The sequence below is a fragment of the Bufo gargarizans genome, chromosome 5, assembly GCF_014858855.1.
Source record: "Bufo gargarizans isolate SCDJY-AF-19 chromosome 5, ASM1485885v1, whole genome shotgun sequence".
NCBI classification, from domain to species: Eukaryota; Metazoa; Chordata; class Amphibia; order Anura; family Bufonidae; genus Bufo; species Bufo gargarizans.
The window spans coordinates 188,843,415-189,996,847 of NC_058084.1; the positions used below are offsets into that span (position 1 = coordinate 188,843,415).

Consider the following 1,153,433-nt stretch of genomic DNA (forward strand, 5'->3'; position numbering starts at 1 on the left):
ATTGATCACCCCCCCCCCCCCCTGTAAGGCTCCATTCAGACATTTTTTTGGCCCAAGTTAGCGGAAATATATATATTTTTTTTGTTTGTTTTTTCTTACAAAGTCTCATATTCCACTAACTTGTGTCAAAAAATAAAATCTCACATGAACTCGCCATACCCCTCACGGAATCCAAATGCGTAAACATTTTTAGACATTTATATTCCAGACTTCTTCTCACGCTTTAGGGCCCCTAAAAAGCCAGGGCAGTATAAATACCCCACATGTGACCCCATTTCGGAAAGAAGATACCCCAAGGTATTCCGTGAGGGGCATATTGAGTCCATGAAAGATTGAAATTTTTGTCCTAAGTTAGCGGAAAGTGAGACTTTGTGAGAAAAAAACAAAAAAAAACAATTTCCGCTAACTTATGCCAAAAAAATAAAAAATTTCTATGAACTCGCCATGCCCCTCATTGAATACCTTGGGGTGTCTTCTTTCAAAAGTGGGGTCACATGTGGGGTATTTATACTGCCCTGGCTTTTTAGGGGCCCGAAAGTGTGAGAAGAAGTCTGGGATCCAAATGTCTAAAAATGCCCTCCTAAAAGGAATTTGGGCACCTTTGCGCATCTAGGCTGCAAAAAAGTGTCACACATCTGGTATCGCCGTACTCAGGAGAAGTTGGGCAATGTGTTTTGGGGTGTCATTTTACATATACCCATGCTGGGTGAGAAAAATATCTTGGTCAAATGCCAACTTTGTATAAAAAAATTTGAAAAGTTGTCTTTTGCCAAGATATTTCTCTCACCCAGCATGGTTATATGTGAAATGACACCCCAAAACACATTGCCTAACTTCTCCTGAGTACGGCGATACCACATGTGTGACACTTTTTTGCAGCCAAGGTGGGCAAAGGGGCACATATTCCAAAGAGCACCTTTCGGATTTCACAGGCCATTTTTTTACAGATTTTGATTGCAAGGTACTTCTCACACATTTGGGCCCCTAAATTGCCAGGGCAGTATAACTACGCCACAAGTGACCCCATTTTGGAAAGAAGACACCCCAAGGTATTCCGTGAGGGGCACGGCGAGTTCCTAGAATTTTTTATTTTTTGTCACAAGTTAGCGGAAAATGATGATTTTTCTTTTTTTTTCTTTTTTCCTTACAAAGTCTCATATTCCACTAACTTGCGACAAAAAAAAAAAAATTCTAGGAACTCGCCATGCCCCTCACGGAATACATTGGGGTGTCTTCTTTCCAAAATGGGGTCACTTGTGGCGTAGTTTTACTGCCCTGGCAATTTAGGGGCCCAAATGTGTGAGAAGAACTTTGCAATCAAAATGTGTAAAAAATGGCCTGCGAAATCCGAAAGGTGCACTTTGGAATATGTGCCCCTTTGCCCACCTTGGCTGCAAAAAAGTGTCACACATCTGGTATCGCCGTACTCAGGAGAAGTTGGGGAATGTGTTTTGGGGTGTCATTTTACATATACCCATGCTGGGTGAGAAAAATATCTTGGTCAAATGCCAACTTTGTATAAAAAAAATGGAAAAGTTGTCTTTTGCCAAGATATTTCTCTCACCCAGCATGGGTATATGTAAAATGACACCCCAAAACACATTCCCCAACTTCTCCTGAGTACGGCGATACCAGATGTTTGACACTTTTTTGCAGCCAAGGTGGGCAAAGGGGCACATATTCCAAAGTGCACCTTTCGGATTTCGCAGGCCATTTTTTACACATTTTGATTGCAAAGTACTTCTCACACATTTGGGCCCCTAAATTGCCAGGGCAGTATAACTACGCCACAAGTGACCCCATTTCGGAAAGTAGACACCCTAAGGTATTCCGTGAGGGGCATGGCGAGTTCCTAGAATTTTTTATTTTTTGTCGCAAGTTAGTGGAATATGAGACTTTGTAAGAAAAATTTTATTTTTTTATAAAATCATCATTTTCCGCTAACTTGTGACAAAAAATAAAAAGTTCTATGAACTGACTATGCCCATCAGCGAATACCTTAGGGTGTCTACTTTCCGAAATGGGGTCATTTGTGGGGTTTTTCTACTGTCTGGGCATTGTAGAACCACAGGAAACATGACAGGTGCTCAGAAAGTCAGAGCTGTTTCAAAAAGCGGAAATTCACATTTTTGTACCATAGTTTGTAAACGCTATAACTTTTACCCAAACCATTTTTTTTTTTTTGCCCAAACATATTTTTTTTATCAAAGACATGTAGATTTTAATTTAACACGTATTCAGTCTATATTTTAATTCAACACGTTATTTAGTGTATATTTGACTTTCTTATGCTATCTCTTCTCTTAAAATACTGATAATACATAGCACAAATAGTACGCTAGTTTTATTGGTATTAACTTGGGTGTTAATTATTCACCCTGAGGCTCGTTCATGGGCCACTAATATTACCTATTTTTTGCAGAGAGTGGCGCTATTATTTGTTTGTTTGTCTTTTGTTTGTTTTTAGATGATGGCAGGGCCGTCTTGAGACGTCCTCCTTGACGTTTCAGCGTTAACGGCCCAACCTTTATCTTTTATCTTTCACCTGTCCATCAGGAGAAGCAAGCTTTGACTGCAGATGGTCTATCTATTACTTGGATGGGAAAACTGGTATATGTATTCCCTCAGTTTCCTCTAAATACTCAAGGTCCTGAGGAAAATATTGGAAGAAAAGACAATAGCAATGCAGAGCGTGGTTTTGTCTAACATTGATTATGTCGAGAGGGATCTTCTGGAAGCTTCCACTGCGGCCCAATATTCTATCCCAGAGAGCAATCCTTCATCCAAATCTGAAGATGCTCCACCTAACTGCCTGGAGACTCAGCGGCAAACCTTATTAGAGTTCTGCCTCTCCTCTGAGGTTGTCGGCACAATTCTAGCCTCCAGAAGAACTGATACTATTAAAATTTATAATAGAGTCTGGAAAATCTTCAAGTCATGGTGTACCAGGCAATCTTGGGTTCCTAAAGCTATAACCAGCATTCTTCAGTTCTTGCAAGAGGGTGTCAGTAAAGATCTTAACACTCTGAAATTACAGATTACAGCCATAAACACTCAGCTTCAGGGATTATTATCCGATAACTGCCTGGTAAAGTCGTTCTTCAGAGCCCTGAAGATTGCTAATCCAGCGGTTCATCCTCTGCTTCCTTCCAAGGTCCTTTCTCTTGTTTTGTTGCTGCTTTCCAACTCACCATTTGAGCCTTTACAGCAAGCATCTCTGCACTTGATCTTAAAGACATTCTTTCTTATGGCAATAACAGCCAGAAGAATAAGTGAGCTCCAAGCTCTGTCTATCCGGGACCCATATGTCAGAGGCCTGGGTCACTGTCTGGTTCTTCAAACAATGCCTGGATCCCTTCCAAAGGTGGCTTCCAGCAATAATATTATAAATCAAGAAATCACCTTACCTGTGCTATGTCCAGATCCTGTTGGAGAAGTACAGGCATCACTTCATCTGTTAGATATAAGAAGAGCTATCTTGTGTTATCTAGAGAAGTCAGAAAAGTTTAGATCAGCAGAGAATCTGTTCATACAGCATCATGGTCCAAATAAGGGTAACAGAGCGAGCAAGGCCACTTTTGCCAGATGGATACACAGTACAATAAAAAGATGCTATTCTCTGAAGGAAGTTCAGTATTGCCTTAACGTCAAGGCGCACTCAACCAGATCAACGGGATTTTTATGAATCGAGCTAGCTCAGGTGTCCCTTCACCACTTCTGCTCGGCAGCAACCTGGTCCTCGAATTCCACCTTCATGAAACATTATCAACTGGAGCTGATTCAGGCAGAGGGCTCTAATTTTGGCAAAATAGTATTGAAGTTAGCATATTCTACACCCCCTCCCCCATTAATTTTTGCTTTTCAAATCCCATATGTAGTTGTGCTGCCGTAGGACGTCCAGGAAAAGTGAAACTTTACCCACCTGAAATTTTCGTTTCCTGTAGTCCTTAGGCAGCACAACTCTCCCTCCCTTAATAAATGTAAATTTTTTGCTTGTTTATAATCCAAGGAGGCTTCTCTGGTGTCAGGGTTTTATGGGTGGACCTGGCGTGTGAATGGTTGATTAATTTAGTTTTTAATTAAGCTTGTTATCCTGTCTCTCCTGGTTGTACCCAGGGGAATAAAACCCATATGTATTTGTGCTGCCTAAGGACTACAGGAAACAAAAATTTCAGGAGGGTAAATTTTCACTTATCACCGCGTTCGTACTCTAAAAAAATACCACTTGACCTAACCCCTCAGATGAACACCGTAAAAAAGATAAAATCGGTGTAAAAAAAGCCATTTTTTTTGTTACCTTACATCACAAAAAGTGTAATAGAAAGCGATCAAAAAGTCATACGCACCCTAAAGTAGTATCAATCAAACCATCATCTCATCCTGCAGAAAATGAGCCCCTACCTAAGACAGTCGCCCACAAAAAAAAAAAACTATGGCTCTCAGAATGTGGAGACACTAAAACATGATTTATTTTTATTCAAAAATGCTGTTATTGTGTAAAACATAAATAAATAAAGTATACATATTAGGTATCGCTGCATCCGTAAGAACCTGCTGTATAAAAAATATCACATGACCTAATCCCTCAAGTGAACACCGTAAAAAAAAAAAGTGTGTAAAAAAAAAAGCCATTTTTTGGTCACCTTACATCACAAAAAGTGTAATAGCAGCGATCAAAAAGTCATACGCACCCTAAACTTTTACCAGTCAAACCGTCATCTCATACAGAAAAAAAGAGCCCCTACATAAGACATTCGCCCACAAAATAAAAAAAACTATGGCTTTCAGAATAGTAAGACACTAAAAAATAATTGTTTTCAAAAATGCTTTATTATGTAAAACTGAAACAAACATATTTGGTCTTGTCGCGTCCGTAACAACCTGCTCTATAAAAATACCACATGATCTAACCTGTCAGATGAACATTGTAAATAACAAAAAATAAAACTGTGCCAAAACAGCTATTTTTTTGGTTACCCAAAAAAACCAAAGATTATATCTACCCTAAAATAGTACCAACAAAACTGCCACCTTATCCCATAGTTTCCAAAATGGGGTCTTTTTTTTTTTAGTTTCTACTCCAGGGGTGCATCCCCCTGGTCGTAAACTGCTGTACGGGCACACGGCATTGCACAGAAGGAAAGGAACGCCATATAATTTTTGGAAAGCAGATTTCACTGGGATAATTTTAAGCTGCCATGTCACATTTAAAGACCCCCTGGCAATTCCTTCTGCGCAATGCCGTGTGCCCGTACAGCAGTTTACGACCACATATTGGGTGTTTCTGTAAACTACAGAATCAGGGCAATAAATATTGAGTTTTGTTTGGCTGTTAACCCTTGCTTTGTTACTGGAAAAAATTGATTAAAATGGAAAATCTGCCAAAAAAGTGAAATTCAGAATTATTTATCTAAATTTTCCTTTAATTCTTGTGGAACATCTAAAGGGTTAACAAAGTTTTTAAAATCAGTTTTGAATACCTTGAGGGGTGTTGTTTCTAAAATGGAGTCATTTTTGGATGGTTTCTATTTTGTAAGCCTCACAAAGTGACTTCAGACCTGAACTGGTCCTTAAAAAGTGGGTTTTGGAAATCTTCTGACAAATTTCTAACGTCCCCAAAAAATAAAATGGCATTCACAAAATGATCCAAACATAAAATAGTCATATGGGAAATGTAAAGTAATAACTATTTTTGGAGTTGTTACTATCTATTATAAAAGTAGAGATTTTGAATTTTGGAAATTTGCTAATTTTTCTAACAATTTTGGTACATTTGGTATAATTTTTATAAATTTTTTTTATAAATAAAAATGAAATATTTTGAATAAATTTTACCACTGTCATGAAGTACAATATGTGACGAGAAAATAATCTCAGAATGGCCTGGATAATTAAAAGTGTTTTAAAGTTATTACCACATAAAGTGACACATGCCAGATTTGCTAAAAATGGCCTGGGCAGAAAGGTGAAAAAAATGGCTTGGCCCTGAAAGGGTTAAAGGGGTTTTGCAGGACTTGGATATTGATGACCGGTCCTCAGGATAGAGAAATTACTTCAGACAGCACTCCAGTTGAAATTAATCATTTATTACTCCAGCCAAACATCGTGCATTACAGTGGCAACGTTTCGGCAATAACGTGATCCAACCCTTTCTTTTTCATACAGTACATAATCTTAAAAGCAGGATATTATGAACAGTTACAGCGTGATTGTGAATTGGAGGTTATAAACAGACAGCGTTTGGTTATGATTGGTTCAAATCAATACACAACAGCTGGAATATGAAAAATCGTGTCTATAACAACTTGATAGTGAATATATACAATAAATACAGATGCCTGATAATATCTATGACTGGCTATTGCACATAATCATAGTGAGAGACTATAAAGGAAATGGGTTAAGTAACCGGATTATATGGAGGTAAGCAAGGACTAGATAAAGGGTATGAAAATTAGTATTAGGCCTCTTGCACACGAATGTTGTGCATCCTTTCCATACATTGAGGACCGCAACTTGCAGTCCCCAATGCACGGGCAACGTCCGTGCGGTGGCCGGAACGGATCGAGACCCATTCAACTTGAATGGGTCCGTGATCCGTTCACACCGCAAAAAAAATAGAACAAGTTCTATTTTTTGGCAGTGCAGAGGCACGGACAGAAACACCACGGAAGCACTCCGTAGTGCTTCCGTGGGGTTCCGATCCATGCTTCCGTTACGCATCTCTGTGAATTCAAGTGAATGGGTCTGCAACTCTGCATCTGTGATGCAGAGTGCACAGAGCTAGAAGAGGTCTCACAGTGAAACGGTCTGCATGTACAGCGCTAGTAGAGGTCTCACAGTGAAGCAGTCTGCATGTACAGAGCTAGTAGAGGTCTCACAGTGAAACAGTCTGCATGTACAGCGCTAGTAGAGGTCTCACAGTGAAACAGTCTGCATGTACAGTGCTAGTAGAGGTCTCACAGTGAAACAGTCTGCATTACAGCGCTAGTAGAGGTCTCACAGTGAAATAGTCTGCATGTACAGAGCTAGTAGAGGTCTCACAGTGAAACGGTCTGCATGTACAGCGCTAGTAGAGGTCTCACAGTGAAACGGTCTGCTTGTACAGAGCTAGTAGAGGTCTCACAGTGAAACGGTCTGCATGTACAGCGCTGGTAGAGGTCTCACAGTGAAACAGTCTGCATGTACAGAGCTAGTAGAGGTCTCACAGTGAAACAGTCTGCATGTACAGAGCTAGTAGAGGTCTCACAGTGAAATAGTCTGCATGTACAGCGCTAGTAGAGGTCTCACAGTGAAACAGTCTGCATGTACAGCGCTAGTAGAGGTCTCACAGTGAAACAGTCTGCATGTACAGTGCTAGTAGAGGTCTCAGTGAAACAGTCTGCATGTACAGAGCTAGTAGAGGTCTCACAGTGAAACGGTCTGCATGTACAGAGCTAGTAGAGGTCTCACAGTGAAACAGTCTGCATGTACAGGGCTAGTAGAGGTCTGACAGTAAAACGGTCTGCATGTACAGCGCTAGTAGAGGTCTCACAGTGAAACAGTCTGCATGTACAGGGCTAGTAGAGGTCTGACAGTAAAACGGTCTGCATGTACAGAGCTAGTAGAGGTCTCACAGTGAAACAGTCTGCATGTACAGAGCTACTAGAGGTCTCACAGTGAAACGGTCTGCATGTACAGAGCTAGTAGAGGTCTCACAGTGAAACGGTCTGCATGTACAGAGCTAGTAGAGGTCTCACAGTGAAACAGTCTGCATGTACAGAGCTAGTAGAGGTCTCACAGTGAAACGGTCTGCTTGTACAGAGCTAGTAGAGGTCTCACAGTGAAACGGTCTGCATGTACAGCGCTAGTAGAGGTCTCACAGTGAAACAGTCTGCATGTACAGAGCTAGTAGAGGTCTCTCACAGTGAAACGGTCTGCTTGTACAGAGCTAGTAGAGGTCTCACAGTGAAACGGTCTGCTTGTACAGAGCTAGTAGAGGTCTCACAGTGAAACAGTCTGCTTGTACAGAGCTAGTATAGGTCTCACAGTGAAACGGTCTGCATGTACAGAGCTAGTAGAGGTCTCACAGTGAAACGGTCTGCATGTACAGGGCTAGTAGAGGTCTGACAGTGAAACGGTCTGCCGATACAGAGCTAGTAGAGGTCTGACAGTGAAACGGTCTGCATGTACAAAGCTAGTAGAGGTCTGACAGTGAAACGGTCTGCATGTACAGAGCTAGTAGAGGTCTCACAGTGAAACGATGTGCATGTACAGAGCTAGTAGAGGTCTCACAGTGAAACGGTCTGCATGTACAGAGCTAGTAGAGGTCTCACAGTGAAACGGTCTGCCGATACAGAGCTAGTAGAGGTCTGAAAGTGAAACGGTCTGCTTGTACAAAGCTAGTAGAGGTCTGACAGTGAAACGGTCTGCATGTACAGCGCTAGTAGAGGTCTCACAGTGAAACGGTCTGCATGTACAGCGCTAGTAGAGGTCTCACAGTGAAACGGTCTGCTTGTACAGAGCTAGTAGAGGTCTCACAGTGAAACGGTCTGCATGTACAGCGCTGGTAGAGGTCTCACAGTGAAACAGTCTGCATGTACAGAGCTAGTAGAGGTCTCACAGTGAAACAGTCTGCATGTACAGAGCTAGTAGAGGTCTCACAGTGAAATAGTCTGCATGTACAGCGCTAGTAGAGGTCTCACAGTGAAACAGTCTGCATGTACAGCGCTAGTAGAGGTCTCACAGTGAAACAGTCTGCATGTACAGTGCTAGTAGAGGTCTCAGTGAAACAGTCTGCATGTACAGGGCTAGTAGAGGTCTCACAGTGAAACGGTCTGCATGTACAGAGCTAGTAGAGGTCTCACAGTGAAACGGTCTGCATGTACAGAGCTAGTAGAGGTCTCACAGTGAAACAGTCTGCATGTACAGGGCTAGTAGAGGTCTGACAGTAAAACGGTCTGCATGTACAGCGCTAGTAGAGGTCTCACAGTGAAACAGTCTGCATGTACAGGGCTAGTAGAGGTCTGACAGTAAAACGGTCTGCATGTACAGAGCTAGTAGAGGTCTCACAGTGAAACAGTCTGCATGTACAGAGCTACTAGAGGTCTCACAGTGAAACGGTCTGCATGTACAGAGCTAGTAGAGGTCTCACAGTGAAACAGTCTGCATGTACAGAGCTAGTAGAGGTCTCACAGTGAAACGGTCTGCTTGTACAGAGCTAGTAGAGGTCTCACAGTGAAACGGTCTGCATGTACAGCGCTAGTAGAGGTCTCACAGTGAAACAGTCTGCATGTACAGTGCTAGTAGAGGTCTCAGTGAAACAGTCTGCATGTACAGGGCTAGTAGAGGTCTCACAGTGAAACGGTCTGCATGTACAGAGCTAGTAGAGGTCTGACAGTGAAACGGTCTGCATGTACAGAGCTAGTAGAGGTCTGACAGTGAAACGGTCTGCATGTACAGCGCTAATAGAGGTCTCACAGTGAAACGGTCTGCATGTACAGGGCTAGTAGAGGTCTGACAGTAAAACGGTCTGCATGTACAGAGCTAGTAGAGGTCTCACAGTGAAACAGTCTGCATGTACAGAGCTACTAGAGGTCTCACAGTGAAACGGTCTGCATGTACAGAGCTACTAGAGGTCTCACAGTGAAACGGTCTGCATGTACAGAGCTAGTAGAGGTCTCACAGTGAAACAGTCTGCATGTACAGAGCTAGTAGAGGTCTCACAGTGAAACGGTCTGCTTGTACAGAGCTAGTAGAGGTCTCACAGTGAAACGGTCTGCATGTACAGCGCTAGTAGAGGTCTCACAGTGAAACAGTCTGCATGTACAGAGCTAGTAGAGGTCTCACACAGGGCCGGTGCAAGGATTTTTGCCAACACAAGCAAAGCTACATTTTGGCGCCCCCCCCCCCCCCCCCCCACGCGTCTCCTCTCTGTGGTCCTGGTATCTTCTCTCTGCTTTAGACAATGGCTGGTTTAAGGACCATATTTTTCGCCCTCTAAGACACACCTAGGTTTTAGAGGAGGATAATAAGAAAAAAATATTTTCCATTACACCTCAGGTCAGACCAGCAATCAGACCCCAATGTTAATCAGACCTCAGATCAGACCCCCATGTCAGACATCATCCCCCAGCCATCAGCCCCCAATGTCAGCCATCAGACCACCAAGTCACAAATCACCCCCTCCATGTCACATTTTTCCACCCTCCCCCAGGGTGCGCCCTAAGGCGGCCGCTTGGTCGGCCTTATGGTAGCACCGGCCCTGGTCTCACAGTGAAACGGTCTGCTTGTACAGAGCTAGTAGAGGTCTCTCACAGTGAAACGGTCTGCTTGTACAGAGCTAGTAGAGGTCTCACAGTGAAACGGTCTGCTTGTACAGAGCTAGTAGAGGTCTCACAGTGAAACAGTCTGCTTGTACAGAGCTAGTATAGGTCTCACAGTGAAACGGTCTGCATGTACAGAGCTAGTAGAGGTCTCACAGTGAAACGGTCTGCATGTACAGGGCTAGTAGAGGTCTGACAGTGAAACGGTCTGCCGATACAGAGCTAGTAGAGGTCTGACAGTGAAACGGTCTGCATGTACAAAGCTAGTAGAGGTCTGACAGTGAAACGGTCTGCATGTACAGAGCTAGTAGAGGTCTCACAGTGAAACGATGTGCATGTACAGAGCTAGTAGAGGTCTCACAGTGAAACGGTCTGCATGTACAGAGCTAGTAGAGGTCTCACAGTGAAACGGTCTGCCGATACAGAGCTAGTAGAGGTCTGAAAGTGAAACGGTCTGCTTGTACAAAGCTAGTAGAGGTCTGACAGTGAAACGGTCTGCATGTACAGCGCTAGTAGAGGTCTCACAGTGAAACGGTCTGCATGTACAGCGCTAGTAGAGGTCTCACAGTGAAACGGTCTGCTTGTACAGAGCTAGTAGAGGTCTCACAGTGAAACGGTCTGCATGTACAGCGCTGGTAGAGGTCTCACAGTGAAACAGTCTGCATGTACAGAGCTAGTAGAGGTCTCACAGTGAAACAGTCTGCATGTACAGAGCTAGTAGAGGTCTCACAGTGAAATAGTCTGCATGTACAGCGCTAGTAGAGGTCTCACAGTGAAACAGTCTGCATGTACAGCGCTAGTAGAGGTCTCACAGTGAAACAGTCTGCATGTACAGTGCTAGTAGAGGTCTCAGTGAAACAGTCTGCATGTACAGGGCTAGTAGAGGTCTCACAGTGAAACGGTCTGCATGTACAGAGCTAGTAGAGGTCTCACAGTGAAACGGTCTGCATGTACAGAGCTAGTAGAGGTCTCACAGTGAAACAGTCTGCATGTACAGGGCTAGTAGAGGTCTGACAGTAAAACGGTCTGCATGTACAGCGCTAGTAGAGGTCTCACAGTGAAACAGTCTGCATGTACAGGGCTAGTAGAGGTCTGACAGTAAAACGGTCTGCATGTACAGAGCTAGTAGAGGTCTCACAGTGAAACAGTCTGCATGTACAGAGCTACTAGAGGTCTCACAGTGAAACGGTCTGCATGTACAGAGCTAGTAGAGGTCTCACAGTGAAACAGTCTGCATGTACAGAGCTAGTAGAGGTCTCACAGTGAAACGGTCTGCTTGTACAGAGCTAGTAGAGGTCTCACAGTGAAACGGTCTGCATGTACAGCGCTAGTAGAGGTCTCACAGTGAAACAGTCTGCATGTACAGTGCTAGTAGAGGTCTCAGTGAAACAGTCTGCATGTACAGGGCTAGTAGAGGTCTCACAGTGAAACGGTCTGCATGTACAGAGCTAGTAGAGGTCTGACAGTGAAACGGTCTGCATGTACAGAGCTAGTAGAGGTCTGACAGTGAAACGGTCTGCATGTACAGCGCTAGTAGAGGTCTCACAGTGAAACGGTCTGCATGTACAGGGCTAGTAGAGGTCTGACAGTAAAACGGTCTGCATGTACAGAGCTAGTAGAGGTCTCACAGTGAAACAGTCTGCATGTACAGAGCTACTAGAGGTCTCACAGTGAAACGGTCTGCATGTACAGAGCTAGTAGAGGTCTCACAGTGAAACGGTCTGCATGTACAGAGCTAGTAGAGGTCTCACAGTGAAACAGTCTGCATGTACAGAGCTAGTAGAGGTCTCACAGTGAAACGGTCTGCTTGTACAGAGCTAGTAGAGGTCTCACAGTGAAACGGTCTGCATGTACAGCGCTAGTAGAGGTCTCACAGTGAAACAGTCTGCATGTACAGAGCTAGTAGAGGTCTCACACAGGGCCGGTGCAAGGATTTTTGCCAACACAAGCAAAGCTACATTTTGGCGCCCCCCCCCCCCCCCCCCCCCCCCACGCGTCTCCTCTCTGTGGTCCTGGTATCTTCTCTCTGCTTTAGACAATGGCTGGTTTAAGGACCATATTTTTCGCCCTCTAAGACACACCTAGGTTTTAGAGGAGGATAATAAGAAAAAAATATTTTCCATTACACCTCAGGTCAGACCAGCAATCAGACCCCAATGTTAATCAGACCTCAGATCAGACCCCCATGTCAGACATCATCCCCCAGCCATCAGCCCCCAATGTCAGCCATCAGACCCCCATGTCACATTTCTCCCCCTCCATGTCACATTTTTCCACCCTCCCCCAGGGTGCGCCCTAAGGCGGCCGCTTGGTCGGCCTTATGGTAGCACCGGCCCTGGTCTCACAGTGAAACGGTCTGCTTGTACAGAGCTAGTAGAGGTCTCACAGTGAAACGGTCTGCTTGTACAGAGCTAGTAGAGGTCTCACAGTGAAACAGTCTGCTTGTACAGAGCTAGTATAGGTCTCACAGTGAAACGGTCTGCATGTACAGAGCTAGTAGAGGTCTCACAGTGAAACGGTCTGCATGTACAGGGCTAGTAGAGGTCTGACAGTGAAACGGTCTGCCGATACAGAGCTAGTAGAGGTCTGACAGTGAAACGGTCTGCATGTACAAAGCTAGTAGAGGTCTGACAGTGAAACGGTCTGCATGTACAGAGCTAGTAGAGGTCTCACAGTGAAACGATGTGCATGTACAGAGCTAGTAGAGGTCTCACAGTGAAACGGTCTGCATGTACAGAGCTAGTAGAGGTCTCACAGTGAAACGGTCTGCATGTACAGTGCTAGTAGAGGTCTCACAGTGAAACGGTCTGCCGATACAGAGCTAGTAGAGGTCTGAAAGTGAAACGGTCTGCTTGTACAAAGCTAGTAGAGGTCTGACAGTGAAACGGTCTGCATGTACAGCGCTAGTAGAGGTCTGACAGTGAAACGGTCTGCATGTACAGAGATAGTAGAGGTCTCACAGTGAAACGATGTGCATGTACAGAGCTAGTAGAGGTCTCACAGTGAAACGATGTGCATGTACAGAGCTAGTAGAGGTCTCACAGTGAAACGGTCTGCATGTACAGAGCTAGTAGAGGTCTGACAGTGAAACGGTCTGCATGTACAGAGCTAGTAGAGGTCTGACAGTGAAACGGTCTGCATGTACAGAGCTAGTAGAGGTCTCACAGTGAAACGGTCTGCATGTACAGAGCTAGTAGAGGTCTCACAGTGAAACGGTCTGCATGTACAGAGCTAGTAGAGGTCTCACAGTGAAACGATGTGCATGTACAGAGCTAGTAGAGGTCTGACAGTGAAACGGTCTGCATGTACAGAGCTAGTAGAGGTCTGACAGTGAAACGGTCTGCATGTACAGAGCTAGTAGAGGTCTCACAGTGAAACGGTCTGCATGTACAGAGCTAGTAGAGGTCTCACAGTGAAACGGTCTGCATGTACAGTACAGAACTGTCCTCAGGGTAGGCCATCTATATCAGATCAGTTGGAATCCAACACATGGCACTCCCTCTATACAATGGACGGAGCCAGAGGCAAAAGGCTGCATACATTGTGTAGGTTTCTGTGCTCACTTGAATGGCAGCTGAGCTGCAGTACCTCGCTATGGCCACTACTTCTGGCTCCGTCCAGTGTACAGTTTATGGTGCTGGTGGCTGCCCAAAACAGTTGATTGGTGAGATTGTCAGGGGTCAGACCCCCACCGATCTGATATTGATGACTTATCTTAAGGATAGACCCGGAAAACCCCTTTAAATTTCTGCCATTGGAACAGCTCAAGATGCCTCAAATATATTATTTATTTAAGAAATAAATGCATAATAAATAATATACATTTCATAAATGTGCCATATTTTACTCTAAAACATTTCAGTTTAAGGTCTGGTATATGAAGCGCCCATCTTAATAAATCCCACTCTTTGTCCGTAGCTTTGAAGAGCATTTGCCATCAGACTTTCTTTCAAGTAGGGTATGTGTTTATGTATTAAACATTTCTTCCCTCTATTCTTTATTTTTCATCCATTCTTTTTTTGTTTCTAAGCCTCTGTGTTTTCATAAGAAAATAATTCACATAAAATGAGATAAATTAGAGCATTTGCCACCTGGTGACATTTAATGTGCCGCTAAGCTGCCAGCTGAGAAATGTGGATGGCACAAGAGTCAGTTACAAGCACTGACTCCGTCACAGCGAGTCTATGGCAAGACCACTGTTGTAGATCAGCAAATGCCACAATAACATGAGCTATGCTGACGGTAGGTGATCTCCGATGACCAGCTATAACAGTCTTCTGCCTATATGGCAGTCACCTATGTGGAGCTCTGTAACACCAAGCTTAGAAAACCGTAGAAATCACTTTGGGGACTTCTCAGAAGTATGTGAGATGTATGGTCTGGCAGAATTGCCATTGGGAGTTGCCATTAGTGAATTTAAAGATTTTTCCTTTCCAAACCATTGCTTTCCCAGAAGATAAGTGTACCAGACATATCTGGCAGCTTCTCATCTCCACTCCATTGAAATACCAGACATGTTCAGCTAGGCAGAATGTACATCTTATTGGAGACAACTAGCCATACGTATTACAATAAAGAGGACCTGCGCCACAAAATGCAGTGCAGTCTTCAGGAGGAGCAGATTGAGATCTAGTTTATGGGAAATGATTTAGTAATTTATACATTTAAACCTCTGCTCCGCTCCCCCCCCCCCCCAGAACAGCTATCAGTGACTGTATACACACAATCTGCAAAAAAAGGGGGTTAGTCAGCACCTCCCAGTGCGCAGGTGCACGCCGCCATGGCAAAGACCTAGAGGGAAAAAAGACAATGCAATCAGATAAAGTACAATAATGCCAAAAATTATAGTGCTAATGCTACGCTTATTTATAAAGTAGGATGCTTGGCAAATGCATTTTGTACAAAACCATCTGAGCCCGTCTGCCGAACGTCAAGGCGATCTCTGTAAGACGGGTCCTAACACTAAATATTACCCTGTTATGCGCCATAATGGCCGCCATAAAGTTCAGAGAGTGTTGGATCCTCATGCATGCTGGGTCCACTCTGCCTTTTACCATTTTTGGTGCCAAAATGGCCTCCATTACAAGGCCATTATGGCACCAAAAATGGTAAAAAGCAGAGTAGATCCAGCATGCATGAGGATCCAACACTCCCTGAACTTTATGGTCCCTATCAGTATGTCTTTGGAGTGTGGGAGGTAACCGGAGCGTCCGGAGGAAACCCACGCAAATACGCGGAGAACATACAAACTCCATGCAGATGTTGTCCTTGGTCAGATTCAAACCTAGGACCCCAGCGCTGCAAGGCGCCAGTGGTAACCTCTGAGCCACCGTACTGCCCCACTTCAATCTTTTTTGATAAAACTAGATATCAATCTGCTCAGCTCCTCCTGCTTTCTAACCTGCAGACTGCACTGCATTTTGTGGTGACAAGTTCTCACACTAATTCTGCCAGGTGTGTACAGGGAGGGTCTGGAGGCATATCAGTCAGTCAGTTATCTGACTATCTAAAGTGTATGGACCATAAGTACTGTGATCATCTTTTATAATATGTATCTATACTTGCCATATCAAAACTAGCTATGTTAAGGGGGTTTCCAACTCTTTCCAACACCCAGGATTCCCGCCAATGAGCTGTTCAAGAAGGCATTGGTGATCGATAACCATTACTTTGACCTGACTTGGCCTAGCCAATGGTCAGGACTGAGAAATGGCCCTCGCAACCCCGCCATTCTAGACCATCAGCTGAGAGGGTCACTAAGCGGAGCTGCTTGGGCTTGCGGATGTACTGAGGAAGAAAAGTTAGAAGTCTTTTTTTTGTCTTTGACAGACTGTACATAGTGAAATCTTTTTTTCTCTCCCTATAAATATATTTTCAAGAAGGCATTGGCGCTCCTGTGAGCACAGCAGCCTCCTCACAGCTTATCAAGCACAGCTCCTGTATAGTGGTTGAATGGGACGGAGCTGCACCTAGGCCATGTGATGGATGAATGGGACATAACTGGCCTAGGTGAGAAGGCCACGGTGCTCAAGTGAAAAATGCAAAAAGAAAAGAAGCTTTCTGAAACATTAGTGACCCTTTAATAAATACATCTAGCCTCACAAACAAAAATGAAACCTGTTGCTTTTCTTACAAAGCACTGTGTAGGGGGGCTACATTTATCAAACTGGTGTAAAGGAAAACTGGCTTAGTTGCCCATAGCAATCGGATCCCACCAGTGGCGTACCGCCCATAGAGGCAGACCACGCCACTGCTATGGGGCCCGCGGCACTGGGGGGCCCGTAGCGCAGATAAGGCCCCGCCCACTCATGACCTGCAGCCGGCTATGCGGCTGCTTTTCTCCCCAGGGCCCCCCCCATGTTTAGCTGAATCGCCTCCCAGAGGCGCGGCTAAGGCCCTAGACACCCGCCCCCCTCCTCAGCGCCGCGCTCTGACTGCAAATACCCGATCTTCCTCTCGTCGGCGTCCCAAATCCCGCGCAGGCGCAGTGCCGGCGATTGCCTGCGCCTGCGCTCTGATAATACGGCTGAGGGCAACAGCTTCAACATCGTCACTGGGCATGCGCCGAGCCCAGTGACGATGTTGAAGCTGTTGCCCTCAGCCGTATTATCAGAGCGCAGGCGCAGGCAATCGCCGGCACTGCGCCTGCGCGGGATTTGGGACGCCGACGAGAGGAGGATCGGGTGTTTGCAGAGCGCAGCGCTGAGGAGGGGGGCGGGTGTTGAGGACTTAGCCGCGCCTCTGGGAGGCGATTCAGCTAAACATGGAGATGTTAGAGTTTTCATATTTAGGCGGGCACGGCACTTCAGAGGGGCACCGTTCCTGCATTTGCATATCCTAAGAATCGATTTTTAGAAGAAAGGACAAGACTGACATGGAAAAGAAGAACACAGATGGAAAAAAGGTACTTTATTAAACATGGATCCATGAGTACCTTTTTTCCATCTGTCTTGTTCTTTTGATTGTGAGTCTTGTCATTTCTTCAAAAAATCGATTGTTATGATATGTAAATGACGCTGTAAGGAGCCCAGAGGGGCGTTATTCTTTCTCCACGGTGCCCAGGAACGCCCCTCTGAAGTGCCGTGCCCGGCTAAATTTGAAAACTAATAACGCCTCCAAGTTCATCTAAATCGCCTCCCAAATCCGATCCTCCTCTCGCTGGCATCCCAAATCCCGCGCAGGCGCAGTGCCGGCGATTGCCTGCGCTATGATAAGATGACTGACGGCACTGCGCCTGCGTGGGATTTGGGATGCCGGCGAGAGGAGGATCGGATTTGGGAGGCGATTTAGATGAACTTGGAGGCGTTATTAGTTTTCAAATTTAGCCGGGCACGGCACTTCAGAGGGGCGTTCCTGGGCACCGTGGAGAAAGAATAACGCCCCTCTGGGCTCCTTACAGCTTCATTTACATATCATAAGAATCGATTTTTTGAAGAAATGACAAGACTCACAATCAAAAGAACAAGACAGATGGAAAACAGGTTCTCTGTTAAACATGGATTCATGAAAAAAAAATTGGGGGTAAATTGCTAGTGACAGATTCCCTTTAAGGCAACTTTCACACTTGCGTTCAGAACGGATCCGTTTGCATTAACATGAACAAAAAAAACTAACATTTTTTTTTTTGTTCATGATAGTGCAAACGGATCCGTTTTGACTTTACATTGAAAGTCAATGGGGGACGGATCCGTTTGAAAATTGAGCCTTACTGTGTCAACTTCAAACTGATCCGCCCCCATTGACGTCCATTGTAACTCTGGACGGATCCGTTTGCCTCCGCACGGCCAGGCGGACACCCGAACGCTGCAAGCAGCGTTCAAGTGTCCGCCTGCTGAGCGGAGGACAGACGGAGCCATACTGATGCATTCTGAGCGGATCCGCATCCACTCAGAATGCATTAGGGCTGGACGGATCCGTTCGGTGCCGCTTGTGAGAGCCTTCAAACGGAACTCACAAGCGGAGACCCGAACGCAAGTGTGAAGGTAGCCTAACATGGCACCCCAAATAAGGAGACCTGCAGGCTGCAGCAGATATCCCATGTGACAGGTCACCCCCAGGAAACCCCTAACAGTTTCTGTAGGTCATGTATAAATGTATTTAATGGGGGTGTGGCATGGGAGGAGCAAAGTCAGGAAGTGGGAGGGGCCATGGTGGGTAGTGGGCGGGGTTAAGGGGCCCAATTCAGATTTTTGCTATGGGGCCCAGTGATTCCTATGTACGCCTCTGGATCCCACCTTACATTTTATGAGGAATGAATGGTGGAATCTGAGCAACACCAGTGTGTGTAACCGCCCTAAACAGCATGGCAAGAGCTGCAGTCAGTGAATGGGCATTTCTTGCCCGGTGGGGGTTGTCTCACATACAGTAGGAGATGCTTTTACTACTTCTGTAGTGGTGAGATGATAGCCATATACTAGCCCCCATGTCAGTGATTGTACAGTCAGGCGCTCTGCTTCGTGGCAGCAGAGGTTTGTTTCTGCAGCCTCCATCACTGAACACAGTTGCCTGGATCCTGATGTGTTTCTTTAAACTAATCCTGGAATCAGCTACTGTAGAGAAAGAAGCCGGCAGTCCTGGCGAGGATCACTGCCCTGTGTGCCATTAATATGTGGAACAGAGAGCGAAACGAGTCTCTTCTTCCTGTGTACAGTAATATAGCAGGAAGTGACTGCAGCCAGATGTCCTGCGTGAAACACTGCTGGCATAGGAGAAGAAAGCCTCTCTGGCATGTTGAGAACATATGGACCAGCTCAACGCTGTCCTCAAAATTCATTTCTGTCCTTTCATCCAAACCTGAATGACTGTTATACAATATAGTCCTTTACTACTAAAACTGACGGGTGAGTAAGACCTTCATCTGTTAGAGCAGGGGTCAGCAACCTTTGGAACGCCAGCTCTTGTGAAACTACAATTCCCAGCATTCTTCATTCACTTCTGTGGGAGTTCCGAGAAGAGCAGGGCCAATGTGCGTGCTGGGCAGGGGCATAACTACCATAGCGGCAGACCATGCGACTGCTATGGGGCCCAGGGCAAGAGGGGGCCCAGTTGGGATCATCTCCTCTTCTACTGTGGGTGAAAACTTGGTCAGATCTCTACCCTCTAAAGAAACAACAAGGCAGCGGAAAAAATGGCCTAAGGATAATTTAAAGGGGTTTGGTTGTGGCTGGTTTGATCCTTGCTATGGGGCCCTTACTTCTCTATGTACGCCACTGGTGCTGGGAGTTGTAGTTTCACACCAGCTGGAGTGCCAAAGGTTGGCTACCACAGTATAGCAAACAACCATGTAATATGTGTATGGCCAGCCTTAAAGTGGTTCTCCAGGGATGATTTAAAATGGCCGCCAACAACCTTAACTAGAATATGGGCAGGAGTGGTTGCCTCCACTTGCAGAGCTGCTTGAGGGGCTAATGGGTACAGATACTACATATTGGTGAGTGTTCCTGTCAGGCTGTTCGCCCATGATGGCATATCATAGGCAGGACCGCATCATTACCATCTATTGTAGAACAGTGTAGTGAGGCCATGCCCCCCACATGGTAATACAGGTTGCTAGCAACTGAAGAACCTACTTTAAGGTAGCTATACACCTTTAATAGCTGTCGGCCAAACAATCATTTGGCTGATGGCTATCTCTCCTGACTCCTCCATACACATACAGTACATACAGTATTTGCTCAGCTTGGCCAAGCATGTATGTGTTACCAATGGGGGGAGAGGAGAAAGTCTCTGCCAGACACCTTTGGTGGTGGCTTATCTCCTGGGAGAATAACTGGAATAATGACATTTGCCTGATCCTCCTTTCCCCTGACATTAACTGGTGGGATACAGTCGGAGCCGCTCCGCACATACATCACTACATTAAGGCCTCTTTCACACCAGCAAGCTTTCTGTCAGGTTGCTATGGGTGTAGTGAATGAATCCTGACCCATTCATTCCAATGGGTCTGTGCACACACATCATTTCTGTGTTCAGGAAAAATCGCAGCATGTTCTATATTCTGCGTGTTCCACGCAGCTCTGGGTCTATAGAAGTGAATGGGGCTTCAATGAAAAACGGAAGGCGTCTGGATGCGATGCATTTTTCACTGATGGTTGCTAGGAGATGTAGATTGTTGTTCTTCAGGTTTTTTTCATGCACATGAAAAACGTATCAAAAACTGATTGCAGTTTAAAACTCCTCTTAGACTACATGCACAAGAACGTTAGGGCTCCATGCCCATGCTGCAGACCACAAAGCACGGGCACAGACCGTGGGGCAGCCGCATTCGGGTCGCGGACCCATTCACTTAAATGGGGTACGTGATCTGCACTGCAAAAAAGTGCATGCGCTACTTTTTTGCGGTGTGCAGGCACGGCCAGAAACTCCACGGAAGCACTCCGTAGTGCTTCCGTGGGGTTCCGATCCGTGCCACCGTTCTGCATCTCCGTGATTGCGGACCCATTCAAGTTAATGGGTCCGCGATCCCTGATGCGGGATGCACACGGCCGGTGCCCGTGTATTGCGGACCCGCTGTATGCGGGCCGCAATACAGCCACGGGGGGCAAACGGTTGTGTGCATGTAGCCTTAGCCAGGTCTCCTTTTCTACACACTGGGGGACAGTTATCAAATCTGCTACGTCAGTTTTGTGGAGTAAACGTGACAATTTGCGGCAAAAGGCTTTTTGTGAGCTGCGCCTTCCCACGCCACTTTCAGAAATGGAGTGAGAAGTTGGTCAGGTTTTGACAGTAGATCATGTACACGACCGTATGTATTTTGTGGTCCGCAAAAAATACAGATAATGTCCATGTACATTCCGTATTTTGCGGAACGGAACAGCTGGCCCCTAATAGAACAGTACTATCCTTGTCCGTAATACGGACAATAATAGGACACGTTCTATTTTTTGGCAGAATGGACATACGGAAATGGAATGCACACAGAATGACTTCCGTTTTTTTTTTTTTTTTTTTTGCAGACCTATTGAAATTAATGGTTCTGCATACAGTCGGCAAAAAACAAAACGGAACAGACATGGAAAGAAAATACGTTCGTGTGCATGGGCCCTTAGATTCACATTTATGCCGTGCAACTTTTTAAAATGTCACAAAAAAAGCTGCAGCCAGTGGCAAATCCACGGCAGGCGACCCCCAGGCGTAATTTCTCTGAAATAGGCGTGACAAAATTACACTTGGGCAGAATTTATTAAAAAACTATGCGCCACGTTGATAAATTTGCATAGCAACTGACTTTAAATACACCTACAATGATAAAATCCCCCCACTGTCTGGTGAGGCACAAAAAGCGTTTACCCCGGATCTCCTTAACGGAGGTGTGAACTTGGCCTTATTAAATCTCCGCCTTTTTTTTCAATTTCATTTGCAAAATCTCTGCTTACTGAGAGTGAAGGGAAACATTCAGAGACGGAAAAACTGTGCTTACCACACAGCTGAGGGTTTGCTTTAATGAATTCAGTCTAGACAGTCCTCTAAGTTGAACAGCTTGGGTTCCACTGATACACTGTAACAAACCATCTACACCAAAATTGTTTTTGTGCTGCAGTTTTGTTCAGTTGCTAAAAGAGAGTTGCCTACACCTGATACATTGTAGCAAACACTCAGCTTTAGGGCTTATGCACACGACCGTTGTTGTTTTGCGGTCTGATTTTCACTGATCCGTTGTTCCGTATCTGAGTTTTTTTTTCTCTGATTTAAGTTCTCTTCTGTTCCGTTATTGCACAAAATATATCCATATGGTTTCCGTATTTGATCCGTTTTTTGCAGATCATATACAGAAACAGTAACTTATCAATCACCAAACACATGAGCAATATGGTCTGGGCATAGCATTTCTACAATATGGATCCGCGAAATACGGATGTGTTTTGTGTGCGTTCCGTATTTTTTGCGGACCCATTGACTTCAATGGGGCCCCGGACTGTAATTTGCGGCCAATAATAGGACGTGCACTACTTTCTGTAATACGTTTGTGTGCATGAGCCCTTATCTGGATACAAACTGGAAGACTTTTATTCCCTTACAGTAGGGAAGCTCAAGCTGCGGCCCTCCAGCTGTTGTAAAACTACAACTCCCACCATGCCCTCATGTAGGCTGTCCGGTAATGCTGGGAGTTGCAGTTTTGCAACAGCTGGAGGGTTGAGCATGCAGACTGTGAAAATGGGGAGGAACTGAAACACATCTCAAATTCCTCTTTTCCCACGCTGTTTCAGATAAATTTCTCATTAAAATTCACCTAAACGAGGAACAGTCAGTCACTGGTTAAGGCTACATTCACACCGCATTTTGTGGACCGCACATGGGCAGCGCTATATAGAAAATGGCTATTGTCTGCGATTGCGGACAAGAATAGGACCTGCTCTATATTTTTGCAGGGCTGCGGAACGTAACTATAGATGCGGACAGCACACGGTGAATTGCGAAACGGATGTGGACCCAGAATTACGGTCATGTGGATGCTTCCTAAAGGGGTTTTCCAGGATTTTAATATTGAGGACCTGTTGTTAGGATCGGCCCTCAATATGACTTCCGGCACCCCCATCGATCAGGTGTTTGGAGGGGCCATGGCGCTTGGGTGAGTGATAGCGCCTCCTTATTACCAGGCACGGCGCAAGTAGCTGTGTGTGGTACTCCATTCTCTATATATTTGCGGGCCCGAGCGTTGGGTATCCTAGCGATATGCCCCCATTGTCCATGATGAGACAACCCCTTTAAACAATTGATCAGTGGGGGGTGCCGGAGTGACCCTCCCCCCAATCTAATAATAATGCCTTATCCTAAGGACTTTGCAAATTTTAGACCTCCTCCTGTGTCTAGAAACATGCCAGTGCGTGTTCACATAGTACACAGGAGCGTCAGCCTGTTAAAGGGGTTGTCCTCCTGTCAGCAGCCCCCACTGGGAGTACAGAGATTGGGCAGGTTAAATTTCAGCCTGTCCCGTGGTATTCTTTCCCCTAAGATAAGAGGAGATGAGGTGGTCGTAGACATGATCTAGATGGACATGTAATCCACACCTCTGGCACGGATAACCAGCGTGCTGAGTGCATACCCACGAGTCACTGGCAGTGTGTGGCACCGTGCTGCCAGCCTGGAATGTTACTGCTGGACATCTATTTATGGCATTTTGGTCTGACAAATGTGCAGAGCGGAAAAACAGAGATTGTGAAACTGTAAACCCCAATGTGAGCGCCTGCACAAGTGGACAGCACCGCGCTGCACTGTATTATACCGCTCTATGGCTGACATTTCAGAGACAGTGAGCTGGGACCCTGTGATCACTAGGGTTGCGTTCACTTTTAGCACCATGCGATGTTGACAGCGCTTCGTCTGGACTTGATGAATCATGCCCAGTAGTGCCCCGTTAATTCCACAGGAGGTACAACAATCGGATGACCTAGCTGTAGGCGGACACCCATGCTATGAGGTCATGAATATGGTAATTATGGTACCCCGAGGGCATCTGCACACAATGCGGATTGAGTGGCGGCATGCACTGTGGACTCCAGCAGTCTGTTTCGCCGGATCCCACCTTGCACTGCTGGATCCCTATTCACTATAATGGGATCCAGCAGTAATCCGGCAGCTCTCCAGCATATATGGCAACTTTCGGCCAGACAAAAAATGTTGTGTGTAGCATTCATTTGTCCGTCTGAAAGCCAGCATGTATGGCGGATACAGCGAGCGGATTACCGTGCCAATGTAACAGCAAAGTCAATAACATTTGCTAAATCTCATGTACCGTTTGTGCGGAATTTGACCTGGTGTGTGGATTTGAAAAATCCGCAGAATGTTGATTGTTTGTGCAATTCCGCACCTTATATAGAGGGATTTTCCTCATAGACTTTAACGGGGTTGTTAATATCAAAAGAAAATCCGCAAAAAAGACATACTAAAAACACACCAACACTGCAATAAATAGTGCAGATTAAGGCCCGTATTTTTGCTCCTCGTCCGATCTGCATTTTTTGCGGATTGCACACTGACTCATTCATTTCTGTGGGTCACCCAAAACACCCAGATAGCATACAGATGCCATCCGTGTACCATCCGCATCCATTATAGAACCTGTCCATTTTGCAGACAAGAATAGGCTTTTTTTTAGGCCTCATGCACACAGTTTGTTTTTTTTGCGGTCCGCAAAAAGGGGTACCGTTGTTCTGTGATCCGTTTCTGTTTCCATGTGTCTTCCTTTATTTTTGGAGGATCACCAGACATGAAGAAAAGTAAAAAAAAGTCTAAGTCAAGTTTGCCATGCAAATGATAGGATGACAATCATGTGTGCCTCCGTGTTTTTTCACGGACCCATTGACTTGAATAAGTCCGCGAACCGTTTTCCGTGAAAAAATAGGACAGGTTATATTTTTTTGACGAAATAGAATCACGGACGCGGATGACAAACGGTACATTAGCCGAATTTTCAACAGACCCATTGAAAGTCAATGGGTCCGCAGAAAATCACGAGAAACGGAACAACGGACACGGAATGAAACAACGGTCATGTGCATGAGGCCTTACAGTGGGAAAATTGCAGGATGCATACGTATCGCATCCGTATTTTGGATGCATGAATTGCGGACCACAATATGGATACCGTCATATGTAGGAGGCCTTATATGTGTTGTTTATGCTGTTATGTGAGGATTTCACGCAGATTTTCTGCATACAATTATGTGTGTGCAGGTACCACACGTCAGACGCGCGCTGTCCATATTCTCCACAGAAAGCACACGGATCCATTGCTTTAATGCGTTTATTCACTCGTCTGTAGTTTTCCATTGACTGTGGGTCAGCAGACATGCACGAACTTCATCCGTGATGTGGACCAAACACCCATTGAAGTCTATGGGTCCATGAAAACCACCGACGCGGATGGCAGTGGTGTTGGCTGACCATTGATAGGAGATGCTCTAGAAATCTCTTTGTCAGCCTAGCAGTGTACAGATGGAGGGCAAAAACAGACACGCTGATCCTTCACAGACATCTTCGTGGATGAAGGGCTATCTTGCCGCAGACATGTGAAAGAAACCTCAGTCAGCTGTATTCAATATCTTCCATGTAGTGGCCACAGCACACGTACGATTATCAGTATATAGCGCGGTTTATACGCCTGTGTAGGATACGGACAGGGAGACAACTGTCTCCGTGAGTGGAACACAGACCAAAGTAGCGCATGTCCTGAGGGTCCTTGTGGGAAAAGTATGAACCAGGCCTTAGTCTATGAGGCGTATTGTATACGTGCACGGTAAGGTCACTTCATTTCAGCTTTGTTATCACCTTAAAGGGGTTGTCTCACCTCAGGAAATGGCACTTACCGTGTACAGACAGGTAATACGAGGCACTTACTAATGTATTGATTCATTAAACGCTGCTCGTGTCTGGGGGTTATGGCCACCACTGCAGGACAGGCGGCTGGGACAGGAGCCACCACAGATGCCTGAGCCTTTTCCTGTACCAGGCAAGCACGACCACCACTACTGGGTTGCATGGTGGTCGTAACTCCTCGATACGAGCAGTGTATAATGTGATGGAAAAATGAATCTAGCCAGCACAGGAAGCAATATGGATAATAACATTACAATAGTAAGTGCCTTGTATTAACTTTCTCTACATGATAAACGCTGAAGTGAGACAAGCCCTTTAAGCATGGCCTCTATAGGTGAACTGAAAGCTATAGAAATGCACATAGCTGCCAATTGTGTCTCACATTTGCATTATAAAGGGTCTTGCAGTAAAGATAACTTTACTGTAAGTCACTGAGAAAAGTTACTCCTGACGAGGGAATGGTTAACACTCCCCACCCCCTCCCCCTTTGTTTCTGGCTCTGCCTTCCTCCAGCTTCACATTCCAACCCGGGGGAAAAGGTGCGTGGGCCCTATCACCAGTCTAGGATCACTCCGCCAGCCAGCTTCTCCAATCCACACAATGAGCAGCAGCGGAAAAAGCCTCCCCCTCCCTCCACCTGGGAACTTGGCTCATGTTGGAGGTGTCCCCGAAATAAAGCAGCTCTAGCTGTGCCGTATGTCAATGGCATTGCAGTCTGCTGGTACGGAACACGATTTTGTGGCTTTACCTCACTAATAAGATATTCATTTTCCTCATGAAAATAGAAAAATGTTCTGCTCTGGTTTTATAATCGTGTGTAGTAACTGTAACCGAATCCCTGAGGGGCGGCGTGTGACTACGGTAGGACAACAATAAACGTGGCACCGCCTGTGGTCTCGTGATAAACCTACCAGCCCTGGCAGAACCCGAGAGTAGGCGGGACTATTTTTCGTATCGCTCGGCCCCTCCCTTCCCTCGCTCCCTCCCGCTGCGTGCCGAGCAGGCGGAAGGATACCTTCACAGCCGGCGAAGTGCCCTGGTATAAAAGTAGACTGTGCGGCGCCATTTTAAGCCTCTGTGTCGCGTTGTGAGGAGAGAGGGGTCGGAGAGGTACAAAACTGACCTGGAAGGCAAGGGGAAAATTAATAGAACGGGGATTCGCATAACTATTACCGTGTGACTTAAGTACCTGCCTGGTACCGAACCGTATGTAACGTTACTCCTGAAGTGGGACGTGGAATAAGGAGAAGGGGGGCTGCTGGAGGAGGAGGAGGAGGCGGCCGATACCGGGAGACATTGTTAGAGCAGCCGGAACCTGGAGCCAAGGACTGAGCGGTAGGTACCGAGCGCAGTGCATGGCACGTGTGGCGGGGGTGACATCGGACGTGCCCCGCTATGTAGGGTGTGGAGCGCCTTGTTGTGATGGCAGCCACCCTGTGTGACTGCTCCAGGATGGTCTCCTCACTTAGGCCTGGGCTGGCGTGAAGTGAGGGCCGTAAGTGAAGCACCTTGATTATCTGGCAGTGCATAGTGCTGATCCCTGCAGCCCCCGTAGACTGTAAGGTGGGTGATCCTTGGTGCAGGGCCATAGACTATTCTGTGCTAACTACTCTTTGTCTCTGCAATTGTTTACTTTAGTCTGGGCTTCAGCTGAAACCTGAGATCTCTCTGTGACTGGAGTTTTCTTTGAAAATGGCTTGTGTAGGGCGGAGGTGCAGTCCCTGCCTCCCTCCCCTTCCCTTATACAGAGTTCCTGCTTGCTGATGTCTGCAGCTCCCTGCTTTTAGTGGGAATCATCCCTTACCTAATGATTGAGATGGACTAGGTCATTACGTGCCTGACCCCTTTCTTCTATGGCCATCTGATCTTGTGGAGTTTTTGGTGGCTGGATTTGTGGATACTTAAGCTTCATGACTCGAGAACCTGTGCTGTTATAGGATCTTGTGGCTTACAAGTTCCAGTAACAGCACAGGTTCTTGAGAATGGCCCTGTTGGCTGGACTCATCTCCCAGTGTTTGGAGAAGATGGAGGGGTAGCAGAAGTAGTGTCCTTTACTCTCCGCTCATGTGAGAAGTGGGTGCTTGGTGCTGCCCAATCTTTACCACTTCTACGTGCCTGACGCTGACCTAGTAGAAGCCCACCAGTGGCTTAACTGACCAAATGATGCCCAGATCTCCCTGTGTGCCATAATGAACAGTAAAATTATGCCCGGTAATGGGCAGCAGTGATGCCAGGCTTTGCTTGTCCCAGCACGGATGTTTTCCATGGTAATGGCCAGCACGGATGTTTGCCATGGTAATGGGCAGCAGTGATGCAGGGCTTATGTTCTATGGTAATGGGCAGCAGTGATGCCCGGGTCTCCCTGTGTGCCCTGGTAACGGGCAGCAGAATGATGCCCGGGTCTCCCTGTGTGCCCTGGTAACGGGCAGCAGAATGATGCCCGGGTCTCCCTGTGTGCCCTGGTAACGGGCAGCAGAATGATGCCCGGGTCTCCCTGTGTGCCCTGGTAACGGGCAGCAGAATGATGCCCGGGTCTCCCTGTGTGCCCTGGTAACGGGCAGCAGAATGATGCCCGGGTCTCCCTGTGTGCCCTGGTAACGGGCAGCAGAATGATGCCCGGGTCTCCCTGTGTGCCCTGGTAACGGGCAGCAGAATGATGCCCGGGTCTCCCTGTGTGCCCTGGTAACGGGCAGCAGAATGATGCCCGGGTCTCCCTGTGTGCCCTGGTAACGGGCAGCAGAATGATGCCCGGGTCTCCCTGTGTGCCCTGGTAACGGGCAGCAGAATGATGCCCGGGTCTCCCTGTGTGCCCTGGTAACGGGCAGCAGAATGATGCCCGGGTCTCCCTGTAGGATAGGGATCAGGGTCTCCGTGGCCAGTATCGGTGCAGTGAGGCACACCCGCCTCTACTTGTGCCAGGCGGCATGGTGTCGGCTTCTGTTGTGTAGTCTAGAATCTGACTTTCCTGGCAGGGAGAATACGCTCTGAACTGTGTTGTCCCAGTAGCTCACTGCTCCTCACGTTCATGCTGGGGTAAGTAGGCGTCCAGCCAGGTGTGGGTATTATTGCCATCAAAGCTTTTGCTCCCCATGGCTGGTGCGTTGTCTTTTTTGAGCACTAGTACTTAGGTTTCTTGTGTTCAGGTGGTTACATGGGCAGGGTTGTTGCTGCTTGTTAGGACAGTAACATGGGTGATTTGTGGCAGAATTGGGGTGCGAGGCTGTAATCTCACCATTGGAGTCGGTATGTCCTCCCTGGGTTCTGCTGCATTTTCTCCAGTTTCCACCCACAAGATGAAACTACAGATCCCTGAGGGACACTTGAGCCCATAGGTGCTGAGGACTGGCACTTTCTACATCCATGGCAAATTGGTGCCATATAAGAAACATGAATGTTTTAGAGCTGGTGGAAAGGGCAGCAGAATAAATGATCTGTGCCCGCTTGTTTGCCTGTACCCAATCTCTGGGCAGCTGGCGGTGAGGAGCCTTTGTAATGTGTTTTCCCTTGGATTTAGTGGATGTTCCTCTTTCCTGGGGTTTTCTAAATGGACATTTTTTGCACATTTTGGGAGACTGGTCTCTTCGTCTGGAAGTTGGTAGACAAGCGGGTACACCATGCCCTGGATGACGAGGATGGCAGTTGCTTAGTAATTAGTCGGTATGTAGTGCTGGTAAGGGACAGTAGGCACGAACCAAATGTAAGCAACTGGCACATGTGTTGCCAAGGATATGCTGGGAGGTCTGTCGGGGACTGCTTTATATGGAACCTGTCACCAGGATTTTGTGTATAGAGCTGAGGACATGGGTTGCTAGATGCCCGCTAGCACATCCGCAATATCCAGTCCCCATAGCTCTGTGTGCTTTTATTGTGAAAAAAGAACGATTTGATACATATGCAAATTAACCTGAGATGAGTCCTGTCCCTGACTCATCTCACATACAGGACTCATCTCCGGTTAATTTGCATATGTATCAAATCGGTTTTTTAAAAGCAATAAAAGCGCACAGAGCTATGGGGACTGGGTATTGCGGATGTGCTAGTGGCCATCTAGCAACCTATGTCCTCAACTCTATACACAAAATCCCGGTGACAGGTTCCATATAAGCTGGTTATCTGGAGACATGGCCTGAAGTGCAGCTCTGACATATGGAGGCTGGACAGTTTAAAGAGGAGCTCTCACCTCCAGACAAGTCTGCGTACTTATAAATATTCCCCATGTAGTAATTCTGGAGATCTCTTCATATTACTGTTCTATTCTACTGAATGTTACTAGATGGGGGAGGGGCAGGCCCACACCCAGGTGTACCTTTATTCATAAACGTCTAGCAGGAGTAACAGAGGAATGACACAACATGTGGCATAAGCTTACTAAGACGTGGTCGCTTCATTGCAGGTTTTTCTTTATTGCCAGAAATGGATAGGGATGAATTGTGGGGGCAGTGTGACCAGAGAAGTGGTTACCGATCACCAGTCTAGTGAAGGCAGCCATTGTCTCGCTGTAGGTGATATGTGAAGAATGACGTGTGCCCTTCTCTGCATGTATGTGGAAGACTTATCTACCACCCATCGGCTGGTTACCAGAGCGCGGCATTGGGAGTAGTTGGGCGTAGATGGCGTCCCCTGCCTTGTGGCACATACTGTACCGCCACGGGTCTAATACTGCATGTTTCTTCCTGTGCTCTGTATGTGCGGCATTACATTAGACTACTACCTGTATCTAAGGGGGGGAGCAGTTTAAGAATTGTTCCTGGGTTCTTTGGAAACTTCCATGCAGTAAATGTTACTTCTGTCCTCAGTGGTCGCTGACTACAGCTGTGAGGAATGAAAACTGAACTTCAGGTCTCTAGAGTCTCATGTCCACAGCAGTATCTCTGGGCCCCCTCCCTCAGTAGAATAGGTGAGGCGAGGACCTGCAGGGAGACTCTCGGGTCAATGTGCTGTCAGGGTTAGACAGTGCCCTAAATTGTGGCTTTGTAGATTCAGCAAGTGGCCAAGTTAAAATATATTTAGATTTATAAAATATTTGGTACCAAAGACTGAACCGTAACTTTATGCTGGCCGTTCAAATGAGATGTATTCAGCCATATACTGGTTCAGTAAGTCCAGCCTTCTAAATCCTCACACTACAGATGAGGCCAGTCCACAAAAAATATGGATGACGTCTGTGTGCATTCCATATTTTGCAGAATGGAAAAGCCCCTAATAGAACAGTCCTATCCTTGTCTGTAATGTGGACAATAATGGGACATGTTTTTGTTTTTTGACCCATTGAAATGAACGGTTGTGTGCATGAGGCCTGAGGGTACTTTCACACTTGCAGCAGAGGAATCCGTATAACGTATGTCAACTGATTGCGTTTTAAGGATGATCAGGATCCTGCTCAGTCTTATAAATGCATTGCAAGAATGGATCCATTTTTTTTTTTTTTAATTGTCTGCGCATGCGCAGACTGGAAGGACGGATCCGGCAGTGTTCAGTTTTTTTTTGGCAGAGATAAAACCGTAACATGCTGCGGTATTATCTCCATCCTGAACAGTCAAAAAGACTGAACTGAAGACATCCTGAATGGATTACTTTCCTTTCAGAATGCACGGGGATATACCTGATCAGTTCTTTTCTGGTATTGAGCCCCTAGGACAGAACTCTATGCCGGAAAAGAAAAACACAAGTGTGGAAGTACCCTGAGGGAGATGAGGATCCTCTGCCATTCATGTGTATGTGCATCCACTGACCTTCTGAATGCCACAGTAACTGAGCCCAGCCTCTCAGACCAGTTTCATGTTGGGAACTACTTGCTCATGGATCTCTCGCTGCTGTCCCTCTGCCCCAGTTCTGACCGGCGGAGCCATGTTCCATCCTCAGTCTCCATGGTTCAGAATGCCTGTGGAGAACATGTTCACTTGGTTTCTTTAGCGCCTCCTGCTTTTACCTGTGGTTCCTTTTCCTTCCCTGGAGTTCCTGTCTCATCATTGAATCGCTGTAGTGACCTGTAAGAAACTAGGCGGAGGTCATGGGGTCGGCTGATGGTTGTCATTAGGTGGATAGGGAGGCATTTCATAGGAGTGCTGTGGATGTTGGGGTATATTCTCTATTGCAGGGATGCCCAACCTTCGGCCTTCTAGCTGTTGCAAAACTAAAACTCCCAGCATGCCTGGACAGACTACAGATATTTAGGCATCCTGGGAGTTGTGGTTTTGCAACAGCTGGAGGGATGCAGGTTGAGCATCCCTGCACTAGTGACTGCGCTCCACTGTACAAGATACCTGCTGCACTTTATTGTACAGGTGAACACTGGTTATGGATTGTTTGACACACCTGAATAGCAGCAGATAAAATGTCACTGCCCGTCTTCGTGGTTTGCCATAAAGTGTAGTAAAACAGAATTTTAGTACTACACTTGATGGGTCCATTGGATCCGGGTTAGCTGACCCAGCTACTTGTATTGTCTTCAGCCCTGAGCTCATGTCACACCTTCCCTGTGCAATAGACCCAGATAGTCTGTTATCTGCTCAGCCATGGAGCAGAAAACTGCCATTACTTGCACAATCTCTACCGTAACACTAAGTGTCCAGTTGCAGTAAAGTTTAGATTGACACTTGGCATCTTCTAGACCAGGGATCAGCAACCTTTGGCACTCCAGCTGTGGTGAAACTACGACTCCCAGCATGCACACTTTCTTGGTTGTTCTCAGAACTCCCAGAGAAGTGAATGGAGCATGCTGGGAGTCTTAGTTTCACCACAGCTGGAGTGCCAGAGGTTGCTGATCCCTGTTCTAGACTGTGCAGCCGTATGACAAACTTGTGCTGATCTTTATTCCCTCATGTAAACTGAAGTGTGTGTGCCATTACCTGTGACACGGACTATCGGCAGTGCCACCTAGAAGATGGTGTCCTTGTCCAGGACTGGTTCTCGGCTCCACCAGGAATATTGGCCTTCTTTGCCCTGAAAAGTTGTCTTTCATTTTGGCTTGTAGTCTGAAGTCTTGCTGTATTTCCTAGAAATGTGTATAAATTCTTGCTGGCCGGTTTTCTGTAGTAATATTGAGGTTTAGGCCACATGCACACAGTTTTTTGACGATCGGATGCAGACCCATTTATTTCAATGGGGCAGCAGAAGATGTGGCCAATAGAGCGCTATCTGTATGTCCACTCCATGTCCTATTGTCCATATTGTAGACAAGAATAGGCATTTCTACAATGGTGTGCATGAGCCCTTTTGCTATAAGTGGAAGGGTTTTCTCCATAGTAAGCTGTATGTTCTTTATTTTTAGGCTTCTACAGCACAGCAGTCTTCTTCTCGGACTGAAACATGGCGACTCAAGGTGACTCTATGTGGTGTATGTGAATGTATTCTTGTATCACAGGGATATCGGTCCTAGTTTGCTGTAATAAAACGTCGGAAAATGGCCTAGTTTAAATGAAGTTTTTGTTTCACATATTTTTTAATGTTTATTTTCCATCAGATCACTTTACTGCAGTTACCTGCTTATCTGTATGCAGAGGTGATATAATTACAGGCAGGATTAAAATGATGGATAAGACAGGATCCACCATTCACAATAGGTGATATCACAGCTTATCTACTCCATCCTTAGCTCTGCACAGGTCACGGCATGCCTAGAAAACTCTCCCATAGAAGTCAGTGAGGTTTTCTACTGTCCATTGTGTCTATGGACCATGGAGCTGCCATTTTCTTAATGCTGTTGAGAGCAGCTCGGGTGAGACGGGAGCCCCCATAATGTTCAGGGAATAGAATTAATAAGCTACCATCAGCAAATAGATTTGAGAGAAAATGTTACGCTATGGTGAGATTTCCTTTTAAGGTCTTTTGCCAGCAGTTTTCATTTTGGGGTATGTATTGTCTACCTTTCAGCTGACCTAATGGAGCTTGACATGGCAATGGAGCCGGATCGGAAAGCGGCCGTCAGTCACTGGCAGCAGCAGTCTTATCTGGATTCTGGAATTCATTCTGGAGCTACTACAACTGCTCCATCTCTTAGTGGGAAGGGAAATCCTGATGAAGATGATGTGGATCCATCCCAAGTGCTGTATGAATGGGAACAGGGCTTCTCTCAGCCTTTCACTCAAGATCAAGTGGCAGGTAAGAAGACAAATTATTTCTAGCACTTTCCTGTTTTGAGATTTCCATATTAATTTTTTTTTTTTTTTTTTTACTTTTGAAGATATTGATGGGCAGTTTGCAATGACCAGAGCCCAGAGGGTGCGAGCCGCCATGTTTCCTGAAACGTTAGACGAAGGCATGCAAATTCCCTCCACACAGTTTGACTCTGCTCATCCTACAAATGTGCAACGCTTGGCCGAACCTTCACAGATGCTGAAACATGCTGTGGTCAACTTGATAAACTACCAAGATGATGCTGAACTGGCTACTCGGGCTATTCCTGAGCTAACGAAACTGCTTAATGATGAGGACCAGGTAAGCTCATCCTCTGGAGCCTCCTTGGCTTGGGAATAATTAACTATGTCCTGCAATGTAAAATTGATCTGAATGATAAGTGCTATTAAAATATATATATAATAAAAACTTTTTTTTTTTTTTCTCCAGGTTGTGGTTAACAAAGCTGCGGTTATGGTTCATCAGTTGTCGAAGAAGGAAGCTTCCCGCCATGCTATTATGCGTTCTCCACAGATGGTCTCTGCTATTGTTCGTACCATGCAGAACACAAATGATGTTGAAACAGCCCGGTGTACTGCTGGTACTCTCCACAACCTTTCTCACCATCGTGAAGGCTTGCTGGCCATCTTCAAGTCTGGAGGCATTCCTGCTTTAGTCAAAATGCTAGGGTATGTCTGTCTTATTGTGATGAACCTGAATGGTGGCTGCTTTGGTGTCTCAGTTACTTGCTGAGCTAATTCAGATGGTGTAATGTCCTAAGATTAAGTTTGTCAATTTATCAAATTTTTGGCACTCGCCACATTCTTGTAATCTTTTCTTAGATCTCCTGTGGACTCCGTGCTCTTCTACGCAATCACAACACTGCACAATCTCCTCTTGCATCAAGAAGGCGCTAAAATGGCTGTTCGTTTAGCTGGCGGATTGCAGAAAATGGTTGCATTGCTGAACAAAACAAATGTCAAGTTTTTGGCCATAACGACAGATTGTCTCCAAATATTAGCCTATGGGAACCAAGAGAGCAAGGTATGTCAAGCTGATAGCCTGGCTGTGCCAGGTGTCTTGTGGGCATGTAAGAATACTGGATTATTGAGCTGCATGTGTAGCAGTCCAGCTGTGGGATTTAAGTAGCCCTCCATGTTTAACAACCTGAGCAAAAAAAGCAGTGAGCTGGTAGGTCTAACTCTTGGTAAATTGTTTTTGTCCCATCTAGTTAATAATTCTTGCCAGTGGGGGCCCTCAGGCTCTGGTGACAATAATGAGGACTTACAGTTATGAGAAGCTTCTGTGGACCACAAGTCGTGTGCTGAAGGTTTTATCAGTTTGCTCCAGTAATAAGCCTGCTATTGTTGAAGCTGGTAAGTTCAGAGGAGATGGTCTTGTTCTTTGTGGTGAATGTACCTTTTTGTTTAAAATTGAAGTTGTGCCCTAGTTAGACCAATAGGCCTTCTAATGTGACATGCTTACAATGTCCTGTTGTCCTCCCAGGTGGCATGCAAGCTCTAGGGTTGCATCTCACTGACCCAAGCCAGCGTCTGGTACAGAATTGTCTCTGGACTTTAAGAAATCTCTCAGATGCAGCAACAAAACAGGTAATCATTTTGTTACATATTGTCTGTATCTTGGCTTTTTTGCTTCTGTGCCTTCTCCTTCCACCTCTGACTGTACTTGCTGTTTTTTACAGGAGGGAATGGAAGGTCTTCTAGGAACCCTTGTTCAGCTGCTTGGTTCAGATGATATCAACGTTGTAACTTGTGCGGCTGGTATCCTGTCCAATCTTACGTGCAACAACTACAAGAATAAGATGATGGTCTGTCAAGTTGGAGGTATTGAGGCACTTGTGCGCACTGTCCTCCGTGCTGGTGACAGAGAAGACATCACAGAACCAGCTATATGTGCACTTCGTCACCTTACCAGCAGACACCAGGAAGCAGAGATGGCTCAAAATGCAGTGCGACTCCACTATGGACTTCCAGTGGTGGTGAAATTGTTGCACCCACCTTCTCACTGGCCCCTAATTAAGGTAGGTTTAAGACCAAACCTATAAATAAACTATATCGTAAAAGGGAGACAGTAGTTGGTCCATTAATGCCACAGTTGGGGTCACTTTACACAAGTCAATCAGCAGTGTTCAGTAATTTAGAAGTTGAACTCTGCTCAGTTAAAGGGCCTTTCACACAGACTGATAATGAATGGTGGACAAACTGGATTGAGTATTGTTGGCAGCACATCCTGTTTACGTAGACCAGGGATCGGCAACCCTTGGCACGTCAGCTGCTGTGAAACTACAACTCCCAGCATGCAAACGTGCTTGGCTGTTCTCAACTCCCACAGAAGCGAATGGAGGATTCTAGTAGTTGTCGTTTCGGAACATCCGGAGTGCCAGAGGTTGCTGATACCTGACGTAGATCAATGTTCTGCCTACAAACAACTGTTTAATGTGAACAATGCAAATGCCTGACAAACGAGTTGTCTCCTTTTGGCAGCTGATCAGCACCACCTTGGCTCAGGCCAGTTATGGAGGATGAGTGTCGGTACCAACGTATGTGTCCTGATCAGGCCCTTACACTGGGTTCACACCTGAGCGTTTTACAGCACGTTTGAACGCGATGAAAAACGCCCTACGTTTTTCTTGACCACCTTTGGGGCGTTTTGTCGCGCGTTCCTGTACATAGACTTTCGGGAACGCGCTTGTCTCTGTATGCGCGATTGTAAACGCCCATACAATCGCGCATACAGGGCGCTCCTTTCAGAACGCTCAGGTGTGAACCCAGTGTTAGTCTCCTGTTCACTTGTTGGTTGTGAAGTGGTTGATCTTATTCTACACATAGGGCAGAGGAGGGTCCTACCTCAGCCAGTAGATCTTAGGGGTAGGGTCTCAAGCAGTGTCCTGCAGTATTTCGGGCACAGCTGAAAACATGAAAGCTGTTGCGGTGTTCTAACAAAATTAATGAATAGAATTTGAATATTTACCAGTGAAATCGGGAAATGCTGATTCACCATAAACAATAAAAATTCTACTGATCTGTTAGGAAACCACTGCCACTTGTATTGCAGTGCCATGACTGGCCATCACATCTTGCTCTACACTTAATCACTGCCCTGTGTCTGGTTTATGTGGTAAGAGGCAGTTATAGGAAGAATAGCATGGGTAGGTAGATATTTGTTTTCCTTTCACTAGGGTGTCTATTAAATCAATTCACCATCTGTTACTAATTCCTGGCTTCTTTTTAGGCAACTGTTGGCTTGATTCGTAACCTTGCGTTGTGTCCAGCTAACCATGCACCATTGCGTGAACAAGGTGCTATTCCAAGGCTGGTTCAGCTTCTGGTTCGTGCCCACCAGGACACCCAACGTCGCACATCCATGGGGGGAACACAGCAGCAGTTTGTGGTATGTTAGTAATGTCTAACTTGTGATTCGCACCTTTTTTTTTTTTTTATATTTATTGAAGGGGTTCAGGGACCTAAATGTTCAGCAGTCTAAACCTAAAGGAAATGTCTTAATTCAAACTTAATAGACATTTTGGTAACCATTCAGGTTCTACTGGCCATAGGTTACTTTTTTTTTTTCTTCTCTACCTTTTTACTGTATTGGGTCATAAAACATGCAATAAGCATTTTATCAGTGGACTTACAACTGGTAGGAACTTGACAATTGCTAAAGCTAGCACTTGCTAACTAGTAACATGGAATATCCTCAAATTTGTGTGGGGAGAAACTCGTCCACTTTGCATGATACAATTTTAGGTGGTAGGTTTTTAATTTTTTATTTTTATTTTCCCTAGGAAGGTGTACGTATGGAAGAAATTGTTGAAGGATGCACAGGGGCCCTTCATATTCTTGCTCGTGATGTACACAACAGAATTGTTATCAGGGGGCTCAATACCATTCCACTTTTTGTACAGGTAAGTGTTTTTTGTGTGTAATATATATTTTAGTGGTCCCTCAAGTTAAAATATTGGTTCCACGATGACCATTGTATATTGAAACCATTAAGTTGAGTAATCTGTTCCAAAGCCCCAAGATGAGAGAAAATGAAGATTTAAGAAAAATAAGCAGATAACTAAGACGGATAAAACAAGTCCTTCCATATAACAGTCAGGAATAGCTGCTAAGTAGTAACTAAGGCTACTTTCACACTGGCGTTTCTGGGTCCGCTTGATCTGTTTCAGTGCTCTCACAAATTTCCCAAAACAGATCAGTTTAGCCCCAATGCATTCTGAATGGATAAGGATACGCTCAAAATGCATCAGTTTGCCTCCGTTCCGCCTCCATTCCTCTCTGGAGGCGGACACCAAAAACGCGTTTTGATGTCCGCCTGACGATGCAGAGCCAAACGTAATGTAAGTCAATTGGGACGGATCTGTTTTTACTGACACAACATGGTGCAATTGAAAACATATCCACCTCCCATTGACTTTCAATGTAGGTCAAAATGGATCAGTTTGCATTATAGGTGCAGATACCAGACGGATCCGCACCTAATGCAGCAATTTACCAGAGAAGTGGTCTTGCTTCATTGGATCTGAGACCTTGTATGTGGAGTCTGGTTTCAACTTGTGATTGGTCAGAAAAGACCATTAGATACTGAAAATATTGTATCCTGAGGGATCACTGTGTGTATAGAGATATATATTTAATATATATATTTTTTTTATTACTGCAGCTTCCAGCAAAGATTCAACAAGAAATGTACTTGCCAGTGCTAAAACAAGATTGATTAATTATGGCAGAAAACATCAGAATTGTGTGACTGTCTGGAAATCTAACTTCTCCCCTTTCTTTGTAGCTGTTATACTCTCCCATTGAAAACATCCAAAGGGTAGCAGCTGGTGTGCTGTGCGAACTGGCTCAAGACAAGGAAGCCGCTGAAGCCATTGAGGCTGAAGGTGCTACTGCTCCACTGACAGAACTGCTTCACTCAAGGAATGAAGGAGTCGGTGAGTATATTGAAGGAATGTTACTTCAGAATAGAAAATATCAGAACTTGATTCAGATTTATGGCTCAGCTAAAACTCAATTAGCATTCATCAAGCTGTGAATTTTTTTTTTTTCCTCCTGCACTAAGCTGAAGTTAAAATTTGATTTTTCATTTCCTCCCCAGCAACATACGCAGCCGCTGTACTATTCCGTATGTCTGAAGACAAGCCTCAGGACTACAAGAAGCGTCTATCAGTCGAACTCACAAGCTCTCTTTTCAGGACTGAGCCAATGCCTTGGAATGAGGTAAACTTGGCAAAGCTTAAACTTCCCTTAGTTAACAGGAAGCATGATGTTCTTAGAGCTCCTGTCCAGTGCCAAGAACAAGATGGAACTGGTTTTGCACAGCACCTTTTTCCACCCCACAAAAAAAAACAGCCGAGCACCAAAAAAAGTTGTAGCTTGTAAAGGAGTTGACCTGGTTTCCTTGTAGCTAAATGAAGCAAAAAAAATGCCAGGTGACCTAAACTGCCCTGCCACATTTGTGATTTTTTTTTTTTTTTTTTTTTTTTTTATAGCTCCTTCAGAAATGCCCTAACGCCCTCTTACACCGGACAGCCATTGGTCAGATAATTGCTAACAAGCGCTCGTACGAACGCTTGTTAGTAGGTATCTGCAGGTGTAAATGCTGCTTGTTACCCAATGAATGAAGAACTCTCGCAGTTTATGCGGTTACCAAAATCATTATTTGCTGGTAGCAGATATGCAGTCTTAACACACTCTCTTCTGCCAGCAAGCAATGATTCTGTATGGGGACGAGCAATTGAATGGGCGATCGCTCCTCATACTGTGGAGTGCTACATGGAAGTGCAATGATTTTATTATTGACAAGCAGACGATTGTTGGGAACGCTTCCAATTGTCTACTAAATCTGTGTAAATGAACCTTTTAATTGTGCCATGGTTAGAGAATGTAATGCTCATCTGACAATGTTATATTCCCCTCAGACTGGTGACTTGGGTGACATCTGTGCCCCTGGAGAACCACTTGCATACAGACAGGACGGTGAGTTTGAATTCTTATGCAAGACTTATTCTCAGCTGAAGCTGTTCTGGGTATTGTAGTGTTCTAATAACTTGAATGTGACCAAACCTTGGCTTGCAGGTGTATGATACGGTGTACATAGTTTAGTGCATTGCCTGCCCAAGTGCTATGGCACCCAGTGCAGTAGATAAACAATTGGTACAGTTTCTCTAAACTTCTAGTATGTTGTGTGGAAATAATGACAGCTCCTAACTGTAGGCCTACAGCTGTGAGTGTATTCTGACAGGATTTTTTTAGTAGTTAAAAAAATTCCAGTTACATTAATGACTTCATGTAAAAGCGCCCTAAAAAGTAAGGCTGTGTTTTGACTGGATTGTTTGCCACTAACACTTAGCACATAACTTTTTTGTTTTCAGATCCCAGCTACCGATCTTTCCATGCTGGTGGATATGGGCAAGATGCAATGGGAATGGACCCAATGATGGACCATGATATGGGAGGACATCATCCTGGTGCAGAATATCCAGTTGATGGCTTGCCAGACTTAGGCCATGCTCAGGATCTTATGGACGGGCTGCCTCCAGGCGACAGCAATCAGTTGGCCTGGTTCGACACTGACCTGTAAATATATCTATATTCGGTAAGTAAACCACAAATCCTTTCAGAAAAGGCCTCTGTTAAAAATTAGGGGTTTGATCTAGTGCTGGGTTACTATTAAATTTTATTTATATTTTTTTTTTTTCCCCCTCTCCCCACAGTTATTGTCAGAATGAATTTGCATTGTGATTGGCCTGTAGAGTTGCTGAGAGGGCTCGAGGGGTGGACTGGTTATCTCAGAAAGTGCCTGACACACTAACCAAGCTGAGTTTCCTATGGGAACAATGGAAGCTAACTTTATGTTCTGGTCCTTTTTTGGTCGGAGGAACAATACCAATGGATTTTGGAAGTGACTCGTACATCAAGAATGCACAAGAATTGTTCGCAAGCTGGAACTTCTCAAACACTAGCCTTGCTTGTTTAAATAACTTTTTTTATTTTTATTTTTTTTTATCTCTGTAATGGTACTGACCTAGCTTGCTTTTCTTAGTATTTAGATTTCTTTTCCTTTCCGCGGTAACATTTTAAGTCTCTGTAGTGTTCAGTTAGTGCATATTGCTAAAGCGGTTTCTAATTTTTAAGGATCAAGTAAGTGTAGAACACTAATTCATAATCACTCTAATTGTATCCTGAATAAAGTGGAACATTGTGTAGCCTTTTTGTATAAAACATAGACAAATAGAGATGGTCCAAATAGTTTACTTTTAATATGCTTAAAATAAGCAGGTGGATCGATTTTTGATCAAAGCTTTTATCTGGGATATGTCTGGGTAGGGGCCAGTAAGAACTTATTTGGAACCTGTAATGGACAATTTACCAGTTGCCTTTTATCCCAAAGTTATGTAATCTGAGGCCACAGATGCTTAATGAATACAGATCATGAAATGGCTCAGAAGAATTAAAGTGGACTTTTAATGCATTCTGCTGTGTCAAGTTATTTTAAGCAAGTCCATGTGGAATGGGTTTCTGTGGTCTTAAGGAACGAACCTATATGTTTGTAAATGGAATGAACAAAGTAAAGTTATTTTTAAATTCAGATGTCTAGTCTGGACAGAAGTATCTTTTTTTTTTTTTTTCCCTCTGGAGCGTTCATTGCACTAATGTCTTCTAGATGGCCTGGGTTGTGGCACATTTGTGAACGTAAAGGCAGCAAACATTATAAATGTGCCTGTATACACACTAGATACATGCCAGCCAAACTCTTGACTGGGATGCCTGGGTGACAAATTTGGATAAGGGGGAGATGTGTTGGGTATACAGTATTTTAACATGCACATTGATTTTATCACAGGAAATGTGCTGCGGCCAGGTGTGTCTGGCGGATGCTTTTAGCACATCTCCATTTATGCTAAATCAGCAATCTATAGGTCGTCTGACTTAAAACGTGTGTTTTTTTTTTTTTTTTTTTTTTTGTCTCCTAGTCAGCAGGTTAGTGGAGAAATCTATACTCCTGCTCCTACCTTTCCAGCTATCAGTGGACTTCCAGTCACCATTTGTCAGCTTCTGCACACATGAGATTACATGTGCTGCTTAGGCCAGTCAGTGGTTGGGAGGGGCACATGTGACCATTTGAAAGTTGACAGGTGGGCACTTGAAGGCCAGGGAGCTGCAACAGTGATGGAGAGCAGGTGGAAAATGTAAAGAATGTTTATCAGAAGATCAAGCAGATATTTACAGGTCTAACTATGCATGGATTTCTTCAAAATGCTATGATTTCTGAAGGATTTTGATGTCTTGGGATGGTTTACAACATGCAGACAAATGGTGCCTAGAGACCCTCAATAGCTGTTGATAAAGTGCTCTGCCGTTGTTCGTGTGTGTACACATGCATACTCTTAAAAAGGGTGCAAGTGTCGTCAGTGGGAAGGACTGGGTAATCTACCGCCACCCTGTAGGTGGGTTCTCCTTACAACAAAAGGATTGTGTTCAGATTCAGCATGCCTGATCCTCCTACTTTAGAGAAGAATGTCTAACCTCCATCCCATTCAAGTGAATGGGATGAAGGAACTGTAACAACACTGCTGCGCCAACGGTAAAGAGAAGGCAACTCTCACTTTGTGCTGCATTGTCAAACGGCTGATCTGATATTAACGACGAGCGACTCTACTGCGGATGAAACATCCAAAGTTGATTTGCATAAAACTGTTTCAATGCTGTACAGAGCAAGCACTCCATACAGTATTAGAATGTATCAGCAACAATGAGCTGAAGTTACTTAACGAAGTCTTGAGACTTTGCATAGTTTAAGAAATTTATACTGTAAACAATTTCCTGAACTCTGGTTCGGGTCCAAAGTACGTCTTGGAACCGAACCAGTTACAGAAATAGACTAAAAAACTATCAATCTCTGACGTTATAATGTGACTTCTCATGAGACTTTGAAGTAATAACTTCAGCTCATCGGAGCCAATACATTCTAATATTGTACAAAGCGCTTGCTCTGTACAGTATGAAAACCAAGTTTTATGCAAATTGGATGGATGTTTCATCCAATGTCTATTTGCTCATCCCTATTGATAATCTATTCGGAGGATAGATCATCTATATAGGAAACTTAACAACCCCTTTAACTAGTGGGGCTATAGCACTGGTCATTTGAATGGCAGGCACAGAACAGGAAGAGCCCTTCAAATATAAACACTGTATATAAACTGTCAAAAAGGGCCAGGTGACTAACCCTATAGACTACCATTGTTCTTAATCATGTGATTTCCTTTTACACGCCAGTTTTCACTTGTGTGAATGTAGCCTTAGGCTTCTTTCACACTGGCTTTGTTAGTGAGATCCGGTCAGGACTCTCGCAAGCAGTCTAAAATAGAGAAGTTTGCAGTCTGAATTGAAAAGGATCAGTTCTGTCTCCATTCCACTTTGGAGGCGAACACCATAACACTAAGTCAATTGGGATGGATCGGTTTTCTATGGCACAATAGAAAACTGATTCATTCTCAATTGACTTTCAATGGTATTCAAGACGGATCTGTCTTGGCTGTGTTACAGAACTCCAACATTAAACAAATCTCGGCCAATAATGTGTGATAATGCAACAACAAACACCAATTTGAGAGCACACATATTCAAAATATCTACTTATATTATATACCATGATTACACTAGACAAAATAAAACCCATAATGGACAGATTGTGCAGGAGAGAATATGGGAACAATGTGTCCCCTGATTACACTTAACTGGTAAGGACACAGGCAATGACATCAAATATATAAAGCATTTGCTTTATATACCCGACATAGCCATCATGGCTAAGTAACAAACACTGCCCAAATCCTACACCCACCCAGCATCCATCAATAACACACCATCTCAGAGGGCACAAGAGGAAGTGATGGCAAAACGTACATTGGGTGGTGTCTCCTGAGCGCTGGCTGGTATCCCCACAGTTGTGTCCATTCATGTGTATGTTATTAGGCTGCTCAAGAGTAATATTGTGTTTGACTTGTTAGCACTTGTCTCTATTTCACAGTTTGGCATTGTACCCTCTGAGATGGTGTCCTTGATGGATGCTGGGTGGGTGTAGGACTTGGGCAGTGTTTGTTACTTAAGGCTACTTTCACACTAGCGTTCTGCTGTCCGCTCGTGAGCTCTGTTTGAAGGAGCTCATGAGCGGAGCAGAACGCCTCCGTCCAGCCCTGATGCAGTCTGAATGGATGCGGATCCGCTCAGACTGCATCAGTCTGGCGGCGTTCAGCCTCCGCTCGGCCAGGCGGACAGCTGAACGCTGCTTGCAGCGTTCAGCTGTCTGCCTGGCCGTGCGGATCCGTCCAGACTTACAATGTAAGTCAATGGGAACGGATCCGCTTGAAGATGACACCATATGGCTCAATCTTCAAGCGGATCCGTCCCCCATTGACTTTACATTGAAAGTTTGAACGGATCCGCTCAGGCTACTTTCGCACTTAGAAATGTTTCTAAGTTATTAATGCAGACAGATCCGTACTGAACGGAGCCTCCGTCTGCATTAATATGATCGGATCCGTTCAGAACGGATCCGATCAAACGCAAGTGTGAAAGTAGCCTAACTGTGGTGGTTCTAATTTAATATTGCCTTTGTGTCCTTACCAGTTCAGTGTAATCAGGAGGACATACATTGTTTCCATATTCTCTCCTGCATAATCTGTCCCTTATGGGTAATCATGGGATATAATAAAATTAGATATTTTGAATGTGTGTTCTCAAATAGGTGTGTTATGTTAAAGATAATACAAACAGATCCGTTCTGAATGGATGCAGACGGTTGTATTATCTGAACGGATCTGTCTGTGTAGATACATGATGGATCCGTACAAAACACGTGTGAATGTAGCCTCAGATGTGCCTTACAGCAGCTACACGGGCTGTGATTGACGTCTACGGAGGTGGTTTCTGGACATGCTCTGTGATATGTGCAGAGTTAAAGGGGTTCTGCACTTTGTTTTAACTGATTATCCTCTGGATAGAGCATCAGCTTCTGATCAGCGGGGGACCGACACCCGGGACCCCCACCGATCAGCTGTTTGAGAAGGACGAGGCCTGCTCACTGTTTACTGCTGGCCCAGTGACATCTCAACTAGCAAGGGTGGGGGCTAAGCTCCATTCAAGTGAACAGAGCTTAGCTGTGTCCAGGCCAGTTGATACTAGTCGTGATGTCAGTGGGCTGGCGGTAAACAGTGGGAAGGCTGGAGCGCCGCTGCCTTCTCAAACAGTTGATCGGCGGGGGTCCTTGATGTCGTACCCCTGCCGATCAGAAGCTGATGATCCAAAGTGCAGAACTTGAAAAGTGATGTTTACAGAAGTGGCTCCTATTAGGCTTAGTGGACAATGTCAAAATAAAATGACCAAACTTTAAAAATGTCTAACATACAAATGTGATTTTTAACATTAGACCTCATGCACAAGACCATATTTTTGGTCCATATTTTTTTCTGGATCAGATGGGGACCCAATGGAGTTGTAAAATGCACATAGCACACTGTGCAAAAAGCTAAAGCTGGTCCTATTCCTGTCTGTTTTGCAGACAGTAGGCATTTTTACTATAGTGTGGCGTACACACGGTAGGTATCTAGATTGTGTGCAGGGCCTATTTTCTGATGGCATGTTGCCTTTATGCTTAGAGATATAGGTTTGGAAAGGCCTTTTTACACTTCTGACAGGTTAGTAAATTGTTTTGGTATGGCAGATTCATCGATCTGTTGGGTCACAAGCCATTAGTATGCATCCTCTTGTGTAAGGAAAGTAATATCTTCCTTGATTATCTCAGTGTAGAAATGGTCCAAACTGCACACCCTCCTATCATTATTGGACTTTTCATGGGGGGGTAGCGGAATGGCAGGATCTTTCAGAGGGCTCTTGGATGTCGGGTGGTCTGTAAGCAGCAGCATGTAACATGCAAGTCACATAATTAAATGTATTGTCCACTTGGAGCAATATGGTTTAATGCTCTGGCAACTGTAAGGGTACGACCACATGTGGTTTACATACTGTGTATTTCCCATTGTGGAATTGCATGACAATGGAAATTGGCCCTTAAAAAAATATCCTCACATAACCTGCAGTGTGAATTTGAAATCCACACCTTGTCATTTTATACTGTGGATTTCATTTTTTGCAGAGGGTGAAAACCAGAAGCAACTCATGCAGCATTTGCTGTGGATCCATGGCAATATCTAAAGCAGATTACTGCAGGAAAGTAGCCCACGTGACATGTTTAGATGAGGTGTAGGACAAAATGTCTAATTTTCTGGATGTCCTATGGCAGCACAGTCACAAATGGCTTACTGCCGGTTTACCAACTGTCTTCCCCCTTTAGTTTGAGTTTGCAGCAGGGGGCACTACCCTTGAGGTTTAATACATCATGCTTGTTGCAGCCTATTTTCCACCCCATTTACAGACACTTTCTCAAAGCTTCTCTGGGCTCCCTGTCTGTATACTGCCTACTTTCTTTTTGACTTAGGTGCAGTGTTTCGCTGGTCTATGTGGTTTTCCTGAGCATGTGTCATTAGGTAGAGGGGAGCTGATGATACAGTGCACGCACGGTGTTACCGAAATGTAATTATGTCTAACATCTGGTTCTTTATGAACCAATGGTGCCCTAAGCTTCTAAAGGTGACTGACAGACCATAACAGTGCATTTATCACAGCTGTATGCTACCTGGTGTTTGTGACATGGCTTCCAGTTCACTATGATGATGTATACACCCAACAAATTGGGTCCTCTACTTACCTAAGTAAGACAGATATTGTCAGTGCACTTATCACAGTTGTGTTTATTCTGCTATCTGTGGTCTATGTTGTGGTCACTAGGGATGAGCAAATGGACTTCGGATGAAACATCCAAAGTTATTGCTTTGCAAAGTCTCGCAAGACTTTGGGTAATAACGTCATAAATTCATTTGTACTGTAAAATAACATTTCCCGAACCTGAGTTTGGAAAATGTTTTTCTCGCCCAATTTCCTTGGGGGACACAGAAGACCTTGGGTATAGCTCATCTCCCTAGGAGGCGTGACACTAAGTAAGAACTGTTAAGCCCCTCCTCCACAGCTATACCCTCAGCCTGGAGAGAGAGACTGCCAGTTTTTGCTTAGTGTCCAAGGAGGCAAGACACTCCCTGCTACTGCAGGGCTGTTTTTCTCCTGTTTGGTTTTTAGTTTTGATTTTTGCTTTTTGCTTTTGTCTTTTTCTTCAGATCATCAGGGACAACAGAGTCGCACTAGACCTCTCTGTTTCTCCCGGGGTCGAGCTGTGCCAGTGCCGGTCATCCGCACTGCTGCCTCCCCCACAGAAGGCAAGGTGGACCAGGGCAGCCCAGCTCCCCTGCATCCCGCCAGCGCAAGGGTCGCCCGCACGCCAAGTCCCTCTTCCAGCGTCCTGCCACTACGGTGCCAGTAGCTGAAGGGGCGACCCTGCTGGAACGGACCGAGGGTGAAGACGGCTGTGGTAAGAGAGAGGCTTCTCCAGCCCTACGTTCCCCTCATTCCCTCCCCGGTCTCCTGCGTGCTGGACCCCCATACTGGTCCCTGCTGGACCCTGAGGTGTCGTTGGGAACAGCCATTTTCTGGCTCCAGGGCTGTCTCTCATATCCAGCTGTTGCCCAATAATCATATAGCCCCACACCACCACCATACTGGTGACCGCGGGGCGACTATACACTGCCCCTTCATAGGGCATTGCACAGGGGTGAGCAATGGATGGCTGTGGAGGAATTCTGCTTTAGGACCGGAGACCCGCTCCTAGCTGCCTCTGACACAGGGGTTATGCCGGCGTCCCCCTTACCGGTCGCAGATTCAGTACAGGGGGCCCTCGCTGACTGCCCTGTCCCTCCTCCACGGGCGCCGTTAGGGCAGGGGGTGCAGTGCTGGACTTCAGGGTCCCCCCGCCCTCCTTACCGGTGTCTAGGGCCAAGGGCCCGCTCCAGAAGCTGCCGGCTCCAGAAGCTGCCGGACGCAAGGCCCTCACTGCCTGCATGTACTGAGCGCGATGCTCCAGCAGGCCCCGGCTGACTGTTGAGGCTTTTGGTCGGCCAGGAGCCGCAAACTTTTGACCCAGGCTTCGGCCTGCTCGGCCGCAATCCGGCCCTTTGTCTCGGCCGGCCCGCGGGGTGGGCACCCGCGGCCGTTAGTGCATGCGTCTGCCGGCTCCCGGCCGGGTGCCGCAAACCTTTGACCCAGGCTTCGGCCTGCACGGCCGCAATCCGGCCCTTTGTCTCTGTCGGCCCGCGGGGTGGGCACCCGCGGGCCGTTAGTGCATGTGTCAGCCGGCTCCCTCCCGGTCCCGGCCGACCGCCGGTACTCCCGGTCGGCCGGGCGCCGCGAAAATCTAGGCCCCGGCTTCTCGGCCTACTAGGCCACAAACTTCCAGCCTCAGTTGGAGGGGGCGGGAACTTCTCGCGGCGCGAATTCTTCCCGCCTGGGGGTCCCCCGCCCCCAGGGGATCGCAGCGCCGCCCCCTAGGCCGGATGTTTTGTTAACCTGTTGGGTACCGGCCACCAGGGGCCGGCTCCCATCTAGAGGACACCCTCTATGTTCTGGGCTTCCTGGTGGGCCTGTGTGAGATTGTGCCCCTGTATGGTGGCCCCTTTTTTGCCTCAGAGTGGCTGTGTTTTTAAGAAAAAAAAAAAAAAAAAAAAAAGTTAATAAATAACGGAATGGTTGCGCAGGACGCTGCAGCCTGATGCAGTAGTGCTGGCCGCACGCTATGCCCCCCTTCCGTAGGCGGCATGTTGCGCTCCTCTGCTGCGGTTCTGGCCAGCTACATGTTCCCCTTCTAGGCGGACCCTTGCCATCTCCCGGGATGCGGCGCTGACCAAAGGCAGGCGCCCCGTCTATAGGCAGAACGTCGCCTCTCCAGTTACAGGTTGGCCATGTGCATCACTCTCACTGGATTTAATGCCGGACAGGTGCATGACCCCCTTCTGGGGCAGAAGAATTGCACTCTCACCAGATACGGTGCTGGCCATGTACATGACCCCTCAAGGAGCACGGCACTCTCACTGGATTCCTGCCGGCCATGTGTGTATCCCCCTTCTATGGCGGTACGCTGCACTCTCACTGGGTTCGCTGTCGGCCATGGGTATAAAACATGTGCACGTCCCCCTTCCATATGCGGAACACTGCACTCATTGGGTTCACTGCCGGCCATGTGCACGTCCCCCTTCCATAAGCGGAACGCTGCACTCTCAATGGATTCGCTGCCGGCCTTGTGCATGACTCCCTTCCATAAGCGGTAGGCTGCACTCTCATTGGTTTCGCTGCCAGCCTGGAGCATGCCTCCTTCTCTCGGGCGGCATACATACTCTTCCTGGCTGGGGTTGTTCTCTCGCGGTAGGTTGCTGGCCACGTGCTTGACCCCCTTCCATGGCGGGGTGCTTGCACTCTCACCGGATCCGCTGCCAGTCATAGGCATGGCCCCCCCCCCCCCTTCCTTGGGCGGTGTACCGCACTCTCGCTGGCTTTGCTGCCGGCATGGGCATGCCTCCTCTCCTCAGGCGACATACATGCACCTTCACTGACGGTGTTTGTTCTTGCGCCAGTACGTTGCTGGCCATGTGCATGGCCCCGTCCGTGGCGGGGTGCTCGCGCTCTCCTGGGATGCGATGCTGCCGTGTGCGGTTCATTGCACCCTCACCGAATACGTTGCTGGCCAGGAGCATGGCCCTCTAAACATGGGTGCGCTGCTTGCACTCCCTTTAGAAACGGTGCTGGCCTTGTGCATGACCACTTCTCGTTCCGTGGGCGGTAATTTGCGCGCTCATGAGATTCACGGCTGTCCTTCTATATGCTGTACTGGACGTTCCCCTTTCATTGGCGAACTACTCGTTGCACTCTCACAAAATTCGGTGTTGGGTGGATTATTGCACAATAATTTAATGCCCGGATAATCCTGTGCATGCCCTTCCCCCTTCACTAGGTCCTTTGGTGCGGGCCTTTGCACTCTTGCCGTCTGCAGAGTTTGCCAGGTGCTTTTCTCCCCCCTTTTCTGGGCGGACTGCTTGCGTTCCATAGCATGCCCCCTGTACTAGCCTTGTGCATAACTCCCTTTCGGGTTGCACTTGTACTTCCATGGATACTGTGGGATGCTTGGCTGTGCGCTCTGTGCGTTGTTTGGGCCGTGTTTGCCTTCTCCTCCCGTGGGTGGGTTGGCCTTCTCGCTGCCTGCGGTTTGCTAGTACGTATGCCTCCCTTCCTCCTGCGACATACTTTTTTCTCTTGGGGTGAGGCTGCTTGTCGCTAGCTTTGCACTCTTTTCTGAAGAGGTCATTCTGTCCACCTGTATGAGCCTAAGGTGTTGTCCAACACACAACAAATGAATGCCCAATGTATTCACCGCTGTATAACTTGTATATATGTAGACGGGCTCTGCTGGCTCGCTACTGCACCGAGCTGGGTGGCACTCATTCTCTGGTGTGGTCCCGTTGTGACTGCACCAGCCATGTTCATTGGCCCTTCCACCTGGGGGGTGTTCGGGGTACCTTGATGCGTACCCGTTCGTCCTCCCGTGACATTGCTTCCCCGCGCAAGCCGTCGGGTCAAGAGCGTTGTCTTGGCGCCTTCTGCACTTCAGTCTGATCTGCTACCAGGAACAGACCGCTCCTCTCGGGTAGGGTCACCCAACTTCTCTTGGGTGCTCGTCTATCCAGGTCTGAGGGACCTCCACTTTTGGGTTCTTCAGGGTTTTCGCCTTCTGCGAGGCGATCTGCAGGTCGTCTCACAGAGTAGCAGGTATTCGGCTTTTGAACTGTCCTGTGGCTTCCCTGTTTGCCATTCCTCCTTTCGGTTTGGAGGGTGTTATGCCGGCCTCTGTCTCGACTGCTTTTCCTCGCTGGCTCGGTTGTTTTGGCTTCCTCTCTGAGTTTGTCACTCCGAGGTGGCTTCTGCACCGGCCAGGCCTCAGAGGCTGTTTTCGTCATTGCCCCCTCCCCTTCGGGGGTGAGCATGGTTGTTCATTTGGATGGTTCCGGGGGTTACTTGTGGTCTCGTACCGTCTCCCTCGTTTTCGCTGGCAGTACTAGCTGTGTGCCTGTTTGCCAGGCCTATTGCGTTCTGTCCTCCCGCTGGGTGCAGATTGCCTTTCCATTCTGGGCATATGGTCCTGCTGGACTTACCTTTTCGGTAACTTGGGAGGACTACCCTTCGGTCACGGTTGTCCTTGACTTTCCCTCACCAGGACTGTAGAACTCCTTCCTGTGGTGGCTACGTCGACTTGGACTTTGGCCTGTCTTGTCCTGGCATCTGTCGGCTGCTGGGCGGACCCTTCCGGTTTCTTCCGTCTGTCCTTCTGCTCACCCACTCCGGTTGGATACGGGACTATGTTGTTCGGGGGCCGACGGGAGTTTTCTTCCGACCCTTGGGCCGTGTTACTGGTCTGCGCCTGATCACATTGGGTTTTTTTCCCGCTTGCCAGGCGATTCCTGCGAGCGCGCTGGTGTTCGCTCCCGACTGTGCTTCGTCCGGGTTCGGTTGTCGGACTTGGGGTTCTTGACTAGGTTTTGTGGTAAGTGGGGCATTCCCCCACTCTGCTTTCTCTCCCTTGGTTCTGTCTTTCTCTAGTCCGGCCTGACCCTAGGACTGGGACTCTGTTACTGAAGTGTCAAGTGTCGGCGCTGTCCTTTCCCTTGCAGCGTTTTCTGGCCCTCCTGGGCCTGTCATGACCTTCTTCCACAGAGTGGCTCTTGGTTCCTCTGTACCGTTCCCTGGTACCGCCCTGGGAACTACACACTGAGCTCTTGGCGCTCCACTCTTTCCCTTGGTGCCGTTGTAGACGTTCTCCCTACTCCTGCTGTCCTGTACAGTTGTGTTTTCTGTTGCCATCATGTCTGATGGGTGGCCCTTCGTGTTCTGTGCCCTCTGTCCTTTTCCAGGACGGGGCTGTTTCCCCGTCCCTTCCTTCTGAGGGTGGTATCTGCCTTCTTATCTACGAGGCTTTGGTCATCCCCTTCCCGTCTCCGGGAACGGGCGCTTCACCGCTTGGAGATTGTTTGGTTTTGCAGTTGTTACTTGGAGATCTCCGGCTCTTGTCTGCGTTCGGTCTCTTGTGTTTCCAGGATGTCCGCGCAAAGAGTTGACGGCCTCCAGGGTGGCTTTCCTTCGCTCTCTGTGTCTATTGCTGTGGTTACCGCACCAAGGGCAGGGTTCTGCTTTTGGTGTCACCGTTCATTTCAGCCGGAGCGGTCGGTGCCTCCTGGGCCGGAGGCATAAGGCTTCGGCCATGCTTTTGTGCAAGGCGGTCGCTGGTCTTCCTTGCACACCTTACTGGGTTCTACAGGGTGCGCACTGGGGCTTCGGCGTCTGCTGCCTTGGGCCGCCTGGTCTGCAGGCGGCGGTTTCTTGATGCCTTCGGGTGCTTTGCCCTGGTGCTGTGGTCCCTCCCCTCTTGGACTGCTATTGAACGTCCCAAGGTCTTCTGTGTCCCCCAAGGAAATTGGGCGAGAAAACGAGATTTTTGTATAACTTACCAGTAAAATCTCTTTCTCGCTCTTTCCTTGGGGGACACAGCACCCACCCATTCTTTGTTTCCGAGTTTGTTTTACCCGTTGGGTAGTTGGCTTGTTGGTTCCACTTTTGGACTTTGCCTTTTCTCACTACTTGGACACGCAACTGGCAGTCTCTCTCTCCAGGCTGAGGGTATAGCTGTGGAGGAGGGGCTTAACAGTTCTTACTTAGTGTCACGCCTCCTAGGGAGATGAGCTATACCCAAGGTCTTCTGTGTCCCCCAAGGAAAGAGCGAGAAAGAGATTTTACTGGTAAGTTATACAAAAATCTCGTTTTTTTACAGTACAAATTAATTTGACGTTATTACCTGAAGTCTCGCGAGACTTTGCAAAGCAATAACTTTGGCTCATCAAAGCCAATACATTCTAATACTGTACAGTATTGGAACAAAGTTTTATGCGAATCAAATTCAGAGGTTTCATCCAAAGTCGATTCGCTCATCCCTAGTGGTCAACTCCGGAGTGGTCATACTACATATTTTCTTATTAGATGCCTGGTCTATTATGGAGACTCCAAGAAGAAGTTAAGGAAATCCAGACACGGCAGGGAATGCTAGCAGCCTTTACCAGAAGAGGTAGCTGCTGATCATGGCCCTACCTGTTCATTACATAGACCTTATTCTCTGCAAAATGAAACCAGGCAATGCTTTGACTTGGTTTTAAGAGTTTTTCCCTCTGTGCCTGCAGCCTCCCAGTCGTGGACAGGTCCAGCGCTGCATGAGGTGGGGGTCTGGTCTGGATGGGAGACCCACGCTTCCATTCAGCATGTGCAGTCCTTAATAAAGTAAAATTGTCCTAGGGGTATCTGCTGCAGATGTATGTGCAGAAAATCTGCACAGTTTATTGTGGATTTCCTGCAGATGTCACCTTTCATTGAAAGGGTGAAATCAGTGCAAGAAAAATGCAACAAATACTGCAAATTTTTAAATCTGCACAGCAGGTCAATTTCTGCACCTAAGTAAAAAAAAAATTGCTATTTGTCCAATCATGTTGTTGCTACTGTATCCATGCTGCTGTTTTTCTGCACAAAATCCGGACAGAAAAATGGTGTAATCTGCACCGTGGACAGGCACCCCAATAGTTCTAATAGGATATCGGGAGACCTGATTTATATGTGGAATATATATGCCACATATTTCCTATTGCCCATTAAAAAGGCATGGTGTGGATTCAGCAACACAAAAAGGGTTAACTCTGCACTGAGACTCCCACTGATTGTGTTAGTGATGGGATTCAGATAGCTGACTCTAGGAGCAGCCGACTCCTAGATGAGTAGATCACCCTATGATACACTCAGGAGATAATCCCATCACGTGTCTCCTCTCTCCCTATTCATTCATTATGGAGGGGGTGAAGATGTCTGTTCATGGTTGATTGCATTATGTTGTTAGACTTCTTGAACTGTATATATACTGAGTTGATCTTCAATAAAGGGAGTTCCTGTTTTACCCTCAACATAGAGTGTCATCACATGTGTGGGGGAACAGCTATATTTACTCTGGGGATTGCTATCGGTATTATACTCCCCTGGGATTACAACACGGTTCTACCCACTGGAAGTTGGATCCTGGTCTTGGGCCCAGGGTGGGTGGAAGGCAGCGAGACCTCAACAAAGCTGCGGCGGTTCGTGTGGTCGGCAGCAATTACAGTGTCAAGTGGAGTGCTTGGAGCCCTCAGGAAGCACTAGGAGCATCCATCAACGGAGGTACCCAGTCCGGGTGCCAGGAGATCTGTTACAGAAGGTTTGTACACAAACATAGAAAGGGATTATTTACGGTAAGAGCAGTGAGACTATGGAACTCTCTGCCTGAGGAGGTGGTGATGGTGAGTACAATAAAGGAATTCAAGAGGGGCCTGGATGTATTTCTGGAGCGTAATAATATTACAAGCTATAGCTACTAGAGAGGGGTCGTTGATCCAGGGAGTTAGTCTGATTGGAGTCGGGAAGGAATTTTGTATTCCCCTAAAGTGGGGAAAATTGGTTTCTACCGCACAGGGTTTTTTTTTTTTTTTTGGCCTTCCTCTGGATCAACTTTCAGGATAACAGGCCGAACTGGATGGACAAATGTCTTTTTTTCGGCCTTATGTACTATGTTACTAATTCTGCTTTTACCCCCAAATGAAGCGCAAATGAATTTCAAAATATGAAATTCGCTCATCTCTAAAAGGCGGTATTAAAAGGAAATATCCCTTGTAAACTGAAAATTTCAAATGAACATTTTTCGATCAGCCATGGTGCTTTGGAGGAAAATGATTTCTGACCGCAATAGACTTCACAAATGTCAACTTGCACATTCCCAGCAAAAGGAAATTTTCCATGGTCATAGTACACACAAACTCAGACATTCTTCATCTACAATTCACTTGCCTGTGTTTGGCCAAGATCATAGTGAGTCTAACAGGGTCCCTACGGATGCAAGGTGTGACTGACATCCCATCTCTTAACAATTGGCAGGTAAAGTCTGCCTTCAACCAACAGTTTCTGATGGATCTGCACGCAAGCGTGCAGCTGTTACAAGATAATGGCTCCCTGATCAATTACAAGAAGTCATAGCTAGTCCCAACTCAGGAGCTGAAACACCTGGTTTCATCATAAACACTCATCATTTAACCATAAATATTTCTGCAGAGGGGAGAGATAATCTTGAAGTAAGTGAGTCACCACTTTCCTCACCCCAAATTGTCCTTTTGGTATGACATTTAGCTGTCAAATCTTCATCATAGATATGATACTATGGGCCATATCTCATGTCCACTTCCCAGAAGACAATATACACGCCTTGGAACAGGTGTCACGTGAGCCTAGATAAGGGGCTTTTTGAATGTATCATCAATTAGCCAAGACCTGACGTGGTGGCTTAAACCCCAGAATCTGCTATTTGGCAAATTTGTGATTCCCCAGCCTCAGAAAAGTACTCAGTATGGATGACTCCATGTGTGTCTCGGGTACACATGTAGTCAGATTCTGGGTCCAGAAAATATGGCACAAGAAGAAGGGGTTGTCATCCAACCTGAAAGGTATGAGGTCTGTCAGACTGGCCTTAGATCACTTCCAACCTTACCCTCGCAACCACCAAATGCTTGTTCAGTCAAACTAATTTACCAAATGGTTTATATAAATGAACAGGCCGCAAGGAGCTCTATTCAGGGGAGTGAAGCCCCAACTTTACAATCTTCTCTGATAGTTAAGACGTGATAAAAACCAGCTATGTATACAAAAAACACTCATGGTGCAATTCTACACCATCAAGGCACAGCTGCAAAGCAAGATTTCTAACCACCATCTTGTCAGGTTTTTCTTTCAGAGCCTTAAAGAATCTCAGTCCAGGATTTCATTGCCCTGCACCTTCTTGGGATTGTCTATAGTGCCAGCTGCACTAACTACACATCAGATTAAAACATCGGAGGATTTTTCTCTCAGGTTCATATTTTTCAATATATTCTTGATAGTTGGCATCACCTCTACAAGGTGTATTAGTGAAGTGCAGAATTTGTCATACAAGGCACCTTGTCTCAGAAATCTAAGAGCATGAGAAATGGCACTCCCTTGATGTCAGAAGGACTATCTTAATATATAACCAAAAGACTGATATTTTCTGAAAATCTAAACCGGATTTCGATCAGCAGCAAGGACCCAATTCATTGTTATGCACCTTCTTGGGGTTATCTATAGCGCTGGCTGCACAGACTAAACATCAGAGTAAAACATTGGTGGAGTCTGATCTCAGATTCATAATTTTCAAGATATTCTTGATAGTTGTCATCAACTCTACATGTCATATCAGTAGATGAATCTCCATACAGTATTATTCCAAAGTTTTAAACATACCATCCAAAGCTCTCTTCACTCAACATTACTCGTGAACATGGCCTAATAGTGCTGTATATGGTAGCCCAAAATATCAGATTGGTGCGGGTGACAGGTGTTCTGAGGATAGGTCATCAATGTCTGTAGCTCAGAGAACACTTTTAAGAAGCCAGAAAGTCTGAGTAGTATACATAGTAAGAAAACACCATATTTAGGAAAAGATACAACACAAAATGGATTATGAATTTACTACAAAGGCTGGTTAATTCTATTACACTGAGAAATATTATTACTTAACCACATGTAAATGTCATGCATTCCACTCCAGCAAGTATGAGAGCCAAAATAAATACCTATAAAAGACTACCAGACTGCATGAAGTCAATAGTATACTTTATTTACAAAATTCATAAGAGAATTCATGTATTAAAAACAAGTGCAGGGAAATGGCGGCATCAACCGAAAGGGGGCAAAAATGGTAACAGTTCATACTAATCCAACAAAATGAAATCCAAGTTAAAGTGCAAAGAATAATAATACAAGTATGTAAAGGACAGGGGTTAGTGCCATCCCGGAGGAGACACATTATGGGTAATTGATTCTGTCCTTTACATACTTGTATACTTCAAACAGGTTGTCCCATTACAACAATGTATGTCCTATCAGAGGGGGTCCAAACTCCAATAACTAAAGCAGAAGCTCATGTTCCCCTATTTGAATGGTGCGGCGGAAACACAGGCATGTTGCTGCATTGTACACATCTGTGGGGCTACTGGAGATAGGCAAGTGCTTGAACCCTGCGATCTCTAGCATTCCCATAGAGTTGAATGGAACTGCAGCAAACATGCATGTCGATCGCTCCATTCAAACTGATGAACACAAACCCTCATTCTAGTGATCAGCAGGGACCCCGTGCAGTTTTTTTTCTGAGGACCCAGACACGGTTGCCTACTGTTTTCAGCCTTATTTATCATAGCCATTGAGCACCTAGCTGCCACTATTCGGGCTTTTAACTACAACTCAATTTTGAAATTGCAACACCAAGAAAGACAAGCCGTAAGGTTGTGCAAATCCAGAAAGTAGCAAGTGTCACTAAGATCTGCAAATGATCACATTTTCAAGCACCTCGCTCCAATCTGGCATGTAGGAGGGGCATAAAACCCAGGTTGAAAGCAAAGTTTTTTAGCTGAATGAAACCTCAAAAAATGGATCAAATTGTGTTGGTTGATCGTGTGAAGCCTCCTGTTTGGCAACGTGCCCGTTATCACCACTTGTCACAAACTGAGAAGGACAGAATCCTTGCACTGAGAGCCCTTGGTTTATCACTCCGGCAGAGGTTGAGATGTAAATCCTGTTCAACTTTGTGTCTCTGATGCGTCTCCAGTGGGAAAACAACAACAGCAAGAAACACACAGAGGCAAACCTCTGCACAGACAGTCTGATTAGAAGAATGGTGCATAATCATCCTTTCTGTAGTGCAAGTAAAATTGCACACCCCAAGCCTAGGGCAGCAAACAATGTCTACAAAAACCATCAGAAGCCGTTTGTATTGACTACGAGCCAGGCACCCATCTACAGATGTTCCATTGACCTTATGCCGCTACTCTCAAAGGCTACCATGGCGCACAGCAAGATGGCAATGGCGGCTGGAAAGGACGTTTCTCCTCTTCAGAAATTAGTCCCACTTTTGCCTTTTACAAAATGATAGCCGAAGATTGGTATGGAGATGACATAGGCAGCGCCATGAAAAGGCCTTTGCAAAGAAACATCACACCGATCCTACTCCCGACTTTGTGGCGTGGCATAATGTATGATAGCCGGACCCCTCTAGTTTTCATTTCAGATACAGCTTTGTGTTATATTGTTTTGCTTGTGGAACCAGTGGTACAGCCATTAGCCTAAACATGCTACCATGGCCTGCAGCGTCTCTGGACTTTTGTTCTATTGAGCACATCTTTGTTTGCAACTGCAAAGGGAGCTGCCAGTAGCGAATTTTGATGGTTTGCATGTCGAAGTGCATTCATGGTGGCAGAAAATTCCTCACACAACCATTAATAACCTCATTGACAGCATGCCAAGGCATGCAAGTGTGTGTATTTCTGTGGTTTGAGCTCATACTTGATACTGTTCTTTTATTTTGTTTCCATTTGCATATCATTAACATGTCTTATCGATCCGGTGATAATTCCACATCTTTTAATTCTTGGTGCTGCAATTTCAAAGTTGGAGTGTATTATTTACTGTATTTTTCAGTTTATAAGACATACTGGATTATAAGATGCACCTAGGAGAAAAATCTGAAAAAAATATTTTTCATCAGACCTCAGATCAAATAACTAAATGAACTTACCTCTAATGCTCCAGACGGTGCCGAAACTCTACTCCAGCCGCTCTTTCAGCACTCACACCTCCCTGTTCTTCTCCTGGCCCATTGCTGCACTGTGGCCTGACACTGCACAGCATCAAGTCACAGTGCATGCACTACGTCCTACCTATGAAACTGAATGACCTGTTGCATGTGCACTTGGCAGCTGAAGGCAACTGTGTTGGTCCTATGTTCATATGTGTCTGCATTGCTGAGAAAAAATATGTTTTAATATATGTAAATGAGCCTCTAGAAGCAATTGGTGCATTGCCGTTACTCCTAGAGGCTCAGCTCTCTGCAGCTGCTGCACCCTGTGCATTTTGACTGTCAAGGCCAGGCAGTGAAAACCTTATCACACCTGCCCTGTCAGTGCAGAGGATGCGGTAGTTGCAGAGAAAGTTCAGAGGATGCGGTAGTTGCAGAGAAAGTGGAGCTTCTAGGTGTAACCGCAATGCCCCCATTGCTCCTAGAGCTTCATTTGCATATATTAAAACTTCATTTTTCTCAGCAATGCGGGCACATATGTACATGGCATCAACACAGATGACGTCAGCTGCCAAGCACACATGTAACAGGTCAGCCAGTTTCATAGATCTGACAGATGTACATTAAGAAAAACCTTCAAGTCATCACTACATAAAATTTGAAAAAAGCATTATGTGAAAAAATGCCATTAAACAAAGCCCTTATAAATGACATTCTGTTTATTGAAAGGTATATAAAACAAGAAAAACTGCATTTCATAAGAAAATAGACAATTGTTCCAGGCACCTGTGTGTTTTCAAGCCAATTAGCATAGCTATTCTGTTGGTCAGAAGACCACAGACCCTAATACATGTACATACAAAAGATATACATTTACATTCAACAATACAGTAACATTAAGGCAACGGTTTTCTAATAAGAAAATAACAATTTGCACCTTCAAGAATGTGGATGAATTTTTGTACAATATGAAGTTTCCTTTTCCAGTCCTTGTGAGCATGTAACGATAACATTCTCCTGGATTCTATTGACGTCCTACTGTGCTGAGGATCTCTGATGCCAGAGAAGTAACCGCAATATCTTTATTCAAGCTGAAATAAAAATCACTGTATTTTAGATGTGAATCACACTAGTAACAGAAAATATTCCTGACACATGAAAGCATTTCTGTCACGTTCAGTGTGGGGGAAAAACTCCACACTGAACACCGGAGGGAAGGGTAACAGTAACTGGACCTGGAAACTAGGGAAGAAAAAGGTCACCTCCTAACCAACCCTAATCCGGGCCCTCAACTACCTATCAATATGAATAGACCCTGAAGGTAGGAATATTCATATGCAGGATACCTAGGCCCTTATTTCCCTATAAGGCCCTTGAAAAGGGTTAGGTCCAGAGACAACCCATTCCTCCCCAGATGGACGAATGGAAGTCTCTGTCTCAGGTCCAGATACAAACAACAGGGAATATAACAAACACAAACAAACGCAAAACTTAACTTCTGTAGAGGCGGACAAACAGGAACACCAAAGACGAACTCACACCAGCTCAGCCAAACCCGACAAAGGTAGGGTCAGACTATAAAGGGTAGAAGTGATGACCACTGCGCAACAGCAGAGAAAAGGGAAGTGGTCATTAACCCTATCAACGCTGAATCAAGAAAAATTTGGGAGGTTGTTAGATTCCTCCACGCTCAGCCAGTCTCCTTGATTTTCTGACATCAGTCATCTGAGGGACCGTGACAATTTTCTCCAGCAGTTAAAGATTTACACATCACAGTCTACATGACTCTGCGGCAGGCTAAATTGCCAACAGTGCCAACATATTAACAGTGAATCTATCAAAATGGCTCCATACTTGGAGGTTGTATGGAACTGTAATATATGTGCGTGCATAAACCCTAAGGCCACTTTCACACATCAGTGTTTGGTCAGTGATTTCCATCAGGGATGTGAGCCAAAACTAGTTACGGTTCAAAAACACAGAACAGTTGCAGATCTTTCCATTATACCATATCTTTCTCTAGGCTTAACTCCTGGTGTTGTCTCACAATCACTGATCAAACACAGACTGTGTGAACGCATCTAAGGGCTCATGCACACGAACCTGTGCTGCCCATTCCGTGCATTGAATTGCAGTCCCCAGTGCACAGGCACCATCTGTGTGGCTGGCGCAGACAGATGCAGACCCATTCAACAAGTTCAGTTTTTTTTGTGGTGCAGAGGCACGGACAGAAGACCCACAGAATCGCTCCATAGTGCTTCAGTGGGGTTCTGTACTTCACCTTCCAGATTGCGGACACATTCACGTGAATGGGTCCACATCATTGATGCGGTGCACAAATGGTCGATGCCTGTATATTCCAGACCCGCTGTTTGTGGGCCCGGCTGGCACATATTTGTGTACATGAGCCCTAAGGTGCATAAATCCAGAGTGAATACGTTCCTTCACTGACCCCAGGTTCCAATTCCCATTAAACAAACCCCCAAGACACTTCGACACCTAAAGTGCCGGACTAGAAAAACCTCTAAGCCATGAATGTTTACATTCATGCTGGCTCAATCTGAGGTTTTTCTAGTCATTTAAAGGCGTTTTCTGGGGCTTTCTAGCTTTCATACAATCAGTGGACAGAAGATCATTTCACAACTAAGCTACCATTCCATTGCGCCACTGATTCCGCAATCGGGCTGGGCTCATATGACCATCTAACTGGCTGTGGGCTGTTCAGATACATAAGAGTGACTGGTCCCTCAGTCTGGTCGCATCTGGTTTTCTTTTCTGCTGCACACTTTTGGTCTGGTAATACACGTGAGAACTAGTGCACTGGTCCTGTATTTTCTGACGTTTGCACACTTTGCGTGATCCTTTTACAGAAAGGATGATGAAGGGTAGGGATGTTTGGATCTGCTCACCAGCATTATGTTGGTACACCATTCATTTAAAAAAAAAAGTTCGGAAGCCGGACAGAATGTTAAATTCCTGTGTGCAGAGAGGGTCAGGATGTGTGCTGGCATTCTGAAGCTTCCTGCCAATGTAGTGGTCACACCCTGCAGCAAACCTGCTAATGTTCTCCAAAGTGAAAAAGATTTTATGCATAGACTATGAATGTCATAAATAATAAATCCAGTCTATGGCGAGTGGAGATCACATAATATATGTTTTTAATATACTTTGCTTATTTTCAAAAAATGTCCAGAGCCTAAACCCAGTGTAATAGCAATCATTTATTTATTGGTTTCATATTCTCAGCATTGCAGCCTAGATTTCTGCTGACCACATGGTTTCCGTAATATGAAGAGGTAAATTTTTTTTTTTTTTTTTTTTTACTGGTATTTGAAATATTTACTGATTCCCCATGCTCACAAGTCTTCACAAATCAATAATGCTGCACAAGCCAAAGAAATTGAAGCTTGGTGCTCTGTACACCTTTCTTGCCATTTGCTGCTGATGCTTCCATTATGTAAATGTCCTCTCAATCTGTATGTGCTTTATATATGGTGCTCCCCAGAATTATAGGACAAGGTGAAGTATCTAGTACTTGTTACCTCATTAAAAGGGCAAGTTCACCTTTTTACAAGATATATTGAATACATTTATTTCAGTGACTGAAAAAAGCTACAGGAGTTGCTGGCCTTGTTTCTCATGCTGTAGATTCGCTCCATATTTTACCCTGTGCATTGTGCAAACAGGTATCTCCCAAGGAAAGAGAACCATCTCACTACCAACACCTTGTGGAAGTGGCTCCCTAGAAGTCAAAATCAGACTTTTTAACAAGCTTTGAGATATGACAAGGGAAAATAGCGAAGTCAAATATCCATCAGCTCTCCAGCTGCTGCAAAACTACAACTCCCAGCATGCCTAGACTGCCTACAGCTATCAGCCTACAACAGGGCACGGTGGGAATCGTAGTTTTACAACAGCTGGAGAGCCGCAGGTTGGCCATCCCTGCTATACAGCAATGGTCAGGAACCTTTGGCACTCCAGATGTGATGAAACTACAACTTCCAGCATGCTCCATTTACTTACATGGGAGTTCTGAAAACAACTAAGCAAGTGTGCATGCTTGGAGTCGTAGTTTCACCACAGCTGGACTGACAAACGTTGCTGATCCTTGGTATAGAGAGTTACTGGCAATGCTTCATGGGAAAACAATGTGCAATGGTGTTTATTTCACAAGGAAAGAGAACCGTGTCAAAATCTGACTCCATATCAGAGCCTTGAGAGCCACTTTCACAAGGTGGCACTAGAGAGATGGTTCTCTTTCCTTGGGAGATACCTCTTTGCATATTGTTTTCCCATGAAGCGTTGCCAATAAGTCTCCATACCATGGATAACTTCCAGTAAGTCTCCACACAGGGCTGGTCTCTTTAACCAACTAATCTGCATCCAAAGCATCGCACTCAGCCAGCCAGAATCAAATTCTGTACTCATGAAGGGCAAACACCCCAAAACAGCTGTCTATGGATGGATATTTGGCTAGGCCGTTTTCCTTTGCCGTATCTCAAGGCTTTTTAACAATTCAGATTTTGAATCATAGGAATCCATTCGAACAAGGTGGCCCTAGCGAGATGGTTCTCTTTCCTTGGGAGCTACCTCTTTGCATATTGTTTTCCTACGAAGCATTGCCAATAAGTCTCCATGCAGGGTTGGTTATTTGAATGACAGCCAGCACCCTATGCATTACTAAAGGTGAAGTCCAAGGAGGAAATTCATAGTGGAAATTCACAGCATAAATAGCCCCGAAGGTCAAGTTCCCCATTTTATTTCTACAGCATGCGGATGCAGTTTGGTAAATTCCCTGCACCTTTTTGCAGATTTGCATCTGAACTTTTTATCAGCAAGTACATCACTTGTAGATGTAACCTTATGCTGGATTCTGAGCTAAAATCTTGCATGTTACCTGGACAGAGGTGCGTATTTTGAAACAGAATTTCCTTATGGATTTCCATGTAGGTTTCTCTGCATTTCCACATTATATCCTCATTTGTCACTTGTGGATTTTGATGCAATTTTGGAAAAAAATGCACGACATTTGACAAATCTCATTCATTTTTCGGATACTGTATTATGCTGTAGGAGGCTTCATTTCATACTGTACCCCGAAAAAGTATTTGCCCTTCACCCGACTTCTATCTTAGATAACTTTAATATACGAAAAAGATAACATGAACACAAAATGCAAGTCTTTAATGATATTTCCATTTACTGAAGGTAAATATTTAATCAAAATCTATATCATCTGTGTGAAAAACGAAAATGCCCCCCTAAACCTAAAAACTGGTTGTGCCACCCTTGTAACAAATGCAATCAAACATTTGCAATATTTTGTGATGAGTCTTATACATCGCAGTGGAGGAATTCTGGCCCGCTCTTCTGTGCAGAATTGTCTTAGTTCAGCTACATTGGAGGGTTTCTGAGCATGAACTGCCTGTGTAGGAGCCACCTAGGAACGCTTGTTCCCGATAATTGCCCTGTGTAAAGGTCCTGCCGATCATCAGGTCAAAGCACTTCAATAGCGATCCCTTGTCCCCATACCGTGAAGGTTACTGCTAAATGTTAATGCGCTCTTACCTCCTCTGACGAGTAAGGGTACTTTCACACTTGCGGCAGAGGATTCTGGCAGGCAATCCGGACGCAAACGGATGCATTTGTGAGACGGATCCGGATGCGGATCTGTCTCACAAAAGCATTGCAATATCATCTCCGTCTCTCTGGTGTCATCCATAAAAACGGATCCGGTATAATAATTTTTTTGCATTTTTAAAGGTCTGTGCATGCTGGATTCGGCATTCCGGCAAATGATCAGTATTTTTGGCCGTAGAGAAAACTGCTGTATTTTTTCCGTCCAAAAAACATAAGAGGGACTGAACTGATGCATCCTGAACGTAATGCTCTCCATTCAGAATGCATTAGGATAAAACTGATCCGTTTTTTTCTGGTATTGAGCCCCGAGGATGGAACTCAATACCGGAAAACTTTAACGCAAGTGTGAAAGTACCCTAAGCAGTTTTCGGGAACTAACAGTTCATTCCCGATAATTGCCTGCTGTGTCAACCTATGTAAAAAGATCTATAGGTAGTCAATAAACCAAAACATGATTTTGGAGTGTGGTCCATATCAAAGCATATGTGGTGCAAACCGCAATAGATTTCTTTCTCAAGAAAAAAGAAAAACCTGCATGAATCAGAAATGTGAAAGCTTGCACTTTTCCTAACAGTGGGAACAATTAGCACGTCTTCAGTTTTCTCTAAACATAATTGGAACATGCTGATTTTAGCAAACTGGAAACATGCTATTCTCATCCTATTTTTACCTGCGCCTCTCCCTCTGTTCTCCAATTTTAGCTTGTTCTATTTTTACCAGTATACTGCCCCAAATTCCTGTACTTCCTGTGGTTTATTTTTGTTGCAACCTATATATTTCCTATTCCTCAAGTACCAGCCTTGCCTGTTTCCTCTCATCGAGGAAGCTTCCTTTTTTCCCTTAGGATTTCTCTCTCAAAAGTGGTCTCACAGGTCCCACTTCACTCTTCAACCCATTCACATCTTTACATTATAATATTCTACAAGCATAAAATGAAGACAAGTGGGGAAAAGGGTACTTGTTGTGTGCTGCTTGCCATGGGGTAAATTTTGATATGTCATAAAAGTTTTGATCGGTGGGTTTCTGAGTGCTGAGACCCCTACTGATTACTAGAACAAGGACAGAGAAGCATTCCCGCTCTCTCCTCACTACAGAGGATGTAATTGAGATGGGCCCATAGACTTTCTATCGCATCTCCTGCACAGAGGAGAGAGAACACAATATATGAGCTCTTTCCTTGTTCTAGACCGCGGGATCATATCATGTGGCCCCTGGCCAGAACATATAGTGAAAATGCTACTGCTTCCATTATGGAAGCGGTCATTAACATGTGGGAGCCACAGGAAGATGACAACAGCGCTGCACTGGCTGTCCTCACCTTCCCTGGTCTTCTTCCGGCCCCGCGCTGTGTCCTGACACGTTCAGAGCCAGGATGCAGTACACGTAGACGTGCACTATGACCTTACGCTGTGCGCTGTCAGGTCACAGTACAGTGCGGATGGAAGAAGATCAGGGAGGGTAAGTGAATCTGCGCTGTCCGGACCTGGAGAGGTACGTTTATTTATTTTAAATGTCTGATCTGAGGTCTGATTGGGGCTGATCTGAGGCTAATGGAGGATGGGGAGGGTCTGATCTGAGGCTGGGGGGCTGATCTGAGGCTGGGGGGTTTGATCTGAGGCTGGGGGGGTCTGGTCCAAGGCTGACGTAGGCTGGGGGGTCTGATAGGAGGCTGATTTGAGGCTGATGGAGGTGGGGAGCAGATCTGAGGCTGCGAAAGGGACAAAGGCAGTGACAGTTGCGAAGAAAGAGACAGGGACAGTGGCAGGGAGAGTGAAAGCTGGGTGAACCCCTCTCTGGACCCTCCTGGGATGAGCTTGGCTGCCATTAATGCCAAATAAAGAACTAAATACCGTACATAACATTCTCAACTTAAAAATTAGACTGTTATATGTGGTCAAAATAGTGCCTGTACTATTTGTAATATATAGTACAGGCTCCATTTTGTGCTGTAAAAATACTGCGCTCTGCATTTTTTTTAGTTGAAGCGCAATTTCTGTAACTTACACCTAAGTCAGTTATATGTTTGACCAAATATAGCAGTCACATTTTTAAGTTGAGAATTTTGTATGGCCCACAAACGATGTTACAAATATCCAAATGGCCCTCGGCAGCAAAAAGGTTCCCCACCCCTGTTCTAGACGATCGGTGGGGGTCAAGTGCTCCCCAAACTTTTGATAAATCTCTATGACATAGGCTAGTTTCACACTAGCAGTAAATTCTTCCAGCAGGCTGTTCTGGCAGGTGAACAGCCTGCCAGAAGACATTGCATCCAAAATAGCCAGATACTGTACTACCTGACCCCATGGGAGCCCATTGACTATAATGGGACTTGGCAGGGATCCGGCCTGTTTCTGGCATTAGTTCCAGGATTCAGCTGGACAAAAGCCGCAGCGGTTTTTGTCCAGCCGAACCCTGGCACTAATGCTGGAAACAGGACGGATCCCCACGAGTCCCATTATAGTCAATGAGGCCTGGCAGTGTTCCGGCCTTTTCCGGCTATGCTGCAAGAATTTACCGCTAGTGTGAAACTAGCTTTCAAAGTTTTTGAAGTCTCAGTGACCCCCTTAAGCATGTCTCATAAAGAAAAACTGCCCGTTACCCCCTCGAGTCCCCATGTCACTATTTTATTAGTCACAGAAATAAAATCACGTGTAACCAACAGCTCTCCATGGTGAGCCTACTGCCCAAAGAATCCAACCAACCACATCAGTTTTCTGGACACCTGTAACTATAATGTCAGGGTATTGAGGTAACTGTAGTCACTCTTGTATTTCAGATAGCTCTTTAAAAATGTTCAATCTATCATTAGTCATCTCTAATTAAGCTTGCAGTGGGTTAAATATACCCAGGTTCTTGTACAATACATCTCAGTGCACGTATCTCTTAGACAAGTACAGTAGGTTCAGTAATTGGCTGAGAGATGGTGTCAGGTTGAATTTTGGCACCTTGGTCAGTTCCTCTTACGCAAAATCCAGTTCGGTCGGTGAACAGCAAGTAGATTAACGTGACATACTGCCATTTTTGCTTCCTGAGATTTTCATATAGACAAGGTGAAGGCAAGTGGCGAGAGGGTAGAGAAATGTATGGCAGTACATGTTTCGTATTGTGAATATGATTTGATTATCGAGCCTAGCTTATACTCTATAACTTAATTTAAAAATGCAAATAACTCTTGATAGAATAATTCAGTGTAATATCGGCCCTTTTCTCATTAAATGCACAGGCTACTTAAGACATGGAAAAGCAATTATAACTAAGTCAAGGAAATGAAAAAAAAAAAAAACCTTGAGAAAAGAATAGCAAATGTAACTGGACTGAACTCATAATGAGATTCAGGGAGGCATCTTGTTCTACAAAAACTTATTATTTTCTGACAATGCTCAGCAGAACTTGGTGATTAACCCTGCCACTGCTGGAGGGCTGCTTAGAGCCACGTGTCTTGCCAACCTATGTCTGGAAAATGGATGTCCATATCCTAATACATAATGAACAATGTATATTTTAGAATTCTAGTGGGAGATGTAAAATATTCTAAGGCCTCTTGACCTCTATAGCTTTAAGATACAAGCCACAATTTTAATTGAAAAAATATCTCTAAAAATAGATAGCTAGAGCTCCTTCTCTACATATACCTACACTTGTATGTACTACGAGTGTATATGTATAGGAGAGTTAGCACTGATAATAAGTGTACATTAGTATTAAAGGGGTTGTCTCATCTGAGACAATGGAGGCATATCGCCTGGATATGCCCCCATTGTCTGATAGTCACTGAGACCCACACCTATATCGAGGCCAAAGTGGTGGCTGGAGGACTCTGGTCCGGCCACCACCAAGTACTCTCCCCATAGAAGTGAATGGGAGCGTACAGCGCATGACCACCACTACTATTCACTTCTATGGGCCTGAAAGAAATAGCCGATCCAGCACTCGGCTATTTTAGGCTGCCCCATAGAAATGAATGGAGGGCGGCTGTGCTTGCACAGTGCACCCTCCACCAATTTCCGGGCTCTGTTTAGGAGATAGGTGTGGGTCCAAACCAATCAGACAATGGGGCATATGCTAGCGATAAGCCCCCATTGTCTCAGATAAGAAAACCCCTTTAAAGGTATTGTCCAGTGGGATTATTATATATTTTTTTTAGGTTAGGGCAGAATGGTGGAAATAAAAAGATGTCTGATCAGTGCCTCAATGTCAGATAGGTGCAGGTCCCCCAAAGTGAAGGAGATAGCACGGCCACTCTCCATGCAACACAATGGGAGTTCCAAAAATAGCTGAGCCCTAGTCTGGCTATTTCCAGCAGTTCTATAATGGTGATTGGCAAAGTGGCCAACATGTGCAGTGCGCTTTCCATTTACCGCTATGGGGCTTCTGAAAATAACAGAGCATTCCCATAACGGTAAATGGAGAGCACACTGCGCATGCGGGCTGTACTCTCCTTCACTTTGGGGGCCCTGTTCTGGAAATAGGAGCAGGTCATACCTATGTGACATTGATGGCATATCCTAGTGATATGCCATTAATGTCTGAGATGGGCAAACCCCTTTAAAGCTGGTCAGACACATTAGTTAATTCTTTCAGAAGTATAAGTGGCACCCCATCTACTGCTGTCCAGGATCAGATGTTAAACATGCCTTGTATAGTGTTCCCTTGGGAGATCAGCAGTGCCTGGCTGTATAGCAACAGTTTACCCTTTCTACTTACGCCATGAAAAGATATGCCCTGCAAAGTATTTGATGTTTACGAAGGAAGAGGAGGGAATATCAAAATTCTCATCGAATGTTGGTATAACATGTACACTTCCTCACACTCACTCCAAAGTCCTACCAAATGAAGGAGCATTTGATCTGGTTGTAGGACCAAAAGGCTTTTACTTGCAACCCTTTTCTCTTTTTGGAAGTTGAAACTAACCATACAAGGCCCAATTGTATCCAATTTTCACACAAATTACATTTTCATATATGACCCTCTATATATGGATTCTTTCCTTTTCTTGAACCAGAGGATCTAAACAATGAGGTGGGACATCTAACCTCATTTACGTCTATGTGTATGGATTATCTATAACTCCTAAAAAAAATTGGCAAAATGGTATCAGTATTATATTATTTTAGAATATGTCTAATTGTCTTCTCTCTCTGTACGTACAGTATATGTATGTACTTATATTTACAATATATAGTATATGAGTTATAGTTAAAAGTTTGGGTTAAAGTTATTATGGTGATAAAGTACAATTCATGTAAAGTCATCCTGAGGAATTCTATTACTACAGGGATAAATGAGTGGGTAGAAGTCTGTACACATTCTATGGATGATAAATTGTCTAAGGAGACACAACCTGCTACAGTTTCACTGAGGTCTTTTGTCTTAGAGTGAAAAATAACTAGAAGCTAGTACCAGGTCAGATGGGAGCCCTGCTAGATTATAATTAGGTCAGATGTGGCGGCAGCCTTAGGCCCATCCAAATTACTGTAATCTGCTGCAGACTTCTGCAAGATAAATCAACAAGGTTTAAACTAAATGTCTCTGTAAAGACAAGAACTTTAAGAAGATGTTGTAACCAGCCTGGCACCACACTTATACTCATTATACATAACTAAATCTAAAGGCCCCTCTATACTGCTCAATTGAGCAGACGATTGTTGAGAAGGAGGCATTCCTCTACATGCAGCGATCTCCTCCACAGTATGACCCCATACAGAATCATTGTCGGCAGCAGAGTGCTGTTTAGATGGCACTATCTGCTGCCGGCAAATAAAGATTTAAGTGTCTGCACAAACTATCTTATTAGGCTAGTTTCACACTAGCGTTAATATTTTTTGGTATTGAGATCCGTCAGAGGGTCTCAATACCGCTTAAAAAAACACTTCTGTTTTGTCCCCATTCATTGTCAATAGGGACAAAACGTAACTGAACAGAACGGAATGCTCCAAAATGCATTCCGTTCTCATACCGGAGAGCAAACCGCAGCATGCTGTAGTTTGCTTTCTGTCCTGGGATCCAGAGCAAGATGGATCCGTCATGACGCACAATGCAAGTCAATGGGGACGGATCTGTTTTCTCTGACAAAATCTGAAACAATAGAAAACGGATCCATCTTAGCAATGTTAAAGATAATACAACCGGATCCAACAGATGCAGATGGTTGTATTATCAGTAATGGAAGCGTTTTTGCTAAACCCTGCCGGATCCAGCAAAAACACTAGTGTGAAAGTGGCCTTACCTGATGAATGAGCATTTCATCGGGTAATCAGCGGCACTTTTACACCAGCAGATCATCACTAACAAGTGTTTTTCCTATCAGTGATGATTAGCCCAATGCTCAGGCTGTGTAAAGGGGCCATAATATTCAGAAAGAAATAAAGTCTTGTCTGGGGCAATAGCAGTGCCATACGAAGAAAACAGGTCAAACTGCTTATTATGAAGTGTTGTCATCCAGGAGAAAGGGGCTTGATGTTTGTTCCTCTCTTCCGCCATCTTTTCATGACCCTTTAAAGGAAATCTGTTGCCAGTTTTATGCTGCCATGTCTGTCAGTTACTTTATTGAAATTAGTATTGAGATGGGAGCTCATGAAACTGAGGACTTCCAGGCCCTCCTTCACTTTGCCAGCTGCGTTTACAAGATAGGTGTGGGACCTGCACCTATTAGACCAGTGTTTCCCACCGATCAGCTATTTGAAGAGGCTGCAGGGTTTGGGTGAGAACTGCGGCTCCCTCACAGCATACCAAGCACTTGGCCGTACATTGTATAGTGGCTGTGCTCTCAGGCCCATTCACTTAAATTGAACTGCAATGCAAGTTGCAAGTAAGGCCATGTTACCAGTGAACGTCACCTGCCTAGAAAAAGGCCATGGTGCTCACTGGAGTGCTGAGGCCTCTTCAAACAGCTGATTGGCGGGGTGCTAGGAGTAGGACCTCACCAATCAGATATGGATGACCTATCTTGAGGGTAGGCCATCAATAATCAACTCCTGGAATACCTCTTCAAGATATGGAAAGGGTAGTCCCCCATAGGTGCTTCTTGGGATAGGACCAACCAGGTCTAGGCTCTCTTTCTCCAGGGGCCCCAATAGTGTAGCATAGGTTTGTTGTATGTTCTCATGCGATAGCAAGCACTTTTGATGATAGGCCACATTTTGGATCTCCATGCATAATCCACTGGACATGAACAGCTTATGCATTATGTGGCTTTGCTAGTGCAAACAGGTAGGAAGATAGGCATGAACTGAACAATACATGACATAAGATATTTAAAATATGGGCATTCTTTTTTAAGAAGAAATCAAATGCTAAGCAGTATCTCTTCCCCTACCCTATGAAGGTTTTCAAAAGGGATCTGTCAACACTGAGCATAATTCATGCTCTTGAAGGGATACTGCCTTTAGAAAGGTCTGGTGCAAGAGAAAGATGTTATGTGAGAGTATAATAGTAGATGTAGAATTTAGGATGACAGTGTGACAGCCCCATTGTTCTCTAGATAAAGATGTCCACTTATCTATCAGTGTAATTACTACAGGGAGCTCTCTCTGACCACAGTCAATGGTCTGAGTAAAAAAGTCAGGCGAGGCGAGGCGAGGCTGTTTGCTGCGCAAAAAATCCAAAGGACTGGAAGTAGAATATATGGAGTGACTTCAAAAATTATATCTAGAAAACCATCCACCTATTTAAAAAAAAAGAAAAAAAAAGAATACATACAATTTTCACATATAGGCAGTTAATAGGTAATCAAACATTTTTGATGGTAGTGTCCCTTTAGAAGTTACTTTCAATCTCATTTAGGCTTCTTTCTAATCTGCCATATGTCTCCAGCACGCAACATTTTTTGTCCGGCCAAATCCCGGCATATTTGCCAGGTAGTGGTTGGATCTCTGCTGGAACCCGTTATAGTCAATGGTGTCGGCGGGAACTGCGGTAACATCCAGCTATGCCAGATTCAGAGAGCTCCAGCAGGCTATTCTCTGCCAGATGTTAACGGTAGTCTGAAATTAGCCTTACCTGTTGTGAAATATATGTGCTACATTACTACTAAGGCCTCATGCACACGACCGTTCCATTTCTTGCGGTCCGCAAACTACCGATCCACAAAAAAAAAAAACGGAAGCCACCCATTGTAGAAATGCCTATTCTTGTCCATAAAACGGACAAGAATAGGACATGTTATATTTTTTTTTGCAGGGCTACGGAACGAAGCAACGGATGCGGACAGCACACGGAGTGCTGTCCGAATCTTTTGCGGCCCCATTGAAGTGATTGGGTCCGCATCCAAGCCGCAAAAACTGCGGGCTTGGATGTGGACCAAAACAATGGTCGTCGGCATGAGGCCTAAATAGGATATTGCCCTCTATGGACTAGAAATGTCATGCCTGAGTTTAGCCGTTTATCCAGATAAATGTGGTGCAAGAAAACATTATAGACAAATTCCTTTGTAAATGGAGTCGTTTTTAGCAGATTGAGAGAGGGGCCCCTCCTTCCATAGAAAATGTCAGATTTAGGGTACAGCAATTTAACAACCCAAGTCCCAGATGTTCCTAAGTGGACTTTCAATTTGTGAAATTTCATTCAGCATCAAAGGGACTAAGCGGTGGTAAAAGATACAAAATCACTCTCATGTAGATGAGATATTGATTACACGGTGCTGTAAAGGGCAGAAAGTCCGTTTCAAATTGAACCCGACATATTAGAGGCCACCAGTACAGTCTACAAAGCACTCTGTTAATAAGTAGGCTGCTACATTCTGAACCCTCTGCAATGGGTCAGCCTCTCTGTTAAATTCCTTGGTACAGAAGAGAGTTTAGCGTTATAGGTCATTTTTGTCATACTTTAATGTACACAAAAAAGTATACGTTACCGGAAGCCTCAGACAGATGCCATACTGTGGCATCTGTCACTATAGAGCTCCATTGTAAAAAAATAAATAAAAAAATAATAATAATTATACGTTAATGTATCAGTTGTTTTTTTTTGCTGGATTTTGCAGGATGGAAAACCGTAGTACACCACGCTTTACATCCTGTGACTCCTGCAAAAAAAAAATATATACATTAACATATAACTTTTTTTTTAGGCTTCCGTTAACGTATATGACATTTTTTTGTGTACGTTAGAATGGGTTCATATAAATTTGTAGGCCTCCGTCTGAAGTATACATTAGAAAAAAAAAAGGATACAAAAAACACAGCACACCACGTTCTTGTATCCTGCACAGTCTGGTAAAAAAATGTTTTTGTTTTTTTAAGGGATGCCACTGTATGGCATCAGTCTGAGGCATTCATTTAACAAATAATTTTTTGTATACGTTAAACAGATGGGAAAAAACGTGATGTGAACCAAGCCTTAAACGTATGACAAAAGTGTGATGGGTACCCAGCCTAAGTGAAGGCGGAGTGATTACTATATCGTAAAGGGGTTTTACAGGATTAGAAAAATATGGTAACTTTTTTTTCTAAAACATGTCCACGAGTCACATCTGGCATTGTAACTATTGGAAAAGCCCCATACACATTAGACTGTTGTCAGCCAAACCTGCCATTTTTGTCAGGACTGGCTTACAATCTAAGGCCTCATGCACACAACAGTGTTTTTTCACTGTCAGTGATTTGGCTTCAGTGGTCCGTGTCTGATTTTGTTTCAGTTGTGTTTCCTTGTGTCTTCCTTTTTTTTTGTCTGACAGGGGAAAAAAAGGAAGGTTAATGAAAAGTGCAATTTTATTGCACCAAGGTCTTGTAGAAAAAAAACGGACACGGATGACATACCAGTTGTGCATCCGTTTTTTTTTGACGGACCCATTGACTTGTGAGGTGACAGGAAGAAGGGGGAGCAGGGTCACCAGTGGGGTGACAGGAGGAGGGGGAAGCAGGGTCACTAGTTGGGTGACAGGAGTAAGGGGGAGCAGGGTCACCGGGGACCAGTCACATGAGTCCACGGCTCCTTACCTCTCCAGTGGCCCTGTCATGTTTCCCAAGGTCCTTGGGCAGCGCGCCCCGCTCTCCTTACACCAATCACCCCTGGAACCGGCCCCTCCTCCTTCCAGCTCTCCCCGGCTTCCCCTGCTGCAGGACCTCCCGCGCCTATACCAACCAATAACAAAGCTCCTTGCTGTAAGAAGCTTTTCTATTGGTTATTTTTGGCACAGGCAGCATCGTTGCGCTGCCTGTCCCGTTCACAGCGCTCACTGCGCTGATGAATGTGGGGGAAAAGTCTAAGGCATATCGGTACGCCATAAGACTTTTTTTTTTCCATTTTTCCAGGGAGTCGCACGAGCCACATGACACAGCTTTGTGGGCCGGATTTGGCCCGCGGGCCGTAGGTTGGGCATCACTGCCCTAGAACATTTTCCCTGTTTTGCTACTTTTTAAATGCCTTCGCGACAATATTTTGTTGCATGGACGTTTTTTTGCCATGCTCACCACTTAGAAGTAGCAGGAGCAAGGCTGGGACTTTGGCCGTGGCAAATTTATCATCCTTTATGTCTGGAAACAGGCGTAAAAGGGGAGGAAAAACTACTCCAGTTAGGGGGTGAAGTGGTTTTCATTCCAGGCACACAGACTGCCAGAGATGTGACTAATTTATGATGGGGTGCATGCATGCAGGTCTTTGTAATGAATAACTGATGGTTTTGCATGCAATTTTAATCCGTTTTGTCTAGGATTGCGTTGTGTTTCTCCATAAACGTGAAAGGAGTTTCCGTGAAAAACCGAAGGCATCTGGATGCAATGCGTTTTTTCACTGATGGTAGAAAAACGCATCAAAAACTGATTTCATCCAACCACAAAACTAAAACAATCGCAGATTGATTCAACTTGCATGCAAAACCATCAGTTTTTCCCTGAACGGACCCCTGACTCATTCCATATCACTGTGTGAAATAAGCCTAAAGGTACCTTTAGTACTAATATTTAAAGATAAGGTCACATGATTAAGTGTCGCGCACCATGCCGTGGCAAATATTGGTCGTGTCAGGTCATGTGTAACTTTGCATTGAAAGTTCTCCCGAAAAGAAATTTCATAACGCTACCTCAAATGGAAGGCAATTTCGAATATAAGGGCTCATTCAGTTGACCGTATATTTGTGCCCACATCCGTTCCACAATTTTGCAGAACGGATGCGGACCCATTCATTTCAATGGGGCCGCTAAAGATGCTGACAGCACACCGTGTGCTGTCTACATCCGTAACATGGCCGATAACTGTGTTTTGTGGACTGCAAAAACGGATACGGACGTCTGAACGAGCACTTAGAGTGAATGTGTCATAAGAAAATAATTTATTGTTGAATTTTTGGTGACTATTTTAAACTTTTCCATGTCAATCCGGCATTTTTCGTACAGGCCACTAAGCCTAATAATAAGTGCCACTTCTTCGTCTTTACAGATTACTGCAGTTATGTGCTTATTACAGGCAGATTACAATGACCAATACTTATAAATAAATAAATAAATATATATATATGTATACGCTGAGCAAAAATATAAACGCAACACTTTCGGTTTTGCTCCCATGCTGCATGAGCTGAATTCAAAGATCTGAAACATTTTCTACATACACAAAAGACCCATTACTCTCAAATATTGTTCACAAATCTGTCTAAATTTGTGTTAGTGAGCACTTCTCCTTTGCCGAGATAATCCATCCCACCTCACAAGTGTGGCATATCAAGGTGCTGATTAGACAGCATGAATATTGCACAGGGGTGCCTTAGACTGCCCACAATAAAAGACCACTCTGAAGTGTGCACAGTATTGCCTTACTGGGGAGGGGTCAGAAAACCAGTCAGTATCTGGTGTGGCCACCATTTGCCTCATGCAGTGCAACACATCTCCGTTGCATAGAGTTGACCAGGTTGTTGATTGTGGCCTGTGGACTGTTGGTCCACTCCTCTTCAATAGCTGTGCGAAGTTGCAGAATATTGGCAGGAATTGGAACACTCTCTCATATACGCATCCCAAACATGGTCAATGGGTGATATGTCCGGTGAGTATGCTGGCCGTGCAAGATCTGGGATGTTTTCAGCTTCCAGGAATAATGTTCAGATCCTTGCAATGTGAGGCCGTGCATTATCAAGCTGCAACATGAGGTGATGGTCGTGGATGAATGGCACAACAATGGGCCTCAGGATCTCGTCACAGTATCTCTGTGCATTCAAAATGCCATCAATAAAATGCACCTGTGTTCGTTGTCCATAATATACGCCTGCCCATACCATAATCCCACCGCCACCATGGGCCACTCAATCCACAACGTTGACGTCAGCAAACCACTCACCCACACGACACCACACACGCTGTCTGCCATCTGAACAGTGAAAACCGGGACTCATCCGCGAACAGAACGCCTCTCCAACGTGCCAGACACCATAGAATGTGAGCATTTGCCCACTCAAGTCGGTTATGACGACGAACTGCAGTCAGGTCCAGACCCCGATGAGGACGAAGAGCATGCAGATGAGCTTCCCTGAGACGGTTTCTGACAGTTTGTGCAGAAATTCTTTGGTCATGGAAAACGATTGTTGCTGCAGCTTTCCGGGTGGCTAGTCTCAGATGATCATGGAGGTGAACATGCTGGATGTGGAGGTCCTGGGCTGGTGTGGTTACACGTGGTCTGCGGTTGTGAGGCCGGTTGTACTGCCAAATTCTCCGAAACGCTTTTGGAGACGGCTTATGGTAGAGAATTGAACATTCATTGCACGGGCAACAACTCTGGTAGACATTCCTGCAGTCAGGATGCCATTTGCACGCTCCCTCAAACATTGCGACATCTGTGGCATTGTGCTGTGTGATCAAACTGCACATTTCAGAGTGGCCTTTTATTGTGGGCAGTCTAAGGCACACCTGTGCGATATTCATACTGTCTAATCAGCACCTTGATATGCCACACCTGTGAGGTGGGATGGATTATCTCGGCAAAGGAGAAGTGCTCACTAACGCAAATGTAGACAGATTTGTGAACAATATATGAGAGTAATGGGTCTTTTGTGCATATAGAAAATGTTTCAGATCTTTGAGTTCAGCTCATGCAAAATGGCAGCAAAACCAAAAGTGTTGTGTTTATATTTTTGCTCAGTGCATATATATATATATTTTATATATTATATATAGCACGCAGGATCCACCATTCACAATAGGTGTTTTTCAAAGCTTATCTACTCCCTTCTGACCTCTCCCACCTGTCCATTGTGGCCCATGGCTGCTGTAAAGCATATTTCTAAATGTTGTTAACAACAGCTCAGGCAAGATGGCAGCCCACATAATCATGTTCAGGAAACAGAATAAAAAATCTACAATCAGAAAATAAAAACAGAATAGAAAAAAATGAAATGTCACTATCTGGTTTTAACTAGCAGAAAAAAAATTGGTTCCTTTAAAGCCCCTTTACATGGGCCTACGGAGCGGGCAATTATCACTACTGCCATCACTCATCCTCATACAGATCATGGTTTATACAGGATATTGTGCTGCCCAGAAACAATGATTTTGGTTTCCACATCAGCAATGCTTTCACCTGATGAACAAGAGTTTGCTTGTTCAACGAGTGATTGGCAGACCTTTTTGGTCTCATGCACCTGACTGTATTTTCGGGCAGCATCCGATCTAAATTTTTTGCAGATTGAATGCGGACCTATTCATTTCTATCGGGCTGCAATAAATGTGGACAGCACATTTATAGAACATGTCCTATTCTTGTCCATTTTGCGGACAAGAATAGGCATTTCTAAGATGGAGCCCGCCAAAAGTGCAGGATGCACACAGACCGCATCGGATGTGCGGTTTGTGGACAGCAAAACGGATACGGTCGTGTGCAGGAGGCATTACACAGTGCAAGTACTGGGAACGAGCATTCCTAGGAACGCTTCTTCCCGATAACTGCCCTGAGCATTGGCAGCTTTTTATTTCTAGACTGTATATTTATGTAAAGTGGATAAATAAAATAAAAAAATGGACAAATATTTGATTCTTTTTTGAACCACTGGATGAAAATTCTCTGTGCACATCTAGCCTTCCTTTATGGTCTTCCGTACTATCTCTTTGGGGAATCATTATGCTTGAGCAAAGTCATGTTTGCATAATGGCTATTCATGTCTCCACTTCTATTCACCTTAATACGGCACAGTTCTCTGTTCTCCGGTGTTTCAAGCAATATGAATAAAAAATAAAGTTAATGCACTTGCTCCTAAAGTCAAATATATGTATATCTATAATCTCAAGAGACGCAATCTTTCAACCCCAACTGTAACGTTGAGCATCACCAGCAAGGACTAGTTATGGCCAGTTGTGGATTGGACTGGTGCTCCTGGGTATCTGTGTGTCCCAGTACTGGCAGACAGGCAGCGGCTGCAGAAGGTCACCTGACAGGTGACAAACAGAGCTAAGTTGTAGAAGCGAGGTGTGGGCAGAGACTTTAAGCTCATACAGGCAGGATAGGGGCTTTCCAAGACTTTAATAATAATGACTAGGGATGAGTGAATCGACTTCGGAGGAAACATCCAAAGTCGATTCGCATATAACTTCATTCTAATACTGTACAGACCTCCATACAGTATTAGAATGTATTGGCTCCAAGGAGCCGAAGTTATTGCTTTGCCAAGTCTCGCGAGACTTTGAGCAATAACTTCATAAATTATTTTGTACTGTAAAAAAACATTTCCCGAATTGGGGTTCGGTTCCAAGGTACCACTTGGAACCAAACCCGAGTTCGGGAAATGTTTTTTTATAGAACAAATTAATTTATGATGTTATTAAGCAAAGTCTTGTAGAACTTCACAAAGCAATAACTTCTGTTCATCGGAGCCAATACATTCTAATACTGTACGGAACTCCTGTTCCATAGAGTATTAGAACTAATTCTATGCGAATCGACTTCGGATGTTTCATCTGAAGTCTATTTGCTCATCCCTAATGATGACCTATAGGTCAGGATAGGTCATCAGTATCTGATCAGCATGGGTCCAACACCCCGAACCCCTGCAGATCAGCTGTTTGGGAAGGAACAGGTGCTTGCAGTAGCAATGCTGTCTTCTCACTGCTTTTCCTAGGCTAGTGATGACAAGTTCATGGGTCACATGGCCTAGGCTCAGTTTAGCCCTATTCAAGTAAAAGGTGCTGAACGAAATACCAAGCACAGCCACTATACAATGGACGGCGCTGTGCTTGGTAAGCAGGGAGAAGGCTGCAGCTGCCACAGGAGCACAGGTTCCTTCTCAAACATGTGATTGCCAGACCCCCCCCCATTGATCAGATACTGATGACGTATCTAGAGGATAGGTCATCAATATAAAAGTCTTGGAAAATCCTTTTAAGTTAGCTTTGATGGATGACTCTGTTCCCATGTAAAGCAGTATGATATGACATATCATGTAGGACCAGGAGGTAATACAGGGGCACAATATGCTACAGATGAGAGCAGAGCAGTGCCATGGAGGCTAAGGAGAAGCATCAAATCTAGGTCATACTTGCCATATCTGGCAAATCTTTAAAGCGTCTCCTTCTGCTCCCGGGTGCCTGTGTGTCCCAAGGATGGTTGAGCCTCACATCAACTACCTGCTCCAAATAGTGGACACGCAGCAGCTGCAGAAGGCCATCTGATGAGCGTGATTGGAGGTGAGGTATTGGTGGAGACTCAGAAGTGACCTAGAAGTGAATGAACTAGAAGTTAAAGGAGATGTCCCATTATAAACACTTATCCCATATTCACAGGACAGGAGATGAGTGTCCGATAGCTAGGGTTCCAACCAGTGGGCTCCTTGCCGATTCACAAAAATTGGGATCCTGTGTCCCCTGGTTTGAACGGAATGACATGCACACTATCACTCCATTCTACTCTATGGCACTGCCAGAGATACCCAAGAACAAGCAGTCCCATAGAGTAGAATGAAGCATTGGTGCATATGTGTGACCGCCATTCCACTCAAACGAAGGAACACAAGGCCCCTGTTCTCTTGATTGGTGGGGGTCCCAGTAGTTTGACCCCTGCTATTCAGACACTCATCCCCTATCCTGTGGACAGTGAATAAGTGTTTGTGATGGAACAACCGCTTTTACTTCGATGGAAGCTTCTGTGTCTTCATGAAGAAGTAGGACATATGACAGAATAGACCATCTGGGACCAGGAGTTAATATAGCGGTACACTAGGCTGTTGTACAGGGGGGTAGACTAAGCAGCACTATATACACTAATTTCTCATACACCCACCCCCCAATCCATATAGACCCCAACCAATCATCTCTCTATGACATGTCAAAAGTTAAGAAAACTCAGTGTCCCTTTAAACCTAGCACACACATGTTCTTAGCACAGCACATTTGTTATCCATGTAATGACTCCATTGAACTTGGTAAGAATTTGAAATAAACCTGAGGTTTTGGCATTGGAAATGATCTGACTCTCATCTATATCAAACCAGATACATTATTTTCTATAGAGAATCGTACATCTGTGGGCTAGCAGTGAACAAAAGGCCACTATGCGAGTCAAAGTGAAGAGAAAATAAATACCGTAGGTTGTGTAACTCTGCACCCACCCACACCACAGTAAGGATCAAAGCAAAGCGGCGAGGTGGGGGAGGGGGGAGCCGAGCCATACAGGCAAAGGGTGGACAGGGGAGGAGGGGAGGCAACATGAGAAGCTTGTGTATGGATTGGAGGGGGATACACAAGTCAAGGCAGAAGACAAAGAGATGATTTGAAGTTGTAATAAGAGTTGTGAGGACTTCTGGCTGGTATACCATATGTCTGGCACAGACCACACCGACAGGATTACATTCAGTAATGGCTGTGAGATCTGACCATAGGACTGCATACTTCTGCACACTTAGGCCAGGCTCAAACAGTGTGCTTGTGCTTTGCAGCTGCTGTATTTGCAGCTCTGACAATCCCATTATGTGAATGGGATTGTCAGAAATTCCAGTTCATTATTCACTTTTTCCTGTAACATCAAAAAATAGTTTTTTTTTTTTTTTTTTTTTTTTTTTTTAATGTGTTGGGCCCCCACGCACAATGCGGACCTACTCATTTCAATGGGACTGTCAAACATGCAGACAGCACACCAGGTGCTGCCCATATCTATATGTTCGTTCCACCATCCTGAAAAAATGGATAGAACATTTCCTATTCTTGTGCATTTTGCAGACAAGAACAGGCATTTTTAACTGGACATGCAAAATCGGAAAATGCAGGACGTACATGGCCAGTATCTGTGTTTTGTAGATCCACAATTTGCGGACCACAAACCGGATACGGTCATGTGCATGAGGACTTAGGGTCCATTCACACGTCCGTGGTGTTTAGCGGATCCGCAATACACCCGGCCGGCACCCCCATAGAACTGCCTATTCTTGTCCGCAATTGCGGACAAGAATAGGACATTCTTTCACTCAGTTGCACTTGGAGGGTTAAATAAATCAATATATTTATTCAAGTATGTTGTTAAAGTACATATCAATCAATATACCTAAAATTATACAGCTAAAATTGATAATAAAAAGACATAAAACATAAAAAGCATATTATAGATGGCTACTATGTTTCTCTGTATTTGGCCAGTGTATCAGAGTCTGTATGAAATAGATACTGTTGTTTCTCCGATAGGTTAAATAACCTAGCTGATATCCCGGTCAGCAGTATTTAAATAGCACAGAGCAGTGCACTAATTTCAGAAGATTGGGTGAATCTTCTCAGTAGGTGCACCCATACCTTTCCTGATCAGTAGGTGAGCCCTCTCTAACACTTATATAAGAATAGGACATGTTCTATTTTTTTCCAGAGCTGCGGACTGGAAGATCGGGGGCGCGCTCCGGAAATGCGAATGCGGAGAGCACACTGTGTGCTCTCTGCATCCATTCCTGCCCCATAGAGAATGAATGGGTCCGCACCCGTTCCCGATATTGCGGAACGGATGCGGACCCATTTCATGGACGTGTGAATGGAGGTGCTATCAAGGTGCTCATACACATTAGATATAGGTCAACATACCTGACAGATCTTGCCACAGTCTTCTCGTCCCATTTATTTAAAGAGGTTGTCCAGGATTTTACTATCGACGGCCTATGCTCAGGATTGCCAATCAGCTGTTCAGCAGTAGCATCGCCACTCCTTCCATTGTGTAGTGGACGGAGCTGGTTACTGCAGTGCTGTGCCCATTGAAGTGAATGGGAGCTGTGTATTTCCAGTGCTAGAGCTACTCTGATACAACTGATCAGTGAGGGTGCTGGGTGTCGGATCCCACTGATCAGATATTGATGGCCTATCCTGAGGATAGGCCATCAAAAATATAATTGTGGACAACCTCTGTAAGCTACTGCTCCCAATTTCCCCATAAATATGCCCATTTGGCTCAGTTGATCATGCATGTATTTCAGTGAAGAGAGGGTACCAAGCTGCTGGCAGACCTTTCTGACAGAGGTTCATCTCGTGTGGAATCAAAGGTTTGGTTGATTCCTGATGCTTTTGCCCCCCAACATTGCTATCTGGGGAGAGTCTGGTCACCTATTCACCCTGTTTGGTGACGTGTAAAAGTCCCAACAAACGTATAGACACACATACGCAACTGTATCCTATATCATTTCTAGACCCTTTTCAAAACTGGCATAAAAAGTGTCTAAAACACTAAGTCTGATGCGCGTCAGAATTCTGGTGCACTTTGCTTAGTGATTCTCTCCCATTGTTGCAATGTTGGCTAGATTAGGAGTATTTAAAGGTACACTTTGGTCTCCTGGCTGATATATTAAAGCCATAGTGTAAAAACTTTTTGGAAATGTTCTTAAAGGGACACTTCCATTAAAAAAATGGTTTTATAAAAAAAAAAGGGGAGGGTGAATGGTTTTCTTGAAATACATTTTTTTGAAGTCACTCCATGTATTCTTCTTTCTGTCCTGGCCCTTTACTTTCCTCTTTGTTTGGACTTCACTGCAGCCAGAGAGGACAGAAGGGGGATGTGTGACACATCACGCATTCCACTAATTAATGCAATGCTCTTCTGTGGACATCTTTATCTAGGTTTATCAAGAGAATAATAGATCTGTCATACTTTTATCCCAATTCTATACCTACTATAATGAGGATCAACTTGGGGTAACATCTTCCCCTGAATGAAGCAGTAAAATGACAACAAATTACTTCTCTATATAGGAGGTGTTACAATATCATTTGTGTTGACTGCTTCAGGAAGACAATATTTTCAATGGCATAGTACTGCCAAAATAAAATAAAAAAACAAAAATTCTTAAATTTGAGTTAAAAAAATATACCTTTCTGTAGGAAAATATCCTACTGTTTTGAGCCTACAGCTCCTATGCAGAATCATGTCAATGACTGCCAATGTACATTTGGTAGATTAGCAAGAAGTAACGGACAAATTGAACAGAGTATAACAGTAGGATCAGACTACATAGGATCTGTTTGTAGTCTGTTACCATGGGAACACATGGGTCTGTAAACACACAATGGTAATTGAAATGAATGTACAATGTGTCTTCTTTGTTTTATTCAGATTGCTTTAAAAGAATAAATAATGGTTGTAAATGAAGGTCCCTGAAATGTGACATGACAGAGAGAAAGCTAATTGGTTTAATATGGATTGCAAGATGTCTGAATGATGGCGTTACATTTATGAAAATGAAACTCTGCCCATGAAATCTTAGCTTACTTACCACAAATATTTTTTTTGGTCTGGCCAGCTGTGCTGAGGGGTGGGATATTTAAACTACTTATTATATTTGATTAAGAGCTCATGCATATGAACATATTTTTGGACCCCTTCCCTTCAATGGGGCTGCAAAAGATGCTGACAGCAAACTCATGGGCTGTCTCCATCCCTATGTCCATTTCAGGGCCACGCAAAAAAATAGAACATGTTCTATTCTTGTCCATTTTATGGGGCCGGTGATTCCGTTCCGCAAAAATCGGAATGCACACGGCCGGAATCCGTGTTTTGTGGATCTGAAATTTGCAGACTGCAAAACAGCCAACGGTCGTGTGCATAAGCCCTAAAAAAGATTGACTGATCCCTCCATTTCTATACAACAGAAGTCAAAATGATTTTCTACTACTGAAAAAAAACCAACTAGAATTGTAGTACTACAGGGTAATAAATGATTGTGTGTAGATTATCACTAACAGCATTTGTTTGGTGGAAACATACTAAGCTAGGTTCTATTAGTGACTTCTTACTCAACTCTAAACTCGTGTCCAGAGCATACTTCCTTTCCACTTTTTCACCCCCAACTTCTGAACTCTTTAGAGTTACTCAAGTCTTCCATTTTCTATCTTCCCAGGTCTCAACAAACAGCACAATAGACTTCACAATGTTTGAAAGGCTCTGCAAATGTAGAGCTTTAGAGAAGGGTATTCTCTCCCTTCTTTATTCTACCCTGAATTCACCAAATTCTGAAACCAAGTTGGCCTTTATGCATGGCTGGGAGATAGATCTGAGGGAGGCCCTCACATTGGAGCAGTGGCATGGGTGTTGTACGATGATCAGTAAGGGAAGTTGGCAGGTCACCTTAGTGTAGACTTCTTTAACCACCTCCGGACCGCCTTACGCACATGTGCGTTCCGGAGGTGGCAGCGCTGCGCACAGTCACGCATATACGCGTCATCTCGCGAGACGCGAGATGACGCGAATATGCGCGCGCGCATGCGCAGTTCGCGCCGGCATTTCACACAGCAGTATTTCGTCAGCAACCTGCCAGCCAATGATCGTGGCTGGCAGGTTGCTGATTTTTTAAAAATCCAATCAAAGTGCCAGATAGCAGATCATATTAGTAAATATGATCTGTTATATGGCTGCCTGCTCCTCTGCTGGTTCTTTTTGTCGGTTGGATCCAGCAGAGGAGCAGGCTTCACAGTGAGTACACCAAACACTACACTATAGCCCCTGATCACCCCCCTGAACCCCAATTAACCCTTTGATCACCCCTGTCAATCACAAGTGAAAAGAAAAAAGTGATCAGTGCAAACTGTCACTTTTTTTTTTCACTGTTATTGACCGTTAGGTTTTAGGTATAGTTTAGGTCCCTTGGTTAGGTAGTTAGCGATCAGTTAGCGCCCAGCCCACCGCACCGCAGTCCGTTATTCGCTGATTAGCGTATCGCTAATCAGCATTTGTACTTTTATAGTATCTGGAAGTGATCAAAACTGATCACGGTCAGATCTATAATTGTATTAGTGTCAGTTTAGTTCGCCCTCCACCCAAAACGCAGTGTTTGCCCGATCAGGCCTGATCGGTCGCCCACACGTGCGTTCGCCCACACCCGCCCCACCGCAGTGACAAAAAAAATATTTTTTTTTGATCACTGCACATTCACTTTACACGCACTGCGGCGATAAAAAAATCAGTTTTGATATTTTTTATCAACCGCAGCAGCCTCCGGTACTTCGCTAGCCTCCCCTTTGTAAGACAGGCTTGCTTTTTTTTTCTTGGGTAGTCTCAGGGAATACCCCTAAATTTAGTTGCCCACATGTCTAACAGGGGGTATTCCTCTGAAGAGGCCTACAGGCTTCTGACCCAGTCGGATGAGGAATGGGAACCCTCATCTGATGAATCCAGCGGGTCAGAATACGAACCTGTAGAAAGCAGTGGCTCTCTGACCCAAAGTTCGGACGAGGAGGCTGAGGTCCCTGATACCACCAGGCTTACCCGGCCCCGTGTCGCTAGACCGCAGGTTGCGCAGGATCCGCTTCAAGAGCAGCAGAGTGGGGCTGGTGCTGTCGGATTACGTGGTGAGGCATACACCAGCAGCCCAGCCCTCCCTGGACCTAGTACCAGCACTGCCGTACAACCTGGTGAAGTAGCGAGCACCAGAAGGGAAGTTGAAGCTGGTACGGTGGCACGTGCAGTAGTGACCCCGTCGCAGCCACCGCAAAGACGTGCCCGTAGAGCCCCTAGAATCCCAGAGGTGCTGGCAAACCCTGATTGGCAGTCCCCAACTTCAGCCGCACCTGTAGTTTTCCCTTTCACTGCCCAGTCTGGAGTTCGGGTTGAGACGGCTCAGATCGGTTCGGCCCTGGGATTTTTTGAGCTGTTCTTGACTGCGGAGCTTTTAGACATAGTTGTGGCCGAAACAAACAGGTATGCCACACAATTTATCACCGCTAACCCGGGAAGCTTTTATGCCCAGCCTTTCCGGTGGAAACCAGTCCAAGTTTCCGAACTTAAAACTTTTCTGGGCCTCCTCCTCAACATGGGCCTGATAAAAAAGCATGAATTGCGGTCATATTGGTCCACGAACCCGATTCATCACATGCTGCCATGTCCAGGGCACGTTTTGAGGCCATCCTGCGGTTCCTGCACTTTAGTGACAACACCGCCTCCCGTCCCAGGGGCCACCCTGCTTTTGACCGGCTCCACAAAATTCGGCCCCTCATAGACCATTTCAACCAGAAATTTGCAGATATTTATACCCCAGAGCAAAACATCTGCATAGACGAGTCCCTGATACATTTTACCGGGCGCCTTGGCTTCAAACAATACATCCCAAGCAAGCGCGCCCGGTATGGGTCAAATTGTATAAGCTCTGTGAAAGGGCCACAGGCTATACCCACAAATTTCGGGTCTATGAGGGAAAAGATCAGACCCTGGAGCCGGTCGGTTGCCCTGACTACCTGGGGAGCAGTGGGAAGACAGTTTGGGACTTGGTGTCACCCTTATTCGGCAAAGGGTACCATCTTTATGTGGACAATTTTTACACAAGTGTGGCCCTCTTTAGGCATTTGTTTCTAGAACGGATTGGCGCCTGTGGTACCGCGCGAACTAGTCGCGCGGGCTTCCCCCAACGGCTCGTTACCACCCGTCTTGCAAGGGGGCAGAGGGCCGCACTGTGTAACGAAGAACTGCTCGCGGTGAAATGGAGAGACAAGCGTGACGTTTACATGCTCTCCTCCATTCACGCAGACACGACAATACAAATTGAGCGAGCAACCCGTGTCATTGAAAAGCCCCTCTCAGTCCACGACTATAACCTCCACATGGGAGGGGTCGACTTCAATGACCAGATGTTGTCTCCGTATTTAGTTTCCCGACGCACCAGACGCTGGTATAAGAAGGTGTCTGTATATTTAATTCAATTGGCTCTGTACAATAGTTTTGTTCTCTACAGTAAGGCTGGGAGAACTGGATCCTTCCTCAAATTTCAGGACGAGATCATCGAGAACCTCCTGTATCCAGGAGGTTCCGTGGCCCCAACCACCAGTGTAGTTAACCACTCGTGTATTTTTTATTTTTTGTCACGTTAGTGGAATATGAGACTTTGTAAGGGAAAAAAAAGAAAAAAATCATCATTTTCCGCTAACTTGTGACAAAAAATAAAAAATTCTAGGAACTCGCCATGCCCCTCACGGAATACCTTGGGGTGTCTTCTTTCCAAAATGGGGTCACTTGTGGCGTAGTTATACTGCCCTGGCAATTTAGGGGCCCAAATGTGTGAGAAGTACCTTGCAATCAAAATGTGTAAAAAATGGCCTGCAAAATCTGAAAGGTGCACTTTGGAATATGTGCCCCTTTGCCCACCTTGGCAGCAAAAAAGTGTGACACATCTGGTATCGCCGTACTCAGGAGAAGTTGGGGAATGTGTTTTGGGGTGTCATTTTACATATACCCATGCTGGATGAGAGAAATATCTTGGCAAAAGACAACTTTTCCCATTTTTTTATACAAAGTTGGCATTTGACCAAGATATTTTTCTCACCCAGCATGGGTATATGTAAAATGACACCCCAAAACACATTCCCCAACTTCTCCTGAGTACGGCGATACCAGATGTGTCACACTTTTTTGCTGCCAAGGTGGGCAAAGGGGCACATATTCCAAAGTGCACCTTTTGGATTTCACCGGTCATTTTTTACACATTTTGATTGCAAAGTTCTTCTCACACATTTGGGCCCCTAAATTGCCAGGGCAGTATAACTACCCCACAAGTGACCCCATTTTGGAAAGAAGACACCCTAAGGTATTCCGTGAGGGGCATGGCGAGTTCCTAAAATTTTTTATTTTTTGTCGCAAGTTAGTGGAATATGAGACTTTGTAAGAAAAAATAAAAAAAATAAAATCATCATCATTTTCCGCTAACTTGTGACAAAAAATAAAAAGTTCTATGAACTCACTATGCCCATCAGCGAATACCTTAGGGTGTCTACTTTCCGAAATGGGGTCATTTGTGGGGGTTTTCTACTGTTTGGGCATTGTAGAACCTCAGGAATCATGACAGGTGCTCAGAAAGTCAGAGCTGTTTCAAAAAGCGGAAATTCACATTTTTGTACCATAGTTTGTAAATGCTATAACTTTTACCCAAACCATTTTTTTTTTTTGCCCAAACATTTTTTTTTTATCAAAGACATGTAGAACAATAAATTTGGCGAAAAATTTATATATGGATGTCGTTTTTTTTGCAAAATTTTACAGCTGAAAGTGAAAAATGTCGTTTTTTTGCAAAAAAATCGTTACATTTTGATTAATAACAAAAAAAGTAAAAATGCCAGCAGCAATGAAATACCACCAAATGAAAGCTCTATTAGTGAGAAGAAAAGGAGGTAAAATTCATTTGTATGGTAAGTTGCATGACCGAGCGATAAACTGTGAAAGTAGTGTAGTGCCGAAGTGTAAAAAGTGCTCTGGTCATGAAGGGGGTTTCACCTAGCGGGGCTGAAGTGGTTAAAGATACCTCATAGAGTCTATATGGTGCCCTCTAGATTGCACCTCATTTGTCAAATGGTCTCTCCTTTATGCTTTATGTTTGGTGGACTTGTCCCATAGTGAGACGGATTTGGACCAACATCAAAAGAGGACTATTTGAGGTGTTCGGGAAGGACCTCCCCTTGTCGGCACCTGTATATCTGCTAGGCCTTAAACCGCTAACATTCAACAAAACTGCCTATATGCTTCTCCAATACATTCTGATGTCTGCAAGGATTCATGTCGCGTCCAAGTGGCGGTCTCCCTCTCTTTCAGTATCAGCGGTGACCCTCAGAGTCAACTAAATTGCCTTATACGAAAAATTAAAGGCCACTTTCAATGATACTAGGGAACGTTGCTCGCAAATATGAAACCCCTGGTTAAACTGTACCAATTCTCCTAACTTACAGTATTTCTTATCCCTCTAAATAATTGCTTTAGTGCCTGGAAGACTTACCTGCTGGTCCCCACCACCCTTATTCTTTCTATTTCTTCTTACTGGAAGAGTCTCAAGAGCTGAACCCTTTTTACTCTGTACTGTTTTATTCATGTAACTCATGACGTTGGAAGAGTTCCTACTGTCCTACATATGTTATGTTTTATAACTTTGTACTTCTTTAAACTATGTTTGATAATTATTCAATATTACTGGAGAACTCTGATCACCCATTCTGTACTCTTATATACCATGTACATGATCTCCATCTTTGCCATCAAACCAATAAATATGTTTTGAAACTAAATGATTGTGTGCCCTCAGGATCGAGCAATGAGCTGATCATGGGGTATCCTACAGATATGAGACAGAGCAATCAGCTGTAATAATTTTCCTGCAGCACCATCACAGGAAAAATTATAGAGGACCACTCCTGGCATGTCTGTTTTAGTAAGTACTTGAATTCCCCATGCAATAATGATTCTGGAACCTATTTTCATATAACTCTATGTTGCTCTGTACCTCTGTTATTGCAACTAGAAGTTTATAAATTAATCTGCACTATTACCAGTTGGGGGGTGTCCTTACACAGCCCGATACTGGCTGCACTGATTGTACAGTGTCAGACTATGCCGGGATCACACCCTTAACTAAAAATACCCAGATGCAGATCCATTAATAAAATTCTAGTAGCAATAACTGTGGAACAGAACATAGAGTTATATGAAAAGATGCTTCAGAATCATTATTGCATGGGGAATAAAATTATTTAGTAGTGTAACACAGTCATGTCAGATAGGTGACAGGTCATCTTTAGGCATTAGACAGTTCTCACGGAAATATATATGGGATGTTTGTCCAATCTCCAAACTTGCCGGGTCCTCAAAAGTAGGACATCCTTTGAAGCCCCTCTAATAGATAAGGGCAGAATTCCCTTACAGGACACTAGAAAATGAGTTTTTCAAACAAGATTCCAATCCAAACCATGTTCAAAACCTTTATGTTTCCACCCAAAAAAAAAAATAATAATTGTAGAATTGTCTGAATAGAATTCAAAGTAAGAGAAGAATAGGACAGCTCAAGAACTTGTATTTAGTTATATTTTGATTTATTTTTGTCGCCTTCCAGCAAATCCCTTCTAGATGTCAATCATGACTGAAAAGTGATAATGTCCTGTCAAACATGAAAAACTTTAATTTTCAAAACACAATTCCTAAATTTTATCAGTGAAGTCTGTTGCAGGTACAATGAAACCCATTATAAACCTATTTGGTGTGTAGCACTGAGCGATTTCTCTAAGGTGTGGAAATTCCTGTTTGCCTCAGGGAACTCACCTGGAATCCTGTGTGAGTCTCTCAAGAGTGTGGATAAGAAGATCCCCATCATTCTTCATACTGTGTAAATGCTTCTCGTTTGATGTTATCTAGGATGGAAAGAAAGCAGTATTAATGAGCAAGAACATGACTGTGAAGACTAGGATGGATATTTGATAGGAGCAATAAACCATACATTAGACTTAAAGGAGTATTCCGATCATAGACAATGGGGGCATATCGCTAGGATATGCCCCCATTGTCTGATAGTTGCGGGTCCCACCTCTGGGACCCACGCCGAGAACAGAGTGGGGAGAGTGGTGGCTGGCGCTCTCCCCATACAAGTGAATGGGAGTGTACCGCGCTTGCGCGGCCACCGTTCCTATTCATTTCTATGGGGCCGACAGAAATAGCTGAGCACGGTCCCATAGAAATTAATGGAGGGTGGCTGCGCATGCGTGTGCCACCATCACCTTCCATGCTTCGTTCTCGGTGTAGGTGTGGGTCCCAGAGGAGGGACTCGCACCTATCAGACAATGGGGGCATAGCCTAGCGCCATGCTCTCATTGTCTGTGATTGGAATACCTCTTTAAGCCTGTATTACACTGCCCAGTTTTTGGGCAGAAAATCGCTAACAAGCATTCACATGAATGCTCGTTAGTGATCATATTGTCTTATATTTACAACCCCAACTTTTAGTCTGCGTGTACTTTTTTGTACTCTTTTACATAAGGATAAACCTTTATGGCAGCAAGAATGACCCTGTTAGAGTTTGTTGGTTACAAAATGTACTATATGTAAGGCATAGGACAAGATTACAGACAGACAAATTGCTTAAGCTTAGAACTACACAGTTGTTTATGAAGAGCAAACTGACCTCTGCCTCTGGGAATGTGAAGAAAAAAAGCTTCTTAGTGAGCTGCTATCAATAGAAACTATTTTCTCGGTTATCTTAAGTCACTGTCACCTAGTCTTACCAAGAATTTTACAGCAGAAAGATAGTGTCGCTTATCACAGAAATGCTTCTGGAACTTAGTGGGACCACGATGTTAAAGGAAATGTGTACTCCGACAAACTAAAATATGTAAACTATAAAAATGAAGCGGCTTTGTGGAAAAAAACACTTTATTAAATAGATTTTAATGTTCTGTGAAAGCAGCTCTTATACAGACTTACTGTATGTGCCTCAATGATTATAGACTCCACTCCCCCTTCTAATATCTGTAGGTGAACAAGGGGAGAGTTCAGAGGGACTGCAGGATCTGACTACACACGGGTTTGTAGTCTGTTACCATGGAATCAAATAGGTCTATGTAAGAGCCTGTAGCAAATGTACCTTAGTTAGAAGGATGACAGCGAAAGAGGTTCTTTCTCCATGATGATTTTTATAGCATTCAGTTATTAGCATGTAACCATGACTCCAATAGTGTTGAGCGTGAATATTCTAATCGCAAATTTTTATCGCGAATCAGCACTTCGAGAATTCACGAAGATCTAGAATATATTGCTATATCTTCGTAATAGCAAATATTCTAGATTTTTTTTTTAGCACTAGATATGCAATTCCCATATGCCCAAGTTTATGCAATTGAATTTACATGACAAAACAGTATATAATGTTAGGACAATTAGAAAAAAAATGCAGCCCTCTTAAGCAGTTAGAGAAGAGTTAACTGGCATCCAAAAATGTTTACCATTTTTGTCACCCTAATGATAATGATCTAGGGGCGCAGGTCCCCCAAGCCATCCAACTCAAATCAAGCAACTTTGATGCTTGCTGGCTTTCTCCTTTTGGATAGAGAGCTGGTCTTGTATGTCTCATAGTACACAAAGCTGCCACTGTAAGGTATTCTGACTGTACCTGTCTCATGGATAGGTTGTTGGCTTGCACATACCCAGCTTTTGGCATATAGCCTTTGTGTGATTGATTGTTATATGTTATAGGTAATGAAATTGCATGCGCAATACGTGCATATTACATTGCCATATTTATACTACTGTATGATTAAAAGGGTATTCCTATTTGGGACATTGATGGCATATCTCTGAAGTGAACAGAGAGCAGCTGTGCATGTATGGCCACCCTCATTTCCCAGCTATGGGATCTCTGAAAATAGCTAAGCAATAGTAGTGAATGGCGAGGTGGCTATGCTTGCATGGTGCCAGGGGCATAGCTATAGGGGGTGCAGAGGTAGCAGTCACTACCGCGCCCAGGAACCTGAGGGGGCCCAAAGACCCTTGTGCTGCATAAGAAGACACTAGTATTATAGAAAGTGTATGCTGATCAAGTTACACCTCTGGCTGGAGGAAAGGGTTAGGTCAAAAATTTGGCATGGGGGGTTCCATTTAAATTTTTGCTTCAGGCTATGTGCACCCCTGCCCCTGGCCACAAAGCATTGAGGGAAGGGGGGCCTAAGCCTGAATTCTTGCACCAGGGCCCATGAGCCTCATTCAACGCTATGAGATTTCCAAAAATGGCAAGCGTGATTGGTCAGCTATTTTCAGAACTCCCATAGCAATGAGTGGAGAGCATGCTGCGCATGCACTGTGTGTTTTTCACTTAAGGGGCCTCTTTCTCTAGATAGCAGTGGCTCCCAGGAGTGAGACCCACACCTATCTGACATTAAAGGCAGAACCTAACGATGAGCCAACCTCTTTAATGTATACACGTTCCATATGATCAGTGGTAATAGAAAGTAGGGTAAAGTTGGGCTATAGGTGCTCAGTTCCAATGGACAACACTGATAATATAAGCTCCCCTCTACTCCATTGACTTACTCAGTATGGTATATCAAGAACAACGTAGGTGATAATTGCAAAGAAAAGCGCAAACAATATAAACAAATTCACAACAAGCAAGTCATCAATTTATTCTAGAGCCCCGTAAAAATGTCAAGTGAGCCATTCTGGCATTCAGCAATACAATAATAAATCCAGGATAATACTTTTCACACACAGTGCGCATAATATCTTGGCAATATCTTCCAGCGGTATGGGAAATCCATGGGCCATCTAGCTAAAGGTTGCACAGGAGAGATGTGTGGGAAACATTGACGGAATGTGGTTTCTCTTTGCTCTGAGGGACTTGCTGGCCTTTGTTTGGATGGAAATGATGCACTGATGGCTGATTAATGCTGTGTCTGATATAGGATAATACACTGAATCATCAGGTTTATTCAGAGGTAAATGCCAAATGGCACATTTCATCTTCCTTAATGTCTATTACTGCCACCCGACCTTTAACGAAAGATAGGAGATGCTTTTTCTCAGGTTCCAGGAAGGGTAGACAATTTCACAATATTGATTTTTTTTCCGCAATAATCATTGTATACTCCACATTTTGTTGTATAGTGTTGTTTATTTTAACTGATATATAGTATGTACAGTAGCAGTATCCAACGCCTAGTATAAAGTGAAAAGAAGATAAGCATCAGAACTGCTGCATAATGATGGTGACGTTTTCATCATATAAGGCTAGGTTGACATCTGCAGCAAAATTTAGCTTTTTTGTTCCAGTATAGGAACAGAAAAGCAGAAGTGCCGGATATGGCATGTGCTGAACACCAACAGCGGCTGACGGATCCTATTTATTATAATGGGGTCCATTATGTTTCTGTTATAGATTACCACATCATGCCCAACAAAGTACTGCTGAATGCAGTAATATTATGTTCTTTTTTTGGTCATAATCTGCGACAAAGGCCCTTACCAGGACCTCTGCTGCAGATGTGAACATAGCCTTAAAAGGGTTATTCGGGTAAAGATAATGATGACCTATTCTGAGCTGTTTCAGGGGGCCGCTACGCTCACCGGAGCTCTGCCCGGCCTCTTCTAACAGCTGATTGGTGGGGGTCCCAGGAGTCGGACCCTTGCCGATCTGATATTAGTTAATATTAATGCACTATTGGCATCACTGCTTCTCCTGCTTTCCCTGCCTGCCCCACCTCTCATTCTTGATTGACAAGGTCAAGTGAGATGACTTTGCAAGAATATGGCTCTGTCAATCAAGGAGAGGGAGGAGGTGGCAGAGGAAGCAGGGGGAGGAATGGTGCACAGAGTGGCTTGCCCTTGGTGCACTTAACTTCCCATTTCCATATGGATTAAAAGTACTTATTTTCAAGAACGAAGCAACAAATCTCTAAATGAAAAGCATCATTATATTCAGCTGAGCTAGCTCTACAAGGCATTGCACTCAGCTTAACGGTGAATTTCCTGGTGACAGACTCCCTTTAAGGATTTGTGAACAACTTTACATCTATGGTTGGTCTGTGAAGGTTGCCATCTTGGGCGGCAATTCCATAAACTAACAATACTGACAATATGACTGCTTGATCTGTGGCCTTGGCTTCCACTGATGAGATGCAGATCTGTTGTTTGGCATGAACAACTTTTGAGCTACAGAACCTGAAAAAAAAATACACAGCAGATCTACTTTTCCACACATATCTGCCTTCAGTCAGCATCTGTGACACTAGTTCATATTATGAACATACAATGACAGTTGCTAGTAAATGGTCATTCAAAATATCTACTATATGGCCAGCATTATGACTCTCTTACACAGGCTGATGATCAGGAATGAACGTTCATACGAACATTTGTTCACTCAATCACCACCCATATAAACATGCACTCATTTATAGGATGATTCTATCTTTTATGAAGCATTAACAAAAATGCTCGTTTGTCAGCAGCACACCACCACATATGACAGGGAATGTGCTAAAAATTGTATGGGGAATGAACAACCGCATTGCTAATCATTCTTCTCCATATTAACAATTTCTGCATGGAAGTGCAAGTAACTAGTGCTAAGCCATTTCTGGGCAAAATATCTGCCTGTGTAAAAGGACTCTTTGTTTCTCAAACATCAGATTTATGAACAAAGCCCTCAATTCCCAGAGTACCAATCACCTGAGCAAAATATATGCAGGACTGCCTTTGCGATGAGGACTTGTATTATGAGTTAGGTAGTAGGTCTTCTCCATCTTCTTTCCAATGCTTCCATTTCACATGCATTTATAATAATGGTCTCCTCATACGGGACAGAGTGCCCTTTCGGGTCTCCTCAGGCTGTAGGGCCTGGGTATGACCGCAATCTCTATAGTTATGTCCCAGATGAGTACATATATTCTGCTGTGGAGAACATTGTATCAACTAGACCGCATTCTCACCCACTTGAAAAACAGGGAGATCTTCTACAAGCAGAAGATGAAGAAACATGAAGAACGAGAGCCTTACAGTGCTAAATCCTGAGGTCCCTCATAAATGACCACACCAAGAAGATGTTCATCATTTGATATTAAATAGTTACCAGTCCCACTGAGGTTTTCATCAAGGGTGAAAGCTGAAAAGAATCAGTTCCTTGTGACATAATAGGCTGCATTCTCATGATTGTTGGATGAGCCACAATATGACATGCTTCTCTGTGTGTGGGCCAGGCACTCTTCAGACACTTGTCAATTTCCTGTATTTTATGGATGGATTGAATAATTTAAAAACGGCAGCTGCCTTGTAGACCCCATGTCCCTGTCATTTCAGTAAAACAACAGCTGCTTATATGCTTGCTAGATGTCTCCAAGCTTGTATGTAAAGAGACAAGGAATGAGGGTGCATGAAGGGTGAATGCAGTGGTTATATCCATCTAAACGAAAATGTTGTCATTGTTCTGGTATCATTCTCAACCCATCAACTGGAACTATTGAGTTCCTACTAAAACCAACACTAGGACGCTGAGGGCAACCACTCACTGATTTTCCACATTACAATCCAGAACCATAGCCCTGGGGATGTAGAAACTCAAACTGACCACTTTAGGCTATGCGCATTTGGGGATGATGCTTGGAACATTTATACTAGGAGATTCTGCAAATGAGCTTCATATAGTCATTTCTCCCTGCAGATTATATAAAAAAAAAACTCAAGAGATTATCCCACAATAAATATTTTACACCTTTCCACAGCATAGGTGATAAATATGGCATTGCATGGCGTCTGGATACTTAGTTCCCCAGTGGTCCCAAGAATGAGGCGTCCCTGTGTCCCCTCTCTGAATAGAGCAGTAGTGCACATATAAGCAGAATTACAAAGGTACCCAGGACAAGATGAATGGTGCCAGCATGTGGATTTTGATTTTTACACCTAATGCAACTCAACAGTGTGGGTTTTAAAAAATGCAAGTGGAATACCCCTTTAAAGAATCTCTATATATGAGATTGCAAAATGTGTTTACCTTTTGTCAGGCTATCATTAAGACTAGGACTTGGTTTTAGGTTTGTAAGACAGCACAGTACAATGAATAATAATAATAAAACAACAAGTAAAACATTTCAGGTACAATTCTCCATCCTGGTACACAGTAACAATAACAATACACAACAAAGCCAAACTCCAGTATACACGGGTAATTATGATTGTGGTATTGGCATTATCATCAAATTGAATGTCCCCAGAGTTATCACTGCAACTACTCTAATCAAGAAAATAATTGTGAAGAAAGCCCATATCCTAAGTGTTGAAGTACAGATTGCATCTCAATCATACCACTTACAAGGCCCTTTCATTCTGAACCATTGGTTGCCAAAGAAACCCACGTTAATAACAGTCTCGACTGAGCAAAACTGCACAGATTTCCATGATAACCAATCCTAGTAGAATTTAATACAGTGTGTATATATATATATATATATATATATATATATATTTCTACTGTGCAAACATTTAGGCAGGTGTGCAATACATTCTGTGGAATGCTTTCACAAATAGAAGTGTTAATAGTTTATTTTTATCAATTGACAAAATGCAAAGTGAAGGAACAGAAGAGAATTCTAAATACAATCAACATCTGGTGTGACCACCCTTTGCCTTCAAAACAGCATCAGTTTTTCTAGGTACACTAGATACATACTGTATAGACAAAAGCATTGGGGCACCTACACATTACACCTACAAGTACATTTGCATATATACAGCTGAAATACAGTCCCTGATAAAAGTCTTGTCGCTTGTGTACAAATTAACCTGAAGTGCCGCTAAAATATATTTCTAATCAAGATTTTGTTACAAGAAATGGGTCATTTTAATCCCAACAGCTTTTGCAATAATGTTTCAGTGCAAAACGAAACTGACAAAAAGTATTCTAATATTCACAGCTTGGTAAAGCCCATTGAGTCAATTTTTGCCAAGACATAAGTGTTGTCACCTTGTCATATGAGCTTCACCTGTGACTAATAATGTATCAATTAGGTCTCAGGTGTGTACAAAAAGAACCCCAGTACACTAGACCTTCACATCAACTGCAACTAGACCTCTGCAAACATGCCTAAGAGTCACCCGGAGACTAAAGTGTTTATTATCAAGAGGCTGAAGACCAGATCCACTGCTGATGTGGCAGACACCTTCAATGTGTCTCAGTTCAGAGGATAAAAAAAAAGATTTAAAGAGACTGGAGACGTTTTGGACAAGGCCAGGTCAGGCCGACCCCGCAAGACAACTGCTCGAGAGGACCGTTTGTTGGCTCGAAAATCCAAGGTCAGACCATTTTCCACTGCAGCAGAGCTCCACGAGACCTGGTCACCTGAAGTCCCTGTGTCAACCAGAACAGTTTGTCGGATTCTGTCTCAAAATGGCCTCCATGGTTGAATCAGTGCCCATAAGCCAGCACTAAACAAAAGACAATTGAAAAAATGTGTGGCATTTGCCAAGGGCCACAGCCTGCTAAAAGGATGGACGCTGGAAAAGGGGCAGAAGGTGGATTTTTCAGATGAATCTTCTGTTTAATTACACCACAGTCGCTACAAATATTGCAGGAGACCTACTGGAACCTGCATGGAGCCGAGATTTACCCAGAAAACAGTGAAGTTTGGTGGAGGCAAAATCATTATCTGGGGTTACATCCAGTATGGGGGTGTGCGAGGGATCTGCAGGGTGGAAGGCAACATCAATAGTCTAAAATACCAAGAAATCTTAGCTACCTCTTATATTCCCAACCATAAAAAAGGCCACATTCTGCAGCAGGATGGTGCCTTATCGCATACTTCCATCTCCACATCAAAGTTCCTTAAGGCGAAGAAGATCAAGATGCTCGTGGATTGGCCAGCCCAGTCACCAGACATGAACATCATTGAGCATATGTGGTGTAGGATGAAAGAGGAAGCATGGCAGACGAAACCAAAGAATATTGATGAACTCTGGGAGGCATGCAAGACTGTTTTCTTTGATTTTCCTGATGACTTCATCAATAAATTGTATGAATCCTTGCCAAACCGCATGGATGCTGTCCTTCAAGCTCATGGAAGTCATACAAGATATTAAATTTGGATCTCACAGCACCACTACTTAATTTGGTGACATATTTTAGGACTTGCAGTAAAGTTGTTCAATTTCTGTATAGGCGACAAAACTTTTGTCTTGCCAAAATTTGACCTTTCTGTCTTGATTAAATGATAAATCTTTTTTCAGTGAAACTAATTTATTTCAGTGCATTAAACATCATTTGGGAGGGTTTTAGCTTTTCATATGAGCTATTTCTAACACCAATTGATTAATTAAAAGTTAGGTTAATAGCAGGAGTTTCTACAAAATAGAGAAGCAACAAGACTTTTGTCAGGGACTGTAGAACTCAAAAGGAGCTTTATAAATATCTATACTCTATGCTCAACATGCGGCCCTACAGCTGTTGCAAAACTACAACACTATTGTGTGAGTGACATGTATTCGGCTATAAAACTTTCCATGAAAATAGAATACATAATAAAAAAAAAACGATAACTAACTGTATGAACTGTGAGGCGACAAAGATGTAACTTAGTGGTTCCATCAGCCCATTCGCCTTGGTTCAACACTAAATTACTCTTTCAGGTGATTTAATAAATGTGTATAGGTTATCTGTTTAAGAGAAAAGAAAACTTGTAAAATTAAGTAGATGTGCTACTAGTCTCCACTAATGCGTTTTAGGGAATATATAGTGGTTGCCTTTGTTAAAACATACAATTATATCTCAGCCTAATTGCTAGTTTGTTTCATTTTAATAGGAATTACTTGTCTTTATGAAGCTAATAAAGAACTAGGCATCCTCCTTTTATGCAGTCCTAATAGAAAAGATGAGACATAAAGAATAGTATAATTGATATGTAAATGCAGTTAATTTCCAAAATACAAAATATCTGCCCAGGTAATAAAGATGCAGTAAAATGTCCTCATTGTGTAGGAGAGAAATTAAACTTGTCTGAATGGAAGTGGCTGCTAAATAGAGAAGGGGAAGCATAAAATATAAAGAGGTGAGAAGCTGCATATAGAGAGCGGGGACATAACAGGATGTGATTAAATACAACAAACAGTTCATTATTGTCAGATCAAAAAATGTACATTTTGTTAATGAATCATACATCGTGCACCAACTACTTGAGAACACTAAACACTTCTTTTTATGAATCTACCAATAAAACTTGGCAGCTTGGACTTCTCAGAGAAGGATACTGAAAAACACAGTTTTCTTTTTTGACCCAATTGTTTAAAGGGGTATTCCAGTAATTAGTTATCCTCTGTCTTCTGAATAGGGGATAATGGATAGTTTGTTAGGAGTCCCAGCAATCAGACCACCACCAATCTCAAGAATAGTGGCTCTGTGTCCCTGTTTAAATGGTCGTAAATGTGCACTGCTGCTCCATTCAAACTCTATGCACTGTACTCCGCTATCTTTGACAGCCCCATAGATTTTGAAAGGGGCAGTGGATGAGAAATGAAGCATATGTGTAATCTATCTCACCAAAGACGTGGATTCTGTAAGCCACAATCAGTTTGGCACACTAGACTTTGGTGCAGAGTCTAAGGAATCTTCCAATTTTTCACCCTTAATCCCTGAAGAAGGTATGCAGTTTCCCAGTCAAATTCTCAGTTCACAATGGAGCTAAGAGTAGGTACAAGGCCAGAATAAATGGTGCAACATACAAGCAGGGTACTCAACATAAATTGCTATACTAAATGCCAGCAGTGTAGAAGAGAACAAATTAATCTTACCAGTCCTACTGACATGTGGATACAGTCAACACTCAAAGTTCTGGGTTGAATGGTGATCAATTCCACGATATGGTCACGTAATGGGGGTGCACTGGCGGGTAGAACTGCAGAGGTTGAAGGCAGGTGTTGACAATCTCATTATTATACACTAAATGGTTGATGTGTGAAGGGTCTAGATACACCTTGCCTAACAAACACAGAGCACGTGCCCTGATAGGGGCAACCCCATCTGGAACCTGACCCTAGAATTGACAAATCCCTAAATTGTCCCTAATAACACCACTCCCAACAGACAATTTTTCATCCCATTAGTTGAGAATCATCAGGGCTTTCTGCAACCACTATTATCACCATCATCGGTGAGAGGGTAACAGGATTATCTCGCCCATCACCAGTCCTGCCCACTAGCTATAGGTCATTCAGGTGAGAGGCGGATTATGCCCTGCAGTCTTGTTTGTCTCCTGACCAGCCTTGCCCACTGGCTTTAGGCTAATTAACCCTCCCCCTATTTCTTAGGGAGGGTTCTAGTGGCCTCTCTGCATATTTAACAAGAGTACCACTGTCCCTGTTTATTGAGTAGTTGTAGGTTATACACCTTTTTCCCCTGATGATTTTCAAAGAGTCAATGGGATGAAACATTGTGTGTTGGGAGTGGTGTTATTAGGGACAATTAAGGGACTTGGCCGTTCTAGGGTCAGGTTCCAGACGGGTTTGCCCCTATCTAGGCAGATGCTCTGTGTTTGTTAGGCAGGGCGTATCTAGAACCTTCACCCATCATCCATTTAGGATATAATAGTGAGATTGTCTACACCTACCTTCAACCTTTGCAGCTCTATCCGCCAATGCGCCCCCATTACATGACCATATTGTGGAATTGATCACCATTCGACCCAGAACTTTGAACATTGACTGTATCCACATGTTAGCCCTACTGGACTGGTAAGATTAATTCGATCTCTTCTACACTGCTGGCATTTATTATAGCAATTTATGCTGAGTACCCTGCCTGTATGTTGCAACGTTTATTCTAATCTTATTAAAAGTTACAGTTTAATTTTGCCATATACCACCTTTAATTATTGTTGGAATATACACATTGGTGTAAAGGTTTAGTCACCTCATATTATTTAAAAGGTGATTCTTTGTTTGATAGGTACCAGGTCAACAATCCCTGAGCCAAGGCAGAAGTATCATCTAGGAACAAGGTCGAGATCAAGGTCAGGATCAATCAGGAAGGAACAGTAGCCAAGAGAGGTAAGCAAGGGTATGATTCTCAATTTTCAGGCAAAGCATGGCATGCCAATTTCTCTATAAATAAGCCGCCAGGCCTGACATAAGCAGTGGGTGAAGGTTGATCTGACAGCCCAGAGCTGTTGTACATGATGAAGAGGAGAGCAGTGTCTGGATCTAGCAGGGCTGTGGCTGAAGACAGGATTGCAGATGGAAGTGTCCAGATGCTGTTGGCATGAGTCATGGCGGTTCTCCAGGACTTGTCACAGGAGCCAGGTGAGGTGAGTAATGTGTTGTGTTAACTAAAGTTAGACGGACAAAACAGATATAGATAGATAAGTGATATACACTATATGGACAAATGTAATTGGAGACACCTCTTAATCACTGAATTCAGGGGTTTTGTTCAGTCTCATTACTACAGGTGTATAAAATCCAGTACCAAGCCATTCAGTCTGCCTTTACTAACATTTGTGAAAGAATGGGTCATTCTAAGGAGCTCACTGAATTCCAGTGTGCTATTGTAATAGGATACCACCATTATAACAAGTCTGATCATGAAACTGCATCCCTCCCTAGATAGTTCATGATAATCTGTGAGTAGTATTATTGTAAAGTGCAAGCATTTAGGAAACACATCAACATATCTGGGAAGAGACAGGCCACATAAAGTGACAGAGAAGGGTCACCGAATGCTGAGGTGCATAGTGCATACAACTTAATAACTGCAGCATTCAACACCATCTCTGGCATTAACATCAGCAGAAAAATGTTGGGTGACTTTGGTGTCAAAGGACTTGACTGGCCCGCACAGAGTCCTGACCTCAAACCCATTGAACACCTTTTGGAATGAATCTGAATGGAAATTATTAGCTATGCCATGTCCTCCAAAATTAAAGTCTGTCCTCACAAATGCTGGATGAATGGACAAAAATTCCCACATACACACTCCAAAATCTTGTAGAAAGTCTTCCTAGAAGAGAGGAAGCTGTTTTAGGTGCACAGTGGGGAACAACTTCATATTAATGGGGTTGTCCAGTTTCAGGAAAGACTGGCCAACACACCACCTGAAAAAAAAAAAGAATATAGACTATTACTTACCTAGCAGATCCTGCGCTGCCGCTCTGGTTCTTCCAGCCAGGTTCTCTTGACCTGGATGCAGTGGTGATGTCATGCACCACTGAGGCCAGTGCTTGGCTACAGAAGTTGTGTACTATCAATGTGACATCACCGCGACACACAGCACTTGGCCGAGAGAACTGAATTGGCGATGGGGGATCTTCTAGGTACATAATTATCTATTTTTTATTTTAGGCATGCCCCAAGTGTTATTCACTTTCTTCCTGAAACCACACAACCCCTTTAACACGCATGGATTTAGAATGGGATGTCATAAAAAGTCCGGTAGGTGTAATGTGTAGGTGTCCCAATACTTTTGTCCATATATTGTATGTATTATAAATAAATAGATTAGACAGATGTAATTGATAAATGAGTAAATAGATTTGATGTATGTATAATAAATACAGTACATGAGATAGATGCAATGGAAATGAAATGGATCGATAATACCAGTACTTTACTATTTAGATAATTAGGAATCAAGTGAATATTCAACAGTTTTAATAATGTGATTTATTTTTTTCCTGGTCATAACGGGCTTTTTATGAACATACAGAAAAGTAGCTCCCAGTTGGTGCTGAGTAAATATATCAGCTAATTCTGGGCTTGCGTGTGTGCGATAGGACAAAAACAATCTTTAGCTGGTTCCTGTGACAGGCCCAGACAAAGCCTGCAGACTGTGAAAACCAGCTCAAAGCCACAATAGTCTGTGTCCCAGGTGTTTCTTGGCACATTTCCTTATGCACAGTGACTTTATCATCAAGGATTAGAAAAGCTTTATGATGCTAAGATCTCATAAACTCATGTATGAACAAGCAGATATCTATGGCAACAAATGGACTTCAAAGTTTGCAATCAGACGGTTTCTCATGTTATGTTACCACCTTCCATTACTGCATTGTTGACTCCCATAAGTCAAGGTTTTAGGGGGCTTTACTTCAAGCTTTTGTGAAGTAGTAACCATAACAATAGATATAGTATAGCTAAGAAAACGGAGCTATTGTAACAAAAAACAGATCAGAAGATTGTACTGTGCAAATATTAAGGCATTGGGCACTCTCTTAAAAAAGAAAATCACACATACCAAAAAGAAAGAAAAAAATAAAAAAAGACAAGGAGGGGTATATCACACTGAGGGCATCCAGATGCAATAAGAGTAACATACCCTTACCAATATCCTTGTTCTATCCCATATGTATAAGATATTTATTATTACTAATTTATTATTTATTATTACTAAAATATTTATTTATTACTAACAGTAATAAGTGGCAGGGCCATGAAATTTTGGGTCATCAGAGTTTGGAAAAAGGCATCAGAGTCTTAAAGGGGTTGTCTCATCTCAGACAATGGGGGCATATCGCTAGGATATGCCACCATTGTCTTATAGGTGCGGGTCCCAACGCTGGGACCCGCACCTATATCGAGAATGGAGCCCCGAAAGTGAAGGAGAGCACCAAAAATAGCCGAGCGCTGGATCGGCTATTGCCGTCTGCCCCATAGAAATGAATAGGAGCATGGGCCACGCATGCACGGCACGCTCAAATTCACTTCTATGGGGGAGGCGGGGATTAGCGCTTGGTGGTGAACGGACCCCGGGAAATCTGGGGTCCTCCAGCCACAGCGCTCCCCGCTCTGTTCTTGATATAGGTGCGGGTCCCAGCGGTGGGACCCGCACATATCAGACAATGGGGGCATATCCTAGCGATATGCCCCCATTGTCTAAGATGGGAATACCCATTAAGTGTATTTTTGGCCAAATCTGCCAAGAACAATAGGTTTCAGCTGACAGTCCAGTGTGCGGGGAACTCCCGACTCTCCCCCAACAGATGATGTAGAGGGAGAAGAGGATCGGCCAAAGTGAATATTTTCACCCAATCCTTTTGCTCTCCTGGGAAATAATCCACTGCCAAAGGTGTCTGTCAGCGGCTTCCTCCCTTAACCCCATTCAATACACATACACATTCAGCTGAGTCAAACGTGTATGCGGGAGTCGGGAGATATAGCTATCAGTTGGCTGACAGCTATTGAATGTGTATGGCTGCCTTTAGTCGAAGGTTTGTATACTCATCATTTACCTGGAGGGATAGTATGCTGATCTCCATTACTTATTCACTTAATGTTTCTGTACTTCTATAAAGTAACTTACAAGGTTCTCTTGTTAATTGACTTATAGGTGGCATATTCCATATTTATCAAAAAAATTAAACCTTTTTGAGACTGCTAATGACAGATGCTAATACAGATTTGTCCACTCTAATTTCTGCACATTTTGTAAAGAATTCTAACTTCTCACAATACAAAATTGCAACAGGCTGGCAAAACCCTTAGCAGGCTGCAATTCACATCACAACCACTGGGTGGCCACACATAGACAAATGTAGCATATACATCTCACAACCAAGTATCAGTGAAACATGTCATAGCTGGTTATCTCACATCAAACATCTCAGGATATGGTATCTCGAGACAAGAGGAAAGGTAAAAAGGGCACATCAGCATAAGATACCTTTGAGTTTTGCTTTTCAAAAGGCATGTGTTGTGGCTTTTCATAGTGTAGTAGCTTAATGCCTGTACTTGTTGTATTAGAGACAGCTATAATAATGAATAGGTTTCAGACATCACACACATTAATGACACTTTTCACACAGTAAAAATATTGTCCTATTTATTTTATTGACAAACCCCACAATTTTTTTAAATATTTCAACAAATATTGCAAGTCTTTAACAACTCTAACATGTTTTACGATTAATAAGGGCTCATTCACAGGACATTATGGCTGTTGTGTCCGTAATGCAGACAGCTCCTATCTTTTGCGAAGTGGAAGCTTTCCGTGCGCTTTTGGGTTCATGCTTCTGCACTGCAAAAGACAGGACACGTCCTATCTTTTGCCGTATTTTGCGGATCGCAGCATGGGCACAGTGACTAGAGATGAGCGAATTTTTCCAAAAATTAGATTCGCCAATTTTTTGGGTTCAATCTGAATATATTCGCAGCAAATTTTGCTAAAAAAAGGCTATTTCCTGGCTGCAGAGAGCCATTATAGTGGTGTAGAACACTGTGCCTTGCAGTAACACACATAGGGAGTATGCTGTGGAAGTGAAATTATACTGTGAGTCCCTATGACATGCAGATGACAGACGTCGCTCTTAGAATCACTGCACACTTCACTTATTTGGGCAGTCACTGGCCAAAACTGTAAGTAAGAACTCAGCCTTACAGGTTGATGTTAGCGCCAAGAAAAAGCGCACTCCTTTTACACCGTTGTCAGCTGATTCCACATAGATGTCTACAGAACCTGTTCTATTAAACGCTTATAAAAATAGAGCCCCCCGACAGAGTGTAGAAGGTGTCAGAAGTATAATTATTTTGCCCTTCCTCTGATACGTCAGAACAATAACCCACAACAGATGGATCCTGTGTGTGTGGCATCCCCCTTCACTCGGTCAGCATTTGGTCAGTAATACATCAGTATTGTCAATGCCAAAAAAAACAGGAGTGGATCCAAAACAGAGATGACACGTGAACGGAATATTTGCTCAAGGAGGGTGCGCTTTGGGGTGTACGAGTGGGTGAAGTGCATGCACAGTTTCCTGGCCATTTTTAGGATGTCTTGCAGATGGGTGCAAGACTTCAAAATCTTGACAACCAGATTGAACACATGTGTCATGCAGGGCGCATGGCTCAGCCCTCTTTGACGCAGCACCGACACCATGTTCTTCCCGTTGTCGGTCACCATGGTTCCCATTTTGAGTTGTCGTGGAGAAAGCCAGGATTTGATTTCTTGATGAAGGACACAGAGCAGTTCCTCCCCTGTGCGACCCAGTTCGCCCAGGCAAACCAGATGCAGAACAGCTTGAGAGTGATGAGAGGGGTCGCACATGGCTTGCATACACTACATGCCTCCAACATAATTCTTTGATCTCTACATGAAAATAATGTATTTGCTGTAAATTGCATGAGGGGCATAGTTGGAGACATTGACTTCACAAGAGATACACAGCAGCGGAGTTCAGCCACCTCTATTTGCTTCCCGCTGTTTACTGCTCCTGAATTAAAATTGGGGCAACCAGCTTCAGCTTACTCTGATGTGTATGCCTACGGAGTCCCTTTGTTATGGCTTTGCACACGGAGCAAGAATGTTATGCACAATTCTGATTGAACTGCTGATCTTAAGAAACTGGACTTGGACTCCAAAGCATGCAGACGGAGCAGATAAAAACACATGAATATTTTCAACTTATTGAAGCTGCTTGATTTACTTGTAAATAGATGGTAAAGGCAAAGTCTGCTGCTGTGTTGTCATCAGTGTCCTCATTATGTTTACTGCAGGACCCACGATGACGTAATTCGGTCCATACAGCAAAAGGAGGTGTACAATTACCCATCACTTTTCCCAAAAAAAGCCTGTTTCACATAATAAATTTCACAACTACGTATTTCGGTCCATACAGCAAAAGGAGGTAAAAATCCAAAAGAGAGAAAATCCAGCTTCTAAAAATCAGATCTTCATGAGTAAGGACCGTAATATGAGTGTCCGAAACATGTAGACCATGTATACTTTTATCCTGTGTCTGGAAACCGTCTTTAATTACATGGAATAAAGGATCTGTTTTTTTTTTAAGCTGGATTTTCTCTCTTTTGGATTTTTACCTGTAGCTGGGTCCAGGCAACGTCCGTGCATCTGAAAATCGGAAAAATAGGTGAGCACTGCAAGACTATCCTTTTACAGCAAAAGGAGGTGTACAATCACCCATCAATTTGCCCAAAAAAGCCTGATTCACATAAAAAAATGTCACCACTATGTAAATCGGTCCATACAGCAAAAGGAGGTGTACAATCACCCATCAATATTTCCAAAGAAAAACATGTTTGAAATAAAAAATGTCACCACTACGTAATTCGGTCCATATAGCAAAAGGAGGTGTAAAATCAACCATCAATTTCCCCCCAAATAAAACATATTTGAAATAAAAAATTTCAACAATGAAAGGATAATGGAATTCGGTTCAAACAGAACAAAGTCTACAATCACCCATCAATTTTCCCTAAAAAAGCCTATTTCTTATTACAAATTTTACCACTTCGTAAATCGGTCCATACAGCAAAAGGAGGTGTACAGTCACCCATCAATTTTCCCCCAAAAAAGCCTGTTTCACATACAAAATGTTACCACTACGAAATTCGGTCAATATAGCAAAAGGAGGTGTACAATCACCCATCAATTTTCCCCCAAAAAGCCTGTTTCATATAAAAAAAATTCACCACTACGTATTTCGGTCCATACCGCAAAAAGGGCTTTACCACATATAACTGCATCGCTGAAGGGAAATAGGCTCTTATTTTTTTTTTTTTCACTTTTCCACTACACAAGGCTTTTCAACATATAAGAGCAATGCTGAACAGGCAAATATATTTTTCTTTTGCCACTAATACATGGCAGACAAGGCTTTAGAATATATAACTGCACCGCTGAACGGCAATTAGGCCCTAATTTTTTTCCACTTTTCCACTACACAAGGCTTTTCAACTATAAGTGCAAAAAGGGCTTTAGAACATATAACTGCACTGCTGAACGGCAAATATATATTTTCTTTTTCCACTAATACACGCCACAAAAGGCTTTAAGAACAGATAACTGCACCGCTGATCTGCAAATATATTTTTTCTTTTTCTATTGATACACACCACAAAAGGCTTTAGAACAGATAACTCAACCTCTGAACGGCAAATATATTTTTTCTTTCTCTACTAATACACGCCACAAAAGGCTTTAAAACATATAACTGAAACGCTGACCGGCAAATATATTTTTTCTTTCTCTACTAATACACGCCACAAAAGGCTTTCAAACATATAACTGCACTAGGGATCGACCGATATTGATTTTTTAGGTCCGATACCGATAATTTGTGAACTTTTAGGCCGATAGCCGATAATTTATACAGATATTATGTGAATTTTCATTTTTGAAAAAAAATAAAAGAAATTCCTGCTGAAAATGAATGTTTATTGTTAATGTGTATTTTTTTTTTTTTAAACCTTTCTTTTTCATTTATACTTAATATTTTGGTGTTTTTTTTAGTTTTTTTTTACTAACTTTTAGCCCCCTTAGGGACTAGAACCCTTGTCCTATTCACCCTGATAGAGCTCTATCAGGGTGAATAGGACTTCACACTGTCCCTGCTGCTCTGTGCTTTGTGCACACAGCAGCATGGAGCTTACTATGCCAGGGCTTCAGTAGCGTCCTGGCTACCATGGTAACCGATCGGAGGAGGAGGGGATCCTGTGGCCACTGCCAACAATGATTAATACTGGGGGGAGGTCTTGGGGGGGCGCACTGCACCACCAATGTTGTTAGTTAATACTGGGATGGGGGGGCCGAGGGCGCACTGCGCCACCAATGTTGTTAATACTGGGGTGGGGGGGCCGCGGGCGCACTGCGCCACCAATGTTGTTAATACTGGGGTGGGGGGCCGCGGGCACACTGCGCCACCAATGTTGTTAATACTGGGGAGGGGGTGGGGGGCCGCGGGCACACTGCGCCACCAATGAAAATAAATCTAATTCATTCATATACAGGAGGCGGGAGCTTGCTGCAGAATCACATAGCTGGCTCCCGACCTCTATGAGCGGTAGCTGCGATCCGCGGCACCTGAGGGGTTAACTACCGTAGATCGCAGCTACAGCTCATAGAGGTCGGGAGCCGGCTATGTGACTCTGCAGCTCCCGCCTCCTGTATATGAATGAATGAGACTTATCTTCATTGGTGCGCAGTGGCCATAGCTCCTCCCCTCCTCTTGTTCCCTGTCCTCCCATTGGCTACAGCGGCAGCAGCAGCACAGGGGGAGGGAGACACTGCTTCCTTCTCCCCTGTGCTGCAGAGGGAACACGGAGAGCGCTGACAGCAGCGCGATCTGTGTTCCCGATTTGTTATCGGAATATCTGCAAAATAAATGCCGATACCGATAACTGTTAAAATCCCCAATATCGGCCGATAATATCGGTAAAACCGATAATCGGTTGATCCCTAAACTGCACCGCTGACCGGCAAATATATTTTTTCTTTTTCAACTAATACACGACAAAAAGGGCTGTAATTTTAGCACTTGACCACACAACGGCTAATAAGCCCTTTTTCCCACTAATACAAGTCAAAAAATGCTTTAGAACATATAACTGTACCGTACAAGGGCAAATAAGACATAGAAATATTTTAATCATCATTTTAATCATCAGGATCAAATCTACCAGGTAGTACGTCTGGTTTAATAGGACTGATCCTGCTGACAGGTGCCTTTTAATGGCCCAGTAATCATATACTCTTTGCGCCCTGTACTGTATCCCCTCATTTCCAGCACGTAATGTTGATGTAGATGATCACAATATAATTACAACCTTTGCAAAGATGACATCATAGATTTGGAATTACATTATGGAAATGCCACTAGGGTCACACTGAAGTCAGAACAAAATTGGCATTGTGTGCACTTGGCATATCTATTAATATCTTCTCAGAGCTCAGCTATAGACTTATGCTAATGTACCAAGCCATGCCTTTTCAACACTCCAGTAATGAATGGGTTATCAGAAAATGACCTATTGTTTAAAAAGGTTATAATGTTTTTGTGTTAACCATTTTTATTTATAATTTTTGATGATTCTTTCCATACATTATGAATATTTGAAAAAAAATCTCAGTAATCCTGCGATTTTCACATTGGCCACTAGGCCCAATGATAGATAGAATGTGGTACTCGTGTCCTATTACTCGGGTGCTCTAGTCGTGGGGCCCCAACCACATAGAGGACAATCAAATGAAATAAACGTAGGCACTCCTATTTGAAGTATTGTGTTGATTTTTATTTTGGTTTTCATATGCAAGTCAACTTTTTCATGTACATGTGATGTTTCGGTCCTATTAGGACCATTTTCAAACACTATATGACAAAATACAAGAATTCATATAAGGCCGAATGCACACGGCCGTGTTTCACGGCCGTGAGCGGCCCGTGGAACCACAGGCTGGATTCCTGCTGATAGCAGGAGCGCACGGCGTTATTGGTTGCTATGACGCCGTGCGATTCCTGCTGCCGCCGCAATACAGCGATACACTGGTATGATCTATACCAGTGTATTACTGTACTGCGGCGGCAGCAGGAAGCGCACGGCGTCATAGCAACCAATGATGCCGTGCGCTCCTGATCTCATCAGGAATCCAGCCCGTGGTTCCACGGACCGCTCACGGCCTAAGTATAAGAAGATTACAAAATGAGAAAAGAAGATTATACAACATCCATCTATGATAGATATGTATGAGATGGCCTAGTAGGGTCAAATGAAGACATACATAACATATGGTATTCAGTAGCATATTGAGTACAAGAGAGCACTACTTAGGTAGAGTATAAGGAGTAGATGTTGAAATATTCTCGTGGCTGTTGTATTGTCTCATATAATAGATGGGTATACATGGGAAATTTATTTTGCAAGGACAGTAATAGACAAAATAGGCAAAATAAAGGTAAAAAACATAAACTGGAGCAGAACATATAAGTATAACCCAGACACATGTTATGGGCTGATATACTAATATACTAATACATGATGGAGTATTAGTCAGAGCAGGGTGAAAACAGACATTAAATGAATCACTGTAGATAGAAGTTAAAGATGACACAATTGTGATTTAATGTAAAATACATTCGCATATACCAGATAACAGATCGAGACCTATTGGATAGACTATAGTCTGCCAGGTCCCCTTGATGATAGAAAGGAAGGATAAAGCTGATCTAGTTGCCATGGGAAGAAGAAAAGAGAGGATAGTGGTTTAAAGAAGGTGAATTCTCACTATGTGGTCTCCTGAGGTCAATTTGTAATGAGCCAGGTATGTGTTCTGTGTGGACAGGAAGTGTTGTCATTAACAGGAAGTGGGTGCAATATCTGGTGGAAAAGTAGGTCTGGATTGTGAAAAAAAATGAGCCAGATGCCGGTGGAAAATAGGGAGATTATTATATGTCTCCTATAATTAGTAATAGGTCTCTCAACGAGTTAGAGAGACCCTATGTGTAGATGGGATACGTATAAAAATGGCGGTGCATTCCAGTGTGGAACAAATGCACGCCCATAGAGGAGATTTAATGGAAACTAAGATGGCGATGTGTTCCACACTGGAATGCATCGCTAAAAACAAGTGAGGAAACTATCCTCCTTGTTCATATAGAACAGGCATGTCCAAACTGCGGCCCTCCAGCTGTTCCAAAACTACAACTCCTAGCATGCCTGGATAGCTTACAGCTATTAGAGCATGCTGGGAGTTGTAGTTTTAAAACAGCTGGAGGGCTGCAGTTTGGACATGCCTGAAATAGAATAATTGAGGCGGACGTAAATGAAACACGGTGGGAGAGAGAAGGTAATGTTGGTGGTATAGTGAAAGTGGCGGTTCGCTCCGCCGAGAGGCATCCTTGGCCTAGAAGAGAAAAGCGCCGATGCGTTCCACAGTGGAACACATCGGTACTAAGAAGGAAGTAAGTGCCAATGCGGTCCACAGTGGAATGCATAGGAACTAAGAGGGGAGTAATGGTTGTGCGTTCCATATAGAACATTTGGTACAATTGAAATTACAATATGGTGTACGGGGGAGGTTTGTGGTGTGGGAGGAGGGGAGGAAGAAAGGAAGAAAAGGAGACAAAAGGAAAAAATGAGGCAAAAAAGGGCAAAAAATAGTGGGTAATTATTGAAAGAAATTAGTTAAGAAAAAAAGGATATCAGGAGATGGCAATAGTGATCCAGGATTGCTATTAGCTATATATGATTTAATAAGATAAGGAGGTTTTTGTAGGTTATTTATGATCTGTATATCTTTTCAGAAAATATCTCATATATGGATTTCAGGAGAGGAGATAAGAATTGGTTAACACAATTGGGATCAGTATTTGGAGAGAAATTGACACCTGATACAGAGAAACGTGATATTAAGGATTTGAAGCAAAAAATTTGGGATTCTCTTAGGAGATGGACCAAATCGTGGTGGAACAAAGCCGCATTGGAAAACTATCTACAAAAAAATATTGTACCACGAGGATTTAGACTTTTCCCACATTAGAAGTGGATGATCCCTCCTTTGTAAGTAAGTGAGAGGAGACACTTACGAAGTGTTCACAAACTCAGACTGAACTGTTAATCGGAGCAGATGGTAAAGCCTTGGAGACTGTGGAGAAGGAGATTGATAATTTAAAAATAGAAGATCCAACAATTGTTGACAAAGGAAGAAATTGAGATCTTTAATAGAATGTTGGAAGAAGATCTCATTAAGTGGGAAAAAGAAATACAGGCAATCAAGTCCAAAAAATTCCATAGAGATCAGCAGGAGTGATTATCAACAACACAAAATATTTAAGTGGCAAAGAAACAATAGAAGGTCACGTTCTCAATCAATTACATCCCTTACATCAGAAGAAGAATGTGGCGGGCCTTTTTTAGGCGGACGTCCAATACCTGGACGAGGACCAGGTTTAGACAGAGAAAATTACAACCTCCGTACTCCCGCTCAAAAAAGAAAGAACAGGAATATGAACGACAGGGAGAAGAGGGTCAAGAACTAAAGGTAATTCATTTATCACAAATTAAATTAACCACTCCCCAATTACAGGTTCTCAAGAAATGGCCGTCTTTTTCCCCTACGGGTAGATTCGATTTATTTGAGGTTATTAAAGATCTAGAATTGTTTTCATGGCAACTGATATTGAAAAAATATTTTAATAGGGGACATGCTTTCGGCTCTCCCCAAACTGGTTGGTATTTATTATTACAGGTATTCTGCCTCTTGTGTTTATGCTAAGGGTGTGGTTGGTTGTTGGCTGTGTTGGGTATTGGCCATGCCACCACATATACCCTGCTATACCCAGATTTTCACACAGTGAATTTTGCTGTTCACATCGAGTTGCAGAGGGAAATTTTTCCTGGGATAAGGGACGATCCATTTATGGGGTAGATGATTTCTGCTCATTGTCACCCCGCTATCAATACCTGATATTCCCACGCTACTGCTACTGTTTTTTGATCAGTACTTTCTGTGTTGGATTAACTGGTGATATAATATGTCTCAAGTTATGGTTATATACCTATAAAGTATTTATTACCACATATTACCTCTGTTTTGGGGTTTGCCTGTTTTTTCCACTTTTCAACACATTTGTTTATTGTTGTATTGATAAATAAAGATGTTATTTTTGTATTTGGCTATGTGTGGCTTTGATTACTTTTAGGCCATCTCAAACATATCTATAATATAATAGAAGGATGTTGTATAATCTTGTTTACTCATTTTGTAATCTTCTTATACTTACGTGAATTCTTGTATTTTATCATGTAGTGTTTGGAAAAAGTCCTAGTAGGACCGAAACGTCACATGTACAGTCGTAGCCAAAAGTTTTGAGGATTACATAAATATTGGAAATTGGAAAAGTTGCTGCTTAAGTTTTTATAATATAATTTGCATATACTCCATAATGTTATGAAGAGTGATCAGATGAATTGCATAGTCCTTCTTTGCCATGAAAATTAACTTAATCCCCCAAAAAACCTTTCCACTGCATTTCATTGCTGTCATTAAAGGACCTGCTCTAATAATTTCAGTAATCGTCTTGTTAACTCAGGTGAGAATGTTGACGAGCACAAGGCTGGAGATCATTATGTCAGGCTGATTGGGTTAAAATGGCAGACTTGACTTGTTAAAAGGAGGGTGATTTGTTAACCATGGTGACCTGCAAAGAAACGCGTGCAGCCATCATTGCCTTGCATAAAAATGGCTTCACAGGCAAGGATATTGTGGCTACTAAGATTGTACCTCAATCAACAATTTATAGGATCATCAAGAACTTCAAGGAAAGAGGTTAAATTCTTGTTAAGAAGGCTTCAGGGCATGCAAGAAAGTCCAGCAAGCGCCAGGATCGTCTCCTAAAGAGGATTCAGCTGCGGGATCGGAGTGCCACCAGTGCAGAGCTTACTCAGGAATGGCAGCAGGCAGGTGTGAGCGCATCTGCAAGCACAGTGAGGCAAAGACTTTTGGAACATGGCCTGGTGTCAAAAAGGGCAGCAAAGATTGCCACTTCTCTCCAAAAAAAACATCAGGGACAGATTGATCTTCTGCAGAAAATATGGTGAATGGACTGCTGAGTACTGGGGCGAAGTCATATTCTCCGATGAAGCCTCTTTCCGATTGTTTGGGGCATCAGGAAAAAGGCTTGTCCGGAGAAGAAAAGGTGAGCGCTACCATCAGTCCTGTGTCATGCCAACAGTAAAGCATCCTGAGACCATTCATGTGTGGGGTTGCTTCTCATCCAAGGGAGTGGGCTCACTCACAATTTTGCCCAAAAACACAGCCATGAATAAAGAATAGTACCAAAACACCCTCCAACAGCAACTACTTCCAACAATCCAACAACAGTTTGGTGAAGAACAATGTATTTTCCAGCACGATGGAGCACCGAGCCATAAGGCAAAAGTGATAACTAAGTGGCTCGGGGACCAAAACGTTGAAATTTTGGGTACATGGCCTGGAAACTCCACAGATCTTAATCCCATTGAGAACTTGTGGTCAATCCTCAAGAGGCAGGTGGACAAACAAAAACCCACTAATTCTGACAAACTCCAAGAAGTGATTATGAAAGAATGGGTTGCTATCAGTCAGGAATTGGCCCAGAAGTTGACTGAGAGCATGCCCAGTCGAATTGCAGAGGTCCTGAAAAAGAAGGGCCAACACTGCAAATACTGACTCTTTGCATAAATGTCATGTAATTGTCGATAAAAGCCTTTGAAACGTATGAAGTGCGTGTAATTATATTTCACTACATCACAGAAACAACTGAAACAAAGACCTAAAAGCAGTTTAGCAGCAAACTTTGTGAAAACTAATATTTGTGTCATTCTCAAAAGTTTTGGCCACGACTGTACACAAAAAAGTTGCATTGTATATGAAAACTAAATAAATATCAACACAATACTTCAAATAAATCTGAAGGAGTGCCTAAGTTTATTTTATTTGATAGTCCCAATGATAGGTTATTATTTCCTGTTCCATACAGGTAAGTTTTCAGTAGCTATTATCATTATCAATCCATCCACAGAGGAAGACCAGCACCATGTCAAAACTAAAATAAAAATGTTTTTTCCTCATTTCCCTGGTTCTCTTCTGGCCCTTTGTTTACTTGCAATAAAAACAATCTCTGCCCCTCCCCTTGCTCATGGAGTGAATACAAGTGCTGCCCTGAGTGACATGTCTGACTGCTGGGAGACTCAGCAGCATGTTGTTTGTGTAGAACTACAAGTCTCAGCTGTATAATGACACTGCTAAGGGAGTGAATACAAGTGCTGCCCTGAGTGACATGTCTGCCTGCTGGGAGAATCAGCAGCATGTTTTATGTGTAGTACTACAAGTCCCAGCTGTATAATGACACTACTAAGGGAGTGGATTCAAGAGCTGCCCTGAGTGCTGGGGGAACGCCTTTACTTATCCAAGTCATTCTGATATTGTTTTCTCATGACGCATTGTACTTCATGATTTTTAAGAAAATTGCCAAAACCCACTTTTTAAGGACCAGTTCAGGTCTGAAGTCACTTTGTGGGGCCTACATAGTGGATACCCCCATAAATGACCCCATTGTAGAAACTACACCCCTCAAGTTACTTAAAACCGATTTTTTTGGCAGATTTTCCATTTTAATCCAATTTTTTCTTTAACACAACGATGGTTAACAGCCAAATAAAACTCAATATTTATTACCCAGATTCTGCGGTTTATAGAAACACCCCACATGTGGTCATAAACTGCTGTATGGGCACAAGGCAGGGCGCAGAAGAAAAGGAACTACACATGGTTTTTAGATGCCATGTTCCATTTGAAGCCCCCCTAATGCACCCTTACAGAAGAAAACCCAAGAAGTGACCCCATTTTGGAAACTAGGGGATAAGGTGCCAGTTTTATTGGTACTATTTTTGGGTACATATGATTTTTGATCATTCAGTATAACACTTTATGGGGCAAGGTGACCAAAAAATTGGTTGTTTTAGCAAAGTTTTTATTTATTTATTTTTACAGCGTTCGCCTGAGGGGTTCGGTCAAGTGACATTTTCATAGAGCAGATCGTTACGGATGTTGCGATACCTAATATGTATACTTTTTCTTATATATTTAAGTTTTACACAATAATAGCATTTTTGAAAAAAAAAATTATGTTTTAATGTGTCCATGTTCTGAGAGCAATATTTTTTTTAATTTTTTATTTTATTTTCTTATGTAGGGGCTAATTTTTTGCGAGATGAGGTGTTTTATTGGTACCATTTCGTGGGACATATGCCTTTTTGATCACTTGGTGTTGCACTTTTTGTGATGTAAGGTGACAAAAATTGCTTTTTTTGACAGTTGTTTATTTTTTATTTTCTATGGTGTTTATCGGACTGGGTCGATAATGTGATATATTTGTAGAGCCGACCATCACGGACGCGGCAATACCAAATATGTCTAGTTTATTTTATTTTTAACATTTTTTTTAATTCCTTACTTAAATTGATTTCTCCTTTAACTGGGGCTGACATACTGTAGTAGCCCCAGGTACCGGAGAAATGCACCCCCCCAGAGAGGCTGTACAGCGCAATACAGCACTGTACAGCCTCAGTGCAGGGCTGATCGAGGTCTCTAAAAGACCTCACACAGCTCCTGCACTCTCCGGTCCCGGCGATCACATGACCGCCGGGCCGGAACAGGAAGTGCATAGCGCTGTGTATACAGCGACCTAGAAGGCAGGGACACCTGGGCACTGTCCCTGCCTTTTCTAAGGGTTGCCCTGCTGTCACTGACAGCAGGCAACCCGATCAGCTGCTGCACAATTAGCGTGCAGCTGCAGTTTCTGAATGGACGTTCAGGAACGTCCATTCAGAAAAATAGAACCACCTCCCAGACGTTTATAGTCTACGAGAGGTGGTTAATGAGTGTACACGGCAATGGGAATATTAAAACATCATTTCCATGGGGGTTACCTAGATAAGGTAATCCTGAATAAAGACAGTGAACACTGGCTTGCAGTGAAGCACTCACGACTTTACTATACCACAATATACTAAATCGCTCGCCACATGCTGGCTTGGAATTAAAGAGTGCATGCACACAGTGCACATTACGTGCATTTTTTCTGAGCAGAGTTTTGTGCGAAGATACCACAGGATAATACAGTGCTGGCAAAGTGAATGAAATTTGCCAAATCTTATACACTTTGTGTATCTTTTATGTGTATTTTAAAATCCTCAGCATGTCAATTGATTGTGGGATTCCATACCTTCTGTAGAGTGGTTTTCCCATAGACTTCAATGGGGTTGTTATATACAGAAAATCCACATCAAAATGCACAACAAAAACCACATAAAAATTGCACCACAAATGCATTAAATAGAGTGGATTTATGATTTTTATAATGTGGATTTTCTGCATACAAATCTGCACAGTGTGTAAGGTAGTCTGAAGTGTGCATTCCCCTTTGAAAATCACAGCCATTTACATATAGAATCAATCTACTAAGAAAAGTAAGTTTTTAATACATTATCACTTATTTTGTACTGTACAGCCTATATCCTGGAACAAAATTGTCATCAGACATATTTTAATACACATTAGATGAAAGCCATCGATGGCTATCTAATACTGTATTTACAGAGATCGGACAACTCTCCCCCAACAGCAAATGTTGGGGAAACAAGGATTGGGCATGCTGGACTTCAACATGTTGGATCAGTGATTTCCGTTACTGACTGTGAGTCAAAACCAGGAGCAATATTAGTTTTTCAAGAAAAAAAGGAATAAAGTTCAATTTTTTAAAACAGCATTCGTATTTTCCCCTTAGTGGATACTGCATCACTGGTAAGGCGGACTCTGTTAGCGGTTCAGCTATATATCACACTAATTAAAAACAACCCGTTGGATGATGGGTCAGCATACATCCGGATGTATGGCGGCCTCCATGTTAGTACAACCATGGATCCACGCCTCCAGATATATGCTGCAAAATCAAAAGACAAAACCAAAATGAATCAGTACATCCTGCAAGATAAGGTAAATCCGCAGGTGTGTAGGTCTTCTGGTATAGGGCAAGGTAACACGTCATAGCATGCTGACATAGACATGTAACAATTGTAGCAGAGACAGTATATATATATATAAAGTTAGGTCCATATATATTTGGACAGAGAACATTTTTCTAATGTCTGTTCTGTACATTACCACAATGAATTTTGAACAAAACAATTCAGATGCAGTTGAAGTTCAGACTTTCAGCTTTAATTCAGTGGGTTAAACAAAATGATTGCATAAAAATGTGAGGAACTAAAGCATTTTTTTAACTCAATCCCTTCATTTCAGGGGCTCAAAAGTAATTGGACAAATTAAATAATTGTGAATAAAATGTACATTTTTAATACTTGGTTGAAAACCCTTTGTTGGCAATGACCGCCTGAAGTCCTGAGCTCATGGACATCACCAGACGCTGTGTTTCCTCCTTTTTAATGCTCTGCCGGCCTTCACTGCAGCGGTTTTCAGTTGCTGTTTGTTTGTGGGTCTTTCTGTCTGAAGTTTAGTCTTTAACAATTGAAATGCTTTATTGGGTTCAGATCCGGTGACTGATTCGGCCATTCAAGAATATTCCACTTCTTTAATTAACTCCTGGGTTGCTTTGGCTTTATGTTTTGGGAATTCATCCGGCTGCTTCTGTCCTGTGTCACATCATCAGTAAACACTAGGGACCCAGTGCCACTGGCAGCTATGCATGCCCAAGCCATCACACTGCCTCCGCCGTGTTTTACAGAAGATGTGGTATGCTTTGGATCATGAGCTGTACCATGCCGTCGTCATACTTATTTCTTTCCATCATTCTGGTAGAGGTTGATCTTGGTTTTATCTGTCTAAAGAGGACCTTTCATTACAATAAAAAATCTAAACTAAGTATGTTGACATGGAGAGCGGCGTCCAGGGATCTCCCTGCACTTACTATTATCCCTGGGCACCGCTCCATTCTCCCGGTATAGGCTCTGGTATCTTCAGATTTTTGGCTCAACTGGGAGGAGCCTGCTTTTGTTCTCCTGGGCCTGCTCTTGTTATTATGGTAATGAAAGGTCCTCTTTAAAGGGTTTCTACCACTTCGTTTTCACATAATTAGCTTTCAGACACTAGCGATCCACTAGTGATCCACTAGTGTCTGCTCTGCCAAACAATCCTAATATAATAGCTTTTGGGGCAGCCGTTTCGCTAAAAAAAGAACTTATATTGATATGCTAATGACTCTCTAGGTGCTATGGGGGCGTCATTAGCACCTAGAGGATCGGTCTACCTTCACAAGATGCCGCCGCCCAGCGCATCCCTCCAGCCCGCCCATCTCCTCCGGAATGCGATCAAGCGGACGACTTCTTGCGCATGCGCCGTGTGCATCTGTATTCGGCGCATGCGCAGTGAATGTCCGACTGCTTCCCTGCTCAGACATCTCCACTGCGCCTGCACCGATGTAGCACTATGACGTATTGCAATTTCTCTGATTTTTTTTTCTGTTTTCGCAGATGATGGATGGCTTGTTTTACCTGCATGGAGAGCTACTTTGACCGCATGTTTACTTCTCAGCAAAATCTTCAAAATGCAAGCACCACACCTCAAATCAACTCCAGACCTTTTATGTGCCTAATTGAGAATAAAATAATGAAGGATTTGCCCACACCTGCCCATGAAACCTGCCTTTGAGTCAATTGTCCAATTACTTTTTGTCCCTTTAAAGACAGGGTGCCATATGTAAAGGAGCTTGTGGATACCCTCAAATGAAAGCTAAAAGTCTGGACTTTATGTCCATGTCCATTATATAACTACAACTTGAATATGTTTTAGTAAACAGGTAACAAAAACTAAATTTGTGTCAGTGTCCAAATATATATGGACCTAGGCTCAGGATTTTGAGCCGAAACGTCGCCTCTTGTGCCACTGTGGCTGAATAAAATTTTTTGAATATATTTTTCTACTGGATGTGCTGTCCATTTCTACATACAAATGTTGGGTAAGCAGTGATAACCCTGGACATAGCACCCGCTACACTGTTATGTTTTGGTGCTGCCACATTTTTCCACTTTTTTTTTTTTTTTTTTTTTATATATATATATATATATATATATATAAATAACAAAGAAAGTCTGCAGCACTCCTTGAAATATAGAAAATGTGTTCTTTATTCACACATGTTGAATTTTGACAATGTTTCGGTTCTCTCACAGAACCTTTCTCTTGAGAAAGGTTCTGTGAGAGAACCAAAACTTCTCAAGAGAAAGGTTCTGTGAGAGAACCGAAAAGTTGTCAAAATTCGACATGTGTGAATAAAGAACACATTTTCTATATTCGAGTGCTGCGGACTTTCTTTGTTGTCTTCCGTCCTGAATCGAGGGACCACCGCGGGCACCTTACATCTGCGTTTGAAGGGAGTGCTGCCAGATTTTTTCTATGGATATATATATATATATATGTGTGTGGGCAACACTCCAAAAATAAAAATGGAATAACTTTTATTCACCCATGTGGTACAGCGATGTTTCAGCTCAACAATAGAGCCTTTCTCAAGCAAAATTCAAGGACAAAGTGCTCAGTTTATATATCATAGTCAATCACATACTTGTTTATTAATTAATTGTTCAATAAATAAGAAGAAAATTCATACTCAGTGAAATTAAATTTATACAGTGAAATAAAAAAAGTGGACATAATAAAGCAAACGTGATTGCAGATCCTCATAAAAAGTGAAATAGCCAGAATGCCAAATAGGATAAAAAGAGCAATATTTCATATGTTATAAATTGGTTTTAATCTATGTGAAAATAAAGTGACGTGTGCAATAATCATGATATGTTAAATTAAATCGGGGAAGGATCAGAGATACACCAACCATATGTACAGTGCACATACCGCGCCAAACTCGGCGTGTGGAGATCACCACAGCGCATGCCCAGGTTCCGCCCTTAGTTGCAGTGGCGCCGCTACGTGATGCGGCCATTGGAGCATGCGCACAAGTGCTCCAAAGTTACAGTGGCCATATTGGAAGAGGCAAAACAGCAAAAGTAGACTGGTGACTCGAATTTCATTACCTACGTACTTTTATGTACCTGAAAACTGATGTATGTAAGTGAGACTTCCACCGTCTTAACAATCATTGTTATACGATACGCAAAAGACGCCTTGATTTGCCAGTTTCCAAACACTTTTGTAACTTTAAACACACTGAAGGAGACTTAAGACGTTGCATTATTGATCATGTTCCTATGCCCAGGAGAAGTGGTAATCGAGTCAATATGTTAAAGAAAAAATAATTATTGTGGATTTAGAAGCTGAATACACTTAAACCTTCTGGTCTTAATGTTGACTATAAAATTGGGAAAATATATAGTGAGTGGTTTGTTTGCCCTTTGGGAACCTTGCCTCTACTCCTGTGTAGTGGGTGGTTTATTTAGGACAAATATTTATAATATTCATGGTGAACTTATCGTTTTTTCTTTCTCTTTTATAGATGATATGAATTATGAATACTCTTGCCAGATGTTTTTGCTACTACAGTGCAAACTATTTGCTTTATGATCTGCTGCAGTTCCCGGGTTGTGCTATTAATATATGTTATAACATTTCTTTTATCACCTGTTTTCTTTACAATACACAGAGGAGACCCCTCATGGGCTATTTTTTGGCAGATTCATGAGGTGGACCTATGGCAGTTGCCCCATGAATATGGGAACATCTGTATGGTCTGTTCCTCAGTTTGGGAGGAGTGTGTGTCCCAGATGGTATGCACTCCCGTGTCCCTTTGGATCCCTTTCGCCATAGACCCTTATTTAGACTCTAGGAGTCTATGTATCTGTACAGGTGTTAGTTTATTTAACCAGTGATCAAAATGGCGTAGCACGCTACTGTTAGTCATATTGCGCTTGCGCCAGTATACTTTTGCTTTTTGCCTCTTCCAATATGGCCACCGTAACTTCGGAGCGCATGTTTCGATAGCCGTATCACGTAGCGGCGCCACGGCAACTAAAGGCGGGAACCGGGTATGCGCAGTGGTGATCTCCACATGCTGAGTTTGGCACGGTATGCGCACTGAGTCACTGTACATATGGTTGGTGTATCTCTAATCTTCCCCCGCCTTAAAGGGGTTGTCCGGTTTCAGAGCTGAACCCGGACATACCCTTATTTTCACCCAGGCAGCACCCCTGAGGTTGGCATCGGAGCATCTCATGCTCTGATGCGCTCCTTTGCCCTGCGCAGGGTAAGGGCTCTTTTGTTTACAATTATACACTGCCGAGTGGAAGCTTCCGCCCGGCAGTGTGTTCGGTGATGTCACCGGTGCTGATGGGCGTGCATTAGCTCTGTCCTAACCGTTTTACTAGCTAAGACAGCGCTAAAGCCCGCCCCTCAGTGCCAGTGACATCACCAGGCTTCCTGGCAGCCCCAAGGAGAGCCTGGTACGTCACTGGAACTCTTGAAAACGCCTTTGCCCTGCGTGATTTAGCGCAGGGCAAAGGAGAGCATCGGAGCATGAACTGCTACGATGCTCAAGTCAGGGGGGCTGCCTGGGTGAAAATGGAGGCATGTCCGGGTTCAGCTCTGAACCTGGACAACCCCTTTAATTTAACATATGATGATTATTGCACACGTCACTTTATTTTCACATATGTTATGAATTGGTTTTAATCTTCAATTATATGAAATATTGCTCTTTTTTATCCTATTTGGCATTCTGGCTATTTCACTTTTTTTATGAGGATCTGCAATCACATTTGCTTCTATTATGTCCACTGTTTTCATTTCACTGTATACATTTAATATCACTGGGTATGAATTTTCTTTTTATTTAATAAACATTTAATTAATAATCACATAGGATATTGACTATGATATATAAACTAAGCACTTTGTCCTTGAATTTTGCTTGAGAAAGGCTCTATTGTTGAGCTGAAACGTCGCTGTACCACATGGGTGAATAAAAGTTATTCCAATTTAATTTTTGAAGTGCTGCCCTTTTTTCTATTTATACTTTGGGTAATTGCTTATTCCCCTTGGGCTTGGCACCCGTTACTACCTTTGTCAGTGCTGCCTGTTTTCCATTATATATATATATTTATATAAATAAAAAAAAACACAAATAGTGCAGCAGCACAGTCAGAGCCAATGGACTGGGTGCAAATCCCCACAGAGGCAGGCCGCTCCTCCACGGTATATAGTAGACGAAAAAACGAGGCAGCACTTCCAGCTTCTAGTGTACGGGTGAAGACCCCAAACTTTAATCCAAGCGACGTTTCGGCCTACTCAATGAGGCCTTTATCAAGCTACATAACAGTGCAAATAACTGGGTATATATACCCACACTACATAGACAAGTGAGTGACAATCAGTGATTACACCTGTTAACAATCAAGTCACATGACCTGGGACTGCATAGTCACATGGTGTTCAGATATAATAAACATAATACTTATACACATTTACGTGCATCAAAGGTGTACATCTTGTTCATAAAAAAATAAGTGATGTGCACAGCAATTATAGTGCATATACAATACGTAATGTATAGAGGATCCAAGCCCCTTTTATACAGTGACCATTATACAGTGCAGTACACACAGAGTTAAAATCATATGCTGCAGTTGCAGCTGAACCATATTAAAAATTGGAGGGAGCTCACCATCTACGCACATTATGCTTGTCAACATCGCCATGCCTTCAGCGTTAGCGTCCCCCAGTCGGCAGTGCGCATGCGCCGGACCCGACAGCTCTGGCCGCGCCCCCGACGGCGCCACGCCCCCACGTCACGCTCCAATGGACCGCAGCGTCATCCACCGGAACGCACGCAGGAGCCGCAGCTGCTGAGGGAGGGAGGCCAGACCATGTGGTTCAGCGCACGTCACGTCGCAGGCGGGACCCCGCCGTCACCATGGCGACGCAAACAAGCCTAGACCAGCGGACGAGCCCAGCGCGGCCAGGGCAAATACATGCGCACAAATCCAGAATAACAGTATGATTGGAAATGGCCAAGGGGGAGGAAAATCAAGCCCAGCCATTAGCTCAGGCGATTATGTCGTCTCCCTTTGCCATCACCAATAACTTCATGTAGTGTGGCTGTCATGGGACACACTCATCCCATCAGCATACACAAATTCAAGATAGCGTGTATGTCAAGTCACTGACCCTCAAATGTGTGGTCAGAGACGCGCATACATCAGCAGTCTATAAGTACAATATAAAACAGTGTTGGACAAATAGTGCAATCATGTACTGATCCCAGGCCGTCTGACGTCGTCCCATATGCGTCCACATGTAATTTCAAAATCAGATCCTTATCCAAGGACTAGGGTGGCTCCATCCAATACCAAGATAAAAGTTCATCAAGTTAATCAAAACATCCTGGAATAGAAAAAATACAGTGTCAGTATATCATATTAGTATGTTCAAAAAGGCGTGCACTGTTATGTTTCTCCTACACCAGACTGAACGAACAAGAAACCCCCACGTTGATGAGCTATACACATATTTCCTTTATCCATATAGTTCCCATCTACACTCCGCATTGAGGCCATCTGGCTTCAGTGTGTGTAGTCTGTGTATCCACAGGATCTCACGTTGTTTCAACAATTTCTCCCTATTGCCTCCCCTTTTAAGTGGGGGGATGTGGTCTATGACCCTGAATTTAAGATCCTTTTCTTTGTGTCCTGCTTCAACAAAGTGTTTGGGCACCGGAAGGTCTCTCCTCTTCTGTCGGATCGAATACCTGTGATAGTTCATTCTGGTCTTGACCTCGCAAATTGTCTCCCCCACATAAAGTAGATTGCAGGGGCAAGACAGGAGGTATACCACGAATGAACTATCACAGGTCAGAAAATGTCTGATTTCAAACCGGGTGTTCAGTACCGGATGTACGAATTTATCCCCTTTCAACATATAGTTGCAGTTAACACAGTTTAGACATGGGTAGCACCCATTTTTCTTGCGGCCTATGTAGGTTTGAACTGGGGCCTTACCCCCGGTAACATCAGCCCTCACCAATTTGTCCCTCAGACTGTCCGCTCTCCTGTACGACATCAAGGGGGGCACAGCAAACTCCTTCACCTTTTTGAAGCTATTGTTCAATATCGGCCAATGTTTCTTAATGGCTCCCGCTATCTGGTAGCTGCCCTCATTATATGTGGAAATGAAAGGCACCCTACTCTGTTTGGTAACCTCACTAGTCCTCCTAGTTCCGATCCCATCCAACTGTCTGCATACCAAACTCCTCGGATATCCTCTCTGGGTAAATTTGTCTGCCATCTGCAACAACCTAGTCTTACACAATGCTGGATCTTTCACTATGCGTTGCACACGGAGAAACTGACTCCGTGGCAAAGTCTTAACCATAGATCTCGGATGGCAGCTCTCAAACCTCAATAGCTTGTTACGGTCAGTTGGCTTTGTGTATAGGTCAGTGACCAGTGAGGTACCCTGTTTTCTTACCATGGTATCCAAAAATTGGACCTGCTCGGTGGAGTATACAAGCGTGAACTGGATCTCAGGATCCATATTGTTCAGAAACGTGTGGAACTCTGCCAACTCATCCTCAGTGCCCTCCCAGATGACAAAAACATCATCTATGTATCTCCACCACCCCCGCACTCGGCTGTAGTGGTGGGATACATAGACGTGTTCAGCCTCTAGGGCAGACATGAACATGTTGGCATAAGTAGGCGCCATATTTGAACCCATTGCGGTTCCCCGCTGTTGTAGGTAATACCCATCCTGAAATGCAAAATAGTTGTATCTTAAGACTACACCGAGCAGGTCCAATATGAACTCCCTACATTCATCAGTGTATGGGGATTGAGCCAGAAACCTTCTGACTGCCTCCACACCTCTATCATGGTTGATAGAGGTGTAGAGGCTCACCACATCAAAAGAAACCAGCAGCGTATGTGTTGTCACTTGTACATTAGCAATCTTATTCAGAAAATCACCAGTGTCTCGTACATATGATTTTGCCCCAACAGCATAACATCTCAGTATCTTATCTAAGAAGATGGCCAAATTTGAGAACACTGACTCCCTCCCGGACACTATGGGTCTCCCAGGGGGATTCTGTAAGCTTTTATGAACTTTAGGTAACACATATATCAATGGTGTCTTGGGCTGTGTGATCAATAGATATTTGTAAAGGGCTTCATCAATCAGACCCCTTGATAGGGCTCCATCCAATAATCCTGTGATGACCTTAATAACCTCAAACTTGGGGTCATGATTGAGTTTCCTATATACCAGGGAGTCTCCTAATTGTCTCAATATCTCGGAGATGTACCATTGGGTGTCCATCACAACCACGGCTCCCCCCTTGTCGGCCGGTTTGACCGTGAGGGAGCCGCTGCTGCAAAGTTCACCCAACGCACACATCTCCGCAGACGTCATGTTAGGATGTCTGAGGCCTCCCACAGTTATGGACTCCTTCAGTGCCTCAATGTCAGCCCTCACTGCATTGATATATGTGTCAATAGCTGGATTCTTAATCTGTGGTGTGAAGTCCCCCTTGGCGTATAAGCCTACACCGCGAAGGGAGAGTTCACACCCACGCTGGGTATCGACATTATTCATTTGTCTATCGGTTTCAGAAAACCACACCTTTAACTTAAGACTTCTAAAGAATTTTTGCAGGTCTACTTCCAGTTGAAACCAGTCCACTCCCACCGCGGGACAAAAAGATAGACCTTTAGATAGAAGATCGGTCTGTGCACTGGTCAGTTCATGGGAAGATATATTTACCACTATGGATTCTTTTTCCTTGCTGGCCGATTCCTTACACTCCGTTGTTCTTTTTCTCCATTTGAATTGTCTCCGCCCACCACGTCTGGTCCTTTTGGATCCATAGCAGTCTTAAGATACAACTATTTTGCATTTCAGGATGGGTATTACCTACAACAGCGGGGAACCGCAATGGGTTCAAATATGGCGCCTACTTATGCCAACATGTTCATGTCTGCCCTAGAGGCTGAACACGTCTATGTATCCCACCACTACAGCCGAGTGCGGGGGTGGTGGAGATACATAGATGATGTTTTTGTCATCTGGGAGGGCACTGAGGATGAGTTGGCAGAGTTCCACACGTTTCTGAACAATATGGATCCTGAGATCCAGTTCACGCTTGTATACTCCACCGAGCAGGTCCAATTTTTGGATACCATGGTAAGAAAACAGGGTACCTCACTGGTCACTGACCTATACACAAAGCCAACTGACCGTAACAAGCTATTGAGGTTTGAGAGCTGCCATCCGAGATCTATGGTTAAGACTTTGCCACGGAGTCAGTTTCTCCGTGTGCAACGCATAGTGAAAGATCCAGCATTGTGTAAGACTAGGTTGTTGCAGATGGCAGACAAATTTACCCAGAGAGGATATCCGAGGAGTTTGGTATGCAGACAGTTGGATGGGATCGGAACTAGGAGGACTAGTGAGGTTACCAAACAGAGTAGGGTGCCTTTCATTTCCACATATAATGAGGGCAGCTACCAGATAGCGGGAGCCATTAAGAAACATTGGCCGATATTGAACAATAGCTTCAAAAAGGTGAAGGAGTTTGCTGTGCCCCCCTTGATGTCGTACAGGAGAGCGGACAGTCTGAGGGACAAATTGGTGAGGGCTGATGTTACCGGGGGTAAGGCCCCAGTTCAAACCTACATAGGCCGCAAGAAAAATGGGTGCTACCCATGTCTAAACTGTGTTAACTGCAACTATATGTTGAAAGGGGATAAATTCGTACATCCGGTACTGAACACCCGGTTTGAAATCAGACATTTTCTGACCTGTGATAGTTCATTCGTGGTATACCTCCTGTCTTGCCCCTGCAATCTACTTTATGTGGGGGAGACAATTTGCGAGGTCAAGACCAGAATGAACTATCACAGGTATTCGATCCGACAGAAGAGGAGAGACCTTCCGGTGCCCAAACACTTTGTTGAAGCAGGACACAAAGAAAAGGATCTTAAATTCAGGGTCATAGACCACATCCCCCCACTTAAAAGGGGAGGCAATAGGGAGAAATTGTTGAAACAACGTGAGATCCTGTGGATACACAGACTACACACACTGAAGCCAGATGGCCTCAATGCGGAGTGTAGATGGGAACTATATGGATAAAGGAAATATGTGTATAGCTCATCAACGTGGGGGTTTCTTGTTCGTTCAGTCTGGTGTAGGAGAAACATAACAGTGCACGCCTTTTTGAACATACTAATATGATATACTGACACTGTATTTTTTCTATTCCAGGATGTTTTGATTAACTTGATGAACTTTTATCTTGGTATTGGATGGAGCCACCCTAGTCCTTGGATAAGGATCTGATTTTGAAATTACATGTGGACGCATATGGGACGACGTCAGACGGCCTGGGATCAGTACATGATTGCACTATTTGTCCAACACTGTTTTATATTGTACTTATAGACTGCTGATGTATGCGCGTCTCTGACCACACATTTGAGGGTCAGTGACTTGACATACACGCTATCTTGAATTTGTGTATGCTGATGGGATGAGTGTGTCCCATGACAGCCACACTACATGAAGTTATTGGTGATGGCAAAGGGAGACGACATAATCGCCTGAGCTAATGGCTGGGCTTGATTTTCCTCCCCCTTGGCCATTTCCAATCATACTGTTATTCTGGATTTGTGCGCATGTATTTGCCCTGGCCGCGCTGGGCTCGTCCGCTGGTCTAGGCTTGTTTGCGTCGCCATGGTGACGGCGGGGTCCCGCCTGCGACGTGACGTGCGCTGAACCACATGGTCTGGCCTCCCTCCCTCAGCAGCTGCGGCTCCTGCGTGCGTTCCGGTGGATGACGCTGCGGTCCATTGGAGCGTGACGTGGGGGCGTGGCGCCGTCGGGGGCGCGGCCAGAGCTGTCGGGTCCGGCGCATGCGCACTGCCGACTGGGGGGCGCTAACGCTGAAGGCATGGCGATGTTGACAAGCATAATGTGCGTAGATGGTGAGCTCCCTCCAATTTTTAATATGGTTCAGCTGCAACTGCAGCATATGATTTTAACTCTGTGTGTACTGCACTGTATAATGGTCACTGTATAAAAGGGGCTTGGATCCTCTATACATTACGTATTGTATATGCACTATAATTGCTGTGCACATCACTTATTTTTTTATGAACAAGATGTACACCTTTGATGCACGTAAATGTGTATAAGTATTATGTTTATTATATCTGAACACCATGTGACTATGCAGTCCCAGGTCATGTGACTTGATTGTTAACAGGTGTAATCACTGATTGTCACTCACTTGTCTATGTAGTGTGGGTATATATACCCAGTTATTTGCACTGTTATGTAGCTTGATAAAGGCCTCATTGAGTAGGCCGAAACGTCGCTTGGATTAAAGTTTGGGGTCTTCACCCGTACACTAGAAGCTGGAAGTGCTGCCTCGTTTTTTCGTCTACTTTATATAAATAAATATATAAAAGATAAAAACGGACAGCACTCCAATAGTAAAAAAGTAAAAAAACTTTTATTCACCCATGTGGAAAGAAAGCGACGTTTCGGCTCAACATCAGAGCCTTTCTCAAGCTTGAGAAAGGCTCTATTGTTGAGCCGAAACGTTGCTTTCTTTCCACATGGGTAAATAAAAGTTTTTTACTTTTTCACTATTTGAGTGCTGCCCGTTTTTATCTTTTGTATTGTGGGGCTGTGCTGGTCCCCTGTTTGGGCATTGCACCCGCATTTTGGTGGGACGGTGCTGCCGCTTTTTTAATATATATATATATATATAGTAGTTTCCCATCCAGGCTGAGGTCACCTTGCCGTGGTGGATGGGCACAGATATTTTTGCTCAAAATATATTTGCTAAGCACCTCATGTTTATTTGTATAGTAAATGTGGTACTGATAGATATATAATATTCTTTACATTTATAGAGCGCTGCTATATGCTATATTATTTTTTCTTTTTTAATTAAGGCCATGTGCACCTGTGTATTTACTTTATCTTGCAGGATGAGCTGATTAATTCTGTTTCAATTTTTAAGCTATCCTTTATGACAGATTGCAATACTGATAAGTGTTATAATTTATCCCTATTGGTCCTTATCCCCTAATGCATTATCATGTACATGTATGTGATAATGTGTGAGGGAATGTTTGGATCGAGCTGCTGCAGCGGTGGGTGCCAGCACCCGGCCGCAACGATGGGGAACAGCGATCGTGCCTAACCCAGTCATTTAACTCCTCAAATGCCATGTTCAAAAGCTATCGCGGCATCTGTGAGGTAAGGCAGAGGGATGCTGCACCTTCTGCCTTCCGATCAAAACCACCGCAGGGAAATCGCAGGGTTCCGATCGGTTACCATGACAGCTTGGGGCCTGCTGAGACTTCTCAGGGCTGTCATAGCAACCTCCTTGCTAAGGTGTGTACGAGGCACAGCTCCATAATGGGGTTAAATGTTTGTATGTAAAAATTAAAAAGTTAAAACAAAATAAAATATAAAGTTTAAATACCTCTTTTTTTAATTTTACATATAAAATAAACAATAAAAAAAACATAACAGGTATTGCCACGTCCGAAAATGTCAGAACTATTAAAATATAAAAATAATTTTCATGTGTTGTGTACGATGTAACCGAAAAATATGAAAAACACATGATTTGCCATTTTTAGTCACCTTGTCCACCCCAAAAAAATTATATCAGTGATCAAACAGTGATCAAGTCATATGTACCACAAAAATGGTACCAATAAAAACCACAGTTCGTTCCACGAAATTTTTAAAAAGTTATGGCTGTCAGAAAAAGGCAAAGCATAAAAAAATTGTAGTAAAAGTAGTAAATTATACAAGTCTGGTATCACCATAATCATATTGACTTGCAGGATAAGAACATCATGTCATTTTTAGTGCACAGTTAACACTATAATGCCAATGCCAAAACCTAAAAACCTTAGAAGATTTTTTTTTTTTCCGTTTCACCCCACAAAAAATTTTGTTCCCGTTTTCCAATTCAAGACCTGATAAATTAAATGGTGGAATTAAAAATACAACTTGTCCCACAAAAAATAAGCCCTCATATGGCCATGTGAACTAAAAATGTTAAACGTTATGGCTCTTGGAACGTGGGGATAAAAAACGAGAATGCAAAAATGGTCTTGGTTTTGAAGGGGTTAAAGGGTTCTATATCAACTAAATATTAATTTGCTCTATTAGATAAGGCACAAAATAATACATTTTCAGTTGTAATCATTTCTGAGAGGTGGGCATTCTGAGACAAAATAAAAAAAACAACACTAGGGGGCACCATAGCAAGTAACAGCAGTACCCACACCCAGGAGCTTTTTTTCTTAACTTATTCCACTTGAAAATTGTAATACTTTGCAGGATCTAGGCGAATAGGAGTATAGCCCTTTTAAGAAGGGAATCATTTTAAACATAACTTTATGTACAGAAAGAATTATAATTAAGCTTGTACTCACATATAAAGGGCATGTCCCATCACTTCCCCTTCTTTGCACAGCCTTCAAATATAATGCTGAGAGTCTCCATGGCACATGTACATGCATGAAATCTACATATGACTGCACTCGTGCACAAGTGGTTGTTCGCCTTTTTTCCCTTTATACCTCTGTTCTGTTCCAGGTTTTGCACAAATATAACACTACATCCATACTATGGGATAAAAACTGCATAAAGGCAACTGGACCAGCAATTCTGACCTGACCGGCTACAAGTTGCTGGCTAAGGCTGCAGTGCTGAAAGTGTTAAATCAGTCATATTCACGTTATAGTGGTGTCAGAGGATTACCCCTGCATCCCTGCTGTATATATAGCCATACTGTAAATTTCATTACAAGGCTTCAGCTCCAGAAATAAATATTACCTTGACTATCCTGCATGAGCACGCAGCTGGTAAACTCTCACAGCCAGCTTCCTCTGGATTAATTTCTACTACTTTATGAAGGGAAAATTCTGCTTGCTCCAGGCCAAACATGTCAATCTGCCCCGATGGGAGCCGTATATTGTGCTCCTGTGCTCTGCAAGACGATTACTGAACTGTAGCCACATTAAAACATAACTTTTAATAAATACTCAGCAAAAACCACAAAAATATGATTTAAAAGAAAACAATGATTACATAATACTAACTAGTCCTGATACTAATAGGCCTGACAGAACAACAGACGTGCAGGTTGGGGGACACCTGGGAAATAGTGACCATAAAGTAATAACCTTCCAATTATCATTCAAAAGAGCGTTTCTAGAGGAACAAAAATGCCAAACTTCAAAAAAGCTAAATTTAGCCAACTAAGAGAGGCCATAGGCCTAACTAACTGGGACAAAGTCCTCAAAAATAAAAAATACAGCCACAAAATGGGATATCTTTAAAAGCATCCTAAAATCTCATTGTGAGAGGTACATACCGTATGGGAATAAAAGGTTAAGGAACAAAAAGAAACCAATGTGGATAAACAGAACTGTAAATAAAGCAATAAATGACAAAAAGATGGGGACGCTTCAAATTAGAATATACTAAGAACTGTTTACATAACTGCCCCTGCCGGGCACCACCCGATCTCTTAAAGGGGGCTGTGATCCGCACAATTAACCCCTCAGGTGCCGCATTAAAAGCATTGATGGCCAGTGCGCCCCCCTCGTAGTAAAAGCATTGGTGGCAGTGGCCACAGACTAACAACACCCCCCATCATTGGTAGTAGCGGAGCGGCATTTCCGATCAGAGTCCCAGTTTAATCGCTGGGGCTCCGATCGGTTACCATGGCAGCCAGGACGCTACTGCAGTCCTGGCTGCCATGGTTACTTAGCTTATCCTTACCTGCGCTGTCTGTGGCTGGCCGGCGCTCCTCCTACTGGTAAGTGACAGGACTGTGCGATGCGATTAAACTGGGACTCCGATCGGAAATGCCGCTCCGCTGCCACCAATGATGGTGGGGAGGGGGGTTGTTAGCCTGTGGCCACTGCCACCAATGCTTTTAATACTGGGGAGGGAGGAGGGGCCGCACTGGCCACCAATGCTTTTAATACTGAGGAGGGAGGGAGGGGGGTCCGCACTGGCCACCAATGCTTTTAATACGAGGGAGGGAGGGGGGGCGCACTGGCCACCAATGCTTTTAATACTGGGGGGAAGGGGGGGGCCGCACTGGCCACCAATGCTTTTAATACTGAGGAGGGAGGGAGGGGGGTCCGCACTGGCCACCAATGCTTTTAATACGTGGGAGGGAGGGGGGCGCACTGGCCACCAATGCTTTTAATACGAGGGAGGGGGAGGGCGCACTGGCCACCAATGCTTTTAATACTGGAGAGGGAGGGGGGGGGGGTCTGGCACCTGCTGCCTGGCAGCAGCCGATCAGGGGGCTGAGATCCGCACAATTAACTCCTCAGGTGCTGCACCTGAGGGGTTAATTGTGCGGATCACGGCCCCCTGTAAAAGATCAGGTGGTGCCAGGCAGCAGGGGGCAGTTATGTACACAGTTCTTAGTATATTCTAACTTGAAGCATCCCCATCACTATGGGAACGCCTCTGTGTTAGAATATACTGTCGGATCTGAGTTTTAACACTCTAACTCAAATGTGATGGTATATTCTAACATAGAGGCGTTCCCATGGTGATGGGGATGCTTCAAGTTAAAATATACCATCGGATTAGAGAAAACTCCGATCCAATGGTATATTAATAGGGACTCCTGACTTTACATTGAAAGTCAATGAGGGACGGATCCGTTTGCAATTGCACCATATTGTGTCAACGTCAAATGGATCCGTCCTGACTTACAATGTAGGTCAATGGGGATGGATCCGTTTGGCTCCGCATGGCCAGGCGGACACCAAAACGCTGCAAGCTGCGTTTGGGTGTCCGCCTCCTGAGCGGAATGGAGGCAGAACGGAGCCAAACTGATGCATTCTGAACGGATCCTTATCCATTCAGAATGCATTGGGGATGAACGGATCCGTCTGTGGAGACCTGAAGCTGAGGGGTTCTTCAGCCATGGTTTGCTGGAGACATCCTCCTGGTTATTCACCATCTCTCCAGTGAGGGCCACCCTTGTGGTCATAACTCTTGTTTGATGTTATGAAGACGTGTCTGTGGTATGCTTGTTTATTGCACCTTATGGTCCTGGGTTCCTGTGTGATGTGTGTTGTGTGCTGTGTCCTTTTGCAATGGATAGCAGCCCTCAAACGGATCTCACAAGCGGAACCCCAAACGCAAGTGTGAAAGTAGCCTTAAAAATATTAAAATAGACAAATTGCCAGGACCGGATGGCATCCCCCCCCTGTATCCTAAGGGAATTAAGTAATGTCATAGCCAGACCCTTATTTCTGATATTTGCAGACTCTATACTGACAGGGAATGTCCCACAGGATTGGCGCATAGCAAATGTGGTGCCAATATTCAAAAAGGGTCCAAAAACAGAGCCTGGAAACTATAGGCCGGTAAGTTTAACATCTGTTATGGGTAAACTGTTTGAAGGTTTTCTGAGGGATGCTATGTTAGAGCATCTCAACGGAAATAAGCAAATAACGCCATATCAGCATGGCTTCAGGAGGGATCGGTCATGCCAAACTAATTTAATCAGTTTCTATGAGGAGGTAAGTTCTAGACTTGACAGCGGCGAATCAATGGATGTCGTATATATGGGCTCCTCCAAAGCATTTGACACTGTACCACATAAAAGGTTAGCATATAAAATCAGAATGCTCGGACTGGGAGAAAACGTCTGTAGTTGGGTAAGTAACTGGCTCAATGATAGAAAACAGAGGGTGGTTATTAACGGTACACACTCAGATTGGGTCACTGTCACTAGTGGGGTACCTCAGGGGTCAGTATTGGGCCCAATTCTCTTCAATATATTTATTAATGATCTTGTAGAAGGCTTGCATAGTAAAATATCAATTTTCGCAGATGACACTAGTGTCACGCCCATGGTTATGGTCGTGACTCCTTGGGAGCCGCATGCAATTGCCCACGGTCTGGGTGTTGTGTCAACCGCAGCTGGGGGCACTTAGTCGTTTGCCTCAAGTGCGGTTGCCGCGGACAACAGGTATGCGTGCGGTTGCCTCTGGCTTTGTGTGTGTGTTTGTGTGCACTTTCCTTGTTTGATGTGCACTGTGTCATTTCCCTTCACTGGTGGCTGTCCGTGGCAACGTGTTGTATTGTTTACATGTGTTAGCAGTGTCTCGGCCTTCTGGCCGGCTCCCAGGACACGGTTGCCATGCATGTCGTTGTCGCCGGTAACAGCTGCAGTATGATAGTTGTTTGTGCACTTCCCCTTTTAGTGGCTTCACTACCCTGTTTGGTGATGGAAGGGTTAACTCCCTTTCCACAGTGTGGGTGTGGCCACTTTGGGCTATAAAGCCTCTGTGGAGACCTAAAGCTGAGGGGTTCTTCAGCCATGGTTTGCTGGAGACATCCTCCTGGTTATTCACCATCTCTCCAGTGAGGGCCACCCTTGTGGTCATAACTCTTGTTTGATGTTATGAAGATGTGTCTGTGGTATGCTTGTTTATTGCACCTTATGGTCCTGGGTTCCTGTGTGATGTGTGTTGTGTGCTGTGTCCTTTTGTAATGGATAGCAGCACTTGCACATGGGTTCCAGGCTTAGTGTATTTGGCAGGTGAGTGTTGTGTTTGTGGCATTTACCTGCCATTGCCATAAGTTGTATATGTTCCCCCTCCTTTTGCAGCTTGGCCACTTTAGACTCCGCTTTCTCTGCGTCCAGGAGGAGCAGGTAGTCTACCCAGCTCCTAGCTCAGGGACCTGCGGAGGGTTAGTAGGGATCCGAGGTTTCGGAGCATGAGCCCTCCTACCATCAAGGTCGGCTCATGCAGCTAGGAGTCAGGGTCAGATTAGGGAAGCTCTAGGAGGTGACCTGCTCCCTAATTCTGTCTCCCTGGTCGAGCAGCGACTAACATCTTCTGGCATCGCACGGCTGAGGGTTTTCCCCATCCTCAGCCGTGACAACTAAACTGTGTAAAGTAATTAACACTGAAGAGGACAGTATACTACTACAGATCAATCTGGATAGACTGGAGGCTCGGGCAGATAAGTGGCAGATGAGGTTTAACACTGACAAATGTAAAGTTATGCACATGGAAAGGAATAATGCAAGTCACCCGTACATACTAAATGGTAAAACACTCGGTAACACTGACATGGAAAAGGATCTAGGAATTTTAATAAACAACAAACTAAGCTGCAAAAACCAGTGTCAGGCAGCTGCTGCCAAGGCCAATAAGATAATGGGTTGCATCAAAAGGGGCATAGATGCCCGTGATGAGAACATAGTCTTACCACTTTACAAATCATTAGTCAGACCACACATGGAGTACTGTGTACAGTTCTGGGCTCCTGTGAACAAGGCAGACATAGCAGAGCTGGAGAGGGTCCAGAGGAGGGCAACTAAAGTAATACATGGAATGGGGCAGCTACAGTACCCTGAAAGATTATGAAAATTAGGGTTATTCACTTTAGAAAAAAGATGACTGAGGGGAGATCTAATTACTATGTATAAAATCAGGGGTCAGTACAGAGATCTATCCCATCATCTATTTATCCCCAGGACTGTGACTGTGACGAGGGGACATCCTCTGCGTTTGGAGGAAAGAAGGTTTGTACACAAACATAGAAGAGATTCTTTACAGTAACAGCAGTGAGACTATGGAACTCTCTTACTGAGAAGGTGGTGATGGTGAGTACAATAAAGGGATTCAAGAGGGGCCTGGATGTATTTCTGGAGCGTAATAATATTACAGGCTATAGCTACTAGAGAGGGGTCGTTGATCCAGGGAGTTATTCTGATTGCCTGATTGGAGTCGGGAAGGAATTTTTTATTCCCCTAAAGTGGGAAAAATTGGCTTCTACCTCAGAGTTTTTTTTTGCCTTCCTCTGGATCAACTTGCAGGAAGACAGGCCGAACTGGATGGATAAATGTCTTTTTTCGGCCTTATGTACTATGTTACTAGTATAATAGAGCACAGCAAATGAGTGTTGCGCTACAACCTCATAAGTAAAGGGGCTGAAAATATAATAATATGGGTATTGGTACTGACATAGTCCCTTACTCTATGCCCTGATAGTGCTATATCCAGGAGTCCCATAGAGCTGAATGGAGCAGTGGACATGCATCCGTGTCTGCCGCTCCATTTAAACAGCGAGCATAAGCCCCGATTCTGGTGCTCAGCATAGGCCCCAGCAGTTGGACCCCAGCCAATCAGATACATCCTGTGGATAAGAGATACGCTGTGTTAATGGAACAATACTTTTAAAACAGCAAGAACCACCTATAAAGGATGAAAATACACACAGGCAATAGAAGTTTGGTACACAATGGAGCCATTCAGTCTGACCACACAACAACAATTCTGGTGTGGGATCCACCAGAAGCACATGTAAAGAAGTCTCTGCTTATGGACCAAGATCAACCTTGCACATGTACTATATCAATACATCTGCTGGTGTGTCAGACAACTGGTTCATGTGTTATATTATCAGCAGAATCCCACATTGCTGTACATACTCTACAAGAGAAGCTACCAGAATGCCTACAATAAACACTCCCTTCTCATACCATGCTGCGCTGACAGTGTTAAAGGGGGGGGGGGCTTGGCAAAACCACCAACCCTAAAGCCTTCTTCGCAGTCAGTGTTTTGGTCAGTGATTTCCATCATTGATTGTGAGCCAAAGCCAGGATTGGAGCCTTCGCAGACATAAGGTATAAGGGTAAGGTTTGCACATGCTCTGTGTTTTGAGCCGCACCTGGTTTTGGTTCAAAATCGCTAATGGAAATCACTGACCGAAAACTGATTGTGTGAATAAGGCATAAGGTAAGAAGATGAAGCGCTAAGTGGCAGATGTTGCAATAACTGATTGAGGTGAGGGAAGGCGCTACGTGAAAATCAAGATATTGCGCTACAACTCTAGACTTATTTTACATCTGCATGGGGTGAAATCTGCAGAAAACCCACTGTTGCACTGGTGGCCTCTGGCCCCCGCTGCCCCACTCTGCTTTGCTGCCATGGGTGCTGCATTACTAACCCAGCTGGCTTCTCTACTGTGCTGGTGGTCCGGATCCTTAACAGCTATTAGTATTGAGTGAATCAAAATGAAACAAATTGACTTCAATCCGAATTTCAAGAAAAATTCTATTTGCAACGAATCCAAATTGCCTCGCGCTTCGTGGTGACAAATCAGATTTTTCCTAAAATGGTGGCTACACGACTTACAATGTAAGAAGCCCGGGGATATAACTCATAATGCTGTGCAGCTAGCCAATCAGCAGATCATGGCCTTACAAAAGCCTCATTCTAAGCGGTTGTTGCCATTTTACTGTAAACTGACCATAGGGAGAGACATGGCAAGCGCTAGAGACAATGTTTTAGCAAGCCTTTAATTGTGGAATATTGGATAGGGACAGTGTAGGGATATCATAGGGAGAGTTTTTAGACACAGTAGGGAGATCATAGGGAGATGGCACGGACAGTGCAGGCTCAGTGTCAGCACCCTGTGCATTTTGTTCACCTGGTACACCATTCATTCTTAATCTATTCTGTTATACATAGACTTACTGTGCATCAGACTCACTGTCAACAGGTAGTCTAATATATAGGCGCATTTACCTAGTTCATCTGCTGCACCATTTATACTTAATCCTGTAGATTGTAAACCCTCATGGGCAGGGCCCTCTCTCCTACTGTACCAGTTTGTAACTCATCTTGTTCATGCTTATTGCAATTGCCTGTATTATGTATGTATATCCCTTTTCACATGTACAATGCCATGGAACGAATGGCGATTTAATAGTAATAATCTGTTCTGTTATACATAGACTTAATGTGGATCAGACTTAGTCTGAACAGGCAGTCTAATATATAGGTGCATTTACTTAGTGCACCTACTGCATCATTAATTAATCTGTTCAGTTATACATAGACTTACTGAGCATCAGACTCCTTGTCAACAGGCGGTCTAATATATAGGCGCGTTTATTTAGTTCATCTTCTGTGCCATTTATACTTAATCTGTTCTGTTATACATACACTTACTGCGTATTATATTTAGTCTCAATAGGCGGTCTAATTATTAGGCATGTTTACCTAGTTCACCTACTGCACCATTAATAGTTGATCTGTTCTGTTAAACATACACTTACTGTGCGTCAGACTCATTGTCAACAGGCGGTCTAAAATATAGCCGCATTTATCTAGTTCACCTGCTGCGCCATTCAAACTTAGTTATATATTTACTGGCCATATTCAGTTACTGTACAATATGGCCAACAGACTGTTGCCTAGGCCATCAAAAGGAACAGACAGCGGCAAAAATATTGCTGTAGCCGGAACAAGTAGCAGCAGTAGAAGGGGTGGCGGTGGTAGCAGCAGCCGCAGCAACAGGCCAAAGCTGCTGTCATCCAGCAGTTGTGTTTTGACCAACAATCCAGCTGTACTGGAATGGTTGTCTCGCTCTTCAACAGTATCTCAGGTGACAACAGATACACACAGCCAGTAATTGGTGGGTTCTGACACCGCACTTAGTTGGCATGGCCCAGGAACAACCTTGGTGCCCTCACTTGTCCTGCAACTGGCTCTTTCTTCAGCTTCTCCTTCTGCTCGTGCAGTAACGTATGCTGCTGGCTCTTCTCTGCTTTTCAGCAAGGACAAGCTTAGTGAGGACAGTCAGCAGCCATAGGCAGTCGGGTGGGAGTAATTGTTGAGAGCGGTCAGGGATGAGACCATGAGACTGGTGAGGGTGACATAAGTGACAGACAGTAGTGGATGATGATGAAGCCGATCGCATGTGGGAGCAGGGTGAAGAGGGGGCATCATCATCATCAGGGGCTGAGGGTGGAAGCAGGCCTGTGATCTCCCAGCAGTGGGAGATCTGGAGCCAAATGCATTCCCTTCAGCTACTCTTCTCATGCATAACACACCCTCCTTGAGCTGAAAAAGGTAGAATGGTGTTCCCCAACATCACCTCATATATAACATTTTCACATGTTGGTACGACTGTATGAGCAGAGGAAACCCATCACCGATTTATTGATGATGCAGACGGACAGAACTACTCCCCAATGTAACTTTGACAGTGGCAGCTCATGCATGACGTCTGCCGTTTGCTCAGGCCCTTTGAGGAGGCCACTTTATTTGTCAGTCGCCAGGACTATGGGATGAATGATGTTCCACTCCTTCATGTCCTGGAGGGGATTCTGATAAATCTTACTGGTGGGGGGAAAAGAGACATAGCTCCTACATATCACAGCCACCTGAACCCTGTGAAGGCTGAACTGGTTCAGGAGGAGGAGGACAAATGCCCAGGAATTATATACAGAAATAAGTGGTTTATCTGCCCCTGGAAGTATGAAGTCGAAATGGAAGCAGGGAGTCCCTCCGAGTCTCTTGCCCAAATGGCCAGATGCATGCTGAGTTGCTTGCGTAGTGATAGCCATATTATTACCATTTGGCAGAGGGATGACTACTGGTTTTCAACAATGTTAGACCCTCGCTACCGGCTCAAAATGGGGGCCTTTTTACACCTAAAGCGCTTCGATCGGATTGAGTTCCTCTAGAGCGCTATACAAGGACTTAGTAACATAACATAACATAAAAGGATAATAATCTCAACTACAATAGAGACATCCGATGTAGTTGGTCATTGCCTACGCGCCCCATCGCCCATCCTCATAAAGGTCTAACCAGGGGGACCCTCTGAGATCACACTCCACTACCATGACTGCTGGAGGAGTGTGGGAGGGCAGGAGCAGCACCAGCTCCATCATCAGCAACTTGAGTCTCGAGTTTCTCTTGAGCACGTTTTCTTTACCCGCTGTAAGAAGGTACAAGGAATCATCTTGGATGATAGGTACGTGTCACCGAGGTTCCTGCTCTAGGTGGAGTAAGAGCCGGTTTTTATGTGTCAGCAGCAGCTGCTGTTTGACACCTTAGTATGGCTGTATAGCTGATCTGGGACGGCTCTTACTGGGAGTAGTCAAAAGTGCTGGGTGGGTGACTACTCCCCATGTTCTGCCAGGTGAGGAGGATTAACTTAGTCTGACAGTGGGGCTCGGGAGCTGTGTGTGCTGGGATCTCAGGATTGTGCCATGCTGGAGGCCTGAAACCTGTATGTAAGGGTACGGGCCCCCTAAAAGCCTGCTACGGACTGCTGGAGGCAGAACTGCCAACAAGGTGATTTTTGCTATGTGGACTTTCAATTGTGTGTGAACTAACACCAAGACTGCAAAGTGATGTTTTGTTTTTGCTTTATGTGTGAATAAACACGGAAGTTTGATTTAAGAACTGGTAATTTGCCTCTGTACTGCGTCCGCACACCCTGTCTGCCAGAGCGAATCCCCACAATTGGTGGAGGATGCAGGCAAGAGCAGTGAGGCTGGTGTAAATGCCGATATTTTTGGGTTCTGCATTTTTCCAGACACGGTTGTATGTCGTACATTAAACCAGCTGTATTACAACCAGTGCTCCACGACAAAATGGAGGCTGTTGTGAAGGCCCTCATGGAGGCTAATCTGCAGCAACAAGAGACAAACCTGCATCAACACAAGGCTAATAAGCAGCAGCAGGAGACCAACCAGTTGCTGCTACAACATGTGATGGCTTTGTAGACAGCAGGAGCAACCCCAAACATCCACGATGCACAGAAAGCAGTCCGTGCTGCGATTCCTAAGATGACCCCCGCAGACAACATCAAAACCTACCTGGCGATGTATGAGAAAGTGTCCATCAGGGAGAAGCTACCCCGCGACCAGTGGGCTGAGGTGGTCGCTCCGTTCCTGGCATACGATTCCCAGCGAGTGTATTTCGACTTGCCGGACAATCAAGCTGCCAACCACCAAAAAGTAAAGGGTGAGATTCTGGCAAGACTGGGGGTGAATGTGTTGGTCAGGGCCCAGCAGGTACATCAGTGGGGGTTTAAGCCAGCAGAGCCGGCGAGACCCCAGTATTATGACTTATTACACCTCTTGCAAAAGTGGCTACAGTCTGATGTGCCAAGTCCCACGGCTATGCTGGATAGACTATTGGCTGATATGTTCTGGAGGGCTCTGCCACTCGATCTCCAGCACTGGATTGGCCAGGTGTCTCCTGGAAATGGTGGACCTGGTGGAGCGCTATGAGGCTACTAAGAATCTTACGGGGGGTTCTTTTGGGAGGGGGGCAGTCAAACCCTGTAAATCTCCATTCCAGACCCGGCGACTTGTACCATCCAAGCCCCCTACAAACCTGGCTATGATAGTCTGCTGGTGGTGTCAGGAGCCTGGCCATGTAAGAGCTGACTTTCCATATCAGGTGGAACCCATGGATACTAGCTATGGCTACCGTCAGTCGTTATATGCCAGGAAGCTGTGTGCAGAAGGTACCCCAGAAACTCTAAATCACTTGTGCTGGGTGGAAGTGGGAGACACTCCAGCGGAGGCTCTGCTGGACACAGGGAGTCTGGTGTCCCTAGTAAGGGCTCCCCTGGTACGGTCCACAGAGTATACTGGCCTTAAAAGACTATCCCACCGCTCTCTAACCACAGGGGTCGGCAGGTGGACTCATGAAGTGGCAGTTGCCACAAATTTACACTATGAACTTATAATAGGGAGAAACTTCCCGGCACTGTGGCCTGCTACAAGAGTGACTGATACCTATGAGACACGAGTAACCCCAGCAGAGTGGCCTGATTTCAGGGGGAGTCCAGAACCCTGGGAACCTGAGGCCAAAGGGCCAGCAGTAGGGGTGACTGCCACTTCGGTGGAAGAGGGGGGACAACCCCACTAAATGTAATGGTGGGAGATGTAGAGGACTTGCCGCGAGGGCCTGAGCTAGCCAACCTTAATGTCTCTGGGGATAATTTTGGTACTGCACAACACAGAGACCCAACCCTATCCCGAGCTTGGGGAAATATATTAATAGTAGATGGTGAACCACAACAACCAGGGGCAGAGTCGGTGTTTCCCCGTTTTGTGATTCATCAGGATATGTTATATTGGGTAAATCAACTGCGGGGTGAACTTTTTTAACAGTTAGTGGTGCCCCAGGCTTATCGCAAACTCGTGTTAGAGTTAGCCTACCAATATGTTCTCTAGGGGCATCTGGGACTGCAGAAAACACAGGACCGGATACTACAACGGTTTTACTGGCCCATTGTGTTTAGAGAAGTGGACGAATTCTGTAAGTCTTGCCCGAACTGCCAGGCAACTAGCCCCCAGCACCTTTTCTGCAGTCTCTTGGTACCCCTCCCGATCATCGAGGTACCGTTTAGGCGAATCGCGATGGACCTCGTAGGCCCAGTACCGAAGTCCACTAGAGGACACAAACACATCCTGATCGTCCTAGGTGGCAGTCCCACTGCGACATTTATCGGCTAAACTGATAGCTAAGGAGCTAATGGAAATGTTCTCTCAAGTGGGGCTACCTAAAGTGGTTCTGACTGACCAGGGGACCCCTTTTATGTCTAAGGTCATGAGGGAGCTCTGTAAGTTGCTGCATATCAAACAGTTACGGATGTCCGTTTACCATCCGCAAATGGACGGTCTGGTTGAAAGGTTTAATAAAACATTGAAAACCATGTTAAAAAGGGTGGTGTCTAAAGATAGGAAGGATTGGGACTTTCTTCTGCCCTATCTCGTGTTTGCTGTGCGAGATGTGCCTCAGGCCTCTACTGGGTTATCCCCCTTCAAATGGCTATATGGCAGAGATCCTCATGGTTTGTTGGACGTAGCCAAAGAGGCGTGGGAACCGCAACCCACTCCGCATAGAAGTGTCCTTGAGTATGTTACCAAGATGCAACCCCGGATAGAGACCGTTTTGCCTCTTGTCGGGGAGCATATGGAGGCCAGAGTCGGTAGGCTTGGGTCCGGATCTTTAATCCGGGTGATCGGGTTTTGGTTCTGGTGCCGACCGTGGACAATAAGGTAAATTACAAGGTACACCAGCCAGGGAGGCAAAAGCTGGAGCAGGTTTACCATGTGAATCTACTCAAACCGTGGAAAGATAGGGAAACCTGTACTGAAGACAGCCCGCGGCAAGGTTTTCCAGGGGAAGCGGTTTTGGCCCCTCTGTCTGAGGCAAGGGAAGCTGCTGCCACAGTAAGAATTGCTGACAACCTCTCCTCTAAGCAGGCTCAGGAGGCCAGGAAGTTTATTAGCCGGAACACGGATGTGTTTTCGGATCTCCTTGGATGCAATTCCACAATTCAGCATGATATTGTCACTGAGCCTCAGGCGAAAGTTCGGCTAAAACCATACTGGGTACTCGAGTCTCGGTGACAAGCCATCTCAGAGGAAGTGCAGATGATGCTGAGGCTAGACGTCATTGAGGAGTCTAAAAGTGAGTGGGCTAGTCCTATAGTGCTTATACCCAAGCCACCTGGGGACAGTTGGATGCTAATGTCTGTAAAGCGCTGTGGAATATAGTAGCACTATATAAGTGCATAAAATAAAATAAATACCTAAAGTGCAGGCTGTAGTGGACTCCCTTTGGAAGGCGAGACTAACCGCTAACCTCAAAAAATGTGCGATAGAGAAGACTAAATACCTGGGGTATGTCATTGGGAGCGGAGTGATCAAACCCCAAGTAAACAAAATAGAGGCGATAAGAAATTGGCCCCGACCTTTTACCACTAAACAAGAAAAGTCATTCCTAGGTATGATAGGCTATTACATGAGATTTATTCCCCACTTTGCCACTGTAGCCGCGCCATTGACAGGGTTATTGAAGGGACGCAAGTCAGTGATGGTTCACTGGAATGACTGGGCGGAAGAGGCTTTCTTTGCTTTGAAGTTGGCCCTGTGTGGGTCCCCGGTTTTGGTGACGCCCAACTTCAGGCGGGAATTTATAGTGCAGACAGATGCCTCCGAAGTAGGCCTCGGTGCTGTACTGTCTCAGGAAGTCAACGGGGAGGAGCATCCCATTGTCTTCCTAAGCTGCAAGAGAGTGCCTGGCTATCAAGTGGGCACTCTAGTCTCTATTTGTTGTGGAGAACATTCCGCCTGGTGACTGACCACTCCCCTCTCAAGTGAATGAGCAGGCCAAAGAGAGAAATGCCTGAGTCACCAGGTGGTTTCAGTCCTTACAAAACTTTAAATTCTCAATAGAACACAGGGCAGGCCGGTTGCAGGGAAACGCGGATGCCCTGTCCTGAGTATACTGTACGGCATGTGTTCACCCCCTCAGGGTTGAACAAAGGAGAGAGGTATGTAAGAAGGTACAAGGAATCATCATGGAAGATAGGTACATGTCACTGAGGTTCCTGGCCTCGGTGGAGTAAGAGACAGTTTTTATGTGCCAGCAGAGGTTGCTGTTTGACACCTTATACTTAGTATGGCTGTATAGCTGATCTGGGATGGCTCTCACTGGGAGTAGTCAATTTGCTGGGTGGGTGACTACTCCCCATGTTCTAGGCCGGGGTTTGCTAGGCCTAAAAACCAGCAAGCACTGCCAGGTGAGGAGGATTACCTCAGTCTGACAGTGGAACTCAGGAGGTGTGTGTGCTGGGATCTGAGGCTTGTGCCGTGCTGGAGGGCTGAGACCCATCTGTAAGGGAAATGGGCCCCCTAAAAGCCTGCTATGGACCGCTGGAGGCAGAACTGCCAACAAGGTGATTTTTGCTATGTGGACTCTCCATTGTGTGTGAACTAACACCAAGACTGCAAAGTGACGTTTTGTTTTTGCTTTATGTGTGAATAAACACAGAAGTTTGATTTAAGAACAGCGTCCGCACACCCTGTCTACCAGAGCGAATCCCCACACCGCCTACTGAAGAAACCAGCCAGCAGCAGCAGGACATAGAGCAGAACCTCAACCAGCTGAGTTTGCCCTGTGCAAAATTTCCTACCCAGCCAGTAGTGTGGCATCAAAGCAGGTGTTTAGTGCAGGGGGTTGCATAGTTACCCCAAAGAGAACTCGCCTTTCAACACAAAATATTGAGAGACTAACCTTTATAAAGAATTATTCAGGCGTGGATCAACCAGGATTTCCAGACACCGATGCCTAAAGCAACAGACTAGATCATTCTGGCAGTAATGATCTGACTGTAGTGTGCTGCCACACCTGAACACTATGACAAATGGCCTGTTACTTTTGCCCACATGCTGCTGCCACCCCCCTGCTGCCTCTACTGCCATCTGCTCGTACTGCTATCTGCCACCATCTTGTGCTGTTACTGCCATTGCTGTTACTCCACCCCTCCCTACTCGGTTCCGGGGCCACTATTCTGACTCTTCATGCTGTTGCCACCCTCACCACTCTGTTCCAGGGCCACTACTGTGACTCTTCATGCTGTCTCTACCCTCACCACTGTGTCACTATAGTCACTATTGTGACTCTTCATGCTATTGCCACAATCACCACCCTGTCACTGGGCCACTATTGTGACTCTTCATGTTGTTGCCACCCTAACCAGTCTGTTACGGGGATCATTACCACTGTTAATGGGCCACTATTGTAACTCTTCATGCTGCTGCCACCCTAACCAGTCTGTTACGGGGACACTAGTCTCCCTGTTTTACTGTGTTGACATCACTGTTTATTTTTCGATTCTTCTGTTCCATCAGAAGAACAGAATCTAACAAATAAATAGGTCCTGTTGTTTGAGCATCCATAAGGCCTCTATCAGTATTTTGCATCAAGATTTGATCATGATTTGGAAGCCAAACACAGGAGTGGGTACAAAACACAGAAGACATGCAAATATTTCCATCACATATTATCTGTTTTGGACCCACTGTTGTTTTGACCTTACTAATAGAGATCAAATACTGATGCAAAAAAACAACAACCAAATACTGACCATGTGATAGGGGCCATTAAAGCTCTGCATGCAGGACTTCTTTTCCATCTTAAAAAAATAAAAATAAAATATCAGATGCAAATGGCCAAAACTCGCGCAAACTGAGCCTCTATCACATGGTCAGTATTCTGCATCAGGATTTGATCATGATTTGGAAGCCAAAAGCAGGACTGGATCCAAAACACAGAAAACATGCAAATATTTCCATCACATTTTATCTCTGTTTTGGACCCACTCCTGGTTTTGCCTTACAAATACTAAAATACTGACGGATTAAAGGCGGATGTTCAAAATACAGGATCTGCTTTTTTGGCCTGTTCTTCAGACAGATCAGTAGAGTGGAAAAATAATTAGTGATGTGAACACAGCCTTACTGCTGACACCCTCCCCACTGCCTGTCATTCTGACGCACAGTAACTTTTTCAACTACCAGAAAGGCCTAGCTATGCATGTGACGTACATACTCCCCCTTAAGTTTAACTGCAGGCCGGCAAAGACCTGATTTAATGTGACAAATAAACTCTTAATAAAGCAAATTTTTGGAGAAATTCGGCAAAGTGAGCAAATCACATTTTTTAAAATTTTGCTCACATCTAACAGCTATTATCAGATGACTTTGGCTTATAATTTATGTAAGTCCCTATTGAAAAAATATTCAGTGTCTCCAAAGGTCCATGAGAGAAGGGAGACAAGCTGAAAATTAGCTCACATCCCTTTCCTATAGGGAGTGTAAACATGCACAGGGCTCTCCCTGTCTACAATCACAGTAAGTGAGGTGGAAGCAGCCAGAAATACAAACCACTCTATTCTCCTTCAAGAGAACGGCATAGGATGACGGTGCAACAAGCTTTGAGCCCTACTGTCCTGGAGCAGTGTGATGGCACGTGTCAGCAGCAGTCAAGGGGCCCATTATGGTTTTTAGTTTAGATATGTATTCCCTTGTATTCCTTTTTAGGGTAATTTTCCAAAAATGCCTCAACAGAACCTCAACAAAACCATATTGGCATGTATTATTGTCTTCTCCCAGCAAAGCCTTAGACTCTTTTGTGCTCTTGTAGTATTAATATCTCTCTAACATCTTTTTTTAAAGGGTTTGACTTTTTCCCCAAAAAACAGGGTTTAAAGGGCTTGTCTGGTCTCATGATGTTGATGGCCTATCCTCACGATGTAATAGGTTAATGGGGAACATCTACACCACGATAAGAATATTACTTTTCATATACTAGCTACCATATAAATGACCTTAATTTTTGGCAGTGTGTTGATGAGAAGCCTCACCAATATGAAACTTGAAGAACAAATTTAAAAAAATGCATGGCAAACAGTCACATGTGAAAAGAGTCAGCTTATCACAATCCTTTCGATTGGACCTTGTGCTCCTGTAACAAATTAAAGGGCATGACTGGGATAATACCGGTTACTGCTTTATATTTATATGCTTGCAACCTGAAAATGCCATATGATTTCTGGTATTCTACAGATATCTCTATCTATATCCCATCTATCTCTCTGTTATGCACCTCTCTCAACTCCAATGCTGCTCCTCTGTGTCCCAAAGGTGAGTATGGCATGTTGCCACGGCAACAGAAAACAAATCAATTTCTAGTGGCTTATTTAAACAGGCAAGGGTCAAGGTTATCAATTGCAACCCTAGGACACTGCCTATAGCCTTTAATTATATTCTTCAGTCTGCATGTGTTTGACCTGTAAATGTTGTCTCGACTCTGCCGCTTGTTAAGATTCCTGACTCTGACTCTGCTTCACCCATGGATTTATCATCCTTCATTGCATACCCAGGTTCTGAACATCTACCACTGCCTGATTATCTCTCTGTCCTTGATTGCTGAGGTGTATTGCTACCAACTGATTCTAAGGGCTGCAACTTGGGAAATCTATATCAAAGTTCGAACCTCCTTGCGGTGGTCCCTGGTGAAGAACAAGAGGATCCCTTAGACTTCACACCTTACTTTACGCATTACCAAGTCAATTGCAGTGCAAGGTTCCACCTTTTAAATTATGTTGTCCTAACACTCTGATATCTTTCTCAATCTCTCATAGGGTGCTGAAGCTGCCATCCCAGCTGGTCCCATAAATGCTCGATTTTCTATAAATATGGTTGAAAGGCAGGCCAATGAAGCATTGCAATCTGGCTGAGTCATTCCTGGTAAACTCTAGCTGTGTGTTGGTGAGTATAAGGGTCCATTCACACACTTGTAAGTGTTTTGCGGATCCGCAAAACACTGTCACAGGCTATGTGCACATGGCTGGCACTATAATAGAAAATGCCAATTCTTGTCCGCTATTGCGGAACGGAAGAGCGGATGCGGACAACTGTGTGCTGTCCGCATCTTTTCCGGCCCCATTGAAATGAATGGGTCCGCACCATTCCGCATAATTGCGGAACGGATCTGGACCATTCATACGGACGTCTGAATGGAGCCTTATCCTGATGAAAAATCTCAGTTGGAAGCCCTGCCATGAGAGGCAACATATGTGGCCGGAGGATGTTCTGCACATATCAGTGAGCTGTTAGTGTCCCTCATATCACTACTAAAGGTGACTGACTGTCATATGCGATGGCTCACCAGATCATAACACCAGAGGTTGAGGCAGTCTGTCAAGTGGGCACAATGTCTTCAAGTGTGTCGTAGAGGCATGTTTAGCAATCAACAATCTCTTACAAAGAGGTACACTACCCAAAAGTCACCTCTGAGAGCCTTTTTAAAGGGCAGCAGGGAAAACTATTTTATGCCCTCTTGTGGCAAGACCCAGTGTCTAATCATAACTGCATACAGAGTTTTGTAGCAATCCAAAATGTCTATGTTAACGTGTTTTTCGGTATTGTTGTCCGTGAGTATCTATCTATAATTCCATTATCACACTCCTAATGTTGTTACACACAACTCAGAAAATGTTGCCTAGAAAAAGATAGAAAGCATGGAGCAAATAAGATACTTCACTGTACAAGACACAATGTACCTGAACAAAATGATGTGTTTCTACAACAACATAACTGGATGACATTTCAAAGCACACATAACTCTAGCCCTCAGACTATCATGTTATCACCAAAACTGACCTAAATACTAAAAGCATTTTATAATTTACTGAAAATCATAAGTTACTTTGTACAGAGGTTATATAAGACAACAGCCCTGCCTACTAAATCATCCCACCAATGTAAGTCACTGCACTCTGTTGGAGATTGCTTTACAGGGCCTTATGTATTTGTAGGATCCAGAGTCTTTTCAATTATGTTGTGCTGTGTATTTGTCATAAACCCTCTTCATGTTAACCCTTTCAGTTCACCCGATCATGCAGCAGAGGACAGAGAGTGCAATGTCACAAAAAGGTGACTTACTGGAACACTGCACTCATGGGGACAGTGCCATTCCGTGTACATATTTCAAAGTATCCCTTGTGCATAATTTGTACTAAAATTGTGGACAACTATGCTTTTCAGTCAGTTAAGGTAAAAAAAAATAAAAAATACATTTCTTTCAATACCCTTATTTAATAAAGTGTTGCCTGATTAGGCATTGGGTCTCAGAAACTACTTTTGGGTGGTGTACCTCTTGGTGAGAGATCATTGACTGCTAGACACGCCTCTACAATGCATGTCATTGGACTGAGAGAACCAGGAGGTTGTTTTTACGAATTGCCTACCATCTAGGCTGTTCTGACCTAGCAGTTAAGAGGTGTTGGGAGCAGTGGTTACATGAAGGTATGCATGCATGGAAAACATGGTCCAGACATCTCAGACAGACCACCAGTAAAGAGAATCATTTGATCTGCCAACAAGCACAAGCAGCTCCCACAGTTTCCTTGTCCACCATCAAAACACGGGTGGAATCTTCATTAAGCATCCCTGTCTCTACCTGGACCATTTCAGGCCCCTAGCAGAAGGTAATTTGGTGTCACAGTGCCCATTATGTGTCTTACCACATCGCCTTTGTTTGCAGTAGTGTCGTGAACGAGAGTCCTGGACTGCTATGGACTGGTACCATATTGTCTTTAGTGATGAAACCAGGTTCTGTTTGGAATCCCACAATGGTTGGGTTCAAGCATGGAGGCCTCATAGTAAGCGTTTCAACACTGCCTTTGCTGTGGAGTGACACAATGTCTCAATTGCTGGTGTGATGATTTGGGGAGCCATAAGATAGTTGGTCACCCCTAATAGTGAAACGAAGGAAACTAACAACTCAGCAATATGTGCCGAACATCCTGTGGCCACATATGTGGCCTCTCATGGCAGAGCTTCTGAAAGGCATTTTAGGATTAGGATAATGCTCGCCCACACAGCAAGGTTTTCCCAGGAATGTCTCCGCCAGATTGCTACGCTTCTTTGGCCTGCCCAGTTGCCAAATTTATCATCAACCGGGCAGCTAGTAAACCAGATCGGATGTCAGCTTCAGCAAAGTACAAGTGTGCAGGATCTACAGGCCCAACTGAAACATTTGTGGGCAAATATACTGTAGGGCACCATACGGAACCTGTATGCCTCCATGCCTAACCATACTACTTCTTGTATGCAGGCTAGAGGCGGCCCAACCTGTTCTGGATCTCTGGAGGCTCCGGGTTCTGGAGCCTCCTTTTAATTGTATAGTTTTTCCCAATATATTTCCTTTCGCTCTAATATTGTAATCACACATTCATTTTCATTAGATTCCACCAACTCCCTCTTGGAGCATTACTTTTTTGTCAGCGAGTGTATTTTACAATACAGTTACATCCATGCACCTATGTAAACTAAGAGATTGTAAGGTAAGCTTCCCATCAAGCATTGAAACAATGGTGCTACTGGTCCTTTTCCAGTCTCTTCCATTTGCTTCACTCTCAGATGTCTGCGAAGAAAGCCAATGGACTATATATTGCCTTTGCTTGTAACAGAAGTGTAGTTAGCGCAGAATAATAGATCGGAAAGCAGAGTCCAGCGGATAACTGGGAAGCGTCAGAATGGAAGTGTCATAGGATCGGTAAGGTATCACTAATTTTACATTGTCAATCGGCCAGCCAATAGCCAATAGCTTTAATAAGTGGCAGACCATGAAATTAGGCTTTACTAACTAATATGTTTCTAATTTCATTTTACTACTTATATGGCTATCAAGAAGAAATTCTATAGTTAATTATGAATATTTATTGTCCCAAGGTGAGGGTAAAGGTTGGACAAAGGGCAGTGTATATTAAAATCCAAAATGTTAAATCTTGTTTCCACCAATAGCCAACAGTAGTGGACAATGAGGCTTCCTTAATACATGTTACATTTTCATTAGATTCTGTGAACATCGCCAACCTGCTGATCTTATGCATACATCACATGGTTACCCCTAACACAATTTTGCCTACGGGCCTCCACCAACATTCCACCATTCATATAGGTATTTGGTGTGAATTTACTATAAGCTCCTTGGTGTTAGAGGGAAACCCTATGAATACCGTCTATGCGTATGCATACAACAGATACATATAGCAAATGTCTATTCTGTAAATTCAGCAATATTCTATATCAGCTCAAAGATACATTTTATGGCAAATCTGACGGTCTTTTAAAATACAGAGTGTATGTTAATTACTGTGGATTTTCAGAAGAACTATAGCAGTGCTGGATTAGAAATTACTTTCACTAACATTATTAGGCAACAGAGCACATAGAAGAAGAAAAAAAGTATTTATTGGACATCAATATATTATTGTCCCTTCTGGAGGAAATGGAGCAATCATGCCTGATTTAAGTGAGAAAATGACCTCCATTTTACAAATGTCAGCTTCCGCACACCAGAAAACCACTGCATCAGAAATAATGAGACAGCCAGTGAACTGAAACTGGAAGAAGTAGATACTGAGATGAAAAGTCCTGTAGTTCTGTACCAATAAATTACTTATATCTAGGGTGGCATTCTAAAGTCCTATAGAAAGTGTATGCACAGTGCCAACAATCTGCTAACAGTGGAGGGAAACATATGATGTTAATTTAACCCTTAGAAGACCGGGCAATTTTCTGTTTTAGCCTTCTCTCCCTGCCTTCCTAGAGCCATAACGTTTTTATTTTTCTGTTTTCTGTTCACATAGCCGTATGAGGGCTTGTTTATTGTGTGATAAGTTGTACTTTCTAAAGGCACCATTTTTTGATGCATACAATGTAGTAGGGAGCTGGATTTTTTTTAAAAATAGGATGGAATTGGAAAAAAAAACCTAAAAATCCTGACTCATGGGTTTTGTTTTAACGGCAATGCCTAGGGGATACAAAACTGACCTGTTACCTTCATTCTCCAGGTCAGTATGATTACAATGATACCAATTTGGATAGTTTTTATTGTGTTTTAATACTTTTTATTGCTATATTCTGACCCCTATGACTTTCAATATTTTTGTCTATGGAGCTGTGTGGGCTCATTTTTTTGCAGGGCAATCTATTAATTTTGTTGATTTTGGGGTGTGTATGACTTTTTGATCACTTTTTATTCAATTTACTTGGTGAAGTGATAAAAGAATGGTGAATTGGCCATTTTGAATTTGTTTTCCATTACGCTGTTTACCATATGGGATAAATATTTTTATATTGTAATAGTATATGCATTTTTGGACGTGGCAATGCCTCTGTTTTTGTAACCGTTTATTTTTATTGTCATTTCGGGGAAATGAGCGATTTAAACTTTTATATTTAAAAAAAAAAAACTAAAAAACTTGACTATAGCAAGCAGTCATTAGATTTCCATTAGTATTCTGCAATGGAATTTGATTCATTAATCCATTACAGAACACACAATTCAGTATATTCCAATGCAGTGCTGCCACCTGCAGGCCGTTGGAATGGAATATACCAGTTGTCACGGCACACTATGCCAAACACCAATTTTCACCACTCATACCTTGGCTAAGTATATGGGCTTGCTTCCCTGTGGGTTGTGTAGGAAGGCGCAAGGGGCCGTCATTGACGGAAGGTATGTGTCACCAAGGTTCCTGGCCTAGGTGATGTAAGAGTCAGTAATTTCAAGGGTCAGAGGCAGCTAGTGCTCATTGACACTGTTTGCTGTTAGTATGGCTGTAAAGCCGATCCGGGCCGGCTCTTACTGGGAGTAGCCAAAGTGCTGGGTGGTTGGCTGCTCCCCACGTCCAGGCCGGTTTTTATTGGCCTGTATCAAACCCGGCCAGCTGGGTGTGGATCACTCCTCTCTGACAGCGGAGCGCTGTCAGTCTCTGTGTGTTTGGGAACTGAGAACTTGTGCCGTGCTAAAGGGCTGAAAGACGCCTGCTGGGAAACAGGCCCTAAAGCTTGCTGTGGACTATGGGTGGAAAAACTGCTGACCAGGTGAAGGCTTTTGTTCTGTGGACTTTTTATGGTGTGAACAAACACCAAGACTGCAAACCAATACTTTTTGTTTCCCCTTATGTGTGAATAAAACACTGAACTGTTTAAGTTAAAGACTTTGTGGTTGCCTCTGTACTGCGTCCGCTAGCCTGTCTACCAGAGCAAATCCCCACAGTTGATATAGAAGGCTGTCCCCAGAATACCCCAGGCTATACAAAGCCAGATACAGTACTCTATCCTATGTGACCCCATCCTTACCTGCTTGGACTTCTACCTATGCTAGGACTACCCACCCACTGCGCAGCAACTGCAGCCAGGCCAATACACTGCTGTACACACAGTAGATTACAATACTACATATAACCAGATTCCTTCAACAGGACAACACGGCAGCTATTAAACTTAGAGGTTGTCTCACTTCAGCAAGTGGCATTTATCATGTAGAGAAAGTTAATACAGACCACTTACTACTGTAGTGTTATAATCCATATTGCTTCCTGTGCTGGCTTCATTCACATTTCAATCTCATTATACAGTATACTGCTCTTCTCCATGGTTACGACTACCCCGTAACCCAGCAGTGGTGGCCATGCTTGCACACTATAGGAAAAAGCTCAGCCTATGTGCACTCCCACGGTCCCTAAAGATGCGGTTCATGAATTCTTGGCAGTCAAGTTTGACATTTTTTTTTAATAGTCCTTTCATCCAGGGAGCTGAATCCTGATGTAATCTCATCAGCCCCCCCCCCCCCCCCCACACACACACACACAAACTCTGTCCACATGACTAGGCGGTTTTTTTAAGACTCTGGCTAGGCAAACACACCCTATGTTTCCTTTGCCCAATCATATGGTTGATGTGTCCTGCCCTTGAGCCAATCCATTGGGTGACTGGAGCTAAATGGGTTTGAGGGTAGAAGGAAAGAATGTGAGGTCGTAAACCACATCTCAGCCAATAACCCTTTGGAACATTAAGCATAAATATAGGAAATACAAAGAGTCACGTACAAATATCTTAGTTCGTCACACCAGGAGGCTCCTATCATTACAAGGTAACAGCTTCCCCAATCTCAGCCGTTACATTTTCATTCGATTCTGTGATCATCAACAACCTGCCGATCGTAATCATATATCACATGGTTACCTCCATCGCATTTTTAGCCTAAGGTCCTCCACCAATTTTATACCATTCAGGTAGGTATTTGGTGTGAACTTACTATAAGCCCATTGGTGCTAGAGGAAAACCATATGAATACTTTCTATGAGATAGACATAGCAAATGTATATTCTGTAAATTCATCTAAATTTTTAACCCTTCGGATGCCATGGTCACATTTAACCAGGGGTTAAATGTTAACCCCTGGACCTCTGCTGTTTGAAGCAGCAGAAACCCGGCGGCTATGGCGCCCACAATAGGGTGCCATATTTAAAGTGACTACTTCCACCATGCATGTACAGCGCTGGCCGTCAAGGAGTTAAATATATACACATGCGGAGCAAACGTTTATTAAAGGAACATTCCAGTGAACTGTCTTTGCCAAGATCTACATATATACTTTACCTTCAGATAATAAAGGTATTATTTGTAATAATTGTATTTTTCATACACTGTAGAATCAAGTGGCTGTTATGTCCATGACAGTTTTTTCAGGTCAGCTTTGTGTCAGCCGTATGCTAATTATTTCTCCCTTTACAAATGTCAGTTGTCATTTCCTCCATGTGGCAAACAGTGACAGTTGGAGAGATGAGTCATGGCTGACCTAAAAATGGGGTTTCTTACAGAACTAATATTCACAGTATACCAGCTGTGACAAGTCCTTAAAGGATGCAATTCCAACGATACCGATATGAAGCGTTTCATAAAGCAGTTTACTGGTATAGCAGCTCATTTCCTCGATTTTATTATAAAAAAAAGTGCTGTTGGACCCAGGATACCATCAACAAGCTGCTGTTCATAAATCGTACTATTGATTGTGTGCACAGTACTGAATAGACGGTCGGCTTGACTGATTCATCAGCAGCTCAACACCTTCATTCCAGCTCATAATCATATTAAAACCCCAGCAAAGTCATAAAAAATGGATATCCTTAGCTGCTAGGCACATAAACACACAAACACTCAGTTCATCCATGCTTAGGCATAGCAGCCACACTCGTAAGAACATGAATACCTATGTGAACACAGTAACGTCTATATACCTAAATAGCCTAAAGGCCAATATACCTTCAAGTGCTGTTGGCCAAACGCTGGATCGGCCAACAACTATCTCTCCCGACTTCCTCATACACATAGACACTTCATTTAGCTGGGCGTGTATGTGTTTTTCTTGGGGAGAGAGAAGAAAGCTACTGCCAGACACCTTAGGTGGCAGCTTAGCTCCAAGGAGAACAAAAGAATCTGGTGAAAAAAATTAAAATTTGCCTGAGGTTTCTCTCCCCCGACCAGGGGCGGATTGGCCATAGATTTTACAGGAAAATTTCCCGGTGGGCCAATGCCCATGGAGCCACCCAAGTCTTCCTCTCTGCCACTGGCCAGGTACATAGTGAGCTCTCAGGGGTATTTAAAACTGTAAGAACCATGTACTCATGTACCCAACCAGCGACCGCACATGCCCTCCTGAATTCAACTGCTGGACAGAAAACGGTATCTATTGATGGCCACCACAGGACAGCTTTTCGTGCAATATATTGTGCTGCACTGTGGTATATGGTTCTGAAGGGACAGTATTTTGTTCAATGGTATTGCTGAACCCGTGTGTTGCCCCACCTTCTGTCAATTTGGACCCATCTACAACATGGACCACTTAAAAAAAAAATTCCAGGCCCACTTTAAGTTCCCAGTCCGCCACTGCCCCTGACATCATCTGCCTGGGGGGAAACTGTAACTCGCCATACATATTAGGTTCACAAATGCACTGTGAACTCCAGTAGTCTGTTTTGGTAGAGGAACAGAGTACTGGAGTTCACCTTATCCAGCATAGCTGGTTACTTCCACGCATTACCGGATCCCATTGACTGTAATGAGATCTGAACAGGGATCTGCCGCTTTCCGGCAAAAATGCTGGCTAATGGTTGGTCAAATAATACTACATGCAGTATTTTCTGACAGGCCGAAAGCTGTTATTTATGCCAGAAAGTGGCAGGATCTCCGTTCAGATCCCATTATAGTCAATGGCAGAATCTGGCTATGCCAGATACGATGAACTCTGGTAGTTCCTCTACTGGAGCAGACTAATGGAGTTTGTGATATAGCATATGTGAACCGAGCCTCAGATTGTTGGCAAGTCATGCCAAAAATGGCTGGCAACAGTCTAATAGGGGCCTTAAAACATAAAAGTGTTGGGGGTCATTTATCAAACTGGTGTTAAGTAGACCTGGCTTAGTTGCTTATAGCAACCAATCAGATCCCTCTTTTAATTTTCCAAAGGAGCTGTCTAAAATGAAAGGTGGAATCTCGATGCTGTGGGCAACTAAGCCAGTTCTACTTTACACCAGATTAATAAATGACCCCCTTTATATCTATGTCTGAGTGGACCAGCACTGTAGTGAATAGGAGCTACGCAAACAACCTAGGGCCAATGTGTACCGAGATGGCACAACCCCTTTAAGATCTGTCAACTGCTTACTTTATTGCTTTTTATTTTCTTACAATCGCAAGGTCAGGGGCGGACATACCACATGTGCAGCCAGTTTAGCTGCACAGGGGCCAAGTGTGGGAGGGGGGCTCTTTCTGACTGGCGGCAGGGCAGCACAAGTGATGATGAGCGCTTCCTATGTGGAAGCGCTCATCCCTATATTTCATCTGTATAACCATTCTCAGGACAGCGATACAGATGGATGCTGCGGCGGGGCAGGGGAGAGGCGTTTCCCTTACCTGTTCCTCTGAGGCCGGTGCAGGCGGCGCAATGACGTCATGTGTGGGACACAGGCCAGAAGAAGCCTGCACCGCTTCACTGAGAGTGTCATGGAGGTAAGTATGTGAGCTTACAGTATTTTTTTTTTAATTAACACTATGCTGTTGCCCAGAATGGGGAGGGGGGGGGGGGAGGAGCCCTATGGGGACATCTACTAGGGGGCATTATACTGGAACACATGGGGGGGAAGAGGTGCACTATGGGGGCATCTACTAGGGAGCATTATACTGGCACACTTGAGGGGAGAGGAGCACTATGGGGGCATCTACTAGGGGCATTATACTAGCACACATGGGGGAGAGGAGAACTATAAAGGCATCTACTAGGGGGCATTATACTGGCACACATGGGGAAAAAAAGCACTACGGGGGCATCAACTAGAGGGCATTATACTGGCACACATGGGGAAGAGGAGCACTATGGGGGCATTATACTGGTACACATGGGGGGAGAGGAGCACTATGGAGGCATCTACTAGGGGGCATTATTTACTAGCACAGATGGGGGAGCACTATGGGAGCATCTACTAGGGGGCATTATTTACTGGCACACATGGAGAGAGGAGCACTATGGAGACATCTACGGGGGGCATTATTTACTGGCACACATGGGGAGAGAGGAGCACTATGGAGGCATCTACTAGGGGGCATTATTTACTGGCACACATGGGGGTGACAGAAGCACTATGGAAGCACCTACTAGAGGGCATGAATTACTGGCACAAATGGGGGGGAGCACTATGGGGGCATCTACTAGGGTGCATTATTTACTGGCTCACATGGGGAGATGAGCACTATGGGGGCACAAACTGGCAGCCCTATATATTTGAATTATACTGACACTATGGGGGAGAGGAGCCATATAAGGGCATCTACTGGAGGCCATATATATATTGCCATTATATAATGTCAAACATGGGGGGCAGTATAGAGAAGTGGGGGAGAGGAGCACTATGACGGAATCTGCTGGGGGGCATTATATAGGGGCATTTTATACCGGCACAGACTATATGTGCAATATGGGGTGGGGATGAGTACTGTAGTGGCATTGTATACTGGCATACATTATGGGGGCACTATGGGGAAGGGGGAGAGGAGCATTATCGGGGCATCTACTTGGGGCACTCTATACTGGCACATTATGTCAGGCACTACGGGGGCATCTACTGGGCGCACTATATAGGAGTATTTTATACTGGTGCAAATTATGGGGCACTAACCTTAGCTCAACTGGGGTCACTAAGAGGGTTTTTTTGGGCACACAATAGGGGGAATTGGCACACATTATGAGTGCACTATAGGGACATTGGCTCTACCGGGGGCACTAAGAGGAGGTATTTTTTGTTTTACTGCCACACAACAGGGCATGTTCTTGTATCATTATTTTTGAAGGACATTATGTTTACACTACTAGTGTCAGGGACACTGTTTCCTGGGTGCAGTTATTTTTTAGGGCACTGTGTGCCAATAAATATTGAAGGGGCACTATCTGATACTAGTATTTTCAGGGGGTTTATCTGTTTCTGCAGTATAGTATTGGGTAGCATAGCGGGCACAGAATTAGAGATGGCAGGATGGTATGTTCAGAACGTTGGAAGATGTTGGAAAAGTAGGAAACTAAGATGTCTGTCAAACTCTGCAGAGGGAAGAGATAGCTAAAAGAAATCATCATGGTGGTCTGGTCTGAAAGAAGAAGACGAGGAAAGAGAAGGTCTACATCTAAGAAGACGTCACTGGATGTACAAGGTATGTGGCGCTGTATTAGGCTACTTTCACATCAGTTAGTGATTCCTGCAGGTTGTTCCAGCAGAGAACAACCTGCCGGGACTCACTGGATCCAGCACTGTTGGATGCAGACAGAATGCCCGTCGGCCCCATTAACCCTAATAGGGTACAGCAGAGATCCAACCACAATCTGGCAAAAATGCTGAGAATTAGCGGGACACACACTACTGCATGCTGTAGTTTGTGTCCGGACAGATCGTAGTGCTGCAGGTATGAAATTGGCCTTACCCTGTATGTTTTGTATTGCTGTATGTAATGTTAGCACAGAATAGCTTAGGTTGAGAATTTGCCATGGGGAGTGGAGGGGCCCAGCCACATTCTTTGCACAGGGGCCCTTTGCTGTCTGTGTCCGCCCCTGCGCAAGGGTAAAACAAAGTTGTAAGTGGGGGCAGTAGCAGAAGAAGCATTTTAATTATGTCAATGAAAGGCTTAACCAACAGCTGGGGCAAAATATATATTAATTTAGTCAAGAGCTAGAGGATTTATTTTGTTATGCAACAGGTTGTACCAGAATTATGAGAAAATAAAAAATTCTACTGATGCCCTTTTACAAAAGAAGTCAAAATATTGGTTTTAGGATTTCTTTAAAAAAACAGAGCCAGAGGGGTTATCTATCTATAGAAGTATAGTTAGTCACTCTAAAGATATTCCTGAGCTTTTCATACCTAGGACTATGCAGGTTAATAGAGGACATCTGCAAATTAATTCTACCATCTGCATATAATAGATATTCATAACTCACATCTGTAAACTTATTTGATAACTTTCTTCCTCAGGATAGGTCATCAGTATCTGATCGGTGGGGGTCGAACACCAGGGACCTCCCCGATCAGCTGTTTTGAAAAGGTACTGGCGCTCCTGTAAATGCTGCAGCCTTCTTGCAGCTTACCAAGCACAGCACCGTTTATTTGATAGCGTCTGTGCTTGGTATCGCGCTCAGCCCCATATACAAGAGGTGGGGCAGAGTTCAGGGAAGGAGAAGGCATGGTTTACTTGTGAAATACATTCACAAATCAACTTTTCAAGAAACTTACGAGGAATGCAAGTAGGTTTTACAAAATAAATACATATTGTAATAATGCCAGTTGTTTGCAAACCTGCAGAACTTGACTATAGTAGTCACCTTTCCCAAGTCCTAACTATGGCTCTTGTTACTCACATACCCCGACAACTTAAAGGAGAACCTATCACCGGGATTTTGAGTATAGAGCTGAGGACATGGGCTGCTAGATCACCGCTAGCACATCCACAATATCCAGTCCCCATAGCTCTGTGTGCTTTTATTGTGTCAAAAAAGATTTTATAGATATGTCTCCTCCATGCTTGAGAGATGAGTCCAGCGTTCTCTGACTCTGAGCCCAGCCACGCCTACTGTGAGGGAGCCCAGCACCACCCCACATCCTCCGAATCTCCTCCTTGCTCCCCGACATCACAAAGCTAGAACGCCGTAATCTCGCGATGCGCGAGCTAGCACATGCGCAGTTCGTTCCCTGAGGCTGTGGCGCAAAAGGTTATTTGCACCGCAATCTGCGACTTTTCCCCACTCAAACCAGGTCTAAAAGAGGGTGTGTGGCATGGGTGGGGAAGGGGCCGGGCCGGCAGGTCCGTCTCTTCATAACTTCAGCAGATACACTGCCTGCTATAGGGGTTATTAAGACTTGTGTCTTAAATGCTGATCTTAATAAACAGTGTTTCTCAGAGCTTTCTACACCTTTGAGTTTATTGGCTTTGCTCAGCTTTTTCAGCATGTGGACTATGGATGAGCGGAAAGTATATGAGATCTTTCTCATGAGCAGATAAAACCTGACGGGCAGAGTGCTCTGAGAAGCGCTACTGAATTATCATAGTTTCACCAAAGATTTTGGTCCCCTTTAAAGGCATAACATAAGAAAAACCATCACAGCAAACACCCAACTATACAAGTTGATAACAGAACCCGATTCTGGTGCAAGTCAGTTACAGTTAGTGAGAAAAAGGCAAGAGATTCCTGTGACTCGTAGAAAATATTTAGAATCAGTGTCCGTCACATGGCATTACTTGTGACATGGGGTTACAGGTGATGACAGACACCCTTTAACGTTTTATATTAGAGCGAAACCTCTTTATGATGACTACCCAAAACTAGATTGAAAAGTAGTCTTCTGAGAGGTGGTCTTCTCAAAGAAGATGGCCAGCATGCATAATATATGATGAAACTAAAATCTGTCCCAAGAAATCTGGTCTGGATAAGGGGTGGTCTTCTTAAAGAGATGTTTGAGGAAGTTTCACTGTATTTGTAATTAAGAGGATTTTTCAATCACTGAGATGACGTTTCTGTGAAAATCACCTCACTGCAATTTAAAGGGTTTCTGTCATCAGAAAAATCGTTATGTAGCTGGCTGACATTAGCGATGTGCTAATGTCAACAGAACAGTAGGACTTATAACTCCCTGCTTGCCGCCGTTCGCACTAAATAATGACTTTTATAATATGCAAATGAGCCTCTAGGTGCTAGTGGGGCGTTACTGCAGCACCTAGAGGCTCCATCCTCTCACCGTTTGGCACGCCCTTGTAAAGGTGATTGACATCCTCGGTCTCCTCCATGCCCCGCAAATCCTGCACCGTCCATTTTAGTATTAGGCGCAGGTGAAGTGAGTGAAGGACGCTCGCCTGCTGCTGTCCTTAAATCACTGCGCATGCGCCTAATACTAAGATGGCACTGTATTTGCGGGGCACGGAGGAGACCGAGGATGTCAATCACCTTTACAAGGGCGTGCCAAACGGTGAGAGGACGAATACTCTAGGTGCTGCAGTAACGCCCCACTAGCACCTAGAGGCTCATTCGCATATTATAAAAGTCATTATTTAGCGCGAACGGCGGCAGGCAGGGAGATATAAGTGATACAGTTATGTTCTGTTTAAATTAGCACATCACTAATGTCAGCCAGGTACATAACAAATTTTCTGATGACAGAAACCCTTTAAGTTATGAAATAGATGCTTTCAGTAAACTGGATTTCCATCTAAGACAAACATAATGGGCATATATCAGTAAAACGTGCATTGGAGTGACAGCATTAGCTCAGAAACCGAGGACAAACTGTCATATTGAAGGTATGTTCAGTCAATAATGTATTGACATCAGTTCTCAGCAAGATCATTTAAAACCAATATTGGCAAAATAATTGATGTCACTTTTGTAGAATGGCCACAGCAACAAAACTGAAAAATGGCAATATCTCTGTAAGTAAAAAAAAAAAAAAAAGCAATTGCCTCAAATTGATTTAAAGGGGTTATGCCATGATAGTACATGACAATCTCTTTCTACGGCAGAAGGGACCCACCGGGATCCAGGGATCTCCCCATTCATTGCTCCAGCTGTTTTCCCTTAAGGCTGACAGCTCAGGGTGTGTCCTTTCTGCCGTAGCTCTTTCCCTGTAAGTGACACAGCTTCTAACAGACAATATGGCTGGTGGCAGTTGAAGGTTTAAACTGAACATGTGCAACCAGTGGGATGGAAAAGAAATAAGGAAAAGAACAAACAGCAGGTGGCGCTATCCAGATACATTTTATTGAATTGCTCAGTGGCTATACTACATTTTAAATTAGATGCAAATACAAAAGTATTCAGATTCACGTGCTGGTTTGAAAAATGTTGAATATTTCTCATGGCAGGACCCCTTTAACTTCTGATTAAACGATATATGGCTACTTAACAGAAATAAAACCTATGTATTGCCTCTAGCAAAGGGAGGGCTGGGTACATGGAAGCACTAAGATGCCATTCTGCCTTGGCAAGGAAGGAAAGTGAACTGAATCTGTGCCCTAGGGTAGAAAAAAAACCTAGCTATAACTCTATGTTGGGATTCTGCATCTTTTTCACACATTTTCTGGAAATACACAGTATCTTCAGTCCATGTATTGGAAAGGGAATATGCTACACAGTGCTGTCAATCAAAGCTGTAAATGATCTGTGAGAAATAAGGCAACCAACTCATTTCAAGATGGACTCCCATGATAGACTGATTAAGTCCAATAAAAGAGAGCATATGGATTCAGTGTGCATGGACCCCGAGACGCAATTAACCAGTCTCCAATCAGTCCTTTATACAGGGTGTATTTATGTCAAAGACTCCTGTCCTACGTTGCCCATGACAGTAAAATAATTTTCAGTGAATCTACCTGCGAAGAAGATAAGCCTAGTCTCACATGTGCGGCGGCTATTCTGGATGAGAATTCTCCGGATCCGGCACTGCCAGATGCAACCAGAATGCCCGCTGGCCCCATTAACTATAATGGGGTCCGGCGGAGATCCGGCTGCAAAAATGCCAGGAAATGCACATGACAGAAACCACTGCACGGTCTGGCTTGTGTCCGGACGGTTCCCGGCATTCTCTGCTGGAAGTGGCAGTCGGATTACAATGCCACAGATAGCCTTGGACAAAGGCAAATAACGAGCACAGAAAGAAGCCACAATATCCAATTCTGATAAAATGGTAATAAGAAAGCAGACTATAAGCATAAAGAATGAGCTTGTTAGAAAGCACAGCAGCATCCCCTGTATATGGACGGGATTAACGCTAGACTACCATCAAAGTAAATCAAATATAATAAAACTAATTATAGTACATATATCTACTAGAAAATACATATACAGGGAGTGCAGAATTATTAGGCAAATGAGTATTTTGACCACATCATCCTCTTTATGCATGTTGTCTTACTCCAAGCTGTATAGGCTCGAAAGCCTACTACCAATTAAGCATATTAGGTGATGTGCATCTCTGTAATGAGAAGGGGTGTGGTCTAATGACATCAACACCCTATATCAGGTGTGCATAATTATTAGGCAACTTCCTTTCCTTTGGCAAAATGGGTCAAAAGAAGGACTTGACAGGCTCAGAAAAGTCAAAAATAGTGAGATATCGTGCAGAGGGATGCAGCACTCTTAAAATTGCAAAGCTTCTGAAGCATGATCATCGAACAATCAAGCGTTTCATTCAAAATAGTCAACAGGGTCGCAAGAAGCGTGTGGAAAAACCAAGGCGCAAAATAACTGCCCATGAACTGAGAAAAGCCAAGATGCCACTTGCCACCAGTTTGGCCATATTTCAGAGCTGCAACATCACTGGAGTGCCCAAAAGCACAAGGTGTGCAATACTCAGAGACATGGCCAAGGTAAGAAAGGCTGAAAGACGACCACCACTGAACAAGACACACAAGCTGAAACGTCAAGACTGGGCCAAGAAATATCTCAAGACTGATTTTTCTAAGGTTTTATGGACTGATGAAATGAGAGTGAGTCTTGATGGGCCAGATGGATGGGCCCGTGGCTGGATTGGTAAAGGGCAGAGAGCTCCAGTCCGACTCAGACGCCAGCAAGTTGGAGGTGGAGTACTGGTATCATCAAAGATGAGCTTGTGGGGCCTTTTCGGGTTGAGGATGGAGTCAAGCTCAACTCCCAGTCCTACTGCCAGTTTCTGGAAGACACCTTCTTCAAGCAGTGGTACAGGAAGAAGTCTGCATCCTTCAAGAAAAACATGATTTTCATGCAGGACAATGCTCCATCACACGCGTCCAAGTACTCCACAGCGTGGCTGGCAAGAAAGGGTATAAAAGAAGAAAATCTAATGACATGGCCTTCTTGTTCACCTGATCTGAACCCCATTGAGAACCTGTGGTCCATCATCAAATGTGAGATTTACAAGGAGGGAAAACAGTACACCTCTCTGAACAGTGTCTGGGAGGCTGTGGTTGTTGCTGCACACAATGTTGATGGTGAACAGATCAAAACACTGACAGAATCCATGAATGGCAGGCTTTTGAGTGTCCTTGCAAAGAAAGGTGGCTATATTGGTCACTGATTTGTTTTTGATTTGTTTTTGACTGTCAGAAATGTATATTTGTGAATGTTGAGATGTTATATTGGTTTCACTGGTAAAAAGAAATAATTGAAATGGGTATATATTTGTTTTTTGTTAAGTTGCCTAATAATTATGCACAGTAATAGTCACCTGCACACACAGATATCCCCCCTAAAATAGCTAAAACTAAAAACAAACTAAAAACTACTTCCAAAAATATTCAGCTTTGATATTAATGAGTTTTTTGGGTTCATTGAGAACATGGTTGTTGTTCAATAATAAAATTAATCCTCAAAAATACAACTTGCCTAATAATTCTGCACTCCCTGTAAAGAACAGGAGCAACAGACCAGAAGCAATACACAATGTAAGGCTGGGTTCATATCACGTTTTTTTTCTCATACGTTTAACATGTACAAAAAAACGTATATATTAAATGGATGCCTCAGACAGATGCTGCGTTTTTGCATCCTTTTTTTTTCTAAGGTATTAAACGGAGGCATAAAACGTGAAGTGAACCCACCGTAAAATATATCTAAACAATTGTAACAAACCAATCATTCCAACTTGGAAAAGTGGCAGAAAACAGCTAGGCACAGTTTTTTTTACCTACAATCTTCCCACAAAGCACCAGTATGAAAAAAATCACTGTCTATATGGGGAAGTAAAAGCATATTTGTAGACATTAGCATAATATGTTGTATTTTTACGGTTCTGCTTTTATTGCAAGAATTCATCTCAAACCACAGACAAGGTTCAATGAAGCCAAGGCTACTGAGTAATGCAAAAGACTTTCAGCGGGGTCTATTGTATCATTATGACGTAGATTCTGCATTGTGCTTATCTTTTTTCATGTTTATTAAATGCCAGACGGACTTCCCGTGCATGTTCTTTCTAGCCACAGACTAAAATGGCAATTTACAGAATGATCTCTCACTCTATTTTCCACAATCCATTCTGTAAAAATGTTTTCAGTTCTCTTGAACATGGTTGCTTAAAATAACAATCTAAAGAAAGGAAAATAGTAGATATGTCTTGCATAAGATTAAAAGCATGTTGGGAAACCAAGGATAAGTGATAAAGGCTTGGTATATAATCCCTCAAATACTTCTTGGCATTGCTGCCCTTGATCTGAAGGCCGGATAAAGCTGGAATAAGCTAGTTGCTATGTATGTCTTGCCTGACAACTCAACTAAGAACTAAGTAGTTATTAGCCGTCAGTACTTAGCAACCAGGCTGTCAGAAATTACTCTGGTGTTCATCTCACTAAGTTGACATTGGGGAATGGGAGACGCAGCTTGGCAAAGGCTAAAGAGGTTACCTCAAGAAGATAACTCTTGCCAATTAGGGTATGGGCAAGTCAAAGACTGTAGTCCCTCTCCCGGGACTCCCCAATGAGTAAGAACAGCCTCACTTCAAGAGTTAAAGCTCATTTAGACAAGTAGATAATCACTACGATTCCAAGGCTAGCGATGGAAGGTTATATACTGTATATATATTCAAGGACTATGCTCCTAAGGGTAAAAGTTAGGGAAGTGGATAGCAAAACAAAGGTGGTGCTTCAGAGTATAGAGAACCTGTAGTTATGTCATGTTATGAACTGGTCTAAAGGATGATCTGTGTTAAAGAAGACCTTTCACAGCTCCTGACATGCCCGTTTTAACCCCTTCAACCCCAAACCAGTTTTCGCTCTTCTGCCCAGGCCATTTTTTGCAAATCTGACATGTGTTACTTTATGTGGTAATAGCTTTGGAACACTTTTACTTATCCAGGCTATTCTGAGATTGTTTTCTCGTGACACATTGTACTTCATGATAGTCATACATTTCAGTCAATATATTTCATCTTTATTTGTGAAAAATTCCCAAATTTACCAAAAAGTTTGAAAAATTCCCAAATTTTCTTATTTCTATTTCTCTACTCTTACAATAGATAGTGACACCTCATATAATAGTTATTACTTTACATTTACCATATGTCTACTTCATGTTTGGATAATTTTGAAAATTACATTTAATTTTTTTATGTTAGAAGGCTTAGAAGTTTAGAAACAAATCTTGAAATTTCTCAGAAAATTTCCAAAACCCACCAGTTCAGGTCTGAAGTCACTTTGTGGGGCTTACATAATAGAAACCACCCAAAAATGACCATTTTAGAAACTACACCCCTCAAGGTATTCAAAACTGATTTTACTAACTGTTAGTTCATGGAAAATGGAGATGAAATTTCAGAATTTCACTTTTTGGGCAGATTTTATATTTTAATCAATTTTTTTCCAGTAGCAAAGCATGGGTTAGAAGCCAAACAAAACTCAATATTTATTACCCCGATTCTGTGGTTTACACAAACACCCCACATGTGGTCGCAAACTGCTATATGGCCACACGGCAGGGCACAGAAGGAAAGGAACGCCATATGGTTTTTGGAAGTTAGATTTAGCTGAACTGGTTTTTAGATGCCATGTCCCATTTGAAGCCCCCCTGATGCACCCGTACAGTAGAAACTCAAAAAAGGGACCACATTTTGGAAACTAGGGTAATAAGGTGCCAGTTTTATTGGTACTATTTTGGGGTACATATGATTTTTAATTGCTCTATATAACTTTTTTGTGAGGCAAGGTAACCCAAAAATGTATCTTTTGGCAAAGTTTTTATTTTTTATTTTTAACAACATTCATCTGACAGGTTAGATCATGTACTATTTTTATAGAGCAGGTTGTTACGGATGCAATGATATCAAATATGTCTAATTGTTATGTTGTTTGTTTCAGTTTTACATAACAACACATTTTTGAAAAAAAAAAATGTTTTTGTATCTCCATTTTCTGAACGCCCTATTTTATTTTTTCTGCCGATCGGCTTGTGCAGGGAAGGGGCTTGTTTATTTCTGGAAGAGTTGACATTTTCATTGGTACCATTTTTGGGTACATATGATTTTTTGATCATTCACTTATTACATTTTATGGGGCAAGGTGACCAAAAAATTGGTTGTTTTGGCGTTTTTTATTTATTTATTTTTACAGCGTTTACTTGAGGGATTAGGTCATGTGATTTTTTTATAGAGCAGATCGTAACGGATGTGGCGATACCTAAGGCTACTTTCACACCTGCGTTCAGGTGTCCGCTCGTGAGCTCCGTTTGAAGGGGCTCACAAGCGGCCCTGAACGCAGCCGTCTGGCCCTAATGCATTCTCAGTGGAGGCGGATCCACTGAGAATGCATCCGCCTGCCAGCGCTCAGCCTTCACTCCGCTCAGTGAGCGGACACCTGAACGCTGCAAGCAGCGTTCGGGTGTCCGCCTGGCCGTGCGGAGGCGAGCGGATCCGTTCCGACTTACAATGTAAGTCAATGGGGACGGATCCGCTTGAAGATGACACCATATGGCTCAATCTTCAAGCGAATCCGTCCCCCATTGACTTTCAATGTAAAGTCTGAACGGATCCGCTCAGGCTACTTTCACACTTAGAAAATTTTTCTAAGTTATAATGCAGACGGATCCGTTCTGAACGGAGCCACCGTCTGCATTAATATGAGCGGATCCGTTCAGAACGGATCCGATCGAACGCTAGTGTGAAAGTAGCCTAATATGTATACTTTTTAATTTTATTTTACTTTTACACAATAATAGCAGTTTTGAAGCAAAATAAAATATATTTTACACCATTTTTATTTTTATTATTTTATGGTGTTTATCAGACAGGGTGGATCATGTGATATATTTATAGAGCCGGTCATAAAGACGGGACGCGGCGATACGTAATATGTGTGTTTTTTCTTCCCTTTTTTATATTATAAATAAGGGGAAAGGAGCTTTTTTTTTCTTTTTCTTACTTAAAAACTTTATTAATTTTATTTAAAAAAATCATTTTTTACTTTATTTTCTTTACTTTATTTCTGACGTTAACTTTTGGGGGTCTGATCCCCTCTGCAATGCATTGCAATACATCTGTATTGTAATGCATTGCCTGTTTGTGTACTAGAGTTAGTAATACACTAACAGGTTGCCTAGGAGACCCAGCCTGAGGCTGGATCTCCTAGGCACCCGTAGAAGGCAGCTCCCGATGTCGTGCAAGTCATTGGGCAGCCTCTGCATGGCATCGGGCTGCCTTCTGACACATCAAGTCCCCGCCACAGCAGCACGGGGACTCGATGCGCTCCCTCACCCGACAGAAACCCCTTCTATATTCGTGGCTTTTACAGCGATGCCAGGCGGATACAGCAGGGGCCCGGCTACCAGGGACTGCCAGACCCCTGCAGTGATCGAGCGCGCACCGCTCCAGTGCCCTCCCCATCACCATGATGTACTATTACGTCAAATTACGGGAACGCAGTGACTTTCATGACGTAATAGTACGTCATGTGTCGGGAAGGGGTTTATAAGTTCATGCATTCCTCATGTAATAACAATTCTGGAGCATCTATTCTTATGGCTCTATGTTGTGTTATTCCTTTAGTAACCAATTGAGGGGGTGTACCTGCACAGACTCACTCTAACCAATCAGTGCTGCCATTTCCAGTCTGTGCAGGTACACGCCCCTCCAACTGGTTACCACCCCTCTGTACCCTTACTGCAGACTGCTAGCAATTCATTCATAACTTCTAGTAGGAATAATAAAGGAATGGCACAACATAGAGCCATAAGAATAGATGATCCAGAATAGTTAATACATGGGGAATGCATGAAGCTATTAAAACAGGCATGTCAGGAGTGGTGAAAGGTCCTCTTTAAGGCCTGGGCTACACTGTGACTTTTTGTAGCGCGACTGATTGATTTTAACTATTTAACTACAGCTGTAGTCCAAATGAATGCACTCAGTTGAATGCCTGTGGACTGCAGCTGTCATTAAATAGTTAAAATAAATCAGTTGTGCTATAAAAAGTCCCATTGTAGCCCAGGTCTAAGACAGGAATCCATTGGCTTATACGTGAGGGTTTGGTTGGAGTCTATTGGAAACAATAATTGGATGCTGTTTTCCCTGCCACATGCTTCACATGGCTCATATACTACAGTAACATTTGCCAGCTGCTACTGTGGCCGCAGTTCCACGAAGCTAATTGTGTCAAACGGCCAACGTGGTTAGAGAAGGATCAGACTGCCATGTCACCGTGGCATTTAAAGTTTCACGTGAGAATATGAACATGTGCTGTATAATTCCATCTACCATTGCTAGTCAGTGAAATGCATACAGTTTTAATTAGCATTGCAAAAGCACATAAAGCCATCACCTCCACTGAGGAGCTTGTTGATCTTGCCATTAATTAAAACCCATTATTCCTCAGAGAAGTGCACGAGTCGCTGGTCAAGATGTCCGTATAGAGCACATTGTTCAACTAAGTCACTTAGCGCTCTTCAGTACAGTGACAAGCGAAAGCAGACTCTATATTTAAATTCTCATTAGCACAATTCACCTTCACAGAGAATATCAATGACTTGTACAGGAGTCAACAAATTACCAAAGAATAACACACCATCCGTGTGACATATATTTTATCCACATGGAGATGATGCATAATTGAATTTCCATTTCTGCATTCCATTCCATAAGGGGCCTTCTTCTCTTTCTAATCATAAAACAGCCTTATTTTGCTTTGGAATCTGAACAGAATGGAAGGAAATAGGCTAAAATCCTCCTTTCCTCTTCCTTTCCAGAAGAACATTGTAATTGTCACTCTGCCCTGTTCGTTTACTCTGTGCATGAATTATTCATTGTGTGCCAGTCCTCTCCGGTGACTTTGGCTACTGGAGGACATCAGATTTAGAACACATTTGACAAGTACAAACAGACAAGCAATCTTTATCTGCAATGTAAAAGATGCTGGAATAATAAATAAAAATTTTAAAGTAAATTGAATGAAAATGATATAATATTTTGTCTTCTGCTAAACCTGTAGATGCACCTTCAAAAATATATATTCATAGAAAATGTTCCAATACATTACACAACCACTATTGCTGACAAATATCTAAATTTGGGAAATGTGGAAATTTACTTGGGTAAAGAAAAAAATGTTTGTAGAGGTGCCCAATAGCTGTACAGATGCCCAATAGACTGGCCCAACAGAGTACCAGAGGATCCTCCGGTGGGCCCAAGTTCTGACAATAATGGACCCCTAATAAAAAAGGGCCCTTAAAGTCACATATACACGAAGGGTTGGCCCTCAGAATTATTTCCTTTGGTGGGCCGAGTGAATTCAGTTTCATGCTGGCATAAATCAATTACTTCTGACTTCCCAATACACATGAATGCATGGTTCGAAAATTGTCTATCTTCACTGGTGAATAAAATAGCCAATGCTTTAATTCACGCAAAATTTAAAACAATCCACATCATGGCAAACACACTTATGGTGGTGACCCATCTCGTGTGAGAATAAAGGATTGGGTATTTAGAAAACCATATTGAGAACAGATGATGTTGGCAGAGAGTTGGCACACCCCCATGAGCATAGTCGGCCCGTTTCGCTGGTATCAGGACTGTGAAACTGGAGTTATACCTTTAATTTTTTAGAGCTCCTTTGGAAAATTAAATGTGGAATCTGTTTGCTATGAACAACTAAGCCAGTTTTACTTTACACCAGTGATGATAACTCTCCCCCATAGTGTTGGAGTAAGTTTTGAATGATTGAAGTATGGAAAAATCGAGGATTTGGATTCAGAGTCAGAAGTTTGGCTAACCAACTCCACAGCTCTGCTATTACGTGTCTAGACATGGAGTGGGCAGGGAAAGGGCTTTTTTTATGGAGTAGAAACTGGTCTATGTCTATGCCAGCGAGGGAGATAGCGTAGATATAGAAGAGGTAGTGGATCTGCCAAAGTTATGTAGAGGCCGATAAGAAGACACCAGTATTTTAGAAAGTGCATGCTGGTCAAGTTATACCTCCGGCTGGAGGGAAGGGGGTTAGGTCAAGAATTTGGCATGGGGGGGGGGGGGTTAAATTTTTGCCTCAGGCAGCACAAAGGCTATGTGCTTCCCGGTCCGTGGCCAGAAAGCATTGAGGGAAGGAGGGGCCCAAGCTGAAGTTTTGCACCAGGGCCCATAGCTTTTAGCTACGCCCCTGCCACAGTACACAATCTTGCAAGGGAGTACAAAGAAAAAACTTGCAAAAAGATTATATAAAAAAAAAATGAAAATTAAACAGAGAAAAAATGGAGAGTGTTGATATGAAAACAGAGCCATACCGGACTACATGCTGTGTGGTATTGGAACTCCAGTCTATTCACTTCAGTAGAGCTGAGCTGCAATACCAAACACAACCCATAGACACCTACGGCACTGAAAGAAAGCAGCTTACTGGTTCTATTCCTATGCAACCCCTTGAAGAATCCAGTGGTCCTCAGAGCCCAACACAGCATGTCCAAACAATGGTGCCGAGAAATTAGCTTATTCACATAGTAACATATACAATCGGGTCCATAAATATTGTGGGAGGCACATATACAAACTGTTGTAATTCCTACACCGTTCTCCTGATTTGGATGTAAATACCCTGAAATTAAAGTTGACAGTCTGCAGTTAAAGCACATCTTATTTGTTTCATTTCAAATCCATTGTGGTGGTGTATAGAGCCAAGAATGTTAGAATTGTGTCGATGTCCCAATATTTTTGGACCTGACTGTATATCTGGTGAAATGCATATCATTTAGGTGCAGCAGACGTAGAAGTTGCTGCTAGGCACCTCTCGCAGTTTCTCAGGCATCAAACATTTGAAGGGACATCAGAGAAAAATCTAGTGTAAAGCACATGTACATGCTTCATAACTTGTTAGGGTGATATGTCTACAATGCACCTATTAATATCAAATATTAACCCAGTTGATCAAAGTGCTATCCACAATTTCAGTACATAAATTCTACAGGGAAACTTTTTTTATGGAAAGGAGAGCAATTTGACAGCATTGTTCTCGACTCCAAAGCTTCCTTCAATCTGAAAAAAGATCTTCACTTTTATATTGAAGGATAGGATGACAATTACCCCCAGAAAATCATGGGCCATACTATGGCCTGTTTCTGCAGTACATGGTTTTAATGTCTCTTCAGACAAATTATGACAAGCTGACAAGATGGAAGCTGACAAGGACATGTCTGTTTTTCTTGAGAATATAGTAAATCCTGAAATATCAGTAGTATCAGAATTAAAGGAAGACAAGTAAGAAAAGGAGCATAAATAAACTATATATAAAGCCAACCTATGCAGTTGATTATTCAATTTGTGGAGCTATTGGGAACCAGTAACCACATACAACCTGAATTAACTCTACCAGAATAAGGCTTCATGCACATGGCAGGATTATGGCTGTGTCTTGTAATGATCCTTAGCATTCCACCCAAATTCTGTAGGTCCATATTGTACATCTGTGTACCTCCAATTTTGTGAAAAGGCTTGTTTTATACGGATACAGTGACATGCCATATTATGGAGGTCTTATCTCCTAGAGGGATTGCTTCTAGGAAAGAATATGATACCTCAAGGAGGCACCATGGCATTGCCACACTAAGTGCCTACAGGATCAAAATATGGAACTGTAGGTCCATAATTCTGTTTGCGCTTTGCTATGACCGTCTAGTCCACACATGCTCAACCTGCGGCCCTCCAGCTGTTGTAAAACTACATCTCCCACAATGCCCTGTTGTAGGCTGATAGCTGTAGGCTGTTGGGGCATGCTGGGAGTTGTAGTTTTGCAACAGCTGGAGGGCCGAGGGTTGAGTATGCCTGGTCTAGTCAATCCTTCATTTGATGAATTAAAATCCATCAGGGGCACATTTTGTCTAAAGGGCCCCTGTGCAGGTGTACAGGCTGCCCCAATGGTATGTCTGCCCCTGTTTTATCCCGCTAATAAACATGAATCATTGTACTGTGAAATACAGACCACTGATATCAGTAGATATCAGTGCTGAGACGCAGATTGAATCTAAAATAAAAATATATTGGTGATAACAGGCCAAGGTACAGATGATTTCCCACAATTACCTGGCCTACAATCTCACCTCAGTATATCTAGGAGAAATCTACTACATCTATTTGATTTTATTACAGCATTAGAACGGTATAGGCTTTACGAAATTGAAGAGAAATACAAGCGCCATACCTCATCAAATCTGAATATTTTCGCCTGTAGCGTGGGAGTGATTCATATTTCTCTATCAACGGCGCATTGGGGTTATTTTTCTTTATATTTAGAATCACACAAATCCTATTGCTTTTCTTTCTTTCTTTTCAGTAAATTACTCTGATGACATTTAAAATTAGGAACCCATAAAGAAAAGTTGCTATTTTTTAAGAAAACATAGGCTGATAAAGCTTCTATTGCTTCCATACAGTCTTCTCAATATACTTGTAGGAGAAATAAACAAGATTAAGGCTAGGTCTACACAACGACAATAAGTTGCGCGACACATAGGGCACAACTACACTGCAAAATGTGTTGCGTGACTTTTTGTCGCACCAATGTCGCGCAACAATTTTTATAATGATAGTCTATGGTGTTGCACTGTAACAGTCGCAGAAAAATCTATTTAGAATGTCGTGTCGCAGTCGCAGCATGTTGCATGTGCAACACCATAGACTATCATTATAAATATTGTTGCGCAACATTGGTGCGACAAATGTCATCGTGTAGACCTAGCCTACGGGTATATTCCCATGCGACAGACTAGCTGCCACAATTTCTGTGACTGACCCCTTCATTAGAATAATTTAGATTTTGACCACAAAAATTTGTGCATCCAATCTATATGAACAAATACTCTGAAAGACAGTTCACCAATATTCCAGATTAGGGAAATTAAAGAGGATTGTCGGTTTTAGATGAAAAGTTTTTTTTCAAGAGTCCTATATTAGGCTACTTTCACACTCGCGTTTTGGCTTTCCGTTTGTGAGATCCGTTCAGGGCTCTCACAAGCGGTCAGAAATGGATCCGTTTTTGCCCTAATGCATTCTGAATGGAAAAGGATCCGTTCAGAATGCATCAGTTTGCCTCCGATCAGTCTCCATTCCGCTCTGGAGACGGACACCAAAATGCTGCTTGCAGAGTTTTGGTGTCAGTCTGCTGAAACTAAGACAAACAGGATCCGTCCTGGCACACAATGTAAGTCAATAGGGACGGTTTTCACTGACACAATCTGGCACAATAGAAAACGGATCCGTCCTCCATTTCAATGGTGTTCAAGACGTATCCGTCTTGGCTATGTAAAAGATAATACAAACGGATCCATTCTGAACGGATGCAGTCGGTTGTATTATCTGAACGGATCCGTCCATGATGGATCCGCACAAAACGTGAGTGTGAAAGTAGACTTAATTACCTATCCTCAGGAGAGGTCATCAATATCCTATAGAGAGGGTCCAACTCATGGCAGCCCCAACTGATCAGCTGTTTGAAGATGCTATTGCACTCTAGTCTCTAACTAGGCCAGCAACGTCACATTCATCAGTCACATGGCCTTAGCGCAGGTCAGACCCATTCAAATAAATGTGCCTATGCTGAAATACCAAACACAGCCGCTATACAATGTAAAGGTAAGCTGTAAGCTATTACAGTCCAGGGCCATTCAATAGGACTAAGCTGGACATAGGCCATGTGACCAAAGACATCACTAGTCTAGGAAGAGGCTATAAGACTCAACAGAGCACTACAGCCTCTTCAAACAGCTGGATGGCAGGGTGCCAGGATTTGGACCTTCAACTATCAGATATCGATGACAAAAATTCGATTCGGCCAGTTAGCAAAATTGCGATAAAAAAAAAACGTCTATTTCCAGGCTGCATAGAGCCTTTATAGTGGTGTAGAACACTGTGCCTTGCAGTAACACGCATAGGGAGTCTGCTGTGGTAGGGAAATTATACTGTGAGTCCGTATGACATGCAGATGACAGGTGTCACTCTTAGAATCACTGCACACTTCACTAATTTGGCAGTCACGGGGCCAAAACTGACCAAATAACTCATGTATGAACTCAGCCTTACAGGTCGATGTTAGCGCCAAGAAGAAGCGCGCTCCTTTTACACCGTCGTCAGCAGATTCCACATAGACGTCTACAGAACCTGTTCTATTAAACGTCAGCAGTAAGTTTGTGTTGACGTCACTGATTAATTTGCCCTTTCTCTGATCCGTCAGAACAATAACCCACAAAAAACGGATCCTGTCTGTGGAGCATACGCCTTCACTTGGTCAGCATTTGCTCAGTAAACCATGAGTATTGGTAATGCCCAAAAAAACAGGAGTGGATCTAAAACAGAGATGACACGTGAATGGAATATTTGCATGTGTGTTTTGTACCCACTCCTGCTTTTGGCTACCAAATCATAAGCCAATTCTGATGCGACCGTACAGGCAGGGCTGGTGCAAGGATTTTTGCCACCCTAGGCAAAAGCAAATTTTGCCGCCCCCTTGACTCCGCCCATTGACCACACCCTTTACGCGCCCCTTTTTCAGCCACCTATTGCATGCAACTTTTAACTATGGTCGTCGACCCTGTGCCAGTCTATGGTCATGTACCCTGTGCCAGTCTGACTATGGTCATGTATATATAATATCCAGCCATTGTCTGCCACCTAGTACCATTCCCAGTGATGCCAATCACTCTGCGATGTTCAGCAGGTTGGCACACCAAACACGAGCAGTGCCACCTATTCACTGCCAGGCGCCATTCAGCCACTCTCTGAAATCCTGTGCCACCAGGGCAACATAAAACAGTATGCTGCCTTCTGCCCTCTGCCAGTCTGGCACTGTCCTGCACCCTGTACAATTCAGAGCCCTTTAGACAGTCTGTGCCACCTATTAGGCTCCATGTGCCATTGCTCGGCACCCTGTGCCAGTCAGAATCTATGGCCCCTAGTCAAGCAGCAGGTGTGCCCTGACCCCTGTACACAAGTGGGTGCCACCCTGTTGCCAGTCACTGTCCTGCAGCCTCTGACACCCTAGTGCAGGTTGCCAGGGGTGCTCACCAGGTTCTGCTTCTCGCTGAGCTCCAGGTCCACATTGCCTTGGCTCTTGCCAAGATCATGTGTCATCGGCACGTGATCCCGCAAGACCCACCTCTGGGATCAAGTGCCTCTCTCCTCCCCCCTCCATGTGCCAGTATCATGGCGCCAATAGCCCCCCCCCCCCCCGTGGCAGTAAAGTAACAGTCCGGTATTTAAAAAAAACCAAAACTTTTATACCTACCTCCATGTCAGCGATGCAATGCAGGCCTCTTCCTCTTCCTGTGTTCCCACCAGCATCTTGTGTTGAAGATTTGGTGCTCATGTTCTTATTTAGCCTGTCTTTCAGAAAAGTTTGTGATGGGATTTTTTAAAGTAACTGGCTGTACAGCTCTCATAGCTGTGTGAGTAAATGCCTTGCCTCTGATGTGAAAGGTAGTGAGTTCGAATCCCAGGAGAAACTTTTCTGAAAGACAGACTAAATGAGATTTAAACACACCAGGGTCTCGTAGCTGCGTGCCGCTCGCTTTGCCCAAAGTGACTGAACAAACTCATGCTCGCATTCGCAGAGCATCCAGCCGCCAAGTACAGGAACAGAAGGAGTCAAGGAGATGATGTCAGATGATTCACAAGTAGTGGGCGGGGGCGCAGGCGGCGGCCGGGTGCTACTGCTTGGGATTCGGCGACATAGTGTGGAGATGGATGATCTAATCTGATGCATCAGGAATTGGTGGGTGGAAATCCTGGCTGATCCACGCCTGATTCATCTTGACAAAAGTAAGTCTCTACACATTTTGGGTGGACAGGCGAGTTCTTCTTGAGGTAACTATGGCCCCCGCCGCACTAAACACCAGCTGTGATGCCACACTACTGGCCGGGCAGGACAGCTTTTCCAGGGCAAACTCGTCCAGTTGCGGCCACAAATCCAGTTTGGCTGCCCAGTAGTCCAGCCGATCTTCTATGACAGCTGGCAGGGTGCTGTCAAAGTAGGCCACCACCTGCTGGTTCAGGTCCTGCTCCAGGTCTACCTGCTGCTGCTGGTGAGTAGTTTCTTCACTATGCGGGTGAAGAAAGCTGCTCATCAGCGACTCTAGACTCAGGCTGCTGGTGCTGCTGTCACTTGTTGAAGATCCAGTCAACCAATCAAGAACCTCTGGGTTGCTGGTCAAGACACAACCGCTAGCTTACATGTGGACCTGAGGCCTCGAGAAGAAAGCCAGGCTGCCATGTCCCCTTACTTAGCTGCGACCTGTGCCTGCACCAGAATCATTTACGCCTCTGACACTCCCCTGTGCAGGGCCTGGCACTTCTCTGTCTGACATACTTTTAGCTGAACTAAATGAATTAAACGCAAATTAAAACACCCATAAAAGCCCCAAATATATATTTCTTTTTTACTGAGATAGGCAACTAAAGGATTTGAAATTGGCAACAAAATGATTTCAGCGTAAATAACAGCAAAAGTGAACTGCGTATATATTTCTCATATTGGAAAAAAATAGGCCACTAAACGATTTCTAAGTAAACAAAAAAAGTGAACTGTGAATATTTTTCTCTTTTTCTCTAGAAATATGACAATAAACGCTTTTAGCGCAAATAACACCAAATGTGAACTGTGTTTATTTTTCTCCTATTGTAGTGAAATATAACAATAAACGCTTTTAGGGCATATAACAGAAAATATTAACTTAGTCTATTTTTCTCTAGAAATATGGCAATAAACGCTTTTAGTGCAAATAACACGAAATGTGAACTGCGTCTATTTTTCTCATATTGTAGTGAAATATGACAAGAAACGCTTTCAGCGCAAATAACACCAAATGCGAATTGTGTCTATTTTTCTCGTATTGTAGTGAAATATAACAAGAAACGCTTTTAGCGCAAATAACACCAAATATGAACTAAGTCTATTTTTCTCTAGAAATATGGCAATAAATGCTTTTAGCGCAATTTTAGCCGCCATTGTAGCCGGCTAGCTGCCATGTTAGGAAAAATTGAGATTCATTCAGAATCAAATTTTTCCTGAAATTTGGAACAAATTCAACTTTATCAGCTTCGATTCGCTCATCTCTATCGATGACGTATCCTGAGTATAGGTCATCAGTATTAATCTCCTGGAAAACCCTTCTAACAGTGCTTGATTTCTATATCAACTAAAAGCTATCCAACTTTTTAAAAGACCTTAACCCACATTTATGAAAAATTATATTTTAACCAATTTGACAGTTGAATTTCATAAATATGGCTAAGCTAAGTTCACATCTGTGTCAGACATCTAAGAGTGGCCGAACCCACGTTGGTGATCATACTTACCTGGTCCTTACTTTCCTGGGTCCTGGGCTCCTTCATTCCCCAACCTCTTCTGCTTCTCTCAGCTCCCTGGATGTAAACTTCCTATTTGACACTGCTACAGCCAGTCGCTGACCGCAGAGGTGAACTGCTCTCCTTGTGTCACAAGTAGGTCACCGATGCGGCCAGCGATTGACTGCAGTGGTGTCACACAGGAAGTTTATATCCAGGGAGATAAGGGAAGAAGAAGAGGCAGAAAAGCAAACGAGCCAGGACCCAGCACCCGGGTTAGCCATGTCTGGCCACTTGAAGAGGTCTGAAAATTGGTGAAAGAGGTGTGTTCCTGTAAATAATTCTGGCACATCTGAAGCCAGCGGGGATAGATTTAAGATAATATATCACCAGTGACCTTCCTATCCAACTGTTTGCATAATCACGTAGCTGTAGTTTACCTGATAAAAATGCTATTTTTCTTTTGTTGATTTGAGGCTCTGTTCTCGGGTTATGATTAATTTTCTTAATATGTAATTTAGGCCATTGTCGCGATGAGGGCAATGCATTGCTGTTTTTGCACCCAAGTTCCACTACTTTCTGTAGTCAGCCCCTCTGTCACATCAGCCAGATGCCGGAAGTCAGACCTCCACCCATCAGCCGATTCAAGAGGTGCAGATGCTCCGTTTAGGTGCTTTCTAGGCCAGTGACGTCACTTTTATCAGTCACATGGTATAGACACAGCTCAGTCCCATTCCAGCGAATGGAGCTGAGCTGCAATACCAAGCACAGCCACTGTCTAATGGACGATGTGGTGTTTGGTACGCTGTGAGGCCACAGTATTCACTTGAGCACAGCAGCCTCCTCAAACAGCTGATCAACGGTGGGCCGGTTGTTGGACCCCTGCATATTTGATATTGATGACCTATCCTGAAGATCAAGGAACACTCCTTTAAACTATTTTGCGTTTTTGTGGCTTTTTTGCACATATTTTTGGTGTGGCTTTTGAAAAAATACCAGCTCCAGATGTAAGCTAAAAGCCTATGGGAAATATGAAAAGCAAGACATTTTCAATTTGATAGTTTTTTTTTTTCATATGTCTGGTGGTTTTTAAAAACACAGCATGTTCCAATGTCATTTTTGTCCAGTTTTTCCATCTCCTGTGTAAGAAAAAAAACATTAAAAAACATTATCTACATAAGAAAAGGCACAAAAAAACACTAGAAAAGAGCATGCTGTTTTTGTGGTGTATTTTAGTGGTAAAACCACCTTCTCTGGACTGAGAGCACAACACTCTGCAAGTATCATGTTGAAAGGTTTTTCAGATCCGTTTCCTGTGATGAGACAAGACACAGTATCTTGATGGATTGTTCCAGTTGCCCATGAAAGGCCCTCATTATATTTTCAAAGCTCCGCTGCTAAAACACACTTTCCAATATTCACATTGTAAAGGTGAAGAGAGGCAGTTTCCTGGGTCAGTCTTTGGATCAAAGAACCTTGACACAGTTATAAGCCATGAAACAATGTTCGTTTAGATGTTAATCAGATCATGGTCCATGGCTTTGTAACCCTGACATAACTTTTTCCCTAGAATTGGCACAGATCTCAAACTTGAGAAACCACTTCCTTTTTCAATAAATATCACAATTAACCTTTTCTAAAATCAAGTGATTGTTTCCATGATGTGTTTCATCAAGATATCACTTCCTTTTCAGTGAAGAGCTATATTTTGCCCAGTTGCCTGCAATTGATAATTCCTAGAGGCAGATTCTAAAGCAAGGATCAGCAACCTCCGGTACTCCAGCCGTTCTGAAACTACAACTCCCAGAATCCTCCCTTCTCTTCTATGGGAGTTACAAATACAGCAAATTAAGTGTGCATGTTGGGGGGTTGTAGTTTAAAAGCAGCTGAAGGTTGCTGATCCGTGTTCTAAAGTAATAAGGTTGCAGACACATGTAGCAGCTCCAGTCCAGCTAAGAGGTGGCCGGGATGTGGGAGAGAACTATGCCAACAAGTGGTTATACCAGAATTCAACACTATTTTTTAAATTAATGTTTTTGAAATGACACTTTTCAAATGACTAGTGTGTATCTGCAAAAGCCACATAGATATTAACAACTATTTGAATGAGAAACCCCAAAAATGACTGAAATCTGGCATTTGAGCTATGTTTAACCCTTTAACAGCTGCTACACTTCTTATGGACTAGCAGCTTTGCATATGAGAAAAGCAGCTGCCCATATAGAAGACATCATATCAACACATTAGAGAGAGGGCCACAGGTTATGTCCACTGCCATTTAGAATTAGCATTCATGCCATTGACATGTAGTCAGAAGACAGCCTGTCTATTCAGCACCGCTAATTAACAGTATCAGCCACAACCAGTGTCAATGACAGTCCGCGATAAAAAGTAACAACCTTCCATAATTGCAATCCTCCAGTTATAACCCAGATTTGTGATAGACACACACCACATTCACTTCGCTTACAGGCTACATAATAACAAATTTAAATCTCCCCAGAATTCAGCTCAGTTCCTTGTTTGTAGGAAGCAGTCAACAGGAGATTAGCCGGCAGTGTTTCATCTATACAGAGAAAGATGCAACTAAGGGGAGCTAGCTGCATATGTATTTATACTGCTTCCATTCACTTTTGTATAAATATGTATATAGTGAGTTCCCCCTAGTGACGGCTGCAGGCAGCCACAATTTTCTCATTAAATTCTGAGGCTGCATGCAGGACACTATGATGACACTGTGTGAGAGGGAGCACCCTGCTAGCATTATTGTTTCCTCAGCGTACTCTGCTGACAACATACACTTTATGGACAAACATATTGGGACACACCTCATATTCACTGAATTCAGGTGTATCAATAAAAAATTGGGCTTGCAATGGCCTAATTGTATTCCAGTGTGGTACTGTAATAGGATGGCACACCACTGCAACAAATCAGTTCATGAAATTTCTGCCCTCCTGCCCTCACAATTAACGGAGAGTGGTATTACTGTAAAGAGGAAGTTATTAGGAACCACAACCAATCGACCATGAAGTAGGTTACAGAATAAGGTTGCTTTGTCAATTCAATAACTGCGGAGTGCAAAATCACTTCCAGCATTAACATCAGCACAAAATCTGTGCACCAGGAGCTTCATGGCATGGGTTTTCATGGTCGAGCAGCTACATGAAAGCCTTTTATTATCCAACATGAAATGTGTTCTTTGACGTGATGAATAATGGTTCTCTATCTGGCAGTCCGATTGACGAGTCTGGGTTGGGAGGATGTCAGGACAATGTAACTTGCCTTACTGCTTTGTGCCAACTGTTAAGTTTGAAGAAAAAAGGCTAATGATATGGTGTTGTTATTCAGGGGTTGGCCTAAGCCCATTAGTTATAGTGAGGGGAAATACTAATACTTCAACATACTAAAACATTTTGGACAATTGTATGGACCCATCTTTGTGGGAACTGTTTGGAGAAGGCCTTTTTCTGATCCAGCATGACATGCACAAAGCAAGGTCCATAAAGGCATGGTTGGGGAGTTTGGTGTGGAAAAACTTGATGGGTCTTCACAAAGCCCTGAATTCAACCGCAACAAACACCTTTGGGATGAACCAGAATGGACACTGAGAGCCAAAATCCCATCCAATAGTGAGTCCAACCAGTGTCTGACCTCACAAATGCTCTTCTCGATGAATGGGAAATGAGTCAACAGACACACTCCCAAAACTTGTAGAGGTCCTTCCTAGAAGATTGGAAACTGTTTTAGAAAGGGATTTCATAAAATTTTCTGTAGGTGTAATGTGTAGGTGTCCCAATACTTTTGTCCATATAGTATAAATGAAGTACACACTGCTGGCACTGGTTTTTGGGGACGTTCTGCAGACACAGTTTTTGTGCCGGACACTGCTCTAGCATTAACTATTGGGGAATTATTTGGCATAGATTACATGGGACCATCTACTGGTTACTCGGGGGCAATGGCACTGTTAATGATGTCACTGTTAAAAGTGGAGTTAAGGAAGACAATTTGGATATTGTTATATGGCTTATGGGCTGTAGTTGTTACAGACAGTGGTTGGGGCCCACTGTGCAAATTAACCAGTTTGGCTTTGGAGTAAACCTAAGGGCGTTGTCCAGGCAGCTCCCTGGCATTCACCCTTTAACCAATGTACAGGGATCTGGACTTCGCCGCAAGGAACCAACCAGGCCGCTACCTCCTGGAGTAGACCTGGTGTAGCTGGCTGGTGATCCACGGGGGTCAGAGACACCAGTGTGAAGCACCAAGAACAGAGGCAAAAGCATAGACTGAACACAGTTCAATAGTCAGGGCAGGCTGAGTACTTGCGTATTCCAAATAGCAATTCCGAGGTTAGGGCAGGATGAGTACACACGTAATCTAGGTCACAGTTCCAAGGTCGGGACAGGCAGCACGGAGCAAAATTGGAAGACAAACAAGGTTTAGTACACAGATATCCAGATGAGATCACCTTCACTGGTTACTAGCAAGAATAACCTCAAAGCTCAGGTGATGAGGTGGAACCACAACCCAGCTAAATAGGGAGACTGATCAGCAACTTAATCAGCACATGGACAGCGGGAAAGCATTAACTTTCTCAGTGCTGAAGAAAAGTTCACAGAGCTCTAATCCCAATTCACACAGGGAGAGCAAAGAAACGTCCGCACCTGCCAGGGACAACAACACCGTGGCGGGCACGGACCACCATTGTGACAGAAGTTATGAGTGTGGTTTGCATACAAAAAAAATTCTAGGGCTTGTGTTGAGACACCTCAAGTCTAACCATGAAAATCTTTACTAAAAGATGACCTCTATGCTATTAGCTCTGTCTATTCCTTTCATGTTGGGACAAATTTATCTAAACCACTCTATGGAAAGCAACAAGTATATTTGCCGAAGCTTATAATTCACTAATCTAGATTTCTCATCAAGAATACAAGTCAAAATTTTAATCAGAAAAGTCAATTGCATTCTCCAAGTGATAATGAATGTGATGGCAGAAATGGGATTAATCAGTGGGACATAAATTAGCATATGATGTCATCCTGCTAAAATAATACCACCTTAATTTCTATAGCAGACAATAAATTGTCTATTTAGAGCATCTGTTCTTTAATAACTGAGGACATGGAATATTTATGGACTTTCAATACCCCAAGGAGTTCTGAAGATACAAGTGTTAATTAAGTGCTAAGTGGCATCTTTTAAGAGTCTCACAAAAGAAGTAACACAATCAACAATAGTCGACATCTTGATACAACATTCAAATCTAATGACAGTAAAAGAAAAAGAAAACTCGACCACAAAGAAAACCCCACGATAGTAATAATTTGACATAACTATTTATTTAACTTTATTCACATACTACTGTATTTACCGGTACATAATGGACAATATTTTGTGAACAATGAGAAAGATTTACTAATCCTATAGATAGCGTAAACTTAAAACGGCTGTCTAGACCTGCATGAGATACAGTATGTCACAAGGGCTCTGGCTGGCTGATAAGTGTCGTAGACACTTTTGTCTAAATTTATACCATTTAAGTTTATAGATTAGTTTTGACGTGATTGTGACAAAATTTTGGTGCAAATGTGGTCTCTTTCCTGTCAAGCCACAAGCCTTTTTTCCCATACCATATGGGGGCTCGGCAGAGATAATTTCTCTCAACCTAGATGTGCCAAATTGTGCCAAACTGGACCACATTTTGGCACAATTACGACAAACTCTAAGTGCACTTGCATTGGTAAACGTTGGCTAATATTTATTTTATGTTGCTTTTTATACTACTGCAATTTATGTGCATAAAATTCACAACTACAGGTTGTCCAAAAGCTCAGCAACTGGGGGTCGGTTATCATCTCATGCATGTATTATTGGAACTAGCCATCTGCTGGCTCACGGAACTATTTTATGCAAGCAATTCTCATATATGTGTTGGCGTACCCTTTCTCTCACACAACAAATGTAAAATATTGTTCCTAGTATCTGTGTGTGAGAGTGGAAAATTTGTTTGCAAGCTCTAGCGTATGTTATGTGCAGCGGGTGAGAACCTGCCCCACGTGACCAACTCCCTCTGAGGGCAATGTCTAAGCAGACCCCTCATTCTCAGGGCCGGCGTCAGCCCCCGGCAAACCCAGGGGACCACTCAGGTCTATTCTGAAGATCGCTGAATGGGGAATCCCCCAGTGTTACTGAACAGTCAGGACTCTAGTTCCCGGCTTAGGAGTCCCTGCTCTGATTCTATATATGGCTATGTCCATATAATATGGAGTCAGTGCTATGAACATGAAGGGGGTATCCCCAAGAATTAACATTATGCTTGGGGACACCCAGTGTATTTAAGTCTAATTTAGCCTCCATTTCTAAAATGTTTTTGTCAGGATTTGAACTCACAACCTTCTACATTAGAGGCAAGAATCTAAACCACTGAGCTATGAAGCTCAATGCTAAACTGTGCAAGAAAAACCTCATAGTAGTTTTTCATGCATTAGGTATTCCTGCATAGCAGAAGTATAATTTTATATATTTTTTTTAGTAATTGTAAAAAAAATTATGGCACAAATAAATGTGTAATTACTAATATATATATATATATATATATATATATATATATACAGTCATGTGAAAAAATTAGGACACCCTTTGAAAGCATGTGGTTTTTTGTAACATTTTTAATAAAAGGTTATTTCATCTCCGTTTCAACAATACAGAGAGATTAAAGTAATCCAACTAAACAAAGAAAACTGAAGAAAAGTCTTTTCAAGATCTTCTGTAAATGTCATTCTACAAAAATGCCTATTCTAACTGAGGAAAAAGATAGGACACCCTCACATGTATTCCCTCTTAAATTGGCTCAGATCTCACACAGGTATATCACACCAGGTGCACATAATTAGTAGATCGTTACTCTGCATGTTGAATGAGGCTTGCCCTATTTAAACCTCAGACATTTAGTTTGGTGTGCTCCTGACTGTTGAAGTGAGAGTGAGCACCATGGTGAGAGCAAAAGAGCTGTCAGAGGACTTCAGAAAAAAGATTGTAGCAGCCTATGAGTCTGGGAAGGGATTTAAAAAGATCTCAAAAGATTTTGAAATCAGCCATTCCACTGTCCGGAAGATAGTCTACAAGTGGAGGGCTTTCAAAACAACTGCCAACATGCCCAGGACTGGTCGCCCCAGCAAGTTCACCCCAAGAGCAGACCGCAAGATGCTAAAAGAGGTCTCCAAAAACCCTAAAGTGTCATCTCGAGAACTACAGCAGGCTCTGGCTACTGTTGATGTAGAAGTACATGCCTCTACAATCAGAAAGAGACTGTACAAGTTTAACTTGCATGGGAGGTGTGCAAGGAGGAAACCTTTGCTTTCCAAGAGAAACATCGAGGCCAGACTGACATTTGCCAGAGATAAAGTTGACAAAGACCAGGACTTCTGGAATAATGTTCTTTGGACAGATGAGTCCAAAATTGAATTATTTGGACACAACAGCAGAGGACATGTTTGGCGTAAACCAAACACAGCATTCCAAGAAAAGAACCTCATACCAACTGTGAAGCATGGAGGTGGAAGTGTCATGGTTTGGGGCTGCTTTGCTGCAGCAGGACCTGGTCAGCTCACCATCATAGAATCCACGATGAATTCTACTGTGTATCAGAAGGTGCTTGAAGAACATGTGAGACCATCAGTTAGAAAATTAAAGCTGAAGCGGAACTGGACCATGCAACATGACAATGACCCAAAACATACTAGTAAATCAACCAAAGATTGGCTGAAAAAGAAGAAATGGAGAGTCCTGGAATGGCCAAGTCAAAGTCCAGATTTGAATCCCATTGAGATGCTGTGGGGTGACTTGAAAAGGGCTGTACGTGCAAGAAACCCCTCAAACATCTCACAGCTGAAAAAGTTCTGCATTGAGGAGTGGGGTAAAATTTCCTCAGACCGATGTCGAAGACTGGTAGATGGCTACAAGAACCGTCTCACTGCAGTTATTTCAGCCAAAGGAGGTAACACTCGCTATTAGGGGCAAGGGTGTCCTATCTTTTTCCTCAGTTAGAATAGGCATTTTTGTAGAATGACATTTACAGAAGATCTTGAAAAGACTTTTCTTCAGTTTTCTTTGTTTAGTCGGATTACTTTAATCTCTCTGTATTGTTGAAACGGAGATGAAATAACCTTTTATTAAAAATGTTACAAAAAACCACATGCTTTCAAAGGGTGTCCTAATTTTTTCACATGACTGTATATATTTATACTGATATATATGAATGCATAATATGTGGGAAAATACTACTAAGATTTTTAGCCATAATATATGTACAGCAGGTTAACATGAAGCTCTATAGCCCAGTAGTTAAGGTTCTTGACTTTAATGCAGTATCCTGTGAGTTTGAATCATTTGAAAAATAGAGGCTAAATGAAACTTAAATAGACACACCAACCCTTTTAATTTGTGCAACTATTATTTGTTGTTAGGAAAGGCGGCAACCCTAACAGAACCCTGGTTCCCTGGTGACCCCCATAACTTTTTTTTATAGTTATGTTTACAGAGATGTGTGGGGGTTTTGAGGTAAACTGTCACGGATGTAGTAGGGGAGAACACCAAAAGACAACAAGAAGGAAGGGAAAAGACACTAGGCCTCACCGCTAGGGAAGGAAAAGGGTCACCACCTATAAAACCCTGCTCCTGGCCCTAACTCCTATCCGTATGGGCACCTCTCGATGGTAGAGATGCCCATACACAGGAACCTAGAAAACCCTGGTGGCCCTCGGATGCCCTAATGTTAATGACAGGGCAGAGACAACCCGCTCCTTCCCTGGTGAAGGAACCAGCGTCTCGCTGAGGCCTAGTAAACAACAAAGGTGGGGGGAATACAAAATACAACAAGCAGAACACTTAACTTCTGGAGCTGATGGATGATGGATGAACAAGACTTCAACTAGAACCACACTCCATCTCCTCCAAAAACCAAATTAAGCTATCCAGAACAAGGAGTGATGGGTAAAGTCAGACTAAATAGGGGGAGGTAAAGGTCACATGATCCACACCTGAACAGGAGGTGTGGACATACAAGCAACACACAGACAAAGTGAAACCAAAACCAAAAGAGTCTGTCAGCTCACTAATGTGCAGATAATCTTTCAGACCTTCTAAAACCTGTACCCGGGGGACCTCCAGGCACCCAGGACCGACCTTATCAGGATGAGCTCTGTGGAATGCTCTCACCAGACGACTCGCATTAACATCAGTCGTTGGAACCCACATCCTCTCCTCTGGTCCGTACCCTCTCCAATGAACGACATACTGGAGGGATCTCCGGAGAACTCGGGAGTACACAATCCTGCTGATCTGAAATTCTAAATTGCCGTCCACCGTGACAGGAGCGGGAGGCAAGGAGGACGGCTCAACAGGTTTGACACATTTCTCTAACAACGATTTATGAAAAACGTTATGGATTTTCAATGCCTGAGGAAGTTCAAGACGGAAGGCTACAGGGTTAACAATGGCAGTGATCTTATATGGACCAATAAATCTTGGTCTCAACTTCCAAGAAGGTACCTTAAGTTTAATGTTTCTTGTAGACAGCCACACAGAATCACCCACTCTCAGGTCCGGACCACTCATACATTTCCTGTCAGCGGCACGCTTCTACCTGTTGCCCGTCTTTTCCAGGTTATTTTGGCTTTTCCAACAAATAGAAGACAAAAAAGAGGAAAATCGTTCCTACTCTGAAATGCCAGAATTATGAGCACCAGAAAATGTACCAAACTGTGGATGGAACCCATATGCCCCCAAAAAATGGTTTCTTATCAGAGGATTCCTGTCTACGGTTATTTATAGCAAACTCAGCTAACGGAAAAAATGAAGACCACTCTTCCTGATTCTCTGAAACAAAACATCTCAAGTAAGTCTCCAGATTCTGATTAGTGCGCGCCATCTGTCCATTCGACTGAGGATGAAAAGCCGAAGAGTAGGACAATTGTACACCCAGACGAGTACAGAACGCTCTCCAGAATCTGGAAACAAACTGAGTCCCTCTATCGGACACCACATCAGAGGGAATGCCATATAGTTTCACAATGTTGTCGACAAACACCTGCGCAAGTTTTAGCATTGGGTAGACTAGGTAATGCAATAAAGTGTGCCATTTGACTAAAACGATCGACAACCACCATAATCACGGACTTTCCCGAAGAATTCAGTAAATCTGTAAATTCAGTAAAAATGCCATATAGTTTCACGATGTTGTCGACAAACACCTGCACAAGTTTTAGGCCTCTTTCACACTTGCGTTGTCCGGATCCGGCGTGTACTCCACTTGCCGGAATTACACGCCGGATCCGGAAAAACGCAAGTGTACTGAAAGCATTTGAAGACGGATCCGTCTTCAAAATGCTTTCAGTGTTACTATGGCACCCAGGACGCTATTAAAGTCCTGGGTGCCATAGTAGTAGTGGGGAGCGGGGGAGCAGCATACTTACCATCCGTGCGGCTCCCGGGGCGCTCCAGAATGACGTCAGAGCGCCCCATGGGCATGGATCATGTGATCCATGCGATCACGTCATCCATGCGCCTGGGGCGCCCTGACGTCACTCTGGAGCGCCCCGGGAGCCGCACGGACGGTAAGTATGCTGCTCCCCGCTCCCCACTACAGTTTACCATGGCTGCCAGGACTTTAGCGTCCCGGCAGCCATGGTAACCATTGAGAAAAAGCTAAACGTCGCATCCGGCAATGCGCCGAAACGACGTTTAGCTTAAGGCCGGATCCGGATCAATGCCTTTCAATGGGCATTCATTCCGGATCCGGCCTTGCGGCAAGTGTTCCGGATTTTTGGCCGGAGCAAAAAGCGCAGCATGCTGCGCTATTTGCTGCGGCCAAAAAACGTTCCGTTCCGGAACTGAAGACATCCTGATGCATCCTGAAGGACGGACTGTCCATTCAGAATGCATTAGGAAAATCCTGATCAGTATTCTTCCGGCATAGAGCCCCGACGACGGAACTCTATGCCGGAAGACTATAACGCAGGTGTGAAAGGGCCCTTAGCATTGGGTAGACTAGGTAATGCAATAAAGTGTGCCATTTGATTAAAACGATCGACAACCACCATAATCACGGTCTTTCCCGAAGAATTCAGTAAATCTGTGATAAAATCCATGGACAAATGGGTCCAAGGTCTGGATGGGATGAGCAATGGAAGCAGAGATACGGAAGGCCGAGTGTGTGTCACCTTAGCATGTGCACAGATACCACAGGCTCTGGATAATGCCACGGATGTAGTAGGGGAGAACACCAAAAGACAACAAGAAGGAAGGGAAAAGACACTAGGCCTCACCGCTAGGGAAGGAAAAGGGTCACCACCTATAAAACCCTGCTCCTGGCCCTAACTCCTATCCGTATGGGCACCTCTCAATGGTAGAGATGTCCATACACAGGAACCTAGAAAACCCTGGTGGCCCTCGGATGCCCTAATGGTAATGACAGGGCAGAGACAACCCGCTCCTTGCTGATGGAGCAGTACCAGCTCCATCAGCAGCAGCCTAAGTATAGAGTCGCTGATGAGCAGCTTTATTCACCCACATAGTGAAGAAACTACTCACCAGCAGCTAGAAATAGAGCAGAACCTGAACCAACGGGTGGCAGCATACTTGGAGTGTACCCTGCCAGCCGACATTGAAGATCCGCTGGACTACTGGGCAGCCAAAATGGATTTGTGGCCGCAACTGGACGAGTTTGCCCTGGAAAAGCTGTCCTGCCCGGCCAGTAGTGTGGCATCAGAGCATGTTTAATGCAATGGGGACCATAGTTACCCCACGGAGAACTCGCCTGTCCACCCAAAATGTGGAGAGACTGACCTTTGTCAAGATGAATCAGGCGTGGATCATCCTGAATTTACTCCCACCAATGCCTGAAACATCAGATTAGATCATCCATGCTGCCTCACCCAAACCTTGACAAAGGAGACCAGTTTCTTCTGGCTACCTGCCTCAGCTACTATTCTGATGCTGCCACCCGCCTGATGCCACATATCTGATGCCAAGTGCTCCTTCTTAAACCCACTGTCAGCGGGTACTGTTAGTGCCACCCACCTCCCCACTCTCGACACCGGGTCACTCTGTGGTCTCCTGATGCTGCTGCCACCTCCACACTATGTCACCTTGCCACTCTGCGGTCCCCTGATGCTGCTGTCACCTCCACACTATGTCACCTTGCCACTCTGTGGTCTCCTGATGCCACCTCCACACTGTCACCTTGCCACTCTGTGGTCTTCTGATGCTGCTGCTACCGCAACAGTATGCCACCTTGCCACTCTGTGGCCTCATGCTGCTGCTGCCACCTCCACACTATGTCATTGTGCCACTCTGTGGTCTCCTGATGCAGCTTCTACCTCTATACTATGTCACCTTGCCACTCTGTGGTCTCCTGATGCTGCTGCCACCCCCACACTATGTCACCTTGCCACTCTGTGCTCTCCTGATGCTGCTGCTACCTCAACACTATGTCACCTTGCCACCCTGTGGCCTCCTCATGCTGCTGTCACCTCCACACTATGTTATTGGGCCACTCTGTGTACTTCTCATGCTGTTCCCACCCTCCACACTTCATGACTGGGCCACTATTTGCCTTTTGGACTGGTTGACATCATCATTTATTTGACCCTTCTACTGATTTGTCAGAAGGAAGGAAACATGAGAGACACACACAGGATCTGTTGTAGCTGTAAGGCCTGTATGGTCCCATCAGAATTGGCTTATGATTTGGTAGCCAAAAGCAGAAGTGGGTACAAAACACAGAAGACATACAAATATTCCATTCACGTGTCATCTCTGTTTTGGATCCACTTCTGTTCTTTTTTTTTTTTTTTTTTTTTTTTGCATTAGCAATATGGATAGATTACTGGCCAAATGTGGAAAGAATGACCTTTGTCAAGATGAATCAGGCGTGGGTCAGCCAGGATTTCCACCCATCAATGCCTGATGCATCAGATATCATCCATGCTGCCTCACCCAAACCTTGAGGAGACCAGTTTCTTCTGGCTATCTGCCTCAGCTACTATTCTAATGCTGCCACCAGCCTGATGCAACACATCTGATGCTACATGCTCCTTCTTACACTCACCATCGTCAGCGGGTACTTTAAGTGCCACCCATCTATCTCCCCACTCTTGTTACTGGGTCAATCTGTGGTCTCCAGATGCTGCTGCTACCCCCACACTACGTCACCTTGCCACTCTGTGGTATCCTGATGTTGCTGCCACCTCCACGCTATGTCACTTTGCCACTCTGTGGTCTCCTGATGCCGCTGCCACCTCCACACTATGTCATCTTGCCACTCTGCAGTCCCCTGATGCTTCTGCCACCTCTACACTATGTCACCTTGACACTCTGTGGCCCCCTGATGTCACTTCCCCACTATGTCACCTTGCCACTCTGTGGCCTCCTTATCCTGCTGCTACCTCCACACTAGGTCACCTTGCCACTCTGTGGTCTCCTGATGCTGCTGCTACCTCAACACTATGTCACCTTGCCACTCTGTGGCCTCTTCATGCTGCTGCTGCCACCTCCACACTATGTCATTGTGCACTGTGGTCTCCGGATGCTGCTGCTACCTCCACACTATGCCAACTTGCCACTCTGTGGTCTCCTGATGCTGCTGCCACCTCCACACTATGTCACCTTGCCACTCTGTGGCCTTCTCATGCTGCTGCCACCTCCACACTGTGTTATTGGGCCAATCTGTGGACTTCTCATGCTGTTCCCACCATGCGCACTTCATGACTGGGCCACTATTTGCCTTTTTGGACTGGTTGACATCATCATTTATTTGACCCTTCTACTGATTTGTCAGAAGGAAGGAAAAGAGACACACAACGTATCCTGTGTGTGTAGCAGCTGTAAGGCCTGTATGTTGCAATAAAAATTAGCTTATGAATTGGTAGCCAAAAGCAGGAGTGGGTACAAAACACAGAAGATGTTCCATTCACGTGTCATCTCTGTTTTGGATCCACTCCTGTTTTCTTTTGGCATTAGCAATACTGATGGATTACTGACCAAATGGTGACTGAGTGAAGGTGGATGCTCAACAGACAGGATCAGTTTTTTCAGGGGTTATTGTTCTGATGGATCAGAGGAAGGGCAAAATGTGGAGTCCACACAAACTTACTGCTGACCTCCTCTCCACTCTGTTAGGTGGGCTCTACTTGTATAAGCGTTTAATAGAACAGGTTCTGAAGACATCTATGTGAAATCAGCTGACGACATTGTAAAAGAAATGCGCTCTTTCACGCTATAGTAGGATCTTTGGCCTCTGCATGGTTCTTTATACCTGACACTAACATCGACCTGTAAGGTTGAGTTCACACTTGAGTTATTTGGTCAGTTTTGGCCCGTAACTGCCCAAATAAGTGAATTGTGGAGTGATTCTAAGAGCGACGCCTGTCATCTACATGTCATACTGACTCACAGTATTGTTTCACTACCACAGCAGACTCACTATGCATGTTGCTGCAAGGCACAGTGTTCTACACCACTATAAAGGCTCTCTGCAGCTAGGAAATAGCTGTTTTTTAACATGACTCACCACAAATTAATTTGGATTGAATCTTTTCTGCAAATTCGGCAAACCGACCAATTTATTTAGAAATTCGCTCATCTCTAATGATTATTATTTTTGTAGATAGTGGCATAAACACAAATCCATGCACAATTTTCCAAGATATGTGAATGGGGCTATTGGAAACCCATTCATGTGCACGATAGGTGAAAATTTGTATGAAATTATGTGGGAATTTAGACTTGAAGGAGTTGTTCACCTTTTTCCCTCCCCTAAAAGGTGAACTACCCATTTCTGTAACATAAAACTTGGCACATACTGCCTCCAACTTAACATAAAGCTTAGACATTCCCAGTCTACTGTTTAGATTACCCACCTACTGATAGCTCACATCCCTCCATACAGCCTTCCTACACTGATGTAAAATACCTCCATACATACAGAGCCCATGCAGCATGCCACAATTTTTTTTACATAAGAATCCTTCAAAAATAAATTCAGTATGTCTACATATGAAATTGAAGGCAGATGGAAGATAGAAGTCCCACATATCCTTATGGAAGCCCTACTACACCTTCTTCCAACAGAACCATAAAACGGCTATGTGCATGAGCTCTTATATGTACTCTTACACCATGCTTGTCTGCAACTGTACTTGAATGGTACTATGAATCTTGCTTTGTACATTTAGACATTAAACATTAAATAGGTAGAATTTCAAATACCTCAAGGGATACATTTCAGGGGTAAAGGTAGAAATTTATATCTGTTGTAATTCCCATGGTTGGAAAAGAGAACATGCAATAACAGTGTAAGAAGCTGTAATAAAGAGAATAGTATCTTAACAGCAGTAGGAGAAATCATTTGAAACCTGACAATATTTAAAGGGTAATCGTCATTTAAAGGGTTTCTGTCATGAGAAATAACGTTATGTACACAAGCAACAGTATGCTTTATAACTCCCTGCCTGCCGCCGTTCTTTTAAAATAAAGACTTTTATAATATGCTAATAAGCCTCTAGGTGCTATTAGGGCGTTGCTTCAGCACCTATAGGCTCGGTCTACGCATCCTTTGGCACACCCAGGACCATTTGATTGACTTTTGAGTTCTCCTCAGTGTCCCGTAAATCCCGCGCCTGCGCCATCCAGTTTAGTCTTCGCCGCAGGCGCAGTGAGTGAAGGATGCGCTCCTACTGCCGGCAGCAGGAGCGCAGTATGCTTCGGGTCATTGTCCATTTGAATGACCCATTTCTGCCCAAGCTTTAACTTCCTGGCTGATGTCTTGAGATGTTGCTTCAGTATTTCCACATAATCTTCTTTCCTCATGATGCCATCTATTTTGTGAAGACCACCAGTCCCTCCTGCAGCAAAACAACCACACAACATGATGCTACCACCCCCGTGTTTCACAGTTGGGATGGTGTTCTTAGACTTCCAAGCTTCTCCCTTTTCCCTCCAAATGTAACGATGGTCATTATGGCCAAAAAGTTCAATTTTAGTTTTGTTAGACCACAGGACAGGTCTTCAAAAATGTAGGTCCTTGTTCCTGTGTGCATTTGCAAACATTATTCTGGCTTTTTTATGCTTTTTTTGGAGTAATGGCTTCTTCCTGGCAGAGTGGCCTTTCAGTCCATGGTGATACAGTACTCGTTTCACTGTGGATATTGACACAATCTTACCAGCTCCCGCCATCATCTTCCCAAGGTCTTTTTCTTTTGTTCTTGGGTTGATATGCACATGTCAGAACAAACCACCTTCATCTCTGGGACACAGAACCCGTCTCCTTCCTGAGCGGTATGATGGCTGGACATTCCCATCTTGTTTGTACTTGCGTATAATTGTTTGTACAGATAACTGAGGCACCTTCAGGTATCTTGAAATTGCACCCAAGGTTGAGCCAGACTTGTGCAAGTCCACAATTCTCTTCCTGATATCTTGGCTGATTTCTTTAGACATTCCTATGATACTACACAAAGAAGCAGTGTGTTTCAGGTGTGCATTTACATACATCCACAGGTGTGTCTCGAACTCAGATGTTGCCAACAAACCTAACAGAAGCTTCCAAGCACATGACATCATATGGGCAGTCCAGAATTGTTTAAAGGCATAGTAATCTTAGTGTATGTAAACTTTTGACATAGCAGAAAGTAATAAAAATGCCTTAAAGCATTATCTCTCTCATTATTCTGGCATTTAGCAAATAATAATAATTATGGTCATCCTAATTGACCAAAAACACAAAAAGGTTTATTCCGATTTCATGTCAGATATTGAGAAAGGCATGCATATGTGTCTTGTTATATAGTGTATGTAAACTTCTGGTTTCAACTGTATGTACCCTTACTGTCTCTGCTGTGTCCCTAATGGACCTGTTGCCATTGCTAACCACTGGCAGCTCTATTAGTTTAGCTATTTTCCCCACACTTCTCTCTTAGTAAGTACAGGGAAGAAAGCAGGGATCGGGACTACTAGTGCTTAGTGCTGATGGTAAGTAAACAGTAAAACAGCACACTTTGTCAGCGCAGAATGTTGGAGCTCCGCTCAGTGTGTCTCTTAATGCTGGGATGATAGGGAGAGGAGCCAGGTTGCAGTGTTCGGGACTGACAGTGTGCCTGATACAAGTCATATAATGGTCAGATATAGTACTATAACTCATGTATACACACATGGCAGCTTATTCTGAAAGGTAATTAGGTGTATTCTAAATAGGTGTACACTTCTGGGACATTCCTGAGGAACTAGATCATCCGCAATGGGAGAAAACCACTTAAAAGACATTCAATAGAACATTCATATGTGACCAATAATTAAAAGGCACTGTATCATCAATGTATGTCCTCTTTACAATGTATAAAGCACTTAAAAATATCTCACGTCATTGAGAATTTTCAAAAGATAGAATCAATGCTTGAGCTAGGACCCCCCACTGACTGCCAGAATCGAATGTTTTCAATAGAGTGGATCTCTATATACCTTAGAAATATGGACATAGAGACATCAAAGCCAAAGTCATGCAGAGTTTGGCCTTCATTGGTTAGTGCTATTTCTAGGGATTTGTACATATATATATATATACACACACACACACGGTATAGAACCATCTATATATGCTGAAATTGCCAAAAATCTAAATGACTGCAAATGTCATAAGATCACCACAGCACATTCTGGATGTTTTTGTTATGCTTCACACACACACACATATATATATATATATTTATTAATACATATAAGTGATACTCTTAAAGGGATTCTGTCACCTCCCCTAAGGCAAAAATCGATTTAAAAGCAGCCATGCAGCACAGCTTACCTGGATTAGGCTGTGCTGTTCTATCTTGAAATCCGTCCAGCAGTTACTTCAAAAAACGACTTTGATCAATCAGGAAATGCGTCCTGAAGGTGCCCAGAGGGGCGTTTTTTTCTTCTGAGAGAGCCCAGTACCTCCCCTTTTTCAGTGCCCAGCCCGCCTTCCTTTTACTTCCTAACCGCCGCCCCCAGCCTGCCACAGCCTCCCCTCCCTCTCCTCCCCCTCCCTCACGCCGAACGAAGTCTCGCACAGGCGCAGTACCCACTGAGGGCTGCGCCTGTGCGATCATCAGGAGACTGAGGGCGGCAGCTTCATCTTCGTCACTGGGCATGCGCCGAGCCCAGTGACGTCCGATGCTCGCTCTTTCCCTCAGTCAGCCTGGTAGGAAGCGCAGAGGATTGCCGATCGGCTGCTGCACCCTGCGCTTTCTCCAGTCTGCCTGCCACAGTGAGGACGGCCAGCGATTTCTTTCCCCACCCTCCCTTCAGGAAAGAAATAACTATTTGTTGGGGCGAATTAGGTCTTATTATATTAAGTAAAGGCAGGCAGACTGGAGAAAGCGCAGGGTGCAGCAGCCGATCGGCAATCCTCTGCGCTTCCTACCAGGCTGACTGAGGGAAAGAGCGAGCATCGGACGTCACTGGGCTCGGCGCATGCCCAGTGACGAAGATGAAGCTGCCGCCCTCAGTCTCCTGATGATCGCACAGGCGCAGCCCTCAGTGGGTACTGCGCCTGTGCGAGACTTCGTTCGGCGTGAGGGAGGGGGAGGAGAGGGAGGGGAGGCTGTGGCAGGCTGGGGGCGGCGGTTAGGAAGTAAAAGGAAGGCGGGCTGGGCACTGAAAAAGGGGAGGTACTGGGCTCTCTCAGAAGAAAAAAACGCCCCTCTGGGCACCTTCAGGACGCATTTCCTGATTGATCAAAGTCGTTTTTTGAAGTAACTGCTGGACGGATTTCAAGATAGAACAGCACAGCCTAATCCAGGTAAGCTGTGCTGCATGGCTGCTTTTAAATCGATTTTTGCCTTAGGGGAGGTGACAGAATCCCTTTAAAGCACCCACTATGTATATTGATATCCATCTAACCATATGCAAAATATGAACATTTAAATATCCTAAAATAGTGTCCCAGTATCACAGCAAGTGTGGCACTGATTGTGATCACTGATTTTATACATATGATACTATCATTTTATATTCTATATTTTCACTCCACCTGATTCTTGAATGGTTTAAATGTTGAAAAACAATGCTGGCAGGAGATAAAAACCTGGCATGTTCTCCGCTAATTTGGCAGAAAATTAAATGTAGCAGAAAGAATAAAATGCAAACATTTTCTACACATTATTTACCTCCCCGCTCTGCAAACTATGTGGCCATGATTTGTACAAAGGCAAGTAATAGAAAATGTAGCTGCTGTTGAGAAATACTTTTATGTCTCGCTGCATATCATGACAGGTTCTGACACACTCTGGCACCACACTGGGAAATGATAGGCCTCACTCCACATTTTCCTGAAAGCATCTTCATTTTCCTGTGACACTAAAAACCTCAAGTGCATTATGGAGAGAGTGGGAAGATTAAATTAGTGTATTCTGTTGGTAGGGCAGTATAACAGGCTATCTGCAACTGGAGAATAAACAGCGAGAAGGCTGGAAAATAAAACCTACAGCTACGGCATTGTGTGCTTTTATTCCTGCACACCTCTGTTTATAGCGGAGATGTCATCAGATGCCTGGCTACATTTCTTTGCTTTACTATAGAGTACATTATGCGTATGCACTGGGTAGAAGGCAAAACAGTGCTTCACGGGAGCTATTCAGCCAGTATTCTGCACTCCCCAGCTGCTTCACAATTCAGGGGTATGCAGAGGCAATGTCGGGGGGGGGGGGGGGGGGGCTTTCTGGGAGTACAATATTGTATGACCTACCAGCAGAAAAATTCAACATCAGAATAGTGGTGGTCCGACTCCTGGCACCCCCGCTGATCAACTCTTTTAAAGGGTCACAGAGCTCATAGCATACTAAGCACAGCAACGTACATTGCATAGTGGCTATGCTTTTTATTACAGTCCAGGCCCATTTAATGGGACTGAGCTGCAAATAGGCCATGTGACCAACAAACATGACGTCACTGGGCTAGGAAGAGGTCGCAGTGCTCAACAAAGCACCTCATACTCTTCAAAAAGTTTTTACAGAAAAAAAGGAGGAGATCCGCACACCTCTGTTCTTTCAGGGTAGGTGCACCAACCAAAATTTGAGACACCCCTCAAAATTGGATATAAATGGAAGAAAATATGGATGGGCACTCGTATGTGGAAATATAGGACACGATTTATTGATAAAACATATAATATAATAAAATCACAAGGCTGATAACTCAAAAAATCTCTCTCTGGTTTCCCCAGCGTAGGTCCAATAGGTCCTGGAGGTTTGGTTTAATTTGGAGAGAAGATAGATGACGTGACCAGCCTCCGCTTACTTGGGTGGTATTTCTCCTACAAACTTCATATATAATGTTTACACACACCATGTTTACACACAGAAATTGGATACAGTTTATAAAGAGTGTTGAGTGCGGAAGAAATATCACACACGTGGAGCGCTCTTTGTATATTTATCCTTGGATACACCTTGCATTGATATAGGATATTTAGCGGTATATCGCAATTTTTTTTAATCAAATATAGGACTGATTTGTGCCATCATTCTCACAATTGGTGCGTTTTTAAGGATTGGTGTGTGTAAACATTATATATGAAGATTGTAGGAGAAATACCACCCAAGTAAGCAGAGGCTGGTCACGTCATCTAGCTTCTCTCCAAATTATACCAAACCTCCAGGACCTATTGGACCTACGCTGGGGAAACCAGAGAGAGATTTTTTGAGTTATCAGCCTCTGCCCAAACAGTGTTTATACCAATTTCTCCAATTGTGTTTTATTATATTGTGATTTTATTATATTATATGTTTTATGAATAAATTGTGTCCTATATTTCCACATACGAGTGCCCATCCATATTTTCTACCATTTATCTTCAAATAGTTGATTAGTTGATTGGTGAGAGTGCTAGGTGTTAAACCTTTATCAATCTGATTGATGACCTATTCTGAGGAATTGTACTCCTGGGAATCGCCTATATGCAACAAGCACTCGAAGGAACCCCACTATCTTAGTTTTCCTAGTCTTCCTCTATGTCGAAACGCATAGACTGCTTTGCTCTCCGGTCGGCTAATGGATTTTCAGATGATGCAATAAATGCTGGGATTTTAACAGTGGCCTGATTGCTGGAATTTTAGGATCAGTATAATTTAAGCAAAGTTACACGGGGGCTCATCCAGTTAAAGAGTCTGTTTAAATACTCCAAAAAACCTAGTTATGGAACTTATGAATATATGCCAATTATCCATGTTACCCTGATCTTCAGACAACCACTCTGGTCCTGGGACCAGGAGCCTCCACTTTCTGATTGTCCATGACACAGGACAGAATTTCCTGTATCAGCACAAGACCTGTGCTGTGAATGAAGGGGACCCGATTGGCTCATTTCAATAGCTAAGCCAGCCATCTACGTATTGGTCGTGCAAGAAAAGGGAGCGAGTTTAGCTATTGAAATGAGTCGGTCAGCCAGCCCCCCTTCATATACATCCATGGTCACATGCATATACAGGAAACACTGTTCTGTGTCAAGCACATGCAGGAAGTGGAGGCTCCTAGACCAAGGACCAGGGCACCATGAAAAATTAAATTACATTAGTAAGTTATATACTTGATTTTCTGGGGATACTTAAGAAGATTTTTATTTATTTTTTTACTAGAAATTCTTTTTAAAGAGGACCTGTCACCACAAAACACAATGCAATCTGAAAGAACCATGTTATAGAGCCAGAGAAACATAGTATATATATATATATATATATATATATATATTTTATATAGAGAATAAATAAATACACTGCAGCACATCCAGTGGTGAAAAGAGCCTTTTCACCATTGTATGTGCTGCGGTGTATTTATTTATTCTGCATCATACACCTTGGTAAGGTGTCATCATCGCTGGCACCCAATTACTTGCTACAAGGTGTGCTGCTCTGAACTTCCGTTACTATATATATATATATATATATATATATATATATATATACACTGTATATGTAAAGAGGAAAAGATTCAGTAAAACCTGTCATTTTTACATTTATATCTTTGCTTTTTCACTTCCTGTGAATACCTATCAGTACAGGAAGGAGGTGTTATCAGTGACTTTTCTGTGAATACCTATCGGTACAAGAGGGAGGTGTTATCAGTGACTTTTCTGTGAATACCTATCGGTACAAGAGGGAGGTGTTATCAGTGACTTTTCTGTGAATATCTATCGGTACAGGAGGGAGGTGGTATACGTGACTTTCCTGTAAATACCTATCGGTACAGGAGGGGGGGGGGTGTTATCAGTGACTTTCCTGTGAATACCTATCGGTACAAGAGGGAGGTGTTATCAGTGACTTTTCTGTGAATATCTATCGGTACAGGAGGGAGGTGGTATACGTGACTTTCCTGTAAATACCTATCGGTACAGGAGGGGGGGGGTGTTATCAGTGACTTTCCTGTGAATACCTATCGGTACAGGAGGGGGGTGTTATCAGTGACTTTCCTGTGAATATCTATCGGTACAGGAGGAAGGTGTTATCAGTGACTTTCCTGTGAATACATAACGGTTCAGGAGGGGGGTGTTATCAGTGACTTTCCTGTGAATATCTATCGGTACAGGAGGAAGGTGTTATCAGTGACTTTCCTGTGAATACATAACGGTTCAGGAGGGAGGTGTTATCAGTGACTTTCCTGTGAATACCTATCGGTACAGGAGGGGGGTGTTATCGGTGACTTTCCTGTGACTATCGGTACAGGAGGAAGGTGTTATCAGTGACTTTCCTGTGAATACATAACGGTACAGGAGGGAGGTGTTATCAGTGACTTTCCTGTGAATACATATCGGTACAGGAGGGGGGTGTTATAAGTGACTTTCCTGTGACTATCTATCGGTACAGGAGGGAGGTGTTATCAGTAACTTTCCTGTGAACACATATTGGTACAGGAGGTAGGCGTTATCAGCGAGTTTCCTGTGAATATCTATCAGTACAGGAGGGAGGTGTTATCAGTGACTTTCCTGTGAATACATATCGGTTCAGGAGGTAGGTGTTATCAGCGAGTTTCCTGTGAATATCTATCAGTACAGGATGGAGATGTTATCAGTGACTTTCCTGTGAATATCTATCAGTACAGGAGGTGTTATCAGTGACTTTCCTGTGAATATCTATCGGTACAGGACAGAGGTGTTATCAATGACTTTCCTGTGAATACATATCGGTACAGTAGGGAGGTGTTATCAGTGACTTTCCTGTGACTATCTATCGGTACAGGAGGGAGGTGTTATCAGTGACTTTCCTGTGAATACATATCGGTACAGGAGGTAGGTGTTATCAGCGAGTTTCCTGTGAATATCTATCAGTACAGGATAGAGATGTTATCAGTGACTTTCCTGTGAATATCTATCAGTACAGGAGGTGTTATCGGTGACTTTCCTGTGACTATCTATCGGTACAGGAGATAGGTGTTATCAGTGACTTTCCTGTGAATACATAACGGTACAGGAGGGAGGTGTTATCAGTGACTTTCCTGTGAATACCTATCGGTACAGGAGGGGGGTATTATCGGTGACTTTCCTGTGAATATCTATCGGTACAGGAGGGAGGTGTTATCAGTGACTTTCCTGTGAATACATAACGGTACAGGAGGGAGGTGTTATCAGTGACTTTCCTGTGAATATCATCGGTACAGGAGGAAGGTGTTATCAGTGAGTTTCCTGTAAATATCTATCGGTACAGGAGGGGGTGTTATCAGTGACTTTCCTGTGAATACATATCGGTACAGGAGGGAGGTGTTATCAGTGACTTTCCTGTGAATACATATCGGTACAGGAGGGGGGTGTTATCAGTGACTTTCCTGTGACTATCTATCGGTACAGGAGGGAGGTGTTATCAGTGACTTTCCTGTGAATACATATCGGTACAGGAGGTAGGTGTTATCAGCGAGTTTCCTGTGAATATCAATCAGTACAGGATGGAGATGTTATCAGTGACTTTCCTGTGAATATCTATCAGTACAGGAGGTGTTATCAGTGACTTTCCTGTGAATATCTATCGGTACAGGACAGAGGTGTTATCAATGACTTTCCTGTGAATACATATCGGTACAGTAGGGAGGTGTTATCAGTGACTTTCCTGTGACTATCTATCGGTACAGGAGGGAGGTGTTATCAGTGACTTTCCTGTGAATACATATCGGTACAGGAGGTAGGTGTTATCAGCGAGTTTCCTGTGAATATCTATCAGTACAGGATAGAGATGTTATCAGTGACTTTCCTGTGAATATCTATCAGTACAGGAGGTGTTATCAGTGACTTTCCTGTGAATATCTATCGGTACAGGACAGAGGTGTTATCAGTGACTTTCCTGTGAATACATATCGGTACAGGAGGTAGGTGTTATCAGTGAGTTTCCTGTGAATATCTATCAGTACAGGATGGAGATGTTATCTGTGAATATCTATCAGTACAGGAGGTGTTATCAGTGACTTTCCTGTGAATATCTATCGGTACAGGACAGAGGTGTTATCAGTGACTTTCCTGTGAATACATATCGATACAGTAGGAAGGTGTTATCAGTAACTTTCCTGTGAATATCATCGGTACGGGGGGGAGGTGTTATCAGTGACTTTCCTGTGGCTATCTCTCTAAGCACACATACACAAAATGCTATCAATCTCTGGTAACACCTCCCTCCTGTACCTATAGGTATTTACAGGAAGTTAAAAAAGCAAAGATATAAATTATAGGTTTTACCGAATCTTTCCCCACAAAAATATATATCAATCTGCTCAGCTTCTCCTGCTCTATAACATGGTGCTGTCAGATTGCTTTACATATTGTGAAGACAGGTACGCTTTAACTTCTATGAAATTGTGTAAAGTGCATGTCCAACCAATTTGACAGAATATCAATTTACCGACAGATAATGCTTGTGTGGCAATCCAGTTCTTAAGTGCCATTCAGATTCATGTTCAACCTATAGCCACAATTTTTCTTTGTAGATCTAGAATTAGTGCCCGCAGTGTAAAGGGGTTGTCCTGGATTAGAAAAACATGGCTGCTTTCAACCCTTAGGGTACGAGATTCGTACATGTATGGCGCTGTTGCGATGTGTAAACATGACGCCAGCTCGCACTTGCAGCGGGCGTCATGGCCGGCAGATCTCTGCTGTTTCATACAGCGGAAACCTGCAGCTAATTACTGCTTTAGATGCCGTGATCAAGTGAGATCAAGACACCTAAATGCGCAAAAACCCTTAAGGTTTCCTACCTATGCCCCGTGTGTCCAATTCGGGCATAGGTAGTTGCGCTGAATACTGGTAAGCTAACAGTATTCAAACTTCAATTCTTATTTTGGCCACCACATGGCAGGCCAGGATAAGAAATGAGCAAAAGTGAGCAAAATAAGCTAATAATAAATTCCCGATAAACAAAAATTATAGGGCATATAAATTATGAGGCATATAATGATCACAAAAATAAAAAAAGTAAAAAAATATATAAAAGTTTAAATCAGCCCCCTTTCCGTATAATTAAAAAATAAATACCTAACTAACAATAAATATCAACATCATGGGTATCACTGCGACCAAAAATACCCATACTATTAAAATAGAAAAAAAAATTCAATACAGCGAATGGCGTAACGTCAAAAAAGGTTAAAAAGGCCGATTTGCCATTTTTTCATTGCTTCTCTTACCCCCAAAAATGTAATAAAGGATGATCAAAAAGTCACGCATACTCCAAAATGGTATCAATTAAAAGTACAGATTTTTTCGCAAAAAAGGAGCTCCTAAACAGCTCAGTAGACATAAGTATGAAAAAGTTTTATGGGGTTCAGAATATGGGGATATAAAAAAAAAAAAATTCTCAAAGTTTACATTTATTTTTACACTATTTAGACATAAAAAACCTATACATATGGGGTATCGTTGTAATCGTACTGACCCAGAGAATGAAGGGCATGGGTCAGTTTTGCTGTAAACAAAACGCCGTGGGAACAAAACCCGTAAAACTGGGGAGGGATTGCGTTTTTTTTTTTCAATTCCACCCCATTTGGAATTTTTTTTACAGCTTCCCACAACATTTTATGCCATAATGATAGGTGGAATTATAAAGTACAACTTGTCCCGCAAAAAATAAGCCCTCATACAGCTATATGACCGGAAAAATAAAAAAGTTATGGCTCACGGAAAATAGTGAAGTAAAATTAAAACGCAAAAACTAAAAAACCTCTAGTATCCAAAGGGTGAATGTTTTTGTGCTTTTTGTCTGCTATTACAACTCCACTCCATTAAAGTGATTAGGGATGAGCTGCAATACCACATACACTCTGTGGAGAGGTGTGGTGCTGTTTTCTTTATATTTTTTTTAAAGAAAGCAGCCATCTCTTTCTGATCCTGGACAACAACCCCTTAAAGCCACAGGATAATCATTCAAGAATTGTGCTCAGTAATATGGTAGAGTATGCTGCAAAAACAGGTTGTCTTCTGGCACTCATTAAAATCCAATCTTTTATTTAATTCCTTTAAGTTTAAGAACGATGCTTACACGTTTCGGACAAAACATATCATCTTTAGTACGTTAGCGCATGCAACAACTCTTGCAATCTTACATAATCCCTAAGAGAACGCCCAGGCATAATATGGGCCAACAGATAGCTATGAGGTCGTATTAGAGATCCTTTTGACCCAGATCCTTAAAGTGGCCACATGTACTGAACTTAGACAATATATTCCTACATCCTTATCATATAGGAGCAGTAATTAATAAAATATGTTTAGTGGGTTCTTTTTTTGAAAATTTGTAGCTTCATGCGGCTATAACTAATCACTACAAAATCTTACCTGGCTAGACCATCCAAGACCTGCTAAGTATCATGGATAATCACACCACACAAATTATAGCTTCTGATCCGAAACATAGCCCGAAATTGCAATTTACAGATTGTGCATGAAAGCTCTGGAGATAATAATTTTAGACTGATTGGCACCAGCACCAGTAGTTATGTCCTCCAAGTCACAGTCTGTCACAGCTCCTCCATAAGTAGACTTGCTCTTTATTCCAGGGCCTCTTCTGTTTAATGCGCTTCGGTCAGTAGATATTATAAAGTCTCAGACTAACAAGGCTGTAATTACTTTAAGTATAAAGTGATGGAAATGCATTAAAATCATTAGTGTGAGAGACCTACATCTGTGTGACTGTACAAAAATACCCACATGCTCTGACCCTGTGCCAACCAATTAACTGTATGCCCGAAAAACCAAAGTACAGGGCGCACTGTAACAAAGCAAGAAATTAGATGCCACCGCCAACAGCAAACCGTCACTTTTCCTTTATTTCACATGTATTTCATTTTATACATTTTGGATTTTGTTTGGATCTACTGAGTAGATATACATTGAGGCCCGGTTTGTGTTCTTATGGAAGTTTATTCGAATTTCCAAGTCCTGTTCTGTACACTGAAGCAGAAGATTTTAGCAGTAAATAATCACTAACAGTAAATTAAATATCCTTTTTTTCTGATTAAAATTCAACCTTTGAAAACATTCTACAAGCCCCAAGAAGGCCTATTACTATGCAACAAATTTGTATAGTATACTTTATCTTCATCAATATGATGGATTTGGAAAATAGGGTGCAGCCAATAGCAGGCCATGGCGGTGACCTGCCCCCTTGCGTCACGTGCGCCGCCTCTTCTTCAAACAGCTGATCGGCAGGGGTGTCAGACCCTAGCCGATCAGATATTGATGACCGATCCTGAACCAACTACTTTTCCATACCTAATAGGGAATGTGTAACAACACCAATAAAACATTTATTGAGAAGGAACCTGCTTTTGTGCTTGGATGCACTGCACCTATCCTATAACCTATCAATGTTTTCTGTCCCATATGACTAAATGCCTTTGTTTAGTGACATGGCACCACCCATAGAAAACCAAAGCCAGCATGCAGTAATCTCCAAAATAACAACTACTTCAAAGCTGAAGCTCCTCACCTGGCTTTTGTGTTTAGGCTCAGTTAATGTCACATTTTCCTCCTCGTCCTACAGGTACAGGCTTCCATTTCAATTTTGTCACATAATTCTTTTGATGAGGATATCAATTTCACCTTGCTGTCTGAAAGATAGAGAGATGCCATCCTCTCTAGGAAATTGGATATTTCATGAAGGATTTATGTGAGCTAGAACTCTGCAGGGCTTGTAGGTTACCATTATTATCTTGCGGAACACTTGACCTCAAGAGGTTGCTGCACAAGCGCCTCTTTTTTTGGCTTTAGGCAGAACAGCAGAGGCTGGGGACAGACAAGCCCTCCAAACATATTCTTTTCTGTAGACCGTGCAGGGATTTAAAAATAAAACATATCCATACTTTGTTTTCAGAGACACAAAGGAGCACTGCATGTACAAAAATAAATTCAGAGCATGACCACTCACTCTTGTTTTGATACTAGACGTCTCTGCAATGAAGGATCATCAGCTGCAGAAGCACACAGTGCTGGGTTTTTAATGAGGTCTAACATTTTCTTTTTGTGGAAAAGCTTTCAGATGGCACTTAAGCCCCCCTTCCCCAGCAGATGCAGGCTGTAGGGACACACAGCACATTTACTGAGACACAGTAACAAGGGGTGCAATTAGTTTTCCTTTTTTGTGGCTCACACGGGGATCCATTAATTTCTTCAGGGCTGCAACAAATGTGGACTGCACATAGATGTCATACGTGTGCTGTCTGCATCCGTGCGGCCGTTCCACAACTTATAGAACATGTCCTATTCTTGTCCATTTTGCTGACAAGAATAGGCAGTTCTATCATACAGAATGAGTCTGGTATGCATATTTTGTGGATCTAGAATTTACAGACCACAAAACAGCAACCATGTGCATGAGGCCTAATCCTAAATTGTTTACCATATATCCATGACGCCACTTGGGCTAAGTAAAACACATTTTTTCCCCCCAAAGTGAATGCATGTAAAGCAAGGACTATGGTAAACCTATGGTACTTACCATATGTCTGTGCTGCCACTTGGGCCGAAATGACAATACCATTTTTTTTTACCAGTCCTGGACCACCAGTATTGGAAAATGGCCAATAATTGTAGAGGAAGAAAAAAAAAATGCCCATCACATCGGAACGCCAGCTGTGAAAGTATAGGCATTTTGCTGGTGGTGCGTCACTGCTTCAGCTATACTCATTCAGTTCCCGATGGAATTGGTCATGGCAGATGTTCCACTGGGGAGGGTTTTCTGATGACCTATTCTCTGGACAGCAATAAACAAATGTAGAAGCAGCACCACACGGTCCTTTCTGATGTATTCTTATAGAGGGAGAGTGTAGGAGCTGTGAGGTCTGTACAGCCTCTCTGGGGGGGTGTATTTCTCCTGTAACTGGGGCTACTATGTCAGCCACAGTTACAGGAGAAATCAACAGTGAAAAAAAAAATAAAAAAAATAAAAGTGAAGTAAAATGTCCCCCAGTGGTCTTGTATGACCTTATGGGGGACAAAAAGTGTAAAATAAAAAAAATTAAGTGTTAAAAAAAAAAAAAAGGTTTCACAAGGAATACAATTTTTTTAAAAAAAAATAGAAAAAATAAAATTAAATAGACATATTTGGTATTGCCACGTCCGTGACGGTCGGCTCTATACTCTATAAATATATCACATGATCGACCGAGTCCGATAAACACCATAAAAAATTTATAGTAAAATAACTGTCAAAAAAAGCCATTTTTGTCACCTTACATCACAAAAAGTGCAACACCAAGTGATCAAAGAGGTGTATGTCCCACAAAATGGTACCAATAAAACAGTCACCTCATCCCGCAAAAAATTAGCCCTTACATAAGAAAATCTCTCTCTCACGAAAAAAACTATAGCTCTCAGAACATGGACACATTAAAACATAATTTTTTTGTTTCAAAAATGCTATTATTGTGTAAAACTTAAATAAATAATAAAAAGTATACATATTAGGTATCGCCACGTCCATAACAATCTTCTCTATAAAAATGTCACTTGACTAAAAAAATAAACTATTTTTTTGGTCATCTTGCCCCATAAAGTGTTATAATGAATGATCAAAAAATCATATGTACCCAAAAATAGTACCAATAAAACTGGCACCTTTTCCCCTAGTTTGCAAAATGGGGTCACTTCTTGGGAGTTTCTACTGTAAGGGTGCATCAGGGGGGCTTCAAATGGGACATGGCATCTAAAAACCATGTGGAGTTCCTTTTCTCCTGCGCCCTGCCGTGTGCCCATACAGAAGTTTATGACCACATGTGGGGTGTTTCTGTAAACCGCTGAATCTGGGAAATAAATATTGAGTTTTGTTTGGCTGTTAACCATCGATGTGTTAAAGACAAAATTGGATTAAAATGGAAAATCTGCCAAAAAAGTTCATTTTCCTTTAATTCTTGTGGAACACCTAAAGGGTTAACAAAGTTTGTAAAATCGGTTTTAGGTAACTTGAGGTGTGTAGCTTCTACAATGAGATCATTTATGGGGGTATCCACCACAGCCCTCCCTAGATCCCCCTTCAGTGTCGTCCACAGATATCCCCCCCTTCAGTGTCGTCCACAGATATCCCCTCTTCATTGCCGTCCACAGATATCCCCCCCTTCAGTGTCCTCCACAGATATCCCCCCCACCCAGAGCCGCTTCCTAGCTAATTTATTCACTGCACTTGCCTCTGAAATTGAAGAAAAGCGCCGTAATCTCGCACAGGCGCACTGGCAGTGGCCAGGAAGACAGTGCATGCGCGCTTCGGTGCCTCTGCCAGTGCGCCTGTGCGAGATTACGGCGCTTCTCTTGAATTTCAGAGGCAAGTGCAGTGAATAAATTAGCTAGGAGGCGGGGCTGGGTGGGGAGATTATTGCAGGCACAGGCAGCATCGCTTTGCTGCCTGTGCAGTTTGCAGCGCGGGCCGCATGACATGGCTTCGCGGGCCGTAGGTTGGGCATCACTGATCTACGTCATGGTCCATGTTAGCTCTGATGCGCCTGTGGGTCCGCCTCTCAGAGTCATCTCGCTCCGTCCTCTGCTACCGTCGACGTCATTGGGCCGTGACAGGCGCACCCGGTTACATCATCACAACGCCGACACGCACAGAGGGCGGTCCGAGGTTACTATGGCAACCATCAGAGGCATCCAGGTATCCACAGATGCCCCAATAACATAAACTCCAATCAGCCACCTGTATATATATATACCCCAATGTTGTAGCGATCCACACTGCATTATATAGATGAGGGACATAGATGCCAAACTACCCAAATAATTATTCTGCATAATTCAACAATGTCAGACCCCCAAGTGCGATCAGGTCACGCTATATTTATGTCACAATATCCCCAATCGGGAGACACTATATATATATTCATTTGTGTATAACCTAACATATGTCATAATTCTGTTCCGCCAAAAATACGTGCAAGCATATTCATCTGTTCCACCGTCCCAGCAAGACACAATTGCCATACTTTCCCCCTCAGACAATTATGAATGGGGAAAAAAGGCTACTGTATGTAAAAACAATATACAAAATTGTACACCCACAAAGACATTGTACAACAACATTTCAATCAATGGTGGAGACATTGAACTCAATGTTTAATCCATAAGGCTGAAGTGACTTCAAAGTATGTATCAATTTGAGTTATTTTCTCCTCAGAATCTTATTTTTGTCACCCCCCCTTCTTAAATATCCTACACTATCTATTGCACGAAAACATAAAACTGCAGCTCACTGCTAGATGCAGTCACAGTGAACTGAAGTCCCCGGACATCTGTGTTCAAATGTTGATGGAACTCTTCTAATTCAAGCATGGTGCCCTCAAAATCATAACAATATCATCGATGTAGCGCCACCAGCACAGGACTCTCTCACAATATTTGGAACGATATACCAGACGATCCTCAACCTCCGCCATGAAGATGTTAGCGTAGGTGGGGGTCACATTTGACCCCATGGCCACCCCACGCTTCTGCTGGTAGAAGGTGTCACCAAAGAGGAAATAATTCCTCCTTAGGACCACCTCCAGGAGGTTGAGGATCAGCCGGTATGCCCCAGGATAGAGACCCGTGCTGGCCAGGGTCACATCGATGACATTAAGCCCATATGTATGGTCAATGGATGTATATAGTGATACAACATCAAAGCTAACTAACAAAAACTCATTGGGCAGTGTAATCTCCCTCAATTTTGTCAGGAAGTGTCCCGTGTCCCTAATGTAGGATGGGGCCGAGGTCGCATGGACACGTAAGATTTTATCCAAAAAGATGGAGACAATGATAAAGATGGAACCCCTGCCCGACACAATAGGTCGGCCAAGGGGATCCACCAGACTTTTGTGGATCTTTGGCAGCACATATATCACGGGAGTGATGTGATGGCTAACACGTAAATAATTACTTAAATCATCATCAATGATACCATCCTCTAAAGCCTTATCAAACATCATTCCCAAGATACCTGCTATATCCCATTTGGGATCCTTCATGAGGAACTCCTACACTTCACCGTCATCCAACTATCTGGCTATCTCACCCAAATATTTATCCGTGTCCATCACAACCATGGCTCCCCCCTTGTCTGCCGGTTTCACAGTCAATTTCCTATTATTCTCTAACTCCTGTATAGCCTGTCTTTCAATCCTTGATAGATTGTGCCTTGATGCTCTAACTCCTTCAGTTTTCAATTCCTCAATGTTTTTTTTTCTCTACGTATGCCTCAACAACATGGTTATTCTGGGGTGGAACAAATTGACTCTTATTCTTTAACCCCAATTTATGACATGATAGTACAGTCCCAGAATCCCCAGAGATCGTATTGTTATTGGCATTCTCTTTAACAGAAAAAAATGCTTTTAACCTTAAACGTCTGTAGAACCTTTGAAGGTCCAATTCAAATTCAAACCAGTCCCGAGGGATAGTAGGACAAAAAGTCAGTCCACGGCTTAATACTTGAATCTGTGCTTCACTTAACTGTATGGAGGAGATATTGACAACCAGGACCACGTCTCTTGGCTCGGCCCTGTTGATGTTTTGGGGGACCCGACTGTATCGGTGGTAGATTTTTTATGGGGTCGGTGAGGTTTCCTACCGCCCCTTTGATATCCACCTCTCCTCCTCCTCTGTTGATTTCTAAAAAATTAAATGTACCTGACTCATCAGTTGAGTCAGAGTCCCCTGTAGTAAAGCCAAATTTGCCTTGTTCAAAGCATTTTCCTCTCCCTCGTTGATTATTCCTCTGGGATTGAGTAGACGGCCAATTATACACTTTGCTGAACTGATAATCACCCAGCTCTCTATGCCACTTGTTCCTTTTCACATGTTCAACCTCCGCTCTATGTCGTGACACATGCTGGGACATTTTATCTTTATATACTGCATAATCCTCCACACTCAACAGGCCTTGAATTTGGGCATCCAGATCACACAGCACCTTCTTGAGGTTTTCCACCTCTTTCTGAAGGAATTCTATATTTAACAACATCAGTTCAAAAGAGTATTTATTGTTCACCGCCTCAAAGGCTTTACAAAAGTCCCCATTATTCGGGAACAAATTAGGGCGCAAATGCGACCTCAAACCCCTTGGTATTATCTGTTCTTTATAATACTCTCTTAAAGTGATATGGTGCAATTCCATAGTGCTTAATCAAATGCGGTCACCGGGAGCAGGTAGTTCCGAGAACAGCTGCCGGAGGCCTTCATCGGCCTGCTTCCGGTGACCGCATTTGATTTCAGACTGGCTCCTGGCACAGGTAGGGGCTTACCTGTGCATCGCCGGACGGGTGAGTCAAGATGGCAGCCCGCATGTGTTCGTTGGCAAACACTGCGAACTGACTAGCACTGGTCCTGGGTGTCAGAACCCAACTGATCAGATACTGATGACTTATCCAGAGTATAGGTCATCAGTAGTAAAGTCTCGGAAAACCCCTTTAAAGTACCCTAAACTAAACTAAAAGTGGCTCCTACCGTATATTGAAGGCAAATACAAACTGACAGAAGGTGGGGCAACACAAGTAGGCAGGGCCAACACAAGTAAGCAGGGACAACAGAAGTAGGCAGGGTGAGCAATACCGTAGTGCAGCACAAAATACCACCCCAGCAGAACCAAATACCACAATGCAGAAAAAAATACTGCCACCCCTACCACAGTATTCAATTGTATAACTGTCCTGAGGATGTCTACAGTTAAAACCGGACAGGCGCGTAAGTAGCTGAGGCTCCTGAGAGCATCAGATAGTTTTGTACTCAGTCTATGGCTGTGAGCAGGGCTTGGGTATGGGCCCACTCGGATATTTCCCTGTAGTATCTATGGCCAATCCGCCCCTGCATGGCAGTAACAAAGGAGCTTTTTACAGTTGTGCCATCAATGTGTCACATGGTAATAATTAAGTGTCAAAAAAGGGGGGAAGATCTGATGCAACCCCTTTGATCAAAGCTACTTTTAATGCCTGGAAATGGTTCCAATCTACCTCCCTTCATACCCCTTTCCCATCGCCACTTCTCCGAGTGGGTGATATTTTACATACTGCTCCTAAAGCCTTACAAGACAGTCTTCCCGCACACCTAAGGAACTCGGATATTAGACTCAGGGAGTTGTACACAGATGATACTCCTCCTTCATTAAGTAAACTGAGAACGTTGTTGGCAATCTCTCCTCTCCATACGCTCAATAACCCAATATATTATATCAAAACGTACCTCTCCCTTTACATCTCTCTAGGGGACCTGATAAGACCACTGACATGGTTTGAAAGCCTGTTAGAAAACCCGCAAAACCCCCAAAAAATGATATTGAAATTTTACAGCAGATTCAGATCCAACACATCGAATGTCCTGCCTTCCTACTTGGGCCAATGGGAGAAAGACCTAAAACGTACTTTCACAACTAAGGAGATTGATATTATTCTACAATCTCCACATAAATCTTCTAGATGCGTTTGTATTCAAGAGAACGGTTATAAGATTTTGTCTAGATGGTACAAGACACCAGATATCGTTTCTAGATATTCAAGCTCTGGATGCGATAAATGTTGGAGATGCCTATCAGATAGAGGCTCCTTCATACATGTTTGGTGGACTTGTCCCACTCTTTACGCTTGGTGGGAAAGAGTATTTCAAATAACCAATCACATATGCGGAACAGATCTAGTTCCTTCACCAGAAATTGCACTCCTGAACCTATTTCTACCTGATCAGAGGATCTCTAACCGGGAACTTCTAAAACACTTACTTGCTGCAGCAAGATTCTTAATTCCGAAGCTATGGCTTTCTACAGAAGTCCCGTCGGTTAGCCAATGGTTAGTGAAGGTTGACCAAGTTCACAGGTTCGAGGAGATCTCATCCTGGGAATCGAGAAACTTCCAAAATTTTAAGAAGGTGTGGAAAAATTGGAAGACGTTTAGGGCCCTCAACGATTAACCCCGAATCCATGATTCGAGCCAGGATTTATAAAACCAGTAGGTTGGGTTCCTGACTCTTCCTACGATGATCATTCGAATTTGTCTGAGGCCTTCCATCTTTAATATTTGCACCCTTCCACCTTCTGCACCCATACCAACTCATCTTTACGTACGATGATACCTCATTTCGGACAAAAGTTAAATTAACATGATTTGTGTAGTAAAATATGCCACTTTATGCGCCGTTAAGAAATGATTAGTGACGTTATTGTTACCATTGTGACCATTCTGAGTTTCTATTTACTCTTTATATGTATAATGATGCACTTATATGACTTTGTGTATGGTACCGATTTACACCACTGTTGGTGTACTGTTATACTGTATATTTTCTTGAGAGGAAAATAAAAACTTTTAAAACTCAAAAAAAAAAAAAAAAAGGGGGAAGATCAACAGACACAGGGCTACATGGTGGTAATGAAGGGTCAGTTATGGTTGCTCAAACTGTGTCTGGATCACATGGCAGGCCTGGGTAGGGGGCATTTATTTCTGTAGGAACTTGCAGGGATACCTGTGGGTACAGTTACCTGTAACGGACAGTGGATGTGGCTCCACTGTACCAAGTAACCGGTTTGGCTTTGGGATAGACCTAAGGGCAACATCCTAGCAGTCCCCTGGTTTTCACCATTTAATCCCTGTACAGGGAGCCTTTGCTGCAGGAAAGCCACCAGGCTGCTACATTTTGGAATAGTCATGGTGTATTTGGCAGGTGACCCACAGGGGTCAGAGACATCGGTGCATAGCACCTAGGGATCAGGCAATACTGGTAGTCATGAAATAGTTTAAGGTCAGGGCAGGCAGAGTTTGTGTGAATCCATAAAACAAGTCTGTGGTGTCAGGGCAAGGAGCTGAGGGTCGATACTGTAAACAGGCAGAATTCAGGGCCAGAGTTGATAAACAGACAGAGTTCAGTACACAGGCTGACAGACTCAAAAGCACAACTTCACAAGGACTATCAAGCTAGAATACCTATTGTTCAGGCAAATCTCCCTTGGGAAAGGTGCGTTAAATATCCACATGTGCCTAGCCAATGGCTGAAGAAGATTGTGTTCTTTAAGGTGCACTTTAAGGCCCTTTAAGGGGAGAGCATGCACAGGCCCTATGGGAAAGAGGAAGAGGCATGGCAGCCAAACTGTGGCCCTCAACACCAGACATGCAATCCCGGCAGATTCAAGGCAACAACATGGTCACAGATGCGGCACCCGTGTCTGCTCAGATGGCAAAAAGACAGCGGGCATGTAAAGTTGTCATGACATTACCGATCTTGTTTCTCTTTGTATATGATCTACATCCCCATTCCTGTGGCAGCAGCTCCTTGGAGATCTCCTCCTACTCTGCATTCTTTCATACACGGTCACGTTTGAAGTCCAACCACAAGTCTCAAATCTCTGGGTGATCTTGTACCAAGATGATAAGCCTTTTGGCATCAATATGGAGTGGCATGATGTCTGAATCCAGTGAAAACACACTGGTCAGCATGAACATCCTGGGTTCTCTCTGCACTCTGGGTAGATCTCTGAATCAAGATACTGGGGAATCACCACTATTGCCTGCCAACAGATCCACAAAAAACGACTATCCACAGATGTCTTCCATTTGCTTTCTGTTGACTTCACAGTCCCATAGACCTGCAAATACAACCAAGGATAGCATTTCCTCCCTGGGAACACGGAGGTGTCAAAACAACGGATATATGCAGAGCCCCACAGAAATGGATGGCAGAGGAACATCAAAAAGATGCAAGCTGAGATGTGCAGGATACCACAGAGTAGCTTATCCTGCTCTCCTCAGCCTGCTTCTTTTAGACACGTTTCTGCTAGCTTCGGGGATCCCTCTGGATTACCAGTGGTCGGTGCTGAGGTTATCTTCATTCCTTACTTTGGAGGGTCCATGTGTTGTGCCTGCATCTGTACAACTCTATCCAGTGAGCCTCATTACCTACCTATCATTCTAGGTCTCTAGTACATGCGTACTTCACCATGGTGTGCCATTTTATTTTTATTTCTTCCTTACAGAAATGGATGGGTTAGTGTGCTAGCCACTGAAAAAACTGATTGCACACTGGATAAATAAAATGGTTGTTGCATGAGTAGTTAAAGATGTTGTCCAGCCTTTTTTAATTGTCCCCAGCATATTCACCTGCTCCCAGCTGCTCCATTCTGGCTCCCTGGTGCCACTCTTCCTGCAAACTTCCGGTGGCTAGCCTATAACATGCTGGACGGGGTGATGTGTGTCGCTGCAGCAAATAACGGGCCTCAGTGGTGATGCGCAATAGAAATTAACACATTTCCCCTAATAAAATGTACTACAAAAACATTTTAAATGCAAAACATCTGAATCCAAAAAAGTAGTATGGACTAATATTCTAAGGTTAAACTCATTCTAGCCTAGTCATTTGGTAGTACACACAAGCTGCATCTATGCAAACATTACCTTAGGGAAGTAGAATAAATAGATAATTGGGAGAATAAAATCAGGACATAGCCTTTATCTGCTATGGTATAACCGATTTAAATAAATTACTCACTGTGCCTCATAAAAAAGAAATTGTGTCTTGCAAATGCACATTCTGTCTTCTGGAAGGAACACAGTGCTTACGCTGTTATGGTGTTGCTTTGTGGAACATTAACACCCTATACTCCAGCCATATGTTACTGCACGTCTGTGATCATCAGTTTGCAATTAGACTGCTTGATGACATGATTGTATAGGGTAATGTTCCTCTATATGATTCCCTCTTGAATATTAGTTATGACTAGTAATGGAAAATGCTCTTCTTTATATTCAGCGGATATACATTTTCAAACTGCTGAGGACTGAGTTTCCCAGCATGGGATATGGAACATAAAATATGAATGATAATGATGGGGGTCATCTGCTAGGAGCAACCCGAAGAGAAGAGAGACTTATAATGCTACTTGTGTTTGGGAGTGAATCTGCGTGAATCTGCCATGTTAACATAAAAACACAAACCACGGGCTGTAGAACTGAACATTAACACACTGATTACATTTGTTATAAACTTATGATGTAGTTTACTGGACACATTACAATGTAATAGCTTCTTTTAAAACCATTATAAAATGTAATATACCGACATCTTGCTAGCAGAGTTTCTGTTCTTCCCAAACTCCAAGATGGCTTAAAATCTTTCTTATTACATTTGCCTGTCTGCTGCGAGATTTAACCTAGCTATGCGGTACACAATAATACCTATTTACAAAACATTTTAAGATACCTACTTCCACTCGCTCCCTTATCACAAGGACATTTAAAAAAAAAGTCAATAAAATTATTCATTGGAAAAAAAGGATGTGTGTACTGACCTAAAGCAACAAATGTGAACAGAAGAGACACTATGGGGCTGAAGGAAATGGGAGAGCAGCAGGTATGTAGATACAAGGGCAAGCTATAGGTATCTGGAATAACTAAGTTAGGGTACTTTCACACTAGCGTTTTTCTATTCCAGCACTGAGTTCCGTCCTAGGGGCTCAATACCGGAAAAGAACTGGTTTTATCCTAATGCATTCTGAATGGAAAGTAATCCGTTCAGGATGCATCAGGATGTCTTCAGTTCAGTCTTTTTTACTTTTCAGGACGGATTTAAAAGCCTCCGGACCGCCTAGCGCAGGCTCGCGGTCCGGAGGCGGCAGTCTGAGGCACAGTCACGCAGGGATGCGTCATCTCGCAATTCGCATGCACATCGCGGGCCGGCAAAAGTTCGAGGGGGGTTGCATCATCAGCCTGCCAGCCAATGATTGTCGCTGGCAGGCTGATGATTTAAAAAAAAACGAATCACAGGCCAGTTAACACTTTATATTTATAAATATAAAGTGTTAAATGGCTACTGTGCTCCTCTGCTGATTCTTTTCGTCGGTGGGTCTCAGCAGAGGAGCACAGTTCACAGTGAGTACACAAGACACAACACTTAGCCCCCAGATCACCCCCCATCACCCCAATTAACCCTTTGATCGCCTCTGTCAATCACCAAGTGAAAGGGAAAAAAGTGATCAGTGTAAACTGTCACTTTATTTTTTCACTGGTATTGACTGATAGGTTTTAGGATAGTTTAGGCCCCTTGGTTAGTTAGTTAGCAATCGGTTAGTGCCCAGCCCACCGCACCGCAGTCACTGATTCGCTGATTAGCGTATCGCTAATCAGCATTTGTACTTTTATAGTATCTGTAAGTGATCAAAACTGATCACAGTCAGATCTATAATAGTATTAGTGTCACCTTAGTTCGCCCTCCACCCAAAACGCAGTGTTTGCCCGATCAGGCCTGATCGGTCGCCCACACATGCGTTCGCCCACGCCCGCCCCGCCGCAGTGACAAAAAATTATAATTTTTTTGATCACTGCACAATCACTTTCCAAGCGCTGCGGCGATAAAAAAAAAAATCAGTTTTGATATTTTTTTATCAATCACAGCGGCCTCCAGTACTTCGCTAGCCTCCCATTTGTAAGACAGGCTTGCTTTTTTTCTTGGGTAGTCTCAGGGAATACCCCCTAAATTTAGTAGTCCAAATGTCAAACAAGGGGTATTCTTCTGAAGAGGCCTACAGGATTCTGACCCAGTCGGACGAGGAATGGGAACCCTCATCTGACGAATCTAGCGGTACAGAATATGAACCTGTAGAAAGCAGTGGCAGTCTGACACAAAGTTCGGACGAGGAGGTTGAGGTCCCTGATAGCACCAGGCGTACCCGACCCTGTGTTGCTAGACCACAGGTTGCGCAGGATCCGCTTCAAGGGCAGCAGAGTGGGGCTGGCGCTGTCGGATTACGTGGTGAGGCATACACCAGCAGCGCAGCCCACCCTGGACCTAGTACCAGCACTGCCGTACAACATGGTGAAGTGGCGAGCACCAGAAGGGCAGTTGAAGCTGGTACGGTGGCACGTGCAATAGTTACCCCGTCGCAGCCACCGCACAGACAGGCCCGTAGACCCCCTAGAGTCCCTGAGGTGCTGGCAAACCCTGATTGGCATTCCCAACTTCAGCCGCACCATTAGTTTCCCCTTTCACAGCCCAGTCTGGAGTTCGGGTTGAGACAGCTCAGATCGGTTCGGCCCTGGGATTTTTTGAGCTGTTCTTGACTGCGGAGCTCTTGGACATAGTCGTGGCAGAAACAAACCGGTATGCCACTCAATTTATATCCTCCAACCCGGGAAGCTTTTATGCCCAGCCTTTCCGGTGGAAACCCGTCCAAGTTTCCAAATTAAACATTTTTATGGGCCTTCTCCAAAAAAGGGTCTAACAAAAAAGCATGAATTGCGGTCATATTGGTCTACGAACCCACTTCATCACATGCCCATGTTCTCTGCTGCCATGTCCAGGGCACGATTTGAGGCCATCCTGCGTTTCCTGCACTTTAGCGATAACACCACCTCCCGTCCCAGAGGCCACCCAGCTTTTGACCGACTCCACAAAATTCAGCCCCTCATAGACCATTTCAACCAGAAATTTGCAGATTTGTATACCCCTGAGCAAAACATGTTGGCTCCGTATTTAGTTTCCCGACGCACCAGACGCTGGTATAAGAAAGTGTCTGTATATTTAATTCAATTGGCTGCATATAATAGTTTTATTCTCTACAGTAAGGCTGGGAGAACAGGATCCTTCCTCAAATTTCAGGAAGAGATCATCAAGAACCTCCTGTATCCAGGAGGTTCCATGGCCCCATCCACCAGTGTAGTGAGCCGTCTACACGAGCGACATTTCCCCAATGTCGTTGCTGGTACCTCAACCCAACCGTCACCCCAAAAAAGATGTTGTGTCTGTAGCAGGAGTGCAATAAGGCGTGACACCCGCTATTTCTGTCCTGACCACCCTGCCCTATGCTTAGGGGAGTGTTTACGGAAGTACCACACACAGGTACACTTAGCATAGGGATCACATCTCACAGGACAGGTACACAGGGCTATTAGGGCCCATTCACACAGAGCTGCTGCAAACCTCTCCTTTCACCTGGGACAAAGTACATAATGTACTTCGCCACATCTTTGGGCGATTTGCGCTTTGCACATTGTCCCATGGGGAGGGAGAGGTTTGTCCTATAAAGGTAAAAAAATAAATAAAAAATCACCAGTAAGCAAAAAAGTTAACGTTATGTTCAAAAAGTTAAATAAAGTTTATATGTTCTGTTTAAAAGTTATTATAAAGTTAATAAATTTATTGCGTTGCGGCCTGTTTTTTTTCTTTTTTGTTTTGTTTTTTTTACCTTCCAGGTGGACCAACCGATCGACTAGCTGCAGCACTGATGTGCATTCTGACAGAAGCATTGCGCTGCTGTCAGATTACACAAAAGTCGGTGTATGCGGCGCTGCAAGACGAGATTTCTCCTCTGCAGTAAAAGATACGTTTGCCGAGGCATATGAGCTGAGGAGGCGGCAGTGTTCATACACTTTGTATATATAAAAATAAAAAAATAAAAAAATCCCGGCAATGATTTATTCATCCACATTGATTGATGTGAATGGAGAAATCGGGTTTGCCAGGGCATACGAGCTAAGCGGGTATGGATGTTGGGCGGAGCTCCTATGTCCTGGCAGATACCTTTCCCCTCCTTTTTTTGGGGGGGGCAGAGATTATTTCATCCACATTGATCGATGCGAATGAAGAAATCTGTGAGGTTCATTTTTTCTTTCAGCCCAGAGGCTGAACGGAAAAAATAAAATCTCATTACCCGTATGCTCAATATAAGGAGAATAGCAGAAACTCCTAATGCTGGCCATACATGTAATGATTGCGGAGGCCCTCAAATGCCAGGGCAGTACAAACACCCCACAAATGACCCCATTTTGGAAAGAAGACATCCCAAGGTATTCGCTGAGGGGCATATTGAGTCCATGAAAGATTTACATTTTTGTCTCAAGTTAGCGGAAAGGGAGACTTTGTGAGAAAAAATCTAAACAATTTCCGCTAACTTGTGCCAATTATTTTTTTTTTCTATGGACTCGGCATGTCCCTCATTGAATACCTTGGGGTGTTTTCTTTCCAAAATGGGGCATTTATACTGCCCTGGCATTTTAGGGGCCCTAAAGCGTGAGAAGAAGTCTGGGATCCAAATGTCTAAAAATGCCCTCCTAAAAGGAATTTGGGCCCCTTTGCGCATCTAGGCTGCAAAAAAGTGTCACACATGTGGTATCGCCGTTCTCAGGAGAAGTTTGGGAATGTGTTTTGGGGTGTCATTTTACATATACCCATGCTGGGTGAGATAAATATCTTGGTCAAATGCCAACTTTGTATAAAAAAATGGGAAAAGTTGTCTTTTGCCGAAATATTTATCTCACCCAGCATGGGTATATGTAAAAAGACACCCCAAAACACATTGCCCTACTTCTTCTGAGTACGGCGATACCACACTTGTGACACTTTTTTGCAGCCTAGGTGGGCAAATGGGCCCACATTCCAAAGAGCACCTTTCGGATTTCACAGGGCATTTTTTTTACAGATTTTGATTTCAAACTACTTCTCACGCATTTGGGCCCCTAAAATGCCAGGGCAGCATAACTACCCCACAAGTGACCCCATTTTGGAAAGAAGACACCCCAAGGTATTCCGTGAGGGGCATGGCGAGTTCATAAATTTTTTTAATTTTTGTCACAAGTTAGCGGAAAATGATGATTTATTTATTTTTTTCCTTACAAAGTCTCATATTCTACTAACTTGTGACAAAAAATAAAAAACTTCCATAAACTCACTATGCCCATCACGAAATACCTTGGGGTGTCTTATTTCCAAAATAGGGTCACTTGTGGGGTAGTTATACTGCGCTGGCATTTTAGGGGCCCAAATGCGTGCAAAGTAGTTTGAAATCAAAATCTGTAAAAAATGGCCTGTGAAATCTGAAAGGTGCTCTTTGGAATGTGGGCCCCTTTGCCCATCTAGGCTGCAAAAAAGTGTCACACATGTGGTATCACCGTACTCAGGAGAAGTTGGGGAATGTGTTTTGGAGTGTCATTTTACATATACCCATGCTGGGAGAGATAAATATCTTGGTCAAATGCCAACTTTGTATAAAAAATTGGAAAAGTTTGTCTTTTGCCGAGATAATTATCTCACCCAGCATGGGTATATGTAAAATGACACCCCAAAACACATTCCCCAACTTCTCCTGAGTACGGCGATACCACATGTGTGACACTTTTTTGCAGCCTAGGTGGGCAAATGGGCCCACATTCCAAAGAGCACCTTTCAGATTTCACAGGCCATTTTTTACAGATTTTGATTTCAAACTACTTCACACGCATTTGGGCCCCTAAAATGCCAGGGCAGTATAACTACCCCACAAGTGAGTCCATTTTGGAAAGAAGACACCCCAAGGTATTGCATGATGGGCATAGTAGTTCATGGAAGTTTTTATTTTTTGTCACAAGTTAGTGGAATTTGAGACTTTGTAAGAGAAAAAAAAATAAAAAATCATCATTTTCCGCTAACTTGTGACAAAAAAATTAAAAGCTCTATGAACTCACTATGTCCATCAGCGAATACCTTAGGGTGTCTACTTCCGAAATGGGGTAATTTGTAGGTTTTTTCTACTGTCTGGGCATTGTAGAACCTCAGGAAACTTGACAGGTGCTCAGAAAGTCAGAGCTGCTTCAAAAAGCGGAAATTCACATTTTTGTACCATAGTTTGTAAACGCTATAACCATTTATTTTTTACCCAAACATTTTTTTTATCAAAGACATGTAGAACAATAAATTTAGCGAAAAATTTATATATGGATGTCGTTTTTTTTTTAAAAAAATTTACAACTGAAAGTGAAAAATGTCATTTTACAAAATTTGTCAAAATTTTGTTTAATAACAAAAAAGTCAAAATGTCAGCAGCAATGAAATACCACCAAATGAAAGCTCTATTAGTGAGAAGAAAAGGAGGTAAAATTCATTTGGGTGGTAAGTTGCATGACCGAGCAATAAACGGTGAAAGTAGTGTAGTGCAGAATTGTAAAAAGTGGTCTGGTCATTAAGGGTGTTTAACCACTTCAGCCCCGCTAGGTGAAACCCCCTTCATGACCAGAGCACTTTTTACACTTCGGCACTACACTACTTTCACCGTTTATCGCTCGGTCATGCAACTTACCACCCAAATGAATTTTACCTCCTTTTCTTCTCACTAATGGAGCTTTCATTTGGTGGTATTTCATTGCTGCTGGCATTTTTACTTTTTTTGTTATTAATCAAAATGTAACGATTTTTTTGCAAAAAAACGACATTTTTCACTTTCAGCTGTAAAATTTTGCAAAAAAAACGACATCCATATATAAATTTTTCACCAAATTTATTGTTCTACATGTCTTTGATAAAAAAAAAATGTTTGGGCAAAAAAAAAATGGTTTGGGTAAAAGTTATAGCATTTACAAACTATGGTACAAAAATGTGAATTTCCACTTTTTGAAACAGCTCTGACTTTCTGAGCACCTGTCATGTTTCCTGAGGTTCTACAATGCCCAAACAGTATAACTACCCCACAAATGACCCCATTTCGGAAAGTAGACACCCTAAGGTATTCGCTGATGGGCATAGTGAGTTCATAGAACTTTTTATTTTTTGTCACAAGTTAGCGGAAAATGATGATTATTTTTTATTTTTATTTTTTTCTTACAAAGTCTCATATTCCACTAACTTGCGACAAAAAATAAAATTTTTTAGGAACTCACCATGCCCCTCACAGAATACCTTGGGGTGTCTTCTTTCCAAAATGGGGTCACTTGTGGGGTAGTTATACTGCCCTGGCAATTTAGGGGCCCAAATGTGTGAGAAGAACTTTGCAATCAAAATGTGTAAAAAATGCCCTGCAAAATCCGAAAGGTGCACTTTGGAATATGTGCCCCTTTGCCCACCTTGGCATCAAAAAAGTGTCACACATCTGGTATCGCCGTACTCAGGAGAAGTTGGGGAATGTGTTTTGGGGGGTCATTTTACATATACCCATGCTGGATGAGAGAAATATCTTGGCAAAAGACAACTTTTCCCATTTTTTTATACAAAGTTGGAATTTGACCAAGATATTTTTCTCACCCAGCATGGGTATATGTAAAATGACACCCCAAAACACATTGCCCAACTTCTCCTGAGTACGGCGATACCAGATGTGTCACACTTTTTTGCTGCCAAGGTGGGCAAAGGGGCACATATTCCAAAGTGCACCTTTCGGATTTCACCGGTTATTTTTTACAGATTTTGATTGCAAAGTACTTCTCACACATATGGGCCCCTAAATTGCCAGGGCAGTATAACTATGCCACAAGTGACCCCATTTTGGAAAGAAGACACCCCAAGGTATTCCGTGAGGGGCATGGCGAGTTCCTAGAATTTTTTATTTTTTGTCACAAGTTAGCGGAAAATGATGATTTTTTTTTTTTCTCTTTTTTCCTTACAGAGTCTCATATTCCACTAACTTGCGACAAAAAATAAAAAATTCTAGGAACTCGCCATGCCCCTCACGGAATACCTTGGGGTGTCTTCTTTCCAAAATGGGGTCACTTGTGGCATAGTTATACTGCCCTGGCAATTTAGGGGCCCATATGTGTGAGAAGTACTTTGCAATCAAAATCTGTAAAAAATAACCGGTGAAATCCGAAAGGTGCACTTTGGAATATGTGCCCCTTTGCCCACCTTGGCATCAAAAAAGTGTCACACATCTGGTATCGCCGTACTCAGGAGAAGTTGGGGAATGTGTTTTGGGCTGTCATTTTACATATACCCATGCTGGGTGAGAGAAATATCTTGGCAAAAGACAACTTTTCCCATTTTTTTATACAAAGTTGGCATTTGACCAAGATATTTTTCTCACCCAGCATGGGTATATGTAAAATGACACCCCAAAACACATTGCCCAACTTCTCCTGAGTACGGCGATACCAGATGTGTCACACTTTTTTGCTGCCAAGGTGGGCAAAGGGGCACATATTCCAAAGTGCACCTTTCGGATTTTGCAGGGCATTTTTTACACATTTTGATTGCAAAGTTCTTCTCACACATTTGGGCCCCTAAATTGCCAGGGCAGTATAACTACCCCACAAGTGACCCCATTTTGGAAAGAAGACACCCCAAGGTATTCCGTGAGGGCCATGGCGAGTTCCTAGAATTTTTAATTTTTTGTCGCAAGTTAGTGGAATATGAGACTTTGTAAGGAAAAAAGAAAAAAAAAGAAAAATCATCATTTTCCGCTAAATTGTGACAAAAAATAAAAAATTCTAGGAACTAGTTATACTGCCCTGGCAATTTAGGGGCCCAAATGTGTAAGAAGTACCTTGCAATCAAAATGTGTAAAAAATGGCCTGCGAAATCCGAAAGGTGCCCCTTTGCCCACCTTGGCTGCAAAAAAGTGTCACACATGTGGTATCGCCGTACTCAGGAGAAGTTGGGGAATGTGATTTGGGGTGCCATTTTACATATAACCATGCTGGGTGAGAGAAATATCTTGGCAAAAGACAACTTTTCCCATTTTTTTATACAAAGTTGGCATTTGACCAAGATATTTTTCTCACCCAGCATGGGTATATGTAAAATGACACCCCAAAACACATTCCCCAACTTCTCCTGAGTACGGCGATACCACATGTGTGACACTTTTTTGCAGCCTAGATGCGCAAAGGGGCCCAAATTCCTTTTAGGAGGGCATTTTTAGACATTTGGATCCCAGACTTCTTCTCATGCTTTAGGGCCCCTAAAAATCCAGGGCAGTATAAATACCCCACATGTGACCCCACTTTGGAAAGAAGACACCCAAGGTATTCAATGAGGGGCCTGGCGAGTTCCTAGAATTTTTTTTTTTTTTTGCATAAGTTAGCGGATATTGATTTTATTTTGTTTTTTTTCTCACAAAGTCTCACTTTCCGCTAACTTAAGACAAAAATTTCAATCTTTCATGGACTCAATATGCCCCTCACGGAATACCTTGGGGTGTCTTCTTTCCGAAATGGGGTCACATGTGGGGTATTTATACTGCCCTGGCTTTTTAGGGGCCCTAAAGCGTGAGAAGAAGTCTGGAATATAAATGTCTAAAAATGTTTACGCATTTGGATTCCGTGAGGGGTATGGTGCGTCCATGTGAGATTTTATTTTTTGACACAAGTTAGTGGAATATGAGACTTTGTAAGAAAAAACAAAAACAAAAACAAACAAAAAATTTCCGCTAACTTGTGCCAAAAAAAATGGCTGAATGGAGTCTTACCAGGGGGGGAGTGATCAATGACAGGGGGGTGATCAATGACAGGGGGGTGATCACCCATATAGACTCCCTGATCACCCCCCTGTCATTGATCACCCCCCCTGTAAGGCTCCATTCAGACATCCGCATGATTTTTTACGGATCCATGGATACATGGATCGGATCCACAGAACGCATGCGGACGTCTGAATGGAGCCTTACAGGGGGGTTATCAATGACAGGGGGTGATCAGGGTAATCAGGGTGATCACCCCCCTGTCACTGACCACCCCCCCTGTAAGGCTCCATTCAGACATCCGCATGATTTTTTACGGATCCATGGATACATGGATCGGATCCACAAAATGCATGCGGACGTCTGAATGGAGCCTTACAGGGGGGTTATCAATGACAGGGGGTGATCAGGGTGATCACCCCCCTGTCACTGATCACCCCCCTGTAAGGCTCCATTCAGACATCCGCATGATTTTTTACGGATCCATGGATACATGGATCGGATCCACAAAACGCATGCGGACGTCTGAATGGAGCCTTACAGGGGGGTTATCAATGACAGGGGGTGATCAGGGTAATCAGGGTGATCACCCCCCTGTCACTGACCACCCCCCCTGTAAGGCTCCATTCAGACATCCGCATGATTTTTTACGGATCCATGGATACATGGATCGGATCCACAAAATGCATGCGGACGTCTGAATGGAGCCTTACAGGGGGGTTATCAATGACAGGGGGTGATCAGGGTAATCAGGGTGATCACCCCCCTGTCACTGATCACCCCCCCTGTAAGGCTCCATTCAGACATCCGCATGATTTTTTACGGATCCATAAAACGCATGCGGACGTCTGAATGGAGCCTTACAGGGGGGTTATCAATGACAGGGGGGTGATCAGGGAGTGTATATGGGTGATCACCCGCCTGTCATTGATCACCCCCTGTAAGGCTCCATTTAGACGTCCGCATGTGTTTTGCGGATCCGATCCATGTATCCATGGATCCGTAAAAATCATGCGGACGTCTGAATGGTGCCTTACAGGGGGGTGATCAATGACGGGGGTGATCAATGACAGGGGGTGATCAGGGAGTGTATATGGGTGATCACCCGCCTGTCATTGATCACCCCCCTGTAAGGCTCCATTCAGACGTCCGTATGCTTTTTGCGGATCCGATCCATGTATCCGTGGATCCGTAAAAATCATACGGACGTCTGAACGGAGCCTGACAGGGCGGTGATCAATGACAGGGCGGTGATCAATGACAGGGGGGTGATCAGGGAGTTTATATGGGGTGATCAGGGGTTTATAAGGGGTTAATAAGTGACCGGGGGGGGGGGGGGGGGTGTAGTGTAGTGTGGTGTTTGGTGCGACTGTACTGACCTACCTGAGTCCTCTGGTGGTCGATCCTAACAAAAGGGACCACCAGAGGACCAGGTAGGAGGTATATTAGACGCTGTTATGAAAACAGCGTCTAATATACCTGTTAGGGGTTAAAAAATTCGGATCTCCAGCCTGCCAGCGAGCGATCGCCGCTGGCAGGCTGGAGATCCACTCGCTTACCTTCCGTTCCTGTGAGCGCGCGCGCCTGTGTGCGCGCGTTCACAGGAAATCCCGGCCCTCGCGAGATGACGCGTATATGCGTCGTCGTGCGCAGGGCTGCCACCTCCGGACCGCACATCTGCGTTAGGCGGTCCGGAGGTGGTTAAGCTAGAGGGACTGAGGTGGTTAATACCGTAGCATGCTGCGGTTTTATCTCAGACCAAAAAACCTGAACACTTGCCTGAATGCTGGATCTGGCATTTTTTTCCATAGTAATGTATTAGTGCCGGGTCCGGCATTCAATTTGCCGCATTGACGGGTTTGGTATTCCGGTCTACAGAGTCTGAAAAATGCCTGATCAGTGAGAAAAAATGACATGCGTTTGCATACAGTTTGCCTGATCAGGCAGGCAGTTCAGGCAACGGAACTGCCTGCTGGAATCAAACAACGCAAGTGTGAAAGTACCCTTAGGCCACTTTAACACCTGCCGGATACGACAAAACGCATGCAAATTGATTGCATTTTAAGACTGATCAGGATCCTGATCTGTCTTAAAAATGCATTGCAAGAATGGCTCCGTCTGTCCGTTTGTCATACGGACAAACGGATGCGTTTAGATTTTTTTTCACATTCCGGTATTTTGAATACATTCCTATGGAAAAAAAATGCCGGCTTCAGGCAAGTGTTCGGTTTATTTGGGCGGAGATAATACCGCAGCATGCTAAGATTTTATCTCCATCCTGAACAGTCAAAAAGACTGAACTGAAGACATCCTGATGCATTCTGAACGGATTACTTTCCTTTCAGAATGCATGGGGATATAACTGATCAGTTATTTTCCGGTATAGAGCCCCTAGGACGGAACTCAGTGCCGGAAAATAAAAACCCTAGTGTGAAAGTACCCTTATGAAATAGGACTCCTGTAAGAACACTTGCAGATGATGGTGAAGGACAGTAACTATTCACTCACAGAGAAGTGAATACTAAGTCACTCCCTCAATGTCTTCCAAAAAAAGGGGGCAAGCTGCCTGTCCACCCTTACAGCCAGCAATTGTTCTGCAGAGCGACAGAGTAGTGGACGGAGCTGACAACTACAGTGATGCTCTCATTTACACAATGGACAAAGCTTCGTAGTTCCGGTGACAACTTCCACTGGCTGATAAGATATTATGGCCTCTCCTGAGGATAAGTCATCTATATTAAAATCTGGGAATACCCCTTTAAATGTAAGACTCAGAATATAAGGCAGTGGAAGGGTTAATACTGCATTGGAAATAATAACTTTGTCCAGCACTCTTCTCCATAAAACCAGTATATGCTTTATTTGATGCAATGAAAAACTTCCACAGCCGAATAAGTGTGATAAAAAAAACAAATCTACGCGTTTCAGATGACTACAGATGCATCCTTAATCACGGTACCAAATATGGAAATGGATGCATTTGTAGTCATCTGAAACGCGTAAGATATTTATCATACTTATACGGCTGTGGAAGTTTTTAATTTGTAACAAATAAAGAATATACTAGTTTTACGGAGAAGAGTGCAGGACAAAAAAAATATTTCCAGTTTTGAAACCCGATGCAGATGCGGAGAAACCGTACACCACCCCAGGGGAACAAGAGGAACATGGAATTGATTTCAGGCTTGGGAGGCTTGGGGAGCTGAAACAACTTTTGATCATTTTCCTGGTTCCTTCCTGCCCCCATCATAGAGATACATGCAGAGAGAGAAAAGAACAGCTGTAACTGAACGCCTGCACATTTCTCTCTATGACCAGGCAGAGAAATTCACAATTACTTACTTAGTTCAGGGAGTGTCTCAGACTACATAAGACCAGTGTCGGTAGGATAGTCTGAGAGGTTAGCACTGCAGTCATTGTATACGAACGCAGAGAGGATGAGGAATTAGTGGACCCGCAGAAAGAGGACTTAAAAGGAAATCACCTGGTACTTTAGCTCAACGTTTCCCTATGTTATGTTACGTATTTAAGGAGAACTAAAGGGGTTGTGAAAGAAATAGGGGGGGGGGGGGGAGTTGACAAATCCCCCTCACCATTTAGCTGGTCCTGTAAAGGATTACTGACCTGATTCCTGGCACCATCTACCCACTCTTTCTCCTCCAGGCCAGCGATGCTCTGCTGGGCTCCCTCAATGTTAACATCCAGGAGACCAGATCCCTTTGAATCATGTGACCATATGTCAAGACGTAGGGGGAGCCAGTCACTGCCGTGGCCAGTGATTGGGTACGGTGATGTCAAACAAGATGTTGACATAGAGGAAGCCCAGCGGAGCATCTAAGGCCTGGAGGAAAAGGGGCGGGGAGACGGCGCAAGGAAGCAGGTAAGTAATCTTTCCTTTACAGGTCTGGCCAAATGGGGGAAGGGTTTGTCGAAAACCTTTTCACTCTTTCACAACCACTTTAAATGTTTCATCATTAAACATCAGCACAACAAACAACAAAATCTCATCACAATAACCACATGTAGGCAAGTTAAGAGCAGAAAAATTGTCAAATAAAGAGCACAAGAAATACAATAACAAAGTACCCTATAAACAGTAATCATGCAGCACAACACACAGACCTAGTTTACACCCATCCCTACTCCTGAGCAATGGCCCTTTACTAAAAACAAGTACTTGTCCTTGTATACTGTATCACTGTGTACATCAGAAGAGTTGTCTAGCCAAGGAGACCATCATTTTTCAGATTTCACTGGACATTGAAAAAAAAGTCTACTATATGTGCCACATGCCAAGGTTTTCTGACCATCCACAGATAACTACCATCTATAGGGCTTGATGAACTGAAGTAGACATACAGTGGATATAAAAAGTGTACACACCCCTGTTAAAATGTCAGGTTTCTGTGATGTAAAAAAATGAGACAAAGATAAATCATTTCAGAACTTTTCAATTGAAAAACAAACTGAAATCTTTAATGTAGAGGGAAGAAAAAATATAAAAATAAAATCGTATGGTTGCATAAGAGTGCACACCCTTAAACTTATACTTTGTTGAAGCACCTTTTGATTTTATTACAGCACTCAGTCTTTTGGGGTATGAGTCTATCAGCATGGCACTCTGATTCAGGTCTGGGCTCTCTCTGGGCCATTCCAAAACTTTAATCTTCTTCTAGTGAAGCCATTACTTTGTTGATTTGGATGTATGCTTTGGGTCGTTGTCATGCTGAAAGATGAAGTTCCTCTTCATGTTCAGCTTTCTAGCAGAAGCCTGAAGGTTTTGTGCCAATATTGACTGGTATTTGGAACTGATCATAATTCTCTCTAGCTTAACTAAGGCCCCAGTTCCGCTGAAGAAAAACAGCCCCAAAGCATAAAGCTGCCACCACCATGCTTCACTGTGGGTATGGTGTTCTTTTGATGATGTGCAGTGTTATTTTTGCACCGAACATATCTTTTGGAATAATGGCCAAAAAGTTCCTCCTTGGTTTCAACAGACAATAACTCCTTTTCCCACATGCTTTTGGGAGACTTCAGATGTGTTTTTGCAAAATGTAGCCTGGCTTGGATGTTTTCCTTCGTAAGAAAAGGCTTTCGTCTTGCCACTCTACCCCATAGCCCAGACATATGCAGAATATGGGAGATTGTTGTCACATGTACCACACAGTCAGTACTTGCCAGATTTTCCTGCTGCTCCTTTAGTGTTGCTGTAGGCCTCTTGGTAGCCTCCCAAATCAGTTTTCTTCTAGTCTTTTCATCAATTTTGGAAGGACATCCAGTTCTTGGTAATGACACTTTTGTGCCATATTTTCTCCACTTGATGATGACTGTCTTCACTGTGTTCCATGGTATATCTAATGCCTTGGAAATTCTTTTGTGCCCTTCTCCTGACTGATACCTTTTAACATTGAGATCCCTCTGATGCTTTGGAAGCTCTCTGTGGACCAAGGCATTTGCTGTGGGATGGGACTAAGAAAGTTTCAGGAAAGACCAACTAGAGCAGCTGAACTTTATTTGGGGTTAATCAGAGGCACTTTAAATGATGGCAGGTGTATGCTGACTCCTATTTAACATGATTTTGAATGTCATTGCTTAATTCTGAACACAGCTACATCCCCAGTTATACGAGGGTGTGCACACTTATGAACCCACATAGTAGACTTTTTATATCCACTGTATATACATGGTAGCCACCTCCTTCCTGTCTTGCAACCTTCTTGATACATACTTGGGGGTTAGTATAGAAGAAAGAAGACACATCAGTGTATACTGTTACCAAATAATGATTATTCTGTCTATAGATTGAGAGAGTTCCCAATTTTTTACCTTTTGATTGCAGAATAATGAGTTTCATTTTAATTGCTTCAGTTAAAATATAACTATTTATAGGAAGACCACCCAGAAAGTGATTCTAACACAGGTGCATCCGTGACATACTATGCATACTAATATTGAGTCCTTTCTGCAGAACTGAACGTGTTATATGCTGTTGGTAATATTTTACATGAAGAGTAAGCAAAGTAAATTTTCACAGACTCACCAGCCGCTTAATTACTCTCAGCAGTAGTTTTTGCTGCTTGGGTTCTCTCTTGGACATCAGAACTTGAGCAAAGCTTTCCATGTTATCTGGGGTCATACTATCTTGGTTGTCTCCGCCATAAAGCTGGACCATCAGTGACAGACATTGTGAGGAGTTTTCATAGATTTCTGGATCTTCTGATGGCAGCTAAAACAAAAAGCTCAAGTATTAACCTCAACAAGTTCTTTATTTTCTCATTATAATCTACTAATGTAGGAGAATATTATTACATGTCTATCAAAAAAATTCACATATGATTTTCTGCTGGTAATTAACAATTAGGGAAAAATTATATATATATATATATATATATATATATATATATATATACACACAGTTGCAAGAAAAAGTATGTGAACCCTTTGGAATGATATGGATTTCTGCACAAATTGGTCATAAAATGTGATCTGATTTTCATCTAAATCACAACAATAGACAGTCACAGTCTGCTTAAACTAATAACACACAAAGAATTGAATGTTGCCATGTTTTTATTGAACACACCATGTAAACATTCACAGTGCAGGTGGAAAAAGTATGTGAACCCCTAGACTAATGACAGCAGAAGAAGCCACTGCTGTCCAAAAAAACATTGCTGCACGTTTACAGTTTGCACAAGAGCACCTGGATTTTCCACAGCAGTACTGGCAAAATATTCTGTGGACAGATTAAACCACAGTTGAGTTGTTTGGAAGAAACACACAACACTATGTGTGGAGAAAAAGAGGCACAGCACACCAACATCAAACCTCATCCCAACTCAGAAAAATACCGGGCTTCTCCTAACCTCTCGATGAGCTCATCCACCCAGGGCATGGGATACGTACGCAACCTCATTAAGTTTTCGAAAGTCGTTACAAAACCGCAACGTCCCGTCCAGTTTGGGTATCAATACTATAGGACTGGCCCACTCACTTATTAACTCCTCAATAATGTCTATCTGCAACATTAGCTGCACCTCCTCCTATATGGCTTGTCGCCGAGCTTCGGGTACCCAGTATGGTTTCAATTCAGACTTTTGCCTGAGGCTCAGTGAATGTCATATTGAAGTGAGTCCAGGGGGGGTCCAAGAACACATCCGTGTTCCGACTAATAAACCCTGGCCTCCTGAGTCTGTTTAGAGGAGAGGCTGTCATCAATTTTTAATGTGGCAGCCGCCTCTCTTACATCAGACAGAGGGGCCGGTACCTCTCCTTCTAGAAAACCTGGCTGCAGGCTGTCTTCTGTACAGTTTCCCTATCTTTCCATGGTTTGAGTAAATTCACATGGTAAACTTGCGCTGGGTTTCGCTGCCCTGGCTGGTGCACCTTCTAGTTTACATCTCCAATTTTCTCGAGTACGTCATAGGGCCCCTGCCACCTAGCCAGGAACTTACTGTCCACGGTCGGCACCAGAACCAAAACCCGATCACACGGGTTAAAGATCCGGACCAGAGCCTGCCGATGATATGCCCGACTCTGGGCTCGCTGAGCTGCCTCCATATGCTCCCTAACAAGATACAACACTGTCTCTATCCGATCTTGCATCTGGGTAACGTACTCAATGACACTTTTATGTGGAGTAGGTTGTTGTTCCCACACCTCTTTGGCCACGTCCAAGAGACCGCGAGGGTGTCTGCCATATAGCAGTTTGAACGGCGAGAACCCAGTAGAGACCTGGGTTACCTCTCCCACTGTGAACATGAGATAGGGCAGAAGGAGGTCCCAGTCCTTCCCATCTTTAGCCACCACCCTTTTCAATATATTTTTTAATGTTTGGTTAAATATTTCTACCAGACCGTCCGTTTGCGGATGGTAAATGGACATCCGTAGCTGTTTTCTATGCAGCAACTTACAGAGTTCCCGCATCACCTTGGACATAAAAGGGGTCCCTTGGTCGGTCAAAACCACTTTAGGTAGTCCTACTAGGGAACACATCTCCATTAATTCCTCAGCTATGAGTTTAACTGAGGTATGTCGTAGTGGAACCGCCTCTGGGTACCGAGTTGCGTTGTCTAGAATGACTAAAATGTGTTGATACCCTCTGGCGGACTTCGGTACTGGGCCTATGAGGTCCATAGCTATTCGGTCAAACGGTACTCCGATAATCGGGAGCGGTACTAGGGGACTGTACCAATATAAGGTCTTACCCTTTGGTCTGCATGGCACCCCCGCCACTTTTTAGCATCTAATGGACATTGTGCTTTGTCCACATCGTCAGTACGCTTCGGCTTACCTGGACGGTATTGTCATCCACAGTACCGACTGGGAAAGTCACCTACCCAAAGTGCAAGCTGTAGTGGACTCCTTTTGGAAAGCTGGCCTAACCGCTAACCCCAAAAAAATGTGCAATAGGGTTAGAAGAGACTAAGTACCTGGGTTATGTCATTGGGCGCGGAGTCCTCAAACCCCAAGTGAACCAAATAGAGTCGATACAGAATTGGCCCCGACCTGTCACCACTAGGCAAATAAAGTCATTCCTGGGAATGGTGGGCTATTACATGAGGTTTGTTTACCACTTTGCTACTCTAGCCGCACCCTTGACAGGACACTTGAAGGGACACAAGTCAATGATGGTTCACTGGGATAATTGGGCGGAACAGGCTTTCTCCGCTTTGAAGTCGGCCCTGTGCGGGTTCCCAGTTTTAGTGACACCGGACTACAAAAGGGAGTTTATAGTACAGACCGATGCCTCCAAAGTAGGCCTCTGTGCTGTACTATCTCAGGAAGTCAACTGGGAGGAGCATTCCGTTGTCTTCCTCAGCCGTAAGCTCACCCCAGCCAAGACCCGGTATAGTATAGTGGAGAGAGAGTGCCTGGCTATCAAGTGGGCACTAGAATCTCTCCTCTATTATTAATTGGGGAGAAAATTCCGCCTGGTGACTGACAACTCCCCTCTCAAGTGGATGAGCCAGGCCAAAGACAGAAATGCCCGGGTCACCTGATGGTTTCTCTCCTTACAAAACTTTAAGTTTTCGGTGGAACACAGGGAAGGCCGGTTACAGGGAAACGTGGATGCCCTGTCCTGGGTACACTGTCTGTCGTGTGTTCACCTCCTCAGGGTTGAATAAAGAGGGGGGATATGTGACACAGTAAGAGGTTTTGTCTGTGAAAACAGGTATTTTCCTCCCAGCATTTGCTTCTGGGCTGATTTTCTTGCCATAATACAAATTCTAACAGTCTATTCAGTAGGACTATCAGCTGTGTATCCACCTGACTTCTCCACAACGCAACTGATGGTCCCAACCCCATTTATAAGGCAAGAAATCCCACTTATTAAACCTGACAGGGAACACCTGTGAAGTGAAAACCATTTCAGGTGACTACCTCTTGAAGCTCATCAAGAGAATGCCAAGAGTGTGCAAAGAAGTAATCAAAGCAAAAGGTGGCTACTTTGAAGAACCTACAATATGACATATTTTCAATTGTTTCACACTTTTTTGTTATGTATATAATTCCACATGTGTTAATTCATAGTTTTGATGCCTTCAGTGTGAATCTACAATTTTCATAGTCATGAAAATAAAGAAAACTCTTTGAATGAGAAGGTGTGTCCAAACTTTTGGTCTGTACTGTGTATATATATATATATATATATATATTATATATATATATATATATATATATATATATAGTGGATATAGAAAGTCTACACAACCCTGTTAAAATGTCAGGTTTCTGTGATGTAAAAATATTAGACAAAGATAAATCATTTCAGAACTTTTTCCACCTTTAATGTGACCTATAAACTGTATAAATCTTTTAGGTAGAGGGAAGAAAAAATATAAAAATAAAATCATATGGTTGCATAAGTGTGCACACCCTTAAACTTATACTTTGTTGAAGAACCTTTTGATTTTATTACAGCACTCAGTCTTTTTGGGTATGAGTCTATCAGCATGGGACATTTTGACTTGGCAAGATTTGCCCACTCTTCTTTGCAAAAACACTCCAAATCTGTCAGATTGCGAGGACATCTCCTGTGCACAGCCCTCTTCAGATCGCCCCACAGATTTTCAATTGGATTCAGGTCTGGGCTCTGGCTGGGCCATTGCAAAACTTTAATCTTCTTCTGGTGAAGCCATTCCTTTGTTGATTTGGATGTATGCTTTGGGTCTTTTTCATGCTGAAAGATGAAGTTCCTTTTCATGTTCAGCTTTCTAGCAGAAGTCTGAAGGTTTTGTGCCAATATTGACTGGTATTTGGAACTGTTCATAATTCCCTCTAGCTTAACTAAGGCCCCAGTTCCAGCTGAAGAAAAACAGCCCCAAAGCATGATGCTGCCATCGCCATGCTTCACTGTGGGTATGGTGTTCTTTTGGTGATGTGCAGTGTTGTTTTTGTGCCAAAAATATCTTTTGGAATTATGGCCAAAAAGTTTAACCTTGGTTTCATCAGACCATAACACTTTTCCCCACATGCTTTTGGGAGAATTCAGATGTGTTTTTGCAAAATGTAGCCTGGCTTGGATGTTTTTCTTCGTAAGAAAAGGCTTGCATCTTGCCACTCTACCCCATAGCCCAGACATACGGTATGAAGAATATGGGAGATTGTTGTCACATATACCACACAACCAGTACTTGCCAGATATTCCTGCAGCTCCTTTAATATTGCTGTAGGCCTCTTGGTAGCCTCCCAGACCAGTTTTCTTCTCGTCTTTTCATCAATTTTGGAGGGACGTCCAGTTCTTGGTAATGTCACTGTTGTGCCATATTTTCTCCACTTGATGATGACTGTCTTCACTGTGTTCTATGGTATCTCTAATGCCTTGGAAATTCTTTTGTACCCTTCTCCTGGCTGATACCTTTTAACAATGAGATCCCTCTGATGCTTTGGAAGCTCTCTGGGGACCATGGCTTTTGCTGTGGGATGCGACTAAGAAAATTTCAGGAAAGTCCAACTAGAGCAGCTGAACTTTATTTGGGGTTAATCAGAGGCACTTTAAATGATGGCAGGTGTATGCTGACTCCTATTTAACATGATTTTGAATGTGATTGTTTAATTCTGAACACAGCTACATCCCCAGTTATAAGAGGTTGTGCCTACGTATGCAACCACATTATTTTAGTTTTGTTTTAGTTTTCTTCCCTCCACCTAAAAGATTTCAGTTTGTTTTTCAATTGAGTTGTACAGTTTATAGGTCACATTAAAAGGTAGAAAAAGTTCTGAAATGATTTATGTCAAATTTTTTTACATCACAGAAACCTGACATTTTAACAGGGGTGTGTAGACTTTTTATATCCACTGTGTGTGTGTGTGTATATATATATATATATATATATATATATATATACAAACCGGATTTCCAAAAAGTTGGGACACTATACAAATCGTGAATAAAAACTGAATGCAATGATGTGGAGGTGCCAACTTTTAATATTTTATTCAGAATAGAACATAAATCACGGAATAAAAGTTTAAACTGAGAAAATGTACCATTTTAAGGGAAAAATATGCCGAATCAGAATTTCATGGTGTCAACAAATCCCAAAAAAGTTGGGACAAGGCCATTTTCACCACTGTGTGGCATCTCCCCTTCTTCTTACAACACTCAACAGACGTCTGGGGACCGAGGAGACCAGTTTCTCAAGTTTAGAAATAGGTATGATCTCCCATTCTTGTCTAATACAGGCCTCTAACTGTTCAATCGTCTTGGGCCTTCTTTGTTGCACCTTCCTCTTTATGATGCGCCAAATGTTCTCTATAGGTGAAAGATCTGGACTGCAGACTGGCCATTTCAGTACCCGGATCCTTCTCCTACGCAGCCATGATGTTGTGATTGAAGCAGAATGTGATAAGGTATTATCTTGTTGAAAAATGCAGGGTCTTCCATGAAAGAGATGACGTCTGGATGGGAGCATATGTTGTTCTAGAACCTAAATATATTTTTCTGCATTGATGGTGCCTTTCCAGACAGGCAAGCTGCCCATGCCACACGCTCTCATGCAACCCCATACCATCAGAGATGCAGGCTTCTGAACTGAGCATTAATAACAACTTGGGTTGTCCTTGTCCTTTTTGGTCCGGGTGACATGGCGTCCCAGATTTCCAAAAATAACTTCGAATCGTGACTCATCTGACCACAGAACAGTCTTCCATTTTGCCACACTCCATTTTAAATGATCCCTGGCCCAGTGAAAACGCCTGAGCTTGTGGATCTTGCTTAGAAATGGCTTCTTCTTTGCACTGTAGAGTCTCAGCTGGCAATGGCAGATGGCACGGTGGATTGTGTTCACTGACAATGGTTTTTGGAAGTATTCCTGAGCCCATTCTGTGATTTCCTTTACAGTAGCATTCCTGTTTGTGGTGCAGTGTCGTTTAAGGGCCCAGAGATCACGGGCATCCAGTATGGTTTTACGGCCTTGACCCTTACGCACAGAGATTGTTCCAGATTCTCTGAATCTTCGGATGATGTTATACACAGTTGATGATGATAGATGCAAAGTCTTTGCAATTTTTCGCTGGGTAACACCTTTCTGATATTGCTCCACTATCTTTCTGCGCAACATTGTGGGAATTGGTGATCCTCTACCCATCTTGGCTTCTGAGAGACACTGCCACTCTGAGAAGCTCTTTTTATACCCAATCATGTTGCCAATTGACCTAATTAGTGTTAATTGGTCTTCCAGCTCTTCGTTATGCTCAAATTTACTTTTTCCAGCCTCTTATTGCTACTTGTCCCAACTTTTTGGGGATTGGTTGACACCGTGAAAATTTGAATCAACGTATTTTTCCTTTAAAATGATACATTTACTCGGATTAAACGTTTTATCTGTCATCTACGTTCTATTACAAATAAAATATTGACATTTGCCATCTCCACATCATTGCATTCAGTTTTTATTCACAATTTGTTTAGTGTCCCAACTTTTTGTGAATCCGGTTTGTATATATGGATAGATAAAGATATATATTTATTTATATATTGAAAGAGTATAAAGTTAAGAGGTGATTAGGTAAAATATATAGTAAACTACAAGTCATTTAACATGTAAAATTTGTAATTTGCAAATACATGGTTGAAGACCATCCATTCAATGGAAGCCTGTACCACAAAAATAAAATGTTTATTCTTTTAATAAAAAAAGAAAAGAAAATATTTTTCAATTTTTACAAACTTGCCTGGGGATGGCCATATTGAAAACATACACTTACTTTGATGGGCCCAATGGGGGAGATTTATCAAACTAGTGTAAAGTAGAACTAGCTTAGTTGCCCAAAACAACCAAACAGATTCCACATGTACTGTTTCACAGCTCCTTTGGAAAATGAAAGGTTGAATCTGATTGGTTGCTATGGGCAACTAAGCCAGTTCTACATTACACCAGTTTCAAACACTAAAAACTGCCAGTCCGGATAGAAAATAATAAATATCTTTATTCATACATATTACATAAAACACAATTAAAATTATGTTGGTGGTGCGACTACACATGGGGCAAATAAATTGCCAAACAGGAGATAGCAAACAATATCAGTAAGTATAAAACAAAAATGTGTAGTCGCACCACCAACATAATTTTAATTGTGTTTTATGTAATATGTATGAATAAAGATATTTATTATTTCCTATCCGGACTGGCCGTTTCTGGTGTTTGTAATTGGGGTAATATCCGGATGATATTGAGTTTTCCCCCCACATATATTGGTGTTTATAACACCAGTTTGTTAAATCTCCCCTAATATATCTTCATAACATTCTGATTCAAACAGTGCAATTTTCTGATGATACATACCCTTTAAATGGTGACAGTTACAGGATTTAAGAGATTATGATTAGAGGGCTTTTCCCATCACATATTTTTTTATTGCACTTCAATTGGATATGTCTTATCCTTAGAGATTCAAATGCTGCAACCACTAAGAAGATGGATTGTCATCATACTTGGAAGTGAAGTGGACGTGCATGCATGGCCAGGACATACTGCCAAGCTTTTCATATCTCCCGATAACTGGAAAATGACTAATTATGTGGAAACTTCTGACGCACAGTATGGGGGTTAAGGCAGTTAAGCCCCACCTTTCAGAGTTTTAGAGCATATCCCTTTAAACAGGTAGTGTCAAATTGTAAACTTTTTCCATAACCACAGGTTAAGGGATAATTTTCTGAATGGGGTCTGATTTCAGGGACACCAATGATTACACATACGAGGGGGTCCCCTGCTTGAATGGATGCATGTGCCTATCCTGTGGATACGGAACATATTTAAGACTTGGAACAGTCTTTTAAAACCTGGCCTGTCAAATCCTCTTGAAGGCCTGGCTAGGGATTTGGGTCTTCTCACTGAACTATTTTCGACAATTGTAGACGGTTATTGGACATGTTCACAAAGCTGATCTTCAATGTAAAAAGTTGTGGTCAAACCAGGTGTATTATGCTCCCTATTGTTTCCAGAGGGAATCTATGGCATAGTTTATATGCTGTGGATTTGAAAGTGACATGTACATTTTTGAAGTGCTTTATGCTCGGAAACCATGATGGGTAGCCACATGTGGTTTAGCCCCACTGAATTTGCTAGTAAGCATGTGGATCCACAGAAGTGCACAAATCAGTGGTAGGTATCCAAGGCTCAGCCTCAGATTTCATACATGGGTTTTCATAAGCCATCTGAACATGCCCTTTAAGAGGCCGGAAAAAAGCTATCAGCAACCATTAATGGCTACTAATTTCTTGTTTCTACTATAATATAATTGGATTAAAATCAATGTAGAAAATGTAAAGTTCTGCAACCCAGTACAGAGGATATGATTAATAAATGCATGAATGGCGCAGTGATACACGGTTTTGTGTGACACATGGGGGCCGCATACATAAAACAAGGCAATATATTGTAGTGAATGATATCTGCAGGATCATACTACATGCACCTAAGAGAGTAAAGCCGGTAATACTGCGTCGACAGACTAGTGTATGACTGATGGCTGCACTTTCCAGAGCTGTCAATTTGTCATTTCTCGCAAGCTATAATTCCACATTGAAGAAACAAGAGAAAAAAATAGAAAAATACAATCTATTTTCAGAATGACTGCATCAAGCAGCTACTCAAAGCAACATGAAATAGCTTTTCTTTTCTGTGGATGTGAAAGCTAGGCTTTCACCCCACAAATCATAGCACATAAGTAAATTGCATTGATTTACTTCCTCCACAAGGAACCTTTCTCTCCGAGGTATTCACTTAGGTAGCAACAACCTTGAAATACCAATCAGAAGATGCTAATAAAAAACAGATTTATGAGGTGTTTAGGGGTAACACACAAATTATAGAGCTCTGCAGCACAAGATACTCTGGCCATACAGATCTACAGAATACAGGAGACTGCCCGCAAGGTGACTTAACAGATTTCTCAAAACTCAAGTAAAAAAAAAGTGCAAAAACAAACAAAAACCACCTGAAAGTAGTTCTAAAACGCATTAAGGCCAGGGGGAAAAAGTTATTAACGATGGTGTTTAAAATATCCTAGGTAAGGCTACTAATATTGATCATATCTAATTCAGTTAGTCTATGTAAGGCCTCATCATATCTACTATAATTTGGGTCCACAAAAAAAACATATTGTGGTCCATGTGGCGTTTCTATTTTTCTATAGTAGAATGTGGTCTATAAGCTAGTATATGATACAACATTGGACGCCATGAGAAATAACCTCAGTGTGCCTCCATAGGATCACACAAAGCTTCGGCAATAGGTCCACAGGACACTATGGGCAGTGTATTCAGTATAGGAACATTATGGATCTCAAATATTCTAGTTTGCATGAACCCATGTCTAGTGTGGAAGCAATATGTGTGGGAACTGCATCCATGGTGCTATGGGTTCTTGCTGAGACCACACATATTATCTTGTTTTATTGGGAACCTGTCATCAATTTTATGCTGAACTCACTGTGGTGAGTAGTGACAGACGCGCTGATTTCAGCGGTGGTTGCCAAGAACCAGCATCATAATCATTGCAACATAGGCCTTGAAAAGAGTCAAATCTACCTGAGAAGAGTCAGTTATTCATAAGCTGCTGCTCTTCCTGCCCATCTACCGATGATTGGCAGTTCTCTTCTAGGGAGAAAAGTAAGGAGAAATGGGCGGGGAGAGCAGGAGCTCTTCACAGGAAGATTTGACTCTTTTTAAGTCCCATGCTGCAATGACTATGATGCCAATTCTCGGCAACGACTTACTTTTAGCTCATGACTGACACATTGTAGAACTCAGCATTTATGTAACTTTTTTATGCTGCTCTAAGTGAAAGCAGTATAAGGTTGATGACAGGTTCCCTTTAAGCTCCCACTAAAGGTTACATAATGCCTGATCTTGCTTTACATCACATATGTCTTCCTATTTTTGTACCCCTGAAAGTCGCATTATTATTTATTGAGGACGTCACTACATTTTTTCTTTCTTCTGTTGATCTGGGCAACTATTATTAAATATTTCTTTGACCTTATTTATTGTGCACATTGCCAGTTGATACTACAGTCTCATTTTCTTGTGTAGACACTTCATAGGGTGAGCATATATATTTTTCTTGATGTTGTTGGTCTTGTACCTAATATATAGCAGCCCTGACAAGGACAGTACCATGTGGTATTGGAAAGGTTCTATAATTGTAGATCATATTTTTGATAGATAGGGGTTGTGCACCTTTTTGCATGTATGTTTGTGTACTAGCAAATTCAATGGTTGCATGCACAAGTGCACCCAAAATTCAGGCATTTAAGGTGGTGCCAATCTCTTTCTTTTATATTAAACAAATTTTTATGGATTAAAGGACAGAGTTAACGATTCAGAAAAATAATTGAAGATAGTAATCACAGCACAAAATTCACTATAAAAAATGCTATAAAAATCACTTTGTGAGAAAAACAGCTCTATGTAGGACATGCTACTCATTATCTGACATCTTACAGAGGCAGTACTATGCAACCACAAGAAGGGCAAAAATTTCATAACTGTGTGTGGATAGGCTGCTTAGTGCTGGAGGTAAGATCAATCCATTGAGATAATGTCATGCTTCACCGAACGTAGGAAGGAAAGGGGTGAGGGGAAAAGGCCTGGAAATTAGGGAAACAAGCAGGTCACCTCCAAGAGAAACCCTAATAAAAATCCTGACTGACTGCCAGTATGAACTGACCCCAATGGTAGGTGAGTTCCTACACAGGAACCTAAAGTCCTAACTCACCCTGTAGTACCCTGGCACTAAAGTTAGGACAAGAGACAACCTGTTCCTCCAAACAGTAGGACGAACAGGAGTCTACCTCAGGCCTAAACACAAATTACAGGGAAAGAGCAACACAAGAAAACCCAAACAATAAACAAAAGGGGAAGAAGACACTTAACTTCAAAAGGCTATGGAAGCACAGGAACTCCGCCAAGATCCAAGCACCAGCAATCCACAACAAGACTGAAACTGAAGCTATAAACCGCACAACATGGTGGAAGAAGCCACAATAAATAGGGAAGGTTAAATGACCACATAAGCAACATCTGAGGCAAGGGGTGTGGCCATTACCAGAAACAACACAGACACAAATTGATTCACAAGAACATGTCAGATCAAACCATGTGTTGCCAGTCTCACTGATCTCTTGGCACCTGTCACAGGAACGTCCATGACAGATAAGTGGGCTGCCGTGTATTTGGTGTATAAGTCTGTGAATGCAAAGCATCCCTTTTTTTCATTTGAATTAAAAACAAGAAAAAATGTCTAGGACATACGTCTCGCTAGAGAAAAGTGCTGAATACACCCTGCACCTGCATGAAAAAGGTCTTTGGAAAATCAACTGGGACAGCTGCAGAATGTATGGGAGGCAAAATGTATGCTTTTAAAATATTGTCGCTGTAAAACTGGCAGTCCGGACCTGCAAGCATCCCCCAGCATCTAGTGGGCATGGCTGCCCGATCACTTGCCTGCCCTCCTGCTCAGTTTTTCCAGTTTTCTGTCCCCACTAGTGTCCCTCTGCTCTTTCCCGGAAACCACGGTTGGTGGAGTAGTTTTTAGCCTGTCCACACAATGTTAGGGCTACGGCCTCACTGTCACCTGCAGTCCTCTCTGCCTGTAGAGTGCATACCCTCTGGCTCTCAAACGGTCAGCAACTGTGTCGTAATCTGGCCCAGCCTATGGTAAGCCTTGCCAGGGTACTTAAGACAACTTCCTCTGTGGGAAGGTACCTGAGCAATAGGTTCTTTATATTGCCAGTGCTGCAAAAGTATCATGTCATTCCTTTCCGATTTTCCATGCTCTACCTTTCTGTTTACCTGATTTGACACTCTGCTGCTTGACCCAACCACTGCTTGACTCCTGTATTCATCCTGAGCAGCTTGCACTGACTTATTTCCTGTTTACCATACTGAACAAACTCTGCCTATCCTCACCTCAACCTACCACCCCTTTATGCAACATAATGTTGCCTCTTGACATGCCTGCATCAGCTGGCGATTGCTTCAAGAGGTATTGGCCTGGTGGCTCTTTTGCAGCGGTGTCCAGATATCTGTACATGCGCTAAACGCTGAACACATTAGGAAGTCACTTAGATAACACCCTTAGAAGTAAACCCAAGTGAAATCCATTCAGTGACACAGTGTCTTTGTGACATTTCCTCCCCATCCAAGAGGTGTAAACAAAAAGCGGTCCAATTACAAATGGAGACATAAGGAATCCTCCAATGTTGAACAATAGTGAGATAAGGTGAACCAGATTTTGAGATTTGAGGAAGCTAAAGGTTGGGAAACTAAAGGCCAATTTAAATGGGCCAACTGAGCAGGGAATTATGGGGAACTAACCCAACTAACCAGAGGCGTACATAGAGAAGTAAGGGTCCCATAGCAAAGATCAAACCTGGCCCCCCACACAGGAAACAAGGGTTTCCACCTAAACCATTTTCAATGACCCATGGGCCATTTTCTACTACTTCATTTGCTAAAATTGTTCCTTTAGATGGTCCTGACCAAGTTTTCACCTCCAGTAGAAGAGGAGATAATCCCAACTAAGACTGGCCCCCTACTCTAGCCCTGGGCCCCATAGAAGTCACATGGTCTTTACAAGGGAAAATAATCATGACTGAGTGTTCACACAAATATTTGTTCTCCATAATTGTCCTGATAATCGTCCTGTGTAAAGGGACCTTAACTCAAGATATAGTTTTCTTAAAACATGTAGCCCTTCAATTGCTCACAATAAAAAGTAAGAGCAAACCCATTTCCCCCACCAGTCTATCCTCATCCATGCTCGTTCTACCTTTATCTGGACATTGTAATCCAACATCAATACAATTGCATTTTATTTCACTCTTTGAATCGAATATCTTTAACAATACAACATTTCTTATGCTCATTTCTCCATTTTGATTCTATAACGTTGAACTCTATTTTTACCTATGATCATTTCCTGTCTTTTTATGAGTTGCTGTACAGATCTGACAATCGTGCTGTCACAAGTATTTCTTTGTTCTGATAGTTTGTATATATGTGTCCTGCAAGGCAACTCTGTGCAAATGCAATTGGCAAAGACTTAGAACTTCACATTTTTATCTTTATTTGTTGTTTATAAAAAAAAAAATTTAAACATTCAATAAAGATTTATTGGGAAAAAAAAATAAAATAATAATAATAATAATAATTTGGGCTATGTCTAGTGATACTGTAGCATCCAAGTCACCAGTCAGATCAAAGTCCACCTGTGCTCACCTATCTGCCACTATTCTGGACATTTAGCATGTGGATACCAAGGTAAATGGCAATTTGGGTCCACACAATGGGGTATATTTATCAAAAGTAATGCAAAGGAAATATAGCAACCATTATATTACCATTTCAATTTTATAAAAGGTCTCTGAAAATGAAAATTAAAGCTGCAATCTAATTTGTTGTTGGTGGCAATTCCTCCACTTTTGTACTAGTTTTGCTACATTTCCCCCAAATGTCCCTGTGACAAGTCTAAGGGTACTTTTACACTAGCATTATTTGAATCCGGCGGGCAATTCTATCACCGGACTGCCCGCCGAATCCAGAAAAATGTGTGAAAACGGATTACATTTGAATCCTGAAAAAATGCATTGGAAAAAACGGATCCGCCATTTATGGACTTTAACTTTTTTTGCACATTTTTCGGGTTTAAAATGCAAAAGCCGGATCCGGTTTGACGGAACACACGGCGCCGGATCCGGCATTAATGCAAGTCAATGGGAAAAATGTCGAATCCGGCGTTCAAAGTGTTCCGGAATTTTGGCTGGAGGTAAAAATACAACATGCTACGGTTTTCTGAAAAGCCTGATCATTAAAAAGACTGAACTGGATGCATCCTGAACGGATTGCTCTCCATTCAGAATGCATGGGGATAAAACTAATCAGTTATTTTCCGGATTTGAGCCCCTAGGACGGAACTCAGCGCCGGAAAAGAAAAACGCTAGAGTGAAAGTACCCTAAACTTGTGTTTTCATGAGATCATTACTACAGCTGCCGCAGACTATTAGTACTGATAACTTGCCTTAGACGCAATTAAAAGGGGTTATGTCATGATCAGGGGCTTAACTAGAAAAGGTTGGGCCCCATGGAAAATTTTTGAATGGGCCTCCTGGGGCAACTTCCCTGCAACCTCCCCTCCCATGGCTAGTCAAGACGCTCACCATACAACCCTCCACCCACTCAGTCATGTAAAATATCAAATGCTTACTAGTGCTGGACATGAGGAGTCAACAGTTTACTTTAGAGAAGGCCCTATACGCCCCCTGAGTGTCTCACACAGTGGTTATTGCCACTTAGTGCCTCCCTACAGAAAAATGTCCCCTTTGTGCCCCCTTCACAGTAGCTGTACCCCCACAAAGTAGTAATGCCCCATTGGTGGTAGTATATCCCTTTAGTGGCCCCACAAAATAGATCATCCTCCTTAGTACCCCCTCTACAGTAGAATGACCTAACCTTCACATGAGTTATATGCCCACTTTGTGCCGCCTAACAGTAATCATGCCCTATTAGTGCCCCCACACAGTAGACTGCCTTTTTAGTACCCAAACACAATAGCATGCCTCCTTTGTGCCCCGACACAGTAGTTTTTCCACCTTAGTGCCTACTTATCATAATGCTGACCCCCTTAAAGTAGTGAAGTCCTTATAGTGTTAAAGAGGATGTGTCACCACAAAATTCATTGTAATCTGAAAGCACCATGTTATAGAGGAAGGGAAGCTAAGAGCTAACATGCAGGACTCTTAGCTTAGCAAAGCAGTCAGAAGCAGGAGTCCACTCTGTTCTGCTAATCCTGGCAAATCACATGGTTACAGGGTATCCATGTGCTATGCCAGCATTTAGTAAACATACAGGGGGCACAGGCAGGAGCAGCAATATGCGCTACTGCCCATACTCCCTGCTCTGTGGCCCCATTGATAAAATTGTCAACTCAGCAGTGTACAGAGAAGTGGATTTTAAGCGCACAGCGAAATGTGCGCTTTAGGGAGGGAAAAGTGTAATAAAAATACAAAAAACATGAATAAACTATAATATAAAAAGTTTTATTAGGGCATTAGGGACACGTTAACAAACATTTATACAAAAAAGTAGTTACTCTTTAATAATTGGCACAACCAGTTTAAGGGGGGGAAAAAAATCCCACTTTTTTCTATAGTAAATGGACTCTAATATAACACTTTGTGCAGTTGATTTAAGATGCACATAAAAACAGAGATCTCTTCTACATTCAGCAGTACCAGAAATACCCCACTGCCATATAATGACCTTGACAATGCAGTATTTGCCATCAAAAATATATTTTATATTAGCCATTATTACTTCACCACATGTATATCTTTTTACTGTGACTAATATAAACTCTTACTTTGTGACCTCCTTGGTGACCTTTCCTTCCAACACAAACCATAGGGGAATATCCATAGGGGTAATTTATTAAAGGGTAACTGTCATGTTTTAATCAAAAAATTATTATTTTTTGCATACGTTACTGCTGCAGTAACATTATGTATAAAGCAATCTTTAGTTTCTTCACATACCACTGTTTTCCTTGAGTTTTTTTCCTTAGTTACTGCTGTTTAAACATTTACAATATGAGGACTTTCTCAAGATGGCAAGATGACTCTTCTGCCAGTTCTCTGAGGCCAAAACAGCTTTCCCTCACTTTCCATACACACTTGCTGTAGTCAGCAACTCCCTGACAGCCAGTCAAATTGAATTACTGAGAGACAAACCTCCTCACTCTGAAGCCTAATGCAGGCATGCAGAGTGGAAGACCGCCCCTCTGTCTTCTGTCTATACTAAAAGAAAGACAGACAAGCCATAGCAGCTGTCTTTTAAGGGAGCAGTGGAAAGGGATAGAGGACATTAATGAAAGCTGTTATTATAAGGTAATTACAGATCTTTTGACAATCATTGACAGACTAACTTAGGTATACATGCCTTGCTCTAATAAACTAACTTATAAAATAAAAATATGATAGATACCCTTTAAGATTGAATTTCGGATGTCAATTTTAAAAAGGAAATACACTGGTATATGAAGAGCTAAAATTATTATTTATGTAATGTGCGCCAGTTTTCTGGAGCATACATTTATAAATGTAAGCTCTGTGGCAAAGGTCTCAGAAAAGGGAGAAAAGTTGCAAATTTTGTTGTAAAATGGGACTTGCGCCAAAAGGGGCAACTATTCTACACCAGAAAATGGAGTAGAAGTTTAATAATTTCCCCTTTGTGTTTTTCCAACACATTTTCTCAATATAGATTTTTTTTTGTTGTTGCTTTTATGGTTTTTTCTTCTGCATTTCCCTATTTCCCTTGATTTTGTTATGGACAGTGGATGTGGGCCCACTGTGCCAACCAACCAGTTTTACTTTAGGCTAAACCTTAGAGCATTATCCTGGTGGTCCCTTGGTATACACCCTTTAACCCCTATACAGGGATCTGGACTTCACTGCAGGGGAGTCACCAGGCCTCTACCTCTTGGAATAGCCTGTGTGTTTGGCTGCTGATCCACAGGGATCAGACACATTGGTGAGTGGCACCGAGGGAACAGGCAATACACATAGTAAGGAAACAGGCAGAAGTCAGGGCTGGCAGAGTTCATGCAAGTCTGTGAAATAATCCAAAAGTCAGGGCAGGTGGCACAGGATCAAGTATGGTGACCAGGCACAGGTCAAGAACTAGGAATCAGACAGACAAACAGATTATAGCTCTTAAACAGGCTATAGGTAGCTAGAGAGACCTAGCTTGGTCTGTAGAGACCAAGTGCAATGGTAAGGGCTGATGGAAACAGCCCGGTATGTATAAGAGCAGCTGACTGCTGCATGGCTGTGTCCAATTGCTACTAACGTTGCAGGAGAATATTAACCCTAGCAGTGTTGAAGACAGAGGTACAATGAATAGAAACCCTAATTCACACACAGGAAGCCGGTGCGTACAGGAGAACGGCAACCATGAACCACCATTGTAACAGATGTATTTGGCAGCTTACACTGCACCCCAGCTTAATAATTTTTTAAGCACCATCCTCTGCTGTGACCTCTGTGGACCACCTCCTCTGTGATCTCTCTGGTGAAGGTATCAGAAAAGGGAGAAAAGTCAAAAATTTTGTTGCAAAACTGAACTTGCAAAAAAGTTGCAAATATTCTATGCTAGAGAACTGCATATGCTCCTCTTCTCAATATAGGAATTTTGCTATTCTTTGAATTTTTATTTTCTCATTTCCTTTATTTGGCTCTTTTTATGCACCCTACTTTATAAGCCCCATAATTCTGTAAAAATAGTTAAACTAGAAGCTGTAAAACTTCCAACTTACAGGCTGCAGTACAAGTATCAGTATAAATACAGTTAAAAAATACGGTATATACTAGAAATAATGCAGTCAATATGATTTGTGAAAAATAAAACCGCCAGATTGAGAGGAAAAGCAATGAGAAGTGTTAATTTAGTATGTGAACATTCATAATGGATGTGCTTTTATAATTGCTCCCATAGAAAGTTTTCTACCCAGATGCAGGAGCTCCAGAATTGTCAAATAGTAGACTAGTGAAGAACTAGTGAACACATCTTTCATGTTTCAGGACCATTTTTCCTGTCTCCTTACTATCAAGATGGATTGATTGAGGTTAATAGTAGGTGTAGGTATTACATCATTTTCCATTCTTGCTCAGTGCTAACATGTCCACAGATTAATGAATAGAAAATGAATATATTTTAGGATATAATGAGCTCATTTGCATTTCATTAATACTAACTGCAGATACAATAAAGGCCACCATTTTTCATGAGTTAATGCAATAAAGGAAATTACCACAATTCCTTCATTGCATAATACATTGTGATCAGTGTCAGATATTTTAAATTAACCAGGGTCTTAGCATTTGCTCTTGGTTTTTTGTTTGATGAGATGTTATAGAAAATGCTTATAGCGGATATGAATACTATTAATGAGAGATTCTAAGCAGGCTGTTTTCGAGCAGTAAAACAAATCCTGTCTGTTGTGATATCCAGAAATGGACACAGATGGTCCTGTGTTAGATCAACATGTAGACATTTTGTTCTAGGAGCCAATGTATAGAAAGCAAAGAAATTTTGGATGAGGTCCTTAGCATTGGGTTTTGTTGTCTAACTACGTCCACGAAAGGTGATAGAAAGTACATCATAAACATCTGATTTCACATAAACAGTTTCTTTACTGAAAGCAAAATACTATTCAACTGGTGACAACTAACAATTTGATTTATTTAATAAACATTTAAAGTGAATCTCCACATTTTATAATCATGCCAGGATTTGTCAAGCCAATTCTATGTTGATTAACATATAATTGGCTTAATATTGCATTCAGAGTAAAAAAAAAAGCAGTCTGGTTTGAGAACTGCACTTATACAAGCAGACAAACAACGCAAGTTTGTGAGCGTTTGCGTGTTTGATTTCAAGTGTGTGTGTTTGTATTAAGTGTGTGACTTCAGATTACGTGAGGGGGCATCTGTTAGTGCTAAATTAATTGTGTGCATTGCTGAGTGTCTGTGCCTGACTTTATTGTACTGTAAACCAAGTCAGAGCAGTTTAGTCTGGTTTATACACTGTGAATTACTTTTGCTGCAGGTTTATTTCATAGCAGCTGAGAGTATACTGTGATTACATTTTTTTAGATTTTTTTTCTCTTCCTTCTCCAGGGTGTTGCACAGGTGAGTAATTAGGGTGTGGGTATCTAATTAGAAGAAGTTGAATAGCCAGTCTTGAGGGCAGGTCAGTCCTTTGAATACAGAGGAAAAAAAGCAGGCTGGTTTGAGAGCTGCACTTATACAAGCAGACAAACAACGCGAGTTTGTGAGCGTTTGCGTGTTTGAGTTTAAGTGTGTGTTTGTATTAAGTGTGTGACTTTAGATTACGTGACTTCAGATTCAGGGACTTTTGGAGGGGACTACAGTAAGTTAGATTCTTATCACTGCATTATATTGTATTTTTTCTTTTTTCTCACGTAATCCCAATTTAGTTTGTGTTCCATTATTGACAGCGCAGTCCAGTGCACATCTTGCAATCATAAAACAGCCGTTTGAGGGTGCATATCTTTGTTAAAAATGTGAGCAAATTGCCCATTTTCAATCGCACATTGTGTATCTAACCGGGTGAGTTTCAACACAGAGAAGCATTGACAATTTGGAAAAGAGTTTGCTGCTCACTGAGCAAGTACACTATGGGGTAGATGTAGGGGAGGGTGGTAGCGAAGAGGATCAAGATAACAGTTAGAAAGCGGGGTAGAGGAAAGAGTGCCAGGGAGGCTAGCCCTGATCTGACACACCCCAACAAGTTTGTAAGGTTGGCAGATGAGGGGGATGTCAATTCAGGGAGAGCACTGCTGCAGCCACACCCTTCCTCTGCCAGTCAGGGGAATGTCAGCTCCAGTAAGCTGGGGACCAGAGCAGGGCAGGCCAGACAGGTGCTGGTAGTGGGAGACTCAATTATTAGGGGTGCAGATAGGGCGATCTGTCACAAAGACCGGGATTGTCAAATAGTGTGTTGTCTTCCTGTCGCTCGAGTTCGACACATCGTGGATCGGGTTGACAGATTACTGGGAGGGGCTAGAGAAGATCCAGCAGTCATGGTCCATATCGGGACCAATGACAAAGTTAGAGGTAGGTGGAGTGTACTTAAAAATGATTTTAGGGATGTAGATCACAAGCTTAGGGCAAGGAACAAGGTAGTGTTTTGCAAAATATTATATGTACCACGAGCCACACAAGAAAGGCAGCGGGAGATTAGGGGGGTTAACAAGTGGCTCAAGAACTGGTGTAGGAAGGAGGGGTTTGGGTTCCTGGAGAACTGGGACGACTTCTTTGTCGGCTACAGGCTCTATCGTAGAGATGGGTTGCACCTCAATGGGGAAAGGGTAGCTGTGTTGTGGGGGGAGGTGGCTAGAAGGTTGGAGGACTGATTGAACTAGGGACTGGCGGGTAGGGTAATTATGTTATAGGATGGGAAGATAGTACAGATAGAGACCGGGGGCAAGGTAATGGGACTGGGGGAGGAATGCAAGGAGGGACTAGAACAGTTCAGAAGGAAAGGTGTAGGGTAAAAAATATACATAACCCTCTTAATTGTATGTATACTAATTCCAGAAGCGTGACTAATAAAACTGGTGAACTTGAATTAGTGATGTGTGAGAAGGACTATGACATAGTGGGAATAACTGAGACATGGCTGGATGATAGCTATGACCAGGCAGTTAATGTACAGGGTTTCAGTCTGTTTAGAAAGGATCGCCAAAACCAGAGAGCGGGAGAGGTCTGCCTTTATGTAAAGTCCTGTCTAAAGCCCACAGTCCGAGAAGATATAAGTGATGGACATGAACATGTGGAGTGTCACCGTGGGTAGAAATACATGGAGGCAAAAACAATTATAAAATACTAATAGGAGTTTATAATACAGTGTAAATCACCTAATATACCAGAGTCCACAGAAAATCTGCTACTAAACGAAATAGACGAGGCGGCAAATCATAATGAGGTTGTTATTATGAGGGACTTCAACTACCCAGCTATAGACTGGGAAACTGAAACCTGGATAATCTCATAAAGGAAACAGGTTCTTGGCAATAACCAAATTACCTTTCCCAACTGGTATAGGACCCGACTAGAGGGACAGCCATACTGGACTTAGTATTAACCAACAGTGATGGTCAGTTCGCATTGTTCGCCAGAGAACACATGCGGGCTGCCATCTTGACTCACTCGTCCAGCGATGCACAGGTAACCCCTTACCTGTGCAGGGAGCCGGTCTGAAATCAAATGAGGTCACCGGGAGCAGGCTATTCCGAGAACAGCCCGATAAAGGCCCCCGGTGGCTGTTCTCGGAACTGCCTGTTCCCGGTGACCGCATTTGATTTCAGACCGGCCCCCGGCACAGGTAAAGGCTTACCTGTGCATCACCGGACTTGTGAGTCAAGATGGCAGCCGATGGCAGCCCGCATGTGTTCGCTGGCGAACAATGCGAACTGACCATCACTGTTAACCAATAGACCTGAAAGAACAACAGATGTGCAGTTTGGGGAACACCTGGGAAATAGTGACCATAAAGTAATAACATTCCAATTGTCATTCAAAAGAGTGTTTCTTCAGGGAGGAACAAAAATACCAAACTTCAAAAAAGCTAAATTAGCCAACTAAGAGCTAACTAACTAGGACAAAGTCCTCAAAAATAAAAATACAGCCACAAAATGGGTTATTTTTTAAAGCAATCCTAAAATCTTATTATGAGAGGTACATACCTTATGGGGAAAAAAAGGTTAATGAACAAGAAAAAAAACTATGTGGATAAATAGAACTGTAAAGAAAGCAATAAATGACAAAAGGAAAGCATTTAAATTACTAAAACAGGAGGGTAGCGAGGAAGCACTGAAAACTATAAGGAAAAAAAATAGAATATTTAAAAAACAAATAAAAGCAGCCAAACTCATGACCGAGAGATTAATTGCCAAAGAGAACAAAAACTAAACATAAAATTTTCTTCAATTATATAAATGGTATAAGTTGCAGAGAGTGATGAGGAGAAAGCAAAGCCAATACATTTTCCTTTCTACACTGTATTCACTGAGGAATATAAACTGATGAAATGCAGAATGTAAAAGTAAATTCCCTATTAAAAGTGTCCTGTCTGACCCAAGAAGAAGTACAGTGGCGTCTTATAAAGATTCAAATAGACTAATCGCCAGGACTGGATGGCATACACCCCCGTATCCTAAGAGAATTAAGTAATGTCATAGCCAGACCCTTATTTCTGATATTTAAGGACTCTATACTGACAGGGAGTGTTCCACAGGATTAGTGTATAGCAAATGTGGTGCCAATATTCAAAAAGGGTCCAAAAACAGAGCCCGGAAACTATAGGCCGGTAAGTTTCACATCTGTTGTGGGTAAACTGTGTGAAGGTTTTCTAAGAGATGCTATCTTGGAGTACCTCAATTAAAATATTAAGCAAATAACGCCATATCAGCATGGCTTCATGAGGTATCGGTCATGTCAAACTAATTTAATCAGTTTCTATGAGGAGGCAAGTTCTAGACTTGACAGCGGCAAATCAATGAATGTCGTATATCTGGACTTCTCCAAAACATTTGACACTGTACAGCATAAAAGGTTAGTATATAAAATGAGAATGCTTGGACTGGGAGAAAACAGAGGGTGGTTATTAATGGTACACACTCCGATTGGGTCACTGTCACTAGTGGAGTACCTCAGGGGTCAGTATTGGGCCCTATTCTCTACAATATATTTATTAATGATCATGTAGAAGGCTTGCAGAGTAAAATATACATTTTTGCAGACTAAACTGTGTATAGTAATTAACATTGAAGAGGACAGTATACTGCTACAGAGGGATCTGGATAGATTGGAGGCTTGGGCAGATAAGTGGCAGATGATCTTTAACACTGACAAATGTAAGGTTATGCACATGGGAAGAAATAATGCAAGTCACCCGTACATACTAAATGGTAAAACACTGGGTAACACTGACATGGAAAAGGACCTAGGAATTTTAGTGAACAGCAAACTAAGCTGTGGAAACCAGTGTCAGGCAGCTGGTGCCAAGTCCAATAAGATAATGGGTTGCATCAAAAGGGGCATAGATGCCAGTGATGAGAATATAGTCCTGCCACTTTACAAATCGCTAGTCAGACCACACATGGAGTACTGTGTACAGTTCTGGGCTCCTGTGAACAAGGCAGACATAGCAGAGCTGGAGAGGGTCCAGAGGAGGGCAACTAAAGTAATAACTGGAATGGGGGGGGGGGGGACGACGACTACAGTACCCTGAAAGATTATCAAAATTAGGGTTATTCACTTTAGAAAAAAGACGACTGAGGGGAGATCTAATAACTATGTATAAATATATCAGCGGTCAGTACAGAGATCTCTTAGGCCTTATAAACTATGTGACTATGTTACTAATTTCATATTATATAATAAAACACTTGGAGCACTGTTTTTGTCTAAATTTGTTTATAGACTTAAAATATACCATGCTGATGTCCATCACTAGAGGGAGCTTAGAACCTTACTCCATACTGTTTTATTACTACGTTCAATGTTTAAGAGTATGCAGTAAGCTTTCATGCTTCCTCTAGTGGTGGCTTTAGAATGTCAGAATGTTATGTTTTAATGGCTTCTTAAGTACCATAACAATTTTTTTCTCTCCCCATAGTACCCCAAACACTATATATTTTTGCCCCATATACCAGTTTTTCAAGCCAGCACTTTCCTTCCCCTGTTCTCACCATCGCTATATTCTAGCAGGATGTTTACATGGGGCTTCCTTCCTGTTTTCATCAGCTTCCTGTCATCAGCTTCCTTGACTAACCAGGCGCAGCACGATTTGCTCTGTAATATTTCTCAGAGCTTTGAATTTTATCAGAAAAATTTGTAAAGGTTGTGTTTCTTTATATTTTAAGAATATTAACTTTTTTTTACTATCAGTATGTCCCCTTAGAGGACTTAAACCTGTGAGAGCCTGGTCGCTTGTATAATACATTGTAATTCTTCTGTATTGCAGTATACTGTGATGACAAAAGTAGAGGTCCCAGAATCCCCCATCAGAATGCAACAGTGGTGCACACATGTGACCATAGCTCTATTCACTTCTATGGGATGCAAAGTATAGTCTCCATGAGTCAGCAGTCCTACCCCAGTGATAAGACACAACCCCTAGCCAGTGTTATTAGTGGGAAAACACCTTCAAATTAAAATGTATTTTTTTATGGGACAACCCCTTTAACTGCACTGATCCCAATGAAGGGGTTTTGCCTTCCAAAGAACATTTCCTGCGTGCACATTACTCTCATATTTGGGGTAAGCTACACAACCAAGGATCCCTAAAAGTTCTACTTGAAAACAGTTGTCAGGAGAATAATTTAATGTCCCAGTGTATGTACCCATTTCTCACCAATCTCTAGCATTCGAACGTATAATAGTTACTCCCTATTTCCATCCCCTAGATACTCCCTGTCACCATCACCCTCCTTTCTTATATATATATATATATATATATTTGGAAAAATGAGCGGCACTCCAAAAGTAAAAGCAGTGAACCCTTTATTCACACCGGTGGTGCAACGTTTCGGCTCTAATCGCGAGCCTTCCTCAAGCTTGAGGAAGGCTCGCGATTAGAGCCGAAACGTTGCACCACCGGTGTGAATAAAGGGTCCACTGCTTTTACTTTTGGAGTGCCGCTCATTTTTCCTAGAATATTCATCAGGGAAACCAGTCCATTCCCTTTGGGACGTGCACCCGCCTTCTCATTTGGGAGCCAGTGCCGCCATTTTTCTTTTTATATATATATATATATATATATATATATATATATATGTACTGCTGCCCAGTGCTCACTCTCCTATGTAATATATGCAGTTTCCTCATCAATGTACTGTATAAATAGGAAATATCTGTCATACCCCATCACCTACAGCAACAGACCTCTTTCACATGTCTGTGTCCATGATGACATCCATGACAAGATTGTCGGTGGTTTATAAGTAAAGATGTCTGTCAAGGATCCATGTTCGGTCTGTTTGTCCGTTTTTGCCCTCGGTGTGTCATTGGTATTCCAAATCCACTACTAGGCTGAAAATTAGTTTCCAGAGCATCTCCTACCAATGATCTGTGAAAATCACTGATAAGACACAGATGACATCCGTGTTGTGTCAGTGGCTTTCACAAACCCATAGACACATGGAAAGGACATATTTGGGCCAAATCACGGACCAAAGTAGGTCAATGTCTCGTGTTTTTTTTTCACTGACCCATAATAAATGGAAAACTACTGATTTGTAAAAAAACACATTAAAGGGGTTATCCGGGTTCAGAGCTGAACCCGAACATATCCAGAATTACACCCAGGCAGCCCCCCTGACTGGAGCACCGGAGCAGTTCATGCTAATGTTCTTCTTTGCCCTGCGCTGAATCGCACAGGGCAAAGGCATTTTGTGGCGTTCGGGTGACAAACCGGGCTCTCCTTTAGGCTGCCAAGCAGAGTCTTCTGCCTAGCAGTGAGCCCGGTGACGTCACCGGCTTTGATGGGCAGGCTTTAGCGCTGAACTAGGTTGTAAAACGGCTAGGACAGCGCTAAAGCCCGCCCAATAGAGCCGGTGACGTCACCGAACACACTGCCGGGCGGAGGCCTCTGCCCAGCAGTGTGTTATAGTAAATAAAAAGCCCTTGCCCTGCGCGATCCAGCGCAGGGCAAGGGAGAGCATCGGAGCATAAACTGCTTCGGTGCTAAAGTCAGGGGGGCTGCCTGGGTGAAATTCTGGGTATGTCCGGGTTCAGCTCTGAACAACCCCTTTAAGGTCAATGGCTGCATCCATGATTCACTGACTGTGAAAGAGGCCTTATGAACCCACTCTGACACATTTAGATGTACAAAGCAATTTGAAGACAGAGCGTTGCAATTTTAACCCATGAATTGCACATCAATTGCACATATTTGTAAGCAGGAAAGACCAGGATCTGTTACAATGTAGCAATAGACGCTACACATAAAACAACTAAACAGAGGAAGTAAACAATAGAAAGATAACATTCCATTTGAACAGGTGTTTCTATTTAGAGGGTTGCTCCATGCAACATATCAAACCCAGAAGACATGAAGTATATCCCAGAGATTAGGTGAACAATACAATCCCCTTTGACTCGGTGCTCATGTAATAAAATCCAGCGCTAGAGCTGTATGTGATCTTTGAAGCAGAAGTGACATTTTTATCCGGCTGTAGTTTTTAGGGCATTCTAATTTTAGTACAACAATGAAACTGTCAGAAATTATCCCCAGGGCACACTTGCTTCAGCACATTAATGAGGCTATGGGAAACCACATTTAATAGAAAATGACATATATGTTGGGGAGGTCTGCAACATCCATAGGACAGAATATCATCTGAAAGCATTGTAGTTGTGAGAAAGACACTTATTATTATTTATGTGTTTGGTATAGAAAGCCGTGATGGAAATGTCATATGTACAGCCAGACTGTGGGAATACTCGAAAAGGTTACTAGAAGGCAGATTGCTAGTAATGCCGCAATTACAGGAAGAATTTCCTGAAAAGTAACTCAGGGCACTGAATGTCATCCATGTTACAGCTTGTACGCCTGTTTTATGTAGGGGACATGGATAACATATGAACCAGATGAAGGCTATTGATATGATGCTTTAAGGGAATGTGTTATTATTCGAAAATATGGCGGCTCAAAGGTTAGGGGACGGGTCGGCAGGCCCTTCTCATTTATCATTTTCTACACCTATTTTTGGCGTAGAAAATTGTCTAAATGTAAGACGGCTCGGAAGCTATCTTACATTTAGAACTGGCGCTGGATGCACCGAAGTTATGGAGAGGCCTGCGCCTCTTCATAACTTGGGCAGATGCTCCGCCAGCTATGGGCCTTTATTAAGACCAGCGTCCAAAAATGCCACTCTTAATAAATGTCCGCCAAGTTTTTTATGTCATGTTTTTTTAAAAATATTTCTATGTCCCTATTTATATAATAAAAAATGCAGTTTTCACTCTGGCCACTGGGTCAGAAATATATCAAGACGTCCTGCTCTTTGAGAGCAGCCACATGGACCATAGATGATTTTCACATCTGCTTTTTTTTTATTCAGGTTTTGAGATACGGCAGATAATCTCAAAAACCTGATTTAGGCTACTTTCACACTAGCGTTTTTGCTGGATCCGGCGAAGTTCATCATAAACGCTTCCGTTACTGATAATACAACCATCTGCATCCATTATGAACGGATTCGGTTGCATTATCTTTAACATAGCCAAGACAGATCCGTCATGAACTACAATGAAAATCAATGGGGTACAGATCCGGAAACGTATCCGTCCCCATTGACTTGCATTGTGGGTCATGACAGATCCATCTTGCTCCACATCCCAGGACAGAAAGGAAACCGCAGCATGGTGTGGTTTGCTCTCTGGTATGAGAACGGAACAGAATGCATTTTGGAGCATTCCGTTCTGTTCAGTTCCGTTTTGTCCCCATTGACAATGAATGGGGACAAAACTGAAGAGTTTTTCCCCCCTATATTTAGACCCTATGACTGATCTCAAAAGCGTAAAATATTAACGCTAGTGTGAAAGTAGCCTAAACTGATTAGTTTTGTCGCCATTCATTGTCAATGGGGACAAAATTGATCAGTATGCATCAGTTATGTATCAGTTCAGAACAGTTGCGTTTTGGTGCCGGACACAAAACCACTGCAAGCAGCGTTTTTGTGTCCGGTTTGAGAACCTGAACAAACCTGATTAGGCATTAAAATCAATTTAAGTCAATGGAGCCTGATCCGTTTAGTTTGAAATAAACGGATAAGGTGCCCATTGACTAAGGGTACTTTCACACTTGCAATAAAATTTTCCATTATTGAGTTCCGTCCTAGGGGCTCAATACCGGAAAAAAACGTTTCCGTTTTATCCTAATGCATTCTGAATGGAAAGCATTCCGTTCAATATGCATCAGGGTGTCTTCAGTTCAGCCACTTTTACGGTATTGGCCGGAGAAAATACCGCAGCAAGTGTTACAAAATTCTGGAACACTTGCCATTTAAATGTACTAATGCCGAATCCGGTACCAAGTGTTCCCAGATGACACCGGAGAGACGGATGCAGGTATTTCAATGCATTTGTCAGATGGATCCACATCCGGAAACAAATGCTATCCGTTTGCACACAGATCTCCGGATCCGACAGGCAGTTCCGGCGACAGAACTGACTGCCGGAATCCTCTAATGCTACTGTGAAAGTACCCTTAGGCTACTTTCACACTAGCGTTTTTACTGGATCTGGCAGGGTTCAGCAAAAAGCTTCCATTACTAAATAATACAACCATCTGCATCCGTTATGAACAGCACTGAAAGTCAATGGGGGACAAATCCGTTTTCTATTGTGGCAGATTTTGTCAGAGAAAAAGGATCCGTCCCCATTGACTTGCATTGGGGGTCATGACGGACCCGTCTTGCTCCACATTCCAGGATGGAAATCAAAATACAACATGTTGCGGTTTGCTCTCCGGTATTGGAACACAACTAAACGGAACAGTATACATTTTGATGCATTCTTCAGTTTTGTCCCCATTGACAATGAATGGGGACAAAACGGAATAGTTTTTTTTCCGGTATTGAGTTGAGTCATAGGGGCCAAAACTAAAACACTAGTGTGAAAGCAGCCTTACAATGATTTTTATGCCTGATCAGGTTTGTTCAGTTTTGATTTACTACAACCGGATCTGGGTGAAACTGAGCCATCAGGATGTATTAAATGCAATAGATCCTTTTAATTCAGGGTTTGAGTTCCTCTGCCGGATCTCAAAACCTGAATTAAAAACACAGATGTGAAAGTAGCCATAGATTGGAGGGAACCTTGTTGACTTCTTTGGGATATTTTCTAGGCATGCCCTGTGACCTTTGCAGAGGTCAGGAGGGAGCAGATAAGTTGTGATAGCATCTATTGTGAATGGTGGATTTGTGTTATCTATATAGAGGTGATATCTGTCATCGTAATTCTGCCTGTGATAACGAGATGGCTACTGAGAACTTACCTATACAGAACAGGAAGTCTTCGCATACTATTAGGCCTAGTAGCCAGTGTGAAAACTGCAGGATTTTAATCGATAAAAATAAAAATAAATGTTTGGGATAAAAACCTGATTTAAGAAATAAGTAATTTTTTGATGACACATTGCCTTTAAAGGGGTTCTACAGTTTGTTTTAACTGATGATCTATCCTCTGGATAGATCATCAGCTACTGATCAGCAGGGGTCCGACACCTGGGACCCCTGGCGATCAGCTGTTTGAGAAGGCAGCGGTGCTCCAGCAGCGCCGCGGCCTTCTCACTGTTTACCGCTGGCCCAGTGACGTCGCGACTTGTATCAACTGGCCTGGGCTGCGGCTAAGCTCCATTCAAGGGAACAGCAATCAGAAGCTGATGATCTATCCAGAGGATAGATCATCAGTTAAAACAAACTGTAGAACCCCTTTAAGAGAGGCGTGCCTGTTGTATCAGATGGTACTCGCTAGCTATACTCAAAAAAGTGGTAGTGGGTAGACCAAGAAGTGGGAACTTTAAGTTACTGGGCTTCAATACAAAATCTATAACAGTTCCCCCAACTACCATGTAATTTATACCGCTGCTGCTCTATTCTGTGGCAGGGGAAACATTGAGGATAGGGTCCAGGGTGTGACTGCAACGTATGCACCCCCTGTACTTATACCTCTGGAGAATTACTGAACATATAAAGATATACCACCTTTACCAATTCAATATACCACATATTTTCTATTAAAATTGGATGAAATTAAATAGCTGGCTAGTTGTAAGACAATTGCCGTTTTTGAGTTCAAAACTGGGTTGGTTGGTTTACTGCCTCTACAAGTGAGACGACGCAAAGATAATATTGATGACCTATCCCGAGGACCCCTGGCGAGCTTTAAAATAGGATCACAATAACACCTCTATTATAAGGTGGAAATCAGATAACACAGCATCACACCTTTGACAGTTGGTGATGGGACACAATAACTTTTCAGCAAACCACTTTCCAGACACCAGTTTTATAGGACCAATGTGGCAGCTGTATGCTGTTAAAAGAGCATAGCTGGAGCTCCGTAAAGACAAGAGCTCCAATAATCATGAAAAGTAAAAACATTAACAAACAGAAAATAAAAACAGATTAGAAGAAGACAATATATTTCAGAATCTAGTTTTAATATGTAAAAGAAATCTAGGAGATTTATTCCCTTTAAGTGATCTTTTATGCATTGAGACTTACTTTTGCTTCTCTGACCTTTGTCATAATATGTCAAATATAGATTTTTTTAATTTACTGAATAAAGTGTATAAGAAAAATGTATGGTATTTAATTTCACTTATATATTCCCAGTTTCTTCTTAGGTAAAATGGTTGTACCATAAAAAATATTGTCTATGATTTAATCCAGCCGCTAATTCTAAAGATTTTTTGCATTTATACTTAATAAAAATAATACTCATATATTCAGATATTCCTGGGATAACGTTAGTATAGCATCACCTGCTGTTTCTACTAAATAGCTTTTCTGTGTCCACATTAGTATATGTGTCGAGGTGGACATATGCTCAGTCTTGTCTTCCTCTCTGCTCCTTTGGGTATGTGGAGGGATTCCTTGTGTAGTGAGTCTGCTACCTCTGAGGCAGCAGTGTCTTCTCTGCTTCTTAGCAAGTGACGAGACAGTGTTACTGCAATTGTACTTGCTCCCCATCTCCTCTGAAAAGCAAAGAAGATGCTACAGCTTCACAAGGAGTGAGCTGACCAGACCAGTGATGCCTGCACATAGCCAAATGAAAGGAGAGAGAAGTAAGACTGATTGAGCATGTTTGCCCACCTCAGCAGATATACTGAGGTGGCCACAGAAAGGCTGTTCAATAAAAACAGGAGGTGGCGCTATACTAACATTATTCCTGTACTATCATGTGATAGGAGAATTGTTTTATTAAGTTGTGGTGATGTTTATGGTAAAGTGCTGGAGCGAGTGAATATCTCACCCGTTTCCTCATCCAGAGGGATGCATTTGCTTCAGCACAGCATAGTCTGCTGGAGATCTTTGTTTATGTTTATATGGGCTGGATTTCTTTGGACTGGGAGATAGATTTGGTGGAGGGATTTCCCAGTCCACACCCCTCCATTACAGGTTTTTCCCCTAGCCCGAGGAGGTCCCAGGTGATGCCCGTAGGAAGCCTGAGAAGCTCTGTTTGTTGACAGCCAGGAGGGCTGTTAGACTGAAAGGAGGATTGAAGCCTGGAGAGATGAATCTTATGGTCACAGTCAGGAGGACTGTTGAACCGTGATCCCCCCCCAAGGTGTCATGTTGGTCATAGCCAGAAGGCTGCTGAATGGCTGTGTGAAGCCGGATCTCCCCTGCTGTGAACAGGACTCTATAGGTGAGACTGGAATCGCCTGTGTATTAGGTAGAGCTCAGACGGGCAGGTATTTATTTTTGTTTTATGTTATGTTATGCTGGTGCTACAACTTCACCAAGTGACGCTATAACTTGGATGTTACGCTGTCATGCTGAAATGAGCAAATAAAGCAGAGTTTGGGCCTTGAAACCCGCCGCCTCCATGAAAATCTGTCATTGCCAACCCCTACTCAGAGTACTGATCCCTACAAAGTGTAATGCAAAAAAGTTTTGAATGATCGACTGGATTTAAATGTAAACAATATTTTTGTTGGCATAACCCCTTTTATATAAAACTAAGAGGAGAAGGAAGGACCTTATAATAATCTGTATTTAGCTCCAGGGAAGAAGAATCATGTACAACGGGCACAAATAAGCCTGTCTCAGCACTCGGCTGGACATAATAGATTTAAGGACATACACCAGTAAACGAGTTGACTCCTGTCGGATTTTTAATATAATCGATATTTGTCAGTGGTCCTTTGCTCAATAATAAATGCTGCTGGGCTTGTCATTCATGCACGCATTTCATCATTTGAATGTCCTTTGTTTGGTGACATTTCCCAGCACTATGTGTGAAAAGCAGTAATAAACACTCACTAGATGCAATAAGATATCAATTTCAAAGCTATGTAAAAGGATCTCTGAAATTTGTAGATCAAAGTATTGCACTTTTCAATGTACTACAAGTCACTCGATTTAACAGGCACTAATATATATATATATATATATATATATATATATATATCGTATTAAGTAACCTATGCCTAAATCATAATACTATATACAGCATACCAACACCACAAGAATTTTGTGCAAGGCAACCGACAACCCTGTATCTACTGTATGAGCAATGACCTCTGCTTATTAACCAATGAATTAATAACAAACTTTCAATTCATCAGCTATTTAATATCGACTAGTCGATCGAGTTGAAAATGAAAACTGAGCTTCCAGTCAGTTCAGTGACTTAGACACAATGGGGCAGATTTACCAATATCCTAGCCTAAGGCTACATTCACACAATCGTTTTGGGTTTTACGGTCCCCAAACAGCAGATCTGCAAAATGTGGATCTCGATGATCGGTATCCACATTTTGCAGATCTGCTGTTTGGGGACCGTAAAACCCAAAACGATTTTGTGAATGTAGCCTTTTCAAAGGGGCCCCATAGTCAAAATACCTATTTTTTGTCAGCAAAATTGGCAAGAATTGGATGTTTTATAATTTGTAGTACGGCCACCATAGAAATAAGTGGGTCTGTGTGTGATCCGCAAAAAATGCGGATCAGATGCAGACTGAAAATATGGTCGTGTAAATGAGGCCTAAAAGTAAAAAAAATTAAAGTTAAACTGCCCCAGATTTGTCACAGTGGCTGATGATGGTTGATAAATCTAGTGCATTTTTAGTCTCAGTTTACACCACTTATTTGTTCTCTTAGTTTTACGCCAAAATTTTGGCACATTTTTTGGCGCATGGTGTCCGATTTAAGCCATGCCCCCTTTCAGAAAAACCACTGCCTTGCCGGACTGAGGCACAAAAAGGTAAGAAAAGTGATACAACACTTGATAAATGTTGTGCAAAGCATGTATGCTAGTTTTTTGTGCCTTTAGTAAATACATACAGTAGTAAATACATTTTACGACTGGCGAATGCAAGTCGGTACTAAAACAGACTTGTCAGGAGAGTTTACAGGTCCTGTTTAAGCTCGCTGTGTTACACCGTTTACATAACCCTTTTTTTTTTCCCATGGAAGTTACCGAAACATCATGGCACAGAGTTTGGCTGTTTCTATAATCCCGACCACCTCTGCTTTCTGCCAGCCCCTGGATAGGGTTGTGGGATGAAAATACCTCTTTAAGCATTACATAGCACTGACTAGTACAATGGCTGTTCACCGAATTCTGAAGCTTCTCCAGAACTGATAGCCATGGCTGCCACAAATGTCAGTTCTAGCTAAAGAGGGATGTCTAGAGAAGGGCATCTCCCTGTTGAATCAGTATGTCTTAAAAAGATATATATATATATATATATATATATATATATATAAAAAAAGGTTTCCTCAAGAACAGGTACAAAACATTTGGTGTGTTTTATACAGCGGTTGCCAACACAACATTGTCTCATAGACATAAGTACATGATGTACGGAAAAGAACTGCCATCAGGAGAGCTCCCATAAACTAATTAATGACCACACAGTCTTTACACCAGAAATCAATTCAAAGACAAATGAGGCGTGCTGAAATATTAAATCACTTTGATTAGGCACCAAAAACCCTATACTGATATGATTCAACCTAAGTGTTTCTTATAACAAAAAGAATAGAAAAGTAGGCCTTGTCCAGTTAAATGTTAGAGCCCCCGTAGTCATTAAACTTTGTCTAGACTTTAAGCTGAAAATATAAGCTTCAACACGGAAAGCTTTTATGTGACTTTTGTGCTAATAATATAAGTCAGATGAAAGGAGATCAGTGGTAATAGCTTTCATTAACTAATAACACTAAAGTTCAGAGCTGTCAAGTTTCATGGTCTAATGAGTGACACTTCAAGCCAACGTTGAAACTTTCATTTCTTCAACAAAGTACGTGGAGATACACTGCTGTTTTAATTATTGATAAATGGCTTGGGGAAAGCAATCACCAAATGGATAACTACCAGGTGGGGTGCACCAACTACTTCTGGTCCTTTCAGAAGATTTCAGTTTGGGATTTGAAGAAAACCAGCTCTACGACTGTCATTCTAGCCTAAGAGATGGCATTTAGTTGGATTATAAAGGCTTGAATTAGCAGGTATGTGTTATCAACTGGGAGAGGGGAATAAGCCACTGTCAGATACCTCTAGTGGTGGCTTATCCTTTGAGAACAAAACATTAGGCATGTTGAAGTTCATCATCTGAAGAAAGTAAGGACATCCCCATACATTGTTGATGGTCTCGCTGAAATGAGCATATTTGGCGGATGTTCGTCTAATGTGTATGGCCATCTTAACCAATTGCAGAATTCTGAGTGGTTGTCATGGCAGCTTGTTAGGACTCCTATTACACTGTGCTTCTGGAGGTAGTCTAGTACAGGATAATACAGGTTCAAGGCAGACAAAAAAAAAGGTTTAAAATATATATAAAAAAAATAATAGAAGTAAAAAAAAATCATTTTCCCGTAAAAAAACTATAAAAAGTAACATAATTGTTTTTGTCGCTTCAAAACATGTCCAAATATCATGTTATTTATCACGCGCAGTGAATTCCGAAAGACAAAAACAAAAAATCCCACTGCCAAAACATCAATTTCTTGGTCAACCCGCTTCTAAAAAAAAATCAAATAAAAATATTATCAAAAACCGCAAAATGACACCAATAAAGTCCAACAAAAAACAAGGCTTCATACAGCTTCATTAATGAAAAAGAATTTTTTTTTTTTTACTTATAGGTGTCACAATATGATCATTTTTTTTAAAGGTTTACGTTTTTTATTTTTTAAATATAATAAAAACTTCATAAATTTGCCACAGCTATAATCATACTGACCCACAGAATATATTATCATGTCACTTTTACAACATAATGAAGACCATAACAATGAAAAAAATAATAAACAATGCAAAAATTGATGGTTTTTTTCCCATTCCATCTGAAAAATTTTTTTTTTTCCAGTTTCTCAATTCTAGCTTTTTGATACTGATGACCTAATTCTTCAGATAGGTTATCAATATGAGATCGGTGGCAGTCACCCAGCACACCCAATGACCATCTCCTGGAGCTGAGCTACAGATTGCTCACATGGCCACAACTAAGTGTAAGGAGCCATCTGCTTCTGGCTCAGTCCACTGTTTTGTTTCTGGCACTAGCAGCTGATCAAAACAGCGGATTGTGGGGGTGCCAGGTGTTGGACCTTCACCAATCTGATAGATGATGGAGGACAGATCACCAATATCAAGAAGCTTGAATACCCCTTTGAATGGTGCTATTAAAAATACAACTAATTAAAAAAAAATAAAAAAACCCTAATACAGCTGTCAACATAAGAATAAAAAAGTTATGGTTCTTGAGAACCCCCCCTAAAAAGTCACTGTTAAATTTGCTATGTCCTGTAAGGGTTAACTATCTCCATGTAATAAGCATTGGCATGTCAAAGTAACAGTGCAGAGCAGAGCATGCAGTCTGTTTGCCACACATGCATTCAGCCCAAAAATATCTCAAATATATAGCCCGCTGTAGGCTGAATCCACACATGCCATTTTTTTTGGGGGGGGGGGGGGGGGTTATGTAAACAAAAGAGCAGAGTGGATAGAAAAGAGCAGAGAAGTCTTTCTTTTATCACTTTTCATACTTCTGGAACGGTCTTAAAAAGGAAACAAAAAAAACTGCATTAAAAATTTAATATGTGAAGCCAGCTTTGTGAGAACCCCTCAATTATCAATATTTATAAGGGCATTTTTCACAAACTAACTGCATTCTTGTAAAGTAGACCTCTACACATAGATAATGGAGGGAATCTCCATTCTCCAGAACTCTAAGGAACAGTTGATGATGTCTTATACCAGATGATTTTTCTGCTTTAGAGAATAAACCTGAGCAAAAACCGTACATACTGTGTATGACTAAAGCACCCTGTATTCCCAAAAAAACACACAAAAAAAACAACTATCTTTTATGTTGCCCCACATTAGCTTGCAAACCTTGTGTGATTCTAAACGGCACAACTTGAAGCTTCTTAGGTTCAGTACAAAATTACACAGGACCCACCTAACAACCACCTGCCATATTTATAATCCTGGTGACTTGATATCTGCTGGAACAGTCTTTGGTCCTCCTCAAAGGCCCGGATTATCACTAATTGCCAGGCTGCACCTGTACCTATACATCATAGCGTAGCTCAGCTGCAGGACTGCATGCAGAGTAAAATAATGGCAAGTACGGGCCGCACCTGTAGTTGCCAGTATTTCAGTGGCATCAGGCTCACTGATGTGAGTGGGGAGTGAAGGTTAACCTATCTGGCCTGATCCCATGGAAGGGCTACTGTAGTAAAAATGTTTTAATTATGTAATGCTGTCTACAATATAAAGGTGTCAAAACATACACAACTGCACTTGTTGTGTAAGTGGCTACATAGTCACAGACTGGTTAGACTGTCCATACTGACCCTTGTGCACTTAATAAATAACGTATTACTCCTATTCTTTTATTTGAGGATGGTCAAGTGCATATGCATCGTTTATCTGGGGAAGAGATGGCACCAGGATGCACTATGAGAAGAAGGCAAACTGTCAGAGCTAGTGCAATGCTCTAGGCCAGAGATGCCCAACCTGCGGCCCTCCAGCTGTTGCAAAACTACAACTCCCAGCATGCCCGGAAAGCCTACGGCTAACAGCCTACAGCCAAGCATGATGGGAGTTGCAGTTGTACAACAGCTGAAGTGCTGCAGGTTGAGCATCCCTGCTCTAGGCAATGTTCTACTGGGAAACCCTGGGTCTTGGCGTTACTAAACATTGTTGCAGGCCAAGTATACCTCTTCATGACAATGGTATTCCCTAATGGCAGTGGCCTCCTCCTGCTGGATAATTCACCCAGCCACACTGCCAAAATTGGGAATGGTTTGAAGAACATGACAAAAAGTCCAAGGTGTTGGCTTGGCCTCCAAATTCTCCAGACCTGAATCCATTTGAATATAAAATATTTGAGATGTGCTGGAAAAACAAGCCCAATCTACGAAGATCTCACCTCACAAAAACTCACAGATCTTGTGGAGATCATGCCACAATGAGTCAGATCTGTTTGGGCAGAACAAGGGGAACCTAAACAATATTAGGCAGATGGTTTTAAAGTTATGGCTGATACTTGGGTTACATTTTCTTTTAAAGCAAGACTTCAATTTCACTTTGCTAGTATTTTGTTATGCGAGGCACTACGTATCACCTTAAATCTTCTCTATGTCCAATTCATTTGTCATTGCATTGGACCTTTGATTAATTTAAACCAGTGATGGGAAGAGCTAAAGGCTAACAAATCCTGTGAGCTCTAATCTATTTGTTATAGCACTGTCTGCACTAGTCCTGTGCCAAGTGATGATTTGTCTGATAAACAAGACTACTGGCTGACTTCAGACCATAAATTGTATATATATGTCAAGTTTTTCTGTCCTCTGTATCCTGGCTACAAGAAGTAAATCCAGGTCATAGAAGTTACAGTCTTTTAGAAGAAAGTCACAGAGGAACTGTCACCACCAGGGCTTTCCCAGCACCATGTGACAAATAATGTGTAGTAGAGAAATACTAGAGCATTATATACACCATATCAGAAAATGTGTCCCTGTCACAGTCGACAGCTTAAAAAAGGCTTAGATCATTTTTCATAACTATATAAGATCAATATTTTAATAATCACTGTACTTTAATACAACTTTGCATAAATTAATAGTACAGGTGAATGCAAGAAACTTTGTAATATATCAAAGAAAAATGTCTCTTTCTTCCTGTCCTAAACTGACATTCTTGGCTGAATCCATCTTGAGAACTGAAACGAGAGGGACTGCCACCTCACTGAAGGATCACATTAATCTCATAGAAGTCTAAGAAGAGGGAAATGTGAGAGAGACACTGATACATGCCACCCATAGAAGTCTATAGAGAGGGAAGGGGTGTGAAAGACTGAGTTGCAGTAAGAGAGACACAGGCGCATGTTGTTCATAAAAGTCTACAGAGAGGGGAGGGTGAGGAAGAGTAAGCTGCAGTGAGAGAGACACAGATACATGCAGCCCATAGAAGACTATAGAGAGGGGAGGAGTAAGAAAGAGTGAACGGCAATGACGCAATGACCGAGACAAAGACACATGCTACCCATAGAAGTCTACAGAGAGAGGAGGGGTGAGGAGAAGTCAGCTGCTAGAGGGGGGGGGGGGAATTCTCTGATCAGATATATTACAATGTTTCTTATATTCACCTACAATACTGATTTATTTAGAGTTTGTTTAAAGTACAGTGACCATATAAATATATAGCATTCTTGTTTGAATGCTGATCCAGTCAGACTGACATTTTGGATTCTTTCTTTTAGAGCAAACTAGCCTTAGGTCTTATGTTTTTAAACCTTCCTCTGGATCAATGTAATACAAAAATTTGCCCCTAACACCTTCTAGTCATTCATGTCCACTCCCATTTTTTCCAACTATGCTATATAATTAAAGCTAGTAAATGGTTCCACAGAGGGAGTGAAACATAAAACATTGCTGAAACTTGGGTGAATAAGCCCCTTTTGTTTAAAGTTCTGAACAGCAGTGCTGTTCTCGCTATATATGGTTTGTAATTCCGTACAGGAAGTAAACGGCAGCAGAATGCCCTGTATCTACACATGCGTCATAGACATGTGCAGAATTACAGATACCCAGTAACAGCCTAAGGAAATGGTGCCGCCATCTTGCAGCCCAGGACATGTTGGATGATAGGCATGTTTATTCCACTGAATTTGTTTTCTAGGACCTTACCTTGAAATGCAAAAATGGACAATCTGAGTTGCAAAATGGAAGCTTGTTTAACCCCTTCCTGGCACAGCGATTTTCCATTTTTGTGTTTTCGTTTTTCACTCCCTGCCATAACTTTTTTATTTTTCTGTTCACATAGGGCTTGTTTTTTGCAGGACAAGTTGTACTTTCTAATGCAACCATTTAATAAGGACTGACTTGTGCTCTTCATTCTCCAGGTTAGTACGATTAAGGTGATACCAAATTTGTATAGTTTTTCTTGCGTTTTAATGCTGAAAACAAATTACTTTTTTTTTTAGTCATCGCAATATTGACCTCCATAACTTTTTAATAGTTAAGTCAACAGAGATGTGTGAGGACAAATTTTTTGCGGGAAAATTTGTAGTATTTGCTAATATCTTTTTGGGGTGTGTATGACTTTTTTATTGCTTTTTATTCAAAGGAAAGTGATAAAAAGACAGCAAATCAACCGTTTTTTTTCTACGCCATTCACCGTATTGGAAACTTTATATATTTTAATAGTATTGTCCTTATCACACATGGTGATTCCCACTATGTTATTTTTTTTATTGTTTATTTATTTTTAGTTTGGGGAAAGGTGGGGTTATAATACTTTAAAACTTTTTTACATTTTTTATGTCCCCAAGTGGACTCCAATCATCAGACTGCAATTTGTATAGAATAATGGAATTTGCGCCATTAGGCGTTAAATGTCCGTGGTTCGTATTACCGCCAATCGCGGAAATTAGCTGTGGGTGTCTGCTGTATGAAACAGCAGGCATCCGGCGGCTATGGCACTCACTCCGTTCCGGAGAAGGCATCTGTAAAGACCCCACATCCGCTGTACATTTATGGCAGATATCGAGAAGGGGGTAATAAAGAAAACAAATTAGAAACTGCTACCTAATTCAAAATGGCTGAACTTCCTGTTGTCACCTGAACTTCCTGTTGAAATTAACCCCTTGTCGATATGGGATGTACATGTATACATGTCGAATGTGTAAGTATGACGCTTGAGAGGGCACCATAGTCAGATCACATGGTCAAATACCCTAGTGGGACTTTTTCCCCAATAAAAAAAATGTTTTATGTAAAAAATATATATATACTCTTATATAGAGAATATATGGAATAGACGGCTCTGTCTTACTGATGAAGGGAGAGTCTCCCGAAACGCGTTTAAGGAGTAGAGGATTGTTGGAATACCTATCACTTGTAACGGAGCTAGAGAATTACCCAGAACAAGCCGGTACCATTCAACACAAAGCCGCGACCATGTGACAACCTACGTCACTACACAGACGAGCTACACCGCCGAGGGAGAACACGAGCTACACCGCCGATCCAGGACAGCCCCCGAGGGAGAACAAATTACCGCTAGAGGATCGCTAAAGGACCGAACACTACGCTGGGTGAAGGGTAAGTGAACTCTGCAGCCAGAGAAAGTGCGGGACGCCGCACCCAGGCACAGAGCACCCCTTAATCCCACAACACCGCATAATAACTATTATAGCATCCTAGGATACAATATACATATGCACATGTCTGCGGCTGTATGAATCACAATTGACTTATATAATTGAGTCACACCACGTACCCTCTATGGAATAACACGGATCCAAAGGCGTATTATCCAATCTTTTATTCATCTAGAGAATAATATTATAAAACAACAAGACTACCTTAGATCAAGGAGCTATACAGACTATTCCATAACTACGGAATATTCCTTTCATTTATTTATTTTATTTTTTATGGATAATCATCTCTACCTATAAGGACATTATTACTACCATCATTATTTTGTTATACCATTTTGTTTTCCTAGCGCACACAATTTTATTCATAAAACTTTATCCATATAATTACATCTCCCAGCGCATCATCTTCATAGCGCATAGTTCAAATCCATACCTATAAATTCCCATACCTTCCTCCCTACCAGCTGGCAACCATTGAAGGATAACCCACCCATCTCCATATTTTATTGAATATTTTAAATACACCTTACAACCATTTTTATATAAATAAATTAATTTATTGACCCAAATTAGAGTGTGCCTGCTTACTCTCTTTCTTTCCTATACTATTATATGGTTATATCAACCGAAAATTAAAAAATGTTATGGTTCTCGGAAGGCGGGGGTGAAAAAAAACTAAAATAGTTACCAGTTAAGGGGTTATTTTATCTGGTAAGATAAGTTATTCTGCAGCATATTTACTAAAATACACCACTGAGGAATTATTCTTGTACATTATTGATGTTCATGTTACAAAACAGAGGCTCAAAGAGAGGAATCACCTTTGTCCCAATGTGGGCTAAAGTAGATTAAGCTGAAAGCACGTACATTCAAATCATCCCAAATGGGCAAAAAACACTTTAAATCAGAAATAAAGTTAAAGAGGACCTTTCACCTCTCCTGACATGTGTGTGTTTAATAGCTTCATGCATTCCCCATGTAATAACAATTCTGGAACATCTATTCTTATGGCTCTATCTTGTGCCATTCCTTTATTATTTGCACTATAAGTTATGAATGGGCTGCTATTAGCCTTCAGTAAGGGTACAGAGGGGAGGTAACCAATTGGGTAGGGGCCCCTGCACAGTCTGAAAATGGCAGCACTGATTGGTTAGAGTGAGCCTGTGCAGGCACACGCCCCCAACTTGTTACCTCCCCTCTGTACCCTTACTGAAGGCTAATAGTAATGTATTCATAACTTCTAGTAGAAATAATACAAGAATAGCACAACATAGAGCCATAAGAATAGATGCTCCAGAACTGTTATTACATGGGGAATGCTATTAAAACAGACAGTGGTGGAGTGGTGAATGGTCCTCTTTAAATCACCAAAATCACAACAAAGCAATGTGATTAAGAGTGACATTTTAAAAAGGTCACTTACACTAGATTTAAACCATTCATTTTAAAAAAAATAAACATTAACTAAAAGCAAGAAAATGAATATTTTAATGAGAGGTGACTTGACATGTGGGAGAAATGAGTAATACAAATAATTAAGAAAGGATATTTTTGTATAATCACTTTGTTTTGGGAAACCTTTGGAGGAGCTACAAGCAAAACAAATTCGAATAAAAGCAGGCACTAGTAGAGTAACAAAACTAAGTAATCTAAGCCCACCCAAAATATAAAAAGTCATCCATTTAAAGGTAATGTGTCACCTATAATTTTTTTCTGCCAGTTAAAACCAGATAGTGACATATATTCTTTATTTCTAAGCTGTTTTTATTTTCTGATTGTACATTGTTTAATTATATTTCCTGAACATGATTATGGGGCAGCCATCTTGCCAGAGCTGTTGTAACAGCATATGGAGATATGCTTTACAGCAGCCACCATGGGCCATAGACAAAATATACTGGAGGGGACTCATTAACTTTTATGAGACAGTTTTCTAAGCATGTGAATATAGTCTTACAGAGAGTTCAATGGTAACATTCTGGATGCTTGCAGCCACCACTAGTAGGAGTTTAGGAGTTTACTGCATAGCATGTGCACATTAAACACAATGATAAAACAGTAGCAGTAGAATCCCCCTAGTGGTGGCTTCCAGCAGACAGACTTTTATCAATTAACTGTATCCAAAAAACAAAACTCAGACTAAAATACAAAATGTACTATGAAATTAATAAGCACGGACTCCATGACCTAAAATGAGATGATAATAAAGGGTTTAGATTTACCTTTAATTAATTATTTTATTTTAAACTTTATCTAATTGTCAACAGCTGAGTTTGAGTTAGTGGCTTCAATAGGTAACAAATTTGAAGGGATGGGTCATCAAATTCAGATCGGTGGGGGTCTAACTGCCGACACTACTGCCAAACAACTGCTTGAAGAGGGCACGATGCTTGCCTCTTCCTATGATCATATGACCAAGCACAGTGCCATACATTGTATTGCGGTTTTGCTTGGCATTGCAGCCCTATCTGTGAAAAACTCTTTAAATTAGACATTAGCGCAATAACCAAAGATCGATCATGATGTATTTTCTATCACCCACTCTGGACAAGCAGCATGTGTTCAGCACTTCTAAGTGGGTATTAGGATAGCCCTGTTAAAGCATGTGGATGGCTCTGTTTGGTACATATTCCACAATGAAATCCACATGAACTCCAATCAAAACAATGTCTCCCATGGTTGTCAATGGAAAATCTGCACCATAGCATAAACAATGTGCATATAAAATGAATGTGGGTTCGTATAGACCTACTCTGCTCCACTACTCTGCTCGACAAAATCCCAAGTATGACCCTGGATCTGTGATCCTATTCCATGCCACCTTTTACGCTATTGAGCTCTTCTATAAGAGCAAGGTTGGCACTTTTTAACAATATTAAAACTTATTTTTATTTTACCGTTGGCTTTAGTTAAAAAATCAGACACCAACCTCAATCTTCCACCTAAGCTCCTAAAGCTCATATGCTAAGAAATATTGCAGTGAAAATTGCAGCAAAAACCATGATTGAACTGCAAAGTGTAAAAATACCCTAACACAAAAACTTTTAATGCAAGTCATTAAAAATGCAGCTAAAAAACGTGTAGGGGAACATCCATAGATTTATGTTAAGATGATGAGATGAAAACAACTTACCAACTGAACAAGCAAACTGATTAAATCTGTCAAAGGTTTATTCACAATCAGAAGTTCCTCAGCTATGTGCGTGTCTCCACCTTGTCCAGTCTTCTGAGCCTAGAAATGTAAATAGATTTTCAAAGTCTTGATAAATTCACACTGAATGTTTAGGATCATAGATGTGGAAGGTAGAATGTGTCATAACTAATTTTCACCTGTATAGCACAGATAATAAAAAATAGGACAAAGGATACCTAAAGCATGCAAAGTAATACAAAGTAATACAAATTCAATTCACTGTCATATGGGAGACGCTCACATTGAAAACAAAAAAACTTAATTTGCAATTACTAAGTAAAAAACTTGGGAGAGATTAAACATACAATACCAATCACCATCAGTGGTGGTAATGCTAACTTCGGGTGGTAAAGCAAGGTAAGCCCCTGCAGGACACCAAACAGCAAAAGCGCATCAAGTTTCAAGATGCGCAATTGCCAACACTGATAAAATTGTAGCACACTTTAGGGTATAATTCATTCACGTTAATAGTGGAAATGAAATTTTAGTACAGGTCGGCTCACCCCTGATTCCAGCTGGCAAGGTGCTCCACCCTGATGTCGTACCCCGATCACCAGAAGTATTGCAATAGTAATTGATAGGGTGGGCACTCTAATATCTGGGTCACAGAGTAGGCAATGCGGCAGTGTTTAATTAACAGTATTTTATTTTAGTAACACCAAAACAGAACAGATCAATGTCTGCTAAAACATAATGTATCAATAAAATTAATAAAAGTAAATATACTTGATAAATATATTGTGGTATGTCCACTGGTAATACTATGATATGGCCTGAATTTAAATATAATAGCCGTAGATTCTGATTTGTGCGGGCTATATTAGCAAGTATATTTATTCTCTGGAACAACAAACTGCAGTCTCCTTTATCTCCACATAATCAAATAAATATGGAATATAAAAATAAGTGAAGTGCATAAAATATAAAGAAACCAAAATTGGGTGATGACCATATAAATATTATTATTATAAATATTATATTAAGGTGCAATAAACTATAAGTGTTCAAAATAGTTGCAATAGTGTGCAAACGTGCAAAGTATCTGTGGAGATTTGTCCTCAAGCTCAATCTTCCTAGATGTAACAGAAAAATTGTAACAGAAAAGTTCCTGAGAATCGGCTTGTTATTCCAGCATCTAATCCAACATATATACTCTGTTGTACAATATGTCAGTCCGGCGAATCTCTAGTTAATGCCGCTATAGAGCACAGCAGCAATAGTTAATACAATGTATCAGTCCGGCAAATCTCTAGTTAATACCGCTATAAAGCACAGCAGCGATAGTTAGTACAATGTATCAGTCCGGCAAATCTCTAGTTAATGCCGCTATAGAGCACAGCAGCGATAGTACAATGTATCAGTCCGGCAAATCTCTAGTTAATACCGCTATAGAGCACAGCAGCGATAGTTAGTACAATGTATCAGTCTGGCAAATCTCTAGTTAGTTTCGCTATAAAGCGCAGCAGCGATAGTAAGTTATTTCAGCAGTGGAGCTATTGAGCGATGTTGTATGCACACATAATCAATGATTTTGTTACTCACATGCGGGCTTTCTGCCGTCTTCACCGTGGCGTCCCACGTAATAGAGATTCTGGGTAAAGTGTGTCGCTAAACCCCAGATAGCATACGGCCTGGCTGTTTAAATGCAGGTTCCTCCGGTATATTACCGTGTTTTTACCAGGTCTGGCTGTGAGTAACAGTGCTGGTGGTATTCGTTCAGCTCCGCTGCAGGTTCACCTAGGTGTCCTTAATTAGGATACGTGCTCCACCTTTCTTTTAGTGCGGTCACGTACATAGGTGTCTATTCAGTGTCCATAAAACTTTTAAAATCCTGGAAAGCGCTTTCTTCTGTCCAATATCAGGTGGCAAACTGTTGCGGTTTCTAGTCAGGTCCAATTGGTCCACGCCAGACGCGTTTCGAAGGGTATCCACCTTCTTCCTCAGTGGCTCTGTTGGATCTGACTAGTTTGCCTTCTTTTTATTCGTTGTAGTTGACAAGGAGTGTTCTATAGAAAACCTGGAAAGGATCGGGGAAATCTGAATATCTCAAATACAGGTTATCATTAGATGCGGTATTAGTGCGGTTTGTATGCGTTTTTATGTATGTTCCTGCGTTTTCTTGTCCAATAAGGCCAAAGTTCTTCTCAGTCATTATCCATACTTAATGTTATGCATAATTAGTTGCATTGTCCTTTTATATTAACAAAAGAGCATAATTTGCTGCAGTATGAATTTGCATAAAAAAGAACTGTAAAATCCTTTTGTCACTTATTCTTATTATAATTCTAATCAGTATATATTCATACACTGTCTTATAGATAAATGAAGTAAAAATATTAATAGAAATATAAATAAAACATTTATATATAAATATATATAATAAAAAAAAGTATATGTAAAAAATGTATAAGATTTTTATTAAATCATGTCCTATCTAATGGACTTCTGTTTTGGATCAGGTTATTAAAATTTGTATTTTTTATATATCGTATGATTTAGGATGTTTGATTCATATCCAGCAAGATCCATCCAAGAGGTGACTCGTTGGGTAACCCCAGAAATTCTTTGGACAGAGGAGGGAACTGGAGATGGATGGCAACCAGATTGAGTGGTGTCAGAGGCCTGAGGTGACTAGATGGTATAGGAGTGGAGACCTGCAGCTCAGGAGGGGTCATAGTGCTGATAGACAGTCCGACTAGTACCCCTCGTGGGCCGAAGGCGTCCAAACCCTCACAGGAATCCGAATATTTCCAATTCGGCATTGAGCCCAGCCGGAGCAAGGCTGCCGAATTCAAAAATTCTTCTAGATTCAGCCCTAGACATTCGGGCAATGTGGCTGCCTCCCCTCCAATTACGTTCTATCTGTTCAAAGGCTGCAAAGGTCAGAGTTTTGGGGTCTTGATTGTGTACCATTTTAAAATGTTTAGATAGTACATGTTTTTCATAGCCCTTTTTAATGTTGTTTATATGTTCCGCTATCCTGATTCTTAAAGGTCTTTTCGTCCTGCCTATATATTGTTTCGCACATGCACATTCTATGATGTAGATGACGTTTGAACTGTTACATGTAAGAAGAGTCTTTATCTCAACTTCAAAGGCATTTTGTGTTGATTTTACCCGTTGGGTCTTCTTTGTAAAAGACGTGTTTCTACAGTTCACACAGCGTCCACATCTATAGAACACACTTCTATTTATCATTTATTAATGGAACCGGTTTCTCTTGTTGGTTGTTTTATTGATGGTGCTACCTTCAGACCTAAATTAGGGGCCTTCGTGTACACTATCTCCGGTGTTGGTGGGATCAGTGGACCTATAATTTTGTATTTTCGTATTAGGTGCCAATGGTTTTTAATGCTTTGCTCAATTTTCTTATGCTGTGCATTATAGGGCAGTATAATGCGGAATTTATCGTCTTCTTTGGGCTTATCAATCTTCTCTTTGTTAATTTCAAAGAATTTTCTCCTATCCATCGATCTGACCTTTTTTAGAGCATTCTCTACTACTGTCTCAGGGTAGTCTTTTGACTTCCTCAAACTCTGACTGATTGGTACAGTTCCTCTTAATTCTTCGGAATTGGCCAGTTGGTATATTTAATAGCCAAGAGGGTAAATGACAGCTTGAGAAGAGAATGAAGCTGTTCTTAGCCACCTTCTTCTGAAATGTGGTACATACATAGTGGTCCATCTGAGTAATGATCCGTAAGTCAAGGAATTCAATAGATTTCTGATTGATGTTGTGAGAGAAATTCAGATTGTATGTATTTATGTTAATTTCTTCTAGGAAGGTGTGGAGGCCGGCTACATCTCCCTGCCAAATAAAAATGATATCATCGATGTAGCGCTGCCAGAGCACCAGATCCGACCCCAGCCTGGGTAAGATGGTCTCCTGTTCCCATTGTGCCATGAAGAGGTTGGCATAGCTGGGGGCGAATCTGGTGCCCATGGCAGTGCCCCGAATCTGGAGATAATAGTCCCCCTCAAAGAAAAAATAATAGTGTGTTAATATATGTCTAACACCTTCCACCAAGAAATCAATCTGTTTCTCTTTAAGGCTACCATGATTTCTCAATTGTAGACTCATGCTATTGGTGCCCTGTCCGTGCTCAATCACGGTGTAGAGGGATTGGACATCCAAAGTCCCTATCAGCCAGTGTGGCTCCACCTTCAGATTCTCCAAAATCTGGACAATCAAAAGGTCAGATCGATGGATAGGAGAAAATTCTTTGTAATTAACAAAGAGAAGATTGATAAGCCCAAAGAAGACGATAAATTCTGCATTATACTGCCCTATAATGCACAGCATAAGAAAATTGAGCAAAGCATTAAAAACCATTGGCACCTAATACAAAAAGACAAAATTATAGGTCCACTGATCCCACCAACACCGGAGATAGTGTACACGAAGGCCCCTAATTTAGGTCTGAAGGTAGCACCATCAATAAAACAACCAACAAGAGAAACCGGTTCCATTAATAAATGGTTAAATAGAAGTGGGTTCTATAGATGTGGACGCTGTGTGAACTGTAGAAACACGTCTTTTACAAAGAAGACCCAACGGGTAAAATCAACACTAAATGCCTTTGAAGTTGAGATAAAGACTCTTCTTACATGTAACAGTTCAAACGTCATCTACATCATAGAATGTGCATGTGCGAAACAATATATAGGCAGGACGAAAAGACCTTTAAGAATCAGGATAGCGGAACATATAAACAACATTAAAAAGGGCTATGAAAAACATCTATCTAAACATTTACTATCTAAACATTTTAAAATGGTACACAATCAAGACCCCAAAACTCTGACCTTTGCAGCCTTTGAACAGATAGAACGTAATTGGAGGGCAGGCAGCCACATTGCCCGAATGTCTAGGGCTGAATCTAGAAGAATTTTTGAATTCGGCAGCCTGGCTCCGGCTGGGCTCAATGCCGAATTGGAAATATTCGGATTCCTGTGAGGGTTTGGACGCCTTCGGCCCACGAGGGGTACTAGTCGGACTGTCTATCAGCACTATGACCCCTCCTGAGCTGCAGGTCTCCACTCCTATACCATCTAGTCACCTCAGGCCTCTGACACCACTCAATCTGGTTGCCATCCATCTCCAGTTCCCTCCTCTGTCCAAAGAATTTCTGGGGTTACCCAACGAGTCACCTCTTGGATGGATCTTGCTGGATATGAATCAAACATCCTAAATCATACGATATATAAAAAATACAAATTTTAATAACCTGATCCAAAACAGAAGTCCATTAGATAGGACATGATTTAATAAAAATCTTATAAATTTTTTACATATACTTTTTTTTTTATATATATATTTATATATAAATGTTTTATTTATATTTCTATTAATATTTTTACTTCATTTATCTATAAGACAGTGTATGAATATATACTGATTAGAATTATAATAAGAATAAGTGACAAAAGGATTTTACAGTTCTTTTTTATGCAAATTCATACTGCAGCAAATTATGCTCTTTTGTTAATATAAAAGGACAATGCAACTAATTATGCATAACATTAAGTATGGATAATGACTGAGAAGAATTTTGGCCTTATTGGACAAGAAAACGCAGGAACATACATAAAAACGCATACAAACCGCACTAATACCGCATCTAATGATAACCTGTATTTGAGATATTCAGATTTCCCCGATCCTTTCCAGGTTTTCTATAGAACACTCCTTGTCAACTACAACGAATAAAAAGAAGGCAAACTAGTCAGATCCAACAGAGCCACTGAGGAAGAAGGTGGATACCCTTCGAAACGCGTCTGGCGTGGACCAATTGGACCTGACTATAAACCGCAACAGTTTGCCACCTGATATTGGACAGAAGAAAGCGCTTTCCAGGTTTTATGGACACTGAATAGACACCTATGTACGTGACCGCACTAAAAGAAAGGTGGAGCACGTATCCTAATTAAGGACACCTAGGTGAACCTGCAGCGGAGCTGAACGAATACCACCAGCACTGTTACTCACAGCCAGACCTGGTAAAAACACGGTAATATACCGGAGGAACCTGCATTTAAACAGCCAGGCCGTATGCTATCTGGGGTTTAGCGACACACTTTACCCAGAATCTCTATTACGTGGGACGCCACGGTGAAGACGGCAGAAAGCCCGCATGTGAGTAACAAAACCATTGATTATGTGTGCATACAACATCGCTCAATAGCTCCACTGCTGAAATAACTTACTATCGCTGCTGCGCTTTATAGCGAAACTAACTAGAGATTTGCCAGACTGATACATTGTACTAACTATCGCTGCTGTGCTCTATAGCGGTATTAACTAGAGATTTGCCGGACTGATACATTGTACTATCGCTGCTGTGCTCTATAGCGGCATTAACTAGAGATTTGCCAGACTGATACATTGTACTAACTATTGCTGCTGTGCTCTATAGCGGTATTAACTAGAGATTCGCCGGACTGACATATTGTACAACAGAGTATATATGTTGGATTAGATGCTGGAATAACAAGCCGATTCTCAGGAACTTTTCTGTTACAATTTTTCTGTTACATCTAGGAAGATTGAGCTTGAGGACAAATCTCCACAGATACTTTGCACGTTTGCACACTATTGCAACTATTTTGAACACTTATAGTTTATTGCACCTTAAAATAATATTTATAATAATAATATTTATATGGTCATCATCCAATTTTGGTTTCTTTATATTTTATGCACTTCACTTATTTTTATATTCCATATTTATTTGATTATGTGGAGATAAAGGAGACTGCAGTTTGTTGTTCCAGAGAATAAATATACTTGCTAATATAGCCCGCACAAATCAGAATCTACGGCTATTATATTTACATTCAGGCCATATCATAGTATTACCAGTGGACATACCACAATATATTTTATCAAGTATATTTACTTTTATAAATTTTATTAATTTTATTAATTTTATTGATACATTATGTTTTAGCAGACATTGATCTGTTCTGTTTTGGTGTTACTAAAATAAAATACTGTTAATTAAACACTGCCGCATTGCCTACTCTGTGACCCAGATATTAGAGTGCCCACCCTATCAATTACTATTGCTATAAATCATTCACACCCATTTGCCTATTGTAACCCAAATGGTCTGACTTTGTCATCTTCAAACAGCAGTGTGACATCTACACAGCAAAAACTCAACTCTTGCTGTGTGGTAATACAGCTGGAGTTGAGTTAAAGCACACTGGACGTCAGGCAAGGGTTAATCAGACTCTCCTTGCCGCTAAATGCTCGTTACAGTTGGTTACTACCTATGCTAATCATTCATTATGCACTGGCTCGGCGCGTTTCTTTTCGCATAACCCCCCCCCCCCCCCCCAAAAACGCCAACAAGGCCTCCTCGCTCACGTGATCGGAGACTGATGGAAAGCTCCGAGGCGATTCTACTGTACACGAACGCTGGTAACAATAGGGATCAAAAGGCGGATATGCAGACATCGCCTAGGAGGACCATTGTGTGTTAACAGAGGGGACAAAACGAGCGCCAGATTGGAATTAATATTGATCAAAGATCAAAGAAGGGGGTCTGAGGAATTATACAGAATAAGCACATAGGATACAATGCCATACTCCCAATTGAATAGAGCCTCACATATACCTTGATTATTGCCTATCCAACATTAATATATTGGATAAACCCCACAGGAATATATTAACATGGCATATGCCCACCCACTGTGTTCCCTAAGGAGGAGGCATACATCACCACCTGTGAGGATTATTTTTATCCAAATAAAGGGAGGAATATATAAAAAATCTGTTGGAGACAGCATACCTCCCTACATACAGTCACTATCGGACTGGTCCATTCACTTTTTGACTCTCGATGACACCTACCTGTAACATCAGCTGCACTTCTTCCGAGATGGCTTGTCGCTGCAGCTCAGGTACCCGGTATGGTTTCAACCAGATTCTGGCCTGAGGCTCAGTGACAATGTCATTTCGGATGATAGAAGTGCATCCAGGGAGGTCCGAAAATACACGTGTTTCTGCTGACGAACTCCCTGGCCTCCTGAGTCTGTTTAGAGGAAAGGTTGTCAGCAATCTTTACAGTGGCAACTGCTTCCCTCGTATCAGACCGTGGGACTGGAAATTCTACCCCAAGAAAACCCGGCTGGGGGCTGTTGTCCATACTGGTCTCCCTATCTTTCCACGGTTTCAACAAGTTTACAGGGTACACCTGCTCCCGCTTTCTCCGCCCGGGCTGGAGTACCTTGTAGGTTACCTCCCCAACTTTTTCGAGCACTTCGTAGGGCCCCTGCCACCTAGCCAGGAACATACTGTCCACCGTCGGCACGAGAACCAAAACCCGATCTCCCGGGATAAAATTCCGAACCTGAGCCTGGCGATTATAGACCCTACCTCTGGGCTCACTGGGCTGCCTCCATATGTTCCCTAACCAGTGGCAACATTGTCTCCATCCGCTCTTGCATTTAAGTGACATACTCAATTACACTTTTATGCAGTGTGGGTTGTTGTTCCCACGCCTCTTTAACTATATCCAACAACCCACGCGGATGTCGGCCATACAGCAGTTCAAAGGGCGCTTCTCGCACTGCGAACATGAGATGGCAGTAGCAGAACCCAATCCCTTCCATCTTTAGACACCACCCGCTTTAACATGTTTTTCAAGGTTTGATTAAACCGTTCTACCAGGCCGTCCATTTGCGGGTGATAGACGGACGTCCGCAACTGTTTGGTCTGTAGTAGTTTACAGAGTTCCCTCGTGACTTTTGACATAATAGGGGTCCCCTGGTCGGTCAGAATTTCTTTAGTTAGGCCCACTCGGGAAAACATCTCCACTAACTCTTTGGCTATGAGTTTGGCCGAGGTATGTCGCAGCAGCACAGGAGAGGGACCAGGGAACTACAGAAATGTGGTTGGGGGATGGTTATCTGGCAGGTTGGGCAATACTTGCAATACTCTTCCACCTCTCTGAACACACTGAGACAGTAGAACCACTGTAGACTGTGCAAAATGGAAGCTGTTGATGCACTGGTGGATCGCACGCAGGAATTATCTTGGGAGGTAGCTGACCTCCGTAATTCTGTTGTACTGTGTCAGAGATTCCTGCCGTCTGGCTCCACTGGTGGGAAACAGGCCAGCCTTTAACCTAAGTTCGCTCTCCCACTTCTGGGGGAAGTGATAACTTTGTTAGGTTCAGGGAATCTTGTAGATTGTATTTTCGTCTACGTCCAATCATATCTGGAGACGAAAGTGAGTGGGGATTATCATTTCTCTGCTAAAAGGTGATGCTCAGTCTTGGGCCTTTTCTCTGCCGATTGGTTCTCGGTCACTTCGATCAGTGGATGAATTTTTAAGAGCCCTGGGCCTGATTTATGATGATCCAGACTGGGTCTCTCTGGATGAATCTAAGCTGCGTAGCTTAAGTCAGGGAGAACGTTCTGCTGAGTCATATTGTGCTGAATTTAGAAGATAGGCGAGTGACTCGGAGTGGAATGATCCAGCTCTCCACAGTCAGTTCTGTCAGGGGCTGTCTGAGAGACTAAAAGACACCCTTGCATTTCATGATGTCCCTAGCCGTACGGATTGATAGACGCCTGAGGGAAAGATGCAAGGTTCCCCTCAACCAGAATGCACTATCATGTGGGGAAATTGTTCCTCCTGTCCCTCGGAGGACAGTGACACTTGAACCAGTGCCTGGGAATGAATCTACAGTGCTGCCCATAATTATTTATACCCCTGGCAAATTTTGACTTAGAGTTACTCTTATTCAACAAGCAAGTAATTTTTTGACAGGAAATGACATAGGTGTCTCCCAAATGATAATAAGACTATGTACAAGAGGCATTATTGTGGGGGAAAAAAACATTTATCGGATTTTTACATTTGAGCAAAAAGTGTCCAGTTCAAAATTATTCATACCCTTCTCAATAGAAAAGCCTTTATTGGCTATTACAGCAATCAAATGCTTCCTATAATTGCAGACCAGCTTTTTGCATGTCTCCACAGGTATTTTGCCCATTCATCTTTAGCAATGAGCTCCAAATCTTTCAGGTTGGAGGGTCTTCTTGCAATCACTCTGATCTTTAGCTCCCTCCACAGATTCTCAATTGGATTCAAGTCTGGACTCTGGCTGGGCCACTCCAAAACGTTAATGTTGTCGTCTGCTAACCATTTCTTCACCACTTTTGCTGTGTGTTTTGGGTCATTCTCATGCTGAAATATCCACTGGTGCCCAAGGCCAAGTTTCTCTGCAGACTGCCTGATGCTGTCGTTGAGAATCCTCATGTATTGCTCGTTTTTCATGGTGCCGTTTACTGTGATTAGGTTCCCTGGTCCATTGGCTGAAAAACACCCCCAAAGCATTAGGTTTCCAGTCCACCACCATGTTTGACAGTGGGGATGGTGTTCTTTGGGTTGAAGGCTTCTCCTTTTTTACGCCAAATGAAGGAAACATCATTGTGACCAAGCAATTCAATTTTTGCTTCATCTGACCATAACACAGAAGACCAGAAGTCGTCTTCTTTGTCCAGATGAGCTTTTGCAAAGGCCGAGCGAGTTTTTGTGTGCCTTATCTGGAGAAGTGGCGTCCTCCTTGGTCTGCATCCGTGGATCCCAGCAGTGTGCAGTGTCCGTTGGATTGTCTGCCTTGAGACATTGCCATCAGCAGAGCCCAGATTCACCAGGATGGCCTTGGTGGTGATCCTTGGATTCCTTTTCACCTCTCTAACTATCCTCCTGGCAAGCACAGGTGTCACTTTTGGCTTCCGGCCATATCCTCTGAGATTTTCCACAGTGCGGAACATCTTGCATTTTTTGCTCAAATGTAAATAAAAGCTGGGAAATGTTTTTTTTTTTCCCCCCACAATAATGCCTCTTGTACATCATCTTATTATCTTTTGGGAGACACCCATGTAATTTCCCGTCAAAAAATTACTTGCTGGTTGAATGAAAGTAATTTTAAGTCAAAATTTGCCAGGGGTATGAATAATTATGGGCAGCACTGTATGCAGTTAGGTCAGGTTTCTTCTTGCTCTGGTAATGAGAACTCTAGAGATCAGAGAAGATTCGGTTTCTTTTGTGGTAAAGAAGGACATTTCATTAATGTGTCCTTTTAGGAAGCTTCAAAGTGGAAAAGAAAAAAAGGGGGGTTCTTTCCAATAAAACGAGTTTCATTAGCCTTGGTAGCGTGAATGGGGAGTCAGAAAAGGTATATGTGTATTCTACCTGCAGTACCTGATTTCTCCTGTCTGCCATGGTGGCGCTAGACTCTGAAAATATTGAGTTAGAAGTATTTGTGGACAGTGGTGCAGGGGTTAACCTTGTTGATTATCAATTTGCTCAGGGGCATGGTTTTATAACAAGCGCATTAAACAAAGGGATATCAGTATTTGCTATTGATTCCACTCCTCTCTCGCAAAAGTATCTAACTCATATTGTGCAGGATATTCATTTGAGGGTGGGTGATTCTCATGTTGAGTCCATTTCTTGTTTTGTTCTGAAAGGGTTGCTTGCTCCTCTAGTACTGGGTTTACCATGGTTGATTTAACATAAACATACCATTGATTGGCAAACTAGACAAATCAGTAATTGGAGTGACTTTTGTATGGACAACTGTCATGGCGCATCTATTTCTGTGATTTCCACTCAGGTGTTACCTTAGTTTCTTTCTGATTTTGCTGACGTTTTCTTTGGAGATCAGGAGTTACCCCCTCACCGAGAGTATGATTGTCCAATCAATCTTGTTCCCGAAGCTAAATTGCCAAAATCTCAGCTATATAATCTTTCCCAACCAGAAAGAGTAGCTATAGGGGAGTATATTGCCGAGAGTTTGTCAAAAGTGCATATTAGGCCAGCTAAGTCACCTATGGCAGCTGGCTTCTTTTTTGTTAAAAAAATAATAAAAAAAAGACGGGATCCTTAGACCATGTCTAGATTTCTGGGAGCTGAATCTCATTACTGTCCGTGATCCTTATCCTGTTCCCTTGATCCCGGATTTATTTGATCAGATTGTCAGAGCGAAGGTGTTTTCTAAGTTGGATTTAAGAGGGGCTTATAATCTGATAAGAATCAGGGAAGGGGATGAATGGAAGACGGCCTTCAATACACCTGAGGGCCACTTCGAGAACCTGGTCATGCCCTTTGGCTTGACTAATGCCCCGGCAGTCTTCCAGCACTTTATCAATAAAAATTTTCATCATTTGGTCGGGAGGGTTGTTGTTATTTACCTCGATGAGATATTCATTCACTCACCCGATATGGAGACTCATCAAGATCATTTAAGACAAGTTTTATCGATCCTTCGGAAGAATAAATTGTATGCTAAGTTGGAGAAATGTGTGTATGCTGTCCAGGAGCTGCAGTTTCTGGGTTACTTACTTTCTGCCTCAGGTTTTTGCATGGATCCTGAAAAGGTCCGTGCGGTACTGGAATGCGATTGGCCGGCGTTTTTTGGGTTTGACTAATTACTACAGAAAATGTATCCTGAATTCTTCCACTATTGTCAAGACTTTGACTGATATGACTGTGGAAGGCTTTTTCTGCTATAAAGGAATGTTTTGCTTCCGCTCCCATTCTGATGCAACCCGAGGTGTCTCAGCCCTCCATTGTGGAGGTTGACGCGTCAGAAGTGGGAGTCGGAGCAGTTTTGTTGCAGGGTCCCTCTCCTAGCAAATGGCACCCGTGTGATTTTTTTACAAATAAACTTTCTGCTGCCGAAAGAAATTATGATGTTGGGAATAGAGACTTGCTGGCCATTAAATTGGCCTTTGAGGAGTAGCGTCATTGGCTAGAAGGAGTGATTCATCCGATTACGGTAATTACTGACCAAAAGAATCTGGCTTACCTGCAATCAGCAAAGTGTCTGAACCCTAGGCAGGCCAGATGGTCATTGTTTTTTTTACCAGATTAAATTTTGTGGTCACCTATCCCCATGGGGTCAAAAACTTCAAAGCGGATGCTTTGTTACATAGCTTTCCTGGGTGGGGGGGGGGGGGAAATCGGAGGATCCTGCTCCAATTTTGGCTGATGGGGTGGTTGTATCCACTCTTTATCCCGAACTGTAGGCAGAAGTGTTGGGGGCTCAAGGTGAGGCACCTGATACCTGTCCTTCAGGGAAGTTGTTTGTTCCTTCTGAACTTCAAGAAGAGGACTAAGCGGTCTTATAAAAAATCTTATAAGAAGATGTTAATCGCATAGTCTCGGTTTAACCCTTTAGGAGCCAATGTCTGTAGCCGATGGATCCAAAATGCTTCGCGTCTAAGCAACATTTCTATATGGTTCCCAACCCGTCTAGGTAAAATGACTTCTTCAATGATCTGAAAACGGAGTTGTGAGGCATTGTGTCCCTGCTGATGAAAGTGTTGAGGAATGGGGAGTAGTAAATTCTCATTTCGTATGGTAGATTTGTGTTTACCAAAGCGCTCCTTCATGCGCATGCTGGTCTCACCCACATAACACAGGCCACAGGGGCACTTCAGCAGGTAGACAACAAACGAGCTGTCTTATGTGAAGTGTCCCTTCACTGGGATCTGCTCACCTGTATGGGGATGTGAGATACATGCCCCTTTGATGACACTTGAGCAGTGGACGCAATTGAGACATGGGAAGGTGCCCTTTCTGACAGTGGCAAGTGTCCTTTGTCTAATGTTTAATTTGTTGCTGCCTATGTCGGCCCTAATCAACATGTCCCTGATGTTTCTTGACCTTTTGTAACAGATCATAGGAGGATTCTGGAGTTCTGCAACTGCAGGGTAAGAGGACTTGACTATATTCCAATGTTTATACATGACAGATATAATGCGATTAATCCGCGGATGATATTTGACCACACATGGAATTCTATGGGAGTTGGATTTTTTGTGGATTGTTTCAGTGTTGTTAATTTTGGCCCTTTGTTGTGATAAAACAGTGGTGGGATATCCTCTTTGTTTGAATTTGTCAGTCATCTCACTTAATCGTGTATCACCTGTGAGTGCCGAAACGCGCGTCACCATAATATGAGTGACCAATAAATCCATCACCAGCAAAGATTATTAGGAGTGCCGGTTTTCTTTCATTCCCCCTCTGATGTTGTGTCTGATAGGGGGACGCAATTTGTTTCCAGGTTTTGGAAGGCGTTTTGTACTCATCTGGGTATTCAGTTGTCTTTCTCTTCGGCTTTCCATCCTCAGTCGAATGGACAAACTGAGCGCACTAACCAGAACCTGGAGCATTGAGGTGTTTTGTCGTCGAGAATCAGGAAGATTAATCGTAGACAGGAGTCCACTGATAAGTCACCATTTTTTGGCGCATATGGCTTGGTAATTTTTCTGGGACTGAATCTTCTGGTATACCTGAAGAAGAGAGATTATTTTCTTCGGTGTCTTTTATTTGGCGGAAGATTCAAACTAATTTGAAAAAAATGGGTGAAAGATATAAATGGATGGCTGACAACAGACTTGTGACTGGTGTGGTTGTCCACTAAGAACATTAAGTTGAAAGTGCCATCTTAGAAGTTAGGCCCAAGATTTATTGGTCCTTACAAAATCTCGGCCATTGTTAACCTGGTTGCATTTCGTCTGGAACTTCCGCAGGCCTGGAAGATCCATAATGTGTTTCACAGGTCTTTGTTGAAGAATTATGTGGAAGCTGCTGAACCATCTCCTTTGCCACCTCCTCCTGTCTTGGTAGATGGTAATCTGGAGTTTTAGATCTCCAGAATACTTAACTTGCGTGTTCTTCGTGGGTCCCTTCAGTACCTTGTGCATTGGAGGGGATACGGCCCTGAGGAGAGAATGTGGGTTCCGGCGACTGATGTCAATGCTAGTCGCCTTGTGAAGGCCTTTCACAGGGCACACTCAGATAAGGTTGGTCCTGGGTGCCCGGAGGTCACCCGTAGAAGTGGGGGTACTGTCACGCCAAGCACTGTGAGAGGCCTGAGAAGATCTAACATACTTGCTACACGTGAGTCTATCTGACATATTGTTCTGTTTATCTTTGTTGTGGTTTTGGGCAGGATCCCACCTCCCCACAGGTTCTGCTCATTAGCTATTTAGTGGTACTATTTATACCAGCCTCCCACTATAGCCCTTGCGGTTTATATTTCCTTCTGGAGTTCTCAGCTGGTGTTTGGTGGATCTCCTGCTCCCCGTCCATCTTAAGCCAAGTCCTACTCCTTCCTTTTTGTTGTGTGTTCTGGCTAGGCCTCAGGAAGACGCTGGTTCCTGCATCTTGCGCTAGGAACCGGTTGTCTTATCTCCAGCTCCCTAGCTGAGCGTTTGCTTCGATTTCAGCTAGGCTTAGGTTCCAGCGCATGAGCACTTCCACCCCAAGAATTTGCTCATGTTGTCAGCAGTCAGGGAAAGGCTCAGGGATTGTTAGGTGGTGACCTTTCCCTGTTCCCTAGCTTTGGGGCCTAGACTGGTGTTTTGTTGCTTTTGTTGTATTTGGTTTGCTTTCTTTCCCTCACCTACCGTGACACAGGCTCCCTGAGTCCAGAAGTGCCACCGCCAGGGTATCTCCCACTTGTACCTAGCATAGGTGACTATTGTCTATTGTCTCGGGGGTTCCCACTGATGCACGCGAACCAACACATTCACTTCCAGTCTTGCCAGAATCTCACCTTTTACGGTCAGGTAGTCGGCCCATTGCACATCTGGTAAGTCAAAAAACACCTGCTGGGTTCCAGATGCCAGGAACAGAGCGACGACCTGAGCCCATTGGTCTCGGGATAGCTTCTCCCTTATGGCCACCTTTTTGAACACCGCCAGATAGGTATCGACGTCATCTGCAGGGATTATCTTGGGGATCGCTGCACGGACAGCTTTCCGGGCATCGTAGATGTTCTGAGATGCTCCTGCTGCTCGTAACGCCATCACATGCTGTAATAGCAGCTGGTTGGTTTCCTGCTGCTGCTTGTTAGCCTCTCGCTGCTGCAAGTTAGCCTTATGAGGGCTTTCACTACCGCCTCCATTTTGTCAGGGGACACGGGTCGTAACCTTGCTGGCTTAATATAGGACATACACCCGTGACCGGGAAAAAACTATTTTCGGCCTTAGGGGCTAGCCTCACTGCGTTTGCCCGCATCCGACACCAATTGTGGGGATTCGCTCTGGTAGGCAGGTTAGCAGACACAGTATAGAGGCAACCACAAAGTCTTTAACTTTAACAGTTCAATGTTTATTCACACAGAAGGCAAAACAAAATGACAGTTCGCAGTCTTGGTGTTCGTTCCCACCATGGAAAGTCAACAGAACAAAACATTCACCTTGTTAGCAGCTTTTCATCAGCGGTCCCCAGCAGGCTTTAGGGGCCTGTTTTCCAGCATGCAGCTCTCAGCCCTTTAGCACGGCACACATATTCAGATCCCAAAACACAGAGACTCCACAGCTTCAATGTGAGATTGAGGATAATCCACCCCACCTGACAGTGCGGACTGCTTTTTATAAGCCTCCCAAGACCCGGCCTGGCACGTGGGGAGTAGCCACCCACCCAGCACTTTGGCTACTCCTAGTAAGAGCTGTCCCAGATCAAATTTACAGCCATTCTAACCAGCTGAAGTGTCAGACTGCAATTATGACATTTCAGGGGAAAAAACGGCTCTTACCTCACCGAGGCCAGGAACCTCGGTGACACATACTGACCTTCAATGACTACCCCTTGTTCACACACACACAAATTTAGTAAAAATGCACAAAAGAACTCACTCTAAGGGTACATTCATACAACTGTATGTGTTTTGTGGTCCGCAAAACATCTATCTGCAAAATATGGATACTGTCCTTGTGATGTTTGTCAGCTTTGCTGTGTAGACTGGTATAGACTAAGCAGCAGATGAGGGATCTAATGACTGCTTCATTGTACTGCTCGAGGCCTAAATAAAGCAGGAGAGCAAAACAATACAGTATAACCTCAGATATGACTCTTGCCGTGCCATCATCTCTGGAGGGCCAGGGTTGTACTTCAGCAGTCTATTTGAACATTTATTTCAGCTGCTATAAAGCACACATGAAATTCTGCACTCTATTTAATGAAGCTAACATTAAAGACATGCCACATTCCCTTTAAGGAAAACTCTCTTATGATAAGTCCTCTGGAACATCTAAAAGAAACTCTGCTCTCTCTGTAACTCTCAAGCATTTTACTCCATTTTCATATGATGTCGGAGACTAAAAATCATATGGAAATGTGTAACTATGGATGACATTGTTTGTCATTTTTGAGATCTTGATAGAACGGACATTCCTTTACAGGCATAGCACTTTTGTTATAAAATATAGAATAGTCAATGTGAAGGCCGGTGGAAAGCTGAAGGAGAACTAATGTCACCTGTCATCTTTTTTCCGCCTTTCCGCTGCCTCACTGAATTTACACAGTTTGGTAAAGTGTACTGTGTATACAGAATATTTTAATGGAATACTAATGGAATAGTATATTTATCATCTTTATGCATAGAAACAACTTTTTCCCCGTACCTGAATGACCACTCGCACTACACCAGATGTGTATTTCAGAATACAATGCAGCACATCAAGCAGTGAAAGAAGCTGGGCATTGGCAGCTTTAAGCCGGCTTTTGTCATCGTCCAGATATAAAGCTGCTGTTTCCACAATTAAGTTTGAAACATGATGGACCAACCCTGCATTTATAAAACAGAATTGAACATGTTGATCAAAAAGGGAATATGCAAAGTAATGTTATAAAAAGCAACGTTAATCCAACATTCACATTCTTTAGCACATTTGGCTATTCTGGACAAACATTTAAAGGCTATGAAAACCTTTAGGGCCGCATTTCTTTTTTTATTATTGCATTTTACTCATTTTGGGCTAAAATAATATTTTCAGGTGTCTTTGTTCTACAGGGTTAAAGGGGTATAGGGGATAACTATCAGATCGGTGAGGGTCCTATCTCCTATAGAAATGAATGGAGCGGTCAATGATATGGTCATTTTAGGGGAGCAGCAAGGGGCCTGCAGGGGGGTATGGGGCCCCTGTTCTCCTACAGCTGGGACCCCCACCAATCTGATAGGGGATAACTTGTACCTACCAGAATACCCCTTTCATTTCAGTCTGTATGCAGAATGTCTTGTATTTAGCTTCACACCTAATCCTCAGGTTGTTGCTCTGACAGCTACTTATCTGTGAACTCCTGATAGTTCATTGTGCAAATTGTTAAAAACAGAATCTGTGCAAACTGTTACGGATAATTATGCTAACCTACCGGTTTGACGCTCAGCTAGTCCTAAGAGTGTTATCCTGGCCATCCCATGGTTTTCACCCTTTAACCCTTATACAGGGATCTGGTCTTCACTACATGGGAGCCATGAGGCCTCTATCTACTGGAATAATCCCAGTGTAGTTGGCAGCTGATACACGGAGGTCAGAAACACCAGTGCAAAGCACCAGAGAAAAAGGAAGCGCACAAAGAAAGAACAAGGCAGAGGTCAGACAGGCAGAGTACATGCAATTCCTAAGCTAAGAAAGAATACAGGCATGAAGGAGAACTAGGAGCACTGGCAGATGAACACACCTCAGGAACCCAGGCATACAGGCTTCAGGAATCCAGACATATGGACAGAAGCCAGCACAGATAGAAAAACAGAACCTGGACAATAGAACAGAAGCCAGCGCACACAGACAGATGCAGTAAAGCTCTTTACTGACACTAGCAAGCTAGAGGACACAGCAGGCTCTATGAAGACAGCATTTGTAATGTATTTTTCTCACAGGGACTCAAAGCACAGAGATAGTTGTGTGGTGGCAGTGACTCCCTGGGAAGTCAGTAGCTGCCATATAAGTGCTCATATCCACCACATAACACCAGGATCAATTTAGTAGGAAGCCAATTTGCCTATTCAAAGGAAGAGCAAGATCTCAATTGCACAGGCAAAGAGGCGGAACAGGAACACAGAATATATAGCAGTCTGATCATTCTACCAGGTGCACACACACAGAGCAGATTCACCCATACTGCAGCTGAGGAGAGACACAAACACAATGGCCCAAATCATACCACTTATTAAAGCTAAATCCTTATGCAACTGATAACGATATGGCTTTAAAAAGTGTTCATGAGCTGTCAGGAGTTCAGATATAAGGGTTATACATTTGGCCGTCAGAGCAGCAACATGATGGGTGCAATGTGAAACTCTGCATACAGCCATGGACTGAACTTAGTAGAACAATAACTGCAGAAAAATGTAATAAAGACCAAGTTAAAAAAAATATTTTATCCCAAAAACTAAAATAAAAAAATGCTGCCCCCAAAGGTGATTATAGCCTTTAAAGTGGAATACCAGATGAGGTCTACAAAAAGTATTTGAAGTCAATTTTTTTTATCAGACACCAAAAACTGCCTCAAAGTGGCTGAAGTACTGGAAATATTATTTATTAATTTTTTTTATATTATAAACAGCGATCTCATATATCTAATAAAAATACATAAACAATACATGAAACAAATAATTGCAAATATATGTATGCAGTCCTGGTCCCTAAAGATAGTCGTATATGGACCCTCACTGTTATGGCTTCTGTAATATAATAAAAAAAAAATATATATATATATATATATATTATAATAATGTCTATTCTCCAACTGTGCATCATTTTGTAGATAAATGCAGTATTATGTCCTTAGTCACAGTAAAATTAATGACAAGTTAATCAGTGTACTGCATGTGATGATTTGTATCCACTTGATTAAGGTCATTTATTCAATTTTTCAAATGATGAAACAATGTTACTACAATATTAATAATTAGAAGCCAGCATCAGAACTGCTAAGTGCATATCATCCTCCTTGCTAGTTTTCATATGCTGCATATCAGAGCGGATGCTCTTAGAGCTGCAGGGCGGTGCTGGCCTCTCAGGCACAGTGTGCTTGTGGCTGTATCCATCTTCCTATGGTGGAGCGCTGCTCCTAAAGCAGACCACTTCTAGCGCATGTGCTGTATGTTCTTGGGAATGCCGCACTCAGGCTGCCACAAGGTCATTAATTGTGCAAAACCACTCCATAACACCAGAGATTCTTTCAAGGCACTATTTTATGGATGATTCTCGCCTGCCTTTTTTTTTTTTTTTTTTAAGGTAGTGACTTCAGCTTAGAGACATCTTCCATTGGAGCCTGAGGTGGTCCAAAACACACCTCTTGTCTCATCAGTCTTCTAGGCTTCTGCTTTAGAAGCCATTAACTATTAAAGTGTCCTGATTAGGTTCTGTTCACATATGCATTCGAGTTGGCCACCTTAATTATAGTAATGGGCCTCCTTCCCTTCTACACACACCATTGCAGTGTTTTAAATCGGAATCATTTCCCATAAGTAAGTGGCATCACAAGGAAAATATACTCGTCTATGTCAAGGAATGAAGAGGTATTTTTTTTTTGTTACAATGAAATCCCTGGTACCTTCTGAAACATCAACAGATAAACTGTGTTGCACATAATGAGGCACTCAAATGCCATATAAAATAAATTACTTAATGCACAGAAAAGAAGTAACATTGTTTTTAGAAAAGTCTAAATTGTCATTTGTTTAAAATACATTTTATACTAGTTCCCTGATGATCATCAAATTGCTTTTATCTTCTTTAGTAAGTAAAAAGAAATGCTAAATAGCCAAAAGCCTCTTTTATAGCATACGTAAGATAATCTATTGTTTATTAATCTGGATCTTCCTGGCAAATCATACTTAACTCACTGGGGGCCTCTAAATTCAATTTACATATGTTATTTCCATGTTTTCTTCATATTGTTTTCCATTATGTCTTCTCTTGTAGAATACAATTACTATATGTAGTATTAGAATCCCTAGAAAACTGGACTCTAGAGACTCAGGAGCACCAATGATGCACTCATCACCTGGGATTCCCCAGCACTACAGTACACCAGGTAAAGAGGTCAACAGGACAGTGGACAGCAGGGACTGGGCCAACAAAGCATGGAATACCAGGAACTGGAAGGAACCAAACCAGTGGATTCCAGGTACTATGGGGGATTCTGAATCACTAGACATCACACAGGTCTTCATTTATCACACATAATGAATCAGGAACTAGAAGGAACCAAACCACTGGACTCCAGGTGCTATGGAGAATTCAGAATCACTAGACATCACAAATGTCTTCATTTATCACATATAATGTAAAAATTTATTCACAAGGCAAACAAGGGCAGCAAAAATGCCATGCATCTGCAATTAAACAGTAACTGCATGCTCAGCACTTCCAAAGGGGAAATTCCTGACATGATAAAATCTTGTCTATACATTGAGTGCAACCATGATCAAAACCTGACGGGAGGACACGGTGTACAGGTATAGTGATAGGGAAAGATGACAAATCGTAAGCTGCTAAAATCTACTTAGCTCATGCTCTGCATAATAAGAGGCAGATTGTTAATAATTAATGGCAGCATATATTAACTATAATTCACAGACATTCACATAAAACCTGGCTTGGTTGCAGTAGATATTTTAGAGGTGAACATAGAGTAGAATGATTATGGGTATCTCATATAATGCACTCAGGTAAAAATTACATTTTACTTTGCAGAATGAAATATTTATATAGCAAGAACAGATTTATATATGTTCTTTTATGTGCCGGGACAAACAAGGGTTACTTTCCCCATAACACTTTTCCAAAACAAGCATCACTTTGGACAACAATTCATTTCTTCTATCACAGCTATATACAGGAGAGGTGTAGGCGCATGCACATTGTTCTCTTCTCATGGGAGTTATGAAGGTAACCAAGCCAGTGCCCTATTACATTGCACGATGTTCGGGTATTGCGAGTATCAATGGATGATAACACATCCACTGGTACTTCTTTGCATTGGCTTGATTACACAATCCAATGTAAACTAAATTTGGGTAAACTACAGGTGGCGTCAGATCCACTGTGGATCCCCTCTTGCAGGCGGGCACTAATTTACACACTCAAGTTTTGAACAAAATGCATGGTAACCTTACTATTGGAGAATTGCGTGCCTTAACTTGGCTTAGTTCCCAAAAGAACGTTGTTGTTAAGCCAGCTGACAAGAGGAACAACAGGGTTCTGATGACCAGGGAATATTATGAGAGCGAGGCTTATAGATAATTGTTAGACAGCTCTACTGTCAAGGATGTACCGAGACATACGAACATTATTGTGACAGGTGGCAGGAGATCTGTGAGACAAGCAACACGTGGTTTGAGCTGACATGTTGGATCAAATGACGTTTGTGTTATTTCTGGTGCTTGCCACACCATCTTTCCCCAGGTGTGGCTATTGTGGTCATTTTACCTTCTCTATTTATTGTTGTTTCTCCCACTATGCTATGCGGTTTATAGCTTCTGTTGGACTTGTGGTTAGCTTGTGTTTGGTTCCCGGCTGAGGTCCTGGTGCTACCTAAGCTTCATTGAAGATAAGTGTTTCCTTTCCCTTTTGTATTTTGTTTATACAGACCAAAAGTTTGGACACACCTTCTCATTCAAAGAGTTGACTATGAAAATTGTAGATTCACACTGAAGGCATCAAAACTATGAATTAACACATGTGGAATTATATACATAACAAAAAAGTGTGAAACAACTAAAAATATGTCATATTCTAGGTTCTTCAAAGTAGCCACCTTTTGCTTTGATTAATGCTTTGCACACTCTTGGCATTCTCTTGATGAGCTTCAAGAGGTAGTCACCTGAAATGGTTTTCACTTCACAGGTGTGCCCTGTCAGGTTTAATAAGTGGGATTTCTTGCCTTATAAATGGGGTTGGGACCATCAGTTGCGTTGTGGAGAAGTCAGGTGGATACACAGCTGATAGTACTACTGAATAGACTGTTAGAATTTGTATTATGGCAAGCAAAAAAGCAGCTAAGTAAAGAAAAACGAGTGGCCATCATTACTTTAAGAAATGAAGGTCAGTCAGTCCGAAAAATTGGGAAAACGTTGAAAGTGTCCCCAAGTGCAGTCACAAAAACCATCAAGCGCTACAAAGAAACTGGCTCACATGCGGACCGCCCCAGGAAAGGAAGACCAAGAGTCACCTCTGCTGCGGAGGATAAGTTCATCCAAGTCACCAGCCTCAGAAATCGCAGGTTAACAGCAGCTCAGATTAGAGACCAGGTCAATGCCATACAGAGTTCTAGCAGCAGACACATCTCTAGAACAACTGTTAAGAGGAGACTGTGTGAATCAGGCCTTCATGGTAGAATATCTGCTAGGAAACCACTGCTAAGGACAGGCAACAAGCAGAAGAGACTTGTTTGAGCTAAAGAACACAAGGAATAGACATTAGACCAGTGGAAATCTGTGCTTTGGTCTGATGAGTCCAAATTTGAGATCATTGGTTCCAACCACCGTGTCTTTGTGCGATGCAGAAGAACGGATGGACTCTACATGCCTGGTTCCCACCATGAAGCATGGAGGAGGAGGTGTGATGGTGTGGGGGTGCTTTGCTGGAGACACTGTTGGGGATTTATTCAAAAGTTAAGGCATACTGAACCAGAATGGCTACCACAGCATCTTGCAGCGGCATGCTATTCCATCCGGTTTGCGTTTAGTTGGACCATCATTTATTTTTCAACAGGACAATGACCCCAAACACACCTCCAGGCTGTATAAGGGCTATTTGACCATGAAGGAGAGTGATGGGGTGCTGCGCCAGATGATCTGGCCTCTACAGTCACCGGACCTGAACCCAATCGAGATGGTTTGGGGTGAGCTGGACCGCAAAGTGAAGGCAAAAGGGCCAACAAGTGCTAAGCATCTCTGGGAACTCAGAAGCTCATCAAGAGAATGCCAAGAGTGTGCAAAGCAGTAATCAAAGCAAAAGGTGGCTACTTTGAAGAACCTAGAATATGACATATTTTCAGTTGTTTCACACTTTTTTGTTATGTATATAATTCCACATGTGTTAATTCATAGTTTTGATGCCTTCAGTGTGAATCTACAATTTTCATAGTCATGAAAATAAAGACAACTCTTTGAATGAGAAGGTGTGTCCAAACTTTTTGTCTGTACTGTATATATGTGTATGTTGCCTTTCCCCGTTGTTTATCATTAGGCCTAAAGGAGACTCCTGTTCGTCTTTCCCTTTGGAGGAACAGGTAGACTCAGTCCTGAAATTAGTTCCAGGGTCCTATAGGGCGAGATAGGATTCTAGGTATCCGGTGTATGAACCTGCCTAACTTTGGGGCCTTTTCATACTAGTAGTCTGTCAGGACTGGAGTTAGGATTTTCTTTAGGAGGTGTCCATTTTCCTTCCCTAGTTTCCAGGCCTTTTTTCGGTATCCTCTTTTCCCACCTATGCTCGGTGGGGTGTTTTCCTCCCACACACGAGCGTGACATCTACTTACTCTTCACTTATCCATTACACTACTATTAAATACCAATCCCAGTTGCAGACTCTGTTGCAGGTTCACGTGGAGAAGGGGACCCTTTCTAGGAGAATGGCTGAGATTCTCATCCACGTACACCTAGTTGGTATTTTAATTGAAGGTCCATGGAACGCCCTCTGGGGCATCCAATTGGGGGAGGTATTGGCTATGTTACGGAGCCCCTGTCCAAGTATGTGGACTTTATTTTACACCCGGTTCTGAAAAATATACCTTCATACTTAAAGGACACCTAATGAATTTTCGAAGCAACTTGATGGGCTTGAGTGACATGAAGACTATAAACTAGCCACAATAGATGTAGAAAGTCTTTATACTCAAATTCCACAAGAACTGGGGGTACAATCTATTTGCAGGATATTGGACTCTACAGAGAAGAGTGGGAAGTTTATAGATTTCATTAGGGTGGCACTGTCTTTTATATTGACCAATAATTAATTTATCTTTGACAACAAGTTGTATCATCAAAAGGTGGGCACGGTGATGGGTACACCAGTCACATGTACTTTTACCAATATTTTTGTTGCTGTATTTGAGGACATTTTTGTGTTTTCGGTTCATAATCCATATGTCCAACACATTAAGTAATTCCTTTGTTATGTGGACAACATTTTTATTGTCTGGTCATGAGAGGTTATGCCATTTCATGAATTAGTAGCCTATCTCAATAATTCCAATGCCATAAATATGAGATTTACCTTACATTTTCGTGAAGAACGAATAGAATTCCTTGATGTGCTGATTAGGATACAAGATGTAAACATTATTTTGGAAGGATACAGAAAACCCACGGCCACTAATGCTTTGTTACATTTTAATAGTTTCCACTTATATAGCGTAAAAAGTAGCCTACGGCCAATTTATTTGATTAAAAAAGAATCAACAGCAATGAGGAGAATTTCAAAAAGTAGGCATATAAACGTTTATTAAAATTAGATTATCCCCAGACACTGTTAGATAAAGTACTGAGTCGGGCATCACAGGTAAGATGGGGCACATTCCTCCATACCCAGAGGAATGATACAGTAACCTCTTAAGGACACATGACGTACTGGTACGTCATGATATCCTGGTACTTAAGGACACATGACGTACTGGTACGTCATGTATGATTCTGATCACCGCCGTGCGGCGGGCGGTGATCGGAACCCGGTGCCTGCTCAAATCATTAAGCAGGCATCTAGGCTAAATGCACCGGGGAATCCTGTGACCCCCCCCCCCCCCCCCATGTTGGCGATCGCAGAATACCGCAGATCAATTCAGACCTGCGGTTTTCTGTGTTTCCGGGTTATTCGGGTCTCTGAAGACCCGATAACCTGGAATAGGATGGTGATGGTGGTGTGATCTCACCCCACCAATCACCATCCAGCGATCCTGAGAGGTGATGGTGACAACACCTCTCAGGATCGCCTCTGATTGGTCTGTGGGCGGTCCGGCGGCAGATTCAAAAGAGGCAGGCGCTCCTCTCCTCCTCCTTTTGTGTTCCGGAGCCGGAGGAGAGAGGAGCTGCCTGCACGTGTCGTCCGTCGGTGCCAGCATCACCCCATCTGTGCCCCCCAGGACCCGATCTGTGCCCCAGCATCCCCATCTATCCAGCAGGTACTTAGGGAAAGCACAGGGAAAGTTTGGGTTAGGCAGGGAAAAAAAGGGAAAGTTAGTTGTTTTAGCTTTGATTGCATCACCCTAGATTAGGGTGTCTGGGAGGTCGTGGTTGATGAGTCTCTCATTGCGTTCAAGGGGAGACTCATTTTCCGCCAGTATGTGCCCTCCAAGCGGGCGAGGTATGGCGTGAAGCTATAAAAAATTTGTGAGAGTACCTAAGGGTACACTTACAAATTTCGTATATACGAGGGGCGAGATTCCCGGATTCAACCTCCAGAATGTCCCCCCACTGGGTGTTACCGGGAAACTTGTGTGGGACCCTATGCACCCACTGCTGGATAAGGGTTACCACCTGTACGTGGACAACTTTTATACCAGTAACCCCTTGTTCCAGTCCCTTGCCGCCAGATCCACGTCCGCTTGTGGGACCGTGCGGAAAAATCAACGCGGCCTCCCTGCCCTCCCCTCCAGGTACCTATCCCCAGGGGTAAGACCCGTGCCCTTACCACTGCAAACCTGTTGCTGGTCAGGTATAAGGACAAGAGGGATGTCCTTTTGCTGTCCACAATTCATGGTAACAGGCATCACCCCTGTCCCTGTGCGAGGTACCGCGGCAACGGTCCTCAAGCCCGATTGTATCGTCAACTACAATCGGTATATGGGAGGAGTTGATCTCTCTGATCAAGTCCTTAAGCCATATAACGCCATGCGCAAAACCCGGGCATGGTACAAAAAAGTTGCGGTCTACTTGGTGCAGGTTGCCATGTACAACTCCTTTGTGCTGTCCCGGAGCGCTGGCAACACAGGGACATTCCTCCAGTTCTATGAGGCAGTCCTCAAGGCCCTGATCTTTTCGGACCGGGAACCTTCAACTGCCTCCTGAGCTGTGATAGGGAGAGCATGGACACGCCCCCTGAGCTGTGATAGGGAGAGCTGAGACACGCCTCCTGAGCTGCAGCAGAAAATACACTCCCCTTCAGCTGCTAGCTTGATATAAATCTAGCAGAGAAATGAATGAGGAGATCTCTGAATCAATGTGAGGGCTGGTTCTAGCTTTGCTAGAAAGAGATTGTCATGTACTAGATTATGTCTGATTTTCATTTTTTACATCAGTCATGGGATAACCCCTTTAATTCAACCAAGTATATCTAGGGGTAGTAGCAAATATATTACATAACTTTTAATCCAATATAAGAAAAAAATCTGTCATAGTTAAACAAAAATAGATGATGTACACACCCAAAAAAATCATACCTCGTACAAGGCAAACAATAACCAAATAAATCAACATATGCCAAATAGCCCCAGAATATCGTAGCATCCGCCACTGGTAAAACAGGTTAGTTCTTACTGGAAAGTAGAAGTTGCTTGAAGTCCAACTGCATGGAGAAAAAACAAATAAACTTCTACTGGAAGGGGTGGTAAAAGGCCATAATGTTAAATGCTAACCCTAGTATGCTCTCTCAGTACTGATATGACCTGCTAATATGGAGTCATCGCCTTGACAATGGTGGCCCCGTCCGGAACCTTTTCCTTTTACAAGACCCTAGACATTCCTACCTAGGGAAGATACTATAAAGCCCCAAGGGAGGAAAAATAAATTGTTCCAACGCATTTCATCCAATGTTTTATGCCCAAGATTCATCAGGTGACAAGGGACTCTTAAATGGTTAGGTTGTACCAGATTTGTAAATGGGAGCATAGTTTTTTTTGCTAATGCTCCTACAGGTCCATCAATAGATTATGTGGGAGAATAGGGGGACCTGTACAAATAGCTCTCCAAGATTGGGAGTGAAGGCGTATGGCAATGTCCGCTACCATACAGTTTGCTGGGGTGCTGCAATGTCCTCAGCCTCGTTGCTCATAAAGTGTGCATATGGCAACCATGTGGCAGATACATTATGTAGGTCTTCATAACTGATTTTAAAGGGGTTTCCAGGATTGAGAGATAATGGGCCAAAAATTGGTTTCAGCACAGTAAATAAAGACTAAGGGGGACACAGTAGCAGTGGTGCTGGAGCGGCAGGGGATTTAACAATAAATCATTCTTTTATTGTTCTGTGCAATTTCCTCCACTTGGCCCACTTTTTTTCTTGATCCAAGACACTGAATAATTTGTTTTTCTTTGTTCTTGGACCCCATGGTTTGTGTTCCAGGACACCCCAGAATATCGGGAATTACTGGCCTAATGGAGCCAAGACTTTTTATTTTTCCCTTTCTTCAACCGATTAATTTTTTTTTCTTTACATCTGTCTCCCCCACCTTCCCTACTGTTCCAGTATGCCCCCCTAGTGTCCAGTTGCTGTCTGTTCCCCCCTTGCCCATAGTATATTTGCTTTTCAGCATGTATGTGGTTATGTGAGGATCTCTCATACTCTGTTAGATAAGAAATACCATCTTGTTTTCATTTGCCTATCTGATACTTATACTGATATAGGTAGACTGGTCATGCCTGGTTGAACAAAATATAATGTACTGTATATGCTATTCAAGTGGCCTCTCAACATTAATATTTGTCACCCACTAGTGATGAGCGGCAGGGGCAATATTCGAATTTGCGATATTTCGCAAATATTTTGTAGAATATTCGTCATATATTCTCAAATTCGAGATTATATTCTTGAATGCGAAAATCGGCAATGTATTATTCGTGTAATGCGCGCGAAATACCGGCGTGGGTCACTTGTGCTAAATTTTTCAAGCTGGTATAAGTTACCTGAGACTGGAGAGAATGGTTGACACAGCAGAACATTAAAGTAGCTTCATATGCAGATACAGTGCTCCAATATATTTGCTCATGTGAATTTTGGGCAATTAATGATGCGCATATTTTTTCGCAATACGTGCAACTAGGGATGTTGCTAAGCTGTGACAAAGCCTTCTCATTGGCCCACACGTTAGAAGAAGGGAGGGATGGTCATCTGATGTGTACTGTGTTAAAAAAACAAAAACTAATATTCGCCAATACGAATATATAGCACTATATTCAAAATATTTGCGGATTCTCGAAGTGCCGATATTCGCAATAACAAATCGCTTTTCGAATATTCGTGCTCAACACTATCACCCACTATCTTTATTGAGAGGTCAGACTATTGTATTTGCTTTTTCTAATTTTCTTAAATAAAGAATTTAAATAAAAAAATAATTTGTTTTCTTTGGACAATGATTTGCATAACTAATAGGGTAGAATATTTTACCTTAGCCATCTTGAAGCAGCAGTAAAACTATACAACAGTGGATATTATTAACCCATGATACAGCGCTGGATGTTCACAATAATATATTATACCATAAAGATCCACAAAGATTTTTACCTTCATCTGTATTATTATTATTACTATTCATCTAATAACCAATGAACAGCCTAGCAGCAAAGCAAACCAGTAAGACAGTGTGGTGTGTTCAATATCTACTTAAAGGGCATTTCCAGGAGTACACATTGTTGTCTTCCCTTATATGTAGTATATAGTATACTATATATAGTATAGTATACTATACACCATCAATGTCTGATTGGTGGGTGTTAAACATGAGTAAAGCGATTCTATCCATTTGAAATTCATCACATATTTTTTCAACAAATTCAAAATCTAACGAACACAAATTTCTAGACATTTGTTTCAGACAAATTGAAAGAGAGAGAAAAGAGCCATGCAAATCAGTTATATTCCAAAAGGAAGGGGAACTAAATGTAAGGCTCTGGAAAAGAAGTGAAAACTAGCCTTCCTTCCAACACGAAAAGAAAACTGAGTGTCTCATACCAGCAAACGGTTCTTTCTAGGTGACTGTGTAGTGCCCTGGAGCAGAGGTACTTTGACGTTTGGACATTTGTGGACATTTGCCTATTTCCCCTATGCAAAGTTAAAACGTCTTACTTTATTTCTCTTGAAAGGGTTCACTTATACTGTTTATTACTGTGTTACTGCATTTTATATGTATGTTGTGATATGTACCCTGTTCATAATCTCTGTATTTGCAAGGCTCTGTGCAAAGGGTTAATGAAAACTGAGAGACTGTTGGGACTTTGAATGAGAAGCTAGTCATTTTCCACAGCTGCCATAGAGTTTAAAGGAATCTTTCACCTGGATTTTGGGTATAGATCTGAGGACATGGTTTGCTATATGGCCGCTAGCACATCCACAATACCCAGTCCCCATAGCTCTATGTGCTTCTATTGTGTAAAAAAAAACAATTTGATACGTATACAAATTAATACTTATTAAATTTGTATGCAAATGAAATTAAAAGTGTAATTTATATGTTTAGGGTAACACAATGAACATTTAGAAACGCTCAGTGAGAGTAGCATAGTAGAGGTGACAGGTTCCCTTTAAAGAAGACCATGTTTTAGAGGGAAAAAGCTAGACGTTGTTTACCACCAAAAGTAGAGAGTCTGACCTTTTGAATGTCTGTTTTAGCTATGTTGTTATGTCTGTAAACTTGTTTTTGTCTGGAAAAACTGCTGTGTCATTGCTATTGAGTATCATTGAAGCTGTAATGTAAGTCTATGAGAGACAGAAAGTGTCACAATGTATCTGTTTGTGCTGAGCTTCTCCACTCCACCCCTCCCACTAGAAGGTTCTAGTCTAACTAAAACTGTATATAAGGAGAGCAGTCAGAGCCACTAGTGTGCTACAGTTAGGGAACAGTGCTTGGAAGAGCAGACTCGGCCAGACTACTGAGTGACCAGAAGAAGACGATGAGGCAGGGATACGCTGCCACAGACCCTGAATCACGAGCCTTCGACCAGGGTACCAGCCTTCTGAAGAGAGAGAGGGATAGCTAGCTCAGACCTTACCTCAGCATCAAACCCTTCTTCTGCCAGGGAGGAGACTGGAAAAGTCAGCCCTATGCCTGTATTGTTTTGTAAGTAAATCCCTCCAGTAAAGATGCACCCTGGTTACTGCAGACCCTGACTCTCTGGACTTATTTCCCATTTGGGTGCACCAAGTCTTACTATTCCTTCCGGAGAGTAGCAACACGTGGTGACACCTCGACGGTGTCCGGCAGACCCGGTGTAGCGTTGGGGCACCCCAAATCAACTGCCCTTCATCAGAGCAGAACAGAGTGAATTAGCCTGGCTAATTTGCATATCTTTGGGATTCTGAGAAAGATATTCAAATAACTTTTCTAAAAGGAAAAGAAAGCTAAGCCAATATTAAAGATATCTGGAATCAGACCCAAAAAGAATTTCAAGAATATCGCTGGATGTCTGTTCCCCCAACAATCAGTAGAAAGAAAAAAAGTCCATGATGGTTGATGGCAATGCCTAAGGTGCAGTACTAGAAATACAGTCCATGGTACTGCACCTTTCTTTAAAAAAAAACGAGCCTTAAAATAGTATCTTTAAATGGTTAGTGAAGTATGGATAATCTTGTCTGATCTTGTGGCTCCATCTTTTATGGATCCACAGCAAATCCACTCCACATATATCAGCAGCAAATCCACTCATGTGAACAGAAGGTGTTGAAAATAATGTGAACTGTATACTCGCAATTACTGCTACATTTAAATGGAAGAAAACAAGATTATCTGCCTGTGTAAACGGGCCCTTGCGTCGACCTCTCCTGGAGTTTAGCATCAATAAACTTCTTTCTCTGCGGTGCTCAGTACTTACCAATTACATGCAAATCAGTTCTGTTATGTTAAGAAAATATCAATGTGCATATGCATTAAAACATTTCTAATTGAATCTTTTTCACGATAATATGCAATTAGAATAGCATTTTGTGCACAGAAATGTAACTGTCATTAGGTGTTGCTTAATTTGTTTTATACAATACAATAAGGGTTTTTTACCAGATGTATTATTTTGGCTTTTACTAAGCTTCAACTTTACTCATGCTGATTATAATTGACCGAAACAAAGGGTACTTTGTATAAACTGGTTTATCCCAGTGTTTTCATACAAGACGACTTATGTCAAACAGAAATTATGTATCAAGCGCTAGGAATGCCTAAAACTGTAATTATCAAACAGCACATTTTAGGGCAAAGCATTTATTACTTGATTTTTCACTAAATATACCCTGGTGCTACTATTGGCGCAATGTAATAAATTATTCATTTTTTTATTAGAGTTACAGAAAAGAATATAGACCCAGAGGGATATGCCTGCCAAGTCCTCAAAAGCAACACGGTAATTTTTAGTGTGCATGGAGACTGTATAGGGTACATGTAGTCCCTGTGGCTCCGTACTACACTGTTTGGTGCCTCCATATGGCGCTCATTAAGACATCTGATGGCAGATTTTTTTGTTCTGTTAGACTCATGCAAGAAGAGACAAACTCATACACAGACATATGCAGGTACAGCAGGACTCCACAGACTTATTTTACTTCGTCTCTGTACGACTTGGAAGGTTATACGGAGCAGTAAAATTCTCTAGTATATGATCACTAATGGCATAAAAAGCCAAGATACAGTATAATATGTTAGTATAATATTAAAAAGATTGTATTGCAGTGTGGAGCGAGAGTAGTAGTTTAAAGTTGAATAAACCTTCACAAATGAGGCTAACCAAGATGCATAGCAAAAAAAAAAAAGGAGGGGTTTCATGCTTGGCCACTAGATGGCACTGTATAATATTTGTGTGTTTGTGGATACTAAAGATTTCAAAGTTCAGTCTGTTTTCTACTGCTATTGCATTGAAACTAATGGCGTTCAGGGTGATTCTCCTAATTTATGAAGCCCTGCACCATTCTGGGAGTGTGGCTTCCAAGTTGTACGCTGTGCAAATTATGTACCAAGATAAATATACTACTTGTTTGTACAAAAAAAAGACAGTGACCTGTGACAGGTAAGAACGGTCATCGCTTAGGAGCTCTGCCATAAAACACAAGTTACTGCATTAAAATGACATACTGGTACAAATTCATTCCATGGTGCACCAAGTGTTAGTAAATAGGCCTTATATGCTAACTGCAAAAGCATGGTGGATCTCATGAACATCAAAAAATTGGATTTTGTTTTATGTCTAGCCATCCAATATTTTCTCCCAATCAGGGAAATTGATGTCAGAACTGATCCCATGGTTCTCCATGGTATTGTTTCAGGAATGCCAGTTATCTCAGAAACAGACGTAGGATCCAGCGAATAAAATAAAATAAATCTTTATTCTTTGTTATTATTTCATTGTTTATTCGTTGCTCTCATTTCATTTTACTTGATCTATGATTAAGACCTGTACAGGTCGAAACGCGTCAGCATCTTATATACAGGAGAGACCTTTATACATGCTTTTAATGGAAGAAATAAAGAATTTTCTGATTTTATTCGCTGGATCCTACGTCTGTTTCTGGAATTACTGCAGGATGTGAATACCACCCAGATCCCAGCTGATTTGGTCAACTGACCTCTCCAACTGAGAGCTGGACACTGTTGCTTTCTCTTAAGATGCCAGTTATCTAAAATAATAATTGTTAAATACTGGGGCTCTACGAAATACCCCAATATTCAGGAATGGATGGAATGGGTGAATAGGGTTAAGCAGTATGAAAACATCCTTGCCCAAACAGCCGGGAAAAAGGCAGCTTGGCTGCAGACATGGGGTAATTGGAAATGATGCTGGGTGCAGTGTCAGTGTCGGTGGCTCCGCGGAAAAAATGGGAGGGAGGGAGGGTTAAAAACTAAGAGGGATAAGTAGTACAAGATGACACGGTGAATGAGTATTTTGTTAAGTGATGTTAAATTGTAAGATTGTATTTATCTACTCTATGGAAAATAAAAATAAAAATAAATAAAAAGATGCCAGTTATCTCCTTGCACCGAACAGAAAACTGCAGCATGCAGCATTTATCTGTCTGGCTATCTTTGGCTACGAAAACTGGACAGGAGCGCAAAACACGCAAAAACGTTATGTCCAGCTCATGCATAAAGCAAGTGACTGGACACAACTGAAGTATGTGATCCCAACCTATGAAAGTAGGTAAGAAATTGATCATCTAGGATGTGTTTGGGAGAACATAAAAAGTTCCACATCAGACACGGACATATACTAACGTCATTCTATCTATTAGCAACACTCCCCTACTCCTGCACGTCTTTGCTGCGAGCGCGCTTAACACAATGAAAAAATGTAAAGCATAATGGGAGACAGGCTCTAATTGAATCAAGTGAATGAAAATCGAATATTAATTCTGTACCAGGCCTGTGTGTCTGCTCTTATAATATGTTAGCACCAGGCTCCTTTCATTGCTCTATGACAGGTGTTACCTCTGCTGCATTTTCCATCTGTAATGACTTTCAATGTCATTTCACCTCACCCGCTCTTAGCTGCCTCTTCAGAACTACTCTGCTGTATCTCTCTGCTGATTGGATTTTCATTCTTTGGCCTCCAAACGTATTGTTACAAGAAATTGCAGTCCTGCTATGTTCTAGTTTTTTTGAAAATAGCCCGATTCTAATGGTGTTTGTTTCCTATTAAGGCACAAGTGCACTTTCCACACTCTCTGCACCTCCACCACATTCATTTGAAATCTATCTCAAATAAAGGATTAAATACAAAGGGTAAGCCACACTTATTTTCTGTCCAGTTGAGATGGGAAGATCCTGGCATTGTTCTCTCTGGTGCTTTTTTTTATTAATTTTTTATGTTCCCTCCCTTGTTGAAAATAACAACTTTTCCATAGATTCTTATTTAAAGATTAAACGTTGCCTACTGGGACAGCGCTGCGCTCCCCGGTCAAATGATATGTTTCAGGAGCTTCCTGGATCATGTCCTGCACATTGTACAAGTCATCCTAGCTTGGTTCCAAACCCAGAATGAATGTGCCAATCATCACACAAGGTCAGCAGTCAGCACCCGAGGCTGTCTGACTGCGCGCATAAGATGGAGAGAAGACCGTGGAACTCGATGTCTTCACAATATGCAGAGTTTTATTCACCAACTGTGCAACGTTATTCTCAAGGCTTGAGAAAGACTCTTACGACTCAAAACGTCGCACAGTTGGTGAATAAAACTCTGCATATTGTGAAGACATTGAATGCCGCGGTCTTCTCTGAATCTTATGCTCTATTGGAACTCAACGGGCTAGGGTTCAACACTGCGGGCGCCGCCACAGATTGGATCTAGTAAAAGTAAATTTGTAAGTGGTGTGGTCTCTCCCTCAAACTATTTTTGTCTGACTGCGCTGGCGCTGCCGGCCTGGTTAGGGGACGGGATAGTATTCTGCGCTCAGGCAGTGCTAACAAGACATTTATTCTCGTGCATGCGCTGTGGTGATGGCGTGCAGAGGACAGGACATGAATCTGTTGTCAGTGATTACTGACAAGTTTATTGTGGGTTGTAACCAGGCTAGGATCACATGCACAATGTATGACATGTGATCCAGGAAGCGCCTCATCATTTGACTGGGAAGAGCAGGGCTGGCCCGGTAGGCAACTTTTAATAAGTTTCAATGGAAAAGTTGTCAGTTTCAACAAGAGGGGGGGGGGGGAATAAAATAAAAATATAAAAATATAAATCAGATGACCCCTTTAAAGATTAGGGTCCTGATTTATCATACCTTTACTTTCTGACGTCAAAATGTCGCAAAATAGGGCTTTTGCAACTTTTTTACACTCACTGGCGCAAAATTTTGCGACTTTGGGGATTTTTAACCACTCACTACAGTTTTGTAATATGAGTGGAAAAATGGATGTGGTTAGCTATGTTAATGAGTTTCACTCCAGATTTATCATTGCATCATTGCAACAAAACATTTTTTTTTAAAAAAGTCTCAATTTCAGTCCAGGAGGAGGGTGGAGTAGGAAAATGAGAAGATTTTCTAGACAGAAGTGCTAGGTCTAAAGACAAGTCAAACAGCCTGTGACATTTAGTATATGAGGAAAAAGTACCCCGACACAGAGTCTAGCAAAACTGACTTTAAATATTCTCCTCATGATAAATTGCCCCCTAAATATTTATTTATTTTTGTTTCTGTTATTTATTTGTCTCTATAATTATTTTCATAATATTCAGGAGAAAACTATAAAATGTTTATCAGCTCTGTAAATACTTGACTTTACTACTTTCACATTAGCGTTTTTTGCGGATCCGTCATGGATCTGCAAAAATGCTTCCGTTACAATAATACAACTGCATGCATCCGTTATGAATGGATCCGGTTGTATTAGGACTTATATAGCCATGACGGATCCGTCATGAACACCATTGAAAGTCTATGGAGGACAGATCCGTCCCTATTGACTTACGGTACATAAATAAATCTAGCAGAGAAATGAATGTGGAGATCCCAGAATCCATGTGAGGTACAGGGCTGGTTCTAGCTTTGTTAGAAAGAGGTTGTTATGTACTAGATTGTGTATGATTTTCATTTTTTACATTATTCATGGGATAACCCCTTTAACTACTCTTTCAGGTTGGGTTTACACACTGCAGAGGTACCATGGCTGAGATCCGACCACGATGTGGCCAAAACCACAAAGGTTTGCAGATCAGTGCAGCTTTCAAATTGACTGTACGATAATACAGCTAAGCGGCAGTAACAGCTGAACAATATAGCGGTTGAACAGAAAGCAAATTAACTGCTCTTTCAGGCTGGGTTCCAACTGCGGAGGCACAAACAAATCATCTTCAAGCGTCCATAATTTTCTGTCTTTATTTACGGCAGCCCCATGGACCATAGACAAAATGGACTGAAGGGGACCTCATCGACTTCTATGGGAGAGTTTTCTAGAAATGATCTGTGACCTGTTCAGAGGTCATTGTACAAGGGAAGAATAGCTAAGCTTTCACAATCACTTATTGTGAATGGTGGATCCTGTCTTATCTGTCATTCTAATCCTGCCTGTAATGATATCACCTCTGTGTACAGATAAGCAGGTAACTAAGTGATCTGTACAGACCAAGAAGTGGCGCCTATTCATAGGCTTAGTGGCCTGTGCGAAAACTGCAGGATTTTTGTGTAAATATAAATATTGACATGGAAAATTAAAAATAACCACCAAAAATTCTTCAACATTCTGTTAAAAATAAAAAAATGATTTAAACAATAGATTATTTTCCGTTGATACATTTCCTCTAAGCACTGAATGTTACCAGTCTGTAAAGGCCCTATTATACCTGAAGACAATCGTGCGTATGAACACTCCGAAGATCTGGCAGTGTAATACTGCCACCAATTACCATATGAACGAGCAAACTCGTACATTGGGTAATTGGAATCTTTTAGCAAGTTTCAAAATCCTTGCTTAATGTCTAATCTGACATTATCCAGTAAGTGCAACCAGTGTCTCCACTGTTCTCTTGATAGGCCTAGATAAAGCTGCAGTAGAAAGACAAGGATCACAAAATGAATAGAACTTCAAGTCAGCAGTTTATAATGACACTAATCATCAAACCAAGACAAAAAAAAAAACTGTGGTAACCACAAACATAATACTATACCAAAACTGTTATGTATGCACCCCCAAAGCATTTTGAATAGCATCAGTAGTTATAAAAACCTAGACTGACCCAAGACATGTCTGTAGGCAGTCTAAAATGCCATGTGCTTCCGCTTGGAATGTTTCTTCTACATTTAAGGTAATAAGTACATATCCTTATTCAGATGTGTCAGTATACACAGATTTTTAGCATTATATACAAATTGTGAATACTCTCTAAGTATGGTTTGAGTCATTCCATACTGTCCTTTGTATATTTACAGGCAAAGGGGGAAAGAGGACAAAATGGGGAAGAAACAAAGTTCACAGAGGAGCAGTGCATTGCTGTGTAATGTGAGAAGCCCAGATAACACACTACTGGGATAGCACAGGAAAATTGTGAATCTGGTCAGATTGATGGTCTGACTGAGAACTAAGCTGAATCAAGCTTGTAACACTTAACATGTCTGTTTTAGTAAATAATTGCACGTTACATGAAATGAGGATTCTGGAGCATAAGCATAAAACAAACAATGCAACAGCAGTCTGCAAAGACAAATAACAAAGCAAATACAACAGTGTCATACTCACTATAGAAAATGTACTAATGCTAATGCTGCATTATAAATATGAGATTCTAGGCAAATACATTTTGTACAAAATTATTTGTGGAACCTGCATTCCCAGTATGGCACCAGTGAATGTGGTAATTAGTGTAGGTTCCTGTCCTAAAGAGATCGCCTTGACGTCCGCGGACAGGTACAAATGATTTTGTACAAAATGTATTTGCCAAGAATCTTACATTTGTAATCTAGCATTAGCATCAGTACATTTTCTCTAGTGAGCATGGCACGATTGTATTTACTTTGTTATTTGTGTTTGCAGAGTGCTGTTGCATTGTTTGTTTTTTGCTTCCAGCCATGGCGACATACACTTTGGAGCATCTTGTCTTATGACTCTATTTTATGCCATTCCTCTATAATTCCTAATGGAATTTTATGAATGGATTTCCAACTTGCTGTTAATAGCTGAGGTTATGTCCGTGCAGTGTGACACTGTCCAATCAGTGCTCCGCAATAGTAACACCCAGTCTGCAATTCATTCATAAACTTCCAGTAGGAATAATAGAAGGATAGCACAACACAGAGTTATAGAAAAAGATGCTACAGAATTGCTACTGCATAAGGAGTGCAACTAATTACTAAAACAAACATGTCAGGAGAGGTAACAAGTCCTATTTAACCACTTCAACCCCGCTAGCTGAAACCCCCTTCATGACCAGAGCACTTTTTACACTTCGGCACTACACTACTTTCACCGTTTATTGCTCGGTCATGCAACTTACCACCCAAATGAATTTTACCTCCTTTTCTTCTCACTAATAGAGCTTTCATTTGGTGGTATTTTATTGCTGCTGACATTTTTACTTTTTTTGTTACTTATCAAAATGTAACGATTTTTTTGCAAAAAAATGACATTTTTCACTTTCAGCTGTAAAATTTTGCAAAAAATACGACATCCATATATAAATTTTTCGCCAAATTTATTGTTCTACATGTCTTTGATAAAAAAAAATGTTTGGGCAAAAAAAAATGGTTTGGCTAAAAGTTATAGCGTTTACACACTATGGTACAAAAATGTGAATTTCCGCTTTTTGAAACAGCTCTGACTTTCTGAGCACCTGTCATGATTCCTGAGGTTCTACAATGCCCAAACAGTAGAAAAACCACACAAATGACCCCATTTCGGAAAGTAGACACCCTAAGGTATTCGCTGATGGGCATAGTGAGTTCATAGAACTTTTTATTTTTTGTCACAAGTTAGCGGAAAATGATGATGATTTTATTTTTTTATTTTTTTCTTACAAAGTCTCATATTCCACTAACTTGTGACAAAAAATAAATTCTAGGAACTCACCATGCCCCTCACAGAATACCTTGGGGTGTCTTCTTTCCAAAATGGGGTCACTTGTGGTGTAGTTATACTGCCCTGGCTAATAGCCCTGTGTGCCTGTCCTGGTGAGATGATCCCTATGCTAATAGTGTACCTGTGAGTGGTACTTCCGGAAACACTCTCCAAAGCATAGGGCAGGGTGGTCAGGACAGTCAGGACAGAAATAGTGGGTGTCACGCCTTATTCCACTCCTGCTACAGACACAACATCTTTTTCGGGGTGACGGTTGGGTTGAGGTACCAGGAACGACATTGGGGAAATGTCGCTCGTGTAGACGGCTAACTACACTGGTGGATGGGGCCACGGAACCTCCTGGGTACAGGAGGTTCTCGATGATCTCTTCCTGAAATTTGAGGAAGGATCCAGTTCTCCCAGCCTTACTGTAGAGAACAAAACTATTATACAGAGCCAATTGAATTAAATATACAGACACCTTCTTATACCAGCGTCTGGTTCTGCGGGAAACTAAATACGAAGACAACATCTGGTCATTGAAGTCCACCCCTCCCATGAGCAAATTATAGTCGTGGACTGAGAGTGGCTTTTCAATGACACGGGTTGCTCGGTCAATTTGTATTGTCGTGTCTGCGTGAATGGAGGAGAGCATGTAAACGTCACGCTTGTCTCTCCATTTCACCGCCAGCAGTTCTTCGTTACACAGTGCGGCCCTCTGCCCCCTTGCAAGACGGGTGGTAACGAGCCGTTGGGGAAAGCCCGCGCGACTAGTTCGCGCGGTACCACAGGCGCCAATCCGTTCTAGAAACAAATGCCTAAAGACGGCCACACTTGTGTAAAAATTGTCCACATAAAGATGGTACCCCTTGCCGAATAAGGGTGACACCAAGTCCCAAACTGTCTTCCCACTGCTCCCCAGGTAGTCAGGGCAACCGACCGGCTCCAGGGTCTGATCTTTTCCCTCATAGATCCGAAATTTGTGGGTATAGCCTGTGGCCCTTTCACAGAGCTTATACAATTTGACCCCATACCGGGCGCGCTTGCTTGGGATGTATTGTTTGAAGCCAAGGCGCCCGGTAAAATGTATCAGGGACTCGTCTACGCAGATGTTTTGCTCTGGGGTATACAAATCTGCAAATTTCAGGTTGAAATGGTCTATGAGGGGCCGAATTTTGTGGAGCCGGTCAAAAGCAGGGTGGCCTCTGGGACGGGAGGCGGTGTTGTCGTTAAAGTGCAGGAAACGCAGGATGGCCTCAAAACGTGCCCTGGACATAGCAGCAGAGAACATGGGCATGTGATGAATTGGGTTCGTGGACCAATATGAGGAGTTGAGGAGGAGGCCCAGAAAAGTTTTAATTTCGGAAACTTGGACTGGTTTCCACCGGAAAGGCTGGGCATAAAAGCTTCCCGGGTTAGCGGTTATAAATTGTGTGGCATACCTGTTTGTTTCGGCCACAACTATGTCTAAGAGCTCCGCAGTCAAGAACAGCTCAAAAAATCCCAGGGCCGAACCGATCTGAGCTGTCTCAACCCGAACTCCAGACTGGGCAGTGAAAGGGAAAACTACAGGTGCGGCTGAAGTTGGGGACTGCCAATCAGGGTTTGCCAGCACCTCAGGGATTCTAGGGGCTCTACGGGCACGTCTTTGTGGTGGCTGCGACGGGGTCACTACTGCACGTGCCACCGTACCAGCTTCAACTGCCCTTCTGGTGCTCGCTACTTCACCAGGTTGTACGGCAGTGCTGGTACTAGGTCCAGGGAGGGCTGGGCTGCTGGTGTATGCCTCACCACGTAATCCGACAGCACCAACCCCACTCTGCTGCTCTTGAAGCGGATCCTGCGCAACCTGTGGTCTAGCGACACGGGGCCGGGTACGCCTGGTGCTATCAGGGACCTCAGCCTCCTCGTCCGAACTTTAGGTCAGAGAGCCACTGCTTTCTACAGGTTCGTATTCTGACCCACTGGATTCATCAGATGAGGGTTCCCATTCCTCATCCGACTGGGTCAGAAGCCTGTAGGCCTCTTCAGAAGAATACCCCCTGTTTGACATTTTGGGCAACTAAATTTAGGGGTATTCCCTGAGACTACCCAAGAAAAAAAAAGCAAGCCTGTCTTACAAAGGGGAGGCTAGCGAAGTACCGGAGGCCGCTGCGGTTGGTAAAAAATATCAAAACTGATTTTTTTATCGCCGCAGTGCGTGTAAAGTAATTGTGCAGTGATCAAAAAAAAATATTATTTGGTCACTGCGGTGGGGCGGGCGTGGGTGAACGCACGTGTGGGCGACCGATCAGGCCTGATCGGGCAAACACTGCGTTTTGGGTGGAGGGCGAACTAAAGTGACACTAATACAATTATAGATCTGACCGTGATCAGTTTTGATCACTTCCAGATACTATAAAAGTACAAATGCTGATTAGCGATACGCTAATCAGCGAATAATGGACTGCGGTGCGGTGGGCTGGGCGCTAACTACCTAACCAAGGGGCCTAAACTATACCTAAAACCTAACGGTCAATACCAGTGAAAAAAAAAAGTGACAGTTTACACTGATCACTTTTTTCCTTTCACTAGTGATTGACAAAGGGGTGATCAAAGGGTTAATTGGGGTTCAGGGGGGTGATCTGGGGCTAAGAGTGTAGTGTTGGTGTACTCACTGTGTAGCCTGCTCCTCTGCTGGATCCAACCGACGAAAAGAACCAGCAGAGGAGCAGGCAGCCATATAACAGATCATATTTACAAATATGATCTGTTATCTGGCTCTCTGATTGGAATTTTTGAAAATCATCAGCTTGCCAGCCGCGATCATTGGCTGGCATGCTGATGACGAAATAGTCCTCTACGAAATGCCGGCCCGAACTGCGCATGCGCGGGCCGCATAGCGCGTCATCTCACGTCTCGCGAGATGACGCGTATATGCGTCGTTGTGCGCAGCGCTGCCGCCTCCGGACCGCACATCTGCGTTAGGCGGTCCGGAGGCGGTTAAAGGGGTGTATCATAAGAAAATGACATATTGTTTAAATCACACTTTTAGCTTAAACATATTTTTTTTGGGGTGGATTTTTTTTAATTTTCCATGCCACTTTGTATATAAAAAAAAAATTGCGAAAATTGTCCAATTTTCACACTTGCCACTAGGTCTAATATGTTGAGATTTCTCCTTCTGTACAGGTAACTTTTCAGTAGCCATCTCATTATCATCACAGGCAAAATTACAATGATAAAGTAACGGCTCACCATTCACAATTGGTGATGTCACAGCTTATCTACTCCCTCCTGACCTCTGCCGAGGTCACAGAGCATGCCTAGAAAACTTTACCATAGAAGACAAGGGGATCCCCTCCAGTCTATTATGTCTATGGCCTATGTAGCTGCTCACAAAGCACAGGAAGTCTTGACACATTTTAGGCCTAGTGGCCAGAGTGAAAACTGCACGATTTGAGAATTTTTGTAAAACTAAAAATATATAGATAATGGAAAATTTAAAAAAAATCATTAATAAGTCTAAAAAAGATATATGTAATCTAAAAACTTGATTTAAACAATTGTTTATTTTTGATGACACATTCCCTTTAAGATGCAGCTAGTGGTAAGTGGATAGAAAACTGTCTACACATATAAGCTCTTATAGCGGTTGATAAGCAAATGAGAGAAGTCAGAGGTGATAGAAAAAATTCACATGTCAAATCTTTAAGTGCAAATTTGTGTGACACATGGCGTGCCTCAGCTGTAGTTCCTCAGCTAGATAAAAGGTATAACTGCTAGGGTGAAAAGCTTAATATAGGATTAACACCAGCAAATAAATGTAGATCTGAGATGTCACAAACAAGCATGCAAACAAAGCAGCAAAACAGCTAGTAAGCACAAAAACAGATGCTGTGTGACTATCGCCTTAGGGAACAGAATAATATTATATAACAATAATTTTCTAAAAAGCTGAGTTAAAAGAGTTCTAAATAACCCATTTCTTCTGTACGATGACAACAAACAAGATTACTTATCCATTGTGGAAACTCAGCAAAAAAAAAATCTATTTTTTTAAGGCTAGTTTCATACTCGAGCTAAAGTTAAAGTTCACCGTATCTGGCATCGCTGGATACTACCTTTCCCCAACCAAGCCCATTGACTAAAATCGGTCCGGAGGGGTTCTGGCCTGTTTCAGCCATTAGTGCTAGGATTCGGCTGTACAAAAGAAATATAATGCTTGCAGCTGTTTTTATCTGGCTGAACCCCCGGCACTACCATTGTAATGAATAGGCTTTGGCAGGGAAAGGTAGTACCCGGATGGATATGCCATGATACAATGAACTCCGGCAGGCTGTTCTTCTGCCGCTAGATTTTACCACCAGTGTGAAAACTAGGCTAACTCACTTGATGAAAAATAATATTTAAAAGGGACCTTTCACCACTCCTGACATGCTAGTTTTAATAGCTTCATGCATTCCCCATGTAATAACCGTTCTGGAACATCTAGTCTTATGTCTGTATGTTGTGCCATTCCTTTATTATTTTTACTAGAAGTTATGAATTAATTGCTAGCAGTCTGAAGTAAGGGTACAGAGGGGGGTTACCAGTTGGGGGGGGGGGGGAGGTGTAACTGCACAGACTGAAAATAGCAGCACTGATTGGATAAAGTCAGACTGTGCAGGGCCACACCCCCAGCTGGTTACCACCCCTCTGTACCCTTACTGCAGACTGCTAGCAATTCATTCATAACTTCTAGTAAAAATAATAAAGGAATGGTATAACATAGGCATAAGACTAGATGCTTCAGAATTTATATTACATGGGAAATTTATCATTCAGTTTGCGCCAGAAAAGTGGTGATTAAAAGTGTTTGCAGCTTTTTAAATGCAGTGACTTGTTTACGACACCCTTGCCACATTTTCAAAAGGGGGCAACAACAAATTTATATTCATTTATGCCAATTTCCTGGCACAAATAAAGTGAGAATCCTACAGATTTCAGTTTAGGTGCAGGGACTGCCTATGCCTCTTCATAAATTAGGCGCATTTTTGGGCAGTGCAGGGGATACCGAGAACAGTGCAAAAAGTGCCAGTCTTGATAAATCTCCCCCTAACCTTTTTGATGCCCTAGGTTTATCCAAGTGAGCGGCAAAATGGAAATGTCAACATACAATAGAATTTTCTAGGACACTTACATAAAGGGATACTACGATCAATTTTATTTTAACCACGTATAGCCTATATATGAATATTCAATGTAATTATTTTTTTTTTACAAGAAAGACAGTAGATGTATGGTTTTGTGGATATAAGTTTTTTAAATCACTCCATGTATTCTACTTCCTGTCCTGGCTATTTAACTCTCTACTTTGGTAAAGAGCTTCTCTTGACTTTCTCAGTCAGATCATCACTGTGGCAGGAGAGAAAAGGAGAATGAGTGACTCAATCAGAGCATAACACATTACACTGACTTGTATGCTAATACACTATGCTCTGTGTAACTGTGACAAAAGCTGCACTTAGGGCAACACTACAGCAGGCTTAATGAACACGCCGCCTGGGAACTTAAAGTGGCCCTGGAAAAAAATAAAAGTGTCCCTATGTTGTAGGCGGATCCACACTGACAGAAGGTGGGGCAGTAGAAGTAGATAGGACCAGCATTAGTAGGCTGGGACAACAGATGTATGTGGGGCCAACAATACCATAGTGTGCCACAAAATAACGCCCCAACAGAACCAAAATACCACAGTGCAGCACAAAATAATGTCGCCCCTTGCCACAGTATTCAAATGTATGATCGCCCTGAAGATGGTGATATAGTTAAATTCAGAAGGGCACCTGTGGCCATTGGTAAAGTGCATAAGTACCTGATGTTCCTACATTAATTAATGCTGAGAGCATTAGATCATTGTGTACCAGGCCAGCAGACATGAGGAGGGCTCAGTCAGGCCTCTGGGTGTTGGCACACTGGGAAATTTCCCTATAGTCAGTCTGCCCCTGTTTGTAGGTCCTCAGGACTGACTGCAGATGACTCTCCAAGACTCTGATTAGGTCACTGGGAAAGCTGGTGACCCGATCTTAGTGAGGAGTCCTATTTGATAATTCCGCCGTAATGGTCTGTAGCAATCAAAGGGCTAACCACCGGCATCGAACCTTCCTCTAACCCCAGATGTGAAGCAGGAGCCCGTAGTAGGAACCTGAGCTGTCTCTTGGCACAGGAGCACTCCAGGAGATGATCACCACCCTTTACTACAGCAAGAAATTTGGAGGTTCTGTTCTTTAACCTTTTGCTTACTGCCACATGACTGTATACGTTAAGTTGGGAAGCTCTTAACTGTAACCCGACGTATAAAAGCATCAGGTTACATTGCGATCTGCCGGCACACCATGGAGCTGCGGATTGTGCTGTCATTAGACAGGTGCGGACACAGTAAGGATCCCCGAGACTAGGCAAAGTGGTCTCTCTATGTGGAATTGTTGTAGCAGGTGCTAAAACAATCCATCACAGTGTAAAGTGTAAAAGCAAGCAGGGGAGCGCTTTTCTTGATGTAAGAGTGCCCCCTGCTGGCTGTAAAATTACCCTTCCTGCCCTGACTATGGAAGGAGTTTAATTTACTTTTTTCATAAAAAAATGTAAAGTAAAAAAGAAATTAAATACATTTAAAAATAAAAATAGAAATAAAGAAAATAAGTTATATTTATAGTTACTAGTATAGTATATAGTACTATATAGTAAAGCAGACCATGTACACTCCCATACACACATTTCCCCCCAATTTTTCGTTCATAAAAAAATTATAAATAAATATTATATTTATTACTTTTAGCACTAGTATAGCAGACTTTGTGTGTGTATACAAACGTACACACTAGAGATGAGTGAACTAGGCAAGAGTCCTTTCATTTGAAGATTTTTTTTTTTAACGAGAATTGATGGACTTTTTTTTTACCGTTAAGTAACTATAATTAGCATACATTCTTCCAAGAAACCAAGAGTAGTGTTGCCTGGAATACAATACTCATGCTTATTTTTCTGTCTCCCTAATGATAAAGAGCACCCCAAAATGTACCCCACAAGGCAAGTCAACCAAGTTTCTCTTGAGGCATTTTGGTTCTCTTGTCCTTCTAGAAATAGAGCTGGCTTGCATGTTTCATTGAGAGAGGTGTACGCTTTTGTATTACAAAATACTAACAAATACATACAAGGCTGTCCACAACCTGTCCCCTCCCTACATCTCTGAGCTACTTTCCCGATACATCCCCACACGCAATCTCCGATCCTCACAAGACCTCCTTCTCTCCTCTTATCACCTCTTCCCACAATCGCTTCCAAAATTTCTCATGTGCATCCCCCACACTCTGGAACTCGCTACCCCAAAATATCAGACTCTCTCCTACAGTGGAGTCCATCAAAGGAAACCTAAAAACCCACCTCTTCATACAAGCCTACAACCAGCGACCCTGCTGCCTCTATACCGCCATGAACAACTTCACCCTCACCTACTGTGTCCTTCTCCCATACCATGTAGATTGTAAGCCCTCATGGGCAGGGCTCTCTCCTTCTGTACCAGTTTGTAACTCATCTTGTTTATGCTTAGTGCAATTGTCCGTATTATGTATGTATACCCCTTTTCATATGTGCAGCGCTATGGAGTGAATGGCGCTTTAATAATAAATAATAATAATATATAAGATGACTATTGTAGACAACACTCCTCTGGATTCCTGGGTAAAATGTATGCAAATTATCATGCCTAACATCTGCCGGCATCAGATAGATTTAGGAAAGCTAATCTTAATATATTTTCCAGCAACACAGAGGGGCATCACCTTGCCTACCATACTGCGAACACGTACTCCGCATACCAGGTGCATCACTTGGACTAGAATACTGCGCACATGTACTCAGCTACTTGCTGAGGAAGGATCTGTAATATATGTTGATCCGAAACATGTTGATGAAATGAGCCTGATGTTTGGTTTTTAAGAATGTTTCCTAATAAAAATACGCACTGCGAGGTGAAGCTGGACAATCTACTTTTTTTCGCTATTTCTCAGCCTTGGTTCCGGTTCTGTGTCCGTGCTCCTCGGTGGTGTATGATGAGGTGGGCTATATTCAAATTCGCGATATTTCACAAATATTTTGTAGAATATTCATCATATATTCGCGACTTTTGAGAATTCGAGATTATTTTATTGAATGTGAAAAATCGGCAATGTAAAAATCGTGTAATGCGAATTCGTAACGTGAAATACAGGTGGGTCACTTTGGCTACATTTTTCAAGCTACTAGGAGTTTCATGAGTTTCTCCTGAGACTGGAGAAAATTGTTGGCATTATATTCTAAATTTTCGCGAATTCTCAAAGTGGTGATATTCGCAAATAATATTCGCTATTCGAATATTGGCGCTCAACACTCGTAAACATCCAGCTGGAGGAAGATCTAACCAGTTTATTAAGAGGTGTGTAACTCATAATAAATGTATCACATCATCCCTTGTGCAAGCACAAGATATTAAAATCTACTTCAGGTAGGGGAGCGCTCTTTCCCTGTGGAAAAAAGTAGATTTTTGCAGCGGTCCAATGGTTGCTTTGAACTTTTTGTTTTCTATTGGGAATCATTGAAGTTACGATCTTATCAGTGAGGATGCTGCAAACAACTCCCCATATATCAGCTTGCTAATGCCCTGTAAGTTGTACATGATATGGAATTTGCAAGCCTTGACTGGTATTTGACTATGGCATGAAGTCTTGTGAGTTACGGAGGCACACTGGCGTATATCTACTAATCAGTTAAGGATAAAATGACTATCTTTCAAAGCCCAGGATATGTCTATGCTGAACTTAAAAAACAGCAACTGTAATGCCAAAGTGTACACAATCATTGATCTCGGCTGTGTGGCCGGTCAGAAAGCAACTTTTTCTGTTTGCAGCATATATTAGTCATGATAGACAGAAAGGGCTTTATTACTTTTCTTGGCATGTTTTCAGAGAAAACGATCCCATTGTACACCTGGACAGAACCAGACCACACACATGCATATACATCACTGTATGTGACTCATAACATTAGCGATACCAGATAAAACAAAGGAAGATCAAACAATCAGTTTATCACTTCAAACAAACAATATAAAAAGCATTAACTAATGCATCATCAACCCCAATCCACTGAGTATTTTATAAGCAGGCACTTTCATCTTCTTATTTACCTTTTAATGCCCATCAAATCTTTTGTTCTGTAGCCAAACAGAGGTGCGTGGGTGTGGTTCGTTTAATTACTGACACATAAAAAATCAATGGACTGTACTGTTAATCAATTTGTTCAGAAGTCAATTAACCATGTGTATATCAATGCTGTGCGAAACATCCGTTATACTAAAATTAGGACTACCGTATTACAAATTGGCCTTTAAGAGTAAAGGCTGAGAAGCAGCAGCGTGTCGGAAAGGAAGTGCTCCTTCTCGACAGTTGGCTGCTCATTCAATGGGGGTGAAGTGTTGCATTTACATGCAGTGATCATCTCCATAGTATGAGGATGAGCGGCCGCCATCTCTCGTCCTCATACAGCTGCATTGTTTCTGATCAATAAATTATTAAATAATAAATTGTTTCTGATCAGCAGATCACTCCTTCATCGGGCGATCAGCTACAATATTACATGGGCAGATTGTCAGAAACGAGCGTTTGCAGGAATGTTTCTTCTCAATAATCTGCTCAATTATGGCACCATGTAAATCCACGTTCAGATTTATTAAAAATAAAAAAGGGCATTGTGGTAAGATTAGCTATTTTATGTACTTCATGTCAAGAAGTATTATTGTCTTAAATGGGTTATGCAAGGCTATAAACTGCCCCTCCATATGCAGGGCCCCTCACATTGAATATGTCAGGTGGGGACGAGCCTCCCTAGCATCTCGGGTGATTCTAGGGAGGCTTGTCCTCATTGGCTGCTCAGCCCGACACCGGATGTTTTCATCTGCACACGAGGAGAATCGGCAGCGGCGGTGCGGGGACCAGTAGTGGCGCAGGGAGCAGGGATCCAGGTAAGTATATACAATGTGAGGGGCCCGGCATATGGGGGGGCAGTTAATAGCCTTGGATAACCCTTTTAAGATTTCCCATGAGAACGATGGTTGTGCAGTACACAGGCATCTATCAAAAGAGAGATAGAAATGGCTATATAAACTTGCATCTATCTTTTGCTTAAAGGGACACTGTCAGGCCTACAGAGCATATTTAGATCTTTATATGCCCTCCTAGGTCTTGTACAAACCGGATTCCAAAAAAGTTGGGACACTAAACAAATTGTGAATAAAAACTGAATGCAATGATGTGGAGATGGCAAATGTCAATATTTTATTTGTAATAGAACGTAGATGACAGATCAAATGTTTAATCCAAGTAAATGTATCATTTTAAAGGAAAAATACGTTGATTCAAATTTTCACAGTGTCAACAAATCCTCAAAAAGTTGGGACAAGTAGCAATAAGAGGCTGGAAAAAGTAAATTTGAGCATAACGAAGAGCTGGAAGACCAATTAACACTAATTAGGTCAATTGGCAACATGATTGGGTATAAAAAGAGCTTCTCAGAGTGGCAGTGTCTCTCAGAAGCCAAGATGGGTAGAGGATCACCAATTCCCACAATGTTGCGCAGAAAGATAGTGGAGCAATATCAGAAAGGTGTTACCCAGCGAAAAATTGCAAAGACTTTGCATCTATCATCATCAACTGTGCATAACATCATCCGAAGATTCAGAGAATCTGGAACAATCTCTGTGCGTAAGGGTCAAGGCCGTAAAACCATACTGGATGCCCGTGATCTCCGGGCCCTTAAACGACATTGCACCACAAACAGGAATGCTACTGTAAAGGAAATCACAGAATGGGCTCAGGAATACTTCCAGAAACCATTGTCAGTGAACACAATCCACCGTGCCATCCGCCGTTGCCAGCTGAAACTCTACATTGCAAAGAAGAAGCCATTTCTAAGCAAGATCCACAAGCTCAGGTGTTTTCACTGGGCCAGGAATCATTTAAAATGGAGTGTGACAAAATGGAAGACTGTTCTGTGGTCAGACGAGTCACGATTCGAAGTTCTTTTTGGAAATTTGGGACGCCATGTCATCCGGACCAAAGAGGACAAGGACAACCCAAGTTGTTATCAACGCTCAGTTCAGAAGCCTGCATCTCTGATGGTATGGGGTTGCATGAGTGCGTGTGGTATGGGCAGCTTGCATGTCTGGAACGGCACCATCAATGCAGAAAAATATATTCAGGTTCTAGAACAACATATGCTCCCATCCAGACATCATCTCTTTCAGGGAAGACCCTGCATTTTTCAACAAGATAATGCCAGACCACATTCTGCATCAATCACAACATCATGGCTGCGTAGGAGAAGGATCCGGGTACTGAAATGGCCAGTCTGCAGTCCAGATCTTTCACCTATAGAGAACATTTGGCGCTTCATGAAGAGGAAGGTGCAACAAAGAAGGCCCAAGACGATTGAACAGTTAGAGGGCTGTATTAGACAAGAATGGGAGAGCATTCCTATTTCTAAACTTGAGAAACTGGTCTCCTCGGTCCCCAGACGTCTGTTGAGTGTTGTAAGAAGAAGGGGAGATGCCACACAGTGGTGAAAATGGCCTTGTCCCAACTTTTTTGGGATTTGTTGACACCATGAAATTCTGATTCAACATATTTTTCCCTTGAAATGGTACATTTTCTCAGTTTAAACTTTTTTTCCGTGATTTATGTTCTATTCTGAATAAAATATTAGAAGTTGGCACCTCCACATCATTGCATTCAGTTTTTATTCACGATTTGTATAGTGTCCCAACTTTTTGGGAATCCGGTTTGTAATAAGTTTCCACTTCATATAAGTATTATCCCTGTGACCATTGTAAAACGTGAAAAATAATCTTTATAATCAATCAACTGTCCTTTATGCCCAAGGGGCGTTCTTTGCGCCGCATTTGTGCCCAGGAGCGCCCCAACTGCTGGATCCTTAGACACGCCCATCTGATTAGTATTCACTTAACTGGGCGGTATTTTCCTGTCCCTGACATTCGGAGATCCTGCGCATGCCCAATACGAAGTTACAGTCATCGGCCTCAATAGGGGACACAGGTGCGATGTGAGGGTGCCAGGCGCATGCGCAGGGTCTCCGAATGTCGGGGACAAGAAAATACAGCCCAGCGAAGTGAATACTAATGAGATGGGTGTGTCTAAGGATCTGGCAGTTGGGGTACGGCTGGGCACAAATGTGGCGCAAAGAACGCCCCTTGGGCATAAAGGACAGTTGATTGACAGGTGATTATAAAGATTATTTTTCACGTTTTACAATGCGCACTGGGATAATACTTATATGAAGTGGAAACTTATTACAAGACCTAGGGGGGCATATAAAGATCTAATTATGCTCACAAGGCCTGACAATGTCCCTTTAAAGTCTATGGACACCTTTTTTTTTTATGAACGCATTTAAATTATTTTGGGCTAAAAATAAATATTTTTTCAATTGGTCTTTAAAATTTTCAGCTGTTTTCGAGATACAAGGGTTAAAAATCAGTATGTAGAGTATTACTTCTCAGTCTGATTGCTCATTTGAAGCCTTAACTCTGATCTCCTGACTTCATATACACTCAATATAGCTAAACTCATCAAACTGATAAGAATATGGCTTAAATGAGTGGTTATTAGGGCAGGAGATCCAAGACAAGGCTTCACATGATCCATTAGCTGACGGGGACTTAATACTTTTGTAATTGCATGTAATTGAAAATTTAGTTGTTCACTGAAATCTATCTGTAGAGTCCCACCTGCTGTTTGCCCTTTTTCTAAATTCTCTGTCCAGAGATTGGCACTTGAGCTGCCAGCTTGAAATAAATCTAGCAGAGCAATTGCAGCAATGCATGGGGAGATCTCTGGATCCATGTGTGGTACAGGGCTGGTTCCAAATGTGTTAGAAAGAGACTGTTATGTACAGTAGTGTATTGGATGTTCATTTTTTACATTACTTGTAGGATAACACCCTTAAAGGGGATATCCCACAAAATGTATTGATATGCAATGAATAAGGCATGTCAAATGAAGTATTATTGCAATATACATGCAATAAACATATTGCATATTTTTTGTGTATATTACATTTTCCCCTTTAGTAGTGTCCCCTGCTGTTCATCCTTCTGGCCCACCTCTTCCTGCATTCAGTGGTGGACTAGCATGCTCAGTAGCTTATCTGCTCCCTTCTTCCTTTCAGTGCCAGTATAGTGATGTAATAGACAAGCAGGTAAAATGGCCAAGTCACCTTTAATTATTTTTGTGTCATGGAACTAGCTAACAGCTGGCTAACAGTGAAGATGTGTCATCTCCAACTCCATTTAGCATACAAGCCAAGCAGAGTTTCCAGTCTAATGGTCTCACAGAAAGTTCATTACCATGTTCCTGCACCATCTTCACTGTGACAATATATCCATAGTTAACATCTACTTAATTGTATAACATCTTTGCATTACTTTACTTAATTATGAAGATGATGAGCTCCTGGAAGTGCACATTATATCACTGAGTTTTGAGTTAACTGACTGCAAAGGCATGAAATTCAACATTGATTCAATATATCATAGACAATATAAGTCAATATAAAGGTTGGCTGCTCCACTGTAGTGTCTCCAAGTTGCCCTAGCCTAAAAGCCACTTCCAATATGTAAAGACTGTGGGCGGGCACCGTAGCAGCTGGGTGCTTGCTGTTTTAAATAGCAGACATCAGGAGGCATTATTAGTGATCTGCCATAAAACCCTGAATGGTGGAATGCTGCAGTAAGGCTAGGGCTACACGACGACATGTATCGCGCGACACATAGGGCGCAATTACACCGCGCAACAATTTTTATAATGATAGTCTATGGTGACATGCGACATGCTGCGAGACCTTATATGTCCAATCAACTGAATTTACCGCAAGTGGACTCCTGTCAAGGTGTAGAAACATCTCAAACATGATAAAGAAAAATGAGAGGCCTCCAGGGCTAAATTTCAAGTGTCATAGCAAAGGTTCTGAATACTTCTGTCCATTCATTTTTTTCCCCTTTTTTAAGACATTTGCAAAAAAATTGAAAATTTGGTTTTAAATTCTTATTATGGGGTATCGACTGCAGATTAATGGGAGAAAAATGTTTACCACAAGGCCACAACATAACAAAATGTGAAAAAAAAAGTGAAATGTTCTGAAGACTTTCCAAATGCATTCTATATATCTACACTCCTCACCATTGAGATTGCAGCACCGAGAAGGAAAAGTCTTGGAATTATGGAAATCTCAGGATCGATAAATATTTTAAAGAGATGCAAACGACAAAAAATGGAAACAAAATATTCAAAACATATCAATTTATTCAGTATTGATTAAGAGCACCATATGTAGAAATGCACACACTTACACACCTTGGCATGCTATCACCGAGGTTATTAATGGTTGACTGAGGAACGTTCTGTCATGCTGAATACACTTGGTCACGCAAATGTTCCACTGTTGGCAGCTGCCTTTGCAATTGCGAACCAATGACGCCCTAGATGTGCTTCATGGGAGACAAGTCTGGAGGGTGCCCAAACTTACAGTACATATATATATATATATATATATATACATATACAGTACAGACCAAAAGTTTGGGCACACCTTCTCATTCAAAGAGTTTTCTTTATTTTCATGACTATGAAAATTGTAGATTCACACTGAAGACATCAAAACTATGAATTAACACATGTGGAATTATATACATAACAAAAAAGTGTGAAACAACTGTAAATATGTAATATTTTAGGTTCTTCAAAGTAGCCACCTTTTGCTTTGATTACTGCTTTGCACACTCTTGGCATTCTCTTGATGAGCTTCAAGAGGTAGTCACCTGAAATGGTTTTCACTTCACAGGTGTGCCCTGTCAGGTTTAATAAGTGGGATTTCTTGCCTTATAAATGGGGTTGGGACCATCAGTTGCGTTGTGGAGAAGTCAGGTGGATACACAGCTGATAGTCCTACTGAATAGACTGTTAGAATTTGTATTATGGCAAGAAAAAAGCAGCTAAGTAAAGGAAAACGAGTGGCCATCATTACTTTAAGAAATGAAGGTCAGTCAGTCTGAAAAATTGGGAAAACTTTGAAAGTGTCCCCAAGTGCAGTCACAAAAACCATCAAGCGCTACAAAGAAACTGGCTCACATGCGGACCGCCCCAGGAAAGGAAGACCAAGAGTCACCTCTGCTGCGGAGGATAAGTTCATCCGAGTCACCAGCCTCAGAAATCGCAGGTTAACAGCAGCTCAGATTAGAGACCAGGTCAATGCCACACAGAGTTCTAGCAGCAGACACATCTCTAGAACAACTGTTAAGAGGAGACTGTGTGAATCAGGCCTTCATGGTAGAATATCTGCTAGGAAACCACTGCTAAGGACAGGCAACAAGCAGAAGAGACTTGTTTGGGCTAAAGAACACAAGGAATGGACATTAGACCAGTGGAAATCTGTGCTTTGGTCTGATGAGTCCAAATTTGAGATCTTTGGTTCCAACCACCGTGTCTTTGTGCGACGCAGAAAAGGTGAACGGATGGACTCTACATGCCTGGTTCCCACCGTGAAGCATGGAGGAGGAGGTGTGATGGTGTGGGGGTGCTTTGCTGGTGACACTGTTGGGGATTTATTCAAAATTGAAGGCATACTGAACCAGCATGGCTACCACAGCATCTTGCAGCGGCATGCTATTCCATCCGGTTTGCGTTTAGTTGGACCATCATTTATTTTTCAACAGGACAATGACCCCAAACAAACCTCCAGGCTGTGTAAGGGCTATTTGACCATGAAGGAGAGTGATGGGGTGCTGTGCCAGATGACCTGGCCTCCACAGTCACCGGACCTGAACCCAATCAAGATGGTTTGGGGTGAGCTGGACCGCAGAGTGAAGGCAAAAGGGCCAACAAGTGCTAAGCATCTCTGGGAACTCCTTCAAGACTGTTGGAAGACCATTTCAGGTGACTATCTCTTGAAGCTCATCAAGAGAATGCCAAGAGTGTGCAAAGCAGAAGAACCTAGAATATGACATATTTTCAATTGTTTCACACTTTATTATGTATATAATTCCACATGTGTTAATTCATAGTTTTGATGCCTTCAGTGTGAATCTACAATTTTCATAGTCATGAAAATAAAGAAAACTATTTGAATGAGAAGGCGTGTCCAAACTTTTGGTCTGTACTATATATATATATACAATGCAAACCAAAGTGTGATTTTATAGTGGCAAATGTTCTTCTTTATGAACATACTATAAATGGTCACAGTTGAAAAGTATTAAAAATTCTGTTATTCATCCTTATCATTATGTATCATTTTCAAAGTCCACTGGGACATTAGGATTATTACTAACATGGCAAAACCCTATGATAAGAACTGTCATTTCACATTTATGAGAACACAGTTTTTCCTACCTAAAGTCTGAGTATTAATAAATAGATGTGGTGTCCTGACTCCCGAGATATTACTTGATACAAAAAGAATGGTAAAAACTGCATTAACAGTAAAAAAAAAAAAAGTACTTCAAGTTGGAATGTGCACATAATTCGATGCTTTAAACCAAACAGTGTAAAGTGTATGAAACAAATGCAAGCAGAACAGATAGCTGTAAAACATAAGGGCACAGTAAAATATTTCAGTGCACAGTTTTATATGCTTCATTCGTAGGAAAAGTGAAGATTCGCCATGTTTTACAGCACACTACCAAAAGAGGTGGTATTGCACATCAGAAAAAAATAAATATTGCAAACTTACTAGAAATGTCATTCACCCTAGCAGGAGAAATAATGGGCCAAATTCTGAACCCCCCACAAGTCACAATTTGCAAAAATGATACTTTAACTTTTTGCTCTGCATGCACTAAAAATTTAAACAATAGACAGCCTTATTAACTCCTTAGTGACCACTAATACTCTTTTTTAATCATGTAAACAAAGGGTGTTTTAGCTAAACAGCTGGCTTTAATCAATAATTAATGAGGTCCATTGTAGACTATGTGACCATTGTAGACTATGTTTGGCTGCAACTTCATTGCCTGATGTATAGAGGTTGGCAAGTAACCAGTAAAGGGAGCTAGGTAAGTGCCAGGATGGGGAGATTTCACTGTGGATCCACAGATAATCTTGCAGTACAATCCACAACAATTGGGGTTTGTTGAAGATTTTGACTATTCCACTGAACTCGAAAGTGGAAAATCCACAAGTAAATACGTGAACATATGTTAAAAACAATAGTAATTCTGAAAACTCCTTTAAGAGTTTTCAAAAGGGATTGCCCTGTGGGTTAATATAGATGACCTATCCTCAGGACAGGTCATCAATAGCAGATTGGTTGGGTTCCGACCCCCAGCATTCCCGCTGATCAGTAGTTCAGAATAAAATATGCATGGTCTCCTTTGGAGAAGCAGTGCAGAGTAATTACAACTGCTCAAAAGCTTTCATGTTCACCTTATTAAACAATGATTTTTCCAACTCTCTTTCCTTGATGTCCAACTCTTGCAAGGATAATATTTGTCCTAGTCTCTTTACAGTGGTAGAATAATGAAAGCTGACCTTTAAGCGTGATTTAGATGGCCGTATTGTTTGTCTGTGCGCTGTCTGCACAGTGGACTGCACATAGACCCATTGAAATTAATGGTTCAATCCACACCTCCTTTTTTCACACATATGCACCCGGAGCCACTATTAGACAGTCACCAGGTCTGTCCCCTTGCAGACATACAGACCTCAGAGCCTCTAAAAAAAAATTCGGTGCTTTGAAGCCACAATAAGAGTTTTAAATTCAGCTGTCTGAATCCTGCCTGATGTGAACACGGCCTACAATTCCTTAGACATTTGTCTATTTTTTTTTTTATAAATTCCAGGATAAGTTTTCAAGGTGTGATTGCAAAAATGTTGGTAGAGTAGCCCCTTTTGGCAAGATTGCAAGTTAACTAGAGACCCTGAATCCTTCCAGACTTACATATTTAAATACATTTCTTTATCACCGCTTCAAGAATTAGGTTTGATTGTGACACCCACCACTACCTTATATTTACAACAGCTCATTTGTTTGCTGTAACTAATGGTTATGGCCAACTGTTGTGTCATGCTCTACTAGAAGAATAGGTCCAGATCAAACACAATTCACTAGACAATTTCAGAGGCATTTGCATTGGAAGTACTTATTTCTATCATGCACAGAATTATCTATAGCAGCTTTGCCTGCAAAGAGGCTGTGAATGTGCAGTGACACATCTTCAGTATAATGTGTGAGACTGTTGGATCTTGAAGATCAAAAAACATCACTATCAAACTATCTATTCATGGTTGGAAGGAAAGCCTGCCAGGTGGTGTAGCTAGCTTAGGCACCAGAAATGCCATTCACAAGTCCTAAGCTAATTAAAGCACCTGAGGTAGGTAGTCCTACATGGCTCCAGCGTGGCCACCTAGGCGCATGAGACATCTGGATGGTCAATGGCAGCAAAAATACACTAAACTTGGAGGTGCAATACAAGAATTCAGAAGATACCAAAGATACTGAATTTATTTTACATGGTATAACGTATTCCATCTAAGATTTATAATGCATAGCTAGCATAATCTGAGAATAATGTTTAGTGGGAAACCCGTTGGCTACTTTCTGGTTTCTGTTGACCATGGGGTTTGTAAGATGATTATATGGCACTTACTAATGCAGCCTTGTTTGCAAAGTCTTTTGTGCAGTCCATAAAATGGCTGCTGACGGAGTAGACAAGTAATGTCTACTCCCTTCAACTATAGAGTAGGCGGAGTGATGTGTCTGGTCACATGAACCTTCATCAGTGGCCATCTTATGGACAGGACCTCTATGGGGACAGCACAAGGGGGTATGGCTTATGAAATATAGCAAACAGCACAACCACTCAAAAATTAGAGGTCATTTAATGTTTTTGCTCAGAATTTTGACGAAAAACATATTTTTCCCCAGTAACACATACATTAGATAGAGCTTACTTACCCTGCTCATAGAGAAGCTTCATGTTTGTATCTTTCTGAGAAACCAAGTTGTATAATAACGATATCACATTCTGAATTACATTTCCAAGCACATTATCTTGATGTGTCTGCAAAAAAAACAAAGTAGACGCAATAAGCATATCATATTGTCCAAGTCTATCTAGTTGCATTACTTCTCTTCCAAACACTGGAGGAGGTTACCATACGGCGCATAATACAATGGTAACCTGACTGTACAGAGTATAGCCCCAGCAGCCATATATATCGGAAATCAGTCTTTTAATAAACAGGAACAGTTTTTCAGATCTGTACTACACTTGAAGAAGATAAATGATTCTTTTGCCGACTTCCACCAGTGGGTCTAATTATTTCTGAAGCATGTAAGGAGAGAGATTTATATACAAACACCAACTTGACAGAAGCCTTTGTGTCTGAAGACCACATAATAAATGGAACTAAAAAGGTATTAAAGCCAGTCTACATAAAAACACAAAACACAAAGCTATTAAGACACACGTTTGCCTTGATAAATGATAGATGGCAATAAGTGTGCAAAGTGCCTTCAGACAGTATCATTAATTTGTCACTCAAGACAAATGCATTGTCCAAGGTACCAACATACATCTTCACGTGTAATTGTATTCCGCTAGGAGGCATGCAGGGAATTCACGTAATTGAAGCACTTTTAAACAAATGTTCCACAGAATTTACTGCAAATTGCAGTATTGCAAGTAAATAATATCCTCAGCCCAGTTAATTTTCTGGACTATTGGTGTTCCAGAAGGTTTTCAGACTATTCCAAGTTTTTAAAGCCTAATCAAAATGCAAGGTTTTATGATGTCATCTACCGTAACACCAGCGAGGGCGCCATGGCAACAGGTGCACCAAACACAGCTCGCAGTTGGTCTCCTACAGCAGGCCGGCCCGAGATTGTGTGAGGCGAGCCTGGCGAGGTCTCAGGTTCCGGAGCGTGGAGGAGGAATTTAGGGGCACAGGCGCAGCGTCCAAGTGCTGCGCCTTCACAGAGAGCCGCGAAAGGATCCGCTCAATGTGTGAGGGCGGCGGCCGGTGCTCTGCAGACCGGTAGGTAGCAGAAGACTTCAAATAGTGAGTACCTGTTCTTATTGGTTTTTTTTAACAAATATCTTTCATTAAATGGGGGCATGGTCTAATTAAGGGGGACATGGGACTGGATAAGGGTGACAGACACTGGGTATGATTAAGGGGGCAGGGGACTGGATAAGGGTGACACTGGGGATGATTAAGGGGCAGGGGACTGGCTTTGGTTAACACTGGGTATGATTAAGGGGGGCAGGAGACTGGCTATGGGTGACACTGGGCATGATAAAGAGCGTGAAGGAGGAGCTTAGGGGCGCAGGCGCAGCGTCCAAGTGCTGCGCCTTCACAGAGAGCCGCGGAAGGATCCGCTCAATGTGTGAGGGCGGCGGCCGATGCTCTGCAGACAGGGAGGGAGCAGAAGACTTCAAATAGTGAGTGTCTGTTCTTATTGTTTTTTTTTTTTTACCAAATATCTTTCATTAAATAGGGGCAGGGTCTAATTAAGGGGGGCAGGACACTGGATAAGGCTGAAAGACACTGGGTATGAGTAAGGGGACAGGGGACTGGATAAGGGTGACACTGGGTATGATTAAGGGGCAGGGGACTGGCTTTGGTTGACACTGGGTGTGATTAAGGGGGGCAGGGGACTGGGTAATGGTGACAGGGTATGAATAAGGGGGGCAGGAGACTTGCTATGGGTGACACTGGGTATGATTGAGGCCCTTTTTTTTTAAATTTATTTATTGGGAAAACTACAAAACATTTGCAATAAAAAAGTTTTTACAATCTCTCAATTCTTAGTGACCCGAGTAATTATATATAAATATATTCCACTCATCTTTTCATAGTATTTAGAAAACCCTCCCCTCCCTCCCTCCCAGTTTGTGGTGCGTCAAAGTAGGACCCCTATATATGAAACAACTTGATCTCAACTAACCAGACCTCCAACCACCCCATATCCTACTCCATTGGTATTCATTTTCCCTCCGTCTATATAAAATTTTTTCGTAGTTCTTTACCTTATCAATTAAATTTATCCATGTGTTTATGTCTGGAGTGGATCGGGCAAACCAGGTGCGGCTGATCAAAACTCTAGCCAACATCAGTACTCTACTCAGGAGAATCTTTTGATGCTTATTATTTTTTAATTTGGAGAGATCATTGAGAACAAATACTTGTGGTTCAAAAGGAATTCGAATTTTTAGTGTACACATAATACAGTTATTGATACCATTCCAGTAGTTTATAAGTTCTGGACAGGTCCATATCATATGGAGAAAGTCTGCTCCTACAGTATCACATTTGGGACAGTTGGACGTGTCTCTTAGCCCGCATTTATTCATCCACAATGGAGTAATATATAATCTGTGGCAGATATAAAATTGTATCAGGACATGGTTAAAGTTCTGGGATAGTGACGATAGATTCCCAAAAATATTCTCCCACCCTTCTATTTGTACATTCGGACAATCCACCTCCCACGCTTTTTGTCCTGGTGAGTGTATGTCACTAAACCGTACCTTAAGTAATAACTTATATATATTTGAAATTTTTATTCTAGAAAGTGTACCCCCTACCCAATCATTCAGAAAGGATAAATTATCTATATCCAACATCCGCTTATCATCCAAACTAGATAATACAGAACGCAATTGGAAATACCTAAACCATGAAAGATTTTTTATATTTTGTGTCATTTCTATATAGGGTTTAATTTCTCTATCTTTAACTACCTGTGAAATATATAAAATTTTATTCTTCTGCCAAAATGTGTCAGCTGCAATTTCATCCAGCCTTTGTAAATGCAAATTATGCCAAAGAGGCGTAAATGTGAGTGAACCCTTAACCTTCAACCATGTCCTAGTTATAGCCCACACCTTAAGGAGTAGTTTTATAGTCTCTCTATAGCCTTGCTCATAACTCTTCAATAGGCCAGATTCCAACAAGGAAAAAATATTATTGTGGGCGTGACTAGTTACCAACTTCCCCAGTAGTGCGCTATGCTCTGATTCATAGCATCTCAATAGCTGGGCTGCAATAAAGTACCCCTTAAAGTAGGGGAGATTTAAACCCCCGCACTCCACTGATTTATACAAATACTCCAACTTAATTCGAACTCGCTTTCTTCCCCATATTAAATCATTAATTAGTCTCTCCATAAGTTTAAAATGTTTGTCTTGTATCCAAATAGGTGTATTCCTGAGCACATAAAGAAATTGTGGTAGTATCACCATTTTAACTAGTGAAACTCGATCAGCTCTAGATAAGGGAAGTTTCAGCCAGATTCCTATTTTAGCTCTGATCTTTACCATTATGGGGATCAAATTAAGTTCTACAAAGTTTTCGACCCGAGACGATATAGTCAAACCCAAATATTGAAAAGTATCAACAATATCCAACTGTGTAACAGGAGCCTCTTTCTGTGGCAGGGGGTCTATTGGGAGCAGACTGGTCTTGGCCCAGTTTATAAGAAGACCAGACACCTCACCAAATAATTTAACCATTTGAATGATCCTAGGGAGAGTGGTTTCCGTGTGATCTATAAAAAACAGAACATCATCTGCATATAATGAGATGCGATCTTGTATTCCTAGCGTACCAAATCCTTTGACCTGATCGTCCTGCCTGATGGCCATCGCAAGGGGTTCGATATATATATCAAATAATAAGGGAGATAATGGGCAACCCTGACGGGTGCCTCTGTTTAACTCGATACTACTACTCAAAATTCCATTAAGACTCAATTTAGCCCTTGGAGATCCATACAATAACCTAAGAGTACGTATAAACCTCTCTCCAAAGCCCATCCTAACAAGAACCTTCCAGAGGAAACGCCACTCCACCCTGTCAAAGGCCTTAGAGGCATCCAATGACAGGATGGAGCGGGCGGTCCCCCCAGGGGCCTGGATATTAGAAAAGAGCCGATGTAAATTATGATGTGTACCCTTATTTTTAATAAAACCGCTCTGATCCGGATGGACTATGGAGGAGATAACCCCAGAGAGCCTTGTAGCAAGGACCCTCGCCAAAAGCTTTACATCTGCATTAAGCAGTGAAATTGGTCTATAAGATTCTAGATCTAGAGGGTCCTTGCCTTTTTTTGGAATTAGTATCACTGTAGCCTCCATCATTGAATCTGGCAACCTCCCATCCTCCATTGATTCAGCAAAGACCTCCAATAATCTAGGAAAAATACAGTCCCCATATTTACTATAAAATTCATATGGAAGCCCGTCTGAACCAGGAGTAGAATTAGCTGAACCTAATTTTATAGCTCCCTCAAGTTCCTGAATTGAGACCTCCAATTCTAATGCTTTCTTTTGAATCTCAGTGATAGTTGAAAAGTTGATCCTATCTAGATAGAAATCTATCTTATCATCTGTAATATTAGAATCAGCCTTGTACAGATCAAGAAAATAATCAAAAAAGGCCTTCTCCACCGGACCCTGTCCAGTAACTATTCTACCATCCCTCACTCGAACCTTGTCTATATGTTTTTTAGGTTGTTGATTGGAGATTACTCTGGAGAGGAGCTTACCGGGTCGCCCAGACTCTGTAAAATATTTTTGCCCTTTAAAGAAGAGATTCTGTTGAGCTTTATCCAGTAAAAAATTAGCATATATTTGTGTGGCTTTTTGCATATTTTCCCTATTATTCTCCGTCTTATTTATATGGAAGGATTCTGTCGCTGAGATTACATGTTTTTCTAGATTTCTCTGTTTTTTTCCATATTCCCTTCTAAGATTCGTGATATTACTAACCATCAATCCCCTCATGTACGCCTTAAAGGTATCCCATACCACTTGAATTTTTGCTGAGCCGTAGTTAATATCCCAGAATCGGCCTATTTCATTTCGAATTATTTCATGTGTCTTTATAACTGATAACCAGTAAGGGTTTAGTCTAAAGGGAGGTTTTGGTGTATATCTTTCCTGAGAGAAGCATAATTCAAGTACTAACGGGGAGTGATCAGATATTGACCTTGTTTCATATTTCATTTGTTTTATCAGTTTCACATATTTGCTATTTATCAGTACTAGGTCTATTCTGGACAATGATTTGCCTGCTTTACTAAAGCATGAAAAAACCCTTTTCCCCTGTCCCAGAGACTCCCAAGCATCTTCAAATCCAGCCTCCAGACAAAACCGTGCGAGGGGAGACCCCTGGACCGGGCTGTCACTCCTAGCACTCATAGAGACCCTGTCACATAGAGGATCGATGACACAGTTAAAATCACCAATAATCAATGTTGGACATTCTGGCCATTTATCCATGAATAATAGAAGAGAATTAAGAACCAGAAGAGAAAATGGCGGAGGGATATAGACAAAGGCCAAAATACATAACTCTCCCCCTAACCTGCAATATAGAAAAATACATCTCCCCTGTTGGTCGACAGAGGATGCCTCACAAACGAAGTCAATAAGTCTATGTATCAACACCGTAACACCTCTCGAGTAGTTGGAGAGGGTAGAATGATACGTGTGCGCAGCCCATCCCCTGTCGACCACTCTAGTGGTCTCCTCAGTAAGATGGGTCTCTAGCAGGCATACTATTGCTGGTAGATGGGCCTGAGTCAAGTCAAAAACCGCCTGTTTCTTACCTCTCTCCCCCAAACCACGTACATTCCAAGAAAAAATTCTAATCATCGTCATCAACAATGGTTAAATGGAAGATCAGGAGAGAGGGAAAAAGGAGAAAACAAGAGGAAAAAAAAAGAAAATAATAAACTGAAAAAAGGGGAACCACACCCACTTTGACGCACCACAACCCAACCCCCCTCCCACAGGCAATCCACCACATATTGTAGTAGATTTCTTTCCTATGACCAACCCTCGACCCTCCCCCCACTCAACCACCCCCACACCGCCATTATGAAGCAAAGAAAACTACATTTAGGGGTATGAGCCCCTTATAATACTAATTATTCCCGCCAGATCGTAACCCAATTGGGTCATCTCTTGTTTCGCTCAATCCAATCCGCGGCTTCTTCTGAGGTATCAAAAAAAAGGGTTTTATCTTCAAAAATAATCCGCAATTTGGCCGGGAATATAAGAGAATATTTAATATCCCTTTCTCTTAGCTTCTTTTTAACAGTCATGAATGTGCGTCTCTTTTCTTGTATTTCTTTCGAAAAATCAGGAAAAAAGGCCAGTCTAATCCCGTTATACACAACCGGTGAGGATTCCCTCGCCCTTCTCAGGAGGACATCTCTGTCCCCTGTAGTCAATGACTTAGCAAGGATTGTCCGAGGTTGTCTCCCTGGAATTGGTTTTCCTCCTGGGACCCGATGAGCTCTTTCAATCATAAAAAGAGGAGAAAATGACTCTTTACCAAAGTTCTCAAGAATTAATTTCTGTACAAATTCAGTTGGATTTTTTCCTTCCTCACCCTCTGGAATCCCTATTATTCTCACGTTGTATCTTCGTGACCTATCCTCCAGGTCCACTACCTTTTTCTTCAGGAGATTATTTTCCACTTTAAGTATAGAAACTTCCGTATTTATTTTTTTGGATTCCTTCTGTATAAGGGTGACGGAACTTTCAAGGGTGTTGACTCTGTCTCGCATTTTGGACAATTCATCTTTTATTAGTCCCACATCAACTTGAATAGATCCAAGTTGGGTTGTAACCACCTGTATTAAATCCCCGTTCTGTTTAACCGCTAGGAGTATTTCTTCCAGCGGGGAAGAGTTGTCATTAGGGATAGCTTCCCCCATTATTCCATCTTCCTCTTCAGGGTATCTAGCGCCTTTTTGTATTTCTCGCTCAGTTACCTCTGATTCATAATTTTTTTTTTCAAAAAATTCCTTTTGTCCGCCCCTCGTATTGACCCTTGGGGATTTCAGAAACTGGTCCAGTTTTGTTGGTTCAGCAGTTCTAGACCCATGTTTCTGACCTGATAGATCAGTCGAACGCCTAAAGGCTTTTGGGCCCATATCTTATTCCTCTTTATTATTTTTTTTTTTTATATTTATTTTTTTTTTGGAATATTTATTTGGTTTTTTTTCCCCTTATTCCGCCTCCTTCTCTCCTTTAAATATATATCTTTTCTTCTTTGCTCTCCTTCTTTCTCTTTTTTTTTTTTTTTTTTTTTTATTCTTCTTTTTCTTTTTTCCTTTTTCCTTATCCCCCTTCCCTTTTTTTTTTTAGTGCCTTCTTCTTAGTTCTGTTTTTCTTCTTTTTTTTTTTTTCTTTTTTTTCCTCTTTTTATTTTTTTTTTTTTTTTTCGCTCCCCCCCTTTTTTTTTTTTTTTTGTGTCCACTCTTCTTTATACTCTTTCTCCTCTTATTTTTTTTTTTTTCCCCTCCACCTTATACTTTAAACTTTAAAGTTCACTTTCTTGTAATCATATGCAACTTAGTCAAACTCCGTTCAAGGTTAGTTGGAGTCATTCTCCAACAAACCATCAGATAAGGGGAACACAGGTAGGGGGAACACAGGTAGGGGGAACACAGAGGTTACTCACTGACACCAGAAAGGGAGGTAGCAGATCAGGCAGGAACCGGAGGCACGTTCCACGGGGGTAAAGGAAAAAAAAACTCCAGACAGCAAACTGTTCACAGCGACATGGAGGGCAAGAAAGGAGGCAGGAGCCGCAGGAGCGGCAAAATCAGGAACGGCAGAATCGACAAAGAGCCGGAGGCAGCCCCCACATCCGAACCCGACAGCCGATAGCAGCAGCGTGGCAGGCTTGGGCAAAAGGCAACAGCGCCACGGTTCAACAGCGCTGATCACACGGTCCCGGTCGCAGAGAGGGTAGATGGAGGATTCGGCAGAAAGACGCCAGCATAATCGAAGCGGCAGCGGGGTAGCTGAGCAGCGGGGAAAGCCGGGAGCGCGACGTCCACTACGTCATCACGTCATCCCCCTCCCAGGATGATTGAGGCCCTTAATCATACCCAGTGTCATCCATAGCCAGTCTCCTGCCCCCCTTAATCATGCCCTGTCACCTTTGCCCAGTCCCCTGCCCCCCTTAATCATACCCAGTGTCACCTAGAGCCAGTCCCCTGCCCCCCTTAATCATACCCTGTCACCTTTACCCAGTCCCCACAATATTAGCTCGCACAGGGCGCCTGAACACCTAAGCCTAGCCCTGACACCAGCTAACCACTTAACACCAGACTTCATTAAAGGGGCTGTCTCACTTCAGTAAATGACATTTATTATGTAGAGAAAGTTAATACAAGGCACTTACTAATGTATTGTTATTATTCATATTGCCTCATTTGCTGGTTGGATTAATTTTTCCATCACATTATACACTGCTTTCATGGGGTTAAGACAATCCTGTAGTTCAGCAGCGGTGGCTGTGCTTGCACACTGTAGAAACAAGCACTGGCTTCCCTGGAGGCCGGGACCATGGGAGCACGAATAGGCACGCATGCGCAGCACACCTTGTACTGGCCACTTCATATCTGCGTAGCCGTGGCAGTAACCCCTTAAAATGAACAGTGTATAATGCGATGGAAAGATGAATCAAGCCTGCAAAGGAGGCAATATGGATAATAACAATACATTAGTAAGTGCTTTGTAGTAAAGGGGTTAGGGTACAACAACACTGCGACACTAGTCACAGCCAGGGTCGCAGAGAAGCGGTAATCCCATAGAAATAAAATGGTTTGCTGCACGAGTCGCAAGAAATCCAACATTGCTGGATTTCTTGTGACTGGCGATCCCATAGGATCACAGCTACTCTGCAATCTTTCCTGCGCCAACCAGTGTCACCGTATAGCCAGACTCTTATCTGGGTAAAGATAATGATGACCTATCTTCAGGATAGGTCATCATTATCACATCGGCAGGGGTTCAAGTGCTGGCACCCCCTCCGATCGCTGCACTAACCAAAGCTCTGGTCAGCGATGCCGGCTTACAGCAGCTTTACAAGGACAGCACTGCACATCGTATAGAGGTTGTGCTTGGTGTTGCAGCTCAGCCCCATAGACTTGAACAGGGCTAAGCTGCACTCAGGCCATGTGACCAATGCATGGTGACGTCACTGGCCTATGAAGAGGCCACGGCGCTCACTGAGTTTTCTGAAAACTTTTCATGTCACAGACACATCAAAGGTTTTGCTTCTCTCCTCCTCATTCTACGGGTCAGTAGAGGTCCGAGAGTTTAAATCCCCACCAATCCATAGAACGAGTAGGAGAGAAGCACTTGGATATTGTGCTCTCTCTCCTCTCTGAAGAAGACAGAAGCAAGATGGGCCCATAGAGCTTCCCCTGAGCCCAGAATTTTATATCTTATATGCCTTGTTTTAATCGACTCTTGTGAGTGCCTGCGGTGCTTCACTATTTTGCTCCTTGATTCCTGATATTACAGGTTGATCGGACATGGAAAAAAACTATTTGGCCGCATGAGGAAGAAGAATTGCAGGAAGGATCTGGCATCCAACTTATCCTCTCTGTGAATTCTAGGAGAGCAGCGCATGCCGTTTACTTTGTTTTACTTGCCTAATGTGAATTGAACCCACGTCACGAAGGACTATCAGCGCTCACAGTAAGAGATACAACTCGGTTTTTTTTTTGTTTGTTTTTTAATAAGACAATACGACAGTAACATTGCAACTGTTGCTCTGGTAATCAAAACCAACAATAGTCAATGTGGTTGTGCATAAATCCAGCAGTTTTGGATTCCTGCTTACTCTTCTGTTGCAGGCACCTGCGTGTCACAACATGACTACACTTGCATCATTAGTTGCAATGTAGTAGCATGACATTACAATCTTATGTTGCATGAACACACGTTCTTGTATCTTGTAGGTGATGGGAGCTGTTTTTAGCTTTGGAGAGGGTGAGTAGAAGCTGGTTAGAAAGTCACACAATAGCAACTAAACTAAAACAGCAAAGGGCAAAACTTCTTTAAGGGCCAAATTTTTGGATGTTTTACTTGGATGGTCTTAGAGTCTAGGTCTTCAATTTCTTTAGTTCCTCAAGCTGTAACATATGTGTTTGTAAATCTTAGGAGAAGGCCTTTTTGGATTGACACAAATGCACTATGCTCACCACAAGGGGTCCAACAGTGTAAGAACGTGTTATGACTGGTAAAATAGATTTGTCAAGAATAAGGAGGAAATATGTTCCTTCAATCCATCAGCAGAACAAGTTGATGTTATTTGTGGGAGTGAGGCCGCAAATGTGGGCATTTAATGAACAGTACATTTGACAGCATTAATAAAACACAGCAATCGCCAACTGAGATAATTAGACTTGAAGCAGCAAAATTCTAGTGTTTGGCAACACAGATGAAACAACTTCATTAAAATGTGCAGCTTTTGCAAATGAAAGGCACGGAAGCACTGGACCCTGAAGAATCAGCCTTCTCAAAACTAATTGCTTCTGTGTTTAAGAAGGACAGCCATGAAACACCAAGGGCACCACAAAGAAATACAAGGAAAGTAGCAAATCTGATTATACTTAAAAATATACAACTGTTTGTATATCATTCCATCAACTCTGTTCACAAAAAGATACTGACAAGGCCCAATTTAAAGCCAAAGTAGAAAATATTGGATTGAAAGTGTGTGGATTTAAACTCTGGGCTGGGGCAGGATGTGCCCCATGCTGCCAGCATCCTGAACCAGCCCTCTCAACCTCCTGCCACTACTACTTCTGCCCCACTGGAGTTCAGTGTTCCGTGTTTCAGGTCATATCCTGTACTGGTCCTACTGGTCTCCTCACTTTTCCCATAGGGTGTGAGCACACGCCAGCTCTTAAAGGACCAGCGCACGTATCCTAAACTTCTCCAGCCAATGGCTGGACACCTGTGTGAACTTAAGGCACCTTTCCCCGGGAAGGGGTGCCTAAGCAACAGGTTGTCTAGTCTGCTAGTTCCCTGCAAAGATGTGTTGTTCTGTTTGTCTGCCAGTGTACCGACATCTGCCTGCTTACTGACTCTGATTCTCTGCTGCCTGACCTGATTACCATATTGAGCATTTGCTGCCTACCCTGACCTCAGACTTGTTTCACAGATTCGCACAAACTCTACCTGCCCTTGGCTTGATCCAGGCCATGTTTTAGCTGATCAGTCAACACTCTGCACCAGTGTCTCTGACGCCCGTGGGTCAGCTGTCAACCAAACCGGAACTACTCCAAGAAGATAGCAGCCTTGTGGCTCCTTTGCAACAAAGTCCAGATCCCTGGATAGGGGTTAAAGGGTGAATACCAAGAGACTGCCAGGATAATGCCCTTAGGTTTAGCTCAAAGTCAAACCGGTTGCTTGACATGTAGTGATTCCACACCCACTGATTGTTAAAGTTGCCTTCTTCAACATATACATTCATAATACACATTTGATATATAGCTGAGATATAAGGAGAACTGGTAGCATAACATCAACTGATCTTTCTAGCTCCATAGTTCATTCAGAAGAGTTTTATAACAACTGGATTCTCATACACCAGTCTTAAGTGTATTCTTAAACTCAACCTAACAGTACTAGCATTCTATATTGAAAAACAATTATAAAAATAAAGAGGCACAAGCCAATTTAGGCATTTAAAGAGAAAAATTACAGAGCAAGAACAGTTTGAAAGAGAACGCAGTTAATAACAGACTAATTCTTGGAGAAACAATAACCAAGTGAAATATTGGAACAATCACTCAATAAAGAGAGAGCTATGGTTAGACACACCTTAAAAGTTGTATTACCATACAAGGTACGGTTCAATAGTCTGAGACTATAATTCCTGTTTCTGGCCGTTTTTTTTTTTTTTAAATATAACTTTTATTTCTATTTTAATAAACAATATAGCCACAAAAACATATACATTTTTAAAACAGCATATGGAGGGCAAGCTGGCCCTCTTGGTTTTTTATAACCATCATATCCAAAAAGCTTTTTGTTTGTTTACTATTGTGCTTTTTGTTTGTTTACTATTGTAGTATGCTGATTTATATTGATGTTTTGTATCCCTTTGTGGCCACTCCCCTTGTGGGATGGGCCTTCTGTCCCTGTGGGTGGTACCTTTTGTATATATATCTTGTTCTTATCACACTTGGATGTACCGGTTGATGAAGGCACGTCGCCGAAATGCATCCTGGTTATAGGACCATTTCCGTTTATGGAATAAAGTAGCTTATCTGCACCAAGACACAGCTGCTGGGAGTCTTTCTTAATCGATTATTGTGGAGTGGCCTCTTCTCCCGGGCTGCGTGCACCTGAGCGAGTGCTGGCTTCTTTATATTCATCATTTAAAAACACTGGCATCTATTACAAGAGGACAAAACCTTAGGTCCTATTCTTCCAAACCGATCTCCAATAGTCTACGAAAGCAGCTAATTTAGGCCTAAAAATAGCACCCAAAGTTAGACACCCTAAAACAACGTATATAATAAACTCCTTGATGTCTTTGAAAGGTTTCTACAGATGCGGAACCTGTCAAAATTGTCGTTTGACAAATTTTTCTAGGAAAGAAAGTGGGAGATTAAGGAAACACTAACTTGCAATATAGTGAGGCAGTAATATATATTTGAATGCCCCTGCTCCAAACAATACATTAGACATACAAGTCGAGCACTGAAAGTGAGAATTGCTGAACATATATATAATATAAAGAAGAGGTATGAGAATCATACCCTTTCAAAGCACTTTAGAGTGTGCCATGGTAGTAATCCAGCAGGATTGAGTTTTACAGCAATTCCAGTCAGTGAGAAAAGATTGGGGGGGATGAGATTTTACGCCCAGAGTATCCAAACACACAAAAATAAGTGGTAGGCACACCAAAAATATATAGCAATAATAAATTACCTGTATTTGAATATCTAAAATCTATACCACGTATAGCAAAAAACACATAAAAACAATGAAAAATGGACACATCTGGGGATTGTGAAATATGCAACCTTCCACTCACTGTTCCTCAAGATCAGAGCATATAAACAAACAGGTAAACACATAATCATACAATGGGCAAGGTTAGTCAATGAACTCAAAATAAGCGCAGAAAATATGTACAAATGTTAATAACCTGTGAGGTAAAGAATATGCCCCATTGTGTACCTGTATGAGGAGAAGGAGAAGACACCCTGCGCGTATCGCCAGCAACCTGACTTCGTCAGGGGTGTATGTTTGTAAAATAATCAGATCCTTTTATACATGATAAGAGAATTCAATAATTATCTAAAACAAATCACATGAAAAACTGATAGGGACCTTAGATTGTGAGCCCCATTGGGGACAGTTGGATGCTAATGTCTGTAAAGCGCTGCAGAATATAATAGCGCTATATAAGTGCATAAAATAAATAAATGAAAGACGTTATATGCTCTTTCACCTGGTTAACCATTTTGTGTGTTTGTTGGTATTTTATATTCGGTATGGTAGTGTTGCACCCATTTGCCATTTGGTTCCTATTATCCGTAGTTTTGTACCCACCTGTAGTTTGTACAGCCAGAATATCCAAGATACAATACAGAAAGATTTTGGGACACAAAACAGAAAAAATTTCAAATTCAAATCCTTGGCACCATCAGGCCTTAATTCAGAATTGGAAGTTTACTGACATTTCATATTTTGTTTTGCCATGTTGTTTTTGCATTCAACTATGTGTCATCGGTAAATAGGTGTGTGTGTGTGTGTGTGTATATATATATATATACAGACGTGGACAAAATTGTTGGTACCCTTTGGTCAATGAAAGAAAAAGTCACAATGGTCACAGAAATAACTTTAATCTGACAAAAGTAATAATAAATTAAAATTCTATAAATGTTAACCAATGAAAGTCAGACATTGTTTTTCAACCATGCTTCAACAGAATTATGTAAAAAAATAAACTCATGAAACAGGCATGGACAAAAATGATGGTACCCCTAACTTAATATTTTGTTGCGCAACCTTTTGAGGCAATCACTGCAATCAAACGCTTCCTGTAACTGTCAATGAGACATCTGCACCTCTCAGCAGGTATTTTGGCCCACTCCTCATGAGCAAACTGCTCCAGTTGTGTCCGGTTTGAAGGGTGCCTTTTCCAGACTGCATGTTTCAGCTCCTTCCAAAGATGCTCAATAGGATTGAGGTCAGGGCTCATAGAAGGCCACTTTAGAATAGTCCAATTTTTTCCTCTTAGCCATTCTTGGGTGTTTTTAGCGGTGTGTTTTGGGTCATTGTCCTGTTGCAAGACCCATGACCTGCGACTGAGACCAAGCTTTCTGACACTGGCTAGTACATTTCTCTCTAGAATTCCTTGATAGTCTTGAGATTTCATTGTACCCTGCACAGATTCAAGACACCCTGTGCCAGACGCAGCAAAGCAGCCCCAGAACATAACAGAGCCTCCTCCATGTTTCACAGTAGGGACAGTGTTCTTTTCTTGATATGCTTCATTTTTTCGTCTGTGAACATACAGCTGATGTGCCTTGGCAAAAACTTCGATTTTTGTCTCATCTGTCCACAGGACATTCTCCCAGAAGCTTTGTGGCTTGTCAACATGTAGTTTGGCATATTCCAGTCTTGCTTTTTTATGATTCGTTTTCAACAATGGTGTCCTCCTTGGTCGTCTCCCATGTAGTCCACTTTGGCTCAAACAACGACGGATGGTGCGATCTGACACTGATGTTCCTTGAGCATGAAGTTCACCTTGAATCTCTTTAGAAGTCTTTCTAGGCTCTTTTGTTACCATTCGGATTATCCGTCTCTTAGATTTGTCATCAATTTTCCTCCTGCGGCCACGTCCAGGGAGGTTGGCTACAGTCCCATGGATCTTAAACTTATGAATAATATGTGCAACTGTACTCACAGGAACATCTAGTTGCTTGGAGATGGTCTTATAGCCTTTACCTTTAACATGCTTGTCTATAATTTTCTTTCTGATCTCTTGAGACAGCTCTTTCCTTTGCTTCCTCTGGTCCATGTCGAGTGTGGTACACACCATATCACCAAACAACACAGTGATTACCTGGAGCCATATATATAGGCCCAATGGCTGATTACAAGGTTGTAGACACCTGTGATGCTAATTAGTGGACACACCTTGAATTAACATGTCCCTTTGGTCACATTATGTTCTGTGTTTTCTAGGGGTACCATCATTTTTGTCCATGCCTGTTTCATGAGTTTATTTTTTTACATAATTCTGTTGAAGCATGGTTGAAAAACAATGTCTGACTTTCATTGGTTAACATTTATAGAATTTTAATTTATTATTACTTTTGTCAGATTAAAGTTATTTCTGTGACCATTGTGACTTTTTCTTTCATTGACCAAAGGGTACCAACAATTTTGTCCACGTCTGTATATATATATACACACATACACCTTATAAATTCCTATGAGACTACAAACACTGAGGAAGGAACAAGAGTTGTTCCGAAACACGTCTGATGAATGGTGGACAGATACAAAATTGTTTAGTTTTATGTTTTTAATGTGGATAATTACTACATATTTTTACTGAGAGCGAGAATTTTTTTATCTTTTGACATATAGTATAACACCAAACAGTATACACTACATAGAATAACTCCACCCAGTATACAGTATATAGTATGACACCACACCGTATCCAGTATATAGTATAACATCACATAGTATATAGTATGAGAGAACACTCAGTATGCAGTATATAGAATACAACTACACAGTATGCAATATACAGGATGACACCAAATAGTATGCAGTATATAGTAGAACAGAACACCACACAGTATGCCGTATATAGTATAACACCCTCTGTCATATTTTCCTGATGTATTCTTCACAAAAAAACTCCATAAAGCAAATTTCTCCAGCGGCAACACTCCTGTTGGAGAGAAAGGACCTGTGATGACATCATTGCCATGTGGCCAGTAACAATGAAATGTTACTGGTCACATGGTGATGTCATCACAGGTCCTTTCTCCTATGAGAATCACAGCTCTCCTTCCTTATCTTGGGGGGCTTTGGCACGCTGATGAGCCCCAAAAAAACATCAGGCCCGGGGCTACCAACTAAAACGCCCCTATTATAATCCACCATTGCACACTGCTACTAGCTGTGTTGAATCTCTTTGCTCTCTGCCTCCCTTTTCTCAGACTTAGGGATAGTGACAAAGAAAGAAGAGGTAATTATAAAATCCTATATAATGCACAAATCCCTGCAAATAAGATATTGACATGATAGCCAGTATAGCTCCCAGCCCAACTATCAGCCTCAACCTCATTACATGCTTGTATGGCTCAGACTCAGTGCAAGTTATTTCAATGGAGAGGAAAAGTGGTCAACAGACATGTCTGATCTCATTTATCTTTGGGGAAAACTATAATATCATAACATATGAAATCCAATCAGTCTTATTTGATTGCTTCTATAATGGATCCATCTAGAAAAAATTAAAGCACAGTTGTTCAAAGCTGTAAATATGCTTGTGTGAACAGAGTATAAGAGAAATGATCTCAAATATGACATAACAGTTCTTATTCATCTTTGAGAAACATGAAATGTGTATAAAGAACCCAAATACTTAGAGTGTAGACCAATGGTCTCCAGCATGAGAGAGAGAGAGGATGGGAACTTGTAGTTCACCTTAGAAACTGCAATGTTCTTTCACAAATTACATTACCTTATTCATAGATTATGTTTTAAAAATCCCAAGTGGAAAATGAAATAATAAATATTAATAAAGCTTCAATGCCATGGCCCATATATGTCTGCTATAAAAAAAAGAACTGTAGTAACATGGTAGACTTTATGAGCGGGTACTAATATCAAAGCAATGAGGTTAATCTAAAGTTTGATTTATCTGGAGGCTTTGTAATGGCATATCAAAAGAAGAAAGGAAGTTGACAATGCCAAGCTTAGTTACTGTCCAAGTGATGTGCAAGAGAAGAAAACGCGACAAGCTTATGTCACTAAAGGAGAAACTATGGTTATGTTAAGTTCAAAAGACAAGGAACACAGGGCTCAAACAAATTAGGATTTGAATGCATTAACAGAGAGGTGACCAAAAGGCTTTGAAGTATTCTTATGTCCAAAACAAAGCCATGACCGTCATTTTCCGAACAAATCAATGAAGGTTCCATTAATTTTAGAGGGACTTCTCAAATCATTGAGCTGTGAATCCTTCTCTATAGCAAAATCATTCCAGGCAAGGTACACACTACACAATCCTCTTTCCTTACATTCTCAATACTGTCCATATAACCCAAATTCACAGTTATGTTTTTTACCAATGTTGGTATTGTGCATTTTTTTAGCTATAGAACTGTATAAATTAACCAAACCAAATGGATCTGAAAGACTCCTACTTTATCAAAGCATAGATGTTGTTCTTCTTCTCTTTGGTGGCTTAGTAGCATGGTTGGTGATTAGTTGTATATATACAGTACAGACCAAAGGTTTGGACACACCTTCTCATTCAAAGAGTTTTCTTTATATTCATGACTATGAAAATTGTGGATTCACACTGAAGGCATCAAAACTATGAATTAACACATGTGGAATTATATACATAACAAAAAAGTGTGAAACAACTGAAAGTATGTCATATTCTAGGTTCTTCAAAGTAGCCACCTTTTGCTTTGATTAATGCTTTGCACACTCTTGGCATTCTCTTGATGAGCTTCAAGAGGTAGTCACCTGAAATGGTTTTCACTTCACAGGTGTGCCCTGTCAGGTTTAATAAGTGGGATTTCTTGCCTTATAAATGGGGTTGGGACCATTAGTTGCGTTGTGGAGAAGTCAGGTGGATACACAGCTGATAGTCCTACCGAATAGACTGTTAGAATTTGTATTATGGCAAGAAAAAAGCAGCTAAGTAAAGAAAAACGAGTGACCATCATTACTTTAAGAAATGAAGGTCAGTCAGTCCGAAAAATTGGGAAAACTTTGAAAGTGTCCCCAAGTGCAGTCACAAAAACCATCAAGCGCTACAAAGAAACTGGCTCACATGCGGACCGCCCCAGGAAAGGAAGACCAAGAGTCACCTCTGCTGCGGAGGATAAGTTCACCCAAGTCACCAGCCTCAGAAATTGCAGGTTAACAGCAGCTGAGATTAGAGACCAGGTCAATGCCACACAGAGTTCTAGCAGCAGACACATCTCTAGAACAACTGTTAAGAGGAGACTGTGTGAATCAGGCCTTCATGGTAGAATATCTGCTAGGAAACCACTGCTAAGGACAGGCAACAAGCAGAAGAGACTTGTTTGGGCTAAAGAACACAAGGAATGGACATTAGACCAGTGGAAATCTGTGCTTTGGTCTGATGAGTCCAAATTTGAGATCTTTGGTTCCAATCACTGTGTCTTTGTGCGACGCAGAAAAGGTGAACGGATGGACTCTACATGCCTGGTTCCCACCGTGAAGCATGGAGGAGGAGGTGTGATGGTGTGGGGTTGCTTTGCTGGTGACACTGTTGGGGATTTATTCAAAATTGAAGGCATACTGAACCAGCATGGCTACCACAGCATCTTGCAGCGGCATGCTATTCCATCCGGTTTGCATTTAGTTGGACCATCATTTATTTTTCAACAGGACAATGACCCCAAACACACCTCCAGGCTGTGGAAGGGCTATTTGACCATGAAGGAGAGTGATGGGGTGCTGCGCCAGATGACCTGGCCTCCACAGTCACCGGACCTGAACCCAATCGAGATGGTTTGTGGTGAGCTGGACCGCAGAGTGATGGCAAAAGGGCCAACAAGTGCTAAGCATCTCTGGGAACTCTTTCAAGACTGTTGGAACACCATTTCAGATGACTACCTCTTGAAGCTCATCAAGAGAATGCCAAGAGTGTGCAAAGCAGTAATCAAAGCAAAAGGTGGCTACTTTGAAGAACCTAGAATATGACATATTTTCAGTTGTTTCACACTTCTTTGTTATGTCTATAATTCCACATGTCTTAATTCATAGTTTCGATGCCTTCAGTGTGAATCTACAATTTTCTTAGTCATGAAGGTGTGTCCAAACTTTTGGTCTGCACTGTATATATATATATATATATATATATATATATATATGTATGTATATATATATATATATATATATACATGGAAGAGTGGTAACCTATAAAAAATGTCTCTGTCAGTCTGTCCAAAATCTTGGTAGATATGAAAATAAGATTTTGTGCGACAGATGATTGTGGCCCATAAACCTTAAGGTCCACCATAATAAATTATAACTGGGAACATAATTTAGTTGCTCTACAGTTGAGGAAGCAGAAAGCAACATACAAAATAAGAAATAATTAAAAGAAGAAAAAAAAACATTAATTAAAATGAGACAATAAGGGCAAAAGATATTGAGGGACATTTATCACATTCCCATCACGTCTTGATCCCTCTGAGCCGGAGTAAGATGCATCTAATTTATTAACAGGCAGATGCCTCTTAATAGATAAAGCGCATATCTGGCAGTCTGTGCACCAGAAACTGAAGTCTACATCCGCCAGGGGCTAGGAATTTACTTCAGTTTCTGCCGTAAGAAGTAAATCCAACAAGTTGCACTAAGTCCCACCCCCTTTCCCTGACATTTTAAAAAAGTGTCAAGAAGCTTCAAAAGTCACAAGTAATTGCGTATATGTGGTGTGCACTGTAATTTGCAACTTTTTTACACAACTATTGTGGCATAAAAACATAAGTAAATACCCCTCAATGTCTCTAAGTGCTTGCAATCTAAATGTCACAGTGAAAGCATTCTTTCATCATGTGTTAAAGCAGCACACCTAGTAAGTACAGCAAATACACAATGTACACAGGGAGTCATGATGTCACAGGAGCTGGCATTTTATATACAAAAAGTGGGAACCACGGATGAGATTTATGAAGCTTTTTATGCCACAAAAGTGTTATATTTGCTGCATGATTTGCAACTTTTTGAGCTTTCCAACACTTTTGTAAAGTGTTCAGAAATGGGATGGTGCTTAGAGGCCGAGCCTCTCGTGACCCACTAGATTTACTATCATTTACACTTAGTTGATTTGAGATTCTGGTGTACAGAGATGTACAGTACCTAATTTATTAAGCGGCAGATACCTCTTAATAAATTAGGAACATCATACTGTCACTGCACAGGAAACACCAGTCTTGATAAATCTCCCTCCATACGTGTAGAGTACTAACCTAGAAACAATTTTAAAAAATGACATCCTCAAAAAGCAGCATGGGCAGACCCTGCAGGGCCACCCCAGCCCTCCTCACAGTTGCAAACTGGGTACATAATCTGATTCTCTCCTACTCACCTGGCTAGAAGCCCTCCTGAATTCAACTGTATTGACGTCCTCAGGACAGCTATAGAGTTGAATACCGTGGCACAGGTGACAGTATTTTGTGCTGCACTGTGGTATTTGGTTCATCTGGGGAAATATACTGCTCTGACCTATGGTATTGTTGGCCCTCCTACTTCTGTTGTCCCTGCCTAATTATGTTGTCTTCTTTCAATTTGGACCCAACTGCAACATGGGGCCACTTTTAAGTTTTTTTCCAGGGCCACTTTTAGTTCTCAGTCGGCTCCTGAAAAGCACTCAAATATCGTTGAGGGTCTGACTGCTGGAAGCCCCAAAATCTCCAAAATAGGAATGCCTTGTGGCCTATGCACAGTCCATTACAGTCTATTAGGCCTATTTCACACGAACAATACGGATTGGCTCCGGATGCGTTCAGTGAAACTCGCACCATTTTGCAAGCAAGTTCAGTCAGTTTTGTCTACGAAGCTGAAGATTTACGAACAACATCTCTTAGCAACCATCAGTGAAAAACGCATTGCATCCGGTCTTGCTTCCAGATGCAATGCGTTTTTTCACTGAATATGGGGCCAGGGCTGCGTGAAAAAACGCAGAATATAGAACATGCTGCGTTTTTCCCGCAACGCAGAACTGATATGTGAACAGAAATGCTCAAGTACACAGACCCATTGAAATGAATGGGTCAGGATTCAGTGCGGGTGCTATGCGTTCACGAAACGCATTGCACTTACGCAGAAAACTCGCTTGTCCGAAAGGGGCCTTAGAGTGATTGTGCTTTCTATATCACTCACGGACATCAACTGATATTTTTGATATTTATTTCCTAGGAAAACATCTTTAACTCAGTGAGTCAGGATCTGTTCACGCTTGTTTTATAGTCTTATAAATGTGCCATTCAACTCTACTACAATTGTAACTGTGTAAAGTCGCCCAAAAAAGTTGCATTTAAAATAAGTATATCCAAACGTTACTGGACTGGCTAAACGCAAACTGTTCTATCAAACGGCACATTAGCCATCGGCAAAATGTAATTTGTGTGTATGGCCATGTGTTAAACTGCATCTTCTTAATGTTCACAGATCTTTGTCAAAGTACATGTTTATAGAGGATATGAAATATGTGTCGTTATTCCACTCTAGTTTCATTATTGTAATGTGCAGGCTCCGTTATATCACTGCTACAGCTAAAGGCAACTTTAAAACCTCTGTGATGTTTAAAGCCACGGCCTAAATTAGTTTATCACTTTATCAACTGTACCCATGAGGCTGGCAATTTCTTATGGATGATGTTACAGCACCGTGCCTTCAGGCAGATAATGTGGTGAGAGAACCGGCCGTGCATTACTAGCACTCACACGTCAGAAATGGAGAGGGATTGTGCAGCAAGGACACAGGTCCCGCGGGATAGAGGGCATGTCTTTTGTGGTTTTTTGCCCACAGTCTAAGACAAGCAATCTGTTTAGCGCTGCTCTTATCTGTACTGCTAACCCAAAAATGACAAGTCTGATTAAGACAAACAATTTCTCAAAGTCATAGCAAGCAAACGATACACCACCAGAAGCGAGTGCAGAATAAATGTGATGCCACTGCAGGGGTAGATCATAAAATACTTGGCATTTCCAAAATATATTTTGCAAGCACACTTTAAAGCAAATGTGTTACCTATAATTTGTCTGCCTGTTACAGCCAGATAGCAATACATATGATTTATTTTCTAATCTATTTATATTTCTTGATTGTAGATTATTATTTTTTTATTCAATCTATTTTTTATTCTATTTCCTGAACAGGATAATGAGGGTTGCCATCTTGCCTGAGCTGTTATTAAAAGAGATACGATTTACAACATCCATCATAGGCCACAGACACAATGGACAGAAGGGGACCTCATTGACTTTTGTGGGAGAGTTTTTAGGCTACTTTCACACTTGCGGCAGAGTGATCCGGCAAGCAGTTCCGTCACCGAAACTGCCTGCCGGATCCGTCAAAACGTATGCCAGCTGATGGCATTAGTAAGAATGATCAGGATCCTGATCGGTCTTACAAATGCATTGAAATGCCGGATCCGTCTTTCCAGTGTCATCCGGTAAAACGTATCCTGCATTTATTCTTTTCCCATGTTTTTAGGTCTGTGTATGCACAGACCGGAAGGACGGATCTGGCATTGCGGTATTTTGAATGCCAGATCTGGCACTAATACATTCCTATGGAATAAAAAGGCCGGATCCGGCATTCCGGCGAGTGTTCCGGATTTTTGGCCGGATATAAAATCGTAGTATGCTGCGGTATTATCTCCGTCCTGAACAGTCAAAAAGACTGAACTGAAGACATCCTGATGCATCCTGAACGGATTGCTCTCCATTCAGAATGCATGGGGATAAAACTGATCAGTTATTTTCCGTAATTGAGCCCATAGGACGGAACTCAGTGCCGGAAAAGAAAAACGCTAGTGTAAAAGTACCCTTAGTGGCCAATATACTGTAGATTGTAACACGGAAAACTAAAAAGAACCACCAAATTTCTCACTAAATTTGTTTAAAAGGAATTGTCCTTGTTATATAAAACACTGGCAACCCACTGTAAATGGCCTAAAATAACAAATGAATGGATACCCACCCGTAAACTCTGGTCCTCACACAGCTCATCTTCCTGACTGCAGTGGTTATGTTCCCTGCATACATGTCACTGCTGCAGCCAATCACTGCCCTCAGCAGTACATGGAACAACTTTGATGAGGCCAATGATCGGCTGCAGCGATGACCTGTGTGCACAGAACGTCACTGCTGCAGTCAGAGAAACAAAGAGCATTGGTAAGGACCAGAGCTCAACCAAGGAAGGAGCAGTAGAGAAAATGTGTGAGTATTCATTAATTTTTTATTTTAGGCCACTTACAGGGGTTGCCCAAGTTTTATATAATTCGGACAGGCCCTTTAATATAAAAAAAAACTTTATATAAACGATTTTCTAAGTGACTTTCTCTGAGTAAGTGATTGAGTGAATGTGGATGTAAACCATAATTGGATTACATCTCTGGAGCCTGCAAGCACAATATACACATTTGCACTTTAGGCACCCCCCCTCCCAAAAAACAAAACAAAAAAAAACATGAAAAATAAAAACCAAAGTTTATATAGGTTGCTACCCCCCCCCCCGGTTCTACTCCTCCCACCCATTGTTAATCCTAGGCTGCTTGGCGTTTCTCTCACATTTCTCCTGTGCGGTGCTATGCTGGTCAACTCAGCGTGGTGTGCCGTTTTGGCCTCCATGGCTCTCTGTTTCCTGGCTCCAATAGTTGGTATAGGAGTCTCTAAGCCTGGCATCCTATGTTTGGCAGTACACTGCCAGTGGCTTTTGAAGGCATTGCATCAAATGGTCAATAAACAAATAACAAATAGTCAATCGAGTTGAAGCTGCAGTATTTGAACATTGATGGAGTTGGTGGCTAGAAAAGCTTTGGAGAATAAAGGAAAAAAATATAAAAAAAAGGCTACAAACTGAAGTTTTACTGATACACTGCTACATACTTTGCATACCCTGCTGGTAAAGCTGCTAGACAAATAAGACTGTTCCTGTTACAATTTTTTTTGTATTTAAAGACATACTTGGGAAAATATGTCTCGTAAAAATGTTACCAAGGAAAACTCTGTAAATATGTTGGTAAAGTAGGATTCTCTTTTTATGAACACTAAGATTGGTAAGTATTGGAATTCAAACGCAAAAACATATTTCGCCATAGCAATGTGCACCTGCATAGGGTTGTGCTGACTGAACCCCCCACATTTTTTTCTTTGAAGTATTGGAATTCACCTGGGAGGGGCAGAAGGCCAAGAGTATGCATAAAAAAGAAGTTGCTGTAGCTTACCAAGAGGAAGGAATTGAAGAGGGTGAATCCCTCCCATCAAAATCAAGAATTCTCAAGTACCAGGTAATTCCATTCTAAAGGAAATACATTTTAGCAGTGATAAATAAATCAAATCTGGCACTTGGTACATTATCTTCCAAAATTTCTGACGTTTAAGTGGATGTCACAACCAGACAGCTGAGAAGCTCTGACAGAAGCCTTTCAGAACCTCCTCCTTGAGTTTCTTTGTTGTGATGTTCAGTTCCTCATCTCGTTAGTCTCTCTCAGCTGTCATGTAGTTGGACTAATTGCATCCCTTTAAATTCTGCCCCATAATGCATTACTGGGCGGTTTATACTACTTCCTGGAGTGTGTGTGCATGCTGATCTTGTTTTCCAGTCTGCTACAAAGTTAAGTGCTGAACATTTATCTGTTATTTTCTGTTTGCTGGATCCCAGGTGACCCTGACTCCCTCCGTGTCTGGTGTAGGGAGCCGGTGGTCGTGTCCCCTTACTATTGTAGGGTGTTCAGGGGTTATATAGTCGAGGTACGTGGATATGCAACCATCCACCTCTGGAATCTTTGCATAGGCTGAGCAGCCAGGGAAAGTCTCAGGTCTTGTGCAGGGGTCTCCCTTTTGGTTCCTTAGCTTTGGATCCAGTGAGTCATATATGCATGTTGCTTTGTCTTGTTTCCTGTACACCGTCCGTGACAGTGGATCTGTCCTTTCTGAGATCTGACATGACTAAATAGAGGTAGAGACTTGCAGAGATGTAGCAGAAAGTAGAATCATTAATACAGAGAATGTTTTGAATCCACTATCTTGGGATGTTAATTATATTGGCTCTTCTTTGAAAAATCTGATTGCTAAAGGGATAGAAATGGAAGACAAGTATCGTAGGTGCACTGAGTGGTTGGCTTTCTGGAAGGAGCAGAAGGCCCAGATTGTGTGCAGTTTGCTTTCAAGTGGACAATTGAGAATATTGGACAGAACTTTTTCTCCAATTTATTGAAAAGTTAGACAGAGTACCATTAAGAGCTTGGTTTCTAGAAGCCAATCTTTGCCCGATTCTGTGCAAACCTTGGACTCCATGGATTAACACTGCATCAGCATGGCAAGTGTAAAGGCGCAATAAGGGTTTAATAATTGTTAAGTGAATAAGCATATGTGTTTTACAGAGATAAAATACTCTATGAGTTCAAAGTAATCTATAGTAATTATATAGTATCTCTAGTAATCTATAGTGTGAAATCAGAGGGCTTTTTTTTTTTTTTTTTACTAATCCACATGATGCTAATTACTGGTTAAACTCAAATGGGTCCTGGGTGTTTTTTTAGGGGAAGGGCAGGAAATGGTGGGGGCTAGAGCAAACTTTTAGGCCATCAGGTAGTTAGTATTGGAATTTATATCATTCAACATTTTCTCTGTTTTTACGGGGGCGAGTATCCTTATACATAAGATGGTGAATGTAGATAAACAAGCAAAAAGGTTGAGGGTAGGTTTGTTGGGCTAAATATGATTTTCAAGAGTGTGATATTGACTTCAGTTGCAATATATATTCCACCACCATTCTCCTTCTCTGCCTTAACAGAAGTTAGTAACTTGTTACTGAGTCTGCAGCCAGGCCCAGTTTTATTGCTGTAGTACATTAACAATGTTGTCGATTACAATTTGGATAGGGAAACAGGACTGGGAAGGTCAGTCAAGCTCTGGGTTTGGGGCGATTATTGTTGGAGATGGGCTAGGCAGACGTGTGGTGAAAATTCAACCCTCAAAAATAGGTGTTTTCCTGCTTTTTTGCTTCACATGACACTCTATCCAGAATTGATTTGGCAGTAGTCAATGACTTTACGATACCAGTGATTGAAAGAGCTGAGTTGTGTGGTATATCAGATTACTCTCTCCTGTCTATCCATCTGAGCACAACTATTTATGGGAAAATTAATAATATTTTTAAGATAAATCCAGGATAGCTCCCTTTAGTGATAGCAATATGAATTTAGCTCCTAATGTTGTTTAGGAGCACTTTCTAGCTACTTGATTTTAATGTGTATGTAAGATGACTATATGGCACTGATTGATGTTGATATTCTGTGCCGTTTCCTATATTTTTCCATTCCCCCTTGTTGGACAAATCTTCTATGCTGTCTGGATAGAGGTCATGTCCAGAGGATGGCTGCTGATGGAGGGTCATGTGACCAGACACATCAGTCTCCTCCATTCACACTGCACCTTCAGTAAACTCCCAACAGTGCAAATGCAGATGACAGGTGCATTGTATTTATGGAGGAGACATCACATGAAGGTAATTTGCCTGGTCACATGACCCTCCATCAGCAGCCATTTTATAGACAAGAGCTCTTTGTGGACAGCACAAAAGATTTGGCAAACAAAGTGGAATACATTATTAAATATAGAAAATTAAACACAATAAAAAAGGCTATATTAGTATGTGTCATATACACATCTTAAAAACACATTGGTCAACAGTAACCAGATATTGGTCAAACCCTTAAAGCCTATAAAAAATGTATTTAAGAGAGATTAAACTGTTAAAAAAAATGGTTAACTAGAAACAACATGGTTTCCTTGTACATATTTGTGGTCTTGAGGAGAATGATGTTGTTACTAGAAGTCCTGAGGTACTGAGGTAGGTGTTTTAAGGAGACCCAATGTGAACATAATACATTTCTTAACAATGAAGCTTATGAGGGGTCCCTATATCAGGATTTTGCATATTTCAAAGGGGTAGGTAGGTTTAGGCAAGGAGTCGTACTGCCATTTCGAAAATTCCCCTTCCCGACCGCAATCTGTATATATACGTGATAGCTGCACATACCCCGTGCAGCTACCACGTATATATACGTTCTGGCAGCTCTTTAATCCAAGCGCTGCAAAGCTTCTGCCCCTGCCCTGTATGCTGTCACGGACAGCATACAGTGCAGTAATGCCGGCAAGGGACTAATCAGAGTGGTCCCTTGCCGGCAATCGATCCGATTGGTTAGTCTGTGCAGACTAACCAATCGGATCGCGGCAGTGTTAAAATGCCGGTTTCAGGCTCTGATCTGCGCTCTGCAGATCAGAGCCTGAAAGCAGATAGTGTTCCTCATGCCCCCTGATCTGTGGCCCTCCAAGCCCTTGGTGCCCCTCTGTGCCCCCCCCCCGATCTGTGCCCCGCCGATCTGTGCCTCCTGCGCTCATCTCCTTCCTGCGCTGATGGCATGCGATCCGCCCCCTCCCCACCCCATGCATTAATTTTCTGGCCGCCCCTCCTGCCCCATTGTAGTCAGTACCCCCAGACCCCCCCCCCTTTCCAGCGCTGCCCCCGATTCCCCATTCTGTGTGATGGCGGCGGCTCCATTACTGAGCCGCCGCCATCAGCAGAGAGTGTCAGCTCTATGCTGACACTCTCCTGTAACCCCATAGATGCCGCGGTTGCGGCATCCATGGGGTTAACAGAGGGAGGGTGCTCCCTCTCTCCACCATCGGGGCTGCAGCGCTGTGATTGCAGCACCCGATGGTTGCCATGGCAACCGGACGCTTTGCAAAAGCGTCCGTTTGCCACGGCAAAGGCGTCCAGTGCTGCCACCTACAGGCAATCTGGAAGTATTATACTTTGCAATGCAAGAGCATTGCAAAGTATAGTACAACTATCAGCCCCACTGGATCTTCAAGATCCAAGAGGGAACTGATAAAAAAAAAGTGAAAATAATAAAAGTAAAAATAAATAAATAAATAAAAATGTAAATGAAAAAAAGACATTGCCTTTTCCTATAATAAATGAAAAAATAAAATACACATATTAGGTGTCACCGCGTCCGTAACGACCGTCTCTATAAATATATCACGTGATAGACCCTGTCCGATAAACACCATAAAAATAAAATTAAAAAAACAGTGCTATTTTTGTCACCTTACATCACAAAAAGTGCAACAGCAAGCGATCAAAAAGGTTTATGACCCCCAAAATCGCCCAAAAAATAAAAAAGCTATGGCTCTCAGACTATAGAGACACTTAAACATCATTTTGTTGGTTTCAGAAATGCTATTATTGTGTAAAACTTAAATAAATAAGAAAAAGTATACATATTAGGTATTGCCACGTCCGTAACGATCTTCTCTATAACACTATCACATGACCTAACTCCTCAGATGAACGCTGTAAAAATAAATAAATGAAAACTGTTCCAAAACAGCCAATTGTTGGGTCACCTTGCCCCATAAAATGTAATAATGAATGATCAAAAAATCCTATGTACCCAAAAATGGTACCAATAAAAACCTCAACACTTTCTGCAAAAAACGAGCCCCTGCACAAGACGATCGGCAGAAAAATAAAAAACATATGGCGTTCAGAAAACCAATCCAGCACAATCTACCTTCCAAAAACCGCATGGCATTCCTTTCCTTCTGCGCCCTGCCGTGTGCCCGTACAGCAGTTTACGACCACATGTGGGGTGTTTCTGTAAACCGCGGAATCAGGGTAATAAATATTAAGTTTCGTTTGGCTGTTAACTCTCAATGTGTTAAAGAAAAAAAATAGGGGTGTAGTTTCTACAACGGGGTCATTTATGGGGGTTTCCACTATGTAAGCCCCACAAAGTGACTTCAGACCTGAACTGGTCCTTAAAAAGTGGGTTTTGGAAATTTTCGTAAAAATTGTAAGAATTGCTTCTAAACTTCTAAGCCTTCTAATGTCCTAAAAAAATAAAATGACATTTCAAAAATGATGCCAACATAAAGTAGACATATGGGGAATGTTAAGTAATAAATATTTTATTAGGTATGACTTTCTGTTTTAGAAGCAGAGAAATAGAAATTTAGAAAATTTAGAATTTTTCAAAATTCTGGGTAAATTTGGGATTTTTTCATAAATAAAGGTGAAATATATTGACTCAAATATATGACTATCATGAAGTACAATGTGTCACAAGTAAACAATCTCAGAATGGCGTGGATAAGTAAAAGTGTTCCAAAGCTATTACCGCATAAAGTGACACATGTCAGATTTGACCTGGACACTGGGGCATCAATGACCCTTGGTCATGAAAGGGTTAATAATATATTGACTATTCTATGCAGCCGGCTATGCCTCGACCCTGAGAGCTAATCTGCCAGAGATGGATACATACTTGGATAGTAAAAAAAAATTGAGATTATTTTAAGATCATGCTTCTTATTTAGGGGCTCCCATTAGTTCACTGAAACTTAAAGAGACCCTTCCTAGCTCTTCCAATAATAAGTCACCTGGCACAGACAGTATTTCTTTTGATGTCTTATGTAGTTTTTTTTTAACTATTCAAGAAATATTTTATAATAATAAATCTCCTTTATGGTGGTGTGAGTTATTAATATCTCTTATCCCTAAAACCAGATAAATGCCAAAGCGATCCAGGATCTTACAGACCAATTTCCCTTATGAAAGCAGATGTCAAGTGGGGGCTAAAGTCTTGGCTAACCGTTTGAAAGCGTGGAATGGTCTTTTTTTATGGAGACTCCTGGATTATTTTGGCTTTCCTGCAGATTTGATAAAGTGGATTAAGATATTATATTTTCAGCCTGTGGCTAGAGTTAAATCGAACTATGTTGATTCATCTCCTTTTAGGATAGAATGCAGTACTAGGCAAGCTTGTCACTTGTCTCCGCATCTTGTTTTTTTTTTGTTGTTATAATGGAACCATTAGCTATAGCTTTGCGTGAAGATCAATGCATCAGGGGTTTTCATTTTGGTAAGTTCGGAGATAAGATCTCCCTTCATGCGGACAATGCCTTATTATTTCTTAAAAATACCTCTTAATCATTAGACTATGTTTTGTCTAAACTAGATATCTTTGGTTCATTTTCTGGGCTTAAAATAAATAGAAGTAAAACTATTTTAAAGCCTTCAGGAAATGTTCTGCCTAGTTTTAGACAGTTTATTGTGGTAGGGTTTTTTTAATATTTTGGGAATTCATATCTAATAATGTAGCCAAATATATCCCCTTAAATGTGTTACCTCTTATTGCGGAAGTCCATGAGGAAGTTAAAATGTGGATAAAGATGCCCTTGGTTATGGCAGATAGGGGAGCCTTGATAAATATGGTGTTACTGACATGTTTTTTTTTACATGTTTTGTCTAACTCCCCTGTTTGAATAAATTCTGGAGTGTTCTGGGTTTGTTAATCTGGAAAGGTAAACTGGCTAGACTGAGACTTACATACAGTACATCGTGTGGCGGCTTCAGGGTTCCTAACTTTAGGCTATATTTTATAGCGGCCATAATGAAGTATCGAGTTATGGAATGATTTTTCAGCCAACAAGATTATAAGGCATTTGGATAAAGAGCTTGATTCTTATACAGATTTTTAAACGTTTGGAATCAGGCCAACTAAATAAACAGGGCTCTTGTGAGGAAGAAAGCAAGTCTTTCTGGTTCACAGTCTACTGTATTTCACCACTCTGGAACAATCTTTTTCTAGAACACTTTTACAATCCTGATTTAAGGGCATTTTGGAAGAAGAGGAACTTATTATTAGTATCCTAATTGTTTAATGAAAAAGGCTACTTTTGATGACACAAACTTTATATTTGGGTTAGGACTGTTGGATCTTTTGCGGTTTGCAAATTGCAGATTCGCAAAGCATGGATACTGGCTTTGTGCATTCCACTTTTTGCGGAAAGGAACAGCCAGCCCCTAATAGAACAGTTCTATCCTTGTCTTTAATGCGGACAATAATAGGACATGTTCTGTTTTTTTGTGCAATGGCAATGTGGAAATAAAGACACCGAATGCACACAGAGTAATTTCCATATATTATTTTATTTTTTTGCAGCCCCACTGAAGTGAATGGTTATGCATGTGGGCTGCAAAAGAAAATGCAACAGACACAAAGAAAAAAATACATTTGAGTGCATGAGCCCTTAATGGAAGCACATCGATTTTTTTTATATTCAACTGTATTATCTTTTTATAAACACTAAGCACAAACAGATGCTGTGTGTTCAGTCTAGTTCCTTTTTAGACCAGATTATTAAAATGTCTAACTCCAAGGAATATACCACTAAGATTTATTTGGCCTTATCTAAGCTAAACTCAAGCACAGTATTAAATGGGCATGGAATGGAGTATTTTCTACTGAGAAAGTTTGGCAGATGATTTTTTTTTATTTCCTGATAGATATTTGCACCATATAAGATAATACTCATATAAGTGCCAGAGATGTGATTCTGATTGGACTTAATTAAATTAGTTAGGTACTGGCAATAGGTTTTAGGCTATATCTCTATAAGGTTTTGCATTACTATTCCACTAGGCTCAGCATACTGTATTTTGGGGGATGTGACTGGGTTATTCTAACCCAGGTTAAGTTGCTATATCTTGCATATGCAGTTATCTCCAAAAATGGTTTTACAACCATCAGAGCAGACTAGCCCTGGAAAAAAAACTAAAAGTGGTCACATGTTAAAGGCGCATACAAACTGACAGAAGGCAAGGCAACACAAGTAGGCAGGGACAACAGAAGTAGGCGGACCTGCAATACTATAGTGTAGTACAAATTACCACCCCAGCAACCAAATATCACAGTGTAGCACAAAATACTGCTGCCCTCAGCACACAATGATTCACCAACTATATGTGTGTGGTTGAAACTTACTCTGAACTATATGTTGTTAAAGTCTAGACTGGTGTCAAGAAGGGAAGCAAAAAGGCAATTTCTCCCCAAGAAAAACAATCAAGGACATACTGACATTCTGTAGTATGTACAGGGATTAGAATGCAGAGGACTGAGGTGAAGTTATTTTCTCTGATGAAGCCCTCTTCCGACTGTTAGGGACATCTGGAAAAAATATTGCCCAGAGAAGAAAAAGTGAGCACTACCGTGAGTCTTGTATCATGCCAAAACAGTAAAGCATCCTGAGTCCATTCATGTGTGGGTCTGTTTCTCATCCAAGGAAGTAAGCTCCCTCATAATTGTGCCTAAGAACACTTCCATGAATAAAGAATGGTAACAAAACATCCTCCAAGAGCAACTTCTCGCAACGATCCAGAAGCAATTAGTTGATGAACAATGCTTTTTCAAGCAGATGGATGTCACGGCAAGTGGGGATAAGAGGAGCACCAAGTAAACATACAACAACAGGTAAACAGACTAGGCCCCAAAGCTAGGGAGGAGGGAATGGTAACCTCCTAACAATCCCTGAGCCTCTCCCTGACTGCTGACAGTATGACCAAGTCATGATGGTGAACAAACTCATACACTGAAACCTAAGCCCTGCTGACACTGTAGCAAACCCTAACTTAGGGAGAGGGGAATGAGACAGCTGGTACCTTCCACTGTGAAGGGACCAGCGTCTCACTGAGCAGCAACACACGCACAAAAGAGAAAACAGGAGGACTCAGCTTGAGACGAGCAGGAAGTAGAGGATCCACAAACAACCAGGATAGAACGCCGGAAGGAAAATATCAACTGCAAAGTCAGCAGTAAAAGGCGGACTTAAATAGAGCCTCTTGAACAGCTAACGAGCAGAACCTGTGGAGAGGTGGGATCCAGCTCACAACACCAAACGGCAGGCAGTGACAGTACCCCCCCTTCTACGGGTGACCTCCAGGCACCCAGGACCAACCTTATCCAGGTGAGCCCTGTGAAAAGCCTTCAGAAGGCGACTAGCACTGACATCAGTCACCGGAACCCAAATTCTTTCTTATGTCCCGTAACCCTTCCAATGTACGAGGTACTGAAGGGAACCACGAAGAATACGCAAGTTAATTATTCTGGAGATCTGAAACTCCAGAGAACCATCTACCAAGACAGGAGGAGGTGGCAAGTGAGATGGTTCAGCAGGTTCCAAATATTTTTTCAACAAAGACCTGTGAAACACATTATGGATCTTCCAAGCCTGCGGAAGTTCGAGACGAAACACAGCCGGATTAATAATGGCAGAGATCTTGTAAGGACCAATAAATCTTGGGCTCATCTTCCAAGAGGGTATCTTTAACTTAATGTTCTTAGTGGACAACCACACCAAATCACCCACACACAGGTCCGGACCAGCCATACTTCTCTTGTAAGCCATACGTTTATATTGATTTGAATCTTTCACTAGATAGATGACAATGAGGAAGAGAATCTTTCATCTTCAGGTATACTAGAGGACTCAGTCCCAGAAAAGGTACCAAACTGAGGTTGAAACCCATATGCACCAAAATATGGTGACTTATCAGTGGACTCCTATCTACGGTTATTTAAGGCAAACTCAGCCAAAGACAAAAATGAAGACCACTCTTCCTGATTCTCAGAGACAAAACACCTCAAATAAGTTTCCAGATTCTGGTTAGTGTGCTCAGTTTATCCATTCGACTGAGAGTGGAAAGCCGAAGAGAAGGACAACTGAACTCCCAGTTAAGTACAGAATGCCCTCCAGAACCTGTAAACAAATTGCGTCCCCCTATCAGACACCACATCAGAGGAAATGCCGCGTAATTTTCACGATGTTATGAATAAACACGTGAGCGAGAGTTTTGGCATTGGGCAAACCTGATAATGGTATAAAGTGTGCCATCTTATTGAACCGGTCCACCACCACCAAAATCACAGTCTTCTCAGAGGAACTAGGCAGATCAGTGATGAAGTCCATGGACAAATGCGTCCAGGGACGGGATGGATAAAGGAAGAAGAGATCCCAAAGGCCGAGTATGAGTCAACTTGGCACGTGCACAGGTCTCACAGGCTGCCACATAACCCTCCACAGCTTTACGTAAACCTGGCCACCAAAATCTCTGGGAAATTAGATCCACAGTGGATCTACTCCAAGGGTGTCCCGCAAGGACAGTATCGTGATGTTGCTTGAACTCCTTGTGCCGAAGCCCAGAAGGAACAAACAACCTCCCTAGAGGACAGGAATCAGGTGCCTCATCTTGAGCTCCCAACACCTCCTCCTCAAGTTCGGGATAAAGGCCGGAAACCACCATCCCATCAGCCAAAATCGGAGCAGGATCCTCCGAATCCCTCCCTTCCCCCCAGGAAAGCTATGCGACAAAGCATCCGCCTTGACGTTTTTGACCACAGGGCGATAAGTGACCACAAAATTAAAACTGATAAAAAACAATGACCATGCCTTGGGTTCAGACGCTTCGCCGATTGCAGGTAAGCCAGATTCTTATGATCAGTAATTACCGTAATGGGATGAATCGCTCCTCCTAACCAATTACACCATTCTTCAAAGGCCAATTTAATAGCCAGCAACTCTCTATTGCCAACATCATAATTTCTTTTGGCAGAAGAGTTTTTTTGAAAAAAAAAGCACAAGGGCGCCATTTGCCAGGAGAAGGACCCTCCGACAAAATTGCTCTGACTCCCACTTCTGACGAGTAAACCTCCACAATGAAAGGCTGAGACACATCAGATTGCACCAGAATGGGAGAAGAAGCGAAACATTTCTTCATTGCAGAAAAAGCATGTAATGTTTCTTCAGACCAGACTGAGAAATCCACACCTTTCTTGGTCATATCGGTCAAAGGTTTGACAACAGTAGAATAATTCATTTTCTGTAGTAATTAGTAAACCCCAAAAAACGCATCAGCGCTTTCTGATTCTCAGGTTGATCCCAATCCAATACTGCACGGACCCTTTTCGGGATCCATACGAAAACCTGAGGAAAAAAGCTGGTAACCCAGAAACTGCAGCTCCTGAACAGCAAACACACATTTTTCTAACTTAGCATATAACTTATTCTCCCGGAGGATTAGTAATATTTGTCTTAAATGATCCTGATAAGTTTTCATATCGGGCGAGTAAATTAGTATGTCATCAAGGTAAATAACAACAAACCTCCTCCCCTGTCATTGATAAAGTGCTGAAAGACAAACGGGGCATTAGTCAACCCAAATGGCATGACCAAGTTCTCGAAGTAGCCCTCAGGGGTATTAAAGGCCGTCTTCAATTCATCAGAACAAACTCATACGCTGGAACCTAAGCCCTGCTGACACTGTAGCAAACCCTAACTTAGGGAGAGGGGAATGAGAAAGCCGGTGCCTTCCATCGTGAAGGGACCAGTGTTTCCCTGAGACCTAGCAGCAACACACGCACAAAGGAGACAACAGGAGGACTTAGCATGAGAAGAGCTGGAAGTAGGGGACCCACAAAAAACCAGGACAGAACTCTAGAAGGAAAATATCAACCGCAAGGTCAGTAGTAAGAGGCGGACTTAAATAGAGCCTCTTAAACAGCTAACAAGCAGAACCTGTGGAGAGGTGGGATCCAGCCCACAACAACAAACAGAAAGGAAACACAGAAAGACCTGTCACAGATAGACTCATGTGCTGCAAGTCTATCCGATCTTCTCAGATCTCTCACATGGCAGGCAGAGACAAAGGAGCAACGTGTCACAAGGCAAAAGTGACAACTAAGTGGCTCGGTGAACAAAACATTCAGGCCAGGAAACTACTCCGATCTCAATCTAATTTGGAACCTGTGGTCAATACTCAAAAAGCAGGTGGACACACAAAAACAGAAATTGTGATAAACTTTATGTATTAAATAGGCAAGAATAGGTCAACATTAGTCAGGATTTTTCCCAGAAGCTGATATTGAGCATGTAAGGGTGAAATTGCAGAAATCTTGAAAAAGAAGGTTGAACATTGGAAATATTGAGTTCTTTGCATAAACTTGATGTATTTATTAATAAATTTATGTCAGTCTCAAAACTTTTGGCCATCACTGTACACTCCTGAGTCTAAGTAGGTGCCATTCTCAGCAGAGTCATCCTAGACATGTGACTCTTTTGTCCAATTAAAATCTGTCCCTGCTCATAACAATAGACACAATAATATAGTTCACAATGCTAACTGACAGGATAACAAACATTTTCCAGTTGCAGTAGTCATTACATCTGTGTGAGAGCAATACAAATATAACAATACAATCATCAAGCTAAGCATAATACACCTAATTTACTCATACATCTACATATGAGAACACCATGAACATTATTTGGTAAAATTTAGCATTACATAATGCACAAACCTACACTACAACCACAAAAACAATATCTGCATGGAGTTTGTTTGTTCTCCCCGGTTTCCTCCCACAGTCCCAAAAAAATACAAAAAGGCAAACTGGCTTCCTACAAAAATTGACCCTAGTGTGTGTTGGCGTTGAGCGCCTACATGGCAGCCACTGACTTCCCACAGAGTCGTCCCAGATGCAGAACTATCCCTGTGCTTTGAGTCCCCATGAGAAAAGCGCATTACAAATGTTTGTTTTGAGGCTCCTGGAATCCAGTGCAAAATCTATAATAGGATATCTCCAACTATAACTTTTGTTTGTATGGTTGGTCTCTTTATAGGAGGAAGAGGGACCGTATAGACTCTTGCAAGCTCTAGGACCTGGGTACAACTGCAACCTCTTCTTACATACTACACGCCTGCATACAAAATAAATAAAAAAATTCAAAATTGCTTTTTCAAATCTGAACTTTTAAAAAATTAAAAATAATCTTACTGTACATTAAAGGGAACCTGTCACTAGGTTTGGGTCGACTTCAAAATATGCGTTTCGCAATGCTGAGATGCATAGTTTTGACATGGGCATTTTTACAAACCTAAACCCCAGTTTTACTTAACATTTACTTTTAGCTACAAAACGTCACCATTTTGTTTGGACTATGAACATTACTGTCAGTTACGGACTCATCAAAGCAGATTTCCTCTCTGTGCAGAAGGATGTGCAGAGACCCACTTACAGTGACACCATGACTACTGGTAAGTTCCAAGGGTCAGCAGGTGAGATGCTAAGTGAAAGAGTTTGAGAAGTTTTAGAGCAAGAGCTGCTTTGAGAAAGCACATAAAATGAGCAGCACTACAGTAATTACTTCCAGTTCATACACGTGACCCACCCAGAATAGGATGCTTGCCTCTCTGCAATGGTAAGTAGGTTATCAAGGCTAGAAAGTGTAGAGGACAGAATCGGAAGATTGGGAAAGTAGATATTGGTGGGGAATAGCCAGAAAGAGTAGAAGCAGTGATAAGGAGCAAGGGTAGAGCACCATATGGGATGACAGAATTTAGAATGATATTTATTGCTGTTTGTAGGGCATGTGAGTACGGAAGTGTTCACTGTGATATTGGCACAGGAGAACGCAACAGGTTTTAAGTTGGAAATCAGTGGTAAACATTCCCATTCTGTGACCACCTTTGTGCATTTAGAGTGTGCATGTTCTGTAGTGCATGAACCCAGACCAGGACCAGGGCAGAAAAGAAGACCCTCCAAATACAGCTTCTTAGAGCAAACCCGGACTAGTGCTGGGCAGAATCCAGTTGTTAGCAGTGCTGCAGATTCAACACCAAAGTACAATTGTGCAGCGGCATACCTGCTATGGCTAATGGAATGTCTGTTGCTGAAGTTAATGGTTTAGAACCTAGGTTCTCAGCCTGTGGTAAACGTACCCCAGGAGGCACATGTTATGTCTCTAGGGATCCTTGCACGAACCCAGTCTGTGAATTTAGTGGGTACTTGACTCAGGAACACTGAGAAATACAAGTCTAGAGGATCGTAGATTTTCTTTTACAAAGTGGCAACAGAGATGGCAAAATTCCAGGGCTAAGGGTTTCTCTAGTGTAGTTGAGTTCCTGGGTCTTCTGAAAGATCTTCCTCAGAGTGTCTAAATCCATTCCTGTCTCACAACACGTAGATTTTCAAATTTAAGAAAAACTACAAATTCTTAACAAAGTGATATGCTAAAGTCTTTAAAACATAAACTAAGGGTATACAATAGTTTTTCCTATTTACAGAGTTAGCAGGCACATTGAAGCAATATTATACAATATCTTTATTTTCAGCACTTCTTATTATCTGTCTGTTACATAATTTACTTCTGTAGTCATGGGTATACAAAAAGTTCAATTTGTGTTCGTAGGAGTCTTATGGATAAATATAGAGATCTATAGCAATTATATAATATTTCGATCTGCAAAGTTTAGAACAAATAAACGGGAGACAGAAGTAGGCAAAAATTATTAAGCATTAGTATAATTTCAACTGAACATGAACTGTAATGATAGACGATTAATGCTTCAATGCATCTTCGAGGGAAGTGAGCTAACAAAACTCATTGGCAGCTAGCTTAAATTAGGTATCAGTGAGGATAATGCAGCCATAATGACTGAAATAGCCTGAAAATTAAATATAATCATGTGCCATTAAGCACACTCTGGCTCCATTTTTACTACATTATTTCCTATAATTTGCCTTCTGTCTATTGAAGCAACCTACCGAAGCAATTTTACGTGCAATGATAAACAAGTCTAATTTTTTCACAATGAAGTCCCATGAGATTAATGGGTGGTCACAGGTCACTATCATCTGGCCAATCCCACAGTGACCTAGGTAATAATTTAAAAATGATGAAAACCCAGCATCTGAGCTTGTCACCAAGATCTTTAAGACATAATTAGAATTTCACTCACTGCCAACCAGGTGTCTGATATGGAGATGCTGTTCACCCAGTAAGCATCCTAAGCACTAGGGGTCTTAATAAGAAGGGCAGCAGGTCTAATCTCTAGTCCATTCCCCAGAGAGCTTTGCATTAAATGGACTGCATTAGGCTTCCATTTTGTGCATCATTTTATTTGTGCGGTTGAAAGAAAAGGAATCTTATTCAGGCCTCCAGTGTTTTTCCAGGCTCTGTTGTTATCGATCAAAACTGCAAGCTTTTTTTGCTTTTAGCATTATGCTGCTGCTATGCCATCCAGATGCGAGCAGCTAGGACAGCGTGTACTGAATTTAAAGGCTAGAGAAAAAATAATAATACATGGAAAGAGGAACAAGAAACTGTGAAGAACTGTCACAAGTGACTTCCATGGTCCAATATTCTGTGCCTCCTGCAGGGAGTGTCTTAGAGAGAGCCACGGCGTAAACACAATATATGCATGGAAAAACAAATTACCAGTTCTTAATTGTTAACCAGTTCAAGGCTGGGTCATTTCCCACCTTTAAGACTAGACACTAGCAATGAGTGAATCAATTTGTCTCTTAGTAACTGCAGCTTTGAGAGTTAATTAAATAGTTTTGCATCAATTTTCTGTCTAGTGATACATGGTATGTCATTTCTATTTGAGTATTTATTGTTTTCTTTATTTTTTATACCTGGGAAATGAAAAAAAAAAATATAATAATTATAAAAAAAGATATATATATATATATATATAATTAAGTTGTGTCTCCTTGCCGTTATGATCATGTATAAGACCTTTGAGGCCCATTTAACATAAACATTTGTTTATTGCTTTACCCATTAAGTGGGGCTGACACTATGCACATTGGCCTCGGTTACAGGGGATTACAGCCTGTGAACACTCACTGCACTGCTGATCTGGGTCTGCTAAGAACCAGTAGCTGATGCAGTTACCTGTAACCCTGTATTCATGTGATCACTAGGATGGAAGGACCCCTTGTAATCTGTAGGCATTGCACTCCTATTTGCATCCTTTTTAGTTACAGATACATGGATACCACACTTACCACCTTTCCAATAAAAAATTGACACAAGGTACAGACTAATCTACACACAGCACTGTCTACCTGCTACTTAGATGTAAATTTCTGTGCATCAGGCCTGGCAAGAAGGGTTAAAATGCAGATATATACCATATTTTTCAGAATATAAAAAGTGGGGGGAATGACGGACGGACTTCAATGTACATTGCAGATGTTGCAATCTTATGTATTGCTGTGCAGTGGGCCACAAAGTACACATGAGTATGCTTACTGACTTGCTATCCCCTGTGCTGCCCCAATAGAGTTCTTCTGTCCCTCCTTGGGTGGAAAATGTGGGGGCTGGTGTTAGACGGAGACAGTGGGCAGTGCACTGGTGCTGGAGGAAGAAGTGGATGGTATAGGCTTTCATATTTTAATGTGTCTGCTCCACCTGTAGGTTCATCCCCTTGTGCCTGCCTGCCTGCTCAGGTAAAAGTTTAATGTAAATTGTCCCATAATAAAGTGTCCCCCATAACTGTTATAAGCTCAATACAATGTCCCCTAAAAATAGGCCCCCTACAGTGTTCCCCAATAGAGTGTGTCAGCAGCAGATCCCCCCATAACAGTGAGTTAACAGCAGATCCCCTCCATAACAATATATCAGAAGCAGATCCCAGCATAACAGTGTGTCAGCATCAGATCTTTACCATCTGTTATTTTATTAAATGTTTTAGCACACTATTTGGTTAAAAAAATATATATCTTATTTTCCTCCTCTAAAACCTAGTTGCGTCTTATGGTCCAGTACATCTTATAGTCCGTCTTATATGGTATGTACATACATCAAGAGAGATCAGCATCTGACACAAGAAGAATTCATCTTAGAGTACAAACCTCTTACATGAAGGAAATAGTATGAGTGTTAACATGTGTAAACGACATATGTGTATGGCAGATGTACAAGGACTGGTCTATAAGTGGTACACTAAATATATCCATAGGTGTAGCTTTTCTCTATTTACAGCACATATGTCATCTTGCTCCTCTTCTACTTCTCATGATGTTACAGATCACCACAAATACAGCTTGCCTATTAATCTTCAGCCACGCTGGGACTTATATTTCATACTGCCATCTGTCAGTTTCAGTAGAAGGTCTAGCAATTAGCCGGAAGAGAGAAGCTGGAGGATAGGTCTTTCAACATTTTCCTGCTCTTTAACATTGTTTTTGTTAACAGTAAGTCTATAGGACCACACTCAGAGTTATTCCTGGTGTCCGGTGTCTCCTGGTGCTGGGGATCACTAGAGTCTGATGGTGAACCTTTTAGAGACCGAGTGCCCAAACTGCAACCAAATACCCACTTATTTATCGCAAAGTGCCAACATGGCAATTTAACCTGAATACCAATATAGTATATCTTCCATGTACTTTATCATTTAGCTATAATAGCTTAATAGCCTACATACAATGCGCTGCCTCTGCTGTTCATAGTTCGTCCTGTGATGATGAATGGCAGGAAAAGTCTAAAGCATATTGGTACGCCATAGACTTTTTCCAAGGGGCGGGTGCCAACAGAGAGGGCTCTGAGTGCCGCCTCTGGCACCCGTGCCATAGGTTCGCCATCACTGCACTAGACTGTATCTGTGTCCTCGGGACAGAGATAAAATGAAAATATACAAAATGGAAGTGATATGTGATAAGCCACTCAAAGTCACTTCCCCCTTACTTGGGTGAACACAGGAGTCAACAGGCCCATATTTAGGGAAATCTGTAGGCACAGTATTGCGGCAAGGGGGTAAGCAAACTCTGAAGAAGATGGATTAAGCTGCCAAATTGACATGCGCTAGGCTTCGGGTCAGGTGTGATCAAATCTTCACTGCTTGGCCCTGTCAGTCAAAGAGGTGGGGAAGCGGCCTGTAGGAGAGTGAGCAGAGCATCGAGTGTGCAATGGTGATGCCCTTGTTGTACCCAGTGACTAATTTGCATAATATTAAAATGCAATATAGCCACGGAGTGAGATGGGGACAACACAATTCAAATTCAGGTCACTTCTCCCATGTCTGCTGGTTTTATTGAGGGGTATTTAGTGACAGATTCCCTTTAAGACCAAACTCCATGTACAACTATTAGTGACCGACAGCTATCTCTGTATACAGACTTAGAAAGGGAATGCTATCAATCACTAAGACGGACCCTGTGTATAACTGAACTCAGAAAGTGCAGAGATTTAAATGTAGAAAATACAAGTTTTACTAAATCTTTTCTCACAAAATTATATATTATATATATATATATATATATATATATACATATTGTTGGTTGTTCCTATTCGTGTGTTTGGATTCTAGCATTTGCTCTCCTTTAAGACCATCCCCATGAATAGCTCTCAGTACAGAGGGGAGGCGTTAGATACAAAAATGTATAAATTACATGTTTTACTGAATCTTTTTCCACAAAAAATGTACATCAATCTGCTCAGCTTCTCCTGCTCTATAACATACTGCCTGAAGATTGCACTGTATTTTGTGGTGACATGTTCTCTTTAAGTGCATGCGCCAAAATGTATATGATATACTGTCTGGAAGTCAACTTTTCCACCAATTTTTTACACAGCACACACCCGGGGCTAATGTCATTAATGCCAATTGCAGACAATTAGCCCCTCAGATACTGTGGTCAGTTGTGACCACAGAATCTGAGGCGGAATTTTCCTGCGAGAGCGGTGCTCCCGGGTCCAAACGACCTACCTGTGATGAGATCAGGGAAGTTGTTTGTTGGTAGAAGTAGGCTATAATGACTAACACAGGAATATTCCTATGGAGGCCTGCAGGTGACAGTGCTCCATGAGACTCTTCCATAGGGTGCATTCTTAAATAAATGCAGTCTATAGGCACAGAAATCTAATGAATGCATTTTCAAGTCCCCTCTGGTCACTTTTAAAAAGTGAAAAAATAAAATAAAATACATATTCAATTTTTTTTTTTTATATAAAAATTCTAATCATGCTCCTTTTGCCAAAATAAAAAGAAACAATAAAAAACAAAGATCATAGGCATTGACATCTTCCAGAATGCTCATACTATGAAAATATAAAACACATTTTTAACCTGGATGGTGAATGCCATTATGGAAAAATCTGATTTGACAGTTTGTCATTGCACCTCTCCAAAAATTGAAAAGTGAAGCTTTCATGTCAGAAGAGGAGATTCAGAAAACGGTAAAACCATTCACAGACACAGAATGGTATCTCAAAGGGCAAATCTCAAACTCATTGGGGAGGCTGGATTTGAGAAGAGGAGATAGATAGGGGTACAGCTCGCTGTAAATTATAACCAGGTTAGAGCGCAAACCATGGAGATAAATGACAGTTGCAATATCTGACACATGCTGAGAGAAAGGGAAATGAGGGAGGGGGGAAATGTTTTGGGGATCAGTTCTAGAAAGATGTTTGTAAACAAATGTGAGGATAATCATCATACAGACATTGGATGATATCATGATCACAAATGGTAGATGTAATCAATGTCAATTATGAAGTTGTACTTTAACTTTTCTTTTATTATGACAAGACATCTGAAAATGTCCGAAAAGGTATGTTATATGATTAATTCTGTATGTTAAAGTATAACTGTCGTATTTTTTTTTTTTTTTTTGGAGTATTGGATTGTGGTGATTAATATCTCCTTTTCACTGTGTATTCAATTACCCCTTAATTCCACAGTTTTGTTCCCTGTACTGTCTACTTTTACCTGTGCTTAAAATCAGGTTGCTAGGCATGGTCCGTCTATGTGTTGAAGGACGGAGGACGCAGAAGCAGGCTGCGTGCAAGGTCAAATTACTGACAGCCAGGGACTGTAAGTAAATGATTAAAGCCAGGTCCTCCCCAGCAGATGATAACAGTGCCTGGGCTGTGTGCACTTCTCCCTGTCCCTGCGCTTGGCAGACGCTCCCTCACTCAGCAGAGCTGGAGAATGCAGAGTTGAACCAGCGCAGACCAGGGAAGGGAGATCTGCCGTCTGCTCAGAGTATAAATGAAAGCAACATCTGGTAAGAGGACCCCTTTGTGCTGCAGGAGATTAACCCTTTAGGGGGGGGCTCTGGTTACTGACACTTTTGGGGGGCTATTGTTACTGGCTAGTGAGGGCAGGCGGGGTTAGCCTCAGGGTGAGGGCAGTGGCGGCCATCTTAACTGAATAGTGAAATTGCAGTTTTATGCAGACTGGTTGCTAAGGGCTGAATCTTATTAAATATGGGGTAAATCAGTCTAATAGTAACTGATTCTGGAATATCATGTTATTAGTAACTACATATATGAAAATTTAAATTAGGGTCTAAATGTAACAGTTATCCTTTAAACATGCTTTGAAAATTAATAAACAAAAAAAAAAAAAACCACTCGGCTATAGTATCAACAAAAACTACAGATCAACCCACAAATAAATCAGCCATCACACAGCTTCATAGACGGAATCATAAAAAATTATATGGATGTTTTTTTTCAAAGTTTTTATTAAAACACAAGAAAAAAAACCACATGTAAGTGTTGTATCACCTTAATCATGCTGACCTGGAGAATGAAGTACAACATCAGTTTTGACTTTTTTTTTACCAGCTTTCCACTCTAATAAATGATGCCATTAAAAAGTACAATGTCTGGCAAAAAAAATAAAAAAGCTATGGCTCCAGAAATCAGGCAATGTTTTTCTAAGAAAAACAAGATAGGCGCACCATAGGGTAATAACGCAATACAAATGTCAAAGAAATGACTCCAAGTGGAGGCTTACCTTATGCGGTTGTGCATATATTAGGCACCACACTAATGTAGGCTTGGTAAAAGGTATTGACACCTCAGGAGCGGATGGTCGTGCAGCCAGGGATGTAGGTCCTTCCACGTGGGGATAGCTGGAGACGCCAAGGAAGCAGATAAATCCAGAAGATGAAGAAAAAAATCCCACGGAGCAACAGACCAGTCTTGATTACAAACGGGAACTCTATTCATTAAAATAACAGATAGTACAACGCGTTTCGGGGGACATAGACCCCCTTCATCAGGTACAGACTGCTGATATATTAGCAGTCTGTACCTGATGAAGGGGGTCTATGTCCCTCGAAACACGTTGTACCATCTGCTATTTTAATGAATAGAGTTCCCGTTTGTAATCAAGACTGGTCTGTTGCTCCGTGGGATTTTTTTCTTCATCTTATGGCTCCAGAAAGGCAGAGTGTAAAATGAAAATGCGAAAAACAGTGGGTCAGCTAATACAGCTGGCTTTGTCTCCCAGCATTGATCCTAGTTCTATCCTGTGGAACCAGACCTGACCTGCTTCTCATTCTTGATTCGTAGCTTTGCTCCTGAAAGTTCATACCAGTTTGCCATCCCTATGTCTGCTTAATATCACTGCCACTGGCCCGCAGCCTCCCCCGCAGCGTGTTCATGCTGTACCACGGGGGTCCTCCTGAAATCCTGTACCCTACTCTTGTGTCTTATGTGACAAAGGTCCGAAGTGACCGAAACGTCAAGACTCTGAGTCACAAAATTGGCATTCTTATGCAATTACTTATGTATTTATTGGAGGATATGTCACAATAAAATAATTTTATTTGCATGATAACCCCGAGTGTGGGGTGGTATCTCTCTTACTATTGTTTATCTGGATTACAACCACTTCACTGAAGCACCTCATAGATTGGACGAGTGCAACCCAATCAATTTACCTTTGCTTAATATCATGGACAGTCATCCACCACCTGCATAATGCCAGACAATATGCAGTTCAATCTTAACCCAGACTCCAAAATTTAAATTGGCCTTAGACTGTCCGAGATGCAAAAACCCTAAAGCTAACTTAGTCCCTATGACATGTAGATGTGTCAAGCTCCATTAGGGATCGAAAGCCCTCAGTCAAACAGAAACAGTGTCAATAACTGAATAGGCTAGCCCACATGACTGCTGAGCAAAGAAAGAGCAGGAATTTCAGTGAATAAGGGTCCATTCAGATGTCCGCAAGTGTTTTGCAGTCCGCAAATTGCGGATCCGCAAAACACGGACACCGGCAATGTGCGTTCCGTATTTTGCAGACGGCATGTGGCCTTCAATATAATAGAAATGCCTTTTTTTGTCCGTGGCTGCGGAAAAGAATAGGACATGTTCTATTTTTTTGTGGGGCCGCAGAACAGAAGTGCGAATGCGGACAGCACACAGTGTGCTGTCCGCATCTTTTGCAGCCCCATTGAAAATGAATAGGTCCACAAAATTGCGCAACGGATGCAGACCCATAATGCGGACATGTGAATAGACTATAATACTAAGGGGGTCCTTTATGATCAGAAATATGTAAGGCTTATTGCGCCGCAATCTGCACACACCAGGCCGTGGGGTCGGCGGGGAGGGGACTGGCCGGCAGGTCCATCTCATTCACAATTTTCTACACCTGTTTTAAGTGTAGAAAGTGGTCTAAATGTACAGGTAAGATAGCAAGGAAGCTGGCATACAGTTAAACTGGTGCTGGAAACGCTGAAGTTATGTAGAGGCCGGCTCCTCTACATAACTTCAGCGGATCCACCGCCAGCGCAGGAGCTTACCGACGTCTAAAAAGCCAGTCTTAATAAATGACCCCCTAAATCCTTTCCTATATATCAGTCTGCTCAGCTACTCCTGATTTAAAATATGCTGCTTGCAGATCAGACACCATGTTCATTGTGACAAGCTCCATATAATAGGCGCCACAATTGGAGCCCAAGGGTTATGAGCACAAAGGACTGTTAATATACAACCTCTGGCCACTGATAATTATATAGATGCACCAGTGGGGTTCTCATTTTTCTCCTGAAAAGACGGAATGCCTACAAGGGGCTCTTTTTCAATTTTTGCTGTGGATAATATTTTATCATTTCTGTTTCCAGCTCCAGCTAAGAATCAATACTGACATCCAGCTTCAAGGACCTGACTATTAACTGCAGAGACATTTTAAGCTGTTATTTATACCAACTGTGCACTATATGTATCTCTAACAATCAATTGCTGCATACCTCAGGTACCAATTCCAACTAGGTATGAATGCTCTGGAAAACTGTTCACATGAAAGTGCTTGTAAGCTACATGTTCACACTAACAGGCAAGTCTTGCCACAGTGTCAAAACTAGACTGCAGTATTCCCATAACATCCCAAGATATGTTGGACGATTTATCAAAGATAACCACTTACGATAATGAGTTAAAGGGTTTTCTGAGAATTAGATATTGATGACCTGTCCTCAGGATAGGTCATCAATATCAGGTCAGCAGTGGTCCTACTTCAGGCACACTTGCCGATCAGCTGTTGGACAGGCCATGACGCTCCATGATCGCTGCAGCCTCTTCCTAGGCAAGACTTCATGTTTATCAGTGGCCATCATGTTCATTCATGGCGTATGTGCAACTCTATCCCATTCAAGTGAATGGGGCTGAGCTGCAATAACAAGTACAACCACTATACAATGTACAGCGCTGTGCTTGGTAAGTTGTAATGAGGCCGCGGAGCTCACCAGAATGCAGAGGCCTCCTCATATAGCTGATCAGTAGGGGTGCCAGGTGTTGGACCCACACTAATGTGGTATTGATTGATATCCTGAAGACAGGTCATCATTATCTAAGTCTTGGAAAACCCCTATGAAATGCATATACTCCAACTCCTTTAAGAAGCCAAAAATACAAAAATATGCATACACTACGTGCAGAATTATTAGGCAAATGAGTATTTTGACCACATCATCCTCTTTATGCATGTTGTCTTACTCCAAGCTGTATAGGCTCGAAAGCCTACTACCAATTAAGCATATTAGGTGATGTGCATCTCTGTAATGAGAAGGGGTGTGGTCTAATGACATCAACACCCTATATCAGGTGTGCATAATTATTAGGCAACTTCCTTTCCTTTGGCAAAATGGGTCAAAAGAAGGACTTGACAGGCTCAGAAAAGTCAAAAATAGTGAGATATCTTGCAGAGGGATGCGGCACTCTTAAAATTGCAAAGCTTCTGAAGCGTGATCATCGAACAATCAAGCGTTTCATTCAAAATAGTCAACAGGGTCGCAAGAAGCGTGTGGAAAAACCAAGGCGCTAAATAACTGCCCATGAACTGAGAAAAGTCAAGCGTGCAGCTGCCAAGATGCCACTTGCCACCAGTTTGGCCATATTTCAGAGCTGCAACATCACTGGAGTGCCCAAAAGCACAAGGTGTGCAATACTCAGAGACATGGCCAAGGTAAGAAAGGCTGAAAGACGACCACCACTGAACAAGACACACAAGCTGAAACGTCAAGACTGGGCCAAGAAATATCTCAAGACTGATTTTTCTAAGGTTTTATGGACTGATGAAATGAGAGTGAGTCTTGATGGGCCAGATGGCTGGATTGGTAAAGGGCAGAGAGCTCCAGTCCGACTCAGACGCCAGCAAGGTGGAGGTGGAGTACTGGTTTGGGCTGGTATCATCAAAGATGAACTTGTGGGGCCTTTTTGGGTTGAGGATGGAGTCAAGCTCAACTCCCAGTCCTACTGCCAGTTTCTGGAAGACACCTTCTTCAAGCAGTGGTACAGGAAGAAGTCTGCAAGGTAAGAAAAACATGATTTTCATGCAGGACAATGCTCAAGGGTATAAAAGAAGAAAATCTAATGACATGGCCTCCTTGTTCACCTGATCTGAACCCCATTGAGAACCTGTGGTCCATCATCAAATGTGAGATTTACAAGGAGGGAAAACAGTACACCTCTCTGAACAGTGTCTGGGAGGCTGTGGTTGCTGCTGCACCCAATGTTGATGGTGAACAGATCAAAACACTGACAGAATCCATGGATGGCAGGCTTTTGAGTGTCCTTGCAAAGAAAGGTGGCTATATTGGTCACTGATTTGTTTTTGTTTTGTTTTTGAATGTCAGAAATGTATATTTGTGAATGTTGAGATGTTATATTGGTTTCACTGGTAAAAATAAATAATTGAAATGGGTATATATTTGTTTTTTGTTAAGTTGCCTAATAATTATGTACAGTAATAGTCACCTGCACACACAGATATCCCCCTAAAATAGCTAAAACTAAAAACAAACTAAAAACTACTTCCAAAAATATTCAGCTTTGATATTAATGAGTTTTTTGGGTTCATTGAGAACATGGTTGTTGTTCAATAATAAAATTAATCCTCAAAAATACAACTTGCCTAATAATTCTGCACTCCCTGTATATAACACAACAAGAATTATGGGGAAGAACCTTCAAAAGGATAGATTGATTTGGACCCCAATACATAATTCAAGCAGTACATCATGTCATAAAAGGGTCATATGTTTTGGTCACCATGGATGGCATAGAAAAAATATTTTACTTTAACAGACTGCACAGTATCCATATACTGACCGAGTCTGCATTATACCTATAGTGTCAGCTAACTGCAGCAGCAAAATGAAACCTAAACCTAAAAGACTAAACCTTATTACCCCTATAGCTTTCAAAAATTCTTTAAAATTAATAAACTTGTGAACGATAAAAGTAATACAAAACCTATCTACTATTGCTATTAATGTGAGATTTCATAGAATAAGTAACACCCATGTAATTAGACATTAACCCATAGAGGACCTGCGCTGTACATGTACGGCGCAGAGGTCCAACACTAAAGGACCGTGATCGGGCGGGTGCAGGAGATGCGCCCGTCCGATCCACGGCAGGGGTCCGGCAGTCACCGATAGCCGGACCCCTGCTGCATGCGTCGGCATCGGTTAAATCACCGATGCCGGCGTATTTACCCTTGATGTGCCGCAGTCAGCGCTGACCGCGGCACCTGCAATATCCTTGCAGGTATCAGAGCTTCCATCAGGTCCCTGTGCTGCTGTCACGGGGACCCGAAGGCAGCCCGATGCCTTCCTTCGGAATCGTGGCTTGCTTCCAGGAGAGCCTGTGAGATCCAGCCCCCTGGATCTCATAGACAAACAGGCTGTAAGTGTATTACAGTCTGTAACACACTTACAGTCAATGCATCACAATACAGAAGTACTGTGATGCATTGTAAAGAGGATCAGACCCCCAAAAGTTGAAATTCCAGAGTGGGACAAAAAATAAAGTGTAAAGAAAAGTTAAAAAAATAAAGTTTTACAAAAAAATTAAAAGTTTCAAGTAAAAAAAGCGTCCTTTTCCCAAAATAAAGTAAAAAAAATTGAGAAAAAAAGAAAAGTAGATAAATTAGGTATCACCGCGTCCGTATCGACTGGCTCTATAAAAATATCACATGAACTAACCCATCAAATGAACACTAAGTAAAAAAAAAAAAAACTGGGCTAAAAAAAACACCAAGCAATCAAAAAGGCGTATGACCCCGAAATAGTAGCAATCTAACCGTCACCTCATCCCGTGAAAAATTATTCCCTTAGACAATTGGCCAAAAAATAAAAAAAACTATGGCTCTCAGACTACGGATTTTTGGAGTTAAAAAAATGCTGTTATTGTGCAAAACTTAAGTTTATAAATAAAAAAAGTATACATATTAAGTATCGCCGCATCCGTAACAACCTACATAAAAATACCACATGACCTAACCCTTCAAGTGAACACCATTAAAAAAAAGGTGTTAAAAAAGCAATTTGTTTCACCTTACATCACAAAAAGTGTAATAGCAAGCGATCAAAAAGTCATATGCACCCCAAAATAGTGCCAATCAAATGGTCTTCTCATCCCGGAAAAATGATACCCTACCAAAGACAATCACCCAAAAACTGATTAGAACTTTATTATGTAAAACTGAAACAAACAACCAAAAAAGTAGTCATATTTGGTATTGTCGCGTCCGTAACAACCTGCTCTATAAAAATACCACATGATCTAAGCTGTCAGATGAACATTGCAAATAACAAAAAAATTAAAAATAAAGTGCAAAAACAGCTATTTTTTGTTACCTTATTTTAAAAAAAAGTGTAATATAGTGCAACCGAAAATCAAATGTACCCTAAAATAGTACCAACAAAACTGCCACCTTATCCCGTAGTTTCCAAAATGGGGACACTTTTTTGGAGTTTCTACTCTAGGGGTGCATCAGGGGGGCTTCAAATGGGACATGGGGTAAAAAAAAACAGTCCAGCAAAATCTGCTTTTCAAAAACCATATAGCGATCCTTTCCTTCTGCACAACACCGTGTGCACATACAGCAGTTTACGACCACATATGAGGTGTTTCTGTAAAGTACAGAATCAGGGCAAAAAATATTGAGTTTTGTTTGGCTGTTAACCCTTGCTTTGTTAGTGGAATTTTTTTTATTAAAATGGAAAATCTGCCAAAAGAGTGAAATTCTGAAATTTCATCTCTATTTTCCATCAATTCTTGTGGAACACCTAAAGGGTTAACAAAGTTTGTGAAATCAGTTTGTTATTTAAAACATACTTTATTGGGTTTTCCAAATATATCAATAAGGCAAAAAACAATCATCACATGTCCAATATGCGATATAGATATGAAGTTACACAAATTCTTCACGGTTATAATAACACATAGTAAGATTTAAAGGGGTTCTGCAGTTTGTTTAAACTGATGATCTATCCTCTGGATAGATCATCAGCATCTGATCAGAAGGGGTCCAACACCCAGGACCCCCGCTGATTAGCTGTTTGAGAAGGCAGTTACTTTCCCAAATACAGTGAAAGAGGTCTGCACTTTGGAGCATACATTTAGGGCATTTCATTTGTCTTTCCTCAATGGATAAATTCTTGCTGGATTTAATGGCAAATCCATATATAGCTTTGTGAATAAATTTGAAATGCATCTCTCGCCAAATTTCACTTGATACCACTTTTTGAACCCTTTGCCATCCTCTCAGGATGTCTTCTGAGTGTAAATTCCCATTAAAGTTTTTATGCCATCCCTTAAAGAGGGTGTTACCGTCATGGTGAGAAATAACTTTCCTATCATATTATCATATATAGAAGCTATGGATATCTTTGAGTGTTTGGGCAGTATCATGTCCTCAAAGCTGGTTGATGAGAATTCCAGAGTGAAGTTTCTCAGTCTGGACTTCAAAAAAAACTAGTATTTGGTTGTATGCTAAATAGTGAGAAGTGTCTAGGTTATATTTAACACATAAGTCAGGGAATGAGTGGAACTGAGCCTTTTGAGGATCCCCTAGTTCCTTCACTGTGTTTATGCCCTGTGTCTGCCCCTTTAGCAATTGTTTGAGTGACCCGCTGTAAATTCAGGGTGTGTCCAAGGAGAGAGATGTTTGGATACCAGAAAAGGTAATCGGAACAGTTTTCTAGCAATTTTCCATGACGCAGCTGTATCTTTAAGTAATACACTCTTCTTTAAGTGGGTAGGGATTGCTGAATAACTGGTGTGTAACAATGCATTTAAGCTCCATGGGCGAGACAGCTGTGTCTCCAAAATGAAGTTAGAGAAACGTGATGTCCCCTGAATCCAAGCCACACCATGTCTCAAAAGGCTGGCTATATTATAGTGTCAGATGTCAGGAACACCCAACCCCCCCCCCCCCCCATCTCCCCTATTTAACATTAGTGTTTTTAGTGCTACTCTGGATCTTTTTCCTGCCCATATACATTTTCTAAAGGCTGACTGGAGCAAGTCTACATCTTTGTGTTTTAGAAGCAATGGGATTGTCTGCATCTGGTATAATAAGCGTGGGAAACATATCATTTTTATTAAATGACATCTACCCATCATGGATAGCGGAAGCTGTTTCCACCTCTCCAAATCTGACAATAGACGTTTTATCAAATCAGGGTAATTGAGTTGGTATATAGACTATGGAGTCTTGCCTATATTAATTCCCAGATATTTAATAGAGTGGCGAGCTATATTTACCGGGAGTGATTTCCAACTTGTGGTCTCACTCGACTTTGATAGGCATAATATTTCACACTTTGAAACGTTCACCTTGAAGCCCGAGAAGGAGTCAAACAGATTGAGCAGTTCAAACAGGACTGATAGATCTCTCTGAGGACGGGAAAGGAACACTAGCAAGTCATCTGCGAATAAAGCATGTTTGACCTCTATATCACCCACTGCGATGCCCCTCATATCCTTATTCATAGTTATAGCTCTAGATAGAGGTTCGATTGCCAGGTTGAACAGCAAGGGGGAACAAAGGGCATCCATGTCACGTTCCCTTGTAAAGTGGAAACATGGGGGAGAGAAAACCTAGTGTATATACCTGAGCACTAGGGGACTCATATAAGGCCGACAAATATCGGCAAAATGGACCCATCAATCCCACTGTGTCCAGTACACTGTTTAGCCAGTCCCAGACCATGTTATTAAACTCTTTTTCTGCATCAATTGCAATGATGGCAGGGGACTGGCCAAAGACAGGGCTCTTTTTGATGCCATCTAATACCGCCAGAACCTTTCTGATGTTAGTCACTGCAGATCTATTTTGCGTGAATCACGCTTGCGCAGGTAAAAGGAGATCAAGCATCAATCTAACCAATCTATTCACTAGAATTTTGGACATTATCTTAGTGTCTATATTTATTAGAGAGATTGGTCTATAGGAGGATGCCAACAAAGTATCTTTCCCTGCTTTGGGTAATACTTTTATATGTGCAGTGCGTCCCCAATATGACATCTGACGAACAGACATGAAGTCATTGTACAGGGAGGTCAAAATGGGGGTGATATCGTCCCTGCAAACTTGATGTCTGTCATATAGTTCTCAGCATAAAATAGAGAATTCCCTTCTCCTCCTTTGTACATCTCTTGAGTAGTCTCCAAAGATCCGAATTCTCTGGCCTTTGATCTCGAGCGCTGAGGGATTCTGGTTGAAAGCACGTAGCATGATTTATCAGTAAAGTCCAGATGTTTTACAATTACTGGTCTAGGGCGTCTAGCCAGCACATTTGGAGTCTTAAGATGGTGCTCTTTATTAGACCTCAGATCTGGTCCCAGTCTGTGGGCTCTCTCCACTTTAGACCGGTTTGAAAGTCCCAGGGCCACTAGTATCTCGCCTTCGCATATGCGCAATAAGTCATACGCAGCAATTGATTCCGGCAGGCCAATGATCCGCAGGTTGTTCCTACAAAATCTATTTTCAAGATCTTCAACCTTGTCTTTTAATAGCTTATTTCCCCGTAATAATTATTCTAGGTGTGCTTTAATCTTATGGCATGAGCCCTCCAGTACCTAGATTTTGTGGTTGGCTCCGTCAAGTCTGGCACCATGTTCTCCTACTGTGGCCTGGATGGATTGTAGTGATGCTCCTACTGTAGTCGCCAGAGAATCCTGGAGATAAGGTAGGATACGGTTTGCAATTTCAATCGCCAGCTGTTTGTAGTTTATTTGCGGGTCTTCTTCTAACGTGTTTGCCTCTGTGCCTGGTATCTCTGCTTGAGTATCTGAGATTAGCTCTGTTGAAGGTAATAAGTCCTCCTCCGCCATGTCAATTTCCCGCACTGCGGGCGTTGCCTGTTTGTTCTGGGCTTTAGGCTTGTTTTTGCTCCCCATATTAGAAAGATATCGGTCCATAGATGGCCGCTAACTTAGAGGTCATAGTATACCCAGTAATTAGTCTGGTTTGCAGGAGAGAGCGAGTGTAAGGAGCTTCGCCTCACGGAGCTAAAACTAGACGCGTCTCACCATGCTGGCGCCGGAACCGGAAGTCAAAATCAGTTTTGTATACCTTGAGGGGTGTAGTTTCTAAAATGGGGTCACTTTTTTGGAGTTTCTAGGGGTGCATCAGGGGAGATCTTCAAATGTGACATGGCAGCTTAAAATTATCCCAGTGAAATCTGCTTTCCAAAAACCATATGGCGTTCCTTTCCGTCTGCGCAATACCGTGTTCCTGTACAGCGGTTTACCACCACATATGGGGTGTTTCTGTAAACTACAGAATCAGGGCAATAAATATTGAGATTTGTTTGGCTGTTAAGCCTTGCTTTATTAGTGGAAGAAAATTTATTAAAATGGAAAATCTGCCAAAAAAGTGAAATTTGGAAATTTCATCTCCATTTTCCATTAATTCTTGTGGAACACCTAAAGCATTAACAAAAATTGTAAAATCAGTTTTGAATACCTCGAGGGGTGTAGTTTCTAAAATGGGTCATTTTGGGATGGTTTCTATTATGTAAGCCTCACAAAGTGACTTCAGACCCAAACTGGTCCTTAAAAAGAGGGTTTTGGAAATGTTCTGAAAAATTTCAAGATTTGCTTCTAAACTTCTAAGCCTTCCCCTTCTAAACGTCCCCAAAAAATAAAATGGCATTCACAAAATGATCCAAACATGAAGTAGACATATGGGGAATGTAAAGTAATAACTATTTTTGGAGTTATTACTATCTATTAAAAAAAAGTTGAGAAATAGAAATTTGCTAAATTTTCCAAATTTTTGCTAAATGTCGCATTTTTTATAAAAAAAAAAATAAAAAAAAATATTTTACTCAATTTAACCAGTGTCATGAAGCACAATATGTGACGTGAAAACAAGTTCAGAATGGCCTGGATAAGTAAAAGCGTTTTAAAATTATCACCACATAAATTAGCACGTCAGATTTGCAAAAAAATAACCTGGTGCTTAAGATGGCAGGGTCCTGAAGGGGTTAAAGAGTCCTGGTCTTGTCTATGTGTGTACATAGGGAACATCTGTTAATACTTCATTTCACAGAGCTGTGGTATGGAAACCATGTTGTTTTATTATGATGATAAAAGGATGGTGACTATGGAAGTGGCTTTCCGTGACAAAATTACACCAGTCACCCAGGATCTGGTTCAATAACAGATCCCGATAGAATAATAGAAGATATTGTTTTATATTTTATCATACTGACAACAATAATTAGTTGAGAAAATAACTGCATAAAAAGAGTCTATTTTATGTTGTGTTTTGGATGTTTGTGTTCATTCCTTTATTGATTTGTATGTATGCTTGGGGTCGTTGTCATGCTGAAAGATGAAGTTCCTCTTCCTGTTCAGCTTTCTAGCAGAAGTCTAAAGGTTTTGTGCCAATATTGACTGGTATTTGGAACTGTTCATAATTCCCTCTCGCTTAACTAAGGCCCCAGTTCCAGTGGAAGAAAAACAGCCCCAAAGCATGATGCTGCCACCACAATGCTTCACTGCGGGTATGGTGTTCTTTTGGTGATGTGCAGTGTTGTTTTTGGGCCAAACATATCTTTTGGAATTATGGCCAAAAAGTTCAACCTTGGTTCAATCAGACCATAACACCTTTTCCCACATGCTTTTGGGAGACTTCAGATGTGTTTTTGCAAAATGTAGCCTGGCTTGGATGTTTTTCTTCACAAGAAAAGGCTTTTGTCTTGCCACTCTACCCCATAGCCCAGACATATGAAGAATATGTGAGCCAGTATTTGCCAGATATTCCTGCAGTTCCTTTAATGTTGCTGTAGGCCTCATGATAGCCTCCTAGACCAGTTTTCTTCTCGTCTTTTCATCAATTATGGAGGGACGTCCAGTTCTTGGTAATGTCACTGTTGTGCCATATTTTCTCCACTTGATGATGTCTTCACTGTGTTCTATGGTATATCTAATGCTTTGGAAAAAGTTTTGTACCCTTCTCCTGACTGATACCTTTTAACAATGAGATCCCTCTGGTGCTTTGGAAGCTATCTGTGGACCATGGCTTTTGCTGTGGGATGTGACTAAGAAAATTTCAGGAACGACCAACTAGAGCAGCTGAACTTTATTTAGGGTTAATCAGAGGCACTTTAAATGATGGCAGGTGTATGCTGACTATTATTTAACATGATTTTGAATGTGATTGCCTAATTCTGAACACAGCTACATCCCCAGTTACGTGAGGGTGTGCACACTTATGCCACCACATTATTTTAGTTTTTTTTTTGCTTTTTTGCTTTCTTCCCTCCACCTAAAAGATTTTAGTTTGTTTTCTAACTGAGTTGTACAGTTTATAGGTCACATTAAAGGTGGAAAAAGTTATGAAATGATTTATCTTTGTCTCATTTTGTTACAGCACAGAAGGCTGACATTTTAACAGGGGTGTGTAGACTTTTTATATCCACTGTATGTCTAAAACAACAGTTCTGTGAACCCTACTGCATATTTAGCTCTGAAGCACAAGGAGGGTGACTGCACCTCTACTAACGAAGTTGCATAGGCAGAAAAGGCTTAAATTTTGTGTAAGTATCAAAACTGGACCTCCACTGACTGGCAAGGGGTTGCCTTCTCAGATGAGTCATGTTTTCTGGTTCAATGAACGGATAGGCACTGGTATGACAGTCGAAAAACATCAGAGATGCTGCAACCATTGCTTGAAAAACAGAAGATGGTAGTGGCAGCATTGTGATCTGGTAATGTTTTCCTGGCACTCTCTGGGCCCACTCATCCAAGTGGAAAGTACTCTCCACCAATATGGGTATGAATTTTTCTTTGCAGATCACGTACACCCATACATGCTGATTATCTTCCCTGGGGTGGATGGGATCTTCCAGCAAGAAAATGCAACAGCTAGAAATGTTCTATAATAGTTCTGAGAGCATGACCAAGACTTTCAAGTACTATCCTGGCCCCTTAATTCCCAAGACTTTAACTCAACTGAACATCTCTGGAACCACCTTGATTGTAGTGTTTGCTCTTTGGATTCTCCCCCATGCACCCTCCAGCAGCTGTTGGATACACTGCAGTCTGCATGGCTCCAGATACCTCTGACAACATGACTCATTTCGAGCCCAACTAGATGCTGTCCGTTCTACACACAGAGGTTACTCTGGATTTTAGATGTTGGTCATAACAATGTGACTCAACTGTGTATTAAAGACATTTTGTCACCAGCCACTCCCTATCCAACTGCTTGCAAATACACATAACCAAAGTTCACCTGATTAACCCTTTCAGGACCAAGCCATTTTTCACCTTTCTGCCCAGGCCATTTTTAGCATATCCAACAGGTGTCATTTTATGTGGTAATAACTTTAAAACGCTTCTGAGATTGTTTTCTCGTCACATATTGTACTTCATGACAGTGGTAAAATAAAGTCAAAATTTATTTATTTTGATAAAAAAATACCAAATTCACCAAAAATTTGGAAAAATTTGCAAATTATCTAATTTAAATTTTTATACTTTTATAATAGATAGTGATAACTCAAAAATAGTTACTACTTTACATTCCCCATATGTCTACTTCATGTTTGGATAATTTTGTGAATGCCATTTTATTTTTTGGGGACCTTAGAAGGCTTAGAAGTTTAGAAGCAAATCTTGAAATTTTTCAGAACATTTCCAAAACCCACTTTTTAAGGACCAGTTCAGGTCTGAAGTCACTTTGTGAGGCTTACATAATAGAAACCAACCAAAAATGACCCCATTTTAGAAACTATACCTCTCAAGGTATTCAAAACTGATTTTATAAACTTTGTTAACCCTTTAGGTGTTCCACAAGAATTAATGGAAAATGAAGATGACATTTCCGAATTTCACTTTTTGGGCAGATTTTAATCAATTTTTTCCACTAACAAAGTAAGGGTTAACAGCCAAAACAAAACTCAATATTTTTAGCCCGGATTCTACCGGATAAGGTGGCAGTTTTGTTGGTACTATTTTAGGATACATATGATTTTTGGTTGCTCTATATTACACTTTTTGTGAGGCAAAATAACAAAAAATAACTGTTTTGGCACCGTTTTTATTTTTTGTTATTCACAATGTTCATCTGACAGGTTAGATCATGTGGTATTTTTATAGAGAAGGTTGTCACAGACGCGACCAAACTGAATATGACAACTTTTTCAGTTTCAGTTTTACATAAAAAAGCATTTTTGAAAAAAAATCATTTTTAGTGTCTGCCTATTCTGAAAGCCATATATTTTAAAATTTTTGGGGCGACTGTCTTATGTAGGAGCTAATTTTTTTTAGGTGTTCACCTGAGGGGTTAGGTCATGTGGTATTTATATAGAGCAAGTCATTACGGAGGCGGCAATAGCTAATATGTACACTTTTTATTTATTTAAGTTTTACACAATGATATCATTTTTGTAACAAAAAAATCATGTTTTAGTATCTCCATAGTCTGAGAGCCATAGTTTTTCAGTTTTTGGGCGATTGTCTTAAGTAGAGTATAATTTTTGTGGGATGAGATGACGGTTTGATTGGCACTATTTTGGTGTGCATATGACTTTTTAATAGCTTGCTATTGCACTTTTTGTGATGTAAGGTGACAAGAAATGGCTTTTTTTGAGTTTTTATTTTTTTATTTTTACGGTGTTCACCCGAGGGGTTAGGTTATGTGGTATTTTTATAGAGCAGGTTGTTACGTGGCGATACCTAATATGTCTACTTTTTAAATTTTTTTACATTTAACACAATAAAAGTATTTTTAAAACAAAAAAAAAAATCATGTTTTAGTGTCTCCATAGTCTGAGAGCCATAGTTTTTTTTTGGGCGATTGTCTTAGCTAGGGGCTCATTTTTTGCGGGATGAAGTGACGGTTAGATTAGTACTATTTTGGGGGGCATACGCCATTTTGATCGCTTGGTGCTGCACTTTAAGTGATGTAAAGTGACAAACAAAATTGTGTTTTGTCTGCACAGTTTTTATTAGATTTTTTGGACGTTGTTCACCTGAGGGGTTAGGTCATGTGGTATTTTTATAGAGCCAGTCAATGCGGACGCGGCAATACCCAATATGTCTACTTTTCTTTCTTTCCCTATTTCTAAAAATATTTAATTTTTTTTACTTTATTTTGGGAAAAAGATAAAAAAAGATGCTTTTTTTTTTACATGAAACTTTACTTTTTTTACTTTTTAAAAAAAAACTTTATTTTTATTTTATCTTTTGTTCCACTCTGTGAACTTTTGGGGGTCTGATCCCCTTTACAATACATTACAATACTTCTGTATTGTAATGCATTGGCTGTAAGTGTATTACACACTGTAATACATTAATACAGCTCCCTGCCTGTGAGCTCTAGGGGTCTGGATCTCACAGGCTCTCCCGAAAGGCAGCGCAGGGACCCGATGGACACCCTGCACACGTCTGAAGTCCGCACGTGTCGCGGACAGCGCTGACCGCAGCCGTGCAGGGGTTAATGCACAGACATCTGTGATTTCACTGATGCCGGCACATACAGCAGGGGTCCGGCTATCAGTGACTTTGGGACCCCTGCCGCGGATGGGGCGGGTGCAGCTCCTGCACCCGCCCGATCAGCAACCGTACATGTACGGCTCTGGGTGTTAAGTCACGTCCAGTTGTGCCATACATGTACACCGCTGGGCATTAAGGGGTTACAATCCTGTTTTTATTTTGTTGATCTGAGGCTCTGTTCCTAAGTCATGATACTTCTTCTAATTATGTAAATTAGGCATTTTGGAGCAATGAGGGCATCACCATTGCTCTTGCTGCACCCAAGCTACCCTCCTTTTTGTGGCCAGAAACCCTCCTTTACTGCTTCCCATTGCCTGGTCCTGTCAAACAAAGCAGCGAGGAAGGGGCTAGCCACAAAAAGGAGTGGAGCTTGGTGTAACAAGTGCAATGGTGACTCCCTTGTTGCACCAAAGGCCTAATTTCTATATTTAAAAAAAGCATAACTCAGGAACGGAGCCTCAGATCAACAAAAACAATGTTTTAATCAGGTAAACCACATCCATGGGTCTGTGTAATCAGTTCGATAGGGAGGTTGCCGGTGACAGACTACAGTTAAGCAATTAAAGCAAAAATTCAATTGACCACTTGCAGCACAGACTGGCACTGCTCTGCATGGGGAATTTTGTAATGACTGCATAGAGATCAACCACTTTAGACCATACAATTACTCTAAAGTGTGTCTGAATACTGAGAAACAGCTGGTTAAACAAAAGGAAATGAAATACTGTAGCAAACAGAAAAGTGTGTTTGCATAAAACAAAGGTAGACTTTCTAAGTTTATTGGAAGGATTTCTTTTCAAATATCTCATTGATTTTAAATGCATTTAATGCTCCAGAGACCTTGTAGCTACATGCACTTCAAGAGAAGCGGTAAAAATATTGAGAATGAATAAGCGATACAGGAACAGACAAAAACATGATTATGTGCTGTGCCAAATGGATGCTTCTCATCTACATTCAAAGTGTAGCAATATTTGAACTGAAAATTTGATGGAGATGAGCAGCTCATAAGTGAAAAAGTCAATACATACAAATGAATTGTCCAACAGGATAATTTTTTTTTATATAAACTGCAAAATAGGTTAAAAGATGCATTACTCACCTCAACGATCACCCACTGCCGTTTCACTGCTTAACGAGTCCCTGCTGGATTCTGTTTCCTGGTCCCAGTGTGAAACAAGGGAAATGGCAGGAGATGCCTGTGCATCAAGCTGGAACCAGAAAGTGGAGACCAGTGGTGACCCTGTAAGCATCAAAAAGGCAGCGGTGGGGGATGGTGAAGCGGTAAATGTTTTTTTTGTTGTTTTTTACCCCTTAAATAAAAATTTACAAAATGTGGAGGTGGAGCAGAGGTCAACTTTTCTGGACCTTCTGCTGTTGTGAAACTACAACTCCCATCATGCACACTTGCTCAGCTGCTACAGGAATTTCCACAGAAACTGATATCCTTATTCCGTTCCGAGGTGAAAAGACTGTATTTTTATGCAGCTAACCCTAGGAGGAGCTTAGTGCGAAGACATTATAGCTTACGAATGAATAGCCTGGAAGTACATACTGGGAGAGTGGAGTAGTGAGGATAGTCTGGTCAGGATCTACCCGTCCTTACAGCACCTTGTGGCAAGTACCTATTGTGCTTTTGTATTACATTTACATACTCCCACCAGGAAATAGCTCATCTTTGTGGAAGTGTGTCGGTTATATTGTGACATATTATTTGCAGTCAGCGCGGGTTCAGAGCTTTTTTAACAGTGACTTCACACAACTACATGGGTATAGGCAATAACCCGTGAGAACCCAGCAGCGGCAATAGAATAAAATACAAACTCAGCTTTATTCCTTGGCGGCAGCGCGGGTATTTCTTTTGATTCATTCAGTTCATTAACCTTTACATTAACCTTTATATTGCCATCAATACCAAGCAGTAGGGATCGACCGATATTGATTTTTTTAGGGCCGGTACCAATAATTTGTGAACTTTCAGGCCGATAGCCGATAATTTATACAGATATTCTGGGATTTTTCATTTTTTGAAAAAAAATAAAAAATTCCTACACAAATCTGCTGAAAATTAATGTTTATTGTTAATGTGTAGTTTTTTTTTCTTTCTAACTTTTAGCCCCCTTAGGGACTAGAACCCTTGTCCTATTCACCCTGATAGATCTCTATCAGGGTGAATAGGAGCTCTCACTGTCCCTGCTGCTCTGTGCTTTGTGCACACAGCAGCATGGAGCTTATCATGGCAGCCAGGGCTTCAATAGCGTCCTGGCTACCATGGTAACCGATCGGAGCCCCAGGCTTAATCTACATTGGAGGAGGAGGGGATCGCTACACCACCAATGATTAATACAGGGGGGGGGGGGGGGGGGCTTGGGTGGGGGGGTGCAATGTTTTTAATGTGGGGGTGGGGGGCGCACTGGGCCACCAATGATTAATAAAATGACATAGCCGGCTCCCGACCTCTATTAGCGGTCGCTGCGATCCACGGCACCTGAGGGGTTAACCGAGGATCGCAGCTACAGCTCATAGAGGCCGGGAGCCAGCTATGTCATTCTGCAGCTCCCGCCTCCTGTTCAATTTGAATGAATGAGAGATTTCTCTTCATTGGTGGCGCAGTGGCCACAGCCCCTCCCCTTCTCTTGTCCCCTGTCCTCCCATTGGCTGAAGCGGCAGCAGCAGCACAGGGGGAGGGAGACACTGCTCCTTCTCCCCTGTGCTGCTGCTGAGGGAACACGTAGAGCGCTGACAGCAGCGCGATCTGTGTTCCCAGTACATTATCGGTATATTGGCAAAATAAATGCCGATACCGATAACAGTCAAAATCCTCAATATCGGCCGATAATATCGCTAAAACCGATAATCGGTCGATCCCTACCAAGCAGCATACCGCCCTCATCCAATATAGAGGAATACCCTTGAAAATGAGTGACTTATAGTCAGACAGAAAAGACTGCATTAAATTTGTTCAGACTTTTTTTAATTTGAGAGAGGAGGGATCATTGGAAAATGTGGATTACGCTAGTAAGAAGCGTGAGGAAGCAATTAGTAAAATGAAGAAATTGGAAAGATTATTGATCAATGAGATGAGAGACCTGTGGGAAGTAGCTTGACAAGAAAAATACCTTGAGTGGGACATTGTACCCAAGGATTTGAAAGTTTATAAAACCTTGGCGAGTGATGTAGGGTATTTATACACTTTAAAATAATGGGATGAATTATTCCACAATTTCTCTAGACAGACAATAGAGTTTATTATTGAAAAAAGAAAAAATTTATGTGAAAATTAATAGACAAATTGTGGAACTATTTGAAGCCTTCAGACCATTTAGGGACCATCCAGATATCATCCAATTGCTGAGATCCATCAAGAATAAGATAAAAAAAAAAAAGTAGATGAAATAATAATAAAAAAGAAACAAAAATGTGAAAGAGAGGAGAGTGGTACAGCGGGATAAAAGAGAGATCATTATTTAATACTTTAGATGAAACCACATGTGGAGACACAGTTTCCAATAATAACTTCTCCAATAATGATCACAATACAAAAAAATCATAGGGATATAGTAGAGCATATCCCCCTCACACCAATAGTACATATAAATAAGAATCATAAGAAAGAAAAAGAAGAAGATAGCCCCTTGGTAATATCTAGTAAATTTAGCCCACTGGGGAACCTATCTATTATTGAACAGGCCAACCTAGAGAGGATTGACTCTAAAATGGAGGGTGGAAAAAATATGATCTATAGTGCGGTAGTAAAGAAAAAATAAAGAATGATACCCCAATGCCAAAAAGAAACATGAACACACCTGAATCAGATATCATAAATAAAAACAAAGTAAAAAAGAAAATTAAATGTCCAAAACATTTCCAGCTCACCTTTTTACAAATGCTCCGTGTGCACGGAATAAACAGGTAGTCCATATAGCATGTGAGAAGAAAGGTTTCCGGTACTGTGATACTTTTGAGTAGAAACTTCCTCTTTATTAATGTAACATAAATCTATGTACAGACAAATCCTTAGAACATGCGGTAGTTGACGCGTTTCGGACCTTAGTTGTAACAAGAGTTGGATTTATGTTACATTAATAAAGAGGAAGTTTCTACTGAAAAGTATCACAGTGCCAGAAACGTTTCTTCTCACAAAAAAAAACTATTAAAAAGGATTTTTTTCAGGCCAGACCATCAAGAAAAAAACAAGAAAGTCTCCAAAGATCAAGATAACGGGGGGAAAAAATATATAACTTAAGTAAATATATAACAACACATAGTGCAATAGCACTCTACAAACCAAATAAAGTACAAAGGTATATTATATTGCAAATGCTATGCTAATAAATTAGAGATGCTTAGCAAATACATTTTGTACAAAATCATCTGAGCCCGTCTGCCGCACACAAAGGCGATCTCTATAAGATGGGTCCTAACACTAAACTCACCTGTTATGTGCCATGACAGTGACCATGAAATTCAGGAAGTGTAGGTCCCACATGCATGCTGGGCCCCTTTTGGTTTATATCTATATGGTGCCAAAATGGCCTCCATTGAATCCAGGGACTATAAATACCAGCATGCATGCTGAGCAAACCATGTACTCATGCTAATTAAAATCAGCCTGTGAGGCAGAAGAGGGGTTACAGGAGTCCACGACCAAATAGGAGTCAGCCACAACTCCCATATAGGTATAAACATTTTTTAACGGAACTTGGCTATTAAAAAATACTTTTATAAAAAAAAAAGAGAAACCAATGACACAAGAAAGGGTTCTAGAAAGGTAACCATAAAAGGGAATAATGATGATAATTTTATGCATACTAATCTCAAGGTTAGATCGTGTTTTAACCCGATAAATTAATATTCGGAAGCATTTAGAACATTTGAGACCCTAGTCTTAAGGGATAAAAGAAAGTTAAATCCGAAAAGGAACACATGTGACCAAATTTGACCAAAGAAGAACAGATGAGCATAAGGAGTCTACAAAATAACAACTATATAATTATCCGCCCGGCCATCAAAGGTTGGGGGGGGGGGGGGGGGGTAATTGTGATTTTGGATTATGTGCAGTACCAGAATGAATCTATGAGACTGTTGGGTGATGTAAAAACATATAAAATGTAAGTTAAATCCGCCGTGTAGTTTTGATAAAAATCGCTTTTATCTAACCTGTCAATCTTCTGGATAAGGTGCCCAGGGCGTTTCTGAAGGTCTGAATCTGCCGCTCTCTGCCGCCGCCGTTGGTGCCCAGCTCCTCCCATGATCCTTTCAGCGCCACCTCGATGTAATGAAATCCGCCTCCGGCTCTCCTCAGTGCCCCCTCCTCCTTTTCAAAGATCCCGCGCGTGCGCACAGGCCTGTGCCTGATGCGCCCGTGCGGACTTTTAGATTCTGCCTTGTTGAGCGAAGCACTTTTAGATTCTGCCTTGTTGAGCGAAGCACTTCGCTCAACGAGGCAGAATCTAAAAGTCCGCACGGGCGCATCAGGCACAGGCCTGTGCGCACGCGCGGGATCTTTGAAAAGGAGGAGGGGGCACTGAGGAGAGCCGGAGGCGGATTTCATTACATCGAGGTGGCGCTGAAAGGATCATGGGAGGAGCTGGGCACCAACGGCGGCGGCGGAGAGCGGCAGATTCAGACCTTCAGAAACGCCCTGGGCACCTTATCCAGAAGATTGACAGGTTAGATAAAAGCGATTTTTATCAAAACTACACGGCGGATTTATCTTATAACAACAGCTTTGTAATGACAAGGGCACCATGGAGAGAACAATAGTTTTAAAAGGGGGGGTTAGAAACTGGTGACAGAGTCCCTTTAACCCTGTGTACAAACAGGCTGATCGCCATGGAGATGAACTGGTATTAAAACCGAGGCAGCGAGATCCACACTTATCCCTGAGGAAGAAATCCGTAGATTTCGAAATGCGTCGGAAGTAAGAGTGGACCTAGGAGGCATCCGTAACCTGCAGAGTGTGATGTCACACCGAAGATTCGTCTCCTTGGGGTTCAACAACGCGTCTTCCTCCCACACGCGCATGTGAGTAGTAGGAAGCCTGAAGATACATCGTGAGTGTCTCATCGCGATAGCCTGGAAGTACATACTGGGAGAGCGGAGTAGTGAGGATAGTCTGGTCAGGATCTACCCATCCTTACAGCACCTTTTGGAATGTACCTATTGTGCTTTTGTATTACATTTACATAATCCCACAAGGAAATAGCTCATCATTGTGGAAGTGTGTCGGTTATATTGTGACATATTATTTGCAGTCAGCGCGGGATTAGGGCTTTTATAACATTATAGCTTCCATTGCACTGCATAAACTCTTATGTACTGAGCTCCCCCTAGTGGTAGCTGCAGGCAGAAAGCTTTGTAATATATGACATGAAGCTGGAGAATTTATCATTGTATTTATGCCAATTGTCTGCTGTTAAAATATTTAGAAATTTGCTGTTTAGAATGAGTGCAATATTTTTGACGCACCTTTTCTGAGGATGTTGATATGTGAATTCCTCATATATCTTTCTTAATCATTATTGACATGCTATGATGTGTATACCATGTGATATTTGTGAGGACGTTTTGATTGGTTGGCATATGGCTTTCATGTGTTTATCAGATATTATCAATATTATCAATTCATCCATGGGTAAGGGTACCTATAGTGAAAGGATGGATGCAATGTATCATTCCCGCCACTCTAGTTTTCAAGTTTGGAACTTTTTAAACGCATCCATTGCTAAATCGAGGTGCAAGTGGTATTTCTCAAAAAGGTAGTGTGGCAAAGGCAGGGCCAGTGGGACTGGCAAATTTATCTTCTTGGACGTCAGTTTTCAGGCGTAAACAAAGACTAAAATCTACGGCAACTCTAAGGCCCCTTTCACACGGGCGAGTTTTCCGTGCGGGTGCGATGCGTGCGGTGAACATATTGCACCCGCACTGAATCCTGACCCCTTCATTTCTATGGGGCTGTGCACATGAGCGGTGATTTGCACGAATCACTTATGCGTTGAGTGAAAATCGCAGCATGCTCTATATTGTCCGATTTTCACGCGACGCAGGCCCCATAGAAGTGAATGGGAGGCGTGAAAATCGCATAGCATCCGCAAGCAAGAACGGATGCGGTGCGATTTTCACGCACGGTTGCTAGGAGACGATCGGGATGGAGACCCGATCATTATTATTTTCCCTTATAACATGGTTATAAGGGAAAATAATAGCATTCTGAATACAGAATGCATAGTAAAACAGCGCTAGAGGGGTTAAAAAATAAATAAATAATAATTTAACTCACCTTAGTCCACTTGATCGCGAAGCCGGCATCTCCTTGTGTCTCCTCTGCTCTGAACAGGACCTGGGGTGAGCTGCTGCATTAAATAGAGGTTAAGGACCTTTGATGACGTCACTCCGGTCATCACATGGTCTTTTAGCATGGTGAATCACCATGGTAAAAGATCATGTGACGTACCATGTGATGACCGGAGTGACGTCATCAAAGGTCCTTAGCCTCTATTTAATGCAGCAGCTCACCCCAGGTCCTGTTCATCAGCAGAGGAGACACAAGGAGATGCCGGCTTCGCGATCAAGTGGACTAAGGTGAGTTAAATTTTATTTTTTATTTTTTAACCCCTCTAGCGCTGTTTTACTATGCATTCTGTATTCAGAATGCTATTATTTTCCCTTATAACCATGTTATAAGGGAAAATAATACAATCTTCAGAACATCAATCCTAAGCCCGAACTTCTGTGAAGAAGTTCGGGTTTGGGTACCAAACATGCGCGATTTTTCTCACGCGAGTGCAACGTATGACAATGTTTTGCACTTGCGCGGAAAAATCGCGCATTTTCCCGCAACGCACCCGCCTCTTATCCGGGCAAAAAAACTGACGCCCGTGTGAAAGAGGCCTAAGGCCTGTTTCACATCTGCGTTTAAGCAGATCTGGCAGGTTGTTCTGGCCAGGAACTGCCTTCCAGATCCATCACTGTCATGCGCTGCTAGAATTCCATCCAGTCCCATTCACCATAATAGGGATAGGCAGAGATTTGGTCGCAACACGTCAAATATGCAGAGAAACAGCAGTGACAGATTCGGCTGGCTGCTCCTGGCCGGAAAAGCCTGTCGAATCTGCTTAACGCAGGTGTGAAACAGGCCTAAGATGCCGTAGAATTCAGTCTAATTGCTCGGACTGCTGTCTAAGTGCTTATGGGTTAGGCGCATCCTCCAGCAGCTCAGGATAAATTTCCCACAAAATGTTTATACTGCAAAATTTAATTTTTGGATTTTAAAGGTTCTGTGCAAGAATTCTTGCACGCTTTATCTTGGATGTGCCCAAACTCATAGTCCTTGGAGCAGTCAATGCAGCCAAATGGGAATGATAAGATAAGCCTAAGACTGAGTGATGTCTCTTCAGTTGGTGAGCTTTACTGGTTTTCTTTTTCACCAATGTATTATGTGCCGCGGTTTTCCTGTTTGTGTGCTACTAGGCTTAAGATCACCAACAGTCTCTATTCTTTTTTATTGTTTGTACTGATTTTAATCCAGAAGGCCTGTAATTAAATGTGCCACTACAGAAGGGGAAATTTGTTTTTTTGTGTTCAATTGCTCAGAAAACATTGGTCAGATGTCTCTGAAGGATAAGAGCCAGAGATTCGAGAAACATAATTTTAATTCTAATCCATTAACTTGCCATGGAGAAAGAGAGATTAAATCAGCAATTGTTCTTTACCATGCTACACAAAAACCCTATCAACATGAAAACAATAGAATAATAATCTTGCATTACCTACTTTTAATGAAGAGCTGGAACATGAATTTTAATCTAACGAAACATCAAAGCAGAACAGATATTTTTAAAATGCACTGAAACTAAATTGTAGGAAGACAACTAGATTGCAGCCATTTGCCCATCGCTTGCAATGCAAAATATAATGGTACCAAACGCAGAAACTAAATGTGTTTTTCACTGCTGCTCGGGGGGATCTTTGATGATTCAGTATGAGAAAACTAATTAACGCCTTTCAGAGGAAATTTAGTTACAACGCAGTTCTTTGCAATTTGGAAAGAACACACTCTCAACCTAGTTACTGGAATATAAAGACGGATGAGTAAAACGTGGCATTAACAATTATCTTAAAACAATGACAATATCTGTCCTGAATACAGAGAACATTTTAGATGTTACATGCCTACATTACACAGCTTTGACATAATGAACATTGCTGCTATTGAAACTCACTGTACAAGAGCTGGCTATAGTGATAAATAATTCACATTCATTTATAAGCCACGCAAATTATATTTTGTAGCTAGTGACATGCTGGAAATTACTTCCATCATGGCATACAAGAATTCATATAAAATTGCCTTCATTCCGAAAGGTCGGAAATCAATAAAATCACTTACGTAAAGGACATTTTTGGACAATAACACATGGGTTATATGTACCAGACCAAAAATCACCAGATATTACCATATCAGATATTAATTCCTTATATACTATAAATGCCTGGTGTTGGTTCAGTTGGTGACTATTTTGAGGTTGCAACCTGGGATCTCCAGCAGCGAAGTCGAGATCTCTGTACCTTAGAACTCCTTTAACTCTGTTCCCTAGTCTAGATGACGCCAATCACCATGAACCAATCATATGCCGGTCATGTGTTGTAAAGATTAGTAAAACCAAATAAGAGTAAAACAGATGTGACACAGTGAGAGGTTTGGTCTGGGAAAACAGGTATTTTCCTCCCAGCATGTGCTGCTGGGCTGCTTTACAGCCAGGAAAGTTCAAATACAGGAGTGGATTTTAAGTGCCGGTCAGGGTATTGGCAGCACCTGGCTGTCCTTAAATAGGCAGCTGGGCTCAGAAGCCTGGTCTCTGTGTTGGGATCTGGGAGCCTTGTGTCTGGATGAAGGCTTGCTACATGTTTGGCGTGAAAACAGGTTGGTGCTGCTATAGTCAAGGACTCTTTGAGGCAGAATTGCCGCATGGTGTGAATTACCACCAACACCGCAAGGTGACTTTTTGCTTGTATATGACTGCTTGTTTTGTCACTTGCCTAATGTGCAAATAAAACACTCAACTGTTTGATCCCAAAAACTTGTTGCCTCTATACTGCGTCTGCTAATCCCGTCTACCAGAGCAAAACCCACACAGACTAAAAAATTCAGAAAGGCAAAAAAAAAGCAACGTTCAATGTAAAGAGTGAATTGCACTCACTGGTTTAGCTAGGAACGGGAAGTTGGGAGCAGCCCAACATATTGCAAATTTGACCTTATATATTTTGCAAGGTTTTTCACAGAAAAAAAAAGTCTACAAGCTCCATGTTATGGGTTAGTGATTCCCAAACTCTGTTCAAATGAACCCAGTAAGAGCTTCCACATAAGACAGCACTGAAAGTTGTAATTCATATAGTACAGGCAGCAAACTGAGTTCTGCTGATAGATGTGTGGCAAAGGGACACAAAAGGCAACTCAATGTCTTACCTACTAAGGTGCATTTACACTGCCCAATTGTCTAAAAGATTAACGTTCCTATGAACGCTCATTTCTGATACTATGCCAGGGTAAAGGTACCGAAGACCACCTGATGAACATCGTTCATAGAGTGAAATGATCTTTGGTGTGGAAATCATCAGTAATGGGCAGCAGAGAGTGGTGTGTAAACTGTCCAGAAACAATGAGCCACTTTGAGGACGAGAGATGACAGTAGCCATCACTAATCCTCACACAGAGAAGGTGATCACTGCATGTAGATGCAGCTCTTCACCTCCACTGATGAGCAGGCAATTGTTGGGAAGGGATACTGCTAGTCGTCACAGTGTAAATGGAAGCTTCTTTGAGGCAGGAATAGGAGTCGGGGCTCCCAAGCTGGCAATCATAGTATGTACTAGCAAACCACTAATTTTCTAAAAATAACACAAAAAGATATAAAAAGAAATTTCCATTCTGATCTTTTACAAAATGTTTAGCCATTAACCCCTTCCCGACATATGACGCAGTAGTGCGCCATAGCGGCAGGTGCGTTCCCGCATTTTGACGCACCATTACGTCATGGTGATGGGGCGGGCACCGGAGCAGTGCGCACCTGATCACTGCAGGGGCGCGGCAGCCCCTGGTAGCCAGGCCCCTGCTGTATCAGCCGGCATCATTGTACAAGCCGATGCCGGCGGATTAACCCCATCTATGCCGCGATCAGCGCTGACCGCGACATAGAAGGGATTTGCGGCAGTTGAGGGAGCCTATAGGGTCCCCGCTCTGCTGTGGCGGGGACCGGATGGATGAGAAGGCAAACCAATGCCGTGCAGAGACTGCCCAATGCCTTGCACGGCATCGGGACCTGCCTTCTACGGGTGGCCAGGAGATCCAGCCTTAGGATGGGTCTCCTAGGCCAGCGCTCCCCAACCGCCGGGCCGCGTCCCAGATCCGGGCCCTGGAAGATTGTTTGCCGGGCCGCAGAAGAGAGAGGAATCCCTCCCGCCCATGACGCGGCCGCCGCAGAGCCCAATAAAATGAGCGGGCTCTGAAGCTGCCTGAACCACTGCCACCAATGAATGTGTGGCTAATATTAAAGTAGGAGGAGGGGGAGGGTTTACCGCTGAGCCGTCTCAGCTAGTGTGCTCGGCGAAAGTCAGCAGCAGCAGCCTCCTCCTCCTCCTGAGTCTTGTGTTCTCCAGTCCCCAGCCATTAGTGCTCTGAGCAGGTACCCGACCCACACCCCGTCCCACACACTGCAAGATTATTAGCCTGCCTCAAAATAATGGCAGGCAAAAAACATGTATCAGGCAGCCAGCAAGATTTGGGTTTAATGTGACTCATTAACTGCAATGTTGCCAGTAGCCATAATTTGAGAAGATGGGGTCACCTATTATTAATCTGAGGTACATGGTGCTATTACAATGGAACCCCCATGTGCCTCACATTAAAAGTAAGTGGCCCCAAGCACCTCATTAAATAATGGGCAACATTGGGTTAATCATTAATGTGAGGTACACATGATGAGGTTACTTACTATTAATGCGAGGCATATGCAGGTCCAAATTGATAAAACAATGTTCCTCATATTAACAGTAAGTTACTCCAGCATGCACCCGATGGCCTTAATCCCATCGTTATATAGTGTTATATATTTTAATATACACCTTGTGTTTTGTTATGCTCTTGAATCAGTCAGCGCCGACTAGTATCCCCCTAAGCCCCGCCCAGAACCCCCTACCCCACCCAGTCCCTGGGAAAATTGTCTTGCATGAAACTGGTCCTTGGTGCAAAAAAGGTTGGCGACCACTGTCCTAGGCAACCTGTTAGTGTATTACTCAGTTTAATACACTAACAGGCAATGCATTACAATACAGATGTATTGTAATGCATTGCAGAAGTGATCAGACCCCCAAAAGTAAAGTCCCAGAGTGGGACAGAAATAAAGTTTCAAAAAAGTAAAAAAAAATGAGTTTTTAATTAAAAAAAATAACGTTTCAAGTAAAAAAAGAAAAAAAAACGCCCCTTTCCCGATTTAATATTTAAAAAAATTGAAAGAAAAAAAAGAAAACACACACATATTAGGTATCGTCGTGTCCGTAACGACTGGCTCTATAAATATATCACATGATCCACCCCGTCTGATAAATGCTGTAAAAAATTTTAATAAAAAATGTTAAAAAAGCAATTTTTGTCACCTTACATCACAAAAAGTGCAACATCAAGCGATCAAAAAGGTGTATGCCCCCCAAAATGATACCAATAAAACCGTCACCTCATCCAGCAAAAAAAGAGCCTCTACATAAGACAATCGCCCAAAAAAAAAAATAAACTATAGCTCTCAGAACATGGAGACACTAAAACATAATTTTTTTTGTTTCAAAAATGCAATTATTGTGTTAAAGTGAAAAAAATAAAAATAGGATACATATTAGGTATCGCCACGTTCGTAACAAACAGCTCTGTAAAAATATCACATGACTTAACTAGAGATGTCCCGAACTATTCGCCGGCGAACAGTTACCGGCGAACATATGCGATGTTCGGTCCGCCCCCTATTCATCATCATTGAATAAACTTTGACCCTGTACCTCACAGTCAGCAGACACATTCCAGCCAATCAGCAGCAGACCCTCCCTCCCAGACCCTCCCACCTCATGGACAGCATCCATTTTAGATTAATTCGGAAGCTGCATTCTTAGTGAGAGGAGGGACAGTGTAGCTGCTGCTGATTTAATAGGGAAATCGATAGCTAGGCAAGTGTATTCAGTGTCCACTACATTCCTGAAAGACTCATCTGATCTCTGCTGCAAATACAGCACCCCAAAAAAACATTTTTAGGGCTAGAACATCAGTCTTTTTTTTTTTTTTTCTGTGTAATCTAATTGCAGTTGCCTGTCAGCGTGTGTGTCAGGCTCACAGCGTATACTGTGCCCACTTGCCCAGTGCCACCACTCATATCTGGTGTCACAGTAGCTTGCATAAAAAAAAAAAAAAAAAAAAACTTGGACTGTGAAATAATAGCAGTCAGTTGCCTGCACGCGTGTGTGTTTCAGGCCCTGCAAGTGCATAGTGTCACCAGCGCAACTCATATCTGTCACATTAGATTATGTATAAAAAAAATAAAAAAAAACTATTTTGACTGTAATAGATTGAATAGCAATTATTTGTCTGCAAGCATGTGTGTCAGGCCTACAGTGTCTACTCTGCCAACTTCTGCCAGTGCACAGTGCCACTCATATCTGGTGTCACAGTAGCTTGCACGCATAGTACAACTAAACTAATCTAAAAAAAATTACAGGCAGAGGCAGGCCACCCCGCAGGGGCCGTTGTGGTGCTGTGCTTCCCTTTGGCCCTAGAATAATGCCCAGTGTTCAGAGTCCACGTACCCTGACCTCTAAAAGTTCTGAGGACATAGTTGACTGTTGATGGTAACATAGTTGATGTTATTTACACATCAGTTGGAAGAAATGAGTGATGCGCAACCATTATTGCAAGCATGGAAACAACATTAGAGAATGTCGCGCTCATCCACAGGAAGCCAGGAGCCCGGAACTCGCCCTGAACCTTGGCACACAACAAGTCCCAGAATGAAGAGAAAAATGGTACAGCTTCACTGAAAATACTTGAGGCTTTATTGAATCCCGTGCAGATAAAAACCAACATACAGCAATGCAAGAAATCAACCGGTTTCGGATCACTATAGGTGCGGATCCTTAGTCATGATGTGCCCAAGATTATTGCATCTTGCAAGAGTATGTAGATAACAGGGATATGTCTCAGTCAGGCAGCATTACACACATGGACGTACGGTGTGATGATGATGATGTTGTACCCGCTGCTGCTTCCTTTGCTGAGTTGTCAGATACAAGTGAAGCGGTTGATGATGACGATGTGTCCGTGGATGTCACGTGGGTGCCCGCTCGAAGAGAAGAAGAACAGGGGGAAAGTTCAGATGGGGAGACAGAGAGGAGGAGGAGACGAGTTGGAAGCAGGGGGAGGTCGTCGCAAGGAGATAGTGGCACAGTCAGACAGCATGTATGGGCACCCGGGGTCAGCCAGACAGCACGCCAATCAACGCATGCTGTTGCCACCACCAGAATGCCGTCATTGCAAAGCTCAGCAGTGTGGCATTTTTTTTTGGGTGTCTGCCTCTGATAACAGCGATGCCATTTGCAACCTGTGCCAAAATAAACTGAGTCGTAAGAAGTCCAACACCCACCTAGGTACAACTGCTTTGTGAAGGCATATGATCTCACATCACAAACGCCTATGGGATCAACACATGAGTACAAGCAGCACACTAACTTAAAGCCACCATCCTACTCCTGGTCCAGCATCTTCAGCCACGTCAACCACTGCTGTGCTCCTTGCACCCTCTCAACCACCCGCCACTCCGCCGCTCGCCTTGAGCAGTTCCTGCTCATCTGCCCACAGTCAGGTGTCTGTCAAGTACATGTTTGAGCGTAAGAAGCCAATGTCACAGAGTCACCCCTTTATCTGGCATCTGACAGCTGGCTTATCGGAACTCTTAGCCCGCCAGCTTTTACCATACAAGCTGGTGGAGTCTGAGGCCTTCAAAAAATTTGTAGCTATTGGGACACCGCAGTGAAAGGTACCCGGTCGAAATTTCTTTTCACAAAAGGCAATCCCCAACCTGTACTCTATTGTGCAAAAGGAAGTCATGGCATGTCTGGCACACAGTGTTGGGGCAAGGGTCCATCTGACCACTGATACCTGGTGTGCAAAGCATGGTCAGGACAGGTATATCACCTACACTGCGCATTGGGTAAACCTGCTGACGGCTGCCAAACATAGAATGCGTGGCTCTGCAGAGGAGTTGGTGACACCGCCAGGACTTGCAGGCAGGACTGCTGCCACCTCCTCTACTCCTCCTATTCCATCCTCTTCGCTAACCTCCTCGGCTGAGTCCTCTTCTGCTGCTGTGTCTTGCTCCACATAAACTGCACCCCCCCCCCCCCCCAGCTCCCCAGGGGCTACTTCACATCTCGGATACGACAGTGTCACGCCGTCTTGGGGTTGACTTGCCTGAAAGCAGAGAGTCACACAGACCAGCACTCCTGTCCGCCGTGAACGAACAGGTGGATCAGTGGCTGACTCCGCACCAACTGGAGATCGGCAAAGTGGTGTGTGACAACGGAAGCAATTTGTTGGCGGCATTGAATTTGGGCAAGTTGACACATGTGCCGTGCATGGCACATGTGTGTAATCTGATCGTACAATGCTTTGTGCATAAGTACCTGGGCTTACAGGACGTCCTCAAGCAGGCCAGGAAGGTGTGTGGCCATTTCAGGCGTTCCTACACGGCCATGGCGCACTTTTCAGACAATCAGCGCCGAAACAACATGCCAGTGAGGCGCTTGATTTGCGACAGCCCGACACGTTGGAATTCAACACTCCTAATGTTCAACCACCTGCTCCAAAAAGAAAAAGCCATCAACGAGTATTTGTATGACCGGGGTGCTAGGACAGCCTCTGCGGAGCTGGGAATTTTTTTGCCACGTTACTGGACGCTCATGCGCAATGCCTGTAGGCTCATGCGTCCTTTTGAGGAGGTGACAAACCTAGTCAGTCGCACTGAAGGCACCATCAGTGACATCATCCCATTTGTTTTCTTCCTGGAGCATGCCCTGCGAAGAGTGCTGGATCAGGCCATAGAGGAGCGGGAAGAGGAAGAGTTGTGGTCAACATCATTACCAACAGAAACAGCCTTATCAGCATCGCTTGCTGGACCTGCAGCAACGCTGGAAGAGGAGTCTGAGGAAGAGGAGTCAGAGGAGGAATGTGGCTTTGAGGAGGAGGAAGACCAACCACAGCAGGCATCCCAGGGTGCTCGTTCTCACCTATCTGGTACCCATGGTGTTGTACATGGTTGGGGGAAGAACAGACCTTAAGTGAGATAAGTGAGGACGAGGAACGGGACATGAGGAGCTCGGCATCCAACCTTGTGCAAATGGGGTCTTTCATTCTGTCGTGCCTGTTGAGGGACCCTCGTATAAAAAGGCTGAAGGAGACCTGTACTGGGTGGCCACGCTACTAGACCCCCAGTATAAGCAGAAAGTGCCTGAAATTTTACCAAATTACCGGAAGTCGGAAAGGATGCAGCAGTTCCGAAATAAATTAAAAAGTATGCTTTACACAGCGTATAAGGGTAATGTCACAGCACAACGGGAATCTAACAGGGGAAGAGGTGAAAGTAATCCTCCTCCTACCACGACCACGCCGGCAAGGACAGGACGCTTTACAGACGTGTTGTTGATGGAGGACATGCAGAGCTTTTTAAGTCCTACGCATCGCCACAGCCCTTCGGGGTCCACCCTCAGAGAACGACTCGACCAACAGGTAGCAGACTACCTCGCCTTAACTGCAGATAGCGACACTCTGAAGAGCGATGAACCCCTTGACTACTGGGTGTGCAGGCTTGACCTGTGGCCTGAGCTATCCCAATTTGCGATAGAACTTCTGGCCTACCCCGCTTCAAGAGTCCTATCAGAAAGGACCTTCAGTGCAGCAGGAGGTATTGTCACTGAGAAGAGAAGTCGCCTAGGTCAAAAAAGTCTAGATTACCTCACCTTTATTAAGATGAATGAGGGATGGATCCCGAAGGGATTGACAGTGGGCGATACATTAGACTAAAAAAGGCCTGATTAGATGAGCTGCCTTGGGCTAAAAATGGTCCACACGCTGCTGTATTTTATCTCTGAATGCCGGATGACTTGCGTGACTTATCCGCCACCAACTAGGGTTCAAGCCGCAATGTTTTAGGGCAATCTCTGTCTGGGAAACATCAATTTTTCGGGACGCTGTTACAGCAGCGGCTGCAACAATACCACATTTTTCAGGCAAGTGTACTTGCCTAATTTTGCAAAAACCAAACAAAAAAAAGGCACATACATGTGTCAATTCCTCTTCGTGATCATTACCTTGTTGTGGTGAAGGGGCCTGCGTATCACAATGAAGCGACCACCTCTATGAGTGTGTTGGCAATGGCAATGTTGGCACACCCCAGATGATAAGGTCGTTGCTTCATTGTGAACAGACCAAAAGCGATCGGCTGGATAATTTTGCATAGAAAAAACATTAATTTTCTTTGTGATCATCTAAGGTGATCATTAAAGCCTACTAGGCAAACAATGGGCCCACACTGCAGAATCATTGTTTTCTGGGTCATTTAACTGTCACTGAACTACCTCAGCACGACCATAGGCTTTGAAAAAAAAACATTGCCTGCAATCTCCCAAACGTGCACACGAGCACAGTCATCACTACACCAAGATTGACGCATAGAGGAATAAAATTTATGTCATGAGTGTGTCAACTATTGACAACTCTTTGCGGTTGTCTAAAATCTATTCCATACACGTCCCCTGATAGGGGACGTAACAGGGATTAAACTGAAAGGAATAGTACTACTTAACACACTTTATATTTTAATAATAATATTAATACTAGTCGACGTAACAGGGATTAAAATGATAGGAATAGTACTACTTAACACACCACTCATATCTGCTGGAACACACAGTACATTGCACGTGCAGTGCTCAAATTGGAAGTAGAAGGACCAACCAAGCATCTTTTTCCATCTCCCGGTTCCTAAAATCTATTCCATACACGTCCCCAATCCGTAACAGGGATTAAACTGATAGGAATAGTACTACTTAACACACCTTATAATAATAATAATAATACTAGTGAACGTAACAGGGATTAAACTGATAGGACTAGTACTACTTAACACACCACTCATATTGGGATTGCACAGTACATTACACGGCGCACGTGCAGTGCCCCAAATTGGAATTAAGAGGACCGACCAAGCATCTTTTTCCATCTCCTGGTTCCTAAAATCTATTCCACACACGTCCCCTGATAGGGGACGTAACAGGGATTAAACTGATAGGAATAGTACTACTTAAACACACCACTCATATCTGGTGGCACAGTACATTGCAAGCCGTACGTGCAGTGCCCCAAATTGGAAGTAAGCATCTTTTTCCATCTCCCGATTCCTAAAATCTATTCCATACACCGGCTCCTGATAGAGGACAAAACAGAGATGAAACTGGTAAGAACAGATTTTTTTAAATTTAAAAACAAGAGGATAGCCTCTGCGGAGCTGGGTATTTTTTGGCCACGTTACTGAACGCTCATGCACAATGGCTGTAGGCTCATGCGTCCTTTTGCGGAGGTGACAAACCTGGTCAGTCAAACCCAAGTGTCCCAGGGGGCTTGTTTTCACCTTTTGGGGACCCTTGGTGTTGTACGTGGCTGGGTGGAGGAAGAGACCTTCAATGACGTCAGTGAGGACAAGGAACGGGACATGGCTAGCTTGGTATCCAACCTTGTGCAAATGGGGAGTTTGCGGTTGTGCAAATGGACTGTTTGCAGTTGTTTGCGGTGCGTTAAACGGGGAGTTTGGTCTGTCACTGTGAATCGGGTGTAACCCTTACACTACCTGATCGATACAACATCATACCTGATCGCATACACACACTGGATGTTTTAAAGCACATTATTCCAAACAATTTAGGAATGTTAGGTGATTTATGCCCATTATGGATTAAAACCTGACTGTGCGTCAACTGCGTAATTTTCCATGGGAGTTTTGCCATGGATCCCCCTCCGGCATGCCACAGTCCAGGTGTTAGTCCCCTTGAAACAACCTTTCCATCACTATTGTGGCCAGAAAGAGTCCCTGTGGGTTTAAAAATTCGCCTGCCTATTGAAGTCTATGGCGGTTTGCACGTTCGCGAACGAAAATTTTTATGTTCGCGACATCTCTAGACTTAACCTCTCAGGTAAACACAGCAACAAAAAAAAACAACAAAGTGCCCAAAAAGCCATTTTTGTCACCTTACATCACAAAAAAAAATGTTGTCACCTTACATCACAAAAATTACACCAAGCGATCAAAAAGGTGTATGCCCCCCAAAAAAGTACCAATCAAACCCTCACGTCATCCCGCAAAACATGAGACCTGATATAAGACATCCGCCCCCCAAAAAATAAAAAAAATATGACTCTCAGACAATGGAGACACTAAAATATTTTTTTTGCTTCAAAAATGCTATTATTGTGTTAAAGTGAAATGAATAAGTAGATATGTTTGATATTGCTGTGTCCGTAACAACCTGCTCTATAAAAAATATCACATGACCTAACTCCTTAGGTGAACACCGTAAAAAAATAAAAATAAAAACAGTGCCAAAAAAGCAATTTTTGGTCACCTAACATAATTTAAAGTGCCACATGAAGCGATCAAAAAGGCGTGTGCCCCCCAAAATAGAACCAAACAAACCGTCATCTCATTTTGCAAAAAATGAGCCCATTCCAATCGGTCAAAAAATAAAATAAAAAGAGCTCTCAGACTAGGGAGACACTAAAACATATTTTTTTGTTTCAAAAATGCTATTAATGTGTAAAACTTTAATAAATAAGAAAAAGTATACATATTAGGTATTGCCATGCCTGTAACGACCTGCTCTATAAAAATGTCACATGACCTAACCCCTCAGATGAACACTGTAAAAATAAATAAATAAAAAAAAGTGCCAAAACAACCAATTTTTTGGGTCACTTTGCCTTATAAAGTGTAATAATGAATGATCAAAAAATCATATGTACCCAAAAATGGTACCAATAAAAACGTCAACTCTTCCTGCAAAAAATTTGCCCCTGCACAAGAGGATTGGCAGAAAAATTAAAAAAATATGGCGTTCAGAAAATGGAGACACAAAAACATTTTTTTTTTCAAAAATGCTTTATTATGTAAAACTGAAACAAACAAAGAAAGTAGACATATTTGATATCACCGTGTCTGTAACAACCTGCTCTATAAAAATAGAGCATGATCTAAACTGTCAGTTGAACATTGTAAAAAATAAAAACAGTGCCAAAACAGACATTTTTGGGTTACCTTGCCTCACAAAAAACGTAATATAGAGTGAAAAAATCATATGTACCCCAAAATAGTACCAATAAAACTGTCACCTTATCCCCTAGTTTCCAAAATGGGGTCACTTTTGGGAGTTTCTACTGTAGGGGTGCATCAGGGGGCTTCAAATGGGACATGGTGTCTAAAAACCAGTCCAACAAAATCTGCCTTCCAAAAACTATGCGGCAGTCCTTTCCTTCTGCGCCCTTACATCAGTTTACAACCACATGTGGGGTGTTTCTGTAAACCTCAGAATCCGGGTAATAAATGTTGTTTTGTTTAGCTGTTAACTCCCGATGTGTTAAAGAAAAAAATGGATTAAAATGGAAAATCTGCCAAAAAAGTAAAATTTTGACATTTCCTCTCCATTTTCCTTTAATTCTTGTGGAACACCTAAAGGGTTAACAAAGTTTGTAAAATCAGTTTTGAGTAACTTGAGGGGTGTAGTTTCTACAATGGGGTCATTTATGGGGGGTTTCTATTATGTAAGCCCCACAACGTTTTGGAAAACATTTTTAAGATTTTTTAGAATTGCTTCTAAAATTCTAAGCCTTCTAACGTCCCCAAAATATAAAATGACCTTTACAAAATGATGCAAACAAAGTAGACCTATGGGGAATGTTAAGTAATAAATATTTTATGAGGTATCACTTTCTGTTTTAAAAGCAGAGAAATTGAAAATTTGGGATTTTTTCAAAAATACAGGTGAAATATATTGACCCAAATTTATGACTGTCATAAAGTACAATGTGTCACGAGAAAACAACCTCAGAATGGCTTGAATAAGTAAGAGTGTTCCAAAGTTATTACCACATAAAGTGACATATGTCAGATTTGCAAAAAGTGGCCTGGTCAGGAAGGTGAAAACTGGCCTGGGGTTAAAGAACAAGCAATGGTGAAAGTGATATCAACACTCTGTGACTGTAGCTAGGTAAATAAAATGACATTGTGAAGTGCTTGACTGAAGACCAAATGAAATTACAAATAAATCACAGATCTAATCTATTAAACTACAAATTAAACTTTGATTTGTCTTAAATATGATCCGTTAGTTTAAAATGCTACATTTATTCTATATGTTTACATATGATCCTTTGAGTACTACTTCCAAATAAAATGGGAACTGAAAGAATATTGATAAAAAATCCAAGATCTTAGCAAAAAAAAACATCTGAAACAGCTGATAGGTATTTTAGAAAGATCAAAAAGGAAGAATAAAATAATTTCTGAAAGATATCTTTAAAGGACTTAGATATCAAAGCAAAATTGTAGATATTGTATGAGCTTTGAAGTATCAGATTTCAAAAATGCTTGATGATAAATGCAATTTAGAAGTGTTAAACAGAAAACACACTATCTGTCAGAGATTAATATGTGTACATTCATATTTAAACAAGTGTTTTAAATGAAACAAACAGAAACATCTGGGGAAATTAGATCAATAAATTGTCACCAATAGAGGAAATATCTCTGGACTTGCCTATGCCTTGTGTTTTTTATGAATACATTTGTTTTTCAATGACTGTTTTACAAAAAAATAAAAATTAAATACATTTTTTCTAAAATCCCAAATCAAGGATGACAGTAAAAGGGGTGATAACCGTTCACTCGTATGAGAATCATTTTTTTTTCTTTACAGTGCTTTAATTTTTGACACTGGCAAACAAGCTGCTTTGAGTGACCTAACATGTGGCATATGTCCCTGTTTAGTCTCCGTAAGGTCGCAAGTAATTTGTACATGCTAGAAGTAGTTTTGGAAGATGACAACCAGCCAGGGATGTAGCTGTATGGAGGTGAAGATTGCAGCCGCACCAAAGCCTTGGAGTCTTAGGGGTCCCAAATGTCCCATGTGCAGAGACCAGTACTACAAATGAAGATGGACAGTTGTTACAGATTTTGGTTAAGGGTTTCAAGTTATTCCTCCGCACTCAATCCTGCCGTAATTCAGAAGAACATATCCTTGAAGGAGGGATGGAATGAAGAAGTAGAAAAGGTGGAAATATGTATATAGATAGCAGTTTTTGGGGTGGATTTTTGGTGGAGTTAAGCTTAAACTTGCAATGTTGTCCCATAGCGTGACAAAGACCTTGTGTTAGAAACACACAAGTAGTGATTTTTATGTGCAACTGATAATTACTGTACATTTGGATTTTAAACATCTTGTATAAAACACTAAATCACTTTAATAGATTGCGCAGGACAAAATTCACTTTTCTTTTGTCTCTTTGCATTCTTCCTACTATTCTCTGGTCTGCTTGCTGGACACTGTTAGTCTAATCCATTACAGGATTCCCTGATGCACTGACATGCAGACTACAACTACAGACAATGAACTGAGGATAAGCATGCGTCCAACATGGCTGTCGAAATTAGGTTTTTAAAATAAATAAATTGAATTAAAAAAAACTAAAATAATGTTAATGATTTAAAGGTCTTTGCTAATAAGTTAGCAGCTAATGAGGTGAAATTTCTACATATTCTCTTAAAGAAGACAAACTGAGTGCTTCACTTTCTTTTAATGCAGGCACACTACTTTGTACAGAGTGAATTGATGGCTGCTAGAAGAGTCAGAAACTAGAAAGTAGTTTAATAATAAGTGGTCTAACTGGGTTTCAAACAGTTAACCCCAAAAATATTCTAGTTGCAGTCATGCAAGGGAAATGGAACGTGCAAGCTTGGGATCCCCATTCAAGGGACTATGGTTATCCCATATGTGGGACCATGAGCAATCTATCCTGTGGATAAGGGATAAATGTATTTCATGGGAAAATCCTTTTAACCACTTCAACCCCGCTAGCTAAAACCCCCTTCATGACCAGGCCACTTTTTACACTTCGGCACTACACTACTTTCACCGTTTATCGCTCGGTCATACAACTTACCACCCAAATGAATTTTACCTCCTTTTCTTCTCACTAATAGAGCTTTCATTTGGTGGTATTTTATTGCTGCTGACATTTTAACTTTTTTTGTTATTAATCGAAATTTAACGATTTTTCGCAAAAAAAATGACATTTTTCACTTTCAGCTGTAAAATTTTGCAAAAAAAACGACATCCATATATAAATTTTTTGCCAAATTTATTGTTCTACATGTCTTTGATAAAAAAAAAATGTTTGGGCAAATGAATTCTACCTCCTTTTCTTCTCACTAATAGAGCTTTCATTTGGTGGTATTTTATTGCTGCTGACATTTTTACTTTTTTTGTTATTAATCGAAACTTTTCCAATTTTTTTATACAAAGTTGGCATTTGACCAAGATATTTTCTCACCCAGCATGGGTATATGTAAAATGACACCCCAAAACACATTCCCCAACTTCTCCTGAGTACGGCGATACCAGATGTGTGAAACTTTTTTGCTGCCAAGGTGGGCAAAGGGGCACATATTCCAAAGTGCACCTTTCGGATTTCGCAGGCCATTTTTTTACACATTTTGATTGCAAAATTCTTCTCACAGATTTGGGCCCCTAAATTGCCAGGGCAGTATAACTACCCCACAAATGACCCCATTTTGGAAAGAAGACACCCCAAGGTATTCCGTGAGGGGCATGGCGAGTTCCTAGAATTTTTCATTTTTTGTCACAAGTTAGTGGAATATGAGACTTTGTAAGGAAAAAAGAAAAAAAAAGAAAAATCATCATTTTCCGCTAACTTGTGACAAAAAATAAAAAATTCTAGGAACTCGCCGTGCCCCTCACGGAATACCTTGGGGTGTCTTCTTTCCAAAATGGGGTCACTTGTGGCGTAGTTATACTGCCCTGGCAATTTAGGGGCCCAAATGTGTGAGAAGTACCTTGCAATCAAAATGTGTAAAAAATGGCCTGCGAAATCCGAAAGGTGCACTTTGGAATGTGTGCCCCTTTGCCCACCTTGGCAGCAAAAAAGTGTGACACATCTGGTATCGCCGTACTCAGGATTAGTTGGGGAATGTGTTTTGGGGTGTCATTTTACATATACCCATGCTGGGTGAGAGAAATATCTTGGCAAAAGACAACTTTTCCCATTTTTTTATACAAAGTTGGCATTTGACCAAGATATTTTTCTCACCCAGCATGGGTATATGTAAAATGACACCCCAAAATACATTCCCCAACTTCTCCTGAGTACGGCGATACCAGATGTGTGACACTTTTTTGCAGCCTAGATGCGCAAAGGTGCCCAAATTCCTTTTAGGAGGGCATTTTTAGACATTTGGATCCCAGACTTCTTCTCAGACTTTCGGGCCCCTAAAAAGCCAGGGCAGTATAAATACCCCACATGTGACCCCACTTTGGAAAGAAGACACCCCAAGGTATTCAATGAGGGGCCTAGCGAGTTCATAGAATTTTTTTTTTTTTTGCATAAGTTAGCGGAAATTGATTTTTTTTTGTTTTTTTCTCACAAAGTCTCACTTTCCGCTAACTTAGGACAAAAATTTCAATGTTTCATGGACTCAATATGCCCCTCACGGAATACCTTGGGGTGTCTTCTTTCCGAAATGGGGTCACATGTGGGGTATTTATACTGCCCTGGATTTTTAGGGGCCCTAAAGCGTGAGAAGAAGTATGGAATATAAATGTCTAAAAATGTTACGCATTTGGATTCCGTGAGGGGTATGGTGAGTTCATGTGAGATTTTATTTTTTGACACATGTTAGTGGAATATGAGACTTGGTAAGAAAAAACAAACAAAAAAATATATATATTTCCGCTAACTTGGGCCAAAAAAATGTCTGAATGGAGCCTTACAGGGGGGTGATCAATGACAGGGGGGTGATCACCCATATACACTCCCTGATCACCCCCCGTCATTGATCACCCCCCTGGTAAGGCTCCATTCAGACGTCCGTATGATTTTTACGGATCCATGGATCGGATCCATGGATACATGGATTGGATCCGCAAAACACATGCGGACGTCTGAATGGAGCCTTACAGGAGGGTGATCAATGACAGGGGGTGATCAGGGAGTGTATATGGGTGATCACCCCCCTGTCATTGATCACCCCCCTGTAAGGCTCCATTCAGACGTCCGTATGATTTTTACGGATCCATGGATCGGATCCGCAAAACACATGCGGACGTCTGAATGGAGCCTTACAGGGGGGTGATCAATGACAGGGGGTGATCACGGAGTATATATGGGTGATCACCCCTCTGTCATTGATCACCCCCCTGTAAGGCTCCATTCAGACGTCCGCATGTGTTTTGCGGATCCGATCCATGTATCTGTAAAAATCATACGGACGTCTGAATGGAGCCTTACAGGGGGGTGATCAATGACAGGGGGTGATCAGGGAGTGTATATGGGTGATCACCCCCCTGTCATTGATCACCCCCCTGTAAGGCTCCATTCAGACGTCCGAATGATTTTTACAGATCCATGGATACATGGATCGGATCCGCAAAACACATGCGGACGTCTGAATGGAGCCTTACAGGGGGGTGATCAATGACAGGGGGGTGATCAATGACAGGGGGTGATCAGGGAGTGTATATGGGTGATCACCCCCCTGTAAGGCTCCATTCAGACGTCCGAATGATTTTTACGGATCCATGGATACATGGATCGGATCCGCAAAACACATGCGGACGTCTGAATGGAGCCTTACAGGGGGGTGATCACCCATATACACTCCCTGATCACCCACTGTCAATAATCACCCCCCTGTCATTGATCAATGACAGGGGGTGATCAGGGAGTGTATATGGGTGATCACCCCCCTGTAAGGCTCCATTCAGACGTCCGCATGTGTTTTGCGGATCCGATCCATGTATCCATGGATCCGTAAAAATCATGCGGACGTCTGAATGGAGCCTTACAGGGGGGTGATCAATGACAGGGGGGTGATCAATGACAGGGGGTGATCAGGGAATCTATATGGGTGATCACCGGCCTGTCATTGATCACCCTCCTGTAAGGCTCCATTCAGACGTCCGTATGTGTTTTGCGGATCCGATCCATGTATCCGTGGATCCGTAAAAATCATACGGACGTCTGAACGAAGCCTGACAGGGGGGTGATCAATGACAGGGGGGTGATCAGGGAGTTTATATGGGGTGATCATGGGTGATCAGGGGTTCATAAGGGGTTAATAAGTGACGGGGGGGGGTGTAGTGTAGTGTGGTGTTTGGTGCGACTTTACTGAGCTACCTGCGTCCTCTGGTGGTCGATACTAACAAAAGGGACCACCAGAGGACCAGGTAGCAGGTATATTAGACGCTGTTATCAAAACAGCGTCTAATATACCTGTTAGGGGTTAAAAAAAATCTGATCTCCAGCCTGCCAGCGAACGATCGCCGCTGGCAGGCTGGAGATCCACTCTCTTACCTTCCGTTCCTGTGAGCGCGCGCGCGCCTGTGCGCGCGCGTTCACAGGAAATCTCGGGTATCGCGGGAGGACGCGTATATGCGTCCACCCAGAAGAGCAGGACCGCCGGCAGGACGCAATCCTGCGTACGGCGGTCCTGTAGCGGTTAATGCCATGTTGAAGCACAATCCTAAGAAGTGAAATTAGTAGAGAAAACATATATCAGGGTACAGTACAAATAAAAAAACATGGGCAAGATGCTGCAAATTCTATTACTAAAAAAAAAAATCCTAAAAGTTTTGAGACAAGTACAAGCAACATGAAAAAAATATTTGCTGGTTTACAATACACCATACACTCAAGACGACGAACCTTCACACAGGCGGTAAAAAGCTTGTCTGTTAATCAATACTCTGTGAAGATGCGTTGGACAATATTGCTAACATGCCTATCCTGAGACTGAATCTTCACAGAATATTAAATATGACCCGGGAACAAAAAGTACAGGCAAGAGAAAAATTTTGTGTCTGTGCTTTTGTTTGAACTCCTTGCAAAACCCTCATAAGAAACTCAGGAAACATTCCCGATTCTCAACCTGAAATGTTTTAGGGTCCAATAACCTACCATTGCTTTTTGTCTCATAATGTTTCCATACCTTAGGGTAAAGAAATCTTAGTACAAAATACTGGAAGAAACTTGTGTCTTATGCTAGTTTCACATCAGTGTTGAAGGCTCTCTACAACAGTCGCAGATTCTGCTAAAGAGCACAATGTACTATTTATCTGGTAAAATTAGTGCTTGACTGAACAAACCGTCATGTGTGGATAATTGTACATATTCACTTCTCTGTCGATCGCTTAACTAACATTTTGTCTGTCAACCTTGCTGCAACAATGTCAGTTGTTCATAAGACCACACAACTGGACTTCAGTTGTTCATAAGATCAAATAACTGGACTTCACCTAAAGCAGTTGCCTTTCCCAAGTAACAAAAGTTACAAACAGAAATACGCCAGAAGGCCCTTCTCATTCATCATTCGATTTACCGCCAGCGCAGGGGCTTATTAAGACCAGTGTCTAAAAAGCGGGTCTTAATAAATGTGCTCCAGTGTCTCTTGGTACTCAGACAACCCAGGACATAGTAGAGCTGAACTGTACAACCAGAACGTCGGGAGAAATACTGCTAGACAACAATGTATGGAAACAAACTCACAAAAAGATGACAGGAACCGAATAAGGATAGTGACGGATTGAAGAGACAGATCCTAGGATACACTAATAAAACACTACAGACAATAACTAGGTACTAAATCTAGAAAACAATATTCACAGGGCATATACTCTATGCCCAGCAACAGAGACAATAAAAGCCTAGACACAGAAAGGCAAGTCAATCACCAGCTTCACCCAAAATGTACTTATTCACTCCCTAGACTCAGATGATAGTCACTTGTGGAGGACCATTAAACAGCAGGTGCAGAAGGAATAGTAAGTCATAATCTTTATTTGTTATTCCTAAAAAAAAAAAAAAAAGTAAACAAAAATATACAAATGGGTTTGGTATAGTAGGTACTTTTGCTGGGGTTGGCTAAAAGTTCTCTAATCTCAGCACAAGTGCTTTACATTGGATACTGCCCTAATACTGGTAAAGCAGAGCACTCACCATTAGAAAGATGACCCCAGCTAATCATTGTACCTAAACCCTAACCTGATGACACCGTAAAAAGTCCACAAGTTGTTGGAAAGACTCAGCTAGTGAGGTACCTTTGACAAAAGTACTCATGAGCAGATTGCTCCTGAAGAACAGTATATTTTCTAGCTGTACTCATATCTGGTTCAGCAACTGACTAATTGTATGTTCATATTAATGTTACACTGGGCTGAGGAAAGTAAAATTAACAATAATTTACATTTTGGCATACATTTTGACTAATGGCGAGGTCCAGGCATCAACATGGTCTGACTAGTTGGACCCCAGTGGAAAAAGTTTGATAAGTCCTCAGAGTATAAATTACTACAGATAAGGTTTGAACTAGTAGTTTGATAGCACAGTACCACTCATTATTGCAGTGGGCAGGACATTAAAATAGTACAGGTTATAAACTTATATACCTATTTATGTATAAAGTTACACACTTTCACATGATTTTTCATCTTGCAATGATTCATTTTTGCCTGTTTTATACCTTTTCACATATTGTGGCAAAGTACTGTCCAAAGTAGACAATTAGTATAGTCTTTTTAACAAATAGAGGACAATCACAACTGGCTAAGACCCTGTAACACAACAGCTCGAGGCACCTAGTTACTGTGTTTGACTATTCCAACAGTTGGGCAGACTCCTTCTCTCCCCAGGATTATCTTTCATCTAGCGCTGGAGCGTCAAGTGGTTGGAATGCAGTACTGTACACCAAAGCTCTCTCTAGTAGCCGCCCCACTGTACTACACCCCAAAGCTCTCTCTAGCGGTCAGTGTATGGTATTGCCTTCAATTTACAGGACCTCTTACTGACATCACATCATTCAGTTGAATTGCGCATAAAAACCTCTTCACAAGCACCCAACAGGTTTGTAAGTATTAGGTCCCATCCTGACTCCAGCACTCTAGTTGTTGTACTTGTGACTGTCTATTCAGGTCCCTGGCCTAAACCACTGTGACCTAGGCCCATGACTGGCTATCTGAGCTTGTGACTCTAACTTCAGTTACTTCTGAATTCTCTCTAAGATCTTGATTTGGCACTGCCTCTCCATACCACCATCTGTCCATATTCAATTAGCTAAATAAAGCGATCTGAGGGAAGTGGCCTGCAGGTTCCTGACAGATAAGTCCAAAGATGAAGACTGGAGGGGAGGGCCTTGTTAGACTCCATCTTACAATGTGCATGTAGGTGCTATTGTGGACATACAAGTATTAACATTGTAAACTAAGCAAATGATATCATACTGTCACCGCCAGCTCTCTGAGAAGGTCTGGCAGACGTTCTTCTGTACCTCTTGCATGATGTTCTTTGTTTTGGTTTCACTTTGTCATCTCCTTTCCTTCTCACAGCTGTCACCTATTTACACTAATTGCCCCCCTTTATATTCCCTCCCATACTGCCTCACTTTGCGGTTTATACTACTTCCTGGATTGAAGTGATCACTGCTGGAGACTTCTATTACTGCTTGTTCAGATAAGTCCTTTCATGTATTGTGTTTCCTTGCTGGCTTGATTCTAGGTGACCCTGACTCCCTCCGTATTTAGTGCAGGGAGCCGGTGGTCGTGTCCCCTCACTATTATAGGGTTTTCAGGTGCCATACAGTCTAGGTACGAGCGCATGCAATCGTCTACCTCTGAGACCCTTGTATGTGCTTAGCAGTCAGGGTGAGCTCTTAGGGTTTTACAGGGGTCACCTTTATGCTCCTTAGTTTGGGATCAAGCCAGTCGGATGTTTATCCTTAACTTCCAGCTATCTGCAACATCATCCGTGATACATACTGTGACTAGCTTTGTAAACTGTACTTTGACATATAATCATTCACAAACCATCCATATACCACTTCAATGTTTCTTGACCAGATTAAGTTACTGTAAACTTGTGTACACAAAGTCATACATAATAACGCACTGATTTACAGTCAATAGTATGCAGGGGTTGCAAATGATAACCACATAGAAGAATACATATGCACATCTTGATTTAATGGAACTATCGAAAGATTTAATTCCGTCAAACGTAGCAGCATGACCGCTTGACCTTCCATATATTACCCACGAATACATAAAAGTACTTTTATAATGAGGACAATCTGAAGTTCCTTCCTCTAGTCACACATTTTAACATAAAAATAATCTTAAAAATAAATGGATGGTGCTGAAGATTTTGCTCTTTGAAAAAAATGCCTAGTAGGTGCAATAAAAGTTTGGAGAAAAACACAATAAATCATTGTCCCGTTCTAGAAAACACATACATTAAAAACTAATAGCACAAAATTCAATATTATATATGCATTGAAATACAGTTTACAAATGATGCCTTAAAGAGCAGAAAAGTTCAGAGATGCTAATCATTAACTTGAGATTTAAGTAGTAAAATCCATCATCTTTTATAGGACATTTTATATATGCAATAACCTGGATTCAGCTACCTTGAAGGGCTTTCTTTGACAAACAAAACTTTTACAGCATACATAAATTGGATTTTTTGTGCCCGTCTCTTTTCCAGATTTAAATTATTCTAAAAGAATATCACATTAGAGCTGCATTTCTGTCTTGTGCTACAGAATACCAGTAAAGTCAATTGCATCCAGTGCTAAAGAAGGCCTGCTTAAGCAAAGGTAAAGAGAAATGTATACATAAGAAAGGGCACTTACATATAGGGTTGTTTTGGGTATCAATTTTTTTTTTAAACCCAATACATTTGCCTGGTATCGACCTCGATACCAGGATTTGCCTTTTTACGATACTAGGCTTCGCTATTGCGCAGTCTAGTATCAGAGAACAAGGAGCGCGCTGATCTCAGCGCGCTCTGTGTTCCCTCAGCAGCACAAGGGAGACGGAAGCAGTCTCTCCCTCCCCCTGTGCCGCTGCCACCAATGAGGAGAGAGGGGCGGGTGCACTGCACCACCAATGAAAGTAAACGTTAAATACAAATCCAGGAGACGGGGAGCTGCGATCAGCGGCAGTTAACCCCTCAGGTGCCACACCCGCCTCCTGTATTAAATGTTAATTATAATATCATTGGTGGTGCAGTGCGCCCTCCCCTCTCCTCCCCAGTATTAAAATCATTTGTGGCGCAGCGCGCCCACTCACCTCAACCCCCCAGTATTAAAATCATTGATGGCACAGTGCGCCCCCTCCCCTCAACCCTCCCAGAATTAAAATCATTGGTGGCACAGTGCGCCCCACCAAGCTCTGATCGGTTACCATGGCAGCCAGGACGCTACTGAAGCCCTGGCTGCCGTAGTCCGCTCCCTGCTGCTGTGTGTACAATGCACAGGGCAGCAGGGAAAGTGTTAAGTCCTATTCACCCTGATAGAGTTCTATTAGGGAAAATAGGACAAAAGATTAAAAGATCCCAGGTTCTGGCCCCTAAGGGGGAAAATAGTTATAAAAAAAAAGTAAAAAAATACAAACATCAAAATATTAAGTATAAAATCACCCCCTTTCCCAATTTTACATATAAAATATATAAACAATAAATAAACATATTACATATTGCCACGTCTGAAAAGTCCAAACTATAAATATATTTTAAAAAGTCCTATGCGGTGAGCGCTGTAACAGAAAAAAAAAAAAACTGCGCGATTCGCCATTTTTTGTATTCACCTTGTCCCCCCAAAAAATAGGATCGGACTGTTCTATTATGGGTCGGACGTTCCATAAAATGCGTAATGCATTCGGCTTTTTTTGGTGTTTTATTTTTTTCGTGTGGTATCAAATGGTATCGAGTATCGAAACCGAATCAAAATTTTGTTATCGAAACAACCCTACTTACATAACCTATAAATATTTGGTAGATGGATAAAGTTTGCTGTACCAGGGCTATAGGGTGGCTGCTTCAGGAAGGGTAAGGCCAGTTTTAGACAAGCGTGTGGGAGAGCGAATTCCCGTAGTGAACTCCGCTCCTCCTGACCGGACTGCATGGTATTATAATGATTTAGAAAGGCTGTGTGTCTCAGCCCGACCTCAACTGTAATGATTTGTATTGACATAATGCCATTGGTACAAATCATTACAGCTTACATCGGACAGAGACCATGTGGTCTGGTCAAAGGAGCAGAGTTTGCTAAAGGAATTCATGCTCTCACATGCTAGTCTGAAAGGAAAAATGTATACATGAGAAAGGGAGCTTACATACCCTATAAATGTTTTGTTGATGGACCTCAAATGTACAAAAATGCAATGACAGTCTTGATAGAGATTCATACATGTATTTGCATTTTTGATACTTTTGGGGTAAAAATACACACATAGACAGAGGTACCTGTATTAACCAACTGCAATATAAAAAAATACATCAAGTGGCCACAAAAATTTGCATAGTTGGCACACAAATAAGTGAATTGAACAGTTCTGATATTTTACATAGTTGTTAAGGTTGGAAAAAGACAAAAGTCAGTCAAGTCCAACCTGTAAGGCTACTTTCACACTTGTGTCTGGTGCGTATCCGTCATGGATCTGCAAAAACGCATCCGTTCAGATAATACAACCGCATGCATCTGTTCATAAAAGATCCGTTTGTATTATGTTTAACATAGCCAAAACGGTTCCGTCTTGATTACCATTGAAAGTCAATGGAGGACGGATCTGTTTTCTATTGTGCCATATTGTGTCAGTGAAGACGGATCCGTCCCCATTGACTTACATTGTGTGTCAGGACGGATCCATTTGGCTCAGTTTCGTCAGACGGACACCAAAAGGCTGCAAGCCTATAAAGCGGAATGGAGGCTTATGCATTCAGAATGCATTAAGGGCAAAACTGATCCGTTTTGGATCTCACAAACGGAAACCAAAACGCCAGTGTGAAAGTAGCCTAATCCTGCTATATTAAAGTTGTGTTGGAACCGCGCTGCTCTCCCTTCTAAACCGGCCTCTTTCTTTGGTGCAAGCAACCAAGTAATAAGACACAGGATAACGATACTCCCGTCGTTTGTTCCAAGAACCTGCAAAGGATTCTCTATAGGGTATCTAGGATCACAAAATAGTGTAATATCTCCGATGCATTTAAATAACAAGGTTTTATTATACTCACAAACATATTAAAATTGCCAGCATATCATAAAATAGGTTTGCATCCATGCCAACCTACTTTATTGTTGCCCTGTGCCCTGGATCAATGTCCATCTTCCTTTTAAAAAGGGGTTGGGTCAAAGGGACAGGGTGTGTAGAACAAGATTTCTATACATTGTCATAAGCCTCAATATTATTTTGAAATAAAAAGTAATCTAAACATTTCTTGAAGCCATCTCCTGTATTTGCTGTGACCAGCTCCTGTGGCAGGCTATTCCAGAGATTCACAGACCTTACTGTAAAGAATGCTTGTCACTTCTTATGACTGAATCTTTTTTTTTCTCCAGGCATAGGGAGTGGCCACTTGTTTTTTGAGGGGGTTTAACACAGAATAGCTTCCCTTGATATTTTTTGTATGGTCTGTTTATATATTTGTATAGGTTAATCATAACCCCCTTTTTTCAAGGCTAAACAAATTCAAAAACAAGTTCATTGCTCATAACTAAGATCGTCCAGGCCCTTTAAGAGTTTAGTTGCTCTCTTCTGTACTTTTTATAACTCCAGGGTATCCTTTTTATGGACTGGTGCCCAGAACTGAACTAATCGCAATATTACATCCCTGTCCCCGCAAGTCCATACCACTTTTAATACAAGACAAAATTCTGCTGACCTTCGAGGCAGCTGACTGGCATTGCATGTTGTTATTAGGGTTATGTTATGTAAGTCTATGTTCTACTGATACACCCAGATCCTTCTCAATAAGTGACTCCCCCAGTTTTACTCCCCCTAGGACATATGCTGCATGCAGATTATCTGCCCCTGGGTTCATAACTGCAAAGTTTAATTGAAAAGTGACAATATCCCTTTAGGTAAAAGATGTATAATTACTAAATTGCACATATGGTTTTATCTTTGGATTTAATAATATGGGATAATTTTTCAAATATTTCAAGAAACATTTCTTTACCCCTTTGCCATTCTGGCAGTCATACATACTTGCAATAAGGTCAGCAGACTGTCATACTGCTGTAGCAGCACTGCACATGATCACTATATACTGTATAATGCACCAGAGAAGCTGTTAACACGGCTGCAGTAGGTGCATCACCATCAAATATTAATGGTTAGCACTGGTGCCTTGCAGCGCTGGTGTCCTACGTTCGAACCCATCTGAATGGAGTGTGGTAAAGTGTATGGAAAAGTCCTGGAAGGGGGTGTATATCTCACCCAGGTTCCTCAACTGGATGAGGCATGTAAAACCCAGAAAAACTAAAGTGGTTTCAGCAAGGTGTAGGTTGCTGAGTTTTGTTAAAAGTTCAAGGTCTGGATTTTATTTGGACTGGGAAGATAGGTTTAGTAGTGGAACCTCCCCAGTCAACCCCCATTCCAGGGCAAGTTTTTACCTAGCCTGAGGGATCCCCAGGTGTAGCCAGTTTGGATAGTTAGGGGAAAAATAAATGCACATCCCAGGCTGGCAGTCAGAGAGAGTTATGCCTGGAAAAGTCTAGGAAGCTGGCTGCCTTGCTGGCTAGAGACACCAGATTCTCTGTGTGTGACCTGCGCTCAATAGGCGAGCTAGAAACTAATCTGTATTAGTTAGAGGCCAGACTGGCAGGAGTTTATTTTGTTTGATTTAGGTTTTGTGGTGCTGGACCTTCACCATACCTAGTGAATTATAACTGGGTCTGCCTGTAAATTGCCAGAGTGTCATAAAATAAAGCATCAATTTGGACTTTAATCCTGTTGTCTGCAAAGGAATCTGTCACTGCCATCCTGCTAGAGAGAGCAATCCCTTACAGGAGTTTGTATGTTTTCTCTGTGTTTGCATGGGTTTCTACTAGTTACACTGCTTTCCTTCCACATTCCAAAGACATACTGATAGAGAATTGAGATTGTGAACTCTAATGTGGACAGCAAGTTAAGATAATGTCTGTACAGCTCTGTGGATAATGCTGGTGCTATATAAGCAAGTGAAATACAGAAATAACTGGTGTCTTTCACTGAGTATTGAACATGCTGCAACCTGGGCAATTTTCATACTTTCTGCAAACACAAATATAAACCTAAATTATAAAACAAAATACTACTAGACATATAAACATCATACTAGACAATTTAAAAGCGTCACCATGAACTTTGCAATCACGGGCACTTTGATACAATTTTGCATGAATCTGTAGATTTTGTAAAAAACACATAATTAATGCTTATGGCTAAAAACCTGATCCAAATAGAGCCATAGATGCACCACGGCTCCTAAAAATGAAAGTTTGGGACATGCAGACATTATGCATATTTCTACAAGAGAGATCTTCAAATATTCATGGCTTAGGCTACTTTCACACTAGCGCTTGATCGGATCCGTTCTGAACAGATCCGATCATATTAATGCAGACGGAGGCTCCGTTCAGTACGGATCCGTCTGCATTAATAACTTAGAAAAATTTCTAAGTGCGCAAGATGCCTGAGCGGATCCGTTCAGACCTTCAATGTAAAGTCAATGGGGGACGGATACGCTTGAAGATTGAGCCATATGGTGTCATCTTCAAGCGGATCCGTTCCCATTGACTTACATTGTAAGTCTGAACGGATCCGCTCGCCTCCGCACGGCCAGGCGGACAGCTGAACGCTGCAAGCAGCGTTCAGCTGTCCGCCTGGCCGTGCGGAGGCGAGCGGAGCGGAGGCTGAACACCGCCAGACTGATGCAGTCTGAGCGGATCCTCTCCATTCAGACTGCATCAGGGCTGGACGGAGGCGTTCGGGTCCGCTCGTGAGCTCCTTCAAACGGAGCTCACGAGCGGACCGACGAACGCTAGTGTGAAAGTAGCCTTAACAAAATTGACAAATAACTACTGAGAGCCAGATGCTGGTAAACATTTGAGTCACAGAGATGACAACTGATCATCTTCTCACCCCATAGTAGAAAAAAAAAAAAGCCCCCCCAATGTGATAATCAGATTGCACATGTCCTCCCTGATAGGTAGAAGGGGCGATAACATGAAAAAAGGTTTTTGTTTCCCCCTCCCTCAGGGTCACTGGAAGCTGTACAGGTGGGGAGAGGACAGTAACAGGCTGTGACTTTTGTACTCATATCATTTGCATCCCCCTCCTCTTGCCCCTTATATTTTCTCTCTGAATATCATTTAAAGTCATAATGTATTACATACATCTTTGGCAAGGAAATGTGTGATAAAGGAAATAACATTAAATACCAACAGTATGCTTGGGATAAGTCATATTAACAAAAAGTATCCACAATAGGATACCATGATCATCAGAAAGGAGGGGTCATAGCTTTAGATGGCACATTGTGGCACTTTCAACTGAGGTTCTACCTTCACAGTTGTTGTTATACCTGATACAGAAGATCAGTTATATTCACTAGGAAAGTCACCTACAAATCACTTGGTCTTTTATACAGATAAGTGATCAAGAAATATCACATTGTGCAAAATGTCCCTAATGTCTAGGATGGGAAAGAAATGCTTCAAGGACCACATCAGCCCTATGGACTTCAGGTTGTGCCCATCTGGTCTACAGTATCCTATAAGTGTTTGGGTATAAAATATAAAGCATACAAATCTCAGTGTGTTGGAAGTTCTTTTTCACACCCCTGCATCATCTCCACCGAGGGCAGGATATGATGGAATAAAGCAATAAAAGGACAAGTAGAACAGAGATTTTCTTCATGGCTGAGAAGGTGAAATGATTAATAAACATTACAGTAGATGACAGCCCAGAAAAAAAATTACATGTTTTCCAGTCACACATTATGTGGAAATTTAAAGCTTAACAGCCTTAATGTCTTAGACAAGCGACATCATTCTAGCTAACTATTCTTTACAGCTTCAGTTTAAAGCATTTATTTTGAAAAAGTGCCACTATTAATTCTGGGGCAATACAGCTTCCTTAAAATGAAGAAAATGCATGCCCTACCATATAAATCTGGGCTTTAGAGGATTCTAAAGCAATGCTCCATTTCCAAACTTTTCTTATTTTATGTACAGGTAAAGCAAATGTCACTTTTCCAGTTTTTACTTCTGAATCTCTGCTCCTACTCTGGACAGGTCATCACCATGACTGTAATTCATCTTTGCCGATAAGTGTACAAAATACACAGGTGTTTTATTGTTCAGGTTATTTTACATTCAGCTAGAGTAGGCAGCATTATCTCCATGCTATGCATGAATACCTACAGTAATTACAGTATTAAAGCTGCTACAGGTATAATCCTGGTTTACAAAAAAGCTCTTTCCTAAAACTAGGTCTGAATCTCTGGTGTCACATCCCAAGGGCAGAGAACTGTTCAATTCCTCAGCAAAGTTACTTTGATGTGCAATGATTTAGAGCTTTATGTAACAAGACCGGTAAAGTTTATTTTATCAGTACTTCTAAAAAAAACACAGGAGTATATTTATGGTAGAGGGTTTTTAATCCTCAATACATTTACGCAGTCTTATGGGTTTCAGAAATCACAAATTAAAGGTTTACCTTTGATGAACCTACAAATAAAAGGCCATCTAATTCAGCACATAAAGAGGATTCATTGTTTAAAGTGTAAGTGATGTTTCAGATTACTTTTCTGAATAAATGGTTTTGTGTATATGAAAAATAATACTATATCTATGACTTGTATCTAGCATTTATCAACAGTTTTCTCCTTAACAGGCTCCATCTCGAATTATATATTTTCCCTAAACTCAGCTGTATAATAGGTGGAGAATAGCTGCTATGATGCCTCCCATACACAGCACTCACAGAGAAGAAAAGATCCTGCTCTTCTGTCTTTATATACAGTTGCAAGAAAAAGTATGTGAACCCTTTGGAATGATATGGATTTCTGCACAAATTGGTCATAAAATGTGATCTGATCTTCATCTAAGTCACAACAATAGACAATCACAGTCTGCTTAAACTAATAACACACAAAGAATTAAATGTTACCATGTTTTTATTAAACACACCATGTAAACATTCACAAAGCAGGTGGAAAAAGTATGTGAACCCCTTGACTAATGACATCTCCAAGATCTAATTGGAGTGAGGTGTCAGCCAACTGGAGCACAATCAATAAGATGAGATTGGAGGTGTTGGTTACAGCTGCCCTGCCCTATAAAAAAAAACACACACCAGTTCTGGGTTTGCTTTTCACAAGAAGCATTGCCTGATGTGAATGATGCCTCGCACAAAAGAGCAGTCAGAAGACCTAAGATTAAGAATTGTTGACTTGCATAAAGCTGGAAAGGGTTATAAAAGCATCTCCAAAAGCCTTGCTGTCCACGGTAAGACAAATTGTCTATAAATGGAGAAAGTTCAGCACTGCTGCTACTCTCTCTAGGAGTGGCCGTCCTGTAAAGATGACTGCAAAAGCACAGCGCACACTGCTGAATGAGGTGAAGAAGAATCCTAGGTGTCAGCTAAAGACTTACAAAAGTCTCTGGCATATGCCAACATCCCTTTTAGCGAATCTATGATACGTACAACACTAAACCAGAATGGATTTTATGGGAGGATACCATAGAGGAAGCCACTGCTGTAAAAAAAACAACATTGCTGCACGTTTACAGTTTGCACAAGAACACCTGGATGTTCCACAGCAGTACTGGCAAAATATTCTATGGACAGATGAAACCAAAGTTGAGTTGTTTGGAAGAAACACACAACACTATGGGCCAGATTTATCATGACTCTGACAGCTCACTCCACTTTCACATATGGCTAAAGTCAGTTTTAGCCAAGTCAGATTTATGATCGGCCCTTTAAGACTGTAATAAATGTGGTTTGACGCTAGCAGTTTATTCATCAGTAAGCAGCTTTACAAAAGTCGCACATCTTTATGAAAAAGTCGCACATTTTTATGAAAAAGTCGCATGTTCTATTAAAAAGTCTCATAAGATAAGCATGGTTCTCACTGGAGTGAAATTGCGACTTTTTAAATAGTCTCAATAGTAAATCTGTCTAGAGATTCATTTACATAAGAAAACACGCCCACTTTCAGAAAACTTAGGCACAGCACACCAACATCAAAACCTCATCCCAACTGTGAAGTATGGTGGTGGGGGCATCATGGTTTTGGGCTGCTTTGCTGCATCAGGGCCTGGCCGGGTAGCTATCATCGAAGGTAAAATGAATTCCCAAGTTTATCAAGACATTTTGCAGGAGAACTTAAGGCCATCTGTCCACCAACTGAAGCTCAACAGAAGATGCAACAAGACAACGACCCAAAGCATAGAAGTAAATCAACAACAGAATGGCTTAAACAGAAGAACATACGCCTTCTGAAGTGGCCCAGTCCTGACCTCAACCCGATTGAGATGTTGTGGCATGACCTCAAGAAAGCGATTCACACCAGACATCCCAAGAATATTGCTGGACTGAAACAGTTCGTTAAAGAGAAATGGTCAAGAATTACTCCCGACCGTTGTGCACATCTGATCTACAACTACAGGAAACATTTGTTTGAAGTTATTGCTGCCAAAGGAGGTTCAACAAGTTATTAAATCCAAGGGTTCATGTACTTTTTCCACCTGCACTGTGAATGTTTACATGATGTGTTCAATAAAAACATGGTAACATGTAATTCTGTGTGTGTTATTAGTTTAAGCAGACTGTGATTGTCTATTGTTGTGACTTAGATGAAGATCAGATCACATTTTATGACCAATTTGTGCAGAAATCCATATCATTCCAAAGGGTTCACATACTTTTTCTTGCAACTGTAGCACCATCAGAAGCAGCAGCATGGAGGAAATTATACATTAGTAATGAATAGTGCCAGCTGTGAATCCAGCACTAGTGTAAGAAATCAGAACAACTGCTATAAGACACAGTAGCATTTAGGGGGGCTGTGTTCCCCTCTCTCTCTCACTTATGCTGCTCCCTATTCCTCACCCTCCCCTCTCCATAGTCTTCTAATGGGCAACAGCTGTAATCTGATCCTTCAGAGAGCTGTCAGTCTTTACTGCTGCCTCTCTGAAGACAGATTTTACCAATAAACTGAGCGTGAATGATCAGGATTATGTTTGGAGAAAGAGGGATTTTCTGTAATAAGATATATTACAAAGTTTCATATCTCTGCTTGTTGATTTATGGCACAACATGCAAATGATGCTTACATTTTAATGCAAACCAAAGCAACACTGTAAATCCATATTGTAACAATTGCTGATTATGTGATAATCACACAGATCCAGAGCCCATTACAAGACAAAACGCTCATAAGTGTGCTGTCTTTTCACACTAGACAATGAAGGTTTCCTTTCAGAGTTCCCAAGCAGAGATATTAGAAACCACCAGCAGTCTCCCCGCTTTGTTAGTGTTGTTGGAAAACTAGAGGATCGATTTTGCATGTCTTTGGGGAGTGTCCCGTGCTAGCCGGCTTTTGGTATGAGGTATGGCGCATCATGTCCAATTTACTTCTCACGCTCTTAAGACACCTGCAATCTTCCTGCTCCATCATAGCGAGATTCCCTCATCTACGTATAGAAAGTCGGTGGTGCGACATATGGTTAACGCCGCAAGAGCTTGTATCCCTTGTATGTGGAAACAAACATCTGCTCCCACAATAGCAATGTGGATTAACAAAATTCAGGAGGTCATGAGAATGGAGGACCTAACAACATCTATGAGAGGTACATATACCAAATTCTATAAAATATGGCGACACTGGATCGTGTTTCAAAGCTCTCAGGAATATAAACTGCTGTTGACCACATAGTTAGGATACAGAATTTCAAATAGGAACAACTCCCCCTACTTTTTTCCCCCCTCATTTTCTCTTTGCCCTCCTCCCCCCTCAGCTTCCATATTTCCTACTCTCCATGTTTTCGTTTGAGAACGTCTTTTTGTATTTCGAACATTAGATACTGTCACTGATTGTCTGTGCCTTTTGCCTGATTATTGGGCTCAGATGTTTACCTGTAAAACATACTTAACATGGTCGTTGGGCTGAGGCCCATTCATGACATTTTTGTCTTCTATATTGTGATACTGAAAATCTAAAGAATTTACAAAAAAAATAAACTGCCAAAAATTGATACACAAAGTATATTAGACAATTAGATAAATTATGTAATACACTAAATAAGTGTACCCGCTAAAACCAGAATGCACTTATGTATTAGAGGTTGCAGCTCCCAAATATATCCTTAAAGGGAATCTGCCACCAGCGACCTCCCTATGGAACGGTTTGCATAGACACACAGATGTGGTTCACCAGATTAAAACACTATTTTGCTTTTGTTTTTCTGAGGCTCCATTCCCGACTTATAATACTCTTTCTTAATATGCAAATCAGGCCTTTGGTGCAATCAGGCTGTCACCATTGCTCTTTTTGTGCCCAAGCACCACTATTTTCGGTGGCCAGTGCCTCGCTCCCTGTTTTACCACTGCTTGGCCCTATTAATCAAAGCAGCGAGGGAGCGGAGCTTAAGTGCAACAAGAGCAATGGTGACACCCTCCCTACACCAAAGGTCTAATGTGCATATTGCATATCTCAGGAACAGAGCCTCAGATTAACAAAAGAAAAACAGAGTTTTAATCAGGTGAACCACAGCTATGTGTCTACGCAAACAGTTTATGGGCTCATGCACACAAATTTTTTGGGCGGACCATATATGGAACCATTCATTTCAATGGGTCCGCAGTTACTCTGTGTGCATTCTGTTTCCGTACGTCCATTCTGCAAAAAAATAGAACATGTCCTATTATTGTCTGCATTACAGACAAGGATTGTTCTATTAGGGGCCAGATGTTCCGGTTGTTTTGCGGACCGCAAAATACATACGTTCATGTGCATGAGTTCTAATCGTGAGGTCACTGGTGATTCGGGGCCACTATCATTAATACAGAGGTCCCAAGCCGCCAAATTCTTCTCACCCCTGCAAGTTATTGCTTCTTAAAAAAGCTACATGGAAATTCTGGAAAAAGCTGAAATCAAACTGCAGTTACACACAATGGAAGCTTCTTGAGGTCAAGAATACATGTAATAGGGCCTCCTGTCACTCTCAACTAGAATAATGCCCTCATTATACTAAATCCAAGTCAAAATTATTCTTACCAAAATCACTTGGAAAAGTACAGGAACAAGGTTGCTCTCTTCAATGTCCCTTTCAGAAATGAAAGAACAACAGGAAATGACTACATTATACTGAGTTAAGTACAATCACAGTTTCTTAGTTCAGGTAAGGCCAAGTAGTTTCTATTCACACTCCATAAGGGAAGATCTACTAACACAATTAATCACAGAGAAGAACATTTATACTTTGCATCTAAGACTTGTGCAGGTCAACGGGTTTTCATTACAGGAGAAGCTAAGTTTAATTTCCTATACAGTTCATTATGGATTTTTTTCACCGTGCAGCATAGTAACCTAAGGAACCTGCATGTGGCTGAAAGAATGGCTGCTACATTACAAAAAGGTTTTTAAAGAAAATCCTAACAGGGAGACATTACTGAGGAAGATTGAGTATAGGACTGGTTGTTGTGTGAATCATCTGTTCCACGATTTGTAGGCTCATTTTACTGTAGCAACTCCTTACTTACTTTAATAAAACTTTGACATGTGGGGGTTTAACCTCTGGAACCCGCACAATAATAGGAAGAATTGGCCAAACGTGAGGAACCACTTTCCATAGGACTGAATGGTGCTCCCATTTTCTGTGATTTGTATTTTGGAAGAACCAGGTCTTGTCGGTGAATGTTAGATACCATAATAGCAAAAATGCGCTTAGTTTATGTAAATGAATACTTACCTGATGAAAATTGGACTGTACTCAGTCAAAGCCACCAACAACTTTAATCCATACACAGGTACAGGATCAGGTTCCAGAATAATTCTGTCATACCTGCAACAACAGAAATAATCAGCCCTTTCCATTTAATATTACTTGATAACAATACATAACCAATAAAATGAATGTCACCTCCAACTACAACCAACTGCTTCTTTGAACCAATGCACATAAAGCTGCACATGAGCTTTGCAGGTATTGAATTAGTACAAGTCTGCCACGAAGAGGAGACAAGCAGCGCCTACTCCTACAAAAGGAGGCTAGATGGATAGTCCGGACTGCAGCTACGGGCCCTTTAGGTTTAAATGAAAGGAATGATGTGAGTGAGAGTATAATGCCGACAACATGTATGAGCTCTAACGGTATGTGTCATTTTGAGTTATTTTGTTTTAATAAGTAAAATAGCGTATGGGGTTGCTGTAGAAACTGTATGAAATGACGCTTAAAAGGTGCGAGTGTCTGCGCGGTGAGGTCAGTGGCTCAAAGAGGCGCGTAAGCGTGAAACGGCCGTCGCCACTTTGCATTCTGTGTAGAGGCAAGAGTCCGCCCCAGCCCTATTTTTATTGTATCCGGTTGGAAGAATAAAAGGCGTTTTTTACTACAGTGGTGAGTGCCGTCTTTCTGTTTATCTACTTGTGTTATTCCAATGCACATAAAGAAAATGTCCTGACAATGCCTATCATAGCATTTCTTTTGTCTACAGATCCAATGCAGGTCTATATGTCTCTAAGGCTGCAGACAAAGCCTGTAAAGTCTTCTATAGCAGCTATACTTCCTTCCATCTGTTATAAATGTTATGGGTATTCCAGCCTGGAAGTATTGATGACCTATCCTCTGGATAGGTCATGAATATCAGATCAATGGGGTCCAACACACAGCATCCCCATAGATCAGCTGTTCTGGCAGTGCCAGAAACGAAACAGAAGATGGACCTGGAAGCAGATGGGTCCGATCCCCGAGAAGTGCCCATGCCAGCAACTACAGTTCATGTCCCACTTACTTAACCTCCTCCCGTCACACTAACGCCGAAAGGCGTCAATGCTGCGGCGCTCCCAGGTCACACTAACGCCGATTGGCGTCATCTCGCGTGAGCCGAGATTTCCTGTGAACGCGCGCTCACAGGAGCGCACGTTCACAGGATTGCGCAGTTCACAAGTTCATCTGCAGCCTGCCGGCCGCGATCATTGGCTGGCAGGCTGTAGATTTTTTAATCGTCCAATGAAATGGTTATGTCAGACGCTATTTTGAAAATAGCGTCTGATATAACTCCTGCCTGGTCCTCTGGTGGTCCCTTTTGCTTGGATCGACCACCAGAGGATACAGGCAGCTCAGTAAGTAGCACCAAACACCACACTACACATTAGATATTACCCTGTCATTTATTTAACCCCTTATTTAGCTCCTGATCACCCATATTAGACACCCTGATCACCCCCTTATCCACCCCCCTGTCATTGATCACCCCCCCTGTTAGGGTCCCTTATCACCGCCAGGTAGTTAGCTACTTGTTAGGTAGTTAGCGCCCTCCGCACCGCACCGCAGTCACCGATTAGTCGCTGATTAGCGTCATCGCTGTCGCTAATCAGCACTAGTACTATATAGTATCTGTAAGTGATCAATACTGATCGCAATCAGATCTATATAAGTACATTAGGGTCACCTTAGGTTCTACAAAAAACGCAGTGTTCGCCCGATCAGGCCTGATCTTGTGCGCACACTTGCGTTCAGTCCGCCCCACCGCAGTGACAGAATATTTTTTTTTCTGATCACTGCAAAAACCGTAAAATCGCTGCGCCGCTATAAAAGATCACTTTTGAGCTTTTTGGATCTTTATTAGCGATCGCAGCTTTACTTCGCAAGCACTCCTTTTTACTAAGCAGGTTTGCTCTTTTTCCTGGGTAGTCTCAGAGGAATACCCCCTAAATTTAGTGAACCCAAAATGTCAAACAAGGGGTATTCCGCTGAAGAGGCCTACAGGATTCTGACCGTGATGGATGAAAGCGATGGGGACGCCTTATCCGCTGAATCCAGTGGTTCAGAATATGAACCTGTAGACAGCAGTGGCACTCTAACGGCTAGTGAGGATGACGAGGTAGAGGTCCCTGCTACGGCCAGACGTACCCGATCCCATGTAAGAGTTCTGCCTACCCTGCATGATGATCCTCATTTGCAGCAGAGTGGTGCTAGCGCTGATCTTGTTTATGGTGCGGCATACACCAGCAGCGCAGCACAGCCTGGACCTTCTACCAGCACTGCCGTAGTCCCTGGTGAAGTGGCGAGCACCAGAAGGGCAGTTCCAGCTGGTACGGTGGCACGTGCAATAACTCCCCCGTCACAGCCACCGCGTTCACAGGTCCGTAGAACCCTTAGTCTCCCAGAGGTGCTGGCAAATCCTAATTGGCAATCCCCTGATTCCGCCGCACCCGTATTGCCCCCTTTCACCGCCCAGTCTGGAGTTCGCGTGGAGACGGCTCATTTAGGATCGGCCCTTCAGTTTTTTGAGCTGTTCTTCACCGCGGATCTCTATGACCTAGTTGTGGCTGAAACCAACCGCTACGCCACACAGTTTATTACCGCCAATCCGGAAAGCTACTATGCCCAGCCTTTCCGGTGGAAACCAGTCACTGTTTCCGAGTTTAAATTTTTTTGGGCCTTATCCTCAGCATGGGTCTAACAAAAAAAAATGTATTGCGGTCATATTGGTCTAAAGACCCAATACATTTCATGCCCATGTTCTCTGCTGCAATGTCTAGGGCACGTTTTGAGGTCATCATGTGCTTTATGCATTTCGCGGACAATAGCACCTGTCATCCAAGAGGCCACCCTGCTTATGACCGGCTCCACAAAATTCGGCCCCTCATAGACCATTTGTCATCCAGATTTGCAGATGCGTATACCCCTAATCAAAACATCTGCATAGACGAGTCCCTAGTACATTTTACCGGGCGCCTTGGCATAAAACAGTACATCCCCAGCAAGCGCGCCCGGTATGGGGTCAAACTGTATAAGCTCTGTGAAAGGGCCACAGGCTATACATATCGTTTTAGGGTCTATGAGGGAAAAGACTCAAAACTGGAGCCGGTCGGATGTCCTGACTACCTGGGGAGCAGTGGCAAGATTGTCTGGGACTTGGTGTCACCCTTATTCCACAAGGGGTACCACTTATACGTGGACAATTTTTACTCAAGCGTGGCCCTCTTTCGGCACTTACATATAGTCGGAATTCAATGCTGTGGTACCGCGCGACCTAGTCGCCGGGGCTTCCCCCAACGGCTCGTTAGTACCCGACTTGCACGGGGGGAGAGGGCTGCCTTGTGTGACCAAGAACTGCTCGCGGTGAAGTGGAGGGACAAGAGGGACGTTTACCTTCTGTCCACCATTCACGCAGACACGACTGTCCAAATTGAACGGGCAACTGGAGTCATTGTGAAACCCCTCTCTGTCCACGACTATAACCTTCACATGGGAGGGGTGGACTTCAATGACCAGATGTTGGCTCCCTATTTAGTTTCCCGCAGAACCAGACGCTGGTATAAGAAGGTGTCTGTTTATTTGATCCAATTGGCGATGTACAATAGTTTTGTTCTCTACAGTAAGGCTGGGAGAACAGGATCCTTCCTAAAATTCCAGGAAGAGATCATTTCGGAAATCCTGTATCCAGGAGGGTCCGTGCCCCAAGGCCCTGATGTAGTGAGCCGGCTACATGGCAGACACTTCCCGTCTGTCTATCCTGGTACCCCAACTCAACGTTCCACAAGAAAAAGATGTCGTGTCTGTAGCAGGGGTGGAATAAGGCGTGACACCACCTTTTTTTGTCCTGACTGTCCTGACCAGCCTGCCCTATGCATAGGGGAGTGTTTCCGCAAGTTCCACACTCAGGTACACTATTAGCATAGGGATTGCGTACACAGGACAGGCACACAGGGGTCTTAGGGCCCTTTCACACAGAGCTGCCACAAACCTCTCCTTTCACCTGGGACAAAGTGCATAATGCACTTCGCCACATGTTTGGGCGATTTGCGCTTTGCACATTGTCCCATGGGGAAGGAGAGGTTTGTCCAATAAAGGTAAAAAAAAAAAAAAAAAAAAAGAAAAAATCACCGGTAAGCAAAAAAGTTATTGTTCTGTTTCAAAAGTTTAGAAAAGTTAATGTTCTCTAAAGTTAATGTTAATAAAATTATTGCGTTGCGGCCTGGTTTTTTCTTTTTGTTTTTTTTACCTTCCAGGTGGACCAAGCGATCAAGCAGCTGCAGCACTGATGTGCATTCTGACAGAAGCATTGCGCTGCTGTCAGATTACACGCAAGTCGGTGTATGCGGCGCTGCAAGACGAGATTTCTACTCTGCAGTAACAGATACGTTTGCCGAAGCATACGAGCTGAGGAGGAGGCGGCGTTCCTATGCTTTGGCAAACACTTTGTATGTAAAAAAAAAATAATCCCGGCAATGATTTATTCATCCACATCGATTGATGCGAATGGAGAAATCTGGTTTGCCAGGGCATACGAGCTAAGTGGGTATGGATGTAGGGCGGAGCTCCTATGTCCTGGCAGACGCCTTTCCCCTCCTTTTTTTTTTTGGGCAGAGATTTTTTCATCCACATTGATCGATGCGAATGAAGAAATCTGTGCCGTTCATTTTTTTCTTTCAGCCCAGAGGCTGAACGGAGAAAAAAAATCTCATTACCTGTATGCTCAATATAAGGAGAGTAGCAGAAACTCCTAATGCTGGCCATACATGTAATGATTGCGGAGACCCTCAAATGCCAGGGCAGTACAAACACCCCACAAATGACCCCATTTTGGAAAGAAGACACCCCAAGGTATTTGCTGAGGGGCATATTGAGTCCATGAAAGATTTACATTTTTGTCCTAAGTTAGCGGAAAGTGACACTTTGTGAGAAAAAAAAAAAAAAAAAAAAATGTTTGCTAAATTATGCCCAAAAAAAATTTTCTATGAACTCGCCAGGCCCCTCATTGAATACCTTGGGGTGTCTTCTTTCCAAAGTGGGGTCACATGTGGGGTATTTATACTGCCCTGGCTTTTTAGGGGCCCTAAAGAGCCAGAAGAAGTCTGGGATCCAAATGTCTAAAAATGCCCTCCTAAAAGGAATTTGGGCCGCTTTGCGCATCTAGGCTGCAAAAAAGTGTCACACATGTGGTATCGCCGTACTCAGGAGAAGTTGGGGAATGTGTTTTGGGGTGTCATTTTACATATACCCATGCTGGGTGAGATAAATATCTTGGTCAAATGCCAACTTTGTATAAAACAAATGGGAAAAGTTGTCTTTTGCCAAGATATTTCTCTCACCCAGCATGGGTATATGTAAAATGACACCCCAAAACACATTCCCCAACTTCTCCTGAGTACGGCGATACCAGATGTGTGACACTTTTTTGCAGCCTAGGTGGGCAAAGGGGCACACATTCCAAAGATGCACCTTTCGGATTTCACCGGTCATTTTTTACAGATTTTGATTGCAAAGTACTTCTCACACATTTGGGCCCCTAAATTGCCAGGGCAGTATAACTACGCCACAAGTGACCCCATTTTGGAAAGAAGACACCCCAAGGTATTCTGTGAGGGGCATGGCGAGTTCCTAGAATTTTTTATTTTTTGTCGCAAGTTAGTGGAATATGAGACTTTGAAAGAAAAAAAAAAAAAAGAAAAAAAATCATCATTTTCCGCTAACTTGTGACAAAAAATAAAAAATTCTAGGAACTCGCCGTGCCCCTCACGGAATACCTTGGGGTGTCTTCTTTCCAAAATGGGGTCACTTGTGGCGTAGTTATGCTGCCCTGGCAATTTAGGGGCCCAAATGTGTGAGAAGTACTTTGCAATCAAAATGTGTAAAAAATGGCCTGCGAAATCCGAAAGGTGCACTTTGGAATATGTGCCCCTTTGCCCACCTTGGCTGCAAAAAAGTGTCACACATCTGGTATTGCCGTACTCAGGGGAAGTTGGGGAATGTGTTTTGGGGTGTCATTTTACATATACCCATGCTGGGTGAGAGAAATATCTTGGTCAAATGCCAACTTTGTATAAAAAAAATTGAAAAGTTGTCTTTTGCCAAGATATTTCTCTCACCCAGCATGGTTATATGTAAAATGACACCCCAAAACACATTCCCCAACTTCTCCTGAGTACGGTGATACCAGATGTGTGACACTTTTTTGCAGCCAAGGTGGGCAAAGGGGCACATATTCCAAAGTGCACCTTTCGGATTTCGCAGGCCATTTTTTACACATTTTGATTGCAAAGTACTTCTCACACATTTGGGCCCCTAAATTGCCAGGGCAGTATAACTACGCCACAAGTGACCCCATTTTGGAAAGAAGACACCCCAAGGTATTCCGTGAGGGGCATGGTGAGTTCCTAGAATGTTTTATTTTTTGTCGCAAGTTAGTGGAATATGAGACTTTGAAAGAAAAAAAAAAAAAGAAAAAAAATCATCATTTTCCGCTAACTTGTGACAAAAAATAAAAAATTCTAGGAACTCGCCGTGCCCCTCACGGAATACCTTGGGGTGTCTTCTTTCCAAAATGGGGTCACTTGTGGCGTAGTTATACTGCCCTGGCAATTTAGGGGCCCAAATGTGTGAGAAGAACTTTGCAATCAAAATGTGTAAAAAATGGCCTGTGAAATCCGAAAGATGCACTTTGGAATATGTGCCCCTTTGGCCACCTTGGCTGCAAAAAAGTGTCACACATCTGGTATCGCCGTACTCAGGAGAAGTTGGGGAATGTGTTTTGGGGTGTCATTTTACATATACCCATGCTGGGTGAGAGAAATATCTTGGTCAAATGCCAACTTTGTATAGAAAAATGGGAAAAGTTGTCTTTTGCCAAGATATTTCTCTCACCCAGCATGGGTATATGTAAAATGACACCCCAAAACACATTCCCCAACTTCTCCTGAGTACGGCGATACCAGATGTGTGACACTTTTTTGCAGCCTAGGTGGGCAAAGGGACCCACATTCCAAAGTGCACCTTTCGGATTTCACCGGTCATTTTTTACAGCTTTTGATTGCAAAGTACTTCTCACACATTTGGGCCCCTAAATTGCCAGGGCAGTATAACTACCCCACAAGTGACCCCATTTTGGAAATAAGACACCCCAAGGTATTCCGTGAGGGGCATGGCGAGTTCCTAGAATTTTTTATTTTTTGTCGCAAGTTAGTGGAATATGAGACATAGTAAGAAAAAAAAAATTAAAAAAAAATTCATCATTTTCTGCTAACTTGTGACAAAAAATAAAAAGTTCTATGAACTCACTATGCCCATCAGCGAGTACCTTAGGGTGTCTACTTTCCGAAATGGGGTCATTTGTGGGGTTTTTCTACTGTTTGGGCATTGTAGAACCTCAGGAAACATGACAGGTGCTCAGAAAGTCAGAGCTGCTTCAAAAAGCGGAAATTCACATTTTTGTACCATAGTTTGTAAACGCTATAACTTTGACCCAAACCATTTTTTTTTTTACCCAAACATTTTTTTTTTATCAAAGACATGTAGAACAATAAATTTAGTGAAAAATGGATATATGGATGTTGTTTTTTTTGCAAAATTTTACAACTGAAAGTGAAAAATGTCATTTTTTTGCAAAAAAATCGTTAAATTTCGATTAATAACAAAAAAAGTAAAAATGTCAGCAGCAATGAAATACCACCAAATGAAAGCTCTATTAGTGAGAAGAAAAGGAGGTAAAATTCATTTGGGTGGTAAGTTGCATGACCGAGCAATAAACCGCTAAAGTTGTGGAGTGCCGATTTGTAAAAAAGGGCCTGGTCACTAGGGGGGTATAAACCTGTGGTCCTTAAGTGGTTAAAGGGAACCTGTCACCAGTTTTATGGTGTCCTAACTAAGGGCAACCTAAATAAGTGGCTGATTGTCTTAGCAAAATGCTGGGTCACTTTCTTTAATTGACCCAGTCAATCTGCCAACATCTTGTATTGAAAAGCTCCAGCTGATAATCATGAGTCATAAATATTCATGAGCTCCTGACTCTCCCCGCCCACCTGCTGCTGAATGACAGTTTGTTTCCATAGGAATCAGCAGCAGGTGGGCAGGGGAGTGGCTATAGTTCTGAATTAAATATACGCCGGACTCAATGACATCACGCTGGACTCAAATCAGCTCATTAGCATGCGGCATCTTTGTGTGTACATTATGAGGTAACCATCTGTCACACCAGTAAGCGAATACATCTAAGGTACTTTTTAGTAGTTAATGATTGTATATAATTAGTTAGATTATAATCAAATATCCACATGACAGGTTCCCTTTAAACAGGAGCTGAGAAGGAGAAAATGTGGTTACTAGTGACGCCAGTTTTACACATTTTCTATAACTCTACTAAAAAGACAGTTCAACTACAGTGATAGCATGCATCAATTGCCCACCCCCGATGGGTAATGATGTAGCTTTCCAGTTAGCTGCATACAAATCCAAACAGACAAGTCCAAGGAACCAGACATTCTAATAAAAGGTTGATGCTTATTTAATTAATAAAATTAAAAAATAAAAAAAATGTCATGGTTTGGCCAGGCTGGGCCCTTTTATAGCCAAAACGAAAGCAAAAATAAACTCTACCAAAAAAGGCATAGTAAGTATACTGTATAGTATAGACTTGTAGGAAATCAGCTGTCAGACATATATAGGGAGATTTCATCAAGGCTGGTGTTCCTAAGCCAGTACTGATCTTCTCTGCACCTAATTAATCAAGAGGCAAATGCGTCTTAATAAATTAGGAGCATCAGAATAAATCTTCAAATCTTCACCAGCTAGGTTTTATACATTTAAGGAATTGTGATTTCTGTTATTATAGAAAATTATAACACAATACCCAATCCGATACAGCAAAATGACTTACAGTGGGGGTCGTCGGCTTCTTTGGTTTCATTTTAAAAGGGTAAACAGCAATGCACTCATGGTGACAGTGTGAATACCGCCTAAATAGGCTTTCTGGTTCATGTGCATGAAGCTTGATTACTGTATAGTGAAAAGTTGTCTACTTTTATAATTTTCAAAATGTCTGCCTGTTTGATGTCAGTGCAGTGAACAGTAAAGATCCGAATGTGAGTTTAATACATCAGCACAAATATGAACAATTTTCCTTGGGTTTTTGTCAATGAATTAAAATGTAGGGGTAATAGGTTCAAGGGACTTCCAAAAAGCAAAATACATATTTTAGCTGTGTGTAACACATATTGCAGCAGGGAGTACATGTAATTATAGTGAATAAGAATTAATACTGTACTTATTAGTAAGTATGATTGCAGTACTAGCACTACTAATACTACATCAGGTAGCATTACTTGTAGTAATATTTATACACTTCCATCAATTGAGCTACTTGATTTCGATCCCATACCCAACAATGTTTGAGATGGTTGAAGAAAAAGTAAGTTTTATAAGTTGATGGGTTTATAAGTTCTAGGTTCAGCACAGGTAATCCAAATGGCAGTAACATTTTAGCCAGAAAGGAACTTTTGCCTTCATTATTAAATGATAATGCGATTAAATATCCATGACTGACTACTCATTATAACGGTGTATAGAGAACTTCTCCCCAGCACTGGCATTTACAAAGCTCTTTCTGCAGGACTCTCTGTTTTTTACTTTAATACAGGAAGAGAACAATAAAGTCTACTAAAAGCAATATAAAATGTTATAATTCAATTTTTCATTTTCAAACTGATCTGCCAAGGCATTTTCCATTGCTACTCATCTCCTTTGTTAATTATCTTATTGTAATTTTGTTGGAATTTCAACAAGGTCAGAGAACTAAAAATGTGGTGCTCTGACATAAAAAATAAACCATTGTACTTAAGCACAAAGATCTGTGCATACTGCAGATATTTATGAAAAGAACAAATATATGAGTTCTGTTATGCATGAGTAAACAAGCAGCGGGTTACAGTAATTCAAAGCAAAAGCAATTTCTATAGCCTTCAGAAGAAAGTACAATTTATTAAAACCGTGCACCCATAATATGGAGATTAGTAAATATTATACATGAAGTTAAAGATTCTGAAATAAGGCACAAAAAGGAACAAAAGGCTACGCTCTTGGCTCTCAAAGAACTATTTTTTATATAACTTTTAAAGGGAAATGTTAGACGTAGCTGTGGATAGCTCGACGATGAAACATATGTTAAAGAACTGTTAGTTATAAGAAACTATAAAAAGTATTATTTTCATAGGATACAAACTCATTTCTATAATGCCACATCACAGAAAAGGGGGCATTCTCCTTTACACCAGGGATAGCTTAGCTCTCAAATCTTAATCAATGAGTAACTTTTAGACTGTAAGCCAGAAATTACCAAAATGGGAAGACAGAGGGGAAATGGCAAGCCATACAGATGTAATGATCACGCCTAATAGGAACAATAATACTATAACAGTTCAAAGTAGAGAGGGGGCACTATAGCCAAAGTAGAGAGTAAGCCAAATTTTATGCTTCCAGTCAACATTTCCCTTTCCACTTAGGACAGTAGGCATTGCAGCTAGTTAACGTCTGCTCACTCAACTCCATTATCCAGTTTCCAGCTATCTTGCAGAGACCATGTAGAAGGAAACCTATGTTAGAAAAGTGGATGAGTTTACCTACGAGGGGTACCCTTTCTCCAGGCTCCCCAAAGTAATCGCATTGAATGTCTCTACATACTCAAGAAAACCACAGAAATACTATCAAGCTCTACTCCTTCAGTACCAGTAAGCATGAATGTATCCAGCAAAATTATTCTGGTGCTTATATGCTGATGAAGTTGCATTAAAGGAGTTGCCTGAGGTAATCAAATATCTCAGACAAGCCCTACAATTGCTTGAAATTAAAAGTCTTGTGATACTCATTCCTTTCTCCAGTGCTGTTTTCTGCAGTGCTGGTCCAGTCCTGATGTTTGTTAGCAAGGAGTAGTAGTGACACGCTGCAATATGGCACATCACCACTTCAGCCAACCACTGCCCTCAGCAGTAGACCGCTGAGGACGGTAACTGGCTGCAGAGGTCACATCTCTACTAGACCATTTCTAACAGATGCCCTGAAATACAAGTTCTTGTAATAATATAAACTTTTTAAAGACCATGAACACCTTTGGGGGCCATTTTTTATCATTGTATTTTACTCATTTTGGGCTAAAAATCTTATATTCAGTTCAATTCTTAGCAGTATGATACAAATTGAGCTATAATGGGTGTTTATGAGCTGTCAGGAGATCAGAGATAAGCTTCACATGTGCTGTCGGCTGAATTCACTAATGGGTCACAGTGTAAACATGGAGCCTGCTAAAGGTGCATTCACATGAACATATTTTTGGCTCTGCATCCGTTTTGGGGAACAGGTATGGACGCATTCATTTCAATGGGGCAATGTGTTGTCCGCATCCGTAGATCCAATCCGCGTCCCCGCAAAAAAGATAGAGCATGTCCTATTCTTGTCCACGGACAAGAATAGGCATTTCTATCATAGGGCTGGCTACATTCACGCGGATCGCAACACATATATGGTAGTGTGAATGTAGCCTAATTGAGAATCTCAAAGCTGGACAGAGAAAGGGGCTGAAATGTTTATTAATAATAATTTAAAAAATTTAAAATCCAAAATGTAAATAGATAAGCCAAAGGAGCTCCAGAATATTATATCACTTTCTAATTAACCATATTTTTCAGCTAATGTTTAACGATATACACAAAGTATCATTTAGCTCCCCTTTCAGATTGCTAGAAGTGATTCAGGTCACTGAAAGTGAAGTCACCATAGGCTATAGATGATCGGTGTAAGCACATGGAGAGGTTGTGACAGCTGTCAAGAGCTGTACCTGCCCAGGCAAGCTGAATGAATTACTATTTAATGTGAAGCTGCAATGTGCAGCAGGCATATATTAATATGTGCATTGTTATTCTAAATAATCCACCTAACTGGGAGGCAGCACATCAGTAACTTTCAAATGAGATAATTAGAAGTCTATAACATCTGCAGACTGGAAATGAACTCATATTTCAGAGCTCCTACACAGCCTAGCTACTATTAATACATGGTAATTAACCAGTCGAACCCGCAGTTCAGATACACATACTATTTGGGTGAACTACTTTACAGTCATATAGAATAATAATATTAGTCTGTATATACCATACATAGTATGTGATCATCATAGAATATAACTGCATGACAAGCAAGTGCTACTCTTCAGAGACTTTCACCGTCGCCCTGACATTTCTAAACTGCATTGATTTTAGTTGATAAATGTCAAAAACCAAGGCCTTGAAGCAGCTCTAACATCTACAAACCTCTACACATTATATAAACATATTTACTATAGAAGATGGCCGTATACTTTCTTCTGTATGTGTTGGAATGCTAAAAAATAACTGTTATATGGGTCAAATACTTCTTAATATGTTAATTATTATTTTTGTTTTCCACTGTGACCAATGGTGGGGTCTGGTGGGGATGGGATTAATATAAAATTAAGTATTGTTATTGATTTTTCTATTTTTTAGATGACTGAACATTAACAAATACTTAAAAAACATTAATACAAAGTCATCACAGGATACAATCGATTCTAGGACTGCATTGCGTCATTATTCTTCCTTCTGTTTGGAGTCGTCTGTCTCACAAATGCACTCCTTTGCTTCCATCATCTGTATATATACGTCCTATATATTGATGCACCGTGCAGCTAGGACGTACACTTTAACGCCAAAGCTTGACAAAATGCACTTTGAATTCGCCATCTGTATATATATATACATATATATATATTTTATATCGTGGCCAAAAGTTTTGAGAATGACACAAATATTAGTTTTCACAAAGTTTGCTGCTAAACTGCTTTTAGATCTTTGTTTCAGTTGTTTCTGTGATGTAGTGAAATATAATTACACGCACTTCATACATTTCAAAGGCTTTTATCAACAATTACATGACATTTATGCAGAGTCAGTATTTGCAGTGTTGGCCCTTCTTTTTCAGGACCTCTGCAATTCGACTGGGCATGCTCTCAATCAACTTCTGGGCCAATTCCTGACTGATAGCAACCCATTCTTTCATAATCACTTCTTGGAGTTTGTCAGAATTAGTGGGTTTTTGTTTGTCCACCCGCCTCTTGAGGATTGACCACAAGTTCTCAATGGGATTAAGATCTGGGGAGTTTCCAGGCCATGGACCCAAAATGTCAACGTTTTGGTCCCCGAGCCACTTAGTTATCACTTTTGCCTTATGGCTCGGTGCTCAATCGTGCTGGAAAATGCATTGTTCTGCACCAAACTGTTGTTGGATTGTTGGAAGAAGTTGCTGTTGAAGGGTGTTTTGGTCCCATTCTTTATTCATGGCTGTGTTTTTGGGCAAAATTGTGAGTGAGGCCACTCCCTTGGATGAGAAGCAACCCCACACATGAATGGTCTCAGGATGCTTTACTGTTGGCATAACACAGGACTGATGGTAGAGCTCACCTTTTCTTCTCCGGACAAGCCTTTTTCCTGATGCCCCAAACAATCGGAAAGAGGCTTCATCGGAGAATATAACTTTGCCCCAGTGCTCAGCAGTCCATTCACCATATTTTCTGCATAAGATCAATCTGTCCCTGATGTTTTTTTTGGAGAGAAGTTCTTTGCTGCTTCTTTGCTGCCCTTCTTGACACCAGGCCATCTTCCAACAGTCTTCTCCTCACTGTGCGTGCAGATGCACTCACACCTGCCTGATGCCATTCCTGAGCAAGCTCTGCACTGGTGGCACTCCGATCCCACAGCTTAATCCTCTTTAGGAGACGATCCTGGTGCTTGCTGGAATTTCTTGGATGCCCTGAAGCCTTCTTAACAAGAATTGAACCTCTTTCCTTAAAGTTCTTGATGATCCTATAAATTGTTGATTGAGGTGCAATCTTAGTAGCCACAACATCCTTGCAGCCATTTTTATGCAATGCAATGATGGCTGCACGCGTTTCTTTGCAGGTCACCATAGTTAACAATGGAAGAACAATGATTTCAAGCATCACCCTCCTTTTAACAGGTCAAGTCTGCCATTTTAACCCAATCAGCCTGACATAATGATCTCCAGCCTTGTGCTCGTCAACATTCTCACCTGAGTTAACAAGACGATTACTGAAATGATCTCAGCAGGTCCTTTAGTGACAGCAATGTAATGCAGTGGAAAGGTTTTTTGGGGATTACGTTAATTTTCATGGCAAAGAAGGACTATGCAATTCATCTGATCACTCTTCATAACATTCTGGAGTATATGCAAATTCTTATTATAAAAACTTAAGCAACAACTTTTCCAATTTCCAATATTTATGTAATTCTCAAAACTTTTGGCCATGACTGTATGTATATATATATATATATATATATATATATATATATACACACACACACACACAAACACAGTATATATGTCCTAAATACTTATGGACCATGCACCTGTGTGCACTTACTTTGCCAGTCCAATCCTACTAAAGTGCCAGGGTGGTATAATTATAGATTTTTTAATATAAAAACTGCAGTCAAAGCAAGCCCGAATACCAAGAGAAACACAAGAATGAAAATAGGAACCTTTGTCGTTGTGTACAACATCGATGATTTGGGTTAAACATGGTACAGATGTTGGATATTGTTACATATAGGAGAGAAGAATTTGTTTTATCAAACATAACAGTGAATTACAAAAAGACCAAAAAATAATCATATACTCTTTTTGCCTATTTATTTCTATATAAAACTAAAGGATTTGGTACCATACGACAGCACAATCTATGCCCAAAAACTATTTAGTTTAAATATATGAGAATTTGATGTGGACATTTAGCCACCAAAGACCTTGGCCACGAAGGGGGTTACACTCTACAAATTGGCCTTCAGTTGAATTAACCCATGTGGAAAATTTTGGCAGATATACAGTATGCAGCCCTATTCATAAGTGGCATCATCCTCAAATCTCACAGCGAGCCCTGCCTTGAAGACAGGTTTCCAATTACTTGTGAATGTTCATAGGAAGAGATGCAGAATCACAGATCTGTCATACTTTTGGTATTATCCATTTAGGATTAAAGGGGTTATCCCATCTTAGACAATGGGGGCATATCGCAAGGATATGCCCCCATTGTCTGATAGGTGTGGGTCCCGCTGGGACCCGCACCTATAAGGAGAACGGAGCAGAGAAAGTGGAGGAGGGCGCACTGCGCATGCGCAGCCGCCCTCCGTTCATTTCTATGGAGCCGCCGAAAATAGCCGAGTGCTGGCTCGGCTATTTCCGTCGGCCCCATAGAAATGAATGGGAGCGTTGGCCGCGAATGTGTGGGCAAAAGCGTTGGCCGCGCATGTGGGAAACCCGGGGTCCTCCAGCCACAACTCTCCCCGGCTCTGTTCTCGTTGTAGGTGCGGGTCACAGAGGTGGGACCCGCACCTATCAGACAATGGGGGGATATCCTTGCGATATGCCCCCATTGTCTAAGATGGGATAACCCCTTTAACAAACGCAGGGTCAGATTACAGAACAAGGGTGAATGGGGCAATTTCCTAGGATTTCCTCCATCTCCATCCAATTCCAACAACGGGACATTCTCAATCTATCAATCAACACAACTTTCTTAACTTGCAATACACTGCTCCCCACACCAGTATCACCTTGGCCCACATTTGTTCTCTTCTGTTGCTTAGTGTCCCAGTTTCTTGAAAACGGGTCAAGAGGTGTCACAAGTACCTTGCTACATAGATCTGTTCTGCAGCTGCTATTATAATCCAGTTTACTGTTATAAATTATGTGTGGGTGGCAGAATTGTTTCTTTTTTATGAATATGAGTGGATTGAAAATGATGTTTTCAGCAAAAATGACAGTCTGCTATTACTAAGCAGTACATTTTCTCTACCAAGTCTTAGACTTGTTGGGGCAGATAACCAACCCAATCCTTATGCTTGGCAGGATAACAGATGTCAATCATTTCTTTTGTGCCCAACTGTGTTGGGTCAGGTAGGCGTGCTGCACTAACCACATAGAAATGCATACTAATAACATACACTTACACAGGCCATGAGGAACATAAATGATATGCCAGATAAAGAATTAAACCATGCCCACTGGCCCATCTAGAGAACTTACTGTGGGAGTAATGACTTTCGGACCAAAGACAGAAATGTGGTGTTTGACTGAAGGCCCGCATTCCTCCCTTCAGCCACAGCTTCATGGTTTACAAGCAGTGATGTGGTTTCTGCAAGCAGCCGCAAGCTGAACAGCCTCCACTCCACTAGAAAACATGAAGTGCCAAGAATGTTACCATGTAGCATAATAATTGAAACAAAATGTTAAATCTGCACAGAGGCATACTTGATGTGGCCTAACTTACCATTCTGGCTGCAGACTAGGGAGACTAATGGTGGGAGGATAGCGTCCACAACCTAAAACAGAGAAAGAGAGCGTCTGGTCTGAATTACTGTCACAGTAAAAATAGAAATCAGTTTCTCCACAAACTAAGGGGTTTCACAGACAAAGCCTGTCATTAAAATGCTCATCTGGATTTGTGGTGATGCAGTGATTTACTGCATGAGACTGAAGTCCTTCTATAACCTCAGTTTCCAAGTCCACTGTTTTGTAACAAGAAGTCGCGTTGTGAAAAGTACAAAAAAAAATGCAAATATGATACAAACGCAATAAAGACAGCAGCTGTAAATTACATAACCTAATTTACACAATTATATGATTGGAAATTTCATCCTATCAGTTCCCAACAAACCAAACCCATAGCCGACATGTTTTTGCTTCTGATAGGCCTTCTACGTTTCAGGGCTATTTGGGTACAGTCACTTGCACAGTTTCCATTGTATTTTGCTACCTGATGGTTTTATAGCAACACGCCAACGATGGACTTTATACACCAGCATCATGTCAATAGGTTCCATTTATATGGCTCGAAGCATGGGGCAAAGATCGGGGACAAACTGTTTGTCCCCGAACATTGCCCAGTTATTCAACTGCAGTAGAGCTCCATTTACATGAAGCAATTACCCCATGTCCCAATCCTCAACCCATATAAAAGGGCCCTTACAGTGCCATTCTTAGGAACCTGTTCATGCCATATTGAAAAATATGGAATATAAACCGATATGTTTACCATGTGGAAGCATTTGTTTAAACAATTTCTTTAAAGCGGTGTTCGGTAATTTGAAGTTATCTCCTATCCATAGGATAGGGAATAACTAGTAGATTGGTAGGGATTCTACCACTGGGACAAATGGTGGCTCTATACACCACACGGTCCCCAGAAATGAACAAAGCAGCAGGTCGAGCATGCACACTGCCGCTCCATTCATCTCAATGGAACCTGTTGAAAATAGCTGCGAGCTGTCCTCGAGTATCTCCAGCAGTCTCATAAAGATGAATGAAATGGCATGGCACATACTAGTTTTACAGGGTCCTGCACAGTACAGGATCCTCATTTTCATGATTGTGCAGGTGCCAGCAGTCAGGCCCTCACTGATCTAATAGTTATCCCCTATCCTGTAGATTCAAATCACTGAAAACATTTACACCAGGATAGTACTAACATCTAGTATCCCTAGATTACAAACTTAGGGTCATTGACATTATATATCACTTGCTCTAGTTTTTGGGGCATTTTGGAGCTGACAGATTTCCTTTAAAGGGGTTGCCCGGCTGGAAAAATTATCTCAAAAGGGATCAGAATAGCATGTAAAAAAAAAAATGATATTTGCTTCTTAATCCCATTTTGTTGCTTCCTGGATCTCACTCGTCTGTTTCCTGGCATCTTTTGATACACAGCAAATGACCAGTTAGCCAATCACAGGCCACACCAGTGACCCACCTCAGCCACTGATTGGCTAAGAGGTCATTCTTTGTTGAGAAGTACCAGAAACCAGATGGAACTCATGAGGAACAGTGAGGTATAGGAGAGTTTCGCTTCTTTTGTATTTTATGCCAATATGTCCCTTAAAAAAAATATACAGTATATACCGCCGAATACTATTTTTTTTGCCCAATAACAATACAGCCTAAGGGTCCATTCACATGTCCATGTGTGTTTTGCGGATCCACATATCCGTGGATCTGCAAAACACGGACATCGGCAATGTGCGTTCCGCATTTTGTGGACCGCACATCGCCGGCATTTAATAGAAAAAGTCTATTCTTGTCCGCAATTCCGGATCCGGGCAGAACATTATGCTGCCCCATAGAATTGAATGGGTCCGCAATTACGTTCCGCAAAATGCGGAACGAAATTGCGGACGTGTGAATGGACCCTTACATTCACTGTACACAATAGAGGGTATTTACCTATACTACTATAATGCAATAGATTAACCAGGTTATCCCATGAAAATTATTAATATGCAATAAACAGAGCATTTCAAATTACGGTAAATATTATTTCAACATACATGCCATAAAATTCGTTTTTCATGTGCATTACATTTTGCTCACTGATAGTGCCCCCTGCTGTTTCTCCTGTGCCCAAAATGTTGTTCCACATTCACCTGCATTCAGTGGTGGACAAACATACTAAGTAGCTTCCCTGCTATCTTCCTCCTCTCAGTTCCAATGTAATGATCTCCTAGTTGCACGGGTGTTTTCGACCTTACTTCTAAATTCAAAGAAGTATATCGCTATTTCTCTATATCTCTCTAGAATGTGGAGGAGGAAATTGGGGTGAGGGCATGACTTACCATAGTGTTTATTAGTGAAATTGCTACAGGGAATATTTTATATGCAGGGAAGGAAGACAGGAGAAGGGATAACAAAAGCTGACTACAATGCACTCCAGGGAGATGCAGGTGCTTGACTGCCACATGGGATAAGCTGCTGCTCGCTCACAGAAAGTAAGTGATCAGAGCCTGCAGAGGGGTGACTAAATTATATCAAATATTATTTTATACTATATATAATAAATTATGTAATATATAATTATTGAACCAATAAGATTAAAATAATAGTGTGCATCAATCCAGTTACTTTGCTTTTAATTTGAGAGATAACTCCTTGAAACCCGTGATGTATCTGTTCTTCACAGTGGCTGAGTGAATGTATGGAGCAGGTGGCTGCGCTGAGCCTGTTCCATATGCAAAGGTAGCCGGCTGTATAATACAGCAAACACTCGGCCACAATGATGCCGAAAAGGGTCAGTTAACCCGTTAGATGCTGAGTTCAATGGCATTTGCGATATCTGTGAGGTTAGGCAGAGGGATGTGGCTCCCTCTGCCTTCCAATCGCAGTGAAATTGCAGGGCGGTTATTATGACAGCCTGGGGCCTGCTGAAGCTTCCCAGGCCTGTCATGGTAATCTGACCTGTGCATGAGGCAAAGTTTAGAAGGTACAGTGGCAGAATCCCATTCACCATAATGGATTTCTGTGACAGGGGATCAAAGGATGTCAGGTTCTATTCACCTAAGTGAGCTAAATGTTATTTCTTAAAAAGTAAAAAAAAAAAAAAAACCCCGTAAAAATATTAAAAGTTTTACCCCTTAAGGTCACAGCCCTATTTCACCTTAAGGACCAGGCCATTTTTGGCAAATCTGACCAGTGTCACTTTAAGTGCTGATAACTTTAAAACTCTTTGACACTGGTAAAATGAAGTAAAAAAAATTAATTTTTATTTATAAAAAAATACAAAATTCACCCAAAATTTGTAAAATATAGCAAATTTCCAAGTTTCAATTTCTCTACTTCTATAATACATAGTAATACCTCCAAAAATAGTTATTACTTTACATTCCCCATATGTCTACTTCATGTTTGGATCATTTTGGGAATTATATTTTATTTTTTGGGGATGTTACAAGGCTTAGAAGTTTAGAAGCAAATCTTGAAATGTTTCAGAAATTTTCAAAAACACAATTTTTAGGGACCGGTTCAGGTCTGAAGTTACTTTGCGAGGCTTACATAATAGAAACCACCCCAAACTTACCCCATTCTAGAAACTACACCCCTCAAGGTATTCAAAACAGATTTTACAAACGTTGTTTATCCTTTAGGTGATCCACAAGAATTAATGGAAAATAGAGATACAATTTAAAAATTTCACTTTTTTGGCAGATTTTCTATTTTAATAAATTTTTTCCAGTTACAAAGCAAGGGTTAACAGCCAAACCAAACTCAATATTTATGGCCCTGATTCTGTAGTTTACAGTAACACTCCATATGTGGTCGTAAACCGCTGTACGGGCACACAGCAGGGCGCAGAAGGAAAGGAATGCCATACGGTTTTTGGAAGGCAGGTTTTGCTGGACTTTTTTTTTTTTGACACCATGTCCCATTTGAAGCCCCCCTGATGCACCCCTAGAGTAGAAACTCCAAAAAAGTGGCCCCATTTTAGAAACGGGATAGGGTGGCAGTATTGTTCGTACTAGTTTAGGGTACATATGATTTTTGGTTGCTCTATATTACACTTTTTGTGAGGCAAGATAACAAGAAATAGCTGTTTTGGCACCGTTTTTATTTTTTGTTATTTACAACATTCATCTGACAGGTTAGATCATGTGATATTTTTATAGACCAGGTTGTCATGGATTCGGCGATACCCAATATGTATACTTTTTTTTATTTATGTAAGTTTTACACAATGATTTCATTTTTGAAGCAAAAAAAAATCATGTTTTAGTGTTTCCATAGTCTGAAAGCCATAATGTTTGGGCGATAACCTTGGATAGGGTATGATTTTTGCTGGATGAGATGACTGTTTTATTGGCACTATTTTGGGGTGCGTGTGACTTTTTGATCGCTTGCTATTACACTTTTTGTGATGTAAGGTGACAAAAAATTGTTTATTTAGCACAGTTTTTATTTTACATTTTTTACAGTGTTCATCTGAGGGGTTAGGTCATGTGATATTTTTATACAGCCGGTTGATACGGACGTGGCGATACCTAATATGTATACTTTTTTTTATTTATGTAAGTTTTACACAATGATTTTATTTTTGAAGCAAAAAAAAAAAGACGTACTCCAGGTACTTAGTCCCCTCTAACACAGCCTTCCTAAAGGAGTCCAATATAGCCTGCTCTTTGGGTAGATTAGTTTCCCAGTCGGTACTTTGGATTACTATATCTTCCAGGTAAGCCGACGCGTACTGACGATGTGGACGAAGTACAATGTCCATGAGTCATTGGAACGTGGCGGGGGCACCATGCAGACCAAAGGATAACACTTTATACTGATACAGCCCCTCAGGGGTGACAAAGGCAGTTTTCTCTTTGGCAAACTCCGTTAAGGGCACTTTCCAGTAGCCCTTAGTGAGGTCCAAAACTGAAAAATATCGGGCTTGTCCTAACCTCTCAATAAGCTCATCTACCCGGGGCATGGAATATGCAGCGAACCGGGAGATTTCGTTTAGTTTGGCAAAATCGTAACAGGACCGTAAAGTCCCATCGGGCTTTGGTATTAAGACTATCGGACTGGCCCATTCACGTTTGGCCTTCTCAATGACGTCTAGTTGCAGCATTAGCTGCACTTCCTCCGAGATGGCTTGTCACCGAGCCTCGGGTACCTGGTATGGTTTTAACCGGACTTTTGCCTGAGGCTCAGTGACAATGTCATGCCGGTTTATGGAAGTGCATCTAGGGAGGTCCGAGAATACATCCGTGTTCCGACTAATAAACTCCCTGGCTTCCTGAGCCTGTTTAGAGGAGAGGCTGTCAGCAATTTTTACTGTGGCAACTGCTTCTCTTACATCAGACCGAGGAGCCTGAACCTTTTCTCCTACAAAACCTGACCACAGGCTGTATTTAGTAGAGGACTCCCTATCTTTGCATGGTTTTAGTAAATTCAAATGTTACACCTGCTCTGGCTTTCACCGGCCCGGCTGGTGTACCTTGTAATTTACCTCTCCCACTTTCTCGAGTACCTTGTAGGGCCCCTGCCACCTAGTTAGGAACTTACTGTCTATGGTTGGTACCAGAACCAAAACCTGATCACCCGGGTTAAAGTTCAGGATCCGAGCCTGCCGATTATAGACCCTATTCAGGGCACGCTGCGCTGCCTATATATGCTCCCTGACCAGAGGAAACACTGTCTCCATCCGTCCTTGCATCTGGATCAATAACACTTTTGTGCGGTGTGGGTTGTTGTTCCCACGATTCTTTGAATATGTCCAACAGATCGCGAGGGTGTCTGCCATATAGCAGATCGAAGGGCGAGAATCCAGTAGAGGCCTGGGGCACCTCTCGGACTGCAAACATGAGATCCTATCCTTAGACACCACTCTTTTTAACATTTTTTTTATGTTTGATTAAATCTCTCTACCATGCCATTCGTTTGCGGAGATAAAAGGGGTCCCTTGGTCAGTCAGAACTTCTTTAAGTAGTCCCACTCAGGAAAACATCTCCATTAACTCAGTGGCTATGAGTTTGGCTGATGTAAGTTGCAGTGGCACTGCCTCCGGGTACCGAGAGGTGTTGGTGCCCTCTAGGGGACTTCGGTACTGGAGCTATGAGATCCATAGTAATTCGCTCGACGAGGACCTCAATAATCGGGAGAGGCACCAGGGGGCTCTGGAAATGTGGCTGGGGGAAATTTATCTGTCAAGTTGGGTAAGACTTACAAAACTCTACCTCTCTGTACACACTGGGCCAGTAAAACCGCTGTAGAATCCGTTACTGCGTTTTCTGCCACCCCAAGTGACCCCCAAGAACATGTTGGTGGGCAAGCTCCAATACGAGCTTGCAATACGCCTTGGGCACCACCAACTGTTCAATATGCTCACCCAATAATTGGTTTACCCGATATAGAATTTCCTGGTGAACGACAAAACAGGGAAACAATGGCCAGGAACCTCGGTGACACATACCTTCCGTCAACGACGGACCCTTGCGCCTTCATATACACACACACGCATATTATATATATATATATATATATATATATATATATATGTATATATATAGCCACATCTGTTTTTAAGGTATATTAAGAAACTAGTGTAGAATTTTTAAACTATTTCCTTAAAAAAAAATGTAAGGAACAATGCAATTGAGTTTTCAACCTCTTCCAGTTAGCCTTGATAAATAAAAACTCTAATTATTTTGTCTGTGTTAAACTTGGGCAGCCCCTTATATGCGGTAACATGATAGAATCAATACTCAGCCCTTTTGTCCCCACCACTTGCAGCTCTGATCCTCCCGGTTGCTAAGATCCGCTACCAGGCTGCAGCACAGTGCACACAGGTCATCACTGCAGCCAATCACCTGCCATTGATTGGCTGCAGTGGTGACAATTATGCTAGTCACCGCTGCAGTCAGGAAAACAAACTGCACCGAAGAGGACCAGATGTCCGTGATGGAAAAAGTAGTGGAGAATAAAGGCGAGTATTAATTTTTTTTTTATTATTAAAATCAATAAAATGTTTTTCCAACTGGACAAGTCTTGTCAAAATGTTTTATTCAGGTCCCCTATATATTAGCTACAGTAGGGATTTATTGAAATCACAGGCTCCTTTTCTGGAAGACTCAGTGTGATCATAAATAATATGGTTTCTCATCAATTTAAAAAGGTTATATGTGTTACTACTAACATCATCCGGCAGTAAACCCCCTTTTCAACTAGCTCATGCAAGATAGTGGTCTGATCAGCAAGTCAGCAAGGGCTCTGACCCCTGGAGTCCCTGCTGATCAGAAGAACAGGGGCCCCAGGAGCCTGTAGTCTATATCTGGCAGTTATATACAGTTGAATGCTCCATTCAAATGGGCGACTCAGGGTCCCCTGCTTTAAAAAGCAGGGGCCCTAGTGGCTGGACGCCCACTGATAAGACACTTTTCCCCTATCCAATGGATAGGGAATAAGTATTTGTAATGGATAAACACCTTTAAAGATTTCAAATTATGAACTTAAACAACCAGAATTTTTTTGCAGAACAAGTGTAAAGTTACTAATGACATAACTCATTGAAAGTAACTAAGGTACATGCCACAAGTGACCAGGTTAGACCCTGTTGGTCTATATACTGTAGACTTGAATTAACCTACCTATTGGATATGTTACATTTAACAGGGTTTTAAAAGACACTTAAAAGTTTAAAATGTTTAGTTAATGGCAGTAAAGAAGCAGAGAAGAACATATACCAGGGATAAAAGGTAATAGATTTTGTAGTTCTAATTATATTAGGGGTTACCTGATGTACAAAGGAACTCTTGCTGAACAAATGTGAATATATTGTTAATATATCGGTTAGAATATTAAAACAATGTAGTAGTAAAACTGATCACATAGCCTTCCCGCTGCTTTCTTAAATCATAATGGCCCATAACATGAGCAGAAGCATTACTCACTAAGCATATAAATATTCATATTAATACTTGAAGCATGATTTTTACTTGCAAAATGTCCTCTGGATAATATCCTTCCATCAATGGAGTTTCTACAGTTCAACGTAATAAAGGAAAAGATAAATAATAATAAAAATAATGGTACTGTGGTTCCCTGAAAAGATTTCTTTTACTTTCCTTGTAATTATTACCCTGGCAGTGTTTATGGTTTACATAGAAAAATCCACTTTCCCTAACAGCAACATGAGTCATCTGCAATATCTAGCAACTGCAGTGTTTCATTGCTGACTAGTGCATAAGATAATGGTAATGTTGATTACACAGAAGTAAAATCTGTCCACCAATAACATTCGCTGTAAGCTTGTTACATCCACACACCTGTTACAATTAAAAGTGAAGTAAAGCTAACCAGCTTCCCCAATTAATGATGTACTGTCCTGTCAAAAGCTTAAAAATAATATTTAAAGGCTATGGACAATGAAAGTTCAGTTAAAACAAGTTCATGTACATTTCAATCTGCAATATTCATTCATTCTTTTATTTATTAATTTACAGACTCCATTATGTAGTATCAGATTTTCTCATTTGGATGTGTCCTTCCTAGTAGTACATGCTGGGTTTGTGTGTCTAGGAAGTTGCTGCCTTCACTAGATCTCATGCACAAGCACCACTTAATTCCTGGACTGCTTTACTAGGGCTCTATTCACATCTTGTTTTTTTTAAACACAATCAGCGTATGCCCCAGGATGGCAAATATAGCCATCGGAGTGATATGCACCAGTATACCTTTTATTATGTACAATGAAGTACAGGAGATTGTGCTCCTGTTACTTTTGGAGTCATAGTTTGAAATCTAGCATATTTTATTTTAAAGCGGTTGTCCAGGTTCAGAGCTGAATCTAGACATAACCCTTCTTCTACTGGAGCATTTAATTAATTTTTTTCTTAAGATCGGGTGACGTACCAGGCTATGTTAGGTGAACACTTCTGCCTATCAGTGAGCCCGGTGACGTCACCAGCACTAATGGGCGGTCTTTAGCGCTGCCCTAGCCTGCATTGCTAAAGACCGCTCATTAGTGAACTTGACATCCACAGGATAAACTGTCAGATGAAATGCAGAATGTAAAAGTTAATTCCCCAGTAAAAGTGCCCTGTCTGACCCAGGAAGAAGTACAGAGGCGTCTTAAAAAGATTACAACCGCCCCCCTTCCCCCCCGTATCCTAAGAGAATTAAGTAATGTCATAGCAAGACACTTATTTATGATATTTAAAGACTCTATACTGACAGGGAGTGTCCCACAGAATTGGCGCATAGCAAATGTGGTGCCAATATTCAAAAAGGGTCCAAAAACAGAGCCCGGAAACTATAGGCCAGTAAGTTTAATATCTGCCGTGAGTAAACTGTTTGAAGGTCTTGGAGCACCTCAATGAAAATAAGCAAATAACGCCATATCAGCATGGCTTCATGAGGGATCGGTCATGTCAAACGAATTGAATCAGTTTCTATAAGGAGGTAAGTTGTAGACTTGACAGCGCGAATCAATGGATGTCGTATATCTGGACTTCTCCAAAGCATTTGACACTGTACCACATAAAAGGTTAGTATATAAAATGAGAATGCTTGGACTGCGAGAAAATGTCTGTATGTGGGTAAGTAACTGGCTGAGTGATAGAAAAGAGAGGGTGGTTATTAATGGTACACACTCAGATTGGGTCACTGTCACTAGTGAAGTACCTCAGGGGTCAGTATTGGGCCCTATTCTCTTCAATAAATTTCTTAATGACCTTGTAGAAGGAGTGCACAGTAAAATATAATTTTTGCAGATGACACTAAACTGTGTAAAGTAATTAACATGGAAGAGAACAGTATACTACTACAGATGGATCTGGATAGATTAGAGGGTTGGGCAAACAAGTGGAAGATGAGGTTTAACACTGACAAATGTAAGGTTATGCACATGGGTAGGAATAATGCAAGTCACCCGTACATACTAAATGGTAAAACAGTGGGTAACACTGACATGGAAAAGGATCTAGAAATTTTAGTGAACAGCAAACTAAGCTGTAGAAACCAGTGTCAGGCAGCTGCTGCCAAGGCCGATAAGATAATGGGATGCATCAAAAGGGGCATAGATGCCCGTGATGAGAACATAATCCTATCACTTGAAAAATCACTGGACAGACCACACATGGGGTACTCTGTACAGTTCTGGGCTCCTGCGAACAAGGCAGACAGATTAGAGCTGGAGAGGGTTCAGAGGAGGGCAACTAAAGTAATTACGGGAATTAGGAAATTACAGTACCCTGAAAGATTATCAAAATTAGGGTTATTCACTTTAGAAAAAAAGAGGGGAGATTTAATTACTATGTATAAATATATCAGGGGTCAGTACAGAGATCTCTCCCATCATCTATTTACAGTATCCCCAGCACTGTGACTGTGACAAGGGGACTTCCTCTGTGCCTCGAAGGAAAGAAGGTTTGTACACAAACATAGAAGATGATTCTTTACGGTAAGAGCAGTGAGACTATGGAACTCTTTGCCTGAGGAGGTGGTGATGGTAAGTTCACTAAAAGAGTTCAAGCTGGGTCTGAATGTATTTCTGGAGTTTAATAATATTATAGGCTATAGCTACTAGGGAGGGGTCGTTGATCCGGGGAGTTATCTGATTGCCTGAATTTTTTTCCCTTTAAGTGGGGAAAATTGGCTTCTACCTCACAGTTTGTTTGTTTTTTTGCCTTTCTCTAGATCAACTTACAGGCCGAACTGGATGGACAAATGTCTTTTTTTGGCCTTATATACTATGTCACATTAAAGAACTTCTACTTCTACACAGGACTGGGCCGTTAGAAAGGTACATGATGCAGATTGTATTGAAGGTAATCTTTTTACTAGTGACTGTAAGCTGTAGCAAGTTGCAAGTTGTCCTCTCCCTACAAGTCCCTAACTGTGCCATGTGATCAGCACTCTGACTCTCCAACTGACAATCTAAAGTGTAAACAGGAAGTCAGTAACTGTATTCATTTCTATGGGAGCCTCAATGTCATTCTCATGAATAGAGAAACTGGCTTTCTGTCCACACAGGAAATTGTCGTTCACATGACACAGCTGAGGATCAAAAGAAAGTGGCTAACCTACAAATACAGTGACCAATAAGAATATTACCCTCCCTACAATTTATATCATGTACCTGTCCAATTGGCCAGAGAAGAAAAAAATTGCTAACGTGCTTCTTTAAGGAGAACTTAGAGAGAAGATTCATCTGTAAGTCTTCCTCCTCGGCTGAAGCCAGCTTCCTTCAAAAAGAAGGATGGTTCTCTTTAGCCCTGCACTGAATATCAGGTTCTGAACAAGATCAATGTAAAATAAAATAAAAACCTCTACCTTTGATTTCAGAACTTTTTGATAAGCTCTTCCCCAAGTTGAAATTTCAGGGAGCATTCATGAGGGTGATGATTCAAACATTGCAAATTCCTAGAAGACAGCTGTAAAAGGCAAACAGCATTGTCGGTTATCTGCTCTATGTCTGAGGTTGTAGATCTTGATCTACTTATCTGACTTGATGTTTCATCGCAAGCATATATGAGCTGTGCTACAGTGTCTGCGAAAGAATAGGATGTACGCCAAGTTTGAGGAGTTGTCTGTGGCTCTTGACTGGCCTTGCCCATAGGGTCTAAAAGCCATAAAGCAGTTATTGGGCTTTGATAATTATTGGCAATTGTTCCCATTTTTCCACGCTCACTGCGCCTATCTCAGCTCTCACCAGGAAGGGGAGTGTGAACACCAAAGTATAAAAGCCTGTGGTAAAAACTTCAATCCATTCTCTTAAAAAAGCTTTCTCTTCAGCATGCCTATTTCATCATCCTGATGTTACAGGTCAGTTCTACTGGAGGTGGATGGCTCTTCTGTGGCTGCTGAAGTGGTGTTCATGGTTACCTGTGGGTTCTTTTTCAAGTCCTTCACCTCAGTTAAGGTTAATTATTTCACTGAAGCTGGCAAACTGATAACCATCAAGTTTTATCACATGCTTTTTGACCGAGGAGTGCAATTTACATCTGAGTTTTGGAGGTCTCTCTGTAGATTGCTGGCCATCAGGTTGGACTTCTGCTCTGCATATTATCCTCAGTCCAATGCTAACGTTGAGCAAATAATCAGGTTCTGGAAACTTACCTGCATCATTTAATTTCTTCTAGCCAAGACAATTTACTTCTCACATACCGTAGCAACCACCCAGGTAAGTTAACGAACAAGCCTTAATTTAAAATTGTGCATGGACAGCATCTGCGGATTCCACTTTCAATTTCAGCTTCCTCAGAAGTATCTACTGCTGATGCCACCCTCAAGGGTTAGCTCCAGATCTGGCAGGAGACTAAAGCTTCCCTGGTCAAGGCAACTGCTTATATAAAAATATCTGCAGACAGGAGACACAGGTCACTACTGCGCCTCTCCCTGTAACAAAGTTTGGCTGTCCTCCAGAAACATCTGGTTTTAGGTACTTTCTATACCTTGATTGCTGATTCTTTTTGAGGCTCTGAAACAGATCTTGTCTGTTACAAATTACACCTCCTACTTTCTCTACACTTTTTCCTTCTCTATGTATTTTAAATTCCTTCCACGTTTCACATCACAAACCATTGGCGCTCCAACTAACTGTTACTCCAGGTCTCTACTCCTACTTCAGTTGGTCCTGAGGATTTAAAGTTAAGATCATCTAGGATGTCAGGAAGTTTGGGAAGAAATGTTTCTGTCTGGTAGACTGGAGGGGATTTAATTCTGAAGAAAAATCTGGAAGAGATTTAATTCTGGAGAAAGATTTTGGTAGCCTACCGAGAACACCAATGAACTAGCTATTCTCAATAGGTTCCACCAACAGCCTGGACCTAAGAAGAGGAGGTGTAAGGAGGTTACTGTTATACTGGTGGTCCATGCCCACTGACACCTCTCCTCTCCCAGCAGGCATGGCTGCCATAACACTCACCCCTCCAGTAACTGATAGCTGCCCATGCCCACTAGCCTCTCTCTTCTACTGGCAAGCACGGTCACTGGAGTGCTCAGTAGTCTACCTGATAAACCTCTGCCTGCCTTTTCATCCTCTGTATACTGTTAATAGGGCACACACAGTCTGCACCTTTTTTTTAAAAAAAGGGCTAGCACGCTGTTCAATCTGTCCCCAGTCAATGTCTGCTGTACCTGTAATTAATGTATATATTTATGTATGGAGGATATGATACTATTTAAGCCTGTTTACTCTTCTTCCATACACATGACTAAGAGGGCAGAGACTCCAAGAATGTTTGGTGGCGTGGCAGGAGACAAAAGTTAAGGTGCTTTCGCCGTCCCACATGTTTATATACAGTACAGACCAAAAGTTTGGACACACCTTCTCATTCAAAGAGTTTTCTTTATTTTCATGACTATGAAAATTGTAGATTCACACTGAAGGCATCAAAACTATGAATTAGCACATGTGGAATTATATACATAACAAAAAAGTGTGAAACAACTGAAAATATGTCATATTCTATATTCTTCAAAGTAGTCACCTTTTGCTTTGATTACTGCTTTGCACACTCTTGGCATTCTCTTGATGAGCTTCAAGAGGTAGTCATCTGAAATGGTCTTCCAACAGTCTTGAAGGAGTTCCCAGAGATGCTTAGCACTTGTTGGCCCTTTTGCCTTCACTCTGCGGTCCAGCTCACCCCAAACCATCTTGATTGGGTTCAGGTCCATTGACTGTGGAGGCCAGGTCATCTGGCGCAGCACCCCATCACTCTCCTTCATGGTCAAATAGCCCTTACACAGCCTGGAGGTGTGTTTGGGGTCATTGTCCTTTTGAAAAATAAATGATGGTCCAACTAAATGCAAACTGGATGGAATAGCATGTCGCTGCAAGATGCTGTGATAGCCATGCTGGTTCAGTATGCCTTCAATTTTGAATAAATCCCCAACAGTGTCACCAGCAAAGCACCCCCACACCATCACACCTCCTCCTCCATGCTTCACGGTGGGAATCAGGCATGTAGAGTCCATCCGTTCACCTTTTCTGCGTCGCACAAAGACACGGTGGTTGGAACCAAAGATCTCAAATTTGGACTCATCAGACCAAAGCACAGATTTCCACTGGTCTAATGTCCATTCCCTGTGTTCTTTAGAAAGCAAGCAAACAAGTCTCTTCTGCTTGTTGCCTGTCCTTAGCAGTGGTTTCCTAGCAGATATTCTACCATGAAGGCCTGATTCACACAGTCTCCTCTTAACAGTTGCTCTAGAGATGTGCTGCTGCTAGAACTGTGTGGCATTGACCTGGTCTCTAATCTGAGCTGCTGTTAACCTGCGATTTCTGAGGCTGGTGACTCGGATGAACTTATCCTCCGCAGCAGAGGTGACTCTTGGTCTTCCTTTCCTGGGGCGGTCCACATGTGAACCAGTTTCTTTGCAGCACTTGATGGTTTTTGTGACTGCCGTTGGGGACACTTTCAAAGTTTTCCCAATTTTTCGGACTGACTGACCTTCATTTCTTAAAGTAATGATGGCCACTCGTTTTTCTTTACTTAGCTGCTTTTTTCTTGCCATAATACAAATTCTAACAGTCTATTCATTCGGACTATCAGCTGTCTATGCACCTGACTTCTCCACAATGCAACTGATGGTCCCAACCCCATTTATAAGGCAAGAAATCCCACTTATTAAACCTGACAGGGCACACCTGTGAAGTGAAAACCATTTCAGGTGACTACCTCTTGAAGCTCATCAAGAGAATGCCAAGAGTGTGCAAAGCAGTAAACAAAGCAAAAGGTGGCTACTTTGAAGAACCTAGAATATGACCAGTTGTTTCACACTTTTTTGTTATGTATATAATTCCACATGTGTTAATTCATAGTTTTGATGCCTTCAGTGTGAATCTACAATTTTCATAGTCATGAAAATAAAGAAAACTCTTTGAATGAGAAGGTGTGTCCAAACTTTTGGTCTGTACTGTATATGTTGTACATTAGATGTAGATAAGAATAAACATTTCTGAACGTGATCATGGCTAGAAGGTGGTGTAAGCATGAACTAGTCATATTCACTGCAATGATGAAAATAATTAACTGCATGACTTTTTGATAAACAGCTGTCCCTGAGTGTGGTGTGATAAGGCAGTTTCCTAGCTTGATCGTCTCTGCAAAGTTGTTTTGGTGTAGTCTGATCTTATGTGTCTGACCTTTGCTGGTTTACTTTGTATCAAAAAATTTCCAGGAAGAAAAACAGTGGAATGGCACAATGCAGGGTTCTAAGAACATAGATCCTCCATAATTGTTATTTCACGAAGAATGCAACTACAGGTGCATCTCAAAATTTGAATATCAATGAAAAGTTCATTTCTTTCAGTAATTCAAGTCAGAAAGTAAAACCCATATTATATGGATTCATTACATACAGAATGATCTATGTGTATTTCAAGTTTACAGCTAATAAAAACCCAAAAGTTACTATCTCAGAAAATTTGAATATTGTGAAAAAGTTCAATATTGTAGACTCATGGTGACACACTGTAATCAGTTAATCAACATAAAACACATGCAAATGTTTCCTAAACCCTTATATGGTCCTTTATTCTGGTTCAGTAGGCTAAACAATCATGGGGAAGACTGCTGACTTGACAGGTGTCCAGAAGACGGTCATTACTAAAGAAGCTCGCTGTTCACAGAATGCTGTCTTCAATTATATTAATGGAAAGTTGGGTGGAAGGAAAAGGTGTGGTAGAAAAAAGGTGAACAAGCAACAGGCATAACCACAGCTTTGAAATGACTGTCAAGAAAAGGCTATTCAAGAATTTGGGGGAGATTCACAAGGAGTGGACTGCAGCTGAAATCAGTGCTTCAAGAACTACCACACACAGTCATAACAGGACATGAGCTACAACTGTCACATTCCTTGTGTCAAGCCATTGTTGACCCAAAGACAATGTCAGAAGACTCGTACCTGTGCTAAGGAGAGAAAGGACTGGACTGCTGCTCAGTGGTTCAAAGTTCTGTTTTCAGACGAAAGTACATTTTGCATTTCTTTTGGAAACCAAGATCCCAGAGTCTGGGGAAAGAGTAGAGAGGTACACATTCCAAGTTCTTTGAGATCCTGTGTTACTTTTCTACAGTCAGTGATGGTTTGGAGAGTCATGTCATCTGCTGGTGTTGGTCCACTGTGTTATATCAAGTCCAAAGTCAGCACAGCTGTCTACCAGAAAATTTCAGAGCACTACATGCTTTCCTCTACTGACAACCTTCATGCAGATGCTGATTTCATTTTCCAGCACAACTTGGGACCGGCCCACACTGCCAAAAGTACCAATACATGGTTCAATAACTAGGGTATCAGGATTGACCAGCAAACTTGCTTTTCTTGGCCTAAAGCCCATAGAGAATCTATGGGGTATAGTCAAGAGGAATATGAGAGGCACCAGACCTAACAATGCAGATGAGCTGAAGGCTGGTATCAAAGCAACCGAGGCTTCCATAACACCACAGCAGTGCCACAGGCTGATTGCCTCCATGCCATGCCTCATTAACGCAGTATGTAAGCCTGGTGCTCCGTTCCTGCGCTTCTGTCCCCACATACAGGCACAAGCGCCGGGCTTCCTCAATCCCTCCTACTGCTGTGTGCCGTACTGACATGTGCAGACAGCAGGTATTTTAGCTATGGTATCGGCGCTTCCCCTGGCGGCACAGCTCAGAGTTCTATAGTGTATATAGGGCGAGCGCCATTTATCTTTCCCAGACTATGACTGGCCTGCAATCATCATGTCTTTCTAGCAGCTTTTATTGGCTGCTCATTTTAATAATCCAGGTACTGAAATACCATTTGCTCTTACACTAAGAATTCACAGTAAATGTTCTGGTGTGGAGTGTATAGACAAATAGAAAACAGCTATGGCGTTATTTTACCAAAGACTTCACTGGTGGGGTATCTTGGGTATGTAGAGGACCTAACAACCACCAATGATTATAAATTAGCAATTGTTAAATTATTGTACATTGCACGTAAATCCATTTCAAAACACTGGATACAACCGATCTCTCCGACTAAATCAGAGTGGATAAATATGGTCAATCATATGATATCCATGGAGAGTGGCATCTATATTAAAAGAGGCACTGTACATAAATTTAAGAAGCAATGGCAGGTGTGGCTGGCTGGACCTGGGGGGAAGTCTCAGAGATTGATGCACATTTGGAATGGAATGGTCCTAAGGGGATTTGGAAGTTAAGATGTAAGAGAATTGGAGCATTTTTGTCCATGTCGAGGGAGATGACCACACGGAGAGGGGGAGGTGGGAAGGGAGTTGGGGGGGACTGGGAGATTTAATAAAGGTTTATTTGATGCAGTGTTATTGATGTGCTGATTTGGATAAAGTATGATTGATTTTACTGTATTGATATCCTATTGTCATATAATGTATGGCTTATCTGAACAATTGGCTGTATGTAAAACCTTTAATAAAAATGATCTGATTAAAAAAAAGAATTAACAGTAAATAAAAGGTATAAATCTATGAGTTGTCTTCTCTGTCACCTCTCTGTCAAAATTCAGCTAATCTCAATTGTAGTTAAAAAAAAACCTAGGCAGCAAGCAATATGGCTGCCATTATCCTTTTCACATGGGCTGTCACACAACTGTATTTTGTATCAGAAGTTAAATTTTATGATTGTTTAAAACAATCTAAAACAATTTGATTGAAATACCATTACTTAGTTGCTCACTACTAGATGTTATGCTAATGCTGCATATTCAGTGATACAGGAACAAGGGTTTTATCACTAGATGAATTATAATGATTTTTGTTTTAGGCCAAAACCAGGAATGGGTCATAAACTGAAGAAACATATAAAGATGAGGTTGAGTCTTATTCTTTTTTTTTTTATCCACTCCTGGCTTTGGCTGAAAAAACAACACCATAAAACCTGAACATGTAAACCCGCCCTAAAAGAGCCTGACCAGCACATTCATGAAAGCGTAAACCATACCGATCGTCACCTGCAGTCACAATAAGGAAAAGCTGAATGCACGCAGATTTACCTGGCTCATAATAATACGTGTATAAATCCAATATCAATGTTAGCTCCATCTAGTGGTGGCTGCTCATTATGAAACTAATCAGAACAGAATTTAAAGCCTAAGAACAGATTAGTGGACATTACTAAAGGCACAATACACGTGGAAAAGTAATTTGTAGGAAAGAGGAGCATGCGCAGTTTAGTTATGAAGGACCCTGTATCCAGCTTTCCCAAATGAGATATAAGTAAGAAATGTACTTGAAAAAGAAGATATCCAGCACCTCAGTTTTTCGCGCTTAACGATGTTTATTCCACAAACCAAGTGTACAGCGGTAAAATCCTCAAAGTACAAGCCCCAATATGATCTACGCGTTTCGAACCATGTGGTTCTTAATCATGACCTTCACAATAAATTTCTGAGTAAGCATAAAAAATCCCTCCCCCCTTAAACCAGCTAGGCGGTGCAAACCATCCCAGGTGTGGCAATCAAAGTGCTGACAGAAATTTAAATGCACAAAACAAGTTTACAATCTGACATGAGCCACTATGAACAGACATTTTGTGACATTAGAGCCAGCAAAAAATGAGCAGTAGCCGAACATTGAAAATAAGTATATCAATAAATAAATAAATAAACATGGTTACAAATGAGCAGCAAAAAAAAACCCGCTCCATCTGAACACTCCTCAATACTTGCTGGCTGCAATCTGGTTCTGTTCATTCAGGCTATACAATATATTTTTAGTGTTGCAACATGGTGTAGTTGTTAATGGCTGTTAATAAATATACATAAGTTATTTTCTCAAGTTGAATCCTGCAGGACTTCTGGAATTCAGTTTTAGAATCCAGAAGGCTTCTCTTTGGTTTACAAGTTTTTTGAGGTCTCCACCTCTTGTGGGCAAAAACACTTGTTCTATGGCATAAGCTGTGAATGATGACGAGCTTCTATTATGGACCGTGATAAAGTGTTTTGCTGCACTTGAGATGTTTACATATGCAGGATTTATTATGTAGTTGATATGTTCCAATAACCTTACTTTGAATTTTCTGGTTGAGCATCCTACATATATTAAAGGCAATCTTTGCATTCAATGATGTAGACAATTCCCGATGTGTTACAATTAATGTAAGTTAATCGGATATTTATTGGTGCTGTCAGAATCTTGAAAGCATTTTTTTGAAGTTACATAATTGCAAGCTTTACATGGGGAATTGCCACATCGTGTAAAACCTGTGTATCGTAACCAACAGGTCCGCGATTGTCCCACCGATTTTTGGCTGAAAAGTGAGGGAGACAGAGAGGCAGCCAGTGACATGGGTCTCCTGGATACCACTCTGTGCCCTCCCCTCAGTATTTTATATAACTGTGGATCCTCATACAGGACAGGGATACATCTGGAAACCACTTTCTCCATCAATGAAAATTGATTGCTAAAGGTGAGCACAAGTGTTGGAATGTTAGAGGATTTATCTTTGTAATGTGGTTTAGTCTCATTGTCTTTTGCCTCCCTTTTTTCAGTATATTTTCTCTATTTCTTGTATATTGGATTTTTTGTGAATCAAGGGGGTTCGAAACAATAAGTCCTGCCGTTTTTTTCTTTTTTTTACAGTAACACCATGACCCGGAAGTGTTTTGAGTCAATTCGGAAATTCCTACACTACAATAACAATACACAGTGCCCACCCCAATATGACCCGACATTTGACCATCTGTTCAAGGTTAGGTCTGTCATTGACCACTTTAACATCAAGTTTGCTGAGGTGTACACCCCTGATTAAAATGTATGTGTAGATGAGTCCATGTTACTTTTCAAAGGGAGGGTTAGATTCCGCCAGTACCTGCCTAGCAACCACCCAAAGTTCAGCATTTATGAAGGGAAAGATTCCCACATAGAACCCCCAGAATGCCCCCCACCCTAGGAATTAGTGGAAAGATTGTGTGGGTTTTGCTGCACCCACTGCTGGATAAGGGTTACCACTAGGGATGAGCGAACCCGAACTGTATAGTTCTGGTTCGTACCGAATTTTGGGGTGTTCGTGACACGGACCCGAACCCGAACATTTTCGTAAAAAAAAGTCCGGGTTCGGGTTCTGTGTTTTCTTGGCGCTTTTTGAAAGGCTGCCCAGCAGCCAATCAACAAGCGTCATACTACTTGCCCCAAGAGGCCATCACAACCATGCCTACTATTGGCATGGCTGTGATTGGCCAGTGCAGCATGTGACTCTATTTAAGCTGGAGTCAAGTAAGCACGTCACTCTGCTCTGATCAGTGTAGGGATAGGATGCAGCTGCTGCTGTTAGGGCCAGATTAGGCAGTGATTTACTCATCAAAAACACTTAATGAAGTGATCGATCTACAGCTGTGTATCATTCAACCTCTGCTATATAATTGCTCACTGTTTTAGGCTGCCCAGAGCGTTTTTTCTGGGGTGATCGGCGGCCATTTTGTGTCTTGTGGTGCGCTAGCACAAGCTGCCACCAAGTCCATTTAACCATCAATAGTGTGTGTGTTTTTTTTTTTGCTATATCCTACATCAGGGGCTTGGCTGTGCTTGCTATTTTATTGAGGGCTGAAATACAATTGCCAAAGTAGCAGTACCCTAAATCTGGTGTTTCAGCTGTGGCTAGCCAATTGTAATACTGTCTGCTGTCTGGCAAAGGATATATTTTTTTCTAGGTTGGAATACAATTCCCAAATTAGCAATTCCCTAAATCAGTGGTTTCCCGCTGTAGCAGGCCAAGTTTAAAACTATCCATAAAAGGGTATATTACATTGAAGGTGCTGATAGGGTCATTCTGAATAACTTCACACGCTACCGTGCATCTCCAAGTCTAATTCTGTCCGCAAACGTATACCTGTCATCCAGGGCCTAAATACTAGGCCTAGAATTTATATTCAGCTAAATCTGTGTTTACTGCTGTGGCTGGTAAAGTTATTTAGTGTCCGCCAAAGCACAGTTTCTGTTCTGGGTTAAAATACAATTCCCAAATTATCTATTCCCTAAATCAGTGGTTTCTGCTGTATCAGGCCAAGTTTAAATCTATCCATAAAAGGGTATATTAGATTGAAGGTGCGGATAGGGTCATCCTCAATAACTTCACACATTACCGTGCATTTCCAAGTCTAATTCTGCCCGTAAAAGGGATACCTGTCATCCAGTGCCTGAATACTAGGCCTAAAATTTATATTCAGCAAAATCTGTGGTTACTGCTGTGCCTGTATTAGTGTAATACGGTACCTAAATAGATAGCCAGATAGTGTTAGGTGCCTGTAAAAAAAAGGCCTGAATTTGAATTCAATACATTGGGCCAAATAATTTTTTTCTTATTGTGGTGAACGGTAACAATGAGGAAAACATCTAGTAAGGGACGCGGACGCGGACATGGTCGTGGTGGTGTTAGTGAACCCTCTGGTGCTGGGAGAGGACGTGGCCGTTCTGCCACAGCCACACATCCTAGTGTACCAACTACCTCAGGTCCCAGTAGACGCCAGAATTTACAGCGATATTTGGTGGGGCCCAATGCCGTTCTAAAGATGGTAAGGCCTGAGCAGGTACAGGCATTAGTCAATTGGGTGGCCGACAGTGGATCCAGCACGTTCACATTATCTCCCACCCAGTCTTCTGCAGAAAGAGCACAGATGGCGCCTGAAAACCAAGCCCATCAGTCTGTCACATCACTCCCATGCATATCAGGGAAACTGTCTGAGCCTCAACTTATGCAGCAGTCTCTTATGCTGTTTGAAGACTCTGCTGGCAGGGTTTCCCAAGGGCATCCACCTAGCCCTTCCCCAGCGGTGGAAGACATAGAATGCACTGATGCACAACCACTTATGTTTCCTGATGATGAGGACATGGGAATACCACCTCAGCATGTCTCTGATGATGAAACACAGGTGCCAACTGCTGCGTCTTTCTGCAGTGTGCAGACTGAACAGGAGGTCAGGGAGGAAGACTGGGTGGAAGACAATGCAGAGGACGATGAGGTCCTAGACCCCACATGGAATGAAGGTCGTGCCACTGACTTTCAGAGTTCGGAGGAAGAGGCAGTGGTGAGACCGAGCCAACAGCGTAGCGAAAGAGGGAGCAGTGTGCAAAAGCAGAACACCCGCCGCCAAGAGAGTCCGTCTGCTACTGGCCACCGCCATCTGGGACCGAGCACCCCAAAGGCAGCTTCAAGGAGTTCCCTGGCGTGGCAGTTCTTGAAACAATGTGCTGATGACAAGACCGGAGTGGTTTGCACGCTGTGCCATCAGAGCCTGAAGCGAGGCATTAACGTTCTGAACCTTAGCACAACCTGCATGACCAGGCACCTGCATGCAAAGCATGAACTGCAGTGGCGTAAACAACTTATAAACAAGGAACTCACTCAGGCTCCCCCTGCTACCTCTTCTGCTGCTGCCTTGGCCTCTTCCTCCGCCTCTGGAGGAACGTTGGCACCTGCCGCCCAGCAAACAGAGGATGTACCACCAACACCACCACCTCCGCCACCAAGCATCTCCACCATGTCACACAGCAGAGTTCAGCTCTCCATCTCACAAACATTTGAGAGAAAGCGTAAATTCCCACCTAGCTACCCTCGATCCCTGGCCCTGAATGCCAGCATTTATAAACTACTGGCCTATGAAATGCTGTCATTCAGGCTGGTGGACACAGACAGCTTCAAATAGCTCATTTAATTTGCTGTCCCACAGTATGTTGTTCCCAGCCGCCACTACTTCTCCAAGAGAGCCGCACCTTCCCTGCACAACCAAGTATCCAATAAAATCAAGTGTGCACTGCGCCATCTGTGGCAAGGTCCACCTAACCACAGATACGTGGACCAGTAAGCACGGCCAGGGACACTATATCTCCCTAACTGCACACTGGGTAAATGTAGTGGTGGCTGAGCCCTAGGCGGAGAGCTGTTTGGTGCACGTCCTTTCGCCGCCAAGGATCGCAGGGCAACATTCTTTGCCTCCTGTAGCCTCCTACTCGGCTTCCTCCTCCTCTTCTTCCACCTGCTCATCCAGTCAGCCACAGACCTTCACCACCAACTTCAGCACAGCCCAGGGTAAACGTCAGCAGGCCATTTTGAAACTCATATGTTTGGGGCACCACACCGTGCAGGAGTTGTGGCGGGGTATTGAACAACAGACCAATGAGTGGTTGCTGCTGGTGAGCCTCAAGTTCAGCCTGGTGGTGTGCGATAATGGGCGAAATCCCGTTGCAGCTCTGGGACTAGCCGGTTTGACGCACATCCCTTGCCTGGCGCATGTGCTGAATTTGGTGGTGCAGAAGTTCATTCACAACTACCCCGACATGTCAAAGCTGCTGCATAAAGTGCGGGCCGTCTGTGCACGCTTCCGGCATTCACATCCTGCCGCTGCTCGCCTGTCTGCGCTACAGCGTAACTTCGGCCTTCCCGCTCACCGCCTCATATGCGACGTGCCCACCAGGTGGAACTCCACCTTGCACATGCTGGACAGACTGTGCGAGCAGCAGCAGGCCATAGTGGAGTTTCAGCTGCAGTACGCACGGGTCAGTCGCAAAGCGGAACAGCACCACTTCACCATCAATGACTGGGCCTCCATGTGAGACCTGTGTGCCCTGTTGCGCTGTTTTGAGTACTCCACCAACATGGCCAGTGGCGATGACGCCGTTATCAGCGTTACAATACCACTTCTATGTCTCCTTGAGAAAACACTTAGGGCGATGATGGAAGAGGAGGTGGCCCAGGAGGAGGAGGAGGAGGAGGAGGAGGAAGAGGGGTCATTTTTAGCACTTTCAGGCCAGTCTCTTAGAAGTGACTCAGAGGGAGGTTTCTTGCAACAACAGAGGCCAGGTACAAATGTGGCCAGACAGGGCCCATTACTGGAGGAGGAGGATGAGGTGGAGGAGGAGGAGGAGGATGAAGCATGTTCACAGCGGGGTGGCACCAACGCAGCTCGCGCCCATCACTGGTGCGTGGCTGGGGGGAAACGGAGGACGATGACGATACGCCTCCCACAGAGGACAGCTTGTCCTTACCTCTGGGCAGCCTGGCACACATGAGCGACTACATGCTGCAGTGCCTGCGCAACGACAGCAGAGTTGCCCACATTTTAACGTGTGCGGACTACTGGGTTGCCACTCTGCTGGATCTCCGGTACAAAGACAATGTGCCCACCTTACTTCCTGCACTGGAGCATGATAGGAAGATGCGCGAGTACAAGCGCACGTTGGTAGACACGCTACTGAGAGCATTCCAAAATGTCACAGGGGAACAAGTGGAAGCCCAAGGCGAAGGCAGAGGAGAAGCAAGAGGTCCCCAACGCAGCTGTGTCACGGCCAGCTCCTCTGAAGGCAGGGTTAGCATGGCAGAGATGTGGAAAAGTTTTGTCACCACGGCACAGCTAACTGCACCACCACCTGATACGGAACGTGTTAGCAGGAGGCAGCATTTCACTAACATGGTGGAACAGTACGTGTGCACACCCCTCCGCGTACTGACTAATGGTTCGGCCCCATTCAACTTCTGGGTCTCCAAATTGTCAAAGTGGCCAGAGCTAGCCTTTTATGCCTTGGAGATGCTGGCCTGCCCGCCAGCCAGAGTTTTCTCTGAACGTGTATTCAGCACGGCAGGGGGTGTCATTACAGACAGACGCAGCCGCCTATCCACATCCAATGTGGACAAGCTGAAGTTCATAAAAATGAACCAGGCATGGATCCCACAGGACTTGTCCATCCCTTGTGCAGATTAGACATTTATAACTACCTCCCCTTAACAATATATTCTTGTACACCAGGGCACTTCATTCAATCCTCTTTTTTTAATTTTACCATTATATTGCGGGGCAACCCAAAATTGAATGAACCTCTCCTCTGTCTGGTTGCCGGGGCCTAAATATCTGACAATGGCCTGTTCCAGTGGTGGGTGACATGAAGCCTGATTCTCTGCTATGACATGAAGCCTGAATCTCTGCTATGGGACTTCTCTCCTCTGTCTGGGTGCCGGGGCCTACATATCTGACAGTGGTCTGTTCCAGTGGTGGGTGACATGAAGCCTGATTCTCTGCAATGGGACCTCTCTCCAATTGATATTGGTTAATTTTTATTTATTTTATTTTTATTCATTTCCCTATCCACATTTGTTTGCAGGGGATTTACCTACATTTTGCTGCCTTTTTCAGCCCTCTAGCCCTTTCTTGGGCTGTTTTAAAGCCTATTTAGTGCCGACAAGTTTGGGTCCCGATTGACTTCAATGGTGTTCGGGGCAAAGTTCGGGTCGAGTTCGGATCCCGAACCCGAACATTTCCGGGAAGTTCGGCCGAACTTCTCGAACCCGAACATCCAGGTGTTCGCTCAACTCTAGTTACCACCTCTATGTGGATAACTATTATGAAAGAAAGAGTGAGCACTCACAACATCTGCGTCATATGGTAATAGTATTATTTTACTTATAGAATAAAAACCTGTACGGTCAAAGAGGGGTAAAACAATTACACACCAATCACAATATAAAATACATTAGCATAGAATAAAAAATAAAATGTTGCAAATTGGTACCAATAATTTCCAACTGATGTCGGGGTGAGAACTCTATGACAGTTTCTGTAGCAGTATCCAATCGCTACCACTACCTGTTATATCACACACCGCCCATTCAATAGAAATGTCCTGAGAATTCCTCAGATAGGGCACTTTAAAGGGACTGAAGTAACTTGTCTCCAATATAAACAGTCACCGTGCCAAGCGATTCCTCCAGAAATGCTTAATCCAGCCAAAAAGATAATGGCATAGTCCGTGTCCCAAACTACAGTTTTGCAATTTCTACCTGGTTCCTGATGGTGCGTCTCGCTGTGTGGCGTCTCACGGTCCTTCCATGACGCGAGCGGTGCTGGCTGTTCAGGCGTCTTGCGCCGCACGTCTCAGGCCGGTGATGTCACAGTATCGCGGGATCCAGCAAGTAGGAGTCTGATCAGCAATGTTCGCTGCAAACTGATTCTGTAGTTATCCGCTGACGATTTATTCATGCATGGCCATGCAATCTATAAGAGGGTCCAGTAGACTAGGTGGGCGCTTTTTCCTTTACATTCACCAGACGCGTTTCGGGGCATCCACACCCCTTCCTCAGTGGTCCTACATATATACATGGATAACTATTATACCAGCATACCCCTATTCAGGTCCCTAACTGCCAGAAGTACTGTGGCTTGCGGCACAGTGTGCAAAAATCAGAGAGGCCTCCCTAGATTCCTGGTAGGGCAACCACTGAGAATGGGTGAAAGCAGGGCTCTCGTCCATGAGAACATGCTGGCGGTTAAGTACAAGGACAAGAGGTATATCCTTTTACTGACCACCGTTCAAACAAATACCAGTTCCCCTGCTCATGTGCGACGTACCACTACCACTGTCCCCAAACCAGTTTGCAACCTGGACTACAATAAGCACATGGGAAGGGTTGATCTTTCAGATCAAGTTCTGAAGCCCTACAGTGCCATACGAAGATACAAAAAACAAAAGTGTGGTACAAAAAGCTGGCCGTACACATTGTACAGGTGGCAATGTATAATGCGTACGTGCTATTTCAATCTGCAGGCCACACAGGAAAGACATCATTTACAACTGCGAAACATGCCCTGAAAAATCTGGCCTATGCATGCAGGAGTGTTTCAGAATCTACCACACATCCATGGAGTATTAATTTTATCCTTGATGTATCCTGTAATTTTACAACCTTATACCTCTGATTTAGTCCGCATAGCTTACATATCCACTTTTAACCAACCACTACATATTCATTTCTGTGAAACACCTGTTAGGTCAAAAGTGCCCTTTCCACCCCTTAAAATGTTTGTACGGGGGTCCACTTTCCAAAATGGGCTCACTTTTGGGATTTCAAATTTCTGGGGACCTCAGGAATTCTTCAAATGCGACATGGCACCTAAAATTCATGTCTGTTTATTCAGGCCTGCAAAATCCATATTTTTGCAGTTTGCCTCTAGAGCCCTGCTGTGCACCCATACAGCAGGTTACAAGCACATATGTAGTGTTTCCTGAATGGGGAGAAAATGGGGAACATATATTGGGGTGCATTTTCTCCTTTAACCTTTTGTAAAAGTGAAAAATTGGGGTCTGTTAGTAAAGTTTCCGGAATGGGGTCACTTTTTGGGGGGTTTCCACTGTAGGGCCACCTCAGGGTGTCTTCACATGATACATAGCTCCCAATTACTATTCCAGCTAAATCCGCTCTCCTAACGCCATATGGTGCTCCTTCCACTATGAAGACTTCTGTGCGTCCATATATAATTTTTTGAGCACATATTGGGTGTTGGCATATTCGGGGGGAAATGGGGAACAAAATCTGGGGTGCATTTTGTCCTGTTTCCCCTTGTGAAAGTGAAAAATGTGGGTGTAAAGCAACGTTTTCTGGAAAAAATTGTAATGTTTCATTTTCACAGCCAATCGTTTCCAAATTCTGTGAAACGCCTGATGGGTTAAAGTGCTCACTACACACTTTGAAATATTCCTTGAGGGGTGTAGTTTCTGGAATGGGGTCACTTTTTGGGGGTTTCCCCTGTAGGGCCACCTCAGGGTGTTTTCATATGCGACATAGCTCCTAATTAGCACTCCAGCTAAATCCGCTCTCCAAAAGCCATATGGTGCTCCTTCCACTCTGAAGCATGCTGAATGCCCATATATCATTTTTTGAGCACACAAGGGGTGTTTCTGTAAACTGATTCAGGGTAATAGATTTTGAGTTTTGTTTGGCTGTTAAACCTTGATGTGTTGCAGAAAAAAAATGATTAAAAAAAGTGACATTTTGAATTTTTATATAACTCTTATGGGGCACCTAAAGGGTTAGCAGAGTTTGTAAAATCAGTTTGGAATACCTTGAGGGGTTTCTAAAATGGGGTGATTTATGGGTGGTATTAATATGTAAGCCCCAGCAAGTGACTTCATAACTGAACTGCCCCTGAAAAAAATCAGGGTTTGAAAATGTTCTAAAAAAGTTTAAGATTTGCTTCTAAACTTCTAAGCCTTCTAACATCCCAAAAAAGATTTTTTTTTTAAATTTAATTCAAAATTATCTAAACATGAAGTAAACATATGGGGAATGTAAAGTAATAACTATGTTTGGAGTTATTACTATCTATTATAAAAGTAGATAAATTGAAATTTGCTAATTATTCAAAATTTTTGGTAAATTTTGTATTTTGGTATAAATAAAAATTGATTTTTTAGACTCAATTTTACTACGGTCATGAAGTACAATATGTGATGAGAAAACAATCTCAGAATGGCCTGGATAAGTAAAAGTGTTTTAAAGTTATTACCACATAAAGTGACATGTTAGATTTGCTCAAAATGGCCTGGTCCTTAAGGTGAAAAATGTCTTGGTCCTGAAGGAGTTAAATAGTGCCTGACAGCACACGTCTCAGGGTCATAAGTACTAGCATTTTAGTCTAAGAAATCAATTTGTATTATAAATTCTAGAAGGAAAACCATATGACTTTTAATTTCTCATAAGAATGCAAGCAGCTATGTCAGATTCTCACAGGAAATACTAATAATCGCTTACCTCTCAATATATCCTGGCCTCTGGGGTCTGGCACAAATTAGGGCTTTAGGCCAGTTAGACTTTCCTATTAACATTTCAGTATCAGTATTGATCAGCCACATTAAGAATTACCTCCTAACCTGCTCATTGGGCATTATTATATATTCTGTACTAGTCATCTCTATTCATAAATGCACATTTTAGGCCATGCAGGCTGCTCACAGTTGCACAAGCAACATGAGGCCTGGCATTGTCCTGTTGAAAAATGGCTCCTGGGACACTACGAAGAAATGATCATACTATTGGATAAACGACAAAATAATCAAGATGTTAGTCTACCTGAAATTAAGACTACAGGGGTCCTGGTCCCGTAGATTATGCCACCCCACACCATAATCCTGGGAGTAAGGCCTCTTTCGCAAGGTAAACGCATTGCACCCGCACTGAATCCGGACCCATTTGTTGCTATGGGGCTGTGCACATGAGCAGTGATTTTCACGCAACACTTGTGCGTTGTGTGAAAATCACTCTATTTTGTGCATTTTTCACGCAACACAGGCCCCATAGAAGTTAATGGGGCTACCTGAAAATCGCAAGCATCCGCAAGCAAGTGTGGATGCGGTGCGATTTTCACGCATGGTTGCTAGAAGATGATCGGGATGGGGACACGATCATTATTATTTTCCCTTATAACATGGTTATAAGGGAAAATAATAGCATTCCTCATACAGAATGCTTAGTAAAATAGGACTGGAGGGGTTAAAAAATAAATAAAATAATTTAACTCACCTTAATCCTCTTCTTTCTTCTTCTTTGCTGTGCAGGAGGAAAAGGACCCGTGGTGACGTCACTGCGCTCATCTTATGGTCCGTCACATGATCCATCACCATGGATCATGTGATAGATCATGTGATGAGTGCAGCGATGTCATCAAAGGTCCTTTACCCAGGTCCTGAACAAAGAAGAGAAGCCGGGCTGCGCGAACAAGTGGATTATGGTGAGTAAATTTATTTTTATTTATTTTTTAACCCCTCCAGCCCTATTTTACTAAGCATTCTGTATGAGGAATGCTATTATTTTCCCTTATTACCATGTTATAAGGGAAAATAATACAATCTACACAACAACTAACCCAAACTCGAACTTCTGTAAGGAAGTTCGGGTTTGGGTACCAAACATGCAGATTTTTCTTACGCACGTGCAAAACGCATTAAAATTTTCGCATTTTCCCGCGACGCACCCGCATCTTATCCGGCCCAAATCCATGACGCCGTGTGAAACCAGCCTAAGACCTGTGTGACGTTACCATGTTAAGGCCTCTTTATGGCGCTGTGCACATGGTCTCAAGACAAATCTGGCTATTATTATGTCTGAAGAGGATAGACCTTCATTCCAGCGTTCATTGCGCATTGATGTGTGCCATGATAGCCTTTGGTATGGTGGCTTGAAGTCAATAGGACACCTGTAGCTGGATGTTTGGCTCGTGGCCCACCGTCATGCAAATTGCCACCCTAGGCTTGGGATGTGACATCCAATTTCACTTGCAGTACAGAATTGATCACTATACATCTTTCTTCTAATCAGACAATTCATCCCTGTATAGGTTCGCCTCTGTGCACCTCTTGCTGCCATTCCAGTTAGTCATCGTTCTCCCAACCACTGGAGAACGTACAATGTTGAACAGTGCTAACTTCATGGCCTAGGTGTGTAGCAATTTTTTGGAGTGATAAACCAAGGTCTCTCAGTTCAAGGATTCTGTCCCTCCCAGTTTGTGACAAGTAACAATAACTGGCATGTTGATGAACAGGAGACATTGCACAATCGTCCCACATTGACTTGATCCAAGTTTTGAGGTTTCATGTGGAAAGATAAAAAAAACTTTGCTTTCAATCTGGCTTTTATGCCATGCCACAGATTGGAGTTAGTTGCATGAAAATTTGATCATCTGCAGATCTTAGCGGCACCTACTACTTCCTTGATTTGTCTAACCTTACGGCTTGTTCTTCTTGGTGTTGCAATTTCAATGTTGTGGAGTGCACTAAATGCTCTGTATCCAACACTTCATAGAAAAGTAAAGAAGACACTAACTTTTGGAAAAAAATAATGAGAGAAGCTCAAGAAACATAAGATCCACGACCACAGACCTTATATCTAGAATGGAAGTATGGATGTTATTACAGGTCTGCTTGATCCTGATCCCCTTCACTAATTTCACTCATTTTTTCAACAAAGGTTTATTTACCCTTTAAAAATATATATAGTTGTAATGTACTACCCAAAGGTACTGACCTAAATGCATGCATACTGTACATTTTAAGCCTAAGATAAAAATAACATATGCTTCAACAATAATCTATTTATAAGACTTTGTTTCCTCACTTTACACTTGCAATTCAATACCAAAAGACATGCACAAGGATTTCACTTCCAACATGTATCTGGATCATATGTAAATCATATAAAATGCAATAAAGAGCAATAAAAATATTACACATAAAATTTGCAAGTTGGTATAATGCTCCACTGCCTAAATAGTTTTAAGCATGACCCTAGAAGCTAGTGATTGTTTGGAAGGCTATTGGGAATTGCTCCAACTCCTAGGAAAATATTGTTTCAAGTTCTGCCAAGACTTACTGGGGAGTGGTGAAGTGTCAACAAGACGGGATGCTGTGTCACAGCTTCAAACGCTGATAGAGCTGTCCTGATCAGTTCATCTGATGCAGCCTGACCTGGTCACAAAAAAAAAATGCCATTGTTGTGTTGTTGGGCTCTTGGAGAATCAATTAACCTTTGTTCTAGTAATTCTTTCATGTTGTGTATTGCCCTGAGATGCACTTACCCACTGCTCCTTCTAAATTAGTTTCACCAGTGTCTACAGATTTAATTTGGTTCTGTAAGAAAAAAAACACACACATTATTGTGAAAGTTGATTTTGGTATGCCTTTATCACTATTCCTAACTAAAACAAATATAAACATTACAAAATAACCCTCCCACGTGTTATGCTGCGGTTTGCTCTCTGGTATGAGAACGGAACAGAATGAATTTTGGAGCATTCCGTTCTGTTCAGTTACATTTTGTCCCCATCGACAATACATGGGGACAAAACGGAGACATTTTTTTTCTGGTATTGAGACTATTACGACGGATCTCAATACCGAAAAATAATAACACTAGCGGGAAAGTAGCCTTAGAAAGCTAGACAATCTCCCCTGGAATACACCACTATTATGCTCCTTATTCCTAATGCAAAAAGGTTGGCAGAGTTGTCAACTAGACCATTGTTTCTCAAAGTGTAATATGGGGGTCCTCGTCTGTCCCACTTCACCCTTTTGTCCTGACCCAAGCTTTTTAAGACAAGCCAGCCATATTGTCTATCCCCTGGTGTGCTAAGACTTACTGAGCAGGTAAAATGGCCGTACAAATAGTGGCAAATATAAAGTGCAGCATATAGAAACGGCCATTTTAACCCCTTAGTGACCACCCATACGTCTTTTTACGGCGGTCACTAAGGGGCCTTAGGCTGGGCCGCCGCGTTTTTACGGCGGCCCAGTCTAAGCGCTGCGCGGCTCCCCCGTGCAGCGGGGAGCACGGACCCGGCTCTCACATGAGAGCCGGGACCCCGCTCTAACAGCCCGGACCGGCAGGAGTGCCGATCCGGGCTGTTTAACCCTTTACATGCCGGGCGCAATGGCGCCCGCCGCATGTAAAGTGGTGACAGAGGGAGCGGACTCCCTCTGTCTCCCACCCCCCCCCCCCCCCCCCGAAAATAAGATCGCGGGGTGCTGATGTGTTCGGAAGCTTACCTTGCTTCCGATCAGGGCCCCGAGCCTGTCTGTAGTTATCTCCAGCAGGCTGTGCCTCTCTGGCGCAGCCTGCTGGTCAAGATTTGAATAGCATTGCTATTGAAATGTAATGCCTTATAGAGATAATGCATTACATTTTAAAAGCAAATCAAAATACTGTATATTATAGTCCCCTTGTGGGACTTTTAAGTAGTCAATTTTTTTTAAAAAAAAATACACATTTATTAAATAAAAAAAATTCCATAAAATAAAAAATATGCATTTTTTTCCATTGAAAATACGCTTTTCAATGAAAAAAATTGCAAAAAGAAAATATCCCCTATATGTTTGGTATTGCCGCGTCCGTAACGACCCAGACTACATAAATATTACATAAATTATCCCCTATGGTGAACCCCGTAAAAAATAAAAATAAAAAAAAGACAGAATTTCTAATTTATTCTTAGTTTCCACCTAAAAAAACGCAATAACAAGCGATCAAAAAGCGCCATTTACTCCAAAATGATACCAATGAAAAATACAAGTTGTTCCTCAAAAATAAAGCCCTCGCACAACTCCATAGAAAAAGAAAAAAAAAGTTATGGGTCTTGTGAAGTGGCAATGCAAAATCATTTTTTTGGTTAATAAAAGGGGTTTTATTTGAAAAAAAGTAGTAAAACGTAAAAAAAAATATAAGTATTTAGTATCACTGTAATCGTACTGACCCAGAGAATAAAGATATTATGTTATTTGTACCGAAAAATGAACGCCGTAAAATTTATAATGTAAAAACGCAGTGGCAGTATTGCTATTTCCCCCCCATCTCCCTCCCAGAAAGAGTTCATAAAAGTTAATCAGAAAGTTATGTGTACCCCAAAATGGTGCCATTAAAAACTACAACTTGTCCCGTAAAAAACAAGCCCTCATAAAGCTATATAGACGAAAAAATAAAAAAGTTATAGCTCTTGGAACGAGACCATGAAAAAAGGAAGAAAAACGCTTGGTCATAAAGGCCCAAACAGGCTTGGTCACTAAGGGGTTAATGGCCATGTTAAAGGTAGATCTAAGTGGTTTTCTTTTCTCTGGACCTTAGGGGTATCAGAGCCTGGGCCCAAAGGAGGACACTCCGGTGGGCCAGTCTGATAGTGCTCTTCTCTCTTTAGAAAAAAAATTACTGAACGTGATATCAAAATCAAATATAAAAAAATTGTGCATTCGCTGTACATAAATGGAGCTCTGGTAAAGCGTGCATTGAAGTAACCTCTCGATCAGTACAGGGACCTGGCTGCTACTGACAGCCACGCTCCTATTGTACCCACCTGCATAGCTGAAAATGCTTGTGAATTAATCCCTAAGAAGTTTACAGAAGGAGGGGTTCTTATAGCGCTGAGGTCTCTAAGTTCAGACAAAAGAATAGGGCCACATATCGGGTGGTTTTAAAACCAGGATGCACACCATGAAATGAAGAGGGCTTACTTTTCACACAGGCACACATTGGGGTACAATATTGGGCAATGAAACAGCAATAATTGTATAAAAATTGCAATTTCCACTTAGGACCATATACTGTGCATTAATTTTGCAAATCACCAGTGGGGTCAAAATGCTCACAATACCCCTTGAGGGAATTTGTTGTATTTCACCTCAGAAGCTATGCTGTTGTCAGCCAGGGCTGTATAAATAAAAAAAATAGGACTCAAAAGCACATGGTGCTCTTTCTCTTCTGAACCCTGCAGTTTCGCCAAACAGCAGTTAACAACAACATAGGGGGTATTGTCGTACTTGGGAAAAATTATTTAAGAAAATTTGTGGTGCTTTTTTACTACTTGTGAAAATTAAACTTTAGATGCTAAAACTACAAATAATTGAAATAGTATGCAATTTTTAATGTCCCAACCTTGAAGGGTTTAGTTTCCAAAATGGGGTAGTTTTTGGTGTTTTGCCCTGTACTGTTATCTCAGGGGCTCTGCAAATGTAACATGGCACCCGAGAACCACTCCAGTGAACTGTACCCTTCTAAAGCCAAATGGCGTTCCTTCCCTTATGGGCCCTGTGGTGTGCCCATACAGCAGCTAATGAATACATATGGGCTGTTGCTGTAACAAATTGTTCTCTTGTAAGCCCTTATGAAAAAAAAATTTGGGGCTAAGTGCAACATTTTATTGGAAAATGTAGGGGGTCATTCACTTTAATGGCAGGCGAACCTGAAAAACCTTCAGGTCATATTTGCAGCAAGCAAACATTTACTAGAAGTACACAAATAGTCCCACAACATGGACCAGAGGGGGATCATTGGCAAAAATTCCCACAAAAAATATGCATTTTAATCAGGTGCCATTAATCAGGGGCCATTTACTGTATATAAACTCTCAAAAATGTGCCCTGCTGCAGTCTAGAATTTTTTTATTTACTATCAGTTTGATATATACAAATGTGCAGCACTCCATGTTTTTGTATCCTGCAGAGTCCATAAAAAAAATACATATGTTAATCTAAATTTTTTTTCTACCATTTGACTATATGGTAAACTGACGCCACTGTACGGCATCAGTCTGAGGCATCTGTTAACGCATACATTTTTGGTATGCACTAAATGGATGACCAAAATAGGATGTGAACCCAGCCCTAGTGTCAGAATAAGCACCAATATACAGCGGAGCAGAGTGGCAGAGAGGGAAGGCCGCCATGTACTGACAGAGCGCTACCTGGTCCTAAGGATCATGTTCTACTGGGAAATACAGGGCACAGTATAATACACTAAAATCTATATAATATGAATATATTAGCCCTGCGCCTGAATAATAATACAATAATATATTAGGCGTATTTCTGACACAACTTGTGGCACAAAGGTCCTAAGCATCGCAATCTGCATATTTTTCCCGCTCATGCCAGGTCTAAAAAAGGATGGCGTGGGCAGGGAAAGGGATACAGATACTTTGGATTCTGTGGCTGGAGGTACATTAGGCGGTAACAGGATAAATAACTGTCGGCCAGTACAGGCTCCAAAAATTAGCCAATAGGCATTCATCTGACAGCAAAGAACTTTGGATTCTGTGGCTGGAGGTACACTAAGCGGTCACAGGATAAATATGTAATTGTCGTCCAGCACTGGCCCCAAAAACTAAGCAATAGGCATTCACCTGACAGCAAAGAACTTTGGAATCTGTGGCTGGAGGTACATTAGGCGGTCACAGGATGAATATGTTACTGTCGGCCAGTACCGGCCCCAATAATGAGGCATTCATCTGACAAGGACCATTCTTTGTTCTGGGTGGTGGTGGAAATGTGAGGGCTGGCATGAGGAAATTCAATTACATGTGGTCATCACAGGTGTTGAATTCCTCCGAGATCCATGCCTCTGTCACTGTCGTGAGCTAGGCGAGTGCGCTTATCCGTTAAGATCCCCCCTGCTGGGCTGAACGTCCTTTCGGACAGGACACTCGACGAGGGGCAAGCCAAAAGATCCATGGCAAATTGTGCCACCTCTGGCCACAGGTCAAGCCTGCACACCTAGTAGTCAAGGGGTTCCTCGCTTCTCATAGCGTACACATCGGCCATTAACCCAATGTAGTCGGACACCTGTCGGTCCAGGAGTTCCCTGAGGCTGGATCCGGAGGACGGCTGTCGATGGGTTGGCTGCTAGAATGCTCTCATATCCGAAGTGACCAACACATTTTCAAACCGCCCTCTTTTGCCAGTTGCGGTAGAATTGGTACACGCACCTGTTTCGCTGTGGGTGGAAATTCTTCTGCCAGTGACTGCAACTGCAACAGCAGAATGCAGCATCTCTCGCAGCAAGGCCTGGAAATGCTGCATTCTGACAGCCCTCTGTGATGCTGGTAACATGTCCGCCATTTTGTGTTTGTACCGGAGGTCTAAGTACGTTGCCACCCAGTACAGATCCTTGACCTTTATGCTTTTTATACAGGGGTCCCCCTTCAAACACTGGAGCATGAAGGCCCCATTTGCACTAACATGGAAGCGGTGGAGCGCCCTGACTCCTGCTGATCGCCCAGGAGAATGTTGTCCTCGGTCTCCTCACCCCAGCCACAGACAACACCAGGGATTCCTGAAAAGTTTAAATCCCGTTCTTCTTGCTCCTCCTCCTCCTCCTCCTCCCCCCAGCCACCATCCTCCTCTGACTCTTCTTCAGACTCCTGCTGACTTGTCTCGGATGAAGTAGCCCCTCCTGGAAACTCATTCAGCATTGTGACTTCCTCATCTTCCTGTTCCTGCTCTTCGAAGGCTTGATCAATGACACAACGCAATGCATGCTCCAGAAAGAAGGCGTAAGGTACGATGTCACTGATGGCGCCCTGGCTGCGACTGACCAGTTTGGTGATCTCATCAAATGGCCGCAGAAGTCTGCATGCATCGCGCAAGAGCAGCCACTGGCGCAGTGAAAAGAAACCAAGCTCCCAGAACCTGTCCTGCCGCCGAGTTTGTACAGGTAGTCGTTAACTGCACGTTTCTGCTGGAGCAGCCTATTAAGCAAATACAAGGTGGAGTTCGAGCACGTCGGGCAGTCACAAATCAGACGTCTGACTAGTAAGTGGTGTCGCTGCTGAACATCAGCAAGGCGAGCCATGGCCGTGAAATATCTTCTACAACGTCCTGGACGTGCCACAAGATGTCCTGGACCCAGGGGTATTTGGCAACGAATCGCTGCATAACTAAGTTCAGGACATGTGTCATTTGTCCTGCTTCAGCGAGCTCAGCAGATTGGCACCGTTGTCGTACTTTTGAACTGTCAAACTGAGCGGGGTTAGCCACTGATCGGCTTGTGACCGCAAAGCTGAAAGCAGTGCAGGAAAGGTGTGGCTCTTGGCTTTCAAGCACAACAGCCGCAGTACAGCATGGCTACGTCTCACCTGGCACGTCGAATAGGTGCTGGGGAGCTTAGGGGGTGCAGCGGAAGAGGCGGTAGCAGTGGAAAAGGAGGAGACGAAAGATGGAGTAGGAAAAGAAGAGGCCGGCCTGCATGAAATCCGTGCCAGTAACATCAAATCCACACGGGTGCCAAGGGTTACATGCTTGATGGACGCCAGAAGGTTCACCCAGTGGGCAGTAAAAGTTATGTACCTTCCCTGCCTGTGTTTGCTAGACCACCTGTCTGTGGTCAGATGTATCTTGGCACCGACACTGTGTGCCAGAGATATATTAACTTGCCGCTGAACGTGGCCATATAGTTCAGGGGTGCCCTTCTGGGAGAAATATTTCCTTTCGGGGACCTTCCATTGCGATGTGGTAATGGCCACAAATTTTGTAAAGGCCTCCGAGTCCACCAATTTATATGGAAGTAGTTGGCAGGCCAGCAGTTCCGACAAGCCAGCGGTCAGCCGTTGGGCAAGAGGGTTATCCAGCGTCATAATTTTTTTACGCTCGAACATTTGGGCCACGGAATACTGCCTTGCGCCAGATGAACGCGACGATGGCACGGTGGAAGGTGGAGTGGAGGACAAATGGGAGGAGAGAGGAGAAGGAGAAGAGGCAGGATGTGGCTTTGTAGGTTCTGACGGCGTTGCTCGCAGTGGGTTTGGTGATGGGAGGCTAGGTGCCTTCTTAAGGCGGTCATCCCTAGGTGAGTGTTGGGCTTACCGTGACTTATGCATTGACAGCACAGGCTGAAGATGGCAACACTATTATCAGCAGCTGACACATTAAAAAAAGCCCACCTGCGGAGCCATGTGCCGGCGTCCTGGGAGCGCAAGCGGTGACTGTGCATGGTGGGTAGCTTGCTCAAGATACATTTTCAGTCTGCTTTTTGCCTCCTGTGCACTGCGAGTTCTGCCTGCTTCTCCTCCATCTCCTCCCTATCTGCTGCTCAGTCTCTCCCTCCGGACTCCCCTCCTCTTCCTCTCTTGTGGGCACCCATGTGACGTCCATCGACGCATCATCATAGTCACCTTCACCACCACTGACATTAGAGATCTCGGAGTAGGCAGCAACAGCGGGGACCACCCATCTTGGGCTGATCTGGGTACTGTCGTCAGACCGCTGAGTGGCGGCTGTTGCTAGCTCCTCTTCGTCATCCGATGCCAATAATGGCTGCGCATCGGTAATGTCTGGGAATGAATGGGAAAATAATTCCTCTGACTCGAGTGGAGGGGCTTTGGTGGTGGTGTCTTTGGGGGTGCACACAGCAGATAGTGAGGAGGGTGCAGATACAGAGTATAAGGAGGGTGCAGGAGAGAAAGGCTGAGTGAGCCACTCAACCAACTCTGGTGCATCCTTTGACATAATCGCATGCACCTTCTCCAACTTCCCACTTAGGCTCCGGCCTGGTGCACCTGCCCGACCCCTACCACCCCTGCAGAATGGCCTGCCTCTTCCTCTGCCTGTCATTTCCAAAATTACCCTGTAGCAAAGTCCCTAGAGAAGAGCAGTATTTGTGAAAGCTGATATATGGCAGGTCTCAATCAGTTGTTAGTTGAAGCTGGTATATCACCCTCAAGCAGTAATTTTGGGGACGCAGGTATATGGAAAACCTCTATCAGTATTTTGTGAAACGTGATATATGGAAGGCCTCAATCAATCAGTTGTTAGTTGAAGCTGGTATATTACCCTCAAGCAGTAATTTTGTGGACATAGGTATATGGAAAACCTCTATCACTATTTTGTGGAAGCTGATATATGGCAGGCCTCAATCAGTTGTTAGTTGAAGCTGGTATATCAAAACCCACATTCTGTATTTTGTGGACGCAGGCGTATGGAACACCTCAATCACTATTTTGTGGAATCTGATAGATCGCAGCCCTTAATCAGTATTTTCTGGAAGCATACAAATGCACTATAATATACTTTCTATGTTAGAAAGTATATTTAAGTATATCACACTCCTCTGTGTATCACACCTATAGATAGCAGAACGTTATCAGTCCTTAAAAAGAACTTTTGTGGCCCTATTAGCTAGCGTTTGGTGTCCCTAAGTTCCAAACAGCCTGTCCCTGCTCCAAAATGCAACCTCTCCCTACACTGGCAAAACACAATGTAAAATGGCTGCCAGATCGGGTTCTGTTATAGGGTTGGGTGTGTTCTTGTGCTGAAATGTCTTAATTGGCTGTCCTGTCCTACCTGATGGATCTGTCATGGGTCAAAGTTCGGCGCAATGTAAAAGAATATGGAGTGCGAGGACATTACCATATGTTCGCATGTTTGGCAAATCGCGAACGCACAAAGTTTGTCGCGAACCAACCGCCGGGCATACCGCAAGTCCATCACTAGTCATTTATTAAGACCGGCGTTTTAGACGCAGGTCTTAAAAATCCCTATATCCGACGGTGCCAGCCTTTACATAACTTCGGCGCATCCAGCGCCAGTTTAAATATAAGCCAGCTCCATTGCTGGATTACATTTAGACCATTTTCTAAGACTAAAACAGGCGTAGAAAATGATGAATTAGACAGGCCTGTTGGTCCTTCCCCTACCCCGCCTACTTTTTGGGACCTGGCTTGAGTGGGGAAAACTTGTAGATTGTGGCCATTGCGATGTAATCTACTCCTGAAATATGCCTAATATTTCAAAATAATAAATGACCCCCATAAGTGTCAAGTGGAGGGTCAAGGGCCTGAGGGTCAAGTGCTTACTACAGCCCTGGTGCCAGAAAACCATTTGAGCAATATCTGCCTTCCAAAATCCAAATGGCGATCCTTCCCTTCTTAACCCTGCTGTGTGCCCATACAGAAGTCTACGGCCACATACGGGATATTGCCATGGTACTAAAGCAACATTTTATTGGAGGAAATTAAAGTTTTCATTTTTACAACCAAGCGTCTCTAAACCAGGGGTGCACAACCTTTTCTGGTTGTGGACCACATTGTCAGCCTGAACCAATTCCAAGGCCCGGGAATAAAACTTAACAGAGTATTACCAACTGAAATACTATATTTATGGCATATTGAACATACAATATACAGGGAGTGCAGAATTATTAGGCAAGTTGTATTTTTGAGGATTAATGTTATTATTGAACAACAACCATGTTCTCAATGAACCCAAAAAACTCATTAATATCAAAGCTGAATATTTTTGGAAGTAGTTTTTAGTTTGTTTTTAGTTTTAGCTATTTTAGGGGGATATCTGTGTGTGCAGGTGACTATTACTGTGCATAATTCTTAGGCAACTTAACAAAAAACTAATATATACCCATTTCAATTATTTATTTTTACCAGTGAAACCAATATAACATCTCAACATTGCAAGGACACTCAAAAGCCTGCCATCCATGGATTCTGTCAGTGTTTTGATCTGTTCACCATCAACATTGCGTGCAGCAGCAACCACAGCCTCCCAGACACTGTTCAGAGAGGTGTACTGTTTTCCCACCTTGTAAATCTCACATTTGATGATGGACCACAGGTTCTCAACGGGGTTCAGATCAGGTGAACAAGGAGGCCATGTCATTAGATTTTCTTCTTTTATACCCTTTCTTGCCAGCCATGCTGTGGAGTACTTGAACGCGTGTGATGGAGCATTGTCCTGCATGAAAATCATGTTTTTCTTGAAGGATGCAGACTTCTTCCTGTACCACTGCTTGAAGAAGTTTCTTCCAGAAACTGGCAGTAGGACTGGGAGTTGAGCTTGACTCCATCCTCAACCCGAAAAGGCCCCACAAGCTCATCTTTGATGATACCAGCCCAAACCAGTACTCCACCTCCACCTTGCTGGCGTCTGAGTCGGACTGGAGCTCTCTGCCCTTTACCAATCCAGCCACGGGCCCATCCATCTGGCCCATCAAGACTCACTCTCATTTCATCAGTCCATAAAACCTTAGAAAAATCAGTCTTGAGATATTTCTTGGCCCAGTCTTGACGTTTCAGCTTGTGTGTCTTGTTCAGTGGTGGTCGTCTTTCAGCCTTTCTTACCTTGGCCATGTCTCTGAGTATTGCACACCTTGTGCTTTTGGGCACTCCAGTGATGTTGCAGCTCTGAAATATGGCCAAACTGGTGGCAAGTGGCATCTTGGCAGCTGCACGCTTGACTTTTCTCAGTTCATGGGCAGTTATTTTGCGCCTTGGTTTTTCCACATGCTTCTTGCGACCCTGTTGACTATTTTGAATGAAGCACTTGATTGTTCGATGATCACGCTTCAGAAGCTTTGCAATTTTAAGAGTGCTGCATCCCTCTGCAAGATATCTCACTATTTTTGACTTTTCTGAGCCTGTCAAGTCCTTCTTTTGACCCATTTTGCCAATAATTATGCACACCTGATATAGGTTGTTGATGTCATTAGACCACACCCCTTCTCATTACAGAGATGCACATCACCTAATATGCTTAATTGGTAGTAGGCTTTCGAGCCTATACAGCTTGGAGTAAGACAACATGCATAAAGAGGATGATGTGGTCAAAATACTCATTTGCCTAATAATTCTGCACTCGCTGTATATCATAAATTTCTACAAATTCCAAATGATGGCAATATAAGGAAAATATATGGTAAATGTTAATACCTATTTTGTGAGATATCACCATCTGTCTTAAATGCAGATAAATTCAAATTTAGAATTTTTTTATTTATAGATAAAGGTAAAACATATCAACCTAAATTTACCAGTAACATGAAGTACAATGTGTCACGAGAAAACAATCTCAGAATCGGTTGGGTAAGTAAAAGCGTTCCAAAGTTATTACCACATAAAGTGACAAACTCAGATAACCTGAGTGGCAGTGATACAGTGTACATGCAGTTTAGTTTGTAATCATAAGATAGAAACAGGTTTCTTAGGCTACTTTCACACTTGCGGCAGTGTGATCCGGCGGGCAGTTCCGTCGTCGGAACTGCCCGCCGGATCTGCTGACTGAAAGCATTTGTGAGATGGATCCGCATGCGTATCCGTCTCACAAATGCATTGCAAGGACGGATCCGTCTCTCCGCTTGTCATGCGGACAGACGGATCCGTCTTGTATCTTTTTCCACATTTTTACCGGTCTGCGCATGCGCAGGCCGGAAGGACAGATCCGGCATTCCAGGCACTAATACATCCCTATGGGAAAATTCAGGATGGCATTCAGGCATGTTTTTTAAGCCGGAGATAAAACCGTAGCATGCTACGGTTTTATCTTTTGCCTGATCAGTCAAAACGACTGAACTCAAGACATCCTGATGCATCCTGAACAGATTACTCTCCATTCAGAATGCATGGGGATATACCTGATCAGTTATTTTCCGGTATAGAGCCCCTGTGACGGAACTCTATGCCGGAAAAGAAAAACGCTAGTGTGAAAGTACCCTACGTCTGGTAGTTATTGCGATTTGCAGGAGCCCAGATAACCACATATAGCTCTGAAGTTGTCATGAGACAACCGGTTTAATCGACAATTATCACCTGCAGCCTCTTATCACAGAGTAGTTAACTGAGTCCATTTGATTATTCCCAAAATCAGACATTTTTAAAACTCCTTGGGGGGTGACTGGTGTAAAGGAAAACTGGCTTAGTTGCCCATAGCAACCCATCAGGATCCACCTTTCATTTTGCTAATTAGCTAATGAAATGTGAAATCTGGTTGGTTGCTATGGGCAACTTACCGACTTTTGAAGCATATTTGCTACATTTCTACTGGTAAATTGTGACTTTTGTCTCAGACTGGAGACATTTTTGTTTTGCTTTTTTTTGCTGAATGTCAATTTACTGACAAAACCCTGTCATTTAGCTCATTTATATTATCCTGTTTTAACACAACTTAGTTGGTTTTCTTTTCATAAATGTGACTTTTTGACAAAAAGGTCACATCTTTCTGCCACAAATGCAACTTTTCACACAAAACACCACCACATAAGCTGGCTTAATTGTCCACAACAATTTAAGCTATTTCTGCTGATAAGAGAATGATAAATGAGGCGTAATATGCGCCAATTTGTGATGCATTCTTACTGGCGAAAACAGTTTATATATTTGGCAGAGCAATGAATGGGGCAATCTCGAGATCCATGTAAGGTACAGGGCTGATTCTAGCTTTGTTAGAAAGAGATTGTCATGTGCTATATGATGTCTGATTTTCATTTTTTACATTAGTCCTTTACGCCAGCATAGGGGATAGATCCGCCAGTCTTGATATATCTCCCCCAATGACTATTTAATGTTCTCTTAATTTAGTGGGATCTGTTTCTCCAAATGTAATGAAATATACAGTATACATTTGGCAGCAAACATTCTGTAGGTTTCATGAAAGGGTTCATTTTGGTTCGTTGGTCTTTATTGTACTATTTGCATTTTAATGTATTCATTTCGACCACAAATGGAAAAGCTGAAGTCTCAAAATGCAAATTGTAGAATAATGGTCATTAGCAGAATAAAAACTGGGTACAGCAAACACAGGACAAAATATTCCATTCATCTTCCAGAAGAAATAATCATATGCCTCACAACAGGTCTGCTGATAGCATTAGGAGACAATGGGTGTATTCTACTTTAAATATAGTGAAGGTGAAAAGATTTTTATGGTCATCAGCAATCTATCCAGGAAATGCAAAAAGATCAAAATCAAACTCTCCTTTTATTGTATACTCTACAATGTCATTAAATATATAATGAGGGTAATATCAAGGACAACCATAAAGACAATGAAATGACATGAGCTGTTGTGACTTGTCTCATGCAGTCACCTGTAAGTTATCTAGAAACTGGTGTCTGGACGATAACTATATCATTCAAAAAGCTTAATGGTCAGGAAAAAGTTGTAGAATGCCAGGCAGTAACTGAATAAGACCTATGGCTAGTTAGAGGAAGTATGCCACCCAATGTTCGCTCTAAGCTTTTGCAGTTAGTAAGGGAGGATTCCCATGTAGCAATGCAACCGTGCGCCCATCATTTAAATGGGCATTCCAAGCTCTAACTTTTAAGTGTATATACCATACAAATCTGATAGACAGACTTTATCTCGAGTACAGAGCTTCATTTACCTACTGCAGTGTTTGGAGAGGTGGCTCTACGTGTGTGGCTCTCTCTGTTTACTTTTCTGGAAGAATGGGGCCCGTGGTGGGACCTGCACCGATGAGACTCCTGTGGATATGCCACAAAAGTCTTACTTGCAGTGCTATGCAATAACACAGATAACACTGTGATAAGTCTCTGAGTACAGATACTGTAGTAGATATTACCTGCAGTCCTATGTACTACCACAGATAACACAGGGGTAACAGGGAGTACAGATAATGTAGTAGCTGTGCCCCCTCCTCCTGAACCAATCTAGTGTACTGTGCTCTCCCATGATGGCTATCTGCAGCATTGTGCTCTAAAGGCACATGAAGAGGATATCCGATCTAGTTACCAGTCCTGGAATCTGTAGCGTCATTAATAAGTGGACAGTAGTCCTACACGCAGAAGTGACCTCACCCACATTGAGTGGCTGCTTCTCTGTGTGGAGCTGAGGAATGGTATATGCGAAATGATGTTCCCAGTGCCAATCACATACACCAATGATCATAGCCTTATGGCAACACATATCACTGAGCCCCCATGTAGGGTGTACATGTCTGCAGCATAACTACCTTGTGTGCATCCCCCTTGTGTGCTGCCTTCTCTTTGCTTGTCCATGTCTTCAGTGTTGACAGTCAGCTGGTCCAGTAATGGGTGTTCTTAATATTGTGTCTTTCAGGGGTCTTAGGTGAACTATCAGGGGCTACTTTTCTACTGCAGTCTTATTCCTAGATTGTACCTGCAGTCCTATGTGCGGGGCTCAAAGCTGGTACTGCCTCCTCCTCCTTACCAAGCTGCTGCTGTGACTTCATCCTCTTCTGGCAAGGACACAGCAGCAGCTCAGGAAGCGGGAAGAGATGGCACCAGCTTGGAGCCCTGAACAGAAGCAGGCTAGCCTCAGGACATTATGAGCACCATGGTCCTCATGGAAGTCTGAGACCAGACCTGTGGCAGTTAGTGAGCCCTCAGAGGCTTTGCGTGGGAGCACTAGTGCCACCCCAGCACAATTAGAAAATACGTACAATGAAAAACAAATTACAGACATAGCAAAAATAGCAGGATAGACAAGTACAGGTTTTATCTTCTAGGTCTTCAACAATAAAAGATATCCTTAGGATTACACTTTTTGCTATTTCCAATAAAAAGAAAATGTGTTCTTAACAAATTACCTCTTTGTGATATGTCTCTCTTGGTTATCTTTAGAAGTAGGAAAATCTGTCAGATTTACCAACAGGGACTCATGAAACCTGTCATCTTTCCTTCTAATTTACAGTAGTCTCTCTATAATTAATGAACATTCTCCAGAACATTCAGGAGTCTGACAACAGAAATTCTGTGATTTCAAATAAAGCCGTTATTTGTGACATGAGACTCCAGAACACAGGGAGACGCAATATTCATCCCTAAGAGTCTATTGCATTCATTTGTTTGTAGCACTTGAATTTAAGCTAGTTATTTCTAGACAGTACAGATAAGTGCATCCTATAATTGCCTTTAGAATGGAATAAACGTAAGGTACAGACTAACAGAGAGCAGACGAAGTAGAACACGGTGGTACGCTGTCCTTCAAATCAAGGGCTCCGACTATAGAAAATACCGTATACTGTATCAGGCAGACAGAAAAGGAGAAGTTTTAACAATCTCACCAGAACAACTGTGTCCAATGAAGTTCCCTAGAGTAGGGCTCAGAAAGGGATTCTGATTATATTATCTTCAACTCCAATCTCTAATAACTTCCCATTGGGAGTCACAGACAAGCTATATTTCACTTAAAAAGGATTCTGTTAATGGTCTCTGGCAAGTAATTACTATTTAAAACATATTTGGTGTCCCATGGTTCATATTGTTCTTCTGACTTGAATCATTCGACTCCTGTGAGATTGGTTTGAGATAACCCACAGGATATGATTTATATAATTCAACCAGGAACTGGGAGAAAAGTACTACTGGTGCCTGTGCTTTCAGATCGGAGACTAATAGATTTATCTAGCTTGAGGACTGCAAATTCTGGTTTTCTTATAGAGGCAGGGAAAGTGTTGTCAAATATTAAATTGCTTGAAGCGGCGGATCTCTCAGCCTCCACAGCTCGATACAGAGCTCACCTTGATCAGTCTGCAGCTACTTACAAATTCTAGCTTAAAAACAAGGACAAATGTGAATGTTTGGGATGGTGCAAGACAGGGGAAATTTAGCTTATTATGCTACATTCTCAAATAACAAAATACTGTAAAATACCACTATAATAGTCTTTAAAGGAGTTTATTAGAGTATAATAAATGAAAGTACTTGCAGGAAGAGTTATAAAATAACAAACCAACCATCTCTCCCCAGTCAAATCCAGCACCATTCTAACGACCATAATCTCCCCGGACAGCAAATGTCGGGGGAGACAAACATGTGCTTGGGGTAGGGCTTGTTGGGTTGGAAGGGATAGTTGGGGGCCAACAAGAATTTGGCCAACAGCTGTCTAAATTGTATGGCCAGCATTGGTGTGGGGACAATTCATCGGTATAACTTTCAGCAACAATTCTGCTGAAACAGTAAATGTCTAGTACTGTATTTGTTTGACATCCAGCAAGGATACCAAGGCATGGGGTTAGAATGGTGCTGAAAACTTTGTTGTGATCATCCCTAATATGTATTATACATACAAATGTACTGTGTGGTTAATTTTTAAAAAATATTACACACCCACATTTTGTTTAGTATATAGTTGGAGGTTGTCTAAAAAATTTTTTTTTACAGATGCTATGAAATAAAATAAATAACAAAACACACCACGTACCAGTGCTGATGCTCTGATGGTAGGACATCTAATCGTTCCTGGGATGTAAAGGCGGACCACCAGAGAATCAGTGCTGGAGGGTTTAAAAGGTGAGTACTGAGTCTGTATTTTTTTTATTTATTAAAACAATTGCTGCTACTCTTGGAAACCCCTTTCAATGTACAATGCAGTTAGCCAGTTAAAGGGGTTATCAAATTTCAAGAAAATCCCCACACATGTGCCAGACCCCTCACCGCTAATATACTTACCCCGCTCCCGGAGCAGCTCCTGGTCCCCGCACCGCCGCTGCTGCTTCTTCCTGCACAAATATGAAAACATCCGGTGTCAGGGGGGGAGCAGCCTATGGCAGACGGGGACAGAGACAAGCCTCCCTGGCATCACCCGCGATGCTAGGGAGGCTCGTCCTCATCCCCCACCTGCCATTGGCTGCTCCCCCCCTGACACCGGATGTTTTCATATTTGTGCAGGGAGAAGCAGCAGCGGCGGTGCGGGGACCAGGAGCAGTGTAAGTATATTACCGGTGAGGGGCCCGACACACGTGTGAGGACTTTCTTGAAATTGGATAACCCTTTTAAAGGTTTAGGTTTCACAGCAAGGTGGGTAATAATACCTTTAAGGCAGCTTTTATTATCAGAACTGAGAAAATTAAGGTTTATTTAGCTGGGTCCAGCCCCCTCAAGCGCCAAGGAGGTGGTCCCTCAGAGAAGCACATCGCAGTCCCTTCTCTGAGTTACTGCTGTAGTGTCCAAGCAGCGGCCTTCTGTCATATAGCCCAAACAGGAGGGGATGGGCAGCAGCTCAATGCAAAGAGCACGTCACAGGGAAGGCTGCCTCCAGGACACTTGGGGGAGAGGCATTCAGTGAAATAAAACATTTTCTCACTCTTGGTGATAATAAAATGCTGCCATAAATAAACTATTCTTGCCTCACCCCAACCCCTGCCTAGCCCGGTCAGCAGTTTTGTAGGGTCAAAGTTTCTAACAGACTGCCTTTAAGATTATACTTTAATTACACACTTTGCCTTCATTCTGATATACTCATCTCTGCCGCATCTGCTCATTAACATTATATTAACAGAGGACACATCTTGTTGTCTTTTGTAAAGTAAATTCTGTATGCCTTCACATTTTTTTTTTTCAAAAATCAATATTTTCTTTTTCTCCTTTTTTTTCTGGGTTGGAACATTTTATTATCTTTTATGAACATACTGTACTATGAAAAGAACCTGTTAATAGATCATCTGGAGTAGAATTCGAAACTCTCTACTTTTGGGGAAACTGCAAGCATAATACACATTCAACCAAAATCTTCATAAAAATCGTAAAAGCTCAGCATTTAATATAAATGAAAATAGCAGGAATTATATTTCCAATTGGTAATGTATTCTCTGAAGCTATATGGAATGCTGCGGAAAAAGATTTGAAATTCATATCGCAATAGGATGTTGTTTTTCTAGCATGTGCAATGAATCCTAAAGCTATAAAACAGAGACAAGCACATTATCACCTTATAATATATTAACATTCTAATTAGATCAAATAAAGATATTTTAGGATTTTACATTTTTTATTACCACCTCATTATAGGCTTTATGAAACAAATATTCCAGACATTTACATTTTTTGCTGCCAATTCTACACTTGAGGCTACTAAATTGTAAATGAATTTAATCAGTTTTCTTGGAATCAATACCCCGTGGAAAGTGCATACATAGAAATTAAATCAACGCGAGTCACTCTATTTTCTTGTACGATGCATATAGCAGGCACTACTGAGCCATTTCCATCTTCTAATTATCAACACCAGGCATACTGTACATAGTAATATTCCCTAATGTAATCTCTTTGATATTCCCACATTACTATCAAAATAATAAGACATGAAGAGTAGTAGAGATTGGTAAACAGTAAAAAAAAAACACACAACCACATTTGCCCACATACAGTATGTATACATACAGACATGCATATGCAAAGGTTTAGGCACCCCTTGCCAAATTGAGCATTCTCTTATCAGAGTGAAAAATATAACATTTTCAGTGGTTAAACTTAGGCTCTGCTCAAGTCTACATTGTGGCTTCTGTTTAGACTGGAGGCCACAATGTTCTTCTGGATCTGTTACATAACACCAGCAATGCCCAAGGAACCCAACTGTCTTATAATGGAATACGTCTGCTTCTCCCAGGGTGTCTGTTACTTTCATAGTAAAATAACAATGTATGGAGCACAGTTTTTTTCCAGAGAAATCTGATAGAATCCATCAGATTCAGCAGATATGAACATGGCCTTAAATTTCTTTAAATTACAGATTTCATTAATGGAAGAAAAAAAGAGAAGGAGGCAGTATCGGTTTGTATGGAGAAATATAGCGAAGGTTAGGGTATGCTTACCATCCGCGGTTGGGTAAGCCTTGCTGGTAATTATAGTTGGCCGACCAGCACAACGGCGTCTTCGATGCTGCAGCCGCGGTCGCTCTGTGGTGCCTCGGTGGGGGAGGTGCACACAGAGGGGGTATCGGAGAAAATAATAAAAGCAAATTTTGACTGCTTTTTTCTGGCGCTTGCTTTGATGGATTCAGACCAAAGTCACCAATAGGGTGAATAGGTAGTTTTATTTGCAGGATAGTCTATGCGTTTCGAGGGTAGAATATCCCTCTTCATCAGGACAATCTGCTGTTACAGTACATCACAATACATGGTTTAAAGGGATTCTGTCACCTGGATTTTAGTGACAGAGCTTTTAACATCATCACATCAGTCTGCTTGTTTTCTATTAAAATATACTAGTTTTACTACCCTAAGGCCGAATGCACACGGCCGTGTTCTGCGGCCGAGAGTGGTCCGTGGTAACACGGCCTGGCATCCTACTGAGAGCAGGAGCGCACGGCGTCATTGGTTGCTATGACGCCGTGCACTTCATGCCGCCACTGGACTACAGTAATACACTCGTATAGTGTATTACTGTAGTCCAGCGGCGGCATGAAGCGTCTGTATGTCTCGATCGCAGGGGAGAGTTCCCTCTGCGTGCCCCGATCACAGGGGAGCGCCCCCTTTGTATGCCCAGGATCACACAGGTCTGGGAGTGGGTGGCGCCCGCATGTTCGGGACGAAGGTGACTGCAGAGGAACGTGTTCTGCTGGATGTGACGGGGCAGAATCTCTACTTTACTGAGGAGAGCTCTGTGCCGCGGGTGTGGGGGTTCAATTTTGGAAATGTTTTATAGGACAGTTTGCTGTGGGCATAGGGGTGGACAGTTTGGGATGAGTGTAAATATATAATATATAGATTATACAGAGGTGGGCGCTAGATGGTGAGCGCGCTTTGAAACTGATGCAGGGCTATGAAATTAACCTAGGGACACCGTACAGGAGAGAGTGCTCAGTCCTGGACTTATTGAAGGTTATACATCGAGAATGGTGATGCAGTAGGGGGTGTTTTCAATATTGGGTACTTGAACCCCCAAATGTGTTGCTCTGGTGGATGGTTGTTTTTGATGCGTTATTTAGAGCAGAGAGCTAGGTCCATCATATGATTAGTTCTTGGATTTCATTTAAAACTTCTGGCACTAAGTGTATTTAGTTGGTATATACAGTAGATTTCACATTTTTGGAGAAGGTTTAGCCTACTGTAGGGGCTGTATGGGATAAGGTCTATCGGAGTTATTGTAATCGGATGTTTTTCTTTATCTGGGGTGTTGGCGCAATGTCTTGAGGCGCTGTGTTTAGAATAGAGTTTCTGCATATTATGTCTATTTTGACTCAATCTGCAGTGTAATGGTTGGATGGTGCGGCCGACGTATTGTAGGCCGCAAGTACATTCGATGAGATAGATGACATATGATGACTGGCATGTGAGGTGATGTTTAATTTGGAAAGTGGTTTCATTAGTATTGGATGAAAATGGTTTGGCAGCAAAGGCACTGGGTTGATCTACATTTATAAATGCCTGGTTTGTCATTTTGTGTCGTTATGGTCTGTTTTCTTTCCTTGTGGTTTTGGTCTACTGGGGGCTAGAAGGTTTTTGATTGTTAGTACCCACCTATAGGTGATTTTTGGTTTCGTTGGGAGATGATTTTTCAGATAGGGGTCTTGAAGCAGGATATGCCAGTGTTTTTGTTATATATTTAGAAATTCTTGGTTGGATGTACTGTATTGGGTGATTAGATTTGTATTGTATTTTCCAAACAAGCTATCTGTTATTTTAAGACTTTTTCTATACGCATTCTGTATGAGTTTTTTTGGGTATCTTTTCTCTGTGAATCTCCTTTCTAAGGTTTTTGCCTATTCTTTGAAGTCTGCAGTTTCTACGGATCCTTTTATACTGGCTGTATGGGATGTTTTTTAACCATGTTTTGGGGTGGAAGGTGGAGAAATGTATGTAGCTGTTAGTGTCGACTGTTTGAAATATATTTTAGTGGTTAGTTTGTCATTTGTATTGGTAATTACGATATCCAGGAATTCGATGGTGGACTTGTTATAGTTTGGAGTGAAGGCGATACCCCAGTTGGTAGAATTGAGGGTTTGGCAGAAGTCTATGGCGGTGTTTTCTTCTTCCTTCCAAGTGATGAGAATGTCATCTATGTTTCTTCTGAAGTATACTATATTGTTTTTGTATTGCATATGATTCTAGATTTTGATTTCTTCAAGTTCCACCATGAATAGGTATGCAATGGAAGGCGCTACCTTTGCACTGATGGTATGTTGTTATCATTGCATATGAAAGAATTGTTTTTTTATATGAAGTTGAGGCCCTCAATGAGGAACTCGATTTGTTCTGTACTTAGTGTTGTATCTTTTGAGCAGTGTGTTTTTCATGCATTGGGTCACTAATTCATGTTCGATGTTCGAATAAAGGGCTGTGACATCTAGTGTGAGTAGGGCGTATTCAGGTTGCCAGTTAATAATTTCCAGCTCGCGGATGAGCTGACTGGAGTCGTGGAGATAACTTAGGAGTTGTTTTACGTATGGCTGCAGAAACAGATCTAGGTTGCTGGTTGTGCAGTTGGTATTTGAGATGATCAGTCGCCCTGAGGGATTCTGAGTATTTTTGTATATTTTTGGTAAGTGGTAGAAATATGCTGTGCAGGGGGTTTTGGGTGTGAGGAAGTTTTTATCTTTTTTTATTTATATATTTCTGGTCGAATACCTTTTTGAGTAGTGTGTTAAGGTTTTTTGTTATCTTTGGGAATGGGTTTATGTCAATTTTTTCTTAATATACTATGTCACTGAGAATACGCAATTGTTTATTCTGTTTGACTATACTGCCACATTTATCGGCGGGGCGTATCATGATCTGGCTATTCTTTTTTAGTTTCTTTAGGGCTAGTCATTCCCTTTTGTTCATCATTCTTTTATAATTGAGCTTGTTGGTGCCAATGGCTAATTGTTTGATTTCGGACAGTACTAGATCAAAAAAAGTGGGTAGAATGTGACCTTGGCTATGGAGGGGGAAGAAGTTTGATTTTGGTCTGATGTCTAGGTGTTTGTTGGGTGAGTAGTTGGGGTCTGGAATTATGGTTTCTGTAATGTCTTTGTTTGGTTGTTTTATGTTTTTGATTTCAAAGTGTCTTTTTATGGTGAGTGTTTTCCAAGACAGGTCTTTCTGTAAGAGACTGGTTTCATAGGCTGAAAGTTTGTATTGTGAGAGATTGATTTTTTTTTTACTGTGGACTGTGGGGTGGGTGGGTGTTCTTGTTGGGGTTTCGTTAGGTAAGCTTTATTCTTTTTGGTCCCTCCTCTTTTACCTCTTGTTCTGGTTTTCTTTTCCCTGGCGTGGGTCTGTAGAATTCTGTTATTTGTTTGTATTTTACTGTTGTCAGTGACGGGTTTGGGTGTAGATCCCTGTTTTTGACAGCCTGACATAAAAAAGGAATGCGTATGCTGCTAGAAGGCCCTGTGCTGTCTATAATAACTCTGGTTGATGTTGAGGCAGGTGATAAGGCAGAACTGGTGTCCGATGTTAATTGATCAATGATGTAGGGAGGGATGTTTGCAGTGGACGGGCTGCTGGGCCGTAAGGGAGGGGAATTTGGTGGAGATGTTAAATGTAGAGTAAGATGTTCTGCTGGAATAACTTCTGTGGGATCCAGGTAGCTGGTGGAGCAATCTAAGATTGGCCAGACCTCGGAGGGGGTGGTCAATTTGTCCTCAGGCTGAGTGGAAGATGTGGCTATTTTGGGGGCATGTCCTCAATAGAGTTTTTATGAAGGGGCGTGTCCTCTGTGCATCATTTTTTGGTTTGCAAATATTTGTTGCGGAGGGTTAATTTTTTTTTCTAGAAATTGGTCAGTGGGAAGATCATTTATGTTTTCTGATGTCATTGGGGCTATAGTGAATAAAGGTCTTTTAGAAGATGTGATGGAAAAGACAGAAGGTGGTTGATGTGATGGAGTGTTTTGCTGAGGATTATTGGTAGTATGTTTATCGTGTTCAGTTGACGCTTGGGTGGAATGGTGGGAGTTCTGTTTGGGTGGGTTGTCTTTTTTGTATTTTTGTAGTATGGTTATAATGGAATTAATTTGTGAGCTTCTGGTTTGTGTTCCCTGTTTCTCTCATATTGTTGGTGTCCGTAGTTGGTGTTGTGTGTTCTTATCTTTCCTCCTGTCTTTCTAGTTTTTTGGATTTGTTGGCGATGATTTCTAATTCTAGTTGGTAGTTTCTATTTGTGAAGTTGTTATTTATAGTATAGAAATCAGGGTGCTTAGAGTAGTATTTTAGTTTATTTATATCTTCCTCTATTTCTTGTGTGTAGGTCTATGTTAGGGATTCCCGTTTACTCATGACTATCCTGATCATGCCGGCAGCGCATTGGTCAAGATAGTCATTCCATTCATATTTGAAAACTGGGTCCTCGGGGAAAGTGGGAGGCATAGCAATCCTTAATCAAAGAAGGGCCAGGTTTTCGCATACGTATATTTTTAGGAACAGAACATCTAGTTGGTGAAACAGTTCATTTTTCAAATTGTTCTCATAGTTTTTGAATGTGTCAAACATTTGTTTGGTATATATAACCTTCAATAAGTCCAGGATTGAGCACTCGCTCCTGTACGATGTCCCTAGGTTAATTACATAGCCCTGCATCAGTTTCAAAGCGCGCTCACGTCTAGCGCCCACCTCTATATAATCTATATATTATTTATTTACACTTTTATACCTATACTCATGCCAAACTGTCCACCCCTATGCCCACAGCAAACTGTCCTATAAATCATATCCAAAATTAAGCCCCCACACCCATGGCAGAACGCTAGGAAAATTTTGCTTTTAGGTTCAGCTCTGAGCCCACTTCAATATCAAGACACTTCTGCTTCTCGGCAGCTATGTGGGAAGACAGGTGCTTGGAATACTCTTTCAGTCTGGCGTATGAGAAATTATACATCGGTGTCACGCTGTACAGAATCCATTGTTTTTGAAGGAGCAAAGCAGCCTGTGCCGGATCAAGACTTTCCTCCATAGGGGTGCACTGCAGGATTTTTCTTTTAGACAAGCTTCGCAATGCAGACCGTCGTGCAGAGGTCAAGCTTCCGGGAGGATACCTCAAGCTGTGAAAATGGTTGCTCCTTCGTGACGATGACCTACTTCTGGGGGTTAACACCCCATCGGTGGGTGTTTGCATTGCCTTGCAATAAATGATGTTCCCGTTCACTAACTGTAAACAGAGATCTTGACAGACAAATGTATCAAACTCTGCCGCCATCTTTCTAGGCACCATGTCTCCAGTCCCCTGATCAGCCAGATTTACCAGCATCTGTTCCAGGACATGTAATGGAATGACGTTGTTCATCCCGTAGTCCTGGCGAATGAGAAATAACCTGGTCTCCTCAAAAGGCCTGAGCAAACAGCAGGTGTCACGCATGAGCTGCCACTGGCTGACATCAAAGTTACACAGGGGAGTAATTCTGTCAGCTTGGACCATCAAGAAATCGTGTGTGGCCTTTCTCTGTTAGTATAGTCGGTCCAAAATATGAAGGGGGAATTCCAATAGGTGGAGACATTGCATATCAGCCTGGTAGAAGCCAATTTTCCTCACGTTAGGGGAATAAAAAATTCCTTCCCGACTCCAATCAGAATAACTCCCTGGATCAATGACCCCTCTCTAGTAGCTATAGCTTGTAATATTATTACGCTCCAGAAATACATCCAGGCCCCTCTTGAATTCCGTTATTGTACTCACCATCACCACCTCTTCAGGCAGAGAGTTCCATAGTCTCACTGCTCTTACCGTAAAGAATCCTCGTCTGTTTGTGTACAAACCTTCTTTCCTCCAGACGCAGAGGATGTCCCCTCATCACAGTCACAGTCCTGGGGATAAATAGATAATGGGATAGATCTCTGTACTGATGTATTTATACATATTACTTAGATCTCCTCTCAGTCGTCTTTTTTCTAAAGTGAATAGCCCTAATTTTGATAATCTTTCAGGGTACTGTAGTTGTCCCATTCCAGTTATTACTTTAGTTGCCCTCCTCTGGACCTTCTCCAGCTCTGCTATGTCTGCCTTGTTTACAGGAGCCCAGAACTGTAAAGTCCATGTGCGGTGTACGAGTGGCTGAAGTGCATGCAAAGTTTTAGGATGTCTTGCAGATGGGTGAAAGACTTCAAGAACCGCTTGACAAACAGACTGAACACGTATGTCATGCAGGGCGTGTGGATCAGCCCTCCTTGACGCAGCGCCGACACAATGTTCTTCCCGTTGTCAGTCACCATGGTTGAGTCGTCGCAGAGAAAGCCAGGATTCGATTTCTTGATGAATAACACAGAGCTGTTTCTCCCTTGTGTGACTCCATTCACCCAGGCAAACGAGGTGTAGAACAGCGTGACACCGCCGTGCCCTGCACATGTGGTATGCTGGAGGAGCACTTTGAAATGTCCCTGCAGTGGAGGCTGAGGACACGGTGAAGGATGAGGAGGTAGAGGTGGACATTGTTGCAGGACCAAAGGAGTGAGAACGTGGAGGCGGACGCGGCATCACCTGGCCAAGTTGCTGGTGTGGCTGGGCAGGAACCACATTTACCCAGTGGACCATAAAAGGACATATATGACCATACTTACAGCTACCGACGAATCTTCCTATAAATAGCTGTATTACAAACAAATTTCACCAGTGAATGGCTAATCAACGTAATTCAGGTCATATAGAAGGTATACAATCACCCATCAAATTTTCCCAATAAAGGGTCCATTCACACGTCCGCAATTTCGTTCAACATTTTGCGGAACGGAATTGCGGACCCATTCATTTCTATGGGGCAGCACGATGTGCTGCCTGGATACGGAATTGCGGACTCGCACTTCCGGCTCCGCAATTCTGTTCCCGAAAAAAAAAAATAGGCATATTCTATTAGTGCCAGCGATGTGCGGTCCGCAAAATGCGGAACTCACATTGCCGCAGTCCGTGTTTTGCGGATCTGCGGATCCGCAAAACACGGTACGGACATCTGAATGGAGCCAAAGGCTGTTTCACGAGAAAATATCACCAATGAATGGCTAATCGACATAATTTGGTTCATACAGAAGCAAGTCTACAATCACCCATCAATTTTACCGTATTCTTTTTCCTATTAATACACCCCAAAAAAAATTATATAACAAATCACAATTCACTGCAAAACGACTAATAGGATGTATGTATCTATCCTATTAATACACCCTGAAAATGGCTGTAGTACAATGGAACTTCACAGCTGAAAGGCAATTTATTTATTTTTTGCCACTAATACACACCAACAAGGGCTGTAATTTTCTCACTTCAACATAATGCCTAATAAGCCCATTTTCTTTTTCCCCACTAATACATGCCAAAAAGGGCTTTAGAACATATAGCTGAACGGCAAATATATTTTTCTTTTGCCACTAATATACACCAAAAAGGGCTTTAATTTTCTCACTTCAACACAATGGCTAATAAGCCCTTTTTCTTTTTCCCCACTAATACATGCCAAAAAGGACTTTAGACCATATAACTGCACTGCTGAATGGCAAATATATTTTTCTTTTGCCACTAATACATGACAAAAGAGGCTTTAGAACAAACGGCAAATATATTTTTCTTTTGCCACTAATACACACCAAAAAGGGCTGTAATTTTCTCACTTCAACACAATGGCTAATAAGCCCTTTTTCTTTTTCCCCACTAATACATGCCAAAAAGGACTTTAGACCATATAACTGCACTGCTGAATGGCAAATATATTTTTCTTTTGCCACTAATACATGACAAAAAAGGCTTTAGAACAAACGGCAAATATATTTTTCTTTTGCCACTAATACACACCAAAAAGGGCTGTAATTTTCTCACTTCAACACAATGGCTAATAAGCCCCTTTTCCCCACTAATACATACCAAAAAGGGGTTTTAGACCATATAACTGCACCGCTGAACGGCAAATATATTTTTATTTTGCCACTAATACATGACAAAAAGGGCTTTAGACCAAACGGCAAATATATTTTTCTTTTGCCACTAATACATGACAAAAAGGGCTTTAGAACATATAAATGCACTGCTGAATGACAAATATATTTTACATTTGCCACTAACATATGGCAAAAAGGGCTTTAGAACATATAACTGCACCGCTGAACGGCAAATATATTTTCCTTTTGCCACTAATACATGACAAAAAGGGCTGTAATTTTCGCACTTCACCACACAAGCCCTTTTTCCCACTAATACAAGCCAATGTTCCTGCTACCCAGGCTGTAACCTCCCCTACTAAACCCTGTTCTACATATATGCTGTGGAATGATTCCTCCCTATCCTCTCCCTACACCTTTCACTTAACTTGTAAATCTTTTTTTTTTTTTTTAGCACAATTACGTTTTTCTAGCACTGTCCCTACCACCTGCTGACGTCTCTCCCTACACTAAGTACACTGGAAAATGGCAGAATCCAAGTTGGCAGAGGCGATTTATAGGGTTGTGACATCACGGGGCTGGCTGCTGATTGGCTGCATGCATGGCATTATGGGTGATCCCGCCTTCCCAGAGTTCCTTGCTCTATGTCCTTGCACGTGCAGCAGCCATTTTAGGAAAAAAATGTGATTCATTACCACGAAGCGTAAGGAAATTCGGTGCAAACTAATTTTTCCTGAAATTCGGATCGAATTCCACTTCGTCAACTTCAATTCGCTCATCTCTACTTACTATACGTAAAAATCTGAAGCTCTTTTTGCACATTTTTTATAAAATTGTGTCGGGCCCATCCAACAACGGGAAAGTGGCTTCTACAGATGGGAACCTACACTATTAGACTTGTCTATCCCGGGCCAAGGCCTACAACATTAAGGGCAATGAGGAATCCAACTATAATGCTCTAATTAAAAGCCTTGGACAGATGGGCAGGAGTGCACAGTCCAAATTGAAGCAGCTAATGCCCCGTGTAGTAAGTATAGCAATAAAGCAATAATCCATGTGCCAGGTTCTTCCATGCGTCTTTGCACATGGAGTAGTGTGCTTCTACATGTAGTGTTTTTTAGGGCAGATGAACATATCCTGCTTAACTGGGGCCTACTACCCAGAGACTTCCGGCTGGCTTTACTTAAGAAAGGCAGCCACACAGTTAAATGATAAAATGAATTCTACCAAACTTCACAGGCTCTCAGTTATGTTACACAATTGTACATCCAAATATTAAAGAGGTTGACTGGGCTTTTAATATTAATGACCTATCCTCAGGATAATATTTCCAAATAAAGTACAGTCAGAACTCCGTATTCTCGGTGGCGCGGTACACGTGCACGTTTATGTACGTTTATGCAAGATAAGACCAGCACTTACTGGATGCAATATCTTTTCTTTATTGGTCACATTAAGAACAGTTGTGACGCGCTTCGGCTCGTAAGATGAGCCTTTCTCAAACCGACAATACACAGTAAGACACAAAGATTCAAATAGCCCGCTAACTGCAGGATGTGACGTCAGGTTGCCTTGAAGATTGTATAAACAAAGCTTTGGAAGCAGAAGCCCGCGATGAGCGTAGGTAAATGAATGGTACCAACATAAAATGTTATTTATAACAAAATTAATAATAGAAAAGGAAGCCAACTTTCAGGTGAAGCGTATATACGGTTAGCACTAGGTATACTCTCTGTAACCCCATGAATCGTCTATCACGTTTTCAATAAAAACAAAAGAAAAAAAAGGACCACAATTAATCACAAAAGATCAAATGTGTGTGCGAGGTGAACTATACATCAAAGGAAGCTATTTAGATCATAGTCCCGAATTAACCCCTTCGGTTCCAGGTTATTTGTTCTATGATCTGAAAGCGCAGTTGCGAGATGTTATGCCGGCATTTGTAAAAATCATAAGGTATGGGAAGTAACAGATTATTTTTTCTTATGGTCGATTTGGGTTTACAAAATTGATCCTTCATTCTGGTAGAAGTCTCACCGACAAAGTACGCACAGGCATTTCAAGATGTATATAACAAAATTACTGTTGCATGTGAAAAAACATTAATGCAAAATCTCTCCCCTGTGTGTGGCTGGGTAAAATACCCCTAATCACACTCAAACAATGTATACATTGGAGACAAGGAAATGTGCCCTTTCTCGGTGTGGACAGTGTCATCTGCCTTGCCATCATTTTGTCACTACCTATATCGGCTTTGACTAGCACGTCGCAAATATTTTTGGATTTCTTGTAGCATATCATAGGTGGATGTTGAAACTCATCAATGTCTGGATAAGCTTTGGTCATAATATTCTAGTGTTTGTTTATGATAGTTTTACATATGTTCATCCAAGGGTGATATTTAACTACAAATGGAATCTGTGATTTCTTTTGAGTGCGCGTTGGTGTATCAGGGTTAATTTTATCCCTCTCTGCATTTAACAAAGATCTGGGATATCCTTGTCTCTCAAATTTATTCATCATTTCTCCCACACGGGTCTTCCTAGTATTAGTATCAAAAACTATTCTGCGGACTCTCTGTAGTTGAGAATATGGTAGGTATCTTTTTACTGCAGATAGGTGGTTGCTAGTAAAGTGCAGCATGCTATTCCTGTCAGTATCTTTGCCGTATAAATCAGTGTGCATCTGACCCTTCTCATTCTTAATCACCCATGTATCCAGGAAATTCATTTTTGAAGTGTCCCAATGAATCGTAAATTGCAACTCTTGCCAAATGGAATTAAAGTATTTGGAAAAACAAACTGAATGTCGCCATGCCACACGCAAAAAATGTCGTCGACACCAAAAAAATATAATGTTTTATTTGAAAAAAAATATATTGTAAATGTATTCTTTTTCAAACCAAGACATGTAACAATTTGTGTATGGCGGTGCGGCATTCGAACCCATTGCAGTCCCCCGTCATTGCTGGTAAAACGTATCCTGATATAAGAAATAATTCTTTTGCAGGAGGCGCAGAAAAAAATATTTTTCTCTCTCATTGTAAGTGGAAGATGCCAGCATGCACTCCACTGCCCGTGTTCCCTTGTAGTGTTCGATAGAGGTATATAAGCTACATAAATGCAACTAATCTATCATCCTCTCTCATCTCCAGATCCTGTATCTTCCTGAGGAAGTGATTGGTGTCAAGAAGGTAAGACGGTGTATTTTTTGTCAGTGGTGTAAGAACCTTCTCTAAAACAATAGCTGGAGGTGACAATATAGAATCAGTTAATGCAACTATTGGACGTCCTGGAGGATGGGTAAGGGAATTGTGTACCTTGGGGAGTGTGTAGAAAACTCTTGTTATCGGATATTGATTAATTAGGAAATCTACCAACTTAGTGTCAATAGTGTTATTACTTGTAAACTTATGTACAATTTTATATATTTTGTCTTTAATAGAATGTACCGGATCATGTGCAAGACGTTGTTAAGTATCACTATCAGACAATTGTTGTACAATCTCCCGTAAAATCTCCCTTGTCCATCACTACAAGGGCGCCACCCTTGTCAGCAGGTTGAAAGATCAAAATATCATCTTGCAATAAATTTTCCAGAGCGTCCTTCTCTGGACGTGTAAGATTGTGCGATGTGTACATTTTGGCATCTTTATAGCCATGTAGAGCATAAGATATATTGTGTTGCACCAGTGACACAAAAGTTTCCACCGGATGATATGTCTTAGGAGGCTGAAATTTGATTTTGATCCTTAAATTGTTGCAACGTTAATCTGCTATCATTCAATGCCTGTTAACATTTTATCACTGGTGGAAAAGTGTGCTTTAAGGCGGACGTTACGGAAAAACAGTCAATTTCAAGTTCAAAAGTGTCCACATGTCCAGTAGGACTAAAGGATAAGCCCTTTTTTAACACTTGCAGTTAAATATCACACTTGGATGAACAAATGTAAAACTATCATAAATAAGCACTGGAATATTATGACCAAAGCTTATCCAGACATTGACGAGTTTCAACATCCACCTATGATATGCTACAAGAAATCCAAAAATATTTGCGACATGCTAGTCAAAGCCGATATAGGTAGTGACAAAATGATTGCAAGGCAGATGACACTGTCCACACCAAGAAAGGGCACATTTCCTTGTCTCCAATGTATACATTGTTTGAGTGTGATTAGGGGTATTTTACCCAGCCACACACAGGGGAGAGATTTTTCATTAATGTTTTTTTCACATGCAACAGTAATTTTGTTATATACATCTTGAAATGCCTGTGCGTACTTTGTCGGTGAGACGTCTACCAGAATCAAGGATCGATTTTGTAAACACAAATAGACCACAAGAAAAAATAATCTGTTACTTCCCATACCTTATCACTTTTACAAATGCCGGCATAACATCTCACAACTGCCCTTTCAGAACATAGAACAAATACCTTGTCCACGGAGAGGGGGGTGATAGGGTTAAATCCCTCAAGAAAAGAGCTTTTTGGATCCATAGACTGCAGACCCTGGAACCAAAGGGGTTAAATCGGGACTATGATCTAAATAGCTTCCTTTGATGTATAGTTCACCTCGCACACACAATTGATCTTTTGTGATTATTTGTGGTCCTTTTTTTTTCTTTTGTTTTTATAGAAAACGTGATGGACGGTTCATGTGGTTACAGAGAGTATAGCTCGCTTTTTTTCTCCTTTTTTCCTCCTTTTCTATTATTAATTTTGTTTATAAATAACATTTTATGTTGGTACTATTCATTTACCTACGCTTATCACAGGCTTCTGCTTCCGATGCTTTGTTCATACGATCTCCAAGGCAACCTGATGTCACATCCTGCAGTTAGCGGGCTATTTGAATATTTGTGTCTAACTGTGTATTGTCTGTTTGAGAAAGGCTCATCTTACGAGCCGAAGCGCGTCACAACTGTTCTTATGTGACCAATAAAGAAAAGATATTGCATCCAGTAAGTGCCGTTCCTATCCTCAGGATAAGTCATCATTATCAGATCGACGGAGGTCCGATCAGCTGTATGAGGAGACAGTGCGCGCAGTGTGCACGCGCCCTCTCCATTCTCTCTTCCTGCTAACCGCTGCTGTCTATGGCAAAGCAGCAGCGAGCAGGAACAGAAACAGGAGATGGCACATGCGCACTGAGGGTAGGTCATAAATATTAAAAGCCCGGACAACCCCTTTCATCTACAAGCGGACAAGTCAACAAAGTTACTCTGAAGTGCGCCCAAAAACTGCACAGAGTGCTACTCACAGATTTCCATCACATATTAGACACAAACTACCATTGAATTGCTGAAATAAGGAAAAGGTAGACCTCATCCCATGCTTCTTATATTCCCTTGTATATTACTGACAAAATATCTGTATATTACAGAGAAAAGGAGTCAACTGATCACAACACCATTCTGTTTCTAAGCAATAACTAGTTTCTCTAAGTGACAGAATAACACATTGAGCATGAAGCTGATGCTAAGTATGACACACTGGTTATTCTTAGCGCCTCATCATTACATAAAGTTTGTTGTCTATAACTTGCTAATTTTCAGCTTTTTTATAGGTACAGTATGGTATGTAAAAAAAAAAAATATATATATATTAAAGGGGTTCTCTGGCTCTATCTTGAAATTTCTTCATGGAAATCACCTGTGGAGAAAAGGTTATTATACTAATACTTACCCTCCGCCGCACAGGCGTTCCCACAATCCTCTTCACAGTCACGGACCACTCCTGCAGCCTTTTCAGCTCTTCCAGTGTCTCACCGTTTCTTTCCTTCCTCTCTAAAGCAGGAGACGGTGCCTCACCTCTGAAGTCACTGCCTCCTGACGGCTGCATGCTACTGCGCATGCGCCGGGACCGGCGGCCGTCTTCTGAGTGTACAGGCTTCTATGTGAAGTGTGTACTGACTCATGCACAGAATGAAGTAAGCGTTGTGTACACAACAAAGTGATCAGCCACAGAGGCACATTCGGATCATTGGATGGCACTTGGGGGCAATGAATGGCACATGGGGGTACTGTGGATGGCACTGACTGTATAATAGTAATGTATGATACAACCAGTCTTTATCTAACCACGGGATCGTGTACTCACCTCATCATGTGTACATACAGATCAGTTAAGAGACTGGCTGTATCATATATTACTGTGCATGTAGTGTCCCACTACGTAACTGTGGGCACTACTCAAGGGTCAATTGGGTCACGTTTAGGGCTGCAGCTAACGATTATTTGAATAATCGATTAGTTGCCGATTAATTTCTACGATTAATCGATTAATCGGCAAAAACGACAAAATTACAAAACAGAGAGGTTTATATGATCTTACTTGAAAAAATATGTTCAAAGGCCATATTAAAACAAATTGTGGACGACACTATTATGGGGGATCTGTGGACGACACTATTATGGGGGATCTGTGGACGACACTTATGGGGGATCTGTGGACGACACTATTATGGGGGATCTGTGGACGGCGCAGTTATGGAGAGGGGGATCTGTGGGTGGCGTAGTTATGGAGAGGGGGATCTGTGGGTGGCGTAGTTATGGAGAGGGGGATCTGTGGGTGGCATAGTTATGGAGAGGGGGATCTGTGGGTGGCGCAGTTATGGAGAGGGGGATCTGTGGGTGGCGCAGTTATGGAGAGGGGGATCTGTGGGTGGCGCAGTTATGGAGAGGGGGATCTGTGGGCGGCGTAGTTATGGAGAGGGGGATCTGTGGGCGGCGCAGTTATGGAGAGGGGGATCTGTGGGCGGCACAGTTATGGAGAGGGGGATCTGTGGGCGGCACAGTTATGGAGAGGGGGATCTGTGGATGGCGCAGTTATGGAGAGGGGGATCTGTGGGTGGCGCAGTTATGGAGAGGGGGATCTGTGGGCGGCGCAGTTATGGAGAGGGGGATCTGTGGACGGCGTAGTTATGGAGAGGGGGATCTGTGGGTGGCGCAGTTATGGAGAGGGGGATCTGTGGGCGGCGCAGTTATGGAGAGGGGGATCTGTGGGCGGCGCAGTTATGGAGAGGGGGATCTGTGGACGGCGTAGTTATGGAGAAGGGGATCTGTGGACGGCGCAGTTATGGAGAGGGGGATCTGTGGATGGCGCTGTTATGGAGAGGGATCTGTGGGTGGCGCAGTTATGGAGAGGGGGATCTGTGGGTGGCGCTGTTATGGAGAGGGGGATATGTGCACTGTTATGGGCATAACAGTGCACAGATCCCTTTCCTCATAACAGTGCACAGATCCCCCTTCCCATAGCAGTGCCATACACAGACCCCCCCTCCTCCCCATAGCAGTGCCATACACAGACCCCCCCTCCTCCCCATAGCAGTGCTATACACAGACCCCCCTCCCCATAGCAGTGCCATAGACAGATCCTCCCCCCTCCCCATAGCAGTGCTATACACAGACCCCCCTCCCCATAGCAGTGCCATAGACAGATCCTCCCCCCCTCCCCATAACAGCCCCGGCCCCGATGCTTATAAGTCGGACTAATCACGTCTGCATCTTTATTTTACCTTTTTACAATGACGCTCCTGTAACAGCCAGGCAGAGCGGACGGCGGCGTAACGTCACTCACTCACGTGACGCACCTGCTCCGCCCACCTCATGAATGAAGGAGGCGGAGCAGGCGTGTCACGTGAGTGAGTGACGTTACGCCGCCGTCCGCTCTGCCTGGCTGTTACAGGAGCGTCATTGTAAAAAGGTAAAATAAAGATGCAGCGACCGCCCGCCCGCCCGCATAGCAACGAATCGGCGATTATTTGATAACTGGATTCGTCGACAACGAATCCAGTTATCGAATATAATCGATTACATCGATTAATCGTTGCAGCCCTAGTCACGTTGTTCCCCACCTTTTGTGGAACATGGTCATGGTATTTGTATTGCATTATAATGTGTATTGACATGTTATCTCCTGTGTACCAGGCCTGTTAGGGGTGTAATTCCTCCTCATAGGCAGTAGAGGGAGCTAGGGAACCCCCTAGTATATATAGACAGGTCCAGTTCAGTGAGGGTTGGAGAGAGTGTGTAGTTAGAAGCCAGTGTGCACTTTAGCTAGAGAGCAGCTGAAGATCAGCTTCTAATATGCAGCTAGATAGCCAAGGTTCCTAGCTTACATCCAGGGGAAGAAGTTGCCTCCTGAAGATATCTAGCATCTTGTAAAGTACAGAGCAGAGCCAATTTTATCCAGCCAAGTAGAAAGCTGAAGGGTAGAAGGATATTTACAGCAAGACGATTTATACCAGAGGAAGGAGACCCTACCCAAGGATAAAGCCAGCTATTAGGCATACGGGCCTTGGAGAAAGCCAGACAGGATCTGAAGAAAGTACAGCCTGATCTGTGAGTGTTATTCCCTCTGAGTATCTTGCAAAGACTTTGCCTGCCATTTATGTGAAGCCTGCCTGTTACCAAGACCCTGCATATAGAACTAACTGAAGCCTGTATATAGTTGAACTGTTCAGTAAAAAGGAGTTCTGGTTCACTACAACTGTGTGTACCTCAATTATTCCTACAAAAAAATCGATGTGCCAACGTTACCGGCACTGGCGTCACGAACTATAAGGGATCTTGCCACCGGCACACTAAACCTACAACACCCAGGGAACCTCACCTACCACCCGGCCTGGTCACTATACCCAGAGAGTGCCCCAGAGGATTTATGTGCCAGCCTCTCCATCACTGCTGTACGCCTGCCCAGGGTATATTAAAAACTGTGAGTACCAATAGCAACCTTCTGTCTGTTAACTGTCTCCTGTGACCTCACAATCGCTCACCCTGCAGGACTGGCGTATTGCATGCAGTTGGCCTGGAAGATGCGGCCTGCACATGGACCGCGTTCCCCAGGCTGATCGTGGTCGTAACACACAGAGTATCACACATCAAAGGCCACGATAAACACATCAATGCTGCAATTAAAGTCCACACATTAGAACTAGAATACTTAAATGCTCTACAGGAGCCGGATCATTAATTTATGATAATATAGTTTATGTTGATTCTTCACCGGTCATCAACAGACACCATATATTTCTGTTTTTCTAACAATACAGATTTGTTTTTACTGTATATACACACGTTTTGTTTAAATTAAACCATAAAAATGGCTTAGCGTTTTTCAATGTTGAAATTTTGTATAGAGAATTAAAAGGGATAGTAAAATGTTGCCTTAACTGTAACAGTCTGCATTGAAATATCGTCACTAATGAAGCTCATAAAAGACATGGGCAAGAATAATCAGTGCTATCCAGGTTAGGGTGCTAAAAAATACACAATTAATTATAACAGGAAATCGCCAATGTATTTCAATGGGCAGGAATTGCCAAAACAGCTGGAAGGAAACGTTAGATACAAAATGACCTTCACTTTTCCTGCCTATATGCAGGTGTCACATGATATGGCCATTCCTCCCAATGGGAACGTGTAAGTATGTTACAGGGGGCAGGTAAATTCCTGACAATACCTTAATAAGGGAGAATTAAGAGGGTGAGGATGTATTTGAAACCCCTATCTTATATACGTTGGCTCCCATTTCTTGCACATATACTGCATAACCAATTAAAGCAGCAAATAAAGGCTAAAGAGTATGGAGAAGGTCCAGAGGAGGGCAACTAAAGTAATAACTGGAATGGGGCAACTACATTACCCTGAAAGATTATTAACATTAGGGTTATTCACTTTAGAAAAAAGACGACTGAGGGGAGATCTAATTAATATGTATAAATATATCAGGGGTCAGTACAGAGATCTATCCCATCATCTGTTTATCCCCAGGACTGTGACGAGGGGACATCCTCTGCGTCTGGAGGAAAGAAGGTTTGTACACAAACATAGAAGAGGATTCTTTACTGTAAGAGCAGTGAGACTATGGAACTCTCTGCCTGAGGAGGTGGTGATGGTGAGTACAATAAAGGAATTCAAGAGGGGCCTGGATGTATTTCTGAAGTGTAATAATATTACAGGCTATAGCTACTAGAGAGGGGTCGTTGATCCAGGGAGTTAGTCTGATTGCCAGATTGGAGTCGGGAAGGAATTTTTTATTCCCCTAAAGTGAGGAAAATTGGCTTCTACCTCACAGTTTTTTTTTTGCCTTCCTCTGGATCAACTTGCAGGATGACAGGCCGAACTGGATGGACAAATGTCTTTTTTCGGCCTTATGTACTATGTAAGGCGGATTGGATTATACTAATAAAATACAGAAAAAAAAAGAATAACTGTATAATTATAGTAAACTAATAACTTACCTCATCTTCACTAGCCCCTCCAATCCATCGCTGTTGTTTCTTTCTCTTCCCTGGCCTGCACCATCTACAGTTTCAAGGTGTCAGAGTCAGTGGCCTCAGGGGGGTGTATGGCCAGAGACTGCTGAGGTCCGAGACTGGCTGCAGCAGTATATGAGACGCCACTGCAGCAACCACAGCGTGATATGTGATTGGCTGCAGCCCAAGGAAGAGGAAGGCGCAGCAGCGCAGGATCGGAGGGGCTGGTGAAGATGAGGTAAGATATTTTATTATTTTACCAGTCTCACTGCAGATTTCTATAATAACATTTTAACTCAGACAACCCCTTTAATAATAAAATATCAAGTGCATACTAAAAAGCAAATTAAAACAGGCGAAGATTCCAAACTGAAATACTGGAATAAAGCAGTGTGTGGATAAAAGCTGGCCTCCCATGGGTTATGTAATTAAGGCTGGAATAAGGTATAAAAATGGAAATTGCATTTGTTTTTTCACTAAGTGGCCCAAAGGGAATATAATGTATCCACAATTGTATATAGTCACATAATAACAAGCTAACTTACTAGCAATGAGCCATAGTTGTAGATAAATTCATCAGTGATCACCTGGGGACGAAATACCTGTTAAAAAAAAAAAATAGGTATTAATAAAGGGCACACCAACAAGTTTGCATGGTTGGCAGATGAGGGTGATGTCAGTTCAGGGAGAGCACTGTTGCAGCCAGACAATTCCTCTGCCAGTCAGGAGAATGTCAGCTCCAGTAAGCAGGGGACCAGGAGAGCAAGGCAGGCCAGACAGGTGCTGGTAGTGGGAGACTCCATTATTAGTGGTACAGATAGGGCGATCTGTCACAAAGACCGTGATCGCCGAACAGTGTGCTGTCTTCCTGGCGCTAGAGTTCGACACATCGCAAATAGGGTTGACAGATTACTGGGAGGGGCTGGAAAAGATCCAGCGGTCATGGTCCATATCAGAACCAATGACAAAGTTAGAGGCAGGTGGAGCTTCCTTAATGGAGGAGTTGTCCAGGTTCAGAGCTGAACCCGGACATACCTCCATTTTCACCTAGGCAGCCCCCCTAACTTGAGCATCGGAGCAGTTCATGCTGCGATGCTCTCCTTTGCCCTGCGCTAAATCGCGCAGGGCAAACGCATTTTAGGAGTTCCGGTGACAAACCGGGCTATCCATGGGGCTGCCAGGAAGCCCGGTGACATCACCGGCACCGATGGGCGGGATTTAGCACTGCCCTAGCCAGTAAAACTGCGTCACCGGACATACTGCCAGGTGGAAGCTTCCGCCCAGCAGTGTATTATTTAAAACAAAATAACCCGTGCCCTGCGCGATCTAGCGCAGGGCAAGGGGGCGCATCGGGGCAAACTTCAGAAAAGCTAAATTTAGCCAACTAAGAGAGGCCATAGGCATAACTAACTGGGACAAAGTCCTCAAAAATAAAAATACAGCCACGAAATGGGATATTTTTAAAAGCATCCTAAAATCTAATTGTGAGAGGTACATACTTTATGGGAATAAAAGGTTAAGGAACAAGAAGAAACCAATGTGGATAAATAGAACTGTAAAGAAAGCAATAAATGACAACAAAAAAAAGCATTTAAATCACTAAAACAGGAGGGTGGCGAGGAAGCACTGAAAAAGTATAAGGAAAAAAATAGAATATGTAAAAAACAAATAAAAGCAGCCAAACTAGAGACCGAGAGATTAATTGTCAAAGAGAGCAAAACTAAACCTAAAATGTTCAATTATATAAATGGTAAAAAGTATAAATCTGAAGGTGTCGGCCCTCTACAGAATAACGAGGGGGGAGTTGCAGAGAGTGATGAGGAGAAAGCAAAGCTATTAAACATTTTTTTCTCCACTGTATTCACTGAGGAAAATAAACTGTCAGATGAAATGCAGAATGTAAAAGTTAATTCCCCATTAAAAGTGCCCTGTCTGACCCAGGAAGAAGTACAGTGGCGTCTTAAAAAGATTAAAATAGACAAATCACCAGGACCGGATGGCATACACCCCCGTATCCTAAGATAATTAACTAATGTCATAGCCAGACCCTTATTTCTAATATTTAAGTACTCTATACTGACAGGGAGTGTTCCACAGGATTGGTGCATAGCAAATATGGTGCCAATATTCAAAAAGGGTCCAAAAACTGAGCCCAGAAACTATAGGCCGGTAAGTTTAACATCTGTCGTGGGTAAGGCTACTTTCACAGTTGCGCTAGGTGAGGATCCGTCTGGTATCTGCACAGACGGATCCGCACCTATAAATGCAAACGGTGGAGCCATCTGCATAACAGCTTTTTCAGATCTGAGTTTTTATGATCGTGAAAACTCAGATACGACATTATATTCTAACACAGAGGCGTCCCCCCCTCCCTAATATTAAAAGCATTGGTGGCCAGTGCGGCCCTCCCTCCCTAGTATTTAAAGCATTGGTGGCCAGTGCGGTCCCCCCCTCCCTCCCTAGCTCCCCAGTATTAAAAGCATTGGTGGCCAGTACGCCCCCCCCTCCCTCGCTCCCCAGTATTAAAAGCGTTGGTGGCCAGTGCGGCCCTCCCTCCCCAGTATTAAAAGCATTGGTGGCCAGTGCGCCCCCCCTCCCTCCCTCCCCAATATTAAAAGCATTGGTGGCAGTGGCCCCAGGCCAACAACCCCCCACTTCCCCCCATCATTGGTGGCAGCGGAGAGGCATTTCCGATCGGAGTCCCAGTTTAATCGCTGAGGCTCCGATCGGTTACCATGGCAGCCAGGACGCTACTGCAGTCCTGGCTGCCATGGTTACTTAGCTTATACTTACCTGCGCTGTCTGTGGCCGTCCGGCGCTCATCCTACTGGTAAGTGACAGGTCTGTGCAATGCGCCGCACAGACCTGTCACTTACCAGTAGGAAAAGCGCTGGCCGGCCACAGACAGCGGCACCTGAGGGGTTAATTGTGCGGATCACAGCCCCCTGTAAGAGATCGGGTGGTGCCAGGCAGCAGGGGGCAGTTATGTACACAGTTCTTAGTATATTCTAACTTGTAACGTCCCCATCACTATGGGAACGCCTCTGTGTTAGAATATACTGTCGGATCAGAGTTTCCACGATCTAACTCAAATCCGATGGTATATTCTAACATAGAGGCGTTCCCATGGTGATGGGGACGCCTCAAGTTAAAATATACCATCGGATTAGAGAAAACTCCGATCCAATGGTATATTAATAGGGACTCCTGACGTTACATTGAAAGTCAATGGGGGACGGATCCGTTTACAATTGCACCAATATTGTGTCAATGTAAACGGATCCGTCCCCATTGACTTACATTGTAAGTCAGGACGGATCCGTTCGGCTCCGCACTGCCAGGCGGACACCAAAACGCTGCAAGCAGCGTTTTGGTGTCTGCCTCTAGAGCGGAATGGAGGTGGAACAGAGCCAAACTGATGCATTCTGAATGGATCCGCATACATTCAGAAAGCATTAGGGCTAAACTGATCCGTTTGGAGCCGCTTGTGAGAGCCTTGAAACGGATCTCACGGCGGACCCTGAAACGCCAGTGTGAAAGTAGCCTAAACTGTATGAAGTTTTTTTAAGAGATGCTATCTTGGAGTACCTCAATAAAAATAAGCAAATAACGCCATATCAGCATGGCTTCATGAGGGATCGGTCATGTCAAACTAATTTAATCAGTTTCTATGAGGAGATAAGTTCTAGACTTGACAGCAGCGAATCAATGGATGTCGTATATCTGGACTTCTCCAATGCATTTGACACTGTACCGCATGAAAAGTAAGTATATAAAATGAGAATGCTCGGACTGGGAGAAAATGTCTCCATGTGGATAACAATATGCCTTAGTGATAGAAAGCAGAGGGTGGTTAATAATGGTACACACTCAGATTGGGTCACTGTCACTAGTGGGGTACCTCAGGGGTCAGTATTGGGCCCTATTCTCTTCGATATATTTATTAATGATCTTGTAGAAGGCTTGCACAGTAAAATATCAATTTTTGCAGATGACACTAAGCTGTGTAAAGTAATTAACACTGAAGAGGACAGTATACTGCTACAGATAGATCTGGATAGATTAGATGGTTGGGCAAAAAAGTGGAAGATGTGGTTTAACACTGACAAATGTAAGATTATGCACATCGGAAGGAATAATGCAAGTCACCTGTACATACTAAATGGTACAACACTGGGTAACACTGACATGGAAAAGGACCTAGGAATTTTAGTGCACAGCAAACTAAGCTGTAAAAAACTGTGTCAGGCAGCTGCTGCCAAGGCCAATAAGATAATGGGTTGCATCAAAAGGGGCATAGATGCCCGTGATGAGAACATAGTCCTACCACTTTACAAATCACTAGTCAGACCACACATGGAGTACTGTGTACAGTTCTGGGCTCCTGTGAACAAGGCAGACATAGAAGAGCTGGAGAGTGTTCAGAGGAGGGCAACTAAAGTAATAACTGGAATGGGGCAACTACAGTACCCTGAAAGATTATCAACATTAGGGTTATTCACTTTAGAAAAAAGAAGACTGAGGGGAGATCTAATTAATATGTATAAATATATCAGGGGACAGTACAGAGATCTCTCCCATCATCTATTTATCCCCAGGACGAGGGGACATCCTCTGCGTCTGGAGTAAAGATGGTTTGTACACAAACATAGAAGAGGATTCTTTACAGTAAGAGCAGTGAGACTATGGAACTCTCTGCCTGAAAAGGTGGTGATGGTGAATTCAAAAGGGGCTTAGAGGAATTTCTGGAGTGTAATGATATTACAGACTATAGTTACTAGAGAGGGGTCATTGATCCAGGGAGTTATTCTGATGGCCTGATTTCCTCCTTAAAGAGGACCTTTCACTAGTTTAAAAACTAAAAACTAACTATATCAGTGGGCAGAGCGGCGCCCAGGGGTCCCCCTGCACTTACTAGTATGTCTGGGCGCCGCTCCGCTCACCCGGTATAGGCTCCGGTGTCTGCAGCTCCCCTCTGTTGTACTGGGCGGAGTTTTTATATTAGGGTTGTCCCTTGCTGCAGCGCTGGCCAATCGTAGCGCACAGCTCATAGCCTGAGTCTTTTTTCGGCCTTATATACTATGTTACTATAAAGTGTATGGATAAAACAAAGCCGATAGTTAGCCAATGATAATAAAAGAACAAATTATTTTTGAAAATGTAAAGGGTTTGTTGAAACATGTAATAAGTAGGTAATCGTTTTTATGAGCACTGTGGTTGTAGAAGAATCACACACACAAAACTAAAGTGAAACTTGTTTGAGATGGCCACTAAAAACAGAGTTGTCCAGCTGGGCAAAATTTTCAGTTTAGCATTCCGAGTGGTTATGTCACGGATCAGCGGATGACATTTTTACCGCAGTGGACAGTTGCATATGAAGGGGTAGGCATTCACTATCATTTAACCATTTTCCTGGCCCCTGGCTGGTGTGGATTTTGATCTAGGCGCACAGACTGGCAGAGGATGTGCCTAATTTATGACGAGAAACACCAAAAATACTTCCCCATATAATGATATTTAACCCATATACGTGACAACACAAAGAACCAACAAGAATATATGGATTTACTGTGTAGTAATTAACATGAACAAACACAATTCATGATTAATATATAACATGTTATTAGTAATCAAAGTACAGACATGATTGACACAACACAATTAATTAAAAACACTTAAAATTCATAGGAATGGTGGTACGGAGGTAAGGGAGTCCAATAAAGTGCAAGTGCAGAGACTGGTCAGGAAAAGTACAATGATGGTACATGCAAAAATTGTATACCTAATATAATTAGTGACCATGCTAATATATTTAGACTAATAAAAAATCTGAGCAAGTGCAGAGGAAACAATATACCAAGATACTACAAAACAATGCAAACACCAAGTTATCAGTATAAAAGGTGCAATATACTGACCAGCAAAGATCTCTCCTCACCAAGAGACCACCAATCCACACTCCGACGCACGTTTCGCGGTCTACTTCCTCAAGGGGGAGTGACTAGAGGTGTGGCTATGGGAAGCATATATAGGGCCAGCAGGGAAATATTTTTCAATCTACCTCAAGCACATGACTACCCATAAGCCAATAGTATGTAGGGAGCACAGGCGTATACGTGATTGTCATCAAGACCTACCAATAGCAAACCTCACGTATACCTGAAAATAATCTAATAATAAGGGTGCCGCTAATTACCTGGTGCACCTTCCGTACCGTATGAATTTTAAGTGTTTTCAATCAATTGTGTTGTCTCAATCATGTCTGTACTTTGATTACTAATAAAATGCTATATATTAATCATGAATTATGTTTGATCATGTTAATTACTACACATTAAATCCATATATTCTTTTTAGTTCTATATAATTTATGAAGAGGCCTGTACCTCATCAAAGAGCTTCCTCCAGCGGCACAAGTCTTTGAGAAATGCCCTCAATGTCTTTTTGTGCATGCATTGACATGTTTCTACAGTAGCAAAAATACTGTAAAAAATAACAGCCAATATTCATTTTATTTTAAATATTTCCAGGATTTCCTTGAATCACGCTTATTATCTATGTTTTTTTTTAATAAACAGGTGTTCATAGACAGGCGGGGTATTGGAAGCTTTTGATTTTCACATGTTTTCAAGTGTTTTATGAAATGTCAAAAGGAGTTCTCTAATTCAATGGTTTCCAAAATACTTATTAGTTTCAGTAGCGAGTAGCTTCAAACACATTCTCCTGCTCGATGGATGACCTGGACCTAACACCAGTCCATTTTCGAGATGGGTAGGGGTTTCAACAACTAAACAGTTCAGTTGACATGTAACAAAACCTTTCAAGTTTGTGCTTTTACTCATCCCTGTAATGGAGACTTCAAAAGTATAAAAAATAATACTGAACCTGGGACGTTACAAGATGAAGTATTATCGCCATATTAGGAAGGCACATTTTCAGCTGTTTAGCCTGGACCGTTGAGGGATGTTTGCGTCCGGACACATTTGACAAGGAATTGAGAATATCACCTGCAAGAAAAATTGTGAAGATTAGGCTATACAATGGTGGGAAGCTTTACCAAAACTGTCTAAACCTCCAAAATGTCAGGGTCCAAGGATGCCCAGATGGTTCAGGCTGTCTACATCAGTCTAAGCAGGGGTGCAAACCTTATAAAGTCACAGTACATATGGGGTCATTTATCAAACTGGTGTAAAGTAGAACTGGAAACTTATTTGCCCATAGAAACCAATCAGATTCCACCTTTCATTTTCCAAAAGAGCTGTCAAAAATGAAAGTGGAATTTGATTTGTTGCTATGCCAGTTCTACTTTACACCAGTTTAATAAATGACCCCAATAGTCTATAAGGTTGAAAATAAAAATCACAGGTCCATTTAGTTCAATCTGTAACTTAGGGGCCAAATGCTCACACTGCCATTCTGTACTGCCCTAGGATTATTTGGGGGCTCCTCCAAGTTAACCACTTTAGAAAATAAATTAGGTTGAAAGCTGGCTGTGCATGGATTTGGCTTTAGCCATTGTAGTTTTCAGGAGCTGAGAAACACTTGTCTTTTCTGTAACTCCTGTAAAAGTACTATAGAGACTCTTCCTCTTTGGTCTGCAAAACAGAGGAACAAAGCACCCGTATTCCCCCGATAAGTTGAAGTCCAAGAAGAGAGAACTCCCACCTATCAGACATTTGTGGCATATATTGTCAATATGTCTCAGCTATGGCCCTTCTGAGATGTACAACCTAATAATGTGGCCCTAGGACAAATAAAGGTTGTGCATCCTGGTGTATAGCCACCATAATTCAGTAAAAGTCTATGGTCATAGATTCCCAGAACCATACTGGTTGGGTTATTAGGCTATGTATCCGATTGACTAACAACTGACTGGATAAAACTGGACATAGCTAAAGTGTTTTAACCTGTAAATTGATAGATAGTTGGTGAATCAAGTTGACTACACCAGTTGTAGGTGAACTAGTCAAGCTGACTATTTCAATGATTGTAATGAAAAGAGAAGGTTATATAAAAAGAGGTACTCTCAAAAAATTTGAGACACAGTGAGATTTGTGGTTGGCTAGTCCTGGATTGGCATCTCTTCCCTCTTGCGAATTAGAGCCAGGCCAACTACTGTAGGCAGACGGGTTGCCCAGAAATGATCAATAAACAAGCCTAAACTGTTAACTATGTACAATGGTCGGGGGGGGGGTTTATGCTAAATAATGTGTTGCGAATTGCACGGTGATTACTAAGGAGGAATGTTTTACATTTCTGGAACTGCAAGAAGCGGGGGAGGGGAACGGGCATTTGTTTTTAAGGGCGGTACTTTTGTACTGATCTGTTTGTACTTGAGTTTTAAATGATTGTGTTGTATACCTTTCAAAAACCTTAATAAAATTGGTTTGATGTAAAAAACTAATAAAATAAAAAGTCTATGGTCATCTAAATGGCAGAAAGAAATCTGAAGCAGTATACTGTATGGAAGTAGGCATCAACTGATCACAGTAGATATAACCAAATTATTTACCCATTTTTTTTGCTGATTTACAAATTGGTTATTATTAGCATTAATTTTGGAGGTGCACTAATTATTCTAATGTATTCAACGGACCTGAAAATCTGCACATCGGAGGAGATAGATACAACGAGTCACGCCAAACAATTTCTTCATTTGATATAAAAGGGGTTGTCTTACTTCAGAAAATTGCATTTCTCGTGTAGACAAAGATAATACTAATTACTTTCTAATATATTGTTATTGTCCATATTGCCTCCTTTGCTGGCTTCATTCATTTCTTCATCACATACACTGTTTGTTTCCATAATGCTTGCACGTTATAGGAAAAGGCACTGTACTGTGTGCACTCCGATGATCCCTGGCACCAGAGAGGCCGACACTTTTCCCTATAGTGTGCAAGCACGACCACCACTGATGAATGGTAGGGTGGTCATAACCATGGAAACAGGCAGTGTATAATGTGACAGAAAAATGAATGAAGCCAGCAGAGGAGGCAATATGGACAATCACAATACATTAGTAAGTGCCTTGTATTAACTTTATCTACACGATAAATGCCATTTGCTGAAGTGAGACAACCCCGTTAATAATAGAACACATTTATTTTAGGAGGATATACTGTATCTATATAGCTATCTTTTCAACCTACTAACATTATTTGCTGCCTTTTCTTTGTTTCTTTTCCTTGGTTGAAGGATGGATTGAACGAGCTTCATGTGTACTGACAACGGTCTAAGTATAATCTGACACAGCGAACAGACTTATTAATGCACCATCGACGACTGGGCGCTTTGGATTCATGACATTAGAAACGACCCACCCTCTCCAACTTAAAAAAGGACATACCCCACAAAACAACAAAACAGCAAATGTAATAAAATCAAATTGCACTAAGTTAACCTAATGACTAAAAAATACAATGCAAGCAAATCAAATTACCCAGAATTCCTGGCAGCTCGTGGACTATGTGATGGATTAGGAGGTCCAGACATACTGACAGGTACTCGTTGACGCTTTGCTGCTCTTTTCCTGGTGTGGTTTTTCTGCTGTCTCTTTCAATGTACATCACAAGTCTGCAAACAAGTCAATGTAAAATTAGCCCTTCCGACAATATAACATATCATTTTTCCCAATGTCGCCAAAGTCAAGCTGAAGAAACTTGAAGGGGAATGACATATTGAGCAGGATCAGAATAATTTATCATTGCATTAAATGTTCGGCAGTACAACACAGTCCTCTAAATTGTGTTGAATTAAGTATGACATCCTTTCATGTTTATTAACCATACACATTCATTACCATCACTAGGCGTATGATTTAAAACATAGCTATATCAAATAGTTATCACTGCATCACAGTACAAAGAAGGCTCGGCTATAGGACGTATGAAATCTCTCAGGTCTAAACCCATTTGCTTGATAAACAACCCCATTAGATATTGGTTGAGCAATGTGCTCTAAAAATGTTGCTAGCCCTCATTAACTCCAAAGCAATTTTAGCTAAACATGATATATTTCTACAAGATAGGCACTTGGGTTTTCGTTCTGTTTCCTTCAAATCAAAAGTTATAACAGGAAGAAAAATGGATTTTCATTGAAGCCATGCTAATTAAATGCTTCATTCAGAACAATCCCTTTTTTTTTTTAAATCTAAGTGGTTTAAATCAAGATATTTCTGCCCACAATTCAAAAAGTGGCAATGAAATGTCATGAAGGGAGCACAATAGTGAAAATTATACCGTACTTTATTATGACATTCAGGATTCTGCAGTTCAATATTTTATTTTAGATGCGCACACAAGTCCCCACTGGGCTGCAGTGTTCCAGAGAAATAATATCGCCATACAGTGGCCATATAGTAACACCACCAATGTGACTGTATTAAAAGCCATATCTGTAGAAAGATTTATCCCTTGAAATTATCAGAATGTTTATGTGTGGAAGATGTCTGCATGTGGCTCAGGACATGCTGGAAGCTGCCCCACAACCAGTGGAGAGACAATGTTTGAAGACCACTACTTGAACCTACTAACAGTCGTGTTAAAACCCTCTAAAAAATCTGCAACAAATCTTGTTGGTGCACAACTCAGGGGACACTATTGCATTTTAACCCCTTAGTGACATCATTAATTTTAGCCTTAAGGACCAATAATATTTCTCCCCTTTGTGTTCTAAGAGTCATCACTTTTTAATTATTTCTTCAATTTTTTTTTTTTAATCTTGCAGGATTAGTTGTATGTTTTTTGAGGGACCATTTAGGTGTATATATGGTGTATTAAATAACTTTTTATTTTATTTTTAGGGCAAAGATTAAAAACAACAGCAATTTTTCCATTATTTTGTGGAATTTATTTTGCGGTGTTTACTATTTAGTAAAAATAAAAATTTTATTATCTGGGTCACTACAATGATGATAATGTCACATTTCTATATATTTTTACTATTTTCCAGCTCTGCAGAGGCTCCCTTCATTCTTCTCCAGACTGAAGGGGAGGGAAGACTGCTTTAACTGCTCATATCTCTGGAATTCTAAGTTTTCAGACAATACCAGATTGACTGCAATGTGTTCAGTACAGGGGAAGATATCACTGATCGGGATGCTGTGAATACAGCTGGAAGTGAAAGTAAAAGCAGGTTTTTCCTGCCATTATTCCCGACTCGATTTCTAACATTGACTTTAGGTGTTATTTTGGTCTTGCATGAAAGCCTGGAATGCCAGCTTTCAAACAAGACCAGTTGCAGGTTTCTAGCTGCTACCATTCAGGAGATATCAACAGCTAAAGCAGCCCTCCCCCCTCCACTTCCGAGCTGAACTCAAGCAGAACAGTTAAGAACAGTTACCGTAAGCTAAATTGAAATAGAGTTAGTGACTTTTAAAAATACCTTTAATCATGATAAAGCGGGTATAGGTATGTATATACCAACATTGTGTACTACATGTAAACAAAAATTTCTTTGAAAGGGGAGTAGCAACCCCCAAAAGAAAAAAACATTCAAAGGTGACGGGATATATAAGCCTATAGGTTCGAGAAAAGGATCGGGGTCTAATGGAGGGCAGGGAAGACGGAAGCTTACCCTAATTGCCCTATATCTGCTTAGCCCAGGGTGACCCCCTGATGGTGGAGGCTCCCTGTCCCCGAACCTATTGCTTTCCAGTCCCTACACAAACCCTAGTCAGGGAAAAGATATAAAAAAAATATTTACGAAAGATACATGGAGAGTGGATGGTGGTCCAAATTAAATGGACACCACCAGCCCTCTCTAGACTAATACGCGAACCTCGACGCGTTTCACCTGAAACTCGTCAGGCTCATCAGTAGGTGGGTATATTGTTAGGATGAATCCGAACATATATAATCAAAAAAACATGATACAAGAAAAAGATACTTAGCTATACAGGCCAGATGTAAGAAGACGCAGGTTTTTGGGTTACCAAAATGGGGGGATACAGAGCCCATCAATGATGCAATTTTCGATAATAGCAGATTTCCCACAAAAATCTGGTGCAGGCCCAGCTAGTTAAGCACCTTTCCCACTGCCCCAGCAGAACAGTTAGGTGGTAAAAGTATTTATCACCTATCCGCAGCGCTTGCATGGAGCTCGGCCTCCGCTTCAGACAAAGGATTGACGGGGTACCGGGAGTTGGACCCCTGGTGATCATATAGTGATGACCTATCCTGATGATAGGTCATCAATAAAAATGGCAGGACAACCCCTTTAATATAATGTGTACGGCTACCTTTAGTGAGAAGTCTTCCCTTTTTCAATTGCGTGGCACTGTGGTGGCCACATAATAAAAAAAACATTTATCTATATTCAAGAAAAGCTGTAAATCAGCCAATTTATACCATAAAACATAAAGTACAATAACCTACTATAGATCTGACTGCAGTATCTGAAGAGCGAAAGACTTAGAGACTGTGACATCCATTCACACCAAGTGCGTAGATAACAGTTTCCAGAAACAATACATTTATCGCCAAGCCTTGCTACAAAAGAAAGCCAACTAGATATGGGTGCACGTGTGAAACAGCTACATAACTGCTTCTTCAGTGGTCACTCGCAATATCTTTCTACCACTGCATTTTCATGTTGCTATAGAAGCAGAGCTTTTTAGGCATACATTAATTAAATACTGACATAACCAGAATTAGCATTTGGGATTTTCATGCATGGAAATGAGTTATAAATTATTTTTGTTTACTTCAGTATTTGTGCATTTTGCATTAATTGGTATGCTTCCCATAGTACACGTCTCTAATATTTATTGTTGCCTGTGTAATGCTCAGTTTACATTTGCATTCACAGATTTCACCGGGGTTTCTGACGGCCTTTCTGGTATTTTTGATGACAAAAATAGTCACAGTCACTTAAAAAATAAGGTTTAGCCCCTTAAAGGGGTATTCCCACATGGACATTTGTACCGTATTCACAGGATAAACTTTATATGTCTGGTGAGGGTCCCACCACTAGGACCCGCTCTTATCTCAAGAACCACAGTTCCACAGTAGTGAATGGAGAGAGCCATGGATGCACGGGTAGGGTTCTTGTTCTTGAGAGAAGAGCAGGTCCCAGAGGACATCTTTCAGGACACATATGGCTGTATTAATAAATTTTTTAGAAAGATACTTTGATTTCTTTTTTAGTTTTATATGTGGAAAACTGTACAAAAAAATACATTTTCCATATTACAGCTCTTTAAACCTACAAACTGACACCAAAATAAATTATTAAAATGGGTTGCCTAATTTGAACCAATTATTTTGATACCTAATATGTATAATATTGTTTTGACATTTTTTTTTTTTTTTTTTACATGCTTCCTCTGTTCACTACATATTGGTTCAGGCCGGAGAACCGTCCTGCTCAGGTTACATTAAAGGGTTGTTACTGTAGGGATGGCAAAACATGTTGCTAAAGACCAGGAACATGCACCGTCCACCGCCAAAAGAAGTTTGGCAGCCAAGGGGGGGGGGGGGGGGGGTCGGTCTATCCCCCCCATTATAATTAGGTACACCATGCCACACAGTCTTTAGACTTCTATGTGAAGTCTTTGAAGTCTTACAAGAAGAATTTATATAATTTCCAATACTCGAATATTAGTATAATAAACAGGTCATTTTCACTAGATATATAATTTTACATTTTTATCATTAAAGAGTAACTAAACTTTTGATTAAATTATTGTTAAAATGTCATAATGATACTTTTTGTAATATACTTTGTATGCTTAAACTTGACTTTTCTTATACACAGCTGATTCTCGGCAGCAGTGCTTACGGACAGGTGTACACATTGCTGCTTCTGCCTGTGCCTCCCCTAAATGCTGGCATGATACATGAGTATCCTGTAACCATGTGCTATGCCAGGATTAGCTGAGCGGAGCGGGCTCCTGCTTGTGCCTGCTCCGCTAAGCTAAACGCTTACATGCAGTTCCCTTAGCTTAGCGAAGCAGGCACAAGCAGGAGCCCGCTCTGCTCAGCTAATCTGAGCAAAGCACATGGTTACAGGGTACCAATGTGATATGCCAGGAGTTAGTAAACCTCTGGGGAGCATGGGCAGGAGCAGCAATGTGCGCTGCTGCCTGAAGCCCCATTGAAAAACTGTAAACTCTGAGAAGTCAGCGGTGTACTGACGAGTCAATTTTAAGCGCACAGGGAAAGGTGCGCTTTAGGGAGGTAAAAGTCTATTAAAAATACAAAAAGCCTTAATAAAGTATATTACAAAAAGTGTTATTATGGCATCAGGGATATTTTACACAAAACAAAAATTTACATTTAAATCGAATTAGATTTACCTGCTTTGGCAGCAGAGAAGCAACATCTCTTTGTTGTTAATTAAAACTTGCAAAATGACCAGGAAAGCTTTGGCTCTTGTTGCTGTGGAAGGGCTTTCCAGAAGACGAACTATCTTTGTAACAAAGTCCTTAAGAAGAAGCAAAAAATAAATAAATAAATAGATATATACATATATACTGTAAAATCACAAACTGACAAGTAAAATATGTATAATGCCAGCCACAAGATTGTAGCACAGGTAATACTCAAAAAAGTAACGCAAATATTAATTTTGTTAACTATGTTAAATAGTAGAAGACCACTTCCATTAAAAAGAAGGAAAGGAGACAGAAATGTTGCCGTTTTTGGCTACTGCTTTGTAGCAGCAGATGTGGCGCCACAATGCTGGATTTGCAGCGAGATGAAGGGCTGGAAGCACGTATTCATAAGTACCTCCAACATTTAAAGGGAACCTGTCATATTGAACAAGCAGTCTGATCTGCCAGTATAATGTTATAGAGCAGGAGGAGCTGGGCTTTAGTTATATTAAATCTTTTTAAAATTACATGGTGACAGGTTTTCTTTAACACAACCATATACGTGAGATAAGGTCAGAAGGAATAGCTATCAGCCAGACTTGCTCATCTAGCCAACAGATATAGAACGGAGAGGAATATAGCAAACAGGATTTCATTCTAGACTGCTCTGTAAGTTAGTACATTTTTTTTTTTAATATAGATTTTATTAGTTACTGGGGGGCTGAGAAACAGTAAAATTGCCAGTTGAGTACTTTTTATTCCCTAGATGATTAAAAAAAAAAAAAAAAAAAAAAAAAAAAAAGAAGAGTGTAATATATCTTGTAGAGATAAGCGACTTTCCGCTTATGAAATTAGTTCACACTTCATTTGGTGGTAAAAGGTGAATTGCGTTATGGAATCCGTTACCACGGACCATAACTCAATTCTATGACTGAATGCATAAGGTAATGCCTTTAGAGGCATTCCGTTATTCATTCCGTCATAACAGAAGTTTATGGTCTGCGAAACAGATCCCTCCCGTTCCCGTTATGCAGGGGAGTGCCTCTAAAGGCATTTCGTTATGCATTCCGACATAGAATTGCGCCATGGTCCGTGGTAACGGAATCCATAACACAATTCACCTTTTACCAATAAACGAAGTGTGAACAAATTTCAAAAAATGAAATTCGCTATATCTCTAATATCTTGCCAATTTATTACACAAATATAACATTTACCATGAAACAATTTCATAAATCCAAACTATACAGGGAGTGCAGAATTATTAGGCAAGTTGTATTTTTGAGGATTAATTTTATTATTGAACAACAACCATGTTCTCAATGAACCCAAAAAACTCATTAATATCAAAGCTGAATATTTTTGGAAGTAGTTTTTAGTTTGTTTTTAGTTTTAGCTATTTTAGGGGGATATCTGTGTGTGCAGGTGACTATTACTGTGCAAAATTATTAGGCAACTTAACAAAAAACAAATATATACCGATTTCAATTATTTATTTTTACCAGTGAAACCAATATAACATCTCAACATTCACAAATATACATTTCTGACATTCAAAAACAAAACAAAAACAAATCAGTGACCAATATAGTCACCTTTCTTTGCAAGGACACGCAAAAGCCTGCCATCCATGGATTCTGTCAGTGTTTTGATCTGTTCACCATCAACATTGCGTGCAGCAGCAACCACAGCCTCCCAGACACTGTTCAGAGAGGTGTACTGTTTTCCCTCCTTGTAAATCTCACATTTGATGATGGACCACAGGTTCTCAATGGGGTTCAGATCAGGTGAACAAGGAGGCCATGTCATTAGATTTTCTTCTTTTATACCCTTTCTTGCCAGCCACGCTGTGGAGTACTTGGACGCGTGTGATGGAGCATTGTCCTGCATGAAAATCATGTTTTTCTTGAAGGATGCAGACTTCTTCCTGTACCACTGCTTGAAGAAGGTGTCTTCCAGAAACTGGCAGTAGGACTGGGCGTTGAGCTTGACTCCATCCTCAACCCAAAAAGGCCCCACAAGCTCATCTTTGATGATACCAGCCCAAACCAGTACTCCACCTCCACCTTGCTGGCGTCTGAGTCGGACTGGAGCTCTCTGCCCTTTACCAATCCAGCCACGGGCCCATCCAACTGGCCCATCAAGACTCACTCTCATTTCATCAGTCCATAAAACCTTTGAAAAATCAGTCTTGAGATATTTCTTGGCCCAGTCTTGACGTTTCAGCTTGTGTGTCTTGTTCAGTGGTGGTCGTCTTTCAGCCTTTCTTACCTTGGCCATGTTTCTGAGTATTGCACACCTTGTGCTTTTGGGCACTCCAGTGATGTTGCAGTTCTGAAAAATGGCGCAACTGGTGGCAAGTGGCATGTTGGCAGCTGCACGCTTGACTTTTCTCAGTTCATGAGCAGTTATTTTGCGCCTTGGTTTTTCCACACGCTTCTTGCGACCCTGTTGACTATTTTGAATGAAACGCTTGATTGTTCGATGATCACGCTTCAGAAGCTTTGCAATTTTAAGAGTGCTGCATCCCTCTGCAAGATATCTCACTATTTTTGACTTTTCTGAGCCTGTCAAGTCTTTCTTTTGACCCATTTTGCCAAAGGAAAGGAAGTTGCCTAATAATTATGCACACCTGATATAGGGTGTTGATGTCATTAGACCACACCCCTTCTCATTACAGAGATGCACATCACCTAATATGCTTAATTGGTAGTAGGCTTTCGAGCCTATACAGCTTGGAGTAAGACAACATGCATAAAGAGGATGATGTGGTCAAAATACTAATTTGCCTAATAATTCTGCACTCCCTGTATATATAATAAATTCTGTATGAGAAGGTGAAGGGTGATTAAAATTACCAGAATAACAAACCTAAAAACTAAAGAAGCCTACTGCAATACATAAATGAAGATACAAACAGTAACAAGTTAAAACGTCTGGATAACCCTTATGTTCAACAAGATTCTCAGATTCTACTGGATCTGTGGTAATTTAGGATAAAGAGAAAATCTTTTAGCAGCAAAAGGAATTCTGGACCCTATAATTACTCGGATCTTCATAGATTCAGATGATTCTAATGAGAGAACTCATGTACCATGATTTTCTGGTATTAGTCATTAATAAATTTACAGGGGAAGATTTATCTGGGGGTGCAAAGAAAAACTGGTTTAGTTGCCCACAGGAACCAATCAGATTCCACCTTTCATTTTTCATAGCTCCTTTGGAAAAAAACGGATTGATCTGATTGGTTGCTATGGGCAAATAACCCGCTTTTCCTTTGCACCAGTTTTCATAAATCGCCCCCACAGTCCATTCCGACTAACTTGTAAGGAAAGTGAGCTTAGAGAACAATTGTCACGCTTCGGTGTGGGAGGGAAATACCACACAGAGCATAGGAGGGAAGGGGGGGAACAGGGATTCAGGCCTGAGAACTAGTTAAGAAAAATGGACACCACCTAGTGAAAATCCTAACTGACTACCAGTATGAACAGACCCCAAAGGTAGGTGAGTTAATATGCAGGAATACCTAGATTCCTATCAAGCCCTATAGGACCTTGGTACTAATGGCAGGGACGAGACTACCTGTTCCTACAAAAGGAAGGACGAACAGGAGTGTCTCCTTCAGGCCTAATACAAACAATAGGGAAATGCAACACACAGAACCCAAACAAAATACAAAAGAAAAGGAAAGACTTAACTTCAAAGGAGCAATGGAAGCACCAGGAACTCAGCCGAGATCCAACCACAATATATCCAAAAGGTCCAAACAGAAGCTATAAACCGCACAGAATTATGGGAGAAGAAACTATAAATATAGAAGGTTAAATAACCCTAATAGCCACACCTGGGGAAAGAAGGTGTGGCAAGCACCAGAAACAACACAGACGTCATTTGATCCAAACTGAAAACATGTCAGATCAAACCACGTGTTGCCAGTCTCACCGGTCTCCTCCCACCTCTTGCGGGAACATCCGTGACAACAATAGTGTTCTCCTGCCCTAGATCTACCAAACGTTACCTTCCTGAATACATTTTAAATTAAAGGGAAATTAAAGGGGAAGGCTGCTTTGGACAATACTGGCATTGATCATAAAGCCTCCCTCTGCTGGGACCCCTAGTAGTTGGCAACAATCTATAGGTAAACCTAGCAGCAAGTGTCAAATTTCCCTGCAGCACCACCACAGGTGAATTTAAGAATTACAACGTGTCTATTTAAAAAACGGCTGGTCTGCGTAAAGCTGGCCGTAAAAATGAGATGACTATTGGCCAAACCTGCTGATTTTGGTGTATGGGAGCCTCCCAACTGTTTCCTGGTGGCAGATGTTGGATTTTAAAATGCCCAATTATTTAGTTCTCAGAGGTACCTGGCAGCACCCTGATAACTCTTCCAATTTAGAAGACTTGAATGCTCAACCAAGCTGAGTGTGCATCTGTATGGGAGGACGGATTAGAAAAAATAGCCGTCAGCCAAACTGAAAGTGCTTGGTCAACTGCTATCTCATATGTACGGCCAGCCCAGGGGCAGATTGGCCATAGACCTTACAGGGTAATTTCCCAGGGGGCCACTTGAGCCCTCTTCACAGCCGGCCAGTGGATGTTTTTGTGGATGTATTTTGTGCCACAATATGGTATTGTTAGACCTGCCTATTTGTGTTGACTCTGCCTTCCATCCATTTGGACCCAACTACAAAATGGGGCCACTTTTATTTATTTTTCCAGGGCCACTTTAAGTTCCCAGTCCACCCCTGGGCAAGCCTAATGCAGCACAGGAAGATCCTCTCTTTCTTTCTTTTTCAAGGAGGAAGTACAGAGCACCACCATATTGCACAGTGCCCCATACTGAAATGAAAAGATGGTGCAAGTAAGCAAAGCTAATAAACTCCACACAGTACTCATTTGTACAGATTTACACTCTGAAGTTTTTAGATGTTCTATAAAAATCCTAAATGTTCATACAGAGCAAACCACTGTGAATATTTACTATAAATTCTAATGACCCTTTTGACAAATGTATTGGAACAGCCTAGTGTGTCATAAAGGCTTTAAAGGGTAAACCATTATGTCCAACGTTGCTTTATATCCAAGCATTATATTTGATGTCTGGCATGACCGAGAGGTACAATTTTCAGCAAGTTCAAGAAAACCACTCTAATCCATTTTCTGGAAACAATACAAAAACAATTTATGGTCTTCTTTTCTATTAGTTTTTCCTAAGCAATCTAATAGCAAAATGCATTATGGCCTGTGTGAGTGGAAGAGTTACGGCTTAGGTGCACTCTGCAGCGACAGGTCTGTGACCAAACTATTTAATCAGGATTATTGCCTTACTTACAAGAGAAGTAATATCCGATAATACCACACCGGGAATTCGAAAAACAAATCACTTTCAATGATACATAGAGGAGCTCAGTGTACTCATATTTCAGAACTATTGGCTATTTTCTTTATTTTTGAGAGACACCCTAGGATTAACTTCATACTGTCAAAAAGTGGGGATCTTCTATACTTGGCTGCATCCAAAATGAAAAACATCCACTGACTAGAACAGAAAAAGAATGAAGACGAGTGGAAGACAAACAGTACAAGAATTTTACTAAAATGCACAGTGGCCCCTGCTTTTCGCAGGACTCATATATGAAAGATTTTATGTTGCATATAAAGTATAGTGACAAAAACAATGAATTGTATATGCAAGGCATATGGGTAAATATACTGATGTTACACTGTCTGCTCCAAGTGACACTACTGTATGTGAAGTTAAGGGAATACATCGCAATTCAGTAAAATGATGTACATCAAATGGGATTTTTATTTTTGTGGTTGTGGCAAGTAAATTGAGAAATTTACAGGTACAATTGTAATACTAATTCTAGTGTCAATAGTAAAGCAATTGATAAGGGCAGATAACATAAAGCCCCTCTAAAGGTTCCCTATTAACAGTCATTTTAGCCTAAGTAGAAGATGGCTGTAGGTTTCTTCAACAGGATTATTGCTAAAAGACCAGAATCAATTTCTCCTGCCATGATCAGGGTTTTATCACATATCTCCAGAGACACCTAAATCTGTATGAAGTACATACGTCATAGTAACGATATGTGTCATGTAATTAGGTGCAGCCATACACAGACACAGAGAAACAGGCTGACATGCCAGTTAACAGAGTACGTAGGTGGTTTAGTCAGGGAGGTAGTTGATTGAAAAACAGTGGCACAGAAATACCTTACCATTATATGAGGGTCACAACTATAAGGCTACTTTCACATCTGTGTTTTCCTTTCCGGTATTGAGATCTGTCATAGGATCTCAAAACCGGTGGAAAATGCTTCAGTTTTGCCCCCATTTGTCAATGGGGACAAAACTGAACTGAACGGAGTGCACCAGAATGCATTCCGTTCCCTTTGGTTGCGTTCCCATGCTAGACACAAAAGCGTTTTTGAGTGCATCATGGGATAATGATCAAGGCAAATGCGGCATGGTGCCAGATCCATTTTTTCGGACACAAAAAAGAAGCGGATCCAGCGCCCATTGACTTACATTGGTTTTAGTGCCAGATCAGTCTTGTTCATTTTAGAGCTAATACAACCGGATCCGTTCAGAACGGATGCAGGCGGTTATATTATCATAATGGAAGTGCTTTTGCTGATCCCCCTCTGGGTCCAGCAAAAAACACAGATGTGAAAGTAGCTTAAGGCTCCACATACAGTGTCTAAAGCATCACTGTCCAATATGAAACCAATACCATAAATGACATATGATAGTTACAGAATTTGCACTAGGGCCTGTCATATCAGTAGGCGCAGCATCTTTATCTTGGGAACCATAAAAGCTTCAAAGGTGCAAGGTAATATGATTGAAATACTAAATACTGGTATGTAGAAGACAAAAAAAAATGGAGACAGATCCTCACGTATTATCGATGAGAGGGAGAGACACAGTAAAATTGTTTGGTAACGTGCTTACCTTTAGCTGTTATAAAAGTCACAACAAACTTAATGGCTTGCAGTCTTTTTCACCGCACAGCGGGCAGGTGCCCGGCCGGGACTGCAGACTTGGTTCTTAGCCAGTTCTCAGCCAGGAGGGAAGAGCCGGGATACAAGATAAACTTGGTTTGTATAAAAAAAAGTGGAACACTGGTTTACTCACAGACTTCAAGGCGGGTCTAAATAAAATATTGTACTTTATTTTGCAACACGTTTCGAGGGTGAAGGCCTCTCTTCATCAGGCTAAATAACAAAACATTTGATACTGTGCCTGAAGAAGAGGGCCCTTTGACCTCAAAACGCTTTGCTAAATAAATTACCAACGTTTTATTGTTGCCTGCCTTGAAGTCGGTGAGTTACAGCACCTAAACTAGTTTTAGTTTTTTTATACAAATCAAATTTATCTGAAATATTAAATACCATTACATCCTGCGATACTAATGGATTAAATCATTCAAATTCTACCTTTTATGGCTTATTCACATTCCATTTTTGTGGATCAGACTCATTCAAGTGTGGGATTGAGAAAAAAAAAATATTAACACAGAAGCCATCTATGTGCCATACATGTCTGACTGTAACCCTAGTGCACTACAAGGAGTGCAAATGACTCCTTTTTATGCCCCGAAATGAACAGATCCCAGCATTAGAATAAATAATAATTACATTCAGACATTACAGACCAAATTATAACAGACCCCTAAATAAAATTAGATCCAAAATAAGACCCCTAAAATATACAGACCCCCAAAGTCAAATAAATACAGGCATTACATATGTTCAAACCTAAGACCAGACACCCTTATCCCTAAACTAATACAGATTGTAGACTAGACACACCAGATATAGAGCCCAGATCAGATCCCGTAAACTAATTTAGACCTAGATCAGACCTTAGGGAGCCTTGAAGCTCGTCTTCAGGACCTGCACACATAAGGTCATTTGACCTGTAAAGGTCCTTTTACAGTAACAGGGTTGTCTGAGTTCATTACGCATCACAGTTTTGTTGCTTTTTTGGCTGCATTACACCATGAATTTCTGCTATTCTCTCAGTTGTTCTTTTAAGCTGAAACTTTTTGAATTATAGCGGAGGATGACCTTTAATGTCTGTAAATGCTAATTTGAACTCATGTTTCATTTTCCCTTCACAAAATGTCTTAAAATGCATGTCACAGGTTATGTGTCTGTACAGGAGCAACGGTATTAATGGTAGCATCTAGTTTAACATTCACACAATGTCCTGTGCCGAGTTCAATCTGGAGAAACTGTCGGCAGGCATTGTAAAGCGTTTCTTACCTTTTCTTGTGTGAGTCTTTGGAGATGAATTCCAGCTGACAACATTGTAGCGAACATGGTCAGCATGTACTGTTGCACTTTGGCTATTCCCGTCACTAATGTGTTTATCACCGACACAAGTCCCGCTTTCTCAATGACGCTCTGGAAGGCTGAGGGAGCATGATGAGTGATCCTGCATAAAGCCTAAAACAGACCAGAAAGTGCTCAGTTATCCTGCTCTCTAAAACTCCCATGTCATGCTTCAAGGCTACTCTCTTTTGTTCTCATTAAAAAAACAAGTCTGGCAGAGGCTGATTTTGGTTTTATAAAGGGTATTTTACTCATTCCCATTAGCAATAATTAAATAAAGAATCCCAAAAAGTATATTTTATGAATTGACATAAATATAGTTAAAAAAGGTGTAAAAATCTAACATATTTGCTCAATTCACACAATATGCTTCATAAAACAAATGTATACCGAATAGGCTCCATACAGTTCTTGTTTTAGGCACATCAGAGGTAAACACTGTGGGTATTCTCCTGCATATGCCACTACACAGCATACAGTTGACCATTGACTCCCACTGTGAAAAGACTTAACGTGCAGTATACTTTATTACTGTGTCCCTCTGCATAGAACAGCGTGGTAGACCATGATTATCTAAACAGTGAAAGAACGGTATGCCAACGTATAGTGGACCAGCATATCCGTACTTTTGGCATATTATGGCTGGATGGGGCCTATTGACATGTCAGAGTATACGTTGGTCAATACTCCCAGCATATACCTCCATCATGCCTAAAAAATTGTCTTAATAATGAAGTTTAAGCAGAATAATTATTGTTAAACATGGAAAATTGTGCAAAAGGTAAACTGAAAATATTAATTTATTTGCATAAACATACAGTTGTTTATAGTCAGTTACTGGTATATTTCCAGCACAAAAATATAACCATTAAAATGCAATATACTTTATTTTATCTACTAAAAAGCAATATCCCAATATGACTAAAGTGACGGTCAAAACCCATCTAATGTATGCAATGTAGTTCAATAGATGCTAAATGATGATAGAGGTACATATCTAGGTATAGGGTGGGGAATACTTTCCCTAAAGTTACCCTATGATTAGACTCAGCCCAGAGATGACCCCTAATGGTGGGGACTCTGTCCTCCTGCCTGGGCTATAGCACCCTAGATGGCCCTAATGGGTACTCATACCCCTATACACCCTTACTGACCCTGGACGGGTCAGCATATCACAACGCGTTTCCCCCAGACTATGGGTTCCTCAGGGGGTCAATTACTGGTATATAATGTATAAGTAGACTGAACCAGGTCAATGCAATAGGACTTTTTCCAGACTGCTAAATAAAAAATATGATTATGAAGCAGTAACTCCCATCAGGGCTATACTGTACTAAGTCTGTTACAGTCACACTTAGTCCGAGGCCATATGAGGTAATGTATTCCAGGAGGCCCTGAAGACGGAGATTCAGCCCGATCACTGACTCCTCTCACAATGACATGCACTAATATAGTACTGTTTATTGGGGTTCATGACACAATTCACACTATATACAAGTCATAGCCATTGAGACACAGGTAGTAAGGAAAATAAAGTGGGGTGGGAGGATGTCCCCCTACCTAAATGCAAAGGCATTCAGAATATGTGGACATTTTTGTAACATCCTGTGATGATTACCCTATGAGCACTGTAGCTGACATTAGTGGTTGTCATCTATTAGTTATATATTAAATAGTATATTAAAGATATTACAATTATAAATTATAATATTAATACAACATTTCTCACGGTCAGCAAATTTGCATGTAACTACAGTGCTTGACTACCAGCCATTAGACTAATATGATTGTAAAGTGTGAAGATGGATTCTCTGATCATTTGAACTCCATTGGGTCTGATAAAATTATATTGACATATGAATAAATTGAAGACTTGTTTGACATGTTTCTGTGATGGAATGAACAAAGAAACTTGTCTGAAGTCCATGTGGTCTGATCAAAAAAGTCATGTCTGAAATATATGTACAAAGTATTACTCCACTTATTTGATAGAATCCATATGACCTGAAAATGAACAAACATACTTGTTGGGGCAAGAGAGCTAACTATTGTCTATCAAGGTTATCTTGGCATTCTAATGTATTGTGTATCTGGGAATTGGCCACACCAAGGTCCTTAATAATAGCAGATAAACTAAATATACACAGTGACCCTTATAGATCGCTTAAGATAGCTACATTCCACTAGACGGTGAAGCTATTTGATTAAACATTATAAAAGCTGGAACTTTTCAGTTAGCAAGTGAAGTTCATCTATGGAAGGATGCTCGCTTTCCCTTATCCAGACTCTGCTTCCACTGAAACGGACTTCCTAGCCGATGTCTCTGTCAGATGATGTTAACTCAATCGGTGATGTAAGTTTTCTAGTCTTCATATATACAAAAAGAAGGACATCATATCTCTATATCTATATACTTATTGTTATATTTAATAAAATCATATTATCAACGTGCATTTGAAGTGCAGTTGTCACCTTCAATTGAAGTTGCAGTTAAGAGTATCTCTTTATACCAGGGGTGCACAACCTTTTTCGGTCTGGAGGCCGCATTGTCACATCGCACTATTTCAAGGGGCCGCAAAGAGAAAAAAAAGTTAATCAGCGCTTGTTTGCATTAGCCTATTACACAGGCTAATGCAAAGTGACTGGGGAGGAATGATCACTACCACAGTCATTCCTCCCTCATTCACTTATAGCACATTCCTGATTACACAGTGAGATGTGCTGACGATAATTGTACATCTTTCATCCAGATGAAATATGCAAATCAGCAGACAAACGAGTGATTCCTTGTTTATCGGCTGACCAGCGGCACGATTATACTGCCAAATATCAGGAATAAACGCCCCTATGAACACTTGTTCCCAGTAATTGTCTTGATTATTGTGCTGTGTAACAGGGGCTCTACAGATGTTCTTGCAGCATGGGCCTGAAACAGAAGATTCACACTTTCCTGCTCCCTGCCGCTCCCGCTGCCTCCATCTTCTGGTTCTGTCGCTGTTTACATCCAGCTGGATATGTACCTTTCCAGCCAATGACTGGCTTCAGTGGTGATGTGGTCACAAGCAGCGTTTCACCGCTAAAGTCAGTCATTTGCTGTAGAGGTGCTCCGAGACAGGAGGATGGAGACAGCGAGAGCAGCACGGAGCAGGAAAGTAGGAATCTTCTGTTTTAGGGACTATGCTGCAGGAACTTGTTAAAAATCATTTTAACTAGGAAACTCCTTTAAGTGGCGAAGTTTCCTGCCTCCTATTCACTAATGAGCACTTTACTTCAATGCAGAGGACGGCGCTCACTGGTTATTCCCACCTTCTGCACCCCCCCCCCCCCCATATATACTGTAGGTGACCTGCAATAACCAGTAAGCATTTTCCCTGAAGGCTCACGGACACGGCCATTGTTTTAGTCCACATCTCAGCCGCAAAAGGCATGGTCGTGTGTATAAGGCCTTTCTAGCCGGGAAAGCACTTATTGGTTAACCCTTTAATGACCAGTCACTTTTTTGGGATTTAGCGCACATGGTTCAAACACTTTTTTGGACTACTAAAATAACATTTGCAGCTTTTTATTATATAACACAGGGCTTTTTTTTTTTCCTTCGTATTTTAACACTGATATATTATTAAGCCATTGATTCTATATTTGTTTGTTTAAGACAATCCTTCCTCCCCCTGTTATCACAGATAATCCTTTCCATTTTAGTCATTATTCACAGATTTTTTTCCATTCACAAACAAGAGGGTTGATCTTTTTCAATCCATTTTTTCAGGATAAGCAATATTGCCTGAAACAGCAACTTACAGAGAACCTGTTTTCCCGGCTTTCAAAGCTTCAAATGAATTGTACCCTCCAAAATACAAGCTACAGGATCATCATATATCTGTACTCCTAAAATTCTATCAATAATATGCTCTATTTCAGGCCAGTACCTAAATAACTTGGGGCACCTCCAGATTAAATGTATAAGGCCTGCCTGTTCTTCACCACATCTTGGACATTCATCTGTAACTCTTAAACCCTTTTATTTATTTTTTAAGATTAGAGGTGTACGATGTAACCTATGAATAAGGGAAAACTGAGAAACCCCGTATGAGACCCTTATTGAGACCAAGGGTCTACTACTCAGAACATCTTCCCATTTCTCATCTGTCAGACCATCAATATCTTTTTTCCATTTTTCTTTAGCTGGAATTTTACTCTCTGTTTGTATTCATTTCATTAACATCCTATATCTCCTTGAAATACTGCCATTTTCCAAAGGGGCTCTATTATATTTCTCCACATCTACTGATGAGCTAATTGCATCCCTTATTTGAAGGTATTTAAAATAGTATTTTCTTGAAATACCAAATTCTGTAATCAAACTTTCAAAATCCTTCAATTTATTTCCCTAAAAAATGTGACAAAGCAAACTAACACCTCTAGTCTCCCAATTACATACTGCTTAATTGTCTGAATCTCACATAAATTAACATTATTCCATATTGGGGTTCATTTTAAATATCCCATTATTTTTTTTAATTTCTCTCCAAGTGTACTCCATTAAATTAAATATCTGATTATCAGTGCTTGTATTCCCCAAAGTGTCTGATTCTAAAATCTCCAAAAAACTAAACTGCTTACTCTTAAACCCCCTTGTTCAATAACTATCATCTCAACAAAGAGCTTTCTTCTTTCACCTTCATATGTTCAAATTGTGCCACCAAAAAATATAGATACCAGTTTGGAAGAGAAAAACCCACCTCTTTAATAGGAAACTGAAGTATTTCTTTTATTTATCCTAGGTGTTCCTCCTTTCCAAATAAAGTCCCCCATTAACCTATCCACTATCTTAAACACATTATTTGGCAACCAAATTGGGGCATTTTGCAATACATACAATATGTTGGGGAGGAAAACCATCTTCATCAAGTTTATTCGCCCCATCGTTGATAAATGATGGAACTACATTTAATTCTACATGTCTTGAGATATTTATCCCTAAATATTTAAAGGTAATTCCTTTATCAATTATGTTTACATCTAACTTCCTACTCAGATCTCCCTCCCCCTATAGCATCAAAGGTGATTTATCCCAATTTATCTTAAAACCTGAAAAATATCTGAACCTATCTATTATAGTAAGTCCGATTCGTACACACAAAACCTGTCCTAATCACACAGGAGGACAAGTTACTTCACAGCAAAGAGCGGCCTCATCCTCCTCTCTGCTCGTCAGGGATTATGATCCTGAACACAAGTGAATCTCTGTGCAAATGGAGAGGCGACATGAGAGGTGGGTGAGGTGTGGCTAATGAGCAGTAGCACTTGAATGCAGTCTCAATTACCAGAGCTCCATATCACCATAGTCTGTCCCGTCCGTCATCTTTGTTTTTCATTTCTCCTCATGAACTAAATTTCCCAGAGATTCAGCTAAAGTTCTTATGATCTGTATTCCGGATCATAATTCCTAACAAGTAGAGAGGAGGAGGAGGAGGCAGCTCTTTACCTCAGTATTGTGAAGTAACTTGTCCTAATGTGACTAGGACAGGTTTTGTGTGAACTAATTGTACAGAGACCATTTTGCTTCCCCTGATGATTGCTTACCAGACAAAACTAACCATTATAAATAATGAAAAGTATTTAAGCACATATTATAAAGTAATATTTAAGTATTTTCATTTTCTTCATTCCCGGAAAACCCCTTTAATATGATGGACCACTGCATTTCACAGTTGCCACTATGCAACCGGTGCTGTACATACAGCTACTTTAAGGCTACTTTCACACTAGCGTTTTTACTGGATCCGGCAGGGTTCAGCAAAAACGCTTTCGTTACTGATAATACAACCATCTGCATCTGTTATGAACAGATCCGGCTGTATTATCTTTAACATTTCCAAGACGGATCCGCCATGAACTCCATTGAAAGTCAATGAAGGACAGATCCGTTTTATTTTGTGGCAGATTGTGTCAGAGAAAACTGATCTGTCCCCATTGACCTACATTTCTCCGCATCCCAGGATGGAAAGCAAACTACAACATGTTGCGTTTTTCTCTCCGTTATGAGAAAGCAACTAAACGGAATGGAATGCATTTTGGAGCACTCCGTCCTGTTCAGTTTTGTCCCCGTTGACAATGAATGGGGGACAAAACTGAAGTGTGTTTTTTCCGGTACTGAGCCCCTATAACGGATCTCAATACCGGAAACCTAAAACGCTAGTGTGAAAGTAGCGTATTTACCTAATTGCCATCATATCAAGACTGTAGCTGATATACGAATATTTACTATTACGATTCTAGTGGAGGTTTATTTGGTTTGGCTGACATGAGCTAATCTGCATACTTTTCCCATGCTACATTAACAAGTGTTCATACACCCAATGGGTCTTTTCAATTAGAACCAGTAATCTCACTATGATGCATCTAAGGCATCCTTTTGTAGATACTTTTTTTAAACTAGGGATCTGAATAAATCTGGTGCATGGCATGTATGGCACTTTTTTGAGCCAGCAGTTTACCACACTGTAAAACTCCCACTCTGAAGTCACTGGTGGTAACTCAGGTAGCCATCAAGGGTGGACTGGTCATAAACGTTACAGGGAAATTTCCCAGTGGTCCAATGCCCAAAGACCCGCCTTAGCCTTCCTTACGGCTGTCAGACGGGTACATAACTATCTGATCCTCTCAGCATTAATGAACGCTAGGGGCTTCAGAAATATATGCAACTGTCCAGCAGCTGCAGGACAGTGGTACAATTGAATAATGTGGAGGATGCAGGAGTATTTTGTGCTGCATTGTGGTATTTGGTTCTTCTGAGAAGGAATTTTGAGCTGCACTATAGTATTGCTGGCCCTGCCTACTTGTTTTGTCCCTGCCCAGTTGTGTTGCCCCACCTTCTGTCAATTTGGACCCCCCTACAACATGGGACCACGTTTACTTTTTTTTTTTTTTTTTTTTTATCAGAGCCACAATTATTTCCCAGTCCTGGTATCCATTGACAGCTGGACTTCCAGGATATGCAGACAAGAGACTAAGAGATGTGCAAGAAAGTGTTTCAAAATACCTAATGTAAATTAGTTTACAGAAAAAAATGTTTTTTCAGGAGTAAGGTGAAATCCTTACTACAATACAATGGTATTTTTGGAATTGCTCCTTTTACAAATTACTGTTGCTTCCCTATAGGCACCCTGTGCAGAATACACAGACAGCATGTATTCTGGGGTTCAGTTTTACAAGTTGCGCTGTAATCATGCAGTTCCTTAAAGAGGACCTGTCACCACAAAATGTAGTAAAATCTGAAAGCACCATGTTATACAGCAAGAAAATCTGAGCAGACAGATATATAGTTTTGTGGGAAAAGTATCAGTAAAACTTTTAATTTATAAAAACTTGTAAAACATTTATACCTTTGCCTTTTTGCAGTCCTGTGAAGAACCATCGGTACAAGAGGGAGGGGTTATCATACAAGGATAGCTGTCAGTCACTGATAACACCTCCCTCCTGTACCGATAGGTATTCACAGGGCTGCAAAAAGGCAAAGATATAAATGTATAAATTACAAATTTTACTGAATATTTTCTCACAAAACTTTATATCAATCAGCTCCACTCCTCCTGCCTTATAACATGATGCTTTCATATTGCATTATGTATTGTGCTGACAGGTCCTCTTTAATAATTAAAGTAATTTCAAACTGAAGCTTCACCATTAAAGGAACAATATGACCAGTTCTATGTTGTCCTATCTGTTTCTGTTTCAGAGATGTGGACCTATGGTATTTACTTGAATGAGTCCGCAATCCGGAAGATACGATGCAGTGGCATGGAGCGGAAGGCATTTCGGTCCGTGCCTCCACATTACAAAAAAAATAGAACACGCTCTATTTTTTCTACAAACCGGATTCCAAAAAAGTTGGGACTCTAAACAAATTGTGAATAATAACTGAATGCAATGATGTGGAGATGGCAAATGTCAATATTTTATTTGTAATAGAACGTAGATGACACATCAAACGTTTAATCCGAGTAAATGTATCATTTTAAAGGAAAAATACGTTGATTCAAATTTTCACGGTGTCAACAAATCCCCAAAAAGTTGGGACAAGTAGCAATAAGAGGCTGGAAAATGTAAATTTGAGCATAACGAAGAGCTGGAAGACCAATTAACACTAATTAGGTCAATTGGCAACATGATTGGGTATAAAAAGAGCTTCTCAGAGTGGCAGTGTCTCTCAGAAGCCAAGATGGGTAGAGGATCACCAATTCCCACAATGTTGCGCAGAAAGATAGTGGAGCAATATCAGAAAGGTGTTACCCAGCGAAAAATTGCAAAGACTTTGCGTCTATCATCATCAACTGTGCATAACATCATTCGAAGATTCAGAGAATCTGGAACAATCTCTGTGCGTAAGGGTCAAGGCCGTAAAACCATACTGGATGCCCGTGATCTCCGGGCCCTTAAACGACACTGCACCACAAACAGGAATGCTACTGTAAAGGAAATCACAGAATGGGCTCAGGAATACTTCCAGAGAACACAATCCACCGTGCCATCCGCCGTTGCCATCTGAAACTCTACAGTGCAAAGAAGAAGCCATTTCTAAGCAAGATCCACAACCTCAGGCGTTTTCACTGGGCCAGGGATCATTTAAAATGGAGTGTGGCAAAATGGAAGACTGTTCTGTGGTCAGACGAGTCACGATTCGAAGTCCTTTTTGGAAATCTGGGACGCCATGTCATCTGGACCAAAGAGGACGAGGACAACCCAAGTTGTTATCAACGCTCAGTTCAGAAGCCTGCATCTCTGATGGTATGGGGTTGCATGAGTGCGTGTGGCATGGGCAGCTTGCATGTCTGGAAAGGCACCATCAATGCAGAAAAATATATTCAGGTTCTAGAACAACATATGCTCCCATTCAGACGTCATCTCTTTCAGGGAAGACCCTGCATTTTTCAACAAGATAATGCCAGACCACATTCTGCATCAATCACAACATCATGGCTGCGTAGGAGAAGGATGAGGGTACTTGAATGGCCAGTCTGCACTCCAGATCTTTCACCTATAGAGAACATTTGGCGCATCATAAAGAGGGAGGAGCAACAAAGAAGGCCCAAGACGATTCAACAGTTAGAGGCCTGTATTAGACAAGAATGGGAGAGCATTCCTATTTCTAAACTTGAGAAACTGGTCTCCTCGGTCCCCAGACGTCTGTTGAGTGTTGTAAGAAGAAGGGGAGATGCCACACAGTGGTGAAAATGGCCTTGTCCCAACTTTTTGGGGATTTGTTGACACCATGAAATTCTGATTCAACATATTTTTCCCTTAAAATGGTACATTTTCTCAGTTTAAACTTTTGTTCCGTGATTTATGTTCTATTCTGAATAAAATATTAGAAGTTGGCACCTCCACATCATTGCATTCAGTTTTTATTCACGATTTGTATAGTGTCCCAACTTTTTTGGAATCCGGTTTGTAGGTGCGGACAGATAGTGGACCCATTCAAGCTGAATGGGTCTGCATCCCTGAGCACCAGCCACACAGACGGTACACGTGCATTGGGGATTGCAATTTGCATGGAAGGCACACGTGTCCATGAGCCCTTACTTGTACTGACCCAGTTATCTTCTTAAAATCAGAACAGACCATCACCAGTGCTGCAGTCCACTCAATACAGTCCTCATGTTCATGGGCTCCAGGGTCCCCACCCTCATAGCCGTTAATTAACATTTCTTTTCCTATACTGTGTATAGGAAGAAAACTGACGGCCAGCGGTGGAGGGCAGAGTCTATTTAACTATTTTACCCTTTTAGCCAAATTAATTATATGAAGTCATCTAATTCAAAGATTTTCCATGTAGTGACCCTAAAAATGACACTTTTTTTTATACAAGTTCTTGTTTCTAATGCTATTGTAAAAAGGTAATTAGCTTTTTAGGAAGAGTTTTCCTCCAGAGTCTTTCAATATTTTCATGGGTAAAAAGTCTTCTATGAATAGGGAAATTATAAAACCATTATCTACAATTCTGATACATTATGAAACATAAAGGAGAAGCTGCCACTTTATAGTTCCTATATTTAATTACATCAGTACTAAATAATTTCTAAATTGTTAGGCTTCCTGCACTGCGATGTCTTCATTATCTAATGTAGGTGAACTTAAAAAGTTCAGTGCCATGTTGGATAAATGAGAACCTTGTAACTTTGCTACCTAGATGTATGTTCATAGGTAAAACTTGGAAAAAAAATATAAAAAAATGTATTAAATTTAAAAGTTTTTTTTAGATCATATTTCTATGTGAAGAAATGACACTTGATGTTTTAGGCCTAAAGCCTATGGCTTCATTAGGGCTCATGCACACGACAGTTTTTTGTTCGCACCAGTTCTGCATTTTTTGAGGGTCAGATGCTGACCTATTCAATTCAATGTGGCTGAAAAAGTATGTTCTTTCCGCGGCCCCGCAAAAAACAGAACATGTCCTATTCTTGTCTGTTTTATGGACAAGGATAGGACAGTTCTACAAAAGGCAGGATGTTCCTTTCCAGAAAATGCAGAAAGCACATGGCCTGGAACATGGCCAGGATGTTCCTTTCTACAAAATGCAGAAAGCACATGGCCTGGAACATGGCCAGGATGTTCCTTTCTACAAAATGCAGAAAGCACATGGCCACAAAATGCAGAAAGCACATGGCCTGCTCCCAATAAGAACCGGCCCGGATCGGCTTTACAGCCACACTAAGTAAAAACAGTATCAGCGAGCACTAGCTGCCGCTGACACACAAAATTACCGGTTCCTATCTCACCGAGGCCAGGAACCTCGGTGACACGTGCCTTCCGTCAATGACGGACCCTTGCGCCTTCCTACTATATATCTGGGAAGTTGGAAGACCAATAGTTGAAGTTTTGGGAGAGGAATGTTGTCCCATTCTTGATTGATATAGGATTCTAGCTGCTCAACAGTCCTGAGTCTTCTTTGCTGGATTTTTCATTTCATGATTATCCAAATGTTTTCCATTGCTGAAAGGTCTGGACTGCAGGCCAGTTCAATACTCTGACTCTTCTTCTCCAAAGCCATGCTCTTGTGATGGATGCAGTATGTGGTTTAGCATTGTCTTGCCAAAATATGCAAGGCCTTCCCTTAAATAGGCACTCCTGGAATGAGAGCATATGTTGGTCTAAAACCTCTATGTACTGCTCATTATTGATAGTCCCTTTCCAGATGTGTAAGCTGCCCATGCCACAGTTTCTAATACAACTCCAAACCATCAGAGATGCAGGTTTTTGAACTGTACACTGATAACAAGCTGGATGCTGTCTGCAGGACACAGCATCCGTAGTTTCCAAAGTGAATTTCATTTCATTTATTTGATTCATCTGACCACAGAACAGTTTTCCATTATGCCTATGTCCATTTGAAATCAGCTTTTGCCCAGAGAAGTTAGCGGCATTTCTGGATTGTATTGGCATATGGCTTCTTCTCTGCACCATAAAGCTTTAACTTGCATTTGTGTATTGTATTATGACCTATGTTCACAGACAATGATTTCTGGAAGTGTTCCTGAGCCCATCCAGTGATTTCCAGTACAGGATCATGTCTATTTTTAATAGTTTCGTCTGAGGGCATATTGAGATCCAATATTGACCAACGGCCATGTCCAATGCACATATGGATTTCTCTACATTCTTCGAATCTTTTGATAATTTTGTGTACAGTACATGGTGAGATATTCAAAGACTTTGCAAATTTTACATTGAGGAAAATTTTTCTGAAATTGTTCCACAATTTTTATTTTTTTTGGCAGATTGATGAACCTCTGTCTATCTTTGCTTCTGTGAGTCTTCACATCTCTAGCATGCTCTTTTTATACCCAGTCATGTGACCTTAATAGCAAATTACTCCTCCAGCTGTTTTTTTGTATTAGTGTCACTTATTTTTCCAGCCTTTTGTTGCTCCAATACTATTTTCTTAGACGCATTGCTGCCATCAAATTCTAAGTGAGTTAATTTTTGCCATGAAATGGTAAAAGTCTGACTTTCAACATCTGCTGTGTGTTTTCACCTTAAAGAGGACCTTTCACCTGGAAAAACATTGTGAACTAAGTATGCAGATATGTAGAGCGGCGCCCGGGGATCTCACTGCACTTACTATTATCCCTGGGCGCCGCTCCGTTCTCCCGTTATGCCCTCCGGTATCTTTGCTCTGTAAGTTTTAGTAGGCGGTGTCTGCCCTTGTCCTGTGGGCGTCTCCTTCTCCTAGGCTGCAGCACTGGCCAATCGCAGCGCACATCTCACAACCTGGGAGGTTTTTTCTCCCTGGCTGTGAGCTGTGCCCTGCGATTGGCCAGCGCTGCAGCCTAGGAGAAGGAGACGCCCACAGGACAAGGGCAGACACCGCCTACTATAACTTACAGAGCGAAGATACCGGAGGACATAACGGGAGAATGGAGCAGCGCCCAGGGATAATAGTAAGTGCAGTGAGATCCCCGGGCGCCACTCTATATGTCTGCATACTTAGTTCACAATGTTTTTCCAGGTGAAAGGTCCTCTTTAAGGCCCCTTTCAGAAGAGCAAGTGTCACTCTGCGGACTCGCAGTGCAGCACCCGTCCTGAACTTCCAGTACTGCCGAGATTGCATCAGTGTTATTCAGTACATTCCAGAACTGTAAGGGTAACATAGTATCATAAATCAGTATAATATTATGCGACCCCGGCAGTGCTGGAAGTTCAGGAAGGGTGCTGCTCTGAGAGTCTGCAGTGTGACACCAGCTCTTCCAAAAGGGGCCTAAGGACTGAACCAAATTTTAAAATTTTACAAATCTTACAAGTTTCACCTTATGTGGTAAAAACTTTGGAATGCTTTTACTTATCCAACATATTCTGTTATTTTTTCCTCATAACACATTGTACTTCCTGTTAGTGGTAAATTTGGGTTTATATCTTTTACCTTTATTTATTAAAAAAAACAAATAAATTTATGGAAAAAAAATTAAAATTCACAATTTTCTCAATTTTATATTTATTTTCTTTCAGGAAAGTGATACCTCACAATATGGCTATTAAAATTCACCATATGTCTACTTTATGTTGGCCACATTTTGAAAATAGAATTTTATTTTTTTAGAACAAAAGAAGGCTTAGAATTTTAGAAGCCACTTTTCATATTTTCAAGAAAATTTTCTAAACTAATTTTTTAAGTACAAGTATCAGTTCTGAAGTCACTTTGTGGGGCTTACATATTAGAAACAACCCACAACTGATCCCATTTTAGAAACTACACCCATCAAAAAAATGATTTTAGAAACTGCTGACCCATTAGGTCAAATTTCTTTAGCATATTTTCCATTTTCATGTAAAACAGCAAGGGTTAACAGCAAAACAAACATCAATATTTATTTGCCTGGTTCTGCAGTTTCTAAAAACCACCCATATGTGGTTATAAACTTGATGGGGCTGTGTGAGGGTTTATTTTTTATGGGATAAGTTGCCATTAAAATTGGTAATATTTTTAGATACATACAACTTTTTGATCACTTTGTATTTTGCTTTTTGGAAATCAGGAAAAAGAAAAAGCAGCAATTCTGTCATAGCTTTTTGGGTTTTGTTATTGTGCGTGCACTCCGTGGGAAATATTACATAACTTTATTCTGATGGTCAGTGTGATTATATAGATATATATATATACACAGTGGGATGCGAAAGTTTGGGCAACCTTGTTAATCGTCATGATTTTCCTGTATAAATCATTGGTTGTTATGATAAAAAATGTCAGTTAAATAAATATATCATATAGTAGACACACACAGTGATATTTGAGAAGTGAAATTAAGTTTATTGGATTTACAGAAAGTGTGCTATAATTGTTTTAACAAAATTAGGCAGGTGCATAAATTTGGGCACCACAAAAAAGAAATGAAATCAATATTTAGTAGATCCTCCTTTTGCAGAAATTACAGCCTCTAAACGCTTCCTGTAGGTTCCAATGAGAGTCTGGATTCTGGTTGAAGGTATTTTGGACCATTCCTATTTACAAAACATCTTTAGTTCATTCAGTTTTGATGGCTTCCGAGCATGGACAGCTCTCTTTAAGTCACACCACATATTTCCAATTATATTCAGGTCTGGGGACTGAGATGGCCATTCCAGAATGTTGTACTTGTCCCTCTGCATAAATGCCTTAGTGGATTTTGAGCAGTGTTTAGGGTCGTTGTCTTGTTGAAAGATCCAGCCCCGGCGCAGCTTCAGCTTTGTCACTGATTCACGGACATTGGTCTCCAGAATCTGCTGATACTGAGTGGAATCCATGCGTCCCTCAACTTTGACAAGATTCCCAGTCCCTGCACTGGCCACACAGCCCCACAGCATGATGGAACCACCACCATATTTTACTGTAGGTAGCAGGTGTTTTTCTTGGAATGCTGTGTTCTTTTTCCTCCATGCTTAACGCCCCTTGTTATGGCCAAATAACTATATTTTAGTTTCATCAGTCCACAGCACCTTATTCCAAAATGAAGCTGGCTTGTCCAAATGTGCTTTAGGCCACCTCAAGTGACACTTTTTGTGCTGTGGACGGAGAAAAGGCTTCCTCTGCATCACTCTCGCATACAGCATCATCTTGTGTAAAGTGCACCGAATGGTTGAACGATGCACAGTGACTCCATCTGCAGCAAGATGATGTTGTAGGTCTTTGGTGCTGGTCTGTGGGTTGACTCTGACTGTTCTCACCATTCGTCGCTTCTGTCTATCCGAGATTTTTCTTGGTCTGCCACTTCGAGACTTAACTTGAACTGAGCCTGTGGTCTTCCATTTCCTCAATATGTTCCTAACTGTGGAAGCAGACAGCTGAAATCTCTGAGACAGCTTTCTGTATCCTTCCCCTAAACCATGATGGTGAACAATCTTTGTCTTCAGGTCATTTGAGAGTTGTTTTGAGACCCCCATGTTGCTACTCTTCAGAGAAAATTAAAAGAGGAGGGAAACTTACAATTGACCCCCTTAAATACTCTTTATCACAATTGGATTCACCTGTGTATGTAGGTCAGGGGTCACCGAGCTTACCAAGCCAATTTGAGTTCCAATAATTAGTTCTAAAGGTTTTGGAATCAATAAAATGACAACAGTGCCCAAATTTATGCACCTGCCTAATTTTGTTTAAACAATTATAGCACACTTTCTGTACATCCAATACACTTAATTTCACTTCTCAAATATCACTGTGTGTGTCTCCTATATGATATATTTAACTGACATTTCTAATCGTAAAAACCAATGATTTATACAGGAAAATCATGACGATTAACAAGGTTGCCCAAACTTTCGCATCCCACTGTGTATATATATATATATATATATATATATATATTTGTTATATATATATATAGATGTACTGTATATATATATATATATATATATATATATAATTTTTTGTCTAATTTTTCATTTTATTTTTTTATGTATAGGGGCAGTGATACTTCCATTTTTGTAATAGACTTTAATTGCTAAAATCGTACATTTCTATTAGAAAAATAGCTCTAAAGTGGCCCATTTTGAGCCTTAGCAATGCTCCTCTGTCTACTGTTTACATAACACAGTAAGTGTTAGCAAGTCTCCACAGTTATGTAAGCAGAAGACAGAGGAGCGTTGATAAGGCTCATAATGGGCCACTTTAGAGCTATTTTACTAATAGAAATGATTTCAGTAATTAAAGGGAACCTGTCATGTGGATATTTGATTATAATCTAACTAATTATACACAATCATTAACTACTAAAAAGTACTTGAATTCGCTTACTGGTGTGACAGATGGTTACCTCATAATATACACACAAAAATGCCGCATGCCACATGCTAATGAGCTGATTCGAGTCCACCGTGATGTCATTGAGTCCAGCGTATATTTAATTCAGAGATATAGCCACTCCCCTGCCCACCTGCTGCTGATTCCTATGGAAACAAACTGCCACTCAGCAGCAGGTGGGCGGGGAGAGTCAGAAGCTCATGAATATTCATGACTCATCATTATCAGCTGGAGCTTTTCAATACCAGATGTTGGCAGATTGACTGAGTCAATTAAAGAAAGTGACCCAGCATTTAGCTAAGATAATCAGTCACTTATTTATGTTGCCCTTAGTTAGGACACCATAAAACTGGTGACAGGTTCCCTTCAAAGTATATTACAAAAATGGTCATTATAATTGCCCCTATACATAAAAAAAAATGCTCCGTGCCTCTCTGTGATCATTTTACTACAAAACCACAGTGACAACTTTATCTCACTGTGATTTTGTAGTAAAAAGATCACAGAGAGGCACAGAGCATTATCAATCATGTTAATGCTCTGTGTTGCTGCTGTCCAGAGCGCGGCTTGGCACTTTTTCACGCTGCAGATGACATGCACTGCATACAATTGTGTGAAAAAGCCCTTTCACTTTAAGATTTGCTACTTTTACACAAAGAATAAAAAAAAATAATAATAATGTTCTTGTGTCCCCATATCTGTTTTAGTTTTTTGGCAATGGCCTGGTGTGAGTTGATGTTTTAATTGGTATGATTTAGAAGTACATAAGAATTTTTAATCACTTGATATGTTTTTTGCAAGGTGTGGTGACAAAAACAAATGGCTGTTCTAGCAGTTTTATATAATTTTTACAGCATTCATCTAACAAGCTACATCAACTGATATTTTTATAGAGCAAGTTGTTACGGACATGGTGATACAAAACATGTCTTTTTTTTTTCAGTTTTATACAACTCGTTATCTTCTCACTATGTCGTCATCTCTGAGAGAGATTTTTCTGGCGGTGGTCTCGTGTGAAGGCTCATTTTTTTGTGGGATAAAGTTAAATTTTCATTGCTACCATTTTAGGATACATATGACTTTTTGATTGCTCGAAATAATACATTCTTGAGGGGTGGGTGCGAAGTGACAAAAATGTCTAAAGGATTTTTTAGGGCATTCACTTGGCAGGGTAGATCATGTAATAATTATATTATTACTTAATAATTTTTTTTTTACAATGGTAAATGGATTGATTACGGATAAGTGGCATTTTTTTTTTTTTACACTTGAAACGTTTTTATTAGATTTTTATAAAACACTTTTTTCATTTGAATTTTTTTTTTTTTTTTTGGTCCCACTTTGAGACTTTAACTTTTGTGGGTCTAATCCCTGTTTCAATGCAGTACAATACATGCCGATGGATACAGCAGGGGGCCAGGACTGATTCAGTGGGTAGAGATCCTGTGCCTGCTTGATTTAAACATCGTACATTGTCACAGTGTAGGAGGAGGGAAGGAACACCAGAATGACAACAGAAGGAAAATGACCAGGAACTAGGTCCCAAGGCTAGGGAAAGGGAAATGGTGACCACCTAAGGAAAGCCTAAACCTAGCCCTGACTCCTGTCAGTATGAATAGACCCTGAAGGTGGGAATATTCATACACCGTAAACCTAGGCCCTAGTAACTCTGAAAATCCCTTAGGATTAGTGACAGGGTCTGAGACTACTGGTTTCTTCCCAGATGAACGAACCAACGTCTCCGTGAGGCCTGGTAAACAACGAGCAAATGGGAGCAACAAAATACCAAGAGAAGTACACTCCTATTTAGTAGAAGCTTGATGAACAGGAACTCAAATGAGGACCACACACTAGTTCTTCCAATTTCAGGCAGAGAATATCAACCGCATGGTATGAAGTGTGAGTCCAGAATAAATAAAGGAGCAGTAATGACCACGAGCTACACCTGATACAAGAGGTATTTTCATTACTAACAACAACACTGCAAGAAGTAACATAGTAACATAGTACATAAGGCCGAAAAAAGACATTTGTCCATCCAGTTCGGCCTGTCATCCTGCAAGTTGATCCAGAGGAAGGCAAAAAAAAAACTGTGAGGTAGAAGCCAATTTTCCTCACTTTAGGGGAATTAAAAAATCCTTCCCGACTCCAATCAGGCAATCAGAATAATTCCCTGGATCAACGATCCCTCTCTAGTAGCTATATGCTGTAATATTGTACTCACCATCACCACCTCCAAGTGAATACAGATAGGCTGTCACATGACCTAACGAGCAGCCAGTCTCTCAGATCTTCTAACCTCTGTCACGGGAGGGGCAGTGACATATATATACGGCTCTATGTGCGAACACTATGTTCTCTGCACCATATATATACTCCAAACGTTGTCTAGGGGGTAAGGAATTCAACTTCATTCAAGTAAAACAGTTCTAGAAAGCTAAATGCCTTCTATACACAAGACCATACCAGCAGTGCCTTCATTGCAGATACAAATCAATAGAAATACATAAATCAAGTTTATTTGTGCACTGTACTGTGGTAGGCAAAAAGATGATATAATGTCTTAATACATCACTAGTCAGAATTATAGAGCTATAACAGGTGACTATACAACTTGACAGAAGTATAGGTTAAAGCCCATTTATAAAAGTTTGCTATTTTATGGCTTCAACAACAACTGCTAGCCAGGCATAAAGGTACACAAGTAATAGATGTTGCCAACAGAAGACATATATAGAAGCTATAAAATTTGTTGGTTCTAGAAAACTTTAAAAAATGATAATTTGTGCAGCACATTTTCTAAAGAAACTTATGGCACATCATTAATTTTTATAGGATCACAAATCTGGCTTTTGGCACATACTAGTACTGTATTGCTAAGGGACAAAGAAAGACAGATTCCACCAACCAATTCACACTTTCCTTGACACCAATTTCCCTCTTGATATGTCTATGCATGGTATGTTCATGTGGTTCAATTTAACTGAGCAATAAAGATTTAAAATATAAATATAAGAATAATTCAATGACTTACTAAAAACAGGAAAAGTAGTTAGCAATAAAATGTTGTTGTCCTAATTTCATTGGAAAGTAAAAAATACAAAGTGAAATGTAACCACAGTTTTGATAGGAAAAGTAGAGGGTTTTAAAAAAAAAAAAAGAAAGGGAACCTTTATGTATTTAATGCAGCCTATGGTTCAGGCAGCATGAAGTTCCTGACAATCTCCTTTTGAAAGGACCACTTGATGAGTCGTTCCAAAAGGAATACAACACAGGATGATGTTATGTGTGCAGTGCATACATCTGTAGTAGAACTATTCATAGAAAGTCTCTCCATTTCTTATGGCTACAATGATGAAGTAGCTCCTTTTAAAACATTGACTTGACTTTTATGGTCTTATTTAGTTACAATATGGTTATAACTGATGTGTCTATATAATATCTACTATTTTCTAGTGTTGAGCGAGCATGCTCGGCCAAATACCAGCTCGGCTCGAGCATCGCTATGCTCGGACATGGCAGTACTTGGCCGAGTACCGCATGTGCTCAAGCGCAATGCTCAAGTCTCCCCCCGCACCTTTCGTGGCTGCTAAGCAGCCAAGAAACAAGCAGATAAGAACGTGCAGGTAAGTACTGCCCTCACTGTAATGAAAGTAGCCATGTTGGCTACTGGTATTACAGTGATTGGCTGGCCGGAATGCGTTATCGGGTGCTATATAGCACCAGATGGCGCGTGTTCGGCTCATTCTAAGTCAGGGAGAGCTGAGCATAGGAAGGGACAGAGAGTGTAGGGAGTGTAATTGAATTTAATTTTTTGACAAAAACATTTCATAGACCCAAAAGTCCTTGTAAAGACTATTGTGTGTGACAGCAGCAATATATATTTTTTGCGCATCCTGCGCAAAATACAGTGTAATAGGCCGCTGCGGACAGTTAAATTATCGGTGCCACATCTCCTGTTTAAGGTGTGCGCATCCCTAAAATATCAGTGACATCCAGTGCACTTCTTCCGTAGACGGTGTCCCCTGCGGACAGTTAAATTATCCGCGCCACATGTCCTGTTTAAAGTGTGCACATCTCTAAAATATCAGTTGAAAGAAAAACGAAAAAGTCTGGTAAAGTACTGTGTTAGTCAATAGAAAACTAGTTTAGTGCTCTCATTAAGAGAAGCAAAATAAGAGTATTGCAGGTTTGATACCTTTTAATGGCTAACAAAAATTGAAGCAATGATGTTACATAGGGAGCTTTCGAGACATCACCAGTCTCTTCATCAGGTGTACTACAAGAATATATGAAGAAACAGCAATATATATACAATAAGAACAGAGACATGGGAAATGAATGGACATTTGAAAAAAAAAACAGAACATATTAAAGATCTTGAGAATGAGTCCTTACTTATCTTACAGATAAGGGGTGTGAAAGTTTTATGGTCTCTAAATTGATGTTATCTCAGTTACCTGGTGCCCCGACTATGTCTTCAGAAGACTCTTTAGATCTTGTAGTGTGTCATAAATCCCGGGGACACATTCAGTCCAGTATTCAAAGTGTCAAGCAGTGTTATAAATTTGGATTCCCAAATTCTTATAGCTCTTTGGGATTTGAAGTTACCTTTTAATATGAGAACTTTCATGTGTTCTTCATTGTGTCCTGGGCTACAGAAATGCTTAGCCACAGGAAAGTGTAGCTTCTCTTTAATTGTGTGGCGGTGGGACCTCATCCTTGCATTGAATCTCTTTCCTGTTTCTCCAACGTAGAGGCCTCTAACAGGACATTTAGTGCAGAGAATCAGATAAACAACATTAGATGTAGAACATGTGAATGTCCCAGGGATCCTATATTCCTGCTGTGTGTTGGGGATCCAGATCTTATCTGTTGTCATTATATGGGAACAGGTTTTGCATCTTCTTATATTACAGGGATGGGTTACTTTCTCTGTGGTACCTGGCCTTGAACTTGATCCAGGCCCACATAAAACTTTCACACCCCTTATCTGAAAGATAATTAACGTATAACTGTCATATATTTTTGTTTGGGAGTATTGGATTGTGGTGATTAATATCACATTGGTGGCCCTATTTCAACTTTTCACTGTGTACTCAATTACCCCTTAATTCCACAGTTTTGTTCCCTGTACTGCCTACTTTTACCTGTGCTTAAAATAGGGTTGCTAGGCATGGTCCGTCTATGTGTTGAAGGACGGAGGACGCAGAAGCAGGCTGTGTGCAAGGTCACATTACTGACAGCCGGGGACTGTAAGTAAATGATTAAAGCCAGGTCCTCCCCAGCAGCAGATAACAGTGCCTGGGCTGTGTGCACTTCTCCCTGTCCCTGCGCTTGGCAGACGCTCCCTCACTCAGCAGAGCTGGAGAAGGCAGAGTGGAATATGAAGTATAAATGAAAGCAACATGTGGTAAGAGGACCCCTTTGTGCTGCAGTAGATTAACCCTTTAGGGGGGAGGGCTCTGGTTACTGACACTTTTGGGGGGCTATTGTTACTGGCTAGTGAGGGCAGGCGGGATTAGCCTCAGGGTGAGGGCAGTGGCGGCCATCTTACAGTTTTGTGCAGACTGGTTGCTAAGGGCTGAATCTTATTAAATATGGGGTAAGTCAGTCTAATAGTAACTGATTCTGGAATATCATGTTATTAGTAAGTACATATATGAAAATTGAAATTAATTGAAATTAGGGTCTAAGTGTGATAGTTATCCTTTAAGGACTCATTCTCAAGATCTTTAATATGTTATGTTTTTTTTTTCAAATGTCCATTCATTCCCCCCCCCCCCACCCCATGCCTCTGTTCTTATGTGTATATATATATATTGCTGTTTCTTCATATATTCTTGTAGTACGTCTGATGAAGGGACTGGTGATGTCTCGATAGCTCGCTATGTAACATCATTACTTCTATTTTTGTTAGCCATTAAAAAGTATCAAACCTGCAATACTCTTATTTTGTTTCTCTTAATGAGAGCACTAAACTAAAATATCAGTGACATCCAGTGCACCTTTCAATAGACGGTGTCCTCTTCTGACAGTGACCTGACCAGGCCCACATCTGCTGTGTAACATGTGCGCTTCTAAAAATTTTCTGTGACATAAAATGTTATTTTTCAATAGACGGTGTCCTTCTTTTGCATGCCCCCCGCTTGCCTTCCTTGGATGTGGTAACCGTTTCTCAGGCTCCCTCTCTGGAATCAAACACTGATTCCCCAGTTACCCGTGGCCACCATGTTAGGCGCATAAAACAACATCGAAAGTTCATAGGGCAGACATCCAAATGGATCATCAACGTCACGTCGACGTGCGATCAGGCAGAAGTTATCTAGAGTCAACAAAGCGGCAGCAGGCCCTCGCCCATAATGTTTGCGATGATCAGCTCACCTGCAGGTCCTAAACCATAATTTTTTCGATGGTCAGGTAAGCAGCAGGCACTCTCCCATAAGAGTCTGGTCAACACAATCCTCACCGCCAGGGGTCACATAACCAATTAGCAAGGAGGAGTCTCGTTGGTTATCGGAATTAACCAGAAAAATCGCTCCACCAACTCAGAGCGGCCATGCACCACCACCCACAGAATTGAGAAAAAGCTATCAATCTGTCAATCCTTTCCGCGTCCGGGCCGGGCGAGGTTTGCCGTGTTGAGTCAATTTAAGCCGCAGACTCCACTCCTGGTGGTGCCCTTCTGTCAATTAGTTTCAGCTTTGCAACCATACTCCCCCCGGAACCCAAAGACGTTGGTTTCCCAGAAGTTGCTCGGCGGGTCATGGGAATAATGCTGCAGGATCGCCTGTCGGATCGTCTTCGAACCCAGGGCTGTGGAGTCCGAGTCGAGGAGTCTAAGCCAATTTTGGGTACCTGGAGTCGGACTCGGCAAAAATGAACAGACTCCAACAAAATTTAAATTGGAATAAAAAAATTTAAAAAAGCAAGTTTAAATGTCCCAATTCACAAAAAGTTATAATTAATTACTTCTCTACTTTAAGAATAAAGGCCAATACATGCAGTGCGTCTCGTTACCGCAAAATGAACACGTTAAGTGACCGTGAAGAAGCATGTTTTTCATATGCTTCACTATATGGCACACAACGCACAGTTAAGGAGCGGCATTACTTAGAGGGAACGCAACGCCCATAGTTAACCTAGCCTCTCATGGATAACTGATTAAGTAAATATGTTTTTTGCAGGACTAGAGACACTTGTATAAGTGAAGGGAATGGATAGTCAATAGTTCAAGACAGAAGCTGTAAACCATTTGAAAAACTGCTGTCATTCAGCTAAGGCTATAAAAACTTGTAAACTCAGATTGCTAGCTTAAAACATGACTATGGGATTCTACTAGGGAAATCAGTTTTTAAAATAAATGCCCCTTCCCCTGCCCCTTCCTGGATCCTCCCACTGCCCTATCTTCAGCAGAAGATCAGCACACAAAGGAGAAGGCAGCAGCTTCTGCCCAACTACCTCTCTCTGCTATAAGAGATTAGACCAACTTGGTGGAACACATTGTGTTTGTCTTTTGCTTAAACTGTTCAATACAGTAGACTGTTGGCTTCCTAGCCAGTAGTTCTGTGGTAATGACATGTATGTTGCCTTTCTTTCCTTCAAGGAATGTATAAAATAAATTTGCATATTAAATACAGAGGAGTAACAAAAACTGAGGAGTCAGAGCATTTATCTACTGACTCCACAGCCCTGTTCGAACCTCCGACTTTCGTTGTTGATTAATGAAAACAGTACACAATTAGAAGTAATGAGAGGCTTCTTGGATCTATGTAAAACTATTTCAAAATTTCCTCAGTAAGCAGAATAACTATGTCTCAGATAGAAACACTGGTTTAAGCATTGATGATTTCATTTTTATCAGTGTTCTTGGTGTTTTATAGGGAAATTCTACCGCACATATTACCAGTGCAATTTTCCTGTACCAAATTCTGAATTAAACACAAAGCTCCTTTACACTGCCCGCTGTTTTGCTAGTGTAAAGGGACCATCAATTACCTGATGAACGAGCGAAATAGGATCGGGTAATAGGATCGTTGGCATGGTCACCTAAATCATCATTTGCCGGCAGCAGATCATGCCATCTAAACAACATTCTGCTGCCGGTAAACAATAATTCTGTATGGGGACGAGCGATGCCATTAGCGATCACTCCTCCCCATACTGTGGAGGAGATTGCTGTATGTAAATGTAGCAGTCTTCTCCTATCAGGAAAGAATGCTTCCTTCCAGACAATCGTCTAGACCCATCAAGCCATGTAAAGGGGCATTAAGGCCAACCCAGACTACTACAAATTTGAAATTGGTGTAAGAAATGTAATAGTCTTGCATGTGAGATTGAGATCTGGATGAAAGAAGAAACCTCTCTCTAATGCCAAGGGATAAACCGGTTAAAGATCTGTGTTTTGGGTTTCTTGCTCCTCATCAGTATAGAGCAGGGTACTGATTGGCTGGATGAGACTTCAAAAAGGTATGCAAATGAGCTATCCTCCAGAAGGAATGAGATTTGGATGAAAATTTGAATAATTCATTAGAAGAAGTGATTAAAATATTGTCAACAGCATTAATATACATACCGATATGGCCGTTATCCTAAGAGAATCAACAGTTGAATGTGTAAACAAGTACCAAAGTGCAGGTCCAATCTCTGCATTGATGAACCCCTGGACATGTGAAGTTACGGTTGTGCTCACATTTTCAATAATTTTTGCCGTCATATGATGAATTATAGGTTCTTCCTATAAAAAAAAAAAAATTATTATTATTATTACTAAAACTAGGTGATATATTAAATGCTATAACTTTCAAGAGCAGGGTGGAAATTCCTACCAGCAGCAAACTTTATTTATTTCAGTTACTGATATGATACCAGCAAGTATATACTGTCATTTACTCATGACATGTGCAATTAGAGTAAAACACTTATACAAACACTAAAAATAATGTACAAGCTATCAGCAATGAAGCATTACAGTAAAAGAGATTCTTGATATGTGGACAGAGCTTCACAGGGCCGGACTCTAAAACCACTCCAGTAAAAAAAAAAAAAAGCAGCACTCGAAAATACCCAAGTCAATGTGATGTTTATTCATCTAATATGAACCAGTACCAGTACCAATAATATTTCAGATGCTTGACAATGGTTCCATTGAGGGACTGAAATATGCTACTGTATCTTTTCGAATAGCATTATTATTATTATTTTTTTTATTATTAAAGCGCCATTCATTCCTTGGCGCTGTACATATGATAAGGAGTATACATACATAATACAGACAACTGCAATAAGCATTAAGAAGACGAGTTACAAACTGGTACAGGGGGAGAGAGACAAGTGGTTACAGTAGGAGCCTCCCTGCTGTGTTCTGTATGCAGTAGCAAAAAAATATTGTTAAAGCTTGCTCCTGGCGATCATTCTGCTTAAAACATCCTTCTTTTTATAATAGAATGAAACCTTCATGTTCCTGAATATCAACTGAATTCAATAATATCAACTACAGTACAGACCAAAAGTTTGGACACACCTTCTCATTTAAAGAGTTTTCTTTATTTTCATGACTATGAAAATTGTAGATTCACACTGAAGGCATCAAAACTATGAATTAACACATGTGGAATTATATACATAACAAAAAAGTGTGAAACAACTGAAAATATGTCATACTCTAGGTTCTTCAAAGTAGCCACCTTTTGCTTTGATTACTGCTTTACACACTCTTGGCATTCTCTTGATGAGCTTCAAGAGGTAGTCACCTGAAATGGTCTTCCAACAGTCTTGAAGGAGTTCCCAGAGATACTTAGCACTTGTTGGCCCTTTTGCCTTCACTCTGCGGCACAGCTCACCCCAAACCATCTCGATTGGGTTCAGGTCCGGTGACTGTGGAGGCCAGGTCATCTGGCGCAGTACCCCATCACTCTCCTTCATGGTCAAATAGCCCTTACACAGAATGGAGGTGTGTTTGGGGTCATTGTCCTGTCGAAAAATAAATGATGGTCCAATTAAACGCAAACCGGATGGAATAGCATGCCTGGACATGGTGGTTGGAACCAAAGATCTCAAATTTAGACTCATCAGACCAAAGCACAGATTTCCACTGGTCTAATGTCCATTCCTTGTGTTCTTTAGCCCAAAAAGTCTCTTCGGCTTGTTGCCTGTCCTTAGCAGTGGTTTCCTAGCAGATATTCTACCATGAAGGCCCGATTCACACAGTCTCCTCTTAACAGTTGTTCTAGAGATGTGTCTGCTGCTAGAACTCTGTGTGGCATTGACCTGGTCTCTAATCTCAGCTGCTGTTAACCTGCGATTTCTGAGGCTGGTGACTCGGATAAACTTATCCTCCGCAGCAGAGGTGACTCTTGGTCTTCCTTTCCTGGGCCGGTCCGCATGTGAGCCAGTTTCTTTGTAGCGCTTGATGGTTTTTGTGACTGCACTTGGGGACACTTTCAAAGTTTTCCCAATTTTTCAGACTGACTGAACTTCATTTCTTAAAGTAATAATGGCCACTCATTTTTCTTTACTTCGCTGCTTTTTTCTTGCTATAATACAAATTCTAACAGTCTATTCAGTAGGACTATCAGCTGTGTATCCACCTGACTTCTCCACAACGCAACTGATGGTCCCAACCCCATTTATAAGGCAAGAAATCTCACTTATTAAACCTGACAGGGCACACCTGTGAAGTGACTACCTCTTGAAGCTCATCAAGAGAATGCCAAGAGTGTGCAAAGCAGTAATCAAAGCAAAAGGTGGCTACTTTGAAGAACCTAGAATATGACATATTTTCAGTTGTTTCACACTTTTTTGTTATGTATATAATTCCACATGTGTTAATTCATAGTTTTGATGCCTTCAGTGTGAATCTACAATTTTCATAGTCATGAAAATAAAGAAAACTCTTTGAATGAGAAGGTGTGTCCAAACTTTTGGTCTGTACTGTATATTCAACTAAATATGTCCTTAATATCAACACCCCCCTGTCAAGGACCCACAATACTGGTACAGACAGGGTTGAGATCTAGTCCCCACCTATCCATTACTGTGCCTTGTAGATTAGAAGGACAAGGTGAACAATGGGACAGTGTTCCCTAACAATGTCTACTGAATTTGTGGTGCATGTATAAGTAGAAATCCCATGCAGGTTTACAAAAACAAACCTAAAAAGAGAATTGTGCTTAACGTTAGATCTATCCATTCTGTAATTTAAGAAACTAGAACCCAAGATTTTAAGAGGTAATTCACCTTCCTGAGCTTTTTCCAGTCCTTACCTCTCCCCCAGCATGGCCAGACCCAAGGTGGTGAGCACAATGACCTGATCCCTGTTGCTGGGTTCCAGTTCCACTGCTCGCCCTTTTGAGCAGCGCAGGTCCTGGTCTATCCACGTCAATTTTTTGTTTGATATAGGTCACGTGACCACCATAGCCAATGACTGGCCACAATTATGTGTCATGTTACTGCGGTCACTTGACACATCGGTGACACGCCACTGCTTAGACTGTCACACGATCCACATCAAACAAGAAGGTGAGGCGGGCAGACCAGGAACCTAGGGCTCTCCAAGAGAAATCATGGAGCCAGAACCCAGCTGTTCAGATCAGTAAGTATGCTGACCATCGTGGGTCTAGCTATGCTGAGGTGGGTCTAAAAAGGCTCAGAAAGATGAACAACATCTTTCTACCCCCTCTCTTGATTGAGCTGATGATTATCAGCAAAAAAGAAAATACTTTCTCAGGAAGCCAAAATGCTATAGTACAAAGAAAGCAGTTTAAGGAGGACCTACCCATTTTAGTTAAAACTACAACTGGGCATTATCATTCCCCATGTCAAACAGGGTAACACCCAGTTCTCAATGTATTCATTTCTAGGAGAGAAATTGCACAATGCTAAGTTCTAAAAAAAGGATAATCCAGAATTATTTTATGGGAAATACAAGTATTTACTAAAACAGACAGACCAGTACAACAATATTGTCCCCCACTGAATAACACATATCCATGGATAGAAAAAAAAAACTTAAACACATACTTTAACACAAAAAAAGTTTTTTTGTTTTCCTCAATTTCTTATAATTTTTATGCCCGAATACAGTGTCTGATTGTAATTATATGTCTATGTGCAAAAGTTACATACTAAGAACTGATGCAGCTAATAGGTTTCTGGGTGTATTCCAGCATGTTAGATTCTACTTAGGAATTGGTAATCATCTGTAAAATCATAAGATAGGGAAAAGGGTCCAGTACTTTATGCTAGAAAACACTCACATCCTCATGGCACACATATTTCTGTTCTTTCACCTCAACAAACATAAATACGTAAAATGTATATTAGATGCCGGCTTTACCGCATATACAATTTTGAATATAATTTGCTCAGAGCAAAATGTCCAATCTTAGGAGTTCCTATATTGACATAAAACATGTATCCACAATCTCATGAAAACATAATGACATTATAAAACCAAATAAATATACATTTACAATGTGAGAATAGCACAAGGTAATTCTATGCATTTGTTTAAATCTCTCCTACATCAGCTATCCTTGCTTTTAATAGCCTTTACCTTTCCCCGGGATTACTACCACATAAAATGTACTATGTGGATGCAGAAACAACTCCCACTTATCCAGCTGAACTGTTTACTGAACAAGAGGATCTGCTGCTTTTTCCTTTTATACATCTATTGATTAGTTGGCATAATTGCCACTACAATTAAATAAAATGGTGGAAATGCACAGTTTAATTGTATGATTCAATCGAGTCAATCTAAACACTGTAAAGGAAGAATATTCTGCAGATTAATTAGACTAGTACAACAAGGCTATTAGCATAAGTCAAAGTAAGGGGGGAAAAAACTTCACAAAACTAATATAAAGCAAATTAAAACCTGAAAAATTGAGAGTTTAGAATATGATTATATGTAGTTCATTATGAAGTTGGAGATAATAGCAGAATAGGAACTAATTATTGTAACAATGGAGATGGCAAAATTATTAATGTTCATTTTTTTATTAAATCTGATAGAGTCAAGAGATTGGATGTGCATTAGTTTAAAGGACCGCTAATATCCAATTATTGCACAGAGGAACCATACCACATAAATAAGGCACAAAAAAATGATTTATTATACTGTACATTTGGATCCAGGATAAAATCTATAGAAAGCTTCGGAGTAAGAACGTCCATATTTACTGTATGTATCCGTATTTGCTACTTTTATTTATTATCGGCTTCAGCTAACAAGGACGGGTCTTGACTCATGGCTCTACAAGATCTACAGAAATTCAAGCCATGTCTTCCTAGAGGTAATGCCACTCGTAAATAATCCATGTAAAGGTTGGTTGCTATAATAAAATCTTAAGAAATATTTTGGAAAGATGTGACAGATTTACTTATCCCATCTAAATTGATAAACTATGTAAACTTAGGCAGCGGAAAGATCTGCCAGATTTATCAGGCTGGAAGATATAAAGATTGCCTGATCTAACTTTATACTATTGGTTGTCTTACTTTGAGACAGAGGTTTGTGCTAAAATGTTGGTTCAAAATAGTGCACATTAAGCCACGCCCTTCCAGTGAAACCACACCCCTTTCCACAATACCAAACCCTCTTGGCAAAGTCCAGGTGCAAATTGTGAGGTGGTGCCATATATGTGTAGGCCAAACACTTTGTCTTTTATCAGAAAGGAAAACAAGTCAATTGTTTGGAGTTGAAGCAAGTTACTATCATTTACAATCTAATATCCATGAATGTGTTTCATTTGATGAAGCGTCTAGGATTTGTTTCAACCTGATAATTCGGCTTAAGCAGGGTGCTAAATCTCCTTAAAGAGACCAGTCCTGTATGGAGATTTACTGGAAGAACTCCATGGTATGTATGGAGACGTATTGGCAATGTTCCATGGGAAACGAATATGAAAAGAGGTATCGCCCAAGAAATGAAGACTATCTCGCTAATGTCACCCCTTAGAAGTGGCCCACAATGAGTCAAGATCCCTCTTTCCAAAAAGCCTTGGGATATGACAAGGAAAAATAGCCAAGCTAGAAATCCATCCATAGACAGCTGTTTAGCGGTGCTTGTCCCTCATCATTACAGAGTGGGATTTTGGCTGGCTCAGTGGGATGCCTTGGAGGGGGCTTAAAGGGAACCTGTCACCAGTTTTATGGTGTCCTAACTAAGGGCAACATAAATAAGTGACTGATTCTCTTAGCAAAATGCTGGGTCACTTTCTTTAATTGACCCAGTCAATCTGCCAACATCTTGTATTGAAAAGCTCCAGCTGATAATGATGAGTCCTGAATATTCATGAGCTCCTGACTCTCCCCGCCCACCTGCTGCTGAGTGATAGTTTGTTTCCATAGGAATCAGCAGCAGGTGGGCAGGGGAGTGGCTATAGCTCAGAATTAAATAAACGCTGGACTCAATGACATCACGCCGGACTCAAATCAGCTCATTAGCATGCGGCATCTTTGTGTGTATATTATGAGGTAACCATCTGTCACACCAGTAAGTGAATACATCTAAGGTACTTTATAGTAGTTAATGATTGTATATAATTAGTTAGATTATAATCACATATCCACATGACAGGTTCCCTTTAAGCAGGGTGCTGAATCTCCGTAGGGTACTTCACCCTTGCATTGTTAAACGGATCCATTTTGTACAGCAGGGTGCATCCGTTCCGTTAAGATGCTATTGTGTGAAATCTAAATGGATAAAAACAGATCCGTCACTAAATACGATGAAAGTCAAAAGTGACGGATCAGTTTTATTAAGCTCCTAAAAAAAACATGCATCACCCATTGACTTATGTTGTTTTCAGTGGCGGATCCATTTTTTTTCCCGTTTTTATGACAGGACACAAAACCACAGCTCGCAGCTGATGCATCCTGAGCGGGCCTCTTTCCACTCAGAATGCATGAGGACTAAACAGAAATGTTTTTTTTTCCAGTATTGAGATCCTCTGCCGGATCTCAATACCGGAAAACAACAACACAAATGTGAAAGTAGCCTTAAAGAGATCCGTCTCTTTCTTACAAGAAACTTCTTTGCATATAACCTGATGATTCAGTAACGATTTGTAGTTTCATATGCAATCAAGGCTTCAAAAATACTTCAAATTAAACATTTTTAAGTCCGAAAGTTACTAAAAATCGATTTATGATGATGTTAGGTTATTAGCCTTAGAATAATGTGGGCCTATTTGAAGCGTGTTTCGGCGGAGTTCGTATATCAGACTTAAGCAGACATCTGTAATGCCTTTTTTTTGCCAGCTCATCACGTTTCCAGCAGTGAGTAAATAACCAGAAACACTTCAAAGTATCTTCTTCTCAGCACACTGACAAAGCACACCCACATAAGCTCATCAGATCACAGAACTACTACAATTAATGTCCCTTTGGGCCATACCATCATGCTGAACCTGTCGTTAATTGACAAGCTTATGTTATATAAGTCATATGAAAGCAAGGATATACATTATCCAAATGCTGATAGTATGTATTATGTCATTATGTGTTATTATATATTATTTATATATATTATTATATAACAACAGTATGATCTTGATCATGCACCTCGGATGAAAAAAAAAAATGAAGAAAAACAGAGTGTTAATGAGGTAAACTACAGCTATGTGTCTATGAAGACAGTTTTGATAGGCAGGTTGCTGGCGACTGATTCACTTTAAACAGTTATAACATATGGTACATGACCACAGAGGACGGACTTTACATTCAATGGATCCCCAAACATTTCAGTTGGTCACTAACATATACCTAAATATTTAAATATTGTATGTTAATATGGATCTGTATATTCAAGTTCAGATTTCAGTTTGTATTTTGCTTTTAGGTATAAAATATATGTACAGTATGCTCTAAAATGGCACATAAATAATTCTTTATTACAGCAACAATATGCTACTTGTACGCTTGCATTATCCTACTCGAATAACCACGACTGATACATAAAAACTAACAAGAAGTACAAAGAGGATGCTTTGCTTTACTTAAAAAAGAGCCTTGATATTAGGCTACTAATGTCCTAGTTTATAAAAATAAATTTATTTTCAAATTTGGGTCATCTCTTTCCCCTCCATGGGAAACTAAAACTTCTAGATTGCCCTGAATGTGGTGGCTAGGAATTTTAATACGGGGGTCAGGTCATTTACACATATCTGCTGGCCCCCACAGTAAAGGGTGCCCAATGCTGAATGGGCTAAGGGAATAACTATGGTAACTCATTTATACTGTGACAGTAAAGGGGTATTCTGGTTACTATAAGTTAGTTGTGGGGGTCTGGCCACTGCTACCCTCACCAATCCCAAGGATGGGGTCTCATAACCCTGTTCTGATGGAGCAACAAGTCAAGCATGTAACCTACCTCACCATTCATCATTCATTCCTATGGGACTGCCTGACTGATCAGGCTGGGGGGGAGGGGGGCAACTGCCTATCTCCAGCAGTCCCATAGAGTAAAAATAGACCAGTAGGGTGCATGTGTGAGGAATATGGATTATCATTTATTGTCAGCCCTGATTGTCATTTGATTCACCTTTTGACATGTACACAGTCAGTCTACTTGCAAAATAAGTTCTCACTCCCCAGTCATCTGATGTCAGCTAGCAATGGAGGAAGCCCCAGGGGTCCAGCCTTTAAGAAGGCCACAGGTGGATAAAGTCACACCTCAACCAGCCAGGTTGGAGGCAAGCTAATCCTGCAGGAAAACACCCAGCAGGAGGTCTCAGCTCTTGCCCAGGATCAATGGTACCTCCCAGACATGTTGGCACCTACATTTCATAAGGAATTATGAATCGCCCATCCATTCCAGGCATAATTCGGTTATCTTTTTGTGATCCTGGGGCAAAGCCAAGCATCCATGTTGTACTGGCTTGAGGCTAGGATGCCAGGGAAGGGAGATATATATATCTCCTCACAGAAACCAAATAACGGTACCATGTTTGGACTCTACTTGTAGCTGGAACGCAGGCGGATCCATTGGTCCCAGAACCATCTCCCTGTGACCTGCTGGCCTGGAGCTATGAACCCTAAAGTGTTTTGTGGGTCAGTTGCTGGCAGCCCAGCAGAGAGGAGGGTGGACCCCTCCCAAAGGCCGGGAGGGGAGGGACCGGCTACAGGTAAAAAGGTTTGTGCCATCAAGTGGGGGTGTCTTTTCTGAAGGGGGTCACATCATGCCAATGTGTTTGGAGAGACCGGGAACCAGCTGACCTCACTGCCCCCACGTGACTGCAGCCAAGGACCATTATAACCCAAAGGAACCTTCATTTTACTCGGTAACTGACTCTTGCTCTGCTTAACCCTGTTGTACCTATATCACCTGTTTCTGTAACCTCTGACCACTGTATATATTCTCTGTGTATATTGTGTTATATCTAGTGTGCCCTTAAGGCGATTAAATATATAATTTAATCTTGTGCTATCTTGTATCATGATCACGAATCCCCACATGCGTGTCTCGTTCTAGTTATAAGCTACCACGGGTTGGTTTCTCACCCTATATAATCCCGTTAGCAGACCGGGCTTATATCAAACGAGAAGCTGGTAGCAGATTTCCCAGGCTGAGGAGGCGCTGTTTTCACTGCGGCAGTGAAAAGGCTCTCTCAGCTTGTTGCCTCTCTGTGTCCGCGTGGACAGGAGGTGTTGGTGTAAACTGTATCAAGCTGACCTCACCTGGTCCTCTGGAGGGAGTAACATCACGCTTTGGCAACAAGTGATCATATTGCGTCTCGTGAGCTTGACGTAGGTGACGTCAAGCGGGCACGAGGCGTGGTATTCCTCACAGCATGCTTGACCTGCCACTTCATCAGCACAGGAATAGTACTGGAATAGTCTTTTAAGTAATAAGTGAATACTAGACACCACACAGTTCATGAAAATAATTGTGCAAATAGTGACCATCCACATGAAAAGGACATTAGACAAACACCTGTCGGTTTAATTACATGCTAAAAACTGGAGGCATGCGTTGCATTATTATTATTATTATTATTATTATTTATTATTTAAGCGCCATTCATTCCATAGCGCTGTACATATGATAAGCGGTGCACATACATAATACAGACAATTGCACTAATCATAAACAAAATGAGTTACAAACTGGTACAGAAGGAGAGAGGGCCCTGCCCGTGAGGGCTTACAATCTACATGCAGCATATTGCATGCTTAAAATACAGAAGCATGCAATATGCTGCAGGATAAAGAATGGAGTTTAGAAAGCCTAATGTGCAAATGCAGGCTGAGCCAGTCAATCACTAGATGCATTAAACATAGAAAAGAAAGTAAGAAAGAAACACAAATCCCCAGCTTCATAATAAAACAGCACATACTGTAAATTGTATTCATATCTCCTACTAACTCACACCTAAAGGCTCATTATATGTAAATATCGAGAATAGTTTCTGCATCTTGGGATATTATATAAAATACATAAACTGAAGGTCAGATACTGAGGAATTATGCAATCCTGTTATTGAAATGCGTCTTACAACTTTAATAAACATTATGGTTCAGTGGATTTTCTAATACCATTCTTTGTTTCACAGAACATAAAAAAACTAATGAATAAAACTTGAAACAAGGTGAGTAGCTAAGGGCACTCTTTCAATCATTTAAAAAGGATTTTTCTCGTGACCCCTTTCTATCAACGTAATATGTCATAATAGAGCTGGGGACAGGGAGCTGCTAGGTAAGAAAACTTCTTTAAAGTTCAAGTATCGGGTAGAACTTTTTTTTAACCACTTGAGGACAGCAATTTTCCATTTTAATTTTTTATTACTTGTCTTCCCGAAACCATATCTTTTTTTTATTTTTCACATAGCCACATGGGGGCTTGTTGATTGTAGGATAAGTTGTACTTTCTAATGGCACCATATTATATTGCATAAGATGTGGTAGGTAGCTTAAAAAAAAAAAAAAAAAAAAAAAGGACAATAACAACAGTTTTATGGGTTTCGTTTTTATGGAGTTCCCTATGTGGTAAAACTGACCTGTTATCTTCATTCTATAGTCCAGTACAATTACAGCGATCCCACAGTCATACAGTTTTTCTTGAGTTTTAAAACTAAATGCATAGTTTTTATTGATACAATTTTACAGTGTGTACAACTTTTTTATCACATTTTTTTTTTTTCATTTTCCGAGGTGAATCAATGAAAAGGCGGCAAATCTGACATTTTCATTATGTTACAGCGTTCACCATACAGGATAAATACATTTATATTTTAATAGTACGGGCATTTTGGGATGTGATAGTGCAAACAATATTTTTTATTATTTATTTTTATAATGAGGAAAGGAGATTTGAATTTGTATTTTTTTTATATTTTTTTTAGAAACTTTACTTTTATTACATATATTTTAAGTCCCCTAAGGGGACTTTAATAAGCGATTGTTAGATGTGTTATGTACCTGTTTGAACCCTTAAACTGCAATGAATTACCAGGCCTACATATGAACTACTCCTCTGATAGCCTCAGTCCCTGTAAAGGATCCATGGCTATCACAAAGAACAAATGGCTCCACCAGTCACTGTGAGGGGTAGCCATTTGGGCCTTGGGAGCACAAAACTTCCAGGGAGACACTTCAAATTCCATGGATACAATTGACCACGGCCTCTACGGGGTTAAATGTCTGTATCAGCGTCATCAATAAGTACAGTATTTCATGGAAAGCTCCTTTAAATATTGGTGACATCGTTAGAACAAGATATTAATATCAGATTGGTGAGGGTCTGTCTCCCGGCAATCTGACCAATTAGTTCATAGAGGGAGTCATTGTGAACCCAAACTAGCAGAGTTCCATACACTTTGTAGTGGACAGAAAATGTACTTGTGAAAAACATCAGTAAATATATGTCAGGAAACTTAACAAGTACTAAAAAAAACAAGAAAATAAAAAGTCATTAGTTAGTAGATGAAAATTGCAAAAGGGAACTTTTATTACACTACATGTGTCACGCTTCGGTGTGGGAGGGAAAATCACACCAAACGTAGGAGGGAAAGAGGAGAGGGGGAAAAGGCCTGGAAACTAGGGAAAGGAGCAGGTCACCTCCTAGAGAAACCCTAATCAAAGTCCTAACTGACTACAAGTATGAACTGACCCCAGAGGGAGGCGAGTTCATACACAGGAACCTAAAGTCCTAACTCACCCTGTAGGACCCTGGTAATAATGTCAGGACAAGAGACAATCTGTTCCTCCAAATGGTAGGATGAACAGGAGTCTCCCTCAGGCCTAAACACAAATTATAGGGAAAAGAGCAACACAAGAAAACCCAAACAAATAACTTCAAATGGCTATGGAAGCACAGGAACTCCGCCGAGATCCAAACATCAGCAATCCACAACAAGACTGAAGCTATTAACCACACAGCATGGTGGGAGAAGCCATAATAAATAGGCAAGGTTAAATGAAGACATAAGCAACACCTGAGGCAAGGGGTGTGACCATCACCAGAAACAACACAGACACAAATTGATCCACAAGGAACCTGTCAGATCAAATCATGTGTTGGCCAGTCTCACTGATCTCCTGTCACCTGTCACAGGAACGTCCGTGACAAAATGGTCAAAAGTATGTGGATTTTCCTGGTGCTTCATCCACACCAATTAAAAGAAGTATATAAAATCAAACACACATACATGCAACCTCCATAGACTAATATAGGTAGTATGTCTTGTACTGAATACTTCAGTGACTTAGCACAATGGCATAGGACAGCTGGATTCTGGAGCAGATTCCCATTGGCATCTGGGAATCTGAAGGATGAATCTGGGTTTGTAGCATGACTGTTAAATGCATACAGAGTGTATAGTGCCTACTGTAAAATTTGGTGGACGAGAGATATAGTATGGGGTGGTGTTTTAGGGTTTTAGCTATGCCCTATTATTTCAAGTTATAGGTAATGTTAAAGCTACAGCATACAACAGACATTTTATATTATTGTTAATTTTCAACTTTATGGCTAAGGCTGCAGTCGCATGTTTTCTGATGCTGGACTGACCCCAGGGCTGGGCAATTTTTTGTTATTTTTATTTTTTTCCCCCCAGTGATTATTTTTATTTTTCTGTCTAACTGTTCAACATATAACTTTTCAATTCGTTTTTATTAATTTTTTGGGCATGTGGTTGTCAGAGTGTAAGGGGAGGGGAGGAAAACCAGAATGACAACAGAAGGAAAATGACCAGGAACTAGGCCTCAAGGCTAGGGAAAAGGGAAATGGTGACCACCTATGGAAACCCTAAACCTAGTCCCGACTCCTGTCAGTATGAATAGACCCAAAAGGTGGGAAAATTCATACACTGGAATCCTAGGCCCTAGTAACCCTGAAAAGCCCTTAGGACTAGTGACAGGGTCTGAGACTACTGGTTCCTTCCCAGATGAACGAACCAGCGTCTCCCTGAGGCCTAGTACACAACGAGCAAATGGGAACAACTAAATACCAAGAGAAGTACACTTAAATAGAAAATGGATGAGCAGGAACTTAGATAAGGACCACACACCAGCTCTTCAAACTCCAGGTAGAGAATATCAACCGCATGGTATGAAGTGCGAGTCCAGACTAAATAGAGGAGCAGTAATGACCACAAGCTACACCTGAAACAAGAGGTGTGATTATTACCAACAACAACACTGCAACAAGTGAAAACAGACAGGCTGTCAGATGACCTAACGTGCAGTCAGTCTTTCAGATCTTCTAACCTCTGTCAATGGAGGGACCTTGACAATGGTAATGGAAAAAAGCTATTCCGCTATTATCTTTTGTACTTTAAATTTAGGACGTTCACCGTGCATGTTACTTTTATTGTATGGGTCAGTATATCAAGTATGCATAGTTTTATTAGTTTTTTTTCATGTTGTTGCATGCCAAAAGTCATGTAGCCGTATATAGGATTATTTCTTGTGGATAGAGATGTGGTTCCATTGGTACCATTTTGGGGGGGGGGGGGGGGGGGTTTAGGAATAATTATGTTATCTTTTGCATTGTTTTTTACATTGTTCACAGGGTGGTGTAAATAATATGTCATCTTTATTATACAGGTTGTCATCAACACAGTGTGATACAATAGATGTGTGCTGGGTTTTTAAAAGTTTTTACAAAATAGAACACTTTTAAAAATTGTTTTATTTATTTTTCATTACAAAAATATAGTTCTTCTTTAATTATTTTCATAAAAAAAAGAAATTAGGGCTCTTTCACACTTGCGTTGTCCGGATCCGTCGTGTACTCCATTTGCCGGAATTACACATCGGATCCAGAAAAACGCAAGTGAACTGAAAGCATTTGAAGACGGATCCGTCTTCAAAATGCGTTCAGTGTTACTATGGCAGCCAGGACGCTATTAAAGTCCTGGTTGCCATAGTAGTAGTGGGGAGCGGGGGAGCAGTATACTTACCGTCCGTGCGGCTCCCGGGGCGCTCCAGAATGACGTCAGAGCGCCCCATGTGCATGGATGACGTGCCATGCGATCACGTCATCCATGCGCGTGGGGCGCCCTGACGTCACTCTGGAGCGCCCCGGGAGGGACCGCACGGACGGTAAGTATACTGCTCCCCCGCTCCCCACTACACTTTACCATGGCTGCCAGGACTTTAGCGTCCCGGCAGCCATGGTAACCATTCAGAAAAAGCTAAACGTCGGATCCGGCAATGCGCCGAAACGACGTTTAGCTTAAGGCCGGATCCGGATTAATGCCTTTCAATGGGCATTAATTCCGGATCCGGCCTTGCGGCAAGTGTTCAGGATTTTTGGCTGGAGCAAAAAGCGCAGCATGCTGCGGTATTTTCTCCGGCCAAAAAACGTTCCGGTCCGGAACTGAAGACATCCTGATGCATCCTGAACGGATTTCTCGCCATTCAGAATGCATTAGGATAAAACTGATCAGGATTCTTCCGGCATAGAGCCCCGACGACAGAACTCTATGCCGGAAGAAAAGAACGCAAGTGTGAAAGAGCCCTGAAAGAGCCCTTAGACTTACCAGTAATTCTGTTTCCTTGAATCCACCATGACTGCCACAGATGAGATTGACCCCTTGACCTCTGTAGGGGCAGGAATACACAGAGATAGAGTTGAAAAGCCCCACCCACTCTCTCCCCTCAGTGTTTACAAATTACTTAAGTGTAACCTAGTATTAACATTTACCGTATTTTTTGCCCCATAAGACGCACTTCCCCCCCTTCCAAAATGGGGGGGGGGGGGGGGGGAATGCCCCTGTGTCTTATGGGGCGAATGCTGACATTTTTACATCGTAGGCTGCGATGTATGAGCGAGCGGGGAGGGACTGGGAGGAGGAGCTGGGGGCTGGCAATTGCGGCGGGGCGGTGCAGTCACTGTACTCCAGCCCCGCCGCTCCAGTGCTGCACTATACAAATATAAAATGTCTCATTCAATTAAAAGTGATTACCATACACCCTAACCGCTTCTGTAGAATGCAGGCAGGCCGGCAGGGCGGGCGGCAGCGTAACTCCCTGATGTCACGTGCCTGCGCCGCCTACTTTGTGAATGAAGCAGACGGCGCAGGCACGTGACGTCAGTGAGTGACGCGCCAGCTGCCCAGTCTGCCTGCGTTGTACAGAGCTGTTAGGATGTACGGTAATATTAGGAGTGAGGGGGCATGTTTAATCACTTTTAATTAAATGAGACATTTTATATTTGTATACTGCAACACTGGAGCGGTGGGGGGGGGGAATCTGTGGATGACAGTTTTAAGGGGAAACATCTGTGGAAGGCACTGTTAAAGGGTCGGGGGTCTGTGGATGGCACTGTTATTGGCTGGGGGGTCTGTGGATGGCACTGTTATGTGGTGGGGGGGGTCTGTGGATGGCATAAAGATAACAGAGCCACCCACAGATCCCCCATAACAGTGCCAGCCACAGATCCCCCCCCTGTAACAGTGTCCGTCACAGATCCCCCCTGTAACAGTGTCCGTCACAGATCCCCCTGTAACAGTGTCCTTCACAGATCCCCCCTGTAACAGTGCGTCATCCACAGATCCCCCATAACAGTGCGTCATCCACAGATCCCCAGTAATAGTGCCATCCGCAGATCCCCAGCAATAGTGCCATCCACAGACCACCATTAGTTCCAAACCCACCAAAAGCACACCTTTTGGTTAAAAATATATTTTTTCTTATTTTTCTCCCCAAAAACCTAGGTGCGTCTAATGGACCGATGCGTCTTATAGGGCGAAAAAAAAATTGTATAAAATTCATACTCAGTATAAGTACAGGGTGGGCGATTTATATGGATACACCTTAATAAAATGGGAATGGTTGGTGATATTAACTTCCTGTTTGTGGCACATTAGTATATGTGAGGGGGGAAACTTTTCAAGATGGGTGGTGACCATGGTGGCCATTTTGAAGTCAGCCATTTTGAATCCAACTTTTGCTTTCTCAATAGGAAGAGGGTCAAACCTATTGGGAATTTCACAAGAAAAACAATGGTGTGCTTGGTTTTAACGTAACTTTATTTCATGCATTATTTACAAGTTTCTCTTTGTTTACAGCCATTGACATGTCGCCGAGGTTAACACGTGCGGAGCGGATAGAAATTGTGTTGATGTCTGGTGAACGCAGTAACCGGGTCATTGCAGCAGATTTCAATGCAAGACAGCCTACGAGACCACCTATCTCCCATGCTACAGTTAGCAAACTGCTTGCTAAGTTTCGTGATACTGGTTCAGTGTTGGATTTGCCAAAATGTGGACGCATGAAATCTGTCACTAATGAAGAAACATCAGTGGCTGTCCTAGCTTCATTCAGCAAGAGTCCACAGTGTAGCACTCACCGCATGTCACTGGAGAGTGGCATTAGTCGAACATCCCTTTGGCGGATGTCAGATACTCACAAATGGCACCCTTACAAACTCTAGCTACTGCAGCATCTCAACGAGCATGACCCAGATCGGCGCACTGAATTTGCAAAATGGGCAAAACAAAAATTAGAACAGGACCCTCAGTTTACGCAGAAGATTTTGTTCAGTGATGAGGCAAACTTTTATGTGAATGGTGAAGTTAACAAACAAAACCACCGCTATTGGTCTGACACTAACCCACATTGGCTAGATCCCTCCAAGACTGTTGGAACCAAAAAATTGATGGTATGGTGTGGTATATGGGGTACAAAGATAGTGGGGCCATTCTTTATCAATGGAAACCTCAAGGCCACTGGATATGCGAAATTGCTACATGACGTGTTTCCCTCTTTATGCACTGAAGCTGGCACGTTCCCTTTTTTTCCAGCACGATAGTGCACCACCACATTATGGGTGTCAGGTCCGAGCATTCCTAGATGAGCAGTTTCCTGGAAAGTGGATTGGTCCTTGTGAGCCAGTTGAATGGCCCCCAAGGTCTCCCGATCTGACCCCCTTAGACTTTTATCTTTGGGGTCATCTGAAGGCAATTCTCTATGCTGTGAAGACCTCGGCGACATGTCAACGTGTTAACCTCGGTGACATGTCAATGGCTGTAAACAAAGAGAAACTTGTAAATAATGCATGAAATAAAGTTACGTTAAAACCAAGCACACCATTGTTTTTCTTGTGAAATTCCCAATACGTTTGATGTGTCACATTACCCTCTTCCTATTGAAAAAACAAAAGTTGGATTCAAAATGGCCAACCTCAAAATGGCCGCCATGGTCACCACCCATCTTGAAAAGTTTCCCCCCTCACATATACTAATGTGCCACAAACAGGAAGTTAATATCACCAACCATTCCCATTTTATTAAGGTGTATCCATATAAATGGCCCACCCTGTACTTTAAGGGAATATATGGGCCGTCATGGTGGATTCAAGGAAACACGTATGCTTATGCTAGATCCCACGTCTATTTTATGGAAAATGCGTCAAGTGCTCATGGTCTCTCTCTGGGATCTAAGGAGCAAAACCTCTGGACTTTTGCATTTCTTTTTGAGACGAACAGGTCTATTTGCAGTAAGCCCCATTTGGCGGCTATTTCTTGAAAGTTTCTTGGATTTAGAGACCATTCCCCTGGGTCTAGGGTTCTTCTGCCCACAAAATCTGCCTCTAAATTTTCTGATCCTCTGAGATAGGATTTTTTCCGCTAGAGTTCTGAAACTTGGGGACCTTGTACCACCCTGATGCTTTAAATAGGCGACCGCTGTTGTATTGGCTGAAAATATTTTTAGATGTTTTTTTTGTAAAAGACCTTGAGGCACTTTTAGAGTCTCGCAGACCGCTCACAATTCTCTATAATTCAAGGATCTGTTTTTATATTTTTTCTGAACACCGTCCCTGCCATGTTGAGGAGGCTACTTTTGCTCCCCAACCCACACCGCTTGCATCAGTCTTCTACCTTTGACTACCTTTCTGTCTAAGGACGACAGTTTTTTGTTCCAACTCCCTAGGATCCAGCTCTGCATAGTTCTGGTGTGAGCCTGACACCAAGCTACAGTTGTTATGCAGGATGTCATAAGACCTAGAATGCGCATAGCCATTCTGGTAGAGCACCAGCTTAGAGATTGGAACTTTGCTATCTCTTCTATGATAGCTTCTATCTTTTCCTGCAGGATAAATTACGTTTTGGGATACCGAGTTCAACATGACTCCAAGAAACCTACTGTTGGATGACTGGATTAAGTGAGACTTTTTAGGTTTATTAACCAACCTAAGTCAGATATCCTATGCAAGAAATTGTCTGCTTCTATTTCAGAGTTTCCCACTATAAGGAAATTGTTCAAGTATGGAATGAATAATAGTCTTTCCAATTTTGTGAAAATTCTTGGCGCTGAGGAAATGCCAAATGGAAGAGCGAAGAATTGAAAATGATACAATATGCCTTCGGGATCTCTTAGTGCCAATCTCAGATACTTTTGTGAGTTTAGATGGATGTGAATATGATGGTAGGCGTCTTTCAGATCGATAGATGTCATGTCCTTTTTTGATTAAGGGGACGGTGGACAAAATTGATTCCATCTTGAACTTTCTGTAAATTATCGATTTGTTTAAGTTTATGATGGTATGGAAGGATCCATCTGGTTTTTGGACTACAAATAGCCTTGAATAGAATCCTTTTCCCTTTTCTTATTTATTTTTTTACTCTAGAACACCCTGCCAGATTTTTTATAGAATGGCGGAACTGTGGGAAGTGGTCTGAAATCTTATTGGGGGAATTGAGGAATATTCTATTTTGTAACTGTTTTTTACGATGTCTAAAGCCCAGGGATTTGATGTTACAGATTCCCACTCGGTCAGGAATTTCCTCCTACTCACTGGCGTCATTGCTTTTCGCTCTGCTTATTTTGGGGATTAAGATGGAACCCCCTACCTTTTCCTCCCTTCTGTTAGCTCCAGCGCCCTGTTTTTCATTATCCCCTATAGGATCTGGATTGTGAATTTAATGTACGAAAAGTTTTCCTTTTACTCGCTCTCTCTTCTGGAATATCTTTCTTTTTATCGGCCGCTTCCTCTAAGATTTTATCTAGTATGGGGCCGAAGACATATTCGCCAGAGAAAGAAGTGGAGCACAACTTTGTTTTGGAGGTCCTGTTGTTCCCCCCAGGACTTCATCCATAGCGTTCGTCTAGCTGAATTTAAAAGGGCTGCATCCTTGGCCGCAAATCGAACTGATTCACAGAGGCGTCTGCTAGAAAAGTGGTGGCGGATCTTAGAAGGGAAATGGAGTGTAAAATTTCTTCCCTGGGGGTTTTATTTTTACCGTGATTTCCTAACTCATTAAGCCATAAATACATGCCTCTAGCCACAGAAGTTGCCGCAATATTTGTTTTTACCCCAAACATGGAAGCTTCCCAACATTTTCTCAAAAGGGCATCTGCTTTTCGTTCCATTGGATCGCGTAACAGAGCCGAATCTTCAAATGGCAGGGAAGTTTTCTTTACATCTTTTGCCCCTATATATCAATTTTTGTGGTCTCATTCAAGATCTTAGTTTCAGACGGATCAAAGAGTAGTCTATTTCTAAATTCCTTAGAGACCCACAACCTCTTTTCCGGATCTATCAACTCTTTGAGGATTATATCCTCAATATTCTCATTAATGGGAAATACTATGGATTTTTTCGCACGTAATCCCCCAAACATTTTATCCTGAACCGATCGTGGTTTGTGGATGTCTTCAATACCCATGGTTGCCCTTACTGCCTTTAGTAGTTCATTCTCATTTACTCTGAGGAAAAGTAGTATTTATTATCGCCTTCAACTATTTAACCCTCTGACAATTGATCTTCATCAATACCATGTCAAGAGGTGGATGCCTCTTCGTCCATGTCCTCTGCGTCAGAGGAGGATGGAGCTGATAACTTTGTTTTTTTGGAAGGAGGCATAGGAGGGACCGGCATAAGTGAGGCCAGGGAGGGTTTATTTCATCCTGAATCATGGACTTTACTTCCATAAGGATATATTGTTGCTCCTCCTTTAACAGATCACTAATGCGAGATTTGCAGTTTCTTTTTGGAACTTTCTGGGAGTTTCTTGGCACAAGTGGCACATTTTACATATTTAGATGTGATTTTAGTTTCATTCACTCCCTAGGAAGAGAAGAGCAACCAGGTATCAGAAAAGTACCATAAAAGTAAAAAGGAAGACACTTGCAGATTCTCCACAGGGGATCTCACTGAAGGAGCGGTTGAAGGTGGGTCTGTACTGTCCACGCGGGTCCCTGGAGCCTCTGGATCTGACATGCTGCTGGAGTCAGTGGAGACAGCATTGTTAGAATCACCTGCTCTTTTTCCCATAGCGAAACGTCTGACGTCATCAGCCGGCGTCCCAGGCGCAATGACGGGTCCCCACACGTGTTCCTAAGCTCCGGCCGCTCCAGATCTTGCCAGGAATCCGAGAGCTAGACCCTGGCTCCGTCCCCCCTCGGCATGTGGAGTCATGCTCTCACAGGTCTGCTTCCTCACCAGCAATATGCCATCAATGTTCCAGATGGGCTAACCCCTTTGAAGGGGTTGTCCGCTTTTTTATATAAATGACCTACAGGTCATCAATATCAGATCAGCAGGGTGGCCGAATGCCAGCACCACTGCCAATCAACTGTTTGAAAAGAATGCAGCTTTCTCTTCTCTGTTACCTGCTCACCATCAACATAGCAGTGGCGAGCAGGTGTAATTACAACTAAATAAGATAAACAGTGAAGAGAAGGCAACACTCGTATGAGCGCTGCGTTCTCTTCAAACAGCTGATCGGCAGGGGTGCCGGGAGTTGGCTCCCCGCCGATTTATATTGATGACCTATTCTAAGGATAGATCATCAATATAAGAAAAAACGGACAACCCTTTTAAATATCATTTTATTGCGCAGCTTACCATTTGTTTTCTAACTATGTACATTGAGTATTACATCATGCTGTCCCAGAAAAATATAGAAAAATCTACCTAGACTTTCATGGTATGTAATAAAACACATTAACAATGCCTTTACATTTATTATCGTATAAAATGTAGCTAACGTAGCTAAACAATGTGACCTAATTGCTAAATATCTACCAAAATAACAATAGCACATTTTTTTAAGAACATATTTAAAAAAAGAGGATTTCTTCTGTGCCTGGCGGACCTTTATACAGTGAACTATTGATGTGTTCTCTCTGCCTTCCACAGCTAGCATCTCCCAGAACACATCATGTGCCCTGTATAAAATAATTCTAATTTATGAGTGCACTTATTGCTAATCAATGGCAATTTACAGTACCTAATAAAGCTGAGGAAATAAGTGGTAAATAATTTTTCTCTCCTGTCCGTGCATAGCTCAGGAAACTAAACAAGCAACACTTTTCTACTGATCATATTTGAAATCTCTAGACGTTTCCAATTTTTAGGAATTTTACAGCCCTTGTACTAGCAACAGTCTTGCCTACAGTTGTCATATACAAAACACAGCACCACAAGCATGCAGATCCTCAGAAATACAGAAAAATCTACGGCAATTAGGTCTAATTTGTACTGGACTATAAGAAATGCAATGGTAGCGATCTCGGAATACTGTATGAAGCAGGGATTTTGTAAGTAATTTTTTCTAGTATGCATATCTATTTTCAATAATGTCGAAAAAGTTTGGCCTGATACCAATGTTTGAGGGCGCACAGTGGAAAAAACGCTTTACATTTCAGTTTTCATGTGAGTGATGTAGTTCATCCCTTGAAATATGTATTCATGGTAGTCAAGGGACACAAATAACTGTTGTGAAATTAATTTTGTTTATGTTTTTAAAAAAATCTGATACAGTCATTAACCAGTGAATGAAAATAAATAATAACTACCACAGTGGGTCATTAAAGGGATCATCTCACTAAACTTACTTATCACCTATCAACAGGATAAGTGTTAATTATCAGATCATAAGGGGTCTGACCACACGATCTTGCGAAAGAGGGGTCCCTGTGTCCCCTCTCTGAATGGAGCAGTATTGTGCATTTCGGTCCACTGCTCCATTCACTTCTATGGGGCTGATGGAGCTCCACAGAAGTGAATGATTCAGTGGATCGAAATGCGCTCTATAGCTCCATTTAGAGAGGGGACACAGGGACCCCTCGATCTCAGAGGGGTTAGCAGATCATCATTTTAATGGGACAAACTCTAAGTGAGCACTGTAATATTCTTTTTTAGCAAAACTACATAGAATTAGTTTGCATAGCCTAGTGCACATTGACCAATCAGTAGATCAAGGTCCTGCCTAATACATACAACTTAGTTCCTATTGCTAGCAAAAAAAAAAAAAAGGAGAGGGAAGCTACCTAGATGTGGTGCTTTGCAAGACAGAGTTCTTCCTTCTGGTGGAGAGCTAATTTGCATACTTTCTCGGAAGGAGCATTGCAACTCCAACACCAGCTGGACCTCTGCAAGGAGAACCAGTGCCATTTTACTTATCAGACCCCGTTCACACTCCTCTGAACTTTTTTGTTTCCCTGTTCTGTCAATAAAACTGAAAAAATAATGGGCGCCAGGTTTGTTAGATGACAGACACCAACAGACCCCAGGTTTACTGAAAAATATTGACGCATGCTGAACTGTTCATCCCACCAAACACGATGGAATCTCTGATGGAGGTGTCTCTGATATAAGTGTAAACACAGCCCAACAGACTCAACTAACTGATAATGAGATGTGTTGAGTAGGGATGAGCGGACCGTGGGTGTTCAGGCTCGCCCGAACTTCGGGTCAAAGTTCGGATTCAGGACCTGAACTCAAACCCGAACGCCATTGAAATCAATGGGGACCCGAACTTTGGTGCACTAAAACAGCTGTAAAATAGTTGTAGTAAGGGGTAGAGGGCTGCAAAAGGAAGCAAAATGGTGGTAAGAGCATTACAATTGTCCTGAAAACAAATGTGGATAGGGAAATGACTAACAATAACATAGAAAAAATAAAATAAAAAATGAATAATCTTGAACTAGGAGGCGGACATCAAAGTGGAGTAGGAGGTTGAGGAAGCGGTGGAAGTGGCAGTGTAGGTGGAAGCGGTGGTGGAGGAGGAGGTAGCCAACACTGTTTTTGTTTTGTTTTTATAGATTTGGGAAGGCTCCTAAACATTGGGAAATGGAAAAGAGAACGTGCGCTGGAGTATAACAATGCCTGAGTGAGGCCGGTAAACTTGTCTAGTCAGCATAAGGTACAGACAAATCCTCTGGGATCCATGCCTGTTTTTTTTTTTTTTTTCCTAAAATTTTATTGAATAAATCAACACAATTACAAAAATAGAGCGGAAGAGAAGTAACATACTCCTCTACTCTTAATACAAAGAAACAGAGTACAGGTCTGTCAGGTATTAATTATACGTCAGATAAGATAATACATAGTCTCAATAGCTAATCAGCAGTGCAGGTCTCCAATATAGGGTATACTTTAAATAATCATGCTCAATGACCAGGTAGCACTTAGTATCGTAGATATATCTGCTATGTACCTTAAATCTGAGTGTTTTGATCCGTCCGGGACGGCCAAAAAACCTAAGTAACAATACCATTACCATCTGAGCAGCTCAACGTTAAATAATGTAAGGGAATTCAGAAGGGGAGTGAATGAATGGGGAGCTAGCTGCTATGGGACCTTTATGCTGTAAGCCCAGGGAACATGTTAAGCCCAGGGAACATGTTAACTGTGTTAACTATCATCTAATATTTTCTAAAGGAAATCCATATGCCTGGTTCGTTTTAATGAACGTGAGTTTGTCCACATTGGCTGTAGACAGGCGTCTGTGATCAACCCCACCGCCATGGTAAACACACTGTGGGGATGTGCTCGTGGTAGGCTACGGTCGGCAGTATTGAGGCAATCACAGACAGTCTTTGTGATACACCGTGACTTTATTCACACCAAAGGCATAACAGGCAATGTGCAGACCACACAGGAGCATAGCCACCTAGTGCATAAAACAAAAGTCCTCGCATAGCAAATAAACAGCAGGTTTGAGTCACCTTGTTTCTGGACAGACCACACTGGTCCTGCAGGCTTCTAGGCTACCTGCCTCTGTCTCCCTCAGGCCAGAGCCCCTTCGGCTAGTAGCACTACAGGTCCCAGGACTATCCTTCAGTTTGTGCTGACCCAGTCTTTCCTTGACCAGCACTGACTATGTCTGTCAAAATCTCCAGCACAGCAAGACAACCCCCCCCCCATCTTCAGCAGGCTGGGTTCTTCAAAGGCCCAGCTCCACCAAAAACCTGGGCTGGCAGTGGGGAACAGGCACCCACCCTGCTCTTTACCTGTTCTTAGTAAGAATCGGCCCAGACATGCTGCGCCAGCAGCATTCGCCGCTGTAACCGCAATGATCTGGTTCTTACTCCACCGAGGCCAGGACATTATCCTACAACACGTTCGGACAATACACTCGACGCAGGGCAGGCCAGCACCTCCAAGGCGTAAAGGGCAAGCTCAGACCATGTTCCCAATTTGGAGACCCAGAAGTTGAATATGGCAGACCCATCAGTCAGTATGTGTAGGCGTGTGCACACATACTGTTCCACCATGTTGCTGAAATGCTGCCTCCTGCAAAGACGTTCTGTATCAGCTGGTGGTGCTGGTTGTTGTCGCGTGCTGACAAAGCTTTTCCACATTTCAGCCATGCTAATCCTCCCTTCTGAGGTGCTGGCGATGCCCCAGCTGTGTTAGTGACTTCTTGTTCCTCCTCCTCTGCATTTGCCTTGTGCTTCCACTGACCCCTGCTGTCAGGTGGGAATGCCATCAGCAGCGCATCTACCAGCGTGCGCATGAACTCGCGCATCTTCTGATCATGCTCCAGAAACGGAATTAAGGACAGCATGTTATTCTTGTAGCAGAGATCCAGCAGGGTGGCCACCCAGTAATCAGCATTGGTTAGAATGTGGGCAACTCTGCGGTCGTTGCGCAGGCACTGCAGCATGTAGTTGCTCAAGCTGTCCTCTGTGGGAGGTGTATCGTCTGTGTCCTCTGTACCAAACTAACAGACAGATTAACTATTATATTTTTGCATCAGGGGGGCAAAGATTGCACCCACAAAAGATCACTATAGGTCACCCACAGAATAAATAGACAGATGAAATTCCTAACACTCTCCCTCACTTCAGCTGCCTGCTTCCTGTCCCTGCACTACTCAGAGCTGATGGGCGGTGCTACACGTGATCCAGCTTATATAGAGGCTGGATCACATGATGCACCGGCCAATCACAGACATGCCATTACTAGGCATGGCTGTGATGGCTTCTAAGTGACCACAGCTTAAAAGCTTGTTGATTGGCTTTCAGCATGCTTTATTAAATGCCTGAACACTGAACTCGAACCCGAACTTTTGTGGCCCCAAGTTCAGGTTTGGGTCCGGGTCCCCAAACTCGCAAAGTTCGGTGCGGCCCCAAACTTTGCCGTTCGGGTTCGCTCAACACTACTGTTGAGTTCTGCCACAGTGTCTGTCATTTTAAATGAAAAAATTGTGCTGTGAGCGTTGAAGTTCTTCCCACCAAACAAGACAATCACTGATGGAAGCACATTTCTTGTTGGAGCACTATGAAATATTTTGGTGCTATGTTATTATCATTTTATTTATTATTATAAAACCACCTGCCTATATAAGTGAATGACTGTTCAAGTGGGCTAATATGAGGCCTGCAATATCGGAATTTGCTCATGGACATGGAGTGATATTGTCCAGGATAATAAGCAGTTTTTCTAATGTCACGCAATCCATCAGTGTTCACAGTAATAGGGCAGTTACAGATGTTTTATAGCCTTTGTTACTTTTAAAGAGGATTTCTATCAAAAATATAAAATGGCCCCAAAAGGTTCACGAGATCTGCAGGTTTGAAGAACTAACTAGTTGGGAGTCCCTCTCGCACGACAAGTTTAACGATATGTGGGGACCGTGGTTTGGTTGGTTGGAATCAGAGTCGGGGAACTTGGGCCTTTCTACTGGAGTTACTGTGAACTCTTCCCCCTTTGATAACTAACTATTTGTGCTATACACCCTATATTGTATTGTATATCATGCTTGTTCTATTTACCACTCCTAGCCTATACCACCTTTGTCTTGTGGTCTGGGGTGGTTGAGCCTCGGGGGTATTTGACCCTCCTTACATGACACGCATTCTACTCTTGTTAGGTCCGTCTGTCTAACTTATCTTTATTCGCGCCTGTACATTCATGATTATGCATATCATTGTACTGCATATGTCTCCTCGATTGTTGGGCTGTTGCCCGCATATTGTTCTTGTCTTTTTTACCATGCTTGCCGTGATAAATAAAGAATTGTTAAAAAAAAATATATATATATATAAAATGGCAATACATTAGTACAAAAGAAGGTGATTAAAGGCTTTGTCTCACTTCAGCAAATGGCATTTATTATGTCGACAAAGTAAATACAAAGCACTTTCTAATGTACTTTGATTGTCTATATTGCCTTCTTTGTTGGCTTGATTCATTTTTCCATCTCATTATACACTTCTCGTTTCCATGGTTACGACCACCCTGCAATCTATTAGTGGTTGCCATGCTTGCCCACTATAAGAAAAAGTGCCAGTCTATGCACACTCCCGCTGTCCCAGCCACCAGAGAGGTCGTCACTCTTTCCTGTAGTGTGCTAGCACAGCCACCGCTGATGGATGGCAGGGTGGTCTGAACCATGGAAACTAGAAGTGTAAAATGAGATGGAAAATGAATCAAGCCAGCAAAGGAAGCAATATGGACAATCAGCATACATTAGTGTGATAGCTTACCATCTATTTCAGTGACAACACATACAGCCACACTTCCTGGTCTTAGGAGCATCACAAGAAAGAAAGAATGATTTCAGAAAATGGCAGTCCTTCTGTAAGGAATAGGTCTGCTAATTTAGTTAATTTTTTTCATTTTAGGTGCAAATCTTTTTTAGGGATCTACAGATGCACAGTAGAACTGAAAAAAGTCATTTACTAAGACGCTGGTTTTAATAACCTTCGGTGGTGGATCGCCGAAGATATCTAGAGGCGCCTCTACGTAACTTTGGTGTATCCACAGCTTCCTTGTGAGGTTGATTTAAAAAAAACGTTACTATGTATCAGCCATTATTTTCACCTGTGAACAGGAAGAGGGCATGATTTGTGGTCAAGACAAAGACATCTAGAGGGCAGACCTGGCCACGGATTTACAATAGAAGCTTAGGTACAAATATCAACATGTAACTCAAGAAAGATGTCAGCAGGATTCTCTTCACATTAAGGAACCACATGGCTGTACATGCTCAAAAGACAATAATCTAATTTAAATTGATAAATCTCTCTATACAACAAGAGTCACAATGTCTATCTCGATATTTAATGAAATGTGAGATGTTAAATGTAAATGCATTCCCACTTTAACATAAAACGGTTTGAAGCATGTCAAGTGTAATATAGCTCCTCCAGAAGGGAACATGGAAACATTTTTCAGTAGGAAAGAAAAATGTAGATTTTCAGAGTAGATCATTCCATAAAAGAATGGAGATGTTGCTTCATGATCTGCATTTACCTTTATATACATTGACAGGTATAACATCTGCATAGATACAAACATGATTGGAATAATGTACTTAAAGGAAGACAATCTTAGGCTACTTTCACACTAGCAGGAGGATGGATCCGACAGGCAGTTCACCCTGTCGGATCCATTCTGCCGCTATTTCGCCATCCGGCCACTCCGTCCCCATTGACTATAATAGGGACGGGGGGGGGGGGCGGAGCTCCGGCGCAGCACGGCAGTGCACGGCGAGAGGCCGCCGGACTAAAAGTACTGCATGTCCGACATTTCAGTCCGGCAGCCTCTCACCGCGCACTGCCGTGCTGCGCCGGAGCTCGACCCCCGTCCCCATTATAGTCAATGAGGCCGGAGCACCAGTCCGGCGGCACGGCGAAATAGCGGCAGGACGGATCCGACAGGGTGAACAGCCTGTCGGATCCGTCCTGCCGCTAGTGTGAAAGTACCCTTATGTCTGAAAAAGGATTTCTTACTTGTATCTAGATTTAAAAAATGTATCACTTTAAAACTGAGATGATTTATTTTATTTTTTTACTTTTATGTGGTTATATATTCTATGCAACAAATAAGTGCATTTTATTTCCTCTAGTTTTTAACTATGTATTTTGTCTAATACACTCCACATTTATATAGGACAGATATCAAGAAAACTCTCAGCAACCTAATACCATGTACCCCAACAAAGCATTAGGTAGTCATAGAGGTGTCCAGGGGCAGATTGGGAACTCAAAAGGGACCTGTGGCAGCATGCTGTGGGTGGGGCCAACACAAAGTAGGTGTGGCCAGCAATACCATAGTGTTGCACAAAATATCACCCCAGTAGAACCAAATACAAAAGAGTGGCACAAACACCTGCACCGTTTTACTGACTTATAAACAGCGGGGAAGGGAGCCATTGTCTCACATGACCCTCTGCAGCAATCAACTGCGTTCCTGAGGACTGCAATATACACTGATGAGCAAAAGGGTAGCAATGTTTTGAACTTTTGACTTTCAGGCTCCATATCTCACCATCCACTACAGCTTAGAACGCGAGACTACCATCATTTTATAGACAAACATCTTGGCTATCTCATATATAAATTGGACTTGCAACTATTTAGCATATGACTAGTTATGCAGATTCTTGTCATGTAACTGATGTAAGATGTTTGTCTATAAAATGATGGTAGACTCACGTTCGAAGCTGTAGTGGATGGTGAGATATGGAGCCTGAAAGCCAAAAGTTCTAAACATTGTTACCCTTTTGCTCATCAGTGTAATTGAATTCCAGAGGGCACTTGTGGCCATACTGCCCTTTTTTTATTTTTATTCTTTGAACACCCCCTTTAATGCTTCTCACGGTTTTAATTAACAGATTTCTTTTAATTACATGATAAAGTGTTGGTTACTTGGCAATACTTTCCACTTTCTATTACATTGGGAACTAGAAGCATCTCCAACATAACCAACATTTACAAGATGTATTCCAGCATCATAAAAAGATACATCTGATCCATTTACACTGCAAATACCTGAAAAGGGTCTTAATATTTCATCCATTATGGCAATTTCACTCATCTGGATCTAGGTAGTAGCAGTCCATTTGAGAAGCTACTAGACGCAAATAGTTATATGTTAGAACAGCCAAAGAAAGGCTATAGGGATGGCAATAATCAGAGTTAAGCCCTGGCATGCCTATGTTTTATTAAATGACAAAGTGTAACCAATGCCCCTGTGAAAGGGGTAGAAATGTGTTACAATGTAAGTGCAGAATTTACTCCAGACATCTATGAGCCTACATGTCATGCACTGACAGCAAGCTACATGTTCATTACAGTATTCTGGAAGGAGTCCAAAAATGTTAAGTGTTTTCCAGGAGAATGCACAACGTCTTAAATGTTTTTTATTTTATTTTGTATTAAGCCTTAACAATGTTCTCCCATTTACTGATCTGCAAGCTATAATCATGTCAAAAAGAACAATGTTTATCAAGATTTTTCCAGCCAAGGGAGGAATGTTTTTCGCCTTGGGCTTTGCCGAGAGCAGAAACAATGTCAAGTGGGCTTTTAGAAACTACGAGAGCAACCAATTTATATGGTGATTATATGTTATTCTCCCTAATTGAGGCAGGGGCCGAGGGGGATGTGCGTTTCATGTTTAAGCAAATTCATTTATAAGGAAACCTTTTCTAATGCCACGTGAGCCATTAAAAGAAATGGAGACTGCGGCACTGGACTCGTGCTTTTATACTTTAGAAGGCCACACAGGAGTTATTTGTTACACCACAGCCATCTAGAACATGTCATTTTATTTTCTCACTTTAGAAATCGATGGATAGCTTCATGGCTGTGGCTTGTTCACTTCCAATCATAATCAGCGGCGTTATTCTGTCTCAGAAGAACATTTAGTTCTTATGTCTTGGTTTGGCGTTAATTAACAACGTGTTAATTTCAAGCTGTAGGGAAAAGTAAATTTATCTTTTTTTTTTTTTTTTTCCTGCGCAGCGGTCCATTGCCGGGTTAGTGCTATTTAAATTCTGGAGCTATACTTGCTTGACAAGATACTGCACTGCTGCAGGCTACAGTTCTCACATAATGCCTGAGGGGTTATTACAGTGGAGGATTTCTAGAGAGGACAATAAAAAAGCCTTACCCCTTCCCGAAGGCACCTCATTAGCAGAGTGAATGCAGCCAGGGGAATGGTCCAGAGCTCTCTGGGGTGAGCTCTTTTTTCCTCCTGTAATAAAACAGAAGTAGTAATAAATCTGAAAAACACGTCTACCACAAAATGGTATTAAGAATATTTATTCGTTTCCATAGATTTTCTTTGCATTTAAGAAAGTATAAAGTTCAATGGTATCTCGCCAACACATTTAAATTAAAAGGAGTTAATTGGTCAACTGAAAAATATCTGATGACATAAATAAATAGAAATATGTACAGTATATATGTCTATTTATTTATTTTTTAAACCTGCGCATGGATCTGAATACTTCATGTACGGTAATTAATCAGTTAAAGAAAACCTGTCATGTTGAACATGGTGTCTGAGCTGAAGGCACCATGTTATAGAGCAGTATGACAAGAGAATACTAATAAGTAGATTTATGGGAAAAGATTCAGTATAGCTTGTAATTTATTCATAGAGATCTGTGCTCATTCCGGGCTTGTAAAGGAGGCGGTCCTACCGGTTATTGACAGCTTTCCCTCTATGACTGTGCATACAGATATAGCTGTCAGTCACTGACAGAACAACCCCCTTGACTTCAAATCCCCCAAAAAGCAGGAATTTGAGTATTCGAAAAAAGTTTACTTAATCACTGTGCTTCATTGTGGAATGATAACTGTGAAGGAGCAGGTCTTTTTTGAGCTTCCCGAATGTCTTTCTTCGCCATATTATTCCCTGTTTCACTTGCACAGCTAGATGCATTTCTCTCACAAGCAGGGAGTGTCTCCCTTCTGTGTTATTTACCAGCACTGTATGCAATTACCTCTCTTCCTTTACTACCCACTATGTTTGTTTTATTCTAGGGAGCTCAGAAAGCTGATAAGGAGATGGGAGATCATACTTACAGAAGCAGTATAACGTTTTTCTTTTATCAGGCTCCATAGTTCAGCTCATCTGATCCCCCCCCTCTGTTGTCTTCTGAGTCTCTGTTACTAAAGACGGATCTTGCCTGATAACATGCAGTGGACTTAAAGTTAGGCGGATGTGAGACCCCGAGTGGCCATGACTTCAGCTTTTTTCAGATAGATGCAGGCAGATTTATTTAAATGAAGTGTTTTAGAAATTTGCTAATTGCACCATTCTATATTAAATTAAATTGTGTGAAAGTACAGTGAGTCTTTAAAGGAATGAAATATAATGTATACTGAATCTTTTCCCACAAAACTATATATTTTACTATAGCCACTGAGTTAATCACTATCTGTATAGCACCACCTGCTATTTGTTCTTTTCCTTATTTCTCTGTCCACCTCACTGAGGTGGTCACACACGCTCATTTCCAACCCTTAACCGCTACCAGCCATATATCCAAGCTGTGACAAGTAACGGGAGAGAGCTGCAGCAGAAAGGACACCTCAAAGATTCTTCTAAAGCACGTAATATCATCAGGGAGGTATCTGATTGGCCCCAAATGTATTCTGCAGCAGGACAATGACACCAAACATACAGTTAAAAGAACAAAGAGTCCTGAAAGTGATTTCAACATCATCTAGGCTGTCTAGTATCAAGTCTGTCTAGGATTACATGAAGAGACAGAAGGATTTTAGTAAGCCTACATCAACAGAATATCTGCAGTTAATTCTCCATGTCTGAAACAACCTCCCTGCAGAGTCCCTTTAAAAGCTTTATGCAATTGTGCCTAGAAAACGTTGTTTTGAAGGCAAAGTGTGGCTACACTGATTATTGATATGATTTAGATTTATTTCTGTTCTTTCACTTTGCATTTTGTGAACCGATAAACTGATGAGACTTCTTGTCAACACAGTATGCAGGAACACGGTGATGTTCCCTGCTCTGCTAGGTGCAAGACAGACAGACACAGGGACGAACAACATAGAAAACTTGGTCGTACGTGAATGGGTTGGAACCGGGCGGACAGTACAGTACAAAATCATGAGACAGAAGGTAGGCGAAAAAGCAAAGCCAAAGTCAGAACCAAACGTGAATCACAGTACCAAATCACAAAACAGGGAGAGAGGTCCAAAGCAAGCCAATGTCAATATAAGTATTAACCCAAAACTAGACTCAGCATGTAATATAGAATCACAAAATTTTTATTGGACATACACTTGTATAAAACATAGAAATCCGTATACATTAGCAGCTTTAAGCTGCTAATGTATACGGATTTCACTTGTATAAAACATAGAAATCACTCTAAGGGCAATGCACTGGAAGAGAATGTCTCCTGCGCACCTGTGATCCTGGCTCTTGAAGCATCAAAACTTTGATTTCTTGACCATTCAAGAAGCTCCCCTACTGTATATAGTGTAGTCCTGTTAGCGGTTTTGCAGGTCCGCTCTTTAAATGAATTACAGCAGGGGCAGGGACACTAAGAAACAGTGTTAGTACAGGCAAAAAAAGGAACCTTTGTGTCTCAAAGAAAGAGAACTGTAATTTCTTCCAGTAGTTCTCGTACTATGTAATTAGTGGTGCATAATAATTGATAACCAGCCAAACTACAGAATGATGAACACAGGAACAGCGAAAGTGGGTGTAGTGGCTGCAGTTGGACCAAAGCCCTTCTGCCTGAGGGGGCCCAAAGGCCTCTCTGCCACATAATGGGACGGTAGTACTATGATGGCTAGAGGTGTTCTGGTACATATTTTGCATCTAGGCCCAAGAGCTTTGAGCTATGCCTCTGGGCCCCGAATGTCCTATTTTCAGGAAACTACATGTATATTTTTATATTTCAATTTGGAAACACTACTATTCCCCTTTCTGTTGACTAAATCAACTTTATTGGAGAAGCTTACTGGGGATGCACACCAACAGTGCAGTCAGAAAAAATGGGACTTATGAACACAATTATGACAATCTCTAAATCTATGCTTCGTCACTTTGATAAATGAACGTCTTATGGTGCAATATTGAGAAGCAATGACAATGAGAATCTAAGAGAGAACGCATCTAAAAAGATGTTAGAAGTGATCGCCGAAACACTGGAAATATCTCATGCTGTAAAGCACCAGAAGACATCCAATGACTTCACAGATACAAATGACAGGATCATTATCTTTTTAAGAAATGCTTGCCAAACACTGACAGAAGTTAATGCTTTTCTGTTAACCTTAAAATGTATGTTGCCAATCTAGAGTTACCTTATATTGAGCAAAATATTTCACTGAAACAGCAGTCTGTGTTATTCAATGCTTAATCGATCCTGCTACCAATATGCAAACCAAAGTCAAACTTTGTACAAAGCAGCATAAAATTTAGCTCAATATCCCTTAAACCCTATCCAACTAAAGAAAGTCATTTTATAGTAAATTATTACTCAGCAGTATATATTTAAAGGGGCCAACTGATGGAACCCCACAGGAACAAGGGACCCCAAGAGTGAATTGTGCAAGGTTTTCGCATCTACGCTGTCACTTCATTTATCTCTATGGGACTATTGAAGATAAATGGGTACCACAGTATATTCATGATCTCTTAAAGAGTTACTCAGCATTGGTAAAACTTTTGATATGTCACAGAGACAAACAAATAGCATTGGTTTACATCATAAAGTAGAACATGATCTAGGTTTTGAGAGGGTGAAAAGTCGGTCTAGATGTCCTGATATATCTAATTTTAAAGGGACACTGACAGGGCCAATAAGCATATTGAGGTATATATATATGACAGTACAGGTCTTATAATGGGTATTACAATCATCTAAGTATCCCCCCTGTCCACATTATACATACAGTAAACTTAAGTTTTATAACCTGCTCCAACGGTCTTCAATCTGCCCAAGGGGTGGCGTTTCACCTCTCTTGCGCCCAGCCAGCCTCCCCAACTGCCGCTTTGAAGCGCCGCCCAGCTCATGAATATTCAGTTTGCTGGGCGGCTTCTGCGGTCCCCGCTCTGAAGCGCTGCGCTGAACAGTGCCCTGCGCATGCGCCGGATCTTGTGAAGTCGGGGACAGTAAGCACCGCCCAGCGAAGTGAATATTGATGAGCTGGGCGGCGCTTACTGTACCGGACTTCACAAGATCCGGCGCATGCGCCGGGCACTGTTAAGCGCAGCGCTTCAGAGTGGGGACCGCAGAAGCCGCCCAGCAAACTGAATATTCATGAGCTGGGCGGCGCTTCAAAGCGGCAGTTGGGGGAGGCTGGCTGGGCGCAAGAGAGGTAAAACACCGCCCCTTGGGCAGATTGAAGACCGTTGGAGCAGGTTATAAAACTTAAGTTTACTGTATGTATAATGTGGACAGGGGGGATACTTAGATGATTGTAATACCCATTGTAAGACCTGTACTGCCATATATATACCTCAATATGCTTATTGGCCCTGTCAGTGTCCCTTTAAGAACAGGATAAATGGAAAGGAGCAGCATATTTGAAAATCTATAGGATTTACTGAATGTAAGCAAATAACCATAAGCTGTATTCCTGAGAGTGTCAATGATATGAATGCTATCAGCAATGTTTTGGTTTGTCCTTCATGAGGATGGTGCCCAAAAAACATAAAAGGGTTAGGAACTGGCAAAAACAAGATGGATAAATAGAAATGTAAAGTGGGCAAAAAATAACAAAAAGAAAGCATTTAAATTACTAAAACGGAAAGTTAGTGAAAAAGCACTGAAAAAACTATAAGGAATAAAATAGAATATGTAAAAAAAAAAAAACAGATAAAGGCAGGCAAGCTGGAGACAGAAATGCTTACTGCCAAAGAGAGTAAAACTAACCGTATAATGTAATTCAATTATTTAAGTAGTAAAAAGGTTAGCCCTGAAAGTGTAGGCCCTTAAAGAGTGGTGAGGGAGGAAATGTAGAGTGAAGAGGAGAAGGTAAATTTATTCAATATTTTTTTTTCTCCACTGTATTCACTTAGGAAAATAAAATGCCAGATGAAAAGCAGTGCGTCAAAAAAACGACTGACTAAAGCCTGGTGCCTAGCAAGAGATTCATTCTCACGCATGCGTTGTGGGTTAAAACCAGGCTAAGATTACGTGCTCAATGTACGGCACGCGATCCTGGAAGTGCCAGCTGCACGGAAGTGCAGAGCAAGTCGAATCATTTGTTTAAATATCCAAAGGCTGGGGGAGAATTAGGGTGTCCACTGGCCTTTTAGGAGCCAGTTGGAAAGCATGCGTGCCCTATAGACAGCAGAGGAACAGGTGCAGAGGATTCTGGAGGTCACACCCACGACAGGAGGGCAGAGTAAGGACAGCAGGTCTGGACTGCAAGACCGACAGCTGTGGCAGGGTAAGTGGAGCAGAATCCATGCCCACCTGGAAGAGTGGTACAGTGGTGAACACAAGGCCGCCAACATAACAATACTGCTACTGATGGATCTGGATAAATTGGAGGCTTGGTTGGGCAGAGACGTCTCTACCAGCTTTTCACATCTAGATGTTGACATTTTTGCCCATTCTTCTTTGCAAAATATCTCAAGCTCAATCAGATTGGATGGAGAGCGTCTGTGAACAGTGATTTTCAAGTAAGTCTTGTCACAGATTCTCAATGGGATTTAGGTAGCTTTGACTGTATGTTTAGAGTCGATGTCCTGTTGGAAGATGAACCTCCGCCCCAGTCTCAAGTCTTTTGCAGCCTCTACCAGTTTTTCCTCCACGATTGCCCTGTATTTAGCTCCATTCATCTTCCAATCAAATCTGACCAGTTTCCCTGTCCCTGCTGAAGAAAATTATCCCAACAGCATGATGTGTGGGGATGGTGTGTTCAGGGTTATGTGTAGTGTTAGTTTTCCGCCACACAGCGTTTAGGCCAAAAAGTCAAACTTTCATCTGATCTGACCAAAGCACCGTCTTCCACATATTTGCTGTGTCCCCTACATGGCTTGGGCAAACTGCAAATGTGACTTATTATAGCTAGCTTTTAAAAATGGCTTTCTTCTTGCCACTCTTCCATAAAGGTCAGATTTGTGGAGTACACGACTAATAGTTGTCCTGTGGACAAATTCTCCCTCCTGAGCTGTGGATCAATGCAGCTGTTTCAGAGTGACAATGGGCTTGCTTCTTGTCTGCTTCTCTTATTGGTGCTCTCCTTGTATGGGCTGTCAGTTAAAGGAGATAGCCATGTCTTGGTAGGTTTCCAGTTGTGACAAACTCCTTCCATTTGGATGATGGATTGAACAGTGCTCTGTGAGATGTTCAGAGCTTGGGATATTTTTTTTATAACCTAACCCTGCTTAACACTTCTCCACAACTTGATCCCCGATTTTCATGATGCTGTTTGATCAGTAATGTTTTCTAACAAACCTTTGAGGCCTTCACAGAATAGCTGTAGTTATACTGAGAATAAATTACACACAGGGAGACTATTTACTAATTGGTTGACTTCTAAGGGCAATTGGTCACACTGGATTTTATTTAGGGGTATCAGAGTACAGGGGGCTGAATACAAATGCATGCGCCACTTTGCAGATTTTTATTTATTAGAAACTTTGAAAACCATGCATCATTTCTTCACTTTTCACTTCTTACATACTTGCTTCTTGCAATATTCGAGGGGTATGAATACTTTTTCAGAGCAGTGGAGATAGATATAGTCACGACTAGGGATGAGCTCCGTACAGTATTAGAATGTATTGGCTCTGATGAGCCTAGGTTATTGCTTTGCGAGACTTCGCGTAATAACTTCATAAATACATTTTTACTGTAAAAAAACATTTCCTGAACTCAGGTTCGGTTCCAAGTGGTATCTTGGAACCGAACCCGAGTTCGGGAATTTTTTTTAATGAAGTTATTGGAACAAAGTTTTATGCAAATCGACAAAAACAATGTGCACCCTCTTTGAATTCTATAGCTTTACATACCAGGACACGATAATAATAATAATAATAAAAAAATCTGGTCCCAGAAGTTCTTAACCACCTCAGCCCCCCTAGCTTAAACCTCCTTAATGACCAGACCACTTTTTACAATTCTGCACTACACTACTATCACGGTTTATTGCTCGGTCATACAACTTACCACCCAAATGAATTTTACCTCCTTTTCTTCTCACTAATAGAGCTTTCTTTTGGTGGTATTTCATTGCTACTGACATTTTTACTTTTTTCATATTAATCAAAAAATTTTGCAAAAAAATAACATTTTTCACTTTCTGTTGTAAAATTTTTCAAATAAAACTACATTTCTATATACATTTTTCTCTAAATTTATTGTTCTACATGTCTTTGATAAAAAAAAAAAAGCAATAAGTGTATATTTATTGGTTTGGGTAAAAGTTATAGCGTTTACAAAATATGGTGCAAAAAAATTAATTTACGCACTTTGACTTTCTGAGCACCTGTCATGTTTCCTGAGGTTCTACAATGCCCAGACAGTAGAAACACCCCACACATTTTCGGAAAGTAGACAACCTAAGGTATTCGCTGATGGGCATAGTGAGTTCATGGAAGTTTTTATTTTTTGTCACAAGTTAGCGGAAATTTATTTTATTTTTTTCTTACAAAGTCTCATATTCCACTAACTTGTGACAAAAAATAAAATTTTACATGAACTCACCATACCCCTCACGGAATACCTTGGGGTGTCTTCTTTCTAAAATGGGGTCACTTGTGGGGTATTTATACTGCCCTTGCATTTTAGGGGCCCTAAAGCGTGAGAAGTAGTTTAGAATCCAAATGCATAAAAATGCCCTGTGAAATCCTAAAAGTACGTATTGGAATTTGGTTCCCTTTGCACACCTAGGCTGCAAAAAAGTGTCACACATGTGGTATCGCCGTACTCAGGAGAAGTAGGGCAATGTGTTTTGGGGTGTATTTTTACATATACCCATGCAGTGTGAGATAAATATCTCTGTAAATGACAACTTTTTACATTTTTTTATACAAAGTTGTCAATTTACAGAGATATTTCTCTCACCCAGCATGGGTATATGTACAAATACACCCCAAAACACATTGCCCTACTTCTTCCGAGTACGGCGATACAGCCTAGGTGCACAAAGGGGCCCAAATTCCAATGAGTACCTTTAGGATTTCAAAGGGCATTTTTACCCATTTGGAATCCGTGAGGGGTATGGTGAGTTCATGTAAGATTTTATTTTTTGTCACAAGTTAGTGGAATATGAGACTTTGTAAGAAAAAACAAAAAACAAAAATCAATTTCCGCTAACTTGTGCCAAAAAATGAATAAATCTTGATGAACTCGCCATGCCCCTCAAAAGTGATCTTTATAGCGCTGCAGCGATTTTACAGTGTTTTTGCAGTAAACAGAAAAAAAACAATTTCTGTCACTGTGGTGGGGCGGACTGAACGCAAGTGTGCGCACAAAATCAGGCCTGATCTACGTTTTTTGTAGAGCCTATAGAACATGTCCTATTCTTGTCTGCAATTGTGGACAAGAAAAGGCATTTTCTATATAGTTCTGGCAATGTGCGGATCCGCAAAATGCGGAAAGCACATTGCCGGTGTCCGTGTTTTGCGGATCCGTGAAACACATACGGATGTCTGTATAGAGCCTTGCAGGGGGGTGATCAATAACAGGGGGGTGATCAAGGAGTCTATATGGGGTGATCAGGGGTTAATAAGGGGTTAATAAGTGACAGGGGGGTGTAGTGTAGTGTGGTGATTGGTGCTACTTACAAAGCTGCCTGTGTCCTCTGGTGGTCTATCCAAGCAAATTGGACCACCAGAGGATCAGGTAGCAGGTATATTAGACGCTGTTAACAAAACAGCATCTAATATACCTTTTTGGGGTTAAATAAAATCGCATCTACAGCCTGCCAGCGAATGATCGCTGCTGGCAGGCTGTAGATCAACTTCTTAGCTGCGCGTTGCTGTAAACGCGCGCGTTCACGCGAAATCTCGGCTCATCGATGCGTCAAGGAGGAATAACCCGGCTGCCCGGAGGACGCATCCCTGCGTTAGGCGGTCGGGAGGAGGTTAAAATTAAGAAAATACAATCTCAGATGTGCAACAACACATAACAGATATCGGCATTTCATTATTTATTCCACAAAAATATATCCAAAATGCAGAACCCATGTGTGAAAAACTAAGTACAACCTGACTATTTCCAAATAAATTAACATGGTAAATAGCAGTCAAATGTCCTTGATTCATTGATCATCAGTAAGTGTGACCACCTCTATAAAAGCAGATGTTTTGGCAGTTTGCTGGTCTAGAGCATTCAGGTGCATGTTACACAATGCCAGGGAGGAAATACATGGCTTTTCAAATTTGGCTTCAATTTTGTTGAATAAACAATGACACGGTGGAATTTGTTGTGTGAGGTTGTATTTACCTCATTTTTTAGACCTTCTAAGAACAAGATGTTTGTTTATTAATGTCCTCATATATGATATAAAACCATAGTATTCCAAGTGGGTGTACTTTGTTTTTCTTATGATTGTATATCATTATTTCAGCTTTTCGAGACATATATTTTCTGCCTTCCAAACCATCCTCGAGCAGGCTGAAATCAGTTTACCTTCCCTATTGTAAGAGTCTTGCGGTTGCTGTGTTCTGGAATCCACTGATCAGGACACTAGAAACTCCAGAGTTCTGGGAACCATGGTTTGGAAACACTACAGCAGTTTGTATAACGATTCTATGCACATTGTAAAGGTGGCTGAAGGCAGGCAGTTTTTTTATTAAAGCCATGTACTTTGGGAGATTTAGAACTTTATGTAAGAAAAACAGCGCTCTATCCAATATAAAGATACATTAAGAAATTAATCAGCACAGGACTTTAGCCTTTTCAACTTAAAAAAAGTAGGAAACAATCAAAACATTTTTATATTTCATTTAGACATACTTTAAAAAGTACTTTAAAAGCACAGGTACACTTTAATTTTGAATGGATACAAGTTGCCCATTCTTGGTCTTGTCCAATAATACTTTCCTGTTGCACATGCCAAATGTAAAAAGTTGACCAACAAATAAAATTAGTCTTGATGTCCCCAGAGCATTATGATTTATATACTAGCACTATTTTAGTAAGGTTTGTGTGAATGTTTTGCAATGTGCATCTCTTATGTTTTTATCTATAACTGTGTACATATGTTTGACATAAATGTGATATAAAATACTTCATATAGTAAATATATAATACTATTGCTTCTAGCATATATAGAACTTACTTGAACAGCAATGGTATAAATAAGTTCTCCAAGAGTCGGTAAGAGGCATTGTTTTAACTTGCTGTTTCTGAAATTGTCTCTAATCAGCTCAGTCAGCAAGGTGAGTGCCTGCAGAAACATTAAAAGTTTGCATAAGAAAAAAAAGCATCATTTAAAGACTACAGTGTTCATAAAGGCATAAATAAAAATTATAACGGGAATGTATACAAATGAAATAAAACAAGTGTAATAAAAGTGCTACAATGATAGTCATGGGCATTAGTCAAAGGTCTGCATGTTGGAGGTTTTTGGCAGTTTGCTGGTCTGGAGCATTCTTTAGTGTGTTAACACAAAGCAAAGGAGGTAAGACATCAGCAACAATCTGAGAGACCCAATTGTTGCTGCCCATCAATCTGGGAAGGGTTATAAAGACATTTCCAAACAATTTGAAGTCCATCATGCTACAGTGAGAAAGATTATTCACAAGGGGAATACATTCAAGACAGTTGACAATCTTCCTAGGAGTGGACGTTCCAGCCAATTAATCCCAAGACAAGACCATGCAAATCTTAGGGAAATTGCAAAAAAACAAAGCACTTCATTCAGTCAAAACTGCTAAGCACAACACTAGTCATAAGTACTATTGAAAAGTCTGCATGCGGGAGGGTTTTAAGAAAGATATTTATACCATATACCTATGGTAGAGCCTGTATTTATACCTGCATTTTCTGACACATCTCGTTCATGAACTGTATTGATCCTCCAAACAGTTGGACTGTGATTTTTTGTTGTTGCTTAGAATGTTCCTTATGTAGCACAAGGGATTGGCCCACAAACAACATTCAAATCCTATCCGCAGGATAGAAGATAAATGCGTGACTGCTGTGAATCTGACCACTGGGAGGTCCAGCAATCACAACAGCAAGGGTGTCAGAGACCCTTGAGTGAATGGAACTTGATGCACATATGTGACCATTGCTCCATTCACTTCTATGGGATTAATGGAGATAGCTGAGTGCAGTACTCAGTAGTTCCATAATTGGCTAATAAGGCAGTGATCACACACAGACAGCACTGCTCAGTTGACACATGGGAACCCTGGAATTTCCAATCAAATCAGTGGTGGGGGAACCAGCAGCCAGACACCCAGTGATCATTGTGGATAGGTTATAACTGTTGTTTGTTGGGCCAACCCTCTTAACATCCAGTCTGTCTCAACATAACAAAGTTGTTTCGCTTAAATGGGTTGTCCTCTTCCCATAAGCTAGGGTTCCCCTCTGGTTGTTGCAGAACTACAACTCCCATGACGTCTTGACAGCCTGTGGAAGTGAAGGCATAATGGGACCTATAGTTTTGCAACAGCCTGAGAGGCACAGGCTGGAGAACGCTGGTTTAAGGAGAAGAGTGTATACCCTGTCCACATTATGGTTGCTAGGGGTTTTACATGTCAGACCAGCATTTCTGTATTTAGAAGAGTTGTCCTGATGAAACTACTATATTAAAGTCTGAAATGTACTCTGCTGACAGAGAAAAGAGGTATAGCAACCTGGCAACTTCCTAAATATAAATTTAGTTAGAGAACCACTTTAACATGTAGACATTCACTTACTGTAGGTATGAACGCTAATTTACTTTAAAGGTGAATGGGGTTGTCTGTTTTACACAATCTACTCTGTTTTACACAATCTTATTTTTAACTCCCTGCCTTCTAAGGGCCATAACGTTTTAAATTTCTATTCACATAACTGTATGAGGGCTTATTTCTTTGTGGAACAAATTGTAATTGCTAATGACATCATTCAATATTCCATACAATGTATTGGGGAGCTGATAAAATTATTAATTTGGTGGAAGTCGGAAAAAATGCATTTCCGCTACTATTTTATGGGTTTTCAATTTACGAATAACTGCAGTAAAAATGATGAATTATGGGTCGGTAGGATTACAGCAATACCAAATTTCTATAGTTTTTGTTAGGAATGCTTAAAAAAAAGTTATGGGTGTCAGAATGTTTTCAGATTTTTTTTTATTTCTGTCCACAAAGTTGCATGAGGGCTTTTTTTTTTTTTTTGCAGGGCAATTTGTAATTTTTATTGATACAATTTTGGGGTATGTAAGACTTTTTAAACACTTTTTATTAAATTTTATTTTGGGAGGCATAGCAAGCAAAAAAAAACAATTATTCTTTTTTTTCCCCCGTTATAATGTTTACTATATTGCTTTTATAATAATTCTACAATGCTTTTATGTTTTGATAGTTTGGGCACTTTAGGGTGATTGGGAATGGAGTGATTTGAGTTTATAATAAAAAAAAAACACAAAAACGTATTTTTATTTGTTTGACTTTTTTCCTAATTTTATTTTTAGCCCCCATCAGTCCAGTTTTGCATAATTTTCATAAACTTGAACATTGTTCCATTCTTGGATGAACAAACTAAAGGATAAAAGCTCGACTAAATATGAGCGCAAAATATTATGTGAGATATGATACAAATTTACATTTAAGAAAAGTTTAAGAAAAAGATTGAAATACGGTATCTTCCTAAAATATGCCACAATTATTAACATTTAAACCAAATTTTGTTGAACTGTAAAATTGTCAACGACCATCCCCAAGCAATGATCCATAACTTGCTCTATAAGGTTAAAATATTATTACTGTAAAACATTATATTAAACAACACTTCATCTGATATGATTCTTACAGAGTGAATGGGGCAGTGCTTTCAATAAAAGAGTTCAAACTACTCAAAATTCTTGCACATTAGACAATGGGATTAGGATGTTCAATGACTGAATATATTCCCAAGATGTACAAGATTTGTCCAAGAAAGAAATTAAAATCCAAATGTCAAAACACAAGGTCATAACAAGCCTGAGATGGAAAAAGCAGCAGCTAATCCTGCATCAGGATTGTTTTTGACTTCATGACCCCCATGGATTATATAGGCTTTCTTTTTGCTGTCTGTAGTTACACTACAAGAGTTATGAGTGTTAAAGGGGTTGGCCACTTTCTACCTCCTGTTGACCAATGTGTAAGATGACTATATGGCACTTACTAATATAGTATTTGTTGATATTCTCTGCTGTTTGTTATAGTTAAAGGGAGTCTTTCACCGAATATGACCATTACAGACCACTCAGATCAGGTTCTCCATTACTTTCCCCAGCTTACTATGGTACCTTTCATATTGCACTCCATCGCTGATTTGCTCCAAAAAACACTTTTGTACCATATGGTAATTAGGTTCTGAAGGTGCCCAGGGGCGGCGTTCTTCCGGCCGGTGCCCAGGCCCCTGGACGCTTTGCTCATCAAACCCCTCCTCTTTCACCCCTCTGGCCCGCCCTTGTTTAATCTGATTACCTCCTCCTCTCCATCTGAAATCCCGTGCCTCCGCCGGCTGGATCGCACGCATGGCACATGCGCATTTAAAGTCCCTGTTCCTCTGCCCATAATGAGCAATGCAGTGCGCACGCGCGGGGAATGTGTGGAGCGGCGAGGACGCGGGATTTCAGAGAGAGGAGGAGGTAATCAAATTAAACAAGGGCGGGCCAGGTGGGTGCAAGAGGAGGGGTTTGGTAAGCAAAGCGCAGAGGGGCCTGGGCACCGGCCGCATGAACGCCGCCCCTGGGCACCTTCGGAACCTAATTACCATATGGCATTAAAGTGTTTTTTGGAGCAAATCAGCGATGGACTGCAATATGAAAGGTACCATAGTAAGCTGGGGAAAGTAATGGAGAACCTGATCTGAGTGGTCTGTAATGGTCATATTCAGTGAAAGACTCCCTTTAATAGTCATGTCCCATTGGTGTCCATAAAAGTAAGCTGATGGAGGGTCATGTGACAAGACATATAACTCAGCGTCCTCCATTCAAATGCACTCCACTGGCCCTAAACATCTACCAGTCCAAGTGCAGATGGCAGGTGTGGTGTATTTTAATGGAAGAGGCTCAGTGATTTGCCTGGTCACATGACCCTCCATCAGCAGCCAATTTATGGACAGAACCTCCATTTGGACAGCACAAAAGACTTGGCCAACAAGGAGGCAAAGATGATGAAATATAGAAAATGGCACCGACTATCAACAAAGGCTGTATTAGTACCGTAAATGAGAATGGATCATCTTACACTACTCACAAAAAGTAAGGGATATTTGGCTTGTGGGTAAAATTTCAGGATGAACCAACAATGCACTGTAACCTTTACAGGTAAACTTAATGTGACCTTCTCTAAACTTTTGAATGCACATGTCCAACTGTTCAGTGTTTCAGTACTTTTTGCAACTTGGTGTTCTCTAACAAGGAGCTTAATGGCAAAATTCAGATCTTTGATTCATGAATTGCCCAAAAAATTTCCGAGTTCAATTAGAATTGGTATTTAAACAGTCCTCCTCATCATGCTGTTCGCATTTAGACATCATGAGACCAAGACGACACCTAACAATTGATCAACAGTACCTCAACATTGCGAAGCTTCAAACAGGATGATCTCAGATGGAAGTGGCAACTGAGCTTAGAGTGTCATTGTCCTGCATGGGCCAGGGAGCATCTACGCTAGACGAGGGACCAGTGGGCCTTAGTGCTGTTCACTGATGAAAGTAAAATCATGCTGAGTAGAAATGATGGCCGCAAACAATGTTGGAGACATCAAGGAGAGCACTATGCATCAGCCACTGTTGTCAACAGACGAGTCTTTGGTGATGTTACAGTGTGGCATGTGTGTCTAGTCAATACAGAACTGCCCTACACTTTGTGAATGGTACAGTGACAAGCCCATACTGCTTGAATAACATCATTAATTCAGTCCTTGTGCCTCTGCATGAACAACACAGGCCTAATTTCATCTTCATGAACGACAATGCACCAACTCATCAAGATCGGGTGCTGGAGACTGGGGTACCTCAAATGGAATGGCCTGCACTTTCTCCAGACCTGAATCCTATTGAAAACCTATGGGATCATATGAGTCCCCATGCAGAGGCTCGTAACTCTGTACCCCCTAACATCAATGACCTGAGGGATACCCTTCAAGAAGAGTGGGGTGCCATGCCTCAGCAGTAAATAAGTTGACTTGTGAACAGCATGAGACGTTGTTGTCAAGCTGTAATTGATGCTCAAAGCCACATGACAAGTTATTGAGACATGGTCATTTTTGTGGGGATATAGCCACCACGGTTGGCTTTTGTTTCAATAAATAGTTTGAGATGAGGAAATCATCATTGCATGCTTCTACTTAAATGCTATACTTTTATGATATAATATCAGTGTAGCGTGAACTTTTTACATTTTCCATAAATTTCACCTGAAATCCAAATATCCCTTACTTTTTGTGAGTAGTTCATATACACATATCTCAACAGTAGCCAGAAAGTGTCCAACTCCATTAAGCAGTTAACCCCTTCATGTGTGGGCTGCTGCTGTATGGCGAGTACAGTATGGACCAGGCATGCTCAACCTGGGGCCCTCCAGCTGTTGAAAAACTACAACTCCCACAATGCCCTGCTGTAGGCTGATAGCTGTAGGGCTACTTTCATCCGTATCTGCACAAACGGATCCGCACCTATAATGCCAACGCTGGTATCGGTTCACAACGGATTCGTTTGCATTACTCTTTTAAAAAAAAGTCTAAGGCCCCCTGCACACGAACATGTGCACCCTGTGGTCGTGCTGCGGCCCGCAAAACACGGGCCGCAATGCACGTACACAGTCCGTGGGGCAGCCACAGCGGATCGCGGACCCATTCACTTGAATGGGTCCGCGATCCGGCCGTTCTGCAAAAAGATAGGACATGTTCTATCTTTTTGCGGAACGGGAGTACGGGACAAAACCCCACGGAAGCACTCCGTAGTGCTTCCGTAGGATTCCGTTTCGCACCATTCCGCATTTGCGGACCCATTAAAGTGAATGGGTCCTGCATCCATTAAGCGGAATGCCCACGGAATGGCACCCGTGTATTGCGGATCCGCAAATGCGGTCTGCAATACGGCAACGGGGTGCACACGTTCGTGTGCAGGGGCCTAAGTCTAAGTGTAAGTCAAACGGATCCGTCCTGGCTTACATTAAAAGTCAATGGGGGACGTATCCGTTTTCAATTGCACCAGAAAACGGATCAGTCCCGATTGACTTACATTGTAAGTCAGGACGGATCTGTTTGGCTCCCCATCGCCAGGCGGACACCAAAACGCTGCAAGCGGCATTTTGGTGTCCGCCTCCAGAGCGGAATGGAGGCGGAAGGGAGCCAAACTGATGCATTCTGAACGGATCCTTATCCATTCAGAATGCATTGGGGCTGAACTGATCCGTTTTGGGCCGCTTGTGAGAGCCTTTAAAAAACGGATCTCACAAGCGGACCCAGAAACGCCAGTGTGAAAGTAGCCTTGGCTGTTCGGGCATGCTGGGAGTTGTAGTTTTGCAACAGCTGAAGGGCCGCAGATTGAGCATGCCTGGTATAGACAATAGGCATTATATCCACTGGGACTAGCCTCCTTGTGACCATTTAGTAGAAATAAAGTTCACTTCCATACAGAAGATTAAGACTACTTCAGTGACCAGAAAAAGTCATGCGAACATGAAACATCCATTTAGTACACAGCTCATAGTAGATAAGAGTTTTCATAAAATCTTGAATCTGTGTTGCTATACTGCAAAGATGTAAAAATACAACAGTTTTAACCCTTAGGATACTATTTTTTTTGTTTTTGCATTTTCATTTTTCTTTCCAGTCTTCCTGGAGACAACTTTTGTTGGGAACGGGTGCAGACCCATTCATTCTCAATGGGCCCGGAATGTGCTGTCTGCATCCGCATTTGCGGATCCGCACTTCCGCCTCCGTGCTTCAGTTTCCACAAAAAAAAATAGAACATGTCCTATTCATGTCCTACACACGTAGAGGATCTGCTCCCCCGGTTATAAACACGCTAAAGTATTTGGAGTTTGAGCATTTCCTCCCAGTAATACCACTCTATTCTGTGATTTTTCTTGATATGTATTGAATGTGCGGACACTTATCGTTAGTAACATTCTAGCGCACCTGGTAGCCTGTGTCACATGACCTGCTATAGGTGGGGCTCGCAAGCCTCCTCCCCCCTCCCATTACATGAGTGATCTTAATTTGGAGGTATGTGGGAGTTTGGCTGTGAGTCGGACCTTGGCACCTATCGGACAGTGTTCACACACTATAGGTAGGTTAGAGGTAGGTCCTGCGCTACACTGAGATACCTTGGCGAGGTGTGCGGGCTCCGATATGTTCCTAACAGGATTATAATGGCTAAAATCTCATTTTTTTACATCAGTGTGAGGGTTTAGCCTTGTACTGTCAGTTGCATACTAGTGTGGTGCACCATTTGCAGTGATCGATTTAACTTATAATGAACCATACACGAATCGTGCTATCACAAAGCATACAAGAACTTTAAATGTCCGCTACATGCAAATGCTGAGAGAAAAAGTAAACCTGTCAATTTATGAGGTGCTTATACATTATTTGGTCAGCATAGACTGGTGTTCTGTTCTGGAGGTATTTAAACAAACATATATAATTGCTTTTACAAATTCATCTGAATATTTATTGTGGGAAGATCATGCAGGCAGAAACACTCATGCAATATTTAGAGCATTGGCATCTGAGTAAATATCACTAAATATTTAAAAACCCTCCTGAGAAATGTTTTATAAGATTGTATCCATGTGCTGCAGAACCGTCGTTAAAATATTCAGTCAGCTGAGGTAGATTTGATGGATTTTATTGAATCCACAAAACTGCATACCTCTTTGGGTCCAGCAGGATTTGGGAGAATCCCAAAATGCCTGTGGCATACTTTATTCATACTGATTTGGAACACGACTAAAGGTATGAAGACAACACCGTAGCAAGGACAGTTGTATGTAATGAATATGCACCACATCTTCCATTCATTTTGTCCTAGCATTTCATGAAGAAATATTTAACGCTTGCCGTCTGTTAAAGGATTGATATACAGTTTGTCTCACTAGATGCTCCACAACGGCGCCTTATGTAATTACATTACTGTTTACTTCAACCTGCCTACAAATTCAATATTCAATTATTAAAAGAAAAAAGAAAATCTCTCTCCCCATACTAGACCCTACAGATTCATTATACACATACGGTATAGTTATCTAATTACTACTCGTCTCTCCTAAATTTAAACTATCTAACTGGAACCGCTGACCCACAAGTACAAGACATCTCAATATTGACTCTAAATTATCTATTACACTCACAATCCTTGAATGCGCACCTTTGTGAAAAAAGAATATCTGGCTTCTAACAATTTGGAATAGATGAGGGAAAAAAATATTAATACATTAGAAAAAAGGGTGAAACAAGAGAGAGAATAAATTTGAGTCATAGGAGGCATCAGAGTGTAATGCACAAATTTTCTGGTCAATTGGAGACAATTTTTGTCAATTTGGACCAGAATTGAATCGGTTGAGTGAATCAAATTTTTAGCAATTCGTTCATCTCTACTCAAAAAAAAAAAATATATATATATAAAAATAACTAAAAAGCTGGATTCCAGGAGGCTTATAACCTCCAGACAAGGTGTAACTATTCTGACCTATTTTCGTTTTGGTGTGGGTATGAAAATCTAAATGATGATTTATAGCTTGTGATTACCCAAATAAGATGCTAAAGACCTATAAGGGCAGTTAGAGGTGACAGAAGTACCTTACACAGATCTAGGACTACATTGCCTCAAAGGTTATTAGCTAGTACCTTAAAGTTTACTCTACAAAGTTTGCCAATATTTTAAGCAGACACAGGCCTATTTAATGAACTGATCCAGAAATGAGAAAAATTATGTATTGCTTACTATAGGAAAAAAGATCTGTTTATAACATAGCCATCAAGCAGCACTAACGAGGAATAAAGGCAGATGGTTAACAGGTAGAATTAAGGACTCCCACTCCTGTGACAGATGCAAATTATTTCAATTTTACCAATATAAAAGAGAATTTCAAATCCTGATTAACAGATGGAAATACAGGATAGACGGCTTTGTCAAAGGAGTAGTCCCATCTTGAACATTGGGCTCATATCGCTAGGATATGCCCACAATGTCTGGGAGGTGCGGGTTCTACCTCTGGTACCTGCACCTATACTTAGAACAGAGCCCGTAAAGTGCCTGAGGGTGCACAGCGCATGCGCGGCCGCCCTCTATTCATTCCTATGAGCGAGCCGAAAATAGCCAAGTGGCGCACCTGGCTATATTCAGAAGTCCCATTGAAATGAACGGGAAGAGCACAGTGCAAGCGCGGCGGAAATAGACAAGCCAGCACTCAGCTATTTTTAGCGCTCCCATAGGAATGAATGGAGGACAGCCGTACAGGTGCGGTATGCCCTTCGGCATTTTGTGAGCTACGTTCTAAGTACAGGTGTGGGTCCTAGAGGTGGGACCTATCGGACATTGTGGGCATATCCTAGTGCTATGCCCCCAATGTCCAAGATGGGAATACCCCTTCAAATGTAAAGAGGTGATGCATACAGAGATGTGTCTTAAAGGGGTTGCCCAGCTTTAAAACCCCTTTTAAGCTTTGCGAGTAATATGTTGTAACAAAATGAAAAAGTACACAGACTTGTACTTCCGTTCTATTCCACTGCCAAGAGCCCTATCCATGCTACTTATGGTCCCTAGCCTGGAAACTTTCCAAAGGATCACGTGCAGTGCTGAAGCCAATAACTGTCCCCAGTAGTGACATTCCCATGCTGTGTCATGTGCCACTCGGGTGCACGTCCTTGTTGAGGGCAGGGACTGGCTGTAGCAACGTACCGTAAGTGACTCCATTGGACATGTACATTTGGAGACCAAAAGGGGTACAGATTAGGCTTCCACTGCTGGAAACAAGTGGTGGGGAGCAGGTGAATGCACTTTTATATTTTGTTACAGTGTAGTACTGGGCAAATATAAAAGGGGTGATAAAGAAGGACAACCCCTTTAAGCTCACCATACACATCGATATATATTGGTTGAACCTACATATTCTGGCATGTTCAACTGACTATCTTATGTGTATAGGGACCTCCAACTCTCCCTTTACCACTGATGTTGGGGGAGATCAAGATCAGGCATGTTGAATTTCAATTGGAGATAAACCACTGCCTGGGGTGTTTTTTCCCTCTCCCCAGTTACTACATATGTATGCATATGTGTGGGAAGATCTGGAGAGACAGCTGTTCTCTTAGGTGTATGGGCTGCTTTACACTGATAGGCAGGAACAGGAGAGGAGAATGAAGGATAGTCCAAGGACATGTTTATATAATCTTGCAGGCTTATCATTTGAGAAGAATACCAGGAGACTAAAGCCCCCTTTTAGGCTGCCCAATGTTCAGATTAGCAATAATGAGCATTTTGACAAACGCTAGTTAGCAATAATCTGCTGGTGTAAAGGTGTCACTGGTTACCTGATGAACGAATGAAACGCTCATTCATCAGGTAATACAATTGTTGGGGTGGACATCTAAACCATTGCTTGCTGGCAGCTCACTGCTAAGCCTCTCACATTAGTTCCCCGTTACAGGCTCCTATAACGCCTAGTGCTAGAAGTGAGCATGCACAGCTTCATACAACTTACACTGCTGGAAATTAGCACGCTCAACCTTCCAATGTTGGAAAAGGTCTAATGTTGGAACTGAGCATGCTCGACCAGCAGGCTGAAGTAGAACTACAGGTCGTAACCCAATGGAGCGAGCAATAAACATAAATAATTGGGCCAGTAAGTGAGTGATTATGAAGGAAACAGGATTTCTATCACAAATATTTCATTACTATACTGTATATTGAAAAATGTTATGTTAGGAGTCAAGTTTTGTGTAAGAAATACCCCTTTAACATCAGAAATCAATGTGTTAAATATAAAAAAGGGAGATTTAGAAATTGTATCTTATCCCCCCCCCCCCCCCCACAAAACTGCTTCCAAGAGAAAACTGTACTTTTTACTTTTGTCTATCTTTTTGGCATTGCCCTGAGCATTAACTGAATTAATTCAGGTTTAGTGAATCGTATAAAGTAAAAGAGTTAAAATACAGAAGGCTCTCCTAATCCTGCATACAGAAACCTTACAAGCAACACATCACTGAATTTTATTTGTATAGCTTCACTCTACTCAAGCATTTCATTATTAAGCACTGTGCAGAAACAAATCCATGCACGTGATTTGTGTCTATAAAACATGACCTTCTGAAATCGATGTTTCCCTCCCCTTCAATGTATTGAGCAGATAATCTACTGAAAGGTCACAACTTCTAACAAAAATTAAGCCGTCCTTGAGCAATGCACAGACAGTAGGTTAAGTGGACTGCATTTCACAAGACTGACATTTCAAATTACTCACATATAACGTGCATATGAAAATGTTTTATTGATTACTTTCACAAATCCAAAGTCCATAACTAAAATAAACTGAACTTCATAAACCAACTCTGCTATCTTGTTGGTAGATTTCACATGTATAAGAGTCCAAATAGAAAACCAAGATGGTAGCAAGTATTGATGAGCGAATTGATTCGTTCTTCAGAATTGTGTAGCTGCAAAGGGCTGTCCTCGCTGCCAAAGAAGTTCCATTCTGATTGACAGAGCCGGACATCTTACCCGACCCTGCAATGTTGCTCTGAGTAGTTCTCAGAGACGCTCTGCTGCCGATACTGGAGGATCAACAAAGCATGCACTGCTACACTTACAAGTAGCAGTGCATGAACAAGTCCTGCTCCAGGATTGGAAGCAAAGCCTTAGCATTTGTGCCACTACTTGAAACAGTGGTGCTGAAAGGAGACTGTCAGGGCCAGGTGATATGTCAATCAAGCTAAAGGGGAGAGCTTGGCAATGGAAGACGGCCCATTGCAGCTGAATAACTCAACTTGATTGATGAATTGATTAGTATCATACCCAGTAGTAAAGATAACCAATGCAGGGTCTGAGTGGCCCACCAGAGTACCAGGTATCCTGTGGGCTGAGGTTCTGAAGCAACAAGAGGCCCTAAAGGTCCACCAGAAGACAACCTCTTTGAAAGCTGACAGACCAATCACCTGCCACTAGCATTATTATTCATTTATACTGCACATTCCACAGCACTGTGCCGAGATTATAATCATTTATATCAATTCCTGTCAGGAGTGGGCCTTTCAATTGAATTAACCTCTGGATGATTTTGGAGTGTAGAAGGAAACCAGAGAACCCAAGACACCAGTGCTGTAATAGTTAAAATTCCATTGCATACAATGTATTTCGAGCATTACCGCTCTTAGTTTTAGATGAGTGTGTGTAATGGTTATATTCCATAAACTTTTAGCAATTGCCTAGGAATAAAATACTTTTTTAGAGATAGGTTCTGGACTTTTGTTTATATGTACTGGAAAATTGAGGTGTCACGGGGAGCTGCCGGAGCGCTCTTCATTCGCAGCGCCGCCAGCATCCTGCGCATACAGCGGAGCGAGGACACGCTCGGCGTCCTCGTCTCCTTGGGGACCAGAGGGTGGGGAGGACCCAGCCGCGCACGCCTACTAAGCGTGGCTGGGGTCCTCCGTTCCCTGAACAACGAGCAGCAGGAGATCTGAGCGCCCATGTTAATGAATTGGCGCTCAGCTGTGTTATGAGCAATCAGAGTCACATGACGCTGGCCACGTCACGTGACTCACCTGTAGGGGTTATTTAAACAGGCAGCCTGCTGGCCACAGGTTGCCTGTGATTGGTCTTGCTACCCTCACCAGCATTTTGTATTGCGCCTTTTTGTGTGTGTTTGGACCTCGGCTATGTTTTTGACCTCGATCTTGTGAACTCCGTGGAACTGACGTGACCGCTTAGCTTCTGACTCCGGATTGTGTTTTGACCTCGTTATTGAATTTCTCCCTGTGTACCTGCGTGACCTACTGGCTTGACCTTGGCTTTCCTGACTCTGTTACTGTACTTCTTTAACTTCCTAGGCCCCTGCACGTGTCTAAGCAAGGGACTGCTGCCAAGTTGTAGGATGGGCCGTGCAAGTAAGCAGGGACAGAGGTGGGGTGCACTTATCCCTACCCTCTGTCGTGACATTAGGTTTTAGGGACAGCAAACTGCTCTTTGCACTTCCTCGAACGATACATACACATGTTGGTCTGCCTATGGTGAGCAATTCATTTTGATTTGTTGTATATGAATGCTTTAAGGAGTAAAATAATCATCTATAAAGGCAGGTGTAATTTTGTAATGTATTCTTATTTCCTGAGATAGTATGTCCATGGGCGTGTCATAGTAACAACAGGGGCATTCATAGGGGACTGTCTATGTAACTAACTGGGTAGAAAGGACCTATAAAACAGCTAGGCATTGTTAGGAGCGGTGCTGGAGATCAGACAAAGAAAGGAGAAGTGCATTATGGGTTTGGTTGAATACAGAAACAAGAAAGAACTACAAAAAAAGATGTAAACTAACCTGTCAGGAGTTCATGTCGCATCGCATGCATTGCTTTACTGGGAGGGTTACTTTGCCTACAAGACAAGCCCGGTTGCTGGCTTTGTTAGAGTTACTGGAAACCGAGCCACTCAGGTATCTGACTCTGTCTCCAATCCCAGGGCTAGATAGGGGATTTAAGACTGCTGATTCCTATAAACATTGCCTGTGACTGCATTTAATATTCTAGGTTCTATACTGGGTGACTTCATTCTGACATTTCCAATGATCAGACTTTTGGCTTATTTTTAGATTTACTGTTTTGCCTGGTGTTTCAGTTTATATTGACTCTCCCAGTAAATGACTTTGGGTCTCCTCTGGCTTAACCATTCATGTACTGCATTGGTCATGTATATATTTTCATGGTTTTTACTTCTATTTGTACCTCCCTGGTCACCCTGGAAAATTTGCTACTTTAATAACTGCACCAGTGTTCTGTTATCAGCTCCGCAGGTGTACCCTGGGTCTCTAGCAGCCAAGTCCATCCTACCTTGCAGCGGGCTCTGGGGAATACCAAGAGGTACTTCCAAAATGAAAGAAAATATACTCCACGGCACTCACCCCGGTCAGTAGAAAGTTCACTTTTTCAGATTACATGCCAGATGCAGGGAAAACAGTACTTGACAGGTAGAGCCGGCCCATGGCCGTTTTGACGCCTTCTTTAGGCCTGCCGGGATCAGGCGTGATTACGCCTTTTAACCCCTGACTTCTAATCTGTTGAGTTTAACTCTTTATACACACAATGACATATAAGATATAAAAAATATCAAAAAATCACATCAATCATTATCAAAAAATGCACATATAGGATAATACATAATCCCAATATCGCTGTTACTTGTTAAAAACATAATTCATACAAATGAGGACAAATCATTCCAATCATAAAATCCGCAAAGTAATAGTGCACCCGTCTTAATAATCCATTTTGCCTCACACTGTAAAAGGGACTTATGTTGGTCCCATCCTTTCACGGGTGAATAATCATAAGTGCAGCTCATGCAAGTACTGTGGCTATATGAGGCTCGGGAAAATCATCGGTATAGGCCCTATAACCCATTAAATTAGGGACCTAATTACTTGAAGGATGGATTTTGTAGTATATGTTATTTTCTGCCCATGTGAATTCTACTACATAGGAAAAATAATTTGCCAACTAGTTAAACATATTTATGAACATTTGTGCTCATTGAAGAAAGGCAAGGGCAGCACCTGTCTCATAAACCATATAAGGGACATACACTATATAGATGATCGTTGTTTACAATTTGCTGGTTTACAAATAATTTTTCCACCTGTAGATAGATTGGACCGGCATATCCTATATGTGCATTTTTTTAATAATATTTGATGCAATTTTTTGATATTTTACATGTCATTGTTTGTATAAAGAGTTAAACTCAACATACAGTCAGGACCATAAATATTGGGACATCGACACAATTGTAACATTTTTGGCTCTATACACCACCACAATGAATTTGAAATGAAACTAACAAGATGTGCTTCAACTGCAGACTGTCGGCTTTAATTTGATGGTATTTACATCCAAATCAGGTGAACGGCGTAGGAATTACATCAGTTTGCATATGTTCCTCCCACTTGTCAAGGTACCAAAAGTAATGGGACAATTGGCTTCTCAGCTGTTCCATGACCAGGTGTGTGTTATTCCCTCATTATCCCAATTAAATAAGCAGAGAAAAGGTCCAGAATTCATTTCCAGTGTGCTATTTGCATTTGGAATCTGTTGCTGTCAACTCTCAAGATGAGATTCAAAGAGCTGTCACTATAAGTGAAGCAAGCCATCATTAGGCTGAAAAAACAAAACAAACCCATCAGAGAGATAGCAAAAGGATTAGGCGTGGCCAAAACAACTGTTTGGAACATTCTTAAAAAGAAGGAACGCACTGGTGAGCTCAGCAACACCAAAATACCCAGAAGACCAAGGAAAACAACTGTGGTGGTTGACCGAAGAATTATTTCCCTGGTGAAGAAAACACCCTTCACAACAGTTGGCCAGATCAAGAACAGTCTCTAGGAGGTAGATGTATGTGTGTCAAAGTCAACAATCAAGAGAAGACTTCACCAGAGTGAATACAGAGGGTTCACCACAAGATGTAAACCATTAGTGAGCCTCAAAAACAGGAAGGCCAGATTAGAGTTTGCCAAACGACATCTAAAAAAGCCTTCACAGTTCTGGAACAACATCCTATGGACAGATGAGACCATGATCAACTTGTACCAGAGTGATGGGAAGAGAAGAGTATGTTGAAGGAAAGGAACTGCTCATGATCCTAAGCATACCACCTCATCAGTGAAGCATGGTGGTGGGAGTGTCATGGTGTGGGCATGTATGGCTGCCAATGGAACTGGTTATCTTGTATTTATTGATGATGTGACTGCTCTGAAGTGTTTCAGGCAATATTATCTGCTCATATTCAGACAAATGCTTCAGAACTCATTGGACGGTGTTTCACAGTGCAGATGGACAATGACCCAAAGCATACTGCAAAAGCAACCAAACAGTTTTTTAAGGGAAAAAAGTGGAATGTTATGCAATGGCCAAGTCAATCACCTCACCTGAATCCGATTGAGCATGCATTTCACTTGCTGAAGACACTTGCCCAAGAACAAGCAGGAACTGAAGACCGTTGCAGTAGAGGCCTGGCAGAGCATCACCAGGGATGAAACCCAGCGTCTGGTGATGTCAATGCGTTCCAGACTTCAGGCTGTAATTGACTGCAAAGGATTTGCAACCAAGTATTAAAAAGTGAAAGTTTGATTTATATTAATTATGTCCCATTACTTTTGGTCCCATAACAAGTGGGAGGCACGTGTGCAAACTGTTGTAATTCCTACACCGTTCACCTGATTTGGATGTAAATACCCACAAATTAAAGCTGAAGGTCTGCAGTTAAAGCACATCTTGTTCGTTTCATTTCAGATCCATTGTGGTGGTGTATAGAGCCAAAAGTGTTAGAATTGTGTCGATGTCTCAATATTTATAGACCTGACTGTATTAGCAGCCAGGGGTTAAAAGACGTAATCACTCCTAATTCCAGCAAGCCTTGAGAAAGCGTCAGGTGACGCGAAACGACCGTAGGCCGGCTCTACCTGTCGAATACTGTTTTCCCTGCATCGTGCATGTAATCATGCATGTAATCCAATAAAGCAAACTTTCTACTGACCGGGGCAAGTGCTGTGGAATATACGTTCTTTCATTTTGGAAGCTCCTCATGTCTATTTTTCTCTGCTAAGCACCCCCAGTTGAGCTTGCTGTTGTGTTCTGTGTGCTGTCGCCCATTTCCTTCTTTTTGGAGTGTGTGGAACACCTAGAGGTAACCTCATTTTTATACTACCTGAAGTGGTTTTGGAAGGTTGGTAGCAATTTTTTTTAATTCACTGGCTGTGGTCTGGATGGAGACTCTTGTACTTCCTAACAGAACTAGATTTTTTGTGAAAACGGGCCAGGATAGTCCAAATAAAAAAATAAAAAAATAAACATAGGAAAGATGTACATGAGGTAAACAACCACATGAACATGTGTTGAAAACAAAGTAGTCCCAGAAAACCCCTTTAAAGGGTAACTAAACTTTTTTTTTCACTGCGTTAGTGCATAGTTATAACTTACTAATATACTTCATTCACCGGTTACATTCTTTTAGCTGCGTAAATTTGGCACAAAGATCATGTGGTACAGTCCCTAAACGTGTCATCCACTGCCCATTCCCAAATTAATTTGGTGGCTCTCACGCTGCGGTCACATGTTCCCAGTTCCATGCGGTCACATGGTACAGATGCAGTTGCAACAGTGCAGGTATACCATGTGACCACATGATAAACCAGCACAAAACGAAAAGAAAACTGAGTCTAAAATGGCTACAAATGTATAATAAATGTTATTCAAAACCATATACAAAAAATTATTAAAATAGAGACAAAAAGATATCAATAATAAAGTGTGGTATACCTTAGGTGATTAGATAAGGATATAAACAACATATAAGGGGGTTGGTGAACAGTTACGTATATCTAATAAATGCTGATGAAATACAATATATAAAGAAACTTACGTACCTCCTGACCAGATACAGACCGATGGTCAGAAAAAGTTAGGGCCAATGTATAACAATACAAAAGATGCTAGTGCATCAAAAAAACTTAAAAAAAAATATCCCGTTGCCAAAGGTCTGCATGTGGTCACAGTGTGGCAAATAGACATGAGCATATCATAATGTCCATGCCAAATGATACAAAACACCCCTCATACAGATAGTAACATGTATAGCATAGCCATAAGAATCGGGAACTCACCTCAGGAGAACTGCACACCCAGACACGCGTTTCAGCAACACCTTCATGTGACCGCATGGTAATGTGAACATTTGACCGTAGCGGAGACGAGCACTCCACGCTAGAGCTGCCTACACTAGTTTAAAAACCATCACCGAGTCCTTTGAGACGAAGATTCATAGGTACAAATCTGCTGACAAATGAGCCACTATTTATTTGGACTGACAAGGCCGTGTGAATTGCTCGTGTACTGACGAATTCTCATGCCAGTTAGACATTTTGTATTAACTGTGGAGGTCTAACCATACAGACATTTCGGCATAATACGCTACAACCAGTCTAAAAATCAGTGCAAACAGGAACTGGAGGTATTGCCCACAGCACCCAATCCTGTTACTGGTTTTATTTTGCTGTGCAAAAGAAAAAGAAAAGCTTGATTTTGATTGGCTGCAACACCTATAGGTGTCATCAACATTAGCTTTCATACGTGAGGCCCACAGAGAGAAATGGATAACAGGAAGGGCCACAGTCCAGTTCTACCATTCAGTTTCGTTAAGTGCATTCCCAACACTCTCTTTAAGTAGAGCGACAATGTCTATCTGCCTGTACAGATAACGAGAAGAAATCCTGCAATTTAGAGATTATGTCTTATGATATGGAAAGGTGGAAAACTGACGGACAACTCAAATACAAAATAAACCATGTGCGATCCTTGCTTTACCCATATTCTAGAGAGCAGTGGGTAAATTGTTGATGGATCCCAAAACTGGCAAAGTCTGTCAACAAATATCTTGTATGTATGCCAAAATCAAGTTAAGCTGGACATAAATTTGATACATTGTAGCCAATCAGTCGTCCATGGGATCATTCGTATGAACGATCTCACCAACTAAACTGCCCGAGAAGGGAGTCAGTTTTTTTGAAAAACAGATTCCCTGGTGCTTAAGCACATTGGCAAGCAATCGGCTGAATTCAGCTGATAATGCCATCAACACGCCGTTTTAGCCGATGAATGGCCAAAGTTTTCCAGCATGGTGGATTGCATTTTCAGCTGACAAGAGTCTGCCGTCGGTGATCACAAACACTTGACGACTTTAATCTTATGTGTATGGCTACCATTAGGCGACTGAGCATTTCTGTCAATGGTATACACTGTACGTGAAGACGTTTTCTAGACATATAACTCAGGCAAAGGCTCCAAGACATGCCACTGTATGGGCATTAAGTGAAAAACTTCATAAGTTTGTAAAAAAAAGATGTACATAGTAACTTAATTTTTGCGGCCCAACAGAGGCTAAAACCTAACTTTTTGGGGCTCTGTTGGGTGAATAGAGCCATTTTTTTTGCAGGTACATGTTGTAAGTATTTTCTGATGTATAAATCCAACGGAAGGCAGCCATGTGGGCTACTTTATAGGTAAATGATGCATATGTTTACAAAATAAAAAAATATATATAACTGAAGTATTTTTACTGTATGCCTCTGTATAGGAAATAGCAGAAGACCACACTTTTTAGGTAATTCTTCACAGTTGGGTTGCCAAAGTGTCAATAAGTTGGATGCTGATCTTTAACTTTTTGTGGGACAATAAACAACAAAAAAAAAATCATACTGGCTCATGGGGTATTCTTATTGGCTGCCAAAGTCCGCAGTAAAATTCTCTATCCCCACTAGATGCAACATTAATTTGCTGACAATATGTAGCGGATTTTGGACATTTTAAGTATAATTAAGGCTACTTTCACATTAGTGTTTTCTCCGTTACAATAATACAGCCGCATGCATCCATCATGAACGGATCCGGTTGTATTATGTCTTCTATAGCCATGACGGATCAAAGGGGGACGGATCAGTTTTCTATGGTGCCAGATTGTGTCAGAGAAAACGGATCCGTCCCCATTGACTCACATTTTTTGCCAGGACGGATCCGTTTGGCTCCGCTTCGTCAGGCGGACAGCAAACGCTGCAGGCAGCGTTTTGGTGTCCACCTCAAGAGCAGACTGGTACAGAGGCAAACTGATGCATTCTAAGCAGATCCTTTTCCATTCAGAATGCATTAGGGAAAAACTAATCCGTTTTGGACCGCTTGTGAGAGCCCATGATGGATCTCAGAAACAGAAAGCCAAAACGCCAGCGTGAAAGTGGCCTTACAAATTCTGGATTGAAATATGCAACAAAACTGGCTGGATCGAGACCCATTTAGGTTCTACCTACCATATAACACTGACAGAGACATCTGCCTATGCCTGTAGCATGCGAACTGCAGGTGAGATCTCATACAAAACTGCTGATGTGCTCATTATCATCCTTGCACATTAACCAACTCATGTCTGATCACTAAATTAAGCAGAGTGTGACTTTACTCCGCGTTTCAGATACAATTTAAACTTCACATAAGAGGTACTGAAATCATTTAGAGCAGAATTTTTTCTGGGAAAACTGTTTTCTTCCGCCAACTGACTCACCCCCAAGGAGCACGGGCTTTAATGGCAGATAAAAGTTGACTACTCACTTGGCTATTAACTGTACCAAACATTTGATTCAGTTAAAAGTATGTTATAACATGAAGAGGAAAGACTGAAGAATAAATGTCATGGGTCAAGAAGTCTGGACAAAAGAAAACGGAAAATTGAGTAACTGATACATATTAAGAAGCAGAACGCAGTCATATAGGCACAAAGAGCCGCTGACTATCTGAGGGAAATCACAAGATTCAGTGTAATTCAAAAAGTGAGATGGCAGCAGATAGGTACATACTAGTAAGTGAAGGCAAATTAAAACCATTTTTGCAGCACTGATCTTTTTAAATGCGTTCACGATACATAGCAAAAAATTTGGATTTTATTATTATAGTGTAAAAAATGCCCACACAAGAGCGAAGGATGAAGAAAGGTTAAATGCATGTTGGATAAAAATGGGTCCTATGATCAAACATCATTCAGCCTAAGAAAAAGCCAAAAATAACACAATAATAGACAAAGGGAGTGAAGCTTTAGATGAGAAGGGTGAGGAGACAGGGAAGAGAAGAGAAACAACTGGGGAGAAAGGGTGGAATCGTCACAAGAACTAGAGTATGCACCAGATGAGGCAGAAGCTGCCGGTCAATAAAGCTGTATATTCTTAAGAGTTCTCAAAGTTCAACTAAGTACGATGAATCGGAACTGTCAATTTGTCTTAACTACCACCCAGAGAGACTGTAAAATCCAATGTCCTAGGAAGCATGTACTGCCAATATCCCAGAATCCATTCAGGATGGGGCATTCCTAGAAAATATGTATGACAGTACCTATGTGTGTCCCAGATAGAGAAAGGACTGATGACAAAAAGATTTTAATATCGATAGCCTATCCTCATGATAGACCATCAATATCAGATCAGCAAGGGTCTAACAGCGCCACTGATCAGCTGATTAGTTGTCGCTCCAGTGATGGATCCACACAGCTCCATCCATTGTGTGCTGAACTGCGCTGGTGGGAGCAGAGTTACAGTTACCAGTTCAATCCACTTGAAAACAGACAGATCTGTGTAGTTCTGGACTTCCGGTGCCACAACAGCTGATGGGGGTGAGGGGGTGGGCCCTCACACACCTGATATTGATGGCCTATCTTAAGGATAAGCCATCAATATTAAATCATAGACAACACCCTGGGCGGTTAATATTGATGTACTATTCTTAGGACAGGTCATCAATATCAGATAGCTGGGGGTCCATCTCCCTTCACCCGCATTGATCAACTGTTGGAAGGGGGTGCAGGGCTCGGTCAATCGCTATCCCTTGGCCAATGATGTCACATCCACTGGCCACAGCCTTTCTGCAGCTCAGTCCCATTCAAGTGAATAGCCACTGTACAATGTACAGTACTGTGCTTGGTATAATAAGAAGAAGCCACAGCGATCATTCCAAGCACTGAAGCCTCTTCAACAGTTCACCATCAAGGATGCTGGGGGTAGGATTTCCACCAATATGATATTAATGACCTAACTCCTAGAAAACTCCTCCAAACCCTCGTCCCTTTGCCAGGTAGGGAGAAGAGTGCTAGTCCTCAGATGGGGAGTTAAGCAGGTTATTGATGATGGAAGGGGTATGGAGAAGAAATCCTGTTTTGGGGAACATACAGTACTGCTTCAAAGGTAGCAAAAGGGCCAATGTGAAATTAGTGACCGTAAAAAATGTTAAATATTGTTTTCCTAGTATATACTAGAATGTGAAGAGTCCACAAAAATGTTGCTTGTTGCCAATGTTAGAAGAGACCAGTGTCATCAACAAGGTGGAAGGATAGGTTCCCAAGATAGTAAAAGGTAGGAAGGGAAAGGGAGAAATACTGCAGTGTGGGAAAAGAAGAGATGCTACACATAGAGTGGGCCTTATAGTGGCATGAGAATGCAATTCAGGTGTGGAACAATTTAACAACCAAAAGGCCACAGAAAGTGGAAACAGTAAGCAGCAGTCAATGATGTAGACTAGGTGTATTGCCCGGTAAGGCTACTTTCACACTAGCGTTCGATCGGATCCGTTCTGAACGGATCCGATCATAATAATACAGACGGAGGCTCCGTTCAGAACGGATCCGTCTGCATTATTTTGGCATATAAAAGCTAAGTGTGAAAATAGCCTCGGACGGATCCGTCCAGACTTTCAATGTAAAGTCAATGGGGGACGGATCCGCTTGAAGATTGAGCCATATTGTGGCATCTTCAAACGGATCCGTCCCCATTGACTTACATTGTAAGTCTGGACGGATCCGCACGGCCAGGCGGACACCCGAACGCTGCAAGCAGCGTTCAGCTGTCCGCCTGTCCGTGCGGAGGCGAGCGGAGCGGAGGCTGAACACCGCCAGACTGATGCAGTCTGAGCGGATCCGCATCCATTCAGACTGCATCAGGGCTGGACGGAAGCGTTCGGGTCCGCTCGTGAGCCCCTTCAAACGGAGCTCACGAGCGGACAGCCGAACGCTAGTGCGAAAGTAGCCTAAACGTAATCTGTTAGCTTTATTTGGGAGAGAGTTGATCCAGAAATATAGGCTAGCTTTTGAGACTAAATAAATTTGGCAGTTAAATTATCTTTTTATGGTATCATGGAGAGGGGAAGATTTTAAAGGTAAAGTTGAGAAAGGTCACTATTAAGATAGGGAGTAGCAAAGATAGGAAATCCAGCTAAACATAGAGCAAGTGGACAGATATACGAGAGCATGGAGTCAAAAAAGTTATAGGAGTGGAAGAGCTGCTAATATAATTTATTAAGCACCCTACCTCTCTGGTAGGCATAACAATGACTATGCATTTGGTGTTTTAAAGGTGTTCTCCGGGCTTTTAATATTGATGACCTATCCTCAGGATAGGTAATCAATATAAGATCGTCGAGGGTCCAACACCAGGCACTGATCAGCTGTATGAAGGGAAGGCACGCGTGTTTCTTCTCCCTTCCTGCTCGCCATAGCATAGCAGGAGTGAGCAGAAAGAAAGAATGGGGACGGCACGTGTGTACTGCCCTCCCTTCATACAGCTGAACGGCAAGGGTGCCGGGTGTCGGACCCCTGCCGATCTGATATCGATTACCTATCCTAAGAATAGGTCATTAATATTGAAAGCCCGGAGAACCACTTTATGAAGACAGAATTACCAGTATCTGTGAGAACAGTATAAAGTTTTTTTTGGGAGATAAGCCTATTGATGGGGTGTCATCAGATTAGCCCATCATATTGGATTGGTGGGGGTCTGACTCTGCACTCCTGCTGATCAGTTGTTTGAAAGGGAGCGGAGTGCTTCTATGTTAACTATGGCCTCCTTGTTTAGCTTAGCCCGTCAGCCTACACACTATACACCCAGCATTGGCCGTGCAGGGTATTGCAGTTTCATCCCATTCAAGAGAATGGGACAAAACGGTAATATGCGGCATCGCTGCTACTAAGTAGACAGTATGCAGGTAGATGAAGTAAACTTAGAAGAGGCTGTAACGCCTACACTTCAAACAGCTGATCGATGGGGATGCTGTTTCCAAGAGCCTGATGGTCTATCCTAAGGACAGGTCATCATCATGCGGAGCCAAAAACCCTTTTAACATTAAAGTTGAAAAAAGGGGCAGCAATTACTACAACAACATCCTTCCCTTCTTTAAGGATGACTTTAATATGGGACTAATTAAAAATGTAAAGAACGGGACAGACGAAACAGTCAAAAATGATTTATAATTTAGCAGCGATAGTCTGCCAGGACCCGATGCCCGCCTGAGGGTCTTTAGGGCTACAGGGAAATTCCTCCAATTCCTCCAAAGCATCCAAAGGAAAAATCTCTAGAACACATTCACATAGACACCAATCTAGGATGGGCAGTGGGGTCTTGTGGGGGAAGGGAGTATGTTAAAACTTCATAATATGAGTTGTACAAGGAGATGCAGTGAATATTACTGTCCATATTATAATTTTGTCTTTGTGAAATATTTAGATTACTCACGTCATGGATTAAAGGGTTGGTGTAACTGCTGCAGCAATACAAAAAATTCTTTACATGTATGCGGAGAACAATAATAACTATAAAAGGGGGGGGTCATGAAAACGGCTTACAGCAAAGCATAACCTAAACTATGCTGAGTCGTACTAAAATATTGCACTGGGGGGGTTGCTTTTCCCAATGTGGTATCAATAATTTATAGTTCTTGGAGGGTGGACCATGACGATTGATTTTTGCCAAGTTCAGACGAGATCTGACAGAAAACCTCTTGAAAACAAGGGCTCTCTGACTGAAAATGATATTATTTGGATACGTGATTCAAACTCGCTGAAGCAAAAATTGTTTTCCATCTCTTCATTCCGCTCAGATACTGCACCATTTCGTAACGGAGAGGATTTACCCTCATGGGTATAGAACTGCCACAGGCTAGCAAAGTAGACAGAAGCAAAAAGGTAAAGAAAAGTTCATAGTAAAAAGGACATTCATATTAATTATCACCAGACTGTCGAAGTAGAACATCTGTCATGCCAACATTTCTACCTCCTACCAACCCACTTATTCCCAGCGCTGTAATTAGCGCAGCTTATTGTCCCCTGGTGTCTAGTGGGTGCAGTTAAAATTTAACATAATAACTAGACATCTCCTACAAGCTGTCTACCTGCTCGAGAGGAATAACAGATATACGTACATTAGATGGCAGAATATGTACATTTCCCGATCTAAATAGCAAGTTATTAGCAGCCGCTGTATAATGTACTGAGCTCGTAATGAAAAGGCTATTTCTAGGGGTCTGACAAGTCAAATCCAAAAGCTCAGTCGCAGTAAGAACTTTTGCAGCTAACAGCGAATAATGATGCATATATTACAAAAAATGTATAACTAATGAGCTACAAATTCATTTTCCAATTTCTGTTCATTTTCAGCGTTAAGTCAAGAAGTAGATTATTCCCAGTGGAAAGGGCAGGTGATGAGAATCTCAGCGTAAATATTAATACCATGTCATAAGGTCTTCGTATATTCGGCTGGGAATAAAACAACATGGATGGAATGAAATAAAAATGATACTTTCTAAAGTTCTAGTCAGACAGATGATCTCCGTGGAAGGAAACATATGATGGTAACATCAAAATGACAGGAGAACGCGCATATTATCCAGGGAAAGTAACACAATCTATACAGCCAGCGCAACGCTGTCCGGCTACTTATTGTTCTAATGGCGTACACAATTTACAAGAGAGTGGATAAAAGGGCACGTGTTGACTGCTCCCAAAGAAAAAAAGCCATAGCTTGTGGGTTGAACGAATACCCTTGAGAGCTTAAGCACATCTTTCTGCCTCTCATGCATTAACAAACACATGGAAAGCAGACTGGATGTGTCGTTAGGGGAGCTGCTGGGAATTTTGGTGATTTGGGGCTACAGTAAAGTAGGAGGAGGAGGATAATAACTGTGGTACTTGCAGGTTTAAGGGGATTGTACAAGTGTTTATTACTGATGACCTATCCTCAGGATAGGCCATCAGCATGTGACTGGTGGGGGGTCCAACACCTGGCACCCACTGCGATCAGCTGTCTTGCAGTTTACCAAGCACAGCGCCATCTATTGGATAGTGGCTGTGCTTGGTATCGCAGCTTAACCCTATTCACTTGAATGGGACTGAGCTGTGCCTAGACCATGTGACCGATGAACGTGACGTCACTGGCCTAGAAAGAGCGCAGTGGTCTCTTGAAACAGCTGATCGTCGGAGGTGTAGGATGTCGGCACTTGGGAAACCCCACATTTCAGTAAATAGAGTGGATATAGGTAAGGCTGTTTTATTCCATGCTGATAAATCTGAATTCTATAATTCATCATTTCAGAAAATGAGTAAGGACCTACTGACAGGCACCCACACGCCACAAACAACTTTTTCTAGTTCTTCTTAACTTTCCCCTTCCTCACCCTTTATGGCACCCCTTTGGGTGGGCCTCATCCACCTTTCTCTGTTCCACTTACTTCCTTTCTCCCAACTTTCTGTTTTACTCTCTCCCCTTTTCACTATCGCCTTCATCACTCCCTAACTCCCAATGGACTGGGCATCATGTAACACCGTATTACACCTGCAGTAGACATCCACAGCTTTCCTTAGTACCACTGATGAATAGGAGCGTTTTGGACAGCCGTCAGGGGACCGAATACTCCTGGGCAAACATCCAGGGCTTGGTCCCTGGATGTTTTGCCCAGTGCACCAGGCTGCAGCAGGGTACAGTATCCAATGGCTGCCATCTTTGCCATTCACTCTGATAGGTTACTAGACCTGAAGCCTATGAGACTGTATAGCGGCCCAGACGATTGGGTGCAGTGACAACATCCCGACTGTCTGATCTTAGGCAGTGCAATGATGTCATTGTAACTGGCCACACTGGGATCAGAGCGCTGGCTGAAAAAGCCATAATGTATTTCTATTACATTTTTTACATTTTGTTCCTACTACAGGGGGCACTACTGGTTCAATAAGGATTACTACAGGCACTACTGGGGCAATAATAACTACTGGGAGAATTACTAGGGTCACTACTAGGGCAATAAGAACTCAATAAGAATATGAGAAAAGTGAATGGTTACATTAGAGGACAGGTCACTAGATGTAAGAGGTATGTGGTGCTGTGTTCTACTGCATGTGTGATAGTGTGAAATGTAAATGTGTGTTTAGCACTAGGGCTGGGGGGTATAATGTGGTCACCAAACTTGAGGCACAGCCCAGGGCATTTAGGCCACTAAATCCGCCCCTACTTAGTACTGACATCTGATCAGAGGTGGGGCTTTATTTAGAGAGGGAGTTATCCACATGGGGTTATAAGAGATTTAAGGAAAAAGTCCACTTTTCCCCAAATAAAGCACCACTCTTCTCCAATGGCTATGTTTGGTAGAAGAGTGGCTCAAGCAAAGCCTTTTCTTCTAACTAGAGTTCATTGAATCCTTTAATGCTGGCAAAAAAAAAGCTCTTGAATTCAGAGACAGAAAGCAAATTTAATCAGTTATTTCCATTGTCTTAGAACTGGATCACTTAGGCCCTTTTCACACAGGCGGGTTTTCCGCACAGGTGCAATGCGTGAGGTGAACGCATTGGACCCGCACTGAATCCTGACCCATTCATTTCAATGGGGCTGTGTACATGAGCAATGTTTTTCACGCATCGATTGTGCGTTTAGTGAAAATCGCAGCATGTTCTATATTCTGCGTTTTTCACGCAATGCAGGCCCCATAGAAATGAATGGGGTGCGTGAAAATCGCATAGCATCCGCAAACAAGTGCGGATGTGATGCGATTTTCACACATAGTTGCTAAGTAGACGAGGGATGAGCGACCCGGGTGCCCATTTACTTAATTATTTTCCATTATAACATGGTTATAATGGAAAATAATAGCATTCTTTAATACAGAATGCAAAGTGAAATGTCACTTGAGGGTAAAAAAAAAATAATATATATATATATTACAGTACTTACATCATCCACTTGATCGCGCAGCCTTGATCCACTTCTTTGTTCTTCTTGAAGGACCTGCAAAAGGATCTTCGCTGGCGTCATTGCGCTCACCATGTGGTGAGTGTGGTGACATCAGCGCAGGTCCTTCTGAATGAAGATAGAAGGTCCTTCTATCTTCATTCAGCAGGACCTGTGATGATGTCAGCGAAGGTCCTTTTGCAGGTTCTTCAAGAAGAACAAAGAAGAGGATCCCGGCTGCGCCATCAAGTAATGTTTTTATTATTTTTTAACCCTCAAGTGACATTTCACTTTGCATTCTGTATTAAAGAATGCTATTATTTTCCATTATAACCATGTTAAAATGGAAAATAATAAAATTTACAGAACACCTAACCAAAACCCGAACTTCAGTGAAGAACACGCATTGCACTCGCGTAAAAAAAAAAAAAAAAAAAACATCGGAACACAATCGCAGACAAAACTGACTGCAATTGCGTGCCTACTCGCGGTTTCCCGCAATGCACATTGAACACATCTGGCCCTCACCCGCGATTCCCGTGTTAAGAGGGCCTTAGGGTGCTTTATTTTGTTATTCTATGTCAAAATATGTGTGGCCAACATTTGAAAGCTAGAAAGCTGAAAATAACTAAAATAGAAACCAAGCTGTTTATAAGCATAAAAAAAACCACAAACAGCATTTCTACCAAACACAACTATAGTTAATAATTATTTGACTATTTCAAGCTTTATTTGCATTTTGTACTTGAATATTTTCCTTGGAAAACAGAAGCGGTATGTCACTTAAAAAGAATTTATGAATCCTTTTAGAGACATAAATGAAAAAAATGATATAGCAAAACCCTTGTATGTTTGCAAACATTTTCTTTATTTTTGTCCTCTTTATCATACTATATACAAATGCTGTAATTAAAGGGGTTGTCCGCTATTTACAATTGATGACCTATCCTCAGGATAGGTCATCAATATCAGATCAGCATTGTAATGCTAATGCAATGATAAAGCCAAACTGACGGCCAGCAAAGGCGGTGTACTAGACACACTTTGCGCAAGCCGTTACACTCTGAACACTCTTAGGCCCCTTTCACACGGGCGTTGCGGAAAAATGTGCGGGTGCGTTGCGGAAACACCCGCGATTTTTCCGCGCGAGTGCAAAACATTGTAATGCGTTTTGCACTCGCGTGAGAAAAATCGCGCATGTTTGGTACCCAAACCCGAACTTCTTCACAGAAGTTCGGGCTTGGGATTGATGTTCTGAAGATTCTATTATTTTCCCTTATAACATGGTTATAAGGGAAAATAATAGCATTCTGAATACAGAATGCTTAGTCTAATAGTGCTGGAAGGGTTAAAAAAAAAAAAAAACGTTAACTCCCCTGATCCCCATGATCGTGTAGTTCCCGGTCGGTCTCTTCTTTAGCTGTGGGCTTGGGCTGAATGACCTTTGGTGATGTCAGATCACATGCTCCAATCACATGGTCCATCACCATGGTGATGGAGCATGTGATCTGACATCACCAAAGGTCCTTTAGCCACAGCTAAAGAAGAGACCGACCGGGAACTAGGCGATCATGGGGATAAGGTGAGTTAACTTTTTTTTATTTTTTAACCCTCCCAGCACCATTATACTAAGCATTCTGTAGTCAGAATGCTATTATTTTCCCTTATAACCATGTTATAAGGGAAAATAATACAGTGAATAGACTGTCACCTAGAACCCATGCGTGAAAATCGCACCGCATCCGCACTTGCTTGCGGATGCTTGCGATTTTCACGCAACCCCATTCATTTCTATGGGGCCTGCGTTACGTGAAAAACGCAGAATATAGAACATGCTGCGATTTTCACGCAACGCATAAGTGATGCGTGAAAATCACCGCTCATGTGAACAGCCCCATAGAAATGAATGGGTCAGGATTCAGTGCGGGTGCAATGCGTTCAACTCACGCATCGCACCCGCACGGAAATCTCGCCCGTGTGAAAGGGGCCTTAAGGGTCGGGGGGCTCTTCACCCGCCTCCAGAAGGAAGGGGGACTTTGGCGTCAATAGCAGAGCGGCTGGTGGCTGGGCACACTGGCCGCAGCATATCTGGTGAGAGATCTACCTTTGTTTCAGGGACATATGTTATGCAGAGCTGTTCAGCTAGGTGTAATTGTTACTACTGTTAGCTAGACATGTAATCTTATGTATAGGCAGCCATTACAAGATTGTAGCGGCTGCCATACAGTCACAAGAAGTGAAAGTGAAGCTCCCAGCAAGTGCAGCATGATCCAGATCACGCTAAAGTCCGTTTCTACATAGACTGAGTCTGCACACAGACATTAAGCAGCCAGCAAAAGGCACACAATGTCCACTAGCCAGGCATCATCATACAGGACCAGGTCATGAGCAAGCTACTCTAGCAAGTCCTCAATAAAATAAAAGGCTGCTATCACCTCTGCAGAAGCTGAGGCTGCAAAAGTAAGGTCTTGCTTTGCTCTTACAAGAGATGCAACTAAAGAAAGAGAGAGCGTTAAGAGAAAAAGAGAGAGCATGCCTGCAAGTGTCAAAGGAAAAAGAGAGAGCGTTACTGGAAGAGGAGAGAGCACGCCTGCGAGCGTCACTGGAAGAAAAGACAGCATGCCTACAGGCGTCACTGGAAAAACTCGCCGCAGAGAAAGAAGCGGCAGCTGCAGTAGCCAAGGCAGAGTTCCTAGAAGCCTTGGAGTTCTCCGAATCCAAGAAACACAGCCAAGTACTTGGGTCAGACCTAGATGAACAAGATCCAACACAGCCTGTCTCAGAATACGTCCATCAGCATCCCTAGACAGAAGAGGACTATGATCCAGAATATCAGACAACTTATACAGAGTACCAAAGATCCTACCTTGAACAGCAGTACCTCGAGCAGGACGGTATGCAACAAAGCTATGCTGACCACAAATACTGCACTACAGAACAGAAGCTACAACCTTCGCATTGACTTAAAGGGACAACCTTTGCGTCAGAACGATATTATATAGACTTTCCTAAGCCAGAAACACCTAAAAGGTATGGTGATACACCACACACGCAGCATAACAACAGGACACCGGGTAGTATTGGTGCTAACCAGGCCACCATGGACTTCGCTAAGTTCTTTGTTAAACGGGAGTTACCAAAGGACTTATAAAGTTCACTGATCGCCCCGAGAACTACAGGGCATGGCGAGCCTCCTTCCAGAACGCCATAAACATAAGGGATATAGATCTTTTCTGCAGTGAGGAGTTAGATCTCTTGGTAAAGTGGCTCAGAAGCGAGTCTGCTGAACATGCCAAAATAATCAGAGACATTAACTAACTATCCGGGCAAAGTCATAAAGATGGTGTGGGAAAGACTTGATGAGTGTTACGGGTCAATAGAAGCTATAGAAAATGCTTTATATAAAGAGAATTGCCGGGAGTAGTGGATCACGCATGGCGGCTTCCATTTTAAACAGGTTCATAATGCACCACTTCCTCCCCCTTCGTGGTGTTTGTAGACTTTGCTACTCAACAGGCGAGGATTAGAAATGATCCCAGTTTTGAGTTTACATTGTCATGTCCCTCTACCTCTGGTGTCAAACCTCATAAAACACCAGTGGCAGTCCACAAAACAGGTTCTCCTTACAGGCCGTTTAAGTCTTCTCAAGAAGAGAACATACCCAAAGATCTTAACAAACACTGCACAAGAAACCACATTTTCTACTAAAAAGCAGAGACTTCAGGGAGAAGTCTTTAGAGGAACGCAAAGAATTCCTCAAAGAAAACATCTGCTTCGCCAGGAACTGTAAGGTCAGTGTGACATGCACAGAATGCGGTAGCACAGAACACAACACAACTTTACACCCTGGACCACCCTCTCAAGTATCATCCCAAGCAGAGTAGCAGGAGGGAAAGCAGATGGACACTGACAGACACCCCAGTAGTCACTTCTCAGTGTACAGAGATCTGTAAAGGACTCCAGGACTCAACAGTATGCTCACCAACACACTTTAAAATGGACGCCCTTCCCTATTCCAGCCATGTTACAGCAGTTTACTGATAAAAGAATTGCCACACAGTGCTCCTGTGCCTTGTCTTTTCACAGATACCTCCTGTGAAGACCACGCCTGAGATGGTGAGCAAGATCACTTAGGGTGCACAGTTTTCCACAGGACAAGAGAAGACAACAGGGTCGCAATGTCCATAGAACACAGGCTGTTCTTGGATATCATGGATCAAGGAATAGTAAAAGACAAGTCAAAAAGCTTGGTCGCACCTTTACCGTTTAAACCCCAGAGACAACACGTACAGGTATGTTCTAAATAATAGCAGTCAGACATCACTTACCTGATCAATCACTGTTTTTGGTAGAAATGATATTTCTACATGGCAAATAACTTGCTAGCAGGTGTAGTAGAGTAATAGAAATCCAACAGACCCTACAGTCATGACATGCATGAAGCTGATTCTGTGTAATTAAATCACTAATTGAAAGAGGCATGTTCAAAATAGATAGATAAATAGATGCTGCGGTTTTATCTCAGTCCAAAATTCCGGAACACTTGCTGCCATTTTTTACCATTGAAATGAATTAATGCCGGATCCGGCCCCGAGTGTTCCGGCAAAACTGATCCGTTTTTGCGGTCTGTGCATGCTCAGACCGCAAAAAATGTGGAAAAAATAAATGTCGGATCCGTTTTTCCGGTTGACACCGGAGAGACGGATCCGGCATTTTAATATATTTGTCAGACGGATCAGGATCCGTCTGACAAATGCCATCAGTTTGCATATGTTCTGACGGATCAGCTGAACGGAAAACTTAACGGTGATGTGAACTTGGCTGTAGGAGTTAGGGAAGCCTAAAACCAGTGACAGATTCACTTTAAGACACAATACAAGGAAGACATGCAACAATACTGTAATACGGTTAAATTGTAATACATAATAAACTTAGGCTACTTCTGTTTGTGAGATCCGTTCAGGGCTCTCACAAGCGGTCGAAAACGGATCAGTTTTGCTCTAATGCATTCTGAATGGAAAAGGATCTGCTCAGAATGCATCAGTTTGCCTCTGTTCCGTCTCTATTCCGCTTTGGAGGCAGACACCAAAATGCTGCTTGCAGCGTTTTGGTGTCCGTCTGACGAAACCGAGCCAAACGATCCGTTCTGACACACAATGTCAGTCAATGGGGATGGATCAGTTTTCCATGACACAATACCAAACGGATCCGTCCTCCATTGACTTTCAATGATGTTCAAGACAAATCCGTCTTGGCTATGTTAAAGATAATACAAATGGATACGTTCTGAACGGATGCATGACGTTTGTATTATCTGAACGGATCCGTCTGTGCAGATCCATGACGGATCCGCACCAAACATAAGTGTTAAAGTAGCCTTAAATACTTAAAGAACCTTGCACTTATTTAAAAAAAAAGTTTAATAATGTGACAGCAAAACCAAAAATAGAAGTATCATAATAACTAGATGAGATTAAAGCATACAGTACGGGTCATTTCATGTAACTCTCAGAATAAGCAGTAATGAGTAAATATACAAGAAGTAGCACTATTTTTGGACATAACATGACATGTAAACAGGATTCATCAGCTTTCCAATTCTTCAATTCATTGAGGCTTAATCCTCAATTCTCAGTTTTCCCCAGGAATGTGTAGAGACTTGTATTATTATTATTATGATGTCGCCCATACACAGCACACACAGAGGAGATCCTGCTCCTCATCTCTCTGTAGAACATATTCAGAAGCAGTCGTGGCAAAGATGACGTCAAAAAGAAGCAATGATCAGTGTAGCTGTGAATTCAGCCCTGGCATGAGACACTAAAACACTTGCTGGAACAGCAGTGTCTCTGTCTCACTATCACTGCAGCAGGTTCCTGCTCTTTCTGCCCCTTCCCTCTCCATACATTTTTATAACCTGTTCCTTCAGTGAATATTTTTGTCTCTCAGTACAGACCATTGACAGTGAATTCAGAATGATTGATTACTGGGGGAAACAGGGGAGAAGAAGTAGCTGACAAGTGAAGAAAGAAGCATTTTTCTCTAACTAGCATATAGCCCTGATCCTTCAGTGAATACTTTTTGTCTCTCATTGACAGACTTTTGTCAGGCAATTGAGAATAAGTGATTTCTACAGGAGGCTCCCTTACTGATAAGCTTTCTGGTTTGAAAAAAAATAAACACTTTTATTCTCTCTCAATATCTAGTCTATTCTTCCACTTAAAAGATATTCTAATTGAAAATATTACTACAGGTGTATGTTCCAAGTAGCTGCATATAATAGCTAAACACTGTGTAGTAAATCTACTGTATATGAAATGTTCTCTCAGAAAATTCTGAAACAACAAATTAATAGTATTCTGATTATTTGAAATATTTTTTTGAGTAATTTTTTCATTTAATATAAAATATACAATTTTCCTGGAGGGAACATAAATTCATTATTACCATCTCACAGTCAGGGCCGGTTTTAGACAAAGTGGGGCCCCGGGCAAAATTCAAAGTAGGGCCCCAAATCCGGAAATATTGGACCAGAAGTCTGACAGGACTTTGTAGGCACGGACAGCGGTTGCAACCACAGCAGCTGATTGCAGAATGCCACATTATCTCTCTTTACCCTTTCCACTGTAGGCTGCTGCAGCCTCTTTGGGTATGTTTACACAGAGTATTTTATGTGCTTAAAAAAATCGAATGCAGAATCCACATCAGTTTTTTTTTCTGATGCATTTTATAACACACTTTTTGATGCAGTTTTGCTGTGGATTTTCATTAATGCTGATTTTCAAAGGGAATTCTGGACATGGAACCCGCATGAAGAATGGCAAGGGCACTTCATTTTTTTCATGGTGCAGTTTATAAGCAGAAAAAAGGGTCTGTCCCATTCGGGCCCCTGAAGTGAAGGGATAGCACAATGTGCATGCATTAAACTATGACTGCTCTGAAAATAGCTGATCACTGGCAATTCCATAGCAGTGAATGGAGATAATGCTGCAAATGCACACTGTTATGGGCGATCTGTGGATGACACACTGTTATGGGCAATCTGTGGATGACACACTGTTATGGGGGATCTGTGGATGACGCACTGTTATGGGGGGATCTGTGGATGACGCACTGTTATGGGGGGATCTGTGGATGACGCACTGTTATGGGGGGATCTGTGGATGACGCACTGTTATGGGCAATCTGTGGATGACGCACTGTTATGGGGGATCTGTGGATGACGCACTGTTATGGGGGGGATCTGTGGATGACGCACTGTTATGGGGGGGGATCTGTGCATGACACACTGTTATGGGGGATCTGTGCATGACACACTGTTATGGGCGATCTGTGGATGACACACTGTTATGGGCGATCTGTGGATGATGCACTGTTATGGGCGATCTGTGGATGACACACTTATGGGCGATCTGTGGATGACGCACTGTTATGGGGGGATCTGTGGATGACTCACTGTTATGGGAGGATCTGTGGATGACGCACTGTTATGGGAGGATCTGTGGATGACGCACTGTTATGGGGGGACCTTGTTGATTCCCTTTATGCATTTTAAAGTTTCTATCATATCCCCTCTGTCTCGTCTTTCTTCCAAGCTATACATGTTAAGGTCCTTTAATCTTTCCTGGTAAGTTTTATCCTGCAAACCATGTACTAGTTTAGTAGCTCTTCTCTGAACTCTCTCCAAAGTATCAATATCCTTCTGGAGATATGGTCTCCAGTACTGAGCACAATACTCCAAATGAGGTCTCACTAGTGCTCTGTAGAGCGCTAGTGAGACCTCATTTGGAGCATTGTGCTCAGTACTGGAGACCATATCTCCAGAAGGATATTGATACTTTGGAGAGAGTTCAGAGAAGAGCTACTAAACTGGTACATGGATTGCAGGATAAAACATACCAGGAAAGATTAAAGGACCTTAACCTGTATAGTTTGTTAAGCCTCTTTAAAGGGACACTGACAGGCCTATCTGAAACTGAGCATGAGACCCCCAGATATGTGTGGAAATCTTTATTAATATCTTTTTCATCAATTTTTCATAGGAGTATGGTCAGTGTTGGTAAAAACGCTTTAAATATGGCTTTTTCAGTATTTAGTATTCAGTATTTTTCAGACAATAATAGGACATATTCTATCTTTGAACGGAACGTAAAAATGGAAACGGAAGGCATCCGGAGTACCTAACTTTTTTTGCGGATCCATTGAAATGAATGGTTCCGTATACGTAACGCAAAAAACGGAAAAAAAACGTTTGTGTGCAAGAGGCCTAAGGCTAGTTTCACACTATCGGCAAGGGAGTCCGAACAGCCTGCCGGACTCCCCTGCTGCTAATGTGAAAATACCCTAAGGCATCTTGCACACAAACGTATTTTCATTCCGTTTCGTACATTCCGGTACTCTGTGTGCATTCTGTTTCCGTATTTCCATTCCGCAAAAAAATAGAACATGTCCTATTATTGTCCGCATTACAGACAAGGATAGTACTGTTCTATTAGGGGCCAGCTGTTCCATTCCGCAAAATACGGAATGCACACAGATGTCATCCGTATTTTTTGCGGATCTGTCTTTTGCGGACCACAAAATACATATGGTCGTGTGCAAGAGGCCTAAGATAGCTTTTTCAAAAGATACTTTGTTTCACCGGGGTAATATTGAAAGAGTATTGTCTGTATGGATTGGCAGGTAAACTAGCACACAGGTACTTCAGAGAATCAGATTTCCAAGTGAAGGAAAAAGAATCCCCCCACAAATGGCATACGGTTGGGAAAAATGGAAGACCCTTCAATTTGGAAAAATTCATCTGAAAACCTGAAATCATACCAAATCGGTCAAACAGGAACATAATACCAACAATAATAGCATCATGAGGGTTATCCATAAAGAGTAGAAGGTCATCCGCAAACAGTAAAGTCTTGACCCAAGTATTTCCTATCCTAAGACCTCAAAATATAGTAAGGGATTCGAGAGCTGTAAGAAGGGGGTCCAATACTACATTAAAGAGAGAGGAGAAAAATAAACATCCTTTACAGGTACCACAAGCAACTGGGAAAGTAGAAGAGAAATGACCATTAAAAAGGAAGACATGCAGCAGTTGTAGATGGCTCAGATTAAATTCGGGGTTTGTGACCTTTTACTGCCACAAAACTGGCATACGGGGAATGATAAGTTCCCCTGTTTGATTTGGTTAACAATTTGTGCACATATCAGGAAGATCTACAGACGAACGTAAAACTCACCATATGCAGCCATATGCTATGCAGCAAACATTGATTACAGACTACCGTTAAAAGCCTAAGCTTTTAAAGACAACTAGAAAAAAGGGGTTCTAATATCAACTTCCTGAAGGTGTGTCAAAAGGGCACCCTTGTGGTATATATCGGGCGATTTGGAACTCAGAGATACATTCAGCATACGTCTGAGGAGCAATGCAGGCGCACATACAAGTATAAAAACAGACAAAAAGTCAACGTTGTCTTACGTGTTACTCTATGTGCTAAGGACTGAAGAGTGCATACCAATTATCAAAAGTAAGGAAACGCTGAGGACTAGTGACCCAAGGACCTTTTAACCTGAATATTTCTGGGAGCAGTTTTATATACCATGCCAATGAAGAATAATTTAGTAAGCACAATATAAACAGTACAGCCCTTGAAATGTCACAAGTGCAGGTAAAGACAATCTAAAATAATACTTATTTTCCATGAAGCAGTCTTTATTAGCTGTGGACAGAATATTTCACCCTATTCATGAATTTAATTTCATGGTTCGTGCACATCGCCAAATATTTCCCAACAAATACAGCCACTACATTACATATTTCATAAAGACTACAAATGACTTTTGCTTGCAAACATAAATCCTCTGCCTTCTGTCCTATAAATAATCACAGTCAAGACAAAAGGGACGAGGTAGTTACAATCAGAAAAGATTCGTGATTACAGAAAACTATACAGTGAAATTGTGCTGCCTGGTGCTGTTCTAGACATCAAATGCAGCCCCATCATTACAGACAATTAGATAGAATGCTTTTAAAGTGGCCTTTGATGTAAGATGTGTTATTTCCATATACAATAAAAGAACAAGTTAAATACATCAGGGAGATTACATTTTCATTTGGAAAAAGACAAATGTAAAGTACGGATGGGCCAGAAAAAATATAATTTTACACACCCATGTGTTTCACACACATTAAACTGTCAATTAACAAAGCTAAATGAAAGAAGCCAGGAACGCCAATGAACCAAAATTGAGCCATTTCCATTAGCGCTGTTTTTATGCCTTTTGATGTTAAAGTACATTTTAACAAAATCAGTATTCATAAGAATATAGATTATAAATTCACTAGAAACCAGTGACATCATCGGAACATAAATCGGTTCTTCAGCGCTGCTGATTTCAATGGCACGTCTGTAATAAATAAGCAGAGATGTCCTGTAAAGGTACATCCATAGCAGCGCAGGAAATATAGCAGTGTTAATATACCACCGCACTCCCTATGTATGTACTCTCTCAAGGTCAATCGTTTCCTGCAGATGTAAGGCAGGCGGCACAAAATGCAAAAACAAAAAATAACATTAGTTAGGCAAAATGGATTGCCTTGGGATTTCCACTGACAGATAAATGGTTCTCAATGTCAAGAGTGTGCTCGACTGCTGCACCATTCAAACAGGGGACACAGGACCCTCATCCACATATCTGGTGCAACAACCCCTTGTATTGCAGAATGGGGAGACACAGTGAAGACACTTTTGTTCTAAAAAACTGGAAGATAAAATGCAACTTGACTAACAGTAGCGGCACACTAAGTTAAGGGCTGTTTCACAAGAGCGTGTGCAGTCCGGAAATCACGCCCGGCGTGTGATCCTCCATTCTGGACTCTGCTCTTTTCTCTGGAGTGCATGGCATTAGACCGATTTATAATTTGTGCCAAAAGGTCTGCATGACCGTACTTACTACTTGATCTTACTCACAGCTTGACGTCACTATGATTCTGCAGCAAAAAGATCAGGCAGAAGTACACAGCATTATAAGTCTGTATAATGCCATTTGCTTCAGAGAAAAGAGCAGCATCTAGAACGGAGGTTCACACACGGAGCATGATTTCCAGACTGTGAATACAACAGTAATTTCTTGCTCATTATTTGTGGGTTTTTTTTTTATATATAAAACTTTCAATAAAAGAGGTTGAACGTAAATTAAATATAAATATTTAAACACTTTAGTTTAAAATTCAATGCATTGTAATTATTTTCTGCATATTCTAGGAAGAGAAACTTCTCAATGCAAATATTTTTCATAAAGAACATTCTGTAGCTTTTCTAGCTTCTTTTCAGAACAGAATACAGTGCTAGTATCCTACGCAATTCATCTTATGTCAGTTAAACTAATACTGGTAGATTTTATCACTCGCTCAGTTCATTTTTCTTTGCCAGTGTTTGAAAATAAATTTGATATGTATAATGTGCAAGAAAGATGCTGGGGCGCTACATTCTAAAGGCGCAGCACTGAATCATGAAACCATCAAGTCTTAAGAGGGAATTTATCATAAGAGGAAGTTTTGAAGTCAGTTTTATTGAGTCTGTGTTGCTGTAATTTGCACCAAATTTAACAAATGTCGCACATTGCTTGATAAATTTGGCGCATTTATAAACAACAATTTTGCCTACAGATATTACTCCAACACTGGAGTAAGATTACACCTTTTTTTTTTTTATAACGCTGGTGTGCACTTTATTAACCCATATAACCATGTCACATCACCATTTTTTTAAAGTCTGGAGAGAAGCATGGAATCACAAAAACTCTTCCACTTTATTGCTCAAAACTGATACACGACAAAATTAGCGACTTTTTTTTTTTTCAGCCACAACTCTGGTGCAAGGGGAAAGATCAATTCCCCCATTGGTGTTTCATTATGCACATGTGGGGCAGCAAAATAATTTTAATAGGCAATATACCGCAAATATACCAGGAAGTTGGAATTGGAAGCATAAAAATGGGCACATTTATTATTTGATACCCCACTTTTGTGGCGTGAAAAGAAATCGCTAACTGCGCACTTTTTTTCAAGGGCTCTTGTGCAAATATTTTAGCACAAGTGCTGTTTCTCTGCCGGCCACTCCACTTTCCCAAAAAGGGAGCATGGCGAGGGTGGGGAGGGTGCAGAGCCAGAGGCCCCACCACACTTATCTTCTACGCCAGTTTTCTGGCATATAAGAACACTGAAAAGTAGGCCAGCCAATTTCAATTCAGGCACACAGACTGTCGATGACATATCCTGGGATTAGGGGATCAATATTAAGCCACTACACAACTCCTTTAATAGCCATAAAAGGAAATGATGTCATGGGACAGACTAAAATGAATCCAAGAATCTAAAATCAAAAGTTTTGAAGAGGAAGTAATCCAAAAATCAGATGGCAGAGGCAGAGGGTGAACTATTATGGAGTTATGTGCACATGGCCGTATAATGGAGAGGTTTATTAGAAATAATGTTTTGGGAAAAGATGTTCTCATCCACCAGGATACCTAATACACCGTACATTGCTATTACACAAAAACATATTATGGCTGTATACAAAGATAAGGAACAGAGAAAATGTCACAGTTCATTAAAAAGAGAGAAAAAATAAGGTTAAAAAATCAGGCATAAACTCGGTTGTCTGATGTCTGCACCAAGTTGACTTCATTACCTGGGGGGAACATAACCAGTTACAGAATATTACAGGATGAGGGTAAGTAACAATATCGGTATTCTGTACACATTCAGGTAACCCATGTGATCCATTTCATGGTTATTGATTTTCCAATGTTGTCAGAATCACTGGGTCTTACAGACTTAAGATCAGCTATGACTGTCACACTACAAATCTGATACTGTTGTAGGTGACTCAACGAGCAGGCAGCAGTTCCATAAATCTTCCAATAAAAGAGAAAACATCACAAATACGCTGTCTCCATCACTAAATCTCCTTATAGCAGAAAAAGATAGGACAATGGCATCCTATGGGGAAGCATGGTAACACATCAGCTTCTCAAACCACAAAGACTTATAATACTCACAAGATATCTGACATAAAAGGCACATCATATAAAATTTTAATAAAACAGACGAGTCTCCAAATGTGGGTCACACAGAAAACAGAGGTCAGCTACATTGAATTAGCCCAGGAGAGTTAGGCAATTTGCCAGGGTCTGACTGAGACCACCTTGGCGCGGCTAGGTGGGTACAGATGTATTTGGATCAAAATATATTGGCTGAGAGTCTCAGATTTTATAATATCAGAGTGGGGACTTAGTCTAGGGCTGAAACGATTACTCAATTTAATCGAGTAATTCGACACTAAAAAAATCATCAATGCAAATTGATTTTGCATTAAAGATTCATTTGTCACGTGACCATGGCAGCGGCAGTGAAGCTTTTGCTATTACTCCCGCTCCGTGGTCTCCCGCTGGCCCACAATACTCACCTTTCCATCAGGGAGCCTCCGGATACTCCACAGCACATCCATGGTCCCGCGCTGAATGATGGAGTGTCGGCGGCACCCCTTGCTGGAAAGGTAAGTTGGTGCGACTAAGGCCGGGCACCCGAAGTGCACAGCATCATAGAAACCAATGACGTTGTGAACTCCGAGTGTCAGGAGGAGCAGGGGGGAGCTGCTGGCACAAGGGGGGGGGGGGAGAGAGCTGCTGGCAGAAGGGGGGGGTAGCTGCTGGCACAAGGTGGGGGGAGAGCTGCTGGCACAAGGGGGTGAGATAATGGCACGAGCGGGTGAGATGATGGCACGAGGGAGGAGAGCTGATGGCTCTTGGGTGGGGAAGAGCTGATGGCTCTGGGGTGGGGGAGAGCTGATGGCTCTGGGTTTGATGGCTCTTGGGTGGGGGAGAGCTGATGGCTCTTGGGTGGGGGAGAGCTGATGGCACTGGGTTGGGGGAGAGCTGAAGGCACTGGGGGAGTGGAGCTGATGGCAATGGGGTAGGGGAGAGCTGAAGGCACTGGGGTGGGGGAGAGCTGAAGGCACTGGGGTGGGGGAGAGCTGAAGGCACTGGGGGAGTGGAGCTGATGGCACTGGGGTAGGGGAGAGCTGAAGACACTGGGGGAAGGGAGCTGATGGCACTGGGGGATAGCGGAGTCGATGGTTCTGGGGGGAGCTGAAGCACTCGGGCTGATCACATGGGGGGAATGAAGGGTATTGGGGACTGTGTATGTGTTAAGCAAATACCTTCAATTGCTTTTCAATGGCTTTTGTTTCAAGATAACACGATGAGTTAAGAAATTTGAGTTAAGAGTTTGTGTGTTAACCCTGCTACATCTGTATAGCCATTATCTCTGAACTCCTGACGGCTCATAAACACTCATCATAGCAACTTCTATCCCGTGCGACTTCTATCCTGTTTTCTCCATGTACTCAGCGCAGCATATTGCTCCTGGATTTTCCCAAAGCGGCTACAGTTTGAAAAAGGCCTTTATTGGCCGAAACGTCACTATATATTTAGCCGCATTTCAATAAAAGCTTATCCTTTTGCAAGATTTATTGCTGGAGTTTTTTCTTCAATTCTACGTACGGAGTGGGAACCCGACTCCAAGCACACACTAACAGAGTGCCAGGAAGTTGTGTAATGCCAGTGTTCTGTGTTTGCGTCACCAGTTTGATCAAATTGGTTTTTATTAAATCTGTACCCAAATCTGACACGTTACAAAGAAAAAATATAAATTGCCTGAAAATATTGCACACTACAGAATATCTTTGAAAGAATTGAGCATACTAGGCACACTTATAATATCTAATGTCTGTTATCAGCCTACAAAGTAGTTAGCACCAAAAAGCGATGCAAGCCAGCAATAAATATGGAGAAACCATTGCAAGTTTCCATGTCCGTTTTCTGAAATGTTTTTTAATTTGATGAATGTTCTGCAAAACAAAAGTTAAATATGGAGCAGACCTTTGTGCACGTCAATGTCACCATTTCTCTAATACAGATTACATTGCCATTAGTGTCAGTGTACAGTATTTCCTATATAAATTATTGGGTGACATGACTTCTCAAATACTGTATACTGTCATTCTGTCAGGTAGCACCTAAAAGTGCTGCTAAATTGTTATGGACAGCTCAGACTTTAACTGTGGGCTAGTAGAGGACTGAAGACGGTCTTCAGAATGGCAAAGCTCAAGTAAATAAAAAAGCAAGGGCTACTACAAATTCTGTCCAAAAGATGAAATTTCGATTTTGTGTCTAGGTTTGCATTGTAACATATTTTGACTCAACATTATATATCAGAGTTGCGAACCTTCCTACAAATATATATAAAAAATAAAAATTCCACTCAAATTTGCTTTGGTGGTAGCATGAGCATGGACCAGTTACACACAATGCTACTAAAATAAATTTAAAGAGGTATTTTTATAACTGGACTAAAAAAATGTTATGTGCTGTACATGTGCTATATAACTTAAAGGCTATGTACACCTTCGGTAATTTATGATTGTAATTTACTCATTTTTGGGTAAAAATCTTATTTTCAATTGGTCTTTATTAACCACCTCAGCTACCCTAGCTTAAACCCCCTTAATGACCAGACCACTTTTTACAATTCTGCACTACACTACTTTCACGGTTTATTACTTGGTCATACAACTTACCACCCAAATAAATTTTACCTCCTTTTCTTCTCACTAATAGAGCTTTCATTTGGTGGTATTTCATTGCTGCTGACATTTTTACATTTTTTTTGTTATTAATCGAAATTTAAAGATTTTTTTTTTGCAAAAAATGACATTTTTCACTTTCAGTTGTAAAATTTTTCAAATAAAACTACATTTCTATATACATTTTTCTCAAAATTTATTGTTCTACATGTCTGATTAAAAAAAAATGCAATAAGTGTATATTTCTTTGTTTGTGCAAAAGTTATAGCGTTTACAAACTATGGTACAAAAAAGTGAATTTCCACAATTTGAAGCAGCTCTGACTTTCTGAGCACCTGTCATGTTTCCTGAGGTTCTACAATGCCCAGACAGTAGAAACACCACACAAATGACCCAATTTCGGAAAGTAGACATCCTAAGGCATGGATGTCAAACTCATGGCCCTCCAGATGTTGCAAAACTACAACTCCCATCATTCCCTGATAGCTGTAGTATGCCCAGGCATGATGGGAGTTGCAGTTTTGCAACAGCTGGAGGGCCACGAGTTTGACATCCCTGCCCTAAGGTATTCGCTGATGGGCATAGTGAGTTCATAGAAGTTTTTATTTTTTGTCACAAGTTAGCGGAAAATTATGATTATAATTTTTTTTTTCTTACAAAGTCTCATAATCCACTAACTTGTGACAAAAAATAAAAACTTCCATGAACTCACTATGCTCATCACGAAATACCTTGGGGTGTCTTCTTTCCAAAATTGGGTCACTTGTGGGGTATTTATACTACCCTGGCATTTTAGGGGCCCTAATGCGTGAGAAGTAGTTTGAAATCCAAATGTGTAAAAAATGCCCTGTGAAATCCTAAAGATTCTCTTTAGAATGTGGGCCCCTTTGCCCACCTAGGCTGCAAAAAAGTGTCACACATCTGGTATCGCCGTACTCAGAAAAAGTAGGGCAATGAGTTTTGGGGTGTATTTTTACATATACCCATGCTGGGTGAGAGAAATATCTCTCTAAAAGTCAACTTTTACCTTTTTTTTATACAAAAATGTCATTTTAGAGAGATATTTCTCTCACCCAGCATGGGTATATGTAAAAAGACACCCCAAAACACATTGCCCAACTTCTCCTGAGTACGGCGATACCACATGTGTCACACTTTTTTGCAGACTAGGTGCGCAAAGTGGCACAAATTCCCTTTAGGAGGGCATTTTTACACATTTGGATTCCAGACTTCATCTCACGTTTTAGGGCCCCTTAAATGCTAGGGCAGTATAAATACCCCACATGTGACCCCATTTTGGAAAGAAGACACCCCAATGTATTTCATGATGGGCATAGTGAGTTCATGGAAGTTTTTATTTTTTGTCACAAGTTAGTGGAATATGAGACTTTGTAAGAAAAAAAAAAAAAAAATCATTTTCCGCTAACTTGTGACAAAAAAAAATAAAAACTTATATGAACTCACTATGCCCATCAGCGAATACCTTAGGGTGTCTTCTTTTCAAAATGGGGTCATTTGTGGGGTTTTTGTACTGCCCTGGCATTTGAGGGTCTCAGCAATCATTACATGTATGGCCAGCATTAGGAGTTTCTGCTATTCTCCTTATATTGAGCATACAGGTAATTAGATTTTTTTTTTCCGTTCAGCCTCTGGGCTTTCTTCATTCGCATCGATCATTGTGGATGAAAAAATCTCTGCCAAAAAAAAAATAAGGAGGGGAAAGGCGTCTGCCAGGACATAGGCGCTCCGCCCAACATCCAAACCCACTCAGCTCGTATGCCCTGGCAAACCCGATTTCTCCATTCACATCAATCGATGTGGATGAATAAATCATTGCCGTTTTTTTTTTTTGTTTATATACAAAGTGTTTGCCAAAGCATATGAACACCGCCCCTCAGCTCATAAGCCTCGGCAAACTTATCTTTTTTACTGCAGAGGAGAAATCTCGTCTTGAAGCGCCGCATACACCGACTTTTGTGTAATCTGACAGCAGCGCAATGCTTCTGTCACAATGCACATCAGTGCTGCAGCTGGTTCATCGGTTGGTCCCCCTAGAAGGTAAAATAAACTAAACAAAAAAGAAAAAAACCAGGCCGCAACGCAATAAATTTATCAACATGAACTTTATAATAACATTTGAACAGAACATTAACTTTTATAAACTTTATTGAACTTTTGGAACAGAACATTAACTTTTTTGCTTACCGGTGATGTTTAATATTTTTTTTCCTTTACCTTACCTTATAGGACAAACCTTTCCTTCACTATGGGACAATGTGCAAAGCGCAAATCGCCCAGAGATGTGGCGAAGTACACTTTGTCCCAGGTGAAAGGAGAGGTTTGCAGCAGCTCTGTGTGAATGGGCCCTAATAGCCCTGTGTGCCTGTCCTGTGAGATGCAATGCCTATGCTAATAGTGTACCTGTGTGTGGTACTTCCGGAAACACTCCCCTAAGCATAGGGCAGGGTGGTCAGGGCAGTCAGGACAGAAATAGCGAGTGTCACACCTTATTCCACTCCTGCTAAAGACACGACATCTTTTTTTTCGGGGTGGCGCTTGGGTTGAGGTACCAGAAACAACATTGTGAAAATGTCGCTCGTGTAGACGGCTCACTACACTGGTGGATGGGGCCACGGAACCTCTTGGATACAGCAGGTTCTCGATGATCTCTTCCGGAAATTTGAGGAAGGATCCTGTTCTCCCAGCCTTACTGTAGAGAACAAAACTATCATACAGAGCCAATTGAATTAAATATACAGACAACTTCTTATACCAGCGTCTGGTGCGACGGGACACTAAATAAGGAGCCAACATCTGGTCATTGAAGTCCACCCCTCCCATGAGCAAATTATAGTCGTGGACCGAGAGGGGCTTTTCAATGACACTGGTTGATCGTTCAATTTGTATTGTCGTGTCTGCGTGAAAGGAGGAGAGCATGTAAACGTCACGCTTGTCTCTCCATTTCACCGCAAGCAGTTCTTCGTTACACAAGGCAGCCCTCTCCCCCCTTGCAAGACGGGTGGTAACGAGCAGTTGGGGGAAGCCCCGGAGACTAGGTCGCGCGGTGCCACAGCAGCCAATCTGTTCTAAAAACAAATGTCTGAAGAGGTGCACACTTGTGTAAAAATTGTCCACATAAAGATGGTACCCCTTGCCAGATAAGGGTGACACCAAGTCCCAGACTGTCTTCCCACTGCTCCCCAGGTAGTTAGGGCAACCGACCAGCTCCAGGGTCTGATCTTTACCCTCAGGAACACAAAATTTGTGTGTATAGCCTGTCGCCCTTTCACAGAGCTTATACAATTTGACCCCATTTCGGGCGCGCTTGCTTGGGATGTATTGTTTGAAGCCAAGGCGCCCGGTAAAATGTATAAGGGACTTGTCTATGCAGATGTTTTGCTCAGGGGTATACAAATCTGCAAATTTGGTGTTAAGGTGGTCTATGAGGGGCTGAATTTTGTGGAGCTGGTCAAAAGTTGGGTGGCCTCTGGGACAAGAGGTGCTGTTGTCACTAAAGTGCAGGAAACGCAGGATGGTCTCAAATCGTATCCTGGACATGGCAGCAGAGAACATGGGCATGTGATGAATTGGGTTTGTGGACCAATATGACCGCAATTCATGCATTTTTGTTAGGCCCATGTTGAGGAGAAGGCCCAGAAAAGTTTTAATTCCAGAAACTTGGATGGCTTTCCACCAGAAAGACTGGGCATAAAAGCTTCCCGGGTTGGCCTCTATAAATTGAGTGGCATACCGATTTGTTTCTGCCACGACTAAGTCCAAGAGCTCCGCAGTCAAGAACAGCTCAAAAAAACCCAGTGCCGATCCGATCTGAGCTGTCTCAACCCGAACTCCAGACTTGGCAGTGAAAGGGGGAACTACTGGTGCGGCTGAAGGTGGGGGCTGCCAATCAGGGTTTGCCAGCACCTCAGGGACTCTAGGGGCTCTATGGGCCTGTCTGTGCGGTGGCTGCAACGGGGGAACTACTGCACGTGCCACCGTACCAGCTTCAACTGCCCTTTTGGTGCTCGCCACTTCACCATGTTGTACGGCAGTGCTAGTACTAGGTCCAGGATGGGCTGCGCTGCTGGTGTATGCCTCACCACGTAATCCGACAGCGCCAGCCTCACTCTGCTGCCCTTGAAGCGGATCCTGCGCAACCTGTGGTCTAGCAACACAGGGCCGGGTACGCCTGGTGCTATCAGGGACCTCAACCTCATCGTCCGAACTTTGGGTCAGACTGCCACTGCTTTCTACAGGTTCTTATTCTGACCCGCTGGATTCGTCAGATGAGGGTTCCCATTCCTCATCCGACTGGGTCAGATGCCTGTAGGCCTCTTCAGAAGAATACCCCTTATATTCCCTGAGACTACCCAAGAAAAAAAGCAAGCCTATCTTACAAATGGGAAGCTAGCGAAGTACCGGAAGCCGCTGCGATTGATAAAAAATATCAAAACTGATTTTTTTTTTATTGCCGCAGCGCTTGTAAAGTGATTGTGCAGTGATCCCAAAAAAACTTTTTTTGTCACTGCGGCAGGGCGGGCGTGGGTGAACGCACGTGTGGGCCACCGATCAGGCCTGATCGGGCAAACACTGCGTTTTGGGTGGAGGGCGAGCTAAGGTGACACTAATACCATTATAGATGTGACTGTGATCAGTTCTAATCACTTACAGATACTATAAAAGTACCAATGCTGATTAGCGATACGCTAATCAGCGAATCAGTGACTGCAGTGCGGTGGGCTGGGCGCTAACCATCTAACAAAGGGGCCTAAACTATCCTAAAACCTAACCGTCAATACTAGTAGGGAAAAAAAGTGACAGTTTACACGAATCACTTTTTTCCCTTTCACTAGTGATTGACAGGGGTGATCAAGGGTTTAATTGGGGTGATGGGGGTGATCTGGGGGCTAAGTGTAGTGTTTGGTGTGTACTCACTGTTATGTGTGCTCCTCTGCTGGGACCAACCGACGAAAAGGACCAGCAGAGGAGCACAGAAGCCATTTAACACATTATATTTATAAATATAAAAGTGTTAAATGGCTTTTGATTAGTTTTTTTTAAAATCACCAGCCTGCCAGGCTGGTTACGAAATACTACTTGAACTTTTGCCAGCCCGCAATGTGCATGCGCGGGCCGGCTGTGTGCGTAATATCGCGTCTCGCGAGATGACGCACAGATGCGTCGCCGAGGAATGAATCGACCGCACCGGACCGCGATCCTGCGTTAGGCGATCTGGAGGCAGTTAAAAATATTGAGCCATTCTGTCACAAAGGGTTAAATGTTTTTCTAACAGTGTGACTGGTACTTTCACTTTGTCATCTAATAACCCTGATCTCTAAACTACTACGAGGTCCTAAACACTTATTTAAGCCACATTCTTATCAGTAACATAAGAACTGAGCTATAATAAGTGTTTATACTGTCAGAGAGCAGAGATAAGGAGCTCGTCCTTACAGGAAGACAGGCAGATACTACAGTAGATCCACAGGCAGACACTACAGCATCTTAGCTCTGTACACAAAAAAGGATTCCACATTTTTAATAAAGACAATTTGAAAAATTATTTTTAGCTCAAAATAAGTATCATGCAATAATGAAAAAATTGCCCCCAAAAGGTGTACATAGACTTTAATAGGAAAAATAATAAAACAAACGGCACCAGTAAGACTTAAAGGGTTTCTGTCATGAGAATAACGTTATGTAGCGCTGGCTGACATTAGCGATGTGCTAATGTCAGCAGTACATAACAGTATGCTTTATAACTCCCTGCCTGCTGCCTTTTTCTTAAACTGAAGACCTTTATAATATGTTAATGATCCTATAGGTGCTATTAGGGCGTTGATTCAGCACCTAGAGGCATGCACCCTTCGGCATGCCCAGGTCCAGTTGATTGACTTTCGAGTTCTCCTCAGTGCCCCGTCAATCCCGCGCCTGCGCCGTCTCGTTTAGTATTCGGTGCAGGCGCAGTGAGTGAAATACGCACTCCTGCTGCCGGCTTCCTTCCTTCGGCGCAGGCACAGTGAGAAAGCGGGCAGCAGGAGCGCGTCCTTCACTCACTGCGCCTGTGCCGAATACTAAACGGGACGGCGCAGGCGCAGGATTGACGGGACACTGAGGAGAACTCGAAAGTCAATCAACTGGACCTGGGCATGCCAAAGGGTGTGTAGACCGAGCCTCTAGGTGCTGAAGCAATGCCCTAATAGCACCTTGGGGCTCATTAGCATATTTTAAAAGTCTTCAGTTTAAGAGAACGGCGGCAGGCAGGGAGTTATAAAGCATACTGTTATGAACTGCTGACATTAGCACATCGCTAATGTCAGTCAGCTACATAACGTTATTTCTCATGACAGAAACCCTTTAAAGGACCTTTTACATGGGGCAAGGATTGAATAAGTTATCAGGAACAAATGTTTATTCCTGATAAATGCCCTGTGTAAAAGTGCAACCAAACACGCGACAAATGAACAAAACACTCAGGTGATCCGTCATTTATACGGCTTCTTCAATCATCCTTTACATGGATCTACTGCCAAAAAAACTACGAATGTGAGGACAAATGATCGCAGTAACGATCGCCCATCCTTATAAAAGGAGATGATTGCTGGATGTAAATGCAGCTTTAATGAGCTGGCAGTAATCAAAGAATAAAAAATGTGTTCCTGATCACTGCCCTAAATATCAAGTCATGTAAATGGGCCCTAAAAGGAATAAATTCAATTAAATCTGATGCATCCGAACCATGACAATATTGTTCAACAGCATACAATTCCTAAAGTCTGATTAATTTTGTAAAAGGGCACTAGGGACATCATAGCTATAATAGACCAAAGATGTATAATAGAACTATACCATAGTAATACGTGCCTGTGTGTAAACCCACTTGTGAGGAGCCTTCATTAGAAGTTACACTAGTGACAATGCTTAATGTGAAATTTATATTTCAATGTCTCTTTTTTAATTTCCAGGGTAACCAGAAAAATAGATACCACTCACGGTATATACGGTATTCTGAAAGGAGAAAAGCATGCCATTATTCTGAGGGGGTCACTTTACGTGGCAAAAACTTTGGAATGCTTATCCAACTCCCCAGGGCCCTTAATTAACCACCTCACCCCCCCTAGCTTAAACCCCCTTAATGACCAGACCATTTTTTACAATTCTGCACTATACTACTTTCACAGTTTATTGCTCGGTCATACAACTTACCACCCAAATGAAGTTTACCTCCTTTTCTTCTCACTAATAGAGCTTTCATTTAGTGGTATTTCATTGCTGCTGACATTTTAACTTTTTTTTATATTAATCGAAATTGACCGAAATTTTTGCAAACAAAACAACATTTTTCACTTTCTGTTGTCAAATTTTTCAATTAAAACTAGATTTCTTTATGAATTTTTCTCAAAATGTATTGTTCTACATGTCTTTGATTAAAAAAAAATGCAATAAGTGTATATTTATTGGTTTGGGTAAAAGTTATAGCGTTTACAAACTATGGTGCAAAAATGTGAATTTACGCACTTTGACTTTCTGAGCACCTGTCATGTTTCCTGAGGTTCTACAATGCCCAGACAGTAGAAACATCCCACAAATGACCCTATTTCGGAAAGTAGACACCCTAAGGTATTCGCTGATGGGCATAGCGAGTTCATGGAAGTTTTTATTTCTTGTCACAAGTTAGCGGAAAATGATTTTTTTTTTAAAAACTTCTTACAAAGTCTCATATTCCACTAACTTGTGACCAAATTTTTTTTTTTTACATGAACTCACCATACCCCTCACGGAATACCTTGGGGTGTCTTCTTTCCAAAATGGGGTCACTTGTGGGGTATTTATACTGCCCTGGCATTTTAGGGGACCTAAAGCGTGAGAAGTAGTTTGGAATCCAAATGCGTAAAAAAATGCCCTGTGAAACCCTAAAGGTGCTCTTTAGAATTTGAGCCCCTTTGCCCACCTAGGCTGCAAAAAAGTGTCACACATGTGGTATCGCCGTACTCAGAAGAAGTAGAGCAATGTGTTTTGGAATGTATTTTTACATATACCCATGCTGGGTGAGAGAAATATCTCTGTCAAATGACAACTTAGTATAAAAAAAAAATGGTAAAAGTTGACTTTTAGAGAGATATTTCTCTCACCCAGCATAGGTATATGTAAAAAGACACCCCAAAACACATTGCCCTACTTCTCCTGAGTACGGCGATACTACATATGTGACACTTTTATGCAGCCTAGGTGCGCAAAGGGGCCCAAATTCCAATGAGTACCTTTTAGGAGGGCATTTTTAGGCATTTGGATTCCAGACGACTTCTCACGCTTTATGGCCCCTAAAATGCCAGGACAGTATAAATACCCCACAAGTGATCCCATTTTGGAAAGAAGACACCCCAAGGTATTCCGTGAGGAGCATGGCGAGTTCCTAGAAAATTTTTTGGGGCACAAGTTAGCGGAAAATGATTTTGTAAGAGAAAAAAAAATAATAATAATTCCGGTAACTTGTGCCCTTGTGCCCAAAAAAATATATTCTAGGAACACGCCATGCCCCTCACGGAATACCTTGGGGTGTCTTCTTTCCAAAATGGGGTCACTTATGGGGTATTTATACTGCCCTGGCATTTTAGGGGCCCTAAAGCGTGAGAAGAAGTCTGGAATATAAATGTCTAAAAATTTTTACGCATTTGGATTCCGTGAGGGGTATGGCGAGTTCATGTGAGATTTTATTTTTTGTCACAAGTTAGTGGAATATGAGACTTTGTAAGAAAAAACAAAACAACAACAAAAAAATTCCGCTAACTTGTGCCAAAAAAAAAAATCTTCTATGAACTCGCCATGCCCCTCAAAAGTAATCTTTATAGCGCCGCAGCGATTTTACAGTGTTTTTGCAGTGATCAGAAAAAAATAAAAATTCTGTGACTGCGGTGGGGCGGACTGAACGCAAGTGTGCGCACAAGATCAGGCCTGATTGGGCGAACACTGCGGTGTCTGTGTTTTACGGATCCGCAAAACACATACGGACGTCTGAATGGAGCCTTACAGGCGGGTGATCAGGGGTTAATAAGGAGTTAATAAGTGACATGGGGGGTGTAGTGTAGTGTAGTGTGGTGCTACTTATTACAGAGATGCCTGTGTCCTCTGGTGGTCGATCCAAGCAAAAGGGTCCACCAGAGGACCAGGTATATCAGACGCTGTTAACAAAACAGCGTCTGATATACCTTTCAAGGGTAAAAAAAAAAAAAATCTACTGGCAGGCTGTAGATCCACTGGTCCGATCCTGTGAACGTGCGCTCCTGTGTGCGCGCATTCACAGGAAATCTCGCCTCTCGCGAGATGACGTGCCGGCGCGTCCAAGAGGAATAACGGTCCTGAGGCGGTTAAAGAGGACCTTTCATCAGTTTGTACCGTCTAAACTTTCCCTTTACCAATGCTATTGATTAGCATACGGGGCATCAAAACAGAATGGGAGCACAGCGGGGCAACGGAGCAGCATATCAGTAAAAAAAAATTGCGCAATAATATCTCCTAATCTTGGCCTACAATGTGAGGTATTGATTTTAGAAAGTACAAACTGATGAAAGGTCCTATTTAAGATGGCTGGCTGTTGGTGACACAAGGTGACTGTTTTTTGTTGTGCAATACATGTATGAAGCGATGTGCGAACTCTCTTCCTGCGTTGCCGTACATGTGCGGGGTGTCAGGAAAGGGTTAAGAATATGAAAGTGCCATCAGGTTAATATATTCAAGGGTGGACTGGTCATAGACCCTACAGAGAATTTCCTGTGGGCTGATGCCCAGGGGGCCGTCTGAGTCCTCGTAACAGTCGCAAGCCAGGTAAGTAATGATCTGACGCTCCTAGAGTAAATTAGTTCAAGTACTTATTTACCTGGTCGGCAACCACAGGTGCCCTCCTGACACCTGAATTCAAATGTATTGCCATCCTGAGGCAACTGGAGTAGAAGGACTGAATGTAGCAGCTGACACTGGCTACCATAGAAGGGCAGCTTCTGTGAAAGGTATTTTGTGCTGCTGGGGCAGTATGTTGTGCTGCACTGTGGTATTTGGCTCCTCTAGGGTGGTATTTTGTGCTGCAAGATAGTATTGATAACCTTGTCTACATGTGATGGCCCCAGCTTCTATCAAGTTGGATCCACCTACAACATGGGGCCACTTTTAGTTCCAAGTTCGCCCCTGAATATATCAGTGTGCTAAAAGTGAAAATGTAGGTTGTAGATTCGATTTATATAAGCTGCATTAGGCAAAAGTGTAAAACAATATAAAACACATAAGACAAGCTGGACAAATGGCCAATCACAAAATACTCAAAGGTCATTGTTAGAGATTAGCGTGGAGAGGGTCAATGAGAAAATCTCTGTCATCAATTGTTGAGTTTAAATTAGTAATAGATTATGTCATATTTCCTTGTAAATATTCATGAAAATTATATATTACACTTTTTTTGAATGTACCCATTCATTAGTTGATGCAGGCACTCTACACTCTGTGCCATGTGTATCGCATCCGGAGTAATCATGTAACCCTAGTCTAAAGAGTCCAAATAAACAGGAAGATATTTCTAATTATTGATCAGCGATCAACAATTTAGCAATAATTGCTAAATATTTTTTTCCGCTGTTTACTCATTACTGCGATCATTGCTCATTCGCCCCCCAGAGCATTTACACCGATAACTATTTCTGATTAGACAAGGGATATGGTGGCAACTAACGAAAATCTTTCAGTCAGTGTTGCTCATTGTTTGACTGCTGCATGCTATTACAGGTGGCGACAATTTCTGAAATTCAAACGATTATACAAGAATTCAAGCAATAATGGCTCCTTCTAATAGGCCCTTTATTCTAAAGGCTAAAGCTACATTGCGGCCTCACAATCACACAACAGAATATGTGAACTTACAAGACTGACCAATCACCTGCTAGGTCCTGTAATCTAGGAGGGCTGGACAATGGTGGGGAACCTCAAGACAAGCAGATATCTTGTATATATGGATACATGGATAAAATAGAGGGCAGCTCCAGTTTAAGTTAAAAGGAACCTGTCCCCTACAAAACACGTATTAAAACGCCAGCATTACCTGTTAATGGGCATGACGAGAACACGGCGCACAAGCAAGATTTCAGGCTAGAATCCGACATAAGAAAACAAGGGCTATCAATCAAACACTAAGGCCTCTTCCACAAGGGCGTTGTGGGTGAGGTGTGGGAAAATGTGCGATTTTCCCACGCGAGTGCAAAGCGTTTTAATGCGTTTTGCACGCGCGTGAGAAAAATCGGCATGTGGTACCCAGATCCAAACCTGGACTTCTTCACTGAAGTATGGGTTTGGGTTAGGCATTCTGTAGATTGTATTATTTTCCCTTATAACATGGTTATAAGGGAAAATAATAGCATTCTGAATACAGAATGCATAGTAAATGAGGGATAGAGGGGTTACAAAAATAAATCAATTTAACTCACCTCATCCACTTGTTCGCGCTGCCCGGCTTCTCTTCTTTCTTCTTTTATGATGACCTGGGAGGAAAAGGACCTTTGGTGACATCACTACGTTCATCACATGGTCCATTACATGAGCACAGTGACATCACCAAAGGTCCTTTTTATCCCAGGTCATCAAAGAAGAAGAAAGAAGAGAAGTTGGGCAGCACAAACAGGTGGCTGAGGCGAGTTAAAAATTTATTTATTTATTTTTTAACCCCGCCATCTCTCATTTACTTAGCATTCTGTATTAATAATGGTATTATTTTTCCTTATAACCATGTTATAAAGGAAAATGATAACGATCGTCCTCATCCCGATCGTCACCTAGCAACCATGCGTGAAAATCGCTGCCCCCATGACTTCAAGACCTTAATTTACATACCATAGTCACATGGAGGAGAATGTACAGTGAAAGCTTTGAATCTATCACCCAAATCTACTTTTTTTTTAAAACAGATGTAGTATAAATATATGGTGGAACGGAAAATCTGTAGTGGTCTTCTCAAAGAGGTGGGCCTTATGAAAAGGTTTCACTCTATTTATTATATTTAGGCTCATGCACATGGCCATTGCCCGTACTGCGCAAACTGGATAGAGCAGTACAGAACAGAGGCACGGAACCCCATGGAAGCACTACAGAGTGCTTCCGTGGTTTTCTGTCCATGCCTCCGGACAACAACAAAAAAATAGATCCCGTTCTATCTTTTAGGATCACGGACACTTGAATGGGTCTGAATCCATTTGCGGCAGCCACACAGGTGATGCCCATGAATGCCCAAGCGACGGCAGTGTGCATGAGCCCAATTCTATGACAGGTACAAAGAAAGGAAAAACAGTACTACAGTGAAAGACACTGCTGAAATATGTAGATGGTAGAACAAAATAAAAAAAATAAAAAGCATAGGGAAAAGATGTGTTGAAAAAGTAGGAAAAGATGACTGAAAAGAAATTATAGATTTTTTTAAGACATCAAATATTTCACAAGGCTGTCTATAAGGCAAATAGTACGTGGCAGGAAGCAACACTGGCTCTCAGAACTGCAAAATGACTGCATCATTCTGAAACATATAATCATATGATCATCTGCAGAGAATATGGAAATAGTTAAGCGCCGTTTGCTATTTTTGCATGCAAGACTGTGCCAGCTGGTCTGTGAAATGGATTACCTGCCACGGTTCAAGACACAGCAGCACCTTCATGGCAGAGCCCCATGGCACCATGTGGCTGACAAGACACTGCATCAAATCTGTTGTCTGTCTGTCTGTGCCCATTTAACACTGTAATGAGAACTACCAGAAGAGATATAAAATCTGCTTTACTGTAAGTGAAAAACAGCAAAAACTGTTAATTAAGGCTACTGTTAATTGCACACGACCGTATGTTTGCGGTCCGCAAAAAAAACGATGACATTCGTATGCCATCCTTTTTTTTTTTTTTTTTGCGGATCCATTGTAACAATGCCTGAAACTGACAATAATAGGACATGTTCAAATTTTTTTTGCGGGGCTACGGAACGGACATACTGATGCGAAGAGCACACGCAATTTTTTGCGGACCCATTGAAAAGAATGAATGGGTCCGCATCCTTTCCGCAAAAAAACCCCAAAAAAACGGGACAGACACGGAAACAAACAACGTTCGTGTGCATGTAGCCTTAAGGCCTCATGCACACAAACGTATTTTGTTTCCGTTTCCGTTCCGTTTTCTTTTTGCAGATAAGATGCAGATCCATTCATTACAATGAGTCCACAAAAAATGTGGACAGCACACAGTGTGCTGTCCGCATCCGTATGTCCGTTCCATAGCCCCGCAAAAAAAATAAAAAATGTTCTATTCTTGCAGACAAGGATAGGCAGTGTTACAATGGATCCGCAAAAAAAAAAAACGAATGCCATACGGACGTCATCCATTTTTTTTGGTGGACCACAAAACACATACGGTCGTGTGCATGTAGCCTTAGACTGTGAGTGTTAGAAGCCTCCAGGTTTTCATAGCTCTGCTGTGCTTTTCGCATTATCTAAAACAGTGGTCCTCAACTCCAGTCCTCAGGAGTCAGGACCCACCTACTGATCATGTTTTGAGGATTTCCTCAGTATTGACCAAGTGATATCATTAGTGTCAATGAATCAGGACTTATTACAGGTATTCATTCTGTGGGATATTCTTAAATCATGACCAGAAGGTGGGCCCTGAGGACTGGAGGTGAGGAACAATTATCTAAAACACTACAAGAGACAATTAGGGTCCCGTCAGTGACTGTTTGGATCCACTGGAAAACAGATCCATCACAGCATGACTTCCATAATGAACAGGAGAAATGGTGCAAGTGTGAACAGAGCCAAATGTCAGTGCTTGATGTAACAACCTGAAACCTGTTCTCAAGAAAATACTGCCTGTGGATCTATGAAATATCTATGTAATATCCTCATGGTAAGGTTAAAAAAATAATAATCACTTTGCACATCTATGTTCGCATTAAACAGATATGGACCCTTACATTGGACAATATGTGCCATTAACAAACACTGGGGCAGAGATATTAAAGAGAACCTGTCATCAACTTTATGCTGACCTCACTGAACCGTACTATTACGGCCCGCTGTTCGGGCAGTTGCAGGAGCTGTGCCCGCCCGATCGACAGCAGGGCATCGGCTGTTCCCGTTAGCCGGACCCCTGCTCTATGCGCCGGCATCAGTGAAAACACAGATGCCGGCGCATTAACCCCTTCTATGCCGCGGTCAGCGCTGACTGCGACATAGAAGGGGTTTGCTGCGGGTGAGGGAGCCCATCGGCGGGGATCCAATGGGTAGGAAGGCAGCCCTATGTCATGCAGAGGCTGCCCAATAGCTTGCACGGCATCGGGACCTGCCTTCTACGGATTCCCAGGAGATCCAGCCTCAGGCTTGGTCTCCTAGGCAAATTGTTAGTGTATTACACAGGAGTAATACACTAACAGGCAAGGCATTACAATACAGATGTATTGTAATGCATTGCAGAGGGGATCAGACCCTCAAAAGTTAATGTCAGAAATAAAGTAAAAAATAAAATAAAAAATAATAATAATTTAAAAAACAGTGTTTATAATAAAAAAATAAAGTTTCAAGTAAAAAAGGCCCCTTTTTCTCTTATTTTTATAATACAATAAAGAAGGAAAAAAAAACATTAGGTATCGCCACGTCCGTAATGACCGGGTCTATAAATATGTCACATGATCCACCCCGTCCTATAAACACCATAAAATAGATAAAGCGATCAAAAAGGCGTATGTCCAACAAAATTATACCAATAAAACAGTCCCCTCATCCCTCAAAAAATTCGCATAGGAAAATTGCTCAAAAAATAAATATATATATATATATATATATATATATACAGCTCTCAGAACACGAGACACTAAAACATCATTTTTTTTGTTTCAAATATGCTATTAATGTGTTAAAGTGAAATAAATTTAAAAAAGCATACATATTAGGTATCGCCACGTCCGTAACAACCAGCTCTATAAATATATCACATGACCTAACCCATCAGGTGAACACCGTAAAAAGTTACACCTTACATCACAAAAATTGCAACACCAAGAGATGAAAAAGGCGTATGCCCCACAAAATAGTACCAATCAAACGGTCACCTCATCCTGTAAAAAATGAGATACTACCTAAGACAATCGGTCAAAAAATAAAAAAGCTATGGTTCTCAGACTGTGGAGACACTAAAATATCATTATTTCGGTTTCAAAAATGCTATTATTGTGTAAAACTTAAATAAATAAGAAAAAAGTATACATATTAGGTATTGCCACGTCCGTAATGATCTGCTCTACAAAAATATCACATAACCTAACCCCTCAGGTGAACGCTGGAAAAATAAATAAAAACTGCCAAAATTAAAAAGATTTTGGTCATCTTGCCCCATAAAGTGTAATAATGAATGATCAAAAATACATTATATGTATCTAAAAATGGTACCAATAAAAACTTCAACTCTTCCTGCAAAAAACGAGCCCCTGCACAAGACGATCGGCAGAAAAATAAAAAAATAAGGCGTTTAGAAAATGGAAAGACAAAAACATTTATTTTTTCAAAAATGCTTTATGTAAAACTGAAAACAGACATATTTGACATCATTGTTTGTAAAATCAGTATTGAGTAACTTGAGGGGTGTTTTTTCTGCAATGGTGTAATTTATGGGGGGTTTCCACTATGTAAGCCTCACAAAGTGACTTCAGAACTGAACTGGTCCTTAAAAAGTGGGTTTTAGACATTTTCTTAAAACATTTAAGAATTGCTTCTAAAATTCTAAGCCTTCTAACGTCCTAAAAAAATAAAATGGCATTTACAAAATGATGCCAACATAAAGTAGACATATGGGAAATGTTAAGTAATAAATAATTTTATGAGGTATCACTTTCTGTTTTAAAAGCAGGGAAACTGAAATTTAGAAAATTGAGAATTTTTCAAAATTTTTGGTAAATTTTGTATTTTTTCCATAAATAAAGGTGAAATATATTGACTCAAATTTATCACGATCATGAAGTACAATGTGTCACGAAAAAAACAGTCTCAGAATGGCTTGGATAAATAAAAGTGTTCCAAATTTATTACAACATAAAGTGACATGTCAGATTTGCAAAAAATGGCCTGGGCAGGAAGGTGAAAACTGGCTCGGGGTAGAAAGGGTTAAAGGGGTATTCCAATCTCAGACATTGATAGCATATTGCTAGGATATGCCATCAATGTCAAATAGGAGCGGGTCCCAGAGGTGAGACTTGCTCCTATCTCCAAAGTGGAGAGGGCTTCAGAATGGCGGTGGATCGGCGAGGTGAATAATGCTTATTTTTAACCAGTTCCCCCAGACAACCCATTTAAAGACCAATTAAAGTCTTCCTGGGAGATCTTTACATATGAAGACACTGGGCCATATAGTAATTTATATTTTTCTTGCTTTACAGACAATGGTCTTCGGTCTTGTTCACATTTCAGTGTCTGCCGTCCGATGGAAATCTGTCTAGGTTTGATCCGTGAGGAATCCGTGTTTGGCCCGTGTGTCTGGTTTTTGCCCTCTGTGTGTCATCCGCATTCCACAGGCGCTGCTCAGCTAAAAATATATTTCTAGAGCATCTACCACCCATGTTGTGTCAGTGGTTTTTCATGGACCCATAGACTTCAACGGACCAAAGAAGTGCATTTTCCTGTGATTTTTCTACTGACCCACATAAAATCAATGGGTAAGTGTGCTGTCCGTGGAAAATGTGGATAGCACACGTACACAAAATAAAATATGATGATTCAGCCAAACGGTAAATGGCGCATAAGAAAGGGTTGGGAAGGAAATGGTGCACTGCGTCAAAGTAAACCTTTCCTGTTCATGGTATTTATGTACAGTTACAGTTTATTGTGCTTTTCATATGAAATCAAAATGGTCACAAAGGCAGCTCAATATTCCAGGCACTGGCTAAATTGGATGTAGAAAATCACCTTAATGCTCACACATAGCTTTGATTATTACAATCCATATTTTTTATCCAGTTTCAAAGGTTGCCGTGTTTAATGAAGTGTGAAACATTTTTTAATAAAAGCACAAGAACATGAGCTTTTTTTTCCCAAGCGCAGGAGTTTGTGTAAGCAGTACTGTTAGGACACTCAATACTAAGCGGTTTAAAGATACCGGCATTACAAACATACCGTACATTAGAAAATACACCGTTATTTATATAATTTCCATTCCAGTTTCCTAGCAACTAAATAGTCATAATTTGAAGTAAATTGCAGCTATTTACATATGCAAATATCACTTCTAAGAACTAACAAAAACCTACACCATATTAGTTTTAATAAAGAAAATCAGTACTACAAGAAAAGCAGGAGGGAAGCGAGATGCCCATGCTCAAGGCAGATTTAGCCATCATAGATGTGGTGTCACACAGTATATCTTGTGTCCCACCTTCACTACCAAGAGATAATTAAGCTGGCTTGTAGTTATCCATACACCTAAGATGAAAGTCAGACGATGCTGAATCCGGCAGCTTTGGCCGACTAGTTAAGTGTATGCGGGTGGACCAACTCTTCGGTGACGGCAGATATCATGCTTGTTGGAATTCAACATTCCCGTTCCTTTGTTCTCCCAGGAGATGACAGGCTGCCAGAGTTGTCTGCCATGGACTTATATAACTCTCCCAGTACAAAAAAATAAAACATGCATGCTCAGCCGAGTGCATGTGTATTGTAGATTTGGCTAGAATCGGTGTCATCCGAGTGAGCATTTGCCTGACAGCTAATCCAACCAATCAAACTGATTTTAATAGCGGTTATATGTTTTGTCTTTCTCAACCGTTTTGAGTCTGGTAAAAGCTTAGGGGGAGGAGAGGGACACTATGCAAAGAGGTATTTCTGAGAGAAAGAAACATCTCAGCAGTGATACCTACTGGTCTATATTTTGACTTTTCAACAAGTCTTGGAAGTCTTTGCATTTTATTTTGGCTGTGCAGCATTGCCACCAAGTCTCCATACACAGCTGGTCTCCTTAGAGGGGTATTCCCATCTCAGACACTGGTGGCATATCACTAGGATATGCCACCAATATCAGATAGGTAGACTCAGTCCCACATAGTGAAGGAGGGCGCACCACGCAAGCTTGGCCACCCTTTATTCACCTCTATGGGAGTTCCAAAAATACCAGGGTGCAGACTTGGCTTTCGGCAGTCCAAAAGCTCATTCGAGTATTTTCAGGACTCCCTTAGATGTGAACGAAGAACACATGAGCATCCTTTAAGAAAACCCATAACATCCCATAAACTGCACCCATGGCACCTCACTGAGCATAGTACTCCGTACCAATGAGGGGCAAACAAACCAAAAAAGTTATCTCTGGGTAGATGCATGACTTGCCTATTTTCCCTTGTTGTGTTCCAAGTCTTGTTGAAAAGTCTAACACTAAATTATAGGAAGCCACTTCCAATAGGTTGCACTAACATGATGGTCTACTTGTCTTTCAGATATTGCCAAGATGCTGTTTACAAGCTAAAAAGGGAACTGGATGAGATCTTTAAGCACGTCAGATCAGTTGTCTGGCAAACTTATATTCTTATATATTTATTATTATAGTGCTTAAAGGGGTATTCCCATCACAATGATCACTGTAAATCTGTTAATGATTTGACAACGATTAGACATTTTTCTAAATACATGTTATTACCCAATTCCCACCCTTTTTGAGAAAATAAGTCCCCTCTTACCTGATTGTTGTCTTTCGTCTCCCCTGGTTACGGCCACCTTTCCTGTTGAATCTCGCCGAGCCGCGCTTGCGCAGAAGACTGAAGATTCTCTCCCGGCCGCGCCGCGCAATGTCCTGAAGGAGCACGACGCCGCGCATGCATGCACCATGATGACTTCTTCCTGGCCAGTATAGTACAGAGCCGCTAACGCGCACGCCACCTCTGTACTATACAGGCCAGGAATAAGTCACCATAGAGAATGCACGGCGGCGTGCGCGTTCAGGACATTGTGCGGCCCGGCCGGGAGAAGATGTCAATCAAGCACAGATGAATCCAGGAAGTGAACGTCGCGCTGGACGAAGGTAAGTATGAAAACTGAAGATGAGAATACCCCTTCAAAAAGCACTATACTGTCATTCCTTATTCTTATATATTTATTTTTCTCCAGTTTTCTATAAATACAGTCCAAACCGCTTAACGTGCAGATTCTGTTCCAACTGTGTTTCGAAGCTCTCATTGTTGAGAGGTGTGCTATGGATTTTTGGAGTCAGCCGTATCTGTAGTTTAATTAATTTACATAAAAAAAAGAAAATCCCAGAATTATGCGATTAATACAGCCCAAACCACTTAACGTACAGAATCCGTTCAAACTGCGTTTTGAAGGTCTTGGTGCTGATAGGCATTCTATGAGTTTTTTTTTAGTTTTTTTTTAGCAAAATGGATTTCTCATTTTTAATAAATGTACATGAAGGCGTCCGGTTACCTTGGTAACCATCACTCGCTGCCACAACAGAGCAGGGGGTGATGGGGAGGGGGGGGGGGGCACCCTTCCTCTGTGATCCCGTCAAGAATCGGGGGCTGAAATGGCACAGCAGTCCCCAATGGGAGAGGGAGGGAGCGCCCTCCCTGTTAACCCCTTCCATAAAACTGTCCCTATGGACTGAGGCATGGAAGGGGTTAAATGGCTGACATCACAGCACAGATGTCAGCCATTTCAAGCAGAGTGTCAGCAATGTGCTGACACTCTGCTTGCTAACCGCTCGGCCTTCCTGGAAATGAGAGGGGGGCGGGCGGGATGATAGCGTGCGCGCCCGCCTGCCCCCCTTCCCCGGTCACGGGCCGCTAGGATCAGAAACTTTCGAAAGTGCTGCAAACTGGTCTGAATTGACCTGCTGTTTGCAGCGATCACCGATACGGGTGGTCACAGGACCCCACTCGGCATTGTTACAGAGTGCCTGCTGAATGATCGGAAACACACATGACGTATCGGTACGTCCTATGTCCTTAAGTACCAGGGCATCATGATGTACAGGTATCACATAACTGAAGTGTGAACCCAGCCTAAGTGTGTATAGTGTAATATTTGAATAGTGTATATTTTGAAATGTAAAGTGCATTTTTTTTTTTTTGTGTGTCCGCCTTTTTAACATCCATTGTGTCATCTGTTCGTGGGACCGCTGCATGCAGCTATAGGACCCATTCACTTTAAATGTGGTCTGTGATATACTCATCCGACTGTCCACATTTTTTTATTATTTAAAAAAACAATACTGCAAAACCCCCAAAAATATTTTTGAATAAAAATTTTTATGAAACTGAAAAAACTTTTTTTTTTTAAAGTATGTTATACATTACAATATATTTAACCAAATATACATTACTAAAATATTATTAATTCTAGTAAAATAATGAAAACAAATAAAATTTATTTTGATGAACATTTTTACATTTAACATTCAAAAATTTTAAAGGTTAAAAGATAAAAAAAAGGCAAAAAGAGTCTTTTGTTTGATGCCAATGTCATAAGCGCCGGACTTATATATAACGATCCCAACATAAGCATGGTCCTGACTGGAGTGAAATTGCAAAATTTTTTGCGACTTTTTTAAATTGTCGCAATAGTAAATCTGTCTAGAGATTGATTTACATAAGAAAAACAGCCCACTTTCACGCCACTTGCAGAAAACTGGCGAGCATAGCGCAGAGCCAGAAAAAGTCGCAAATTTTTGAGCAGGGTACAGAGGGGTAGTAACCTGTTGGGGGTGTGTACCTGCACAGACTCACTCTATCCAATCAGTGCTGCCATTTTTAGACTGTGCAGGGACACACCTCCAACTGGTTACCTCCCCTCTGTACCCTTACTGAAGGCCAATAGCAATTTATTCATAACTTCTAGTAGGAATAATAAAGGAATGGCACAACATAGAGTCATAAGAACAAATGCTCCAGAATTGTTATTACATGGGGCATGCATGAAACTATTAAAACAGACATGTCAGGAGAGGTGAAAGGTCCTCTAAGTTAAAAGTTCAGACGAAATGACAAATCATTCTCTGTTGCAATCTATGGTGTAGTCTGGGCTTTCATTGATGGGATGCAGATCATGAATGTCTTTTTAAGTACAGCACCACACAACGACTGAACTAATCCAACAAAGCAGATCAACATACATCTGCTATAGGATGGCATCTTGGGCTCTTAGGTACCTTATAGCTACCTTAAAGAGGACCTTTCACCGATCCTGACATTGTGAACTAAGTATACAGACATGGAGAGCGGCGCCCGGGGATCTCACTGCACTTACTATTATCCCTGGGCGCCGCTCCGTTCTCCCGCTATGCCCTCCGGTATCTTCGGTCACTAAGTTACAGTAGGCGGAGTCTGCCCTTGTTCTGCTGTAGCACTGGCCAATCGCATCGTAGAGCTCACAGCCTGGGAGAAAATAACCTCCCAGGCTGTGAGCTCTGCGCTGCAATTGGCCAGCGCTACAGCAGAACAAGGGCAGACTCCGCCTACCATAACTTAGTGACTGAAATCTCCGCCAGCTATAACTTAGTGAGCGGAGATACCGGAGGGCATAGCAGGAGAAGGGAGCGGCGCCCAGGGATAATAGTTAGTGCAGTGAGATCCCTGGGTGCCGCTCTCCATGTCTGTATACTTAGTTCACAATGTCAGGATCGGTGAAAGGTCCTCTTTAAGGAGCTGTCTAGCCTTGTGGCTGTTTTAACTAGCTCCAGTAGTGTGTTGTACCTAGTGCTCACCATACTCAACTGCTCCCCATTTTTCCTTTCCACAACCATCCAGTCCATAGCTTGTAAACCTCTGAACAGGGTCAGGTAAACTACTGCAGCCAGTGACTGGCCTCAGTGGTGTCCAGCAGCCAGTGACTGGCCTCAGTGGTGTCCACCTAGTGGCATGTGACCCAGCAGCGAATCTACAGTGGTCTTGTAAGAGTATTTGCAAGTTGAGACAAAAGTAATTTGTACAATTTGACTAATTACTAAAGTGTGTAAAGACACCTGAAGAGACCTCTGCAAAAGCGAAGCATTGCCAACAAGGTATCCACTTGTGTGCAGCCTAAAATTCCAAACAGGATGGCCAAAGCAACATATAATCACAGAATTTTCTGTATGGTAGCAATCTCAACGGTGGAACATAATCCTATAAGTACTGAGAGCAGGTAAAGCCTTTCCCTGAGTGCTATAAACTGCATTTCTCTGCAAGTCTGAACAGAATATTAAAAGACTTCACACAGGAGGACAACAAAGAGTCCTACATTTAAAGGTGATATTTCTTACTTTACGAAAAATGCCATTTTATGTTGAAAGCAGGACTAAATTTAGATTAGAGCTGACTGCCACATTGCAAACGAATGGGATAAAATCATAAATCATCTGTCTGAAAAGCGTACGGCTCTATTTTACCACCATCATCATCATCCTTCCATGGAGAAAACATTAGTTGGCGCAAGCAAAAGTATATTTTGTAAAAGAAAAATATTAAGTGCTACAAAACTGAAAAATGTACCGTAAAATGTCACATTCATACAAGCTAATGCAGGGGTAAGCGCAAGCAACCTCGAGCTTCTGAAGCATGAGTTAAGGGGTCTGACTGGGACAAGTACATGATGTGTTTTTTTTTTGGCTGCTTCAGTGCCCCCATAATAGTGACAGCACGTTACACTTGTTCTCCAGCCACATCTTCTTCATACTGTATATAACAGTGTTGTTCCTCCTTTGCTCTAAAATGTACACAGGTCAAGAACCACAAGACGCCATATAATGCCATAATTCAAATATATCAAATATATATATTTTTTCATATACAGTGGATATAAAATGTCTACACACCCCTGTTAAAATGTCAGGTTTCTGTGATGTAAAAACATGAGACAAATATAAATCATTTCAGAACTTTTTCCACCTTTAATGTGACCTATAAACTGTACAACTCAATTCAAAAACAAAACCTTTTTTTTGAAATCTTTTAGGTGGAGGGAAGAAAAATATAAAAATAAAATAATACAGTTGCATTATTGTGCACACCCTGAAACTAATACTTTGTTGAAGCACCTTTTGATTTTATTACAGCACTCAGTCTTTTTGGGTTTGAGTCTATCAGCATGGCACATTTGCCCACTCTTTGCAAAAACACTCCAAATCTTTTCAATCTTTCTCAGTTTAGCCAAGCGAGCCCGGCCCTGGACTCAGCCATGAGTTCCTATTTATCTAGGTCAGGTTTGCCCAAATTGCCAAGTGGGGCTCTTGAGGGTCTGAATAGCCCGTTCACCGCTGATGAGATTGAGGAGGCTCTGAAGTCGATGCAACCTAGTAAAGCACCAGGCCCTGATGGCCTCCCGGCCTCTTAATACAAGAGATTCCTCCCCCTTCTGCGTACTCCCCTTACCAACGCATTGAATAAAATAAGCTCAGGAGTCCCCCTTCCTAAGGATATGTCGCATGCGCACATTACTGTTATCCATAAGGAAGGTAAGGACCCGACCGCTTGTGCCAGTTACCGGCCCATATCTTTACTCAATGTCGACATTAAGCTTTTCACAAAAGTCTTGGCCACCCGTTTAACCCCTTTCCTGGCGGACCTTATACACACAGATCAGGTTGGCTTCATCCCCTCAAGGGAGGCGAGAGACAACACCACAAAAGTTTTGAACTTGGTCCATCTTGCCAAGATTTAACGCTCCTGCCTATGTCTCCTATCCACGGACGCCGAAAAGGCTTTTGATAGGGTGTGATGGCCCTGGTTATTTGCAGTACTTAACCATGTGGGTGTGGAGGGTTCTCTATTAGCATGGATCCGTTCCCTAGACTCCTCTCCCTCGGCAGCCACGAAGGTTAACGGTGTCCTCTCACCTCCCTTTGAGATCAGGAATGGCACGCGCCAGGGTGGTCCTCTATTCCCTTTAATTTTTATCCTCACACTAGAACCCCTTCTGAGGACTATCAGGAAAAACCCTGACATCTCGGGTTTGATGGTGGGAGGACAGGAGTTTAAGATAGCAGCCTACGCAGACGATCTGATGTTTATGATTACCAAACCTCGGATCACCTTCCCCAACCTAATTGAGGAATTCAAAGAATTCCATAACTTGTCCAATCTGAAAATTAACTTACAGAAGTCTGAAACGCCTAATGTCTCAATTCCGACCTCTCGAAGCCGTACTGGCGGGCTCCTTGCCTTTCCGCTGGACGACAGGTGCCATTAAATACCTGGGCACGATGATTCCCAAGGATCTACGGGAGCTGTTCTCAAGGAATTATACCCCCCTCTTGAGTCGGATCAGTGAAGACCTTAAGAGGTGGTCCAAAGGCCTCTATACGTGGTTTGGCAGGTGTGCCATTTTTAAGATGAATGTCCTTCCACGGCTACTATACCTGTTCCAGACCCTCCCCATCCACATTCCGGCAAGTTTCTTTTCTATTGCACATCGTGACCTCTTTAAATTTATTTGGGCGGGGAAGAGTTCTAGACTGTCTAGATCCTTACTGCATGTACCAAAGGAAAGGGGGGGGTCTAGGGATTCCTGACCTAAGTAAGTATTACGCAGCCTCTATGTTTCAACGAGTGGTAGACTGGTGCCGACACACCCCGTTCAAACAATGGATCTCCATTGAGCAATTTTCATCCCGGACCCCTCTGGCCCTTCTGCCATGGACAGATAGGAAAGTTCCTAGTGCCCTTTCCTCTCATTCTCTCATAGGCCCCACCCTGACTCAATTCTGTAAGTACCAACAGATCTCTACAATCTCCCCTACGCCTTCTCCGATGTTCCCTGTCCTGGGACATCCGAACTTCCCGGCGGGTAGCCCGGGGGGCCCGTTTGTACAATGGAGATTGAGGGGCAGGTGTCGGGCACCATTCTTTAGGACCTTGGGTAGGTGGTTCACATATTCAGAACTGCTAGGACAGTCTGATCCCTGCCATCTAGGTCCATGGAGATCCAGACAGCTGCACCACTTCCTTTCCTCTATCCCTTCCACTCAGGGGTTTGATATAGCTCTCACTCCTTTTGAGAAGACATGCATAGGTTCAGGAATTTATCGTCACTCTCTCTCAGAACTATACAAGGCATTGGTAACGCCGGGATCAGACTATCACCCTTCATACTCCGCCAAGTGGGCTCAGGACTTGCAGAAGGATATCTCCTCCGACCAGTGGCTTAAAATTCTCCAACTAGCTCACAAATCATCCATTGCCAGTAAATATCAGGAGGCCAGTTATAAATTGTTATCAAGATGGTACTATGTTCCAACCCATCTCCAGAGAATGTTCCCGTCGGCATCTCCTCTATGCTGGCGTTGCGACTCCCACCAAGGTTCGCTTCTACATATTTTCTGGCAATGTGACAAAATCAAACCTTTCTGGGAATCAATTCATGAGGCCCTAGCTTCCATCTTCCCCTTTCCTATTCCTAACACACCAGAGTTTGTTTTACTTTTTCTTTCGGATCTACCGTTGAACCTATTTCGGCGCACCTGCTTGCGTCACCTAGTTATAGCGGCTAGATCTTGTATCCCTGCGAAGTGGAAGTCTGTCTCTCCTCCCTCTGTGGGGATGTGGATTCAGAAGGTTGAAGAGATACGGAGAATGGAGGAACTCACAGCTTCTCTGAAAGGTGGTAACAGAGCTTTTGTCGCTACTTGGTCCCCTTGGTTTACTTTTCAAGACTCCTCGGAGTATCGGAACTTGCTGGCTTGATGGTGTCGTCTGATGCCCTCCCGTATGCTTCACTCACCCCCCCCTGCTCTCTTACCCCCCTTGTCTCCCAACTTTCCCCGTGTGTCTTTGTCCGGTGCTCCCCCCCGTTCCTGATGTTTGTTGTGTTATTATTTTCATGCTGAGGCCACATCATTTCTGGCCTTTTGAGTTCTGTTTGCTCTATGTCAGATGAATCGAGGTGCTCTAGTGTCACCGCAGGCTGCGTGTCATACACGGACATATGTGATTGTAAGAGAGTTGTTGGACTGTGTTCCACGATTATCTGTCGGCATGGTTCCGACTTTATCTTTCTAATGTATGTGAATCAACATGCTGTAATTTTGTTACTTTTTGCAAAATATAAATAAAGAATAAAAAAAATAAAAAAAAACACTCCAAATCTGTCAGATTGCGAGGGCATCTCCTGTGCACAGCCCTCTTCAGATCATCCCACAGATTTTTAATCGGATTCTGGTCTGGGCCATTCCAAAACTTTAATCTTCTTCTGCTGAAGCCATTCCTTTGTTGATTTGGATGTATGCTTTGGGTCGTTGTCATGCTGAAAGATTAAGTTCTTCAGCATGTTCAACTAGCAGAAGACTGAAGGTTTTGTGCCAATATTGACTGGTATTTGGAACTGTTCATAATTCCCTCTAGCTTAACTAAGGCCCCAGTTCCAGCTGAAGAAAAACAGCCCCAAAGCATGATGCTGCCATCGCCATGCTTCACTGTGGGTATGGTGTTCTTTTGGTGATGTGCAGTGTTGTTTTTGCACCAAACATATCTTTTGGAATTATGGACAAAAAGTTCAACCTTGGTTTCATCAGACAAAAACACCTTTTCCTACATGCTTTTGGGAGACTTCAGAAGTGTTTTTGCAAAATGTAGCCTGGCTTGGATGTTTTTCTTCGTAAGAAAAGGCTTTCGTCTTGCCACTCTACCCCATAGCCCAGACATATGAAGAATAGTGGAGATGGTTGTCACATGTACCACACAGCCAGTACTTGCCAGATATTCCTGCAGCTCCTTTAATGTTGCTGTAGGCCTCTTGGTAAGCCTCCCAGACCAGTTTTCTTCTCGTCTTTACATCAATTTTGGAGGGACGTCCAGTTCTTGGTACTGTTGTGCCATATTTTCTCCACTTGATGATGACCGTCTTCACTGTGTTTCATGGTATATCTAATGCCTTGGAAATTCTTTTGTACTCTTCTCCTGACTGATACCTTTTAACAATGAGATCCCTCTGAAGCTTTAGAAGCTCTCTGTGGACCATGGCTTTTGCTGTGGGATGCGACTAAGAGAATTTTAGGAAAGACCAACTACAGCAGCTGAACTTTATTTGGGGTTAATCGGAGGCACTTTAAATGATGGCAGGTGTATGCTGACTCTGAATGTGATTTTGAATGTGATTGCTTAATTCTGAACACAGCTAAATCCCCAATTATAAGGGGGTGTGGACACTTATGCAACCACATTATTTTTGTTTTTTTGTTTTCTTCCCTCCACCTAAAAGATTTCAGTTTGTACAAGTGAGTTGTACAGTTTATAGGTCACATTAAAGGTGGAACGAGTTCTGAAATTATTTATCTTTGTCTCATTTTTTTTACATCACAGAAACCTGACGTTTTAGATTTTATATTCACTGTAGAAAGAAAGCCTCATTTAGGCCACAACCAAAAGAACTTAAAAGGGTTGTCCGGGATTTTAATATTGATGACCAATCCTCAGGATAGGTCATCAACATCAGATTGGTGGGGGTCCAACACCCGGCACTCCGCCAATCCTCCGTATGAGGAGATGGCGTCTGCTGTGAGCACATGCCGTCTCCCGTCTCTCTTCCTGTTCGATGCTGTGGTCTATGGCAAAGTGGCAGCAAGCAGGAAGAGAGAAGGGAGACGGCACATACCTTCCCTTCATACAGCTGATCGGTAGGGGTGCCGGGTGTCGGAGTCCTAAGGATAGGTCATCAAATCAATCATTAAAAGATTGGACAAACCCTTTAGAGGCTATGTACACATTTGGGGGCAATTTCTTTTTTATTATTGCATTGTACTCATTTCGAGCAAAACATATATTTTTTTAATTAGTCTTTATTAAAAACTAGCAGAAGGACCCGGCTTTGCACGGGTATTTCATCAATTTCATTTAATGTTTGTGTATGTCATTAAAAGATCGCCAGTAACCACTATAACAGTGAACTCTACAGTACCCCGCCCCTTTAAAGCTGACCTACAGCAGTGAAGAAAAACAGCTTGGTTGTTATGGACACCTGGTGTAAAACTGTGTGTACGTGAAGACTATGGGCCTGCGATCTTCTATTGGCTGATAAGGAAGATGTGACCAGGCTTCTATTGGCTAATGCATTTTTTGGGAATATCTCACACAGGGATGTCCTTTTGAACAGCTCACTCTCAGACAGCAGCACAGTGTATAACACACATATACTGTGTATAAAAAAAATACCCTAATAATTACTATACACAACCATCTTCATGTAAGTTTGCAGCAAATAATTATAATTAGAAAAAATTGGACCAACATTCAAATTTGGGACTAAAATGCGTACTCTAGCATAGTCCTTATGCCAGGGGTGCACAACATGCGGCCCCTAGAGCCAAGGTTTGTGGCCCCTGTAAGCTATGTTTCTGCCCGCAGCACCACACCACAGAGAATTAGCGGTCCTGCTCCTGCACTGTAGCAGGAGCAGGAAGGGTCCTCGGCTGTCAGTGATAGCACGAGACCCGAGGAGAAGGCAAAAGCAGTGTAGCAGCGCTTATTCCGCTACCTTCATCAGGACCCTTGGGATCAGATGGATTGGAGGGAAAGCGTATAGAAGCCCCGCAGGCCAGGGACCCGAAAATGCATCCACTCTTGTTGGATTGTCTTTCAACGAGAGGGAATAAAATTGATTTGTCTGCTCGTTCTTCTTGGAAACAAAGAGATCTAGGCTTTAAGGGCCCCATCTCCTGCAAATTTCTAGAAAGATCGACTTGAGACTCCCCTGGATTTAGTTTTTTCTTGCTCAAAAAAATCCACTAGAGTATTTTCGTCCCCTTTTAAATGGACTGCGGAGATTGATCTTATGTATAACTCGGCCCAGGAGAAGATCTGGAACACAATCTGCCAGAGATTTTTGCTCTTTGTGCCCCCCTGCTTGTTTAGATATGCTACATTGGTCCTGTTGTCTTACAGAATTTTGCCATTTTGTGAGTGGATGGTTGGGGAAAGAGCTATCAGTGCCAGAAACACTGCTAGCAACTCTTTTGAATTTGAGGATAGAGAGTGTGGGCTCCCCAACCGGAACCGCTTGCGTCTGTTGTGTGTGATGACAACCAGATTTGGTGATCGCCACGGTACCCCTTGGTTCAGAGTCTGTGGGTTTAACTACCACCATAGAGAGTTCATTACTCGAGAGGGAAGAGTCACTATCCTGTCTAGTGAAAACACACCGGTTCCAGGAATTGAGAAGGAAGTTTTGAAGAATCCTTCCGTGGAACTGAGCCCATTTGACTGCTGGTATAGTTGAAGTCATTAGCATTAGAACCTTCATGATTTTTTGAAAGGTAACCTTCTTGAACAAATGAAATGATGAGATTTGTGCTATAATATCCTTCTTTTATTTGTTGCGGAAGAAAAGACGTAATCTGACGGGAGTCCAACTGAATTCCCAGAATTTTTTTTCTTTTGCTGGGAGTCAGATCTGATTTATCCAGATTCAGCTTCCAGCCCAGCGACTGGAGGGTACTCAGTACTACCTACAAGTGTTTTCGTAGTAGAATCTCTGATGACGCGGAGATGAGAAAATCGGCCAGGTACAGAATAAATATTATCTCTTTTCGGTGAAAGACTCTTGAGATGTCTGCCAATAAGGCATCATGCACACAACTGTTGATCGGGTCCGCATGCGAGCCGCAGTTTTTGCGACTGGGGTGCGGACCCATTCACTTCAATGGGGTCGCAAAAGATGCGGACAGCACTCAGTGTGCTGTCCGCATCTGTTGCTCCGTTCCGCGGCCCCACAAAAAAAATATAACATGTCCTATTCTTGTCTGTTTTGCAGACAAGAATAGGCATTTTTACAATGGGCTGCCCGTTCAAAAATGGCGGAACGCACACGGGCATCTTCAGTTTTTTTGCAGATCAGCGGTTTGCGGACCGCAAAAAACGGCACGGTCGTGTGCAGGAGGCCTAACTTGGTAAAAATCCTTGGGGCTGATGAGAAGCCGAAGGGTAGGACCTGGAACTGTAGATGGACAAGTTGGTTTTTCAAAAAGATTGTGAACCGAAGATACTTTTGGTGATTGGGGTAAATGGGCACATGATGGTATGCATCTGCCAAATCGGAGGATTATCGTGTAGCAATCCTGGGTCAGCAAGTTGATGGTTGATTTTACTGTATCCATCTTGAACTTCTTGTATTGGATGAATTTGTTGAGATGTTTTAGATTGATAAAGGCGGGGAAGGAGCTGTTTGTTTTTTTCACCAGGAACACGGGGGAGTAGAATCCTTTCCCCATCTGATCCCGTGGCACTGGGATAAACATAGAAACATAGAATGTGTCGGCAGATAAGAACCATTTGGCCCATATAGTCTGCCCAATATACTAAATAATATGGATAGCCCCTGGCCCTATCTTATATGAAGGATGGCCTCATGCCTATCCCATGCATGCTTAAACTCCTTCACTGTATTTGCAGCTACCACTTCTGCAGGAAGGCTATTCCATGCATCCACTACTCTCTCAGTAAAGTAATACTTCCCGATATTACTTTTAAACCTTTGCCCCTCTAATTTGAAACTATGTCCTCTTGTAGCAGTTTTTCTTCTTTTACCTTGTTGATTCCCTTTATGTATTTAAAAGTTTCTATCATATCCCCTCTGTCTCGTCTTTCTTCCAAGCTATACATGTTAAGGTCCTTTAATCTTTCTTCTCTAACAAAAGTATAATCTGAGCTTATAGCAGATGATGATCTTCCTTTTTTAGCTTATTGTTTATTAGAAATATTTCTGGGGGGGGGGGGGGGGGGGAGACTCTCTCCTGTATCCTTGACAAATTATATTCAGGATCCAAGAAGAATCTGTGATCTTTTCCCAGGCTGTGATGAACCCTTTTAATCTTCCCCCCACTGGATCTCTGGCGTCATAAATTGGACTTCTTAGAGGATTTATCTTGGAGGACTTGGTTTTAGAAGGGAACCCCTTTTTCCTATCGGATGCTTTTTCCAGAATGTCATCCAACACCGAACCAAAGAGTCTGTCTCCTTCACAAGGGATACCACAAAGCTCTTGGAAGTGGTATCTCCCAACCAGGATCTTAACCACACCTTCTAGCAGTATTGGAAAGAGCCACAGATCTAGCGGACAAATTGACTAGGTCTGCGGAAGCGTCAGCAAAAAATTTAGAAGCTTGTTTCAATACCAGGAGGGAGGATAAAATATCTTCTCTAGGGGTGCCTGAAACCAAATGTTCTTCCAACTGGGACAACCATAAGGATAGGGTCCTAGCTGTGTATGTGGCAGCTATACTAGGTCTTAACATAGAAGTATTTGTCTCCCAAGATCTCTTAAAGGTCAGATTCACACTTTTTATCCATTGCACCTCTTAATAATCCTAGATCCTTAAATGGCAAGGATTACTTTTTGGATATCCTGGCTATAGGAGCATCTACTCTTAGGGTTTTGTCCCAGTGGGCTGAGTCGGCTTCATTAAAGGCACACTTTCTTTTAAATACTTAGAAGTTCCTGATCTCTTTTCTGGGTCTTTCCATTCTTCGGAGATGAGTTTCTTGATGTTATCATGGACTGGGAATACTTGTTTTTTCCTATCCCCTAAACATTTGGTCTTGAATTGTTTGGGCTTCCTTTGAAACTTCAAGGTTCATGGAGGCCCTAATGGCTTTAAGAAGCAATTCTGCATCTTCAATGGAACATAGGGGCCTACCCGCTTCGTCTTCTGAAGAGGTGGAATCATATCCTGAAGAATCATTGCCTTCATCAAAATCAAAATCCATATGAGATTCTGGATTTGATCTGGATGTAGTCACGGCCTTTGGTTTGCGCTGTGACATTGTTTCCACACTTGTGGTTGCCCGCGGCACTGTGTTGCGAGAGCATGCGGTGGCAGTGTCTCGGCCTTCTGGGTGATTGCCGTGACATGGCTGCCATGCATGCTGTTGCCGGTGGTAACGTGTGGTTTGGTGTGTGCACTTCCCCATTAAGTGGCTTCCTTCCTCTGTCTCGTGCTGGAAGGGTTAACTCCCTTCCTACTGTTTTGTGAACACTGGGTTTGTGTTTGTGTGTGTGTGTGTGGCTGCTTGGGCTATTTAGCCTCTGCTGGATGCCTGAAGCTCGGTGTTCCTCCAGCATTGGTGTATGCTGGTGGTTCACTGTTCCTGGCTTTTACCATCTGTCCAGTGAGGGCCACCCTTGTAGTCATTGATGTTATTATTGTGTCTCTTTCCCTTCTTATCGTTTGGTTTGCATGGGTTACCTGCCAACTCCATATGCTGTATGTGTTCCCCTCTCCTTGCAGCCTGGCCTCAGATAGAGACTCCTGTTCCTCCATGACTGGGATGAACAGGTCGTCTCTTCCCGGCTCCTTGGTGAGGGATTACCAGGGTGACTCAGGGTCTCTAGGAATCCAGAGTATGAGCCGTCCTACCATTGGGGTCTGCTCATACGGTGAGGAGTCAGGGAGAGTATTAGGGACGCTGTAGGAGGTGACCTGCTCCCTTATTACTCGTTTTGGCCAGGCTGATCCCCTTTTACCTCTTGACACCGCATGGTGGGGGGTTTCCCCCACTCCCCACCATGACAGATGTAGATGCTTTTTGTGGTATAGCGGCCATTTTGGCTTCAATGGCCGAGCTGACCTCCTCCTTAATAAGGGTGTTCATGCTATCCACCAGGGAAGGGGTCTCTTCTGACATGATTTTTTCTGTGCACTTCTGACAGTGTTTTTCTTTACTGTGACCCGATAACTGTCTCTTTCATAAAGCGCACTTCTTCTTTAATGCAGGTTACCCACTTTTCCTGGCATCTCTGCCCTGAAATTGTACAAAATAACCCCTCACTAAGGAGTAAAATTAGAGTGGGGAACCTCCACCAGTGAGAAAGGCAACACAGCCATAAAATATCTCCCAAGAGGAGGCTTACCGGGCTGAGGGCTTTAGGGGTGTCAGATCCACATGCCGGCATTTTCAGTATAAGACTTTCGAGTCACGTGGTACGCGGCCGCACCTTCCTGGAACCACGTCCACGTGACCAGATCTCGCGGAACTCCGGCCCTGAATGAGAATCGCGTCACCGGCATGTCTTCTGTCCCCTTCTGCTCCCATGGTGATTTGCCTGGGGCTGCCAGCAGTGCAGGACTGATGCCAAAGCTAGCGGAGGGGAGCAGTATCTCGTGCTGGACCCCACTGTTCTGCTTTAGCCCTTCTGAATATCCAGGGACAACTTACCCAAGGCTGAGCGATATATTTAAGCAGAAGGGAACCCCTGCTAGTTCTCAACTTCATCCCGAGGGACAGGAAAGAACTGGAGAAGGTAAATGGGAGGAGGCTTTGAAATCTTTGTTCTTCACGTTGTTTCCTCTCCCTGGGAGGTGAGGTAACTTCCTGCTTAGTGCCGTTGGGGAGGCATACGGAAAAAAAATATTTTTAAAAATGTTTTGTACAGTTTTTCTCCCAAATAAAACAAAAAAATAAAATTATAAAGGCCCTATGTGCCAAGTAAAGAATTGTTGCAAAAATAATTTTGGTAGTCCCAACACATAAAAAAGTTCCAAACGTTTGAACCACTACGTGCGCTAATCACAAAAAAAAAAAGTGTCTGTTCAGGCCTGGTTATTAAAGTGCTAACCAATAAGCGCTTTCCCCACTAGTAAGTGCTTACTGGTTATTACATGGCACCTGTAACTGGGGGGCAGGAGGTGGTAAAAAACAATGAGCACCATCCTCTGCAGTGAAGGTAAGCGCTCATTTATGAATAGGAGGCAGGATGGAATGAAAGGTCGCCACCTTTCCGGGTTTTTCCTGTAAATATTTTTTTAACAAGTTCCTGCAGCATGGCCCCTGAATCAGAAGATTCATACTTGCCTGCTCCATGCCGCCCTAGTCCTTTGCGCTGCCCCCTCTGCCTCCATCTTCCGGTTCCCACGCTATTTACACCTTGCAGTGAATGGCCATGGTCACATACACCGCTCCAGTCAATGACTGGCTTCAGTGGTTACATGCTGCTTGTGGCCACATTACTGCTGAAGCCAGTTATTGGCATTAGAAGTGCATATGACCATGGCCATGCACTGCCAGGTGAAAACAGCCCGGGGACCGGAAGATGGAGGCAGCAGGGGCAGTGTGGAAGACCGAATCGGCGGGGAGCAGGTAAGTTTAATAGTTTGGTTTCAGGGGCCATGCTGCCGGAACATGTTAGAAATTCATTGTAACTAGAAAATCCTTTTAAGCCCCTAATACACTGAGATATTCAGGTCAATTACTGGGAACAAGTCTTAATAGGAACGCTCATTTATGATAACTGGCCGGTATAATCATCCTGCACATCTCTGTGTAATCAGGGATGTGCTACTGATAATCAATATAACTAAATGAAGGAAGAATGACTGTGATAGCGATCATTCCTCCCCAGTCATTTTACAGTGGCCTGTATAATAGGACGATGCAAATGAGCGCCGATCAACATTTTTTATTTTTATAGAGCGATGTGACACTGCGGCCCTCAGACCAAAAAAGGTTGTGCACTCCTGCCTTATGCAAATAAAATAAAGTCCGGAAGAAACTGTAAGGCCATTTTCAGACAGGCATGATATTGCGGCTTTATTACACCAATATTATGGACACACCTAGACCTCCCATAGTTCATCAGAAAATGAAGACAGTCAGGTTAGACACACACACCTTCCCCCCTGAAGAAGCTTACGCGAAAAGTGCGTTGGGGTTATCTGGTTTACCACTCAGGTATTCAATGTCATAGCTTTATTGTGGATGTCTTAGGCTACTTTCACACTTGTGCTTGATCGGATCCGTTCTGAACGGATCCGATCATATTAATGCAGACGGAGGCTCCGTTCAGTACGGATCAGTCTGCATTAATAACTTAGAAAAATTTCTAAGTGCGAAAGTAGCCTGAGCGGATCCGTTCAGACTTTCAATGTAAAGTCAATGGGGGACGGATCCGCTTGAAGATTGAGCCATATGGTGTCATCTTCAAGCGGATCCGTTCCCATTGACTTACATTGTAAGTCTGGACGGATCCGCACGCCTCCGCACGGCCAGGCGGACAGCTGAACGCTGCAAGCAGCGTTCAGGTGTCCGCCTGGCCGTGCGGAGGCGAGCGGAGTGGAGGCTGAACGCCGCCAGACTGATGCAGTCTGAGCGGATCCGCATCCATTCAGACTGCATCAGGGCTGGACGGCTGCGTTCTGCTCCGCTTGTGAGCTCCTTCAAACGGAGCTCACGAGCGGACAGCAGAACGCTCGTGTGAAAGTAGCCTAATTAATCCGAATCCTGTACTTTGCATTCCTGCACTTTGCACTTTATACATTTCTGTACTGTCTTTGGATCTCCATCCGGTTTCATTACCTGTGACTCTGCCTGCTATTCTGGATATCCGATCTTTGTTATTTATATACCATGTGATATTTATATAATTCTACTAGCCTGGATATCTAGATTGATATTTATATGTATATGTCTATATACTAGTGGTGCCGCTTTTCTTCTTGTGTGTTCCATACCCACCACAGTATTGTCTTTTATTTGTATTTTATTATATCTGGTCTCGTGTTGAGACTGTAATAAAGGTTGTATTCATTTCTATTTGTGCTGGCCCTATTTCCTTTTTTGGTGTCCTACTTTACGTGCAGGCTCGGCACGGGCAATCACTTTTGAGAGTCATTTATTGGTGTCTATTCTTTTGAGCTGTGATCCGGATGCTAGTAAACATCTGGGCCATGGCGTCAATAAACAGTCTAAATAAAGGAGTTGTCCAATGAAAAGCATTCTAGTTTTCAAACCAGCACCTGGATCTGAATACTTTTGTAATTGCATGTAATTAAACATTTTGTATAGTCACTGAGCTATTCAATAGTGTTTGTTTTTTCTTATTTCTTTGTCCGGTCACTGAGATGGCCGCACATGCTTAGTTTTATCCTTCAACTGCCTCCTGAGTTGTGCTAGGAAGAGAGCTGCAGCAGAAAGGACACACACCCCCTGAGCTGCAGCAGAAAAGACTTCCCCCATCAGATGTCAACTTGGTATAAATCTAGCATAGCAATAAATGGATCCATGTAAGGTACAGGGCTGGTTCTAGCTTTCTTACAAAGAGATTGTCATATACTATATGATGTCTGATTTTCATGTTTTATATTAGTCATGGGACAACCCTTTTAAGCACAGAGAGGTGATTAGATTAGCAAGCACTCCTTTTATGGAAAAAAAAATAAAGATCAAGCATATGTGAAAACCATAGTATGCTCTCTGATTGATGGATGAAGGCTGTTGATAACAGGCACAAAAGTCCATGTTACACCCCCCCCCCCGGGGGACATTTATTGATACACAAGGGGGGTGAAGGCTCTGTCACTCACTTCTCTATGGAGTCTGTCAGCACCCCCTCACGCTGGCCGACATCTCACCCAGCTGGCATATCTCAGGCTGTGTGTCATTGACAATATCAGGTTTAAAGCAAGACCAAGATCAAGGACCTATCCACAATAAATCAGGAGTTAGGGCACATAGAGACTGGATAAAAAATGAAAAGGTCACAGGTACAGTATATGCGGCTTTCACAGAAACACCTTTCTAAGGTTTCTATCTCACAATATATCGTGGCTAGAGCCAGCTTTAAAACGACCTGGCTTGAATCGCTAGCTGTTATACGGCACAAGAACAGTCATCAGTACCAGGTACATCCTTGGCTACTGAATTGCCTCTCTGCTAGGATGTATGACATATGTGATTGGCAGGGAAAGGTTTAAGTGAATGCACATGGTATACAAGGACCACAAGGGACCAAAAGCTTTAGCAGTCAGGTAGCAGATGGGCCCAGACATACATGTAGATAAAACCAAAGTAGTTAAAAGTAGAACAATTTGGTAACCAACTGAGAGAAGGTAAATTTACAGTTTTAAAGAGGACTTTTTTTTTAATCCAAAACATTATCATTGCTGTATATTCTCACTCAGTTATTGAAGGGAAAGGAAAATACGGTACATGTCACAGATGAGAGCTACAATGTAGAGACCTCTTTTTAGATCATACTGTAATAGAGAACACAAGGATCAAAAGCAACTTTGCACTATCGATTTACATGGGTTTTCTGGGCTTTGAATATTGATGACCTAATCTCAGGATCATCAATATCCGATCATAGGTCATCAATATCAGATCAGCAGAGGTCTGACACCTCTGTCTATGGCGAGTAGGAAGAAAGCAGGGAAACGGCAGGCGCCTTCCCTTCATACAGCTGATGGATAGGTCATCAATATCAGAGACGGCACGCGCCTTTCCTTCATACAGCTGATGGGTCATCCTTTAGGATAGCTCATCAATATCACCCTCAACAATCAGCTGTTTGAGGAGAATGCAGCACCCATACTCTTCTCTGTTTACCTGCTTTCCATCAACATTACAGTGGTTAACAATGTACCATAATTACAGCTCCTACGTCCATTTAACTTGAATGGGATGGACCTTTAACTACAAATGCTCTTCCCCATTTAAGTAAATGCGCTACATTCTCTTTAAATAGCTGATCGGCAGGGGTGCTGGGAGTCAGGCCCCACCGATCTGATATTAATGACTAGGGAGGAGCGGACTTGTGTTTTCAAGTTGGAAGTACAGTGTTGGGTTATCTAAGAATCCCGTTATGGACGCTGCCGGCATGCACTACGGAACCCTATAAGAGTCATTCCGCATTACATTCCGTCATAATATTAGTCTTAGATAACCTGAACACAAGTTCGCTCATCCCTATTGATGACCTATTCTGAGGATAGGTCATCAATATTAAAAGCCCGGAGAACCCCTTTAATATAAGGGGCATAACACAGTGATTTGAACATCAATAGAAAGTCAGGTTTCAGAGCATTCAAAATGTTTTCTTTGTGTTCTTTAACCCCTCCCCGACCAGCGGCGTAATAGTATTGGGAAGTGAATAGTACAGCGCGCTAATCATGCGGGTGCAGGAGCTGCGCCCAATCAGCTGCAGGGGACCGGCTGTTCCAGTTAGCCGGACCCCTGCTGTATGCGCCTGCATCGGTGAAAACAGATGCCTGAGCATTAACCCTCACTATACTGCAGTCAGCCCTGAATGCGGCATATGCGGAGTGTGTGTGTGTGGGGGGGCTCCCTCCCCATCCCCAATCGGGTCCCTGTACTGCTATGACGGGGACCCGAGGGCTGGGGCAGCAGCCCGATGCCTTCCTTCGTGCATCGTGCTGCCTTCCCTGTTAGCCTGTGAGATCCAGCCCCCTGGATCTCACAGGCAGGAAGGCTGTAAGTGTATTACAGTGAGTAATACACTTACAGCCAATGCATTACAATACAGATGTATTGTAATGCATTGTACAGGGGATCAGACCCCCAAAAGTTGTGGGGGAAAAAGTAAAATAAAAAAAGTTAAAATAAAGTTTTGCATAATAAAAAATTAAAAGTTTATTTTCCCATAATTAAGTATACACATTAGGTATTGCTCTATAAAATATCACATGATCCACCATCCCAGATTAATGCAGAATGATTACATCATGGGTGAGGATGGATGAGGTGGTTAACCTGCGACTCAGGATGGTGACGTCAGAGGGCGGACAGATGTCACGCATGTATAGGCACCCGCTCAGTGGAGGCTGTGTCTGTCATTTAACCTAACGGCCATCTGATTGGCCCAGAATTCCTCGCCCAGAATAACCGAGGATTCAAAAGCCCAGACCCCGCCCCCCAGTGATTACCTGTATTGTTTCCCCTGAAGACGCCGACAGGCTCGGCAAAACATGTAGGGACACAGGAGTTAGTTTTTAAGCAGGAATCGAGGCAGGGTGTTCACTATAAAATTGGATATTGAGAGGTGGGATCACCCTACTAACCAGCTGTAGTACGGAATGTGAATACATATACACATGTACCAATGCAATTAGCATATGCCCCTGATTCCATTCCTGAGACTTTTAACACATGTTCTATAGAAGTTTGTTTGTACTTTTAATGAAAATTGAAATAAAAGTGTAAGTTTGCTAAGGTACGCTCAGTTCCTAGTAACCATCTAAATTCAAATTCTTCACAGTACCCAGTCTCGTTAACAGTGATTTCCACAATAACCCGCCCCCTTAACAGGGACCTTCAAGTTCCGTTCCCTTAAAATGTGAGCCCCCACAACGCCCTGCCTTGTTAATAGTGACCTCTACAGCACCCCGCCCCTTAACACTGACCTCCATAGCGGATCGTCCCCTTAACTGTGACCTCCACCGTTCACTGCAACCTTAACAGAGACCTCCACAGCGTCCGCCCCTTTAACAGTGACCTTCACAGCATCCCGCCCCAGCACTGTGCTGTCTGAGCATGAGCTGCAGGGAAAAATTCACCCTCCTTCCCACCCCTGCAGCTGACAGAAATTGATTTTTACCTTCATTTTTTCAATCCCTGTCGGCTGCAGAGTGGGAGGGGCGTGGCCTAACTGGATCAGGGCGTGGATTGGCGGGACATGGGGTGGAGTTTTTAAGTCTGTCTTTTGATGGTGGCCTGAATGGCCACCCTACCTGCCCCATTAACTGTGACCTCCACAGCACTCTGCTCCCTTAACAGTGTCATCTACGGCGCCCTGACCCTTTACAGCTGACCTACAGCAGTGAAGAAAAATGGCTGGGTTGTTATGGAAACCTGGTGTAAAATTGTGTATGTGGAGACTAAGGGCCTGTGAGCTTCTACTGGCTGATAAAGGGTCATGTGACCAGGCTTCTATTGGCTAATGCATCTTTTGGTAATATCTCAGGAACGGTGCGTGTTAGAGAGCTGAGACCCGGTCTAAATCCTTCCCGCACACCTGATGCACTTGTGTCAAATTTCATGATTGTTAATGCGACAGTGCGGATCCTTTTTGCGTACATACACACATGCATACACTCAGCTTTATACAAAAAATAATATATATATATATATATATTCTGCTCATTTGCATTGTATTTTACCTGTGTAAAGGGTTAATGAACAGAGACTTTTGGGACTTTCTGGCTAATAATGAGAAGCAGGTAATTTTCCACAGCTACCATAGTATTTAAAGAAGAGCATGTTTTGAGGGGAAAAGGCCAGACTTGTTTACCACCAAAACCAGACAGACTGACCTTTTGAATGTCTGGTTTAGCCACGTTGAAACGTCTAAAAACCTGTTTTTGTCTGGGAAAACTGCTGTGTCATTGAGTATTATTGAAGCTCTAATACAATGCTATGAGAGACGGGAGTTGTAACATTGTAACCCATTGTGCTGACTTTATCCACTACACTCCTCTCACTAGAAGGTTTTAGTTTGGCCAGAAACTCTATATAAGCAGAGCAGTCAGAGCCCCTAGTGTTCTGCAGTAAAAAAAAAACACACACTGGTTTACTGCAGACCCTGACTCTCCCCATTGGGGTGCACCACGACTTACCACTCCTTCCGGAGAGCAGCAAGGCCACCCCAAATCCGTCCGCTGCAAGTGCACAGTCCTAATGGAGGCTGCCTATTTTTTTTGTCTGTTACTTTCCCTGTCTAAAGGCCACATGAACATGACTCTCTTTTTTGTGGTCTGCAAATCCCAGATCTGCAAAATACGGATGCAGACTGTGTGCCGCTCACATTGTATGTGAGGACCCATTGGCCCACATTTTGCGGACATTGGGGCACATTTATGAAGACCGGTGTTTTAGACACCGGTCTTAATAAAGTCCCAAAGCTGGCTGTAGTAATAAAGGGGTGCAGAACATTTCCTATACTTGTCCACAAAGTGTGGAACGCGGACTCATTGAAGTCACTGGGTCTGCAAAAGATGCGGCTACAACACAGACCGCATCTGTATTTTGTGGATCTGCAATTTGCAGACCAAAAACGGATATGATCGTATGTATGCGGCTTAACTTTGTGCATAGTTTAGGAGCTTTCTCTACACTGACGGGAAACTGGCTAGTATGTGCAACCTAACCTTTAGGAATAATTGCAATTGGTAAAAGCCCTAAATCAACAAGTTGACCTATAGAAATATCCAGCGCTAGACAATTCCTTAGACTCATTCACGCCTACATAAAAGTCCCTGAAAAATGGCGATCATCATTTAGAGAGACATAATAAACTGAATACTCTCGAGTCAATATATCATATACCTAAACTAATTCGCCCTGTAAGCATCCCTGCTACATGGACGCAGCGACACCGGAGGTTCATCACATGTAAACATGCAGAATTTTGGCTTTAGAAAAGTTAGTCACATCTTGCGCTTAACAAAATAGCGGAAGTAAATTGTGAAATTGAAAATAAGAGAGAAATTAAGGACAGGTTCATGGCAGTCTTCCTATTCATACTCTTGACTCTCTAAATCATTTTCCTTATGAAATTTTATGATATTTTTATACAGAGCACTTGACAAGTCTTGTCATACCAGTTATGAGATAAAATGAAAATCTTGTCGCAGCTGTTTTACAGATGACCTTCAAAGCCGCTAGAGACTTCTTCTTAGCACAGAATGCATAGCTGTTAAAACTTCACTCTAATTGAGTGATGGTAATGCCATACAAAAACGCTTTTGCCAGCACTGCAGATATGCCCGGTCAAGATCAAGAGTTTATACAATGATACAATCCACTCTAAAGCCGGCATTTTCGCAGCAGGTCGAGCGTCCTTATAACAACGCATAAAATTGGATTTTGTAATCCAGGTAAATAGAAAAATAGAATACAAATGTGTATTAAAGCCAAGTCAGATGTACTGCATAATACCTACATCTAATAGCGCCCCTTCCAGCGACTCATAACAAATGCATATGTCATTTTCTTGGTGGGACTGGAGATTACGGTCCAATCCTAGGCTAGTGGTCCAACAATATTTTAATTAAAAAAGGGCTTTTCAAATGACCTTCCTATCACACAGCTTAAGCAAACAGCAATCTCAGGCTGTTAATATGTTCATAGTTTTCCCATTTAGTGCTCACCGCTAAATAATTAATTTTAATGTCCCTCCAGTAAATTAAATCAGCCTGGAATGTAAGAACTAACAAATTAACCGCAGCTGTGATTTTCTCAGAGATATCAAGCGAATTAACGTCCCCAGTCTTACTCCAAAATGCAGGTACATAAATGCATGAAAAACACAAAATGGAGACAGCTGAAGACATGTTCCATAATTAGGATTCCTTGAAATTAAATATAAGCCAAGAATTACAATGTTGAGAGATGTCAGAGTGCCCTCCACAGATGGGTTGCGGTACGACATGTCAGGTATGCTGCAGACGTGTTTTTTTTTTATGCCATGCATGATCTGTAGTCTCATGAAGACATCTCATTATAAAAGATAAACAGGTGTTAGGCTCTGCAAGAGGAGGCATGAATAACGTATGAGAGATGCACAAACTAAAGGATTTCTTAACATTCAGCATGCTGGAAAGGTTAAGTGGTCTACATCAATTTTATGTTGCTATGAAGCTCGGTTTAAGACTGGGGCAACAAGGTGCAAGTCATGGAAAAGTTGGGTGACACAAATACATTTGTGAAACTTGCTGTCAACTGACTATTTTAGAGCTTAGGTCGTAGGCAACCTGCATTGTTTTCTATAGTAGCAAAAAGTCTTGTACCCTACCAACAAAATCCAAATGTTGGATTTTCTGTGACTGTCACATCACAGTCGCGTCATGTTGCACTACATCACTATCGATAATCATTAGATGCAGTAGCCCCAGCTAATATGTTGGTCTGAAGTTGCAGGGTTCCTATCAGTTATGTTTATCAGTAGGTCCTTCTAGCCCAAAGTGGAGTAAAGCAGAAGGACAAAAATAAAGTAAAATTCATTGATTGCTGATGCAATGGTCAAATATACTCAAATGTCACATAAAAGCAAGATTAAAAAAAAAAACTGTGGCAAAATTAAGATGAACTTTGCCTGTTCTGATCATCCACTTGGACACTAGTTTAAAAGCAAATAGATATCTGGGAGGGGAAAGCTCCCTCTTATTGAACTTATGAAAAAAGTTTGGGCAAGGGTGAAACAACTGAGAGGTGTAGGTGGAGTCAGTGAGCTTTCCCCTATTAGGAATAATCACCTGTTGCCTGAATTTTTTGCCATGTCAGGACTTCGGAACTGGGAATCTCATGGAGTGATGAGAATTGGCCAATTGATGGAGGGTAAGGTATGTAAGTCGTTTCAGAACCTGCAGCAAGAATTTAATTTCCCTAGGGGATGGTTTTATAAATATCTTCAATTGAGGCCCAATTGTGTCCCAACTGTTTATCATACACAGAGTATACAAAACACCGGTGTTCCTAAAAAAAGGTTGGAGTAAGAAGTGATGACAAGTGTCCAAAGTGTATGGATGATGGTGCAGATCTGTTGCATATGCTGTGGGCTTGACCGGTAATTGGGAATTATTGGGATGCTGTAAGGAATATGATTAACAGTAAAATGACTTTACAAATTCAAAATGATCCCAAGGTGTGTGTATTGGGGTATGTGTCGGAAATTGGAGGGACTGAATCGGTTAAGGTAGCAGTGGGAAGATTGTTGTATGTGGCCAGGAAGTTGGTGGCGATGAGGTGGATCCAGGGAAGTCCGCCTACATTGGATGAGTTTGAGAGGAAGGTGCATGACATGCTGATATTGGAAAAAGGGGTGTATGTGAAGAGAGGGTGTCCTCAGAAGTTTGATAAACTATGGAGTGACTGGTTATCGCATACTCACGTGGTTATATAGGCCCTTGAGGGTTCAGGACTGGTCTGTTGGGGGGGGGGGGGGGTTAGGGAAGGGTGGGGTTGGGGGGGGGGTTAGGGAAGGGTGGGGTGGGGGGGGGATGGGAGGTTGGGAGGTGTTTTGGGTCTGTTAGGTCTCATAAAATATTTGTCTCAATACTTGAATCTACATGTATGCCAGCTGCGTACTGACGTCTGTTATTAATGTGTGTTGGTATTTCTGCCGGCAAAGCTGTATACTGATTCCACTTGGTGGATGAACTGAGGAAAATGTACTGTATTGTTTTCTGGTATTCTGCAAATAATGGTTTAATAAAAAAGATTTGATTCGAAAAGCAAATAGATATAAGGTGAAATACAAAAGCTGAGCCTTGACTTGTTTGGGCAAGAAGGCCATTTTTTTCTTTTCTTCAAAAAAGTTTGGTAGGTAATACTGAATATCTTCCTGCTGGAACACCACCGCTTTGACATATATAGCCATATTCTCCTCATTATAGGTATCTCCACCAGTATGTTTGTAATGTGTGAAAACAGCGGATGAACACAAGAGGATGCAGGTTCAACCTATTCACACCAGACTCATTTAGGCCATGGCTAGCAAACTCTGAACTTTTAGAAGCAATGCAGTTAGGAAAGCCAGATTTATGTTTGTTGCACAACTCCAACGATATAATACTGGCATTATCACACATTATATGGACAAAAGTATTACAACACCTATACATTACACCTACAGTATCTATAATGACATCTGTTCTAAATTCATAGGCATTAATATGGAATTAATACGGATCTCCCCATTTGAAGCTCAGACATCTTCCACCTTTCCAGAAAGGCACTAGAAGACACTGGAGTGCATCTGAGGGAATTTTTACCCATTCATCCAGAAGCGCATTTGTGGGGTTAGACGGTGATTTTGGATAAGGGGTCTGGATGGCAATCGCCATTCTAGGTCTTCCCAAAAGTGTTCAATGGGGTTGAGGTCAGCAAGTTCTTCCACACTAAATTCACGCAACCTTGTCTTTATGCATCTTGCTTTATGTGTTCAGGTACAGTCATGTTGGAACAAAAAAGGGCCTTCCCCAAAATGTTCTCACAAAGGTGGAAGCCTACAAACTGTCCAAAATGTCTGGGTATGCCAAGGCATTAAGAATTCCATTCACTGGAACTAAGGAACCTGGGACAAACCCTGAAAAAAAAACTCCCAGCATTATTCCTGACCATCTAAATTTTACAGTTGGTACAATGCAGTCAAGCAGGTAATTTTCTGCTAGCATTCACCAAATCAAGACTCATGCTTTAGACTGTCAGATAGAGAAGTGTAATCTGTCACTCCACAGAACATGTTTCCACCGAGTCCAGTGGTGGTATACTTTACACCACTCTATTCAATGCCTGGCATTGTGCTTGCATGCATCTGCCCAGCTAGGGAAACCAATGCCATGAAGCACCTGGTGCACAGTTTTTGTGCTGATGTTAATACCAGATGTGGTTTGGAAATCTGCAGTTATTGAGTGAATTTATGGACTACACAACTCAGCACTTGGTGACCCAACTCTGTAACATTATGCAGTCTGCCACTTCTTGGCCAAGTTGCTGTGTTGCCTAAAGGCTTCCACTTTGCAATAATACCACTCCCCACTGATTGTGGAATATTTAGGAGGGAAGAAATTTCACAAAATCGACTTGTTGCAATAATGGCATCCTATTACAGTACCACGTTTGAATTCAGTGAGCTCTTTAGAATGAGCCATTTATTTACAAATGTTTCTAAAGGCAAACTGCATGGCTTGATGCTGGATTTTATTCTCCTGTTGCAATGGAACTGAATGGTACCCCTGAATGTAATGATTAAAGGGGCATTCTGGTTGTCCGCAGGATATGGGATAACTACTAGATTGAGCTGCGCTACTGCTGGGACCTCCACCGGTCACGAGAACAGTAAACTGTTCCCTTTGGAGCCCCCTGAAATGAACAAAGCAGCAGGTCGGGCATACGAACTGTTGCTTCATTCATAGCCAAGCACTGTACTCCACTGTCTCTGGAACTCCCGTAGAGACGAGTGGAACGGCAGTTCATATACTCAACCTGCCACTCAGTTCATTTTGGGAAGTTCCAAGGAGTACCTGTTCTCGTGATCAGTGGGGGACCGAGCGGTAGGACCCCCATTAATCTAATAGGGGATAACTTTTGACAATTGGACTACCCTTTAAAATGAAGTGTCCCAGTTCTGGTCTCCATATACAGCAAACTTCACAGAGAAGCCCTCTTGAAAATCCACTTCTGCTCCTTATACAACATCGAGGGTTCTCCACATCTTGCCTCTTGTAGCCTCTGACACCAGTAGTCTGACATTTTTGTGTGGAAATGTAGCATTACATGGGGCCCCCATTCTTGTGATCATGATCCCCATGATCGGTGGGGACACCCACTATTGTGACCAGTGTAAGTCAAAGTGGTTGGACCCCGAACAACATAAAATAGTTATCACTTTAGGGGATAACTTGCCGTTACTGGAATATCCCTTTATTACATGTAAAAGAAAAGATGCAGAGACGGCACTACCTAGCAAGATACCGTTTATACAGTATGAGGTTCAACAGATATTTAGCGTTATTGCATTCATCTTAGGGAGTTGGAGCACAACACCTCCAGATGCTTTCTACAGACATAGTGGTATGCAGCTGGAGATCCCTCAGGATCACTGTATGTTCTGATATATTGGTAGAAGCAAAGAGTGCTTGATTGCAGTGGATCTGTACAACCCAAAGCAGGAACGCAGGCAAGTATATCCCAGTCCTAGGTGGGAGGATAAAACTAAAACAGACAATGCGTTTATCCTACCACCTCAGTCTGTGATATACTTACCCTGTCCTACTCTGATGTGAACAGAACCACTGCAATCAAGCACTCTTCGTATTTACCCTTTTTATTACAACTATATAATCCCTTTTAATAAAACATTGCAGAATTCATACATGAAGATAACATGGCGGGATATGTTAACATCAGGATCTTGGAGTCCTTCAGTTTATGAGTGCTAGGGATCATTATAACAGTGAGTGGTGCAGAATACTGCTATTATATAGAAACAGTGATAGGGAAACTCCAAAGCAATATTCCTTTATGGAAGGTTGCTATAGGAGAAAAGAAGTGGACCTTTCCAGAGAAGCCTGACCTTCGTGATGACAATATTTCCTGATCCAGAGGAAGAAGCAACCGTCTCGTAGTTCCTATGGCAACAGATACTTTCTGCCAGGGCTGTCCACTGCTAATTTACAACAGCCCCAGCAATAAAGAATTCAAAAATATTCCTTCTAGGGCAACCAGTTCATAAAAAGCCTCCTGAGAATACAACTAAGCTACATTTAACTAGGATTATGCAAGGAATCTGTATTAACGCGACGTTCTGAGAATGTATTAACCCCTTCATCAGGTCTGCCTGCTGCACGTGCCAGGAAATCACCTGCTGCATACATCAAGCATACCCACAGGCCCCCATTTATCGGACAGAGCCCCAAAAGTGTCCCTTTAGCCTTTGATGGGCTGATATACTGCATGTCATTGTTTGGAATAGCCCCTATTCCAAACAATGACATGCAGTACAGAATTTTTATGGATTTGTAAAGGTGGCCTATTAAGTCTTATTCACGCTGCATTCTTCATGTGAACATGGAAAATACAGGTGCCGCCCTGGACTCCTAATAATTGCTGGAAAAACGAATCCAGAGTGTACTCCCAAATGCTGCGTTCCTTCACCCCTCTATGTTATGCTTCTAGGTTCTCCATCAGATGGTGCCTTCATTCTAATATACCAGTTAAAGTGCATCTGTCATAAGAATGTACCATAATTCATATGAAATCCTTAAAGGGGTAGAAACGGAGAGCTGGGACTAAGAGCCAACCTCAGGTGGCGGGGCTTAAGTAAACTGCCGAGTGGGCCGGGGCGCCTCCGTTTCTGTAGGTCCCACTGCAGTGCATGGAATCTATGCAAGTAGAGTGGCACACAAGCCTGTGCTGTTCATATAGCTCCCATTCACTGCTCGGCAGTGAATGGGGCTGATCGCGATACCAAGGCACAGCCGCTATACTATGTATGGCGCTGTGCTTGGTAAGCTGCAAGAAGGCAGCGGCGCTCACAGGAGCGCCAGTGCCTTCTCAAACAGCTGATCGTCAGGGGTCCTGGGTATCAGACCCTTACTATTGAGATACTAATGACCTATCCTGAGGATATGTCATCAGCATTAAAATCTCAGAAAACCCTTTTAAGTAAGGGATTCATAGAGCACTTTCCCTGCCTAGCCTACAGCCTCACCAGTGACTGATGGCCTCAGTGTGACTGCCTGAAACTCAGGCGCTGACAATCTTTGGTGAGGGGTGGGAGGGGGCATGGAGAATGACGGTCTCATGAATACAGTGGACTCATAACTACAAGTCTGCTATGTTCTTTCTCAGTTGTTAATTACTAAACGGTGCTGCATTTTTTTAGAATACCCGGTTTACCCATCACTATAACACAAGGCCTATAATTAAGGATGACTACAGTATTCTAATGATAAATCCACTTTAATACTGTAGATGCTACAGACGAAGAATCCAATGCAGAGTGATTTTCTTGGTGTGCCTTAACAGCAACAGCATCTACAGAAACATCTCAGGATAGGTCATGAATAACTGATCAATGGAGTTTAACTATGCCGATCAGCTGCTTAAAGAGGCCGCTGCTCTCCGATTAGAGCTGCGCCCTCTTGCTAAGTCTGTTGTGTCAAGTTTATTGGACACATGTCCTATTAGCAGATCAGTCACATTCAAGAGAATGGGCCTTGGCTGCAATACCAAGCAGATGCTTGGTGTGCTGTGAGGAGGCAGCCATGTTCACTGGAGCGCCGCGGCCTCTACAAATAGCTGACAGGTGGGGGTGCCGATGTCAGACCCCCACCGATCAGATAGTGATTAGCTATGCTGAAGACAGGCAATTTAAACTGAACTCCCAAAAAGCCCTTTAAATGAGCAAATAAACAACTTATTTGCAGCAGACATGATCCCAGTCCTATGAACATATTCTATGCACAGAGTGCCCACAATTGTACATACATGAGAGCTGGTTTTATAGGTTTATGCCTAAAGTATATTGTATTTTCTTTCCTTAAAGGGGGGACATCTAAAGCAAAAGCAGCAGCCGATTAATGTTATCTGATAAAGTCCCACCTCTAAAAATGGATCTGTGGGAATACAGTAGGATAAGAAACTTCTCATAAGTACTTTTCTCTCTAAAAGGTTCAAAACACCATTTATTCACCGAAGAAGCACATTCAGAAACCAGTAAACTAGTATAATTTATCAAACTGTAAGACCAGTCAACTAGAGGATATACTGGGGGAGATTTACTAAGGCTAGTTTCATACTAGCAGTAAATTCTTCCAGTAGGCTGTTACGGCAGTGGAGAAGACATTATATCCGGCAAAGCCGGTGTAGGCCAGAGAATGGCCAGGCCCCATTGACTATAATAATAAGCTAAATGCACCAGAATTCTGTCTTAACTTATGCCAAAAGTCCTGGTGAATATGCTTTGCACCACATTATGTGTTTTAGGCCCCTTTCAAGTGAATGGGGCTGAGCACGATACCAAGCACAGCCGTTATACAACAAACAGAAGACAATGTGAGCTGTGAGAAGACCACAGGAGCGCCGATGCCTTCTCAGAACAGCTGATCGGCAGGGGTCCCAGGTGTCAGATCCCCACTCATCAGATACTGATGGCCTATCCAAAGGATAGGCCATCAGTTAAAAAAAAAGACTTTCAAACACTAACGAAGCATAATACAAAGAACACACCCAAAAATAAAGTACTAATCAAAATTTTATTTTATGTATAAACTGGCTACTGATTAAAATTAATTAAAATCAGAGAACAGAGGAATCCATTAATAACGATAAATAATAACCTTCATTTAGATGGCGCCAACCTATTCCGCAGCACTTTACAATCAGAGGGTATTCATGTAAACAAAATAAGACATTACCAAGGAACAAAAACTCTTAAAACGAGAGGTGCAAGGGCCCTGCGAGCAAGAACATATAAACTATGAGAAAGTAAGGGGAGAAGTGCTTGTTTTGTACAATGGTCCTGCCATCGGAACTAACACAAATAAGGCCTCATGCACACGGCAGTCATATGAACTGAGAAATGTAGAAATTCATCAGGGAGATTCAAAGAAACGTAAATACAAAAGACAATGTTAGCAAAAAAATATCTAAATTATATATATATATATATATATAAATATATATATATATATATATATATATATATATACATATACATACACACACATATGTATGTATATATATATATATATATATACATACACATACACATATATATATATATATATATATATATATATATATATATACACACATACACATACACACACACACACACAAAAATGGAGAAACATGAAAAAGTATATCAGACCTAAAATGTTGTTATCTTTCTAATCCCTACATATATTGCTGCCTCCAAGTGCAGCTTCATCAGGGCTAGACTGCATTTTTCTGTTTTTCTTTCTGCAGGCTACATCTCTAATTGTCAGTATTCTCTGAGCTAGTCAAAGAACAGTTGCCATAACACACATTTTTTATTTTTATTTATATGGCAGGTTTTACTGTGGAATTTTGGCCACTGCTCCGCGACCCTCAGCACCGCCATTCACTGGAATAAATTGGAGCGGAAAAGACACGTCCGCTGATGGATGTTGGTGCAGGTGTCTGGACCAAAGTTCATCAGTAAAGTCTGCCATATGAACAGCCCTTGAGTGTTCCTAGGTGGAATCCATCTTCAGAATGTACTCTAGTCTGAATACAACTGTAAAATAACCAAGATGCAGTGGTAGGCTTCTCAGCCTGCTTCTTCTCTCACTGCATCTGTAGTATACAAGTCTGTCTTTTTACAACAGAACTAATCCTTCTACAGGTGTCCCTCTGTCTCTAAGGCCTCATGCACACGTCCATTGCCCGGCCATGGACGTATTGCGGGGTCCTCAATATGCGGGCACCGGCCGTGTGCTCCCTGCATCACGGATGCGGACCCATTCACAGAGTGCTTCCGCGGTGTTTCTGTCCGTGGCTCCACTCCGCAAAAAAAATAGAACATGTTAAAAAAAAAAATTGCGGTGCAGACTGATCACGTACCCATTCAAGTTGAATGGGTTTTGATCCGTCCGGGCCAGTGCACTGATGTTGCCTGTGCATTGGGGACCGCAAATTGTGGTCCCCAATGCAAAGAACGGCCGCACAACGGCCGTGTGCATGAGGCCTAATTTAGGCCAGCACTAATTGGTGACATCACTGCTCTTGTTCACCTCCCCGGTACCACTCAAACTATCTATCCATTGGAGGGAATGGCCTAACAGCTTTCCTATCAGTTTTTGAATAAAAGCAGTCAAAAAGTTGTATCTACACCAAAAACAAAGTCCTGCAAAAATGTAGCCCTCATTTAGTTCTGTCAATGGGAAAATAAAAAAAGTTATGGCCCTAGCAAAGAGACAATGAAAATAAGAATGCATGTATTGTAGTTTTTTTTTTGGAATTTTTATAATTGGTCTTGAAATGGTTATTTTTGGAAGACAGAACTTTCTTTGTAAAAGGTCATAATTAAATGAACATTAATCTTTGAAAATAAAATTTACCTCTATGACAGGAACATTTTCTTTCAGCTCTGACGTGTGTGCAGCCAATAAGCCAATAACCCTCACCACCTTCGCACGTCTGTAAGAATGAAGACAAACCAGCTTAATGACAACAATTAGTAAGGTCAGTCAGAAAAGTCTCCTCAGTGATAGAATAATATGGTGCACTTCACACCATGGTTAAACACGATGCTACGTTACATGAAACAAAAGAATGATGGAGCATCATTATGTGAGAAATGTATTAAAGGGACTCTGTCACCAGTTTCTAAACCCCATTTTTAAAACTATTGTTCTGTCCATGGAGCCCTTGTGATTACTAAGATGTTGTTAAAAGCTAAATCTGCTGGCTCGTTTTGATAAAAAAACCTTTTATCTGACCTGTCAGTCATGTAGATAAGGTGCCCAGGGCGTTTCTCATGGTCCGAAGATGCCGCCGCCGCCGTTGGTGCCCAGCTCCTCCTCCGCTCTGATCAGCGCCGCCTGAATGTGAAGAAATACGCCTCCGGCTCTCCCTCAGTCCCCCCTCCTTATTTTCTACGATCCCGCGCGTGCGCACAGGCCTGTGCCTGATGCGCCCGTGCAGGCTTTTCGATTCAGCCTCATTGAGCGAAGTGCGCACGCGCGGGATCGTAGAAAATAAGGAGGGGGGACTGAGGGAGAGCCGGAGGCGTATTTCTTCACATTCAGGCGGCGCTGATCAGAGCGGAGGAGGAGCTGGGCACCAACGGCGGCAGGCATCTTCGGACCATGAGAAACGCCCTGGGCACCTTATCTACATGACTGACAGGTCAGATAAAAGGTTTTTTTTAACAAAACGAGCCAGCAGATTTAGCTTTTAACAACATCTTAGTAATCACAAGGGCTCCATGGACAGAACAATAGTTTTAAAAATGGGGGTTAGAAACTGGTGACAGAGTCCCTTTAAAGAGGAAAGCCAAGTGAAATATTTTCCCATTGTAAATATTCATTATAAAGTAATTCCGATGACTTAAACGGGTTTTCCAGCTGAAAAAAATTGCTTTCAATGTGTATAAATTAGAAGTTAAAGGGGTTGTCCCTCACGGCTCTTGGGGGCCTTGGTTCCCTGCTTGCTGGAGGAGGAGCTGAAGGAACAGTGAGCAGGGCAGGGAGGATGCTACCATGCCCCTTGTGCGTGCGTGCGTGCACCCTGTAAATCCTAGGAGTTTGTGGTAAAGCTCAAACGAGGTGGCCGAGCTGGGCGTAACTGCACATGCGCAATAATATGTGCGCACTCACTCCTGTGAAACCTGGCCACAAGATCAGCTGGCCAATAGGGTTTCTGTGTGCCTCCACAGCCACCACTGATGAGATTAAAGCTTCTTGCCCCGCATGCGGCGATGCTGGCGGATTAAATCTTCAGTGCTGACCGCGGGACTTGCAGGGTTGTGTAAGACGCTGACAGTTCAATTCAGTACAACACATAATGTATTGTACTCAATTGAAACAGAGAACAAACCCTGAAAACCCACAGTGGGACAAATATAAAATGTAAATAAAAGTTTCAAGAAAAAAAAAAAAAAAAAAAAAAAAAAAAAAAGAAGATTAGGTATTTCCACATCCATAACAACCAGCTCTATAAAAATATCACATAATCTAACCCTTAAGGTAAATTCTATAAAAAAAAAAAAAAAAAAAAAAAAAATTTGAATAAAAACTCTGCCAAAACAACAAATTTTTTGGTCACTTTGCCACATAAAGTGTAATATTGAGTGATCAAAAAATCATATGTACACAAAAATGGTACCAATAAAAATGGCAGCTCTAAATGCAAAAGAAGAGCCCCTGCACAAGACGATCGGCTGAAAAATAAAAGAAATGTAGCTTTCAGAAAATGAAAACACAAAAACATTATTTTTGTTTTCAAAAATGCTTTATTATGTGGATCCGTCTCACAAATGCATTGCAAGAATGGATCTGTCTCTCCGCTTGTCATGCGGACAGACGGAGCAGTCTTGTATTTTTTTTTTCACATTTTTACCGGTCTGTGCATGCGCAGGCCGGAAAGACGGATTTGAATATAATTTGGTATTTTGAATGATCGCCGGATCCGGTATTTTGAATGATCTAGGAGCAGGAACAACTCCCCCACTGCTCCTAGAGGCAAATTTGCAGATTATAAAAGTTACATTTATGGAGTAACGGGGGCTTGGATAAAACTAGGAATAGGCTAGTTAGGTTCAGCTGACATTAGCCCATCGCTAATGTCAGCCAGTTTAATTTAGGTATTTCTGGTGACAGAAACCCTTTAAAAGGGGTTCTGCACTTTCAATTAACTGATGATCTATCCTCTGGATAGATCATCAGCTTCTGATCGGCGGGGGTCCGACACCCGGGACCCCCGCCGATCAGCTGTTTGATAAGGCAGCGGCGCTCCAGCAGCGCCGCTGCCTTCTCACTGTTTACCGCCGGGCCGCCCGCCCACTGACGTCACGGCTTGTATCAACTAGAGTGGGCGCGGCTAAGCTCCATTCAAGTGAACAGAGCTTAGACGCGCCCACTCTAGTTGATACAAGTCGTGACGTCAGTGGGCGGGCGGCCCGGCGGTAAACAGTGAGAAGGCCGTGGCGCTGCTGGAGCGCCGCTGCCTTTTCAAACAGCTGATCGGCGGGGGTCCCGGGTGTCGGACCCCCGCCGATCAGAAGCTGATGATCTATCCAGAGGATAGATCATCAGTTAATTGAAAGTGCAGAACCCCTTTAACATAAAAACGCGATTTAAACAATAGGTCATTTTCTGATGGCACATTCACTATAAAACAAAGATTGGCCAGAAATATAAAAGTTCAAAAGATAAATGAATGACTATAATCAGCAATCAAGTTCTCTCACATTCCAGCTTGCCTTAAAAAAATGACAGCTATAATCTTATTGGTTGTCGTGTGTAATAACACTTTTGTAGGCTAACTGCAATTTTCCAATTTCCAGTGCCTAATATGAAAGAGGACCGACCTGTCAGCTCTCCTGACACATCCACTTTAGCAACACATAATTCAGTAATTTTCGGGAAACACCCTTTTGACCAGGGTAATGCTAACACCCAGTTGTCCATTTATTCATAAACATTTATGAGGAGTAACAAAAAGGTATGAAAAAATATGCTCCAGAATTATCACTTCATGAGGAACGCAAGCACTGAAACGGACATATCAGGAAATAGATCCTCTGTAAAAGACTAGATTTTAAGGGAGTACGTCATATATATATATATATATATATATATATATATATATATAAATATATAGTTCAGTATGAAACAGGGTATGTACCTGGCGGAAACCTAACAGAATACCGTGCGAAAGCCCTCACAAGAAAAAAAGTAAAAAGGCACAAACTTCATGAATTTGTTGCCACGGATCAGCTTCAAGCCGTAGCTTCAAGACGGATCACCTTGACCGTAAAGCTGTAAGGCATATTAATAGTATATGCCATAAAGGTCTGACTGACTGTGGGGACCCCAAACAATCACTGAAACCACAACCTGGCACACCTTCTAAAAGCCAAAAGGTGGTCAATGAGCAGGGGCGTAGCTAAAAGATCATGGGCCCTAGTGCAAGAGTTCAGCTTGGGCCCGCCTTCCCTCAGTGCTTGCTGGAAAGGGGCAGGGGAGCACATATCCTTCCTGCTGACTGAGGTAAACATTGAAAGGGCACCCCTCATGCCAAATTCTTGATCTAACCCCTTCCCTCCAGCCAGAGGTGTAAATTGACCAGCATACACTATGTGGCACAAGGGTCTTTGGCCCCTCAGGCTCCTGGGCCCGGTAGCGACTGCTACCTCTGCACCCCCTATAGCTACGCCCCTGTCAATGAGAGCCATGGAGAGAACGTAAGTGATAGGTTTTCTATAAGCAACATGGAACAAAAGCAAAAACATCATGTAAAATTGTACTTACATATCCCAATTTGGAGCTCCACGCAACTGCTGTATCAGAGATGGAAACTGTAATGGAGAGAAGACACAAAACAATACCAAAAAAGAATTGAATTTAAGAAATTTACAGGATTTTTGTTTTACAGGACACAATGAAGAATTAATATTAGGAAAGGGTTTTATTTACTGAAAAACATAAAACGATTTTATAAATCTATTATATAACCAAACGTCATAATATCCAGTGAAATAATCAATACTAAAAGGGGTTGGGCCAAGTTTGCAAGTTAACATGGTTCCCGTTCCTGCAGTCTGATGGAGTGGTAGGTCGGGCATGCACCCTGCTCCTGCATTCTCTACGAGACTGCCGGATATAGACGAGCGCAGCGCTTACCCATTTTCGGCAGTCCCATAGAGAATGAGTGGAGCGGCAGGGTGCATGCTCGACCTGCTGCTCCATCAGATTGGGTGAACAAGAAGCCCTGCTCGTGGGATCGGTGAGGTTCCAGCGGTCGGACCCCCCGCAATAGGTTTAGTTATCTCTTATCCAGTAGATAGGGTATGACTTGTAAACTTGCCACGGCCCCCTTAACAATAAGCAAGCCACAAGAAATGGTACGTTATTAAGGCCTCATGAACGTGACCATATTAGGTTGCGGCTCTGCAAAATATGGATACCGTCCGTGTTGTATCCACATTTGTGGTGGTCCCACTGACTTCATTGGGTCTGTATTTTTCGGCCAAGTGTGGGGCACTGAGGAACGGACATAGGGATGCGGAAGGCACATAGATCATCTGTCTGCTTTCCACATCTGTATGTGTGGTTTTTTTTTTTAAATATATAAAATATAGCCGCAGATCTGTAGATTTTACGCTTTTGCGGGCAGGATCCTCTAGCCCTCTGTACCAGTCAAATACTGTTAATACTTTATTGTATTTTTAGATTTGTGTAATCCCGTTTGGATGTACAGCGCTGTCAAATAAATAATAAAAATAAAATACAGACCCCAGACCCGTTGAAGACAATTGATCTGCAAAAAAAATAAAAATATTGCAGACAGCACATGGACTGCAACCCTATTTTACGGACCCGCTGTTTGTGGACTGCAAAATTGACACGGTCGTGTGCATGCGGTCTAATAAACATACTTTTGAAATACTATGCATGCGAATATCAGATTCCTTAGCATCCAGGAATCCTCTCTGTAATATATACTCAATAATAGAACTACTTCTGAAGGAGAGAATAGCCGCTCACAATCTGGGAGTGGATTAGTCTGGTGGCCGCGTCTTTATGTCCGGACACAGTGCACAAGTAACAGAGTAAATTAAGCTTGGCTCGTGGCGCCACCTTCTCAGCAGAGTCCAGCAAGAAGCACAGTTGTGTAAGAAGGTTGGTCCAGTCGGGCTCTTTCAGAGAGGCCAGTTTTTCTCCTGTGAAACAGAATAACCAATTAGCTTACCATGTTATCTGTAAGGGCTCATATAGTGCACTGACCTATCATTGGCTGCAGGCTTAAAGGGGGTGTTCAGCTAAATAAAAAGTCATATCCTATTAGGGAATGCCGAGTTAACAGAGGGGTTCTCTTGTGAGCATCCTCAACTCTTGGCCAGATGAAGGAGAGTCTACAGACAGCATCTCTGGGTCTGGAGGACCTGTCCTGCTTTACTCAGACAACTTATTTTGTGTAATTCCTCATTTCCCCAGTGGCGGCGCTGCAGTAAACGAAACATTTACCAACAGGTTTCCTCACAGATTACAGCTGATCGGCGGGGTCCCTCCCAGCAGAAGGACCCTTTGTGATCAGTTTATTGGCAAAGGACCTTTCTAAAGAGTATGGCAATCCTCTCACTGACAAAGGGGAATACTAGAGGAGCGACAACACAGTTCTAAGAAAAGATAATCTATAACTAATAGTTTGTGAAGAACTAAACTATTTACTAAAATAGGAAACAGACATGTCAGGAGAGAAGAACGGTCTTCTTTATGGGCATGTTCACACGGCGGATTTTAACACCACCAAAATCTGCTGTGTACTGCGTGGCAGACACGACCACAGTTTCTGCTTCAGTGGTTCACTCTGAATGTCATGGACCCGCTTATGGCTTCGCTCTACTGAAGGGAGCTAGCCAATGAGTGGACACATGATGCAGCTTTTAGGTGGCATCTGCCTGGATGCGATGCCAAGAGGGGACATGTCTCTTTTTGGCGTGGTCATGGCTTTAAAATGCAGGGCTACCTCCCATTGAAAACAATAGGAGGCAGACACCATGCACCCACCGCAATTTTGGCTTGGTGTCTGCGTCAAAATTTCGCTGCCAAATTGCGCTGTATGAACGGTCCCTAAGGGAATGACTCTTAAGTAAAAAAAAAAAAAAGAAATGAAATGAAAATTAGTAAGAGGCTGTGAGAGGTATCATTTGAATGAAGTCAGCAGTCCTAAGTGGCGTGCTGCCCTATTAGCAGAAAATAGAGAATGGACTTGCTGATAATGGAGTTCCCTGTACTACAATGGCCGAGGGTCAGTCAGATCATCGCTAACACGTATTCGTAGGGCAATTGCATCTTTTACGCAGGCAAAAAAAAACATTGTTTTCCGGCAGCAGATCATTCCGTCTAATCACGATCTGTTGGCGGCAAATAATGAATGGCATTAGTGATCGCTCCTCCCCACTGTGGAGGAGATCACTGCATATAATAGCGGCGGTCTCCTTCACTGACGAGGATGGAACACTTCCCTCCCAACAATCAAAGAACTCATCTGCCGGTCTAATACCGCCCTTACATGTTAATGTCAAGAAAAAAAAACTAATGGGACAGACGTAATAAGCTAAATGAGCCTGAATTATGGTTATTTTTAAGGGAAAAATCATCTATTATGCTAATTTGGCACTTTTTGTGCATCAATAGACAAGGGGAGAGGGCTTAAAATAGGACAACATATGACACAACATTGGGGCAAAGCAAGCCGTCCAATAGGTGGCGCAAAGTTAGACCAAAGTGTACAACTTCTAGCAAGGTGCCCCCAATTTAACAAAGGGGAAGAAATTTGGCGCATCTTTAGACTGCCAGGTCTAAATTTACCCTGTCACCTAGTAAATCTGCCCTGTTGTGTGTTACCTAATTGTGCGGATGTATAGAGAAGAAAAAAAAGTGGACGACGGGATAATGAAAACCATAAAGCCATAGCCATTCTATGCTCGTACTGTAAGAATTGTAAAAAAACTAAAAAAGAATCCATGCTAAAATGACAGTAATCAAAGACAATATTCTGTGTGCTACATAGCGAGCAGAAAATGGTCTCATCTTAAAGTGCATTTTACTGCAAGCAAAGGATTTCATCCCAGCATTAAAAACGTTCCACTAGTGCGGTACAATGCATTATGCCGTCATTTCAGGCGCATTATGTTATTTCTTTGTTCGTTCAATATTTGAATATTAGACTGAGGCAGGCATCTCCCGACACTCTCTATACTAAAATAAAGACAGTGGTTACGGGATTTTACTTTCATTTATGGCCTCGAAAGACATGCAGTATATAATGGATTTTTTCGGATTGCCTTATACATACGGTATGTCTCCTTATGCTTATTATGGGCACCTGCATTCCCGACATCAGTGAATGGTACGTATAGACCGTCATCATCAGTGTGTTCACAAGATGCATATACATATTCCCATCTGGACATTTATGGCATATACACGGGGTGGGACTGACACCTAGTTTGAAAACGTGGCCCTGTGTCATGGATAGCGCAAAAGAAGAAGAGGTGGCATTTACTCGGCTCCCACATTTGTCACGTGGCCATTGTGCACCTTAGTCCCGTTCAAGTGAATGGGATCGAGCTACATTTAGAACAGTTTTTTTTTTTGTTTCAGTTTTTACAATTCTACTTTCAGGTGAATTGGGCAATACCGAAAACAACCATTATAAAAAGTATAGAGCTCTGCTCAGTATACTAGAAAGAAGTCACAGCGCTTGAGCCCCTTCAAAAACAGCTAACGGGTGGGGGTGCCAAGAATAGGACTGATATTCATGTCCTAATGTATCCTGAGAATAGGTAAAAAAATTTTTAAAGGGAATCTGTCACCGGTGACCTCCCTACGCAGACACAAAGCTGTGGTCCACCTGAATAAAACACGGTTTGGTTTTTCTTTGTTGATCTGATGCTATGATATAGGGCTGCAGTAAACAATTATTTCAGTAATCGAGTATTCTACCGATTAATCGAGTACACTAATAAGAAAAAATTTATTAATAGACTGTTTTCTTTTATAAAAACTCAGACCCCCTGCCATCAGTCCCCAACACCCTTTGTTCCCCCTGTGCGATCAACCCAAGTGCATCAGTTACCCCCAGTACCATCAGCTCTACCCCCCAGTGCCATCAGCTCTCCACCACCCCAGTGCCATTAGCTCTCCACCACCCCAGTGCCATTAGCTCTCCACCACCCCAGTGCCTTCAGCTCCACCCCAGTGCCTTCAGCTCCCCCCCACCCCAGTGCCTTCAGCTCTCCCCCACCCCAGTGCCTTCAGCTCTCCCCCACCCCAGTGCCTTCAGCTCCCCCCCACCCCAGTGCCTTCAGCTCCCCCCCACCCCAGTGCCTTCAGCTCTCCCCCACCCCAGTGCCTTCAGCTCTCCCCCACCCCAGTGCCTTCAGCTCCCCCCCACCCCAGTACCTTCAGCTCCCCCCCACCCCAGTGCCTTCAGCTCTCCCCCACCCCAGTGCCTTCAGCAAGTAACTAAAATGTCCTGACGATGTGTGTACATCAGGGTCCAAAGCAGCGTTGTAAGAGCAGGCGGGTGACCACGGAGCGTGAGTAATAGCAAGCTCTTCACTCACATGGCACAAACGAATCATCGATTCGATTGATTAGAGGATTTTTTTTGTGTCGAGTTAATCGATTAATTTGAGTAATCATTTTAGCCCTACTATGATACTTTTGCTTAATATGCAAATTTTACTTTGCACCAGTTTTCAAACACACTACCAGTGCCACAAGGGTCACTAGAAAGACAGCGGGAGCTTAGGGAGTTAAATAAGTGGTCTGGAAAATGGTGCAAGAAGGAAGAGTTGGGGGTCATGGAGAACTGGGATGACTTCTCTGTCGGTAACAGGTTCTACAGTAGGGAAGTGCTGCAGCTTAAAATGAGTGGAGCTTGAGTGCAACAAAATCAATGGTGATGCCATCATTGCACCAATGGCCTAATTAGCATATTAACAAAAAGTATCATAACTGGGGAACAGCTGCTCTGGGGGAAGAATGGTGTGATGAATGGATGAGCTTTTAACTAGGATCTGGGTGGAAGGAGGGTGGTCATAAAAAGGGGGTATGAGAGTAGAAAGAGAGTGGGATACAGGAGGGGACAGCAGGGCTTGGCTAGGAAAGTATGGCGATGACTAGGAATAGGTGTACACCCAAGAAATGCAGAACTGTTGGTAACGTCAAATGTCTGCTGGAGAATGCAAGGAGTCTGACAAATAAGGCTCCATTCACACGTCCGCAATTATGCGGAACGGGTGCGGACCCATTTATTCTCTATGGGGACGGAATGGATGCGGACAGCACACAGTGTGCTGTCCGCATCCGCATTTCCGTAGCGCGCCCCTGATCTTCCAGTCCGCGGCTCCAGAGAAAAAAATAGAACATGCCATATTCTTTTTTTTTATATTCGTTTTATTGAACACACAAAGCAATCAATAATGACAGTCTCAGTACAAAGTCTAGCATCAATTGTACAACAGTGTCTTGTAGGGGTGTACACGTGACATGTGCATTATAACGCTAAAGAAAAGACAAAATAATAAAAGTATAACATTTAACAAGAAACTGCTGTGCTGTATTGTTACTTCACCTCAGTACCCGTAGCCAAAGGTTCCACCACCCCAGGACAAGCAGAAAACACCTGATCAAGGCATAATCATCCCATCTCATTTATTCCATTACCGTCTATTCCCTTCTACCCCACAATATCACTGCTGTTCACCCTGTTCTGCCCTTAAGGCCTCAGTTAATCTGTGTGCGGAGTAAGCTGTGCTCGGGGAAGAGCACCAGGTCCCCCACACCTTTTGAAATTTAGATGTACACCCCCTGTTCTTGAATACAATGTTTTCATAAGGTATTATGGCGTTGACAAGTTGTTTCCATTGTGTCAAGGAGGGCGGTCTATCACCCATCCATCTCATGGCTATCGCCTTCAGCGCCAAGAACAATACTTCCCTCAGGAATATCCTAATATGATGTGAGTACACATTCTCTTCCATTATCCCAAAGAGACAGAACTTCGGCTGCAATGGCACTGCACATCCCAATAAATCCTTGAGTAATTGAACTACCCTTTCCCAGAACGCTTGTACATAAGGGCATTCCCAAATAAGGTGCCAAAAGTCAGCATCTGTAGCCGCACACCGATGACACTCAGAGTGTGTAAGTCTACCCATTCTATTAAGCCTCAGTGGGGACAAGTAGCTCTGGTGAATTATGCATACTTGAATAAACTTATTGTTCACGGCAGGTGACACCAGTGTGGGGGATTCTAAAATGTCTGCTTCCTCTTCGCTGGTTAAATCTGGGATTCTAGCCTTCCATTTATTCAGCGCCTGAATCGGGGTGCCCTTCAGCTTAGCATCCAACAAGTTGGTATATAACGTGGAAATGAAGCCCCGCGGTCCCTGTGAGCGGATAACTCCAATCATTGGGAAATTGGACAGCGAGATTGGGGTATCCCTATAATGAGTTTGCAAGGCGTGTCTCAACTGCAGAAATCTATAGAAGGCCTGCCTAGGAAGTTCGTGTCTCTGGCTCATGGACTCGTAATCATTGAAAGTATTATTGCTGTAAAGATGGCCCAATGTGACAACCCCACGTTCCTTCCAAAATACCTTCTCTTGCATTGCCAATAAATCAGGGAACATGGGGTTATCCCAAATCGGGGTCTCCCGCAAATCCCCTCCTATTTTATGCAGACCTTTGCTAGCCTTCCAAACCTGAATGGCCACCCTATGAATTGGCAGTAACCTACGTGAGAATATACCAGGCTGCTCCAGTACCGACCACAAGCCAGAGACATCCAAAAATGTAGCTAGATGTCTCTCCTGTCTGCACAGTTCATCTCCCGGCGACAACCAAGACTTAATATTCCTTAATTGTCCAGCTAAATAATATAGGTAAACATCAGGTAAGGACATGCCTCCCTCCTTCTTAAAACGAGACAAGTTACCTATCGACAGCTTGGGCCTATTAGCGCCCCAAATAAATGGTGACATCAACGAGGTGAGATTTCGAAAGAACTTCTTCGGAACTGCATACGGTGCATGCTGTAAAATATATAAGCACTTCGGTAGGACAATCAATTTTATCAGATTGATTCTCCCCGGTGCAAATAAAGGCAAGTTCTGCCATACCCTAAACTTCTCTTTACAATACGTCAGCAAAGGTTGAATATTTAGGACATGGAAGGACATGGCATCTTTGGTGATATGCACACCCAGATATTTATAACTATGCACAATGGGCAGTTCTCCTGAGTCAAAGGAATCCTCCAGTTGGTATAAAGGACAGAGAGTCGATTTCGACCAATTTATCCGTAGTCCCGAGAATTGGCTAAACGATTCGATTGTGGTGATTACCCTGGGGAGTGTGGTCTCTGCTTGCGACATGAAGAGCACCATATCATCGGCGTATAGCCCAACTCTATCTTCATGTTCGCCTATTTGAATGCCATGATAGTGTGGGTCAGATCTTATGCGCATGGCCAACGGCTCTATGGCCAAAGCGAACAGTAATGGCGATAGAGGGCAACCCTGTCTGGTTCCTCTCTTTAGATTAAAGTTGTCTGACAGTATCCCATTCACTAATATACCTGCTCTGGGGCTTTTATATAACAACTCCACCCATCTCCTGAATTTAGGACCAAATCCGAATTTTCTCAGGACCTGGAACAGGTATGGCCATTCAACCGAATCAAATGCCTTCGCTGTGTCCAATGAAGCTAGAGCCCATTTCTCCTGCCTCTGAACACCAATCTGTGTCACTACCTGCACTCTCCTGATATTGTCAGTAGTTGACCTACCCGGCATAAATCCAGATTGATCCGGATGTACCAGTGCGGTGGCCACTTTACCCAGCCGCCCAGCCAATATTTTTGCTATAACTTTATAATCTAAATTTAGCAAGGATATCGGACGGTATGACCCGCATTCATCCGGTTCCTTGCCAGGCTTCAGAAGCACTATAATGGTCGCATCATACATTGTTGGTGGGAAACTACCATCCCTAAAGGCGGCATTATACATTTTAAGCAAAAGGGGGATGATGTGAGCGGAATATTTAACAGACACCTCTAAAGGTATGCCATCAGGCCCGGAGGCCTTACCTCTTGCCAGTTGCGAGATGGCCTCCTGTACCTCTAAGGTAGTTATGGGCGCTTCCAAACTATCTAATGCTTCCTGCGTCAAAGTTGGAAATTCCAAGTCCTCAAGATAGCGCAAAACATCCTCCATCGCATAGTTCACCCTAGAATCGTATAAGTCCCTATAATATTCCTGGAATCTAGCTGCTATAGCAGCCGGATCCAAGAGTATCTGCCCATCTGCTGCTTTGATGCGTAATATAGCTGGGGAAGCCTGACTCTGCCTAACAATGTGGGCTAACAGTTTGCTGGACTGGTTACCCAGCTCAAAATATGTCTGTTTGGAAAAAAACAATTTCCTTTGAGCTTTTTCCTTAAGCAGAGTCAAGTATTGTCTCCCTTTAGATAGCCACGCCTCCTTGTTCACATCATTGGGGTCAGCGACATAGTCTGCCTCTAATCTAGAACATTCTGCCGCCAGGCCTTCCTCCTGTCTAGCCGCCGACTTCTTGATATATGATATGGTAGATCTGAGACAACCTCTAAGATATGCTTTCATGGTTTCCCACAATAGTGCAACATTCGACTCTTCCTCATGTCCCTCCAAGAATACCCTTAATTGGTCAGGGATACGATCAGACGGTCCGAACAAGGTCAACCAAAAAGGATTAATCCGAGCTGAGCGTCTGGTCATATCCCCACCCAGCTCAAATGTCAGTTGCACCGGAGTATGATCAGATATGCCCCTAGATCCATATTCTACGCTATACACCAAGGAGCTCGCACTCGAGTTACCCAGAACATAATCAATGCGTGACAACGTACCATGACTAGCGGAGTAGCAGGAGTACCTTCTAGTATCTGGATGTTTCAGCCTCCACATATCCGTCCACCCTACCTCCTCCATCAACTCGGCTAGAGATGTCTTGCTGTTGCAATGGCTATTAGCAGCCTCCGCCGGTTGGTGCCTATCCAGGTCCCTATCTAGGGTCATATTAAAATCACCCATGCTGACTACACGAGCCGATGGATAAGAGGCTGCAAAACTCACCGCCTGCTGAACCACCTGCATGGAGAAGGGCGGAGGGACATATACGCCTATGATAACATACAGTATACAGTTTATGTAAGCAGCTACAAACACAAATCTACCTGCCGTGTCAACCTGGCACGTTTCCACCTCCCATCTAAGAGACTTGTGAACCATGAGAGACACGCCCCTAGACATATTCGTGTAACATGAGTGTTGCGCCCATTGGACCCAAGGCTTTTGTATGCGCCTTGTATTATCCACCGTTAAATGAGTCTCCTGCAGACAGAGAACATGTGGATTAAATCTCCTGACTGCCGAGAACACCATAGCTCTTTTCCTAGCGGCCCCCAATCCCCTGACATTCCATGACATTATGCGTAGTTCTGCCATAATGATGTTTTACAATGGACCGCTGACATTTTCCACGCCTCCCACCACTTTGCATTATAACTAATACAGCACATATAACATAACATGTTAACTGTCAGGCTTGTCCTGACATATACTGTGAGTGCCTGCATGGTGTAACACGTAACCATTCGCATCACTCTTGACATAGGAAGATAAAAACAATAAACCTCGTTCGTTTTGTGGCACTTCAAGTTAACGGGGTGTGCTTATGGCATTTAACCAGCAGCACCAAAGATCTTGAAGCTAATACAAAAGCAAATCCAAATATACTGACCGGGACCCAGTCCCTAACCTCTAATGGGATCCCAGGACAGAGTTCTAACCATCGGGTCAGTATGGACACTCTCAGTAAACTAGAGGACATATGCGCCATTCACACCACCCCTCCTGACCATAGTCCTCCCAGTACCTCAGATATGTAAATCAAGGGAATAACAAACAATACCCCAGGAGTCCAAATTATACTTAGGCAGTCCAGACGATACCGTTAGTCCAGTGTCCATACACCTGGGCCCTTCTTTCGCACGCAAACAATAAAGATAGATAAGAAAAGCATGGTGAGGAATGTTCCCACTATTATCTTGGGGCTCTTGCGTTTCTTCCTCTTCCATCCAACCAGTTAGTGGCTTCCTCAGGAGTATTGAAGAACCGGCTCACATCTCCATCTGCTACTCTCAGGCGAGCTGGGTATACCATGGAATAAGGCAAATTCTTCTCACGGAGCCTCCTCTTCACGACACTAAACGTGGCTCTGCGCTTCTGTAGCTCGGATGAAAAATCCGGAAAGATCATAACGGTGCAGTTTTCATATTTAAGCTCCTGTTTCGTACGCGCCAGCCGCAGTACATGATCTCTGTCCATAGAGTTCAGTAACCTTGCAAGTAAAGGTCTTGGGGGAGCCCCCGGTGGAGGAGGTTTGGCGGGAACGCGATGTGCTCGTTCAATAATAAATGCCGCCGAAAATTGCGCATCCGGAAAGGAATCTCGGAGCCAGGTAGTGACAAACATACATGAATCATTGCCCTCAGCTCTCTCCAGCATGCCGATAATCCGCAGATTGTTGCGTCTTGTACGATTCTCATAATCGTCACACTTCTGTTGCCAAAAGTTTATTTTTTGCTCCAATTCCTGTACCTTATCGGGGAGCGGTTGTAGGCGGTCCTCCACGTCTGAGATCCTGTTTTCGGTCTCTTTGACACGGTCTCGGATGGCCTGCATAACATGGCGGAGTAGGCCAATATCCACCTTTACCTCCTCCAGCTTGCCCACCATAGACGTGCGGCAGACAGATATCGCTTGCAATAGTTGTTCAGTCACTTGTTTTAGAGAGGGTTCACTGGCCGGGGCTCCCACCTCCTCAGACACAGCAGCCTCAGTCGTCCTCTCCACTGACGGCATACCCGGTCCTGCGCCATCTTGATCCTCCACGCGGGCAAACTCCCGGAGCCTGTCCACAGCAGACTGCGCTTTATTACGAGCCATGCTCGGGTCACGGGTCTTTCCCGACCTCCTGCCGGTTCTAGTTGCAATGTTTGCGGTGATGAATTAACAGGATAATGTAGAAGTTAGGCGAGCTGGGTCCGGAGCTCCTCTACATGCGTCCTCACATATCAGCTTCCGGCCACGCCCCCCCCAACATGCCATATTCTTGTCCGCAATAGCGGACAAGAATAGGCAGTTCTATGGGGGTGCCAGGCGGGTGTATTGCGGATCCAAAATACACTACGGACGTGTGAATGGACCCTAAACTGGATGAACAAACGGATGAGCGCTAACTCTGTGCACCCAAAAACCCATCTCCAGTAATCTCATAACTATAACTTGTACTTCTACTCAAGAAATGGATCCAGGCAGACATCACAACTTCCTCTGGCAGAAAGATCTGTAGTCTCACTGCTCTTACAGTAAAGAATCCTGTTCTACCTTGATGTACAAACCTTCTTTCCTCTCAAGGTGAAGGATGTCCCCTTGTTATAGTTATAAGTCAAAGCATTGTCCAGTCCTAGCTTATAGCATATTTTTACAGTTGGATATCAACCAATAAGAAACAGACATGATAAATACAATACATACATACATAAAATAATAAAATGCATGATAAAACCTAAGAATTCTTACCAGAATGTGCTGGAAATCCCAATGTTTTCCCATCAAATCTTACTGGAGTTGGCTTCATAATCTTGAAGGAAGAGGAGAAAAAAGATGAACTTTTAGAAATGTTACAAACGCATACATTGAAGTGTACCTCCGCTGACGGTCTCTCACCCGCTCTGGCATTTGGTGTGGAGACACACTGCTTTACATCATACAAAGCCCATGGTGTGTCATGTGCAGGTCCTGTTAGTTAGAATTAGGGCTCATTCAGACAGCCGTATGGTGTCTGAAAAAAATGCGTATCCGATTTTTTGCGGTCAGTTCAGAATATCCACAAAAAAACGGATTGCATTGACATCAATGGAGCCACGTCCTGATTTTCACTGACAAGTATAGGACATGTTTCATTTGTTTTGCAGAAGTAGAACGGAAAAAAGGGTCCCATAAAAGTGAATAGACAAGCCTCTATAAAAAAAAAAAAAAAAAAAAGGATTTTTGTGCACAATTCTCAACAGTTGTCATATAGTTGCCTTGACACTTGTACAGCCCACAGCACTGTACCGCCTATGCCATGGGCGGACTGGGAACTTAAAGTGGCCCTGGAAAAAAAACTAAAAGTGGCCCCCTTTTCGTAGTCTGGTCCAAATTGATGGAAGGCAGAGTCAGAAATACCATATTGTGACACATTATACCGCCCCAACAGAGCCAAATACCACAGTGTATGATAAAATACTGCTAGTAGCACTAAATATATCCCCATACATCCACTGGCTGGCCGAGAGGAGGGCCCAGGTGGCTCCCTGGGCATCGGTCCACCAGGAAATTTCACTGTAAGGTCTATGGCCAATCCGCCCCTGGCCTGTGCACACAACCGTTGTTTTGGTCCGCATCCGAGCCGCAGTTTTTGCGGCTCGGATGCGGACCCATTCAGTTCAATGGAGCTGCAAAAGATGCGGACAGCGCTCCGTGTGCTGTCCGCATCCGTTGCTCCATTCCGTGGTCCGCAAAAAAAATAACCTGTCCGATTCTTGTCCGTTTTGCGGCTCGGATGCGGACCAAAACAATGTCTGTCCGTGCCGTTCCGCAAAACACACAATGGTCGTGTGCATGTAGCCTAAGACTGGATGGTAGAGCTTCAATGGACATAACTATCGTACTGGATAATGGACTTCAACTATCGTACTTCCTGCTCTTGAAAACAGAAAATCTAAATATCAGAGGAACAGACTGTAAGGGATTATTAAAGGAGCACTCCGAGAAAATGTTTTATGTTTTGATCCTTTTGTAATGTACATCAAGTAAATCGTAGTGTTGTCAATTTTCTTACCAAGAGCCTTATTCCTGGTTTGTCACCCTCCGTTCCTCTATAGGAATGCATACAGAGAATGACTTCCGGACCACATTATCGACCCCGGGGGAGATTTATCAAACCTGGGGCTTAGGAAAATTGTCCTAGTTCCCCATAGCAACCAATCAGATCCCACCTTTTATTTTTCAGAGCTCCTATGCAGGTCACATGGTACAACGGGGGAATGGAGGCCGATAAATCAGGAATCATAGGCCGCCATTTTACACTGCCAGAGTCTGCGCCTAATTTATAAAGAGGCGCAAGTCTCATCCTAAATTAGGTGTATCCTCTGTAAATCTGTGCACAATATGCCCTTATTTGCTCCAGCAAACTGCTCAAAGTGAAGCTGAATGTATCTAGCCTGCTGGCCCTAGCTTCTCCCTTCGTCATGCCCCCTTTTCGGGAAAGGGAGGTGTAAAAATGCCTCTTGTAACAAAATTTGTCACAAGTGCCGTTTACACTAAAGTTTTTTGCGTTCCATATACGGGCCATTTTTGCATTCCGTATACAGAATTAATTTCAATGGGGTCGCAAAAGATGCGGACAGAACTCCATGCGCTGTCCGCATCCGTTGCTCCGTTCCATGACCCCGCAAAAATTATGAGACAAGAATAGGCATCTCTATAATGGGCCTCCTGTTCCATTCTGCAAACTGCGGAAGGCACACGGGCGGCAGCCGTAATTTGCGGACCGCAAAAAACGGTAGAGTCAAGCCATAATTCGGGGTTTGCAACATTGTTTCCCACTGAAAACTGGCACAAGGAGATGATACATCTTCCCCACAGTGCTTGGTAAGAAAATGAATGGCACTATATATCTGATGTACATTACAGTTGGATCAAGAGAAATAAAAATTTCCGGGGTGCTTCTTTAATTATTTGAACTTTTAGCCCCAATACATTCAATGGCAATCATGCTGTCTTCTTGGATACCTTCATAATAGAACAGACTCCTCAAACATATGAAGAAAGACACGTATGTGTAACCAGTGTATGATCTACAAAGAGAAGGGATGGAAATAAATTACCTTTGGGTTATCTAGAATAGGCGACACAATGAGATCAGAGTCTGTCAATATACGCCGTTTTATCTTCTTTTCAAGATCCTCCCGATCTGTGCACATACTCTCCACCTAGAATAGTAGACGAATACATGTCACAGTACAGAAAAACTAGGTGTCGAACAGAAAAAGTCTCAAGTAATTAGCAGAAAAGAAATCTTAAAGGGCATCTGTCAGCAGTTCTGTACCTATGAAACCAGCTGACCTGTTACATGTGCGCTTGGCAGCTGACGTCATCTGTGTTGATGCCATGTACATATGTGCCTGTATTGCTGAGAAAAATGAAGTTTTAATATATGCAAATAAGACTCTAGGAGCAACGGGGGCGTTACCGTTACACCAAGAGGCTTTACTCTCTCTGTAACTGCTGTGCCCTCTGCACTTTGATTGACAGGACCAGGCAGTGTAAATGTGATCACCCCTGGTCCTGCCAAATGGCGCAGCAGTTGCAGAGAGAGCAGAGGGTTTATGTGTAACGGTAACGCCCCCATTGCTCCTAGAGGCTCATTTGCATATAATAAAACTTCTTTGTTCTCAGTAATGCGAGCACATATGAACATGGGACCAACACAGATCCGTTTTGACAAATGCATTGAAATACCGGATCCGTCTCTCCGGTGTCATCCGAAAAAAACTGATCCGGTATTTATTAATTTTCACATTTTTAAAGGTTTGGGCGTGCGCAGACCGTAAGACCGGATCAGTCAATGCGGCACTCATACATTTCAATAGAAATGAATGCCGGATCCGGCATTCCGCACAGAGAAAACACTGCAGCAAGCTGCGGTAATTTCTCCAGACAAATACCGTAAAGGGACTGAACTGAAGACATCCTGATGCATCCTGAACGGATTGCTCTCCATTCAGAATGCATGGGGATAAAACTAAAGCGTTTTTTTCCGGTATTGAGCCCCCGGGAAGGAACTCAATGCCGGGAAACTTTGACGCAAGTGCGAAAGTACTCTTAGTCAATGGATCCACAAAAAAAATGCAGATGCAACACGGACAGCATCCGTATTTTTACAGTGGTGTGCATGAGGCCTAAAGCCTGAGATACCGGCCTGAATTCCTGCTGAGTGTAGGAGCGCACGGCGTCACTGGTTGCTATGACGCTGTGCGCCTGCTGCTGTATTATCTATACGAGTGTATTACTGTACAGCAGCGGGTGCACAGCGTCATGCAACCAATGATGCCGTGCGCTCCTGCACTCAGCAGGAATTCAGGCCGGTATCTCACGGTCCGTGCTCCACGGATGTGTGCATGAGGCTTAACAGTACAGAAAGTCATATTTTACTAGTTTTATTATTACAAATGCCTGAAGCACCTTTTCCTTTTCTTTTTTTCATTGCTTTGCTGCTGTCATAGAAGAATTTTTTTTTTATTTTTTTTTACAATGCACTTTGGTATAGGCCTGGTGTATATGGCGTAAGATAGCTCACCAATACAGACACTGGTAAGAAGATTACATCATGTACCTTTCTAGCAGGTCAGAGAATACCGTTTTTGGCGGGAGTTCTTCTTTAAGACCGGCGTCTAAAACACCAGTCTTAATAAATGTGCCCCATTGTTTTGTGTGCAGCAGATCAGCCTGTATAAACAGGGATCCACTGCCCAAAAACAATGAAACGTTTGGGGAGAAGCGATCGTTGTAGTGATCGCTCATCCCCATACAGGAGATGATTGCACCATTTTGTTTGTTCCTGATAATTGCCTGGTAAATCAATCAGTCCATGTAAAAGGACCTTTACCGTTACTTGTCTATCTACTGGGGGTGGATTGGGGTTATTATGCTGTTTTACATGAATATGTAAGTAATAGGTAAAATGTTTAACCCCCTTAGTGACCAGGCACATTACTTTTTTTTTTTTATCACATTCCAAGTGCTATAACTTTTTTGTTTTTTCATCAATGTACCTGTATGAGGTTTTGTTTTTTGCAGGACAAGTTACAGTTTTTAATGCACCATTTGGGGTTCATGTAATGTAAAAAGGCGGATTAGGAAAACAAGTGTGAATTTATGCACTAGATTATCGGAGATTGGTCATCGATTGGTGACCGGACTTGGCCAGTGATTGGCTGAGTGGACATTTCCCGCATGTTGAGAGGAAACAGGAAGCAGAACCCAGTGGAGAAAAAAAAAAATAATGGAGCGGCGCTGGATTGGTAAAGCGAATATTTGCTTTGCGCTCGGACAATCCCTTTAAGCTAGATGAACGTCTGCCATTTTCCATTTTTACTATGTAACTATTATGAACCTGAAAAAATCTACACTGTGACTGAAAACCATTGCATATATAGGGGGTTCCTCTTCATTCAAAGAAGACAGAGCAAATGGGATTTTCACCCATAAAAGGGAATGGGACAAAGACAAGTTGTCAGGCTGACTTCACTATGGGGTCACCTACATATTTAGGTGGAAGTTTTTCTGCCAGTGCCTCCTGGGACCATATGATTGTCTGCATGATGAATCCAATGTAAAGGTCTGGTCACTGCCGCAATAGAGTAATTACGTTACGTCAACCTCATAAGCTGCATTCCCGGCTCAGGAACAATAAGTGGCAAATTATCTACTAGTGAGGATGACAAGGAGCCGAGCGCTTGTAACGCAGACTGTACATACTACATACAGGACAGAAGCGGAGAGGTTTTCTTGACCAAGTTCATATGTTGGCAAAGAGATCAGCAACATAGAGACACGGGATTTCATAAAGTACGTTTTCAGATTAACCAGATTTAAGAGGAGTGAGCTTTGGCTGACAAAAAAATTATATATTATGTAACATGGACAATGATAAACTATTATAAGTGAATCTTAATATACTTTAGAACTGTAATTTTATATAGGAGAAAACAGATAGTTCTCTGTAAAATCTTCACCTCACTAAATACTCTATTAGAGGACCAGACGCATGGCAACTTATGTCATACATTATAAATTATAGCTTATACTTTCTGCAACTTGGGTCATTTTTTAAAACATTTTAACCAGTTTATTTTTGGGAAATTAACAGTCTTATGTTCCTTGCATATTAGTATTAATAGTATCACTCCCATTTTGTTACAAAACTGTAAATCACTGATAAGAGGAGAAGAGGAAATAATTTTGTCTGGAAGCAATGTTAAATACATACATATATAAAATAGCTAAATGAAATATAATTATGGTTTATGATTCATTTTGACAGAAAATACTTTTTTATGATGTCCCTACTCAACTCTGCATAATACGTTACAACTAGTAAAAGGTGCAACAGTGACACCTGCAGCACGCATGAAGGTACTGCCTCACACCCCAACAAGGTCGCTCCAAACCTACAGTACAGCACACAGGGAAAACGTGCAGAAATATCAGATTATTCACTAATATATATAGCTGATGGCCAGCAGTTTTATTTCTCAATCTATTCTTAAGGGAAAGCAAGCAACAAAATGTATAGACAGCTTACAACAAACATATCCATATCAATTTATGGTTTCCTAGATTATTTAGGACACAAGAAATTAAGACACAAGAGATGGATTCACATAAGAAAGATGAATGTATGTAAAGAATTATTTTTTCCTTCCTGTATATATTCTAAAATGTAGGAGAGGAATTCCATTAGGAATTCAAGAAAGAACAGCCGATACAAGCGTAGTTATTTCCCCAATTCATGGTACACATTTTATTGCACATACACTACCGGAAATTTAATAAAGAACACCTAAAAAACATAATTGGGCTGAGACTGATAAAGTATAAGCCGTTAGTGGTGATTGGTCAGTGATCACACAGCCAGTGTGGAGCACCCTTTATTTTGGGTTCTGCAGCAGGGTACATGTTGAGACAGGGGCACATTAATACTAGGTGGCTACAACACAGGCTGCCCCTCTCACACGGTAATGGTCATAACAGATGCCGGATATCTCCAGTGGTATGTCATGCCAAGCTCTTTTCCCTAGTTCAGCCAAGGTGGTTGTTGGCTGCAGTGCATGGGAGATCCCTTACCCCATCCAGTCCTACAGTCAGGTCTATAAATATTGGGACCTCGACACAATTCTAACATTTTTGGCTCTATACACCACCACAATGGATTTGAAATGAAACAAACAAGATGTGCTTTAACTGCAGACTGTCAGCTTTAATTTGAGGGTATTTACATCCAAATCAGGTGAACGGTGAAGGAATTACAACAGTTTGCATATGTGCCTCCTACTTGTTAAGGGACCAAAAGTAATGGAACAATTGGCTTCTCAGCTGTTCCATGGCCAGGTGTGTGCTATTCCCTCATTATCCCAATTACAATGAGCAGATAAAAGGTCCAGAGTTAATTTCAAGTGTGCTATTTGCATTTGGAATCTGTTGCTGTCAACTCTCAAGATGTGATCCAAAGAGCTGTCACTATCAGTGAAACAAGCCATCATTAGGCTGAAAAAACACAACAAACCCATCAGAGAGAGCAAAAACATTAGACGTGGCCAAAACAACTGTTTGGAACATTCTTAAAAAGAAGGAATGCACGGGTGAGCTCAGCAACACCAAAAGACCCGGAAGACCACGGAAAACAACTGTGGTGGATGACCGAAGAAAACACCCTTCATAACAGTTGGCCAGATCAAGAACACTCTCCAGGAGGTAGGTGTATGTGTGTCAAAGCCAACAATCAAGAGAAGACTTCCCCAGAGTGAATACAGAGGGTTCACCACAAGATGTAAACCATTGGTGAGCCTCAAAAACAGGAAGGCCAGATTAGAGTTTGCCAAACGACATCTAAAAAAGCCTTCACAGTTCTGGAACAACATTCTATGGACAGATGAGAAGATCAACTTGTACCAGAGTGATGGGAAGAGAAGAGTATGGAGAAGGAAAGGAACTGCTCATGATCCTAAGCATACACCCTCAATAGTGAAGCATGGTGGTGGTAGTGTCATGGCGTGGGCATGTATGGCTGCCAATGGAACTGGTTCTCTTGTATTTATTGATGATGTGACTGCTGACAAAAGCAGCAAGATGAATTCTGAAGTGTTTCGGGCAATATTATCTGCTCATATTCAGCCAAATGCTTCAGAACTCATTGGATGGCTTTACAGTGCAGATGGACAATGACCCAAAGCATACTGCAAAAGCAACCAAAGAGTTTTTTTAAGGGAAAGAAGTGGAATGTTATGCAATGGCCAAGTCAATCACCTGACATGAATCCAATTGAGCATGCATTCACTTGCTGAAGACAAAACAGAAGGGAAAATGCCCCAAGAACAAGCAGGAACTGAAGACAATTGCAGTAGAGGCCTGGCAGAGCATCACCAGGGATGAAACCAGCGTCTGGTGATGTCTATGCGTTCCAGACTTCAGGCTGTAATTGACTGCAAAGGATTTGCAACCAAGTATTAAAAAGTGAAAGTTTGATTTAGGATTATTCTTCTGTCCCATTACTTTTGGTCCCTTAACAAGTGGGAGGCACATATGCAAACTGTTGTAATTCCTACACCGTTCACCTGATTTGGATGTAAATAACCTCAAATTAAAGCTGACAGTCTGCAGTTAAAGCACATCTTGTGCGTTTCATTTCAAATCCATTGTGGCGGTGCATAGAGCCAAACATGTTAGAATTGTGTCAATGTCCCAATATTTATGGACCTGCCTGTAGATATTCTTGCTGTGGGAGAGATATGGCGATCAAGCTGGCCAGAGGAGCTGCTGGATACCCTGAGGAGTACATTGTGCTGCAGGAGCAGTGTGTGGCATTGTCATGTTGGAAAACCATGTCTCCTAAGGCCTAGTTCACACTGGCGAGCCAGAATCAGAATCGATCCTACTCAAAGACAAGGTATAATGGAATGATTAGCCCTTGAGAAGTAGCCTAAGATCAGCTCACCTGAATGAGATGAAATAACACTCCGTGCACAAAAGCAGGGCTGACTCTCTGAGGTAAACATCCAATAAAAGGTGAAGTTGCCCAGCACTCAAAGGGGCTCCATTTAAAATACAGAGGGGAAGGGGGGCTGTAGCTGCTGGCCAATGAAAATAATTAACCCCTAAATGTATAATCGTGGCACCTGAGGGGTTAAATTGAGGCCAGATGCCAGCTGTATGATACAGAAGGCAACCGCCGCATATGGCACTGGCTCACAGCAGCAGCCCACTCCATATATTTGTATTTAGGGGTTAATTATTTTAATTAGTGGCGCAGTCCACTCCATACATTTGTATTTAGGGGTTAATTATTTTCATTAGTGGCGCAGTGGCAGCTTCAGAGCACCCTCACGTTCTAATTGGCGGCCGCGTCACAGTGGGGAGGGAGGGACTCCTTCACTGTGCTGTCAGTGAGAGCATGGCATGCGCTGAGCGCCATGTTCCCTAATGAGAAAAGATACTAAGCTGTGCATTAGCGCAGCCTAGTATTGAGAGAAAGCAAATCCTGGCATCATATTGATGTGGGTGAAAAAGTATCGCTTGGGTATCGAAAGTTCAATACCGGTGCAACCCTACTGCCTGGCTGTGGTAATCAAAGTGCAGAGGCAACGCCCTCGTTGCTCCTAGAGGCTCATTTGCATATATTAAAACATCATTTTTCTCAGCAATGCGGGCACATATGAACATGGGACCAACACAGTTGCCTTCAGCTGCCAAGCGCACATACAACAGGTCATTCAGTTTCATAGATACAAATCTGATGACAGATGCCCTTAAAGTTTTTCAGGTTTTCTTTTTCCATTTTCCATTTTCCAGTAGTGTATATTTAAAGAGTTTTTTTTTTTGTTTTTTTAATCTTGCTCTCTATTGTGTAATGATGATTTATCTCCGTTTGAGTCTTCTCTGGTGTCAGTTTCCCCTTTTATCTAGTTTTTATTGTTCTTGTACCTCTCTCCACTTTGCTTACACCCCTGCTTGTTTGTTTCCGGTTTTAGCTTGCAACCAAACCTCACAGGCATAGCTTGGCTGTTTTACCAAGCCATAGACCCAATCCCAAGAACACCCCCCTGCTTCTGTTACCTCCTACACCTACTCATGTCCAACATGTGGAAACACGTCCACACAATTCTTAAGCGTAGGCCCAGTTCACACTTCAGTTATTGTCAGCCAAAACCAGTAGTGAAGCCTACTCAGAGATCCGGTATAATGGAAAGATTTCCTCCTGTTCTGTGTTTTTGACCCGCACCTGGTTTTGGCTCACAATCACCGATCATTGATGGAAATAACTCCGTCTTAGCTGTTCGGCCTCTTTTACAACTCATTCGTCACAGGACAGTGAACACACTGCTTGCGGCTCCGTAGAGAGTGGATTTACTTCCCAGCCTCTATAGTGCATTTTCATACTCCTTGTGGGGGGAGACATACCGCGGACCTACAGTAACTGGTGCTGGACTGTCAGGAACAAGCAGGCGCACTGTGGTTATGAGAACTGATGAGATTGCTCGACTTACTGACCACAAGTAGTACTTATGTATGGACAGAGCAAGCGCAGCGATTGCCCACTCAGACAGCAGCGGTGCAGGTGCATACCAGCAGTACAGACGAAGAGAGAGTACGCTTCGCATCTGCATGTCCGTTCCATGCCGTCCGCAAAATTATACAACATGTCCTATTCTTGTCCGCATTACAGATAAGGATAGGACTATTCTATTAGGGGTTGGACGTTCCGTTCCACAAAATGCGGAATACACACACCCTTTATCTGTGTTTTGCGGACCACAAAACAGCCAACAGTCATATGCATGCCCTTAGAAAAAAAGAGTTGACGCATGTCACATGACCACACTTGGAATAAGGGAAGACCGGTAATAACCTGACGTTAATAAAACAATGGTTATAGATATTGTAGTTGATGTAAAGGTACTTGTAGGAAGGTGAACAACCCCCTGTGTTGTCCCTATAATCTATACTGAGTATAAATTAAAGAGAACCTTTCACCGCTCCTGACACGCCTGTTGTAATAGCTACATACATTCCCCAGTGTTACCAGTGGTGGGTGTGGCTAACTCTGTCCAATCAGTGCTGCTCTTGTCAGACTGTGCAGGGACACACCCCCGACTAGTAACATCCATCTGTACATAACATAGAGCCATAAGAATAGAGGCTCCAGAATCATCATTACATGGGGATGCAAGTAGTTACTAAACCTGACTTATCTGGAGAGGTGACAGGTCCTCTTAAATTACAGTTAGATCAGGCAAAACAGAAGAATTTTTCAACTGGAGTAATTTTTTTACAACTTGCTCCTGTGTCTAGATAATTTGAGGACCTTTTAAGGTCCTTTTACAGGGACCGATAATAAGGGATGAGCGTTTGTATAAACGTCCTTCCCGATTCTTGGTCTGTGTAAAAGGTTTAGGCGATTGCTCCAGGAAACACTTGTTCATTTGTCAGAACTATTGAGTATGAATAAAGTCCATAATTATAAGGCCTATATAAGTGTATGGACATGAGCCTAAGGGACAACCATTTTGTCTTATTTTAAGGCAGAGTGAATTCAGGATTTTTTTTTTACTCTGAAATTGCTAACCTAAGGTTTACGATATATACCAAAGTGTTTACCTAAGTCTGTTTTGTGAGAAGGAGATGTCCCAAGGTCTAATGAAATGTGATGGCCTAGATAAGACAATGTATTTGAATTCTGATGATTTTAGTAAATAGAAAGACTCTAATCTTTCTTTGTGATTTTTATATTAATCAATATAGGAGTAGATTGATTTTATATAAATCAATTCTAATAGGTGTGCTGAATATATAGTATATATATAAGAGTATAGTCCTCATAGATATATTCAATTGTAAGATTAGAAATGAGGTATAAACTCCTCTGTCATGTTTAGAATCTGTCTCAGTGGAACACACAAATTAATTATTTATTTCCTGGAATGGAAAAATGTGGACACAGGTGATCATGAACAAACCCTGTCTCCTCCACGAACAATAAATTGAGATAGCCCTATTTATCTTGATTTAATCAAGTTTGGTCAAAAGACTTAAGGATACACAAGTTAGTTGACCAAGTATAAAACTCATTGTCTCTTAAAGATCTTCTCAAGGTTTCGTCTGAAACCTCAGATTACATTTTATTGCTAGTATATGAAAAAGAGAAATAAATTAATGCTTCGATTTTTGTATGGAATACTAGTGCCATCTAGTGTTAGGGTAACAAAGATCTAGGGTATATTTTTCCCTAGAGGGAGGTTCTATTAATTATAAAGTGAGGTCACTAGTTAATGATAAAACTTGGCCAAGCCCTTTCTAAGAGAGGATAAAAAGATGGTATGGGCTGACAGGAGAGAGAGCTCTCTCTCTCTCTGAACATCATCTTGACCATCTTGCCAGTCATTGGAGGCAGCCATCTTAGAACCATTGAAACTGATTTCTGCTAGCTGACATTTTGGTATAGTATAACCTTACCTATATTTTATAGGATAATTAATTAATATAATACATATCTATAGATATATTCAATTAACCATACTTTGTGTATAGTATCTGTTTTGGAATAAGATTGGGGTGTACCTGCAGCATCATCCTGAAAATTAATCCAATACAGGGAGATTAAAAATATACTAGTGAAAACACGGTATTATCTCCAAGGAACTGAATTCAGTTCTAGACCAGTATGGTTGATAATATATATATATTTATATAGATAAAAGATAAACCAGATTTGGGTTTAATCGGACATTTGTCGGCTGAGAGAAATCAAGTATTAAATTGACTTTTAATATAAGTGAGGGGTATTATTATAAGAAGGCATAATTGTGTATATATAGATATATGTTCTCAATTATTTTTGTCTTTACCACTATTTTGCATATCATTGATTGAATTTTATTACCGCCAATTTTATTATATATATTATTTTGCACTATAAATTGTATTAATAAATTACATATATATTTTGTCTGTAACTGTAACTGGGTTTTGTCTTCAATTCAACGCAGATCACGAGCTTGTTTTAGCTTGATATTTATGATAATAAGTTAGAATCTCCTTTATTACCGATTTTAATTTATTCACATAAATCATATAGACTGTCAATCGGAGACAGCATAAATATTCCGACATTAAATTGGAGGTCCCTACCGAGATCTGCTTGTAATAGAAACAAAATTTTGGGGTGCAAAATATATATTTGATAAAGTTATTGTGGTACTTGTAGTGCAACAAGTAAAAAAATGTCTGATAACAATGGCGAGGCTAGCCAAGGCATGCAGGCTGCTGCTGCAGTGGTAAAGACTGATATGCATGATAGAAAGACTCAAGAATTAATTGAATATATTGTGTTGGGTCATATGCATGACAGGTTGGATATTAAGAGAGAGTTAAAGGATTGGAGGTTTGAATTGGAAAAGAGAGCTGTAGAATATGCAGATGATATCTGGTCTGATAAATCCCGATTTGCTGATTATCTCTGTCACATTTCCCAAGCTAAACATAAGAAAGATAAGGATTCATTAATCCTTCAATCTTGGCCTGAATTTGTATATTTAGTTATTGAAATAGCAAAGCAATTAGAAAAAGCAAAATATAAAAATGTTGAACAGGCATATGAAATTGATAAATTTCAAAAAGATTTATCTGAAATGGAAAATAAGGCGGCCATGGTTTCTGGTGAATTAGCACAATGGTCTGCTAAATTATCAGAATATAATGACAGAGACCGTCAACAGCAAGAAGTTATTAGGACTCTGGAATGGAAATTAAGTCAGGCTACTAATGAATTGTCTAAATGTCAATTGTCTATGGTGGATCTAGATGAGGAATGTAAAAAGTTGTATAAGGAGGAGGGGAAACCTGTTTGTTCTGTATTACAGCACACAAAGTTTTCAGCTGCACAGAAGAAGACATGCGATCCTGCTCATAAAAGGAAGGAGGAGGAGTTGAGGACAAGTTTAACTGCTGAGCAGGAAAACCATTTCAATAATCATTCCAAATATCTTTGTTCCATACAAGAAATAGATAATAGATATTATATGGAAGTTGAATTATTTGATAATTTCTCGCCAATAATAGCCTTGATAGATACAGGTAGCCAAGCAACTTTATTATCTGTAAAATACTTTCAACAATTGCAGGATGTATCTTCTAACAGGTATAAGTTAAAAAGTTTTAATGCTAACCTGGTAAGTGTCTCAGGCAATGCCCTCAAGGTTTTAGGTAAAGCTTGGCTGGATTTTAAAGTAGGAAACAAAGTAATTAGCCATCCTACATTGATTGTGGATATGCCCATTGATAGATTAATTATTGGCATTGATTTCCTGAAAAGATTAAGTCCAGTTATTGATTTTATTAATAAGGTGATATGGTCTCAAGTGAGGATGCCCATTAATTATGAACAATCACAATCCTATCACAATAGGCGTAACTGCCATGTGATAGAGGAAAGGCCGGATTCCATTGAGGTACATTTCCGAAATAGCCAAGTCCCTGATGTCTCTTTCCTGCAAATCACTCCAAATTCCACTATAGGTGAACAGGAAGATAACACCATATGTGTGTCTCCTGAACGAGTAAAAGATGTCTGTTTGGAAGGGGATGTTCTTACAATCCACCTACACCCAGAAACTACTGACCCTATTGGGTTTAATGGTCACGAACAATTCCTAGTGGGAATGGAAAAGGTGGATGATGAGATGTTCTTCCCAGTACAGGTGAATGACTTAGGAAGAACTAAGAGGGCTAAATTGGATTTGCGCCATGAAAACAGTTATATTAGTAGGGATCTACTAAATCAAGTGGCCAATTCTAAAGTGATTCGATATCCAAATCCACAAGATAATTGGATACATGACTTAGATAATGATTCTGATGATCATAATATAATTGCAAAATGTATATTAACCATTTCTATTGCAGGAAAATCGTCTACTCATTTATTCCTGGTGCTTGATGAACCCAGATATCCTATGTACATTGGCAACGATATTTTACATCGTTTTGCTATCCATGTGGATATAGTGAATTCCACATTGTGGACAAGATTAAAAGGGAATCCTGAAGGTTTTATGGATGAACATGAAGCACTCAAGTCATCCCAGATACTGCCTTATGCAGTCAGTGTATTAGTGCCACGAGATATAATCATCCCTCCAGGTACTAATAATTTCCTGTTACCCATTCAGGTATCAAAAGGCCAAAAATTAAAGAAGGGTGATGCATTAATATGCCTATCAAACAGAATGCAACAATTAGGTATTTCAGTAAATCATACCCCTATGGTGAATTTACAAACCTTTAAAACCCAAATAATTGTGAATAATGGTATGCCAAATGAAGTTCATTTGTCTAAAGACACTATCATTGGTATGGCATTAGATTCAGATTATTATACTTTTGGGTTTCAGAATATAATTATTGGCCTAATACCTGAATCGTATCTAACAGAAGAACAATTGGTTGAACAAACATTTTATTCTTCTCCTGAAGGATTGTTCACCATTAGTTCAGTATATCCTTTTAATCTTGAAGAAGGTACCTGTAAGGTAGAGGAATCCTCTCTTACCTTTGATCATACAATCAATGAGCAGGAAGCCCAGGAATATCATGAGTTTGCTGAAAAAGCAGGTAAGTCAAATCATGACCTCACTGACAGGTTGGAGGAAACCTATGAAATAGGTCAACCAGAAGTTTTTCCAGGGTTTATGGAAATGGTCCAGCAACAAATCTCATTAGCTGATGGATGCTCCAATGACCCAGAGCGACAACAACTAAAGGAAGTTCTCTTAGAATTCAAGGATATCTTTGCTAAAGATTCCTTTGATTGTGGTCTGACTGACATACACATGGCCAGGATCCAGACTGATCCTGAGGCACCTCCCGTTTATATCAAGCAATATCGTCTTCCACTAGCTTGTTACGACTCGCTAGCGGAAATAATCCAAAATCTCAAGGAGAGAGGTATTATAAGACCAGTACACAGTTCTTATAACAATCCTATTCTTGGAATTCTTAAACCGAATGGTCAATGGCGTTTATGTGCTGATCTTCGTCAGCTAAATAAACGTGTATATATGTCCGGCTGGCCCGTGCCATATATAGACCAATGCTTGGTACAAATGCAAGGCGCTAGGATCTTTACCACCTTAGATTGCGCTCAGGGATATTGGACCATCAAAGTAAGCCCTGAAGATCAATACAAATTAGCCTTTACTTTTGGTAAAGAACAGTTTGCCTGGACTAGACTACCGTTTGGGTACATAAATTCAGGTCATGAATTTGCTGTATTTTTACATAAGGCTATGCCTGATGCCACAGAAAGAGGAAATTTAACTTATGTAGATGACATTTTGATGAAAAGTACTTCATTTGACCAGCATATTCAAGAAATTAGGCATGTACTGAATCAGTTGAAAGAGGCAGGTGTGAAAATTTCTTTACAGAAAGCCCAGTGGTGTCGAACTAAGGTAAATTTCCTTGGACATGAGGTTACCTGTGAAGGCCTGAATCCCCAGAAGAAAAAGGTGGAGGCTGTTATGAAATCTAAAACGCCTACCAACATTAGTGAATTAAGATCATTTCTGGGTATGATGAATTACTCCCGTAAATTCATTGATAACTATGCTGAGATTAGTAAACCATTGCTGACATTGTTAAAGAAAGGTGTACCCTGGACATGGGGGGAGGATCAGGAACAAGCTATGTCTGAGCTTAAAAGGAGACTCACCCAAGCCCCATGTCTAGCTTATCCCGAGGGGGGTAAACCCTTTTATCTGGAAACTGGTTTTACAAATCTTAGTATTAGTGCTGTCTTATGCCAAAAACAAGATAAATTGCATAAAGTTATAGCTTATGCAAGTAAATCACTGTCACCAGTAGAAATAAAGTTTAGCAACTGTGAAAAAGCTTTACTAGCCACAGTCTGGGCGCTTCAAAACTTTAGAAGTTTTGTACAGGGTGAGAAAATCATTGTTGAAACGGCCCATCAACCCCTACAATATCTACAGAGTGATAAAATTAGGGATGGTAACTTGTCTAACAGCAGGATCACTGCTTGGACCTTGTCTTTACAAGGATGGCCGTTGGAAGTTCAGTATAAGCAAAATAAAAAGTGTCCAGTAGCCCAAGGACTTGCTGAATTGCATAATTGCGCTGCTAATTCTCAAACGGAAGAACTGATAGATGATTTTCTAGAGGAACAAAAATCTTCCCCTTACAAAGTGTATGAAGACGACTATTGCTCTCTACTCCCCTGTGCGTACATAGATGGTTGTGCTTACCATGCCATTGTAGGGGATGAAAGAAAACTAGTGGCAGGAATTGGAATTACGTGGATAGATGGGTGCCCGAGTATTTCAATAGGTTATAGTATTGGTGCTAAGAGTAGCCAGGTAGCCGAATTAGCAGCTGTCTACCAAACCGTTAAAATTGCTATAGAGCACAATATAAAGGAATTCGTCATTGTTACTGATTCAAATTATGTGCGGAACAGCTTTGTAGAATATATGCCCACATGGAAGAGGAGTCATATGTTACGGTCCAATAACAAACCAGTGAAACACGCCAAGTTGTTTTGTGCCATAGATGAGCTAGTCCGACATAATGATCTAACCATTTATTGGAAAAAGACTAAAGGTCATTCCAAAACCCAAAATAAAGATAAAGAGGGTAACGACCTAGCTGATAAACTAGCTAAACAAGGAGCCATAAGTGGTGATCATGTGAATATAGATCATTTACTAGAGATGATTCCCATTGACGCTATCACTAGACAACAGGCTAAGGCCCAAACTGAAAATAGTATAGTTCAATGGAGCCAAGAATCTTCTAGTGAGGATCTGATTAAAAGCCAGAAGGAAGATGTTATATTGGGAATCTTCTATAAACATATTGAGGATCCTAATAATAATCCCATATCGGAGGATAATTATACCCAAAAAGAAGACCTCCGATTACTTATGAAATCCAAATCCCAATTTAGTATTCAGGATGGGTTATTAATGAGAACCTCTAAAAATGGTATTCAGCAGTGGGTAGTTCCTACTACATTTAGAGGTTTAATGTTACAGCATGCCCATGATGCACCTACAGCTGGTCATCGTGGAGAAAAGATTACATATGAGTCACTACGTGATTATGCCTACTGGCCTCATATGTTAAAGGATGTCCAGAGTTATTGTCAAGGTTGTTTGGTATGTGCGCAATTTCAACCGCAAGGTCCTAAACATCGTGCTCCACTTCAGAAGAAAGGTTTTTCATTACCATGGTCTGACATCCAAATTGATTTTATTGGTCCTGTTACCCGGTCATCCCGAGGAAATAAATACATGTTAACCGTCACTTGTGTGTTTACAAAATGGGTAGAGTGTCTACCGGCCCGCAATAACACAGCCGAGACCTGTGCATTTTTGTTGATTAACCATGTATTTTCCAGATTTGGGTTACCATTAAGGATTGATTCAGATCGTGGATCACACTTTGTAAGTGAGGTAATGGCGAAGATGTGGAAGATGTTGGGTGTGAAGAGAAAATTACACATTGCTTATCGTCCAACATCTAGCGGATCCGTTGAGCGCTATAACCAGTCTATTGTCAACATCCTTAAGAAATATGTTAAGGAGTCGGGTAAAGACTGGGATATAAGGTTACCATTAGTACTCATGGCCATTAGAGCTACTCCAAGTACGGCTACCCAGATGTCACCTTTTGAGCTGATGACAGGAAGAAGAATGGTACTTCCTCAACATCTGTTGTATCGCACATCAGATCATAACCTGATCAATGCAGCCACGACACATCAGTATGTGGAGGACCTTCGTAAGTATCTTCAACACGCGTTTGCTTTCGCGCAGAAGAATCTTGAGAAAGCCGCCGTAAGTAACAAAACTTATTATGACTTGAAAACGACCAAAAAGGAATATGAGGTAGGAGATAGAGTGTATCTCTATAACTTTGCCCGGGATCGGGTAAAAGAAAGAAAATTTCTCCCATCATGGAAAGGTCCGTATGATGTAATTGATAAAATATCACCTGTAGTTTATAAGGTGAAAATTAATACCAAAGATGGTTTCATCGAGAAATGGGTCCATGTAAATCAATTGCGAGTATGTCATCCAAGATCAGAACTGAGAATCATAGAAGATGACGCTGAATAAGAGAATGAATAAGGATGCGTTAATCTGATTTCTCTCAGTTCACAGATGTTCCAATTCTGGGGTTTCCATATAAAGCATTTTACATAGCAACGCTAGGGAAACTGTATATCTCAAAAGAAAAAATAAATAAATATATATATATACTGTATTCATACTTTCATTTTCATTTATAGAAAAAGGACGGGTGGAACCAGACGTGATTCCTGGCGATGATGATGACAACAAAGATACAGATATCGTGCAGATGGTGTTGATTCAAGAGGTCCAATTAAAGACGGAACTAATCATCAACCCGAATCTACAGTCGTGTTTCAGATGTCCCAGGATTGTGAATGATGGCTAGGAAGATTATATTTCAAGAATCTTTGCGAAACTGGATCCAAGGACATTCATTGGATGAAGATACCGAATATCACCATTTTAGCTTGGGAAAGGAACCAAATTGGTACATTATGCATGAGAACAAAGTCACAGCAATAATGGCATGATTGGTGCCAAGTTTTGCATTTTTCTCACATGCTAAAACCATTGGACACAGAATCTCTGTGATAATATACTTTTCCAGGATTGACGTTATGAGGCGATAAAAGACTCAGATACAATATTGATGAACATGAAAATTCTTCCGACCTTCTCCCAGTTAGGTCTTAAGGGGATCCTTGACTAACGTGGGAAGAAGGGGGGGGATTTGTCAGAACTATTGAGTATGAATAAAGTCCATAATTATAAGGCCTATATAAGTGTATGGACATGAGCCTAAGGGACAACCATTTTGTCTTATTTTAAGGCAGAGTGAATTCAGGATTTTTTTTTTACTCTGAAATTGCTAACCTAAGGTTTACGATATATACCAAAGTGTTTACCTAAGTCTGTTTTGTGAGAAGGAGATGTCCCAAGGTCTAATGAAATGTGATGGCCTAGATAAGACAATGTATTTGAATTCTGATGATTTTAGTAAATAGAAAGACTCTAATCTTTCTTTGTGATTTTTATATTAATCAATATAGGAGTAGATTGATTTTATATAAATCAATTCTAATAGGTGTGCTGAATATATAGTATATATATAAGAGTATAGTCCTCATAGATATATTCAATTGTAAGATTAGAAATGAGGTATAAACTCCTCTGTCATGTTTAGAATCTGTCTCAGTGGAACACACAAATTAATTATTTATTTCCTGGAATGGAAAAATGTGGACACAGGTGATCATGAACAAACCCTGTCTCCTCCACGAACAATAAATTGAGATAGCCCTATTTATCTTGATTTAATCAAGTTTGGTCAAAAGACTTAAGGATACACAAGTTAGTTGACCAAGTATAAAACTCATTGTCTCTTAAAGATCTTCTCAAGGTTTCGTCTGAAACCTCAGATTACATTTTATTGCTAGTATATGAAAAAGAGAAATAAATTAATGCTTCGATTTTTGTATGGAATACTAGTGCCATCTAGTGTTAGGGTAACAAAGATCTAGGGTATATTTTTCCCTAGAGGGAGGTTCTATTAATTATAAAGTGAGGTCACTAGTTAATGATAAAACTTGGCCAAGCCCTTTCTAAGAGAGGATAAAAAGATGGTATGGGCTGACAGGAGAGAGAGCTCTCTCTCTCTCTGAACATCATCTTGACCATCTTGCCAGTCATTGGAGGCAGCCATCTTAGAACCATTGAAACTGATTTCTGCTAGCTGACATTTTGGTATAGTATAACCTTACCTATATTTTATAGGATAATTAATTAATATAATACATATCTATAGATATATTCAATTAACCATACTTTGTGTATAGTATCTGTTTTGGAATAAGATTGGGGTGTACCTGCAGCATCATCCTGAAAATTAATCCAATACAGGGAGATTAAAAATATACTAGTGAAAACACGGTATTATCTCCAAGGAACTGAATTCAGTTCTAGACCAGTATGGTTGATAATATATATATATTTATATAGATAAAAGATAAACCAGATTTGGGTTTAATCGGACATTTGTCGGCTGAGAGAAATCAAGTATTAAATTGACTTTTAATATAAGTGAGGGGTATTATTATAAGAAGGCATAATTGTGTATATATAGATATATGTTCTCAATTATTTTTGTCTTTACCACTATTTTGCATATCATTGATTGAATTTTATTACCGCCAATTTTATTATATATATTATTTTGCACTATAAATTGTATTAATAAATTACATATATATTTTGTCTGTAACTGTAACTGGGTTTTGTCTTCAATTCAACGCAGATCACGAGCTTGTTTTAGCTTGATATTTATGATAATAAGTTAGAATCTCCTTTATTACCGATTTTAATTTATTCACATAAATCATATAGACTGTCAATCGGAGACAGCATAAATATTCCGACACATTGGGTGATAGCATCTTTCAGCTAGTACCAAATCCGTTTTCTGTGCAGCACTTCTCCCCGTGTAAACAGCAATCTACTGCCCAGAAACAATGATTTCCTATGGGGACAAGCAATCGCTGTAGTGACCGCCTGTCCCTATAGAGCGAAGGTCATTCTACAAGTATATGCCATCCTCATCTATGCTGACAATCAGGAAATTATTGTGAACTTCTGATTCATTCCAAATAATTTCATGACTTGTTCATATTTTTGCATGTAAAAAGGATTATGTTGTTCATGCACTTAGATGTGGGGTGTTAGTTTTATGGTTTATGCAACTACATCCTGTGATGGGTGTTTTGTTGTTTATGTAATCAGGGTGTTCATTCCCGACTTCGTTTGCGAGGTTTACTATGATTTTCATCAAGAGTCCCTGCCTATTTGATCTGCTGCCAGGTCTGATTGTTGCAGCAATGCTCTCCATGTACAACTGAGCTCAGAAAGAGCAGAGATTTAAATGCATACAGCCGCATGCAGACGTCCGTGGAACACGGTCCGTGAGATACCGGACTGGCATTGCAGGATCGCACGGCATTATTGGTTGCCATGACGCAGTGCGCTCCTGCAATAACAGTCCGCTATCTCACAGACAGTGTTCCACAGACGACTGCATGAGGCTTAAATGACACGTTTTACTGAATCTTTTCCCACAAAAACTATGGGGCACATTTATTAAGACTGGCGTTTTAGACGTTGGTCTTCATAAAGGCCCATAGCTGGCGGTGGTTATGCCGAAGTTATGAAGAGGTGTCGGCCTCGCCATCACTTTCGGCGCATCCAGCGCCAGTTTAAATTCCAGACAACTTCAGAGCCGTCTTACATTTAGACCATTTTCTAAGTCTAAAACAGGCGTAAAAAATTGTGAATGAGACGGGCCTCCCAACCCGTCCCTTTCCCCATCCACATTTTAAGACCTGGCGTGAGTGGTGCGAAGCAGCGGCTAACTTGGGCGCATTTCAGAAAAGTAAATGACTCCCTATATTCCAATCTGCTCGGCTCCTCCTGCTCTATAACATGCTGCCTTCTCTTTAACTTTGTGTACATGAATTGTAAAATATGCCATAGAGCCTAAAATAATGAACCTCATAAGCAAGCACAAATCATAAAATCACATATTAAGTAAAAAATGGGAACCATACCATGACCTTTGGAGCATCTGTTGTGGCTGCATCTTTTTGCTGGGGTAGTCTGGCGCCTTTGGTTGCAGCAGTGCTCGCCCTTGGAGTGGTATAGGAGCTGCAAAATGTTCATAAATTATCATCTAGCACATCTAAAAATCTCATCCTGTGTGTCCCGATAAATGGTGTGCATTACATAATCAGTAAATCATAGCCAAATGCTTTCTATTGAAATTATTGCATACAGCTGTCAAAGCTACTCTATGTAAGGGAAGCAAAGTATGGGGACATTTGTCATTTCTGAGACCAAAGTACTTAACGGTACAGTGGGGCAGACTTATTAATCCTGTCTAAAACAGGCAGTCCAAATGTTTGCCAGATCAATCAAGGTGCTGATGCTGGATGATAAAACTGGTGCACCTTTCGACTGTCTATGAATTTACATTCACAGGCAATTATCGGGAATGAACCAAATGTTCCAGATAATTGCCTGATGGTGAGTAGAAGTGAGAGCTGCATTTACATGCTGCAATCATCTCCTCTGTATAGTGACTCGGGGCATGTAAATTTCAGATCCAATTATTGGCCCGAGGGTCTTAACTTTACACCAACTAGTTTGGCTTACTTTGCGACAGAATTTTGGTGCAAAAGGTACCTATTAAAGAAACACTCCAGGATTTTTATTCTTTGCCTAGATCATGCAGGATAGGCCATTATTAAATAATAGCATAGTCTGTTGTGTATGCTTTGTGTATACATGTTTCATTTGATGTGCAATTTGTGGGCTGTCAGCTATCTTGATTTCTTCTTCCTACATTTTCCATCATTTCTGGATTTGCAGAAACAGTGGGGCCAGGGTCTCACCACACTGCACTGTTCTCAGAGGGCAGCCATGACAGACCAGTGACACACAGTTGGTGTCCCCTCACATTGCAAAGTCTCCATGTTTTCCTGTATGATATAGCTAGAGTCAGTCTGCCCTGTCAGCTATTACATGCAGGAGGCAGGGAGACCAGTGTGAAGCTACATCTCATAGGACTATACTGGAGAGTTAGCACATACAGATGGCATAGGCAGACAAAGTGAGGCAGGTTCATATAACTGCAGCTAATGACTGTATACACTCACCTACTATACCCTTCTAGGTCTTGTGCAGTGAGGAGCTCAAACATTGCATATTTTGTTCAATAGTTTGATGTGCCATTCAGGATCATATGAGAATATACCTGTCCCCATGCTATGCTATCTTGACACTCCGTCGGTTGTGTCAAGCATTACATGCCAGCTCCACTAAAGTGAATGGGATTGAGCTGCAATACCACACAACTTATGGACAGATGTGGTGCCGTTTTTGATGTAAAGCAGCCATGTATTTCTAATCCAGTACAACGCCTTTAATGAAATAGGAGGTATGGCACTGCCATACCAGTCTGCCAGGAAAGGACAGCTATCCTGCAGAGTTTGCTTCTGCTTTATGCTCTCTCTTAATATAATTAGTAGAATGATTATTATAAAGACCAGAAGTAACTTGTATATTTTTTATTATTTACCTTAATGAGAAAATTGCCTCATTCGATTCTCCGTCCAGAGCACTTTTGGGTCTTAAATGTGCAGGATTTTCTACATTGGAAAGAAGAAAAAAAACAGCAAAATGAAACCTAATTTTATTAAAAATCTTAATCAATACAAAAAAAAAAAAGTATGTCAATATGACAATCTAGAATTGGCAATAAAAGGCAAACTGACACATGCCAACTTCCAGTTCAACAATTGTCACATTTCCCCTCTGGTGTCACATCCAGGGCAATCAAAAAAGATCAGATAGGAAAAAATCCCTCCTATTGAATCCTTGTTTCTCCTGGCAGCAGTTCTTTGCCTGCAGGCACCATCATTACATTGTTGGCCGATCCCATCAAAATCAGTGGACTCGACCAACAAAAATCTAATGTACATGGTCGCATACGTCCTCAAACTACATTTACAAACAGAGTTGGCAATACAGACCAATCTTAAATGACTTGAGTAAATTTCCCGGAGTGTCAGGCCTGTCCGTGGCGTCACTCTCAACATCTTCCATAGTTATCCTGTCATGATAAAAGAAGAAACACCTGTTACAGAGATACTAAAATATTAATTGTGCTGAATTTTAGTATAAGAGAATGAAATGAAAGCAATATAACTCAGCATCCTACAATCTAGAAAAATTGGCAGATTTGCTGAATAATCTAGACAAGGACCGAGACAAAAGACTGAGAAGCAAACAACAATTAGACTTATTAGATTTGATATGTCCGCAGAATATTTTTGATCACTAGGGGCCCCACAGCTGGGACCCCCAAGAGCACAGGAACGGGTCTCAAGTCCCACGTACCTAATCACTGCACCACCACAGCGTGGAGGGCTGTATCAGTTAGTCCCATAGACCTGGAATGGAGTAGCACTGCGCATGCCTGACTGCCACTCCACTCATGAGGTCAGGCAGTATGAAGGAACGCAGGACTCAGGACTCCTGTTCTACTTATTAGCTGGGGTCTAAGAATCAGACGTTTATCATGTCTTTTGTGAGATATGAATAACCCTTTTAAAATGCCTATAGTACCTGTCTGACCTCCCATCTGCTTTTTGAGACTTTTCTGTCCCTCATACCTTTTATATACACCCTGTGAATGCCCCTAGAGTTCAACTATGGGGGTTTTCCGACATTTTAAGACTGATGACCTATCCTCTAGATAGTTCACCAGAATATGATGGGTGGGGGTTCGACATCCAGGAACCCCACCAACCAGCTGTTTGAGAAGGCACCAGAGCTTTTCCTAGGCCAATGATGATACGTTCATCTCTCACGTGTCGTAGGCACAGCTCCGCCCCATAGAAGGGAATGGGGCTGAGCTACAATACCCAGCTATCGCTATACAAGGTACGGCACTGTGCTTGGTGAGTTGTGAGAAGGCAGTGATGCTCACAGGAGCGCCGGTGCCTTCTCAAAACAGCTAATTGGTGGGGGTCCCAGGTAATCAGATACTGATAACCTATTCAGAGGATAGGTCATCAGTGTTAAAAAAATTGGAAAACCCTTATAAGAATTATGGAGGCCACTTTGCGCTTGGGAAATTTCAGTGGAGCAGATTTATTTGTACCCTCTTCAGATCTGTGCCTCCACACAATCCTGTCTCCGAGCTCTACAGGCAGTTCTTTCCACCTAATGGCTTGTGTTTTGCTCTGATCTGCATTGCCTGCTGTGACAATTACATAGATAGGGGTGTCTCTTTGCAAATCATGTCCAATTAAGTGAGTTTACCACAGGTGGACTCCAATCAAGGTGTAGAAACATCTTAAAGATGATCAAGAGAAATGGGAGGCCTCCAGAGCTAAATTTAAAGTGTTATAACAAAGGGTCTGAATACTTATGTCCAGGCAAAATTGTATTTTTTTTTTAATTATTATTTTTTTATATAAATTTGCAAATATTTCTAAAATTCTGTTTTCTCATGGGCAACCGAGTGCAGATTGATCAGGTAATTTTTGTAATTTTAGCACAAGGCCATAACATAGCAAAATTTGAAAAAAAGAGAACGGGTCTGAAGACTTCCAAAACGCACTATATATGCAGGATTAAGAATTATTTTCCATTTTATCTGATACCCAAGACAAAGTTGGGCAAATCTGGTCCCCATGGTTATCCTCTGCTTTACCCCTGTACCTCTTAAATATGGTTTTCACATTACTGCCTGGCCACTAATATCCTTGATCAAGCTTACTAATAAGTGGGAATTACCCCACCAGGTAATTGGTCATGTATGTTGGTTATGTTACATATGCCATATTGTAGTTTGCATTTTGTATATTAGTGTACGTCACAGGAGCACATGGACAGCATGCAGTGGGCTTAGGGGCTGAGCCCACTACTTACGTGGCAGGTGCCACCTTTACTATATATCTGGCCCCTACTTGCAACTGCCAGGATGATAACTCTTGCAATGGTCACTTGTTGTCGACATGACACCATCACTGCAGACCTCTACACAAACCCCAACAGGGAGAACCAGAGCGGCCGGGTTGGATCTAATAGGTTAGCAATTCCACAGAGTTACCTTTTTTTTTTTATTGCTGAAACTGGACAATACTAAAGTTAACCTTCTGACAATGACTGCAGGGTCACTGCATAAAGGACAGCTTCACAATACCTAGGGAATGCCACACAGGACTTTTCATAAAGGTCCACTAGATGGCGACAGAACTAAGAATAGTTTGCTCAGTAAAGTGACTCTTTCGGAATCTCTGGACAATGTCTCCTGAGCTCAGCAGAGCAGAATAAACGTTCTTCGACTACATTCCAGGAAACATAGAACAAACATGTAGAAATGTTAACACTTAGAATGCTGTGAATTGTTTTCTCATAGTAATACTTTAAAGAGGTTTAGGACAGTTTCAGGACACCGTTTAAAAAAAAAAAAAAAAAATAAGTTACATAAATAAATTTAGCTCCATCTACAATCCCATATACTGATCCCAACCTGGAATCCTGGCCCCCGGCCAGTAGACGATGTGTTTGCAGTCAGCTCAACACAGACCATGCTCGAGGAAAAGATATATCTCTGCTGAATCATTGGGCGCTATTATACCGCTCACTCTGCGGGCGTGGCAAGCACCGACTGGAGCTCGTCTGCATCGGCTTATTACCGTAGTCGTTCCTCTCCCATTCACTGCTATGATCATCGGAAGCACATCCCTGATTAAAGAGGGAGAAGTGCTTCCAATGGTCGGGCATCTATCAGTGTGATGAAAGAGTCACGTCAGCTAACACACAGGCTGGTTTATCAGCTGATCAGGTATGATTACACAGGCCAGCTATTGAGAATTGCTCTTACTCTCACACATATCAGGCCTTCGAGCCGGCTTACATCAGTCAGCTGCAACCTGCGGTACACCAGCTTTGGTGAAGCTGCAGCAGTCGACACTAAGGCAGGCATGCTCAACCTGCGGCCCTCCAAACTACAACTCCCAGCAAGCCTACAGCTATCAGCCTTCAGCAGGGCATGGTGTGAGTTGTAGTTTTACAGGAGGGTGAGCATCCCTGCTATAAGGCCACCTGCACACGTGGCAGAATATTCCCAGGCGGAAAAACTGCAGAGTATTACAGTACCAGCAAAGTGTACGAGATTACACAAATCTCATGTACACTTTGCAGATTTTTACGGTGTCGAAATTGACCTGCATTACGGATTTCAAAATAAATAGCATGTCAATTCTGTTTGTGGTTTTGCAGATTACACCCTTTTCAATGGAAGGGCGATATCTGCAGCAAAACCGCATCAAATCTGCACCATCATCTGTAATTAGACATTGCCGATTTAGGTCTGGCTATGCTGCAGAAACGCACATAAATCCGCACGGAAATTTGTGTGGATCTTATGTGCGGCCACCCGCACTCATGGGCAGGTGGACTAAGAGAGACACAGGTTGGAGAACACTGCGTTACAGACTGTAATCCCTACACATAGCCTAAAAGAAGGCCGGGTTCCTCTGTGACACAATGCTCGGACACAAAGTAAACATAACTAATCCAGAAATGTCTGGACAGTCTGGAAAAATAGGCGACTTTTTCCTGTGTCCATCAAAAAAAAAAAAGATTTTTTTTTTTTTTAGGTTGGGGGTATTTGACTAGATTATTTTGGTGGTAATCATTTTACAGCTTCCAGTAATTTCTGGTAATTAGTTCTTATCAGCATATTGAGCTATAGACATTTATTAACAATCTTTATCATTCAATATAGTTTTCCAATTTGTCCGTAAAAAAAAATGTTGGCTGATTTTGAGATAAGTTGTCCGGAAATGGAACTAAACTATATATATTTATAATTTACTAATTAAGGATGTTTGTCCTTTGGATTTCTGCTGTGGATTTGCATTTGTACATGCCACAAAACCTCATGCAGATTTAGTCATTCAATGGGGCCAATCCGCAAGTGGCCACCTACAAAAAATGACATTTCACTTTTTTGTCCCCAGTGATTTCTAATAATAAAACCATGCTGAATAAAATATGCAATATGTGCCTACATCTGCAACAAAAAAAAAAATCCGCTGTGTGAACATACCCTAATATAGAACATTCAGACAGCAGTTACGAAGAAGTAGAGCTTGTCCAGGGGTATCACCTATAGCCTAAAATCCTGATACCGGAAACTCATTTATACAGTACATAAGTAAGCTAGCAAGGCTAATAGGGCTATGTTCACATTCCATTAAGACAGGGTTAACATCACCATTTAGTTTTCCATTCCTTTAGGCCCCTTTCACACGGGCATTGCGGATTGGCTCCGGATGGGTTCAGGGTGCGTTCAGTGAAACTCGCACTATTTTGCAAGCAAGTTCAGTCAGTTTTGTCTGCGATTGCGTTCAGTTGTTCAGTTTTTTCCGCGCGGGTGCAATGCGTTTTGATGCGTTTTTCACGAGCGTGATAAAAAACTGAAGGTTTACAAACAACATCTCTTAGCAACCATCCGTGAAAAACGCATCGCATCCGCACTTGCTTGCGGATGCAATGCGTTTTTCACGCAGCCCCATTCACTTCTATGGAACCAGGGCTGCGTGAAAAACGCAGAATATAGAACATGCTGCGATTTTCACGCAACGCAGAACTGATGCGTGAAAAACAATGCTCATGTACACAGACCCATTAAAAATAAATGGTTCAGTATTCAGTGCGGGTGCTATGCGTTCACGTCACGCATTGCACCCGCGCGGAAAACTCGCTCGTGTGAAAGGGGCCTTACAGCAGGCATGCTCAACCTGCGGCTCTCAAGCTATTGCAAAACTACAACTCCCAGCATGCCTGAACAGCCTACAGCTATCAGCCTACAGCAGGGCATTGTGGGAGTTGTAGTTTTACAACAGCTGGAGGGCCGCAGGTTGAGCATGCCTGCTTTACAGTAATGAGCCAGGCTCATTACTTGTATATTACAGTTTAGGCCAGCAGGTGGCAGCACTGAACTTTGACATAAAGATTTTTGGTGTAGAATAAAAGGAGCAGATTCCATTATTCTATACAAATTGCAATCTGATGATTGAAAGTTGGGGACCAATTGAGGACCTAACAAAAAAGTTTAAAAAAATTAATAAATAAAAAAAGTTTTGAAAAAAAAATAATATAAAAAATTCAAATCACCTCCCTTTCCCCCCCCCAAAAAAAAAAAAAAACAATAAAAAAAAAAAAAACAACATCATGGGCATCACCACATGCAAAAATGCCTGTGCTATTAAAATATAATAAATAAAAAAAATGATCCTATACAGTAAATGGCTTAACGGGAAAAAAAATGTAAATGGTCAAAAGTTTATCGCTCCATACCTCAGGGTGCTGACATCCGGGACATCATTGTCACCACCCAAAAATGCATCTTTCCAGAAAGAGTGGCTCAATAACTCGGTCCAGGTACATCTAGAAGACATGAAGACAGCTGCATTACTAGATAAGGACAAGAATTAAGAACTTTTTCAAGGATACATTTTTAAAACTGAACCCGAGAAGTGATTTTGTGTATGCTGCCTTATCTGAGAGGGTGAGAAGCTGGTCTCTGCGGTATATATGACATGGAGCTGGACTCACAGGACTCCTAGAAAAGACGGAGTCCACTCCTAAATACTCCGCCCACACACAGTGACTGACAGCCTTCTCTATATACACACTGATACAGGAAGGGCTTTCAGGAGTCCTGCCAGGATTTACTCCATTTTTTACTGAAGCTGAAAAATAACTTGCATCTTTCCATATTGTGTTCTAAGAACAACCTTTTCGGACACATAAGTACGTTTGACCCCTCTTGCTGTTATAGTCTTTGAAATACAGTAAGGAAATAGTGGGGGGGGGAAACAAAAAGACAAAAAGAGGGGGATACTCAGCCCTAAACTGAAGAAGAGATCCTTTATTAGGTAAAAAGATAAAACAAGGGAACAGGGTAACGCGTTTCAAGGGGGGGGGGGGGGGGGGGGGGTCTTCCCTAGTCATCAGATACAGTATTATCATCAAATTCAATAGTAACAAAGTCAATCCTACAAGGCTTGATCTGCAAATCTGCAGTGGATCTGCACCGATTCCGCGGCAAAATCCTATCCACATGTACTGTAAATTACTGCGGATTTGTGGTGCAGAATTGGCATCAGAAATCCACCACATCTGAACTCACCAATAATACTATTTTATTTTAACCCTTGTTGCTCAAAGAATACTAGCATCCGAATACCAATACCTACCGCTTTAGAGGGTCCTTCTGCAGCAGGCCAGTAAGTAATGACTGGAACTCTGGAGAGGGCTTAGCAGATGATGGTCCTGGTCCAAATTATTTAGAAGAGAAATGAAGAAACAGGTGAAGAATAATTCTCACATAAAACTGGATGGACAGATTTAGAAAGCGAGATAGATTAGATTTTTAGAGCAAAGATATCGCAGCATCCTCGACAGATCCAATAAAGAAGAGTTTTATTAGTTCATGATGATGGGACATTTCCGTCCGCTCACAGGACCATGCTCATTGAATAACACTACTGCACATGTGCTAGTTTCCCATGCCATGCTCAATGGAGGTCGCTGATGGAGAGGTCTAGTTACGTGCCTGGCCAACAGCAGCCATAAAGAGACTGGAGCGCTGGACGTATCAAGGCGCCAGCAACTGGCGGAGGAGGATCTCAGCACTGATCGACTTCTAGCAGTAAGTTGGTCACAGTGCTGTAGCTAGCAAATTTGTGAAAGTTTTAGGTCATGCCCCTCTCAGTAAACGGTGCCCACTTTTTCAACTTTGGCAAGTGCCAAATTTTTGCAGAAACAGCAAATAAATAAATGGCCAAAAAACTTGCACAGCTGTTCATAATTTTCCACAAAGTCTTTGAGAAGTTACAAAGCACTACTAGTAGCGTACTACAGTCAGTAATAACTACATCGATAAAGATCTCAGCAGCCTGCAAGATATATCTAGTAGCATGCTTGGGTGCAACAAATCTAGCAGAAATAATATACCTCGTGGTGGACCAAAATCCTCATTTACAATTTTCTCTACCAGTTCGGAGAAGCTTTCAGAGAAAAACGGAGGACGCCCTGCAAGGTGAATGAAGGACATAAGAATGTTAGGACGAATGAGATGAGAAACACTACAGTAATGTATTGTAAAAACGTTCACATGCAGGTTTGCATTACTGGCTAAGACATAAAGGACTTGTCTGAGTTACATTAAAACACGAGCAGCTGTTTAAATGCTCTTAAATAACAAAAGTAAAGGAAGCCATACTTACCCCTTTTCTCCCCTGCCACTTCCAGCACTGGCTCCGGACATCACCTTCCTGGCTGCAGTGGTGACGTTCTGTGCACGCAGGTCACCGTGCAGCCAATCATTGGCCTCAGCAGTTTACAGGATGGCAGTACTGCAGCCAGACAACCAAACAGCAAGAGCACCGGAAGTGGTAAGGAACAAAATGGATGCACATCGCTTCCACCCATCAAAAAGTAACCTGGGCTAGACTTCTAGTAATCTAGTAATGGAGTGCACAACTTGGCATGAACGAGCTTTCTAGCATTAGCATCAACTGCAACAAGTTTTTCTACTGATTAAATGTCTGTTCAGCTAAGACATCCATTTTATAGAGGGGCGAAAAAGTTAAAGAGATAGTAGATCATAAAGTGTTTGGGGCAACTTACCAGAGAACATTTCATATAAGATACATCCTAAAGACCAAAGATCGCTTGATATGGAGAAATCTGCTCCCTTGATTATTTCTGGCGCAGCATAAACTGGAGACCCTAGAATAACATATCACATACAATTTCAGTACAGTATACAGATGAGCGAGCCAAGAAAACCCCTTTAGGAGTCAACTACACAACAATTGTGTTTCTTCAAATAGGGGAAGAAATGTGGATGTCTAACTATTATTATCCACAGTACAACATGATACTTGCTCCCTCCTGTGAGAGGGGTAAGAAGATCGGATAGACTTGCTGCATGTGAGGCTATCTGACAGGTCTCTCTGTATGTTGTTGTTTGGCAGGATCTCACCTCTCCTCAGGTGCCACTCGTTACCAGTGATGAGGCTCTATTTAGATCCGCCTCACACTGCTGACCATGCGGTTGATAGTTTCTGCTTGGAGTTGCTAGTGCTGGTTTGTCTTGGATCTCCTGCTTCTCCATAGATCTCTAAGCTAAGTTCTTGCTGCCTTCGCTGTTTCTTATTATCTGGTGTGTGTTGTTTCTAGGCCTCAGGGAGACGCAGGAGGAACCAGCTGTCTCATCCCCTGCTACCTATCGGGCTCGTCAGTTTTAGCAGGACTTTAGGTATCCGGTCTATGAGTATTTCCACCATCAGGATCTGCTCATACCGGCATGAGTTGGAGAAAGGCCTAGGCATTATTAGGCGGTCACCATCCCTCTTCCTTAGCCTTTGAGACCTAGATTGTTGTCTATTCGTTGTGGTGTGCATTTGGTGTTCTTCCTTCCCCTTAACCTGTGACACTAGTAGACATACACCAACTGAACTGGGGCCACAGGAGCCATTAATGCTTACTTAAAAATACTGGAGGTATGCAAAGCTGGCCTGGTTTTGCCCCATCTAGTAGAATAGAGATCCCTTTATGACAGTCACAGCACATTCTCAATGGAATATATTCTGTCCTAGTTGCAGATGTTATTTAACCAATGGCTGGACACCAGTTTCATACCCATATATGATATTTCCACACCACCAACTTAGCAAGGTCACCCAGTGAAGACAGGTAACCTAAGACACTAATTAATGGGTTAAAAGACAATGAAGCTCCATAAACTGAATTAATAAGGTCCAGAACCTCCTATCAATATTGGAATCATTTCTGACCACGCCACATCATATGCATAAGCTCTGCTCTACTGGTTTCACATCAAAGACAAAGGTGATGCATGTGCTTCAATTTTGGACTGCACCTCTGGTGTCCTATATACTTGTTGCACTAAATAAAGAGATGACAGTCTATGAGCTTCACTTAAGGAAAATAATACAATTCCAATAAATCATTCCATTGTGTTTCCTTAATAAGACCTGAATCCCTTTCCCATTTTCCTCCCCACTCTCCTCTTCCTTTCCCTAAAGCTGAATCAGCCTGAAAGTTAGAACAGAGTTTCAAGAATTTTCAGAAAGGAGTGGTGACAACAGCAAACTCCAGCAGCAGCTGAGAGAACTGTTTCAAATCCGTTAATATCTAAGGAATATTCTGTCCGTTCCTCATTAGCCTGAAATGTTCTCGACCTCACCCAGAATTTTGACTATTACTATTCTACACTATTGGTACGGTTTATATGCATAGGCAGCTTTGATAAACAAGGTTGTGACCAAATTTTTTTTTAATTGTTATGTTGCTTATAACAAACAATATAAACGGCTATGGAGAAATTAAACAAGGACAATTTTTCTATTAGGGTACATCACAGTCTGCATGTGTTGCATACAGATTTTGATGTGGTTTTCACCCTATGCATTGCAAAGTAGTAAAATCTGCATAAAGAATTCATCTGCTGTGGATTAAAATCCACACCGCATGTTGATTTACGCACTTTATTTTTTTTAGTTGTGTATGATGAAATCTGTTGAAATCTCTTTGCTGTGGATTTTTCACCAAAGGATTATCCACAGCATATCCAACATGTCAACATACCCTAAGGCCTGTTTCTCACGGTCAGTATTTTGCATCAGTATTTGTAGGCCAAAACCAGAAGTGGAACCTACAGAGGAAAGCCATCATAGAAATATTTGTGCCTTTCCGGTGTTTTGGACCCACTCCTGGTTTTGGCTTACAAATACGGATGCAGAAAGAGGTCTAAGGGTGGATTCAGGTACTGCATAAATTTATGCCATAGACAAAGGAGTGCTGAAAAATCTAGTTGCAGGTTTGCTACAGATTTTCGCAGCAATGCCAAGGCAAATCTGCCTGAAAATCTGTAAGTACATATTCATTGATAAATCTCAGCCATTCAGGTAAATGCCTGCTTCCTGTCTGTACATGACAAAACTGTCTGCCTGTAGTCATCACTATGGGAGCTCAGTGCATACAATGTATACAGTTACCACTGAAATCAATGGCACATGTAAGAAAATAAAAAAAATTATCTCTTTGAACTGAGCTCCCCCTAGAGGTGGCTGCAGGAATATTTTGCCAATTTATGTACGGAAGTATGAATTCAGCGGCAAGTGTCCATTCACACCAGGCCCCATAGCAGTTGCATGGTCTGCGTACATGGTAAGCATGTCACTGCATCTTCTATATTTACAGTACACAGCAGCTGCAGAAAGCTGTTCTGTGATAAATCTCAAAAAGCTCATCAGCCAGCTTTCTTCTGACCTCTGAGCAATCTTCCAAGCTAATTTATGACCAAAAAGTTGAACTTTGACTTGGTCATAATTCAGCTTAGAAGATCATTCAAAAGAAGAGAGAGGGGAAGGAGACTGGGCCATTGGATTAGCTGTCTGATGGATTTCACTTTGAACAGCATTATGCAGCTTGCTATATACTGTGATACATAGAATTCAGAACCAAAAAAAGCAACATTTTTAAAAACCCATTACAAAAACTTTTTTAGTCTAAAATACATATAAAAATCTGTAAAAATTGGCTCCAAAGTTGTCCATAAGGCTGGGTTCACATCAGCGTTCAGTTTCCTGTTCTTCTGATCCGTCAGAAGAACAGAAAACAAAACAAAAAAATGGATCCTGTATTTTATGCATCCGTTATGCACATTTTGCATCCGTTTTAGTCATTTGCGTCTGAGATTCGTTATTTTTTTTCCCCCCCATCTAAAATGATTGATCTCGGACGGAAATGGCTAAAACGGATGCAAAATGTGCATAACTGAGCAACGGATGCTTAAATTACAGGATACGTTTTTCTTTCTTGTTTATATTTCTATCCTTCTCACGGATCAGAAGAACGGAAAACTAAACGGTGATGCGAACCCAGCCTAACCTAAAAATTACATTACTCTTTTACTCACCTTTAATACGGTTCCTCAGGCTTCGTCGTGGTGTAGATTCCCCGGTTTCGCCTGAATTTTCCTCCGATCCGACCATTGCAAAAAACTCTTCTAGGTTTTCCCCGTCAGCCTTAGAAAAGCTGAAATTTGTTAGCTTCAAGGTGCCAGGTCCATCCAGAAGTATCTTTCAACAGATATGAAAAAATAGAAATAAATAAAATGAATTATAATAATAATAATAATAATGATACAATATAAGCCAGAATCCATTACGCATTGTGCTAGTATTACAATCATTCAGTTTGACATCTTGAAATCTGATACTTTTGCCAAAGTCCATTACTGTATTGTAAGCTTTACTGCATTGCTACTGACAGAAAACATTCAATTTGTTATAGTGGAATATTTCTTTAAAAGGAAACATGTCACCATTTTTTTTTTCCTGAGGATAGGTCCTCAATGTCAGATCGGTGGGGGTCCTGGCTGTACAGGGAGACGGCGCGCGCAGTGCACATGTGCCGTCTCCCTTCTGTCTTCCTGCTCGCTGCTGTAGGTCTATGGAACAATAGCAGCGGACAGGAAGAGAGACGGCACGTGCGCAGTCTCCCCGTACAGTTGATCGGCGGGGGTGCCGGGTGTCAGACCCCGCCAATCTGATATCGGTCATCAATATTAAAAAGCCTGGACAACCCATTTAAAATCAGAACATGATTTTCAGGTTGCTGAACATGATTATGGGGGGCGCCATCTTGCCTGAGCTGTTCTTAACAGTATTTAGAGATATGCTTTAAAGCAGCCACATAGACACATGCTGTGACCTCTGCAGATGTCGGGGGGGGAGTAGCTGTGATATTGCCTATTGTGAATGGTAGTTCTTATGTTATCTAGCTATATAGGTGACATTTCATCCTGCCTGTAATGATAAGCAGATAACTGCAGTAAAGTGATCTGTACAGGCCAAGAACTGGCACCTATTATTAGGCTTAGTGGCCAGTGTGAAAACTGTAGGATTTTAGTGTTTTTTTTATATAGATATTGACAAAGAAAGATAAAAAATAACCACCTAAAATTCTTTAAAAATAGGTTATTTAAGTTGTATGTTTAGTAACATAAAAACATGATCTAGACAATTTTCGGATGACAAATTCCATTTAAGGCTGAGTTCACATCTGCATTTTGAATTTTGTTTTTCTGTTCAATTTTGGAAAAACGAAATTCAAGATATGATGCATCTGTCACATGGCTGACGCCAACTGACTTATCATAGGGTCTGTCGGGTTTCGTCATGGTGTCCAGCATTTTTCCTGGGAAAAATAAAAGATGCATGCAGAAATATGTTTCCAGCAAATATGACAAAAGCCTAAATCATTTCCTAGTCTCAGAAAGAGAAGCTAAAGAAGATTTTGTCCATGGCCTTCTCATTGACCTCCCGCTGTTGTAAACAAAGGTTGTGTTAAGGACGACCCTTTGGGACAGTGCGGACGTCCGTTCCCAAGCACACTGCCAGTATGATAAATAGAATCCAGCTGTTGTCCAGTGCTAGCAATTTAAAGGGTAAATTTACCTTGGGCTATCTTATATTTGAAGGTTTACAGCAACAATTGCAGACTGCAAAATGGATACGGTGGTGTGCATGGGACATAAGAGTAGTGCAGTCCTGACAGAATACAGCCAGTGTCCACTGGTGGACAGATGTATACAGACAAAAGAAAACATGTACAAGGGCAAGTCTACAAGGGATGTATTGTATTTTGTGCTATACAAGACACACCCTTTTTTCCCCAAAGTGGGAGGGAAAATGTCAGTGCATCTTATAGAGCGAATACTAATGAGCGCTTCCATTATGGAAGTGCTCATTAGTATAGTAGGACCAGGGAGCGGTGAATACAGTGCTTTGTACGCAGCATTCTGTGGTCTTCGCCTGCTAGCGTCGCACACGGTGCTGTGACCTGCGCACAGCGTGAGGATGTCAGCGAGCTCTGTGGCCTCGCACTGTGCGACATCGGGTCACAGCACAGAGCGGCAGGAAGAGCAATGGATCTCAGGACGAACAGCAATGGCACAGGAGAAGCGAGTAGATTTTTCTCTTTTTTTTTTTGTTTGATCTAAAGTCTGATTTGGGAGTCTAAGCTGGGATCTAATAAACATTATGCATCTGATCTGAGGTCTATTAAGGGGTCTGAGCTGAAGTCTAATTAATATTGGGGGTCTGAGCTGAGGTCCAATTAACACAGGGGGTCTGATTTGAGGTCTGTAACATTGGAGTCTGTTAAGGGCTCTGAGCTGTGGTCTGATTAACATTGGGGGATCTGAGCTGAAGTCTGAAGAAAAATATATATTTTTCTTATTTTTCTCCTCTAAAACCTAGGTGTGTCTTATGGGCAGGCGCGTCTTATAGGGCAAAAATGGTAACAGAAAATATCTGCTGTAGATTCACTGAGAGGTCTGACTGACGGACTCATACACACAAACGTATTTTCTTTCAGTGTCCGTTCAGTTTTTTTGCGGACTGTATGTGGAACCATTCATTTCAATAGGTCCATAAAAAAAAAAGGAAGTTACTCCATGTGCATTCCGTTTCCGTATGTCTATTCTGCAAAAAATTAATAAATAATAGAACGTGTCCTATTATTGTCTGCATAACGAACAAGGATAGGACTTTTCTATTAGGGGCCAGCTGTTCCGTTCTGCAAAATAAAGAATGCACACGGACGGCATCCGTATTTTGTTGTGAATCTATGTTTTGCAGACTGCCAAATTCATACGGCCGGTGCATGATTCCTGACACGCGCAGATTTGACTTCTGCATTGCAAAGGGTGAAATTTGCTGTGAAAATTCAAAAAGCAGGTCAATTGCTGCATGGATTTTTTTATGCAGCGTGTGGATGAGATTTTTGCTGCTACAGAAAACGCAGTGGATTTTTCACCTGCTATACTATGGTAAAAATCCACAGTGCATCCAGCCCATGTGCACATAACATTAGGGAAAATCCCCATCACGTAAAATAGCAGTAAGGTGGGTTTTATGAAATCTCATCCACAAGTTACAAAAAACAATCCATATGGCATCCACACAGAAATCAACCAGAGGTTCGGAACTTATATCCACAGCATGTCAACTTATGTTGTGGATTTTCACTGCATATTTCATCCTTTGCAATGCATAGGGTAAAATCTGCACAGAACCCATTGACGTATCCTTAGAGAGAGTACGTATTGTACAGAGTCATATTAAATGAGTCATAATAAATAAAATAAAAACTGGCTGTACGTGCTTTGATGCAACATAGTTTGACCTTAAGATGTTGGTGTCCCAATAAAATGGCATGAAGAGCTAGATTCTGTCCGATAATGAAGCCACATGGGAGGACGCATGGTTCGTACAAGCAGTAGAATCCAGCATCCATACAACAGAACTGGTCTTACCTTTCGAGGGGTCAGATCACAGAAAAGTATGCCAAGTTCATGGATATAGCGGAGTCCGGAAATAATATCAACCGCAAATTCTCGAATGGTGTCTTCAGGCAAGTGCTCATCCTGACCAATGACTGATTCAAGAGAGCCTCCTGCAATGTATTTAATATGATTTATGTACAGGGAAATAGAGGCACGTTTGCATTTTGTACTGCAAAAGCAGAATGATAAAAATGGAAAAACATAGACATGAAGGGGCACAGTCTATTCTTAGAGCTTCACATGGCTGTATCCAGAAACGGTGCTCCTTCGATCTCATGAAGTGACCATTGGCAACATGGCAGAGAAAGGGAAGCCCCGTGTGTATTCAGAACAATAGGGTGGGAGAAGGAGGTTACGTTCTGCCATGGTTTACTTTCAGCAACTGTCTTGGTTGCCTAAATGGCATGTTCGTCACGGTAAAACCATTAAAGAGATTGTCTCACCTCAGCAAATGGCATTTATCATGTAGACAAAGTTAATATAAGGCACTTACTAATGCAACAGCCACACGGGCGGCATCAGTGTTTTGCAGATACGCAATTTGCAGACTGCAAAACGCAGCAAGGTCGGGTGAACCAGCCCTAAATCTACCAAGATAAATCCCCATCCTCACTCCTCAATAATGCCATAGCAAGGCATTTATATCTTTTAGGGTCCTGGGATAGCTGGGTTGCAGAAATGCAGAGCTGTAATAGACTGCAGAATACTAAATTTACAAATATATATCTCCCTCCTCACTCCTAAATAACACCATAGTTCAGGGTCCTAGAAAAGCTGGATTACTTGTACAGTGTAAATAACATTTTATGGCCAGTGTGTACAGCTCCACAATATCAATGATCCAGTTCTCAAACAGTGATAAATGTCAAATTTGCCTACACAGTGAGAAATCCCTCCTTGCTACATAGGAAACCTTGGCATTCAGGCACCTGGGGAATCTTGGTAGCACTTTCTGTAATGTGATAGTGGCCTGACACTATCTATTATCCCTGCACACAAACATGGGAGGTTTCGTAAAAAGCTGCCACATTTTTCAGCTTCCACCTCTGTAACAGTGAACTCAGTATCCAAAGTGAATGTAGTTAAAGGCTATGTACACTTTTTGAGCCAATTTTCTATTATTGTATTGTACTCATTTTGACCTAAAATTATTTTTTTCAATTGGTCTTTATAAAAAATATGGAATCCTTTTTTCTGTACATAGTGTAAGGGTTTGGTCTAGGAAAACAGGTATTTTCCTCCATGCTGATTTACAGCCAGGTGAGGTCAAATACCGGACCGAATTTTAAATGCCGGTCCGGGTTTTGGCAGCACCTGGCTGTCCTTAAATAGGCAGCTGGGCTCAGAAGCCAGGTCTCGGTGTTGGGATCTGGGAGCCTTGTGTCTGGATGAAGGCTTGCTACCTGTTTGGCGCAAAAACAGGTTGGTGCTGCTAGCAGCAAGGACTCTTTGAGGCAGAATTGCCGCAGCGCGTGAATTACCACCAACACAGCAAGGTGACTTTTTGTTTGAATATGACTGTTTGTTTTGTCACTTGCCTAAAGTGTGAATAAAACACTCAACTGTTTGATCCAAAGAACTTGTTTTGCCTCTATACTGCGTCTGCTAATCCTATCTACCAGAACGAGTCCCCACAATAGCTTAAATGCTCTAGTAGCAGCCTCTGGATTTTATTTCTTTTCCCGTCAGTTGGGGAGCTGACGGGCTCCTTATCTCTGCTCTCTGACATTATAAACACTCATTATAGCTCAGTCCTTATCTTACGGATAAGAATGTGGCTTAAATAAGTGTTTATGCCCTCTTAGTAGTTTAGAGATAAGATTTTTTTAGATGAGGGCACAAAGTGAAGGTAAAAGTATCAGTCACACAGTTAGAAAAACAGTTAACCCTTTGTTACAGAACGGCTCAATAATTTTAATAAAGGCCATTGAAAATATGATTTTTAGCCAAAAATTTGTAAAATGCAATTATAAACAAAAATTGCCTCCGTAGGTGTACATAGCCTTTAAGCCCCCCCCCCCCCGTGAGCCAAAGCTGGAGAGGCAGGGAGAAAGGAGGCACGTCAGTGACTGCAGGATATCTGTTTAACTGCTTTCTGCAGCAGTTTACAGATGTATATAAAGAAAGGACTACAGGCAAACATTCCTGAGCAGGTTATGCGTCATTTTTCATGGTTTAGTGTCCCTTAAAAGGGAATCTGCCATCATTTTTTTGGTGTCCTCACTAAGGGCAACTTAAACTAGTGGAAGATCACCTTAGCAAAATGCCACATTACTTTCTCTAACTGACCCAGCTGCTTTGCCAAATTCTAGTATTGAACAGCATCAGTGCATAGTGAGGAGTCCCAAATATTCATGAGTTCCTGGTTTCCCCACCTACCTGCTGCCGATTCAATTGGAAAAAACCTGCCAGAGGTAAGTGGGCGGAGATAGCCGTGAGCTCATGAATATGGGGAGACATTGGCAGGTGCTGGAGCTGTTAGGATTTAAAACTGAGGGCAGCAGAAACTGCTGACAGATTCACTTGAAGTCCCATTTATGAATTAGAAGTGCTGTGGTTTTAGGTTTCATTAAGGCTACTTTCACACTTGCGTTCGGGGCTCCGCTTGTGAGTTCCGTTTGAAGGCTCTCACAAGCGGCTCCGAACGGATCCGTACAGCCCCAATGCATTCTGAGTGGATGCGGACCCGCTCAGAATGCATCAGTCTAGCACCGTTTGTCCTCTGCTCCGCTCAGCAGCCGGACACCCGAACGCTGCTTGCAGCGTTCGGATGTCCGCCTGGCCGTGCGGAGGCAAACGGATCCGTCCAGACTTACAATGTAAGTCAATGGGGACGGGTCCGTTTGAAGTTGACACAATATGGCTCAATTTTCAAACTGATCCGTCCCCCATTGACTTTCAATGTAAAGTCAAAACGGATCCGTTTGCACTATCATGAACAAAAAAAATAAAATAAAATTGTATTTCTTTTTTTGTTCATGGTAATGCAAACGGATCCGTTCTGAACGGATCTAAGCGTTTGTATTATAGGTGCGGATCCGTCTGTACAGATACCAGACGGATCCGCTCCGAACGCAAGTGTGAAAGTAGCCTAAGTAACACTAACAGAAGTTTGATTCATGGGAAAACATGATTAAAGGGCATCCGTCAGCAGATTTGTACCTATGAAACTGGCTGACCTGTTACATGGGCCCTTGCTGAAGGCAAGGTGTTGGTTCCATGTTCATATGTGCACGCATTGCTGAGAATTTTTTGTAATTTTTTTTATCATATTCAAAAAAAAAAAAGGAGCAATGCTGTTGCGGTTACATCTAGAGGCTCTGCTTTCTGTGCAACTTCTCCACTTTGACAAGCCGTGTTTTCACTGCCTAGTTCTGTCAAAGTGCAGCAGTTGCAGAGAGAGCAGAGGGTCTATGTGTAACGGTAACGCCCCCGTTGCTCCTAGAGGCTCATTTGCATATATTAAAACATAATTTTTCTCAGCAATGCAGACACATATAAACATGGGACCAACACTGATGCCTTCATCAACCAAATACATATGTAACAGGTCAGCCGGTTTCATAGGTACAGAACTGCTGACAGATACCCTTTAAAGGGTGTCAATTACTCTCTGCCCATAGATCTAGTTACAGCAAAGAGTAGTGCGCTCACAATAGGTGTGAACACACACCTTTAGGGCCATGAAAAGGGAACTTCTATTCATATGCAAACTAGACTGCAAGTGTTCAGGCTCATTTCCATAAATCCTGCCCTGTGGTTTTGACTGCCAGCTCCACATTGTCAGTGCCGAAGAGAGTGAAATAGGAGACCGTCGGCGAGGAACATGGCAGGCTTCAGACTGCCCACTGGGCACTTGCCGATTCATTTGCATATGTAATAAAGGTTTGTTTGCTCTGGCAATTAGACTTCTCTCCTGAAAATGACAAATGTATAGACAACCTACAACTTTCATTAACTAAAAAAAATGTATAAAAGATTTTGCTTTCACTTCACAGTAAATACTTAAACTGAAATTGATAAAAAAAAATTAAACTTTGCCCGCAGTTGTGCCCCTCCAGGTACTTTAAATCTAATGTCACTACTTCCCTTTGCATTCACATGAGTTGATACTGGGCAAATGAGGAAAAAGGAAGATCCCAAAAGCAATGAAATACTAACAGTGCAGACAATAACTACTCCAGAAATCAAGTGGAACAGAATGAGATTGTAACGATCTTGTTGATGGTCAGTAAATGGATCAGAGGACAACGCTTCCTTACCTGTGCAAAGCTCCACAACAAGCCACAGATGGTTGCTGGTCTCGTACCACTCATAAAACGTAACCACATTTTTATGCTTAATGTGGTGTGTTAAGCGGACCTAAAATATAAAAAAATAATAATAATGTTATATACACACAATACACTGTATATTTACACACACACTGATGAACTGTCATTCAATATTCACCAATTCCTCAAACTAAAAGCAATATACATAATGTAGCAAAGGGGACACATGGAGAGACCTGTAGGCTCCTAAGGCAAGACTTTATGCATGTAGCTGCGTTACAGAACCGTAATACCGCATTGTACTCATTTTGAGCTAAAAATAATTTTTTCAAATTTGTCTTTAATAAAAATATGGAGTGATTTTCTCTGTACAGGGCTGAGATGCTCTAATAGAGGGATTGGAATTATCTCTGCTCCATGAGGCAGAGGGCTCCTTATCTCTGCTCTCTGACCTTATAAACACTCAAAGCTCAATCCTTATCTTACTGATAAGAATGTGGCTTAATTAAGTGTTTATGACCTTTTAGTAATTTACAGATAAGGGTTATTGGATGATTGCATAAAGTGAAGGTGAAAGTAGGATGCACACAGCTAGAAAAACAGTTAACCCTTTGTGACCGAACGGCTCAATATTTTAATAAAGACCAATTGAAAATATAATTTTCAGCCCCAAATGAGTAAAATGCAAATATAAAAATAAATAAAAATAATTGCCAGTGAAGGTGTACATAGCCTTTAAATAGAAAAAAAACGGAAAGTTATACTAAACGAAGTTTCAGTGGAATCATAGACTTGATGAGAACGGGGAGCCCGAGTCATTTGTTTGAATGGAGCGGTGGTGCGCACGAGGGCAGACCGCGCCATTCACTAGTTCAGCTCTTGGCCCTCCTCCTTCCTTTCACCCAGGAGAACCCCCAAATGAACTTGTACTGTTAGCTGATCTGGGAGGAGTCTTGAGAGATAGCATTTGGTCGACTTTCATCTAAAGTGTATGGTCACATTATTCTGGGTATTTTACGAGCAACATGATTTAAGGGATTAGACTGGTGCTACGCAGCGATCCTCTGTTGTGTAGCAGCACTGCCTCACAACATGAAGGAAGTGAATAGGGTCACAACGGGACTCGCATTTTACCGCGACCCCAGAGTCGCGGTAATATGCAGCAGTGTTGAATTTTTGGTGATTCTGGAACTGTGGTTGATAGAGAGTTACGTTGCAACCTCATTCCCTTCCATTAAGTAGTGAGGCCACACAGCCATCTTTTGGTTGTGGGACCACGGGCGCAGTGTAACACCAGTCTATGTCACAGTCGGTTTAACCCTCACAATTTCCAGTTCACCTCATCTTAAAGGGATTTTCCGGGAGTATAATACTGATGACTTATTCTGCAGGATAGGTCATCAATACCCGACTCCTTCCACCCCCGCTGATGAGCTGTTGTAAGATCCTGCTGTGCTCCAGCCTCTTCCTAGCCAACCGACGTCACGTTCATCCTCCTAAGAAGTCACAATCGCGGAGTGATGCGGCCTCTTCAAACAGCTGATCAGCGGGAGTGCAAGGAACCCCCACTGATCACATATGGATGAACCCCTTTAAGTAACTATAAGACACTATACATCTATACTTACCCAGTTTGTAATCTCTGCCCTTTTACTTTTGTCGATGCAGAGAATTGCCACAAAGTTGATTGTGCCCTTTCTTCTACCTTTGTATACGACAGACTTGCTCCCTTTCCCAACCTCTTCATAAAGGATGTAGTTTTCCATTCCGCTGGGATCCACACTGGACTCAGAATCTGAAAGATATTAACGACAAGAACATTTCCTGTAGCAGTGAACTAGGCCCTGGAAATAAAATGTCAATTATTATTGAACTCCATAAATGGAACCGGTCATATTGAATGGCGGGCAGCAGGTTACAGAGCAGGAGGAGCCGAGCAGATTGGCATATAATATATTACTTCTAGTTCATACAGATACATCATTAGGAATCCAAGTTACACGCTAGATGCACGCTCGTCAGTACTTTGTAATGGCCTTGGTCCTGTTTGACTATGTGGCCCAACTGTATAGAAAATCAGCAGATTTATGCCAATTAAACCCCTGGGTGCAACTAGGGCGGTGCCATTACTCCTTGTCACAACCAGCAATGCCGATCGTAAACATTTAACGCCTCAGATGCCAGGGTCTTTTGTAACCATGGCATCTGAGGTGGCTTTTCCCTACAGCACTGCAGTCCCAGGGCCAAAACAGCTTACCTGCTCTGAGATCTGAGAAGTCATTCATTGGTGGTCATAGGCTGGAGCCTGTACAAGGCTACCAGGCTTATTTGTATTATTTATTATATAGCGATTACCTATTCCGCAGAGCTTTACAGACACTGGCATTGATTGCTGTCCCCAATGAAGCTCCCAATATACGTTTTCCATCAGTATGTCTTTTGGAGTGTGGGAGAAAACCCACACAAATATGGGGAGAGCATACAAACACCATGAAGCTGTTCTCACATCCAATGTAGGCCTGCCGCTGGCTGTGCTGCATTGGAATATACTGAATTTCCCATACAATGCTGTATTCAGTAATAGCAGTAGTAATGATTGCACTTTCAGGGCCCCTAGGGGGGTTTAAAAAAGGTAAATATATATATATATACATACACACACACACACATATATGTAAAAAAAAAAGAAAAAAGGAAAATTCAAATCACCCCTTTCCCTATAATAAAAACAAAAATAAACATCATTTGCACCACTGCATCCCAAAATATATATTTGTTAATATAGTCCACAGCTTGTCTAAACTAAACAGCAACCTTCACTGTTTACTTTCAAAGGGAGAAAATCTGTCATTTGCTGGACACACAGATGCCCTGCTTCAGGGGCAGACTGGCCAGAGACCCTACAGGGAAACTTCCTGGTGGGCAAATGTCCAGGGGCCACTCGAACCCTCCTCATGGCTGCTGGCCTGGTACATAATTAATACTAGGAGCATCAGCTACTTATGTACCTGGCCAACGGCCACAGGTGCCCTCTTGAGCTCATCTGTATCACTGTTCTCAGGTGGTGAAGGTGGCAGTATTATGTGCTGCACTTGGGTATCTGCTTCTGCTGAGGCAGGATGTGCTCCACTCTGGTATTTCGTGCTGCACTACAGTATTGCTGGCCCTGCCTACTTGTGTTGCCCCGCCTTTTATCAATTTGGATCCGCCTACAACATTTTTTATTTATTTTTTCCAGGGCCACTTTCAGTTCCCAGTTTGCCCATGCCCAGCTCCAGTAACAAGCCTTGCACACTAGCATCATGATAACATGTTGAAACCGGAGTAACCCCTTAAAGGGGCTGTTGGGGTTCAGAGCTGAACCAGGACAGAGCCCCTTCTTCAGTCATTCAGCGTGAATGAGATGAGCATCAGAGTATTTCTTGCTCTGATGCTCCCCCTTGCGCAGGACAAGGGCTGTTTCGTTTACATTCTGACACTGCTAGGCAGGGGCTTCAGCCTAGCACTGATCCTGCTGACATCACCGGCTCTAATGGGTGGTCTAAAGACCGCCCATTAGTTCCAGTGACGTCACTGCGCTCACTGCTAGGCGGAAGTCTCCACCTAGCATACCCATGAAAAGCCGCCTACGTCACTGGAGGTAAAGAAAAAGCCCTTGTCCTGCGCTATGCGGCATGCTCCATGCTGAAGGAGGGAAGACAGGGTTATGTCCAGGTTTCGGTCTGAACCTGGACAAAGATGAGCACAGCTTTCTTCATTCATTTTCATGGGACACATTGATGAAGCTGAGAACTCCCATGGAAGTGAATGAAGAGAACCCTGCACGTGTGCCGCCACCTCTCCACTCATTCTTAGCGCCTCATAAACCTTCCTTATAGCTAAACCCTTATCAAACTGATAAGAATATGGCTTCAATAAATGTTTATGAGGTCAGGAGATCAGAGATAAGGCTTCACATCACTTACTGACTGTTGCCGCCAGTGTTTTGGTGACACTTTTGTCACACAGCTGTCTAGTGCCATCTCTGTGGACCCCACATCATCCTGCAGGAGGGGACTCGGAGGAAGAATACTGAGAGTTGTAGTCCTAGAATATCACGGTGCTGGTAGCAGCGGAGCTCAGTCTTACCACTGCGCTGCCGGACTCAGGATCTGACTGACCCTGACAGACCACAACTAAAGGCTGCAATCTGGGAGTTGTGTTCCCACATATGATCGCTGGGGGTCCCACCAGTTGGATCCCACTGGTCCTGTTGGAGTAGTGCCATGGCACCACGTGCCCCAGTGCTCAGACACTTACCACCGACCCCTATAGAAGTTATAAGTACATGTAACACATTTACAATGGGATTACCTACAAAGTAACAGAAGGCCAGAGCTGTAAAGGAGGGGGGATACCACACCTGTCACCTGCACGGACGGCTCTACAGCTCTCCGTCTTCCTCCTGACGTCACTTGTTTCTTCTCCAGAGCGCCCACCTAGTCCATGCTTCTCACCGACCAACCGTCCACAGACTGAACTACTACACGCAGGGGGGGGTGTAATGCTGAGAGCAGAATATCAGTCCCTCATTAAGTTATTTTCACGCACATATCATTGTCCAGGATATATAGTGAAGAGAGATATTAGAAAGTGTCTCTGAACACACACAGAGTATATATTTAACCCCCTGTACATGCATTGGATTAGTCCGTTACCTTAACAACGGAACGCATAGAACAGGATGCATGATATAGTCTAGTGTGCCGAAGGACCTTTCATGACGTCAGGGCCATGTGATCAGTCCCAGGCTGGAGAGGAGGAGACTGGGGGTTAGATGTGCAGTGAAGCCACAAGCAGATGTCATGTGTACAGGGGAGGATGTATACTGTACTTTACTATATTATACCTCTATAAACTCTGTAAGGTGTTACTGCAGCAGAGCTGTGGATGTATAATGTGCAGGTAGCAGAGCTGTGGATGTATAATGTGCAGGCAGCAGAGCTGTGGATGTATAATGTGCAGGTAGCAGAGCTGTGGATGTATAATGTGCAGGCAGCAGAGCTGTGGATGTATAATGTGCAGGCAGCAGAGCTGTGGATGTATAATGTGCAGGCAGCAGAGCTGTGGATGTATAATGTGCAGGCAGCAGAGCTGTGGATGTATAATGTGCAGGCAGCAGAGCTGTGGATGTATAATGTGCAGGCAGCAGAGCTGTGGATGTATAATGTGCAGGCAGCAGAGCTGTGGATGTATAATGAGCAGGCAGCAGAGCTGTGGATGTATAATGTGCAGGCAGCAGAGCTGTGGATGTATAATGTGCAGGCAGCAGAGCTGTGGATGTATAATGTGCAGGCAGCAGAGCTGTGGATGTATAATGTGCAGGCAGCAGAGCTGTGGCTGTATAATATACATGCAGCAGAGCTGTGGATGTATAATGTGCAGGCAGCAGAGCTGTGGATGTATAATGTGCAGGCAGCAGAGCTGTGGATGTATAATGTGTAGGCAGCAGAGCTGTGGATGTATAATGTGCAGGCAGCAGAGCTGTGGATGTATAATGTGCAGGCAGCAGAGCTGTGGATGTATAATGTGCAGGCAGCAGAGCTGTGGATGTATAATGTGCAGGCAGCAGAGCTGTGGATGTATAATGTGCAGGTAGCAGAGCTCTGGATGTATAATGTGCAGGCAGCAGAGCTGTGGATGTATAATGTGCAGGCAGCAGAGCTGTGGATGTATAATGTGCAGGCAGCAGAGCTGTTGTGGATGTGGAATGTGCAGGCAGCAGAGCTGTGGATGTATAATGTGCAGGCAGCAGAGCTGTGGATGTATAATGTGCAGGCAGCAGAGCTGTGGATATATAATGTGCAGGCAGCAGAGCTGTGGATGTATAATGTGCAGGCAGCAGAGCTGTGGATGTATAATGTGCAGGCAGCAGAGCTGTGGATGTATAATGTGCAGGCAGCAGAGCTGTGGATGTATAATGTGCAGGCAGCAGAGCTGTGGATGTATAATGTGCAGGCAGCAGAAGTGTGGATGTATAATGTGCAGGCAGCAGAAGTGTGGATGTATAATGTGCAGGCAGCAGAGTTGTGGATATATAATGTGCAGGCAGCAGAGCTGTGGATGTATAATGTGCAGGCAGCAGAAGTGTGGATGTATAATGTGCAGGTAGCAGAGCTGTGGATGTATAATGTGCAGGCAGCAGAGCTGTAGATGTATAATGTACATGCAGCAGAGCTGTGGATGTATAATGTGCAGGCAGCAGAGCTGTGGATGTATAATGTGCAGGTAGCAGAGCTCTGGATGTATAATGTGCAGGCAGCAGAGCTGTGGATGTATAATGTGCAGGCAGCAGAGCTGTGGATGTATAATGTGCAGGCAGCAGAGCAGTGGATGTATAATGTGCAGGTAGCAGAAGTGTGGATGTATAATGTGCAGGTAGCAGAGCTGTGGATGTATAATGTGCAGGCAGCAGAGCTGTGGATGTATAATGTGCAGGCAGCAGAGCTGTGGATGTATAATGTGCAGGCAGCAGAGCTGTGGATGTATAATGTGCAGGCAGCAGAGCTGTGGATGTATAATGTGCAGGTAGCAGAGCTGTGGATGTATAATGTGCACGCAGCAGAGCTGTGGATGTATAATGTGCAGGTAGCAGAGCTGTGGATGTATAATGTGCACGCAGCAGAGCTGTGGATGTATGATGTACACGCAGTAGAGCTGTGGATGTATAATGTGCAGGCAGCAGAGCTGTGGATGTATAATGTGCAGGCAGCAGAGCTGTGGATGTATAATGTGCAGGCAGCAGAGCTGTGGATGTATAATGTGCAGGCAGCAGAGCTGTGGATGTATAATGTGCAGGCAGCAGAGCTGTGGATGTATAATGTGCAGGCAGCAGAGCTGTGGATGTATAATGTGCAGGCAGCAGAGCTGTGGATGTATAATATACATGCAGCAGAGCTGTGGATGTATAATGTGCAGGCAGCAGAGCTGTGGATGTATAATGTGCAGGCAGCAGAGCTGTGGATGTATAATGTACATACAGCAGAGCTGTGGATGTATAATGTACATACAGCAGAGCTGTGGATGTATAATGTGCAGGCAGCAGAGCTGTGGATGTATAATGTGCAGGCAGCAGAGCTGTGGATGTATAATGTACAGGCAGCAGAGCTGTGGATGTATAATGTGCAGGCAGCAGAGCTGTGTGTATGCAGTGAGCAGGCAGCAGAGCTGTGGATGTATAATGTGCAGGCAGCAGAGCTGTTGTGGATGTGGAATGTGCAGGCAGCAGAGCTGTGGATGTATAATGTGCAGGCAGCAGAGCTGTGGATGTATAATGTGCAGGCAGCAGAGCTGTGGATATATAATGTGCAGGCAGCAGAGCTGTGGATGTATAATGTGCAGGCAGCAGAGCTGTGGATGTATAATGTGCAGGCAGCAGAGCTGTAGATGTATAATGTGCAGGCAGCAGAGCTGTGGATGTATAATGTGCAGGCAGCAGAGCTATGGATGTATAATGTGCAGGCAGCAGAGCTGTGGATGTATAATGTGCAGGCAGCAGAAGTGTGGATGTATAATGTGCAGGCAGCAGAGTTGTGGATGTATAATGTGCAGGCAGCAGAGCTGTGGATGTATAATGTGCAGGCAGCAGAAGTGTGGATGTATAATGTGCAGGTAGCAGAGCTGTGGATGTATAATGTGCAGGCAGCAGAGCTGTAGATGTATAATGTACATGCAGCAGAGCTGTGGATGTATAATGTGCAGGCAGCAGAGCTGTGGATGTATAATGTGCAGGTAGCAGAGCTGTGGATGTATAATGTGTAGGCAGCAGAGCTGTGGATGTATAATGTACATGCAGCAGAGCTGTGGATGTATAATGTGCAGGTAGCAGAGCTGTGGATGTATAATGTGCAGGTAGCAGAGCTGTGGATGTATAATGTGCAGGCAGCAGAGCTGTGGATGTATAATGTGCAGGCAGCAGAGCTGTGGATGTATAATGTGCAGGTAGCAGAGCTGTGGATGTATAATGTGCACGCAGCAGAGCTGTGGATGTATGATGTACACGCAGTAGAGCTGTGGATGTATAATGTGCATGCAGCAGAGCTATGGATGTATAATGTATATTTTATAACAATGCCGGCCTAACAGGACCGGAACCGGATAGACTCCCATCGACAAATTACCTCCTCATCCAACCCTCTCCTAGCCGCTTCCGTGGCCGCGCCGATCCGGAAAGAATGACCCCCAAACAATAAGGCATCCCTACCCAGCCCTTTTAAACAAACTCGGAATACCGCGATAAACTGGAAACGAGAAAGTCATGAACCAACAACGGTCCAACCTCTCGCCCCCAAAACTCCCTAAGACACCAAACCGGGCACACAGCCGACCCCGCCACCTGATATAAAACCACCCAACAACCCCGACCCAACTGATCCGTTTTTGACCTCCTAATACAAAAATCCACCCTGTCATGAAATAAATCCACCTCCTCTCTCTGAAGCCCACCCGCTCTGCTCCTACTCGGACTAACCAATTCTCCAATGCGTAACGCACCAAAAAAAGCAAAAGAAAATGCTAACTTAAACAGCCTAACCTCAGTAACTGATACAAAAACCTTCCCCAACTGCTCCATCATATCCCCCAACAATGCAAAGGAAGGCTGATCCACCCCCAGCGACCACCTTCTCCAACCCTTTAATGCCTGCTATACCCAGAATGATTTAGTCACATCCGACGTAGCCCGACACTTACAACCAAAAGCCACCCCTGCCATAAACGTATTCTGGACACCGACCATCCCTCCTCTCTGCAGTGCCCCACAAAAAGCAACATCAAAGCCCATTCCTCTAACCCGCACCCCTGAAAACGCAGCCTCCATTCTTCCCATAAAGCTCATACCTTCTCATAGGCCGCCCAAGTCCCTGCCGACAAGGATCCCCTCACCAATTCTCCAACCGACCAAATGGCATATTCCACAGCTTCTGGGGAAAGCTCGCTCCCTGCTTGTCTGCCTCCGGTGCCAGCACCCAAAACGCTCCCAGTGAAAACGAGACAAAGCATCCGCAATTTAGTTACTCACCACCTGCACGTGGGACGCAACTATCCAAGCATTCAACAATAAATAACTCAAAACCAAATGCTGAAGCAAGCACACAACCGGCGGTGATGAAGCCGAAACGTGATTAATGGCCTCCACCACCCCCTAAATTGTCACAATGGAACCGCACCTTCCTATTCTGAAAAAAATCCCCCCAAATGGACACTGCAACCACAATGGGAAAGAGTTCCAGCAACACCAGATTCTTCACCTAGCCTTCTTCCTGCCATCGCGTCGGCCACTCCCCTACACACCAACAACCCTGTAAGTATGCCCCAAAACCGTACCCCCCAGCCGCATCCGTAAACAAGTCGAGATCCGCCGCCAACACCCCATTCACCATCCATAAAGACCGACTGTTATACCTTTTCAAAAAGGACGCCCACACCCTAAAATCTTCCCGCAGTTCCGAGTAAGCCGCACAAAGTGATGAGGAGCCTGTCGCCTGTGCCAACCTCCTACAAAAAATCCGACCCATGGGCCTAATTCGACAGGCAAAGTTAAGTTTTCCCAATAAGGACTGCAACTTCCGAAGCCGCAATCTTTTTTCGCCCAGAGGCAGCCGACACCAACCACTGTACATCCTCAACTTTGTCTTCGGGCAACCTGCAATCCATACCCACAGTATCTATGACCATCCCAAGAAAACTCAACGCCGTCGAAGGGCCTTCCGTTTTTTCTGACGCTAAGGGAACCCCAAAAAGTTGTGACATGATTTCGAAAGAATGCAACATCACAGAGCATCCCTTCGAACCCGGCAGACAATGAACAAAAAAATCATCCAAATAATGGATAATAGAACCCCATCCCGACCACTCTCGTGCCACCCACTCCAAAAATGTACTAAACGTCTCAAACAGGAAACCGAACAACCCATGGGCAAACACCGATAAACAAAAAAAAAAGTCCCAAAAACAACCCAGCAAGTGCTGACTATCCGGGTGCACGAAACGCCGTCTCAATATCCACTTTAGCCAGCAAAGCTCCCTGCCTATACTGCCGAACACAACTCCGGCGCAATCCCGTCATTAACCGAACCCCCTTTAAGAAATGAAAGGTGATGTATAAGGCAAAATTTATTAGGCTTCCTCTTCGGCACGACCCCCAACGGCGACACCCGTAAATCCGGCATCGGTAAGTCCCAAAAGGGGCCTGCCATGCGACCCAACGCCACCTCTTTTTGCAATTTTTCACTAACCACCCCCTGTAAGCTCCCTGGCGGACCTCAAATTCTTTTTCCCTTGACAAAATTCACCCTCCACGAACGGGATATGAAAACCCTCCATAAAACCCATCAACAGAAACTCTGCCTATTTAGGAAGGGCACCATCTCAGTTTCCCAAATTGGCGTCTGCCCCTTTTCCAGCCGCGTCACCCCAACCCTTTCCTTTTTGACCCTTAAAACACAGATGTTCTCTATGACTTCCTCTACATGAGGAACACTCGTGCTTAAAGGGGTTCTGCACTTTCATTTAACTGATATCCTCTGGATAGATCATCAGCTTCTGATCGGCGAGGGACCGACACCCGGGACCCCCGCTGCTCAGCTGTTTGAGAAGGCAGCGGTGCTCCAAGTGAACAGAGCTTAGCCCCGCCTACGCTAGTTGATACTAGTTGTGACGTCAGTGGGCGGGCGGCCCGGCGGTAAACAGCGAGAAGGCCGCGGCGCTGCCGGAGAGCCGCTGCTTTCTCAAACAGCTGATCGGCGGGGGTCCCGGGTGTCGGACTCCAGCCGATCAGAAGCTGATGATCTATCCAGAGGATAGATCATCAGTTAAATGAAAGTGCAGAACCCCTTTAAATTTGCACTTGCATCCTCCCTTGTTAAACAGGAAGCATTACCCATTTTGCGAGGCCGCTGAGTGCTCCGATTGCCCAGAACCCCCGACGCCCCTTGGAAAGGACTGCCCCGCACTGACCGGAGCCATCACCCTCATCCACAAGCCAATTTCCTTATGATCCCACCGAATGCTAGCGCGAGCCGCTTTCCGTTGCCTAAATTGCTCGTCATACTGCAACCACCCCAGCCCCCCATATACCCGATAGGCCTCGCCTATCGCGTCCAGGTAACAGAAAAACGCGGAACAATTTTCTGGCACCTTCTCCCCATTGACACTGGCCAGGATCACGAACGCCTGCAACCAGATGGAAAAAGTCAGCGGAATCAAACGGCACCGCCGCTTGTCCTCTTCCTCCTTGCTCCTATCCTCCTTCCTGTTTCTATCCAAATTGAACCGCTCCAGCGGGAGTAATGAAAATATGTCTACATACTCCCCTTTTCAGCTGCCCTTCAAAGCAAACATATACCTCCTCTCTTTCCCTGTCATCTAAACGTGGCTCCTCCCCATCTTCGCCGTACCCCCCCCCCTTCTCTTTACCCCCGTTCCTGTTCGCCAGACCTTCCAGCGATGTCCCCAACGATCAGCTGGTCCCCGCACCTATGGCCCCATGATACCCCGCCCGACCAAACAGACCCAACTGTCCCACCCGTCGTCCCTGACCCTTGTGAACCCCAGGCCGCCACTGGTGACCCCGTCCCTGACCCCGTACCTACCAACCCTTTCACTAAATCCCTCAACCCCAATAACAACTCCAGCCCTCCCGCAACAGACCCCCTTGGGGCCCCACCCAACCCCAGGACTCCCCCCCAAGACAAGCTACTGTTAATGAAGACTCCCCATGTGTCTCACCTAGCTGCGTGGACGCTGTGATTCCACCAGCCGAAACATGAGGTCGTGGATCTTGACGGGCGCTGGTCTCCCTTCTGGTCATCCTCCTGTCCCCCTTCCTGCTGCTGGTGCTGCCAGAGCCTGCATTTCAGCAGCTCGACCACTAGAGGCCACCATTTCCCCAGCTAAAGCCGACACTGAGTCAGCCCCGCGCTGCCTGATCAGTGAACCCCGCACAGGACCGCCATCTTGACCCTGCCGCTCTGAGGAAGGATCCCGGACTCCACTCCCGCATCGGGCAAGGTGAGCGGGGTGTCCGGTCTTCCCCGCCCAGGGTCCCGCCTTGCGATAGGATTGCTTCCGACACGCAACCGCCTGGCTCCACTGCTCCTACCTGCGGCGCGTGCCGGAGGGGCTCCTGTCAGGGATGTAGTAGGGGAGAACACCAAAAGACAACAAGAAGGAAGAGGAAAGACACTAGGCCTCCCCGCTAGGGAAGGAAAAGTGTCACCACCTATAAAACCCTGCTCCTGGCCCTAACTCCTATTGTATGGGCACCTCTCGATGGTAGAGATGCCCATACACAGTAACCTGAAAAACCCTGGTAACCCTTAGATGCCCTAAAGGTAATGACAGGGCAGAGACAACCCGTTCCTTTCCTGGTGAAGGAACCAGCGTCTCGCTGAGGCCTAGTAAACAACCGGGGGGGGAGGAATACAAAACACAACAAGCGGAACACTTAACGTCTGAGGATGATGGATGAACAGGACTTCAACAAGAACCACACTCTAGCTCTTCCAAAACCAAATAAGCTATTCAGAGCAAGGAGTAATGGGTAAAGTCAGACTAAATAGGGAGCGGTAAAGGTCACAACAGGAGGTGTGGACATACCAGCAACACATAGACAAAGTGAAACCAAAAGAGGCTGTCAGATCACTTGTGCAGTCAGTCTTTCAGACCTTCTAACACCTGTCACAGGTGTGACAGTGTCACGGCTGAGGATGGGGAAAATCCTCAGCCGTGCGATGCTCAGAAATGTCCGGTCGCTACTCGGCCAGGGCAACAGAATTAGGGAGCAGGTCACCTCCTATTGCATCCCTAACGCTGACCCTGTCTCCTGTCTGTATGAGCCGACCCTGGTGGTAGGAGGGCTCATACGCTGGGACCTAATAGTCCCTGCAAGCCCTCAGGATGGCCCTGAACTAAGGAGCAGGGTAAGACAACCTACTCCTCCTAGGCACGGAGGAGCAGGAGTCTCACTGGCCAAGCAGCATGAAGATGGGGGAACATAAACAGAACTATGGACATGACAGGTGAACCCAACAGTTCCACACTAATGGAACCAGGACATCCATAGCTGCACAAAAAACCAAAGACATAGGACATCAACAGAACATCAAGGTTATGGATTTATGACCGGAAGGGTGGCCCTTACTAGAAGGACGGTTACAGGGTAACAGGAGGATGACTCCAGCAACATGCCTGGAGTACCCCACCAGAGAAGTGATCTGGACTGAGACTTTATAGCCCATGTAACCACACCCCACAGTCAGACACACCCAGTGACTCACACACACACACTGGGAAGGGAGTTAACCCTTCCAGCACCAGGGAAGGGAAACACCAACTAAAGGGAAAGTGTCCAACACTAGGACACACTGTGGCTGTTGCCGCTGGCAACGACATGGGTGGCAACCGTGTCCTGGGAGTCAGCCCGAAGGCCGGGACACTGCCACCACATGTACACACAACCAAACATTGCCACGGGCAACCACAGTGCAGGAAAGGTGTCAGTGCACACCACACATAAAACAGAGTGCACACAGACAAACAACAGTGCATACAAACACGCACACAACTCCACGGGAACTGCACACATAGCTGTTGTCCGCGGCAACCGAGGCCAACCACATTATGCCTCCCGCTGCGGTTGACACAACAACCCAAAACCGCAGGCAACTGTATGCGGCTCCCAAGGAGTCACGGCCATAACATGGTCGTGACAGACAGCTCCTCACCCGGCGCCGGACCCTCGGGGTCTCCTCCGGACTGAGGCATGCCAGAGGCCTGGTCCTCCGCGGCCGGCTAAGGAAGGAAAGCTGTGGAGGCTGAGTCCCCTGTCCCCGGAAGCAAGCCCTGCACAGTTGCCTGGAGCCTTTCTGGTCCCCTGCTCTCCAGAGCTGCACGAGCAGCACTTCCACAGAGGACATCCTGGCGCAGACAGTCACGCAAGAGGTACGCAGCAGCTCTGACAGGGGCTGCTGCAAATCTGCTGTCCCCACAAGATGGCCCCTAACGCACCGCCCCACCAATTAACCCCATAGGTCCCAAAAACCACTCCCTCCAAGCCTCTGTCATGCCAGGCCTACCTCCAGGCTTGCAGTCCCGAGTCCGGCCTGTACTTTATTGTAAGACAAAACTGACAGATATCTCCAGAGAGGCACCCTCTAATGCCTTTGATACCCTCCTTGCACCCAACAGACACTCCATTTCAGATTTATATTCCTTCCTTATAGTCAAGCTACTCCCAGGAAGCATCTATTCAATCTATAAAGGCTGGGAAAACCAATTGGGTGAAGAAGAGGTGGGAAGAGAGATACTTAGTGGGTGGACAGATTTAAAAAAACATATCCTATCGGAAAATTGGAGGGAAACCCAACTAAAAATTATGCACAGGGCAATACATGCCTTTAATATACTTCCCTCGGCCATTATGCCAGACAGACAAAGTGTCCTAAATGTAGTGAAACAAAGTCTGATCCATATCATAGGTTATGGAGCTGTCAGAAACAGAAAAAGTTTTGGGTTGATACCCACTCTCTAATCAAGAGGTTAAGTAAGCTCACGATACTCATGGATTGTAAAATGGCCTTGTTTCATTCAGGTGGTGGAGGCACACACTATTATCTTGGCGGCAAAAAAAATGCATCCTAGCAGACTGGTTACTTCCACAGACCCCAGATGTTAGTCAAGTAAGGCTACTTTCACACTAGCGTTCGGGTTCCGCTTGTGAGTTCCATTTGAAGGCTCTCCCAAGCGGCCCCAAACGGATCCGTCCAGCCCTAATGCATTCTGAGTGGATGCGGATCCGCTCAGAATGCCTCAGTCTGGCACTGTTTGACCTCCGTTCCGCTCAGCAGGCGGACACCTGAAGGCTGCTTGCAGCGTTCGGGTGTCCGCCTGGCCGTGCGGAGGCAAACGGATCCGTCCAGACTTACAATGTAAGTCAATGGGGACGGATCCGTTTGAAGTTGACACAATATGGTGCAATTTCAAATGGATCCGTCCCCCATTGACTTTCAATGCAAAGTCTGGACGGATCCGTCTGACTAACTTTCAGAATTTTTTCTGAAAGATAATGCAGACGGATCCGTTCTGAACGGATCCCATCGTCTGCATTATAGGAGCGGATCTGTCTGTGCAGACACCAGACGGATCTGCTCTGAACGCAAGTGTGAAAGTAGCCTAATTTTGATCACAAAAAAATCCTGTGGATAGAACAGTTAATAGCAACCAAAGATAAAGAGAGTCAGGCAAAAAGATTTTTTAAGGGTACTTTCACACTTGCGTTTTTCTTTTCCGGCATAGAGTTCCGTCACAGGGGCTCTATACCGGAAAATAACTGATCAGGCATATCCCCATGCATTCTGAATGGAGAGTAATCCGTTCAGTTTGCATCAGGATGTCTTCAGTTCAGTTGTTTTGACTGATCAGGCAAAAGAGAAAACCGTAGCATGCTACGGTTTTATCTCCGGCGAAAAAAACTGAAGACTTGCCTGAATGCCTGATCAGGCATTTTTTTCCATAGGAATGCATTAGTGCCGGATCAGGCATTCAAAATACCGGAATGCCGGATCCGTCATTCCGGTCTGCGCATGCGCAGACCTTTAAAAATGAAAAAAAAAAAAAAAAACGGATCCGTTTTGCCTGATGACACCGGAAAAACGGATCCGGTATTGCAATGCATTTTTCTGACTGATCAGGCATTTTTCTGACTGATCAGGCATTTTTCTGACTGATCAGGATCCTGATCAGTCAGAAAAATGCCTGATCAGTCAGAAAAAATGACATCCGTTTGCATACAGTTTGCCTGATCAGGCAGTCAGTTCAGGCAACGGAACTGCCTGCCGGAATCAAACAACGCAAGTGTGAAAGTACCCTAAGAAATGGAAATCCTGTATTATATGTTGTTGTGATGACAAAAAGAGACAGAAGTTAGTCAATCCCTTTTAGCTACACTCAATGGTATTTGCTGAAAAGCGCTAAAGGGTACTTTGGGGAAACTAAAGAAAGATAGCTCCTAGTTAGCAGACAAAAATGAAAACTCTACCATGATTAAGAAAATGTATGCCTATACGTTGTATTCTTTATTGCAACAGACTCAGAAGGTAAATGTATTAAGGTAATGTATTTACGTTGTTATAACATCTATGTTGTTCTTGATTGTTAAACATATAAAATCGAATAAAATATCTTTGAAAAAAATAAAAAATACATGAACTACTAGTCCGAAATCTATGTCAGGGCATTTCCAGACAATTTTTTATTTTTTTTTGGTTTTTGAAAAATAGCATATACGTGTGTCTTGCAATACAGCGGGTAGGGCTTTAAATCTTGGAGTGAAAATATGAAATACCAGGCCGAAATCTGTGTCGGTGCATCTCCAGACATTTTAAGTGTTGGTGGGGTGGGGTGGGTGGGTGGCTAAATAATCTCATAGTAGGTTGATTTTTTTTTTTTATACTAAAGCTTTTTTTTTTTTTTTTTTATCTGCATAGTTGAACGCACAGAAGACATTAGGCCCAAAACTGTTAGTGGTGCCAATACTCCATTATTTCCAAAGTCAATTGTCATTAGCAGTGTCCTCAGTATGTTTATAGAAACGGAAGGACATTTTATTGGGCCCCCTGTCTTTAAGTTACAGAAAACAGAATCGCTAACCATTCCATATTTTGTGTGACTGTGTACATGTAGTCCCAAAAATGTCAGGAATATGGAAGGGTTCCAAACAAAAGCAGAGCAGAGGAGGATGAGGCACCTCTATAGCTCAGTGTTGTGGAGTAACTTGTCCGCCTATGTGATTAGGACAGGTTTTGTGTGTAATAATAGGACGGCGGCCATTTTACTTCTCCTAATGAGTGCTCCCTAGCCAAAACGAGCCATTATAACTAATGAATGGTATTTGAGAGTATATTTATAATAAAGTACTATGTAAGTATTATTTTAAAAAAAATGTATTCCTGGAAAACCCCTTTAAAGTCCGGACGTTGACTGGGTCATTCCAAAACCTTCATTTTGTTTTTTTCAGTCATTCAGAGGTGGACTTGCTGGTGTGCTTTAGATCATTTTGGCCCATGGGGAGTACTAGTCGGGCTGTTTAGCAGCACTATGACCCCCCCTGTGCTGGAGATCTCCGACCCTAGTCCACATATACCATCATCCCATACACTCTGCCCGAACCATCTCAGGGAATGAGCCCCATGGAACACAGTTTGCTGCATTGTATTTAACAAGAAAATATATATGAGCATCCTACAGAATATAATACCCGAAAATTGTTTATTTTATATTTTTATATTTTTATTCATTTTTTCTTTTACATATTTTTATATTTATATATTTGCAGATTTTTATATTACATATATTTTTTAGACCTTATATAGAAGCTCCCTACTATTTAATATGTTTTTTAATATGAGGTTAATAAAGGTTTATAAGTTTTAGATACATTGTATTTTAGAAGAATGTGTTTATAATAACATAGATGATATTATCCATATTAGGCTGCTTTCACACTAGCGTTCGGGTTTCCGTTCGTGAGCTCCGTTTGAAGGAGCTCACGAGCGGACCCGAACGCAGCCGTCCAGCCCTGATGCAGTCTGAATGGAGGCGGATCCGCTCAGACTGCATCAGTCTGGTGGCGTTCAGCCTCCGCTCCGCTCGCCTCCGCACGGACAGGCGGACAGCTGAACGCTGCTTGCAGCGTTCGGGTGTCCGCCTGGCCGTTCGGAGGCGTGCGGATCCGTCCAGACTTTCAATGTAAGTCAATGGGGACGGATCCGTTTGAAGATGCCACAATGTGGCTCAATCTTCAAGCGGATCCGTCCCCCATTGACTTTACATTGAAAGTCTGGACGGATCCGTCCCAGGCTATTTTCACACTTAGCTTTTTTTAGCTAAAATAATGCAGACGGATCCGTTCTGAACGGAGCCTCCGTCTGCATTATTATGGGCGGATCCGTTCAGAACGGATCCGCCCGAACGCTAGTGTGAAAGTAGCCTTAGATCCAACTATAATTAGCTATAACAAAATCTGATATGCATAATGATTTTGGTTGATTTAGGAACACACACAACAGAAAAACGCATGTGTGTACAAAAACCGCAGATTTACCGCAAGACTACCGCAATATAAGGCAATTGGATCTGTGAAATCCAGATCCTTTGGGTCCATTTCAGGTTTAATAAAGAGCCCTTTGGAGGATAAAAAGCCGGCAAGTTAGTCAGACCCAAACTAGCCACTGAGGAAGAAGGCAGGTAGCCTTTGAAACGCGTCTGGCAAGGAGCAATTGGATCTGACAACACACCGGCAACAACTTTCTACTACATCGGATTGAGAAAGCGCTTTCTAAAAGAACTACCAGAACCGATCCAAATAGGTTGAATATCTATCTTAATTAAAGAAACCGGACGTGGATCTGCAGCGTGACACAGCCAGCATTTCCGTTCACAGCCGGGTGGATACAGCATCGCTAGCAGATAATTCAGCTGTGCTATCCAAAGGCGAGTCCTCTTGCATCTACACCACGTGGGACGCCACGGTGGGAATAGGACGATATGTGAGTAAGGCTACTTTCACACTAGCGTTCGATCGGATCCGTTCTGAATGGATCCGATCATATTAATGCAGACGGAGGCTCCGTTCAGTACGGATCCGTCTGCATTAATAACTTAGAAAAAATTCTAAGTGTGAAAGCAGCCTGAGCGGATCCGTTCAGACTTTCAATGTAAAGTCAATGGGGGACGGATCCGCTTGAAGATTGAGCCATATGGTGACATCTTCAAGCGGATCCGTTCCCATTGACTTACATTGTAAGTCTGAACGGATCCGCTCGCCTCCGCACGGCCAAGCGGACAGCTGAACGCTGCAAGCAGCGTTCAGCTGTCCGCCTGTCCGTGCGGAGGCGAGCGGAGCGGAGGCTGAACGCCGCCAGACTGATGCAGTCTGAGCGGATCCGCTCCATTCAGACTGCATCAGGGCTGGACGGAAGCGTTCGGGTCCGCTCGTGTGCTCCTTCAAACGGAGCTCACGAACGGACCTATAAACGCTAGTGTGAAAGGAGCCTAAGAGCTATTTAGCTCCATAACACTGCTGGATATATGTGTATTGCTGCTCAAACATCTTGCTATATCATCTGCATTGTTGACTGAATATTGCGTAACATTGCTGGACATACTTATACTATTGCTCAAGTACCCTGCCGCGTTCGTCGCGGTTGTTTAAACATACAACCTACCCAGGCAGATATCTGCTTAAACCGAATATATTTTAGGACAATTGTGCGGACCAAGCCAGGATTTAGGTCACATGTCCTACCATTAAAGAAAGACTGTAGCATCAGCGGGATACAGCAATTTTGTTGATTCTCCAGAGATATATATACATTTATATATTTATTTATATACACTATTTCACCAATCGCTTTCTAACTATATTGTTGATCCAGTGGATTTTATGTTCCATTGGACACTATAAGTCACTGTGTCACATCACGTATTATTACTGCTATATTTATTCTTTATTTTTGTTTATTTATACATCTATTCACTTATTTAATTATTTTTTTCCTGGAGATATATTTGCTGCTAGCCACTGTTGTAGACAATAGGAGATAAAATCACTGTGTTCCACCTGCTAATGCTGGACTGGACCTACTAACGCTGGACTGGACCTCCTGATCTTTTATCAGCTATAACAGTGGATAGTCACATGCTTATTTTATCAATTTTATACAAGTTTTATCATTCACGTCGATTTAGGGAATATAGCTCTGTTTAGGTTATAATACCATTGTGTACTGTTGATATATATTTGCTCAATTATATCGCTACTAATAAATTAACATATATCACTTGAGTCGCTTTGCCTACCTTGTGAACTAGATATATGAGTGCCCATTCTATTCTATTTTAATACTATTGTTTTTGGTGATTGGGTACAACATCTGTTTTGGTGCACCTTACCATCCCAAACCAGAGGTGAGCTGTCCTTTATTTTTCCTTTTGCTTTAGATCATTGTCCTGCTGCAGAATTCAAGTACGTTTGAGCGGTCACAAACTGATGGGAGGACATTCGCCTTCAGGATTTTCTGGTAGAGAGCAGAATTCATGATTCCCTCAATTACAGCAAGTCATCCAGGTCCTGAAGCAGCAAAGAAGCCCCAGACCATCATCCTACCAACACCATGTTTGACTGTTGGAATGATGTTCTTTTTCTGAAATGCTGTGCTAGTTTTACGCCAGATGTAACGTGACTCACATCTTCCAAAAAGTTCCATTTTTGTCTCGTCAGTCCACAGAATACTTTCCCAAAAGGCTTGGAAATTATCAAGATGTTTTAGGCAACTGTGAGACGGGCCTTTGTGTTCTTTTTTTTTTTTTTTTTTTTTTTTTATTGTTTTATTGTTTTTCAACAAGAAATAAAGAACATAGAGGTCAGCATTGTTTCAACCTTTTGGAGGTATACACATAACCTGAGCATACATTATATACGTATGGTTGTAATCGCAAAAGATTAACATGTTCAGTATCTTCCAAATTATACCTTCAAATAAAACGCATCTGCTCATCTTAATATAACAGACATATGAATATCCATTAGAGATCTAAATGGACTGCCCCTAAACACAATAATGTAAGAAGAAACATAGACGGGAGGGGGGGGGGGAAGCAAGAGGGAGAAAGAAGTGACATGGGGGGGGGGAAGAGTAGCTTTGCAAAGCACAAAATTCCATCGAGGCAGGCGTAAAGTGTAATGTCTCGTACGAACTCCAACTAGGAGCAACCAATATGAGTGCTCACAACCGAAGAAGATCCATTCAAAGGGAGGCAGCCCAAAGGGAGGAGTCTCACTCTCGCAAAATGTTCCTCCTACTGTAAGAACTCATATCCCAGAAAAATTTAAAAACGTTTTCCATGGGTTCCAAAAATTTTCGAACTGCATAGGGGTGCGAGCATCCCAGTGTTCAATTTGTTCGAGGCGATAGAGTTGATCGCATTTGAGGATCCAATTTTGAACAGTTGGTGGGTTTGGTTGTTTCCATGTTATTGCCAACATAAGTCTAGCTGCAGCTAGCAAAGTGTTACATAGCGAATGTTTATATTTGGGTCATCTGATTTCTCCTAAAACTCCTAAAAGGCAAATTTTCGGGGAAATAGGTAACTTCAAGCTACAAATGTTAGATATAAGTTTACAAATCTCTTGCCAGTAAGAGGTTATCTTGGTACACTCCCACCAGATATGGGTATGTGTACCTATTTCTAGGTTGCATCTCCAGCACATAGGGCTACACTCAGGAAACATGCGATGAAGTCTTTGAGGTGTGTAATACCATCTTGTTAAAACTTTATAGCTGTTCTCTTGCAGTTTGACGCACCTGGACACCTTAAGAAACGCTCTGAGCGCATGTTTTACTTCTAAGGGGGATAATTGAATGTTCAGTTCTGCTGCCCATTGCTGAATAAATATAGGAGTCTCTGAACCCTGGTTGAAGAGCAGGGTTTTATATAGTTGGGAAATTTTACTTTTTGGTTCCTTTGTGTTCTTTTTGGTCAGCTATGGTTTGCGTAAACACTGACCTTAACTGAGGCAGGTGAGGCCCGCAGTGCTTTGGAGGTTGTTCTGGATTCTTTTATGACCTCCTGGATGAGTTTTCAATGTGCTCTTGGAGTTGTTTTCATAGGCTGGCCACTCCTGGGAAGCACTGGCGTACATGCAGGGGTCGCAGTTGCGACCGGACCCAGCACTCCAGGGGTTCCGGCTGCCTGTGGACCCCTGGCCCCGTCGTAGTGCTGTGTACCGTAGTACCCAAGGCCCACCGAACGCCCCTTTTATCTACATACCCTTCCTCACTGTCCTGAGTCAGGACGTAGTGTGCGCACTATGACCCGACGCTGCACGCTGTCAGGTGACAGTGCAGCGACGGCTGGGAAGACAGGCCCGAAAAGGAAGAGTAGCCCGGCAGTGCAGAACAGGTAAGTATTGGGGCCTGGGAGAATGGGGATCACTCTGGGCTTCCGCCGGTGATTGATCTGAGTGGGGGTCTTTGGGCTGATCTGAGGTCTGATGGGGGCTGAGTGGGGGTCTTTGGGCTGATCGGAGTTCTGATGGGGGCTGAGTGGGGGTCTGATGGTGATGGGGGGTCTTTGGGCTGATCTGAGGTCTGATGGGGCTGAGTGAGGGTCTGAGGGGGGTCTTTGGGCTGATCTGAGGTCTGATGGGGGCTGACTGGGGGTCTTTGGGCTGATCTGAGGTCACATGGGGCTTAGTGGGGGTCTGATGGGGGTCTTTGGGCTGATCTGAGGTCTGATGGGGGCTAAGTGGGGGTCTTTGGGCTGATCTGAGGTCTGATGGGGCTAAGTAGGGTCTAATGATGATGGGGGTCTTTGGGCTGATCTGAGGTCTGATGGGGGCTAAGTGGGGGTCTTTGGGCTGATCTGAGGTCTGATGGGGCTAAGTGGGGTCTAATGATGATGGGGGTCTTTGGGCTGATCTGAGGTCTGTATGGGGTCTTTGGGCTGATCTGAGGTCTGATGGGGCTGAGTGGGGGTCTTTGGGCTGATCTGAGGTCTGACGGGGGCTGAGGGGGTCTTTAGGCTGATCTGGGGTCTGATGGGGGTTGAGTTGGCTGATATGAGGTCTCTCTGCAGTGGCAGAGAGACTCACTGAGGCCAGCAGCAGCCATTTTAGTCAGATTACAGCCACGCTGCAGCTTTGGCTCTGACTGAAATGGCTGATGCTGGCCTCAGTCTCTCTGCAAGTGCTGCTCTTAGGGTGGCCAGACATCCATTTTTTAGACTCCTGGTCCGGTGCAAGGTCAGGAGGGACGGCCAGAAGTCCCCCTTTTTTGTTGTTATGGATGATGGGACTGTGGGTCCAGCTCAGGCATGGTCACTTTAAGTACCAATGGCAGGGGGCAGGGCCTGGCAGCATGTCCGGATCACACTGCACGCTTACGTGACGTCACAAAGTTATCAGCGCTGCAGGTCCGGCAGGAAGTTGGGAACGGAGGAGTGCTGGAGCCACTGCTAGTCTGCCACTGCCCACTGTGACGACGGGGAGGGGGCCCCATCAGTTTTGCACCGGGCCCCATGGATTGTGTGTACGCCACTGCTGGGAAGATTCACCATTTGTGGAGAAATAGCTCTCCCTGTGGTTCACTGGTGTCCTAAAGCCTTAGAAATGGCCTTGTAACCTTTTCTACACTGATAGATGTCAATGACTTTTTTTCTCATCTCTTCTTGAATTTCATCAGATTGGGGCATGATGTGTTTTTTTTTTAGATCTTTTAGCCTACTTCTTGTTGTCAGACAGGTTCTATTTAAGTGATTTCTTGATTCTTTAATAAATGAAATCATTTAAAAACTATGTTTTGTATTTATCTTTGTCTGATATTCAAATTTGTTTGATAATCTGAAAAATGTAAGTGCAAAAACAAAAGAAATCTGTAAAGGGGCAAATACTTTTCTACTGCATGTCAGTGTCACTCAGACAGTATTTACTATTGCTGTAATTGCATCCAAGAGCTTAGGGAGTGAAAAAGCAAAAATTCATCAAAATTTTTATGATTTGGGTCTAACTGAACTTTTAACCTCTTCCGGACACATGACGTACCGGTACTTAAGGACACATGACGTACCAGTCCGTCATGTATAGTCCCGATCACCACTGCTCTGCGGGCGGTGATCAGAACCCGGTGCCTGCTCGAATAATTGTGACACCCCCGTGACGGCGATCGCAGCAAACCGCAGGTCAATTCAGACCTGCGGTTTGCTGCGTTTCCAGGTTATTGGGGTCTCTGGGGACCCAATAACCTGGAACAGGATGGTGATCGGTGGTGTGATAATACACCACCAATCACCATCCTGCGATCCTGAGAGGTGATTGTGACATCACCTCTCAGGATTGCCACTCATTGGTTGGCTGCAGGGGCAGGCAGTTCAAATTACTGCAGCGCTCCTCTCCTACTCCTTTTCAGTCCGGGAGCCGAGGAGAGAGCTGCATCGGATCTCCAGCCAGCACCCCATTCTGTGCACGGATCATCAGCAAGCACCCCATCTGTGCCCAAGCACCCCCATCTGTGCACCCAGGTATTTAGGGAAAGGTTAGGTTAGGCAGGGCTATTAAGGGAAAGTTAGGTAGAAAAAAAAAAAAAAAAAGTGAGTTTTCATTGTATCACCCTAAATCGGGGTGTCTGGGGTCCACAGCACAGCTGTGTGACCCTAGACCCCCCAGGGATGCTGCAGCTTGCCCCCCTCCCCCAACAACTTTTTTTGGGGTGCAAGCAGTTTTTTGTTTTTTTTTCTATGCTGACTGTGGCCGACACTCTTAGCGTCCGGCCACTGTTAGCGCATCTCACACCCCACCGCTGATCAACTTCGGACGGTTGATCAGCGATTTAGAATAATTATTATTTTTTTTATAACATTTTTTGCCCTTTTTTTAGTTAGTTATTTATTCATTTTTTGTCTGTTAGGTTTAGGGTAAGTTCACGAACATAGACAAAAAAAATCACAGAAAAAACTAAGATAAAAACATTCTGCACGATATGATACAAATGTGCGGATGTCCCTGGCCATATTATTGAAGAAAACCACAGAAATAAGATAATAATGCACTTATTAAAGTAGATGCAAGCACTATATATGGACAAAGTCCTCACTCTGATATGATAATGTCTGAGACACTTAGTCAATATATTTTGATCAAAACACATCTAAGCCCGCCTACCGAACGCCAAGGTGGTCTCAGGTCAGGCGGGTCCTACGCTAAACCTACCTAAGCCGCTGGGCTACTATGTTCAGGAGCGCAGACGCCGCACATATGGTGTGCAGCTCCTAGTAACCTCCATGTGCGTCAAGCAACCAATGGGAGGAGGAGCAGGCACAGCCATATGTACCACGAACACCCGTGCCCCCACACACCAAATAAAGTTTATAACACACGCACACACACACTCCCCTATGGCCCCCGGATGTTCTCGGCAGAGGAGGCATACACCCAACTTGCCTCCGAGTCCGAGAGCCCCAGTGATTGAGCCCGTGATTCCTTATTTTGTAGGCCAACCAGGAATCCAGATTTCCACAGTGGGCTTCATTGAATATGACTACTGTGATGAATACCACCCCTCGTGCCCGCTGACGTCACCCACGTCGAGCTCACGAGACCTGGTATGATCACAGGGTTTACAAAAAACGTGAAGTTACGCCCTCCAGAGGAGCACGTAAGGTCAGGCTGGTATAGTTTACACACACACCTCCTGTCCACGCGGGCACAGAGAGGCAACAAGCTGAGAGAGCCTTTTCACTGCCGCAGTGAAAACGGCACCCACTCAGCCCAGGTAACTGCCACCAGTTTCTGTAATGACCGGCAACACGCACAGGGAGGAAAAAGGGAAAGTCCTGCCCAAGGGAGAGGGAAAGGTGGTGACCCCTAACTCTCCTTGCGGCTGGCACCTGACTGCCCTGACGTCCCTAGACGGGTTCCTCACCCGTGCGGCGATCACGTGCCTAAACCCTGGCTTTCCCTGAAATGAACCCTAGATAATGAACGGGCCGGTGGGATCGCTAGTCCTCACCACTGCACTAAGAGGGAAACACCAGGGAGAGGACAGACAAACACAGACAAACACAAACACCCAGGTGGACAACAACAACTGTCCAAAAAGGTCCAACAGGGATCCGGAGGGTAGCGTTCTAAAGCAACAATCAGAACGCAGCAACACAGCTCCAGTGGGTCAGAATAGATGTCCAGGCAGGAAGCTCTATATCTGGCAACCAGAGAAGTGTGAGAGGGGAATATAAGGAGGATGGGAGTGCTGGACAAAGAACAGCTGAGAGAAGGAGCTATGGATCCCTGAGTGAGCCAAAAGGGTTTGCAAAGCAAACCCAGAAAGCTACAATATGGAAACATCCCTATCTTACATAGAGTGTGCAGCCAACCGCTGCGACCTCCTGACCCCGGGTAGAACGGAGTCAGGCTTGGCTCTTGACACCCTCGTGACAGTACCCCCCTCTCTACGAGGGGCCTCCGGACACTCAGGACCAGGTCTCTCAGGATGAGAGGCATGAAAAATCTGAACTAGCCTGTCGGCGTTTACCTCAGACGCAGGAACCCACATCCTTTCCTCGGGACCGTAACCTCTCCAGTGCACCAGATATTGGAGAGAGCGGCGGACCCGACGAGAATGAATAATTTTGGATATCTGAAATTCTAAATTACCATCCACGACAACAGGAGGGGGTGGCAGCGGTGACGGTTCTAGAGGTCGAACATATTTTTTGAGTAACGACTTATGAAAGACATTATGGATTTTAAAAGTCTGAGGTAACTCCAGGCGAAAAGCCACGGGGTTGATGATGGCTACAATTTTGTAAGGGCCAATAAACCTAGGACCCAGTTTCCAAGAGGGAACTTTCAATTTAATATTCCTAGTAGACAACCACACATAGTCATTTACTCCTAGGTCCGGACCTGGCGACCGTCTCTTATCAGCCATGCATTTGTATTTACCTCCCATATTTTTCAAGTTAGCTTGCACCTTTTGCCATACCGATGAAAGAGATGACGAAAACCGTTCCTCTTCGGGAACCCCAGAAGACCCCCCCTCTTTGAAAGTACAGAATTGGGGATGAAAACCATATACACCAAGAAATGGTGACTTGCCAGTGGATTCCTGACGGCGATTATTTATGGCAAACTCAGCTAACGGTAAATATGACGACCACAACTCTTGGTTTTCAGACACAAAACATCTTAGATATGTCTCCAGGTTTTGGTTGGTACGCTCAGTCTGTCCATTCGACTGAGGATGGAAAGCTGAGGAAAAGGACAAGTGAACCCCCAAACGGGAACAAAAAGCTTTCCAAAATTTAGAAATAAACTGGGTTCCCTGATCCGAAACAACATCGGAGGGGACCCCGTGAAGCTTCACGATCTCACTGACAAATACCTGAGCAAGAGTTTTAGCATTAGGTAGTGCGGGTAACGCAATGAAGTGTGCCATTTTGCTAAACCTGTCCACTACTACCAAAATAACTGTTTTACCCGCAGACAAAGGTAAGTCAGTGATAAAATCCATAGACAGATGTGTCCATGGTCTATTGGGAATGACGAGTGGTCAGGGCCGGTGCTACCATAAGGCAGACCAAGCGGCCGCCTTAGGGCGCACCCTGGGGGAGGGCGGAAAAATGTGACATGGAGGGGGAGAAATGTGACATGGGGGGCTGATGGCTGACATTGGGGGCTGATGGCTGGGGGATGATGTCTGACATGGGGTTCTGATCTGAGGTCTGATTAACATTGGGGGTCTGATTGGGGCTGTGAGCTGAGGTCTGATTAACATTGGGGGTCTGATTGCTGGTCTGACCTGAGGTATAATGGAAAAAAACATTTTCTTATTATCCTCCTCTAAAACCTAGGTGTGTCTTAGAGGGCGAAAATTTGGTCCTTAAACCAGCCATTGTCTGAAACAGAGAGAAGATACCAGGACCACACAGAGGAGAAGCGTGGGGGGGGGGGGGGGGCGCCAAAATGTAGCTTCGCTTGTGTTGGCAAAAATCCTTGCACCGGCCCTGCGAGTGGTAATATAGACCCTGCAGGACGTGTATGTGAAACTTTTGCGCGCGCACAGGTAGAACAAGAAGACACAAAATCCAATACATCCTGACGCAACCTTGGCCACCAAAAACGACGAGACAATAGCTCTAAGGTTGCTTTACTACCCGGGTGCCCAGCAAGTGCCGAATTATGATGTTCCTTTAATAATTCGAGACGTAGGTTCAATGGTACAAACAATTTCTCTGAAGGGCAAGAGACCGGGGCGTCCCCCTGGGCCTCTAACACCTTCCACTCCAAAGCAGAGTGTACCGCAGAGACAACCACTCCTCTTTGTAGAATGGGTACCGGATCACTCACATTACCCCCTCCAGGGAAACAACGAGATAGTGCATCAGCCTTGGTATTCTTTACCCCAGGACGATAGGTAATCACAAAGTTAAACCTGGTAAAAAATAGCGACCACCTAGCCTGTCTAGGGGTGAGACGCTTAGCCGATTCGAGGTACAGCAGATTTTTGTGGTCCGTAAACACAGTGACGGGGTGGACTGCCCCCTCTAAAAAGTGACGCCACTCCTCAAACGCAAGTTTAATAGCTAACAGTTCCCTATTGCCAATATCGTAGTTCTGTTCTGCTGCAGATAGTTTTTTAGAAAAGAAAGCACAAGGACGCCATTTGCCAGGAGACGGACCCTGAGACAGTACAGCCCCCACTCCCACCTCTGATGCATCGACTTCAACAATAAAAGGCTGAGAGACATCAGGTTGGACTAGTACAGGTGCTGAGGTAAACCTCTCTTTTAGAGAGGAAAAAGCAACTTTAGCGGCGTCAGACCATTTAGAAAAATCAGTCCCCTTCCTAGTCATGTCAGTAAGGGGTTTTACGATCACCGAATAATTTTTAATGAATTTCCTATAGAAATTCGCGAAGCCCAAGAACCGTTGTAGTGCTTTGAGGTTCTCAGGAAGATCCCAAACCAAAATTGCCTGGACCTTCCTAGGATCCATACGGAAACCTGACGCAGATAAATAATAACCTAGGAATTGTATCTCCTGAACGGCAAAAACACATTTTTCAATTTTAGCATATAATTCATTCGTCCGTAGTACCTGTAGTACTTGTCTGACATGCTCCTCATGTGTTCTCAGATCAGACGAATAAATTAAGATACAGTCATGTGAAAAAATTAGGACACCCTTTGAAAGCATGTGGTTTTTTGTAACATTTTTAATAAAAGGTTATTTCATCTCCGTTTCAACAATACAGAGAGATTAAAGTAATCCAACTAAACAAAGAAAACTGAAGAAAAGTCTTTTCAAGATCTTCTGTAAATGTCATTCTACAAAAATGCCTATTCTAACTGAGGAAAAAGATAGGACACCCTTGCCCCTAATAGCGAGTGTTACCTCCTTTGGCTGAAATAACTGCAGTGAGACGGTTCTTGTAGCCATCTACCAGTCTTCGACATCGGTCTGAGGAAATTTTACCCCACTCCTCAATGCAGAACTTTTTCAGCTGTGAGATGTTTGAGGGGTTTCTTGCACGTACAGCCCTTTTCAAGTCACCCCACAGCATCTCAATGGGATTCAAATCTGGACTTTGACTTGGCCATTCCAGGACTCTCCATTTCTTCTTTTTCAGCCAATCTTTGGTTGATTTACTAGTATGTTTTGGGTCATTGTCATGTTGCATGGTCAAGTTCCGCTTCAGCTTTAATTTTCTAACTGATGGTCTCACATGTTCTTCAAGCACCTTCTGATACACAGTAGAATTCATCGTGGATTCTATGATGGTGAGCTGACCAGGTCCTGCTGCAGCAAAGCAGCCCCAAACCATGACACTTCCACCTCCATGCTTCACAGTTGGTATGAGGTTCTTTTCTTGGAATGCTGTGTTTGGTTTACGCCAAACATGTCCTCTGCTGTTGTGTCCAAATAATTCAATTTTGGACTCATCTGTCCAAAGAACATTATTCCAGAAGTCCTGGTCTTTGTCAACTTTATCTCTGGCAAATGTCAGTCTGGCCTCGATGTTTCTCTTGGAAAGCAAAGGTTTCCTCCTTGCACACCTCCCATGCAAGTTAAACTTGTACAGTCTCTTTCTGATTGTAGAGGCATGTACTTCTACATCAACAGTAGCCAGAGCCTGCTGTAGTTCTCGAGATGACACTTTAGGGTTTTTGGAGACCTCTTTTAGCATCTTGCGGTCTGCTCTTGGGGTGAACATGCTGGGGCGACCAGTCCTGGGCATGTTGGCAGTTGTTTTGAAAGCCCTCCACTTGTAGACTATCTTCCGGACAGTGGAATGGCTGATTTCAAAATCTTTTGAGATCTTTTTAAATCCCTTCCCAGACTCATAGGCTGCTACAATCTTTTTTCTGAAGTCCTCTGACAGCTCTTTTGCTCTCACCATGGTGCTCACTCTCACTTCAACAGTCAGGAGCACACCAAACTAAATGTCTGAGGTTTAAATAGGGCAAGCCTCATTCAACATGCAGAGTAACGATCTACTAATTATGTGCACCTGGTGTGATATACCTGTGTGAGATCTGAGCCAATTTAAGAGGGAATACATGTGAGGGTGTCCTATCTTTTTCCTCAGTTAGAATAGGCATTTTTGTAGAATGACATTTACAGAAGATCTTGAAAAGACTTTTCTTCAGTTTTCTTTGTTTAGTTGGATTACTTTAATCTCTCTGTATTGTTGAAACGGAGATGAAATAACCTTTTATTAAAAATGTTACAAAAAACCACATGCTTTCAAAGGGTGTCCTAATTTTTTCACATGACTGTATCATCTAGGTATATTACCACAAACCTGCCGATTAGATGACTAAAAATGTCATTAACGAAATGTTGAAAGACGGCAGGAGCATTGGTCAGGCCGAAAGGCATAACTAGATTTTCATAATGCCCCTCAGGGGTGTTAAAAGCTGTTTTCCACTCGTCCCCCTCTTTAATACGAATCAGATTGTAGGCCCCCCTAAGATCGAGTTTGGAGAACCACCCAGCACCCGCAATCTGGTTAAACAGGTCAGGAATGAGAGGAAGAGGGTATGGGTCTCGGATGGTTATCCGATTTAATTCACGAAAATCTAGGCAAGAACGCAGGCCCCCATCTTTCTTTTTAACGAAGAAAAAACCTGCAGCCACGGGGTAAGAAGAGGGTCTGATGTGTCCCTTAGCCAAACTCTCAGAGATATAATCCTTCATGGCTTGTCTCTCTGGACCTGAAAGATTATATAACCTGGTCTTGGGTAATTTTGCGCCGGGAATAAGGTTAACCGGGCAATCATAAGGACGATGAGGTGGTAACTTCTGACAACCCTTTTCAGAAAAAACGTCCTCAAAGTCCGAAACAAATGTAGGTAGGGTAGCTATGGAGGCGACTAAGCAATTGCTATTTAAGCAATTTTCTCTGCACGGCTCACTCCACTCCAATATCTCCCTGGCCTGCCAATCCACCACTGGATTGTGCGCTACCAACCAGGGAAGACCCAGCACTACCGGAGCGGGAAGCCCCTCCAGAACAAAACATGAGAGCATCTCGTTATGGTGATCCCCTACCCGAAGGTGTAAATTATGAACAATGTGGGTGAGATTTCTCTGAGACAGAGGAGCAGAATCAATAGCAAATATGGGAATAGGTCTCTGTAGTGTACAGAGAGACAAACCCATAGTGCGGGCAAAATGGGCATCTATCAAATTTACCCCTGCTCCACTGTCTAGAAAGAAAGAAATAGTCTCTGTCTTATCACCAAAAACAATAACCGCTGGCAACACAAATTGCGATGTACGTATGGAGGAAACATATACCCCCCGGCTGACATCCTCCACACAGCCTGGGGTTAGTAGTTTTCCGACGGTTTTTTGTTTCTGAGGAAAGAAGGACAGACATTAATGAAATGACCCCTCCCCCCACAGAAAAAACAAACCCCACGCCTACAGCGAACCTCAGGAGGACGGACCTGACGAGTAGTTCCTCCTAGCTGCATAGGCTCGTCTAAGTCCGTACAGACTAACTGCTGCTTGGGAGGGGTTACCAATGGCTCCGGTTTTTTCAACCTGTCCCTAAGGCGTCTATCTATACGGATAGAAAGGGACATAACTGCATCAAGGGAAAAGGGGGTCTCATACAATGCAAGCGCATCCTTAACCCTTTCGGATAACCCAGAGCAGAACTGACTCCAGAGAGCCGGGTCGTTCCATTGGGTATCCGTAGCCCACCTACGGAAGTCAGAGCAATACTCCTCTACCGGCCGCTCTCCTTGTAGGAGTCTCCGTAATTTTGATTCAGCCAGTGCGACTCGGTCAGGGTCGTCATATATGAGACCCAAGGCCCCAAAAAACGCATCCACTGACCGAAGCACCTGAGAATCAGTAGGTAAAGAGAACGCCCAGGACTGCGGGTCCCCCTGCAGCAGGGAAATAACACCCACCCGCTGTTCTTCATTACCAGAGGAGTAAGGACGCAGTTTGAAGTATAATTTACAGGCCTCACGGAAAGTCAAAAACGTGTCCCTTCCCCCAGAAAATCTGTCAGGGAGAGGGACCTTGGGTTCCGCAACAACCTGGTTACCAGTAGCAACCGCTGGGCTTGCGGTCTGTTGTAACTGCTGCTGTTGCTGGAGGACCGACGCCTTTAATCCTGCCACCTCCAAAGACAGGCCATGAAATTGTTCGGACAGAGCAGCAATTGGATCCATACTGGATTCTAAGTAGGTAAAAAAAAATTTTTTTTTTTTTTTTTCACCTACACAAAAATAAGAGCCAGATATAATGTAATGACCGGCAACACGCACAGGGAGGAAAAAGGGAAAGTCCTGCCCAAGGGAGAGGGAAAGGTGGTGACCCCTAACTCTCCTTGCGGCTGGCACCTGACTGCCCTGACGTCCCTAGACGGGTTCCTCACCCGTGCGGCGATCACGTGCCTAAACCCTGGCTTTCCCTGAAATGAACCCTAGATAATGAACGGGCCGGTGGGATCGCTAGTCCTCACCACTGCACTAAGAGGGAAACACCAGGGAAAGGACAGACAAACACAGACAAACACAAACACCCAGGTGGACGACAACAACTGTCCACAAAGGTCCAACAGGGATCCGGAGGGTAGCGTTCTAAAGCAACAATCAGAACGCAGCAACACAGCTCCAGTGGGTCAGAATAGATGTCCAGGCAGGAAGCTCTATATCTGGCAACCAGAGAAGTGTGAGAGGGGAATATAAGGAGGATGGGAGTGCTGGACAAGGAACAGCTGAGAAAAGGAGCTATGGATCCCTGAGTGAGCCAAAAGGGTTTGCAAAGCAAACCCAGAAAGCTACAATATGGAAACATCCCTATCTTACATAGAGTGTGCAGCCAACCGCTGCGACCTCCTGACCCCGGGTACAACGGAGTCAGGCTTGGCTCTTGACACCCTCGTGACAGTTTCTTGTTTGATATAAGCCCGGTCCGCTAACGGGATTATATAGGGTCAGAAACCAACCAGCGGTAGCTTATAACTAGGCCAAAACACGGACGTGGAGATTCGTGATCGAGATACAAGATAGCACAAGATTAAATTATAGATTTAATCGCTGTAAGAGCACACTAGATATAACACAATATACACAGACAATATATACAGTGGTCTGAGGTTACAGATGCAGGTTATATGGTTACAACAGGGTTAAGCAGTGTAAAAGTCAGTTACCGAGTATGATGAAAGTTCCTTTGAGATGTCTTTTGCTGCAGTCCACATGAAGGGCCATGAACTCAGCTATTTCCTGGGTCCCTCTAAACACATGTGTAGGATGTGACCCCTCTTCAGAGAAGGACGCGCCTACTTGCTGGCACCAGACTTTTAACCTGCAGCCGGCCCCTCCCCTCCCTGCATCGGGGGGGGGGGGGGGGTATCCACTCCCCCTCTTCTGGGCTGGCAGCAGATGACCCACAAAACCCTTTAGGGTTCATAGCTCCAGACCAGAGGGTCACAGGGAGATGGTTCTGGGACTAATGGACCTGCCTGGGTTCCGGCTACAAGTAGAGCCCAAACCTGATACCGTTATGTGGTTTCTATGGGGAGATATGGGTATCTCCCTATCCTGACCTCTTCCCCGTACACAAAGACCATGGTAACCTACCTCGTGGCCACCGGGACACAAATATGTATCTGGTTTGCGCCTGCGATGGCCAGGCGATTCATAATTCCTTATGAAAGATAGGTGCCAACATGTCTGGGAAGTCTCATTGATCCTGGGCAAGAGCAGATACCCCCTGCTGAAATTTTTCCTGCAGGATTCAGGTGGCTCCAAACTGGTGCACGGAGGTGTGAACTTCTCCTTGAAGCTTGGACCCCCTGGGGCTGTCTTCCTGGCCCACTGACACTCAGATGGCTGGGGGGGGGGGGGGGGTGGAAACTTATTTTGCATGTACCCTGAATCATGCCAAGAGGTGCATCACATTACAATCAGGGCTGGAGCTTTGAAGCAGGGCCCTCCTGTGGAGTCCCTTACCTCTGCTATCTGTCAGCAACTGGGGGGTGTGAGGACATGGCTGACAGTAAATATTAATCCATATTCCTCAAAACTACTTTAGTATTTTTTTCAGTGACCACTTTGTAAATCTAATGGTGGAGCAAACAAACCTGTACGCCCAACAGTTTGTTGCTCAACACCCGGGCTCCTTTTTGGCTAGGTCCGGTGGAAGGACCCTGGTCAGTGCAGCCGAGATGAGGACATTTAGGGGCCTCGTGCTGCACATGGGCCTAGTCAAGAAACCTAGTCAGGCATTACTGGAGTGGGGACATCCTCTACCAGACCCCACTTTACAGAACGGCCATGACACACTCCCGGTTTGAGGCCATCCGGAAATGCCTGCATTATGCAGATAATGCAGCATGTCCCCCCCAAGGTGATCCTGCCTATGACCGCCTGTACAAAATCAGGCCGGTCATCGATCACTTTGGGGCCAAATTTGTGCAGGCCTATGTACCTGGAAGGGAGGTCGCGGTTGATGAGTCTCTCATTGCTTTCAAGGGGAGACTCATTTTCCGCCAGTATGTTCCCTCTAAGTGGGCGAGGTATGGCGTGAAGCTGTATAAACTTTGTGAGAGTACCTCAGGGTACACTTACAGGTTTCGTGTGTACGAGGGGCGAGATTCCAGTATTCAACCCCCAGAATGTCCCCCCACTCTGGGTGTTAGCGGGAAACTTGTGTGGGACCTTATGTACCCACTGCTAGATAAGGGTTACCACCTGTACGTGGATAACTTTTATACTAGTATCCCCTTGTTCCAGTCCCTCGCCACCAGATCCACGTCCGCTTGTGGGACCGTGCAGAAAAATCAACGCGGCCTCCCTACCCACCCCCTCCAGGTACCTATCCCCAGGGGTGCGACCCGTGCCCTTACCTGTGGAAACCTGTTGCTGGTCAGTTATAAGGACAAGAGGGATGTCCTTGTAATGTCCACAATTCATGGTAACGACATCACTCCTGTCCCTGTGCGAGGTATCGTGGCAACGGTCCTCAAGCCCGATTGTATTGTCGACTACAATCGGTATATATGGGAGGAGTTGATCTCTCTGATCAAGTCCTCAAGCCATATAATGCCATGCGCAAAACCCGGGCATAGTACAAAAAAGTTGCGGTCTACTTGGTGCAGGTTGCCTTGTACAACTCTTTTGTGCTGTCCTGGAGCGCTGGCAACACAGAGGCATTTCTCCAGTTCTATGAGGCAGTCCTCAAGGACCTTATCTTTTCTGACCAGGAAAGAGCAGGCCGGAGTACCTCGGGAACTGGAGGCGCCCGGATCGTCCCTGGCCAACACTTTCCAGGTGTGGTCCTCCATACTGGAAAGAAGGGATGGACTTAAAAAAGGTGCAGAGTGTGTCACAGCAGGGGATATGGAAGGAGACCACTACTCAGTGTGACACGTGCCCCGATCATCCGGCCCTCTGCATTATTGGTTGCTTCAGGCAGTACCACACTTCCATGGAGTACTAAATTTATGTTCCCCTTCCCCAATTTAGCCACTGACAATCGGATAAAAAATAACTATGGTTCTCAGAATTGAGACACTAAAACAAAAACCAAAAAATATTTTTCAAAAATATTATTTAGTAAAAATAAAATAAAATAAAAAAGTAGACATATCAGGAATCTGCTCTATAAAAATACTCCATGACCTAACCAATCAGATGATCACGGTCAAAAAAATAAAATAAAAACTTTACCAGTGTCATGAAGTACAATGTGTGACGAAGAAACAATTTCAGAATGGCCTGGATACGTTAAAGCGGTTTAAAGTTATCACCACTTAAAGGGAACCTGTCACCGGGATTTGTGTATAGAGCTGAGGACATGGGCTGCTAGATGGCCGCTAGCACATCCGCAATACCCAGTCCCCATAGCTATGTGTGCTTTTATTGTGTATAAAAACCGATTTGATACATATACAAATTAACCTGAGATGAGTCATAGCTTGAAAATATGACTCTTCTCTGGTCACACAAGTAAAATATAACTCTTTTATGTTAATTTGCATATGTATCAAATCGTTGTTTTTTTTACACAATAAAAGCACACAGAGCTATGGGGACTGGGTATTGCGGATGTGCTAGCGGCCATCTAGCAGCCCATGTCCTCAGCTCTATACACAAAAACCTGGTGACAGGTTCCCTTTAAAGTAACACTGGTCAGATTTGCAAAAAGTGGCCTGGTCCTTAAGGTGAAATATGGCTGTGTCCTTAACCTTCTCAGGACCGCCGCACGCAGGATTGCATCCTGGCGGCGGCCCTGTTGTTCCTCCTAGACGCGCTGGCGTGTCATCCCGCGAGTGGCGAGATTTCCTGTGAACGCGTGCACACAGAAGCGCGTTCACAGGAACCGAAGGTAAACCAGTGGATCTACAGCCTGCCAGCGGCGATCATTCGCTGGCAGGCTGTAGATGCGATTTTTAACCCCTGAAAGGTATATCAGATGCTGTTTTGTTAACAGCGTCTGATATACCTGCTACCTGGTCCTCTGGTGGTCCCTTTTGCTTGAATCGACCACTGTAATAAGTAGCACCAAGCACCACACTACACTACACTACACCCCCCCCCCCCCGTCACTTATTAACCCCTTATTAACCCCTGATCACCCCCCTGTATGGCTCCATTCAGACGTCTGTATGTGTTTTGCGGATCTGCGGATCCGCAAAACACGGATACCGCGGATTTGCAAAACACGGACACCGGCGATGTGCTTTCCGCATTTTGTGGATCCGCACATTGCCAGAACTATATAGAAAATGCCTTTTCTTGTCCTCAATTGCGGACAAGAATAGGACATGTTCTATAGGCTCTACAAAAAACGCAGTGTTCGCCTGATCAGGCCTGATCTTGTGCGCACACTTGCATTCAGTCCACCCCACCGCAGTGCCCGAATTTTTTTTTCTGATCACTGCAAAAACACCGTAAAATCGCTGCGACGCTATAAAGATCACTTTTGAGGGGCATGGTGAGTTCATAGAAGATTTTTATTTTTTGGGCACAAGTTACCGGAAATTTTTTATATGTTTTTTTGTTTTTTCTTACAAAGTCTCATATTCCACTAACTTGTGACAAAAAATAAAATCTCACATAAACTCACCATACCCCTCACGGAATCCAAATGCGTAAAATATTTTAGACATTTATATTCCAGACTTCTTCTAACGCTTTAGGGCCCCTAAAATGCCAGGGCAGTATAAATACCCCATAAGTGACCCCATTTTGGAAAGAAGACACCCCAAGGTATTCCGTGAGGGGCATGTCAAGTTCCTAGAATATTTTTTTGGGGCACAAGTTAGCAGGGCCGTCTTTAATATTGATTGGACCCTGGGCAAAAATTTACTTGGGCCCCCTGGATCCCGCCTTCCCACACCTTAGCAGGCAATCACGCCCTCCACCACAACACACACACACAAAATCCACACATCTGGTAGAGTACAGTGAATGACTGTAAATACTTCCAGTTCTGAAGACTACAGCGGCTCAGGATCAGTGCTCTGGGCAGCTGGGCTCAGGCTGGGAGTGGGCACCGCTCTGCAGGAAGGAGACCAGGGCTCGGCTCACCCTAGTGTTACAGTGCACCCCAGCACCCCACAGTATGCAGTATAGCACCCTATAGTGTACAGCACCACACAGTATGCAGTATAGCACCCCACACTATACAGTACCCCACAGTATATAGTAGAGCAGTATAGCACCCCACAGTATACAGCACCCCACAGTATACAGCACCCCACAGTATACAGCACCCCAAAAAATGCACGATACAGCCCCCCACACTATACAGTACAGCAGTATAGCACTCCACACTATACCGCACCCTCAGTATACATTATACAGACCCCCACAGTATACAGTACAGCAGTATAGCCCCCCCACTATACAGGCCCCCACACAGTATACAGGCCCCCACAATATACAGCCCCCCCCACAGTATACAGCCCACCACACAGTATACAGCCCACCACACAGTATACAGCCTCCCCACACAGTATACAGCCCCCCCACACAGTATACAGGCCACCACACAGTATACAGCCCCCACACAGTATACAGCCCACCACACAGTATACAGTCCCACACAGTATACAGTCCCACACAGTATACAGTCCCCACACAGTATACAATCCCCACACAGTATACAGCCCCCACACAGTATACAGCCCCCACACAGTATACAGCCCCACACAGTATACAGCCCACCACACAGTATACAGTCCCACACAGTATACAGTCCCACACAATATACAGCCCACCACACAGTATACAGTCCCACACAGTATACAGTCCCCCACTATACAGTAGTTTACAGTATATTAACATAACAGCCCCTGTCTTCTTTTTCTGATGTAATCTTCACACAAAAAAGCTCCACAGTTAACTTCTGCAACACTCCACAGGACCTGTGATGACCTCATAGCCATGTGACCAGCAATTGCTAGGTTACTGGTCACATGGTGATGATGTCATTAAGGTCCTAAATCACAAGTTTAACACAGTACGATCATGATGCCTGGACTCCTGGTAGAGCTGACAGCCTGACACCCGGGGCAGTGGCTAGCAGAGCTCAAGAGGCAGCTACCTTGGGCCCCCCAGGAGCAACTGGGCCCGGGGCAGCTGCCCCTTTTTCCCCTTGGTAAAGACGGCCCTGCAAGTTAGCGGAAAATGTTTTTTTTTTCTCTTACAAAATCATTTTCCGCTAACTTGTGCCAAAAAAATAATATTCTAGGAACTCGCCATGCCCCTCACGGAATACCTTGGGGTGTCTTCTTTCCAAAATGGGGTCACTTGTGGGGTATTTATTCTGCCCTGGCATTTTAGGGGCCCTAAAGCGTGAGACGAAGTCTGGAATCCAAATGCCTAAAAATGCCCTCCTAGAAGGTACTCATTGGAATTTGGGCCCCTTTGCGCACCTAGGCTGCAAAAAAGTGTCACACATGTGGTATCGCCGTACTCAGGAGAAGTAGCGCAATGTGTTTTGGGGTGTTTTTATTTACATATACCCATGCTGGGTGAGAGAAATATCTCTCTAAAAGACAACTTTTACAATTTTTTTATACAAAGTTGTCATTTGACAGAGATATTTCTCTCACCCAGCATGGGTATATGTAAACATACACCCTAAAACACATTGCCCTACTTCTCCTGAGTACGGTGATACCACACGTGTGACAATTTTTTGCAGCCTAGGTGCGTAAAGGGGCTGAAAGTCCAACGAGTACCTTTAGGCTTTACAGAGTTGCTCACAATTTAGCCCCGCCCAAAATGCCAGAACAGTAAACACACCCCACAAATGACCCCATTTTGGAAAGTAGACACCCCAAGGTATTCGCTGAGGGGCATATTGAGTCCATGAAAGATTGAACTTTTTGTCACAAGTTAGCGGAAAGAGAGACTGTGAGAAAAAAAACAAAAAAAACAATTTCCGCTAACTTGTGCCAAAAAAAAATAAAAAAAAATATGAACTCATCATGCCCCTCACGGAATACCTTGGGGTGTCTTCTTTCCAAAATGGGGTCACATGTGGTGTATTTATACTGCCCTGGCATTTTAGGGGCCCTAAAGCGTGATAATCCAAATGCCTAAAAATGCCCTCCTAAAAGATACTCATTGGAATTTGGGGCCCTTTGCGCACCTAGGCTGCAAAAAAGTGTCACACATGTGGTATCGCCATACTCAGGAGAAGTAGGGAAATGTGTTTTGGTGTGTATTTTTACATATACCCATGCTGGGTGAGAGAAATATCTCTGTAAAATGACAACTTTGTACAAAAAAATGGGAAAAGTTGTCTTTTAGAGAGATATTTATCTCACCCAGCATGGGTATATGTAAAAAGACACCCCAAAACACATTGCCCTACTTCTTCTGAGTACGGCGATACCACATGTGTGACACTTTTTTGCAGCCAAGATGCGCAAAGGGGCCAAAATTCCAATGGGTACTTTTAGGATTTCACAGGGCATTTTTACGCATTTGGATTCCAAACTACTTCTCACGCTTTAGGGCCCCTAAAATGCCCGGGCAGTATAAATACCCCACAAGTGACCCCATTTTGGAAAGAAGACACCCCAAGGTATTCCTTGAGGGGTATGGTGAGTTCATGTAAAGTTTTTTTTTGTCACAAGTTAGTGGAATATGAGACTTTGTAAAAAAAAAAAAAAAGTTCTACTAACTTGTGACAAAAAATAAAAACTTCCATGAACTCACTATGCCCATCAGCGAATACTTTAGGGTGTCTACTTTGCGAAATGGGGTCATTTGTGCAGTGCTTCTACTGTCTGGGCATTGTAGAACCTCAGGAAACATGACAAGTGCTCAGAAAGTCAAAGTGCGTAAATTCACATTTTTGCACCATAGTTTGTAAACGCTAAAACTTTTACCCAAACCAATAAATATACACTTATTTTTTTTTTTTTTTTATCAAAGACATGTAGAACAATACATTTAGAGAAAAATGTATAAATAAATGTAGTTTTAATTGAAAAATTGAAAATGTGAAAAATTTCATTTTTTTGCAAAAATCAAATCAATTTCGATTAATATAAAAAAAGTAAAAATGTTAGCAGCAATGAAATACCACCAAGAAGCAAAATTAATTTGGGTGGTAAGTTGTATGACCGAGCAATAAACCGTGAAAGTAGGCTTGTCTCACTTCAGCAAGTGGCATGTATCATGTAAAGAAAGTTAAAGGGGTTGTCTGGCTTCAGAGCTGAACCCGGACATACCCTTATTTTCACCCCGGCAGCCCCCCTGAGCCTAGCATCGGAGCATCTCATGCTCCGATGCGCTCCAGTGCCCTGCGCTAGATCGCGCAGGGCACGGGCTCTTGTGTTTTCAATAACACACTGCCGGGCGGTAACTTCCGCCCAGCAGTGTGTTCGGTGACGTCACCGGCTCTGAGGGGCGGGCTTTAGCTCTGCCCTAGCCGTTTTACTGTCAGCCCCATAGAGAGCCCGGTACGTCACCGGAACTCAGAAAAATGCCTTTGCCCTGTGCAATTTAGCGCAGGGCAAAGGAGAGCATCGGAGCATGAACTGCTCCGATGCTCATGTCAGGGGGGCTGCCTGGGTGAAAATGGAGGGATGTCCAGGTTCAGCTCTGAACCTGGACAACCCCTTTAATACAAGGCACCTACTAATTTATTGTTATTATCCATATTGCTTCCTTCACTGTCTGGATTTATTTTTCCATCACATTATACATTGCTCGTTTCCATGGTTACGACCACCCTGCAATCCATCAGTGGTGGCCATGCTTGTATGCTACAGGAAAAAGCACAAGCCTTTCTGGTGGCCGAGACTGCGGGAGTGCTAATAGGCTGGTGCTTTTTCCAATAGTGTGCAAGCATGGCCACTGCTGCTGGATTAGGGCTCATGCACATGAATGTATTTTCTTTCCGTGTCCGTTCCACTCTTTTGTGCACCGTATGCAGAACCATTCATTTCAATGGGTCCGCAAAAAAAACTGAAGTTACTCTGTGTGTATTCCGTTTCCGTATGTCAGTATTTCCATTCATCAAAAAAATAGAACATATCCTAATATTGTCTGCATTAGGACTGTTCTATTAGGGGCCAGCTGTTCAGTTCCGCAAAATACGGAATGCACATGGACGCCATCCGTATTTTTTGCGAATCTGTTTTTTGCGGACTGCAAAGTACATACAGTCATGTGCATGTGCAACGGGCGGCCTCCCCCCAGGGCCCTCTATATCTCGATTGCATCCCAGGTGTAGGAATGCGAGTGGTATAGTGTGGCCTATATGTCTCTTATTGTGTGTCACGGTGCTCCTACATGGATACCGCTGGACCCCAGGCTTTGGCTCCGAAGCAATAAATAGGGGAAATAATTGAGGGACTTGAAGAAATAACTTGAGTCCAGACCTTGAGATTAAGTTCAATGGCAGCTTTACCTGAATAAACGTTTCAGCAAACTGTTTCAGACTTTGTCTTGGTTCCAGCAGGCTTTAGCATTAAACTGGCAGGCAAACTCAACACTGCTATGTCTCTGTTTCTCTCTGACTCTGCTGTACTAACAGGCTGGCTGTATAACACTTCTTCTGTATGCTGCACTTCTTCTCTGTAGTCTGACTCTAGGTTATGCCAGGGAACTTTCCTCCTGGCTCCTGAGGTTTCAAGCTTTGGGATCCATGGACAGCACAGCTTAGTTTGCTCTGGCTTGCGTGGGCACGTCCAGCGGAGACATGACCCTGCACACCCTTCCCCTGTCTAGGGAAGACCTAAACTGGAACTAACTGGTTTCCACCCTTCCTTCAGGAAATAGGACTAGCCACTTCTCTCCAGAGAGGGGTTAGAATGGAATGGAGAGTTCCATTCTAAGTACAGCTCTGCCATATTTGTTGCCACCTGCTGGTGAACCAGGTATATTACATGAGCATAGCAGTTGAAAATAGATTAGGAATGCACAGTGTATGGGACCTGGACATAAATACATAGATGGCATTGGTGTTAGCCCAATAAAGACAGTATCAGGGTGCAGCAGTGGTAACACCACTCTGGGGTGTTACATTCCTTCTTACTTAAAACCCTCAGCTTGTGCTTAGGGTGTGTTCTAAGGGTACCCAAGGAAAGTTAGAGTGTTGCATGAGACAATTTTTTATTATGATGTACACAGACTGACATACAGTCGTGGCCAAAAGTTTTGAGAATGACACAAATATTCGTTTTCACAAAGTTTGCTGCTAAACTGCTTTTAGATCTTTGTTTCAGTTGTTTCTGTGATGTAGCGAAATATAATTACACGCACTTCATACATTTCAAAGACTTTTATCGACAATTACATGACATTTATGCAAAGAGTCAGTATTTACAGTGTTGGCCCTTCTTTTTCAGGACCTCTGCAATTCGACTGGGCATGCTCTCGATCAACTTCTGGGCCAATTCCTGACTGATAGCAACCCATTCTTTCATAATCACTTCTTGGAGTTTGTCAGAATTAGTGGGTTTTTGTTTGTCCACCCGCCTCTTGAGGATTGACCACAAGTTCTCAATGGGATTAAGATCTGGGGCGTTTCCAGGCCATAGACCCAAAATGTCAATGTTTTGGTCCCCGAGCCACTTTTGCCTTATGGCATGGTGCTCCATCGTGCTGGAAAATGCATTGTTCTTCACCAAACTGTTGTTGGATTGTTGGAAGAAGTTGCTGTTGGAGGGTGTTTTGGTACCAGTCTTTATTCATGGCTGTGTTTTTGGGCAAAATTGTGAGTGAGCCCACTCCCTTGGATGAGAAGCAACCCCACACATGAATGGTCTCAGGATGCTTTACTGTTGGCATGACACAGGACTGATGGTAGCTCTCACCTTTTCTTCTCCGGACAAGCTTTTTTCCTGATACCCCAAACAATCGGAAAGAGGCTTCATCGGAGAATATGACTTTGCCCCAGTCCTCAGCAGTCCATTCACCATATTTTCTGCAGAAGATCAATCTGTCCCTGATGTTTTTTTTGGAGAGAAGTGGCTTCTTTGCTGGCCTTCTTGACACCAGGCCATCTTCCAAAAGTCTTCGCCTCACTGTGCGTGCAGATGCGCTCACATCTGCCTGCTGCCATTCCTTAGCAAGCTCTGCACTGATGGCACTCTGATCCCGCAGCTGAATCCTCTTTAGGAGACGATCCTGGCGCTTGCTGGACTTTCTTGGATGCCCTGAAGCCTTCTTAACAAGAATTGAACCTCTTTCCTTGAAGTTCTTGATGATCCTATAAATTGTTGATTGAGGTGCAATCTTAGTAGCCACAATATCCTTGCCTGTGAAGCTATTTTTATGCAACGCAACGATGGCTGCACGCGTTTCTTTGCAGGTCACCATGGTTAACAATGGAAGAACAATGATTTCAAGCATCACCCTCCTTTTAACAGGTCAAGTCTGCCATTTTAACCCAATCAGCCTGACATAATGATCTCCAGCCTTGTGCTCGTCAACATTCTCACCTGAGTTAACAAGACGATTACTGAAATGATCTCAGCAGGTCCTTTAATGACAGCAATGAAATGCAGTGGAAAGGTTTTTTTTATATTAAGTTTTCATGGCAAAGAAGGACTATGCAATTCATCTGATCACTCTTCATAACATTCTGGAGTATATGAAAATTGCTATTATAAAAACTAAAGCAGCAACTTTTCCAATTTCCAATATTTATGTAATTCTAAAAACTTTTGGCCACGACTGTACAGTAGCAACAGGGGCGGACTGGGCCGGGGGGCAATTGCCCCCCGGGCCTCTCTGTCAGCTCATTGTCCCGGCCGGCTGGGCCGGAATGATATGTGACTGTCTGCAGTCTGCGGAGGGAGACAGGGAGCGGGGGAGGCGTGCGGCCGGCAGCCTATCAGAGAGGCCGCCGGACCGGCGCAGGCGACGCGATGACGTCATCGCGCCGCCTGACTGAGCCGCTGCGCGGCCGTAAAGTAAGGACATCGACAGCAGCGTTGGAGGCGGGACGGGAGTATTTCAGTGAAGGTGCTGGAGGTAGGAGGTAAGTATAAGTCTGACTGGCTTTTTTTCCTTCTTCTTCTCATTTCTGTCACTGATAGGGGGCCCTATCTGGCTACTGGCACATTATAGGGGGGGCCCTATCTGGCTACTGGCACATTATAGGGGGCCCCTATCTGGCTACTGGAACATTATAGGGGGCCCTATCTGGCTACTGGCACATTATAGGGGGGCCCTCTCTGGCTACTGTAACATTATAGTGGGGGGCCTATGGGCTACTGGCACATTATAGGGGGGCCCTCTCTGGCTACTGGCACATTATAATGGGGGGCCTATGGGCTACTGGCACATTATAGGGGGGCCCTATCTGGCTACTGGCACATTATAGGGGGGACTATGGCTACTGGCACATTATAGGGGGGGGGGGCTATGGCTACTGGCACATTATAGGGGGGCCCTATATGGCTACTGGCACATTATAGGGGGGCCCTATATGGCTACTGGCACATTATAGGGGGGCCCTATATGGCTACTGGCACATTATAGGGGGGCCCTATATGGCTACTGGCACATTATAGGGGGGCCCTATATGGCTACTGGCACATTATAGGGGGGTCTCTATATGGCTACTGGCACATTATAGGGGGGGCTATGACTACTGGCACATTATAGGGAGGGGCCCTATATGGCTACTGGCACATTATAGGGGGGCCCTATCTGGCTACTAGCACATTATAGGGGGGCCCTATCTGGTTACTGGTACATTATAGGGGGGCTATGGCTACTGGCACATTATGGGGGGTATGGCTACTGGCACATTATATAGGGGGGGCTTTGGGTACTGGCACATTATAGGGGGGCCTATGGCTACTGGCACATTATAGGGGGGCCCTATCTGGCTACTGGCACATTATAGGGGGGCTATGGCTACTGGCACATTATGGGGGGGTATGGCTACTGGCACATTATATAGGGGGGGCTATGGGTACTGGCACATTATAGGGGGGGCCTATGGATACTGGCACATTATATGGGGGGGCTATGGCTACTGGCACATTATAAGGGGGCTATGGCTACTGGCACATTATAGGGGGGCCTATGGCTACTGGCACATTATAGGGGGGCCTATGGCTACTGGCACATTATAGGGGGGCCCATGGCTACTGGCAGATTATAGGGGGGCCTATATGCTACTGGCACATTATAGGGGGCACTATGGGGACATTAGCTCAACTGGGGACATTACAAGGGTGTATTTTTGGCACTGTCTATTATAAGTAGAATTATTACTACTGGGGGGGGGGGCATTATGGTGGGCTTTATTACTCCCCCATGGTATGAGCCCCCTAGTAGCAGCACCAGGCTCTCCCTGCTCTGCTATCCCTCTGCCCCTTCTCCAAATCCTTATTATGATATTTTTCTCATTAGGATAAAACACATCAGCTCCGCCGAGCCCCCGGACAAAGTGTGGAGGTGTCCGAGATCCCCAAGGGTCAAGCCAAGTAGTTGTAAGTTTTCATATGAAATATGTTTATGTTATACACACATAGCATATACCGTGCCCCACAATATACAGTTTCTTCTGCAAAAGTCATCAGGTGTCATTGGGAGGGGGGAGGACAGAGCAGCGCCCAGCGGGGAGGAGAGAATACACGGATGCAACACTGTATCAGCCAGAAAATGACACTTTCGGCATTATACCAAAAATGCCATTTTCAGCTGATATGTTTCGGCGGCTGATATATCGGCGCATCCTTAGTTTATTTTGTTTTCCTGTGTTGTAATTTATATGGCTGACGAAAGTGTCAAGGGGGGGGGGTCAGGAGGAGGCAGGGGAAATGGGTAAGCAGGAGGGGGGCTCAGTGGGCCTCTGCGTGTTACTTGCCCCCTGGGCCAAAAGTTGCCAGTCAGCCCCTGAGTAGCAATGGCTACCACTAGGTTCCTGCCCGTATGAGTAGGGTGTCTATTCAGAGTTTGCCCTTCTCGGTAATAACCAGAGAACCAAAAAGACTGCACAAGGCGCTCAAATTCTTCTGTTTTGTTTGGATAACGGACCCTAGTACCACCGGAAGTGTGGGGGTCTCATGTACTGTAATCCCTCCATGATACTGTGAGATGTCCGCAAATAGAAGGGTGGCTTCATCCTGTAATCCCTTCCCAGCACCAAGGTCTAAATAAAGCTTTTCGCACGGTCACCTTGATGTCTCAACTGGTAGCTAAACATATGTCCTTAAGGCTGCGCACAAGGCCTTAGGACATCTAGAACTAGGAGGAGGAACTGGTTTACTCTCCACAGTTCCCATGACGGCTGATCCCTCTTAACACACATTGTTGCAGCGGGTTTACCCTTGATGGTGTTAGATCTGCTTGTGACTTACCATTTGGTCCACTTCTGTAGCAACAATACAATACAATGCCTAGGCTTTCTAAGCTAACACAAGGTAACTGTCACAGTCCCTCAGGTGACTGTTGTCAGGAGATCAGAAAGACTGTCTGAGAGTGGAGGAATCTAACAGCCTCCTTGATTTCTCTTTATTCAGTGTTGATAGGGTTAATGAACACTTCCCTTTACTCAGCTGTTGCTCAGTGGTCATCACTTCTACCCTTTATAGTCTGACCCCACCCCCTTCTGACTATGCGGTAGATAGCTTCATTTGGGTTTGGCCAAGCTGGTGTGAGGTCGTCTCTGGTGTTCCTGTTCTTCCATCTCTACAGAAGTTAAGTGTTGTGTTTGTTTGTATTTGTTATATTCCCTGTTGTAGTATCTGGGCCTGAGACAGGGACTTCCATTCGCCCATCTGGGGAGGAATGGGTCGTCTCTGGTCCAAAACTTATCCAGGGCCTTATAAGGAAATCAGGGCATAGGTATCCTGCATATGAATATTCCTACCTTCAAGGTCTATTCATATTGATAGGAAGTCAGGGCCCAGATTAGAGTTGTCTAGGAGGTGACCTGTTTCTTCTAGTTTTCAGGCCCAGTTACTGTTCCCATTCCCTCCTGTGTTTAGTGTGGTTTCCCCCCAACACTGATCGTGACATTATCTACAGCCATAAAAACCACTATTTCATTCAGGTCAGTGCAGCTATGGGTCCTATGTCAGCACTGGTCGAACATCTGCAGGCACTGTCATTGCGATTACGTGCGATTCCTGGTTCCGATGGTGGGTACAGGCCTGCCCTGAACCTAACGTTGCCCTCCTGGACAGATTTTCTGGGGATAGTGCCAATTTGATTTGGTTCAGGGAATATGTTGTTGTAATTTAAGCTGCGTCCTTACTCTTCTGGGGATAAGTGTCAACGTGTGGCTATGATCATTTCTTTGCTTAAGGATAATGCACAATCTTGGGCTTTTTCTCTGCCGACCAGATCACTGTCTCTCCAGTGGGTAGGTAAATTTTTTAGAGCTTTGGGTCTTATTTATGATGACCCGGATCGGATCTCTCAGGCTGAGACCAAGTTACGCAGTTTACTGCAGGGAGAGCGCTCCGCAGAAATGTATTGCTCTGAATTTAGGAGATGGGCTACGGATACGGAGTGGAATGATCCTGCTCTCCATAGCCAGTTCTGTCAGGGTATATCTGAGAGTCTGCAGGATGCCTTGGCCTTTCATGAAAAACCTGAGTCATTAGAAGCAGCTATGTCCCTTGCTGTACGTCTGGATAGATCTAAAGGTCCTTACCCTCAGGACGCACTGTCAAATTAGGTGGCGGCTTCCTGTGGTTATGCCTTGTGAGGAGCCTATGCAGTTGGGAGGAGCTACTCCTGGGACTGCTGGTAAAAACTCTGGTCATATGAAGGGAGTCTGTTTTTGTTGTGTAAAAAAGGGACATTTCGAAAATATTTGTCCGTATATTCATTGTCAAGGTGTAAACAAAAGAAAAACGCTTAATCCCCAAATTGGTGGTGTGGGTGGGGAGAAAGAAAACTTACTTTGTCATTTACTGGTAGTACCCGATTTCTCCTGTCTGCCGAGGTGGCGCTAGAGTCCAAAACTGTGGAAATTGAGGTATTATTTGACAGTGGGGCTGGGGTTAACCTGATTTTATGGACAGTTTGTTTGTATTCATGGGTTGACTACTAAAGCACTAGAGAAAAGCATTTCTGTCTTTGCAATTGATTCTGCACCCTTTACCCAAAAATACCTGTCGCAGGTGGTAAATGACATCTATTTAAGAGTGGGTGATTTCCATCAGGAATCTGTCTCATGTTATGTGTTGAAGGGTCTGCCTGCTCCGATGGTTTTGGGTTTGCCGTGGTTAAGCAAACATAACCCTACCATCGACTAGGAAAGTGAGACAGATCTCTGATTGGAGTGATTTTTGCATGGACAACTGTCTCAATGTGTCTCTCTCTGTGGTCACCACTAAAACTGTACCCTCGTTCATTTCCGAATTTTCTGATGTGTTTTCTAAAAGTGGTCACCAGGAGTTACCCCCGCATCGGGAGTATAACTGTCACTGTCAATCTTATTCCTGAAGCTAAACTGCCCAAATCTCGGTTGTATAGTCTTTCGGAGCCTGAAAGAAAGGATATGCGAGAGCTTGGCGATGTGTCATATCAGACCACCCAAATCTCCAGTGGCTGCTGGGTTTTTCTTTGTAAAAAAAAAAAATGATGGTACCCTTAGACCATGTCTGGACTTCCGTGAGCTCAACCGTATTTCCGTCCGTGATCCTTACCCCCTTCCTTTTATTCCGGATTTGTTTAATCAAATTGCTGGTGCCAAGGTGTTCTCTAAATTGGATCTGAGGGGGGCATATAATTTGGTAAGGATCAAAGAGGGGGGGTGAATGGAAGATGGCCTTTAATACCCCTGAGGGTCATTTTAAGAATGTGGTCATGCCCTTTGGAGACACTAAAACATGATTTTTTTTTGTTTCAAAATGAAATCATTGTGTAACACTTACATAAATAAAAAATGAGACCCTACCTAAGATAATCGCCCTAAAACTGAAAAACTATTGCTCTCAGACTATGGAGACACTAAAACATGATTTTTTTATTTATTTTTTTTAAATGAAATCCTTGTGTAAAACTTACATAAATAAAAAAAATAGTATACATATTGGGTATCGTTGCGTCCGTGACAACCTGGTCTATAAAAATACCACATGATCTAACCTGTCAAATGAATGTTGTAAATAACCAAAAATAAAAACAAAACAGCTATTTCTTGTTACCTTGCCTCACAAAAAGTGTAATATAGAGCAACCAAAAATCATATGTACCCTAAACTAGTACCAACAAAACTGCCACCCTATCCCGTAGTTTCTAAAATGGGGTCACTTTTTAGGAGTTTCTACTCTAGAGGTGCATCAGGGGGCTTCAAATGGGACATGGTGTCAAAAAACCAGTCCAGCAAAATCTGCCTTTCAAAAACTGTTTAGCTTTCCTTTCCTTCTGCGCCCTGCTGTGTGCCCGTACAGCGGTTTATGACCACATATGGGGTGTTCTCTGTAAACTACAGAATCAGAGCCATAAATATTGAGTTTTGTTTGGCTGTTAACCCTTGCTTTGTAACTGTAAAAAATTATTAAAATGGAAAATCTGCCAAAAAAGTGACATTTTGAAATTGTATCTCTATTTTCCATTAATTCTTGTTGAACACCTAAAGGGTTAACAAAGTTTGTAAAATCAGTTTTGAATACCTTGAGGGGTGTAGTTTCTAAAATGGAGTCACTTGTTTGGAGTTTCTACTCTAGGGGAGCATCAGGAGGGCTTCAAATGAAACATGGTGTCAAAAAAACAGTCCATCAAAATCTGCCTTCCGAAAAACTGTTTAGCTTTCCTTTCCTTCTGCGCCCTGCCGTGTGCTCGTACAGCGGTTTACGACCACATATGGGGTGTTTCTGTAAACTACAGAATCAGAGCCATTAATATTGAGTTTTGTTTGGCTGTTAACCCTTGCTTTGTAACTGAAAAAAATTATTAAAATGGAAAATCTGCCCAAAAAGTGAAATTTTGAAATTGTATCTCTATTTTCCATTAATTCTTGTGGAACACCTAAACGGTTAACAACGTTTGTAAAATCAGTTTTGAATACCTTGAGGGATGTAGTTTCTAGAATGGGGTCATTTGTGGGTGGTTTCTATTATGTAAGCCTCACAAAGTGACTTCAGACCTGAACTGGTCCTTAAAAAGTTGTTTTTTTAAGCCTTGTAACGTCCCCCAAAAATAAAATGTCATTCCCAAAATGATCCTAACATGAAGTAGACATATGAGGAATGTAAAGTAATAACTATTTTTGTAGGTATTACTATGTATTATAGAACTAGAGAAAATGAAACTTGGAAATGTGCAAATTTTTCAAATTTTTGGGCAAATTTTGTATTTTTTTATAAATAAAAATGAAATTTTTTACTCCATTTTACTAGTGTCATGAAGAACAATATGTGACCAAAAAAACAAACATTCTCAGAATGGCCTGGATAAGTCAAAGCGTTTTAAAGTTATCACCACATAAAGTGACACTGGTCAGATTTGCAAAAAATGGCCTGGTATAGGGAGAGGGGGTTTGGACAACAGGGTCACTCCAGTGGAAAACGGCCCCTTAAGTGAGCTCATGGGAATATATTCAACGTGGTCTCCCACGTATAGGCTATGGCGGGCCTGGGGCATGTAGGGGCGTTTTACCGACCTGTGTCCCACGAAGAGTTCGCCGTCTTCGTCATCCGCCAGGAAACCACTGCCTCTTTTCGATGGAGAACCACAGTACCGTTCCTCAACGTCGTTCTAGCTGCGGATCCCCTGGCCATGGGTTGTCTAGGACCTGGATCACCCAGTCCTCGATAGCTTTTTTATAGTCTCACATTGTCTGGGCATGGGCCGTTACTTCTGGGGGAACCATAGGGTTCCGTCTAGATGGAGGAGAGCTCTTCGTGTGCGTCGGAGTGGACGACTCCAGTGGCCTCCACCGCACCAGCCGGCGCGGCGGGCACCTCCGATCCTCTCTTAGGATTCCACTGTACTTGCGACAGTCGCACTGCTTCCAGGGCAGCTTGCACTTCGAGCTCATCGCCCCACACCATCTCTCCCCAGTTAGGCCGCAGAGATTGCGCCATCTTATCTTCCTCTTGGCTACTGCAAACTGGTAAGGGAGGAGGAGTCTTCGTTACCTGCAATTGCTTGGGCTGGGCGGTTCCCTGTTTTCCCGCTCTTGAGGTTCAAGAAGAACATACGCCATCACTGGCAAAAATGGCGGATTAACTCCTCGGATGCTGGCGCACACAATCTTGCGCCTCTAACTCTGCAGTAAACAGTAGTAAACTCATTTTTAGGGGGTTATCTGACAATTCCGTAGGCCTGTAGCTTAGATGCACGCAAGTAAATCCTGTTCGTGATGCCAATTGCAACAGGCGGCCTCCCCCCTGCAGTATGACTCTAGGTTATGCCAGGGAACTTTCCTCCTGGCTCCTAAGGCTTCAAGCTTTGGCCTCCATGGCCAGCACAGCTTAGGGTGCTTCGGCTGGTGAGGGCATGTCCAGTGGAGACGTGCCCCTGCACACCCTTCCCCTGTCTAGGGAAGACCTAAACTGGAACTAACTGGTCCTCACCTTTCCTTCAGGAAATAGGACTAGCCTACTTCTCTACAGAGGGCTTAGAATGGAATGGAGCGTTCTATTCTAAGTACAGCTCTGTCCTATTTGCTGCCATCTGCTGGTGAACCAGGTATATTACATGAACATAACAGTTGAAAAAAGATTAGTAATGCACAGTGTCTAGGACCTGGACAGAAATGCATAGATAGCATTGGTGTTAGCCCAATAAAGACAGTAGCAGGGTGCAGGAGTGGTGACACCACTCTGGGGTGTTGCACATGAGCCCTTACAGGGTGGACCCTGAGGTTTACTAAATGCTGGCATAGCACATGAGTACCCTGTAACAATGTGCTATGCCAGGATTATCTGATAGGAGCGGGCTTCTGCTTGTGCTTGCTTCGCTAAGCTAAAAGCTTACATGATTGACTCTTGGCTTAGTAAAGCAGGCACAAGCAGAGATATCTATACATAAAGTACATTAGAAAAAGTATTATTAGGGTATTTGAGAAAAAAAAAATAAAGTTTGCTTACTCTTTAATGGGTTGTATCACTTCAGCAATTAGCATTTATTATGTAGAGGAAGTTAATACAAGGCACTTACTAATGTATTATTATCCATATTGCTTCCTTTGGTGGTTGGATTCATTTTCCCATTGCATTATGCACTGTACGTTTCCATGGTTACGGCCACCGCACCCTGGAGAAAGTCTATGGTATACCAATATGCCTTAGACTTTTCCTGCCATTCATCAGCGCAGGGCGCACTATGAACAGCACAGGCAGCGCATTGAATGTAGGCAGGTTATTATAGCTAAATGATAAAGTACATGGGAGATATACTATGGACTGTAGTATTTAGGTTAAATTACTGCGTTGGCACTTAGCGGTAAATAAGTGGGTTTTGGGTGCAGTTTGGACACTCGGCCTCTAAAAGGTTCACCATCACTGCCCAAGTACATATGATGCACCTAGATTATTACTACCCAGATGCACAACTTTACATTTATCCACGTTGAACCTCATTTGCCCAAATACTCTGAGGGGGCCATTGATAAGGAACCTGCGACTATTTTGGTCATAAAAATAGTCGTAATTTTTTACCAGCTGTGCGGCAATATTTAAATCGCTCCCCCAGTTTTATGCACTGTTTGGCAGTTGGGTGGGATGGAGACGGAGCCGAGGTATGTCGGTGGCCAGTACTCTGGCCCCAGCAAATTTACTTACATTTACGCCTGGTGTAAATGTTGGCAACAAACTACTCCAGCCGGGGAGTTTTCCTCTCCAGGCACACGGACTGCCTTGGATTTGCCTAATTTATGATGAGTTGCACACCTTGTCATAAACTAGCTCAATCTTTTGGCAGTTCAGGGGGAAATCTAATACAGCATAAAAAGCCGATCACAGTAAATCACCCCCAATGTATCCAAAGCCGACCCTCTGTCCAAGCTTCTCCTCAACTCCTCACAAAAACAGACATGTTTCTAAAACCACAGTTCAGTGAACCCTACTGCGTAAGGGGCTCCAAAGCAGCCGGACGGTCACTGCAGAGAAACTGCACCTTGTACTTACTGCCGCTGGATGTGCCACAACTTAGATTTTAAAAGGAGACTGTTCTACGTCTATTTCTGGCCTGATTCTTCAAACTACATTTCCACTGCACTGATCCCCTGGGAGCTACGGCCTGAGGGAGTACACCATGACACAGTATCTCATCAGGGCAACTACCACTCCTATCCTCTACACTGGCTCCTCAGGGGCTCTCTGCATGAAATTGGCATCATGAACAGGATTATGCCTCTGTGCCTTACTAACGTTGGGCCAATTGCTCCGTGGACCCTAAAAGAGACTTTATTACCTTGTAATTCAGTAGAAGCTACAGCCACCTTGTGTTAACAGGACTCTGTGTGGGTGTTTCATATTCACCACTGCTGGCTACTAAGGCCCAGAAACACCAGCACAGAAGGGGTTAATTTGCCATCTTGGATCCACTCCACATGTGTCGAAGAACCTCCCCTCCATAGCGGTAAATCAAAAAGAGTACCCAGCAGAGGAGCAGGCAAGATGTGCCTGTGGGTGCTCCTCGTTCTTTTGCTGGACAAAATGTTTATTAATTTGCCAAGAAATAAAAGCCTGGGGCAGAGGCTTCTCGCCCTGTTACCAGAAGCCCAATTCCTAGGGGCTGGGAGCAGGAGAAGACGGTCTGGGCGCAAAGTGCTACCACCCGCCATTCTAACGTCTTTGGCCGTTGGCTACAGTCTGAACCTGGGACAGAAGACTGAGAACTCTCAACAGAAGTCTGATACCCTGAAGACACTCAAGATAGAAGGGGAATGGACGGAGAGATCAACACTGCCACAGGGAGGCTGTCACCACCTTGAATGTCATCTAGGTGCCCGTCAGCCGCACTTGCTGTGCCACTGTTACACCGCTTAAAGGGGCTCCGCACTATTTATGCTGTCGTTGCCCATGGCAACCTAAAACCCAAATTTGCCACCACTGATCCTGGATATGTATGAGTGGAAAACTGTGTGGCGTGTTGTTTTTTTCAGCCTGATGTGGCTGCTGATGAAGATGTGTATTCATGTGGATACCGTGAGGGGTTGGAGAGTGTATGTCTGCAGGGAGACTTCCATCAAGAGCCTGTCACCCAAGCGGAGAAGCTGTAGATGCTTGTATAGAACTTCACTAAACCTCACTAATTTGAATCATTATGATGAGGGAACAAAGTTTTATGCAAATCGACTTCGGATGCTTCATCTGAATTCAATTTGCACAAAACTTTGTTTTAATACTGTACGGAGCAGGAGCTCCGTACAGTATTAGAATGTATTAGGGCTCCAATGAGGCAAAGTTATTACTTTGTGAAGTCTTGCGAGACTTCGGGCAATAACTTTGTAAATTAATTTCTACAGTAAAAAACCTTGATACCAAGTCTTGCGAAGCAATAACTTCAGCTCATCGGAGCAAATACATTCTAATACTGTACGGAGCGCCCGCTCCGTACAGTATTAAAATTAAGTTTTATGTGAATTGACTTTGGATGCTCATCCCTAATAATGACTCAACCTGGGCCAGAACCCCGGGACCTACTACTGGCACAGTACAGCCGGAGCCCGATAAAAAGAAGGCACTGACCTTATAAGCACAGGACAAAGAAGGACAACCCAGTGAGAGCCCACAGAGCTGAGCAAGCTGAACCTTTATTACCTGAATTAGCATATTGTGATAAAGTTCATTGTTTTCTGTAATGTAATGATAAACATTAGACTTTCATATATTTTAGATTCATTACACACCAACTGAAGTAGTTCAAGCCTTTTATTGTTTTAATATTGATGATTTTGGCATACAGCTCATGAAAACCCAAAATTCCTATCTAAAAAAATTTGCATATTTCATCCGACCAATAAAAGAAAAGTGTTTTTAATACAAAAAAAGTCAACCTTCAAATAATTATGTTCAGTTATGTACTCAATACTTGGTTGGGAATCCTTTTGCAGAAATGACTGCTTCAATGCGGCGTGGCATGGAGGCAATCAGCCTGTGGCACTGCTGAGGTGTTATGGAGGCCCAGGATGCTTCGATAGCGGCCTTAAGCTCATCCAGAGTGTTGGGTCTTGCGTCTCTCAACTTTCTCTCCCCAATATCTCACAGATTCTCTATGGGGTTCAGGTCAGGAGAGTTGGCAGGCCAATTGAACACAGTAATACCATGGTCAGTAAACCATTTACCAGTGGTTTTGGCACTGTGAGCAGGTGCCAGGTCGTGCTGAAAAATGAAATCTTCATCTCCATAAAGCTGTTCAGCAGATGGAAGCATGAAGTGCTCCAAAATATCCTGATAGCTAGCTGCATTGACCCTGCCCTTGATAAAACACAGTGGACCAACACCAGCAGCTGACATGGCACCCCAGACCATCACTGACTGTGGGTACTTGACACTGGACTTCAGGCATTTTGGCATTTCCCTCTCCCCAGTCTTCCTCCAGACTCTGGCACCTTGATTTCCGAATGACATGAGCAACAGTCCAGTGCTGCTTCTCTGTAGCCCAGGTCAGGCGCTTCTGCCGCTGTTTCTGGGGAATGCGGCACCTGTAGCCCATATTCCTGCACACGCCTGTACACGGTGGCTCTGGATGTTTCTACTCCAGACTCAGTCCACTGCTTCCGCAGGTCCCCCAAGGTCTGGAATCGGTCCTTCTCCACAATCTTCCTCAGGGTCCGGTCACCTCTTCTCGTTGTGCAGCGTTTTCTGCCACACTTTTTCCTTCCCACAGACTTCCCACTGAGGTGCCTTGATACAGCAGTCTGGGAACAGCCTATTGGTTCAGAAATTTCTTTCTATGTCTTACCCTCTTGCTTGAGGGTGTCAATGATGGCCTTCTTGACAGCAGTCAGGTCGGCAGTCTTACCCATGATTGGGGTTTTGAGTAATGAACCAGGCTGGGAGTTTTTAAAAGCCTCAGGAATCTTTTGCAGGAGTTTAGAGTTAATTAGTTGATTCAGATGATTAGGTTAATAGCTCGTTTAGAGAACCTTTTCATGATATGCAAATGTTTTTAGATAGGAATTTTGGGTTTTCATGAGCTGTATGCCAAAATCATCAATATTAAAACAATAAAAGGCTTGAACTACTTCAGTTGGTGTGTAATGAATCTAAAATATATGAAAGTCTAATGTTTATCAGTACATTACAGAAAATAATGAACTTTATCACAATATGCTAATTTTTTTAGAAGGACCTGTAGACTAAGACTACCTTTCCCGCATACTGAGTCCGAGTCGTATTGACTTCAAAATGTTCCGCACTACAAGAAACCTACTACTATGGGAAAATGACGAGCTGGCAAGAGCTCAAGAGGAGTCTGGCCAAGTCCAGTGTGACATTCAGTGGCATTTTACCTCTGATCTCCTCACAGCCGCCAACTGAATAAAACACACCTAATGTGCAACTACCGGACTTTCCAAGTAGCCAAAGTGGCCAATCTACTAGTGATGAATCAACAAATACTGCTCCATGCACTCCAGAGCCACCAAGTGGTGAGCTCCTTGCCAGGAGAAACCTAGGAGCCATCTTCGTCTGCTGTCTGGTGAATCTGTCACCTATGAGAAAACGATAAAGGTCTACAGAGGACCTTACAGAAGATGTTTATCCTGTGGTTCCTGATAACCCTACAGGAAGTCGCCAAAGGACCATCTATGACGTTCCTGCGGGTGTACAATTGTCCAGGATACCTCAGCTTGCGGAACCAGCTTCAAGGATCCAAAGTATAACAAGCCTGCGGACGTTTGTTACGACCTGGCCTAAAGATTATTTTTATATGCCAGATTATCCCTAAGAGCGCCGTGAGACAATTGAGACTGGCCCCTGTTTTGTCTGTGTCGCACTTCCCTAACCCTTTCTGTGGTTATTGCTGCCATCTTGCTTGACTTGCACCTTTGGGTATCTATTCCGGAGTTACCCGGAAGGACGACAAGCACAGGGAGTGTGCAGTACCCCAGACTTGGGGATATCTGTAATCGTTCCTCCACTGTTGGTAGGATTGGGCTGGTACTGCTCCTGCCAGAAGGGGGAGTTCCAGTCTAGAGGGTGAGAGGAAGCACATGTCAGAGCTCCTAATCCTAGAAACCCGATATCCTTCTCCTGTAACACTCCAACACTCCAGGGGTGCACATCCTGCGGCCCTTGATACCATTCTGTGTGGCCCCCTCTATCTGGTAACAGACATGTATGTCTATGTCTTGTGACGGTTCACATTTATTTTTTATGTATTTCTCCCATTAGATGGGAGCCCTGAATCTGTAACTAGACATTAATGGTATATACTGTGAGTTCAATATGCCATAAATACAGCATTTCAGTTGTTAATACCTATTTAAATTTCGGCCCTCGCCATTGGTTCAGTCTGGCAATGTGGCCCCCAAGCAGAAAACGTTGTGCACCTCCTGCTCTACAGAGATCAGCAAATTCTGCTTCCAGAAATCATCAAAGGTAAAACAGCAGAGTGATCAGCGAAATTCAGCTTTATAGATACTGCTGCAAGGTAAGGGACTACAGCTCAGACATCCATCACCTAAATCACCCCTCACCCAGACCAAGCTCAACCCTGAATCTTACAGTGGACAAGTATCTCTACAAGTATCTGCTAATGTGAATATATAGACATCCAACCTGCTCCTATAACTTATCTGCGTGCAGCATAGCTGTGGATGTATAATGTGTAGGCAGCAGAGCTGTGGATGTATAATGTGTAGGCAGCAGAGCTGTGGATGTATAATGTGCAGGCAGCAGAGCTATGGATGTATAATGTGCAGGCAGCAGAGCTGTGGATGTATAATGTGCAGGCAGCAGAGCTGTGGATGTATAGTGTGCAGGCAGCAGAGCTGTGGATGTATAATGTGCAGGCAGCAGAGCTGTGGATGTATAATGTGCAGGCAGCAGAGCTGTGGATGTATAATGTGTAGGCAGCAGAGCTGTGGATGTATAATGTGCAGGTAGCAGAGCTGTGGATGTATAATGTTCATGCAGCAGAGCTGTAGACGTATAATGTTCATGCAGCAGAGCTGTGGATGTATAATGTACACGCAGCAGAGCTGTGGATGTATAATGTGTAGGCAGCAGAGCTGTGGATGTATAATGTTCATGCAGCAGAGCTGTGGATGTATAATGTACACGCAGCAGAGCTGTGGATGTATAATGTGCAGGTAGCAGAGCTGTGGATGTACAATGTTCATGTAGCAGAGCTGTATATGTATAATGTTCATGCAGCAGAGCTGTGGATGTATAATGTACACGCAGCAGAGCTATGGATGTATAATGTGCAGGCAGCAGAGCTGTGGATGTATAATGTGCAGGTAGCAGAGCTGTGGATGTATAATGTGTAGGCAGCAGAGCTGTGGATGTATAATGTTCATGCAGCAGAGCTGTGGATGTATAATGTACACGCAGCAGAGCTGTGGATGTATAATGTGCAGGCAGCAGAGCTGTGGATGTACAATGTTCATGTAGCAGAGCTGTATATGTATAATGTTCATGCAGCAGAGCTGTGGATGTATAATGTACACGCAGCAGAGCTGTGTGTATGCAGTGAGCAGCCAGAAGTGATTACTGACCCATTTCCCTGCAGGACAGTGTGCATTCAGCAGAGATGAGTGTGTGTAACCTATAGGCGCCTGCTAGTAACATGCAGCATCTGAACCCGGCGCCACTACACTAGAGGAGGTTGCCTGGATACCAGTGGGCGTGGCCTAGTCTCCCCTCCACCCATCTCCCGCACTGACAGAGCGGTTCGGAGTGATGACGTCACGGGTCTGAGGCATGGAGACAGCGAGCTGCGCTCTCACATAGGACGGGAGTCCTCCTAGCGCCTGATTCATGCAGAGGGGAACCTCTGCCCCCTCCCCTCCATCCCGCGCTGCAACCCCCAGGGTGTGATCGCAGTATCCGGCGAGACGCCCCCTTTCTTCGGACTCTGGAATTGCTAAAAGATTGATCAAGGGGCGGGAGGGCTGCTAGCCAAAGAGGAAAATAGCCGGCCGGCAAGAGCGTGCGATCTGGGGATCTTCTGCGACAAGTCGCTCTACACTGTTATTAGCAGAGCTTCCATGTGCGCCTTTTCCTGCCAGATGTGACATTGTGTGAGGAGCAGCCGGGGACCCCTCTCTGCTGACCCGGTGAGTGCATGGCTGGCCCGGATGTCGCTGTGCTGGCCGGGGGCTTTCTCTGGGGCTTGTACGATCGTTCAGCTGCTGACAGAGGAGGCTCCTCCTTTATGTACCCGGCTCGGCGCAAAGTCACAGCCCTAGACCCTATAGATCACTTACTGGGGTCACATGTGTCACCTGATTATACACATCCCATACTGAGGTCACACATGTCATCTCATTTTATATATATATATATATATATATACACACACACACACACACACACACATCCCATACTGGGGTCACATATGTCACCTGATTCTATATAGCACATCTCTCAATCTATCCATAGAGCATTACATGTCCTCCCTCTACCACAGCAGGGTCAGATGTCCTCCCTCAATCATTCAGCTGTGTCCTACCTGCCATTTTATGCTTTTATAAGATGAGGTGTGTGTGTGTGTGTGTATATATATATATATATATATATATAATATAGTACTGAGCTCATCCTGAGGCCTTGCACGATGTGCCCTGTGCTGTGATCTTTACATGTGGGGATGGAATATGATGCCAGGAATGTATACTAATCCCAGGTATGTGTGAGGCAGGTAGGTAGATACTAGATAGACACTGTAGACGGATGGAGTGTGCACTGTGTGTATATAGCGAGAGCCATGTCTGTTCTCTTTCCTGACATTCATCAAGGTTATGGATGTAGATGTGTGTGTGTGTGTGTGTGTGTGTGTGTGTATATATATATATTAGTAGCAGAAGGACCCGGTATATTTCATCAATTTCATTTAATGTTTCTGTGTGTCATTAAAATATATCAACAGTATCCACCCCATAACAGTACCCGGCCCCTTAAAGGGGTTGTCCAGGTTCAGAGCTGAACCCGGACATGCCACCATTTTCACCCCGGCAGCCCCCCTGACAGGAGCATCGGAGCAGTTTATGCTTCAATGCTCTCCTTTGCCCTGCGCTAAATCACGCAGGGCAAAGGCATTTTCAGGAGTTCCGGTGACGTACCGGGCTCTCCATGGGGCTGCGAGGAAGCCTGGTGACGTCACCGGCACTGAGGGGCAGGATTTAGCGCTGTCCTAGCCAGTAAAATGGCTAGTGCAGCGCTAAAGCACGCCCATCAGAGCGGGTGACGTCACTGAACACACTGCCGGGCGCAAGCTGACGCCCGGCAGTGTGTTATTGTAAACAAAAGAGCCCGTGCCCTGCGCGATCCAGTGCAGGGCAAGGGAGCATGAGATGCTCCGATGCCAACATCAGGGGGGCTGCCTGGGTGATATGGGTATGTGCGGGTTCAGCTCCTCACTGATTCAGTCCACGCTATTCCATCATTGCTCCAGTCCATGCTGCTCTCTGCTACCTGGCTGCTCGGCCAGTCACTGTCTTAGGTAGGTCACCGCTGCTAACTTTTGGAATTGTAAGAGCAAAAAAAAAATATAATATATATATTTTTTATTTTTTTTTAAACCAAAACTAGGAGTGGATTCCAAAAGAGAAGCTGTATCTGTCCTTCAGTCATGCAATTGGTGCAAATTAGTGAGAAGATTTATCAAAATAAGGCCTCATGCATGTGGTCATGTGCATGAGGCCTTAGTGGGAAGAAAAATTGGAGGAGTTGCCCATAGCAACGGACTAGGTTGTAGACTTGGAATCGGACTGGTGGAGCAACTGCTCGACTTTTACCCTTCCATACATTTCTTAAACTATGCTGAGGAGTACGGTGTATGTATTGCCCCAGCCAAGCCCTGTGTTTCTGTGGAGTCCAGGGGTTCGCCAACCAGGAGGCTAGGTGGGTACTACATGTTAGGTGTGTACACTTTCAGGCCAGGAAAAATGGCACATCTTGAACCACAGAATAGGTGATATATGTGTAATCGCTGGGGTTGTGCTCTTCTAGAGTGTAAATCATTATTTTAATTTCTTAAAGACTCCCCATAGATCTTGATACTGATTGATCTTCTATCCACATCATTTGGCAAGTTTCCAGACCTACGTTATTACTTGCTGGAAAATATCCAGGTTCACCTACATCTCATTTATTATATTTGTTAGCCCAGCGGTCTGTGACTGCGCTGCTGCCCCTACCGCGGGCACGGCCACCGGGCTCTCTTTCCCGCTGCCATGCACCATGCTGACAAGCGCGGGCAGCAGGTAGCTTAGCTGTTGTATCTGTGCTCCATGCCAGAGTTTACTTCCTGCTGGAGACCTGCACTGTTTGTTAGGGCTTGCACGGGTGTGTCTCTCCTCCCTTGTGAGGCAGCACGGACGCGCCCTCTGTCTCGCCAGCCTATCGCTGGACTGCAGGAGGTATTTAAAGGCGCTTCCTACCACAGGAAGATGCCTGAGCAACTCATGGTCACTAGCTTTGTCTAGTTCCAAGTGTGTAGGTGGTTTTCAAGTTCTGATTTGCTGTGTACCGTGTTTGCCGCCTGCCTCTGACCTTGGACTTCGTTTACAGACCTTGGTTGATTGCTGCCTGCCCTGACCCCGGACTTCCTGACCACGTACTTCCCCCTCAGTGCTTGCACCGATATCTCTGACCCCCTGGTCACCTGCCACTGACTCGGGGACTGCTCTGGAGTGGCACCTGGCAACTACCCTAATGGCCCAAGTCTATCCTCACCATCAGAGGCTCTAGTGAAGGCCAGGTAGTTGCTTAGTCACGCCCCTCCAGAGTATAGCCAGTCAGTGGCACAGTGGGTTCACACTAGGGATCGACCGATATTGATTTTTTAGGGCCGATACCGATAATTTGTGAACTTTCAGGCCGATAGCCGATAATTTATACCGATATTCTGGGAATTTTCATTTTTGAAAAAAAAAATTAAAATTCCCACAAATCTGCTGAAAATTAATGTTTATTGTTAATGTGTATTTTTATTTTTTTTGTAAATCTTTCTTTTTCATCTATATTTAATATTTTGGTGTTTTTATTTTTATTACTTTTTTTTTTTTTTTTTTTTTTAACTAACTTTTAGCCCCCTTAGGCCCCTTTCACACGGGCGAGATTTCCGTGCGGGTGCGATGCGTGAGTTGAACGCATTGCACCCGCACTGAATCCTGACCCATTCATTTCTATGGGGCTGTTCACATGAGCGGTGATTTTCACGCAACACTTATGCGTTGCGTGAAAATCGCAGCATGTTCTATATTCTGCGTTTTTCACGTAACGCAGGTCCCATAGAAATGAATGGGGTTGCGTGAAAATCGCAAGCATCCGCAAGCAAGTGCGGATGCGGTGCGATTTTCACGCATGGGTTCTAGGTGACAGTCTATTCACTGTATTATTTTCCCTTATAACATGGTTATAAGGGAAAATAATAGCATTCTGACTACAGTGCTGGGAGGGTTAAAAAAAATAAAAAGTTAACTCACCTTATCCCCATGATCGCCTAGTTCCCGGTCGGTCTCTTCTTTAGCTGTGACTAAAGGACCTGTGGTGATGTCAGATCACATGCTCCATCACCATGGTGATGGACCATGTGATTGGAGCATGTGATCTGACATCACCAAAGGTCATTCAGCCCAAGCCCACAGCTAAAGAAGAGACCGACCGGGAACTACACGATCATGGGGATAAGGTGAGTTAACGTTTTTATTTTTTTTTAACCCTTCCAGCGCTATTATACTAAGCATTCTGTATTCAGAATGCTATTATTTTCCCTTATAACCATGTTATAAGGGAAAATAATAGAATCTTCAGAACATCAATCCCAAGCCCGAACTTCTGTGAAGAAGTTCGGGTTTGGGTACCAAACATGCGCGATTTTTCTCACGCGAGTGCAAAACGCATTACAATGTTTTGCACTCGCGCGGAAAAATCGCGGGTGTTTCCGCAACGCACCCGCACATTTTTCCGCAACGCCCGTGTGAAACCAGCCTTAGGGACTAGAACCCTTGTCCTATTCACCCTGATAGAGATCTATCAGGGTGAATAGGAGCTCACACTGTCCCTGCTGCTCTGTGCTTTGTGCACACAGCAGCATGGAGCTTATCATGGCAGCCAGGGCTTCAATAGCGTCCTGGCTGCCATGGTAACCGATCGGAGCCCCAGCATTACACTGCTGGGGCTCCGATCCGAGGAGCAGGGGAGAGGGAATCCTGTGGGGGGCGCACTGCGACTGGGGGGAGGGGGGGGGGGCGCACCAATGCTTAATACTGGGGGGGCTTGGGGGGGGGGGAGGCGCACTGCGCCACCAATGCCTAATATTGGGGGGGAGGGGGGGCGCACTGCGCCACCAATGTCTGATACTGGGGGGCTTGGGGGGGCGCGCTGCGCCACCAATGAAGCTTAATCTCTAATTTATTCATATACAGGAGGCGGGAGATGGCTGCAGGATCACATAGCCGGCTCCCGACCTCTATGAGCTGTAGCTGCGATCCGCGGCACCTGAGGAGTTAACTACCGCAGATCGCAGCTACAGCTCATAGAGGTCGGGAGCCGGCTGTGTGATTCTGCAGCTCCCGCCTCCTGTATATGAATTAATGTGAGATTAAGCTTCATTGGTGGCGCAGTGGCCATAGCTCCTCCCCTCCTCTTGTCCCCTGTCCTCCCATTGGCTGGAGCGGCAGCAGCAGCACAGGGGGAGGAGACACTGCTCCTTCTCCCCTGTGCTGCTGCTGAGGGAACACGGAGAGCGCTGTCAGCAGCGCGATCTGTGTTCCCAGGACGTTATCGGAATATCGGCAAAATAAATGCCGATACCGATAACGTTCAAAATCCTGAATATCGGCCGATAATATCGGTAAATCCGATAATCGGTCGATCCCTAGTTCACACCCGCTTGCATAACAATATTTTATTTTTATTGATCCTTTTAATTACCCTTTTCTATGCTGCCGCTTGTCTGTTATGTATTATTATTGGCCATTATTGCTGCATGGTTGTTATTAAAGGGGTTTTCCCCAGTTGTCTCCATGACAGGACACCTAAGATTGCCTTCCCCTGATAGGGACAGGAAGAACACGGGTTAAATTCCCAACCCTTCCTCACCATCCAGTGTTTTTCTTGTCTTGTCAGATGGCAGGCAGACCACAGAGGTGCTGGGAATCTTTTGGGCCCCTGGTGGGATTGCTGTAGGTTTACCAGGAGGCCGAGGTTGGAGTTTGCGGTGGCCAAGTAATTCCCCATTCCTTGAAGGGCCTCTGCTCGGGTACTGCATTGCAGTCTCCCCTGTAGAGTTCCCCAAGACTGTATCCTGAGCAAGGTTGCGCCCTCTTTTCAGTCTTGAAGTGATGACGTCGGACGTCCGGGTCATGTAAAACATCAGATGCAGAGCCACACGTCACTTCCAGTTGGCGCATTAGGAACACTTAAGCGGGGAGATACCCTAAGGGCCCTTTCACACGGGCGAGTTTTCCGCACTGAATCTGGACCCATTAATTTCTATGGGGCTGTGCACATGAGCGGTGATTTTCACGCATCACTTGTGCGTTGTGTGAAAATTGCAGCATGTTCTATATCCACGCAATGCAGGCCCTATAGAAGTGAATGGGGCTGCGTGTAAATCGCAAGCAAGTGCGGATGCGGTGCGATTTTCACGGATGGTTGCTAGGTGACAGTCTATTCACTGTATTATTTTCCCTTATAACATGGCTATTAGGGAAAATAATAGCATTCTTTAATACAGAATTCTTAGTAGAAGGTCAATTGAGGGTTAAAAAAATTAAATAAAATTAACTCGCCTCCTCCTCTTGATCGCGTAGTTGCCGATCTCTTCTTACCTCTTTAATCATGAGCTGCCGGCTAAAGGACCTGTGGTGATGTCACATCACATGGATGGACCATGTGATGAGCTCAGTGACGTCACCACAGGTTCTTTGACAGGTCCTGAAGAAAGAGCAGGAGACCGGCAGCTACGCGATCAATTGGAGGAGGTGAGTTGATTTTAAATTTTTTAACCCTCAATTGACCTTGTACTAAGCATTCTCTATTAAAGAATGTTATTATTTTCCCTTATAACCATGTTCTAAGGGAAAATAATTACATCTACACAACCCAAGTGAAGAAGTTCGGGTCTGGGTACAACATTCAGTTTTTTTTTTTATCACGCGCATGCAAAACGCGATAAAAACTGAACAATGGAACGCAATCGCAGTCAAAACTGACTGAAATTGTGTACCTACCCGCGCGGGTTTGCCGCTAAGCACCTGGGATGCATCTGGACCTAATCCGGACACGCTCGTCTGAAAGGGTCCTAAAGGTTTTGTGTATCATAGCTCCTCACTATTTTTATTACTGGAGCACTCTTCCTTGTGTGGTTCAGGGAGACTGTCATCCTCCTCCTACAAAACCCAGATTCAAGAAATGTGGGATTTGGGATTTGTTTGCCTTCAATTTGTGCTAAAGCCCTGTGCAAGGACTGTACTTCTAAAGTGGTGTCACAGGAAACCCTGACACTCATTGAAGATCAATTATTGATTAAGGAGGAAATTTAGTCTGCTGTGGCTTCCAAGTCCTCTCCAGTAGATCTTACTTTGGGTGTGTCCTCATAAAAGCGGTCTTCCCCAGTTATTACTCTGATTTTGATCTAAATATATTGCAGATTGGATAATTGACGTTTCATCAGGGGAGAGCTTTAACTCTAAAAAGTTTCTGTTTAATCCAGAAGATACTAATGAGTTTATTCAAGCTAATCAAAGCTACTATTAAAATGGAGGTTCCAAAAAAGCCTTGGTCAGTTCAGGATGAAATTTTGGAGGGCTAAGTGGACGGCGGGATAATGTGTTCCAGTACTTGACCATATTCAGAAGTTCTTTTATTCCCAGATGTCTGACAAGGATTTTAACAAAACGGATTGTAATGACTGGGACATGGTCCCTAAAGTAGATGCCCCCCAAGTGTACCTCTTTACCTTTTGAGGATGCAGCACAGTTAAGGAATCCCATGGACTGGAAGGCAGAGTCCCTCCTTAAGAAAACCTAGGAGGCTCCCTCAGCTCTGTTAAAACCAGGGGTAGCAGCGACCTGTGTGGCTAGAACAGTTAATGTTTGGTTAGGCCAATTAGAAAAAACATCGGCAAAATAGATCACCTAGGAAAAATTCTATAGTCTCTGCTTCTCCTCAAAATGGCTACTGGCTGTAAAGCATTCAGGCTGTATGACTGTCCAGTCCAAAACCTCTAGAAGGGTTGTGTGGGCATGGTTGGGTGATTTGATGTAAAAAAACAATCCAGACGCAAACGGATGGCATTTGTCAGATGGATACGGATGCGGATCCGTCTGCCAAATGCATTGAAATACCGTATCCGTCTCTCCGATGTCATCCGTAAAAACGGATCCGGTATTTATTTTTTCATAGATTTAAAGGTCTGCGCATGCGCGGATCAGAAGAATGGATCCGTCACTGCGGCAATTTTAATACATTTCAATGGAAATTAATGCCGGCACTCCAGCAAGTGTTCAGGATTTTTGGCCGGAGAGAAAACTGCAGCATGCTGCGGTATTTTCATGCTGCGGCCAAAAAACTTAAGCGGGACTGAACGGATGCATCCTGAACTGATTGCTCTCCATTCAGAATGCATTAGGATAAAACTTTTCCAGTATTGAGCCCCTAGGACGGAACTCGATACCGGAATTGCAAAATGCTAGTGTGAAAGTACCCTAAGTACTGTTTCTTTAAATAAAAAATTGCCTCCCCCCCCCCTCCCCCAAAAAAAAAAAATTTAGTTTTTTCTATGAGATTTTTCAGTGTTTTGTTGAGAAGCTACTGCAGATGTGAGAAGGGAATGGAAATTCTTCTACTGTCCGGTAGAAGTTGATGATAACAGTGCAGCGTTGCCATGCAGATTACTCAGACGGCGCTATTACTTCCCCTTCTGTAGTATGGCAGTAATTTACGCTAAACAGCAGAGACTTATAGGGAAATCTGTTTCAGACTCTTGTGCAATCGCATAACTAAAATTCCTTTCACGCTGAATTTTAAAGATGGGGAGCAAGGATTTGCACTATGGCCGTGGTCATGTAACTAATAAGATTTCAACTTCCATTTTCCAGGGCATTTTAGAAAACAGAAGTCAGTGATAGGTTTGTCTTCACTTGCTGATGCGTTGAAGACCCCTTTTTGGTTTTGCTATTGCATTATATTGGCATTTGACTTGGGTTGAGGAGGAGGGTATCCTATAAATGAGGTTAAAGGCATTGTGCAGGATTTCGCAATATTACCTGGGCAGCAAGAAATAAGATAAAAAAAATCCCTGACATTCTTATTGTCCTGGCTGGTGTCTGATTTTCCTGGAGCGTTGACGTGTTGTACCTCCACGTAACCTTGGAGGCCAATCACTGGCTGCAGCAGTCTTTTTCTGTACATACATTACACGTATCATGCCAGTGGTTACGTGGATGTACCTTATATCACTTCATTGATGCAGCAAAGCAAAGATCGTTGGGGACCACTAGAGCAGCAGGACATTTAGGCTAGTTTCACACTAGCGGCAAGGAACTCCGGCAGGCTGTTCCGACCGGCTGTTCACCCGCCAGATCCGTGCGGCCGCTAGTGCACGCGTGCCCCTGGACTACTGCTCCGGCCCCATTGACTACAATGGAGGTGGGCCGGAGTTCCGGCGGCAACACGGCAAAGATGCCGAGAGGCGGCAGGAATAAAACTACGCTAGTGTGAAAGTATCCTTGTAGTCTGTCAGCAGTTTTGACCATGCTTAAGTTCTGACAGCACTAGGTAGGGGCTGAGCAGAGCAATATAAATATGCATTTTGGAGAACTTTTTTTAAATTTTTATGAGGAGTAGTATGAATATGAACTTTTATTCTTCCAGGTTCTGCTCCTGCAAGTGTCCAACCCCTCTGCTCCTGCAAGTGTTACAGTCCCTCCCCTCTGCTCTTCAGTGGCAGCTATAGTAGTCTCCTGGTTGAATGCTGTCAGTCAGAGAGGAGGGATTGTGAAGCAGCTCAATGCATAGTGCGCTTCACCTCCCGAGCACTTGCAGGAGCAAAACCTGACAGAATAACCCTGGGTTCAGACCTGAGCGTTTTACAGCGCGTTCCTACGCGCTGTAAAACGCTCAACAAGGAGAAACCAATGATTCCCTATGGGAATGGTTCTCACCTGGGCGTTTTACAGCGCGTACGATCGCGCTGTAAAACGCCCGACGCTCAAAAAAGTTCTTGAGCTTCTTTGAGGCGTTTTGTCGCGCGTTCCCGTACATAGACTTTCGGGAACGCGCGACAATGTGTGTTCGCTTGTCTCTGTATGCGCGATTGCAAACACCCGTACAATCGCGCATACAGAGCACTCCATACCGAACGCTGAGGTGTGAACCCAGCGTTAAAGTTCATATTTGCACTACTCCTGATAATAATAGCTCCACACAAGGTATGCCTGTCCCAGGCTCCTACCTAGTGCTGTCAACAGTTTAGCATTGTCAGGATTCCTTCTAACAGGTGAATAATTGTTTTATTTTATCACACTTCTTCTTATCAAGCTTTTTTCTGTGCAGTTTCCAGGGAGGGTTGTAAATTTGTGGATAAAAAAAAAACTAAAAAAATAATTTTTTGATTTATTAATTATATATATATTTTTTATCCATTTTATGACAGACACTAAAAGCGGTCCCCACAGACTACATCATGGTATCTTATTTTTATGACATGTTAGACGGAGCCTCCAATATGAACTTGGCCTTACTGAACATAACATTATGGCTTGTGCTTGAGCTTGTGCCCCCCTCCCCTCAGTGCTTTGTGGCAAGGGGCAGGGGTGCACCTAGCCTTTCTGCTGCCTGAAGTAAAAATTGAAATGGCAACCCCCCCATGCCAAATTTTCAACCTAACCCCTTCCAGTCCTATTGTTAAAGACATACTTTGAAAACATTACATACAGCCCTACAAAACATACAGGGTAATACAGCGCCACATACCTCTTACATCCAGTAGATGTTCTGTCTACTGTGCCCAGCTGACACTAATAGTGTAAACATAACGCCCCCCCCCCCCTCCCAAGCTGATACTGTGCCAGGATGCCTCCACAGTAACAGTGCTCCCCAATGTCCCCCCAATAGAAATAATTACCTGCAAGAGTGCCCACGAAGTGAAAACTTAGATCTGAAAAAGCTTTTAGGCAGACGGATCTTCGGATCCAACTGTATGAAAGTAGCCTACGGACAAGGATCACTGACGCGGATGACAATCTTGTGCGCATCCGTGTTTTTTCACTGACCCATTGACTTGAATGGGTCCGTGAACCGTTGTCCATCCAAAAAATAGGACAGGTTATATTTTTTTGACGGACGGGAAACACGGATCACAGACGCGGATGAACAACTGTTCATTTTCCGAGTTTTCAACGGACCCATTGAAAGTCAATGGGTCCGCAGAAAATCACGAAAAACGGCACAACGGACACGGATGCACACAACGGTCGTGTGCATGAGACCTTATAATGTGTGCCAGTAGAAAAATGGTCCCTTATAATGTGCTACAGTACAAAAAACTTTCAAACTGTAACCGTAGTGCCTGGTAGGACTACCTCCCATATTACACACATTCCTTTTGCTGCCAAATCTAATACTGCAGTCCACTGATCTTCTTCATCTTTTAATCCATATGCAAATTTTGATTTAATTGCACCAAGGGCAGCCTAAGCTTTTTGGTGTCCATAGCTCCTCCATTTTTTTCCCCTCCCAATGCCTCCCACTTTTGCTTGATTTAATAGGGCCAGTAATCCCCAGCTTCATCACACCTGGCCCTGAAATCCTCCACCGGTGTAGTCACTTCTAACATTGGCCCATGCACTAAACCCTCTGTCCTGGCCCAGTCTCAATGGACAGTACTGTGCCAGGCGCAGTGACACCGGGAGTACCTGACTGTCTATCAAGCAAGAGTGTGATGTGCTGGGAGGAAAAAGCAGAGGCGCTTTGGTTCACCAAGCGACTTGGGTGCTCCCTCGGTATGTGTAAATTCTAATTAGCATATGGGTGAAAAAATACATTTCCTCGGGTTGCATTATCAGATTTTGCAGCAAAAGTATGTATGTCATGTGAGGAGGCATTCCTATCTAGGGCTGTGGGTAGTTTGAAAGCAATTTTGCAGCTGACAGGCTCCCCTTCCATATGGCAGGCATTACGGACAAAGTGACCAACAACCTAGACACTGAATGTTATATTGCAAATGTCAGTGTTGGTAACCCCCTCTGCTCCGTGTGAGAGAGGGATCTTGTGCGCTGTCAGTATGATTCTGACAGAACTGTCAGGCAGGGGCACACAGCATTATCAATCATGCCGCTCGATTCCCAAGTCCGCAGGAGCCCTCTCGCTCACGGAGTGTGATTCCAATAAGGGACAGGCTCATGTGAAAGAGCCCTTAGTGATGAATGTCTTTAGGTCAGGGCACCACAGCAATGTATCACCTTCAGGCCGCATGCACGGGCAACATCCGTGCAGCGGGCCGGACCCATTCAACTTGAATGGGTCTGTGATCTGTCCGCACCGGAAAAAAATATGACATGTCATATTTATTTGCGGTGCGTAACAATGGAAATAAACACCACGGAAGCACTCCGTAGTGCTTCCGGTGTTCCGTTCCGTGACTTTGTTCCGCATCTCCGGAATTGTGGACCCATTCAAGTGAATAGGTCCTTATCCGTGATGCAGGGTGCAACGGTTGTGTGCATGAGGCCTTAGGGTACATGCATGGATTATGCACATTTTTTCCGGGCGGATTTTCATGCGGAAAACAGCAGCATGATACAGTGTGCGCAAAATTAATGATCTCTTGTACACTTTGGGGGAGATTTATCACACTGGTGTAGAGTAGAACTGGCTTAGTTGCCCATAGCAACCAATCAGATTCCACCTTCCATTTTCCAAAGGAGCTGTGAAAAATGAAAGGTGGAATCTGATTGGTTGCTATGGGGAACTAGGCCAGTTCTACTTTACACCAGTTTGATAAATCTCCACCTTTTGCGTATATATTTTCTGTTTGGAAATTGACCTGCCGTGCATATTTTGAAATCCGCAGCATGACTTTTGTTTCTGGGGATTTTTAGTACGGATTTCACCCTTTACAATGCAAAAGGTAAGATTGCTGCAAATTGACATAAAAATCTGCAAGTAACACATGAGTATTTTGGTGCAGAAACGCAGAGCAATCTTCACTCAAGTCGGTGTGGAACATTACCGGTAGTTTGTGGACACGCATCCGTGTACATATATTACGTGCAGAAATCCACTTGTCAGTTGTGCCTTTCCGCACCTTTTATATAGAGTGGTTTTCCTCATAGAAGGGGTTCTAATATATGCAAATGAACCTCTAGGAGAAATGGGGGTGTTGCCATTACTCCTAGAGGCTCAGCTCTCTCTGCAACTGCTGCACCCCCTGCACTTTGATTGATAGGGCCAGGCAGTGTAAATGTAATCATACCAGGGCCTGTTTTCACCTAATTCAATGAAAAGGCAGAGGACGGGGCAGTTGCAGAGACAGCAGAGCCTTTAGGAGTAATGGCAGCCCCCGTGGCTCCTAGAGGCTCATTTGGATATGTTAAAACTACCTTTTTCTCAGCAGTGAAGGCCCATTAGAACATGGGACCAATGCAGGTGTAGCAGGTCAGCCAGTTCTGCTGACAGATGCCCTTTAATAAGACCAGTAAATGTAGGCGCTGGACTTTTTGCACTCACAAGTGATTTCGCTTCCACGGGTTACTTTCTATAATTGCAGAATCAATGTGTAATAAGTAACTAGATTAGTGAAACAGTGGCTGTTCTACATTTCTTGACCATTAGCCAATGTGATGAATTATCGCTGTGAGGACTTTCCTTTGTCTTAGATGACCCTCATGATACAGCGTATGCAGATACTGGTATATGGCCGGAATCTGACTTCCTGTTTGGGTAATATCTGCCCTACAGCGTTAATGACTCATTTCTTTCAAAAAGAATTCCTAGGAGTGGTTCGTAGCTTAAATTTCAAGCCTTGTGAGTCCCTTCCTAACTGGCAGTGTCTGTGTCACACACCAAACCAAGTTTACAGGCAGATAATAATCGTGGATAATGCGTTGGAATTTGATGTGATTTGTGTATGCTACAGCCATCTGTTAATAAGCGGTTATATAATTGTAGCATAAGATACCGTATAGTCGTAGTTTGGAGGGATTTTCCAGGGCCATAGCAGCACCTTAATTACACATAACATGTCTGTTTGTAGTATATTTTTCATTCTGAGGTTGCGTGGATCGGCCTTCTAGGAACCCGATAATGTAACGCAAAATTTAGGTTCCTTCGATGTCGCGACCTTTATCAGGTTTCCAGACGGATGTCACTCCAGATGTGGACAGGGCGAGAACTGTTCCTCTGTCTAGAGCATGCTCAAACTCCTGCATCCATCTTATTTGCTCATGCACCAAGGAGCGGAATAGTTTGGTTCTGTCCACGTCCAGAAGTGGAGTCCTGTCCATAGCCCAGGCCAGTAACCTGGTAAAGGGCGTGATGTAGGTGGAAGTAGGATTTTCAGAAGAGGAGTGTAACATGACTGGGTTCCTGGGAGGCCCATCCACCCCACTACAGAATGGTAAGTGTTTGCAGGACCCACTGGATCCCGGAAAACCCCTTCAATAAGCAATTGTTATATAGACTTCTTGAATGGCGTTTGTGTTATATTAGACCTGCACAAAAGTTCTCATCACGTGACATTTATTGTATTAAATTGCCAGGGGTCTGACACGGGAACATTACCGATCAGTGGTTCGAAGGGGCTACAGTGCCACCTGTTCATTTTCTATATTGGTCCATGCTGCACAGTGCTATACTATTTTCAGCTACTGTGCTTGGTATTGCAGCGACTGCCATTCTTGAGACCCCCTTTTTTTTTTAAGCTAGACTACCTCTCCCATTGTAAGCTGTTGTTACACTGCAAAGGAAAGAAGTACCGGTAATTACCAGCCAGATCACGTTGGGTCCAGGCAGTGGGGTTCAAGATTGACAGGGTATATTAACCCGTAAACCGGTAATGCCAGAGATTGACTGCAGTGACATATAGGATGTCTCCAGTGTTGCCAAAATATTACATCATGGCTGCAGCCAGGCATAGACAATGGAGCAGCATTGTTGGATCGGAAGGGCTCAGGAAGGTGTGTTTTTTAGCTTTTTCATTATTTTAATTGCTTCCCTGCAGTTTGCCCCAGTAAAATGGAGAGATCAGCAACCTCCAGCACTCCAGTTGTGGTGAAACTACAAGTCCCAGCATGTACACTTGCTTATCTGTCTTCAAAACTTCTATATAATTGAATAAAGCATGCTGGGATTTGTAGTTTCACAATAGCTGGAGTGCCAGAGGGTGCTGATCCATGCTTTAAAGTATTCTCCTCTGTCTATAGATATCCAAAATTGTCACCATGAAAATACAATGCAGTATGTAGTCGAGCAGGAGGAGCTGAGCTCTAGGAGTCATGTGGGCGGGCCTACTCAGTGATTGACAGCTTTCCCTGTATGCTTGGTCATGCAGAGTTAGCTGTCAATCACAGAGTAGGATCGCCCACATGACTCTGATGCATGAAAAGAGCAGAGGTTTAAATGCAAAAAGGACATGTTTTCCTGATTCTATTCCTTCAAATTATACATCAATCTGCTCAGTCCTCCTGCAAATTGCACTGCATTTCATGGTGGCAGGTTCCCTTTAAATGGGTTCTCCAAGAATTTAGAAAATGAAAATACTTAAATATTACTTTATTATAAATATATTCCCAAATACCTGTTATTAGATGATAAATAATAAGCAGGTGGCTCACTCTGGTTTATCACGATTGGTGCACAAGTTCAAAGAAACACCCCTAGTTCTGATTAGTGTAAATATATATTGGATGGAACCGGCACTCAAAACAGTAGGAATTCACGTGGGACCGAAATTAGAGTATTAATTTTTTTTAATTAAACAATATACCATGTGTGCACTATGTTCGGATATATATAAAAACATATATAAAAAACCATATCAATAAAAACATATATCAAAAATGCATTGTCCTCTAAGTTCACTGTGTCACAAGAGGCTGCATCCATATCCTCCCCGGTGGGTGGGACTCATTAAATCACAGCCGTTTATGACAGAGCGAGCTATGCTCAGGGCCAACCGTATAGCTGTATTCCAGATAAAATTTGGTACATGTAAATACTTTTGTATAATACCACCGTGTAGGGCGCAAGATATAAATTATTCGGATGTGGCTGTTTGTTTTCGCTCCACTTTATGCTTTATATAAATTGTCCATCCGATATGGTTGTCTCAAGGATCTGAGTACACCATCTGTATAAGTCCAACTGTCCGGTAAGTTTAATGCACCCACACCTGTGTCGTCTTTGACTCAAAGGTATGGTACGGCTCCATTTGTATTTATATAAATTGTATGTTTACTCACTGTGTCCCATGTAGGCTCACTGTATTCGTCCTGCGGGGGGTTACTGCTGTGGCGTCCCACGCTTCCACCTTTCTCCGCTGTGGCTGTGTTAATTCCGGTTTTGCCGGAATCTCGCCTTTTTGCCGGAATATTCGATACAGGATTCTCGCCAGACTAAAGGCGAGATTTCGGCAAAACCAGAATTAACACAGCCACAGCGGAGAAAGGGTTTTTTCAGTGCTCGGGATGGGTCATCAATATGAGTGCATTAATGCACTGTAGTTCTCATACTCCCAATCCCAAACATACCTTTTATGTGCTGTTTCCTGCAGTTTTTGCCCCTAACAAACAGTTTTTAATGAGGTTTTATGCAAAATAGTATAAAAGAGCCCAAGGGGTTATGCCTATTGGACAACAGAGCCCTGCCGCACCTTTTTGAATCGAGCCCTGCTCCACCCCTCTGAGCCTTTAATTCTCCTCTGCTCCCACATTCCCAACATTATCAGGCCACCAAACGAAATCTCACACAGGCACACATCTCGGCTCTGCCTGCGCCATCTGGTCCCTTCTGTTTACCGAACTTTGCATCCTTCCCACACGTGCTGTTCAGTTGTTGACAGTACTGGCCACAGATGCACGCCGGTTTAGAAAGAGCTGCAATGTGCTGCAAGATTTCCAGTGGTGGACTGATGAAAGATTTTCTTTAAGGCAAGGTATAAAGGGGGTTTCGGGTTGATTACATAAAAATAGCCTCAGAACAGTATAGAATAATTCATATTTACTTTATCAATGCCCCACTGGTCTCGTTCCGATTTGTGGTCTCCACTAATCTGTTCTTCCTGGTTCCTCTCCAGACACAGGGAATGACTGCTCAACCAGGCACAAGCCTGCAGGGATTGGTTGTGCGAGTATGACTTGATTTATTATATTACACTGTTCGGTGCCTTTTTGTGTTTTTAATTTTATTTTATTTTATTTAATTCGCCGGTTGACTCTTAATATACTTTCTAATTTGTATTTCTTAATTTGTACACCCACAGCCTCTAGACTTTTTTTCAAAGAAGTTAGTCCCATTTTATTGGAAGTTTAGGTCCAGCTGCCAAGAAGCGCGTATCGTACAGTTACAAGGTTCCAGGATTCTGTGGTCATTCTCTGCTTGATTCTGTAGTTGGGATTTATTAAGAAGTCAAGAGGCTTATTCTACTCTAATTAAGAGGCTTACTGGTTGTAAAGAAGATTTGTGTGTTACTGTGCTCGCACTACTTTGTCTTATTTTATTATCTCTTTAATCTTATAGGCAGCATTTTGGGGCCAATGTGGTACTAAAGCAGAGGTGCTGAGTTTGGCACAGTTTGGGGTTTTACCTTGGAGTCCAGGTAGACCTCATTATCTGCTGCCATGCCATTTCTGTGTTATTTGTCTGTTTTTATGTATTGTATATACAGGGAGTGCAGAATTATTAGGCAAGTTGTATTTTTGAGGATTAATTTTATTATTGAACAACAACCATGTTCTCAATGAACCCAAAAAACTCATTAATATCAAAGCTGAATATTTTTGGAAGTAGTTTTTAGTTTGTTTTTAGTTTTAGCTATTTTAGGGGGATATCTGTGTGTGCAGGTGACTATTACTGTACATAATTATTAGGCAACTTAACAAAAAACAAATATATACCCATTTCAATTATTTATTTTTACCAGTGAAACCAATATAACATCTCAACATTCACAAATATACATTTCTGACATTCAAAAATAAAAACAAATTAGTGACCAATATAGCCACCTTTCTTTGCAAGGACACTCAAAAGCCTGCCATCCATGGATTCTGTCAGTGTTTTGATCTGTTCACCATCAACATTGCGTGCAGCAGCAACCACAGCCTCCCAGACACTGTTCAGAGAGGTGTACTGTTTTCCCTCCTTGTAAATCTCACATTTGATGATGGACCACAGGTTTTCAATGGGGTTCAGATCAGGTGAACAAGGAGGCCATGTCATTAGATTTTCTTCTTTTATACCCTTTCTTGCCAGCCACGCTGTGGAGTACTTGGACGCGTGTGATGGAGCATTGTCCTGCATGAAAATCATGTTTTTCTTACCTTGCAGACTTCTTCCTGTACCACTGCTTGAAGAAGGTGTCTTCCAGAAACTGGCAGTAGGACTGGGAGTTGAGCTTGACTCCATCCTCAACCCAAAAAGGCCCCACAAGCTCATCTTTGATGATACCAGCCCAAACCAGTACTCCACCTCCACCTTGCTGGCGTCTGAGTTGGACTGGAGCTCTCTGCCCTTTACCAATCCAGCCATGGGCCCATCCATCTGGCCCATCAAGACTCACTCTCATTTCATCAGTCCATAAAACCTTAGAAAAATCAGTCTTGAGATATTTCTTGGCCCAGTCTTGACGTTTCAGCTTGTGTGTCTTGTTCAGTGGTGGTCGTCTTTCAGCCTTTCTTACCTTGGCCATGTCTCTGAGTATTGCACACCTTGTGCTTTTGGGCACTCCAGTGATGTTGCAGCTCTGAAATATGGCCAAACTGGTGGCAAGTGGCATCTTGGCAGCTGCACGCTTGACTTTTCTCAGTTCATGGGCAGTTATTTTGCGCCTTGGTTTTTCCACACGCTTCTTGCGACCCTGTTGACTATTTTGAATGAAACGCTTGATTGTTCGATGATCACGCTTCAGAAGCTTTGCAATTTTAAGAGTGCTGCATCCCTCTGCAAGATATCTCACTATTTTTGACTTTTCTGAGCCTGTCAAGTCCTTCTTTTGACCCATTTTGCCAAAGGAAAGGAAGTTGCCTAATAATTATGCACACCTGATATAGGGTGTTGATGTCATTAGACCACACCCCTTCTCATTACAGAGATGCACATCACCTAATATGCTTAATTGGTAGTAGGCTTTCGAGCCTATACAGCTTGGAGTAAGACAACATGCATAAAGAGGATGATGTGGTCAAAATACTCATTTGCCTAATAATTCTGCACGTAGTGTATTATGCTGCTGATTATGAGCGGGTTTTCTCACCATAGAATATGATGGTCTATTGCTGGGATATGCCATCCATTTCTGATCAGTGGGCATCCAGCTACTACACTAGAGCTGTGCCCCTTCTTTCACAGTATCATTTGGGAACCCAGAGGTGAGACCACCACTGATCAGAATGTCATAGCATATGCCATATATCCAGTGAAATAAAAATTCTACTTTAACTGATTAGAAACACATTTTTGGATCTTTAGGATATCTTTACACATGTTGCTCTTTCTGATAGCCTGTATTTATTCAAGATTGAGACTCTGTTTTTGAAAATGAGTGTCCCGTATCTAGGATGAGGCTCATTCAATGTAGGATTTCCATGTGGAACCCTTCTGCAACGTGGACTCGAATCTTGGGAAAATGTGCGGGTGCGTTTTGCAATCGCTTAAGAAAAATTGCGCATGTTTGGTACCCATGATCGGTGTTCTGTAGATTGTATTATTTTCCATTATAACATGGAAACAGTAAAATAGCGCTGGAGGGGTTAAAAAAATTAAAAAAATGATTTAACTCGCCTTAATCCACTTTATCACGATCAAGTGGATTAAGGTGAGTTACATTTATTTTTATTTATTTATTTATAACCCCTCCAGCACTATTTTACTATGCATTCTGTATTCAGAATGCTATTATTTTCCCTTATAACCATGTTCTAAGGGAAAATAATAATGTTTAGGTCTCCATCCCGATCGTCTCCTAGCAACCGTGCGTGAAAATCGCACCGCATCCGCACTTGCTTGCGGATGCTTGCGATTTTCACGCAACCCCATTCATTTCTATGGGGCCTGCGTTACGTGAAAAACACAGAATATAGAACATGGTGCGATTTTCACGCAACGTGTGAAAATCACCGCTCGTGTGAACAGCCCCATAGAAATGAATGGGTCGGGATTCAGTGCAGGTGCAATGTGTTGACCTCGCGTATCGCAGAATACTCTCCTGTGTGAAAGGGGCCTTAGTCTTTTGACTTTTAGGCACCTTTGTTTTGTATTGGCTCTCATTTGGTTATAACTTAACTTTTATTAACTACTTGCTAAAAACATCCTTGGTACTTATGAGACCATTTAAAAGTATCAGTAAGTAGCGCTGTTGTAATGACCGGCGTCACACACAGGGAGGAAAACAGGGAAAGCCCTGCCCAAGGGAGAGGGAAAGGTGGTGACCCCTAACTCACCTTGCGGCTGGCACCTGACTGCCCTGACGTCCCTAGACGGGTTCCTCACCCGTGCGGCGATCACGTGCCTAAACCCTAGCTTTCCCTGAAATGAGCCCTAGATAGTGAACGGGCCGGTGGGATCGCTAGTCCGCACCACTGCACTAAGAGGGAAACACCAGGGAGAGGACAGACAAATACAAACAAACACCCAGGTGGGCGACCACAGCAGTCCACAAAGGTCCAACAGGGATCCGGAGGGTAGCGTTCTGAAACAACCATCCGAGAACGCAGCAACACAGCTCCAGTGGGTCAGAATAGATGTCCAGGCAGGAAGCTCTATTTCTGGCAACCAGAGAAGTGTGAGAGAGGAATATAAGGAGGTTTGGGAGTGCTGGACAAGGAACAGCTGAGGAGAAGGAGCTACGGATCCCTGAGTGAGCCAAAAGGGTTTGCAAAGCAAACCCAGAAAGCTACCATAAGGAAAACAGCCCTACCTTAAATAGAGCGTGTAGCCAACCGCTGCGACTTCCTGACCCCGGGTATAACGGAGTCAGGCGTGGTTCTCGATACCCTTGTGACAGCTGTATGATCTATCATGTATCGTTTGTATCTTGAGGATACTTTCCACTGTTACACTTTCACAGAGAAAGTTGGTACTAGGCCCTATACCAGCTGGGTGCGCGCTCCCACTTGTGTTATCTTATCTTCAAGAAATAGTGCGGAGTAGGCAAGACAAGTGGAAGCGCACACCCAGCTGGTATAGGGCTGATGGCACAGGGGACTGATGGCATGGGGGTTGATGGCACAGAGGACTGATGGCATGGGGGTTGATGGCACAGGGGACTGATGGCACAGGGGACTGATGGCACAGGGGGTTGATGGCACTGGGGGTTGATGGCACTGGGGGTTGATGGCACTGGGGGTTGATGGCACAGGGGACTGATGGCACGGAGTGTGATGGCACGGAGTGTGATGGCACAGGGGACTGATGGCACAGGGGACTGATGGCATGGAGTGTGATGGCACAGGGGACTGATGGCACAGAGTGTGATGGCACAGGGGACTGATGGCAATGGGGGAAGCTCATGGCACTGGGGGGGATTGTGCTGAGGACTGATAGCAGTGGGGTCTCATGATGGCACGGGGGGCTGATGAGTTTTTATAAAGGAAAACGTTCTTTTAATTTAGTTTTTTTGTATTTTAGAGTACTTGATTAATTGTTGGATTAATCTATAAAATACTTGATTACTAAAATAATCGATAGCTGCAGTACTAAAGCCTACTTCTAATGTTTGCTGTATTATGGATATATTCAGCCTTGCTGTGTAAGAGTAATATGTGTTATGGAGAATGTACAAGTCCTCAATATGTACAGGGTCTGTGCACACTGCTATGCCATATGTTTAACTACCCCCTCCTCTCCTGGCAAAGCCTGCAAAAGCGACACATAGTGGATCATTGTTCCTTCGCTCCCCATTCTGAGCTGCTCGGGTCCCCCTTCATCTACATCCTTATTAACGCCACTGTGGCCAGGTCAATTGGTCATGTGATGCAAGGGAAGCAAATGGATGTTGAAAGTGCGGGACCTGAGTGAGGCATCTGAGGACAGGGAAGTGAAGGAGCTGGGAATCCGCGGCGGGTAGCAGATATATGCGCTTTCCTTTTGGAAGTCTGGCCAAAAAGTTGCTGACCTCTTTTTCAATAAGGGAGAATTCACATCTCCGTTTCATTTTCAGTTTTTCTGATCCGTCAGAAGAATGGAAACCAAAACATAGGATCCTGTTAAAAAAATAACAGAACCTGTTGCACATTTGGCATCTGTTTGAGCCATTTCTGTCTGAGTCTGAGATCCGTTTTTTTTTTTTAGAAGGGAAAAAAGTTCTGCATGCAGTTCTTTTAGACAGAAAAAAGTACTGATCTCAGATGGAAATGGCTCAAACGGCTTTGTTCTTCTGACTGAACTCTCTAATGTGACTCCCAATGTGGGCACTACAAGAGAGTGAGTGGTGTTTATTAGTCAACTCTTTTGACTAAAGAGATTACGTGGCCACCTTCTTGACTCCTTGGAACATGGAGCCAGTCTCATGCTCATGTGGTTCAGCAGCCTCCACAATCTGCTTTTACATTAAGAGGCCATTTTATTGAAGTCTGAGACGCTACAGCTTGTCATTGCATATGTCAGCTGGGTGGCAGCCGCCAGTAACAGTTCCAGCAGCTGGTACTGTGTCGCCAACTGACTCTTGTCTAGGATCAGTTTTCTGAATGACTGTGGGAGCCACTCCTAGCGACGGCTGTCCTGACATCAGCAAGAAAGGAAAAATGGCCTCATGTCTGTGTGGTGAGATCATTAGTTGGAGGTCTCCAGCTGTAAGCTAGTATGTGCATTAACCCTTGGCTGCCTTTCCTGTCTCAGGACTTGCGTGATGGAATTAATCTTTTGGGCTAGGTTGTCTGTGTAGTCAACATATCCATAACATAACATAAATGTTAGGAAACTGTGAGTATAATGTGAATATGGCATCAATTAGCGCAGAGCTTCTCCCCTGAAATTCCGTGTTTTCTGTAACTTTGCCAGTATTCTTATGGAAATGAGTCATGAGTCAGTGTGTTCTTTACATGTTTGAACATCTTAGCGTGGTGTGTGTATGATTACAACTGAGTAAGTTAGTCAGTTCTCATGCACACGACTGTATGTCTATTGTAGTTTGCAAATTGCGGATCCAGAAAACACGGACACACACTTCATGGAGATCTGTTTGTTCCCTGGGCCACAATTTGTGACCAAGTATAGGATATGTTCTTACTTTTTGCGGAACGACTATGGATGCAGAAAGCAAACTCATCCACATGTGCGGCCCACAGATTAGTTGAAGTCAATGTGTCCGCCCCCCAAAAATGTGGACGGCACACGGACTCTATTCGTACTTTGTGGTATTAGCGATTTACAGAGCACAAAACGGATATGGTCACTTGCCTAAAAGCTTTGGACATATGCATAGACTTTTGTATGTATTTCATACTTGCCTTTCAGACGTGTGGCCTTGGACCTCATTGGAGTATAAACATCTCATATGGACATATCAATGATCTATTTGCCAATAGGTTGCCATGTAGTGTTTTGGTATATATTTTGTATTATGCCTGTTGTTCCTACAGTGTACGCCTATATTGTGTTTCTTGCTTCTGACTTCTACATTGACTGTTTTTACAGTGTCTAAAGAAGGCCCGGTTTAGTGCCGAAAACATTCACATGTGTCTACTTCTGTGGATTGTGCACGCGTTTTCTGCATCTGATTGCCAAGTTTACTATATTTGTATAAGAGATCGGTACACTTGAGGAGTGACGCAGCCTTTTTCTCTCAATTCCAACTTCATGCTTTCAAATTACTGTCACAGATGAAGATGTGTCATACGCTTCGGAATAGTCAGTTTAATCGATGAATTTTGCACATCATCAAACCATCTAAAAGCCTGCCACAAGCTCTCGATCCATTTCTCTGGGTTGTGTGGACCTGTTCCTACAACATTTAAGGACACGCTTATTAAGATCAGCGTTTTAGGCCCTACACTGGCAGTGAATCCGCCAAAGTTATGTAGAGGAGCAGGCCGGGCTTCTAAATGTAATACAGCTTTCTTGCTGTCTTACATTAAGACCATTTTCTATGGCTAAAACAGGCGTAAAAAATAATGAATTAGACGAGCCTGCTGGCCCGTCCCCTTCCCTGCTCACTCAACTCGCACTTTTTTAGACCTGGCGTGAGTGGGGAAAAGTCACAGATTGAAGGAATCTCCGCCTGAAATATGCCTAATATAGGTTTATGTCTGTATATTAAATGACCCCCTTAGTTGCTGGTTCCTAGATCTGTCTAAAGGTGGAGTAACACGTGCCGACAAGCAGCAGATTCTTGGGAAGGAAGCGTTCCCTTCCAGCAGTGGGCTGCTCGCTCAGTGGAGGCGAAGCTCTGCGTTTACATGCAGACATCACCGCCACACTACGAGGATGAGCGGACGCTATTGCGATTTCTCGTCCTTTTTCAGTGGCATTGGTTCTGGCCAGCTGTTGAGACAGCATGATCTGCTGCCCAGAAATTATCATTTAGGTACCTGCACGAATGACTGTTTCACCCTATGAACAAGCGTTTTGCTCGTTCATAGTGAGATCGGTGGCACTTTTAGACGGGCAGCGTTCACAGGAATATTCGTACCCGATTATCTTGATTTATAAGATCCACCTTAAGCCTGTGCTACGATATCATGAGTTTTTGACGTTTGGTTTCAGGCTGTTTACTGTGTGCATGCTCGTTATGGAAATTGAATTGGGAGTGCGGAGTAGGGACAATTACAATCCTATAGAATAGATGGTCTGTTTATGGTAGAATGATGTGGCTTCAGACTGAGCATGTCCCAAGGGATGGGGATAACGCTCTGACTGTTAGGCAGCTTCCTGGAATTGCTCCTTAGGCTTTTCTATTGTCTGGTGCTCATACAATGTCACTTGCTGTCTGAACCTTGGTCACAGCTTGAAACCGCCATACACAATGAAGTCTTCCTGGCGGCCTACAATGGCATATTCATAATCGCTGTTTATTTCTTAATGTAACTAACTGCTACAATTAACCTTACATCAAAACACCATATGAAAACTGGATGCAAATATTATACTGGGGTTTAAAGGGAGCCTGTCACATTGAACATGCTGCCTGAGCTGCAGACAGCATGTTAGGGCTCATTCACACGACCATATGAATGGGTCCGCATCCGTTCCACAATTTTGCAATGAATTCATTTCAATGGGGCCACAAAATGCAGAAAGCCCACCATATGCTGTCTGCATCCGTTGATCCGTTCCGCGGCCCAGCAAAAAGCATACAACATGTTTTGTCATAGTGCTGGCCATGTGCCGTCGGCAAATTGCGGAATACATAGGGGCCGGTATCCGTGTTTTGTGGATCGACAATTTGCAGACCTCAAGACACTACGATTGTGTGAATGCACCCTTAGAGAACAGGAGGAGCTGAGCAGATTGGTATATAGTTCAGTTTTAATTGTTGTAATCCATTCATTTAAAACTCTGAGTCTTTAGTCTTAAAACTTGGTGCCAATCTGCTTAGTTCCTCTCCTGTTAAAGGGGTATTCCGGTTACCATAAATATTGCAGGCTCACACAGGAGCTAGACAAATGGATTGCAAGGTCAATTGAAGCTCTGGTTATATGTATAGGTATGGGTTTTGGTTGAAGCCACTTTTGCCAGAATTAGGGTTGTTTCGGGTATTGAAATTTCGATACCCAATCAATACTTTTGTACTGGTTTCGATACGATACCGGGATTTCCATTTTTTTTCGATACTGGGCTGCTGCACAGTCTAGTATCACAGAACTTGGCGCGCGTCAGTGCGCTCCAAGTTCCTTCAGCAGCACAGGAGAGAAGGGGTGGGCGCACTGCGCCACCAATGAAAGTTAGCTGTTCTAATACAAATACAGGAGGCGGCAGAATCACACAGCCTCTATGACAGGGTGTTTTGCGATCAGCCACAGTTTACCCTTCAGGTGCCGCACTCCCGCTGATCGCAGCTCTCTGTCAGAGATAGGGTGCCGGCTATGTGATTCTGTCGGCTCCGCCACCTGTATTAAAGGTTAACTATCATTGGTGGCGCAGTGCGCCCCCCTCCTCCTCAGTTATAAAAACATTGGTCGCACAGTGCGCCCCCTCCCCAGTATTAAAAACATTGGTGGCGCAGTGCGCCCTTCTCCTCCCCTTCTCCAGTATTAAAATCATTGGTGGCAGTGGCCACAGGGTCACCTCCCCTCCTCCTCATTGGTGGCAGTGGCAGCTTCTGATCGAAGCCCCAGCAGTGTAATCCTGGGGTTCCAATCTGTTACCATGGCAGCCAGGACGCTCCTGATGCTGCGTTCAGAGAGCACAGGGCAGCAGAGAGAGTGTGAAGTCCTATTCACCCTGATAGGGATCTATCAGGGTGAATAGGTTAAAAGATCCCAGGTTCTAGCCCCCTAAGGGGGAAATAGTTTTTAAATAAACAGTAAAAAAAAAAAAATAATAATAATTAAAAAAGGCACCAAAATATTAAGTAGAAATGGCTTCCATTCCTAATCTTACATATAAAATAAATAAACATATCACATATTGCCACGTCCAAAAAGTCCAAACTATTAAAATATAAAAAAAAATCTCCTATGCGGTGAATGCCAGAACAGAAAAAAATAAACTGCGAGTATCTCAATTTTTTTTGTCACCTTGTCCTCCCCAAAAAATAGGATCGGACTGTTTGATTATGAGCCGGATGTTCCATGAAATGCGGAATGCACGCAGCTTATTTTTTTTTTTTTTTTTTTTCCACGTGGTATCGAGTATCACAATACTTTTTTATGGTATCGAAACCAAATCAAAATTTTGGTATCGAAACAACCCTAGCTGGAATACCCTTTTAATAATAAAATAAAATGATACTCAACCATTCACTTCTCCACCACTGCGATTCAGACACTCTGGTGGTCCACACCCGTCCTGCAGCGATGATGTCTCGTACGTCATTTATGTGAATAATGCAACCGGTTACTGGCCTCAGTAGTTATGCTTGCAGGTATTGCACATGACTGCTGAAGCCGGTGATTGGCTGCAGCGGTCAGATTTATCATATGCTTGACATAATGAAAAAGGTCTGTACCTCAGAATTGCAGTGGATCGGGTGAAGCAGGTATTGATTTCTACTGCTCGGGCTGTTCTACCAGACATTGTACATGCTTTGCTACATGACCGATTCAGTAGGAAAAAACACAAATAATGTGTTCCATTTAATACTATGTTTATCCTGTTGCCTTATGTCATTATTTTGGAAGGCTATTCAAGGTCACCTTTTTGACAAAGACGGCGATTGTCTTGAATTAGTCAGTGGCACTGTTCTCCGCTGCGGTCAGTTGCGCTGGCAAATGCTAACTTTTTTTCACTTCTCTTTTATAAATTTGACCTTGAACAAGCAGTGACATAGATTGCCAGAGGCAGCATAGTTTTCTGGTACAAGAAGTTGATCTTGAAGTTAAAGGCATCCAGGATTAGAAAAACGTGATTCTTTTTTCTTCTAAAAATAGCCCCACCTCTGGCCATGGGTTGTCTCTGGTATTGTTGCTTGGCTCCATTGGAGTCAATGAGGCCATGCTGCAATACCACACACAACCTGTGGAGAGGGGTGGTGTTGTCTTTTGGAAAAGAGCAGCTACGTTCTTCGAATCCTGGACAATACCTTTAAGTGTTGGAGTAAAAACGGCTTATTCAGTGCCCGAATAACAATATTGAAAGTAGAAGAAGTGGCTGTGGGCAATACGGGCAGCTTATTTTGACCAGAACTTTAATACTACCTTACATTATATGAATTTGTTTATAATCCAGCCAGTACTCCAGTCAAGTAGTGTTTGTATATATCTTTTTATTGCGCTTTGTAAGGACTTTGGAGAACATTTTTCTTTTTGGGGGGTGGGGGAGGGAATTTTTTAAAATTTGGGTCACTTTTATTATCTTGAGGGGAATTTTTAAAGTGGTTGTGTTGCTGTAATTTGTGCCAAATTTATCAAAAGTTGCACAGCGTTTCATAAATTGGATGCATCTTTAAGCTTCTGTCTTGAGGTGTTTTAATCATGTTTTTAGTGAAATATATTTTTAAAGATTTTTTGGGGTTTTGTTATTACATTTTCCATGTTAATACATATATATATATATATATATATATATATATATATATAAAAAACTAAACCTAATAGAAACATCTTGGTTTGCACAGATGACTTTACTGCAGTTATCTGCTTATCATTACAGCACAGGATCCACTCTTCTAAATAGGTGATTGTCAAAGTTTATCTACTCCATCCTTACCTCTGCACAGGTCACGGCATGCCTAGAAAACTCCCCCACAGAAGTCAGTGAGGTCGCCTCTTGTCCATTGTGTCTATGGACCATGGTGGCTGCTGTAAAGTAAATCTCTAAGGCCCCTTTCACACGGGCGAGTTTTCCGTGCGGGTGCGATCCGTGCGGCGAACATATGGCACCCGCACTAAATCCTGACCCATTCATTTCTATGGGGCTGTGCACATGAGCGATGTTTTTAACGCATCACTTGTGCGTTCAGTTGAAATCGCAGCATGCTCTATATTTTCCGATTTTGACGTGACGCAGGCCCCATAGAAGTGAATGGGGTGTGTGAAAATCGGATGGCATCCGCAAGCAAGTACGGATGCCGTGCGATTTGCACGCATGGTTGCTAGGAGACCATCGGGATGGAGACCCGATCATTATTATTTTCCCTTATAACATGGTTATAAGGGAAAATAATAGCATTCTGAATACAGACTGCATAGTAAACCAGCGCTAGAGGGGGTAAAAAAAAAAAAAAAAAAAATTTAACTCACCTTAGTCCACTTGCTCGCGAAGCTGGCATCTCCTTGTGTCTCCGCTGCTGATGAACAGGACCTGGGGTGAGCTACTCCATTAAATAGAGCTTAAGGACCTTCGATGACGTCACTCCGGTCATCACATGATCTTTTACCATGGTGAATCACCATGGTAAAAGATCATGTGACGTACCATGTGATGACCGGAGTGACGTCATCGAAGGTCCTTAACCTGTATTTAATGGAGCAGCTCACCCCAGGTCCTGTTCATCAGCAGCGGAGACACAAGGAGATGCCGGGCTTCGCGATCAAGTGGACTAAGGTGAGTTAAATTTTTTTAAATTTTTTTTAACCCCTCTAGCGCTGGTTTACTATGCATTCTGTAGTCAGAATGCTATTATTTTCCCTTATAACCATGTTATAAGGGAAAATAATACAATCTTCAGAACATCAATCCCAAGCCCGAACTTCTATGAAGAAATTCGGGTTTGGGTACCAAACATGCGCGATTTTTCTCACGCGAGTGCAACGCATGACAATGTTTTGCACTTGCGCAGAAAAAATTGCGCATTTTCCCGCAACGCACCCGGCTCTTATCCGGGCAAAAAAACTGACGCCCGTGTGAAAGAGGCCTAAAGGCTGTCAACAACAGCTCAGACAAGATAATTATGTTCAGGGAATACAATAAAAAATCTCCTCTAGGGCTCTTTCACACTTGGGTTCTTTTGTTCCGGCATAGAGTTCCGTCGTCGGGGCTCTATGCCGAAAGAATCCTGATCAGGATTATCCTAATGCATTCTGAATGGAGAGAAATCCGTTCAGGATGCATCAGGATGTCTTCAGTTCCGGACCGGAACGTTTTTTGGCTGGAGAAAATACCGCCGCATGCAGGATTTTTGGCCGGAGCAAAAAGCGCAGAACACTTGCCGCAAGGCCGGATCCGGAATTAATGCCCATTGAAAGGCATTAATCCGGATCTGTCCTTAAGCTAAACAGCTAAACGTCGTTTCGGGGCATTGCCGGATCCGATGTTTAGCTTTTTCTGAATGGTTACCATGGCTGCCAGGATGCGAAAGCCCTGTTTGTCATGGTAAAGTGTAGTGGGGAGCAGTATACTTACCGTCCGTGCGGCTCCCGGGGCGCTCCAGAGTGACGTCAGGGCGCCCCACGCGCATGGATGACGTGATCCGTTGGACACGTCATCCATGCGCATGGGGCGCTCTGACGTCATTCTGGAGCGCCCCGGGAGCCGCACGGACGGTAAGTATACTGCTCCCCCGCTCCCCACTACTACTATGGCAACCAGGACTTTAATAGCGTCCTGGCTGCCATAGTAACACTGAACCCATTTTGAAGACTGATCCGTCTTCAAATGCTTTCAGTTCACTTGCGTTTTTCCGGATACGGTGTGTAATTCTGGCAAATGGAGTACACGCCGGATCCGGACAACACAAGTGTGAAAGAGGCCTAAGAAAATAAGAACAGATTAGGAGAAAAAGGATATTTGTCACTGGTTTTAACAGGCAGAAAAACAATTATTTTTAAATTGGACAGGCCGACTTTTCAAAACTGGTACGAGTGGTATAAACATGCAAAATTACACAATACATTTTTTTTTTTAATGGCTATCGCTGTTGCCTTCGAGCTTAAGGCCAAACTAGACTAAAATCTCTTTGAAGTTGGCATGAGTTTGCTTTTATTACTTTGGTTTTACGCCTTTTCTCACGATCAATGTTCTCCTCCATGCGCTGTCCGTTTTAGATATGGAGAGCACACAGACCAATATGAGTCAATGCCAATGCTTTATTCATGGATCCATATTTCTGAACCAAGAAACTAGTGTATGTCCTATACTAGTCCATGTTTGTGGATCAGACTCACCTATTCAGTTTATGGGAGTGAGAGAAAATCGCGGAAGCAAATCCAATATCCTCTAACATTCTTCGTGCATCCCATGTAAACGGGGCATCTTTTACCCTGTACTCTTCAGAAAGTATCGGTATATACCTGGAATAATGAGCAGTCTGAGCCTAAATTGTGCCTAATGCATGCGATATTTTTAATTGAAATATTTTTATTTCGAGGGTCAGTCATTAGCCATCTATTGCAAATTTCTTTGAGGGCAGTGATCTAAAAATGAACTTTATTTCCAGCACATGGCTGGCATTCACGAATACTAAGGATAGTACCACCGCTCCTGACTTACTAGTGAAGATGGTGGATCATCTTCTCTGAATAGCGGTGACCCTGCTTGCACTGGTCTGTGCTCTTTGCGGCACCCATATCTTTCTTGATACTTTGTGTGGCTAGTTATCAGTACTAGGCCTCATGCACGATTGTATGCACTTTGTGGTCTGCAAAATACGGATGTGGTCCATGTTCCTTTTGCATTTTTTTTATTTTTTTTTGTGGACCCATTGATTCTATGCGTCTATGGTCTGCATTTTACAGACATATTCTATCTTTTTGCACAACAGACATACGGATGCGGGAAGCACATATGCGGACTGCAAAATACATGTGGTCATGTGCACGAGGACATAGTAAAAGGGCAAATCTTTCTAGCAGCTGACTGCATTGGTGACAGGTGGTTTTATTTTTTTAATTTTTTTTTTAATTGATAGGATTAGTGTTTGTATTACCCCGCCACCACCACCCTCCTGACGTGTCCCTGGGGACAGTCAAGAGCCCTTCATATGCATTAGATTGTAGATGAGTATACCTGACTATAGAGGTTGCATAGCATGGCAAGCAGTACTTATATATTGTATTATATTGTGCTTTCACTTCTGTCAGGGTATAATTGGAGTTCTACATTGGCATTAGTTCAATAAATGAAAGTCTAGCACATTTACTTAGGTCGGTGATCCAAAACACAGCAGTCATCCATGGAGTGCTCATGCCTAGATAATCCAGAAATAGAGGAGGTAAGATCCAGCATGTACTGTATTTTTCGCCCTATAAGACGGACCTGTCCACAAGACACACCTCGGATTTAGAGGAGGAAAACAAGAATTTTTCATCAGACCTCAGCTGAGACCCCAATCAGACCCCCAATGTTAATCAGACTTCAGTTCAGACCCCCAATATGAATAAGAACCCCTCATTCAGACCTCCAATGTAAGTGACTCCTAAGCAGACATCAGATCAGACCTCCTATGTGAATGACCTCCCCCAAGTAGTCCTCAGATCAGACCACCAGGCTCAGAGCAGACATTAAAAAACAATTAACTTACACTGCTGCTGCTACTTACATCCACACTCTTCTAGTTCAGCCTGCCGCAGGCTATGCTGTGACCCGACGCGCCCAGCGTGAGGTCACAGAGTGCCAACGTCCTCACGCTGTGTGCAGGCACGGCACAGCCATCCGCTGAGGACCAGGAAGAGTACAGAGCCTGGGGAGTGCTGCGTTCACCGCTTTTCAGTCCTCCATAATGGAAGCGCACATTAGTATTCGCCCCATAAGACAGTGACATTTCCCACCCCCACTTTTGGCGGAGAAGCACTTTCTTATAGGGCGAAAAATACAGTAAATAAAATCCATTTAAAACAGATCCCCTCCTGTACATCACTGCCATGTTTCAACCGACTACAGCAGTCTTAATCGTAGCACTTGCTGCGATTAAGACCGCTGTAATTGATCGAAACATGTCAGCAACAAGACTAATTTCTCTGTTAAATGAGACCTTGATTCATGGTGCATTCACACTATGTATGTATTTTGGAGTCTACAAAAAATATGGATGACGTCCGTTTGACATTGGTGTTGCATCCGTTTTTTCTTTTTTTCTTTACAGATCCATTGTAACAATGCCTATCCTTGTCCTCAAAATGGACAAGAATAGGATGTTATATCTTTTTGCGGAAAGGACAGAACACGATGTGCTGTATGCATTTTTTTGCAGACTCATTGATATGAATGGGTCCACATCCTATCTACAAAAAATGTGAATCGGATGCGGACCAAATATATGGTCGGGTGAATGCACCCTTACCAAGACTGGCATTTCGTACACCAGTCTTAGCTTTCAGTTATGTGCCACTTTTTCTCTTTCGCCTATGACCGCACCCTTGGAGAAATCGCCTCCACCTCCTCAGGACAGGCCTTTTTAAAAGAGGGATCATCCCCTCTACCTCCAGTAATTTTTCCTGCCCTGAGGCAGTTTTTCCTTCATTCTGGCTTGGTTTGCTGTGAGATATGGAGCAGGCTCAGCCCGCTGAAACCACCAATGATGCATCAGTACCGGGGGGGGGGGGGAGGGGGGGGGCTATACCCCAGCATGTGTGTTTTTTTTTTTTTTTTTTTTTATAATAGTGCTCAGTAATATGTTTTGTGCGTAGGTGTCATGTTTTGTGCGTAAGAGGATATGCTGTGTGTAAAAAGAAGCTATCTTCTGCCTGGGCAAAACCCCTATGTCAAGTGTTTATCAGCAAGTTAATGGAGGAGGAAGCTCCGTATTTAATGGGCAGCATTAAGCAGATGATCCGTAAAGAGATCAGAGTCGGTTAGCGGTTTGATTAAAAATCGCCCCAGTACTTCTGCAGCTAAGGATTCGCCCTCCAGTGACAGCGATATACTTTCTGGTTTGGAAGAAGGAGAATGGGTGTCATCAGATGAGTCTTCTGTGGACAAGGCCGCAGAGAAACCACTGTTTCATGTTGAGAACACTAACTCTCTAGTCAAGGCGGTTAGAGCTACCATGGGGTTGGATGATCAGAAGCCACAGCAATCAGTACAGGACTCGGAAGGTTTAGGTCCCAAGAAAATAAATGTTTTTTTTACGTGCATAAAAACATTCAAGCGGCGATTGCCAGAGAGTGGAAAACACCTGATTAGGAAGTTTTTTGTTCCTTCTTCTGTGAAGCGGAAGTTTCCGTTTGAAGAGATCTCCGCTCCTTGGGATAGGGCCCCAAAGCTTGATGCTACAGTGGCGAAAACCTTTGAAGATATGGGTTCACTTAAGGACCCGATGGACAAGAGAGCAGAGGTTTATTTAAAAAAGCTGGGAAGCTTCTGCAACAGCTTTTAAACCTGCTATTGCCGCTACGTCTGTTGCTAGGTCCCTAAAAGTGTGGATGGGGGATTTAGAGGCTCACATTAAGGGGGATACCCCTAGGGAACAGTTACTTTCTTCCTTCCCTACTATAAATAATGCCTTAGATTTCTTAGCCGACGCTTCTGTTGACTCCTTAAGATTTTCCGCTAGGGCTCCTGCCATATCTAACTCTGCCCGTAGGGCAATTTGGTTAAAATGCTGGAATGAGGATGCTCGTTTCAAGGCTAAACCTTGTGTTATTCCTTGTCAGGGTGAGTTTTGGTTTGGGCCGGTCCTTGACGATTTACTAGAAAAGGCCTCGGACAAAAAAAAAAAAAGCTTTCCCTCTGTTAGACAGCCCCCCAGGAAATCTTTCCGTCCCCGATTTAATAAACACAGCTTTAAGGGGAAGGAAAGAGAAAAGCAGTTTACAGGTGCTTGTAGGAAAAAAAAAGGGTTTTCTTTTTTCTGGGTCAGATGCCTCAAAAAAAGCAGTCCCAGTGACGCCAGGGCCCCTGTTGGAGGCCACCTGTGTCTTTTTTTTTTTTTTCTTCTCTTCAATGGCAGAAGATCTCCAACAGCCCCCGTGGATTACATTCTGTGATAGGGGAGGGCCTAAAGCTAAAATTTCAGAGCATTCCAGAAGGGAGATTTGTAATTACCGTTCAGATCCCACAAAGCAGTTGGCCATCATCTCAAGAGTTTTTTTTTCCCTAATAGAGAAAAAGGTGTTGGTAAGAGTTCCAGAGCAGAAAGTGAAAAAGGGGTTTTATTCAACCATTTTTCTTGTCAAAAAACCAAATGGCTTGTTTCTGACAATAATAAATTTAAAGTGTTTGAACCGGTATCTGCTCTACAAGAGATTTCGTATGGAGTCCATCAGGTCAGCTGTGAAAAATCTTTTCCTGGACTGCTTTATGGCCACAGTAGACCTGAAAGATGCATACTATCATGTCCCTATCCATCCCAGCCACTAGATGTTTCTGAGGGTGGCTGTCCAGTTACAGAGTGATGTTCTGCATCTTTAGTTCCAGGCCTTAGGGTCCATTCACACGTCCGTTTTTTCTTTCCTGATCTGTTCCGTTTTTTCAGGAACAGATCAGGACCAGATCTGGACCCATTCATTTTCAATGGGTCCTGGAAAAAATCGGACAGCACAATGTGTGCTGTCCGTTTCCGTTGTTCCGTTCCGCATGTCCGTTTAAATATAAAACATGTCCTATTCTTGTCCTGAAAAATCGGATCCTGGTACAATACAAAGTCAATGGATCCGCAAAAAAACGGATGACATTCGGATGTCATTCCGTATGTCATCCGTTTTTTGCGGATTCCGTTCCTGGAAACACATAACAAATTTTTTTATTTTTTTTTCAATTTTTTTTCAATTAAATCCAAACAACTTTATTTGATTATTGAAATGTATACATGTTCCCGTTTTTTGCGGATCCGCAAAAAACGGATGACATACGGATGACATACGGAAACATTTTCAGGAACAACGGATCTGCAAAAAACGGACCGTTTTTCAGGATGAAAAAAAACAGGACGTGTGAATGGACCCTTACCCTTTTGGGCTCTCACAGGCTCCGAGGGTCTTCACGAAGATTGTTTCAGAGATGATGGTCCACGTGAGGGAGAAGGAGATCGTCATTATACGATACCTGGACGATTTTCTTCCAGTGGTCAGGTCAGATTCTTTAGAGACAGATTGCCTGGTTGAGGGAGGTTCTAGAGAAACTGGGATGGGAGATAAACCTATAAAAATCCAGTGTATGCCCGAGCCAGAGATGCATTCTAGGAATGATTTTAGACTACCCCTTCAAAAAGCTTTACTTATCAGCTTTACTATACTCTCATCCGTCAGTCACCCTAAGAGAGGCCATGTCAGTGCTGGGTCTCATGACCGCTGCTATTCCGGGAGTAGAATGGGCCCAGTATCATTCAAGGCTTCTTCAGATTCTGCGGGATTGGGACAGATGTAGCCTCTCTCTGGATGCAGAGATCTCTCTATCTCCCCAGACTCTGAGTTCCTTGGAGTGGTGGATGGATCTGCAAAATAAATAAAATGGGTTCCTTGGATCAGGGAGGCGGTTCTCCCCTTGACCACGGATGCTTGCCCATCCGGTTGGGGAGCCCATGTGGGGTTGTTGCAGGGGAACTGGGACTGCAGTTTTCTATCCCAGTCTCACAATTTCAAGGAATTAAATGCAATCAGGATAGCCTTAGTACAGAGTCTCCCGGCTGTTAGGGGCAGAGACATGAGAGCCTACTCGGACAACACGACAGCAGTGGCCTATATCAATCGGCAGGGAGGTACAAGGGCTTAGGGCCTAATGACACTCACTCATCAGATATTCAGTCTAGCAGAAGCTTCTCTATTCTCTCTTTCTGCAGTACATCTAAGGGGTTCAGATAATGTGAAAGCGTACTTCCTCAGTCGTCATCATCTATACCAAGGAGAGTGGTCCCTAGATCAGGGGATATTCAATCAGGTTGCAGCGTTGTGGGGATTCCGGAGATAGATCTCTTCTCCACCAGGTCAAACAGAATGGTAGAGGTCTTCTTTTCCCTATCTCCGGGGGGAGAATCCGAGAGCAGTGGACGCATTGGTCCTGAACATGGTAGCAGGGCATTTTTTATCTCCCTCCCCCCCCCCCCCCCCAAAAGTTATTACCAAGGGTTCTCAGGAAAATCGGAGAGGAGGGAGCCACGGTGACAGTTGTAGCTTCTTTTTGGCCGAGACGGGTGTGGTTTTCCTGGCTCAGCAAGATGTCAATAGCGACCCCATGGGTGCTTCCACAGTCTCAGGGTCCAATCTTTCACCCAGAGGTGAAAAAATCTGCACCTGACTTCCTGGTTGTTGAGAGGGAGATTTTAAAGAAAAGGGGTCTCTCTGGGGATGTAGTTAACGCTCTGTTGGTCATTCGGAAGAAGGTCACTTCTGATATCTATCTGAGAGTTTGAAGGGCCTTTTTCAGATTCCTAATATACCATTCGTATCAAGAGGGATGGAAGAAAAAACTTAGGACTAGCACTTTGAAGGTCCAAATTTCAGCTTTAAGCGCTTTGTTTGAGTTTAAGTGAGCGGGACATCCTTGGGTTAAGAGGTTTGTGACAGCAGAGTCCAAGTTATCTCCGGTCTGTAAAAATAGAGTTCCTCCCTTGGATTTAAAATTTGGTTCTCTCTACTCTCACTTCGGACCCCTTCGAGCCTATTGATAAGATCTCCCCAAATATGCTCTCCCTTAAGGGTTTCTGTCACCTGAAAAATGGTTATTAAGCTGGCTGACATTTGCGATGTGCTAATGTCAGCTGAACATAACTATATTAGTGCCATCTCACTGCTTGAAGCCTTTATTGAGAAAAAAAAACTTTTATAATATGCTAATTAGCCTCTAGGAGCAGGGGGTGGCGTTGCACCTGCTCCTAGAGGCTCCGTTTGCCCATCTCTTTTCACGCCCTTCTCTTAATTGACAGGGCCAGGGCAGCGCTGCTTCTCTTCTCGCACCGGCAGTGTCTGTAGTGTAAATCTTGCGCCGTTCAGTATTCGTGCAGGCGCAGTGAGGGAAGGACGCTCGGCGGCTGCTGACTTCCTCACTGCGCCTGCGCGAATACTGAACGGCGCAAGATTTACACCACAGACACGGCCAGCGCAAGGAGAGCAATTTCTTTTTTACCAAAAGTCTCTTCACTTTTTCACCATTCTGAGGAGATAGTCTTACCTTCCTTCTGTGCTTTCCCTAAAAATAAGAAGGAATCAGAATTACATTGTTTAGATGATAGGTGTATTTTGCAATATGTATAGGTCACTCGGCCTAGGAGGTCCTCCTCACGTCTGCTGCTTTTATTTCAGGGAGCTAAGAAGGGATCTTTAGCTTCTTCTCAAACTATTGCTAGGTGGATTAGACAAGTGATTTCTTTAGCCTACTCTAAGGCCTCTTTCACACTTGCGTTGTCCGGATCCGGCGTGTACTCCACTTGCCGGAATTACACACCGGATCCGGAAAAACGCAAGTGAACTGAAAGCATTTGAAGCCGTCTTCAAAATGCTTTCAGTGTTACTATGGCAGCCAGGACGCTATTAAAGTCCTGGTTGCCATAGTAGTAGTGGGGAGCGGTATACTTACAGTCTGTGCGGCTCCCGGGGTGCTCCAGAATGACGTCAGAGCGCCCCATGCGCATGGATGACGTGCCATGTGATCACGTGATCCATGCGCGTGGGGCGCCCTGACGTCACTCTGGAGCGCCCCAGGAGCCGCACGGATGGTAAGTATACTGCTCCCCCGCTCCCCACTACACTTTACCATGGCTGCCAGGACTTAGCGTCCCGGCAGCCATGGTAACCATTCAGAAAAAGCTAAACGTCGGATCCGGCAATGCGCCGAAACGACGTTTAGCTTAAGTCCGGATCAATGCCTTTCAATGGGCATTAATTCTGGATCCGGCCTTGCGGCAAGTGTTCCTGATTTTTGCCCGGAGCAAAAAGCGCAGCATGCTGCGGTATTTTCTCCGGCCAAAAAACGTTCCGGTCCGGAACTGAAGACATCTTGATGCATCCTGAACGGATTTCTCTCCATTCAGAATGCATTAGGATAAAACTGATCAGGATTCTTCCGGCATAGAGCCCCGACGACTGAACTCTATGCCGGAAGAAAAGAACGCAGGTGTGAAAGAGCCCTAAGGGAGTTTTTCCGCCCTCCGGGTTTGGGGCTCACTCTACAAGATCAGTCTCCAGAGAGAGCTTCAGCTTCTATAGAGCAAATTTGTAAGGCGGCAACCTGGAGCTCTCCACAAACTTTTTTTTTTTTTGGCACTATAGACTTCAGACACCTTCCAATGAAGGTCTTTCCTTTTGGCTGTAAGGTGCTTCAGGCTGTGGTCCCACCCTAGTTAGGTTTTCTTGCCTATTCTCCAAAGGCGCTGTAATAGGCGGAAGAGAAATATTGGATTACACTTACCGGTAATCGGTTTTCTTTGAGCCTACGACAGCACCCGAAAAAGTTTAGATTGTTAAGATATTATGCTTGAAAAAAGGACTGGATGTAGAGGGGATGATCCCTCTTTTAAAATGCGGTTCTGGTTCCTGTTTCCTGTCCTGTGGAGATGGAGGCGGTCTCTCCAAGGGTGCTGTCATAGGCTCAAAGAAAACCGATTACCGATAAGGGTAATCCAATATTTTTGGGAAAAATGAGCAAACAGCCCATAATTCATGAGGCCCTTAGTGTTTCTTAATGTCACAGCATCTTCTTATTGTTTCTTTCTTGGTATTTAACCTTTCCGTTAAGCTGCAAAGTCAGCACAGAACAAGACTTCTTTTGTCTGAAGAAGAATAAAGTAGGACACATTTAGTCTGTTGCCATCATCTGAGGGCAGCATAGATTGGTGGCAGAGGCCCTGATTAAAACGCTGGGCTGCTTAATATTTTTGATCCAGTTCTGTTATTAAAGTCCCTGATGAGCAAGCCAAGAGTTGGAGTCCCAATATTCCTGAACTGCGGCTTCCCTCACCCTCCCGCAGATGATAAGCAGGTTTCTTCCTATAGGAGGAGAGCTGTCAAGTTAATCGGCACAGGGAGAGCCTGTGGCTCATGAGTATTGGGACCCCTGAGCTCGTTCAGTGTATTGTGTGCACTCCAGGGCTTTGCTTCTGCCCAATAGGGATTTTTAGAAACTGGGTCAAAACAAGTCAGTGAGCCAGCAATTTAATCAGGGTCTCTGTCACCGGTGTGTGCTGCCCTCAGGTAGCACAGCATAAAAACTGCTGACAGTTTGTACAGTTCTTTATTTGGCCTAAATTTGCTATACATTAAACCTTATAAAATTCAAATGTACATGTTCATGTATATGTTACAGGCAATGTATGAAATAAGGCATTGTATCAAATGCCCTGGCATTCTACAGAATGCCTTATGTATTCAGGCAAAGTATGAAACTCTTAATATTTCACACAGCAACCATAAAATTACCCCCATGATGTCATTAAGGTCATTCAGTATTTCCTTTATTGCAATTTCAACTGCCATTCATTCTAACAAGTGAGGACATTGTCACGTTTTGGTGTGGGAGGGAAATCCACACCGAACGTAGGAGAGAAAGGGGTGAGGGGAAAAGGCCTAGAAACTACGAAAGGAGCTGGTCACCTAGAGAAACCCTAATCAAAGCCCTGACTGACTTCAAATATGAACTGACCCCGGAAGTAGGTGAGTTCATACACAGGAATCTAAAGTCCTAATTCACCCTGTAGGTCCCTTGTACTAATGTCAGGACAAGAGACAACCTGTTCCTCCAAACTGTAGGATGAATAGGAATCTCCCTCAGGCCTAAACACAAATGACAGAGAAAAGAGCAACACAAGAACCCAAACAAAAAACTAAAGGGAAAGAAGACACTAAACTTCTAATTGTTATGGAAGCACAGGAACTCCGCCGAGATCCAAACACTAGCAATCCAAAACAATACTGAGGCTATAAACCGCACAGCATGGTGGGAGAAGCCACAATAAATAGGGAAGGATAAATGACCACATAAGCAACACCTGAGGCAAGGGGTGTGGTCATCACCAGAAACAACATAGACACGAATTGATCCACAAGGAACCTGTCAAATCAAACAACGTGTTGCCAGTCTCACTTATCTCCTGGCATCTGTCACAGGAAGGTCCGTGACAGACATTTGCATTTCTTCTGTGCAAGAACAAATGCCAAACTATGAAGTGCTCTTGTGTGAGAAAGACAATTAAGTGCAATTCAAAATGCCGTTCTAGCCTTCCTTGTTGCAACAAGTGAAGACAATACTAGTCTCTTTCTCTCATTTTTCAGTAAGTAAATTGTGTTCTTTTATTATTTTATTATTATTACATTTTGTAGTTTATTTTCTATTTCTTTCACGTTCATCAATGAAGGCTTCTTAATACTTGATAACATTTCATACTTTGCCTAAAGAGCACTTTTTTTAATGTTTATTATTATTATTATTTTATATATATATATATATATATATATATATATATATATATATATATATATATATTTATTTATTTGTCTGGGCATTATATACAATGCATAGGCAAAGTATATAAAAGACTGAAATGTCTGTTATTTCATACTTTGCCTAATTACGTTTAGGCATTCTATAGAATTTTATACAATGTCTGCATTGTATTCAATATACTGTGGTAATGTGAACAGTGCTTGAAGGTGTGTAGTCCCACTTCAGGTACCTCAGATGGGTGAGACAGATAAAATCCACAGAGTGGCAGTTGTCTCAGCAAAGCATAGTTTGCTGAGACATTTTTGTATACATTTTCTGGGCTGGATTTTACTTGCACTGGTGGCTAGGCTTGGTAGAGGGAGTTCCCAGTCCACACCCTTCCAGTATGGGTTTTCCTTTCTACCTGAGGTGATTGCAGGTGAGGCCTGCTGTAATCGGGCTTGCATAAAGCGTCTCAGAGTAGGTCAGTCTGAGGAGGGAGAGCGAGACTGTTTTGTGAAGCAGAAGCTCTGTGTGTGGTCTCAGTCAGGAGGACTGAGGGGCCACAAGGCTTTGAATAGCCTGAGTTTTGGAGGACCTAGCGACACCTAGAGAACAAGGGTTCCATGCCCAAAAGGTACTGGAGTTGCCACAGCCTTGAGGCTGCAGTATTGATGTTGGCTGAGGAAGCCGCATATAATGTCCATGTGTGAACTGAGCTCTATGAGTGAGGTAGGGACGTATTTTGTTTAGGTAGTGCCTAGACGGGCAGGAGTTTATTAGTGTTTTAAGTGTTGGCGGTGCGGGAACCTCACCCCACCCAGTGATGTATAACTGGACTATCCTTTATAAGAAGACTGTCAAAATAAATGCACAGTTTGGACATGAAAATCCGTTGTCTGGTGAGATATCTGTGAGTGTGACCCCCTGAAAAGAGACTATCCCTTACAATACATTTCCTGTAACATATACATAGTGCAACAACTTATATCACCTGCAATGTTCTGCAGAGCTGGATTTCTTTCCAACTCCTTTACGCCGGGGTCACGTGACGGATTAGCTGCGGATTTGCTGTTGTACTGTTTTTGTACAGTACCAGCACAAAAAACCAGCAGCAAATGTTTCCGCTGAATTTTCCTTCAGGTGTGTTCCTGCCTGGCCTTACAGTATTAGAAATTGGGTTTGAGTCTCAACCAAGATATCATCTCTATCCGTGTCCGGTGCTGTCTGCATCCGTATGTCTGTTCCACGGCACCCGCGTAAAATAGAACATATCTTAATCTTGCCTGTATTACGGACACAGATAGGACACTTTTATTATGGGCCACCCGTTCCATTCCGCATAATGTAGAAGGCACACGGTCGGTATCCCTGATTTGCGGATCCTCGATTTGCTGACCCCAGAAACGGCTACTGCTGTGTGACTGATCCCTTAGGAACTAAACCATAGGCACATGGGGCCATTTGTTATTGGAAGTATGCCTGTTTTGTGGCTGGAATTAGTTGCATGTTTTGGCTCATGTGTTTTTTTTTTTTTTTTTTCTTATCCTGCTACCTTTGCCTTTTTGTACGCCAGTTTTCCAAAAGACCTAAATGTAAGTCAAAGTTTTGGTATTACACCTGAATTATGTGCAACATTTTCAAATGTCAAAAAAGTTGCGTCTCCGCTCCAGGCAACTCTCTGGGGTACTTAAAAGACATAGGCGTACACTACATTGCCAAATATATACCGTATTTATTGTGCACTATTTAATACGTTTTACGTGACTTCACAAAGAAAAGACAGACTTAAAAGTGACACCAAAACCACTGTCAATGATAAGTTGCCCCCACAGTGTTGTACTGCGCTCCTCCATAATATGGCATCCAATGGAACATGCTAACATGGATTCCGACTAAACCTGTGAGAAGAACTGATCAGTATGCCTTCATATGAAATGGGAAGAATTTGGAGGTTTAGTACAAGCACATATTTTTGAGTACCATATTATGGCTCCATAAAACAGAGTATTTTTGGAGTTATAATATGGTGTATGCGTTCTTATTCTTGATGCACAATATGGCGCCTTGCTTTCTTGTTGGGGCACTTATCTGAATAGGAGGGGAGGTGACGTCCTTTTGAGGGTCTGATCGCGGTTTCCATGCAGTATAATGCATGCTGTTTTGTACTGCTCTGAAACAGTTTCACGCTAACAGCTATGAGAGCCGCCTGGTGCTGGGCCACGCAGGCTTCCGTCTATAGCAGGCCCAGAGGCCTTTCTTAAGGCTTCTGGGTAACTGATAGCCAGGCCCCCTGTCTGAGCCCCTGTGCCTTGCCGATCGGCGTGCTGTACATGTCAGGAAATCGCTGTCTGCAGTGCCATAGATGTACCAGGAAGGGGTTAAAAATAACCTTCATATAATGCCAATGTATTGATCGGTAAGTAGCTCAGTAGACGGAGATGAGCAAGGAGATATAGGGAGCTTTGTGGGTGAGACTGATAAGTTTAAATTGTGTTGCATAGTTTGTGGGCAACCGGTGCAGTGACTGGGCAACCGGTGCAGTGCAGTTACTTTTAATGCAAATATTTGTGCAAGCACAAAAGCATTGAGAAGGCAAATACAGGGAGGCAAATGTTTGTGGAGACGTAGGAACATACACTTCTAGAACTGGCGACCTCCGCAGAGCTGAATAATTGATGTTCTATATCGGGGGCCGACAGATGAGCAGCTGCCATTTCATCTGCTTTATTTTGCAACCACTTCTCTTCCATTAAGCAGGAAACGTCTTGTGATACACATTCATATTTGCATGCATTTAGAGTGTGCCTTCCTGACAGCCGTTAAAGTGACAGTTGATACTGACTTGCTGCTATAAACACTTTTTTCTTGTACATTTGTTGTTGTTGTAGGCATTTTAGTACAGTAAGGCTAGGTTCACATCTGGAGGTTCGGTTAGGGGTTGCAGATTGGGTCAGAATTGCAGGGCATAATACGGCAGCATGCTGCGCTTTTTGTCCAGCAGAATGACACAGTGATGGAAACCCAACGGACGCCCTCCAACAGTCTGTCGTAGCACAGATCAGGCGCTTCCTCTATTTTCATTTTGCTATTCTGAAACTGGAAAACATACCGCAGATATAACCTAAGCCTTAGGAATAGCCATTGTTGTAAACGTATATCTTAAAGGGGTTACCTGGGGCATTAATGTATGAATTCTGGGCCCTCACCAGTCAAGCTCAATGAAGGGGGCCACTATATGACAGCCTGGAATGAGCTGCAAGACGTGACATATCTCCCGTGAATGAGCCGCTATGCTCATTCGGTGATGGGGACCCTTCATTTTGCTGAATGGTGAGGGTCCTGGAGGTCAAACCCTACCTGTCAAACATTGGTTACCTGTTTTAGAGGAGTTGTCTGCTTTTATGATATTGAGGATCTATCAGTATCAGATTGGGGGAGGTCTAACTCCTGGCAAACCTGGTAGTCAGCTCTGTGAAGGATTGCGGAGCACAGTGTTTACCTGCACGCCGTCTTCATTCTAGTAGCTGTGATGTCTAATTACAGCTGTTTGTCCCAGTCACTAGAATGGGAGAGGAGTCTGAGCATCCCCTCTGATATTGATGACCTATTCTGAGGAAAGATCCTCAATATCATGAAAACGGACATCCCTTTTAAGGATGGAGCTCCTTTATCACCATAAGATGTCATCATGACCATGAGCCTGAATTTTAAGTAATGATTTAGTCACCTCTGTCAAAAGGCATCCACAATTTAAACCTCCTTTCAACAGAAGTCTCATTTGGCCGGGGACTGCTCGTGGGATTTCCATCAACGTTGCCTTGTCCAGCAAAGTGAGACTTCCAGACAAGACCAGATGTCCTAGTTGTGTGTGTCTTGAAAGCTCAGTCATTTGTGCCTCTGACTTCAGGCCTTATTCAGAAGGGCCTATTGTACCCGTGAATAACTGTCCATATTCTAGAAGTATTCTGTATGTAATATCCAGACTATTGGACCAACCACACAACACTGTAGGGATCAGAAGGAAGCCTTTTTGGGGGGACAGGACATGCCGTAGTTGTGTGATAACTACTACCGTATCTTCATGCATTGTCCTTTCTGTTTTTCACCTCTGGGACACACACCTACAGTATCAGACATTTGTGGCGTAGCCTGCTGACATGCCCTTTAATATTATACAGTTTCCGTGCCTTGAAGTATTGTCACTATAGCTCTTTTAGCCCTATTTATTACTGTTTTTTGGTCTTGGTATTCTGGAGTAAAAATTTCATAGAATGCGTTACTGGGTCTTGATGGAACCAACCATTTCATAGTAACAGACAAGGGAATGAAAGGGAGAACAAAATTAGGCCTTTTGGCTGGTATCCTAAAGAGTGGGTGACAGGGTGAACATGCTGTTGCATAGATGGCATGGTGGCATGAACCTCGTCAACAGGGGTGGTATTTTGCTCTTGATATGAAGCTTTATCTATTTTATAAATGTCCCTATTTGTACGTTTAGTGATAAGTATGTAGTGTTGTACTGTACAGTCTAGTAGCAAACCTATCAAACTTTAGTGAATCATATATTTTATTACAAATCATGCCCTGTTTGAAGAGAACCTGTAATTGAATTTTATTGTTGTAGCTTTTTGATCTTCGTCAGTCTCCGTCCCTGTTCATTACTGCGTCTATGGATAAGTGCTGACAGCCTCTGGCCGCTATGTTATGTGGCTGCATGGCAAAGTACATGATGCACATTCACGTGTTCTCTGCGTAAGCAAAGGGCAATACACTAATAGTGTATTAATAGTAATATACATTTGGAAAAACTATTATTTTACACTCCTTCATTCTCTTATTAAGGCTACATGCCTACATGTTTGTTTCCGTGTCCATTCCGTTTTTTTTTTGTTTTTTTTTGTGGATAGGATGCGGACCCATTCATTTCAAAGGGTCCGCAAAAAGCGCAGACAGCACACCATGTGTGCATCAGTATATCTGTATCAGTATGTCCGTTCCTTTGCCCCGCAAAAAAAAATAAAAAATAGCGCATGTCCTATTTTTTTTTTTCTAGATTGCGGACAAGGATAGGCATTATTACAATGGATCCGCAAAAAAACGGATGCCATATGGAACGTCATCCGTTTTTTTTACGGACCGCAAAACACATACGGTCGTGTGCATGTAGCCTAATAGTTGTCTTTTTTGATATTATGGAGTGTTGTGGTGTCACCACCGATAGACGTAGCAGAGGTCTAATTATCTGATCCCATCCTACGCTTAGTCTCTCCAAGGGCATACATGACCTTTACATTTCATTCTGCTAGAATCTCTGATACATGGGAAGTATGCCGCGATAATGCTAGGACGCATACACCAGCCGAATAAAATATTTTATTCATGTGCAGCCCTGTGGAGGAAAATTATATTTGGTTTGGTTGATGCTACATCTTTTGGAAAGCCTTGGGATTGTTATCTTTGTGAGTCCCAGACCCTAATGTGTTGAATTTTCAGTTAATTTGGAAAAATGTATTATTAATGTTTTATGGGTTTTTTTTCTCTCTATTTTGCTTTAGTGACTTTTTGTATTTTATCTGTGTATTCATTTTCAGTATCTATCGGTATTCTATTAATTCGATATTCATTAATGTGCATCCATTTTTAATTTTCCAGGTGACTCCAGATCAGGTCCTGGAGAGCTGAATACTGCCTGGTCTTGTAAGTATTTGAAATTTACAGGATATTGTTTTCTACACTTTGTTGTTTTTCTACAATAAAACTGTAATTGTAGTATACCTCCCTCCCTAAAGGTGTTGAATACTTTAGATAAACCCTTTTTGTTAGGAAAATAAGCGTGTGGAACCCAGGCAACAAATATTCAATTCCCCTGCAGCACCCCATGACCCCCCCCCACCAGGGGTAAAAGGAGCATTACATATTTTCATTGAAATCAGTGGTTTTCATAACACTGCTCTTTTTATCTGCTGTATGCCCCTATATTAACTCATTAGTTACTACCTTTTTATAGCCCTGGCAGCTTTTGCTTGAATTCGCCTTTCAATATAGTTTAAAATGGTCTCCGTCCGCCCTTCCCCGGGAAACTTATGTTGTAGAGCATATCAGAATGCTTTGACCTCGTAGCTGGACTTGGGTGCAGGACTTTTGTCTCCGCTACAAAATCGATACCTTCCTTTCGGCTCAGTTATGTGCCGAATCCGTCCTTTCCGTTCTTCTGCTCCTATAACGGAGCAGAAGAACGGAAAGGCGAATGCAGATGTGAATTAAGCCTTACAGTTTGAAAAGTTTTGTTTGGTGTAATGGAAGTCTGCTTTGTATGGGATCTGTCACCCGAAAATACAATAAACCAGACACAATACCTTGTAGGGCTAAGGCTGGGTTCACAAATGAATGCCTCAGACAGATGCCATACAGTGGCATCTGTCACCATAGAGGGCCCTTGTAAAAAAATGTTAATGCAGGGATCAGCTGTTCTGAAACTACAGCTCCCAGAATCCTCCTTTCACTTCTACGAGGTTTACAAGAACAGCCAAGTATGCACGCTGGGAGTTGTAGTTTCACAGCAGCTGTAGTGCCAAAGGTTGCTGATCCCTGCGTTAATGTTTCTGCAGGACAGAAAAGCATGGTGTACTACTTTTGTATACCCCCCCCCCCCCCCAACGTATACATTAAATGTAGGGCAAAAATGTGATGTGAACCCAGCCTAATTCTCCTGTAATGATACCAGGGTTGGACTGGCCCAACAGAGTACCAGAGAATCCTCTGGTAAGCCCAAGACAATAGTGGACCTCCAATAAGACAAAGTCCCTAAAGGCCCCTTTACACGGGCTAATGATTGCGGCAATTATTGGGAAGACATTCCTTGGAACGATTGTTCCCGATGATTGCCCTTGCACCCAGAGGCTCCGCTCTCTGACTCCTTTGCTGCTCCCCCACCGCTGTGACAGAAAGACCAGACAGGGAAAACATATATTCATGCCTGGCGCTAAAGTCTCATGGGAGCGTCCTTAGCACATGTGCAGTAAAGTGATGGGGACCCCCAGGCAGATGGGCGATGTTTATGCTTTTACTGTTCATGTGCTAAACACTCTCCCATGAGACTTAAAGTGGTTGTCTCATCATGGATAATGGGGGCATATCACTCGGATATGCCCCCATTGTCTTATAGGTGCAGGTCCCACTGCTGGGACCCGCACCTATATCGAGAATGGAGCCCTGCAAGATGGTGGCTGGAGGACTCCGGTCCGGCCACCACCAAGCCGACTCCCCATAGAAGGGAATGGGAGCATACCGCTCCCATGCGGCCGATGGCAATGGCCGAGCCAGCTCTTGTGGGGCTCCGTTCTTGATATAGGTGCAGATCCCAGTTGTGGGACCTGTACCTATAAGACAATGGGGGCATATCCTAGAGATATCCATGTTGAGACAATCCCTTTAAGATAGGAGGCAGAAAACGGAGCCCCTGAGTGCAATGGCACCTCCCTTGCTGCACCTAGGGGGTAATTTGCAGATTATAAAAAACCTTTTTTCTACTTGCCGGCACTTATGGAGGTATCGGAGATATCCGATATCAACCTCTACAAACAAGCACCCATCTACAGCGGCCAACCGTTTCACCTACTGTAAGTGATGACAGATGCCCTTTAATAAAGTAACAATTTGATTCCTAGATATATGGAGATGTTCCGCTATTTAAAAAGAAAATGATCGGGTGGTAGGCAGCAGCAGCATCTTGAAGCAGCACAAACATCGTTCCTTGGGCAACAAGATCCAGTTGTAAATATCTTGCAGACGTTGAGATGATGAAGCGCCTCATCTTGTCGCGTCATGATGTCCACAGCATTTATCTTTGATCTTACGCTTGATGCCCATTTAAAAATAATGACAGTGTGTTGCACGAAGCTTTGTGTGCCTGATACATGGGCCTTCATGGCTGCTGGCTCTGTTCACCGCTCTGTCCCTCTCACTTTACACAAGGAGCCTCTATTTATAGATGCCAGGAGAACGCTGAGGAAGGAGTCCCAATGAGCAGAGCGGCGCTCCGAGAAGGCCAACTCCCACATCACTGACATTCAAGGTCACATGCAAGGGTGGTCTGGCCCTGCCTTCTCATTGGAAGCATTCTGCTCGGACAGCCGGGGCTAAAGGAGGCTTACTCACTTAAGACTTTGCATTTGTCCTGGTGAGCAATAAGATCATGAATGTTGCTTTTGAGAGTGCCTCTCATTTTCTTTCTATTACTAATAGACCTAATACACAATGTGTGTGGTGCTTCATACTTCTCACAGTTAGAGATTGTGTTGGTTGCTACATGAATGATTCTTGCACTTGGCTCTGCCTTCCTATTAAAGGGCACTCTGTACTCGTCTGTGCTTTTGCTGGCGGTTTTAACAAGGTCATCCTGAAGACTTTCTATTGTAATCTAAAATACAACTGCTCAGGAGAGTCCAGTATTGTATCGGACCTTTGTAGACATATCCTGGCGAACTGGTAAATGGGATAGAAAGGAAGTATCAGGTTATGTTCCCGTCTGACCTTTAGAGATTTAGACCGTCGGTGGACAATTTCATATCTGTAGAATGATTGTCTTTAATGGGGTTTTCCAGGCTGCAGATGTTGATGACCTATCCTCAGGATAGGTCTTCAATATTATATTGGGGGGTTCGACTCTCAGCACCTCCTGCAGCTCATCTTCAATGCTGCAGCATTGCTTACCTGAATGTTGTCTCCCTTCTAGTGGTGGTGCAGTGTAATTACAGTTTCCTCCTCCATTCACTTGAATCTGTTACCCTGACAACTAGTGTTGAGCGCAGGGTGGTCGCAACTAGAGCTGAAACGATTACTTGATTGAATAGAGTAATGCGACACAATATTTTTTTTTTTGCATTGAGTATTCATTTTTGTCATGTGACCATGGAGCGTGAGTGAAGCGCTTGTTATTGCTTAACGCTCTGTGGTCACCCCCCCGGGCCCGCACCACGCTGCACTTTCCTCCTGACACTTGTCAGGACTTAGTACACATAAGCGTGCACTATGACCTGACGCTGTTTGACATCAGGACGATGAGAAGAAGATGGACGAGCTGTGGAGTGGCGCCCCTACAGGAGTATTTTATTTCACTGGCACAGGGGACATGGCTAGGTGGGGCAGATGGTGGCACTGGGGGGACAGCTGATGGCATGGGGGGGGGGACTGATAAGTTTTTATAAAGAAAAAAACGTTCTTTTAATTAGTTTTCTATTAGAGTACTTGATTAACCGTTGGATTAATCAATAGAATACTCGATTACAAAAATAGTCTATAGCAGCTGCCGTAGTCATAATAACCATGAAAACAAGCAGTGTATAATGTGTTGGAAATCCAGCCAGCAATGGAAGCAATATGGGTAGTAACAATACATTAGTAAGTGCCTTGTATTAACTCTCCCTACATGATGAAGGGACACAACCCCTTTAAGCTGCGGTGCCACGGGGAGGCAGAACGGACGCAGCCTCAAGTGGGTTTTTTTGTTGAAATTTCTGTGCTGCTGTCTGTGCTAAAATTCAGCTGTAACACCCAGTGTGGGAATGGACCCTAAAAGTTTTTTTTAAAGCTAAGTAAATCATTAAATGACATCAGTAAAGCACATTATCAATCAGAATGGCCCATTAGGGTATTGTTTTAATGTTATCCCTATTTTTCAAAATTTGATGTTACTTTGAATTGTCTTTTCCCTTGTATTTCCTATGTTGTGCAAGTATTTGGTTAATTTTCCGGCTAGACCAGTTCTTCTGAAAAGATCATTGTTAACGGTCTGAATGAAGGCCTCAGTTTACTAGGTGCTCTTATAGTGAAGCACTGAATTGTATTAAATACGGTTAAGATGAATGTGGGCCGGATACGCCAAGAGGGTTTCTTATTATTCTATTTCTTTTATCCATTATGTGATAGAAATGGTCACTTTCCATGGTAAATGGGCAGGTTTGTTAATTGGATTTCTGTAGAAGAGAAATAATGTGTAGTGATTTTTTTTTTTTTTTTTTCGTTTTTAAAACTTTTCCTGAAGGTGGTTGTGTTGGACCTCCTTCATGTATTGGCAATGTGTGTGCTGTACGATGGCATTAGGTTCTTCCATATGTGTGTGCCGTGTGTCAAATTGCTGTCAACTCAAAGGCCCTGTCACATGGCAACACCCCCCCCCCCCCCCCCCAAGAAAAATGCACATATGGAGATGCCCATACATCTTATAGCCTCCAAGATATGATGGAGTTCAGCGCCTCCCCTGGACCCAGAGACCAGGGAGTGTAGTGTTACTGTCCTGCTTTACCTAGACCTGAGCCTGGGAGAGGGGCTCTGCTCATTCTGTCTCATTGTGTTCAGCAAAGCTACAGAAAACTGCAGACGTGCCTTCGAGTCCCATGTGAAAACTGGAACTTCTTTTAATATGAATGCTCACATTAACATTTTTTATTTATTTATTTTTTAATCCCTTAAAGTGTACCTAAACTTTATGAAATCCTGTTCTAAATGTGCTAAAAATATATATATTTTTTGTAATACATTTTTATTTCTTTTTACTTTTCCATTTATGCAAATAAGTACCCCTTCCAAATACTTTTCCATGTGAAATAGACACCTGAAGGTATTTTAGAATCTGTACTCCCATACAACGCTGTGAATGGGAGTATGGGTTCCCCTGCCTGGCCCAGCTCCGTTAAAGCCTAGCATACTTGGACAGGCACAAGCAGGAGAGCAATGTCTTATGTTGAGAGCAGGGTGCTGGCTGTGTAATCCAGCTGGCAGTGGCAAGACTCAGCTTCTGAGTCTTCAGCATCACAGCACTGTACCATTAGGGTGTCGAGCAGTAACTGTCTATACACATTTTCTTGTAAGAATACTACATATACTGTATTTTACAAGCCTGTATACTATATACATTCTATTTACAAGGTAATATTGTATTGAGTGCCAGGAATTTTTTCAATTTGCCTTCAAATTCCTTTAATATAAAATATCCATACTGGTCTGTCACCACACTTTGACTTTCCCAGTTAATACCACTGTTGTATAGCTGGGAGGGCCCTGTTTCTGAAGGTGTGATTATTTTTATTAAAGCACATCTTCTAACCTCCACTGTGATCTTGCAGTCATTCTTTCTCACTGATGTGCACAAGCTCAGCAGTCCTGTTATGCAAATTGATAACACTTAGGCCAGCCCATCGACTTTGATACACCCTATCACAGCCAGCCCAGCAGAGTGTGGAGTACAACTCCTTACCTTTTCAAGTAATATATGGGCCAATGCAAGTGAGTTTGACTTAAAGTAATACAAATGTAGCGTCATTATCTGTCTGACAGTGCATTACTTCTGCGAGTTTAATGGCGTTACAGGTGGAGACAGATTCCCTTTAAAGGAGTTTCCTGCCACCATATGCTATCATCTGCTGATCACTGTAGGACGGACTCTGAAAGGGGCCAAGTGGAAACTTACAGTAGCCCTGGAAGAAAGAAAATAAGTCGCCTGATTTTGTAGTCGGGTCTAAATTGGCCAACACAAGTAGGCTTGGCCAGCAATACCATATTGTGGCATGTTATACCAAACTAGCAGAGCCAAATCCCACAGACCATCACAAAATACTGCCAGCAGCACAAACTACATCCCCAAAAACTTCCACTGTGTGGTGACCGGCGCCAGCTGCCACGTTCTGGACTCCTAGTTGCCTTAGGATGGCAGTAATGTTGAATTCAGGAGGGGAGAGTTAGATCATTACTTACCTGGCTTGTGGCCGTGTGAAGAGCTCAGGCATCCCCCCCGGGCATCGGCCCACCGGGAAGTTTCCCTTTTAGGGTCTATGGCCAGTCCGCCCATGACCCGTGGGGACCCTTACCCATTACATTTTTCCTGCACAGTGCCATGGCAGTCCAGGTGCTCTTCATGTACTGCCTCTTGGCTTGCATGGGACTAATATACAGTTTTCTTCATACCCTCTGGATAGGAGCATTACATTCTAGAAAAAATTTGGAAGGGGCCCCCATGAGGATTGTTGGTGTCACATCCCATCAATTTGTGGCCATTACCCTGACTGGAATGTCTCTTTAAAACAAGTCACCAATCATTTGTTCACCCTTTATTTTGCAGTTGTGACTTGGTCTGCCATTAGACTATGTTCACATTTTGGGTTGCTTACTACAAAGTATAACATGTATTATTTTAATAGAGGCATAAATTACCCGTGCAAATGCAATGGATCTATTGGCTGTGCACCCATGACCAGCTCAAATGAAGCCAAAACGTATGAGGCTGTATTCTGGGGAAGATTTATCAAACTGGTGTAAAGGAAAACTGGCTTAGTTGCCCATAGCAACCAATCTCTCCTCTCCTGAAATGTCTATTTTAGGAACTACTTTCACTACCCTTGCAATAATAATTCTGGAGCATCTCTTTGTTATTCCGTTCCTCAGTTATTGCTACAAGAAGTTTATTGATGAAGCTATGACTTGGTATTACCAGTTTGGGGGGGGGGGGGTGACCGACCCTACAGTCTCCCACTAGCTGCTCTCATCGGATAGTGTCAGACTGTGCAGCCCCTCCCCCCGCACACACTGGTAAAACCCAGTTGTAGATTGGTTAATAAACTGCTAGGGGTTATAACTGAGGAATAGAACAGAATCCTTATTGCATGTTGAATCGAATTATTAAAAACTTATCTTAGTGGCTCACTCAGGATGATGGACACAGACGCTTTTGTCTTTTCGGCACCTATTGGTTGGCTTACTTTGCAACAGAATTTTTTGCCAAAATTTGGCATAATTTTGGCACCAGATGTCTGTGTCTTAAGCCACACCTCTTTCCCGCTAAGCAACGCTCTCCTGGGAAATGTGGCGTGGTGGGTCGTTCCTTTTGGCTTACTTGCTCCATAAATATGTTGAACACAAGACGTGTCGTATCGCACCAGCTTCTGGCACACAATAAGCCGCAGTGGTAAATAGTGCATTATTTTCTGCTAATTCCTGGGATTTTAGGCCATTGTGTTGCTTTTGTGGACAGGAAAGTCTTTTTTGCAGATTGTACCATACTCCTTCTGTTCAGTAAACAATGAAGCTAAAGATAGCCAGGACATATTGAGGCTGCATATGCGGATGCTCACGGCCAACAAGATAACGTGTTAACTAGAAGCGTACTCCAAGATTTAGATCTGGATGTGCTTTTATTGTGTGAACACTATACGGCGATGCAAAATCAGTGAGCCACTGTCACCATTTTATTTTTACTGATTTATAGACTCTGGCCTGTGCAGATAATTAGATAAGGGCCAAGTTGCAGGCTGAAACGCGTGAGTAATTTATTGTCTATACACATGCTTAACTAGCTGCGTTAACTAAACTAATTGCTTTTCAATAGCTTTTGTTACAGGATATCACGATGAGTTAAGAATTTTGAGTTAAAGGGGTTGTCCCACGAATAATATCCTGCAGTTTTCAAACCAGCACCTGGAGCTGAATACTTTTGTAATTGCATGTAATTAAAAATTTTGTATAGCCAGTGAGTTATTCAATAAAATGCATCTGTATAGCGCCATCTGGTGTTTATACTTTTTCCTTATTTCTTTGTCCTGCTCTCTGAGATGGCCGCACATGCTCAGTTTCATCCTTCAACTCCCTCCTGATAAAGGACACCCCCACTTCAGCCAGCTTGATATAAATCTAGCAAAGCAATTGGAGCAATGAATGGGGAAATCTCTGGATCCCTGTGAGGTACAGGGCTGGTTCTAGCTTTGTTAGAAAGAGATAGTCAAGTTCTATATCAAGTTCTGATTTTAATTTTAAACAACAATAGGATAACCCCTTTAAGAGCTTGAATGTTTAAGGGGTTGTCTCAAAATGGCATTTATCATTTATCGAGGCATTTACTAATGTATTGTGATCCGCATGGCAGGACAATTTCTGAATGGGGGAACAAAAGCAAAGTGTACATGAGATTTGTCTGATCTCATTCACTTTGCTAGTACTGTAGAAAGCTGAGTTTTTCTGCGTGATAATCCGCGTGGAAAAAACTTGTATAATCCGTAATGTGTCTAGGTACCCTAAATCTGCAGCTCGTCAGTTTTTACAGTGGATTTTCCACAGCAGATTTCACTGTTTGCAATGTATAGTTAAAAATTCAGTGAAAAATGTGCAATGGAATATCCGCTGTTTTAATTACGGCAAATGCACTTGCGGGGTAATGCACACGAATATATTTTTTGTCCGTGTTCGTTCCGTTTTTTGGCGGACCGGCCTCAGTAGTTTTGTTCCGCATACGATTTTTTGCGAATTGGATATGGACCCATTGATTTTAATGGGGCCAGAAAAGTTGTGGACAGCGCACCATGTGCTGTCCACATCAATATTTCGGTTCTGCAGCCCCATATTCTTGTAGGTTTTGTGGACAAAAATATTTTTAACATAGCATGTGACCTGTGGAAGGGAAAATGCGGTGGGTATCCATGTTTTGCGGACTGTGCAGGAGGTTAAAGGCTGTACACCCAGAACAAAATAGGTTCAGACCTCTTGAGGCTTCGTTAAAAGTTAGGGTACATTCACACTTGTGTTGTTGGAAATCCGGACGCAAACGGATAGCATTTGTAGACTGATCCGGATGCGGATCCGTCTCACAAATGCATTGCAATACCAGATCTGTCTCTCTGGTGTCATCTGGAAAAACGGATCCGGTATTTATTTATTTTCATATTTTTAAAGGTCTGTGCATGCACAGACCGGAAAACCGGATCCGTTTTTTTTCCGGAACACTTGGTGCCGGATCCGGCATTAATGCATTTCAATGGAAAATAATGCCGGATCCGGCATTCCAGGAAGCGTTCTGGAATTTTGAACGGAGAAAATGCTGCAGCATGTACCACTGACGAAGCAAAGGTAAAACCCGGGTCGGGTGATAGACGGGAAGCCGCCTGAATTGTTTTATATGCCTATAGTCCTCACATGTTTGTGTGTATAATAAAAACTGGTGTGTGATTAAATCTCATTGCGGTGCTTCACTATCTTTGCCTATCTGGCCTTGGCTGTTATAGGACAGGTGCAAGGGATTGGCGTATGGATTAATGTCGACACAAGCTGACGTGGTCTGAGTTTTAGTATTATGAAGATTGGAATTTGGTGTGAATAGAACCCACCACGCCTGAAACCTGCAGCGCTCAAAGTAGGGGTACTTTCACACTAGCGGTTTTCTTTTCCGATGTTGAGTTCCATCACAGGAGCTCAATACCGGAATGCATTCTGAATGGAGAGCATTCCGTTCAGGATGCATCAGTTCAGTCCCTCTTACGTTTTTTGGCCGGAGAAAATACCACAGCATGCTGCAGTTTTTGCTTTCCGTATACGGACCTATTCATTTCAATGGATACACACAAAAAAACGGAAAGTACTCCGTCTGTCTTCCGTTCAGGGTCCATTCACACGTCTGTAACGTGTTTTGCGGATCCGCAAAACACAGACAGTGGCAATGTGCGTTTCGCATTTTGCGGACCGCACATTGCCAGCACTAATAGAATATGCCTATTCTTTGCGGACAAGAATAGGACATGTTCTATTTTTTTTTTTTTTTTTTGGGAACGGAATTGTGGACCCGGAAGTGCGGGTCCGCAATTCCGTATCCGGGCAGCCCATCGTGCTGCCCCATAGAAATGAATGGGTCCGCAATTCCGTTACGCAAAATGCGGAACGAAATTGCAGACGTGTGAGTGGACCCTCAAAGATAGAACGTGTCCTATTATTGTCCACATAACGGACAAGGATAGTACTGTTCTATCAGAGGCCAGCTATTCCGTTCCGCAAAAAATGCAATGCACACGGACGTCGTCCGTATTTTTTGCGGATCCTTTTTTTGTGGACCGTAAATTACCAAAAAAGCCATACGGTCACGTGCAAGAGGCCTAAGAGTGACTGAAGACATCCTGATGCATCCTGAACGGATTGCTCTCCATTCAGAATGCATTAGGATTAAACTGATCAGTTTTTTTCCGGTATTGAGCCCCTAGGACTGAACTCAATACCGGAAAACTTTAACGCTAGTGTGAAAGTAACCTAATCCTTTTTTTACTGTGGTTAAGAAACTGTCCTAGTTGGTAACAGCTGATTACGCATTTCAGATATAGATATCATTAGTCACAGCATTTTCTTTTTGGAAGTTTTAGCATTAGTATGCCGTCATTGGTGCCAGTAGTGCACAGTAGTATCTAGAGCTGTAATGGTAACACATTTCTGGGGCATTTGAGAATTTTACTACTGATCCTCTGGTGCCGCACACCCCCGGGGATCGGTGGTCTTTAGTATCTTCGGCGCCATTCACTTCAATGGGAGCAGCACTGCAGTAACTAGTTCCCTTCTCTACACAGTGGACAGAGCCGTGCAGTTCGCCCGGAGCTACTGCAAAACAGCGGTTTAGTGGGGGAGAAGGGCGTTGGACCCCCGCCAATCAGACATTGATGGCCTGTACTGAAGACAGACCATCTATAGTATACACTTGGAATACCTCTGTAAGGCTATGTTCACACGTGAGCATTAAATCTGAATCTTATCAAATCTCATTTATTTTTGCAACTGAAATCTGAGGCAAATGCTTGGATTTCTGCCATGGGTGTGCAGCAGCGCCACAGAAAGATTAACCCTTTTGTCATTCATTGGGCTTTGCTTTTCCGTGCAATCTGCAAACCTAAACGTATGCAGTTCTGACAAAAATCTGTATGGAAAATGGTCTGTGGCACGTGAACAGGGTTGCAGAAGCCCCATACTCGTGCATAGTTCATGTGGATTTCTGTGCAGAATCTGAAATCCGACAGGTCATGTTGGTATCGCCCATTATTCTTCTCGCTGTGCGGTTATTCCAATATTTACTTTTCTGAAGTTGATGTTAAAAAGCTAAGTTCTGCTTGCGGATTGTTTGCTGGGAGCAATAGATCTGTACTGAATGGTCTCACATCCTGTGCCAAACACAATGTGACCCATTACCCCTGGTTTCCTCCCAAATGGTAGAACTGTGTTTGTTTCACATTTTTCCGCTTCATGGGTGTCAGCCCGTCTATTATTAGCTTTTTATTTTATTACAGACTAGCAAAAGGACCCGGCTTTGCACGGGTATATTTCATATAATTCATTTATTGTTTGTGTGTGTGTCGTTAAGATATCGACAGTATCCCCCATAACAGTGACCTCTACAGCACCCTGCCCCTTTAACAGTGAACTCCACAATCCCCCACCCCTTAAAGGGAACCTGTCACCCGGATTTTGGGTATAGAGCTGAGGACATTGGTTGCTAGATGGCCGCTAGCACATCCGCACTACCCAGTCCCCATAGCTCTGTGTGCTTTTATTGATACATATGCAAATTAACCTGAAATGAGTCAGAGCTTGAAAATATGATTCTTCTCCCGTCACACAAGAAAGATATAACTCGTGAGGAGAAGGGTCATGATCACCTGCCTAGCCCGTACATGTTAAAATGGGGCACAGCATGTTCCGACACTGAAAGTGAGCAGGGGGTAACATCTGCTTGTGAATATCTCTGACATCTCCTGTTGATCCGCTATCCGTTCTTCCATACGTTATAAGACATACCGAAGTTTCTTAGCCCACTCACAGAGGGTGGGTGGAAGTCTGGTCTTCCAATGCCTGGGATTTACCATTCTCGCTGCAGTCAGAAAATGCCTTAACTTGAGACAAGGAGCCCGGTATAAGAGAGAGTAGGGTTACCTGAGGAGTATTTGGAATAGTCTTACCAGAGTATTTAGCATATACTTGTAATACTTGATCCCAAAAGGAGCAAATTGCAGGACAGCCCCACCAAATATGTAATAGAGAACCCCTATCTCTCTCTCATCTCCAACACAAATCTGACACTGAGGGGAACATATTGCGTAATGTAGTTGGACAATAGTACCATCTAGAGAGAATTTTGTAATTCTTTTCTTTGGCTTGTGCCGCCAATGATATTCCATGGGGAACGTACACATTTTGAGAACATCCACTTCCGTGAATTGGACCTGTAAATCAGATTTCCACCTGTCAAAGAATGGTGCCCTGTCCGCGTTGCACAAGTCTAGGAGAACCTTCTAAAATGCGGACAAAGTACCCCTTCCATCCCGACTGTAAGTACATCTTGTCAAACCCCCTCAGAGGTCCAGTCGCGGTGTTAGAGAACGTGGCTCAGAAAAACTAACGCAGCTGAGCGTATCCTAACCACGAGATCATACAAAAGGTAGAGCTCGTACGCAAGGCTTCAAATGAAGCCAGCTTCCCTGATGTCAAGACATCCTGTATTCTCAGAAAACCGTTGTACACAGTTGTAATCAGAAACTATGAGGGATTTAATCCCGGTCTAAAAGCGGAGTCATAGGACCAGGTCTATACGAGATCTGTTATCTTAAGATCCAATCAGCCCAGACTGCTAGGACATGTCTCACAAGATATGGCAAATCTGTTCTGGGTGGTCCGCCTCTCAAGGTGATCCACGGCGCAGCTTTAAGGGATAGTGGAGACAGAGATTGTTCCAGGAAGACCCACAACTTCTGTGAACCTTTGTGTGTCCAGTCTGGTATCCTAGAAAGTAACGCTGTGTTGTGGTAAAGGTGAAAGTCTGGGAGGCCAAATCCTCTGAGGGATTTATGTTTAACTAGAACGTGTTTGTTTAACCTAGGCTTACTGGTATGCCATATAAACCTGGTAAGGGCCTTTTGTATGGCCGAAGAATAACTCCTCCGAACGTACATGGGTATAGTCAGAAAGAGGTAAAGGAATCTCGGAAGTATATCCATTTTGTCAGTATTCATACGGCTAAACCATGATCAGTGTTTCAACTTGTCCAACCGTAAGTCCTCAAGAGTTCTATGACTCTGGATGGATAAAGCCGCTGTCTGGGAGACGGAGACGTTCAATAGTTCTGTATTAGCGAGGTTTACCTTTAAAATTACTAAGGTGACCAAACCTGTCAAATTCCCGAAGTATAGAGGTATGGGGAGAAGTCACATGACAGCTCCTCTTTAACAATTACATTTAAAAATAAAAAATTTAAACTTTGCGAATCTGATTCTGATTTTTGCATTCAATAAACACATTTAAACAATAGACGGACTTTATATTCTTGTTGGGCTTTTTTTGTTTTTGTCGTGGTATCTATTTGGTATAGAGAATCGGGATGCTTTACTTCATATTTGCTTTTTCAATCTAAAAAATGCCAGATATTACATTTACATTGCACGATCAAGTGGATTAAGGAGAGTTAAATGATTTTATTATTTTTTAACCCCTCCAGCGCTATTTTACACTGCATTCTGTATTCAGAATGCTATTATTTTCCCTTATAACCATGTTATAAGGGAAAATAATACAATCTACAGAACGCCGATCCCAAGCCCGAACTTCTGTGAAGAAGTTCGGGTTTGGGTACCAAACATCCCGATTTTTCTCACGCGAGTGCAAAACGCATTACAATGTTTTGCACTTGCGCGGAAAAATCACGCATGTTACCGCAACGCACCCGCACCTTTTCCCGCAACGCCCATCTGAAAGAGGCCGAAGGGTACTTTCACACTTGCGTTGGGAAGGTCCGGCAGGCAGTTTCATCGCCGGATCCGGAAATCTGTGTGCAAATGGATAGCATTTGTAGACTGATCCGTATGCGGATCCGTCTAACAAATGCATTGAAACACCGCATCTGTCTCTCCGGTATCATCCGGAAAAACTGATCCAGTATTTATTTATTTTTGCACTTTTAAAGGTCTGTGCATGTGCAGAACGGAAAACCGGATCCGTTTTTCTGGAACACTTGGTGCCGGATCCGGAATTAATACATTTCAGTGGAAAATAATGCAAATGTTACAGAATTTTGGACAGCGAAAATACCGCACCCTGCTGCAGTATTTTCTCCAGCCAAATACCGTAAGGCTACTTTCACAATTGAGGCAGGACCGATCCGACAGGCTGTTCACCATGTAGGATCCGTCCTTCCGCTGTTTCACCGTGCCGCCGGACCGCCGCTCCGTCCCCATTGACTATAATGGGGACGGGGGTGGAGCTCCGGCGCACCACGGCGGTGTCGGACATGCAGGACTTTTTAGTCCGGCAGCTTTCGCCGTGCACCGCCATGCTGCGCCGGTGCTCCGCCCCCAGTCCCCATTATAGTCAATGGGGACGGAGCGGCGGCACGGTGAAATAGCGGCAGGTCGGATCCGACATGGTGAACAGCCTGTCGGATGCGTCCTGCTGCAAGTGTAAGTAGCCTAAGGCCCCATGCACACGGCCGTGTGCGGGCCGTGGAACCGCGGCCTGGATCCCTCCTGAGAGCTGGAGCGCACGGCGTCACTGGTTGCTATGACGCCGTGCGCTCCCTGCTGCCGGCACAGTACAGTAATACACTGGTATAGATCATACCAGTTTATTACTGTATTGCGGCGGCAGCAGGGAGCGCACGGCGTCATAGCAACCAGTGACGCCGTGCGCTCCTGCTCTCAGGAGGGATCCAGGCCGTGAAACACGGCCGTGTGCATGGGGCCTAAGAGTGACTGAACTGAAGACATCTCTATTCAGAATGCATTAGGATTAAACTGATCCGGTTTTTTTTCCCCCGGTATTGAGCCCCTGTGACAAAACTCAATACCGGAAAACTTTAACACTAGTTTGAAAGTACCCTAAACCGGTAAATAAATCAGTGGTATCAGAAGTGTTTCCTGATGGATGTCTCCAAACAATAACATGATATAGCCTTTAAAAGGCATACTTCATCCGGATGCTTCAATATGAAAAAAAGAAAGATGTATACCACGTACGCATATTTATTGCGCGACGATTTTGTAGACTGGTCTGTACAGCTGAAAAAATAGACATGACAGAAGTCGAAAGGTCACTCTTTTGGTCTTCATCAGTTGTATTGGGGCATATGGATATGTTTGACGTATGCACCAGGAGCTTTGCCAGGGTAAACGGACATTGAAAACGCAATAAGAATTCAGCCTTATTATCCACGCGGTGCAGAATATCAGGTCAGATTTCTCCATTCATGCCCTCATCTCGCTGTATGGAACGCCTCTCTCTCCAGTGTCTGACACGTATTTACTCCTCACCTCCAGACTCAAGTTTTAAATCATAGCAGAAGATTGCTTGATTGAAATTAAATTATAACCTTCTTCTGATTTGTGCTATGGGCGACTGCTGCGCTTTTCGTTTGCTCTAATTTTAATGTCCACACATGTTGGGGGTCATTTACTAATGCTGGTTTGGTGTAAAAAACTCGCAAGACCCGTTTTCTGACTTCTTAAATGCCTGTCGCACGGGTTCTTTTACGCCATCCTCACCACTGGGGTATGGTGGGGGCTGGGCCTCAGGCGTATGGACCACAGGAGCATGCTCCTGAGACATGGCTAGGCCTAGGCCTGTACCTCGCCATAAATTAGGTGCATCCTTCTGAAGCATAGGGGGAATCAAACACTGGCATAAAAAACTGGTCTTTGATAAATGTCCCCAATTGAGTCCAAGTAACAGAAATGTATAAGCAGGGCCAAATGGGTTTGCGCAATGGAGCCCTTCCACTCCAAAAGTCAGTGGTGGTCCGAGAACAAACTTCACCTTTGGAAAGTGCTCACGTGCCTGTGTCATACGACTGGACATGAAAATAGCTGGTCACTCACAGTCCACATTTACATTTACCCTGGGTTCACACCTGAGCGTTTTACAGCGCGTTCAAACGCGCTGTAAAACGCTTAAGACATGAAAACCAATGCTTCCCTATGGGAAGGGTTCACACCTGGGCGTTTTACAGCGCGTACGAACGCGCTGTAAAACGCCCGACGCTCAAACAAGTACTTGAGCTTCTTTGGGGCGTTTTGACGCGCGTTTGTGGCCATAGGACACTGCAGTCAATGACACAAACGCGCGTCAAACGCGCGTTTACTATTACAAAAAGCGCGCATAAAAACGCGCGACAAAAACGTGCGTAAAACGCGCGTTTGAGGAACGCTCAGGTGTGAACCCAGGGTTAGGGTATTTTCACACATGGCAGATGCACTATGGCTTTTACTTCCCGGTTTATGGGTGGCGAATCCGCAGCGTATTGCAGTAGCAGCATAGTAGATAAGACAACAAATCTCATCCACGTTCTGTGGAAAGTAGTTGGCATGGTTTTTAAATCCACAACCTGTTTGTTCTTTTTATGGATTTTTACTGCAGAAAATGCGTAAGAATTGTAACAAATACACTGTAAATCTTTTCCCGCAAATCTGTGTTGCAGTCCACAACAGATTTTTTTTTTCCATTGTATTTGGGCGTAACCTTACTGTGCTTAAACACTTTTGTGGAGAACAATGGGGAAAAGTTACTGGGGATATTTACAGGACTGGCGTTCCCATGCACCAGTTTACTTGGGACATTTACAGGACTAGCATTCCCATACACCAGTTTACTGGGGACATTTACGGGACTGGCGTTTCCTTGCACCAGTTTACTGGGGACATTTACGGGACTGGCGTTCCCATGCACCAGTTTACTGGGGACATTTGCGGGACTGGCATTCCCATGCACCAGTTTACTGGGGACATTTGCGGGACTGGCGTTCCCATACACCAGTTTATTGGGGACATTTGCGGGACTGGCGTTCCCATACACCAGTTTATTGGGGACATTTGCGGGACTGGCGTTCCCATACACCAGTTTTGATCCCCTGTGCATTGGAGTGAGATGTCCCTAATGTATTAAGAGGCAGAGGCACAGACATGTGCAGTTAATGCTGCGGCTTTCTGTCCTCTGCTGCTGAGCCACGGCATTAACTGGTGTATGTGTACTGCACATGTCTGTGCCTCTGCCCATAATGCAGCCACAACGCCACCCCTGGGCACTTGCGTGCCCTCATTTGCATAACTTTTTTTTCAGCCTTACTAGATGGGACAAAAACATTAGAGGTACTGTTATATTCATGTATGCAGTGCACAAGAACACTATACACTCACCTAAAGAATTATTAGGAACACCATACTAATACGGTGTTGGACCCCCTTTTGCCTTCAGAACTGCCTTAATTCTACCTGGCATTGACTCAACAAGGTGCTGATAGCATTCTTTAGAAATGTTGGCCCATATTGATAGGATAGCATCTTGCAGTTGATGGAGATTTGAGGGATGCACATCCAGGGCTCGAAGCTCCCGTTCCACCACATCCCAAAGATGCTCTATTGGGTTGAGATCTGGTGACTGTGGGGGCCATTTTAGTACAGTGAACTCATTGTCATGTTCAAGAAACCAATTTGAAATGATTCGAGCTTTGTGACATGGTGCATTATCCTGCTGGAAGTAGCCATCAGAGGATGGGTACATGGTAGTCATGAAGGGATGGACATAGTCAGAAACAATGCTCAGGTAGCCCGTGGCATTTAAACGATGGCCAATTGGCACTAAGGGGCCTAAAGTGTGCCCAGAAAACATCCCCCACACCATTACACCACCACCACCAGCCTGCACAGTGGTAACAAGGCATGATGGATACATGTTCTCATTCTGTTTACGCCAAATTCGGACTCTACCATTTGAATGTCTCAACAGAAATCGAGACTCGTGAGACCAGGCAACATTTTTCCAGTCTTCAACAGTCCAATTTTGGTGAGCTCGTGCAAATTGTAGCCTCTTTTTCCTGTTTGTAGTGGAGATGAGTGGTACCCGGTGGGGTCTTCTGCTGTTGTAGCCCATCCACCTCAAGGTTGTGCGTGTTGTGGCTTCACAAATGCTTTGCTGCATACCTCGGTTGTAACGAGTGGTTATTTCAGTCAACGTTGCTCTTCTATCAGCTTGAATCAGTCGGCCCATTCTCCTCTGACCTCTAGCATCAACAAGGCATTTTCGCCCACAGGACTGCCGCATACTGGATGTTTTTCCTTTTTCACACCATTCTTTGTAAACCCTAGAAATGGTTGTGCGTGAAAATCCCAGTAACTGAGCAGATTGTGAAATACTCAGACCGGCCCGTCTGGCACCAACAACCATGCCACGCTCAAAATTGCTTAAATCACCTTTCTTTCCCATTCTGACATTCAGTTTGGAGTTCAGGAGATTGTCTTGACCAGGACCACAACCCTACATGCATTGAAGCAACTGCCATGTGATTGGTTGACTAGATAATCGCATTAATGAGAAATAGAACAGGTGTTCCTAATAATTCTTTAGGTGAGTGTATAAGCAGTCCAAAACATGGAAACTTGGTGCCAGACTCTTTAACAGTACATCTAGTAAGGGGATGAGTAGATTTGCAAATGTTTTTTGTCTTGTATAACTGTAGCCAATAGTGGTAAATTAGGCTGTATTTCTATGGCCATAGTGGGAGATTTATCAAACTGGTGTAAAGTAGAACTGTCTTAGTTGTCCATAGCAACCAATCAGATTCCACCTTTCATTTTTGACAGCTCCTTTGGAAAATGAAAGGCGGAATCTGATTGGTTGCTATGGGCAACTAAGCCAGTTCTACTTTACACCAGTCTATCCTAGTCTAAGATGTGGGTCAGAAAAGAACTTGCTCTATATTTGTTTTTTTTTGTGCAGACCTGCGATTGGCATAAAAAAAATCAAGACAAGGGTGAATGACCACAATGGCATCTGAGTCTAGTCCGTGGAAACATCGCCTGTGGTGTTAGGGAAGTCTAGAAGAAACTGCAGTGGTTACACGTGTACCCAGGGGTGTGTGGCGGATACGCACTGTTGGTATTGGTGCCCTGTTTGTATAGCAGTAGCAGGGATCATGGACTGTATATTCAGTTAGTGTATTTACGTCAGTGGGCAAACATTGCGGGCAATTAGCTGGCAGCCGCTGAAGGCATGACCTAAACAAAAATAACACAGCTGTTTGAAGGCCTATCATGTCTTTCTCCTGGATGAGCTGTGTTCTAATCTATCTGTAGCCTGCACACATTGCGGATTATGCGCGGTTATTCCGCACGGATTTTCGTGAGGATAAACTGCAGCGTAATACTGTACCAGAAAAGTATATGAGATTAGACAAATATCATGTATATTTAGCTTTTTCATTCCATATGGAAATTGACCTGCCTTGCGGATTGTGAAATGCAAGGGTGAGATCTGCGGCAAATCTGCATCTGAGTAACCCATGCGCTTTTTGGTGCGTAAACGCACAGAACTTCGTGCAGAGTTTCTGCAAGACAGCCTGCTCCCGTGTGCACATAACCTTTAAATAATTTTGTCTTTGCTGGGTAACATCATGGAAATTGTAGGATTGTTTTATGGCATCTCTCAGGTCTTCCCGTCAAGTGCCGAGGAAAATTAACAGGCACCAACATATTTGATTTATAGTTTTTGTTATCCTGTCGTTTTAGTGAATTTATTTTATAAACCAAGGATTGATGCCCACTTTAGCTAGTGTGTTTGGCTTGTGTATGGGAGTCAAATCTCTCAGGATACCTGCACGTGGGCGTTGCATGACTACTGTGGTTCCATTTATTTCTGTGGAAGCTTTGGAAATAGCTGAACGAGTGCACTAGGCTGTTTTTGAAAGTCCCATAGAAATGAACGGAGAGCGCACTGCGCCGGTGCGGCTTCCGCTCAGTTCACCGGAAATAGCTGAGCCACACATGCATAGAGGAAGGCCACGCATGAGTCTATTCTCAGTTCACTTTGGAGCTCTTGTTCTAGAGATAGGTGGGATCTGCACCTATTTAACATTGATGAAGTATACTAGCGATGTGACCCCAATGTCTGAGGTGAGACAACCCCTTTAATGGAAGTTTTTCAGGCACTATTTGAATTTGGGATAAACCACCACCAAAAAAACAAGAACCTGACTTTCTCATGACAGAAGATGTCTGGGCTGATAAGGATCGGACTGTTGGATTTCAACATGCCTGATCCTTTTGTTCTCAGTGACGTTTCTTCCCTCCCTCCGTTCAGGACCGTTCCATGCTTGTCCTAGTCCAGTTTGCACGTGGATGTGGGAACGGGAGAGCTAGCTGTGACACAAACAAGCATTCAGCCGACTACTATTGTGTGGATAGCCGTCGTCATGACAATTGAGCAACCATCTCATGAGCCACTTGGTGGATAACTTTGGGAATGTTGCCAACTGCATCACACCCTAGCAGTATGATAACCGCGCAGTGATGTCATGAGCCGAACGATGGAAACCACTGACCCATCTCCCGTTGTTACCCCACTGATAGAGAAGTCTGTCAGGGTAATGTCCAGATGTCTGTCATGTCTTTAATCATTTACTTGGCAGTACATACCCTGATTCTAGTTACTGTGACACTCATTAAGGCCCCATGCACATGGCCGTAATTTCAGTCTGCGTCTGTTTTGCAGACAAGAATAAGTCTTTTCTCTAGATGGGGGAAAGAAAGACCGCATCCTAAGATAAGATGCCTTTATTGTCACTGTACAATACAATGTAATACAATGTACAATACAATGAAATGTTGTTTGGAGCTATCCTAGATGCCATGGACAGGGGAACAAGAACTGACATTTAAACTAAAACATTACACTAGAAAAAAACAAAACATTGCACTAGAAAGCATTACTATTCACAGCATATATATAGCAAGAGCAAAGTAGGAAGTGCTTATGAGTATATATTAGGGCTGCAGCTAACGATTATTTGAATAATCGATTAGTTGCCGATTAATTTCTACGATTAATCGGCAAAAACGACAAAATTACAAAACAGAGGTTTATATGATCTTACTTGAAAAAATATGTTCAAAGGCCATATTAAAACAAATTGTGGACGACACTATTATGGGGGATCTGTGGACGACACTATTATGGGGGATCTGTGGACGACACTATTATGGGGGATCTGTGGACGACACTATTATGGGGGATCTGTGGACGACACTATTATGGGGGATCTGTGGACGACACTATTATGGGGGATCTGTGGACGACACTTATGGGGGATCTGTGGACGACACTTATGGGGGATCTGTGGACGACACTTATGGGGGATCTGTGGACGACACTTATGGGGGATCTGTGGACGACACTTATGGGGGATCTGTGGACGACACTTATGGGGGATCTGTGGACGACACTTATGGGGGATCTGTGGACGACACTTATGGGGGATCTGTGGACGACACTTATGGGGGATCTGTGGACGACACTTATGGGGGATCTGTGGACGACACTTATGGGGGATCTGTGGACGACACTTATGGGGGATCTGTGGACGACACTTATGGGGATCTGTGGACGACACTTATGGGGGATCTGTGGACGACACTTATGGGGGATCTGTGGACGACACTTATGGGGGATCTGTGGACGACACTTATGGGGGATCTGTGGACGACACTTATGGGGGATCTGTGGACGACACTTATGGGGGATCTGTGGACGACACTTATGGGGGATCTGTGGACGACACTTATGGGGGATCTGTGGACGACACTTATGGGGGATCTGTGGACGACACTTATGGGGGATCTGTGGACGACACTTATGGGGGATCTGTGGACGACACTATTATGGGTGATCTGTGGACGGCGCAGTTATGGAGAGGGGGATCTGTGGACGGCGTAGTTATGGAGAGGGGGATCTGTGGGTGGCGCAGTTATGGAGAGGGGGATCTGTGGGTGGCGCAGTTATGGAGAGGGGGATCTGTGGACGGCGCAGTTATGGAGAGGGGGATCTGTGGACGGCGTAGTTATGGAGAGGGGGATCTGTGGGTGGCACAGTTATGGAGAGGGGGATCTGTGGGCGGCGCAGTTATGGAGAGGGGATCTGTGGGCGGCGCAGTTATGGAGAGGGGGATCTGTGGTCGGCGCAGTTATGGAGAGGGGGATCTGTGGGCGGCGCAGTTATGGAGAGGGGGATCTGTGGGCGGCGCAGTTATGGAGAGGGGGATCTGTGGGTGGCGCTGTTATGGAGAGGGGGATCTGTGGATGGCGCTGTTATGGAGAGGGGGATCTGTGGGTGGCGCAGTTATGGAGAGGGGGATCTGTGGGTGGCGCTGTTATGGAGAGGGGGATCTGTGGGTGGCGCTGTTATGGAGAGGGGGATATGTGCACTGTTATGGGCATAACAGTGCACAGATCCCTTTCCTCATAACAGTGCACAGATCCCCCTTCCCATAGCAGTGCCATACACAGACCCCCCCTCCTCCCCATAGCAGTGCTATACACAGACCCCCCCTCCCATAGCAGTGCCATAGACAGATCCTCCCCCCTCCCCATAGCAGTGCTATACACAGACCCCCCTCCCCATAGCAGTGCCATAGACAGATCCTCCCCCCCTCCCCATAACAGCCCCGGCGCTTATAAGTCGGACTAATCACAGTCTGCATCTTTATTTTACCTTTTTACAATGACGCTCCTGTAACAGCCAGGCAGAGCGGACGGCGGCGTAACGTCACTCACTCACGTGACACACCTGCTCCGCCCACCTCATGAATGAAGGAGGTGGAGCAGGCGTGTCACGTGAGTGAGTGACGTTACGCCGCCGTCCGCTCTGCCTGGCTGTTACAGGAGCGTCATTGTAAAAAACTAAAAAGGTAAAATAAAGATGCAGGGACCGCCCGCCCGCATAGCAACGAATCGGCGATTATTCGATAACTGGATTCGTCGACAACGAATCCAGTTATCGAATATAATCGATTACATCGATTAATCGTTGCAGCCCTAGTATATATACAGACTGATTCAGACACCACTGCAGACAAGAGATCAACATGGGTTTATGAATGCAGCAGTCACTTTCAGTCTGTGGTAGTTTCTATACTAGGAAGGGGCAATAATCTCCGAGCATTTAGGAGACTGATTGCTTTGGGGTAAAGGCTGTTCTTCAGCCTAGTGGTGCGGGCATGTAGGGCTCTAAGACGCCTACCAGAGGGTAGGGGAATGAAAAGGCTGTGGCCGGGGTGAGTTGGATCCCCGCAGATAATTTTGCTGCAGCGAGCAGTGAAGATGTCATCCAGTGATGGTAACTGAGTACCAGTGATTCTGCCAGCCATTCTGATGATGCGCTTGAGGGTCTTCTTGTCCTCAGTAGAGCAGCCGGAGTACCATACTGTAATGCAGTATGTGATAACAGATTCTATGGTGCACCTGTAAAAATTGACAAGCAGCTGTTTTGGGAGTTGTGCTTTCTTCAGACTCCTCAGAAAATAAAGCCTCTGAAGGCCTTTTTTGGTAATTTCTGTTGTGTTTTTTTATCCATGACAGGTCCTGACTAATATGAACTCCCAAGAATCTGAAACTTTGAACTATCTCCACGTTTCCACCATTAATGCTAATAGGATGGTGTCCATTTTGTTTCTTCTTCCTAAAATCCAGAATTAGCTCTTTTGTTTTCTTGGTATTGAGTATGAGGTTGTTGTTCTTACTCCATCTCTCTAGGTTCTCAACCTCTTTCCTATAGGCTGTTTCATCATTGTTGGAGATTAGACCTATCACGGTCGTGTCATCTGCAAATTCTATAATGGTATTGGTATTGTGAATAGGTTTACAGTCATTTGTGAAGCGGGAGTAAAGGAGAGGGCTCAACACACAGCCTTGCGGTACCCCAGTGTTTAGTGTTAAGGATGAAGAAAAGTGCTTGCCCATGCGTACGATTTGTGGGCTTTTTGTAATAAAATCCAGTATCCAGTTGCACAGGTGTGAGCTGAGACCCAAGTTGTTAATTTTCGTTGCCAACTTGTTGGGAGGGATGGTGTTAAAGGCCGAGCTGTAATCAATGAACAGCATCCGCACATAGCTGTCTCTCTGCTCCAGTGTAACAGCGCAGTGTGAAGGGTAAGTGAGACAGCATCCTCAGTTTGACCTATGTGCTCTGTAAGCAAACTGGTATTGGTCCATGGAGGTGCAGATATTGCTCTTCATGTGCCTGAGGACAAGTTGTTCAAAACACTTCATAGCAATAGGAGTGAGAGCCACTGGGCGATAATCACTTAAGGTCTTCACCCCGGCCTGTTTTGGAATTGGGACAATTGTGGAGGACTTCAGGCAAGTGGGGACAATGGCCTGCTCTAGTGAGCTGTTAAATATACTGGTAAACACTGTTTTCAGCTGTTTAGCACAGTTTTTTAGGACTTTTCCAGGAACTTCATCAGGGCCAACTGCTTTGTGGGGATTAATGTGGCTGAAGGCCCATTCTACCGCATGTGCTCTCAGCATCAGAGAACATGATGGAGCCTCTTGCTGGGCTAATTTGATGATAGGCAGCTCATTGCCTTTGTCAAATCGTGCAAAAAAATGATTTAGGTCATCAGGAGAGAGAATTTCCAGTGTTGATAGAACAGGTGTGGCTCTTATAATTCGTAATGGACTTGATACCCTGCCACATGCGTCGGGAATCAGAGCTTGTAAAATGATGTTGTATTTTTGTTTTGTAGCAGTGCTTTGCCTCCTTAATGTCCTCACAGCCGATTCGTGTTTTCCAGATCCACAAAAAAATGTTTAGTCATGTGAATGATCCCTAATACTTAATAATACCCAGAAGAGGGCTGGCATGCCTACATACTAAATTGTCATGTCCGGAACTTTATGCGCATTGAATGAAACCTATCCACGTGTATGTTCTCTCTCCATGTAACAAACACATTCACTTTAACCCTTCTTTTTTTTTTCTCCACAGATATCTGACTGTCTGTGACACTAGCAGTCGAACACTTTGAAGGCCTATTGACTACTAGACCACGGCCTCAGCACTGCTTCAACCCATGGCAGTTTGCACATTTTCGTGACACCTGCCAAGCTGGACCCCACAGCTGTGCATCACGACACCTCGGCCGTCATCGTGCCCATTTCGCCAGTAAGCGACAATGCAGTCCTAGCCTGTGCCGCAGGCATTCATGAAGAGCACTATGTAAGCGAAGCTGTGGGACCTGAAGATGTGCTGGGTCAGAGAGAATACAGAGATGCCGGCACCATTACAGGTGGGCGAATTGTCCGTGACCTCGGCATATGGACACAATCTGTCACGTGCCCTTCGCTCAATGTGTTTACTTGCTGATGTAATTATTTGAACTTCTTTTTGGGTTAGTAGCATATGTGAAGATACCAATGCCTTACTGATAAACCTCCATAAACTGTAGTCTTAAAGGAGTTGTCCAACTTCATATAGTTTTTTAAATACACCCTTCTCACCCAGCGGGAGCTGTCAAGGGAAAACGACTTGCCTGTTCCTCGACACTCTGTCCGGCTCCATGGGCCCACTGCAGTCTTCGCAGGCTTTCAGCTCCTGCATGTAAAATTCTAGTATTGCTGGAGATGTGTGCTGCTGCAGCCAATTACTCGCCACAGCAGTGACACTTCTAGGTCATGTGCCGCTGAGGGAAGTGTCACCGCTGAGGCGCCACATCCATTCCAGCAGTTAACATGCGGGGGACTGTAGCACAGTGAAGACAGTGGTAGGCTCATTAGCCAGAACGGAGTGTCGAGAAGCAGTTGGCCTACTTTTACATGCGCTTTTGTTGTCCGGTTTTGAGAACCAACATGAGATCTTAAAACCATAGCAAAACGCATCAGTTTGAATAATACAACCGGCTGCATCCGTTCAGACCAGAAGCAGTTGCATTATATCGAAAATGAACATACTGGATCTGGCACTAAAACCATTTTAAGTCCATGGGCACTGGATCCTATTTTTCATGTCTGAAAAATGTCATTCTTACTGCTAGGACATGGCATCACCTCATAATCGGTGTGGTCTGATCTCTGGTACTCTCGCAGCGAGCAAAGGATTAGGAGCCCCATTCATTGGCAGTTCATCTTCACATGTCCTTCACAGGCGTAGAATTTTTCTTGGCAGTTGACACGGACTTTAGCTTTCTCTGCTTACAATCTAATATCTCTAGGACAGTCCTGAAATGTTGTCTGTCAGGAGAAGCAAGGATCTTGCAGGCTGCATTCTACCATAATTGAACCCTTGTTTCTCTTAGAGACAAGCTGTGTCAGATTTGTCTGGCAGCTTATAATCTCTTCCTTTGGGGCTCATGCACACGACCATATGTATTTTGGTTTCCACAAAACGCGTGTCTGCAAAATATGGATGATGTCTGTGTGACTTGTGGGTCCATGGACTGCATTTTATGGCCAAGAATAGGACATGCTCTGTCTTTTGTGAAGTGAACATATGGATGTGGAAAGCACACGGGTCATCCATGTGCTTTCTGCATCTGTACGTCCCTTCCGCAAAAAGATAGAACATGTCCTTTACTTGGCCACAAAATGTGGACCACAGACTCATTGAAGTCAGTGAGTTGGCCCCAAAAAAAGCAAAACAAAACAAAAAAATAACGAATGCAAAACGGACATCTCACAGACATCATCCGTAGTTTTCTCATCCGTTTATATTGCGTGAAGGTGCTTGTTTGGGAATGTGAACTGGATAGCCGAGGCCAAGGCTAGCTTAACCTCATCCAGAGCATGAAAATTTAGGTATAAGATAGAAATGCCTATTACGGACAAGAACAGGGCATGTTCTGTCAGGAGAAGGACATTCCGATTGCCAGTCCCCTTTAATGCACTTGAGTCACAGTCTATATCCTTGAGAGCTGCCGTTCTTCTGATGGACCTACCATGACTGTGCACGCTTTGACATTCCAGGAAAGTGTGGAATGTTAATAATTCTAGTCACGGGCACCGGACTCCACTTGTGTAACAGCTGCCCTTTCTGCTGACTGGGCATCACTGTCATTTACTGTACGGTTACACAAAGGTAACTTGGCACAAAACCGTTCAGAGTAATATTTGCCCTTGTAGTCGGCAGTGTGTTACCTAAAAGGTGGAAACTTTTGTCCTAGAGGATGTTATCAAATGTGATTGTTACAGGCAGGATCCACATTGCACTAACATGTGAATGAACCGCCTGGGACACAGGATTGATTTATTATGTATCTTTGTCATTGTAATCCGATTCTGACTTAATATTTCATCACCTATTAACAGCCTATACGTGAATGTTTTAGTTTTTTTTTTTTTTTTCCTTTACAAAATGACATAAACGAGTGGATGGTTTTCTGAATATCATTTTTGTAGACACTCTCTGTATTCTATTGATTGGAGGTTTAGCACAACAAAGAGCCTCGCTTGACTTTTTTAGTCTGACCATTCACTGTGCTCAGAGTGACCCCATGGCAGAGCATCACACTTTACACTGCAATTCTCTTCTGTGGACATTTTTATCTAGGCTTATGAAGAGAACAAACGAGCTGTTATCCGAATTCTACTAATCTACCATTTTACTAGCAGATAACCTGTACAGCAGCAGTAAACTAACAATATGTTACCCATATGCAGTATATGGGAGTTTTATCTCTCGGTCTTGACTGCTAGGTAAAGATAATATTTTGTATTTATTTTCCAATGACCTAGTATTGCAGAAATGAGAAGGGAAAAATTCTTAAAAAGTCGTTTTCTATGATATTAAGTTAAAAAAACAAACAAACAAAAAAAACTTTAAGTTGACCAAATATTTTTGAAACATTTTCTTCATTAATAATTGTGTTGCAATGTAAGAAATCCCACTATGATAACTCGTAACCTTTCAATACATTCCTCTTGGTACTTTTTAGGAGTCATTTCCAGCGATGCACAACTTGGCCGTGTAAAAAAAAAAAAAAAGATAATAATAATTTTTACAGGTAAAAAGCTGACAGAGTTACCAGGTTACCCTGTGCAGCATCGCTGGCCATTCGGTAGCCACGCCGACATGTTTGGCACAAGTGCCACACCTGAGGGGTTAATTGCCGCAGTTTGGCGGATCGCACGCCCTGTTATTGAGGCCGGGTATGTGATACCGCTGCCGGCACCCGCTGCCTCATATAATTCAATTAATGTATTAATTACATTCATTAGTGGCGCAGTGCACCCCCCCAGTATTATAAATGATAGCTAGTGGTGGCGCAGTGAGCCCCCCCCCCCAGCGTTTTAGTATCAGTATCATTGGTGGCGCAGTGGCCATAGGCACACCGCCTCTCCCTCATTGTTATATTCATTGGTGGCAGTGGTCCCCTCCCCTCCTCCTCATTGGTGGCAGTTCCGATCAGAGCCCCAGCAGTGTAATCGTGGGGCTCTGATTGGTTACCATGGCAGCCAGGATGCTATTGAAGCCCTGGCTGCTATGGTAAGCTCCCTGCTGCTGTGTGCACAGAGCAGAGGGCAGCAGGGAGTGTGAAGTCCTATTCACAGAGCTCTATTAGGGTTAAATAGGACAAGTTAAATTATTATTTTTTTAAACAAAAAATAATAAAAGTTTAAATCGCCCCCTTTCCCAATTTTTACATATTAATTTTACAAACAATAAAAAATAAACGTATTACATATAGCCACGCCTGAAAAAGGTTGAACTATTAAAATATTACAAAATATTTCCTATGTGGTGAACGACATCAAAAACGTGTGATTCGCCATTTTTTTGTCACCTTCTACCCCCCAAAAATAGAATAGGACTGTTCCATAAAATGCGGAATGCACGCGGCTTTTTTGGTGTTTTATTGTTTTCGCGTGGTATCGAATGGTGTCGAGTATCACAATACTTTTTTATGGTATCGAAATCGAATCAAAATGTTGGTGTCTAGGGAGGATCTTACATTTAGGTGTGGGCTGGTGTCTAGGGAGGGTCGTGCATTAGGTAGGGACAATGGAACGGGTGAGTTCAGGGTTCACTGCCCCTCCATGACAGCAACCAGATTACCTCATTACTCCATTTTCTTTCCTCAGTTGAAAAACTAAAATAAATGATCTCATTGATAACTATGGGAAACTACAGTATTTTGTCAGCAAAAATAAACCTGTCCTGATGAGTTGCTGGCCTGAACTTGAATTCTAGCTTCATTTTTCCAAGTCCTGATTCTGAATGTTTATAAAGAAATGGATTTAATGGAAGGTCATTCGTGCATAGCTGCTGACTGCCCTCTTGTGGTGGTTCGGTTTCATCTGAAAAAACATACACCGTAGCTAGCCATAATCCTGGGTTTCTCAGCCAGGGTTCTGCGAAATCTGGTTAGGGGCATCCTAAAAGACGGCAACAGCAATGTGCTGTATGTACTGATTACTATAGGGTAGTTGTAACAGTTTCTCAAGAGGGTGGAATGTTTGGCAAGGGGTTCTGCAGATTAGTAACTGAAAAAAGGTCATTTGGTGGTATTTACAAGCGTTTTAGAGTTTTGGGTTGAGGAATTTAAAAAGTTTTTAGAAGAAGCTTTAGAATCGTTTTTGGCAGTGTTCTTCTTATCCAGCCCATAGGTGGGATAATTCAGAAGCTTTTTAGTGGTGGAAATGCTTCTAACGCCTCATGCACACGGCCATTGTTGTGGTCCACATCCGAGCCGCATTTTTTGCTGCTCGGGTGCGGACCCATTCACTTCAATGGGGCCGCAAAATGCGAACAGCACTCCGTTCCCCGCAAAACAAAATATAGCATGTCCTATTCTTGTCTGTTTTGCGGACAAGAATAGACATTTCTACAATGGGCTGCCCGTTCCGCAAATTGCGGAAGGTACATGGGCAGCTTCAGTTTTTTGCGGATCCCGCGTTTTGCGGACTGCAAAGAACGGAGCGGTCGTGTGCATGAGGCCTTAGGCTACTTTCATACTAGCGGCAGGACAGATCCGACGGGCTGTTCACCCTGTTGGATCCGTACTGCCGCTATTTCGCCGTGCCGACTATAATGGGGGCGGAGCTCCAGCGCTGCACGGCGGAAGGCCGCCGGACTAAAAGTACTGCATGTCTGGCTTTTTAGTCCGGCGGTCTCTCTGCCGTGCTTTTAAGGGAGCTCCGCCCCCGTCCCCATTATAGTCAATGGGGACGGAGCGGCGGCATGGCGAAATAGCGGCAGGACGGATCTGACAGGGTGAACAGCCTGTCGGATCCATCCTGCCGCGATCCTTCCTGCCGCTAGTGTGAAAGTACCCTAAAAAGTAACACTTCAGCAGCGAATCTCAATATAGTGTGTACATGGTGACGTTTTTTTCTTTTTTCCATTGAAATCAAAGGAAAGCTATAGTTGGCATTTTGATTGCGGATTACTCCGTTTTCTGAGACTGCATCCGCAATGAACTTTAATTGTATGACCATTCCCTAACAGTCTGCACATACAGGCCATAAACTATTCACTTGAAGTGCTGAGTGGCCATTGACGGCGCCGGTTTTCAGCTTCATCATGGCTGTGAGTGCGATTAAACTTAGGCCTCTTTCACACGGGTGTCATATTTTTGGCCCTGATAAGATGCGGGTGCGTTGCGGGAACACGCGCAATTTATTCAGCATGAATGCAAAACATTGTAATGCGTTTTGCACTCGCGTGAGAAAAATCGCGCATGTTTGGTACCCAAACCCGAACTTCTTCACAGAAGTTCGGGCTTGGGATTGATGTTCTGAAGATTGTAATGTGGTTATAAGGGTATTGCAGATGTGCTAGTGGCCAACTAGCAGCCCATATCCCCAGCTCTATGCAAAAAATCCTGGTGACAGGTTTCCTTTAATGATGAGCTGTGGGCTAAAGGACCTGTGGTGACGTCAGATCACATGCTCCAATCACATGGTCCATCACCGTGGTGATGGAGCATGTGATCTGACATCACCACGGGTCATTTAGCCCACAGCTAGTAAAGAAGAGAACGGGAACTACGCGATCAAGAGGAGAAGGTGAGTTAATTTTGTAATTTTTTTTAACCCCTCCAGCACTATTGTACTATGCATTCTGTATTCAGAATGCTATTATTTTCCCTTATAACCATGTTATAAGGGAAAATAATACAGTGAATAGACTGTCACCTAGAAACCATGCGTGAAAATCGCACCGCATCCGCACTTACTTGCGGATGCTTGCGATTTTCACGCAACCCCATTCATTTCTATGGGGCCTGCGTTACGTGAAAAACGCAGAGCATGCTGCGATTTTCACGCAACGCATAAGTGATGCGTGAAAATCACCGCTCATGTAAACAGCCCCATAGAAATGAATGGGTCCGGATTCAGTGCGGGTGCAATGCGTTCAACTCGCGCATCGCACCCGCGCGGAATACTCGCCCGTGTGAAAGGGGCCTTAGGGTTCACTAGTCATAAAATCACTTGCAGAGCACATATTGTAAATTTACTATTTAGTCTACAGATGCACCAAATGTATTAGTGGTTGATGCTGGATGACTTTTGCACCCACATTTCCGTACAGTCTGGTTGCTTGCTGGTGTATCTTAATCCATACCTCTCGCCCCAGTAAACCATGTCCTTTCCAGCTGAGCCTCCTCACCTCTTTTTAAGGCCTCTTTCACATGATCGTATGGCTTTTCCAGTGTTTTGCAGTCCGTTTTAAACAGATCTGTTCCGTTTTTTTTGTTTTTTTGTTTCCGTTGTGTTTTTCCGTATGGCATATACAGTATACAGTAATTACCTAGAAAAAATTGGACTGGGCATAACATTTTCAATAGATGGTTCCGCAAAAACGAAACTGATGCGGTAGACATACAGATGCATTTGCGTATGTGTTCCTTTTTTTTTTTTTTTTTTTTTTTTGCGGACCCATTGACTTGAATGGATCCACGGAACGTGATTTGCGGGCAATAGGACATGTTCTATCTTTCAATGGAACAGAAATATGGAATGCAAACGGAGTAGATTCCGTTTTTTTTTTTTGCGCAACCATTGAAATAAATGGTGCCATATACAGAACGCAAAAAATGGCCTGTAAACGAAAAAATAACTAAATAAGAAGGTTGTGCGACAGAGGCCGTAAAAGTGCCTGGAACAGATAATAATGGCGTAAAGCATAAAGCATTTTTACCACATATTTGCAGTTTTGTGGTCCAGAAATGTGGTACATTTGCCTTTAGTAAATATGCCTGTTGTATGAGTTAGCACTGTAGCCTATTCTGATGATCCAGGTGGCCCTGCTTTTTCTGGTGGGAAACCCCTTTAATAATAATAGTCAGTTGTCTCATCATTGTACTTTTGAATAGACCGTTTTGTCTGCTGTGACTGATGGTTGGAGCGTCGATCCAGGAGGGTCGGGTCGGTATAGCGTGCACTGCAGCCCACCCTAGGGAAGTGGGGCCTGCAGGATTCAAAATGAATTTTTATAGCCCTCTATAGATTATTAGCAGGGGCAGAGGTATGTATCGCCACCTGCCCCCGCCTCTACCTATTTCTGTCAGCAGTTTTGTTGATTGACTCCCAATATGCCTCTTACAATATAATCAGTTGTACAATTTGTACTTTTAATCTAAATTTAGATATAATATAGAATACTTTGAAATAATTATTATAATGCCTTTATAGGGTTGTCATACTATAGAACTGTGCACAATGACAGTGACCGTGTCATGACCGACTATGTGGAGGTCACCCTTTCCCAATCCTGAACTTTGGTCCCTCTGTGGGGTGATTTACCAGAGCATGCTTGAAGGGAGTGCATGTGAGCGAGTACAGGCTTCCAGGTATGTATCTGTGCTGTCCCTGTGTCCGTTGACATAAATATTTTTTACACCAAAATTAGTGTTTTTTTTCATTCCAGAAAGCTGACTGATAGGATACATGTGAGCTGTAGGCTGCGCAATCATTTTGTGTAAATGGGTATTGCTATGTATGTTGGCATACTTCTGTATCATGTGGTCTCTAAAATCCTTTAAAATATACAAATGAAACATTACTATAAAAAGTACTGGTCTTAAAGGGGTTCTCTAGGTCCAAACTGCAATTTTTTTTTATCTACCATACTTAGCCTAAATAATTCATATTTGTCCACCATTATTCTTGTTTTCAGTCTTCTGCACTGCCTTCTATGGATCACCGCATGGTCCTGGATCTCTTGTTGCTTAAAAAGGGTATTCCAAGATTTTACTACTGATGACCTATCCTTGGTATAGGTTATCAGTATCTGATCGGTGGGGGTCTGACACCTGGGACCCCCGCCGATCAGCTGTTTGAGAAGGCACTGGTGCGCACAGTAGCGCTGCGGCCTTCTCACAGCTTGCCAAGCACAACACTGTCTGTCTGATAAATTCGATGGTGGCTGTGCTTGGTATCGCGGTAAACCCCTTTCACTTGTATGGGGCTAAGCCGCTCCTAGGCCACGTGACATATAGGAAAAGCAGAGAGAAGGTCACAGCGCTCACAGGAGCCCCGCTGCCTTCTCAAACAGCTGATCGGCGGGGGTGCTAGGTGTCGGACCTCCACTAATCACATACTGATCACTTAGGCTCCATTCACACGTCCGTATAATGGGTCTGCATCCGTTCCGCAAATTGCGGAACGGGTGCAGACCCGTTCATTCTCTATGGGGACTAAATGGATGCAGTAAGCACACTATATGCTCTCCGCATCCGCATTTCCGGAGCACGCCCCCGAACTTCCGGTCCGCGGCTCCTGGAAAAAATAGAACCTGTCCTATTCTTGTCCGCACATGCGGACAAGAATACGCATTTCTGTGGGGGTGCCGGGCGGGTGTATTGCGGATCCACGATGCATTGCGGACGTCTGAATGGAGCCTTTTCCAGAGGACAGGTCATCAGTATTAAGATCTCAGAAAACCCTTTTAACTTTTTGTTCACTGCTAACCAAACCCATGATCTCCAGAGCTAGCTCCTCCTGTCTGTGATGTCAGCGATGGCGCCAATACTTCTAAGAGACAGAAGAGAAGTTCCAGATGAGACGTCCGCGAGGGGCCGCACATTTCATCCGGAGCACTGCAGAGGGTGAAATCTACAGTGGATATCCACAGCGTAAATTGGCATGATGCGAATTTAAAATCCATGCCGCCGTTCAATTTATGCTGCAGAGTTTTGTTCAGCATGTGGATGCAATTTCTTAAAATCTCATCTACTCTGCAGTTAAAGGGAACCTGTCACCAGGATTGTGTGTATAGAGCTGAGGACATGGGCTGCTAGATAGCCGCTAGCACATCCGCAATACCCAGTCCCCATAGCTCTGTGTGCTTTTATTGTGTAAAAAAACGATTTGATACATATGCAAATTAACCTGAGATGAGTCCTGTATGTAAGATGAGTCAGGGACAGGACTCATCTCAGGGTAATTTACATATATATCAAATAGTTTTTTATCCACAATAAAAGCACACAGAGCTATGGGGACTGGGTATTGCAGATAGGCTGCTAGATGGCCGCTAGCACATGTCCTCAGCACTATACACAAAATCCCGGTGACAGGTTCCCTTTAATTTGAAATTCTGCAGATATGGCACAGGCACATGTATTGCGGCAAATCTTCAGCATGTCTGCTATGTGTGAGCATAGCCTTAATGAGCTACTGGAACGTAAGCAGTGAGTCTAGAGAGTTTTACAGTTAAGACTTGTGATGTAATATAGATATGACCACTAGGTGGCACATGGAACACTTACAATCCTTGGCAATGAAAAGCTTTGCTGCAGTGTAGAGGTGCATCCTGCTCAGAAGTGACTACATTTTTCTTAGTTTTATGGCTCCTGTTTAGTTTCACACGTTCACCAGTTTAGCTGCAAAACTGGATTTTTCAGATATACATTATGTGGCGGCAGAAATGTTTTTTTTATGTAGTTACTGTATTTTTTATGGTTAATACAGCAGTGGCATGACCAGGGCCATTGCGGCTCAGAATTGAATTCTTTGAAAACCAAATATGTGGATGGAGATTATAGGCAAATCATAAATTCAAACCTACAACCTTTCTTTGCCATTTAACTTTTTACCCTATGTGGACAAAATTAATTTTTATGAATAAGAACAATTTTTTTTTTTTTTTATTAAAGTGGTATTCCAGTGGGGGGGAATTTATCATGAGGGGAATATCTGAAGTCCGTTTTGCTTGAGTCTGTGTACTGTGCACCAAATTTATCATGGTGTTTGTGAAATTTGGCGCATCTTTAAACCTAATCATTTTGACTAGAAATGTTACTCCAGTTTTCCTACTCGTAGCTCCACCTTTACGCCACCTACCGTAGCTTGCTACTTTTTTTGCAACTTAAAAAGCTGCAATCTGGAGTTAAAGGTATTAACATAGCTACCCACACCCACTTTACCACCCACTCTTCAAAACTGGAGTGAGTGGCATAAAAAAGTAACAATTTGCAAAATGTTTGCATAATGGCGCCTTCACACGCAGCAAATTTTGTGGCAGAAAATTCTGCAACTGAAAATCGGTTCCATTCATTTGAATGGGGGAGCAAGCCAATGGATTTCTGCAAGCCCCATTAAGATGAATGGAACTGATTTAGGGTCCATTCACACGTCCGTAGGACGCGGAGCCTCAAAACACGGACACTGGCAATGTGCGGACAAGAATAGGACATGTTCTTTTTTATTTTATTTTTTTGTCGGGAACAGAATTGCGGATCCGGAAATGTGGATGCGGACAGCACATAGCATCCGTTCCGGCCCCATTGAAAATGAATGGATCCCCAAAATCCGGAACGGATCCCGGAAAAAAATTGTGGACGCGTGAATGGACCCTTAGTGCGGGATTTTGTACAACAATATCTGACGAGTGTGAAGGCACTCTAAGGGACCAAAAAAGTTGCAAAGCGCCTATTTTGCTGCTTTTTGAAGCCAGTATTGTGGAGTGCAGGGCTTGATAAATCCCTGATCTGCACAGCAGCGCTTCCATTCCCTTCACAGCCAGTAGATGGGACTGCTGCCGCACTTTGTTCTGGAGGTCCTGGCGGTCATACCCGCACTTATTAGAAAGTGAGAATTTAGCCTAGCAATTTGCCATCTCTTTTAAAGTGAACCTGTCAGGCGATTTATCATCTGCTATCTGAGAGCAGGATATAATAGAGAAAAGCTGAGCTCTCGGATATGAGATTATACGATTTGGAGCAGAATTTCTCAATGGAAAGCAGAGTAAATCCTGACAGGACTCCTAGGCGAGCCAGAGAGTCCTGCTTACCCCTCCCATGCAGGATGATTGACAACCTTTCCTGTCAAGATAGAATGAGTTCTATTTTTTTGACGTCCGTTATTCACTAGCCATAAAAAACCTGCTTTGTGATTAAACCCATAGACCAGGGGGTGCTCGAGTACTTTTTGTAAAGGTTTCCTGAGTCTGCCGTCGGGTCCAGGTCCGAGCCACAATAAAATGCAAGGACGACTATGCCGATGGCACGTAATACACTCAGCAATTTCTTTTTACAGTAAGATACACTTCTACCCATCCAACAGTAATTGTGCCCAAACACACAATAAAAATGTCTCCTTAGTGCCATCTACAATATTGATGTGCCTTCCCACACAGTATGATGCCCCTTTAATATGCCAAAAGAGTAGGATGCTTTTAAATGGATGTCCTTTAAGGGTGCATTCACACGACCGCAAATGTTTTGCGGTCCTCAAAACACGGATACCGGCCGTGTGCGTTATGCAATTTCGGGAGCGCTCCTGGCCGACACTATATAGAGAATGCTTATTCTTGTCCGCGGTTGCACTATCTTTTTTGAGAGGCCGCGGAACGGAACAACGGTGCGCTGTCCGCATCTTTTGCGGCCCCATTGAAATAAATGGGTCCGCATCTGTTCCACAAAATTGCGGAACAGATGCAGATCCATTTATATGGTTGTGTGAATGCACCCTATGTGTTCCCTGCACAGTGCTGGCCCCTTAAATCCCCCCCACCACCAAATTAATGTCTCCTTAAGTAGTACCCACACAGTGATGCCCCTTAATTCCCCCCTAAGTAGCATCCTTTAAGTGCCTCGTCAGGCAGAGTGTTGCCCTCTTAAATGCCCCCACAGTATGATGTCCCCTTAACTGGCCCAACACAAGTGTGATGCCCATATTACCTCTAGTTTAAATAATCATCTACCCCACATTTCCCAACTGTCAGCTCCTCCCTGCTTCTTCATTACTCATCGGTTGTTCAGCACTGGGAGGCGAGATGAAATGACGTCATCGTGCCCTCTGCACTGAGCCACAGATAGCACAGCGCAGTACAAGCTCCACTAATAGTAGATATGCCCCCTTTAGTGCCCCCTCATACCAGATATATACGTCTTTAGTGTCTCTTCACATTGTATATGCCCCTTTAGTACCGCCTTCACAGTAGATATGCCCCTTCGTTGCCCCCTTACACTCGATATGCCTCTTTAGTGCCCCCTCACACAATATCTGCCAGTTTCGTACCTCTTTGCAGTAGATATGCCCCTGCAGAGTAGATACGCTCCCTTAGTGCCTCCTAACAATATGCCTTTAGTGCCCTCTCAAAGGAGATATGCCCACTAAGTGCTTCAATAGCGATGTAGTTTTATTAAAATAAAAAATAAAAGCCACTACTTACCTCCCACTCTGCCGATGAATGGATCACATCATCCTGGGGCTTGTGCTTCTCTCACTTGGCAGTCGTGATGACGTCATTTCATCGCGCCTGCTGCTGGGGACAGAGAGCATTGCCCGGGGAATGGTGGAGCAGGGAGATGCTGGCACTCTACTTCACCATGTGTGCTTAGGACGCAGATACAGCTGGATGTGGGACACACAGGGGTCAGGACGGCGGGTAACCGAGGTCCAGATTCGAACCTCGGTCCACCTGTTGAGTATCCCTGCCATAGATTATCGTTGTTCTTAAAAGGGACGTGTGACGGCTGTAAAAAACAAAACAAAAAAAACCTTCGTCACACGTCCGTTTTTTGCTGTTTACCACTTACTCTTACTTACACTTCTTTTAAATTGGTTTCGCTCTGAGCAATTTTTTGGGAAAAATGCAGCAGATTTTGTGGCAGTTTTTTATGCGGTCTTTTGAGCTAAATCCAGAAGTGGATTCAGAAGGATGGGACAGCATTAGGCCTCATTCACACGTCAGTGTTTGGTCAGTGATTTTCATCAGTGATTTTGAGCCAAAACCAGGTGCGGCTCTAAACGCGGAACTGGAGCAGATCTTTACATTATAACTTTTCTCTGTGTAGGATCCATTCCTGGTTTTGGCTCACAATTACTGATGGAAATCACTGACCAAACACTGATGTGTGAATGAGGCCTAAAGGAACGATGTAGGCTTGTTTTGCATCAACGTTATTAGCTGCGGCAAAGAGCGGTCTGTGTCCGGCAATACCAGATGTGACCACCATTCGTCACAGGACATCTTTCCTCCATTTCTTTTCTACTGTCTAAGTACCAGTTACTGCCGTAAAAGGGCTCTGCTTCTGATCGTTCACAAGAAAAACACTCCAGAGGTTGTATTTCTCAAGCCAGCCCTGTAATAAATGTTTGCAATTTGAGATATAAAAATATTTCAGTGAAAATGATTTCAAACTGCAAATGTAGGTAGGAACTATGGAAATAATTTTGGCAAATTAATATCCCCTATCAGCAGGACCCCCTGGTAGGTTTCTTTTTAACCAGCAGGACGTACCCTATCTTGTGAAAATCGATTGCAGTGTTCCAGAGAACATTATGCAAATTAGGACTTCAGTGCACCAAAGCATGGGTCCTAGCCCCTCGGTGCACCTCAGCGTCTTAGCTTTCCAGTACTGGCCATGACTGGGCACCTCTAGTAATCGTTGAGTCCTTGCCTTTTGCTCTCGGAACGCTTTGGGATGCAGTCCAGTCATAGCAACAGCTGCTGCAGGGAAAGTAATATTTGCTGTCGTTACTGCTGGAGGGTTCTGAGTACACGAGATGGCGGCACCCTTTTGTGCTGACCCTGTCACCTGTTGTCTTGTCTTTGTCTGCTCGGTGCTTGCGTTTGCTGTGTAAGATGATAGGAGCCGCACAGCAGAAGGTCTTGCCGCTATGCCTATAATGGCCTTTGTACACCAGGTGCATGTATACAGGAGACGTGGGTCAGGCGGGAACTAACTCTCCTAAAGAGAGAGCACCTTGAAGGGAGTCTGTCACCAGATTTTGACCTTTATAGACCACTTACATAGCGCTCTAGCATAGCAGTCTATGATTCTAATGGTACCTTAGATGTTTTCTTGTGAAGTTCCCCCAAGGCAAAAACTGACTTTTATTCATATGTAAATTAGGGCTCGCAAGTGCCCAGTTCACCTTGTTGGTGCCCAAGCTGTTCTGCCTCTTTTTGTCATATCCCCGCCCCAGCCTCTTCCTCTGCCTGCCCCGCTCTTCCTTTGCGTCCTCCTTCTCAAGTTCTCTGCAGTGAGATCCTGCACCTGTGCTCTCCATTGCTTGGCCTGGACATGCGCACTGCGATGCCCATTGTGGGTGTCTCTGGTCCGCCTCCTCGCCGCTGTTTCTTGCCGTTGGCTGGTGCATGCGCAGTAGCAATGGGCATCGCAGTGCACATGCCCCGGCAAAGCTATAGGATCTCGCTGCAGTGAAGGAGGACGCAAAGGAAGAGCGGGGCGGGCAGAGGAAGAGGCTGGGGCAGGGATATGATGAAAAGAGGCAGAACAGCCTGGTCACCAACTTGGATATTAAATAACCCAGCACCTCATCTGCAGATAGCTGTTTCGGGGTGATTGCCCCTCATCAGTGCAGAGCAGAGAGTACTGGCTTAACTGGGTGAGAGGCCTGTGTCCTGGTCAGGGGGGAACTAACTCTCCTCACACTGATTAAGGTGCTCTCTCCCTAAGGAGAGTTAGTTCCCCCATTACCCAGACACAGGCCTCTCACCCAGTTAAGCCAGTACTCTCTGCTCTGCACTGATGAGGGGCAATCACCCCAAAACAGCTGTCTGCAGATGAGGTGCTGGCTTATTTAATATCCAAGTCATGTCTCAAAGCTTATTTTAAGAGCTGAACGTTGATTTATAGGATAGCTGCCTTACATCTGGTGGCATTAGAGGCAGAGCTTGTACAGGAGATGCTGCACATATCCAAGAATAGAATGAGAATTCCTAATAAAGCACAATGCTGCGCAGTTCCCGCTTGTTCTCTCTTAGGTGTCTGCTCACAAGACGTTTGCACGTGGTCATTGCTATGTAGTACAGGATTTTGATGAGCACAGGGCTTAGACCTGTTCTCTCCCAGGAGCAGACTAAGCCTCCTTCATATTAGTGGGGTTTTTTTTTAACATTAAAATGCTTATTAGTATGTGTACTATATTTTATGTTACTTTTCATTGTAATCCTGTCTGTGCTGATAATGAGTTAGCTAATGAAAATGAATCGCTAGAGGACAGTAAGTCTCATGAAGACTCGTGATATAACTGCTCTGACAACCTTTGACACATGTGGATGTCTTTGAAGGGGGTTTATAGAGGAGGTCTGCTACTAGGGGCCCCTTTTACTCTGGAGGACCTGGCCTGTCCGTGCATTTAGTCAACCATTTATTTGAAAGCTCAGAATGTGAAGCTGCTCCATTCCAACATCGATGCTACTGTCCCCTCTGCCTTAGGACCACAGCGGACCTAACGTGATGACGTATCGTCCTTGCTAACGCAGACAAGTGCAGCCAATCACTGGCTCACACATGACTACAGAGGCATAGCTAGAATTGACTGGGCCCCACAGCAAATTTTTGAATGGGGCTCCATCCCACAGTAATTTTTTAGTGACCCCCTTCCTTTCATGCCGCCCCCATTCCTGTGGCTAGTAAAGATCGCTCTCTCAGACCAGGCCCGGCAGCTGTTCCATCCGTTTTATACACTGTCTATACTGTCACTGTATATCATTTCATTGTGTAATACTGTTGAGGGGGCCCTGGCAAAATCTTTTAGTCCTCCTCTTCCTGGATGGGCCCTTTCTGGGTCAGGGCCCCAAAGCAGCTGCTTCCCCTATAGCTACGCCCCTGATACTGGTTGAGCTTGTACAACTCCTGACAATTTAATATTTCTTGTGCTGCCAGGGCCAGGTAAATTCAAAAGGGTGGCATGAGAGTAGAAAAGAGGACTTCTCTGTTCCAGAAATGGCACTGTTTGTATCGGGCTCCGTCTGGTATTATAGCCAAATTTAAGTGAAAAATCGGAATGAATTCTTCTACGTATTGATGAAGCCAGGGACAGACTGGGGACCTAAAATGGCCCTGGAAAAAAAACAAAAAGTGACCCCATGTTGTAGATGGGTCCAAATTGACAGACGGCAGGGCAACACCACTAGGCAGGGACAACAGAAGTCGGTTGGGCAAGCAATACTGTAGCGCAGCACAAAATACCGCCCAAGCAGAACCAAATATCACGGTACAAAATACTGCCACCTACACCACAGTATTTACCTAGATCCAGATGAATTCAGGAGAGCGGCTGCTGGCTAGGTGTATTACTGTGGTATCTGATGCTCCTAGCATTAATTAATGTTGAGGGCATCAGATCGTAATGTGTCCGGCTGGCATTTCCCTAGTAGGGCTTGGAAAGCCCACCTGGAAGTTTCCCTGTAAGGTCTATGGCCAGGTCGCCCTGGATGAAGCCATTATGTCTTTGTCCTGCTTTTATGCAGTATTTGAGCATTCTCCTTGCCCTGTCCTCTGCAGTAATCCTGGCTGTTCTTGTAGTTGTGTACAGGTCTGAGGTCGAGGATGTTAATGTTAGAAGCTTGAAAGGACCAGGGCCGTCTTTAATATTGTTCGGACCCTGGGCAAGAATGCTTGGGCCCCCTGGATCCTGCCTCCCCACACTCTAGCATGCAATCACGCCCTCCACCACAAGACAAAAATCCACACACCTGGTAGAGTAGACGATCACCATGGACTATCACTATAAACATTGTCGTGCGACAAAATGTCACGCTATTGTCCAGGATACAAAGGTGCTGCTCATCCTGGTACATGTAGAGGGCAGTACCCAGCATACAGGAGAGGAACAGGGGCCACTATCAGTCGGGATGTAGGATATCTGTCATCTTTTAGATCTCTATTATGTTTCTGAGGGATTTCACTTTTAACCCCATCACTGCCCTAGACCTCCAGTGATTTAACGATTCACCCTTTCAGGGCCCTATGTGTTTCCATCAGCATCATGGAATTTAAAATGGAGGTGCAGGAAGCATGCTTTACCCCTACTCTATTTAAAGGGAGTCTGTCATCAAAGTTTCACCTTTTTAACCCTTCCCATAGCTTTCTAGGATCCTTACAGTTAATAAAAACGTTACCTTTATGAGCAATCCTGGACTTATAAAACCGGCAAAAAACAACTTAGTAGCATATGCAAATGAGGGCTCGCAAGTGGCGCTACCCTCGTAGTTGCCCAGCTAGCTCAGCCTTATTGTCGCTTCCCCCCACCCATTTTTTCCCTCTGCCAGCCCATCTACTTACTACTTGTTTCGGCGAGATCCCGCGCCTGCGCACTCAGTCCGTCAGCCGGCGCATGCGCACTGCGATGCCCATTCCTTGTACGGCATCACAGTAATTAATGCGCATGCGCCGGCTTCGTGCCGTTAGCCAGCGCATGCGCATTAATTACTGTGATGCCGTACAAGGAATGGGCAACGCAGTGCGCATGCGCCGGCCGACGGACTGAGTGCGCAGGCGCAGGATCTCGCCGAAACAAGAAGTAAGTAGATGGGCGGGCAGAGGGAAAGAATGGGCGGGGGAAGCGACGATAAGGCTGAGCTAGCTGGGCACCTACGAGGGTAACGCCGACCCTGGGCACTTGCAAGCCCTCATTTGCATATGCTACTAAGTTGTTTTTTGCCGGTTTTATAAGTCCAGGATTGCTCATAAAGGTAACGTTTTTATTAACTGTAAGGCTGCTAGAAAGCTATGGGAAGGGTTAAAAAGGTGAAATTTTGATGACAGACTCCCTTTAAGCTCTTCCAAGCCACGGTCGTCCTGTGGATCGGTGATAAACTCCTGTAGCTGGGAAACGCCATGAACCCATTCCCTAGTCTAGATCAATAGGGATGGAGGCGGCCAGTACAGCATGTGAACACGGTATAGAGAAAGTAATATGTGGGTATTACATAGCAGCAATATGTACCTTCTATGTGGCAGTATTATGTTGGTGTTATAAATATGGCAGTATTATGTGAGCACATCTGTATGGGGTTATATGTAGACATTGAGCAGCAGTAGTGTATGGTTGCTATTTGGCAGTATTATTTAGGGACTGTATGATGCACATGCTCTCAGGAGTCGACACCCCTGCCTCTCGCAGCCTCACATGACCAGTATGTACACATATGGCAGTCAGATGAGAGATGACAGAGGTCTTTACCAGCAGACGCAGTATATGCCACTACCAGGGGCCTAGCTAAAGGCTCATGGGCCCTGGTGCAAGAATTCATCTTGGGCCCCCGTACCATCAATACCCCTTCCTAACACCACCAGATCCCTGTGCTCCCATGCCCGCCCAACGGCAGAACTAAAATCTCACCAATACATTTTATATTCTGACCCCCATAACTTTTTATTTTTATGTGTATGGAGCTGTATGGGGGCGACCTGTACTTTTCATTGATACCATTTTGGGGTGCGTATGACTCTTTGTTGGTGGGAAGTTAAGAGACCAGAAATCGTATAATCAGCCATTTTAACAGTTTTCTTCCATCTTGCCGTTTATATGGAATAAATTATTTTTATGTTTATTTTAACAGTACAGGTGTGAGCTGCTACATTTGCAGTATAGCTCTGCTGCATGCACCTTACCCACACACAGCTTCACCATACACTCGACATATCTAGCTCTGCTGCACGCACATTCACCATTCACACACAGCTCTGCGCTCTGCACGCACATTCACACACAGCTCTGCGCTGCTGCACGCACATTCATTCACAGCTCTGCGCTGCTGCACGCACATTCACACACAGCTCTGCGCTGCTGCACGCACATTCACACACAGCTCTGCGCTGCTGCACGCACATTCATTCACAGCTCTGCGCTGCTGCACGCACATTCACACACAGCTCTGCGCTGCTGCACGCACATTCACACACAGCTCTGCGCTGCTGCACGCACATTCACACACAGCTCTGCGCTGCTGCACGCACATTCACACACAGCTCTGCGCTGCTGCACGCACATTCACACACAGCTCTGCGCTGCTGCACGCACATTCACACACAGCTCTGCGCTGCTGCACGCACATTCACACACAGCTCTGCGCTGCTGCACGCACATTCACACACAGCTCTGCGCTGCTGCACGCACATTCACACACAGCTCTGCGCTTCTGCACGCACATTCACACACAGCTCTGCGCTGCTGCACGCACATTCACACACAGCTCTGCGCTGCTGCACGCACATTCACACACAGCTCTGCGCTGCTGCACGCACATTCACACACAGCTCTGCGCTGCTGCACGCACATTTACCACACACAGCTCTGCGCTGCTGCACGCACATTTACCACACACAGCTCTGCGCTGCTGCACGCACATTTACCACACACAGCTCTGCGCTGCTGCACGCACATTTACCACACACAGCTCTGCGCTGCTGCACGCACATTTACCACACACAGCTCTGCGCTGCTGCATGCACATTTACCACACACAGCTCTGTTGTACACATTACACATATAGCTCTGCTGCATGCACATTTACCACACACAGCCCTGCTGCATGCACATTCACACACAGCTGTGCTGTAACATTACATATACAGCCCTGCTGCATGCACATTTCCCACACTCTGCGCTGTTGTACACATTGCACACATGGCTCTGCTGCACGAATATTCACAGCTCCACTGTACACGTTATATATGCAGGCTGCAGCAGAGCTGTATATATTACGCACACACAGCTCTGCTGTACAAATTACACATACAGCTCTGCTGCACACACATTTACACACAGCACCACCGTACACATTACATACACTGCTCTGCAGCAGTTTATACAGACAGGTGAGGAGGTGAGTGATTAGAGTCCCACTGCCTGCACGACACACCGCCACAACACAGCACCCCTGGCACTCCCTGTCCGGCTGCGCACATACGCTGTGCCTCGCCTCTGTAAGTGACTCACTGTGGGAGCGTGGTAGGTGTGCAGCGCTGAATCGCTCCTTCTGGGGGGCCCTACTTCCATAGAGCTGACCAGTGACGCAGCCTCGATTACCTTTGCAAGTCGAGGCGGGAGGATGTGGCGCAGGCGCGGCGTACGCAAGGGGGGAGGTCGGGAGGAGGAGCAAGTAAGTTCTTCACTATCCGAGCCATGCTACTCGCATAGTGAAGGATAGGATCGGCAGTCGGGACACCAAGCTGCCTTGGGCCCCCCAGGAACAACTGGGCCCGGAGAAGCTGCCCCTTTTCCCCCTCGTTAAAGATGGCCCTGGAAATGACTCATGTATATTGTTCAGGAATATGCAGAAGGAAAATGTGAGCTGCTCCATTATATACTGATCAGTAATGTTATTGACTGGAGAAGCTGACATGACAAGCAATCATCTGTCAGGCTGAACTCCTAAGAGGCCAGTGTCATTATGGTTTCCTGTTCTGGAAAAGCATTTCTTATGATACCTGCCGTCCTGGTGACCTCCTGGATACGCAGTACTCAGGGTGAGGCTATATTTCGTAGCTTGCCAAGCTGACGATTCTCCTGGTCGTGGTTCTAATTCGTTTGGATTTAGATTTGGTGGACCTTATGCACCAAAACTGGACCTACAGGAATCGGCTTCATAAGAGATTGCTCTCAATCTCCAGACTCCCGTCTGAATTTTCTGATTTTGATGGAGTTGAACTTAAAAGGGTCTTCCACGATTTTATACTGATGACCTATTCCCAAGAGAGATCCTCAGTATCTGCTCAGTTGGGGGTCCAACATCCGGGACCCCCGCTGATCAGCTGTTTGAGAAGGCACTGGCGCTCCTGTGAGCACCATTGCCTCCTCCCTGCTCACCAAGCACAGCGCCATACATTGTTTAGTGGCTGTGCTTGGTATCGCACTCAGCCCCATTCACTTAAATACCGCTCCTAGGCCATGTGACACATAAACATGTCACTCTCCCTAGGAAAAAAACAGAGAAGGTGCAGCGCTCACAGGAGTGCCAGTGTTTTCTCAAGCTGCTGATTGGCAAGGTCCAGGGTGCAGGACCCCACCCATCAGATACTGATAACATATCCTGAGACTAGGTCATCAGTATGAAAATTTTGGTAAACCCCTTTTAAATTCTGCATTCAAAATATCACAAGTTCCATTCCTTTACGACTAAATTTCTCGTTTAGGTTTATTCTTTTCTTGACATACATGCCGTGGTTAGACCTGATTTAACCTCTTAGAAGTTTGGGCAGCATTGTCAGTGTTTTGGCCGAGAGAGGCTCAGACAGATGATAGCTGAAGGAGAGAGCAGATTGTGATGTTGCTTAGCAATGTTACAGTCATGGAAAGTATGCTGCGTGACAAAAAGGGAAACCAGACGGAGGGGGCATCATAATGAGAGTATAGGCATGAGTATGCAATGCATGTTTCTAGGCTTTCTTTATGATGCAGAAAATGTAGTTGCTTAAAGAGTCATTGTGCATTCACACAACTAAATTTAATAGAGAACGGTGCAACTAGCAAATTCCTGAATCGCATATAAAAATAAAAAAATAAAAATACAAAGTCATATAACCACTAGGGGTCTCACTTCCACCTATGTTGCAGTCTATCAGGCAAGATCCGTCCCTAATAACAGAGACAGAAAACTGCAGAGAGGAAGTGGTGGCATGTCAGAGCTAGCTGAGATTGTGAGCCTGACTAAACAAAAATGCTTCTGCACTGCTTCTGAACATCACAGAAGCCTCCTACATGTTAGAGTGATTTATCCCTCCCTATCTGTTCTGTGAGCTCTGGAGCTGAAAACAAACATAAAGGAAAGTAAGGGAAAGGACGTCACAGCAGTACATTGCTGGCAGACTTGTATAAACGGGTACACCCCTGCTTCTGAGTGAATTGCATCCAGCTGTGCAGCTGAAACGGAGTAATATGGCTGAAAGAAACATTAGGGAAGCCCAAACAACTGTACCTTCACAATTATGATTGTAAAAGAAGCACAGCCATCGTAAACCTTTTTTTCAGGTGCGCTTCCACCTTATTCAAAGAATGCAATAGGTGACAACCACAAATCTTCTAAGCCCATTATATACTATTTTTAAAGTCTATTTATGGAGTCCTGTTGGAGGCAATCTTTTATAGTTGCATGCTACTCTTGGGCTAAGAATTATTCTTTTTTTCCAGTGAATCTACAGACTGAATCTGTGGGGGAGCTGCTCTGATGGCTTGATATGTAGCCTTTATTTCTGAATTCCTGACAGCTCATAAACAATCATTATAGCTAAATTCTTATCAAACTGTAGCCTAAAGTGAAAGCTGAAGAGGAAAAAGTGTACCTCAAATATGCCTCTGCCAGACAACATAGGTTCAGATTCTAAAATAAAAAGGTGCCTTTTCGGGTGCCTTAAAAAAAAAAATGTAATAGTTACGCCACATTCACACTGCACAATCTGTACCATGGGTTTGTTCAGCCAGCACAATGTAAAAATATATCTGTAGTTGTTTGACCAGGAGACCACAAAAGAAACATAGGAAGTACCAAATCTTGGAAAGGTTGGAAAACTCAAACTTTGTGTCTTGTCTTATGTAGAAGACAACCCTTTTTTAACCTGTTCCAGTATCTTTTAAGGGGTTATTCCATGACTAATGGAGAAAATAAAACATCATATAGTACATTGCAATCTCCTTCTAACAAAACTAGAACCAGCCTTGTACCTCACATGGATCCAGAGATCTGCCTATTCATTGCTCTGCTAGATTTATATTAAGCTGGCAGCTCAAGGGGCGTGTGCATGCTCTCCCTATCACAGCTCAGGGGGCGTGTGCATGCTCTCCCTATCACAGCTCAGGGGGCGTGTGCATGCTCTCCCTATCACAGCTCAGGGGGCGTGTGCATGCTCTCCCTATCACAGCTCAGGGGGCGTGTGCATGCTCTCCCCATCACAGCTCAGGGGGCGTGTGCATGCTCTCCCCATCACAGCTCAGGGGGCGTGTGCATGCTCTCCCCATCACAGCTCAAGGGGCGTGTGCATGCTCTCCCCATCACAGCTCAGGGGGCGTGTGCATGCTCTCCCCATCACAGCTCAGGGGGCGTGTGCATGCTCTCCCCATCACAGCTCAGGGGGCAGATGAAGGATAAAACGGAGTATGTGCGACCATCTGATTGAGCAGGTCAAAGAAATAAGAAAAACAAAAGCAGGTGGCTGTATACAGACACATTTTATTGAATAACTCAGTGGATATGCTAAATTTTTTATTACATGAAATTACAAAAGCATTCAGATGTGTTGATGATATTTCTGCAACTGAGGAAATGGAAGGACCTATTTATTTTATTTTTTCCTGTAGAACAATGGGCTATTATTATTATTATATATATATTTTTTTTTTGCAATTCTGATTAGTGAAACACTTCTGCAACAAATATGCTGGATGTTAATTTTCCCTTTTAAAGAGGACCTTTCATAATAAAAAATCTAAACGAAGTATGCTGACATGGAGAGCGGCGCCGAGGGATCTCCCTGCACTTAATATTATCCCTGGGTGCCGCATCGTTCTCCCGGTATAGGTTCCGGTATCTTCAGATTTTCGGCTCAACTGGGAGGAGACTGCTCTTGTTCTCCTAGGCGTCTCCTTCTCCCAGGCTGGAGTGCTGGCCAATCGCAGTGCTCAGCTCATAGCCTGGGAGAAAAAACCTCTCAGACTATGAGCTGAGTGCTGCAAATGGCCAGCACTACAGCCTGAAAGGTCCTCTTTAACCTTCTGCCGTCACACTAACGCCGAAAGGCGTCAATGCTGCGGCGCTGCCAGGTCACACTAACGCCGATTGGCGTCATCTCGCGTGAGCCGAGATTTCCTGTGAACGCGCGCTCACAGGAGCGTGCGTTCACAGGATTCCGCAGTTCACAAGTTCATCTGCAGCCTGCCGGCCGTGATCATTGGCTGGCAGGCTGTGGATTTTTGAATCGGCCAATGAAATGGTTATGTCAGACGCTATTTTGAAAATAGCGTCTGATATAACTCCTGCCTGGTCCTCTGGTGGTCCCTTTTGCTTGGATCGACCACCAGAGGATACAGGCAGCTCAGTAAGTAGCACCAAACACCACACTACACATTAGATATTACCCTGTCATTTATTTAACCCCTTATTTAGCTCCTGATCACCCATATTAGACACCCCCTTATCCACCCCCCTGTCATTGATCACCCCCCTGTTAGGGTCCCTTATCACCGCCAGGTAGTTAGCTACTTGTTAGGTAGTTAGCGCCCTCCGCACCGCACCGCAGTCACCGATTAGTCGCTGATTAGCGTCATCGCTGTCGCTAATCAGCACTAGTACTATATAGTATCTGTAAGTGATCAATACTGATCGCAATCAGATCTATATAAGTACATTAGGGTCACCTTAGGTTCTACAAAAAACGCAGTGTTCGCCCGATCAGGCCTGATTTTGTGCGCACACTTGCGTTCAGTCCGCCCCACCGCAGTGACAGAATTTTTTTTTTCTGATCACTGCAAAAAACGTAAAATCGCTGCGCCGCTATAAAAGATCACTTTTGAGCTTTTTGGATCTTTATTAGCGATCGCAGCTTTACTTCGCAAGCACTCCTTTTTACTAAGCAGGTTTGCTCTTTTTCCTGGGTAGTCTCAGAGGAATACCCCCTAAATTTAGTGAACCCAAAATGTCAAACAAGGGGTATTCCGCTGAAGAGGCCTACAGGATTCTGACCGTGATGGATGAAAGCGATGGGGACGCCTTATCCGCTGAATCCAGTGGTTCAGAATATGAACCTGTAGACAGCAGTGGCACTCTAACGGCTAGTGAGGATGACGAGGTAGAGGTCCCTGCTACGGCCAGACGTACCCGATCCCATGTAAGAGTTCTGCCTACCCTGCATGATGATCCTCATTTGCAGCAGAGTGGTGCTAGCGCTGATCTTGTTTATGGTGCGGCATACACCAGCAGCGCAGCACAGCCTGGACCTTCTACCAGCACTGCCGTAGTCCCTGGTGAAGTGGCGAGCACCAGAAGGGCAGTTCCAGCTGGTACGGTGGCACGTGCAATAACTCCCCCGTCGCAGCCACCGCGTTCACAGGCCCGTAGAACCCTTAGTCTCCCAGAGGTGCTGGCAAATCCTAATTGGCAATCCCCTGATTCCGCCGCACCCGTATTGCCCCCTTTCACCGCCCAGTCTGGAGTTCGCGTGGAGACGGCTCATTTAGGATCGGCCCTTCAGTTTTTTGAGCTGTTCTTCACCGCGGATCTCTATGACCTAGTTGTGGCTGAAACCAACCGCTACGCCACACAGTTTATTACCGCCAATCCGGAAAGCTACTATGCCCAGCCTTTCCGGTGGAAACCAGTCACTGTTTCCGAGTTTAAAATTTTTTTGGGCCTTATCCTCAGCATGGGTCTAACAAAAAAAAATGTATTGCGGTCATATTGGTCTAAAGACCCAATACATTACATGCCCATGTTCTCTGCTGCAATGTCTAGGGCACGTTTTGAGGTCATCATGTGCTTTATGCATTTTGCGGACAATAGCACCTGTCATCCAAGAGGCCACCCTGCTTATGACCGGCTCCACAAAATTCGGCCCCTCATAGACCATTTGTCATCCAGATTTGCAGATGCGTATACCCCTAATCAAAACATCTGCATAGACGAGTCCCTAGTACATTTTACCGGGCGCCTTGGCATAAAACAGTACATCCCCAGCAAGCGCGCCCGGTATGGGGTCAAACTGTATAAGCTCTGTGAAAGGGCCACAGGCTATACATATCGTTTTAGGGTCTATGAGGGAAAAGACTCAAAACTGGAGCCGGTCGGATGTCCTGACTACCTGGGGAGCAGTGGCAAGATTGTCTGGGACTTGGTGTCACCCTTATTCCACAAGGGGTACCACTTATACGTGGACAATTTTTACTCAAGCGTGGCCCTCTTTCGGCACTTACATATAGTCGGAATTCAATGCTGTGGTACCGCGCGACCTAGTCGCCGGGGCTTCCCCCAACGGCTCGTTAGTACCCGACTTGCACGGGGGGAGAGGGCTGCCTTGTGTGACCAAGAACTGCTCGCGGTGAAGTGGAGGGACAAGAGGGACGTTTACCTTCTGTCCACCATTCACGCAGACACGACTGTCCAAATTGAACGGGCAACTGGAGTCATTGTGAAACCCCTCTCTGTCCACGACTATAACCTTCAGATGGGAGGGGTGGACTTCAATGACCAGATGTTGGCTCCCTATTTAGTGTCCCGACGCACCAGACGCTGGTATAAGAAGGTGTCTGTTTATTTGATCCAATTGGCGATGTACAATAGTTTTGTTCTCTACAGTAAGGCTGGGAGAACAGGATCCTTCCTAAAATTCCAGGAAGAGATCATTTCGGAAATCCTGTATCCAGGAGGGTCCGTGCCCCAAGGCCCTGATGTAGTGAGCCGGCTACATGGCAGACACTTCCCGTCTGTCTATCCTGGTACCCCAACTCAACGTTCCACAAGAAAAAGATGTCGTGTCTGTAGCAGGGGTGGAATAAGGCGTGACACCACCTTTTTTTGTCCTGACTGTCCTGACCAGCCTGCCCTATGCATAGGGGAGTGTTTCCGCAAGTTCCACACTCAGGTACACTATTAGCATAGGGATTGCGTACACAGGACAGGCACACAGGGGTCTTAGGGCCCTTTCACACAGAGCTGCCACAAACCTCTCCTTTCACCTGGGACAAAGTGCATAATGTACTTCGCCGCATCTCTGGGCGATTTGCGCTTTGCACATTGTCCCATGGGGAAGGAGAGGTTTGTCCAATAAAGGTAAAAAAACAAAAAAAAAAGAAAAGAAAAAATCACCGGTAAGCAAAAAAGTTATTGTTCTGTTTCAAAAGTTTAGAAAAGTTAATGTTCTCTAAAGTTAATGTTAATAAAATTATTGCGTTGCGGCCTGGTTTTTTCTTTTTTGTTTTTTTTTGTTTTTTTACCTTCCAGGTGGACCAAGCGATCAAGCAGCTGCAGCACTGATGTGCATTCTGACAGAAGCATTGCGCTGCTGTCAGATTACACGCAAGTCGGTGTATGCGGCGCTGCAAGACGAGATTTCTACTCTGCAGTAACAGATACGTTTGCCGAAGCATACGAGCTGAGGAGGAGGCGGCGTTCCTATGCTTTGGCAAACACTTTGTATGTAAAAAAATAATAATCCCGGCAATGATTTATTCATCCACATCGATTGATGCGAATGGAGAAATCTGGTTTGCCAGGGCATACGAGCTAAGTGGGTATGGATGTAGGGCGGAGCTCCTATGTCCTGGCAGACGCCTTTCCCCTCCTTTTTTTTTTTGGGCAGAGATTTTTTCATCCACATTGATCGATGCGAATGAAGAAATCTGTGCCGTTCATTTTTTTCTTTCAGCCCAGAGGCTGAACGGAAAAAAAAATCTCATTACCTGTATGCTCAATATAAGGAGAATAGCAGAAACTCCTAATGCTGGCCATACATGTAATGATTGCGGAGACCCTCAAATGCAAGGGCAGTACAAACACCCCACAAATGACCCCATTTTGGAAAGAAGACACCCCAAGGTATTTGCTGAGGGGCATATTGAGTCTATGAAAGATTTAAATTTTTGTCCTAAGTTAGCGGAAAGTGACACTTTGTGAGAAAAAAACAAAAAAAATTTTTTTTTTGCTAAATTATGGCCAAAAAAAAATTTCTATGAACTCGCCAGGCCCCTCATTGAATACCTTGGGGTGTCTTCTTTCCAAAGTGGGGTCACATGTGGGGTATTTATACTGCCCTGGCTTTTTAGGGGCCCTAAAGAGCCAGAAGAAGTCTGGGATCCAAATGTCTAAAAATGCCCTCCTAAAAGGAATTTGGGCCGCTTTGCGCATCTAGGCTGCAAAAAAGTGTCACACATGTGGTATCGCCGTACTCAGGAGAAGTTGGGGAATGTGTTTTGGGGTGTCATTTCACATATACCCATGCTGGGTGAGATAAATATCTTGGTCAAATGCCAACTTTGTATAAAACAAATGGGAAAAGTTGTCTTTTGCCAAGATATTTCTCTCACCCAGCATGGGTATATGTAAAATGACACCCCAAAACACATTCCCCAACTTCTCCTGAGTACGGCGATACCAGATGTGTCACACTTTTTTGATGCCAAGGTGGGCAAAGGGGCGCATATTCCAAAGTGCACCTTTCGGATTTCACCGGCCATTTTTTACACATTTTGATTGCAAGGTACTTCTTACACATTTGGGCCCCTAAATTGCCAGGGCAGTATAACTACGCCACAAGTGACCCCATTTTGGAAAGAAGACACCCCAAGGTATTCCGTGAGGGGCACGGCGAGTTCCTAGAATTTTTTTTTTTTTGTCACAAGTTAGCGGAAAATGATGATTTTTCTTTTTTTTTTCTTTTTTCCTTACAAAGTCTCATATTCCACTAACTTGCGACAAAAAATAAAAAATTCTAGGAACTCGCCATGCCCCTCACGGAATACCTTGGGGTGTCTTCTTTCCAAAATGGGGTCACTTGTGGCGTAGTTATACTGCCCTGGCAATTTAGGGGCCCAAATGTGTGAGAAGAACTTTGCAATCAAAATGTGTAAAAAATGCCCTGCAAAATCCGAAAGGTGCACTTTGGAATATGTGCCCCTTTGCCCACCTTGGCAGCAAAAAAGTGTGACACATCTGGTATCGCCGTACTCAGGAGAAGTTGGGGAATGTGTTTTGGGGTGTCATTTTACATATACCCATGCTGGGTGACAAAAATATCTTGGTCAAATGCCAACTTTGTATAAAAAAATGGGAAAAGTTGTCTTTTGCCAAGATATTTCTCTCACCCAGCATGGGTATATGTAAAATGATACCCCAAAACACATTCCCCAACTTCTCCTGAGTACGGCGATACCAGATGTGTGACACTTTTTTGATGCCAAGGTGGGCAAAGGGGCACATATTCCAAAGTGCACCTTTCGGATTTCACCGGCCATTTTTTACACATTTTGATTGCAAAGTACTTCTCACACATTTGGGCCCCTAAATTGCCAGGGCAGTATAACTACGCCACAAGTGACCCCATTTTGGAAAGAAGACACCCCAAGGTATTCCGTGAGGGGCATGGCGAGTTCCTAGAATTTTTTATTTTTTGTCGCAAGTTAGTGGAATATGAGACTTTGTAAGGAAAAAAGATAAAAAATAAAAAATCATAATTTTCCGCTAACTTGTGACAAAAAATAAAAAATTCTAGGAACTCGCCATGCCCCTCACGGAATACCTTGGGGTGTCTTCTTTCCAAAATGGGGTCACTTGTGGTGTAGTTATACTGCCCTGGCAATTTAGGGGCCCAAATGTGTGAGAAGTACCTTGCAATCAAAATGTGTAAAAAATGGCCTGCAAAATCTGAAAGGTGCACTTTGGAATATGTGCCCCTTTGCCCACCTTGGCAGCAAAAAAGTGTCACACATGTGGTATCGCCGTACTCAGGAGAAGTTGGGGAATGTGTTTTGGGGTGTCATTTTACATATACCCATGCTGGGTGAGAGAAATATCTTGGCAAAAGACAACTTTTCCCATTTTTTTATACAAAGTTGGCATTTGACCAAGATATTTTTGTCACCCAGCATGGGTATATGTAAAATGACACCCCAAAACACATTCCCCAACTTCTCCTGAGTACGGCGATACCAGATGTGTCACACTTTTTTGCTGCCAAGGTGGGCAATGGGGCACATATTCCAAAGTGCACCTTTTGGATTTCACCGGTCATTTCTTACACATTTTGATTGCAAGGTACTTCTCACACATTTGGGCCACTAAATTGCCAGGGCAGTATAACTACCCCACAAGTGACCCCATTTTGGAAAGAAGACACCCCAAGGTATTCCGTGAGGGGCATGGCAAGTTTTTAGAATTTTTTATTTTTTGTCGCAAGTTAGTGGAATATGAGACTTTGTAAGAAAAAATAAAATCATCATCATTTTCCGCTAACTTGTGACAAAAAATAAAAAGTTCTATGAACTCACTATGCCCATCAGCGAATACCTTAGGGTGTCTACTTTCCGAAATGGGGTCATTTGTGGGGTTTTTCTACTGTTTGGGCATTGTAGAACCTCAGGAAACATGACAGGTGCTCAGAAAGTCAGAGCTGTTTCAAAAAGCGGAAATTCACATTTTTGTACCATAGTTTGCAAATGCTATAACTTTTACCCAAACCATTTTTTTTTTGCCCAAACATTTTTTTTTTATCAAAGACATGTAGAACAATAAATTTGGCGAAAAATGTATATATGGATGTCGTTTTTTTTGCAAAATTTTACAGCTGAAAGTGAAAAATGTAATTTTTTTGCAAAAAAAATCGTTAAATTTCGATTAATAACAAAAAAAGTAAAAATGTCAGCGGCAATGAAATACCACCAAATGAAAGCTCCATTAGTGAGAAGAAAAGGAGGTAAAATTCATTTGGGTGGTAAGTTGCATGACCGAGCAATAAACCGCTAAAGTTGTGGAGTGCCGATTTGTAAAAAAGGGCCTGGTCACTAGGGGGGTATAAACCTGTGGTCCTTAAGTGGTTAAAGCCTCATTCACACTTCCGTGTCCGTGCTTAAATCTGTGAAAAGGTGGTCAGTGATGCCTCCATGAAGATGCCTGTGTTGGGTCTGTGTCCACTTTTTTGCTGTCTATGTGTCATCTGTCATCATAATTTTCAAAGCATTTCTTCCTAATGATCCGCAAAATACGGATTGCATCCGCGTTGCATGGTTGGTTTTTACAGATCCATAGACTATAATGGCCATAGACAAAATAGAGTATGCATTCTGTACGTGCTAAAAACACTGATGTGTGAATACACACATTAAAATGGATGGGGATGTGTGCTGTCCGTGGAGAATACGTACCGTGGAACACTGACATGTGAATAAGGCTTAATAGAGGGTTGTCTCGAGCAGTGGACCTTCTTTCTGATGTCCATATACCCTAATCTAATATGACCTATGTGAAACATTATATGACGTAAAGGAGCGTATATTTTTATGTTGTTTTGTAGGAGATCTGCATTAGTTGGTGTAAAGTTGTGCAGAGGAATGTAGACTGGCTGCATGCCATAAGACAGCCTGGTGGGTATGGGATTGGCAGAGGCGGAAAGGGCAGCCGTTTTTAGTTGATGCGGACTGGTGGCTCAGCAAGGCCTCGTCAGTGATCTGGCTTTGTTTTAGGTATGTTTAGTCAGTAAATTCATAGCCTTGTGTGACAGCAGTCTCTGTACAGCAGCGCTTGCATGTGTTGTGTTTAGACCGGTGGAGCCATGACAGCTGTAGGGAAAATGTGACCATCTGAGCAAGAGGCAGGAGGGGACACAGGGAAGACTTACTGCAGACAGAATGAGTAAGTAGATTGTCATTGTACATGAGAGGTGATGAGGTGCTCCCGAGTTTAAAGAGAACAGTGCCTGTAATGGTCTTTATCAATGGTTATAAAAGCTCTCGGGATGGCTTCAGTATTCAGGGGTGGACTGGCCATATACCCTACAGGGGGCCACCTGAACCCTCTTCACGGCCACCATCTGGGAAACTAAGGATCTAAAGCTCTAAGCATTAATTGATACAAAGCCCATCACGCACTTATGTACCTGGCCAACGGCTGCAGGTGTCGTCCTGAACTTTAGGGTCCATTCACACGTCCGTAGAATGGGTCTGGATCCGTTCCGCAACGTTGCGGAAGAAAGCCAGACCCATTCATTCTCTATGGGGCCGGAAGAGATGTGGACAGCACACAGTGCGGCTCACTAAAAAAATAGAACATGTTATATTCTTGTCCGCAAATGCGGACAAGAATAGGCAGTTCTATGGGGGGATGCCAGCCGGGTGTATTGTGGATCCGCAATTTGCTGATCTGCAATACACTACGGACGTGTGAATGGACCCGAAAGTTCAGGAGGGCACCTGCAGCCTTTGGCCAGGACGGTGATACAGTTGAATACTGTGGTATGGGTAGCAGTATTTTGTGCAGCTATTTGGTTCTGCTGGGGTGTTTTTTTATACTGGACTACGGTATTGCAGGTCCTGCCTACCTGTGTTGCCCCACCTTCTGTAAGTTTGGACCCACCTACAACAAAGGAGCACTTTTAGGGTTTTTTTCCGGGACGGCTTTACGTTTCCAGACTGCCCATGTCTATATTTCAGCTGCCTGTTTTTGAACTTCTAGGCTGATTTTATAACCAAATTTAAGTCAATTCAGGAGAGGAGAGAAGAGGGCTGGTGACCGAATTTCATATGAGCTCTGTGATGACTTTTATGTTGAACGGCATTGTGCAGCTTGCAATGTCCTGTGATACGTACAGTAGGAGCTGCAGAAGCCAAACAAAGCATAGTGTTTAATAAAACCCTATTTCAAAAATGCTTCCAAAACGCATTAAAGTAAAAAAATAAATAAATGCCCCAAAGGTGTACATAAGATTTAACTGTTATCAAATGATGAATAATTACCATTTTTCTTATGACCCATTTTTAACGCTTATTAGCTGTACTGGTGTAATAATGATGTGGTTAAAAGCGTAGCCACTGGTATTGGGTGTATGCCAAGAACAGAAATATCTCATATGCCAGCTCTACACAAATGTATTGCAACACCTACAGGAGCTTTCCTAAATCCATAGGCATTAATATGGAGATGGCCCGCTTCCATTTTCAGCTAAATCAGCTTCCGCTCTTCTGTACAAGAGTTTGGAGTGTCTGTGGGAATTTTTGCCCATTTGTCCAAAGGGCATTTCTGAGGTCAGACATGAAGGTGCACGGAAGGGCCTGGATCACAATCTCCATTCGATGGTGTTGAGGTTGGTTCTTCCACACCAAACAGACCCAAATCTGTCTTTATGGACCTTGCTTTGTGCACTGGAGCACAGCCATGCTGGAACACAAAAGGGCGTCCCCCAGACTGTTCTCACAAGGTTGCTAGCATACAATTGTCCAAAATGTCTCGATATGCTAAAACGTTAAAAGGGTTGGCCAGTTTTCTATATTGATGACTTACGTCAGGGTAGGTTATCAGTATCAGATCGGCGGTGGTCCGACTCCCAGCATTCCCGTCGATGGGCTGTTTGAAGAGAAAGCAACACTCGTATGAGCGCTGCCTTCCCTTCACTGTTTAACTGCTTGCTGTCAACATTGCAGTGGCGAGAAATTGTAGCTCCTCCGTCCCATTCACTTCAGTGGGAAGGAGCAGACGGAGTGTAATTACACTTGCTTGCCGCTGCATTGTTGATGGCGAGCAGGTAAACGGTGAAAAGAAAGCGGCGCTCGTACGAGCACTGCGTTCTGTTTACACTGATCGGTGGGGGTGCTGGGAGTCAGACCCCTGCTGAGCTGATAGTGATAACTAGAGGTGTAAATTATGATAAATGTGCCAGGGCTGATGGTCCCACTCTCACCATGCCCCTTTTCGTAGGCCTGGCGAGGGTGGCTTAAAGGTGTTCTGTATACAAAATGACCAATCACGTTGCCCTGTGATTTTGTATGTTTTTGACTATTTTCTCAATTGTCTTTTCTTCATATAGATGTGTGTAATAGTACTGACCTTCCGGAAGTTGAAATCATCAGTCTATTGGAAGAGCAGCTGCCTCATTACAAGCTAAGAGCCGACACCATCTATGGCTATGATCACGACGACTGGCTCCAAACACCACTCATCTCTCCTGATGCCAACATTGACCTTACTACTGAACAGATTGAAGAGACCTTGAAATACTTTCGTGAGTACTTATACATTGTTGCAGATTTTTTTTGCCCACTCATTAGTTTAAAACTATAATATATATATTTTTTTTTTTATAAAACATAATAGTATGCAAAAGAGAATAAACGTAATAACTTTAGCGATGCCCAATAGTATTGCAATTCAAAGAACCCTGCAAAGACAAATGTTTACAGCTATATACATACAGTATCTTCAATTGTCCCCTGGCTATACCTGCGTAGGTGCAGTGCTTAGCTATTAATGGCATATAATACAGTGCTTATAGGGGTTGTGTGCATGATTTTACTTTATAAATCTGTATTTATACCGTGGAGATACACCGCTCCCCGCTACACATCACTGCTCTGATTGTGATCTGGGTATTCTCTCTGTAAACAGCGCAGCGCTGCAGTGACCAGGCATGACCACTACACCTTGGATGGAGCTGTGTAAGTTTGTGCGCTGGAGCTTGTGAAAACAGCTGATCGGCAGGGGTGCTGGAATTCGGACCCCCTGTGGATGTATTACTGATGACCTTTACTAAGGAGAGGTCGTCAGTAAGCAGGTCCCAGAGAACTCAATAAAGGGCCTGGCACTAGCATATGCCACCAATGTCAGATAGATGCAGGTCCCACCTCTGGGACCTGCACCTATCTCTAGAACAAAGCCCAAAAGTGGTCGCCCTCCATTCATTTTTTGTGGGAATACAGAAAAGAGCTGGATTGGCTATTTCCAGCAGTCCCATAGAAGTTAATGGAGCCGTGGCTACGCATGTGCGGTTTATTACTGCAGGACTTAGGAAAATAGTCGAAGTGCGCTGGGCTATTTTCAGAAGTCCCATATAAGTTAACGGAGAGCACGTCGCACATGGGCGGTGCGCTCTTTCACTTTTGGAGGCCTATCTGACATTGGTGACATATCCTAGCGATACATAGAATATATTGCAGATATTTCAGCCACCTCTGTAATTTATTGTGTAAGAGTTCAGGTGCACTCTGCGTCCGTTCTGCGTTTTTGGTGCGGCAAACAAAAAACGCATGCGATTTTACAACACATCCCTGCATTTATGGTGTGTGTTCTTCCAGCAAATCAAAAACACACAGTAAGGCTACACGCACACAACCGTATGTGTTTTGCGATCCGCACATTGCTGTATGCCATCCCTTTTTTTTTTTTTTTTCCTTTTTTTTTTTTGCAGATCCATTGTAACAATGCCTAAAACGGACAAGAATAGGACATGTTCTATTTTTTTTGTTTGCGGGGCTACGGAACGGACATGCGGATAGCACACGGTGTGCTGTCTGCATTTTTTTGCAGACCCATTGAAATGAATGGGGACGCATCCTATCCACAAAAAAAACCTAAACGGAATGGACACGGTAACAAACTACGTTCGTGTGCATGAGGCCTAAAAGTGAATTACAAAATAGAGTTACATTAATGTACCTAAAGTTTGCTGTGCTTTTTCCTTTTGCTGGAAGAAAACGCACTATAACCGCAGGTACGTTTCTGCAAAAACCGCATGATTTTTTTTCCCCACACCAAAGACGCAGACCGGCCGGGACGTGTGCCAGCACCCTTGAGACACTTTCAGTACCCTGTTTCTGGGTATTCTATTACAAGAGAAGCAGCTGCAGCAGTACAGAGTTGGATGGCAGAAGCAGAGACTAAAATGGTCCCTTTCATTTGGGAAATAAATGCGTCTAGCATGTGCTGAGTTCTGCTGATAACTTCTTTGATTTAGATTTCAGGCTGAGTTCCTGTCCGTTCCTCTGTTCACATACAAAGCTGTTTTCATAATTCTGCTTCTTGTCACTTTGAAATGCTTTGTTAATACGGTTTTGAAAAATATGCAACATAAAATGAATAATATATTTAGCTTTGGATGTGAATGGAGTAAAAATCAAGCAAAATTAACAAAACATAGTTGTTACCAGGATATGCCACCACCTTATGATCGATAGGGGTACCCAGATCCAGATAGTGAAGGAGCTGCAGCGCTGGTTCAACATTTTGTCCCCTTCAGTGTTTTTTGTGTGGAGCATTGGTGCCCCAGCCACCAGCTGTGCTGGGAACTGCAACGTGGCCCAACGCAAGTGGATGTAGCCCTGTTGCAGTTCCCTCACCTTTGCGGTGGCTGGGAACATCAGTGTGCAGGGAAAACGCACATCCTGAGCGTGGGACGCTCCTGATCACAACCTGTGGATCCAGAAAACACGGGCACTGGCCGTGTGCGTCCCACATTGTGGTGCAGATCCAATGACTTCAATGGGTTTGCGATCCACAAGATGTGGCCAAAGATAGGACATGTCTTTTCTTTTGCTGCGCGGAGGCACTTACATGGAAGGAAGATATGGCTGGTGGCAGTTCAAGGATGAAACTGAGCATGTGTGACCACCTCAGTATGGTGGCAAGAGATCTAAGGAAAAGATCAAACAGCAGGTGGCGCCATACACATTCTTTTTATTGAATATCTCAGTGGCTAGACTGCATTTTAAATTGCATACAATTACAAAAAATATTCAGATTCATCTACTGGTTTGAATTTTTTTTTCGTAGGATAACCCCTTTAAGATTATAAAATGCTGCCAGAGTCTTTCCGACAACCCCTTTAAAGGGCATCTTTCAGCAGATTTGTACTTATGAAACTGGCTGACCTGTTACATGTGCGCTTGGCAGCTGGAGACATCTGTGTTGGTCACATGTACATATGTGCCCGCATTGCTGAGAAAAGTGATGTTTTAATATATGCAAATGAGCCTCTAGGTGCAATGTGCTCAGGTCTGTCTGCAATGGTAACGCCCCCGTTGCTCCTAGAGGCTCATTTGCATATATTAAAAATTATTTTTTCTCAGCAATGTGGGCACATATGAACATGGGACCAACACCGATAACTTCAGCTGCCAAGCGCACATACAACAGGTCAGCCAGTTTCATAGGTACAGATCTGCTGACAGATACCCTTTAAGATTATGAAATGCTGCCAGTTATTGTTTCTAAAACAAAGTCTGATTACTGTACCCAGCCCTGCTTATGGAATTGTCTGCAGGCTATCCAGGGCTGTTTGTACAGTTTAGTTTTAATCCCTGTAGTTCTGCTATCTTCAGTTGTACATGGTAATCGGAGAGGACTGTAGACTTTGCCCTGTCTGTAGTGAGTAAATTGTATTTGTATGTGGGCTATTTGCTTGTATTATGCTCTGTGCAGTCTAGTGTTGCTGACGACTGCAGGGTTAAATGTACCTAAAATACTATTGGCAACCCAGGTCCAGTTAAGAATAATAATTTCTTAAAAGGGATTCTGTCATCAGAAATTAGGCCTATAACCTAAACATATGGCAAGGTCCGTACTAATACACAGAATTCTAAATCTGAATCGAAATCGCCGCCCTCCTTTTCATTAGATCCGCCTGCCTCAGTTCATCGGCGCCTCTCTAACATCCACTCTCCTCAGCCAGATCCCGCGCGTGCGCACTAGGTATCACCCGGCTGTAGGAGGTTGGACGGCTGTAGGCTGTAATCGGGTGGCCAAGGCAGGTTTTAGCGAAGTGCGACGGCCGGCGCCTGCGCACTTCGCATAACGAGGCAGCTGCCAGGAGTCCGCATGGGCGCACCAGGTGATACCTAGTGCGCATGCGCGAGATCTGGCTGAGAGCGGACGTTAGAGAGGTGGCGATAAACTGAGGTAGGCGGATCTGATAAAAAGGAGGGCGGCGATTTCGATTCAGTAGGCGGCGCTGGTCACCGAAAGGAGATGGCTGCAGCCAGGCACATTGCATTGTGAGACGTCCCCTTGGACACAATTGTGACGTGAGTGACAGGTTATATAAAGCCACAGGCGCATTTGATAATGTCAATTTAGGATTCTGTGTATTAGTACGGACCTCGCCATATGTTTAGGTTATAGGCCTAATTTCGGATGACAGAATCCCTTTAAAGGTGTTTTTTTTCACCCGGATCAAAAATCGCACTCCTGTGTTGATTCGGCGCAGCCGCTCTGAGATAAGGAGGCTCGCCTCCTCAGCACTCCCTCAGTGCACCTGCGCCGATGACGTCTTCTCTTTCGGTGACGTCATCGGCGCAGGCGCACAGAGGGAGTGCTGAGGAGGCGAGCCTCCTTATCTCGGAGTGCCTGCGCCAAATCAAAAACAGCTCAGTGTGCACGTGCTGTCTCTCTTCCTTTCTGCTGCTACTGCTGCCCCCCATAGACATACAGCGGAAGACCGGAAGTGAGACGGCACGTGCACACTGCATATCGTCTCCTTTAGCAGCTGATCGGCAGGGGTGTCAGACCACCGCCAAGGTGACCTATCAGAATAGGTCTTCAATATCAGGTGTGGTGGGTGTCGGATCCCCGCCGATCAGCTGTATGAGGAGACAGCACACGCGATGCGCACATGCTGTCTCCTGTCTCTATTCCTGTTCACCGCTGCTGTCTGTGGCAAAGACCATAGACATAGCAACAGCGGACATGAAGAGACGGCATGTGCACACTGCGTGTGCCGTCTCCTCATACAGCTGATCAGCGGGGGTGCCAGGTGTCGGACCCCTGCCTATCTGATATTGATGAACTGTCCTGAGGATAGTAAATATCTATAGTAAAAGCCCCGACAACCCCTTTTAAAATACATTCCTAAAATTGTACAGTTTGCCCTGGCCACTGTGCCTAATAATATGTCAAGACTTTCTGTTCTGTACAGGTAAGGCCTCTTTCACACGGGCGTCATGTTTTTTGCCCGGATAAGAGGCGGGTGCGTTGCGGGAAAATGCGCGATTTTTCCGCGCGAGTGCAAAACATTGTCATGCGTTTTGCACTCGCGTGAGAAAAATCACGCATGTTTGGTACCCAGACCCGAACTTCTTCACAGAAGTTCGGGCTTGGGATTGATGTTCTGAAGATTGTATTATTTTCCCTTATAACATGGTTATAAGGGAAAATAATAGCATTCTGAATACAGAATGCTTAGTATAATAGTGCTGGAAGGGTTAAAAATAATAAAAAAAGTTAACTCACCTTCTCCTCTTGTTAGCGTAGATCCCGGTCTGTTCTTTAGCTGTGGACTGAATGACCTGAGGTGACGTCAGATCACATGCTCCAATCACATGGTCCATCACCATGGTGATGGAGCATGTGATCTGACGTCATCAAAGGTCCTTCAGCCACAGCTAAAGAACAGACCGGCCTCTACGCGAACAGGAGGAGAAGGTGAGTTAACTTTTTTATTATTTTTAACCCTTCCAGCACTATTATACTAAGCATTCTGTATTCAGAATGCTATTATTTTCCCTTATAACTATGTTATAAGGGAAAATAATACAGTGAATAGACTGTCACCTAGAACCCATGCGTGAAAATCGCACCGCATCCGCACTTGCTTGCGGATGCATGCGATTTTCACGCAACCCCATTCATTTCTATAGGGCCTGCATTACGTGAAAAACGCACAAAGAGGAGCATGCTGCGATTTTCACGCAACGCATAAGTGATGCGTGAAAATCACCGCTCGTGTGCACAGCCCCATAGAAATGAATGGGTCAGGATTCAGTGCGGGTGCAATGCGTTCACCGCACGCATCGCACCCGCACGGAAAACTCGCCCGTGTGAAAGGGGCCTAACAGTTCAGTAGCCATCTCATTATCATCACAGGCAGAATTACAATGACCGATATCACCTTTGTATAGATAGCAAAGGATCAACCATTTACAGTAGGTGATATCACAGCTTATCTGCTCCCTCCTGACCTCTGCACAGGTCACACAGCATGGCTAGTAAAGTCTCCCAGAGAGGTCCCTGAGGTCCTCTCCTGTCCATTGTGTCTATGGACCATATGGTTGCTGTTAAAGAACATGAATTCCTGACATATTTAGGCCTAGTGGCCAGTGTGACAACTCCAGGATTTTGGCATATACAAAAATGAATATAAAAAAAATTGTGTTCAGCATCAGAGCCGATTTTAAACAATAGGTCATTCAGTTCCTAAATGTTTTTTAGTTAAATCCTGATTATTCTTGGCTGCCATTAGCTGTGCTGATTACCCGACACCATTAGTGTGAATAACAGTTAAGTCACAGGATAAATAGAATTAGTCCCGTCTCCTATCTAGACCCCCCTCCCATGCAGGCTGCAGTGCATATTATGTTCCTGTAACCTTGATGCTGTCAAGGTTTAGACAATGGCCAGGAAACTGTATCACCCACTACTAATAATAATCTTGTGTAATCCCAATCATTTATTTCAATATTTCTATCGTACATTACATGTGTGCACTACGGTATAGCTTTTTATCCATGTTAATGAGGATTTTTTTCTTTTGCTCAGCAGTATGATATGTAGTGTACATGTTCTTTATAGTAATTGATGCTTTCTACGCTTATTTCCACGGTATATGACGCATGTCACTCAAGTGCGAGTTTCTTAATCTGAACTAGTCGAGGTTGGATTTGATGCCAGGCCTCTTAGCTGGGGGGTTATTATAATAATATTGGCACTGCCAAATTTCAACATTCGGATTTTCAAATCTGGTTACTAGTAATCTTCAAAGCGATCCTCTGGTGAAAAAAAATAAAGCTTTGTTTTTGCGAAAAATACCACTTTTTTTTTTTGACAACTTTTGATTATTTTTTTGTATCAAAAATAGCTGCAGCCAGATGTTACATGTTGGCCAATAAGAAATTACAAAACTCCTTGCAAAACTTCAGTTTTTGTAGTGATATTTTAAGACAGTTTCCTGGGTTACTTCTTTCCTTTCTTTGGGGGACATTTATCGAGACCAGAGATGTGACAAACCTCATAGATCTGTCACATCATTCGACTGGCGGTGCGACAGACTTAAAGGAAACGCGTCATCAGAAAATTACCTGTTGCTTAAATCACACATTTTTAGAGAATGTTTGGTGATGTTATTTTTAATATTCCATGTCAGTATATCTATATTTAAACAAAAAACATAAAATCCTGCAGGTATTCACACTGGCCACTAAGGGCTGTATTACACCAACAGATTATCTGACGAGATCTGTCCAATCAGACCAATAGTTGGACCATATATGATAAAGCAGGTTACCGAAATATTTCATAACCTTGTAAATGACAGAACAATGGCAAGTCAGATTACGTTAATATCAAATTTCATACAAACGACATCTTCCTGCATGTATGGGTTCTGGAAGATCAGACCATTAAGTAGCTCTGGGAAAATGGAAATTATAGATATATGTGGAATATCTACATAAAATATGCATAAGAATACATTAGAAACTGCTTGTGATAGAATAGAGAAGCGAGAATTCCGCCTTATATCATGTAATGGACGCAAAGTATACAAAGCTGGGATACTGACCTCCTTAAGTCCCCCCATACACATTAGAGGATGGTTGGACGAATCATGGCCTTTTCGACAAGCTAAGCCAACATTATAACGTGTATGGGGGGCACCTTAGGGTACTTTCACACTAGCGTTTTTCTTTTCCGGCATAGAGTTCCGTCCTAGGGGCTCAATACCGGAAAATAACTGATCAGTTATATCCCCATGCATTCTGAATGGAGAGCAATCCGTTCAGGATATCTTCAGTTCAGTCTTTTTGACTGATCAGGCAAAAGATAAAACCATAGGAATGTATTAGTGCCGGATCCGTCCTTCCGGTCTGTGCATCCGGATGCGTCTCACAAATGCTTTCAGTCACATCCAGATCGGCGGATCCGGCAGGTAGTTCAGACAATGGAACTGCCCACCGGATCACACTGCCACAAGTGTGAAAATAGCCTTACTCTCCCAGACAAATGATGTTGGGTACAGATGGATTATGTGCTTGAATTATAATGCCCACTCCTTTTGTGTTCTCCTGGGAGATGAGCAGCTAACAGGGGGTTCCTCCTCTCTCCACATTGATGACACATACATGAAGACCTAAGCATATGGGGAAATCAGGAGCAATAGTGGTCAACCAAATGACCATCCGTCCGACAGCTATTGAAGGTGTATTGGCACCTTTGGCCATGACTGTAGAATTTTGATCCATATGTGACGTGTGTTATAGACATGGATCACAAGAGGAGCAGGGCAAAGTCAGCAGAACAGCGGGGGGCAGTCACTAATCTAGTACTAGTACTCACGCCAAAGACTTCCTGTGCCAGATATATGGCAGCACAGGGGACATCAAGACCGGTGTACAGTACACCAGTCATGCTAAATGTCCCCCAAAGACTTTATGGTCAAGTAAAATAGACCTGTGCCTAAAGGGCCAAGAATCCTAAAGCCAACTGCTAACGAGTATCCATGGGAACGCTCGTTGGCGATTATCTGGCGTTGTAAATGTACCGCAAAATGCTCATTCATTAGGTAATCCAATCATTTGCCGGCAGCAGATCATGCTGTGTAAACACTATTTGCTGCTGGCAAAGTCCGTATAGGGAAGAGCAATGTCATTAGCGATCGCTCCTTCCCATACTGTGGAGGAGATCGCTCCATGTCTGAAAGGAACGCTTCCCTCCTGACAACCTGCTGCTCTGTCGTCCCGTGTGAAAGGACCTTTAGGCAGTGTCTGCATTGAAAAAGCCATTCAAATCATGCAACATGGGGAAACAATCCTTGGTTAGTTAGACGCTCCTGGACTGAGATAATAGATGTGCAGGACGGTACATACAGATACCAACCTATGCCAGGTAAGTAATCTGATAAATGCACCGGCGTGCTACTGTAGAGGGAGTTAAATATTATCTAATCCATCATTGCCCCTGTCACCACAGTGTAAATATGTCGCTGCTCTGGGCGGATAAGTTCTGAGTGCAGCCACAAGGTGAATGTGACTTTGACAAGTAGCAGTGAGCGCTGCTGGCGCAGCGCCTTGTGTGTAGTGCAGCCGTCCAGCTGGCTCCAGTGTGATGATCAAGGGACAAGTGGTGACAGGTAGATTTTTTCCCCCCTTTTTAGTGCTTATAAACCCTATTCAAGTGTGTGTATTTCTGGTTTATCCTCATGTACAGCAACCAAAATCTTGACGCTCTACCCTTTAGGGCTCACGCACACAAACATACTTTCTTTCCGTGTCCGTTCCTTTTTTTTTTTTTGGGCCAACTGTATGTGGAACCATTCATTTCAATGGGTCTGCAAAAAAAAACCCCAAAAAACTGAAGTTACTTTGTGTGCATTCCATTTCCGTATGTCCGTTTCGCAAAAAATGAGAACATGTCCAATTATTGTCCGTTTTACGGACAAGGATAGGACTGTTCTATTAGGGGCTAGCAGTTTCGTTCCACAAAATACGGAATGCACACGGCCGTTATCCGTATTTTTTTGAGGACTGCAAAATATATACGGTTGTGTGCATGAGCCCTTATCCTATTCGATGCAGTAGCAGAAAAAATAATGGAGTTATCTCAGTGACATTATTCATACCAAGTTTTATCAGTTTTTTTTTTTTAAAGGGTTTTTTCAGACCTTTCATATTGATTGCTTCTTCTCAGGACAGGTCATCAATATCTGATCGGCAGGAGTCTGACCCCTAGCACATCCGTTCATGTGGCCACGCATCTACAGGTCCATCCACTGGAAGTGAATGGGAGCAGCGCTGCACTAACCAGCTCCATCCTCTATATCAGGGATGCTCAACCTGCGGCCCTTCAGCTGTTGCAAAACTACAACTCCCAGCATGCCCGAACAGCCTACAGCTATCCGCATACAGCAAGGCATTGTGGGAGTTGTAGTTTTACAACAGCTGGAGGGCCGCAGGTTGAGCATACCTGGTCTAGACACAGTGGACAGACCTGTATTTCCCAAGCCACGCAGTAACAGGGGTGTGGGATGTCAGACCCTTCCGATTAGATATTAATGACCTATGTGGAGCATAGACCATCGCCAGAAAAGAACTGGTAAGCCCCATTATCTCATTATTACAGTTAGGCCATACTGGGGGCCAGTAGAGCAACCGATTTGTTGCCCACATTGTTTTTTATTGTGTTAAAATCAGGATCACATGAAACAAAGAAGAGTTAAAAAGTACTTAAAGGGTATGTTCACACAGTATAAAGTCCATCAACTAAACATGTCCCATTAATTTCATTTGAAAAATGGGCAGTGGTTTTACTCGATAATTTGAAATCTGCATCATGGGAAAAAAGGCCTGGCATGTGCGTTCTTGCCATGGGTTTCACCAGAATGGAGTCAAATCTGTGTGTGGATCCGCACATCTACAGCAGAAATCCCGGCCTGCTGCTTGGATCTGTGCTGCAGATTTTTTTTCTAATGGAAAAACGCTCCTGTCTGAACGTACCCTTAGTCCTTTAGGACCCCTCCTCTTATGGGACCACAGCCTTCCAAGCCCTGCGTCCGCTCGAGTGTTACATGTGTGGCGTGCTGCTTCATGTTATGTTTGTAGGTGTTATATTGGTTCAGTATTTTCCAGGGTTTGTGTAGGTAAATTAACCCTTGGAGGATGCTGAGGGTTGTTCACATTTCTCGCCATTCCTGGAACCTTCACCCTGCGTGATTATGCATCTAGTCCGTACAATGCTACATTTCTCATCTGCTTTACTTTTACTTGCAGTCTCGAAGGTCAAAGTTCAGCTTGTTATTTTCCTTGGTGTGGACCATAGACCTAGTTTCTTGATTAATTTACTTTTGTTCAAAAATATTTGTAGCGGTTTCTTGCTGGATATTGAGGACTTATTGTCATGTCTATAAATTTGGAGAATCCGTAGTCCAGTTCCTCACCTGTATATTGGGGGCGTCACAAAGTATAGTCCTGGGTCACCTGCTCAAGGAAAGGATTGCGGGACTCCAGGTGTTATGAACCGCAGCAACGTTTCAACTTCAATCTGGGTCTTTCTCATTTCTTGGCTGGAGAAAGACCCAGGATAGGGTAGAAACGTTGCTTCTGTTCATGTGAATAAACGTGGCAGATGTGCTGCAATCCTTTCCTTGAGTATAACGCGATATGGTTGTGACTCACATATTAGCAGGTGTTTAACATGGTACAGTAGTATCTCGATGACATTATCCATAGCAGTTATCTGGTGACATCAGACCCAACCCTAACAGTTTTATTGTTCTGGAATAAGACTGATAGCTTTAGGAGTCAGGCAGGTTAATGGGACAGAGGCAACATACACCAGCCTGCTACCTGACTGACATCGGTCATTATAGCATAATCACAGTAAGGTAAAAATATTAACCAAAGGGTATTATATTTGTGCTAGGCCGCATGCATATGTGTGGATTTTCCACCCAGGTCTACTAACAGAAAGTTTGCACCTTTGTACACATGCTGCGGGAATTCTCCACGCCTGCATTGACCGGTAGCGCGGATTTAAACATTTTGCAGTATGTCAATACTTTGTAGATCTCACTCCTTTCAATGGTAAGCGGTGAAATCTGCAGCAACTTTGCTGAAAACTCCACATGTATTGCAGGTGTCTTTTGCTGCAGATTTGCCATGCGTCCATGTCCAATTCTGCTGGATAAGACCTCTTTTACATGTCAGTGAATCATGGACGCGTGCTGTCTGTGTTCTTCACACAGCTCATGTACCCATCTATTTTAATGTGTCCATAATGCAGCCCAAACACGCCTATTGAATATGGGGCCGTGAAAAGCACAGACACAACATGGATGGTACCCGTGTTCATGGTTTTCACGGACCGTTAGTAGGAGACTCTTTGGTAATCCCTTTACAGTCTAGCAGTGTCCGTGGAATACAAATGATGCATGGAGGGCAAAAAAATATATGAAACAAAAAGCTGGTGGACATTGTTTCTAGTGATACTGCTAAAATGCAAATATGCCCACCATATCCACTGATTAATGCGATGCATGTTCTTTTTTCATGAACTTGTCAGGACCTTTTTTTTTTTTTTTTTTTGTGTTCCCCTGCTAACACACAACCTACTATAATAATTATCTTGTTACGTTTTTTGCGCGACATTTTGTTGCACCAATGTCGCGCAACAATTTTTATAACGATAGTCTATTGAGTCGCACTGCGACGTGACAGTCTCAAAACATCCATTCGAGGTGAATTTTTCTGCAACTGATGAGTCGCAGCATGTCGCATTGCGACACCATAGACTATCATTATAAGATTGTCATGCAACAAAATGTCACAGTGTAGTCTTGTCCTATGTGTCGCGCAGACCTAGCTTTAAGGCCTTAACGACACGTCTCTTTTTTCATCCATGTGCTAGCCTCATTTTTTGAGGATAGCACACTGACCCATTCATTCTTCTGCGGCCATGAAGAGAGTGGCCATTCTACAAATGATAGAAGATGTGGTGTTCTGGTCCGTATTGCAGACAAGAATAGCCTTTTCTGTTTATGGGAGTGAAAAAATCCGGAATGCACAAGGAAGGTATCTGTATTGTGCGATGAGTTGTTTGTGGATCAGAATCTGGATGCGGCCGTGTGCATGAAGCCCAAGCCAATTTTGGCAGCATGTCTTCAGCTGTACTGTATCAGGTCAGGGTATGGCCTCGGGGAGTGAGAGAGATTTTACTGCAATTCGGCAACAAAATCCGCTGTAAGGGCTCATTTACACGGCCGTTGTTTGGGTCCGCATCCGAGCTGCCGTTTTGTCGGTTCGGATGTGGACCCATTCACTTCAATAGGGCTGCAAAAGATGCGGACAGCACTCCGTGTGCTGTCCGCATCCGTTGCTCCGTTGCGTGGTCCGCAAAAAAAAAAAAATAGAACATGTCCTATTCTTGTCCGTTTTGCGGACCGCAAAAAAACGGAACTGTCGTGTGCATGAGGCCTAAATCTGTGTGACTTTTGCTGCAGATTTGCTGAAGCTTTCATCCTGTGCATCACAAAGAAAAACGTGTTGCGGATTAAAAAAATGCAGTGTTGGTGAATTTCTGCATTGTGTGGATGAGATTTTGTAACAGCTCATCCACTTGTCCGGTACTGTAATACGCTGTTTACGGTATTTTGCGCCTGTAATTCCATGGCTTAAAATCTGCAGGGTAGCCACTATGTGACGGCGTCCTCTTACTGTGCCACACTGAATGCCACCAGGGACTTCATTCTGCTGGGTCTGGCTGTATGCCCCTGTTGACAATGGCTAAGCTAACTGTCCACGTGTCATTTTTTATATTTTTATGCACATCTAAATTCATTTTAGAAAAACTGTTGTCATGATAGAAATAAAAACATAAGTCTTCCACATCTCTCATTCGAAATAATTTTTTGTTTGGGCTGAGGCCGAGCGTTCCTAAATCTAATCTAGTGAGAGTCCTCACCATCATTTCCCAGCCATACAGTCTCTATGGAAACCACTAAGCTAAATGATGTGCAGGACCCAAGCGGAAGGATGGCGTATAGCAGGCAAGTGGTGGTGTGTGACCCTGACGTCAGCATCCCAGCCCATCGATAGGACAGTCATGTCAACTCCCATCCAGGATGCTTCTACATTGCTTCTTTATTCCAGCATGTTGCCAGTGAGATGCACTGCAGCCTTTTAAGCCCATCTGTTTCCCGTACCCCACTCATCCCTCTCGCCTCTGGAAGATGCTGTTTGTGATGTCGCAGCCCCGTATAGCTTTGCTTTCGCCATGTGATGATCACAGGCCTGGCTGAGGTTCCCCTGACCTCAGAAGGTGGACAGTCGATTCCTCGATGCAGTAAGGAGCACTGACTATGCAGAAATTCATAGAGGAGGATTATTATCAGCTGGACTGGTGGTACGAGGATTGTGCTGATGGTAATGAGGCTTTTCTGCTGCTGATGGGGGAGTGATAATCCATGCATTGTAGGAATTGGGAATGGATTGGGGACAGAAGGAGCATGTGGATCGCGGCAGCCAGCCTCCGTGGAGTCGAATGCTCCTCTGGCAATGAAGGGGTAAAAGATTTGCTCTCCACGTGGTGACTAGACAATCTGGTTAAAACCTATGAGGCCATTTGTAAGAGATGTGAAGCAGGATTGGGGTCGACGCAGTAATGTGTATATTCATTTAGTGCTTATATTGTAAGATTTGTATGGCTGTACAGAGACTTGTACAGTCGCCCTCGTGCTGCCAGCTTTGCATTTTCTTCCCTGATGCAATGTCTTTGTGAGTTGCAGAAACGGACTAATATGGAATATCTAGGAGGAGGCTTTTTATCGTGTAGTATAACCTGCTTCATTTTGTGGATTCTGGTTGTGCCGTACTTTTTAGGTCTGTGTTATTTACTATGAAATTAAGTGACGGCAGATTATTAGTATGCATGGTGCTGCATCGCTCTCCGTGAACTCAGATTGAATGAGTGGGTACAGACAATGCCAGCGAGTCCTGTGCCATGTTCCTGCTGTTTAAACACAACCAGATTTTCTCAGTCTTGTGGTCTCTAAGGAGCTGGAATCTGAAAGGAATCTGCAATAAGTCTGATAATGTTGTGTTATTATACTTCATATTGTGCCGTTATAATAACTCCTCTTCCCGTATTAGGCTACTTTCACACTGGCGTTTTGGCTTTCCGTTTGTGAGATCCGTTCAGGGCTCTCACAAGCGGTCCAAAACGGATCAGTTTTACCCTAATGCATTCTGAATGGAAAAGGATCCGTTCAGAATGCATCAGTTTGCCTCCGTTCCATCTCCATTCCACTTTGGAGGCGGACACCAAAACGCTGCCTGCAGCGTTTTGGTGTCTGTCTGACAAAACTAGGCCAAACGGATCCGTCCTGGCACACAATGTAAGTTAATGGAGACGGATCCGTTTTCTATGACACAATCTGGCACAATAGAAAACGGACCTGTCCTCCATTGACTTTCAATGGTGTTCAAGACGGATCCATCTTGGCTATGTTAAAGATAATATAAATGGATCCATTGTGAACGGATGCAGACGTTTGTATTATCTGAACGGATCCGTCTGTGCAGATCTATGACAGCTCTGCACCAAACGCGAGTGAAAGTAGCCTTATTCGCATTATGCCCTCTTCTATAAAGATTGTCTTTTATGTTGGGAAGCATTGACAAGTAACAAGTACATACAGGTAACATATCTGCTGAGGTCCATCTTCCCCATTTGGTTTTCACAGTTGACATGCACTGAATCAGAACTTGCTTTGACTAAATCATACCCTGCTGACATCATCATTTTCTTATTATGCAGCTTTAAATGGGTTTTCCAGGGGTTTTAATACTGATGACCTATCCTCAGAATAGGCCATCAATATCAGATCGGCGGGTGTCTGACACCCATCACCCCCGCTGATTAGCTGGTTGAAGGGAAGGCCATGCCCTGTGCAAGCGCTGTCATCCCTTCAACCAGCTCACCATCAACATCGCCGCAGTGATCCGGTGTAATTACAAGACGTCCCATTCACTTCTTGGGATGGCTCGTTCCTATACAAGTGTATACTACAGAGCCGTCCTATAGAAGTGAATGGGACGGCTTGTAATCACACCGGCTCACTGCGGCGATGTTGATAGCGAGCAGGTAAATAATGAAGGCCGGTCTGATATCCTGAGGATAGGTCATCAATGTTAAAATCCCAGACAACCCCTTTAAGCAAGCTCCACAGCCATTTTTTAAAATTGTATTGTGTATTAAAAGTTTATAAAGTGTGGTATCAATTTAAAGGGGTTGTCCCATGAAAAATATTCTACAGTTTTCAAACCAGCACCTGGATCCTTTTGTATGTGAATTAATTATACATTATTGAATGTGAATTAAAAATACATTATTGAATGTAATAAAATTATGTATTATCGCTACGGAGTTATTCAATGAAATCAATCTGTATAGCGCCACCTACTGTTTGCCCTTTTTCTAACCTCTCTGTCCTGCTCACTGAGATGGAAGCACATGCTCAGCTCCATCCTTCAACTGCTACCAGCTGCAGCAGAAAGGACATGCCCTCTGAGAAAGGACACACTCCCTAAGCTGCCAGCTTGAAATAAATCTAGCAGAACAGTTGGAGCAATGGATGGGGGGATCTCTGAATCCATGTAAGGTACAGGACTGGTTCTAGCTTTGTTAGAGGTTGTAATTGACTATATGATGTATGATTAAAAATGTTTACATTATTCATGGGTTAACCCCTGTAACATTACTAGTTTCTATAAGTGCAAACTGTGGGTATCTAAGCATAAGGCCTTATGTAATATGGCGGGGATCAGAAACGGCAGCTGTGAAACTCCCATCATGCACACTTGTTTGGCTGTTCTTGTAACGCCCATAGAAGTGAAGGGAGGATACTGGGAGTTGTAGTTTCAGAACAGCTGGAGTGCCGGAGGTTGCTGATCTCTGTAATATGGGAATAATGTTTCCCTGTGTGAAGCTGTATGTTACATGGATCCATGTAAAACCTCTACACGTGGGACATCTTTCTGTCCTTGACCATTGGCAGGCAAAATTGGCTTTGAAGCAGGAAATATTTTGGAACTCCTATGGTTCCTCATGTGGATGTGGTATCTATTTTGTGCTGCCGTAAATTCCTTAGGTCCCACAGTTTCCCTATTACAGCCCCAATTAAAAAGCTAGCCAAGTACAAGCTGTAGTGCCACCCCTAATAACAGTCCACCTTTATACTCCTGCTCTTAGGACCCTACAAGAGCTCTCCTACACACTTGTAACTTCTTGTTAAGGTAGAATAACAGAGCGCCGCTGCCGGGACAGCAATGTCATTTCCGAAGACAAGAGATCAGTCCTGCAGGGTGAGAAGTGGGTGCTTCACAGTTTAAGAAGCGCTGTCTGGACACATGTGAAGGTGAAGTAGCTCTTGTGAGCTCCGTATGAGTTTGTGAACATTGAATTCTGTGCCCAGCCATTTTCTCCTGACCATGCTGCAAAGACGTCAGTAGAAAGGATAGTAGATGGGAGCAGTAGGATGCTGCAGCATGCTGATACAGAAGGCGAGCAGTTGGATCTGGAATGGTGGGCGGCTTTTGGTTGATGGCATCATAGCACTTCTCCTCAGAGGTTCACCTGCAGTGTAATTACGACTGTTCTTCCCATTCAAGTCAATGGGAGAGGTAACTCCAACTAACGCCGCCTCCCCTTCAAACAGCTGATATGCCAAGAGTCAGACCTCCACCAGTCGGAAATTGATGACCTATCCTCAACTAACTCTCTGTCTAGTTATGTCATTCTTCGTTTTACTCTTGATTTGGTCACAAATAAATATATGCAGCATCGGATTGTGTAACTATGGAAACACAGAAGACGTTCAGACTGTGATGTTGAAATAATGCATGCGTTGTACGGTTTTTCAGTATGCATAGACATAAAGGAAGGTAAGACAGCCAATAATAAGCTGTCCGGGTATTAAAGGGGCAGTCTCGCACCTTCCAACACATCTCTTACTACCAAATTAAAGGGCTCCTTAGGAGTGCAGAAAATACCGGAACATGAGTCAGCCAGACCCGTATCTTGGCACCGAGGTCCTCAGGATGTGGTGCTGGGTGCTAGAGACTTGTGGCATCCGCTATAGGGATATTCTGACATTCAGTACTACATACCGTAAGTTTGGGACTCCTTTCTTCCATTCTCTCTTCACCAGTCCCCTCATTTCCCCATCCTTTACTGTGTCCTCTTATACGGTATGGCCACATGAGGTGTAAATGCTGCAGATTCTCTGCAGTGATGATATGTGCGGAAACTTTGCAGTATTTTCAGTAGAAGCAAAGTGGATGAGATTTCCAAAAAGCTGATCCGTACACTGAGGAGAAAACCTGCATAAACTGACTAGCTGAATGCCATGCAAGGGTTCAAAGCAGACGACCTCTGCGGTCCCAGCTGTAACTCAGCCCATTTTGGCCCCTTGTGTGTGCAAATTATAGTTAAAGGCTTTTCGAAGCGCATGTAGAGCTCAGTTTCTTCTGCAAGCAGGCTCGGACTGGCCGACATGGGGACAGATGAATCCCCGGTGGGCCCCTAGTTTCCCACCCCTGCACAAGTGGCACATAACACAGCCTATATTCATATAAAAAAACTTGAGAGATTATTAAAAAAAATACTCCCCAGTTTAGTATTAGGTAGAGAGGAAAGCTGCCAGTATCCTCTTTTACCCAAGACTCAAAGTTGCTGCAGGGACCCCCATATTCTGGTAGCATCTTGATGCAGTGTGAGCAGGTAATATTTTAATGTATCCGTACGGTGGGCCCCCAAAATAAATTTTACTGGTGGGCCCTAGGCACCCCAGTCCTCTGCTGAGATTGGACTAAACACTTACATTCCCCATGAAAGATCAGTTCTGCAGCTCTGCGTTGTAATGTTCCTCTTTTATTCCTCCTATTTTTGAATATTTTGACAACAAATTTATTTTATAAGTGGGCATTCCCATTTACCTTGTCAAAAGGAAGTGTCTGTACATTGTGTGGCACTATCTGCACTGGTTGGACAATATCAGACTATGTAGATTCACACCCCAAACTGGTAACACTCATTTGTAAAGTTATTCATAAAATTCTAGGAGGGAAATCAGATGAACAGCATAATGCCTGGTATGAAGTATGAGCCCAGACTAAATAGAGGAGCAGTAATGACCACAAGCTACACCTGAGACAAGAGGTGTGGTCATTACCAACAACAACACTGCAACAACTCAAAACAGATAGGCTGTCAGATGACCTAACGTGCAGCCAGTCTCTCAGATCTGTGGTTTTGAGCAAATGTACAGCAGAATTATTTTGTGAAGAGTGCAAGAATTTCCGAAAATCGAAGTGTCAGGAGAGGTGACAGCTCCTCTTTAAAGGGGTTTTAGGATAGGTAGTCAATATCAGATCAGCAGGGCTCCCACACCAGGCCCCCTTTCCCAATCAGCTGTTAAAGACCGCACTCCAGAAGCCGTCTCACAAATGCATTGCAAGAATGGATCCGTCTGTCCGTTTTGTCATACGGACAAACGGATCAGTTTCAAATTTTTTTCTCACATTTTTAAATGTCTGCGCATGTGCAGACCAGAAGGACTGATCCAGCACTGCGGTATTTTTAATGCTGGATCTGGCACTAATACATCCGTATGACAAAAAATACCGGATCCGGCATTCAGGCAACTGTTCCGTTTTTTTGGCCGGAGACAAAACCGCAGCATGCTGCGGTATTATCTCCGTCCTGAACAGTCAAAAAGACTGAACTGAAGACATCCTGAATGGATTACTTTCCTTTCAGAATGCATGGGGATATAACTGATCAGTTATTTTCCGGTATAGAGCCCCTAGGACAGAACTCTATGCCTGAAAAGAAAAACACAAGTTTGAAAGTACCCTAAAGGGGAGTGTCTTTTCTGCTGCAGCTAAGGGGGCGTGCCCATGCTCTCCCTATCACAGCTAAGGGGGCGTGTCCATGATCTCCCTATCACAGCTCAGGAGGCAGTTAAAGGATGAAACTGAGCATGTGTGTCCACCTCAGTAATCAGTACAAAGAAATAAGAAAAAGCACAAACAGCAGGCGGCGCTATACAGATACATTTTATTGAATAATAGTGGCTATGCTAGATTTTTAATTACATGCAATTACAAAAGTATTCAAATCCAGGTGCTGCTTTGAAAACTGTATTATTTTTTTTATAGGACAACTGTTTTAGGAAATACCAGTCTTAATAAATTTACCCCATTGATTGCTGGCTGCCCAGAGCATTATCCTTTTTAATAGAATGTTGTACAATTTTTTTATGTTTATTATTGGTATCTTTTGTTTCATATTCCGTAATCTGGATTGTCATGTCCATAGCTATGGTTACAAGGGGGAGTTTCCAGGTCAGATAATCTGTGAATCACCATTCTCCACTGAAGCTGCACCTAGACTTTTTGCAGAGGCGTTGATTGATTTTTAAAGAGGACCGGTCGCCTCTTCTGACATGTCTGCTTTAGTAACCTTTGCATTCCCCATGTAATCCAGTTCTGGAGCATCTGTTCTTTTCACTGTTATGTTATACCATTTCTTTATTATTCCTGCCAGAAGTTTGTGATTGTATTGCAAACAGTATGCTATAGGTCCAACTGGGTGTTAAGAGTTGTGGGTGTGTCCCTGCCCAAGCTGACACTATCCAATCAGCGCAGGGACCCACGCCAACTGGTAACACCCAGTGGACTTCTTGCATCCTTTTGGCAATTCATTCATAGGGGGTCATTAATTAAGACCAACATTTTAGACGCTGGTCTTAATAATCCCTATTGCTGGTGTGAAAGAGGCCTTAGACGTCTCTTCTCAAGCCTAAATAAATGGAATTATTTTAATCTTTCCTCATAACTAAGACTTGTATGAGTTTATTCGCTCTGCTTTGTACTTTTTTCCAGCTCCAGGACATCTTTTCTATGGACTGGTGCTCAGAACTGACCTGCATATGGCCTCATGCACACGTTGTTTTGGTCCACATCCGAGCCGCATTTTTTGCGGCTCAGAGGCGGACCCATTCAGATCAATGGGGCCGCAAAAGATGGAGCCAGTACACTGAGTCGCTCCGTTCCGTGGTCCCGCAAAAAAATAAAAATAAAAAATGCATGGAGACTATTCCTTTACATTTATCCACATTGAACCTCATTTGCTAAGTTGATGCCCAATCAAAGCTTGTATTTTATGGACACCTTCCATAGACTGTACAGTACTACATAGCTTGGTGTCCTCTGCAAAAATAGATATGGTGCTATTAATCCTGTCCTCGATATCATTAAAAAATAAATTAAATAATAGAGGGCTAAGCACTGAATCTTGGGGTACACCACTTATAACCATTCCAAATAGGAATACTTGACCACAACTCTCTGGACACGGTCCTTCAGCCAGTTTCAATTCAATTACAGACTATACTTTCCAAGCCTATAGACCTCACTTTACCTATTAGACATCTGTGAGGGACAGTATGCCAGGCCCACGGGGCTCTATTCTATCAGATACACATTTTTTACAGATGTAATTCATTGTATTATTGTGCGCCTTTTTGAGAAAATGTCAACAAATCCACTCCTGAATTAATGATATATATGTATAAGGTTACTTTCACACCTCCGGTGTATACCTCTGGCATGGTCGTTTTCAGCAGACAAACGGAGGATCGCTGGACACAAAGTGTCCAGCTGTTTCTCCACATGTCTGCTGGAATGCGTACAGATCTCTGCCGGACCCCATTATACTTAATGGGGCTGGCGAACATTCCGTCCGCGGCATCGTTGGATCCGGAACAGCCTGACTGTATTCAAATCAGAGGTGTGAAAGTGTATATGTGTATATGTGTGTGTATATATATATATATATATATATATATATATAATATTATTTTGAAAATGGCAGGTGTCGTCACCCATCTGCTGTGTACAGTGCGGCTCTGCCTGGAGGACCGTGGAATTTCATTTTTTTTTACGTCATTGCAGGGTTAATGATTCATTGACTTGGTAACCTGTTGTCCCACCCTCTGCTAGGTGTAGTATCAGCCGCCACTTCCTTGCTGCAGTTGCTATGAAACTTGCTGGGAATATACCATTCACACTACAATAGGGGAGGACAGGATAAGAAGAACAGACTTTTTACTGTGTGTCTCTTTTTCTGGACGCTATAGTTTTTTGTGCAGTTTATTTTAAAATGTTGTTCTGTAGCTGAGACGGCTTCTCATCTATACACCTACGAGTAGCCTACCTGTCAGTATTACAGGTGCTCACTGGTTCACTTGGGTGGATCCCAGTCCCTGCTGGTTGCACTTATGTGTCAGCGGTGAGGAGTGCTCAGGTTAATCGCATAGTCCTCTGCTTTAAGTATGTGACGGATCAGGGATGCTGCCCCATACATGGGGCACCCACTGTCCTGTAAACGTGCCACACATGTGGCCCCTAAGGGGTCACACAACCTGTCCCTTTAACTATTAGGACCCCGGCTGTCCTTTATTAGAGGATTGTACTCCAACCCTTGGATATAACTACTTCTAATGATGTCCTTTATTGAGCCATTGATTGATGAAGAAAGCTATGAGTGTGACTGTGAAAATGACCAGGAGATACCCTACGACGATTCTGCCGATCAGCTGGAGTGTATGGAAGAAGGTACTGTAGGATATAGGATGTCCGGAATGTAATCTTACTATTGTTGTGATTGTATTGTAGAACGTTACTATTGGTGTAGATCAAATTTAGTAGTTTTCAGATTATTATTTTTTTTTTTTGCAGTTTCTAGTAACATTGGATCGAGCAGTTGACCGTCACAAGTACAGGCATATATAATAGTTTGTGAATCCTCTGTTCACACTTTGCTAACAGTAGTGTCGTCTGCTGCAGTAAGAAGCCATAGCCGATAGTCACGCCACATTTCGGCAACTGTCCTATTGGGCTTGGGCTTGCAGAAATCTATGCACATGAAATTTTGCAACAAATCTGGCATCTGTTTATATGGCCTTAGGATGGCTGCAAACTGTACAGATTACACCCGTTTTTCTTTTCACGCGAAAAACCGTAGTCTAATACAGTACCAGCAAAGTGTCTGAGATTGTCTTATGTGCACACTGCTTTTTTTTTAATTTATTTTTTGGGCCAGAAATTGATTTTGAAATCTGCAACATGTCTATTGCATTTTTCTTGTGCAGATTTCACCCTTTTCAATGGAAGGGCGAGATCTGTGGTGAATCCGCATGAAATACCGCACAAAACCCCCCCCAATAAATAGTGCAGATTTATGTTTGGATTTAATGTAGATTTTCTGCACACAAATCTGCACTGTGTGCAGCTACTTTAAATTGCGCAGTTGTGCGTTTTTATGTGTGTTTTTTTTTTTTTTTTGCAGTAGATTTAAAGTGGATTTTCTGCTGTTCTCACCCTTCCATTAAAAAGGGCGAAATCCGCACAAGAAAAAAAAAAACGCAACAACAATTGACATGCTGCGGATTTCAATGTCTGCACGGCAGGACAATTTCCGCACCTTTTAGGTTATCTTCCCACATGGCACAGATTTTCTGCAGATCTGGGCATAATCCACATCAAATTGTGCTGCAGAGGATTTAAGGATTTGCTGCAGATGTTAGTTCCCTGTATGGCAACAGGTGAAATCCGCAACAGATCCACAACGTCAATTGGCATACTGAGGATTTAAAATCTGCAGCGAGTGTCAAGTTATGTGCAGGTTACTGTGTCAGCGTGTAGATTTTTATAAAAATACCCCATTCACTTCACTGTGACTGCGCAGCACCGCAGATTTACCGCACCTGGGAACATGCCCGAAATCAAGTACCGGTAATCACTTCCCACCGATAGAACTGTATGACGGCGATCTCATGTAACTGAATTTAGTAGGTCGTGTTCATAAAAACTCTAAAACACTTATTGATATTGAACGCCTTGTTGGATCCCATAATCGTACAGCTTTTTATCCCGCTGTCACCCGCATATTGCTGTAGCTGCAGTGTAGATTTTCTGGATCGCATTAGGTTTTCCACTCGCCCCACGTCCTTTGTTTAGTCACGTCTGCATTTTATTGTACGGTGGAACTTGTTTCTCTCCAGTATGTGACATTCTTCTTGTAGAATGATTACATATTTCCTGCCTGACCGCACTTCTACCTGTCGTGCCATGTGTATGCTATATGGTGGGGGTAGGCTACACTGAGGTTCTTACTCTTTTATTAATTGGCTAAATAATTCTGGAAGCGTCGGGTCATTATTCAAAAAGATTGTTTTAGCCTAAAAAATTGAAGATCTGTATCCAAAGAGCATTTGTAAAATGATCTATATATATATATATATATATATAAAAAAAAAAAAACACTAGGAAATATGTCTGGGTTAGGGTACTTTCACACTAGCGTTATCCTTTTCTGGTACCCTTATCCTCTTGTGTGAAGTTTTCAGTGTTTTATTACTCAGTTTGAGGTTTCTTATAAATTTTGATAGAGGTATTCTCCCCATGAAACAGTGCTGATGGTGGCAACAGGGTGTCTACGGCGTCATAATATGAAACTGTAGAGAGTCTAAGATTTCGAATGTGTCTGCGCCAAAAATCGGTCTGAAGTGTGGCTCATATTGGTGTCATTTGGGGCATCTAGGGTTTCTAGAGGTTTCTTTTCTGAGCTCAGTATGCACCATTTTGCTACAATCTTGAGCCACAATTCTGGCATCAAAATCTGTCTCAAAGCCAAACAATAGTTGGTGTAAAGCCAGAGAAAGAGGTACCGTTTATCCTTGCACCACATTCATCATCCAGCCTGAGCCCAAGCGATAAGTCTGGTGCAGGTCTAGACAGACGTCTATACTACTTTATTTATAGGATTAGTAAATCTGGGCGTCTGTGTTTCACTGTACAAGCTCCATGTACATGGCTTTGTCACGGGCATACAATGCTTTTATGGTGCCCTTACATGTAAGAGGAATCCCGGCCAAACCTACCAACTTTGGAGGACCTCTTTGACCTTCTACTGTGTTGTGTTTGGGAGTGTCATGACTCCCCCTTGATGACAGAATTCTGAGGGAAAGAAGGAATAGGCATGTCGAAGGCTAGTATAGCTAAATGATAAAGTACGGTAGATGGAAGATTCACTATATTGGTATCCACGTTACATTGCCGTGTTGGCACTTTTGTGATAAGTAAGTTGGTTTTGGGTGCAGTTTGGGCACTCGGTCTCTAAAAGGTTCACCATCACTGCTCTAAGGTATATGGCCACTTTCAGGTTCAACCTTCCTTGTAGTTCTTTTCATGCAGGAAGATGATGGACAATGCTATAGATCCTACCGATATGGGAAAGTATGGGACACTTTGATGTCAAGCATGGCTATTAGCAAGGTTAGGTTTTTAAAGGGACACTTCCTACAGAAAGGGTATTTTTAACTTTGTATTAATTAAAAACAATTTTTCTAGAATGTATGGCTGGTTTCAACAGTAAACCGCCGCCGATCACCTGGTTGAAGAGAAGGCTGTGCTCCTTGCGAGCGCAGCCTTTCCTTCTTTGTTTACCTGCTCATAGTCAATATTGCTGCGATGAGCCGGTGTGATTAATAGTGTATAGGAATGAGCCGCCCCATAGAACTGAATGGGACAGCATCTTGTAATTACACTCGCTCACCTCTGCGATGTCGACGGCGAGCAGGTAAACAATGATGGAAAGGCTGCGCTCACACGGAGTGCGGTCTTCTCTTCAACCAGCTGATCAGAGGAGGTCCTGGATGTCGGTCCCCCGTCGATCTGATATTGATGACCTATACTGAGGAGCAGTCAGCACAGTTTATAAGGCCTCCTTTTATAGATAGGTGGTCCATTATCTGTTGAATGCTGCTGTGAAGGGAAGATATTATCTGAAAGGTAATCCTTATTATAATAGTAGATGTAGAATAGGGATGACAGTACGACTGCTCTGTTGTCTTTCTAGGCCTAGGTAAGGATGCCAACAGAAGAGCATGGCGTACATTAGTGTAACGCTGTAATTGAGTCTCTACAGGGGGGCTCTCGCTGGCCTGACTGTCAGTATTAGGAGACTATGTGCTAAGACCACCAGGATTGATAGGATAAATGCCATGTCATATCCTATCATAATATGCCATAAAATTAGACTAGTAGCAGGTCCCAGAGGTGACACCAACACCTGTTGGATATTTAAGGCATATCCTATACATATTCGATAAGTAGGACTACCCCTTTAACACCTCAGCTGTACAGTGTAGACATTTGCTGATTTTCAGGGTGGTACAGTATATAAAAGTAAATGATCATATATAATTAACGATTTGTTATTGGCATCCTCTAATACCGTGTCTTGTTGCTGGAGGGCAGTAGGTGCAGGAGCTGGCACTTGTTCAGTATATCGTCTTGGCACACTGATGCGTTTATTTAAATGGCAGTTTTGTGAACTAGATAATCTCCTAATGACTTATCTGGGGTGGAATTTTTGTCTTGCAGGGAACTTGACACTTTCTCTAGACAAGTGTGAAAATTGTTGGCAGTGCTCTGATGCCACTGCTCATCCCCACAGTGGGTATTACGTTCATTGGCGCAGTGGCATTCAGTTACCTTCGGTTTCAGTGGTTGCATTCCTGTTCCTCTTCAATCCTTTGCTCACTTTAAGGGTCTATTCACACGTCCGTTTTTTCTTTCCTGATCTGTTCCGTTTTTTGCTGAACAGATCTGGACCAGATCTGGACCCATTCATTTTCAATGGGTCCTGAAAAAAAACGGACAGCACAATGTCTGATTTTTTTTTTTCAGGACCCATTGAAAATGAATGGGTCCAGATCTGGTCCAGATCTGTTCAGCAAAAAACGGAACAGATCAGGAAAGAAAAAACGGACGTGTGAATAGACCCTTAATGTGCTAAGCATATGGGATATTTTCAAAAGCAAAAAATAAATAAAATGCTTACACGTGTTGCGGACTACGCGCAGATTCTTGTGCGGGAAAAACCGCGAAGTGTACGAGTTCTCAAATCTCATTTACACTTTGCGTTTTTGTTATGTGCGGAAATTGACCTGCCGTGCGCATTTTGAAATCCGCAGCATGACAATTCTTTGTGCAGATTGAACCCTTATTAAATGCAAGGGTGAGATCTGCTGCGAAACCGCATTAGTTCTGCACTAAAAACCACAAGTAACACATTTTGCTGCGGAAATACATAGAAATCCACACAGAAATTTGTGCGCAATTTCTGCATGACAGTCCGCACCCGTGTGCAGGGTAACTTTGAACTGAGGCTGGTCACATCAGGCATATATATATGCAAAACGTTATTAATATTTTTTATATTTGTATATATCAGAAAATACTCATGTAATACAATACACAGTCTCTGATAGCCACCATACACGCATATAGTAGCATACATTCGCCATTATAAAAACCTATATACATTTGGGCGCAAGGAAGCGTTCACTAAATTTAAAGGGGTATTCCAGCTTTTAGATATTAATGACCTATCTTCCAGACAGATCACTAATATCAGACACCCACCACCTCCACCATTAGCTGTCTTCCGTAGCTGCCAGTTTTGAAAACATAACAGTGAATGGAGTTGAAAGCAGAAACCACCGTCCATTGTGCAGGGGCAGTACCGGCGTACCGCAGCTCAGCGCCTATCAACTTAAATGGGAGCTGAGCTTCAGTACACCAGCACGGCCTTCTACTTCCGGCTCAGTCCACTGTGTCGTTTCCAGATCCGGCAAATGCTGAAAACGGCTCGTTGTTGGAGGTGTCGGGTTCCCTCCAGTCTGACATTGAAGACCTATCTGGAGTATAGGTCATCAATATCTAAAAACGAGAATACCACTTTGAGAGAACGCCATGTGGGCATTTATCAAAGCTTTTCTGCCAGTTTTCTGGTGTAGAAAATCTTTTTTCCATGTCCATTTTTGTGCACAGATTTGAAAATTTTTGTTCATTTACGCCACTTTTCTAAATAGTAAGATGGGATGGGGATTATGCAAACGGACACATTTAGCATTATTTAAGCCAGAAAATTACCCTAAATCACATATGAAATCTATGTCGGTGTCTAACTAGATTTCAGTTTCTGGTGCATGGACTGCCCTGCGCATCTTAATAAATGTAGCCCCTTTTACACCAGCGCACCATATGATAGTACTTTCACACTTGCGGCAGAGGATTCCGGCAGGCAGTTCCATCGCCGGAACTGCCTGCCGGATCCGTCAAAACGCATGCAAACTGATGGCATTTGTCAGATGCATCAGGATCCCGATCCGTATGACTAATGCATTGATATCCCGGATCCTTCTCTCCGGTGTCATCTGGAAAGACCCATCCGGCATTACATTTTTTGTGGTCTGAGCATGTGCAGACCGCAATGCTGGATCTGTTTTGCCGGAACACTCTGGGCCGGACAAGCAATATTGCTTGTCAATGGGAAAAAATGCAGGATCCGGCATTCCGGCAAGTGTTTCAGACTTTGGCCGGAGATAAAACTGTAGCATGCTGCGGTATTAACTCCGTTCTGAAAAGGCAGAAAGACTGAACTGAAGACATCCTGATGCCTCCTGAACGGATTGCTCTCCATTCAGAATGCATGGGGATAAAACTGATCAGTTATTTTCCGATATAGAGCCCCTAGGACAGAACTCTATGCCGGAAAAGAAAAAAACGCTAGTGTCAAAGTACCCTAAGGCTGGGTTCACACTTGAGCGTTGCGCAAACGCGCGTTTTACGCGCGTTTTTGACGCGCATTTTTATGCGCGTTTTTGTAATAGTAAACGCGCGTTTGACGCGCGTTTGTGTGATTCACTACAGTGTCCTATGGCCACAAACGCCCCAAAAGTCGCTCATGTACTTTTTGGAGCGTCGGGCGTTTTACAGCGCGATCGTACGCGCTGTAAAACGCCCAAGTGTGAACCATTCCCATAGGGAATCATTGGTTTCTCCTTGTTGAGCGTTTTACAGCGCGTAGGAACGCGCTGTAAAACGCTCAGGTGTGAACCCAGCCTAAGACTAGCATGCTACACACTCTGCATATACCCAAATATTTGTCTGTTTTTTTTGTGCCTTGTTTAATGACCAAAAACTTTTGCTATAGAGCAGGGCTGGCCAACCTGCAAAACTACATTTCCCAGCATGCCTAGTCTGCCTACAGCTATCAGCCTTCGACAGGGCATGGTGGGAGTTGTAGTTTTACAACAGCTGGAGAGCCGCAGGTTGGCCAGCCCTGCTATAGAGCAGTGATGGCTAACCTACACTACTCCAGCTGTGGTGAAACTATGACCTCCAGCATTCTCCATTCATTTCTATCGACTTCTGAGCCAAGCAAGTGTGCATCTTGGGAGTTGTAGTTTTACCACAGCTGGAGTACCGGAGGTTAGCCATCACAGCTATAGAGTATTCCTTACATTTGTCTATACCCAATACAGCTGTGTATTGCATGTGAAATAGTTTAATGCGCCTCTATCCACAATACAGTATCTCTGAAGGGGGGGGGGGGGGGGGGTCATATTTTCATATAAAATACAATATTTATATATATATATATATATATATATATATATATATATTCTCTGATATACTGGTATATGCGTCAGAAACTAGGGAACTGAGAAGACATTAAAGAGAGAATACCTCTCTGGAGACAATACTGAAATAGACTCCTTCTGGTTTTTCTAGGTCAGTGTTCAGGTAACACAGTTTCTCTATGTAATCATAGGAAAATCTGCATTGTGCACAGTTGTAAAATGAGTGTTTTATTTAGTAATTCGATTTTGTAATTAAAAAAATTTTTTATATATTTTTTTTTTTTACTTGAGTTCAAATTTTTATTTCTATCCGGTAATATACACATTCTTTTTTATTTACAGTTGTATCCAAAAGTTTTGAGACTGACACAAATTTTAGCTTTCACAAAGTTTGCTGCAGTTTCTACGGTGTTTATTGTAGCTTGTAGGGGGTGTACATTAGATTTTTGGGCACTTTGCCAGAAAATGAGCCAAATTTATTGAGGCCTGCACTTTGTAATAAATTTGGAGCATCTTTCTCAAGCACAGGTATGAAACTCTAGTTTTTATAATTTCCTTCCCACTACATCTGTGCTAAGCTAGATATGGGGAATACAGTGCAATAAACAGTACTAAACAGCATGCAGTGTGCGGTATATAATGTGTATGAAACCTTACTTTTCAGAATTGCACACTATAACTGTTTGCATATACAGGGTATATCGTGGACTGATATATTCCCCGGTGGATCTCGCTGCAAATCTGCAGCAAAATCTGAATGTGTTACAGGCAGATTGTGCTGAGGATTCACAGCGGATTCCATCCCTGCCGCACAAAAAGTGGTGAAATCTGCAACCTTTGCAGAACAGAATAAGCATGCTGCAGGTTGGAAAGTCCACACTATGCTCCCCTTTCCACGTGGGCAATGTCCACAGCATGTGGCAAATTCTCATTCACTTGTACTGCAGATTTAACCTGCGCAAATCCTCTATAACACTGCAGCATCTACTGGAGCAGCAAATGGGTGGGATTGTAAACTGTCATCCGTACACTGCCGACGGTTTCTGAAATTAAGTCTGCACGTAACTTGAGTTGCGGTGCGGATTTTAAATCTGCAGAATGTGCGTTTATAGTGCAGATTTCGGCCACAGATTTCACACTTTGTAGTGTATGCGTAGAGGTATCTCCCAATAAAGAGAACCATCTCCCCAGTGCCACCTATTGGAAGTGGCTCCCTTTGAGTCAAAATCCAACTTTCCAAAAAGCCTTGGCATTTGAAATTGGAATATAGCCAAGTCAGATATCCAGCTGTTTCTGAGTGCTATTTCCTGAAGATTATTATGGGGGCGGCCATCTTGCCTGAGCTGTTCTAAACCGCATTTAGAAAACGTTGAGAGAATTGCTTTACGGCAGCCCCATGGACCATAAAAACAATTGTCAGGAGAGGACCTCAGTGACTATAGGAAATTTTTCTAGACTTGCATTGTGAATCTGTGCAGAGTTCAGGAGGGAGTAGATAAGCTGTGATATCACCTATTGTGAATGGTGGATCCTGTATTATCTATACAGAGGTGATATCTGTCATCGTAAGGCTACTTTCACACTCGCGTTTGGTGCGGATCCGTTCAGATAATACAACCGTCTGAATCCGTTCAGATCGGATCCGTTTGTATTATCTTTAACATAGCCAAGACGGATCCGTCTTGAACACTACTGAAAGTCAATGGAGGACGGATCCGATTTCTATTGTGTCATAGAAAACTGATCTGTCCCTATTGACTTACATTGTGTGTCAGAACGGATCCGTTTGGCTCAGTGTCATCAGGCGGACACCAAAACACTGCAAGCAAACTGATGCATTCTGAGTGGATCCTTTTCCATTCAGAATGCATTAGGGCAAAACTGATCCGTTTTGGACCGTTTGTGAGAGCCCTGAACGGATCTCACAAATGGAAAGCCAAAACGCCAGTGTGAAAGTATCCTTAATACTGCCTGACATGGTGCCATACTCGACAATTTAACCTTACCATTACAATAAATACAAAAGACTACCATTGTGGATAAAAATGGCCGTGGTCTTTTATTAAACTATTATTATGAATAATAAAATTCCATAAATTATTAAACCATTCAAATTCCCACCAATATTAACTCAAGTCCATTAGTGCACTACTCATCAAGAGTCCACCCAGTAAGGCTGAGCGACTAACCCCCCCCACCTCCCCCCTTTTCAAAAGACCGCACCTAAACCCTTGGGAGGGCGGGCGGGACACGATCTTCTTTCTTCTCTCACCAGCCGCTGACAGAGCTTTGAGTGCTGAGTGTCTTCTATAAATACTCCTTCTTCCTGCCGAAAATTGCCCTTGACCAATCTATTGCCAAACTAAAAATAGCCCTTTGCCCAGCAACCCTTTTCTGCCAATCACCTTTACTTCAGCTGCCGGCTAACAACAGGTTTACCTGAGGAGAAATAAATGTCGGGAAAAGGAGAGAAAGAAGGAGGGTGGAGAGAGACATGGTCACCAACAAGACATAACATATGTCTCAATGACACCATGAGGGGCAAATGCCCATAAAGGGTTTCTACCACTTCGTTTTCACATAATTAGGTGTCAGACACTAGCGATCCGCTAGTGTCTGCTCTGCCAAACAATCCTAATATAATAGCTTTTGGGGCAGCCGTTTCGCTAAAAAAAGAACTTATATTGATATGCTAATGACCCTCTAGGTGCTATGGGGGGGTCATTAGCACCTAGAGGATCGGTCTACCTTCACAAGATGCCGCCGCCCAGCGCGTCCCTCCAGCCCGCCCATCTCCTCCGGAATGCGATTAAGCGGACGACTTCTCGCGCATGCGCCGTGCGCGTCTGTATTCGGCGCATGCACAGTGAATGTCAGACCGCTTCCCTGCTCAGACATCTCCACTGCGCCTGCGCCGATGGAGCACTATGACGTCATCGGCGCAGGCGCAGTGGAGATGTCTGAGCAGGGAAGCGGTCGGACATTCACTGCGCATGCGCCGAATACAGATGTGCACAGCGCATGCGCGAGAAGTTGTCCGCTTGATCGCCTAGAGGGTCATTAGCATATCAATATAAGTTCTTTTTTTAGTGAAACGGCTGCCACAAAAGCTATTATATTAGGATTGTTTGGCAGAGCAGACACTAGAGGATCGCTAGTGTCTGACACCTAATTATGTGAAAACGAAGTGGTAGAAACCCTTTACTGGCACAGCCCCTTTCATGATGAGCATAAGGCCTCATGCACACGACCGTTGTGTGCACCCGTGGCCGTTGTGCCGTTAGACGTGTTTTTCTGCGGCTCCGTTGACTTTCAATGGTCCGTTGAAAACGCTGCTTCTGCACCGGGTTTTTACACCGCGCCGCTGGTGACCCGTGTTTTCCAGCCGTGAAAAAAATATTCGTCCTATTTTTTTCACGGCCAAAGTCTGGGTCCGTGAAAATCACGGATGCACCCAAGATTGTCCATCCGGGTCCCGTGATCCGTGTCCGGTTTTTTTCCTATCATTCAATGGCAAACTTGACTAAGGGCCCTTTCACACCTGCGTTATAGTCTTCGCATAGAGTTCCGTCGTCGGGGCTCTATGCCGGAAGAATCCTGATCAGGATTTTCCTAATGCATTCTGATGGACCAGTCCGTCCTTCAGATGCATCAGGATGTCTTCAGTTCCGAACGGAAACTTTTTTTTTGGCCGCAGCAAATAGGCGCATCATGCTGCGCTTTTTGCTCGGCCAAAAATCCGAACACTTGCGCAAGGCCGGATCCGGAATGAATGCCTAAGCAGTAAAGTGATCTGTACAGACCAAGAAGTGGTGCCTTATATTAAGCTTAGTGGCCAGTGCGAAAACTGCAGGATTGTATGGGTTTTGTTTAACTATAGATATTGACATGGAAAATTATAAATAACATCATCAAAAAAATCTTTAAAAATATGTTTAACATAAACATGTGATTTAAACAATAGAAGAGATAAAAGTAAAAGACAATAAATGTGTCCATAGAGAAACAGCAGACTGTATGTTTAAAGCCCAGAGCAGAAATCCCCAAGATGAGCTTTCAGACATGAGATTGATTAAAGGTTTAGCATTTTCACTATTATTGAAGCCAAAACCTTAGAAAATCTTTAGACTCCTTTGCAGTACAGTATCTGCTGTTTGGCGGAGAGCGGTCACATACCGCACGTCTCGCTGATGAAACTTTTATCAGTAACTGCAGGTTTGGCTGGATGATTTGGTATTTATTACTCACTTGTGTATATCGTCTGCACATGCTTCATTCTTAGAGCAGTCATTTGTTTCTATGGTAACGTGATTATTATTCCTTGGGATCTCCTTTGTCAAAGCTCCAGTTATAAAGAAGTTGTTTCTACGGAAACAAAAAGATAAAAAAAAAAAAAAAATCTGGCAATAATGTTTGTTTAGTGCTGGTTAACACTATACTGCATCTATGTTTATATGTGCATAGTTAGACGTGTTCTTGACTGCAGTGAACCTTATAGGGCTTATTAAAAGTTTTGATTGGTGGGGGTCTGAGTTCTGAGACCTCCAGCGATCGCTAGAACGAGGAGAGAGAAGCCCTTGTATATCGCGCTCTTTCTGCACGCTGCAGGACATGGGCTCTAGATACAATAATTCTGCCATGTATGACCTTGCTTTACCCCACAGCTGTCTAATGGGATGAAAGTAAAGGCCGTTTGATCAGTGTTGAGCATACGGACCAATGCTTGTCCCTGATAACTGCCCCATGGGGTGTAACCCCAATCACCTGATTAATGAGGAAATGTTTGCTCATTGGGTGACCACATCTTTTATGCGATACATCAAATCATCATTTGCTGGCAGCGCATCATCCTATATATAGACCTCTAGAACAATGAATCTGTATGGGAATGAGTGATCTCCGTGATGACCGTTTGTCCCCATACCAAGGAGATGATTTCTGCATGCAAGTGCAGCTGCCACCTATGTTCATGATCGGGCAATTATTGAGATTGTTTGGTTTGATCCCAACCATTTTTGTTTCAATGCTGCTGCTTTCATTTTTTCCCACAACCTCCTTTGGTCCAGACCTGTTCCCCTGAACATAAAAAATGAAGACTCAACTGTTCCTGGTCCTGCCACTGCTTCGTTTACGACCATAAAGCAGCTGGTTCTTTCTGCGATGCAGTGTTCAATCCTCTGTGCCTGCTTCGTAGTACTGCGAGGACTGGGTGTGGCTGGAAACGGAGCAGTGATGGGACCACAGACAGTTGAGTCTTTCTTTTCTATGTTCAGGGGCACCGATCTTGGTTGCAGGCTTCAAGGCTGGAGACCCCTTTAAAGGGGTTTTCTAAGACTTTTATACTGATGACCTATTCTCTGGATAGGTCATTAGTATCTGATAATTGGGTGTCCAACACCCGTCGATCAGCTGTTTGAGAAAACCTTGGCATTCGCCGTAGTGCTGTGGCCTTCTTTCAGCTTCGCCAAGACCAGGGATGCTCAACCTGCTGCCCTCCAGCTGTCGCAAAACTACAACTCCCAGCATGCCCTAATAGCTGTAGGCTGTCCAGGCATGCTGGGAGTTGTAGTTGGGCAGGTTGGGCATCACTGGCCTAGACCATAAGACGTCTCGGTCAGCGGTCACATGGCCTAGGTGTAGCTTAGTCCCATTGAAGTCAATGGGGCTGAGCTGCTATACTAAATGCAGCTGCAATCAAATGGATGGTGCTGTGCTTGGTCAGCTTAGAGAAGGCTGCGGTGCTACTGGCAGTACCAGTACCTTCTCAAACAGCTGATTGGCGGGGGTGTCAGACCCCCTCTCCCCCATTGATCAGATACTGACCTACCCAGAGCATAGGTCAACAGTATAAAGTCTCAGAAAACGCCTTTAAGGGGCCTGCAATAAAATGATTTGCTTATTTCAAATGGCGTCATTTCAGTGACCGCTATGATAGAGCTTGATAACATTGAACTATGTTGAATATTTTACGTTAACCCTTGAGCCCAGACTATGCCCAGATGTTATCATAATGAAACCTTATGATCTTTGACTTTTTGAACAAGTCATTCCTTATCTTTGTGTCATGCACTGTAATGTTTATTACACTCCTTGCGGCTTATTTCTTATTTGCTTGTGGTAGGCACCACTTTCTAAGCTCAGAACATTTGTAAAGCGATGGTAATGTTCAGATACTGTGACACAGTGAGGGGTTGGGGTTGTGTCCGGCAAGGCAGGTATTTTCCTCCCAGCATGTGTCTGGGCTGGTTTCCAGCCAGGTGAGGTCAAATACCAGACCGGAGTTTAAGTGCCTGTCCGGGTTTTGGCAGCACCTGGCTGTCCTTAAGGCTGGGTTCACACCTGAGCGTTTTACAGCGCGTTCCTACGCGCTGTAAAACGCTCAACAAGGAGAAACCAATGATTCCCTATGGGAATGGTTCACACTTGGGCGTTTTACAGCGCGTACGATCGCGCTGTAAAACGCCCGACGCTCCAAAAAGTACATGAGCGACTTTTGGGGCGTTTGTGGCCATAGGACACTGTAGTGAATCACACAAACGCGTGTCAAACGCGCGTTTACTATTACAAAAACGCGCATAAAAATGCGCGTCAAAAACGCGCGTAAAACGCGCGTTTGCGCAACGCTCAAGTGTGAACCCAGCCTAAATAGGCACCTGGGCTCAGCAGATCTGAGGTTTTGTGCCGTGCTGGAGGGCTGAGAGCCGCATGCTAGGGAAACAGGCCCCCTAAAGCCTGCTGTGGACTACTGGAGGGAGAACTGCCAGCAAGGTGACTTATGTTATATGAACTTTCCATTGTGTGTGAATTAACACCAAGACTGCAAAGTTACGTGCTGTTTTGTGCAATTGCCTCAAGTGTGAATAAACACTGACGTTTTGAGTTAAGAACTTATATTTTGCCTCTGTACGGCGCCCGCTTACCCCATCTACCAGAGCAAAACCCCATACTACATACACACATGGGGTAAATTGTTGCAGATTTGCATGTGACAGATCCTGAGTCCTGATACCTACAATGTGGATGAGATTGATGAAAATAATTTTCCACATAAACTGACCTGCAGTGCGGATTTTAAGTCCACAGCATGACAAGTCATGCCGCAGGTGACCACAGATTTTACCCTTTGCAATGCAGAGGGGGACATCCGCAGCAAATCCACATGTAACATGGCAACACAGCAAATTCCGAAGCGGAAATTTCACAATGGACATTCCACTTCCTGCAGCCATAACTTTCCTTTCATGCAGATTACCTAGCAAAAAGACTATCCTATTTCATAACACCAGGTTGGATCATGCACGATAATTCAGGGGCAGCATAGCAAAACATTTCTAGATCAGTTTAAAGGGAATCTGTCAGCTCCAAAACACCCCCCAAAATAGCACAAGCAGTGTATAGTGTAAGTAGTGCTGAGTGTGATTATGTGATTTTTATCTTCATACTCACTTGTATTCTTAGACTGTGTTCCCTTACGTGCTGGGTTCAGACCTGAGCGTTTGCGATGGAGCGCTCTGTATGTGCGATTGTACCGGCGTTTGCAATCGCGCATACAGAGACAAGCGAACGCCCATTGTCGCGCGTTCCCGAAAGTCTATGTACGGGAACGCGCGACAAGACGCCCCAAAGAAGCTCATGTACTTCTTGGGGTGTCGGGCGTTTTACAGTGCGATCGTACGCGCTGTAAAACGCCCAGGTGAGAACCATTCCCACAGGGAATCATTGGTTTCTCCTTGTTGAGCGTTTTACAGCGCGTAGGAACGCGCTGTAAAACGCTCAGGTGTGAACCCAGCCTTAACCACCTCCCGACCGCCGTACGCGTATATGCGTCCGGGAGGTGGTTGCTTTATTCCTCCTGGACGCATATACGCATCTTCTCGCGAGACGCGAGATTTCCTGTGAACGCGCACAGGCGCGCGCGCTCACAGGAACAGAAGGTAAGCGAGTGGATCTCCAGCCTGCCAGCGGCGATCGCTCGCTGGCAGGCTGGAGATCCGAATTTTTTTAACCCCTAACAGGTATATTAGACGCTGTTTTCATAACAGCGTCTAATATACCTCCTACCTGGTCCTCTGTTGGTCCCTTTTGTTAGGATCGACCACCAGAGGACTCAGGTAGGTCAGTACAGTCCCACCAAACACCACACTACACTACACTACACCCCCCCCGTCACTTATTAACCCCTTATAAACCCCTGATCACCCCATATAAACTCCCTGATCACCCCCCTGTCATTGATCACCGCCCTGTCATTGATCACCCCCCTGTCAGGCTCCGTTCAGACGTCCGCATGATTTTTACGGATCCGATCCATGTATCCATGGATCCGTAAAAATCATGCGGACGTCTGAATGGAGCCTTACAGGGGGGTGATCAATGACAGGCGGGTGATCACCCATATACACTCCCTGATCACCCCCTGTCATTGATCACCCCCCTGTCATTGATCACCCCCCTGTCAGGCTCCATTCAGACGTCCGCATGATTTTTACGGATCCGATCCATGTATCCATGGATCCGTAAAAATCATGCGGACGTCTGAATGGAGCCTTACAGGGGGGGGGGTGATCAGAGACAGGGGGGTGATCACCCCGATTACCCTGATCACCCCCTGTCATTGATAACCCCCCTGTAAGGCTCCATTCAGACGTCCGCATGCGTTCTGTGGATCCGATCCATGTATCCATGGATCCGTAAAAAATCATGCGGATGTCTGAATGGAGCCTTACAGGGGGGGTGATCAGTGACAGGGGGGTGATCACCCTGATTACCCTGATCACCCCCTGTCATTGATAACCCCCCTGTAAGGCTCCATTCAGACGTCCGCATGCGTTTTGTGGATCCGATCCTTGTATCCATGGATCCTTAAAAAATCATGCGGATGTCTGAATGGAGCCTTACAGGGGGGGTGATCAGGTACAGGGGGGTGATCACCTTGATTACCCTGATCACCCCCTGTCATTGATAACCCCCCTGTAAGGCTCCATTCAGACGTCCGCATGTGTTTTGTGGATCCGATCCATGTATCCATGGATCCGTAAAAATCATGCGGACGTCTGAATGGAGCCTTACAGGGGGGGTGATCAATGACAGGGGGGTGATCAGGGAGTCTATATGGGTGATCACCCCCCTGTCATTGATCACCCCCCTGTCATTGATCACTCCCCCCCTGGTAAGGCTCCATTCAGCCATTTTTTTGGGCACAAGTTAGTGGACATTTTTTGTTTGTTTTTGTTTTTTCTTACAAAGTCTCATATTCCACTAACTTGTGTCAAAAAATAAAATCTCACATGAACTCACCATACCCCTCACGGAATCCAAATGCGTAAACATTTTTAGACATTTATATTCCAGACTTCTCACGCTTTAGGGCCCCTAAAAAGCCAGGGCAGTATAAATACCCCACATGTGACCCCATTTCGGAAAGAAGACACCCCAAGGTATTCCGTGAGGGGCATATTGAGTCCATGAAAGATTGAAATTTTTGTCCTAAGTTAGCGGAAAGTGAGACTTTGTGAGAAAAAAATCGAAAAAAAATCAATATCCGCTAACTTATGCAAAAAAAAAAAAAATTCTAGGAACTCGCCATGCCCCTCATTGAATACCTCGGGGTGTCTTCTTTCCAAAGTGGGGTCACATGTGGGGTATTTATACTGCCCTGGCTTTTTAGGGGCCCGAAAGTGTGAGAAGAAGTCTGGGATCCAAATGTCAAAAAATGCCCTCCTAAAAGGAATTTGGGCCCCTTTGCGCATCTAGGCTGCAAAAAAGTGTCACACATCTGGTATCGCCGTACTCAGGAGAAGTTGGGGAATGTGTTTTGGGGTGTCATTTTACATATACCCATGCTGGGTGAGAAAAATATCTTGGTCAAATGCCAACTTTGTATAAAAAAAAATGGGAAAAGTTGTCTTTTGCCAAGATATTTCTCTCACCCAGCATGGGTATATGTAAAATGACCCCCCAAAACACATTGCCCAACTTCTCCTGAGTACGGCGATACCAGATGTGTGACACTTTTTTGCAGCCAAGGTGGGCAAAGGGGCACCTTTCGGATTTCGCAGGCCATTTTTTACACATTTTGATTTCAAGGTACTTCTTACACATTTGGGCCCCTAAATTGCCAGGGCAGTATAACTACGCCACAAGTGACCCCATTTTGGAAAGAAGACACCCCAAGGTATTCCGTGGGGGGCACGGCGAGTTCCTAGAATTTTTTATTTTTTGTCACAATTTAGCGGAAAATGATGATTTTTCATTTTTTTTCTTTTTTCCTTACAAAGTCTCATATTCCGCTAACTTGTGACAAAAAATAAAAAATTCTAGGAACTCGCCATGCCCCTCACGGAATACCTTAGGGTGTCTTCTTTCCAAAATGGGGTCACTTGTGGCGTAGTTATACTGCCCTGGCAATTTAGGGGCCCAAATGTGTGAGAAGAACTTTGCAATCAAAATGTGTAAAAAATGCCCTGCAAAATCCGAAAGGTGCACTTTGGAATATGTGCCCCTTTGCCCACCTTGGCAGCAAAAAAGTGTGACACATCTGGTATCGCCGTACTCAGGAGAAGTTGGGGAATGTGTTTTGGGGTGTCATTTTACATATACCCATGCTGGGTGAGAAAAATATCTTGGTCAAATGCCAACTTTGTATAAAAAAATGGGAAAAGTTGTCTTTTGCCAAGATATTTCTCTCACCCTGCATGGGTATATGTAAAATGACACCCCAAAACACATTCCCCAACTTCTCCTGAGTACGGCGATACCACATGTGTGACACTTTTTTGCTGCCAAGGTGGGCAAAGGGGCGCATATTCCAAAGTGCACCTTTCGGATTTCACCGGTTATTTCTTACACATTTTGATTGCAAAGTTCTTCTCACACATTTGGGCCCCTAAATTGCCAGGGCAGTATAACTACGCCACAAGTGACCCCATTTTGGAAAGAAGACACCCCAAGGTATTCTGTGAGGGGCATGGTGAGTTCCTAGAATTTTTTATTTTTTGTCGCAAGTTAGTGGAATATGAGACTTTGTAAGAAAAAAAAAAAAAATAAAAATCATCATCATTTTCCGCTAACTTGTGACAAAAAATAAAAAGTTCTATGAACTCACTATGCCCATCAGCGAATACCTTAGGGTGTCTACTTTCCGAAATGGGGTCATTTGTGGGGTTTTTCTACTGTTTGGGCATTGTAGAACCTCAGGAAACATGACAGGTGCTCAGAAAATCAGAGCCGTTTCAAAAAGCGGAAATTCACATTTTTGTACCATAGTTTGTAAATGCTATAACTTTTACCCAAACCATTTTTTTTTTTTGCCCAAACATTTTTTTTTTATCAAAGACATGTAGAACTATAAATTTAGCGAAAAATTTATATATGGATGTCGTTTTTTTTGCAAAATTTCACAGCTGAAAGTGAAAAATGTCATTTTTTTGCAAAAAAATCGTTACATTTTGATTAATAACAAAAAAAGTAAAAATGTCAGCAGCAATAAAATACCACCAAATGAAAGCTCCATTAGTGAGAAGAAAAGGAGGTAAAATTCATTTGGGTGGTAAGTTGCATGACCGAGCGATAAACGGTGAAAGTAGTGTAGTGCCGAAGTGTAAAAAGTGGCCTGGTCATGAAGGGGGTTTCACCTAGCGGGGCTGAAGTGGTTAAACAACAGTAAAATGCATTGAGAGTAGTACTCTTTGAGTCCTCTCCATTATGTGAGTGAGCACTGGAGTCCTCTCATTGCATTTTACTGCTGGTTTGTGGAAGGACAGTGTTTGAATGAGTATGAAGATAAAAACTACATAAGGGGCAGCAAAATGTGTTCTGGTTCTTTTATATATCTACTGAAATATATTCTGGGCTTCATTCACTATGAGGATTGTTCTGCATTTCTTTCCTACTTAAAGCTTGTTTTACATTTACGTTTGCCGATCCGGCAGGCTGTCCCAACGGTAGCAGCCTGCCAGATCCGGCATTGCCGGACACTACCAGAATTCCGTCCGGCTCCATTATCCCCTTAGTCCATTATCCCCTTAGTCCATTATCCCCTTAGTGACTACCCATACGCCTTTTTGCGGCGGTCAATAAGGGCCCTGAGACTGAGCAGGCCTCTTTTCATAGGTCCCCTGTGTAGCGGAATGAGGGGGCTCGACTCTCACATGAGATCTGCGCTACTGCTCTTACAGCCTGGATCGGCCAGGCTGTTTAACCCCCTACATGCCACAGACAATAGCATCTCCCGCATGACAGAGGGAGCGGACTCCCTTCAGCACCCGCAAATGCAATCGTGTATAGGCTGGCTGAGACCTGGTGTAAGCCCCAAGCCTGCCTTGAGTGTTCCTCAGCAGGCTGCGCCTCCCTGGTCAGTGTCGGTATGTATAATATATAGGGATAGTGCATTGTATTTCAGATCAATCAAAAGATTGCCTGTTATAGTCCTCTTGTATTAAACTGTATTGTATAAAGTTTTTAAAAATTCTAATAAAATATGCTCTTTACCATTAAAAATACACTTTTCAATGGAAAAAATTACAAAAATAAAATCTCCCCCACAGTTGGTATTGCCGCGTCCTTAACAACCTGCACAACACAAATATCATGTAAATTATCTAGAAAAAAAATAAAATAAAAAATGCCAGAATTGCTTATTTATACTTAGTTGCCACCAGAATTTTTTTTTTGTAATATACTTTATTTACTGAAATCGTACATTTCTATTAGAAAAATAGTTCTAAAGTGACCAATTTTGAACCTTAGCAACGCTTCTGTCTGTACGATTTCCGTAATTAAAGTATATTACAATGGTCAGTATCGCTGCCTCTATACATTACAAAAATTAAAATGACAGTTACACTTTAATAACAAGTGATCAAAAAGTGTTATTTACCCCAAAATACCAATAAAACCTACAACTTTGTGTCGCTGTATACTGCCACCTTTTTTATTTCCTTTTTTATGTAGTAAAGATTAAGATATGAACGGTAGCTATCAAACAGGTATGTGAACGGAAAGCTAAAAAAGTTATGGTTTTTAGGAGGTGGGAACTAAAATGAAAAAAATGACAATATGTTGATGGTAGTATTGTATTTATATATTAGTTACCATGTTCTTGGAAATGTACTGTAAAATATTTTAATATTTTTTGTGCTGTTGCAAAAGTAAAAAGATGGATAGAGCATACCCTAAAATAGCATGAGTTTTGGCTGCGTTGTGTGAATAGGATCTTAAAATCCCATTCTGTACAATGCTACATCTCGCTGCTATGATAGGTTATCTCACTGCTTACCCGACGTACACACCTTATGGGTGTGAAGCAGCAGTTTGCTTGTGGAGTGGTGTCTTGGGCAGTTCCTTCTTGCTATTTATATGTCTTTATTAGGGATGAGCGAACTCGAACTGTATAGTTCGGGTTCGTACCGAATTTTGGGGTGTCCGTGACACGGACCCGAACCCGGACATTTTCGTAAAAGTCCGGGTTCGGGTTCGGTGTTCGTCGCTTTCTTGGCGCTTTTGTGACGCTTTCTTGGCGCTTTTTGAAAGGCTGCAAAGCAGCCAATCAACAAGCGTCATACTACTTGCCCCAAGAGGCCATCACAGCCATGCCTACTATTGGCATGGCTGTGATTGGCCAGAGCACCATGTGACCCAGCCTCTATTTAAGCTGGAGTCACATAGCGCCGCCCGTCACTCTGCTCTGATTAGCGTAGGGAGAGGTTGCGGCTGCGACAGTAGGGCGAGATTAGGCAGATTAACTCCTCCAAAGGACTTGATTAACTGATCGATCTGCAGCTGTGGATCATTGAGCTGCTGATCCTCAATTGCTCACTGTTTTTAGGCTGCCCAGACCGTTTGTCAGTCACATTTTTCTGGGGTGATCGGCGGCCATTTTGTGTCTTGTGGTGCGCCAGCACAAGCTGCGACCAAGTGCATTTAACCCTCAATGGTGTGGTTGTTTTTTGGCTAAAGCCTACATCAGGGTGAAGCTGTCACACCAAGTGCATTTAACCAGCAATAGTCTGTTCATTTTTTGGCCATATACAAAATCAGGGGCAAGCTGCGCCTGTCACCAAGTGCATTTAACCCTCAATGGTGTGGTTGTTTTTTGGCTAAAGCCTACATCAGGGTGAAGCTGTCACACCAAGTGCATTTAACCAGCAATAGTCTGTTCATTTTTTGGCCATATACAAAATCAGGGGCAAGCTGCGCCTGTCACCAAGTGCATTTAACCCTCAATGGTGTGGTTGTTTTTTGGCTAAAGCCTACATCAGGGTGAAGCTGTCACACCAAGTGCATTTAACCAGCAATAGTCTGTTCATTTTTTGGCCATATACAAAATCAGGGGCAAGCTGCGCCTGTCACCAAGTGCATTTAACCCTCAATGGTGTGGTTGTTTTTTGGCTAAAGCCTACATCAGGGTGAAGCTGTCACACCAAGTGCATTTAACCAGCAATAGTCTGTTCATTTTTTGGCCATATACAAAATCAGGGGCAAGCTGCGCCTGTCACCAAGTGCATTTAACCCTCAATGGTGTGGTTGTTTTCTGGCTAAAGCCTACATCAGGGTGAAGCTGTCACACCAAGTGCATTTAACCAGCAATAGTCTGTTTATTTTTTGGCCATATACTACATCAGGGGCAAGCTGCGCCCGTCACCAAGTGCATTTAACCCTCAGTAGTGTGGTTGGTCAAGCTGTGACACCAAGTGCATTTAACCAGCAATAGTCTGTTCATTTTTTGGCCATATACTACATCAGGGGCAAGCTGCGCCCGTCACCAAGTGCATTTAACCAGCAATAGTGTGGTTATTTTTTGGCCATATCCCAGTCTAATTCTGTCACTAAACCCATACCTGTCACCCAGCGCCTAAATACTAGGCCTCAAATTTATATCCTGCTAAATCTCTCGTTACCGCTGTCCTGTTGTAGCTGGGAAAGTTATTTAGTGTCCGTCAAAGCACATTTTTTGTTCTGGGTTGAAGTACAATTCCCAATTTAGCAATTTCATAATTTAGTGGTTTCTGCTATATCAGAGCTATTTGAAATCTATCCCTAAAAGGGTATATAATATTCAAGGTGCACATTGGGTCATTCAGAATAACTTCACACACACCCGCTACTGTGTATTTCCAAGTCTAATTCTGTCACTAAACCCATACCTGTCACCCAGCGCCTAAATACTAGGCCTCAAATTTATATCCTGCTAAATCTCTCGTTACCGCTGTCCTGTTGTAGCTGGGAAAGTTATTTAGTGTCCGTCAAAGCACATTTTTTGTTCTGGGTTGAAATACAATTCCCAATTTAGCAATTTCATAATTTAGTGGTTCCTGCTATATCAGAGCTATTTGAAATCTATCCCAAAAAGGGTATATAATATTCAAGGTGCACATAGGGTCATTCAGAATAACTTCACACACACCCTCTACTGTGTATTTCCAAGTCTAATTCTGTCACTAAACCCATACCTGTCACCCAGCGCCTAAATACTAGGCCTCAAATTTATATCCTGCTAAATCTCTCGTTACCGCTGTACTGTTGTTGCTGGGCAAGATATTTAGTGTCCGTCAAAGCACATTTTTTGTTCTGGGTTGAAATACAATTCCCAATTTAGCAATTTCATAATTTAGTGGTTCCTGCTATATCAGAGCTATTTGAAATCTATCCCAAAAAGGGTATATAATATTCAAGGTGCACATAGGGTCATTCAGAATAACTTCACACACACGCTTCTGTGCATTTCCAAGTCTAATTCTGTCACTAAATCCATACCGGTCACCCAGCGCCTAAATACTAGGCCTCAAATTTATATCCCGCTGAATTTGAATACAATACATTGGGCCAAATAATATATTTGTTGTTGTGGTGAACCATAACAATGAGAAAAACATCTAGTAAGGGACGCGGACGTGGACATGGTCGTGGTGGTGTTAGTGGACCCTCTGGTGCTGGGAGAGGACGTGGCCGTTCTGCCACATCCACACGTCCTAGTGTACCAACTACCTCAGGTCCCAGTAGCCGCCAGAATTTACAGCGATATATGGTGGGGCCCAATGCCGTTCTAAGGATGGTAAGGCCTGAGCAGGTACAGGCATTAGTCAATTGGGTGGCCGACAGTGGATCCAGCACGTTCACATTATCTCCCACCCAGTCTTCTGCAGAAAGCGCACAGATGGCGCCTGAAAACCAACCCCATCAGTCTGTCACATCACCCCCATGCATACCAGGGAAACTGTCTCAGCCTCAAGTTATGCAGCAGTCTCTTATGCTGTTTGAAGACTCCGCTGGCAGGGTTTCCCAAGGGCATCCACCTAGCCCTTCCCCAGCGGTGAAAGACATAGAATGCACTGACGCACAACCACTTATGTTTCCTGATGATGAGGACATGGGAATACCACCTCAGCATGTCTCTGATGATGACGAAACACAGGTGCCAACTGCTGCGTCTTTCTGCAGTGTGCAGACTGAACAGGAGGTCAGGGATCAAGACTGGGTGGAAGACGATGCAGGGGACGATGAGGTCCTAGACCCCACATGGAATGAAGGTCGTGCCACTGACTTTCACAGTTCGGAGGAAGAGGCAGTGGTGAGACCGAGCCAACAGCGTAGCAAAAGAGGGAGCAGTGGGCAAAAGCAGAACACCCGCCGCCAAGAGACTCCGCCTGCTACTGACCGCCGCCATCTGGGACCGAGCACCCCAAAGGCAGCTTCAAGGAGTTCCCTGGCATGGCACTTCTTCAAACAATGTGCTGACGACAAGACCCGAGTGGTTTGCACGCTGTGCCATCAGAGCCTGAAGCGAGGCATTAACGTTCTGAACCTGAGCACAACCTGCATGACCAGGCACCTGCATGCAAAGCATGAACTGCAGTGGAGTAAACACCTTAAAACCAAGGAAGTCACTCAGGCTCCCCCTGCTACCTCTTCTGCTGCTGCCGCCTCGGCCTATTCTGCTGCTGCCGCCTCGGCCTCTTCCTCCGCCTCTGGAGGAACGTTGGCACCTGCCGCCCAGCAAACAGGGGATGTACCACCAACACCACCACCACCACCTCCGTCACCAAGCGTCTCAACCATGTCACACGCCAGCGTTCAGCTCTCCATCTCACAAACATTTGATAGAAAGCGTAAATTCCCACCTAGCCACCCTCGATCCCTGGCCCTGAATGCCAGCATTTCTAAACTACTGGCCTATGAAATGCTGTCATTTAGGCTGGTGGACACAGACAGCTTCAAACAGCTCATGTCGCTTGCTGTCCCACAGTATGTTGTTCCCAGCCGGCACTACTTCTCCAAGAGAGCCGTGCCTTCCCTGCACAACCAAGTATCCGATAAAATCAAGTGTGCACTGCGCAACGCCATCTGTAGCAAGGTCCACCTAACCACAGATACGTGGACCAGTAAGCACGGCCAGGGACGCTATATCTCCCTAACTGCACACTGGGTAAATGTAGTGGCAGCTGGGCCCCAGGCGGAGAGCTGTTTGGCGCACGTCCTTCCGCCGCCAAGGATCGCAGGGCAACATTCTTTGCCTCCTGTTGCCACCTCCTCCTCCTCGGCTTCCTCCTCCTCTTCTTCCACCTGCTCATCCAGTCAGCCACACACCTTCACCACCAACTTCAGCACAGCCCGGGGTAAACGTCAGCAGGCCATTCTGAAACTCATATGTTTGGGGGACAGGCCCCACACCGCACAGGAGTTGTGGCGGGGTATTGAACAACAGACCGACGAGTGGTTGCTGCCGGTGAGCCTCAAGCCCGGCCTGGTGGTGTGTGATAATGGGCGAAATCTCGTTGCAGCTCTGGGACTAGCCAATTTGACGCACATCCCTTGCTTGGCGCATGTGCTGAATTTGGTGGTGCAGAAGTTCATTCACAACTACCCCGACATGTCAGAGCTGCTGCATAAAGTGCGGGCCGTCTGTTCGCGCTTCCGGCGTTCACATCCTGCCGCTGCTCGCCTGTCTGCGCTACAGCGTAACTTCGGCCTTCCCGCTCACCGCCTCATATGCGACGTGCCCACCAGGTGGAACTCCACCTTGCACATGCTGGACAGACTGTGCGAGCAGCAGCAGGCCATAGTGGAGTTTCAGCTGCAGCACGCACGGGTCAGTCGCACTACAGAACAGCACCACTTCACCACCAATGACTGGGCCTCCATGCGAGACCTGTGTGCCCTGTTGCGCTGTTTCGAGTACTCCACCAACATGGCCAGTGGCGATGACACCGTTATCAGCGTTACAATACCACTTCTATGTCTCCTTGAGAAAACACTTAGGGCGATGATGGAAGAGGAGGTGGCCCAGGAGGAGGAGGAGGAGGAGGAGGAAGAGGGGTCATTTTTAGCACTTTCAGGCCAGTCTCTTCGAAGTGACTCAGAGGGAGGTTTTTGGCAACAGCAGAGGCCAGGTACAAATGTGGCCAGCCAGGGCCCACTACTGGAGGACGAGGAGGACGAGGATGAGGAGGAGGTGGAGGAGGATGAGGATGAAGCATGGTCACAGCGGGGTGGCACCCAACGCAGCTCGGGTCCATCACTGGTGCGTGGCTGGGGGGAAAGGCAGGACGATGACGATACGCCTCCCACAGAGGACAGCTTGTCCTTACCCCTGGGCAGCCTGGCACACATGAGCGACTACATGCTGCAGTGCCTGCGCAACGACAGCAGAGTTGCCCACATTTTAACCTGTGCGGACTACTGGGTTGCCACCCTGCTGGATCCACGCTACAAAGACAATGTGCCCACCTTACTTCCTGCACTGGAGCGTGATAGGAAGATGCGCGAGTACAAGCGCACGTTGGTAGACGCGCTACTGAGAGCATTCCCAAATGTCACAGGGGAACAAGTGGAAGCCCAAGGCCAAGGCAGAGGAGGAGCAAGAGGTCGCCAAGGCAGCTGTGTCACGGCCAGCTCCTCTGAGGGCAGGGTTAGCATGGCAGAGATGTGGAAAACTTTTGTCAACACGCCACAGCTAACTGCACCACCACCTGATACGCAACGTGTTAGCAGGAGGCAACATTTCACTAACATGGTGGAACAGTACGTGTGCACACCCCTCCACGTACTGACTGATGGTTCGGCCCCATTCAACTTCTGGGTCTCTAAATTGTCCACGTGGCCAGAGCTAGCCTTTTATGCCTTGGAGGTGCTGGCCTGCCCGGCAGCCAGCGTTTTGTCTGAACGTGTATTCAGCACGGCAGGGGGCGTCATTACAGACAAACGCAGCCGCCTGTCTACAGCCAATGTGGACAAGCTGACGTTCATAAAAATGAACCAGGCATGGATCCCACAGGACCTGTCCGTCCCTTGTCCAGATTAGACATTAACTACCTCCCCATAACCATATATTATTGGACTCCAGGGCACTTCCTCATTCAATCCTATTTTTATTTTCATTTTACCATTATATTGCAAGGCTACCCAAAGTTGAATGAACCTCTCCTCTGCCTGTGTGCTAGGCCTAAATATATGCCAATGGATTGTTGCAGTGGTGGCTGACGTGAAGCCTGATTCTCTGCTATGACATGCAGACTGATTCTCTGCTGACATGAAGCCAGATCCTCTGTTACGGGACCTCTCTCCTCTGCCTGGGTGCTGGGCCTAAATTTATGAAAATGGACTGTTGCAGTGGTGGGTGACGTGAAGCCTGATTCTCTGCTATGACATGCAGACTGATTCTCTGGTGACATGAAGCCAGATCCTCTGTTACGGGACCTCTCTCCTCTGCCTGGGTGCTGGGCCTAAATTTATGAAAATGGACTGTTGCAGTGGTGGGTGACGTGAAGCCTCATTCTCTGCTATGACATGCAGACTGATTCTCTGCTGACATGAAGCCAGATTGTCTGTTACGGGACCTCTCTCCTCTGCCTGGGTGCTGGGCCTGAATTTATGACAATGGACTGTTGCAGTGGTGGCTGACGTGAAGCCTGATTCTCTGCTATGATATGAAGACTGATTCTCTGCTGACATGAAGCCAGATTGTCTGTTACGGGACCTCTCTCCTCTGCCTGGGTGCCGGGGCCTAAATATCTGAGAATGGACTGTTCCAGTGGTGGGTAACGGGAAGCCAGATTCTCTGCTATGATATGAAGACTGATTCTCTGCTGACATGAAGCCAGATTGTCTGTTACGGGACCTCTCTCCTCTGCCTGGGTGCTGGGCCTAAATTTATGAAAATGGACTCTTACAGTGGTGGGTGACGTGAAGCCTGATTCTCTGCTATGACATGAAGACTGATTCTCTGCTGACATGAAGCCAGATTGTCTGTTACGGGACCTCTCTCCTCTGCCTGGGTGCCGGGGCCTAAATATCTGAGAATGGACTGTTCCAGTGGTGGGTGACGGGAAGCCAGATTCTCTGCTATGGAACCTCTCTCCAATTGATTTTGGTTAATTTTTATTTATTTAATTTTTATTTTAATTAATTTCCCTATCCACATTTGTTTGCAGGGGATTTACCTACATGTTGCTGCCTTTTGCAGCCCTCTAGCCCTTTCCTGGGCTGTTTTACAGCCGTTTTAGTGCCGAAAAGTTCGGGTCCCCATTGACTTCAATGGGGTTCGGGTTCGGGACGAAGTTCGGATCGGGTTCGGATCCCGAACCCGAACATTTCCGGGATGTTCGGCCGAACTTCTCGAACCCGAACATCCAGGTGTTCGCTCAACTCTAGTCTTTATCTCAGCTCATTTTCTGCTTTGCTATTAATCATCTTAGATATAAATTGACAATTCTCCACTAATGCCTTTTAATAATACATTTTGCTTTCCGTAAAACCATAAAAAATATATATATTTAGGGCTAATGCACGTGGAAGTTGGTCGGCTGTCCTGTATTGCGGCCCGTAAACAGCGGGTCTGCGATATGTGTGCTCACCACATCATGGATGTGAGCCCATTCGCTTGAATGGGTCCACAATCCGGAAGTTGCGGTGTGGAACGGAGGCATGGAACTCCACTGAATCACTAGTGAATGCTTTCATGGGCTTTCTCTCTGTGCTTCTGCACCGCAAAAAAAAATAGAACATGTTGAATGGGTCTGGATACATCTGTAGAATCTGCACAGATGTTGCCCGTACATTGGGGACCGTAAATTGTGGTCCCCAATGCATGGAACTGTGAGGAATGGCCGTGTGTATGAGCCCTTACTGTGTAATGTTGGTTTCTATAGGTTAGTTGCTTTTTATAGCAACATAGGCCTGAGCTTCCCTATGCTATTTGTTTTACCATTGCATGATATATATTAGGTGAGTTCACATGTGGTGGAAAGTATTTTCGGATGTGCCGTGGAATTCACCTTTTACTACATTGAAAGCAGAGTTTTGGTCAGTATTTTACATCGCATTTGTAAGCCAAAACCAAGAGTGGAACATTAACAGAAAATAATAAATATTTGCGTAGCTTTTGTGCTTTGGACCCACTTCTGGTTTTGGTGCAGTTTTTTAGGGAGCTATAAAATAAAGACTAATATGCTCCTGTGTTTGCACAAAAGCCTAATATGCACAAAAACCCTGGACCAGAAGCTGTAAGTGATAACAGCCTGAGGGCTCCTACACACATACATTTGGTATGACCTGTTTTTGCCACTATAAATGTCGATAAAACAGCATACATTTAGTTTTTGTCACATGCATTTTTTTTTAAAGGTGTGAGACATAGTAATGCTGTGTTCTTACTCCCAGTCACTGTGGGGCTTCTCAGCCATACCAGAGGATCTCATAGTGACTGTTGTGGAGCAGAGTTCCTGCTCTACGATGAGTAGTACTGGAGCGATCGTCCATCATGAGATAGGCAGGCAGGCTGAGCAGCCTGACTGCACATTGCATCACTGAAGTGACTTCCCGTCACTGTCGGGCTTCTCAGCCATACCAGAGGATTTCATAGTGACTGTTGTGGAGCAGAGTTCCTGCTCTACGATCAGTAGTACTGGAGCGATCGTCCATCATAAGATAGGCAGGCAGGCTGAGCAGCCTGACTGCACATTGCATCACTGAAGTGACTCCCCGTCACTGTCGGGCTTCTCAGCCATACCAGAGGATTTCATAGTGACTGTTGTGGAGCAGAGTTCCTGCTCTACGATCAGTAGTACTGGAGCGATCGTCCATCATGAGATAGGCAGGCAGGCTGAGCAGCCTGACTGCACATTGCATCACTGAAGTGACTTCCCGTCACTGTCGGGCTTCTCAGCCATACCAGAGGATCTCATAGTGACTGTTGTGGAGCAGAGTTCCTGCTCTACGATCAGTAGTACTGGAGCGATCGTCCATCATAAGATAGGCAGGCAGGCTGAGCAGCCTGACTGCACATTGCATCACTGAAGTGACTCCCCGTCACTGTGGGGCTTCTCAGCCATGCCAGAGGATCTCATAGTGACTGTTGTGGAGCAGAGTTCCTGCTCTACGATGAGTAGTACTGGAGCGATCATCCATCATGAGATAGGCAGGCAGGCTGAGCAGCCTGACTGCACATTGCATCACTAAAGTTACTTCCGTGTGGCGATGGAGCGCAGTGTATCAAGGCCCCACCTAAGCAGCTATAGGAATGGAGACATGTGAAGGCAATCTTGATATATTCCCAGAAAACTCCTTTAAATAAACTCCATAAACGCATAAAACGCACCACAATTGAAAAAGTGCAACTTTCAAAAGAACAAATCTGTGTTGCATTTCACAATTCCCTTAGACTTTCTGCTAACATTTGGCACTGTTAGTTGTTTTTTTTCCCCTAGAAAAAAAAAAACCTGCAAGAAATGACAGAAATTAAACTGTGTGAACCCTACCTACGTATAGCTGATATAAATAACGTACACATTAGTTCCAATCTTTTTTACATGTTATTATATTCAAGGTTTGCTATGAGCAATGGAAATGTGTAATTCCCTTATGTTTTTATTTCAGTTTACATGATGCATTATTTTCCGTTGCCGTAGTTCTATCTTTTGTAGGGAAGGGTCATTTACATAATGGCTGACAGTTTTCTGGAGGGGACAAAAAAATCTGACATTGAGATAAATATTAAGGGGCTCATCTATTAAGACCGGCATTTTAGACGCCAGTCTTATTAAGCCTCTGCACTGGCAGAGGATCGCCGAAGTTATGTAGAGGTGCCAGTCTAAATGTAAGCCAGCTTCTTTGCTGTCTTACATTTAGACCATTTTCTGAGCCTAAGGCTATTTTCACTTTCGCGGCAGTGTGATCCGGCAAGCAGTTCCGTTGTCGGAACTGCCCGCCGGATCCGCCAATCTTGATGTGACTGAAAACATTTGTGAGACGCATCTGGATGCGGATCCGTCTCACAGATGCATTGCAAGAACGGATCCGTCTCTCCGCTTGTCATGCGGACAGACGGATCCGTCTTGTATCTTTTTTCAAATTTTTACCGGCCTGTGCATGCGCAGGCCGCAAGGACGGATCCACATTTCTATGGGGAAAAATGCCTGATCCGGCATTCCGGCAAGTCTTCAGTTGTTTTTCTCCGGAGATAAAACCGTAGCATGCTGCGGTTTTATCTTTTGCCTGATCCTGATGCATCCTGAACGGATTGCTCTCCATTCAGAATGCATGGAGATATGCCTGATCAGTTATTTTCCAGTATAGAGCCCCTAAGACTGAACTCTATGCCGGAAAAGAAAAACACTAGTGTGAAAGTCCCCTTAGGGCTCCGTCACACTTGCGGCAGGACGGATCCGGCAGGCTGGTCTCCCTGTCGGATCCGTCCTTCCGCTGTTTCGCTGGACCGCTGCTCCGTCCCCATTGACTATAATGGGGACGGGGTCTGAGCTCCGGCGCAGCACGGCGGTGCACGGCGAAAGCCGCCGTACTAAAAAGTCCTGCATGTCTGACTTTTTAGTCCGGCGGCTTTCGCCGTGCACCGCCGAAGCTCAGCCCAGGTCCCCATTATAGTCAATGGGGACGGATCGGCGGTCCGGTGAAACAGCGGAAGGACGGACCTGTCGGGGGGACCAGCCTGCCAGTTCCGTCCTGCCGCAAGTGTGAAGGAGCCCTAAAACAGGCGTTAAAAATGATGAGTGAGACGGGCCTGCCCGTCCCCGCCCACGCCGCCTTCTTTAGACCTGGTGTGAGCTGGTAAAACTTGCAGATTACGGTGCAAATAACCTTTGCGCTGCAATCAGCGACACAAATATGCCTAAAATAGCATATTTCTGATCACAAATTGCACCCTAGTTTGCTACATTTTTGAAACCATACTGTGATCATGAATGCAGGAAGCACAACGTACAACTAGTGCTATGCCAGTCACTCCTACGCATTTAGTGCTAGTGTGTATCTAGCAGTTGGTAGTCTGTTCTCTAGAATTGGTATACAGTGCCTCCAATGCTCACTGTTCATCATCCATCGCAGTTGGAAATCTTACCGCATAATGTCAGTTGCCTGGATTGTATGTGTGGGTGTACATGATCCAGCTCCATAGAGAGTAGCAATCCAGGACTGATGACGGCTGAACGCTTATGTGCTTTCCACAGTCTTCCATTTTTAGATGTGCTTTTTCCACGGCTGTACATGGGCTCTCTGGTATCGCAGCTCATTCTCATTCATGTAATTTATTCTAATGCCAGATGTGGCCCATGGGCAGCCGTGGCACTATTTCTAGAAAAGAAGCTGATCCTACTAATTCTATCCCTGGGCAATCACTTTAATGCCCCATTCACACGTCAGTGTTTTAGTCAGTGATTTCCATCAGTGATTGTGAGCCAAAACCAGGACTGGAGCCTCCACAGACATAAGGTATAAGGGAAAGATCTGCGCCTGGTCTGTGTTTAGAGCCGCACCTGGTTTTGGCTCACAATCACTGATGGAAATCACTGACCAAACACTGACATGTAAATGAGGCTTAATACAGTCAGAACATGCCAGAAGTTGTATGGTGGTTTCAGATCCTAAATACCAAAGTAGACTGCAATTTTTTTATTTTATTTTTTCAATTTTTGTGTTAATGTGTTGTACATTTCTGTATACTCCATAGTGTAATCTTTATTTTACAGTGCATTGTACTGATATATTATTTTTTTCTGCTTGCAGTATTATGTGCTGAACGAGTGGGCCAGATGACTAAAACATACAATGATATAGATGCTGTTACACGTCTTCTAGAAGAGGTAAGTGCTTCAGAATGTGCTGTATGTAAACCAGGCATGTTCAGCCTGCGGCCCTCCAGCTGTTGTAAAACTACAACTGCCATCATGCCCTGCTGTAGGCTGTCTGGGCATGCTGGGAGTTGTAGTTTTGCAACAGCTGGAGGGCCGCAGGTTGGGCATCCCTGCGCTATGGCCTAAAACGTTGTTTTGTATCTTGCAGTCATGTTTTTACTACAATTTTATGCACTTTAGGCTACTTTCACACTAGCGTTCGATCGGATCCGTTCTGAACAGATCCGCTCATATAATGCAGACGGTGGATCCGTTCAGAACGGATCCGTCTGCATTATATTGGCATATAAAAGCTAAGTGTGAAAATAGCCTCAGACGGATCCGTCCAGACTTTCAATGTAAAGTCAATGGGGGACGGATCCGCTTGAAGATTGAGCCATATTGTGGCATCTTCAAACTGATCCGTCCCCATTGACTTACATTGTAAGTCTGGACGGATCCGCACGCCTCCGCACGGCCAGGCGGACACCCGAACGCTGCAAGCAGCGTTCAGGTGTCCGCCTGCTGAGCGGAGCGGAGGCTGAACGCCGCCAGACTGATGCAGTCTGAGCGGATCCGCATCCATTCAGACTGCATCAGGGCTGGACGGAAGCGTTCGGGTCCGCTCGTGAGCCCCTTCAAACGGAGCTCACGAGCGGACAGCCGAACGCTAGTGTGAAACTAGCCTTAGAAGCCTTTCTTTTCACAAGAGATAAACCACCTCCTGAGGTGTGTGGCAGCAGCTTCCGTCTCTCCATCCACTGAGAACACATGAGCGTGCATGTCAGCGGGTGGGGGAGTGACAAGAAAAGTTGTCGGTTGTCCGACAGACCTCTGTCTAAGGCCTCGCGCACATAACTGTATGTATTTTGCGGTCCGTAAACTGCGCACTCGCAAAATACAGTAATCGGCCGCGTGCATGGCACAATTTCTTTATAGAAATGCCTATTCTTGTCCGAAAAAGGGACAGGAATAAGGCACGTTCTATAATTTGCGTAGGGGGGGCGCTTGGAGGTGAGCAGTCCGCATTTTTCAGTGTGCTGTCCACATTTTTTGCGGCCTCATAGAAATAAATAGGTCCCTGTGCGATGTGCAAAAATAAAATGCAGATCGGATGCTGCCCGAAAATAGAGTGGTATGCTTGAGTCCCAACTTGTCTGACCAGCTTAAAGGGGTTGTGCAAGAACAGGAGGGGGGGTTTTGACAACCCCCCCCCTACCATTCTGCCAGACAAGATGACTTACCTGGTTCCCGACTCAAAGTAACACCTCTATGTAGATAACACCAGATCCACCATTCACTATTGGAGATATCACTCCATATCTGCTTCGTCCTGACCTCTGCACAGATCACAGAACTTCTACATACACAAAAAGCCAATGGGACCAAAGCATATAAAAAATATTTCAAGCTTTATTAGGGTACTTTCACACTTGCGGCAGAAGATTCCGGCAGTCTGGATGCAAACAGATGCATTTGTGAGACGGATCCTGATGCAGATCCGTCTCACAAATGCATTGTAATACTGGATCCGTCTCTCCCGTTTCATCCAGAAAAACGGATCTGGTATAAATTTTTTGGTCATTTTTTAACAGTCTGCGCATGCGCAGACCGGTAAGCCAGATCCGTTTTGCCAGAACACTTAATGCACTAATATACTTCAATGTTAATTTAATGCCGGATCCGGCATTCCGGCAAATGATCAGTATTTTTGGCCGGAGAGAAAACTGCAGCATGCTGCTGTATTTTCTCCGTCCAAAAAACGTAAGAGGGACTGAACTGATGCATCCTGAATGTATTGCTCTCCATTCAGAATGCATTAGGATAAAACTGATCAGTTTTTTTCCAATATTGAGCCCCGAGGACGGAACTCAATACCGGAGAACTTTAACGCAAGTGTGAAAGTACCCTTAAAGGGGTTCTGCACTTTCATTTAACTGATGATCTATCCTCTGGATAAATAATCAGCTTCTGATCGGCGGGGGTCCCGGGTGTCGATCAACTGTTTGAGAAGGCAGCGGCGCTCCAGCAGCTCCGCGGCCTTCTCACTGTTTACCGCCGGGCCGCCCGCCCACTGACATCACGACTAGTATCAACTAGCGTGGGAGTAACACTAACAGTGAGAAGGCCGCGGAGCTGCTGGAGCGCCGCTGCCTTCTCAAACAGCTGATCGGCGGGGGTCCCGGGTGTCGGACCCCCGCCGGTCAGGTGCTGATGATCTATCCAGAGGATAGATCATCAGTTAAATGAGAGTGCAGAACCCCTTTAAGCTAATAAAATAAATTATAAATCAGAGAGAAGAAAATAGCATGATGTAAAAAGATAGAGAGCGCATAGCAAGGGGCGTAATGCCAGATAGTGATCTGTGTCTTTAAAACATCTATTGTGCAAATGGTGCCACTGAACGTCTCTTAGGACCTATAAATACAATGATATGCAAATCTGCTAATCCTCAGTAGCTCACAAAAGGGGTACCAATTGGTTTAAAGGGATTCTGTCATCAGCTTTAACCCCTCTAACCTAAACATATGCTCATGTCCAGACTAATAAGAAGAATCCTAAGCTGGCCTTAATAAACCTCACTGTGGCTCTATTTGCCCAAAAAAGAGGTTTTTATAACCTGTTAATCACTTACTTAAGGTGCCCAAGGGGAGGTCTGTTAATACAGGGTTCCCGGCCGCACCCCTCGCCGTTCAATGGCCAGTGCCGCCTTCCCTGTCTTCAGCTCTGCCTTCTACAGCTCAGCGCAGCCTCCGCAATCCTCCCCGTCCCTCTGCCAGATCCCGGGCTGTGAGAGGTTGGCGCCAATCTGCAGGTCATATCAGGGTTGAGCGAAGTGCGCATCAGGCCGGCGCATGCGCACTTCGCTCAACGAAGCTGCTGCCAGGAGTCTGCACGGGCACATCTGGCAGAGGGACGGGGAGGATTGCGGATGCAGCGCTAAGCTTTAGACGGCGGCACTGAAGACAGGGAAGGCGGCGCTGGGCACTTGACGGCGAGGGGTGCGGCTGGGCACCCTGTATTAACGGACCTCCCCTTGGGCACCTTAAGTAAGTGATTGACAGGTTATAAAAACCTGTTTTTTTGGGGGGCAAATAGAGCCACAGTGAGGTTTAATAAGGCCAACTTAGGATTCTTCTAATTAGTCTGGACATGAACATATGTTTAGGTTAGAGGGGTTAAATCTGATGACAGAATCCCTTTAAGTATATCGCAGCACCACAAACACCAAAAATATATGTAGTTCAAATAACAAACCTACTAACTGTATCGTATTAGTGGTGTCGCTGAATCATTAAGTAAATGTATAAAAAAAAGGTTAAAAAAATATCACAAGAGAGAAAATGATCAATGTACCTATATATAGTAGATACGCATGATTGTGCAGCAACACCGCAAATACGAGATACCACTAGTACCAATAACAAGTCAGACACCTACAGATATGATAGAATATGTCCCAAAGAAAACTAAGCAGGTAATCTATACATATCCTGCTAGAACATACCCTGTGACATGGCTCACTCAAATACTGGAATGCCGCCCCAAGCACAGACACCTCCCTTTTTTTTTTTTTAAGGTCACAGAACAAGCCTAGAAAACTCTCCCATAGAAGCCAATGGAGTCCCCATCAGTCAATTGTGTCTGTGGGCCATGTAGTTTCTCTCAAAAGACATACTATAGCATTAACATATTAACACATAGCTATCTCAGTGTGGCGGAGCCCAGGATATCTTTTTATAACATAACCTCTCTGCATGCTCGGGAGGTACCAGAACCGCTCCCTCATATTGTATGTGTAGTGAACCCGTATGGTCCAGGAGCTGTATTCTAATGACAGTAGGCAGTACACACACATTGATTGTAGATTCAGCAATGGATTTGCATAGGTTTCTGTGTGCTGCTGCATCTGCATGGTGGACATTTGCATGTGATCTGCTTGTCTGGGTGTTTTTTTTTTTTCTCTTTAAATACATGTTTTCAGTTATTAAACCCAAGGTCTCCTATGAATGTGAAACATGAAATCTAAGTTGAGTTTGACACACTGTATCTTATATATTTTTTATATATAGACCTGTGTCCTTGGAAAATGTTGATTTTAAAGGGAACCTGTCACCTGGATTTTGGGTATAGAGCTCAGGACATGGGTTGCTAGATGGCCGCTAGCACATCCGCAATACCTAGTCCCCATAGCTCTGTGTGCTTTTATTCATATGCAAATTAACCTGAGATGAGTCCTGTCCCTGAGATGAGTCCAGCGTGAAGGAGCCCAGCACTGCCCCGCATCCTCAGATTCTCCTCCTTGCTCCCCGACGTCAGAAAGCTAGAGCGCCGTAATCTTGCGATGCGCGAGCTAGCGCATGCGCAGTTCCTTCCCTGAGGCTGATGCCAGCACAGGGAAGGAACACTAAGACGACACTGCACATGCGCTAGCTTGCGCATTGCGAGATTACGGCGCTCTAGCTTTCTGATGTCCGGGAGCAAGGAGGAGATTCTGAAGATGCGGTGTGGTGCTGGGCTCCTTCGCGCTGGACTCATCTCAGGGACAGGACTCATCTCAGGTTAATTTGCATATGAATAAAAGCACACAGAGCTATGGGGACTGGGTATTGTGGATGTGCTAGCGGCCATCTAGCAACCCATGTCCTCAGCTCTATACCCAAAATCCAGTTGACAGGTTCCCTTTAATGCTGTATTGTATTACCTGATGCCAGGACTACTTAATATGTGATTTGCTTATGTATCCTTGGGACGGGATGCTACAAGGTTCACATTGCCATCATGATATTTTTCAAGGAATTATAGTTTGTGTCAAATTCAGTGACGGCTAAACAAGAATAGCCTACTGTTACTCGATGTAAATTGACATTTGGCTGGATTGTTGGAGTTGCCTGTCCATCGATTTAAAAAGCCCTACTGGATAATGTTTCCACCACTTAGACTATGTGTAGATGGGCATCATGCCATACTTCGGAAAGACACCCATCCTGTAACCAAAGTCTTTGTGTAGTCCTGTCGTTATGGGGGAAATATTTACAGATAAAAGACTTTCTTTTGATTTTAATATCGCCCACCCCGGAGTGGACTGGGAACCTAAAGTGGCCCTGGAAAAAAAAAAAATGTGGCCCCATATTGTAGGCAGGTCAAAATGAACAGAAGGCAGGGCAACACAAGTAGGCCATAGTGCAGCACAAAATACCGCCCCAAGCAAAACCAAATACCACAGTGCGGCACAAAACACTGCTGCCCTCGCCACAGTATTCAACCGTATGGCTGTCCTGAGGATAGTGATACAGTTTAATTCGGGAGAGCGGCCATTGTCCAGTATTAGCATCCTAGCATTAATTAATGATCGTTATTTACCCGACAAGGGGCCAAGAGAAGGGTCTGGGTGGTCCTCCTGGCCATCGGCCCACCGGGAAATTTCCCTTTAGGGTCTATTGCTGGTTCTCCCCTGCATCCTCCTTGATAGAAGCTCTTTGTAATGTGTCCGTATTGTGGACAGGTTAGTTTTTGTGATGCATTGTACACTGTGTACTGGCATGTGACATAGAGGGCATTGATAAGGGTGTGCCTGGGTATATTGTATCAGGCAGTACTCGGCGCGTTTGTCTAAACCATGTATTAAAAGCACAGTGTACATAGATACCACGAGTGTTATGAGTGCCAGTCTGTAACAGTATTTGGTGCCACTGCATAGGTAGTGCTGTGGAAAAGGGGGCCTGTGGCCACTAAGTAAATTGTAATTTTTTTCAGTTGGCAAAGCACACTGTCACGTCTTGCAGCCACGAGCCACTGAACATGGCCGGTTTCACACAGATGTAATATGGGCGCATTTGTCCGCCTGTTTTATGGGTGCAGGTCCTGGCCCATCTGCAAGTCTAATGACCCCCATTGACACATTCATGACCTTATCACATTGCTTGTGGTCTCCCAGTTTACATATGTGTGACGTGTCCATAAGATGAGCTTTAAGATCCATAAGATACAACACAAGTCTGCAGTTGCTGTTAAGATCTAAGCTCAGTGGCCACATCTTAATGGCTACTATGACGCAAGCGCGCTTTATGCTTTCAGGATTTTGACCAAGGTGATCACCTATACTGCCTAGGTGTGTTTAGTGGTCACTGTGATGCCATTTTGTTTTGTCATCATCTCAGTCATTTTTGTTAAAATGTTTTTTGTTTTTTTTTTTGTTTTTTTTTATCATTTCTTTTTTTAGTATGGTGTTTGTCTTACCACTTTTCAGATGCTGGTGTTTGAGCTGTGGGCAGTATGGTACAGCGCAGGAGGAGCTGAGCCGATTCATATACAGTTTTGTGGGAAAGATTTAGTTTAACCTCTATTTTATGTATAGTTTATGGGAAAAGATTCAGTAAAACTTTTATTAATTTAAATTCCTGCTCATTCTGGGCTTTGTAGTCCAGGAGACGGTCCTATCAGTGATTGACAGCTCTCTCTGGATACACGGTCATAGAGTGAAGGCTGTCAATCACTAATAGGACCACCTCCTGGACTACAAAGCCCAGAAAGAACAGGAATTTAAATTAATAATGAAAAATTTTTACTGAATCTTTTCCCATAAGCTATACATCAATCAGCTCAGCTCCTCCTGCCCTATAACATGCTGCCTTCAGCTCAGACAATATGTTCAATGTGACAGGTTCCCTTTACTTTCCTTTGAGATCTAAACATGTTGCATATGTCTAGGGATGTTGCTTATAGTAAGATTTCTGTTCACTTTTTGCAGAAAGAACGGGATTTAGAATTAGCAGCTCGTATTGGTCAGTCATTGTTGAAGAAAAACAAAACACTTACCGAAAGGAACGAGTACTTAGAAGAGCAAGTAGGGCATATCAGAGAAGAGGTAAAAATCTGTGTAAAGTTATTTTAGAATTTTCTATTTGATTTTATATTATGTATTTTTTTTTATTAGAAACAAGATTGATTTTATATTTTGATTTTGTGTTTTCATATACGGTATATCCAATAGCATGTTACTGAGGAATTCGCTGTTGGTTACCTATGCTGCAGGGTGCGTAGATCATCCGGTTAACATGCAACAAAATATTGTGTAATAAAAAGTTATAACACTTTGTATTACGCTTTATTTTTATTTATTTTTTTCCAATGCCTCAAGTGTGCTGCTTTCTGTCAGTGACAGAAAAAAACATGAATTTCACGTTAGATTCAAACCTGTCCTAATGACACAAACAGGATGAAAGAATAATCCACTGCGCCTTGTCCATCGAGATGGTGTGGTTTAGCAGGACAATGGTGGGCTTTATCAGAAAGGGATGCAGCTTTGGATGCAACCTTTTCACCAAATTTTTTGCCACGGACCTCTGTGGAAAAGTAAGCCAACCGATAGGGGTTATTATAAAAGCATCTTTTACACGAGCGAGTTTTCCGTCCGGGTGCCATGGCATCCGGATTGAATCCTGACCCAGTCATTTCAATGGGTCTGTGTACATTTTTCACGCATCGTCTTTGCGATCAGGAAAAATTGCAGCATGTTCTATATTGTGCGTTTTTCAGGTAGTTCTCCAAAGAAGTGAATGGGGCGTAAAAAACGGAAGGCATCCGGATGCGATGTGTTTTTCACTGATGATTGCTAGAGATGTAGATTGTTATTCTTCAGTTTTTCTTTGCGCACATGGAAAACGCAAGCAATCTGCAGACAATCTAGGTGGAAAAACGCACACACTGAGCGCAATCACAGACAAAAAAAAACCAATTGAACTTGTGTGCAAAACCATCATTTTTTTGCTGAACACATTCTGACACAATCCATATTGCTTGTGCGAAAGAGTCCGTTCACCAAATTTATCATTCTGCCTATGTCAATGGGCCGGTCTAAGTTTACGTGGCCTAATTAAGTAAAACTGCCCCAGTGCATATTAGAGTGCTGCAGAATAATTTACAGTAATAACTTACAGTATTTTTATGTGTTGCACCTTTAGGTATCACAGCTGCGCCATGAGATATCCATGAAAGATGAGTTACTTCAGTTTTACACCAATGCAGCTGAAGAAAGCGAGCCCGAGTCAATCTGCTCCACCCCGTAAGTCCCTGACTTCCCTAGAGTCACGGTTGTCACATATCTGAACAAAGGGCATGTCGCCTCCCTGGAGACCCACCTTTCTTTAAAACACATTTCTCTCTTATAGATATTTGTGTAAGGCAGTGACACACAAAGCAAGATAATACATATAATAAATGAAAGAGCTGGTCAGTTGGGATAGGTAGGGATAACACACAATCCTCCTCTTCCTATGCTGTAGGTTTTTGGGGTGTTTTTCTTTCATTTGTTATACAGGGTGGCCCATGAAAATGTAGTCTGCCTTCAATATTTCCAAATCAAACTGAATAATAGTAAATCTTAGTTGTCCATAGCAACCAATCAGAGCCTTGCTTTCATTTTATCAGAGCCCTGTAGGAACTGAAAGCTGAGCTCTGATTGGTTGCAATGGACAACTAAAATTTACTATTGGGCAGTTTGATTTGGAGATATTGGAGGCGGGCTAATTTTTCGTGGGCCACCCTGTATATGCTTGTACTTGATCTCTGCATGGACAGCTAAAATGAATGCTGACTGCTTCCTTCTAGGCTGTGGAATTAATTCCTTAAGGACAGTCCTATTTTGAACCTTCAAGGCCGACCTATGAAAACCCGTTGGCACCCCATGATTGCTTTGTGGAGTGCCAGTGGGCGGACAGAGAACTCAACCTCCCCTTTCAGGCTCATTAGATGTCCCATTCATTATTGAGCTTGTCATCTAAGGGGTTAATCATCCTGGATCAGAGATACTCCTGATCCTGGCAATTACCACAGGATTTGGATGTATACTAAAATTGGCACCCACTGCTGGGAGCTGGAAGGGGCACAGCTGTTGCTCCTGTGCCATCCACTGGATGTACTATTGCGCCCTATTTTGGTAGTAACAAAGAGATTGGGTTGTAATGGTACGCCCATTTGTGTTAAAGGGGTTATCCCATGAATAAAGTAAAAAAATTCATCATATACCGGTAGTCTGTGACGATACTGTTCTAACATAGCTCGAACCAGAGATCTCTCCATGTAATGCTCTGCTAGATTTATATCAAGCTGACAGCTAAGGGGGCGTGTCTCAGTTCTCCCCATCACAGCTCAGGAGGCAGTTGTAGGATGAAACTGAGCATGTGCGGCCTTCTCAGTGAGCAGGACAGAGACATAAGAAGAAAACAAAACAGCAGGTGACACTATCCAGATACATTTTATTGAATAACTCTATGTGAAATTTTTAATTACATGCAATTACAAAAGTATTCAGATCCAGATGCTGGTTTGAAAACTGTGGAATATTTTTTGTGGGACAACCCCTTTAAAGAAGACATTTCATCACTCCTGACCACTCCACCACTGTCTGCTGTAATAGCTATATGCGTTCCCATGTAATAACAGTTCTGGAGCATCTATTCGTATGGCTCTATGTTGTGCCATTCCTTTATTATTTCTACTAGCAGTCTGCAGTAATGGTACAGAGGGATGTTAACCAGTTGGGGCTGTGGTGGTGGTGGTGATGATGAAGTGGTGTCCTTGTGAATACAGTGGTCTCATAAACTAAGTCCACTGTGATCTATCACCTCTCCCATTCGCTAAACAAAACATTTTTGTGCAGTTTTCGCTACTAATAAAGACTTGCAGTTGTGATATAATGCCATTGCCATTGCAAACTGCCCCCATATAAGCTGAAAGATCTCATTTAGTTTTATTGATATTTGTATTGACACTGCTCCCATTACACGTAGAAGCGTACCAATCAGAAGGTTGGTAGGTCTTGGGACCCCACCATATTTGTAGGCCTGTGTTTACACAAGGCCCTTTTGAGGATTACACAAAATATAAAAACAGGGCACTGAGCTGACTAATCGATCTCATAAGATCACGTTTGAGTTCTAAAATAGAATTGTGCTGCCATTTATACTTATTTTTCGGGAGGGATGAGTAATCCTGACGTAATCCCTTCAGGTGTAGGCACATTGAAGAACAAGTGACTGATACATTTACTAATATGTATGGTAGATGTTTCATTACTGAATTCACTTCCATGTCTTTTGATTCACGCCCGTGAATGCTGTTTTTGTGCAAAGTCCAGTTTTAGCGGCCGTTCTACCTACCGTAAAGCAGTGCAGGGATCGTGCTGCCTTTACCCAGCACTGCTTTCTAGGAGCAGTCACTGGTACCTTGTGTATTATGGACATTTTCAGAATTGGTCCAAACCCCTTCTCCCCTCCCAGGCTGCTTTTATTACGGCTTTGATTTGTTTTAGTTTTTTTATTTATCTGGTTGCTTTAAAATGATATTGCATCTCCCAGGCACTGCTAGGATCTCTACACACATACATTTGGCACTGGTGTTTTTACCAGCCCACAAAAACCCAGAATGACTGCTTGTGGTTTTTATGGCCAGGTGATTTTTGCCACTTTTTTTGTGGCAGTGGTTCTGCCATTTGCCCGCTAGAGTTTTCTTTGTTTTTTTTTCCACTATAGAGGAGATATTTTGAGGTTTTTTTTTTTAAAAGCCAGAACGACAAAAGACACCACCTTCTTAAGAAGAATTCCAGTAGCAAAAAAAACACTTGTGTGTCCTGCGTTTTATTTTTATCAAAAACCTTTAGCTAACCTCCGAAGCAGGAATTTTCACTGCAAAAAATGGCACTAAAAACACCAGCAAAAACCTGTGTAAAGGCCTCCCTAGCAGGGTTTTCCAGGCTTTAAAGACTTTTCCCGGGCTTATTGAGAACCCAATCGTTTTTCCATTCCTGGAGAATGACAGATTAGTCCAGGGATCAGCGCTGTTCTGAAACTACAACTCCCAGAATTACCCTTTCACTTCTATGGGAGTCACAAAAACAGTCAAGCAAGTGTGCATGCTGGGAGTTGTAGTTTCACAGCAGCTGCAGTGCAGAAGATTTGTGATCCCTGGATTAGTCAATACTTACCTGACCCCATTATAGTAAAAGCAACTGTAGAGGAACACTAGGGAACACATCCATTCGGGACCTGAGCAGACATTGCTGTGTGCGGCAAAGAGGGCGGCATCAGCAGCAGCACAATTGCCAGGTAAGTATTGACTAATTGCTCATTCTTCCCCAGGGATGAAAGAAAGCATTCTGTTCTCAAAAAGCCCAGAGAAGCCTTTTAAAGGGGTATTCCGGTAACGTAACTTAATTTTTGAATAACTACATTAAGGCTGCAACCAGAACCCATACCTATACATATAACCAGAGCTTCAATTTACCTTGCAATCCATTTGTCTAGCTCCTGTGTGAGCCTGCAACACACAGAGTATCATGGCGCCTGATCTTCCCTCACAGAACTACAATCCCCGCAATCCCTAGCTTTCCTGCGGTGAATGTTGTTTACTGATTGGCTGCCTGATATACAGTCTGGTCACACCCCCTCAGTAATCGCCAGCACACTAACACGCCCCTAGTTTCACAAGACATTTAGCTACAGAAACACACTGAGCATGCTCGACCTAACAAAGGCTCAACTACAGGTCGTGCCATGGTCATTTATGAGGAAACTACTACTGAATGGTAAATGTGAAATTTACACCATATTAGGCAATTATTGATGATGAATTAGCCTAAAACATAAGTTATATTTATGGTAACTGGAATACCCCTTTCAGTATTGATTACCTGTCCTGGGGATAGGTCATTAATATGAGATCATTGGGGGTCCCGCATAGTCATGTCACCTGGCCATGTCAATCAAGAGGAAGCAGGAGGATCAACGGTGCAAGGGTGCACAGAGTGTCTTGGCCCTGCCCTCTGTGCACTTAACTGCTCATTTGCATATGGATCACAAATACTTTTTCTCCAGAATGAAGCAACAGATTGCTAATTTTGCCTGGTTAATAATGATTTGCTACTGACAGGCTCCCTTTAAAGAGGACCTGCCATTAAATAGTATTACTTAATCAACTTTGCATTGTGTTTTTCTTCTGTTATTCCTCCTGGAAATGTATAACATTACCGGTCCCCTTGTCAGTGGTGTGTGGCCTTCCACAGTTTGATGCTATTCAGCACTGAGCGGACAGTATCAGTTTGTAGGGACACATGCCTTGACAATAGGGATTGATAACAACACAGAAATAAAAGGGTAATGACATAATGTACAGGTCAAAGAATTATTTCATGGGGTTTACATGTAGTTGAAAAAAGACATTTCTAGAGAACTTGTAATACGTTAAAACTGGTGCAAAGGAAAACTGGCTTAGTTGCCCATAGCAACCAATCAGCTGGATCTTTTCATTTTCCAAATGAACTCAAAAAAATGAAAGAGAAAATCTGATTGGTTGCTATGGGCAACTAAGTCGGTTTTTCTTCGCCCCAGTTTTGATAAATCTCCCCCATATGTGTTGTGCAGTTTTTCCACTTCTCTGAATGTAGTTAGTCATTTAAAGAGCATCTGCCCGCAGGGATGTGCATATATGTATTTATAATCCGCATTACTGTACCCGTGTAAGGCACCGCCATTTTATGTTTATTGGAACACTAAATACAGAAAATGGACAGAATAAAAATGAAATACAGCACTCCCCCACTTAAAGGGAGTATTTCACCTATACTGACCGTTATAGAACACTAACACCATTATCAGCATTATAGTCCCGATATGTGAATGCTACTTACTGTTTAGCTGGCCGTGACTTATTTTCTTCAAAAAACACTTTTATTCAATATGCAAATTAGGTCTGACGGTGCCCAGGCCCCTCGTCGCTATTCAAAGGGAACCCCTCCCCTTTCACCCCTCTGGCCCGCCCTATATTCTTCAGAAATCCAGCGCCAGCGCTGTTCACAAGATTCTCTGCGCCTGCGCACTTCATTTCCCATTATGGGCAGAGGCAAAAGAGCGTTTAATGGGCATGTGCCGGAATGAGGAATGAAGTGCGTAAGCGCGGCGAATCTTGTGAACGGCGCTGGCGCTGGATTTCTGAAAAAACTAGGGTGGGCCAGAGGGGTGAAAGGGGAGGGGTTTCATATGAATAGCGACGAGGGGCCTGGGCATATTGAATAAAAGTGTTTTTTGAAGAATAAGCAACCGATAGTAAGTAGCATTCACGTTGGGGACTATAATGCTGATAATGGTGTTGGTGTTCTATAACGGTCAGTATAGGTGAAAGACCCCCCCCCCTTCCCCCACTTAATCTCCTGTTTTACTTTGTGTTGCAATTAAATAGGTTTCTAGGATTATAATAACGATGGCCTCTCATCGGGAGAGGTTGTCAACATCTGATCGGTGGGGGTCAGACACTGAGGCTATGGTGCTCCAGTGAGCGCCCACTACGCTGAATATCATCTGTCTTGATATTGCAGCACATTTACTTGAATGGGATCGAGCAGCGCCTAGACCACGTGACAGTTTACTTGAATGGGATCGAGCAGCGCCTAGACCACGTGCCAGTTTACTTGAATGGGATCGAGCAGCGCCTAGACCATGTGACAGTTTACTTGAAGGGGATCGAGCAGCACCTAGACCATGTGACAGTTTACTTGAATGGGATCGAGCAGCACCTAGACCATGTGACAGTTTACTTGAATGGGATCGAGCAGCACCTAGTCCATGTGACAGTTTACTTGAATGGGATCGAGCAGCGCCTAGACCACGTGACAGTTTACTTGAAGGGGATCGAGCAGCACCTAGACCATGTGACAGTTTACTTGAATGGGATCGAGCAGCGCCTAGACCACGTGCCAGTTTACTTGAATGGGATCGAGCAGCGCCTAGACCACGTGCCAGTTTACTTGAACGGGATCGAGCAGCGTCTAGACCATGTGACAGTTTACTTGAATGGGATCGAGCAGCACCTAGACCATGTGACAGTTTACTTGAATGGGATCGAGCAGCACCTAGACCATGTGACAGTTTACTTGAATGGGATCGAGCAGCGCCTAGACCATGTGACAGTTTACTTGAATGGGATCGAGCAGCACCTAGACCATGTGACAGTTTACTTGAATGGGATCGAGCAGCGCCTAGACCATGTGACAGTTTACTTTACGATTATTTATTTAAAGGTTTAACCTTTCCTTTTACTTTTCTTACAGCATTAAGAGGAACGAATCTTCATCATCCGTCCAAAACTATTTCCACTTTGACTCATTACAGAAGAAACTGAAAGACCTTGAGGATGAGAACATTGTTCTGCGCTCCGAGGTGAGTTTTTGCAGTGATTATTTCCTTTTATACTTTGGGTACAAGCAAATATTATTTAATGGGGTTGTCCAATGACAGCTTCCTTATCCCTTTGGACGGGAGTGTAACAATTGCTCCTTCCCATTCAAGTGAATGGGATGGGGGAAATGTAATTACACTGCACGGCCGCCGCAATGCCGTTGGTGAGCAGGTTTACAGTTCAAGCAGCTGAGCTGATTTTGATGACCTATTCTTTAGGGTCCATTTACACATCCGTAGTGTATTGCGCCTCCGCAATACACCCGGCCGGCACCCCTATAGAAATGCCTATTCTTGTCCGCGGACAAAAATAAAAATAGAACAGGTTCTATTTTTTTTCCGGACCGGAAGATCAGCGGCGAGCTCTGGAAATGTGGATGCGGACAGCACACTGTGTGCTGTCCGCATCCATTTCATCCCCATAGGGAATTAATGGGTCCGCACCCGTTCCGCACAATTGCGGAACGGATGCGGACCACAATTGCGGACGTGTGAATGGAGCCTTAGGCTATTTTCACATCTGCATTTTCCTTTCAGGTTTTGAGATCTGGCAGATGACCTCGAAACCGGAGGAAAATGCTTTAGTTTTGTCCTCATCATTGTCAATGGGGACAAAACTGAACAAACCGGAACAGAATGCGCCAGAATGCATTCCTTTCCAGTTTGTTGCGTTCCCATGCCGGACACAAAATCACTGCAAGCGAGGTTTTTGTGCGTGTCATGGGATACTGAGCAAAACAGATCCGGCATGACACACAATGTAAGTCAATGGTGCCGGATCCGTATTTTACGACACGAAAAAACCCGGATTGGGCACCCATTGATCGGGCACAGTGGTTTTAGTGTCGGATCAGTCTTGTACAAGATCTGCTCTGAACAGATGTAGACGGTTGTATTATGGAAAAGATGCGTTTTTGCTGATCCCCTGACGCATCCAGTAAAACGCAGATGTGAAAGTAGCCTTAATGTATTATGTCTGGCTAATAATCTGAGGACATTGTTCAGTCTGTTACTGACACCTAGTGACTAACTTATGTACTACACCTTTACACTAGTCTTAAAGGGAACTCGTCATGTTGTGCATATAGTCCAAACTGTGGGAGCATGGTATGGAACAGGAGAAGCTGAGCAGAATGATCTAGTTTTGTAAAAAAAAAAAAGTTTCAGTATAACTTGATAACTTGTATTTTGTTCATTTAATTTGTTTGTGTCCTTTCTGTGCTTTGGAGTCCAGTGAGCAGTCCTAATCGGTGACTGGCAACACTACAATACAGGGAAGGCTGTGAGTCACTAAGTGGTAATGCTAGAAATACGTAATAACTCAGATCGCCAGCACTTAGAGTAATGTGACCTCTGTTCTTCTGCAGTGGAACAAAAGAGAACTTGTTTCTTTTTAACCCCTTCCCACTCTGAGACCTACTATTACGACACAGAGGGAAAGTGAATACCGGAGTGGTTCGGCAAAGCTCCCTCTGTCCTCCGATCAGTGTTGACTACTTGTCATGGCAGCTGGGAGGCCTTCTGATGGACTGCCGTAGCCCGGCAGTCTTGGTGGATATAATAGACTGCCTGTCAGAATCACTATGCACTGTGCAGGAGTATTATAGTGTATAATAAAAGCACTCCAACAGTTGCAGGTACAAGTACTCGCCTGCTAGCCAATGTTCCATTCTAGCTCCATCACTGCCTCTGCGGTCTTCCGGTTTTCATCCTGTAAACTTCCAGACGGGCCTGGTGACGAGTGGTGACTTTTACCCAAGGGGCGCATGACCAGTGATTTGCCCCTTGGCGACACGTCACTGCTGAGGCCGCAGAGGTGCACATGACCCCATCCGTCTGAAAGGTTACAGGACAGGGACCAGAAGCCTGCTGAAGGGAGTCGAAATGGAGCGGCGGGGGATGAGGGGAGTATGAGTTTTTCAACCGGTACAACACTGTATAGCGGTCATTAAAAAAATAAAATAAAAAATTGGACAACCTCATTAAGTACCAAACTTGCCTGCAACCTGGTCATGGTCCTACAAGACTGCTTTTTTGTTTTTAAATAGATGGTTTTGCAAAATAAAAATGTACTATTATATAGCATTTCTCAAAGCTGTCAAAGCCCAGTAAACCTACCGCCATATGTAAACAATGAAGCTGGGGTCACGTCATACTGGTCAGTATTGTTTGCATACAACCACACATTTTTCTGGTGAATGGCAGCAGCTTTGAGACATTATACTTAGCAGTACGTTGTTTATTCTTATGTACAGTATAGTACTACCCGTGCCATCTTTAGTTGTGAGGGTGGCCCCATTTTATATTTTTTGGGTACAGTGTGTATAGGTGATGTACAAGTACAAGACCCTGAAGAAGCACTTGTCTTCTACATAGAACGTACATCGGCCAACAGTTCTTTCTGACTTTTAGATGTAAGGACTTGCTTTATTTGTATTGGTTTTCTGCTCTTTTTTCTATAGCAGGGCTGGCCAACCTGCGGCCCTCCAGCTGTTGTAAAACTACAATTCCCACCATGCCCTTCTGTAGGCTGATAGTTGGAGACAGTCTGGGCTTGCTGGGAGTTGTAGTTTTGCAACAGCTGGAGGGCCGCAGGCTGGCCATCCCTGTTCTATAGTCTTAATTTTTTTTCTTATTTTGGGTGAGATTTATGGGGCCTTTAGAATCAATTATTAGTTTTCCATGAGATATGATCTCACATTGGCATTTATCAATACTATCACACCACTACTGTGGCATAAGAGTCACAAATTATGGCACACTACATATTTGCTCCAAAATGTGAAACTTTTTGAGCTTCTGGGGGGCCGGGATTTTCTGCTGCCCGTCGGATTTGATATAACTTACGCCAGACTCCTGGCATAGATTTGAGTTTCTGGGGCCCAGAGGTGCAGAGCTGTGCCTAAGTTATTACGATCCAGCAGCACACAGGGGATTGGCGTATGGGAATGCCAGTTCTGATAAATGTCTCCCACTGTGTTATAATAATTGGCGGTATAGTCTGTAATACGGTTGATTCCTATCCCTGAGTCACAGTATTGATCTGCTTATTGTTACAGGCTTGTCACTTGCAAACGGAGACCATCACGTATGAGGAGAAGGAACAGCAGCTTGTCAACGATTGTGTGAAAGAACTAAGTGGGTCACCTACTAAAACGGCAAATACTATGCATTCATTATAATGTCTGTGGAGACCCTAGGAATATGTTTCTGGCAGTAGCTGTATACATATAACAGTCTTCTACTAACTCTGCCCACGTATTGTATGTTTTTATTGAAGTTTGGTGTATTCACCCTCCATTTTCTAGGGGATGCTAGCATTCAGATAGCCAGCATATCAGAGGAGCTGGCAAAGAAAACTGAGGATGCAGCTCGGCAACAAGAAGAGATCACTCATCTGCTGTCTCAGATAGTTGATATTCAGAAGAAGGCGAAAGCGGTAGGTACTGTGGCATAAGCCCTGTATGGGGTTAGCCAGTTTGTACTTACAGTAGTGTCGTCTGTCCAAATGGGACTAGCGTGTTGCTGGGATTTGCTGCACGCCATTTAAAATGAAAGTAGATATTAGATCACCCTACTTCACACTGCTGGAGTCTACGTAGCACTGTTATCTATTCACCAACTACCACTTTTCTAATTCATGGGTTAATTATATATAATGATATATATAATAGATGCATTTGTAGTAGATTTTTAGTTTTTGTGGTACATTAGGCTACAGCTACACCTAGAGCCTTTGTAGCAGTTTTTATTGATTTTAGGGGTACATCTACATGGCGATTTTGGCCACCGTGTGATTCGCATTCATTCCTATGGCTGCCCTGCTACACTGCGATACTTGGGCATCTACCCTAAGGCCTCTTTCACACGGGCGTTGCGGGAACATGCACGATTTTTCAGCCCGAGTGAAAAACATTGTAATGCGTTTTGCACTGGCGTGAGAAAAAGCGGCATGTTTGGTACCCAAACCCGAACTTCTTCACAGAAGTTCGGGTTTGGGTTAGGTGCTGGGTAGATTGTATTATTTTCCCTTATAACATGGTTATATGGAAAATAATAGCATTCTGAATACAGAATGCATAGTGCAATAGCGCTGGAGGGGTTAAAAAGAATAATAAATTAAACTCACCTTAATCCACTTGCTCGCGCAGCCCGGCTTCTCTTCTGTCTTCTTTTTTGCTGTGTGCAGGTAAAGGACCTGTGGTGACGTCACTCCGGTCATCACATGGTCCATCAGATGACCCATCACCATGGTAAAAGATCATGTGACTGACCATGTGATGAGCGAAGTGACGTCATCACAGGTCCGTTTCCTGCACACAGCAAAAAAGAAGACAGAAGAGAACCCGGGCTGCGGCGAGCAAGTGGATTAAGGTAAGTTTAATTATTTATTTTTAACCCCTCCAGCGCTATTGTACTATGCATTCTGTATTCAGAATGCTATTATTTTCCGGATGCTTGCGATTTTTACGCAACCCTATTCATTTCTATGGGGCCTGCGTTACGTGAAAAACGCACAAAGAGGAGCATGCTGCGATTTTCACGCAACGCACAAGTGATGCGTGAAAATCACCGCTCGTGTGCACAGCCCCATAGAAATGAATGGGTCAGGATTCAGTGCGGGTGCAATGCATTCAACTCGCGCATCGCATCCGTGCGGAATACTCGCCCGTGTGAAAGGGGCCTAACTATTGAGCTACAGCTTGTAGTCTAAAGGTGGATTTAGACTCACCAATAATCGTCCAGATTGTTGGGAATGACCGTTCTTGTGAACGGTCGTTCCCGATCTGGCGATCGAAATGTGCTGCCGATCACCCGATGAACGAGCATCTCATCGGGTGATCCTGTCGCTCGTGCAGGCCCTCCAATCATGGCTTCTGGGCAGCAAATCGTGTGGTCTAAACAGTGATCTGCTGCCTAGAAACAATGATTCCGTATGAGGACGAGGGCTTGCAATAGTGATCCCTCATCCTCATACAGTGAAGGAGATCACTGCATGTAAATGCGGGGTCTTCTTCACTGAACGAGCAGCCGATTGTTGGGAAGGAGCGCTTCCTTCCCGACAATCTGCCAATCTAAAGCAGTAAATTGACTTGTATGCATTTGTGTGCGCTGCAGCTGATACTTGATTGTTAACATCTGTTAAGGGCCCCACATACTGACACTAATGATATTGCTTTGACTAATAAAAAAAACATAGAAATTGCACTAGTTATTATTTTTTTTTCTATACCACATCAATTTTTTATAATGTTTTTAGTTGTGTTTTTTCCCCCTAAACCAGTGATAGGCAAACTGCGGCTCTCCAGCTGTTGCAGAACTACAACTCCCAGCATGCAAAGACTGCCTACAGCTTTCAGCCTACAGCAGGGCATGGTGGGAGTTGTAGTTTTGCAACAGCTGGAGAGCCGCAGTTTGCCTATCACTGCCCTAAACAACTGTGTGAACTATATTGTTTTCTGCCATTTTCCTCTATAGAGAAGGAGATGTCAAAAGGCCAGAAAAAAAAAACTACAAAAACATGCTGTATTTTTAAAATGGCAAAAACTAAAATGCTAGTAACAAAAAAAAAAAAAAAGTGTCATATTTCCTTATCTGGTGTGGGCATCGACACAATTGGACACAGAAAATGTACATTTTCTGTGGCGTAATCTGCTATTCTATCACCACTAAAAGCTTCCCATTGAGTTCAGTGGGAAATACCGATTTCAAATCGGCCTCGGACGTGGCATGTCACTTCTTTCAAGTGGACTAGAACATCATTCCCCATCATAAAACTCTATTCACGGAGGCAGATCAAAATGCTTACCTGCCAAGGATTTGGTCCATGTGAAGATACCATAAAAAGGCTACAAAAAATCTAGTTGTAGCTGCAGCCTTAGGACTGTTTGACACAAACGTGATCAGCCTGGTGAAAACGCGCCGTGTGTCAGCTAGATCTCCCGGGCCAACCACACTCCCCTGAACCGAGCTGAATGTACCTTAATGTTTTATGATGCAGTCAGTTCATATATATGATCACAGATCTATTGTATTTGTGCTCACTTCCTCATGTGGGTTTATTGCAAGAGGTTCTCGATCACTTAGTTACCCCCCACCATGCCCTAAAGCTAGGAGATAACTGTAAAACCTGGCACATTCCCTTTAACTCTACTCACATATGTCCCAGTCTTCCATTCACAACAGAAGCCTTAGCGTTTGCTTCATCTGGCGCCTAATTAACCACATTGATGTTGAGCTTGTCACCTTTTTGATGGTATGAATACCACTTGTGCTGCACTGTCCCTGCCTTCAGAAGTGATGGAAACCTTGATTGTACCTCCAATTGAAAAACTGACCACCGATGTTAGCATTACCTTTAGGACTAATGTTAGAGTTTGAAATAAAACGTGAGAACCCTCAGTAGAGGTAGACTTTAAGAACCACCCCGCTGTTTTCCGCCTATCCTTGTGAAACTTGGAGTGTATTTTATGTCTCGGTCTCTGTTCACATCACGTCTTCCGTAATGGAAACCACAACGCTGTGACTGTCTCAGAAGGCACACTGCCTGGTGGACCTCATTAAGTTAAAATGAGGTGTCCGATTCCACCAACTTGTCTGTCGTTTTTCTAGAAAATATACCACTGCTTGCTGTGCTGTTTTTTTTCATCCAAATATGATGCAACCTGCTACAGAGGCTTCTGGCGCAGTCTTGAACACAACATTATCTGTTGAAGTATATTATTGTATAAGGTGTATTACTATTATGCAATTATTTTTTTTCTTATAGTATGCAGTAGAAAATGAGGAACTTGTGCAACATCTGGGGGCTGCAAAAGATGCCCAGCGCCAACTTACAGCCGAGGTAAGAGTATTAATATGGAAGAGAGAGTAGCCAAAATGTCCTTTCATTAACCCTGCAGTTTTGTTGTGGTCTTTGGGTCCTTGCACCATCTTTGACCTAAGAGATCAGCATCACTGTCATGTAGACTAATGTACTTCTTATAACACACAAAGCTTACGTTAACCTTAAAGGGGTTTTCTGGGATTAGATTTTTTTAATTAGACCCCCTAGCGCGTGTCACCTAATGAAAGAATCCTACCTTCTCCCCCCACCACTCCAGTCTGATGTCCTAGATCTATTTGGTGACCTTTCAGTCCCAGCTTATTTACTATCTAGGGTACTGACAGGGTCACGTGTGCTGCTGGAGTTAATGACTGGCCTCATTAGTAAAGTGACCCGGAAGTAACGTTCTGCTTGAGGACGTGTCACTGCCGAGGCTAGTCATTGGCTGCATCAGCACATTTGACCCCCATCCCTACCCCAACTGGAAGCAAACAACCTGGGGACCGAAAGACGGCCAAACAGAGCCAGGGTACCCAAGTGGCGAAGAGCAGGTGAATATGATGCATTAGGTACCACATGCTATGGGGCCTTATGAATAGTGACCAAATTCATCATGTTTTGGAGCTTATTATTGCATATTCCCTTGTTTTTTTTTTACTGGTAATTAATTATTTTTGGTTCTGTTTAATATAGTTGCGGGAGCTGGAGGACAAGTATGCAGAGTGCATGGAAATGCTTCATGAGGCTCAGGAAGAGCTAAAGAACCTTAGAAATAAAACCATGCCAAATGTCATATCTCGACGTTACCACACTATGGGTGCTTTCCCCATGGTAAGTAGAGAATAGTCGCTGCATTACACGCTAATAAGAAATAGACAAATTCCATTGGTTCAATAATAATCTGGTGTTGATCACATACAATATGTTTTCTGTGTGGGTAGTTGTGTTGATACAGAACATGTTCTTATTTCTTCACTGCTTCCTTACAATGTTCAGACTGTGAGTAACGGTGACTCTTTACAGGGTTTTAGAAAAAAGGAAATTTGTAGCAGCACAACGATAAAAAAATGCAAAACCTTTTTAGTGGTGGTGCCAGCCTGAAGCTCCCCCAGCTATACGTAGTACATGTAAGGAAACAGCCGCACTCACTTGTCTTCTGTTTTCCCTAATGTTATCACCAACTTAGTGCGACGTTTCTACCGGTGTGGTCTTTTTCAAGCATGAAAAAAACCACACCAGTTGAAACGTCGCACTAAGTTGGTGATTACATTTTGGAAAACCGAAGACAAGTGAGTGCGGTGGTTTCCTTACATGTACTCTTTACAGGGTTTACCATATGAAATCCAAATTTTCACACATGTAGTTGGATACTGAGCTTCCACTCGCTGTGTAATCAGATTCTAAGCTTTAACTTTCGTATTTTTGTGGCAGAACCCAAAAGAGCGATGTCAATAGACAACAGTCTCGCACACAGCAGCGAAGCTGCGCGCGGCTGAGCGCATCTGACCACTCGTTCTAGCGATCGGTGGGAGTCTCACTTCTATATGTCCCTATGACATATTAATTTTTGTGTAGTTATTCTTTAAGGAAGTTATATGAATGCACAGGCAAGATACTAACAACTGTAAAACATCATTGTATATGAGCAATGCCAAAATTATATCAAGGATATTCTTTAAGTGTTTAAGTGGTGATAATGTCTTACATCTCGATTTCAATATCAATATTCAGTACCGTGCGTTTCTTTTAGTTAGGCTTTACAAATGCATTTTTATCTTGTTTATGCGAAGTAGATTATTTTATTGAAATGTACTCCAACCACTGATTGTAGCAGAGTGGTTTCTGCTGTAGTACACTGTACATCACAGAGGCTCTATTAGCAATGATGAGGCTTGTGATATTCATAAAGAACTGGTTCTTATTTGATATATATGTGCTTGCCCATATTGTTTAAGGTGGGTTTACAAGGGCCGATGGAACAGCCGATTGTCGGGAAGGAAGCGTTCCTTCCGACAGTCAGCTGCACGCGCAGTAAAGGAGCCCACTGCAGTAGTGATCCTTCATCCCCATACGGAATCATTGTTTCTGGGCAGCAGATCACTGTTTAGACAGCACGATCTGCTGCCCAGGAACGATGATTGGAGTGCCTGGAGAACGAGCGTTTAGATGGGAGCAAGCATTCCTAGGAATGGTCGTTTCCGATAATCTGGCCTGTTATTAGTATGTGTAAATCCACCATTAGTTTACAACATGATCACTGTGACTGATCAATTGCTTGGGACTCATTTATTTTTGGTAAACAGGACTCCTTAGCAGCTGAGATAGAGGGAACTATGAGGAAAGAGCTGCAGATTGATGATCCAGACTCTCCTGAGATGAAGTAAGAAGTATTCAATAATGTGATTAATGTTTGTAATATTGCTTCACAATATTATGGTAGTATGTCATAAGTACAGTACAATGGACCCCCGATCAGGCAGGGACTCACAGCAGCATAAATCATGATGCTGCTGGGAGTTCAGGTCAGAGGAGCAGTGTTTGGTCAGGGAAATGTGGTCGTCGCATGGAGCGTGTTTCCCGGAACGAACAGCTTGTGTGATATTAGCCTTACTGTAGCGTACACTATCCAGCATTTAGCCAGACGGTGATTTTATCTGTTCAGAACTATGACTGGATCCTAAAAAGAGAGGTTTAAAGGTTTTTTGGGGGACTATATTGACCTTTCTTCAGGACAAATTATCAATATTCGATTGATGGAGGTCTGACACCTGGCAACCCCTCTGATCAGCTATCTGAAGAGACCGCAGTGCTCTGGTCTCCTCATAGCTTAGGGTACTTTCACACTAGCGTTATTCTTTTCCGGTATTAAGTTCCGTCCTAGGGTCTCAATGCCATTTTATCCTAATGCATTCTGAATGGAGAGCAATCCGTTCAGTATGCATCAGGATGTCTTCAGTTCAGTCACACGGTATTTGGCATGCCGAGGTATTTTCTCCGTCCAAAATTCCGGAACACTTGCTAGTATTATTTTCCATTGAACCAAGTGTTCCAGCAAAAAAATGCAAAACAAACACACAAAAAAAACCAAACGTTTTTTCCGGATGACACCGGAGAGACGCATCTGATGTTTCAATGCATTTTAACATGTTAGTTCTCCTATGAATGAATCAGAAGGATAAACAGCATGGGGCGCTACCAGAGAGGAAAAATGTAATGTACAAAAACCTTACAGTATTTTTATCTAATCCATATTATCATAATACATCATTTAAAATGCTCTATCCTTTGCATAGTATTACTGTTTGTAGGATATGCACAGTTTTTGTCTTCAAATTTCCGGCCTTTATTTAATTAATGTACCACAGATTGGCAGGACATTTAACAAAATTAGTGCAAAAAATGAGAGTTAGCTCATGGTGACCAATCTGATACAGTAAATATCACATTTTATTTTTCGAACATATACCAGTTTTCAGTGTGAGAATGAAAGTTAATTACCCTGGTATGGGATCTCTGTAGAGTAAACAGATGGTAAGCTGAACAGCATATGAGGAGACTAAATGAAAATTGGGAGAATATTACCGTATTTTTCGCTTTATAAGACGCACAGGTTTTAGAGGAGGAAAATAAGAAAATAATATTTTTCCTCAGATCAGACCCCCATAAATATCAGGACATCAGATCAGGCCCCCATAAATATCAGGACATCAGATCAGGCCCCCATAAATATCAGGACATCAGATCAGGCCCCCATGAATATCAGGACATCAGATCAGGCCCCCATAAATATCAGGACATCAGATCAGGCCCCCATAAATATCAGGACATCAGATCAGGCCCCCATAAATATCAGGACATCAGATCAGGCCCCTATAAATATCAGGACATCAGATCAGGCCCCCATAAATATCAGGACATTAGATCAGGCCCCCATAAATATCAGGACATTAGATCAGGCCCCCATAAATATCAGGACATTAGATCAGGCCCCCATAAATATCAGGACATCAGATCAGGCCCCCATAAATATCAGGACATCAGATCAGGCCCCCATAAATATCAGGACATCAGATCAGGCCTCCATAAATATTAGGACATTATATCTTGACCCGCCTATCAGGACATCACATCAGCCCTTCATGTCAGAACCCCATCAGACCTTATATCAGCCCACATAGTGAGACCCTCATCAGACCTCAGATCAGCCCACATAGTGAGAGCCCCATCAGACCTCAGATCAGACCCACATAAATATCAGGACATTGGATCAGACCCCCATATCAGGACATTACATCAGACCCACATATCAGCCCTCCATGTCAGACTCTATCAGACCTTATATCAGACGTCTTATAAAGCAAAAAAAAAAAAAAAGGTATGTTACACGTCCTGTATACCGGCAGGGTCATTTATGTTAATATGTCTTCTCTAAACAGTGGGATATGATGATGAAATCCTCAATTGGTATTATAGGACAGTCTTTACTTTATTCCTTTTATTAAGGGGATTTCATTATATTATTATTACTGTTTTGCCTTTTTATTACCAGGAATTATGTTTTTTTTTTTTTTTTTTTTCCCTCCTTAGTGGCAATCACCAAAAACGTGTATTTGAAACTGTGCGGAATGTGAACCAAGTAGTGAAGCAGAGGTCATTGGCGCCTTCCCCAATGAACATCCCAGGTTCTAACCAGACCTCAGCGATGAACTCTTTAATGTCTAGCTGTGTCAGTACACCACGCTCCAGTCTTTATGGAGGAGATATTTCTAATATTGTCATAGATAATAAAACCAATAGCATTATACTGGAAACAGAATCAACTGATAACAGGTTAGTGCCTCTGCTTGAGTCTGGGCGAAGCATTACTTCTAGTTAGTATATATCATAGAACATAGCACATTTGTAAATGTGTTTTTTTTATTTTGCAACATACACATATTTTACATTTCTTCAGATGTTAACTTCATTTATTGGGTAGAAACTTTAAAGTGTTTTCAGAGATTTTAATACTGATGACCTATCCTCCGGTCAATATGTCTATGGACTAGCTATATAGGGAGATATCAGTGCATAGTAGGTAGCTCTATCATAAAATTGTCTGGAAAAGCTCCCGACGTACATGCTGAAACATTTCCATAGGTGTGCATTAGATAGACAGAGACAAAAAGTGGCCTTTTGCCCTCTGTCTTTCTGGTATATGTTAGTATACCACAAACAAAATGTGATACCGTTATAAATTACTGGAGTCCTAAGGAGCTCAGTAAAAAAAAAAAAAAGTTTTTTTTTTAAATTATAAATATGGTAGCATGTGGGTGATGGATGCTACTGTATAGCATCCATCACAAGCATTATAGACTATGATGTATCCACTAAATTGATGCTATTATAGCCTGTGGTGAATGCGCTAACGGATGCCTGACAATGGCATAGGCCTTAATGGCATCCATTGGACAGGTAAGTCATGAAAAGCTCACAATGTATCTGTTTGATAGATACTGTCATGGCCTATAGGTGACAGATGCCACCGGTCAGCAATCAAAACCGCCATTTAACATTTACCTTCGGACCTTTTTACAGAGTATACGTTATATGGAGGAGAGAAACACAATGTGAACAGAGTCTACAACATACTCTGCCAGTACAGAGTTGGTTCCCAAATCTTTTTTCAAGTATAATCTGGTTACATAGTGACTTATTACCTGTCGCTTCTCTTGAATTTTCTGTTTTAGTAGCTACTTGCAATTACAGTTCTGGAGAATCAACTCTGTGTTGTGCCATTCTTCTTTTACTCCTGCTAGAAGTTTATGAATAAAATTACAGCTGGGTAGTACCAGTTGAGGGTGTGACCTGGCATAGTCCGCCACTTGCAGCAATCAAGGGACACACCCCAACGGATAACACCTCTTTGTACCTTTGTCTATAAACTTCTAGCAAGAATAAAAGAAGAAAGGCAAAACATTGAGTCATAAGAATACATTTTCCAGAATTGTCATTTCATGTGGAATACAGATATTTACAAACCGGATTCCCAAAAAGTTGGGACACTAAACAAATTGTGAATAAAAACTGAATGCAATGATGTGGAGATGGCAAATGTCAATATTTTATTTGTAATAGAACGTAGATGACAGATCAAACGTTTAATCCGAGTAAATGTATCATTTTAAAGGAAAAATACGTTGATTCAAATTTTCATGGTGTCAACAAATCCCCAAAAAGTTGGGACAAGTAGCAATAAGAGGCTGGAAAAAGTAAATTTGAGCATAACAAAGAGCTGGAAGACCAACTAACACTAATTGGGTCAATTGGCAACATGATTGGGTATAAAAAGAGCTTCTCAGAGTGGCAGTGTCTCTCAGAAGCCAAGATGGGTAGAGGATCATCAATTCCCACAATGTTGCGCAGAAAGATAGTGGAGCAATATCAGAAAGGTGTTACCCAGCGAAAAATTGCAAAGACTTTGCATCTATCATCATCAACTGTGCATAACATCATCCGAAGATTCAGAGAATCTGGAACAATCTCTGTGCGTAAGGGTCAAGGACGTAAAACCATACTGGATGCCCGTGATCTCTGGGCTCTTAAACGACACTGCACCACAAACAGGAATGCTACTGTAAAGGAAATCACAGAATGGGCTCAGGAATACTTCCAGAAACCATTGTCAGTGAACACAATCCACCGTGCCATCCACCGTTGCCAGCTGAAACTCTACAGTGCAAAGAAGAAGCCATTTCTAAGCAAGATCCACAAGCTCAGGTGTTTTCACTGGGCCAGGAATCATTTAAAATGGAGTGTGGCAAAATGGAAGACTGTTCTGTGGTCAGACGAGTCACGATTCGAAGTTCTTTTTGGAAATCTGGGACGCCATGTCATCCGGACCAAAGAGGACGAGGACAACCCAAGTTGTTATCAACGCTCAGTTCAGAAGCCTCCATCTCTGATGGTATGGGGTTGCATGAGAGCGTGTGGCATGGGTAGCTTGCATGTCTGGAAAGGCACCATCAATGCAGAAAAATATATTCAGGTTCTAGAACAACATATGCTCCCATCCAGACGTCCTCTCTTTCAGGGAAGACCCTGCATTTTTCAACAAGATAATGCCAGACCACATTCTGCATCAATCATAACATCATGGCTGCGTAGGAGAAGGATCCGGGTACTGAAATGGCCAGTCTGCAGTCCAGATCTTTCATCTATAGAGAACATTTGGCGCATCATAAAGAGGAAGGTGCAACAAAGAAGGCCCAAGACGATTGAACAGTTAGAGGCCTGTATTAGACAAGAATGGGAGAGCATTCCTATTTCTAAACTTGAGAAACTGGTCTCCTCGGTCCCCAGACGTCTGTTGAGTGTTGTAAGAAGAAGGGGAGATGCCACACAGTGGTGAAAATGGCCTTGTCCCAACTTTTTGGGGATTTGTTGACACCATGAAATTCTGATTCAACATATTTTTCCCTTAAAATTGTACATTTCCTCAGTTTAAACTTTTGTTCCGTGATTTATGTTCTATTCTGAATAAAATACTAGAAGTTGGCACCTCCACATCATTGCATTCAGTTTTTATTCACGATTTGTATAGTGTCCCAACTTTTTTGGAATCCGGTTTGTACTAATAACGGACATGTCAGGAGTGGTGGCAAGTCCCCTTTAGGTCTGTTTCTGAATAAAATTATAAGGATATTTTCAAAAGAAAAATTAAGTAACTTATAATATACTGGAAATTGGGAACAATAGTCTCCACTAAAAAACTATGATGTGCTTCATCAAAAATAGGTTTTTCCTATCCTCATCAATATCTTGCTGTCTTCATTGCCTTTAGTGATGAAGATAAGAATAAGAAGCCTGGCACACCAGGAACACCAGGTTCTAACGACCTTGAGACAGCTCTACGACGGTTGTCCCTTCGACGTGAGAACTACCTCCTGGAACGCAAGTTCTTTGAAGATGATCAAGAACGGAAGCTGCGCAGCCTAGCAGAGAAGAGAGAACTTCACAGTGGATCGGTAACGCCAACAGAAAGCATCATGTCCTTGGGTACCCACTCCTCCAGGCTATCGGAGTTCACTGGCTTCTCAGGGATGTCCTTCAGCAGCCGCTCTTACCTGCCAGAGAAACTTCAGATCGTGAAGCCCCTAGAAGGTGACAAGGGGCCCCGGCCCTTCTATGTTTTGCTTAGTGACTCGTTATGGTCTCTAATACATCACCAGAAAGCAGGCACTTTACATAACACACACTCCTTCTACTTTAGAGATAGTCATCCTCGTTGTTGGTTTGAGATATTTTAAAGTTAATAATAATAGTTATGTGTAAAATGGATCCTCAATAATTGTATGCCTTTTCTCTACACCTATGTATGGCTATAATAATAGTATAGCTTGTATAGATTTGTTGACGTGCTATCAGTATTCATGCTTAGGAGGTTCATGAGAAGAAAAAAATCCAACGTTCCTTTATTCCCTAAGCTCTTTGAGAGTAAATGCTGCTACAATTTAGCTATGCCCTGTTCAGGCACTTTATTGTAAACTGTGTACTATTGACGGCATTGTCCAAACCCCAAGCTAGAATTTATTTTAACTGTATTCTGGGCTTTAATTAAGTAATAAACCTACTTACCTGTTATCCGACACTCTTTTCCAGTGCTGAGGATGCTGACCCCGCTGCATCCGACCCCCTGTGGTCCAGAAGTGTGAAGAGCCACCTGTGGTCACATGCACCACTGCAACCGTTCACTGGTCTCAGAGGTGACTTGTCCCGAGTGGCATGTGACCACTGTGCCTGTGTATGGCTTGCAGCTCTCACTTTATCCTTGGCGGGAAAGGAGAGGGTGGGCTGAAGGGATGAGCAGGCAGGACAGAGGGAGAGGAGGAAGCTCACAGACCTTCCTCCATCCCTATAATGGTTAAGACATTAATCCTTCCTGGCCCTGTCAATCAAGAGGGGGAGAGCCTGGCAGAGGGACAAGCAAAGGTGCACAGAGTGCTTTTGTCTGCCCTGGTGCACTTAAAGGGCTTCTGTTACCCCCTAACCCCCAATTTTCCGTTTTTGACTTATTATATTTGTTAATGTAAGCAGATTCCATATATGCCCCTCTTACCTGGGGCAGTGCAGTAATTACAGTAAAAAATGTACTTTTATTATATGTACATTTCTTCACTACCAGCAAGTTGAGCGGACTTTCTGGGAGCCGCCGCATCCTCTGTTTTAAAAAACGCCCCCTCCTCCACTTGATTGACAGACTGCCTGCAGCCTCAAAGCCTGTGCCGTACCGGTCGTCATTTGGCGCAGGCGCTCTGAGAGAAGGACGCTCGCTTGGTCGCTCATTCCTCAGTGCACCTGCGCCGATGACGTCAGCCCTACACCCGGAAGAGAAGCCCTTTAACTGCTCATTTGCGTATGGATTTAAAGTTCTTTTTCTCTAGAATGAAAAATATCATTACATTCATGAGACTTTTAGTTTTACCTGCACAGTATTACTTTCAGAGAATTGTTCTTCTGGTAAATTCAAAATGAGGATGGAGACGTTTATAACTATAGGAGGTCTGGAAGTCACTTTTCACTTTTGCTTCATTATGAATGAATTAGATTTTTTCCTGTCATTAATGACCATTCTGGAAAACTATTATTCATTTATCATAATGAGGATAGGATGTTTCGTCAGCAGTTTTGCTCTCAAGCCCTTCAGTGAAAATAAAGGGGGCCAGTCAGCACATCCCAATGCGCAGGGGCACGTCGCTATGGCTGAAAGCACAACCTAGGACAAAACATGCAATGCAACAGCTCTCTGCAAACCTAATAACGTACAAAATGTATCTGCCAAGCATCTCAGACTTAGAAGTATAGCACTAGCAATTATTCTGCATGTTTGTACGTTACTTGGTTTGCAGAGAGCTGTTGCATTGCATGTTTTGCTCCCAGGCCCTTCAGTGGTTCTGTACCTACAGTATACTATACATGTTCTGTTTGTTTCCCTATCACTCTTTCTTTTCAGTTAATCATCTTGTAATTCCTTTTGCTATTGTATCAATTCTGATCTTTCAATAAAATCTCCATTATATTTAATCTATCCTATTTGTTTCTTTTTCCTATGCTTTTTTATTTGTAATCCTTTTATCTCCATACCCGTTCTCTTCCCATCATATGCTTTGTATACTGTATGATTCTGAGTGCTCACTGTCCATCTATTGCGTTTTTATTAATGGGTGTTTGAACTTGGCTCTCTGCACTGCTCATATGTTCTATACATCAGGAAATCCTACAGAATTGCTATGTGAGAGCAGAATGTGACGTACAGGGGAAACTCGGAAAATTAGAATATCGTGCAAAGCTCATTTGTTTCAGTAATGTAACTTAAAAGGTGAAACTAACACATGATATAGACTCATTACATGCAAAGCGAGATATTTCAAGCCTTTATTTGTTATAATTTGGATGATTATGGCTTACAGCTTATGAAACCCCAAAGTCACAATCTCAGGTACCCTTTGCTCAGGGGGTATGGATTAATTAGCTGACACTTTGAGCCTAGAGTATTGAACCTTTACACAAAATTCTAATTTGAAGTTACATTAATGCAATTCCTTTTAAGTTACATTACTGAAATAAATGGACTTTTGCACGATATTCAAATTTTTGCGAGTTTCACCTGTATATAGAAAAAAGTTAAAAGGGTAGTATACATTTTTTAAGAGGAGTCTGTTAATAACATATTTGACCGTATACCCATACAATGGAGTATGTTGCAGCTTTCCAGCAGAGGTGTGCAGTATGTTGGAGGATTCTCCTGACAGATTCCTCAAATGTAGGTTTTTAATTAGAGCAATGCAAAAAAAAAGTTTGGTACTGTTAAACTAGTACTACACAGCTGCTGCAGAACATCATAATGCACACCGCAGCTGCAGTAGAACCTCATAATACACACCGCAGCTGCTGCAGAACATCATAATACACACTTCAGTGGCTGTAGAACCTCATAATACACACCACAGCTGCTGCAGAACATCATAAGACACACCGCAGCTGCTGCAGAACATCATAATACACACCGCAGCTGCTGCAGAACATCATAATACACACTGCAGCTGCTGCAGAACCTCATAATACACACCGCAGCTGCTACAGAACCTCATAATGCATACTGCAGCTGCTGCACAACCTTATAATGCACACTGCAGCTGCACAACCTCATAATGCACACCGCAGCTGTTGCACAACCTCATAATACACACCGCGGCTGCTGCTGCACGACCTCATAATACACACCGCGGCTGCTGCTGCACGACCTCATAATGCACACCGCAGCTGCTGCTGCACGACCTCATAATGCACACCGCAGCTGCTGCTGCACGACCTCATAATGCACACCGCAGCTGCTGCTGCACGACCTCATAATGCACACCGCAGCTGCTGCTGCACGACCTCATAATGCACACCGCAGCTGCTGCTGCACGACCTCATAATGCACACCGCAGCTGCTGCTGCACGACCTCATAATGCACACCGCAGCTGCTGCTGCACAACATCATAATGCACACTGCAGCTGCTGCACAACCTCATAATGCACACCGCAGCTGCTGTAGAAGCTCATGATAAAACCCTCAGTACTGAGAATACAGCAGATGAAAATCCAGCTGTAACAGCTGATGCGAAGCAATCAGCAGAATATCCTGGGAGACAAAGTTGAGCATAAGTGATGATATACAATAAGTAATAATAATGCATTTCTTCTTCATGCTAAATTTTATGGAAGTTGTTCAGTAAAGCCAAAAGATTATTTTATTTTTTTACTTATGCAGGATGTTGGACTTTTTCTTCAATATTACATAGAGGTATACAGTGTAAATGAGAATATACACTATGGCCCACATTATCAACCTTCTTCATTAGAAAACTAGCTTAAAGAGTCACAAATTCTAGCTCACGCCTGCTTTCCCTAAAGCTTGAGACTTTTTTGTAAGTTTTGCATCCCACGCATTACTTTTCCAAAAATAGGGCAGTGCAGGTCCAGTTCTTGTTAGCCTGGCACACTTCTTACAATTTACAGCAGAAAACTGGTGTCAATTATACCTAAAAGCTATACCGGATTTCAGTTCAGTGGACGGACCTGCAGAGATGTGCCATAGTTATCACATCTCATTCTATCAGAGCAGAGATTAAGAGTGGTGTACTCTTTTGCTTGCCTTTCCTGCAGATTCTGTTGTCGCTGCCAGGGACAGCATAGGCGAATTGACGCATAGTCAGCCTAGTAATATAGTATATAAGGCCGAAAAAAGACATTTGTCCATCCAGTTCGGCCTGTTATCTTGCAAGTTGATCCAGAGGCAGGCCAAAAAAAAAAACCCTGTGAGGTAGAAGCCAATTTTCCCCACTTAAGGGGAAAAAAATTCCTTCCCGACTCCAATCAGAATAAGTCCCTGGATCAACGACCCCTCTCTAGTAGCTATAGCCTGTAATATTATTACACTCCAGAAATACATCCAGGCCCCTCTTGAATTCCTTTATTGTACTCACCATCGCCACCTCCTCAGGCAGAGAGTTCCATAGTCTCACTGCTCTTACCGTAAAGAATCCTCTTCTATGTTTGTATACAAACCTTCTTTCCTCCAGACGCAGAGGATGTCCCCTTGTCACAGTCCTGGGGATAAATGGGATGATGGGATAGATCTCTGTACTGACCCCTGATATATTTATACATAGTAATTAGATCTCTCCTCAGTCGTCTTTTTTCTAAAGTGAATAACCCTAATTTCTCGCTCATATCATTGGGGGACACAGGACCATGGGTATAGCTTGCTGCTGCCACTAGGAGGCGACACTAGGCTGAAAGCTGTTTGCTCCTCCCCTGCAGGCTATACCCCCTCCAGCCTGGAGAGAGCATATCAGTTTTTAGCTTAGTGTCGTAGGAGGCAGACCTCCCTGCTTTGCAGGGTGGCACTTTGATTATTTTATTTTTTATTTTTTCCAGAATCCGGATGGGGGGTCCAGGGTCGCTTGCGTCCCTGCACCCCCGGGAGGCGGGCCGGTGTACCTCGTCCACCGCCTTGCCGCCCCAAGAAGAAAAAGCGGACCAGGGCAGCCTCGCTCCCCTGCTTCCCCCCAGCTACAGGACTACCCTTTCTTCAGCCCTCTTCTGCCCGGACCCCTGTTGCCTTGTGCCAGCGGTCGTAGGGTGGTCCTGCTGGTGTTTCAACTGAGGGTGACGTCTACAGATGAAGATAGGTAAGTGACTCGTCTCCCCTGGCCTCCCCCCCCACTCACAGGATAACAGCGTGCCGTACTGCACGGCACCAGTGCCCCTGAGCGCCCGCCCGTCTGCCTGCCCGCCCGCCCGCGCTCCCGCACCCGGTGAGTTCCGCCGGCACCGGTCGCGGATCTGTACGCTCCGTCTCCCTCTGTTCTTCGCCGCTGTATCGCGCACGGCAGCGTCTTCCGTGCGGTCGCAGACGGCACTGCGCAGGGCAGATGCGCTATTCGCGGCGCGCCGGGATCTTCTCGGCCGCACGGCGGTGTCGGGCTCTTCCCCTCTGCTGCAGCGAAGCGGCCCCTTCTGAGCAGCCATATTATCGGGGACTTAGGCACGCTGGCCGCAGCTGCGGTCACGTGCACAGGGGTGGGCGGCGCTTGCGGCCCTCTTCGTTATCCTGCCGCTCCCGGGCTGTCAGGGGGCGTGGCTTATTCTCCCGCCCTGCTGAAACTTCCTCTTCCTCTCAGCGCAGCGTGGTGGACACAGGACCTTGGCTCCCGCTCCACTCTGGTAGGAGATAGATACCCCGTTCAGCAGGATATCAAACCATGTCTGACCCAGCCACTGACCCCCCTCAGGCAACCTGTGTGACCACTCACTATGCCTGTTCAGTGTGTTCAGCCAAATTCCCTCGGGGCCAGTCACTCTCACTGTGCTCGGCTTGTCAGAAGCCCGCGCAGAGCAATCCCCCTAGAACACTGCAGCCCACAGAAGCCTTAGATCGCCCTGTTCAGGGGGAACCAGACTGGGCAAGGTCCCTGTCTCGGGCAGTGGAGGACCTCTCTAAGGTTTCCCATTCCACCCTTTCTCTGTTGGGTCGTTTGGTAGATAAATCGCCACCGGTGCAATCCGCGCAACCGCATTGCACGCAAACCAGAGGCAGACCTCCTAGTAAGCGCCCCAGAGCAGGTAACCGTTCCTCCTCTGACGCCTCTGCATCCCCCCCTGCTACTGGATCCCAGTCACAGGCGTCCTCCCTGCTAGGCGACGCACTGTCAGAGGGTGAGCTCGGGGATTCTGATGCGGATATGGATCTGGAGCACTCTTCTCAGATTGCTTCCATGGTGGATAGCCTGATTTCGGCAATAAGGGATACCTTCCGGGTTCAGGAGGATCTTCCCTCCACTAGCCAACAAGGGGTGTCGTTTCTGCGTGCGAAACAGACTCCTAAGGCTTTCCCGTTGCACGAGGATTTTTCTATTGTGGTTAACAAGGCTTGGGACCAGCCAGGTTTGCGTTTTGTTATCCCAAAGCGCCTGGACCTTCTCTACCCCTTTCCACGCGAGACAGTGGAACTGTGGTCCTCCCCGCCGAAGGTGGATCCGCCGGTGGCTCGACTGGCAAAATCTACGACCATTCCGGTAGCGGATGGTTCGTCACTCCAGGACCTGGTGGACCGTCGCGTAGAGTCGCTCTCCAAGTCAATCTTTACGGCGAGCGGTTCGGCGCTGCGTCCGATTTTCGCATCCGCCTGGGTAGCCAAGGCGGTTTCGGAGTGGTCCGTCCGGTTAAGCCAGGACATTTTGTCCAACCTCCCGCCTGCTGAGCTCGAATTGTCTGCGCTCCAAATTTCACATGCGGGAAAATATATCTGTGAAGCGGCACTGGATGCTGGATCGATGGTCGCTCGTGCCTCAGCTCTCGCCACCTCGGTACGCAGGGAGTTATGGCTCAAGGCCTGGAAGGCTGATTCTTCCTCTAAACGTTCTCTCCTAAAGCTTCCGTTTTCTGGGGCTCGGCTTTTCGGGCCGAAACTGGATGTCATAATCTCAGAAGCTACGGGTGGCAAAAGCACCCATCTGCCCCAACCCAAAGCGAAGCGGCCTTTTCAGTCCAGGCCTGCGTCCTCACGCTTCCAGTCCTTTCGCCGCTTCTCGGGCACCCGTTCAGCCCCCACCTCCGCGGCGGGACCACCCAACCAGGATCGGCGGAAGGGCCCATCCTTTAAGCCCCAGCAGGCTTGGCGTCCACGTGCCCAGCAACCTCGCACAGCGCCGGGTAAGCAGCCTTCCGCATGAAGGTTTGTCCCCACCTTCTCAGGTGGGGGGGCGCCTTCTCCTGTTCCAGGACATTTGGCACGCCCACATTCCGGACGCATGGGCGCTCGAGGTAGTTTCCTCGGGCTACAAAATAGAATTCAGGTCCCTTCCCCCCAACCGTTTCTTCCCTTCCCAGCCTCCCAGGGATCCCGTCCGGGCCGCGGCTTTCTTGAACGCCGTCCAGTCCTTACTTCTGCGGGGGGTTATTTCTCCGGTACCTCCAGAAGAGCGTTTCACAGGTTTTTATTCCAACCTGTTTGTGGTCCCCAAGAAGGAGGGCGATGTGAGACCGGTGCTGGACCTCAAGCTTCTGAATCGCTATCTGCGGGTGCAGAGGTTCAGAATGGAATCCCTTCGTTCCGTTGTAGCCTCGTTGGTGCAGGGGGAGCACATGGCGTCTTTGGACGTACAGGATGCGTATCTCCACATACCTATTGCTACCATGCACCAACGTTTCCTCCGATTTGCCATCCAGTCGGATCACTTCCAATTCGTCGCGCTACCATTCGGTCTGGCGACGGCCCCGCGGGTGTTCACGAAGGTTCTGGCACCACTTCTGGGGATTCTGCGGTCCAGGGGCATTACCCTTCTCCCATACCTGGACGACATCTTAGTCAAAGCCCCGTCAGCGCCGCAATGCGCAGACAGCCTTCTGATTACGATGAGCACGCTCACTCGCTTCGGCTGGATTCTCAACCGAAGGAAGTCATGCCTGTTTCCGACCACTCGAATCAGGTTCCTGGGTATGACGTTGGATTCTGAGGCCGCCGTGGTCCGTCTCCCTCTGGACAAGAGATTGGGCATTCAGAAGGCAGTGGTTCTGCTCAACCGGCATCGCAAGGTATCGATTCGCAACTGCATGCGAGTTCTGGGGCTGATGGTGGCCTCATTCGAGGCGGTACCGTTCGCCCAGTTCCACACCAGGGTGTTTCAGCGGCTCATCCTGTCCTCCTGGGACAAGTCCCGGGATTCACTGGACCTCAGGATCTCGCTGCCTCAGCCCGTTCGCGAGGCTCTCGCCTGGTGGATGATTCCGGACAACCTGTCGTCAGGGAAGTCGTTCCTGCCGGTGTCATGGACGGTGATTACGACCGACGCCAGCCTCCGCGGTTGGGGAGGGGTCTTCGGTACTCGGACGGCCCAAGGTGTCTGGTCTCTGTCGGAGTCCAGACTACCCATCAATATCCTGGAGCTCCGGGCCATCTACCTCTCCCTTTGCCATTGGACCACCGATTTGCGGGGCCGTCCGGTCAGGATACAGTCGGACAACGCCACAGCGGTCGCCTACATCAATCACCAGGGGGGGACGCGCAGCGGACCGGTGATGGACGAGGCCGCGAGGATTCTGCAGTGGGCGGAAGCCCATGTCCCGATGGTCTCGGCGGTCTTCATCCCAGGCGTGGACAATTGGACGGCGGATTTCCTCAGCCGAACGACGGTGGATTCGGGGGAGTGGGCTCTCCACCCGGAGGTGTTCGAGGACCTTTGCCTCCGGTGGGGTCGCCCGGAAGTGGACCTAATGGCATCTCGGTTGAATCACAAACTCCCGTGCTTCCTGTCTCGCGCAAGGGATCCGATGGCTTACGACGTAGACGCACTCGTGGCACCGTGGGGCGACTTCAATTTTCTGTATGTATTCCCGCCACTGCCGCTCCTACCGCGGATTCTTCGCAGAATCAGGATGGAGGGTGTTCAAACGCTCCTGATTGCCCCGGACTGGCCGCGTCGAGCTTGGTACTCGGAGCTCGTTCTGCTCCTGGGGGACGCGCCGTGGCCTCTTCCACTCAGGCCCGACCTGCTCTCGCAGGGCCCAGTCTTCCACCAGGGTTTACATACGCTGCGTTTGACGGCGTGGCTGTTGAAACCTTCCTGCTGAAGAACAGGGGTTTCTCGGATGCGGTCGTTCGAACGATGATTAGGGCTCGGAAGCCCTCCTCGGCGAGGATCTACTATCGTACGTGGAGGTCGTTCTTGAAATTCTGTGAGGACAAGGACCTCCCCTCCAGGAGTTTTTCCCTCCCTACGGTGTTGGCCTTTCTTCAAGCAGGTTTGGAGCTGGGTCTGTCCCTAAGTTCGCTGAAGGGGCAGGTTTCGGCCCTTTCCATTTTTTTCCAGCGTACGCTGGCAGTGCTGGGGCCCGTCAAGACCTTCATGCAGGGTGTTGCGCACACCGCGGTTCCATATCGGCCGCCGTTGCATTCCTGGGACCTGAATTTGGTGCTGGTGGCACTTCAGTCCGAGCCGTTTGAACCCCTGAGGGAAGTCTCCCTCCGCATGTTGTCGTGGAAGGTGGCATTCCTGGTTGCCATTACGTCCATCCGTCGGGTGTCGGAACTGGCGGCACTGTCGTGCAAGGAGCCTTTCTTGGTGTTCCATCAGGATAAGGTGGTGCTCCGGACGGTGCCGTCGTTTCTGCCGAAGGTGGTGTCGGCGTTCCATGTCAATGAGGACATTGTCCTCCCCTCGCTTTGCCCTAAACCTTCTCATCCTAGGGAAGTGGCGCTTCATCGTCTGGATGTGGTGCGGGCCTTACGGGTCTACCTGGCCGCGGTAGCCTCCTTTCGGCGAGCGGACTCTCTGTTCCTAGTTCCGGAGGGTCCTCGGAAGGGTTTGGCGGCATCCAAGGTGGCGATTGCTCGGTGGATTAGATCAGCCATTCACGAGGCCTACCGCTCCAAAGGCAGGGTTCCTCCGCCTGGCGTCACGGCTCACTCGACCAGGGCGGTCGGGGCTTCTTGGGCACACTTTCACCACGCTTCGGCGTCTCAATTGTGTAAGGCAGCGACTTGGTCTTCGTTGCACACCTTCACCAAGTTCTACAAGGTGCATTCGTTCGCATCGGCGGATGCTGCTCTTGGCCGTAGGATCTTACAGGCCGCAGTGTAGTGGCTCGACTTGGAGGTGGAGTCAGCGGTTTTCCCACCCTGGGGACTGCTTTAGGACGTCCCATGGTCCTGTGTCCCCCAATGATATGAGCGAGAAAACGAGATTTTTGTGAACTCACCTTGTAAAATCTCTTTCTCGCTTTATTCATTGGGGGACACAGCACCCACCCATTGTTGTTGGTTTCTACTGAGACCAGTGGTCCAAGTTACCGGTTGGGACTGAGGTCAGGTTCGGTTGTTTGGTTGGACTGTGGTCTTCCTGTTTTGTTTTGTTTCGGTATGTTTCTCCTACTGCTGAAGCACAAACTGATATGCTCTCTCCAGGCTGGAGGGGGTATAGCCTGCAGGGGAGGAGCAAACAGCTTTCAGCCTAGTGTCGCCTCCTAGTGGCAGCAGCAAGCTATACCCATGGTCCTGTGTCCCCCAATGAATAAAGCGAGAAAGAGATTTTACAAGGTGAGTTCACAAAAATCTCGTTTTTGATAATATTTCAGGGTACTGTAGTTGCTCCATTCCAGTTATTACTTTAGTTGCCCTCCTCTGAACCCTCTCAGCTCTGCTATGTCTCATAGCTCTGCTATGTCTGCCTTGTTCACAGGAGCCCAGAACTGTACACAGTACTCCATGTGTGGTCTGACTAGTGATTTGTAAAGCCTGAAGAAGTAGAAGCCATTACCTTACTATCCCATCCCAGACCAATAGTGAAGGGGGCCACAGCGTATCAGCAGCAGGACAGGGAGCTCCCAGAAGACAGTAGCTCAGATGACGGATGCTCCTGTCCCATATCACTGTGCAGTTTCCCCTCCCCTCCTGTCAGTGCCGACTACAGAGCTGGCCCAACAAGCTGGGATGTTCACTGCTACAGCACACACCATAGTAAATTAGATTTACTAACTTTCGCTCAACGGCTATTCCTCAAGACTGTCCTATACACAGCCGAGCTAGGGAGAGGGAATTTACCTCTATGGGCTACTGCCATCGCTCGTCCCCATGCAGAATCCTTGTTGGCCAGCAGCAGACTGTGATTAGACATCAGGATCTGCTGCTGGCAGCATGCATAAAAAATCCATTTGCCCGATTTGCTTGCTCATCGGGTATTCGGCTTCACTTTTACACATTCCTACAAAGGCGTGTTAGCAATGATCTGATCGACTATCTGCAGGTCTAATACATCCACAAGGCTGTGTTCATATAACATTTTTGTCCCAAGTTTAACATAATGTATATGTTAAATGGATGACATGCAGTCACCATAGGGTTCCATTCTAAAAAAAATATATATATATATTTTTTTTTTGCTGGACTCTGCAGGATGAAAAGGCATAGGGTACTATATTTTTGCATCCCCCCATACATTGCTACCTGCTAATTCAATATAGTTTTTCCTTAATTTGCACAATCCTATACATTTTACCCTTTCACGAACATATGTAACAAATTATCCTGTATCACAAATAGTATATGCGTTAATATTTCATTGTGTTACAATTTTCTTGTGCCGTATATTGATTCCTCTTTTCCTTTTTGTTGTCCTTGATAGATTTTTCATTCCTTTTCATCTTTGTCATGTTTTTTTTGTTTGTCTTTGTTTTATTTTTGCTTTCATGATGACCATACTCATAGCTCAGACTAAAATATGAAGGGTTTGTGATGTAACCCAAGGGTATGTATACTATCAGATATGTATAGTGGAATTGAAAGTTGTGTTTGTCATCATCCCAGTCATTCCTTTTTTGCTTTGGGTAGTTGTAGTTGTGTATAGATGCAGTGTCCCCTGGATTTATTAGATCTTGCTCTTGAGACAGTTGTAATCTCATTGCCATGTTGAAATATTAACACGTGGTGGTGGGTACATTGTATTAGGTGGGTATAGCTTTTGAAAATAGTTGTCCTAGAATAGTTTAGTGTTGTTCTGCTGATGAGACCAATGAGAACCATAGAAGTGTCACTTATATGCACTACACAGCCCCCATGATAGATGATTTTCCTAGGTGGGACACTGGTAAACATTAAGGTTAACACTGGGTATGTGATTTGTTATATGTTCATAACAGGGACAACCAGGGTAAACTCAGCCTAGGTGCGAGGACAGGTAGTTCCCTACCATCTAGGGTCGTCCCTGGGCTGAAGGTTTAGATAGGGCCAGTCAGGTCCCCTCACCCTGTCTGTTCCTGGTAGGTCCCCTGAATTTTTGTGTATGTCTGGTCTTTAATTGTATCACATTTTTGGCCAATAGATTGATTACCGGGACCTTCTTTTTCCCGTTAAAAAAAAAAAAAAAGATTAATTAAACTTAATGATTTTAAGGTTTTGCCTTTTTTTTGCTGGACCATCAATGAGAACCATAGGTTCATTTCTATGTATACACCTCATCCAAGGCAGCCCCTACTTGCTGTTGTGTAAAGGCACATGTCCCAATATCCCAAAGCTCTGCCACATCTGTGTATTGCAAATTCAAAACACTTTTGGTGCTTAGGTAAATAGCCCCCTTTTACATTTTCGTAGGGTTTTTCCAGTTTTTATTATTGATGACCTCAGGATATTGCAGTTTTGTCCTATTCAGGTATACTCTTCACTGCCGCTATTCTAAACATAGAAAACGTCTTTTAAGGGTTTTTCCAGGGCTTCAATGTAACAAACGGTGGACCATAACTTCTGCTTCCCGTTCCATCCAGTGTATAGGATCTGGCTGTGGCAGCTGCCCAAAACAGCTTATTGGTGGCGGTGGAGGGTGTCAGAACAGGTCATCAATATCAGACTGATGGGACCTGAGGAAATGTAATCAATATCAAAGTCCCGGAAAACCGTGTTAACCCTTAGAAATATGTCTTGTCTGCAAGTATGTCCTTCATGTCATCTGATATTACTCTTCATTTTACTAGGTTTATTTTTACTCTTATGGGAGTCTCGTTATATTACGTGAATACTTTGTCCTCCATTCTAAGGAAAGTAATCTTTAGCGCTATGGGTAACATGTTGCCATGTTATATGTGAAGGTGCAAAGAAAATGTCTAAATTACACAAATGAATAAACTATATTAAATTATTTTTAACTTTTCATATTTGAATTATGGCCAATAAATTACACATATGAATAAACTATATTAAATTATTTTTAACTTTTCATATTTGAATTATTACCAATCATTTACAATCCAGTGAATCTGGCAAGCTGAAAGCCCTCCTTGCTTTTCTATCATATATGCATGGTTATGAAAGGACCACCAGTGATTAGAATGCTTCCCGAATAGGTTTTATTCTACAACCAATTTTTTTTCTGAAGACTTGTATGTATAGTCTGTGTTGATACCACATCAGTTTAAAATTTCATATTGTTCCTTTATTCTGTAGCATAGGCCGAAGAACAGTTGTAGAGCCCTAAACATTTGTACTAATTTCAATTGATTCAAGTTTTTTAAAGACTTCCTCCCAAAGGTATAATTTAAATTGACCATTGATAGCTCCAATACCACTAAGATGCATTTTAAATTTTTCTGCGTGATGTTTGCACTTTTGTTTTAAGGGGACTGCGTTTTTTCATTGCAATTTTGGTATGGACCCCCTTGACAAAATTTCACCCCCCCCCCATTCTTTGTAATGATAGGAAACACTGAAGATTGGAGAGCGGTTTAAATCTGTCCGTTCTCATCGCGACCGCAGACTTAAACAGCCGCTCTACGATCTTCTGTGCTGCCTCCTGCTGCAAAGAATAGGAGGCAGAAAGGACATGGCTGCTGGACAGATTTTGGTGGCATTTCAGCACCGCTGTCTGCACCAAAATTCCCCCGTAAAAAAAAAAAAACGCCCCTTATAGTGATCCAAAACTATTTTCTCAATCCACAGTCTCTTCAGGTGTTGCATAACTCCAACCCAACTAGCAACATGCCCTGACAGCCGCATGCTAAGGGTTGTCGTTTTGCTGTTGCTGAAGAGTCACTGGTTGGAAGCCATTGAAACCAGTCTGGAAGACATTCTTGTTTTTTTTTCTATGTACACCTCTCGAGAGATCTTGTAATGAAAAATATTTTCACATAAATGCAAAAAACTATTTTCTCAGGAAAAAAAATTAGCTTCTCTCTCACTAAAATTTACAGTGACAGTGCACTAGCTCCTCGTCAAGAGACTACAAACAGTCCCACTTTTATTTTATTTTATTTTTGAATGGTACCTGACAAATCACAGTGAGAATAAATCTACACTTTAAAAATTAATGGGGGATTCCGGTAATTTCAAGTTATCCCCCATCAACAGAATAGGAGATACCTATTAGTTTGGTTGAGGTCCTAATGCAGAGACCCTCACTGATCATGACCGCACTGGGTACCATACCAGGTCAGGTACACACACTGCCATTCCATTAATCTCTTTGGGACTGGCAGCTATATCCGGCAATTAATAGGAGGAATACCAGAGGTGGGGCACAACTCAGAAGAGATGCGCCAGAATTATTTAATCGGGAATACAATTATCTAATAAAACAGACATGTCAGGAGAGTTATCAGATCCTCGTCAATGTTTCCAAGTCCAGTTTCAGAGTGGCTGTATGTTGAAAATACTATTCTCGCCTGTCACTGCTACTATTACAGGTGCTTAGTATTAATGGAATATGGACCTGTGTTATTTTCACTCATCCATTTGTTTTGCCTGTTTCAGGTTCAGCGACTTTACATCAATGGCAGCAGTTGGCGCAGCCCCACCTAGGAGGAATCCTGGACCCTAGGCCTGGAGTGGTTACCAAGGGCTTCCGCACCTTAGATCTTGACCAGGAGGATGTGTACTGCTTTACAGACTATGAAGAAGACGAGACAGGTGACATTCCTTTCAAGAGCTTAACTACCTCAAGTCCCGTCCATCATTCAGAGACCTCAGGTGAGAGGTCTCAAGCACAAGTGACTGTGTCTGACAGCAAGAATTGTCCAAGCCACTCTCAGGCTGCCCCAGAGGACTTGCAAGAGCCCGCGACAGACGATGAGGAGGGGTCTGGTGAGGGATCCTCCTTACGTCCTGTAAACTGGACATCTTTACAGGATATTGAGTATTGGACCATTTTCACCTCCACACCACAGCACATCCGCAAATGTTTTACTTCATACGATAAGTGATCTGAGCTGTTGCCAAATAATCTCTTGTTTAGCAGGTCATCTTCATATTGGTTTCTAGATTTGCATATTTGCAAGAACCACATTTACTGTATAGGTAAAGGCTGCTAAAAGAAAGAGACTGGTACACTAAGGGGGAGATTTATCAAAACTGCTTTTCTATGCATCAGTTCTGATAAATCTCTCCCCAAATGTACTATATATATATATATATATATATATATATATATATATATATATATATATATATATATATATAGATAGTGGCATACATAGAGAAGTAGGGGCCCCATAGCAAGGACACACAGGACAGAACGGTTTCTGTTTTATGGTCCTTGGGTCATTTTTCCACTGCTTCATTTGCTAAAGGTTGTTCCTTTTATAGGGTAGAGTCCTGAGTTTTCACCTCCAGTAGAAGAGGAGATAATACCAACTAAGACTGGGCCCCATAGCAGTCGGATCGTCTGCCGCTATGGTAGTTACGCCCCTGTGTATACAAATATAAATATAAATATATATATATATATATATATATATATATATATAAATAATTTTTTAATTAATTAATTTGCATTTATTAATTTAAGTCGCATGACTATCACGTCTATAGGAAGTCAATGAGTATGCTTAAAGAAGTATTTCTCTGGGAGTCGTTCCTATCTCCAGAACAGAGGCCCCAAAGTGAAGGTAGAGCAGGTGCGCATGCATGACTAACCTTTGTTCACCGCTATTGGAGTCCCATAGCAGTGAATGGAGAGCAAGTCCCACATGCTTACTTTGGGGGGCACGGTTCTGGGGATAGGAACAGGTCCCAGTGGTGGGACCCCCACCTACCTGACTTTGATGCCATCAATGGCCCTTTAAGCCTGCAATTGACATGCAGCGGTTTCACAAGAACAGTATCCTATTATAATCTTACTCCTAATGTTACAGCCGTCCTGCTTTTCAGTCCATAAACTTCATTTACACAGTGCAATTGTTTTGTTAGTTTGCCCAGCATTTAATGGGCATTACATGGTGCTGTGCAGCTCAGGACTTGGCATATAGGACATAATACAAATTTCCAAAATGTTACTGTTAGGCCTCTTTCACACGGGTGTCGCGTGTGAGGGCCAGATAGGATGCGGGTGCGTCGCAGGAAAATTGTGCGATTTTTGCCTGCGAGTGTGGTGAGTTTTGTATGCGATTGCGTTGCGTTATTCTGTTTTTTCCGCGCGAGTGCAATGCATTTTGCACGTGCGTGAGAAAAAACTGAATGTGATACCTAGACCCAAACCCAGACTTCTTCACAGAAGTTCGGGTTTGGGTTAGGTATTCAATAGATTTTAATATTTTCCCTTAACATGGTTATAAGGGAAAATAATAGCATTCTTAATACAGAATGCTCAGTAAATTAGGGATGGAGGGGTTTAAAAAAAAATAATATTAAACTCTCCTCATCCACTTGTTCACGCAGCCCGGCTTGTCTTCTTGATTCTTCTTTGATGACCTGGGAGAAAAGGACCTTTTGGAGACGTCACTGCGCTCATCACATGGGTCCGTCACATGGTGATATACTATGTGATGACCGCAGTGACGTAACCAAAGGTCCTTTTCCTCCCAGGTTATCAAAGAAGAATCAAGAAGACGAGCCGGGCAGCGCAAACAAGTAGATGAGGTGAGTTTAATTATTTATTTTATATTTTTTAACTCCTCCATCCCTAATTTACTTAGCATTCTTAATACAGAATGCTATTATTTTCTCTTATAACCATGTTATAAGGGAAAATAATAATGATCAGGTCTCCATCCCGATCGTTGCCTAGAAACCATGCTGAAAATCGCACCGCATCCGCACTTGCTTGTGGATGCTTGCGATTTTCACGCAGCCCCATTCACTTCTTTGGGGCCTGCGTTGAGTGAAAAACACACAATATAGAGCTTGCTGCGATTTTCACACAACGCACAAGTGATGCGTGAAAATCACCGCTCATGTGAACAGCCCCATAGAAATTAATGTGTCCGGATTCAGTGCGGGTGCAATGCGTTCACGTCACGCATTGCACCCGTGTGAAAGGGGCCTCACATACTTTTAGGGCTTGTTAATTAGACATTCTGTAAACTCGGGTAAGTGGAACTGCATTTTGATGGTCTCCCTAGAAGTAAAAAAAAAATATTTTGACACGTCAAATTGATTTATGAGTGAAAATTTTGCTTGTTGCTTTGCATCACTGAATTGCACATACATTATGTGCACTACATACCTGTCACACTTCCTTCTTTTTTTTTTTTTTTTTTTACACCATACCAAAAAAAAAGTATTGTAAATATGTGTAAGTAACAGGTGATCCATTGTGGATGTTATGTTGCACTGATAAATTAATTTTATTGCACTTATGCTAAATGTTCTATTTGTATAGATTTTCAGAGATTTTGGAGGGCTAAAACTGAATTTGTGTATTAAATGGATTTTGGAATACTAATCACTTTCCTATTATTAATTTTTATTAGTGATGGTCATTTGGAATACTAAATTTTCCCATCATTTACCGTATGCTAAAGGAATGGTAAACTTGTAGCTATTTTATAGTGTTTTATCCAGATTTGTTGTTGTGGCTTGTTTTGGAGTTTTGGTTTAGTTAGAGATAATCGAAATTTCAAATTATTTTTACCTTTTCCTGAGCAGCTTAATAATCTGCATCTTTCTCATAGCTGAGTGAAACCGGTTTGAACAATGATAGGCAAATAGTAATTCAGTGGTGAGCAACGGGTGGTTCTATCCCTGTGGCCCTGGCTCTTCTGTCTGTGTACTCTACACATTTACCTCCATTTAGATCCACATGCTCAGCTGCTACGCACACTGCTATATGTTACACACGCAGTATGTGAGCGGTATGTGTACTGCAGAGCATGCAAAAGTTGGAGAAGGACATTAAGTTATGCCAACTCTGTACTGCTCAAAGGGGACACAACTTGCACAGTCTCCTTCACAACTAAATTGCTTTACCCACATGTGCTGTGCCACTTGTCTGGTGAAGCAAGATTTTAAATGTAAAGATCAAGGATAGGCCATCAGTTTTATAGTACCAGATAGCCACTTTAAGTTCTTTACCCCACAAAACAACATTTTTGAAAGGAAACCTATATAGATATGTTCCACACCAATTCAAGAGTTCAAATTCAAAAATTTCTTGAACCTGAACTATCTGAGAAACTCAAAGATAAAGAGGCACATGTATTAAGACTGGTGTTTTAGATGCCAGTGTTATTAAAGCCCTGCACTGGAGGTGGATCTGCTGCAGTTATTTAGAGGCTGGAGCCTCTACATAACTTCAGTAGATCCACTGTTACTTCTAAATGTAAGACCGCTTCTTAACTGTCTTACATTTAGACCATTTTCTACGCCTAAAACAGACCTAGAAAATGGTAAACGAGATGAGCCTGCCAGCCCGTCCCTTTCCCTGCCCACACCACGCCCCCTTTTTAAGTCCTGGCGTTAGCGGGAATAGTTGTAGATTGCAGCGCAAAGGACCTTTGTGCTGCAATCTGCTCCAGAAATATACCTAATATAGGCATATTTCTGTTTCATAAATTACACCCCAAAGTGCCAATTACAATTCTGGTGGTTAATCACTATTGAATCTATTTGCACTGAGATTTTTGTGAAGTGACACCTCAGTCGCTCAAGGACTTGGTTCCATCCCTCCAGGACCTTTTTCAAAGTCTTGTGATTAGGTAATGTGATGCACAATAGACACTGTGTAAGGTCTTGTATTAAAGCTAACAATCTCAGGCATGATCAATCGCAAGTTAGACCACTTGGGGCTGTTTCACACGAGCGGATGCCGTGCGTGACATCCGCTCCGTGAAAGAGTGCCAAGACCCGATGCAGACTGCAGGGGCACGGAGCATTAACATGACTGATAATGCTCCGTGCCTCTCTGTGATCTCTTTACTACGAAATCACAGTTGTCATTGTGATTTCGTAGTAAAGAGATCACAGAGAGGCACGGAGCATTATCAGTCATGTTAATGCTCTGTGCCTCTGCAGTCTGCATCGGGTCTTGGCTGTCATTCACGGAGCGGATGTCACGCACGGCATCCGCTCGTGTGAAACAGCCCTTAGGGTTGAGTCTCAGTGGAAGCTGCATATACCTGCAGCTTTCATTCCCCACCTGATTTCTAAGTTGTTCAACTCGCAATTTATAGCAGCTAGAGCCTCGATCTAGGTCTTGTTTTAAAGCTGAAATCCAGTGATCAGTAGCAAGGATCTACCGGGTACATCCTTGGCTACTGAATTGCTATCCTGCAAGGATGTATGACATATCTCCTTGAGAAGGAAAGTAATATTATATCCTGATTTTGATCAACCTCATTTCTAAAAGGGATAATTCTAATAATTAGAATATAGTAAGGAAATGCTGAGCATGTAGTTCTTTTATGAAAAAAAATAAATGGGGTTCAATAAAGTAACTTTCACATTGTTTGGCTAATTAATACAGTCCTGATCAAAAGTTTAAGACCACTTGAAAAATGGCAAAAAATCATATTTAGCATGGCTGGATCTTAACAAGGTTCCAAGTAGAGCTTTAACATGCAACAAGAAGAAATGGGAGTGAGACAAAACATTTTTTGAGCATTCAATTTAATGAAAACAACGAATAAACTAAAACAGGCTGTTTTTCAGCTGATCAAAAGTTTAGGACCACACCTCCCAAAAGAACTAAACCCCCAAAACAGAAATCCAACTTCCAAACATGAACTCAGTAATGAGTAGCTCCGCCGTTATTGTTTCACTTCCAAAATTTGTTTCGGCTTGCTTGATGCAAGCGTTTCCTTGAGGTGAGTTGGGAACATTTCTCCAAGTGTTAAAGACGGCCGCACGAAGGCCATCTACTGTCTGGAACTGTTGTCCACTTTTGTAAACTTCCCTTTCCATCCATCCACAAAGGTTCTCAATTGGATTTAGATCAGGGGAACACGCAGGATGGGCCAAAGGAGTGATGTTATTTTCCTGGAAGAAGTGAAAAACCCAGTCGTTACCACACAGACAAGGGCCCTCAGTCATGAGGAATGCTCTCTGCAACATCTGGACATAGCCAGCGGCCGTTTGATGCCCCTGCACTTCCTGAAGCTCCATTGTTCCACTGAAGGGAAAAGCACCCCAGACCATTATGGCGCCCCTCCACTGTGGCGCGTAGAAAACATCTCAGGTGGGATCTGCTTGTCATGCCAGTAACGTTGGAAACCATCAGGACTATCAAGGTTACATTTTTTCTCATGAGAGAATAAAACTTTCTTCCACCTTTTGAATGTCCCATGTTTGGTGCTCTCTTGCAAAGTCCAAACGAGCAGTTCTGTGGCGTTCAAGGAGACGAGATCTTTGAAGACATTTTTAGTTTTTGAAGCCCTTCAGTCTCAGGTGCTGTCTGATGGTTATGGGGCTGCAGTCAGCACCAGTAATGGCCTTAATTTGGGTCGAGGATTGTCCTGTGTCTTGACGGACAGCCAATTGGATCCCCCGGCTCAGTGCTGATGACATTTTTTTGTCTTCCACTTTACTTTTTTGTTCCATAACCCTCAGGATCATTTGAGAAATTCCAAGTGACTGTCTTACTGCGTGCCACCTCAGCAGCGATGGCGCGCTGTGAGAGACCCTGCTTATGCAGTTCAAAAATGGAGAGTTTTTTTGTCTTTGCCATCACAACGTGTGACTACCTGACAGAAAATGACAATGAATCTACATATTTGCACAGATTTGGCCTTTTAAAGGCATGTGGTCCTAAAATTTGGATCAGCTGTTTCAGTTTAATTGTTATTTTAAATTAATTGTATGCTCAAAAAATGTTTTGTCTCACTCTCATTTCTTCTTGTTGCATGTTGAAGCTCTACTTGGAACCTTGTTAAGATCCAACAATGTAAAATATGTTTTTTGGGCATTTTTCAAGTGATCTTAAACTTTTGATCAGGACTGTATATATTGTTAGAATAGTTGACTGAATTGTGTCTTAGCATTTTATATACTTTGTTTAGGGGAGGAAAAAAAAAAGATTCATATCGAGAACCATCCATAAGTGTAAAAGATTTTTAGTTTCAGCTGTGCCACCCATCCATCCAGTTTAAACTAGTGAAACTACTCTGGAAAATGAACAATTTGTGATCTTGATCTTGAAGCTTTAGGTATGTGATATCGTCTCCTACAGCCCTGAAAATCTGGAAAAATATCAAGGTTTGGTATACAAGCTATATCTGCCCTATATACTGTTGCTTTTCTACTTTCCAGGAAACAGGGAACATAGTATTAGAGCTCTATTTTTCTGTGCTCAGAACTTTGCTTGTCTCTTCTTTTAGCAGCCTCTACATCTAATTAATGATTTATACATTTTCTATGATCTGCAAAAAAATGAGATGGCCCTTAGGCAACATAACACCTTTCTTTCCAGAGTTAATGTACATGCAACATACATTGGATTATATGGTAGACTGATTCCAAAATGTTCATTCTCATCAGCTTTTGTTGAATGAAGTGCTCCTAAATTTATGCACAAGTAACTCTGGAAAGCCTGTTTCCCTTACTTATTTCACTGTTGGTCTCTGTTTTGAAAAACATCTCTATGATCTCAAGTGATGTTTTACAGGAGGGTTTTTGGGGAGGTGTCGCTGTCACATGTATGAAGCTTTCGAATCGCTGTAAATCTGATCCTGCTGTCATACTTTTGTCCATCTGTCCCCTTACTACTTGCTAATATACCTTGCTTTGATTAGCAAAAAGTAGGGGGCCCACAGAAAGGAGGGAAAATGGTTTGTATGGTGTGTAAACACTTTAAAGCGGATGGCTCATATCATGCGTTGATGGCATATTGCTTAGACCAGCCCTTATGTTCAGAACATGCCACGAAAGTTAAAGAGAGCACACGGCACATGCGCGGCGTGCTCTTCACTTATCACTGTGGTAGTTCCAAAAACACCTGACCGAGCGTGCTCCGCTATTTTGGGGGGTCCCATAGTGGTGAATGGAGGGATCACCACGCAAGTGCAACCACCGCTCCCTTCACTGCTCTGGGACTGCTGTCAATGGCTGAGCGGGTGCTCAGCTATTTTTAAAACTCCCATAGTGAATGGACGGTGGCCATGCTTGCACACCTTCTATCTGTTCACATCAGGTGGTCCATTCTGGAAATAAGTCCAAGATCTGGGACTCATACCTATTTGATAGTGATACCATATCCTAGTGATATGCCATCATTGTACAGTATAAGATGAAACAACCCCTTGTTTGTATCATTGATACTGGAGCTTATTATTAGGTGGAAAATCCTTAATATGGTGTACAGTAGATATAAAAAAAAAAATCAAACCAGACTTTTTTTTTTTTTTTTTATATAGAAATTTCACTTTATTTAGGAAGTGCATATAATAGTTTTTTTGTTTTCTTTGTTCTCACTTTAGTGCACCATCCTGGAAAATGTTTGTCTCAGACCAATTCCACCTTCACGTTCACCACATGTCGGATTATGCACCCGTCTGATGAACTCACGAGAGTCACTCCGAGGTCGGGTATTAATTTAGCTTGTGTTCACTACTTTTGTGTTTTTAGTTAATTACCACTTTTTATTATTAGGCCTTTGTTTGGGTGCTCTATAATGGGTAAATCTGAGAATTATACAATTTTAATGATGTTAAAATGTATTTAATTAATTGCAGAGAGTCACTTAATCAAAATGGTTCTTCACAGGTCTGTTGATGAAGAAGAAGAAGCACTTTATACCAGGTTTTGCTGAGAGGCTCTCTAGGGCATGACAGGGGGTGAGCAGTGTTGCAGATGCAGTCCCCTGCTGGCTGGGATGTGTGTGCCCTGAGCTAACTTAGACACTGACAAAATCGTCACTCTAACACCACTAATATCCATATAGTGATAAGATAACAATAGGGTTTTATCATTCTAAAAATACAGAGAAGACCCGTCTTGCTCACTGGCTTGTTGGACTTGTGAATTGCTAAATATGTAAACAACTCCTACTAATTACAGGATCGAACCAGGGTGGGAGAGGATTAGAGGATAATGATCAACTACAAATAATGAATCTCTTCCCGTGTATTTAGTGAGGCTGAACATAATCTGCTTAAAAAGCAACTTTCGTTTGTTCCCACAACAAAGTTTGACCCCTTTATTTGGGTCAAGGATCTTCATTTATTCTCAAGGAGATTGAAATGGCATAAGTTTATGAAATATAATAATAGGCTTACTTGTGAGCAACTTACAGGAGAATGAATTTGCTGACCTGGAGATATTTCTGGATCTGCTTGATGAAGGCACGCGTGAACCAATTGCAGACAAGATTAGGCATTTTCTATTATACTGCTGGCGATGTCCGTGTTTTGTGGATCAGCAAAACATATACGTATGTATGAATGGACTCTAAGAGTACTAAATTACCGCCTCCCATGAACTATGATCACATAGACATCTTTTTACAAATGGTTATTGAGGATATAGAAAGATTGCCAGTGTCCACAACTCATTTTCGTAACCTATCTGGTCCTGTGACTGAGGTCCTTCTAAGTCTAGAAAGGGATACATCAATAGTCATCAAACCGTCCAGTAAGTGGGGAACCTTATTGTTATGGGGTGTACCCAATACTGACAGATGTGTGAACGTTTGTTGAGTGATCAGCAATGTTGTTGTATTGTGTAATCAGATCCCACCGACATCTTTCTTGGGGATGTATGTATGTGTCCATACTTGATGAAGGCCTTACCAATAGGTGTCATCAGTGAGGATGAATACTGTTTTCTGAAGCCGAGTGCACCTCAAACAGCTACTTTCTATAGACTACCAAATGTCCACAAGGCTTTATCCCCTTTAAAGGGTCGTCCAATTGTGTCTGGTGTAGATTAAATCACCCAAAATAGCGGTTTCTATATCGATCATGTTCTGAAAAGTTTTGTATCAGCCCTTCCATCTTACACCAGAGACACAATGGACTTCCTAAGATAGATTGAGACTATTAATGTAGAACCATCATGCTCCTTAGCAAGCATAGATGTAGAATCTTTGTATAGTTCTATTCCTCATTCTAAAGGATTGATGGCGGTGGAAGAATTCCTGAAAACAAGGGCAATTTGCTATGGCTCTCATAACAAATTTGTACTGACTCTCCTGGAATTTGTTCTAACGTATAATTTTTTGTTATTTGACTCGCAGTTCTTCCACCAGCTCAAGGGGACCGCAATGGGGAGCCCCTGTGCTCCTACCTATGCTAATCTCCTCCTGGGCTGGTGGGAGGACAATGTGGTCTTTCCGGACATGCAGGTCTGGTGGTGTGACAAGATTGTCTTCTGGACACAATATATTGACGATGTATTTCTAATATGAAATAGTGACTCTAATGATTTTGAAGTATTTGTTAGAGAACTTAATATGAATGAGCTTGGTCTGTCATTCACTTTGGAGTTCCATCCAGATGCGTTAACTTTTCTGGATGTCAGAGTCACCAAAGAGGGAGACAGACTTGTCACAACCACCTTCAGGAAGGCCACCGCAATGAACAATCTCCTTCATTAGGAGAGTTATCATCCCATGAATTTAAAAAAGGGTATACCCCGGGGCCAGTATTTGACAATGAGGATAAATTGTTCAGATAAAGAGAATTTCCATTATGAGTCCAGGAGACTTCAGAATCAATTTAGGATGAGAGGTTATCCTCAACAAGTTCTAAGAAGGTCCTTTCAAAATGCGGAAACAAGGGAACGTAATACCCTTTTAGTGCCCAAGGGATCCATTGGTGAAGGAAGAGATATTGTTAGGATCATCTCCATCTATGATGTTGCGAACTGGGAAATAAGAGCAATTATTGAAAAATACTGGCCTATCTGGTTGATGGATCCGGACGTGACTAATGTACTTCTACCCCGCCCGAGTATTCGTTTTAGATGGGGTAGATCGTTACGCGACTGATTGGTCCATAGTCCTTTTTCACGCCCAGCCCAGATAGGAACATGGCTTGATAGAAAACCACTTAGTATGTTTCGTTGTGGGACATGCTCTACTTGCCGCTTTGTGAGGAATACAAAAACTAATACTTGTTCAGTTACAAATAAAAGGTATGATGTGAGGTATTTTGTTAATTGCAGGAGTAGGGGGTTTGTGTACCTTTGTTAATGCACCAGTCCTCTGGACTATGTGGGAAAGACATTCAGGGAGTTTCGTCGGTATGTTTTAGAACATATAAATGACATTAAAAAAAAGAGTGCCATGATGGGTATTTGAACTCACTGGCATTCTCGGCATTGGAAGTGGTGAGACCCTCTCCCAGAAAAGGCGACTGGGAACGGAGAGTTCTCCAAAAAGAGACAGAATGGATATATAGACTCCGATCCCATTCGCCCAGTGGGCTTAATGAGAGACTTGCTTTCTCTTGCTTTATTTGAATCACTGTTTAATGTATTCTACACATATGAAATAACTCTTCTTATTCCAGTCTCCTTTCTGAGTTTAGTGTTTTACCTCCTATATGAGACAGAAATATTCATCGACACAAGAAGTGTCATGTGATTATTTAATAAACAGCTCAGAATCTGAGCAGTTTTGATAAATATCTTACAGTATCTTTTAGGCTACTTTCACACTAGCGTTCGATCGGATCCGTTCTGAACGGATCCGATCATATTAATGCAGACGGTGGCTCCGTTCAGTACGGATCCGTCTGCATTAATAACTTAGAAAAAATTCTAAGTGTGAAAGTAGCCTGAGCGGATCCGTTCAGACTTTCAATGTAAAGTCAATGGGGGACGGATCCGCTTGAAGATTGAGCCATATGGTGACATCTTCAAGCGGATCCGTTCCCATTGACTTACATTGTAAGTCTGAACGGATCCGCTCGCCTCCGCACGGCCAGGCGGACAGCTGAACGCTGCAAGCAGCGTTCAGCTGTCCGCCTGTCCGTGCGGAGGCGAGCAGAGCGGAGGCTGAACGCCGCCAGACTGATGCAGTCTGAGCGGATCCGCTCCATTCAGACTGCATCAGGGCTGGACGGAGGCGTTCGGGTCCGCTCGTGAGCTCCTTCAAACGGAGCTCACGAACGGACCTATAAACGCTAGTGTGAAAGTAGCCTAATACTAGTGACGACCTTTTGTCATTTGAGTGCTTATTTTTGTCTGGGATGCTGATGCTCTCTCTCTCCTGGTATATAATTTAGGATTATGCATAGTTAATATAGTGATTCTTGCCTATGTCCAGTAGGATATATAAAAATAGGTGTTTACATGATCAATGCTCTGCTATGTTATGGTTTATTTTGTGTGCTGAGGGTATAGGAATATACATTTTTTATTCACTGTACTGCTCCTATCTGTATAGCTTAATAACACACTATTTCTCTGTCATTAATTGGCCATTTCCAGTGATCATTTTTGGTCTGGCATTCATTGGGTTAATGTTTGACTTCTTTATTTAATTTAAATACAATTATAAGGAGAAAGAGGCACGATGGAAATTGATCCAGAAAAAAATACATGGGGTACATAGATCATATATAGCACTTATGTCACAGATGTAATATTGGGAAACGGACACAAAGCTCTTATATCAAGCTACATAATAAAGCCAAGTACATAGAAGATGCCAAAAAGCCCTAATAGTTGCACTCCACCAGGAAAGCAGAATATACAAGCCCCAGAAAAATATAACAGGCTAGATATATCATGCACTCCACCAGGGCAACAGAAGATAGATGATCAAGGTAGTATGTCAGAATAAATATATAATAATACCAAAGAATGAATATTGCACGAAACTACATATAGATACCCGACTTAGCTTCTAGCTGAATATATAGTGGTGAATACATACAAAATATAGTTAGCCCTGAAGCAGAATACATAAATGTTGCACAAAGGTGCAGATGCTGTCCTTCACTTCTAGCTGGATATATAGTTTTGAATACATGGAAATTACACGGGGTCCTAGGTGCTATATTTCACCAGAGCAGTAATACTGGTGCTGTGCTGAATACATATAGATGATAAAATATAATGATCAAGTAAATAATAACACATAGAACACATATATACATGCAAAGAATGGCAGACTACTCAGAAGAAAGGCCCATGTACAGCTATAGCAACCTACCCACCGACATGGTGTGCGATATGCAGACGTATCACCCCATGAACTAACACCTGAGAATAGGTCATCAGTAGCACAAAACCAGAGTACCCCTTTAGTTAATTTTCAACCCCCCTTCCAGTGCCTCCCGTTGAGTCTCTGTGTCCAGGTCACTGCTGGTTTTCCCTGAAAACTTCCTTCTGTGTGCTTTCCTTCTACAGCATGTGTGAACTACCCTCCTTGGATTCTTCCCCCTTTCCACAAACAACTGAAATGTGCAACCACCTCCCGATCCCCGCTGCTATCTCTAAGGCCCCATGCATACAACTGAATGTATTTTTGTAGCATGTCAATGGGTGTCATTGGGCGCCCCCCCCCCCCCCCAAAAAAAAGATCCAATTCAACACTGATGTCACACAGACGTTGTCTGTATTTTGCGGACCACAAAATATATACAGTTGGGTGTGTGAGGCTTAACACTGATGGAGGGGTAGCAGAGAGAGCATTCAGAAACGAGAGCAAAACTGACAGATTTTTGTCCCATTTTGCAGCACCTCTAGTTGGGTGAAAGACTTGCACACACACTCTGCAGATGCAAAATGATAGGTAATTTTGTAATAGAGACTAGTTAGAAAAGTGCAGAATTTTGCATGTGGGAAGCAAAGCAACAATAAAAAAAAAAGAAAATCAGTGCAAAGGTGTCCCTAGCCTTACTATGTAGTATGCATGTGGACTGCAAGCACTAACAGTATGTTCCCGAATTATGATCTTTGTTTTATATCGCTTCTGCATTGTTTATTTTACTTTATTTTTACTGTACCTTCTCTTTGTATCCTACAGCCTTAACTCCATGCCCACTCCAGCTATTGTCAACTTCTGCAAATCTACCCCAGCAAGCACACCATGTACACCTAGACGTCTCAGCTTGGCGGAGTCTTTCACTAATCTGAGAGAATCAACAACCACTTTGAGCACATCTCTTGGATTGGTAAGGCTCCTGAAGGAACAGGGTATTTCAGCAGCTGTGTACAACCCCCAGAGTTGGGATAGGGCGGGGACGGCTTCAATAATGTATCAATCTGTTCCAAAAATGGCTATCATACCTTCCACTCCTCCAAATTCACCTATGCAGACACCAAGCTCCTCTCCGCCTTCTCTAAACTTCAAATGCACCAGCCCACCCTATGACAACTTCCTGGCTTCTAAACCTGCCAGCTCTATTCTGAAGGAGGTGAGAGAAAAGAAGAATATACGAAGCAGTGAATGCCAGACTGATGTTTCTGTGTCCAACCTAAATTTAGTGGATAAAGTGAAGAAGCTTGGAATTGCCAAAGTCTCAGGCCCAACACTTGCATCTTCTGCATGTGACAGTCCGGTTCTTTGTGATGCGCAGGGATCAGTACGGGCATTTGTTCCTGGAGGTCTTATACAAGAAGGTATACCTTACCCTGCTGCAACAAGTTCTATAGGCGGAATTCAGCTAAACACAGGAATTAGAAGGAATCGTAGCTTTCCAGCCATGGTAGGTTCCAGCATGCAGATGAAGGCGCCATCAACATTGACACCAGGTATACTGATGGGGACTAAATTACCCAAACAGACTAGTTTACGATGAAGAACATCAAGCTACTGACAACCTTTTCTGATGACTATAGAGGCTGTTTGCATTAGCCCTGCATATTATCTACTGAAACTTCTGCACCTTGTGCTCATCTATAAAGCCAAGACTTTCTTTGGATCCCCTCCTATCCCATCCTTATACTTTGCACTGACAAATCAACATTGTGCCTAGATGAGAAGTGAAGAGTGTACTTTCTATAAATATGTAGATAAATGTCACATATCTAACTAAAATTATTTAACCAGTTGGAAACCATGGCTTACCAAGTTTGCTGTAATATTGTAGATATTGATAATAATGTACATTAAGTTAAAGGGCAGGGTGGGATATTGTATGCACTGAACCTAAAGGACTGTTGGGACGGTAGAATGCAAATATAGTTTTAGTATTAAAATTACCGACCAAGGTTTTTATTTTAATTGCAAGGAAGCTCTCACGTAGGGAGGTGTGATATATCCTAAAGGCATTTGAATATGTTGTCGCTGTGTTGTAAAAGTGTCTCCATATTATTACATTGAACAAGTCTGATAAACTATATACTGATACTAAAGGTGCAGGTCACTGGTCTCACTACTGTAATGAGGAGCACAGTGTGTTAGTAAAGTGTAACTGTCATTGATTAATTATTAATTTTTTAAATATGTAGGGCAAGTGATAAAGTATATTGCAAAAATAATCATAATTTGTTAATTTTGTACTTTTTTATGTAAATTTTATTACAAAACTGCCTCGTACATTGTCTTTTCACAGTGAGTTGCTACAGAAAACCTGTCTTTATAGTTCAGCACAGCGCAGTACTGAACTGTGAAGACACTACAAGCCCACTGCGCTGACTGACTAATTGGCCGCCAGGAGATGCAGGCGATCGGGCAGTGATCTTCTGCATCTTCGGGCGGCTCGTTCGTCAGCGTGCCAGGCATACTAATTTAACGTACACAGTCAGCGCTCACCACTGACAGTATACATGTCAGCCAGACAGGGCAGAGTATATATGGTGAGTTTTAGTTATATAGGAGGGAGTGAGATTGGCAGCAATAAACGAGGAGGGTCTTCCCTGGATTAGGGACAACTTCAGAGGCAGTTTTGTAATGAAAATAAAGTATATTGCAAAAATATTCAGAATTACGTGCCTTACACATTTAAGAAATAAAATTGACAGTTACACTTTAAGTAAATACTGTACGCACTACTTTCAGTTCACTTCATGCATTTTAACTTTTGTGAACAAAATATCACTAAGTTGGAGGTAGCCATTGTGCTAATTATTGCTAAATTACTAATTCCAAAACAGCAAGTATCGGCATGCTGCTATGACGGATCTGTTATAGGACGGATTTGAATAGTGACTGATGGAGTCCTATATAGAGGTTTTGATTGCAAGAATGGTGTTACAATTTGAATATTATTGCTGTCAAAACTGTGACCCAGACAGATTGTCCTAGCGCTGGTTTGAATAGAGCCTCTATCTGTAGTGCCTAGTAGTTTCACAAGTACTTTATATATACATTTGGATTTAGTTTACTTCTTAGTCACCTTAAAATTATTATTTATTAGGTTTCTTTTAGTTTCTTTCCACTTAGCACTGGGACCCATTTCAGATTTTACCTAAAAAGGGATTTAAAGGTCACAAAATAAGCACAGGATATAATGAAAAGCTTATACTCTGTAGTTGAAGTCTAGAAATGCCCACCCCTCATGGAAGGTATTTAATGAAATTCTTGGTCAATGGTGGGCTAATGTTTTATATTTTTATTACAAGAAGGTCATAGAAGTGTTAGTGCACTATTAAACTTTTTTTTTATTGTTTAGGTTAGCTAGGCTTTAAAGTATTTTATTAACAGGCTCGTGATAACTTTAGCCGCACAATTCACCTATAATCATAAATTATTAAAAAAAATATATATATATATATAAAAAAAAATCAATATGGATTTTTTACTTGAATTTTGTTTGACGTTGTTCCAGGTATGCTTTGCTATATCACAACATCCTACTTGTTACCTGCATTGATCAGCATATGAATTTTATTAACTTCAGTTTTCATTCACTTTTCATTTCTTACTTGAAAAATATTATCTTTCCTGTAGTTTCCAATTTTATGCAGAGCAGAGAAATATGTATCGTGCATTTTTTCTGTTAATGCCAATAGATAGAGGCATATATCTCTGGGAATGCACAGGGACGCTGTCATATACAATGCTGGCTTTAGTTAAAGGGGTTCTATGTAAATTGTTATAGGTGTTTTTTATGTGATTTATTTTTTTAACATCCATCCATTGCTGATGCTAAGACAATTTTGGTTGCATATTAGTTATCATACCTGGTAATCACTTGGCCTACATCATGACATATACTGTATGCGAACAATCTGTTTTAACATGTTGTGCCTGAAGTTGAAGCCAGAACAACTTGCTGTAACTTTTCGCCTAGTCGTTGCTCTCATTTATCTCTTGGACATCCTCCGAGTCTTCTGGATCAGTGGCATCTGAGAATCCCGGCATGTCAACTGGTATTCAACAAGTAGAGAGATGGGAGTTTCTTCCTTCTTTCTTTGTATTATTGACTCCTCTGGTTGTGTGCCTATTGCAAAGCAAATAATCTTAACTGTATTTTTTATCAGAATGCATCTTTGGCAGTAATTAGTCAAATTAAGCATTATTATGAAGCCCTTGTTGTGCTCCTTGAAATAGTGGATGTCGCCAATGAAAATGTTATCACAATTTGCTTTTCAAATAATAAACTTTGTGAACTGTTTAACTTTGCTTTTTGTATTATATTGGATTCAGTTCATTTGTTTGTAATGCTAACATCTATCCAACATTTGTGTTGCTATTTCTTTTAACAGTACAGCCCATGGCCACCCAACAATTGAGAAGGGGGATACATGTGTTATATATATATATATATATATATATATATGTGCCTTATCCTTAACACACTGCTTCTTATGCCTGCCACACCTTCAATTCTGTTCGAGTGCCAAGAACTAGTGATGCAGTGGATGTTCCTCGAGGGTTCCACATGGTTGCTCTTGCAGCAAACCAGGGGCCTAATGAAGCACTTGCCCCAGGCACCAGCATGTAGAGATGTGGAGGGGTGCAGGTCATGGGTCTTCAGGAAGTCTTGTCCTTGCCCTCCTAAGAATCTTACAATTTTTTTGTAATTGTTGGAAATTGGGCGCAGCATCACAAGACTTCTTCAGATGACGTCTTGAGAAGATAACTAGCCAGTCCTAAACAGAAAATATAGGTTCTAATTGATCATCTAACAAACTCTATTTTCTTAAAGCAGTACATAATTATTTAAGGTGACTCTTTAGCTAAGCTTTAAGGTAGAAATGTAAGATGTCTGATTAAGACAACATGACAGGCCATCAGATCTAATCCTGATTCTCTAACAGTAATATCAAGCAGCTTTGTAAAGACAGACAGGAGAAAGAAGAGGAAGAGTGTAGAGAGGAACCTAGGCAGGAAACATGTTCTGCATGGCTCACCACTGCTCCTCTTCCAATGCTAGGATGTGATTGGTAGTTGGAGGACAGGTAAGTATATGTATTGTATATACCTGAGTATTGGACATATATACATATGTTTGGGTGTACATGTATGATATAGCAGTATATGTGGTCTAACGGCACTATGTAGTTGTATGGAATAGTAGCACGTGCATGTATTACTGTCAGTCCAAGCTTAAACTGTAACCCTGCTCCATAAATGGAAATTGTTTATAAAGAAAAGGAGTTAAAACTGGGAGGATGGCACAGGAAGGGTAATAGGGGAGGGTGGAATAAGAACAAGTGCCGAGGGAATACTGTAGTACTAAGGAAAGTTGGTCAGTAGGCTGTACTTATGGCAGGGTGAGCAAAGGGGGGGGGGGGAGGTGTACACCGGAGTGTAAGGGGTAGGTGGTGGCATCACAGAACTGCCAAAGGAAAGGTCTAAAGGTGTGTAAACAATAGATCAGATAAAAGGATAAATATAATTTAAAAAAAATGTGAGATGGTAGGAGAATAATTATTCACTTCACCAGTGAGGGGGGCAGCTCAATACACTTGAACCCTCTCCTCCTCCCTCGCCGAGGTCGCTTTTAAGATGTAGTGGATTCCTTTATCTCAGAAATGTTCACAGGGACTTCAAAGGGCGTAGTATAAAAGATACCTATTCCAATTAAAACATGATTCCAATGCGTTTCGGGGAAGTATGCAAGTCCCCTTCCTCAGGAGCAAGGCAAATATGTATAGACCTTTCCTTTGGCAGTTCTATAGCACCCCCCACCTACCCCTTACACTCTGGTGTACCTTCCCCCTCATCCATCTTCTATACCATAAATGGAAAAGCATTTTCACACTTTTACGCTTTCATTGCCACTTCTAAAAGTTATATTTGTATATAATATAGTTATATGTACCCTCCTTTTTCGCTTTATAGGAACCACTATTTGGCAAGAAGAAATGCTAAAAAGTGCCTGATGGCAGTCAGGGAAATTCAGCATGGCCGGGTGCCTGGCTGCTTCCTTAATGATCCGACAGAGCGCACATTCAGCATTTTGCCCCATCAGTGAGAGAGCTGTGCATCAGCACACACCTCTCTCTGCCGACACTGATCTGTATAATCAGCAGCAGGAGGGCAGACGGGGAGGAACGTCCTACAGCTGTACTGAAGGGAAATTAAAATTCCAATTACGGCTTAACGACCTTTTAATGTCATTAATTCCAGCAGGTGGCAGGCAAACATAAGAAATGAGTAATTCACATATTACCATGCTCTTGTATGGAACATGGTAATATTGAAGAAAAATCTGAGTGTTGTAGCCTCAAACACTGGCTACAAAAATATAAAAAAGTAAAAAAAATATATATACAGTACAGACCAAAAGTTTGGACACACCTTCTCATTTAAAGGGTTTTCTTTATTTTCATGACTATGAAAATTGTAGATTCACACTGAAGGCATCAAAACCATGAATTAACACATGTGGAATTATATACATAACTAAAAAGTGTGAAACAGCTGAAAATGTCATATTCTAGGTTCTTCAAAGTAGCCACCTTTTGCTTTGATTACTGCTTTGCACACTCTTGGCATTCTCTTGATGAGCTTCAAGAGGTAGTCACCTGAAATGGTCTTCCAACAGTCTTGAAGGAGTTCCCAGCGATGCTTAGCACTTGTTGGCCCTTTTGCCTTCACTCTGCGGTCCAGTTCACCGCAAACCATCTCGATTGGGTTCAGGTCCGGTGACTCTGGAGGCCAGGTCATCTGGCTCAGCACCCCATCACTCTCCTTTATGGTCAAATAGCCCTTACACAGCCTGGAGGTGTGTTTGGGGGTCATTGTCCTGTTGAAAAATAAATGATGGTCCAACTAAACGCAAACCGGATGGAATAGCATGCCGCTGCAAGATGCTGTGGTAGCCATGCTGGTTCAGTGTTCCTTCAATTTTGAATCAATCCCCAACAGTGTCACCAGCAAAGCACCCCCACACCATCACACCTCCTCCTCCATGCTTCACGGTGGGAACCAGGCATGTAGAGTCCATCCGTTCACCTTTTCTGCGTCGCACAAAGACACGGTGGTTGGAACCAAAGATCTCAAATGTGGACTCATCAGACCAAAGCACAGATTTCCACTGGTCTAATGTCCATTCCTTGTGTTCTTTAGCCCAAACAAGTCTCTTCTGCTTGTTGCCTGTCCTTGGCAGTGGTTTCCTAGCAGATATTCTACCATGAAGGCCTGATTCACATAGTCTCCTCTTAACAGTTGTTCTAGAGATGTGTCTGCTGCTAGAACTCTGTGTGGCATTGACCTGGTCTCTAATCTGAGCTGCTGTTAACCTGCGATTTCTGAGGCTGGTGACTCGGATGAACTTATCCTCCGCAGCAGAGGTGACTCTTGGTCTTCCTTTCCTGGGGCGGTCCTCATGTGAGCCAGTTTCTTTGTAGCGTTTGATGGTTTTTGTGACTGCACTTGGGGACACTTTCAAAGTTTTCCCAATTTTTCGGACTGACTGACCATTTCTTAAAGTAATAATAGTTTTTCTTTACTTAGCTGCTTTTTTCTTGCCATAATACAAATTCTAACAGTCTATTCGGTAGGACTATCAGCTGTGTATCCACCTGACTTCTCCACAACGCAACTGATGGTCCCAACCCCATTTATAAGGCAAGAAATCCCACTTATTAAACCTGACAGGGCACACCTAGGAAGTAAAAACCATTTCAGGTGACTACCTCTTGAAGTTCATCAAGAGTGTGCAAAGCAGTAATCAAAGCAAAAGGTGGCTACTTTGAAGAACCTAGAATATGACATTTTCAGTTGTTTCACGCTTTTTTGTTATGTATACAATTCCACATGTGTTAATTCATAGTTTTGATGCCTTCAGTGTGAATCTACAATTTTCATAGTCATGAAAATAAAGAAAACTCTTTGAATGAGAAGGTGTGTCCAAACGTTTGGTCTGTACTGTACATATATATTTTTTACTTATTTATGTTTTTGTAGCCAGTGTTTGAGGCTACAACACTCACAGATTTTTTTTCTTCTTCAATATTACCATGTTCCATACAGGAGCATGGCAGATATGTAAAAACATAGTGTGCCAGCATGACCATAACTGATGGATTGCAGGGTGGTCTGTAACCGTGGAAACGAGCAGTGTATGATGTGATAGAAATGGAGTCTTGCCAGCAAAGGAAGCAATATGGATAATAACAATACATTAGTAAGTGTCTTGTATTAACTTTCTTTACATGATAAACGCAACTTACTTTTTATTTGCTTATATTTCCAATACGGCAAATAGCGTAACGGAAAACAGTATCAAAATGGCCGATTTGCCGTTTTTTCATTACTTCTCTTACCCCCCAAAAAAACTAGTAAAATGTGATCAAAAAGTCATACACAAGTACAGATCATCCTGCAAAAAATAAGCCCCCACACAGCTCAGTAGACATAACTATAAAAAATGTATGGGGGTCAGAATGAGGTGATGTAAAAAAAAAATATATATTTTTTCAAAGTTTTTATTTTTACAGTGTTTAGACATTTAAAAAATCTATACATACGTGGTATTGTTGTAAATGTACTGTCCTAGACGATAAAAGGCACAGGTCAGTAAAATGGTGGAGGAATTGTTTAGTTTTTCAAATTGCGCCCTATTTTCCCCGCTTCCAACTACATTGTATGCCGTATTAAATGGTGGCCTTATAATGTACAACTTGTCACGCAAAAAATAAGCCCTTATATGGATATGTGAACTGAAAAATAAGAAAACTTATGGCTCCAGGAAGGAAAATAAAAACAAAAAAACCTCTGGTATCCAAAGGGTTAATCTATGGTTATTGTGCGATTATTGACTATTGACTCTGCTGTCTGTGAAGGTTCTCATTTATCCAGGTCATGGTATATCTGTAAAGAATAAATCAAGGCAACTGGATGTACTATAGATTTCTTGAAAACGTTTCACTCGTTCTTCCAACGAGCTTTCTCAATTCTGAGTGATTGTACAAAAATTCTGGGAATAAATATGTAACTGATTCAACATCTGGTAATTATACCCAGCATGGGGTCAGAGGTGTTGATGCCATTATCCTAATTGGAGTCAGTAGGTGATAAAGACTTCCCATAAAAAGGTGTCAAGACAGCATTGTATGTGGCAGACAATAATGTCTAACCCCCCGCCCCCGCCTCTATTCAAGCTTGGTATCTCCATTTTTACGTAGATGGCCTCCTTCACACCTCGTTTGTACCAATCGGCCTCCTTATCCAAAACACGTACTTGACTGTCTTCAAAGGTGTGACCTGTTCCTTTTAGATGTAAGTACACGGCTGAATCTTGACCAGAGGTTTTGGCTCTTCTATGCTGAGCCATACGCTGATGTAGTTGTTGTTTTGTTTCGCCCATATACAGTTCTGAGCATTCCTCATTGCACTGGACTGCGTACACAATGTTGTCCATCTTGTGTTTAGGCATTGGGTCTTTAGGGTGAACCAGTTGTTGCCTCAGTGTGTTGCTGGGTTTAAAGCAGACAGGGATGTGATGTTTATTAAAAATCCTTTTGAGTTTCTCAGACACCCCAGCTACATATGGGATAACCATATTCTTGCGTCTGTCATGCTTCTCGCCCTCACTGGTAGCCTTGGTGCTCTTTCTTCTCAGTTTTCAGAATTCTTGTACAGTCACTCAGAATTGAGAAAGCTTGTTGGAAGAACGAGTGAAACGTTTTCAAGAAATCTACAGTACGTCCAGTTGCCTTGATTTATTCTTTACAGATATTGATTCTGCTGTTTAGATTGGAATTACCGCATTTTCTGCCCTATAAGATGTATATGTATTATTGACTCCTCTGGTTGTGTGCCTATTGCAAAGCAAATAATCTTAACTATATTTTTTATCAGAATGTATCTTTAGCAGTAATTAGTCAAATTAAGCATTATTATGAAGCCCTTGTTGTGCCCCCTGAAATAGTGGATGTCGCCAATGAAAATGTTATCCCAATTTGCTTTGAAAAATAAAAAACGAAAAAACCTCTGGTATCCAAAGGGTTAAGCTGTTACTGTGCGATTATTGACCATTGACTCTGCTGTTCAGATTGGAATTACTGTATTTTTTGCCCTATAAGACGCACCTAGGTTTTAGAGGAGGACAATAAGGGCTGTTTCACAAGAGCGGATGCCGTGCGTGACATCCGCTCCGTGAAAGAGTGCCAAGACCCGATGCAGACTGCAGAGGCACGGAGAATTAACATGACTGATAATGCTCCGTCCCTCTCTGTGATCTCTTTACTACGAAATCACAGTGAGATAAAGTTGTCACTGTGATTTCGTAGTAAAGAGATCACAGAGAGGCACGGAGCATTATCAGTCATGTTAATGCTCCGTGCCTCTGCAGTCTGCATCGGGTCTTGGCACTCTTTCACGGAGCGGATGTCACGCACGGCATCCGCTCGTTTGAGACAGCCCTAAGAATTTTTATTTTTTCTTTACACCTCAGGTCAGACCCGAATGTAAATGACCCCCCAATCAGACCTCTGATAAGAGCCCCATGCCTCTCATCACCCCTTATCAGCCTCCATGCCTCTCATCAGCCCCCATATCAGCCCTTATATCTCTTATCAGCCTCCATAATCGGCCCTTATGCCTCTCATCAGCCATTATGTCCCCAGCAGCCCCATGTTTTATAAAATAAAAAAACACTTACCGCTCCTGGACGCCGCCGCTCCTCACCTACATTGCGATCTTCTTCCTCCTGCTGTTGGCTGTGCTGGGATCTGACTGGCACAGTGTGAGGTCACAGAGCGCCAGCCTTCACTGCCGAAGACCAGGAAGCGGTTAGTACAGAGCCTTCACCGCTTCCTGGTCCTCCGGTACTAATGAGCGCTTCCATAATGAAAGCGCTCATTATTATTCGCCCCATAAGACGCAGAGGCGTTTTTTCCCCCCACTTTTGGGGTGGGGGGGAATGCATCTTATGGGGTGAAAAATACGGTACTGTAAATGCCTTCCCCCAGCTGCTTTTAGGCTGAGTTCACAGGGGCGAGATTTCTGCGCGGGTGCAATGTGGGAGGTGAACGCATTGCACCCGCACTGAATCCTGACCCATTCATTTAAATGGGTCTGTATACATGAGTGTTGTTTTTCACGCATCAGTACTGCGTTGCGTGAAAATCGCAGCATGTTCTATATTCAGCGTTTTTCTGTGAATGGGGCTGCGTGAAAAATGCATTGCATCCGCAAGTAAGTGCGGATGCGATGCGTTTTTCACTGATGGTTGCTAAGAGATGTTTGTAAACCTTCAGTTTTTTTATCACGCGCGTGAAAAACGCATCAAATCGCATTGAACCCGCGCGGAAAAAACTGAATAACTGAACGCAATCACAGACAAAACTGCCTGAACTTGCTTGCAAAATGGTGCGAGTTTCACTGAACGCACTTCACTGAACGCACCCTGAACACATCCGGACCTAATCCATCACGCCCGTGTGAACTCAGCCTTACTTTCAAAACTTAACTGGCTAAAATGTATTAGTAAAGGGATTTTATGGGAGTTTTACAGTGGTGACCTATCCGCTGATCAGTGTGGGGGCTTTATCAGCGCTGCCTAAGCCGTGTGACGTCACATTCATTGATCACATGACCTTGGCACAGCTCAGCCCCATTTAATGGGATGCCAAGCATAGCCATTAGAAAACCAAGCACAATGCTGTAAAAAACAGCTGATCAGCAGGGTTCCCGGGTGTCGGACCCCCACCAATCAGATACTATAAATTTTAGGCCAGTCTCAGATGATCAAGTTTACAGTGGGAAACGCTGTGTACGGGAGCACAATTTCCTGTCCTGAACATGGGTTATAATGATTTATAATGCTATGTGACCCTGCCAGACCTTGTGTCTACTGAATTGTATTGATGGCATTGAGAGGTCTGTTCCTGTGGCGACATTATGATTTATAAAACTGTTGTGTCCCTGCCAGAGTTCAGGACAGGAAATCGCGTGTCCGTACACAGTGCAACTCGCTCGTCTGAAACTAGCCTTAGGCCTCTTTCACATAAATGATGCGGATTGTGTCAGGGTGCGTTCTGTGAAACTTGCACAAAGTTCAGTCAGTTTTGAAGGTTTACAAACATCTCCTAGCAACCTTCTGTGAAAACCACATTGCACCCGGACACAAAGCGTTTTTCATTGAAGCCCCTTTCACTTCTATGTGGCCAGGGCTGCATGAAAAACGTAGAATATCGAAGATGCTGCGATTCTGATGGAATGCAGAACTGATGCGTGAAAAACATGGCTCATGTACACAGACCCATTGAAATGAATAGGTCAGGATTCAGTGCGGGTGCTACGGCAGATGTTGGGTTTTTAAAGATGGTGCCTTATCCAGAGCAGAGTAAGTGCCATAGCCTGCAGCTAATGACTTCAGTCGGCGGTAATACTGACTGTGGGCATTTAACCCCTCAGATGCTCTGGTCAAATGTGACCACGACATTTGAGAGTGCTAAAACCCAGGAGCGCACACTTCCGGGTCACGTCATAGTCTACCTTCTAGAAATGCCCCGTCCTTCTTCCTGTCGGCAGCCAGTAAACTCACGAGGCGCAGTACCGCCTGCGGCCTGCGCGATCATCAACCTCCTCAGGGCAACAGCGCTCAGGTTACATCACTGGGCTCAGCGCATGCCCAGTGAGACTTTTGAGGCTGTTGCCCTCAGGAGCTTAATGATCACGCAGGCCACAGGCCGTACTGCGCCTGCACGAGTTTTCTGGCCGCCGACAGGAAGAAGGACGGGGCATTTCTAGAAGGTAGACTATGACATGGGGAGCGGGCGGAACCGTTTGCCGGGGCTGTGGAAGGTTATTTGAGGCTCAGAAGGCGTTCTTGGGCACTGCAGGGGCGTCACTGGGCACCGGAGAAGGAAAAAAACGCCCCTCTGGGCTTTTATATCAAAAGGACAAAATGAAATAAAGTAAAAGGACGACTGCTGGAAATAAGGTACTTTAGTGAACATAGTGATGGTGACAGCTTAAAATGGTAAAAGCAGGTGACAGATTCCCTTTAAAATCAGACATCAAAAGGTAGACAGTATGCTGTGACGCGCTTCGGGCTGTTACATATTAGCCCTTCATCAAGACAAACAAATAAACAAAAAATCTCCTTTTTATACACACTCTGGATCAGCCCTTCCTATCCGATTAATTAATCATAGGGAAAATAATCCCAATCAGGTGGGAAGTGATCCCTAACCCAAGAAAACCATTTAATTTGTATTGTAGAGTTAAGTCATGTTTCCCATTCAATACTTTAGGTACACATGTTCCAAGATTGAACATCCAATATGTTTCTCGAGTATATAGTTTGTCTATGATCTCCCCCTCTGACCGGGATGGTGACTCTTTCGATACCTTGTACATAAAACGCAGAAGTATTTCCCTTGTGTACTATCGCAAAGTGTGATGTGGCGGCTGAAACATTGCGCGATGAAATATGTGGAATATCACTTAGATGTTTTCGAATCCTTACTTTGAGTTGATTAATCGTGCATCCCACATATTGCAATGCGCAAGCTCGACGTGTGATGACATAAACAACATATTCCGTATTGCAATTAATATAGTGCCGCAATTTATGTACATTGCCATTTGATGTGGATACAATTTCTTTGCTGACTGACGTGTGTACAACATATACATTTTTTACTTCCACATTTAAAATTTCCCTTGGTAGTTAGCCACACTGGTTCACTCATTGCGTTTTCCACAAACCGGCTAGGACTATCTTTTTGCCCTATAGTTGGTGCTTTCTTCACAATGCACCCAATGCCTGCCTCTGCAATATCCCCCCACCTTTCATCAAAGCCTATCACTGGAAAATGTTTGCGTAGAATGTTGCAGATCAGGAGGTACTCGGCACTATAATTTGTCACAAAAGTTACAGGATCGCTCGAATTTCGAGAGCAAGCTCGAATATTTTTATTTCTTTTTAGTTTTTTTTCTTCTTTTTATTCGCATTCTTTGCTCCAGCGAATATAAGTGACTCTCTGTCTACCAATATTGCATATTCCTTCGCCTTGCAAATATTCTCTCTTGAATATCCCCTGATCTGCAACCTGGCAGAGATGTCAGATGCTTCCCCCACAAATAAACTCAAGGATGAGCAATTTCGTCGTGCCCTCAACATCTCCCCTTTGGGGATGTTCTTGGCTACATGGGGGGCGGTGGCAGGATGATGCATGAAGTAGGGTATTCCCTGCAGCATTCTTCCGATGTGTACAGGTGCAAACTTTCTGGTTTTCTCGATTACTCAATAGTAAAAGATCCAGAAAAACAATCAAAGCAAAATCGCTGGCCATAGTAAGTTTGATCGAGGGAATACAGCTATTCAAATATTCCACAAATAACATAAGATCTTTTGCATCACCCTGCCAAACCCATAACATGTCGTCAATGAATCGTCCGTACCATCTTAAGGACATTAAGAATGGGTTATGGTCTGAAAATAAACTGTGTTCCCACCACGCCATAAACACATTTGCCACTGAAGGCGAAAATTTGGCACCCATTGAAACTCCGGATACCTGTAGATAATATGAACCATTAAACATAAAAAAATTATGTTTAAGTAAAAAATTAGGTACAAATACCGATCTAATCTCGAAGTTCCAAGGTGTAATTGCTGAATACATCTAAAAACCATCTCAAGGCTGCAATTTCCACGTGGTGGGGGATGTTAGTGTACAAAGAGTTAATATCTGCAGTAACCCACACAAAATCTTCCTGCCATGCGAATTGATGGAAACTCTGAAACACACTACATGTGTCCCTGAGATAGCCCGGTATATGAGGTACAAGGGGTTGCAAAAGGGAATCGACCCATTCCGACAGTCGTTCCGAATACAATCCAATTCCTGCCACAATCGGTCTCAATGGTGGAGGAAAACCCTCCTTGTGTACTTTAGGAAGGGCATGGAATATGGGTGTATTCGGATATATATAAATTCTTTCTCCTTTTCAGATAAAACACCCAGGTGCACCCCTTCTTGAAGGATGTTGTATATCCTGGACTGATATTGGGGGAGAGGGGTGGCTGCCAGAGGTAGATATACACTCACCTAAAGAAATATTAGGAACACCTGTTCTATTTCTCATTAATGCGATTATCTAGTCAACCAATCACATGGCAGTTGCTTCAATGCATGTAGGGTTGTGTTCCTGGTCAAGACAATCTCCTGAACTCCAAACTGAATGTCAGAATGGGAAAGAAAGGTGATTTAAGCAAGTTTTAGCGTGGCATGGTTGTTGGTGCCAGACGGGCCGCTCTGAGTATTTCACAATCTGCTCAGTTACTGGGATTTTCACGCACAACCATTTCTAGGGTTTACAAAGAATGGTGTGAAAAGGGAAAAACATCCAGTATGCGGCAGTCCTGTGGGCGAAAATGCCTTGTTGATGCTCGAGGTCAGAGGAGAATGGGCTGACTGATTCAAGCTGATAGAAGAGCAACGTTGACTGAAATAACCACTCGTTACAACCAAGGTATGCAGCAAAGCATTTGTGAAGCCACAACACGCACAACCTTGAGGCGGATGGGCTACAACAGCAGAAGACCCCACCGGGTACCACTCATCTCCACTACAAATAGGAAAAAGAGGCTACAATTTGCACGAGCTCACCAAAATTGGACTGTTGAAGACTGGAAAAATGTTGCCTGGTCTGATGAGTCTCGATTTCTGTTGAGACATTCAAATGGTAGAGTCCGAATTTGGCGTGAACAGAATGAGAACATGTATCCGTCATGCCTTGTTACCGCTGTGCAGGCTGGTGGTGGTGGTGTAATGGTGTGGGGGCACACTTTAGGCCCCTTAGTGCCAATTGGCCATCGTTTAAATGCCACGGGCTACCTGAGCATTGTTTCTGACCATGTCCATCCCTTCATGACCACCATGTACCCATCCTCTGATGGCTACTTCCAGCAGGATAATGCACCATGTCACAAAGCTCGAATCATTTCAAATTGGTTTCTTGAACATGACAATGAGTTCACTGTACTAAAATGGCCCCCACAGTCACCAGATCTCAACCCAATATTGCATCTTTGGGATGTGGTGGAACGGGAGCTTCGTGCCCTGGATGTGCATCCCTCAAATCTCCATCAACTGCAAAATGCTATCCTATCAATATGGGCCAACATTTCTAAAGAATGCTATCAGCACCTTGTTGAATCAATGCCACGTAGAATTAAGGCAGTTCTGAAGGCGAAAGGGGGTCCAACACCGTATTAGTATGGTGTTCCTAATAATTCTTTAGGTGAGTGTACATTGCTGTCTTTTAACATATTCTCGATTTGCACTCTATAAACCTCATTGTCTAACAACACTACCGCTCCCCCCTTATCAGCCCTACGGACCACATCCTTCATATCAGACAAACTTGCAAGGGCTACATGTTCTTCTTTCGACAGATTTCTATATCGACCATCCGATCTAATGTGGTCCTTAAGGGAACATAGATCTCTCGCCACTAGTTCTTGGAATCTATCGAGAGCCAGGGACCTCGATTGGATAGGATAAAAATCCCTATTAGAGGTTTTAAAACCAACAGATGAATTCTGTAGAGGTATATCATCTGGCTCTCCATACATTCCCTGTAATGAAGAGATTAGAACAAGCTCAGAAAAATCAAAAACGTTCTGATTAGAAGACATATCATTGTCCATCACACTCTGCTCTGGTGAGTCATTGCCAGAGGTCAACGGTTGTCACATATTTTGATCTCTGTCCATGTGTATCCTCTTTCTCTTTAGCCGCTGGAGTTTGATTCCTTGAATTTTCACCCCCATGGGGTCCAGTAGCTCCCGAATTTTCCATCAAATCCGAGGTAACATCTTGTGGATCCAATTCCGTTGAGCTAAAGGATACACTTGAATCTCTTTTGTGATGTTTCCATCAATTCGCATGGCAGGAAGATTTTGTGTGGGTTACTGCAGATATTAACTCTTTATACACTAACATCCCACGCCACTTAGCGATTGCAGCCTTGAGATGGTTTTTAGATGTATTCAGTAATTACACCTTGGAACTTCGAGATTATATCTGTATTTGTACCGATTTTTTACTTAAACATAATTTTTTTATGTTTAATGGTTCATATTATCTACAGGTATCCGGAGTTTCAATGGGTGCCAAATTTTCGCCTTCAGTGGCAAATGTGTTTATGGCGTGGTGGGAACACAGTTTATTTTCAGACCATAACCCATTCTTAATGTCCTTAAGATGGTACGGACGATTCATTGACGACATGTTATGGGTTTGGCAGGGTGATGCAAAAGATCTTATGTTATTTGTGGAATATTTGAATAGCTGTATTCCCTTGATCAAACTTACTATGGCCAGCGATTTTGCTTCGATTGTTTTTTTGTTTTTCTGGATCTTTTACTATTGGGTAATCGAGAAAATCAGAAAGTTTGCACCTGTACACATCGGAAGAATGCTGCAGGGAATACCCTACTTCATGCATCATCCTGCCACCGCCCCCCATGTAGCCAAGAACATCCCCAAAGGGGAGATGTTGAGGGCACGACGAAATTGCTCATCCTTGAGTTTATTTGTGGGGGAAGCATCTGACATCTCTGCCAGGTTGCAGATCAGGGGATATTCAAGAGAGAATATTTGCAAGGCGAAGGAATATGCAATATTGGTAGACAGAGAGTCACTTATATTCGCTGGAGCAAAGAATGCGAATAAAAAGAAGAAAAAAAACTAAAAGAAATAAAAATATTCGAGCTTGCTCTCGAAATTCGAGCGATCCTGTAACTTTTGTGACAAATTATAGTGCCGAGTACCTCCTGATCTGCAACATTCTACGCAAACATTTTCCAGTGATAGGCTTTGATGAAAGGTGGGGGGATATTGCAGAGGCAGGCATTGGGTGCATTGTGAAGACATGTCAGTCAGCAAAGATATTGTATCCACATCAAATGGCAGTGTACATAAATTGCGGCAATATATTAATTGCAATACAGAATATGTTGTTTACGTCATCACATGTCAAGCTTGTGCGTTGCAATATGTGGGATGCACGATTAATCAACTCAAAGTAAAGATTCGAAAACATCTAAGTGATATTCCACATATTTCATCGTGCAATGTTTCAGCCGCCACATCAGTGAGAGGTGAGAGCTGCAGTAATTTTCATATTTGTCTACTTTCAAGTAAGACAATGTAGTATCGAATATGATTGTAAAAATGACAATTACAGAATGCATATAATATAGTTGGTAAAAATTGAGTCTTTCGAATAAAGAAATCTAAGTCAAGTGAGGATTCCTTGCTGGTGGAAATTGAGAAACAATATGATGTTAAGATTCATATAGTGCGCCAATGGCGAGTCCCGTATTTGTTATTGTTATTGCACTTGTAGTTCTTTATTCTTGTATAGAAGTATATATAATCTTCCAGATATTCTATACGTATAGCAATGAAAACAGTGTCTTTTAATTGAGATTGATCCACTGTGTTTTCTTTTTTTTTTTTTTATATATATCTTTATTCCAATTTCATAAAATAAATACATCCATAAAAGAACACATTGCTCCAGCAATACATGAAAGACAGTTATTGACAATTGGTAATTATGATTCATTTTTTCTTTCTTTCTCCCCTTTCCCAACCACCCCCCATCCCCCTCCCTCCCATTTCCCTCCTGCCCCCAAAAGGAGGGGAGGGGCGGGGCGTGGAAGAAAAAAAAATAATAAAAAAAACGAAAGTAACCAGTTTTTCCAAACCTGATTTGGTGACTTTTTAGTATAATTCTTCATCCCACGTTCTTCTTTAATTAGATTGTCTATTACTTTTCTCCACTGTCCCACCGTCGGTGAATCTACCTTTTTCCATTTCCTGAGTATAAGGAGTCTAGCCTGAAATAATACTTTATTCAAAACCAGTCGTATTTTTTTATTTAACTTCAAATGTTCAGTTGCCCCTAAAATACAGATTACTGGATCATTGGGCAACCGAACCTTCAGGAACAAAAACACGGTTTCCATTATTTCTGTCCAATATCTATGGAGCTTGGGAGACCTCCAAAAACAATGTATCAAATCAGCTCTCTCCTCCCAGCATTTTGGACACTTATCTGTTACTCTCACTCCCATTCTTTTCAACATCCATGGAGATCGATGTAATCTATGCACTATAAAGAATTGTGAAATCTTATGCGAACCCCTATCCGAAACTGTCGCATAGTTTCTAAGAGCATCTCTCAATTTTTCTTCTCTAAAGGAATCTAGATCTTTCTCCCATTTTTTCACAGCAAGCATTGTAATCGTTTTTCTTTTTCCCTCCATCAAAAGCCTATATCTCTTTGCAGTTGTTCCACCTTCTTCCCCTACTACAATAAACTTATCCAACATATCTGATTTTTCCCTTCTATACCTGTCCTCCTGTACCACTGTCCGCAATGCGTTCCTAAGCTGGAAATATTTATACATATCACTATGGGGGATCCCAAATTCCAACACCATTATGTTAAAGTCCTTCAGCTTATCTTCCTCAGAAATCTGATCTAGGTATTTCATTCCTTTTTTCCCCCAATCTATATAATCTCTTATTGTTTCCAATTCCTTTAAATTAAGATTTTTCCATATCGGTGTATACTTCAAAAACCCTTTAATCTCCAATATCTTCTTAATTTCCCCCCATACGTATTCTACTGAATTTAATATCCTATTACCAGTATTTTTTTTTCCAAAAAAACACCTCTAAGTGATTACATTCCTCTTTCCATCCCCATCTATTTAATTCTTGCCTACCCACCTGACTATCTAAACTATCCTTTATGTTCCCGTATTGTGTTATTAAATAGTAAAAAAACAGATTGGGAAGCGCTAATCCTCCTTCTTGCACTGGAAGCTGAAGGACTTCCTTCTTTATCCGAGGGATCGCACCCTTGCAGATAAAGTCCCCCATTAGTCTATCAAATAATTCAAGTGTTCTGTGGTATTCTCACTGGGGCATTTTGCAGTACATAAAGTATCTTTGGGAGAAAGACCATTTTTATTAAATTTACCCTACCCTGCATTGACATTGGTAATCTTTTCCATATGTGTCTTTTAGTTCTTAATTCTTTTATTAAGGGGAGGACATTTAATTTTTCATATTCTTCTATGTTTCCGGAGATTTGTATGCCAAGATATTTAAAATTTTCGTGTTTTTTAAGAACGTGCACCCGTGTATCTCTCTGTAATTGCCCATCTCCTAATACTAACATGTGTGATTTTCCCCAATTAATGTTTAGACCGGAAAAAAACCCAAACTTATCTATTATCTCTACCACTTTGTTAAACTGTTCCCCAGTGTTTTGCAAAAAAAGTAAAATATCGTCCGCATACATTAACAGTTTTTCTTCTCCACCCACATATTGAAAACTTTTAATCTCCCTATAATTTCTTATTATATTTGCCAAGGGTTCAATTGCAATTGCAAATAACAGTGGGGAGAGAGGGCATCCCTGCCTTATGCCACGTGATAGGGCAAACGGCAGGGACAAGCTCCCATCCACAACCACTCTGGCCCTAGGGTTACGATATATTAACTGAATCCACCCTATAAATCCCTCCCCTATACCAAACCTCCTTATTACTGCCCATAAATACTCCCATTCAATACAATCAAATGCCTTGTGGGCATCCAATGAGAGTATCGCTTTCTCCCCTTCATCTGATCTATTGGCTTCGATGTTAAGGAATAACCTTCTTATATTGGAATATATTGTTCTACCCGGTATAAATCCTGTCTGATCTTTATTTATTATTACTTTAATAACCCTTGAGAGCCTATCCGCTAAAACTTTTGCCCAAATTTTGACATCCGTATTCAAGAGGGATATTGGCCTATATGAGCCGGGATCTGTTTGTTCCTTCCCCTTTTTTGGAATTAATGTAATAATTGCTTCCTTCATAGAATTCGGTAAATCGCCTAATTTTCGAGCCTCATCCAGTGTTATTTTTAATTCTGGAACTAAAACCTGGGAGAAGGTTTTGTATATTTCGAAGGGGAGCCCATCTCCACCTGGTGTTTTCTCAAGTTTAACCTTCCCCAGAGCTAAGTTTATTTCTGCCACCGTTATTTCTTTTTCCAGATATTCTTTTTGGACCTCAGATATCCTACTAAAAGCAATCTTATCTAGGTATGAATCTAACTCTTGTTTTGAGTATTGTACCCTGGACTTATATAGCTCTTGGAAATAGTCCCAGAACACTTTTTTAATATCTTCAGGTATGGTAAATAATTTGCCCGTTTTATCTTTGATCGCACCGTCCATGATTTCCCTTTTTGATTTCTCACTATATTTGCTAATATTTTAACAACCTTTTCACCCTCTGAGGCTAACCGAATCTCTTGAAGGAGCAATTCTTTCCTACTTTTTTCTAATAGATATATCTTCAACTTTTTCCTGTTCTTCCTCCCAAACTCTCTTATTGAGTACAGTGGGGTATCTCATACATACCATTCCAGCCTCTTGCAATTTTTTCTCCAATACCTTACCGTTCTCTCTAGTAATTTACCTTTTTAAACAGTACTCCCCTCAAGAATGCCTTGAAAGTGTCCCAAACCACAAGTCTACCGGCAAAAAGAGTTTTGACTCCTCTATTATACTCTCTTTATCTGCGATCAATAATAGCCAATGGGGATTAAATTTGAACAACGGCAAAATATTATTTTTATTCAAATCCAACTCAATTACCATTGCACTATGGTCCGACAGAGCCATGGGTATGTACTTTATCCTAATCCTATTTTGGGATATTATTGGGATACTATTCTCGACCAAGTTTGGTGTGTTTTTGAATAACAAGAGTACATAGTTTCATCCGGGTTCTGAACCCGCCAAACATCTACCCAATTAAATTCATGGACTAATTTATATAAATCTACATTTTGTGCTCCTCCCCCTCTACTGAACATCCTATCCCTGAGTGGATCCATAACCGCATTATAATCACCTGACCGCAATCAGTGTACATTCCTGTTTATTCAACATAAATCTATACAATTGATACAAAACATCTGATTTATATGGTGGTGGAACATATATATTTGCGAGTACAGTTTTTCTCCCTTCTACATAACAATGTAAAAAGAGGTATCTGCCATAGTCATCGGCCTCACATGCCAGAGCCTCAAATTTAATCTTGTTATGTATTAAAATTGAGACCCCTCTGGAGTAAGTAGTATATACAGAGTGATATCCCACCACCATCCATCTCCTCTCCAACCACCTTACTGATTCCTTATCTAAATGTGTCTCCTGGAGGCAGATGATGGCTGGCAGAAACCTCTTCATCCACTCAAGGATAGCATACCTTTTGACCCTCTCACGGAGCCCTCTCACATTCAATGAAAGGACCCTAACCATCTCCACGCCCCCCCTACCCACATCCCCTATATACCCTCCCATCTTAATAGTCCCCCCTTCTGCTGGTCGGCAGTCCGGGCGACTCCATAACTTAGCATAGTGGCTCCTATCGCCTCCTCCCCCCCAGCCTCAAAGGCCCTCCCCATCCGCCCATTCGCTAACTTCCTCCGGAGTCTGAAAGAAGACGAACTTGCCGTTATATTCCACCCTTAGTTTTGCCGGGAAAATAGGCTGTACTTTATACCTGCGTCCCTTAATCTTTTTTTGACCGATATAAACTCTCTTCTTTGTGCGTTAGTACTAAATGAATAATCTGGAAAAAGTTTAATCTTTACACCCTGTATATGGTATTTTTCGGAGATTCTAGCGTCGGCTAATATTCCATCTCGGTCTCTACATAATAGGCATTTCACCAATATCGGTCTAGGGTAGTCCCCTATTTTTTGTATTTTTTTTATGTGCTCTTTCGATAGAAAACAAGGGGGAAGAGTACCTTCTCTACTATTCTCCCTTAACCATCTCTCCATAAATTCAGTACAGTTTTCTCCCTCCGCTCGCTCTGGAATCCCCACGCATCTTATATTTGACCTTCTTGATCTATCCTCCTGGTCTACCAATTTTTGTTCCATCTTGACATTTGTCTGTTTTAGGAGTGTCACCTCCTTCTCTAATTTCTGGACGGATTTCTCTAGGGTAGGAATCCTTTTTTCCATCTCTTGCAACCGCTGCCTTACTTTTTCCATCTCAGCTCGTATAACCATAACATCCGTCTGCACTGCCCCGAGCTGGGTTACCAAATTACCCATTAGATTTTCCATCCGTGAAACCGTACCAAGTATATCCTGCACCATTTTTACGTCTGTTTCTGTATATGTCACTGGGGTTCCCCTCTCCCCCTTCAACTGACGTCTCATGTGTCGGGCCCTGCAGTCTGGGATCCACAGTTTTTTCTTTTTGTGGGGATCTAGGCCCGGGTGAATTCGGGACCAAATACTTATTTAGACCCGATTGTTTAGACCCGCTTTCCAACCCTACAGCTGATCGCCTGGCGGTGCTCCCCATAGGGCCGCGCTGTTTCTCCCTTTTTTTAGACGGCATTTTGAGTTCTCCACCTCTTTTCAATTTTTTTTTTTTCTTTATTCTTTCCCTTCTTTCTTTCTTTTTTTTCCCCCCTTCCTTTCCCCTTTTCTTTTCCACTTCTCCTCTCCCCCTTTTCTTTATTTTTTTTTTCCCCCTTTACTTTCCTCCTTCCTTTCCTTCTTCTTTTTCCCTTTTTTCCCCCTTTTTCTCCTTTTCTTTCTCTCCTTCTCTCTTTCCCTTCCCCTTCTCTTCCCTCCCCCCCCTCTCTCAGTACTAGGACAGCTTATAAACCCAGCAAAAACAAATATAGTCCCCTTCTTAAATTAGTCACATTAATCATGAACAATCGAATACAAGCAGTGAATTATATTCACATTTAAACACAGAAGTCAGTTCAAAGGGGAAAAAGGAAAGTTAATGGTGTTAGTCAGGACCTTGACCTGAAAAAATAAATTCCTTAAAGAATTATGACTCAGGGCCTAAAATCCGGACGTATAGGAAAGTGTAGGCAATTAGTTAGTTAGTTCGGAGAAATATGATGCCGTTGATTTCAGACCTGAGGGCGGAAAGGATTGTCTCAAACGGGCAAACGGGATTGTTAGAGGTTATACTCCAGGATCCAGACCCCCCCATTCTTTTCTCTCCACATTCAATTCACTGTGGTACCATCCACACTCAATAGCTGCCTCTAATTCCAACCAAGTGTCTCAAGGCAGATATCATTTATCCTTTAGTCTGCAATGGCCTCAAACTGCATACCCGTAGTCACAACCACAGTCACAGTGGCGAACAGACCCTCTGTCAGCTGCCGTCTTCGGGATAACACCCCTGCTATTACCCTTCTTCACAGTGAGAGCAGACATATGGGCAGGAGCTGAAAGTAGGTCACAATAAGAGACAGAACCAGCTGCACCCCAGAATTAATCACCTCTACCGATCTCAAATCGAAAAGCCTAAGGGACCCGTCCTTCAGATGCTGCGGACTGGGTCGGCCTCTCCAGCAGGGGTCAGCAAAGATCCACAGAGCAAGACCTCAGGAGCAAACGGCAGCACCCCAAACACCATCTCTGTCAGATCGAACATCCAGTCCATAACAGGCAACGGTCAGCCGGTGCTCTCCCTTAACACTAATGATTAGTGCACATGCTCCGACTCCTCCAACCTTCAAGGCGCCAGCACCTCCACTCACAGTCCTCTCCTGCAGCACGGCCGCTGTGGCGACTCACCACCCGACGACTCCTAGCATTGAGGGACGGAGATCGGAATCAGGACACCAGCATCGGCATCTAAGACAATCCAGGGCGGCCTCGGTACCTCAGACTCACAGCCTTGCAGCGATCAGATGTTCTGGGCGGCGGTATGGGCGGCCCGCGTGCGGAGGGGGGCAGGGGGGCGGAGCCCTAGCGTCCCACGTCAGACGCTCTCATGCGCTCTCTCTGCACCAGGACATCCCTTGATCCACTGTGTTTTCAAGTGGAAAATGCTATAGCAGAGTGGATTAATCAAGCAGTATGGGACTTATCGATAAATCCTTCTAATTATATACGATTTTACTTGCAAATGATTTATATATATTCGTTTGTCTCTACTCACTGAAAGGCTTTGGTGTTGCTTACTGCAGGGGCGTCCCAACTGCAGTACAGCTACTCACCCAATCAAGGGCTGCTTTTTCCTCTATCTCTTTTCTTTCGCAGTGCTTTGTTATTTCGCTCGAATGTAGGCATCCCACGTGGTGTTTTGTGATCACGTGATTATAGCTGCAAGTGTAAGCTGGAGACAAATGGAGATATTCTTTTCGATATTAACTTTTCCGGTTCTTGTCGGATGTGCACTTTTGGATCCTGCAGGATATGTATTCAGAAGTTTGGTTTCCTTAGCCTCAATGCCACTGATGAAGAGGTGAGGTCACCTTGAAACGCGTCTGGCAGGCTTAGGAAACCAAACTACTGAATACTTATCCTGCAGAATCCAAAAGTGCACATCCGACAAGAACCGGAAAAGTTAATAAAAAAAAAAAATCTCCATTTGTCTCCAGCTTACACTTGCAGCTATAATCACTTGATCACAAAACACACACATATTCTGCAGTGTGTGCTGGTGGCCTAAAGGTACTAATTAATATTTCATACGATGTGGTAGGAAGCTGGAAAAAATTTCAAATGGTGTGGTATTGGGAAAAAATGCAATTCTGCCGCAGATATTTGGGTTCCCTATGTGGTAAAACGGACATGTAAACTTAATTCTCCTGGTAAGGACTATTACAGCAATACTACATTTATATAGTTTTTATTGTGTTTTAATACTTAAGAGAAAAATAAAAATATTTTCTTTGCATTGCCATTTTCTGTCCCCCATAACTTTTTTTTATAGTTATGTCTACAGAGCTGTGTGGAGGATCTTTTTTTTTTGGAGGAGGGGGGGAATCTTTAGTTTTTATTGATACCATTTTGGTTCCAGGCAGGGTTTCATATGAAAATAGCTGTGGAAGACTTCTGAAACTTCAGAGGGCCCAAGATTTCCATAGTAACTGAATGGATCCCTTGATTGTCGTGCTGCAGCGCTCCCTCTCAGATGCCGTGGTTACAATTGTCCACAGAATTTGAGGGCTCACAACCCTGACAAGCTGAGAGAGCCTTTTCACTGCCCCAGTGAAACAGAGCTTTCTCATCCCGGTAGACTGCCACCAGTTCCTCATTTGATATAATCCCGGTCCACTAACGGGATTATATAGGGTGAAAAACCAACCCGCAGTAGCATATAATTATGCCGAAAAACGGATGTGGGGATTCGTCATTGAGATACAAGGACAGCACAAGATTAAATTAGATATTTAATTGCCTTAAGGGCGCACTAGACAATACACGATATACACAGAGACTATATAGCGGTCAGATATGCAAATATAGGTGGTATTATACAACCGAGTAAAACAGAGCAAGGGTCAGTTACCAGATGGATGAGTAGTCCTTTGGGTTACAATGAGTTCTGGGGTGCTGTAATACTTGGCTGTAGTCACATGGGTGCAGTGATGTCAGCAGTTTGTCCACGGTCCCTCCAAACACAGTACTATATGTGACCCCCTTCAGAGAAAGATGCGGGCCTCTGGCCTGCATGCGCCTTTTCACCTGTAGTCAGCCACTCCCCTCCCTGCCTTTCGCAGGAGTCCACTCCTCCTTCCTGGTCCTGGTAGCCAAAGACCCACAAAACCCATTAGGGACCATAGCTCCAGACCGGAAGGTCCGCCTGGGTTCCGGCTACAGGTGGAGACCAAACATGGTGCCATTATTAGGTTCCTGCGGGAAGATCTCTGTATCTTCCCTTCCCGGTACCCGACCCCCAAACTACGACCAGGCGCATGTCCATCTTGGCCCCAGGGTCGCAGATACATAACTGGTTTATGCCTGTGATGGATGGGCAATTCATAATTCCTTATGAATCCCCTGTTCAACAATGTCTGATGGATTTGATTGAGCTATAATGGCCGAGACCCCCTACAGGGGTTTTTCCTGTAGGATGAGTTGGCCTCCATGCTGGCTGAATGAGTTGTGAATTCGTATACAGGTGGCCTGCTTGAAGCCAGGACCCCTGCGGAGTTCACTCCCTCTGCTATCTGACAGCAAATGGCTGGAATTAGATCATGGCTGGCATTGAATCATAATTCCACATTCCTCACAGTACCACGCATGTTGGGAGGGGGTTAATACTTTCCTTTTTTTATCTACTTCTTATTTTGGCTTCAAAAACTGTTTAAAACTATGAATGAGGGAGATTGATCCAAACCGGTTTAATGGAAAACTGGCTAAGTTGCCTATAGCAACCAATCAGATTCTGTCTTTCATTTCTCAGAGTTCCTTTTGAAAATGAAAGTTGGCTATGGGCAATTATGCCCGTTTTTCTATACACCAGTTTTGATAAATCCCCCTAATGTGTGGCAGCAACCTGATGTCCACCAGCAGCACACAGACAGGTATACTCTACCCTGAACCGCAAGCTTAGGACATTTCCTACTACCCCATGTTTTTCTATCCAACATGCAGAATGACAAGTGGAGGGCACAGTTTACTCCACTCATCTCAATCTTGGGTGTTGCATTCTCTGCTGCCAGCAGAGGGAGCTGTGGGACAACATTTCAGCTGTTGGCTTTCTACAGGATGGAAATAACTGGAGAGTCTGCTGAAGCTGCATAATCACAGAAGATTACTGTGATCCAACATTGAATGGGGTGAGCGGTCTTCAGAGGGTGCCAGAGCCAAAAGGATTTAAAACCATGGGGAACTCTTTTAGGTCTCAGCACTTCTTCCTGACTAGGCTTCTTGTGGATCTTGTTCATTTTTTATGTATTCGTTTTTATGTTTTTTTTTTCTTATATGTCCAGTAGAAATTCAGGTCAAGGGTGGGATCTTGACCCTTGTCCCAGTAAACAGAAGCACTTGGCCCAAATTTACTTATCCTACAGACAGCCTAGGATTAGACAGAACTGCACCAGACTTATAACAGTGGCTCAGGATGGATGATAAATGTGGTGCAAGGACACACACTTTTTTCTGACTTTGGGCTCATGCACACGATCGCGCCTTGTTTTGCGGTCATGTCTCAAATTGCGTCCATGATGCCGGCCGTGTGCGTTCCGTGATTTACGAAACGGAATGGACAGCCCATGATATCAATGCCTATACTTGTCCGGAAAACATACAAGAATAGGACATGGAACTGAGCAACAGATGCATCTTTTGCCGCCCCATTGAAGTAAATGGGTCTGCATTAGAGATGAGCGAAGCAAGCTTTGGATGCTACATACGAAGTTGCTTCGTTCAATACTACGGATTAATACTGTACGCAGTGTAGCCCTGACCTTAAGGATGAAGCCATTTGTGCATTCTCCTTGTCTGAGATCAAGGGCCATAATTTACAGTTTTACACCTCATTTTAGTTTAAAATTGCTGTATGACCCCTTTTTTTGCGACTTTTTAAATGCCGCATTAGTCACATAGGAGTGGTGGGCCATGGCAAACTTACACCTGGAAAAAGGCATACAAGCCGCTGAAAAACGACTCCAGCCAGAAGCAGGCATAGATTTTCCAGCAGATCACCAAATATGTACCTAAAAAAACAAAAACAATGGTCTTAATAAATGCCCCCCCAAGGAGTCTATTAAATTGCTTTTCCTAAGCGGTGCCTGTGATGGCTAGAGATGAGCGAAGCGAGCTTCGGATGCTACATCCGAAGCGGCTTTGCTTAAAAAATGTGTTATACTGTATGTAGATTCGACTGCGTACAGTATTAGAATGTATGTTCTCCGATGAGCCACTTCAAAACTTGGAACTAAACTAAGCTTTGGTTCCGAGTGGTACCTTGATTCAATGGTTTTTCATTGTAATAATCAATTACCGAAGTTATTCAGACCGGCTCATCGGAGTGCATACATTCTAATACTGTACGGAGACTAATCTCTGTACAGTATTATAACTAATTTTTTTGCATCCAAATGTAGCAGATGTAGCATCCAAAGTCGCTTCCCTCATCTATAGTGATGACCTCATATTATGTGATCAGTGCAGAACTCGATGGAGTTCAGCAGTGAAGAGCAGAACTGAGCAGGTAGGGCCTGTGATGACATGATGTGACATGGGTGGGGGGGGGGGGTGATTCAGACAAATGCTGAAAGTTGTAGTTTTTTCCTTCTATACCTCCTCCCTGTAATGTATTCTGATATTTCCCAACAGCCTGAACATATAGATAGTTGTCGTTCTCTCCTCTTATACTTCCTCCCTGTAATGTCCTCTGATTTCACATAACGGCTTGGACATGCTGGGAGTTGTAGCCCTGATCTCTTAAACCTCCACCCTGTAATGTCCTCCAATATCACACAATGACTGCCTAGACATGATGGGAGTTGCAATGCTTTCCTCTTAGTTATAGTTCTCTCCTCCTATACCTTCCCTATGTAATATCCAATAGCAAACTCTTGGAGGCAGCGAGAAAAGGCGTTAAATATTACAAGTAGGCACCCAGTTTGATGAGTAAAGCAAAGATTTAACTTACAGATTTCTAGTTTCATTTGGCTGACACTGTTATATAGATTATAGTTTCCATTCTGTGGGAGGAGTTTATCATGAGGGGAATATTTGAAGTCAGTTATACTTGAGACTACGTTGGTGTACTTTATGCCACATTTATCAAATTTTGCACATTGTTTGATAAATTAGTTTTATCCTTAAAGAGGACCTGTCACCACTCCTGATATGCCTGTTTCAATAGCTTTATACATTGTCCATGTAATTATGGAGCATCTATTCCTTTGGCTCTATGTTGTGCCATTCCTTTATCATTTCTACTAGAAGTTATGAATGAATTGCTAGCAGTCTGCAGTAAGGGTAAAGAGGGGAGGTAACCAGCTGGGGGGGTGTACCTGCACAGACTCACTTTATCCAATCAGTGCTGCCATTTTCAGACTGTACAGGTACACACTCATAACTGGTTACCACCCCTCTGTACCCTTACTGCTGACTGCTAGCAATTCATTTATAATATCTAGTAGAAATAATAAAAAAATGGCACAACATAGAGCCATATGAGTAGATGTTCCAGAATTGTTATTACATGGGGAATTCATGTAGCTATTAAAACAAGCATGTCAGGAGTGGTGAAAGGTCCTCTTTAACTAGGCAATTCAATAGGTGATTCACACAGGCACTGTACACATTAAATGCAGTCTTTATAGTTGGCATATACAATTCCCAAGGCTGTGTATGGGAGGCTGGTTTCACTCTTTCTTTTTGCAAGCAGGCTGTAGAATATCTAATTTCCTGGGTTAAAATGAATCTGTTAACCAGATTTTGGACTGACCATTATGTACAGTAATATATTAATAGTACTGCAAATATGGAGTGCAGATCACAATTTATTTATTTCCGCACTGCCCCTGTTCTCCCACTGTCAGTGCTCAGAGCTGCATTTAAATACATTCTCAAGACAATTATAAAATACTGATAGGAGTTTGTTATAAGCCACCTAATAGACCAGAGTTGACAGAAAATCTATTACTAAGGAAAATAGATGAGGCGGCAAATGAAAGCTGGAGATCTCATAAGGGATACAGGTTTTTGTCAATATCCAAAGACAAATTACCTTTCCCAACTGGTTCAGGGCCTGACTAGAGGGACAGCCACACTGCACTTAGTACTAACCAATAGACCTGACAGAACAACCGGGGTGCAGGTTGGGGGTCACCTGGAAAATAGTGACCAATCTTAAACTCTAATTGTGAGAGGTACATACAGTTGAAACCAGAAGTTTATATACACTATATAAAAAGACACATATGCATGTTTTTCTCAATATCTGACATAAAATCAGAATAAACCTTTCCTGTTTTTAGTCAATTAGGGGAAGGATCTTAGTAGAGGATAACTTAATCCATCACCATACCTCCTGCTGTACTGAAAACCCTCTCTGAGAGGCTGGGCACAAAAGATCACATAGAGCATACTGGGTCAGTTGGGGCCACTGTTCTAGTCTGCCTGCTTAGAAGTCCATGGGGTCAGAGAACAGCGTACGTGCCAAAGACCGGGAAGAGTCTAGATAGGACTGAACCTGGGAGGTCTCTGTTTGGTAATTTGCTGCAGCCTAGCATGGCACATGAAAAACTGTTTCATCATAATTGAACTGGCAGCTGCCGCATTTTCTTCTGCTCATGGTGGTGGGAGGTGGAGAGTGGCCTACCTTTCAGACACGCTGGTGGCAGACGTCTCTTCGCTGAAAGCTGCAACAAACTGGATGCACAGAGTTTACTGGTAATAATGTAATTTGGCCTCCCTTTTAGAGAAAGGAAAACATTTCCCAATTGTGCTTTGATAGCAAGGGTCTAAAAGCATGGCTATCCAGTAATCATGAGAGTGATTGATGTGAATGATACGACTGTCAGTGCGCATGCAGGCGAGCATACAGTTCTACATTCTGGCCGGTGTGCCCAAGGAGCCAGTCCTTTCCGTCTCGGCCCCCACTGAGACGATTTCACCATCATCTTCCACCTCTGACTCCTCCTCCCTTCTCCTCCAGTGCAGATCTTCTTCCTCATCCTTTTCCTCCTCCATGGGAGTTGTTCCTTGTGGGTCCCCAACAGCTACAGGGTGGAAACCAAGATGCTTTAGCTGTTCTTTTTCTCCTGTCATCCTCTGCTGCATGAGTGTCAGCGTCTGTTATACGATACTGTAAATATTTTGACAAACTTTGTGGCCTCTTTGAAGGGCTTCAGCACCCAATATGCATCTCGGATAAGGCTTGTTTCACAGTTGCATCGTTAATTCCAGTTTTGAGAACCGGCAGAGGATCTCAAATCCAGAATTAAACGGATCCACTTTGATTTTTCACATCAGTATGCATCCGTTACATTAGTACATTGCAAGTCAATCGGTGACGGATCAGTTTTTTTAGGATACCATTGATTTACATTGTTTTTAGTGACTAATCCGGTTTGTTCCTTTTGTAGGACCGGACACAAAACCGTAGCTTGCAGCGGTTTTATGTTTGGTCACAAAAAGGAATGCTGACAGAACGGAGGGCATCGTGAACGGATTTCTTTCCATTAAGAATGTATTAGGACTAAATTGAATTTTTTTTTTTCCAGTTTTGGAATTCTCTGCTGGATCTCAAAACAGAAGGAAAAAAGAAAGTGTGAAACAAGCTGCCACTGCCTGACCTCAGAATTCCCAGCAGAGGCGGTTTGGTGCATGACAAATCATTCACAGCTTTCTGCTGCTCGTACAGATGCTCTAGCATTTACAATGTTGAATTCCAATGAGTTGGAACGTTGTGAATTAAGCAATGTAACGGCAGACTGTAATGTAAGGACAGTCTCCTAGACATTACAAGCACCTTGAGTAAGCTATTGTAGTTTTTTAAAAAAGCACTGCACAAGTAGATTAATCAGCCATGCAGAGAGCATGTGTAATTTTCCCCAGGATCAGCGTGACTACTATGTTACGGCCATTGTTGCTGACCATCTCGCCCAGTTGGAGTTCATGGGGTGACAGCCAATGGGGTGTTTGCTGCTTGATGTACTTTCGCAATTGCTTGCCTGTGTGGCTACTTTCACCTAGGCCAGGGGTAGGCAACCTCTGGCTCCCAGCTGTTGTGAAACTACAATTCCCAGCATGCTCCATTCATTTCTATGAGAGTTCTTAGAAGAGCAGAGCAAGTATGCATACTGGGAGTTGTAGTTTCACAACAGCTGGGAGCCGGAGGTTGCCTACCCCTGACCTAGGCCAATCAGCTCCAACACCGCATGGAAACGCTGGACTTGATACATGTTATGAGGAGGAGGAGTGGGAGCGACACTGTGCCATGCTGCAGCTGGAGACAGTAGGGTGTCCATGAAAGAGAAGGTGAAAGAGGCGGATAAGTGTCTGGTGGGAGAGCCAGGCTGATACAATGGGGGGGGGGGGGGGGTGTGTGTGTGTCACAGAGCCCCCCTTACCAGTGGTTCACCGCCAATTATGTATACAGTTAAATGCTGTGGCAGGGCACAGGAGCCTGGAACTAATGTCAGGATTGAGTCTACCTGTTCCTCCAAAGGGAAGGACAAACAGGAGTCTCCCCCAGGCTTAGTGACAAACAACATGGAAAGGCACCAGAAACAACACAGACGTCATTTGATCCAAAAGGAAAACATGTCAAATCAAACCACATGTTGCCAATCTTACAGATCTCCTGCCACCTGTCGCTGGAATGTCCATATGTCTTGGTACGTCTGTGACATTCACTGTGCGGGCTCAGATTGGAAGACGGAGGAAACCGCCTTCCTCTGCCTAACCTCACAGATGCCGCGATCGCTGTTGAATGCTGCATCCGAGGGGTTAATTTTGGGGTATCGAAACTTCAATACAACCTACAGATTTTGGACTACTATTTTAGTTGTTTTCACTAAAATGTTATCCTCTGGGAAAGGGAAGGCATTCTGATTTCTCTGTACGGTGTAATTTTTTCATTAAATTTTGCTGGTAATAAAACAGCGTTATTGCTTTTGCTACACTGCAACAATACCAATACGTTACACTGGAAAAAAAGAGCAATTGCTCTCAGCAGCAGATGGCGCTATTGCCATAAAATTATTTTGCTACAGTGCAAAGTGTTTAGCATGGACAGTTATGATGCACTGAATAAAAAATATACACTAATTGCTCAGCAGTCAGCACTGCAGCATAATGCTAATTGTATTGGGAAAAAGCTGGAAATAGCCTGAGAAAATAGTTTTTGAGAAAAGCAGCTGTCTTTCTGTTGAAATGAGAGAATTTTTTTTTTTTTTTTTTTGCACGTGGCTGCTTTTGAGGTTCTTCAGCAGCTGCAGATATATTATAAGGCTGTAACTGCAGCTAGAAGGCACCTGGCTCACTCAGCCTCAGCTCCTCACTTCTCACTCCTCTTCCCTATTCTACACAATAATTCTTCTTTCTAGCCTTTCTCTGAACTATCCCCGACACTAGAATGGAAGTTTTATTGTAACGGTACACTGTCCCTAAGATCGTTTTCTGCCACAGACTGCTAAACCCATTCACCCTCATTCACAGCCCGACACAGAATGACATTCTGCTCATTCTACAAAGGCCTGCTGCAGCACTGATTGGCTCATCCGGGCTGTCTATCAGCCTGTGCGCCAATAAGACTAGCCCTTCCTCCACTTCCTCTCAGGGTCATGTGAGCATCCTTCTTCTTCCTCCCTCCCTCATGCTTTTTCCTGCCAACATGTGCAGTAAAATGATGCAGCAGGCCGTTTGGATTTGCCTAAAGTGAACCTGAAAAACTTCAGGTTTGGCTTGAGTAAGAATTTTTGGGAAGTTCGCAATTAACCCGGTTTGTTACAAATTGATTCGCTTGTCTCTACTTCTATTATTCTCAAACTTTGATATTTAGCTGATACATGATCAAAGTAAAATAAAATGCAAAATATAATTTTGACGTTTCAGTTATGGTTGTTTGAACTCCTGAACTTTCGAGTGGCGCTATCTACCACAGCATCATTTAACGTAGTCAGTAAGTAATTTCTACATCCTCCCTGTGGCAGCTTAGATTGGAGACTGTGAATTAAGTATGCTTCCCTTTTGAATGCTAATGCTTTACAATATAGGATTTGGTTCTTATTTCAAAGCCTGTGGTTGTCAAGGGATGTGGTAATGCCTTGTATGTGGGATGCGAGTTAAGGGATTTAAATGAATAAATGCTGGATAAAAACTCACAGTTTTTGTAGCATAAATATTCAGTATGGTGCGAGGACAATTCTTTTAAGTGTCATGCAGTAGATAATGAAGCTCTTGGGGTTATCTCCGTATACAAAGAAACTTACATAGAATAAACTTGTGGTTATTAGCTCAGAGCAGACACTCGGTGCAGCCCATGAAAAACCATACTGTATGCATCAGTCATTTAGAGAAGAAATATATATGGTATATTTGTTTAGTACTGTATGTAGAATCCTGTAGACCAATAATCTAACACTGTGCTTCGTCCAAGTTGCATGAATTGGGTTTTTGACATGAGTGGTCCCATCTGAGATATATATTTTTCATTATTATGCTATTTTACTTTATAATTCAGTCCCAGTCTCAAGGCTATACATTTTTTATGTCATCTCGTTTGGTCACATCATCGTAGTGAAATCTAAATTGTTATGGTTTTTTTATGCACCTTTTTAATAATGTAACCCAAACAATGACAGGAGATAAAACAATGCTACTCATGTTCTGCATATAAGAATTAGCATACTGAGGAACAGGATTTGTACATACAAAGTATTTTGCATTGGATGTCCAATTGCACCTAAGCCCAGCCCCTACAATGCTCTACATCCCACCTTGCTTTGCCCTAAAACTCAATTTCTTAGGGTTAAATGGAACTTTTCATTTATTTAATGTAATTGAATTAAAATAATTAGATGTAAGTCTGTAGAAAGGAAATATCTTTTTGTTTCTTTGTATGGTCAATCACTAGGTCTTTACCACAGCCTGCTGCAAGCCATGATAGTCATGGCTACTAGGGACCCAGGTTATGTCTGCAGAGTAAAGTGATAGAAACCAGGTATGAGTTCACAGAAGCAGATTAAACCAGGTGACCAAAAGAATGCAGACAGAATAATCTAACTGAAGTTAGTACCAGGAGGGCACAGATTTAGCCAAATCCGCAGACAAGAGGTTAATCAGTAGGACAAGCCAAGATCCAAACCTGGAGAGTTCTGACATGGCCAAATGAGTAGATGAGAGGTTAATCAGTGGTAATAGTTATGGTCAGTACACAGAGGGTTAAAAAGCAGGCCCTGAGTTCAGGCAAAAGAAGCACAAACAAGAGCCAGGACACTATACATAATCAGATGGGGATCTAAACCAGGCACTGACACTGCTCAGTACCAGGTTTAGCTCTCCGTCTACACCTCTGATTGGACACTGAGCCAAACCCCTGAATAGGTCGACGTCCGAAGTCAAAGCTTGGTTGATCGGCTGTACATCTGCATCATGTGCAACTTCTGATCTCCTGCAGCACCATCATACAGACCAGCGTGGCAACTGCTTTGTAGAGGGACAGACAGAATTGTGGTTAATATGCAAATGTAAGCTCCAGCTTACTAGTACCATTTTTGTACCAGACGTGTACAGTTGTACTCAGATTCCCGACTTTTTGTAATCCATAAGGTAAAAACCAGCACCGTTCTAAAAGCTATCACTATCCTTTATTTTTTAGTACAGCAAGCACATATAAATAATCATGGCACCCCGACTATAAACGCGTTTCGGACAAACTGCGTGTCCTTAATCATTACAAACAGTGAGCTAGTACTGCTGGTCTATTTAACTTGTGGCAACATGTAAAAGATGCACAAAGCAATATAATACATAGGGAAAATGAAAAGATAGCTTGCACACACAATGCGGTTACATTGCCTGTGTCAACATTAATTCTCAATACGATATTACAGACAACTAAGTCTGCAGAGCCATTGGAGGCTATAATAATTTGGGAGGTGTATAATTGTGGTTAACTAAGTTTATAATAATTGCAGTATAGCATTATATGGGCCTATACTGTACATCTGACTCAAATTTCACATAGAGACTCACAGATTTTATTTTCTCATAGATTCTATATAAATCTATGAGAAAGAAATTGTCATGTTTCATCACATGCTGTATAATGGATGTATTCTCATGGAGGCATCATATAGCTGCACAAATCATGTATACATGACCACTCCTTCTATAGTCTATGTCTGGTATTGCAGCACAGACCCTTTAAAAAATGGGACTGAGTTGCATTGCCAGCCACAGCCTTTGAGCGAAAATGACAATTTGGGGATGTCACGGATCAGCGGATGTGAACCCACTGTGCCACTGACTAGCAATACTCTGGAGGAGAGTAACTAAGCAACTACCCGGATTTCACTAGAGCCTCAGATGGTGAGGATAGGCTTGACCGTCGGAAATTGCCAGGGGCTACTCCAGAGCGTAAACTAGTCAGTGGCAGCTGATCCAGGCAGACCAGGAGGTACCTGCGAAGGTACCGACAGTACAGATGTGGTCAGACAGGCAGGGTCGTTACCAGGAGCAACAAGACATGAACCTGAGGAAGAGGCAGAGACGTAGTCAGAGACGTAGTCAGAACAAGCAATGGGTCAGGGCAGGCGGCACAGGAACAAGGTCAGACAATCCGGATCGGCAACGGGAGAGGCTATGCAAGCAGGCAGGGATCGGACAATAAACGAAGTCCAGGAACGAAGTATGAAGAGTGGTAAGCAAGCTCTTTAGCACAAGATTAGGACCTTGACTCTGAGGCGTCTGGGTAATGTTCTGAGCCACTTAAATACCTGCAGGAGAGCCAGGGTAGGTTAACGAGATCACGTGACATAACTTAGCCCCGCCCAGTGAGTGATGCGTACAGCAGCCGAGTACAAGCAGTGTCCAGGTAAAATCAAAGTTGTGGAGCGGAATCCACATAGGTAATACCAACCGCACAGGCAGAGTCCAGAGCTGCAACAGAGGCTGGAAGTAGAGATCACAGATGAGCACGGCACCCGGGACCACGGTGATGAGTGGGGGAAGGGCGCCACACACAGGTTGCTGTTACAGGGGAAAAACAACTCTGCACAATCTCAACATCTTTGAACTTAATGACCATAAGCAGATAGGAGTATGTTGTAGGACAGTAGAAGCACCTACAGAGCACAAAATGGTGTTATTCACTGTAAGTGCAATCTTCTGCCTTCTTTTCTATTAACTTATTGAACTCCACACACAATTTCATTTTAGTTATTCAGTACTTTGACTCTGTTCTCCAGAACAAAGGATTTTTTTCTAATCTAAATTGCATGCAATTCATTTTTTTTCTGCACACACATTTGTGAAGTCTATAAAAATCTGTATCTCCTATTTCCCTTGAGGTTTCAACAAACCTGTGTTACAAAATTGCTGAATTTCCCTATGGCAATACAGCCAATATTCTTCAAGTATTCTCAAAATGACATGGAAAAGAAGCATAATTTCATCCCTATATCACAAATTACTCATTACTTCTTTTTATTGATGTACAAGCGTATTTATGCCTGAAGAATGCAGAAAATGTGAGCTATTTTATATCATGTGATGCAGCACGTTTCAATCTACTCTAATATTCTTATGTTATTTAAAAAATTATATTTATTTAATAAGCTGCAGAGTCGTCCCTTTGGCACATTTACTCCAACTAGATTTTTTACATTCATGAATGGCATGTGACAGTTGTCACTATAATGGACAATAGTATTTTTTTTGATACTATAACTAAATGTTTCCTTGCTTTATAATTAAAAAATATATAGGGCAAAATCTGGAGCTGAAAGAACCTATAGTAACGTTTTCTAAAGTAAAATGGAGCCCTAAAAACCCCATACACATTAGTTCGACCCACAGTCTATTGTGTTTGGGGAGCTCACAACTCTACCCAACAGATGATGTTGAGAGAGAGAAGGATCAGGTGAAGTGATTTTGCTCGATCCTTTTGTTATCCCTGGAGATGAATCAATCTCAGAAGTGTCTGGCAGCGGCTTTCTTCTCTCTTCCCAAGGACAATGCTTACTTGCTCGTTTAAATCAAACATGTATGTGTGTGGGGTAGTCGGGAGAGATAGCTATTAGCAGAATAACTATGTATAGCCTGCTGTATTAAACATCAGAAAGTCAACCAGCCCACTTAGTCAAGGAAAGAGGGGAACTGGTGCTTCCTACATCTTGTTCTAAACATCATACTTACAATGTATTTACTGAACACCAGACAAAAGGAATACATACATTGTAAATATCCCCCATACTTTTCTAAATCGTCCCCTCACCCTCATTACACAAATAAACTGGCTGCCTGAAGCCACCACTAGGGGGAGCTCAGTACAAAGGAATTTATTCAGTTACCATTAAACTGAATAGAAGCTGTAAAATATCTTTGCACTGAGCTTCTATAGTGACAGTTGCAGAAAAATGTGGTGGTCCAAGTCAGTAACAGAAGTTCAGGGTGAGACCCCATGTCACCTCGGGCCTCATAAGTCATGTGGTTTTCCTCCATGGTTAAGTAATCCACTGCCATTAACCAGTCTGAAACTATTATGATACAGTAACTTCTAATGAGATTCTGTGGAATGCATGACTCCTTGTAGTTCAGGCTTCCACCTTGAGAGTCTTGAGAAAGAAGAAATGCTGAAACCAGCTAGCACATGCTGAAATTAATGTGGCTTTTATTGTTTTAATGCCTGAAGTGCCCATTGTGGGATTTTTATGTGAGTAGAATAAACCTAATTTTTAACCACTTTTAATCAAAGTTGCAAAGTTTTCTGTATTTAATATCCTGCAGTTTTAGGCTAGAAAAGAATCTGTGCATAGTGACAGTTTGAACCCGGGTGTATAGCTTGGTGCACACTGGTGGAGGTAACCAAGTTCAAAGAAACGCTATCTATAACATGATTTGTTCCAGGAGGAGGACAGTATACTATGGAGAAATATACACCAAAGAGGTAGTGGAAAGGGTGGTAAGAAGGACATCTAATGTCAAGAACAGTGTGAAAAGGAATTCTTACCAGTTTGCTATTATTAATTACGCTTTGTTTTTTATTTCGCTGGCCAATAATAATCTGAGGACTAAAAATGGCTTCTTCTAGACACATTAGGTAGACATTCTGAGAAGGAGGAGAAGATCAGGTGGTGACAGAAGAAGTATTCAACAACAATATGTAGACACTTAAAGGGGTTATCCAACCCCTATAATGCCCCCCAAAATGCCTGGGCCCCTCACACTGGTTATACTTACTCCACTCTTTATATATATAAGAGACTAGCAGAAGGACCCGGCTTTGCACGGGTATATTTCATCTATTTCATTTAAAGTTTATATGTTTCGTTAAAAGATATCAACAGTTTGCCCATACCAGTGACCTCTACAGCACCTGCCCCTTTAACAATGACCTCCACAGTGGCCGTGCCTTTAACATTGACCTCCACAGTGGCCGCCCCTTTAACATTGACCTCCACAGTGCCCGCCCCTTTAACAAAGACCTTTAACGGTGCCCGCCCCTTTAACAATGCCTTCCCCTTTAACAGTGACCTCCACAGTGCCCGCCGCTTTAACCGTGGCCGTCTTTTTAGCATTGACCACCCCTTTAACAGTGACCTTCATAGTGGCCGCCCCTTTAACAGAGACCTCCACAGTGTCCGCCCCTTTAAAAGTGACTTTCACAGTGGCCGCCCCTTTAACAGTGACCGCCCCTTTAACAGTGACTTTCACAGTGGCCGCCCCTTTAACAGTGACCGCCCCTTTAACAGTGACTTTCACAGTGACTGCCCCTTTAACAGTGACCTCCACAGTGCCCGGCCCTTTAACAGTGACCTCCACAGTGCCCGCCCCTTTAACATTGACCACCCCTTTAACAGTGATCTTCATAGTGGCTTCCCCTTTAGCAGTAAACTCCACTGTGCCTGCCCCTTTTACAGTGCATGCCCCTTTAACAGTAACCTCCACAGTGCCTGCCCCTTTAACAGTGATCTACATGGTGGCCGCTTCTTTAACAGTGATCTAAACAGTGGCCGCCCCTTTAACAGTGCCCCTTAACAGTGACCTCCACAGTGCCTGCCCCTTTAACAGTGACTGACACAGTGCCCGCCCCCTTAACAGTGACCTCCACAGTGCCTCCCCTTTAACAGTGACCTCCACAGTGCCTCCCCTTTAACAGTGACCTCCACAGTGGACGCCCCTTTAACAGTGACCTTTACAGTGGCCACCCCTTTAACAGTGGCCGCCCCTTTAACAGTGACTTTCACAGTGGCCGCCCCTTTAACGGTGACATCCCCTTCAACAGCGACCACCCCTTTAACTATGACCTATTGGCTGATAAGGGACATGTGACTGTGTGTACAGTCTATTTATGGGTATGTTGTTTTGAAAACCTGGATAAATTAAATATGAACTTAAATTGACAGACCCACCTCATATGACTGAATATTTAAGGACCTGCAAACTGCTAAAACCTGTGATCAGTTGTTATGGCAACCTGGAGTAGGACCTGCGAGCTTCTATTGGCAAATAAGGGACATGTGACCGTGTAAATGGCAGTTTGGATTTAAGTGAAAGGCTTGCTGGCTTCTATTGGCTAATGCAGGTAGTTTTTTGGGAATATCTCAGGAACGGTAAGTCCTAGATAGCTGAGAGATCTCCCCAGACACCTGATGTACATGTGTGCCAAATTTGACGAAGATCGGTCCAGTCGTTTGGTCACACATAAAGAACGTCTAGATAGACAGACAGAAACTCATTTTTCCTTTTTAGGAGGGCATTTTTAGACATTTGGATTCCAGACTTCTTCTCACGCTTTAGGGCCCCTAAAATTCCAGGGCAGTATAAATACCCCACTAAGACCCCATTTTGGAAAGAAGACACCCAAGGTATTCCATGAGGGGCATGGCGAGTTCATAGAAGATTATTTTTTTTGGGCACAAGTTAGCGGAAATTTTATTATTTTTTTTCTCTCACAAAGTCTCCCTTTCCGCTAACTTGGGACAAAAAGTTCAATCTTTCATGGACTCAATATGCCCCTCAGCGAATACCTTGGGGTGTCTTCTTTCCAAAATGGGGTCAATTGTGGGGTGTTTGTACTGCCCTGGCATTTGAGGGTCTCCGCAATCATTACATGTATGGCCAGCATTAGGAGTTTCTGCTATTCTCCTTATATTGAGCATACGGGTAATGAGATATTTTTTTTTTTCGTTCAGCCTCTGGGCTGAAAGAAAAAATGAACGGCACAGATTTCTTCATTCGCATCGATCAATGTGGATGAAAAAATCTCTGCCAAAAAAAAAAAAGGCGGGGAAAGGCGTCTGCTAGGACATAGGAGCTCCGCCCAACATCCAAACCCACTCAGCTCGTATGCCCTGGCAAACCCGATTTCTCCATTCACATCAATCAATGTGGATGAATAAATCATTGCCGGGATTTATTTTTATTTTTTTATATATACAAAGTGTTTGCCAAAGCATATGAACACCGCCCCTCAGCTCATAAGCCTCGGCAAACGTATCTTTTTTACTGCAGAGGAGAAATCTCGTCTTGCTGCGCCGCATACACCGACTTTTGTGTAATCTGACAGCAGCTCAATGCTACTGTCAGAATCCACATCAGGGCTGCAGCTGGTTCATCGGTTAGTCCACCTAGAAGGTGAAAAAACAAAACAAAAAACAGGCCGCAACGCAATAAATTTATTAACATTATATAACATTTGAACAGAACATTCACTTTTGTAAACTTTATTGAACTTTTGGAACAGAACATTAACTTTTTTGCTTACCAGTGATTTTTTTTTTTTTGTTTTGCTTTTTTTACCTTTATAGGACAAACCTCTCCTTCCCCATGGGACAATGTGCAAAGCGCAAATCGCCCAGAGATGTGGCGAAGTACATTATGCACTTTGTCCCAGGTGAAAGGAGAGGTTCCACCTAGAAGGTGAAAAAACAAAACAAAAAACAGGCCGCAACGCAATAAATTTATTAACATTAACATTATATAACATTTGAACAGAACATTCACTTTTGTAAACTTTATTGAACTTTTGGAACAGAACATTAACTTTTTTGCTTACCGGTGATTTTTTTTTTTTGTTTTGCTTTTTTTACCTTTATAGGACAAACCTCTCCTTCCCCATGGGACAATGTGCAAAGCGCAAATCGCCCAGAGATGTGGCGAAGTACATTATGCACTTTGTCCCAGGTGAAAGGAGAGGTTCCACCTAGAAGGTGAAAAAACAAAACAAAAAACAGGCCGCAACGCAATAAATTTATTAACATTAACATTATATAACATTTGAACAGAACATTCACTTTTGTCAACTTTATTGAACTTTTGGAACAGAACATTAACTTTTTTGCTTACCGGTGATTTTTTTTTTTGTTTTGCATTTTTTTACCTTTATAGGAAACCTTTCCTTCCCCATGGGACAATGTGCAAAGCGCAAATCGCCCAGAGATGTGGCGAAGTACATTATGCATTTTGTCCCAGGGGAAAGGAGAGGTTTGCAGCTTCTGTCAGAATGCACATCAGTGCTGCAGCTGGTTCATCGGTTGTCCCAGGTGAAAGGAGAGGTTTGTAGCAGCTGTGAGTGAAAGAGCCCTAAGAGCCCTGTGTGCCTGTCCTGTGTGACGCAATCCCTATACTAATAGTGTACCTGTGTGTGGTACTTCCGGAAACACTCCCCTAAGCATAGGGCAGGGTGGTAACGGCAGTCAGGACAGAAATAGCGGGTGTCATGCCTTATTCCACTCCTGCTACAGACACAACATTTTTTTCGGGGTGGCTCTTGGGTTGAGTTACCAGCAACGACATTGGGGAAATGTCGCTCGTGTAGACGGCTCACTGCACTGGTGGTTGGGGCCACGGAACCTCCTGGATACAGGAGGTTCTCGATGATCTCTTCCTGAAATTTGAGGAAGGAGCTTGTTCTCCCAGCCTTACTGTAGAGAACAAAACTATTATACAGTGCCAATTGAATTAAATATACAGACACCTTCTTATACTAGCATCTGGTCCTGCGGGAAAGTAAATAAGGAGCCAACATCTGGTCATTGAAGTCCACCCCTCCCATGAGCAAATTATAGTCGTGGACAGAGAGGGGCTTTTCAATGACACTGATTGCTCATTCAATTTGTATTGTCGTGTCTGCGTGAATGGAGGAGAGCATGTAAACGTCATGCTTGTCTCTCCATTTTACCACGAGCAGTTCTTCGTTACACAAGGCAGCGCTCTCCCCCCTTGCAAGACGGGTGGTAACAAGCCGTTGGGGGAAGCCCTGGCGACTAGGTCGCGCAGTGCCACAGCAGCCAATCTGTTCTAGGAACAAATGCCTGAAGAGGGGCACACTTGTGTACAAAAATTCTCCACATAAAGATGGTACACCTTGCCAAATAAGGGTGACACCAAGTCCCAGACTGTCTTCCCACTGCTCCCCAGGTAGTCAGGGCAACCGACCTGCTCCAGGGTCTGATCTTTACCCTCATAGACTCGAAATTTGTGCGTATAGCCTGTGGCCCTTTCACAGAGCTTATACAATTTGACCCCATACCAGGCGCGCTTGCTTGGGATGTATTGTTTGAAGCCAAGGTGCCCGGTAAAATGTATAAGGGACTCGTCTATGCATATGTTTTGCTCAGGGGTATACAAATCTGCAAATTTGGTGTTAAAGTGTTCTATAAGGGGCCGAATTTTGTGGAGCCAGTCAAAAGCTGGGTGGCCTCTGGGACGAGAGGTGCTGTTGTCACTAAAGTGCAGGAAATGCAGGATGGTCTCAAATCGTGTCCTGGACATGGCAGCAGAGAACATGGGCATGTGATGAATTGGGTTTGTGGAGCAATATGACCGCAATTCATGCTTTTTTGTTAGGCTCATGTTGAGGAGAAGGCCCAGAAAAGTTTTAAATTCGGAAACTTGGACGTGTTTCCACCAGAAAGACTGGGCATAAAAGCTTCCCGGGTTGGCGGCTATAAATTGAGTGGCATACCGGTTTGTTTCTGCCACGACTAAGTCCAAGAGCTCCGCAGTCAAGAACAGCTCAAAAACCCCCAATGCCGATCTGATCTGAGCTGTTTCAGCCCGAACTCCAGACTGGGCGGTGAAAGGGGGAACTACTGGTGCGGCTGAAGTTGGGGGCTGCCAATCAGGGTTTGCCAGCACCTCAGGGACTCTAGGGGCTCTACCGGTCTGTGAGGTGGCTGCGACGGGGGAACTAATGCACGTGCCATCGTATCAGCTTCAACTGCCCTTCTGGTGCTCGCCACTTCACCATGTTGTACGGCAGTGCTGGTACTAGGTCCAGGATGGGCTGCGCTGCTGGTGTATGCCTCACCATGTAATCCGACAGCGCCAGCCCCACTCTGCTGCCCTTGAAGTGGATCCTGCGCAACCTGTGGTCTAGCAACACAGGCCGGGTACGCCTGGTGGTATCAGGGACCTTAACCTCATCATCCGAACTTTGGGTCAGACTGCCACTGCTTTCTACAGGTTCGTATTCTGACCCGCTGGAGTCGTCTGATGAGGGTTCCCATTCTTCATCCGACTGGGTCAGAAGCCTGTAGGCCTCTTCAGAAGAATACCACTTACTTGCCATTTGGTCAACTAAATTTAGGGGATATTCCCTGAGACTACCCAAGAAAAAAAAGCAAGCCTGTCTTACAAATGGGAGGCTAGCGAAGTACCAGAAGCCGCTGCGATTGATAAAAAATATCAAAACTGATTTTTTTATCGCCGCAGCGCTTGTAAAGTGATTGTGCAGTGATAAAAAAATAAAATAAAATGTTGTCACTGCGGCGGGGCGGGCGTGGGTGAACGCACGTGTGGGCGACTGATTAGGCCTGATCGGGCAAACAATGCATTTTGGGTGGAGGGCGAACTAAGGTGACACTAATACTATTATAGATCTGACTTTGATCAGTTCTGATCACTTACAGATACTATAAAAGTACCAATGCTCATTAGCGATACACTAATCAGCGAATCAGTGACTGCGGTGCGGTGGGCTGGGCGCTAACCGACGCTAACTACCTAACAAAGGGGCCTAAACTAACCTAAAACCTAACCGTCAATACTAGTGAAAAAAAAAAGTGACAGTTTACACTGATCACTTTTTTCCCTTTCACTATTGATTGACAGGGGTGATCAAGGGGTTAATTGGGGTGATGGGGGGGGGGGTGATCTGGGGCTAAGTGTGTAGTGTTTGGTGTACTCACAGTGATGTGTGCTCCTCTGCTGGGACCAACCAACGAAAAGGACCAGCAGAGGAGCACAGAAGCCATTTAACACCTTATATTTATAAATATAAAGTGTTAACTGGCTTGTGATTTGTTTTTTTTTAAAAGTCACCAGCCTGCCAGAGATGATCATTGGCTGGCAGGCTGGTGACGAACTTCTCCTGTAACGATTCCCGGCCCGCACTGTGTTTCGGGCACTCTGCCCGAAATCTCGCATCTCGCGAGAGGACGCATCGGCGCATCCAGGAGGAATAATAGGGCCGCCACCAGGACGCACTCCTGCATACGGCGGTCCTGAGGCAGTTAACATTGACCACCCCTTTAACAGTGACCTTCATAGTGGCTGCCCCTTTAACAGTGACCTTCACAGTGCCGTCCCTTTAACAGTGACTTCCACAGTTCCTGCTTCTTTAACAGTGACCTCCACAGTGCCCGCCCCTTTAACAGTGACCACCCCTTTAACAGTGACCTTCATAGTGGCTGCCCCTTTAACAGTGACCTCCATAGTACCCATCCCTTTAACAGTGACTACCACAGTGCATGGGTATATATTCCTACCTCTCAGTTGGAGTTCCTGAGAGTATGTGATGGGGTGAGTTCCATACCTGTTCACATGGTGAGAGTATGTGATGGGGTCGGATCCACACCTGTTCACATGGTGCAGTACTGCATGGCGGCCGTTTTTGCATTGGTTCCGTTCTGGTGGGTTGGTGGGCCCAGTGCCATAGTGGCTTTGTCATACATTGGGGGCGCTGTTTAACTGCTGGGTCCCACTGCCTGCTGGGGTGGTGCTGCGGCTTCGGCGGTCACCGTGCAGTGCTGCGCCAAATCTAGAATAGGGTCCCATTCAAAGAGACAACCTTGTTGCAGTGAGTGTGCCTATGCTTTTTGATCAAATTGTATACTAATGCCTCATGGCTAGCATGCAGCATAGAGGTAGGTATACAATAAATTACGCTAAGAAGTGATGTTTATTATGCTGAGAAGCAGTTAGATAGAAGCATAGTATTGAGGATGTGCGATCCAGTTCTGTTTCTTGTATTCATACAGTGACTTCCACAGTGCCTGCCCCTTTAACAGTGACTTCTGCAGTGCCCGCCCCTTTAACAATGACTTCCACAGTACCCACCCCTTTAACAGTGACTTCTGCAGTGCCCGCCCCTTTAACAGTGACCTCCACAGTGCCCGCCCCTTTAACAGTGACCTCCGCAGTGCCTGCCCCTTTAACAGTGACCCCTACAGTGCCTGCCCCTTTAACAGTAACCTCCACAGTGTCTGCCTCTTTAAGAGTGACCTCTACAGTGCCCACCCCTTTAACAGTGACCTTCACAAAGCCTGCCCCTTTTACAATGTCATCCACAGTGCCCGCCCCTTTAACATTGACCACCCCTTTAACAGTGACCTTCATAGTGACCTTCAAAAGGGGTTTTGCAGTTTGTTTAAACTGCAGAAAAATGGCTGGGTTGTTATGGAAAAATGGAGTAAAACTTTGTGTATGTGGAGACTAAGGGCCTGCGAGCTTCTATTGGCTGATAAGAGACATGTCACCATGTGTATGGCAGTTTGGATATGAAGAAAAATACTTGCAGGCTTGTATAGGCTAATGCAGGTAATCTACATATGTACCAAATTTGGTGAAGATCAGTATAATTGTTTTTTTTGGCGCATAAAGAACAGACAGATGTCCAGACAGATAGAAACTCATTTTTATATATTTATACAGTGCTGCCCATAATTATTAATACCCCTGGCAAATTTTGACTTAAAGGGACACTGACAGGCCCAATAAGCATAATTAGCTATATATATATGCATGCACAGGTCTTCTAATGTGTATTAAAAACATATAAGTATAACCCCTGTCCACCTTATGAATACAGTAAACTCATGTTTTATAACCTGAAGTAATCGCTTTTCTTTCTGCCCAAGGGGTGGCGTTTCAGCTCCACTTGCGCCCAGCCAGCTGCCCCCCAACCGACGTTTTGAAGCGCCACCCAGCTCATCAATATTCACTTCGCTGGGCGGGTTCTGCTGTCCCCGACCTTCCGAGATCCGGCGCATGCCCAATAGAAAGCTATGGGCATCGGACTCACTTTCAGCTTCTGTGCATGCGCCCGGCACCCATAGCTTTCTATTGGGCATGCGCCGGATCTCGAAAGGTCGGGGACAGCAGAAGCCGCCCAGCGAAGTGAATATTGATGAGCTGGGTGGCGCTTCAAAAGGGCGGTTGGTGGGCGGCTGGCTGGGCGCAAGTGGAGCTGGAACGCCGCCCCTTGGGCCGAAAGAAAAGCGATTACTTCAGGTTATAAAACATGAGTTTACTGTATTCATAAGGTGGACAGGGGTTATACTTATATGTTTTTAATGCACATTAGAAGACCTGTGCATGTATATATATAGCTAATTATGGTTTCATAAGGTTTGCTAATTTTTGTTTCATCTGACCATAACTGTCGGTCCCAGGCGGTAGCTCTAGCCACTAGGCTACCAACCCTTCTGGACTTTTCCTTCTACTGAACTCTTTGATCTACCTTGTTCCAGCCTTGCCTTGTTAATCTCTGTGATTCCTTGCACCTGCTACTTTCTCTTTATAAGCCCAGCCTCTTGTACCTGACCCCCGCTGGTTATTGTTCTTCTGAACTTGATCCTGCGGTATCTACCGCTGTTCCTCTGTTGCTACTACTACCAACTCGACTGTTGCCAACCTCGGAATAGTCCCCGACTACTCTCTTGTCTGATCCTCTACCACCGTATACCTCTCTGCTGTCGACCCGGACGCCTCTACCCCGTCTCTCTCTCTGCGGCCTCCCGCTACTGGACTCCACCCGGTACACTGCCCGGTGCCCTCCCACGCAGGTGAGCTAGCACCCTTAACAGAATAACCAGCCCTTAAAATTTAGTCCGCGATGGCCACCCTGTGCAAACAAATCTCCGAACTTCAGGAGTTTGGCGCCACTGCCCAAAAGGAAATGGCTGAACTTCAAGGCGCAATCCAGAGCCAACAGAGGGAAATTATCGACTTTCAGCGTCAACTACTGCACGTACGCGGCGTGGTCACAGACACCCGCATGCCTCTCCCGTCAAAGTTTAACGGCGATTGGCGCCAATTTCGGGGGTTCCTCAACCAGTGCTGTATCTACTTTCAGATGCAGCCGGGCTCCTTTTCCTCGGACAGAAAGAAGTTCCTGTTCATAATCAACCTTCTAACTGACGAGGCCCTGGCATGGGCATCCCCATATGTGGAATCCCACAGTCCCTTATTGAATAACCTAGACAACTTCACCGCAGCCATGAGCTAAGTCTTCGATGACCCTAACCGCTGCGCGACTGCCAAGGCTAGGCTGCACAGTCTACGGCAGGGAAGACGCTCTGTAACTGAGTATACCTCCGAGTTCCGCCGCTGGGTCACGGACACCACCTTGAACCCAGCTGCCCAGAAAAGTCAATTTCGCCGCAGACTCTCCGAACTTATAAAGGATGAGCTCGCCAGGGTGGACGCCCCAGACGATCTGGATGATTTCGTCCAACTGTGCATCCGTATTGACCGGAGACTCGCGGAAAAAAGGAGAGAAAGACTCTGGTCCTTAGATAACAGGCCTGCGTACCCTTTCACTCCAACGACTCAGCCGGCTCACCAATCCTCCACCGAGCCAATGCAGGTCAACGCACTGCTCAATAATTTATCGGGTGCTGAAAAGGAGAGACGACTGGCCGCAGGCCTCTGCCTTTACTGTGGCGAGCCAGGGCACTTCGCTATTAGATTCCCCAATAAGACTTGCCGAACCATCGCTGTCACTAAATTACGGGAATTGCAACAAGCCACAATCTCACCTTTGGCCTCTGAAACCATGGACACTACAGGTACCGAGTCCCACTTCATTATTCCTATCCTTATCACCATTGGGGAACGACAGCTTCCCTGCTCTGCCGGGGGCCGGCGGAAATTTCATGGACTTGACCTTCGCCTATGAGAACAACATACCACTGGTAACCAGGGCAGCCCCCATCGATCTGGAAAACGTTCATGGGACTCCGCTCTCTTCTGGGCCGGTTACGCACCAGACTGCTGACCTTCAACTCCTCGTCAAACCCGATCATCAGGAGACCATTCACTACTCTCTGATCGCCTCCCCTAAGTTTCCGGTGATCCTAGGCATCCCTTGGTTGGCCACCCACAACCCCTCGGTGGACTGGGATGCCCGCTGCATGTGGTTCCGCTCGTACTTTTGTTCTCAGAACCGTTTACATGAATCCGTCCCTCCTTCGCCCAAAGAACCTACCTTATTCGGACTATCCACCAAGGAACTTTTACCCCCTCAATATCGGGAGTTCCAGGATGTCTGTGACAAGAGAAATGCAGACAAACTTCCCTTGCATCGGCCTTATGACTGCCCGATTGAGCTGCTACCTGGAGCCGAAATACCCTTCAGCAGTATATACTCCCTCTCCGAGCCGGAACTCAAGGCCCTGATGGAGTACTTAGACGAAAATCTAAAAAAGGGTTTTATCCGACCTTCCACATCTCCTTCAGGAGCCCCCTTCTTTTTCGTGGAAAAAAAAAAGACTCTTCTCTATGCCCTTGCATAGATTATCAAAAGCTCAACAACGTTACTGTGAAGAACCGGTACCCTCTCCCCCTGATTTCTGAATTCCTTGAGAGACTTCGGGCGGCAAAAGTCTTCACTAAGCTCGATCTCCAAGGAGCCTACAACCTGGTCCGAATTCACCCGGGGGACGAGTGGAAAACCGCCTTCCGAACCCGCTATGGTCACTTCGAGTATCTGGTCATGCCTTTCGGCCTCTGCAATGCCCCTGCTACCTTCCAACATTTTATAAACGACGTCCTCAGGGACATGCTTGACCAATTTGTGGTAGCATATCTGGACGATATTTTGATTTTCTCAGAAGACCTTAAACAACATTGTGGGCATGTCCACAGGGTGCTACAGAAACTCAGTGAACAGTCTCTCTATATTATATTGGAGAAGTGGGAATTTGAACAGACTTCCACCCAATTCCTCGGCTATATTATTTCCCCAGAGGGCTTAAGTATGGATCCCCGGAAGATCCAGGCGGTGACTGAGTGGCCCGCCCCGAAGAACAAAAAAGAGGTCCAGAGGTTTGTAGGTTTCGCAAACTTTTATCGGAAGTTCATCAGGAACTTTTTCGAAAATCATCACCCCAATCACTCAACTAACAAAAAAGACTGTCCCCTTCGTGTGGACTCCGGAGGCACAGGAGGCCTTTGCTAAACGGAAGTCCCTCTTCACCTCTGCCCCAATCCTGGCCCACCCAAACCCTGAATTACCATTTACGGTCGAGGTGGACGCCTCCGACGCTGCGGTGGGCGCTATTCTGTCTCAACGTTCAGGAGAAAAGATGCTCCTACACCCTTGCGCTTTCTTCTCCCGCCAGATGTCCCCCGCTGAACGGAATTGCGACATCGGAAATAAGGAACTGCTGGCAATCAAGGATGCTTTCACCGAGTGGAGACACTTGCTGGAAAGGGCCCACCATCCCATCTCTGTATACACCGACCACCGGAACCTAGAGTTTATCCGCAGCGCCAAGAGACTCACCGCCAGACAGGCCAGGTGGAGTGTGTTTTTCTTCAGATTCAATTTTGTTATCTCCTATCGCCCTGGGTCGAAAGAACGGCAAAGTGGATGCTCTCTCAAGGATGTTCTCTGAACCCTCTCAGATCAATGAGGCTCCGGCCGGTATCCTTCCCGACAGAAGAATCCTAGGAGCCACCTACTAAAGGGAACTCCTGGGTTCCCTCAATGAAGGGTATGAGAACGATCACCTCCTCACCTAACCACCAGGAGATGTAAACCTTACTCTCAAGGGTGGCTACTGGTTGTACCAGGATCAGCAGTTGTACGTACCAGAATCTGCACGACTTGATGTACTTAAACTCAACCACGATTCCAAACCGGCCGGCCTGGGTATCAGAAGGACCCAGGAGCTTCTTTCCCATTTCTTCTGGTGGCCAACTTACAGAAAAGATACCGAGTGGTTTGTCTCCTCATGCACGACGTGCGCCCGCAACAAGACCCCCTGCTCCTCCCCCGTGGGCTTGCAATGTCCACTCCTCGTTCCCCCCCGCCCCTGTCTTGCAAGTCTACAACAGGCACAGGAAAATATTCGGGACAATCTACATCGAGCCCAGAGCCGCTTCAAGCAGGCAGCGGATAAACGCTGCAAACCTGCTCCGGAATTCCAGGTAGGAGATAAGGTGTGGCTCTCCACCAGAAACCTAAGCTCAAAGGTTCCCTCCTGGAAGTTGGGCCAAAAATACATGGGTCCTTTTCGGATCGACCTTCCCAGGCTGCCACCCCCTCCTCCTCCTCCGGTAAGAGTACAAGACCGAGAGGAATACACTGTGGCCAAGATCCTTGACTCCAGACTCCACCGTGGAAGGCTGCAGTATCTACTTGGAGAAGAACTCCTGGGAGCCGGAGGAAAATGTCCATGCCCCTAGACTGGTAAACGCTTTCCACCAGAGACATCCCGACAAACCGTCATCTGCGGTGCACGGAGGTCACCTTGGAGGGGGGGAGTACTGTCAGGATTCGAACCCGTGACCAGTCAGGTCCCAGGCAGTAGCTCTAGCCACTAGGCTACCAACCCTTCTGGACTTTTCCCTCTACTGAACTCTTTGATCTACCTTGTTCCAGCCTTGCCTTGTTAATCTCTGTGATTCCTTGCACCTGCTACTTGCTCTTTATAAGCCCAGCCTCTTGTACCTGACCCCCGCTGGTTATTGTTCTTCTCAACTTGATCCTACTGTATCTACTGCTGTTCCTCTGTTGCTATTACTACCAACTCGACTGTTGCCAACCTCGGAATAGTCCCCGACTACTCTCTTGCCTGATCCTCTACTACCGTCTACCTCTCTGCTGTCGACCCGGACGCCTCCACCCCGCCTCTCTCCCTGCGGCCTCCCGGTACTGGACTCCACCCGGTACACTGCCCGGTGCCCTCCCACACAGGTGAGCTAGCACCCTTAACAATAACAAAGAATACCAGAAGTCTTCTTTATCCAGATGAGCTTTTGCAAAGGCCAAGCGAGCTAGTGTGCCTTATCTGGAGAAGTGGAACCCAGCAGTGTGCAGTGTTCGTTGGATTGTCTGCCTTGAGACATTGCCACCAGCAGAGCCCAGATTCACCAGGATGGCCTTGGTTGTGATCCTTGGATTCTTTTTCACCTCTCTAACTATCCCCTGGCCAGCACAGGTGTCACTTTTTGCTTCCGACCACGTCCTCTGAGATTTTCCACAGTGCGGAACATCTTGTATTTTTTTTATCAAATGTAAATAAAAGCTGAGAAATGTTTTTTCCCACAATAATGCCATCGTCTTATTATCTTTTGGGAGACTCCTTTGTCATTTACCGTCCAAAAATTTCTTGCTGGTTCAATAAAAGTAACTTTAAGTCAAAATTTGCCTGGGGTATGAATAATTATGGGCAGCACTGTATAAGAGACTGTATAACCCGCCTTTGCACGGGTATATTTCATCTATTTCATTTAATGTTTGTGTGTGTCGTTAAAAGAAATCGACAGTATCCCCCGAAACAGTAAACTCCACAGCCCTTCCACCCCTTAACACTGACCCCCTTTCGGTGCCCCGCCTTCTTAAAATGGGACCTCCACAGCAACCCATCCCCTTAACTTTGACCTTCACAGCAACCTGCCCCTTTAACAGTGAGTTTCACAGCATCCCACTCCCTTGACAGGGACCTCCTCTGGGGCCCGCCCCCTTAACAGTGACCTCTACAGCAGACCTTAACACTGAACTCCATAGGGGACCATCCCCTTATCTGTGACCTCCAATGTTCCTTGCACCCTTAACATTGACCTTCACAGCATCCGTCCCTTAAACAGTGACCTCCACAGTACCCCGCTCCCTTAACAGTGACCTCACAGTACTCTGCTGCCTTAACAGTGACCTCCACAGCAGATGCTTTTTAAATAGTGGCCCCTGTCCCCTTAACAGTGACCTCCGCAGTGTCCGCCCCTTTACCAGTGACCTCCACAGCGGCCTGCCCCCTTAACAATAACAGCCACAGTGAACGCCCCTTTAACAGTGACCTCCACAGCAGCTGCCCCTTTAATAGTGGCCCCTGCCCTCTTAACAGTGACCTCCACAGTGCCCTGTCCCTTTAATGCCAGGGCTTCACGGCAGCATGTGTCGCGCAACATTTTGTCTCAACAATTTTTACAATGATAGGCTATGGTGTCGCACTGCGACATGCGACATGCTGTGACTGCGACAAGACAGTCGCAAAACATCCATCCAAGATGGATTTTTCTGTGACTATCGTGTCTCAGCATGTTGCATGTCGCATTGCAACACCATAGACTATCATTCTAAAAAATTGTCAATAGTGCAACATCAATGCAACATCAATGTCGCACGTCAAATGTAGCAGTGTAGTTGTGCCCTATGTGTCATGCGACTTATTGTCGCACGACACATGTCACCGTGTAGCCCTAGCCTAAAGCTGACCTAGAGCAGTGAAGAAAAATGGCTGGGTTGTTATGGAAACCTAGAGTAAAACTGTGTGTATGTGACCGTGTGTATGGCAGTTGGGATATGAGTGAAAAAGTTGCAAGCTTCTACTGGGTAATGCATGTAATTTTTTTGAATACCTCAGTAACGGTACTTCCTAGAGAGCTGCGGCCCGATCTGAAACCTGATGTACCTATGTGACAAATTTGGTGAAGATCTGTCCAGTCGTTTGGTCGCGCATAAAGAACAGACAGACAGAAACTCCATTTAATATATACAGGTCCTTCTCAAAAAATTAGCATATTGTGATTAAGTTCATTATTTTCTGTAATGTACTGATAAACATTAGACTTTCATATATTTTAGATTCATTACACACCAACTGAAGTAGTTCAAGCCTTTTATTGTTTTAATATTGATGATTTTGGCATACAGCTCATGAAAACCCAAAATTCCTATCTAAAAAAATTAGCATATCATGAAAAGGTTCTCTAAACGAGCTATTGACCTAATCATCTGAATCAACTAATTAACTCTAAACACCTGCAAAAGATTCCTGAGGCTTTTAAAAATTCCCAGCCTGGTTCATTACTCAAAACCGCAATCATGGGTAAGACTGCCGACCTGACTGCTGTCCAGAAGGCCATCATTGACACCCTCAAGCAAGAGGGTAAGACACAGAAATACATTTCTGAACGAATAGGCTGTTCCCAGAGTGCTGTATCAAGGCACCACAGTGGGAAGTCTGTGGGAAGGAAAAAGTGTGGCAGAAAACGCTGCACAACGAGAAGAGGTGACCGGACCCTGAGGAAGACTGTGGAGAAGGACCGATTCCAGACCTTGGGGGACCTGCGGAAGCAGTGGACTGAGTCTGGAGTAGAAACATCCAGAGCCACCGTGTACAGGCGTGTGCAGGAAATGGGCTACAGGTGCCGCATTCCCCAGGTCAAGCCACTTTTGAACCAGAAACAGAGGCAGAAGCGCCTAACCTGGGCTACAGAGAAGCAGCACTGGACTGTTGCATGTCATTCGGAAATCAAGGTGCCAGAGTCTGGAGGAAGACTGGGGAGAGGGAAATGCCAAAATGCCTGAAGTAAAGTGTCAAGTACCCACAGTCAGTGATGGTCTGGGGTGCCATGTCAGCTGCTGGTGTTGGTCCACTGTGTTTTATCAAGGGCAGGGTCAATGCAGCTAGCTATCAGGAGATTTTGGAGCACTTCATGCTTCCATCTTCTGAAAAGCTTTATGGAGATGAAGATTTCATTTTTCAGCACGACCTGGCATCTGCTCACAGTGCCAAAACCACTGGTAAATGGTTTACTGACCATGGTATTACTGTGCTCAATTGGCCTGCCAACTCTCCTGACCTGAACCCCATAGAGAATCTGTGGGATATTGGGAAGAGAAAGTTGAGAGACGCAAGACCCAACACTCTGGATGAGCTTAAGGCCGCTATCGAAGCATCCTGGGCCTCCATAACACCTCAGCAGTGCCACAGGCTGATTGCCTCCATGCCACGCCGCATTGAAGCAGTCATTTCTGCAAAAGGATTCCGGACCAAGTATTGAGTGCATAACTGAACATAATTATTTGAAGGTTGACTTTTTTTTGTATTAAAAATACTTTTCTTTTATTGGTCGGATGAAATATGCTAATTTTTTGAGATAGGAAATTTGGGTTTTCATGAGCTGTATGCCAAAATCATCAATATTAAAACAATAAAAGGCTTGAACTACTTCAGTTGGTGTGTAATGAATCTAAAATATATGAAAGTCTAATGTTTATCAGTACATTACAGAAAATAATGAACTTTATCACAATATGCTTATTTTTTGAGAAGGACCTGTATATATATATATATATATATATATATATAAAAGAGACTAGCAGAAGGATCAGGCTTCGCATGGGTATATTTAATCAATTTCATTTAATGTTTGTGTGGGTCGTTAAAAGATATATACAGTATCCTCCATATTAGTAACCTCTACAGCACCCCACCCCTTTAACAGTGAACTCCACATTCTCCCACCCCTTAACAATGAACCCCCCACAGTAACCTGCCACTTTAAAATGGGACCTCCACAGCAGCCTATCCCCTTAACGTTGACCTTCACAGCAGCCCACCCCTTTAACAGTGAGTTTCACAGCACCCTACTCCCTTGACAGTGACCTCCTCAGGGGCACACCCCATTAACAGTGACCTTCACAGTGCATGCCTCTTTAACAGTGACCTCCACAGTACCCTCCCCTTTAACAGTGACCTTCATAGTGCCCGCCCCTTTAACAGTGACCTCCACAGTTCCCACCCCTTTAACAGCGACCTCCACAGCGCCCTGCACGTTTAACAGTAAAATCCACAGTGCCCACCTCTTTAACACCCCTTTAACATTGACCTCCACAGTGATCACTCCTTTAACAGTGACCTCAACAGCACCCGTCCCTTTAACAGTGACCTCCATAATGCCCGCCTTTTTAACAGTGACCTCCACAGTGTCCACCCCTTTGACAGTGAACTCCACACTGCCCGCCCTTTTAACAGTGACCTCGACAGCACCCGCCCCTTTAATAGTGAACTCCACAGCATCGGCCCCTTTAACAGTGACCTCTGCAGCGCCCGCCCCTTTAACAGTGACGTCCGCAGTGACCGCCCCTTTAACAGTGGCCTCCATAGTTCCTGCCTTTTAACCTGAACCTCCACAGTGCCCACCCCTTTAACTGTGACTTGTACAGTACCCACCCCTTTAACAGTGACCTCCACAGTGCCCGCCCCTTTAACAGTGACTTCCACAGCTCCTGCTGCTTTAACAGTGACCTCCACTGCACCCGCTACTTTAACAGTGACCTCCATAGTTCCCACTCCTTTAATAGTGATCTTCAAAGTGCCCGCCCCTTTAACAGTGACCTACACACTGCCCTTCCCTTTTAACAGTGACCTCCACACTGCCTGCCTCTTGAACAGTGACCTCCACAGTGTCCGACCCTTTAATAGTGACCACCACACTACCCTTTAATGCTAGTGCTACATGACGACATTTTTTATAACTTTTATAATGATAGGCTATGGTGTTGCACTGTGATATGCTGCGACACGACAGTCGCAAAGAATACTGCATGTAGCCACGAAGTTGTGCCCTATGTGTCGTGCGACTTATTGTCATCCTGTAGCCCTAGCCTAAAGCTGACCTATAGCAGTGAAGAAAAATGGCTGGGTTGTTATGGAAACCTGGACTAAAACTGTGTGTATGGCAGTTGGGACTTGCAGGCTTGTATTGACTAATGCAGGTCATTTTTTGTGAATATCTCAGGAACAGTACATCATAGAGAGCTGAGACCTGGTCTAAAACCTTCCCGGAAACCTGATGTACCTGGATGCCAAATTTGGTAAAGATCGGTTCAGTCGTTTGGTCGCGCATAAAGAACAGACAGACCGACAGAGAGACAGAAACTCATTTTTATATATATATACAGTATATGAGACTAGCAGAATGACCTGGCTTTGCATGGGTATACAGTCATGTGAAAAAATTAGGACACCCTTTGAAAGCATGTGGTTTTTTGTAACATTTTTAATAAAAGGTTATTTCATCTCCGTTTCAACAATACAGAGAGATTAAAGTAATCCAACTAAACAAAGAAAACTGAAGAAAAGTCTTTTCAAGATCTTCTGTAAATGTCATTCTACAAAAATGCCTATTCTAACTGAGGAAAAAGATAGGACACCCTCACATGTATTCCCTCTTAAATTGGCTCACATCTCACACAGGTATATCACACCAGGTGCACATAATTAGTAGATCGTTACTCTGCATGTTGAATGAGGCTTGCCCTATTTAAACCTCAGACATTTAGTTTGGTGTGCTCCTGACTGTTGAAGTGAGAGTGAGCACCATGGTGAGAGCAAAAGAGCTGTCAGAGGACTTCAGAAAAAAGATTATAGAAGCCTATGAGTCTGGGAAGGGATTTAAAAAGATCTCAAAAGATTTTGAAATCAGCCATTCCACTGTCCGGAAGATAGTCTACAAGTGGAGGGCTTTCAAAACAACTGCCAACATGCCCAGGACTGGTCGCCCCAGCAAGTTCACCCCAAGAGCAGACCGCAAGATGCTAAAAGAGGTCTCCAAAAACCCTAAAGTGTCATCTCGAGAACTACAGCAGGCTCTGGCTACTGTTGATGTAGAAGTACATGCCTCTACAATCAGAAAGAGACTGTACAAGTTTAACTTGCATGGGAGGTGTGCAAGGAGGAAACCTTTGCTTTCCAAGAGAAACATCGAGGCCAGACTGACATTTGCCAGAGATAAAGTTGACAAAGACCAGGACTTCTGGAATAATGTTCTTTGGACAGATGAGTCCAAAATTGAATTATTTGGACACAACAGCAGAGGACATGTTTGGCGTAAACCAAACACAGCATTCCAAGAAAAGAACCTCATACCAACTGTGAAGCATGGAGGTGGAAGTGTCATGGTTTGGGGCTGCTTTGCTGCAGCAGGACCTGGTCAGCTCACCATCATAGAATCCACGATGAATTCTACTGTGTATCAGAAGGTGCTTGAAGAACATGTGAGACCATCAGTTAGAAAATTAAAGCTGAAGCGGAACTGGACCATGCAACATGACAATGACCCAAAACATACTAGTAAATCAACCAAAGATTGGCTGAAAAAGAAGAAATGGAGAGTCCTGGAATGGCCAAGTCAAAGTCCAGATTTGAATCCCATTGAGATGCTGTGGGGTGACTTGAAAAGGGCTGTACGTGCAAGAAACCCCTCAAACATCTCACAGCTGAAAAAGTTCTGCATTGAGGAGTGGGGTAAAATTTCCTCAGACCGATGTCGAAGACTGGTAGATGGCTACAAGAACCGTCTCACTGCAGTTATTTCAGCCAAAGGAGGTAACACTCGCTATTAGGGGCAAGGGTGTCCTATCTTTTTCCTCAGTTAGAATAGGCATTTTTGTAGAATGACATTTACAGAAGATCTTGAAAAGACTTTTCTTCAGTTTTCTTTGTTTAGTCGGATTACTTTAATCTCTCTGTATTGTTGAAACGGAGATTAAATAACCTTTTATTAAAAATGTTACAAAAAACCACATGCTTTCAAAGGGTGTCCTAATTTTTTCACATGACTGTATTTAATCTATTTCATTTAATGTTTCTGTTTGTCGTTAAAAGTATCGACAGTATACCCCATAACAGTGACCTCTACAGTACCCCGCCCCATTAACACTGACCCCCCACAGTGCCCCGCCTCCTTAAAATGAGACCTCTATATCAGCCCATTCCCTTAACTTTGACCTTCACAGCAGCCCGCCCCTTTAACTGAGACCTTCACAGTGTCCTCCCCCTTAATATTGACCTCCTTAGGGGCCCGCATCCTTAACATTGACCTATACAGCACCGTGCCCGTTAACACTGACCTCCATAGAGGATCTCCCCTTATCTGTGTCCTCCACTGTCCCCTGCCCCCTTAACAGAGACCTCTACAGCACCCTGTTGACTTAACAGTGGCCTCCACAGCAGCTGCCCTTTTAATAGTGGCCCCTGCCCCTTAAAAGTGACCTCCACAGCAGCTGCCCCTTTAATAGTGGCCCCTGCCCTATTAACAGGTACCTCCACAGCATCCTGCCCCTTTAATGCTAGGGCTACACGACAACGTGTCGCGCAACATTTTGTCGCACAACAATTTTTATAATGATAGGCTATGGTGTCGCACTGTGACATGCGACATGCTGCGACTCTGACAAGACACTCCCAAAAATCCATCCAAGATGGATTTTTCTTTGACTGTCGAGTCACAGTCGCAGCATGTCACATGTCGCATTGCAACAACATAGACTATCATTATAAAAATTGTTGTTCGACATCAATGTCGCAGTGTAGTTGTGCCCTATGTATCGTAAGACATATTGTCAAACAACACATGTCGTTGTGTAGCCCTATCCCAAAGCTGACCTACAGCAGTGAAGAAAAATGGGTGGGTTGTTTTGGAAACCTGGAATGAAACTGTGTGTATGTGTAGACTAAGAGCCTGTGAGCTTCTATAGGCTGATAAGGGACGTGTGACCGTGTGTATGACAGTTGGGATTTGAAGATAAAGACTTGCAGGCTTCTATTGGCTAATGCAGGTAATTTTTTGGGAATATCTCAGAAACGGTACGTCCTAGAGAGCTGAGACCTGGACTACAACCTTTCCGGAGACCTGATGTACCTGTGTGCCAAATTTGGTGAAGATCATTTCAGTCGTTTGGTTGCGCGTAAATAACAGACAGACGTCCAGACAGATAGACGTCTAGACAGATTGAAACTCATTTTTATATATATGAGAGACTATTAGAAGGACCCGGCTCTGCACGGGAATATTTTATCTATTTCATTTAATGTTTCTGTGTGTCGTTAAAATATATCTACAGTATCCTCCATAACAGTGACTTCTACAGTACCCGGCCCCTTTAACAGTAAACCCTACAGTTCCCCACCCCTTAACACTGAACCCCCACAGTGCCCCGCCACTTTTAAATGTGACCTCCACAGCAGCCCATTCCCTTAACTTTGACTTTCACAGCAGCCCGCTTCTTTAACAGTGAGTTTCACAGCACCCTACTCCCTTGACAGTGACCTCCTCAGGGGTCCGCCCCTTAACAGTGACCTCCATAGTACCCTGCTGCCTTAACAGTAACCTCACAGCAGTTTAATAGTGGCCCCTGCCCCCTTAAAAATGACCTCCACAGTTCCCTGTTCCTTTAACAGTAACATGCACAGCGCCCGCCCCTTTAACAGTGACCTCCACAGTGTCCATCCCTTTAGCAGTGACCCTCACAGCGCCCGCCCCTTTAACAATAAATTCCACTGCACCTGCCCCTTTAACAGTGACCTTCAAAGCACGTGCCCCTTTAACAGCGACCTCCACAGTGCCCGTTCCTTTAGCAGTGACCTTCACAGCACCCACCCCTTTAACAGTGAATTCCACTGCACCTGCCCCTTTAACAGTGACCTCCACAGTGACGGCCCCTTTAACAGTGACCTCCACAGTGCCGGCCCCTTTAACAGTGACCTCCACAGTGCCGGCCCCTTTAACATTGACCTCCACTTTGCCTTCCCCTTTAACAGTGACCTTCACAGTGCCCACACTATTAACAGTGCCCTCCACACTGCCCACCCCATTAACAGTGACCTTCAAAGTGCCCGCTCCTTTAACAGTGACCTCCACAGTGCTCACCCCTTTAGCAGTGACCTTCACAGTGCCCACCTCCTTAACAGTGACCTCTGCAGTGCCTACCCCTTTAACAGTGACCTCCACCATATTAGCCCCTATAACAGTGACCTCCACAGCGCCCTGCGCCCTTAATAGTGACCTCCACAGCACCTGCCTTTTTAACAGTGACCTCCACAGTGCCCGCCTCTTTAATAGTGACCTCTACAGTGCCCACCCGTTTAACAGTGACCTCCACAGCGCCCTACCCCTTTAATGCTAGGGCTACACAATGACATGTGTCGCGTGACATTTTGTCTGAACAACTTTTATTTTAATAGGCTATGGTGTCACACTGCGACATGCAACATGCTGCGACTGCAACACGACAGTTGCAAAAATCCATCCCCTTTAGCAGTGACCTCCACAGTGCCTATCCCTTTAGCAGTGACCTTCACAGCGCCCACCCCTTTAACAGTGAACTCCACTGCACCTGCCCCTTTAACAGTGACCTTTACAGCACCTGCCCCTTTAACAGTGACATCCACAGTGCCCGTCCCTTTAGCAGTGACCTTCACAGCGCCCGCCTCTTTAACAGTGAATTCCACTGCACCTGCCCCTTTAACAGTGACCTTTACAGCACCTGCCCCTTTAACAGTGACATCCACAGTGCCCGTCCCTTTAGCAGTGACCTTCACAGCGCCCGCCTCTTTAACAGTGAATTCCACTGCACCTGCCCCTTTAACAGTGACCTCCACAGTGCCGGCCCCTTTAACAGTGACCTCCACAGTGCCGGCCCCTTTAACAGTGACCTCCACATTGCCCGCCCTTTTAACAGTGACCTTGACAGTGCCCGTCCTATTAACAGTGCCCTCCACAGTGCCCGCCCTATTAACAGTGCCCTCCACAGTGCCCGCCTCTTTAACAGTGACCTCCGCAGTGCCTGCCCCTTTAAAAGTGACCTCCACCATACTAGCCCCTATAACAGTGACCTCTACAGCGCCCTGCGCCTTTAATAGTGACCTCCACAGTGCCCGCCTCTTTAATAGTGACCTCTACAGTGCTCACCCGTTTAACAGTGACCTCCACAGCGCCCTACCCCTTTAATGCTAGGGCTACACAATGACATGTGTTGCGTGACATTTTGTCTGAAGAACTTTTATTTTAATAGGCTATGGTGTCACACTGTGACATGCAACATGCTGCGACTGCAACACAACAGTTGCAAAAAACCTCCAAATTGCCCGCCCCTTTAACAATGCCCTCCACAGTGCCCGCCCTATTAACAATGCCCTCCACAGTGCCTGCCTCTTTAACAGTGACCTTCAAAGTGCCCGCCACTTTAACAGTGACCTACACAGCGCTCACCCCTTTAACAGTGACCTCCGCAGTGCCAGCCTCTTTAACAGTGACCTCCACAGCGCCTGCCCCTTTAACAGTGACCTACACAGCACTCACCCCTTTAATGGTGACCTCTGCAGTGCCCGCCCCTTTAACAGTGATCTCCACAGTGCCTGCCCCTTTAACTGTGACCTCTACAGTGCCTGCCCCTTTAGTAGTGACCTCCACCATACCAGCCCCTATAACAGTGACCTCCACAGTGCCCTGCGCCTTTAACAGTGACCTCCACAGTGCCCGCCTCTTTAACAGTGACCCTCACAGCGCCCTACCCCTTTATTGCTAGGTCTACACAATGACATGTGTCGCGTGACATTTTGTCTGAACAACTTTTATATTGATAGGCTATGGTGTCACACTGCGACATGCAAAATGCGACTGTAAATGCGACTGTAACTTGCATTTTTCCTTCCCATGTGCATAACTTTACATTTATCAGTGTTAAACCTTATCTGCCACTTATCTGCCCAAGCCTCCAATCTATCCAGATCGCTCTGTAGTAGTATACTGTCCTCTTCAGTGTAAATTACTTTGCACAGTTTAGTGTCATCTGCGAAAATTGATACTTTACTATGCAAGCCTTCTACAAGATCATTAATAAATATATTGAAGAGAATAGGGCCCAATACTGACCCCTGAGGTACTCCACTAGTAACAGTGACTCAATCTGAGTGTGTACCGTTAATAACCACCCTCTTTTTTCTATCACTGAGCCAGTTACAGATGTTTTCTCCCAGTCCGAGCATTCTCATTTTATATACTAACCTTTTATGTGGTACAGTGTCAAATGCTTTGGAGAAGTCCAGATATACGACATCCATTGATTCGCTGCTGTCAAGTCTAGAACTTACCTCCTCATAGAAACTGATTCAATTAGTTTGACATGACCAATCCCTCACGAAGCCATGCTGATATGGCGTTATTTGCTTATTTCCATTGAGGCGCTCTAAGATAGCATCTCTCAGAAAACCTTCAAACAGTTTACCCACAACAGATGTTAAACTTACCGGCCTATAGTTTCCAGGCTCTGTTTTTGGACCATTTTTGAATATTGGCACCACATTTGCCATGCACCAATCCTGTGGGACATTCCCTGTCAGTATAGAGTCTGCAAATATCAGAAATAAGGGTCTGGCTATGACATTACTTAATTCCTTTAGGATACGGGGGGTGTATGCCATCCGGTCCTGGCGATTTGTCTATTTTAATCTTTTTAAGTCGCTGATGTACTTCTTCCTGGGTCAGACAGGACACTTTTAATGGGGAATTTATTTTTACAATCTGCATGTTCTGACGGTTTATTTTCCTCAGTGAATACATTGGAGAAAAAAATATTTAACAGCTTTGCTTTCTCCTCATCGCTCTCTGCGACTCCCCCCTCATTACTCTTTAGAAGGCCAACACCTTCAGATTTATACTTTTTAACATTTATATAATTGAAGAACATTTTAGGGTTAGTTTTATTCTCTTTGGCAATTAATCTCTCGGTCTCTAGTTTGGCCGCTTTTATTTGTTTTTTACATGTTCTATTTTTTTCATTATAGTTTTTCAGTGCTTCCGTGCTCCCCTCCTGTTTCAGTGAATTATATGCTTTCTTTTTGTCATTTATTGCTTTCTTTGCCGTTCTATTTATCCACATTGGTTTCTTTTTGTTCCTTAACCTTTTATTCCCATATGGTATGTACCTTTCACAATGAGATTTTAGGATGTTTTTAAAGATATCCCATTTTGTGGCTGTATTTTTGAGGACTTTGTCCCAGTTAGTTCGGCCTATGGCCTCTCTTAGTTGGCTAAATTTAGCTTTTTTGAAGTTTGATATTTTTGTTCCTTCCTGTAGAAACACTCTTTTGAATGATAATTGGAAGGTTATTACTTTATGGTCACTATTTCCCAGGTGTCCCCCAACCTGCATGTCTGTTGTTCTGTCAGGCCTATTGGTTAATACTAAGTCCAGTATGGCCGTCCCTCTAGTCGGGTCCTGAACCAGTTGGGAGAGGTAATTGTCTTTGGTTATTGCCAAGAAGCTATTTCCCTTATGAGATATAGTTTCAGTTTCCCAGTCTATATCTGGGTAGTTGAAGTCCCACATAATAACCACCTCATTATGATTTGCCGCCTCGTCTATCTCGTGGAGTAAAGCTGTGTGTATGGCAGTTGGGATTTGAAGAGAAAGACTTGCAGGCATGTATTGGCTAATGCAGGTAATTTTGGGGGAATATCTGAGGAATGGTATGCCCTAGAGAGCTGAGACCCGGTCTAAAACCTTCCCGGACACCTGATGTACCTGTGTGCCCGATTTGGTGAAGATCGGTTCAGTCATTTGATCGTGCATAAAGAACAGACAGACAAACAGAAACTCATTTTTATATATATAAGAGAAACAGACTAGCAGAAGAACCCGGATTATTTCATCTATTTCATTTAATGTTTCTGTGTGTCGTTAAAAGATATCGACAGTATTCCCCATAATAGTGACCTCTACAGTACATAGCCCCCTTAACAGTGAACACCATAGCACCTCACCCCTTAACACTGACCCCCCCACAGTGCCCCGCCTCCTTAAAATGGGACCTCCACAGCAGCATATCCCCTTAACATTGACCTCCTGAGGGGCCTGCTCCCTTAACAGTGACCTATATAGCACCCCGCCCCTTAACACTGACCTACATAGGGGACTGTCCCCTTATCTGTGACCTCCACTGTTATCTGCCCCTTAACAGAGACCTCCACAGCACCCGTCCATTTAACAGTGACTACCACAATATCCCGTTCCCTTAACAGTGACCTCCACAGTACCCCGCTCCTTTAACAGTGACCTCACAGTACCCTGCTGACTTAACAGTGACCTCCACAGTGCCCACCCCTTTAACAGTGACCTCCACAGTGGCCTGCCACCTTAACAGTAACATCCACAGTGAACGCCCCTTTAACAGTGATCTCCACAGTGCCCGTCCCTTTAACAGTGAGTTCCACAGCAGCTGCCCTTTTAATAGTCCTAACAGTGACCTACACAGCAGCTGCCCCTTTAATAGTGACCCTGCCCCCTTAACAGTGACCTCCACAGCGCCGTGCCCCTTTAAGACTAGGGCTACATGACGACATGTGTCACACGACATTCTGTCGCACCAATTTTTATAATGATAGTCTATGGTGTCACACTGCGACATGCTGCGACTGTGACACGACAGTCTCAAAAAATCATCCAAGATGGATGCATGTAGCAGCCCCTGCCCCCTTAATAGTGACCTCAACAGCGCCCTGCCCCTTTAAGGATAGGGCTACATGACGACATGTGTCGCGCGACATTTTGTCGCACCAATGTCGCGTAACAATTTTTATAATGATAGGCTATGGTGTCGCACTGCGACATGCTTAGACTGCAACACGACAGTCGCAAAAAGGTTACCCCTCTTCTCCTTCAAGTCCCCTTTCAGGAGCCTTTTGATTTTTTTCCACTAGCCCCTGGCACCTTGCGTTCGCTACAGCCCTGGGGCGGCAGGTGCAATTCTCCTCCTGTTTGCCCATACATTCTAACTGGCAGAATGTATTGCGTCCTGTTGCTAGGACACAGAGCGATAACGTGACTGCAACTCAGGTCAGGTGACAGCTCTGCTCGCAGCGATGCCTCCGACATCTACCCTAAGCCAGGCATCGCTGTATTTACATGATAAACTGAATGTATATACATATTTCTTTATATTAATCACTAGAACCACCAATGTTCTTGCATTAGAAACCTCCTTATACATACAGATGAAACTCGAAAAATTTGAATATTGTGCAATTTATTTCAGTAATACAAATTTAAAGGAATTGCATTAGTGCAGCTTAAAATTAGAATTTGGTGAAAAGGTTCAATATTCTAGGCTCAAAGTGTCGCACTCTAGTCAGCTAATTATTCCATACCCCCCTGAGCAAAGGGTACCTCAAAATTGTGACTTTGGGGTTTCATAAGCTGTAAGCCATAATCATCCAAATTACAACAAATAAAGGCTTGAAATATCTCGCTTTGCATGTAATGAGTCCATCTCATATGTTAGTTTCACTTTTTAAGTTGCATTACTGAAATAAATGAACTTTGCACAATAGTCTCATTTTTTGAGTTTCACCTGTATATTAAATTATTTTGTGAATTACTTTCTGTAACCATCAGAGTGACATGTGGGCTGGGTTAGGACCTCCCTCTCCACCCAGGGCCGATGCAAGGATTTTTGCCGCCCTAGGCAAATATTCATTTTGCCGCCCCCTCATGTCACTCACTCACTGACAGATACACACACACACACACACACACACTGACAGACACACACGCACTCAGACACTCACTGAATGATGTACACAGAAACTCACTGACAGACACACATAAACTCACTGACAGACACACGTACACTCACTGACAGACACACGTACACTCACTGACAGACACACATAAACTCACTGACAGACAGATACACACTCAGACACTCACTGAATGACGTACACAGAAACTGACAGACACACATACACTCACTGACAGACAGACACAGACCTACCCACTGAAACACACACACACGGAAACTCACTGACAGACACTCGCTCACTGGCAGACAAACACACACATATACTCACTGACAAACATACACATACTGACTAACACAGACACTTACTGACCGACAGACATCCACACTCACTGACATACACTCACTCACTGACATACACACACAGACACTCAATGACAGACACACATACATTTACTGACAGAAAGACAAACATACATACACTCACTCACTGACATAAATACACAGGCAGACACTCACTCAGTCAAACACTTAAACACTCACCTCCCTGGGGTCCAGTGTGGTGCAGCTCCTCAGTCCTCCAGCTCACCGTTTAGTATGCCGGGGCCATAATGACGTCATATTCCGGCATCACAGAGGGCGCACGAGGGAGGAGTGGGGAGCTGCTAGAACAGCCTCCCTTGCCTTCCGCCTCCTCTCCTCTGGTAATTTACTGGCAGAGCAGGCACCTGCCATCAGGGTAAGCAGATGCCTGCTCTGCCGTATTGAAGAAGGACCTCCACCTCCTGGCCCCCCTGTAACGGCACTGGGGGTGGCTCAAGAGCCGCTTGCCCTGTCGCCCAGGGCTGTAGCCCCAGTCAGGAGGAACCCACCATGGCACCCCCAGCAGGCCGGTGCCCTAGGCGAACGCCTAGTTTGCCTATATGGTTGCGCCGGCCCTGTCTCCACCCCATTTTGAGCCTTTTGACCTTTTTTTTAATGTATTTAAGCATGTGTTTAGTATGTCATGAGTGTATCAGCAGTTTATACCTGAAGGGGTACTTGTACCCCGAAACGCGTTGTACCATCTGCTAAAATAATAAACCAAGTTCCTGTTGACATCAAAGGCTGGTTCTTTGCGCCATGGGATTATCTTCTTTTTTTTCATTTGGATCCATTTGCCTTCTTGGGGACTCCAGGCATCCCTACGTGGAAGTGCTCGTATCCCTGGCTGCATGACCACCCACCTCTGGGGTTTACAATACCCTTCTTCAAGCCTACAGTAGCGCTGTGCCTATTATATGCACAACATGACAAGGTGAGCCTCCATTTGGAGTCATTCATTTTTTATCAAGTTATTAACCTATGGTGCGCCTATTTTGTTTTTCATAGAAAAACATCGCCTGTTACACTGATATCTTTTAATGACACACAGAAACATTAAATGAAATAGATGAAATATTCCAGTGGGAAGCCGGGTCCTTCTGCTAGTAAGATATATATATTGTAACGGATCTCCTAGCACCCCGACCGGGTACCTCCGTCGATAGATGCTCCTAGTGCTTTCTGAGGACTCCAAGCACTCCACTTGACACCGTACGCACTGCAGACCCCACGAACCGCCGCAGCTTGGTTGGGGTCTCACCGTCCTCCACCCACGCTGGACCTACGACAAGGCTCCAGGCTCCAGTGGGTGAACCTCTCCTACAGCCAGAGAGCAGGAACAGCTCTTACAAGAGCTAGTAGTTATGCAGGGGGAGTATAGCAAATCGTCAGCGTATAGCAATCCCCCAGTTTGATCAGTTATCCAAACACCAGTCTCAACATGATGAAGGATAAAACAGGAACACTTTATTGAGGGCTACCCGCCCGTATTTATGCAGGTCCCAATCTGGTGGACACGCCCCCAGGGGACCAGAATGGAGACTGCGACACACAGAACAGATACAACATATCCCCACAATGCATCATGGTTTCCTCCTCTCTGTCCCAGAGACAACCGAGGGATAATCCAATTATCTCTCAGGACAAAGGGGAGATCGCCAATACACATGTGGGGACAACAGGACAGAAATCACCATTTAAACACACAATGTCACACCCTCCCAGCAACCACAGACATTTAACATATTCCCAGATAGCTCAAGTCTGAGTGCATATCATTAGGTGAATGGCACTCAGACCACACGAATACAATTAAACTAGCCATCTGGGTACCCTCACATAACAAAATACAATTCCAAAGATTTAAGCTGTGCGGCCGGCCTGTCTTCTTTAAAGTTAGTATGGGCCATAATCCTGAGGCAGGAGGCTGGCAACCAGCCCCCTCCAAAACACCGTGGCGAGGTTGGCCTCGTCACACATCTCCCCCTTCCAGGGAAGACTAACCAGATACCTGACCTCACGGTCAGTACCTGAGTTAGTCTGGCAGTCCAACCACAACCCCATACTGGACCTGTTGAATTTTGGGGCCTGGCTCTGTTCTGTATGTCCCCAGCTGTTGAGTGGGCATCTGCGACTCCTTGCTGCCTTGTGGTTCTCCAGCTTGGAGCTGTAGGTACTTGGTGGGCAGAGGCCGACTGTGCTCTGCCCAGATGCCAGCTCTTCCGTGGGGGTAGCCTGTGGAAAGTCCGGCTCTGAAGAAGAGGGTAGGGGAGGGCAGAGGCCGACTGCGCTCTGCCCAGATGCCAGCTCTTCTGCTGGGGTAGCCGGTGGGGAGTCCGGCTCTGGAGAAGAGGATAGGGGAGGACAGAGGCCGACTGTACTCTGCCCAGATGCCAGCACTTCCGCTGGGGTAGCCTGTGGGATGTCCGGCTCTGGAGAAGAGGATAGAGGAGGGCAGAGGCCGACTGCACTCTGCCCTGATGCCAGCTCTTCCACTGGGAAGAAATCAGTGGGTAGCGCAGGCTCATCCCCTGCCCCCAGAACTCTGTTGGGAAGTAGCTGGGAAGGGGAGGGCTCGCTTACCTCCTCCTCCTGGTATCCCTGCAGAGATGGATGGGGATCTGGACCGACTGTCCAGCATCCCTGTAGAACTGGCACCGAGCCCGCGGTCTCTTCTGCGCCCATGCAGAGGGGCTTGTGTTCCCCTTTTCCCGGTATCTCCGGCTGCTGGTGGAAGGTGAGGCCGATTGCCTCTCCTCCCCAGGACTCTGGTTGCTGTAAGGCAGAGGGACCCCGCATCTCCTCCCCCTGGAACTCAGGTTGCCGCTGGGGAGAGAGACCGGTTGTCTGCTCTCCCTGTGATATGCACTGCCGCTGGAGATCTGGGCAGGCGGCCCAGCATCCCTGTAGGGCCAGTAGAGAGACCTCGGTCCCATCTCCACCTGCCATCTGTGGGTCCTCCCAGGACCAGTCTGTGAGGTCCCTCAACATTTGCGAGTCAGGATCACCTGCGTCCGCACCTGGCAACTCCGGCTGCTGCTGAGGGTCTGGGCCAGCATCCCAGCATCCCGGTGGAGAGCCCTCGGTCCCGTCTACACCTGCCTGTTGTGGTTCCTCACAGGACCAGTCTATGAGGACCCCTACCTCTGTAGCTGGTACTGAAGCAGGGGATACTTCAGTCGGGTCTTCCCAGCTGTAGGGTTGTAGGTCTGGGACTGCCACCCAGCTCTCTGGCAGTGTATATTGGGACCGAATTGAGCTGAAGAAGTATTGGTAGTCCTGCTCCAGCTCCCACTCCTTTGTCACTAGAGATGCCAGGTCTTGTCTCACCTCTCTCGCTGTAGCCCAATCATGCATAGCCTCTCTGTAGTCATAGATATCCCAGAACCGGGACCCTCCAGCATCTCCGAACTCCGGTTCTGCGAAGGCCTCAAACAACAGGCCAGGGCCATCATAATCCTCACCCTCGGGTCTGTCATGCTCAGCCATCCAGGGAGAGTGCCGAATCACATACCACCAGAGTGCCTGGTAGGCGTCATCTAGCCAAAGCTCCTTCCATACCAGGCTCTCCAGTTCTGTCACCCACTCATTCAGGGGCTCCTCTCCCAGAAGGGGCATTCGCAGGGCCACTCGCATCCGCAACTGCTGCTCCTCACTGGGGAGACACTCGCCCCGCCGACGCTGTACATCTTCCAGGGCCTCGTGCCAGACGCCTTTCCGGACTGCATCCCTCCAGTCTGGGTCATCATCCTCCTCGTAGTGGAACGCTGTTCGAAGACTAGCCGATTCCATCCTGCTGTAGCCAGGGGCGCTGTACGGATACTAGCGTTGCCCTCAATATACTCCACGAACGGTGTCTCCGAGCTGCTTCTCCTCACACTAGGACGCCATCCCACCGCTTGCCACCAAATGTAACGGATCTCCTAGCACCCCGACCGGGTACCTCCGTCGATAGATGCTCCTAGTGCTTTCTGAGGACTCCAAGCACTCCACTTGACACCGTACGCACTGCAGACCCCACGAACCGCCGCAGCTTGGTTGGGGTCTCACCGTCCTCCACCCACGCTGGACCTACGACAAGGCTCCAGGCTCCAGTGGGTGAACCTCTCCTACAGCCAGAGAGCAGGAACAGCTCTTACAAGAGCTAGTAGTTATGCAGGGGGAGTATAGCAAATCGTCAGCGTATAGCAATCCCCCAGTTTGATCAGTTATCCAAACACCAGTCTCAACATGATGAAGGATAAAACAGGAACACTTTATTGAGGGCTACCCGCCCGTATTTATGCAGGTCCCAATCTGGTGGACACGCCCCCAGGGGACCAGAATGGAGACTGCGACACACAGAACAGATACAACATATCCCCACAATGCATCATGGTTTCCTCCTCTCTGTCCCAGAGACAACCGAGGGATAATCCAATTATCTCTCAGGACAAAGGGGAGATCGCCAATACACATGTGGGGACAACAGGACAGAAATCACCATTTAAACACACAATGTCACACCCTCCCAGCAACCACAGACATTTAACATATTCCCAGATAGCTCAAGTCTGAGTGCATATCATTAGGTGAATGGCACTCAGACCACACGAATACAATTAAACTAGCCATCTGGGTACCCTCACATAACAAAATACAATTCCAAAGATTTAAGCTGTGCGGCCGGCCTGTCTTCTTTAAAGTTAGTATGGGCCATAATCCTGAGGCAGGAGGCTGGCAACCAGCCCCCTCCAAAACACCGTGGCGAGGTTGGCCTCGTCACATATATATATATAGCTATTGTATACATATAGTACAGTATTGGACTCTCCCTTCCCCATGAGTTTGCTGCCATGTAAATAATGTATGTAACTGCTGGTTAGAATACAGTACTGTAAATATTACTTAATAATTTTTTCATGTTCCACCTGGTGGTGAAATGTGGATTTTACACTTTACAAAGACTTAAAGGGCATCTGTCAGTAGATTTGCACCTATGAAACTGGCTGACTTGTTACATGTGCACTTGGCAGCTCAAAGCATCTGTGTTGGTCCCATGTTCATATGTGCCCGCATTGATAATGGTACCAACACAGATGTCTTCCGCTTCCAAGCACACATGTAACAGGTCAGACAGTATTATAGGTACAAATCTAATGACAGATTCCCTTTAAAATTTTCCAGTGCATCATAATGAGGTTCATTACTTGCCACTGCTCGTTAACATGTCCTGTTAATGCGTTTAGCCTTTCATGTTTCATCTGTTACATCTGTAATTTGTGTAACTGAAGAAGACATCCACCCATCCAGTTGTGCTTATTGTCCTGCAGAGTTGATCCACAAGAACAAAAAAAATAAAAAATACAAAAAAAGTCCAAACGCTGACTGGTCTCACACAAGTTATCAACAGGGCGAATCTCATGACTATCTACAGTAGGTAGTGGGGGGATTTGTTTTCTTCTTCTTAGGAAAAAAAAAAGAAGGCTCCTCACTAAGAAGGGGCAGTGAAGACAGAGAGAATGCTTCTCTGGGCCTGCAAGGATGAGGAGCAGGAGGAATGCTGTAACCTCAATCTACAAGACACGGTATCAGACTTGGAAGTCACCTCCACGTCATCCAGCCGTGACTGAGAGGAGGAGTGAGCTATCCAATCCACATTCTCATCCTCTTTCTCCTCAATAATAATGTTGCATCTTTCTGGAGCCAGGGAGAACTGTGGCCTACTACTACTAAAACTACTTCTGGTTGGATAGCTGGTGCTGCTACTTCCCACATTATGGTTGTGGGAGGACAAGGCTTGGACCTGGATATTTTGTTTGCAATCCAAATTGTACAGTTGTTTTGAGTTTATTCCCCCCTTCCCGACACCAACACTTGAACTTAGGTTTGAAAAAAAAAACATATTTGTGTTTAAAGGAAACACAAGAAATGTTCTTGCAGGTAGCTTCTTTTGAGGTTCTGAAGCATCTGCAGCTGTAATATAAGGCGGTAACTGCAGCTAGAAGAAACTGCCTAGCATACACAGCCTGAGCTCTTTACTCGCTGACTAAAAGCTTTTTCTGCCTTTCGCTATTCTACACAATTATTCTTCTTTCTAGCCTTTTCCCTCACTGTCCTTGGCAGTAGAATAGAAGCTTGATTGTGACTGTACACTTTCCATAAGATAATTTTGTGACATCAACCCTCATTCACAGCCCAACATACAGAATGATGTTCTGCAAGGGCATCTCCCTGCCTGCTGCCCCACTAATTGGCCCACAGGTTGACAGCCTAGATAAGCCAATCAGGGCAAGATCTCCCCTCTCCTTCCTCTCAGGGTCATGTTAGCATCCTTCTCCTTCCTCCCTCATGCTTTTCTCCACCAACATGTCCAGTAAAATGGTGCCTCTCGTCATATGAATGAATTTGTCCGAAGGGAACCTGAAAAGCTTAACTTCTGTTGAGGAAAAAATGTTCAAAGGATATCTCCTCAACCTGCAGCACATACGACTTGGGATATTCATACCACAGGTTAAGAACCACTGCCCAAGGTAGCCACCAATTTTACTTGCCCCTTATCATAGTTAAAAACAACTGTTTTGAATGTATTCCAGTAAGTTCTTTGTCTCATTTTCTCAACTTCTACACATGCATATAAAATATTGAGAGGGAAATAACTGCACCATAGTCATTTATTTCAGACTAATCTATTCTGAAGCAATTTCAGTCTTGGGAGAAAAGACAGTTAAAGGAGCAATCTAATAATTTTATCATCTCTTAGTTCTGTGTTGATTTTCATTCCCTCCTTGTCTTGGCACTAGGCGTAATGCCATTTAAATACATGCCAGTTTATTTGTCTGCAAACTCATACACTGTCTGTCAGTTTTACTGACACATACTTTGGCCATTGTAATACTATATGAATGGAACAAAGTCATTTTCAGGGAAATGACACTATAAATCAGACTGGATGAGTTGGATCTGCACTGTGATAGACGTGTGATTTTGCTGATAGTCAGCCAGCAGTTTCAATATTTTTATTATAAAGTATTCATATCACAGACACATTTCCTTCAATGTGTAGGTCCTGTGCTAATAATATGCAGACTTTTTGATGTGGTGCCTTAGCAGCAACATAGCGGGGAGTGTGAGGGGAGGATAAGAGTGGCAATGGGATGGCTGGTGGTAGTTGTCATGGTCTTCATGGTGGTTGTATCCTTCTCCCTCAATTTCAGGACCGGCACAGTGGTGAGAGGGCTGCAGATAGAAATAGTAGTTTCTTTTTTCCCTGAGGCACATGGTGGTTGGAGTCTCCAGCTAGATGGGAGGTGGGGTGTCCTTGGTGTTATGGTGCGGGTAAAAGACAGGAGATTAGAGAAGAGGCGCAGTTGAACAAGGCGACAATAGTCATTACTGAAGGGCAAATCTACAAACACATACACACAAAATGAAGGTACAAGGCTTATTGGTTGCAACAAATTCTAGCTGAAACAGGAGTTTTCTGTGGAGCTCCTCTGAGAAACAATCCTTATATGTAAGAATGCCCCAGGCATCAATCAGCTGAGGAGTGCATCTAAGTTTAACTTCTTAAGTAATGTTTGCAGTTCTAACTGCAAAGGGCAGAGTTCAAAAACAGCACTACAAGATTATACAAGGGTACGAAACATAAGCATCCTAACCAAGGACTATGACGTCTAGAAATCTTAAGGCCCCTTTACACTGTCAGATATAGCAGACGATTGTCATGAAGGAGGCATTCCTTCCTCACAACTGTCTGCTCAACAGGAGGAGCGATTGCTAATGCCACCACTCGTCCCCTTACAGAATCATTGTTCGCTGCCGGCAAATAATGATTTAGATGTCTGCACAATCTTATTAGGCTACTTTCACACTAGCGTGAAAACGGATCAGTTTTGCCGGAACACTCGGGGCCGAATCCTGCATTAATGCATTTCAATGGGAAAAAATGCAGGATCAGGCATTCGGGCAAGTGTTCTGGAATTTTGGACGGAGATAAAACCGTAGCATGCTGCGGTATTATCTCCGTCCTGAAAAGGCAAAAAGACTGAACTGAAGACATCCTGATGCATCCTGAACGTATTACTCTCCATTGAGAATGCATTAGAATAAAACTGACCAGTACTTTTCCGGTATTGAGCCCCTAGGACGGAACTCAATGCCGGAAAAGACCTTATATGGTCTAACTTCCTATCTCAAAATTATATAGTCCTTTTCTTTACACTTTGTATAGTACTGTTACTTACACAGTCTGGTTTTGCTATGTGGCCACCATATACCTACATTATGCAGGTTGTATAAGACAGTAGTATTGTTTTGGAGGCATGGGCTATTTATTACTGGGCATATCAGTTTAATATTTATTTCTACTATTCACCCCTAACACAAATGTTTCTTGAATTTGGCAAACTATTGCTTCTGGAGGTTCTTTCTGCACTATTGCCTTAAAGCAGGGATGCCCAACCTGCGGCCCTCCAGCTGTTGCAACACTAGAACCCCCAGCATGCCTGGACAGCCTACAGCTATTAAGGCATGCTGGGAGTTGTAGTTTTGCAACAGCTGGAGGGACACAGGTTGGGCACCCCTGCCTTAAATGATTTTTTTTTTCTGACAGTTAAAACCAGATACCGACACATATGCTTTTTCTAATCTGTTTTTATTTTCAGATTTTTTTGCTTCCAGGCATTGGCAATCCATGAATGAGATCACAGGATGTCGATATCTTAAGCCCCCTTGCCTAATGAAGGTCCCTAGGTCTGCCTGAAGTGTATGCTTTATCATGCCACAGCCAAATAGTGCCTATCAGTATAGTACTGACTAGGGATGAGCGAATCGACTTCGGATGAAACATCTGAGGTCGATTCGCATAAAACTTTGTTCTAATACTGAATGGAGCAGGAGCTCAGTACAGTATTAAAATGTATTGGCTCAGATAAGCCGAAGTTATTGCTTCGCAAAGTCTCGTGGGACTTTGTGCAATAACTTCATAAATTAATTTTTACTGTAAAAAAAACATTTCCATGTAACTTGGAACCAAACCCGAGTTTTACAGTAAAAATGTATTTATGAAGTTATTGCTCGAAGTCCCGCTGGGCTAGTGGGTTAATGTCAATATATCTTGTGTTCTATGGCAGTGAAGGCATTAATGTCTGTATCCCTGGTGATCCAGGACATCTAAGGGGTTCATTTCTGCATTACTGGTGTTCTAGGTCAGTGAAGGGCTTAATGTCAGGACCCATTGTGTTTTAGCTAGAAAAGGTTAAAATAGGACCTGTCACCTCTCCTGACATAGCTGTGGTAGTAACAATTTGCATTCACCATGTAATAACAATTCTGGAGCATCTGTTCTTATATGTATGACTATTTTTTTCCATTCCTATTTTATTTCTGCTAGTAGTTATGAATTGTCAACAGCTTGCAGGAAAGGTACAGATGGGTGTTATCAATCAGGGGTGTGGCCCTGGAAAGTCTAACACCAGCAGCACTGATTGGACAGAGTCATACACACCCACTACTGCACCCAGCAATACCTTTACTGCAGACTGCTGGCAGTTTATTTGTAAACGTCTAGCAGGACTAATACAGGAATGGCCAGTGGTGTAACTAGAAATGACTGGGCCCACAGCAAATTGTGGAATGGGGCCCTCTTACCCCACCGCAACTTCTTCACAACCCTCTCCTACCGTGCCTCCCCCATTCCTGTGGCTAGTGAAGATTGCTCTCTAAGATCAGGCACGGCAACTGCTCTGGCCCTTTCCTACACATATATACTGTATGTCATGTGACTGTATATACTGTGACAGGTCCTCTTTAAGAGTGGCTCAGTAGCTTAAAAGCTCTCTCAGCTCAGAGAAAGTCTGATCCTGTGCAGATTCCTTAAGTTACCCCTTAAAGGGAACCTGTCACCAGTTTTATGGTGTCCAAACTAAGGGCAACATGAATAAGTGACTGATTCTCTTAGCTAAATGCTGGGTCACTTTCTTTAATTGACCCAGTCAATCTGCCAACATCTTGTATTGAAAAGCTCCAGCTGAGTGCCCACCTGCTGCTGAGTGACAGTTTGTTTCCATAGGAATCAGCAGCAGGTGGGCAGGGGAGTGGCTATAGCTCTGAATTAAATATACGCTGGACTCAATGACATCACGCTGGACTCGAATCAGCTCATTAGCATGCAGCATCTTTGTGTGTATATTATGAGGTAACCATCTGTCACACCAGTAAGTGAATACATCTAAGGTACTTTTTAGTAGTTAATGATTGTATATAATTAGTTAGATTATAATCAACTATCCACATGACAGGTTCCCTTTAAAGGTGATTCTAGGTTCTAATAGCTCCAGCGTATGCCAAGAAGTCCTGATATACATGAGCTTCTGGTTGAGTTTGTTAATTAGGACACAGTAAAACGGTGACATATTCCCTTTTAAATGTGGCTCAAGGAGAACAGCAGTTGCGGGTAAAATGTAAAGAAAACCTTTATTTTTTTTTATTTCAGCAAGATCACATTCATAACTACTAGCTAGTTAGAAAGGGCATAGGCCTCTAGATTGCTGTCTGTAAACAGAATGAGGCCTCATGCACATGGCCGTTGTTTTGGACCACATCCGAGCCGCAGTTTTGGCGGCTCAGATGCGGACCCATTTACTTCAATGGGGTCGCAAAAGATGCGGACAGCACTCCGTGTGCTGTCTGCATCTGTTGCTCCGTTCCGTGGCCCCGCAAAAAAATTATAACCTGTCCTATTCTTGTCCGCGCTTTGCGGACAAGAATAGGCAGTTATATTAAAGGCTGTCCGTGCTGTTCCGCAAATTGTGGAACACACACGGACGCCATCCGTGTCTTGCGGATCCACGATTTGCGTAACGCAAAAAACAGAACGGTCGTGTGCATGAGGCCTGATTCAGGTCTGCTGTTTCTATGATGAGGCTAAGGTTACATGCACACAACCGTATGTGTTTTGCGGTCCGCAAATTGCGGATCCGCAAAAAAAAAACGCATGACGTTCCATATGGCATCCGTTTTTTTTGCGTATCCGTTTTTTTGCAGATCCATTGTAATAATGCCTATCCTTGTCTGCAAGCTAGAAAAAAATAAGACATGCACAATTTTTTTTGCGGGGCAATGGAACGAACATACTGATGCGGACAGCACACAGTGTTTTTTTTTTTTGCGGACCCATTGAAATGAATGGGTCCGCATCCTATCCGCAAAAAAAACGGAATGGACACGGAAACAAACAACGTTCGTGTGCATGTAGCCTAAAACAAATGCCCTGTTTGTCCCCCACAGCTTTGGATTTGCTACCGCTAAGTAGACACTCAGAGTTGTCTCATCCCAAGTTGGATGATGCACAGCAGACAGGAGAGGGGGAACTGGACGTGGTATCATGGTACTTTTTTCCCCTTATAAATGAGGGAAGTTATGTGGTCCTCAGAAGGAGCAGTGCCCTAATTAATCATTCTGATAATGGAAACTTTAATGTTTGCTTTGGAGCACCCTTCATCATGTAGACCACTGACAAACATATTTACATAATGGAAATTATACCTAGACACTCTTTGTGCCAGTAAGGCCAAGTTCACACTTCAGTTATTTCCATCAGTTATTGTGAGCCAAAACCAGTAGTGAAGCCTACTCAGGGACAAGGTATAATGGAAAGATTTGCACATATTGAGTTTTCTTGACCCGCCCCTGTTTTTAGCGCATAATAAGGTGTCATTCAGAGGGCCGTAGTGTTTTGTGGTCCACAAATTGCGGACCCACAAAACACGCATACTGACCCGTGTGCATTCCACGTTTTGCGGACCTCACGTGGCCGGCACTATGATAGAAAATGCCTATTCTTTTTTGCAATTGCCTATCTTTGCAATTGCAAATGCTCTATCTTTTTTGTGGGGGCACGGAACGGAACAATGTGTGCTGTCTGCATCTTTCGCAGCCCCATTGAAATGAATAGGTCCGCAAAATTGCGGAATGGATGCGGACTCACTTATACGGTCGTCTGAATGAGCCCTTACTGATTGAAATAACTGAAGTGTGAACTCCTAACCAGTGTTACTGTAAAGGAGTTACTCATGGGCACTGCTTTTATTTTTGTATTTTTTGATATTTTTGTACTTGTTTTTATATATTTAGTAGGCGGGTTTTCATCTACAGTTTATTGTGTAATACCCAGCAACTTGGATTGACAAGAAGAGGTAAACTAAATAATTTTTAATACGGAATATAGGCATGAGGATGCCAAAATAAAGAAGAAAAAATAATGTTTCTGTAAAATTCTGCATATGTGTATTGCATTGTAAAGTTTTACAAACAAATTTACAACAAGTACATAATAAATATATGTTTAGAACACTGATTTGTAAAGACAACAAATTAATTTATTTTGTCTGTACAGAATCCGGTGTGTGTTTTCATAGAACTGGGCATTTTAAGAAGAGTATTCATATTCTTCAGCACTGCGACGTCCGAAATCCATCCAGCCCATGTAATCTCTGTCATGTATCCGATGTGTAGAGTCAATAATGGATCTGCTGGGCAAAACTGCATACCGTCCAGAAGAGGGTCCTGCTAAAATATAAAATATACAGTGTCTGCAAATGAGTATACCCTGAACATAAGAATATAGCACTATCATGACCAGTACTTGACGTGTAGATGCTCAGTGGTTCAGATCTAATCTTTAAAGGGAACCTGTCACCGGGATTTTGTGTATAGAGCTGAGGACATGGGTTGCTAGATGGCATCTAGCACATCCGCAATACCCAGTCCCCATAGCTCTGTGTGCTTTTATTGTGTAAACAAATCGATTTGATACATATGCAAATTAACCTGAGATGAGTCCTGTACATGAGATGAGTCAGGGACAAGACTCATCTCAGGTTAATTTGCATATGTATTAAATCGTTTTTTTTTTTACACAATAAAAGCACACAGAGCTATGGGGACTGGGTATTGCAGATGTGCTAGGGGCGATCTAGCAGCCCATGTCCTCAGCTCTATACCCCAAATCCAGGTGACAGGTTCCCTTTAACCTCCTATACCATCACATGCCCTGTACACGATGTTGTTCTGGGAGTGACAGGACCACATTGCTACATATTGTAATCATCAATCTCTCAGAAAGGGTGTGCAGATATAGAACTTTTCTAGAAATTAAGTGGCCATGTCTTTCTAATCCTCAGCAGTATGGTGATTCAGTGGTTAGCACTGTTACCATGAAGTCCTGGGGTCTTGGATTTGAATCTGACCAAGGGAAACATCTGCATGGAGTTCGTTCTCCCTGTGTTTGTGTGGGTTTCCTGTGGGTGCACTAGTTTTGCCCCAAATTTCAAATACTTACAGATAGGTTAATTCAGAATTTAGATTGTGAGAGAAAATCTCTGTGCTGCAGAATGTGTAGCATATTCAGGACTGAGAAGCTGACAGAACAGAATTGTAAGATTTTTATTGGTGGATTCCCTCTATTTGCACACTTTTTAAAAGCCACTTTTTTCTTCTCTATTTCACTACAATTCTTTATTTCTGATTTCATTCTGTGATGTATCAAGCTTCCACATTGGTGCTAAAGTGTTGTCCAATTACTTTCACAGCCATGACTCTCACAATGCATGTCATACTGTGTTTCCTATAATTTTCTGTTATGCTGAACATTTCAAAGAAAATCTCATTATATATCATCTTTAATGGGTAAAACTGAAAGTCAAATTAGCAACCAGATACAAGTTGTGATCTGCTGCCCCTCATAAAGAGGTATTCCAGGAGACCCACATAGATTGCATACGTAAATACATCACTGCTTAGGGTGGGTTCACATCTGCGTCCTGGATTCTGTTATGGCTTTCTGTTATAACATGGTTATAACGGAAAATAACGGAATCCATAAGACTGAAGTCAAAATGTAAGCCTTTAAGAGGCATTCTGTTTTGATCCGTCTTCATAGAAGTATATGAGAATCATAACAGATCTGTCTGGTTCCCAGTTTTCAAAATGGAAAACAGGAAGTTTTTTCTCCGTTCTGCATAATGGAAACGGGACGAATCCATTGTGATTACCATAGACTTCTATTAAGACGGAACGCCTTTTAAAGGCTTCCGTTTTGCATTCTGTCATAAGACAAGTCTATGGGCAGTATAACGGATCCGTCCTTCCGTCTTATGGATTCCGTTATTTTCCGTGAAAGCCATAGCGAAATCTAGAACGCAGATGTGAAACCACCCTTACTGATTTAAAAAATACATTAATAGTATATATTAGTATCTGTTGGCTCTTTGCTGGAATCCAAATAAAAAGCCTCATGGGCACTGGAACTGCTCTAACTATTGGCTATCATCCAGCATTAGCCATAGTCTTGGCTTGAAATGATTCATTACATATTACATTCTACATGTCCATTACTTCTTATAATGATAATCAGATCTCCGTACACTGGCTTCCGGTTGAGCTTGTGCTTCTACACAGCAGCCAATCTAAACAAGCAGAGCTGCAATGTAATGTATTTGTTTTAGTAACTACTGACTTGTCTATTTTATTAACTGCTTGCGTTCCTCATATTGTAACAATCCTGGTGCATCTCTTAACATAACTCTATTTTGTACCATTCCTTTCTTCTTCCTGCTAGTCTGCATAGTCTAAGGGTACGGCCTCAGCATCACATTTTCCAATAGAAGTGAATGGGAAATAGGTTTCTGAGATAGATCTGGCACTTTCAAAGTTGTGATGACTGCAACCGATTGACCGCACATAAGACATCTCCTGCTGCTTGTGGCTGCTGAGTGCGAGGTATACAGAGGAGTATCCGCTTGAGGAATATGTTTTTCCATAGGAGTTATTCTCAGAAGTTAATCAGAATGCTAAAGAACCAAGAACATTCACAGTTCAAACAACACACCCTAAACGCATGGTTATGCAAGCGGTAACCAACCGCATGCGTTTCCTTACTGAATCATGACCAGATCATGACCACATCACAACCACACCATGTGGCTATACCCTAACACTATCCAATTAGGTCTGCCCGTGGCAGACTGTGCAGTGACGCATACCCAGCTGGTAAAACCTAGTTGGCTGTATAGGTAAAGGGTGCTGATTTAGAATATCTCGCTACTCATTAGCATTCCCCTGCAGTCAGCCTGGTCCATGCTCTGAATGCTAAAGGATGGCCTCAAGTTGCATTGTTCTCAACTAACAATGATCTTCCTTGAGCTGTCATAACTTGGTTCCCCATTTAACTGATGATGCCACAGGCAGTGCTGATCTATGACACATAAAATATCCAGGCAGTCAGCATGGGCATTTCATTGGCAAACTGATGTAAATCAGTGCATCACTGTGGGAGTAAGCAGTAAAACTAGTGGTGGTGGTATTACCGATGTGCATGTGCATCTAATGTTCTTCTCGCTACCATTGTCAGAATGAGCTGCTCCTTTGGGTAGAAGCAACATCTTATTTTTCTGCTGCACTATGTGTACTTATTTTATACTGATGTAAATCAGCGCATCACTTAGGGAGTAAGCTGAGAAAACTAGTGGTGGTGGTATTACTGATGTGCACGTGTTGACTGGCTGTCATACGGTGCATCTTATATTCTTCGCTCTACCATTGTCAGAATGATCTGCTCCTTTGGGTAGAAACAACATTTTATTTTTCTGCTGCACTATGTGTACTTACTTTATACTATGTTGATAATTTGGGGCTTTGGAGCCAATTATTAGATTTTTATAAAGGTATGGTCGCCAGTAAAAAAAAAAATTTCAGGTTACAATGGTTGTCCCAGAAGAAATAAATATTGTAACACTATACTAATGCCTTAGCAAACGTGTTAGTTATGTGCAGTCTAAGCAGCAATGTTCATGCATGCCTAGAATAAACATATTAGTGTATTAATTGACTTTTGGTTGTCATTAAGACTAATAATTAATATTTCATCAAAATACCATCAATCTACGTTATCACTAACCAGCTACCCTCGCACATTTTTTTTTGCTCAGTGTTGTGTACAAGCTCAAAGCTGAAGCTATCACAAACAGGAATAGAATGACTTGTGAAAGTATTCACCCCCTTTTTAGTTTTTCTTGTTTGGTTGCATTACAGCTTGGAATTAAAATAGATTTTTGGGGGTTTGTACTGTTTGATTTATGCAAGAGCCTGCAAGCCTACCGCTTTGAAGGTGTAAAATATTTTTATTGTGACCAAACAAAAATTAGGAGAAAAAATACAAAATTGAATGTGTATTTATCCAATTATGCAGTTATTCACCCCTGAGAGGCAATGCTTTGTGGAGCTGCCCTTTGGTGCAATTCCAGGAGGCATACAGATGTATATCTCTATTAGCCCAAAACTCCTTCAAGTTTGATGGGTTGCTTTGCTGTTCAAGAATAAACTATTTCAGCTAAATGGCCACTCTAATTGAACTCTTAAATTCTTCTTTCATTCTCTCTGGATCATGTCATGGTTCCAACCATATGGATAAAGACTGAAGCTTTAATGAGAAAGATCTGCATTTAGGTCTTGGATAATAGTTTGTCCTCACCATGTACAACAGTCTTTAAGATATGCCATTCTTTCTCAATTAGATAGAGTACTTGGCTTTAACTAGGCCATTCCAAGATACTTACCGTATATGTTTCCCATTCACAGGGATATTCTCATCTCAGACAATGATCCCATATCACTAGAATATGCCATCAATGTTAGATAGGTGTGGGTCCCACCTTTGGAACCCGTACCCGCTTCTATCCTGAACTGAAGGAGAGTGTATCGCGCATACGTGATTTGCTCTTCATTCACTGCTATGCCAGCTACTTCTGGCAGGCTCATAGCAATGAATCGAAAAGTAGCTGTGCATATGTAGTGCAGGCTCCATTCCCCACTATGAGACCCCTGAAAATAGCCGAGGGCCCTTGCATTGCTATTTTTGTAACTCCCATAGAAGTGAATAGAGTGCTTGCTGCACATGCGCAGTGTGCTCTCCTTCACTTCAAGGGCCCCAATGTGTGGCTAGGAGCAGGTCTCAAAGACCTGAGAGACCTGCACCTATCTAAAATTGATGGAGTCTGCCATATGCCGCTTTGAGAAATTCGAACTTGTTTTCTTGTTTTTCTTTAAGCAATGGCCTTTCTTTTTTAGGGCCACTCTTCTACAAAGCTCCACTCTGTAGTGACTATGGTAATAGTGCTCCAATGGACAGATACTTTCATCTCCGATATGGATCTTTCCATTTACTTCAGTTTTATTTATTGTCTTTTTTGAATCAATGATCCATGCCTTTCTTTCCCGGTCTGTGAGTTTTGGTGGGTGGCCAACTCTTGTGAGGTTTGTAGTTGTGCAATATTCCTTTTTTTTTTGTTATAATAGATTTAATGGTGCTCCATGGAATGTTCAAATTCTTTATCTATACTAGTTCACAACTTTGTCTCTGACCTGTTTGCTTTACATTGCTTGCTTAGTTGTGGTGCAGACTCGGGGGGCCTTTCAGAACAGTATATGTTATATTCACATCATGTGACACACAGGAAGACCTTATTCAACTAATTAAGTGACTTTGGATATTAATTGGTTGGGCCAATTATCAGTTTTTCTTTATATCTTTTTTTAATCAGGGTATTTTTGTAATTTGCAATCATTTGGACTATTTTGTCTAAATTAAAAGCCATTTTAATTCCAGGTTTTAATACAACAATAAAGGAAAAAAACAAGGGGGTGAATACTTTCCCAAGGTACTCTATACATTTGCAGTGAAGATAGTCACTGTGGTGCACATTAACATAGGTGTTTCAGACATTGCATGCGGTATATGAGTTGGAAAAGCTGAAAACCAAGTCAGTTGTACATATTGTTACTTTAAGCTTATTCTGTTTTTGCATTTTATGTGCACATGTTCAGCTTATCAGATTCTTTTACTAGAGCTAGCAGTAGTGTCTCTGTGCATCTGTGCCTCTCCTTCCCTCCAGCAGCTCACTCCTTCTCCTCCCCTCCCGACTCCATAGACTTCTATGTCAAGCAAGTTTGTCTCCTCTTTCAAGATGGATTTTATCTGTGAATGGACGTTGAATGATAATTTCAGGAGGCAGGAACCTGCCACTCTCCTTACTGTTCCAAAAGGGGGCACAGTGAGGGAAGAGAGGGAACATGGCCAGCAGTTTTCTGGTGCAAATGTAGACAGAAATCTACGGCTGCTCTGATCTGCTCAGACTGCGAATATTAGTTCTAGAATGGAACTGATTCATCCTAGGTCTCTTAGTTTTATTTACAAGATACTGTGAGAAATCAGAACACTCCTGGTCTTGTGGGAAGGCGCTGTCTGTAGTTCCCAATACAGTAATTTGTGTAGATCAAAGCTCTAACACACTTGTGAATTATTAATTATAGATTTTTATTGAAAATAATGCTCACCGGTAAGATAGGTACATCATTTCAAAAGCGATTACATACTATTACACTTTCTACTGCTGTCATACCGGGAAACGGTCTGATGAAGATCGAATAATAAACAACCAAAATGGGTCTCCTTCCTGTCTTACCATTGAGCATTATTCAGAATTCAGAAGTGTGCTGGAGGTTTGAGCTACCCAAGTATACCATATATCTTATTTTTATTTTTTTATATATTCGTTGCACTACATCATCATTACACAAACTACTTATGAACAATTCTATAATTAGCTTAAATGTGAATAAGCCATTTTGTTAAAGGGGCTGTCTCACTTCAGTAAGTGGAATTTATCATGTAGAGAAAATTAATACAAAGCACTTACTAATATATTGTTATTATCCATATTGTCTCCTTTGCTGGCTGGATTCATTTTTTCATCACATTATTTACTGCTCGTTTCCATGGTTACAGACCACCCTGCAATCCATCAGTGGTGGTCGTGCTTGCCACTGATACGTTTGGTGAAAGGGATGCAGAGTGGACTCATAAGACATGGAGACACCCAAAACATATTTATTTAACATTCATAGTATTCTAAGTGAGTATACCGTACCTTATGATATAAGATGTTGTTTGTTAGAGGGTTTTTCCATATTGGATAAAAGAGGAGTGGGTAACAGTGTGATTGGAAATTTGTAATCTCTGGTTAGGAAAATAATAACGTCATTGTGTGTCTGTAGCATGCCTGTTGGTAGTGGATTAGTCCCGATATGTATCGAGAGCTATTCTAATTAATTATAATATGGATAGAACAGAAAAAAGGAAAAAAATCACATAAGAACTCTTAGGAAAAATGGTGTGCCTTATAACATAAGTTGTATAATAATATGTTTTTAAACCCTCACCTGTGTGGTGATGGGTAGATTTAAAAGGGTAAGATGTGGTTGTGACATTTGTTATATACAATATGTCTATGATATGGAGGTGTGCCTATAATAACATCATAGCTGTATGATTTACAGGTTAAAGGTGGATCGCCGGCCTCTACATAATTTTTGGCCCATGCAGTGGCAGTTAAATCTAAGACAGCTTCCTTGCTGTCTTACATTTAGACCAGTTTCTAAGCCTAAGGCAGGCATAGAAAATGGTCAATGAGATGGGCCTACCGACCAATCCCTTCCCCACCTGCAACCCTCCTACTTTATTAGACCTGGCGTGAACGGGGAAGAAGTAGCAGAATCTGCACCAGATATAAGCCAAAAAAGTGAAAATCTGAATTTTATTGTGTTATTTTATTCACAGTTAGTCTGTTTGTGACCTCGATGGTAATTTAGGTTGCGTAACTTGCCAATGTCATCAATTTTATAGTATTAAAGCGAAATAAAACGAACATTGGTTTGATACCAAGGGGACACAATTTTGAAAATCATTTCAAGTTCTAGCCCTACTTATGCTATCTCCTGTATTGGTCTTTTTATCCTTCAATATCCATTCCACTCATGATTTTTTATGATATTTTCTAGATCTCTATTGTCTTAAAGTGGTCTTACTGTCATTTATATTGATGACCTGTCGTAAGTATAGGTCATCAATATCTGATTAGCAGGTGTCTGACACCTGGCATCCCCCGCCAATCAGCTGGTTGAAGAGGAGGCGGCACTCTATGCAAGTGTGGCTTCTTGTTCATTACACTTCCTGTTGTCTCGGAAGTTACGGCGGTGCAGTGTAATGACAAGTACTGGATCCATTCACTTGAATGGAGCAGGTACTTGCAATTACACTATCCCACCGCTCCACAACAGATGACGTGTAGTGAAATGAAGAGGCAGCGCTTGGATGGGACGCCTCCTCCTCTTCGAACAGGGTGCCAGGAGTCAGACCCCCGCCGATCAGATATTGATGACCTATCCTGGCGATAGGTTATCAATATAAATGACAGGACCCCTTTATGTTAGGTAGTAATATTTATGTTTGCCCACAGTGATAAATTATAGTTTATATTTTGAAATGGATAGGATACCATCAGTCGGTGATGCCTAGGCTTTTCTTCATCCAGGCAAAGATTAACTGCCCGATTCATTACAATTTCTTTGTCTAAATACATTGGCTAAGGCAGAGTGCTTTGTTACCCCCTACCACCACTACGTACTTAAGTACCCAGGTAACATGCCCACCAGCTCTCCATTTTTTTACACCCCTTACTATTAGCTATTGATAAGTTTTCCACTAAAGCTCCACTATCAAACAATCATTACAAATGTGACCTACAAGGTTGTATGAGGGAATTATCCATCAGCTAATAATTGTCTCATGAATAGAACACATTAATAGGGTTTCATAATAATCACCATTTGAACTATTTGCATTTGCTGAGGTCTTCTTATCATGGGTCTACTGGTTACCAAACACTGACGTATGGTTTTATACGCTACTAGATCTCATTAAATCAAATTACCCACTGAACATTGCCATATTAATGCAGCCTATGTCAATTAATGGCTATTATCTTCCATTTCCACCTACTTAGTTTTAGTTCAGATAAATTAATATCTACAAAACATTTATAAAGAATACAATATGGATATGTATTATTTACAAACTGAGGTTATCCCCATCCATTGTCTTTCAAATCAGCAACCATAGACTACATTTCAATGCAGTTTTATGGAAGCTGAATACAATAAACAATGGTTTGCTATGGGCTACCTCTTACCGATTGCATGCAATGTTCTTATTACAACTCTTCCCACACGGCAAGTGATTTTTTGTCATATGGGAGACTGTACAATTTATAATTCATGATATATCTGTATGGTATCTATTTGAAAATACAATGAGATTGTACTATAACCTGCTGTTTTGTATGTAGAAAATAGCACATACAAAACAAAAAACGCATCAGAATACAAAAAAAATGCATAACAACCGCAATGGAAAAATATGTATGTTTGGAAGTTCGGTCCGGACTTTAGATATAACCAGTATCCAGAACGGATTTTCAAGAGTACCGATGACAACTATATAATCTGCAGATAATAGAGTCGGGGTAGTACCACTGAGGAAGGGGACAGCGTCTCCCCGAAACGCGTTTGGTGAGAATCTTGGCAACAATCCTGGACTAGACACCCCGAATCCTATTTGGAGTAAAAGTGCACTTTCTATTAAGAGAAGGATCCCCTTGATATATACCGGAAGAGGATCGGATACATCACCCCGTCAGCGCTCGGAAACAATTGGCCGCCTACCTCACACAAGAACATCAGTGAAGGAGTAACGGTGAAAGACACAAGGGACGCTAACACTGCAGCCGGGACGCCGGCATTCTAAGTGGAACAAAAGATTATTACCACAGTCCCATCGAACAGAGCGCAGAGGGAGGTAAGCCCACACTTGTGGGAAGTTATATAGGAGATATCCTTCTATAAAAAGCGGAACTTACTCTGGTAATTTGAGTTGCTGTTACATGAGGAACGAATTGAGCCATTAACCAGCATGTATATGGCAGCATATTCGTGAGCAACCAACTAACAGTGACTCAGCTGATACTCTTCTACTACGGACTCATGGGGCCGACAATTATAAATAGCAGACCATCAGCTTAAAACAGTATTCACTGCAAATACAGATATACCATCTCATTCTGAAAGTTGTGACAGTGCAAGCATCGGCTTATTGGAAACATTGTTTATTGATATCTGTTTGCAACAATGCAATAGCCAGTGTGACTATAGATCATTTTTTTTATTGAAAGTTGCCTTATAGAAAGTATCAACTTATTGAAAGTATTACATTCTGTGGATGCGGGACATTCCTAATGTATAGGAAATCTATGGAATCCAATTGGTTGTATATGAAACCTTTTATGCACAGAGAAATTACCATTTGCAGCTGCAGAGACCGACAGCACTACTGTCTATATTACCCTACCTAGGACCATATAGGTCCACAGACGTCTGGTGCCATCGGCCTCTGCACCATTGAATTATATACATTTTAATATATTGGTTTTGTTATTATTTTATTGATATTGTATTTTATTGATATTGATATTGTATTTTATTGAAGGTATATATGGTACAGGTGATACTATCCCTATTTTTATTCCATTAAACCATGTTTATATTCCATATATGAGTGCCAGTTCAATCCTTTATACTATTTAGACTTTATTTTGAGGAGTGTCTCAATTTTTGAGCTAGAGCACCTACCCTGAGGGGACATAGGTGAGCGGGTCCCTTTCTTTAACTATTCTTATTACAACTCTACCTATTGTAAGATACCTATAGTGAATAAGATTAAAGCGTAGGATCGTAATACAAAAACACAATCTTACCTTTCCTTGTGTGGAGATATCTGGCCAACATTGCCCCATAGTTAACCTTTTGGTCTCCATTGCCATCAAAACGTTGGAAGGTTTTAGCCTGGCCAGATGAGGCACGGATATATCTTGGGTGATGTAAAGGGTTCTGCTGTTCAATTTCATGGATCCCTAGGTCTTCATTAATTGAGCCCACAGTTTGCTGTCCTGTTGAACTTGCAGACAGCACGGCAAGTAATACACAAATGCATATTCCTCTGTACATAGCTATGGGAAAGTTATAAACCATGATAAACGTTGAATTGATTTATTTAAATAAGCATACATCTCTTTAAATCCAAATAAGTAATCATCTAAAAAAATATGCAAAAACGTAAACGTTTATGTGAACGTAATAGCTCACCCCAAACAAACATACTGTATATCAAATGTGCATTAAGTTAACACAGTGACCATGACAAACATTTGTAATGTGCTTGTCTCACAGGGACTCAAAGTGCAGGGATAGTTGTGTGGTTAGAGCAACTTCATGTGAAGTCACTGGCTGCCATATAGGCGCTTGACCCCAACACACAATGCATACTAGGGTCCATTTTGTTGATAGCCAATTTTCCTAGTGTGGGAGGACACCATACAAACGTAGGGAGAACTTACAAACATAATGCAGATGTTGTCCCTGACTTGCTTTTGCATAGAATTATAGGTAAGCAAACTGTAAACAGAGGTAATATTACTATCTGCAAAGACTTACATTGTGCTCAAGCATTGTGCTTTACAATTCAACTTTTAGTGCATTTACAAATCCCCAGTATAGAGTCTATCATTATACAGCATCTGAATCTTCAGGCATATCACATAATATACAGCCTATTAATAGTTAAATCAGTTCTTGCAAATGGAGAGAGAAAATTAAGGTAACTAGTGTTGAGCATTGCTATGCTCGGCACATGGCGGTACTCGGCCAAGCACCGCATATGCTCGAGCGCAGTGCTCGAGTCTCCTTCCCGCATATTTTGTGGCTGCTGATCAGCCAATAAACGTGCAGGTAAGTACTGCCCACACTGTAATGCGAGTAGCCATGTTGGCTACTGGCATTACAGTGATTGGCTGGCCGGAACGCGTCATCGAGTGCTATATAGCACCGGATGACGCGTGTTCGGCTCATTCTAAGTCAGGGAGAGCTGAGCATAGGAAGGGACAGAGAGTGTAATGAGTGTAATTGAATTACATTTTTCTACAAAAATATTTCATAGACCCAAAAGTCCTTGTAAGGACTATTGTGTGTGACAGATGCAATATATATTTTTAGCACATCCTGTGCAAAATACCGTGCAATAGGCCACTGTGGACAGTTAAATTATTTGCGCCACATCTCCTGTGTAAATTGTGCGCATCCCTAAAATATCAGTGACATCCAGTACACTTTTTCCGTAGACGGTGTCCGCTGAGGACACTTAAATTATCTGGGCCACATCTCCCATTTAAAGTATGCACATTCCTAAAATATTAGCGACATCCAGTGCACTTTTTCTGTAGATGGTGTCCGTTGCGGACACTTAAATTATCCGTGCCACATCTCCTGTTTAAAGTGTGCGCATCCCTAAAATATCAGTGGCATCCAGTACACTTTTTTCGTAGACAATGCGATCTGTGACATTACCTGTGGTACCTGTCCTGTATAACGTTTCCTCATCACAAATGCCTTTGTAAATTTTTTTGCACATACACTTCCAAATCCTACACTACTGTACGTGAGACATACTTTCAAGCATATATCCCATTTAAAATGAAGAAGGCGAGCAGTAAGGGACGGGGAAGTGGCCGTGATGCTGATGGTGGAGGCCGTGGCGGCCGTAGCCCTGGGCGCGGAGAAACAGTGCCTGCTACGAGTGCACAAGAAAAACAAGATACCTAGCTTAATGTCCCAGTTTGCAGGGCGGCTCAGGACACCACTCTTGAAGTCAGACGAGTGCGACCAGGTGGTCGGTTGGATTGCAGCAGATAATGCTTCCAGTCGGTTAAGCACCACCCTGTCTTCCACCAAGTCCAGTCTCAGTAGCCAGGAGTCTGGTCAACATAATCCTCACCCTGACCCTCCTTCCTCCTACCATTTACACTCTGGCCAAACAAGTGATGCCACACTTGGATATTCCAAGGACCTCTCTTTATCGCCATTACTTGATTTTGCCCACTCGCCAAGGATGCTTGAAGAGGGACATGAGACTTGTGCCCTGATTCCCAACCTCTTGAACATCCACAGTCACAAGAACATAATAGTGGGGAATGGCAATTAGTGTTTAATGAGGTGGATGATGATGAGACATAGTTGCCAATGAGTCAACCACAATTACTGTCTCAAGAGGTTGATGAAGAGGATTAGACACAGTTGTCAATCACTGAGGTTGTGGTTATGTCAACAAATCAGGAGGATGATCAGAGTAAGGAAGTGGAAGAGGAGGTGGTGGACAATGAGGTCACTGACCCAACCTGGGAAGGTGGAAAGCCGAGTGAGGACAGCAGTACAGAAGGGGAGAGATCTGCAGCACCACAACAGGCTGGAAGAGGCAGTGGGGTGGCAAAAGGGAGAAGGCGGATCACACCACACAGGCCCGCAACTGTTCCACGGAGCACCCCTTGCGGAAATCTCCCTTCCTAAGGGGTAGATTTTCCGCAGTATGGTGCTTTTTTGACGAAAGTACGGACGACAAAAGAATAGTAGTTTGCCAAACGAAAATGAGCTGGGCCGTGAACACTGGCAACCTCACCACCACCAGAATGATCTGCCACATGGCATCCAAGCACCGTAATAAGTGGGACGAACCTGTGTCAGCAATCTGTGTCTGCGGTTCACACCTCTTTCTCCTCTTCCCCTGTGTTATGCACTGGCCAATCCCCTGTTGAAGGCACAGGCCCGGATGCCTCCCTCCCTGCACCTGGACCTTCGCAAGCACCATTAGCGACCACATCCACTTCCGTGTCCCAGGGCAGCGCACAAATGTCTTTACCCCAGGCATTTAACGCAAGCGCAAATACCCAGCCACCCACCAACAGGACATAGAACTAAATGCGCAGTTTTACAAATTACTGGCCCTGGAAATGTTGCCATTTAGGCTTGTAGACATTGAGGCCTTCCACAGCCTGATGTCAGCAGCCATCCCTCGTTACGCAGTCCCCAGCCACCACTATTTTTCATGGTGTGCAATGCCTGCCTTACACCAACATGTGCCCCGTAACATCACACGTGCCCTGATCAACGCAGGAAGGTCCACTTAACCACGGACACATGGACAAGTGCATTCGGCCAGGAATGCTACATTTCCCTGACGGCACACTGGGTGACCGTTGTGGAGGCCAGGAGTGAGTCGTACCCTGGGATGGCACAGGTGCTACCAACGTCAAGGAATGCTGGCCCTACAGATGTAGCAGGGGTATCACGTTATCTTGAAACAAAAGCCATTGAAAAGCAATTGCTTCACACATTTAGTTGCATTTAGTTTATTTAACATGTCTCATAAAGCATGTGTGTTAACCCTGCTACATCCGTATGTCGATCAGGGTTTCCACCAGCACCTAAGTTAGTGGCTCCCACCCCCACTTCTCCACCTCCACCTCCTCCTCCTCCAAAAATTTCCAGCTCACTACACTGGCGGCAGAGTCCGTAGTTCCTTGGCCATCCAAGGAGGGGAGACAAAGGGAACACACAGAAGTCCAACAGGGCAACACTCTTCAAAGCCTGGGACAATTTAATGACACCCCGCCAGCACCCTCACCCCGATGCTCAGCCTAGTGTCACAAGGGGGAAATTTTTTGGAAGATGGTGGGTACATAGCTGACTATGTCAGCATCCTCAATGATCCCTCAGTACCTTACAACTACTGGGTCTCCAAGCTGGACACGTGGCATGAACTGGCGCTCTATTAATAAAGAATGCAATGGGGCTGCACTAAGGTGTCAGACCATAGAACAATGGTGCTCACAGCTGATATAGGGTCACCCACTATACTAAAAAAAACTAATGAATACAAAAAGCTGGGCACTTACTAATACTTGGAACCAAACAGTATAATTGAATGTGCAATTGACAAAAAAACAACAATAAAACTCCATACAATATAATCCAAATGCCTATAATCAAATATAAAATCGATAAAAATCAACAGATTTTTTATTGATTTTATATTTGATTATAGACTGACACTGGTTCATATGTGAACTCTGGATTTTATTGTATGGAGTTTTATTGTTATTTTTTGCCAATTGCACATACAATTATACTGTTTGGTTCCAAGTACTAGTGCCCAGCTTTTTGTATACAGAACTGGTGCTCTATGCCTTGGAGGTGCTGGCCTGCCGCCAGTGTTTTGTCTGAGTGGGTATTTAGTGCTGCTGGTGGCATTATAACAGATAAGCTTAGGCCTCTTTCACACTTGCGTTGTCCGGATCCGGCGTGTACTCCACTTGCCGGAATTACACGCCGGATCCGGAAAAACGCAAGTGTACTGAAAGCATTTGAAGACGGATCCGTCTTCAAAATGCTTTCAGTGTTACTATGGCACCCAGGACGCTATTAAAGTCCTGGTTGCCATAGTAGTAGTGGGGAGCGGGGGAGCAGCATACTTACCATCCGTGCGGCTCCCGGGGCGCTCCAGAATGACGTCAGAGCGCCCCATGCGCATGGATGACGTGTCCATGCGATCACGTGATCCATGCGCTTGGGGCGCCCTGACGTCACTCTGGAGCGCCCCGGGAGCCGCACGGATGGTAAGTATGCTGCTCCCCGCTCCCCGCTACACTTTACCATGGCTGCCAGGACTTTACCATGGCTGCCAGGACTTTAGGCCAAAAAACGTTCTGTTCCGGAACGGAAGACATCCTGATGCATCCTGAAGGACGGACTGTCCATTCAGAATGCATTAGGAAAATCCTGATCAGTATTCTTCCGGCATAGAGCCCCGACGACGGAACTCTATGCCGGAAGACTATAACGCAGGTGTGGAAGAGCCCTTATCCGCCTGTCAACTGAAAATGCTGACAGGTTGACTCTTATTAAAATGAACAATATAGTTTTTTAGAGGGTCAGTTCAGCTGCAGGCCCTCACATATAATTTTTTTGAGGGTCAGCTCACCTGCAAACTCGCACATAAAATCTTTTACAGGATCAGCCCACCAGCAGGCCCGAACCTCAAATCTTTTATAGGGTCAGCTCACCTAAAGGCCCTCGCATTTAATTTTTTAGAGGGTCAGCTCACCTGCATGCCACGCATATAATGTTTTAGAGGGTTAGCTCACCAGCAAGCCCGCACCTAAAATCTTTTACAGGTTTAGCTCACCAGCAGGCCCGCACCTCAAATCTTTTACAGGGTCAGCTCACCTGAAAGGCCTCACATTTAATTTTTTAGAGGGTCAGCTCACCTGCATACCCTCACATATAATGTTTTAGAGGATTAGCTCACCAGCAAGCCCGTACTTAAAATCTTTTACAGGTTTAACTCACCAGCAGGCCCGCATCTCAAATATTTTATAGGGGCAGCTCACCTGAAAGCCCGCATTAAATTTTTTTGAGGGTCAGCTCACCTGCATGCCCTCGCATATAATGTTTAAGAGGGTTAGCTTACCAGCAAGCCCCCACCTAAAATCTTTTACAGGGTCAGCTCACCAGCAGGCCCTCGCATATAATTTTTTACAGGGTCAGCTCACCAGTAGGCCCGCACCTAAAATCTTTTACAGGGTCAGCTCACCTGCAGGCCCTCACTTAATTATACCTAGTAGGTAATTTGTGCGCATGCTGCTGTGCTTGGATGTGGTAGCCGTAGCTGTTTCTCAGGCTCCCTCTCGAGAGTCGAACCATGATTCCCCCGTTACCCATGGTCTACAGGGTTTGGGCTGGAAATAACATTGAAACTTGATAGGGCAGACATCCGAATGGATCATCACTGTCCCGGGGATGTGCGACCGTACCCAGGTTATCTAGAGTCACCAAAGCGGCAGCATGCCCTCGCCCATAATGTTTTAGATGGTCAGATCAGCAGGCCCTTTCTCCAAATGTTTTTGAGGGTCACCAGCAGACCATCAATCATAATTTTTTAAGGTTGTGTATGATGCCCTCCTTTATGTGTAACAAAGGGTATATTGGAGTGCCGTTTCCTTGTAATTTTCGGAAGCCCTTTCACTTAGTGCATAGGCTTTATGAGTGTAGGAGTCCCACTACATGAACAATTGTACCCCAATGTGAATGAGGCCCTCCTTTATTTGGTATACAGGTTGTATCGGAGTGCCTCTTCCTTGTAATTTTTGTCAGCACTTGCACTTTATATACAAGTAAATATACAGGAAAGAATGTTTCCTATAAATTTTTCCTTTACAATCGATTTTTTTATTCAGTTTTGTGCGTATTATTGTCAGTCTGTAAAAGTGGCGTACTATTCTGACAACATGGTTCCCAGCAGCGACCTGCAAGTACAAGATGCATCCAGACATCCTCCCCATGCTGTTCCAAAACCATTTTGGTGATGTTTCCATCAATTTCAGACATTTTCCTATGTACCAGGCACCCTCCCCTCTTCAGAGCAGGGGGTACCTGGTTTAAAGCTCGGGTTCTCCCATTGACTTCCATTATACTCGTGTGCTCGGTCGAGCACCCGAACATCCCGATGTATTCGGCCTGAGCACCCGAGCACTATGGTGCTCGGTCAACACTAAAGGTAACATAAAATTATCACCAGAGATTACTGGGGTCATTTATCAAACTGGTGTGAAGCAGAACTGGCTTAGTTGCCCATAGCAACCAATCAGCTTCCACCTTTAAATTTCCAAAGGAGCTGTCAAAAATGAAAGGGGAAATCAGATTGGTTGCTATGGACAACTAAGCCAGTTCTACTTTACACCAGTTTGATAAATGACACCATGTATTATCACCCAGATAGACAATGGTTATGAGTTTTCTTTCAGACATGAACAAGACAAATTGATGTTGTTAAAAAATGTCATCTGCACATAGTAGAACTCTATATTAATATAATTACACAAGACACATTAACCCAAGAGCCAAAAAATGCTTGTTTCCTACATTTTACAAAATTGTCATGCTGGTTCTTTATAAAGTGAGACTAAATGCTACACCACGAAGAGTAGTAACAATCATTATACTAGTAATACATGGACTTAATTAGTGCTATTTTCTGCATGCATGATAATTTGATACATGGTCCAGTAAATTATCCAATGAGTCAATATTGTTTGGTTAGCAATCATTATAATTCTAGGGGTATTAGTTACATTTATTACCCAAAGGACTAATCATATTTTGACATTTAAAGTTTCTCCAAATATCCAAGATCAATAATTGTCTTTCAATATAGAGGCAGAATTACACACCACTGCAACCCCTCATTCCCCAGGTGGTTAACTCTGCTGTCTGGTGACCTCAATCTGTTAATCTTGATTGTTTTGTCATATCATATTCTACCTGAAGCTAGATGCATCTTTTCTAAACAGTGTATTTTTGTCTAGTACCTAACAGACTACAAGACATGTCAAATGTATAAAATAATGAGTCTTGGTATATTTTCCAAATGAGACTCCTATAATAATACCATATAGTAATTCACTTTGGCATCTTTTTTGTTCTATATGAGTAATTCAAAGATGATATAAATGATATTAAAAAACATTACACAACACATGGTAAAATTAGGCGATGTGGCTATTACATATATGCAATCTAACCCCCCCCCCCCCCCCAATTAGAAATTAATAAACATTACCCTCTGAATACATAAGTACATCTATGGACAATATTTTTGATGCAAAGCAAAGTTATCTACTTTTCTAAAATAGCCACATGCATGTTATGATCTAACATTTCTTGATATATATGTGGCATAGTAAAAAAGTCTAATTTTATTAGCATAACTTTATATACTGTATATCCTAAGTTATACATTCTATAAAATCAAGAAATCAACTATTATTATAGTATGTTCACACTATCAATGTCTAGATTAAAAAAATCTGAAGTACATCAGAAGACCTGGTGATTGACAAAGATGAAGTATCATTTGTCAATCAGAGAACCTGAAAGCCTCAAACTTCACAGCAACTTCACTATACTGGAGAATGCTGCATTGTGGGCTGCTTGTTATTCCTATAGTAATTCCTTATATTGCAGATTCCATTACCTGAATAGTATTTTTTAAAGAGTAATATAATTGTCCTTCTATTTATAGCAGCAATGCACATGTTCAATGGTAATGAATAGATAGACTACTCACCTGAAAAGATCTGCTTTTCCAAAAGAGAAGCAGGAGAGGGCAGTGCTCAGTGTGCAGGAATAGTCACTGTGCTCTTCACTGCTGTGCTGGAGCTTATATACTCCCCTCTTGCTGTCATCTGTTTGCACAAGCTGATGCAAACACTGGATCACAACTATGCTCAACTAGATGTCATCAGGTCATAACATATTTATTTCACTCCAGGCAAATCCACTGATGGACCTCTGAATATGTCTCCCAGTCATTATACAAATAGTGCCTGCATTATATGGTTAGTCTATGGCCATTCTGATGAACACTGGAGATTGACTAACCTTGGGTACAGGTTAAATGGCTTCAGACAGAGAGGACAGAAGCTCTGGTTTCATTAATCCTTGCCTATTACTGGAGAGCAAGGCAGCATGAGCATTCATTACCTTGTGCACACTATATGGGTATCCTGACTTGCAAGAAAAGCTAACATATTCCCAAAGCTTGCAAATGCTTTGTTAACTCTGCGCTTGCTGCAATGTAGTTTAGAAATCCTTTTCTTTAATGTGTCACGCTCTTATTGCATTGTTGTTAAATGTATGGTTCCTTTAAGAATATAATTGCTATTGTCATTCATAAGTAGCAATGATTTTTTTGCATGAATAGATCATTCCCCTATGTATCAATTAAATGGAGTTTGTCAGCAGTTTTAGCCACGATAAACTGCTGACAGCACTAAGTAGAGGCTGGGGAGAGCAGGACAATCATACCTTTTGTGGAGATTTTTTTCAACAGGAGTAGTGAGAATATGACGTTTTATTCTGCCAAATTCTGCTCTTGCAAGTGCCCAGGAGGCAAAACGTCACTGTGCTGTCTGCAGCGAGCTGGTTTATACACCCTCCCCTCGGCTTTCAGTGACCGCTGTAGTGGTCTCCTTTTTGTATGCTACAGTTCTCACTCAGAGAAGAGCATTTCACGGTGAAGCTCTGCCTCCTGGGCACTTGCAAGAACAGAACCTGGCAGAATAAAACTTCTTATTCACACTATTCCTGATAAAAAATCTCCACAAAAGGTATGGATGCCCTGCTCTCCAGAGCCCCTACATTATGATGTCAGCAGTTTAGCATGGTTAAAACTGCTGACAGACTCCCTTTAAGATCGATAAAGAAAGATAAAATATGTAATGCTGAATTACTTTGCAGCTTAAATGTGGCAATTATTCATAATCACAGGTGACAAAAACTCTGAGGCTTTATTTACACTTCCAAATTATAGCGTATGAAAATGCATATTTAGCTTAGATTAAAAAATTGCATCAGTGCAGTGGGAAAGCCTTACCCAAAAAGCACTTTTAGGAAAGATTTTCTTATGCTTCTGTTATTAGATGCAATCCTATATTGGCATTAACTATATGACGTTAATACGGCTAAACTATACCATGTGACCTCACTGTGGTATAATAGAGAAATGCAAATGAGAAATATTTATCTGTATTGTTAGTTTCCTTTGCTATTCTTTCTGTACAGTGGAGCAGATTGATACCATATCGTCATCTCCCAGTGAAAGAAATGAGTGAATTCATCAACATCTTTCCTCTGGTAATATGAAGATGATGTGCAGGACAAGTGGAAGAGTATGATGTGTATATCAAGTATTGCGCTGTCATACAACAGAATTCTCTAAGCATTTCACGTGCTAATGAGACGTGTAACCCATTCTGTTCCCAAGTGAGGATGGCCTAACTATGGCACTTGTAATAGATAGAAATGAGATCCATGTATATCATGTGTGACAAAGAGAGCCAGGTGTAGGAACACTTAAAAGGTTACAATGCTAAAACCCCCCACAAACCCCTCAGGGCTTGGATAATAGGCTGCCTTCTTTACAACATTTCATGCTTAGACTGAAACTCTCTTTCTTTTTTTATTTGAATGACTTCTTCTTTATAAGTATAACATGTAAGTGTTACATTATTAAAATTAAGCATCGGCCCTAGGTGTTTGGGTTTATAGAAACAGCCGAGCTAGCCGGTGCTCCACTGTTTCCGGAACTCCCATTGTATTGAATGAGAGCTACTCTGCTTCCGTAACTCCCAGAGTTCCAGAGGCAGACCAGCTTCCACTGTAGCTGTTTCCGTAAACCCAGCCACCTAGGGCTATGGAAACGCCAAGATGGGACAACCACTTTAATGGTTTTAGTATTTCTACTACTATACATATTGGTACTATGCACAAGTAGTGATGGACGAACTTCGGCCGGGACGGTTCACAAATGCAATCGTGCGAACGCGATCATTTGTTCTCGAACCGCAATTTGCGGCGGGCCCAATTCACTTTAATGGCAGGCGGACCTGAAAGACCTTCAGCTCATATTTGCAGCAACCAAATACTTAGTAGAAGTGTACAAATAGTCCCACAACATGGACAGTGACATACCAGAGGGGGATCAATAACAAAAATTCCCACAAAAAATATGTATCTTAATCAGGGGGCATTTTTATGCGTCTTAAAGGGAAATTCTTCTTTAAAATTAGGCATTCACCTGACATAAAACAAAATTTTGATTATGTGGCTCGAGGTACATTTTGCGGTCAATGGATAAAAATTTTACTGTAGGTCACTGGACTACAGGCCCCAAACATTAGGCATTCACCGGACAGAAAAGATCAAGTGATTATGTGGCCGGACATATATTACACGGTCAATTGATATCAATTTTACTGCAGGCCAGTACAAATACAGGTCAAATACATATTAAGAACTAAAAATATAAAATTGGATTAAAAACATGGCTAACGAAATCCCCCCTCTTGAAAAAAAAAACTAATGATAATAGTTGCACAAGTACTATTACATAGGCTAGGCCCATTGCTGGCTTGGAGACTATGTTTAACACAACTCAATCACCCTAAATGTCCAAGAATATATATATTTTTTTTCACTCACTTGTTTTCATTTCCTATATTTACTCACTGGTAGAGATGAGCGATTTTATTATATTTTTAAAGGGCATCTGTCAGCAGATTTGTACCTATGAAACTTGCTGGAATCCAAATTGTTTGGAAAAATTGTAATGGATTTGATTAGTTTAGAATTGAATTGCTCATCTGTGCTCACTGGTTCTCATGCTTTCTTTCCTCTCTTTAGGGTGGAGCTTGTCATGTTCTAGTCTTCTTGTTTGTGTATTAGGGTTTCCAGATAAATACTATTATTTATTATTTTCTCTCTGCTTTGAACTCATTTCTACAATATATTACAGCACTAATCATAGTGTTTTTCAATGTTGCTCTTTGGCCTCTACCCTGCCAAAATTGTTTTATAGTAATTCCAAAATGGAGAAAATAAGGACTTGAGTGGATTTTGTGCAAATGATTGTCAAACTGGATCTGAAATTGAGTCTGATGTTTTATAGTCCTAACTAGAGAGGAGCAAATTGATTCTACACAAATCTAATTTGTTATGAATTTTCAAACAAATTTGAATTTCAGAAAATCGCCATCTTGATCAATTCATGTGTGACTGATCACAAAGGTTTTGGGCCACCATTTTATAGAAAGAGAAGAAGACCTCTGTCATCGAAAATGGATAATTTTTGGACCATTTTTAATTACCATAATGCGCTTGTGTTTAAAAATGCTTTTTGCTACCACCAATAATCACTTTGAGATTACTACAGTAATACTATCTTGGCAGGAAAGTACTTGACAGGATTGGATATGGTCCTAGGAGACCTCAGAGTGTCAAATTTATTCACGCCTAAATAGAATCTGACGACCGATTTGTGTGCAACGCACCTCAAACAAATTTCAAGAAATTTGCTCTCTAGTTCTAACCTTTAACAATACAGTTTGCAGTGTAGGAGTCAGATATTTAAAAGAGACATCAGATCAATTGATGAAGTCTGGATATATTTCACTCTGTCTATCTGTGGTCTATAAACACAATTAGGATTACAAGTATTGTAACAACTGGTATTGGTTTTTAATCCCCTTCCAGCATCACACACACGTATCCTTACTAACTCTTGCGGCATCATATCATTTCCAGCACAGTGAGAATGCCTGTTTGGATTAAGCATCTCTGAAAATCTATACAGAGCTGCTTCATTTTAATCACTGTCCAGCAGGATCACACAGCAATAAGCATCGTCATTGTGAGCTGTTACGTTCACTTGAGAGACGGATTAAATCCCTTCTCCAAACATGACATTATCATTTACTGCGCTCTGTAAGATCTATAATGTTGACACAGCAAGCAGCCTCTTTCCTGATGTGTAATCCATTTAAACGCTCTCCATATCCCCAAATCAACCCAATGCTACTCACTCCTGAAAACATCTACACTTCGATCAGAAAGAGCACTGTCATTAACAGGTGTCTTTTACAAGATCATTAGGAAACTAATGGTTAAGTCATCAAGCAGGGGAGTTGCTAAGTTAAAACATTCGGGGCTTGGGCCCCTGATTTTTGTCCAAGGTCTGAATGTTCTGCCTGCCAGCTAGATACAACTGTATTGCTATCCTCAGAACAGCAATACAATTGCATCTAATGCACTGGAAATGCTGAAGGACCTGTGGTGACATCACAGGTCATGTGATCAATGCAGAAGGCAGTGGTTGAGAAGGACCTGCCATGATGTCACCATCATGTGATCAGTGCAGGAGAGGATGGCAGTAAAGCCCAGAAGTCCTGGGGGAAGAAGCTGTGGTGATGTTTGCTACATGACTAGAGTTAAGTGAAGGGAGAGGCAGAGCAATGCTGGGAGTTGTGGTTATTTAACTGGGACTTTATGTTAGGGCTGAAGGGAGGGATGTTACGTGGAACTGTGTGTTAGAGGTGGCTGGGGATGGGGTCATGTTATTTATATGGGACTGTATGTTGAAGGTGGCTAGTGAGGGGAATGATATTTACATGGGACTGAATCTTGAGGGGGTGATGTTTACATGGAACTGTATGTTGAAGACGGCTGGGAGGAGGTGATATTATTTACATGGGACTGTATTTTGGAGGGGGCTGTACATAGAGAGGGATATTATTTACATGGGACTGTATATTGGAGGGGGTTGGAGAGAGGGTGTGATGTTATTTACATGGGGCTTTATTGGGGCTTTATGGGAGAAGGAGGGAAGTAGTGTTATTTACATGGGACTGTATGTTGGAGGGGCTGAAGGGAAGGGAGTAATGTTATTTACATAGGACTGTAGATTGGAGGGCGCAGGAGAGATGGTGTGATGTTATTTACATGGGACTGTATGGTGGATGGAGGAATATATTGGCAGGGGGCATTATAAATACTGGAGGCACTTCAGGGTGAGCATTATAACAGTAGGGGACAGTATAAATACTGGGGGCACTGTAGGGGTATTATAAATCCAGGGGACATTATAGGTGATCTTATTACTACTGGGAGTCCTGTAGGAGGGACTTATAGATCCACCTTATTTCTACTAAGAGCACTATGGGGGCCCTTATTACTACTGAGGGGTCCGTAAAGAGCTTTATTACCACTGGGGGAACAATAGGGGCCTTATTTCTACTGGTGGCTTTGTGAGGGTATTATTAATACTAGAGGGCTCTTCTACTAATAGGGGAATTCTTGGGGAGCATTATCACTGTAGGGGACAGTATTACTAATGAGGGAACTGGGCCATATTGATTGGGGCTTGGGCCTTGGATCTTTTGAGACCCTAGCAATGCCCCTGTCATCAGGACAGTAACATTCAGTGGAGAGAAGCAAATCAAACCATCCTTCTTAATTCAGGGAATATTGGTGTTATATTGCACCTTTTACAGAATAGCAAATGTCCGCTGGAAACAGAGCCTCGACATTGAACTATTTCAGGGCTGAAAACGTTATTCTGAGACATGTAAATCATATGTGCCTCCTTTGTGTTAGATGTTGTGTTGTGAATACAGCTATTATATTATGTTTTATGTAACTCAAGCATTAGGAGCTGCTGAAATGTCCACCTGATTAGAAAAAATGAACAGAATTACTCTTGAACTGTACATAGGCAAGTATTGCAGCTTAGTTGCAGTCAAGGGATGAGTGGTCCGTCCTCCCTCCCTTCCTTCCTTTCTTCCTTCCTGCCTCCCTCGCTTTTTACAATATGTATATAATACAGAAGTTGTATCTGCTCTTAATACTTTATCTCTTGTTATCATTCACACCTGATTTTAGCTTCAAAAATGGCATAAAAAAAGCCTGAACGTGTGGCAGCACCCTGAGCACGCACAAAGCCAAAGGTGAGCCAACTGACCTATCAAGTAACTTCTGAACTGCTGCAATTTGCTATAATCTTGGCTACAAGGCTGCATCCATTTCACCCACTACTCAAATCTCCTGATCAGGTTGTTTTTTTCTCTGGTAAACAATGCAAAGTCTGCACCAGAAGGATGATTGATATTATACAGATTGCCTAGCTTTCTGGGGCCCCTGTAATGTTCTTCTCTTAATGTCTCTGTACAGAGGAGACCTTGGAGTCCAAGATCTGCCTAGGTATCATCATTCCAGTCTCATTGAGCAGCTGAAAGAGTGGTGGAAACCCTTGGCTGCACAACAATGGCTTCAATTGGAAGCTGTGTTTACCAAAGCAGAATCCTTTGTGATCTTCCTAGCCACCTATACTATCCTGCACATATCATACAAAATTTCACCATCAGCCATATATATCTGACAGTCTATAGTGTTTCCCAGAAAACTCTTCTTTCCACTCAGAGATAGCATTCTGATTCAGGGTCTTGAATACAATATCCCTGGTTAATCCTTAAAGGGGTTATCCTTTTTTTAATTCTCAACATGCCCACAGTTACCAGACTTACAAGAAATTTGTAATGCAAGGCACCAACAAACAGACCAGTGATGAAAGCAAAAAGGTGTTTATTCACCAGAAACATAAACGTCCAGGACACTTGCTGGTAACAAGGAATAATAACAAAAAAACAGGCAAGGAGATTCCAGGAATAGTCCCAACCAGTGCTGAATGATGCTGTGCGCTTGGCAGTCGAGTCACTCCAGATCTTGGGTCCGCTGTAAGGACAAAGTTCCTGGCAGTCCTCAGTCACTAGGAGTTGTGACCTATACCTGGTTGAGGGAAAATAACAGTGGGCACTGATCACCCTGAGAGACCTCCTTTTAAATGCCTGCTGACCAATCCCAGGGTGCCAAGTGTCCACTACCATAGGTGAACAAATTGCCCTGCACCTGAGGACAAGGCCTAAGGCAATCACAAGTTGATTAACCCATGGCTGGCTCCCTAATCCACTTTGCTCTTGTGAGTCAGTATAATATGCGCCACTGGTCGACGAAGTGCATAAGAAGCGCGTACTCGCGACCGTGTATCCCTTTTCGAACCTGCCCTCGTGCGTACGCACGGACGCATGATTGACTCAGCGCGAGTATGCGAGCGCGTGGACCCAGATGCGGAAACGGAAGTCGCAGGAGACACCGGAGACAACCCTGGCCGCGGCGTCTTGTCACTCGCCTGGCCACTCTGTCCCCGGGACTCCGACGGTCCTCCCCTCCGATGTCCACTGGCTCGCAAAGGGGTCAGCGCTGGTGCATCAGAGACACGCATAACCTGTCCCGCAACTCCACGAGGACCTCTCTTGGTTCCCCTTGGGTGCAAAGCAGGTGAGGATCTTACATTACCCCCCTCTCGAGGAGGCGGCTCTGAAGACTCCAAGCAAGCTTTCCCCGGATTATCCCGGTGAAAGGCTGCCACCAACTCATCCGCATGCACCTGGCGAGCAGGTATCCAACATCTCTCCTCCGGACCAAAACCCTTCCAGTCCACCAAGTATTGAAGAGACCTTTGGACAAAACGAGAGTCCAAAATTCTGTACACTTCGAACTCCGGTACCCCTTGGACCTCCAGCGGGGATGGGGTCTGAATGAAGGGAGCGGAGTCGGCTGCCGATTTGAGAAGTGAAACATGAAAGGTGTTCACTCCTCGGATCGACGGTGGAAGAGCAACCTTGTACGTAACTCGGTTGATCTTTTGTGTCACTGGGTATGGGCCAATGAATCGAGGACCCAACTTGGAAGATGGCTGACGCAGCGGAATGTTCCGGGTGGAGACCCACACCTGATCTCCCACCTTAAACTTTTGCTCTACGGTGCGATGACGATCAGCAAATTTCTTCTGTTGCGCCACCGCACTGCGGAGATTCCGCTGGGCCGACGACCAAATGGGACGTCTATCCCTGAACCACTGATCCACCACCGGTGAGTCAGTGGAGGGTCCGGCCAAAGAAGAGAGTCTTGGATCCCTGCCCCCCACGCACCTGAACGGAGACATCTTAGTGGAAGCATGCTCAGAGTTATTATAAGCCACCTCCGCAAAGGGTAGATACGCTGCCCATTCCTCCTGGCAGTCTGACACGAAGCACCGGAGATATTGCTCCAGGGTCTGGTTAGTCCTTTCCGTCTGACCGTTGGTCTCTGGGTGAAAACCAGAAGAAAAAGACAAATTAATACCCAATCGGGAGCAGAAAGAACGCCAGAAGCGGGAGATGAATTGCACTCCTCTGTCTGAAACAATGTCATCCAGCGCTCCGTGTAATCGAAAGACATGATTCAAGAACAGATCTGCCAATTCTCTGGCCGAGGGCAATCCAGGGAGTGGGATAAAATGGGCCATTTTACTAAAACGGTCCACCACTACCCAGATTACCGTACTTCCAGAGGACCTTGGCAAATCTGTGATGAAATCCATGGAAATGTGAGTCCATGGAGCCTGGGGAATAGGCAGTGGGAGTAAAGTCCCAGAAGGGGCAGACCGGGACGGTTTACATCTGGCGCAAACAGTACATGCCTGGATATAGGCCTTAACATCCACGGACATGTTGGGCCACCACACGTGACGTTTTGCAAGGGCAAGTGTTTTTTTAACACCCAAATGCCCGGCAGACTTTGAGTCATGAAGCTGTCGGATGACCTCCAATCGAAGGTTAATGGGTACGAACCATCGACCCTCGGGTTTGTCAGGTGGACTCTCTGCCTGTGAGGGCTCAAGAAGAGAGGACAAGTCCTCCATTACTTCTGCGGCCCCCAGGGCAGCAAGAAAACACTTAGTTGGGAGAATGGTTTCTGGCTCAGAGTCCAGGACGGAAGCAGCCTCAGGGAAGCAGCGGGACAGGGCATCTGCCTTCACGTTTTTGGAACCTGGTTTATAAGTGAGGCGGAAATTGAAGCGGGTGAAAAACAATGCCCACCTGGCTTGTCGGGAGTTGAGTCTTTTGGCACTCTCTAGATACTCCAAATTTTTGTGGTCAGTGTAAACCGTGATGGGATGTTCTGCACCCTCTAGCCAATGTCTCCACTCTTGAAAAGCCAATCTTACTCCCAGAAGCTCTCTATTGCCGATATCATAATTACACTCGGCTGGAGAGAGCTTCCGAGAGAAGAAGGCACAGGGATGTAACCTCTCGGGGTCCCCAGAATACTGTGAGAGAACTGCCCCTACACCGACCTCTGAGGCATCGACCTCGAGAACAAAAGGTCTGGAGGTGTCTGGATGAGTAAGAATTGGTGCCGTGCAAAAGGCCTGTTTCAGCGTCTCAAAGGCTCTGACTGCCTCTCTCGTCCACTTAGAAGGATTAGCTCCCTTCTTAGTGAGGTTGGTGAGAGGTACTACTATCGCAGAAAAATTCTTAATAAACTTGCGGTAGAAGTTGGCAAAGCCTAAGAAACGCTGCAACCCCTTAAGATCCTTAGGTTGAGGCCAATCCAAGACAGCGGAAAGTTTGGATGGGTCCATAGCCAATCCCTTTTCTGAGATAATGTAACCCCAGGAAAGGCAACTCCTTCACCTCAAACAGACACTTCTCAAGTTTGGCATAGAGGCGGTTCTCCCTCAGCTTCTGGAAAACCTGACACACGTGTCTCCGATGAGAGACCAGATCCGAGGAGTAGATTAGTATGTCATCTAGATAGACAACAACACATCTATCCAAGAAATCTCTGAGAACATCGTTGATGAACTCCTGGAAGACCGCGGGAGCATTACAGAGACCGAAAGGCATCACGAGATACTCGTAATGCCCGTCTCTGGTATTAAATGCGGTCTTCCATTCGTCACCCTCTCTAATGCGAACTAAATTATAAGCACCCCTTAAATCGAGTTTGGTGAAGACTCGGGCCCCTGCCACCTGAGAAAACAGATCATGAATCAGAGGCAGTGGATACCGATTCTTCACCGTAATCCGATTAAGGGCACGATAATCGATGCAAGGTCTCAAGCCTCCATCCTTCTTCTCCACAAAGAAGAATCCAGCTCCAGCAGGGGAAGTGGATGGACGAATGAAATTCTTCTCAAGGTTCTCTTTAATATACTCCCACTGAGCCTGAACCTCCTCTCTGGCTCTCCTACAAATTGACAGGAGGGCTCACCCTTTCTTTTATCAGGCAAAACCTGGTCTTGGGTCTCCTGCCTGGTGGTGACTGGGGTACCCTTGGTGTTAAGTGCTGTTTTGGGTACAAGGCAGGAGGACAGGTGCAATGACCAGTGAATGGTGGAGTTGGTAACCAGGCCAGTAGATATAAATAAATAAGTCTTTCTTTACTAAAGTGCAGGATAGGAGTAGTACTACATCCAGGTATAAAGGCATAGTTCCTAGCAGATCACAGTACAATTCCCACCCAATAGCAATGTACGGATAGCAGTAATGATGGGGATTGTGACACTCCTTCTCTTTGTCTATCTAAAGTCTCTCTCTAAAGATCTTTAGGCTTTCAGTGAGGTTCTTAGTAGATGTTTCTGTAATTCGCAGGCTGAGGCGTACAGAATTGAGATACGTTTGGCCAAATCATCTCAAAGCGTGGAATGGTGTGTTAGCAATGTTCCCATCCTACAGTAGCAAAGTCTCTTTCTGCCATAAATGAGCACAATACCTTGCTCACTAACTCCAAGGCATGGCCTTGCAGATTCTGGGCCTTCTAATTTCTCCCTTTTCTTTCTGCTTCTGGAGCACTTTAATGCAGCAATTGTTCTTTAGCTGTAGAAGTTTTAGAGGTGAAGATTCTCTTAGCTGAGGCCTAGCTCTGAGGAGTAAGCACATGTAGGCCTCTCCATAACTTTGGCACATCCAGCTCCAGTTCTAAATGTAAGACAGCTTCCTGGCTGTCTTACATTTAGACAATTTTCTACTCCTAAAAAAGATGTAGAAAATGGTAAATGAGATGGTCCTGCCGTTCCCTTCCCCGCCCAGTACACGCCCACAATTTTAGACCTGGTATGAGCGGGGAGAAGTCGCAGATAGTGGCGCAACTAACCATTGCGCCACTATCTTCATCTGTAATATGCCTAATTTAGACATATTTCAGTATAGTTAATGACCCCCTTAGTGTGCATATATACATACCGTATTTTTCGCCGTATAAGACGCACTTTTTCTCCCCCCAAAATGGGGGGAAAATGCCCCTGCGTCTTATACGGCGAATGCTGTCAATTTTACATCGCAAGCTGCGATGTAAAGCGAGCGGGGACTCGGGGAGGGACTGGGAGGAGGAGCTGGGGCCGGCAATAGCGGCGGGGCGGTGCAGTCACTGTACTATAGCCCCACCCCGCCGCTATACTAATATAATATGTCATATTCAATTAATGGTTATTAAATATGCCCCTTTATGCCTAATAGTACCTTAAATCCTTAGCGCTTCAGTAGTATGCAGGCCGGGCGGGCGGCAGCGTAACTCCCTGATGTCACGTGCCTGCGCCGCCTACTTTATCAATGAAGCAGGCGGCGCAGGCAAGTGACGTCAGTGAGAGACGCGCCGCGCCGGCCGCCTGGCCTGCCGGCATTGTACTGAAACGCTTAGGATTTAAGGTACTATTAGGAATAAAGAGGCATATTTAATAACTATTAATTGAATAAGACATATTATATTAGTATACTGGAGCGGCGGGGGATCTGTGGATGGCACAGTTATGGGCTGGGAGGGTCTGTGGATGACACATGTATAACAGTGCCATCCACAGATCCCCCCCCTGTAACAGTGCAAGCCACAGATCCCCCCATAAGTGTCCGTCATCCACAGTTCCCCCAATAACAGTGTCCGTCATCCACAGATCCCCCCATAACAGTGTCCGTCATCCACAGATCCCCCCATAACAGTGTCCGTCATCCACAGATCACCCCATAACAGTGTCCGTCATCCACAGATCCCCAGTAATAGTGCCATCCACAGACCACCATTAGTTCCAAAGACACAGCACACCTTTTGGTTAAAAATATTTTTTTTCTTATTTTCCTCCCCAAAAACCTAGGTGCGTCTTATACGCCGGTGCGTCTTATACAGCGAAAAATACGGTAATCTATTTTTTTTGCTAACTGAAACAGTGGGTTTGCAACAGTCCCATGTAAAACACATTATAAGACAGATGCCTCTTGATTGACAACAGTCAAATGAGTCAAATTATTGCTGTCTACACAAAGATAAATGTTATATTTTCATTATTAATAATTAAAATACTTTTCTTACCTAATCACTCCATGTCCATGTGATACAAATGATATGGAACCTCTTACTTCAACCTTATTTCAGCCTCTCCAACATAGGGTATTTATATCTATACAACTTCATAGTGAACGACAGAGTGACGTGGGAGCTGAAAAAATCCGAGAAACTTTAAAGGGATAAATACGTCATGTATGCTTCTACATACGAAGGCTGATACAGTTTTATTTCTATGATAAAAGAGTGCTCTGCTTGTAGTGCGACACTCATTAAGAAATAAGAAGCAAATATGGATTTACCGTAGATACTTGATATTAGGATAGATAAAAGTAATTGCTGGTAATATAGTAAAGATTTCCTGATGAAGTTGTGCCAAAGAGTAATTCATTTTCCCTGCAACTTTACTGGATTGCTTTATTAAAACACATTAACCATCAATGGAAAGAGACCCGCATCAAGGCTTTAGAACATACATTAAAAGCCTGTACACAGGCCCAGATTTACAAATCCTATAGATGGTGTAAAGTTAGTCTGTCAAGAACTGCATCAGATTTATCACAGAGGCTTAGGCTGGATGATAAATGTGGTACAGAAATAGTCACTTATATCTAACTCTATACAAACTATTGTTTGACTTGCTTTGAGACAGACCTGTATGCCAGAATTTTTGGGTGCAAAATGGCGCATCTTAGGTCACGTACCCTTTGCTGTGAAGCTCAGCCCCTCCCTGCCAAGCTCCACTCCTTTGTCAGGCTAATCATAAAAAAGTGTAGAAACCCCAGTTGTGCTAAATCGCTCTAAGATTGTGCCAATTTGAGCCAATATCCTTGGTGCAGAGACATTAGTAAATCTGGGCCACAGTGTCCGATACTAGATTTGAAGCAATTTATAGTGTAGAAAGTACAAAATGGGAAGATTCAGCTTTCAACCCACTAATATACTTGTGTGGGTGCCCGTACACGTTGTATCATAGCTGCTCTAACTGCATACAGATCATAACTAATTGCTGTGGTTTCACTGTATGTACTTACAATAAAACAACATCAATAAGAATGTGGTGACAGTGGCTTAGTTGCAACATGTACTGTGCTCTTATAGAATTGCTTCTATTTAAAACTGGGATATATTAAGGTAACAGGGGAGAACAGCTGTTTCCAATGTGCCAGAAGTAGAATATATAGGGGCACCGCCATTCTATCAGGGGACAGAGTGTAAGGATGTAAGCATGATTCACCAATGTAATTGAATGTGGAGTGTAAATTGCCTACTATAATTCGTTTGGTCAGTAGATGGCAGCAAAGGACTAATCTACATTGAAGTTTACTATAGAGAAAATTCTTATATTCATTTACCCTGTAAAGTCAAAATACCAATAATTTAGGGGCAGGCTAGGACTCTCAGAAGGTTTATGGTGATCTGTAAATGCAGGTTTGAGGCTGCACTTTGAAAATGACTTGCTGCATCACAGTCTCCTTGTGAAGGGGAGGGGTTTCCTGGCAGAGCAGGAATAGATCAGACGAAGGCTACCTGGTGAATGCTGTGGACGTCAGGGGAGAACCCCTGTGGAGCCAGAAAGGGATTTGCGGCTCAAAGGGCAGACGGACACTAGCCCCAAGGAAGATACTTGTAGTGTCGGCCCCAGGAAACATGTGGCTGACGGTCCGGTTCATGCTGGAGTGAACCAGGGGATCAAGGAAAAGCACCAAGAGACTGCCAAGAACTGTAAGTGTACCAGTGACACTTTGGGGACATATAAGAAAGAGGCAAGATACAGACTTCACCTTGATGGATTACAAATAGTATTGCACAATACTTAAAGGGAATCTGTCACCTGACCATATTAAGCTTTCACCATTGGCATGTTTAATAAAATACCTTATCTCCTGTAGTGGTTTTCTTTTTTATAATCATGCTTTCATTTTGCTAAAAAAGTGATCTTTGTATTATGCAAATTAACCCCGAGGGTGCCCCGAGGGTGCCCAGAGGGGCGTTATTCTTCACCCTCTGAGCCCAGTAATGCCCCCTTGCAGTGCCTAGACCGCCTTTATTTAGAGCCCAAGCACGCCTCCTCGCTATGCAGTATCGTCCCACAGCCTAGTTTAATGGCGCCGCCCCCTCTGCTACGTCAGCTAATTCATTCAAGCCACGCACCTGGAATCTTCAGTTCATCCGGCTGAAATCTCGCACAGGCGCAGTACCGCCTACTGCCTGCGCCTGTGCGATCCAACCGCTCCTGAGGGCAACAGCCTCAAAAGTGTCACTGGGCATGCGCTGAGCCCAGTGACGTCTTCTTATCGCTGTTGCCCTCAGGAGAGGTTGGATCGCACAGACGCCTTATATATGCCTAGCCACTTATCCATTACTACTGTTCAGTAAACTTTACTGCTGGGTAAGAACCATTGTCTGTGTATGTGTGGCATCGTGCACCCTCTGTACCTGTGGACCCAGCCTTCAGTTCTCTTTCAAGAGCAGAGAGGATGTTATGATAACCATCCATCAACTCATTGTGAAGACCCTCTTCTTAGGACCTACTGTACCAAGCAGGATAGACACAGGGGATTTTTTTCTCTTTGGCAGTGCTCATGTGTTCTAATTGTTCTGATTTAGAAAGAAAGCAATTCAAGTTTTACAGATATATTACCAAAACAATTTGACATTTAAGTACATTAAAGGTCCATTGGACTTAGTCACCTTGATGGAACTTCCATCAACAAATACATAAATTTCAGATAAGGAAAATACATTTCTATAGAAGGGAAAAAGAAAATGTCAGCATGCACATGGCCAGTATCCTTGTTTTAGGAATCCGCGGTTTGCCGACTGCAAAATGCATACGGTCATGTGCATGAGGCCTTAGACTTTAAATGTCACGTTTGAAAAATCTTTATTTAATGCGCTACAAGCTAAACACATGTCTAAAGCTGGCCATTAACTCCAAGTAAATGTGAATGAACTGTTATGGAGATACAAAGGTTTGGCTATGAAATCATTTGTGAGATATTTTGAGAGTACTTTGAACAAAATAGATTTGTTCTGGGATCACTACTGGTGCCATATTGCCATGTCTACTCTTGAATGTGTTTTTTGAGACCATTGATGTTTTCCCATTAATTGGCATCCATTACATCTTCCTATGATTATATGGACCCATATAAGTACATTAAAGGTCCATTGGACTTAGTCACCTTGATGGTTTCTAAACCATCTTGGGTAAAGCGATTTGCCTTCATTTACACTTCAGTGTTTTGGTCAGTGATTTCCATCAGTGATTTTGAGCCCAAACCAGGTGCGGCTTTAAACACAGACCAGGTGCAGATCTTGCCCTTATACCTTATGACTGAGGAGGCTCTAATCCTGGTTTTGGCTCACCATCACTGATGGAAATCACTGACCAACACACTGACCTGTGAATGAGAATTTTGTGTTGCTTTGCCTCTGCAGGACACGATCACGTATCACCAGGTTACTGTTAACACTTATCCCTAACTATGTTAAAAGATTTATATAAAAATGGTATAGAAATATTTCCTTGTCTGTCACAAAGTAAACTTGTCTTAGTGGGAATGAAATAACGAGAAGTAGAAGAAAACCAATGTGTATGAATAAAAAAGAATATGGTACAAAATAAGAGTAGGCGGAGTATATAGGAAGTTGGAGACAGCAGGGGTTAAAGAGGACTTAGTGGGGGCTAGGGTTAGCAAGGAAAAAAATGTTGGCTGGCTAGACAGATGACAGATAAAAAGTGGGAGGGGTTATCTGTAAAGTCCAACTTTCCTGTGCAGAATGATAACACTGGGGACAGCTTTGACAGTGTGGCATCTTTGTGGGTGAATATGCAGATGTAGCAATTGTCATATTGATTCTTAACATATTATGTAAAAGATAGCAAGAAACTTTTGATTGGCTTTTTCAATAGCTTTTAATGGTTTTTGTAACTTAATAAAGCACCTTTATGTCATAAGCCACAGAACACAGCTGCACAAGTCTAGGCTGAAATACTGCAAACATAAAAAGGCAGCTAATAATAATAGCGACCTTATAATGCCATTAGTTACGGCATAGAGTCTACTCACTGTGTTATAAGTTGTAAGTTTGTATCCACAATTCAAGTCAATTGTGTCTCTAAGGGTAGTTTCACATCTCCGGCACTTAAATATGGTAGTCTGTTCCGGCAGAGAAACAGATTACTGGAGTTACCATATCTGGCATAGCCAGATAGTGCCACACATTGCCATATCAGGATCACATGGGAATTCTTCAGCTTTTCAGCATAAATGTTGGCTTTCGGACAGACAAATACCGCTGCAGTCAATAAGGGTGTCATATCAGACTACTGGAGTTAAGTGCTGGACATATGAACCTACCTTAAGTTGGTGGAACTGAAGAGATAGTTTGCTGGCAGGGGTGTAACTACCATAGCTGCAGACCATGCGATTGCTATAGGGCCCAGGGCAAGGGAAAAACGTGGTCAGGACTCTACCCTCTAACTACCCTCTAAAGGTACAACTTTTAGCAAATGAGGCAGTGGAAAAATGGACCAAGGGTCATTAAAAAGGTTTAGGCGGAAACCGTTTCCTGTGTGGGGGGCCTGGTTTGATCCTTGTGCTCAGAGGAGGGAAGATGGACCGAGCTGGGAGAAGTTGAGCCCTGCAGCCCGATCTAGAAG

At 43.0% G+C, this 1,153,433-nt stretch overlaps 4 protein-coding genes across 16 annotated transcripts; 2 read left to right on the plus strand and 2 right to left on the minus strand.

The window, feature by feature from the left end:
- Positions 1 to 26,680: 26,680 nt before the first annotated feature.
- On the plus strand, positions 26,681 to 41,234 carry CTNNB1 (catenin beta 1). Its single transcript, XM_044293086.1, has 16 exons — positions 26,681 to 26,954; positions 32,890 to 32,940; positions 33,492 to 33,719; positions 33,802 to 34,055; positions 34,185 to 34,423; positions 34,577 to 34,778; positions 34,966 to 35,110; positions 35,241 to 35,344; positions 35,437 to 35,775; positions 36,987 to 37,145; positions 37,540 to 37,659; positions 38,544 to 38,694; positions 38,859 to 38,980; positions 39,682 to 39,739; positions 40,135 to 40,358; positions 40,477 to 41,234. Exons 2-15 carry the CDS (start codon positions 32,928 to 32,930, stop codon positions 40,341 to 40,343), a joined length of 2,343 nt encoding a protein of 780 aa, XP_044149021.1. The 5' UTR covers positions 26,681 to 26,954; positions 32,890 to 32,927; the 3' UTR covers positions 40,344 to 40,358; positions 40,477 to 41,234.
- Positions 41,235 to 59,177: 17,943 nt separating this feature from the next.
- ULK4 (unc-51 like kinase 4) lies at positions 59,178 to 768,023 on the minus strand. Of its 5 annotated transcripts, none has more exons than XM_044293413.1 (37): positions 767,962 to 768,023; positions 764,893 to 765,059; positions 763,253 to 763,352; positions 758,961 to 759,100; positions 755,556 to 755,718; positions 752,237 to 752,338; positions 751,562 to 751,639; positions 750,802 to 750,877; positions 749,900 to 749,989; positions 744,553 to 744,632; positions 744,099 to 744,168; positions 742,570 to 742,666; positions 722,930 to 723,034; positions 720,579 to 720,639; positions 709,921 to 710,096; positions 708,685 to 708,731; positions 704,770 to 704,848; positions 610,156 to 610,263; positions 600,041 to 600,124; positions 570,032 to 570,193; positions 545,619 to 545,801; positions 537,325 to 537,452; positions 532,468 to 532,601; positions 529,911 to 530,032; positions 523,571 to 523,627; positions 486,760 to 486,811; positions 486,555 to 486,649; positions 455,447 to 455,498; positions 455,203 to 455,347; positions 439,066 to 439,158; positions 438,372 to 438,420; positions 336,311 to 336,416; positions 295,513 to 295,676; positions 278,012 to 278,110; positions 234,475 to 234,660; positions 90,525 to 90,613; positions 59,178 to 59,545 (listed from the first exon to the last, which is right to left on the minus strand). In XM_044293413.1, the coding sequence occupies exons 2-37, from the start codon at positions 765,028 to 765,030 to the stop codon at positions 59,479 to 59,481; spliced, it is 3,777 nt and encodes a 1,258-aa protein (XP_044149348.1). In that variant the 5' UTR covers positions 765,031 to 765,059; positions 767,962 to 768,023; the 3' UTR covers positions 59,178 to 59,478. The 5 variants fall into 5 exon arrangements, with proteins under 5 accessions (XP_044149348.1, XP_044149349.1, XP_044149345.1 ...); XM_044293414.1 differs by lacking the exon at positions 767,962 to 768,023 and adding an exon at positions 767,667 to 767,953 and having other exon boundaries at positions 742,576 to 742,666; XM_044293410.1 differs by lacking the exon at positions 767,962 to 768,023 and adding an exon at positions 767,667 to 767,953.
- A 54,625-nt stretch (positions 768,024 to 822,648) lies between these two features.
- On the plus strand, positions 822,649 to 1,042,152 carry TRAK1 (trafficking kinesin protein 1). Of its 9 annotated transcripts, XM_044294148.1 has the most exons (19): positions 822,649 to 823,010; positions 868,600 to 868,644; positions 893,533 to 893,833; positions 901,176 to 901,333; positions 927,242 to 927,436; positions 981,257 to 981,333; positions 988,115 to 988,231; positions 989,328 to 989,428; positions 995,465 to 995,573; positions 998,651 to 998,729; positions 998,900 to 999,030; positions 1,002,361 to 1,002,435; positions 1,003,111 to 1,003,248; positions 1,004,721 to 1,004,797; positions 1,007,005 to 1,007,247; positions 1,010,240 to 1,010,559; positions 1,025,238 to 1,025,567; positions 1,033,112 to 1,033,214; positions 1,038,610 to 1,042,152. In XM_044294148.1, the coding sequence occupies exons 6-19, from the start codon at positions 981,283 to 981,285 to the stop codon at positions 1,039,382 to 1,039,384; spliced, it is 2,649 nt and encodes an 882-aa protein (XP_044150083.1). In that variant the 5' UTR covers positions 822,649 to 823,010; positions 868,600 to 868,644; positions 893,533 to 893,833; positions 901,176 to 901,333; positions 927,242 to 927,436; positions 981,257 to 981,282; the 3' UTR covers positions 1,039,385 to 1,042,152. The 9 variants fall into 9 exon arrangements, with proteins under 9 accessions (XP_044150083.1, XP_044150084.1, XP_044150087.1 ...); XM_044294149.1 differs by lacking the exons at positions 822,649 to 823,010; positions 868,600 to 868,644 and adding an exon at positions 870,982 to 871,126; XM_044294153.1 differs by lacking the exons at positions 822,649 to 823,010; positions 868,600 to 868,644; positions 893,533 to 893,833; positions 901,176 to 901,333 and adding exons at positions 924,941 to 925,074; positions 1,033,398 to 1,033,468 and having other exon boundaries at positions 1,025,238 to 1,025,453; positions 1,038,610 to 1,038,738.
- A 75,659-nt stretch (positions 1,042,153 to 1,117,811) lies between these two features.
- CCK (cholecystokinin) lies at positions 1,117,812 to 1,128,337 on the minus strand. Its single transcript, XM_044295700.1, has 2 exons — positions 1,128,088 to 1,128,337; positions 1,117,812 to 1,117,951 (listed from the first exon to the last, which is right to left on the minus strand). Exons 1-2 carry the CDS (start codon positions 1,128,335 to 1,128,337, stop codon positions 1,117,812 to 1,117,814), a joined length of 390 nt encoding a protein of 129 aa, XP_044151635.1.
- Positions 1,128,338 to 1,153,433: the final 25,096 nt, after the last annotated feature.

What these genes read in the sequence shown, in the direction of transcription:
- ULK4 (XM_044293413.1), bottom strand. Translation starts at nt 765,030, where the DNA reads ATGGAAAACTACATCCTTTATGAAGAGGTTGGGAAAGGGAGCAAGTCT. An exon ending in CCGGATGTCAGCACCCTGAG is followed by an intron (nt 744,633 to 749,899) that starts GTATGGAGCGAT and finishes TTATCATGACAG; the next exon opens with GATAACTATGGAAGATGTTG. An exon ending in TGAGAGTAATTAAGCGGCTG is followed by an intron (nt 90,614 to 234,474) that starts GTGAGTCTGTGA and finishes TTTCCATCCTAG; the next exon opens with ATAACATCAAACGAGAAGCA.
- TRAK1 (XM_044294144.1), top strand. An exon ending in TTACACGTCTTCTAGAAGAG is followed by an intron (nt 981,334 to 988,114) that starts GTAAGTGCTTCA and finishes CACTTTTTGCAG; the next exon opens with AAAGAACGGGATTTAGAATT. An exon ending in GATCGTGAAGCCCCTAGAAG is followed by an intron (nt 1,010,560 to 1,025,237) that starts GTGACAAGGGGC and finishes TGCCTGTTTCAG; the next exon opens with GTTCAGCGACTTTACATCAA.
- CCK (XM_044295700.1), bottom strand. Translation starts at nt 1,128,337, where the DNA reads ATGTACAGAGGAATATGCATTTGTGTATTACTTGCCGTGCTGTCTGCA. An exon ending in ATATCTCCACACAAGGAAAG is followed by an intron (nt 1,117,952 to 1,128,087) that starts GTAAGATTGTGT and finishes TTTATATTTTAG; the next exon opens with CAGGACCCTCTTCTGGACGG.
- CTNNB1 (XM_044293086.1), top strand. An exon ending in ATGGGAACCAAGAGAGCAAG is followed by an intron (nt 34,779 to 34,965) that starts GTATGTCAAGCT and finishes TGTCCCATCTAG; the next exon opens with TTAATAATTCTTGCCAGTGG. An exon ending in GAACACAGCAGCAGTTTGTG is followed by an intron (nt 37,146 to 37,539) that starts GTATGTTAGTAA and finishes TATTTTCCCTAG; the next exon opens with GAAGGTGTACGTATGGAAGA.